Raw genomic sequence first — 1153433 nt, 5'->3', positions numbered from 1 at the left:
ACAGCATGGAACTTCTGAGGTATTGCAGGCTGTGGTGGAGCCAGCTGCTGAAAACTGTAGAAGTTGTGACTAAAATAGGGCAAGAAGAGGTGTTGAACTGAAATTTAGCCTATGAGGCCAGGAGCAAAGCTGTTATCCTGTGTGTCTGGATAATTGTATGAGTTTTGTTCCTCAATACCTGAACAAATAAACAAAAATTGTTTTAATTATCAATAATTTGAATGACATGAAAAATCCCATGGTCAAGATTATTTTGCCTATGAAGGTAGTGGAAATAGAAGTGTAACCTAACTTCAAATATTTTTAAATTAAGTTTAATTTTTTTCTCTTTGTATACTACCTAAAATAAATTCAAATAGCAGCATTTCGTCGGACACAATCATCTATTGTGGCAGTATTGTCTAATCAGTTTGAACTCATTATGGCTTCTGATGGTTTATTTTTAAATTATTTTTTCTCTGTTTTGATGGTGCAAGAATTTTGGGTAGATACCTGTATATTAATAGTTATATATACAAGGAGATTTGAGCATACATTGCTCAACTTGAATGTTTCTTGCAAACCCTTGGGACCTGACTGTCCAAAAATTAATTAAGAATGTGATACTTTGAGAGTACAAGTCAGACAACAGAAGCAGTCTTGATCTATCAATTCAGCCTTTCATTACGTTGCCTCTGTTAGAGGTTGACTAGATAATTAAACTGCATAATATTCCCCACTTTCAGGTTTGCTTTACTTCTATGGCTATTAAAAGGATCTGTAGGACATTTTTATAATACCTTAGCAGAGATGGGGAATACTGGTAATTTAGCTACAGGCTCAGTTTACCAGCAAGTGTGGACATGGCTCATAAATTACTACTGAAATTACAACTGATTCATGGAGAAGGAATGGTGATTTAAAGATTAGATGGGAGTACAGCAGCTTTCCTCATGTCTTAAACTTACCTCTGAGTCATTTAATTTCAGAAAAGGATCTGAACTAACACTACACTTCAGAGGTGTGCCTACAGCTAGCCACTGGGAAATGTAATTATGGATCACTGAAAATTTTCCAGCTGCTCTAGTTATAAAGAATAGTTTCAGATAGCTACAGTAAAAGAACAGGGCTGCTGTCGACTATTGAGATAAATTAAATGACATGAATATCTCTGTTCTGAAGGATTTTAACATGCAGCTTTTATTTTCAAACATCTGTTTTTCAAGGGCTTTTTTCTCAGTTTGTGCTTTATAAAAAAAATCAGAACTCACTAATAGGGACTGGACCATAACTTCATTGAGATACTCAGATGGGAAAGAGGTTTTCACTTTTCTTTTTGTTCCTAGGAATTTATACACTTATGTATAACATTAGGCAAATAAAAGAAAAAATGTTTCTCTCTGAATATCCCTCCAGCCTGCAGAGGTATATTAGAATTTTTAAAAGAACCCTGCAAAGATTGCTTACATTAAAAATACAACCATTCTTTGGACCATCATACACATGATTTTATGCCTAAACATATCTACACACAAGCACACACATCTCCTCTCTAGGGAAGGTTTTCTCTTGTACTGCTGCTGGTGATTTGATTCAGCGGGCTCCTCATGGAGCTGTGCTCTCTGTGGCCTAGGGAATTCTGGCAATCTTTACACTCTCAGTCCAGCTTTTGATCTTCTCTGCTGGGATCCTCTCTGCACCACTGCTTTGCTTCATTCCTAGGCTTTTCCAAAGACAAATACGAACCATTTGGCTTATAGGCATATTTCCAGGTGGACAATTCCATGCAATTTTTGTCTGTTTCTTGGTCATATCTCCCCATCTTAGTTTAAACAGTCCATTCTACATCTTTCAAACTCACTGCTCTGTTTAACACCCTCATTTCCATGGGAGAGCATGAGAACTTTCCCACTTCTATCATCAGGAAAGTTCTGTCTTTAACTTTGCACCAATATGGACATCACAACTGACAGGAAGTATACAATAAAGAACAAGCATCCTCCAAGTGTTTCTAGGTTTATGCACCACTCAGCAAGGGATTTTCGGGAAGCACTTTTGAATCTGAGGACCTCCATTATCTCTAAATTCTTGCATAAATTCAAAATTATGAAGTCTTACACTGGCTGTCTATCTGTAGGTCATCTAGTTTTTAACATTTTTATTTACTGGTGACTTGTGAAATTCTTATCAGATCCCATTTGCTGTACCTGAGAGATACATAATAAAATAGTTCAGAGTATTTTAGACTGAATAAATATGACAGATTAAGTGTAACAACTTGTTAGAAACCTCTAATGAATTGCTAAAGGTATAGAATTATATCTTCTAATGTACTCTCATGCTGCTGGAGGAAATTGCCTCTGTTTATTTCAGTGAATAAAAAAAAATCTTTCAAGTTTATTTTAATATTCATGACATTCTTCTTAATATTCATTGGAGATTTTAGGGAGCTAGCAAAAATGTAATGTAATCCCTTTTTTGCTATACACAATGAGTCTACTTGGATGGATGTGGAGAACAAGTTTTTATACCTGAATTTGACTGGAAATTGTGCTGTCCAACAAAAATCTCACTTGATATAAACATAGCAATTTTGAAAAGGCACAGAAGTAACAGGAGGATTTTTGATTTCATAGGAAAGCAGGTCATCTATACAGGAAAAAGTTGCATAAGAGTTCTGGCAGAATCTCTACATTGTGTGAGGATATTTTAAAAGTTTCAGGAGAAGATAATCAAGCAACACCAAATTAGTTGTCTTGTTTAAAAAGCATTGAATTTAACAAGAGAAAAGTACAATAATAATTAAATGCTTCTCAAACTGTTTCAGTTTTAGGTCATGTGCTACACCAATGCCTCTCCAAGTCTGACATTGTGAAGTTGAAATAAGCATATTTTACTACAAGAAATTTTGAAATGCTTTAGGCAATTCTTCACTAGTCATTAGCTTAAAAAGAAAATGGTATTTACAGTATAATCTTTATTTTTTTCAAATAACAAAACAGGAATAAATCCAGTGGCTATAATTGCCCTTTTCTATTAAAATTTAACTTCATAGTTATATTAGGGATGATAAAAAAAATTCAGTTGCAATGTAATTTTCAGATGTACTTATTTTCTTTTCTTTAGGATTTTTGTCACAAACAAAAAAACATTTGTTGAGTACAAGATTTTACTCTTTTCTCTAACTGACAAAATGGACTGGCATGAATCTTTCAGCTATGCCAAAAAGGTGCTGTTTTTCTACTTAGCTGCCCTAACTGATCTCTTCTGAGAAGTTACTTCCAGTTCACCAGACCTGCATTATAGAGGTCGAAACCTTCACTTCTTAATGCCATTGATGCCCTGAGAGGCTACCTAGAACAGAGGTTAGACAATGTTAAAGGAATAAAGAAGGTATTTATCACAAAGGCCTTCAAAGGATACACCTTGGGCAGTACAAGAGCCTAGCCATGCCTACATCCAAGATGGATGGCATACCACGAGTTTTCACACTTTTATAAGTTTTGTTCCATTTACATATTGGGGTTAGTTGTCCAATTACAGCATCAGGTTATGAAGTCATATCCTCCCAGTTTCCTCTCCTCAATTTATTGTTGTTTATGCTTTTTGAGCCTGAGGCTGTAATGGTTGTCCTTGGTTCTCAGGCTGGAAAAGGATTTGTTTAATGAAACTGTGAAGAGAACTTGCTAACACTTTGTATGAAGTTCAGAGTTATATACTAATGTTCATGCAGTTCAACGACGTGGTCAGGGCCATCATCAGTATGAACAGAGTCTGTGGAAGGAAGGGATTGAGAGCAGCCCTGCAGGGCACTTGGGGGTGAAAAACTGAACAACAATGTGCCCTAGCAGCCTAGAAAGCCAGCTGTATCCTGAGCTGCATGAAATGAAGCATCAACAGCAGTTTTGGAAGGTGGTTCTCCTGCCTCTATTTTGCCCTTGTGACTTCACCTAACGTACTGCATTCAGTTCTGCAGTCCAGTTCTGCATAAAGAAAGACATGGACCTGTTAGAGGGTCATGAAATCGAATCCTGTAGCACCTCTCCTACAAAGACAGGCTGAGATACTCAATGGAAGGCTATTGGGAGAGTTTATTGTGTCCCCTTATATATAAAATGAGGCTTATAAGAAAGAGTGACATTTCACTGAGGCCTGTAGAGACAGGATAAAGGACACATTTTAAACTCAGAGGGATGATTTAGATTTGATATAAGCAACAAATTCTTTACTGGAACAGATGTCCTGAGAAGCTATAGACAATCCATCCCTAGAAATTTTCAAGGCAAGGCTGGATGGGGCTTTGAGCAACCCCAGGTTGGTGAAGTCTAGTGGAAGTTTTTTCTACCCATGGCAGTGAGGTTGGGATTAGATGATCTGTAAATTTCTTTCCAACTCAAAACATTCTATAATTCATTCTAGGATTTTTTTTTCAGCTTTTAAAAAACTAAACAGTTGCACATTTAATTTCTTAATATCTAGTGATCAAGAAAGCAATTGTTATAGTAACTAAACTGAAGTTGCTACTGCAAACTTTATTCTAATTTTGTTTTGTAGTGTATTACAACTTGCAAATGTAGGTGAAGGGAAATAGAGAAATTAAAATAATTTTGTGATGTCAAGCATGTTTTACACATAAAACTTTTATAATGAGATTCAGTCTTATATTTCTGTCATTATTTTTTACATAATATTTCTGGAACTGAGCAATGCTTATACTAATTTCATGTTACTCAGATTTCTAACCTAGAAACATCTTGAAATTTCATGGAAAAAAGAAAGTATATTTGTTCTGATTATTCAGACATATGCTAAAGTATTAAGAGGAAAACTACCTTCTCTTGTCACTGTACTCAATAAAACTTGTGACATTCATCTTTGTTCTCAGATCAGTAATTAGTTCCCACATCCTCTGATTTGACTGAAGTCAGCAGAGAGATGGAGGACCAGAGACTATAATCAATAATGTATCTCTCTACAGGTTCTTTAACAGAATCAATATATTAATATGCTCAATCCCATTGAATGAAACACAAACTATATTTCAGCACTATAAGATGGGAGACCTAAACCAATATAGTTGCTTCGATCCAAAGATTCAAGGGTAGCTCTATAACTGCAGCTGGGATTAAGAAATAAAATAATTTAAAATCATCCTTTACTTTGCCAATATGTTTAGTCTGTGCTTTTCTGAAGTCTTGTATTTAGGCTTTGTATATATTTTATGAAAATTTGCACTAAATAATACTGTACTATAGCAGTAGAATGAAATTTCTTTTCCTAAGATACTAGTAAGAAAAATGCAGTCAGAGCAAATGCTGCTCAATGTGAGTATGTTTTCAAAATACCTGTCACCACTAATTGGCAATTCCACTGCCTGCTCAGGAAAAAGTGTATGAGCATCTCAACTGGTTGATAAAGAAATCTTCTGGGTGTCTTGATTTAGTGGGTAGAGGAATTGATATGGAGGGGGATGGAATCAATGGTCTGCCACATAGCCTGCCAAATTAAACTTAGTTCTGATTATCATCAAGAATAAAAATGCCCTTATTTTATCTAATACTTATTTAAGATATATGCTCTTATTATGTGTAGATCTTTCTGTCTAGCACCTGTTTGTACTTCTAAGTACCAGAGATTGTAAAAATTATCCTAAAATTACCATTAAAAAAACCCAAATATCTGAAAAATATAGAATATGTAACTTAAATTTATCAATCAGAACAGGTTTAAAAGTTGTTCCCACTAGTGTTTCTGGAAATTAAGTGTTTGGGTAATTTTAGTAGGTTCATGGATTTTCCAGTTATCAATATCTTCAGGTTCTACAGAAGTAAAACAGGATGAATGCGAACTGTTATTGCTGTGTGTGATAGAAAAACGCATTTGCTATGCTGCAGCATCTTTAAGCAGTATGTGGAAGAGAAAGTAATGCACTTGTTCACTTCAAAAAAATGCTTCCTTCACAGTTCAGTGAAGGAAGATACATTTCTTCCATTGAGTAGTGGTAGTTCTTTCCATGCTCTAACATGTGAACAAGAACTGGGATGAAGCAATTGCAGACATTTGGGCTGCTGGAAAATTCATTTTTCTTAGAGGTGGTACGTTTTCAGATCAACACTGACACTGGCTTCAAATATTACAATCTATCAGCTTCAGGAAGGTCCAGAGAGGGTGAGGAGGAAAGAAAGATTACATGTATTGTTTTATAGAGTAGCAACCTCTGGCATCAAATCCTTCAAGACTTTCATTCTAGTCTGCCTCATTTCTGAGCCTAATTATAAGACATGGTTCAATTGATTATAAAAAGTATCTTGAAAGAAAACAGTGAAATTCATGTCAGCACTTCTCTAGGAGGCTCCTGCCTGTCTCTCATCACTCTCAAAGCGTAACTGTTGTCTTATGTTTAGATGTAATTTCCAGTATTTCAGTTTGTGCCCATTGACTCTTGTCCTGCACACCACCACACTGTCTGTCTTATCTTCGTCCTCTCAAAAGCAGGTATTTGTATACACTGATAAGACCCCCCCCTTGAGCCTCTTCTTTTCCAGGCTAAAGTGTGGCAGCTCTCTTAGCCCTTTCTCATATGAGAAATGCTCCACTTTCTCATCTTTGTATGTCTTTGCCAGGTTCCCTCCAGAAAGTTCTTATCTTTCTTGTGTGAGAAAACTAGGTATCATCAAAGATAAAACAGTAAATGGCTGAGGGAGAAAGATATTTTAAATTGGTTGCAGATTATATTGATGAAATTTTGTACATAAACACCTTTAGAATATTATATGACATGAATGTAGAATTTTCCAGGATTCAATGTAAATTTTACATAGAATTTATAGATACTTTTGCAAGTGGCAATTTCAAGATCGTAACTTTTGGTTATTTTGTTCTGTAAAATATGAAAAAAAAGGAAAGTTGTCTATTATTAAAGATTTACTTCCTGTTGATTTCAAGAGTTTTTGCATATTATGTTATGTGAAAGTGTATAATACCTTTAGAATTTTTCTCACAAGAGATAATGAATGACGTGTTTCTCTCCTGAACAGATAAACTTAAATGAAAATCCAGAGCAGCCTTAAACCATGCGTATGTTCTGGTATATGTATGGAGATTCTACTAGCAGAAGGGATTTTTACTGGGTTTTTTTGGGGGATTTTTTTTGTGTGTGTTTGTTGTCTAGGGAAAGAAACAACTTTCATCAGCAAAGGTTGGGATCAAAACCATAAAGTGAGAAAGTTTTATAAAATTGTTTCATTAGCTGCACAACATGCTTCAGAAAAGTTGTCTGGTTTTGGAGTAATAACTTTAAGAAATAGTGAGATAGCATAAATGGAGTTTTTCTAAGGTCAGGACATTTCTCTATTTTTATCATCTACATAAGTATGTAAGTGACCTTTTTCTGTGGCCTTTGTTACCTACTGATCACACCACACTCATGGTTTCTGATTGCTAGTGTATTCTGAGGAGGACTTAAATATCAACTGGAATATCCAACATATTAGAAGATCAATCAAATTTATTTAAACTGATTAATTTCATAATGGTAACTAATATAATATCTTGGGTGGATAGATTAATAAGTAACGTGATCTGATTCTATTGAACCTTCAGAATGAACCCCACATGAACAGAAACTAAGATAAAAAGATAAGCTTTTCACTACTGAGTTACCTTTCTGAATATTCGGATTGTAGCTATTCAAACATTAACTATGCAGTGGCAAAACTGTCATATCTGCACTGGACCTGGCTTGGATGGAGTCAGTTCATACATTGATGAGTTTTATATCTTGACTGAAACAATCCTGATAACACACCAATGTTTTCAATATGAGCATACTAGTAGGAGAGAGAATTACTTGACTAGAGTAAGAATCATTAAAACAACAATTATTCATAAGAACACTTATGAGGGAATGAAGCAGTTGTAGTACAGACACCAAGCTCCAGATTTCTTAAAGTCTGATGTGTTTTTTCTCTCAAATGTAGAATTTCAGTAGGACCTAAACTTGTCCTTGTCCATTCTTCAAAGTGGAAGATAGGTGGGGATATTTTTTTCAAATCTCATGGAGAAGTGGCAGAAAGCTTCTAGGTATTTAAAGCGTATGCATTCATATACATACAGAGACTTAGACATAAATTTGCATATGCATTTATATTTAATAAATATATACTATATAATAATAGATATGTGTATAACTATGTATGTCTATGAGATAAAAATATATGATATGCATAATACATATATAACTTCAGACAGTATAAACTGCTAGTTTAAACAACCTTTCTTTTCCCATTTAGCAGACTAAATGAATAGAAGTATGCCATATTTGACCAGTAATATTTTCTAATTCTGTTCAAAAAGTTTCTCAAAGTGACATTTTTAAAGACCTTTTTTTCTCCTGTGTGTAACTCCATTAAAAAAAGGAAAGAAAAATTAAAATCCTATACCTTTTTCCTTTATCTATTCCTAATCAGTGAATAATGTGATGAGAATAAGTCAAAATTTGTAATACACTCTCCTAAGACAGTAATTTTTTTCCTGATTTTTCTATTTTGTCTGCTTCATAACACTGCATCTTTCTGCAAGGAAAAAGCTATGAAAGGTGATATTTTGAGCATTAGAAGCAGAGGAAAAAAGTTGAAGTTAGTTCCAGCATAGCTGCCAGTAAGTGTGGCCCATGGTAATGTCTAAAATCTTAAAATTTAGAGTTATTTGAAATTCAGAGCAAAACTCACCTATCTTATATGCTGAATCCTGTTTTCTAGGTATACTCTTAGATAATTTATTTTAACCAAGTCAGCTTTGGACACTTCTTTGCCTCCAGACATTTTCTTTGCCATTTGAATTACACAAAGATTGGTAGTTTTTCTCCTTCAATAAATAAGTAGCTGTTTCAGACACTAAGTAAGGATTACTACAGACATATAGGTTACAGACAGCCTTAAATTTTTAATAGCAAAATATATTTTTTAATAGTTTGAAGACTAAAATTGTGTTCAGATTGTTTTGTATTGCTTGAAGTCTATTAGAAAATGCTGAGTATTAGTTGTTTTCAGTAACTTTCTTAGAATACTCTTTGTCTCCCTTTGGAAATAAAAACTTGGGTCATTGATTGAAAATCTAAGGGCAGAAATAACTATTTCTTACAGGATTATTTCATGTCAGTGGCTGATAATTGTAATAGCCTAAGGAGTATTTGCCAGCCTGCTCCATTTAATGTGGTTTGAAAATGACAGCCTAGAAATTCTACAACTTTTCAAAATTTAATAATACATTTTCAGAGCATTTTCCCATTCCATATCCCATTTTAATGGCACGTTCAATATAGTGAAATATCATTATATAAAACAAGAAAGAAGTGGATTCCAAACTAAAAGACTCAATAAAATAATGGAATTTTAAAAAGGTACATTTTTTTAAATTAAACAGTGTGTGTTATAGGGTTGCCAGATGTAGACCAAGTTCTGCTTTTCTTTCCTTTTTCTGTTTTATTATAATTAGATTCCAAATACCATTGTATTTGGTATTGAAATACCAAGGTTCATATTGAAAAATCTATGGTTACATTTAGAATATCTTGGGTATTCCGACTATAGGTAAAAATTGTGATCTTAAGATGACTCAGATTTAGTTAAGAATAAGTTAATTTCTACTCTGTAAAATTCAGTGTAACAGAAGTTTGCTCTTCCTTGAACAATCAATGTTTATTTTTCCAGGCTATGAGGTAAAAGTGTATTGGCCTCCTAGTAAAAGGTGAAAAATTGACCACAGTCAATTTCTATGGTGCCTAGGAAAAAGCAGGTGCCTTTCTTATGTCCTTGGTTCTCAGTTTTCAAAGCTGAATGACTGCAGCCAATTTTGTCAGTCTTAAAGCGGAAGACATTTCCTATACTTGATACTTCCCACAGGCTTTTTTCTAATTTCTGCTAGTTCTACTGCACCCTTTCTGCAATGTCAGCCTGAACCAGGAAAAAACACCAGCATTGTATCAGCTGATGCAATGAGAGAATGAAGTTTCCCTTTCATCCTTATGTCTTTCTCCTTAATTACTGTGTTCTTCTGGATGTGTTAGGACCTTTGAACAAAATAAATGAACAACAGACCACATAACTTCAAGTCTGTTTGAGTAGCTATGCTCAGCTCACCATTCCTCTGTGGCACATAAAATAATTTTGCTGCTGTTTTGCTGCCTGGCTACTGAATAAAATTGACATATCCCAACAGTTGAGAAAGTACCCATTTATCTTTATAAGTATTTTCAAAAAGCCTTTAGACTTTAGGTTTCAGTTTTCATTAGCTAAGTGATGGATTCATATTCTTTTAGTAGTACTGACTTAGCTTTTACCTTACTGGAAGAGTAAAATATAACTATAAGTCCTTACAGATTTATAAATCTATTTATTATCTCTTATATATTTAGTGCACCCAATGTAATATCTACTTGTTCCATTTGTTATCATTTATCTTGGTAGAGAGAAATAGCCATACAGAAAATTTTGGTATTTCCTTATTTAAACGTTCATATGAAACATATTTAGAATACCTAAATTACAAATTAAGGCTGCAAAGGAAAATTGAAAGTAGAAAAAGAAAAAAAGATACTAAGTTTTGAACGCCATAAAAACTGCAAAACAAAAGGTTCTTAGGGACAGAAACGTTCTTGGAAGAATGACAATGCTTGTTTTGGTTCAATGAACATTTTTTTCTTCTACTCAAAACGGAACATTTCTTTTTTGGACATCTGTACTGCAGTCCAAGGAAAAGAAAAGCTTAAGGTACAAAATTGTTAATAAAGATGCTGAAATCCCTACTTGGTGAGACAGACTTACAGCAGAATAGGACTCCACAGTTCAAACCCCCCACCTTTTATTTAGAGAGATTGAGCTTCAGTCACATTATAGGTACTGAGCACTTGTTCTCAAAGAAATCTTCATGCTGGCATGAACTTTTTCTAGAATTGATTATTTGTGTTGGAACAAAACCTTACTTTTAGATAATGGCTGTTTGTGACTGGGAACCTTAAGCTATTTGAGAACATATTATAGTTTTTATTTTAAATATTGGTGTCCTAATTCAAAGAACTAAATCTAGATATAGATTATATTCCAGAAAACCGTACTTTCTGCAAAATACTTCATGCTCCTGACGAAACATTGTATTTGTTTAGGTCTGCAATTCTGGCTTTTTTTTGTTGAAATTCCCAGTAGTTTGAAATATTACAGTGTACACACTCATTGTCCTTGAAATTCAGCCTGGAATCCAATTTACTGGAATCATTTTATTTCCCACCCAGGAAAAAAGAAAACAGAGTGTGCTTTCCTATTAAGGAGTAGTATATCCAGTGGTTTTGAAAACATTCTCATTGCTGCCACAATTTTCCTCCACACAGAACATCTAAATAATACAGAAAAGTCTTCTATGGATACCCAAAGCTAGAGAAGTTAGTATCAGCAAGATTATTAAGCATTTGTCGCATTAAGATTTTATCCCTTTGTCATTGTTATAATTTCCAAAATTATACCCCAAGCATCAGAAAGAAGCATTTATCTGCTTTAATCTAGGAAAGGAAAATGAAGTGATTCCATCATCATTGTTGCAGCCACTGCTATGTATACATAACTTTATAACCTAGCAGGTAAGCAGTTTAACACTAAGGAAATAGAAATACTTGCATAATGTACCGAATGAATATTTCTATTCTAAAACTACATTTTCAAAGCAAAGAGAGTTTCTACAGAGAAACAATCTCAATTATTATTCCAAAAGAGACCCAGAAGGTAACAATTTACAGTAAGAATCTCAAACCTTCTTCCTACTTTTAAGCATATAATTTCAATGATGTGAAATATTTCTGAGAATTATTTGTTTTTTGAACATTGTAGGATGACATTATGTACAGAGGGAACAGAAGAATATGCAAAGGAACTGATCAAGGTTCTTTGGACAGTAAAAATATTGGGAAAATAGAGGGATAAGGAGATAAAAAGGGATAGTCATGTAAAAAAATAACACATTTTAGAAAATTAGCCCTACCTCAAATAAGTATTGTTTAGAGACTAAAAGGCTGCATCAGTTACCTGTGTTTGCAGAGCAAAGAAAGAAGGCAAAATAATTTAAAAATCTAGAAAAAATGAATAAAACCACAATTATTTTCCTCATTTGAAAATATGCTGAGAGAGCAATATTTCTTTGTTGAAAAAGCAGTTTTCTCTTTTTCTCATTTAAGCTTTTCTTGCCAAATTTTGGATTTTCAGTCTCATTGTATACATTTTTTGTCTATTATAGAAATGTAATATGAAAAATTATAGATGGCACAGAAGGAATTTTCAGAATTCCATAAATTATGACACCTATTTGAAAACGCTATTTTCCCATTTTTATTTTGCATTTCACTATGTAAAATGAAAGGGTATTCTTAGCACATAATATGTTTTGTTCTTATAGTTGTGCTTCATTTTTTTTTTTAAATTAAGGTGTTATTTCATCCCAATAAGATTTGTTTTACTTCTATGAAAAAAATTCTTTGAAGAGTTATCTTGTAAAAGTCAGATGAGCACTTTAAAAAACAAAACAATATTTTTCTTTCTGGAATAAAAGGCTTGGAGATATACTTTCCTAGTTTCCCAGATAACTTCCATAGACTTTTTTAAATTTAATATATATTATTTAATCATTACTAATGAAAATTATAAATGGCACTCTTACCGGTCACCTTCTATACCCCATTATATGTTTTCCAGACCACAGTTCTCTATTCTCAGCTCTCATCTTTTTCCAATAACTTAAAAATATTAACAAAGTAGCTAATTTGTCAAGAAATGTCTGAAGTCTAATTGAGTATCAAGTTTCTCAGACTATCTCATACAGACAGAGATTTTATTTTTCAAATGCAGCTGTGCCTCTCTTAACTAATGCAAATTGTTAGAGCTAAATGTTCTTGATTCTAATTTCTACAGCATTCTGACAATTTTACCTTGTATATGCTTTTAAGGTATTATAAGATTTGTGTCTTCTACCCCTACTATACATAATTTTCTGTGGTACCATCACTTCAGAACTGCAGATTTTCTCAGAATAAATTGCTAGGTTTTTATTTCAGGGTATATCAAAAGTATTTTAAAATTCAAAACTGAAGCAAAAAGTGTCAGCTCCTGAAGGTAGCTCTCTGAATAGACAAATTAGTTTTAAAGTTTTAAATTCCAAATAGAAATTTCTCCTTAAATAGTCTGTCACAGACTTGACAACTTAATGGAAAACAGACTAACAAATAAGTACATATGTGAGCTACTAGAAAATAAAATGGTTGCATTTCTAAGTGTCTCTCTCAAACAACAAAAATGTCTTTAATGCAATCAAGTACTGCATCTTGCTTTTTATTTCCCAAGTTAATATGTCTATTTGGTCTTTGACTTAAATTGATCACTGTTCAGAAAGACTTGAAGTGCAACTTTTTGTGGGCTTTTCATTTAGCAGAGAATCAGAGAGCCATGGGAGATGACAATAATACGTTTGTTATTTTTTACTTTCAAATTGTGGATTTCTGTCCAATGCGATCACTTGTACATTATTATAATTTAGTAAAGCAGATCTGAATTAATCTAATACTAGTATTATTTTATTCCTGCTCAGGCAACTAAAGAATACCACAGCTAATACTTTGTCTTAAATCAGATGAAGTAGGAATATATTCTATTTAATTCTTCCCTTCTGCCAGAGAAAATTCCAGTTTCTACCCAATGCTTCAAATCTAATTATTTCCTCTACTACTATCTCACAACAAATTTTGAGTCTTTACACTACTAAAATAACTGGGACTACTTAAAACTGTACTGCAGTCAGTAGAGTCTGCTGGTGTAACCATAATACAATGACAAGTCATGGCATCTCCCACCACATCTCAACAAGTAGCCAGTGTTACTGAAAACCTGGATGGGATGCTCAGTGCTCTTGATAATTTTTTTTAGGTGTTTTCACCATCTTTATTCTAAAACATTTGGAAAAATAGTGAGAAGACTTTATTGTCCATCTTTTACCTTTCAGTTCAGGAGTATTGACCAAACCTGTTTTATTTTATGGTGTTCTAAACAGGAGTGGAACTTGATGTAAAGAGACATCACAGTGTATCAAGATGAATGATGCTGTAGGGATGTGGCTGATTTGGGGTTTGTTTTGTTTTTTTTTATTTGCAGAATGTTTATGTAAATATGTTCATAACTATGAGAAGTAATAGGAATGAAAAGAGTGGTATATAACCTTGATGCTAATAGTAGAATCAGAGTTAATATCCTATTCCAAAATCACTGTATATTTAGTTAAAAAGAGGAGACCCCTAGATTTTTCATGTAGCATTATTTTTTGATAACATCATAACTACAGATATATCAGTCTGATACATATTTTCAACTGAAATTCCTTGCAACAAGAAACTGATGCCTCAGAAGACTTGAAATTCATCCAGAGAACTGAAATCCATTTTAAACACTTAAAAAAATGTATTAGCTAATTAAAGTTAAAAAATTCCAAATCACACATTCTTACTGAATTGCTTTTGGTTTAAGAGGCCTAAATTACCTAGAAGGACATATATGTTAATTTGGTTTAGTCTCTTTTTTTCTATTCATGTAATGAATTGACTTGATTCATATAATCAATATGATAAAACTTTGCTGTATATTGATGTACGTTATGTAGTACCACACTGTATTTTGAAGAGGAATTAGAAATATCTAATAGAAATACTTAATCCATAGGTGATAAGCTTATTTTAAGCATTTGTGTATTTAAAATAGTAGAAATATGTTAAGATTACATATTGCCTCTCTCTTTCATAGCATAAAATTTCAAATCTGACATATTAACTTGTGGATAGCCTTAACTTCATATGCAAACTATGGTTTAAAGTGGTAGTCTTGCAGCCAGTCATCACATATTTCCAGGTCTACATTATGAATTAAAAAAAAAAAACCAAAAAACTTGTCTGATAATTATCAGTTAACTGATAATTATCAGTTAAATTACACAGAATTACTGCATAAATAAATACATTACTTTTCTGAACCAACTTTAGTTTCAGGGTCAAGCGAAACAGACTGTTCTTTTGTGTCATTTAAACTTTTGTGTCATTTAAACCAAGTCCTGAATCTGGCGCAGTAAACAAATCTGAAAAGTAATCTACTTCTGCAACATTTTAAAATGCTGTGTTAAACCACTTAGCACAGGCCAAACCAATGTAGATCATAATGAGCTGTACACTGTAATGAATGGCTTTTCTATTCCCGGCTCTTTACTTATTGAGTGGTTTTACTCAGGAGTCAAATCCTTTAGAAACTGAAATAAAAATATTTTCTCCTGATACTGTCATGATGTCTCTATGGAGACACTGAGCAGTAGTTTTGTCTTCCTCATACATTTTGAAAGCCCAAGCGAGTAAAAAAAAAAAGTAATTAGACAACATGCATAAACATGGATTTTTTTATACCTTTTAATCATATTATACTATATCATAAAACAAAACATCTTTTGCTTTCAAATCAAATGCTAAAAAATGTAGCATAGCTAATTAACTGAAGAGAGATGTCAGATCAGAAAAATGTCTCTATTACGTAGTTTTAGACTTTCACCTGGAAAGACTGAACAATAGTAATTAATAGGAAAAATTAGATTTTTCCTTGTATGATAGACATGACTGGAAAATTTTTTAAGCATAGTGTTAATTTAATGACACTCTGAACACTGTTTCTAATAGTAACGTGATTAGCACATTTGTAAAAATTAATTAAATAAATTAAATTAAATTGAAGGACCATAATTTTTTTCTGAAAGGGCAAAGGAAGCTTTGTTCAAATAAATAAATAAATGTGGAAATGTAAATCTCGATAGTTGATGTCAAATATTTTTAAGTTCATTCCTATCACTACCATGTGTTCTGATGTTAAGCACAAATTAATGTAAGTGCTCGTATTTTAAATGCAACAAGCTTTCATTCATAGCTTTTGTTTATAGAAGATAAAAACATGGAAGAAATTCTGTTTAGTTCCAACCTGTCATTTTATTGAGAGATTTTACTGGCAATTGCTACATTTTCAACACTTGAACTTCCCATAGATAGATTAATTTCTATAATTTCTTCTCATAAAGAAGTTTTCTCAGCTTTTTCTCCTTAATATCTTAAGCTTTTACTCCTTAAGCATTAGACTGTTGGATTTTATAAGGTAGAACAATCTTTTTTTATAGTATTAAATGTATTTTTCCCAAAAAAAATTCAAGCAATTTTTAAGTTTCCTCTAAGAGTCATATGGGAAAAATACTGTGAGAGAAAATATTTCTGTACACTGTTGAATACTCAAAGCAAAAAGAAAAAACAGACTGTTCAATAACAGGGTGCAGTACTTGATTGGACACAATAAGTTCAAATTGAACGTGGTAAGTCCAATTTAATACCAGTAAAATTTATTTACTGACTGTCAGAGAGAAAAGATCAACCTAGAAAAACAATCAGCTAAATGAAAAGTAACAAACACAGGTACCAATCACCTGATTGATACCTTGAAACTCATCCTTTAATTCACATTAAATGACTTTTAGGTTGCGCAGCCTTTCAGGTGGATAAACTAAAACTGTCTTTGCACTTTAGAAAAAATAAACCTAAAACCTGGAAATGTTATGAGGAGATAAGTGCTCTTTAACAAAGGTTCATCTTGGAAGTTGATCAAATAACTTTAGGAGCACAGAGGTTACCTTGCCATTCCACTTTCAAATCTATTGAAGTAATTTAAAATTGTCAAGATGTAATACTTGTCTTTTTGCCCTTATTGTCAGGTTAGAGTGGTAACAGACCTTTTGATTAAGTGCTTTTTAGCTTACAAATTCATGGTAGAAAAATGGTTGAAACTAAATCCATTAGTGTAAAACACATGATGTTTAGGAACTTTGTAGAGTGAGTACACAGATAATAGAAAAGGAAATTGCCTAAATTTAGTGAAAAAATAAATCAATTCTATCAGCAAAACAGACTGTTAGCTAAGACTGTGTCATGAAACTGAGACTTCATGTGTGTTCTTGTATAGATTTACGTATGAATATATATTGCATGTTCAGACAAAAAGTCTTACTAAAATTTGGTTCTATGAAGACATATTCTCAGTGTTAAAGATAATTTATAAAAATAAATATGTAACAAAATAGAAGCATGGAGAAACTATGTACTCAGCTGTGCATAGGAAAGGACAGATTGAGTGCATTTTCTGGGATCCTTTAAGATACAACTGCACACCTACCTTTTAAGTTCAGATTTTGTTCCTCCTATATAGTAATGTTCCTTGGAAAAGGTAGACTTGTGGAAGGAAAAAAAGACTTATTGATGCTCCTGATCCTGTAAAGGTCTTTTTGGTTCTCAAGGCCATTTGGGTGCATCAGCCCTGTCACACATTCAGCGAGGCAATTTGTCATTTATAGAACAGATTCTATCTGGCATCTTGCTATGCAAACACTATCTTGTTAAAAAGTTTACTTGAAAGAGAACACAGTTCCAGAATGTATACAGGTAATATGACAATACACTGTTGCTAAATGAGATGTTTCAGTCAGATTTTCTCCATCAATAGCTACCTTTTGGCAGCCCTTTCACATCTTAGACCCTTTCATGGACAGTTTAAATACTATTATGTAGGGGGAAATTTTCTGACTGTTTCCCATCAAGCTAATGTTAAAGAAGCTTATAGAAGGGCCAGAAATGTGCAGAACATGGTTCAAGAGCAGGAAGAAGATGAAGAAATGTGAGGAAGTTTTCCTCACTATGAAAATTCTGAGTTATTAGTCCACTTCTACTCCCTACAAAAAAAGCCAATCCTCATGCTGCAGTATTGGCAATCCTAACTGTGTATATCCCACTCATTCTAGCATGCTTGAAAGATTCTATAGCTGAAGTAACACTTATCCTTGTGATGAAAGTCCCAAAGGTGCTACAGAAAAATAGCTTAGTACGGATGAGAAAGATCATGGATGATCATGGATTTCCCTTCAAACATAAATAATGTTAACTTCATAAAGTACAACAGAAGTCAAAGTATTAAAAAAAAAAAAGGGATGAGGTTAACAAGAGAGAATTGAATCTGTTTATGGGACAAATACTGTAAGCTTAAACACTAGCTATTTCAAGGCATGGATGCAGTTATGACTCTGGAAGAAGGCAGTACTGAACATGGAATTAGACAGAATGATTGAGTAGAAAGAAGGCAAAACAATGTCTGACAAAAACAAATCCAGAATATACTGCCCAGAGTCACAGTTTTAGCTACTATAAACTGAGTTACATTCTATTGAGGAAAAAGCCCTGCATAAATAACAAGTGAAGCAAAAAGAAATAAAACATATAGCAAGCCCATTTTCTGTATTTGTAAAAAGACAAAGAAGGAAAGGCACAATAAAATTGGTTTTTATACTTATGGTGCCTCAGTTGGTCATAGCTAAATGTAGAAAACTATAAAAGGGATCAGTGAGAGCTATAGGGAAAATTGCACAAGTGAGACCAAGTTTGCCCATTGCATTATACAATATCTGGCACCTGAGTAAACATCTAGGCTGGTATGATTGAGAGCAGGGACTAAAGGTATCACTGCATGAGTCAAACATTTCACACATGCACAGAGAAAAGTCTTGTAAGTTTGAACCTGCTACCCAGAGCAGATGGCTGTTCTGTTACCATAACTGTGAAAGTTTCTTTGCTGTAGAAATAGCTGTCATGCCAGAATATTTAGTCCTCTGTTTACATGAGAGCTATAATGGTCTTTCATCCTAAATTATTTTTCTGGATTTTTTAGTATTTGTCTAATGTATTTGTTTTAGGTAAATTTTAAACTCATTAAATATATAAATTTGTAAGAATCATTGAGTCCACCTTTCTGCTCCTTGTAAAATGACTTTAAAAAATAAACAATGGGAATAAAATTATCTAAATAATCTGGAACTCTGGCAGGCTTGGCACAACGACTAACGACTTCTTCTCTGGAGACCCTGTTCCAGTGATTGATCACACTCTCCAAGAAGAACTGTTTTCTAATACCAAGCCTCAACTTCTTGTGATACAGCTTCACTCCACTTTGTGAGCTATTACTAGTGTTCAGAGGATGGAGATCAGAACATTCCCCTCTGCTGCTCCCTTGAGGAAGTTGTAGACTATGACAAGGCTGCCCTCAGCCTTCTCCAAGATGAACTAATGAAGTGATCCCAGCTTCTTCTCAACAGTTTAGTCCTTGAGACCTTTCACCACCTTTGTAGTCCTCTGGATGTTTTCTAAAAGCTTCATATCCTTTACTTATTGTGATGCCTAAAACTGCACCCAAGACTTGAGGTGAGGCTACAGAGTAGCAGAGTGGGACAATCACCTCCTTCAATAAGTCATTTAGCATCTCTGCTTTGTCTTTGTCTCTATTCTAAGGTGGTCTAACCTCATCAAGTTACTTCTTACAAGATCAGTGTTACTTCTAATCTTCCTTTTGCTGTTAAAATATGTCAAAAAGCCTTTTTTTTTTCAGCCTTCACATGTTGAACTCTACTCAAGCTGTGTCCTCACAAACTTTCTTCCTACAGCATCTCTGTAGCCCTCCTGTGTCACCTTTTCTGGCTTTCAATGGCCATGGACTTTCCTTTTTGACCTAAGTTTTTGTCAGGTTTAGGAAAGTTTAGGAAAGCAGCCTGAACCTCTTTAAGCAAGTAGAAGGTAGTGTGCTATTTAAAGATGGGAATGGATATCTAAGTTTGCAAGGGGAAGGAATGCAAGCAGAGGAAAATTTTAAGTACTTGATTAAAGTACATGGACTTCACCATGAAGTCATATTTTGTCACGTTCCCTCATGATGTTTTTTCTTTGTTTCATGAATGGTCTCATTAGCATAATTTAATCTTCATGCATAGCAACTCACTGACTGCTGTGGATAAACATAATGAAATCTAATCCTTGGGGAATGAGTACCACAAACTGGCAGTGTCTACAGAATGTTAAAACCATCTAGGTTAACAGAAAATTAATCATGTCAGTGTAGTATTCACTAAAGATAGACATTTTTTATTTTAATAAGACATATAATTAAACTAGGCTTGTTCCTCAAATTTAACTGTAAATATATTTTCTTATTTTAAAATTTGCCCCTCTCTTTGGACTATGTTTTCTTCCTCCCCCTCCCTTATCCAGGCCACAAATAGGAAACATCTCAAATAGTTTTCCAAGCCAATGTGGGGCTTTCCAACCCATCTAAAAGAAGTCAAACCAGGAGAAAATGCTTATGATATATGCAGTGATACTTTCTCCTGTCTCAATTTTCCTTGTGGTTTAAAATTGTAAGATTGTCTAACCTCATAATATATAAGAAAAAATGGCAGCACCCAAGGAAGTTCCAAATGACAATATTACATTTTCCCAGGCCAGAAAAAATCAGAATGGAATTTTTCAAGTGTCCCTTTAGAACTAAGAGAAGAGAGATGCTTGATCTTATTCCAATGTGATTATATGTTATTTTCAAGGACAATATCATGTTTTTCATGAATTTCAGATAGGTCTGGAAGAAGTTATTCCCAGGAACAGTTCCCATAGAAAAATAAATACATTCATTAAACACAACTTTTTTTCTTTTCTCAGATATGATCGTTCATTTAACACTTTCATTCCCCTTCTCCCCCCAGCTATGGCATACTTTCTGTGACCTTCAGAATTAAAGCATGCAGCCCAGAGCTCATATCAGAATGTGGGGGAAACTCATTCTCTTCTGCTAAATTGTCAGGGCTATAGAGTTCAAACAAGGCCCATTGTGTCTCTCTTTTGATATAGTAGTTAATGTGTTAGGTATCCAAAACACATGGTGTATTTTAGTGTTTCTGCTGTTTGATTGACTGCGTCGTGGACTTTGTTGTAAAGAGTTAGATGCCTCATTTTGCCTTGAGACAGGGTGAAGTAAAATGTAATGAAATATTTGTTTATAACATCCTAAGTAGTCTTTGCTTCTACTGCTGCTTACAGCAGACATTGCTAAAGGCAAAAAGTATTTTTTTACTTTTTGAAATATATTTATGTATCTTTTCTAGAGTAAGGATCATCCCTGAATATGAACAGCTGATAGACATCTGGTCTCACTGAAGTTGAACTCCCTTATTCTTTGTAATTCAATAAGATTTTACAGTTAAAAATATGTTCTTACATTCTACAACCAGTGTATCACAAATACACAGAATACTCTAAAGAAGGCAAATACACATACATATTTTCTGGTATGTGACTGTCACCAGAGACAATACTCATTAGTTGATATCAGATACTCATCCACAACTTCTTTCTTAGTCACACCCTAATATAAATAAACATCCGCTCTACCCCAGATATTTGATTTGATTAATAACATACTGCTAGTTTTATTAGTAACTTACTTCAATATTTTTCTTCTAATGTATAAATAGGAAATGATGTAACAATTTCTAGTGAAAACAAATTTTTAATCATAACTGTAATTTAATGGTAGACTTGATAATCTTAAAGGTCCTTTCTAACTTAAACAATCCCATGATTTTATTATCCCAGTTGAAAACAAAAACCTAGTGGTTAGAGCAAAATTTTGCAATAACTTTTGAATATATGCAACATTTTTGGCTTTGGCTTATATGGACCAGAGTTCCCAGAGAAAAAGTTGTCCATATTTTACAGCACATTTTTAGTGTCGGTTGATGAGCAATTTCCAGTCTTGCTGTTGCTGCTCAACTTCTTTCATTTTTTGTGGTGTCTCCCATCATGACAACTTATTGAAACTCTCAGTTAGATTGATTCTGAGAAAGATAGTTGGCTTCCAGTCGCTGAAGTTATTTTCTTCTTCTACCTTTCCCAGCCAACTGTTCTGTTAGCAGAATTCTCTCTCAGCAGGCAGCTGTCAGTGCTGTTGCCTAAGACTTTTTGCTGGTGTATGCTCTCATTGAACCATTGCCAATAAATTTCATGATGCTTCCTGTTTGGATATTTTGGCCTTTCCAATGCCACTGCATGGCAAAATAGCTAAAAGCCGACCTTCCTTTTTTACAGAGATTGTAGTATTTTTTTACAGAGACACTGCAGTATCCCAGACTTGTGTGTACAGAGTGGCAGAAACTCTACATAAGTTTCCTGTTTTCACTCCTTTTTTATTCTATACAGTTTCTAGTCTCTGTTAATTCTGAATTTAATGTAGCACCTTTTTCTGCCACTTCATCACCGAGCATACAGACTTTGCGTATTTCTCATGTCTCTTTTAAAGAAACAGTCCATCCTTCTGAAGTCTTAAATTTGGAAATTAACATGGAAGATGTAGTAAGGTTTTCAGTAGAAAGAAAATTAGAATAAGTGGTGCAACTGTGGGCTTGTATATATATGGATATGACGTCTCCTATGATGAAGAGCTTTTAAATGGTATTCTAGTGCTGTGCTGAGCTCCCCCTATTTCTCCAATTTACACAAAGTAAAATCTCAGTCCTTTTTCAATTTCCTGGTGTACTGCCTGTTGCGGAAGATAGATAAATATGATTGTTCTTAAATAATACAGCCGGGATGAGAACAGTTCTCCCAGCTGGCCGGATGACACCCCTGCCTTTGGATGGGTTCTGGGGTGAAATGGACTGTTCCATCCCACCCCCAAAAGATGTATGGTTCACCCCGCACCTCTATCCCTCCCCTAAAACATCAAGTGCCTGTAACCCCATTGGCCATGCCTTGTTCCAACCCACCTTGAAGCCCCTTTATAAGGAGGCTTCGAGGGGCCACCCAGTCTCTTGGAACTTCCTCTCCTCTTGGAACCTCCTCCCTCCTCTTGGGGCTTCCCCTCTCCTAGAGCATCCTTTTGTCTCTCCCCTCCCCCACCCTCTCAAGCCCGGCCACGTGCTGCGTCTGGGAGCACGAGGCAGAACCTTCTGCACCCCCAATAAACCTCTTTCCCCAAGAGCAAACTTCAGAGATCTCTGCCTCCATTCATCCACACCGTGCTGGAGCCTGATATTTTCTACACTGCCTTTCTCAGTTGCATTTACTTTTCCCTAATAAAGATTGTTTTGTGTATTTTTTACTGCAATTTGGAAAGAACTTTCAATGCATGTCTGCTGTCATATTTTTTATAAATATGAGTTGCCATTTTCTAGTAGTTATAGTCCAAAAATATGCACTTTAACTGGAAGGGAAAAAACCCCAAAAAACTAACTGAATGAAAAAAAAAAATCCAATAAAAGTTTAGATAACTTTTTTGTTTCTTCATTTGGGAATCTTACACGGTCTAAATTTTGAATACTAGAAATTCACAGCTTTGGTCCTGTTCAAGGATACAATGTCTGTTGAGATCTGAAATGTTAAGACCTTTTGAAAAGTCTAGATTCTTTACCTTATAAAGTTAAAAGTGGGTTTTTTTTTCCTGAAAGTCAGTTGTATTTTATAGAATTTACTATAAGCCAAGTAATGTGGCGATAATAGGAATACAGCTGGTTATTCCCTGTACTTTTTGTGTCTCATATTTAGATATATAAAAGGGTTGCTGTTTTCTCAGATTTGTCGGTTTTTCTTACAATGAGAATTTTGACTCAATGTTTCAAGTTGTCTCATGCAGACATAAAAGTGTTTCATTTACAGCTCTGACTAGAGTCACTCAAATGTTGATGAAATGTTGGTGGAAATAATTCTAGAGTAATTTTTTATGTTTCTATGAAATTTTTTTACAGGACACCTGTATATTTGCATCATTTAAAATAATTCCTGGTCATTCATCTAGATATTTCTTAAATGTCTTAAATCCCTTTCTCCTAATCACTAAGGCATTAGATTCAATGTTACTCATTTCTTAGTCTGGGCTTCAGGATTTATAGTATACTTCATTTTTAGCAAATCAGTGTCCCGCATTTAGGAACTCTGACCAAATAATCTATAGCAACTTCACAGTCTTTCTGGAACAAAATCAAAGTGAATTAAAAGACCTTCATGAATCATTCTAAAATCTTGTGTTTATCTTAGCTAAATTCCCCACTCTAATGTTTGCCTGAACAAACCAAACATTTTCAGATATTCCAGAAAAGCATTTTGGCAATTACTTAATTGAATAATTCTGAAAAATTAGCTTTGCCAGGGTAAGAGTGAGGGTCATCTGATATCCCCTGAGAGTTCTGCATTCCTAAGCATATGGGACCATCAAACTCACTTCTGTTAGCTCCAGAGGATGCCAAAAACAATATTATGGTGTCACTCTCCGTGCCATTTCCTTAAGTACTTGCTATTGTGCACCTCATCACAGGTTTTTCTGCAATCACCTGAGGAAACCCACCAAAGACATTAAAAAAAAAACAAAAAAAGTGTTTAACTAGAGTGGCCATGCATTAATTAGCAGCTTGATATAAAGAGTTGTATAAAATTTGTGTATTCATTTAAATGTATTTTTTTGTGTATCTTGTTTGTATCAATTTTAATAAATGTCCAGCATCATACTGTAGACAGGGTCCTTGACAGCAGCCACTTTTTGTTTTTCAGTGTTAGAACTTCAGCATTTGATATTTGATATGGATATTAAATGTAAATGTAAAGGTCTAATAGGCAATTATGATTGATCAGAGTTGCATAGCAGTGGTACAGAAACAGACGTTTTTACTGCTATTATTCAGTGTCAAGTGTTGCATTTTTTTTTCCCCTGTGCACTATCAATGGAATATGCCAAATCATTTGTGATGGAATACATATGAAATGTTGTAAGATACATGTATAATACACCTTACAGATAGGCAAATGTGAATTTGTTTTAAAAGAGGAGGGGCTGGAAATAGAAAGGATTTTATTCTTAGTTTTACAAATAATACACTAATTGCAACTATTTCTCCTACCTTCTCTTTTCTTTTTCTGATAGAAGAAGAATAGTTTTTGACCAGCAACAGTGTAGATTAGTGCTGTGGTGTCACAAGGAGGATACATCTCAAAAAACAAGCCAAGTAGGGTTAAAATATTTTTCCCCAGTATAGACTAAATAAAGATATTTTTGAAGGGATATCTAGCTTATGACTAACTTTTAGATATTTAAGAATTTACAGGACAATACATACATCATAAATATCTATTTTATTTGATCTTGTGCAGATACATATTTTTTTTAAAAAAAGGTAAGTTTCTCCACTGAAGAATGTTAGAAAAGATGACATTATTTTTCCTAAAAAGAAGACAACATTAGACTTCAAGTAATATCTTGGCAAGAAGCTGTCATGTCAATCTGTTCTGTATGTGAGAGGTGAAGATAGGACTCAATAGGGAAAATTTAGTAATCAATGACAAGTCAAATACAGAACAAAAATAATCTAATTCCTCATGACATAAATTTATTTCCTGCCAGCTCACATCTGGATTCATCCTGGATCAACTTCATTCATCTCTAACAGAGCTATCTGTCATGGTTTGACATTGACACAATGCCAGTGCCCCCATGAAAATGTAATCTCTCAATTGAATGCTGTGAAATGGAATCAAGAACAGAGCAAAGCAGGCTCAAGCTTAATAACAGAAAAAAACTTTATTAAACTACTACTACAAAAGAAAGAAAGAAAGGAAAAAGGAAAAAAAAAAAAGCACACAAAGATCAAAATGAAAACCTTGCAAAGTATTCGTCCTCCCACCACCCAACTCCAACAACTCCAGTTTGTGAGACACAACCTGGACCCCAATCAGGTTTCCACCCTCCAGACAATCGATACTCAGTCCATTGAGGGAAGAGGAGTCCCTCCTGTGCCACAGAACCCCCCAAGAAAACACAGCTCCACATCCTGTGTTTCCATGTCACACATGGGACCGCCCAGAAAAAAAAGTTTGCCATGGTCACCCTTCTCCTTTCCATGCACAGTGCTCTCACCACCAATGCATGGATGGACAGACTGCTTTTTAGGATTTTTCTTTTCAAGGATGTCCTGCCAAGAGGGGAGAAAACAACAGTTCAGTTTCTCATTGTTTGGGACCACAGTCCCCCCCATTGTCCCATTTTCCCCTGGGGCCGAGGGTCCAAGAACAGAGATCTTCTTCTCTTCTCCTTCTTTTGAGAACAGGGGGCACCACCACAAACCCCCTAACTTTTTCTCTGTTCACTCCACTTGTCTTTTCCCAGCTGAAGCAGGTCTCTTGACTCACTGGCATCCTCCCAAAACACAGTCTCTCTTGGAGGAGAAGATTGGTTCAGGTTGTGGCTAACACGGAAAAGTCCAGCCAAAAGCCACTCCTTGTCCCCCTCCTATCTAGAATTTCTCCTTCTAACATACCAGGGTCCAAGGTGTCCCTCTTCCTCTCTTTCAAACCAAGGAGGGGAAAAAGAAATTCACAAAGCTTTCATTTTCTCAAGGAAGGGTTAAAAGTCCGGACTCCCTAGATGGCTCGATGCCCAGACTCCGGCTCTAGCTCCCATGCACTGGGCACCTTGCAGCTCCCCCCCCGCTCCTCCTTCCTTGCGGTGGAATTGCTGACAGAACTGCCGCTGTCTCTTTCTCTCTCCCTCTCAAAAGAGAAACTCTGTGGGGCGGGGGGGAATGGAGACATCCTAGATTTCCTCCACCCTTCCATCTGCAGGGGCCAGCCCGGTTCCAGTCCCCTCCACCCTTGGGCCTACCTCAGTCAGGCCATGGGGCTTCCCCTCCCCCACCCAGCCACGGCTGGGCAGGGGAGGCTGCACTGCGGCTGACCGGAACCAAAGAGAGCGAGTTCTCCTGGGAATTCTGCTTTTAACCCCTCTGTGTTCTCTGAGGCGTGTCCACCTTCAATTGGTCAATATCCAAATTGACCTCTTCCTTCCGGAAAAATTATTTTCTGTGTCAAACCACGACACTATCACAATTCAGAAATAAAATAAAAATTTCATAAATTATGTGTCTAGTAAAATATGGAGGCTACAGGATTAGTCATTTAGTGACAATTTTGAAATATGTATTCTGTTGACTGCCATATATTTTTAATGTTTTTACTTGAACTACATTTATGAAGTTTTCCTGGTAAAATCACTTACGTGTGTGCAAAATAATAGTGGAAATAAAAATGTTGGGATTAATGTTAATATTCAGGTATTCATTGTGAAAGTACTCACTGTAGGAAATTAGCCATTTTCCATACACTCACATAAACAATAATACTATAAATGGAACAGTTACATGACAAGGCTACTTTTGTAGTTACCAGGACAACAAATCTGAAGTTACAGATTCAAACAATGAAGTTAGTTTAATTCAAAATAGTAAAATTTTTATTCTTTATAATTGAGGTCACAAGGGTAGAAGCAACTTTTTATAAATTGTGCCACGCTGTTCTGAAAGGTGTGGGATCCATGATCAGTTCTTGCTCAGCTGCTGTTACAATTTTCTGAAGCTGTTCAAATACCAAAACTTATATTAATTGACAAAAATAAAGATAGTTTTTATTGGTTATAAAAAGTCCATATCATGAAATATGATTTTTAAAAATCCCTCTTTTGAAATGAGATTGAAACTCTTGTGCCTATTCATCCATAAACTACATCCTGAAGATCTACATATTTGTTTGTAACTGTTCAGCTTCCAAACATTCACTTTACAAGCTACCCATATTTAATCCAAAGAAACAGTTATGTAACTATAACAAAAAATAATTCCTAAAAAAAAAAAAAAAAACCTTCTATTTTAAACCAGTTTGATAAGAGACTTTTCAAAGTACTGGGTCTCAGTGATATGTTTGGTATTGACAATATATACATATAATTATCTAAACCCCTATGAGCATAAGATATACCTATTTTTCAGAGAAAATTTTCTGACTTGTCTTTCAATCTTGCTGATGGAAAAATCTGACCAGAAATACTGATATGATGAGTGGCCTTTCATATTTTTTCACTTTGATAATTAAGAGAAGGTATTATTTGGTGCAAAATAGTGTAAATATAGTTTTCATGTGAATAAAAGGATATGACTGTCTATGTGTCCCAAGAAAAAATGTCCATCCTTCTTTCAATTAATTCTTAAACTTTATGTGGATTTAAGATTTTTTAAAATATTATTTCAAAGATTTCTCACAATTTTACTGTGAAAGCATTCAAGTAGAAAACCGGAGTATTTTGGCGGGGGATTTTTTAGTTTTGTACACATCTTCTGTTATTTTTTTTTAGTGAGACTAACATTGAACTATGGTTCACAAAATCTTATATTGGTAATGGTTTTTCTGACAAAAAATTTGCCAAACCCTGACATTTTCTTCCTTCTTCCATTATTTTTCATTTCTTTCCCACTTAGCATGATCCATAAAATATAAGCTAACATGAAAGAAAATCGTGAAAATGAAGAGTTCTTTTGACTGCCAGAGGTAGCTGCTGAGACAAAATATTTTTGTCCACATATTTTCTCATGATGAAGACCATAGGAACTGCAGGAAATATTGTTTATTGACATCCCACTTCCTATTCGTCTCTCTACTTTCTGTCTGCAAGTGGAACTGGTACCATAGCATTGCACAGATGTATATTTTAGGGAATTTTAATGATGGACCATCCCTGCTCTCCATAGTTTTCCTCCTTTCTTTTAACAGTATGAAGCTTCAGATTGCTCAGACAAAAGGGTGCTTTTTACATATAAAGTGCTCATATAGCATCCAAATATGAAAATTAACATGTGTAGTTGTAGCTTTCCACTGTAGCAATGTTAACACACATCCAGTACCAGAAAGTATGTTATCCAATACCAGAAACTATTTTTTTTCCTTATTTTTTTTTTCCTCTTTTCTTTCAAGACAACAGAACATGGTTATGGACTGATTCATAACAATTTCTTATGAAGATGTGCTGTCTGTGGTTCTTGCTCTCTTTAAAGTCAATGCAGACAAAAAAATTTGAAACTATTACACGAAAACAAAAATGTCCCTTCTTTCAGATTCTCCACTACTGTATTTACCTTTCTTCTTAATTTTCCAGTTTCATACTTAGCTTTTTTTTCTTAATGCATTTTGGAATAGAAGGAGATGGAATGAGAATGTGATATTAGGTGGAAAAAACACTTTCTCATTTTTCTTAAGTCAGCAAACCTGAGTGTGACAGTGGTCAAGCTTAACAAGAATAAACTTGGATAAAATTGAGCTCTTTAAAAATAATCCTCTTTTTTTTTTTTTTTTTTTTTTTTTTCCTATGTGATAAGCTCTAACTCAGACCCCTAAGTAGAAGGTAGTGAGCAAATAGGAAGTGGACAGATAAAGATGCCTTTCTATCTCAGCAGAAACTAGCTGATGAGGCATGCTTTTTATCTTCTAGCTACTGAATCTTTATATTTATACTTGTGCATCATCTAATTTCTACAGCATACTGTCAACTTTGTCACATGAAATGAAAAGGAGGTTAGCATACACACTGTTCAGTCCCATACAAAATAGGCTGTCATAGTTACCCTCATTCTGAAGAATTCTGAGAAACTGCAGAAAATACGTTTTGGTTGTTAAATCACTGAAGACAGAAACTATCTTTCAAAGTATGTAGATCCTATATATTGGAAGCCTCAGGGTAGATATACAACAAGTAGGAAAAAAACAACCCACACTAGGAACATGTGGACCTTTATGCTAGATATGTATGTGTGTGTATATATATATATATATATATATAAATTTATTGCTTGTGGCTTTTCAGAGTTGGGATTATATTTCATATGGCTTGTATATTATAACATCTATAATCCTGATAAATAATGACAAATGATGTAACTAGTAAAAATTTTTTTGGCACTCTGGTTAGTCAGTTTTTCAGCAGTTAATTAAGAAATAACATGTACTCCACTCCAGAAAGGTTTACAATCCTGCTGATCTCTTAAAAATAGCTTTAATTTAAAGTGCTTATTTGGTTTTCTATGAAAATAACCAAGTAATAATTTTCATACTGTACCTGTTTTAAATCAAACCCTTAGCACTGAAATTTTATGAAAACATTCTTGAAGACACCACATTTTTGACTCTTCACTGCTTGAAAAACAGAAGTACCATTGTCCTGGGTTTAGCTGGGAAAGTTAATTTTCTTCCTAGCAGCTGGTGCGGCTCTGTGTTTTGGATTTAGGTTGATAATATTATTGATTACATACTGATGTTTTAGTTGTTGCTGAGCAGTACTTGCCCTAAGTCAGGGACTTTTCAGTTTCCCATGCTCTGACAGTGAGCAGGTGCAAAAAAGCTGGAATACAGCATGGCCAGGACAGCTGACCAAAACTGGCCAGTTCCACACCATAAAATATTATGTTCAATATATAAACTGATGGAAGTTGACCAGGAGAGGCTATTCACTTCTCAGGGACAGGCTGGGCATCAGTCAGCAGCCTGAGCAATGGTATTGTGCTCCACTCCTCTCTTTTTTGTTCTCTCCCATTTAAAAATAATCATTACTGCTATTATTGATATGGTTATTTTATTATTATTAATTTATTATTATTATTATTATTATTATTATTACTATTATTATTATTATTATTATTATTATATTTTTTCTGTATTTAAACTGTTAAACTGTTTTTATCTCAACTCACAGGTTTTATCTTTTTCTGATTTTCATACCTAGCCCACTGGGAGAGGGGAGAGGGGAGGGGAAGAGTGAATGAGTGAGCAAACCTCTGTGTGGTGATTAATTGGTAGCTGTGGTTATACCAAAACACCTGGAAGGCCAAGAGTGAAAAGTATATTGCAACTGAGAAATCTTACCCTTTTTGATTAAATAAGAAGTGACACTCTTCAGTCATCCTTGGACCATTGTATTGTAATGAACACTCAGCTCTTTCTGAGTGGTGCAAAAATTAGAGTTGACAAAGACTGTTTTGATAGGAACATCTGTAGATACCTCCCCTGGTAATGACTGTAAATTTGTTGTAAAACATTCCTTTAAACAGTACAATAAGGCCTTTGATAGACATTTTGTCCCTAGAAATTTTCTTTCCAAATTCAATTCAAAATTCGATTCATACAAAGGTTCTAACAAGAGACACATTTATTTCCGAAGCTTAACAAACCTGAGATTCGTTACTTTGTGTTCTCCATTTTAAGATAAAAATATGGATTCAGATTATTTTCTGTTTCTTCACCGTTAGTGTAAAAGGTATTCTTTTACTTAAGCATTTGACAAAAATTTCTGAGTGGGTCATCAGAAGATTTTTAATTAAACCATTGTTTCCTTATCTGCTCTTACTTAATGTGATATCTCCAGTTTAAATTTGCAAATAGATTCTAAATTTAACCTTTGTGTCAAAGAACACTCTGCAAGAGTCTATGTTTTAATTTTTTTTTCTAACTGAATTTTTGATTTGTCTAGATTTTTGGCTGTTTCTGTTGCTTATGATAATTCTGCTGCCTTTTTGGAATAAAGCAAATCTCCTCTGTTTATTTTAAGAATTATTCACTTTAAACATATTGCTGATTTCACAAAAAGGTCTTTAGAGTTTGTTTTATAGCACTTTTCAAGGACATGGTATATCCTAGCTCTTCTCAATTCTGTGGCATTTGATATGTATTGCAGAAAAATGGCACTCATTCTTTTATGACAATAGAGCTGGCCAGCAGTGCTTGCCATCAGTTTTTAGAGGTCTCTAAATATGTTGTGCATGTCTTGTGAACTTTTGTGTCACATTTTTCAAGTTAGCCAAAGGTGTCTTACTCTTCTGACCTTTGGAATGGAAGAAAAATGGAAACTGTGCCATTTGTTTCCTCATGTTGTCAGTGATGGCCTCAAATATGTAACATTTAAACTTCCAAAATATTCTGTGGGTTGTTTGTTGGTTTTTTTTTTCTTTTCATTAGAAGTGCCCCATTGTAATGTGGTGTTTTATGCATAAAAGGAAACTTTTGAGAAACTGAAGTCTATTTGTATCATAATGAAATCTAAGCAGTTTCTTTTTAGCATTCAACTTGAATGTTGAGAAGTGTGTTTTCCTTTGGACCTTGTTTTCCTTACTTGATCCTGGTTTGCATCCAGATGCAAACAGGGGAAATGGATATAAGAAAATTTTGGAAAGTTCCAGGTCATCTGTTTTGAAAACCCCTCTATTTAATTTTTCAATATAAAAAAATGTTATATTACAGTTATTCATTATTTTGGACACATTTCACTCTTTTACCAGAAGATGGATATACTAATTTATTTCCTTTTATAACTGAGTAGGCAATGTCAGTCTGACAATTTTGCTATAAAATTCCAGTGGGAACTGAGGCATATTTTATTCTCCAAGAAATTATGTCAGCTGTTCGCACGCTATTATTTTTATGTGGCTGCTTACTTTACTTTCCTGCGTGTTTCCTATCAAGTGATAATGCCAGGACTGGCAGCTAAATTTCTTCTGGTCTCCTCTAAAATGAATAAAGGCATTGTGTTATTCACTTCCCAATGTTCTGTTATCAAGGTTATCTGTTATCTCCTGCAGCAGATTTTTATGTAGAAACTCTTGGACTGATGATTCTGGAGAAAAGCTCAGTCTTTCTATGCTCTTCCTACTTCTGATGAAACCAGTCTCCAAGAGGTGATGACACTAACTGAAACAGAGCAGGATAATATTTCACCTCAGTGCCAAAGGATAATTGAGAGGAAGATGACTGGAAGGTGCAAAGAAAACCTGAGCACTAGTGGGGTGAGGAAAGGAACTGGTCAGTGATGTCTCCTCAAGGATCCTGACCACTGCTCACAGGTTGTTTGAGATGTAAGAGCTTTTCAGCTAAAAATGGTTTATTTGTTATTCTGCGTCACATTTATGGGATTTCTTAAAATCAGAGGTTTTGGGGCACATTGCAAAAGGCAGGCCTCAGAAACAGCAGGATGGTGATTAGAGCTAAGCAGTAGCTATAAGATTTGTCAGCAGAAAAAGTATACAATAAGTAGAAAGAAAGGACAAATAGAACAATAATATTAATAGTATTAATAGTAATAGTAGTAATAGTAATAGTATTAATGCTTGGGTAGAATAAATTCCTAAGTAGCAGAAAAGTATATCTGGTGAGATATTAGGAAGGTCTAAGCTTAATAATGGAGCTCTGTGCATTGTATCTTGAGGCTTACAAGCAAGTATTGTATTCAAAATAAGCAAGCATTGTTTTAACTAAAGGTACATGTGCTTATAGTGATTGGAGAGAACTACTGTCAATATGCTTTTGCTTTGTGTGACTGGTCAAAAAGTTTATAAAGTAAGTTGTAACATTAAGTTCTTGGTCTGTTGCCTGGATGTGAGCTGCTGGCATCTTCCCATTGTCATAACCATGTAATGAGACTGATGCTAAAAAATAAACAGCTCGAGACGCGTTCCACAGCAGTCCCATCCTGTTTGTGGCTTGTATATAGCCCCCGGCTGGCGATAACATACAGGCAGATTATGGAAATAAACTACAACGCAAGAAAACTGAGGGCTCTTCAGCAGCAATATCACTCCAGGTTTTCTTTACTGCATTTCAATGCTATCTTTTCCACCACAATACTGCTCTTGCTGATCAGGGCTGACATTCAGTACTCTATGTTTCTTAGATATATTTTTACTTTTCTTCATCTTATATTGACTCTTTAGGAAACAATGTTGTTTTCTTACAGATACTTTATCTACTGTGACTTCAATTTAATATTTAACTGTTGTTAAAGGAAATATTTCTTTCATTGCTTGAAGCCTGCCAGGGACATCTTGGAGCTATATATTTTTATAAATATTGCTGTTCTGCAGAAGAAATTCAATGTTTGTATTCCAAAGTCTTAGCACATTTTAGAAAGCTGTTACAAAATATACCTGCTGAGAAAAACTTTACTTAAAGATGTTTTGGATTGTGCTAAATTGAAGAGAACCCAGAGATTCTTTGTGAAAGGTTCTACAGGATTGTACTATAGTTGCTGTAACTCAGTTGGACTTCTAAGTGTCCTTTGCAAGTCCCATTTCAGAATGAAATTTTGATTTTTCTTCTTTTCTTTGCCTAATACTTAGACATTTCAGCTTGTATTTGAATAGGGACTTCAAGCTGCTGTGTACTTATGTAACAAAAGTAGGCAAATTGTGTACACTTAGGAACAAAGAACTATATCTGTAAAAGTGCGAAAACAATTTTATTTTCAAAGAGACAGAAGCCACTTACTACCATGAATCAAGATGTAAGTTTCAATTATCTTTTCATAATTAAAATCTCGCTGAAACTGAGCATTTGTTTATTTTCTTGAAACTGTTATCTGGTAAAAAAATCTTCCATCATCTGTGTCAAATATAATGATTTCTGCTTATTGTATCCATCTCCTGTCTAAAATATCAACTTTTTTATATTTATGTGCAATTTAAATATGTGCTTATCCACTTCTCGAACATAATAAGCTACAGATAAACACACTGGGATGATTTGCCTTTCAACCTTCATTTTAGGAGATAAATTCACTTCTTGCAGCTTCTCAGTGGACATGTGATTTTTTTTTAATCTTGCACAAATAATACTGAAATTAAATCATAAAGGACTGTTATTGTTTAAGTATATATATATACAGATTTTAAAATATATGTATTTATTAATGTATTTTGGAAAATAAGGGAAAACTACAATGCTGTTTTATTTTGAAGGACTTATTAGTGATCTGAGAAGAAACCTGGGACAGTTTAGACATCAATATAAAGGTTTTTGCATACTAATAAAGATTACAGAGAGAAGCTAGATCTAAGAGCACTGCAACAAAGAATTGACATATTAGTTTCAAGGTATTGAGTAAGATCTCTTTCAGCCCAGCTAATAATTTTTTATCATGAGGTCCACTGTAAATATTTGCCTTATTCCTACAACATAATTTTTATCTACACTTTGAAAAAAAATAAATTGTATTGCTTTCTGAGAAATGAGCCTTTGTGACTTTGAAGATATCTAGATGGAACATTCCACTTAGTAGTCAGCTGTATAAGGACTCATCTCACAGTATCACTGACATATTCTGGTGTTTCATATGCAGGTAAAAGCTGAAGCTAATAAAATAAAAAGTATCTATCCATTGCATACAGGTGTTAATGTCAGCAGAACTCTACATATCTGGAGCATTGCTCTATCTTGTGATTTTACTGATCTGCTATTAAGAGTACAGGTTAAATCAGCATATTTGAATAATATAATATAATATAATATAATATAATATAATATAATATAATATAATATAACATAGTATAATATAACATAGTATAATATAACATAGTATAATATAACATAGTATAATATAACATAGTATAATATAACATAGTATAACATAGTATAATATAACATAGTATAACATAACATAACATAACATAATATAATATAATATAAACATAACATATATAATATAATATTATATAACATAATATTATGTCCAAAATAGTATTGAAAGATTAGTCTAAATGCCATCAAGAGAAGAAATAATTTTTTTTCAATGGTATGAAGTCTTGCAAAATTGAACATTGATCTGTGAAATTCAACCATAAGAGAATTGATATGTGAATTTTTACAAATAAGGTGTGTTCAAAATAAATTTCTATTTATTAGTCTCATGGTGCATGGCACCCCCGCCTGAGTAAGTGCACAAAGACTGAGTGGAAGGTTTTGAAGTCTCTTTTGCTAGCCAATATAAAGCAATTCTATTTTGAGCACCTGAATTTCTATTCCAGCACAAAGTGCTCTTGCAAATTCTCATACCAAACATGTAGTTTCAGTATTTATACCACCTGTGTTTAGCCTTTAACTTAAACAATTCTTTTAAAACCTCCTTCACCCAGGGTTGCCTTCCCTTCTGCTTTTCCTGACCTCTTTCAAATGCCCTTTATCCACTAGGTTCAACAGCAAGCTCTTCTGCCCTCACCTGCTGCCTTCACCTGCAGAGACTCAGCTGCAGTGCTTTATGGAAGCTCCTTCTCCCACCTGCAACAGCCAGCAGGAAGTGCTGCTGAAAAGTATTGTGAAGCCTCACTTATTTTGCATGTATAACCTGAAGAGTGATTCCTACAGCAAAGAAAAAGTTTTTGTTGGTTTTATTTCAACAATATTTTCTTGTCTGAGATCTCCTGGATAATCTGAATTATTGCACTATATTCAAGGCTAAAAAGAATGGATGATGGAGTGGTGGCAATGTTTAGCTGTGAGTTTGGGTCTTGTGTGGGGCTGCTTTGGAAAAGAAAGCAATTTTACTTTCCAGTTTCACATTGTGTAAGTATATCCAAATTAAAGGATAACTGAAATCACACAAGAGCTTCTAGATCTCAGTTTTCATATGTGACTACATGTGCTTGAGGTTATCTATTGGGTGTTGCCTTACCTTACAAAATCATATTGGAAAAGACCTTCATGATCATTGAGTCCAACTGTTAACTCAGCACAACCAAGTCCAGCACTAAACCATATTCCAAGTGCCACATCTATGTCTTTTAAATATTTCCAGGGATGGTGACTCCACCACTTTCCTGTACAGCATGTTCCAATGCTTGACAGCCCTTTTAGTGAAGAAATTTTTTGTAATACCCAAACTAAACCTTCCCTTGTGCAGCTTGAGGCTTGCTTGTTAGTGAGAAGAGACACTTCACTACAATCTTGTTTCATATAGCTTTTCAGGAAAATGCTATTGGATATAGTATCAAAGATTTTACTAAAGTCCTGGTAGACAACATCCTTAGCCTCTTCCTCATCCACTACTGAGTTCAACTTACTATGGAAAGTGGATCAGTATGGTCAAACAAGACCTGTCTTTCATAAACTCATATTGAGTTTATGATCCTGATCCCCTGGTTGTCCTGCATGTGCTGTGTGATAACACTCAAAATTATCATCTCTGTGACCTTCCCTAGAACCAAAGGTCAGACTTACAGGGCTGTAGTTCCCTGGATCCTCTGCCCAGCTCTTCTTATTACAGATAGATGACACAAATTTTTGAACTTCCAGTTACCTGGGATCTCCTTAGTTAGACAGGACTGCTGGCAAATGATGAAAAATGTCTTGGTGGGCACTTCTGCCAGATCCCTCAGTACCCCTGGGTAAATCCCATCTGATCCCAAAGACCAAGTGGTGTTAACAGGCCACTGACCATTTGCCCCTGGATAAATGGGGCTTTATTCTGCTCCCTGTCTTCTAGCTTAGGGGGCTGCTACCTAGATTACAACCCATCTTGCTTTTAAAGACTGAAGCAGTAGCTGTCTTTTACAGCAGTAGCCAGATTAATTTCTGGTTGGAGTTTTGGGATTCTAATTTTTTCCCCTGAATAACCTAATGAAACCCTAGTAGTCCTCCTGAGTTGTCATCCAATTCTTGCAAAGGTTAAAATCTCCCCTATTTTTCTGGAATTCCAGCCACAGCTATCTGTTCAGCCAGGATACTTTTCCTCACCATTGGTTCATCCTTCAGTATGTGGGGATGCCCTGCTTCTCTCCTGTCCATATTACTTTCATGAAGAATGCCCAGCATTACTGGACTCCTCTGCCCCTCAGGACTGCCTCCCAAGGGACTCTACCAACCAGTCAGCCAAAGTCTGCCCTTCCAAAGGCCAAGGCTGCAGGTCTGCTGACTCTTCTCCTTGCTTCTCTGAAAATCAAAAGCTATCAACTCATTATCACAATGCCCAAGATGGCCTCCAGCCATCACATCACCCACCAGTCTTTTCTCTGTTCAAAGATAGCCAAGTGGGCACCTACCCTATCTGCCTCACTTACCAGCTGTGTCAGGAAGTTATCTTCCAAGCACTCTAGGAAGCTCTGAAACAGTTTCCTCTCTACTGTACTTTATTTCCAGCAGATATCTCATCCCATAAGTTGTACTCCACTATGGTGAGGCTTCTCCCAGCTGTTTATAGAATATTTAATCTGTTTCTTCATTATGGTTGAGTGGTCTATAAGAGGCTGCCACCAGGATATCCATCTCAGTGTCTTTCCCTGATTCTTACCCAAAATTCTCAACTCTGTGCACAAGTTATCCTACCATATTTCTGTGCTGGCAGCTATGTCACAGTCTTCCTGCTGCACAGTCGTTTTCAGCTCCTTCTGTCTGTTGCCCACACACATGTATCAGTGTAGATGCATTTCAGCTGGGCTACTAATCCTGCCACCTTCTTATTGGGGGTGATGCCTTAAGTTTTAGCTATCATATTTTTCAGATTCTGTACTGCCTTAGTGTGTAATTCTGAACTTCATATAAAGTGTTAACAAGCTCTCTTCACAGTTTAGTTAGAAAAAACAATCCTTTTCCAGCCTGAGAACTAAGGACACCATTGCAGCTTCTGGCACAAAAAGTGTAAACAACAGTGAATTGAAGAGAGCAATCTGGGATGATGGGACTTCATAATCTGAAGCTGTAACTGGACATTTAACCCCAATATGTAAATGGACCAAAACTTATAAAAGTGTGCAAACTTGTGACCAGTCATCCACCTTGCATCTGTCTTGGGTCTATCTTGGGTAGAGCCACTGACAGGCTCTTGTACTGCCCAAAATGTGTCCTTTGAAGGTCTTTTAAAAAATACCTACTTTATTCCTTTAACTATGTCTACCTTCTCTTCCAGGTAGCCTCTCTAGGCATCAGGGGAAACACCTAATTCTTGGATGGAATTTCCTAGTCATGGATAACACTTTTGCTACAGAATAATTGTTTTCTCCTGAGGTTTAATTTCAATAAAACAGTGCACAGATTTTATACTTGTCTCCAGCTATGTGTCTCTACTTCAAAGGAAAATAGTTCACAGGAGTTGAAACCTGACAATCTGAAAACATATTGAGAGAGTTCTGTAGATGAATAATCTAGCAGGCAGCAGCTGGGCTTATTCAATCAGGACTGTCATCTCTGATCTCATACCTCACAAACCACCTTTATCTGACAAATTTCAGTTCTTTTCCTGTTGTGATTTCCTGTGAACACTGTTATTGTGAAATAGTTGTACAGTGCTTAAGTGTCTTGGTCTTAGTGCAAGTAAGCCTTATTCCTTGTACTAGATCACCCGAAGGTTTAAGTTTTACTTCCTTGTGATCAGTTGTAGGCACTTTGAATTTGTGTACTCTGTTCTGACCCTAAATGGCCTCTTTTCTCTTCTAGTGGTGTAAATGATTATGTTCTGCTGAAAATATGGAAGTAATTCTTTGCTGTACTGTTAATCGATGTAGAGTAACATAAATCTTCACAATACATAATTTGGAACATTTATTTGCTTTAGAATATTAATTTTTTTCTTCAAAATACCCCTTTCACTGCTTCCCTTTGAAGTCAGTACCAGCAGGAGTGGTAGAACGAGGGCCATCATTATCTAGATTTCTCTCCATAGCCTGCTGTCTGATTATAGATAAAAGAAGTAAACATCCACTTAATTACCAAGTATATTGCAGTTAAAGCTGTCTGGTAACTGTAGTTATAAATAGATGCTACCATATAATTTCATTCCTATTCATGACCCCTTTTGTTTGCTTATTGATAAACACTTGGTTGTATAAATTTATTTGTGATAAGTACAAATGTTGCACATGGGAACCTAAATAAATGGTTTGCAAGATATGAGACTTTGGAAAAAAGCTTTCATGACCACTTAAGATTCAGTTCTTTCTCCTCAATCAACTTCTATTTATTTTTATGCTGTAAAATACTGGCACTGACTTAATTGTAATTATGCACATGACTTTCAAGTCAAAAATGTAGCTTTAAAGCTGTCACCACTCTCCCACCACTCCTATTCAAATTCTTCTTTCTCTATCTCCCTTACCTACTTCAAACAACCTTAAGAACTTTTACTATAAGTCAGAAAACAAAAAAAAAAAAAGATCTGATTTGAACAAAGCATGTGATTGCCTTTTGTTTTTTAATCCACAATCTAAATATTAGGGTCACGGTGCATAAAATATGTCTTTGAGAAAATCGCGTGTTATAGATCAATGAACTAAACATTACAACCAAACTAAAAAAACCTACAATATGGTTACAATCATCATCACAGATGTGATTTCTCAAGAATTCAAGGTCATAAGAATATTGCATCTCTTACACATTTCTTGTTCAATATGAATTCTTTAGAGTTTGCATGGAAAATTTACTGCCATAGTTTTTACTGCTATAGTTAAATAGATCTAATTCTTCCTGGAAATGCTTATTTTAGAATAGATACCATGAGAGGGAGCTATAAATACAGTGGCATGGTTATAATAGTATTGTTCCTCATAGATCTTTCTGGGTTAATCTTTGATGCAGAACATAACTTCTATAACCATTTCACAAAGACATAGAGGTTGTGGCTTATCAGAATAAAACTATCACAGATGGGAAACAGAATCATAGTGCTAGTTTAATCATCACTGTCTATGCATATACCTAAGGACTACAGCCGACTACAGCCATATTATTAAATAACATTGGCTGAGAAAATTCCCCATAAGTAGACTAAGTTTGTCTATGGAAGTAAGTTGTTAGATATGCTACTTGCATCAGCTTGGCCCATGCTATGTACCAATCTTCCCAAATAATTCCCAGCTATATTTCAGCAGTTAGAATGTCTCTTGGGATCTGTTTTTGCTCTTCAGCAACATACAAGCAGTCATTGTGACTCCACAAAACTATAATTATATGTGCTCCTTCATGCTGTTGTGTTGTTCTACAGTTGCATTGGAGGAGCACTTAAAGGATCATTCCACATATTTCCACCATTTGGAGTAGTGAGCAGGCTTTTGCTCTCACAGCCAGGTGGAGCTGCAGGGGAAGGGATCTTCAGATTCAAAGAAAGCATACTTCAGTCTATGAGACTTGCCATGAGCAGACTGGCTGCAGGTCTGGATGGGCAGTTCATACTTGAGTATTTTCAAGCTTTCATCCTCCCTCCTATCTCTTCCCTAAGTTCATGACTTGGGTGCTGCAATTTGTTGTGATTGGATATGTTGAGTAGCAGTTCAGTGTGATGAACTGGGGAGAGAGAGAATTTTCCTAAAACCATTTATTGTGGTTTAACACTGGCAAAATGCCAGGCACCCATGAAAGTAATTCACTTGCCCTCCCCTGCTACAGCTGTGCAGAGAGAAAAATTTAAGGAAGGCTTCATGAGTTGAGATGATGACCAGGAGAAAACATTCCAAGTGCAAAACAGGCTCAACTTAGAGGTAAAAAAGTGAGTTTATTACTAGCAAAGTCAGATGAAGATAATGAGAAGTAAAATAAGACCTTAAGTCCACCTTTTTACCCCAAACCCATACCTCCTACCCACCAACAGGGCAGGGAGACAGGGGGTGGATGTTTTTGTCATTTCATCACCCAAGGTTTTCTTCTTCTGCTCTAGGAGAGGAATCCTTCCCCTGAAACCACAGGGTCCCTCCCATAGGAGGCAGTTCTGCATGAACTTCTCCAGTGTGGGTCCACTCTCATGAGCAGCAGTCCTCCCAAAACTGCTGCAACATGAATACCTCCCACAGGCAGACAATCCTCCCAAAACTGCTGCAGTGTGCATCACTCTTCCACAGGGAAGGGTGAAGTCCTTCAAGGTTGGGATGCTCTAGCCTGGGAGCAGGAGCTCTCTCTTTCCCTGGGTCTCTCACTGGATTACAGCCTCCTCCAGACATCCACCCACTGCAGCATTGACACCTCCCCCACAGGCTGTGGGTAGATCTCTGCACCCCCATGGATCCCCATGGGCTGTAGGGGGACAACCTGATTCATCACGGTCTCACCACAGCCTGCAGAGGGATCTTGGCTCTGGCATCTGGAGGACCTCCTCCCCTCTTTCTGCACTGACCATGGCATCTCTATGTTCTCACCTCCTCCTCCTTTCTGACTAGAAAATATCTGTGCCCCACATTTTTTTGATGTTGTTGGGTTTTTTTGTTTTTGTTTTTTTTTTCTTCTTAAATACATTATCACAGAGGCATTACCACCATCTCTAATTGGCTCAGCCTTGGCCAGCAGCATATCCATCTTCAGAGCCATGCGGGATTGGTTCTGTCAGACATAGTGGAAGCTTCCAGCAGCTTCTCACTGAAGTCACCTATGTGGCCCCCTGCCACCAAAAACCAGATTTTACAACACCAATACACCATTGTATCACAATGATAAGAAAGCAAACATTGCATAAGAATACCCACCATCTATCTATAGGCATAAGAGAACAGCACTTGAGATTCCTAATATAAAGATGCAAGCAAAGTCTAACTCAACATCTACAAGCTGAAGTGTATAGTACAGACAGGTTGAAACAGTGGAATCTAGAAACTGTTTTGGTGAGTGTGGGTTGTGGGTGCCCAGGGCTCATCCAGAAAGTGTCTGTGAGAATACAGTGAAGGTAGGTGGAGAACATGCTAGAACAGCTGGGAAGGGGCTGTAGTTTAGCAGAGTGAATTTTGCACCTCATCAGATGATCTGTGTTCCAAGCAGATGGTGTGGCAATAGAGAGTGGGGCGGTTGGAATTAAATGGTCAATGTTATATGATTGGATCTAGAGGGAGATTTTTGATTCATAGATTTTTGAGTTGGTTAGTTTGTCTGTTTCTTCTGGCATTTCATTTTGTTGTGGTTTTTTTTGTTTGTTTGTTTTTTTTTAAGTCAAAAGAACTGAGTACAGCAAGAAAATATGTTAGTGCCATATAGAGCGTGGGAGAGAACCCAGATCTATTTTTAAAACCTGCTTTTTGGTATGTGGCTGATGGAATACTTCTGCAATCCTCATGAAGATTTTGATGGAAAAGCTCTTAACTAGATGAGGGCAGTGAAGTCAGGCAAGATTTACATGAGCTGAAGGACCCAATCCTGTAGTGACTCCTCCTTATGAAATAGTTTTTCTGCATTCTCAGTCACTATTAAGATCCTCCAGATAGATGTTTTCTGCAACACTAAACATGTTGAAATACAACCTGTCTGTCCTAGGGTGATGTTATGGTGTTTGTATCTCCAATCGTGTGTTCTGTTTATGTTTGATATTATATTCTGTGCTTTCAGAACTGACTCTGAAAGTGAAGGTTTCTTTTGCCTTGTTTTCCACCAGTTCACCTCCCCCATGGTCTGCTGTCTAGAAAAGGCTGGTGCTTGCTTGCTTGCTTGCTTACTTGCTTTGCTTGCTTTGCTTGCTTCTGCTTTTGCCTTTGCTTCCTAGTTAGTTTAGCTAAGCAGTCCAATTCTTTCCCTGGACTCTTTCCTTTCCTTTCCTTTCCTTTCCTTTCCTTTCCTTTCCTTTCCTTTCCTTTCCTTTCCTTTCCTTTCCTTTCCTTTCCTTTCCTTTCCTTTCCTTTCCTTTCCTTTCCTTTCCTTTCCTTTCCTTTCCTTTCCTTTCCTTTCCTTTCCTTTCCTTCCCTTCCCTTCCCTTCCCTTCCCTTCCCTTCCCTTCCCTTCCCTTCCCTTCCCTTCCCTTCCCTTCCCTTCCCTTCCCTTCCCTTCCCTTCCCTTCCCTTCCCTTCCCTTCCCTTCCCTTCCCTTCCCTTCCCTTCCCTTCCCTTCCCTTCCCTTCCCTTCCCTTCCCTTCCCTTCCCTTCCCTTCCCTTCCCTTCCCTTCCCTTCCCTTCCCTTCCCTTCCCTTCCCTTCCCTTCCCTTCCCTTCCCTTCCCTTCCCTTCCCTTCCCTTCCCTTCCCTTCCCTTCCCTTTCCTTTCCTTCCCTTTCCTTTCCTTCCCTTCCCTTTCTCTTCCCTTTCCCTTCCCTTTCTCTTCCCTTTCCCTTCCCTTTCTCTTCCCTTTCCTTTTCCTCCTTTTCCTTTTCCTTTTCCTTTTCCTTAATACCATCCAACCTGCTCCGGACTGGGATCTGGAAACACCGAGGAACACCCAGAGCCTGCATTTTGTGATCTGCAGCAGCCATCCCCAGTGAAGGAGAGCAATCCCCAGCATCCAGACCCGGGCGACCACCCCCAGGAAAGACTTTCTGGATTTGTTCATCTCTTCAGAGTGGTGAAAGAGTTTTGTTGTCATCTGGTGTTGTTATTTTCTTTGGTGCTGGGGAGTGCTTTGTTTGTTAAATAAACAGGTTCTTTTCCACTTCTCTCAGAGAAATTTGTTTTTCCCGAACCAGGTGGATGGGGAGGGGCCGTGGGGGTCTGTTTTCAGGGGGCTCCTTCCAGGGGTTTTTCCCCAAATTTGCCCTGAACTAGGACACTGTGCCTCTTAGTTTTCTGTTTAAAAATCAGCATGTCAAACACTGCAACAACATTCTACAGGACCACAGGTCCTAATCCAAAAGCAGGTCGTGTAGTTATTGTTGGAACAGCTGCAAGTTTTGGGCAGAACTAAGCAGAATATGCGTGATTTTTCACTGATAGTCTAATGAAAACCTTCAGGATTTGTGACTGGAAGATCTTTCAGTTGCTGTAGGAATTCTGCAGGGGCCTATGGCTGCAAAGGACAGAAAGGGCATGACTTTCTGTGGGTTTAGCCATGTGCTCATTTATTCCTTGTGCAGGTGGGATTGTGCAATGCTTTCACACTTGGTTTGCTTGGCCTTGTTGATACTGTGGACATCTACCAGTCATGGGTAGATGATCGGTATGATGGGCTCTGTGCCATCTGAAATAATCTTGACTGCTATGGACTTTCTGACCCCAAACTGTTTTCATGTTGAGCAGGACAAGTAACAGGAGTTTATTTCATTTTTGTGACAAATGTGCAGGATACTTGAAAAGACAAGTTCACACATACTAGCAAAGCACAGTTTCCAGAGTAGTCCTTTCCCATTTAAGTCTTGGCATTCACAAGGGCAAAGTTCTAATTTTTTAATGAATTCAAATGACAAGATATTGAAGAAGAGAAAAAAGGGGATGACTTTTGTGGTAGTATTCAAATAAGATGAGTTAGTTTAAAGTATTAGGTAATTAACAAGGTCATATGCTATAGAAACACTGCCCTCAAAATTAACGGACAGTCCAAATGCTGATTAAATATTTCCACACAAGGTCAGGATGAAGAAGAAACCACAATGCATGAGCCAATGCTTTGGTCTACATTGTAGACAGGCTTCAGGGGTACCTGGTTTGTCACTAATAGAAGTTGTAACTCCGTGAATATTTCCTTTCAAAGGATATATCCTTTGAAAACACTGTCTGGCCACCTTCTGAGCAAGTACTTAATCTATTTCTATCAAAGTGCAGCCTGATATTAGAGCTGTGGGCCTTGCCTGCTCACTAATGTCTATATAGATTTGGCTAGCATTTTTAATCAGAATGTTCTTCTACCCTACCTGAATACATGTTTTATGTTCAATGTCTGCTTTCATGATCTATCAGGTGACAATTTAAACTATTAAATGAGATTATTAGGGAAACATTGTAAATCAAAACTAGAAATTATTAGGTAAAAAAAAATTATTTTGATATCTGTTCTTGTGAAGGGTTAAAAAATGCTTTTTCCTAATGCAGATTATTCCTGGAAACCAATTGTAGATATCAGATATTTGTTAATGTGACTCCTTTTCTTTGCAGAAAAAGGAATGATTGATGATTGCTTCTGAAAAAGAAATTAGCTTAGGTTGTTGCCTGGTAGCTCCTTCAGTTCCATCTCAGATGTCGTCATTGAAATGTTATTATTCAGAACTGAGAAATATTGTGGAAACCTAGTGCCTAAGGCAGTGAGGAAACAGAATGAAGACTGCATAATTGAACCTGCTAACAATAACACTGACTATTCATGTGAAACAGAGGTGCATAATGAGAGGAACTGGGAGAAAGGGAATATTAATTCTCAATCTTGGTATGAAGAAGAAGCTTCATATACTTTCACTGGGGCTTTTTTCTTGTTGTTTTTTGTTTTGTTTTGTTTTGTTTTTAATGGCACATTATTTTTCACTTTGTGGAGGAATTAGGCTGCTAGACATGCACAGTGGAGCAAATTTCTGCTTGAGATCTCTGCAGAAAAAATAAGTGTTTTTTCTTCGGAAAGTATAAAGTAACAGGTCTTAATGATGTGCAGTGTCTTCCATCCATCCATCCATCCATCCATCCATCCATCCATCCATCCATCCATCCATCCATCCACCCACCCATCCATCCATCCATCCATCCATCCATCCATCCATCCATCCATCCATCCTCTAGCCAGTGTGGCTGCTCAATACATCTGTAGAGATACTGTGCAGGAAATCCTGCAATTATAGACAGGGTCCATCAAGCATACAACCATGTCTGAAGGTTGTCTCTCTAGAGGGTGTGGGAGAGCTCACATCCATGAGTGTGGTGTAATGTCAGTAATCTTAGTCCAACAATGCACACTCTCAGACTTGTATTTGCAAAGCAAGAAAGCTGAAGTAGCATCTCAACTCCTGCAAACTAAAAAGCATTAAGGTAGACTGAGACTGTTCCAGGAGGTATAACAACCCCTGAATTCTGGCTGATACTTTTCTTTGGTGGCATGCAGGAGTTTCACACATAGGTGCCTTGCCTTTCATTCAAAAAGCTAATAACGCATCATGGCTGGTTCTCAGATTTTTCACACCTACTTATTTAATGGGAAGGAAGTAAGTGGTATCTGAGGACTTTGTCCTGGTGTTGTGTGATATACACTGTACAGTACATGACCAATTTCTGTGTTTCTTAAGTTTTACGAGACTAAACATAGCCCCTTATAACGTCCTGGAGACACTATCTTGCAGAGGGAAGGGAAGTCAGTAGTCAGCCATCTTCACGCACATGCTGGATATTAATATTGTGGTTGTCATGGAAAAAACACTGTATTTGATACAAAAATGTGTCTACAGAATATGCAAAGGCGATACATTTCAAAATTAAAGGGAATTAATAGAATTCTCAGTAAGAAAAGTTAGCTTAATTAACTCTGCTTAATTTGGTATTATGCAGAAATTAGGTAAATCTAAAATGGCGTATGACAAACCACACATGAACTAGACCAGTTTTAAACACTACTGAAAATTAAATAATACTGCATTATGACAGCATATAGTGCAAAAGGGGTAGCAGTTTGTAAGTAGTCCATATCTTCCCTCTGAAATATTGCAGTGGTATTAAAAAGTAGACAATTTGTACATGGTTAAATATTTGAAGCTGATATTCACTGACATGTTAAGTGTATAAACACAGTTTACTAAATCCAAATTAATGTCTCAACTGCAGTCAGGAAATTACAGCCTTGTGTATTTTCCAGAAGTTGAAATTTTCAATTAAGGAGACATTGTCTAAGTGATGAATTCTTGCTTCTTTACTAGCAAGCTTGGGAATTTCCAACCAAATCCTTTTGGAAGTGATTACTCTTTCCTAATCCATATTATTAAATATAAGATAATTTTTCTTTTCCTGGTGAAATCTGACCTCCCCAAATTAAAGCAATGAGATGTAGCACATGCCACATAACTATTTAAGTACTTCAGTGTTTAGTTCAATGTGCTACAGCTATCAGGATCCAGCTGGCTGACTCTTGTATTTTTTGTCCATGTAAAATTAGAAATGCCTTTGTTTTCTAATAAAATATTGCACACCAGTAACTCTTCTAGTAATATTAATACATTACTGAAGCTTGACCTGTTTACATTACTAATCTTAAAACAAGTGAGGAGAACACATAGCTGGAAGGCTTTGGGGTTTATGAGAATTACAGAAACCAGAAAAAAATAGAGGAAATATTCACAGCCTAATAGAGCAAACTTCAGGGAACCTCTTACTTGTACTGATAGAAGCATGTTTAAAATTTTTCTGTTGTTTAAATATAAAGCATGAGAATATCACATGGTATAATCAATCATTTATTATTTAAGTGGCAGTCTTTAGTAGTCCCTTTTATGAGTGGGGACAGTGCAGGCTCTGAATAAGATTGATTTACTGGGATTAAAAATGTAATGGAAAAACTGCACCTAACCTCAAAGGCAAACTGAAATAAAACCAGATGGATACTTTTGTGTATTTTACTGCCAAGCATGGTAAAGCAAATACCATATTGTTCTAATATGGAGGAAAGATAAAAGACTATTTTTAAAAAGTTTTTATCTTAAAAGTATTTGTTCAAACTCTGACTGTACATATATTTTGACTCAACTCCATTTAACTGTTGAAACTTTTGATGTTCTGTAAGATAATTTTGTATTTAATCATATAAGCTACACATAGTACATGGTATAAAGACTTTAAAATCTCATTAGGTCAAAAAAATGTATTTGAAAATAGATGAAGTTATTGCAAATAAATATATATATTCTCTTCAGTATGAAAGAAATGTGTGTATAAAAATGTGAAGGACTGACCTAAGACTTAAAATTTTATCACCAAAGTGAACCCTTCCCAAAAGGATATCAGATAAAATGAGACCTTGACTGCACTACCCAGTTCTGTGTCATCTGGTGATGTTCATATGTGCTGGGAAAAGAAGTGAAACCCAGATAATTGTTAGGGACAGATGTGTCACATTCCTCTGGATAGCATCTGCCCTTCTTTCACAGTTTAAGCCCAGCCAGTAACCAAGCCTCACACAGCCATTTGCCCACTCCCTCACCAGTGCTTAGGGGAAAGAATCAAAATGTCAAAAAAAAAAAAAAAAAAAAAAAAAAAAAAGTGGTTGAAATAAAGACAGTTTAAAAGGAAAAGCAAAACGCACCACACAAACAAAGCAAAACAAGGAACTAATTCACTGCTTCCCATGGTTGGACACATGCTCAGCTGTCTCCAGGACAGCAGGGCCCCATCAGACATTACAGTTACTTGGAAAGACAAACATTAGCACTCCAAATGATCTCGACCTTCCTTCTTTTTTCTCCCACTTCATATACTGAGTATGATGCTATATGGTCTGGAATATCCCTTTGGTCAGTTGGGATCAACTGCCCCAGCTGTGTCTCCTCCTTCCCACCTCCCAAGCACCCCAGTTTCCTTGCCAACATTGCAGTGCAAAAAGCAGAAAAGGCCCTGGCTCTGTGTAAACACTGCTCAGCAACAACAAAAACATCTCTACACTATCACCCCTATGTTCAGCACAAATCCAAAACAGATCCCCATAGCCACTGTGAAGAAAATCAACTCTACTGCAGCCAAAAGCACCACACCTGTTCTGATATTTTAATATGAGTGGGAAAGAGACAACACATCACCATTTCTCATCCCTGCAACAGAAGTGACCCCAGAAACTGTGCTAACTGGCTCTAGATAGAGTGAAATTCAGAGATTAGCCTTAAATTACCTTGCTGGTAATATAAATAGCAAGTCCACTACATCTGGGACCATCTAAGTTATAAAAAACCAAATAATAAACCAACTAAACTCAGCGGAGGGTATGTTATCCAAGTATACAGTAAAGCTATAGTACATCAGAGAATGGTGATAATATGCTGTCCTGATTAAGAATACAATTTGAGTTTCCCCATAATCAAGTAAAATAAAAAAGAATTTTATATAGAATTGTGTATAATTTTGGTAGAAATCAATGAGGAAAAGCTGGCATTTTTGCAAGGTTACTAAAAATTTTTAGTCCTTGAGTCTTGGGGTATTATTTTATGCATTTACATTTTCAACAGCCCTTTTTTTTTTTTTTTTTTTTTTTTCAGCTGATGCAAGACAAATTTTTTTCAGAAAAGAAACATGTGAACTGGATTTTGCTGATGTGATCTGAAGACCCACATGCCAGGATGAATATTTTCTCCACAGATATCTGATATATTACATACCAGTATTCTGTCTGTTGACTTAAAACATTTTCAATGCAGACATTGAAAGAAGAGAGAACATTTGCTTTATGGTCTTTTAATTAAGTGTTAGTCTCATGAATTTTACTGGATTGTCTAAAACCATAGACCCTTCATTACTTCTAATATCAATGTTGCTAATAACATTATTAATCTAAACCTTTTTATCCTGCTTTCTGTTTGCTAAAATTCTCCATAATTACTGTTGATTTGGTTAATAATAGCATAGACTAACTATTAAGAGAAAATAAATTGACAATGGCTGTTGAGAAAGATGGATAAATATAATTATTCATAAATAATACAGCCAAGATAAAACAGTCCTCCCTGCTAGCCGGGCAATGCCCTTGCCTACGGATGGGTCCTGGGGTCAAGTGGACTGTTCCATCCCATCCCCCAAAAGATGTATGGTTCACCCCTCACCTCTGTCCCTCCCCTAAGATATCAAGTGTCTGTAACCCCATTGGCCCGAGCCTTGTTCCAACCCACCTTAGAGCCCCCTGAAAAGGGGGCTCCGAGGGGCCAGACGCCCTCATGGAACTTCCCCTTCTCTTAGAACTTCCCCTCTCCTAGAGCATCCTTTTGTCTCTCCCCTCCTCCACCTCCTTAAGCCCTGCCACGTGCTGCGTCTGGCAGCTCAAGGCAGGACCTCTCTACATCCCTAATAAATCTTATTCCCCAAGAGCAGCCTTCAGAGATCTCTTGCCTCAATCCATTTACACCATCCTGGAGCAGGCAGCAATTGCCACAAATGGCAGATATGAAACAAGAGATACAAAAGAAAGAAGACAGCAAAGGAGACAAATTTTATCACCTATGTAATATTTTTACAGAGAAAAAAGAACTCTAAATTAAAACTACATGAGGACAAGTAACAGAACAATAAGCATTAAATATGACCCATAGAGATCTCTCAATATTTGGTAGAATTAATAGCATAATCAGAGCTGCAATTCTGGCCCATCCTACAGCTCACGTGTTTCTAGCTTTCTCCTGACACAATTTTTGAACCAGTAGGAATAAGTAAGGAAGATTTTTCTAGACTATGAAAAATCCCAAACAAACAAAAACCTTAAAAGTGCTCTCTACTGGAACATTCATAGCCTCCTGGGAGGTTTTTATCTATAAACAATACTTCATGCTTGAAGATTTCCCTTTCAAAAACAAATGGATAATTGGTTTTTGCATGTGTTTTTCTCAAGCCATTTATTGTTCCCCATACTTTAATTCCCAGTTTGTATGCCTCATTCTATTTGTGTTATTCTTATAGCATTAGGGATATGTTAAGGATTAAACTATTTGTAAATTTACTGAACTATTTATTTTCTAATAATCTGGGAAATAAACTGAGATGTGTGGGGTGTTAGTTAATTTGTTTTATTTCTCTTTGGAAGTGCTGCACTGCATTAAAAAGGATTTAACCAGATATTCAGAAAGACTTTGAAAATTATCTAGTATCATATTAGTAATGAAAAACTTCATAAAATGTCAGAAACTAAATGCATATCTAGAGAAGTCCTGGGATATCAATAAAATAAAGGAATAGGAATTCAGGTAATGGAATTATTACTTTTGTACATGTACATGGGTTTGTGTGAGTCCAAAGAGGTACATGATGTGTACATGAAAAAAAAGTAAAATGCTGTGAGGCATTTTTTTGCTCTTAAAGGCATTCACAATAGGACTTAGTTCCTATATAATACTATCAGTTACAATTGTGAGTTTCATTGTTATAACAAGGTCACTTAGAACTAAAAATTTTGTCTTTTTATCATCTTGTCACGACTAAAGATATCAACTAGAAGTGATGTAGAAAATCTTTTGCTAGAAGATATTATATTAGTAACCAGTAGCATCCTGGGACTGGGATCTGCAGGGACTACAGTGTTGGAAATAGAATATGGGAATGTCATGGTTTGACATGGAAAAAGAATTTTCTTGGAAGGAAGAGGTCAATCTGGATATTGACCAATTGAAGGTGGACACGCCTCTGAGAACACAGAGGGGTTAAAAGCAGAATTCCCAGGGGAACTCGCTCTCTTTGGTTCTGGTCAGTGAGCAGTGCAGCCTCTCCCCTGCCCAGCAACGAGCTGGGTTGGGGAGGGGAAGCCCTATGCCCTGAATGAGGTGGGCCCAAGGGTGGAGGGGACTGGAACCCCCCTGCAGATGGAAGGGTGGAGAAATCTGGGATGTCTCCGTCCCCACCCCCACCCCCCCAGAGTCTCACTCTCTCTTGAGAGAAAGAGACAGCGGCAGTTTTGTCAGCAACATAATGCAGGGAAGGAGAAGAGCTGGGGGGGCCGCAAGGTGCCCAGCCGCCTGTGGGAGCTGGAGCCTGGGCAGTGAGCCATCCTTGGGAATTGGGACTTTTAACCCTTCCTTGAGAAATGAAAGCTTTGTGAAATTTTTCTCCACCTCAGTTTGAAAGAGAGGAAGAGAGACAGCTTGGACTCTGGGATATTGGAAGGAGAAATTCTAGGTGGGAGGAGATGATGGAGTGGCTTTTGGCTGGACTTTTCCTTGCTGGCCACAGACTGAACCAATTTTTTTCCTCCAAGAGAGACTGTATTTTGGGAGGATGCCAGTGAGCCAAGAGACCTGCTTCAGCTGGGAAAAGACAGAAGTGGAGCGAACAGAGAAAAGTTAGGGAGGTTTGTGGTGGTGCCCCCTGTCTCAAAGAAGAAGAAGAGAAGAAGATCTCTGTTCTTGGACCCTTGGCCCCAGGGGAAAATGGGGGGGGACTGTGGTCCCAAAAAATGAAAAACTGAACTGTTGGGGTTTTTTCCCCTCTTGGCAGGGCATCCTTGAAAGCAAAAATCCTAGAAGCAGTCTGTCCATCCATGCATTGGTGGTGAGAGCACTGTGCATGGAAAGAAGGGTCACCATGGCAAACTTTTTCTCCAGGCGGTGCCATGTATGACATGGAAGCACATGATGTGGCAGCTGTGTTTACTTGGGGAGTCTGTGGTACAGGAGAGACTCTGTTTCCCTTGATGGGCTGAGTATTGATTGTCTGGAGGGTGGAAACCTGATTGGGGTCCAGATTGTGTCTCACTGTGGTTTGTTGTAGTTGGGTGGTGGGAGGAGGAATGCTTTGCAAGGATTTCATTTTGATCCTTGTGTGGTTTTTTTTTCCTTTCTTTTTTTTTCTTTTATAGTAGTAGCTTAATAAAGTTTTTTTCTGTTGTTAAGCTTGGGCCTGCTTTGCTCTCGACTGTATTTCACAGCATTTAATTGAGAGATTGCATTTTCATGGGTGCACTGGCATTGTGCCAGTGTCAAACCATGACAGGGAAGATGATAACTTTAACCAGTTTTCAACATTTTTAACATAGGCTTAACAGTTTTGATTATGGTTGTATCTCAGGATGTCCTGGTTCTTTTTTGATCCTATCAAGAAACTCACATATTGACAGTGCAGAAGAAATGATAGTATATTGGAAGACATTGCATGCCTGATGATGAAAACCTGGAGTGACAACACAGGCTAGTGAATGGTTAGGGACTGGCATTCTGAACAAAATTCCTGGTTTTGGAGAGGTTTGCTGCTACTGTTGCCTTTAGAGGTTCTAATCATTTCCTTCAAGAGGATGTATTTCTGAAAACATGTTGTGAACTCAAGTTATCCTTCATCAAAGTATGTGTGTAGCACAGCACAGTCCTTGAGGCTAAGTAATATGTGTGGTACAACCCAGCACAGCCCAGCACCCACTCAGAATAGCTGTTGGTGGAGCACTAACTCCTCAATATACAATAGTCTTCCAGTCAGGGCTACAATGTTTATTAGGAGTACTTGAGCAATATTTCTTGGCTATTTTACCTTTGTCTTACCTGAGGTGCAAGCAGGAGATGTGCTAGCAAGAAGGAAGCCCCAAAAACACCACTGAAACAGCCCATTCTTGTTCATTCAAGGATCAAACCTTAGCCTGCATCCTGTGAAAAGTATTCTAGAGAAAGGACTTGAGTTCAGCTATTTTGCCTGAGATCCTGCAGTAGGGTATAAAAAGAGCCTAATAGTCACATGTAACTAATGGATAACATGGATATTACTGGTGAGTTTTGAAAGCTGTATTGTATTATTAATTATCAAAAATAATACTCTGCTGCCTGCTATGTGGTGTGATAACATGACATGAACATATCTGAAACTTGGTATAGTGGATTGACCCTGTCTGGAATCCAGCTGTCCACTAAAGCTGCTCTATCACTCCCCTCCTCAGCTGCACAACAGAGAGAAAATGTAGTAAAAAGCTTCTGAGCTGAGATACAGGCAGAAAGAGAACACTCACCAGTTACTATCTCAGGCAAAACCGACTCGACTTGGGGAAATTAATTCCATTTATTACTGAAAAAATCAGAGTAATAAATAATAATTTCTCAGGATAACGACAAATCAAATAAAATCTGAAAACACCTTCCACCCTTCCCTTCTTCCTGGACTCAACTTCTTTCCCCATTTTCTCTGCCTTCTGGCCCCCACAGCAATGCATGGGTACAGGGAATGGGGGCTGTGGTCAGTTTGCCACATGTTGCCTCTGCTGCTCTTGTTTCCTCAGGACTAGGACTCCTCGCACTCTTCCGCTGCTCACACTTTGAGTCCCTCCCACAGGAGACATCTCCAACATGAGTCCTTCACACAGGCTGCAGTTCTTCACAAACTGCTCCAGTGTAGGTTTCTCCCAGGGGGGCAGTCCTTCAGAACCAAGCTGCTCCAGGTAGGGTTCTCTGTAGGCTCACAGGTTCTGTCAGTAGCCTGCTCCAGCATGGACTTCCCATAGAGTCACAGGCTCCTTTGGGCATCCACCTGCTCCAGCCTTAGCTGCAGCTGGATCTGTGCTCCACCTTAGGCTGCAGGAGGACAGCTTGCCTCATCAGGTCCTTCCTCACAGGCTGCAGGGAAATCTCTGTTCTGACATCTGGAGCACCACACCTCTCTCCTTCTTCAGTGTCCTTGGTGTCTGCAGATTTTTTCTCCTACATATTCCCACCCCTCTCTCCAGTTTCAATTGATCCTGAGCAGCTTTTTTCCCCTTCTTAAAGCTGTTGAGCCAGTTTATGCTACCACCACTGCTGATGGGCTCAGCCTTGGCCAGAAGCAGATCCATCTTGGAGCCAGCTGGCATTGGCTTTGTCGGACATGAGGGGACCTTCTGTCAACTTCTCACAGAAGCCACTACTGCACCCCCTTGCTACCAAAAGCCTTGTCATGCAAAGCCAGTACACTTGGCAAAGAACATTTTGAAATATATCTTTCACTATTTTTTTAAAGCTTTTTAGGGAAAATGTGTGTCAAAATTAGAATAATGAAAGAGTTAATTCCAAAGTGTTAAGACATTCACAACTTTTTTGAAGTTAAATTTTTAAGATTGGCAGTCTCCTCAATATTTTTGGTGTTGGTGACAGTGATTTGATGGAAAATGAGTGTCTTTTTTATGATCTCTAAGCCTAACTTTCATCTATACTGCACATAAATTTTCATCTTTGAAAGTTCAACTTGGCCCTTAAAATAATTCTTAAATTTAGTGACCTGTTTTTAAAATATTATTACTTAAAGAAAAGTACAAAAAAGCCTTCTCTGGGTGGTAGTGAATAGGGATATGCTGAACCTAAGAACTCAGTTGTGTAGCTCCCATTGGATGCTGCTGCCCAGGGTTATTCCTGTCCACAGGCAAGACTTGGCATTTCCCTGCACTGAACTTCATGAGACTCCTCCCTGCCTGATTTTGCAATCTGCCAAGGTCCTTCTGAATAACAGCAACTTTCTGCTGCATCTGTCACTCCTTTCCGTTTGATACACCTTACAAACTTGTTGAGTGTACACTCTGACCCATGCTCCAGATCATTAACAAGGATTTTAAAAGGTCAACCCCTGGAACACATCACTAGTGACTGGCCTCCAGCTGGAGTCCAGCAGTTCAGCCAGTTTTCAGCCCATTCTTGTTCATTCATTTGTCTTAGATGATGCAGCAGGACACAATGCTGAAAACCTTTCTATAATTTATAACAACTACTACCATCCCCATAACAACCATGTCAGTCACATTGTGTGGATTAAGAAAAATTTCATTATGGTAAATCCATGTTGCTGATTCCTGCTAACATTCTTGTCCTTAATGTATTTGGAAAGGGTCTCCAGAAAGATTTGATCTATCATATTTCCAAAGATCAACATGAGGACTAACAAGGTTATAGTTCAACACATTCTCCTTCTCCATCTACATCTGGATGACAAGATTGATGTTTCCTTCCTTCCAAATTTTGAAACCACTCCTTGCACGATGGAAACCCTCCACTCCACTGCAAGTTTTAAGTGATATATGCAACCTTAATTGCTTTTCATCTTCAGACTAATTTTGTAGTTCCAGTTTCTGCTCTTCATCTCATTTTTGCTGTTGGGTGCAAAAGTAGTTCAGCAACACTGATTAAATTTCTTTCATATTGGTTACTGCCATTTGCTTCTTTTTAATTCCACCTCTTCCCTCCCTTTTCTGTGGACCAGCATCTCTCATTTGCAAAGCAAGTACCCAGTGATTTCTATTTTCCAGTTACCATTTGCTAGACAGTATTTGTGTACCTAGGTAGCCATCCCATAACCAAGTATATGTAGCATAAAACTTTTCAAAGTGGTAAAAAGGTTCCAGCTCGATACTCCAGGCATCAAAGTGCCCTCCTACAGAGAAAATACTTCCTTGTAGCAGCATGACTTCTCCACTGTGATGCAACTCAGTCTGCTTTTTATTTACCTCACACAAGCCTGAAAGAGTGACTTGATAGACAGCCTCATGCCTCTACTTTCAACAAAACCAGTAACTTCTCACTGAGAAGTCTGTGCCCTGATATTCAGCCTATATCTGTACAAATGCATGTGGCCTTAATATATTTGTTTTAATATTAGTTTATATGGAACTCTGATTTTGATATGCTAGAATGTAAGGAAAAGTACTATGAGTTTTAAATTCAGCGTTAATTTTGTATATGTGGATACACAGACATTGCAAAGATATAAGAATGGATTATATGCCTTTCAGGCCTTTGAATAAAGCCCTTACTACAGAGGTCTCAAGCAGTATCCCAGGCAATATTCCCAGGAACAGAGCCAGTACATCAAGAGAAGAGATTAAGCCCATCTGCCTGGTATTTTGGATACCACATCTAGGACGCTGCCTTGCTTCCCCCACCTCCAGCCATGTATTGCAGGAAGGAGAGATCACGCAGCAGAGATCACTGTTGTTGCAGCACATGGCCTTTGAGGAGAGGCTAAGGAATAAAATCTGAGGAGTTCAGGGAAACTTAATGACAGACTAAAAAACCTACAAATGATAATTTGGTGAGACTATAAGTGGCAAGAAATGTTAGTTGACACAGGAGAAGAGTTTTGCGCTGGATAGAAGGAAAACCTTTCTCATTATGAGTATAGTCAAGCAAAGGAGAAGGATGTAAATTATTTCTAAAGCAGAAATTGCATTACTTTAAGTGATGAAAACAGTCTGCAACCGAAGTTCTGTAGCTTCACCAAAAATCTATCCTATTGTCTGGTTACATTTTTATTTTTTATTTTTAAACTGTTACAGAGTGGTCACTAGTTACTTTTTCCTCAGTAGGTAATTTGTGAATAATCTTAATCTATTTTAAAGAGATCTTTTAAAAGTAAAAGTGTTTTTTCCAAGTGAGATTTCATTAGGTTTAAAGCAGAGGAATGATTTTGTACCTCCTTTAATATTTCAAGATTTTTTTTTTTTTTGTCCTGAGTGATTGTGGAGCTTGTGATATCTGACTAAATGCAGAATCTTACATTTGTCCTTATGTAGTTTCAGCTGCTTTTTTTGGAACAGTTCTCCACCTCTTTTTGTCCTGCCTTTTTGAACTCCACTTCTGTCCTTGGCAAAGGTAATGATATATTGAGCTGTAGATGCATGGCTTCTTTTTTTAGGCAGAAAAACAGTTTCTGAGTAATAGATTTAATGGAAGAGATCTATTATAAATCTAGCCTCTTTCATGATTTGTAGCCTAAAAACTAAACATTCAATAATTTAAGCACCAGTAAACAGAGTCAATAGCTATGAACTCATTCCCAGAGGAGTCTCAGTTTAATTCCAATGTTTATAATTTCTGAATTAATATAATAATAATAATAATAATTTCTAGGTAATGCAAATAAATGTTTTGCACAAAAACTCACCATGTTAGAATTGGTTTTGTATTTTGGAAATTTTCAGATTTTGATAAATCAGATTCAGATTTTTTCCAGAATCAAAAAGAAAACATATGTTTCCTGCCAATCTATATTTAAATTACAAAAAAAATATTGCACAAGAATAGAATGGCATTCCGATCAGTAATGGATCTTGGTCTGGGCCTTAGGCTGATGACTTTTTTTATAGCAAGCAGTGTGTGTGTGAGACAGTGCTCACACAAAAAACTGACTTGTAGGTTTTACTGGCTTTACCTTATGTGGTGGTATATTCCATAAATGCTTAGTATTTTATTGTTTGATGGACTGTTGCCTTTTTTAATATATAACTTTAATATATTAAGTTATTAAAAGCATTCATTCTCTTTAGCATGAAATATTTCTCAGTTATTCTTTAAAGAAGCAGAAAGAAAGTGGAATTTTTGACCTCTTTTGTTTTGCCTAGGGATGTTTTTGAAATTATGATGTCTAAGTACTTCTATTTACGTTTCTTGAAGAGCTAAGGTAAATATTGGGTCTACAAACCCTGAGAACTTCCTTAAGCAGCAGTATTTCTATTATCAGAGAACTTCTGTCACATTGTACTGGGAAGGTTAACTTTGATTACTACTTTTCTGGGAAATTACACAAGTGAGAATTTACTTCATTCATTGTACTGTTTTCTTGCTAATATTTGTGAATTTGAGTGCTGAAGTGAGTACAGCTGCACCAAAGATGGAGTGAAGTAATTGGATTTCTGGAAGATAAAGTTGCACAGAGTTAAGTGGTGAATTTTTACCTAAAAAAAAATGAACCAAATGTAAAATATTTACTTGGTAAAAGTTCCATATGACCAAAGGATATTTGCAATAAACATAAATAATTAAATGTTTGAAACTAAGGCAAGAAAATTACTGGAAGCCTTTTTATTATTTATTATAAGTAAGGTGATTTTTTACATAGCCTTGAAACAGCATCTTCTTTCCTTTATTGTGAGAATAAACATGAGAAATATGCTATAATCATTTGGGGCAATTGTATCTTTAAATATATGATCTGATTAGCTTGATAATGTGGCTCTATACTGCAATAGCATAGTAGGAAACTTAGTGAAGTAAAACTCAGTGATGGGTATCTATTTACAAATTCCTCAAGCAAGGGATTTTACACATTTGCACTCACTCACATACTTGCATGCAATATGAAAAGCATTAGTTCTTGACAGGAGATGACAAAAAGGTTTCTGGACAATTCTTTCTCACCCCTTAGGAGTCACCAGATGTCACATCTCAGAATCTTGCCTATTTATGCTTTCATAAATCTTTGAATATGCTGATGCCTATTTTATGCTTTTACTCACTTGTGGGTATACAGTCTGCTCTTTTGAGCAAGGAGAAAAACAGGATCGTGTGTACTACATGCATGAACCTTGTTTTCTTCTTCCATGTGAGGGTAGTGGTCATCAGCTAGGAAGTCATCTGTGCTGTGACCTTTTCAGAATGCAGTCCTTGCCATCTTGTCAAAAGCAACGTCTTCCTCAGTACCTCCCAAGAGAACAGTGCCTGGGGAAGGGTGCCCTTTCCTTCCCATTGCAGGCTACCTTTTAAAACCTTTTTGTGCTGTTTCTTCTGATGCTTGAACATATCTATTTTATACATTCTGCACCCATACAAACCTTGTTGTATCTGTTATAAATTTGTGGAAATTAAGAGTGAAAATATTTACTTTATCTCAAGACTTTCTGCCATAAACTGTCATAAGAAATTAGAATTCTGACTGTGCTTTCATTTATTGGTTTTTGGTTGTTGCTATTAGTCCATCCTAAGAACTCATAAAATTCTGTGTTTGAATAATTGTATGCAGAAGAACATAATGAAGAGTGGGAATATTTGTGAAGAGCAGATGTCTTCAGCTTGAGACTTCAGTTACAACTTCCTTGATGCTTCTCAGTGCTTAGGAGTGCTTTGTGCCAATGAAGTAGATTACAAGTGCTCAGAAGATTAAAAAATGTTGTAAATGCTCTTGATAGTAAAAGGGTTTTAAAATCATGGGGATTAAGGGTTAAAAGGAAAATTAAGCTTAGTAGGCCCTGGAAAAATAAATACCTTAAGCACATGAAGAACTAGTACTTGCTAGAACTGTACCTGTGTAGCTAGTACATGATAAATGATATAATTGTTAGATGTGATGATTGTTTAGTAATTAAATATAATTACTGTTTAATCATAAGAATAATCATGAGAAACTGTGGTCAGGGACCTAAGAAAGATCACAAGAAACTCATGTCAATGTATACAATAGAACAATATAAGTTTAATTATTAATATGTAAGTTATATAACAATAGAATATAAAATACGTTCATCTCGAAAGCCATGTTGGAGTCAAATTTGGGTTGGTACCCCTGATTCACAGAGCTCTTAATAAAAGCACCTGCATATAATCATCTCCTGTGATTATGTGTGTTTCTGAACGTTAACACTCTGACAGCAATTTATTTGGAGACTTTATTAAGCAAATAAGGTTTAATAAGGTTCAATATGATGTGGCACAAGAAAAGTGTAAAAAAAGAAAAAGAAACCTGGTTATTTAAACAGTTTTTTTGAAGTACTGCAATCAGAATTATTCTCTATATTCTTTGTTTAGCAGAATGCAATAGAATGTCAAAACAACATCCATTGTCAATCAAATTTCCCATGGTGTCTGACCTGACCCATAGACAACCAACAATACAAATTAACTTCAAATTTTACATCAAACGAAACAGAGGAACTCTTTTTTGACTGTAAATTTAGATCAAAATTATACTTTGTTCAACAAGCAATGGTTATGCCAGCATTGAGAATCCTTTCAAAACTGTGTTTGATCAAACACACTGATGTGACTGTTCACAGCTGCATTCAGTTAATGAAAATTTAAAATGTGTTGATTTTGGGCTCCTTTGACTATCGATGGCATTTCTCTGTAGAGCAAGAAAATTATGTGTTCTTAGTTTTCAGAAAGATTCAGTTCTGGCCATATTTCCAATTTCCATGTAAAAGTATTCTATTAATCAAGGCTGTTATAAATGTTTGGTTGAGGTAGTAAGAAATGAGACCTTGGATTGCATCATTGTAATATAGAGGCAGGTACCACTCTTGCAGCAAGGAATTGAGCATGAAGGTTTTAGTTAGACTTAGGGCAGCTGTGAAGACTTTGGGCAGACAGTTAATGGATATTATTCATCAGGAAGTGGTTTGGCAAGGAGTAAGGAATTATAGTGCTGAATGTCAAACCCACTACGGTAGGACAAGTTTTTCAGGGAATGTAGCTTCAAGGGGAGCTTGAGAAGCAGTAGAGTGAGCTTCTGAAAAGCAGATGACATGAGAGTACAATTATTAAGCTACTGATCTGGGGAAGAATCTGTACTAAATTGGGAGTTCAGCAGACTTTGGTGGCATCAGCTATAGATGAGAAATGTGTGGAAGGTTTTTTTTAACCAGGGGGTTACAGCTAGGTGCTCTGAGTGAGAGAGCTGGTTGAGTGAGCAAGAGATTGGTAAACTTTTGGGTATACACAAGATTCCAGTTTAGGTCGGTCCCTATTGGAAGAAACACTTTTTGTATTCACATGCAGTCCTACTCTAATTTTGTCTCTTCCCCTTAGATTATTCAGTCTTGCTCATTTGTAAAAAAAACAGGTATGCTCTTTCAAAGAATGGATGAACAAACTAGTATCATTCTGTCCTTCTGCATCCATAGCTGGAACCTTAGTTCAAATTTGACATTTTTGCAATAATCTACAAATAATTCTAGTAATACTAAATCCAGAAATACTTTTTTTTCACTCACAGTTGGTTTTGGAGTTTTGTTTTGGGGGTTTTTTGTTTGTTTGGGGATTTTTTTGTTTGTTTGATTGTTATTTGGTTAACATTTTTTAATGGTTATGATGTAAGTAGCAGTAAGAGGATTTTAATCTGTCATTTTGATGAGCTAAATAGCAGCATTATCAAATTTGAAAGGTGATTAAATTTTAAAATATCTTTTAGAAGTATCCACCAGATTGTTATGGATGTTTTACAGTATATAAATCTCCCTGAGCTGATTAATATTGTTGTCTATAATACAGCTATTGCAGAACTCTGCTAACATTTATAATCTACAGCTTTTCATTAATTAATTTTCAGAAGCTTCTTTTTTTTCCCATGGGCATAATTCATTAAAATAATCTAAAGAAAATATACATATAAAATTTGTTTACCAAGGTGAATGTGACTTGAAATCTGCCTTATCTAAAATAGTTTTAAGAAGAAAATAGTGCAAATAAAACAAATCTATTAAAACTTTTCAAATAACTTATGCCTAAGAGTTACCAATGAATTTTACCACTAAAGAGCTCCAAAATTAACTACTTTTAAAAACAAATTAAATAAAATTTGTTTATTTGCAAAACCTAAAACAACAAGGCCTTTTATTTCCTACCTTATTGTCATTTAAAATAGTTTCAAAGCTTTCTTGAAATAGGTGAGCAATACTTTAGAAATACAGCTTTTAACATTTTAATAGATTTAATCCCTTATAGCCATTATATAATTTAGGTATCCTCCCAGATTTGATCTTGAACTAACCTTATGATTCTCTTATTTTCTACTTATTGATTGTGATTATGCAGTCATCAGCATGACCTTTCAGAATTGATTTCCTAGCCTGTAATGACTTAAAGATATTATGTTAGATTTTCCTGATAAATAAGTTCCTGATAACTGAGTCTTCTGTGTGTATCTTAAGTCTGCCTTCACTGAAGTAAAATGCAAATTAGTATAGTGGACATGGGTGGACATGACTATAACATCACAGATAACATCCACAATTTTGTGAATCCCCTTTGACTGAGATATGCCTAAGTGAATACCTGAAATGTCTGACTGCTCAAAAAAATATCTGATTAGCTTGGATATTGAAGTGCAATACAGAACTGTAATGCAAATTATTCCCCAATTTAGACAAATTTCAAAATGTACTTACTTCAGTTTGAAATGAGAATTATTAAAAAAATTAATGTACTTTTTAAACATTATTAGATTAGGCATTTGCAAGGATTTTTTTTCAAAATGGTTAGAATATTCTTGATCTGAGAATAGTAATAACAAGTTAACAGATTAAAATTGAAAGCGAGGATTTCAAAAGGGTAAGGTTAGCAATACAGATTTTTTTTAAGCAACATTTTTTCATCCATATAATTTTTTCAGATTTTTAAAATACCTTTTATATTTGCTATTTCTTATACTTTTTTTTTACTATCTTTTATAGCATTGTGGTCTTTATTTTTCACTCCAGACAAATAGACTGGGGCTTAGCAAGTGGAGGCATGAGAGGAGGCAGAGCTGGACAGCTGATCACAACTGAGCAAAGGAATATCCCTATGGCATCATGCTCAGCAACAGAAGTTTGGGAAAGAAACATAAAGCATAAGGACAACTACTGGTGTTTGTCTTCTGGTGTTTTATTCCATCACCATTACAAATGGTGGGGCCCTGTGTTCCTGGGGGTGACTGGACACTGCCTGCCCATGAAAAGTGGGCAATTGATTCCTTGTTCTGCTTTGACTGCATGTGCAGATTTAACTTCACCTACTAAACTTTCTTTATTGCAACCCATGATTTTTCTCACTCTTTGTCTTCCAATGAGCAAGCATGGGGCTTGTTGGCTGCCAGAGCTAAAACACAACCATGGTCCAATTCAGCTACAGAGAAAAAGAAATACTTCAGGTTTTTGTAGATGTTATTGGCAAAGTTATTTACACAACAGTTCTAACTACTCTTGATTCCTGTATAGCTGGCTGTTTCTCATGAGTTATCAGATAATTTTTTTATACATTCTAATATTTAGGTGGTATTTAACGTAGTTTAATATTTATGAGTGATTACTAGGAAATATAAAATTAACAGAATCAAAAATAATATTTAAAGACATTTTAGATAAATGTGAATTATAAGAATAAAATATTGCTGTAAGCATCTACAAATGTGTGTGTGTCTGCAGCTGTGGGCACAAACCTCAGTAGCATGGGATGCGGTTAAAATTACTTGTTATATTTATTCACTATTTCAATCTTTCAGAAGAAAATCTGAATAGCTTTATGGAAATTCTTTAATTCTTCCTGTATCAGCTATTTAAAAGAAAAAAGCAGTAATAATTTCTCAAAGCATTTGAATAACTGCTACAGATATGGATATTTCAAACAAAACAAAAAAAAATAATGTATAGCATGACCCCGTTAACTATACCATGGCTATCTACAAATCTAGAAACTGGGTAAAAAAGTGAAGTAATTGAAAAAGTGTATATAACTGTTCTACCAACTCAATCTTAAACCAACTTCCATATTCTCATGAGTTGGTCTTCTTTGGGATTTATTCTAATTGCTTTTTATCAATACATTTTTCTTTCATTTCATTATTCCTTTTATAATTCACAAAGGATATCCTGCTCATTAATGAGAACTAGTAAGTCATTATTAAGATCAAATGCCCTTTTTCTTTTTTGCCCTTTTGCTCAAGGGCAGCTACTACAGATCGTTCTGATATCCTGGATAGAATGAAAGTAATTTAGTTCACACCAAGTTATTCCTCAGTGCCAGAATTCCAGTGTCATATGGGGCACTCAGTAACAATCCTGTTCAGAATATTACCAGAAGCATTTAACAGCACACTTTTACTGAAGGATTTCTCTCCTGAAAGTTGAAGTATTTCATTACTGGAAACAGAACTACAGCTGGTCTATGAGATGAGAGAGATAACCCTGCTCTTTGTCCTAAGGTCAATTAAATACAGCCCCAAAAAGCAGAGCTAACCCAAAGTGGGTTTTTATTTTGTATATACAATTTCTGTCAAAACCAACAGGTGTTAACTCTATATTACCAAGGGTAGTACTTGGAGTGTAGCTTAGTGTGTTAAATCTACTGCTTTCAAGCAACAATGAATATTTCACAGGTTTATTTATCACCCTAGGTAGACTCTACTTTTATTTGCTCAAATACAAAAGAAGTATTCAGGATTAAAAATAGAAAGAGTTCTTGCTTTAGACACTAATTAAAATTGATATAAATTATTTGGATTTACAAATCCAATCACTGTTTCTACGTATTGATTTGTTTGATACTAAAAAGTGATAAGATACTGCTTAATCCAATCAGTTTTGTCTTAACAGCTTCCCAAGAAATTTAACTGTGGAGCTTCCCTGTTTTGGAGTTTGTTTGTTGGGGAGTCTATGCTTTTAGTCCATCTAGCTATTTTCCCAGCAGTTGTCTGGTGCCAGCCCACAGTACCCTTCTAAAGGGTTGAACTCACCTGGTTTTCTGCTATGTCCATGAACATCTGCAATCTGCATCCAAATCCTGTAGGTTTGTTCCAGTGAAACTTAAATGCCAGTCCCCCATGCAGGTTGGGATACTCACTTTTTCTGCACATTGACCATCTCAACAACACATTCATTAAGAGCACAAAAGATTCTGAAGATGTCTTTTATGGGCTTTAATTTTCCTCTAATCAAATGTAAAGAAAGCATCTCACATTTATTTTTCCATCTGAAAGCACCTCAGTCAGCTATTTTTGAATTTTTATTTTCTGTGGGTCATTGAATTCAGTCTGCCATTAAGTTTTCATCACCTCACATATTGGTATTTCAATTAAAAAGGACTTGCTAATATGACTTAATTTTTAATATTCACAGTGAATTTTCATTAATTACACTGGCCTTACTGGTGAGGATCTAGGTATGCATAGCTAAAGTGACCAAATGAGTCAGTCAAAAACTAGAACATGGAAATTTGTATTCAGACTTTTTACATGCCCACACAACTGGATTCTTAAAAAGACCTTCTTATCTCAAAGATGGAAATATTTTGAAAGAGTGGAATTGTAAGTTTAATGCAAATAGCAGAGAAGTCAAAGGAAATAATGTAGATAAATCATCTGTAGTCTGTAAAAGAGTTTGTTGGTCTCTCTAATTACATCTCCCACTGCATTAAACTTAGTTAAAACAGCAAAAAAAGATACTAGGGAGGTAATACAGATGAGATACTGCTCCCTCGCAGGCTCAGGATTTTTTCTGTCTAGGAGATCTGAAAAATGACAAAGAGGAGCAGTAAACAGTACTGTCACAAGAAAATAAAATTTTGCTTGATAGTGATATAATATTTTGGATTATGCTGAAAAATACAGAAAGAAAGCAGTATCTCAAATATGAGGATATTAGCTTTTTAAACAATACAGTTGTTCTGTCTTCTCTCTTGTTTCCAAGGAGAATCAAAATATGACTAGCAACCAAAAACTGAGTTTTATTAGATGTTTGTTGCCTTCTTTATCACTAATTCCCAAGAGTTTTTTGTTGTTTTACTTAGAAACCTTCAGTTAATTAAATACAATTCTAGAACACTGCTTTCCAACAGATGACTGAAAAGTCTGGGCAATCCTATTTAATTCCTGCTGCTCTTCTTCAAACTCTTATCTAATGTCATGAAATGTGCTCCCTTTTTCAGCAAATGCAGTATTCCCCGAGACTGCCCATTTCTCCATTGCTAAAAATACTTCCTTCTGTCTCGAAATGAGTATCCTATTGGACAGGACAGAGGGGCCTTGTCTCCCACGACTGACTTTTGATGATCAGAGATCATGATATGCAAACTGTTATTTTAGGAGACACTATATGTTTTTGAGGAAACTCAAAATTATGATAATGGTCCATTCAGGTAAAACAGAAATACATCTTACAATATCCAAAAGTTCTTCTGGACATATTTTAGTGTAATAGGCAATAACAATCAGTAAATCATGTGGTGAAGATCCCACATTTTTTCCACTGTTCAATTAGGCTTCCACTTACATCCTTTGTCACCACAAAATGTTGAGCTGTCTAATATATGCCCTACCCATACCTTGGAGTCAATAAATATGTTGTCCTTAAACATGCAGATGCTCTTTAATGTTTATATCAAAATATTTGAACTAAGGTTTGGTTTGGTTTCAAAATTAAGGAAAAATTGGTATCCAAATTATAACTTTTGTCAATGTAACTAAATTTTATTTGATGCTAAACCCTGTCTGTTAGAAATGACCACCATTCAACATTTAAAAAAATATTTATTTCTTATAAATTAGGTGTGTGTTATTTCTTGTTTAAAAATGGACAATACTGAATTCTCTGACTATAAATTAAAAGAGCGAATGCAGAGACTACAACAAGTATTGTATTATGTGGCCAGTGTAAAAGTCAATTTTTTTTTAACTTTTGAAGCTGAATGTTTCTTTGACCTCCTCTGGTGAAAAAAAAAAAAAAAAAAAAAGAGAAAAAATTCTTCCTTATCATTAAGACAAAGTATTTCATTGTACACAGAACTTTAGAAATCATTTTTCTACTGATACAGGAATTTTAAAAGATCTAAAAAAGTAAAGCAATTGCTTAGTAAGATTATCCAGTATGTCTTCTGATCCAATAAATAAAGAGTGCCAAATGAGAATAGTAGACAAGAGGCTTGAAACAAGCTAGAGGTTGCTTTTCCTAAAATGGGACATTAAAACAGCAGAATTGTGCCAACTGGATATTTGAGATACTAAAATCAGCTGGACAGATGATTCAAGGAAGAGGAACATATCAAGCACTAATTATAAAAAATCAGCCTTGACTGATTTGTCATTCCCATTTTTAAATTCTTATTCCCCCTTCAAGTATTTGCCTCCATTAATATATATTTATGGTTGGAGACTACAATTTCTGTCTTGGCTGTTTAATCATCAGAAAGGATGATTTCAAATACATGCCTTCCTGATATCACAAGGTGCTATGGAAACTTTATATTATTTTCCATCACACACTCAGTGTGCCTGTCAACAATATAAAAACATGCACTAGCAGGGACTTTGGAAATGTACTAAAGCCATTTAAGATATTCCTGACCTGATTAAAAATTACTCTGCAGTAGTCTAGTGCCACTTCCCTGCCCCAGAGCACTGTCCTCAGCCTCGGCTAGCTCTCCTGCGGGGCGAGTAGGGCGAGTGGAAGCACCCTTCGCTGTACCGGCTGGGCTTTGGAGAGTGCTTTGTGGGTCCTGAGGTTGCTGCTGATTCCAACAGCGAGGAAATGAGGAGAGGCACTTGTTGGGAGTGAAAATCCGATGTTTATTGAGGTCCTGTGGATCCAACAGCACCGGAGGGGGCCAGCCAACAAATGCAACTCGGGGGTGCTGGCAACAGGTTACATAGGGAGAGGGAGGGGGGCCGATCAGCCAGTGGGGAACAGACAGGAGTGTCTCTTGTGGGGATTGACATCTGGGGGATCCAGTGAGGGGGAGACAGGGTAGGGGTCCCAGGCCCTCATCCAATCACTCGGTGCCCTGGATGGAAGTTTCCAGAGGTAGGGGAAGGGGCACCAAGTGACAGACACTTGGGAGGGGGCAGGGAACTGGCTTGGCATTTTCTAGGGAAACTGACACTTGAGGAAAGGTGGGAAAACTCAGGGAGAAACCAATACAGTAGTGTAGAGTAACATATGCTGATGCTACTTCAATCATATATCAGGCTTATCACCATTACAAGATGCCTGGATTATTAAATTCCTCTATTAAAGCCAATTCAGGCTTCCTTTAGTAGAACCTTTACTAGACAGAAAGGTCTTTTGACTTTGTCAGCAGGGAAGGAATGAGAAATCTGCATAATTTTCACTTTTTCCAATAAGAAAATGTATTTTCAGTTCTCAAGTTATGTTAGTGATCATCTTTCAGGGTTTGAGAATACCAGTTGTCACAGAACAATGAGTCATATGGTTCATAAGACAGTGTGTTGATGTGCTGTGAAGAGCATCCTCTTGGGCACAGGAATTAATGAGTCCCATCCTCACTTAGTGCTGTTAATTGCAGTCATGGATGGGAGGCAAGGGCACTGGCAGACAGCTCTGTTTAGATGTTTACGTGACTCTCACTGTGGTTCCTTGGAACAATACTGAAATTGCCAAAAACTGAATAGTCTTATAATAAAATCATATATAGTACATTTGGATCATATTGGTGTTAAAGTCATAGAAATTTAATTTGATAAACATTTCCTGATAATGTGAAACAAGCTAATGACTTTTAGATATCAGTATGAAAGGCATGAGAAAACAGACTGAAAGAAGACACAAAAAAATTGCATAAAAAAATCAAACTCTGTGTGGTGCAGTTGCTTGGTTTCTGTATCAAAAGTTCACTGGTAATATGGATGTCTAACATCCTTCTGAATGTGTAGGAAGTTTGCATATGCGAAACCTCTGACCAAGCATATCGTTTTTATGGCTATAACCATTCTTTACTCTGGGTGTTAAAATTTGTGTATCAGTACTTTTTGCTGTACTGACATTGAAGCATGAGGCAGAACCCCGCTGTCAGGCCTGCACAACCTGGCATTTTTCCAGCCCAGTCACTAAAGCTATCAAATGAGATAAGGCACTCAGTAGCAGAAAAGTTTTGGTTTTGCACCATAAGTGTATCACACTTATTTATTTATAAAATACGCAAAAGTGAATGAATATAGAAAATGGTAGCTATTTTTTGCTTATCTAATCTATAGCAATTCTTCCACATAAAATATTCATCTGCCTATTTGCATTTGTGCTGCTCTGATCTCCGCATAACACTTTAGTATAGCTGGATTTGAAATATCCAACTAAATTATATTGGTAGAGGAAGGATTTAGCTTACTGTGGACATTCCTTTTCTGATTAAGTTCTGCATGGTGTTTGCAGGAGAAGAAGAGAATGCCTACCAGAAGTCTCTCAAACTCCTTCATCAGATTCTTGCTCTATGGAGTCAATTCTTCATTCTTCCACCTGTGTTATTAACTTCCAATTTCCTGATTGTCAGCTTCAGAGCATAGTTACAAATTGCCTGCTTTCTAGACATGGATTAATTTATTTATTTTTCTTTTCCAGCTTGACAGAAATACATAGGTTTTCCTTACTTTATCTGGTGCTGAAATCTCTTCTGTGTTTCTGGCCACTGTCTAATATCTTATAATGGCTTCTGTCAAAGTTCTCTAGCTGTCTGAGTCATTAATTTAATATAAGTAAGAAATTAACAAAATTATTCTTCTTGCATATGCAAACTTGCACTACTAAACTTGTGCTTTATAATATATATTTCTGTTGATATCTTATAATCTTTAATCTTACTAGACACTATTTCATAATTCTGAAATCTTAAAAGATGTATTAGCATTTTTAGTTTCACATAACTTTCTAAATATTATTATATATTGAAATTCTCTTTCTCAAATAGAGTTTTTGCTTCTATATAGGTGTCAGAACCTTGCTTGAACAATTTCAAGACACTGCAACTAGGTCTGTTGTTCCAGTTACTTGGGAATTCCATTTCCTCCCCATGCCCCTCTGGGGCAGTAAGATAAAAATATATACCTTTCCATAATCATGTTTTCTTGTAATATTAGTGAGTCATATTGAGTTCTTGAAGAAAAATTGCAACTAAATGCAAATGTGGAATTTCCTGCAAAAGCTAAAATTTCATTGCAGACAGCCTTGTAGGTGCTCAATGGATTCATCTTCATAATTTTGTGTGCAGTGTAAGGGAATATACATAATGTCCCCATTATTTTACTGTTATGCAATTTGTGGCCAGCAGCATATTCTTTAGTCTTGACCTCCACAGTCAGTGGGAAGTTGGCTGGAAAGGAGTTGTCCAGTTGCTGGACTTATAAATACCAAACTGAAAAGTGATGTTTGCTGCACTGGAGCAAGGCTTTTATTTCTCATAGGTAAATAAGATTCTACAGGACACCAAAGTCACCCAGTACACTGAATACAGCTGGACTTTTGTAGTTGTACTGACTGACTGTGACAGCACATAGGCTACCTAGTGCAAACTTAAGGTTAAGACCACATTTGATTTTTCCCACAGTAAAGAGATTAAAACACAGTGCATAAACATGGCACTAAAAAAGATATGCCATTTTCATTTCGTATATTTATTCAGCAGCAGCATCATTAAATAGATACATTAAATACTTCTCACAGAGAAGGTTAGCAGTCTTTGGAAACCAGTATGAACCCTTTCAGTATATTATCTGTCCATAATTATATCCATATCTGTCCAAAATTATATCCATAATTTTTGTATCAAGTGAGTATAGACTGTCTTCACACAGAGTCTTAAAGCTCCTGGACAAAATGGATTTACTTTATGAGGACCATTAAAAATATTTAGCGGCCCCTTTCCACTGTTTGGATGTTTTCCAGAGGTACTTATGCAGACTTGCTGTTTCTGTCTATTACCTTGTCTGACAGAAACAGTAAGCATCAAGGATTTCCTAGGAAGAAACATCAATATGCAGCATGTTAAGTTTAATATTTCACAACAGTACTAATTACATTATCACCTCAACATCAGCTTCTAATAATAGCTATGACTAAAACATGTACAGCTGTTTATCTTCTTTAAAGATAATCCATCTGATAGACTGCACAGCTCTTTTATCTGCCCCATTGCGTTAAACTGACTCAGTACATATTCCAGATGAATCAATGGCAATAATCCAGTTTAATTCAACAGTGGGAGGCTAGAACCACAGTGACAGGAAAAATGTCTTCCTGAGACATATAGTATGATGTGAGGAGATATTTGTATTTTAAAGTTGTGCTCTTGGTTAAGTGAGCTTTTTGGCTTTTGGGGTGTTTTGTTTCCTTTTTTGTTTGTTTGTTTTTTGGGCTTTTTTCCTTTCTTGTTTCTTTTTTTCTTTTATTTTCAGTTTTAAATTAAATTTAAATTACATAACATGCAACCTGCTACAAAGATAAGTAAGGCAGCTGACAGGAAAAGTGAAATTTATTGCACTGAAAAGATTTCATGTTAAACATAACCTTACCTATCTATTCAGGTCAATTTATCTTTTAATTGCAGCTGATATATATATTTTTTGATTCTTAGAAGGGAAAGTAATACCCAATCAGAGGGCAGAAATACATGCTAAACAAAAAAGAGAAATAATTTTGGAAATTAATATGAAAGAAAGAAAAATGCTTACAAAGGTATGATGTATATATGTGACTCTTATATTCATACATATACATATATACATATATGTATACATATACATATACATGTTCTTGGAAATATATAAATAATTCAGGAAATCACTAAGGGAAAAAATGCAGCCATGTGCAGCACAGCTTTTCTAGCATACTTGGAAGATAACTAAACATTTATGAAGTTGATATACACAGTGGTTCATGTTAAGTGGCACAAGCATTCAACAAGCAACCTGAATGAAATAATCAGTGCTGAAAAGTCTATATAAATAAAAATATAAATTTATTCCTATAGTAGGAATAAATACGAAATGATGGATGCTGAGCACATTAAGGAAAAGCAACCACTAATGCTAACTTGCCTATAATTTGAAAAATTCCTTTTCACAATTGGAAAAACAGACAGCTAAATGTATATCAAATACAAGGATTTTTTTATTAAAACCTATATTTAAAATATCTAAGAGAAGCCAGAATCCAACTGAAAATTTAGTAGGGGAAAAAGCTGGTTATATTAAGGTTGAGGGCTACACTGGAAACTGACCTCAGTCATTTAAGGCATGGCAGCACAGAAACCTCTGCACAAGTGGGGCAGACAGAAGTAAACATAAATAAAATTTTGGGGTCTTGCTGGAAGGATATGACAAGAGCTACTGAAGTAAGGCTGAGTTAACAGGAAAACCACAGGATCACAAAACCCTGAAAGCCCAAGTAAGTAATAGATAAGCTATAAATAATTTACAGTGTCTGAAAACACTTCAGTGATCAAAGGGGAAGGAGAGCAGAGAGAATATCTTTGAGTATAGCCAGCTGCTGTTTATTAGCAAACTTTAAAAAAAGTAGTTCAGAAGAATTTGAGAGGGTGAAAACAACAGACTGATTATTTTCTCTGCCATTATTAAGAATTGAAATGAAGAACACAAATTTAGAGCTTGGTTGACAACTGTCTAGTACATACAAACCAGAATTGTAATAAAGCTTCTGAATTCAGTTAGCAGTCAATCATGTTTGGAAAGCTCTTAAACCTTGAAATTTGGCATCTGATGCAGAATAAAATAAAGCAATTTCTCATGCAATTGTTCACCTTTGACTCTTTTTCTTAGTACCAACAGAATTGATATCAAACTCTGCCTCTCAATGATCACTTCACAGCTCTTCCTACTTCACCTATAGAAGTCTTGTTAAATAACCACTTGTGACTCAGTAAGTTATTTGTGTTAAACAATCATTATTTATTATGCTCTAGTGTTTTACAGTGTGTTTTCAAATTCCATAAGACTGTCAGCACAAGTTAAAATAAAGACAAAGGTATGCAGCAGTCATGTTTTCCACCTCTTCCTGAATGAGTATTTATCATGTTGAACAGGTCAATGTCTTTCAGCATAAGAATAATTTAAAGCTCTGCTGCCCCTAGTTTCTTCCATATTTGCTGTAATTGCCTAACAACAGGGATTACACATCCTGTAATACATAATATGTATTTTCTTAACAAAATTCATATAGAATGTATTTTAGTAGGCATGCCAGCTATCAGTGTAACACACAAAACCAAGGGAAAGATTAGATATGTAGCAAAATTTCAAGGATTCTCTTCAGAAGGAGAGAAGCTTAAATTACCATACTGTAATGCAGAACTCTACTACCATAGTGATTTTTGCAGCTTCTTCATAAAAAGGGCAGAGTTGGAGTTTACCAAATATGACATAGACTAAAAAGAATTTTGAGCTTGTCCACACGTGTAATACTGCTTTTCATAACAATGATATAGTAAGTATTACAATGCTTAAACTGCACTAGGATTTCAGAGAGGTTATTAAGAATTATTACTACTGTTGGAATATAAACAAACTGAAAAAGTATCTCGAAATTGTGGTTAACTGCCGTTTCATAATAACTAAGGGCACCATTAAATATACTAATAGACTATATGTATATATACACTCTGTTGTTTGCCTATTGTTTAAGAAATTAACTAAGTGTAGTTGGAAGAATTGATGCTAATTCAGTTTCTCTAAACAGTCAAAACCCCCCATGATATTTAAGGTTATTTGGAAAATAATCATGAGCTTCTTTAGTGACGTGTTTTTTTGGTTTTGGAATATGTTCTCTCTTTTGTGTGTGCCTTTTTAGAATCTTTATTTCTTTTCTCCCCTGAAACAAAAATGTATGTTTCTGATCCACAAAGAAATAAAAGAGGTTTGACTGATCAGAAGGCCTAACAGTAATTGCATAGAATTACTATTTTAGATGCATGAGCAGAACAGTGAAGGTAAGCCTCTTGAAATATTCTATAAGAAAAAAATAATCTTGGACCCACTATAATAAAAAATTTCATTGAGGAGAATTGACTTTTGATGACTTGCATTTTCAGGGAAGTGTAAAACAAGATTTCTATCTTTTAGTTTGGTGGAACACCAAGCTGCTTAAAGTATCAAAGGAAATAAACGGAATATATAATTTTTTTTTTATATTACCCTTAAGACTTATTTCTATATTGTCTGTTATATTCCAACAATTTTAATGAAGACTAAGTTAAGGCTTTCAGTTTTGGTCACTAAAAAATTGGTGTTGTGCCATTTGGTAGTATAATGGAAGGTAAAAATAAATTCTGGAGATCATATCTTTGGTCTTATGCTCTATTACCAGCTAACACTTTTTTTTTTTTCCCCTACGTATCATAGACCAGGACTGTCTTTTCTAAGGAGAGAGGAAGTGGGAAATATCAAACTGGGAGGACCACACAAGGAATCCTGTTTTAGGAAAGCCAAGATCTCTTTGATGAAGATTTACTTAAATGCAGACTCACAGACTAACCTTCTGCCTTTTCCTTACTTGACTAGAGATTAGAAAATTTGAGATGTGAGAAGAAGCATTCTCCTACAGGATAAATCAGGGATATGTCTAAAATCCCTCCATTGCTATATATTAGTAGAATTTTGATGAGATTGTGTTCAAAGGTCTGGTCAGCTTCAGCCTTTGTTCTGCCTCAATCTTAAATACTTGAAGTAGCCCTTAGGTTTCCAAAGCCAAATCCACTGAGCCAAATCAACATGGTTGGATGGCATATATTTATAGTCTGTTGCTGAATGATAATAGAAAAATTCCTGTCTAGCTGTGGTTAGTACAACCTTCAATAAAATACCTAATGTTAGCTGCAATCACTGTGTAGAACATATTCTGCTCACAGGTTATACAACGACATTGCAGCCAGCTTCAGTTGGTTAATGGGTCACCTAAATGAAATGACAGGGAAGATTACAGCTGAACTCCCATGTGACAAATGTCTTAATCATAAAATGTAATAAACATTGTCACATCCTCCTTTTCTGCCATTACTTGGAGAATGGTGGCTTTGTCACATCAAGGTTAAATTACGTAGGTAAGCAGAAAAGAAATTAGTGGTGACTTACAGACACCCACCATAATTATCATTGCCACTTGTGGTCTCACAGTTTCTGATTATAGCACTGCAGTATATTTTCATAGCATTAAAATTCAGTCTACACTTTACTGTGAATAAACTTATGTCAAATGCATAAGTAGTGTCTAATATGCAGGAAAAAAATTTAAGGTATTCCTACAGACTTAGTGGAAATATTAATGTTGCATTTCTTAAGTTGCTGTGGAGAAATTAAAAGTTGTAATTCAAAACAAAAAGGGGAAAGAAGAAACTAAAATATTCAGCATCAAATCCAATAAAATACAGCTTTTTGCAAGCTATCTTAAAATTATGGTAAAATTTAACACTTTTAAGGAATCTGGATTTTCAGTTATATAACTGAACGAGATTTGAATTTTCCTCATTCATAAAACTAAATTGCTGGAATTTGCACATATATTTATATAAATATACTGAAAACCACTAAACTCCTGTCAGTTTGCAAAACAATACAGAAAGTAAAAGGTCCTGATGTGAAAATTTTCTAATGTCACTCTTTTCATTTTTCCCATATAATCATCAAGGTTTGCTTATGATAGACCTTTGCTGAAGATAACTTCCTACACCATGGCATGATACAAACTGGGAAAATGGCATGTGAAACTAATTTTTCTCTAGTGGTCATATATTACAGCAATTTACTATAGATGCAAAAACCTCTGGAGACTGGTAGCTTCACCTATTGCCTAACACTATTGTAGTGTCATGACAGAAACAAATACATTGAATGTATGATATCAGTGTAACTTTTTGGTTACAGAGATAAGGGAAATTGTAGCATCTTTAAGAATTAAAAGAAATATACTTTTCAATAGCTGACTATCATGTACTTTGTCTTGTCAATAATATAATTAAGATGAAAGACTAAATGTTATTCTCTTTCTGATAAAAGTATAAATAATACTCCGCAAAACCCAAGAGCCTACACAGTTCCATCTAGCATGACCTACATAGTCAAGGTTCACTGCATTCTGAGGAGTAGTCAGAGATATTATCTCTTCAACAGATAACAACCAGATAACTTCTCATAATTTAGTCTTTTGTAAATAGGCTCACAGTTTGTAAAACGGTGAGTTTTTAAGTATGCAAATACTCCTGCAACCACCTGTCATTTGGAAAAACAAGGCTTTATTTATGGATGGCCTTTATAAGAAATCAAGTTTTCATGTTAACTATGAAGATATGATTTTTTTTCCTCTTTCACATTCTTCATTCCTACAGAACTATATTTTCTCCATGTTACTTGAGAAGGCCTTCTTATTTTTTTTTTTACCATGTTTTTTTGAGCAAAAAGCTAATTGCATTTCTTCACAACTCTAGTAGATTTGCAGTCACTTTTCAGAAATCTGAAGACCAATTGGGAAAACCCAGAAGAAATGAGATGGAAATAAACTCAATTATATGGGGTCTAAGGCTTCACAAAAAGAAGAAAATTGCAGAATATTAGTAGTGACAATAAAAATACTTTTATTTTGATATAAAATACAAACAGAAATTATTTTGAAATTATGACGGTCACACCAGGTTTAACTATTGCCTTTTTCTTTCCTTCTAATTATTGCTGTTCCAGTCACAAATAAATGTTAAAGAGGAGATTGATGATGCAAGTATGAAAGTGCTGCTAAAACTTCAGTCTTAATAGAACTGATATACTCTTTGTGTTAAATTTTTGGTAAGTTTTTCTTGTTGTTTTTACTGTTTGTTTGGTTTGTTTTGTCTGTGTTTTGATTGGGATTTTTTTGTAACATGGTTTGTATTTGCACCATTTGCATTTTCAAATATAGTAAAGTTCTGGGTCTTAACAAAACAATTTTCCCATAAGGAAAATTGCTTATATAAGATGCCAAAATGTTTTATTTTATTTGCAACAATTTTGGGAGTGATGTCAATCAAATAATAACTATTTGCCTCTTCCTTTTTGTTCCTCATTTAAATGTCAATGCAGATGTCCTGTGCGAAGAAGCAAGTCATCTTAGGAAAGAAAGGAAAAACTTCTGAAAATATTTATTTTGCTTCTTTGGAATTTTATTTCCCTGTAGGGGCTTCTTAGTCATTCTGCATGGAACTTATGTATTTCCTAGTTGCATAAGCCTCCATGAAAAAAAGAAGTTAGCCAAACAAAGATGGAGAACTACATGGCTTTGGGCACTATGTAGAGTAATGAAGGCTTACTATTATTATTATTATTATTATATTTAAGAGTTTCAAACAATGCAGTTCAGAAGCTAGAGAGTTATCCTAATTTCTGTGGGGAGAGGGAAGTTGCTAGTAAGTCTATTACTGACATGTACTGCTGCAAGTTTGTTCATCCTGTATAATTCAAAGTGACTTTTGCAGATAACTCCACTATGCAGCTGAAGGCTGCATAATAGAGCAACAGGGGAATATGCAAGCCTGTTTGGTTTTTTTTTAATTCTAAGTAATTAGAAAAGCTATTGTGACCAAAATATTCCATACAGATGACAGAAAATAAAAAATTCTGTGAAAACTGTAATTCTGTGATCATCCTTCCTGAATGGTCTCAGAAACTTCAAAGCACCAGAAAAAAAAATATTTTCTTTATGTTATTTTGTAAGTTTAACTTATCTATATTCAAGAAACAGATAAAATTATTCTTGGGGGCAAATCCTGATTTCAAGTATTGATTTTCTTGCCCTTGAACATTGCTTGTCATTGCTGGGTATTTAAGTAAACATTGCCTTGAAAAGTCTTAAACTGCTTTTTTTTTCCTGCTTGAAGTAAGGGGTGTTTTTACTTTGTTTTTTACATGAATTCTCTTTCAATTTTTAATACTAAGTGTATAATAGTAATACAATAAGGGCAGAGTTTACTAAATCAAAGACATTATACCCTTCAATTTAGTAAAGCCAAGAAAAAACCCCCAGCAAACGCCTTATGAAATTCCATCTCAAAACTTAATGCAAGAATAATTAGAAGTTATTTGGTTCTCTCTTGTTGTCACAGACTTTTAAAAATTATAAAGCAAAGTCTTCCTTTGTACACACAGAACTTGTACTCTGGAAGGACAAGTTAAGGAACCTGACTAACCTTGGCATTTTCTGATCTTCCAGAATGATAGACTAAGAATCCTCCTGTGGTCCATGAAAGATCACAGTAAATCCCTGGAAAGCAAGGCAAAGCCCAAGGATATTTTTGTCTGAAGACTGAACAGTAAATAGAGGGATGAAGAAGGAAATGTTGTAGCCTTCTGTTTTGCAGCCCTGAAGACACTCTCGTCATGAATCTCCAGCCATGCGATTCTGTTCCTCCCAAGTGTGAGCTTGACCTTTGGTTTCACAGAGGCAGTGTATGTGATGGCACCATCGGGAATGTACTGCTTTAACTATAGAAAATTCTGAGTTTATTTATTTTTTTCTCACACTTCTTTTTCAAAACATACAGGGTACAGATTAGGACAAAGCTCAATAAACTTGAAGAAAGATTGGAGATTACTACTGTAGGTCCTGACTGAAATACTTCTTATTATTTTAATTTTACTGTAAAGTTATTTCTTCCAGGGCTTGTGTTTATGTTGAATTTGTGAGTCGGTTAGTCAAAAAGACTAGATCAGGTTTTCTCTGTGTGTTTGATGTCATAGATGAACCATGTATGTGCTGCTGGTTTCTCATGGTGCTTCTGTTACAGATCTGATATGAGGTCTACATATTGTAATATTAAAAATATCAATAGTTCTTTGCCCCAGACTTTTAAAAGGGTCCTCTAGCACTCCTCCCTCATTACATTGGTGAGAGATATCAGAAGGAACTAAATGGAAATGCTGAGAAAGAGATGAAAAACACACAGTTATTGCAATTTTTTTCCTAAGATAATTTCAACTTTTTTGTAGATTTTACTTAAAGATATAAATAGCGTTATGTGGATTTATAGTTTGTGACCATACTTAACTAGAGCAAGATTTGGTCTACTTTTATGCATTATTAAAATCCTGAATTAATATATAATTTTAAAAACCATTTCTTCATGCAGCATGTGCCTGTAAAATATTGTTACATGCCTCACTAAAATATTGGGATCACATGAGGACACAAGGAAGCAATGACTTTTGCTTTATATATATATATATATATATATATATATATATATATATATATATATATATCGCTTGTTAGTCTTTAAAGTTGTAGTGGAATTTAGTGCTATAAAAGACTTTTGCTCTTTTTAATGATTATGTTTGACTTTCTTGCCACTAGAATTTTTCAAATGAAAATGAGCACATTTCTATTTGCCACTATTTCAAGTGATTACTCTGTAAACAAATATTTCACATAATACCTTGAATTTGCTTTGAAGATTCTTATGCCCTCTTTCATACACCAATATAACATTAGCACAAGTATGTTTCTCATATAATTGTCTATAATAATATGACTTTTCATGTTTGTGACATTTGTAATTTCTTTTAATTTATTCTATATCTTCTTACATACTTCCAGGAAACAAAATGCTGGTACATAGTAATTTTATTCTGCTTATAGAATCATGGAAGAGTCCATCTTGAAAGAGCTTTAAAGATCATCTAGGACAGTAAAGAATTAATTTATTTTTTTAATTGTGCTTTGCTCTCAAGCAATTTCAGTGCTAGCGATTGTCTTAAAACAGGATCCTCAAACATCTTCATTTCTTCAGAGGTTCTGTTTTGCTTTTTCAATTACATAATAATGCAGGAAAGTCATCCTTGTAAGGCCTTGATTTTCTTTATTACACATCTTAACAGGACTCAATCCAGTACAATGCCAAAATATTTGAAGTTAATTTTCTGTAGTCAACAGGTGTTATTGTTCTGCAAAGGGTGTGATTCGGTCCAACAGATGGGCATTTATAGTAGCTTACACTCTTCAGGGTTCTGATTTATCAGGGTAAGTCAATGAAACTACTGAAGTTAAACAGGCATAACTTTGTAGTGACATAGTGTTTAATTAGGTTTTCACTGTGGTTGTGCAGAGCAGTTCAGAAAACTTCAGAAATAGTAAACTATATTGTTCCCAGAATTTAGGACTCAATCTAAAGCCTTGTTCTGCAAGCTGCAACATTATTAGTTGGGCAGTTATACTGATGGCTTTTTGATGTCACAAATTAATTCATTCTCAACAGTTTAAGCAAAACCTTTCTACCTTTCCCCCTCTCTCTTTTTTAGTTCTTTTAGTTATTAAGTATAGGTTTCTAGAGGACCCTACATAAATTGCATACTTGCATACAAGCCAGAACATCTGGGAAGCTCACCCAGGAAAAAGAGACTGGAGAGAGAGAATGAGCTACGTTCCAATTTCTTACTTGTGGTTGGTTTCTAACTCTACCAAAAATGAAAGATTACAACCTTCCTAAGAGCACTGAGGGGCAGAGTTGACAATCTTATATAAAATATTTAACATTAGGTTGAATTTATCACAACTGGCATTTTTGACAAAGGATAAACAGCACAAATTGCTTTAGTATGCCAGACTTGACTTGTCATCTGATAAATCTATATAGGTTACAGCAGTGATAAATTGATATTCTTGTCATTAATACTAAGAATAGTAAAAGTTAAAATATTTTTGATGGACCTATGATAGACTTATAAATATGTGCCTCAGTTTGTGAAGAGTAAGTGGATATGGAAACTCACACATTTACAGAGATGAAATGAAAATTTTTGTAACACCAGCTTAAGAATAAGGTAAATATAACTTTGCTGTAAACCTATGTGAAATACTAATGCAAAGAAAATAATGGTGCTATAGTAGAACTTGGCAAATCTTTTCTTGTATAATCAATTTAGCACAGATAAAACAGGAGTGTTGTTTTACTAAGACTGAGACATCTGTTATTATATCCAACAATCTAGGCCTCCTACTTTGCTCCATCATGGGATCTGATGCCACAGCATGAATTTAAACTGTATGCTGACATACCCATCAGATCTATGCTTGTCTTTGAATTATAAGATTACTTTTTTAAGACATTGTATTGATGCCAAGATGATTCTTTGCCTTTTATATACTTTTTATGTATCCTCAGTACTCCTAGCATGCATACTTGTAATTCTTGAAGTCTGTTAACTTTTAGCATAGTCCTAGAATTCTGTTAAGTTAAGAGACCAAACATCCTGGAGACCTTGCAGCTGGAGGCCAAAAAGCCCTATGCTATCTTAAGAAACATCTCTAGAATATATCCTGTAAGGTTTGGCCATCCAGGGGGAAATTCCTCAGGATGGGAAGATATCAAAGCTGTTAATTCAAGACTCTCATTGGGGCATCTTTGCTAGATATGCTGATTTGTAAGGTCTATAAAATTGTCTACATGATCTATCTCATATGTGCAAGTTGGCGCATTCCACCTAGGCAAAGCGGTGCACCATAAGGATTCTTATTAAATACCAAGGTAAAAACCCTTTATCCCTTAACTGTGTCTGGCTCTTAGTTTTTAGGACCAGGGAAAAGGAATCAGTATAAGCTAGTTGTCTTGATACAAGAAAATATCTCGTTGAAACTCCTGGACTAAGATGGAGGGAAGAGTCTGTGGTGGTAGTCAATAGCCAGTTCTCAGTTTGCATAAAGTAGAGTAAAACACTTTGTTATGTCTCTTAGCGCATCCAAAGATGTCCTATCTTGATCTAGCAGTGGCTGTGGCGGTGCTTCATAATTATTTTTAATAATACCACAAATTTGGAGGGCCAAATAAGTACATTTTGCAAGGAAAGGGTCTCCTGTTTTAAAATTTCCCTGCCAACCTGATCCCAAAACGAGACCTGAAACAATTTTGAAGCCAAAATTTCTGGGAAACACTGCAATAGCCACTGAGCAAACCTTTTAACATCCTCCTTTCTAAACCTTTTATCTCCCCAACGAGAATCCCAATAACCTGCTTATAAAGCCTCTTCTGCGGTACTGTTAGCTTTGCACCCATGCTAAAAGATGTTAAAATATACTGCAGATAAAACCCATCCACAGAGAAAACGAAAAAAAAAAATTCAAAGTCTGTTGCTGCTGGTTTTAAATAAGCTGTCCTGAGAACCCCCCTGAAACCCAGGAAGGGGAGCCCACAAAATTTGGGACCCTTTTCCCCCCAAATTGGGAACAAGAAATCCCACCAAAAAGGGAAACTTTCCCTCCCTTTAGGGAAAAGGAGACCTGCCATTAGGAAAACCTTCCCCTACCCTTAGGGAGAAGGAAAACCACCAAAAAGGGACAGAAGAAAAAACGCCCTGAAAACCACTTACCCTTAAGTTGTCCAAGGAAAGGCAGGAGCAGGGGAAAAAAACATCTCGGTGGTATGGAGTTGTGGGAAAATCTGACTCCTAAGGTGCCTTTAGGAGCTACCAGATCTCTCCTCCGCGAGTACAGCTCCTAGAACAGAACATGCTCTCTCTGAAGGCGACTTGACGGCCAGAGATTAAGTCCACGGTCCCTCGGACCTCTGGAATCTTCACTTGCGGGCCAGCAAAAGCCTTTTCAGGCTCCATGATGGGCGCCAAGGCTGCTGCATCTCTCCCTCGAATCCACGGGGATAGAACCCCTGTGGAGCCCGGCCAGCTGGGCAGTGGGGCAAGGTGGGCAGAGGGAAGGAACTTCTCCTTGGATCCCCGGGGGCTTGGAGAAGCTCCCTCGTGAGTCCAAAGAGGAGACAGGAGAATGGGTTGAGGTTTGATGGACATACAGGTACTCATGGGAAAGCTGGGATGAACCAAACAGGTACAGAGAGGGGATATGGACGGACAAACCATTATGAGGGGATATACAGTGCAAACACAACTCTACAGTCCTATATTCACATATGTGAGGAAAGCTTCATTTTTTAAGGCTCATTGTAGTGCAAATGGAGAAAGAACAAGACACCAGCCTTAACATGCCAGAAAACTGAAGGCATAAAATTTTGTCCAATCATAGGGATACTTTAAAGTTTTTTTTTTAAATGAGAGATTTTGGTTGGATGTTAGGAAGAAATTATTTACTCATTGGGTAGTGAGGCATTAGGACAGGTTGCCCAGAGAAGCTGTGAATAGCCCATCCCTGGAAGTGTTTGAGGCCAGGTTGGATGAGGCCCTACGCAATATGATCTAGTGGGTGGCATTCCTGCCCATGGTATGGGGGCTGGAACTATATGATATTTAAGGTCCTTTCTAACACAAGCTTTTATATTTTATATGATTCTATGATAACTCTTATCATACTGCTAACCACAGCATGAAATATATTCTGTCAACAGTCATTTTACTTCTTTGCATCAAAGCATTTTGTACAATTGGAGAAGGAAACTGGAAATATAGGTCTGTGGTTCTGCTGCATCTGTCAGCTTAGATTGCCCTTAAAGTGCTCAATGATACACATAAAAGGCACACGCTATCCTGTATGTTTGCAATAAAATGTAAAATTTGTGAAGAGGTACACATGCTGGTGATTTTTCTACATCTGAAGCAACTATATTTTATGTGAACAAGATGAAAAATGAGCAAGATGCTATACATGACTCACAAACAGAACCAAAACAAAAATAGTAAAATAAACCCCCATACAAGTAGGTTAGTCAGCTATGCATTTTCCATCTGGGCTAAGCTACTCAGAATTATCATGAAGGGAAATAATTCCACTTCCTTAGGATAGCTGAGCTTCAAGTGATTTTTTTTAAGGTTGTGAGAATTCAACACTCAAGAAAATTAGTTAATTGTCATTCTCAAAAAGACATTTGCAGTGAGTGGAAGTTCGAAAGACATTATGTGACTTCTCTTGGGTTCCAGTTTCTCACCTAAAATAAAGTTACAAAAAGTGACTCAGTATGTGAGACGCCCTCCTTAGGTGTTCATTGTAATGCAGAGCTAAGGAATATGTTTCTAGCAGTCCAAAGCTGGAATAAAAGGTTGTTCTCAGCCCTCAACTACTACAATGATCTTTCTACTTTTATGTCCCAGGTTAGTGGCTATTTTTGGACAGCTAGTGTCTGCATGAGCCTGTCTCCTACTGCTTCTTTATTCCCTAAATTTCAGGGGACTTTCCATTTCTGTTATTTTTTGAAGTCTTATCATCTTACCTGTTTTCCTGTCATTCCTGATTTTATTTTGAATTTTGCACAGTTTTGTTTAAAGCAAAGGCTGTCTGTCTGCATGTGCTATAATAGAGAACTGATGAGTCATATTCAGTGATTTTCTCTTTTTAGAGCATAAATAATTAGCCAACAAACCTTCACATCTGTATATGCAATTTCCATGGCACTGCCAGAGTAAAGTAAAATTATACTCTCCTATAAAGTAAAAAAGATTTTTCAGGAAAATGCAACAGTTGGTGCGTGTGCTGCCTCACAGTTGCTAATGTAAATAGGAGTGATTAATATTCTTAAAACCTAAAACAGCAAAGAAAAAACCTTTATTTTCTCCAACAGAGAAACACTTTTACTGTAGCATTCTTTTAACTGTGTTGTTGTCAGCAAGAATTACAGGTCCCATTGCTGAGTAGGGGTGCAAATACAATGTAACAAAGGGGAAAAGTTGAGCTCAGAGTATAACAGCCTTCATGCTCTTTGCATTTTTCTTCCTTTATTTAAAGAAATAATTTTGCACATAAAAATTTGTACTTTGATTCTGAATGATTTTCAAATCTACCTGCTCCCCACTATCTGCTATCAGCTATATCCCAGAAGAGAACTCTATTCTCCCTGTTATCTCATCAATTGTTCTAACATTTACTCATGCTCTGAATTTATTTATACTGAAATACTATATTCCTGAGCAGGAAAGATTTTTGTGATTTTTGGGAAGCATCAATGTTACCTCATTATTGTTGCTCTGAAATCTCTTTTTGGTTTCCCTGCAAATTATATGGTATTACCTTTCTGGGGAGCATTTAGTTTCTATTAAATTTGCAGAAAGGTCTGCTCATACAGAACATTAATTTTAAAAATCCTATTTTTTCCAGTAATTTTTTGTGTTATAATTTTCATGGATTGCAGCTTTGAATTGTGTAACATGACACTTTTTTCCTAATTTTTGGTATTTTTCATTAGCAGTTGGGGCTAAAAAAAAATAATAAGAAAAGGATTAGCTGAAAAGTAATGGTTAGAAAGAACAATTGAACCCATGAATGTGGAAATACACAAGCAAAAGTGTTTTTTTTTCCCCAGCAAGGTGGTATTGCAGGACTGACTTTATTTTTTATTTTCCCAAGTCAAGACTCAGATGTATGAGAACAGCAGTAGCCTTAGCAAAATATTTACTTTATTGACCAAAAATTTCTGTAAAATGAGTTTTGCAATAACGTGTTTCAAAATGGGAGAAAGTAGGTTAAATACCAAAACAAAGCAAAAATGAATACAATACATTAATAAATAGTTCAGTGAAATATAAAAATGTCAATATGTTTTACTAATATCTATTAGGGTTTTAGTATCTCAGTTTATAAAGGGTTGGCTAACTCATGTGTTATTTTCAAGAGCATTAGTGGGGAAAAATGAAATTATTACTTGTGAATTCATGACATTTTTTCTGGTTTTAGACATATTTTTAGGAAGTCTTATTATTGACACAGTACATTAGAAATTATGAGAATGAGAATTCTTTTAAAGAACAATTTTTATTAAATTAATGCAATCAGTCAAATAGCACATCATTAATAGCAATTTAAAATAGAAAATAGCAAATATTCTATAGTGAAAATTTTCATAGTGAAAAATGAACCAGTATTTAAAGCTTGCTGTAAAATTCCATTTAACTTGCAAGTGGAAAGAATGTCTATCTGCAAATAATTTATAAGCAGAGGAAAAGATTTAGTTTTGAAAATGTTCACATCTATGTATATTTGAATATTTATGCTCATGTATAGTTTATGAATACCTCTCCTCTGTAAGAATTCCAAATCTACCATGCCTCATTGAGACTTCCACTGAAACCAACTAGCATCCCCTGGGTTAAGTGCTACTTAGTAATTTTTTTTCTTTAAGTTCAATGAAATGCATTTTTCTGTCTATGGGTAATAAAGCAGGTGAAGGATTTAAAGAACAAGTCCTGTGAGGAGCAGCTGAGGGAGCTGGGGTTCTTCAGCCTCAAGAAAAGGAGGCTCAGGCATGTCCCTATCTCTTTTCACATTGATCTGACAGGAGGCTGTGTCCTGGTGGGGATTGGTCTCTTCTCCTGGGTAACAAAAGATAGGACAAGATGAAATAGCCTCAAGTTGTGCCAGGGGCCTTTTAGATTGGATATTGGAAAAAGAGTTTTCACCAAAAGGGTCTTTAAGCCCTGGAACAGGCTACTCAGGGAAGTGGTGGAGTCACCATCCCCGGAGCTATTTAAAGAGTGTGTGCTTAGAGATGTAGCTTATTGGTGCACATGGCCATGCGAGGATAATGGTTGGACTTGATCTTTAAGGTCTTTTCCAACCTAAATTAATTCTCTCTTTTCCAACCTTAATGATTTATTGATTCTATGATTATCCTAATGATACTTTCCAACATAAACAATTCTACAATTTTATGTATAATGCCAAAAAATAACCTGAGGTTTTTAAGAATGGTGGTATAACACATGTCCCTGTTTTCTTTTGAAGTTGATGGAAAACTTCATTATCAATGAATCTGTGAAGGTAAAGTAGCCTTCAGATGTTTTGTTTAATGTTTTAAAGCAATGCATTGCAAGAAGATGAAAATATGAAATATTTATTTTTGTTGATTTTATGCAAAAGATGTTTCTTTTTCTGTAAGAACTGTCTTACAAAAATGGACCTCTTAATGTGCAGTATCTATATCTACATATAAAATGAAAATGCCATAAACACACTAAAGGCACAAGATAAAAGCTGAAACTTTCAGAAGAAATGGGAATTACACACACTATTGAGCACAGTAAATCAACAGTATGAAAACTGTCCAGTATAAAAATACTTTTTCCAAAAGCCCTTAATGCAAAAAAGAGCCTTCTCACTCTATAACAGTGAGATAATTGGATTTCACTGCAATAAAATTTTTTAAAAATATTTTAAATTCTTAAGAGAGATGTTATCCATTCACCATAAGTCCTGAAAATGAGGACACACCTGGATTTCCAAATATCAGCTGTAAAGAAAGAACAGCAATATGAACAACATAGTGTAAAAGAAAGCTGCCTTCTATTTTCTTTTCTAACTATTCTTTTTCTTAAAGGTAGTCAGGAGACTGTCATAGCTAGTAGAGAAAGGAGGAAGTAAGGGTATAAGGACACCCATACTTCATGAAAGCAAGAAATTTGCCTAACTATTTTGTGGACACATACAGAAGCATGAAGATGACAAGAGTGTATGCATAAAGTAATGCGTCTTCAGGTTTTACCAAGCTGAAGAGAGAAAATATTTGGAGATGCCATGCATAAGAAATTACATCTTTGGTGTTACTTTTATAAAATTATTGGGTTGTACAGTGCACTCTTATTTCATCAATTTATCTAATTGACTGGTAAAATCATAGCATCTTGCAGAAAAGAATTCCTCAGCTTAATTACAATGTACCAGAGGAAGTTCCTCCATCTGACTGCTTCAAATCCCTCACTTCCTAGCTTTAACTGATGTTATCATTACCTGTACTGGAAGGTAGCAAAACATATTCCCTAATTGTTTTTCCTATGCTGCTCACAATTTTACAAGTCTCCATCATCTTCCTCTTTGCATTCTTATTTTTGTCTCCTTTAAGATTTAGAAGCAAACAAGCAAATGAACAGACGACACTTATATAGAGAAGTGGTGTTGATACAGAACACATTCTAGACCTTTCATCATCCTTGACACTCTTCTCTGAACCATTTCCAGTATTATCTGTGTCCTGACAAGGAAAGACAAGAATGGTCTTCAAAACAGAGAAAGACATGGGTATACAAAATGGCAACATGATGAAATTTTCTCTCCTAAAGTTCTTGACTGTGTAACCACAAGGATTCACCATAAACTATTCTGCAGCTCATTATGTCTTCCAAGAAATTTCTAGTGTCTGGTTTTAAATAAGCCTATCACATTGAGATACTAATTATAAATTTTTGATAGGAGTAGAAACTTGTTCAATTTGTCTCTCTATGTACTAACATATCATGTTTCTCTGATTGAAAACTTGAGTCATATACACTTCAAGTGTAAAATGTAAATTTGACTAAATTGTAGCTCTGTATATATTCCCAGTATATATTACCAGTATAGCAGTTTATTCTTAGACCAATTTATAGTCATAATTTCAGGTGATGATGATATTTCATACTCTCAAAGCATAGCTGGTGACATCAGGGCCAGTTGCACTTGGAATTAGCTGGTACAAAATGGTTTCAAAAGAGACATGCTGTACACCAAGTGAATGGTCATGATTTCAGAAATATCTGAATACACTAAGGTGATTTCTTTGATAATTACCCATGATCCCTCATTAAAATGTCAGTGTCCTTCCTATAGGTATTTCCTACATAAATAAGGTTAGTGTTAAGGTCTATTCTTTGTCAAAACCAGCAAGTTTGGGAAATTTGAAACTGGGCTACTTCTGGCACAGTTGCACTAGAACAACAATATGTAGCCTTACACCAAGGGATAGTGCACAGCAATTTCCCAGTTGAATGTGAGCAGCAGGACAATGTGAGCAAAATGCTATCTGTGACTGCAGACATATTTCAGAGCAGTTAGCGCTGTTCTAATGACTCATTATACTGTATGAGAGAAAAATGAGTAGGACATTTCATCTAAGTACGCAAACCAGGCACAAATATGAGAGAACTTAAGGTAAACTTCTCTGCCTGAGAACCTGAATGCTTGAGTTCTTATCTGTGCCAGGTTTGATGTGGCTTAAAATAACTCAGTAATGAGCTTTCTTATGCACACATTCACACAAAAATAAACCAGTACTGACCAGTTACCAGCACTACCAGTTACTAGACACACTAAGGCTTAGAATCATAGAATCCTATAATCATCAAGGTTGAAAGGGACCTTCAAGATCCTTTAGTCCAACCATTCATCCAGCACTACCACTACAACCCCTAAGCCACCAAACCATCAATGCCAGATCCAGAAACCTCTTAAACATCTCTAGGGATGGTGACTCCACCACCTCTCTAGTAGGCAATGGGAAACCTATTCCAGTGCCTGATCACCTTGAAAGTAAAAAAAAAAAATTAGCATCTAATCTGAATCACCCCTGTCTCATTTTATGATCATTTCCTCTGGTCTTCTCTCTGTGGGTACAGAAGAAGAGGTTGGCCCCCACCACACTATAACATTCTTTCAGTTCTAGAGAGCAATGAGGTACCCACTGAGCCTCCTCTTCTAAAGACTGAACAAACAGCTCCCTCAGCCATTTCCATCAGACATGTTTTCTAAACCCGTCATATACCTTGTTGCCCCGTTCTGGACATGCTCCAGCACCACAATGTCCTTTTTGAAGCAAAGAGCCCAAAACTGAATGCAGTACTCAAGGTGCAGCCCCATCTGTGCTGAGTACAGGGAGAAAATCATTCCCCTGGTCCTGCTGGCCACACTATTCTTGATGGACACCAGGATGTCATTGGCCTTCTTGACCACCTGGGCATATGCTGGCTCATTTTCAGCCAGCTGCCAGCCAGCTGCCCCCAGGCTCAATTTGCTGAGCAGTTTTCTAGCCACTGCTCTCCAAGCCTGACTATGCTGGACTGCTGCAACCCACCTGGATGTGTTCCTGTGTCCCCTGCTCTAGGCGACCCTGCCTTGGCAGGGTGTGCACTAAAGGATATCCAGAGGCCACTTCAACTAAGAATTCTGTCACCCAAGCACAGGGGCCTTGCCTTATTGACCTTCATACTGTTGTCCTTACTCATTGGACAAGTTTGTCCAGGTCTCTCTGTAGACCCTTTCTACCCTTGAGCAGATCAACTTGATATCATCTGCACATTTACTGAGGGTGCACTCGATCACCACATCCAGATCATCAATAAAGATACTAAACTGGACCAGCCCCAAAATTGAGCCATGGGGACCCACAGCATACCACTGGTGACTGGGTGCCAAGAGGATTTAACTCCATTCACCACAATTCCCTGGGGCTGCCCATCCAGACAGTTTTCTACCCACTACAGTCACCCATCCAAGCTGCGAGCTGCCATTTTCTCTAGGAGCATGCTGTGGGTGATGGCATCCAATGTTTTACTGAAGTCAGGATAGACAACATCCACATCTTTTCCCTCATCTACTGAGCAGGTCATCTCAATGTTGAAGAAGATCAGGTTGGTTAAGAAGGACTTTCATAAATCCATACGGTAGGGCCTCATTGTCTTGCATGTGCCATGCAATGTCACTCAGGTTGATCTCTTCCATAACCTTGCCCTGGACTGAGGTAAACTTTTTTTTTTCCTAGAAACATGGTATTGCTACTCCTATGCTATATTTTTAAATGTTTGTGGTAGTTGTTTTTCCTAGTGACAGAAAATAAACTGACTTTTCACTTAGCACTTATCAATTTATATATCTTTTATTTTGTACAAGATTTTTTTCTCATTTTTTAGATTGCCGGGTTTATCTCTATTTAATCAATTTGTATTTAAATCCTTTAAGCCTGCTGCATCAATTAGGATAAATCTTCTTTGTCTCATAAAACCACATCCAAAGATGAACTGTTCTTAGGAGAACCTGATGGGGTGGTTCCATGGACAATTATTCACTAGATTCATCATTTATATCTCAGTCATTTTAGGTCTCTCAAGATGCCCTGACTGATGCACTGAGGCCTAAGTCACCAGCTGCACAGTTTTGCAGCCTGTGCATGTTTTGTTTAAATAATAACAAAGTGTTTCAATCTCTTTCTCTTCATGACATTCTGTGGTACAGACTAGTCTTTTTTCTATTCACATCTCAATAGGCTTGGTTTCTTATTGTACTTTAATTTGTTAAAGTAATTACTTTTTTCCTACACAGAGAGTCTTTCTGTAGGTCTCCTAACTTGAGATGAAGGCATCTGAATCTTCTGTACCAATACATCGTTCATAATCTAATTATGTTGTTGTTTGTACATAGTAATACAGGGTGTGGCCTCTCTCATCTAAAATTTAACATTTATTTAGGTTTGTTTTCAACAAATGATTTTTATTACTTTACTGCTGCAAGACAGAGGACATTATTGGATTTTTGTTTTAGAGCCAGAAAAAGAACTTTTTTAACATGAAGCACTTTTCTAGCATCAGCCATCATGCCTCCTCCAGTTCACCCCTGTCCTTCCTTTTATGCCCTTCAGTGCCACAGGAGTCCTTTCCCAAAGTTCAATTTTACAGTCTCAGACATGTCCCATTCCATTCACAAGATCAGGTGTTTCAGAGGAAGGAAGAAAAGCCCAAATCATTGCTAGTGCAGCTGGTGTTGATTCCCCAACACCAAACCAAATTTAAGGAAATCCACATTTCAGATAGATTTTTCATTTTGAAGGCACACCTAAAGTAATCAGCATAGGCCATTAAATGAGCCACCTTGCAAGAGACTCAGAAATTTACTAGAGCAGAAGGAGGGATCACTCTCTAAAGAGTAAGTGCTGGAGATTGTTAGGTGACACTAAATGTAAAAATTCAACATTAATTAAAAAATCGAAAAATTTAGCAATGTTTTATGGGCAAATTAGAAATTGGTTTTGTTGTTAATGTTTTTTTTAAATTATCTAGGAAGCAATCGATTTTCCTTCTTTTTTATTTTTAAATCATGATCCTTTTATTGACTACTACTTCAGGTCATAATAAATAAACATGTTCCCTCAGACAGAGGTAAAGAGAATTTTTTAAGCATAATAATGACAGAGTTAAGAACAAAATCTTGATTGTAACAGTCAATGACAACTCAAAGTGAAACTAGAAAAATATATAAGTTGAATTTATATTTGATATATTAATATATCATATTTGATATATTAATTTGAAAAATTGCTTACAAAGGAATAGTATTAAAATTTGGGAAGTCTTTATTTTTGGAGTTTTCTGTAAGTCAGTGCTGGTTCTGCTTCCAATCCTAACAAGTAACATATATCAAAAATTTTTACCACCACGAGTTTCCAACTTTTAGCAGGTTTGCACTTTACTTAAAATTAGCTGTGGTGTAAAGAGGAAGAACAAAACAAGATGCATGAAAAGTTGCAATTTTCTTCGTCTCACTGTTTAGTTCTTTGCCCTGTGAACTCCTTGCACTTCATACAGTCTAGACTGCATAAGAGCGATATTAGTCTTTCTGAAGAGGCTTATTTGCAGTTATTTGCCTTCGGCTTTCTTTTTCCATATGCTTAAGTGTGAACTGAAGGCATCAATCTACAAGACTACAAATAATATTTTGGTATTTGAATGCAAGTTTAAGTGTATCAGTTTAAATTGAAAGTGTATGTAGAAATCAATTTATTATTCCAAAAGGGTTGCTGATAGCAAGTTGTACCCAAAAGCAGATGACAATAATAAACAGGTGCTCTCTCTCCTAACTTGTTATGACTGTTTTTCATGTATGCCTTTGATTATCAGTGTGCTTCTCCTAAACATGAGTTTTACTCACAAAGAAACCAGCGTTCAAAAAAGTAATAAAGTGAAGAATTGTCCTTCTTGATATTATTGACATTAAGGTTTAATCCTCTTAAATTTTGAAAGGGAGTCGGATTGAAACTTTAAGGATACCAAAAAATATTTTTCTTTTTCTTCTCTTTCAGCTTTCCAATGTATAATTTGCCCACGCTTGCAAGTTGGATAACATTAAAAAATAAATTAAGTCTTTCATTTATGTAAGCATTATGCACCAGAAAATATTGGTTTATAATGTCAGTTTTATACTGCAATGGCTACATTGTGAGTTGACTTTTCTTGCAAATTCAGTGTTTATATTTCAGTGTTTTCAGTGTTCTCCTGTTTCAGAGATTTCCTATTTCAGAGTTTAGATTACACTGAAGATTTAAAAAATCCATAAGTATTGTGGTATCTACAAAACTGTAACTAAGATTCACTAAGTCTTTGATAGTATCTACCTTTAAAAAGTCAATCCATTTTTGCATCTTTTCCTCTTAAAAATATTTTTAAGCGCTACTTCTATATTTATCCTGTCTTTCAAATTAATATATTTTTATCTAGTAAATTAAAGGTGACACAGAATTCATAGTGAATTAGGTAAAAAAAAAATATTAACAGTACTTTTCAGTCAAATAATCCTGATACATAAACTATCAATGGGAAGGATTTAACTAAATAATTGCAAAGAAGTCATAGCAGATTGACTTGAAAACTCTCAAATGGAAAGTTTTCAGCTATAAATATTTTAATATAGAATCTGTCATTACTGACTTCATAATATCCTTTTTGCATCATTTATTTTATTTATAGCCTTATTAAGACATAATTATTTATTACATTCATTACATCATTGTTAAAATCGACATAATCTTTCTGTTTCTTTCTCTTCAGTGTTAAAAAGATGATTCAGTAATATGTTTGTACAGATAATGAATGACAAAGAGTCTTCAGTTTCTCTCTGTTGTCACAGATGAGAAGATCTCCACTCTAAAACGTAAAGAAATATAGTAACTAAGATATAGAAGGTAGAAATTGGAAGCTGATTGGCAATTACCTTTAATTTTCAGCACATTCCTGGTGCAATCTGGACAGTGAATGCCTCAATAAAACTGACATATTTACTGAGCACGTTAGTAAAAACGAAAATAAACCGCGGAGCTAGTGGATAGATGCAGTACACCAGACAAGTTAAAAGACAGGGAACTAGCTGATAATAAATAGTTCAACTTCATGTAGAAACCAGTCACAGTGAAGTCATGCTGGAGGATTGATGCAGATATCCCTAAGATTATGACAGGCTGTGGAATATGAATATAAAAAACTGTTCACTTTCTGTTCCAAGAAAAAAACTGATTTTACTAACACAGAGTTAAACTGTAGAACACTTTGCCACAGCTCAGTAGGGTTACCAGTAGTGCACATGGCAGATAGAAGGCCAGTATGTGTGTCTGTTTGTGTAGAAGTGATTTAATGAAAAGGAATCAAGAGAGAGAAAGAATGTTCCAAGGGTTATGGGATAATACACTTCACAGCCTTTCTTGTACCTACATAGTCTTTTGGGCTAGTAAGAAGAGAAGTAAAATCTTTTAATTATTTAATTATTGATAGTTTTCCCACTGTTTATACTGCTCATGATCAAATTTCTGCAATTTGGGTAAACCAATATGTATAGTGTTAGTACCTAAATGAGTCCCAGTACATACTTTTTCAATTTCTCTAAATTTTAAGTGTTGCATTTATACACTTCTAAGTCTGTAATCTCTTGTGGCATTGCACCTTTGGTGTCTTATTGACACCAATACTATTGGAAATACTAGTAGCAGTACTGCTACTAATGGAAAATGATCTGCTACAGACATGATGGAGGATATTTAATCTCTGCTACACTGCAATACCTTCAATTTCTACAGTGTGTTCGTACATGATGCTTACTATAATAAATTACCTTTAGAGTCTTGGGGAACCTAAACATTTTCTCTGTTTTCCTCTTTCATGTAGAAATAACGCTTAAGAATTTGCTTATTTAAGAAGTTGAAAGAATTTATTTTTGATTGTTATTCTTCTAGATACAGTGTATCAGATCAAATAACTATCAGACAAGTCACTGATACAGCTGCTGAGTCATTTCTCTGCTCCAAATGCAAATCTGTGGAAAGCTATTTTTATGTATAATGATTGATCATTGTATATAAGTACTTAATTTACGTTATGCTTTTATATTTATAACAACTACAACACAAATTCCTGCAGTTGTAGGATAGTAATGTTTCAGAAGATAAAACTTTGAAAAACAGCTGTATCATTATTGACTTTGATGTGAACATTCATTATGTACATTTTTCCCCTTAGTAAATAAAAGATTAGGAAATTATATAATTGTGATATATCTGCAGTTATGGGTCAGTAACTGTACATCGCCTTGTCAGTGTGATGGGATAAATCCAATGTGCTTAAATATAACCTGGGAAAAATTTGTTTCTATTCAACTCATCATTGTTCTTTTCAATATTCGACTCAAAGTTACTGATAAAAATTTTTGAGGATGAGAAGAAGGAATAAATAGACAAGTATTTCCGCTGTTGATCCAGGACATATCTTGGCTGCACTGTTTGATGTAACTAACCTTTTTTATAGGCTTTGGAGACTCACTTGACCTTTTTCTCCTAATACCTCCCAGTATTCATGTACTTCAGAAATAATGGCTTTTTGCTTGCTTTAGCTATACTTTTTCTTATGAACACAGTTTTCATTATCCTTCTCACTATAATTGATTGAAAGGCAAATATTTGCTGGGCTATTGCCTTCTTCTTTCAATATATCAATGGCTTAAGCTATGAACCCTGTATATACTTAATGCTCCTAAGAGCACCAAGGGAAAGTGGATATCACTGTCCTTTGTCAAGCTAATATCAGCCAGAAAGTGGTCAACAAGTTACTTCAGGTAAGATCAGTATAAATTGCTCTCTCTTTATTGCTTTGGGGTTACTCAGTGAGTCCACTAAGGGAAAGAAATGGAGTTGACCAGTGCTGTTATAACTTGTGAAACATGAAGTGTTGTGGAACATGAGTAAAGCAATAACAAACAGTTCTGCCTAGAAATGGAAATTTGATTCTCGACTTACAGTTAATGAGACCATCACCATGTCCTTCATAGTTCTAAACACTTAGAGGCTGTTGTTATGAAATCTAACAGATTTGTATAATTTTGTTCTGTAAATGATGGAAATTAGCATAAATCGCCTGAAATGTGCCATTTGAAATGCAGTACAGAGTGATGCTGAGGATATTGTCTTTCCACTTTGTAAAGCATTAGTTTATAATGACTTTGTATCCCTTGTGCTAATATTCCATGTATGTAAATGTTAAATGCTGCCAACAACCATTTTAAAGTAGAAAGTTTGTTTGCTTTATTCCATATTCATCCTGATAATGAGAGATGAATTATGCTGGGCAGCCAGAAACACTGCTGATGAAACAGGCAAAAACTTAATGAATAAAAAGTATAATTCATATAGTTCCATATCCCTCTGTGTAGGGAATTTAATGGTAATATATTTTCCTAAGAAGTGATGCTTGTGATGATAAGGAATTTATTGTCAACATTTTCCTCTCAGGATTTGGAATTAAGACAAGGAACCATAAGTTTACACACTGTTCATTATGGCTAACTGTTGTAAAAGTTTTCCTTGGAAATAGCTTGAAAAACACTTGCAGAAAGAAAAAGGCATCACATTTGCTACCTGTTCAGCTGTGTTGTGTCCTTTCAATGGAATTGGGGAAGTATTTTGAATATCAAGTATAGGCTTAAGCAATTTCCCTCAAATATTTTTATCTTTTGTTAGGCAGTATTAAGTGTCTGTGTTGCTATTACTTTTAAGGTCTTGTCCAGTTGAAGTGGAAGAGACCTTCAAAAGGGGCAAAACTGTGTACTACTTCTCAACCTAGGTAGTGGATAACACTGCTCAAGAATGACTGAGAATTTACACAGGGTGGGGGAAGTGTTCTGGCAATCATGGTTTTTACAAGGTGAAGGAGGAGACAGATTTTTTTTTTAGCTATGCAACAAAAAATCCACACAGTAAGCAAGCAAAAAGTCAAGAATGCCATTGCAAAAGCAGGGAAATTAGTTAATGGTACCTGTGGCTCCATACCAACTGGAAAAATGTTGCTAATTGTTAACAAACATGGTGTCCTTGCTGACAGCTTCCTACTGTGTTCATAGAAATAGAACTTGTAAACAGAATTGCCTTGAACCCACTTCCCATTTATCGTTTCCTAATGCTTGGCTGCCTCCAAATTTGTAATTGACTCATAGGTTAATAACTTAACTTGTTGATTAAGAAACCAATAAGTGTTCTGTGAAATAAACTTTATAGATTTACAGACTCTTTTTTTTGGCATTCAGGTGGAGGGTTTTTTGGTTCCATTTTTAGCAGTGATTTTGATCATCATTACTAAAATAAGGAACTTATTTTCCTGGTGGTGCTTATTAAGCCATTCCTTTAAACCTTAAGGAATAGTTGTTGAACGGCACGTGGGAGCTGTAAGAAGACAGGTCTACAGTTTCTTATGGTATTTTATAGTATCACATTGCATTTATGGTTATCAAAATGTGTGTTTACATTGAGAGCTCAACATTCTATGAGAAAAGGATACATATCACATACAACAAAGCTCAGTCTTAAGGATGTGTTTTTGCAAGTACTTATCATGCTATTCACTAACATTCATTAGAGAAGAGGACAGTCTTGTTGTCTCTAATGGTACTCAGCTCTTTGCAGATCAGTACTGTATTTTAGTACCAGAGTTTTAAAGCTGATGTGTGTTTGGATACATGGCACACCTTCACAGAGGACATTAATATAAAATTATTCCTTTCTCCTCTGTATTTTCCAAACCATTGACAATTTCCCCATTTTTCAAAGGAAGACTAAAAAGTTAAAGAGTAAGTGCATTTTCCTATTTTAATGGAAATATTTTTACATTTATTTGTTTTTATTTAGTTTGGATTTTTCTTCTTATAGTCACTGATTATCTTAAGAAATATCTGCTCAGCTGGTTGAGCCTTGTTCCCAGTATGCAGCTAAAGCATCAGAATGAACAATTTATTCCAGAGGCCAAAGAGTGACTGAGACAAGTAAGCTCTATTTTCTTAAAAAAATATTCAGAGAGAAATCCTTATTGAAAAATAAAACGCTAAAGAGAGATAGTTTTTCTTGCAATCTTAGAAGAATAAGAGTAAGCTTAAAAAATACCTTGTTAATACTTAAAAAATGATGCATTTGAAATTTCATTTGCCACCTTAAGCACTTGGCTTTATTAATTTTGCTGACATACAACCACTCCTCCCCACAAAAAACCCGATACCGAAACCAAACAAAACAACAAAAAAACAAACCTTAAATCCAATACTTTTGGATACTTAAAGAGAATTGAATGTGAGCGATAACTGTTCCTTGAATTTCTCTTGTCTTAATAAAATATATAGGGCATTATAAAGTACATAGAAAAATGGGGTTGGTTTTCTTGCTGTGTTGGTTTTGTGTTTATTCAAGGGAAAAAGTCTCATCATAACATTTTCTGTTTTCTAAAACATATATATATATATATATCCCAAAAGCATAAATTATTTCAGATGTTCATCTTGAAGGACTACTCCAGGTCATCTGGGATAAAGGCGTCTGAGGATCATGAGATAAAATACCAGCATTTCCATTGCCATGGTACATATCCATGCTTATTTACATATGGCAACATTTACTGAGGTAAAAGTTAACTGTACTTGAAAAGGGAGGATAGATCAAAGAAATATCTTCTCAAAGATCTGAAAGTACTGACAGAAGTCCAAGAATTTTTCCACACAGTCAGAAAGCTACCCTAAAAAACCTGACATGCACTGCTAATAATGAAAGGTGAAACATTGACACTTTGGGAACTAAAACATAAAAAAGACATTAAGCTGTAAGAGAACATCAAAAAGCAGGCCAAGAGGATGGTAAACAGTTTGGAGGGGAAGCCTTATGAAGGCTGGCTGAGGGCACTTGGTCTGTTCAGCCTGGAGAAGACTGAGAGGAGACCTCATAGAGGTCTTCAACAACCATACGAGGGGAAGACGAAGGGCAGGCACTGATCTCTTCACTTTCATGACCATTGAGAGGACTCAAGGAAACAATGTGAAGCTGAGTCAGGGGAAATTTAGGTTGGATATCAGGAACAGATTCTTCCCCTACAGTGTGGCTGGATACCGGAACAGGCTCCCCAGGAAGGTGGTCACAGCAACAAGCCTGACAGAGCTCAAGGAGTGTTTGGGCAATACTCCATGGTCCATGGTGTGACTCTTGGAGTGTCCTACACAAGTTCAGGCATAGGGTTCGATGGTCCTGGTGGATCCTTCCAACTCAGCATATTTTACAATTCTATTATATATTGAGTCTGAAGTTTGCTTTGTGGGGTAAGCGAGGCCTCATCCACTTCAGCAGTATATCAAATCTCAGCCCCAAGAGCTGCAGTCAGGCACATTACAAGATGGCAAATGTCACCTCTCCTAGCTGGTCATCTGTCTCATTTATAGAAAACCTTGACCTCATTTACTTACACTAATAAAAAACCTGAAAGCTGTAAAAGAGAACCACACATCTTTTTAAGAACTGAAATGATGATACAAACAGAGAAAATGCAGGTAGTTGTAGGGCAAACATATTAGGCAGTTCAATTTCAGATTTCAAGCACTAAGTCAGACAGGGTCTAGTGGCACTTCTCCAGCTGAGAAACATCATGAGGATAGGACACTCCTTTTCACAGAGTGACTTTGCTTCCCTTCTCCCCACTCACTGCAAGGGATTTTTCACAAGAAGAAAGTGTTTCAGAGGGAGAATGGTTAACCTTCAGCAATTGCATCAACATATTTGGGAAGCAGCTATTCCTTCATTGTGGCTACACTGATCCACAACACAGTCCCCTAATACACAGTTGCAAACATGATATTTTGTAGCCTTAGTGGTTCAGAAACAGGAAGAATAAAACCCTCTTTTGTTTTGTAGATTCATAAAAGAATTTGGATGACAAGGGACCTTAAAGTTCACCTAGTCCCAACACTCCTGCCATGGACAGGAATACCATCTTCTAGACCAGATTTCTCAAAGCCCCATTCAACCTGGTTTTGATCAACTATTTTATAAGGAGACATGTTCATTAAAAATGTTGTTTTTTAAGAAATAAACATATGTCTTAAAGTGAGATTAAATAAATACATTTGGACAATGAAGTTTATATGCGGATATATTTTTATTCTAAATTAATATTACTTGTTTCTATCAGTCTGTGTTCACACTCAGATATACAATGATTTTATTTTTAGCATATCCCAGAAATTGTGTTCAATATAACAATTTTTCTGCAGCCTTTTACTTCTTAGTTATGTCTTTTTTGCTAATGTTTTGAAAATGAAGTAAAAATAACATTAACAATACATAGAGGAAAATTTCATTGAACCATAGATCAAGTTGTTGTAAAGAATATTTATTAATTTATATTCTGTAAACAAAAGAGATTTTTTATGTTGAGTATGAAATAGATTATATTATTGTACATTTGTTTTCTTTGTTTTATGTTTCTATTGCTTTCATTTCAGAACCAATATCATAAACAAAGACTGTTGCTTAGCAACTTCAAATATTTACTTTTTAAATTCATTGCTTGTATTTTGCATTGTAATTTAAGTTCGGTTTATACTGTGTGATGAGCTATTGGAAAATAATTAACTTCTTTCTTGGACTAATTTCTAAAAATTTACTTCATCTATTATGTGTCTAGGGAGAAGGAATTTTTCTAAATCATATCCATCTGTAGAGATTTTGTTATAAAGGCAATTTATTATCCTCTGTACTGAAGACCTAATTTTTCAGTAATTACCATTTAAGTAGAATTTATTTTCCTTGGTGTCCATAGAACAATCTGAAATCAGTAGACTTCTGCAATTTAAATGTACCCCAAGTAGAAGGACTCTAGCTTTTATTTATCTTATGACTACCCAGTGATGCAACCTCTTCATGCTGTATAGTTACACTTCAAATTTTTTGCATTTTGTGTGTGAAACAACAGGCTAGACTTTTATTTATTTATCAGTTCAGTGATATAGAAGTAAGAAGCCATTCATTTTCTTCTACTACAATGTGTCCCAACAGTATTTGTCTTCTAATAAAATCAGCCTGTTATTAGTGACTGACTAGTGGATTGTGTGGCCATTAATACAAGTAGGGTTATATGGTTATTATTTTGACCATCTATATATTTGTAAGTTTGTGTTTTCCTCTTCAATATATTGGGAAATTGTTTATTGTAAAAGACTATATGTATATTTTTTCCCAGGAATAAGAAGCCATGGATTCATTTAATTTCTATTTTTCATGTTGATTAAAACTGGAAATGACTCTGCCGATTATACATTTTCTAATTGTTCCTGGTAACAGATTTAGGTAGTAAGATTCTAAAGTAAAAAATAGCAGACACAAAATTTCCCTCCTCACTAGTGAGTCACATTTACAGTTTGGGGTATTTTTTGGTTTTGTTGTATTAGGGTTTTTAAAATGATTTTCATTCCATGTTTAGGGACAAAAAGGCTTCTTCATTTTGGTGGATTATTGTGTATAGAACCGAGACTTTGATCAGAAGAAGAAATTTATGGAGGATTGTTGCATTGTGATAAAAAGGGTTTTCAATATTACAAAGTGAGAATGAATGAAAGAAACATGTAAATGTTTATTTAGTTAGGGCTTGTGTTAAAACTGGGTGCTGTCATAACACAGTATCTATATTGAAAAAAGGGAAAGAACAGGCGTTCTTTATTATATAATAGTATGCATCTGCTGTTTAAATGTTATTTACCCTATGTGAGGCATTTAAAACAAATACAGTATTTCCTAATAGCAAGAAGCTGGCAAAAATTTAATAGGCAAAGACTAACATATTTTCTTACAATTTATTAAGTAACTTAGGTAGTGTAGGTAGACTGTGTTGCTGGTTTGGTTTTTTCCCTGAACTTTTCTTTGAAGAAAGGAAGATATTGAATTAACTCTCTGGTAGAAGGGCAGCACTTGTTAGATTATACTTACTCAGCACCAACACTTTAATCCATGTATCATGGCATGGATCAGTCTGGAATATTCACAGTGAGAGAATCAGTGAATATGTTTTCTTAAATAGCTTTTTTTTTTTTTTTTTTTTGAGAAGACAGAGATAACTGTTAATTTTTGGATAAGAATTGGTGATATGTTGTATTAATTACCTTCTGACTTCAAGGGGTAGACAAATTTCTGAATAAATAAATATATAAGCAAAAATGTTCTTAGTACTTTCCTAAATCAGAAATTGCAGCCATTAATTACTTTCTTTTTTAGTCATGTCTGCCACTTGAAATTTGGTGACAAATACTGCCTGTTTTACAAATTTGTGTAGTCATCCGCTTCTTACTGAATGTAGAATCTATTAAGGGGAATAAGCTCATGGAAGCTGGCATTCTTGATTTAGAAAACAGGCTATCTAATTGCAGAAAGATGAGTTGCAATATTCTCCATGCCATGTTAAGCTGTCAAACATAAAAAATGTTAAACAGAAGCCGATTTAGGGAAAAAGAAAACCAGCAACCACCCAAAAAGTTTTTTAATTTTTCTTTCAACTTATACAGTTTGTCACAAGCATGAACAAGAAAACATTTCAAATCACAGGGATTTCTGAGTTGGTTAACAGCTACATTTGACAAAATATGAAAAACACAGCAAAATACTATCAGTGATGGTAGCTGGGATCATAATTTCCAGAGTTTAAAACACACACTAGAAACATTTTGTAGTTCGGGGTATTCTAACTTGGCACGTCCTTTAGGATATTCTTACTTGGCAAGTCCTTTTTTTTTTTTTTTTTTTTTTTTTTTCTTTTTTTTGTGGGGAGGAGGTATGAGGGGGTGGTGTTGATTTGTTTGATTAGTTGGTTTTGGTTTTGTTTGTCTGTTTTTGTTGTTTGGGTTTGTTTTGTTTTCTTTTCTTCTTTGGTTTCTTTTCTATTTCTGAAAAGACAGTATAAAATGAATAGACTATCTGCTGTGTTTGTTTCATGGCAAACTCTACAGTCTAATATCTGATTGCAATATAAATTTTTATGGCCTGTTATTAACTCTGTAGGTATTTTGCATATTTCAGGAAAAGGCACTTATCTAAGAAACAAATGTGGCTTGTGATTCAGGAGGTGATCTCAAAAATAACCAAAAGCTATAACAAGATTTAAGTTTGCAGTTTCTGTTTAGTCATATGTATGATAAACATCATAATTAACCCTTTAGCTCAGATTTTGCAGCAGCAGCCTGACGCGCCTGGGTCCTATGACCTCCAGGCATGCCACAGGGTCAGGTCCTCAGGAGCTGGATAGCACTAAAAGGCTTCCTCTCAATGGCGGGATGACAGCCCTTGAAATTCCTGTGGTTCTGCTTCCCACTTTTCATGAGTTTGAACTGGTTGCTGATTGCACACTTGCTTGCACCTTTCTCCACCTAGATGCATTTTGTTCATGTCAGGTGACATAGAGAAATTTTACAGCACTTCCTAGAGCATATGCATTCTTATTCTTTGGCTTAGCTGCATCAATTTTTTTTTGCCTTCTGCTTGAAAGAAAAAAAAAACAAACCAGAGAATGCTAAAATACTTTTCTGTATAGGTTATTATTCTTACAATGAAAGAACATAAAATATGATGTTAATGTTTCTTGAGAAATGCAGAATGGGATATAAACTTGGTATTATTAATATATGTGGAAAAGAAAGGATAGCTTGTACAGATTTTGCTGAGGGAGAAGACATGAAAGATGACTATACATTTGTACCAACATTTCGATGAGTGAACAGTTTTTAAAACTTAAGTTTGTAATATGATTATCTGAAATGTGGTAATCTTATTAGTGTGTTTAATGTTGTAGAGAAGGTGAATTCTGGTTTTAGAACTTCTCAGTCTATGTCTACCTAAAGTATCTCCACTTTTTCTCCTGCAAGCATCTACTTGCATCTGGTAGAGTCCACGTTTTTGCCATTTTTTTTTTTTTATTCTCTCCCCTCTCTTACTCCCTTAATAATGTTGTTAATATTTCTCCTGTGGAGCATTTTACATTCCTTGCAATTCTGAAAACATAAACATGCAACAATTCTGCTTCCACTTTAGTGACATTCCCCCCCTCACACAGCCCCCTGAATAATCAGGCTAGCCCAGAGTTCCGAGGCTGTGAGGAGAGGAATATCAGGAGATGGCAAAGATTTCCAAAAGAGGCTCTTACCCCGATATATGTTGGTTCAGCTCTCTTTATTCTGTGATGTCCATGTGGAGAGCGGGGCAAAAGAGGATGAACAGGAATTGTCAGGGGTCTATATAGACTTTGGACAGGGTGGGCTTCCCTGGCTCTCTGCCAACCCCATTGGGGCAGGAAGGAGGGGTCCAGGGTTATCTTGATCAGAGTCACAGGGTCCCAGGGAAGGGGAAATAGAGTGCCCATGAGCTCACTGTAACACCTCCCCCTTATTTGTTAAACAGGTTACAGGAATTCACTTGATTCAACCCTGAGTATGGGTTTCCCACCTACAGTTGGTGGCGTAGTCAGGCCTCCTCAGGTTAGCCAACTCTATGTGATTGACTTTTGAGGTAGAAGGTATGAGGCTCTTGATAGCCTTAAAAATCAAGTGACACAGGATCCCGAATGCCAAGGTTACAAGGAACAAAATAACAAGGAATAAATAATTGATCTAACAATAGATGTCCACCACCCCGTTAATCCCCAGCCCTTAAAGAGTTCTTTTCAGCATTCGCAGGATGACAACTTGGATGGGGTTCATCACAAGGTTGAGTGGGAGATAGGTTTTCTCTAAAAGGGAAAAAAAACCATTTTAAGAACATGTTACAGTTTCTGTTTCTGCCGGAAGGAATTCACACTTAGGAACATTCCTCTTCTTCCATCTGGTGGTGTCTTCTCTTTGAAGCATCAGCTACTTGCTTCCTGTCCCCTTTTGTCTGACCTGGATTCTTGGGGACAAAAGGTTTCACCCACTTCTGGGGAATCCACCAAGGGCCTGAGGGAGTAGCTACACACGTAGCCACGACCCCAGGTTACAAGTTCACAGGGACCCTTGGTTTCCCAAGTTTCTGGATCCCTAATCAAGACTGGGGGATGCTGAGACAATTTGAACTGGTTGCCACTGTTAAAGTGATATACAACAGGTGGACTCATGTTTTCAAATGAACAGTTCAGAAAATTGATGGTAAACATGGCTTTACAGAGCTTCTCTTGTGGAGACATCCACGGAGCCGAGCTGTTTTGTTTTTTCAATACCTGTTTGAGCGTCTGGTGTGCATGCTCGACTACGGCTTGACCTGTGGGGGAGCGGGCAATGCCAGTTTTATGTTCAAGTCCCCACTGTTGGAGAAATTCCAGAAACTCCTTGGATATATACGCTAGGCCATTTTCTGTTTTGATTGTTTTTGGAACCCCCAATACTGAAAATGCTTGCACTAGGTGTTGTTTGACATGTACAGCCCTTTGTCCTATATGAGCAGAGGCATACACTGCACCTGAGAATGTGTCCACGCTTACATGAACGCATTCAAGGTGGCCAAAACTCTGAATGTGTGTGATGTCTGTCTGCTATACCTCACAGCTGCCAAGGCCTCTGGGGTTTACCCCCATGCCCAACAATGGCACAGCCTGGAGCTGGCAATTAGGACAGTTGGTCACAATGGCTCGAGCCTGACTCCGTGTTGTCTGGAACTGTCGAATCAAACCTGGCACATTCTGATGGTAGTGCTGGTGACTCAGCTTTGCCTGTTGGAAGACATCAGGGAGACGTATTTTTTTGACTGGAGCAGCAAGTGAGTCTGCTTTGCGATTCCCCTCTGCAATCTCACCTGGCAAATCAGTGTGTGACCTCACATGCATCACAAAGAATGGATGCTCTCGGTGAGAGATTAAATAAATCACCTTTGAGAGCAACCTGAAGAGATGTTCATTTTCTATTTCTTTGAGTACAGCCTGCTCCTCCCTGGACACTACCCCTGCCACATAGGCAGAGTCTGTCAACAAGTTGATTGGCTCAGAAAACTTCTCAAAAGCTCTCACCACTGCAGCCAGTTCAGCCACCTGGGGGATCCCTCCACAAGCTCAACATCAGCTTCCCAGTGCTGAGTCTGTGGATTTCTCTGTGTCATCACCAACTTGTGGGAAGCCCCGGAGGCATCCGTGAACACTGTGAGAGCCTTGAGTGCCCTCTGTCTCCTTTTCTCTTGAGGAATAAGGTGGAATTCCTCATTGAACAACTTGTGAGATGGGGCATAGACTGATATTTGTCCCCCGTAGCTGTCCAGAGATAGCTGGAGACTAGCACTGCTCTGGAGCAAATGCTCAAACATCCCTTTGGTCAGACACTCAGGAGAGTTCCTCCTCCTCCAGCCTGACTGGAAGGTGAATACATGCAAAGTCACACCCTGCTAATTCGCACAACCTCACCCTGGCCTTCTGAATCAGCTTTGCTATCAGCTCTTGTGGCCTAGTCATGGTTTTGGATCTTTGGAGCAATAGGAAAACCCATTCTATGATTAAGAGCGGATCCTTCTGCCCCTCGATCCATTGGAAAATCAACCCATGCAGGTGTGGCTGCTTTCCTAGAACAATGAATTGGAAAGGCACATTTGGGTCACACCAATGTGCCTGACTTTCTGACAGTGCCTTCTCTACCTTTTAGATTGCTGTCTTTGCTTCTGGGATCAGCTCCCTGGGGGAGGCCAGCTCCCTCTCCCTTCAATAAATTGAAGAGAGGTTCTAGGTCCTCATTTGTGAGGCCTAGCCAAGGCCTTACCCAATTTAAAGACCCACACAGTGAGTGGAGGTATGCTAGTGTTCTGGGGCTGCAATTGATCTCTTGTTTCTGAGGGACAATGGTCCTTGCAGAGATTTCCAGGCCCAGGTATCTCCAAGGTGGCATTCTTTGAACTTTGTTTTTCTGCAATTGAAATCCAACAGCGGTTAAAACTTCAACCACTACGTCAAGCATGTATATGAGTATAGAGTCATTGGGAGCACACACAAGAACATAATCCATTTAGTGAAGGATGATGGCATCCTTTCTCTCTGCACGTACCGGAGACAGTAGTGCTGCTACATAGTGTTGGCATATGAAAGGACTGGATTTTAGACCTTGGGGCAAAACTTTCCAGTGATAGCCTTTCATTGGGGCTTCCCGATTGATGATAGGAACCGAGAATGCAAAGCTTGGGGCATCTTCAGGGTGCAATGGAATTTGGAAGAAACAGTCCTTTATATCTAATACAGCTAATTTCCAATTCTCAGGGAGCATACCTGGACTAGGCATGCCTGGTTGGAGAGGTCCCATGTCCTCTACAATTTTGTTTATTTCTCTAAGATCATGGAGCAATCTCCACTTGTCCTTCCAAGGCTTCTTTATTACAAAGACTGGGAAATTCCAAGGGCTGTCTGTTTCTTGCAGGTGTCCTTGAGCTAACTTCTCCTTCACAAGTATCTCAAGCGCCTCGCATTTCTCACTACTCAAAGGCCACTGTGCTACCCACTTTGGGGTGTTATCCAACCACTTTAGCTCGTGGGCAGGGTGCCCCACAGTGGCTACTTCCAAAAATCTTGGGGTGTCTTAGGAATTATTAACTGGACTCCCCACTGGGACATGGTGTCTCTCCCCCACAGAGGAGCCTTATAGTCTGCCACAAATGGGCAAACACTTGCCAATTTCCCATCAGGTCCCTCAGTTTGCACATTTTTTGAAATTTTTGCCAATGTGGTTAATTCTATACCCTGAAGTTAGCCTGCCACAGGTTGCAATTCCCAGTGGGGTGGCCACATGGTTTTAGGTATTACCATGATGTCTGCACCTGTGTCCAGAACCCCTTCCATCTGAAGGTGCTCTGACCCAGGTTGCATGCCATCGAGGGTCTATCCTCTCCTACTACCTCTGCCCAGTAGACTTCTGGTGATTTTCCTTCTACTGTTATTTCTACTGGGATGAAAATGGCTTGTGCCAGAATTGCCCCTTTTCTAGGTGAAATGGAAGGTGTAAACAGTGTGCCAACAGCATAAAACCAGATATTTTTCCCTTAGTAGTCATGGGAACTATTTCAATCTCTGGAGGTGTGGGACTCAGATTCAGTCAAAGGAAGAAACTGACAGTTTCTAGCCACGCAGAGGCCTGGGAAAGTGCTGGGAAAGAATGTAAATAATTCTTTATCTCTCTTGTTTTTCACATTGTTTATAGTTAAGTTCTATCACTGTGTGTCAAGCACTCTGCACCAATGGTGGTGGGTTGTTTTCACTTCAGAACCAATGGATTTGGTCCTTGCGGAGCTCTGTATAAAAGAGCGGTGCATTTTGAATAAACTGGAGTTTTACTCTCACAGCCTTCTGAATCAGAGTCTTCTTCATTCTCATCCTGCCTTGACAACAACATGGAGGTGTGTATACTGTGTCCCCAATAACAAAATACTCACTGTCCAGTTCCATATCGTATGCCTGCAGGTCTTGTGAGCTGTTTGACAGGTCCACTTAAATGACTTCCCAATCAGTGGATCTGAAATGAAATCCTTTGGCAGTCACTAGGCGAGGTCTGCCTAGCGGCTGCCAGACCTTGTTAGTTGTACATTCTACATTTTTATTTTTCTCTCTCCCCCCACCATGATTCCCACCCTCCCCCTTATTTGTTAAGAGAGAGGCATTGTCCCGTGTGGGTCCCGCTATATTTATATCTTTATGCGTAGTTGTTTAAGCAGCGGGCACGTGCTGTGCACTCAGTTCTTTTGTTTGCTGATCTGTCTCTGGTTCTGGTTTTGAGGACAGTTTCTGGCAAAGTGTCCTGCTTTCTTGCAACACAGGCAGATGATGTGCTGCAGCTGTTGTGATGACATGGGTTGCCTCCTTGGACTTGGTGCAGCAGTGGCAACAGGCTGTAGTTGTGCAGATGTTGTATGACTGTCAGGGGTATCGTGCAGCTCTGCTCTCCTGGCGCAGACATCAGTCATTTGAGTGAGACTAGATGCTGGGTCGAGAGGAAGACTGAGAATAATTCTACGACAGGTCTCATTATCATTCCTCTGAGCCATTTCTTTAATCAGCTCTGTTTATAGTGTCTTGCACCTGTCTTTCAACTTGGGTTCTCAAATTATCTACAAACTGTAAAAAACTCTCAGATGGAAGCTGTTTAATGTTAATATTACTGGTAATTGATACAATGTCTTTTCTGCAGCATTACAGATTTTTTCCAAAACTGACCTAGATAACAGTCTGGTTTGTTTTTCTGGACATTGTATGTCTCCTGTACCACATAAATGATGCATTGCAATAGGATTGCCATCACTGTCAATGGCCTCACTGGGTGTCTGTTGTATTTCTTGTAAAACTACTGTCAAAGCTAGCTTCCATTTATTTTCCCATATCTCATATTCAGAAGGTGTTAGTAAACATTTAAATAAATCAGTGATATCTTTAGGTACCATTTCATTGGAATTAAACATTGCCCTTATCATCCCTTTAAAAATCTCACTGGACCTCCCAAATTCTCTCTGTATTTTACAGATCTCTGGTTTGTCTCTATATGGTAGTGGTTCGTATGTTCTGGTACCATTTCTCCTTCCTAAATAAACAACCGGTGCTACAGATGGTATAGATTCATCTCTAATGGCGGTAGAGGCAGGGTTGTGTCCCCCCTGCCATCCCCCGGGTCCGGGTGAAAGGCAGGTCGTCCCCCCTTTTCTCGGGGTGCTGGTGCCACTGTGGAAACTCTGGCCCCGCCCAGGCTGTGAGCTGCTGGGCTGCACTGACCTCTCGCCGCCCTGCTGCCCTCAGCGCCGGGGCTGGGAGCTGTGCAGGGGCCGGCCCTGGCCCCGTTCCCGAGGCAACGTGGAGGCTGGCTCTGATATGGAGGGTGTGGGGGGCTGTGGGAGATTGGAAGGGATTGGAGGAGGGGAGGGTGGGTAGGGGCAGGAAAGGATTGTGACGGGGAGGGGGAGTGGGTCGGAGCACATGGTTGCCGCCGTTACACTGCCGTGTGTGTTTCAGAGATGGTGTGAGGCTCTGTGAAGAGATCTCCGGACTATATTTCTCAGAAGAACCAGGTGTTAGAGGAGGATACAGGGTGGGTGAACGGATATCAGGGCTGGGATATTGAGGAGGTGGGTAGGTGGGTGAAAAGGGATTATTTGGACTGTGATTCTGTGTTTGTATGCTCTTTTCTGCTTCTAAAATCTTTTTTTGCGCTTGTAAAAATATCGGAATAAATCAAGAAGCTTTATGTTCAACATTTTCGACTTTTAAAGTTAATATCTGTCCATTTAGGTTCCAAAAAGAAAGCGAATTCAGTTCTTGCACAGTAAAATTTGGTATTTCTGCTATTAGCCAGCATACAAAATGCAGGAGGAGCTTATTTGAGAACGGTACATTGTTTAAAATATTGCTAAGGTATTTTAGTGTGCTCTTTTGTTCCACCGATACTTTTGCACCCATTATTTTAATCGTATCGCTGGTCTATTCTCCACCAGACTTCGTAACACAGTACGAATTGTTTGAATTCCCGCCATCACAGGATCCAAACGGGGGCAGTGCGGGGGGAATGGGCGCTTGTGCCGCCGCAGCCGGAGCGGCTCCTGCCCTAACTCTGGGACAGGGGGTTTCCCCTGCTGCTGTGCCACAGCTGCTGTCTCCCTCCCGTCACTGCACCCCCTGGGAACGCGGGTCTCAGCCCGCCGGTTCCACGCTGGCGTGCGAAGGGTTCCTGGCTTTACTCCCGCAAGCAGATCCCCACAGTCACTATGGTAGCTCCTCCCAGTCAGGTGCAACCCTGGGGTGTCGCGATCGGAGGACTTACCAAGCCTGTGAACTGTGGGGTTCATCTGTGAACTCGTCTGGGGTCCCTCTCCAGCCAGCCCACCTGAGGGTGCTCAGGCGAGGTCCCCGACCTTTCCGTGTCACTCAAAGCCTTTAAAGGCAGCAAGAGTAATAGGGCAGTTGACTGTCCCAAAAAGCTATCGAGATCCTCTGAAATAGAACCTCCAGCTTCTTCGTGGGCTTATGGCAGCACACGTTGGGGGCCAACTGACGTTCCCCCCCTCACACAGCCCCATGAATATCAGGCTAGCCCAGAGGTCCGAGGCTGTGAGGGGAGGAATATCAGGAGATGGCAAAGATTTCCAAAAGAGGCTCTTACCCCGATATATGTTGGTTCAGCTCTATTCTGTGATGTCCATGTGGAGAGCGGGGCAAAAGAGGACGAACAGGAATAGTCAGGGGTCTATATAGACTTTGGACAGGGTGGGCTTCCCTGGCTCTCTGCCAACCCCATTGGGGCAGGAAGGAGGGGTCCAGGGTTATCTTGATCAGAGTCACAGGGTCCCTAGGAAGAGCACAGAGTGCCCATGAGCTCACTGTAACACTTTAGATTTTATTTTTTTTTCAGTTAGTACTCTAATCTGTGGAATGTTATATGTCAAAATAGATAAGCTGGGTTGAAAATTGATTTTTTTCTTATCCATATATTTATCTTTTAACATTTCCTATTTTCATTTGACCTGCAGAAACATACATTTAATTCTTCTCTTTCATTCATCAGTACTAGTTCATTATTCAGATGAATCAGAAAACTACATCTAGAAATAAAATGTGCATGTCCTATATTTTATGAAAAAGTAAGCTTTTTGAGTTTTGATCCTTTTTATTGTAACTGAAGAGAAAGATGTTTATTCTGAATAAAAAGGGAAAATAATGACTAAGTCTTTAAGAGAAAATGAAACACCTACTGGGAATTAAATGCAAGTCAGTCAAAAGGCTTCTTCTGTGAAACTGTTATACCACCTCCCAAGACACTGAAATAATCTTATTTGGCTTCCAGAAGGTACCACACAGAATTATTTCTGCCCTAAGAGAAAAATTCCCATTAATTCAAAATGATTTAATGTTGAATTTTTCATACCCTCAATGATAAAAGCTGTAACGATTTTCCCTGCAGGCTAGAAAAATATGCAAGTATCATTTCTACATGGTTTCAAAATGCATGCCTGTGTTTCTGTGTGTGTGTGTGTTTCTGTGTGTGTTTGTATTGTATATACACAGGGAAAAAAAGCTACAATAATCTGGAGATTTAGATTTTTAAATGCTGTTATCTGTCATCATCTATAGATATTAATTATTGGAAAACCCAAACTAGTATTTTAAGATTATATCACCCACACTAACTAAAAAAATCAGGAAAAATTCTACTTAGGATAATTATAAAAAATAGTTGCTGCTGAATGGCATGCTTTTAAGGCAATACAGTGAAAAAACAATGGAGAGCCCTGGATGTTCTGCTCCCATGTCATCTAGCAATTACATGACTTTCACCTTCTCTAAGATAGGAAAAGGCCACTTTGATTTCAAACAGAAAGCCATACAGAGGCATTTTATATTCTACAGACCTTCCTCTGAATGTCTTTTTGATGGTACTCTGAACAGTATGGATTATGAATCTAGACATCTGATCCCACATATCCTTCTGTACCAACATTCCAGTTTGGACAGATAATGGCTGAGTAATGTTTATGAGTTAAAAAACAACAACAACAACAAAAAAGATTCATTGTAGGTAATCCATATGCATCACACTAACAGGACAGAAATTAATTTCTCAGATTCAGAGCTACTACAAGAAATGGTGTGATTTGTACATCTCACTAAGCAAGTTTACAAGCTGTTTGGCTAGTTTAGTGTTTACCTTCAGTTTGTCACCAGTGATGCTTGTACTCTTCAACATCAGTGAAACTTGTTGCAATTGTCATTTTTCAGCAGTTGTCAGTTTGGTTTCATTAAACTGACAACTGTACACAATTTCTAACATTCAAATAACAAGTTAATGGTGTTTGCTGCAGACTGCAGCTTGTCCCATCAAGAAAGCTAAATGCACTCCTTTTTCTCTTATCACATGAAGAGGGGAGATTTCCTTGACTCTTAGTATTTGGTTTGTCTGTCAGTGTTCTAGGAAAGCTGACACCTTGTGTTCAACCAGTCTGTCAGCATCCTATTAAGGGGACTCTTCACTGAGCAGCTCACTGGAATGGAGAGTCATTTGGCTGACTTGTTCAGGGACACACACCAACAGCATAAAGGAGACCCCTCAGCAGGTCTTTCCACTTTGTGACTCCTAAGTGGGTCTTCCCCTTTAATTGAGTATGATCTCTGATTTCTCCACATCCCCTCTCAGATTTAGTTACTACCTCAGATAATTTCAGGAATACTCTGTATTGTGATTTGCAGGTCTAAGCAACTTTCCAAAGTAACTAACTGCATTTGTGTGCAGAATTATTTGATTCTTACTGTTGCCTTTTTTCCCAACCTGGAAATGAAACTCAAGATAATTTTAATAAGGAGGTAATATAAAAGGGGGTCTTTATTTGAATGCCTTCAGAAGCAGTTATGGAAAGATGTCCACCCCTAAATGGATTAGTATACATTTATAGATTTCAGAAAATTAGCATAATTGGTAAAAAGCACCAATCAGGAGGACAAGTGCTGATGCAATTCCCCCCCAAGTAAGCCCCTTCTCTGGAGTTCCCACCTGGGCACTAGCAGTATTTGTCCATGAAACGTAGCTTGAAGAGTTATTCTTAGCCTTGGTTCCCAGGAAGAACCAAGATAGCACTGGGCCTTGTACCCCCTGGGGCTTGCAGCTCTGGAGTTTGTCTTTCTGCCTAGAGAAGGGCAATGGAAAAGTACTGGGAAAACTAGGCACTAATACAAGAGGCTACAGAGCTACAAATATATGTGTGAAGAATATAGAGAACTTAGAAAAAAAAGGCAAAATCTAAACAGCATCACTGTGGCAACATAAACCATAAGGATTTTTTTCCTGCTTACTTGTTTGGGTGAAAGCAACTTAGAATCTAATTGTGAAAATGTTGTATTTACATGCAGAATTACTTTTTCTTCTTTCTTTTTAAAATTTGCAATTTAAGAACATTTTTCTTACTAAGCTTATTCGCAAATACAATTCCAGAAAATTAAAAAAAAAAAAACCAGTGGAAACAACAAAGCTATTGGAAATTTATCTTTGAAATAACATGAAAGAAAGAGATTTTATATAAAATTTCTCAAGAGTAAAATGTACACTGTGTATAAAATATTAAGAAAATAATGAAATCAATTTATTCTCCAAAAATCTGCATGTGTATATATGTACAACTTTGTATGCTTGTAGATGCATATATTTACAAAATCTTTAAAAAATATTTGAAGGATAGACAGAGAGTACATAGTAATTATTCTTTGTGTATCACTGTAGACCTGTGTGTGATTAATGTGGTTTTGCTGTTTTTCTTGGAGAAGAGGCAATCTGTCCTTAACATGAGATTTAGGAATTATTTCTTACATGTGAACGCTCAACTGCTAGGCATTTTATTTGGAATTACAGTCAGATTTCTGATCTAATCTACAAAGTCTTTACTTTTTTAACCACTTTGCTTATCACAGTGTAAATTCCCTGTCAATAAGGATTCAAGAGATTTTTACTTCTGAGAAGCACACAATAATTTTTTGTTTCCAATGTAGTCCAGAAGTAACTTCCATGCTACCTGAGAAGACTTTCACTTTGTATCTTTTTCTTCTTCCTTTTTTCCAAGAAATTTGTTCATTTCTATGTTGCTCACCTTTTTAAATTGACTGCAGCTCTAGTGAATGTTTGCTTTTGTTGCTACAGAAAAAGGACTACAGAAATTCTGAAGATCCTAGAGGAAGCCATTTGAAGCTGAGGTCTCTTGGCTTATCCAGCCAGGAGAAGAGGACTCTGAGAAAAGATCTCTTGGTGGCCCACAGTTTATTCACATGGGAAGCAGTGATCCCTTCTCACTGGTGATTGGTGTCAGGACTGAGGGAAGGGTCTCAGTCTGTGTCAGGAGAGGCTTAGTTTAGATATTACGAAATGCTTCTTCACCCAGACAGTGGTTGGGCACCAGAAAAAGCTCCCCAGGGAAGTGGTCATGGCACAAAACTGCCAGAGTTCAAGGAGCACTTGGACAATGCTCTGAGGCACGCAGTGTAACTCTTGGGGATGCCCTCTGCAGGGTGATTTTTGTCTCTTAGATGATTTTTGTCTCTTCCAAATAAGGACACTCTGTAATTCTATAAATACTGAATTACAAAAATCAGTCATTGTAATTGAATTGGCCTCAAGCATCAGGTTTTAGAATCACATTCTTGTGCTGGTGAGGACCAAATAAAACATTACCCTACCTCTTATGAGAACTTCTATGGTCTTTCCCTGGTTTAAATAAGGTAAGTCAAGTCTGCCATAGCTCTTGTATGCCCTAATCTCAAAGAATACCTGATCTCTTTTGCATATTGTTGTCATTGTCCCCTATGTGGCCAAGGAGACAGTAATATCTCAAAATTGTTTTTTTTCTTATCTAGGTCTGGATTTTCCTTTGAAGAAGATAATGTTTTTAAGATTAAAGAGGAATCTTAAAGGGATGCTTGCATAATGATCTCTGCAAACTTTTGAGTCATGAAAATTTCAATTTCCTCAAACTCCTTCAAGCAGTAATCTGGTCTTAAGGTTAGATAACTTAGGTAGTTACCTCAAGGGAGCATAAGCAGCCTGCATAATTTACAAGTCTGTAGCATTTTTTACCCCACCAATACTACATCTGATACTTAATTCAGTTAACTTGGAAATCTATCCTCTTGAAAGATTTCTAAGTGTTCATTTTACCTATTTCAAATGAAGAGGTATTACTGTAAGTAGCCTAAGGTACCTAGCTAAGATGGCTGACTTTCCTTTCTAAATTTCTGTCCCAAGTTACAAAAGGCCTTTTAGACTTCATTCTCCTGTTGTTGCTTCATTTACTCCATGTTAAAAATCCCTTTGCAGTTTATTTAGTTACAGATTTTGTTTATTGTTGATCTTCACATGACAAAGATATTTATGCCAACAAATGTGGCTAATGTGTAGTTGAGTCTACACATCAGACAGATTCTTTCTTGACTGCTTTGTCCACCCGTACAACATTGTGGATTTGTAAGATCTTAGAAATTCTTCAGTGTTCCTTAGCAACAGGGTCAAGTCCTCAGGTACAGTGATGATTATAATTCTCAAGGTTTGCAACTTGCTTCTTCATCTGCTCTGTACAAGGTAGGGACATTCTATGTGCAAACTGTCCTTGGCAAAGTTTATAGTAAAATTTTTAATAGAGCTTTAGTCGAGTATCTTATATCTTTATAGAGTGTTTTTTCTTGAAAGTCAGAGAACTTAATTTGCTAGCTCAACACTCTTCAGATTAGATTAGATTCTTTTTTGATAAAGGAAGCTTTAAAGATGTTAATGAGAATGTGAACTACCTTTTTGTTCCTACCTTCACTTTGTAAGGAAACACACTTTCTAAAGCGAACCAAAAAGTATCTTTAGAAAATATTGGGACATGTCTTTGGGCAGAAACCCTGATATTCCCGCAGTTGCAGTTAGATGATAGAATAAGATGAACTATATTTGTTTAGAACAACCATAGACTATGAAAAATAAAGCAGAATCATTTGTCTGATCTCTGTCTTCTCTCGTCTGCCTCATAAACTATGATTTCTGTCCTGCTGTCATCCCAAAGGTACTTAACTGAAGCACTTTCACAAGGATTCTGTCAAGTCAGTCTAGCCAGCTAGATGAACTAAGTCATTTGTCTTGGGAATACTTCTGCTTTGACACAAGATGAAAACTAATATTCTCATTGGATGACGTGATGCCAGGAGAATTCCTAATCTTTAATATTCTAGATGCCTAATATGTGCTGCAGGTCTGTGTTCTGCCCAGTCAGCCTCAAGCAAAGACCAATTCAACTGAATATTTAAATATACAAGGAAAAGTTATAAAGCCTCTAACCATAGCAAATCTTCAACACCCACGAAATCCTTCTTCTAACTGCATAAACTTGACATACATAGATATCTAATTTAAAGCACACATTACCCCTGCCTCGTGACAGCAAAGTCACATGGTTGTACTGCTGACAATGTATTTTCTTTTTCCTTACTCATGATTTTCTGTGCTTTCTTCCTTACAGTTTTAATAATTTTATTTTTAATACTGTAATAAATCTTTTGGATAACATGGTATTGAAGTATTTTACAACTTTTTATTCAAAGAGAAAATCATGTGCATTCAATATTCTCAAGACCCACAAAAAAGGAGAGAACCAATATTTTTGTGTCACTTGGTGGACAAGAAAATTACTAGGAATTTTAATTCCCTCAAAATCTCATAGAATCATAGAAACATAGAATCACTGAATAGTTTGAGTTGGGAGGTACATTAAACATAATCTAGTTCTAACCACCACTTTTGTTGGCAGGGATATTTTCCTCTAGACTAGGTTGCTTAAAGCCCCATCCATCCTGGCGTTGAACCCTTCCAGGAATGAGATATATGTAGCTTCTCGCAGTAGCTTGAGTTTACTTGAATTTACAGAATCAGGATTGGTGAATTTGGAATAGACCAATGAGCTTGTCAAATCTGCACCTTTCAACTACTATACACTAAATAAATTAAGAGTCTGAAAAAACCTGTTCAGCTGAGGCACAACAGAGACATCTCTAAGGTGGGAAGATGATCTTGTTAAAATTGAAAGAAATTAGAGTCTAAGGAGGAAGTACTAGCAAAAGAAAATACTGAGGAATAATGAAAGTTTAAAGTAAGGAATATGAAAGTTGAAAGAGCTCTTCAGTTTAGCCAGCAGGAAATCTCTTTTCACCAAAAGAGTAATTCAATACCAAAAGAGGCTGCAGATTCTCTGTCCAGGGTGATTTTTAAGACTCAGTTATATAAAGCCATGTCTTACCTGATGCAGTGTTGATGTCATGCTTTTTTAAGTTGGAAAATGGACTTAAAGAACATCAAAATTTGTCTTTAATTTTAAGCTAATACTTCTGTAACTTTAGGGAAAAAAAAGTAGGTGGACTACTTGAAAAGAGAGCAGGTATTAGAAGCTGCAAGATTGTGAATTATAAAATATTATGTTGGGTGTGATGGGTGGAGTTGCAAAGTTAGTAGGGTACATCAGAGATTTAATATTAACCTTCTCATTTCTTAAGTGTTCACTTAAGTGTACATGATGCCATGTATGGCTAAAATCCTTTCATTCTTTCTGAAAGTAGATGAAAGAAGCTTTTAAAATTCATTTAACAAATGGATTAAGAACAATAAAAACATTCATGGAAAAAATTCTAAAGACCATAAGATATTCTTGGATAAGAATAGAAAATGTCAGTAGTAAGCTCCAATTTCTGCATATCCCTGTGTATGCACACACACTAAGACACTACAGAAAGCTTGGGAAAAGGAAAATATCACATTGAGAGCTCTCTGGAGGGATTTTCAGAACAAGTCAGATGAATATCTGTTAAGTGCAACCCAGCTCATAATACAATTTTGTTTTGGATACCTGTTAAGTTTAAAAAAAGTAAGATTTTTTTATGAACAAAACATGAATTATATCTAAGCATTATCACTACTATTCAGATCTTTAGATTTGTAGGAGCACTGTGTGCTTGTACCTTCTAACTCAGAAAATTGCAACTAAGACAATCGGCAAACTTCATTCTTGGCCTTTTTTGTGCTACAGCCTTTTTCTTAAATGCTCTGAAAATGGCACTTGCCAGTATGATTTTTTACATTTTTCTTCTCATTTATGCATCTAAATAATGCTAGTTATTAAGCTCAGTTCTTCAGTGGCATACTTGAAATTGTGACTTACACAAAATAAATGGGGATATTGGATGTGAAATCAATAGAGTGAAAGTATGAGAGCTATTCATTTTAATGAATAATTTTTAAAGTCCCATAGGTGACTTGCCTTACTAACATCCTACCCAGACTTAAACTTTTACTAAAATATGTTTTTTATATTGACGTTAGCAGTAGACAGCATCAAAATGAATAGAAAACACTTTCTCCTTACTGTACCATTCATTTTACAAGTACAATTTATGCTCTGTGAATCACTTCTCCACTTGTTAAATGGCACTGTGACTTCAAATTACAAACAATTTAAAACAATACTATTCACGCTCTGGTATTTCGCTCTTCTGTCATGGAATCCCCATGGGAGAATTATGTTTCTGTATGCATGCAATGAATTATATACTATTATAGCGAATTAAGACTAAGAGCTGAACATAAAAAGGTATTTATACATTCAAACAAGAATGAAGTGTGCACAAATACACTTTTAAATATATATATATTTAGTCTAATTATGGTAAAAACTGGAAATTCCCTTTTCTAAATAGCAGAATTCAGTTTGATATCAGTTAAGTGGCACTGGAATCTGACAAAAAGAATCCAGATTTTCAAATACTTATAAACTATAAACATGTATACATCACACTTACAACTAGCATTTTCCTTTTTCTTCAATGTGTGGAACCTTATTTAGGAAATGAAGAGTAGATTTTTCGGTTGAGACACCAGTTTTGAGCAAGAATAGGGGTGCTTCAAAATACTTACAGTAGAAAGCAAAGAAAACAAATGAATCTTTTTACATCCTTGTGGAGTGATGTTTGAAATTCAAATTAAAAGGATGCATCAGGTTTAACAGCCATGCCAGTAATACCTGGCCTAAACAAAACAAAAAAAACCCCCAAAAATAACAACAACAAAAATGCAGCTGCAGAATTTGCTCTAGTTTATTTGTAGCACATAAAACAAAAGTACCTTTTACACAAAAAATTTCTTAGAATAGACTCCAACATGTACCAACTTTGGTGTTAAGTCTAGAAAACAAAATCTTGCAACTTTTTTGATAGTAAGCCATCAGCTTAATAAAGTGATTTATAATTTTTAATACCAGGTATTTAGTTCAAATTAAATCATACTCATATGAGAATATTTACTAAATCAAATGTATAGGTCTGTAGAATCTGTCTTCCTCTTTAACAAGGACTAGATACCTAGGTAAATGCTATGTAACCCTGAGTAGAAGTGAATAAATTTTAACCTAAATGGGATACTTGGTCTTCTCAAGAATTTTTTTCTCTTAATATGTTGCTTATTTAGAAACAGCTTATCCAGCCCATTTCTGGAAAAATATTTTTGTTAGCAGAAAGCAAATTTTTCTTAAACCTTATGACCAGCATTTGGTCAGATTAGTGCAATTTCGCAAAAAAATTCAGTAATTTTCAACCATGCTTTTCTTCAGCCAAAGCAACAGGGCAATATACAAAGTAGTCTTGACAAGAAAATGGTCTAAGCCATGTTGTTCACGTAGAATTATAAGAACACAAGTAATTAAAACATGCATTTTTTACAACCTTCAAAACTGTAGAATGTAAAAATAGAAACTACTTCTTGTAGCAGGCACATATAAACTTCCTCTAAAAAAAAATGAAAGGATCAAAATGCATCTTATGAAAGCATACTTTTAAGAGATTTCTTTAAACTCAGGTATTAGACCATCATAATCTTAACAGATAAGGCATGGTTTGCTCATTTTCTGAAACAAAGGAAAAAAATGCTTAGATATTTTGGGATATGCATTGTGGGATGTGGAAAGGAGTAAATATTGTGTTAAAAAGTAATTGTAAAAATTTTACAGGAGATTATGATTACTCTTTCAAGTGATTATATCTACACTAAGCATATATTCTCATTGGTTTATCATTGCACTCCCGTATGTCAACACATCTGTAATTTTTCAGTTCATTTCTTTCTGTTGCTGAAGTACATAGATTTTATATGAAATCAGGGGACAATCCAACTTTTGTGGAACAGAATTTTAAATTGTTATAAAGTTAGTGTCACTTTTCAAAAATATTTGAATTAAATTTCTTTCTCAATGGAGAATTTTAAATTATTAAATATATATTTGTCTCCATGTAGCTTAGGCCTCTGTTCTGATCTACTGTGTGAAGTAGTACTTGGTGACTATACAACTAATTAAACTAAGGTGGAAGTTACCTTCCTGATTTTGAACTAATATCCAATATTTATAAAAATATTTGCTAGTATGGATGGATTCCAGGGATCAGAGATGTTCCCATTATTGTAAACTACAGTTTTATTTCCATAAATGTGAGTTTCCAAAAGGAGATTAGTTTACCTAAACAAACAACATGTATAAGATATACTACTATAAAATATGTTTACAATCAGATGAGAAATAGCTTGACTAGTTGACAAGTACTGTCTGTAAATAGAGCAAGACAATAGCAACATATTAAGGAACATAATGACTGTTAGGGGTGTGTGAAGGTTTGAGAGAAACCTTGTAGTGATGCTACATGATCAGCAGCAGAACAGTTCTTGGCCCAGGATTTTGAGGTGGACTGCTATTAGTGGGTCAACCCAGAAACCTGTTGCACCCCTGGAATAACATGCTTTCATCTTCAGTTTCCTTGTGAAGCTTCCAGCCAGGTACTAGTCATTGACAGTGTATAAAACATTGTTGTCTCTGCATTAGAGCCTTATATGATATTTTTCTAGTTTAAATGGAATCAAGATTACCATGTTTGCTGTATTTCCTGCCTCTAATCTCTATAAACAGATTACAGCCATCATGTGGTATCAGAAAACTACATCAAAAAATATACTCTTCCTATCTGAGACTGGAAAGTTCAATCTATTTGGGCTCTGTTAACTTCTGAGGCAAGCAATGTTTCGTATATATTTCAGCATTAGTCTTGTACATTGTGTAACCTAGACACAGTCTCCCACTGATTAAATAAATATTCTGCATTCTATTAGATGTCTTCATTTAGGGCTAGACTAGGAACATCCACACAATTTCTTAAGCTTCCAACTTTGATGCAGAAACATAAATACTGCTGCTTTTGTTCTTGTCTTTGCATCTGCCCTTTTTCTGGCCAGGACAGGGTTAATAGTATCAGTAACCAGGGAGGGGTATGGACCCTGAGGACCCTAAAGTTATTCTATACCACATCTCATCATGTGCAGGGGTTGGGGGAAAAGGGTCCCTGTGGTCGGGTAGGGTGGTGGAGCAGTCATTCATGCTTCCCATGTGGTGAGCACTTGCATGTGAATCATTCACCTCTTGTACACACTTTTGTTAACATTGTACCTGTTGATGTTAATTTTTAATTTCATTTTTCTTTCTAGTAAACTGTTCTTATCTCAACCCATGGTCTTCACTTTTTGTTCCTCCAATTCTTCTCTCCAGCCTGCTGCAAGAAGAGGTCAGGGGAAGTGATTGAGTATCAAGAGGTTTGGAGTGTTTCCCTTAATTGTGGACTACCATTCCTAAACCATGAGAACATCCTGTATGAAGAGCACCCAACCATTCCTAATTCCTCTGCTTGAGTGTGCATGTCTTCTTCCATAACTTAACTATTGCTCTTTATTTCAAGCATGAGAAACCTAGTTCTATCATTGAGTTAAAATCCCTTCCTTCGTAATAGATGTTCTTTACTCAGCTGTTCTTTACTCAGCTGTGGTTGGATGAATAAAACGTGGTTTCTGATGAATACAAGTTCTTACTCCTTGCACTTTCTTAGCCTGACACTCAGATTCCTCAACTTCTTAGGAACTTTTCACTGACACAGCTGTGCTTACTATCATCTTTCTTCTGAATTATCCAAATTTGCTTTCAGATTCTCTCTTGGTCTTATCTGTCAGCAGTATCCATGCAAAATGGGGTTGTTATCTTTTCTCCAGATATTTCTAGGATGGATCCAGACTTCCTAAGAGATTAGGCTCTTCTATAATCAACAGACAAATCACTATGCAGTATTCTTTGGGAGTAGGATAAGAGGTTGTCGATTGGATTGAAACAGCATCTTCTACCACTAAAGTACTGCTTTAAAGCTTGGGTTTCTGATTCCTAAGAGATTTGCTTTGTGCAAGAGATTAAATGGCCATATGGCCATGTTTTTTTTGGTTGTTTTTTTTTTTTTTAATCACTCTGATACCTCCCCTTTCTTTCAGTTTGGTGTCCTCACAGAAAATAAGACTGCTGGTTATACTTTCATTCTGCTGTGTGATATTCTTAAAGATATCTACAAAGCTCTTCTGCCTTTCTCAGCAGAGAGGACTGTTTGCTTTTTAAGAATAATCTGCTCAAGGGTGTTCTTAAATTTAGGGAGTGAACTTCTTCAGTACAGCTACTCTGCTCTCAGGAGATAAAATGTTCTCTGATGCTATAAGTGGTTTGTATTATGCATAGATGTATACTATCTTTTCAGAAAGATGCTAGCTATAAAATTCATACCCACTTTATTTTGCTGGAGTTCTTTCTCCATTTCTTCTTTCAGAGTAGAGAAAACAGATGGGGTTTGAAGCTGATTTTGTGTCTAGATGAGTTTGCATACTGCTGTACACTGAATCAAGGTCTACAAGGTAGATGTCATTTAGCTGTAGTACCAAATGTACAATGATGTACTATATTATATATACACATGGATTATTTTCTAATTCAAACTAGAAATTTGATTACATAGATGTAATTAAATTGTGCACTTTCATTTGTAGAATATTCATTTGTTCTGGTTTATATATATAGGATGCATTGGGCAAATGATCTATTGTTTGTGTACATCAGATATGACTTGTAATAGTCAAAATTAAAGTATGGTTTTTTAGTCTCCAGACATCCAGTTAGTTTAGCGCTATTTACAAATGTTGCTTTTCAATTTTTCATAATTGACACCTCTATTAACTTTTTCAGTATTAATTTGCTTTTATGCCAATAAGTTAGATCTATGGATTGAAAAAATTAATCTCTTAATTTTTAACTATAATATCTGTTACTATTTTAACTCATAGTTTGGTAAATCTGTATGTATGTATTGCTATAAAGGAATTATTAGGTTTTTTTATTAGCCAAATGAAGTCCCCAGAAAGGCAAGAGATTTTTTTCCCTTTCTATCTCATCTCTCCATTCTTTGTTTTTCATTTGTTGAAGGTCCTTAATGTTATCTGTCATTATCCAATGGATATATTTAGTTCTAGCTTGTTCACAGCAGTCAGTAGAGCACTCATAATATTGTAGCATCTCACTCACCCTGGAGAGGAATGATGAGTTGCCTGGCAGCAATTCTCATTCAAGATGATATCAGGCCCATCCAAGCCTTCTTGTCAAGGTCAGTTCTCAATAAAAAACAAAGGGTAGATTCAGTCTGCAGAAAAATACTTTCCTGCACAGGATGAAAATCAAAGCTAAAGTAGGTTTGTTTTAAATAATATAAATGTTAACATAAATATGTAATTAAAATATATTGAGGAGAATTTGCAGAAGGCAAACAACTGAAAAACTATACCTATTACGATGAGTTCACTTCTTAACATGATTTATTAGCTCTGAAGGAAGACTGTCTTGCAACTAGAGAAAACAATTTCTGTCTACAGTAGAAAGCCTCCAATAAATGAACATATTAAAACACCAATCTAGCTATTGCTTCCCAACAAAATTTAGCTGGAGTAAAATAAATGTATTTGTAGATTCTAGACTCTCTTAAAATTATCTAATGAAGCCTTATGGTGTGGAGTAACAAAAAGACAGAAAAATCTGGTATTCTGCTCTACTGTGAATTTTCTGATGAAGGAAGGAATAAAAGAAACTTAGAAAAAGTGTATTGTTCTTTTCACATGAAAAAACTCTTAGGAAATAACTACTGAATATTTCTTTTTACTAACAGAGTAGTCTCCATTAAAATTTGACAGACTATATAAATGCAACCATATGCTTGGCTATGGCTTTATACTCCAACTTTGGAAATAACTTCACTAGATGTTGTTGTTCTTCCTAAATTTCCATCACTGTGTTCACAGAGCTGATTCATTTTGCCATCATAGAACCCTAGTTTAAGAGTCAACCAAACTGCTGGGTTTCCCGCTGGTATCTCTACTGTATATTCTAATTAAGTCTGGAATGTTCCCCAGAAGTCAAACTGAAACTTTTTTGCTAAATGCCATATGGATTTCTGCATTATAACACTCATGAATCAAAACAAAATATCAGCTATCAATCTCAATTTATTGACTGAGAGGTGATGAGGAACAAATGAAATTCCTCTTGACTGTAAGTGATTCTGTCAGGCTACCTCTTCCCTTCCAGTACAAAATCAAACAGAATATTGACAAAACAGTATAGCTGAACTCACTGGAGTTAGTGATGAAAAGAGTAGGAGTACACACACCACTAGCTAGAGATGACAGAGACTGATGCAAAGTGTAACCACTCCATTTCAATGCAAAGTCCAATAGGCAGTAATTTTTCTTTCATTGGTACTATTAATAGAAAAAGCTCTGCTTTCCTGCAGGACATGAATATTTTAGCTGCATAAGAAATTTTTTTTTGTTTTGAGCTACACCTGAACTTGAACAAGATTAACCCAGGAAGGCATAGATAGTTACCCAAAAATAAATACAGATTTAGAGGGGTTTGAGGCCCTAGGTTTAGTTAAACACCAACCCAACAGAAATGAAGGGATTAATGCCAAAAAATAATTTTCATTAGATTTCATTCCTTTTTGCTCAATTTCAGCTTAACAGGTGTGAATACATTGCTGACTTGTAGATAATGTACAAGCTCACTTCTAAATAAAGATGAAACTCATTGATTATTTAATTTTTTGCCCTTTCAGAAGGAGAAAGACAGCTTGTCATGAAAAATAAAAAGAGCTGCTATTCTTCCTTTGACAGTGGAGAAAAGCATGCAATCTTTATTTTATTATAATTTTAATCCAGCTAGCAGCTGCTCACTGTTGCAGTGAAATGAAAGGAAACTTACATAAAAATAAACCATTGGTCAAGCCTGGTTGCATAAGTTCTTAGCTTTTTTACTTTTTGTAGCATAGCTGTGATTGTATAGTTTTTTAATTCCTTGGTATTTTACCCATTAAAGCTCAATTGAGTGCATGTGGAGGTGGTGTTTTGTTCTGGGTTTTTTGTTGTTTTGTTTGTTTGGGGTGTTTCTGGGCTTATTTTGGTTGTTAGTTTTGTATTTCTGTCAATAGCTGTTACTTGGAGCTACTCAGACCTTGCTTCTGAAAGAGGTAAGCAGTGCACAACCACAAAGCCATCAGAACACTGTTTTTACTAATATTACAATAAATTTCCAGGATAATTTTAATTAAAAACACATTGTATTGTGAAGAAAAAGTCAAGGCTCATTCTAGATAGCTTTTTTTTTTTTCAAATAGGAGACAGCAGCTGGTTTTTCGATGGCACTACACATTTCCGGTACATCGTCCTATCAATTTTTTCTAAAGCAACAAAACCATCTTGACTTTGCCTGAATATTACATGTTTATGTAAGCACCTGAAAAGAAATTTGAATTTCTTTATGGTCTTTGAAACCTGAGAATCTCTTGGCTTGATTCGTATCTCAGAGACTCAGGTTTGGCCATTTAGCCTTGAGGGAGTGTATCAGACAGATGATTCCATAGCTTAGTTACTAATGATTATATCCCATGATCTGTCATCTTAGGCTACTTTCTGTTCTTTGACATTGATGGTATCTAGTTTGTGGGAACTCAAAATGTCTCTCAGACATTTTTAGAGGTTCCAGGCCTTGGTCAGAAGCATTTTAGACCCTGGCAGACAGCTGGAAACAGCTGTGATTTTGAGTTTGAGTCATGGAATGAGTTACCAACTTTGGAGGTGGAACAGTCACAAAAGGTTAGATAGTATAGTAAAAGTAATTACAAAGTAGAGGGGAAATTTTTTTAGTATTGTACAGGGGGGTTTTATCACATGTACAGTGTGGGTTTTACTTTGTACATGGGGGTCAGAAGTTCTAAGATGGAGGAAAGTGGGCTGATCCTGTTCTTCCTCCTTCTTTTTCCTTGCCTCCATGTTCTTGGTGATGTTGGCACTCACAGATTGGTTTAGAGTAGAAAAGCACTTTGTAATATAGGTAGTAGGTATTGGGGGAAAACTATAAAATGTAATATGTAATATATCATATAAAAGATAGCAGCAGCCCTGGGCGGGGAGAGAGAAGAAGAAGACAGCAGACAGAGAGGATGTCAGGGTGTGTGTGTGTCTCTGCCTGGGCCGCTGACCAAACAGCTGCAGCCTGAGAAGACAATCTTTTAGATAACTAACAATAAACTGCCTTGAGACCGAACAGCTAAAGCCTGCGGAGTTTTCCTTTGGAAGCACGGGTTGGAGGAGAAATTTCACCACCTTATGAGACCCCAGAGCAAGGCTGGGGTTCTCACACTGGTTATTACTAGACACTTTTATATTAATGCATGAAAATTATACAATATCAGTATTCACCTTCTATCAGTAACATGTCTGCAACTGACAGAAACTGAAGGTCACCTTTGAAAATAAGCTAAGAATTTGATACTATTCAGGAAAGGAATCTAGAATGCCTTGACTGAACATTTTTTAACAAAATATGTGTTCAGAGACATAATCCTGCAGGTTAGAAAACACTTTCTAGAACTAGTAAGGCTTCTAGGTTCTAAGAACCTCCAATACCACATGTAAGTTTTTGCCTAGATGCACATATAAACAATAGATGTCTCATGATCTCTTATGGGCACAATAAAATTAGTGAAATTTAAATTCTCTGAATTTGAAATTATGAGAGCACAGAATTTAATGTCACACATTATGAAATGCAAATAAAGATATTTCCTTGGTTTATGGAAAACAGCCAAGTTCCATTAATTTGAATTAGAATGCCAGATTACAGAAGACGGCTAACTAGAAATGAGGGATTTCTGTCCTCTTTCCCAGAGGACTCTGCATTTTTTTATGCTTTTTTTAAATAAAAGTAAAAGAAGGCTGGAAGCTTACCTTTAGCAGCAGCAGGAGGTTTTTGAATAAGGACGAAAAATGTTGGGAGTTATGAAAATGATAATAACATACATATACTTCTAAAGGAAAATAGTTTCTCATCCTCTTAACAGAGCCAGAATTATCTGTTCATACATACTCCTTCTTTTTATGCCTTGAATCAATCTTTCAGGTAATTGTTCATAAATATGCAATGACTACAGCCTATGTTCAAACATACTATATTTCAAAAACTGAAGATTTAGTGCTTTTGTTCTAAATGCTTTGCAGTTCTTGAACCATTTGGTGTAGGAAATGCAGTGGAGATTTCCTGTCTGAGTTTCCTGCTGCTGTAGCTCAATTGCTTTTTGAAAATTAGCTTTGCTATCCTATATAACAAAAACCTTTTTTTTTTTTTCCCCCCTCTGGAAATACTTTTTCTTAAAGATAAACAGGAACTATTACTCTGTTGAGGAAGAGATCTTAAAGTTATCAAGAGTCTATTAATTATTGTTTCTTTTCAAATTTAATCTTCTCTGAAAGTTTTTTTAAGAGATCGCTCTCTCTTATGTAGAGCCATTAATTTTACATAAAACATCTTGTAATTTTTTCTTTGGAGATGATACTTATTCAGAGAAGGGTATTTTTCCTGGATAATTTTTCAACAACAATTGAAATACTGTGACTATATAAGGCATAATGACTTCATAGATTATATGAGTTTACTATCAACTCTTCTTTCTAATACTGTGCTAATATCATAGGAATGCTTTTTTTCCCCCTGAAACTTCTAAGGATGTAGAGAAAACAATTTTTAATTTTTTTTTAATGAATCCTTCTAACTTTTATATATCTATTTATATCTATGTATTTATATATTCCCATTTATTTATTAATTTGTATTTACATATTTACATAGGAACATATATTTAGTATCTGAAAGTATCTATGCCTCTGTTTCTTCTCAATTTTCTCATTGTGATAGTTGAAATTATATATCTGTAGGTCAAGACTTTAAAGTACAATACTTTATATTATATATATATATATATATATATACACGTAATTATATTTAATATTATGCATTAAATATATATTTTATATATTATACTTTATAATAACATGATGACCACCTAAAACTCTCATCAGTGTTGTGACCTAACCCTGTAGGCAGCTAAGCCCCACGCAGCTGCTCAAAATCAAAAGCACAGCATCATACAAGGTACTATAAGGAAAATTAGCAGCATCATATTCAGACATAGTAAAAGCTGGTTTTTTGTGTTCTTATAACACAGGAGCAAAGTTGTCAGAGAGGTTAGCTAGAGTACCCATTCCAGAAGTACATAGTGTTGTGAAAAGGATGTTGGGACAGGTTTAAATTCACAAAAAATTAACACAACAGTCTGCAGCTGATGGCAAACAGCCATTCTATCTGTGGCAGATGCTGCTTTGAGGCATAAAGAAAAAATATGAAAGAAAAGTGAAAGAGGAGGGAGAGAGAGAAAGACAGAGAGAGATAGAGGAAAGGGAAAACTCTTCCTAGGGTACAGTTCTTAAAGAAAGCACAGGAATTCCTAGACAAACATTCTCCCTGTATGTTTTCTCTGATACAGCTGGCTGTTTTTCCCTGTAATACTTTAGCAGCTACACAGTTTCCAACAGAAATTGCTCAACCTCCCAGCTAGTTGCTCCTGCTGGTGATGCCTCAGTTGCTGAGGGTACCAGGACAGGTGCTGCACGCTGCCTGTCTGCTGACCTTTCTGGGTGCATATTATTGTGTCCACTAGCACAACTTGGGCAGCAGGCAGAACAATGGTAAAGAAGGATCTTTCTTATAATAATGGCAATAGCTTCCCAAAAGTAACGAAAGTAGCAACACCACTGAGCCTGTGGGAGCCAGGCCATGGGAATAATAGAAACAAAACAACAGCATGAGAAAAATTTTGGTAAAACACTGTCACAATTGCATGAAGAGGTACCGAGCTTGAAGGCTGTAGAGTGGGAAAACTCAGTCCTTAGCAATATAATAAAGTTAAGATGTATAAGGAACAGTGAAAAAACCAGGCTGGTACCACCTGAAGAATGAAACCCTCTTTCTTAGGTGGAAGGGAGGATGAGAAAGAGATGAGAGGTGAGATCTCATGCTGAACTGCAGTGTAAATTATGGACCTTGGTTTTGAGATTTTTTTCCTCTACCTTGTAGAAAAATATGGCATTGTTTAGAAGCATTGTATATTTTAAATGCAAAATAATAGAATTAGAAATGCCTTCCTAGTTTGTACAAAGGTTGAGGATCATTTTTTAGAACAAAATATGAAACACTTATTTTGAAATGTGGAGACATTTTTATAGAGATTTTGACATCAAATTGCATCTGCTTAGAATGCTGCAGGCAATTATGATTCATTCAGCTAATATTATCTTTCTTCTTATAGGACACTATCTTCTATAATCTTCCAAGCAGAAAGTAAAACAGTGTATTATAATAATCTATGTAGTTAAAAAGATAAAATAAGGTACAAGTTATATGACCTGATGACAACTGAAATAAATGCAGTTTATATTTAATGTTTATATTTAATTTTATACAATAAACGTATTTTTGATACATGATAAATATTTTTTTCTGATTGTAACACAAGTAATACATATTCTCTTGTAAAATTGTAGCAGAAATGTTTTTATGACCTGTTTATGAATAAGATTAATCTTATAAAATATTATGAATCAAGCATTTTTGCTTAGAAAACATATTCTAGGCTTTACAGAAAGTGCTACTCAGACATCAAGAGATTTTCTGGAATAAGGGTTTCTTAATTAATTTTGGTTTCTTGATTAATTGAAATATTACCTTCTCAAGTTGGTACCAATGAGCTGTATTTACTGAGAAGTCATGTTATTTGCCTATACTTAGATTGTCAGACTGCAAAATCTTCAACTTGATTGTCAGCTCTTCTCAAGATATGTGCACGACATCCTGAGGCCACTTCCTCAGTCATCAAAACTGGAAATTTTATGACTAAGTAAACAAAGATGCTTACATCACAAAACTGCTGCTCTTTGAAATACATTGTCTGTATACATGATGTAGGGAAATCTTTGATTTTACACTGTAAGCCAAAACCAATCGTGTGGTTTTTTGAGTGGCAGCTGGGAGAGCACTCAGAAGGTTGCGCCAATGTGAGTTTAAACAAATATATAAGCAAAGTTCCTTTAAAGCATGAGGAGTCAAAGTTCCAATAAAAGCTTCCACTGCGTAAGGGTTTTTGGGGCATGTACCTTCATATGGGTAGAGGAAGAAGAGTAGAACTCCAGTGAGTTTCAGCGATCAGTGCCTGAGGACACTCTTGCTATAGTCTTACTGGTTTAACTGGGATTTAACTCCTAATTCCAGCTGTCTTCCACATTCTTTATAATGATGAAAAAAGGTTCTTGCTACCTTGTCTTCTGTGATCACACATGAAGAAGAAGCAGCCTGGATATGAGGACAGGGACATTCCTTTTACAACTCCTTTAGGCAGTAAATAAAACAATTGTCATCTGCCACAGATAGCAAAGCACGTCATGGTAAAAATTGCAGACACATTCCAAGACTTATGCAATCACAGAGCAGCTCAAGCTTGGAAGGTATCTCAGGCGGTCATCCTGTCTTAGCTCTTACTCAAAATAGGGTAAGTTATGAGGTCAGGCTTAGTTGCTAAGAGATTTATCCAGTCATGTCTTTATACCTCCTGGAGACTGCACCACTGCTCTGTGCATCCAAGTTTGAGTGTTTACCTGTCATCAAAGCAATGACAAACAAGTCTCTCACCATTTCAGATATAAAAATAAATTGAAAGCACTGCCATGAGTTAATGCTAAAAACACTAACATGGTCTACATTTTCTTCTGAAACATAACAAAATACACTGCTTTTTGATAGACTACTTGTAAGAAGATCTTACTTTCTTAGTGAAAAAAAAAAAATAAAACACCCTCAAGATCCCAAAGAAATAAACAAAATTCCTGTATATATTAATTCACCATATTTACTGAAAGATACATTCACTCTTCTTATTTTTCAGTTTGAAAAGTTAAAAGTTTTTTCTTGTTTTCTAATTTTTCTGGAAATAGACAATTACAGAGAACTACAACCACTCCATTTCCATTTTCTGTCATGTGTTATGCCTTTCAAGCTATATTCTTAGCAGCACTCAGAAATACTCAAGTGATAATCATTTTTGGCTCCTAGAATAATTCAGCTAGGAAAAAAAAATCATTACTCTCTTTTAAGGATGAATATTCTAACCATCATTTGGAACAGGTTATAGGTAATACTGGCTTGTAGCTCTGTCTTGTAGGTATCATAAACTTCTCATAGTTAAGCCACAATACATAGTTCTTTTGACTTCTGTAATTTAAGGAAACCACAAAAGTGAATTTTTAATCTAAAAATTTTTATCTGTCTCTACCTAAGGAACCCTGAAACATTTCTTACCTCAGGTGATGTATTTAATACTAATTCACATTAAAAAATTTGCACTGCAGACTTAGAAAGGTTGTGTAGGCCATGCTACACAATACAATTGGATATCACCTTTAGATGGATACAAGGAGTCAGTGACGTAGCATAGATTTAATATCCTATTAGTATTAATTAGGTTTGCTTCACTAGCTTCATTGTCTTTTGAATCCTTGTCCTATAACTTGTCTTGTCCTTGATAGATGTAGGTGTCTAAAGACAAAATGTGTTCATTGCCAGGTATACTCCGGCCTTTCATCAGGTGAAAGTTATTTACATGTTTTACAGCTCATTCTTCCCCTCCTCTGCTGTACTACAGGCTGCCATATTTCATGATAAAATAAGGGCAATACCTGTTTAGGTATACCATGTAATACATCAGCTTAGTAACTCCTTTGCCAACAAACAGTGCTTATCTAGGACCACAGAAATAGACATTTTATTTTCATTTGCAAGTCTATGACCTCTCCAGCAATTATCCCAGGCTCAAGATCAGCCAGGCAGGAAGAGGAACAGCATGAGACAATGGCTCAGTGCTAAAGAAAAGCCTAAACATTTCCCAAAAACAATGAGCTTTATCTTTACCAGGCAGGGGGTCAATATCATCAGCAAAGGATGAATGGTTGCTTACTGCAGGAAAACCAGAGTTTCAGCAGCATCTAAATATTTTGTTGCTCCAAAATCTTACCACTGTCTAACAGCTGTCACAAGAAGGCTAATGACCACAGGGAATGTGTCACAAATCCCATCTCTGAGACAGTAATGTATCATATCTCACATTCTATATATAGATTGAAAGAGATGCAAATTCACTTGTGGATTTTTGCACTGCTATTATTCACTGATGTCAGTATTAAAAATGAGAAAAAAATGAGACAGTTTAAATCAGTGTGATTTGAGAGACAAGATGCACAAGGTTAATGAATTACAGAGATTCAAAACTGAAATAAAATTTTACATGTAAATTAGATAGATTGAATGTTCCATGAAGAAGACAAAATACAAATAATTGGGTTCACTTAAGTCACTGAAAATCGGAGTATAAATACAATTATATTGTATTTGTGTATATTATAAAACAAATTTGTGTTCTAATTTTTGATACTGATGCTCATAAAGCTTATGCAGGTCTAGTCATGGCAAACACAAATGGTAAATCAAGTGACAATGGGGTTCAAACTGAAAATATTTCAGATCAACTTCCTTACACGTCTACTACATAGATATAGAAACCAGGAAAATTCACTCTTATGAGTTATTTTTCAGTCTGCTCTTGTAGTATGTAAATAAGGTTGTCGATGGTACCATTTATAGAAATAATTTAGAAAAGGCTAGGAGCTTACTGGTGAAGAGGAACCTGTTTCTTAGTATTGCTCTTGGGTTTCTAAAGTGCGTTTGGAACATGGGACACTTCAGCAACATCTTCTATATTTGTATAAATGAGGCTGTGCTTTCTGGGTTGTCTGAAGTAGTTCATACCTTACTGTTGTGGTTTTGACTCCAGCTAAGGTATTTTTCTTTACAGAATGATAGAATGGCTTTGGTTGAAAGGGACCTTGAAGATCACCTAGTTTCAATCCCTCTGTTATGGGGAGGAACACCTTTCACTACACTAGATTGCCCAAAGCCTCAACCAAATTTCCTTGAACATTGCTCGGGATGGGACATCTACAGCTTCTCTGGGAAATCTGATCCAGTACCTCACATTCCTCAAAAATATCTTAAAAATATTTGTCATTAAATTCTTCCCCTGTTTTATGAAAAGCTTCAAAATACTTCAAAATTTTCACATTATGGCCTCTTGTATGTCTATTAATTGTTTTACTGGTTTGACTTTCCCTTTGAATCTATTATTATGCGTATATGGTAGCTGTCTGAATTCAAAGTATTTTAAAGCTTCTCACTTTCTATTGTGTTTTCATGATAAAATGAGTAGTCAGCATATAATAGATGTGGAAAAGAAAGGCAAAGATGAATTTTCTTTAGGAAAATGTCTTGCTACTTTTATGATTACATGAGGGCATATTTAAGTCAAGAAAGGGTATTTTGCTTGCAGTCTGAGAGGATAAGAAAGACATTGCATCTTTAAACAGGGCTTAGTAAAATCTGACCCTGAAATATTATGTTTCACTGATTTGGCTGTTTCTTGACCACCATGGAACAGGCAATGACCATTGCAGGAAGCAATGAGATTTAAAGTAGCTCCTTGCTTTCTCATGGTGAAAATGAAGTTATCTGTGTACTGATGGGGCACGTTAAGGACTCTGATGATCTTTTCCCTTTATCATAACAAAGTACTCACTGGTTGAAGTTTAAAGTTGGGAGATAGTCATAACTGATTTTGTTACTGAGAAAAATAAGAGATTACCAAATAACAATTACTTGATCCAAGGTCTTAATGTACATCTGATATCTTCCAATTTCCTCAAATAAGCTTTTGATTGCACTCAAAGTGCTCTGGTTGGAATTTTTAAAGCCAGTTAAAATAAAATAATAGTTAATCCAGTTAATTCTGCATTTGTAAGGAGATGGGGGAAGAATTTAGTTAGCTTCCCTTCCCACCTTGTGCATAGACTAAATATTGGAATATTGGAATTTCCACAAACTTGGTCAATAAACGATGGAGAGCATGCTGGAATTGAGAATGGAAGGTGGAAGTAAATGCAGGAAAGGGAGGAGGAATCCTGCATGCCAATAGTCATGTTTGTATGATGAATGATGAGTCACATGAAGAGGAATTAATAGAACTACACCAAAATTATCAAGAGTCATGTAAATCTCTCTTTAGGGGAAAGGAGGTGCTGAAATTCAGATCAAAATTTAACTACAGCTTCATTATTTTATAAAAAGGCAAAAAGCTCATTTTGCTTCATGACTGGAGCTACTAAACCACTGTAGATGAGACTATGTATATCAATGAATATAAAATAAACTATGCTCTAGAAAAATCAGAAAGGTCTGATCCTTGGGTGTAGGCCAAGCAGATTTGATATATTAAAGATGTTTAATCTGGTAGTTTTTAGTTTGAACAGAATTTTATTACTTGTTTAATTCACCTTCATGTTTAGAGTGAAAACAACTGCAAGGAATGAAATATTGCTTAAAATATTCAGGACAGCAACATATGCCTCAAGAGGTAAGAGTTCCACTGTTAGTTTAATTAAGAGAAAAAAAAGCTCAAGCTTCAAGTGTTATTTATAGGTTCTTGACATATTCACTAATGAATCATAGGATACTCTAAAGGTTATTCTGCCTATTACAAAAGAAGAACACAATCATTGTTTCTTAACCAACTTATTTTCTTTGCACTTTAGTCTGTTCATAGTAGATCAATGTGCTTAAAATTGGAAACAAAGATTCTTTGTTTTCACTTGTGTCAGCAAGCTGGCAAGACACCTTCATATGTGAGATAGAGTACAGTACATTTTTATGTACATTGTTGTACATTAAGGAGTTGAGCATACTATCAGGAGAGTTTTCACTGCTCTATATTTTCCAGGACACTTAATTTGATTTTAGGAATAGCAGAAATGTTTGGTGACGTTATCAGCATACCAGTCAACAATGGATTTTCAAAATACAATGCATTCTTTTCTTTAGTACAATCAATCTTTATTCTTTCTGCATTCATAAGTATCAACTGGAGTGGTAATATTTGCTCCATTTCTTTTTTAATTCTTTCTAATGCAGACACAGACACTATTTCTTGAGAAATTGCCTGTTACATTAGACAATCTCTCAGCTAAAACAAATCAAGAAACAACCCATTTTTTTTCCAAATGAGTGACTTTATAGTTGATGGAGATGATAGTGCATCCTACCTCAGATATAAGGAGTGCTAGACAATGTGTAGCAGCATTCATATTAGCATTATGCCAGATTTTTAACAGCTCTAAGTACAGCATGTCTTACATACTTATATGTTGCTCATCTTCTTCTGTCTTCTAAAGAATAGGCATCAGTTTACTTCAGCTGTGGCTAACTGCAGAAAGACAGATTATGAAATACAGTATTTATACTTCTTGGGTTTGAGTGCTATCTAGATTAGAGAGCCAAGATTGGAGAGTTACTGATTTGTGCCTGAGAGAAAAGAACCTATGTGCACCAGAAGATCAAAGAAACCATATTTTTATTGTTTGAAACATCTATGTTATTTTTTCCTTATAAAACAGAAAAGCTAATTTTATAATAAAACATTGCTGAAATAATGTTTTTATAATTCGTATAAAATTTTTTAAAGGTGAAATCTTGCCTCTCTTCACATCATGAGAATTTGAAGATTTACATTTTGTCTGAAAAAACCCTGATTACCTATACTTGGCATTGAAGGAAGAAATAGCACTTGATTATAGTTGTAATAGCTAGTCTGAACTATACACAGTCAGAGGAAAGGAAGAAAACATAACATCCCAAACCTTCCTCAAGGGTGACAGTGAGCAGCAAATTAGATACAGCTAATGGTAAAGCATGGCTGCAAGAAGACCATAACTTGCCCTGCTGAAGTGCTAGATACATTTCCCTGTCTGCTTTAGTTTCCCTGCATTTTGTGCACAGATGTAGATATATCAGCCTCCAGCAGTCAGCAAGGGTATAGGAAAAAAACCTAGAGGAAATTACATTTCCCCCAACAGCAGGTGGTTTCCCTCTAATGAGATTTTCTGAGGACCTTAAATGGGCCCATTTAATTTCTGGTTATGTTCTAAGAACTGTTTGGAGGCGGCTGTCTTTATCTCAGACACTGATACCGATGCATTTGTGTCAGGTTATGCCCTGAAAGATTCAAAAAAGTATTGGGTGGGTTTTGTCCTTTTTACCTGTCACACAGCCTCTTCCACCGGCTGTAAACTTGTCCACGTTAGGAACTTTACCACATCTACAAGTCTCTTTCTTCCTTTCAGTGGAGACAGGGCAGTGAAGAATTACTACAAGCCAGAAAGAGAAACAAAAGGAGAAAAAAACCTCATACAAAACCAAAAAAACACTAATTTGATTTCTCTGTTATTCAGATCACTCTGTCAGTTGTCTATCAATAATTGTGATCACATCTGAGATACTTGACACCATCAATAAATTTTGCATCTAACTGAAATAAAGTAAAAAATTCCAAGTTTTTAAGATTTTAAAGCAAAACCTATGACTATCTAAATTGAAAATGGGAGTGGGGGTGGGTTAGATGATTGAAACAAACAAACAAACCCAAGATTTTTCTCATACATCCTACTCTTTCACACAGACATATTTTTCTACATCTTTGCATAGTCCTGTTGATGGCTTTTACAACTTTCTCTCCTTTTGACAAAGAATTAGAAGCAACTGCACTCTTGAATTCCACAGTAAATAGATAAAAAAGGAAAATGAGCCAAATGGAGGACTTAAGATTCCTTTCCCATACACCATATTTTAATACCTATTTATTGGTTTTCTTGACCATGGAAAAAGTAGATGTGAAACAGCAGTTTGAGTACTGCTGCATAGGATTTCCTGCATAGAAAGCTGTAATTCTTATTGTAGATTTGGAGGTTTCTCTATTCATTTGCATAAAGAAACAATCCTCCACCAGGATTTAAAATGAAAACTGAAGTGGAGCAATTACTGTCTTCTGAGCCCCAAAAGAGCAAATAAGCTTGCTTTGTGAACAAATATACAGTCTGAAATTTATATACCTTGTCAGATGGGTGAAAAATGCTTTGAATTGTTCAAAAGGGTTCCTATTACAAGTATTTAAATTGAAGTCTAGGAAAAAAAAAATCAAAATGCCAATAGCAGGGTTCTCAGAATGTTAAGGCAGTATACTAAAAGTTTTCTTATTATGTTGGTAATTAAAACAGGCCTTGAAAATGTAGATATAATCAAGAGAATGTATTTGAAGTGAAGATAATCTTTATTTATCTGCTCTTCTGTGCTTCGAATATTAGCAGATATTTTTCATAACTAAAAACGAAGAAATAATTCCTCTATCAAGATATAACAATAGAAGAATTTTGACAGTATTATCATAGCAATTGACCAGGAAAGCCTTTACTTTTTAAATCAATTTTTCAGCAACTAATTTTAAGAAGCAAGATTGCAGTTTCTTCTGGAAGAAGTCTTCTCCATATTTCAGAGTCCAAATAAAGACAGAGAAACAATATAGGGAAATAGCACTAAAGAAGATGGCTGAAACAATGTGATTATTCAGTACTGTTATAGAGGTTCACATGGAAATGCACATTTACTCCAAATGACAAAAATTCTTTACCACAGTACTTAACAATGTACTGTACAAAACCCAGGAAAATATAACAGCATCTAGCTGTGATTTTTTTTTTTTTTTAATTGAACAGTGAAATCTACATAGCTCAACTTCATGGAAAAGATATCACATGACCCAGGAGAAATGGAAATTAAAAGTCTCATGGTTTCTTGTCAAATGACACTTACTATTCTCTATTGTAGCAGGTAAAAGTTTCTCTCTGCCTCAGGTTAATATAACCTGTTATTTTGTGGAAGTAGTATGTGGAGGGACCCTACATGAAGAAAATATGCACGTGGTGCCAAAGGCTAACAGATCTTTTTTTTATCTTAAGGTGTAAACAGACCCAGATATCCAGTAGGATGAGAGCTATGGAGTTCATATTCATAATTTTTTTTCAATTTTTTGTGGCATGGATACTTTTTTCACAGTAACTGTTCACTGCAACATGCACCATCAAGATAATATCCTTTAAAAATAAATTATACTGCAATATGAGGGACAGCCTTAGACAGCTGGTACTCAATAATTTCAACAGTTTTAGAGAAACAGAGGGGAATGCTTTCAAACTGAAATGCTGCTGCAGAGATAACTGTTGTTTCCAGAAAACTTTTATAATTTATTGGAATTTCCTTCAGTGACAACCACACTGCCATGACCTCATAAGGTTTGATTGTATTGGAATTTGGTGAAAGCATACAATCTTGCTTTTCTTCTGGAGACTTCAAAATTGTATGAAACTTTTGAGATGTTATTGTCTTTTCTGCACTTCTGTTCCCTATCAGAGAAATCCATACCTTTCAACACCAGAAACACCCAAAACATTAGCATGCTGATGGTGGGCAAGAAATTAGGAGGGAATGTAGACAGAACATTTGACCCAAATTTACCAAAGGGTTAGTCCACACCTTATGAGATCATCTTCAGTAATAAAAGCTAAGAGAAAGGAGGAAGAGGTGGGAAATTCCTTATTAAAGTGTTTGTCTTCTAAAACAAATACCAGTCATAGTGATACTCTACTTTCTAGAAAGTGGCAGGGCATCATGTGCTGGTGGGAAGTAGAGAATTAATCATATCTCCTGATCTGTTGTAGGAGGTGGAGTAGGATAACTACATAGCTAAGTTGTGACTGCAGTTTACAGCAGAAGGGCCTTGCACTCTGAAGACTTCCAAGATTGCTTCAAAAAACATCAGCGTGTCATGAGGCAAAGGTATCTGCCAGCTCCATCAATAGAAACCTTTCAGACATACCAGTCTAAGGCTTCACACAGGCCATCTAAGTTCTTAGAATTTTGAAGACAGCACATTAAAAAGCATGGTGGTATTTATTCTTGACTCCCACTAGGCCATGAATAAAAAAAGAATAAGTCTATTAGGTTGTGACTTTAATTTGTCCAAGTGCATGGAGAATTCATAGATGCCATACCTAATGATTCATCTTGGATTGCAGTTTTGCAAAGATCTGAATGACACAAGAGAGATCCATCACTTTGACTTAGAAGATGGAACTTACATTAAGAACTAATATTCCTATTACACTTGACTGAAATTTTGCCACTCAGTGGCGTGGGGATAGAACTAGTACTTGTAGCTTGTATGTTTGCCTAACTTCATTCAGAGGCATGATTCAGTTTCCCTTAGACTGAAAATAAGAATAAATTAAACAAAATTACATCCATTCTGGTCCTAAATTACTGCTTCTATTTAAGAGTTTTTCATTGTTTAAGTCATCTAGAAACTAAACCAGGTAATTTTTTTCAGCGTCTTTACCTAGGTAAAGCTTCAATAAATGTTTTTGGCAAGCATTTCATCACAGGATAAAACTCATGCTGGGATTGGGGTGGATGTAAGCATTTATCTTCTGCTGACATCTTCAGACAAAAGGAAGTTAAGTGACACTATTGTACTGTAAAGTGACCTTTTGCTGTAAGGATATTGACAGCCATCGTCATCTCACTTATGTACAGTATGTGTTCCACCATGAAAACTAGGTTTTTGCTAGTCTATTGTTGGCTTTTATATTTACAGTGCTCTCTCTTAAAATATTTGTAGTTTTTTTTCTGTTTTCTTCAAGATAACATTTACTATTTACCTGACAAAATGTCAGCAAATAGTAGTACATATTTTCTTAAAAGGACTCTTGCTTTTTTCATGTTGATATCAAACCATAATTTTGCTGAACAGAAAAATAAAAAGCTCTCTTTTTTTGGTTTCAAGAATTATTTTTTTCATGTATATCCCTTTGTGGTTGCCCTGGTTAGAATGCAGAAGAGTAGAACAACTGTAAAGATTTGTGTGTCAAATAAGAAGGCATAAAATTAACTATTGCATACAAGAAAATTATTTCAACTGGATTTGCAACTCAGTTTTCACAAAATGCTTAAAAATTCAGACAGATATACAGAAACATTTATTTAGAGATTTTTCAAATAATGCTGTTAGTGCAAATAATATAACAGGGTGCTGTTGTTCATTTTGATAGTGACAAAGTGACCAAAGGGAGTAGACTTAAATTTGATTTGGCAACGAATCAGGGAGCTACAAAAGCCCTATTTTATTTTTTCAAGTACACATGAATAAATTTGGATTTCTGCCTGCTACTCACACTTAAGATTGGATCTCTGGCAAGGCACTGGCACTGGGCATAGTTATGGCTTAACTTTCCATCTTCTTGGTCAATACCACTGATTAAGTGGTATCGATTTATAGAAGCTGTACACTATCTGAAATTTGCCATCCTTCTTGTCTCAGGGAAAGGAGGAATTTTGACTTAACAGTTTAAATCCTAAACTAATTGTTAAGGATAATGCCACCCTGTGGTAGTCAAGTGGATTCACTGCTCCCCAGAAACAGAGCTCAATAAATAATTCACAGGTCTTTTCCCTCAACTTCCACAATAAATGTGACTAGTTTGCTGTTTCCCAGAATTAGTATGTTATTTTAGTGTTTGACAGCTACCTTGCATGTCACTTTTATTTGGATTGTTCATGTAGATTTTTTGTGATCATGACTTGTGAATAGATATTCCATGCATGAGAAGAAATGCTATAGTCAATGTTTTACCCATAAATTTTGTCTTAGTTGTATTATTAGAACACCACAACTTGAATGTTATCATTCTAATTTAATAATGTTCATTTATCATTTCACATTAGACCCCTTCAACCCTTTATATTTATTCCTATTCTCTTGTGAGTAAAGTTAATATAGCAGCAAAGGTTATCAAAAGCACAGGTACTCACTCAAAATCCACTGAACAAGAGAGAAGGAACTTCAAGTCAAGGCAAGCTCTTCTACATTTGTACTTTGACTTTTATCTTTAGATACTGTCCATTTGACAGGATTCATGTTAGAATCTAATTTTAAAAAATACTTTTAAGGAAGCACTCCAAAATGCATCTTCAGAAAAATGTTCCTGAAATTACTCCCACAGTTTCTGGCCTTCCAAGTCAGTTACAGATGTGGAAAAATATTTGACTCTTTAGAACAATATATCATATAAAATGGCTTACATTCTTCAGTTTATGATGAAGAAAACATCCTTTGTGCAAAAATGGCACTGACAGTAAAATTCTATGAAAAACACTTTTTTCCTTATTTCTTCATAAAATATCCTTATTTAGGTCTGATATGCCATAAAAACCCTGTTGTTTACAACAATCTCCCTTTTATAAATCCCAGCAATGTGATATTTATCATCTTAATAATTGGTAATAATTAATCAATCCTTTGCATAAAATGTGTAGTCATTATTTGCCTCAATAATTTTATTTCTCTTTATATACTGTCACTATTTTTGATGTGTTCTGTTCTTTGGCAGTAGGCTATTGAACAGATAAAGAGGGGAAGGTTTCTGTTTTTATTAATATGATAATATTGTGTACCAACTATGATGGGCCTATCAATACACCCTCTACCCAAAATCATCATTCTGTTCTGTAGAAGAACCTCTCAGAACCACTGCAAGACCCCAGATTGTCTGAATCATGCACTGTCAGCTGCCTTTACTTAATTTGCCTTAAGAAGGAGCTGTCTTCTGTCAATGAGAGTGCTTGCCAAGGAAAGAAAGGAGCAGATATATAGAAAAAAATAATTCTTCTACTTTCAGATCCCTAAAGGGATCTCTGCAATCGGAATTCTGACTGAAAATCTCTACCTGGGGAGAGTCATTTAGGTGCTTACAGACCATTTTTATGGTGATGTTCAGGTTTTGATCTGTTCTAATTTTTTATAATTTGATTAATCTACACTGACTTTGCTGTTATTGGAGGCAGGCAGACAAAAAAATATAGGTAGATATAAAATCTTTATGGACAGCACAGATCATATAGAGAAAACTTTATTAAATAATATATTCCTTACCTGGCAATATTGATGATCAGTCCAATTTTTTTTTATGAAATATAGGAAAGGAAAATAAAATTTATTAATTTGACCTTTCACTGTCAATATACACCTCTAAATACTGCCTGTAGTTAAAAGTGAAGCAGTTTATGCAGAATATTAGGAAAGATTATGGCACATGTGGTGATGTTTACGTTAGTTACATGCATTTTTTTCTAAGAGCTTGCCATTACTTAGGGTAATATCTCTATTCTTATGGTCTTAAAAAGTGAGAAAGGAATGAAAAGAGAAGTATATAAGTTGCATTAAAGTCTTATTCAACTTCTTTTTGATCTGTATTTTTGAACTGTCAGTGCCAAAATCTATGATATAACAAGAATGCTAAATTAGCCATGCAGAAAACATTTTAAAAAATAGTCTAAAGGTGAACTTTAGAGTACTTACTTATTCTAGAGAGCAGCCTCTATAAAATGCTTTTTTCCCCTGATGCCAGTAAATTTAACAATAAAAATGAAAGGATAACAAACTTGTCTTTAAAAGTGACAATGCAGTGATTGAAATGAGTGATGTTCCTACACATATAAAGCAGCTAGAGCCTTTTCTCTGTTTTTAGTGGTACATAAATCAATCAGTCTTGTAGAGCCAGATACAGGATTCTTTTTTCATGATTAGGTGTTTTATACATAAACAGAATCCTGTAAAAATAAAAGACTTTCAACTGACTAATATTTTAGCACAGCCACAACTGCTGTCTCTGTTCCATTTAGATGACAAAATCAAAACTGGTCATTCATTGTTATTAAAAAACACTCCTTCAAGAATGCAAAAATGAAAACAATACACTTACTTTTAAATTACTTTCTGGAGACTCCACAATTTTGGGAGGAGTTCAACAAAACACTTCTAAAGATTTTTTTTTTCTTACAGAGCAATCAGATTTGATGATATCCATACATTCTACAAGATGGATTTTCTGATGTAGTGAAATAGCTGCTAATAGCATTCTACATTAATAAATTGAATCCATAAGGAAATAGTCTGGATTGTTCCCTCTCAGCAGTCATCTTTGCAAAATATTTTTTAAATGGAAACTGTGCCTTATCGATGAAATTTCTTCTGATGTATTTAAAAAAAAAAAATACATTAAATGAAAAAATTCAGATATTTTTTTAGTCTCAGAGCAGAATTAGATTTTATAGTCCATTCACCACCAGAACTGTTTCCCTGAAGGTTTTAATTCCAGGAACATTTATTCAGTTTTGATGGACAAGTTGATAAGAAAAAGAGGGAAAGAATTTCACTGATATATCAGTATAGGTAGACATTTAAACAATAAATTTTAGAAATGTAACCAGATAACTGTCTCACCAAGGGCACATAAGCCATACTCACTGAAGCTTACTAGAGAAATATCTGCTGGAACTAAAAGTATCTATATTCAGAATGATAAAGACATTTCAGAAGAAAAATAAGGAAATTTCAGGGATGGAATCTGAAAAGCAAACCCTTTTGGGACAGGAAAAATAATGGTTAGTTCAAACCAATTTTCAGTAAGCAAGAAGTTCTTGAATTTTTCACATATCTTGTTTTGGAGTTTCATTCTCTTTTTCAGATGCAAATGACAAGGTAACCACCATTTGGACTTTTATACTTGTGACCTATGATATAGAAACAGATTCTTCTGCTTATCTTGCATGACCTTTATTACATACTGATTGCACTGATGTTGCAAAGCATTGCTCAGAATCCTGAAGCAAGTATTAAACTACTGTCCAGTGTTTTCTCCATAAATTCTACTTTATTTTGGCTTATCAATTCATCTCATGCTCTTTACTTTCCAGTGATACTGTCCACAGGCTTTCCAGAAGTATCAGTGGCTTAAAGATGTGGGAGTTAATCTATAGTTTGGGTCTCCATATTTACTATATATTCCCATAGTCTCTGGTGCAAGACTGATTTTTTCTTCCAGTGCATACAATTTCTTAACTGCTAGATTTAGTCAGATTATCTCCTCTGCTGTTGTCCTAGCTGATAAAATGTAGCAGTGATACTAAAATAATAGTCATGTTTCTGCTTCAGCCAATCTTCTTTCTCTTTTTCAGGGACTTTTTCATTTAGATACTTTACATCTTTTCAATGGGGATTAGATGTAATTGTGAGAATTTACTTATATGATGCTGTAAGACAAGGAAAGGTCAAAGACAAGAAAGAGAAAAAACTCACAAGAAGGGAAGGTAGAAAAACCAGCTTATAAGGGCTTGTGACCTGTCTGTGTAAAGATGTGTTCCCCTTATACTAAACATAGCAGTTTCTTTCCCTAAATGCTTGTTTCATTTTACGTTTGTCTTTATCCTGACCCAAATTTTTATCTCTATTTTCTAAAAAGTCGATTACTTAATCTTTTCATTTCTCCATGAATCTTTTGGCTCCTGCAACATCCAATACTGCCAGGAATTTAAATCTTTTCTTGTGTCGGCTATGATTCTTAGCTCTGTTGACAAGTCTAAAATATAGTGTCCTGTAGCCTATATAAAGATGCAAAGTGTAATGATGTTTGAAAAGCAATGCGATCTGGAGATTGAGCTTGTTGACTTCAGATTTTATCACAACACTTCTCTTTTTCCCATGTAAAGACAAATAAGCATAGGAGTGGTTATGCAAGACTGAGCCTCTTCAGCTCAAGAATATATCTGATGTGTCTGCTCTTACAACCAAAAGACATGCATATGCTCATGAGAGGGTGCAATAATAATCTCAATTTGACTTTGTACTAAAGCTGGATTGTGTCTTAAAAACATGAAGGAGAAACACAGTAGCATGGCTCCTTAAGGAGTAATGATAGGCTTGTTTCTAAGAATTTTTAAGAAAGGGCCAAGTCCTGTGGGGCTGCAATTCTGCCTTTGTTTCCTTTCACCTGTCCTGTTATTCCAAAACAAATAAAAAATTATAAAATCTAAGTACTGTCTAGGCAAACTGGGTTAAAATACCCAGGAAGATTTAAGAGATCAGATTGTTCCCCATATTTGCATGATGCATGAAGCAAGTAACTACCTGCTTCTGTACTGGTGAATTCAAGGACTCACACAAAAGGTTTTGGACATGAATTTGACCTGTGCTAACTACTGCCTTACCAAAGAAATCCCAAGAACATTTTGACAATTAAAATGTTATCACAGAATAAAATCAGAGAATCATTCATGTTAGAAGGTCTCACAAAGACAGACAATTCATTTTGCATAGTTTAAACCAAGAACAGGTCTGAAATGGTTTATTAGTTTGCTAACAACATGTAATTAACCAGCAATCAATGATCTATACATGCAGGTTGAATATTGCTAATCCTACAGTTAAAACTAAAATATTAATAAAACCATACACAATTCTAAATATAACTCTATAACTAATCCCCAATAGTTCTAATCAAACACACATGGTACAAACACACCCCACCCTCTAACAACTTGTTTATTACAAGTACACCCTGTCCTGTTCGGGGCTATGTGCTCCCCTGCTTGTACCCTCATCCTTCAAGAGTTGTGCGTGCTCTCGCCTTGTGGGCCCCCTTGATGCCCCCTGCATCTCGTGAGGTGATACCCCTGATCTCACATGCATCCTGTGATGTGTGGGGCTCTCTTTGCAGTAATCCCTGCTGGTACTCCTGATCAGAGAGAACCAGCTTATGGTATCTGATCAGGCTGCTTTGTCTGGCCACAGAACAAGTGTGGTACCAGTGCAATCACTTCTAGCAGTGTCAAAACAGGATTTTACTACTGCTGTGCCGCCTCCAATGTCTCTTCTCACATCTTACAGCATGTGATGCTTCTTTGATAACTTTTTCATGATTCCTGTTTCATTTCAAAAAGTCCTTGTATAATTCCTTGCTTATTCATTTTCAGACGATTTATGTATTTCCCTTTTATATTTGGGAACTTATAGTTGCCTTTCAATTTAGTACAATGTTTTCTGGGCAAATTTTTTTCCAGTTTGGCATGCTCAGCCCAACACATGCATTAAATAGTTTCATGTTCTTATCCACAGCAGATGCTGTTATCTGGACCATTTGCCAAGGGCAGACTGAAAATACCTCACAGAAGAGATCTTGAGAAGTCATTCAGTCCAACCTCCTGCTCAAAACCTGTTCAACATACAGCTCTGCTTTGGTTTTTTGTCCAGTTGGGTTTTGGAAGCCTCCAGAGCTGAAGATTGTACAGTCTCTTGGGGCAACTGACTCCAGTTCTTAATTATACTGAATGTACTTTTTTCCTATATCTGATTGGAAGAGGGAGGGTGGGGGAAGGCTGTTTCTTAATAAAGAAGGTGTGATAACAGCAGACAACAGCAGAACATGGCAGGCATGTTGTACTAGAAGATCGTAGCTCCAAACATTCTCTAAAGCCTGTGGAATATGTTTTGTGTCAGGACCTGTGTCAGTTAGTTTTCAGTCTGATCAAGGCTGATTTGTTTTATGATACAAGAAGTTATAATCTCATAGAAAAGATTGTTCCATGCTGGTGGCATCAGTGACAGAGGCTGTTCCTGAATAGCTTAATTTATCATTGCAAATATAAACCACATGCCTTCTTTACTTCTACTTGCTTGCAACCCCATTGTGCTGTAGCTCAAGACATTTCCTCAAACATTCTCCTAAATTGTTTGTCAGTGGAGACAGACTAAATTCTGATCTACATTTATAGCAAATCTTTGGGATTCAGTGGAAAATTACATAGAAATATAAAATTATAACCTTTTTTTTTGAAATAATTACAATATATGTAAATCGTATCTGGGATGCATCATAAGAAGTATGGCCAACAGATTGAGAGATGTGGTTCTCCACTTTTACTTCACTTTCATGAGACCCCACCTGGAGTGCTGCATCAATTTTTGGACCACCTAACATAAGACAGAACCTGCTGGAGCGAGTTCAGAGCAGAGCCACCAAGATGATCAGAGTCCTGAAGCACCTCTCCTGTGAAGATGGGCTAGAGAATTGGTATTGTTTAGCCTGCAGAAGAGAAAACTCCAGGGAAGCCTACAAGAGATCTTGAGAAGGACTCTTTAGAAGGGTATGTAGTGACAGGACAAGGGGGAAAAGTTTCAAACTGAAAGAAAGTAGGCTGCAACCAGGTATTAGGAAGAAATTCTTTACTGTGCAGATGCTTAGGCACTGGGAAAGATTGCCCAGAGAAGCTGTGGATGCCTCATCCCTGGAAGTATTCAAGGCCAGGTTGGATGGGGCTTTAAAAAGCCTGGTCTAGTAGAAGGTCTCCCTGCTCATGGCAGGGGACTATATGATCTTTAAGATCCTTTCCAACCCAAATCACTCTATAATTCTGAAATTATAGAATGTAATTCTTTCTACAGAGTGGATAATATAGCAGTCAGATTGCTTATTTCCTAAAAATACTTTTTTTATGCATTATTAGTAACTGAGTTCAGCAAAATGAAAATAGAGCTTTCTTTCAAAGAATGACAGTTCTATAAAGTTAGGTGACCAAACATTCCTGAGGGGAGAGTTTTTATTCCCTTTGTGTGGAAAAATGAGAAAAAGCATAAGACATACATCACCCACTCACACCTCCTCCAGGGATATTTGGAGAGGCATTCTAGCAATCCGAGCTGACAAGCAATAAATTTTTCACTTCACAGAAGAAGCCAAAGTTTTATATTTTATGTTTTGATAAGAAAACTAGAGGTGCAGCCATATTTTCCATTTGAAAATTTCCAGGCAGCTCTAATATCGGCATATGAACTTAGACACCAGAATGGTAATGGATGCCCAGAAAGGCTCAGTGAAGGAAACATCTCTTAGTCAAGAGCTCATGTTTGGCAGCCAGACTTCTATTTAAAAGGACTAGATGCCTGTTTCTGCTGTCCCATAAGTCATGTGTTGTGACACATTGTACATACAATAGTAAACAGTGCTAAGGCCACTTTTCTAGGAGACATGACACAGAGAACACAACATAAGGTTATGAAAAAAAAAAGCCAACAAAAAAATTACACAACTAATCAATTTACTATGAATTTAACAGACCTGGCCTTACAGCAAAAAAGAGGAATATATAGGGCCAGAACCAGAGGTAGGCAATCTCTGCTTAGCCTTTCTACATCCCTCAGTGCATCTTTAAAGTGTATTTTATGGTCATCCCTTGTGGCAGAACCAGAGAATCAGGAAGGCTGCAGTCTGGTTCAGGCTGCATCTAACTACATGCCTGTAAGACTCTTAATCAACACTGGAGTCTTGCTTGCTCAGTTGTCCTTATTTTGTACAGTATCTCCTCCACTAACTGGAATGACTGATATTGCAAAGAGCTGGGTAAAAGAAGAAACTGTGATTTCTAGTAACCGTGCCTACTACTCAGAAAAGATTTTGCTACTGCACAGAAGGCTTGACTATATTAAGATGAAACATGTTTGTACATGTGCCTTTATGTAGAGGGAATAGTCTAGATGCATGTAATGTCATTATTTTACGCTAATGGAAACTTAGTAAGAATGGGACATTATTAAGGCACAGACATATCTGACACATAAGATAGCACCAAAAAATTTTAGTTATTGTAGTCATTTCCAGAGAAGACTGTTCATGCCTGCAGTCTTCTCTCCAGAACTTTCTACCATGTGTTAAAATCCCTTACCTACTTCAGCCAGAGCCTCTGACCTTTTCTGTCAATGTCATCATTATACAAAATGTAAGGCCACCCTTTTGTAGACAGTTTGGTAAATTAGACAATACAATGTGTTAATTGTTTCAGGGGAATAAATGTACTTTCCTTCCTTTGATGTCTGATAGAAGGAACTAGTGCATGAAACAGGAAAACAAAGAGGTTGCTGAAAAAAGCAATTAATTTGATGCCTTCCTCCATGTTATGTTTATGAGTGTCATTGTGCACATGTTAATACAGGGCAGGTGATGCCTCTCTCAAACCAGTGAGCCTTGTCATCGAAGGTCAAACAGAAACTTGAAGCTGGGAAGGGTCAAGTTAGTGAATGAGAAGGAAAAACTTGCTGAGACCATAATCCCTTCAATCATGTCAAAACAGATTTGAGCTATTGTTCAGCCTGTGGAACCTCTATTACCTTTAGAAGTCATTCCTTTGAAAGCATTCAGGAAGCTGGGGATAGGAAACTTGAAATGAGCACAGTTTAAAAGAATTCACCTTTGTCACTTCAAGGAGACAACAGCTTGTGCCCTACAGATATGAACATAAAATACAGGCATAGTGAAAATCCACTGGTTTAGGAGTTTTAGTTTAGAATGGTAACAGTCATTTGGTTTTGAATAATTTTTATAATTTAAGATATAAACAAAGGTAATTTTATTAATCTTGGTCTGAAGGGTAAAATTCCTTTAGATATTGATGGAAGCAGTGCTTGTAAAAGATATAAGCTATCAAGCATAGCTATAATGCACAGCTGAAAAGCTCTGCTAAGACAAAACACTCAGAAGAAAATCTGAGTCCTTTGCAGGTTGACTAAAAACTATTTAATGTATTTTTTAAAATACAAAAATTTTATAGTCTGGTTTATCTATTTATCATTATAGTCTGAATAGAGCTCAACATTTATGTGGAAATAAGAAGGTACGGAACTGGGGAAATAGATACTAAGGCAGATCATGCATAAGGCAGATACTAAGGCAGATCATTACTTCTGGGAAGCTAAACACTAACTTTGTAAATAGATATAGAGAAGATGAGTATTGGACATGGGAGCTTGGAGATGAATCCATCTTCTTTAAACTAAGGCCAGTAAGACCTAAGTGTGCTTTCCATATTCTTTGAGATCTTTTGATAAAATTATCAGCACGTAGTCAATATAAATTACTAGCAAGAGCACTAAAATTGAGCAACATATTGAAAGTAAAAACTGTTCATGTGATTTGATAGAAATCACTAAACAGCTAAGTGTATTGGTGATGCAATAGATGCAATAAAGGCATGTATGCAATCTTTCGAGGAATGCAAAGTAATGGTTTGTTCCAGTATACAAGACAATTAGGCACATACACTGGGTCTCAGACCAGAGCCATAATTCTCAGCTGCCTGATTTAAACAAGCTTCTCTGCAAAAGAAGAGTGCACAAGCGGTTTTATTCTTTGGTGAGAAGGATCCTAGGAGATTTGATCTGATAGAAGTTGATAGAGAAACAGAAAAAAACAGGACAGATTATTGCTTTTGTTCTTAAGTGTGATGAATTGCCACTATTTTCAGCTTGTTAGTGGAAGAAACAAAAAAGGAGGAAAAAAAGAGAATTTATCAAGAGATTTTGACTGTTAACACTGACTGTTTTGCTAGAAATTCTTTAACACACTCTCTCTTTATCTTCTCCTTCCCAAGAGACCCTATAACACCTTACAGAAAGAACAAAGCTAAGACCTAATTCCAATGCCAAAATGATCTTAAAAAGAAATTTATTAGATCTGGACAACCACAGAAATTCCTAAACTCTGTAAGAGCTTCAAATAGGATTATCAGTTTGCTAAGAAAAGATTGTAGAAAATAGTACAAAAGCAACCAGAACAACCCAAAAAATAGAAGGATTCACTAGGAAAAAAAAGCAAATTTTACATTTTATACTAGCAGTAAACGAAGGTTCATCTTCCTCATCATTTCACTGCCATTACTACATTATTACATGCATGCATTAACATTATTTTGATATTTTTTTAAGATATTAAAAAAATCTATTTTTTTTTCAGAGCACCTGCCAACATGTACTGATCAATTTTGATAGATTTGGACTTAATAGTAGAAGTCTCTTATAAGCCATTGAAGTCTGCAGAGGGTATTGTTCATCATACAAACTACTTATGTGTTAGCTTTTACAAGAGATACTTAAAAACTGTTATTGTCAGAATAATCTTCAATGTAGGGAAAATTGACATGGACCTCAACACAAAAGCCTGCATTCCTTCTTCTACCATGATCCTGCAAGGCTGATGTTGGGGTTGTATTGTGAAAGTCAACACACTGTCACTTGTGTTTCCCACAATGCTATCTTCTGAATCTAATATTGAAAAAAAAAATTACTTCCTTTATGTAGGAATCATTTCTTATGAAAAAAAAGATATGTTTAAATCTGACCTTATTTGAATCAGCACAGATGTAATAAGGGGCTAATATGATTGAATACACATGGCACAAAGCCACTTGTTAGTAACATATTCCTAATGCTGAGTTACATTTTGATAGCTGCTCTAACTTATGCAATTAAAGGATGAAGAAGAATTAGAGAAAAACCCCAAAGGCTGGATGGAAGAAATTAATAAAATGCCTTAGTTTTTATCATGGAAACTTCCACAGAGTACATTGATTACAGAAGTTGTGAAGGAAAGAGAGAGACAGAAGTAGAGAGAAATTGTAACCAGAAATAAAACCATTTCTATTGTTCCACTTGGTGTGGACATACTGGCAATATCTCTCAGTGTGCTGAAAAATCTAAAGACAAGAAGTATCAAAGCTACCTTTTGAAACTTCAAATTTGAAAGGACACCTTAGGTTTATGACTTCAGATTAAACTAGATAGCTGCTTAGCAGATACAAAAGAGGTTAACTTCTACTAAGTAGTCACAAGTTTCATGAAACTGTTTGAGACTCAGCTTGAGAAAACTGATGGTCTTAAATCCTGTCAAATAAATGCCCACAGTATACCGATAAAAACACTTGATACTTGCTGACACATATATTCCGAGAATCAGGTAAAGGATTCATTTTCAAATTAGAAAAATGCAACTGAGCTATACATTGTATGGGATGAAATGATAATTCTGAATATTTAACCAGTCTATCACTTTTAGGGAGGTGGAAGTTCAGGCAGATATAAAAAAAATTAGTCCTTGTTATGACATGGACTGAGAACTACCAAGAATTCTAATAGCTGCCAAAGAAGCTGTAATGGATCAACGAAAGTCAATTTTTTAATCTAATGGAAAAAGTGAAATTGCTGTAATCAGATACCTTAGTTTGCTGAAGAAAGGCAACTAGCAATATCAGCTACTTGATTTTTTCAAAGGATCAGCTTTTTAAAGTAAGCAAAGGGGCAACTCAGTATTTGGTTGTGAGAACAGGTATTATTAAAGAAACAAAACCATAGTAAGGGACTAAATTTGAAGAGAGAACCCAAGTAATGGTAAAAATATTTAGGAAAAAAGATCATGCCTTCTTCCATCATGCAGAAAGGCCTTATACTAAAACAGATATTTGGTGCTCCTCTAAATGGTGCATATGTTCACTTGAGAAATACAATGCAGTTGGAGAAGTAGACCCCTTAGTGTCAAAAGGTCTTCTTTAGAACCACATGAAAATGTGGAGTTTCTACTATTTTTTGTCTGTTTTTTGTTACAGAAACCTTCCTTTCCATCCTGTGTTTCAAGACATAAAATTTGATATGATTTCCTACCCATAATGGTGTTAGCGGGGAGATGGCATTTATTTATTTATAGCTCTACAAGTCCACAACACTGAATTAATAGGCTAAAATTATTTTTTCTATTTATTGGTCAAGCTTTCTTGGAAAAATAAATCTTACTCAATTTCATTTTAACATAGTGATTGAAGACAAAATTTAACATAGTGATTGAAGACAAAATTTTCTCTGGAATACACAAAGGTTTGATTTTCCTGCTGAAACAATCTCAGTCCCGCAATAGATTGTAAAACCTTTATGGGCTTGTTCTGGAAATCACTTGCAGCATAATTTGTAGTAAAATGGTGCCATTACTGGTGAGTATTTAGAACTCATCAAAACTATTTTTCCTTGAAATGGTAAAGATTTGCATAAAGGAGTAGTGATGTTTTGCACCAGACCCAAAAAAATGTAGACCATTTTTCTTGCGACAGCAAGAACAGATTCTGATCTTACATGTCAGATTATCTCTTTCAGTATACATAATGACTTTAGATATATGTTTGGAACAGTTAAAGATACAAGCACTCTGTTAACATCATAAATAATCATATTACAGACTTTAGTGGCTACAATTCTCTGGATGCTGAGCTGAAAAACACTCCTGTATTCCCTTGGTTTTACCCTTTAAAATCTTTTTTTTCTGTCTCCCAGTGCTCATTTAGTATGGAATAGGAGCTAAAGCCACAACAGAATCAGATTTCATTTGTCTTGAAAAAGAAGAGAGTGTGGTACTTTTATACTACATAATGCAATGTATAGTGAGCCACAAATTCAAAAATATCTACAGAGTGATGCTATTTATGACAGAATAAATCTATAATCCTGTTTTCTTACTCCATGGTCAAAAACATTTACTTTGAGTGTGTGTATTTTTATCAAAGGCACTGAGTTAACACATGGTTATATCACCCTAAGACAGCATTTATTGTCATTTTATCTTATTCTCCAAAGTCCATTTGCTTTGATAAGAAAGATCATAAGCAAATATTTGAAAAATCAACACTTTCCAGACACCAGCTATTTTACTACACATAGTTTCCTCTCTACCTCATGATAATAGACTGTCATCCATTAGATTAAGTTTATATAACAATGAGAGAGTTATTTTTTATTTATCTGATAATGATACATTGCTATGATAACATCACTTTTATCCTAGAAGGATATTATCTCAGGCTGCAAGAGTAACAGCATGAGTTTCATTCATGAGGCCAAAGATTTTTCATGACCTTGGCCTCTGTCTTCTTGTGAAAGGCAACTATATATCTAATAGGAAAACAGAAGTGCAACTTAATAGTTTCAATAGACTCCCTCACAAGAGCAAGAAAGATTTAACAGTGTTAAATTAGCACATTCATTTTTAGAGTGGAGGGATGGAAAGGAAGTCTCTGAAGCTTGATTGTAATAAGTGTGTATCTCTTATTAACTCATAGTAAAAAAAATCACATGAGCTTGAGGGGCCTTGAGTATGTGCTGCCCTGAGTCCTTTTACAAGAGTGGAGACCATAAAAATCTGTTTTAAAAAAATAAAAAAGATCCACAGAGAGAGAAGACTCATGTTACCTTCTGTGATGGATAAGATTAGCTGATGGTTGCAACTTTTTTTTTCATCAAGCATACGTGGTTAGGAAAGCAAAGAAAAATGCCTGAAATTCACAACTGCACATTTCTACCCATCTGCCATGTTGGTAGCCATGTTTTTAACCTGTGGGATAGAACAATGTTGACATCAGGATATAGCTTCAGTGAGAAAAACTATTTGCAAACACTGAACTACAACTTGCAGGCTCTTTGGGATATTAAAGCAAACTTAGTCTACTGGAAGGTCACACAGGCTGGCTACAACAGCACCACAATATTACAAAAGAAAGTAAACAAAAGCAGGAATCCAAAAGCATTTCTGCACCTATTTCTTTACAAAAACTGAAAAACATCATTGTGCTCTCAAAGCCTGGAACCAATCATATCAAAATTCAAGTGATGTGTGTTGGAGATTCATTGCTGCCACCATTCAGGGACATTATTAACTTATTGCTGAAGCTGAAAAATTAGCTTTTCAAGCATGCTGAAGTTACAGAAACATGCTAGCTGTTATATACAAGCATAAATCCCCTTTCAATTTTCAGTGGCACCTTCGTCATTAAAAAAATAAAAAGTGCCTCTTTTGCGGTTTGTACAATATCTGTGACATCATACTGGATGATGTTTGGAAATAAGCCTACAAAAGTCTTAATTTTTATCCAGAGTTCATTTTTACAGTCTAGTCAAGTTTGTATTCCTCACTTAATTTTTACCATTCACAAACCACCTAGATCACAAACCAGTGGGGAAATATTTAACCTTAAGGCTATGCCAAGATTATGTGTAAGGCAGGAGGAACCATTTTTTCCCTTTATGGTAAAGGTTGGAAGCAAGTATGGGGATATTCTATTGTATATTTCTCCAGTTGTGTTATATCAGATGATAAGGAGACAGCTTGATAACAGAGAAGATCCTTGGTTTCCACCTGTCCATTCACTTCTGCCTATCTGAAACTTCATGCAATATCAAAAATGTTAGAAATGCCTGCAATAGGTGCAACACAAAGTGCTTTACTGAGCTACTAGAAGTGTGTGGACTCCCAACAGCACTTGCAGCAGATTTTTAATTGTTTCATCAATGTTCTACTTTTTCTGTCTAATTCAGTGAGAAGCCAATAACCATATATTTTGTTCTGTGTTAGAGCTACAGCTGAAATATGTTCTTATTTCAAACAAGATTCATGATGTTGCAAGATTACCTGATCTGGAAGTCAGGAAAATGAGCCAAGAGGAGGCAGGGAAGAGAAACAAGGTAGGAAAGAAAGCATAGTTAATCTGAAAACTTTTAATGTATCTCAAAGTGAAGACAGAGGAAATTTCTGATGTTTCTGAGAAGATAACAGCCAATTCCCAATTTCAACATGACTGCAATTGTTTGAACAAAGAACATTGTGAGTCAGTCTGCTATGCTTAGCTGTTCACTTAGGTAAGCTAAAAAAAATTTCAGACAGAATTCAGTTCTTGACTTATTTTATGTAACTTTTCACTCAATTCTGCTTACACATTGTGCTATTTAAACAGCTGCATGATCCATATACAGACTATTCCCAAGTGTCAGCAAAATATGAGGGTGTCTCTAACAGTTCTTAGCAACAGAAAGGATTGGCATGAAGTAAAGGCTTAGACTAGGATTCTGCTTAACTACTATGCAAATTTTCCTATAGAGGCAGTAAAGAAGGATAAAAACACTCAAAAAAGAAAAAACGAAACCAGAGAACCTAACTTTGTGCCAAACCTGTCTTCACCTAAAGATCTTCCTGTTAGACAGGCAGCAGCATGAATGACATAATACTGCAGTGCTAGCACAAGCATTCAGAAATCATTCTGGTTGCCCCACACATCAAGCCATAGCATCAGCTAAAATATGTAAAAAATATTCAATGTAATAATGTTGGATTCAAAATCTTTTATCATTTTGAACCCTCTGAATTAATATACTTTCATAACTCTTGTGCGACTCTGAAACTTGCCCAGCTTTTAGTTTAGAGCTATTCATCATTAAAAAGTAAAATCATATCATTGGTAGTAATGTGTAAGTTCACAGTGTAAATGTTGTTTTACAGATCACAGGAGAATTTGAGGTTGGTGACCCAAAGAGAGAATATAATGTCAGTTTGTTCTCGATCTCCTTTGTGAATAGTTGCCACTCAGTATTACTCATTTATGCTTTTCCAAGTTTGTTCAGGTTAAAGACCAAAAACAGTATAAAAGGATTCCTCCTATACTTGAATCCAGATTGTGACAAAATGTTCCAAATTTTGACTGCCATACAAAATACATCTTCTTTTGTCAGATTTCCTTTGAGGAGTTGAGGAGAAACAGCTCTTGTTCTGCTTTTTGCACTGATGCCTTCACAGGGCCTAGGGTTACGATTGTAATCATAGGGTAAGAACAAGGTAGAGAGAAACAAACTCCTTCCTGTATATGCACACAGAAAATCCCTGGGAAATGCAAGCCACTGTTGCTATGTCAAGTGTGAACCATTCTGAACTACACAGCATACTCCTTTCCTTGACACTTGACAACATAGTTCTTTACTTCACTGTGTATCTACAAAATTCAATGAATGAGTGTCCTGCTCCCCTGCAGACGATATGAGAGCAGGAGGAATAGTACACAAAATCAGTTGTTATCATGATAATCTGAAACTTCTTTATGTGTAAAAGTTAGTAAGCAAAAGAGATCCTAGTGTTTATTTTTTATTCAGCCAGTGAGGTATAAATCTATCAAATTTCATGGAACTATATAGCATCTCTCTAAACTGAGACTAAGTATTACCAAAAAGTATACAGATTACAACCTATCTTCAAAATAAAATTCATGTGGCTGTTTCTGTTAGGACTTTATACCTGGCTATAAGAACTGTGAGACTAGTGTAATAAAACAATGTTCCTGAGTATAATGCCTTTCTTACAGTAAATATACAGTCCAAAGAGTATTTTCATGAGCTATGTGAGAAAACGTGTTCATACTCTTGACAGCAGTGAGCACTATGGATACTGTTCAAATCCTGTAAAGGGGAGGTATTTTTCATTTTAGTGATATTGTATATGGCAAATGTAAAGGAAAGCTCTATAGCTCTGAACTATGTGGTTTTGGTGGTTTGTTAGTATTTTTTTTTTTTTTCCCTGCATCTCTGTGCTTTCCCATGTTTTGAAACTCCAGGCCTGGCCTTATTCCTTTAGAGGCCATGTTCCCATTTCTTTAGTCTTGGGAAAGTAATTTTTCCTTGTCAATCCTTAAGTAATTTTGCTGCCTTTTTGTTACCTCTGCCTCAGCCTTCTGCTCTTGATTTCTTTTTCTTCAGTATCTCTTGTATAAATATGTATCATTAATTTTATTTATCATTATTTTATTGACATCTATAATCAATTATTTATGTTACTCTAGGTTTAATTTTTATTTTTAATAATTATTTTGTTGTGGGATCATTTTTCTTGTCTCAGATGATCTCTGCCCTGAACAACAACAATGCAAACTCCTTCAACAACTTTCTATTTGTATCCAGATGTTAGAGAACACATTTGAAAATTTTTATTTTTTAAATGAATTTTTCTTTTTTAAACTTTCATTGTTATGTGACAAAATACTCTTTTCCTGGTTTTCTTTTTCTTAAAATGTACCTTCACATTTTAGAACTTTCAAGGGCAAGTAAGGAGCCAGGCAAGAAAGGTCTTGATAGAAAAGTTAAACAGAAGCAAAAATGGGATATGAATTTCATATTTGTTGTGAGAAAAAATTTTAATTTTTAAAACAATTAATGCTTCTGTGATCCTTTATCATTGCCATAGACTAAACAGTATTTTAATTGTTTCATTGTTTAGTTGTTTCTAATCTTGTGGAAGATTAGACTACAGCCTACCATTTCCTGGTAGTTCATCCCACACCTATCCCATTAACCTGACTGCAACTATACATGGAATACCTTTTTTCTAAGGATGTTAACAAAAGCTCTGAACATGTAAAAACTTAGACTGCAAGCTTATAAAATTGTCTAATTGTACTACCTTTTATGAGTCTATTAACACTTGAATGATGCTACTGAATAATTTTTCAAGCATTTCTGTTGGAGCATCATACTGATGACTACTAAGATAACCTCCGAAGTTCGAAATACCAAAGTGCAACTGTTCAAGGGTCAACAGACAAGATACACATTTTTGCAGTGATCCAAGTAATCTTATAGTGACTACATAAAGAAAAACAAGTCTCTCTTAATAAAATAAATATTAATGAATGTTTTCAAGAGGTAGTAATGTCATCATGCGTGTACCATTTTGAGTTTGCATTGCAGTTTCAAGAGTACCTTTGGATAAAAATCCGATGTTAAAATAAATGACAGGCTTTATGGAGAGAAAAGTTTTAAAGGACTTTTCAACATCTCTGTTTGCATCTGACCTATACTTATCCTCTTTTCCACCTCTCTTCTATTGCTTTCACTTTTAACTATTAAGTCTCAACCAAGAAAGTGAATTATATGCCCAGTTGGCTCAAAACACTATAGTCATTACAGAAACATTCAACACCAGGGAACAAATAGTATTTCATAACAATTAGGATTTGTCAATACTGCAAACATGAACTGTATAGAATTTGATTAAAGTGCTGCTGTGTCCTGACCTGGTTGTGAAGTGATTCTAATTTGCAGTGTGGACAGTTGGCCATCTTTTATTATTTTCCCTTTATAACCTTCTCCACTCCCTTAATGATAATAGGATCTGATTCTTTCGATTTTATTTGTTTGAGAAGACTGGAGGTGGGCACCATGGAGAGCTGCTGAATTTCTGTCATGTGACCAAACAGGTCAGCAAGAACATAGTACAGCAAATTTCATTTTCAACATTCAATTTTAATCCACAATGTAACACTACATGGCCAGATAAATAGCTTGTTTAATACTAGTTTTATTCTTTTCTTATAAAGGTTTCTTACTCAGACTGATCTCTATGCTAGGAAATTCAGTTGCTTCAGTTGTTTCTTAGCAATTTCTGTGAGGTCCTTTACTGATTTGCTTATCACTATTCTTCTATTTTCATCATCTTACAGTACTTAATTTCTAAATAATATTTTGCCTTATTTATTATAGAAAAAAATAAACAGGAAAACAGAGCTGAAGAAAACATGGAAGTGTTTTATGTCCCAGAACGCACAAAAAAAATGCCATCTATAAATTTAAAACAAATAAACAAACAAACAAACTAACAAAAAAAAGCAAAACAAAAACCCAATCAACCAACCAACCATAAAATAACAACCCTTAAAAGCAGGGTCAGTTCCTGGCCTGATGGGATTATGGGTCCTCATAAAGGTAGGGAGTAGTTAAGGTAAATCACTGTCTCTAGTTATCTCAGTAATTACGGGTACTGAGTTCACAGATCTTGAGCACACCTGCTGTTACAGCAGTTTACATAACAGCATGTGTCATCAAGACCACCTAGAAAATGTGAGAATCATATGGAACATCTTTTTAACACTTTACTTTGAGCTTTCACCATTCAGAATGAAAGTCCCTTCTGAGCTGTGTCCCTCAAAGGTGGGTAGAGGGACCAGTCATCAGTTACAGAGAATGCAGGATTGAGTACAACCTCAGCAACTTTGCATGTCATGCAAAAGTTGAGTGCTGAACCTGATATGCCTGAAGGAGCGACCCATGAAAACCTCATGAAATTCAACAAGTCCAAATGCAAGACCCTGAACCTGAAACAGAATAATCCCCAGCTTTGATATAGTCTGATGGATGAAGGGTTTCTGAGCAGCCCTTTGGAAAATGGCTTGAGGGTGCTGGTGGATGAAAAGCTGGACGTGAGCCAACAACATGCTCTCACAGCCCATAGAGCCAACTGTATCCTTTGATGCATAGACAGAGACATGTCCTGCAGTTCAAGGGAACTGGTTCTGTGCCTCAACTTCACTGTTGTGAGACCCCACCTGGAGTGGTACATCCAGCTCTGGACAAAGTCCTTGGACCAAGAAAGACATAGACCTCTTGGAACAGATCCAGAGAAGGGCTTCAAAAAATGATCAGAAGGCTGGAATATTTTTAATGCTTGGGAAGACTGAGAGAGTTGGGGTTCTTTGACCTAGAATAAAGAAGGCTTTGGGGAGACCTTATAGAACCTGTCCATATCTAAAAGAAACTTAAAAGAAAATTGGAAAAACACTTTTGGCCTGATAGGACTTTAGGCTGACAGGACAATGGTTTCAAACAAGCAGGAAGAAGGCAGATTTATATCAGATTTTAATCTGAAAAAGGTTACTTTTATATAAGACAGAAGGAAGAAAGGTGAGGATGGTAAGTCGCTGGAAGAGGTTGCCCAGAGAAGTTGAGGACACTAGAAATATTCAAAGTAAATTTGGAGGAGCTTTAAGCAACCTGGTCTAGCGGAAGCTGTCCCTGCCGATACAAACCATTCTACTATTCTGTGAAAGAACTGAAAATGCACAAGAAGGAAAAGTCTAGAGCAATTCTGAGAATAAATGACTAAACACTAAATAAAAACCAAAAGTAAAACTGTTGACAATAAAGATAGAAAAACATTGTCAAAAGCTCTTAAGCTTTTGGAAAAAAATGTGCCGGGTCTCACATGATATAAAACTAGAGACACACTGTGAGTCAGCTTAAGCAGAAGTTCATCTCGATGTAGTCCCATGAAATATTTTAATCCATACTTCAGAAATCACAAAATCTCTGGGTTTATGCTGTTATGTCTTAAGCTCAGTCTGTGACAAAGCCCTGTAGAGCTTCTCGCTCACTGTCCCCTTGTGGGATGGGAGAGAGAATCAGAAAAGTATAAACAAACTCATGGATTGAGATAAAGATGCTTAAATAGGGAAAGTAAAACCTCTGCACACAAAAATTCAGAACAAGGAATTAAATCATTCATTCATTCATTCATTCATTCATTCATTCATTCATTCATTCCCATGTGTAGGCCATTCCCAGGAAAGCAGGGCTCCCTCACTTGTAGAAGTGACTAGGTGACACATGCCATCACCATGAATGCCATGCTCCCCTTCCTTCTTCTCTGCCCAGCTTTACATACTGAGCATAACATGACATGGAATTTCCCTTTGGTCAGTTGAGGGTCAGCTGTCCCAGCTTTGCCCCTTCCAAGTATTTCTGCATCCCCAGTACCATTGCTGGTTTGGTGGGGTGAGGAGCAGAAAAAGGTCTTGTCACTGTGTAAGTGCCACTCATAAGTAACAAATAAATCTCTGAGTTATCAATGCTGTTTTCAGCACAAATACAGAGCATGGCTCATACCATCTATTGTGAAGAAATTTAACTCTACCCCAGCCAAAATTATATGATAAGAATGTACGTGCTACATTCTTTGTCCCATCAAGTTCAAGAAGGTAAAAAATATATTGTATTAGAAAGGATGTACTTTAAAAGCAAGTACCATTTTCAAATCAAATTGGAAACCTCAGGTAAATAGATTGTCATTCTTATACTTGTTTTTGCTACAAGTGTAGACTGAGTTCATAACACAAGTGAAAAATAAAGGCAATGCAAGCCTATTAACTGTCATGAGAACTTCTTCAATAACATACAAGAGGGACTTTAGGAACCATTTGTGATCTTTGGAAACTCATTTGAATTATTTGGAGGAAATTCTGGCCTCATTCATTGAGGTCAAATTACTGTTGAGTTTAGGATTTCTTTTTCAGAGACAAACTACATCTGCATGCTGGAGATAAAAATAATTCTGCATTATTAATTTATTCAATTTATGACAGCTGGTAGTAACTGTTCACACCAGGTATAGCATGCAGTTGCAAAAATTAACATTTCTAATTATTTGTCAGAGTCCTGAGTTTTCTCCTGCTTCCCCTCTGGGGTTTGGCTGTGCTCAAGGCCAGCTCTGATTTGGTGCAGCTGTGGATATGAGAGTTGGAATGCTGGGAAAACAACTTGGATGGAAAGGGCTGTGAGAAGCCTTTTTAGCATCCCATTCCTCTTTGTACAAGAAATGTTTTTAGGCCAAGATGCTTAGACTTGTCTTTGCCAGAGTTATATTACAGCTTTGCCTGTTCCTGTAGTCACCTGTGCATCTCACTGTTCCTGATGTGTGGATTTGACTTTCATGACTTTCCAGCTTGGTCTTGGAGCTGCCTTCTGGCTGTAAGTTGTCCTGGTGATCTGAATGTTCCACTGAACCAAATCACTGGAGCTGCTCTTCTCCCTTGTGTACCATGGGACGATGTCCTTTATCTTTGGGTGTGCTGCCCCTCCCGCTCTGCTCTCTTTCAGCAATTGGCTTTCCCTCTCTCCTGGACTATATGGTTCATTCTGCCCTCCAACTCTATGTGCAAAATAGTCACAGTGCATGCCATGGACTGCCCATCCTCACCTCTGAAAAAAAGCACATATTCAGCATGTGTACTCATAAATGAAGAAAGGAGGAAACAACTTACTAAATAAATGACGAATCCCTAGGTGTTGGGTTTGGTGCTTAATGTCTATTCCTTAACTAAAAACCAAGCTATGTCAAACCATGGCATTCTAGCTTAGTGTGTTTTGCTTTGAATGCTCTGAAGGACAAAGCTTAAACCAACCCTTAAATGCAGAGAGACATGAGCTTAGTGAACACTTGTCACTCAACCTTGCTTGTTTATAGAAAATGGTATTCGTTTCATAGCTACAGTGTGCAAAAGGTGCATTCACCTAACTTCAATAAACTTGTTTTTTAAAGATACTTTGGTTATCCACAATGCACCAAATATTTTTGTGATTGCAAGAAATCCTTATTTTTGTGTAATTTGTTTAGTCAGTACAATGGAGAGAAAGGTAACAAGAGCTAAAGAAAATTTAACACTTTGAAATATATGCCAAATTATCTATCAAGGTGTTTTCTGTACATGGAGATGGAAAAATAAGGAATTGCCCAGATGGATCAGAAGAGAAAGAAAAAGAGAAACAACTTTGCTAGTACTCTCTATGAATTTTCAGAAACTTCTTCATTTGGAATCAATTCACATGGAATTCTACAACTTTGTGATTCAAACAAGAATTGCAGTGTCAGTGTAATATAAGATATATCCATGATATTAAGAGAACCATATCTCACAATATCCATCCAAAGTTTTCTGCTATATTGTTCTCTTTGAGGACCCAACAGCTGTAAGCCTATTTTCCAGAAACACCCAATAGAGATACAATTCTGCAGTGACTAATCTGTGAATAGATGGTCTTTAAAAAGTAATGAAATTCAGGAGTAATATAGCATAAAGGTGGAACTCAAGCTGTTACCAGAAGAGAGTAAGGTAGTTGAAAACAAATTCACCCCCTCATCATGTAGTCCACATGAGTAGATGATACTTTTCTTCCTCATAATAACAGGTTTTTTTGTGCATGAAGTGGAACACAGACATCTTCCTGTTAAATTTGCCAGGACAAAAGAAAACTAAGACATCAAAAATTTTCATTACAGATTGATTACTAATTTTTATTTCTGCTTTGTTTCAGCAGAAACATTCTTTCCCAAAGAAAGAATGTTTTGAAGATCCTTCTACTAACAATACCAGCAAGTAGGTTTTAAAGTGTATTAAGTAGCTTATTCCTTTCTCCAGTGGTAGGAATCTTACCAGATCAAACCAGATTATTAAAATTCTGCAAATCACTTGAAGTAGTGACTACAGCAGGAAATACAGCTAACATTCATGCTTCCTAGCTCTTACGTGAACATGCTAGCTGTGGCATAACTTGATCTCAATTACAATCCATTATTCGTGTTTTGTGTTTCATGTTTCTTAGAAAGTTTACAACAGAATGGAGTCAACCACTAAAACATTATAGATATTAAGATTTTTTTTATTCCAGTCATTACCAGTTAAACTGCATGAAGGATAATGCTGTGCATCTCTTAACGTAGAGTCTTTATATTGTCCTTTGCTCCATCACTGCCCTGAAGATGCAGAAGCAGCTGCCAACCACAAGCTTCCTGAAATATGTCAAAGAATCAATTTAATAAATCCATTATCTCACTGCAAAGGCACAAGATTTTAATGGCATTATTAAAGGGTTCCTTGTGTATTCAAAGTACCTCACTTAATAAATGGTCAAAGCACAAGAAACTAAAGGTGCTTTTATTCAACAGAAAAAATTACAGTGTTATGATAATTTAAACAGAAAGCCTGAGTGAAATTCCTTTTTTTTTTTTTTTTGTTTGCTTGGTTTTGATTATCAAATTATTTTACAGGTTTTGAAAGGAATCATTGCAGGTGAAAATTACCAGAATGTTAACATGCACTAGATTTCAGCTGAATTATTCATGCTCTAATGTCACACATACAAGTGATTTAAGTTATTTTGTGTTTAGCTACCATGGCTTTTTCTTCTAACCACACTAACCATAATCATTCTAGATACTGAGCCCCTTCTGAAGATGTAGGACTTTGTTGGTCATTTTGGCTTTAGATCCCAGATTGTCTGGGAGAACATGGCATTTTACAAGTATCAGGTCTGTGTGATTTTTTTTATAGTTCATGCACTAACCGATCCTCTCTCTTACCTGAAATACAGAACCATGGTACATTTCTTTCTTGTTTTGTAGCCAAACCTCTTAATTCTTAGTTAGGTTTTTACTTTGTAGCCTGGAAATTATTTTTGTCTCTGTATGTCTTAGGTGAACCACTTTCCCAAGTATTACAACATATCATTTAAACTGGAAGTGTTTGTGGAGAGAAACACTTATTAGCAGCCAGAGGAGCTGCAATGACTGAGCTTCTTACAGGAAGCAAGCTTTCAGAGTTTTGGTTTTGTGCTATTTGCAGCAGGTTGGACTGGAAATGATGAACTGATGAACAAAGTGACTTTTTTTGTTATCTTTTGTTCTTCAGTTCCATTTATTCAAGTCATGTTACAATATCAATCCTACAATAACTAGCTGTGCCACCTTCAAGGCTTTATCTCTGCTGAACTGTCAGTCAAACTTATAAACCTTTTTCACTGAAACCGTCATCTTATGGCATAAACACAAGAGATGCCAATACTATTACAAATGAGTGGGAGCTTTTTCTTTTAGTTTCTGTGAAAATAGCAGGATTTTTTAAAATCTTAGTGTTTTCTACACTTTACAGAACTTTAACTTCCATGCTGATGATTCCTCTATTGATAATTTATACAGAAGTGCTGGGTGGATGATGAGGGATTTTTCTGAGCTGAACTAGTAATTAGGAAATATTCTGGCAAAAAGTCAAGTGCTTCATAATCCATTAGAGAAGATAGAAAAATGTTTTTGTCAGTTTCACATGCTGTGCAATAGAGATCATGCAGATTTCAAGATTATTATTTCTCATTCAGAAATTTGAAAATCAAGGTACAGAGCACACCATTCCCATTCCCCAGTTATTCAAAATTTAGTTCTGTAAAATTATTTAAATGGTACATCATGTTGTGAACAAAAAAAAATGCTCCAGTTAAGTAATTCTCAGAGTGTCATGAAGTTATATCTACAGACATTGTTTTTATTACATGAATTTCCAGAATACACAATACTGTAGGTATCATCCAAACTATTTGAATGTTAAAAGAATGTTCTTATTTGAAAACTACTATATGAAAGCTTTAATATAAATAATCAAATTGTAAGCCATGCAGAGGAATGCATGTACCATGAGAAAAGAGAAATTCTTGTTAGGTTTACCATCCATGTAAGAAGAAGGTCAAATTTTGTCATTCACCTCACTCTATATGTATAGCAGTAAACTTCATTCTCATAGGAAATATATAAAGGCTTATCAAACTAGATGTGCCATGATAGTCAAAAGGACCAATAATTTTATTAAAAATCTATGTTGTTATTTATATCTGGTTAAATCAGTGGTCCACTATAAGCAAAATTTCCATACCACAAATGCTCTCACAGGAAAGAGTAACTTCTCAAACTACAAACATTACCAAAGCTGAAGCCAAAGCTGACTCCTGTTGCAATAATTAAATCTTAGCAAGCAGAAGGGGGTTTTGTGCAGTAGTGGACAGATCTTCACCCCCTCTGTCAGGTATTGAGGTTTCTAACTTGAAGACAAGAAAGAGATTTCAACCAGGGATCGCAACTAAATATACTTGTAAAAGATAAGCTTGCATAATAAATTTAATAAAAAACACGTGGAAACCTTATTTTAATCACTGAGCCAAAATTATTTTTCTTGGAAAGTATAACCACTAAAAGCTACCAATAAAGATTAAACCCTACTATGAATCCCATAACTATACATATAAAATTGGTAACCAAGCATAAAAAGAGCCATCTGGCCCATTTAATTTTTCTCTTTAAATTTATGACACAACCTTGTGTCATATATGCTATGCCATTTTAAAATATGTTATTTTTACAAGACTGTATACTCTATTGTTTCCCAAAAAACTTTTGTTGAAATACCCTGTACATTATTGAAGAGATGTATAGAGCATTCTTTGTACTTCAGAAAGAAGTTGTTTTGATGGAAACAAAACAAATTACTTTAAGAGTTCTACAAATACTGTAAAATTTCATACAGTTTAAATCTGTCACAACAAATTTCTATAAAATATTGAAGTTTTTAATGTGCACTGAAATTTTTATTATAAATTGAGTGATGGGTACATGAAAAGGAATATACAGTACTTTCCAATGACTGACAAAAAATTGAAGTAAAATGAAGTGCACAGATAGCATACAAGTTTAATGGAGAAAATAAATCTATGAAGATCTGCAGTGCTCTATTTTTATTTTTAATTTTACTGGGTTTTCTTTGTTTGTTTTTTTTTTTTTAATACATTTGTGCTATGAAGAGATGGTCCATGGAGAATAAGAATACTCTTATTCAAGGTCTCAAAACTGTAGTCCAGAAATAATATTTCAAAAACGGGTTTTCCATTTGTCATGGTTTGACACTGACACAATGCCAGTGCCCCCATGAAAATGCAATCTCTCAATTGAAGGCTGTGAAACGCGATCGAGAACTGAGTAAAGCAGACCCAAGCTTAGTAACAGGGAAAAAAACTTTATTAAGCTACTACTACTATACTACTATAAAAGGAAAAAGAAGGAAAAAAAACACACAAAATTCAAAATGCAAAACTTGCAAAGCATTCCTCCTCCAACCACCCAACTCCAATAAACCACAACGAGACACAATCTTGACCCAAATCAGGTTTCCACCCTCCAGACAATTGATACTCAGTCCATCGAGGGAAGAGGACCCCCTCCTGTGCCACAGACCCCCCAACACAGCTGACATATTCTGTGTTTCCATGTCACACATGGCACTGCCCGGAGAAAAAAGTTTGCCACTGGTGGCCCTCTCCTTTCCATGCTCGGTGCTCTCACCACCAATGCATGGATGGACAGACTGCTTTTAGGATTTTTTCCTTTCAAGGATGCCCTGCCAAGAGGAGAAAAAAAACAACAGTTCAGTTTTTCATTTTTGGGACCACAGTCCCCCCCATTTTCCTCTGGGGCCAAGGGTCCAAGAACAGAGATCTTCTTCTCTTCTTCTTCTCTGAAGACAGGGGCACCACCACAAACCTCCCTAACTTTTCTCTGTTTGCTCCACTTCTGTCTTTTCCCAGCTGAAGCATGGTCTCTTTGGCTCACCGGCATCCTCCTAAAATACAGTCTCTCTTGGAGGAAAAGATTGGTTCAGTCTGTGGCTACCAAGAAAAAATCCAGCCAAAAGCCACTCCATCATCTCCTCCCACCTAGAATTTCTCCTTCTAACATCCCAGGGTCCAAGCTGTCTCTCTTCCTCTCTTTCAAACCGAGGAGGAGAAAAATTTCACAAAGCTTTCATTTCTCAAGGAAGGGTTAAAAGTCCCAATTCCCAAGGATGGCTCACTGCCCAGGCTCCAGCTCCCACAGGCGGCTGGGCACCTTGCGGCCCCCCCAGCTCTTCTCCTTCCCTGCATTATGTTGCTGACAAAACTGCCGCTGTCTCTTTCTCTCAAGAGAGAGAGAGACTCTGGGAGGGGAATGGAGACATCCCAGATTTCTCCACCCTTCCATCTGCCAGGGGCCAGGCCCGGTTCCAGTCCCTCCACCCTTCAGCCTACCTCCGAAGGCCACATGGCTTTTCCCCTCCCCCACACAGCTCGTCGCCAGGCAGGGGAGAGGCTGCACTGCGCGCTGACTGGAACCAAAGAGAGCGAGTTCTCCTGGGAACTCTGCTTTTAACCCCTCTGTGTTCTCAGAGGTGTGTCCACCTTCAATTGGTCAAATCCAAATTGACCTCTTCCTTCCAAGAAAAATTATTTTTCTGTTTCAAACCACAACACCATTAACCTTGACAAAACACATGTACTATGACTTTTAAGATCTGGGACATCGTCAAACTGACTTCGTGTTGCCCATGAACACATGGTTCAGTGGAGATCCATTTCATCTGTGGCTATCAATTTCTGTCTTGGTAGAAATTTGAAATTAGAGTATTTCTCAACAAGAGCAAGTAATTGTCCATTGTGTTAAGAATCTTCTCTAAACCGTCTAAGAACCAAGGTCATATTATTGCCTCTCCTCCTGCCTTCTTCACTACAAGGAAAGTAGGTGTTACATCTGTGTTATTTCCCAAAATACCGATATTTACTAACAGGTGAGTACATTGCTAGCATGGGAAATAGTACTAGATGACCCTAAAGGTGGTATTTTTTTTTTCCTGTGGATTTCTTTGTTTGTATCTTTTTTCTAAGACACCTTGTTAACATCCAGTCAAGGCATTTGTCAGCTAAAGGAACAACAAGAAGACTGTGTGTGATTTTCTTGGTTTAGATACAGAGAAAAGCCTGGATTTAATTAGTTTGGTGTGAGAAAGAGAAGAGGAAGTATTATTCAGATAAGAGCCCAAGCGCCCTGTCAAACTAGTACTTAACCTCTGCTGCTAGTCAGATGAGGTGGAGTATCCAGGCTAACAAGGTGAGTTCATGTGGCCTGCACACCTGCTACAGGGAGAGAATATTATATATATTATAATATATAGTCTGTCTCTATAGAGAGAATAATATCTCAGGGTAGAAAACACCAGCAGGAAAAAGAAAGAGATTGCATGGTGGGAGTGCTAAGGCTAGACTAATCCAGACTGCCTAATCACAGATCTCTTAGCACATAACATGGACCTCATTTATGGTCACTTACTGCTTCTTGCCAATAAAACAAATGGTAGTAGCAAGTCTGTGGCTAGAACCAGCCACAGACGTACTGGAACTAAATAAGCAAAATATATCACAGGGGACAAGGAAAGAAGATAAGTCAACGTCCAAATAACACAAATCACAGCACTTCAGCTACAGTTGGTAAAGCAGAATTTTGAAGCAACCAATTCTCTGGAAAGTGAAAATCTGGATGGCTTTAAAATACATGGTTGTAAATATTTCTTCAGGAAGAATTTAATGGAATAACAAGGTTACTGGAGCTGTTCACAGAACCTTGCTAACTGAATATAGTTAAATTTAGATAAAATGCTTTTGTTTTGGTGTTTAGGATTGATTTGCTTGATAGAACTTCCAATGGTATTGGCCTCTTTCTCTGAGAGTCTCTCAATCTGTAGTTATTTCCTTTGAAAACAGCGACAGTCACATTCTCCTGTCACTTGTAAAATTATCAAGAATTGAGTCATATATGTACATTTTGCCTGTACTTGGCACTGGTGAGGCTGCACCTTGAATGCTGTGTCCAGTTCTAGGACCCTCAGTCTAGGAAGGTGTCTTGGTTTGACAAGACAGGAGTCTGTGAAAGAGGGCAAAAGCCTCCTGTGCAATGGAGAAGGTAAACCCCCTCCCTCCAAATTACCAGGATTTTTAAATTAAAAGGCTCTCAGGCAAATATATGGGAATGGGAGTAACAATTCTTTACTAGGAGAAAACTAGATAACAACTTAAAAAGGCAAATGTAATCGGTACAAACAAAACTAGTGATAAAGTCCACAACCTGAGGATTCGGGGTGTTGGTAGCAGTCCGGTTGAAATGACAGCTGCTCCTCTTGCAGTGGCTGATGAATTGCAGCTGAAGTGGTGATCTTTAGAAGGGCATCGTTTTCTCTGAAGATCTGGTGGCAGTTGGGCCGGTCTTCCTCTGCGCCAGAGCCGCCTCACCGCGCTCCAGCCGCTTCTCTGGGAATCCCGCCAAAGGAGCTGCTTCCCTGGGAATCCCGCAAAGAGAGAGCTGCTCTGTCCCCCAAAATGTACCCCTTTATGCAATAAAAGAGTGCTTGGCTTCCCCCTCTGGGTGGAGCATCTCACAATGGGATGGTGTTACCTTACCAGCCCTGCAGTGAGTCAGTCAATGGCCCATTAACAAACCATTACCTCTTCGGAGCAAACCATTGTTCTTGGAAGAGATAACAAACCTGCCCAACCTCCAACAGATGGCAAATAGAATACAAGCTTATCTTACAAACCAGGATTGAAGGACATGTCCAGAGAAATGTAACAAGGCTGATGAAGAACTTGGAACACAAGCCATAAGAAGAATGGCTGAGGGAGCTGGGGTTGTTTAGTCTGGAAAAAAAGGAGGCTCAGGGGAGACCTTGTAATTCTCTACAACTTCCTAAAAGGTGGTTGCAGCCAGGTAGGGGTCAGTCTCTACTCCCAGGCAAACACTGAAAAAAAGAGACGATAAAGTCTTAAGCTGCAGGAATGATAGTTTAGGCTGGAAATTACAAAAAAAATACTTTATTGAAAGAGTGTTTGGGCACTAGAATGGCCCAGTGAGGTGGTAGAGTCACCACTCCTGGAGGGGTTTAAAAATAAACCTGGATGTGTCACTCAGTGCCATGGTTTATTTGGTAAGGTGGTATTAGGTCATAGATTGACTTGATGATCTCAAAGGTATTTTCCAACATAGTTAATTCTGTGATCCTGATATTATAATTTTATTGTTACAATGTTCTGTCATTTTAAGATCAGTGGAAGACTCTGAAAAGGGAGAAGAAGTGACTGTTGATGTGGGAAGATGAATGGAAGGAGCATTAAGGGATGAGAGAGTCTGATAGAAGAAACTAGTTGAGGTAGAGGAACAGCTCTTCAGTCTTGAAGATAAGGGAAGGGGAAAGATGAGTTGTTAGAATCATTGTTAGGGAAGAGAAGGAATGAGACTGCATGCAAAGACTCAAAGTTAAGAAATACATTTGTGGGAAAGGAAGGCATAAAATTGGTTCTAAGAAGCCAGGTTGAAGAAGGCTATAGTAGAGGAAAAATACAATAAATATTGCCAGAAAAAGAAACGTGTCTTAGAAGAAGATGAAGCAAAGAAACATGGCTAGCATCACTCATGTGGTGTTTCATGCTGTTTTTTTCTCAGCTGGGAGTTTCTGTCTTAGAAAGATACAGAGTCACTGCTTGAAACTGAGTTGGTTCATTTTCAGTTTGTAAAATGTTTAGGGCTTTCAGCAGGGAAAGAAGAGGAGACCCTCCTCAGAGGAACATCACATACCTTCGGAGATGACTGGAGGGCCAATCTGAAACATGCTGAGTTTGTTACAGTTTGGAAAGTTGCCTAAACCACACCTGGAAGCAAAGGCATGGAGGTCAGGATAAGATGCAAGCTCTTCATTATTTCTGTTCAATCTGATCTAATTTGAACTTTTCCTAGTCAAAAAGTTAATTACTTTTCTATAATAAAAGCTGATTTTTCTGAGTTTAACCTTTCTAGTCTTCATTGGGAGCTCACAACAGGGTATCTACATTAAAGTTTTGGTGACTCAGGTTAAACTGTCTTTTAAAAAGACGCTGCATTTACAGGAATGGAAGACAAATGTCTGTGGGAAGAGAGGGGATAGGTAGGAATAGAAAAGAAAAAATAGAGAATTTTTTTTTGCTGAGCTATGATCTCACCTGGATACTCTGTTTTAAATTCTACATAGAATTTAAATAGCATGGATCCTTGTGCACAATGACTTTGATTAAGACCTCAGTTGGATTATTCTGGATTTGAAATATTTTAACTTGTTCTCATCTGTTACTATGCTGAATTGATGGGAACACACTTTTCTTTTAGTGGGATCTATAAAATCTCTTTGTTTAAGAGAAAGATGTTCACTGTACATTAGGGTTTGATCCCCTGGGCCATCAGTCAGCAGTGTGCATTACTGACACAGCAGTAGATAGTTGATATATCACAGTGCCATCTCAGCTTTTTACCTCTCCTTATTCTCAGGGTTATTGTTGTAACACTTCAGATAATTCTTTATATGGTGGTTTGCTTTTAAAAAATGATGGCTATTAGAAGAGAGAAACATTTATCTTAACATGATTCCTCTGCTCACACATTTTTTTTCTATCCAATGTAGCACAGAGTAAAATAATGTTTTTCTAAATGTAGATTTATGAGCAAAATCTTTACAATATTTATTGAAAGCATGAGCCTAAATTTCTTTGTCAACTGATGGCATTATATTTCCTGGAATGTATGTGCATTGCATGTCTTTGATGCTTGGCTTTGCTAGAATCCTCCCAGCCATTTCTTCAAACCTCTTAAATGCAAGCCATTAAGGTACCTTTACATGCACAGACATTTCTGAAAAACTTTCACATAGTTACTGTTGCTAGGTAAATCACTCCCTTGACATCTGTGTATTTAGATATGTTTCTTTGTCTTAGATCTGACACAGTGACATGAATTTGGTCATGGGGGTAAGGAGAGATGTATGTAGCCAAAGCAACTGCTGAACTATGGGAATAAAATAAATGAAGTTTATATCTTTCAGGTATTTAAAATGTGTTTTAATTATATCTGGATTGAACTCGTACATTGGATGGATATTTATCGAGCTGAGGATAAAGAATAGCAGAAAGATATTCAAGCATAGGTCAGCTTTGACTGTACACAACTGTTGGTAAATGAAACTCCCCAGACTGAACCTGTCTTTAGGATTTTCACTGCTATTGTATTTCTATCTGTACTTACATGTGTTTTATTCACCTGTGTTCCTGAACATCTGTATTTAGATCAGTTTTGGATGATGTAAACAATTCACAAATTATTTGTCCATTTTCTGAACAGGAAAGCTTCAGCTTCAAAACTGAGACACAATCATTGATTGCTGACTTTTAGGATTTGTCAGACAATGCATAAGCTAGGCTAAAGAACAAAAAACCCAAAGTTTTTTTAAGAAAATCTGTGGATGGTGAACAAGAGAAAGGAAAACTCTTCTTCCTAAAAGGAATACTAGACTGAGTGGAGCTTTAATATTCTGCAACAGTGTTCTAGACATTATCCTCAGAGCTGGAATTGAATAGTCTTGCAGCAGCACAGCAGTTCTAATACTTCTAATATCCTTCTGAAAAAGGGCAAAATCTACCAGTTCCAAATGTTTAATAGACTGTCAATGGTACTGATGATGTTTTTAATGGATGTTACCATTCACTGGATGCAAGATATGTCTCACAGCTTTTATAGAAATTATTTAACCAACTCTTTTCAAAAAGTACATTACAATCTTAGGATTTGGCTCTTAATAACAACAAAAATGTTATGTAAACAGTAGCAGAAAATTATTTTCTGGAACTAACCAATAAAATAAAGGTAAAGTTCTAGACCAGCTTGTCATTTAAATATAATTTCATGAATGCATAAAAATGCAGTTCATGTGATGTAGATCTTCTTTCATCAAAGCCTTTCTAGTTTTTTTTACCTTTAATTTTATTAACTTCTTTGTATTGTGTAAGCCAAAAATATTTAATTTAGAAGCCAGAATCCATGTTGAGATCATTGGGATGTTTAATTTGCAGAGTTTTAAATGTTACTAGTAAATAATATCTTTTATGCCACTGAGTCACTAACCAATAATACCCTACAATGGAAGAAGGCCCAAGAAGCTCAGGGAGTACTGCAGGGTATGACTGACAATACCTGTTGCACAGTTTTCTGTATCTTGACAAAGTGGGGACCAGTGGAAGTTTTAGATAAACAGCTGCTAACAGCTCAGTGCACCAACCTGCAGTATATTTTTCCCCTTAAATGACCCTGAATTTCTCCTGGTGTTAGCCAGACCAGGGTGAAGAAAGTAAATACTTGGCCCAGTCAAACTCAGAGGTGAAAGCTAAATTATTAACAAAGATATTTCAAAGAGAGCAACGAGCATGAGCTGTTTTTAACCCATCTTCTCCTTTCCAGCAACTGGGGACACCCAGAATCGTGATGGTGAGTGTGTTGCAGAACCTGATAACTGGGACTTCATTGGTGTTGTGATTAAACCCTTTACCCCAATTGGTTTTTTGTTGGTTTTTTTTTTTTTTTTTTTTTGGTAAGTGTAACTTTCATTTGTGTCATTTTTTCCAGTATATTTTGTATGACTTTGCTAAATGAGAAATTCTATTTGATATCAACTATCATGCAGTAAATGTGATGCTAAACTTTGTATCTTCCATTCAGCAAATGTCCAAAAGCACATGGCCAGAAAAGATGAGACTCTGGCACACTGATTTCTTTATAAAGCATTTGATTTCTCTCTGTTAATGTTCCATTTGCAAAAAATTGAAATTAATTATATCAGTAAATCATAATTAGTAATGTCATAACTATTTTTATACACACATACATATATGTGCTAAATAGCTAAAAATATGAATTAAAAATGTTAATTTAAAACATCCTATACCTTAGTATTTTTCTTCCTGATTTCTCAAGATTAATTTCCTAGGGAATGAGAGCACTACTGGCAGAATTAATTTTTTCTGCTTTCTCAATGTCTAAACTTCTCATTTACAACAAAAAAATTGAGTAAGTTTTCAATATTCAATGCTACCCAAATAATTTTTTTTCCTTATTCAGGTTTAATTTCTCTGTTAGAGCAATATCTCAGTTTGGGGGATGCCATTTTTTCTTCATGCCTTACTGATTAAAGACATTATACCCTGTCCAATCTGAATCTTTTAATTCCTTGCCAAAAAAAAAAAAAAAAAGTCAAATTAAACTCAAGTTAAGAAAAAGCAAATGAATAACTTAAATGCAAATTAATTTAAAAGTGGTTTGAAAAATGTTACTGACTAAGTTACATGGGGCATAAAGTATTTTTTTGTATTTAAAAATAATTAGAAGGGAAAAAAATTATTTACATCCACCCTTCAGCATTTTCTAAAACATAGAGTTTATTATAAATAAGAAAATGTTCACCTGGATGAAAATATTCTTCTGGGTAAAAATAGAAAAGCAGAAAAATAAATTATGGTGCCATCTAAGGCTTGTACACAGTCTCTATTAAGTTGTTCTAAATTGATTCTAACCCAATTTTCTTATGTATGTTTCATATATGTAATAAATGGTAGAGTGAACATTGGCATCAAACTCAAAGTCTCACAAGTTCTTATTAAAACCTGCTTTTGCCAATACATTTGAAGGTGATTATTTAAAGTGTACCAAACCACCTCTTCATAATGGTGATTTAAGGCAATTTAAGAACAACGTGATATTCCAGGGTGTGGCAAGCCTGTAAACCAGAGAATGTTACAATTTATTCCAGTGAGGAATAAGAAGTGAGTCTTCACCCTAGGCAAAGAAGGCACTTCAAGAGAGCTCTCCAGCATTTAAAAATCCTGTATTATTATTTATACAAGGATGTTGACAAGTTTTACAACAGAACTTAGTTTAGAAGACAGGACCCCAGAGTATTTAATTCCTCTGTTGAATACTTTCAGGTACGCTTAATGTACAGGCTAGACAAATAAATATAGTCATATTACACAAATTATCCACTTACTATTTGTGACTATTTAACTGACTTCATAAGGAACACAAAGAATTTCTTCATATTGTAGCAAGCACAGTTCAATTTGCACAACAAGAATTAGAAAAGGAAATAGAATGGAATAGAAAATAAAATCATGTTAGCAGAGAGGAATAGAAAATAAAATCATGTTTGCAGAGAGGGAGAATTCTCCATCATTCAAGATCTTTAAGATGAGGTTTCGTAGTGGTATCTGTAGGTACAGCTGACCCTGCTTTAGAGTAAGGAATTGAAATTCAAGACTTCTGTTGCGGAAAATAGATAAATATGACTATCCATAAATAATACAGGCAGGATAAGAACAGTTCTCCCAGCTAGCCTACGGATGGGTCCTGGGGTCAAATGGACTGTTCCATCTCACCCCCAAAAGATGTATGGTTCACCCCGCACCTGTAACCCTCCCTAAAATATCATGTGCCTGTAACCCCATTGGCCCGAGCCTTGCTCCAGCCCACCTTGAACATCCTTGAAAAGGATTCAAGGGATCACATGCTCTCTTGGAACCTCCTCCCTCCTCTTGGAACTTTCTCCCCTCTCTTGGAGTTTCCCCTCTCCTTGAGCATCCTTTTGTCTCTCCCCTCTCCCACCCTCTCAGGCCGGCCACGTGCTACACCTGGGAGCACGAGGCAGAACCTTCTGCACTCTCAATAAACCTCTTTCCCCCAGAGCAAACTTCAGAGATCTCTTGCCTCTATCCACCTACACCATGCCGGAGCCTGAAATTTTCTACAGACGTCATTTACACATTGGGACTTACACAACAAACAACTCTCACGAACTGTAATACAGATTTTCCAATAGACCAGAAGGAAAATGAAAACCTAAAAGCTGGGTTAATTTAAATGACATATGCGAAGTGACAAGAAGTAAGAGCACTCGGCTTTTAAAAAGTAGTGTATTATTAGACATAACACTTCATAATGCTTTTTAATTTATGTAGCACCTTTCATCTCAGAAAAAAAATTCATATTATTCAATTGAGGAAAAAAAGACAATAGCAAAATAAAGTATATTCAAGTGAAACCCTAAACATTTTTTTTTAATTATTATTGATTTAGAACCTTCCAACATGGGCTGTCCTTGGAAACAATATCTGCCTTACAAACATGAAATAAACCAACTCTATTTGCATTTTAATATGTAGAATCAAGGATTCAAGGATCGTATTTAATTTTATTTTTCTGCTCTAGAAGTCCTCATCATAAGTTGTTTACAGCAATGCTAGACATTAAAAATATGGTTTTTTCTTTACTTTAAACAATTTTATAAACAATATGTAATAAAATTAGAAAACATAAAGAAATAAAGATATTCATAGATGCTCCAAGAATGAGCAATCATGAGACATAAGCCGTGTACCTCTGTGGAGAATTTCTACAGCAATATTGAGTTTTCAGAAGGGTTTTCATTGTGGTTTCCAAATTGGTTGCCCATTTATTTGTGATTTTAGAAAGAGCTTGCCACAAAACCAGGAAGAGAATATCAGCAAAAGCAAGGTTACTTCTTAGAAAGAAAATTGTTAAATTGGCAGTAAAGTTTCTGCAGTGCTGAAGTGGAAGGAAAAATCAACACCCCAGTAGTGTGTAAGAAATACTGGGTAGATTATGCTGTGAGAAGAAAAGCTATTAAGTTTGACACATTTGACAATACTAGTCCTTATGATTTCCATTTGAACAGGATAATTTTTATTGCAGTAAAAGGGAATTTCTTGAGAATTGAAAAAGAAGATGGCAGCACATAAACCAAGAAAATGTTCACCACAAAATCATTTTGGGAATAAAGAAACAAGTTTGAATTTTAAATTCATTTTAATGGAAGGAACATATTCCATCAGAAGTCTCATTCTTAGGGTGCACATTTTCATTTTAGCATTGTCGCTGGACTTTAAATCCATATCAGAAAATTTTACTTTGGAATGTTGGTTTTTCCTGTAATACATTGTGCACATGATTTTTTTTTTTTTTTTTTTTTTTTTTTTTTTTTTGTAGTCTGCCCTTGTGACGGATCTATCTTGCATATTTTCTTCTTCTTTCAGTTTATTTCTCCCAGAAAATATCTTTTATTTTTTTCAGCCTATAGGATCTCAGTCTTGATTGTGTTCTGAGCAATGTGAAATGTGACTAGAGAAAGGAATAACAATTCTTACTCTGTAAAACAACTCTGTCATTAACCATGCAGAAAAATAAAAGGATAGTACTTGTGGAATGCTTTATTTTCTTAACATCCCTAAATTCCTCAAACTCTTCCTTTCCCTTCAGCGCCACATTTTCTTAGAAGATGCCGAATGTGTATTTGACTGCCAAGTGTAAACGCTCTATGCTTTTTTGTGGGTTTGGAGTTTTTCAGGGGCAAGGTGTAATTCCATGGGAAATGAACTAAAATTACCTGTTTCTTTCACTGTTTACTTGCCTGTTTTTTTATTTTCAAAGAACTGTAGAGCTCAATTGACAGTTATCTTCACTTTTGATGGAAAAGCTATTATCTGTTATTCCAGCATTATAAGATCAAAAAGAAAAGGTGACTAAATCAGTTAGATTTACTCCACTGAAGGGTTATGTGTCTTTCTGTGCCTAATTACAGAATTGTGAGTTTGATTCTCTTCCAGAGACCCATTATAGTTAAAATAAACCTAACCTAACTCTTGTTTACCTCAGTTGATTTTGTCATCTGACTGAGCTAATTAAATAAAATCTAGCATATTTCCGTATTGGTGCTCTTAACCCTCTGACTAAAATGGTAACACAAGTAGCAGATAATTGACATGTATCTGGAAATAAAGACCATAGTAATTTACACTATCTGGGAAAGTTTGATTTTAGATTAGCAGTATGGTTTTATAATCCTGTTTCATTAAAAGGAATTAAAATAGCTTTTTTTTTTTTTTCAGTAGTTTCTGAGGATATTTCTTCAGTTTTCTCCAGCCTTGTATTTGATATGATTCAGATGATGTTTCAGGCTAATTTGTTTTTCTTAGATGTCTCAGGTTGTGGGTTTGTTTTGGTTTTTCATTTTTTTAAATTTTTCCCACCAAGATTACAGCCATCCCTTAGTCTGCACCTATGCTTATCTTTTAATAAGTCCTCTTTATAGACTGTATAATAAGTAAAAATTTTCCCCATTTGTGTCACAGCTGAATAGCTAAATTTTCACAGAATATGTACAACTTTCTTATAAAGTCAGCTAAGTTCTTTGGAAGATTTTTTTTTTGTGCTCTTTTCATTACTCACTAGGGGTTTTTTTTTACTATTCTTTTGTGGTATTCTCCTGATTAAAACAATTTCAAGATCATTTGAAAGCACTTTAAAAGCTTGGTGGACTTATCCTTAGTGTCTGTGATGCTCTGAGTTAAAAATTATCAGTAGGCAATCATCCTTTGAGTATTTAGTAATACTCAAATTTCATATTTCATGAGAAATATTGCCTTCCCACTAACTGTTTGGATTTGTATCAGGTTGCCTTGCAATGTATAAAATGAATATTCCAAATGCCTCTTGGGAAAGTTGAGGCTAAGACAGACTATTAAATAGTATCGGACATATTCATGACCTTCCCTACCCTGAGAAATAAAAAATAGACCATAGTGAAGCCCTTAAAATTGATCAGATATTGCTTTTTCCCATGCCAAGTTCAAGTGAGCTAGATATTCTTCAAGGATGTTTGAAAATTGAAGAACCATGAACAGATTTCACTACTGTACAACCTCATATTCTAGTCACTACTTTGATTAAAGCTATGGGAGTTTTGATTGAACAAGGGTTGTAGGGTCAAGCCTTCAGTACTAATAAAGCTTTGAAAAGAAAAGAATGAAAGTACTTAATGGCATAAACACTTCTTGAAGCTCTGTCATCATTGGGCTCTTGAGCAAAAAATATTCTCAACCAGCTCTTGAGCTTTTTGTCAGTGTCCATGAACTGGGGAAGGCCAAAGACTACCCTTGATTTGTGTACTTCTAGGTGGAGTCTGGCCAAAGTCAGGCTGGAGTCTCTCCTTTAGCTATGTGCTAGAGTTGGAACAATTTAGGTTGGGAAAGAGCTTTAAGATAATCAAGTCCAACCATTAACTCAGTACTGACAAATCTGCCAGTAAACTGTGTCTCCAGGTGTCAGATCTATACTTTTAAATACCTTCAGGGATAGTGACTTCACCAGTTCCTTGGGTGGTTTATTCCAATGCTTGATGACCTTTAAGTCAAGAAGTTTTTCCTGATATCTAAACTAAACCTCCCCTGTCACAACTGGAAGCCTTTTCCTCTTGTTCTGTCACTTGTTACCTAGGAGAATAAGCTGACTCCCACCTGGCTCTAGCCTCCTTTCAAGTATTTGTAGAGTGATAAGACCCCTCTTCAGACTCCTTTTCTCCAGGTTAAACAACCCCAGTTCCCTCAGCTGCTCCTCATCAGACTTGTGCTTCAGATCCTTTCCCAGTTCCGTTGCTCTTCACTTCGGCATCTCTGCTCTTGTAATGAGGAGCCCAGAACTGAACACAGGATTCCGGATGTGGCCTCACCACTGCCGAGTACAGAGAGACAATCACTGCCCTGGTCCCGCTGGACACACTATTGCTGATGGAAGCCAGAATGTTACCGGCCTTTTTGGATGCCTGGGCACGCTGCTGATTAATCAGCTGTCTGTCTAATCTGGGGACAGAGAAGCTGAACCATTAATAACTGATCTTTAAATTAACCAAAGAGGAAAGCCTATGTATGTTTTCTGAAGTCTACAGTTCAATTAAAATCTGTCTAATGATTAATTATTTCCAGGCAAAATTCCTAAAATGATTTTGCCTTCCTGACTGTTGGTAACTAATTTGAGTATGAAGATTGCAGTCCTAATATGGAGAAGCATAGATGAGCTACTGTATTGTACTTCTTCAAAGACCAGAGCAATTCACAGACATAAGTCTTGGTTTGAGAAGGAAAAACAAATAGTTTAAAGGCTGGGATAAAATAGGTGCTGCTACTGTATACATCCTTGTCACAGCTGGGGAAACTCAGCTTCCAGAAAACAGATAGTTTTGTCAATTTTAATAATGTTCATGCTACTGAAGGGATGCCTTCTTAAATGTTTTATTGTGCTGTGGATCAGTTGTATTGAACACAGTAGTTTCTGTCTATCTAAATTAATCCACCAGCCTTGGCATTTAAAGCAGAATAAACATGCTCATAAAAGTACAGGTTTGCTATTGAGGCAGTTATTATTGTCTCATAAATTTTCTCTTAACTGGCTGTACTTTCTGAAATGTATTCTCTGCAATGATCTTGTTACTGCCACAATATAATTTTGGTTTTAAGTTGATGCATATTTTAAAAATGGCGCTATTATGTCTCATGATATTGACAAAACTTATTCCCCTGCATTCTGCTATGCCTGCCATGCAAAGCCAGGAGTGGGCACAGATCATTCTGTTCAGTTTTGTTCATTCAATGAAAGGCCAGCTTTTCTTTATTTCATGTGGAACTAGCTGCGACAAAGATCTTTCCATAAAGGGTGATGCAATCTGCAGTACTTTTTCTTTCAATCATAACTCTTTGATAATTATTTGTATATTTCCACAATTTTCTTGAAGAGCTGCATTCCATAAGGCAATAGACATTTAGTGCTATAAATTTTAGAAATATTTTCGTACTCTCTCCTCAAAATTTTAATAGTTTGGCAAGCATGGCTTTGATAGTTTGTGACAGTTTTGAGAATGGCATCTGTTGAAGAGGTGTACGACTGATTACAAAACAATTACTCCAACAACACCAACAATGTGTAAAATCCATAGATTTAAGTAAATAACTGTTTATATTGACTTCTTTTGGCCTAACCAGTGCATGTGCTTTGAATATTTGACAGTCTGTCACTCAAACAAATTGTTGAAGACTGTGAGAACCTCTTAGTACATAAAAAAGGTCTATATTTAGGTTAGAAATTGCTAATGTTTCTTGTCATTTTCTTTCATTGTACAGTTAGAGATTTCTTGGTTTCCATACTGTTAGAAGTTCTAAATGTCTCTTGAACTTTCTGTCACAAAGACTATTGCAGCCTAACTGACCCAGCCATATTCCCCAACTACTACTTAAAAAAAGACAAATGTCAGAGAATTTAAAATTTTAAAAAAAACCACACCAAACTGAAACCAAAATTAACAACCATAAAACCCCAAAGTCATTATTTGAAAGGGATTTTTCACTGTTGGGTTCTTTTGATCAGCAAAATATCTGAAGCATTATGAGGGGCTTGGATTATTTTAGTTTTACAAATATTCTCATCTTTTTTAAAAGTTGAACAATAAAACTTTGCTATGCATAGTAATAAATGAAAACTGTACAAAATAAAAATACTCTTATAGATTTTATAAAGCAAAAAAATCCTGACCTGTAATATTATATCTGCTGGTAGGTTAGTTCTGTTTGTTTTAAATAATTTAGAAGTGTTGGGTCTTTGCATAGGAAGCTGACATGGAAAATTATTCTTGTTACACTTGTTGCTAAGTGTAGTAAACCTTCTCTGGATAAGTCTGGTGAGTTAATTAATGAAACAGCTTTTGACTCATTTGATAGATACTTTAAAAATTGTCAGCATTATGTTACATAACCTATGAACTATTGTCTACTTAATCCTAATCTTTTTTACATTTTATATGTTTAAGGAAATATGAAGACATTAAACCAATATGGATTTATTTTGTGCTTACTAAGTGTCCCTATTCTAGACAATAGAGATAAAATACTTCTTTCTTTTAGGACTTCATTATTTTACACCAATATAATATAAAAATATTAGTGTATCTTTACCTTGAATAAAAGACTTTTATAGAAAAATATTTTAATTAATCCCACTGAGATCAAGAATGATAGGGAGTTTAAAAGGTAAGGAACTACTCAGATATACATGATTTTGGTTTACACTTAAAACCTATCACATTAGTTAACTGTGTGTTTGCCCTTTCTTACTGTTCTCAAACATTTAGGCATATTTTTTAGCTCAGCACCTTTTGTGAATCAAAATGTAAATTCATGCATAGCAATTTCTTATCACACACACTGGACATGAACTTCAGAGTTATATGCAGTGTTTTGTGCAGCGATTTTAAGTATATTTATTTCTATGTATTTATCATATACATTTCATATCACAACTGTGAACTCTTGTGACATCAAACTCGCCCCTTCTTGTAAAGAAGCAAATTGATTTTCTGGGAAAGATACTATTGCCCTAATTTTGTCACAATACTGTAAATAGGGATTCACACAAAGGCATCATTCCAAAATTCATCAGGCAGTCATTCAGGTTTATGCAATAATGATTGTTTGAACTTGCCTTATCCTGTAATAGTTGACAATAGTGGAAAATACTCCAGATAGGTGGAGATGAGAAAGGCAGTCTGAGGAGGAATAGTATTCCTGGACCTTATTGTGTTTGTTACTGGCTGCTAAAAGAACGTGTTGCAGTGAGAAAGCATATTTATTTTTTAATGATAGTGAAAGTACAGCCAAAACAAGCATAGCAATCCACATTTACATTTTCTATTCATCAGCAAAAAAAAAAGGGAAGAAATGTAAAGAGTACACAAAATCTTGATTGATTTTAAAATTTATGAACATTTTGGGACAACATACTTTGTGTCAGGCAAAAATCTGTTCATTAGACTAGGTCCGTAAATCAAGATGAGCAGCAAGTTGAAAAGATAACTACTCAAACCATCTTCTTCCCTGCTTCTAAATTCCCTAGAGAATCAGGAGCATGCTTGTATTGTACAGCATGATCTAGATCAAAGATCCTGAGGCAAACACCAAAAGGTTATCTCTGAGGTTGCAAGCAGTACAGAACTGATTTAGCTGTTTTCCTTACGGTTTCTATATGCAACCCTGCACTGTGCAAGTAAATAAGGATCTGTTTTATGATACTGGACTGCACTGCAGAAACATGAAGCATCATCAGAAAAGTTCCTTTAGAGGTGCTTTATATTTGTATGACTGGACACATTCATAACCTACGTTGATAACACCAAAAGCTCTCACTTAACCCATGCCAGATACTTCACCTTCTGAGCCATGCTGCCTCTTACATCCAGCCCCATGGCATTTTACTTAAGCACTCCCTGTGAAGTTATGCAGCAGTAACAAAGTCATCGCTTCTGGTCTAAGCAGCTTAAGCAGCTCTGAATTCTGTCTTGAGAAACATACAGTGTTTTGTACACTAGAAAGAATGATAGAGTATCTACTCAATTTTCTGTTCCTCCACCTAAATCTTAATGTGTTCAGCTCCAACATGGGTAGACACCAAGACAGTTTTATTTATATTTCTATTTCTCTATGACCAACTGTTACACTGAAACTTTCATTGCAACTCAACTCAGACTTTCTCATTGGTGTCACGTAATTTCACATGATTTTCTTGACAGCCGAAGTAAAATTTCCTTTTAGTAAGTCTAAATAACTTTGTGTTATTTGACCTAATTGAGACACAGAAATACATGAAGATGTTTATATTTGAATTATCTACTTTTTTTTTTTAATTATCTTCAATTATCTGTTTGAATCAGTCCCAGTTATCTCAATTTACCACTTCAGCCTGTATCTTTTTTTCTCTCCTTCTTCATCCTTCTCCTACTGCAGGCTTGGAAATGCAGCCCACAACTGTCTACCCACATAAGAAGAAATTTTCAATAGCTTCTTGCTCACCATATATGCAGGCAGAAGTCTGGAGCTTGTGAATTTTTTGTGTCATGGGAAAATACCAAGTGGGGAGAATCTGTGCACCTGTACTATAAAGGAAGTCTAATTTATTATAGTAACAATGTTACTCTTCATTTGTTACCACAAAAAGAGCTGATTCATATTTCTTTAAACATTGTCCTATGTTTGCAAGGCTTTCTACAATGAAGCTGACTAACACCAGTGAGCACTTACTAGTAAGGGCAGTGACCTGGCCAGCAATTGGTATTGCTGTGAGAATGGCCCATAGTCTCATATCAATGCCTGGGAAAGTCATTGAGAAAATTGTTTTGGAGGTATTGAAAATTACCTGAAAGGCAATGCAGTCGTTGGTCACAGCCAGCACAGCTGCATGAGAGGAAAGTCCTGCTTATCAAACCTGATTTCCTTTTGCAACATGGTAATTCACCTAGTTGATCAAGGTTGATGTAATATTTTGATCAGTTGATGTAATATTTTGCGATTTCAGTAAAGCTTTCAATACTGTCTCACCACAGATCCTTCTGGACAAAATGCCCAGCATTCAGCTGCATACAGACATCATGCAATGGATGAGCAATTGGCTCACGGGTCAGGCACAGAGGGTTACAGAGAATGGGGTGAGTGACATCAGACTGGGGATCTGTCACAAGTGGGGTTCCTCAGGGCACCATCCTCGGCCTTCTGCTCTTTAAGCTCTTCATAAATGACTTGGAAGCAGGGCTGGGAGGGATATTAAGCAGGTTCATAGATGATACAAAACTGGGAGGGAGGAGCTGTTGACTCTCTTGAGGACAGAGAGGCCCTGCTGAGAGACCTAGAAAAATTAGAGGGCTGGGCAGTCAGCAGCTACATGAAGCTCACCAACAGAAAGTGTCAGATCCTGCACCTGGGATGGGGTGCCCCTGGATGTATAGACAGACTGGGGAATGAGAAGCTGGAAAGCAGTGCCACAGAAAGGGACCTGGTGGTCCCGGTCAACAGAAAGTTGAACATGAGCCTGCAGTGTCCTGGCAGCCAAGGAGCAGAGAGTGTCCTGTGGGGCATCAGGCACAGCATCACCAGCCAGGCAAGGGAGGGGATTGTCCTGCTCTGCTCTGCTCTTCACTGGGGCAGCCTCACCTCAAATGCTGGGGGCAATTTTGGGTTCCACTGATGCCTTGGACTGGGTGCCTTGGACTGGGTACCTTAAACAGAGGCTAGATGGAGTTAAAGTGGGTATTTATTAAATGCTTTCAATAGATACACCTTGGGCACTGCAAAAGCCTCACATAGGCTACAATCAGCATGGACAATAGTCACGAGTTTTTCATACATATATAAGTTTGGTCTATTTGCATATCAGAGGTTAATTTTCCTACTACAGCTTCAGGTAATGAAGTCATATAACCCCTGTTTGCTTCCTCTCCCTAATTCACTTTTGTTTTGTATACTTTTTGGGGCCTGAAGCGAAGGATATCCTTGGTTGTCAGGCTCAGAAGGGTTATTTTGTCTGACCAAAATATGAAGAGAATTTACTAACACTCTATAGGGAGATCAGAGTTATGCACTAATGCAGTACAGGATCTGAAAAATATAAAAGCTAAAACTTAAGGCATCACCACAATATGAGAAAGATATTAAGTTATTAGAGAGCATCCAAAGGATGGCAGCACCGATGGTGAAGGGCCTTGAGGGGAAGCCGTATGAGGAACAGCTGAGGTTACTTGGTCTGTTCAGCCTGGAGAAGGAGAGACTGAGGGAAGACTTCATTGCAGTTACAGCTTCTTCCTGAGAGGAAGAGAAGGAACTGATCTCTTCTCTGTGGTTATCAGTGACAGGACCTGAGGGAAGAAGGTTTAGGTTGGATATTAGAAAAATCTTCTTCACTCAGAAACCTTTGGACAATACTCTTGGGCACATGGTGTGATTCTTGGAGTGTTCTGTGCAGGCCCAGAACTTGAACTTCATGATCATTGTGGGTCCTTTCCAATGCAGCATGTTCTGTAATTCTGTGATGACCTAGAACCTCCATGATGATTCTGGTCCCCAGATTAAAAATTTTTCTGCTTGGTGAAATTCACTTAATTCTAAATTGCAAAGTATAACTGTGAAAGGAATGAAGTATGGGAAGCAATATAGTAGCTGTTTCACTTCTTTCAGTCACAGTATTTACTAAAATATTTGTTGAAACTAAATTAGGGTGCAGGAGGAGTTTAAATTAATTTGGATCATTCTGAGTATTAGAGGTCAATGAAATTGAAAATTAATAGTACATATTGTCATGCTAGCAATTAGAAAGATTAGAAAGTTTTGTTACATCTCTAGAATGTCTGGCAAATTTCATTTATAGGTCATAGGATATCATTTGTCATGTTTACTGGATGCCAAAAAAGGATTTCAGCAGGAATACTGATTTTGTGTTTTGACATTTGTTTTGAAAGAGGGAAAGGGAAGAGGTCACTTTTTTTATGTTATTTTTTTGCAGCCACCCAAACAGACTGGTCAAACTTGGCTCTTTTACAGAGTAACTTTCACTGCTATGTGTGACAAGACAGAACTGACCTGAGTTTCAGATGGGTATGAGTAGACTTTTATATTTCGATCAAAACCTGTAAAACCAATTTGTATTTCGATGTGAGGCAAACCTCCTAAGTTTTGTAAATAGACTAAACGGAATGAAATGGAACATGAGTAAGGCCAGTTCTTTTCTTTCAAGCTTACTCTTAGTCAAGAACATCTACAATTTTTTTTTTAGCTTTGGGTTTCAGCAAACTCTTTAAAGCCCTCTTTAAGTCTCCATAAAAAGTTTATTTTTTTTTTTTTTCATCACCTCTCTAATTTTGATTTGTTTCTGTTGTTTGCTTCTCTCAGCCATCCCTATTGCCTCCAGATGCAGTGCTTGGTGAACACTCAATCCTGGGCTCCCCTACCCTACACCTAGGGAAGTATATGTTATCTTTTGTGAACATGCTCATTTGTAATAATAGGTACAGTCTCTCAGGATGATCTGCACATTTCCCACACTTTTAGCTATCACTTTGCTCCTGCCTCTGGTTCAATACCTCTTGACTTTGACTGTAATTTAGGAACTAGCATTCTCTCAGTAATTATTTTTGTAGGTAACAGATCCCACTGACCAAAAATTAGATTCCTACAATAAACCTTTGGCTTTCAAAATAAGACATAGCATTGTTTAAGGCTTATTTTCTTGTAAATGTTAGGAAACATTATAAATAATTTTTAATTTCCTATGTAAATTGCATGTGCTGATATTAGTTTTCATATAAAAATTTGATTAAAATTTCAATAAGATAAAAATAAAAACCACTTCCTCTGTATGTGGAAAATGAGGTGAGGTGGTAGGAAATAATCTCTGGGTCCTGGCCATGCCCCTTCTGGCCACTGCAAAAATTAACCCTGTCCTGGAATGGAACAGGACATACACCAGGATAACGTAGCCCATAGCTGTTATCAGGAAAGCCTAAACACTGACCTCTGGAAGGATTTTCCTGTCATTTTGCCTGTGGCAAAAACAACATGATAGATGAGTGGGAATTATAAGGTCTAATCATAGACCCGTATTTCTTGTGGTCCTTAACTTCACTTCCCCGATATGATATCCTGTGGTTTCCAGACAGAAATAGAGGAAACTAAAAGCTTATAATTTCATAAAATAGCATGTAAAACAGTTCTGTCTTTTTGGATGATTTTTTTTTTTTACATTTAAATAGATAATCTGTGTTTGTATGTACTATAACTTTTTGAAGCATATTGCTATCTTTGCCTAGTTGTGCTTAATTAGCACTTCCAAGCACTCCTTCAGAAGTAGGTTATTGTCACCAAACATAAAACAATTCACACTATTGGAGGCAGGAAGGTATTTTTATGGCTGCTTTGTATTGGATTTTATGGAACATATGGCTCTTAAATAAGGCAGGAAAAGTCACAGAAGTTGGGTTAACATCTACTTGTTTTTACAAAAAATCAATGTGCATTTGAAGTAACTGATGTTTAGGCAGACAGATGAGGAAATATTAACGTAAAAATCAGTAGGAAGCCATTAATACACAATGGTAAAAATTGATTCAGTTTTCTCTGTAATAACTCATCAAATAGGTTTTTGAAGCTAACAGCTGAACATTTGGTACTGATTTTGATCAGGCAAGTTTGAGAACAGTTATTCCTTTCTTAGTCTAAATCAGTTTTTGAAAGATTTCAGAGCCTGAGAAGCCATTCTTTGTCTAGTGAAACACATCAATCTTCTACGTACTGTTAGGTTTTCTTATAGCCTTACCCTGCAACAAAAATGAAGGCAGCTTGCACCTGCAGATGTGAATGTGGACACTCCATTAGATAAACTAATGGCCCCATTTACTAAGCACATTTCATTACAATAAAAATCCACTTCCAACAGACTGAGGATTAAATTAGTCATGAGCTGGTATGAGACACAGGGTAGGTTAAAACACAATACATTTTATATAGGAAGCTAATTTCTAGCTCTCAGGTGTCTTTTTGTTCTTTTTGTTTTAAACTTTTTGTTTAAAGTGCAAACCTTCAGCCATGACACATTTCCTAGCTGTTTGCTGTAACACAGTAACTTAGCTCTTTCAGTTTGTTAGATGCACCTAATTCTGTAGACAGGGCTTAACCTTGACCTGTGAGTGAACACCCAGTGGGTGTCAGCATCATGGTGATTCAACCAGGCAGGAGGCATTCTTGCTGATACTATGGTTCTCCTGCTTCCCCCATTTCCTTCTGTGGAAAGGAATGAAGGAGAAAAGTCTGACCAACATATGGAGCTACCCAGAAATCCAAGCCCTCTAGAGTACTTAAAAACAGTGGTACCCTCCTGAAGTTGGGTAATGGAACTGAAATCATCCCTCAGAATGTCCTCTGCAGCTCTGTCCTCACAGGAATATCTCTTTCTGTGGCCTAATATTATATGTACAGAACCTGTAAAACTTTGTTATGCCATGCCAAAAGCTTTGATGTGGCTATTGTACATCTGTTACCTGACACTTCCAATAAGGAAATTAGCATTTAGTGTGTTTTTAGTATGTCAATCAAATAAACCTGTGCTTTCAGATTACTGGCCATTGTTATTTATAACTTGCACAGGGATTGTATCCACAGGTACCTGTCAGAATCTAATTTTCTTGGCCATTGTACAGACCTACCATACAAGAAAACCCCTCCTAGAATGAGTGAGTACAAAATGTGAAAACACAGCATGGGTTGGCAAGAATGAGGCAGCAGCAAAAGGAAGCAAATTGCTGGGCCATTACTGAAGGCTCCACTTACTCTGCTTAGATGTTGTCAGTCTGCGGCACACTGTGTCCTTGCTGTGTGCTACCACTCAGAGATATTTGTAAGTACAAATATCACTCCTGCTCTTAATGGACACAAGATTTTGAAACCCTTTTGAAGATGATTAAACCTTTAGTTTTAACATAACAGGAAAATAAGTTCACTTCTGTCAGGCAGGGAGAGTATTTTTTGTTTGCTTCTATTTGGAGTTTTTCATGATTTGAAATACTAATAATTCTACATTAGATGCAGATATGGTTCTTTAAAGTCTTTAAAGAGGTCTAAATTTTTCTAAGAAATAATTGCATCCACACCACTAAGAAAACTCTATCAGAGACACCAGAGGCACTACACCTACACATATTCTTCAAAAGCAATCAGCCCACTTCTAAAAACCACTTCTAAGATCTCCCTATGACCAGAATACTTTTGGATTTTTTTCCCCTGGGAGCCTCCTATGGGAAGCTTTTCTTCTTTCAAGTGCAGATTCAAATTTATAGATATTAAGTTTTTACTGTATTGATAACAAACAGAGGCATTTTAACCAAGCATGGCTTCACCAAGGTCAGTCCTTGGTCAAAAATTCACATTGGATTGGCTGGTTTGTCTCAGCAATCTCAGTTGTATTTTGGACCACAAAAGACAATTTTATAAACCTTCAGGTCATATGGGAAATTTGAAAAACAATTTTAAAAGCTGGATAGCAGAGAACAAATAGTGGGGATCAAGACATTTTACAACAGTTACCTAGTTGCCTTTTGCATTCTAATTGGTAATTAAATATCTCAGGTGAAGGAATGAAACCAGCCAGCTTAAGAGTGGTTGCAATCTTGTCATATACTTGGGATTTTAGTTACAAATATTTTCATGATAGCCAAATAGAATCAACTGACTTTATGGAGACTATTGTTCTTCCTGAAACTGTTCTTCCTGTTGTGTGAAAAATCTCAAAGGAAAGAATATGGTATTCAGGTTGCATTAATAAAAATCTATACTTTTCTGTTTTCCAGTTTTATAGAAAGGACACAATGTTTAAGGGCTCCAATCAGTAAATCAGGATATTTTTAAATTGATTAAATTAATTTTCAATTTATTAAAAAAATATTTAAAAAATAAGATTGACAAGTAGGCCCCACTGAGCTGCTTGCTCACTCCCCCAACAACATGATGAGAGAGAGAATTGGAAGAGTAAAAGTAGAAAATTTGTGGGATGAGATAAAGACATTTCAATATGGAAAGTAAAAGCCATGCACACAAGCAAAGCAAAACAAGGATTTCATTCACCACTTCGCATGGGTGGGCAGGTGCTCAGAATTGATCCTCTTTACAGGTAATTTCCTTGTAGGGTTATTTTAAAAGATAAGTTGTTTGCTTTAATAATTGCAGCTTTGTTCTTTATGGAAACACACTATTTTGTAAAAGCAAAGTAAATAAAATGAAATTTCTTTAGACTTGAATGGATTTACCTTAATTTATTTTTCTTTTTCTTTAGAAACCAGAGCACATAAATGATAGTGCACTACTGCTGCAACCTGATAAACAACTTTGTTTATATTCATTTCAGTGAAGTTCAGTCCTGTGCAGGCATTGCTGTGAGCACTGTGGAGGTATGGACTGAATGTTCAGGAGTTGCTTTTTTGAGGTTTTCCTAGAGCTGGGTTGCATTCCTTCTGAATAAGTGCTAACCGTGTGAGCTGTGACATTATTCAGTAGGGATATTTGTGACAAGATTAGTATGAGCACAGCACTTTGAGAGAGCTTCTGTGAAGTTCTAGGGTCTTCCAGTACAGCAGTAAAAGAGTAACCTCCCCTCTCCTGTAGCATTAATAATTTCTTCTTGATAAGAAATTTGCTACTGCTGACACATTAATTAAAGCCCATTGTTATGGGTTTTGCTAATGTCTACTTGGTACTTATGTATTTGTACATAACTAATCATTTGAGATTTCCTTTTTAAGATTCCTTAGAAATGTTGCCTATAGCTTACTAACACATGCATAGAGACAAAAACTGCTCTAAAGTAGCAAAAAAATCCTTCCTGCTGGCATACTGTAATGGAATAATCAGAAAAAAACAAGGAAATAAATTATTTTGCTCTGGAGAAAACTTGACATTGTTTTTTTTTCCTCCCTTAAAATAAAGAAAATAAGGCTTCATGAGCATCTGTTGTGATGATAGTATTTGAGATGGTTTTGGAATATTATTTATATCTTATTTTTGTACTTTCATCTTTATTGTTTCTTCAGTCTGTAAAGAACGTATCTCTGAAATTAAAGAGGGGACACATGAATAGTTTGCACATGCCAATTGAATTTAAAAGGCTTTGTCAGCTCCATAAAAAATGTCTGATGCATGAACTACACTGTATTTAATTAATTCATATTGAGAGTGCCCTGAAGTGGAAGCACAATATCAGTCTTAAATTAAAGTACTATTAATAGATATAAAATCTCAATTATATGACTTTTGACTATTTATAATACATAAATATTTTCAAGCTTGATCATAATCAAAAGAAAATTTATATCCTATTTTAAGCATAACTGGAACTTCCGTTTTATTTTGTAAGAGGAGACCAAGTTACTCCATCTCTAATTCCACAGTTTAATTTCTTCTAAAATTATGAAACTTCAGTTTTCTATGTAAAGAAGAATGTCATCATATTAGTATGCCATTACATTATTATATTGTCAGCCTGACACAAATTAATTCCCTCGGTAATGCTAATCCTGTTTCCCTATAGAAGCCTAATTTAAAAGGTGGACCATTAGCTTTGCATTTTTACACCTTGGAAATAATGTATTCTCTGATTTTTCATCATGATTAGTAGTCTTTTTGTACAAATGCTTTAAAATAAAAGTAAACTTAGATTATATATATCTAGGTATGTGTTAAAAAAAAGCTTATGAACCTGAGTAACTGTTGAAAAAGTTTCTTCACTAAGAAGAAACATGTTTCTTCTGTCACAACTGACATATTTTGAAATTTTGTATATCCACAACTAATTATTATATGTTGTTATTCATATAAGTATTCATATAAGTATTCAAGCACTTTTTAAAAACTCTTGTTCACCTGTTTTATATTTCTCTTTATTTGATTAATTCTGCCTTGGCTGAATTGCACTCCTATGTTTTGCTTTATGGAAGATGTAGAAGCAATGAAAAAACTAAATGGCTAAATTCAAGTAAGTTTCTATGAGACAGTATTCATCTTTATGAACTAAAGCTACTTCATTCTCCACCGAATTCTTGCTACTAAAGGTATTTTGTTCTTATTCATCATCCTTTCTTGTTTCATGGACTTATTCTTTTTCTTTTAACTCTTCTTTTTATTGATAACTGGTCAGTTATTTTATTCAATTTGTGCGAGACTATGCAAAAATATAACATCAAACAGCAATGTCAAATTCTATCAGTACATGAAAAAAGTTATCAAGAAGTAATCAGCAAAAAAATATCTGGTTTGGGAAACAAATTTGAAAATAAGAATCTACTTAAATTATTATATAGGCTTACTCATGTAATTTAGTCCTACAGAACAGCAGAAAAGTACTGGTAACCTGGGAAATCTGAGGTTGGATGATTTCATAAGCTGGGTTTTTTTGCATATCTTGAAGGTCAAAGTACTAATTTTTTTAGGAAGGTACAAAATAATTAGAATTCCATGAAAATACTTAGACTTCAATGATGCTAAGTTCTGTAAGAGCATAATTCTTTGGATTGCAGCAAGCTGTCATGCCAGCTGACTCTCACAGTCTCAGCAGTGTTTTGGTTCCAATTCCCCACAACATTAATTTACTTGTTCTTTATTCACTGAAGATATGTCTCCCCCTGTAAGAGTGTTTCTCCTCTTTTTTTCTCATCCCTAATGTAAAACAAATAAAAAGGGTTTGCTCTTTTCTTAACTTCCCTGGAGAACTTGTTTTACAGATTGTCCCATATCACATTACTGAAAAATATCAGAGAAGACTAAAGATGCTCAACACAAATGCCATTTCCATGGTAAAATTGTAAGGTTACAACAAAGCCTGTTTGTTCATTGGAAATTTCTCTGTGTGCATCTTGTGCTCTGTTTTCCTGCTTCCTTTACCCTTTGGTTTTTGTCACATTGCAGGTAGCTCAGTGCATATGCTCAAATTTTTTCCTTCCAGAAATTGTTTAGTATCTGTCTGCCCTTGTTGCTTATCCCCCCTTGATTTCGGTGACGTCATGAAACACCATCTGTTGCCACGGCAACGATCAGCGGAGTATGGCGTGATCTGCGATGATTACAGGTCTGTGCTGCTCCACTGTTTTTTCCAGTCAGTTCACAGAGACAGCTTTTGTTTTGCAGTATATTTCAAGTTGTGTTATTAACATGCTTAACCAATTTTGTGCCAATATAAGTGCCTATCACTGTAGAAAATGCACTTCCTGAAGGGCTTTCCATGCACCCTTTTGTGTACATGCAGCCACACTTCTTCAACTAGCATTTATGCCTTTGAGTGGCATTACCTTACTTGTGTGGAGAAGAGAAAATGGAAGGGCTAATTTCTGGTCTGCAATAGTACTTAATTCTTCTCACTAGACCTAGAGGCAAGCAGGCCTAGAATGGGGCAAGTTGTGAGTAGTTATTAAATGAGGAGATTGCTTTACAGGGTGCTTTCCTTTAACAATACTATCACAGAAATGCTATATTTTTTTATTTCATTTCTTTTTAAGAGCAAAGATTGAGATGTGATTTACAACCCAGATCCATGTTCTGAAAAGGGAGAATTTCCTGATGACATGTCTGCCTGTGGAAGAACTTTGATTTGGATGTTAGAGATAGCCACAGCTCAGCCTTTCTCATATGGCATATAGCAAACACTTCTTTTTAAGTTTATTTAGTTACACTTTGCAACTGGAGGAAAGGTGGGCAGAAAATCCCATTCTGCCTAATTTTGGGGCTGTCAATGTCTCATAATTAGAATGTCCTGGGGTGACTTTATGATGCTTGTATCCCCAGTCATCTGTTCTGTTTATGCTGGATATTAAATTCTGCACCTTTAAGACTGGTTCTGAGAGCAAAGCAGGAGAGAAGAAAGTGGAGCTTGTTATCAGGGACTGCACTTTCTACCCTTCATCCTTCTCCTGGACTGTGTTGTCTGTGGAATGGAGAGCAAGAGAGAGCTCTCCACTTTTAGTTAGTTTTTTGCTAGCTGAGACAGTGAAGTTCCCTAGTCTGTAGTTTTTCATCTTCTTGGAACTGTTTGAACCTGCTCTGGACTGAAAACCCAGAAGAGCACCAGGAGCTCACACCTGTGGCCCACTGGGGCCTGGGACACTTCATTTCAGCATGTAGCTGTGAGTTTCTCAGGCACAATTTATTAACATTAATAAACTCAGCTAGCATCTTGCTGCACTTTTGCATTGGGCTATAAAATTCTTATGTCAAATTATTCTCAAATGTTTTCCAAGCACATTAAAAAATGCAAACATGTTCTACATGAAAAGTATTTACCTAAATCTCTCTCTTCAAACTCTATGAAGATTTTATTGTATGTAATATCTTTAAGGAATTTAGGGGGAAAAATATTACAAATATTCTATCCATTCCTTATCATCCATTAGGTCCATAATTGAATCTTCCTTTCCATTCTCAAACCAGAAAAAATCTTCATGAAAACTGTTGGACAAAACTTGAAGTGGTGAGAAATAAGACAAGTGAGAAGAAGAGTTCTGCTACACAGTGCAGATTTGCCACAGTCCTGTGACTGGGAAACTGTCATGGCAAGGACTGTTCATAACATTTTGACTTTCAGAATCATGGGACTCTCAAATTATGTTTAGTTTAACAAATCATGTGGAAGAACAGGTGCTTACAGAAAAAGAGTTGGTGTGCTCCTGGAGCATGGTCCTATTTTTGTTGCGATCCAAATATTGCAAAAAGTGAGTTTGCTGACTTGAAACTGAAGTAGAACAAACAGGGACAACATGGTTTACTTCAGAAATGCTTTTCACATCTGAATTTAACTTGACCCTGAATTGAAAGCTGCCCAGGGATGTTACAGCACTTGTTGCAGGTGGTACCTGTCTTTAAAAAAAGCCAGTTTGTCTGTTGTTATTAAAAAAAAAAAAAAAAAAAAAACTGTTATGTGCTCGTATTCTTTGGATAACACTTGAACATCCCTGAACCGTGTTCCATCATATGTTTTTCTTCCATATTTAGATTACAGACTACCTAGGAATCTTCAAATATTTCAGAGATTTTCTTTGTTTCCAAAAATAAAGTTAAATATATTTGAAAAAATGTATTTAAATAATATATTTAATATTTTATAAACATTTTTAGCATAGTATCTTGAAATACTAACAAAAGAAAAGGCTTTGCTTTTTTTTTCTTTGCTCTCAAAATGAAAGCCTTAGGGAAAGAAACCTTCCTTTTTTAAAAAGCAACTCAGCTAAACAATTCCTCTATATGTTCTTTCCCCTTCAAAGAAACAAAAGAAGAGGACATAAATATGTAATGAAATCTGTAAATTAATTTGGACAAGTTTACATTCCTGTTTTAAAAATCAGTGGCAAAAGGAAGGAATTTTTCTCTCCTCTTCTGGAATCAAAAATACTCTTTGGTAAGCAGGAACATTTTTTATACCTTTAAATTTTGAGAAAACACTTTGAGATCACTGTACATTTTAGATTCTGTAATGGAGGGGCATTTATATACATATCTATCTATCTATCTATCTATCTATCTATATCTATATATAAATGTAATTCCTAAATTAACCACTGGCTTTCATTTTCTTCTCCATTCTTTTGCTCCTTGACTGTAAAGACATGAATTACTACAACAATTAGAAATTTGCAAATTTCTACAGAAAGTACATTAATTTTTCAAGCACAAGTTTTATTCTTCTTTGATAGAGAAGGTGGACTGGCTTGCTAATTTTCCCTAATTCCTTATACATCAGGGCATGGACAAATGTAATTCGCTCCTGGACTGCAGGCAAAGACTTTCAGTCATTTACTTCTATCTTCTCTGTCTTTTGCTTTTCTAAGGCTAGAAATTAGGAAGGAAGACTGAAGAACATCCTTACATATTCTATGGCAAACTGTCTCCTCTTTCTTCTAAATTTCTATTTTTCCTGAGTCTTGACAGCATACAAATATGCATCATGTGCTTGCATATTGAAAGAACAACAGTTTTTGTGGACAAGTGCTAATAATTAATTCATTTGGGATTTTGACATAAAATTGTAACTAGTCATGTATCTAAGAATTTTGATGCCCTAATATGACAGTTAATTATACAATAGAATGAAATCATAGAACCATCACTGATTATTTTCTTGTCTGGCATTTAATCAAAGAAATGAGACTATACAAAAATTCAGATATGGATGTCAATTAGCCTGGTTCCTTTCACTGAAGACACATTTTTGGGTTGTTCTTGTAATTTCCAGCACATGTCCTGTGGATGCAAAGCAGTTATCAGTTGAATAGCTTTGTTAGTTAGACCTTTGTTAGTCAGACCTTTGTTAGTTAGACCTTTTGCAGGCCTCACTAGCCAAAAAACATTTGCAGATGATGGTCTTCACAATCTATCAAAGGAGTGAATTATTTGTAAAAGAATGCTCTGTATGGACCCTCAGTGTCTGAAAGACTTTGATATCTGCTGTTACTTACCATAGCCTGTGTATCTGACCCAGTTTTGAAGAAGTTTGAAGAAGAATGTGTTGTGTAACCTAAAGGTGTGCAAGTTCTATCACTGTTCCATGCAGGCAGAGCTGGTCCTAGTGGAGCCTGGATCTGCTGTCCCAGGCTCTCTCCCTCAGCTACAGGAATAAATTGCTTTTTTGATCTGACAGTATGACAAATTCCAGTTTTTTCTGCAACAGACCTTACACTTAGGAAGCAAGAGTATCTGTTCAAAATGCTAATTGTCTAAGCATAGGCTGATAGTAAGTCAAGTGTAGCTTCCAAGGAAAGGGTAACATCTCTTTACCCAGACCACTGATGTGAGGAGGGGTACAGACATTTGGAAAATAAACCCTCTTGCTTTCCAGATGGGCCTCAGGGATTAAAGGGGCTGGGTGTGTCTGGATTAATTTCTGATTATAACCAATTCAACACAATAAGTCTGGTCACCCATGTTCAACAATAGTGTTCATGAGCTCAGATTCACAAATAGCACAGTTTAACCAATCCAATACTGTGAGCCTGGCTGAGTTCTGTAAGAATTTTCACAATCCAAATTCACTAAAAGTATACTTTATTGAAACAACAGGGCAACAGGTTCAGAACTGCCTGTGATAAATTCACTCATTAGTGACTGTTAATACGTACCACTACAGAAGGTACAGCAACAGAGATGCATTAGTACTATATACATATATATACACAGTCTGTCTTCTCATCTCAAGCAAACAGAAGTGATTCCCCTTTTGCTCTTCTTTTTTTTTCTGGAATTCGCTTTCTTTTAATACTATAATTTTTGGCTCTTCCCAAAGGAGTGGAACAATTGTGTGTCTTATAGTTGGGGCTTTGGAAACCATGGTCATACATGTAAGGCATATTCTCTTCATTTCCATTCTTATGGGTAAGAAAGTTAATAAGAAATGGTGATCATGAGGTTCTTTGTTTCTTTCGGTCAGACTTTACAGTTGATTCAAAAGATAAAATAAAGGCTTAGTTCTGCCTCCACCTGTTTTGGTGGCAGTAAAGACTGTTGACCCCAGAGGGTCTTTGAGCTTATCTTTTTCTCCTTAATGGACCAGATTTACAGAAAGTCTTGGTATGCACAGTAAAGGGGGACTGAGACTAATGGCTTTTGTCTCTTGCTGAAACAACATCAGGCCATGAGTCCTCTGCTTCATTGCAAACATTTTTCAGTCATTAGGTCCTGCTTGAGGCAGATGCAGGATGAGGGACCTAGTTCATATTTTTCTCAAACAGCCTCATCAATTCTTCTCTGACTTAAACCTCAAATTTAAGTATCTGACTGTGGGAAGTCTGACCATTTGCCACAGATAAACACCTGATGATGGTCATGAACCAGTACTGGTGCAAGTGTGCACAAAAGAGCAGAGAAGGCATTAAACATGTGTTCTTTTTCTTAATTCTGTTTACTACCCTTTCAAGAAATTGATCCTGCACTGGGAAAGGAGCATCTAGGAAATTTTCCATATGTGATGTAGTGGTGATTAGCCAGAGTTCTTAGTGAGGATCAAATTTCTGTAACTTATTACCATAATTAATAAGCAAACAATAATAAATATTTTGCAGTTTAACAGAAATCTTCTCAAATAGGATAAACAAACCAATACATAGCTATTGTTAAAATTGCAGCTATCTCAGTAATAGCTGTGACAAGACAGTTTTGCTCTTTGTACTCTGCCTAAGGGAAAGTACTGCTCTCTCGTGGCGTGGAGCATGCTATTAGGTAAACATTGCAGTGCTTCTAGTCTCTATTAAATTTAACTGCAGACTTGCTGACGGTCTGCTGGCCTATATTATAGCATCTTTAAAGCCTTTAAACATTATCAAGATACCAACTATTTGCTTTTGGGAGGAGAAGATATTATGCTGAAGACTTAAGAGTTTTTTATTTCTATGTCAGAGCTAGCTGAATCCACAGGAGAGAAACATTTTAAATGTATCATCTGTTCCTCTTAAAATAGTGCTTTATGTCTTTCAAATGAAGAAAATGTTTAATGCAAATGGATCTCTTCATGGAACATACTACTATAAGGCACACTTGGGATTTCCTCAGACACCTGTATACTATAACTAGGGGCCTCAAGTGATATTAACTTTTTGACTAAAGTATTACAATTTTCTCCTGAAGGACAAGGAGTACTGTTTCAGCATATTTTTATATTTTACTGGAGAGGGGATGCTATTTAATTTTTCAAGTTCATTCTTGTATCTAAAATTTTTCCATTGATTTTTTGGTTTATATTTTGCATTTTCTTCATTCTAATTTTCTCATTCTGTCTAAAACACCTGTCTGTCTTTCCTATAACTCAAATAAATTATGGCTGTGAATAAACATTCCCCTTACAAAGAAGTAATGAAATAACCTCTAATCTCAGCTAAATTGACACAGGTGAAATAAATAAAATATATTATTTATTTCTACTTTCTGATATTTTACCATTTTTTCCCTAGGACTTCTTCAACATGTTCCAGAGTTATAGACATAGTATATCCTGAAAACACACACCAAATATATCTCCTGCAAATGGCAATTATGATGCATCATAAATAAATTTGATTACAATAGCAGGATTACTTAGCTGTACTTGGACTTCAGGGCCCCTTTAAACTTTCTGTTTCTCATGTTTGTCAAAGTAATTCCAGTGACTCTATGAAAAAATAGACCTATACTGCAAGTTACACTGATATCCAGTTCTAGCTCTCCTTGTTTTTAAATCTGTTCAGTAATTTCATCTCTCTGTAAAAGTGTCAAGAAAAAGAAGAGGCTTTTCTCTTAAGTATTATGTCATTCAGGAAGGAACAGTATGGTTTTTATCGCTAGAATGCATATGCTTGTTTAATACTTTATGTGGTTCCTCCAGCATCAGGTATTAAGCAGCTTTAGATCCCAATGCAAACATACATTTCAGATGCATGTTAAAAAATAGACTCTTTTCCTGTAGCTAAAAAAAATTCAGCCAGCTTTATGAGGGTAAGGCAGAAATGTGAAGCTATTTAAATGTCCTAATGTGACTAGGATATTTTCATTTTAAAAAAATCAAAAAGCAATCAACTAAAATTCATATTGACTGAAAATTTTGTTCTGGAGATTTTACATAGATAATTTAAATTTGCTAATATAAAGCCTTTATTTAAGGAAAATAATTTTTTAAAGTTGAAATGACTATTTAAATAGTATGTTTTAAGTAAAAAATGCATGAAATAAAATATTTCATTGAGTGATCAAGTTAATTCATGAAAACTATGACCACTCATATGACTTCTATGTTTGGGTCTTCATGCCTTGCTAAGAATATATGATTTAGGTATGAGGCGCAGTTAGGAACATTGGGTTCTTGAAATACATACCATGACAAAAAAATGAAGTTAAAACAAGAAAGTTTCATTTCTCTCTCTGTTACAATACTAAAATTTCTCTTTAGTCAATATCACTCTGAAATAAAAAACAAAGCGAAGTAAAATCGCTCCAGCCTCTGTATTTGGCTTAAGCTCTTCCACTAACAAATAGGAGGAAAAAAAAAAACAGCCTAGGAGATAAAGCAAATACGATCAAGAAACGGTCCAATGGGATAGCTCTCTGCTCTTGATATGTGACAATTTTCACTAGCTTATTTTTTCAGATGGACTATAAAATTAAAAGTACTTCTAAACAAATTAAAGAATGAGTTTAAAAGCCTAGCAACAATAATTTAGGATAGGGAGAGAAATAGTAGATAATTCCACAATTAAGCAAAAGTAACCAGATAAAAACCTGGGCTGTAAAGATGTCCAGGTACTTATGTTCTAAGACTCTGTAAACTTGGAATCATAAAATCACATTGTTTTTAAAGTCTTTTAGAAAGTAGTTCAAAATTTAAGGGTCAGGGGAAACCAATCAAAAAAACAACATACCCACACGCAAAATGAACCCTCAAAACCTCCTAAACACAATCTAAACTTTTAATGTGTTTAAGATTTACAATTGTTATCTTTTTTTAATCCACAAGCTAAGCATACTTTGCTGTGTTTCTTTCCCTCACGGCCACAAAAATGATCAAGAGTGCTGGAGAAACTCTCATTTGAAGACAGGCTGAGAGAGTTCTTGATTCTTCAATCTGGAGAAGAGAAGGCTACCATGAGACCTTATTGTGGCCTTTCTATGTATTTTCAAAAAGCAGGTCTATAAGAAAGGTGTAGAGAGACTTCACCACAGCAGGTAGTGACAGGATAAAGGTAATGGTTTTAAAGTGAAAGAGGGTGGATTTACATTAGACTTATGAAAGAATTTTGTTTTGCAATGAGAGGGATGAAACAGTGGAACAGGTTGTAGGCATCACCTCTGGGAGTGTTCAAGGTCAGATTGGACAGGGCTTTGAGCAACCTGATTGTTGGGGTGTGTTTTAAGTTCCCCCATGTTATGGCTGCTCCCTCTCTCCCCCTTTATGTTAAACGGTCTGTTCCCTCCTTATCCTCCTCTCCTTTCAGCTGTCAGTCTTCCCTCTCCCCACCCCAGTTATATAACTTTGTGATGAGTCATTCCCCTGACCCCACCCCGGGGCTTGTCTGTCACCCTGAGGCCTCTCCCTTCTATCCAGAACCTTCCAGCCAGGGCCTCAGGTGATAGGCTGATCCCTGGGGACCCCTCCTTCCCTCTCACCTTATTGGATACCTCCTTTGATTGTCATTCCCTTCACCACTCCCTGGTTATTCCCCATTGGTTCCCTGTTGTTCCCTCCCCGTGTTGCCACCCCCGGTTATAATTCCCTGCAAGCTCTACCCAGTTGCCTTTTGGGGCATACCTCAAATGAATGGTCAAGCTGAGGTTGTTCCCTCAGACTACCAATGAACTTGGAGCAGCCAAGAAGGACGACTCACATGTCTTTGTCACCATTGCATAGGGTCCTTTACTGGTCTGGCAGAGCAGAACTCACAGATCAGACCCCTCACCCGCAGTGATCATAGGGGGTGGCCTTTGTTGTCAAGTGTGCTGAACACTGAGCCAGCCGCAGACCAAAGGAGGCACCGCGACACCTGATCTTAGAGATGACCCTAACCATGGCAGAGAAGTACTATTAGATGATCTTTAAAGATCCTTTCCAACTCAAACCGTTCTATGATTTTATGACATTAAGTTTTTTCCAGTGAAGCTTGAGTACAAAGAGACTGATAAATTCCGATAAATGCAAACTTTCTTACCTTTCTTGTAATCACTCCAGCTGTTACAGATAAAAAATGTACTTCCTAAAATGCACAATGAATGATTACTGGAAGACACAGGATTTCTTGTTTGCAACTTTTGTTTTCTTGGTTGAGGTTTTTTAAAGGAGCCTCCATTTAGCCTCCTGTACCTTGTCAGAAACAGCCAATTACAGCTGGTTCCAAACCAGACCCACCACTGGCCAAAATCTGAGCTCACCATAGCATAGCTTTTGTGATAATGTATTTAGGAAAGGGTGAAAAATGCTACAAAGCTGCTGTGACAGAGAGAGGAATAAAGAAAATAAAGCAGCCCTGCAGACATCAAGGTGAGAGAAGGAAGAAAGAGAGGAAGTGCTCCAGGCACCTGAGCAGAGATTTTCTGACAACTCCTGAAGTTGTGGAGGAAAAGGTGTTTCCCAGAAGTTCACGGAAAGGCCATACTGAAGAAAATACACTGCATCCAATGGAGAGACCATGCTGGAGCAGGTGGTTATGCCCTGAAGGAAGCTGCAGACCATGGAGATCCCATGCAGGAGCAAATTTCTGGCAGGAACTGCATTCAATGGAGCAGAGCCCACACACATCTTTTGTGGCACAATGCTGCAGCCATTCTTGGAGGAATACATGGAGTACCACATGGAAAGGACTCAGTTTTTAATTAGAAATAAATTAATCTTCCCCTCATCCAACCGTTTTGCCCATGAGAATAATTGTTGAACGATTTCTCTGTCCTTATATTAAAATATGATCTTCATTTCTTTTCTTTCTTTTCTGCTGAGGAAGGAGGTGAGGCAACAGTTTGGTGAGCATCTGGCAGACAGCCAAGGTTAACTGATCAAAGGTTTATATGAGAGAAGAAAGGGAACAATTATTTCCTACCTAAAATGTACGTTAGATTTGTATTTTGCATTTGCTCTCTTCATGATAGCACTAATTTCTGAAGACCTTGTTGTGCTGTAAATGGATGATGTTGCATCTTTACAGTCCTTCACATTACTCTTTTCATTTTTATTTTAGTATTGGTTTGTTTCATTCACAAATCCTTACTTTTTCCATTAGAACTTCATAAATTATTTTCATTAATCACACATTTGTAAGCTTCAATAATGCAGTATGTATGACATAAGAAGCCCCTTCTTAGTAGATGAAAAATTAATCTCTTGATCACTAGATTGGAATACTGCACATTCTTCAGCAGATTATATTTTCAGTTTCAGTCTTCCTCATTTTTCTTTCGGTACTCTCCATTCTCACCCAGATTTAATGTGTTTCATAATCATTATTATTTTCATCTTGCCTAAGGAGTTGAAACATCAGTTCTACAACAGCTCACTCCCTCAACAATCTATTCTCTGATGAAGAATCGCTTCTGTTGCCTCATGCCTCATACTGGGTTTCATTCCACATCTGCTTCACAATCCTGTCTTGATACGTTCTGCCTAGCCTGACCATTTTTTCCTTATACTATTCTCCACACACTTATGGAGAAACCAGAAGGACTTCTCTTCCCCCAAGACTGTGCACTGCAGGGAGAGTGGGGGAAGCATCTCCTCAGAGTGAAAGTGAATTGATAGATCAGGAGAGCTGCTGGGCTCATCACAGTCCCCTTTCTTAGGTTTATAAGAGCTGCCCTTGGCTACTAAGCTGAAGTTTATTCTGCTTGCCAAAAAGCCTAAGCAGATGCCCTCACCTCAAGAGGCAGTACATTGGGACAGAAATGTAACCTAAGAAGTAGCCTTTCTCCTTCCCAGCAGCTATTAAAGATTTATTCAAAGTTTCCACAGAAATGCAGATTCTCTTTTCAAAATTTGTATGCAATAACATAAGGTAACTTAGACAAAAGTGAAAACTGCCCTGTTTTTCTAGGTGATAAATCCTTTTGAGGAATGTTTTATCCTAAGAGAGAGTGGTGTTTAAAGTAAATACCAATTGCCTATTAAGATACAGAAATTACAGCAAGTAAATACAACTTTGGCTTTAATATTTTGTGCTGGCTGCACCACTCTTATAAATCTGTTTAAATATTCAGTCACATTACGTGAGAAGTGATTCCTAAGGCAGACAAGGAAATGTCTGTTGAACTACTGGGCTGTCAGCTGTTTTTCTCAAAGTTTTTCCCTCTTGACTAGTGCCCACCACAATTGAAAAGATTGTAGAAGAGTAGAGGTATAGGCCAGTACTGCTACAGCCATTTCTAATCCTGCTTACCTCCTGCCTTTTGCTATCAAAAGCTAGACGTTGCAAATGCTAAGGTCAGATCTTGGGGAAATGTATTTGAAATTGAATAGCATTCATGAGGTTGATATACTGAAAAGGCTCTTTGGGATGCTTGGAAGCAATAATTAAGGCCAAGTAAATTCCGAAAGATAACAATTAAAATGTGTTCATGAGGAAAAGAAATTGAGTTGTTGGAGCCATTTTTAATAAAAATATTGCTTGCAGAAAAAGAGAAATGTATGAACTAATGGAAGCTCAGTATGAACTTAAACTGAAAGGATGAAAAATATAATAACAGATAGCTTTGTCATATTAGAAGAGACTGTTGACATGGCCATTGTGGAGGCATATTCACATCATGCTGATCATTGGCTGTTTGTCAGAATAAAGACTTACACTTGCTTCTTATAAACAGGTGTTATGCCAGTTCTAAGGATTTAAAAGTTATTGTGAGAAAACCCAAACTTCCAGAACTTCAAGTATTAAAACTAGCAAAGCTGTTTGAAGATTCATGGAAAAAAAGCACACAAGTCACAAAAATAATATAAAAATTAATAAATACTCCAACCACAGGCATTGACATGCCTTTTGAGATTAGATGTGGGCTACTTCTCTCTCTTGATGCCTTTCTTGATTTTTGCATTTCTATCTCATGATTTGAAGTGCTAGAATTGTAGTAAAATTGGACAGCTGGATGATGGCCCAGGATCTTAGATGACTGTCTCTCAAGTGTTTTTTAATGTGTGTTGCTAAAACTGTTGGGGTCTCATCAACTCTGCATGTTACCTTCCTACATGGGAGGCTGATGATCACAAGAAGATACATCTGATTTCTACAATATCAAATCATTCTCAACCATAGTTTTTCTTCCTGTTCATGGAAATTCATGCTGGGATTAGAGCATTTCTATAGCTGTTTAAATACTCCATGTTTACTTAACATATCCATTTGTGACAAATGGCTGGATATTGACCAGAAAATCATCCTTAAGTTAAATTAAATAAGGTAAAATATAAGTGTAGGTATTAATCTAAACCCTCCACAATAATAATCAAATTTAGAAATCTACATTAAGAAAAAAATAAGATCATTTAAAAAAAAAACAGAACAAACAAACAAAAAAAGAACCAAACAAAGAACATGAAACACCTTGCTATTCACTTTAAGACAAAACTATGCTTAGGATGTCTGGTTTTTGATTCACAAAGGTTTTCACAAATTCCTGGCACTGTACGGTGTGCACCTCAGATAATAGCATTCATTGTTGAAGCATGCTGATTTTACAAACTGTTTTTGGTTTCTTTTCAGGGTCACCCCAAAAGTCTACTCAAATGTTGTGTTTCACCATCAAAACATATCCCAACCACCAGCAAAACCCTTCATTGGCTTCTTCTGTTGACAGAGCTTAGAGTTTCATATAATATGTTTCATATGTTGTCCAGTTCCTGTAATCCAGCTCCTTGTGGCAGCATCTCTGATTTTTCCTTCATCTTGGTGGTTGAAGCTTTATGTGAATTAAACTTCTACATCATTGTTTCCTGCAAAAATTTAGAGTGGATTAATCCAGGAGTTTTATTCCATCCCTAAAATTAAATTACTGTAGTTGAGGCTTGTAAGTGATAGTCTTCCTAGGACAGATGGACAGCAGCTGTCATTCACACTAGGAGTTTGTTTACGTCTGGAGCATAAAGTATCATTCTTGTTGCTGGGTAATAATTACCTGGGCATTATAGACTGTATGTATATTTTGTGTTCAATTCTAACTTGACAGGACGTATTTGGGAACAGTGTTTGAGAAGGCTAATGAATATGAAGCTAATATAAATAAAAGAGGAGAGGAAAACATTCAGATTGCTTTATTTTGGACCTTGTATTTGGTTTGGAAAAATGTGAAAGAGATGTGCAAAAAAATTGTTTTATCTTGCATATCACATCTTGCAGTTAGTGAGGGTCATACTCATTAATTCAAAGAGCATATATGAAAGTCTCTGAAGAAGAGCATTAAAAATGGAAGAAAACTGCAGTATGACCTATCATTGCAATATTGCAATATAATATTGCAGTGATAAATATCAACCCATTGACACAGAATTATGAAATGTTCTGATTTATTTCAGCTCAAGGGGTTTGCAAATATTTAAACATTTACATCCATGCACATTGGTTTGAACAACAAATTACAACTATGGCATCTGAATACTTCTGTATATTGAATTTATAGTTTCACAACATCTGCAATAAAGCTGGGAAGAAAATGAGACTGAGAAAGAGGAACCATATGTGGGGAAGGGTGTGGTGGAAGAAAAGGAATGGGTGTTGATGTGGAGGATAAGGCTGGATAAGGAGACAGGAAGGGAAAGCTTCCATTTGCCGTATAGGGAAAGAAGATACGAGAATCTGACCTAGGTTCTGTTTAGTAATGAGTCCACACGTGAAAATGTCAGTGTATTTAAGAAACAACATGAAACATATGCAAAAAGTTGCAGCTGAGCTGAACAGATTATTATGTTTCTTGATTTTTGAGTTCTACCCTTAGCTACCTCAGACACACCCAAAAATCTGAGAAAAGGAATATGAGGTGTTTCTTTCTAGCCTGATGGCAGTGCCAATAACATGCTGAAAAAGTCAAAGAGGCAAATGAAAACAGGAAGCACAGTATCAGTTGAGGAGTTAACTTACCTCGCTACAAATTGGAGGAGTGTGAGGCTGAAGCATGATCATAAGGCTGAAGTTGTAGATGCACATCGCAACTTCTTCATTAAGTTAACAAAAAGAGAAATTCAGAAGCTGTACACAGTTTTTCAAAGCGGATCTACAATAAAAACATAAAGCTAGGAGGAGCAGGCAAAAAAGAATATTCAGAGGCAGTATAAGAATTATATTGGAGCCACAGAGAAAAAGCATGACACATACCAGTAAAGACTTAAGAAATTATAAGGAGAAATAGGTAAACGGCAATGAAAGCTAAGACATTAAAAAGGCATTTTAAATTACTGTATTTTTTTTTTTTTTTCACACAACAGGAAGCAGAAGCTTTCCAGGGGAATCTTAAGAGCTAATAGAATAACTAAAATATAGAAAGAATACCCTAAGTTAACAATGGTTATAACATTGATTTTTTTGTCCCCATCTGTGTTATAACACTGATTTTTTTTGTCCCCATCTGTGTTAACTATGGAGGAGTTTAAAGTGTAGAAACAGAGACCCTTCTTTACAGAGTGTCAGAGGTTTTGTTTAAAATTGAAGTATTGGCAGAAAAGGTGAGTGGATCAAGGAGATGATGTGAGCAGTAAGAAATCACCAGGATCAGGTGGCTTCTGCCCCACAGCTGTAAAGGAGTCTGAGTGTGAAATAGCCAAACTATAAGACGTGTTGTGTAAAAAACTGAGTCCTTGATAAAGGACAGGAAAGTGGCTCCAACAATGCCAATTTTTGAAAAAGGACTTCAGAGGAACCACAGATGGATAAAAACTGGAATTAAGGAACATATGGATGCAAATGAGAAGTCACAAAACTACTAGGATTCTTTGAAAATATTAAGAGGCATTTAGATAAAGGAGGTCTGAATACTATTCCTATGAATTTGCAGGGTGCTTTCATTTGTGTACATCACCAAAGGTCTTCCAGAAAACTAAACAGAAGTACTTTTAAGGGTAAAGGCTAATAAAAACTTAGGAAACATAGGACATGAATAAATGAATAACTACACTTGCAGTGAAAGACAATTCAGTGCAGAAAGTCCATAGGTATCTATGCTGTGTTCCTTGGAGCTCATCATATTCACATGGATTCTGGAAAAGGGAAATGACAAAGTTGCTGATTCTGTTAAGATATTCAGGATTGTAAAGACAATTTCCAGCTGTAAAAAAAAACCAGAAAAAGAAATTACTGGGAGCTGAAGTGAAGCTGAAAACCAGTGTAGACAACTTCAAGTCAAAATCCCTGAACTACCTTCCTTCAAATATCCAAATCCTATCCTGCAGCAGGAATAACAAAGCATGGATTAGAAAATCACCTCCCATAATCCACTTTCCAATTTTGCAAATTCTGAACCCCATACCTGTGCTGTAGCTGTCATAAAATGGCTGTAAAATTAATTTACTCAAGGATCTGAGTGCTGGAGCACTTCTACTGTGAAGAAAGTTTAAGCACTGGGGTTGTTCAGCCTGGAGAAGAGAAAACTCTTTGGAGAACTAATAAAACCTTTCAATACCGAAAGAGGACCTAAAGAAATGTAGTGATGGGACAAGTAGGAATGGCTTTAAACTGAAGGACATTAGGTTTAGATTAAATATTAGAAAGAAATTCTTTACTATGAGCTTGGAGAGGCAGTGGAACAGATTTCCCAGAGAAACTTTGGATGCTTTATTCCTAGAAGCATTCAAGGCCAGTCTCAATGGGACTTTTGACACTTTTCAAAAAGTGTCTCTGTTCATGGCACTGGGTGTGAAGCTAGGTGATCTTTAAGGTGTCTTCAAGCCCAAACTATTCTATGAATCTATGATTCTCTGACCTGGTCCCTATTCATGTGGTAGAAAACACATAAACCTTAAAGAAGTAACAAATACTTAAACCAAAGCTTGCCTATGAAGGCATGAGGATGATTTGATCTTTTCCTCCCATCCTTCATTCGTGTCAGTTGCAAATGTGACTCACTTAATTGTGACTGTGCTAGTATCTAACCTTTATCAGATTAATTTTACGATGGCAAAAATGCAACTCTCTGACACATATTCTTTTTTTTTTTTTTTATGTTCTTTAAAGTAGAGAGAATGCACTGGCAAATTACATCAGTTTATGATCAGAACCCAAACTCTGTGAAAAGACTGCAGAATCAAAATGCTATGGGAGATACAGATACAGGAGTGCCCATCACATATAATATTACAGTGGAAGAGTTTTACATTGACTACACTGTTTTTGAGATAAATTACTTTCTGAATAATTTTCTATACCTATTTTTAAAGCACCATGGAAACCGATGGTGTAAGATATTGATACCAAATGGACTGCTCAGGTGGAAAAAAAAACAGCCTGAGAATTTCATTGTAGTTGCCATTCATTTATTAAAAAACATTAGAGGTGAAATATTCACTTGTGTTCTGACATGATCTTTTGCCTGATTAAGTTTAAAATGAGAGTCTCTTAGATACAAGTGTATAGGTAGAGGGAGTTAAAAATAAAGTCCTTGCTCAGAATCTCTTTCATCTATGTTTTCATTCTGTGATATTCTTAAGTTCCATGAGCTCCGCATTTAAGTTCTGTTCTAAAATTGGAAGAGATTTCATTGGCTGTTGGCAGAAGACAATATGAATAAGAATATCAGTCAAAGCAGACTATAATATGTGCGTGCATGAAGATATGTAGGTGTGACTAAAGAAAGTATTTCATACATGCCAAGCACATTTTAATTTCCACTTCTGACTGAATTTTATGTGAATTAATAAATCATTTATTTTCAGAAAGTTCAGTGGCTGATACAAAACTGCTTTCAAGAGAGTGGACTAAGTATGTATAAACCTTATTTCTTAAACACTAATTTCAGCCAAATTTTCTGATGTACTACTTGGTTCAATATGCAGTTAAAGACCTTTTGTTGGGCTATGGTGAGAGTGGTGAGACTGCCAATCATGCTAAGTTGCTCAATTTTCATTACTCGTTAGGAGTAGTTTGATGGAAATTAAAGGTACAAATAAATCTCCTAACACTCTTACTTCCTATGGTATTAGAGCAAGGTTAAATTCAGTTGGATTATGAGGATCTATTTATTGTGGAGAAAATATTCTGACTATTCTGATATTTTCTATTTCTCCATCTTCTTATTTATACTCATTATAGCTCATTAGTTGTAGGACTCAAAAAACCTGCTACCTCAACAGGTCCATCTGCACTGCTGCAGTGTATGAAGGTTCATAATGGTGTATGCAAATTATGACTGCAAATACAGCCAGGAGATCAAGTGCCATATATAGTAAGCACACATGCACAGAGTGATTTAGTCATACATTGTGGTTTAGTCCTGTGCAACAGGAACTTAAGTTGGAAATCAGTTTTAACAATGAAATTAAAATTTTTCCTCTCGGTCTAACTATGTCATAGCTGTGTCAGTGTTGTACTTATCTTCACATATAGTGCACTAAAGCCATTAAGTCCTCAAGTTAGCAACTTCCCAATTATTCATATGCATATATGAGGCAATGGAGTAATTTGCACAATGGACAAAAATCAGACCAAGTAATTGAACCCCTAGCCACCTCCATAATTATGTACTTGAGCAGTTGCTACGATCTCTCTGACTGCCCTAGAGATCCATCTCACGCAGCTCCTGCTGTACCTTAACCAATGGGCACATTTCAGCATGTAAATTAACATCTAGGTGGAGAATCTGGCCATCCTAGAGATACACATCCCACCCAGAGATTCACAGTTTCTGATGTTACTATTGGCCCCATATAGGTTAGAGACTTGTAAAGAGTCAGAATATATTGCTCTAGAAGTGCAAATAAATGGCCCCTGTGCAGCTAAGTAGTTAGGAGATGTTTTGTACATTGTTTAAGGAAATTATTAGCAATAAATAATGCACGTTGAGAAGTCTCACAGAATTGTGGGCCAGAGTGGATAGGAGTTAAGCAGTTCAAGGAATCCCACTGATGCAGCTAAAACACCATGAATTTTCTCACACTGTTGTTCTGACAATATGTTCATTATTTAATTTTTTTCTAGACAGAAAACAATTGCAATAAACCAATGTCAATTGTTGTTCCTTTCTTAAACAAAAATGTTTTTACTTCTTTAATGGTTATTACTTACATTCTGTATTATGAAGTACATTTTAAACAGTAGTACCACAGCTTCCACAATAACCAAATTAGGTAGCACAAATTTAAAAAAAAAAATCAGTAATAAATTAAAATAAAATGTCATTACTATACTTTAATAATTTCCACAATTTAAAGTACCAGTAACACATTTCAATAGAGAAGTAACACATGCTTTCTTTTCAGTTCAAGATAACGAAACCTCTTTCAAAGACATTAACCTGAAAGTGTATAATAGATGAGCATTGTACAAGTAAATGTGCAAGACAAAAAAATCAGTGCACCATCCCATATCACTCCTACTGATAATTGGTCTAGAAATAATCCTAAACAGAATAAATATAGCTTTTCCTTGATTGATTTTTGGTATTTATGATTAACTATAAATTGGCTTTTCTTTTATGCCAGTCTAGCACTATGAAACAGAGGTGTAACCAGGCAATGTGACATATTGCTCAGAATTGAAATGCTGTTCATTGAAAAGGAAGAATCAAGTTCAGGAGATAAGTCAGGACATTGTTATGACTATTAAACTAGTGCAAACTAAAACTTATCTTGCTGGGAAAGAAGCCTGTGATAAACATTTCACTTTTAAAGAAGAGCTGAAGGTAATAGCATAAGAATTCTTCCTGCTGTTACTCATCCTTTCAGATCCAATTAATAAAGCCATTAGGAGTCAAGTCAAAACAAGCAAGGAGGTGAGTCTTCATGCAACATTTAGCAACCGTTCCAAAGGTTGTTGTGAAAATAAGACTATTACATTAGTTCTAAAGAGTCATTCACAGGAAGAAAAATCCTATCAGGGCACTAGGTTCATGACACTTGAAAGGTTGGAAGATATTAAAAGGAAACATCTTGTACTCTTGCCCAATGTTTATTCTTTCTGAATCATTAGCACAGACCTATTCTGCTTACTAGTTTTCTTTTGCACATTGAAAGAACCTAAATCTCTAATAAGTATTTAAAGCCCTCCCTGAGAATGAGGTTACTAAAAGATATTGGAAGGGTGGGGGGAAGAAGGCTTCAAGACCACAAATTTGGTGGGAGTGGGGAACAGAATGAACTGAAAGTCAAAGGCTCAGAAGTGGAGAAATGAGGAACCCAGAAGATAACCTGAAAAACAGGGACAACCCCAGCAGCACCTCTACTCCCTGGAAACAGTCTGGGGAGCTGGCTGATGGACACGGCTGGAAGGAAGATTCTTAGGTGGAGAAATCCTTGATATAAATCATTCCTGTGTGACTTGCTGAAGTGTCTTATGATTTTATATTGTACAGCACTGTCTGTTTTCTGTGTACAACTCAGAACAGCTCCCAGTGGGAGAGCACTTACATTGACAAAAGTGTGTGTGTTGACACATTCAACAGAGAGGCCTGCAGGCTGAATGGGCTGTGCTGAGAAAGGTGATTTTATTTGTCTGCACTAAACAGGATCTTCTGTCTTAGAAAAGAGAATAAGGAGCAGAACTCTGAAGCTAAGTAAGGCAAATGTGTAAATATTTTCCCTGGTTATGCAGGTACCTGTTACAAGTGGTTGATATGCCTAGCCACATATCTTCAGGCCTTTTCTGATTGATTGGGTTTTTTACAGACCAGTAAGTAAAAGTTGTTCAGTAACTCAGAAAGGTCAGTTCATTTTAATGTACATCTATGGAAAATGTGTGAAATAGCCAAGATAGTAAAAATCTGTAGCTGGGTATTCCATTGGTGTTAATAAACCTCACTTTAATTTACAAAATTGATATTCCTGATCCTAGAATATCATTAGGTCACTACAAACTGCCCTTTTTAAAGATGACACTTTTTAAATATACACTCAGGCAGTAAAAGTACTCTTATGGATTTTCTTACTTGCTGAACAGACATGCAATAATGAAGTTTATCATGAATGAGATGTATTCTATTTAACATTAATTTTCTTGTAATGCAACAGGACATGGTGGAGTTCCAAGTGCAAAGTAGTAAACATACATGAAACTGCAAGCCTGCGAAATACTATCCATGTCATATAAATCCTCCACACACCTGCCAAGGAAATAGAACCCAAAACAAACAACCATCAAGCCTCAGTAACAGCCTAAAAGCACGAAGAGCACAGAATGCCAATGAGCTGTCCTGCATCCAAAAGTCTGCCTTAATAATGAAAGAACCTTCTAGTCCGATAAGTCCTACTTCTTCTAATACCCTTCACCAACTCCTGTGGCCCCCCCTGCCCCCCTCCCACTTTCCCCTTTTCTTTTCCATTGTCCTACTACCCCTTTTTTATTTTCCCACAAATTACTACTACTTATGTTCCCACAAATAATTACCAGTTTACCCCCTTCCCATGGCCTCCCTGCACTAATCCCTTCCCCCAGAGCTCCTTTGTAATACCAGAGGGAGGGTGACTGAGAAGGAAAGAAAGGAAAGTTTCCCTAAAGCAACCATCTTTTTCTTAAAAGTTAATGATTTCTATTTAAAGTTTCCAGCAGGCACACCACCACCTACACTACCTCCTACAGAGCTAATCGCAGCCAATAGCACTGCCACAGGTGGCAGAGAACCAATCCCTGCTGAAGGAACCTTCTCCTGACTTGGTTTCCTGATAAACCATACTAAGAAAACCCTGCATCCATCCTGCCAGCTCTAGGAAAATCTGTTTGGACATTAGGAACTCAGAATTGTTAGCATTTTGAAAATTGTCTTATGGGTGCTTTTAATTGTTTTTGTCATTTTATGTTGATTCAGTTGACCCTTCCGAGAAGCTTGCTAATAATATCGAAAGTGGGAGTTAAGCTGTTAAGACCCCACTGTCTCCTTCCCTTGTTCCTATGTCCCTGAGCCACTCCCTCCCTATTCCTTCATTGTCTTTTATCTTTGTGCTGCCCTAAGACCAGGGTCACCTCTGGCTCCTCAGGAAGGAGAAAGACCAGGAACCTCCATGTGTGTATGTCTGGGACTCTGAACATCTCACCACGCAGCTGAATTCAACATCCGTGGATAACATGCAAAGGCCCTTTCTGCTTCCTTACCTTGGACTTTACTAGCAGCAATTCTGGCTGCAACACCCCCTGATCTACAGGATGTCAGGTCATATTCTGACTCTGTCAGTGTTGTTTTGTATTACTGCATTATTTTTATTTTCTTCCTTAATAAAGAACTGTTATTTCTTCTCCCATACCTTTGCCTGAGAGCACCCTTAATTTCAAAATTATAAACCGTTCAGAGGGAGGGGTTTACATTTTCTATTTCAGGGAAGGCTTGTGCCTTCCTTGACAGACACCTGTCTTTTCAAACCAAGACAGTCACTGTGCATTTAATTGTTCGAAAATAAACATACATAAACACAAATTTATATATTACCTGTTGATTTCCATTTTTTCTTTTTTCCCATTTTCTGCATCTGTCCTATTATTCACAGTAAATTGCTGACATAGTTTAAATATATGTTGTACTGCACTCCCTCGGTCATTGCTTCCCTCTTGTTGCTTTTTCCGGTTACAATCTCCTATAAAAATCATGTTTCCTTTTCTTTCTACTTGTTAGTAGTTCTCTTGGTTAATTAATTTTAACCATAATGCAAACCCTTCTGGATCTTATTTTCTTTTATTTATTGTATAAATCAAGAACAAAAAGCTCTGTTAGAAGTTCTTGCATTTCTATCTACTGTTTTATATCATTACACTTCATATTGAACTGTTAACAAGATTTCCATTTTTCATAATGTATAGATACATCGATGCAATGACACAAATGACAATCAAAACAGTGAGGTGATATTCCCTAATATTTCAATAAAATATTGAGTCGTCTGATGGATTTCCTTAATTCAGTACTGTTTTCTGTAGTGTGTTGAAGGAGAAATTATTTGCCGACAAATTAATGTATTAAACTGTACATTTAAATGTATTTACCTACTTTGAGTTGAGTTTTTTCCCTCTGTCCTGATTCTTTCAAATTAGCTATACCTAAATTTACGATGATGATCATTTTAATAAGAAGTTTTTTATCACAATATCATAATAAAATTATCAGAAATTTGAATATTTCAGAAGGAGACATTAACCATTAAAAGTAGTCTTTATTTTGTTAAAGACTCATGTAGTAGTTGCTTTCCTCTCTCAATTTGTCTGCAGTCTAAGTAGTCTTTGTTTTCTCTGACACCAATATTGTTATATAGCCCAACATATTTGGTATTTTAATAAATCTGTAATCCTTGTCCTATTTTAATAGTATTGGTTTCTAGGAATTTCTTCTGCAATTTGCATTTTTGTTTTGTCTGCATATGTTTGTCTATCATCATGTAATTTAAATTTATGTATTTTTTGTCCATTTTATTAAAATAAGTCATTTCAGTACTATTTCTCTTCCACATTAGTGAAATTTCACTGGATTTTAATGGATATGTATGCACTTTAAAATGTTAATATAGTCCAAAAAGTATTTTAATATTTTTAACAGATTTAAAGAAACTATATAGGGTATTTATGTACTTTCAAAGGAGATCTCTTCTTATGGTTTCCTATAATAAAATTGATCAACAGAAACCTCTTTTGGTTTTTCAATATATTCTTATCAGCCTAAAGTAATTTGCAGTGTATTTCTGAAAACTGTACTTTCCAAAGAGGAGACGCATCCAGCATAATGTTTTGGAACAGACTGCATTGGCTCCATAAAAATTTATTTTATGCTTTCTAAACATTTTTGTTCAAACCACGTTTAAATTTCACATATGGAGGATTGTCATGTTAGATCTATTGGGAAAAATAAAACTATTAAACTGGAAAGTCTGATTTTATGATGAAAAGATGGAATCTGATATATAATGAGGGAAAGATGCCTGCAAAAAATGTACTTTGTTTACTGAGTCAATATAACAACAGGGTGAGAATGAGTTTATTTCAATGTCATTTTAATTTAATTTTTCTTTTCAGTGGAATCAAATTCCTGAAATAATGTGATGCATCTGTGAAGAAGGCAAATCCAATTCTAAGATGCTCCAGGGCAAACATTTCCAAAAGAAGTAAGGAAATTTTTGTGCCATTGTTCGAGGTCCCACACCAAACTCATCTGGAAAACTGTTCTAGGAAGCCATATTCAAGAAAAGAAATTGAAAAGAGAAGAGCTATATATAAGAGCACAAGGAACATCAGGAGAATGGGGAATTCATACTTGGAGAGGATTCTGGTAAAACAGCACAACTTGTTTGTATGAGCAGAATGAAGATTGAAAAGACGTATGTGTTGTAAGTGAAGCTCTTAGGAATGAAGCTGTAAAGCTAAATATCAATATTGGCAAAAACACACATGGAAATGAACTGACTATAATTAAACTGTTATTTTGATAGTCAGGCATGTTGCAATATCTGTGCTCAAAGTTCTGAAAAAACTCTCATATCAGAAATCTTGGTCCAAATTTTTGCCAAATATGCTTCCAGATTCACGCCACTATCACACAAAAAACTAAAATGTCAGAATAATGCTCAGTTTTATTGTTATGTTTTGAGTGTTTCTTTTTGAGCTGCTCTGATTTGTAATGGTTCTTTTTTTATTTACAGCACATATATTTTTTGCTGCTTTGATTCTGAAGAAATTTAAGAATATCTTTTAACTTGCTTTCAATGCTCAGCATTTTTTTAACTCTCATTCCACTTATACTTCATAATATATGCTAGTTTGCTGCCACTTTTTCCTGAAGGTTTTTGTTCCCTTCTGCCCACATGCTGATCTAATGGAAAGAACATAAAATTTCAGAAAATGTGTGGAACTTTCTCAAGTGGACACACTATTTATGAAAAACAATGCCATGTTCGACTTTAATCTCAAATCCTTTACATAGGGAAATCCAGAAGATGTATAACCAAATAGCAACCAATGGGTAGGATTATGAAAACTTAATACATTTCTGATAGTGACATGTAAACATCATTTTACACTGAAATCATTAGGTTTTGTAGTGAGTGGCTGATGGTTTAATTCTACATGCTAAAGTACAAACCATGTGCAGATTTGTATGTACTTGCACAGTTTTCTCTACTGCCAATAATTTTCAATTGCATAATCAAAGCGTCAGCAGAATGCCATGTAAATGACCAGAAAGAATCCACATGTTTAGCAAATAACATTAAGATTTTTGGTTTTTATTAATTTACCAGTGCTCTTTGTTTATCAACTAATCACAACCACTTTTGGAAAAGAAACACAGGTAAATTCACTCATGTTTGAAGTGAATATAATAATCCACACTGTGATTATCTTCTGAATTGTTTAGAAACTTGGATTAACAAATACACTGAAATGTATGTTGTTAAAATTGAGTGTGCTAGATCTTTCACATACAGGTCACGAGAACAGGAGGTCAGCCTCCAGGTGTGTCTTTCTTGGTGTTCAGTATGGTGAAAAATACTAAGGAAACAGAGATTCCAGACAACAAACATCCTATTGATGTACATATCAGATATGAAGATGAAATCTTTCAGATATATTTTCAGCTCTTCCATAGAGTTCACTGCCTGAACTGAGTCAAATGTCATAGGAACATTTCATCTCAAGATCTTGCTTCTGTAAAATAGTTGAGGCAAGTTCTGAAACTTCAACAGAGGGAATACAGAAAACTGACTGAAATACAATACCATAAACATCTTCTGAGAAGTGCAGAGGCACAGGATAGGTAAGAAACCTTTGAAAGCTCCCCAAACAAAAGGATACAATATAAATACTTCCAAGAAATGGACTTTTTATGGTACCATTTCTGAGTGGACAGAAGACACAGTGATCATATGCCACACTACAGGAATCTGCTGCTCTGAACTACTCTAGATGTCATTAAACCTTTCAGCACTGCTTAAGTTAAATTTTATTTTAATTAAAAATAATATCTCTAATGTGTTGCTTCTTCTGAGCTACTCTGAATTTCTGAACCACCAGTAGTGCCGTGGCAAGTGTCCCTTGACAGTATTGGCTGACTCATTGCAGCCAAGACCCTTAGGCTTCTGTCGTGGTTTATTTCTCACAACAGAATGATTTCTGCCTGTCCTATTTAAATGTTTCCAATTTATATCTATAAAGCACCATGCCTTGAAACTAGTTCATTAACTTTAAGTGCAGCAGTCACGCAGATGTGATAGCAGCACATGTGATGAATGCCCAAAACATGGGTGAAAAAATTATATTCCTATTAACAAAAAAAAAAAGATTATCAAATAGTTAGTGTCTATCTTTCATATATCGCAGCTGAGATTTAAGTTTGCAATCAAAACTTAAACCTTTGTAACAATTGTCAAGCACACTTACTGAAAACATGCAGACGTATATATGTGTATCTATATATAAGCATATAAAATGTTAGTTTCAAACAGGAGTTCTAAAAATAGTATCATTTAACTTCCTTAGGAGCAATGCCACTGTCTTTCTGATTCTTTATTTTTTACTCCTTTTTTTTGGTGGTTTTTTTTTTTTTTTGGCTTTGCAGGGAGCTACTCTTTGAAAACAACTACAAAGGGTTCAGTATTTCCTTGAAAACTTTCAGGATAAATATTAGCTCAGAATACTCTCTGGAGATACTAATTTCTGAAAATGTTGACATGGTTGATAAAGCAGAGTAGTGCTCAAAACAATAATACATTGTAGAATAATGTAGCCTGTCATAAAAACGTGGGTGGAGATTCATGAACCATTTGAGAAGAAAACAAAAAAGGTTTAACAGTTAAATAAAAATTTTTCTTTGTCAGCTACTGATAAACATACATGTTTGGAATATTTTGTCAAATGTGTTTGAATGTTTGTTGACAAAAATATGAGAATAAAATCAGTTTTCCATGGGAAGAGTAGAGTTTTAGAGTTCAGGAATAAATTACAACATGCCATAGTCACTAGTCTCTTATCCTTCTCTGTTTCAGGTGAAAGTTCTTAGAAGTTCTTTTTCCTACCTTATTTTTAACTTGATATTTCTACTATCCACATCTCGCCATTCAGTGCTGATGCTTTTGCTTCTTTCACCCACATAACCCTACCACAGATCACACATCTATCTCTGACACTTCATTTCTCTTTTACAGTTTCCCATTATATCAAGCCAGTTGCTTTCCCAGCCTCTTAATCCTGCTAATAACCTTTCTTTTCCTTTCAAAGATATTATCTTTTTGATTATTTTCTCTAGAATTCCTTTCTATGTCTCCTGAATTTATGCTTCTGGACAACAAATAAATTGATTAGTTAAGGTCAAAGTTTTTTAAACCAAAGAACTTTATTGTATATCTAAATGCAAATTTTAAAAACTATGCTTTGTGCACTAGCCAGATTTAAGAGAGCTATAAATCTGTGTTCCAGTGAAATCACTCTATTTTTTCAGTTAATTTCTCTTCAATATTCTCAGAAGCAGTAATGCTTCAAAATAAAACTTCACATATATATCATAGCTTGACTGGAGGGAGGAGGGGAGAATTTTACCTGTTAAGTGGGGTGTAATTTTTAGATGAATCAAAATTCTGCATCAGAACAGAAAAGAGAGCACAATTACAGATATGATGTAAAGCCACATCGAAAAATACTGTATAAGATCAGACTTCAGGCTATTTCACAATTTGGGGATAGTCTGAAGACAGTTGAAATTAATTTTTAAATTATATTGCAGTTAAATCACTCGAATTTTAACTTTTTCAAAATCTTCCTTGCATCACCCCCACTCAAAAGATGTTTGCCACAGATCTTAGTGACAACTCACTTCTTTATGCAACATGAAAAATGAATGGGGGGATGATGTAATGTTATGTGTTTGGTCCTGATCTTTTCCCAAGAAAGTTGGCTTTTTTTTACAGATATATGGGGTGATTCTAAATGTTACCAGGCAGCTGTCCAGTCTAGCCCCTTGTCTACATCACTGCTTCAGAGGAGCATGTAGAAACTTCACTGACAATTATTACACAATAAACTGTAATAGGAAAGAAAATTATTAATTTAATTAACTGGTTTTTTATTATTAAATTAATTATTAATTTAATTAACTGCTTTTTAATTCAGTTAAAGACATAAGGAAAATAATGCTAGAAAATTTTGTGTGGCTTCTTCCAGTGAGTTGTATCACACAGATTATTTCTCTACAAAATAGCTGTTCAACAATGCCGACTGATGTTAAGCACCTTTTTTTTAATATCATCCTATGTCTCAGATGACAAATTATTCTTAATGTGTGAACTTTTGGAAAGATTGACTTGTTGAAAGAAGAATATTTTTCCTTTAAGCTACATGAAAATGTCACTTCCCTCCTCTCAGCATGCTGGACACCTGCAATGTAAGGTGAAAATTAGATCTGGGCCTTAAAAACAATTCTGTATCTACAAGATTCTCTAAAACTGAAATACTTGGCAAGTACCTTGATGGCAGGTAGCATGAAAGAGAGGAGGTCTTTAAAAGAAAATATTATCTGAAAAAGGTAAAACTTTTAAAAAGGCAGCCTAAATTTGAAATGCAGATGAGATGCAATAGGTTGTTTTATTAATAAATAAGAGGGGCTTTTCTTAAACAGTCTACTAGAAAATTATAAACTTTTATCTCAATGTTTTTTTAAACAAGATTCCTAAACAATCTTTTTGACTCACTCTTTGGGAAAAAAATAACACATACAAGGGTCAATGGCACAGTTCAACTCACTTTAATAGCTTAAGAATTAAGTTCATTCAGAGCTAACATTTCTCTGACAGTATACTCTGTCTTGAAATATTTCTATGAAGTAAGGTGAAGGTATAATTACAAATTATTAGTATATGAAAAAGCAGAAATCTTAATACTCCTTCAAAATCATAAGCATCCAATAATTCAATAATAGATTTTTTTTTCTAACACAATTTCATTACAATTACTAAACCTTAAAATTATCTTCATTGTCTTTTAGCACCTTAAGAAAGCCATCTCTTTCCACCTAACTTTCCAGCTCTTCAATTTATCTCCAAGAAATTGCATTGTACTAAGAATGAGATTCATCATAATCAATTAAAAATAAGCCCTTTCTGCAAAACTTTATGTGTGGTGTTATAATAATAGAAAAAGTTCTGGTTTAGCTATTATTGAATTCAAACAGTTTTTACAACTTTCCGGTACTCACTTTATAGTAATTGTGCTATGTAAGAATAGCAGTACATCATGCTATTTACCGAAAGTTTTTGGAAGCCCCAACTGGTCGATCAGAGAAAACTGCTATCAATCTTTCAGCATTTTTTTTAATTAAAGCCAGAATCTCTAACTTAGGACATGTTAAGAAGCCGTCCAGAATGTAGAGGAAAATAAAAATAATTTTTTTTTAAAATTCTATTTTCTTTATAATTTTTTTTCCTAGGCATGTTTTCAGAGATTTTTTTCCTCTGGATATTCCCAAAAGAAGCAAACCCCTTTCTATCACTATTCAACATAAATCCAGCTGAGTCAGTCCAACCAGAAAACTGACTCCTTTGATATTTTACCTTTTTTTTCTTAACCTTGTAGAAAATTGAAATCTGCTACCCCATTTGGTACCTGGATATTCTTTTCTACATAGCAATGGTCCATACTTAAAAAATCACAACTGACCTCTCAGCCACGCTATCAAAGACCATGCAAAGATGAAATTTCAATGACATTCATCTGCTCAGCGCAGACACCTCAATCAGTGTAATAACTGAGCTATCTGGTAAAAACCCAAACCAATAAACAAGAAACAAACCCCAAACAACAAAAAATCCAATCAACAAATAAATCTGCTTTACTTCCAACTTTTCTCTCCTAGCTTGGAAAGCATATTACCCTACTATGTCTCCCCTCCAGGCTTCTGACAGACCACATGCCTTTGTTTTCACACCTACTGTTTGCCTTTTAAAAGCACTCCTCTCAGTGTCATGCTGTTTTCTGAATTTTGTCCTTTATCTCAGTGTATGTACTCTGCAGAGGCCAGGAGCTTGGAAAAATCCATTAATTCTTTTCCTAACTAGAAGTGTCAAAGCTGTTGCACATACATCTTTTCACATATAATTTTGTAGTTGGGATTCAGTCCTGACTGCCTTCTCAACTCAAAATATTAGCACTGGGACTGATGAACTGCACAAACATATGCTGAGTTTGATGGAATATTCACACATTATAGATTCTACTTGCTAAAATAAAAGGGAATAAGACAACAGCTTTTTCTTGTAAAATTATTTAAATAATCAAAAAAAAAATCAAAAATATCAACAACAAAGGTACCACCACCAATTTTCCAGACCCTGGCCATATTTCTGATCTTGGTCAGAGTGACTGGTAGCACTGTAGCACTGAGGTAAGATCTAATAGTCAGAACTTGTCAGAACTCCAGGACAGTAGCCTTTTCACTAGTCACACAGGGGGAGGTTTTTGATTATTGTGGGCACATTACCATCACAAGTGTGGCAAATGCAGAAGGTTCTGCAAAAGGATCATGGGATAAACACCTTCCACAGAAGATGTCAGTCCCAAATTCCTTTGTGTTTCAAGAACAGTTACACTAGAAAAATCCTACAAGGGTAGAATTCCACTCAATTCCTGCACAGGCTCTGGGCAATGGACTTTGTTCCAGTAGATGAACTCCACTCTCCTGCAAAGGTTTCTCCTCCTCCTTTCCAGCCCACAGGATATTGCACAAGTTCAGACTTTTTTAGTCTGAAAGGGAATGACGCTACTGGCATTTCTTGGAGTATATTTGGGGTGAGACATAAAAGGGGTTTGTTCTTCCTGAATATCTGGAAACAGAAGAGTGTACACAGAGTGCAGATGTGTACTCCCTTATCTGCCTTTACCTCAGTTCCTTGCATTGCAAAGCCAAAGCTTCATACACAGTCTGTGTATGAAAAGGTTTGCATTGCACTCTTTATCTTGTATTTTTATGTCCCAGTGAATCCTAAAATTGTTTAGGCTGGAAAAAAAATCCAAATCATTAAGTTCAACCATTAACCCAGCACTTCCTAGTCCACCACTAAACAATTGTTTTTAGTATATATACAATGTGTGTGATGGCTTCCTGTTCAGACAAAAATAATTGTGTGAGAGTCTGATGCTATGTCAAATACAAAAGGCAAAAGAGTTGGTTGATGTGTTATCACTACACAGAGTCATTTATTGTGGATACATCTATTTACTGATGAGCAGCTGCTTGTGTTTTGCCAGTGCTGCACTGACAAAGTTGTTTCCTTTCTGAAGACTTGTCTCTCACAATTCTAAGTAGTTTATATCAGTAATTGTAAAGATTTTCTGTATTTGCTAGGTTTTTCCCAGTCTCCAGCTCAGCAGCTAATTCTGGGGCCTCTCCAAAGAGACACTGAATAGAGGCCTTGGTGATTCTACTTGCTAAAATGAAAGGGGACAGGACAACAGGTTGCTTGGGACATCTGGGCATCATCTGAACCCCCTCATCACTCAGAGAACAGCTTAGATCCAGTGCCCAAAGGCATTGGAGGGCTCTGACCTGCCTGGTTTGGCATTCTTCTGAAAAAAGAAACTCCTGAAAGAGTCCAGCATTCACAATCACAAATAGTAGGACAGAAGTTTTCTGTAATATTTTTTTTCAAAGTTTTCACTGAAATGTTCTCTGCAGGAAGCCTGAATGATTAGTGGGGTTGTATCCCATTAGACAGCTACTCACTTATGCCACACATGAGGAGAGGAAATAATTCAAAATATTTTTATACAAGTATTAGATACTGTACTTGTACTTATATATATATATAAAATATTTATTGGTGTGGAAAATTGCTTAGAATTGCCCTTTGATTTACATTTTTTATACATTTTGTATTGCAATTCTTTAAAGTAGCTATCAGAAATGGTCAGTTAGAATAAATAACAAGAAAACAAGATACCAGAGAGCACAGCAATGAGAACATAAATTGCAATATTAGCTTTCAATTAATGTTTAAATTTGTTATAATAGCTATTTCTAAAAGCTCAAGTTCTAGTTATGAATAATTGTACATGAACAAATATAGAGGTCTTTTAGGAGAATAAAAAATAGAGCATGCAATTGTATGAGTAACTAGGAGAAGTTTGCAAACCATAACTAGTAGGAAGTTTGGAAACCATATAAAACATATACATGTTAAATGTGTGTATTTTTCATTGTATAAAGAACTTGAAATTCTGATTTTTTAAATGGATAACCAAAACATTTTTACAAATAGTACTTACTTTATGTATACTGCAAGTATTATGTGTAACATATGTTCAAAATGATATGTGCATGTGATATTTATGTGCAAAGGAACTGTATACATCTCACTTATATCCTATGGATATGATATAACAGGTCTCTTTATACAAACACATATATTTTCTGTGCTTATGTTTAAATATGAGAGTCTCGTAAATGTCGTGGTTTGACGCGGAAAAAGAATTTTCTAGGAAGGAAGAGGTCAATTTGGATATTGACCAATTGAAGGTGGACACGCCTCTGAGAACAAAAAGGGGTTAAAAGCAGAATTCCCAGGGGAACTCGCTCTCTTTGGTTCCGGTCAGCGCGCAGTGCAAACCTCCCCTGCCCGGCCGTGGCTGGGTGGGGAGGGGAAGCCCCATGGCCTGACTGAGGTGGGCCCAAGGGTGGAGGGACTGGAACCCCCCTGCAGATGGAAGGGTGGAGAAATCTGGGATGTCTCCATTCCCCACCCCCCCACCCCCCCCACCAGAGTCGAGAGAGAGAGAGGGAGAGAGAAAGAGACAGCAGCAGTTTTGTCAGCAATTCCACTGTGGGGAAGGAGAAGAGTCGGGGGGGCCGCAAGGTGCCCAGTGCGTGGGAGCTGGAGCCTGGGCATCGAGCCATCCTTGGGAGTCGGGACTTTTAACACTTCCTTGAGAAATGAAAGCTTTGTGAAATTTTTCTCCTACTTGGTTTGAAAGAAAGAGAGACAGCTTGGACCCTGGGATATTGGAAGGAGAAATTCTAGGTGGGAGGAGATGATGGAGTGGCTTTTGGCTGGACTTTTTCTTGGTAGCCACAAACTGAACCAATCTTCTCCTTCAAGAGAGACTGTATTTTAGGAGGATGCCGGTGAGCCAAAGAGACCTGCTTCAGCTGGGAAAAAGACAGAAGTGGAGCAAACAGAAAAAAGTTAGGGAGGTTTGTGGTGGTGCCCCCTGTCTTCAGAGAAGAAGAAGAGAAGAAGATTTCTGTTCTTGGACCCTTGGCCTCAGGAGAAAATGTGGGGGTCTGTGGTCCCAAAAATGAAAAACTGAACTGTTGTTTTTTTCCCCCTCTTGGCAGGGCATCCTTGAAAGGAAAAAATCCTAAAAGCAGTCTGACCATCCATGCATTGGTGGTGAGAGCACTGTGCATGGAAAGGAGAGGGCCACCATTGGCAAACTTTTTTCTCCAGGCAGTGCCATGTGTGACATGGAAACACAGTATATGTCAGGTGTGTTTCTTGGGGGGATCTGTGGCACAGGAGAGACTCCTCTCTCCCTCAATGGACTGAGTATCAATTGTCTGGAGGGTGGAAACCTGGTTGGGGTCCAGGTTGTGTCTCACTGTGGTTTGTTGGAGTTGGGTGGTTGGAGGAGGAATGCTTTGGAAGGTTTTAATTTTGAATTTTGTGTGGCGTTTTTTTTCCTTCTTTTTCCTTTTATAGTAGTATAGTAGTAGTAGCTTAATAAAGTTTTTTTCCCTGTTATTAAGCTTGGGTCTGCTTTACTCAGTTCTTGATCGCGTTTCACAGCCTTCACTTGAGAGATTGCATTTTCATGGGGGCACTGGCATTGTGCCAGTGTCAAACCATGACAGTAAAGTACCAATTTTTACTTTAAAAATTTTTAAATAGTCATATGATGAGCAAAATTCAAGAAGTTATCATGCATTTTTGTTGATAAACCCTTGAGAGAAATTTATTTCTGGTAAATTTGTGTTACCAGCAAAATTGAAATGAAAGTATCTTCCCCGTCTATCAGTTAATAATTATTACAGCAATTTATAAAATAATCCCATATCCACATAGGACTGGAGACACAGACATTGCCTTGAATATCTTTTACATTACATTTTAAAATAATCATCTAGGCTATTATGCAATGTTCTCATTATAGCCTTTATGCCTCAAACTATTTAGGACATATAGTTGAATCCATGAAAATTCTCAGTTCACATTAGTCAATTTAAAAAATTATTAATAAAGGAAATCTGAGGAGATTTTATTTTTTTCCTAGAATATAACCATTAAGAATGTGGCAGCAAAAACAGTCAACAACACAATTTTAAGATCAGGACACCTGCAGCACAAAAAAGAAATTAGTTAAACTTCACATTTTCTTTGTCTTTTTTTCTTACTTGGATTCTGCAATTCAGAAAAACAAACAAACAAAAACAAACAAACAAAAACAAAACAAAAAAACACATAACAAAACCAATAGACATCTGGGTACCATGTGTAGAATAAACCCACTGCTCAAATGCATCCTGCCCAACACTTCCCACTCTCACTTGCCTGCTGTTTGGTTTTGACAGAGATGATAAAACCTACTGCACTCATGACTGTGCCACTTCTGGAGACTTAGTTGGGGGATTTCCCGTCAGCTCCTTGTTTGTCACCATTTCCCACAGTGCATTCTCAGACTTATCCAAAATTTGGGAGTTAGGAAGCTAACTTGTAAGGTTTATTAGACAGCTTTCTCCCTTCCTTCTCTCCTCCTTCTATCTCACCACCCTCTTCCCCATACACACTCCGCCATCTGAGTAGGAATGATCCCTTTATAATGGGAGAACGTCCAGCTCCCATATGTAAAATCGGTGGCTTGGTATTTCCTTTGCTAAATGGTTGTAGATGTGCAACTCTCTTCCATTTTCTTCACTGTCTTCATCCCTTTCCTACCTTTTAACTGAGGCTTCTCCTGTGGTATCCTTCTCCAGACGTTTCTGTTGTTGACAGCAGGACTGGCTCCCTGCTTAGGAGCCAGTTCTTCCCAATGAGCCTGCAAGTGGCTAATGCCCATTGCAGTGCTGTTACCAGTGCATTGTGTAAGTGCCATTCAGCTCTGACCTTTCTGGTCACCTTAAACTTGGAACTGCAAAGTTAGTTCTGCTACGAAACTCTTAAATCCCCGCAAAACTTCCAAGCTTTTACTGGAAATGTTCTGTTTCTTGAGCCTGCCCACACAGCAACAGTGTGTTCAACATAAAGCCATTAACAGAGCTGCAAACAATTTAAAAGTCAAAGAAGTTACATTGAATAAGACTCACTCTTATTTTGTGGTACTTCAGGATTTAATCAACAGTATTTTCTGACTAAGTAAAATCAGAAGAAAATAAACCCATCAGGATTAGATGCTGTGAAAAAAACTATTAACCTATGTTTAAATGCATGGTAATTTAGGTCTCAAAGTGGAACACAGGAGTTACAAGTGATTGTTATGGGTAATAAAGAGTGGAAATTTAGCAGTCATTATATTTAGAACAAATGTTTTCTGTTTTAGGTTAATTCAGCAGTTGTGGAAGCAGATACTGATGCTTTAGTGGCATTGAAATAATTGAAACTATGAAATATACATTTCTTTTATTTTGGAGCCAGAAAGAAAATGTTAAGGAACTGAACTATTGCATTTCAAAAAATATTTTATTTGCTTTGGACATGCCACTTTAGGGTGCTGTAACTTTTTTGACAGTATTTGTGATTAAATTATCCCAAAACTTATAGACATTAACAACTGAAATATATTTCTCTGAACATAATACACATGAGCAATCCATGCAAACCTTGGTGATGTAAACCAACATGTTTAGTGTTTGTTTTTTACTTTTTACTTGGGAATGGTGTTTTTTGTTTGTTTTTTTTTTTTTTTGTTTGTTTGCTTTGTTTATTTGTGGGGTTTTTTGTTTTGGTTTTGGTTTTTTGTGTTTAGGTTTTTTTAATGAATCTGTGTCAGCAGTTCTGGTCTATTAAGTCCTATCACTGCTACTTTCATTTTGTGCTTTCCTAAGTACTAGGAAAGAGAATGTTAAGTCTCTCCTTATTTGTAGGCTTTTACTACCCCAATTATTTTAGTTGCTAAATTAAATGTGAAATAAACTTACATCATTAATTCTTGGGATTTGCAAAGTTGTTAGATGATATTGGTTGTCTTTGGATGGCTACTCTGGAAGGACATAGAACACCTTGGAAAAAGCATGCCTGTTGTCATTCTAGTGGAAAAAAAATGCTAATAGGAAATAGCATGTACAGACAAAGAGACCTGATGAGATTTTAGAAAAGTTTTGCTTTGCTCACCATTGCAAACAGGAGAGCATTTTTTTGACAATGATAGTCCTGGAGTGTCTAAACCAGAGCTATGAATTACTTCACTGGAAATCATAGACACTGAGGAATCCTTACACACTCCGTATACTAATTTATTTAGCATTTACTAATGACCTTGGCTTAAGTAATGTAGACTTCTTAGGATGAAAGTTTAAATTTACTGAAAGCAGATCATCAAAACTAGAGTGATTATCCCAACTGAATGCTGTTATAGATGTCATTTCCCAAATTTACTGTTTATGAGAGTGTCTAATGATGCAGGTTATATCTTATCACCAGCAGTTTTCAATTATTACCTTCAGAACTCTATATACAGATGTCATATAATATCATTGTTACTTTTTTTCCATTGAAATAGCACTGTTCTTTCTTCCATGCAGACGTTGATGAATTGTGAAGAACTTTTATCCAAAAGAGATTAAATTAAAGGTACTTGTATTTCTGAGGTGATTGTGGTGTATCCAGGACTCAGAATCCTGTTTACAGGAAGGAAGAGAAAACTTCATCCTGGAGAAGAGAAGGTTTAAGAAACAAGGAAATCAATTGTTCCACCAGGCATTATTGCATTGAGGAGAAATTCAGATTTCTTATGAAGCAATTAGCTTGTCAAATTATCAAACTTTTCTAAGAAAATTCCAATTTCTTCTAAGTCTAGGGGAGATAAAAATAACAGATCTTCACACAACATTTTCAGTTCATGTTAAAAAAAATTGCTCATTTTTCATGATTAAAAAAAAAAAAACCTCTCCAGTTTAAGAGTCTGAACTTTTTCCCCTTATTCTCTTAGTATACAGATGAATATATCTGTAAATCATTTCTCACAAGTGACTCTTGGTACTGAGAGTCACTTGCATGATGGGTATATTTTCTTGTGGGCAGATCATCATCATGTCATATGACAGCACAACAGTACCTGAGATCATATGACTTACTGTCTGTCCAGAATGCAGAGAATCAAAAAGTATGGTTTAACCCCCCTACGGAATTTTAGGGGGTGATTAGTGCAGGTGATTTACAAGTGGAACAAAATTGCACCATTCCTGGAGATTTCAAATAGAATATATATTTCATTATGTGATTTTTTTTTTAAATTTCTACATCAGTATTTTAAAATGGATGCATTTAGATGAGCAATTCAGAAATTTGTTTTTAACTTTCATGCTAGTATTCTGCCCCAAGGGTAGGATATATACTGCATTTTTTTAACATGATACTAATATGAGGGGGTAATTCAACAGCTTGGACTTTGGACTGTGATTCAATAAAGCTCTAAAAATAACTCTGAACATGTTTCAGTAAATCATATACATACATTCAGTTATGCCTGTTAGTCCCAGTCCTCTGTTAGGTGTGAATGAATATCTTTTGATAGGGAAAATATATCTTTAAAGATAAAAACATATGATAGGATTTCTTTTGGAAAATAAAATTTAGCCGGACAGCTAGATCCTAAATCAGGAATTATAAAAATAATTTAGATTTAGAACACTAAGCTTTTACAGTTGGGGTTGTTTCTCTGACATACAGAAAGTCCCTTGAGATTAATAACCTACTGTAAAATATAAGAGTGGAATTTTTGTTTCATTTGATCTCTAAATTACTGGGTTTAAAGACATTGTAACTGACCAGGTGTGGTTTTTTTATCTACCTAGATAGCTCCACATAATATTCTTGTATTTTTGTATATTATAATGTACATTATTTCTTCTGTTATTTTTCTCCTTTTTTTATTTTGTTATTTATTAAAATTCTAAACCTTGTCTTTATAAATTCTCTTTTAAATACTTGCTCTTTAAAATTACTGAAATCTTGTTTTGATTAACAGCTCAAAGCCATGGATTCTCACCTGGAATCAAATTTTCACAACTGCATTATCCCCTTGTAGCATGAGTTACCAAAGCGTGTGCCATTCATGTGGAGTCCAAATTATTCTGTCAAGCATTTAAATTTGAAATAATTTAAATTCTTCCTAGGTGTTCCCTCAGTCTTTTTAATTGTTTTAGTTATAGAGAAATACTACATAAATTATTAATACAGAAATTCAGAAAAAAGGCATACCAGGGAAGATAAAAAAGCATCTAGGTTTAGGATTGGCAACGACACTGGAAATCTTCTCCTTGTGTAGAACACTGAATGAAATTATGTGCAATATAGTCAGGTAAATGTCATGATCCAGAATCACCCTGGATATGAAAGATTCCTTAATCTTTGGAGAACCTCATTTTCTTCAAAATAATTCTGCCTTACTGTTGGACAAACATTTCATTATCTGGTCAAATTTATCTCTGGGATGAATGAGAGTAGGAAAGAAAGAGTGAAGTATTTTTGTGTCCTTCACTGAATGCTATTCCATTAAATCTAGGGATAGAGCACAACATTATTTGGAATGGCACACTATATTAATAAGTTTATTAAGTAGCTCATATTATGACATTATTAATATTTGGGGTTTTAAAACAATGTGGAGCTTTTCTGCTATATAAAGAGATTCTGCAATATAAACAGATTCTTCTTGCAACTCTTTGGTTCTACCTGGAAAAGAAATGTAGCAATCTCCTGGGGTTTTCTTTGGATTTAAAGAAAGCCCTAAGGTTTCCTTTGAAGGAGGATTCCTGGAGACTGGCTGATATTAAGTGAATTTCAGAGTGCAGGGTTTAAACTGACAGAGGCAATCTTGTAAGAAGGGGAGCTGTTAAGTCTCATCCTTTCCCTGCATAGATCATAGTCCAGTAGAAAAGTAACTGAATGTTTTTACTTTAGATATTTCATATATTGTAACTGTATTTAGTCTGGCAGGTTTTGATTTCCAATGCTGTCTCTCAAGTATTTCCTTCATTACCATATGTGTTTAAGTTCTGTATTTTAATTCTATTAGCTTTCATCCTAGTGGTACTTGACTTAAGGATCCCTCTAAGATATGAATAAAAAATGCTGTTTTATTTCTCTTGATGGTTATCTGTATCACCACTGTATCCAAACAGTGAAATATTATTTATACTTTTCTGAGTGTGAATAAAGAATAGATTCTAACAATGTTTAATTGCTTCATAAAAATGTTATACCTTGCATATTTGGAATCCTGATGTGTGCATAACATCTTACAGTCTTAAGAAGTGCAGGACAACATCCATAGTCTTTTCACTGTCTGAAATATCTGTAGATATTTCATTGTCTTATCAGAGTGCATTGGAGCAATTCACGCTTTTCCAGAAATAATCTAATGTGCCTTCCATAGTAAGGATTTACTCTTGTCTTTAGGCCCTGGTTAAGCTGGAAAGGTTGACTCATAGAGGAGCAAAGATAGTGAGGGAAAAAAAGAAAATTGTCCAGTCAATATACCCACAAGTGCTTGAAAAAGAGGGTAGGTAATAAAGATATGAAGTTTGAAGTAAAGAAAAATCAACCTTGTGTCAGTCCAAACTAAAACTCTCTGGAGAACTGCATCAGGATCTTATAATGCAGAATAAATTTGCAAATAGAATTTCATATCCACATGAGAAAAATGAAACATGGGAACATAGACAACATCATACACAGGTTATTATGGTTCAGAAGTAGTTGCCACTGCTTAAGAAAGAGATTGTAATCATTGTAATCATCTCACTCTTCACAGAATGCTCAAATAATTGCAGTGAAAATAACAGAAAGAATGGTATCCCACTAAGTAAATTCATTGCTGCTACAACTTTTGTACTGCTTGTACTTCTTGATTACCTATTTTCCCCTTTGACCAGGACTACAGAGAAGACAATGGGGGTCAGAAGTGCTTTCTGCAGAAGATGAGTAAGCAACTGCAGTACTTCTCTTTAAAAAGCTGAAAACAGATGGTTGTAATGAAATAATGAATATAGAGAAAGTGTGTAAGGAATGATTTTTCATTTTCTGCTTAAAGCTACTGCAGTCATACCAAAAGTATGACTGAGTTATATTCTTCCTTTCTTAAACACTGGTAACACCATGATGTGCTATTTAGGCCTTTGATGTGAGAATCAAGATACTTTTCATCAGCTGCAAGCTTTAAGGATAGATCCAAAAGTTTAGCAAGTTCTCTACTAAGACCCATGGAAGGTTTAGTAAGTCCTCCAGCATGGACTACATGAGCCATGTTCTTTCAGGGAATGTCCACCCATACACTGGGGTTTTCCAGACACTTCAGTGTGGATACCCTGTCCATCATGGGGCCTCTCCAGGAGCTACAAGACACCATCTCCTCCACCAGAGATTCTGCAGGGATCACAAGGACATGTCTGCTGAGGCACCCAGAGCACCTCCTCTGCTCCTATTGCTTTCACCTCAGGTCTCAAAGGGCCATTTATCACACTTTTTCTCTCACCCCTCATTGTCCCCCACCACTGATACTACCCTTGCAGCCACTCTCTGCCACCAAAACCTTGACACCTGCACTCAATAAAATTATTTGCTTCCAAAGTATCTGAGGTTAAAACTATTTAAAAACATACTTTACCTCCTTTGCATTGGATTATGTGACTGAAAAGTTCATATCTCACAAGTTTCAAATAATGTAAGTCAATATAGAAATCTCCTAGCTTGCTTTTTGCAAGCCATAATTAATTGAAGCTGCCTTAAAAATGCTACATATCATTGTCCTGTTCTCTCCTTGCTTTGGCTGTACCCACCTTCTTCAATTTCTTTTTTGTTTAATTTCTTTGTAATTGTGTTAACACAAAACTTTTAGCTTTTTGGCAACATAGAACATTCTTTTCAAATAGTCCCTCGCATCAGTATGATGAAGTAAAATCTCACTATGTATTGAGGAATTATGTCATATAGTAATAATGACATCAGATTAAGTAGCTAAAAGATATTCAGATATCATTTTTCAACCTTTTTCCTCAGTATTGATGACATTATATTCTTTACCTGACACTGTAAAATGCATTAAATCTTTACAAATTCTTTCAATTTTAAAAATGCCAGAGTGCTGATTTATGCTGAATTCGTGATTCTTTTTCAACAGTCTTCTCTTAAGCCATAATTTTCATCTATGAAAATGGCACTCAATTTTTTCTTAACTTAAAAAAAAATTATAAAAAGTTATATTCACACAGAAGACTTCATTGGCCTTTCTTGTCTTCAGTGTTTCCTTCATTCTTTCAGAGCAGATATGTCTGATGACTAACTAAATACTCAAGAACTAGTCACAAGTCAGAAGAAAATCTAAGCCCTTTCACTAATTATAAATGTCAGTGATATGAAGATCACAGTGGCCTATAATTAAAATAAAGTCTATGGTTACTTCAAAATTATAAGCCAATTAATACACTCAGATTTATTAATGAATAATGTATTAAGGAGAAAGAGAAAACATTTCTGTCTTTGAAGAGCTTGCTTGCTGCAGTCAGAGATATTTTTTAAAGATCACTCATTGTACATCAATAATCTTTTAGTTCAAATACCACCATCAGTTACATGAAGCTCTCCAGTAACAACCATAGCTAGTAAATTACAACAGTGAACAGCCTGATCAAGATCTCTTTGGTGGAAAGTCAGCATCTTCTTGATGTTGTGCAACACTGAATTAAAGAAGAACCCTTGCTGAAAATATAAACTCCAATACCGATGTAAATCAGAGGGGGGTTTTAGCTGTGCACTTTGTGTTTTCCTTCTCAGAGTCTTAAGTGGCTATTGGATGATCAGGAACAGCCCAGTGTGAGCTTTTCTTGTATCTTGCCAGTAGTAAGTGAGCCTTTTATCTATCTTATCCCAAGAAAAAGCAACATGAAAAATACATGCTGTGATTTCTTGTTTTACCATAATGAGCAGGTCCCCTTTGTTTTTTTCATTTCTTTTATTGACAATTTCAATTTCAGCACATTTCTTGCTCAAACTAAAGTAATATTTTATATTCACTATGTGCTAGAACTGAGACCATTTAGAGGTAAAATGAGAGAAGGTACCTTTTATCAGGTAAACAAAGAGAAGATAAACTTCAAAACTTGTATTAACCCTGCATGGTAAGAAAATTATATGCTCAGAAGCTATTTAGTAAAGACACAGATTTTCTATCTCATAAGAACATATCATAAGATAACAGCCTTTATCCATCTCACAGGTACCAATATTTGTTACATAGGAAAGACTGACTTTTTCCTATGCTATCAGGCTTGATTTCTCCAACTTTTCCTTGGAGAGATAACAGTTGTCTCTTTTTCACTATAACTTTTGTGCCTCTTCAAAAATTTTTGGAAGAAAAAGTTTTGAGACTCCAATACCTGCTTCATCCTCAAATTCTCTGAAAGTTCTACTCTTTTATGTTACTTTTACAAAAGTTTAACAAAGATGCAGCTATAAGCTGTGTAACTTCAAGCACCAATCGTCTCTTTTATTTTAACTCTGATAAATTTTCTGTATCAAAAAAAAATTCCCAATGCTTGATTTTTTTCTAAAATTTTTTTTGCTGATTCAGTTAAGTCATAGTTATGTGTTAATTCTTTTAGCTTATGGGGTCTCCAACTGGAGCTGGAAAATCCAAACTTTTCTGATTTGGCATCTTCTCAAAGGTGGAGATTGACAACACAGAATAATGCAATCTGGAAGGGACTTCAGGTCATATATGCCCATTAAATCATAGACTAAGACTGAAAACTAAATATTTGTGGGGAAGCCATACAAAGAATGGCTGAGGTCACCTGACTTATCCAGCCTGGAGAAGAGGAGACTGAAGGAAGATGCCATAGAAGTCTACAGCTTCCTCGCAAGGGGAAGCAAAGGGGCAAGAACTTTTCTTTCTAGTGCCCAGTAACAGAATGAGAGCCTCAGGTTGTGCCAGGGGAGGATTAGGTCAGAAATCAGAGGTTGTTTGGGCACTGAAACAGGTTCCTCAGGGAAGTGGTCACAGCACCAGCCTGACAGAGTTCTAGAAGCATTTGGACAACACTCTCAGGCACATGGTGTCTTGGGTTGTCCTGCATAAAGCAAAGACTTGGAGACTCAGTGATCCTTGGGGGTCCCTTCCTCAGGATATTATATGATTCTTTAGTTAAACTTCTGTATTTTGAGGTCTGTTTGAGCTAAAGCCTGTGTTTTTGTTTTTAGTGCCACTCTTCAAATTTTACAAGTTCTATACCCAGTCCAGGAGAATTCAAAATTTGAAGTTCTTTAATTTTTTTTATTCAATATCATCTAAACTGTTACCGTGTTTAGTAGCAATCTTTTTAAATGTAGAATTGGCTGTTTATTTCTTGTTATAGAAAACCAAAGGATATTCAAAAATTGCTGTCTATTGGGAGTTATCTCAGGTACCTAGGTTTTTGTTTGCTGAAACCTGATGCTTATGTTACTATACACATCTGTTTATATATCCACTGTTCTCCAATTACATTTCTGTTCTGCAATGGAAGTTCTTCTAGCTGGTAAATTTTAAAGTTCCTTTGGATAAAGGAAGAACTTGGTTTGAACTACAAAATTCTTTTTAATTCCTACAAAGAGTGTGAACAATGCACTTAGCAAAAAAGATCCTGAAGTTGAATACATTAAAAATACATGAGATTAGAGTAACACAGAAAATAATTTATATCTCTACTGAGAACATATCCACACAAATACTTTCCTAAAGCAGATTCAAACATTTCAGAGCTTAGTGAAAATCAAAATTAATCTAGATTTGTATAAAATGTTGTGGAAACGAAATAATTTTTTCAATATTCATTTCATAATGTATCATATAAACAGGTTCTAATTTACTAATATATTATATAGTCTTCAAATGTGTGATAGAGAGCTGCTGAGTAATTTCCAGATCTTCCATGACTTTTTTCATGGGCTTGGTCCTTTCAGGTAGACTATAAAATAAACCTGGCCCTATTTAAAACTTTTTTCTCTCCCTTCCCTATTCATTCATCCTAAAGTCCAGCAGGATCACTAGGAGCTTCTGGAAAAAAAAAAAAAAAAGAAAATAAAAAAAGCTAAATTTCATCATAGTGCCTAGAGTACAACAGTTAAAAGACCTCCTCAAACCCTCCAGAGAAAGGACACATTGTCTAGTTAAATTCTGGAAAGCTTCCAGAGGGAGACAGTGGGAACAGTGCAAGAATTTACTTAAGGCAGGGATTGAAAGCATAGAAGAGAAGATAATTAAAAATCTCAGATCTAACCTATTTCAATAACTCTTTTATTATGTTTTCTGTGGAGCATGTCTGTAAAGGCTGAGATAAGTACTTGATGGATCTGTGGATTTGACAGCAGAATGACAGCAAGAAAAAAAAGGACTGATGAACTATGGGACTTTTTTTGTATTAAATTGCAAGATGGGTAAAGAGGGACTGTGGAAATGGAGCCTGGAGCTAAGAGAATATTAGTGACCAAACAGTGGACTTGCACACCCTTAAGCTCCCTGCAAGGTACATTGTTTTGCAGCAAGGATATCTGTCAGCAGAACACTTTTCAGAACTCAGTGATGCACTGACACAGGGTAATGTTGCAAACCAGTAAAACTTTGCACTGCTGCTTTTCTTTTGGGAAGACAAAAACCTTTCCACTTCTAATTCAGTAGATGTTTCCCTATTCCACTAAACTTTAACATTTTTGGGTGTGTTACAGAGAAGCAGTGACTTAGATGTCAACTTACAGATCATGGTTCTTCCATGATGGTTGTTTTTGACTCCACCTATTTTATGACACAACTTATAGTGTCATAAAATAAAGGTTAAATTCTCCTATTAATTACTGTCCAGCGAAATCCAGTAGTGCTCTGGTGGATGGCAGAGTCTAAGCTTTTTAAAGATGTTTTGCTTTCTCAAGGATTTTCAGTGAGCCACAGGGAACAGCTTTGTGTCTCTAACCCCACTCCAGGTCTGCAATGTTCTCACTCCCCAAGGACTCTGCTTCTGTTCCAGTGATATGTCTAGACCCATGGAAAGTCAAAGATGGAGAAAGGTTAACACAAGGACAGCAGGTTCTGGGCAAGGCAAGGCCTAGAGAGATTAAGCATGTGGTGTTGTGGTGATTAGCAGAAAAATATTACTTTCACAATACAATACAATATATTTTGGCTTGAAGTATTTCTCCCCACTCCACCCTAAGCTAAACTGAAGTACCTGCTAGATCTCTAATTGAGTATATAATAGTATATATGCTCTTATAGAACCAAGAAGAAATCCCTTTTTGGAATTCCAAGTGGGAATATATAGGAATAATATTGCCTTTGTGATAAAATTTTCAAAAAGAAAAACAGAAAATATTGTGCAAAGCTAATTTCAGCCAGAGAACAGTGGAGTGAGAATGTGTCAGAAAAATCACTCTGTGGACACCAAGGTCAGTGCAGAAGGAGGAGTGGGAGATGCTCCAGATGCTGGAGCCAAGATTTCCCTGCAGACTCTGGTGCAGACCATATTGAAAAAGCTGTGCCTCTGCAGCCCATGGAAGACCATGAGGATGCAGAGATCTACCTGCAGCCCATAAAGGACCCCAAGCCACAGCAGGTGGATGCCTAAGTGGAGGCTGTGGTGGAACACAGTTCTGGCAGGGACCTGCAAACCCATGGAGAGAGGAGTCCACACCAGAGCAGATTTCCTGGTAGGACTTGTGGGGCCGTGTAGCATCCACTCTTTAGCAGATTGTTCTTGAACTACTGACCCCACAGAGGAGGGATCCATGGTATAACAGTTCATGGAGAACTATTGCCCTTGGGATGGACTCACACTAGAGAAGTTCATGGAGGACGGTCTCTTATCGGGGGGACACCACGTTGAAGCAGGGAAAGGGCTCCTCTCCCTGAGAAGTGTCAGGAAAAATATTTCATGAACTGACCATAACCTCCATTTCCTATCTCCCGGTGCCACTGCAGCAGAGGAGATAGAACTGGGGAAGAGGGAGAGATGGGGGGAAGGTGTTTTTAAGATTTATTTTACTTCTCATTGTCCTGCTCTGATCTTGTTAGGAATAAATTCAGTTAATATCCTCAGGCTGAGTCTGTTATGCCCATGATGATATCTGGTGAGTGGTCTCTCCCAATCCTTATTTCAACCCATGAATATTTTGCTATTTTTTCTCTTTATTGCCTGGCTGAGAAGTGGAGTGATAGAGGAGTTCGGGTGAGTGCCTGGCATCTAGCCAGTGTCAATGCCCTACAACTGATCATTGCTAAATTGCATACATTTCAAAACATGTTAATTAGGTTGGCCCTTGCAATCACATAATGGAAGTCTCTTTACACTGTTCTACAATTGCCAGTTTACATACCCTGTCATGTCATTGCAGAATTATATATAAATAAAATTTGTACTTTGGAAACTTAATCTTAGTCCTGCTGCCATATCTCCTGAGGCAATTTACTCTATTGCATATTACGTCATTACTTCTGTGTCGTCGGGGCTCTGGTATGGTAGCCCATCCGACACGGTGGTAATAAAAGACTTGCACCACGGCAGGTTGTCTCTCAGGCGCTGCTTTATTCGCTGAGGGCTGGGTGTCAGGGAGGATCCGCAACCCGTCCACTTGGCAAGGGAGCAGGCTCCGAGAGCCCCGAATAAGGGGCGGGGTGGGGCTTATAACAGGTGGCAAATAGAAGGGACAGGGTACAAAGGGTCCAATAGGAATGGGGTTCGGAGGAGGAGTTGGGATGGAATAATTGGGGTACAGCAAATGGGGATGAGGGAAGGGGGCGGTAACCGGGGAAGAACCAATTACAGACAAAGAACTTAGGAACATTCTAGAACTAAGGGCAAGTACAAAAGTGATTGACATAAAGATGGGCATAACTGACAGTTACATAACATGAGGGGAGTGGTAGATTTGATGGGCAGCTTGGAGGCAGGAATCTATACAACAGCCTCCTCCCAAGGCATATTCGGGGGGGCTTTTCCCAAGTCCCCTACCACACTGTTCTTGCTGTGTAAATGTAAGGGCCTCCTCTGAGAGAGCACCAGACAAGCCTGGGAATTAACATCCTACTGCTATCATGGCTGTCAGTCAGATGTTTGCTGGCCTATAGGCTGTTATCCAGGTGGGCAGCTGGTATACCCTACACAGTTTTAGATCTATGGTTGGAATTGTGGCTGAGACATATCACTGCATGTTGAAATGGAATTTCTACACCTGAGAGATTAGTTTTGACAATATCATTGCTATCCGTAATGTGTAGGATCTGTTAGTTTGGCATGTCACTGTGGCAGCACCTTGCACAGTACATGGCTTTTTTTGGTTGTAGTACCATAAGGTCTGTAAGATACTGGAAAGGGTAGGAGTGCTGTACGTGTGCTTCCACATACAGACTGGGTACATATTTCTTTTAAGGACCACTTATTATTGATTTTCTCCAGAAGCAGTCATAGACTATTTTTGCCAGGTTTCCTCTGAGCTGCTAAGGACAAGTTGTGATAAGTTGCTTTGACAAACACTGTCAAGAAGCCAGAGAAGGGAGGTGCAAAAAATTAAAACATTGTCACTGGAATGGGGTTCACTGTCCATTTCATTGTGTTCAGATCCAGATTTTGATGCTGACCAAGACTGAAGACTGTCTTCATTTGCCTCACAACACCCAGTGTACCTGTGAACATTGCTGCACATTGGTGTCTTTTCAGATGAAGTTTTAGGCAACACTACAATATGAGTACAAATATTCCCTGGCTAGTGGCTTTTGTCTTGACCTTCATTCCACCAGCTTTCCTTTCCCTGAAACAGCACTAATCTATGTTTCTGTCAAAAGTTATTCAACCATGTTTCTCCAGGTGTTTCTACTGGGAAATTCTCCAGGCAGCAACTCTTCTTCCAGCATAATCAGACTAAAAATTCAATTGATTCCAGTCCCCAGGTTATCATTCTGTGTTTTTAGGGCTGGGATTACAACATCTTCTTTCTCTTCTGTGGGAGGTGTAAGAACTAACAAAGTGCTCTGCAGGAGACTGTTTTCCAGCATGAGAGACACGTGTTTTTACAGCTTTTTTTGAAGTCATGGGATCACTAAATTATAGCAAGTTTTAGAAGAAAATGTTGTGGGGCTCAGGCAGGAAAAGAAGACTGAAGTTTGTGGGTTGTTTGTCCATTATACTCTGGATAAACCAGCTTTTCCTCTCCTACATGATTTTTCAGGTTGTGACTAGAAATGTGATTAGAAACTTTCTTCCCTAGCATGTGACTCATGCAATAGAGATAATAGGTAATAAGATACTCTAAGCAGCCCAAGTATCTTTGTTTAGTTGTTCTGGTTTGAAAGCAAAACCAGTGAGAGACTCCAAGTCAGAAATACAGCTTATTAGGAAAAGGGAAAAGAAACAAAACACATGCAAGAATACCAAAGAAAAACCACTGACAGAGTCAGAATATAACCTGACACCCTTTTGGTCAGGGTGTTGGTAGCAGTCCAAATTGGAATGGCTGCAGTCTTCCTAGAGTGGCAGATGTGGTTCTGTCAGAGCAGTGATCCTGTAGAAGGGTGTAGTTTTCCTTTGAAGATCCAGTGGAAAAACCCAGCTGTACCTTTTTGAAAAGGCTGAGTCTGATATCCCAAAAACTCAGATTATATCCAGTTAGGAATGCTTGGCTCCTCCCTCTGGGCAGAGCATCTCACAATGGAATGCTGTAACTTTTATCAGTCATGCAGTGACATTCAATAGGCCATTAAGAGCAGATGTCTCCCCGTGGGGGAGGATTGGTTTGTGGAAGAGATAAAGAAAACTGACCAATTAACAGAAGATAACTGCCACACCTCCAACAGATGGCAAATAGGATACATCTTGCCTTGCAATCTAGGACATCAGTATACTTCCTAATGTTCCAGCTGAAGTTGCAAAATGTTAATCCATATAATAACTAAGATTGTAAAATCACACAAAGTACAAAGAGAAATCAAATATATGAAATAAATATATAAAAAATGAAACAAACTCTGAAGCAGATAATTTTAATAAATGAAGATACAGTCCTTGGATATGAAGAGATTTCAAAGTAGGAACCATTAGGATTTCTCAAAAATTTTAAAGAATTACTGCAATAAAACGCGAAACTTCACTGGTGGAGAATGAGCCATTTGGTCCTGCAATTTATTGTGAATTAAAGTTTTCTTGTACTATGATATACAGAAATAATATTGGGGTTTTATAAAACAGTAAAATGAGGAACCATAATTGGCTAAAAGGATTGTCTAAACAAAATTGCATATAGAGGAGGAAAGCATTCACTGAGATGACCGTTTAGAAGATTTAGCCACTTACGCTGATATTAAAAGTCTGTTTCGAAGAATGTCTCATGCAGTAGTCTGTGGAGACAGTATAGTGAGGTGTAGCTTTTCTGCAGCTTTTCAATTATACAGGTAATCGGATAACACAGTGGAGACACCAATGTGTGGCTGACAGCGAGTTTAAGTTTGACTGGGTAAAGATGCATGATGTATGATGTCTCCCTGAAATCAAACTCTCAGCAAATATCTTAATAGTATCACACAAAATGATGACCCCTGAAAGAGTTGCAAGAGGTGTTCTTGGGGCATATTCAACGTACAGAAGTGATAGGGCTGAAATGGCTTAAAAATAAAAATAAAATTTTAAAAAATTGCCTCAGTGGTGTTCCTTGTGCTATTTTTATTTAGCTGAACAGAGCCCTTGGTACCCACAGTTGTTACAAGGGGCCAGCTACTATATAAAACTCAAGAAGCTGTTTGAAGCTATCACACCCTCTAAGCTGTGGTATTTCAAAACTGTTCAGAAAAAGGAAATATTGTAGCTGTTTTCAAATCTTGTTCTAAACAGGTCAGAGCAGAGAGATGTACTGCAAGTGCAAGTGCTGGCAGGAGGCTCTGGCAGCAGCATCAAGATTTGGCACTACCTTTTTTGACAATATTCAGGCTTCTGCAGCCTTTCTGTCCACATCAATGTGTGAAGAAGTGCCTCTTCAAGGAGTCACAACTCTCCTGAGTCTCCCACATTCCCAGCTGTCAAGCCAAAATAATGACAAAACAATGCAGAATTTCAGAGTTTTGATACTCATCCAGAAACCGTGGCAGCTGGGTTATCAGTAAAACACAGCGGCAAAATTACCTATTATGGCACTCAGCTGTACTTGATGTAAGGCCCTCAATATTTGTTATGAGACAAACCCAGGACATTGCCGGTATCAAATATCTGCTTTGAAGTTTCTAGAAAAATAGAGACTTAGTCTGACAATTGTTGGCAAGTGGCTGTCTTATCTCACAATACCTGCAGTTAAAGCTAAGAGGATTGTAGTTTTGGTGGCATAGTAGACGTTTTTGTATCAGAAGGATCACAGTAGACTTCAGAAAACTCTTCTAACATAAGTAACAGTGAAAATGCTGTAAAATCAAGAATACCTTAATTAAGAACACTTAAGTGGACATGTTTCGGGCAAATTCATGTAATTTGCAAATTCATATCACAAAGTAGATGTGTGGGACAAAAGCATGGAGATTTAGTACATAAATAAATTAAAAAGAAAAATAAAATGTCTTCTGCTGTTTTATGTTCTTTTTTTCCTAAACTCTAAAGCAAGAAAGTACCATTAAGTGCCAGAAATTCTGAATTTTTCACAGACCTTATTTGCTTTTACCCAAATTCACTATTTCTGAACTAATGAGTCTTTGTCAGAACAGTAATAAGATCTTCTATCAAATGAAGACATTTTCCTAGTAAGTTTTATTGCTTTGAAACCCAATAAAGCCATCCACGACACTACAGGCCATTGTCTGAGCACCCCTCAGGTTTCTCCCTATAGACTACAGCCATTGATGTTGCAATAGATGGCTTTGTGTATTTCCATCATGGACACATTTTATCAATGTGTTTTGTTGCAAGACATAGGAGTCATTGTAAGTGAATAACCAGTTATGCAGAGAAAAACGTGACATAATATAGAAACTCTAATATTCAAAAATCTATTCTTTGAGTATTTACCATTTTGGTGAAATTCTTCTTCCTGTATAACTGAATCTTTGCATTTCAAATTGGTTTCATTGAATGGCTATAAGAAGTTTTTCTAGTGGGCAGAAATATTAATCACTCTTGCAAAATATAAAAAGCAGTTGGAATGAAATTGTGCCATTAATGAAGGCGATTTTAAATTCAGTGTACTTTTAAAAACATAAATTGCATGGATTTCCATAATATTAGAGACCTCAGACTGTGGTTGTTTAGGAGCCTGATCATTTGAATTATGTATTGCTGCATAGAATATTTCAAGTATAGTAACCAGAAGAGTGTTATAAATACATATACATATGTTTTAAAATAAAAAATTAAATGTGTTTCTTCTTCTGTAGTGATGTGTTTTCCTCAGTATAGCTGAATGCAACAAAATTTGTGGAGAAAAGTTATACCTTTTATTAGCTCAGCTGATGTTACTGGGAAAGACAGACGTCTTATTCAGTTATTAGACATGCCAGTCCGAGACACCAGACATGCCAATAGCTTTTAGAGGGGGAAGAAAGACATTAGGCAAATGACAGTAGCAAAAAAATCTAAAGACTGGTTTCCTAAATGCACTTTTTTATCAGAGCCACTATTTAATTAATTTCATTCTCTGAATATGAAATTAGTAAATTAACTATGGAGTAAAAATTAGTACCATCTTTTCTCATAGCTGTGCACAGTCCTGTTTATTCTGATATAAAAGGACTGGAAAAAGTCAGTAAAATCAAAAGCATGGAACACATTCTAAACTTGTTAAGCAGGAAGGAAATAACTTGTTATTTACATGGGGAATTCAGAAGTAATCCAACTGAACTGTGCCAAAATAAGTCCAAAAGATGGGTGAAAGATGATGAAGACCTGCCAGATACTGCTCAATCTATCATACATCTTCCCTTGAGATGAAATTTCTTGTAATTGAATTTCAAAAGAAAAATTAGGAACAAGTTCCAACAGTGATGAAGTATAATTTAGTAGTATTATTATTCAGGGTTTTAACTTTTTTGTACTTCTTAATGACATATATAATAAATTTTTTTTGTTTTCTAATTGATTCATTTTTTTCATAAAAATATTTGAGTGTAAAATCCAACAACAAAATAAAAGAACATTGTCCCTATGCTTATTTTTCCTAGATTATAAGGAAGTTTTTTTCAGATTGTCATAACATGGGATTTTTTTATTGGTGAGTGGATACTTTACAAGAATTATGTGGGTATTCCTAAGAAATTATAAGTATAAAAGCAAAACACAATAAGGAATAGGTAAGAAAAATATTTCTGTATTTTGCTGTGCAAAGTACTTCATAGGAATGAGGTTTATAATTATTTTTGATCTTTCAGGTTTTAAAAGCAACAAATTCATATGCCCTACTCCTTTCATAAAAATGAAAAATAAAAAAAATGCACAAAAAACACTCTTACAAAAAGCAAGATGTCATTTGTGGCTAGCACATAAGAAATTCATTTAAATTTTGCAGACAGTCAAAAAACTGTCACTGAAAAATAAAATTCAGGTCAGCAAAACTTGTCACATGTTCTTTTGGAATGGATTTGGAGGAAAATAAAAGCCTGTTTAGAAATTATTCAAAATTTTTAAATTTCATCCCAAACTGCTTATAATGCCATCCTAATTAGCTAAGGTGTTTAGAACAGTTACTATCCTTTCACTGCATTTTAGCATATTATTATGTATTAATTATGACTTTATTCAAAGTTATCATAGCTCTTCAGAATAATTTAACAAAATTGGTGGAAAACCTCCAATTATTTTCAGAATCCTTTCTTAGCTGAAAAATATTTTTCAATAAATTAGTTTACCCCAATAAAATATTTGTTCTCCTCATTATTTCCTTGATTTTTTAAAATTTGCATAATTGTATTGTGCTCTGTATCAAGTTTACATGCCTCTGGCAGTCAATTACTATCATTTATAAAAAAGCATTCCTACAACAGGCTCTATTTCTTAAAGGGTCTAATTAAAATACTTTGATAGTCACTGAGAAATTAGAATTAATGTCAATACAGTAAGTATTTTATATATAGACAGTGAGAAATTTAATTTTAGAGAAAATATTCTGCAATGGAATTCCAAGATGAAATGCAAACTTCAGTTCTGACTACAGAACCAGCAACAATATCTTTTTAGGACACATTGGTCATATGCGGCCCTTTGTAATACCTATTAGAAAAATTGAATATTTTTAAACCTGCTTTTTACCTTTAGTTGTGTTTTAAGTCACAGCCAGCTGTATATTAAAGCCCTCTGAATTTTGTATATTTTAAGGATGCTTTTCAACCAAAGCATACTGCAATAGCTTTCCTGGAAGCTTAGCTTTGAACACTTACAACAGAGAATTGGAAAGGCCTCTCTGTCAGGCTTTTGTTCAGGAGATTGTGCATACATTTCAGATTATTTTGCAGTCTGACAGAGCATGCTGTAGCAGCCCCTGGTCATATGAAATGCTTTTCTAGTTGTTTAGAAGTAGAAGCAGCTGCCCTGCTTGCCATTATTACTCCCTTCCCAAGGCTTCTGCATAAATCCTTAAACAAGAAATGGACAACTAAAAAACACAAAAAAACCACCCTCCCAAACAAAAACAACCACCCCCAAAAAACAACCAACCAAACAAAAAAAAACTCACAAAAGAAAACTAAGAAAAGCAATTTTTTAGTCTCTATTAAATTAGTTCATAAGAAGACACAAGGCTTCATCAGACTGCTGTAAGAAGAAGCACAGTTGCTGCATCTCTATAGAGAAAGTAACTTCACTGGCTTAACTTAAAAACAATATTTTGATTTGAAAGATCTCATTCTTCTTTGATCCCTGATACACCTGTTTAAAAAAAAAGTAATGTCCTTATTCTAAGCTACAGGTCATGTCAATCTAAAGGTGCTAAGAAATTAGAGCTGTGTGTGAAATATATCACTGATCATCCATTACATCTTGTTTCAATATTCAGTTCAGCAGAATCTTCCACCTTCTCTTTTCTTGCACAGCTTTAGAGGTTGCAGATTTGCACCACATTTTCCATCTGATTAAAAAATATTGTGGCATACTCAGAGATTGTAAAACATTATATAATTGTAAGTATTTTCCAGATTAAAAATGCAGGCTCTAGTAACTAAGAATGAGAAACCTGTTCAAAGAAATTGTTCCCTCACCATATAGCCTATATTCTACAAGTTGTAATATGCATGTAAGCTATAGGCCTGTAAAGATATTTTAATATTTTTGCTGATGAAAATGCCATCTTTGCAGGTTATAGATAGTAGATTAGATTTTAGCATCAGTAAGGGTGTTTATTCAAATATGACAAAATCCATTACTGAAAAGTATATTACAATGCTTATATCACTGTGTTCTTTAAGAAATCCAGTATTAAAATGCTAAAATTGAGATTATCACAGGAATTTTTTTTAAGTTACTGACATATTTCTGTTAATGTTACATGTCATGTATGGAATTTTTTGTGCAAGATTGCAGGTGATAGGGAAATACTTAATAGAAAGATTAAAGATCTTTCTATTAAGATCTGTTAAGATCTATTAAGACTTCATTAATAGATGAATTGTGCTTTACCTTTGGTGGGTCATGAATACCTTTATTTTCCTTACTGTCTGTAAGATTATTATATATGCACAATTAAATTTGCTAATTTCAAATATTTTTACAAAGTCCACAATCAAAAACTCCAGAATCAGGGTCCAGAAATAAAAAGTATTTCATTTTGATCTTGAATGAAAGCTTAAAATACTTCACTGAGAGAAAATTTGTTCATCTGGACATCAGTGGGCATTATGCTTTATACAGATCTAATCTGTAAGAAGGGGAAATACTAGATTGCTGTGTGTCAGCACTGATCTTTTCTTTCACTTGGAGAAATTCTGGGTCAGCTTAAACTGTAATTTTTTTTATACTTACTTTATGCCAGTCCATATTCCAATTTGAAATATGACCTGAATGCAAATTCAACATACAGCATGTGGACATTATGATACAGAGAGACAATGACAGAATTGAAGACACTTGCTAGAAGGAAAAAGAATAACATTTTGAGAAGCTCTCTTGTTTGAGGATACACTATTAGTTTCAAATACATTATGCCACATGATAAACTAATTGATTTCTAGGGGATTAAAGTTACCCTCATTGTTCATTCTTAAATTAGAAAGATACAGCTGTGGGTAAAGGGAGATACATTGACAACTATATCAAATTTGTTATGCATATTGTGTTTTATATGAAATAAGAAATAATCTATTAGTGCTTTGGAAGTTAAAAAGAAACCTTAAAAAGATGTCAAAACTAAAGAGCAAGCAAACAAAACCACATCACTTGGAAAAAAAAAAAAAAAAAAGAAAAAACAGCAAGGAATATGTCTTACTTGGAAAACAATATTTTCACTAGGGTAGGAATGTGAAAACCTTAGCTGACCTGATGACAAAGACTCAAACCCTTAAATCCATGTTGACATACTGCACAACAGTTGTGTGCACTTGAAGTCAGCATATGTCAGTGCTGAGCTAACAGAAGTGAGTTTACTATCATCCCTCCTCACTTCCCTTTTCTTTAATTTCAGTAGCCTTGCCCCTCTCTTTTGCTGGTGGAGGGAGTGTCTGAGGTGCACAATGCATCAGGGAATCCCTCTGCTCCTGCTAAAGCTCTGCTCTTCCACAGCAAAGAATCTCACTCAGCAGCTTAGACAGGGACACAAAGTTTGTGCTCATGAAATCTAAAACCCTACATTGCCATATTTACTTATTAAACTCCTCACTTGGAGAGGAAGCCTAGCCTTGCTCCCTAGTTCCAAGTACATTTGGTAACTGATCGAGTAATTTAAATTAGTGCTTGCCATGGGTCTTCCTGTGATATTACTTGGGCCTCAGTGATTTCTTTTCATAAACTGATTTGCTATACAAGAAGAACAGTAGTGGTCACTTGGTTTTATCATCACCTGAGCCATTGGAATTCCGTTTCCAATATAAATCCAAACTGTGAGGTCTGGGACTTTTACTGTGCAGTGAGCAAGAAAAGAACAATGTGAACTGTGCAGGGATTGAACTTTGATCTGCAACACGATTTTCTAGGAAAAAAACATGAATTACATTTTTTTCTGTTTTTTTCATTAATGCTTTATCCCAAATATATTATTTTTTACTTTAAAATAAATTTCCCTTTTATGTTCTAAAAATATTTTTTTGCCTCTATGTGTTTTAGATCAATGTATTTATTTACCCTTTGTTATTGATTGCAGAAATAGAAAATAAATATAATTTTAAAATATGAAAGAAGTACAAGTTCCCAATTTAGCTAGAGCAGAACCTGAAATAAATACATTTGTGAATTTGTATCTCAAGATCTTTCTTGGTAAACAGAATGAATGTTTCTGAGCTGTCCATCTGCTTCAAGTAAGATTATTTGTACGGCATATGTTTAAATTAATCACAGAAGAAGGTTAATTCTGGTAGTATCCCAGAGTGATGACTTCTTTTTTTTAATTGCAGTTAGAGAATGAGGTACTCAATTTAGTCATTTATTCATTAGTAGAGTATAATAGATAAATGAAAGACACAAATTAATGTCTTCATTGTTATGTAAATAATGAAAAGTCCCTTTCCCTGCTGTAGTTATACTTTTGATGAGTAGACTAAGATAGTTTTCATCACATGAATATTACATTGTGCTGCTTGAGAGAAAGAATTATTCACATTTTTGTGGAAGAAAGCATTGGGTTTATTTCAATGAGACTGCAAAAGGTGATATGAAGATCTAGTTTTGTTTCACTTCAGTAGTCCCTTTGCAGTGACAAATGTAGTGCAAAAGGCGAAGGTGGGTATTGTGCCAGATTTGCAAGCCCTGAACAAAAAATTTGTTGTGCTGTTCCATCAGGGAAAAATTATTCTTGCCAAACACTATATGTTATAGTTGAGTAGGAAAAAAGGTGATATTAAAGAGAAAAGTTTAAAGTGATTTGTTTGCTTTGTTGTATAACTGCAGCAAGCCTGTGAAGCATAGCAGTCTCACTGAAATGCATGAGTACACAATTAAGCAGATTAGCAGAGAACGTGTACTGGGTCTCATTTCCCTTTGGGGTTTTCTGAAAGAGGATCACAACACGAGGAAAGGCTAAGGCACTTTCATTACAGACCTCTTCTCACATCTCCATATTTTATTTTACCTATTACAGTAGGTTATGGCGCAGTCCATCTAAAAAGAAATTTGGATCTTTCGCTGTCTCACAGTTTTTAATTCTGTTTCTTATCCCTGATAAAACAGGGATAGGTCCCCTGAGCACTGTAGAAGGAAGTCTCCACAGTTCACATGACTACAGAAGTGAACCTGGGTCTCTTTCCATTCCTGGTATATTCCAAATTGGTATGAATACCATTTCTGGGCCCTGATATATTGCAAACACCCTTTCATTTTACCTGTTCCATGACTGCCTTCACACTTGAGCTCTATGCTGTGTAACTATGGAGCACCAGGTTATTGAGAATTTTATGGATGTTTCTCCTTGTTGACTCTTTTCCCCTGAAATAATGGGGGAATGTTCTGTTTTTTGGAAAAAAAAGTCACTGTGTGTTGTTCTTGTCCCATCTTTTCTTGCCAACCCAGCATGAGATATGACATTTGTAGTGCAATAAGTTACCTGTTGACTTCAGCTTGACCTCATTTATATGAAGCTTATTTATCTGAAATACTCATTTCAAGAAACTTTTTGCTGGAGACTAATAGAAACTATATTGTTCAAATCTTGTTTTACAGATGAATGTTAGGGATATTTTTGATAAAAAGATTCATTTTTAAAGCATTATCCTACTAATCACTCTGATTTTTCAGTACTTTGGTGTTAACCTGTGCAAGGTGCTGACCCCTGCTAAATGATATATGTTCTACACTAATAAAATTACTAATGTATCCTTTCCATGCCATTTCCATAATTTTTGTTGCACAGAGAGAGCTAAAAGAAGAAAAAGAACCCTGAGGTAACTCTGTTATGCCTAACACCCAGACTTCAAATTATCAATTTGTATTATTTTCTTAGAGTATGGTGAAAGCAGGAATAGCATTAATTTCATTCAGATTAATGCTAATTTAGATTGGATTTGCTATTAATTTCTTCTGTCTGTCTTTGCATAGAGACAGACAAAACAAGAAAAAAAAAAGCAATACCAAAATGAAGACTGAGTTGCTTGTAGAAAGGCACCTGGAAGGCTTTGTAGACAAAAGGTTCCCTATTTTAATCTAAATATTGAAAGTGATGAGGACCAGAGGGAGATGAGAGGAGAGGATGAGTCAATAGTCACCTGCAGTCTCACTCTGCAGGCACCAATGGGCAGATTTCCAAGCCAGTTTTTAACTATTTTGAATTTTAAATGGTGTCTACAACAACCTCAGTGAAGGCTAATTCTCCTTTCTGGGGCAGACACATTCACTTTCCTGCCTTGACACAGAAGGTGAGTCAGGGTTGGTGGGTTGATTCCAGACTGACTACTTTGTTGACATTCCCTCAGTTTGCTTTTTAAAAATGTCACTTAGGACTGGTTTTAAAAAGAGCCTCCTGGGAGATATTAATTTTCTCCCAATGTAAAATTTCTGTTGAGGTGAACTGGGTAAAGTCCAAATAAATGCTTTTGGGTTATCATAAAATACACACACATGATCAATGGCTCCATAACAACTTGTTATTTGAGCAGTCTATGTGTCAGGATCAAGGGGTGGGGGGCTGCAGTGAGAAAGCTGCACTTGAACAAATGAGTAGTATTTACAGAAGGGACTTGTTTCCTTGTTCTTGCTGAGTAACCATTTATTAAACAGAACCAAACTTTAATTTACTTTGCAGTTTTTACTGAGTCCTTGCTTAGGATAGCCTTCATTATTCACTTCAATTTAACAACTCAGATCAGGTCAGGAGAAAATACATCTAGACTGAGAAATTACTAACTGCATTTCTTCTCTGGTCATAAAACATGTACTGTGAGAACTAGCAAAGCACTGCTACTCTGGAGTGACAGTTAAGAGAAATATATGAAGTAGATACAGAGGACATTTGCCAAAAAAAATCACATCCTTCTTGGTTTGTAAATTTTGAGCACCTTAAGTACTTGGCAAAAGGTTTTTAAGCTACAGCAGGCAAAATTAAAGCTGCAAAATCAGAACTTTAAAGAGGTTTTATTAATTTGCAATTCACGCTTGTACTATTATAATTATGTTTTCTCTTGGCTGTTTGATTAAAGACATAAGTAAACCACTTCAGCATTAGAGGCATTAATATTGAACATGCTGATCCTGGTGGGAACTTAATACTTCTGTCTATACAGACAATGATACAATCACTTAGTAGATGGGAAATGGCATCTTTGTATTCAGGTGTCACAGTGACAGGAGAAGCAAAGCTGTTCTGCCATGGCAAGCTCACTGTGTAAAAGAGGCTGAGTCATCTCTGCAGACAGTCAGAAAGTAGATTTTTTTTTTCCATAAGAGCTGTCTTGGTCCAAAAGATTTGTGCCACATACTTTTCACAGTAGAATGAAAAAAAAAAAAAAAAAAACCTGACAATAAATAAATCAAGACAAATAAGATTTTAGCCAATGCAGAGGCCTGTGACACCAATAAACTATAAATGGACTAAAGAAGATATAATCAACATTAGCTACACTATAAAATATGAAACAATTAAATGCTATAATTAACTGTAGTATGTAATTATAATACTGTGACAGCATATCCAGATAGAACTTTGCTAAAATATTTGAGTAATATATTCACCAAATAGTCAAAAAAAGCTAGGTGTGGTTGCATATAAAAATCATCTTGACAACTAAAGCTGCCAGAGCAAGAAAAAGATAAGCATAAGGCACATCCTTCCAAATACTCACAGATGACTGGCAAGATAAAAGTTATGGGATAAAACTGCCTTTCGTCTTGTGATAGGACAGCACTAGCACAAGCACATGGAACACAAGTGATTAGAACTGGAAAACGGGAGAAAGAGAAGGAAGACAAGCTCATTTCATTTCTGACTTCTCTTGTTGAATAACTTCCAAGCCTGATCAGTGGGATGTCTACAATTAAAACCCATCAAGGGCTCCACCCATTGATAGTAACTATATGGCATGTGCTCCATGGTATTATATAGTGACAGCTAATTTAGAGTGGGATTCTCAAAAGAATTTTGTGTATATATTGTTGATGATTAGTACTAAAATCTGACCTTAACAAATCTGCTACTAAAAAACAAACTCTAAAGTTGGCTTGATTTTCCACTCTTCAAAACAGTTGCATCATGATGGTTCTCTAGCTGAGATATATATATATATATATATATATATATATATATATATATATGTATATATATAACTAATACTTACATACACACATGTTCAGTAGGAATAAGGATAAGGTTTTATATAATTTTTCTATTATAAGATAATATACACATAAAATACAGAACTATGTTGTAGCGTTTGGTATGAACATAGCATCACTGACAGAGAAGGGCTTCCACATCCTTGCAAGTTAGGAGTTTTCAATACCTTATTCTAAAATCCTAGGGAAGAATTTAAACTACAATCATGTTCAAATTCTAACCTGGAAAACATATCTGAATGGTGTTAACTTTTTTTCTTCTTAAAAAGAATCAAAAAGACCTGATTACCTCTGCCTATCCTTTGTACCATGTTGGAAACAACCTCTCTTCTCATCAAGAATTTGAAGCAGATGTAACTTAGGAGCATTCTCTATTTTAATTTCATTTTTAGTCAGTAACTACTTAATGCAAATTGCAATAGCAAGTTGCTTCATTATTAGTTTAGAGATGCAGGCTCTCATGGCCATTATTCTGTCTGATGCCATGAATCTTGAAAACTCCCTGTTCCCAGCAGTAGCACAGCTGCTGCTGTGAAGCAGTCTGAACATTCTGAGCTTCCCAGAAACAGTGGAATTTGTCTTTAGAAGTGAGAGCTCAAACTTGTTCCAGCTCAGGTAAGCATAAGCCCTTGGGCAAATGCTAAAGTCACAATGTTTTTGCTCATTTGATGGTTTTTTCCCCAGCAATTTAAAGAGTTGTTATATTCACACTTAGTGGGAAATCTGCTTGTGGGCTGGCAAAATCTGCTTTGGCTCTACTAGTGGCCCAAGGCTTTGGTGGATCTCTGTCTGCTTTCCTGTGTGACTGAGAAAAGAAGAGGATGTGGCAAACAATTTTAAGCAGGCAGCTTGTAGAATGAAACACACCAATAGAGCAAAATGTCAATGCAAAAAGAGGCACACCTGTGAAGTGGTGGTATTGGGTATAATATCCAAACTATGGATTATACCTGGATTTCTTAGCTCAATCTAAGATTTTTTTTTTTTAATTGCTTATGTTGTAGACAAAAAGAAATGCATGTCTGTGCCACAGGTTAGACTAGGATTTACATGTAGTTTTATCAGTTATTGACCTTCCAAACTGCTACACAAAATCTTCACTGCTATTTACACTGAAAGAAAGTGGCACCTGAAAAGAATCAGCTTGAAGTTAATTATATAATTTATAGAGATAGATTCATTTTATAAGGTTTTAGGGGGTTTTTTAAGTATATAAGCTAGAAAACCAGAATGATATGAAAACAACTCATTAGTCAGAGATCTATCAAACTGAACCTCTGCCTTACACAGCTCTTAAATTAAACTGCATTCCCTAACTACTGTTTTCTAACATACACATAGATTTTATATGTATTTTAGTATAAATATTTAAACAACTTGATGGATATCTCCATCTGTTTGAGGCATGCTAGGTTTTCTGTTTCTATTCTGGCACCAAAGATTGCCACTGAAATGTTTTAAGCTGCATTGCATTTAGGTCTAAAATTTCTATCACTTCATTTATATTAAGGGTGTGAAATATGTTACAAAAATTTTAGAGGTCAAAATAGATCTTAAAATTGCTCTGTACAGTACAGAGAATTCCAATTTAGGGTCCAGGTTCACACAATGATGGCACAACTTCCTGATCTAAAATAAACTTGAAACAAGTGTAACACTAGCACCACAGTTGCAGGTTTAAGCACTTAAAAACAAAGCTTCACCTGTGGTAGTTGAAATTCTGGTGCCAAATATTCAGAAGTCAGGGAGTTGTAAATCATATTTTGAGTTTCCATGGAGTTGTGACCACAGACATGTATCTCAAGTCTTCACTTTCAATTCTACATCGAAGTCACAGAATGGTTTGTGTTGGAAGGCATCTTAAAAATCATCTAGTTCTAAACCCCTGCCACGGGCAGGGATACCTTTCACTGGACCAGGTTGCTCAGGGACACGTCCAACCTGGCCTTGATCACTTCAAAGTATGGGGCAACCAGAGCTTCTCTGGGAGCTGTTCCTATGCCTCACCACCCTCAGAGTAAAGAATTTTTTTCCTAATAGCTAACTAAAACCTTTTTTCTTTCTGTTTGAATCCATTCCTCAGTCCCATTACTACCTGCTTTTTGGATAAAGTTCCTCTCCATTTTTCTTGTAGGCTCCCTTCAGCTTCTGGAAGACCACAATTAGGTCACCCAAAGCTGCCTCATTCCCACGTGGGACCAATCCCAGTTGTCTCAGCCTTTTCTCACAGGAGAGGTGTTCCATCCTTCTAATCACCCTGGTGCCTGTTGACTCACTCCAATAGCTCTGTGCTGGGCACCCCAGAGCTGGATGCAGCACTGCAGGTGGGGTCTCACCAGAGCAGAGCAGAGGGGTAGAATTCCCTCCCTGGCCCTGCTGGCCACGCTGCTTTGGATACATTTCGCTCTCTGGGCTATGAGTGCCCATGGCTGAGTCATGTTCAGCCTCTACAGCACCCCGAAGTCCTTGGCAGGGCTGCTCCCTATAATTTCATCTCCCAGCCTGTGTTGGTACTGATCAGCAGCACCTTTCACTTGTTCTTGTTACACCTCATGAGATTCCCATGGGCCACTTCTAGAGCTTGTCCAGGTCCCTCTGGATATCATCCTTTCTTCAGGTGCGCCAACTGAGTTTGTTGTCATCTGCAAATATGCTGAGAGTGCACTTGATCCCTCTATGCCATTAATGAATATATTAAATATCACAGGTCTCAGTATGGACTCCTGAGGAACACACTTTTCTCTGATATCTCTCAGGACTTTTATCCAGTGATCACTATCCTACTAAATAAAACTTTCAAACTCACATTTTATAAAAGCTAGAAGATATAGTAAAACCTCTCACAGAAACCATTGCCTGTGAAATAAACAAAACAAAGGACTAAATATCTGATATAAAAAAATATATTGATATCCTTAGCACTCATTTTAGTGAGACTTAAAGACACTCACTACTTCATGATGTTTCCAGAGACTTGCCATAGATATGGTTTTCATTTGGATCTTTAAGGTGTGTCTTTCACATGCAGGTACACACAACAGACTGGGATGCATGATGATATACAGCTACAGTCAATGAAATCATCAAAACTACTTCCACTATAAAACATTTCACATGCAGCATTTATTTTGAAGCATACTCCTCCCTGATGTGCTGACCTAGGGATTTTCTATGTAACTATAAGCAGAAACTCAAAACAGCAGAGAAACCGTAGAGAAAAGATCTGAAATATTGCTTTGTAACCAAAAAAACTTGGTTAATCAACAACACAGAAAGCTGGTAAAACAAATTAGTAGAATTGGAAGTCTCGTAAAACAGAAACAGTTTATTCAGGAAGCATGAACAGGAGAAAAGGAGACCAATATTATACTGTAGATCAAGAATGCTTTGAAGTCACTCTCTGAAGTTGAGAATAAGGTGAGAGGCAAATTTGTTATATTTCTCTAGGTGAAGATAAAAGGAGAAATAACAAAACAAAAGCTCCTATCAAAAAGAAGCTGCAGATGAAATTTTTGATCAAGCAACAACAGCAACCAAAGGAAGAATACAGTGTGGGATTAAGTACTTAATTATTTATTGGAAAGGAGTATGTAGGGCACAGTCCAACAAAATGTGTGGAAGGGAACTTTGCATAGGGTATGTTAGAGAGGTTCAAATGTTCAGAGAATGATAAAATTCTTTCTGGAGTACCTCAAAAGTAATAGACACCATATCAAAGTTATTCTTGAAGAAATAGTTAGGGTGTCTACATCAGGAAATTTACTCTTCAAAGGGAACTGTATCAATGGAAAAAAGGTATAATTGATAAATTATAGATTTAGTGCTTCAACTTGCCTTCTGAATTCATTGAGTTATCAATTTGTAAGCAACTGAATGAAAACAGTATAAAACATGTACTGTTTCTGATCGCTGCTATTATTTTTTGGTAATATGAGTGGCCTAGAAGATAAGGATGACGTAATACTTGAGATATATTATTACCTCAGTAATCTTTCTGGCACTAGTCACATGGCATTTTGAAAATAATGAAGGCCAGGTTATATACTCTGGGCATAAGCCAAATTCCCATGTCGGTGTGAGCTCTTAAGAGTGGATAGTGATGGTTCACTAATGAGCTGAGGAGATTTTCCAGATGGATAACTGTAGGGTTCTGGCTTCAGCCAAGTTCTAAATGATATTTTCATTAATGGCTTTAAAGAAAGAAATAATCAAGGTTATGTTTGTAAGATTTGCACAAAGTGCCAGCCTAAGAGGAATTTCTAGTTCAAAGAACAAAATTATTCAAAACACATCTGATGTTCACAAGATCAAAATAAATTAAAAGCAACCAGTACTTTGCTAAAAAGAAGACATCAGACAGTCTATCTGAGACAAGAGTCTGATCTCCAGCCGGCACTGAGCTCTGTGCATTTCTGCTGATGGAGACCCCTATGAATGCAAACAGCAGGAACACTTTCCTGTTAATGCGGGGGAGAACCCTTCAATGACTCTGGTGCCAACTCCAAGTGCAGTGAGGGTGACTTGCTTATAAAAGTCAAAGAGAGGAAGTGTAAATGAAAATCTTCTCTGATTCTTGTTAATAAGGTATCAGAGGCTCAGAGGCTCCCATCTCCAGTACAGGACACTAAGTTCATTGTTTCCTACTATGTCTTTCTGAGTTGCAAAATCTCACTCTGCTTTTCCAGGGCTGGATGTAGTAAGAAATCTATCTCCTATTAGAGTTTCTCCTCCTCTGAAAAGGCAAGGTTTATTTGTTCTTATTGTTTGAAACTTTGAAGAAGGCAGATTTTAAGACAAGACACTGTTCAGCTGAGATGTCAAAAAATAATCTTACACTGTCTCAAACAGAATCTTTTTTGGGCATCTAAGTCCAACTGCTGAACGAAAACTAGAAACACATGGACATTATTTGTTAGTTTTTGTAAGCTTTTATATATTTTCCCTAGAAAGGAACTGTTTGTTTTCTTTATACCACACAGGTTGCTCAGGGTTGCAAATTCAGTGCCTCTTGTCTGGAAAAAAATCCTCCCAAGTTTTGCAAAATTACTTGAAGACAGCTCCAACCTTAGAATAGAGGGTTAAGTTACAAAGCCAGTCCATTTACATGGCTAGCCTTCATTTTTTTACTGGAGATAAAATAATCCTTTTTTTTACTTAAAAAAGAGGTTAACAATCCAGCACATCCAAACCCCTGGAACAGCAGGAAGAACAATAAGAAGGTTTTACTCCTTTTACAGGCACAATCTATGTTTCTTTTTTTCTTTCTTAATAGCATGGGTGAATGAAATATCCACAGGGCAGTAAGAGGTTGGAAAAAGGCCCCAGAAGGCAAAGTTTTCTGAGTATGCAACCAATTTCTTCTTAACCACTGAAAAGTTAGGTCCAGAGTAATGGTTATCTATACTGTAATGAGATAATTACATGCATGCTCCTATTTGATTTTAATATCCGCTCTCGTTGAAGAAAGGTAACTGTGAGTTGTCTGTGTCTCTCTGAAAAGATGCTGGGGATTTTTTCATTGTGAGGATCTTGGTTGCTAGAGGAAAGGGTCGATTTGGCTCAGGAGTAGAGCAGTGTAATTGCAGATTTGATTCAGTTCCTCCCTTTGTTATCAATAACAACCCACGACCATTTCCAGAGGTTCTGCCTGTAGTACCATAAAAGGGGTCACAATACCAATTTAGATGTTCTAAATCCTAGTCAAAATAACTATCCACTGGACCAGCCAGGGGGAAGATCAGCACCACTCATTTTTTTAATACCTGGTAGCTGGTATAGCCTTCTAATTGACACAGACATCTGCCTTCAAATGCTAGAATTGAGTTCAGGGTAGAAGTATGAATTCTGTGTCAGCCATTTCCTTTTCCTTTCTTTCCTCATTTTATTCCAATATTATTCTCACTGTATTTTTAGAGATTTGTGAATCTAATCCTACTAACCAGAAAACTTATTTCTGCACAGAATTAAACTTGATATTTTATATAGTCACAAATTCCTCTTTACTCTTTCCATCTGTGAGGACAGTTTTACTTAAGGATATTTTTTCTGCTAGTTAGTAGGAGATCCACTAATCCTTCTTACATTATTTCTTAGATGAATGAGACCTCTGTCATAGCTTATCTAAGGTTCTACCTAAGGTGGAAAAGTGACTTGTTACTAACATGATTGAAAACAGTTTTTTTTTTCCTAGTTTTATATTTATGGGCTCAAGGGTTGCTTTTTGCTGCATAGACTCAGTCTTCTGTGTCAATACAACAAATTTCCACACTTTTTCTTGAGTGGCTGATAGTGAAAAAGGTTGTACCAAAATTGTACTTGTGAGAAGTAGAATTCAACAAGAGACATTTTTTGTTCCAAAATTGAAATAAGACACTGATATTTTTCTCATGCTATTTGGACTGAGTGGATAGAGTACACCCAATGTCCAATAGTATATTTCACTAATTATCAGTAAAGGTCAATAGGGCAGACCATATCTTGCTAAGGAGGATCAATGTAAATGTATTTACCTGCCAGGTAAAAAGTTTTCTAATTAAGAAGCGTGACAAAAAGATTTGCCTGAAATGCAGCAAGAAGAGGCTATAAGAAAATAATTCCATAAAGCCCAACCATCCAAAGATGGTTTAGCTATCTGTTGTAAGCATCAGCTGATTGATGAGCTACAACCTGTTGACTGCACAGAGTTCCTGTATTATTTTTTTAAATAAACCCTTTGTAAGTCTGTTGTTTACTCTTCCATTGCCAACAAAGAAATATCTGCTTGATTACAGGTATTAAAGGTAGGAATTATCTCCTATTGCAAATGTGTTGAATGTTCTGAAAAACCTCAATGGCCATTTGGATTAATAGTTAGAGATCTCTGCAAAAATAGATTCTGGATCAGAGACTTTGTTAAAATATCTAAGACCCAAGTAGATCTGCCTTCATTGATCAAAGTATATTCTGACAAAGCCAATATTATTGCATGTGCCTTGATGAGTGATATCTCTACTAGCATATTTTCCATAGAAAAGAAAAATGAAAGGAAAAGGAAAAGGAAAAGGGAAAAAGAGAAAAAGAAAAGAAAAAAATAAAAAGAAAGGAAAAAAAGAAAAAAGAAAAAGAAAAAGAAAAAGAAAAAGAAAAAGAAAAAGAAAAAGAAAAAGAAAAAGAAAAAGAAAAAAAAGAAAGAAAAAGAAAAAGAAAAAAAAAGAAAAAGAAAAAAGAAAAATAACCACTACAGTAAGAATCCATACACAGACAAGCATTCAAAGTGGAAAAGTAACTGGGAATTTTAAACATTTTATCCCTGCACATATTGTTTATTTTTGTCCACATCTTCTTCACGTTCTTAGGCACTTGGGACTCTGCAAGTTGAAATTGGGAAATATTCATACTGCACTGCCCCATATACTCAAGTGTTTGATTAATGAGAAGATTGGGGAAAAAATACACCTGGACTTTCATAAAGTATTAACAGCATGGAATAATCTGTTTCCTCTACTTTTCAATGCTGACATCTTGCCAAAATACCATGTCTAGATTGGTTAGAATATAGAGCCTGACAGCAAAGAGAATAAAAAAGAGCATAAGCAGCAATGTAAAATATTTGCTACACTGTCTTGTAAAGTCTGTGTCAAAAGATCAAGTTTTATACTTAAAAAAAAAAAAAAAAAAAAAAAAAGAGAGAGAGAAGAAAATATTCCTGAAAGTGATCAGTCAGTTTTTCTCTGTTGTTGGTTGGTTGTTTTGTTTAGAGAGAGGACTGGTAATAGATATTTATCAAAGGTGATTGGTTACTAAGAGAAGTTTTCATAGAATGTTAAGGGCTAGAAGGGACTTTTAGGACCCTCTAGTTCCAACCCCCCTGCCGTGGAGCAGGGACATCTCCCACTAGACCAGCTTGCTCAAGGCCTTATCCCATGGGTCTTTGAACACTTCCAGGGATGGGGCATCCACAAGATCCCCGGGTAACCTGCATATAACCTGCAAGGCTAATTATAAATAGGAAAAAGGGTTTTCTTAGTGAGTTTATAAAATCCTTTCCACTGCAGATTTTTGGGAGAGGGAAGTAGCCAAACACCTTTCAAGACAGGGTTTCAAATATTATTTGCCTTCATATAGGATAGACTGAGTGGACCTTCTAAAGGTGTCTTTGATGTAAATGTATTTGAAATTCCTCTAGATTTTTCTCTTTTTTCCTCAGTCTGTGTGAAAATTCCATGTTGTGCTACACCCAGATCATCATTAAATAACTTGTTTTAAAGTCAGATCTTAAGACTCTTTTGTATTGCAGGAGCATATAGCTTACATTTATAATCCAGAATCAGAGATATTTTAAGATTGTTTTCAAGGCCAAAAAAAATCCTCAAACAAAAGAGTTCTTAATAGTTTTTCAGAGTTGTTTCTGATTTTATTAGACCCAAATCAACAAGAATATAGCTTCTGTCTTTCTTTTAATATGACGAAACTGGAATGTTTTCATTTCCCTTTATTTATGATTGGTTTTGTTAATTTCAAAGATACTCAGCATGTTATTTCCTTTGAGTAGATCACAGTGCATCAGGCATCAATTTCAAACAAGTAATACTTGAGGTCAATTTTTGTTACTGCTGTATCTTTCCAATCTTTCTATTTAAATAGAGTCAATAGCAAAGACTAATTTCTTTCCTTTTTATTATTCTAGGAATCTCCTAAAACACTATATCTATCTAAACAATTCTGTTTCTGAAATTAAAATATTTCTCTATGCAGGATCAGAACTGGTGATAATTTCTAGCAGCCACAAGCCATGTTTAAACCTCAAAAATTCTAAATAATTTGAACCACAAATACATAAGCCATTCCTTGTAATTTTCTGGTGATTTAAACCATTAAGTTTATAATTTCTGCACACAGTCAATTTTTGTACACTTTTGTTGCTGTTGCTTAAGTGAAAACTTTAAATTAGATTTGTGTTTTCCTGAAAGGTCAGCACCTTCACCATGAGGAAGTGAAAGAACTGAGCTAAAGATCTGGATATTTCAGTCTCAGTATTGCTTCTGGTAATGAAAACCATTGCTGTTGAGGACTTCCCCCCCCTGCCACTGTTTCAAACTGCTTTGAAAAAATTAGTTACACAGTTTGCACTATTAATGTATTGCATCACAAACTCCAATGAAAATTTGATGGCATTTTGACAACCATAAGCAATGGAGAAACCTTCTCTTTCTAAATTACAAACTTTCTGTAACCATTACCTCTAAAACATCATGAAGACATCTCAGCACACTCTTACATGATCAATAATTCTCTCTGTTCACCATGACTTGTGATTCGGGATATGGCACGCTGCAAAAGTTATATTTACCCCACCATGGAGTACACCAATATCTATTCCACCCAGCAGGAAATTAGGAATATCTAAATAAAAACACCATTGAATATATACAATCATAATTTTGAAGAACAGACTTGGTCTGGAAACAAATTTTCATTTCAGTGGTGACAGAAGGACTTGCTGAGTTGTACAGAGCATGAAGTATCCAATCATGTCTTTTGAGTGACTATCAGGTATCTTATCTTCAGCGTGCTTATAGACACTTCCAGATACTTAAGAAAGTGAGTATTTTTTCAATAATACACAGAGTAGTGTTGGTTTTGTTGTTTTGTTTTTTTTTTTTCCATTCAAAGAGCTCTTGGGTTTATTAATTATTGGGGTTCATATACATTAAATGAAAGACAAGAAGAAGACTTAACTTTTAGCCAACAATTCCTAAATGTTGAAGTCAGGCTGCAGTTACAGGTCGAGTCTTAGTAATAATGGAATGGCATAGCTTTGAACTCTTCAAGATTTACTGTGACAGGTACGGTTTAATTTGGTAATGAACTTCTACCAAAATGAATTTGATGAAAATGAGAGATGGTGCTTGGCAGCGTAAAGTGTTCTTTGGTCTTTTAAATATAATTACATTTTCATTTTTTTAAAACCTTAATATTTTATATAGATGCATGCGAAGACAATATCAGATTTTTGAGTAGACTTAAAATGAGTTTTTCATTGGAAACTTGTTCTGTTGGCCTAAGACAAAAGCTGAAGTTTAAACTTCCTTCTGAGCATGCACCTTAAAGATCTGGAAATCATAGATGCTGAAAACATATTTATTTCAGTATTGCTTAGCTACTACTTGTTTTACATAATATGTGCAAGTTAGACCTTATTTACAATTTATGCCTCTCTCAATTCATTATTTTTCTGGAAATCTATTTGATTTCATAGTAAAGAACAGTTTTCTCACTATTGCAGATGCAGTACATCAAGATAATGACAGGTACAAGCAGCAGTCATCACATTCTCTTAGCACATAATACATCCATCAGAATGTCATTTTTATCACATGATTTTACAGTTCTTAATTTCTTCTCTAGAAGACACAAGACAAACTACCTTCAGCAAGGGCTAATGAAAAAGTCAAGGTGTGGGAGAAGCAAGTTTTAATATATAATAGTCTTGCTGTTTTCTTTTTGCATTTAAATAATTAAATCTGATTTAATCCTTGCTGTTTTTTTCCTTCAAAATCACTACAACTTAACTTTAGGGATATTTAGTTTTTGCTGATTTTCTATCTGCTTTTATTTACTCGGTGGGTTGATTGCTTCTCCATTTCTTGTAAAACTATTTCTTTTTCTTCCTTGCTTTGTTTTCCATCTCTCTAAAGAATACATTTCATAATCTCCTATTATTTTTTATTTGCTGGAAAATTTAAAAATGTGAAGCTGCAGATAAAAATACTTCTACAAGCAGTCAACCTAATGTTGTAATGAAATAGAGCAACTTCAACTGATTCCATTTGGAGTGAAATTAATCATTCTGATACCTTGAAAATTCTCAGTGTCTCACTTTTTTTCTTTCTTAAAGTAGGGAGGACATTCTTCAGTTTTTCCAGCTGCTGTAAATGCATTATTGCTTTCCATCAAATTTCATTTTTACAAGGGTGCACATTTACATTTTGCTTATATTCAGGCATTATATTTTTATTGCACCATAATAAAATTTACTGCTCATAGATTTGGTATGCATTTCTGCATTATCCTCTTTGAATTAATAGGCGATTATCCTGACTTCCTTCACTGTCTGTGGTCAAAAAGAACCCCAAAATTGTGCATTTGTTATGTTAGTGTATATTATGAATTTTAAGGATAAAAATCGATATTTACTTATGCAATATTCATCTATTTCATTAGGATGTTCATTCACATGTGCCAGAATCCCCTGTGCTTCCATATTTTACATACATTTTTTCACAGCGTAAAGCCATTTGACAACTTTATTATTGTTTGGGACAAACTTTCAAAGGAAGAATGTCCTATGCCTTATTTGGATGCTTCAAGTCAGCCTTTAATTATATTTTATGATGAAAATGGGCTTCAGATCCACATCTGAGAAAAAAAGGGACAAAATAACACCTCCTCTCAGATGTGAAATGCATTTTATACATAAAAATACACTATAAACACAGAATTTAAATTCAATAAGGCCTGTTTGGTCTACCAATAGTTAAAACTCCTCAGATAACAGAGCTTCCTTGGCTGCTCAACCTGTACAGCCAGTAGTTCAAAACTTACACAGTTACAACTGCAGGAGCCAGGAACCAGTCCTGAAGTGTGAACTGTCTCTCTTGATCTTCCAGTACATTCATTTCATAAAGCACCAGCCATAAGAAAGTTGCCACAGAGCAGTGTATTGCTGTTTAAAATAAGGATGTGGCACATTTGGAGAGAAGAACCATTCTGAATGACATTAGCACTGGTCTGTAATTCTGTGTGAGCCTTTGAAAACAGAAGCACTGACAAACTAGTAAGGCAAACTTTGCACTTATATTTCCATGACTCAGGTTGATGTGCAGTGTTGAGGTAAATGTTTGTCCCAGAAAAGGCAAAGTAGGTATATCAGATTTTTTTTTTTTTCCATTTGAAATCTACTGTATAGAGGCAGAAAAGATATAACAGTACAGAATGATGGCCAGTGCACAAGTTGTATCTTCCTGTTATTGCAATGACTGACATTTCCTACACCAATTAAGTGTTTTGCAAAGCAAAGTGAAAAGAAAATCAAGTGTGGAGTATATTTTTCCTTATTTTTCTGCTTCAAAACCCGTGAATTCTTTATAACTGAGAGCTACCAAGGGTTCTTAATAGCTGAATGCCACTGCTTACTAAAGCAAACCTATAAGAGTATTGAAACAAAAAATCCACAGGGCTGGCATTCTGTTATTTAGGCAGGGACCAGGGTAAGGTTCTATAGCAAGTTCTGCCTAGTGCCTTCAATTTTAATTCAGAAAAATCACCAGTAGAGGTGTACTTGTCAAGCACTGTACTTCATGGTGTCCCTTAAAAGAAGATAGATTAGTCTAGATGCAAGAAATAAAACACTTCATCATAATCAGTGTCCCATAATTCAGTGACTGGGATGAGAAGGAGCATATTGTTAAACCTTTAAAAATACCAGATGGAAAGTTTAACTTACTCCTGTCTCAGAGTCTACCTAACACTCTCACTCTTTTGCCAATGCACATATTAATACTTCTCTGTAAACCATCTGAGACTGAGAATATGTTACATTTAAAAAAAATAACAGAATTAAGAAGAATTACTTTGATAGATGATTTGTGTGAAAGCTGAGAGCCATGAAAACTTGATTTTTATCTAGATGAGTGCTCTATATACTAGGAGTTAGCAAAAGCTTTGGAAATTACACCTCTTGCACCTGACAAATTCAAATGTTTTAAAAGATGTTTAACTGTTTCCAGCAATCAGCAACTCTTTCTGACTTCCTGGAAGTTGGTTACAGGAGTATTTATAGTATTTTGTATCTTTGTCTTAATATATTTACTTGCCAATATTTGTTTTTAGCAATGTCTTTTTCAATCCTCTTTTTGTTTTCCTGCATCATTGACCTTTTCTTATCTGGTTCTTTCTCTGCATAGCATGGCATGCAGATCTCTTCACAACATCTGTATTTTTTTCTCAAACCTCTACCACCATAAAATTTCTAATTTCCTCTAAATGTTAAAATCAGTTGCTAAACAGCATGTAGGAGTCACTTTTGAATGTGTGTGTGGCATTTTAAGAGGTCCTTTAGGAGGCAAAATGTCACCAACACAGCCATTTGGTTAAAATGAGGAAAATAGTAATAAATCATTTATGTCTGGTATTTTGTAAGAACAGCTTCATTTGATACTGTTGTATTTCATTTGTACCTAACCTAGATAAACTTACTTGTAGGACCAGTTAGTATGACAAAAATTAATATAGCATATTTTTATAGCAGGAGAGACAATTTTTTTTAAATATATACATACTACAAGTCCCCAGTGCCCACAGGGTCTGCACACTTGAAATATAAGCACATTGAAAAAAAATCTGAAAACTCAAAGACTAAAAAGCATGGTTATTGCAATCCTGCAAAGTATTGCCATTGCTGTGACTAAACCACAAGTAATGCAAGGAAAATTTTGCATGTTGTGGACAATTGGCTGGAGAAAAGTAAAAGGAATTGTTCAGTGAAAGCAATTCACTGATGTTTGGATGAAAAACTAGAATGTGGATTTAGGGCATATTAGATGTTAATGCTCCATTATTCAACCAGTAGAGAGGTAGTGCTGAGTTCTGACTTGTAGCAATTCAAAGCATACAGCACAACATAGTGATTGATGTTCCTTGGATGAGGTCTCTCTTAAGCTTAGACTCTCTGTGACTGCCTAGGCTGGGCCTGCTTGGGCATAGAGACCTTACCCATCTGCAGGATCTTTGTCACAGCAGGAATATCTGAATGCTTTTGTAATCAGATAAATGCTCTCTGAGTTCTAAGCAAAAGCCGAAGTGCATAAATCCAAAGCCTTCTCACAAAACAAAACAAAAAAAAAAGATCAAACAAACAAACAAATGCACTTGTTTCATTTCTTCAGACCAAGCTCCACATATTCACATATTAAAACACAGGCTTTGGAGTGCAGATGCAAAGCAGGGATGCCCTGCATTATTCTATGGAGTCTGACAGCCAGAAAGGCTGAGGACTGCATATGGTACCCTCATCAAAGGGCAGAAAGACCCAAAGCATTTCAATGCAAAATCACAGATATAGGAAAAAATAAGTTTTTAATAAGCTTCATGATTTCAGAATCAGATAGAGCTGTATTTTGTAGTATAGCTGGGGTCAGCCTTCAGCAGAGAAAATGGGGAAATGCATGATTTAATTTTCTCTTGCAATATGCTATAATTGTCTCAACAAATCTAGTTTCAGATTGGTACTTGCACTTTTCCTTTGAGAGAACACTGATAAGTTCAGTTAATGATCAGTGAGATCTCTCCAAGAAAAGCACTGTTTACTCGGGATAGCAACATTACAATAAAAATTAAAATGAGATGTAAGTGCCTGTCTTGCTTAGGAGTAGTCTATTCCCTAAAGAAATATAAATCTAAATCTCTTCCCTCTGACTGATCACTCAGCTCCTGCCTGGGTTTTGGCCTAGTACACAGTTCACACTAAGACCTGCTGTGTGCTGGAAGCAGCACCATTAGGTCAGCAAGAGAGCCACGTGTAGGCAGGACAGGATGGATAGGACAGCACAAAGGTCATCACGCAGCTGTTATCACCTGCTGCTTGCTGTCTCCTCCAGCCATTGTCTCTTCCATCCTTGCATATTAATTGTCTGAAGTTTCTTCTGTGTCCATTAATTTATGGAAATGACATAGACCAAATTTTCAAGCCTGAGGTTATAAATACATCATCTTACCTCAGGGGATTTTGAAGCAGATCCCATAGCAACCAGACTGCTGAGGCTTTCATTCTTTCCTGTGTGACACAGGGGATACGTCTGCTCTTAGGGAGGAGGAAGAATGAGCACTCCCATCCTTTGCAAGGTAAGGGGTTTTGTCATTGGCATGTGAGTTCAAAGCTAAAGAACTTGTGGATCACGAACTACTGAAGTGAATTCACATTAGGCTAGCCTATACAACAAGTAAGGTTGAGTGTTTGTTTTCCTTTTCTCACAAAGTAGAGTTTAATTTACAGAGTATATTGTCCTTTAAATTTAAGAGGTTCAAAAAGACCATGACACCACTCCTAGCGCTTGTTATGCCTGCTACAGTCCCAAGTCATTAACATGCAAACAGTATCTATTTTTTCATCCAGGACTGCCAGTTTTCTAATTTTAAAGTCTGATTTCCTTTTCTGCCTCTCTGATTAGGCCAATTATATAAAGTATTCCTTAGTGGGGAAAGAAAATTTGGCCAGTGACATCTTAAAAGGTTTTTTCACTTGCACGGTTTCACCATAATAATTTGGTCTTTTAGGCTCCTAATATATTGCAGACTATTAGGATCCTCCTTTAGTTCACCATCTTCTTTTTGATCTTACCATTGACTGATTGCCTGGCTTCTTGTATATCATTTATAGTCCTAACACAGTAGCCTTCTGCTGTTCTGTGGCCTTACAGGATTTTTTACATGGGATATTGACCACGGAGAACTAGGAATATTGAAAAACAATAATTAATTGCTTTCTGTAAGCTGCAACTGTTCAATAATGTTGCATTTAAATAATTCACGAGTAGATAGGGCTTGTGTATTACAGAATGCCATCCACACCATCTCAAATTTTCATTTTAATAGCTTTTTCCTACTGTCAACTTTCTAAGTTCCTCTATTTATAAGTGACATCATCCCTTGAAATTCAACAGGAAAAACCAGCACTTCTTGTAATATTAATTTCTGAGCAAGCATTTCCTTTCTGTTCTGTCTATGGAGACTGGAGTTTTATTTAGTCAATGAGTATAAATCTCAGTTAAAACTAGAAAATGTTTCTGTCAAATGCTTATTCAATGCTATTTCCGTACTAGGATAACAAATTAAAAATTATAGTATCACATATTGCATCTTACTGAGGATGCCTAAGAGATCTAAAAATTGCTATGGATTCAGCTGCAAGAATCCTCTATTGCACACTTTAATGGGACAGAAATCCACATTGCCATGTGGCAAACTGAAGTCAGATCCAAATAGAATAATAATTGTTTTGTGGCTAAGGAATACATTTTCTTTTATTGTATAAAGTAGATTTTCACCTAATTTTAAGTCAATTGTGCTTTCATAATTTAAGATTTTTTTTTTTCCGGTACTACTGCTGTGAATAATTTTAAGACAAACCGAATCACATACTTATTTGGACCTGAATAGATGATCAGTCTATTAATTTCTTCTTTAAAACCATACAACTGTATAATTTCATTTCAATTTAACATTTTTTATTTTTCAGGGTATTACCTTTAGAGGAATAATGGAAAGGCTTTTCAGATAGTGAAGTATCAAAATCTTGTCAAATCCCCAGATTTTATTAGTTCAGTTTACAGAAACATTACATGTTGCAGAACCTGAAGGAAGTATACTAGAAAGGTGTCTCAAAATATCTCTCTGTTTCTGTCCAGGAAATACTAGATGCAATTTAATTTTGGGCATTGTTGTTAACAGAAAATAGTCCCAAAATTACATTTTTAAATTATGAATAATTGTTTTTGTTTTGAGGGTTTAGTTTTATCTGGGTTAAGAAAGAAAATATCACACTGTAATGAAGTTTTGACTAGGCCATGTGAGATATGAAAACCAGCAGTAGTAGTTGGCATAGTAAAGAATTTTCCTTTTGAATTTGTTACAAAAACATGTCTGCTTCTTATCTGTAAGCAGCTTTTTATTATCATGATAGAGCGTATGAAATTTTACTTCAAGACTACATTATAGCAGACAGTTTCTGTCCACTCATGTCTCCTATACCTTAGGTGAATGTTATATCTTTCTTTTCAAATGAGGTTCCAATGTTTATCAAGAATGTAATTTTTTCTCAAATGAAAAATAACATAAGTGAACATAAAGAATATTTACTTTATCTGAGAAAAATAATCACCTGATAGAAGTCTGACTGTGCTATAACTCTGCTAAATATGGTAAACATAGTGAATCATGTCATTCAGAAAGAATAGCTACAACTGCTAAGCAAACAGCCTTGGAAAGACTTAAGTCTTGGTAGACCTTGGAAAAAAGGAAATATCCTTTTTTTTTTAACCAATTGAAAAGTTTATCCTTTGTTTACAGAACTCAAACAAAAAGACTTATTCAACCCCTTCTTCCTAAGTGTCTTTTTTAATAAATACTTTTTCAGTGAAGGCCAGGAAGTTTAAATAACCTTTGTCATCAATATTAGGTAGAAAGGCATAGAGCACCTTCCCACTGAAGATGGGTTGCAGAAAATTTTAACTGCTAACATTTAAGTTCATTTAAGTCTGAGGAAACTTAGTCTTGTAAGAGTCCTACAACTTGCCAGGAAAGTCCTAACATTATAGGGAGGATCATAGGACCTAAAAACAACAGTCAGTGTGGTAGCATAACAGCTGAGGATAAGATACTTTTCCTCTCAGGAATGACAGCTGTTGAATGGCATATGCTCCTGTTTTCCTTAGCTGCAGAAATCTCATCAATTAAATTAAAGCAAATACGTGGAAATGAAAGGTAGATGAAAACACAGGAAATAAAAATTAACTCCAAAACCTTGAATTCAATCAAGTTGTAGCCTACTGCAAATGGTTGCTTATCAGGAAAACATGTAAGTGACTTTATCACCTACACTTACAATAGTATTCTCTGATACCAGACATTTATTGAACTCTAGCTAAAAAAATTATATTTGAAATGTCTTTCCAGGTCCCTGAAAATATTTTATAGCCAAACTCCCAAAGTAAATTGAAAAGCTGCTCCTTCCCTCTTTTCATCACAGCTAACTTTTCTCCTGTACTCACAGAAAGTCCAAGAAAAAAAAAAGATCTGAGTTTCAAACTGAGATTCAAGTTGAATACACTTGGCAGTCAAAATTTATTCCCAGTTGGAACCCTAAAACACAGAGTTTTTTCAAGGTTAGGCAATAACTTTATGCAATAAAAAATTATGATATCTACTGGTGCCTGCACCTGTATCAGCAATTCAATTAAATAACTGAACTGTTTTACCTCATTCTCGAAGCAACGTTTTCCCTGGAGTAATTAATGTTCAAATGGAAGCAAAACTAAATGCAAACCAAGTAAATCTATGTGACATTATTAAGACAGTCTTAGACTGATTTCTTGAACAATGTTGGCTGTATAAAGCAAAAGGTCAGGTGAACATCTAGGTATCTTACCAGGCAAGACTCTAAACTGCAGCAGCTTCTGGCATCTTTGCTTTCTGAAAAAAATTGAAACTTTTTGTTAGTTGTCTCTTTGTTTCCTGGGTGTTTGTTTTCCTTCTTGTAAGAATTCTCGCGAGGTAAACCAGATGAATAAACAGAGTTTTCTGAGGAATCCATACGTAACTTACCAAGGGACACAATCTAACAAATTAATTAACCAAACAGGTTGTCTGACAAGGACTTTTTTAAGCTCATTAGAAAATTTTTAATAGGCTTACTTTAGAATTTTAGAATAACGTTCATTTATGTCTAAATTATTTATTAGAAGTGTTTTGCTACAAATGGAATTGAAGGATAAAGTATTTTCCATGCATTGTATTTATTACTATAGCAGCATGCCACAGCCCAGACCAGTGTACAGATTTCTATTTTGTCCACATTCCTGCCAGAAGAAGGAGGAACAGGAATGAACCCTTTTTTTGGATTGTTTTGGTTGGGGTTTACTTGTGACAAATCAAAAAATTCTGTTTTATTTATGAAATAGAAGGTATTAGAGAATGGCAGTTCAACAAGGGCTTGGGTAAGTACACGAAGAGCATCACCAGCTGAAAACATTAGCACAGAATAAAACTCTCTGTGGTTATTGGAATCAAAAAACAATTTAGATATTCAAATTATTAAAATTTAAGTCCAAAATCTGGAGTTTTTCAAGCCCTTCTCAAATTGTTGCAAATACAGGAACACAGAATTCCTTCATGGATGTCCATCTGAATTCACAACTACGAGGTTTGTCTGAAAGTTCTGAAGCCTCTTCTCACAGTTAGGCATCATATTTTATATACTTTACTTCATGTGTATTGAAACACCTCAGGAGGACATGACTGGAAAACTTAACATTCATTAATTTAATATGAATGTTTAATGAAGTGTAAAAAGGTAGAATATGAACTTCCTGAATCAGAAAACAGTACCCTTTTCTAAAACATTTGGTCTGACTTTCCATTTGTGATTGGTCTCTGGCCAAAGAGACCTTGGATTATCTACACAAATGTCAAATCACCCATAATATTGCTGGAAAATATCTCCAGAACACAACAACCATAATATTATTTACTTAGAGCATTCTTGTATAAAATTTGATATGTGGACTTGTATCCTTTTACTTAAGGAAAAGAACCAACTAATTTATCTGCAGTTGCATGAGTGGCATCAGGAGAACTAGAGGGCATTAATAACCAGCAGTGAAACAGAGACCTGCTTTGCTCTTTGAAATATTGGACATGTTGTGAGTCTACTTTGATAAGAAGTCCTTGTCTCTCTTCTTCTAAGATGGGACAACTTCTAGATTTTTCAAAATCCCACTCCTACTCCTCCATCTATACTTACAGCAGAAATTTCCAGGGGAAAAGTGAAAGAATGGCATGAAATAACCTTCATTGTTTAATTTCTAGCACATTCCTTGAGATAGTTTTGGCTTGTGTCAGCTAGCATTGTCTGTGTCAATGCCCAGTTCATGGCATGGTGTGAACCAAGAACTCTTTCCAGTTCACATTTTGTATAAGGCTTCCCAGGAAGGGCACCTGGGAAGTGTGGATTTCCTTATTGACTCCAGAACCCGAGAACTGTCCCTGGCCTATTCAAAAGCCTTTGTCTGGGTTCCAGACCTCAAAGTTTATAACTGACTGTGTTTCTTCCACTCATGAATTCCATATCTCAGTTCTTGGTGGTGTATATACCTAGAGTTACCATCTACTGATGGAAGTGAGAGGAAAAGTTTCAGCTGTGCTATTCCCATGTGGTACAAGGCATAATACCAGCCCATCAGAATATGCTTCCTATTTTAGAGTAAGCAGCAGTTTTGACACCCACTACTGCAGTTTTAGCCATGATTCAAATTTAACCTCACTCTCAGTAAATTTGAATACTGAAATGCTTCAGGCTAGTAAAGTAAAAGCTGAGTTTTCAGGTTTCAAAAATTTGAAATACTTTCTATGACAGTCATAGGAAAGGACCATCTCTGTAAATGTGCATGAAGACAATCAGGACATGACCCAAGACCATTTCTATTTATGAGAAAAACTTATGTTTAGGGAGACTGGCTGCTTCATATCCTGCTGCCAGCTCAGCAGTAAGAATGGATGCAGATGTAGTCTTTCCCTAATATTTTATTGTTTTAAACTTAAGTAATTCCACACCAATTTCTTAGCTAGAGCTAGGACTTTTAAAATGTCTAGATAGGAAGACTGGTACATGATGTCCAGGTTAACTGTGCTGTTAGAGTGATAATTCTTGTTTATCCATAGATTTGCATTGCCTTCCAGAGAAAAAGAGCTGAATTTACTGTTCATTCACTAGTTATTCTATTTCTCTTTTATTCATTTGTGACTGGGGCATAAAAGTACTGAATGGATTCTTCATTTTATTTTTATATGAGAACATAAATACACACTACAATTGTGTCCCATGGATTCACAGTTGACTGAAACACTAAAGTGTTGTCTTTTTTATGTGACACTCAATTTTGAAAGCTAAGCAGCAGTGTAAAGTAATCTGAAGATCCACTTGACTTGAAAGATAATTGCAAATACTTATGAGACTCTTAACAATTGTGATTTATTGCCAAGTAGTTTATATTCAAAAGCATTAATAATATTCTGAAGTAATGCAAACTCTTGACTATGACAAAAGGATTCATAAAGATGGTTAGTGTTTCATGACATGATGCAATGACAGCTTTCACTCCAGTGTATGTAAATTGCTAAAAATGTGGTGTGACACCTTTGCTTTGCTGTCAAAGGTTTTCCATCTGAATATATACCTAATATTTCCTGCTGCTCAATAAAAGAAGTAGAATATTTTGGTTTCTCAGGAAAGTAATAAGGAACTACCATCTCAATTTGCCATTTCAAACACCTTTCTTTTGTTCCACTGACATCAGTACATATAGAAAACAAGTCAGCAGTCAAGGTGGAGAATACAGAATGCCAAGGGGTTTGCAGAGGGCATTCAGAGTAGGCAACATAACAGTGGTTAGACTGCTCTAGAAGCGAGAAGGGTGGAATGTAATTTAGGAATGGCTTGAGATTAATTAGATACAAAATGACTAAGCAGATAACAGGACTAATTGAGCTGAAAAAGACTGGGGAAATGTGGAGTCCATATGGTTCGCATGCACCTTCCTTTCTCTGTACAAGCATTTAGAAAGAGACAGTTAAAAAGAGTGTGGGAGAAGCCAAATGTCTTGGGAACACCACAGCCTCATTCCAAGTTTCAGGGAAGATTTCAGTGCTTTGTCTCTGGTTGTGTTAAGCCTCTCTCCAGGTGCATGGATCTCAATCTAGTTTCCTCCACATTTCTGATCAATCATCCCAGGAAAGTAGAATAGCATCTGCAAGTGAATTTTTTATACAAAGATCTGATTTTTTTCCTGTATAAGCTTCCTGTGTTAAGCAGCTTATTAATTACAAAGATAATGTCTGACCCTCTTATGAATGCATACATTTATTTGAGGGAAGCACATTTGATGTGATGGGTACAAAAGTGGGAAATTCCTTCACACACATCAGTCATTTGTATTAAGACATAATCTTTGTTTACTTTTAGCTTTAACCTCTCTCCCTTTCAAATTGTGCAATATTTTTCTCCAAGCATAGGTCATGAAATGGTTCTACACCAAAACAGAAGCATGTTGGAGAGTTTAATGAGCATGGCAAGGGAAGGGTGGAGGGCACCACAGGCAGCTCTATTTCCAGTTCTAGTTCTAGTACCGGGTCACTCTCTGGGGACAAGTTGGAAGCATGTAGGAAGTTAAATGGGCCTGGAAATGCTCTCATCAGTGACTTGATCAGGGAGGGGGCAAGCCTCAGCTGCATTACCTCTGAGCTGGCCCTGAGCTCCAACAGCCAAGGCTGCAGGAGGGAGGATGAATCCAGGGTTCTTACTTTTACTATCTTCTCTTCATTTGCTAGTGTTTACAATGAATTTTTCACCTTCTGTCTAGAAATTGTACATGCTAATGAATGTCTTTCATTTCCTTGGAATGTTTTCAAATATTTTTTTAATATTTTTCCAGAGAAAGGGAAAAAAACACAGTCCAGGGAACTTTGCCTCAGCTAGCTAAAACTAACTAGAAAAGCAAAGGAGAGCTCTGTCTCACTGTCTGTCCATCCGCAGACAACACAGTCCAGGAGCAGGAATGTGGAGGAGGGAGTGCAGTTCTTGAAAACAAACTCCGCGCTTCTTCCTCCCCAGCCCTTCACTCCTGGAACAAGTCTTAAAGGTGTAAAACTTATCATTCAACATAAACAGGGCAGACGACTGGGGATAAAAGCATCATACAGTCAACCTAGGACACTTATCTATGATCAAGATGTTGGTGCAGCCATCAATGTAAAATAATCTGCTTCATATAAGTAATTAAGTATTAATTGAATAATTAAGTATTTGTACATTACACTTCTATCTAAACATTCTCTTTAATTGTTCTGTAGCTTTGTCAGGAAATTGTTTCCTCTCCTTTTTATGTAAAAAGACAAAAAGTGTTTTTTTCTTTTAATCTATTACTCTCCTTTTCACCTGATAAACTTTCTTTATGGAAAATAAAGGCTTCTTTCCTGAAACTGCAGGCAAGATTTTAAACTTAGTTCATGGCTTCTCTTTTAGCTGCTTCTTCCATTGTTAAAAAAACATCTGAATGGATTTAATCTTAGGTTTGTAGGACTGATTTATTTTCTTTTTCACTTTTTTGGACATGGTGTTGCCACCCCCTTTGCAGAGAAGCTGGCTACCTGCTAAAAGTTCTCTCCATCCCTATGTATATGTTGCAAAGAGACTGATTACTTACAGAGAAAGCTTCTGTCACAAGTGTTCTTGAGGACAGCTCAGCAAGAAGAGGAATAGAAGATGTAAAAGGGGATACAAATGTGTAGCTGTATAATTAAGAAGTTATGTAGGAGATTAGAAACTGATTAGAAAAGGCAAGGGATAACAGAAAAGTACAGCTTGGCTAAAACATATTGTCTAGCTATTCCTCTCCTTATATGTATCCAAGGAACAAAGACCCAGAGAAAATACTATGTCCCCCACAAGCTGTTAATACTAGCCTGTATTGCCAATGAAATAGTAATAACTTTCTTCTAGCACCCGGGGAGAATTAAGCTTCAGTGTGCTATTGCACATATTGCTATGCATGAGTATAGATATACTCACATAGATTCATATATTAGGGTATGTGTTAGTAAAGCATAACATAAGCTATACTACTAGCATAGTATTTCTGTATTAGTGTGTAAATATACACACATGCAAAATATATATACTAACATAATTATAAAATGTTACATGTGACATGTCTTTACATATATGTAAAGAAATAGGCACATTTTTGCCTTTGAAAGTATAGTTAGCAACAGTTAGTTTGAACTTCCAGGTATCAGAATGGCTAAGGACATCACCTGTGCAAAAATCTAATCTAATTAAAGTTTTATGCATGATCTACACCAGCAGCTTGTTGCTGAAACAGAAGTGACTAAATCTTAATGTAGAAGGGGAAGAGAGAAAAGTACATCCTTCAACAATTCCTTTTCCCCAAGTGCTAGACAGGCCTTGCAGTACCAATTTAGAGATTTCCATTTGTTTTAATTGATTTCTCAGTCTGAAGATTAAAATTTCTACTGTTCATTATTTGGAATTTAGGAATTATAAACCTATCCAGGAGACTATATAAACAAGATACCTGCTATTTAAAGTAGAAGTGAAATAATTCTTTCATATAATAAATTTTCAAGATTGGTATTTAGACCTACTCATCCTAAATTTTCTAAAACAGTTTTTAGTCAAATGATTCCTAACAAACATTTAAAAATTAATTTGTCTTGAATTAGAAATGGACTTCAGAAAAAGGAGATTCTTAAGGGAAAATATTCTACAAGCTTCCCAGCCACATTTTGTCCATATGAATGCACATGGAAGGGTAGATGTAGATATAGATATTTCCTCAAAAAAAGCTGAAAAGTAGAACTTTCACATTTCTCAAAGTCTCTTATTTCTTCTAGGAAAGTCCTTAACTTACTAAGCACTTTTTCTCCAGCCTGTTAGGGACCATGCTGTCTCCTTGAGCTCCTTGAATTGCTTCTCTGAAATCAGAAATAAAGGCAAGAAAACCCTGCAGAGGAATACAAAGGGATCTGTGCAGGACAGGCTATAGGACTTGAAAAGAAAGAAAAAATGGAATTTCACGCTGCTGCCTGCAGTCAGGCAGTGATACACCATGGAGCTGGTCACAAAAAATGAACGTGATATTTGGGCGTTTGTCTTGGTTTGAAAAGACAGGAGTCTGTGAAGGAAGGCAAGAGCCTCCCGTGAAATGGAAAAGGTAAACCCCCTCCCTTTGAATTACCACAATTTCAAAATTAAAGGGCTCTCAGGCAAAGATATGGGAATGGGAATAACAGTTCTTTACTAGGAAAAGAAACTAAATTTTAAAAAAAGTAATTAGTACAAACAAAACTACTGATAGAGTCAGAAACCTGACACACTGAGGAGTCAGGGTGTTGGTAATAGTCCAGTTAAATGGTGGCTGCTCCTCCTGGAGTGGCAAATGAAATGCTGCTGAAGCAGTGATCCGTAGAAGGGGGTAGTTTTCTCTGAAGGTCTGGTGATGGAGTAGATGGGCCTGGCCTTCCTCTGGGGATCCAGCAGGGAATAAGCTGCTCTTCTGGGAATCCAGCAAAGAGGCTGCCCTGATGTCTCAAAAAATGCTGATTTTACGCATGTAGGAATGCTTGGCTCCTCCCTCTGGGTGGAGCATCTCACAGTGGGATGATGTAACTTTATCAGTCATGCAGTGAGTCATTCAGTGGTCCATTAACAGAAGATATCTTTCCAGAGGGAGACATTGTTCTTGGAAAAGATAAGAAAACTGCCCAACTTAACAGAATATACCTGCCCCACCTCCAGCAGATGGCAAATAGAATACATGCTTGTCTTACAAGCCAGGACAACATGGAATGGCAGGGTGTTAGTTGAATTTTGAGAGGAATAGGGCTGAGTGATATTCAAAGTGTTTAATAACTTTGCAGTTGTAGAGAAAGGGGTAATGGAAAACCCTTCTTCTGGGGAGAAATTTTTTAGCAAACTATGGTGGTGGTATTGGCTGGAGGGAGAACTTGAGAGCACAAATGAATTGATAAATGTTCCCCACTCCCTGCATGACAAGTTGAAAGATTCAAACACAACCTTGACTGCAAAAATGTTGACAAAATAACATAGGAATCTTTGCCACTTAATGCATAGATAGGTAAACAAACCTGATTTTCACAAAAGTTGTTTCTTTCATTCAGTCTGAAGCTGTCCAGGTTTTCAGTTGGACACTGGGGGATTCTATAAGTGTGTGGGCAATATTATACATGTATGTGGACCTGAAGGACACAGGAAAGTAATTTGGATAATACATTTGAGGCATTCAGAGACATGAACATTCTTCCCTGTTTCTCAGATTCTGTGTAATGTATGGCAGAAGTAGGACAGTCTTCCTTTTGAGTTTATAAATGATGTGAGTTTTATTTGTCTGTAAAACCAGAATTTCTGGTGCAGAAACTGTTACATTTTGGAGGAATAACACCCCTGGGAGCCATTAGAACAAAATCTGGAATGTCATAGAATAACCAAACATCATGATGGAGCATGATGCAGGTGCTCCTTTTCAGAAGAAAATGCTTTCAACTGAATTTCCATCACCACTTCCTTACACATCCTGCATGCTCTCTTTGGTCTCTAGTTCAAGCCACATTCTCCAGTACAGCTCAGGTTGGGAGGGCTTGAAGCTGGTGTGATTACAGCAAGGTGGTTAAGCCAATTGAAGCAAATGAAGATTTTCACAATTTGTCTTGTTTAAATAAGACTTAATTTCATGAAAGAAGCAGATGACCAGGATTTACAGGGAAAGCTGTGGCAGTAAAGAAGGAAGATAAATAAAAATAGATTTAGTTGTAATTGTCAAGCTTTGAAGACCTCATTTGCAAGTCATCTGCTGGTTCTGTACTTCAAATGCAAAGAAAGGATTTACAAATCTACTCATATTAATTTAGGAATTATTGGGATAATTTGTAAATTAATCATAGGAATTACATATAGCAAGTACGATTTCTAAGCCTAGGGGAGGATTACAAAGTGTGATATAGGATTAGTAAATCTATTGTGTATATATAAATATATTTCTAGATATCTGAAGATACTACATACAATAGTTGCATAAGATTTTTAAATTAACGATGTGTAAATCAAAACTGAGTAAAATATTTTTTTTAACCTAGGGGCAACATAAGACAAGTTGGTACAAATCTAAAAAAGGCTCATAAACATACAATTTGTAAACAAAGTCAGTACAGAGTACAGGTTATCAATGTAAATGTATGTTAAGAAGAAGAGGGGGATATACTGAAATAGTGACTTTGCTAACTAGATTTAATTTGTAGAAACCTGTCCAGCTGGAGCAACATAGCAGTCTAAAACAATCCTTTCAGTGATCATATGTATGATGGTGAGAGGAAGTCAAGAGACTGGAACTGAATAGAACCAGGGAAGAGTGCTTGCATCATGTTGATTAAGTTGATTAGAAAAGACAAATTCAGTGACAGTGCAGTGATTAGAAATGACAGGAAAGTTACACTACAGGTCTGAAAAAAATTAACTTGCCCTCCACAATAACTCTGGAATCTCTTCCCTTTTTATTCCTCTCCTTAAGTCCTAGGTCAAGGGAAGAATGGCTTGGTGAGCCACTGGCAGAGGTCATTTAAGTCTAACAGACTGATTCCATCTTTCAGATGGGCAAAATAACCTGTAATGATAGCATGAATAATTTTAGATTTTTAGTAGTACAACTTTCCAGAACAAAAACTTTACATAAAAACAAAAAATTAAAGCCTTCTGGTAACCCGTAATCATGCTGTAGAAGGCACCACAAAGTGGCAGACTTAAAATGCAAGAGAAGAACAACTGGCAGTGTTATCAGAACAATCTGAGGAATTTGAATCACACTGTGAGCATGTTTGAAATTTTTCTTGGCTGGCACTCAGATTACATTTGCCAGCTTGTAGCAAGTTGCTCAGATTTGCTCTGTGTTTGTAAACACCCTGCAGAATTCATTTTTATTCCATCAAAAAAATCTATTTTTATTCTGTTTCTAGAAAACCACAGTATATGAAAAAAGACAAAGATATTCAAAGGAAGAAGGCAGATGAGAAAGAGATCATTATATAGAAAGCTTATTGGTAGGAAAGTTATAATTCTCTATTACTAAAAGACAGAGATTATCTGCTTGGGCTCCAACATGCAAGTAAGTTTCATCAAATTTTTAGCACTAAAATGTCTACTCAGGTGTTCAGCTTCATTTTCCATATTCATATTCCATTAATAACTGATAATAATTATTAATTTCCATTCATATTCCAGTAATAATTCAACAAAAACATCTCAGGAATAAGGAATCATTTTCCTTTTTATTAATGATGACTTTTATACAAATTCTAATTTTTGTTCGTTACTTAATCACTTCTGCAAATACATTCAATGGTCACAGAGTAAACAGAGCAAGAGCTTCTCCTTTAAATCACTGACAAAGTTTAATATTCGAGGAAAGTTAGGGTTTGATTTTGAGGTTCCAAAATGAACATTCAGAGTAGAAGTTAAGCAAAAGATGCAATTCCTTACTAAAGAAAAAAGTTCTGACTCTAGCTAATATGGAAATTGAAACAATGCCACTTTATTCCTTCTTTAAAACACAAATATATGAGAAAAATGTAAGTGAAGCAAAAAGAATGAAGCAGCAAAAATTGCTTGAAGCTGAAAGCTAAGTCAAGATAGCATTTAAGCATAAACACAGATGAAAATTTAGGTTTGTGATAACTGACAGTATTTACCTTCTCTCATTTTACCTCAAAGCTCTTTCTGCATTGAAGTTGTGTTTAAAAAATACCATTTTATCACCTCCCAGTCATCTGCAATTTTAAATTCTGCTTCATACTGCCTTTTGGAAAAAAAAAAAAAAAAACAAAACAAAAACAAAACAGCCTGTGGCCTAAACATTTTCTTGTAGCACCAAGTGTCTCAATGATCGTTTCCATCATGTGTATAAGTAGGAACTGAAAAGTACAGAAGGACCATTAGTTAACAACTCACCACTGGTACTAAGGTACCTTATTTCTCCTCAGTTGTCCCATTCTCATCTTTTTGTGCTTGCTACTTCATCCTCTACACAAGTCAACTGAAGATTGTTTCTTGGTTGCATCTACTTTTAACAGAACTGTAGAATTGTAGAATCATGCCATTGTCTAGATTGGAAGGGAGCCGCAGAGGGCATCTCATTCAACTCACTGCTCAAAGTAAATCTCATTAGATCATGTTGCTCAGGGCTGTGTCTAGTCAAGTCTTGAACAATTCCATGGACAGTTTCTGGACAAGTTGTTCTTTCATCTTACCTCACCTTGTGGAAAGCAAAAAATAATCCTTGTATCTAACCAGAATTTTCCATGCTCCAAGTTGTTCCTCATTCATCCTGACTTGTCACTCTCTGAGAAGAGTCAGGCTTAGTTTCTCTGTATCCTCACAAGTAACTTGGCAATAAGGTCTCCCCTCAGCCTTCTCTTCTCCAGACTGAACTGGACAATAACAATATCAAACTGACAATAACAATATTGTCTCAATCTTTCCTAGTGCATCATGTGCCCCAAGATCCTAACAATCTTAGAGGAACCCACTAGATTTTCTTTATGATGTCAGTATCTTCCTTGCACTGGTGAGCCCAAAACCAGACACAGAACTCCAATTATAATTTGATAAGTACCGAATAAGTTGGAAGAATCACTTTCTTGAAAATTCTGGCTACACTCTTACTAATACTGTCCATGATGCAAGGGTTCACTACTGACTCCTGCTCAGCTTGTTATCCAGCATGGGTCCTTTTCTTCAGAGCTCTTTGCTAGTCAGTTCCCACCTTGTACTATAGCATAGGATGCACTCTAGAGATAAGGCTGCATTTTCTTTCACTGAACTTAATGACATTGCTATCAAATCATTCCTCCAGTCTGCCTAGGGGCCCATGTCCTCTAACATACTGATCACTTCCCTCATTTGGCATCATTCACAAATTCACTGAGAGTGCACTCTGTCCCATGCTTCAGGACTTAATAGAGACATTAAACAATGCTGGTTCCAGTATTGATTCCCTGATGGCCACTAGCTACTGACCTTCAGATGGACTAGGCAATGATCACAACTCTGAGATTTGCAGTCCAGCTGCTTTTCCACTCACCTTAAGAGCCAGTACATGTTTTACCAATGTGGTGACAAGGAAACTATGGGAGACGGTGTCAGAAGCTTTGTTAAATAAAGTCAAAGTATAAAACTTACATTACCATCCTTCTGGGAGTCGCACTAGGCATCTTATCATTAAAAAATCATGAGATTGTTCAAGCATGGCTTACCCTTTGCAAATCTCAGCTTACTGTTGCTAGTTGCTCTCTTGTCCTTCACATATTTGGGAGTGGCTTCTAAGAGGACTTGCTCCAAAATCTTTCATGAGACTGATGTGAGGCTGATCAGCTTGCTAACTGAATCTCCCTTCTGGCCCATCTTTAAGGTGACTATTGCCTTTCTCCAGTCATTAAGAACTTTTCCCTGCTGTCATGACCATTTGGAAATTACACAGAGCACCCCTTAAGTGCCATCAGCCATCTCCATCAGCACTGGAGGAGGCATTCCATCTGGTTCCAAGGCTGTTGAATTTCTAAGTGGCTTAAAGCAATTCCAGACTCTCCCTCTACTGTGAGTAGAGCTTCACTTTTATAGACTCTGCTAGTTGGCTCAGGGACCTGGGATACCTGAGTAACTGTGATAAATATCTCACTAGTAAATATTACCAGTGAAAGCTGAGGCAAAGAAAATGTATTCCACATCCCTTGTCATTAAGTCCCCTGCTCCAGTGAACAGCAGACCCATTTCCTAACATTTCTTTAAACTGTCAATATATTTTAAAAACCCTTTCTTGTTTTCTGCTACTTCCATCACTATATTCAATTCCAGCTGACCTTTGGCTTTCTTAGCTAAATTACTACACACAGAGGCAATAACTTTTTATTCCTTTTGAGAAGACACTTTCCACCTTCTGTGTATTTCTTTTTTCCTCCACACTGGCCTTCTGCTGTGACTGCTCAAATTTCTGTATGTTGGAACGGACCATTTTTTCCCTTTAAGTAAGCTGTCAATGAAGCCTCCCCAGAGAAGTCTGTTGCAGCTTTCCCGGGCTCTTTGAACTCCAGGCAAGATTCCTGGGGAACCTTGCCAAGCAGGTCCACTAAGAACTGAACATCTGCTCTTTCAAGTCCAAGGCTGAAATTCAGATATATGTGTTGCTTACTTCTCTCAGGATTTTAATCTTTATAGTCTCACAGTCACTGCAGCCAAGGTTGTCCTTAACCTTAATATCTTAAACGATTTTTAACTTCCTTGGGAGTAAATAACTGGTCCAAGAAAGCATTTGAATTGGTTCACTAATTACTTACATTCAAAAAGTCTTCTATACATTTTAGAAATCTCCTAGCTCTCTTGTACCTCACTGTATTGCTCTTCCAGAAAATATATTAGCAGTTTAAGTAACACATAAGCATTGTGACCCATGATTCTGAGGCTTTCTACAGCTACTTTTAAAAAATCTTCTGAAGTTGCAGATCTTCAAGTGAAGAAGGAACCAGAACTCATAAACTTCCAGCTTTCTCCATCTTGAGCGTGAACCTCCACTGCTTGTTTGATCATGGCCTCAGACTGTTTCTCCTTTGTTGCTTTTTATGGCTCATGCTGCTGTCTTGTTCAATTTTCAGTGCAGACTCACTCAACCTCCTTTTTATTTTCCCTGTACACAACCTGTACACTTATTCCTTCAGCTCCTCCACTGAGTGGCTTTGTGCCTCAAACTAAGCACATCTCACACTTGAGAGATCTCTGGGACCAGGCATTCCCCAGAACTCTGCAGCTGAACATGGATATAACTCCCAGGGAGCTCTGTCAGGAAAAAGGTCTCCAAAGCATCAATGGCAATTGTATCAGTTGATACCAAAAAATGTACCCTCAGCATGCTGAAACCATTTTGGGATAGTTTCCAAGCAGCCTCACAGAGCCTTGAGTGGTTTTTCTGTGTCCTTCTGTGACTCTGCTGTGCCATGATATTTGCTATACCTCTGGTGTGCTCAAAAATCTGGAAGAAAAGCAATTGTTTCCTCCTTTCTCCTGCTCAGTATTCTGTTTTGCCTTTGCTTGTCAGATAGCTGAACCTGGCAGTAAAAAGAAAACATATGCCAAGAGCATGTGTTAGAAGAGGATCTTAACACTGAAGAGAAATTAGAAGGGTGATAAGTAATAATCCATTACTACTACTCAGTAATTCAAGCTAAGATATTTAACCTTGTACTAAAAAACATACCATATATACTGCACTAGGCATTAGAGATAATGTCACTACTTCAGCAGTTTCTACTTTGATGTAAAATTGCTTGTGAACTTTACCTAGCCATGTCATTGCTATGCTCAACTTTACATCTGTCAGCCCAGGACTCAAAAACAGATTAAGGAAACAAGGTTCCAGACCTTAATTGCTTACAATTGTATTTGTATTGATTTATTGAGCACCTTGTTCATGAGCTCTCAAAGGATTACACTGTTTATGATCTTTTTACCTTTTCCTGGCATTTGCAAATCAAACACGTGTTTGAAAGTCAAGAAAGCATGTTTACATTACTGCTGTAATTGACAAAGTACACCTGTTATCCTCTCAATGGATAAATTAATCCTATGAAAGGGAAATTACAATTATTTGAAGTAACATAGAACATGAAATGTAGGAATGAAAGCCTGAAAGCAAATGGCATGAAATACAGCGAAAGAACATGTGTCAAACTTATGCAGCTTTGTGCTTGCATAGGTTATTTTACTTTATAAGTAGGTACTTCAAAGATAGTGGAAAGCTTTTTGTGTGTGTATGTCTTGGTTTTTAACTCCTGACAATGACAGTTCTTTTATCTGAACTATAGACAAAAACAGTCCTATAGGTCATCAGTAGTAAAATCACGAACCATAACAAAAGAAATGAAATTAAGAGGGTAGAGGAAAGAGTAAATGACCTAAGATGAATACAAGCTTACCCATCTCTTAACACATGCCTATCAAGGTTTCTTAAAAATTCCTGGTGATAGTTACTCCACCATTCCTTGTGTCTAGAGAAATCCCATCTTACCCTGCAATTAATTAAATGTCCATACTGTTTTCTATATTTTCTCTATGGTGAGACTGGGGAATATTTTATTTTAGTTTAAACTAGGAGGAAACATGGCTGGGACATCTGACCCAAACTTACCACAGAGACATACCACATGATATCATGATCAACCATAACATCTGTGAGAAAGAGATTTCCAATGGGAAGTAATGAAAATATTCCTTATTTTGCTTTGTTTCCATGTGAGCTTTGTTTTACCTATTAAAATATTTTTTATCTTGATTTTCTTGGTTTTAATCTTCCGATTCTCTTTCCCATCCCACTGGATAGGAAATAAGCCAACAACTGACTTGCTCAGCTGCTAGCCAGGGTCAACCCAATACACTGGCTGTAAATATGAGAAGAGATACTACCAATCTCCAATCTCAAGAATTTATGCCTATGTTTTTATCCCATAGGAACTTTAGATTCTTAGTAACTTTCAGTGGCATTTTCTTTTTTTTTTTTTTCTTTTTTTTTTTTTGTTCTTTATTCTTTTCTCTCTACTTCTAGTGACATTATTTGGTATTGCAGGAGCAAAATAAGTTACCTAATCTACTTCATCTGGTGGGTTGAGTACTTTCATAGTACCTTGAGAAATTGGGCAAATCATATGTATCTGACTGAAGCCATAGAATTACTCATAAAGATATGCATTGTGGAGATACTTTCCCCAAAGCAATTACCCCACTGACTCCTCAGCATGGTCATTCTGGCAGAGGCTAAGAGCCCATTTCCTTGGAGACAGACTCTCCAAGGTCATTCACCCAGGCTCTCAATGCTAAAACTTCCCTGAGGATATGCCTCTGCCTTGGGAGGGAAGCATATGGCCAATCAGTGAACCATTTCAGCATTTCCCTTTCCCAGTTACACTTTCATACCACCTTCCTCATGTGCTTTCTTTTATATTCATTCACACTGAGATTCAGGTGACATTCTTTGCCTCTCAATTTACTTCCTGCAATTTTACAAGCAACCCTTACTTTTCATGTTCTGAGTAACCTAGTATATTAGGAGATTTTTGTCTTTCACTGCTTAATCTCTTCATGGGCATCTGAGATTAAACTAACTAGCACAGTTCCCTGCAGAACCTCCCTGCTGGCCAGCCTCCATTCTAAGGGCTGAATACTTTATCTCATTTCCTGGGGTTTACTCTACAAATAATTTTTGGACATGCTAATACTTTTGCTAGTACTGGTCCTCTTATTTGTTGGGTTTTTTTTTTAGGTTTATGAAAAATGTTGCCAATGCCTTTTTTTGAAAGTCCTTTGAATTAACAATCAAGAACTATCTCAATTATAAGCACCTAACATGGAATGTCCTATAGTTAGTATTTACACTGCAGAAAGGGAAAGTAGTTCAGGGTTTTAGAGCAGCACCAATATATATATCAATAATTAAGAGCATATGTTTTGTAGCCTCCTGCTGTATGCACTTTTTCCTTAAGTACTAAGAATCACAGTCTAAAACTAGAGATCACTAAGACTACAAACTACTTGTCTCAATCCTTGATTTAGGAGATTGGTACTTTTTCAGCTCTTAGAAACTGAACTTTTTGAGAATTAGGAGTTATTGCCCCCATCCCAAATATTGTTCCATTTTTTAGGTAGCAGCTGCACTATCTTTCAGAAACAGTATAACTGATATGCATCCAGTTAAATTCCCATTGCTTCTCCCAGATTTGTTTTCAGATTTTTCCCTCTATTCATTGATCTAAAGGATTTGTTTCCTTGGAACCTTTTCTGTTTTTTCACAGTGGATGTAACAAATTAAGTGTTAATGCTACTTCTAAACTTTGTATTGACAGTATCCCTAAACTGTCATTGTAACAGAAATACTACCATTAAAAAAAGGTTAGTGGTGTAAATTTGCTCAGTCAGAAGAAAATAGAGCCACCTTGTTTCTCCTTCTTTAACTCAGAGATTACACAAAGGATTATGCATCACGAAATTTTCTTCTTAACCTCATGAATTCTGGAGAACACTTTGTGAAGGAATTTACTGTTTTATCTTTAATTTCCTTTCTTTCTAGACAGATTTTTAGTCATGCAGTCAGGTTTATGCTGCTGTTTTACATAATAAAAGAATAATGAGTTAATAAATATTCTAAAAAGTCATGGTTTGTATTCACCTCTAACTAAAAACTTATTTTCTAACATATGTTAACAGTAAATATCAATATTTTACCATATATTGCCTTTGATATGTCAGCAGAATAAAAATATAATAAGATTAAAATTTGGATAACAACTGATTAGTTTTGGAAACCTAAAATTCTCTGTGAAACCAGGATGAGGTTTGGATAGCCAGGAACTATAGCAATGATCAGAATTCAGTGTAACCAGAGAGTCTATGTTCTCTTAGTGTTTGGTGATACTAATAAGAGGGTCATTGATTTGCCTTGAGTTATGACCATTATTTTCAATATCTGAAGTTTTCATTCATTTAAGGAAAAAAGCAATGTCACTCTAGCTAGCCATACCTTACGCTGTATTTCTCACATCTTCCCCATATTTAAAAATGAATAGAATTCTCTTTAACTCCTGTACATAAGACTAAGGTATGATATGAATGCTGAATTAAGCATAAGTTCTTGTGAAATTTTAAAATGTTTTGATTTTCACATTTATTTTGCATTTATTTGAATTTTACTTTTATTTTTCAGTAACATATTTTCTTTAGAAATTTTTATTTCCCCTATGGAAGTTACTAAACAGAGTTAGATTCCCATTTGTGTTTTAAAACATTCTTTAAAGAGGTGTAAATAACTTATTTTTTGCCAGAAAAAGATAACCAGCTACATACAATCCAATACTTTATCTAGTTTCCCATGAACATGGTGTTCATCAGAAATCTGCAGGACAAATCCATATGCAGAAGCTGCAGCAGAGGTATTGAATCTAAGTACTACATGTAGCACACTGCATGTCAGCTTCTAGACAACACACTCAACTAATTCTCAGAGCGAAAGAGGCATGGCAAAAAAAAAAAGGATAGCTCATATCTTTGGTGCTTAACTCTTTATGTATGCAAGTGTTTTTTTCATACGAGGAAGTAAGTGTGAACAGCATATGCTTTTAAACACACATTTGTTGTATTATTAATTCTATGACGAAGTGCAGTGTGACTCAAACAGTACTTTGTTTCCAGAGTGCTGAAGACTCACAGATGAAGCAGATTTTCAAAAAGCACAGCAAAGCTTTCAGACAATTAAATACTATCATTTTTTCCCCATACTTGGTGCCCACATAGACCATCATGGCATATTTTTTAAAACAACCTAGTGTGTGATGTACTAGTCTATTCTGAAATATAACCATTTGTTTGGATATGTAAATAAGACTATAGCATCAAAAAATTCTTCCTCTTCACGTATGTAAGTTCTTTCTCTTTGGGTTCAGAACTAACCTAGGCCTGATTTTGAATTTTACTCTAGTGAAACAGAATCTAGGTTTGTTCTAAATTAAGGGAATTCAGTTCCAGCACTTGAGAGTTAACATCAGATTTTCCTTCTATTCACAGAGACAGGACTAATCTTTTCCAGTTTCCCTGTCCTCTGAGCCATCAAGAGACACTAATTTTAGCTGACATTGAATTCTTATTCATTTCTCTCATTCTAGGAGAGTGTTAAGACATTAGTGACAATGAAGAATTACTTGTCTGCATAGCATATTGTGTATTGTAGCAATCGCTACATGCAGGAAACTTTGAGGAATGACAGTGATGGTTTGATGTGCACAAGACTTCAAAAGTATTGATGTCACATTAAAAATATTGGGTTTTATATCAAGTTTTAATTATCATTCATCTTGTGTTACCAAATTTTTCATGTTCTTGAACAGAATTAAAAACAGTGTATTTGTCATATTAATCCATACTTTTATTGATACTTCCAAGATTATTTCACAAACATAAAACCATTCAAGCAAGGCTGATAATTTTTAAATGCCACCTATATATTGCTCATGCCTGCACTGAATCTGCAGTAACAGATTTTACTTTTGTATTCCGTACATATATGCTGCACATAGAACTATAAAATCATAACTATGTCTCCATTTAAAATAAGATACAAAAAGGTATGATCAGAAAGCTACAAATGGAATTTAACATTTTCAATCTTCTTTATGGTTACCATGTGTTTTTCTTACATTTTTACTTGTTTGAAGCTTTTGTGAAGTAAGAAGCCTTGAAATATTAATATAGTTATAATTACAAACTTGTAATAATCTAACAGGATGTAAGATAAAAGCCACTTAAAGAGACTATAAAGTCCCTTTATAGCCTGAGGGACTATGTTGGTTCCTTTCTGCACTCCTTTCTTTAAGTATTAAAAATGCATTATTGGAAGTGCTCTGATAACTGCTCAGATGTCGATTTATTCAACTGCAATTGTTTATGTTAGAATTATGGACTTGGTTTTGTATTCAGACAGTTATTTAGTTTGCATGCTTGCTGAGTCTTGAATTGATGCTCTAATATTTTAGTTCAAATTATATTAGAGCATCACATACAAAAGAATTCTTTGTTCATAGCCTATCCAACAAAATAGAGAAGGTTTCAGAGACATCTATAGCTCCAGGGTCCAGTAAATTAGGTCTTGACTAGAAAAATAAAAGGAATAAAAATTGCCATATATAAGAGGGTGAATTGGATATGCTGTGTTCCACTAAGAAAAAGGAAACTGCGTTCTCTTATAAATTGAAAGTGTGTTTATTTTACAAACTTTTTCAAAAAGTCACATATTCTGAGATAACAGGATCTACTCTAAGAAACACTATAGTTTATATTCTTTCTGTGGCCCAGATGTCATTTCTTTATGATGAAAAAGAGAAGGAAATCAGATAAGAAATCTCTATGGAATTTACATTGCCTTGGCAACTACCCATCTTTACACCAGCCAGGAAAGCTGTGTAAGTACATGGATCCAGAGAACCTAATTTTTGCCACACCCTTATTGTTGTACATCAGAGTCTGAAAGTGGGGAGTATTTGTAGAAGCTGTTTCAAAATAGAATGTTTATTCTTTTTTTTTCTCTGCTACTGCCCTCTTTCAAAAGGTTGAAAATCAATTTCCAAAATGTATTCTTCTACTAAAGCAGCCACTGAGAGATATCTTGGGAAGGCTAAGACATGAAAACTCTGGTACCTTTAAAGCATTAGGTTTTTCCCTTATTTTTTTTAATTATCATATTTTTGGAAGCAGATATTCTTTTAAATACCATTCACAGAGAAGAACTCATTTGCTTTATTTCCTGTAAATGTCTTATTAGCTATGTCATTTTCCTTCACATTTTTAATTACATAGCAGAAGCATGGAATTAGGTGGAAAATGATAAAATAAGCTTTATATACAAATTTGATAGCTATTTTTGCATTGAACATTATTCTCCTGTATTAATACAATCTGTAGAAGGAAGATTATTGTTAATCAGATTGATTAATCCTTAATATAGTAGTGAGAAAGAATGAGGTTTTGGTCATGTCTAGGTAAGGCCATTTGCAAAGTCTTCTACATTGTTTCAGAAAAATCTTATTCTGTATTGCATTTTGCATTTCTTCAGTATTAACTCACATGAAGATTGTATATATGCTATCCTTTAGTCCTAGTTAACAATATTTCAATTTCTACTTTCTTTCTTCAAACTTCACAGGAATGAGGAGCCAATTTTAATTTTACTTCAAAGCTCATTAAAAGGACATTCTATTTTGATCTTTTTGAATTTCCTTAAGAGATAAGATCCCAGCATACCATTTGAATATTTTGGGAAAAAAATAGCAAAACAGAACACAACAACAACAATAACAACAACAACAAAAGAGCAGAAAGAATTATGTCTTACTGGAAACACTGGAAAATTAAAAATGTATTTTAAATATGCCAGGTACTATTTTTTATTCATCTGTATGATAACCATGCATCTTTAAACCAATATATGTTGCTCAGTAAAAATTTGATATACCTCTTGAATTCATTGATGTAGTAAGCTAAAAGCTCATTCTTTAGTGCTTCATGTGGTGTTACTTCAAACCAGGATTCTAATTTAAGAACCTTTTTCAGTAGCTATCAATCAGAATTATAGATAGCTTTTCATTATATCAATGAGATACTGATTTTTTTTCTTGTAATGACATGGGCTAATGCCTTTTTTCTTAAGAATTGTAATGTCTTTTTTCTTGTTTCAATGTTCAGCTGAAGAATGATATTCACAACCCAACCTTTTAACATATCAGTAGTGACAATTATATGAAACAGTGAAAAAATCAGGAAATAGGTTGATAATGTGATAAATAAATCACATTTATAGATAGATAAGATAGATATACAGATAGATAGATACGGACAGCTATGGATAGATATGGATAGATATAGATAGATAGTCACATTTCAGGGTTTACGATAAGGTGTTTAAGAGTCGACCAAGGAAATGTTCATGCTGTTTAACTTTGGGAGGTCCAGGATGATGGGCCTGGTCATGGAGGTGTGGGGGCTGTAGCACAACACCTATATTTCAAGCAGAGGAAATAAAAATGAAAATATGAGGCTATTTAACGTTGAAAGATTTTAGCACAATTTAAGTAATTGGGGTGTGCATACATAAATTCAAGTGTAACAAATGTCAGGTATGAATGTACTAAGACTCAAACTTCATCACCAGAACAGAGGCTTACTGAACGGAAGATATGGCAAATATGATACAACTTCATTTCAGCAATATTTTGATTGTACCATATGGCTTGAAATTCATACAACAACTAGAAAAATACATTTTGAAACACCTTTAAAAACTATTAGCAACAAAAATTGCAAATTAATTATCGAATTTTCATATCAGCACTGAAAACATGCCAAAGCTAAATCTAGTAGGAGCTCTGAATATTTAGAAGGTCCAAACTGGATAGGAGAGTGAAATCCAGAAACAATAATTAGGTGAGGGTCTGATCTACTGGATAGGGTCAATAAAAGCGAGTTCTTAATTTGATCCAATGAACAGCGTCCATCTCCTTTCAAATGAAAGAATTAGCTTAATCTCTGGCCCTTTTGGCTTGGCCCAACATTTCTTGCAAACTTCTAAACCTCAGAGGAAGAAAAAGAAAAAATTGAAGTCATTGCAGATCAGCAACTTGAACAGCTTTAGAACATTATCTGTGACTTTTAATCAAATCCTTTACAAATGAAAAATTGAAATTAATACAGATTTAATATACTGCTTACTAAAGTTAGTGAATTTTAGGAAGGAAAATAACTTAGTTTTTTACTTTTCTAGCCATGGGCAACCTGTAATCCCTCTTCTGAGATGAGCAGAAAAAAATATATAAAGACCTTTTAAAAGAATTGCTTTTGCACAGAAGTTTTGTTTGTACCTGTGGATAATGGCTTCTCAGGAATGAGAAGGCAATTTCAAGTTGAGTGTAGACTATGAGGAAACAGAAAATATCTTTCAGTCTTTTAGCCAATATACAGCATGAAAGCATCACAGATCTTTTTCTGGCAACATAACATTTGCTGCTTCTGGGAGTCAGGCACTTTACAGTGGTGTATGATAGGAGAACACAAGACCACAGACAAAGCCAGGAACTAGAGAGGATCCAGATAAATGAAAAGAGCCTGATAAATGAAAAAAAATTGAGGACAGGAACAGGTTGCCCAGAGATTGTATGCAACTTCTGCTGCTGAATACCTTCAAAATCATAGAAAAAATGGTCAGTATTCTAGCTGATGTCACAGCCAACCCTGCTTTAGCAGGGATCTGAACCAGAAACTTTCTGACATTCTTTCCAACCTGAGTTATCCTATAAACATACAACCAGCAGCTTTTCATATTATTGGCTATCAGGGTTTTCCTTATACCTCCCTCTGGTCTGTTTTTCAGTGTACTTGTAATAACCAGGTGTGGATTACAGCTTTACAGTTGCAGTGAACTTCAAATTTCCAACTTTTTGCATAGTGTGAGGAGGAAATTCTAAGCACCCATACTATTTTGGAATTAGACCAGAATCACGAAGTGAAACAGCATTCATCTCACATTGTATTCTAAATGGCACCTTTTTGTTTCAAATTTAGTGCCTGTTGACGCCTGAATTGTATGTGTTGGTCTGCTTCTTTCTAGCACTCAATGCATTGAGTACCTGCATTACAGTCCCCCACTGAGAGAATACCTTTTATTTAAAAAAACAGGGAAGTAAATATTTTCTTTTCTGTTTGACCTTTCTCATTCCTAGCTATGTTTACTTTGCTACCCTCTCATTCTTTCCTTTTACTCACTGCTGCTAAGAAACAACTTTCTACATTATCAAGGAAAATAGATAATCTTTTTATATGTCTTCTTACTTTCCCAAAGCTTCTTTTGATCTCAAAGGAAATTTTTTGTGGGGCATGTGGATATGTGTATATATATGACATGTTTCCTGTCTAGGCAGAGGGAGAAATAGGTTTGATGGGCGAGCAAAACAAGTTTCTTTGTTTGCAGTAAGACAGATCTTGCTAATATGATGTAATAGACAATTATCAGGGTTAAATTAAATAATACCAAACTTAATTGATATTAATACTTTAAAGATTAGGAGATGCTCTGTAGTTTGTTATGAATGGAGTTCCATAGTTTAAGAGGTCTGTAGAGTCATCCTGAAAGCATCAAGAACAAAGAGCATACAGTAATATGGACTATTTACAGTGACTGCAATGAGTTAATTTCTTTTTTTTTTTTTTTTTGAAAGGACAATACTGAGGTCTCTGCTCTGAGATACGTTGCTTTTCCAGGTCTGCTTCTTCAAAATGTCAGTATGTCAGTAATTTGAATGAAGAGGATCTAGAAAGAGCAAGTTGTACGATTTTCACATTCTTTCTATTTGTGTTGAAAGTGTGATCAAACCTGCCAAAAAAATTAATCTTGTCATGGAGATGTCTGGGTTGTTTATGTCCTAGACAAAACCATTCAGAGCTGGCCAATTCTATTACTGAAATGAAACTGCCTAATCTGAGCAAAGAGAACGAATGCTTTAGCAAGTGTAATTGTTCAGTTTTTATTTTTACTGTAATATCTTATGCTTAAATTTTGTTAGTAAACTATTAATTATAAGTAAATATTGATAGTAAAAAAATAAAATGAAATTTCAAACCTGCTTAGTCTTCATCATTCATAATGACTAAGCCTCATTTTTAGAAAAATACAGATATTCACTGACCAAATCTTTTCTTGAATCTTTTTAGGTTTTGAATGTTTAGTTTTCCTTTTTTTCCTGCATAAATCTCATTTCTCAAAAGAAATAAGTAATGTCTTGTTATCTATATTAACTATATTTAAAAAAGCATTCCTCACATATAGCTGTAGGTGTTCCTAAAACATAAGAGACATAATGTTTTTGCAAAGCATATCTCAAAAGATGGACAAAGCTAAATAGTCCTCTGGAATCTAAATGTTTGTACTGCGTGTTCTGGGAGTCACAAGCTGACCTTTGATGCAGTCATAATGTTCAGGAAATATTCACTATCCAATTCCTCGCCCTTGTGAATATTTGTCACTGCTTTGTACAATTCCCAGTCAGCACTACTGATTTCCAGTATGACTATGAATAAACAACCTCCAATCTGAATTCTGGTGTCACTGTTCTCAGAGCATCATGCTTAAAGCATGCCTCTTCATCCACAACAAACTTTGTCATGGCTGCAAGATAAGTATTATGATATAGAGAGCACAGACATTTCTGAATGTAAGGTTTGGTGACTTTTCCATGCTTTCATTATTAAATATTCAGAAGAAATTGATTGTACAAGATAGGTTGCTTTGGCATGTTGCTAAAGCTACAGAAGCAATGTATGTGACCTTCAGATTCATCATTAAGACTTCTTTAGCATATTCTTCAGGTTTTTTCTTTGGAAATTTAACCATTGAGACTGCAGTTATTTTAACCCACCTTTTGAGCAGAGAGGAAACCTGTACAATGGAATTCTTATTTCACTTCCAAAGATATTTTGGATAAAAACCCTGTGATATGAGACCTGGATATATCTTAGGAACTCACAGAATCCAGGCATCTAATTTTTCCCTTCCTAAAGTCAACTGATGCATGAGCATGCAAGTTAAAGTGATGACAAATAAGTAACCCTGAAAGTAATTATGTAAAATTACTTATTTTTCATTATAGATTCTGTCATTCTTAAATGAGCTATTTAAAAACTTTTCAACTTGAATAGGAAATGAAGCATTAAAAGCTTATTATGAAACACAAAAAGCTGCAGTAAAAGCTCAAATAACAAATACTCCTCATCTGGTGCCATGTCTAAGTAAATATTTGCAAAATAAGCCTAAACAATGGTGACAGCAATTGCAGATTATTTTTATGAAAAAAAAAGGGATCTGAATAATTTTCCACACAAAATATATTTAACTAAAAACTCTTCAGAATAATTGAAATGTACAATTAAAGTGAGGTATGGCAAGATAGTATTTGAAATGCCCAAAGATCCACTTGAAAAAGCCTTAAACAATACACAGCAGAGATTACCATTATATATTAATATACCATGATCCCATTCCTTATGGTTAAGATTCATCTTCTATGTAATGCAAAAAGATTAAGAAATTGCATTGCTTTAAAGTATTGAAAATTTCCTGATCTTAACGATCCCTTAGAGGATTCATATTTCTCTTGATAAGAGAAATATCTGCTATATATAAATATTTGTAAAGTCATTCACTATTTCAAAAAACACTATGTAAACCAACAAGTTATATTTAATTACTTATAGCAATTTATATATTAACAATTAATTGAGAAGATTTGCATTTAAATTATACAACCTACAGCAAAGCAACTGCTTTTCTTCAGGTTTATAACGTGAATTGACGTGCATGAAAGCATCATTGAAATCAAATTCAAACAGAAAACGTTGCTTAGACAGTTATATCCTTCTCTTGTTCTCCCCTACATGCTTGACATACTGAAACAAATATAACTGTAAGCAAAATTACAATATAATTGTTACTTACAGAAAAAATTGTCATTAAGAAGAGGTCAGAAACATTTAGGAAAAATTAATATATATTATTTTTATAATTTTGCTAATGTCTATATTGTATATCAGCTGTGAAAGCACTACAAATAACAAAGTGCTGAATTTCTTTTGAAAATACAAATACATTGTCAAAAAATGCTTGCAGTATTTAAAACTTCCCTGCAAAAAGAAGAATTTCTAAAATAATGTTTGCCTTTATAAATATGCCCTTACAGAGGCTTTACCATTCTAATCTCTTTCAACACATCAAATTTCTTAAGTTTTAAGAAAAGCAAAAATCTAAAAGAAGCAGTAAAATGATCATGCAATAAATTTAAAAAGAAAGAAATTGCAAGTTAAAAATCCTTGCATCATTTTATTTCTGCTCTTTCAGGTACATACTATAATTTTCCATGGTATTATTGAACCACCTCTATGTACTCAACTACATGGATACAAAATTGTTGGAAAAACTCATCATTCTGATGAGGTGGTATTTTTTGCTGCTGTGTTGCCCAAGTTATTTTTACCTTCCTCTCTATCACCATGTGTCATTGGTTTTGCAGTCTCATCAGAGCCATTCGCCTAAAAAGTTATCGGCCATTCTATCGACATGGGGATTGCTGATACACTTGATTGTTCCTGCCTTCCTTCTATTTTTGTGAACTTTTACACTAAAGATCTTAATTTCTAAGGCACTGAAGTGCTTTGTGATTCAGGTTGTGTCAGCATGGTCCTTTCTAGATTAGATATTTATTAAATGGATGGCTGTAATTCACAGTTGGGTATATTTGATGGGTCACAAGGTCTTCTCGAGCACTGTTGTACTAAAACTAAATGTGATTACATAAGGTGGGAAGTAGTAGAGATATTTAATTACTAAATCACATAGGCTATTATTTGTGAAGGCAGTGATGCATCATGAATAAGGCAAATGGAGCACATTGCTTTTATACTCTCCTTTCAGTGAACAAGGACACCTGCATCATTCCTCCTGCTGTTTTTTCTGTCAGTGGGAGTTGTTCTCATGAGCATAGTACAAATTAGATTCTTCCTTCTAAACAAGACAGAGGTCTAAAATGCATTGTCATGCTTGATAAAATAGATATTAGCATCCGTAAGCAATTTTTCTGACACTCATTTTGATATTCTGTGTGTTTATTGAAGAGATATCCTCCTCTTCTGATTTTATTTTTTTTTTTTTTTTATCATTCTAGCTATCCCCACTTTCCTGGGACTGCAAGGTGATGGTTGACTGAGTCTTGACCTACCTACTTGAATAGGCATGGTAAACTACTGGTCAAGATGGACAAGAGAAGCTCCTGGACCTGATGGGATGGATTTATGGGAATCGAACAACAGTAACAGAAGTGCCATGAGGGGATGGTGGGATTTCACTGAATGCTCAGGAGCAGGTATGCAAGAAACAGGCAAACTTGACAGGAGGTGAAAAGGACCTTTGGGAAAGGGAATCTTGCAAGGCCCAAGATACTGAGAAAATCATATCAGCAGTAGCACATGGCAGAGAATACCTTCATAACAGCAGCAGAAATACCAGATTAGAGTACAGATAAATGTACCATAACATGATATGAAAAGTAATTAGGGACATACTGTTTATTTTGTAGGACACAGTAGTAAAAAGGGAAAAACCTGAGAGAGAAAAAAAAAGGGAAAGAAAGCAACAGCCAAGGATGAATGGGAGCTATATAGGAGGAGCAGCTAGTGGTCTTGGTGCTTGATTACTCTGGGCAGCACAGTGAAACAGAACTGTTATTCTGCCCATAAATAATGTGGTGAATGTGCTTCTACTCTTAGGTGGACCAAAGGCATCCAGATGCCTTCATATGCTTAGAGGAAAATGTCCAGACGGTCCTGCTACTGTCACCTTTTCAGCACCCCTTCTGGGTCTCATGACACCACAGCCTTCCACACAGCTACCCAGCACACTCCTAGTCTAACTATAGGAAACATGTGACTAAAAACCCAGGATAGATATGGACTTGAGGCTGTTTCTGATGAATGCACTATTGTCGGTAAAAATTGGATTAACACTGCATCAGCCCCTAGAAATCTGAGAACAGGTGAACAGGAAAATTACATAAAATTATACATAAAAAACAGTCTTCTAATTCTGTTCTGGTACTTTACAGTTTGAGAGCAATGAACAAAGAAACCCTTCAGACTTCACAGAGTAACGTTGAAAACTTTCATCTGCTTCACTGAGTTTCAGACTGTTTGGTCTACAATGATACACTGGAGAGCCAGAGAGTCACAGAATAAACTGAGTTGGAAGGCACACATAAGGACCATTGAGTCCAATTCTTGGCCCTGCACAGGACCCTTCCTAGGAGACATACCAACTGTACCGCCCAAATCCTTGTCAAATTCTGTCATTATTTGTGTTTTGACTACTTCTCTGGGAACCCTGTTCCAGTGCCCAGCCACCCTCTGGATGAAGAACTTTTCCTAATATCCAACCTAAACTTCCCCTGACACAACTCCAGGCCATTCCCTTGGGTCCTGCTACTGGTAACCACAGAGAAGAGATCTGTGCCTGTCCCTCTACTTCCCCTCATGAGGAAGTTGTAACTGCAATGAGATCTCCCTTCAGTCTCCTCCAGGCTGAACAGACCAAGTAACCTCAGCTGCTCTTCATACAGCTTCCCCATTGTTGCCCTCCTCCAGAGGCTCTCTAACAACTTTATACCCTTCTTATATTGTGACACCCAAAACTTCCCCCAGGACATGAGGTGAGGCCACCCCGGTGCAGAGTAGAGCAGGACAATCCCCTTCCCTGCCTGGCTGTTGATGCTGTGCCTGATGTCCTCAGAACACCCTTGGCTCTGCTAGGGCACTGCTGATTTGTGTTCAACTTGCCGCCAACCAGGACTCTCAGTCAGTCCATCCATATATCCAGTGTTGCCCTGTCATAAGTGTAGAATCCAACTTTCCCCTAGTGAACTTTGTCTGGTTGGTGATTGCTCAGCCTTCTCATTTGTTGAGGTCTCTCTGCAGTGCCTCCCTTCCTTGGAGGGAGTCAACAGCTCATCCCAGATTTATATAATCTGCCAGTTTACTTAGTTTCCTTTCCAGTCCTGCCTCCAAGGTGTTTATGAAGATGTTGAAGAGCGCAGGGCTGAGGATGGGGCCCTGCAGAACCCCACTGGTGACAGATTCCCAGTCTGATGTCAATCACCTTATTCATTGTAAACCTTTGTGCCGACCTGTGATCCAGTTGATCACCCATCATGTGTTTATCCAGTTTTGTGCTGGACATTTTGTTCAGCATCAGTTTAATATTGTTTTTATATTAGTTTTGCATTCTTTACCAGGCATCCTCTACCAAACTCTGTCCAGAAAACGTCAGGTTGCCTTTTGATCTGGTCTGATCAGCTAGTAGTAGGTGCAAGGGAAGGTCTCTCAGGACATTTGCATTGATGCCTGACTTTCAGGAAGGCTCCTTGGAAGAACTGGTTAATATTAGAGTCATGTATACATACATATCCATGAATTTGAAGATGAACTCTAATATTTCATATTCCATGCAGTGTCCTCCTCTTCTGCTTAAAGGAAGAATTAAGAAGAAGCATTTTGGAGCACTTCTCCCTTGATAGTCTGCTAAATATTCTCCCAAAGGTCCCAAAGGTCTGTGAGACTAGAGAAGACATGATAGAACCAAAAAAGACATTTCAGAGAGGAAAAATGCATTAAAATAGCTTAACTATAAATCTGAAGACGAAGTTAAAACAAACAAGAACTAGTCTTATGGAAGGGTGTTGAAAAAAAAGCTTACAAATTCTAAAATGTGCAACAGTTTCAGTCCTCAAAAGTACAATCTAGGCAAACACTTGTAAAAAAATTTTGTCTTACTTGCCCATTAATAAGAGAAAAATCAAGGTAAATCAGATTTTTGTGTGTGTTTTTCTAGTATAATGGCCAAATGCAACTTGGCTTATTTTAATCTGACTACTTTGAAACCACAGTAAATAGTACATTTAGACATAAGCAGAACTAATGTAGCCAATGTCTAGCCTGAGGTCAGTGAAGCATGGCTGTCCTTCTCCAGGGCCAGATGTCAAAACAACAAAACATTTTGTGAACAGGTGAAGGTAAAATCCAATAATCTGTTTTCAGGGTTGAAACATCAGGGGCAGAGACATGACATGATTTCTGAAATGAGAAATATTTTACTTAAAAATAATACCATAGCTTTCAGTGCTGACACTAAGTACCTTTTTCAGAGTCCTTTATGATTGCCTGCATAGGAAATGAATATATTCAATTTTCAACAACATCATTCAGTCTCATGGTGATCTGGATAACATACTACCAATTAATTAAGTTCAGAAATAAGGTGTAATTAATTCTCTGAACACTTATTTAATTTCTGTCGAAGCAAACTAATTCTACCTTAAAAATGTGCATGTTTTTCCTATGGTTAGCTGTGCTTCAAAGAAAGACTATTCAAATATAACCTGCATGTTTTTTCTTCTCTCATCCCCCATGTACTAAGAGTTTAAATATAATTGGATTTATCGTCACAGAACACATCCAGTAGAATGTGCATGAATAGAAAATATAAACAATGCATATAATATACAGGCAATTCTGTCAAATATTGGTTGATGCCTTTGCTGCATATGCTAGAGAAGGCTATTACAGAGATTTAGCTAATATGTGAAAACATTTATTTGCACCTATACTTTTACATTTACTTTTTCACCTGTATGCATTTACTTAAGATTTACCATGTAAATGGAAGCTTAGAAAATAGTTGATGTTCCTATGCCTCTGGTATATTTTAACAAAGTTTCACTGGAACTGCATCAAATAAAAAAGCAAAACTTCCTGAAACCAATTGTGATACTCCCACCATATGCAAAAGCCATGATGAAGGGATGTGCATATATTTCCAGTGTTGTTGCATGAACCAGAATGCAATCATTCATAGTAGTGATCAATCTGCCTCAACACTCCCTCATGTTTCTAGGCTTTTGTCATAAGAACTGTTTTTATATTGAAACAAAATGTAAATCATATAGGAAAGTAAAATGTGAATTCTGTATCTTTCATTTTTAGACACTTTATTTGCTTGGAATACAGTTGCAAAATGCCCACATAGCAGTCTTTAGAGCTAGTTCAAATGTTCAGCTGCGCTTATCATGTTTTGGATGGTTTCATTTGACTTTTTAGTGGAGGAGGAATGGATTGCCTTTTTAATTTTTTTGCTTAGCTTTTTTTTAGCAACATATTTTGTCATCTTTTCAAAGGAAGAAATTATGTCAGACAGTCTTCCAGGACTGATGTGCCAATTCTTCTTCTGCTGGAAAACTAAATATATATGTGTGTAAATATGTTTTTTCAAGTGTTCTTTGGCTGTCTCGAAGAACAAATTGTAAAATACAGTTTTATCTTCTTCCTCCACATCCATTCCTAAATCTTATCTCATTTACCAGTCTTTAAAAAAAATACAGGGAAAAGACATTCTATCAGCAGAATTAACAAGGACTATAACAGAAACATTCTGCATGGAAGTCTATAAGCTAAACTTGCATTATATAAGTTTAGGGAATGTGTTAGTTTCTTTTCACTAAAGTGAACATAAACCAGCATTCAACTGGCATAATTTTCACTGGGAATTGTTTGCAAGAGAGGTAGAATTACAAGATATTTCATTTTATTGATTATTATTTTTGTGTGTTTGGCATTCTCCTATAAGCAAATAGTGTCCAGATGTTAATATTTCCTAATCAGGATGTTTTACAATTGTCTAAACAAAATATGTGCCTTGTTGTAGTCAAGCCTTGTGTCTTGGTTTGACAAGACAGGAATCTGTGAAGGAGGGCTAAAGCCTCCTGTGCAATGGAGAAGGTAAACCCCCTCCCTCCAAATTACTAGGAGTTTTAAATTAAAAGGCTCTCAGGCAAAGATATGGGAATGGGAGTAACAATTCTTTACTAGGAGAAAACTAGATAACAATTTAAAAAGGCAAATGCAATCGGTACAAACAAAACTAGTGAAAAAGTCCACAACCTGAGGATTCGGGGTGCCAGTAGCAGTCCTGCTGGGATGATTACTCCTCTTGCAGTGAATGATGAACTGCAGCTGCAGTGGTGATCTTTTGAAGGGTATAGTTTTTCTCTGAAGATCTGGTGGCAGTGGGGCTGGTCTTCCTCTGCGCCGGGGCTGCCTCCGAGCTCCGCCGCCGCCGCCTCAGCACGCTTCGGCTGCTTCGCTGCGAGTGCCGTCGAAAGAGCTGCTTCTCTGGCAATCCCCCAAAGTAAAGAGCTGCTCTGTCCCCAAAAAGGTACCCCCTTATCCCATAAAGGAGTGCTTGGCCTCCCCCTCTGGGTGGAACCTCTCACAATGGGATGGTGTTACATTTACCAGCCCTGCAGTGAGTCAGTCAATAGTGTATAAACAAACCATTGCCTCTACGGGGCAAACCATTGTCTTTGGGAGAGATAACAAACCTGCCCAACCTTCGACAGATGGCAAATAAAATACAAGCTTATCTTACAACCCAGGACACCTTGTTGCTGTTGCCAATTAACATTTCCATCCTTTTCCACTATTGTCAATGGGTTTTTCAAACCCATTTTCAAACTAAGTTTTCAAAACTATTAGAAAACTAGAATAGAAATTTCTCCAAAATGTTCATAATTCATCTGTTCTAACCCCTTTAATTATTGTTTCATTTCTACAATTTTCCATTTATTCCTATTCAATTTTCTGATAAACTATGTCAATCTTTTAGTTTCCACGTTTTACTTTCTTCTCTGATAAATCATGTAAATTCTGAGCATATGTCTATGAAACATAATGTCCAAACTGGTGACACTAGCTAACATCTCAAAAGTCCCAGGTTCTGTCTTAAGAATCCTGAAACATTCTTAGTTTTGTCATCAGAAATAATGCTCACATAAAGCAATTCTAGCAAAAAAATAAAATAAACTAAGAAAGGAAATGACAGTCAAGGAAAACAATAGTTTCTTTTAGAAATTAAGTGCTAAACACTTTTAGCAAAGCCTTTCTAATTTTTCAAATTAAAAAAATTCAGACTGACTTTTTACTGGTTATATGTATAACTAAGGTAGAAAATACAGAGAAAGGTGTAAGTTTGTCATTAATTTCCTCTTTATTCACAAGTTTTCAACTTGAACATCCACAGGCATTTTGAAGAAAGACCTAGGTGCTCTTTAAAGATGTTTTTGTTTAAAGGAAATAAAAAGCTTCTAAAGAGTACAGTACAAAGATTGAGAATAGAAAATCTATGAGTAAACATAGAATTTGTTGTTGATAAATGGTCATAAATTCAGAAATATGAATGAAGAGTGCATGAAGAGAGAAGAGCAACATGGGAGTGACACTGTTGAGGCAGGATGGTACGAAAGAACTCCAGTTCAGAAGGCTTGAGAGCACAACTCTTATTTATTTCAAATACATTGCTCTTTTATAGAGAGCATCATCCAGATCAATTCCATTGGTCCCAGAGTAAAAGCATCTCATACCATTAGTGTGCAGTGAATGACGCTCAGTGACAGAACTTATCTATAAACAATGTGAACAACAAGAGAAATAAATAATTATTTACATTCTTTCCCAACTGTTTCCCAGGCTCCTGCCTGGTTAGAAACCCCCTGCTTTCTCTCTGACTGAACTGAGAATATCCACATGGGAGGAATCTCAATTGACACAAAAAGATGAGCAATTGTACATAAAACTATGAATGTAATTTCTTTGGTTGTATTTATGCTAAAGTAAACTACAAATGTAGTTTTGTTTTAACTGAATTGAAAAGGGCAACTAAGAAAAAGGCTTGTAGACTAATATTAGATAAAGACACTGTGGCTTTGACAACTTCCTCCAGTCTAACCCACTAGAATGGAAAACTGAGATGGCAAGAGCTAATGAAGATCTAACATAAATTTTAATATTTATATAAGCTATGTTAATATAATCACTTAACATTTGAGATTATTATTCTCAAATAGGATCCTACTGGGATCTTGTGTTCCTCTTCCCTCAAATATAGCAATTACCCTCCTTTTTCCTTTGTAATCATTTACGATATGGGAAAACTGAATATTTGTTTGCATGTCATTAGCTATGGGTCGTAGAACAGAAGTCCAATTTCAAGGAGGTAGATGTCTGGTAGCATTATTATTTAGAATTCAAAGGATGCAGCAGTGTGAAAAATGAGGATATTTATCAATGAGATGAAAAATTTTTGAGACTGGATGTTGCTTAACTTCATATATCAGATCTAAGCTACTTTAGAGAGAAATGAATCATTCTTTGAAACGTCCTGTCTCTTCCCATGAGATGTAAAGGTAGTCTAAAGATCCATGAATACTTGGTGCTGAAGTAAAGGTCAGGAAGATGTATCCAATTCTAAATTAGTGAATGTAAACCACTGATTCTGTGCTCTTTACTTGGTTTCATCTCATTTTAAGTTTCCAAAACTAACTGTTTTGTATACCACATTACAATGTTCTGATCATTATGGTTGCTATGGAAACTTAGCTAAAGTTTTATCAATATAAACTCAAATAATTGAACTGTGATTAAGCACAGTAGGAGAAAGAAGAGTTCACACCACATCCTTGTACTTCAAAGCAAATTACAAGGTCATGAGTCCAGGCATGCAGGAACAGGATCTCCAGGGTAATTCCATTGCTCCCATCAAGGTGCATCTGAACAGGAGTAAAGGCTACAAAGAGATGACTTTCTGATGGTACATGCCATGAGTAAAGTACTGGGGTAACTTCTTCTGCCTGCTATGCCTCATTGCAGGATAGAAATGAAACTTCTGGAGCTTTGCAATGGCAGTGAGAGCAAGAAACAAAGCCAAGTGCAAGGTCCTACAAGTGGTTTGTGGCAATCCCAGGAATACCTGCAGGCTGGAAGGAGAAATTATTGAGAGCAGCCCTGTGGAGAAGGCCTTAGGGATGATAGCTGATGAAAAATTCAACCTGAGCTGGCAGTGTGCACTCACAACCCAAAAAGCCAATGGAAGCCTGGGCCGCATCCAAAGGGTCTTGGCCTGCAGGTCAAGGAAGGTGATTCTGCCCCTCTACTCCACTCTGTGAGACCCCACCTGTAGTACTTCTTCCAGTTCTGGTGTCTTAAACATAAGAAGGACATGGAACTGTTGGAGGAAGTCCCGAGGAGGGTCATGAAGTCAATAAATGGATTAGAGCATTTTACCCTAAATTGAGAAAGTTGTGGCTGCTCATCCTGGAGGAGATTGTGTGAAAATCTCATAGCAAACTTCCAGTATCAGATGGGAGCCTCCAGGAAAGCTGAACAGGGACTCTTCAGGAACTTTAGGGATAGGACAAGGGAGAATAGGTACAAACCGAAAGGGAAAATTTGGGTTAAATATTAGGAGGAAATTCTTTACTGTGAGTGGTGAGAGATTAGAAGAGGTTGCCCAGGAAGGCTGTGGATGCAACAACCCTAGCAGTGTTCAAAGCCAGTCTGGATAAGGCCTCAAACCACTTAGTCTACTGGGAGGCTTCCCATACATACATACAGCTTCCCATATCAGGGGGCTGGAACTTGATGATCTTTCAGGTCCGTTCTGATGCCTTAACTTTCTCTGTTTCTGTGAAGTCCTGGATACAGCTGCAGAGTAATCCAGTTTCACCTCACACCTATTAGCTTTGCCATTAAAGTTGATTGAATGTCATTTTCTGATAACTAATTTACATAATGACCACTAATTATCAAATAACTATGTACGCAAATTCCAGTCTGGGAAAAATAAGAAATGTTAAATATTTGTAGTATCTTCTGTCTGTGGAAAGGCACAAATTTTCAAGCCAGCTCTAGAAGAACTCAGTGCAGTAATTAATGATGTAGAAATGAGTATAATCAGGAAAAATGTAACTTCTTACATGATTAAAAAGAGTTTGGTCCTGCAGCAGCAGAATACATTCTAAAGGTTTTTAGGGCAACTATGTAAACACAATATATTATGCAGTATTGTTCATGCAAAAATAAAGTTAGCAAGCACAAAGCAATGCAAGAGTTAAGATGAATTGCTGAGCTGCTTGTGAACACTGTGGTGTAGATACAATTACTCAGGCACACCTATGTAGGGAAAGGAACTGGGTACCAGTTACACAGCTCAGCTGCAGTACAGTGTTCAATTTTGGTCATCTTAATCAGAAAGAGAACTAGCACATAATGATCAGATTTAGTAAGAGTCAATGTGAATAAGCAGAAGCAGTGAAAATGCCAAAAATAAGGTTTTTTCTGAAATATCTAAGTTTATCTTAGAGAAGAATAAAAAAGAAAAATAAAAATATGCCTTTTGGTATAAAACACCCCAATAAATTCCAGAGAGAGAAAATGGCAGAAAACAGTAAGTCCCTTTGCCATTTCTTTTAGGAGACAAAAAATGGTAGCTAATCCGGTACTACTGTGTGTCATTCACTGAAAGAACTCATTGCCACAAAATAGCACCAGGAGAAAGTTTTAAGCTGAAAGGAGAAGGGAGTTTGATGCTGACACAGTTGGTGAATACTTCTGTAGTTAAATCCTAGAGAGAATTTTAAAGCAGCAAGGTTTGTAAACTGACACTTCAGAACAAAATGTCAAAGGTGCTTGTATCATGCCAGTTTTTCTAGATTCAGCTTTCTTTCACACTGTTAAATATCAAACACAGAATTATCAGACTATGGTTATCATTATAGTTCATTAATAATTGTCTCCCAAGCATTTTTCAAATTTCTGAACTGTATTTCTATGATGATCTCAGATCACAACAGCCCCTTTTTTACCATAATAAACATGAAATTAATCTGCAGCAAATGAAAAGACAATTCCATGAGTTATAGCTGTAGATCAGGTTTCAGCTTGGGGAAAAATAAAAAAAGGCTAATTTATTTCAAGATAGGGAACAGGCTGATATAAATTACATGCTAGAACTATTGACTGACATAAATTCTTAATTCTTTATTAGAATCAAGACACAAAAGCAGGGAAGCAGGTTATTTCCTTTTTTTTTTTTTTTTTAAGAGACAGGGACATTTCTCTTTTTCTCACTAAAATAACTTGATATGGCCAGCAAGTGCAGTAACAGTCATTACAGAGGATTTGAATGAAGATGCTAATGGGCCAGTTGTCAAACAGGCATCTTGTACTGAGACTGTGATCTTTCACTCAAGGCACCACTAACATGAACCTTCCAGTTCTCTGCAATAGTTTACTACTATGAAGCTCATAGTAACTTGAAAACTTTGAGTTCTCAGCTGTGCCTTCAAATTTGGTTAAAACTGGATACCTTGTTTGAACGTTGTTGGGTAGACGGACAGACTGACAGACAGATAAATGGCCATGGACAACATGATTGCATAAAACTTTTCTTTTTAGGAAACCAGGATAAAAATAAACTCCCTTTATTATAACACTCAGTAGACTTCTGGAATCACTAAGAAAGCTTCCATAATTATAGTACTATACTTCAAAGGCTGTTTGAAGGTATGTAATGGTTATAACTGTTATTCTTGTCTGACTACCTATAAAATTGCTTCATGCCACTCATTCCTAATGGCTGTTTAACAATTTTTATTGTTGAATATGTGCTACCAACTGACTGTAGCTGGAAGAAACAAATAACACAACAAAACAAAAATCTCAATATTCATTTAGAGTTGTCTCCACCTAGGTCTGTAAACAAAAGCTATTAATTCAGCTGGGAGCATGATGAGTGATGCTGGGTAGTTCAATCCAAGAGAACTGAACTATTTAGAATGGTTTAGGTTGGAAAAAATCTTTAAGGTCATTGAGTACAACTGTTAACCCAGCATTGCCACAGCCATGACTAAACTGTTTCCCCAAGCATGACATTGTCATATATTTTAAACACTTCCAGAGATAGTGACTCCACCACTTCTATAGGCAGTCTGTTCAAATGCTTGACAGCTCTTTTGGTGGACAATATTTTCCCTAATATACAGATTAAACCTTCTCTGGCACAATCTAAGGCTGCTTTCTTTTGTATGGTCACTTGTTTATTGGGAAAGAAGACTGACACCTACCTTTCAAGTAGCTGTAAGAGAGCAAAAAGTCCTCTCTGACCCTTCTTTTCTCTAGGCTAAAGAACCCCAGTTCCCTCTGTAACTCTCATAGGACTTGTTATTTAGACACTTCACCAGCCTTGTTGCTCTTCTTTTACAAGTCACTTGCAAATATTCTATGATGCCACTTTTTGAGAATCAAGTGAATACTTGATTCTGAAGTATATCAGAAAAAGCTAGAGGTCATTTTGGTCATTTAATGGAACACAAAAAGCCATTGAAGTAAACTGTGCCCCTCAAATTAACATTTATTCAGATCATGAAGTGGTTTACTTCACCCACTTCAATTTTTAAAATCCACCTTTGCTGCATTCCAATTGTTATTTTCAGTAAACAGATAGGCATTTATCTAGATGCAGAAGAATATTTGCCTGTAAAATTAACCCATTCTGATGAAATTATCAAGATTATGATGTATGAAGTATTCAACAAAGCAAGTTACCTTTCTAGAAACTTACAGATACTTGATCTGATTAGATTATTTACTGTTTTAAAAGAAAGGCTTGTGACAACTTACCCAAATATGGATTTGCTTAGTGTTTGTTTTTTCAGGGAGATGAAGACCCTGCTGGAAGTTTGAAGTTAAGCTATAGTGATTTAGAATCCATTACTGGCATTGAAATTACAATCTGGGCACAATTTGGGCAAACATTGCCACACTTTAACGTTAAATTAATGTTTTTGATCAAATACTAAGTAATGATTTTGAGTTCTGTATCTCATGTTTTTCAGTAATATAGCCATAAACTAGAAAAGGGGTCCAATCTTGTTCTTTACTCTTATGGTAAGATATCTATTCTCATCAATAGAAGTCATACATGCTTGAGGTTTTTGATCTGTTTTCTCTTTTCTTGCAATTGTCAGGCACAGAACAGCTGACCTGGGAGGAGAGTACTGGTGAAAAAAAAGGAAATAGATTTGTTAATCACGCTCTTCATTTAGTTAAAATGGCATTGGCCATTTTTACTTATTATCACTTACTATTCTTACTTTTTTGTGATTGTTTTTTCATCTCTTTATTACTGATGCCTGTCCATTAGCTCAAAAGATTTTTTTTTTTTTAATTTGCTGATGCCCCATATAATGGCTTGGCAACCGTTGCCTAGAATAATACGTGATTCAAACGTTCTGCCCTTGTCACCTGAGCTGGTCTAGTCTCTCTCATAACAAACAGAAAGTTAGAATACTGAACAAAGACATTTTTAAATCATTGGAACACAATGATCCTTTCTGGGCAAAGTCTAAAAATAATGCTCTACCAGTGAGCTGACCTTATGCCTAAAGCCAGCCCTCAGTATTTATCATCACATTGCCTTTCTTGATTACAGAGCTATGATATGCAGCCTGTATCTAACACTGTTCATCTAATGTTTTGGGATGATTTTGCTACTAAGTTCAAATAAGAGGCAAGATGCTGAACTTGAGGTGGAGACAGTTTTCACTACTGGACTGGGTAGAAGAGTTATGTGTCTTTTTTTAAATATCTAATTCATCTCTTACTTGAATGCATCCATTTGCTCCAATGGCACCTCAGTGTTTTGTTTCGCTTAAAAGACCTTGCATGTGAGATTTTCTTTTTGATGAAGGGCTATTCAGGGCTTAGTGTTTTCGTATCTTAAACCTTTCCATGCTGAAAATACATACCCTTTCCATCACATACCAGAAAGAAAACAATAAAACTGCCATAGCAGAATAGACTGCAAGGTAAGTAACTGTTATCTAATTCTTAAAGACAACATTAAAAATAAAATGGGCAGTTTTTTACAACCACACCTGAAAGTATTTATGTGTTTATTTTGAAACCTGGAAGAATTTTTATATCATCAGTAAGTTCTGACCTATTGATCTTCCTTCCATCTGGTGATACCATTTATACTCATGCAGAGCACAGTCAATACTATAGAAAAACCATATTTCTCCTGTATTACAGTGATATTTTAAGTGACAGTGTGGTCAAGGGAGAAGGCTTCAATAATAATTAAAAAAATATTAAAATATGAAATATAGTTTGGGGTTTAATAGCTTTCCCATATTGATTTTTACCAGGGTTATTTGCCATATTTTACCATAAGGAGGAGCTGTCATCTCTGCAAAAGCCATTTATTTTCCAATTAATTATTTCAGCTTGGGAAAGCAAATAAGAATACCTAGAGATTATTATGTTTCCCCAAAAAGCAAGCCAAACCTTCCTGCCCCAGGGTTCTAGTCATTTTCTGCACCATTTCCTCTGGCTCTTTGGAACCCTTTAAGCTTAATATTTTTCAGAAATGTGAAAGGATCCCAGATCTTGCTCTAGTCTCAGCAGTGCAGACTATCATGGCACAAACAAGAGAGTTTTCCAGAGGCCCTGTTAGAAGGAGGGAGGGCAAGAGCACATCCCTGGCTTATGCTCCAGCAGAAATCATTTAGAGAAACAGGCTTTCATTGACAGGCGTTGGCAACAGCCACTGCTCAATACCACAGAGGAACGTAAACAAAAAGCCAAAGTCTCAGGCAGTCTGACTAGGAAGAAAAGTTCTTCCTCACTTCAAAGCCAGCAAGTATTGTTTCACAGAGTCTGTCTTATGGGATGAAACTTACCTGAAAGCATTGCTCAGGGAAACAAGATCCTGTTTGTATCTTCACAGCCCTGACTGACTGTATCAATCCATTATAGACACTAGAAGACAAAAAAGACCAGATAAACTTTAAATTGCTCCTGCCAAATTCACAACTTTTCAACATTCTGGGGGGCAAGAGACCCAGAAATCAAGACAAAAAAACATTAAAAGGCCTTCACTATAAGGAAACTCAAGGAAATTGGTTTGGTCTACATGATTAGCAGCTTATCAAATCTATTTTAGAAAACACTAAATAGTGAAGACAATTCTGGGGAGACAAGGGGAACTCAAACACAGACACTGTGAAGACTAAGTCCAAGGTGAAACCACTGTGTTAGGGATCAGGACACCTGCCACATGTTGAGAAATTAGACCAGTGTCATGCTGCCCCAGACCTGTAGTGTTTGTCAGACCTCCACTGCAGGGCCTCAATTATGTGAAAATTACTTGGATGCTGTGGAACAGAAATCTTAGAATAGAACTTATTACTCACCTTTTTTACCTTATTACATAAATCTAACTGTGTCACTGAGTGGTGTGGTTTTGTTCTCATATCCATCTGATTCAGATTTCTTCCAGGACAGCATAAGAACAATACAGCTGACATTTTGAGTCACTGGTTTTACTGATGCCATCTGAACGCTAATGCTGTCTTCTCTGGGATTTTTCCTGCATTCACAGGTGGCCAGTATCATGTTTTGAAAGAAAAGGGAAGGAAAAATTAAATATAATGAAGGGGGAAAAAAAATATTTTTTTCCTCTTTAGTGAATTTATATTTTTATAATCCCTCCCATCAAAATCTTTGGTGTTGTTCCCCTACAAAAGTAACTGGCCTTGTAAACAAATATCAAGAAATAATGATAAGCATTGTCTACATGAAATTCCTATGGAGATGATATGAATTTATCATTCTTCCAATCATAGCCCAGAGTATACATATGTGGTTTTAACCATTTGTTAAAAGAGTTTGCATCTCTCTGGTGGGGCTTTGTGTCATCATGCAACTCCGGAAAGGCTGTGCCTGTCAATTCAGCACTCTGTCTTAGCCATAATTCTCTTTAAGACAAAAGAAACTGCCAAGGAATTAATCTAGCACAAAGTAGCTTAGCCCTCTCTGGGACCTGAAGCAATCAGCAGCAAGTAGTGAAATCCACATACACCAAAAAAAAAACCCTAAAAAACCCAAACCAACCCCCCCCAAAAAACCCCAAAACTAAACAAACAACAACAACAAAAAAACCCTTACCTTTAAAGTTAGTGAGAAAATAATTGTAATAGCATAGCTGATATTGTTCTTACAGCCATCCTTTGGGAATTGTAAATTCCCTGGAAATTTCACAGAAACTTCAGCTGAAAGGTTATTCATCTGAAACCAGTGAATGAAGAAAGACACAGCTGTAAGGGGAAAAAAGAGAAGTGTTTGCTCTGCAGCAGCAATTAATTTATTAACTCTTCAAAGGTTAATAGGAGATAAGAGATGCTATAAGAGATGCTACGTTATATCTCTGTACTTGTGCACTGTATAGCAAAGGTAAGGGAAGTGTGGCAGCTGCAAGTTTTGCAGGGACTAAATTAGTAAGCACAAATAGTTTTAATATAATGGAAACATAAATTGTAAGACATTGGGAGCATTTCCTTTAAAACTCCCCCTTGATTCCAAGATTACTATTTTATATTTTGTTCTACTAGGCTTTTGTAGACTTTTTGTTATCAAAGAGGAGATGAATCAATATGGGTAACTGAAAAAACAAACAAACAAACAAAACACCCCCAAACCAACAACAACCATAGCCTCCCCCCCCCCCACCCAAAGAAAAGTCAAAGCAGTTTTGTCTCAATAAAAGGAAATCGCAGGTTTAAGGGTAATTTTATGTGAAAGACGGATGAAGGGGAAGCTTTCTAGGGAATCTTCAGCACACAGAAATGAATCAAAGCATGAAAAGAGCATGCAGAGGAAAGGAGGCCACAACAGAGAAGAAAAATTACTTGTTTATACCCCTGCTTAACTTGGGTGAATTCAGGGAGATTTCTGAGCTGAAGCATGTTTTTTAGCTATAGACTCATTAAAGGATACTCTTGACTGTCAACAGAAGTTATTGAAGTAATAGCATTAAGAATACAAAATTTGCAAGTCTGATTAATATTTCTCTTTAGGCTCTAGGGAGACTTCAAGATGAAACACAAAAATCTCAAACCTCTGTCTCACATACAGTGTGGAAGCAGAGGACTGACACATATGACATCAATTATTTCAGAAAGCTGCAGGGGAACCAGAGGACTGACCAGCAGCTCAATGTATCCACCATGTTAATTAGTTGAAACTGCCTGAAAAATGAGATTAATGTGCATCTGAATAAATGCAAACAATTATGGTTCATAAATATGAATAATTAGGGAAGAGCAATATGGCTTTTGCAAATGAATAATGGTTTTTACAAATGTACAGTTCTCTAAAGTAATCAGCACACTTCCAGAATGGCTCAAGAAGGCTGATAAAGTGCACCTTGACCTTGAAAAGGTATTGAACAAGGTCTTCTAACAAGGTCTAAAACAGATGAAGATGACTGTGGAGAAGTGACTAAAATGAATAAATAAATTCCTTATTAAGAGGTAGAAAATAAGTGGCAAAAATAGTTAGATTTCACAGGGGAGGAAGATTATCAGAATTATTCCTTAGTGATTTGCACTTGACTCCATAATTCTTAATTTAGTCTTTAATGATCTTGAAAAGATGCTAAGCAGTGAGGTGGAAAAGTCTGTCAAAGTTAATAAATTATTTGGTACAGTACATATGACCAGTGGCTGTGAAAAACACAAAAAAACTTCCTAGTAGTGACTGACTGGGTGACAATGGTGGATGAATGTAAAGGAGAAAGCAGAAGCCCACTTTATTACCTTCATTGTGCTTTAATTAATCTTTTGATAAATGAAATTTACAGAAGGTAAATATAAAACTAAAGTCATCAACCCATTTCAGAAAGAATATAGTAGCTTTAGAGAACTTTCTAAAATACTGTTTCAGTTCAAAATCAGTATTTATAAATTACATCTTTGAGTTTGTGGATATTGTTCCCTTGATTTTCAGGTTTCAGACTGAATGGAAGAGAATTAGACATCTGATTTATGTTCTATTAAATAAAATCTATCTATGAAAACTTCTGATGTAATATTATGATTTAATTTTATTTTACAAGCAGATAAACCATTTGATATTTGTTTCCAATGTAAAGATCCAGAAATAATGTGTCAATTACTATGAAGCTATTGCAACTTTTAATGATCTTTTAAAATAAATATATTACAACTGCTTTATAAAGCCAGACCAAGAGTTAGAGAACCTAATACATATCATAAAGTAATGAACAAAACCTAAAGTAAAAGTATCCCAAAGATAAACCCGAGAAACTTTTCTACATATTCTTCCCCAGGGCACTTTGTTCCTGACATATGACATCACAGAAATGGTTGTTCATGCATATTTTTCTATTGTTTTGTTTTCCTGGGATTGATAGAAGAAGTAGATTCTCTTCTTATACTGAGAAATTTTTCATTTTCTATTTTTTATATCCTTTCAATTTTGTCTGCATTATGCATGTGATTGGTTGCAGGTGTTTTTCCTGTTTCCAGTAGCAAAGTAGCTGTAGTATAATGATTTTTTGGTCCTCTCTAGTTTCTTTTCTAATCTTACCTCTCTCTCTTCAGAGATGTAGATAAATTTCAGGTAATTCTTAATTAACTCCTCTTTCAGATTTTTAGGTGATACACAAAACATAGGATACACTGGTTCCCCATCTGTAGCAGAGATACACAGTACTTTCTCTTATTTTAAAATTACAAACACTAAAATCATCAAGATTTATAGAATCATAGAATCAATTAGGTTGGAAAAGATCTTTAGGGTCATTGAGTCTGACTATATGTGATAAAATCATTTCTGTAGCTCTTGAGAAAAAAAGTTAAACAGATAAAAAAAATGAATCATCCATTAACATTAATAAGTAATATAAAATAATTTTAAGAAAAGTTAGCAGGGCCACTGAATTCAGTCTTGAGGTTTTGACAATCTCACTATAATTGATTATGGAATTAATTGCATCTCTTGAAGGTTTTTGCAACTTTAAGAGTGTTTGACCATCATGTCAGTACTCCAGGTACCTTTTCAAGCTTCTATCACAGAGTTTTAAGGTATTGCAACCTTAAAAAATGGCTGGCTGTCTTGCATTTAATATGATAAAATGTTAGTACTTCAACTTTTCATTGGTCTTATCAATTTGTATAATTTTATTCGCAGCCTTTATAAAATTTATAATTATTAAAGGGGACACATGAGAAGTTGATTTAAGATGACAAAATAAATATATGTCATAAATAAAATTAAAATAATATTTTTATCAGTTACCGCTTCATCTCTTTTTTTCTTCACTGAAAAATACATCAGTTATAGTTTTGCAAAACTTGAACTAAACTATCAGTATCTAATTTAGATAAATTTCCTGAAATATAATGCAAAAATAGTAGAGGCCATCATCCCAAAATAATCAGCTTACTTTTAAAATATCTTTCAGTTTTATGAATTTGTCAATGTCATGAATGATAGTTCTTCAACTCAGACTGTCTGTCAAATCCAGCAGATACCACAGAGAAACACCTGATCTAGGGGAAATACTGGAAATTTCAAAAGAGGAGTTTAAACTTTAAAACTGCAATATTGTTTATTTTTAGTAATATAATTTCATTTTCTCCAAATAAATTAGTAAATATTGGACAATATTTTGATGGGCCTCGTGTATTAAAGAAAATATTAAGCTGCTCAATAATTTTAAAAATAAAGGGTGCTCTATTACTTTTGCTAATTTTAAATTGGAATGTCAAATATTAATTCTTCTAACATGTATACTGTTAGTTTAGTTGACTACTGTTATTGGTAAAAGCTTCTGAGTGTATGCTATTATTTAAGATGTTCAGAGCTTCTAGAAGCATATTTTCTTGTAATATCTCATGATTGTTTTATGTATTGTGAGTAATCTGAATATAGATTAACTAATTAGAGAGGTCAAGAGTGGTGTCAGCAAACTTTCAGCTGTTGAAGGAGTTAGTGGATGTGACCGCCCAGAAACTGCCCTCAGGGATAAAGGATTGAACAGAGCTTAAAGAATATTTTTCTCACAGCACAACTTTCAATTTCCCTTTTTAGGAAATCAGGTACAGAAAGCAAGGAGATAAGTGTGGCTGAGCAAGAACCTCCTGGTCAAATTAAGTATAAGAAAAGCACAAGCAACAGAACAAGGGGAGGTTTCCTGATTATAATATAGCAAGTTGCCTAGATATATAAGGCTGAGATCAGGAAAGATATGGTTCAGTTAGAGCTTAATTAAACAAGGAATGCAAAAAATAATAAGGATTTCTATATGTTTGTTGATATGAAAAGGAAGATAAAAAGAAAAGTACCTGAACTGATAAATAAGACAGGGCAACAAGCATGAAGAAGACTTGAGGTACTTAAAATATTTTTCTCTTTCAATTTTCAGTTTTAATCTCTCTTCCCACACCTCTCAAATCCCTAAACCTCAAGAGAGGGGATGAGGGAGCAATCTTTCTGGTTCTAGAAGATCTGTTTCAAGACCACCTGAGAAACTTGAATGTACATAAGCCCATGTGACCTGATGAGATGCATCTCAGGGTCTTGAGGCAATTAGCTGACTAAGATAGTGGCCTCTTATGATGGAGTGACTGCATCAGTGGACAAGAGAAGAACTATGGGCATCATCAATCTGGACTTCTGTAAGGCCTTTGACATGTCCTCCCTGCCCAATATTCTTCTTGATAAATTGGAGACATATGGGTTTGATGAATGCACTTTTAGTTGCATAAGGACTTTGCTGGATGACTATGCCTGAAGTTCAGTCACTGTTATCAGCTCAATAGACAAGTGGAAATTAGTAATGAGTGGTGTCGTTCAATGGTCCATACTGGAATTAATACTATTTAATATCTTCACCAGTTGCACAGACAGTGAGTTTGAGTTCACTCTCACCAAGTCTGCAGATAACACCGAGCCCAGTGGTGAGGAGCTTGGTGTTATCTGCTGATGCGCTTCAGGGAAGCGATGCCAACCAGAGGAGCTTGGACAGGCTTGCAAAATGAGTGTACGTGAACCTTGTGAAGTCCTACAAACCCAAGTGCAAGATCCTGTTCCTGTGTCAGGGCAATCCTAAGCACAACTACAGGCTGGGTGGAGAATGGATGGAAAGCAGCCCTTCAGTGAAAGACTTCAGAATACTGATTGCATATGGGCCAGCAATGTGCACTTGCAGCCCAGAAAGCCTGCTGTAACCAGGGCTGCATCCAAAGAAGCCAGGGCATCAGGGTGAGGAATGGGATTCTGCTCCTCTGCTCTTGTGAGACCACATTTGGAGTGCTGAGTCCAGGTCTGGGTTTCCACAAAGACATGGACATGTTAGAGTTGATCCAGAGGAGGGCCACACCAATGACCAGAGGGCTGGAGCACCTCTCCTGTGAAGAAAAGCTGAGAGAGTTGTTGAAGCCAGAGTTGTCCAGCCTGGAAAAGAGAAGACTCATGGAAGATCTTATTGCAGCCTTTCACTATGTAAAATGGGGCTTACAAGAAAGATGGAGGGACACTTTTTATGAAGATCTGTACTAATTGGACAGGGACAATGGTTTTAAATTGAAAGAGGGTATAAGAAAGACGTTTTTTACAATGTGAACAAAGACTGGAAGAGTTGTGTATGTTTCATTTCTGGAAGTGTTCAAGGTCGAGTTGCATGGAGCTTTGAGTAATCTCATCTGACAGAAGTTGTCCTGGCCTATGGCAGGGTGTCTGGACTGGATGATCCATAGAGATCCTTTCCATAAACATTCCATGGTTCTATTATTTCATGATCTATTAAGTGACAATTACAGTGAAGCAAGAACTCTTTGGTTCTTTGGGATGAAACCTCAATAAATTTATAAATGAGATTTCCCAAGATGCTCACTTTTGTACAACCTCTTTCAGATTTACCAATTACAAACCTAGATTGAGCATTTTTAGAAATCTTTTTGTCATATTTTATTGCAGCTAAAAATGAAGAAAAATAAGATAGTTAAACACAGAGTAAACAAGAGGACAACTAGATTAAGTAGAAAAAAAGCACTAGCTATAAAATTATGCCTTGAAATATAAGACTGCTAAAAATACCTTTAAATAGCAAAGATGAATAACAGTATCTAACAAATGTAAATAGTATTGGCACATTCTAATCTTGAGCCTGTGTATTCTTCCATGTAAATACTATACACGTTTCTTCTTCCCTAAGTTGATGTTCTCTCAGCAAAAATAATTTTGCCTATAAGTGCTTGAAAAGTAAACCAATTTAAAGAAATCTACTGCAGAATGTAATTGCAGTAGTACTTCAGGCAGCTTTGCCCATAAATAAAGGAGAAAGTAATACATAAGGGGGAAACATAAAAGACAAACAATGAGGAAGAAGTGGAATTTTAGACTGCTGAGAAGAGGAACTATTGCTATCAGTCCTGCCAGTTCACGAGAAACTGATCTGCAATTCATGAATGTGACAAAACACATTTTCCTTACAAAACAAAAAGAAGGGAGGTAAACAGACAGGGCAAAAGGTGCCCTACCCCGCTGCAGAATGGTGAATGGTATTTCCACTTAGGTAGATCCTTTGTGTATTTAAAAAAACAAGAGCCTGAAGAATGCAGAAATTAGAAAACAAAATTCATATTTTTTACAGTTAGGTAAAAAATTAGATCCACAAAAGTGAAGAGGTCAATGAAAATTTTTGAACATGCATATAATCTTCTGGTAACTCAGGAATCCTCAAAGCCTTGCATCTAAGTAGCTATTAGGAAAATCTGTTTTCTTTTTTCTTCTAATTTAGGTTTCTTTTCTAGCTAATAGAAGCTGAGATCCTTTTATGCATTTTTAACTGTTGTTTTGCTTTTTTTCATAAGAGTAGAGCTCCTTTGTCTATGACTTTTTTTGTCTGTTTACTCCACATGCCTTCTTTTTCTTTCCTGTACTACCATGTCTTTAAAGGCACTGTATGGAAAATTGCTTTTTCTTCTCTCTGTTGGAAAATCAGGACTGTTGTTTTGCTTCTGGAAGTAAAGAAAGGAGACTTTATGGATCATACCCAGTAGATTTTTTTTTAAATCAAGACAAATATAGTACTCTTAAATACTAGTTCTAACTTTATCAGTTTTGGTCTTTAAGCCTTTTTTTTTTTTTGCATTCCTTTATTCCATGAGATTCTTGATTCATTTTAAAATTCACTTGTAGGATTTCTAACCCTTGAAACATTGTGGACATTCAGATTGACATAAGGAAGTAGGAGAATCTCTGATGGAAAAGGTCTTAAATCAGATGGCCACCCCACAAGACCTTGTGCAAAACTTTACTATAACATATGTATCTACACAATAAAATTTTTGTCAAGCATGACAGCACCACTGTTCCAAGGCAAAGTGTCTGTGTGTTCTTGGGCATTAACAGTTCCATTACAAGTGCTTTTCATCTTCATTTTCTCTCAGCGAACAAATTCTTTCTCCTTCTGATATCTGTATGCAGAACAAATAAGGGTGATATCTATAAAGAATTACAGTAACAGATTAAAAGTAATGTGCAGGATCACAATTATGTTATACATGTCCAAAATGAATAAAATAGAATTAATTTCAGATTTATAATCACAAGAAATGAGGTTAATGAACAGCACTAATTATGTCCCTGTAATATGATAAGCATAAAATAATTACGTATGGAAAATGTATTATATGATTTCAACAGAGATCAGTAGCATAGGTTTTCAGGAAAAGTTCTAGGCAATGGAAAATATTCTAACCTTTAAAATTAGCAAAGAGGTCTGGATATTTAAGGCTAGGAAGACATAACTGCCTAATTCCCATTTTTGACTGTTCTTTAGAGCATCTTTATTGTGATAACTTTGATGCCTTTTATATCACACTATGTTAATTCTTTATGAGCATTTATTAAATTATTGTTTTCTTAGGAATACCTCCAAATACTGATTTTATTTGTGTATCTTAATTTCTCTGGGAAAGTAGATTTTCATTTATACAAGTAACATTACAAGAAAATAATAATAATAATAATAATAATAATAATAATAATAATAATAATAATAATAATAATAATAAATGTCCACACTAGAAATAGAAACACAAAATTAGACAACAGTATGGAAAAATAGTTCACTTTAAAATTATAATATTTAGTGTTTAGATAGCAAACAAAAGCATTTAAAGAAATATTAGGAAAATTAAGCAAATCACAATCTAAATTATTAGCAAATGGAAGAGGAAAATTGGTTTGTTCTGTAACCATTATTTCTGAAATGGGATTTCTGAATGGTACCCTGTTAAGGAGTTTTTTTCTTTCAATGTTTGATTCATATGTTAATACTTCTGGGGTTTCTTACAAAAATATTTCTGAAATCAAACATTTTGTTTAACAGCCTCCAGGTTTGAACTAAACGTTCCTATGCTTGCTATCCTTTTATGTGCAGTACTCTTACAAACCAGCAGATGCAAAGATGAGCAGGAGGGTTTCAGTCACATGGTGTGGACTGCTTTTCTTGAAAAATGCTTCATGAAAAGCATATTCTAAATGGCAGGTGTGTCACCTAATGGAAGGAAAATCCTTTTAAAAACTACATATTTTCTGTATTGGCTGTATTGCCAATGTTTTCTTAGTTTTATTTTACAATCAGAGGATAAAGTTCTTCCTCTTTTTTCCGTTTGTTTTGGTTTTTTGGTGTTTTTTTTTTTTTTTTTTTTTTTTTTTTTTTGGCACAGTAAAACCATAGCTGGTAGGACTTGGGGTGGGGTGGGTGGAGTATGTGGAAGGGAAGGGAAGGAACAGCACTTTGGTTTACATTTCATTCTTTGTAAAGCTACAGAGTCACACAACCAACTTGCAGCTGTGCCAGGCTTCAGCCTGTCTGCAAAATTACAATGGGATAGGAAAGGGCTAAGCTGAAAGATGAGCTACTGTCCAGTACATCTCAGGTTGAAATTTCCCAGGGCATAAATAACATCTCAGAGCAGGATTAACATTTTTAAAACTTCTGTCGAGCACTGAGCAGAAACCACGTTTGTGTAGCTCCCAAAGGGAAAACAGCTTTACTAGGTGACCAGAAATGGAGGCCAGCTAAATGTGTGTGGACTCTGATGTAGCAAAGGCCATAGAAGCATGGCCTTATTCTCCACATAGCCCAACTGCATGGACAAAAAACCATGTTCTTTGGGCCTGATCAGAATGAAGCTTGTACTGGAGTGATTTGTTGAACTGATGCTTCTGGGTTCATTGAAAGCTCACTAAGCAAATGGAAAATGTTGCATTAGCATTAATAAGATTCAGAAACTAAAATCCTATGATCTGCAGAGCATGAGGCTGATTTCACAGTAAATCGCCTCATTGCAGCTTTTGAACTGAAGAAATGTAATGAGATTAGAAGGACCTTCTCATGGATTTTTTTTTTCATTTCACAGTATAAATTAGCATGTATTGCCTATAGATATGTTTTTGTCTGTTACTTATCACCAACTAGTAATTCAAATAAATTTTTCTTCTCTGATAATGTCTTGGAACTTGTTGGGCTCAAATAAGCATTATGACCTGGAATAGACAACAACTATAAGTCAGATCTTACAAGAATAAAGTTAAAAGATGGCCATTTTCATCACTTCTGCACAGCAAACAACCAGATTAGAATGTGACTTTCTGAATGAAGAAATTATGAAATCTTTGTTAGGAAGTATTGGCATGACTAAGTTCTGTTGAATTCTTTGATCAATGTCTTGAAAGACAAATTTAGGGGCATTTTTTGAATAAAGAAGCACAGAGATTCAGAAAATACAACACTAGAAGGGGAAAGTTTCCATTTGTGACCAGATAAAGACATTAATGAGAAAGTAAATCACACTCTTCATCAAATAAAAACCTCAGTAAGAACTAAAAACTGTCAGCAAAAGAAAATTGTAAGCCAGGTTGCTCATCTTATCCATGTTGTGTCTTTAGCAGAACAAAGCATGCCCTAAACAGTCAAAAATGTGTGGATACATGCTCTATCACTTTGGACTCACCCAGCAGAGGAAGGAAGCCAAGGTTGAACAGATGTCCACTTCCAGCCTCACATTGCACCATATGGCAAAGACATACAGACAGTGCCCAGAGGAGACAGACAAAAGGTTTGTTTAATTCCAAAAACCCTAAAGTGTTATGGATGGGTGTTATAACAAAAAAGTGGGGAAAGCAGCCTGCAGCTCCTGGTACTGGACAAGCTGTGTATCTCCCATTCCATTTTATCTGCTATAAACCAGTTGGAGTAGATTATTTTGCACCAGCAGAGCATGCAGAGGTCTCCCACTGGAGCAGTAAATCTAACCCAGCCTACTTCATAATAGAGGGAACTGCTGAGCCTGATATTTACATGACCTGTAAATGATATTGGACTCCTTTATTTCACAGTAGACTAACCATGCTGGATGTCACTTCAGGGTGAAATGGGCATGTGCCTGAGTATACTAATATATACAGGTTTGTGAAGGAACTGCAGTACCACATATTTTGGTTTTCTCATAGTAACTCTGATTCTTGAAAAAAGCAAAATTAGCATTTAATAAATACACAATTTGCTTGATAAGGGACTTGACAAATAATCTTGGCCTATCCTGGAGACAGGTAATAAGGAGATATTTTTGTACTGGAGATCTAGCCCCTTTAATATGACATGGTGTATCTGAAAAATATAGATGAGACAGACAGGGGTAAGTACAGGGCCTTTTTTTCTTCTAGAGTGGCAGCTCCAACAGCATACCCTGTACTAAAATGGCACAGAAACCCACCTTCAGGTACCTGAATAACCAACTCCCTAATTTCTTTGTGAGAAAACAAGAACAAAAAAAATCAGTTCAGCAAACCCAAATATGTAAACTACTAGATATAAAATTTTTGGCTGTGAGCACTAGCACTGATCACATGGCAAAGTATTATTCTGAACCTTTAAAAAATAAAGTCATTTAAGTGCCACCAGTGCTGACAATATAAAACATATAGCACTCATTGCTGTCTGAAATGCACAACGTGTGCCTTCCTTTGGTCGGGGGTGTCTGGGTGTGAGGGACTGGGGGAGGGAGTGTGTGTTGCCCAATTGCCCTAGGGAGAATTGCCTGCCAGCAATTTTCCTTCCACTACACCCACATCTCTCTAGTCTGTTCATATGGGTGTCAGTCTTGGCTCTTTCCTGCCCCATTCCCTTCCATTATCCTCACTGTGGAGATATAGCATAGCAAGGATTCTGCTCTCAAGGTCCAACAAAAGTCTTCCATGGAATGGATAGAGACTATCTTGTCATTTGCAATTTTGTCTGAAAGAATGCTCCATATTTCAGCAGGTTACCCTCTCCTGTCACATGAGATGGTTGGACATCACCTGCATAAGATAACAGATTCTGTTATCACATGAGCTAAAATGCTCATTTGTTATTTACAACTGCTGACGCACAAAGATTAACCACACTTTTTCCCGTTTTTCATCATACAGACTGCTTAAACTTAATTTTTCAGCTATGTTTATCTGGCCTCCTCATTCTTCCTTCTGCCTTTATCCTACTTCAGGCTCCCTTTTCCCCCTCTTGGAAAAAGGAAAACAAAAGAATATGTTGTTTCATTCTTTAAATGGGTTCTACTCCCCAGTGATCTAAGGAAGAGTATTGAAAAAAAAGCTAGAGGTTGCAGACACAGCAGGCAGGCAGGAACCACAAGTTTCAGTACAGAGCAGATTTTTCTTTTGTTTGTTTGTTTGTTTGTTTGTTTAAATGTAATTGACAAGGACTAGGCAAATATATAGTGAATTAAAGGCTTCAAATTGCTAGGTTCAATGGCAAGGTTGGTATTCTCCTTCATAAAGCTGACTTATGCAAGCTGGTAATTGAGCATCCATGGTAACATATATGTGATTTATTGCAATCCCAGATGAATGGTGGTGGAATCCATGACAAAAATTATTTTTAAAAAAGAAAAGGAAAAGAGAACTTACTCCATTCCCAAATGTGAATAAAGAATATTTTTAATTCATACTACTATTTTTAATAGTAGTATAAATTAAAAATTCATACTTCTATTTTTAATTTAAACTACTTTTCAAATACTGTAACTATCCAGGAATAACTGAAGCTATTGGCAAATTACTTCAAATATATGTATATATGATACTCTACAGCCATACATACATAGAATAAAACATTTGAAGGAGATAAATATGGTTTATCATGTTAGCTCCATTAAGCTTAAATATATATAAATACCTTTGACAAACTCAACTGATGTGAGCACTGCATTTTGAAAGTTGAAAAGCAACTGAAAACTCAAACACCTGGAAAATAAAAGATACATTTCATTTCCCCTGGTTCATACACCAAGCAGGTAAAAAAAATATTGCCCACCTCATCTCTTGTTTTAACCATATGATCAGTTTCAGTCTCTCTTTCATATTAGCATTATGTAAAATTATTCTATTAGGTCCTTGATTTCACTCTATGCATTATATGTGCTTTGTTTTTCTTGTGCATTTTCCTTAGAATATTAGAATATGCAGTGGATTATAATCTTCTGTATTCTACTGTATCTTTACTTAGTCATACACATATTTAATACTTATAAATTACTATGTGGTGGTAGACTTTTGTTAGTTGAACTTTTACTGACTCTCCATTAGAGGCAAGATCTTGCTTGTTAAAAAAAAAAAAAAGCTGTAATGAATTACATAATATTTCCTTTTATATTCTTAATTTCTGCTAAGAATATTGTTTAGGTTGCTGGATAATTATCTTTTACCCCTCCTTAGGTACAGGCCTGAGTTCTCAAGGTCCCACAAGACAAATGTATCATAGAACATTAATCCTAAAGGAAAATTATATCAGTGCTCAGCCCCTGCTACTTCAGACAAGCCAATTATAAAATTTTAGTGACAGCAACAGTGCCAGAATTTTTTACTTTAAGAGGGGCAAAACAGCAAAACATTCCTTCCTTCTTAATGCTTTCAGATAGGGAAATTTAAAGAAAAAGCTCTTGCAAAGGAAATTAAAATTACAGGGAGAGAGAGACGTGAGTACAGCAACAGGTTTGACTGACTTGGTAGATTAATGAGATCATACTGAGTTTAACTAATGTTATTTTCAGTAGCTAAAATCAGGGATCTCTGAGCATTGCTAAACCAGGATTTTCTGAGTATTTGACACCTAGTTTTAATAGACATAGAAGTAACAGCCTCAACTAAGTAAAAAAAAAAAAAAAAAAAAAAAAAAAAGTTAAATAGGGAAAGAAAAATTTAATTGTAATATTTTGTTTAAATCTCATTTTTAGCCTAAGCTCTTAATATATGTCGGGCAGTCTATTTCATGCTCTTGTACACCACAATACAATGCAAGTCAATGTCCTAAATGCATGCAAAATGTCCTAAATAAATAACACTGGCATATAAAAATAGTTCTTTTCCAGCCAAGACAGAAAGCAGGTCTATGATCTGTATAACACAAACCTATGCCTGTACCATCTTTATGGAAAGACATAGGTTTAAATGAAAATAGAGTCAAAGTGATATTTTGTGTAAATGATAAATGATTTTAAATGCCTTTGAATTTAAGGTGTGTACAAAATTAGTACTTTTTGATGAGAAATGGTAAAAATCTCCCAAAAGTTAGTGTGTGCTGACGTAAATAAACATGCCAGGAGACCTTGTGCTCCTTTCTTGATAAGGCCTTTATTAATAGGATAGCCTATGGGGGTGGGGGCTCGGGGTTCGCGACGACGACGCTGCTCCCAGGTGAGTCAACGTCCCAGAGGAGGGGTAGACAAGCCCGTCAGTCACGGCAGGATCGGAGTCTTCACCCTCATAGGATATGTCAAAAGACTCTGCTGTAGCTCGTTGGTCTAGGGCGTTTACCTCGCTCTGGCTCCTCTGGTTACAACGATTGTCTTCAGAAATGCTGGGGGCCCTCTCCAGCTCCTTGAAACTTCCCCTGCACGTAGGAGTAGATAATTTTGCAGTTTCTGCTCTTGGCTCGTTGTCTGGGTCCATTCTGGTTTATGTTGAGATCCAGTAATTAATATACAGTAGACACTAGGCCCTCTGGGAAACAGGAAGTCTTCCCTGGGAGCAGTTTCCTGGGAGCAGCTTCTGAACTACCTGACACAGTGTAAGGGACAGAAGGGGCTTCAAACTACTAGAAACAGCGAAACAAACAGGTAGGATTTCTTCTACAAAGGATTTTAACAAAGGTGTCAACAGCAGGAAGGGGTACAGAGGCTCGGGGAGTTAACTGGGGGCGTAAACTGGGTATAGGGGCAAATACATAGGGGTGGAACTAACAAATACATGAACAAGAGAACTTCCAAACTGTGAGGAGGTAAACAGACAAAGGGTTAGACATAAAATTTATTCATAACATTTGCTATAGAAAACTGAGTCTTGGGTTAGAAATGTTTATAAAATTAGAAGATAAACAGTTAAATGGTAGCCTATTAAGTAATTTTAATTCTGTAAACCTACTTCTAGAAGATTCATGCAAGGTTATTACCAGATATCACATTTCTTGGTGTCCGAGATTGAGACGCAAGATTGCCATCTGTGTAGCAGTTGCTCTCTGGGTACTTTTCCTTATCTCCTGTTAATGGGCCCATCAATGTCTTGCCACATGGCTCAGAGATAACTCCCTCCAGGAGCCATTTTCTGTTTAACAGATGGTCAAGAACCCACCTCGTGACTCAGAATGACATCAGCCCATTGTGAGATGCTCTGCTGGGGGGGAGGAGCTAAGCATTCCCACCTAGATATATCCTGGGATTTTTAGACAGAGAGGCAGCCTTCCCGTAGGTTTCCAAAAGGACACAGCTGGGGTCTTCCACTAGACCAACTACACCTTTTCCACAGGACCACTGCACAAACAGAAACCACATCTGCCACTCCAAGAGGACTGCAGCCACTCCAATTTGGACTGCTACCAACATGCTGGCCAAAGGGGTGTCAGGTTGTATCTGGCTTTGTCAGTGGTCTTCCTTTTGTATTATTGCATGTCTCTTTACCCTTTTACTAATAAATTGTATTTCTGACTTGGAGTCTCTCACTGGTTTTGCTTTCAAACCAGAGCACTTGGTATGATAAGAAACCACCAAAATATATTTCTTTGTTAAATATTGAAGACAAAGCAATAAAACATGATACTAGTTTTATTTTTAGTGACATACATCTTACCAAAGTAATAGGAAACTTTAGTTTATAATTTGAGTCAATAAATTCAGTTAAAATTTCAGAAGAACAAACTTTGAGAAATAATGGAAATTTTCTATCAAATTTGCCTAGAATGATAAGTTCAAGAACCTGAAACTGAAGAATATACAGAAACCTGTTGAGTCCAATACATTAGCTTGAAGTTCAGGGGGAAAAATTCATTACTAACTAGAACCTTGAAAGGGTTACAGACTTCCTGAGATGAATAAGCAGTTCCTACAGAAATTAGGAGTAAAAACAGAGCATGCAAATATAGACATTGAAATATAGCACTTTTCTACCTCTTGGGAATTTAAAGATTTGGAAAAGGCCAACAGCCTACTGTGGACCTAGATCTTGCAAAGAAAATTAAAATGACACTAGTGTTCTCCTTAGCCAAAAAGCAAGGAGTAAACAGAAACTGTAAAATCAGTGTACTGCAGACTAAAAAGACATTAATAAAGCCAAAAATAACGAAGCACAACCAAAACATGATATTAGAGTCAAGGAAGAAAAGAGAGGGTAGAATAATGGAAAAACAATACATATCACAGAAAAAATATCCAGATTGTTCAAGATAACAAAAAGGGTTGAAGGACTGACATGTGAAACCACAGCTACAAATACCCAAACACTACAGAATAGGGGAAAGAATTTAAAATGCTACGACCATGTTTTTGTGAAAGTATGAGTATATTCTAGATATTGTTGCTCCCATTTTTCACTTTTTTTGACTTGGTTATTTTTCTCTATTTGCACTAGAGAAATTTTTACACATTTTACAATAAAGGCAATTTATGATATTATAAAATTTCAGTACTGGAAACCTGGAACCTACCTTTTCTTACAAGATATTGAGAATCCAATTTAAATAAATGTCTCTATAATTTCTGATGATTCTCCAGTGCTGTCAATGAAATGTTTCTAAGAGCCTCAGTTCTTTTGCTATTATAAAATAACACTGTGCTATTACACGAGTGTTACTTATTAAATACAACAAATTTGTGACATGTCTAAAACTTTGGTGCCTACCTCAACCCTGCAGAATTTCAAGCAGAATTGGAGAAAATCACCTCTGTAGTCAGTTCCACTCTACTACCATAGCAGCTGAGCAATGAAATAATTAATTTCAGCAAGTTTCTCAGAAAACAGTAATTCACAGAAACCTATGAAGAATCTAATAATCTCGATCTCAATAATCAGTAGCCAGAACTGTAATGACTACTACAGAAAAAAAAAAGAAAAAAAAAAAAGGATTTCAAACTAAAGAAAAAAAAAAAAGGAAAACACAGCATTGTACAAAAGAAGGGGGGAAAAGAAGAAGAAAAAAAAGAAAATAAATGCTCTATGTGATCTGCAAGAAAACAGTCTTGCTGATTTCAAGTATGGTATCCAGCCCAACCCTGAGCATGTGATCCGGGCTCAAAAACATAGTACCTGATAAACTGATGATCCTGAGAGTCCTAGTGAACACAAATTTCCAGTCTGCCACTGTGTTCAATCAAGAAAATACTTCCAGGAGGAAAAAAATCCCCAAGAAGCAACAAAACACAAACACAAAAGCACACCACATTATTCATGGAATAAAAAACTAAGCTGGTCTTATTTGGCAACAGACAAAATTTCTGAAGCATATTAATATAACTATCCATTTATGGCACATAAAAAGAACAATCCTCTCCTAAAATATCAATATATCAGACAGGCAGAAATTCTGCTTCACTTTTCAATTATTCTGTCATCTTTTCCATGAACTTGACATGTTCTGATGATTCTTCATTGTTTTGCTGTTTTGGAAGATTTTTTTGAGCATAAACCTATAAAAAAGAAGAAAGGAGGAGGAAGAAAGAAGGAAGAAGAAAGAAGACAGTGACGATGACAATGACAACGATGATGCTGACAATGGAGTTTATTTTTGTATTTCTATGGCTATTTTTCTCACCTGAAATATACTTGTTTATTTTAATAAGTGATCAACAACCCCTTCAGACTCTGTTCCACTAATCAAAACAAGTCAACTACTTTTAATTCCACTTTCTTAGGATAGTCTTCTCCTTTGATTAATCTAGTAAACCACAGGCTGCTTTCAGATAAGAATTTTGTTACATGAAAAAGGCTAATCTAAGCATTATATATTATTTCTGAGGAAGTCCTGACATTGTCTCAAATAAGAATTCCAATAATTCCATATTCCCATCAGATGACAGTTTTCTCTCAAAATTCTCTGCTGCCCTGTTTTGCCAAACTTATCTAAAAACAGCAGCACTTCTCACACATGACTCATGGGGACAGCTCAGATGCCTCTCCCAGATGACTGTGCACAGAGATTCCCCTTGTCATCTGTTGTCTCCTTTTGGACAAGTGATCAAACTACAGCAGCTGTTTATGGCTCCCTCTGTGCCTGAGTTTTCATTGTTTAATACCATTCTATTCCTATGTCTCCACAATAGTGACAATCCTCTCCAGCTTTCTTGTTTCCCTGATGAAATGAATCCATGGCAGCCCATATTTGGTGGTCACTACTGCATCTATTCAACAGGATCCCATTCCCAAGTGTCACCAAAAAATGACCCCTCTCCTTTCTGACAACTGTTAAACTGTCCCTTTTCCTCCAGCTCTTTTTATCCACCTCACAATTCCCTAGCAAACTCTGTCATCCATACCTCCTTTTTTTAATGTACAGAAGTCACATATAGATGCTAAACCTAGACATTCTTTGGATTAGATCCCTTCTCTAAGAAACTGAAAATATTAAAAAAACCTCAAAAGGTGGAATTGCATTTCTCGCTTTTCCCTTTTCACTTTTCTTCAAGATCTTTTCTAAGACAATGTCTGGTACTTAGGTCTACTATCAAGAAGTTTGTTGATGGGTAATTTTCCAAATTTTCTGGAATATATGTTGATAAACTTCAACAAGTTCTGAAATAGATTTTCCTCCATGAGAAAAAAACAAAAACTGCACCAACTAACCAACCAAGACTGGTTTTGTTATTCTTTAATCCACTTGATAAAAAGAGTTCAAGAAAACCTGGTCAAACACTGAACTTACAAAATGGTATTTGTTACAGAACAGCATATATATGTTACAGAACAGAGATATAGTCTGCATGTTCAAGGATTCAAGGTTTTATTACCTCTTGGTTCCTGCATATTTTTGATTATACAATTTTCAGACTAATGTTGATACAAATATTTTTGGGAAATGCATGAGGATTCATCTAACATTGTTTTTGGCTATATGGACTACAATTACACCTGAATATAAAAAATATTGTGCTTCTCAAAAGATATTTTCTTAAAAAGAAACAAAAGTTTGGTAAAAGAGCTGCAGCATTGTCAAGGATATTCAGGGATGTGTAAGGAAGAGGAACCAAGAGCAACTTAAAAACTCAGAGAAAAATAACTTTACTTTTTCAGGAAAATTCAAATTCAAAAAAAGAGATAGTGAAAATAAAAGTTCATTTCACGAGCCATCGTTAGTTGGCTGCAGGTACTTCTATCTGCCAAAAGTAGTAACTCAATGTGTGTTTATTTTAACAGAAATAGTATTTCAAAGACATTTTACAAAAAGTCTTGCTGAATAGTTAAGGCAATTGGATCAATTGGACAACCTGGACAGAAAAAAAGATTAAAAAACACCAACCAAACAAAAAAATACACCAGAGCTTTGACTTGGTCGCATCTATCAAATGTCACATTCTAAGATATAATGAAATACAGACACAGATAGCAAAATTACTGGAGTTAACTGGAATCAATACAGGAAAACCAAAGCAGGCCTTTCCCTCAGTTAATTTGCCCTTCATTGTTCGGTACTGACACTCAGTACCTGAGAGATTTAGATGCCACCACTCTGTTGAAGTGTGCTTTTCCTTTTCTTTCTGAAGTTCTCTACACCATCCTCATGAAACTACATATGAGATCTTAGTCATTACAGGGAATCTTGATTCTCAGCTGCTGTTTGCCTTGAAAGATCTCCCTTTATGAAACATCCGCTAAAACAGATGTCTTCCAGCTTGGACTGAGAGAGCAGGAATGAAGTAACAGCTTGAAAATCACAGTATCCTCATGAAACCTGGCAATACAGACAACAAAGGAGACTGGAAACAAGGTGAGAACTCAGCTAACCATCTGATTTCCAAGCAGATAGTCTGTTATATGCTGCATACAGCAGGTACAAGTCTGAAAATGCATTCATATTATCTGAAAGCACATAGTAGATGTTGCTGAAAGGAACCCAAAGTTTTCTAATCATTACGAGTAACCATGCCATGTGATATCAAGGATCAGCTGCAGATAAACTAGAGTACATTTTTGTAGATATCAGTGTTTTCCTTCCTTTTTTTAGCAATGCACATTGCTATCCAATGAAAAATGAAAACGTACCGAAAAGATCAAAAAGAGTAAGACTGATTCAGCAATACAAATCCTCAGCTTTTAAACCCACAGTTTTTTTCAAAGTAGTACACTTTTCTAGACTGCATTGTATGAAGATGCTATGTATCACATATTAGACATCACATGCAACAGAAACAAAAAAGATTGCCCCAGGTTGCCTGAAACTTAAGACAGTTTCTTTAGTATTTAAGCATATACCAAGTCTACCCTGATTCCATGAATCACCGAACACTTCACTATCTCTGAAAGATTCATGTAGATCTGGCATGAACTAGATTCTCCTCCTGCAACAAACTTAGACAAGCAGACTGCAAATATTAAAGTTAAATAATTGTGATGCAACCTAATGCACAAGCATTTAACTCAGTGATTATACATACACTGAAAATAGAGCCCATGATCTCTAAATTCAGACTTAGACACTTTGAGAGCTAGAAGGGGATCTGTTTGTGTATAAGAGCTTTGTCATGTACCTTAATTATTGCACTGCAGAACACAAGTATAATGACCATCATATTCTTAGAAAGAAATTTCTTGAACATCTCTATTTTATATATTAGGGTTAATGACAGAATTAATGAATTGTCTATCACATGATTGTCTAAAATAAAAGATGAAGTCTCATAAACAGAATACTATTGAGAATCTCTTTAGTTTACTCAGTAATACAATGACTTATAAAATATGGAATGGTCTGTAAAGTAACAATAAATCAAGCATGTAATGTTACAAGTTTGGCTTACTTTTTCTTTAGTTTACATTCATCCTACTCTTTTCAATTCTAAAATATGAGCCAGTTTCAACAAAAATCTGTTCTGAAGGACTGCAAAAATGTTGTATGCTTCATCATTCTGTGCCTATGAATGATTGTCTCCACCTGAAATCCCAAAATTCATGGAAGCAAAGGTCAGTAAAAAAATCCATCTGAATGCACACGTCTTCTTGACTACCTAACCTTGAAATTTATGGAACCAAGGGAGTGTACTAACTTCTTGATGTAAGTGTGATGAGCAGTATGAGCCCCTGTCCTGAATTACAAGAATTTTATTTTGGACAAGGTCCATTTAAACTATTTTTCCTCATGAGTGACCTGTCAGTATAAAACATTCATTCCTTGCATAATTTTACTTCAGTTGGCATTTTCAAATGCTCCTGAGTTTGTAACATCAAAGTTGGAACACTTTCCAGAGTATCATCATTCAGAATGTCATATTGTCTACTCTCAATTTACATCAAAACTGAAATTCCATTTATTCTCACCTTTGATTTCTAGTTCAGGTTTCTACTTTGTTATTTGTTATTTCCCACTGCATGCTGTACCTAATGAATATAAATGGTAAGTTTTGAATTGGACATCTTTTAGTTCTTAATATCATGCTGTTTTCAGATAATAGGCACTCTGTAACTGAACAAAGTAGGGAGGGTTCATAATCTGTATGAGTCTGGACCAGATACAATATGATTGTCCAGGGAAAAGCGGGGACATTAAAGACTGGACAGCTGATCATGACCAGATGGATTATCTAGCTGTGCTTAGCAGCAGGGAAAAATACTTTGAAGGACCCATAAAAATTCCAGCAAAACGGTAATATTTCAGAGTAAATATATATATATATATATATATATATGAGAACCTTTTTAAATTCTTTTTTCTTTCAGTAGATAGTCATTTAAATTTGCTAACAAAAGAAAAAAGTTGAATTTCTAAGTAGATTCTCTAAAAGTAACTTCCACATGAAGTAAAAGACATATTACAATATGAATATTTTAAGGACTATAGAAATTCAGAGTACCACTTGAGGGTGAAAAATAGACAAAACTTAATTTCCTGCTGAACAGAATATGCCTTGCTTTGGTGAAGAGCTGGAATCAGTCATGGTTCTTGACAATTTGCCAGGCTAAAAAATGTGAAGCAGAATTAAAGAAAACCTAGTTATTTATGATTTAATTATTTCAGGTTGATAAAATGTAGTGCTGATTTAGCAAACCGCATTTGAAGTGCTTTGCAAACATTATCTAATTTTTTTTATAAATATGTCTCTCTGTTTTTCATTTTTATTTATGCCACTCTTTGTTTTGGATAAATGTGTTAAATTAAAATTAGCCACCCCAATAAGAGATACCGTAGAAAAAGATATGCAGTAAAATGTAAGAGGATTCAATGTAGCACAGAGCAGATTCTAATATTAACAACTATTATGTCAAAATTCAGGTTTTGAAGGCTGCAGCACTGCAGGGCAGAATATATCATTAAGGCACATCTATGGATGTGGCAGAGAGAGACTACTGGAAGCACTGAAAAATAGCTTCTTCCCTAAAAGAGGTGTGGCCAACATATCTTAGCCAGCCACTGAAGTCAGGTAGGGATACAATCCCAAAAAACACACATGTACAAAATAAAATCTAGGGCTTGAGCAATGCAAAAGCCGCTCTACTTTATAGTTGCTACAAATTCTTCTGCCTAATTAGAGCAGAGCATTTTTTGCCTACATCTCCACACTAAATACCATGAGGTTTCTAATCTGTCATCTTGAAAGACTTGAAAGTTTTAATGAAGTTGGTCTTTCCATGAATTCGTATGTCAGAACAACTACAGATAGAAGAGTCAACATATCCCATGTTAAAAACACAGTATAAGTCCCAGCTGACATAAATTCTTTCAGATCTAAAAATGCATCTGCCCCTGAGACTGGTTTTGTTTCAATAAACAGTTGTGATATTTCTTACGAAGTATATTAAATTAATAATATTCTGTGAAAAAAATATATAAAAATTATTGTACATTTATTTTTCAGATGTCTACTTCCAATTTCTACTAATTTTCAATTATTTTTGCCTTATTTTTCTTTATAGTTTATTTCACTAACCAGGAAGAGAAAAAAAATGCAAGATTTCTGTAATAAATTCCTTGTGATGGATGTAAATTAACAACAAGTTAAAAGGGGGGGGGGGGGGAAGGTATATATTTTCACTCATTTTTAAGTATTCTTTTTCATAATGCAGTTCAGATTTGAATTTACCCTTGTACGTGTCTGCTACCCGTGTGACCAAATAGCTTTTGAGGCAAGCAAAGCTTGCTGGAGCTTTCTTTCTGCTTGTTTTTAACTTGAAAGTTCTCAAAAAACATACCTAATCCTGTCTGGCTAAACATTTAAGTTATGACTCAGGTCTTGATCTGAGCAAACAAGAACTCAGAAAGGAAGAAAATGGTTTATAATCCATTTGCAGGTGTGCTTAAAAAGCAGTCAGTGCTTCACAATGTGTTTAGATGTGTAGGATACTGCTGCAAGTGAAGAGTTGGCTGCTTCAGACCCTGGGTAACACCAATACTATCTGAAAGTACTTTTTCAGTGAGTATTTTGGTGGTTTGGAGCACCTCCAGACAATTCTCCACCTCTGGCTGAATGGTGGTGTCTATATCCACAGGGGTACTGTCTGTACATATGTGGGCATATGTAAATACTGTGTGTACATACATCTGCTCCCCACTGAGACAGGGGTATTGCTCCAGGAGCCTCCTTGCTGAGCACACAGCTACTGACCTGTTAGTGTTGGACTCTTTACATATCTGGCCACCTCCTTCTAATGAGCTGTGAGGGCCAAGGCAGAAGCCCAGCCACCAGATGCAGAGGCCCAAGTGCTTGGTTGTCAAAAGAAAAAATGAAAGACACACTGCATCTAAAATGCTTCTCTCCATCATGTGTACAGGTTACAATAAGAAGTGCATTATGTCAAGTTTGGCTTCTGAACTTATTTTCACTATTTGATAGAAGCAATATCACCAGGATTTGTTGGAACAACTGAAAGTGCCTTCTGGGGAATGGAAGATGTTAAGCACAGCTATAGCATACTTCATTTCATTTTTTTGAGCGAGGAATGCATCTTTCTTATGCTCACCATTGACACAACAGACAGTCTTTATTACTGCTTAGGAAAAAGTCTTAGTAAAAATCTCATTGCCACCTAGACACTTTTTTCTATAACTGTCAGAATGTTCATGATAAATGTGTGACTCCTGATAGCAAGGTACAGCAAAAGAATTTTTCTAGATGCATATATTAATTAGTATACCTCTATCTATGTATGTAACAGACAGTTTAATAAACATATATTGCTGGATATGTTTTTCTATTTCTTTTCATTAATTGATGACCTATGAGAATTCAATTAATTAATAAATATAGCACACAATTTACTTGTTTGTACAATAAAAAGCAGGTCATAAAAACATCACAAGGATAATATCATGAATCTTCAACTATGCCAAGCAGCTTGGGTTTAATTGTATCATAAAACAACCAAGTCTATCTTACAACTGTTTAATTTTCTCACCCTACTTCTTTCTGGAATAATAGTTCAAAGTCTCATTTTGTTAATGAATATATTGTTAATTTTAATCTAAACTTACTTGTGCACAGCATAGAGCTTTTTTATTTTTCCTGTATTAATATTTTCTTCTGGCTTAACAAACTCCTCCATGGTTTTTGGTCCAGAAAGTAGAGAGGTAAGTGAAGGGCACTCACAGAGGGATTAAATGTGTGTCATTCAGTCTTTGTTTAGTGAGATTATTAAACCAAATTCTGTTAGTCACTGTTTGCAGGAAGTTTTGCCCTTTCTCTGAGTAGTCTCCGTACTCCTTTTAATGCAAATTTCTTTTTCCTGAATGTGGATGATCACAATGTATGTAGGACTCTTCACGATAATTTTCTTCTAGGACTTTATTAATATTTCTTAGTCTCCTGCCAATTCTTCTGATATATTTAATTATATTTCCTTTCTCTGGACCACATCACACTGATAACTTATGACTCATCTTGATGAACTCAAACTTTTCTTTTCCACTGTCATTTCCTTTTCATGAACCTTCCATTTATAGAAGAAAATTCTTTTATCCGTCCATAGTAGCAAGACCTTCTTGTTCTTGCATTTTATACCAATTCCTATTTGCCTTTCTAGTCCTAATTGCTTTTTATTTGACAATATATTCCAAGTCTCACATACTGTAGAGGTCAAAGCCATCTATTTGCAGCTGCCTAGATAACATATTCCTTTTGAAAAGTTACTGCTTCAAGAACTGTTTTTGATACCTTAAAAAATTGAGTTTTTAGTAAAAATCATTTCTACTAGACCCACTTGCACACTTTACTATGTTTCTGTACTTGGAAATCTAAAAATTAGGGGCAAAATATCCTACCAGGTAGGCCACTCCTCTTCCTCCACTGAGGAGATGCCCATTGGGAGGATCTGACCTCCTTAATTTCTCCTGGCATTTCATATGTCGCAATTTCCACTTCCATACCATCCTTCTCATAGTCATCTTACTCCTGCTATTTATTCAACAGTGATTTCCCATCTTTTGCAAAGAGAAGCAGAATGCTGCTTTAACTTAGTCACCCCTGTAGTTATTTTGACCCTTCATCACTGACCAGGATGAGCTCAACTTTGTTTAATCATTTTCTTCCTTAAATTTCTGATCTTCCTGATAGGATTCTTTGATGATCAATATTTTCTCAGGATTTTTTCTAATCCAATTTTCCAGGTTTTTATTACCATCTTGTTTCCAATGCCTTGGTATTTGTTAGGAAGGATGGATAAATATAATTATCCATAAATAATACAGCCAGGATGAGAACAGTCCTCTCTGCTAGCCAGACAATGCCCTTGCCTACGGATGGGTCCAGGGGTCAAGTGCACTGTTCCATCTCACCCCCAAAAGATGTATGGTTCACCCCGCACCTGTAACCCTCCCCTAAGACATCAAGTGCCTGTAACCCCATTGGCCCGAGCCTTGTTCCAGCCCACCTTGAAGCCCCTGATAAGGGGTCTCGGAGGGGCCACACACTCTCTTGGAACTTCCCCTCCTCTTAGAACTTCCCCTCTCATAGAGCACCCTTTTGTCTCTCCCCTCCCCCATCCTCTCAAACCTCGCCATGTGCTATGTCTGGCAGCTCGAGGCAGGACCTTTCCCCATCCCTAATAAACCTTATATCCCAAGAGCAGCCATCAGAGATCTCTTGTCTCCATTCACCTAAACCATCCTGGAGCCAGCAGTGTTCCCTACAGGTATTCAACTAAATCTAGAGCCCTACAGAATTTCTTTTGTGTTTGGCAACAAACTCCAAGTACTGTAAATGTTTCCCTCACATCCTTCCAGAGCCTTGGACACATTAATCCTCTCAATTTGACCTCAAAATTCCTTTGTAAAACTCAAATCTGTGATTTTGAACTAGAAAGAATTATGTAGTAGCCTGGATTTTTAAACTTCTTTTTTATTTAAGCCAAACAACTCCAAGATACTGGTTTGTGTACTTAGCACTTATCAGCCCTTCAGAATAACTTTATTTCTTGACATTGTATCACTCTTGAATGACAAAATTGTTTGGATTTTTCAAACAGAAATGGCATTGTTATTCTTCGCAATAATTTTTTGTGTTATCCATATCTAGGAAATTTAAAGTCTGGTAAGCAAGAAATATAAATACTTGTATTATTTACAAGATAAAGACCCACAGATTAAAGTTCTTTGAATCTTTAGAATATATTTATGTTTTTGCAGTGGTACTAATTGGTTACAATCCTTTCCTGAAATTGATTAATATATTGTTTCAGTGCCTCTGCTCTTCTCTTCCTCCACAGGTAGCTCAGTTATGGTTGGGCTATTTCAGTGGGAATATTTTTCCTCAAGAATAACAATTTTTTTTGTTTGTTTTTATAAGCATCTCTTTTTTTTTAACCTTGCATCTACTTTTCTCATTCCATATGGCAGGAAATTAATTTTTCCATTCTCTGGTTCTTCTTTGGATTTAGGACTGGAAGTTCTTTAACAGCAGTCCCCACTAGTAAAAATCCAAACAGATTTGTGATATTTGTAGCAGCCCCTTGTATTTGCCAAATATTACACTTTCAGTTTTCTCTTACAGTCTCTTTGGCACCATTCACCTTTTGGGGACATTACTGCCCCCATCCACTCTCATTTTCCTCTTTGCTCTCATAGAAAGAATCTTCTTTCTCTTTGTCCTTGTCACTCTGCCTCTTACCTTATTCCTCAGCACAGCTATACTTGTTCCTCAGGGAACAAAAATACTTGTTTATCTTGGAATTAGCCAAGCCAGGCAGGATATTGGTTTGAGCCTGTATTCAGTAGAGAAGAGAGGGAAATATGGGGAATTGTTGCTGGAGTGGGATGAAGACTACATGTGGCAGAATTCCAAAAAGCAGCTCCTCTTTACTTCTGCTTAGCTCCTGTCAGTCAGTTCTCATTAGTTGTCTAATTTAATTAACATTTATGCAATTACTGGCCTAAGAGTGCAGGCTTTAGTCAGGTAAGCCTCCTGCTGAGTTTTCAAAGTGACTTTTCTACAACTTTTTCTTTGTAGAGTTCAAGAGAAGTAATAGCTGAGTTTCATCTCTTTTGTATCTGGACTGATTCCCACACCATCTGCAATAAGCATTCTTAAACAACTTGTTAATTCTCTAGGGTTTCATATAGAAGCAACATGACTACATTACTGGATCAGTTCTGTTTCAAAAAGAGATGAGGGCATTACCTTGCTAAGACTCAGCAAAATTCCAGTGCCAGGCACTATTCCAGAGTTTCACCAAAGTCTTATTTCTAACTTAAGAGTTTAGTCATCAGCAAACACAACTTGCATTCATGAGTTATAATGTTGAGTTTTATATTTATGCAATACCACAGAGATAACCTTCAATGTTTACTTTTTATTGGAAGTTTTTTTTTGGTCGAGGTTTTACCCTTATTCACTCTATGTAGTCTCCTGCAAAATGGTGCAATTTCCTGAAAAATTTCCCAGAGCCTGGATCTTTGAGCCATGGTGGAAATGACAAGGGAAACGCTAAGATTATTTAGAAATGTCAAGCCTAGTGATGCAGCAGTGAGTACTTTCATTTTTTTCAATTTTGTTAACTGTAGTTTGAATCAGCTTTACACTGAGAAAATAATGGATCTATTTCTGTCTACTGTAATAACTGTGGTTCATGAGGTCTGTTCTGGCTGTGAGCAGAAGGGTTGCAAAGTCAATGGAAGTTTAAAAAATGTTTTGATAGCTGTTAGTAACATAAACTGAGGGGTAAAAGTTACCAAAGAGAGAGAAAAGAGAAAAAAAAAATAAAAATTACAAATTATATCTGTCTGTGGATATGATAAAAGGACTGCACTGAAACCATCTTTAGCTAGAAAAAAAGCAGCAAAGAAATGAATTAACCCAAACTGTTGTTCTGGAAACACAGTCTGTTCAACATCTGCCCTTAATCACTGCCTTTTTAATGGTCTTTAAAGAGGCACTTTGAAAAGAACAGGTGGACACAAAACCCAACCATCAAGAATGCAAATAACTTTTTTTCACTCCAGAACTTCAGCCTTTGATTTTGATCGCTGAACTCATCTCCCTAAGGGCGTTCCCAGATTAGCTCATTATAAAGTTAACAAAATCCCCTTCCTGATTAGTGTGAAGTCTTCCTTCCCTGTTATCTGCCCAGGACTCAGGGGAATGAATTTAGTGATAGAATTTAAGGTGATTGAGCTCCAGCCTCGGTCAGTAACATGCACTAAAAAAACAGGGGAAAAAAAGAAAATTAGATCAGAGCTCTCCTCTGTTACCAGATATAATTTTCCTTATTTTGTGCTTGTTTCCTTTAAAAAAATAAGAAGAAAACTACCATCTTTCAAAGAACTGAAAGACAGAAATAGCCTTGCTTTCCCTATGAAATATGTCCCAACAGCTACAAATTATTTTTACTGCCAGATCCTGACACTAAAAAAGGCTCTCTGGAGATCTTTGACCATAGTTTTCAGTTTTGTAATCAGGTGTGATATTATTTTCCTTTTTTTTTTCCTTGTAAATAATTATTTCTTATTTTAACATGTATTTTCTAGATTCTTTGAAACAGTAAGTACATCTACTTAAAATTTGTTTACTGTTTGACACACTGTTACAATGGAGTTGTACAACAGAGTTGTTATATCAATATTCATAATTCACTATGCTTATTTATCCTTTTTGAATAAAGGTAGTTGTGCTGAAGCTCAAGTATAACTGAGCAATCCCTAGTGACTCCAGACCTGCTCAGTCATGCCATCAAACAAACTCCCTTTTGTGGGCTGTGGCAGAAGGACCGAAGAGCTGAGACCTGGATAAGAAATAAGAGGACCTTGGACCACAGAAACAAAGAGCACTGTTCACACTGCAGCTGATGTTGTCCAATCCACATTCATCCATTCCTGGATAAGTTTTTGTCCTTGCTTTCCTTGCCAGAATATAGCTGCTGTGGCTGATTAATGAATGCTGCTCAGAATAACCACGTTTTGCTGTAAGTGAACCACGGACACTATGCTCCCCCCATGGCTATTGATAGAGAATGTATTTGAAATACAAGCTCTCTTTAAACAGCCCTATGATAGCTTAAAATATAGTTTAATTTGATAAACAGGTGGGGAGGCTTGTGGACAACTATGTGTTTTATATCTGCTATTGCAAAACACCAAGGGTCTTCCTGATAATGTCTGAACAATAACTTCTATGAGTAAAGGAGATGTCCAATTTTGCAGTGTGAAATGTTATCACAGAATATGAAAAATTCCTCTTTTTTACATATGAAGTGGGACTGCATTCCCAGCACAACCCAAAATGAAATTATTCTGAAATGATATGATCTTTTTAACACTTAGGAAATTTCTCCATTAATTATTTACAACTTGCTGTTACTTAGACATGTTCTCTACTGCCTACATGATTCAGGTTATTTCACCTTTCTTTTGCACTATCATGCACTTCCCATGGTCTTGCCACAGTCTTATTTCTTACCTCATTCAAATATTTATTATGCTTCATTTTAGACAGAATTCATTCTAGGGCATATGACTCAACTCAAGATTGTAATTATATTTCAGAAGGTAAAGTTTGAGAGTTTTGAGTCAGATGCATCACTTGGTAATTTATATATCACCCAGTATAATATCACATACTGGTTTATATTAATGCAGGTTTCTCTTTATTATTTAAATCCTGAGTTAGCAAGTATTTAAATAAAGGTATCTGCTTTGTGATGGCTTACTATATGGTTGAAGGGAGTTCCATTGGCTGGTTGTTCATCACAGTGAAATAGTACAGATGTTTATTGATTATTAAACCTTCCCAAAGCTGGATATAAATTATTTTTTTGCCAACTGGAACTATAATACATTTAATTACTAGTATATTTGTATGCTGAAACTAAGGTGATTTGGTTAGAAGCTATGTAGTACTGTAAAATGCAAGTACTAGCCAACTGTGAATTGTTTCTTTTGTAATGTTTTTGCACTGAAATTATTCCATATTCCCTTTTAGCCTCTAATGCTCAAAATGTATTATATTCTTTAAAGAACTAGACTCCTTATTAAATGCTTTATATTGGTTCTGAATTTTTATTTTAAACCTGTTTTTCTTCAGTACACTATACTTGCAAGATACGGTGGAGTCTAATTAATTAAGTAGAATGAAAATAAAGAAAAATCATTCTTTGCAGAATGACCAGCCACACTCATACCTGGAGTTTATTTACAATATTCTCTTCTATACATAAAAATCTACAGATTTTTGTTCCCAACAATGCTTGCCAGTTCAAATTAATTTTTCATTATATTCTGAAGAAAATAGTTGTACAAAGTAATCTCCAGAAACCGTTGAGGTTTACATAAATGGAAACTAAGGTGGTATCTGAGATCAAATGAAACAACATATTGAGTCCCCTTAGGAATTCTCATTATTGATTCAGCAGTTCACTCAAGTGATGGTGCTGTAGGCAAACATTCATGGATAGGGATCCTCAGACTTGCATCCATCTGACCAAAATGGATATTATAATTGACAAAGCATCATGTGTAAGAAAAAAGGTAAAGCAGCAACCAGCTGCTTAAACATTGAGGAGATTTATGCAGTTTTTTATAATACAATTCAGACTGTGATACAGGCTGTCTGAATCTGAAAAAAGAGTATAGATGGAGCAGAAATATACCATTCACACAGAAAAACTCTTCTGTGATAGTTACTTGTTTTATTCCTAGTCTTCTTTTTGTTTTAAAGACAAGAAAGTGATTAATGATTAGCAATTAGCAGGAGATTATTATCTTTTTGCAGATAGGGATTCTACACAAAACGTAGTATTAATTAAAATAAAAAGGGGGACCTTTTTATTTTTTCTCAGGAAAATTGTCAATAATTCTGTTTTCTCCATTTTTAAGAACTTTGCAGTGCTGTTGGTCCCACGAGAATGGAAACTCCTCTTTCTCTATACCTCTAACACAAAGACATACGTATGTATGCACAAATATTCACACATCTGTTCATGCTGGTCCATTTACAAATAATTCCAGATTGATTTCAGGTAAGTCAGGAGTACTCATATTCTAAGCACTCTTGGGAATGGTAGTACAAAAAGCAACTTCTAACAAATCATGGAATTAGTAATTATAAGAAAACAGGAAGAAAGGACTGGAGAGGCTCTTTGCTTAGTCTGAAGATGTCTAAAAAAAATAAGAAGAGTTATCCTGTGCTATTTGTTAGGAAAGGATTGGGAGGAAGAATGTGGCCATGAGGTCTTTCTAAAAATCATAGAAAATGAGGTACACAGAAGGAAATAAGTAACAGTAAGGAGTGGGTTGTACAGCAAAGTGCACTTGTGAGCCCTGTACCAAAGCATGATCGTAAAAGTGCCAAGGATGATAGAATAGGGACCCTTTTGTGTGTTGTCACATGCATTTACTCTCACTAAGAGCCTGTCCAGACAATGTAAGAAGGTCCTTCTCTACTTTGTTTTTTTTGTTATTATTTGGGAGGACTATTCAGAAAGACAATTAACAAAGTGCATATGAAGTTCCATCGTCTTGTGGGGAAATGATCTTGATACCACGAGAATTCCTTGTGGCTTTATAGAAGTGCTAGCACATATCATTTACTCCACAAGAAAAATAGTTTGATCAATGCCAGTCTATGTATGGAAAAAGGATGGGAGCTCAGAATACTATCTGAGGCTTTAGCACATGACCTCATTAAATACCTCTGAATTTTAAGCTCCCCCTTTCTCAATCCTGCTCCCCAGAGCTTACATTTTTTACATTACAACCAAAATTGTGCATGAAAACAAGAAAAATCTGTTTGAACAATATTTTTGTCTGTATTATAGTAACACATGGTTCCACATATTTTTCAACCATCATTTTACTGTAAAATTTTTGTCCTAGCAGATATAAAAATATGCAGATCTAGAATGTAAAGGAAATGTAATGTAATACAGTGTCCTAGGGTGATGTTATGGTGTTTGTATCTCCAATTGTGTGTTCTGTTTATGTTTGATATTCTGTTCTGTGCTTTCAGACCTGACTCTGAAAGTGAAGGTTTCTTTTGCCTTGTTATCAGCTGGTTCACCTCCCACCATGGTCTGCTGCCTAGAAAAGGCTGATGCTTGCTTCTTTGCTTGCTTGCTTGCTTGCTTGGCTTGCTTGCTTGCTTTGCTTGCTTTACTTGCTTTTGCTCTTGCCTTTTCTTCCTAGTTAGTATAGATAAGCAGTCCAATTCTTTCCCTGGACAGTTTCCTTTCCTTTCCTTTTCCTGAATGCCATCCAACCAGCCCCGGACTGGGATCTGGAAACACCGAGGAACACCCAGAGCCTGCATTTTGTGATCTGCAGCAGCCATCCCCAGTGAAGGAGAGCAATCCCCAGCGTCCAGACCCGGGCAACCACCCCCAGGAAAGACTTTCTGGATTTGTTCATCTCTTCAGAGTGGTGAAAGAGTTTTGTTGTCATCTGGTGTTGTTATTTTCTTTGGTGCTGGGGAGTGCTTTGTTTGTTAAATAAACAGGTTCTTTTCCACTTCTCTCAGAGAAATTTGTTTTTCCCGAACCAGGTGGGTGGGGAGGGGCTGTGGGGGTCTGTTTTCTAGGGGCTCCTTCCAGAGGGTTTTCCCCAAATTTGCCCTAAACTAGGACATACAGTTTCTAAGAGAGAATGACAATATTCCAATTTCTTTACAATCATTAAAAAATGAAAGACTTTCAAAGATCATAATACAGTAGAACTAGAAAATTAAATTTGACCTAGCAGAATATATGGAAACATCACCTCAGAACAAAAGACCTTAGAATACATCATATTTAAAAAAATAAGAGAGAGAGAAGAGACAGTCTGCTATACAGAAGAAAAATAAATCAAATACATATGGAGGTATTTCGGTGTTTTAATGGCACTGATTTCTTTGAGCACTTGTTACTCACACTTCTGTAGGTGTCCAGCAATCAGTCACAACATCACATCTGGTCCAGAAGTCACTTTTTAAACTATGTGATAAAAGTGAATAATGCTGCTAAAACTAATTTTACTTCACAAGTAATGGAATATTTATCACGTATTAGCTTAGTTTATCATAAATAGATATTTCAAAAATCACACTGAAGTCACTAATAAGTTTAGGAAAGGACCCTAGGAGTTAATTTATTCCCAACTCTCCTACTAAAGCACAGTCAGTGTTCAACACAGACCAGACTGCTTTGTCCAGCCAGCTCTTGAAAACCTCTTTAAACTATTTGAGACATTTGGGATATAGTAAAAGTCCTGTGAAAACTCCTTGGCCATTTATTTCTGCATTGATTCAGGAAAAGACTACCTCAGAGATACTTCACCAAGAATATTCCTCAGGAATTTTCCAAAGGATATAATTTTAACAGAACTTCAATGATATTGTTCCAGTCTAGGAAGTGAGAATAATTTAACTGGTTCTTCTGACTATATTTGGTTTTGTATCAGTGTTAAACAATTGGTGTGGTGGGAGAAACATTCTGTTCGACCTGACTTTTTTTTTTTAACTATAGAGTCTTTAGTGGAGCTCCTTTTGAAATTACAGAAATATCCATAGCTTCTATTTTAGCAAAATGTGATTCCTGCACTGACATCAACTCAAAGTCCACTGGTAAGTATTTTCTTACATTTTAATTGGTACAATCATGGGCTAAAATTTTACTGAAGCAGTTCTTCCTTGAGGAAATTAACAAATACAAGATTGCTTGATTTTTATTCTTAAGTACCAGGCAGATGTTTGTTTTGGTCCTACTTGGTTTTGATGCTCTTAAGAAGTGCTGTGCTACATTGTGAAAACTTAGGAAATAATTTGATTATATGAAAAGTAGTTCATAATACATTTATTCTACAGATAGATTTAACTTCTTATATTATCTTCTTAAAACATATTTCTTCTATTATTTCTTCTTAAAACATATTTCCCCTTGCTTGCATATGTTAGAATTAAGATCTACTAAATATTAAAATTGGTACAAATATTTTCTTTACAACATATCACCTATGAAAGCACAGCAAAGAACAATCATTTAAGTGTTTTTTCATCTCCATGGTACTTGAGAATACATCTGCATGAAGAAGAAATTTTGAATTAGGATAAGGCCATTATAATATCACTAAATGGTTTTTCCTAGTATGATATGTACAAATTTTGATAATTTTTTTTTTCATTTTTATATCATCTTTCAAAATAGAATGTTATCACTTTTAGCAAATGAAAGAAAATAATTACATTTAACAAAACAAACAAGGAAAGGGTTAAATTTTTTCAAGGACTTACCTAGTTTATATGAAAATTCTTGAGATGTGTTTAATTGTCAGACTATTTCCTCACACATCAAAATATATAGTTTTAATTTTTTTTCTTGTGTATGAATCTTAGATATATTTCACCTACATTAGATTCATTGAGAGCATGAAACTGCAGCCTAATGTTTGTGCTTACAGGAAAGCACCAAGTCATATGTGGAACACATGCAAGAACCTGCTCATTTTCAGCCTATGGATTCATACTTCCTGATTTTGGGGCTATGTTTAAGATTGGTTTTTTTATTGTTGGTGATGGGATTTTTTTAAGCCTGGTAAATTTTGATTTTAGCTTGATCTCCAGGACAGGATTATAAAATATAGTTGCAGTGTCAGAAGGTCTAAGTATAGTGACAGAACTACCAGTCTGGGTACTTTTAATTTTCTGGATCTAATTTGAGCACAAGAAGACTGAACTAGTGATAAGAGAATTCTTGTGATCAAGATCTGCATTTCCTATGCTTTAGCTACTGACATGGACATTCACCAAAATGCATCAAGCAAACTTATCCTGATAGTTGATGCTTGAAACAAGGAAATCGTCTTTTTTCAACTCAAGTGTATCTTTATAACTGGATAAAACTCTATTCAAGAATTTCTCAATCTTTTTTACTCCTAGATCTCGATACATGTAGTCACACTTTCCATGACCCCACAGTCAGCGCTTTGCAGCAGCTCATCCTCAGATTCAGAAGTGCACCAAGATATTTTCTGTGCGTTTTCCAGAGACACAAAAGTAACACCTATGACCCCAACAAAAACAGTGTTTTCTGATTTGGTCATAGGACTAACCAACTGAGAAGTTGCTGCAAAAAATTGGCAGACTAGATTGCTGTATCACAGTAAGCTCCTCTCGCCGCGATTCCCCGAGCGGAAGCGTGCTGGGCGGCGAGAGGGAAGAGAACGGGCGGCCGCTCCCCCTGCGAAGCTCTGCTGTCCCAGTCGGTGGTGCGGGAACAGACGGAGGCGACACGGGACTTCGGGGTGAACAGGATGGTTTTATTCAGTGAGCCCCAAGACCCCCTTAGGAGAGGGGGCAAAGGTTTTATACAAGAACTCAGGAAGACGGGTGTAGGAACAGTAACCAATAAGGGAATAGCAGGGGAGGAGTTTAGGGCAGAATTAACCCATCAGAAACCTATCAGGGGAAGCAGGGGAGTGGAATAACACAGAATAAGCAATAGGGTGTTGAGCCTCACTAAATAGACAGGGACTGCTCTGGAAGCAGAGGAGGGAGCTAGGATGAATGACAGGGAAGGTTCCAGGGAAAGGGGTAGGGAAAGGGAGGATTGACAAGTTGGAGATGAGGCGGTTAGGGAAGAGCTAGGGAAGATTGACAACTGGGAAGAGGTGGAGATTAGGGATGGGGGGAACAGATATTGAACAAATATCAAATTAAAGAGACACACCACCGCACTAGATGAGTTAGAGGAAATGCTGAAATACTTCAAGACTTTATCTTTTAAAAAAGAAGAGAGAGAAGTGTGAAGATCAAACAGATGGAGGTTGTCAAAAACCTTTATTAATGTTTGATTTTATGTATCACACTACATGAGACACTTATACATTCAATTTTTTACTGCTCCAGATATACGTTAGATAGGATCTGTGTTGTCTGGAATGGCTGATAAAAATAAAACACCTTTTGTAATTGCAAGAAAAGAAGTAGTAAGAGCTATTACACAGGAAGAAGATTTATAATGCTGTCACAGGGCACATTACAAACAACGAGAAAACAAATGAACATTAAAGGCCAGAGGATGATGACTTTATTGTTCTTCTAGATCTGCCCTCACCATATGGTCTACAACCTCTGATTGTTTTTACCTTTCCCAATGTTTTATTTTCCCTTCGTGTTACACACAAAAAAATGTTAGGAAAATTAACCACTGGTACATTCTGATAAGATGGTTTTCAAACATAAAATGAAAAACCTTTCCAGCAATTTTTGCCTTTGAAAATAATGCTTGCTTCATTTTTGTGTCTAGGTTGAAAATGTGTATTTGTTTTCTAGGAGCTGCCAAATGGTGTCCAAAATGATACCTGAGTGTATCCTGCAACACAAAAATGTCTGTTCTAATGCAATCAGAGCCAAGTCTGGCCACTACCTCAAAAATTAGGCAGACAAGAGGGGGAAAGGCCTTAGAACAAGGGTGAGAGCAGCTCTTTTGAATGCCGCATACTCCTCACCATCTGACTGTGTCCAAAGCATGTGCTGCCAATTTTTCCATCCCAGCTCTTCTGGTGGCCAGTCATAGCTCATTTATCTTCCTGCAGTTACAGTCAGAGTGCCCATGTGAGGTCCAGTTCTCACAGAGATGGGGGCTTTTTAAGTGCTGGGCATTCCCCAGTTTTCCTGGGGAAATGTGTTGCCTTTTTGAGCCCTTCTCATGGCTTCCTTCATCACCAGTAGGACAGAAGAGGTCAATGGATGGACATTTCTAGCCTTCCTTGACTCACCCTTTTCCTCTGCCCTGTGATAGCAATAGCTTCTGACAGTAGCCGGCAACGTAGGTGCTACAGGCAGCAACCTGGAGCACCACCTCTGCTCTGACTCCCAAAAGCAAAGCAGGGACTAGCTAGTGACTAGCTTCCCCTGCATTTCCTTTAGGTGTGTAAAAAAGACTAGAAGTTAAACTTGGCTCATTTTTCCTCTCAGTCACTGCCTGTGGGAGTATTACACTCTATAAAGCTAAGCTCTGTGAATTTGAAACACATATTCGACCTTCAGTATTATAACAGTACTTTATGTTCTTCTCAGCATGGGAAAAGCTTCATGAAGTAGGAGCTGGAGTGTGGTAGAGAGCTGTTTAGTGCAATGGCATGTTGTCCTGAATTGGTAAAGAATTTCTCTGCACAAGAGCAACTGCACCCCTTGAATCAAGCACATCAGAGATGAATCCAATAGAAAAAATAAAAGGTATAAAAGGTTTTGAGTCTAAAGATAGAGTAAAAGAAATTGTTGGCTACAAGCAGGTGCTCTGGGTGTTTCACTGTGGATCTCAGGACACAGAGGTTTGATGAGTCCTCTTCTGATGACATCACAAAAAAAGAATGGGAGGTCAAATGAACCCTAAAAGCCCTTCTTCTCAAAAAAAACCAAAAAGTGGCAATATTTTTACAGCCTGAGGTGTGTAATGCGGACATTCCATTGTTCGTTGCTGATTGCATGTATGACAGCACAAATATATTTTCTTTCTTTTCATATTATTTTTATACCATTTATTTTCATAGAGTGAGAGGTCATATTTTCTCCAGAATTAATTGAAAATATTATTAATATTATATAATAGACTATGTATTATATATATAATTAGTATTTTTAAATATAAAGGACCAAGATACTGTGCCTTGTCAGATGTAATTTATTATGTAAACAGTGACACTATTTAATGCTTTCAGTATAAAAGCATTAAATTCAGTATCAGGGCATCCACCCTTGTCCAGAGATACTGAATTCTGCAATGTGAATTATAATAATTCTTACAGGCTGTAGTGACAGCTTTTGACAAAGGAGCAGCTGATCTGCTGTAGATGCATCAGCTGCCAGACTGAGTCAACTGTGAGGCCACAATGAGCTGATGAACTCCACTTATGTGCATGTGTGTGTAAGTAATCAAAACAAAATCAGTCAGAAACACCTATAAATAGAAATAGTAGCATTGTTCATAGCTGTAAATTCCTGCTTGTGTAGTGACTCAGTTGGTAATTTGTTAGGTATTTGTAGGTCTTGTCAAATGCCAGCCAGCATAATTGACTGGTATTAGCATTGTTTGCAAAACAGACTTGTAGGATTATAAAACAAGCTTTGTAAAAACAGGTGAAAACCAAAAAAGGCATTAATGCTCTCCTAGGCAATATGTTTATAATAATCTTAAAATACATGACTGGTAAACTACAACAATTCCAATGCCTCTGCATGCTATGCAAATTAAATGTATGTTTGATTTAGAAAAAGCTGATTCGCACTTTATTAACTGTATATCTCCCTCTGATAAATTTTTATTCAGCACATTCACTTCTGAGTAGGCATCACCTCTTCTGAAGAATGTCATGTCACACATGACTTTTAAACCATAGTCATATTTTCACACAATTTTGTAGTGCAGTGAAGGGGAAGGATAAGAAGCGATCGATGTAACTAATGACTTCTTCACTTACTTCAAACAAAAGATGAATCCAGGAAGTGAAGACAAAATCATGTTGCTAAAGATTAATGCAAAACAGCATACATGAGCATATGGAAACAAAAGACCAAAGTATAAACCCCATGAAACTGACAAGACATATCCCCATAACATATGCACAGCTTGCTAGCAGAAGAGTAGTAAAAAAAAATCCCTGCTCGTTACCCAACAGTGAAGAAAACCCATGAATTTCATGCCCTTTATGAAACTTGCCTTTCCAAATTTCCCCATCAATTATCACTGGCTTTCACAATTGATTACATCAATGGGATAAGATCTTAGCCTAGAACAAAGGGAAAAGAGATGTGAATACATTTAGGTAAGGTAACTGTTTGGAAGTCAGCTGGGCCTGATACATTTAATTCCAAAATATTTCTAGAAAATTGCTGAAATAAACACATTTTTGAACAGTTATTTTTGAAAGTGTATAGGGACGAAAGGTGGCCTCAGTGCAGATTAACCCTAAGAACAGTAAAAAGAAATTAGCTGGACAATTTCATGGGGATTTTGCAGATTTTTCAGCTTTGTTGTGAACCCTGAGTAACCCTGATGCAAGCAACTAAACAATTTCCAGGCAGACAAGAAACTGAAAGATTAAAAGATTAACAGCAGCTAATGTGGATTTGCAAAAAAAAATAAAATGTGTCAAATCCTACAGTGGGATGATGAAACTTGTGGATAGAATGGAAACACAGGAACATGATATATGTTTTATATCACAAGAATAATAAAAACTTTTAATGGTGCCCTGTTACAGTGAGCTCATGGGCACTCTGTGCCCCCTTCCCCGAGACCCTGTGACTCTGATCAAGATAACCCTGGACCCCTCCTTCCTGCCCCAGCGGGGTTGGCAGAGAGCCAGGGAAGCCCACCCTGTCCAAAGTCTATATAGACCCCTGACTATTCCTGTTCGTCCTCTTTTGCCTCGCTCTCCCCTTGGACACCACAGAATAAAGAGAGCTGAACCAACATATATTGGGGTAAGAGCCTCTTTTGGAAATCTTTGCCGTCTCCTGATATTCCTCCCCTCACAGCCTCGGATCTCTGGGCTAGCCTGATATTCAGGGGGCTGTGTGAGGGGGGGAACGTCAGTGCCCTATGTGATACTCTATAAGCAGGTTAGGGAGACGTGATGTAGATAAAATTTATTACAGGATGATCTGGATAAATCTGCTACAGTGTGGGTGTAAATATTTTTGTAAATTTGTAATCAGAAAGGTATCCATCAATGAATTACTGCCCACAGTAGAAGAGGACTGCTCAGAATGTGGTTTTACTTCAATCTTGTAATGGATGAATTTGATATTAAAATAAAAACAAGCTTATTAAATGCACAGATGATGGAAAATCAAGTGAGACTGCAAGCATGTTGAAACATAAACTTAGAATTCAAAATTAGTTTGATAAATTGCAGATGATCCCACAATTTTAAAAATGTAATGGTTAGAAATGCAGTGTGCAGTTGTGCAAGTAAAAGGCAAAAAGCAACCTGTCAGAAGTCAGTCCTATGGGAAGAAATAAACTATGTAAACATGAAAAGGTTACTCTCAGAGGATTATTTTTGAAAGACAGAACAGTTTTATGCCATTCATGTGTTTGCACTGTGCCTGTTACATAGTCCTGTTGTCCATGTACCAATAATAAAGAAGAAAAATTAATATCATCTATGTAAACTGAATATTTTAGGTAAGGTAAGATCTAATTTGGGTAATTTATTGGTTTTAAATACACTTCAGAAAAGGATGATATCCACTCTATAGGTAAAACCATGCCAGAAAACTATAGTTATCTAGATAATAATTCTTTACTATTGCCTCCAGAAGCAACCATTCCTTCCCTGAGTTTTTGAAATGTATCTGCAGTAGACCTGGTGGATATTTGGTCTCTAGGTTAGCTGGCTGGCTCAGCATATGAGGATCAAATTTAGAGGGAAATTACCTCAGTCTGTGAATTCTTAGGAATCTGCAATAAATAATATCATCACCAGCTTCTAGGAAGATATTATTTTTGTATTATACTATGTAATATGCAATATCAATTCTTTTCACAGGAGTTTTAAATGTTTGTAGACTGTAAAAGTCTATGCCATGTTATTCAGAAACTATTTTTATTCATCTATGTATTTTCCTATATCTAGGATGTAGGATGCTTTCCTGACATAATTCTTGGAAAGGCCAAAATGGCTTTAACTCCCACCTCCCAAATCTTTCACTATGTAGAGCTCTAGATCAAAGAAGTCTATCAAATTTGTGGCTCATTCAAAAGTCTGAACACCTTAAGGTGAGTACAACTCTGGTTTGTGTCACTTGGAGACACAAGAAGAAAAGGTAAACTTCCTCTGGGAAGGGGTTGGGGTACATGGAATATCTTGACAAGTTGTCTACAATAGGTCAAAATTTTTCAATCAATCAAAATTTAGATTAATTTGTCCAGTTCTTTTGTTTTTTCCATTTTCCTTCATGTAATGGTTTATGTTCTTCAAGTATTCTCTCTCAATAGGGAAAGATAATTATTGTAAAACTGAACTTTTTCAATAATTTCTGCTTCACAGCTAAAAAACATTAAATGAAATGAAGTCACATGAGCAAGTTCTCACATAACACGCCAGAGCAGGGAAATTACCTAGAAAGAGCCCAGGAAAATACAATGGGAAAAGTAGAAGGTTGCAGCTAAAATATTTTGGCTTATCAGCTTTTGCTGAATACTGGGAGTTCTGTGCAGAATATGCAGACTGTCTCAGCTGCTGTTGTAAAAAAGCTGTCAAAGCAGCACTAAAAGATCTGAAGATTATTGGGTATTTTAAAAGCTTATAGTGCTGGAGTTGTTTTTGAGTCTTCATGTTAAATTATTACATAATCCAAGTGGCTAGTTATTTGTTATTACCAGGGGTGTTTTTCTTTTAATATCAGTGCACTTTTTCTAACAGTAAAATACTTTGTAAAAATCAAAGTAATTTTCTCTAGCTGTTGCTCTCTTCAGAGTCTGCAAAAAGTGTAGTGTGTTGCTTGAAAGAGTACCAGGTGATGTTACTTTCAGAATCCCCTTAACAAATGACTAGAACAAAAACAACTGACTTATTTTTTTTTAATCTAGATCAGTTCTCCTAAGAAGATGGGCTCCAGTTGGTCAAACTTTGTGTTAATATTGATAAGTACTGTAAGGATAGGTGGAAGGTAAAAGCTGTGTGAAGTATAATGGATATGTGACATTTGTAATTTAATGACATTTTTTTATAATATTATTTAAAAAAAGAAACAACAAAACAAAACAAAAAGAAGACCAGAAAAAGTAATAAACCCCACCTCAATACACACACCCACCAAAAAAAGAGATAACAGAGACAAATATCTATGACCAGATCTCTCAGCTCACAGATTGAGGGAACACAACTGAACAAATCACTCAAGGCCTTGAAGAGGTTCAAGGTTTTTGTAAGTGATAAGAAGGGATGTGGAGAGGGTCTCTCAGAAAAGAATAAATGTTTTCAGAATCTTTAAGAGTCTTTAAAGCAATGGATGAAACTGACTATAGAATGCTAGGGGATTCAAAACAAATGTTGACAGAGTTGGCTGACATAGACAACATTGAAGTGAAATCAGGTGATCATAGATCTATAGAGTCAAGAAATTAAGAGCAAACAAGGCACCTTTGGTGTATAAGTGGAATAGCCTTCCCCCTTGCTCTGGAAGCACGATGAACACCCACTGCCTGTCTGAGCAGAAAGAGCAATCAGGACTTTTACTAAAATAGTCAGGAATACCTAGTTCATGTCATTCTTCATAAAAAAATATCTGCAGCATCTGGTGGGCAGCTTCCCCTCTTCCAGTAACATCATATTTATTTACCAGTTACTCATAAGGGGGAAAAATGAACCCCCCTGACAAACCAGTGGGAGAGGCAAAGCCTGTGAAACAGTCACAGTCAGGCAGTCTGCCTTTCACAGACATTTGTGCTGTGGTGGCTCTTTGTACTTGCCCATTGTGGAGTACACTGCCGTTTTTCTATCATGCTTATATGTTGTTCCTCATCCAAAAACCTCAGTCTAGTCTAACAAGTTTGATATCCCCATTCAATAAGTGAAACTATAGAAACCCATTGTGTGGAAACTACAGACCCACCCTGCCTCAGTGAGGATCTGTAACAGACTATCCTGACCCTCAGCCGTCTGTTTTAACGACCATGACATATATATATATATATATATATATATTTAATTTATTTAATTTATATATATATATATATATATATATATAAATTAAATAAATTAAATTCAAAAAATTTAAATTTAATTGTCTGCTATCCCTATGACTGTGGCAATTTTGAGATTATTACATCTGTAAAAATTCCAGATCACAATTTTTATAATAGACTAATGTAATATTATATCTGAAGAACAAGTTGCTAAATAACCACTGATGAAATGTGTTTTACAGATAAAAGTATTTTTCTTCACTGTAATACACTGACTTCTACACATAAAACCTAAGCAAAGGATAAAATTTACAAATTGTTGAAATTAATGCTTGCCATTATAAGCCCACAATGCATTCTATAAAGAAGCAAGGAGTAATGAGAACAAAGTGAAAGGGGAAATTTAGACTAGATATTAGGAAGAAAGTCTTTACTGTGAGGATGGTGAGATATTGGAGCAGGTTGCCCAGAGAAACTTTGGGTGTGTCATCCCTGGAAGTGTTCAAGGCCAGGCTGGATAAGGCCTTGAGCAACCTGATCTCTCACTGGGAGGTGAATGGCAGAGAGGCTGGGACTAGATGATCTTTAATGTACCTTCCACTTCTTAACATTCTGCGATTCTATGGTTCTTCTTTTTTGAGCTCTGTGTACAAAAACGAAAACTGTAGCTTTTGAAAAGTGAGGGAGATTAGCCACTACTACTGAAATAACAGCATATTGACATCTCTTACATTTTATTTTGTGGTTTAATCATTTTTTTACAAGAAACAGCTACTTTGACAGAATGCAAGTACAGTTTAGCCATAAAATTCATGCTAAGTTTATGAAGATCAAAGCCTACAGTGTGCCACACAATTGCTTGAGGCAGTATTAGGTTAAATTGGCAACTACATTGTCAATCACTCATTAGAATAAACAACAGGAAAAAAGAATTCAAATATGGATAATTGCTCACCTGTATTTTCCTACAGAATATGTTCAAACTTCCAAAACCACAGTACCATTCTCAGCTTCTTTATAATCTCACAGGCATCACAAATAACTTAAATATAACTAAAGGTCACTGAATCTAATACAAATTTCTAAATTGATATCCTAGAGTAAAAAAGAAGTAGATTTACCATCTGAACTCTGTATGTGACAAAAGTAACTTTAGGAACAGAGTTGACATGGGAAATGTCAAAGATCTTTTTTAACTCAGTTAAAGGGCTTTACCCCTTAAATGGGTTCTTGCTGTTGAGTCATCAGAGCTGTCACAGCATATTTTCAGTGTCTCCAAAAGGACTATGCTGGGACTGACTATGCTACCTTTGAACAGTTGATTCCATAACATATAGCCACAGTAGAAGTTGTGGAAATTTCAAAATTTAGCAAAAATTACTGACTACATAAATTGATAAAAATACATTTTAATAAGTATTTGATAAATAATAATAGTGATAATAATTTTTTTTTACATTAGAATCATAAAACATCTTATTTCTCTCTTAGAATTTGGTACTACTTTACAGCTTATTACTTTCATTTATTTCTTTTTTCATAAAAGGTAAGAAAATACTAAACACAGTTATCTTTTCCTTTGTAATTTTAGCGGGTGGTGCTGATAAAACATATCTTTCTGTTTTCCACTAAATTAAAAATACCACAGGGGAGGTCAGGTGTGCTGTAATACAGAGATTTACATAACAGGATTACATGAAAATAAGCAGTTAGTTTTTCTGCTGAAAAAGCATAGGGTAAGAAAGTAAAGTTTTCCTTCAAAATCTGTTACCCTGAAATTGAAAGAGCAGGGGTAGAACGGAAAATGAGGAAATACACATCCTGTCCCTTGTGCACCACATATTTTCTTGATGCACTTAAAAGATGTGCTGAGAACTATCTCAAAGAACTGCATGAGACAGAAATAGACTTTAAGAATGGTACCAAGCTGAACAATTTATAATTGTTTAAATGCTGTGTCACAGATTATTCACTATTTCCATTTTTAAAACAACATTGTGAAAATCTAATTTCCTGGATAGAAAGCCATTATGTTGAAAACTTTCATAGGAAAAATTCAGTATTGTACTCATCCATTGCACAGTCAGCCTTTCAACTCTTACATGAATTTAAACTGCATTTAAACTGCAGCAACTGGTTGCTGAAATTTATTCTTTCTAAACTAAGTTTGTAGGGGTAAGCTTGCTACTGAAAATTCTATGGGATGATGACAAACACACCTCTTTACAAACCATGTATAGGACCAGAAATAGGCAATTATGCAAGATAGCCTGTAGCAAAAAGTGGTAAAACTGGGTAGCAGGTATGAATCAAAACACCTGACACAGTCCAAGCTTTTTTGAGGTGAATTGAGGCCTGACAGAGAGAATTATCAGGTCAAAGTGTAAGGTGATCTGCTTCACAGCTATGAAGTACAGAACATTTCAGCTGAGAAACAAAAGGAAATGAAGTATTGTGGGCCTCACAATGTACAGGATATGCTGGAGAGCCTTGTGTCCACACTGCCATCAGTGCTCTCCAGACAGCCCCTGCTGTGACTTCAGCCTTGGTGCCACTGGTGGGGCAAACATTTTGAATGCACCCGTAGCATACTCAAGAAACTTCAGGTATGGGGACTATTACCAGGTGTCTTCCTGTACACTGAAACACTCGTGCATTCCTCATAAGAAGACAATTCTTGTAAGTTATCTTTGCTAAAAATTGTATATCCATGGAGCTTCAGAGGTGTGGGTTTTCATAAGAGTTGTTAGTGAAACTATCAAATTAAATTTAGAGTATGGTTCTGAAAACAAGACAAGAAGCTCTCCTAAGCACTGAAAAAACACACCAAGACTCTCCAGAAAATTAAAATCACACTTGTTGGAAAAGGTAAATGTGTGTCACTTTTGGAGCATGGTGTTCATGGAGTATAACACTGAAGTAAAACTAGCTTCATCTTTGCTGATACTTACTAAATATAATAGAACACAGATTATAAAGTGACCTAGCATTCCATAATTCCATAATGCCAAGTCATCAGTTTTGAGTTCAGGGTAGGTAATAGCTCAGCCTTATGCAATATGAGGTCCAACTAGATAATCAATCTACTGGTTCCTTGAACTTTGACAGTCTTTGACACAGTGGAAAGATACAAAGTAAAACCCTGGCATAAATTGATTAAATAATAGGATAATAATTGTAACAAGGTTTCACTAACTTTTATTCAAACAGCATAATTTTCTGAATCTGTGTCAAAAATTTCTGCATGACTTTTTGCAGGATGGTCTTTTTTGTTGAGATGGACTTATTCAATATACAAATACAGAAAAGAGAAAAAATAATCCAACATACAGTATAGTTTTGTAAGTGTTATACCTTAATCCTAATGCTTTTATAGCTCTAAATATATTAAAGGATGTATCCTGGGAATTGCTTGTCATTTCAGTTGACAATAATAGAGATAAACATCTTGATATACAATCTATAGATTACAATTTGCAGCCAAGTTGACATTGTACTGCTAGTAATAGCAGGCAACATAAAGGCAGAATGAAATTACTTTCTTTCATGGGGTTAATGTTTACAAATTATTTCAGACCCGCTCTTTATATAACCTATTAATACAGGGTATATGAATTTACTACAGTAAACTTTGTTTTACTGGATGCTGAAAAGAACAATTTTTACACTACATTAATTGTCATTTTAACTTCTGGCCTTCAATCTTCCAAATAACAATATAAAAAAAAACCCCAAAACAAAAACAAACCCACCCCCCCAAAAAAAAAAACAAACCCAAAAAACCCCCAAAAACTCCACAAACTGAAAACCTCAAGTCTTCTTTCAATCAGATCTCTTTAATTGATAGGAAAAAGCACTTACATTGTCTGTTACCTTCTTAATATTTTCACTAAGTTTTTCTGTGAAGTTAAGTAAAACTCCAAGTAGCTCCTTAATCTGGAACACTTAAATGAAGTTTTGTTATTAAAAAATGTAGTTCTCTCACTATACCTTGAATAGGAGCTCTGATTGATCGTGACTGACACACACCATTGAATTAAATTGAAATTTTTACCTTTTGTATAATTTCATGTGAAAATCTGACATGCTCAAAATGCTAAATTGTTTAGGAAACCAATGGCAGCTATTCACTAGACAATAATTTTTACAATTATTTTTTTAAGTAAGGTAGGTCCAAAAGTATTTTAATACAGCTGTTTCAGAGAGATTCTGTTCATTACTGCCTATTTGGTCATCAATGGATGAAGCTGGGAATAAGAAAATCTCAGTTGGGTCCTAAGGCTGTGAATTGTCTTCAGTACATAAAAAATCAACTCTCCAATGCAAGTACACATTCATTTACTAAATCTGCAGGTACTACAAATTCAATTGTATCTTCCTATTGCCAGTCAAGCTTAGCACTTCAACAATAATTTACTCATAATCAGACTGAGTCAAAGCCAGCTGTGCCTCAGAATTGAAAATACCTTCTATTTATTTAGGAGACTTCTGTTTAAAAAATATTTTCATGAGATAAGAATGCAAGCTTTGCAAATACAATCATGCAAACCTTCTCTTTTCATGTCATCATTGTGGCATAGAAAATCATCTTCATCCCAGGATTTACAGGTACTTTGTTGTTATACAATATTTTGCAACAATTTAGGAGAAATGGAAAATACACATAGTATTACTATCATTCAAGGACGATTTGACTTTTTAAAGATAACATCAAAGTCAAATAAAGGAGAAGAAATTTGGACCAATTATTTTAATTCATTACCAGCTTAGTTTCATTAAGATACCATACTGTGTGACTCAAGAAACATGTTCTTTCCTATCTGAAATGTATTTCAGTGGATGTTGTCAACATTTTTTTAATAATTTCACCTTGAAATAATTCTTAGAAAGGGATAAGACAGTAATTGCAAGAACTTCTTTGAAATATAGCTGTAAACTAAAAAACTATTTATACTTGACTGATTTTTCAGTTTATTAAAAAGAGCAAAACCAAGTTTTCCCAACTTTATTCTAGATTGCCTAAAGATTGTCTGAAACATGCTACTATTACATATACCTAGTTTCACTTCAGTTACATTTTAGTATGGAAAGTTCCCATTGACTTCAGCATGAAAAAAGAAGTTGTTGGACCTGGTCCATGACAGAGGACCTCAACAATCTTCACATGAATTATACATTTAGATTCAAACATAATCTTAAAGAAAGTCAAAACAGAAAAGAAATGTTTTCCTTTCTGTCCAAAAATTCAAGCTTCCAAACTCCATTCCAAGAAGAATCAAACAAAAATTAAATATGATTTAAGACAGAACATGCAGACACAACTAGTATATAGATATCCCATATTTTAGAGGACTCGTCCTGACTGTTGACGCAACTGTTGACTAATGGACTTCTCCTTGGGTACCTCCACTGCTAGCTTCATCCTTTACCTCATGATTAACTTTTTCACAAAGAAAAATACATATTTTTAGTTAGCAGGATGGGAAAATTATCACTGGTAACCAGGTATTCCAAGATGGAACCCTTGAGCCTAAACTTGAAAAATTGGTTACTGCTATTGTTTTTCATAATACAGTCATTTGGAGGACTAATTATCTGAAAATTCTACTACTCCATTTAATTCTATTCATATTACGACTTCTTTTTTTCTGTTTTCTAAAATTTTTACTTGCCATTTCTTTGATCAAATAGAAATGGGAGGCTCAAGAACCTTTGTAAATCTAACAGGTAAATATAAATGGCAAAGATGCTTTTACAGCTCCCATGCTAGAAAATATCCACCTTGATATGATAATTTCCTTTTATTTTTCCATCTTTCTCAAGGAAAAAAATAAAAAATCTCCAACTTGAACAAACACTTAGGGAAGTTAACCAAAGATAAGGACAGATACCCCACTTCTAGGTACAGACCTGAGAAGCCTGAGAAAACAGACTGTCTATATCCAAGAAGTCTGGGACTGACCAAAAAAGTGAAGAGCTTCCACCTACATAAGCTTTTGGCTTGTCAGAAGAGGTTTAGTCTGAGAATAAAGTTGGCAGACCTCTTCCAGAAGTTGTGTGGAATGCAACCTCTTCCAGAAGTGGATCTCACTGCTTTCCACATTCTTAACCCTCACTGATCTGCCTTACTCTTCCTCCGTGACAGCAGCAACAGCAGTAAAAAAGTAATATTGAACCCTGATTTAATTCCCTTGTTATGTTTCTCCACATCCATAAGCAGGGCTTGGTCCTGACCCCTTCTCTGACCTCACCTGGTATCAGGGAACATTGAAATGTGATGCAGCAGGGAGAATCAGAGAGGAAAGTGACAGGAAAAGGAGAAGCTTTTTGAATCTTGCAACATCTTGAGATGAAATCCCTCTCATGCAAAACTGTGATGTGAAAGGAGGAAACTTTGTGAGAGAAAAACCGATTTCAGACACTTCCCAGATTCTTGCAAAACCCTTCTGTCTCCAGGCCTCACTTTCCCTACAGAGAGTCTACATTTCAGCTTCCATACTAACTAGTCAGGTCAGTATAGCCAGCTGGGTAACCTTTGCAGTGTGGGGAGAATCAGATGTCTTAGGTTCATTCTTCACTAGCCCACACTGCTTATCCTACAATTAGGTCAGATGTGTACAGTCCCCAGGGCCATGAACTGTCCGTATTACATGGGAATATTTGAGGGGGAATGGAAGGAGGACACAGCCTACTTCTAGTCTTTCAATCTCCTTTACCTTTATAGACAGAAAGACATTTCGGCTCTGAAAAAGAGCCTGGGCTGCAGAAGGTGGATCACATGATGCTATAGCATATCTATGATACTGTAGCACCCAGTAATTTAATTATCAAGTACATCTTGAAGATTAACTGTATGACAGTGACTCCAGGCAACTACTGAGTGATCCACTACTTTCAGTTCAGAGTTACATGTCTGTCTCAGGCTGGGAATCACAAACCCAGGGGCTTGCACTTTGCAGAAAAAATGAACTTTTGGTCCAACCAAAAGTTCGGACAATGGGCTAGTTGGTAGCTTCTCTAATCGAGTCACGACTGGATTGGCCACTGTGTTTTGCCACCAGCCAGCTCCCCTCTATAGTTGCAACTCAGTAGGTATCAAGACATGCCAGACTGCAAGCTGACAATGAGGTTTTGGGTTTACTCTAGACTTGAGCCCAGAGGTGCACTTCTTACAAGTCCTATTAGTTGGGCAAAATCTGGATTGGCATTGCGGGGTGCTGCCAGGCTGAATCACCCTCAGCTGTAACTTACTGATTTTGTCACAGGTGGGTGGGCCACCTTCACCCAACTCAGGGAAAGGACACATACTAGTCATCTATATGGTCCAAAACATATGGTAATAAACCCCCCTTGTTCCTCCAAAAAGTGACCTCAGGCCTAAAATAAAGCATTCTGGCTCTGAGAAGACGCAGCCTCCGGCCTTCCCGTGACATTAAGGGAGGGGTAGTCACCGCAACCACCCAACGGTGAGAAGTGGGACCCCCGGTCAGGTGAATCTCCTGCTCGCAGCAGTTTGGGGAAGCCACGAGAACGCCAAGCGAGAGGTGGCAGCAGCGAGTCGCCGTGCAGCCCGGTGGCGGCGGTCGGGCCGTTCCGCTGTCGCCTCGGCTCAGCCCGGCCGCAGGTACCGCTGCGGGGCCCGGCATGACTTACCCGGCGGTGTGGGGCTGGAGGGGCGCGGGGAGGAGGGATGGGAACGCCGTGTCCCGCGGGAGCCGGGCCATGGCCCAGGGACACGCGGATCCCTCTCTGCGGGGCAGGTGCTGGGACCGCGATTTCGGGCAATAAATGACCGGCTGTAGGCCCTGGCCGGGCGCCTCGGCCGCGGTTGTCCCCAGTGCCGTGCTGATGGCTCAGCCTGCTGCAAGAGTGAATTAGCAGAGGTTACCCTGGGAAACAACCCCCAAAAATTGGGTGGTTTTGTTTAGGTACCAAAACTCCGAGCGGCGAGTTGAAAGGAGCTATGGAGTGGTAACTTTCAGGTGAGTGCTGCAATTGCATTCCACACAAGTTTCTCAACGAAGGGTTAAGCGTGCGCAGGAATAAAACATGACTTCCATATTCCTTACCCTATTTGTTCGCAATAAGATTTCTGAAAACACAGTAGGATTTCCACCTAGGTTTCCCAAGCATGGGAAGAGAGACCCGAGGTAGGCGCGAGCCAGGGCACGAGCTCTGGCTTCCCTGTTGTTGTCACCGTTTTGGCAGGTCGACCTCAAGTTCCCAACCCATGACAGCGGGAACCGCGGTTACTGCCAAGGGGCTGCTCCCCATCTACGACCCCCGCCCAGAGTGCGCTCCCACACCTGCGCCCTCCGCCCTGCCTCCCCTTCCACAGTAAATCAGAGCCGCCCCGGCCGCGGGGCTTTGAGGAAACACGGGGACGCGCCCCTCTGGGGCGAGGCTGGGCGACCCGGCCCGGCCCGGCCCTACCTCAGCCCCGCCCGGCACAGGCGGCAGCGCCTCATCGGTAGCGGGGCCGCCCGCCCCCCTCTGTTCTCCCCAGCGCCGGCTGCTCGGCCGCGGCGGGCGCGCTCCTGCTGGGGAGGGGACGGGCCGGGAGGGGCGGAGGCAGGCGGGAGGGAGGGAGGCAGGGCGGGCGGGAGCGCGGCGGCGGCAGATGCTGCGGCGGCGGCTGTGTCTCCTTCGGCCACATCCCGCGGCCGGTGTGCCCGCCCGGCGCGCTGCGCTACGGCGCCGCTGCGCAGCCTGCCCCAGCCGCCACCGCCGCGGCCGCAGCGGCCCCGCGCCTCGCCCCAGCGGCGGGGCGGTGGATGCCGAGCCCTCCTCGCCCCGGCAGCCAGCGGGCAGCTGTCCTGCGGCCGAGTCCCTCGGAGCCGGATCGGCGCGCTCGCACGGACGCGGGGACACACGGGCGCACATGCACGCCCTGGGGGGGGGCAAGCCGAAGATGCTGCAGCTGGGCAAGGTCAGGACCTTGCGGTGAAGCCCGGAGCCGTCGCACGCCCCCCCCCGCCCCCCCCGCCGCTACCCCGCTTCATTCTCGCTTGGCGGACTGAGGATTTGCTGTTGGGTTTTGGTATATGTTTGGGAGCAAGCAGGCTGAATCGGCGCCGATCGGTGAGTACGACAGGCACCGTAATGGTGCCAGGTCCGTCCCCCTCCCCCCACACACCCTTCCCGCCTGCGTGATATTTCTTCTTGGTGCGGGGTCCTGCGCTGCTCCCCTCGGCGAGGCAGCCGGGCTGGGTTGGGCTGCAAGGAGCGGTGTTTATGCCCTCAGCCGAAAGGTAACAAAGTGCGTTATTTTCTCATGGCTCTTTCTCCCGGGCCTCCCCCTCCATCGCTTTCCTCCCTTTCTTGCTACGTTAGTCGCTTCTTATGTAGGGCATCGGCGATACCGTGCCTCCCGACGCCCTGCACTAACGTTCTCGTTACGGCGGTGAAGTCATGGGCCCAGGGAGAAGAAGGAGGAAGAGGAGAAAGATGAAGGGGCTCGGGGACCCGCGGGCGGGGACAGCGCCCGGCCCTGCGCGAAGCCTGCGCCCGCTGCTGCGAGTGTCTGTGTGTCTGTGCGTGTGTCTGTGTGTGTGTGTGCGGAGGGGAGTGTGGGGTGTGTGCTCCTCTTTTGAAGCCACCGTCTGCGAAATCCTGCGCTCGAGGAGCGGGCGGAGGGGGTGGGGAGGGGAGCCGCGATGTGCGCTGTGATGTTTCGTTAATCTGTATTTAATGGCTGAAAGGAGAGATGCTTTTCTTTCCTTTACCCTTACCTTACTCTTATTCTGGTGTGTAATGTGCTTGCATCGATCGGTCAAATCGTAGCTTCAGCTGAATCAAGTCACCACAGAGGAAGGAGGTGCAGTGGCACAGGCAGTACATGTAATACACAAATTCATCTGGCCAGGGATCTTTGAAAAAAACGAAAAAAAAAAAACGTTAGAGGGATAATTTTGGAAACCATGGTAAATTTCCCCTGGAGGGACTGGAAGGATGAATACACAGAAGAGTGTGCTACAGTATCTTGTGCTGTTACATTTTCTTATACTTTGTTAGTGTGTGCTTTGTTTGGATTCAGGGTGTCACAGTTAACCCTATGCTTTACAGAAAAGAAAAACCCAAAACTTGGAAGAAATATTTAGAAATGAAGAGGCTCCTTTATTGAGCACCCAGCTCTTAACTTTAGTGACTGTAGTAACTGATATGGGTCCCTTAAAACATGCCTTTTTATTGGCAATAACAAGGTAAAAACTTCACGTGGTGGGTTTATTTTCAAAGTCTTTATAGGTAGCCTATATGTAAGGTGAAAACAGTGAGTCAACCTGAGCTTTGCTTTGTAGCAAACCTTTCCATAGGGTACGTCAAGACTTAGGTACCTCAAGACAAAGGGAGGACAACCCAGAATTATATGGAGTTTATGTAAGTCTGTTGTGTCTTTTGCAAAATCAAGAGAGGGAAAAAAAATCTTTAATCATTCTGTACTTCAGGATATATTCATCCTGTCTTAAAAAATCAACTGATTATGTAACTTTTGTAGGCTGGGCTTATCTTTTTCAGACAGCCTAGTTAGCAATGTAAAAATGATATGGCATAAAGGGGTTAAGGGCAGGTCTCCAAAGAAAGCTGCTGTATATCCTACTTGTGGGCCTCTGAGACTCAAGTGGCTTTAGGGCTTTTGTTGTTGCCTTTACACAGGTTGTCTGGGGAGGAGCCCCAACACTAAACCCAAACACGTGGAATGACTGTGATATTTAAGCAAAACATTATATCATGATCAAATAGCCTTGTAAGACTAATTTCTGAGCAGGGCTGGTGACGCTGTCTCATTTGGGTCTGTGAATGACATGATCCTTTGGGAGCCTTGACTGACTATCAGCTGCAAAACTGCAGAGAACTTGAGATTGATCATCGTCATTAGTAAGAAGTTGATTAATAGCTTGGGACTGGGTTGAATGTGATTATGTTGAATACTGTAGTTCCAAAAGAGAAGATCACATCTTGATCACGTTGTTCAGAGATGTTTTTTGCAGTCTTATATAAGAGAGGCTTGGAAAAAAAAGGAGTAGCAGGCTGTGCTATGTATACCTACTGAGGGAAATACATCCCAAAGCTGCTAGTAGGAAGCTAAGTATTTATTTCCAAATGCCAGTTGCATGACTTTTCATGGATTGTAAGAAAAATGCTTTTTTTGGGAGAGAGGATTCCAGCTACAATTCTTGCGTTCTGTTTTTCAGGTGCCTTAATAAATGTTAAAAGCAACAAATAGCTCATCAGTGACACAAGCCACTGTCTTTTGCTGTGGGGTTTTTTTGATAACAACACCAAGATAATTTCATCCTCACATAATGAAATCTAATAGAGAGTTGAACAATATAGAAATAATAGCAACTAGAAAAAAGATTTTTGCATAATTCTGATTTGTATAATTTACCTTTGCTGATGGATGGTAGCAATTTAATGACTATGATTTGGTGTTGAGCAATTATTGCTCAATACACATGTAAAATCAACTTGTGCTATAAAAGAAGTGCTGGAGCAGATTATTTTAAGGGTTTTAAGATAAACCTTTTTAGTAGGGGTGTAGATTGGCATGTAAATGGAGCAGATAACAGAATCAGTGGAACTCATAAGTGTTAAATTTTGCACTAAATTTCAGGTACATTTTCTATTTCATGGTTCAGTGTGATATGATTTTTAACGCTGATTACTTGTGGAAATTTCAGCATATTTTTGTTGGATTTCAAGCATATGTTTCTATCCCAAAAGCAGCTGTTTTCAGGAGTATCAGCAAGATAAGGAAAATACATTATTACAGTACCCTTCACTTAAATAAGGACCTGTGGTTTTGATGCCCATTGGCTGTGCTTGTAAATCATTAAGAGTTTGACATTTGAAATTACACCTGAGATTTAACAAAAATGAAAGTGATTGTTTTTTCTCTTTGAAGTTCTCACTAAGATCCTATTAGAGGATGAATTTTGGATGCTTATTTGCCTGCACAATATTAAGTTTAGTAGTAGAATTATTAATAAGATACAAGTAAACAACATACCTTAATGGAGGCAGCAGTTTTAAATTTAGAACATTTATTTATTGACAGAATGACTCTCAAATTGGGCTAAACCACATTTGCTCTTAAAGAAGAGATTGCTTTTGTCATGACAGAAGATATTATACCAGGAAAAACATTGCATTTTTGGCCTTTTTTAATGCAAATATATCAGGAAAAGTATTTTCTCTCATATGAATAGGAAGTCTCCATGCAGGACAAGTAAGTAGTCCTCTGCTCACACTGCAGAAACACATGACCCTTTGGCTAAATGGCTTCTTGGTAGTTAGGTTCACCTGGAAAGAAATCTGAATGGACCATGATACACTGAAACAATTTCTTCTATCCCCTTGGGATGTGCTAACTTCATGTAGTAAATGGGTTGTAAAAGCAGATTGCCCGACCAGATTGTCTGGCGTTATGCTGGACAAATTTAAATTCAATAGTATTGAAAAGGAAATATGTTATTTGTTTCTATGTAAGCCAGTTGCCATGTCAGTACATTTTTTTTTTTCTTATATAAACTGTCAGTTTAGTCTAGAACTAAGAAAGAGAGAAACATTTCATTATCTATGAGAGAAAGCATTTAATATTTATTTAAATTGCTCTCGGCATGGTAACTTCTAGTGCATTCTACTGGCTCTTAATCTGCCTATTCTACTTTACAAAACTCTAGTATAGTAATAAGCAATAACTTCAAGACACATAAAGCATAGAACAGAATAAATTGTCTTGTCCTTTTGGTTGCTGCCTATTTAATTGAAGCTTCTGAAAAAAAACCCAACAAAAACAAACAAAAAAACCACCCAATGTAAACTCCCCCAAGAAACCCTCCAGGTTTCTAATGAAGCTTTTAAACTTTGTACTTCTCAGAGCTGCCAAAATGGTATTAACTCTCTAAAATTAATATGTAAAATAACTCTGTTTGATGTTGCATTTTGTTTTGGTTTATTGTGTTAATTGTATCAATTCTACTATATAATGAACTTTTATTTACTACTTGTTTTAATTAATTTTAAGAAGCCACAAATATGTAGAGCCTAACTTGTAGCATCCAAAATCAAGAATATCTGAGACCCAAAAGGGCTTTACATAAAACATTCTGTAGAAGAGGATTTTGCATTTTCCCCTCCTATGTTTTCAATGTTTTTGACTTCCACTCTTTTTTCCTTGTCAAATTTACAATTGATTTCATCATCTTCCAAAAATCTTCACAGTAGAGCAACTTCCTTTTGGTCAAGATAATTACTTTTACTGATAGTGTAACTTAAATTTCCCTGCTTAATGTAACATAAATATCTTCTTTTTTCAGCTATGGGCACATTCTCCTATTCAAATACTGTCAGTTGATATTCAATTAAGTAGCCAAGATATCCCTTTAAGGCTGAATTTTTGAAGGGAGCCAAAGGAAATAAACAGGTAGTGTAAATATATATTCTGACGGGATTTTTGATTGTTTTAAACCCACTGAATAAGACTTAACCCTTACACGTTCATTTATTTCAGATTTCTATTATGTAGTTTCATTCAAATTACTAATATGCTTGGGAAAATAATTAGGAGTAAGTTTCAGTCTGGTGGTAGAAAATTGTTGTACCTTTTAGCTCTGCTAGGATGGCTATTGGATGTAATCTTCATCCTGTAAAAGCATGTGCTTTCTGTCAGAATCAGTAAGCAGTTTGGAAGGGTGACTGGCAAGGATGGTCTGAGAGGTAACTCAAGGCTCCAATGAGTTTGAAGGTATTTTAGTTCCTACTTCCCAAGAGACTTCTACAATTTTTGAAGCTGGGTGTCTAAAAAGCAAGAAAACATACACTGGATGTTATAAACAGAACATGTGAACTTTTTAGTTCTTCTTAACAGTTTACCACCTAAATGCTATAAGTGGCTCTGTTTTTTTGTTTGTTTGTTTAGGGTGGGGTTTGTTTGGGGTTTTGTTTGTTTCAGTTTGGTTTTTTTGTTGGTGTTTTTTTTTTAATGCATACATTCTTTTAAATTTATGTGAGTGAAGAGTGTAACTTTTCTGAAGATGGCATAAATTAATCAAGTCCTGGCACGTTGGCTGGGTAGTAATCAGGTTTCTTCAAAAGTGGGTTGTTGTTGTCCCAGTCAAATTTTCTTGTTCAAAAAAAATTGTTCTTGACAAGAGGTTGACTGTTGCTTTACTTGTTTGGCATATGAGAAGGCAAAAGCTTTTTCATGCTTCTTTTTGTTTGTGTGAAAAATGTCATGACATTAGATATGGATGTTCATATTCAGTGAAAAGCAGAGTGAGAAGGCAGAAGGCTAGGTCAGAGAATTATTATCAAACGAAACAGCAAGTTAAGGGTTTTCAGCAATGCCTCAGGATTAAACACGGAAATCTTGCATGTAGAAACCTTGTTGTCTTGTATGCCAGAATTTGTAGAGTCATTTCTTTAAATAACCAGGTACTTGGAAACATTAATTACACCATCACTTCCTCACATTTCATATGCCAACCAAGCTTTAGGACAAGTTTTGAACGTGCCTAATGGCTTCATCTAATTTGTGCATGGCATGATACCGTAGTAGGTGAGATTCTGTGTGATCGAGAAATTGAAGTCTCATGGGAAGTTGGAGTTGGGGCTGCTAAAAAGTGTAGGTACAAAATATAGAGTGGTACATCTTGTGAATTCCTACAAATCAAAATCCAGGTTAGTCTGTGAGCATTTTGAAAAATTTTAACTAAATTATTAGTCATATTTGATACTTTCTGAGTACTTCTGATAAAACACCTGTATCCTTGATCACCACATGATGGTAATGTGAACCTTCAGTTCAGTGTCTAACCTTGTCTGACCTAGTGTGCTTAGAAATGCAGTGACTAGAACCAAAAAAGTTCTGGGTATTTTAAAAAGTTTGTGTTTTAATGAAGGAGGTTGACAGTAATTGATAAGTCATAGAATTCTTTCTGCAAATGGTTTTGAAGCCTGAGTTACAAGAATAATGTGATTTTACATGTGGATTTCTGCTGCAGTGCTGATCTATGTCATCTGCTGGTACAAAGGGCAAAACTTGGAAGTGTGATAGTGCATCTCGATTGCTGCAGGGGGCCCCCGGCTGAGTAATAGCTCACATAGACTCCATGTATTACAGAAAGCTGATTAATCTCTTTATTATATTATTGTTAAGAAATCCATTCCTCTTTTATATCTTAGTTCACTACAGGTGTACTTGATTGGTCCTTTAATTAAAACACCATCACCATTGGCTAATTAAGAAACTGCCCATTGGTAAACAAATCTCCATAACACATTCCACATGGTCACAATACCAGGTGCAGCAAGTTGAGATAAGAATTGTTTCGTATTCTTTTCTCTGATCTTCTCACAGCCTTTTCCCAGAACCATGCCTAGGAAAGTTGTCTTTTTCTCTGTGGTCAGAGAGCTGCTGCCAGACATCTTTGTAAGTGTCAAAAATATAGAATGCGTTCTCAAAATTTTCATTACCCTTAAAGCAATAGAGGACTGTTGGCTTCTGTTTTCTTTATTTCTGACATTTAACTGTGCTAACCTTCCCAACTGAAGGATTTTGAGTAAAAGGTTTGGTAGTCCTGTCCTGCTTAGAGCTCACTAGGTTAGTTCCAGATCCTTCTCAGCTATGCTTGTGTGATTTTCAGATGATAAAATTTGGCCCATTCTGGGGGAAAAAAAGGGGGCTGCCACAGACCTTGAGGATTAGCTACTACATATACATTTGTTTTACTGATGACTTACAGCATCCTACAATTGAATATGTAGGAGATAGGCAACACCAATTTCTCTTTTAAAGCTATAATAAACGTGATAGTCCCTTATAGGTTCAGTAGTATGTATTTTTGGTTGAAAGTGTTTCTGACAAGCTTGGCAGCTTATTGCACTTATTTTTCACTTCTGACTTCTATTGCCTTTACCAAGAACAAGTAAATTATTGCACAGAGCCGCAGGAGTCTTGGGGGACTCTGACTTTAATCTCTTCAAAGAAGAATGGACAGGTTGAGCTTAATTAGAAACATGCATGTCTAATCAAAGGGTAAATTTAGAATCACTAGTTTTAAGAACTGGCATTAAAAACAGACTCACACCAAAAAATCTTTGTTATCATGAAGCCATGGTATATTTGTGAAGCATAGTGCAGTATTCTGATAAGCAATTGTTTAATACTCTCAGATGCATAGGCCTTCCTTATATGTGTCATTATAGAGTTTTTTCAATAAAAAAATTCCAAAGCATGCAATTCTGGTCAAACTATGGAAGTTCGTTAGCCCCTGAGTGTTTCCACTGGGATCCTTTGCACTTAATTCTCAATGCAGACTCTCCTAATGAGCACCCAAAGGATAGCTAATACTCCTCATTTCATCAAGGAACAATAATTTCCTTATATTCTATGTATCTTGTGTAGCATAGATCTGTTCAGCAAGTGCTGTATGTGGATGAAGTGGAAAGCTATGGTGTAAACTGTAACTTTTACATTTCTTCTTTCTTTTCTTGAGGTTGAGTTTTGATTAGTTGACTTGTGTGTTCCCTCTCTACAAATACCTTATAATTAAAAGTAGCCAAGAGTAATCTGTTTATTAATTCTTACTTTTATATCCTTAAGTCTTGGAGATAGCATGTATAGGTCTTGCTGTTTTGTTTTGTGGGTTTTTTCCAGTCAGTAAGAATGTGAATTTTTTGTTGTGAGTAATAAATATTTCTTCTATTTCATGTGTCTTAGAAAAACAATATTTGAACTCAGCAGAGGAGACATCTGGTTTTGTGTGGTAAAAACAAAATTCCATGTTCTGATCATGTTTAATGCCTTCAATTTAGCTTAGAGTGGATAAAATTTTACACAGAATAAAATTTATGTACTTAATAATTTTTTTTTTTTTTTTTTTTTTTTTGGTGAGCAAGTGCAACACTGGTACTTGAGAAATACGCCATACCTGACAGTGACAGTTAAGTGCAACATAAACTTGACCTACTCTTAGGATTTTGGGACATCTTGGATTTTTGAGCATATCTGACTCCTGAACATGCTGGTGACATTTCATTAGAAAGCTGGCTAAACAAAGCTATTTCAAAGCACCTGATTTTCCTGTTTGTGTGTGGAGTCCCTCACTCAGAGAGCTGGCCAGTGAGGGGGAGCAGGTTTTTCTTTACAGCTGTGTTCTGCCCACTGGAGTCCTCAGGCTGACATTGCTGATAGATTGCTCTGCCTGAGGCCCTCTTCCCTCTAAAAATATCCAGGGAGGGACTACTTGGCTTTTGATCAGTGGTGATGGAAATATTTCAGGTCCGCAAATGACAGATTGTTGGTGATCTATTGACAGAGTAGACTTGGAGCAACAATGTTTGTCAAGGAGCCAAAGAGTCTGCAATATAATTGCTTTTACATTTTGGAGTTTGTTTTGTTTCGTTTTCATTTGGGGGTTTTTTTGCTTGTTTTTACTGTACATAGTGTCCAAAGCAAAGGAGGAGATCTGAGATACTGATTATAGCAGGCCAAAAAAAGGCTGGATGGGAATGTGGGGACAGAGAGACAGACTGGAAGGCATAACCGCTATGTCGTCATGTTATGTTGTCAATGAATAGGAGATGCTAATTCAATCTCAACACAGGTAGTTGATCCATTCTTATGATTTCTAGCAAATACTTTTAGAAATACATTTTTTAGAGTGTTTTATTTACTAAAGTGCATCAGTTCTAACAGAACACCTTGCACAGATAAGCAAAATTGAGTTTGAACATGTTTAAGAAATGTATGCATGCATATATTTTATTTTTGTGTATTAGACACATATGGAATTAGTTGCACCTCTGTCAAATGTAAAAATTCCTCTTTGGCATGCACATTACATAACTTGCATATTAATCTCAAAAGCAATGTAATGATGTCATCTCCCCCAGGCAAAACTGAGCTGTACTCTTGCTGAATTTGGTAACAGAAATTAACTAATTCCATGGAACCCCTGTGTTTTATTAAATGTCCCTTAGTAAAAATATTATCTATTTATCCACCTTCTTTCACTTGACTCTAGTAATTCCACAAGATAATGTTTTTCATGTAACAGTTGGGGTGACCTTTTTCAGCCGCTTTTTTTTTGTGGTTTTGGTTTGGTTTTTTGGTTGGTTGGTTTGTTGGTTGAGCTTTGTCTTTGTTTGGTGGAGGTTTTTGTTGGTTTTTGGATTTTTTTAAAAGAAAATTACACTTATTACACTGTTATCATAACACAGGCATGACAAGTAAACTCAGTAGCAGTTAATTGTTTATATACTGTTTGTTCAATATATGAATTACAGGAGGGGGCAAAAATGGTGGAGAAGTGCAAAAGAGAAGAAAAAGATCAGAGTATAAGTTGGTTTACCTAACTTATTTTACTGAAAGATTCTTCCTGATCTGTAGAACAATATAATTCTAGAAGTATAAGGTTTGTTTACCTGATAGTGTAGTATGCTAGTCATCAAATGGAATTGCTCTCTAGGAAATTGTACAGATCTCCTAAAACAAGTGACTGAGTTTATGGAACTACACATTCTTGGGAATAAAGCAATTTATTCTTCCCCTTCTGCAGTTTTAAAATTCACTTTTTCATAAGGTATTTAGCATGCCTCCAGTAAAATACTGTAATAAGGAAGCAAGGACTCCTGGTTTTTGAAGGGCTTAATATTCTCATCATAACATTCAAGTATCCATGTTTTTCAAATACTTTTCTAATAAATCTTTACTTAAATATGGTCTTTTGGTTCCACCTTGAATTTAATAAGTAAATAGTATTGGCAGATGGCCAAAAACAAGGGGATTTTTGGTCATATAGTTTTGTTTGGGAGTGTCTAATTTGTATAAACTGTGCAATGCATTCATGTTTTTGCTAAACAAAAGAGAATGAGTGGTGGGTATTAAAAAGATGACCAGGAGGAATGGGACAAATGGAAAAGTGGCACGGTCTTGAAATGTGGATATATAGCTGGGCTTCAGAAATAAATGTTGTGTCTAAAACCTAGTATTGTGAATTGTATTGTGAATTATATTGTGGCTCTCTAACTCGCATCAGCTACAGTGAGTTGCACATTTAAGGGAATAGGATGCAGAAATAAAATTATTTTAGCCATCCTCTAACTTCATGGAAATAGTAGAAGGTTTATTGCAGTGATATTGCTTCCATTAGCTGACCCAAAACACATCTCAAGTCATATCATTCCAACATGGAAGGTTCTCGATGAATTTTACAGGTGAGCTGAGCTGCTGTCACTACTACTTACTGCTGAGGCTGATTTTTTGTTTGAATGGGAACAGCCACTGAAAACTTGTACCACTTCTATGTAGACTTTTATACCTTTAAGTATGTTTCTACACCTTGATACAGACCCTGATGGATGTCTGTCTCTCTTTTACCATCTACTTAAGTGGTTGTACAGTAGTTGTAGTCTTGGTGTTTCACTGTAAGAAAACAAACATTTTTTGCTTAACAACCAGCAAAGAACTTCCTCTAATCTGAGTTTCATGTGGCTACCACACTTCCTAACAACATGATGGGAAATTTATAGAGTCCAAATTCTCTCTCATTTTTATTCTAAAGCTTTTATTTGAATAGCAATATCCCAGAAATAAATACATTCAAGAAGCATGGAGATGAATGGTTATTTCTGATTGTATTATCAGTATCCAAAGCTTGTGCTTCTGTCTATAGTCTGTGAAAGGAAAGGGTTAGAGACTTGTGATTGATTTCACAATGCCAGGTTTTAGATACAAAGTGTATTTCAGAGGCACAGCTATACATCTGCATTTCACAGGAACAGCTGAAGAAAGGAAGGCCAGCACAAAGCTTTTTCTTTTTTGCAGATGAATCCTTCTGAAGCTCCTTCCAAAAGGTGACTTACCTTGCTGAATGAATTTATAGAGCATTGTTCAATATTTATGATGTTTTAATCTTCACATTTTTCATATATGTGTAGAAGAGAAGAATAAAAGGGACTTGCAATTTAAAGTCTGAGCATTTATACATCCAAAGCTTCTGAAGTTTGAAGATGTATGCAGAGCTTTTAGTAGTACCAAAATATGACATTCAAATATTACCCAAAATGTAACAGGCATATAAAGCAATACTTTCTCTTTATTATTTATTTCTGCCAGGCGGGTGTCCTTCTTTTGAGTAGACTTTTTTATTTGGTTTTCTTGAAACAGTCGCTAATGGGTTAAATAGAATATAATGGAAATTGCTGCAGCCTTGTGAATTCTGTTCTTGCCTTTTAAATTTTTTTTTTTTGCTATTTTAATAAGCTCTACAGCCTGTGATACTACTTTACCCCTGAAATAATTTTATGGTGCAAAAAGATATTGTGAAGGGCCTGAAGCTGCTACTTCTAGATGCAGGCTAGATCACAGTGGAAGCCTCAGGAGACTCCGTCAATATTCCTGTTTGCAGCTGTTGTTTCAAACTTTCTTACCATTATGCCTACAGGAAGCCAAACTTCCCAGTGTTTGAGTGGAAAACTATTTGCTTCTTATTGATACTGTTTCAGTAGGCTAATTTTGTTATGGAACTGGACCTTAGCCCTAAATTAGAGCAGGACCTTGAAGCTAGCTGCAAATATCCCAGTGTTTCCCATGATGAAATACAGAGTGAGCTCAACACTCCTCAATCTGTGACTCTACAGTAAAAAACAGAACCACAGGCTGGACTGTGCTCCAGCACTCTCTGCCTCTGCAGAGTGGTGTGAACCAATTCCCTCCCAGGGCACGTTTAGAGAAGTGTGTGCTGCAGCTTCATTAACTGCACCATGTATGAGAGACAATATGCAAGAATGCAGATGGAGGAACAGACTGGACTCATCTAAGCAATCAAACTTATTTTGTATTGCATCAGTGTTTTGACAACCATACTTAGATCACAGCCCTGTTGAACCTGTGCTGTCCAAAACATACTTGCAGATGGTCCTCATGCTGAAAAGTTAAAAAAACTGTCTAATGAGACTGCTGAAGGGAAAACAAGTCAAGAGAGGCTGATAATAGGTCAGGAGCAAGCATGGAAATAGGATCCTGGTTGCTTATGTACTCTGTCTCCTAGAGCATGTAGCCCTTTCCATGTTGCTTAAGCAAAAAGCTCTTGCTACACTGATCCCCATGCAGGGGTGGCATAAAAGTTAACAGCTGTTTGACTTCAGCTGTTTTTCTCCAAAACAACATATTTTATGTGATGTAAGAGGCTTTTTTTCCAAAACAGAAAATGTCATTAGTGAGCTGTTTTTATATCTTTAAGAAAATGAAAATAAGCAAAAAGAGAGTGATTTGGAGGTTGTGGGGAGAAGTAAATTGCGCTAGATCCCTTCTTTGTATTTTAAAGAATTTTAAAGAACAAAACCAGAACTTGCTTTGGCAAGAATAATGAAGCCTAGAAAGCATCAGCAAATACCCTGCTGCTGGTCCCTTACTACACTGTTACTTCTATTGTATTAACAGTGTGTAAGGAATGGCATTATACTCATTTATAGGCAAAGGTTGCTATTGTTTCATTATGTACTAAGAGAGAAGTGGACAGACAACTTCTGCTCAAGCCTTGCTATGGTACCAATTTAGTCTTTTCAGTCCTTCATTGTTTCAAGCAAAAAGGAGCCATTTCAGAGAGGAAGATGGGGAGCAAATGTTTGAATTCCCTGCATCTGTAGTTTTTCTTCTTTTAACAAGGGTCAAGTTGATGTTGGAGTGATTAGAGATTGTTTCAGCAAAATAACTAGCACAGGTAAGAGAATCACACTAACATATTTGAACAATCTTTCAATCTTTTTTTTCATTTTAATGAAACATTAATACTATTCTAATATTTGTCTGAAAAGATCTCAGTGTTTTTAAGATCATTTATCACAAGTGGTCTTTTCTGATGTAATATTTCTTGGTGTTCATTTTGTAAGGAGAAATAAACAAAATACATAAGAAACAAAAAGGAAAGAGAAAGGGAAGGGGCCAAGGTGGCTAAGCACTCTAGGCTTTGGCTCAGTGGATCAGGAGGTAACCATAGATTTTTCTTTGTAGTTGGTTTATTAGATAAAAGTTGCCTTTATGACTTCATTAATTTTAAATAAAGTAAAATATCTCAAAAATATAGGTAATGACTTTGATTGGAAGAATATATAATATTTTGGGACATACTATATATTATATTTATTGTTCTGGAATAATTTACAGGTAGCAATATAATACATTCTCAAAACCATAATTAATGCGGTATTAATTTGAAACAGTTTGTGTTAAACCTAACAAATTCCATGAAACTTTAGCTGTAACTTTTGTAGCTACTGCTCTTTCAGTCAAAGTAATAATTAAAGAAGGTTTGCTGAGCAAAATTAATTTAATTTACTGGAGAAATCTAATTTACTCAACTCTGATCCATTTATATACTTGTAGTCAGCCTTGATAGAATGGTCTATTGAAATTCACAGTGAATTTTAGAACATCTGCCTCCTAATTATTCTAAATATCACTATCCCAAAAGCATGTACATAAGGCAATTACTCCTTATGGTTTTATGCATTTCTGTTCTAGGAGCTGCTCAAAGCATGTCTTTGTTTTTCTTATCCATTGTTCCTCTAGGTTGTCAGATTACATTCAGCAAGGCTTGTGGAGTTAACAAACAACTTATGCTTCAAAAGGGTAACTACAGCACGAATGACAACAGTGTTTCCTACTGATAAAATCTGAAGAGAAAATTCAGTGTAAAACCCATAGTTCTTATGACATTAGTTTGTTTACCCCTGTTTGTGAATATAGTAGAGTACATTACCTCCTTTATCCGTGGTATAGGTATTTTTTATGTACTCAGGGAATGGTTAGACCACAAATCTTTGGTTTTTTTCGACTTCCAATAGACAGTTCCACAGTTCAGCACCTTTTCCTGACATCACTTAGTGTTTCATCTCATTAGCTTTACTCTAGGCTTTATTTCCTATGTTTTCAGCTACTAGCTAACTTGTTCTGGATTCTGCTTTTCCTGACTTAGGGCACAGGCTGCTGTTAGTGACAGAAGACCTGAGCTCACTCATCATGACTGTGGTAACATGAAATTCTTTGGCATCTCATTACTGATCTGTGACTATCAAGCTGTCTCAGGATGTTTCAAGTAGGGCCTTTCCTTTTATTCTGGAGTGGACTCTGTTACAGATGCAAGAACATATCTGATCAAAGGCTAATAAACAGCTGATTTGGGCTTCAGAATTATCTTCTAGACAATAGTTTCTTCCAGCAACGGAAAGTGATATTTCTCTCTTTCTCATGCATTTCTGTCATATTTGCTCACTGAAAAGCGGAGGAGTTTATACCAATCGTTTTTATCATGGCATCTGCCCATCATCTACTTTAAAAATCCTTCTTACCTACTAATTATATGAGATTTAAAATCTCTAATAATTATCTTTGAAAGGTCATGGCTATCATGGGAGTTTCCTGAGGACTGGAGGAAAGCAGACATCATCCCTGCTGTCAAGAAGGATGATCTGGAGAACTACAGGCAAGTCAGCCCCACCTTTGTCCTTGGGAAAGTGATGGAGAAAATCCTCCTGAAAACAATTTCCAAACATATGAAGGACAAGAAGGTGACTGGGATTAGTCATAATTGATTTATGAAGGAGAAGGCAAACTTTGCCAGTCTGATGATCTTTTATGGTGAGATATGATGACCTTGGGGGATGAAGGAAGAACAACAAGTATAATTTATTTTATGGGAGACTTTTGACAGTATTCCATAATCTATTCATACTCAATCTTTAAAAGTATGGAAGAAATAAATGAACAGTAACATGGACTGAAAACTGTCAGATCTGCTGGGCCCAAGGATTGCTGTCAGCAACATGACATCCAGCTGGAGGCACTACCGGTATACAGCAGGGATTTCTCTTGTGTCCTGTATTGTTGAACATCTTTGTTCCCAATGTCAGTGATGAGACACTGAGCTGCATTCAGCAAGTTTGCAGCTGATAGAAATTTCAGAGGAAACACCAGATTGCTAATATGATGTATGTGGCTGATACACCAGAGGATTGTGCTGCTATTCAGAAACATGTTAGCAGGTTGGAGAAAAGAGAAGAAGGAAATCTTGTGAAGTTCAATGAAGCCAAAATGCCAAATTTTGCACCTGGGATGGAATAACCTCTTGTGCCAGTTATATGCTGGGGCCCACTGGCTGGAAAGCAGCTTTGCAGAGAAGGATCTGAAAATTCCTGGTGGATAGCAGCAGTGTGCTCTCATGGCAGAAAAGATACAACAGCTTCCTGGGCTTCAGAGGGAAATGACATTTTCATTCTATCATTACTGATGAAGCCATGTCTGGACAACCGTGCAAAGTTCTGCTGTATTTCATAATTCACATTCTTTGACTTACGCGTCGATATCTCCATTGTCTCAAAAAAATACAGATATTAATGGATGTAGAACAAGGCTTTAAATCAGGAATGGAAGCTGTTTAGAAGAATTTTGGGTGTGGGCCAGATGTGTTTCAATTGATGCTTGCTTTTAACACAGTACACAACTAGTTTCTCTGCAAGTGGGAATCTGTGCAGTCTTCAGATTGTTCATTGAATGTGGTGGTCATCCCAAGGATGTCACTTGCATTACCATGGCTTGATTTTTGACAGACAGATGTAAAGGAAATACTCTAATGCTGCCTGAAGACTTAGACATTTCAGGATGTAAAGGAGCTTTGCATGATTTCCAGCAGAGCCAAAAGACTGCAGGAGGTGTGCCTGTGCAGAATGATTCAGCCTTGTCTGAGACTGCCTTTTCTGCATTCAAGAGCCAGTCTCCTGAAATTCAGAATTCACAGTAGCTAGACCTGTGTCCCTTAGGAGCCATCATCAGGATGTTTCAAGAGTCTCATTACAATTTTGTATGAAGCAGATGCTGTATGATTTTTGTTAACAATTGGTCTTCATTTCATTTCACCAGTCACTGATACGGCAGTCTAATTCAAATAAAGTGATAAGTATGTCTCAAATTAGTCTGATACTGGAACTGAAGAAGTATATGCATAGAATCATAGAAAATGCATATGCTACATTGGAAGGAATCTGTCTGGATCATCGAGTTCAACTGCTGGCCCTGTGCAGAGGGCACCACAAGGATCACACCGTGTTTCTGAGAGCATTTCCCTTGTGCTTCTTGAACTCAGACTGTCTTGATGCTGTGATCACTTCCCTGGGGAGCCTTTTCTAGTGCCCAGTCAACGTGGGTAAAAACCTATCTCCTGATATCTGAGCTAAATATTCTCTGACACAGTTTCATGCTGTTTCCTTGAGTCATATCACTAGTCAAGAGAGTGAAGAGGTTGATACCTGCTCCTATTCTTCCACTCATGAGGAAGTTGTGACTGCAATGAGGTTTCCCCTCAAGTCTCCTCTTCTCCCAGCTAAAAGACCAAGTGACTTCAGCTGCTCCTCCTATGGCTTCCCCTCCAAACCCTTCACCATCCTTGTGGCTGTCTTTTGGATACTTTGTAAGAGCTTAATGCCTTTCTTATATGGTGGCACCCAAACCTGCCCCCAGCACTCAAGGTGAGGCTGCTCCAGTGTGGAGAAGAGTGGGACAATCCCCTCCCTTGCCCGGCTGGCAGTGCTGTCCCTGATGAACTCCAGGATAGAGTTTGCCCTCCTGGCTGTCACAGCACTAGTGGCTCATGTTCAGCTTGCCACTGACCAGGAACCCCAGGTCCCTTTCCACAGCACTGCTTTCCAGCACCTCATTTCCAATCAGTCTGTCCATACATCCATGGTTGTCTCATCCCAGGTGCAGAACCCAGCATGTTTCCTTGTTGAACTTCAATACAGTTGGTGATTGTCAAGGTCTCTCTGCAGAGTTTTTCTGCCATCTCTCAACAAGGGAGTTGAGAGCTCCTCACCATTTAGTGTCATCAGCAAGCTTATTTAGTATTCTTTTGGATCCTGCGTCCAGATGCTTGATGAACATGTTGAAAAGAGCTGGACCAAGGATATAGCATTCCTTTTTTCTTTTACTGCTAAGATACCCTGCACACCCTAATATGTGTGTTCTGGGATTTTTAAAATTTACTTTCTTAAGAAAATCTAGGCGAAATATTTGCAGTGAAAGACCAATGGTTGGAAAGCTCTGGATTAATGACTTGCAATTTCAAATTATTCCAGAAATAGACACTTCACACTCAGAATTTCTGTGATATAATTGATGATGAGAAATGCTTCTTCAATATTCAGATTGCAGAATGATTTTTTTTTAATTTTCCATAAGCATCTAAAATGAGCTAATGCTTTCTGCTTTGTGTATATCTGCTTGAAATACTCTTTATTTTTAGATATAATGTGATGATAGAAGAAAATTAATGCTTCATTCCTAATCATACTTGTGTTGGACCTGAAGAGTGTGATCTACTGAGATCTGAACAGTTATATAGTATAGAACTAGTTATACTATTTATATTGTATAGATAATGGCATCCTAACACTAACTTGGTCAAGAAGTCAGAAGGCAGTTTTGCAATAGAAAGCTCTTTTTCCTTCATATTTTGTATGGACAGGATTTTGTAGGAAGGTGTCTGGAAAAATGTTGGCAAAATGGGCTATTAATTCTGCTTTTATTCAGAGAACATGAACAAAATTTAACTTCCACTTTCTAGAAATATATCCATGTGACATTAGAGGTTTGGAATATTATTTTACAGTGTTGCATATATGGGTGATCAATTGTTTTGCTAGCTGTCTTCCAGGTTGGTTAATTTTCTCATAAACTAAGAGAAACATTATTTTTTATAAAGACACAGTTATGTGGTGATTCCCTATGTTTTAACAGGGGAAAATTAATTGGCATCTGTTTTTCTAGTTATTCTACATGTGGACTGAGATGAGAAATCTGATCACAAAGAATGAAACTAGAATTGATTTTATGATGTATTAGCTTTGCATTCTTGCAAAAACCTTTTCATAAAAAACTTCACTGGTTCAAGGTTTGAGTTCTGTGTTGTAAGCTCTTCTAGATTTTATTATAAGGATCTATCTTCTGAATTGTTTCTTTGTGGGAGCAAAACCTCTAGAGGGTGCCAAAAACTGGTTTTGGTTAAAGAAGCTGTTGGGTCCTTCACTACTAAGGTCAGAAGTAGAGAAGTGCAGGTCACAGATCAGGCCCTGGAAGCTCTTCCTGCTTCCAGTAATTCAGGCACCTTTAAAATCTCTGCTCCTTTAAATTTGATTCTGAAGTCTTTCTTCTCTGTGATAATAATCTTTTTTGTATGCTTTATTTTTACTAGGCACTAACTGTATGATTGACAGGACCGGCATTGGAATTTTTTTTAGAAAAGCTTGGTTGATCTTTGGTTATAATTACTCCAGATGGGAATCATGCATCATGTTTCTAATGTCACACAGAGCATACACTAAGATAAGTAGTTTTTATTTGACCAAGGTTTCTTGTACCAGCAGGCTCTATATGTCTACAAATTGTAAATTTTCCCATTCCTTTGTGACTCTTAATCTTGCCTTTCACCATTGTCAGGCTTTAAAAAGGTCCAGCTAGCATTAAGAACACACTGCATTTTAAAGGGAAGCAAAACAAAAGCAAAACCAACCTAACCTCCCCCTCGGTCCAAAACAGAACAGGGAGGAAGGGGAGGAGCTCAGTAGTGGAGATTGGTGCAGGGTAGAAGCTCCAGGAACAGATTCTCTTAGTAGTTACTTCTAATTGACTTCCTGTCATGTAGCTGCAATTTAAGAATAACTAGATCAGTTTTTTTTCCCTAAGAGACACTGTTTTCTAGCAGTTAAATATGTACATGACAAAGTATTGCCAACTGAACAATGTATCAAGCTGCATCAATGCCAATCATCTGCAGCTAGGGGCAATGAGGACACTATCAGAAGCCATTGGCTTTTATTTGTGCCTGCTGCACCTTGTAAGAGACATGACATATGCTTTGTTTCTTGTCTCTCTCTGTGTAGGTGTGCCAAAAATACCTGAGTGTGCTCATGTATTTTAGGTTGAAATATTGCTAGGAATTCTTCTCGATGGCAGCCTTATACACAACCTCCACAGTAGTAGAAGTTATAGACAGTAATGATGTGCCTTTTCAGCCATCAGCACAAACTAAATATTGGGGAAGGATGTTCTCAAGAGATTTGTAGGGATTTGGAAGGTTCTGCTGTAAGATATGATTGTTTAGGGGATTTGTGTATGACCTAGGACCATTGCCCACACCCTTCAAGGTATGTAAGATGTGTTTTGGTCAACACAAGCAAGACCTGTTCATAATTACTCTCAAAATTCTATTGACATCAGTGGAACTCTTTACATGAGTAAAACCAATGGGATTTGCCCCAGATTATATAATCTCCAAAGGAATTTAATAGTATGCATGTATTAACAACATTTACAGTTCTTGATCAAGAACAATATTTAGTCTACAGAAATTGTGCTGCACGTAAATCAATTATATGACCTGCCTAAAGAAGACTTTAAGAACATTGCAGACTTAGGAGCCTGAAAAGAACTTATCTTTAAAAAAAGGGTAGCGTATATTTGTAACTGGACATGCTCATTTTGAATAGGGTGCTGAAAAAATATGATGAAAAGGCTAGTTAAGATAAAGATTGTCCCAGTAAAATATTGACTTGTTAGAATGGTAAGGCTAATGGGCACAACTGACAAAATCAATTGGTTTTACCAAAAAGGTTGTTTTTATGAAGTTAATAGTGGAGAGAGACATCAGAGAAAGTCTGATATAATTTCTAGGGAAGAGCAAAACTTGGGGATTAAGAAAAAAGGAGCAGTGATAAGTCTGTCCCAGTCAAAATCACATGCTGTTTATTAGTTTAAAAATTAATTGAACAATCTCATAAAAAAAAAAACCCAAACCAAAAAAAACAACAGCAAAAGTTTAAGGACTCTCACCCTTCAGTGCAGTCAGATGAGACACTGCAAGTGTATTGACAGGGTCTTTCTGGAGTGAATCATGATCGAGAAAGCATACCTGGAGAAGATGATAAAGAAGCTCAAGCTGTTTTCCTTTGCCAGATGAATCAAGTTATTGCAGACTCCTAGTACCTCCCAGGAAAGTGGTTTCTGTTGGATGGTTTTTTGATTTTGTAGCAAATAATGAGATTTGGCGTTGGTGGCTAATATGAACAAATCTATTTTAGAAATTAATTTAGACATTTAATACTTGTTGTAGTTAATAATGGAAATAAAACCATCAAATCATAGTTGTCTGGATATATTTCCTGAATGCTATATATATATTTAAAATACATAAATAGTCTGATTGCTAAACTATTCTGTTGTGGATATAAAATGATATATATTGTGGCTTACTACTGAATTCATTAATGAGTTAATGCACTTCAGAAGTTATTCTTTAAATTGTTCTCAGTTTCTCACTAGTCCAGTGTGCTGGTTGCATATTGCATCCTTCCTTTTGAAAGAACACTTGAGGCTCATTTATTTCTACTTAAATCACCAAAGGTAATACTACTGGTTAAAATTTTGATATTATTGCTTCTTTTACCATTGGTTCTGGGATTATTCCAGGAGAACAATATATTTACAGGTAGAATAAACCCTGGTTTAATTTGTTTTCATTTCATGATGGTGGAATGTAAGAACCTTATTAAATTAAAAATCATGAACAAAATCTCTTGTGCCGTTCTAAGGACCTGCTTCCTTCACCATCTGAAATTCATGAACTACCTGGTTTCCATCTTACTGTTGAAATAGTCCACAAAACTAGCACCAGAAGGCAAATAATAGCATTTAATTACCTTTTTTCAGTGTTTTCAGGTTCTTACTTCTATCTACTTCTCAAAAGCACAAGGGAGATTTTAGTTTCAATATGATTCTTGTTAATACACAGTAAAATATACTGGATGTAGGCTATTGATGATTCTCTGTGTTGGTCTTTAGTTTGCCTGTCTCTTTGGTTTGAACTTTGTCTTAGAATAATAAGGGTCATAAATGTCTGTTCCAAATCTTGGCTAATTGACTTTCTGCATAATGAATGTGGGTTTTTTAGAAAGCAAACTAAAAAAGTGTTAACTGGTAACAGAATTTGCAGGAGATGGAGTTGATTTTGTCTCTGCTACAGTTGTTTGCTGATTTTGTTATATGATAATTTTCTAAAGCGAACTGCTTTGGTGAGGTAGCCTTAAAATGATGACATTCTGTTCAGAAAGAAATGCAAATACCTCTGCATTTTTCATAAGGATTTCTCTGTATAGGGCATTTCTGGTACAGAATCATAGAATTATTCAGGTTGGAAAATACCTTTAGGATCATTGAGTCCAACTGTCAGCCCTGCAATGTGAAGCCCTAACCATGTGAAGCACTAACCCATGTCCCCATCAGACATCAGCACATCTAGACATCTTCTAAATACCTCCAGGGATGGTGACTCCACCACTTCCCTGTGCAGTTTGTTCTGATGCTTGATAAGTCTTTCTGTGAAGACTTTTTTCCAGGCTAAACATCCCCTGGTGCAACTTGAGGCCATTTGTTCTTGTTCTGTTGGTTGTTACTTGGGACAAGAGGCCGACCTCCACCTGGCTACAGACTCCTTTCAGGTGACTGTAGAGAATGATAAGGTCTCCCTTGAGTCTCCTTTCTTCCAGGCTAAACAACCTCAGTTTTCTCAGCTGCTTCTCATCAGACTTGTGTTCCAGACCTTTCACCAGCCTAGTTGCCCTTCTCTGGATACGCTCCAGCATCTCAATGTCTTTCTTGCAGAGAGGGACCCAAAACTGAACACGGGATTTGAGATGTGCTCTCACGAGGGCTGAGTACAGAGGGTCAGTCCTGCCCTGGTCGTGCTGGCCTTTTGGGAACCTTCTTAGTCATAACTCCATATCTTGTTCCTAAACCTGACTCTACAATCAAAACAGACTTACTGAGTATTTTGGCACTTGACAATATCTGAATATCCAAATACTTAAAAAGGTATGTGCCAGTTAGTTTCTTACCAATATTTTAAGGAACTAGAGTTATGAGGCTTACACTCTTCTATGTGTGTAGAACACAAGTTACCAGCGCCTTTGAAATGTGTTTGCAATTTGAGAGTAAGCATGTTTCTCCTGCAGCTGATGTCTTACCTGACTGGCACTTCTGAAATTTAATTTAGGCTTCACAGGTGTGCTAATTGAACTTTATCAATTTTAAATGCCTTAACCGTGTTATGAAGAGCAAGAGAGCATTTGTTTATGTTTTAAAGAGGAAAAAAAAGGTATTGATATTTCTAGCTTGTTCTTCTCCAAATTTCTTGCATAAATAAAAAAAGATCTCTTCCTAAGATTGCAGTAAAAACTACAGATAACCTTTATAAAATCCAGCTAACTACTGAGTAGCTTTTTGTTTTAACAGTGCAGACACCTACAAGTTCAGTTTTCAATTTTGAGTTTTAAGGTTCCACTTTTCCGAACCTTGATGCATTATGTAGTATACCACTGGTTTTTTGTTCTTAATGATAGATAATTAAGGGTAATTTGTATCAATTTTTACTCACAGAGCTAGATGTATTAGCAACAGAAAGTGATACTCCTTCTCATGCATTTCTGTCATATCAGTCTACTGTTAAAGCCATATATCCTGGCATGCATCCCAGTGTATCCCAGCTTTCTCTTGGTAGTGCTGATTAATATGTAATGTTTTGTATCTACCCTCTTGTCCATTTCCCAGTATTTATATCAAGAACAGGTTATTTTGTTACCTGCTAAGTGTGAGACTTGTTACTTTTCTGGGCATTTAGTAAAATGTGTTAGGAATGTTTATTGGGAAATTATAGTTGCCATTATGAAAAATGGGGAGTTTGGCAAACAACTTATTTTTTGTAACATGTTGCATTTTACTGCTTCCTAAATAAAGGAAACATATGGGCTCCATGACTGCCTGTGTCCAGCTCATTCCAAGACAACACGCATAAGTCTTTTAAATCCTGGTTTCTCTCAAAATATAATGACAATTTGTGATGATGTTTTCTCTGAAGAGTGATGACCAGTGCAACCTAGACATCTTCAAATGGTTTGGAAATTATTTGTTATATGATGATGCATAGTTCAGAACAAGGTAATTCTTGTAAGAGTTTAATGATGAAAACTGTCACTTTAAAAAAAAAAAATTTCCACTTATAAATTGAAATGGGTCAGATTATAATGGGAATTCTTTCTGTTTTCCCTCAATCATGGTAGTAACAGATCTTTAGTGAACTTAGGCATTCAGAAATAGAGCCTCTCATAACTAATTGACAGAGAAATGCACATGCAAATAGAAAATTATTCTTGTGCTTATTTTTATCCTCAGAGTTTTAACAGCTGCATATTTCAATTATGTGTGGCTAATTAGAAGCCTGGCTAAAAGGCACTACTGCTCTTGGGGTTTTAAAAAATACATTAGGCTATTTATCACAAGAATGAAATTCTGAGTCTGTTTTCACTTTGGTCTATTTCTTCCATGTTTCAGTGCATGACTGCTTCTTTTTTGCCTGGAGAGATGAGGCATTGCCTTCAGTTGTATTAGGTTACTCAAGCAGTCTTTGTTCATAGGATCCTTTTAATGCTGTCCAGTAATCACTTTGTTGGATTGTTGGCCTCTTAAAATCCAGAGATAATAGATGTTTTTTTTTCTAGTATTAGTATTTGTTTCAGAGAGTTTGGAGGAAATTATGAGAATGATCTCCTAGTGCCTCGAGGCAGAGGTGAAGTTTCACAATCTTTCATAAATACCACTTTTACTGGTGGACCTTGAGCAGCAACTGGTTGTGTCAAAGCCAAGCTTTTGTTCTCTCTGTTGCCTCTTACAGTGTTCTCTGAAGGCTTTGGCTAAAGCATCAAAGGTTCTCTCCTAAGCACTGGGTAAATTGTGAAGTCACTCAAACGGTGTGTGAGCCTTTCCTTGAGCCATTCCTTTGGGCTTTGTCAAGAGAAACATGGGTTTTATACTGCTGTTGGGCTGTGTGTTCTAAATGAATTGGGTCTTTGGACAGCTGCAGGGACCAGCTTTGCACCATGATCTGGGCCTAGAACTGTCACTCTGAAGCAGGGGGTGGAACTGCTGTGTTGAAGATAAGGCTTTCAGAAAGGAGAGCTCAAGATGCTTTCTCGATTTATATAAATCATGCTTGAAAGAGCAATTGCGATGTCAGGTGAAATAAAAGAGCATTATGTAATGGGTCTTGAAACATCTCCAAACTGAAGTAATCAGGACAAGATTCAGTCCAGTTTGCTGACAGTTTGCTTTCTAAACCACCCCCACCATGGTAAATCAATTAAATGGTAAATCAATTAAATTTCACTCCGTTTTAACAGAAGGAGGAGTGGACTTAGTCATTAGCAGCTAATGTGATAGTACCAGCTTTACTTCAGAGTGAAACAATGTGTTTCAATGTGAGAGTATGTGAGAATGTGTGTAACAATGTGAGAGTAAGACTTGTTCCTGAAACTGGTGAAATACATTGACTTGCAGAACACATTAAGCAGGGTTTTGTCAGCATTTGGAGATATAGTATAAAATTCAGCAAGGAGAGCATGATACACTATAAAAATAATTTGAATTATTTTCAAGGCTGTCTAAGGAACCCAATTGCTACTTCTAAATAAACACCTATATGTGTAATATTTAGCTATTTGTAGAGTTCAGACTAGTTCAGAAAGGCATTGTAACTTGACTAGGATGGGAGTGTTGGGGTGGGGTTTATGTGGGCTTGTTTTGTTTGGTTTAGGTGGTGTTGATTTTTTTTTTTTTAGCATACTTTAAGAGAAACTGCTTCTGTCCTCAGAACAATTAATATTTATGTTCTTGGTGACCAAACATGCTTAATTCCACATTGGTACTTGCTCTGTGCAGTTGGAAGGTGTCATTGAATCTTGTGACTTTTTTTATTTTTAAAGACATTTTAAGACCATCTCTTTTTTGAATGGACTAAAACCAGGCAACTCACAAAAAGGATACAGAAATGCTCAAGTGAAGAACAAAAGAACAAAGGCAGATTCAAACATGATTTGAAATTAGAATCCTGCTTAAAAACTGTGCTCTCTCCTGTGCACAGATAACCATTGACTTCTAGAGGGAAACTTGATAAACATGGACATAATCAGGTCCACAAGCACTAACACCCTTTTTTACTAAGTATAAAATACTTGTGTAAGCATTTTCCAGATGTTTCAAATGTTTTCATTTCCATCTTTTGAACATGGATTTGATGTGGATAACTAAGAATCATTGCTTACATAGCAAATAGGGAGGAATAAATGCTTTACAGTGTGTTTATTGTGCATGACCAGATGTCATGTTATCACACTGCATTATTTTCTTTGAGATTAATAGTACTTTGTCTCCCAGATGTATGTGACACCTGCTAGTTTAATATCTGTCTAGGTCACTGTTACAGAAAGTCTCTCCACTCTATCCCTGCTGTAAGGATATATCCTGTATAATGACTCTGCTCCAGTTTATGCAGCTTGTTTTTCATCATTTAGAGGATACATGCATTGATCTGTGGAGCTGTAGGAAAAGTCCTCAGCTTCCTTCTTTATCTTCTGGCACTGGGAATATTTTCAAGCCCAGTTTTAGAGTGAATGTGAGAGCCAAGGCTGTTTCCTGGTTTGGCCAAAACCTCTGTGCCAATGTAGACATTAAGATAGAGAGAAACAGATCTGTCTCTTCCACCTACTGGTTCTGCCTGACGAAAAGAGAGCTGCAAATTTCTTTCACTATGCCTTTATCTTCTTTGTGGTGTTTCTGGCATCCATTTAGCTCATGAATAACTGCACCACTTGTTTCAGATGCTCTTCACAGGGTCTTGCCAACAGCAGCACTGTGAAATAAGCATGGTTCATGTGAGGTGTTGTGGCTCCCCACTGGGCTCTCAGTGGCAGCGCTGAGCAATAATAACATGGTCTTTTTGTTTTCATTCTGCTGCGGTTTAACAAGCCCATGTGTAACAGCAGAGATTAATTCAGCTTTTCGTCTGCTGGCTTGGTACAGCATTACAGCACTTTGCATTACAAAGTTTAGGTTTACTATATATTCATTTTATATGTAGTAGGACTTCTTATTTTTACTATTATTATTATTATTATTATTATTGAATAATTTGAAACAGGAAAGCTTCTAGACTGCTTTGCTTGCTTTGTGAGGTTTTATCTCTTGATAATTGCCAACGTAACATATAAATTTAAGAACATTTTTTTGTTGTTTATTCTGATCTATGTAAGTGTTTTGTCTGATTCCTACCAGGATAAGAGGGTTTAGGGTGGTGGTGCTAATGGTAATCCCAAATAGAATAGGGCATGAATCAAGAAAAAGCTCCTTTTGCATCTGAGCAACATTAGTTTAATTTAAACATTCCAAAGGATGTTTCTTTTTTTAAGCAATGAGTGTATACATGCTGTTGCTGGTCCATGGTAAAGGAAAACGTTGTGGTCCTTCTCAAGTCCGCTCCTGAGAATAGGGGTTGCCTTTGCTGTGTCTTTGTAGCAGCACTGGCTTCTCTGCTGTTCTCTGTATGGGATCCTCAGAACTGCTGCTGGTGGTTTAGCAAAGGTCTTTCCTTTCCAGATTATTGCACTCTCAGGTTTCAGGACTTGTTTCATTCATGTCAGGACATCTTGGCTTTTTCTTGCACCATATTTCCCTTCTTTGTGGGAGAAAGGATACAAAAGAAAAAGTCTGAGCAGGATTTTCAAGGATGTCTCACTGCACAGTGGTTGCCTCATTTTTAACATGCTTTTGGAGCATTCCATGCTGACTGACCAAAATTCATTGATTTTGGGTATTTCAAGATGTAATGAGTTTCAGATCCACTAGAAAAGATTTTAATTTTTTATTCCTTGCGAACCAGGATTTGTTCAACCCTGTTCTTCTTAAGTCCCTCCACTATCGAGGCAATAAAGTCACATGCAAAGGATTTGTTTTACCATGGCTTGCTTTGTACTGCTAGTGCTGCTGTTACAGCACTTCACTCTTCTGCTCCTATTGTGGTCTCTCAATCACAGTGTGCTCTCTTGTAATGAACACAGAAAATTCTCCTGTCTAGCATGAAGTTTGGAAGAAAATGCATAAATCTCCCTTGTGCAGCACTGCACAGAGATGTAATCTTATTTTCAGTATTGTGGCATATGCTGAATTGTAATGCTCCTTCTGCAATAATTAATTCTGTTTTACTTTAAGACCATGGTCTAATACACACAGTCCAGATTACCTGCCTTTGCAATGAATTTAAAAATATAGGGTGAGAGATCCATGTGAAGAGCTGAGATAGACAGGCCTCCTAACCTCTGCCATAAAATTCCTGCAAAATTGTTGTGGAAATGCAGTGTAAATGTTAGGTATTTGCTCTTGCTGATGAAGCTGGCATCTGTATTTGCTGTGGTGTAGTTTAGTGGGTTTGTTAATTAGTTTTAATATGTGGTTGCTTCTGCTATCTACAAGTAGATAGGGACTAAAGTTGCCAAAAATGAGTTGTCATTGCAGCTGCTTCCACTCTGCGAAGAGATGGAGTGTATTTTTTCAGGCTCAGATGAGTATATCTATGATGCAGGAACAACACTTGCAGATAAACGCCAACTATTTGTCATTTGCATCCAGTTCAGACACTGTTCAGAAGTCAGTTAAAATTAGCCAAAATTTGTTCCTAAATGTTATATTAAAATGTGTCCTTTCATTTAATGTCATATTTATCTTGAAGCTTGAGGAAGAACATGAAGTTGCACATTTACTACAGGGCTTTAATAAGCTTCTGCAGCTAATTTTGGGAAATTAGAAATTACTCCATCTGCTTGCTGTTATTTAGAAGTGTGTGATTTCTCAGGTGTCTAGGTAAAAGAGCCAAGCTATTTTGGTGTGAACAGAATAAACTCACGTTCAAATGTCAATGTGAATTTTCAAGTATATCTTTAAATAAATTTACTCATTCACAACCTTCAACCTTTTGTAAATTAAAATGATCTTTACCAGATATTAACTTGTTATTTTTTAGTAATCTTAAGTATCACAAATGCTGGAAAGGAATAACATTTATATTAGGGGCAAACTTTTGAGATGTGGAGTTGCTTAGATTTTGATAAAATAGAAAATTTAAGTTAAATGAAACATTCTGTTTCAATTGTAGAGGCATTGCATCTTATATATTGAATGAATTTTAATGTGGTGAAAAAATCCTATTGAAACATTGTTTTATTCTGCACTTCTCCCTTGAATGGGATATTTCACCATTGTCTAGATTTTCCCCCACTCAAAATATTATATTTGGCTTTAGTGTTTTAGAAAGCTTTGGCCAAGGAAAGGCACTGTGCTGCAAACAACTTCCTATGGTAATTTTGGAAACTGTCTGAGAAGGGGAAGAAAAGGTCCGTAAGGGTGAATATTCATCAAAGCCTCAAGCCTATTATATGGTCCATCTATGCAACCAGGCATCTTTGCTTGCTGACTCCAGCTAAGGCCAGCTCTGTGTTTCTGTATTTTGCTGGGCATTTTTTGCTGATGTGAGGAGCTTGGATTTCTGCTGTTAGCTGTGCCCTTTTCATATGTTCAGCAGAAAGTGCATGGATCGTATGGATCCTAACTTTCTAATATTTTAAGGCTTTACAAGGGCTGATGTGAAGTACCAGCTCTCCACTGAGCCTGTTGGCTGAGGTGTATTTCACTTTGAGTGTGAAAGGTGTCATAATAGTAATATGGTTTTTCAGGTTGTGTTGGAGGATGTATATAGTTGGTGTAAACAAGAGTCTTTGAATTTTTAAATATTGCAAACAAAATTCACCTGTGTCAGGGCAATCCCAAGCACAAATATGGGCTGGGTGGAGAATGGTTTGAGAGCAGCCCTGTGGAGAAAGACTTGGGGAGGACAAGAGCCAGCAATTACATGAGTCATTATCTGACATAATCCAGCAAAATGCAGTCACAGCGCAGAAGGCCAAAGGTGTCCTGGGCTGCATCCAAAGCAGCGTGGCCAACAGAGTAGGGCAGGGGGGGATTATGCCACCTCTACTCTGCTGGGACCCCACCTGCAGTGCTGCACCCAGCTCTGGGGCCCCCAATATAAGAAGGACATTGACCCATTGGAACAAGTCCAGAGGAGGACCGCAAAGATGATCAGAGGGATGGAGTACCTCTCCTATGAAGACAGGCTGAGAGAATTGGGATTGTTCTGCCTGGAGAAGGCTCTAGACAGATACTATCACAGCATTCCATAACAATGAGGACCTACAAGAAAGCTGGAGGGGGACTTTTTCTAAGGTACTTTAGTGACAGAACAAGGGATTATGTCTTTAAATTGAAAGAATATAGGATTAAATGCTTTACAATGAGGGTGGTGAGGCACTGGAACAGATTGCTGAAAGAAACTGTGGATGTTCCATCCCTGGAAGCCTTCAAGGCCAGGTTAGATGGAGCTCTGAGCAGCCTAATCTATTCGAAGGTATATCTGCCCATGGTGGGGAGGCTGGCACTAGATAGTTTTTAACATTCCTTCCAACCTAAACCATTCTATGGAAATAATACTATGCTGTAGCTGAAAAGAATGTGCTGGTTGTCATCCTCTTGTGCTAGGTTCCAGTGGTATGGGCTCTCTTTAGGATTTGATGAAATGAGTTTTTCTTTGAGCTGGTGGTCTTATCTATTAATTACCCATGTGTTGTACTAGATTACTGCCAGATTTTGGACATTCTCTGGCTTCTGGCTTCTGTCTCCAGCTTCCCAGTTCCATGTCCTGTTCCACTGCAGGCAGCACTCAGGTATGAGATGGAAGCATTTTGGTTGCTGGAGGCTCCCAGGTTGTTGCTGATGGTGGAAGTGGTTTCTGTATGTATCCTTGCAATTCTGGCACCTCCAAAGTAGGCATGATCTGCTGTGAGCATGCTTTTACCTACAGTGAATCCAGGAGCCTTAGCTCTTTGTTCATGTGGGATGAAACCAGTGAGGAAAACGCATGAAGTTGAGTGAAAGTGCCTGCTCTGACCATTTTGCTCTGAGTGACAAGAAGTTTTGACATACAGCTCTCTGGACTTTCCCCTCTCAGGAGGTCCCCAGAGAAGTCTGAATGATTTTTACATTAAGAAAGCATCAGGTTTTACTGGGGGGAAGATACTTCCATGCTTAAAAAAAGCTAAGTGATGGGTGGGAGACAGGAATATAAGAGGAGGACTGTGAGTAACTTTTGTTCAAGTGTGCCCTGGCAGGGAGAGCCCTTGTGGCTGGGCATAGCTGTCATGGCAGCAAACTGCATAGACCCATTTGATTTGGGGAGGATTTTTCCATTCTACAATCCTGGAAGAAATACCGTTTGTCATAAGGATCTTCAGGATAGGATAGGTAATGCCTGATAGGTCATTACTAAATGTCTGAGCACTGGATTAGCTCAGACAGGATGTTATGAGGCCAAATAAGGAACCAGCTTTTTGATCTGTGGTAAAATTGCATATTTAATTTTTTTTCCTACTAGATGTTTTAGTAGCTTGGTGTGGGGTTTTGCTGTTGTGTTGGGTTTTTTTTTTTTTTTTCTTTACTGCATTCTTTCCAGTTTTTTTGTAATGTTTCTCCTGTTTGCAATTGTACGGTTATTTTTATGGTACCACTTTTTAGTAAGTAAAGAGTGTCTGCTGCTGATTTTTAGCATCTGAAAATAACTTGCATTGTTATTTACTCAAAGAGAGAGCTAATGAAGGAGTGACTGTGTATATCGTGCCTACTGATCTCAGGCAATTCAGTTTAATCATGGGTGTTGCTATTTGCTCTGCAAATGTTTTTTAAAAATCAAAAAAACCTACATAATACATTATGGAGGAAAAAACCTGCATATTGAGATGACTACACAATGTTCAGATATATAAAAGCTAGCATAAAAATACTAAAATATAACTTGAAATAGCTGGTTCAATCACCAGCTTCATCACTTATTATGTGCATTGATTTTATTCTATTCCCATTGTGAACGTCAGAAAAATATAATGCTTATTTGTCAGTGATTTCGGTGTCCAGTGGGGACCTGTGAAACACTGTGGTAAGGAGGTCATCAAGATTCTTAATTTTCTTGCTAAGTACTTAACCCTGCTGTGTACTTCTTAAATTGAATGTTATACAGTGCTGACTAAAGTAACACCATAATATAAATAGTGAAGAATCATGGTGTAATATTTATTTAAAAGTAATTTTACAATGAACGTAAGTCTCAAGGGAAGTAGGAAATTCTGTGAATTATTTGGCATATTACATGATCTGTGTAAAAAATGTTTCTCTTTACTAATTTAAAAATAAAAGGAAAGAACACTGTGTTTCTTTATAACTTTACAGAACCTTTTATATATTGTTTTAGGTTTTAGTAAGGGATTTTGCATATTTAAATTTTATTAAGATATTATTCTTTATATTAAATATATCTTTAATTTTATTGAGGCATTAGTGAGAAGATGAAACAGCCTGGCAGCCTTTTTCCTCTCCCTTAAATGAGAGTTAAATGTTAGCACACTAACATCCACCCCAAAGCACCTGCTACCCCTAACCTCACCAAATCCATACTGCTGCAATGACCATACAACCTGAAGTTTACTGAGACTTCTATATGAGGCAAAGGAGTGGGTAGAGAAGGTCTTACAGGTGAGGATTCTTTTTATTTAGTTTAGAGGATAAGCCCCACTATGCATGAAAGATATTTGGCTGAAAGTTTTAGAGGTGTTTCAGCTTGATAAGAATATGTATATTCTTATCTTGTATTGGAGTCTTGTATTGTATTGGAGGATTAAATTAAATTTTTATATGACTAATGAATTTAGACTATTGCTTCCAATTATATTTTGACAAGGTTTGTGTGACCTCCTTTCCTCTGTATGAGTTATGAGCAAAATTATTGGAGATCACAGAAAATTAATAAACTTTAGAACTAAAATGCAAGTAGTTTATTTCTCTAAATTTAAGTTAATAGAAGTCTATGCAGTTTTATGGGAGTGTTTGAATAGAACATGCCATACGTATTTCAGCTCATTCATATTCCAATGTACACACATCTAGGGAAAAGTAAGGAACTTGCTTATTCTGCCTATTGAGACTGTAGATTGTACATATTTATTAAAAAGAGAAAGGGGGAAGAGACCCAACTTCCCCATCCCCATTTCATTTGCTTTCTGTAATAAACTGTGGTGTTTCTAGAGCATATTGGGCTTTACTTTGTATATTATTCATGCTGTCACTGCGCCTAGGGCTTTACCAAAGCTAATGAATAAATGCATCACTTATTGCTGCACAAGAAACCAGTTCAGCTGGAAGGCTGATTCTGAATTATATCAAGGAATGCTTGGAAAAGAATCAAGTAAGCCAAAATACATACATAGCTAAATTTGCAGATGGTGATAAAACTTTCAATATAAAGCTGCTGCCTCTTCAGTGTAATGCACTGTTCTGCCTCCACTCCCTAATGTGCAGTAAGTAGGCTGCAAGCAGTGAATGCAGCGGGAGTCAGATTTGTGTGCATGGGATTGGGGAAGTCTCTCTGCTCTTATCCCTGGCTGATATCTTTCTGGAAAAAAATAATGGACCTTATAATGTTAAGTCCCATCTCATATAATAAAAGGCTGATTAACATATTTATATGAGGATTAAATAATTGGCTATAAACTTCTGTAAAAAAAAAGGAGAGTAAAAAGATTACCAGGCCTTAAAAAACTGTAAGTACAAAAAAAGTTTCCTTATATGGGATTAAGACAGAAAGTATGACCTTATAATTTAGGGTGTCTGTGAACTACAAAGGGATTAGGAAGAAAAACCTGTGATTGGCTGTTATTTGCATGCTCACCCAGAATGGATTTTATTTTTCTGAAAATATCCTCCCATAGTCTCCTGTACTAGCCATGGTCTGAGATGTAGCTGGAAAAATCTGTGGGGTCTGATCCCTCCTATTGCATGTGCAGAGGATTCCAGTGGCATTGTTGAAGATGATCTGGTTAGGAATGTATGGGTATGAAAGACCAGGAGGAATAAATTGCAGGAAAGGGACTATAGGAAGAGACAAGTCTAAATGCAGCTTTTCCTGAGCCCTGGGTTAAGGGGCAATGATTAGGCCCTGGTGGCTGTCAGGATGGAAAGATAGCTGCCTATGGTTGCCATCCCAACAGGAAGAGGACTTGTCCTGCGAGCACCTTGGCTCCCAGATCATCCTGGGAGGCTGCGGATGGATGCCAGTGGCACTCTGACCCTGCAGCCTCACCACTGGGCAGGCTGTTCAGACCAGTGTGTTTTGTGGTGCTGGTGAATATTTGGGTATGAAAGCAAGAGTGTGAGTGAGTGAAGGCAGCTAAAAGCAAACCCACCTTATTAGCCTGTAAGTTTTGCTGCAGGAACACTGCGATAATGGAGCAATGTTCCCTACATAGCAACTGGCATCTGCTCGCCAGTGAACCTTTGCATGCATTTCTCCTGACGTAACTAAAGATTATGGCAGTCTTATGGGGTCTCAGTGGGGTGTTGCATATGTTTTTTGCAAATATCCCATCTGTGAGCAGTTAAGTACTGGAAAAACACTTAGAAACCCAAATGAAAGCAGAAAAACACACACCGAGAAACTCAATCAGCAAGATGTTGTTATGCATCTTCAGTGCATTGGTCCTGGAGTGCTGCTTGTGTCAGTGGTGCTTTCTGGTGGGTGTGAGTGGGGTGTGAGGAGGGAGGGTGTTTATTGGTTTGTGTCTTCCTGCAGGAGACCTTAAGTAAGTGTCTGACTCTCTGCACTGAGTGATACTGAGTAAAAGCTGCAGATGAGAAAAATATCTTACTCTGTGGTGATGCTTATCAAATGATGTGCAAAATGAGTTCCAAATATGGTGGAAAACATTATGTGCTGCCAGACTTTTGATATGCTTGATTTCATTCGCTTTTGAATTTAATTAATCTAGTTTAATTTAATTAAACTGTTTTTAAATTGTGTTTACTTTTGCTAAAGGTGTAAGATGTAAGCCTAGATACATCACAGTGGGGAGAAAAATAAAATAGTTTTGGATTTTAGAGACTCCACAAATGTAATTCTTGGCCTTGCTTTGTGCAGAAAATAGCATCTTTGGCCTTATTAATTGGGAGTTTTATGTGAAATACTACTTAAAATAAATACTGTCTTTTTGATTCTTAGAACACATAAATCTCTCTATTACAAATATGTGTTTGTGGACAGAAGTATTAACGTCCTTAATTCTTGCTCTTGCTTGTGATTCTTCCATGCTTTATATTCTTTACTTTTCATGTTCTGGGGGGCTGAACAGTGACTGTACATTGCACAGATACTGCCTTGCTATTGCAGTTTTCTGGACCTGGAGATTTTATTTATGTGCTGGACTCTTGGTCCAGCTGGACTCTTGCTGAGCTTGGATGTACTAGGTGGCTGTGTGAGTTGAGCTGTTCTCACAGTTTATGTGAAACTCATTAGCATTTCTTTGTTAGTGTTTCGCCTCTCTTATGGAATACCTTTTTTGCTAAGTAGTGTTATGAAGCTCTGAGTATATGATGTGTTTTCAGAATCAGAAAGCTGTGATAGTGTCTTTGTTACTGTGTGGTATTTTTTTTTCCCATTTGTTATTTAATGCTGTGTTGCAAAACATTGAGCAGTGTTTGGACTCTTTTAATGCTGTGACTGTTACAGGCTTTAATAATAATCTCTCAAACCTTTTTTGCTCATAATTGTTTTTTCTGGCAGTGGAAATCTGGCAAATGTTAGGTCATTTCATTTTAAAACAATCCTAATGTTTGTAAATTGCCTGAAACACAGTTGGTATTTAAAAAAAAAAAAAGGAACCACAAGCAATTATCTTTGCATTTTGCTATCCAAAATAAACAACAAATGCTAAGAATCCTTTTACTCTAATTCCTCCATTTGGCTGTTTTGAAATAATTGATGAAATATAATTTATACCTCTACAAAATCCTTAAATTAAAAAATGGTGTGATACCTTTGAATGGAAAGGCATGGCAGTTTCTATGAATGATGTGTGTTACCTAAAGCAGTGTAGCTTTCATGCTATTCAGCACTGCTGACTTATTTCATACAGACTAATTAGAGCCATTGAGCCTGGCTTCAATGGGGCTTTGAACTTTGGTTCTTACCTGGGTAGAATATCTCAATTACAGAAATGCTGAACATGTGATGCATCAGCATGGTTTATTAAATAATATACTTGCCTAGTGTTGAATAAACTTTAGAGCCCAGTCAAGAATATATCCTATACAGGAGTCAATTACAGCAATATTTCTTGTGAGGTAGTTGATTGAAACTAATTTTGCTCTTGAATTCCCCTCTGATCAATTATGGAGCCCATATCCAAGACAGAAAATCTGGGAGATCAAGGCACAAGAGATTTATGCTGACATGGCCATATGCTAAATAACAGAATCTAAATCCATGGGCCAATCAGTCCTATTCAAGTGAAGTAGTTGAAACAGTTCTGTTAGATCCCTACTTCAACAACTTAGAAGTTCAAAACCAAAATAAAGCAAGCAAACTACTGTCCTCTCCAAAAAAGCTCCCAAAACTACAAAACTCAAAAAAACCCCACCAACACCCCAAAACCACAATGAAAAAACTACAATGAAAACCAATTCTAGGCAAAGCATCTATTTGCCCTTCACAAGGGACATGCTAGGAGCTGTTCTGCCTCAGACATCAAGTATCTCCTTGAGCTTCATGGATACTAACTGGGAGAGAGTCTGCTGTTACCATACCCATACCATACCTAAAAAATTCTTACTCTCTTTTAGGACGAAGTCTGCATGGTAACAATTTCTGACAACATTTTACTGGTGTTCCATTGCTTCAAGTACAGACTTTTAGAAGGGTGGATACACCACTGACATGTAAAGCATGCCTGTCCCCCTGTGGCAGTCAACCCTAATTGTAGAGAATGGCACTGACTAACTGCACATGCAATAAACACTTTCCTTAGTGAAACCCAAGGCTGACAGAAATTGCTTAGCCTTGGCAGACTAGACTAGCTGGCTGAGAAAAAGCATATCTGAACTGAATCTTGGATAGAAGTATTGCTTTCGTGGAAGCCTATAAATACTAAGAGGATTCTTGTGCTGGGGGCAGGGGAGGGTCACAACATTTAAGTATAGTTTTTCTAATTTCTTTGAAAATAAGTGAACACAAAAAATTGACATAAAAAAAAAGAAATAAAAATAAAAAGCCTACATTGAATTGAGAGTGTAAAATCTTTGGATTGTAAAATTGTGTTTGTCAATGGTATGAAGTATTTTGTTTGTATTTCTTCTAGTTTAGGAGATTTCAGGGAGCTTTATTATCATAATCAGATTTCACCTGCTGAAAAATTTGGTTTTACAATATGTTCAATGAATATTTCTTTAAAATGGACATAGCTTTTGTCTCTAGGCTGCTGGTTGTATTAATCATTGTTTTGTCAGGTTTCTTATAGCAGCCTCAAATACGGCGCTGTATTTCTTACAATGGCTTCTTAAAAAGGCCTGAAAGGTATTAGGTCACTTTGCTGAAGGTGTGTGGGGGGTTATTTTCTATTGGTTTGCAGTCTCAGGGTATAGGAAATGAAACAATTGCTGCCCACCTGCCCTTCCAGAGATAGACTAGATTCTTTCAGGCTTCTGCCTCTCTAGTCCAGAGGTTTTTTCCTGTAGGTGAAAGAACACCTGGATTTTCATAATTTTCATGCAAATCAGAGCATTAAGAATGCCATGGTTAATAGGCTGAATTCCCAACCTGATCAGAGACCTGTCTGAAGCAGCTGTCTCTACATAATTCTAGAAGTGCTGCTTTCTGGTTTTCTAGCATGGTTTTGTGAAACATTTGCAAGCTTGGCAACATATGGGCCAGCCCAGTTGTTCAACCTCATGTGTCAGGGCACAAAGTTAAATGTTGTCACAATATAATATGTGTGTATGTCTTCAAGAATATGAGACCTGCTAATTCTTTTACAAGCTTCTGTAGTAGCTGTGTAGCAATTGCATCCAGAAAAGGGAAAATAATGAAAAGGATCCTTGTGTGTTCTAGTCTCTCTTCTGAAAAATCATGAACAGAATAGATCCTCTTTACATCTCCACTAGAAGACATGATTTGTTTGGCTTGATACTGTTATCTGGAAACATTCTTCTAATGAAAATGTAGAGCTAAATAACCATTATATTTAATAATTGTATCTCACAGGTAAGCTTGCTTAACATTTCAGACCAGTTCCTGCAGACCAGCCTGAAATGGGTGGTAGTGGAGATTTTTTATGGAAGAGTATGTTGTCCAAGCTGGTATTTTCTTGATTTGGCCCCAGGCATTTAGTTCCCTGTTAAATGGAAGATGCCTTTTCTGAGGATATGGTCCTGGAAGAAAAGGTCAGGTGTGTCTCTGCTGCAGTGTTGAAGGGCAGGGGGAATTAATAGCATTAATGAATTTGCAGTAGTTCATAATAGCTCATTAGTAGCAGTCTCATGAAGTAAGCTGTATGTAAAACTTTTTTCTATGATAAAGAAGATCTTACAATGCTTAGATGCCATTTCATTATAATGACAAGTAGTAATGCTTAATTGGTACTATATAAAGAATAAATTACAGAAGTATGACCTGTACTAGTCTTTAGAAAATCATCACTGCAATTTCATAAATAAACTTTTTTTAAAAATACAAGGTGGCATGATGTCAGTAGTTCTGTGCAAAATTCTCCACCTGCTATTTTTTTAACTTAAATTTTAATTTAATGGCTTAAAAAATACACTGATTTTAAAGATGGTAATAACTTCAAAGGATAAAAAATTAGCAACTTTTTAATGATAAATTTTAGCTTTCAAATAAATGTAGGAATTGTATACATAGATAATTAATTCAGCAAATGTTTACTACAAGCTACTTTTACTGGAATATCTATTAATTTAAAAAAAATAGATATATGGAAGAATTTCATTGGGTTTTTTCATTGGATCCTTAATTGTTGTTAAGAGAAATAATGCCTTTCACTTTTGTTTATATTCTCTGCTGTTACAAAATTATTTTTCCTTTTCTGTTATCTCTCCGTTTCCTTTATCTGCTCGACATTGGGTTGCCTTTGAACCTTTGTGTTTGGATAAATAGTTGGGGTTTCTTTGTAAATGGTAGAGAGATTGATAGTTGTTGTAGCCTATTTGTTCTTCTGAAAGAGAAGGATGGTATTTTGCAGTTGGTTATGTCTGTGTTTCACTGCTCCTGCACTCAGCACAAATGAGATTTTCTTTCTCTTTTTGGCCAGAGCTCTCTTTATGTTGATTTATTGATTACTCATTGGAGAAATAGAGTTAGTTTAGCTGTTACTCAAAAGTACTACATGAAGACTCTCATTCTCCTCCTCTCCTTCCCCTTTTTTGGCACTTTTGGTACTTTGGTAAATACTGAAGTATTTTACCCATTCATTTTGAAGGAAAAGTGCACTCTTGCTGGTGTTTAGAAGCAGACAGAAGAGCAAGTGGAGACTATGCAGAATTAAAATTCTGTTACACAAAGAACAGGCAGCAGACTGCATGTGTTCATGTTTCCTTAATGGATCTGGGAAGCAGGTCTGCATCCAGATGGACAAATCTGCTTGGCTAACCTCCATGTCTCTGCAGCTTTACTCAAAGATGTTTTTTCAACTTTTCATCAGTTTGTAAGACTGTTAAGTAGACAAGTGCACACTCTGTTAATGAAAATTTACCAGAACTGGGCATCCAGACTACTTTGTGATTCAAAGACCCTCCCCCACTTCAATTCACGTTGTGATGTTAAGTCCTTCTGCAACGTTTAAGACATGGTTGTCTTGTTTGAGAAGGGGTTCTCCTGAAATTTCAAATCTGCTGGTTGAATGTGCCCTGAGAAATCTGAGGTTCCACTTGCTCCACAACCAGCACAAGAAGTATTGCATGCCAATGCAGTTCAAAGGTCCCTTCTTTTGGAAATAGTGGCCCTGTTGCTCTGTTAATTGTTAATTGTACTGAGGTACAATAACATTGCTAGATCCCAAAATAAAAGTGGGTGGTCTGTAGTTCAGTTGTTTTAGCTTAGCATTTGCAGCTGTGGCATGGGAAATGAGCAGGGGGGATGAGTGCCTTGAGCTAGGATGTGGCATGAGACAACCTTTGTTGCCATCTCTTTGAGGGACTTCTTCACAATTCAATTTCCATTACTTTTACCTTTATGAGTATTTTCTTTTTGCTAGCCATAAAAGGTAATTTGTGTACAGAAAAGTTCCTGCTGACTGCAAATGCTTTGTACTTTTGCTGAGACCTTGCTGGAGTTTATAGTCAGCATTTTTACTATAGTGAAATTAATGTTTTATTGCTGCTTAATGTACAGCATGTAAATCTTGTGGCACAGTTGCTTGTTACTTGCCACTTCTTAAAATTAGTTTTTTCTTTGTCTCACTCCATCATTCTCTGTAGAGAATGGTGCTTGTTGTCTGCAGTTGTGAATTGTGAGACTATGCACCCAAGCCATATTTCCTTCACATTTGTTTTGCAGCAAATGTCTTAGATTGCCTGGCATCTTCCCCAAACCAATTAACATTAAAATCTGTCAAGAACAGTTCAAGCAAAAGAACTTAGCCTCTATCGTGTCAGACTATAGTGAGCAATTGCATTTTTGACAAAAATTTCAGACAAGCATCTCTGCTATTTAAATTATTATTTTATTTAGGTATGATTTTCTTCTTCTGTAGTGTTTACTGTCTGGCAAACATATTCCCTAAGCATAGGCAATGCTGAAGCACAATCTCTATTCCAAACATTTTAGAGCCTATAATCACCCCAATCAAATACCTGCCAGAGCCAGAATCAAATTTCTACAATCTAATTTTTCTCAGTCTCATGAACAGTAGAATTACTTCCCCATCATTGTAGGGAAAAAAAGTAGGATTGCTCTTGTGGTGAGGGAGGGAGTTTTTTAAAAAACGGCCATTAAAAAATGGCTGTGAGTTCTCTTTCCTTAATGATCAAGTTGAGCCATTCCCCAATACTTCAGATGTGGTTGTGGAAGTTGAACTGAGATAGGAGAAATTTTAATTCATTTTTTGCAATAGCAATTGATTTTGTGATGGCACCTGGGAGGTCAAGTTCACATAAGAAAGAGATAAGCTTTTCCATGGAACTGCACCACATGCATCATCAGAGGTGTACCAGGGATGAGCAAATTTGTTTAAAGTTCAGTAGACAAATGTAGTGTCTTGCAGTGTCCCCTGGCAGCAGTGAAAGCTGACAGCATCCTGGACTGTGTTAGACAGTACACTGATTCCCCTTTTTGTCAGCGCTTGTCAGAACCCACCTGCGATACTGTGTTAAGATTTCAACACCACCTCCCCTCTTTCTGCCAGCCCAGTTCAAGACAGACATGGAATGTCTGGAATATATTCAATGGAGGGTGACCAAAACAGTTGGAAACTGAAGTGTACATCCTTTGCGAAGATGAGAGAATGGAGCTTGTTCAGCCTGGAGGAAATGTTTCAAAGGGAGGATACCGATGGCAGCCTTCCATGATAGATAAGGAAGCAATCAAATGAGTAGAGCTGGGCTCTTCAGTAAGGTGCTTGGCCAGAAGATGAGACACCGTGTATATAATTGACATGAGAGGCTCAGTCTTAAGGAGAAATGTCCATTCACTGTGATGATAATTAAGCACTGAGAGGCTGCCTAGCAAGACTGTGGAATCTCTGTCCTTGAGATTTTTCAAGTCCTGCCTGACAAAGCCCTGAGCAACCTGATCTGAATTCAGAGTTGACTCTGCTTTCTGTAGATGACCACCTAATTCCTTTCCAACTTATAATTTGATTTTATAAATTAATGAAGATCACCAAGGATGATCCTGGGAAGAATATTTGCTGTCAAAGATAATGATTTTTAGAAGATAGGCCTACTTCCTTGTAGCTGATCAAGAAAAAGATTTCAAATGTTTTTCAAGAGGCCATATTTTAGGTTTTTGAGAGACTCATCCCTCTGACCCCCAGAATTATGCAGTATTCCAAAAGTATAGCAGTGATCAAGAAAGTACAGAAAGTTGAAATAATTATCAGGGTAGGGCACAACTTCCCTGAGAGGAGTGTGGTGTTTTTTTGGATCTACAGTCTAGAGAATGGATAACTGAACAAGTGTAAGGTAAATCACAGGATATATGCAGGATATGAATTTAGAGCTCTTGTCTCTCTTCCACTAGTAGGCAAATGTGGTCATCAAATGCAACAAACAAGAAACAGGTTGAAAGTACAAGCCAGTCGTTCGCACCTAATAAAGGGAGTTGGGTGTGACTGCTTGCTGCAGCCATAAATTTAAAAATAAGTCAATAAATAAATAACCTTAAATATGTTTTTAAAAAATGGAAAAAATAATGGAAGATAAAAAAATCAGTTACAGTAATCTATGGTAGTCTACCATAGACTTGACAAGAGTATGTGAGAGAAAAAACCTAGTTTTGACGAACATGGAGACAGGAGAGGACTCTGTACCTTAATATTAGCGCTGCTTTGCTCTAATCAAAGCAGTCTAAGGAATTATCTATTACCTAAGTGTGAATTGTATCAGCTCAGAATTTCCTATACTTGGAAACCTTAAAATTACATCATGTCACAGTCTGACAACTGATCAATAATTGATTAATACCAGTGGTCTGAGAACCTAGAATGGTTATAAAGGCATGAAATTAAGAAAATGTTTTTTACTGAAAGAGGACACAGAGTTTCCTCCTTGCTGCTGATTTTGTTGATATTCAGAAACTGTTCATCATTAAGTCTGGGAAAAAGTGTTTTATCACTGGATATTTTCCACATAGTTTTCATCCTCTTGTAAGCTGATTTTCCTCTGGTCAAGAAAAAAACCCGTCCTTTGAAGATGTCAATAGACATATCATATATGTAGAGGTATTTAGAGTGGTAACTTTATGATACTTTGATATAATAAGGTCAGAAGGAAACTATTTCAGACAGCAAAAAAATAATACTTGGACTACTTTTTCCTTTGGCAACACATCAAGCAGGAATGGAATGTGTGCATACACATACAAAGTATCCAATGTTTAATCACATTCAATAATACTCAAAATCCAGACTTCGCTGGACAATCCGTGTAGGCAACTGAAGTCCAAATGCCATGAAGGTGAACTTTTCAAGTTAGTAAACTTCTTACCAGTGTACTTTCTGGCAAGATGCAATAGTCCATAGAAAATACCCAGTACAGAGTCAAGAGTGTGTAATGTAACATAGTGTGCTTTGGGTGCTTCAAATGAGCATAGGGTATGAGGCTATTGCAACAAATTTATGCACTGTAAATTTTTCTCAATGCGTGTGGGATTTTTAATCATCACAACATGTTTCAAGAACTGCAGATAGAGAATTGCTGTAACAGCTTCCTCATATTTGAATAAATTTATGTTAATAGCAATTATGTGACAACTGCTTCAGATGTAGGAACAGAACTCCAGAAATACTAATTAACTTCCAGAGCTTTATGCACTCTTTCACTTCAGATTTGATGTACATTGAATCTGTTTTGTGGGAACAGTATCCAGCCTTGGAGAAGTGGGTGGGGGAGATGCAGAGGACAGTGAAAGGGAAGTATGCCCCTGACTACATCTGCCAGGAACATGTTTTATAAAACAAAAACTTGAAACAGGGATTATATTCCATATTAACTTTTCCAAGTGAGCATAAGCTATGTCGTGGCATGCTCTTTGCTGGTGTTTGACACGCAGTTCTCATCTTCCCTTCAGTGCAGAAACAAACGTTAATAGTCACCACAGTGTGCCTGTAGTTGGAAGACTGTTGTTTCCACGTGCTTCATTCTTTGCACTGAGCTCATCTGGAAAAGCCAGAAAGCATATCTGTATCTGCAAGTTTTAAACTATCCTCAAAACTACTCTTAGTATAGTCTTTACATGGCATGGCAGAAAGCAATGATATATTGTATTTTAAACAGAAGAAACAACACTTGGAAGAAACAAGTACCTTGGGGTGTATACTATAAAAGCAAAAATGTGATGCTATTAAGCAAATACACTCTTTTGTTCCGCTGGTTTTAGTCTTACATACTTAATCATTCATTTAAAAACCCAGAGACCTAGTTAAGCAACAATGGATTATGTCTATTACTTTTTATTTTTATATATAATTAAGAACATCTAAATACAGTTATTTAATTTTGTTTACTTTATGCTAGTTGAAAACACAGTGAAACAAAATATTCAATGTACATTGTATCCTCTTTTATTTAAAACAACAAAAAAAAAAAGGTATAAAAATGTTATTTCCTAAATCTGTAAGCTCAGATGCTTGTGTTCAGCTATGAATAATCAACTGGCAAACACTCTACTCATTTCTAATTTTGGCATCCTTTATGCAGCTGAGTGATAAAAGAATGTGTTAAAGTTTTTGGATTACTTTTATCTGTCTCTATATTGGTGGTCCCTAACCTCTGCATGTAATGTCAAGTGTTTCAACTCAGATGGTCCTGTTTTATTTGTTTGCATCAATTAGAATTGTTTTTATTAAAAAGACCAAACAAACAGAAGTCCCCCAGCAAACACAAAACACATATACACACACACAAGCAGCAAAAATAAGAATTTAATAAGTAGCCTGAATGATGTAATGGGAATTTGTGGGAATACTCTGAAACTGTTTAGAGAAGAAAAATTAAGTATTCTGAACAATGTCGTGTTTCACATATGCAGTCTGTTAATGTTGAATGATCAAACGCTTGTTTTGAAACATTTCTGGGGATAATGAAATAGTATCAGAATGGAGTTGATGTTTGTGACAGACAGGTAATGTCAGATGTGCTTAGTGACTACTTCTAAACCAGCTCATATTTTGTACATGTGCTAAATGGCAAAATAGCTACCAAACTCCTGAGTGTTGCTGGTATGTTAACAGGTGACAAAAATATCGTTATTATAATTTATTAGCATGGATCAAAAATGGCATCACTGTGTGCAGGAAGATGACTTCTAACTCAAGCAAATCTAGTTTGTTTTCAGGGCCTATTAATTTATGTTAAAGTAGTCCCAAATAACGTAAGTGCTGCTCTAGAATGCAGGGGAAGGCATGGTGAAGCAATTGCTTAACGATGATGTTGCTGAGTCAGTGCAATGATTCTGTATTTACTGATTGTCAGAAGCATGACCAGTTTCAATAACATAGACAAAGTCATTGTTATACTGGAAGAAAACTGTCATTCTGGATGCCCATAGCAGTTGTTTGGAGTTTTTTAACACCCATTTCTGGAAAAGAGTCAATGAGACAAGATAAACAGTAGGTACTGGGGCACTCATTAAACATATTTTGGTTCACATTTAGAAATTAGTTGCTAGAGGACTCAGAAATTCTATTTGTGTTGCAAGCTTTTTTCCTAATTTGCAAAATGATCATGGTACATGCAGCTGCCTGGCCATATCCATTTTACAGGAGCCTATTATTTTAATTGTGAGAACTGAGAACTGGCTCTCTGAGACCATTCAGGTCAAAGCAAAGCAGACATGGTTTGAAGTCCTTTGGTGGTATGGGTTGAATTTTTGTGTTACAGTGAATACGTCAGTCACAAGGAGAGAAGAACTGTGTGTGGTACTCCTATGCTTACATCAGAACTTCTATCAGCTGCTGGATTTGTTTAGAGGTGTTTTAGAATGGGACCCCTAAAAGGTTTGCATTTGAAAATGGTGGAGGTAGAACGTCCTGCCTAGATCAGATTATGCCAATTTATTTTGTCATTTCAAAAGCTCTTTAGGATATGTACAACCATCAGCTGAACAAAATTATTAAAAATGCATTCACTGTTAAACATGAAAATATGTTGTTTCATAATTTTATGAAACTTCAAAGCTACTTACATGGGAATATTCATATTTGACCTCATAAGCTGCTGTTTTATCAGGGCTTCAGCTTATTTTTCAGCTCCATCCTTGATGTCAAATATGACTGTGAAAACAGTGACTTATTGCAGAAATATGGTTAAAGGAATACTTCAAGATTTCAATGCAAGATCTTCAAAATGTCACAGGCGAACTGGAAATTATTCTCTTTTTTTGTCACTCCTTCAATCTTGACAGCAACTTTTTTGTTTTACTGGTAAGATATGTTCTGATGGCATAAGCAGAGTACTTTAGGTGTACCACACAAGAATCTTTGGTTTCTCATATCAAGGAATAATATAAATGGTTAAATTTCTTAGTTCCATTCACTTACCTGTAATTTGCATACAGTGAGTTTCCATTTTCCAGTCTGTTTCTCTTTGTAGTTTTTTTTCTTTGCTTCCTACTTTGTTAAACCACATTTGAGGAATTGTTTTCATTAACTGAGGCATTAAAAAGAAACAGTGGGATTGCTGACATGAGAACGACCTGCTGGAACAGACCTTTAAATAATACAATAGATAAAAATCTTGGAAATTTATATTCAGAAACTAATTCACTTTTTGCTCTTTTGCCTGCTTTCCCTCACTAAAGATGTGGCAAAATTCTTGTTCTTTTGTCAACAATCACATCTTTAAGTGGTTTTCTGTTCCTCATTATTAGATAATCATGCTTTGCATTTGTATATATTTAGCACATACTGCTGTAGGACTTTTGTCCTAATCAGAAATATCTTGATTTAAGTTGCCAATAACTGCACAGGTATGACAAAAACCATCTTGTTGTTTAGTGGAATTTTTTACTTTGTTTGACAGATGGCATAGTGAGACAAAGAGCAGGTGAAGAGATTGTATAGTTGGCTGAGATTGTATAGTTCCTTTCTGAGGAAACAGAAAGGATTGCTTTGGTAATTAGTGTTTTGTTCTGTCCTTTTTACCTGACTCAGACTTCCCAGTGCCCAATGAAAGATACACAATGACTGTGAAACTTGCTTTTCTTTTATAAAAACCATTACAGAGGCGTTTATTCTAGAACTAACAGCTTGTAAAATACTTTAAAAATGTTTTATCCACCTGGAAAAGGGAGCATTTGACTGTGAAAGAATAGAAGAGCTTAAATTTCATAGTTGCAATGGGAATGTATAATTAATATTTCCTCGTTGCTACTATAATAGAAATTAAATGGTAAAACAAAACATTTTTTCTGTGAAATGTAGTTGTAGAGAGAAAAATCAGTGCTGCACAATTGGCAGGTTGAGCATCTATGAGAAATTTCCATTTAATTTAGTAACTTATTTGGTGAACAAGAAAATATTGCAAATAAGGACACACATAAGAAAAAAAATCCCAAAGTAATAATTATCAAATATTTTAGTCAAATTGAGTTTCTTGAATTGTTTTGCTTTTTCCTCAGCCTAAAGTAGATCACATTTTTCAGAAAATGCAAATATGCATGACTTCTTTGTCTAAGTGGTGGAGAAATTCAGTAGGAATTTCTATTCTGAAAACAGATACACAGTGCTGAAATTGCTCAGCTTCATGTGAAGACTGTGGAATATGAACTCCATAGTTTTAGATAAACTCTCTCTGTAGGAAAATTGAAAGGTTGTCTTCTATATGAACACAACAAATAGCATACCATACTATAAAATTCTTCCAGATGCCAGGGACTTGTAGTGATCACCTGATCACTCTATAGCTGACCAAAGTTCAGTGACTGGACATTGGAACAGGTTTCCTGAGGGGTGATTGATGCCCCATGTCTGTCAGTGCCTTAAAAAAAGAAATACTTGGCATTTGGTTATGCCCTTAATAATGGGTTTCACTTCTTGGTCAGCCCTGACATGGTCAGGCAGTTGGACTGTAGGTCCCTTAAAATGAACTATATCCTCCCCTCCCTTCCTCTCCCTTCCTCTGTCATCTCCTTTCCTCTCTTTTTGGTGGAGAAGGTGCTGAGGTCATTACTCAATATACTTTGTCCTTCTGCTCTTTCTCCTGCCTCTTTCTGTTCTGGGAATTGTCTTGATTTTTTGGACTTAGAGCAAGGGTGTTTGTGGTCTTTATTTTCTAAAGCATTTTCTATATGCTTCAGGATTTTATTTGTTACCCTTTCATAAGCTTGTACTTAAAATATTTTGTAGACATATAAATTATCATCTTGGGAAGGTGAAATTTCATGTAGTGTACTTTCAGACATTGACATGTATGTGTGTGAACAGGTTGAGTAAGCAGAAGGAAATTTAACTTAATTTAGTGGTATTGGATACATAATTCCATTTGGTAATGGACACAATACATTGTGTATAAAATAACACTGCTTTACATTAAGTTGTCAAAAAGAAAAGGAAATTATTAAATTATACAGAGAAGAGTACCTTTGAATTAATACGAATTCAATCTGTGATATAAAGCTCAAAAATGTTAATTATTTCTGCAGGTGGGAGATTTCGTAGAGATTAAAAACTGCTTCTATCTCAGGCTGATAGACTAATGTTACTGATCTCCTATGATACATGAAGAATGGTGTTCCTATGCTAACACATTTTACTTGATCCCTCAGATTTGTAATTCTGAAAAGGAAGCCCTAAAGAATGCAGCATTCTGCATAAAGTTTCCTATATTGATGTAAAAGTGATTCCTGAAAGTTAATTTTCCATGCGCTGTTAGTATTTTTTCTTCATTTTGGTATTCATTCATTCATTTATTCATTCAGAATGATGAGAACTCATGATATGGACTTAGTGTGTTTATCCAGAGCAGGCAAGCACAGATGTTTTCCATGCAGTGAAACATCAATAAAGCATCTCGACCGTTAACACACACTGCACCCCTGTGTTGCATTTGGCTGCCTTAATGCAGTGTGCACCCATCCCTTCTTCCCCGGTAAAGTTTTGTTGGACAGCACCTTGTTGGATCAGTGCTTGTGCTAGCTGTGGATGGAAAAATGCATGGTGGTGGAGGAGGTGTGAGTTTTTTGTTTTAATTGGTTGGTCTTTCTGGCCAACAGATAGAGGGGAGGCACAGAGAAGACACTGTGGCTACTGTGCCAGTTATTCTGATGCCTTGGGCTGGCTACTTAGAGCAGAGACTAGACAGAGTTAAGAGAGTAATGTAGGTTTTTATTAAAGGCCTTCATAGATATACCTTGGGCAGTCAAAAGCCTTGCAGAGGCTACACCCAAGATGGACAATGGTCATGGGTTTTTCAGACATAAGTCAGGTTTTCAGATATAAGACTGGTTTATTTGTGTATCAGGTGTTAATTTTTCAATTACAGCTTCAGGTAATGAAGTCATATATCTCCAGTTTGCTTCCTCCCCTCCCAATTCACTTTTTGGGGCCTGATGCTGTGGTGTGTCCTTGGATCATAGGCCTAGAGGGATTGTTTGGTCTAACCAAAATGTGAAGACAGTTAACTACACATTATATGGAGTTTTAGAGCTGTGCACTTATGCAGTACAGGATTTGAAACATACAAAAGCCAAAACCTTAAGCCATCCATTCTACCACTATGAAGGGAGAGCAGGTAAGAGGAGCACTATTGGGGAGAATAGGGCTTTGTGCTCTTCATGAACACAGAAAGCAGAAGTTAAGCAATCATGCTCAGAAGTGTACAGTGTTGCACTACACCTGATATATTTTGTAGGTCAAAGAAGCACACCTTACACACAAAGACAGGAATTTATTGTTAGTCTAATTGAAATTGTAGCAGTCTAATCAAGAAGTGTCATTTTAATTGGACTAATAATACCAGGTTATCTTGGACTCGGAAAACCTCATTAACATTATATTTAAAGCTGTTCATAAGTGTCCTTGAATCGACTACTTTTGTGTCACGCTCATGTAACATTGCCTGGGTCCTGAGGTCAGTGACATTGAGGACAGGGGTCAGTGCTGCACTGATGTCCTTGGCCCTTCTCTGGGAGTGGTGAGATACTGTCTGCATGACAGGCAAGCTTTCCCCTTGGTCTCAGGTCTGTTTAGGTTTGCCTTTATATATTTGCTGTCTGTTCAGCCACTTTCTATTCTAAATTACTCAAAGGGCGGTTGCACAAGGATTCACTCAAACCCTTATCACAACACAAGGTTAAAGCACATCATGGTAGTTAGCACAAAGCAATTTCCTGTCTCCTAGAAAACAGGTCTTTGTAGAGTCATTGTATCATGGAATGGTTTGGGTTGGAAGATACCTGAAAAATAAGATAGTTCCAACCTCCCGGATGTGGGCAAGGACACCTTCCAATAGACCAGGTTGCACAGAGCACCATCCAGCCTGATCTTGAACACTGCCAGGGATGAGGCATCCACAGCTTTCTCTGGGAAACCAGGTCCAGTGTCTCACCAACCTCATTATAAAATATTTCTTCCTAATGTCTAATTTAAACTTACCCTCCCCCAGCTTAGGGCCATTACCCCATGTCCTATCCCTACATGCCCTTGTGTAAAATGTTCCTGTCCAGCTTTCTCCATTAGGTACTGGAATGCTGCTACACATTCGCCCTGGAACTTTCTCATCTCCAGGCTGAAGAACCCCAAAACCCTCAGCCTGCCTTCATAGGAGAAGTTCTCCATCCCTCTGATCATCTTTGTGGTCCTCCTCTGGTCTTGCTTCAGCAATTCCACATCCTTCTTGTGCTGGGGACTCCAGAGCTGGGTGCAGCTCTGCAGGTGGGGTCTCACCAGAGCAGAGCAGAGCGGCAGAATCCCCTCCCTGGCTCTGCTGGCCACGCTGTTCTGGATGGAGCCTAGGACACTATTGGCCTTCTAGATTCCAAGTACATATTGCTGGCTCATGTCAAGCTTCTTGTCCACCAAGACCTCCAAGACTTTCTCCTCAGGACTGTTCTTAATATCCAGAGTCACTGTCCATTTCTAGGAAACAATATTCCCATCCTTTCCTGACCTTTATCAATATTTGCAGTTACAGCTAAAGCAGACCCATAGCCATTTAAAGCATTCTCTGGTCAAGCCCCAGGGCCAGTAGTGTGAAGCTCCTGATGGGCTCTGATGTCTATTGCTGGTGCTGCAGGTCCAGGGGAGAAGAACATTGTGGGGTGGGCATGAATGTCATGTGAACCAAGGAGAGGATTTTGAGGGTGGGTGCAAACAAAGTACAGCTTCACATCAGCCATGGACTGTCTATCAGAAGATGCTACCCATCACTCCACACATGGGTCTATGGAGACCTTGCTTTACCCTATGTTGGATAGTGGCAGTTCAAAAAGTCTATTTTGCCTTAAGCTTATGAATTAACCAAGCCAATTTCAGCACACAAGAAAAAAAATCAGAGTTTAAGCACATGTTTCCATTTTTGGCATTTGAAATCTTTGATTGCTCTTTAGCTTTAAAATGTCATTGATTTTCATTAGAAGGCTTTGTAATCTATTTCAGAATTGCTCTAAAACAAAATCTATGTTGTTAGGGAGTTACACCGATTTTCTGTGTTGGTCTCCTTCCACTTTTATAAATTGAGACTTAATCAGGTCTACTGAACTGAAATTGATTTTATAGAAAGTAACAACCCATTAATAAGATCTTTTGCTTTAAATAAGTCTTTAATTGGAGCTCTGTACAAATGTGATAGAGGAAAAATGTTTGTCAGTGCCATGACTTAATATTGACTAATATTTGTTCTTTGAGAAATATATTCTTCCTTCTCTATTTTTTAGAGAGTACAACCAAATCTGTATCTAAGCTTTATTTCTCTAACCCAATGCATTTTAGGCATTAACAATTTTTTTTTTTCAAATATCTGTCAACTTAATCTTGTGTAGCAAGCTTGATTCAGCAGTTTAGAGCTCTAAATTGTAACAATAGTCTACTTTAATGAATTTCCAAATCTTGGAAAACCCTGTTAAATCTTTTTGTCCCCTCCTCCTCAGATCCACTACTGAGGGAAAAAAAGTCTATGGAGCTGAAATATGAAAATGAGACAGTATCCCTAATGAAATGTGTCTTAAATAAAGGTTAATGTGAGTAGACTATATTAATCACCCCCTCCCTGGTCTTATTTCTTTCAGTCTCCATATCTCATTGAAGTATCTGATACCACTTTTTTGCCTGTTAATTTTAAAATAAGCTGTCTTTTAAAAGCCTGCATAAGTCTCTGTATCAGCTGTATTCTGTTAATTTTAAGATTTTATTTTAAAAGGGCCCAGTTGAAAACATTTGCCCTCTCCCGTTTAAGAGACCTATGAAAATGAGAGGTTGAGAGGTGTCAGGATGTTGCTGCAGAGCAGCCCAACATATAATTCATATAAGCACTACTCGATGTATAATCTCTAATCCTTGTATAATGAGCTGGTTGGATTGCTATTGCTCTTATTCTCTGTCTTCCCTGCAAAGCTATCCTGTTTCTTAATTTTAAAGTTTTCAAGGAAATTACCTTGTTATCTTACTGGGACAGGAGTTATCTCTCTCAGGTGTAGACCCAGGGCCCATTCTGGGGGTTCTCACAAGTAATCAGACTGTACTGCTGGTTGCAGGTGTGAGACATACAGAGTGGTATTTGTAACCCCTTACAGCTGCCTTTACAAATGCTTTTGAAAGATAAGCTCAGTTCTGTCATGGGCATACAGTTGATGGGATGTTTCTCAGGGAAATGCATAATTTTATTGATAACAAGCTGATTTTTCTATTGATGTGTCACTTGGTCAGCCCTGCAGTGGCAAGGCTTTCAATGGCAGTTTTTGTCTGCGAGGTCAGATACCTCTCAGGACATCTCAGTCAGTGTGTGTTGACACTTGCAGGGAAAAATTAGAGAAAAAGATCATTTAAGCCTCTGTCAATAATAGCTAGACTTCCAGCCAACAGCTGGGTCTCCCAAGGCTTGTGGATCTGACCAAGTGTTGCTTCAGGTACATATTGCAGCAGTTATGGAGTTGTTAGTCATGAGGGATGAGTGCAAACTCTTCTACATCTTGGAAAGCTTTAAATGTTGTTGAAGGTTAAATACAGAAATCCCTGCATGTAGTTTGTACTGCTTCAGCTGTTCATTCCGACTAGGCAGTACGTTTTGGGTATCTTTCCCTATGCAACTGTACAATAATTAAAGTGTAAAAAAAGCTCAAAGATGTTACTGTACACATTTAATACATACAGCCTATAGCTGTCTGCCTGATTTTCTGACCAGGAAAGCAGCTGTACTTTTTCCTTCAGAAGTCACTTAAGCATTATTGAGATGCTGAACCTCATTAGTTCCCATCCCAGATTGCTTTAACACTCTGACTTGGAAGTATTGCTCTTTAAAAAATAGTCAAGGATCTTTATTTAATTGGCTCATCATTTAACCACAAATTAGCCAGTAAATTTGTAAATTAGTAACTTTCAAGTTTATGCTCCAAATTAGACTTATCTAAGGAGTATTTGCATTACTTTATGCACATGGAATAATTACCTTAGCTTACTAACACTCAATAGATTTTCAGCTTAGATCCAGTTTTGATTCTATTTGTTTAAACAAACAGAATAATAACAAACAGGTATTCTTTAAATATCAAAATATCAAGGTCTTCCTAATGTCTAATTTAAAATTACCCTCCCCCAACTGAAGTACCCAAAATTTTATATCTACTCCCCCCAAGGTATGTAAAAATGTCCTTATGTAGTACACAGATAGAATCAAGTCCATTTCCCTCTTCTTTGTCAAGAACCTTGGAAAACTGACATTACCCTAACTCCTCCAAGGGAATCTGTGTCCTTCCAGTCAGTTTGCTCTAATACCATACCTTTGCAAAGCTTTAAACATAATTAAAAAAAAAAAAAAGTTATTTTGCTATGTCTTTAGGATTTTATGGTGATGCATGAGTGTAGGTATGGAATGTATATTTGCAACCAGTCAGTCAAAGGAAAGAAAAATTAAGGAACACTAATAGAAGGCTTAAAATGATAAATATTTTTCAGAGGTTGAAACCCAGAACTGATTAAGATAATGAAAAATACTGGGATTGGGCAGAGTCTCTGAGGCTTAAATTCTTCAATTAAAAGACAAAAACCCCAACCCAACTTCAGAATGAAGTGTTAATTGTGATGGTTAATGAACATCTCTAAATAAGCTGGAAAATCATTTCCCACCCAGAATCTCACACTTGTTACCAGAATGATTATTTTAAATGCCTTTGAAGTATGGTATTAAGAAATTCTGAGTCTTTGCCTATTATGCACATGCCTTTATTAAGCATAAACTTTATTCTTGATAGGTGAAGCTAAACGTGAATATTTTTTTTTAACTTGTTCCAGTATAGTATCACACTTCCCGGAATTCCAAAATCAGAACTGAATATAAGCACTATCATGTTTTGATTAAAAAATGTTTATTCCTAAATTATTGGAGTTACATGTTCAGTCTACTTTTCAGTATACTTCTTTTCCTTCCTCCTTCGAACTTCCCCATCACACCACAAGCAAGCGGCCAGAACATGTTACACCATCAAGTGACACATTTCTGCTAAATTGTTTTTGTTGTTTCCAAAATTAATTTACATGAGACACAAGTAACATCGAAAAAATCCCAAGCAGCCACCTCCCAAAAAAGCCCACCTGCAAAAAAAGCCTTCTGAAAACAACTGAGTTTCAAAGTCACTGCCCTTATTTTGGGATGAAGAAAAGTAAAAATTACTAAGGGGCTTGGGTATGACTACCACCTATATTGTGATTTTTGAGCTAAAATCCTAAGGATATGTCTAAGCTGAGGAAGCTTTGTGATATGACTCTAGCAGTGGAACATAGCTGGCAAGTCTACTATAGGCTGGAGTTTTATTTCATATTCCTTTGTGGAATAAGTAACACTGTCAAACCCACAACTCTGCCTGTGTAACTCCTGCTACACTGTCAGCAGTTTGTTGCTACAGTTTTGTCAGATAGTAGAAATAACCTGTGGTTGTAAAAGATGTTAGTGTGAACATGGCTCTGATTCTGTTTAGGAACTGTCCACATATGTCATGGCAGTGAAAAAGGAATTAATCTAGGGTAAAGGACTTACTGAATATGGTCTGCTGCAGTGACATGTATCTGTCAGCTGAGGTTAGTGTGGTAGCTGGTGGCAGAACATTGGCCTATTCATGCATACCTTCATGGAGCCTTGGGCTATTTGAGTTTTATTTACCCAAAAAGAGTAAATTAAAAATTATTTACCCCATAAATGACTACATTTTTCCTGTTAACAGTTTGGCTACTGGGCTCTATCCCATGGATAACAGCATTGATGTCAAATTTCACATTTTCGTGCCATCAGTACCAACACAGGGACCACCTCTAAAAAATTATGTAAGACAGTCATATAAAATGAGGAAAAAGGACTCTTTTCTGCTACCATCCAGAAGAGAACTCCAGGTTATCTGTAGCAAGTTTATCGGAAGCTTGTAAGTTTGGAATTTAATGGTGACATTTTTTCGAAGTGTTGATAATCTGAAATCATAAATTACTTGGCACTGATACTGCCTTTAAATAGGAAATGTTATGTAACACATGTCAGAAGAGGTATTTAATCCTAAATTAGCTTTTAAGAAGCTGTTAAATTGCTGAATAACCATGATATGGAAAACTACAAATCTATCTATAACAGGAGAATATACAAGAGGAATAAAACAGGGTGGGAACTTGAAAGTGAAAGGTGAAGGTCAAGTCTGACAGTTTGAACTATGTGTAGCAGAATTAAGAATCAGTTGTCTGAGAAGCTGCCCATGCATAGTGTGAAATCCTGATTACTCAAAATGCATCCCATAATTACTTTTTCAGCCCAATGGGAGGAGAGGAAGCCTGTGTCTCACTTATCCTGAACATGAGTGCCTCCAAGGCTGAGAACTCTAGAATGATGATGAAGGACAATAGGGAAAGTACTGCATGGTTTTGTAACACATCTGTATCACAGACATCTTCAGTCCTTGGCTTAATTTAGAGTGGCCTTACAGCTCCTGCTGCTTGGGTCATGGTGATCGTTCCTTGATAGCTGTGCAGTTGCAGAGGTGCTCAAGTATGGCATGTTCCTCTCTTCTGTTGGCAGAAGAACTTAGGATGGATACGATTTTAGGGTTGTTTTTTTTTTTATCCCTGTCAGTATTCTTTGTCCTTTTATATGAATTAATGAATATGACAAGATATGTAACTAGAAAGCAAAAAACTTCCTGAATGCTGTGTAGAAGTCTGTACAATTTTAGTTATGTAGTACAGTAGATGGGAGAAAACATTAGATACATTAAAAGGGTTTATCTTGTCATCATAGGGAGAAAACATTAGATACATTAAAAGGGTTTATCTTGTCATCATATTTTGTATAACCATGATCAGATTTTTCTTTGTCCTTTGCCTGTCTCCAGGTTAAGAAATGCAGTGGCAATTTTTCACAGAATTTCATGTTTCTAAATTTTTCTTGTAATATGTCATGATTAATTACACTTTACTGCAAAATGTGGTGTTGCATTTTTGTGCTATAGCCTTAACATAAATAGCATAGTCCCACTGGAACTAGTTCAGGTTCGTTGTGCAAAAGAGTGGTCAGTCTTGGACCAGTCACCTGGCTGCTGGAATCAAGCCTGTAAACAACACTGCTGACAGTGTTTGATCTCCTCCATCCCCTGCCCCTCTAAAATATTAATTAGCCTCATGCTTTAAGCAACTCTTTAATCTGAAAAGTGAACATATTTTCAAAAGTATTGTACTTTAGTAACTTTCCACTGCAGAGGCATGATAAATGTGGCTTCCCATCTGGTTAGCAGTGCTGATCCTACTTGACATCAAGCTGTGCCACCAAATTCTGATCTCCTCACACTTCTAAACAAGGATTACTTGAAGTCTGATACACTACAGCTTCAGAGGCAAATTTTGAATGTTTACATTCAGGATTCTATTTCCTAGAATATAAATGTAATGCAGTCCTTTTCTTGTAGTATCCCATCTTGTAACATTGTATTTTTCACCATTATTGAATGCACCCATTTCTAGGGCATCTGACAAGATCAGTGCTGACAGCCAAACTGACAACATCAGTTTAAGGAGATGGGTATGGCCGTAAAGGAAAATAGCAGAACAATGATGCTGGGGAATGAAGTTTGCTGGAAATGTTGAAATGTAGTTGTCTTTCTTTCTGCAGGTCAAAAGGACTGTAGGAGAAGGGGAAATTCAGCAGTGTAAAGCTGTAATTTGCCTGAGCCTGTTGAAGACAGACTGAGCCATGTTGAGCACTGTATTGAAACACCACTGGTTTGGAATATTTGATTGTCAGTATAACTACTGTGGTGTGTTATAGACTCCTGGCAGATAAAGTCTATACATTTCTACCCGATGACACAAGATTATGACAAAAACCACATGTCATGTGGGTTTTAGACAGTTGTAAGAATTTGTCTACTCACATCACATTATAATATCTGAGCTCTCTCAGGGGAGGTTCAGATTGGACACTGGGAAAAGGCTCTTTACTGAACGTGTGGTCAGCCCCTGGAGCAGGCTTCCCAGGGAAGAAGTTGGATCACCAAGCCTGACAGAGTTCAGTGAGATTCTCAATTCAAGGATCCTTATGGATTCCTTCCAACTTGAAAAACTCTATGATTCTATGATTTTTGTCAGCCAAAAAAAATGTATTTCCAACCCAAATATATCTCTAGCCATTAGACTATACTACTAAGTTTCTACTCTTGTGCACTTAAACATGTTCTAGTTATGCTGGATGGACATCATCTTAGAAAGGCTAGTTAGTTACCTTGGCTTGTACAGCATTGCTACTCACCAATTTATTAAGGTGAAGAGCACAAACTGTATGATTTCTGCAAACAATCTTGACATCTGTGAAGATGTGAGGATTAACATTTAGCAATTTCATTGTGACTTCTTAGTTTGGTTTGATTTTTACATGTAGCTCTTATTTCACTAAATGAGATGAATATGAAACTTTTGAAATTCTTCACTTTAAAGTTAAAAAAAAACCTAGAGCCAAAGGTGTTTCAGGTTATTCAAAATGTTCTGATTCGTCTAAGTACCATATCCTCCTTTCAAATTCCCTGTATTGGAGGGGATGAGAGAGATTCCTGGAAATTTCTTCAGTTTTCCTCTGTGTATTCAAGTATCTTGTTGTCTCTTAGAGCAACATTTAGTAGATAAAAGCATTTACAATTGAGAGCTTTTGTATATAAAATAAGTAGCTCTTGTTTCTGTAATGGGCTGGATATAAAGTCCTCAGTTGATTGCAAACATCTAAAAGGGTTGGACAATATGTGATTGCTACATGACAAATAAAAGAATAAATGGCTTTTTCAGAAACATGATGGAAAAAAATAAGCAAGTAGTTTGACAACTAAGACAATGTTACCAGTGAGGAGAATAAACCCACCAATGCTAAATAGTAATCCCTTTTTATCTGGACACTTACTATCTGCCACTTCCTTGCTGGGGAAGATCATAGTATGATAACTTTGCCCTAAGCTAGTAGGCATTCTCAGAGTTTTCTATGCCAGTAACCTCTTCTGATGCCAATATCAGAAAACTAAAGACAGTCCATAGTATTTTAAATACTTTGAATTTTGCTTTCCTGAGTCTAAGGATCTCAGCTGAAGTGGTCCACCTGAAGCAGATTTTTTTATAGTAAGGGGCTAATTGTATGAGGAAATATGTAGTGGCATTGACCTGAAAAAATATATTAAATTTTATTTGCTTTCCTTTGGCTTCAAATTTATTTATTGCCCATTTAAAACTTATCAAAGCTTGTCATAGAAAAAGAAACAAAAACAAGCAGCCTTCCAAGACCAAAATCATGTCTGTACAAAAGTGTTTGAAAGACTTGAGAAAAGAAGGCTAAAGTCCATCTTGTTTATCTCAAATGGTGAGAAAACCAATTGCACTGTACCCTACTCTGCCAACAAAAGTAGTCTGACTAAATTGAAGAGGGTCATAAAATGTGAGGAATGTGACAGATTGATGAGTAGGTTGAAAATGTTTATCCTGTAGAATATGGAGGCTTAGGGATGAAGACCATCATCAATCTGTAAAGCAAATGAGATAACTTGAGAAAAATGTGAGTTGAATGTGGCATAATTTAGTCATAAGAAGTAATTTATGAAGGGTTCTCATTTTTTTTCCATGAAACCATTATGTTTGTGTTGGGTTGAATAAATGACTTTCATATTGTGTTGTCAGAGATAGTTGTTGTAACCATTCACTACAAAAATGTGGCTCCTCTGTCCTCATTGTTTCTTATCACTGCCTGAGTATTATTTCAGGATTCACTGAGTTATATTTTCTGTGGAAATTTATCTGTTCAGAGTTTTCTCTGGTAGAGCCAGAAATAGAAGATAAGAAGGAGTGGGGGCAATGTGGGGATGGAGGGGGCAAGAAAGGCAACAATAAACAGGTGAGATAAATTTTGCACCGCCAGATATGATAACCCTTAATGATTTTTTTTGTTATGGTTGTTATTTTCTGCAGTATTATTCATGGATATATTTTTTCGAGTTTTGGAATTAGTCTAACCTCCTTACTGTTAAGGTCAGTAATTTTATACTAGCCCAGATCACAATTTTAGCAGTCCTGGGTGCCTGTGGAATGCACCCTTCCTTTTGTTTGTGGGGAGAAATATGAAACAAATTCCTGAGCATTACCTGTTCATGTAGTGAATAGGAACGTCACATTAGTAAGTTAGCTTTTATGGGAGACAGAGCTATATTATCTGTAGCTACTTGAACATTTATCTAAATTGGCTCTATCAAAGAAATGCAAGAAGCTAATTCTAATTGACTGCATTTAATGCAGTGTCACCTGAAAGTGTCTATATTGCTAAATTTAAATGAGCAGAATGACTTACATAGCCCAAGAGGAAGTTCAGGGCATCTTTTTTTTTTCTGCTTTGCTTAGCAATTAAAGAACTAATCTCTCAAGATTAGCCAGGTGCACTATCCTGCTACTCACCTTTCTGTGTAGCATCAGGTATCAGTCAATGCTGGAGGCAGCACGCTGGATTTTACAGAGCATCAGTGTGATCTGCTATGACAAATCCTGTGAGTTCTTTTGGGGAAGTGGAAAGCTGCTCTGCTTTGAACACTGATGCATTCTCCACAGATTGTGTTTTGGGTTTAGTGGCATGTCTATTTTTCTATGTCCTGTTTCATAGTAATAACATTTCCCTCCAACTGAAAAGTTATTCTAATGGAGGACAAGATGCTTACATTACCTTAAGTGCCAGCATAAATGCAGTGGAAGGGTGGAAGTATTAAGAAGGAAAGCATCAAGGGCAAGTAGAAAGAGGAATTCATTGAGGAATGCATAGCTAGGGCTACCTGTTACTGTAGGCACCCTATTTATTAGATGAAAATGAAATAGGACTTGCTAAGCTATAACAGAAGCTGAGATATTAATCAAGAACAATGCAGTTAATCTCTGGTTCATCACTCCACAGTTACTGCCTGAAGACCATTACAGTTAGCTTGAGTCATGTTTTGAGCAGGCTGTTGTGTGACTTCACAAATGTCTCCTGGCTAAGTAACTCACAGGAAAGGCAGCCATAAGCACCAGTACATGTTGGGGGACACCCAGCTCAAAAAAAGCTTTTCTGGAAAGGACATGGGGTTCTAGTGGACACTGTGTTGACCATGAGCAAATAAATCAAGAGCAAAGGGGACAAGATGCAGGAGTATCAGTCAAAGTGATAATAGATAACAAAAGGGGGAAGAAGAGGATGCCAGACAATGCAGTAGTGAAGGCTTTCTAGCTCTAAAAAAGGAAGTAATAGGGATTCCATTTTTAAAAGGATGCCCTTGCAAATCTTTCTCTATGATGGTTTTCAGGACAACGCTTGCTTCAATGTTTTCAGAACTGTTATTGGAGGAGGGAGCAAGGGATGTCAAAAGAATTGGGTATAGGGGTGATGGAGATAATTTCATTCTTTACTTCTATCTAATGTCAGTTTAAGGATCTTGGATGCATAAAAGCAGCTCAAAGGCTAATTACAAGATGACAGGAATAACTCTGTATTAAAAGTAAAACTTTCCAGACTTTGCTTTTATGTGATGAAGATTCAAATTCAAAGTGAATGTTGCTGATATAGTGAACATCATCTTGTCCAATTTTTTTCTCTTCTTATTTCTTCTCCTATTGCAGCATGGACTTGGTTTCAAAATTTTACTCTCCTTCCCTATTGATGACAAGTTTCAGAAGAATGAGTACCAAATACAGATACCTTTTTAGGAGAAAACACAACACTCATATTGAATCAGTGCTTTCATCAAATTTGTGTGATAGTGGGCTGAATAGTATTCATGCTCAATTTAGTTTAAATTTCAGGATAATATTCTCAAATATTAGTATGGAAAGAGGTTGATTTGTTCCCTCTTCCCCTTGATTCACCCTCGAAAACAATTGTGTTTTCTACTTTAAAAACACAGAAGAATTTCAAGTTAGAAAAATTATTCATTCTTTTTATGAGTGTGTACACAAAAATGTCAGAATGTATTTTAAGGAGTATCTGTGTTTTCACTGTTTCAGCAGCCTTATGGTCTATAAAAAATCATAGCTGTTATTCCAAATTTCCAAACTGTGGTTGTGTGGGGTTTTGTTTTTCTTTTCAAGACTGGATGCACTGAATGTGAAAAATCAAAGGTAGCAGTTAGAGGATGATACAAAATGCATTAAGCACCAGAACAAAGCATCTGGAATTATGCTATCCTTTCCTGAGACTGAACACAATATGAAAACATCACAATTGTATTAGCTGGTGTTTACAGGGAAAGAAAAAAACAAAATAGTACTAAGAGATCCTTGGAAAATGGAGTGATGGGGATTCTGGTTTGTCTTTTTGCATGTTAAGCAGTTTATGTAAGATTTCAGTTGTCTTATATGATGGCTTCAGGCATATACCCTTGCTCTGAGAGAAACATGAAGTTAAATGTTCTTGACCACGACATAGGATTTTTATAATTACTGGTTAAATGAAGGAACAGACTAGACCAGAAACATAGATTACTTGACCAGGATGTGATCTGTTCTAAACTTTCAGAATGGCCTGTGACTTAACAGCTACAAGAAAGATACTATGATTTGTACTTCAGAGGATTTCTTGGAATGTTGCCTGGCACCTTGTAGATGGTTTAACTTAGAATTTATGGTTGAAGGAAACAAAAGTGTTACTAGGTAGCCCTTTTTTCCTTAAATCAACCAACCAACAAACATTTTTTTACTCTAGTGTCTCTAAGATAAACATGTCTTGTTTGTTGTTGCACTAGGTGAACTTGAATCCAGCTAAATAGAGTAAATCACTGTAATTTCTCAGAAAATAAAAATTAAAATGTAAACTATATTATTCAAAGAGTGAATAAATGTATAAATATCTGAAACACCTGCACTGAATCAGTGGCCTCTGAGTAATAAAGACCCAAAAGAATTTGCACAAATTTCTTTCTGTTCAATAGTAGAATATAACGGTTTTCCATAATCTGCTTTCTGTGGTGCAAAAATTATTTTAATGTATGCTTGCATTGATAATAATCCTAAAATACTTGGTTTTGGGAAAATGAATTGTTCATTCAGGTGGTAGGTATAGATGAAACAATATGATGCATGCTTGCTTTAAAAACCAAACAAATAAGCTCAATAGCGGGAATGAAAAAACCCTGGAACCACACCTCAAAAAGGCCTACATTTTATCCTTCTTTTTATCCTTGATCTCATTTAATCAGTACCTCAGATCTCTTCCAAGAATATGCCTTAATGGGATTGCACACCACATTAGAAATGCAGAGAGAGAATGAAATAGACTTCAATGTAATCATTTCACTTTCTTGGCTCTTGCTGATTTTTTTAAGGCTGTGTGGATATCTTAACTTTTATTGGTCAGCCCTAAGATCAACTGAAATATTATAATTACAAAAGAGGGAACTTTTGTTTTTTATTAAAGCAACGACTATTTGATGTACCTTGAGGGGGAAATATTTTCAGCTTGAGTAATAGTGTAATCCTTCATTAAAATGCATTTATTTTGCCCAGGAAGCTGTGTGTCCTGCTCACAAAATTTTGATACTTATGTTCTAATTCCTCCAAGGGCACTGCACAGACCCAAATTTTTGTATCTTTGGGCATAGTCTCACTTGGTCCTCAATTTTGTTTGTTTGGGTTTGGGTTTTTTTGTTGTTGTTGGTTTTGTTTGTTTTGTGTCTTTTTGGTGTTTTTTTTGTTTGTTTGTTTGTTTTGTTTTGGCTTTTTTATTTCTTATTATTTTTTATAAAATTCTTTAAATAAAGTGAAGATCTGGGACATTTGGTAGTCTAGATTTTTTTAAAAAATTCATTAATTTAAACTCCCCTTCTTATTTTGAAGTGCAGCAGTAGACTAAAGAAACTGGAAAAATCTTTTGCAGGAAATATTTTCAGGAAATGAATTCAATCCAGTGAAGGAAAACTAAGTTCACTTGTCTTTCAGTATAACTGTCCTTTTCCCTGAAAAAAAAAATTCTGAAAACTTTCATTTTCAGAAAAATTAGGCAGTATTTTACCTGTAAAGCAAGATGTCCACTGTAAATAAATATCCTTGCTAAACTGCTGCTGTAGATGATTAGCTTTTTCATTAAAGACTTGAAATGCATTCAGAATATCAATCTAGCAGTCCTTGAGATCCACATCTTGGTCTAGCACATAAGGGTAATATTTCTGTCTAGTTTATATCTTCCCATATATTTACAAAAATCAAGTTTTTTCTGTAACCTACCAGGTTATTGATAATTGATCTTAAACATAAGGGTTGTTTTTTTTTCCCAGTATGGAAGTGTTGTCTTGGTTCTCTCTCAGTGTACCTTCTTTGTATTATGGATATCAGAACCTAACATAGTTATCATGTGTTTGGATTTATTAACTGTCTTTCCACTGTCATTTCAGTTCATGGGTGCCATCTGTGTTCTTTCCCACTGAACAGAAAATTTCTCATTTGTACATACCTGTATATATCAATTCAGTGTGTACCATGGGGATCCATTTATGGAATATTTAAATGTACATAAAGACGTGCCCTAAGAGAAGAAGGCCAACATTACTACTGCTTTCATCAGAGGAAAACTGTCCTTCCTTGTTCTGTTTCTTGTTTAATATAAAGTGTTATCTTGATAGACACATAATTGCTTTAATTATTTTATCAATAGAGCATTTACAGGGGGTATTCTTTTTATTCAGCCTACTTAATATTTTAAGAACAGTTCTCTTGCAAAGTAAAATATAATCTGCTATCAGGGAAGAATTCTAAGTGGCATTTTAACTTGTGCATATCAACTTACTCAGCTATTCTTTTTTTTTTATGGATTGATCTATTATATGGAACAGGTATGCTGCACTAAGATCACTCTGCATTACAATTGCAGGTAGAGATTTGGGTCTGTGTTCAGAGTTACCTCAGGGTATGAAGGCAGGCAGCCTCCACTATGAGAGGTGATCTGTCCTGGCTTTGGAGGGGTTAAAATTGTACATAATTCTTCCCATGCTAGTAATTAAGGTATGTAAATGCTTCTGTAAATCTGGCATGCTCCCCCTTGCCTGTGATGTACCTCAGTCCTGCACATATTTAAGTTGGCTGCTTACATCTGCAAGGTTTAAATCAATACAGTTTGTAGTGAAGGTAATAACATGGAAGTTTTGTACAATGTTTCATTTGTAAACTGAGACTGCTAATTATGGTTATTACTACTCATATCGCTAGTTATTACTACTCACATTGCTAGTCACATTTTGTAAGTATGAAAAGTAATCCCCTCTTTGCAAGGTGTTTAGGTCTAAGTATAATTAAATTGTCCACATCAGTATTCTGGAGGACATTCAAATGAAAAGACACTAAAATCACTGAAATCAAATTGTGGGTGTCAACCTTATTCCATAATTTAAACAGAGAGTTCCAAATCCATATCCTAAATGGGACCCTGACTGTGTGCCAATCTATATTCTGAATGGCTATAGGGAAAAACAAAAAAGGCAAAAAATGTGCTAGTTAAGGCCATATTTCTCATTTTATTTGGTTATAAATGAGACAAACAATAGTCATTATATAATTTGGAAGAAAAATCTGTTTCCATAGATCAGGACATATACCTACTCATATCTGCATGCATAATGTGATTTATAATATTTTTTTTCTTCAGAGCATTTGTATATTCTTAGATATGTATGTTCTCATTCCAGGTTATGAATTTTTAATAAATTTTCCTGGATGTATCTTAGCTTTCCTGAACTACCTTTTTAAATCAAAGAAATCCTCATTTTGACAAATATTCATAGCATAAAGGTCTTCAGGTCTCTGAGAATTTTACTGCACATTCTGTTTAAATGGCTAGCCAAAATTACAGCTGAAGCACGTATTTTTAGCATATATTTTTCTACCCACTTTTTGGGAGGGGGGAAATCGTGACACTATGCATTCTTCTAACCTTTGTCCCTTAAACTTTTTTAATGACATCAGACATGATGTTTAATCATTCTGTGGCCGGTTTGTAGTCTACAATGAAATCTATGAATCTTCCAAACACAAAGTGCCCTTTTTCATTTACTTTTTTCTTCCTAATGAATGATTTTTTTTTTTTTTTTTTTTTTTTCAGATTTTGGTCATTCACTGACCTTTTTTTGCTATGGCAGTAGAAATCTTCTCAGCAATTATTTAGTGTGAAGAGATCACTACCACAGCCACAAAGTGGCATTTGACCTTGCCATAAATAAACGAGGGTAGAGAGTAATAAATGCAGCAGCAAACATTTTCACAGTGATGGGACTTATATTTTTTTTTCTAGTCTTTTTTTGCAGGTGCTTTGTCTGTCCTTGTGAATAAATTACTCAAAATAAATGACCTAATATTTTCTGATTTTTATTTTTAACTAGTTACAATAGATAACCCAATGAAAACATTTTAATAAATAGAAGGATTTGCTCTTTAATTTTATTTGCTGCATTTTTTATTCAGGTGCACAAATCTAGTGGCTAACACTGAAGTAATGTATTTTTAGCAAGATAGATGAGATATTGTATTTTGGATTATTCTGATTCTGTTTGATTTTGGTTTTTCATTTGGCTGGCAGCAGTGAAGAATTCAGATAAACTTGTGGAATGACAGACCTGTGTTAGTGAACGGTTGTCCTGTTCTCAAGCTGCATACATAATTTTTTCAGTATTTCCTTTCTCCTGTGGGTGATTTCTGTTATAGGATGTTATGAGTCCAGATGGTTATAAGCATGAGACACAACCTTTAAAACTGATGCTTTCTAAGTGTTTCCCCTGCCTCCATAGCTGTAGAAATTTCATTTTTTACTGATTCCTTTCCAGCCTTTGCTTGGTTTAGGCTGCTCTTGGAGGTTCTTCCTGAGCTGTACATTAAACACTGTTTTCAAGCTCATTTGTATGATGGTACCTTGCACAGAGGAATGCATGTGCTAAAGCATTACTAAGATATCTCTCTGTCTTCCAACTTATCTTACATTTGGCATTTTTAGAACTTTCCTTAAAATTATCCCATGATAGTGACAGATTTGTTTTCTCAACAAGAGCTTCTAAACAAGGTATTATTTTTGGTCACCTAAAGATGAGTAGCTTGAATAATGAAGTTTAATACTCTTTGAAATCAGATAAAAGAAAATTATTTAAATGAACTATTTTATAAAAATCTTACTGAAATCACACAGAAAAATAATTGGCATTATACACTGTGAACACAAATATTAAATCCAGCTTTACACAGTTTAGGGAAATTTTATTTCTGGTGAAAAAGAAATTGACCGTGAGAACAGACAGGGGGTGGATCAGGTTGCCCAGAGAGGTTAGGCAGCCTCCTAACCCTGGGGGTATTCCAGACCCAGATGGATGAAGCCATGAGCAGCTTGGTCAGATTTCGTGGCTGATGTTGTTTGAGGAGGTTTGCTTGGATGATTTTCTGAGACATTCTCCAACATCATTTAGCCTTTGATTCTATGAAAAACAGTTGAAGTCAACTGCTGCTACTGAAAGTGAAATAGCTGTGTTGTAGCACTTAAAGGTCTCCTTTAATCAGTCATACTTTGTATAAAGATAGTGAAAGAAACAAGATTTAATGCTTAGTGCAGGAAAACACGAATCCCTGAATGTTTAGATTTTTTTCATTGCCTTTTGATATCAAGAAAGTTTGATAGCCCCAAAATGTTGCATTATATTAGGCAAATATATGGAGTTTATTGATTCCCAGTTTCTGAAAGGATAGCTGGTCATAGGTGGTCATGGTTTGTCTTTGCAGATCTCTAGTGAAAAAATGTGTTCTGTACTCAAAACAGATAGGAATTGAGATATAGGTGAAGGAAGGTGATGGGTTTTTATATATTAAGAAGAGATGTACTGAACTCAAAGGGCTTGCTGCAGAATGATGTCCAGAAAAGGCCTGGAAAATCACTTGACTATTTGGTATAAATGGAGTTACTTTCTGAGATCTTTAAATACTGTTTTTAGCAATTCTTGTTTAATTTTCCTTATGTGCACTGTTTACAGGTTACTTTTACTGGCCCTGCAGTCTAGCACCAAGCCTTTCTCTTACAAACAGGAGAGCAGTTGGATCTTGGGCTAAAGAATATTTAGAATAGTGTAAAACTTTACTTAATTTTCCTTGGCATGAATGCCAATATGCATAACAGGTCTTTAAAACAAATGACTTCACATTCTTTTATTTAAATGTTTAAGGCCATTTGCATAGGCAATGAAGAGTTTCCAGTGGTTTGAATGTGTGATTTTGCTTTTTGTTGATCATAATTGCCTTTGTTTTTAGTAAAATCATTACTGCTCTTAATATAGTGTTTGTGGTAGCCTTGGTCTGGTAGGGTATAGAATGACAGGAGAAAAACAGGACATACTGGGTTTTTTTATTTCTCCACATTCTTCCCTTCACCCTGCCCCACAACAGCTATTGGGACACTTGAAGAATTTTGTGAGTAGGAAGGGTGCTAAGAAATCCCCATAACCCAAAAGCTGTCCTGTTTTCTTTTCCCCTCACAGTCTGGGGGGTGCCAGCTGCTGCTGTGCACAGAGTGGTACATAGCCCCTTGTCTTGCTCCATCCCATAACTCTGGTGCTTGTGTTCCTTGGGAATGTGAAGGTACTTTTGTGCTTGCCAGCAGAATGCTGTGTATTTCTGAGCAAATTACCATAGAACTTCTAAGTTCTCAGAGGATAAATCCTGATGTCTAGTCTCAGTCTTAACTCAGGCTTCACTTTTGACAGTTCCTATCAGTCTGTGTGTATACTTCTTAAGGGCCTTTATATTTATTGCACAATATAGAACCACCAGAGAATTTTCAGAATATTTTACTACCTGAAGTAGTGAGATCAATCAAATAGGATAAGGTAATCTAGCAACTGTGTACTTCATTTAGCTTCTCAAGGTAATGAGCTGTCTAACCTATTTGCTAGAAACTCCTGGTGTGGTTCCTAATATGCTGTCCTTTATTCAGAGAAGAGAAAATAGTCTCTTCATATTTGCAATTTGGATAAAGTTTTTCATTGCTCAGATGAGAAAATATTTGATCGTTTTTTGTTGCATATTAAAAAGAGTAATATGCAACTGGCTAGGATAAAAAAGATGCATATTTGTATATAGTGTCATGCTTCTCATAAGCCCTAGTTGGATTTCCCTAGCAGTTGTGTGAAAGGACTTTCAAGCTTCTTGTAAAACAGCACAATGATATTTTAAATTTTTGTTTTTAATTTAGAGCACATTAATGAGAGATATTGATGTATTTCAGTTTGTGGAATTCCATGTCAAGTAATAAGAGTTATCTTTGGTGGATTGAGAAGAATTTTAACTTTTTAAACACTTAGGTGTTTAAAACTGAATGGCCAGAATATTTGAGTCTAAGTACTGGAAGAGAGGAAGTCTGTGTATGGAAATGAATTGTTTGCTTATGTAGCTAAGCCTTGGATAGTGACATAAAAATTCTTGGAGTATTCTTCATTCCATTGCAATTCCTTTTGGGAAGTGAATTCAGCCCTGACATGAAAATGTTGGAGGCTACAACTTAGCAGGCATCTTACATTTCTTACTTCCTATTTGTCATTGAAAATATTACAGACCTACGCTTTAGAGCCCCAGAAAAACGGAGCAAATAAAGGTTCTGCTAGAGTAACACATGTCTCTGGGCACTGATCTTTCCTTCCCTTCCCTAAACAAAATAAACAAATGAAACAAAAAAATATATATAAAAACCAAGAACATGAGAGCTGCCAATACTTTAGTCTGGAATGGGGTGGGCTGAGAACTGATGAAGAGGGGGAAGAAATACCTTTGGTTCCTAGCAAATCTGAACTTGAAAACCATGAAAACTGCATTTTCTTCAGTAGACTGACTTGCTAGAAGAAACAATGGATTAAGTATTTAGAAACATTTAAATACAGAATAAAGTGCAACTGTGTTTTTTACCTCATACTTGATTCTAGATATTCAATACTTCATACCAGTAAAGACACACAAGAATTGTTATTCCATGCTTCACTTTTTCATATACATTCTTACAGTTCTTTATCTGATTACTCTATTTCAAAATAGGAACTTATATAAGAAAATACACATCTTCATGTGTGTGAAGTAAGAGTGGGAAACCCTATTATTTCAGCCTAATGGCTTAGGGTTAACACACATTTCTGTGAGCATCCATTGCAGTGTCTATGTGCACTCACTGCCCAAGGATATGGGGAAAAATGGCTACAATGGAAGGGCATTTCAAGATTACTCCAGCTGGTGAGGAGGTTGAGGGCTTTGGGAAGCAGGTGTGCTAGGCATCAGGAGTTGGCTGCTGGTGTGACCAGAGGGTTCCAGACAAACTTCCAGAGAGACAGGGGGCGTGGCAGTGTCTGTGCATGAACCCACTGGAGACAAGAGGATTCAGACGCGAGAGACAGGGCAGACTGGGAATGTCAGGTCAGTTACTGGAGAGTTGCACAGCATGGTTTTCCCACTAGTAGACCTTCATCCTGGCCTGCTAGTGGTGCACAGGGTAACGCTGCTGGCAATATTTATGTTTCCAGCTGACAATTTACTGGTCTGAGAAGCAAGTGAGGTAGCTGTACTGTTGCCTGTACACATCAGCACGATGTTTTCATATGAATGAATTTTATGGAATCATTAGGTTAGAAAAGACTGCTAAGATCATCAAGTCCAAAACATTACCCAGCACTGCCAAGTTCACCACTGAACTGTGTCTCTCGGTGCCACATCGACACATCTGCTAAATGTCTTCAAGGATAGTGACTTCACCACTTCCCTGAGTAGCCTGTGCCAATTCTTGACAACCCTTTCAGTGAAGAAATTTTTCCAAATATGCAAACTAAACTTCCCCTGGTGCAACTTTAGGCCATTTCTTCTTGCCCTGTTCCTTGTGACATGGGAGAAGAGACTGATACCTGAATTGAGCACAGATTCTCCTGGTAGCTACTTGACCTTTCTTGGCAGGGCTGATTTCTCTTCTGCTGTTTCTTTCTCATTTTTGTGAAATTAGTTTTATTATTAGTTTATCAGCTGGAATCTGACAGTTGTCTGCATGGGATCTGGTCACATCCCATTTTTTTCTCCCTATTCCACACTTGATGCTAACTCCATTTTTGTTGTGAGGGGAGAGTAAAATATCTGTTTGGTTTGCCCTGTCTTCTCTGATGTACAATATTGCCACTTGAGGTCTCTAGCTCATTGAGCGTGCTCAAAATACATGTAAGTTTGTCTCTGGTCTTGTCCTTCTGAAGTGCTGAGCAGAATTTATAGCAAAGCTATCAATTAATATGAAAATGAGCTCATCCAAATTGTCTATCAAGTAAACGACCCTTTTTTTTATTCTTTAAATGCAACAGTATGAGAAATATGTTTGTTGCTTGCCTGTTATGTGGAACATTAGAATCAAAGTTCCTGGTTATGACATTGCAGATATCCAAGACAGTAAAGGTGATTGTAATTGAAAGCATATTTATATTAAGCAGCAAATATGCTCTTTTTTAATATAAAGAAAAGCGTTCATTAGAAAAAAGGAGTTAATTTCTTTTGAACGGAATGAAATGTATGTTTAATTTTCAGAACATTGCTTCGGGCAATGGTTTGACATTTTCTTGAAACCAATCTGATTAATTCTCAGAATTATGCTGAGAAATGTCACTGTAGAAAATACCTTTCTAAGAAGTGAACCTCAGAAAAGAAAAGAAAAAATTGTTTTTTCTTTTTCTTTACAAATTGCTGTGTGCATTTTAGTTTCAAGGGCAATTGCTCTACTTGTGTATTGAACTTAGTTTTATATGATTATGGAATCAATTCAGAATCTTAATGGGAAAATGATACGGACTGACCCAAGCCCATTGTGCTATTTTTGTGAAGGTGCCCTTATAGAGAAGGTGTAAAGGTTTTCCAGTTTGAAATTTCAATACTCTTTTGCTGTAATTTTTATTACATGAAGTTAAGAGTTGCTTGTGCAAAATATCCTTTAATGAAACAGACTTTTTCATTTAATTAGTGGCAAAGATACATTGCATTGCTCAGACATGGCTTTTGAACAAATGAATAAATATAACAAGATTGCACACTATCACTTACAGGACATGCTAATTGAAGTATTTAGCTTATATAGTCATCCAGGACTATGAGGATTTCAGTAGATGTACTAGATCCTACTGGACAGTGAAATGATATTTTAAATTAGATATTGAAACTAGTGTGGTTAAACAGCTGGTGAGATTTCCAGGGGCAACAGCCGGACTTCGATGATCAGATTTCATCTAGTGCAAAGTTTAAGGTTTCTGCCAAGGGTACCATTTTCACATCTGAATCATGATTTGTGGTTGTTGTATAGAGCAAGGCCAGCAGAATGCACTGTCTGGGGGAAAGATCTTTTTCAGCACTGCAGAAGGTTTTAATAACTACGTTTCTTCATTAAGAAAATAAATAAATAAATATAAAATTCTTTTAAATTAAAAAACCAGTGGGGGTTTGGACCTCTTCACTAGTTGACTCAGTACTACAGTTTACTGTCTATTTCAATAAAACTTGCTTTCTAATTATAGCACTTTTTACAATGACAATGAAGTTGATCTATCTGTATTTTTGTGCAGTATTTAATGTCACTGTAAAAAAAAATTATTTTCAGGTCATTACATTCCATCCATTATGAAGAGAATACAAAGCCAGTAGTTTTATTTCCAGTTGTGGAAAATGTAAATTTTACCTCCAATTAAAAAAAAGTAATTAATATTGAAGACAGAGAAAAGAAAATGGATTTGTGTGGTATACAACATGCAGATTTCAGCACAGAACAGGAAAATAAGGGGAGCACCTCCAAAATGGTTTGAATGGCTTTAAGCTTACATTGAACGGAACTCAACCTTGCACTATGCTTGTTGATAACATTGATTTAAATGTTCATATGTTAATGCATATGTTAGTAGTTAGATATACAAGTTAATGTAGCTAAAATCCATTCTGACCCATGTTATCTGAAATGTCCATGTCTTTATCATTTAAAAGAAAAAAATATATTTTTATTGTTCATTTTGTTGCAGTGGCCAGTATATGTTTTTCTTTCTTTTCTTTAATTCCCAGGTTTACAAACAGGGAAATGGATAAGAGAAAAGAAAATGTTATTGACTCAAGGTGAATTAAGGTGGTTAGTTAAAGGACCCAAGTGTCTGTAGTCCCACCCATATGACCTTCCTTATTCTTAATCAAATTCTCTTTCAAGCAATGTTAGTTTTAATTAAATAGAACTAGTCCTATCTCAAAGCTTCATTAAGGTATCATTAAGATACTAGGGAGATGAGAAAAGGATGCCAGAGTTCCTTTCAGCAGGGCCTTAAATTCTGTTTCTAAACCATAATGCAATTTCATATTCCAGTTTATTTAATCATTAATGACACTGGTGTCTATTGAACCCTTCTGAAATGCAAAAATGCTGGTTGTATTCTAAAGGAGCTTCCAAATTATAAAAAAAAAATGTCCATACATTCATTTCACCTTAAAAATTTTTGGGGTCTGGAGATAACAAAACAGCCTTAATTGTGGGGGGAAAATGGCTTAATTTAATACTTGTTACCTGGGGAAAACCACACAAGTTGTGACTGAAGTGTCTCTAGTTGGAAGCTGGTATCACGGGAATCTCATGAGGTCCAACAAGACCAAGTGCAAGGTGCTGCTCCTGGGTCAGGGCAACCCCTGGTACCAACCCAGGCTGGAGGATGAACAGATCAGAGCAGCCCTGCCCAGAAGGATTTGGGGGTGCTGGAATGGCTGGACATGACCCAGCCATGTGCACTCACAGCCCAGAGAGCCAAACATGTCCTGGGCTGCACCCAAAGCAACGTGGCAGCAGGGGAGGGAGGGGATTCTGCCACCTCTACTCTGGTCTGGTGGGACCCCATTTGGAGTGCTGCATCCAGCTCTGGGCACCCCAGCACAGGTAGGACAGGGAACTGTAGAAGCAAGTCTAGAGAAGGCTACTGAGATGGTCAGAGAGATGGAACAGCTCTCCTGTGAGGAAAGGCTGAGAATTAGGTTGGTTTGTTCTGGCGGAGAAGGCTCTGGGAAAACCTTATAGAAGACTTCCAGTATCTAAAGGAGGGTTACAAGAAAGACAAAGAAGGACTTTTTACAAGGACATGTAGTGGGGGAATGGCATCAAGCTGGAGAAGGTAGATGTAGATTAGATACTAGGAAGAAATTCTTTGTAAGAAGGGCGGTGAAACACTGGAATGTGATGTTAAGAGAAGCTTTGAATTTCCCATCCCTCACAGTGTTCAAGGCCAAATTAGATGGGACTTTGAATAAACTAGTCTAACAGCAGAAGAGTTGGAATTAAATTACTTTTAACGTGCCTTCCAACTGAAGCCATTCTATGATTCAATAATTTGGGACAACTAGAAAATAGCAATTTTTCAGATGCTCTCTTTTGATGCTAAAATGTTACTATCATCCTGAAATCAGGTCTGTCTTTATGTGATATTCTATTGTGCATGGGTCTGTTTTTTTAAGCATAATAAAGTTCAGAGTTTTAGGTTTTCATCCTGTATTAGGGATTTGTAAACAGGTCAGAGAATTACATGACTGTGGAAACACGTGTCTTCAAGGAGGAAGAGGAGAAAACATAATGTTTAAAACCAAGAGGCTGAAAATTGTTGACTTTTCCTTAGAGGTGAACTGCAGCACCATATGTGAAAAATTTAAAACAGACTCTTTAATTACACATTGTTTTGAAATTTGCAGCATATGCTTGTGTGTTTGGGATGACTAATTGATGTCCACTCAGTTTTCACAACACTCTCAAGAGCAGAGACTGCATTTCAAATAGTAACTTCTTTTTTTTTAAAGTAATGGTTACAGGTAATGGTACAGGTGCTAGTAGGAAATGGCAAGGTGGGCATTGAGCAGGCATTTTGCCCTGAATTCATATATTTAAAATTGCTTGCAGTCACTGTGAAATTTATAAAGTTAAAGCGGTCTCCTTAATTTCTTTTCAAGTTGTTTTTCCAGCTGACTTTAATCATCTGAGAGGTAGAGGACAGAGGATGTGTCTTGAAAGAACATTGGTTTGCTTATTTGGTTTGTATTGTTTTTCTCTGCGGAAAGACCACAGCCAGTGTTATCTTTGTCCAGCAGTCTCACCAATATGCCCTATTCCTGGCTAGTTCCTTCCCTCATCCTAGAGGGGATCAAACAGCTTTCATCCTCTTCAGCTCACTGCTTGTGCTATCTGCAGAGCTCTTGTTTTGAGGCATTTCTTTTATGTCTTTGGTAATCTGGGCCCTAAGGAATTGGCCTTCTTGTTTTCCAGAACCAATGAATTGAGCCAGGGACTAAGGAAGGACTTGCAGTTCAAATCCAAGAATGGTTGTGGTAAACTGTACATTGATTAAAAAAAAAACCCCACATTTTTCTTTAGCATTTTCTCTCAGCACTATGCTTTAAGAAGAAATTACTCAATGAACTGTATCTTCTTTTCTTCTCCTTTGCTTTTCTTTGTTGTCCTTGCATTTTTCCCTTTCTTATTCTGAATCTGCAAGTTGGCTGCATTTAAGCAATACTTTCCCCTCTTTATTTTGTTACTCACTCTAAAGATAGGATATACATTTGTTACATGTACGAGAAAAACCTCCCAAAATGACATGGAATGATTTAACTCTCACTTGCACACAACATGTGCTCTATTTGCCTTGCAAGCACGAGCTGTGTTCTTGTTTGAAGTACACACTGCACTGTGGATGCAGCCACACACTCTTTTTACTAGTCAGGAAATGTGCAAAAATTAGAAATCTGTGTATTTCAGAAAGTGCAAAAATTATTTTGAACTCTCTCCATATGTTTTAGAATTTAGGCTTGTTCGGACTCAGCATTCAAAATGAATCAGATTCATATCAACAGATTCCCTATAGCCTGACTATAGGGACCTATTAATGCAGGCAAAGAGTGAGCTCTTACTTAGGCTTCCAGTTAGTTTCACTTGATCTGATCCCTTCTGGAAGAGATTTCATCAGCTTCATTGCTCTCTAGGCAGAGACATGAAGTCCTTAGTGTTAGGCTGAAAACTGGGCTACAGTATGATTAGAAAATGAAGTGGAAACTAAAAGTGACCCAGTCTACCATAGGATATTCATAATATGAAAGCCCAGGATGTCAGCTCTTCTATGACTGAAAAGTTTTTTCCAAAGAACTTGTAAAAAGTTAATTCATCCAGGTGAGTTTAGCACCTGGCATGACACAGGAGAAAACCTTAATAGGCATGGGTCTTACCTCTTAAATTTAATGATATTTTGCTACTGAAAGTAATTTGCTTTACATTGTTGTACTGAGAGAAACACACTTGCAGTGTTCTCCCCATATTTCTGGTTCTAGTAGAGAACATGTGCCCCAATGCCTTTTGAAAACTTCCACAGCTATTATTTTAAGACCAGTATCCCTATGGTTTTCATAGTATTTTATTCCTGAAAGTAGATACAGGAAGAAAGTAAATCTGCCAGCATGTTGATTAAAGGAGCAATGTAGCCTCTGATAACCATTCCCTCACAGTTATTTTCCCAGTGACCTGCATTTTTAACTGAGGAATTCAAGTGTGGTCCTACAGCTTCTGAAGAGCAAAGTGCTGCCTGTCAACATGCTTGTGAGATTTGGGACACCAGTACTGCAGTTTTCCAAACCACTATTTTCTTAACCCATAGTTACCTAGATGAGATGTCCCACTCATTTGTAAGTGAGAGATACTCCTTTCTCACAGTAGTCCTTTCTCACAGTGTCCTTCTTTCTGTGGAACAGTGAAATTCAAAGATTTTTGTAGTTATTAATATATATCTATTTGAATTTGTCCCACTGTGCAGAAAGAAGCAGCTTGCAATGAAGGGCTCCCATGAATCTATGTCACATAAGGGTCACAGGATATGGATTACTATATCATGAGTGCTTTAAAGTAAATATGCAGGCATGTATGCATATGTATGCACAAATAAATATGGCTGTAAAATGTAGGGTGTATTTACAGATATGTATTTTCATTTAAACTGAAAACCCTCTTGCTTAATGAATACGCAGTCTTGTCCTTCCTGAGACTTTTTTTGTCTCTTAGTTATTGTATTTTTACACCTGCTAGTATTTGTCTCTTAGTTACTATATTTTCATGCTTGCTAGTATTTACAGAAACAAGCTATATATCTGCTCAGCACCCACACTTGTGTACTGTGTTCAGTTTTGATTTCTGCTATACAAAAAAAGTGTGCACAAGCTGGAGAGGATCCACAGAAGGGCCACAAATATGATCAAAGGACTGGGAAGTGTGCCATGTGAGGAAAGGTTGAGAGAACTGGGTTTGTTCAGCCCGGAGAAAAGGATGCTTATCACTATCTTCCAGTATTTAAAGACTGGCTAAAAAGAATATGGAGACTCCATTTTTACCAGGAATCACATGGAAAACATGAGGGGTAATGCATCCAAGTTTCTCCATGGAGATTCTGGTTGAACATAAAAGGAAACTTTTTCACAATGGAAACAATTACTCATTGGAATAATTTCCTAGGGAAGTGGTGGATTCCCAAATGTCAAACATTTAAAAGAGCCAGCTGGACAGGGTGCTGGGCCATCTTGACTAGACTGTGCTTTTGCCAGGAAAGGCTGGGCCAGATTATCCTTGAGGTTTCTTCCAACCTGGTGTTTTAGTATTCTAAGTACAAAGCTGAAGCGATGAAAAAAGAAGGAATATTTCTCATTATGTTGTTCCATCTTTTAACAGATAAAGGGATGCTTTCATAGTTTTCTTCTAAAGCATTAGTTGTACAATTCCCATTGGATTTTCTACCATCAGAAATTCAAAGGTAACACTGACAGCCATGACAGCAAGACTGAGGTGTTGATCTACAGATGTATGGTATCTTCATTATTTTCAATCTAACTCTTAAAAAAAGTTAGACAAAATAGTATTGGACATATACATTTACATAATAGTTATGAAAAATTATTTTTCATCTTCAGTTAAGGTTTTGCTCTCAGTCTTAAAGTATGTCCATTTCTGATAGGAAACTTTGTAAAAGATAAGGAAGTTAGGGGAAGTTTTAAGATTTCTTAATGCTTCAGCAGTGAACAAAGGCTTGCCTTCCACTGCTGCAATAGCTTTGAAAAAAAAAATTGTATTTAATGTATTTCTTAAAATATTAAATAGTAGTAGTTAGTGTTTGACCTTATGAAAAAGTATAAAAAATTATAATAAAGGATCTACTTTAGCTGATTATACTGCTCTCATTCATGCATGGAATTTGATTGACTTTGCCAGTGCTTCTCATCAAAGTCTTCTTCAACTTCAGCTGAACTGTACCAAACAGATGGTATTATTAATTTTAAATAATTTCTCTACATGTGTTACTTAAAAAAAGAAAAAAGGACAATCAAACAACCCAAACTTAACTTATTTTTCCTTTACCTTTATTTAAGCTTCTGTATTTTCACTGAAGTAATCATAGTTCCTGAAAAGAATAAACAGAAAAACAAAGTAATATAGAGGCATTTCATCAATGTGGTGTTAGCTGTTTAGGATGGATTTTAAAGCTTCTTTCTTGGGATCTATGCAAGAAACCACTTCTGTGTTATGTATACCATATTTTATTGTGTATTTCTATAGAATTAAATTTTAAAAAGGGAAGCTAATTTTTCAGATCTAATTTTACATAATAAATTGATCAAACTACTTGGCTAGTTAATAAAAGTATCTCGTCTTATTTAATAATCTAAATGTGTGTATTTATTGTAGATGAAGTACAGTTACTGTAATTCTTTAATTTACATGTACTTAAATTAAAAAGCCACATGTTAAAATTTGCTGGTGGTATGAACTGGAAAAAAAAGAGATCTCCTTAAGGTTTCCAAAACCTGACTTATGAGTGTAGTGATCATCTCAAGGAGTTCTATATACAATTGCTTGGCTTTTTTGTCATGCATTTTCCGTTTAAGTCAGGGGAAGTTGTATAGCTAAAATCACACTGAATTCATTGTAAATCTAGGGCATGCTTAAAGGGCATTTCATCTGAGCAAAGAAATCATTGCTTTGACTGTTCTATGTTAAATGAGAGATGGAAGTGAATAGCTTTTAGTTTATTGCTCATTTGAAAGCTAGAGAGAAAAATGGCCTTTGTGTACCTGCCAAGCTCTTCTCCTCCCCTGCCCAGACTTCCTAAAAATGCTTATTTGAAATCTGGCAGCAGTTACCCTTCCTTTCTTTCAGGAGCTTTTTTTATTTTTTACGGCATTTTTGTTTCTTTGTTTCCTGTAATAAATATTATGTATTTTTTAAATGTAATAGTAAAAAGCTAACGTGGCTTGAAAACAAGCCCCAAAGAAAGAGTCACTTATTGAAAATTTGATACTTAATTCAAAGTCCAATCACTAATATATACTCTTCATTTTCTCAGTTTTCCTCTGTACAATGATAGATGAACCTGTTATGTTTCCTTAGGAAAATTTTAAAAGTACTAACTCTATGTATATACTATAATGACATCTTATTACATATGAAATAAAATTGTCATAATGTTGAAATCCAGTAATTGCAGCTTGTAGCAAATTTGTCATCTGCATATATGTTGGTATGACACCTTATTGTTATGTAATTTAAAATAGGAAATGAAATTATGAAGTTTTTTTTTTACCTCAAACAATAGTGCTTTTAATGCATTAATTAGGCTACGTTTGCTCTGAGACCAGCAAAAGAACAGAGAATATCTGTTGTTTTCATGGCAGATTATAAATAAAACAAGCTTTTCTTAGTAGAAATGATAATGAACTTACTGTGATTTTGCATTTATTTTACTTTTTATCTTCTCATTTATTTGGGATTTTTTCAGCTCCTGGCAACACCATGGATATCAAGTAGGCAGTTCTTGGATATTTTCTTGAGAGGTTTGTTTTTATAGAAGAAACAAAAAATTGATTTTTTTTCCGTTAAAGCTATGCTATAATAAAACACCTTCCACAATGAAGGGTTCCACTTAAGGGTATAGCTAAATAAACCTGAATCTTGCCAAATCCTGCAATTCATTGCAAGAACAAATGAAAACAGTTCCTGAACTGTGTGTCTTTCTAGGTGATGTTGTGAACATGTCCATTTATATTTTGCCCTTGTAAGACAGTGTTACTTCCTTAGAGTTTTAAATAGCTTTTATGTTTGCTCTTGAGTGACTGCTGATATATGACTCTTGAGGGACTGCTGATATACTGCTGATAGAAACAAAGTTAAGAAACAGTTTCCCAAGAAGAGAAAAAGAAATTAGTTTAGAAAAATTCAATCTCTGTTTGAACTGAATTCAGATTTCATTAGTGGGTGTGAAACTGAAAAGGAGGTACTCATGATGATATTACCAAGCATGAGCTGAAGGGAACAAACTCTGCAGAAGCTAAACTTTGGGGTGGGTTTAGCAATGAGTTCCCAAGCAATGCTTCCTCTTTGCTGCACTGTGTTTGCTGGATTTTGAAAAATCAAGTAGTTAAGTAATTAAGTATTTCCACTACTTGAAACCCTTTCCTAAGTTAAATATGTCCTTATTACTGAAGTGGTTTTATAAAAAGAGAAGAGTCTGGGTTTGTCTAACATAGCACCTCTTCTCTCAATATTTTTACTTTGGGGGTTCTCTCACCTAAGCTCTGATGTCATTTTAGCTACTGTGGTTTTTCAGTCTTCTTCATCTAAATTAAAACAACCCCTTAATAAACATTCAAATACCACAAATATAAAATTAGCAGGCTGTACTCTTTGCTATGGCTATCACACAAAATGCTGACCTGCAAAAAAGAATGTTGTAGCAACATAATGATTCCTGCTTGATAAAGATGCTACTATAGATAATGATGCTCCCAGATAAATGTCATTAGAATATGAAACACTTATAAAAAACAAATATTAGGCCTCAGCTGATGTTCATATTGATCAAAAAATTATTTCGTCAGGAGCATGGAAGGTGCTTATTTTTGCTTTGAGGTAAAGCATGTTAGGATGGTGATTTCTTAAGCACCTTAGGGGAGGATATTTTGGAGATACTTTCTCTTTTTGCCTTCATGATTAAAGAAGCTGAAATTCTCTTCTAAAGCTGTGTGGTTGCCAGACCCAGGTGAGACCATTGGTTTCTCTGGGCAGTACAGCCTGGTGTTGCCAGTACAAACGTGATGGGAGAATTTTGATACTTGTGTAGACTCTGAATCATGCTTAAAGTGCATTGTGCACATGGCAAAAGACTTACATATCATAAAAGTACAGGTCTTCCATAAAAATTTACATCCTCTGCTGGCAGCCAAACTGAGAAGAAAATGAGGTGGTAGTGTAGGATTGGCAGTTTTCATGAAAGTAAAAGGTCTGATTAAAAGCTGGAAGCTTTTGGCTTATAAACCACTGTGACAATATTTCACCATTAATAGGCATTACAAAATACAGTTTTGAAGTAATAGTGATATTCTTGGTTGAAAATAAATTCTAGTAATTTCATAATCTGATCAATCAGATTTAAGGGGGAAAGGGCTTTTTTTCATAATGTGACTTAAATATCTTTAACAACATGTCTGTGTTATAAAACATGATTTTTTGGGAAGGCCTGTCCTAGCAAAACAGCTTTGTTTCTTATTAGTTTACTTAAGTGTTCTCAGAGATATCCTTCCTGCAGTTCAAGGTAAACTTAAAAAATAGAATGTTAAGAGTTTTACAGGCCATTGTGTAAGAATACTGTCTGTATGAATTACTTCCCAAGACCCCGTTTGGAGCAACATTTCTATGTTTCAAAAGAATTATAATTGACATTTACAGTATATGTTTGATTTCCATGGGGTTTTGTTGGACAATATTGCCATATAAAATTAAGTTTTGAAGTTCATTTTTTGAATCTTTTAATAGTCAGAAATAACTACCTTAATTGTCTTGGCTTACACCAAACAGGAAAAAGTGAAACGTGTTTAACATGCAGTCTAGCTATTTTAATCTTTAGTGTGGTTTATGGAGGATGGAGGTGTTTGGTTTTGATATTTTTTTTGTGTTTGGTTCAGGATTTTTTTAGTGTGTTTTCTTTTTGGTGTTTGGTTTTCTGCTAGTTTTGTTTGTGGTTTGTTTTTCTTTTCTGAACAGTGAAATTGTTTTGCAAAGCATTAATGTTTTTCCTTGGAGGCAGAATTTAATTTAGATGAAGTACTTTTCTGGAAGTAACCATGCTTCTCTCTTATTTCAATCTGTGATGTATAATGTAAGTAGATAATTGGATCTTTGGGAGACATTTCATAAGAGTTAATATCTCATAAGGTGATGTGTACTGGATATGTTTAGAACATTACAGGCACCACACTAATAGTGTAAACCCCTCAGTGTTACATATTTGAGGTGTTAATAGTTTCTGTAAAAAGAGAAAAATTAAGATACTGCCCACATTGCCTACACTTGAAGTATGGGGACGTGAGTAGCATCTGTTCAGTGAATGTAGCTTGTCATGGCCTCTAGTCAGAAGGAAACCCAGGGAAGAGAAGTCTTGTGATTCATTCCAATTATAGCCAAGTTTGCTCTTAATTTAATTTCTGCCAGTAGCAAACCCCAGAGATAGGTAGCATCTGCCAAGAATTCCTTCCTTCTGGGTGCATAAAACAAGAATGCTTGGAACCCGTCAAACTTTGTGTGGTTGGGTTACAGAAAGGTAGACAGTGAGTCTTCAAAAAAGCATCGCATCCAGGGAATTGCCAGTTGGACTGACTGCCCAGCACTGGGCATTTCACACAGAATATTGCCAGCTGCCACAGAGCAGCAGCACAGCCTAAATCATGTATAGTGCTTTCACCTCCCACCCAATACCATATTATGGAAAGTATGATGCAGGTTTTTATAGTGAAGTCCTAGTCTAGAACATTGGAACATTTCACCGACTTCTGTGTGTACCAAAAATACAAACAAACAAAAATGTCATCCACAACTTACTGATATTATGCAGTTTTTTATATTTTGCTATTTAAAATATATATATATATCTAGGCTGGACAAATTCAGTTTACTGTCGGTATTTTCACACTCTAAACAACAAATTTCTGTCAAACACTCTTCTCAAATGTATAAGAAATTTTTGAAATTCCAGGTACTTGAAGAATAATCACCAAGGATGGAGTGATGCTTGATTTTTCATCCACTGCCTTCCTTCTTAAGGTAGGGGAGACAGATTTGGCTTTAGCGAGAAGAGGAAAAAAATCAGTTATAAAAGCAGTATGTGGAAGCTTTCAAGAGCAGTGAATCAATATCCTGATATTTTCTAAGTTTTTCTTATGTTTGGGCAATGATTTTTGTTGTGAATTTGGCTGTATTCTATTAGTATTCAAAGTGCCTTATAAAACACTTCTAAATATAAAACTTTTCTCCTTAATGTTATATGTAGATATGAGTTTGGACTACTTGTTCTTCCCTCTGTAGTAACAAAACTGGTAGTCTATTTGGCAGTGATAATTGCTTTACTAAATTGACTTTAAATAGTGCTTCTATTTCTTCATTTGCCAAAGAAATGTTATCTTCTCAAACAGTACCTGAAATATTTCTAAAATGGCAGATATTATTTAGTTTAAAAGCCACAGTATCTGTTGCTTCTGTAGTTAAGGAGGCTGTGAGTAGTGCATGATAAGCAGAACTTAAATTCCTTGACATTTAAGATTTAAAAAATGGAAGTATAATTATCAGTGTTGTGCTCTTTCAGTAAACAGGACACACTGAATTTGATGTCTAAACTTTATCTTATGTTCAGCTTGGACAGGCTTGTAAATTTTTTTGGTTGTTGTTACGCTGTGCCCAACCCTTCTTTTGGGAAAACTTTCAAACTTCTCCCTCTGTTGATGATTAGTGCTTTCTGTGGGAAGCTGCATAAGTCCTCAGCTGTTAGTGGAGTTAGAAGAGAAAATAAAGCTTTTCCTTCTGCAGACCCTAGGAGATTTGGTTCCATAGAATAATGGAAGCTGTCTTGCAGCAAGTTGGTGAGCTCATAAGAAGAAAAGAGCCCTCTCTAGGCCTCGTAAGAAAATTCAGGTACAATGTGAATTTTCTTGCTTTGAGATTTGGCTCAGACCAGCGACACTAAGTTGCTTTCTTTTATCTGCTTGCTTTCTTTGCTCCTCAAGATTGCCTGGCAGAACATCCCTCACCAAGGGACTCCTAGCAACTCCTGCTTGTTTTCCAAAACCCCATGTCTTGCCTTTACTCCCCTTTCTTGTGCATTCAAAATCTTCGTTCATTGTGTTTCCATTCCTCTAAGTAATGGTCTAGGGCATCATCTCAGTGTGTGCTCTGGCAGGGCTGCTGTGCTATTGACTGCTGTTCACCTGTAGAGGAAGATACCAAAAATGTGAATTCATTAAGTTATACAAGCAAGCAAGATTTTGAATAAATGAATGTATGCAAAGTGGGTTGAATGACTGTTGATTTAGTGTTACGAAGTGGATTTTTTCTGGTCTTGACTTTCTTTTATTGATCATTCACTTTTGGGACAAGGGTAGTCACCGAATAAAGAATATATTTGAACAGCCTTTGCATGTGATTAATGTGTGCTTGGAATAATTTGTGAAGTGCTTCAATATCTCCCCATACCAAGTATTATTTTTAGAGCCTGTGTTAAAATGGCCTTAAGCTTGCTGATATATAAATTCTAAGGAAATAGTGAAAAAGAAGACAAAATAAAAGAAAATTAGCTTATCTTGAGTAAATACTATATAGTATGCAATTTACTTGTGCTGAAGATTGTTTTCAGAATCATCATGGAAGTCTGAATGATATAGATGTTACAATTCCAATGTCTATAACATTCATGGTCAGCCCAGCTTCCTTCCATACTCTTACCTATTGAAAGAATTAGTGTGATATAAATCAACAATCAGGATGGCTTATGGGAGTTGGATTCAATGATCCCTATGGGCCCCTTCCAACTCAGCTCATTCTCTGATTCTGCAACTCTGGGAAAAGTAGAGGACTTCTGAATATAGGAGTGGCAAGAGTAGAAAGGCATCTGGAATAGTGAGTATTTGCAGTATGCCTCAAACCTAGGCAAAAGCTTTTCTTTAAACAGGGGAAAGCTTTGGTGGAACCAAAAGTTTGAACTTTAGACAGAAACAGAAGTGGGACTTCACATTCTATTTTTGGAGTTAGGTTCAAATTTCTGTAATTCTTATATTACGAGAACGTTTGTTTACACATTTTTCATCAGAAACATGTTTTTAGAGAGACTCCCATCTGCTGTAAGACTTTTTTACAACTGTTATCTTTACATGGAAGTGATCAATAACTTCATTACTGAGTTTACTTTTAAGAGCACCACCAATAAAACTACTTGTAACAACTTTCTTCCTTATAAGATATTAAAATATTATTGAGCATGATCAACTGGCATCCTATATTTTAGCAGTTCATTTAATGTTTATGTGCAAGAATATATATAATGCACATCTAAAGCACTCAGCAGTCTCATTTATTGAGAGCATTTGTTTCCAGACAGGAAAAAGAATGATGCTTTTCCTAATAGGGAAAAATCCTTCTCTCTTAATTAATTGTCTTGGAAAGGTCTGGCAAAATTTTGTGTTCTTCTACATGTGTTTCAGCTATGAGTGTCTTCCCTTTCCTCCCATATAAGCTGACCAGACATACTACAGTACATTTTTAAACAAAATTCTGTTGTGATTTGCTAGCTGGTGAGCTACTTCGAACACTCCTTCCTGTTTCACTTCTGTGTCTGCATTTTATTCACCCTCATATAGAGTAACTCAGAAAGAAAGCTATTCTTGCTGCCAGATATTTCTTGTGGGTGATACTGCATACTCTTCTTTGTGTTCTTATTCTCTGTGTTATTTCTGACTGTCCAGAGAGTTCTTTGAAGCAACTTAACGTACATCTTGCTGTTATGGATTGATTACTTTTTATAAAAATGTTGTTTGTTTATCTTTTTCATCAGCAGTGTCTCCAGAAGTTCTCATGCTAAAACTGGTCGAGTTCTGCTCGTGGCAGAATGTGAAACGTTGTGCTGGGCTGGTGAAGAGTATTTCTTCAGTTCTTTGTCAATGCTTTTTGTCTCCCATCTTTAGTAGTTGTCTCATACTTGAAAGTTACTTCAGCATTCCACTGCATTCCCTGTCATGCAGGGAGAATGAGGTTTGAAGTGCTGCTGATGCCATCATCCATATGTGTTTCACGGGGTGTGGCAAGGTGGGCTGTCCTGGAAGATCCCATGTCACTAGGCTGACTGTGTTTTAGACTATCTAGGGAAGAAACACTAGACCTTGTGGGGAATTTGCTTCTTGAAAAACACTTAAAACTCATAAATCCACAATCTGAAATACTTGAAGCAGGCTTCCCTCATATGCTCCCAGGCTCAGAACCTAAGCAATCCCTGTAGATATACCACCTCCTTTTGTCTCCTTTGTCTTTTAGAAAACAATACATTTTCACCTTCTGTTTCTTTTGTTGCCTACTTTTTTTCTTTTTCCTTGGTAATTCAAGAGCTTGGATATGCATCAAATTAGAAAATGCTTGTTTTCTCTTGTGGCTTTCTTAGTGCTGTTCTGTGACCATGAGGCATTCATTTGGTATTTGGTTTTAAGATGTAGCTAGTCCTAAAAGAGTGCATTCTAGATGAAGCTTATTCAGCATATAAAGTACTTCCACTGGAGTATTGGAATGACCAGGTAATCGAAGGTGGCAGAGAGCCACCAGCAGAAGGATTAGCTTTGAATGGTTATGAAATTCTTGTACACCAAGAGGAGTGGAAACAGCCGCCTTCGTTCCATACGTTGTCTCAACTAAAACACAGAAGCTGGAATGAGAGAGCTAGCTCCTGAAACTAAAGCATGGACTGTTCCATTTTCAATTTTAAGAAAAAAAAATACTAGAGAGGGCAAAGGTTGGAGTGCTTGTCTGCTACCTGAAGGTATGAATATAATTCAAAAATTGTTGTGCACTGAGAGGTATTTGTTCAGGATAAATGCTAGGAAAAATACTTGCTCTTGTGGAAAGCTGTAAGTCCATAATTTGTTTTTTATTTTTGTACAGCAGAGGTTATAGCTCAGAGAAAAAACAGGGTCATGTTGTCATAGAATCATAGGATGATTTGGGTTGAAAGGAACCTTAAAGATCATCCAGTTCCAATCCCCTGCCAGGGGCAGGGATACCTTGCTCAGAGCTTCATCCAGCTTGGCCTTGAACACTTAGAGGGAAGAGGCATTCACAGCTTCTCTGGACAAACTGTTCCAGTGCCTCACCACCCTCACAGTGAGGGATCTAAATCTACATCCTAATATCTAATCTTAATCTTTTTTCAATCCCTTCAGAAATTGCTGAAAGTCCTACCTCCCTTTTTATTAAAAGCTTTTCAATAATGGATGGCTGTAGTAAGGTTTTCTTTGAGCCTTTCCCTGTTTGGGCTGAACCACACCAATTCTCTCAGCACTTCTTCATAGGGAAGTTGTTCATCATCACAGTATTTGACAAATTTTGGATGCTAATGATCTTGGAAAATTCTTTTGTTCCTCAAATAGTGAATGAAGTAAGTTGATCAACTGTACTAAGTTTAATTTCCTTTTTACAGTTATTACAGCAACAAAATCTATAATCACACACAATTTAAATATGCATTTCTTTAAATTAAAGCATTTTAGATTTATTTTAAAAATAAATATACACTTGCCAAGCAATAAATTCAAGTAATATCAATGGGAGATCTTATTTTAGAGAACTAATTATCTAGAGTACATATTTGAAAAGAACTGCAGAGCTAATTTTACTTTTTAATTTATATTGTTAAAAGAAAAAACTGGAAGGAGAAAGCAAAGGCTTGATAGTGTACTGTAAATGTATATCTATTTAAAGTATATAAGCCCATGGCTTTTAATTTATTAATGATATTAAGCATAGTAGCTACGGCCATGATCAGAAGGAAATCTGATTATGTGAAAATATTCTGCTGTACGTCATACTAAAATCTCTTCCACTTAGCAAGCCATCATTGTGCTGTTGCTGAATGTTGCCATGGAGTTTGGTAGTTGAAGAAGCAGAAAGAAAAGAACAGGCAGCCAAATGAAGCCTGAACATTAAGTGAAACCTGTTGCACACTGTGGATGGTGGCCATGCTGGGCTTCCCGATAGAGTCCTGCTGTACCAGCATTTATATGTCTGAGAAATTCTCTCTGGTCAAAACAGGAGAAAAAAAGGAGTGGTTGAGTTTTTCTCCTCCAGCAGTTTTTTACTGTAAGTACCCTGACTTTCAAAATATTTTTTTTCTCAAAGTTCTTCAAACTCTGTGGAAGTAATTGAAAAGAGAGGCATCTGTTTCTTGACAGACTGACATGGCTGGTTGAAATACTGCAAATTTACTGCATAACTGAAGCAGAACTGGGGAGGGAATCCCTGCCAAATTGTAATCAGGCTGGGACTATCCACTGCTTTGAAACAATTTCCCTCGTTTTTCCACTTCTCTTTTTTTTAAGTGATGCCTTTATGAATTAATGGTGCATGTGTGATGCTTTTATCCTATTAGTACTGCATATGCATACTGCAAATGTCAGCTTAGGTGGCAAGGCCAGAGGAACAGTAGGCTTTAGTTCACTGTTTTTTGCTACAATATCCTGTCTAAAAGGGGCAAAAGAATCTGCATACCCCCAATTTGTTTCTGTTTTTATATTCTGTAAATATATGTGCCAGATGAAAAGTTGAAATTGTGGTTCTCATTCAAAATAATTGCCTTGGAGAGGCAGTTTTATTTTGTGCTAAAATGTGCATGCTGCAACAGGTATTCTTTTTGTGGAAGCTTCAAAATAACATTATGACATTTAAACCAATAGAATAAATGAAATTGAAAGAATGTTACTCTTAATATTCCTTTTTTTTCTTCCCCCTCTCGCCCTTTGAAATGAATGACAGTGACTGTGCCCTTCTGTACACACATCTCGTTCAGAATTGAGCTTGTCAATTCAAAATTTGAATTTTAAACGCTATTCTTCTGCCTTCAGATGTGCTGTTATAAACCTGCAGTTTCTTCATTAGGATTGACTCTGACATCTATCAGAGTACTGCTTTTTTTTTTATCATCAGTCAGAAATTGATGCAAAGTAACCATACCAGTTAGGGCCCTTACTGAGTCACCTACACAGAGTTTTAAAAAAAACTGCTTAGCAAAATCTTCCATTTATTGCTTTTATTTAAGTAATAGTTGTGTTTTCCCTTCTCCATCCTCCTAGAACATCCTCTTTCTTCTTTATGTGGTCATAGATAATAGTTTCTTCATCTATTTTGAGCCTCTCAACTGGAAGAAAATTCAAAATTAATTCAAAATTAATTTAAAAATGAACTGGATGTAAACTTCCAATATATCCACTGGAATTTTAATGTTATGGAAATGAGATGCCTTTGTAACGCTGTCCATCTAGTCCAGTTACCATCTGGCACAGTGATACAGAACATAAAAATTGCTTTTGTAAGAAAGGAAACCTGATTGCTGGGGAATTTTTCATTTTGCTTTTGAAATTTCCTTTGATACTGGTTTCTATCCTTGCTCAAGTTCCTGAGAGAGAATTTGACTATGTCTTGCATGTTTGTGTAGTATCCAAGTGAGAGGCAGTTTAAAGATCCCAGTTTGGCTACTCTTGTGATAGGAATGATTTTGTCCAGCATTTGTAGCTACATCTCTTCTCACACTGGTACAGAAATATACACAAAGCAAATTATTCTTAAGATATGTTAAAAATCTGATGATACTTGCTTTTTGTTTGTTAGAATTTTGTGCCAGGCTTTAAGGTATATTTTTGATTTGCAGAAAATAGACTTGTGCTAATTCATGAATAATTGTGGGTTCATAATTTACCTCAGTGGATGCAATATATATGACCAATCTTCTGAAGTTCCAGTATTTTTTTTTGCTTTGTTTGTGGCCTGTCCCTGCGTGTCCATGTGTCATGCCAGTCCCCTACCAGTTTTCACTTAGATGTCCTCTTTCTGGGAACTGGGTTTTCAGTGCCTTATTTTGAACTTAGGGCAGGAGTATTCAAGTATATTTTTCATCACTTGTGTCTCAAAATGTAGATTTAGGCATTCTTCTTTTTACATTATTTTTATACCTACCTGGAGCTATTGCTGAAAAGCCATGGTAAAGTTTATTCTGCATGTGAACAGTAAGTGCTGTTTCCACTGCATCTAAAGAAAATTATTACTTTATCTGCCTGAAGTGTCATAACCTCCCGTTGTTTAGAGGTGATTCTCACCATGGCCTTGTAGATGTAAAAGCTTAACCAGCGCTCAAGTAATTCTCTTGATGTCAAGATACTTCAGCTTGTCAGCTGCCTGCCTCACTGTGCTTTGAGTTACAGCATTGTAATCATTACTGCATTAAATCAAAGCTCTGAGCCACCCTTGCAAATGGAGGTTGATAGGTACCTTCTCTGTTGTGGGTGAGAATGTGTAAATTCAGCATCAGGCAGCAAGAGAGAAGGAAAATTAAAACTGGGAGAAGGAAAGGTGAAGCAAGTGGAAATGCAAAAGAAAAAGAGAAAAGAAGGTTGTTTAGCCTTCTGCAGTAATTAGTGAGTTATTTTTTTAATTTGTAAAAAATTAAATTGCTTGGGTATGTGTACTTAATACCTGCAGTTCAAAATGCTTTGTCAGAGTCTTAAATTCAGTATTATTAAGAAAGCAACTTTGTGTGCAGCATTATCATGTGTCACATTTTTATTTTTACCTGTAATTTCATAAAATTTTTATTCCCTAGCAGAACCAGTGTAGGATGTTATGCACTGAGCAGAGTATTTCTAATCTCATGGAATAAATTCATAGATGGTTTTGGAAAAGGCTGAAATACAAATTTATTCAAATTAGCTTAGTGAAGCAAATTTTAGGGGTTTGCTGGAAAGAGAACATCATGTACATCAGAAAAGCAAATTATGTATCTGATTATTTGAGAATTTGCATAGAAATAGGAAATTATGCAGAAATCAAAACTTAATGTTCATTGGAGTTTGGACAAGGGCAGTAAAGAGACTTGGAGTTACACAAAGTAGAAAATGAAGGCAAAGTCTCTGACATTCTCTACTTCAATTGAGAGTGTGTCTAAAGAAAGATTTTTTTTCTTTTCCTTTCCTCTCCACTTTTGCACATGCCTCTGGAAGGGATCATTGCTATCCATTGTATGTGAGACACTGCCCTTTAATTATGTTTGATAGTACTGGGTATATTAAGATCCATAATACTGATTGATTTTGAAGTTAGTTTTTTTTAATGCAATGTCTTCCTGAAATATTTGTTTGTGCTTGCACCAATAAGCAATATTCAAGTTGATTTTAACGTAAGTAGGACATCATGTCTGTTTTTCTTGAACCACAGCTCATGGATAAAATTTATGCTAAGGATAATAAAGTTGTTAGCCTATAAAAAGTATCTGTAGTTATATAAGACACGGATATCATGTATTCTCTTACCCACTTGTAGTCAGAAAATAAGAGAGTAGTGCCAAAGTAATTTTAAAGCCACCCACCAGCGAAGACCCATCACACTACTGCATGTAATACCAGTGAAATGTTTTGGAAAAAGAATACTGAAGTCAAAGCAGAAATTATTTCAGACCTTGCTTATGCCATTCCAAATGAAATGAACAGCATAGTTCTTGCCTTTGAGGAGAAAAGTTAAACAGGCTCCGAATAAATTTTAATCAAGCTGAAATTTATTTCTTGGGGTAAGTACAAATTGTGTTAATACTTCTCTTTTTCTTGCCTTTGAGTTTCACAAGAGAAAAATTAAACAGGCTCTGAATAAATGTTAATCAGGCTGAAATTTATTTCTTGGGATAAGTACAAATTGTATTAATACTTCTCTTTTTTTAGAAACCACTTCATGTGTTGTCACTGGATGTGCCTTTACTTAAAGATGTAAGGTGTTACAGATGTTAGATAAGCTTATGCATAAAGAGAACTGATGTAGAAGAAGGTGCAGAAGTAAAGGGAGAGGCATTAATTGCTAAAATGTTGAGAATAATTATGTGGAAAGGTTTATAAGAAAGGCAAATGCACATGGGCTTGTAAATAAGGTAAACAAAATCTTTGAATTATAGAAAGGCATAATGAAGTAACAAAGCATTTAGAAAAGCAATGCATGTTCTCAATACTTCAGAACTATTCTGAAAATAATGTAGGAGGATTACAAAGGTAAACATCACATCTGAAAAAAAAAATAGAAATAAGATATGGTAGACAGGTCTATGTTTAAGCAATCTTGTTGAAATGAAAAGGAAATGACATTGTAGTGCTGCTGTGAAGCAGATCTAAAAGGCAGCCCCGAATCTCCACACTGCAGGGATCTGGGACATTGTAGATCAGCTTGTTTTGGTGAAGATATAAATAGGCTTGGTCATCCCCACTGTTGAAAACCCTAGAAGGAAATTTTATCTGAAAGCCTTTGAGGATCTTTCTTGTCTCTGTGAAGCATCTGACAAATGATTCATTAAAACAAATAAATTTGTGTTAAGGATATCCTTTGTGTTAAGGGTAAATTTAAAATGTTTTTGTCATCTTTGGAGACAAGGAAAATGTATCAGATTTGAGGACGAGGCACAATTCACAAACTGAAAACCAGGGCAAGAGAGAGATAGTAAAAGGGCACTGTGCAACTGATTAGGGACTATTAGCCCACAACATGGTAATGGACTTCTTCATGAAGCAAATTGTTGACACTGATGCAGCTAAGTCATGAAAATGTAAAAATACAACTGCAGCTCGAAAACATAGGTTTGCAGCAGACAGAACATGGGATAGCATGGAATAAAATAAATAATTAGTGAATTTCATAGGACATACATAAGACAGAAGTATAATTTGGTGGTAATTCCCAAAAAGCAGAAAATATTTCTTTCCCAGCCAAGCTTCTCTCCTTATAAGGTATGTACTAGGTGCCTTGGAAAATGGATTTTTGTGCAAATGACATGACTCATCTATATCCTCAGGGAGTGAAAGAAGGTGGAGAGAAAATTATTTCTTTTTATCAGTTTTAGTGATAGAGGGAAGAGAAATACTAGCATTGCATTAAACAAGCTAGAAAAGTAATTCCTTGTAGCCATCTGAAATAGAATTACTGTACACTGCATTTCACCAGATCTGCCTTGCAACTTTGTCAAGTGCTAAATGTTTCAAAAAGGTTAAATCAAAGCACTAGACTTTGCAATTGTTAATTATTTCCATTGAGATTACTTTACATTGAGATTACATTACTTAGAGATTAAATATTCCTTGAAGTTGAATACATGAAAACTAGTATGCTTTTAGTAAAAGAAAATGATGTTCTCAGTGCAGAGTGAATGGAAATGGGGCCTGTCTACCCAACATAATTTTCCTTGAGAAAATATTTGGCATATTGACCATTTTGAAATTGCAAAAGGTTTAAATGATTTTGTGAAAGTGTATCTTATTCACTGTTGGAGGCACAGAGACAAATTCCCACTCTTCAGTGATTTTCTCCAACTTCGGTGTCTGTGGATCCTTTGCAGTGAAAGGATATGACTCAATGTGACAAGGTCATCTTCTATGGCTTCTATTCCTTCTCTGATTTGTCTTTCAATCTCTGGCTAACCATCTATGAATTGATTTCAGATGCTGCCTCTGCATTTCTCAACAGCATTCTGGTTCAGCTCTGTCCTCGGTAGGGAGGCACTTTTCTGTATCTCTGTGTGTCAGCTCTGGTGGAAATCTTGCCTTGTTTATTGACTTAATCAGTCCTGCTCTCTGCCTGGTCTTGTTAGCATTGTTCAAAAGGACTGGCTGCTGTCACTAGTAATTTCATTACTTCTCTGTGTCTTGTGACAATCTGTTGACCACACTAAGCATAAGTCACCTCACAGCAGTAATAAGTGCTGCATTACTCCAGTAAATGGTTTATTTGGCATATATTTTCCAACTGGATGTGACAAACCAAGCAGACTCCTTTACAGTTCTACAATCTCTGGACTGCTAGATTTTCACCCAAAATTTACTCAGTAAGCACCTTCTTTAAATTATTGAAGTACAGTTTCAGATACAGAAGGATATGGATTTCTATCCAGTAATGTTTTTATCTTCATATCTTTTGAAGGAATTGTGATTATATGTGTTGACTTCATTAATAATCTCCTGATCTTTGCCAATACATATTAGTTAGTTGTTTTCAAGTGAACTATGTATTGTTTTTCTTGAGCTCTAAGAACACTGATTTCCATGAGTTCCAGTTGCTGTTACTCATGTTAAACATAAGCTTTACTCTTACAGCCATGTACAACAAAGTGTTTGTAATCATTATGTGATATAAATATTATGCACAGTTTAGAATTAGTACAGAAATACGTGGATGAAGTTCAGATAATATTTGTAGGGATTTTAACTCTGCACATAAAAATACCTGTCTCTATTGAAGAAACACTGGAAATGGTCTGAAAAAACTGCTGCTCCCTACAGATGCAAATTTTCAGACAAAGGGCATTTTAGAAATATACATTATATGAAGGATTCAGTGTGGTACTTTGTCAGTTCACAGAATCACAGAATTTTCTATTTAAAATTAAATTTATAGTCAGTTTTACAGTAAAATCTGATATCTGAGGAAAAATTTCTTCAGAAGGCTTTTGCACAATTTGCAGTACATTGTGGTACTTATGTTTTTCTAAAATAGCTACTTTATGTTGCTTTTGATGGTCAGTGTTAAAGAAGATATTTAAAAATCACTCCTTCTTTTTCCAGTATAACAATTTTTGTATGGACTTTGCTGAAATTCTCTTTTCTATTCAAGGTAGTCTGCCTATCCAGCTGACCTCAAGGCTTGCGGTTGTAAAGTATAAGGAAACACTGTTAATGCCAATAAGCAAACAATAAGCATGGTAAAATACCTGTGTTTTATCTTTTTCTTAACCAAGTCACAATAAAAAAAGGAAAGTGTTTTGAAGCAGAACATTGAAGCAAATTGTGTTTGTTTAAGAAAAATAATACTGCAAATGTGTAAATGTTTTGCAAAACATGTACACACGAGTTTATAAAGTCTAGATTTATGATAAAACATGGTAAAAGCATGGTAAAATACCTGTGTTTTATCTTTTTCTTAACCAAGTCACAATAAAACAAGGAAAGTGTTTTGAAGCAGAACACTATAGTGTTGCACTGCAAATTGTGTTTGTTTAAGAAAAATAATACTCCAAATGTGTAAATGTTTTGCAAAACATGTACACACGAGTTTGTAAAGCCTAGATTTATGATAAAACTTCATTGCATCTACTCATCTTTGTTGTACATCATCTTGGGTATGTGTTGTTTGATGTGCCTGATTTCATACTTTAAACTGTAAAAGGGAAAATTTTAGTTCCATAAGAGATAATTTGTTCAGTGCAAATTCCATAGCTGTGAAGATCATTGTAGTATCAGTTCAATAAATGGTTTATTTTTATACTGAGATATCTGCTGTGGGCAAGAGAAGAGTTCCATTGTAAACAAAATAATTCAAAGTGCTGATAATGGTGCTGAAATGGTGTTTTATTTTCAGTCCAGCAGTTTAGATCCAGCTGACCATTGTTTATCAGTTGGCAGATGTTGATGAGTGCTTGAGTAAGACAGTACAGAGCAGGAAGCAGATTGTACACTGCTGTTGATCCTGATGCACCTTTCTTACAATCTTGTTCAAGAGGCCACAGGTTCACTAACGATAGACAGCACAGTTTTCACATCCAGTGAATACTGTGACTTCCTTTGTAGTGGATGTGGGCTATCTCAGATAGCCAGAAGCTTGGAAATATAGCTGGAGTTTTAAAGTAAAACACAAAAGAATCTGTTTATCTACAACCTGCCATGTAATTTATGTGGGCCCCATTGCTTTCCTGCTCAGATAATTATTATTTTTAGTAAAAAAATTCTTCAAGCAAATAGTCAAGGAAAACCTCACTTCTGAGGAAATCTTTGGTATTACAGTTGTAATACCAATTAAATCTGTATTCCCAATAACATAGTGTAATCAGTTTGTTATTTGCACCCTCTGTATATGTAGCTTATCCTAAATGTGCAGAATTTTAAGTATTATGAGTATTAATTACAATTGTTTTCCTAGAGATTTCTTGGTTTGGACCTTAGTCTCTAGGTGTTCACTCCTAAATTCAAATGCTATCCTAATTTTGATTTTTTAAAAATTATATACATCATCCTGCAATATGTGACTCCAAAGCAGTTATACCTGAACACAAAAATAAAACATGTTATGAAAAATTGTGTCAAAGACTTTTTGTACAGAAAGAGTTCAGTTCACATCCACCAGCTCAAATCGAGCTTAATATTGTGTGATTGTTGCAGTCAGAGAGCTCGTCTAATGTGACAGACTGATGGCACTTTGCCTTGTCACTCCTGAACACCAGCCCATCTGAAGGAAGCAACTTTGGTTTACTCAGTGAGTGCTCTGGCCACATTCCACTGCTACCTGCCAGTGATTCTGAGTAATTTGCTGGCACTTCTTAGATTCTTGGGTCATAGCGTGTTTGGGAATATGTTTTGCTTCCTTTCCTATTTTACTATATCCATATTGCTCAATTTGACTTCTGTTTCATGAGCTCATGTGGCTTTTTTATCACAATTGATTAATAAGGTTTTATTTTGAGCCTTTGCAGCTTTTCATAATTCGGTGCTTTAGTTTCTGCAACTTGCAACTGCTGAGAGGTTACAGTGATGCTTTGGTTATGAATTAAACCTGTTCCATAGCTCCACAGCATGGAGTAAAAACAAATGTCTTGTTTCTCTAGCAAACTCTGGTTTCTCTGAATCATCATGTGTGCCCTGCAAAAACAATGGCTTTCCATGAAAAATACATACATTTTCCTTGCATTAAGTTCTTTATGTGGTGTTTTTCTCTTGTTTCGCTGTGATCTAGGAATGGAGGTCTCAGGTCAGTTACCTCAACATAGATGGTTGATGCCATTTGAGCCAGCCCCAGTTTTTGCAGTTCCAGTACCGCAGATACAATACAGAGCTTACAAGAAGCTCCTCCTGAGAGTGACCTGGACTCCAAGCAGGGTTACCCAAAGGCCTCCCAAGCAGCAGTAGACACCTGTTGTTGGTTACCTTTAATATAGTTATTTTTAATTGAATTTTGGGATGAGAACAGCTCTATGAAATCTGACTGTCCTGACCCCAATATTGCCAAATATAAATGATCAGGGGAAAAAAAGATCTGAACATGGCAAGTGTGCGTTCCCTACCTTTTTAGCACAGTGCCAAGCTCAGGCACTTTCCAGCAAAAGTGTGGTTTGGTGTGTTTATTTAGTAATCTTGGTGCATTTTTCTCGCCCGAAACTATGTATGTGTTTAGCAACTGCAGGAGTATTTCACAAGGACTTCTACAGCTCAGCAATGTACAAAAAGCTTTTCTTTTGTCTGTGTGGAATTTACCACTCTCTCACATCATCTGCCATCCCTGTTTGTTCCTAATCCACCCTTCCTTCAGGCTTTCAGAGTTTTCTCATTCATCTTCTCAACTCTGTCTTCACTGAACCAAAGAGTTCTGACATGCATCCTTATTCTTGATGTGGGGGCCATTGCTTGCCTCTGATTGTCTCTGTCACCCTTCTCTGGCTTTCCAGTTCTGCTATATCCTTTTAACAAAGGGGAGCCAGACCTGCTCACACTATTCAAGATGCAAGTTGCTGTTTATTGTCAAGTCATTTGGTCTTGCAAGGGTCCTTGCTGTTCTCCCTAATTCTCCCATTTACTGTAATATTTCAATTTCATATCACTAGCAACTTTCATTATCATTTGTAATCCAAAAAAAGGAGTGAGCAATATGAACATGTATAAAAACCTACCTTGCAACCCAGCTATTTCTTGGAATTTGTCTGTGGTGTCTGCTGAAAGAGCTTGCCCTCCCTACTTTTGTTTATCTTCAGGAAACTAGTCACTCATGAAGGAACTTTCTATCCTGTGTAATATCTCTACAGTTTGCCTAAAACTTTCAGTGAAGAACTTAAGCAAGTCTTTGGCACAGGCTGACATAGCATTGTTTTATCTGGCTTGGGACATTACATCCCACGTGAGTGATCTTACTGACGGATGAAAAACTGTGTGGAACATCAGACCAGAGGTGCATCTTGACTTTTTTAGTTCTTCATCAGTGGCATGAATGTGGAGATGCAAGGCATTGTTGACAAGTTTGTGGATCACAACAAATGGTGAGGTGCACTCAAAGTACTCAGAGGCCTGGCTGCCATTCAGAGGAGCCTGCACAGGCTCAATGAGAGAGCTGGCAGAGACCTTGTGAAATGAGGCAGATAACTTAGTCTTGAGCCTCGGGTGGACCAACTCTGGCCATTGGTACATCCTGGGCAGTCACTGGCAAGCAGCTCTGCTGGACCAGACCTGTAGGGCATTGTAGCCAGCAGCCTGAGCATAAGCTGGCAGGATGCCTTGGCAGCCAACTGCATCCTGGGCTTCACTAATAGCAGCGCAGCCAGGAGACTGAGGGAGAAGTTTGTTCACTTTTACTCAGCACTCATTAGACTCTGCTTAGACTGCCATGCTTAGGTATGGGGGACAGCCCAGCACAGGAACGACACTGGGGCAAGCTCAGCAGAGCCTTCACTATGACCAGGGGCAGGAGTACTTGCTCTATGTGAAGAGGCTCAGAAATGGGACTTGTCAAGACTGGGAAAGCAATAGTATAGGGGAAACATAGCAGCCAGCTTCTTGTATCTGTGAGGAAGTGATGGAGAAGACTGAGGCAGGCTCTTCTGCTGAGATGTATGGCGGGAGGATTGTGAGAACCCTGGCCTTGCTCTGGGGTCTCATGTGGTGGTGAAATTCCTCCTCCAACCCATGCTTCCAAAGAAAAACTCCGCAGGCTTTAGCTGTTCGGTCTCAAGGCAGTTTATTGCTAGTTATCTAACAGATTATGTTCTTGGACTGCGGCTATTTGATCAGCGGCCTGGGCAGAGGCACACACACACCCTGACATCCTCTCTATCTGCTGTCTTCTTCGTCTCTCCCTCCGCCCAGGGCTGCTACTATCTTTTATAAGATATATTACGTATAACATGTTTACAATTATTCCCCAATACCTACTACCTACGTTGCCAAGTGTTTTTCTACTCTAAACCAATCTGTGAGTGCCAACATCACCAAGAACATGGAGGTAAGGAAAAAGAAGGAGGAAGAACAGGATCAGCCCACTTTCCTCCATCTTAGAACTTCTGACCCCCATGTACAAAGTGAAAACCCCCCTGTACATGTGCTAAAACCCCCCTGTACAATACTAAAAAAAATTCCCCTCTACTTTGTAACTACTTATACTATACTATCTAACCTTTTGTGACTGCTTGTTCCACCTCCAAAGTTGGCAATTCATTCCATGGCTCAAACTCAAAATCACAGCTGTTTTTCAGCTGTCTGCCAGGGTCTAGAATGCCTCTGACCAAGGCCTGGAACCTCTAAAAATGTCTGAAAGACATTTTGAGTTCCCACAGAGGATGACTCTTTAATTGAGAGGAGATATTTTGGCTTGACTTACAGGAAAGAAAAGTTCACCTAGGTATAATTAAACAGTTGAAGAGATTTCCCGGAGAAGCTGTAAAATCTTCATTCCTGGATGTTTCAAGAGCCAACTGGACAAAGCCTAAGCAACCTGGTCTTGAATGTTGATCACCTGGCCAAAGCAGATTTTCCTGATCTGCTTGAATTGGGATGTTGGATTGGAAAGCCTGCTGAGGTCCCTTCTAACATGAATAATTAGTTTTGTATGATCATTGCTCATTTTATACTTACTTCTTTCTTAATATTCACCTTTTTACGTGCATGCTTATTAAAATCTAGCTTCTTAGCTTAAAGCAAAGTAATGTTTTTAAAAAATAGTTATACTATGGAAAACAGATTTGTTCATATTGTCATTCATCAGTCACATGATTGAGTTCTTACATTTCAATATACAGACATAACTTAAAACTGGGCAAAATTAATATCAATTTTGGAAGGGATTTTAGTTTGAAATAAAATCTCCTCCTCTGCACTGGAGGAGTATTATCTCATTTTCCAAAGGAAAAAAGGCTATCGTAAATGCTGTGTACTTAGCATAATTATCTTTTACTGAATCTGCATGTGCATATATTTCTGCTGAAAATATTGTACTAAAAATCTCAGATGATGCCTAATTCTATGTGTGAAAAAAAAAAAAAAGATACAGAGAATCTTGGACTGGGATGTTTTTATGTCAGGGACAATTTCTAAGTCCCGGCTAATTATACTTATCTTTCCAGAAGAAGTTTTGAATAACCTTTTGATTATATAACGTTTCCTTGATGAGCTTGTTTATTGGTATATTTATTATGCATCTCAGATGCAATTCATCTACCTAATTTTAGCTACCTGAAAAGGTAGTCACTGAGTTTAAAATAGTTGCTTAGGCACGTGCTACAGGTAATAGAGATGATTCTTGCTATCCCCAAACATGAGTCATGCTGTCTGCCTCAGAGGTTTGACTTGTGATAAAATTAATCAGTCTGCAAAGCACCTGTTTTACCCTATTAACTAGGATGGGACTTAAGGCATCTAGCTCTTCCAGGAGAAATAGTTTAATATGCTTATGTTTTAAATCTCTACATGCAGACATCCTATGTCACTTTTTGTTTCTCAAATATCATAGAAATACTTGGAAGAAACAGAAGTGAGCCCAACTTAAAAAGAAAAGAAGCTTTAAGCTATCCTTACATCTGGTAGCTGATGCAAATGTTTATTTTGGTTTAGAATTTTGTAATATAACTTAGCTGGAGCCCATATCTGGATCAGATACATACCTGGTCTGATGAGGCATTGGAAACATGAAGCCAGCACCATCTGTACCACAGAGTGGGTTGACTGCAGGACATGATGGAGTGGTGATGCTTGGTTTGGGGCTTATTTGTTTGGGGTTTTTGGATTTGGTTTAGGTTGTAGTTTTCTTGTTGTGGGGTTTTGTGCATGTGTGTGTGTGTGTGTATGCATTTTTTTTTCATTTTCCCCCATCTCTGGGTATCTCACTGGAGACTTTGGTGGCTGGAAAGGTGTTGATAACACACCAGTGTTTTGGGTACTGCTGAGCAGCACTGGCACAGCATTAGCTCTGTCTCTCAGTATTCCCCACATCAAGGGGCTAAGTGTGAGCAAGGTCCTGGGAGGGGATGACACCAGGTCAGTTGACCCAAAATATCCAAAGGGATATTCCACACCATGCAACATCTGCTCAGATATAAAAGCTAAGGAAAGGAGGAGGAAGGTGTGGGATTTATTATTTGCAATGTTTGTCTTCTGGAGCAACTACTATGTGTGCTGAAGCCCTGCTTCCTGGGAAGTGGCTGAACAACTGCTAAAGGGAAGTAGAAAACAAATTTTTTTTGTCTTAGCTTGTGCTCATGAAAACTTTTGCTATTGCTTTAGTAAACGGCCTTATCTAAACCTATGAATTTTTTTCCATCTCATTTTTTCCCCCCTGTCCATCTGGGAAAGGGAGTAATAGAGCAGCTTGGTGGTCACCTGGCATCCAGCCAAGGTCAACCCACCACAGTAGCACTGGGAGACTGTGGAAACTCTAGAAGTGGTGTCAGTGAAATAAGACTCCAAACCTATACTGGAATTTCCTATTCTTATTCTTCTTTTTCTTGGTTGCTAGCTGGACTTAAAAGCAGATTGATGTTGGATACATACCTCTTTTCTTCTCCCTTAGCAATACATGAATCCTCTTCAGGACAAGTCAGACACGAGTTTGTATCTACTTCAGATTAAACCAGATGAAATCTGAAGTATTACTTCTTTCTTTTCTCTTGGAAAGTAATTGAAAGCAAGTTCATTCTTCTAGCAGCAGAACTGTGTGTACTTCATAGAAAACTCATGTAATTGATAAGCACTTCTAAAAGCCCATCTTGAACTCCTGGGCTAAAGGTGACAGCAATAATGCTTAGCATTCAGAGGCTGCCTGCAGCTGAACAATGAAAGCAATGCCAAATCAGCTCAAAATATAGAATTTATCTGAGGGTTTAAGGTGCAGGACAGGAAACAGTTGTCTGTGTTGTTAAGATTTCTTTTTGGTGGGAAACATTGTAATAAGTGTTGAGTCTAGTGGATTAATTAGAATGACTGTTCTTTTGGGGTTGTACATAGAAACATCTCTGGTAAATTCTGACACCCCTATTAAAAGAAATGAATAATCATGAATACGGCCAGTGAAGTGCTATTTCTAACCTTGTACTGTCAGTATGTTTAGTACCTTAATTCAGTAAATCTTGTATGTTTGCTGGTCATAAATTAATTATTTTATACTTACTTGAAATGTTTTAGAATGCTTCTTTAATTATATTAGAGAAATCATGAAGTTCTAATTACCTCAGCTTTGAGTCACTTTTAATCTCTCAGTTTCTCATAGCTGGCTTTACTGCAGACAGGTAAACTTCCAGTGGAATTTTTTTTACTATGCATGTCTGGATTAACAAGTCCCAAGTATCTTATCAAATAACAGTATCAAATAACTTAAGAATAATCCTTGTGAATAATTTATTTTTTAGTCAGAAAATACCTGCATATGTTAAATTCCGTGCTTGACTGACAATATTGAATTCAGTAGAGATCTGCATATTATGCTTTTATGATATTTTTTCTAGTATTTTTGTAATTTGTACAGCCCTCAGACCAATGGTTCTCTATTTTCACTTGAAGGCTCTAGATATTCCTATAGTATAAATTATTATTTTTCTGCTGTGACCTGTAGAACAGAGACACTTCGAGAGATTCCACTTTCTTGAGAGATTTTTTTATAATGAAAACAGAAAAAGATACTCTCCAGAAATACAAGTCTTGGAACTGCCTGAACAGTTAAAGACAGGGGGGAGTGTGTGTGTGTGTGATCTTAATTACGAGACAGCTGCTTGGATAGAGTATTTCAGCCCAGTGAGCTTGTGAAAAGTGTAAGTGGCTCAAAATAGGATCTTAAAATGAGAAGCGCTAAACACTGTTAACTCTGTCTGCAGCCAGAAAGAAAATTATGAAACTTCCTCACCAGCTTTACATCATGGAATTCCACCAGAACTGCTTTTAAAAATTGCTCCCAGCAAATGTGACTTCCTGCTGTTGCTGACTGCTTTCCTAGAGGCTGTGATGTCTCAGGTCTGCATTGCTCACCTTCCCCCTCTTCACCAGCTTTATTTTGGGAAGCAGCTCTTCTCTCAGTCAAGGGAAGGGAAAGGAAGAAGAGGTACAGGGAGGAGTGGCAGCTTCTTTCTTGGCTTCCTGCCCACATCCTTGGCCTCCTCCCCAGTATCATATATCTCGGGGATATATCTCTGGCAGTATATTCCTGAATATAATGTTTGTTTAACTTGTGCAAATGTTTTTTATGGTAAAGAAATTTAATTTTCTGTTATGATGTAATTTGACAGGATGAGCGTGTAATTAGAATCACAAAGACAAGTGAGATTCTTTGGATATAAGTAGATTGCAGTATATACATTCAAAGTATGTATGCTGGAAATTAAAAATAGGTAATGTAAACAGCCAAAATCAGCACTGGAAAATGTGTATAACTTAAAACAATTGTATGTCTGTCTCTCATTTTGCACTCAAATGTATCTGCTTTGAGTGGATGTTGCTGCTATTCCAGTCAGTGCAAAGGAATTCAGTGATATCTTAAATCAACCTCGCAATGAAAATGGGAGACAACAATTATTACACAGCTCCAGTTTAACCCAGCAAGGCAATTTTAAGGACTTACATATAGCAGTGATTTAGTTTTAATTCTGTTGAAGACTTGGACAATAGTGTAGGTTTGAAAATAGTATTATAGTATTCTTGAAAGAATGATTAAAAGAAGTTGATCTGCATGAAGACTGGGATACATTCTCAATCCATGAGAGTGTTTAAGGAAAAAAAAGGAGCAGTGTATCTTTGTAGGGCTACATAAATGGAAGAAGTAGATGCTGGAGGATGTGTACTGAATTGAATATATTGATTTCTTTTCTGTTACCATTAATAACTTTGATTTAGGAAAGCAGATTTACATAATGTATAATAAAATTCAAGTACACGTAAGTAAGTCACAGGCAATTTTCAGTTCTGTGCTGCTAGCTGGTTTAAACTCAAGTTATTGAGGCGAGAGCTGGCTTTCTTCCAGTGCTTAATGCCACTGCAACTTAATTATTGTTTCTGATGTTTTAGCAAAGCCTTTAATAATGGTCCCATTATTTAGTAACTAAATTTTATACTGCTACATGTTCTTGACAATTCCTGTGAAAGTAAACAGGCCCCAAATAAAAGACAGTGATATGATAGGGTTGTAAAAGAAGGCCCTAGCTTTAGGCTTGCGAAGAAAATTATTCCAAGTTCTCTTGCCCAGAATACTTGTAGGTGCAATAAAAATGTAATCATAATTAAAGCTCAATTTATGTTACTATGTTAATTTAACTATTTATCCTCACTGAAAAATGGTCCAATATCTCTGTTCTAGGAGAGTTTTTGGTTCTTCAAGCAACACATCCCTTGCACAGAAATAAGGAATTTGATTAAGGTTCTGATGGTACTGTAGGACCATTCCTTCGGGCAAGTTATGGTGACACTTTACTGTTTTATGAATGATTAGTCAAACTGATGCCTTGTGAGGTTGCTTTTCACTTGTGGTCTTGTAGGCAAAATGGCCATGGATAAGGAAGACATGACGTACATGCTTCACAAATACAGCTCAAACCATCAATTTGAGCCTCTTTCCTGATCAAGTTTAGTCAGTCTGTGTTTGGAGAGAATTTCTTTTTAAGCAACAGCAGAATCCTTATCTGCTTCCCATCTTTTATCACTTAGCAACAAAAATATTGAATTAACTAGCTCTGCACTTAGAATCATAGGGTTGGAATGAACCTATTCCCAATGCCCCCGCCATGGGCAGGGTCACCTCCCACTGGACCAAGATGCTGAAGGCCTTATCCAACCTGGCTTTGAACACTGCCAGCGTTGAGGTATCCACAATCTTATTGGGCAACCTGTTCCAGTAAAGGAGCCCTCACAGTTAAGAATTTCTTCCTAATGTCTAACCTAAATTTCCCCTCTTTCAGTTTGAACCCATTACCTCTTTTCTGGCTACAGGCAGGTCTCACAGCATCAGAGTAGGGGGGCAGAATCACCTCCCTTGACCTGCTGGCCAAGCTTCTTTTGATGCAACCCAGGATTCCATTGGCTTTCTGGGCTGTGTCCACACTACTGGATCATGTTGAGTTTTTCATCACCCATCACCCCCTACTCCTTCTCCACAGGGCTGCTTTCAACCACTTCTCTGCCCAGCCTGTTGGTGTACCTGGGATTTTCATGACCCAAGTGTAGAACTTGCACATGGCTTTTTGATCCTTATGAGGTTAGCATTGGCCCATCTTCCTGGCCTGTCAAGGTTCCTCTGGATGGCATCCCTTCCCTCCCTGCATCTAACACACTACCCAGCCTGGTGTTGTACTTGCTAAGGGTACACTCGCTCCTACTGTCCATACCACCAACAAAGGTGCTGAACAGTAATCAGCCCCAGTACCGACCCCTGAGGAACACAACTGTTAACTGGTCTCCACTTGTACAAGAAGACAGAACTCAACCCTTTGCCATCCAGACAGTTCATTGTCCACTGAGTGGTTCATCCATCAAATCCGTGTCTCTCCTATTTTGGCATAAGAATGTCATGCAGGACAGCGTCAAGAACTTTGAATAAGTCCAGGGAGACGATGTTGGTTGCTCTGCCCTGTAAAACAACTGTAAAACAATTAGCTCTGAGAGAGTTTTACAAAGGTTTAGGTTTGCTCATACTTCTCCCCCAGCAATTTTTACTAGTATTTAACAGATTATCTGACTCGATGTATAGAAAACAGGAAGAAAACAGACTTAACATAGCCAGTCTATTATAAGCCTTGCAAATGATGTATTCTTAACTGATATATTTTAAGAATGCTCTCAACATATGTGTATGATGATAACACTGTAAATTGATGCCCCTTTAGTGAGACAGAGTGAAGACTGAAATGGTTACAGTCTTACACAACTTAAACGTACATATTTTTATTCTTTTCTGTCAATAAGCTATCAATATACTATCTATAAAAGATAATATAATTTTTGGCTAGAAAGAAATTCAAACAGAAGTTACATACTGTGAAGGGACACTGGGTTCAATTTAACTGCGAGGGGGATAGTAATTTCCAGGCTTTCAGACAAACTCTGAAGAAAGTTGTCATCATTATTCTTATAAAAATTATCATTGTTGATTTAAGTATATTTCAGTTAAATCCAAACTTTCAAACTTGGTTTGGGTGTGTAAAGTAAACTTAGCAGGAAATTATGCATTAACGCAAGCACTTTTGCCTCTGCTTTCTGGCACGTAGAGTTCCAGAAACAGTTTTCTACTCCATTGAATTTTTTTTTTTTATGACTATGTTTCTAATGGACTTTATTTCAGCAGAAATTTCTGTCAGTATTTATTTCTATGAAAATCCAGATTTCATACTTGAGAGCACATAAAGTATTCCTCTGTACAGAGTTTAGAAAAATGGCTAGGATTGTACTGATAGAATTTTTGGTTTGTTTTCTCCATTAAATTGTACATACTGTCATATAGATTGAAAATGTTTGACTCTGGGAAGAGCGGAATTCAACTCTGATGTCCTTTAGATTTCTGCTGTATCTTAGGTGAGATACCTTGCCTCTTTGTGACTCTATAGTCTTTTATGCAGTTAGAAATGCTACAAGGTTTTGATATCCCATCTGAGAGATTATCTGGTCCAGGAGAAAATCTGGTCAGGTTAGTGCAATGGTGGCTTCATACGTCTCTTTTCTGCAGGAGTGACAGTGAAGTCAAGGAAAGAATGCAGGTGGGTCAGCACAGTGTTCAAGCTGGACTGTGTGCAGACCTGGTGTGGAGTCATGGGGTCCCCCAGAGCACTCGCTGGTGCTCTTAGGTCTTCTGCATGTTGGTGAGGTGGTCCCTAATCTTGCTGTAGAGTCATGAGGTTCTGACCTCTCGCTTTTGTACTCTGGTTTCCCGCCATGTTAAATATCCTTAGTTATAGGACTAGGCAGGGAATATAACATGGGTGATAAATCCTTTAAAATCTTGATTTTTCCTGATTTGCATTTGCTGCTCTTGCTGCTCACAGTCTGTTCCCAATACTGAGTCTTTCCACTTTTTGAAGATCATCAGGCAGTGTGCATAGTTTGGCTACCTGTCTTCTTCAGCACACAAAACCAATTCTCTTTTTCAGGACAGACAGCTGACTATATTTCATCTGCTTTTGCCACAGTACAGAGCTGTTTACCATTTACTGGCTTATGTTAACAGCTATCCACTCTGCACATAAATCATGCTAATTGCTACAGAGAGTGAAGGAAAAAAAAACTAAATTAGGTACTTTTAGGGTTTTTTTTCCAACTTTCTTTGTCATAAAGTCTGTTTAGGGAGCTTCCTATTCTGCAGTGTTATTTGTCGAGATGTTCTAGACTCTCAAAATATTGTAAAGGGTTTATGAATCCAAAAAATCAAAATAATGGATGACAAAAAAATTATGTGGATAAACTTGAAATTATGCATATATGGAGAACAAGAGTAATATGACATCCCAGCTTCACACAGGAATCTAATTTGGGATTTGCTACTTTTTGTGGGGCTTGGGTTGTGTGCATAAGTCCATATCAAAAGGAGTGAGGAGACAAGAACCTACAGTTCCTATTAGGAGTACAGCACTCTTCAGAAAAACATTCAGGAAATGTTTGATTGTCATGCTCATCTTTGCCTTGAGGAGGTGCATCCAGAGGTTTAAAAAAGCATATGTCCATACCTCAGCAGATCCTTCAGCAGATTCAGCATGCTGTGTAGCAAGTGAGGAGATGCTGTGCTCATCTGCCAACCTCTTATTTAAGGGGTACAGCCATGGAAAGAACTGCCCAGTTATTGCTGTCTTGGTTCCCTAGTGTGGCCCCACCTGCCAGATATTGTGTCTCTGAAGGTCAGTCTGGAGGTAGGCTGCAGAGTGTGGTATGGGGCTTGAAAATATGCCTTCTGCTGTCTGGCTCTAATAAAAGGGAGATGTGAGGCAAAGAGGATTGTGCAATTCAGTATGATATATATAAGTAAGCTCCTTAACTGCAGGAATTAGTGAGGAAGTAGATTAGTCCTGAGATTACACCAATACCAGAACTGTCTATGCTCCTTCAGTTTCAGAGCCATGGGAGACATGAAGAGTAGTCAGCATGAATCAGCCTGCAATTTAAATTTAAAGTAGTAGTAATAAAGAGTCTAATTTGGCAAGAACCTTAGTGGATTATTTGCCTCAGACTCATAAGGCTGTGCTTTTGCCTTGCTATTTCTGTTTTTTGTAATGAACATGTTTTCTCAGGTGTTTTTACCATTGACCCTATCCATTTCATTACAAACTTATTTTTCCTCTAATTACTGATGGTGGTGTTTGGAGGAATTAGTCATGATGTGGCTGGGGTTTGACTCTGGCCAGCAGCTAAGCCTTCACCCCTTGCTTGGTGACCCACACAGCAAGATGGGGGAGAGAACTGGACAGTCACAAGTGAGGAAAAAACCTCTAGTGAGTCAAGATAAAGACAATTAAGTAAAAGGGGAAACAAAGTAACAATGCAAAAGCACTCACCACCATCAGACTGATGCCCAGACAGCCCCCAAGTAAAAGCTACTTTGGAGAAACTGCCCCCAGCTTATATGCTAAGTATGACATTATACAGTATGGAGTATGCCTTTGATCTCTTGGGGTCAGCTGTCCTGGCTATGTCCCATCCCTACACTGCTGAGGGGCAGAGTGAGAAACAGGCAAGGCACAATTCTCTGCAAGCACCACTCAGCAGTAGCTGAAACACTGTTTTTTAATCACAGTATTACCACGTGAGCTTCTGTAAAGAAAATTAACTCCATTCCACCACAAACAAAATGTAATGTCACTTTTTTTTTCAGTTCACTCCAAGGCAATAAATGACCAACTGATGAAATAAAACTGATGAAAAAAAACCCGAACAAAATATTATGTTAGTGTCACCGACTCATACAGTATCTACGTAATACAATATTTTAAGGATTCATTGTAAGGACTTTTACAATGTTTCTGGCTTTTGTTTGTAGATATGCATTTTGCTCTCTATGCTTGAGGATATTGGCATTGTCGCTGAAGTAATAATTCCTGTTCCCTCGGTAAGAGCAGCAAACAATATTCTCTCATTGGATTCCATGAATGAAACAAATTTGCTTGATTTGTGAATAGATTTTTCAGCAAAACTGAAATCAATTTTTGTAAATCCTCATGCTGAGGTCTCTAAAATACTGAGAGAAGGATGAATTTTTATACTGGTTTCTCCATGTGATTGCATTACTAACTCCAAATGAAATATTTTCCTAAGAATTTGAGGAGGTTGCTCAGTTTTCAGATGGTCGTGCTAGCTGGTTAGGGTAAATCCTTACCGATTAGGGTGGTGGTTTCAGGACCAATGAAGCAGGAAGAAGCAGCATGTGGTTTATCTGTTCTGATTAATCACTTATTCAATTTCTACAGTAAATTGACATGGAAGGGGGCTGGGGATAGTGAACTGACGCAGCTCTGGCTTTGTGATTTGCGTCTGATCTTTAAATCTTCAGGTACTGGTCAGTAGTGGTTCAGGCTCTGTTTTGAAAGAAAGAAACAACAAAGAATGTACAATTAGACTGTGTTTGCCTTTTTTTCAAGGTCCTTTGGGCCAAATGCCGTACTTTTTTTCTCATAAGTGCTTCTGAGTTATCCTGCTAAAATAATTTGGAATGGTTTAGAATTTTTGCTTAATTTTAAGGAGGCTGGCTGTATAAGTAATTCAAAGTATTTGAAACTGTAAACATTATAGCAAAAAGCAAAACTGCCATGCTTTATGACATATTACTTGAGCAAAAAAATTAGCAGGATCATATAGAACTAAAAAGTTTAGAATCATTGCAGATGGCTTAAGCACCTAAGTCAAGTGCTTAAGTCAAGACTTCAGGTTTTATACAGCTTCCAGTGTTCTTACACTGGTTAATGTACACAGTGGCAGGAAAATATTTGATACAGCCTGTGGAGGCCTCCGGCTGTTGTGTACATAAGACCCTTCATTTTGCTTCTTCTATGCAGAGCAGGAAAATAGAGATATTTTAATCAAGACTCAGGGCAGAAGTAGAGTGTTCCTGATAAGAACATTTTTTGTCTTGAACTATAGTCTTTGGAATGTTTCAGGAAATGCCTTTTTGAGTCAGGCATTTATGGAAGAGAAGGAAATTTTAGGTATTTCATATTTATGTATCAGACTTCAGAACAGTTTAAGTCAAGGAAAATATCGAAGGAAGTTTTCCAGTATAGGTTGTCTTCTGTCAGGTGTTAGAATATAGTTGTCTTTATCCTTAACTTTAGTGGGGATCTTTTATGTCTTCTATGACACTTCTGCAAAGAGCAGGAGGGTAGAAAAAGAAATTTTATGATTTAACGAACCTGAACCTCAACTAAATTTTAAATCAGAGAATTCTTTTTCACACCCTTGGAGGACCTCAATACTTACACAGTATGGTTGAAATAACTGAGTGCAACAAGCTGAAGACACAAAAGAAGACAAAAGCCAAGCTCATCTGTCCGAGTGAGCAGGGAGATGGATGAGTCTGTTAACAAAGAACAATCCCAGAAAGAAAACAGAGCCCTTGCTCTTTGGAAAGTCCTCGTGATGGGTTAGCTAGAATAAGAGGAGTGCTGACTGATCCCACATGTCCCTGATCTTTAATTGAGCCTAATCCTTTTCAAAGGTCTTTAAGATATCGTGTCTCCTTTAATTAATCTGTTTTCCTGCCTTAGTAATTTCAACATAGGAGATATATGCTTTAGGGTGTTGTGATAACTACTTAGGCAATCAGAAGACATTTTTGCCTTCAAGGTATTTGGCAGGTTCTAGCAGTTTTTCTTATCTTACAGTTGACTCAAGAGATTATCAACCTATTTTTAAGAACACTTACCAAGACACAAATTGAACCAGGATTGTCAGCTAAGATAGGACAGTAACAGAAATCTGCGATTTCAAAGGGTTTTTGTGCAGGAGGAGGGAGGGCCTGCGGTTACAGACTCTCTACCCTGTTTCACTGTCACACAACTGCTGATCACACAATGATTCCGATTCATTGCAGAAACATTTAATGCAGCATTAGTAGTAGGTATGTGTCCTGCTGTCTAGAGCCAGTGCTATCTCAGCCTTCAGTCACCTCCGTAGGTTGAGATTGCTGAAGGAATAATGGGTCATCTTTCTACTGGGAGGGATAATTTGCATAACTAAATTCTCAAGTAGCACCAATTTCTACTTCTTCCTGTAGGAATATTATTCCAAAATTCTAATATAAACATATCTGTTAGTCTACCTGTCGTATGTGATAATATTTGAATTGACTTTACAATATGTAATAATGAGAAATATTATTTTGGGTATTTTTCCCCATCCATATCTGTACCTAATATAACTTGTGATATATATAATAATTTGCAAGAATAATCAGTCCTATATAAATCTGTGTCATTCTGATTCATCATTTATACCCACTGAATTCTTAGCTTATCAGAATGACTCAGTGAACAGGTAGAAACAGGATCAACATTAGCCCTTCTGACATCATGATATTAATTTAGATATCATAAACAGTAAATTTAAGTGTAGGAATAGTTTTAGGTAAAAAAAAACCTGAAAAATTAAATTATTTTCGTTTTACAGTAAGTCCTCATATATTTAAAACAATAGTAAAAAGGTAGGAGCAATTCTAATAGGAACAATAGAAATGCCTATTTTTAAATTCTAGTCATACAGTATGTGTAAGGTAGAGGAAAGAAAGAAAAAAGTTTTCTTGATGCATGATTGCATATTGGATTATTTTAAGTGACTGATTCTTATCCAAGGCTACTTTAGTATCATTTGTGGCTTTCCAGATGAGCTCAGTAATATGCCAGATTTGATTACTGTGCAGTAAGACAGCATGATTTACACTTTTATAATAAATGCACTCACTGATTAATGGTTCGTTGTACAGAAAGAGCTCACTGCCATGTACGTGTTTCTTACTGCAATATCTTTTTATTAAAGAAAGATATTTAGATTTTCTGATTTCCATTATTAGATGCAGTTGCTAGTGTAGTGGATGACTTGGCTTTTGCCATGTGTTCTCAGACATTGTGGAGCTGGTTGGTTTGAGCTTTTTTAACCTATATGCACTTTCTACACATGAAAGAGTGATAAAACATTAGACTACATAAACATCATTACCAAAGTTGCTTCTAGAGGAATTTCAATCTAATATTTAAACCTGAAAGTCTGCCTCTTTAAGCAATATTCTGCTTATTTAAGCATTGATGCTATGTCTTCTTCAGTTCTAGATTTTTTTCTGTGAATAAAGCTTGTTTTATTCTGATGTGGAGGAGGAGAATAAGATCAGTGAAAGACAGACATAGCTATCCCATCTGAGAAAGAGCAGAAAGACTAGCAATGTGTAAATAGAGAACTATGCCACCAAACCGCTTTCACCAATGACATTCTCACGGCTATACTTCTTTTAGTTCACTGTTAGTAAATCTCTGCCCATAACCTATGCAGAGTGTGTGTGCAAAATTAAACTTTTAAGTGAAATCTCAACATCTGACATTGCCATTTTCATATGCATTTTTAAATCCTATAAATATTTTGTTTTATCTAAATATTTATTTATGGTGTAGAATGGACCTAGGTGCCTGAGTTCAGCCTGAACAGACTTTTGCAATTTGACCTTGGAATTAGCTACACTGGATGTGTTACCTCAGAGGAGGCATGAAATCTTCCTACAATGAAGGATGTCTGCCATTCAGCATCCACTGCCATCCCAAGGGTCACAGAAGGAATGTTGTCTTGCAATCTTTTATTTTTCCAGTTCTGAATGTCATGCTATTACTGTTGCCAGATATTTGTGTGATCTAGAGATAAAGATTTGAATCACAAAGGTACAAGCTGATGGTCCTCTGAGATCGAGTCCAGCCATTAACCTTAACACTTTGAGTCCACCACAAAACCATGTCTTTAAGCACCACATCTACATAAGTTTTAAACATTTCCAGGGATGATGATTACATCAGTTCCTTGGGCAGCCTGTTCTAATTATTGACAACCCTTTTGGTGGAGAATTGTTTCTAATATCCAGTCTAAACCTCTGCTGGCAGAACCTGGGGCTGTTTCCTCATGTTGTATCATATGGTGCTTGGAAGAAGAGACCAACCATAACCTCTTTTCAGGTGGTTGTAGAGAACGGTAAGGTCTCACCTGAGCCTCCTTTTCTCCAGGCTAAACAACCCCAGCCCCCTCAGCTGCTCTGGACTCACTCCAGCACCTCAATGTCCATCTTGCTGTGAGGGGCCAAGAATTGGACATAGGATTCGTGGTGCCCTCACTGATGCCAAGCACAGTGTGGCAATCACTTCCCAGGTCCTGCTGGCCACACTATTGCTGATACAGGCCAGGATGTCATTGACCTTCTTGGCCACCTGGGATTGTGTTCAGGTGGCAGGTCCATTTATGCCAGGCAGCTTTCTACAGGGCTTCTTCTCACATGAGCCCTGTTCCAACGTGGGGCCGCAGGGCCATCCCTGCCGGATCTCTCCTGCCCATCCCTCCAGGGCCATCCCTGCCGGCTCCCTCCTGTCCCGGCCCCGCTTCCGCTGTCCCCTCGGGGCTCTCAGGGCTGTTTCTCTCTCGCTGTTCCTCGCTCAGCCCTGGCTGCCGGGCAGAGTTTTGCCCTGCCTTGCCCAGGCTTTCCCCGGGGCTGAGGGGCTCAGCCGTGCCCTGCGCTGGGGCCGGCCCGGCAGCCCGGGCAGAGCCGGCACCAGGACAGCTGCATCCAGCCGGGGAGAGGATGGTCTCGTCTGGATTTACAGCGCTGTAGGTTTTTTTTCGTTAAGGTGAGATGAAGTTTTTAGATGCTCTCAGAAGGACAGGAAGAAAAAAAAAAATTAAAGGGTCAAACTCTAGGCAGAATGTTGCCAGCGCTTTGGAATACGGGAAGCCATGAATTATTTATGTCTGACTTCCCAGTATGTTCCCAAAAGGCTGGTAGTATTTTCCCTGTTCATCTGTCTATGATCGCCTAAGATTTTAATTCAGTTCTCTCAGGAGTCTGTTTATGCTCTGACTTACAGAATTTCATCTGTGATTTTGTGGCACAGATAGAAAATAGTGTTGCTATTGTGGAGATTAAATGTAACCAAGTTATTTATAGTAGTAACTCAGTTATGGTGTACTCTCTTAAGCTGCTCAGCTTTTATTTTTCCTCTTCTACTCCCTGTAACGTTCCCTTTGTTTTTGGTGCTAAGTTCCCAGGAGTATGGGTTAAAAGGCTATCAGCCAACTTACTTTATGATGAAAAATAAAAAGAATTGGGGTGGCTTTTTTAGAGAAGGGAAGCCAGAGAGGAAGGAAAGGTACTATGTTCATTATCATTATGTGGGAAAATGCTTTTCTGAAGACAACTGATAGAAAGGAGATTCAACACATTATATTAAACAGCAAAGCAAGTTTTCTACTGATAAGGCCAGTGGAGCCTGGTGCAGAGGGAGGTGGCTAAGAGAGGCTGCAGTGAGAGAGGCTGTGCAGGACTGGTTCTGTGTGTTAAATATGTGAAATGACAGAAAAAAAATCTGCCTTATCTAGAGATTTGGTAGTGGGTTAGGGGTGCAGACACTCATTTCGACCATATTTTTTGTAATTCCACAGTACTAGCAGTTTTAGGTCCCACTGAAACCTGAGAATGTAAAATTTGTTATGCCGAAGACTGAGCTAAATTAAAAGTTCATTTCTGAGCAGGTGTGCAAATGTGAGTGTTGATGTTTGCTGTTGAAACTCTATTTCATGTTGCTGAGTCATGCTTTTTTAAATCTACTGTACCTTCAGTACAGTTGTGTTTCTGTTGCTTGTGAAAATTCATTCTGTGTTTCCTTTCTGTATGGTATTTCTCATACAAATTTATATAATGAAAAAGTGACTGTTAGAGTCTATAATATTAACAGTTCAGCTGGATATCACAAACCTGTAGATCCAGGGACACTGGCCTACTAAATGCTATTGGCTGCAATCTTTCCCCTTGAAGAACTGTAGTAATAAATGAACTCATGTGATAGATGCTTGAAATTATATTCTTTGTCCAGAAGAAATATTTTAATAGGGGCACAAAAGATTTATTTAATGTCAGAGACATTTATTTTGATTACTCTGTTTCTAGATGAAGAGGACATGTGCAGCATGCCTTTTTTTTCTCTTTTTCTTTCCTTCTCCTTTAATATCTATATTAAAAAAAAAAAAAAAAAAAAAAAAAATTATGGAAACATGCAGTGATTGCAGAATGTTAGCTACTGTCCAGATATTGAACCTATTTGAGGCAACTACAATTTAGGACAGTAGTTGATTATGTAATCAGATTTTTTTCCATTTAAACTGATGTTTGCAAATGTAGATTACTAAAGCAGTTATTGAAGCATTTTTTTGGTGAAAACAGAGTTTTCAAAAAACTTACAGTGTAAAAATTAAAATTTACTAAAATTGAATGTAACCCTAAAAGAAGTTAACAATAGCAGCAGACAGTTGCTGCCTGTGTCTCATGGATGTAATTGTTTTGAGCTCACATAAACTGTTGTTGTTGTACCAGTAGGATCTTTTTGCTCACAGAGTGGCTTCCCTGTTGGCCATGCAGCCTTGCAGTCCCTCTCAAATACACTTTAGATATGCTAGGGCAAACATTTTGTGAGGTGGGACTGCTGCGCTGGTCCTTGCTCATGTGCTTACATCCCGTGGGCTCCTTCAGATTTCACAGGTAATGGAGTTGATAGCAAGGAGTGTTGCATTACAGTGATTTCTGCAAATATCACTCTACAAAATTAACTATCAGGCAATAAAATGAATTATTAAGCCATTTGTAATTTTTTTTTGTATGTAAATTACCATACCAAAAAGAAAACTACTTTTGTTTCTACTATGATAATGTAATTATTAATTTACTAAGAAAATAAAAGAACTAGTTTGTTTGAAAACAAGATAACAGGAGAAAGATTTATATGTGTGTGCCTACATGTCTTTTCTCTGGTACTTTACAAGACAGCAGCAAGTTTAATTGTATGTCACAAATTAGTTAAATTCCTATAACAGAAGCCAGTACTTTTGTTAAAAGAAACCAAGAAAATATAATTCAAGAAGTCCTTTTAGATTGAGGTATCGGAATTATTAACAAGGCTTGTTTGGTCTGCTTGCACTTGTGATAGAAGGCAGGTATGTCCCCCAGGGTTTCCTAGTTTAACTTCAAATAATGTTTGTGTCTGAAGCAAGGGCATTACCAGAGCCAAAGATTTGGTATTGTCAACAAGACTTACTTACAAAAAGTAAGCTGTATGAAAATATGTAGCTTCTTTAAGTAAAATTATATATAACCACATTCTTCAATATATAAACTAGCCTAGCCTGAGATTTAGAGAGATTTTTCTTCTAACAAATAGCTGTCTATTTTATGAATAATCTGTTTTCATGTTTTTGTCTTGCATATGTATGCCAGTGTCTTGAGCTTCAGGAAGCTTTGGGAAAATGCTACCCAGCTGGGCCAGCTGTGTCTTTTTGGGCAGCATTGTGGCTTTAGAGACAAAGCTTTATAGAATGTAATTTTCCCTTCTTTTAGAGCTCTAATTTCTATGGCATACTGATGCAGGGATGCCTGGGCTGGGTGTTGAATTTTATATTTGTTTTTACCAGCTACCCTTTTCTACTGTTTTCAGTCTTCTCACTTCTTCTAGAAAAAGCTCTATTATTATATATTTTAGCAGAATACAGCCAAGGCAGGACTTTTGCTTCTTATGCAAGTGATGACTACTCTGAATATCCCCACTGCTCTTTATGAGGCTCACCCAGCTGGCAGCCTGTGGGCCACTTCTCTTGCACAGAATGATTCTGGCCAGCTCCCACAAGAACACAATTTTATCCTATCATGCCTGTGCATCACCATGCAAGCTGCCTCTCTGCTTCGTTACTTCTGGAATGTGGCACAACATGTCTATCTCTGGAGATGTGCCTATAGTGACATTTAAACAGAGATACTGCACTATAGCTTATCCATCAGACAGATAAATCATTCCACAGCCACACTACTGTTTTGCTCTCTGAAAATAAATGCTAGAAATGCCATCAAATGCTAACACTCTTCTTCTTTTTTTTTTTTTTTTTCTTTTTTTATTGGTAAGAGATCTTACCAGTGGCTTAACAACTGATGTGCTGTTTTACATAAAAATACTCAGATAAAATGTTGGCAAAACCACCTTCTAGACTAGAAGAAAGTGTATGAAAGTTATCTAGGCTTAAAATATAATATATATTAAATAAAAATGTGTGTTAGCAAGGAAACACTAGATAGTTTATATTTCTCTCATGTATGATTTTTGGGTTTTCTCTTTGCAAAGCGTTTCATGATTCATTACTTTCATGATACTGTAATTTTATGCTCTAAGCTGCCACTGGAATTCTGAAAAAAATCACAGCTATAAATTATTTGAATCCTCTCAAATGTACTGATGATAACTATTTCATAGTAAGACTAGGAGATAAATGCATATTTTTTTTTTAATTCAGAAACTGTTTATGTTTTAAATGAGTGATATATTCTACAGTACAGAACAGAAGCATATTCTATAAATTTTACTTTAAATGAGTGTTATGATTCTTGTATTTATGTGAATATTTATCAGGTTTATGATAACAAATTCATGGTTTTATTTTTCCATGATCTGCAGAAACTATGCCTGTTCCAGACCAGCCCTCGTCTTCTGACAAGACAAGTTCCCTTAGTCCTGTGTTGAACACATCCAATGGTGATGGCTCTGAAACTGAGACAACCTCTGCCATTCTAGCTTCAGTCAAAGAACAGGTAGGCAAGTGATGCACTTGTAGGCTGGAAAACAATAGTATGATTTACTGCGGTTGTTTTTACAAATTTTTCATAGCTGATATCTGAATAATTTAGTTCTGAATAATGCTTATCACAAAGAATATTAACAATTTCTTCATCTCTTAGCATACTTTCTGTAAGTTTTCCTACAGTTAATTTAATATAGTTTAATTGAATTGCTCATTTTATTCTCCACTTTCACACCTTACTGTGGATGGTGGTTTTCTGACGTCTCTCCTTTTATTATTGGGAGTCTGCATGTGGAGTTACAGTATACTGGCATATAAGACTTATAGACAAATGGATTGTGGAGAAGATGTTTTATTATAAAATTTTGAAAGGATTAGTAAGAGCCCTAGGATTTAAAAATTTATATACATGTTTTTGGGGGTTTTGTGTAAAACCTGCTGTGAGATTATCTCAGGGCAAAACTGGGTATAGAAAGAGGCACTCAGTTTTGGATGATTAAAACAAAAATATTAGACATTTTCAAGGAAGAGGTTCTTCAGTGCGATGGTCTGCTTGATGCTAATAAGACAAGCTTGGACATTTTAATGTAAATTTTTGTGGGCTGAATGTCAGAGGTTTTGCTTTTAGTGCCTTTTTGTACTTTAGGAGATGGTTAATATTTCAGTTAATGCAAACAACTGGTCTTTGTCGCTACCTTCTTTGGTTCGACAGCATCAACAGGAATTCCAATGAGAGACATTAAAATCAGCTGCTTTTAGTCAGCTTTGTCCTTGCTGAAGGTGTTTAAGTTGGTTCTTCCTTTATCAAGTACTGATCTTTCCCTGCCAAAGACATTCACTGGTTCTTGATTTAAATTAATGCATTAATTCAGCTTATGATATGTCTAAGTACTGGAGTAATAGCTCATGAGTCTTAGAGGTTTTATAAAAATTATAACATTGCTCTTCTTTAATTTTTTTGTTATATGCCACTTCTCTCTTTTGGATGGTAGAAGTTAGTAATATTTTCTGTTCTGAAGAGAGGAGTGCAAAAATGAAATATTATAATGTGGAGTTTTGTCCAGAGATTTATGGCACATCATTGGAATTGAAAATTGCAATGGTTGAGATGTTTGTATTCTCTTCCATCTCAATGATATTTCTTGGGCATGTACCTGTGTTTCAGCCTGTGCCACTGGATATTTTGTAGAAAAATACCTGCCTTACTTTTTGACTCTTTGATGGTGAAAAAGTGTACAGGGAGGTTACAGAGAAAGAAGATATATCTGCATGTTGGAATGTGAATTGCAGTATGGAATAGTGAAAAGAGCTTCTCTGTTTGGTGTTGTGATTTTCACTAGTTTATACCTGGTTATGTGTTTTACAAATGAACCTCCTGCCCCTATAAATCAATAGAGTACCAGAGGAAATTGCTGCTGAATCCACTAGATGAAAAGGATTTCAAGTGGTAATATTTTAGCAAAGTTATTTCTGATTCCTGTGAACCACAGCAGAAAGGAGACTGTAATAAAGTAGTTCTGCATTCACTTATCACCAAGAACAGCCTAGCCAGATAACCTAAGGTACTGCTGACTAAAAAGATAATGTCTTGAGCTATTGTTATACGAGGTATCAAAATTTAACAGGTGTTCTCTTAAGGAAATTTGCTTCTTGGCCAGTATCTCTAGCCAGACCTATCTTGAAGCTGGAAGGCTGTACTAAGCTCAAAAACAAGTAGTACTACTACTACTACGACGACTAATAATAATAATAATAAACCCCCACCCCCCCCCCCAACCAAACCTCCTTTCCAGAAATTTCTTTTTCCCCACAAGATTGTGCGTTTTGACACACTTCCATTATTTAATGCTGTGTTGAAAAAATTCTAGGTAATGCCACAATCCTGGTCTTCAGACAGATTAAATACATTGCACTGATTATCCATTATTGGAGTAAATGAAGTTATGTTTCTAACTGGCTGTTCAAATGGGTAGCCACCTGCATTTTAGAAGAAGGAAAGAATTACTTTACTGTCTGGTATGTGATTTTGCTCTACATGCTCTTTTACTGTAGCCAAAATTATAACTAGAGTTACACATATACAATTATTCAAAAGTACTGTCAATATTGAGAAATTAAGGTGTTTTTCAACATATCAGTCATAATTAGGATGGTTTTCAACTAATCAAGTGTATTACATTTTCTTTTTCTGTTCTGATGCTTAGCTTTAAAATGTTTCCTTGCATTTTTCCCATGGAACACCTGGGGTAACTTCATGTGTTACTTCTCATAAAATAAATAGAACATTGTCACTTAGTGATGGTAATAAACTGTGGTATCTGTGATACTGAAAAAAGTCTTTTGCAATCTTTGAAGAGGGCAGGATACATGAATGGCACAGAGAAGTGGTAATAAATGTAATTATTTGCTTTACTTGAATCTCCTATGTGAAACTTATATGATGTATCAGAAAATTTAAAGTTTTGCTGTGCTTTGAAAAACACATATCTCTGTGCTGTCACATTTTGCAGAACTGATTTATTTGGTCAAAAAATTTTATTGGGGCAAAAAATTGTGCTTGCTATGTCAGATGTAATGTGACACACATGATTGTCATGACTCAATAAGAAGATTTAGCCACATGCTTTTCAAGCTGAGGGTATCTGTCAAAAGAGAAATAGAAACCTGTATTTTGCTGTTGAGGAGTTAGGTTGATTTTGGGAAATGCAAATGCAGAACTCCTTGCTTTAAAATATAGTCCATTTCATTTGTGCTTTAACTCTGGACAAGTGTGCTGATTCATGTTTGGATTTCAGACTTCATCAATGCTACTCAGAACTGATAGATATGGAACTTGAATCCATTCTTTATCCCTTGCTGTGAACTTTCTTAAGGTTAGACAGCACTGCTGGAGGCAAGGTCAGAAGTATTTACCATATGGCTAAGAAACCATGAGATGCCAGTCAGTGACCTTTGGCTTAGCTGTTTTTGAGTAGTCCTTATGAAGAGAAATAGTAAATAATTCTGTGAAAATGAAAGCTGTTGTTTTGGGGTTTTTTTTCATGTGGTTTTTGTTTGAGTTTTTAGACAGTATCAAGTTCTTTAAAGAGGAATCAACCAATAAAGGTATAATTTCAGTTTTCCATGAAATGTATGAAGAAGGAGGTTTTTTCTTTCTTTTTTATGATATGCTGGCAAACTCTTTTGGCCTAATGCTTCACAGGTTTTATAAAACATAAGGCCATTTCTCTTTGCATTTTGTCGTTTGGTTTGGTATCAGTAAATATGGGAAAACTTTGACAAAAAAGTGAGATATTAGGACTCTTAATTTATATGGTAGATGCAACTACTTCTGCAAGAAGTATGGTGTGCTTCTGATTGGGAATTTCCACCTGCAAAAGAGACTTCTGAGCCTACCTGTTAAAAAATATCCTGGGAAGAGAGCTATTGTTGATGTTCTTTTGAAAGTGGAAATGGCTGCTGGGGAACCTTTTGAGTAAATATATAATGAAGCTGATGCTTTTCCTGGAAGTCTCCAGGCATATGTGATTCACAGTACTCGGTTCTTAGCATACAGAAAACTGCTTCCTTGGAAGCTGAGGGGAATTGTAGTGACCTAGCAGAGGCTTGTTTTGGCAGATTTTATTTTTATAGGAACACTTGGAAATGATGAGATAAATTAATTTCCTAGGAGTAAGATCCATCTTGAAGTACGAACAGCTATTTTCAAGTTAGAAATATCATCATGCATCTATTTTATTTTCTTTGTGGCTTAGATTCCTTTAGCATCTTAGTAGTAGTCTGTTTCAGAGAACAGCTTTCAATTTCAGAAAACTTATGCAAAGACGAAGTTGTGCCAATGTTTAATATTTATTTTGAATCTTTTTTATATGTACCTATTTCAAATAAAGATACTTGTTTCCAGTTGCCTCTCTTAATTTCACTCTTTCAAGAAAAATGGTTAGACTAATCCTTTTGAAATATTTCTCACACTGTTCAAATAAGTAGTGATTGATATGTTCTTTAAATTATATTGCTGATTCCAGAGAATACAGAAGTCTGGTTTTTATGGTTGCTGGTGGCTTTTGGTTGTGGTTTTTTGGGTTGGGTTGTTTGGGGGTTTTTTGTCTTTGTAAGATGTGGGTTTTTTTTCCTAAAATGGCTTATGTTGCTTTTAATATTTACTATTTTTCCACTAGAAAGCTACTATTTGTCAAAAAATTATGGTTTGAAACTATATTAAAAATCACATACAGGACAATTACTACTAAGTGTTATCATTAATGTCAGTATTAAATAAGTGCAATATATCTGACTTAAGTAAACTTTTACATTAGGTGTTAGTATGCTTTGCAAACAGGGTTATGTATGCCATGCACATCTTATATAGGTATGTGTAAGCAAAACTGCAGATAGAAATGGCTGTAGGAGTTCAAAATTTTTTTTTTCTTTGGTCTGCCAGGTTGTGTTTCTCATGTCTTTATATGATGACTGAAGTTTTAGGGAAAAAAACCCATATCTAGATGAATGTTTCAATTCAGACTATTTTTTTTTATGGCCTTAAGTCCAGAGGAGATGTTAAATCATCTAGTCTGACCAGTAGGTCATGATATTTCATAGAGTCATTCAAGTTTTGGGCCCTCAGTCTGATTACAGAATTACTGTTTTCCCTAATATAATGCATGCTATATTGTAATATAAAATATTCACCAAAATAAAACCCCATTCTTTCTTTTTGGATACCACTAATTACTCTAGTAGTATCAAGTGTTCAGGAGGTTTTCTAAGTAGGTTCAATTATGATATATTCATGTCTTGCCCTCAAACAGCAGGCTCTGTTTCTGCCTTTAAAAGTTCAAACCAATGCTAATTCTAGACAATCAATAGATATTCCTTTCATAGTTTCTCTTAAGCGGCATGTCAATATATTAACTTCCTTAGTTATAGAAGTCCCTTGTTTCCAGTTGGGTTTTAAAGTATTCAAGAGAGATATTCCTCTTCTATTTTTATTAATATATTGATTTAAGACAAGAACTGGACCCAGCTGTATGATATGCTCTAGAATAGCACAGGTCTGTACAGTGGATCCCATGCTTCTAAGTTGCTGAATGGATCAACACATTATTGAAATATGAAGCTTTGGAGTACAGCTGGTGCTTCCCAGATACATCTTCAGGTTGATGGGAATTGCTTTTGAGATGTACAACTCCACTACTGGAAATGGCAACGTGAGTGGAGAAGTTTTGAAGAACACCATCACATTGTCTGTTGAAGAAGGAAATTGTGGAGGGGGCTCACAGCTGGTCTGTGAGTCAGAAAGAGTTAGTTGAAGGAGAGAAGCTGATAAGAGTTGCCTTTTTCCCTGAAAGAAGTTCTATCAAGGTCATTGGCGTGGAAACAGAGGAGAAGAGATAAACAAGGGGCTTGCAGTTAGATTTTAGTGCAAAACAATGGTGGAGACCAATTTACACCATAAGAAACATTATGTTGATTTATTGTAGCTGATAAATAGGCATAAACTTTGTGAGAAGGTATAAAAAGACAGTGTGCTGCAAAAATAAGAGTGAGAAGCCTTCTCAAATACATGGTGTTGTTCTGTTTGTTACAACAGTCTCAAAATGACAGGAAATCATGTAATATAGCCTGCTCCACAAGATACTCAGGCTCTTAATTTAGTCTGGGACTGCTTTCATACAGCTCTTTGGAGAAACCGTGAGTGTATATGTGTTGTGCTTCTCAGGAAACAGAAGTTAACAAGACTGGAGAACTCAACAAGCAAGAGTTATTAATGTTCAGAACTGTAGCTCTTATGTTGTGCCAAAGGCCCTGTAGCCATAGGAGATGCAGTATGAAGAAACTAAAAATTGCTTCACTGATAAAAGATTGCAATGTTAATCCAAAATATTTTTGGGATAGTTTTAAATGAGCTGGAAGTCGAAAGGTTTCTGCAGAGATTTAGTATGATCGAAGAGTATTGAGGCAACATATCCTCCCAGCAAAACCATCTTTGAAGAGAGGGAAGAAAATGCTAATTATCAGAATAAAATTAGAGTTAAATATGACACTATTTTGACTTGAAGTAATGTTGTAAAATTAATATTTCAAAGCCATGAATTTCAGAGAAGCTGGCTAGAAAACCACTTAGCCACATCTCAGTCTAATGCTAATTTAAAGCATTAATAAAGGCCATCACAAAGAAAGGCAAAGTATCCTTTCTTATCAGACAGCCAGTATATGAACATGCTTTTGGTAATCCAAAAGCACTTCTGCCTTAGCTTATTTTTTGCCAGTAGTGGAATAATTTCAAACTTGGAATAAAGACACCCTAAGAAAGTAATAATATTGATCTCAATGCAAAATAATTTAAATTTTAGTATATGACATTTTTAACATTTTAATATATTGCATTTATAACTTTTTGATTACTTTCTCTCTGGTATCATTCATTAGGGCTTCTTTAAACATAAAATATTTTTACTCCTAAACCTGACTTTTTTAACTTTTTTAACTTCTTTAGTGGAAGAGAGTCTTTATTTCACCTCAAAGTCCCTCGACAGGTAGATCTGAGCTTAAAATACTTAAAAGTCAAGTTGCGCCTTTTCCTTTCTAACACATCTTCCTTTGTTGCACTGGCAAACACAAAATTCTGCAGCCATGTGGGGATTGCTGCTGGGGAGGTGAGTGTGTTGGAAATATTAAAAAATGAAATTGCAGCTTTGGGTTTTTGGAGGTCGAGTGTGTTGCTGTCCCTTTTGGTGAAGGGCAGTTGAGTCAATGTGTCAGCTTGTTTGCAAGTGTTGGGCTTTTTTAGCATGGCTGTTGTAAACATACTTCAGGCTATGAATTTAATCAACTTTGCTGTAATATTTGGAATTCTTGAGAAAGCCCAACATAATAGGCCTATATAGTTTTTCAGGGGGACAGAAGTTTTGGCTGTGTCTCCCACAGCTCTGCTCCACTTCCTTCTGTAAAAGCAAATGACAATCTTTATGAGGCTTAGCTATCTAACCTGATTTCAGCATTTTCCTCTTTCTACACTTGAATTAGGCAATATCCATCAACAATAATTTCCATTTGCATAGAGAATATTTTAGACTTGAGTTCTATGGCTTTCAAAACCATCACACCTCTTCTACAGAGAATATTACAGAGAAAATTGCTTGTAAAAGGCAAATCTCTGAAGGTTTCAGTTAGTGATTGCTTTTATTTCTTCTGTCTTCTTGGGAAATGAAAAGAACTACTAAAGAGCACTTTCCAGATTCCACAGTGACCCCGTTTCCTCTAAGTTGTCTTGCCAGTGTTTTTAATGCAGCTTGCTCTTAAAACTTAAATTTTATATGGGATTTTTGAAGGAGATTTGACTTTTGTAATTATTTTAGCAATTTTTGTTCCTCTTTTGTAATTTTGAAAACTTTACTACTTCTATTGTGCTTCCCCATCTGTTTGTATGTGTTCTCTCACATTATTATTTTGTAGTCCAGATGCATTTTCTGCTATATGAAACTGTATCTACATGTGGGTAGTTTAAATCTTTGGTATTTCTAGGTAAAACTGTTTTAGGGGTAGGCTGAATTCTATTCATGTTATGTTTTGATAAAATAAGCTACAATTTTGTTTATCCCCATACATGAAACCTAGAACCCAGGAAATGCTGAACTAAGTTTAAACTTAAGTCTACCCCAGAGTTAAGGTACTTTACTACCAAAATAACTTTAACCTAGGCTGTGAGTTACAGAGTTATTATAAGAATAGACCAGTTTAGAATAACATAATAAATCAAATTCAACATGAGGAGCATGTACTTCTCTTTTTCCTTCTCTGAGGTGAAAATGTGTTTATCTCTGAAATTTCTGGTGAATTCTAGTTGCTTCTGATGAGGATCTTTCCAATGTAAAGGGGTAAAAGTCCAGCAAAGGACATTATTCTTTAAAAAAATTACTTTGAAGATTCATAGTAAAGTTCTAGACAAATTAATTGCTTAATTCATAATTCTTTTCCTCAGCATTAACATTGCATTTTAGGTAAAACTTCTCTCACTTTGTTTTGGAGGAAAGCTTTAGATGTATAACCTCTAACATGCCTAATAGTGGAGCCAGACTTTTGTGGGGATTCCTTGCTACTTTTTATGAATGAGTTTTCTTTTTCTATGCAAAGAGCAAATCCAAGTCCTGAGGCCCAAAGATGTTTTTGTCCTTTTTATTTTCTAAGAGTTTTCATTGTATTTTTTAAGGTGTAGTTATGAGATGATAGCAGCTTAAAACTTTTTTTCTTGTTGAGACCTTGTCATAGTGCAATACTTTTTGACCATGTTCTTTAGATACATGTAGAGGACTCTTTAATATATAGTAAAAAGTTTAATTAATTTCACATTACTTGAAGTTACAGGGGATTTTGACTTGAAAGTGATACAATTCACTCAAATCACAATTGAGTTAGTGAAGTGCAGCAATTGCACCATACAATTGATATGATATAAATGGAATTTAATTATTTAGCTCATCATCATTGTGCTGAGCATCCCCCAGTCCCCCAGTCCCCACATTCCAGAAAGGAATGTGTTTTTTGAAGTCAGCTGAAGGCCTCAACTCTGTTCAGAAAGGAGTTATTTGGTTCATTAAGAGTTCCATATAATTTACATAAAGCTCTCCAGCAAGCTCCCTCGTGGGAACCATATTCCTTCCTCCACCATCCTCTGAGTCCAATACCTGTCCTGCATTTCTGGAGCTCAAGGCTGACAGCCACAGGGGAGTGAATCAGGTCTCCCAGGAGGCATGTCCCAGCTCAGCCCACTTGCCTGGAGTCTGCTGTTCGACTGGGACCTCATCAGTCACTCACTGTAGGTGGAATCACAGCAGACAAAACATGAGGGCATGACTGGGCTCTGCAGAAAAGCATAAAACAATAATCTAAACACCTATTATAGTTTTATGAGTAAAAGATACCCTTGATTAGAGTTATAGGATCATAATTTATAAGCAGATCCAGTACATACAGAAGTTACATTATTTCAACCAGAAGCTAAAACTAGCTAAAACTAACTTAACCCCTGAAATTAGTTTTGTTTTGCTCTGGGTCTACATTCCTTTCATTCAGGGACAGTCACTTAGGCAAACAGTCAAAATTCTTTGCTGATACAGTCAGTTTGTCTAAAACAAAGGCACCCTTGGGTTTCCCTTGGCAGGGAGATGAGTCTGGCTTCCTTTTCAAGGTTTGTGATCAATCATGCCATTATTCTCCCCTGAGCCTTCAGGTCATGTAGCCCCTATTTATCTTCTCAGAGCATTCCTTCATTGTGGGTGTCTAAGCTGTGTGTGTAGCGGGCTGTGTGGGGAGGGGGTGTCTTTGATCTGTCAAAGCTCTTTGGCCCCTTATTTTATAATACATAATTGGAAAATCTTGTTTTCTTCTGTGCAGAAATTTATGCACTTTTTGGATAATAATAATTTGTGACACCAACTTTTGTAAGCAAAAACCTGCCACTGGTTATCTCTCAACAGCATACAGAGTATGCTTTTGTTTCTGTTAGTATTCCCTCAGTTTCTTAAGTCTGTTTCCTTAGTTGCTTCAAAATGTGAGCTGTACTTCTCAAATTTCATCTCTGTTCCTTTAGTTGCCACATTTGTTTTTCTTGGATTTCTCAAAAGGCATTATTCTTTACATTTTTCAGACAGTCCCATGTCTTATGCATTACTAGCTCCTGTCTGTGTTGATCTTTCCCTACTTGGATTTCTAGTGCCCTTCAACATAACGATCTGAGTAATCTGGAATGAAATTTTGCTGATTAGTGTGGTATTCCATCACTCTAACCTTCAATTCATGTTGCACTGTTATCCCGTGGTCATGATTATCCATCTACCCCAAGAGTAACACAGTGCAGTTATATGCCTGACTGTAAATAAATTTAAATTGAGGTATTTGTATACCATTACCAGCCCCTTCATCCAGGAAAAATTGTAGTTCATAGTCACATAGCTAGGCAATTTTCAACAGATTTTTTTCAGTAAAAAATGAAATTACAGAAAAAAACATATGCAGAATGGGAAAATTTCCCAACTTTATCTGTTCACTTCTATCTATTTCATAATCTTCAGAGTCTTGATGTAAATAAGTAGGTTTAAGAATTGTACTGTATATTGCCTTGAATGTGGTAAATATTTTGTTCACTCCCTGTCTGATTCTAGCAGAGTAACACATCTTGGTAAAATCATGTTTATATTTTTAGTGTATTGTTATTTTCTGAAGTAGCTCAGTGCTTGAGGTTTTACAGCTGGTGCCCCTGGAAAATATTTTTTTAATGTTTCAAAGTAGTTACAGAGTTTTTTCCCTCCTTTTTCTTCCTGTACATAGTGAGATCCACCTTTGTTCAACTCACTGTCAATCTAGGTCATTATTTGAATCTTTTGTTGGCAGACCTCTTGAGGGTAAGTACATTTGATGCTATAAATAAGACTGATTCTTCATAATAAGTCAGCAGATTCACTTGGAAATTCTTGGCTTTGTAGTAGGTTTGATGAAATGGAAGATCTACTGCATTCTTCTGTTATCCAGTAACATAATCATGTTTAATTAATTAATATCTTCAAAATTATGACATTCCAAAATTTAGTAATCTTGAATTAATACAGGATTACTAATTTTTTTAGAAGGGTGAAATGGACTCCTTAAATTATCTCTTTTTTAATTCTATTTTTAAAAATTCTATTTTTTTATTTCACAAAGCAGTGCTTGCACAAGAAAACTTGTTCCAACACATTTTATGCTATTCTGTTTGTTTCAGACCTTAGAAAATTGAAGATACTATTTCTCTTACTGTATCTTTCAGTGGCCTGTACTGTAAAAATAGATGATTCTTTCGATTAGTTTTTTGTTTGTTAGTTTAGCACAAATTGTGTCAGTGACCAACCAAACTGTACTCATTCTTGCCAGAAAGTAAGGTAGCGGCATGGTACAGCTCCAAGGTGCTGTTCTATGGCTAAAAATTTTCAGGCATGGAAGAACCTGGGATAGGTTGTGTTGTGTGTACAGCTGCAACCACAGGCATGGAGTTAGGAGCAGCTCTGTCTGCAAAGTGAATGGGCATAATTCTGAAACCTTTGACCACTGTATGTGGAGCTGGAGCTTTAAAAATCCAAAAATTACATCATTTTCGCATTCTGTACTAGTCCTTAAAGGCCTATATAAACAGTAAATAAATTCTTAAGATTAAATTAGTAATGTATTTTCATCCTATGCACACAACAAATGTATTATGGAACCAGGTATAACACTAGGTAAGGCCTCTGTCTCTGGAAGTGGACGGGATGTCCCGCTGTGGTGCACACTGAGTTGAGTGGTGTAGGTAGGGGTGCAGACCACAGGCAGTAGAGATTTGCCAAAATGGCCCCCACAGCCGAAAGGCAGCACCAGCATCTACCCTGGAAGTTTGTCACGCTGAGGCTGCATGAGGCACCGAACAGCTGGAGCATGAGCAGCTGTCCATGGTAAATCCGATGGCCGCTAAAACTGAGGTTTGAAGCAGCCCCTGTTGGCTGATTGTGAATTCGCATTGCTGCCAGTGCTGTGCTTTACCTGCCAGATTCACTGTCAGACACTGAAATATAAATTAATGGGCAGCATATGCCACAGTGATGCCTATCTAAATGCAGAAGAACTAAGTTAATAACTTAAATAAATTACTTATTTAGTAATACATCAATATTTAAAGGCTGATGAGAAGTCCACTAAGTGCTTTCCATTATTTTTAGAAAGTGAACTACAGCTTATTCCACATTTTTTAAAAATAAAAATAAGTAAAAAAGTACTTTCTGCACCAGTGCTGTGTGAGTGATATGCAGCTGTATTTCCATATTTAGCATGAGAAATTGTCTAATACTTAGAGTCTTTGCTAGGTTGCTTTTGTGCAAGAGAGAGAACCTTTACACTGTTACTAGTTTTAGTGCACTTCGGTTTGCAACGGCCATATTTAATTGAGTTTCTTTTATGCGTTGGAAATGAAAGGATTTAAAGAAATCAGGCTGGTTGTCATCAGTTTAGTCAGAAAAGAAACAAGTGCATTTCCTCCTCTTTTCATCTTGTCTATGGTGAGATTCATGTGAAGCTTATTCTTCTCAGTTTTCCACACCACATAAAGTTTTGCTTCTGATTTTCTTGTGTTGACAACTTGTCCACTCCCTCACAATTAATCTGTGGTCATGCAAAGAGCTATCTTATAGCTTCTTACACTAAATTTGAATGGTGCATAGAGTCCTTGATTTTTTGGTGTTGTTTTTGCCTTTTATTTAATAAGGTAGATTGTGAATGTGTAGCCATAATGCAAGATTTATAGGTATAATTAAAAACTTTTATGAGGAAAACTGCACCCTTTACTGTGGTCTAATTTATGCTTCTCAATGTTTACCTTGTTTTTTTTTAATAAAGTCAATGGCTTCTTTAATGTAGCAGTGCACAGCTATGCATACAGAGAAGTAACTTCTTTTAAAAAAGAATATTTTGTGTCTGTTCTGTTCAGTATTTTAGATATTCTTGAAGATTTCCACATTGTGAAATCTGTTTGATTTTTTTAAATTGACTTCTTTGATCGATAATCTGCATTAATAATCTTCCTTACTTGAAAATAGAGAAATAGACAGATTGTTTACAATTTCATCAGTGGTTGTGGTGAGGTGTGAATGGTCAGACGAAAGAAAAGTGAAAATCTTCAGGCTAACATTAAAAAGGTTTTTATTAACATTGACAAAGATGCACAAGTGGCTCAAATTAAAATAATTCTGATTTTAATTTGAATATTTTTGATATGGACCTTCATAGCTGGGTGTGTTTATTTTTAAGATTTGTTTTCTTCATATGTGCTTGAAAAAGTCATCAAATAGTGGCATCAGGGTGTCCTTGCAGTTGTGGTTTAATATTGCCTTTTTTCCCTGGAGTTCAAGATTAATTGGTTTAGATAAAAAATTGCCATGCAATTTTTAAAACGTTTCTATTAATTACTAAAATGTATAATATGGGAAAGATTACTTCAATTCCATTCACTTTAACAGGTAAATTAAACAGTTTTATCATGAGCTGTGCTTTTCTTTCCTCCCTCCCCACATTCTCAGAATAGTTGATTTATAGAGAAAAAACTCATTTCTTTTTCTGCAATGTTCCCTGAGACTTCTAAGAAATTTTTTCACCTGCATTACCTACTGGATAAAGGTTTCTATGTGATACCTTATGTCAGAGAATATAAAGCCTACACCATTCCTTCAAAGAATACATAGTTTGTTCCCAAACTTATTATGATCTTCAAGTTGAATTCAAGTTTGCTGTAGTGCTTCATATAGTGCCTTTAATTTCTCCTTCATTTTTTCTGAAGGAAGGAAATTGAAATCAGGAAGGCTAAAGCCTACTTGGAGCTGAATGTGAATGCATAAAATAATGAGAAAGGATTCAGCAAGTATTTTTCAGAGGGACCTCATGAAATTTGCAGGTCCATGGTTGAATGTTGGAGGCATTCTAATGCTGGACATAGAAACATAGAAAAAGCAGAAATTTTCTTTGTTTCTTCAGTGGTTCCCAGACAAGGGACAGTGCCATGGCAGAGACACAAGTTCAGGACTGTTTAGTAGAAAATGGATATATTCAGCTGCTTGGGGGTCTATGCCAAGACTAACAAGAGCTCATTTAAGTAATAATACTGCAAGGGAGCTGTCATCCAAGAGGAAACATGGTCAGTGAGGAAAGTCCTGAGAATTAGGAGACTAATCTTATAGCAGCCTTCACAAAAGTAAGGAGAATGGTACAGGGATACACAGGCAATGTCAGGTCAGTATCAGTTTCCAGGAGGATCATGGAGATCATTATCCTCTTTTTTCTAGACATGAGAAGGGCCAATGTGCCTAGAAAGAGTCAGAACAGATTTCTGCAGTGCAGTCAGTGTTTTGTTTGACTGTGAATGAGGGGAGCACATGTGGTGTGGTGTAAACTGCAACTTTATTAAGGCTTCTGATTCCTTCTCCCACACTGTTGTCAGTAGTAAGCTGAGGAAGCATGGGCTGGGTGTTGAGTGGGCTGAAAATTGTTTGGATTACTGTACTGAAAGAGTAGTAACCAATATTATCAACTAACTGATTGACCAGCTATCAGACAGTAAGAAGTGAATATACCTCAAGGGGTGATTCTGGCACTCCTGCTACTCAATTCTGCAGTGACTTGGATGACAGAATTGAACAGAATGCACCCTCAGCAAATTTATGAATGATACTAAATTAGGGTGATGCTTGGAAAGCCAGATTGAGCTTCAGTCTTAAATCATTCTGAGACCTTGAATGAACTGAGGGCTTAGCAAATAGGAAACCCATGTATTTTAAAAAAGAACAGATTGAAATTCTGCATCTGAGGCAGAACAACACCATGGCTGGGAAGCACCTGTCTGAGTCACAGCCGTGCTGAAAAGGACCTGTGATCATTAAGAATGTCAAACTGAATAGGAGCCAGCACTGCGGACAAAACTCGCCATGTACTGAGCTGCATTAGAAGGAAGAACATGACTGGCACACTGAAGGAAATTGTTACCATCCAGTCCTGGCTTGTAAGATAAGCATGTATTCTATTTGCCATCTGTTGGAGGTGGGGCAGGTGTATTCTGTTAAACTGGGCAGTTTTCTTATCTCTTCCAAGAACAATGTCTCCCTCGGGGAGATATCTTCTGTTAATGGACCATTGAATGACTCACTGCATGACTGGTGAAATTACATCATCCCATTGTGAGATGGTCCACCCAGAGGGAGGAGCCAAGCATTCCTACATGCATAAAATCAGCATTTTTGGGGACATTAGGGCAGTCTCTTTGCTGGATTCCCAGAGGAACAGCATCTTCCCTGCTGGATCCCCAGAGGAAGACCAGGCCCATCTACTCCATCCAGACCTTCAGAGAAAACTATACCCCCTTCTACAGATCACTACTTCTGCAGCATTTCATCTGCCACTCCAGGAGAAAAAGCCACCATTTAACTGGACTATTACCAACACCCTGATTCCTCAGGGTGTCAGGTTTCTGACTCTATCAGTAGTTTTGTTTGTACTAATTACTTTTTTTTAAATTTAGTTTTTTTCCTAGTAAAGAACTGTTATTCCCATTCCCATATCTTTGCCTGAGAGCCCTTTAATTTTGAAATTGTGGTAATTCAGAGGGAGGAGGTTTACCTTTTCCATTTCATGGGAGGCTCTTGCCTTCCTTCACAGACTCCTGTCTTTTTAAACGAAGACACATCCCTACTTGGAGCTGCAAGAATTGCATAACAGTATCTTGTTTTGGTAATCCCCAATACAGAATGGATGTTGCAAAATCTTGAGTCTAAGATTCTAAACTGGTTGGAGGCATAGACAATATGATGGAATGGCAGTGGTTAAGAAGCTGTGATTTTCAGGTAGCTGGGCCAGGTGAAGCAGAGGCTAAGGGTGTGAGTTTAGGTTAGTTCACAGTATCATCAAAAGGAGGGACAAAGACGATGGCACCAAACTTTTCTCATTAGTGGTATACAGTTTAGCAGAGGGCAATACCATAAATTATATCTTGTGGAGTTCAAATTGGACACAGGAAAATTTTCTTCATGAAGAGGTTACTGTAGTAATGGAAGAGATGACTGGAAAGACTGCAAGTTTGATCTTTTCCAGTCAACTACATAAATCCTGATCTAGTGTTGGAAATGATCATATTTTTAGTGGGACGTGAGACTAAGTGACTTACAGCCAAAATTTCTGTGATTCTCTGATAACATACAATTTTACTGAAAGTATAATTTAATTTTTTTTTATGTAGAGCATGGAAAATAAAATGTGAGGGCACTGTAGCTTAACATTTCTCCATTGTCATTACTCAGCTTTTAATGCTTTAAAAATAGGATAGAAACTGAAGACAGCTGATTATTGAAGTATAATCTCATTACTTTTCACTGTTTATATTAAATGGCAAGCAATGAAATAGATCAACCAACAGAACAGGTTGGTAAAGAGAAAAATTAGCTAACACAGAGTGTAATACTGCAAGATTTTGATAAAATTTAGGGTTTTTTCTACCCTGGAGATGTTATCTATCTTTTTAAATAGGTTTTAGACCCCAAGTTATTAATTCTCAAACTCTACCAGAACTTAGTATTTGCAAGAGATAAACATGTGGAAATAAATAGTGTTTTCTTGATGTTATAATACAAAAATGTAAAGGTAGCCTCCATTCAGATTTGATACTTTGTATGACTGATCCAGTCTTTTCACAATGCCTTAGCTTTTTTATTTCTTTTTTTTCATTTTGAAAGTTAGCATTTACCTTTTTTCAGACTGCTTGTGTGTATGTGTACAAGACGAAAGACAGCATAGGTCCCATAAGGGAGATAGGGCACTTTTCTCTCACTTGCTTATGTCAGGTTGAATATCTGGAGAAGAGCAAAACAGGTATGAAAATGATATTACATACTTTAATATGGCAAAGATTCCTATCTCATGAGGGCTGAACTTTCTCTTCAGAAAATTCAGAGGTAATTCATAGAGACTTTTGATCTCCCCATGTGACTTGGACCTCAGGTCACAGAAAATAAGTCCAGGCAAGTCAGTTAGGCCTTAAGGAGGAAAATTAATCATCTCATAGGCTGTGTGTAGCATATAAATAATTAGGGTAGAAACCAGAACAAGATATTGCTAATAAAGGAAACTGAATGATTTCATGTTGCTGCAATAAACTGTCTGTCTGTGACTGCTTGGTCTCAGTGGCACAGAGCACAGTCAACACTTTCTGAATGCATGATCAGTTCTGCAGGAGACTATTCTTTGTGTTAATCCTCAGATTCAGCAAGATATTTCCTGGTGTTTGTTCAACTCTCCCTGAAGCTGAGGGAGAAATACAATGTAATTGTTGTAATGATGGATTTTAGGATATAGTATGTTGATTGTTATGTTTCTGATACTGAACTGGTTGGCATGAAAATACATTATTGTTTCAAGTCAGACACAGTTCTTGTTGTTTTAGGGGTTGTTTAGAGGAAGTTCCAGTGTCAGCATGTCAGATGAGGATTTCAGGCAACAGAATTGTGATTGTGGCCTATTTCTGCCTAATTTATCAGATATTTATACAGTAGACATATAGCAATACCTGTTCCTACCTTCCTTCCTTAAATCTTAAGAAATGCTTGGTGCTTTAAAGAAAATCTGTACTTTAAGGGCTTTTGTGAGCATCTTGTTGTTTACTGAGATGCTATTCAACAGTGCTGTTTTACCTTTTGTGCTACTCTTTATGAAGTATTGTTGTTCAATTCTGGGCCATACTCTGTAATCCAATGTATTTGAGCAGTGCCCAGAAGGGGGATATAATAATAATAAAATTTTCTGCAGAATCTGCTGCAGCTAATGTACATTGTCTAATGTGCAAGCATTTTCTATAGCAGTCTGTTCACAGTTAAAAGTTTATTTTCTCCAATACCTTGTGTTACATCACTATCAGTAAAAATGTTCTGCATTTTCATGAACTTGTAAAGCATTATTGTCTACAGCAAGTTTCTATGATTTTGGCCGTTTAAAGTAATTTTGCAAAGTGTTCTTGGTTTTACATGAATGAAGATGCTTTCTGACTAAAATACTGCCTAGCTTTGGATTACAGATATCATCTGGGGTTGCATTATTTTTTCAGTAGGATTTACATTTCTGCTGGTTAACTTTAGCCCAAATAAAGTTGTTGTTCTGCAGCACAAGAATTCCTATGCAGTTATCATGTTTGTATCTCAATTTTCTTTACTGTGATGTATTTTATTGAAAGAGGGACTTGCATAGTGCATAAAAAGCTTACTTTTTCCATTAGCATTTTATTCCCAAGAGAGTAAAATTCTTTCCTATTGCTAGGACCTATGGGTGCTGTCATGTAATTTTTGAATTAGAATACCTTAATCTTCAGTATCTTGGACACTTTCATAGTAAATTAGCACAATCTCCAGGAGCATGATTTTTTAAACAATACTTTTTTTATCTGCACACTTGTGTAATGGAGTAACATAAATAATACAGGTGTAGCTCTCTCTCAGTGGCTTGACAGACCATCAGGATCTGGGAGGGCTAGTATTGCATTTGTTAATATGCTGAGAAACACCTGAAGTGGTTCATGGGATCAGAATTCCTCATGGTTTTGAGTACTTGTAGTCTCAAAACTAAATAAATTAATTGCTTCTAGATCCCAGCATGGGCTGAATGGCTTTTAGACTACTACTGCTCTACCTATCTCTTCTTGACCTCTCATCTCACAATTCCCTAGGTACAAGACTTTTGTCTTGTTATGATGCTATCTTCTGGGATTCAATTCCCTGAACTTCACTTTCTCCAGGCTCCAAAGTTGCCTTTGTTAGACCAAGCTGTGTTCAGTCTTCTGAGCTATGAAAGGTACTAAAGGTATCCACCTACAGGGGTACAAGAAAACAAAATAGTACAAAAATAAATTATACCAAAAGAGATCATAAAGCACATGTATTTGTCTGGATATAGTAAATATGAAATTATCTTACTTTTTGGGCAGGAAGGAGTTACTAATTTCTTCATGTGACATCCCTGTCATACTCATGCTGTACTTAGGCATCTGGGAAGTCCTTTCTCGTGTGCTGATGTAGCTGTATTCATATGAATAGCTAGAAGTTAAATTTTCAAGCAATTTCTGGGTAAATATTATAATGAAAGGGGAATAATCCTGCAGATCCTTGAGCATAACTGTGCTCACCTAAACATCATAATAAACTTCATCATAAGCTGGTGAAGTTACTGGTATGAATTGTTTGCCAGTCAGAGGCCTTAGAGATTTGAGTAGAATCCTGGTTTTAATTTTGAAGAGATGTCTTTGAAAACTGTGACTCAAATGATGTTTAATTCTTGAAAATAAATACTTACATGGAAATGCAAAAGCAATTCTAGCATACAAATTTCCAAATGTAAGTGATATAATGTCCAAATCCTATGACTTTTTACAACAGCTTTCTATATTTTTTACTGTCTGAACTTACTTTCCTGTTTTAAAAGGAAGCAGGATATATTTGCATAATATTACACAAGTTTTAAATATAGCAAATAACCTGTATGTGAATATTTTATACTAACAACTTATAGTATTTGTATAAACAAAGACATATTTGTTTGTTATATATTTGTATAAACAAATATATAACAAACAAGTTATTTGTCTTGTTGAAGGGTTTTGTCCAGTTTTTCATGAATTTCAAACTTGAGATAGGTTTCAAAATTTAGGACATCTATATCTGAGCTATGTATTTGTACAAGAATGTTTAAAGTCTAGTCTGGTGCTGAAAAAGTCTAAATTGAGAAATTCAGTTAATGCCTCATTAGAATTTTTGTTATTTCTTTATTGGTAAAAAGCACATTTGCTTTTATGTCTTTCAAGGTATTCTTGTTGGTTGGTTGGTGGTAGTGGTGGTGGTTTTTTTTAGTTGGTGTTTTTTTCAATTACCAGAAATAAATATCTTCAACTGGAGAGAAATATTTGAAAGCAAATGATTAAGTTAATATAAACTTAATATAACCATATTAATAATCTTTAGGAGATTATTAATAAAAATAACTGTATCAGTAGAAAGTTAGATAATGTGCAATTGAGGACTTGGAGACTGTGGTGTGATGTGTAAGTGTAACTAATGTTTTGAGGTGTATTTAACTGGTTTAGCAAAGTTAGTTTTTCTGTCTTGTTATATAGTAATACAGAACTACACTCTGCACATTTTTTCCTCTCTATTGCAAGGTCTCAAAAAAGAATTGTCCAAAATCATATTTGTTTGTTTTCTTCTGAAAAAAAAAGTACTGTTATTTTCCAAACATGCTCAAGATGAAACATTTCAGTTGTTGAAATATTCTGCCTTTCTTCCTTTCCCCAGCTTCCTGTCTCTCAACTTTCAAGGTAACATCTTGTTCCTGACTAATAATCATTTTCCAACAAGGAAATATTTCAGCAGAATGTTTTAAAGGGAATCTAAAGGAAAATAAAGTTAAAACTTTAATATTACTTAATCAGTGTGCAAAGCAATTCTGGACCACTTGCACCACCCATTTCCAGTGTGACAAGCAGTGAAGATTATAAGTATTACCAACCTACTGATACAAATGAATTTACATTTGTTTATTTAACATGAAGACGGAACTATTTTTAAAGATCTTATTAATTAAATGCACAAAATCTGATGCATTTAGTGCAAATTGCAAGGCTATTTTATTTCTGCTGGTATAGTAGAGTTGTGAGAGTGAACCATTTTGTTCTCATGCATTTACTGTCTTTTTTTCTCAGAGCTCTGAATGTTTGCATTTTGTCTTCATTTACTCCTTTGCAAGTTCATTGAATTTTATTAGTTATCACTGCAAGCTAAATAAAATATAAGTAGTTGCACAGCTGCAGTGATATGAGTCTGAACTGCCTCATCATCCTTACTTGCAGATATGAAAACAGGACAAAATGAGCTTGATTATAGATCTGAGGAACTTTGCCAGAACCAATATACAAATGATTCTCTCAAAATGGAATCATTTTGCACTGGGAATCTTGGGGGAAAAAAAAATCAACAGAACCTGGGGGGGAAAAAAGGAAAAGAGATAAAAAAAAAACAATAACAAAACAAACAAAAAAAAGCCAAACAAACAAAAAATTCCCACCCAAAAAAATAAAGAAAGAAATATAATCTCTTTAATTCTCAGATGTTTAGCATTCTTTGTCTTTTCAAGTCAGTGAGAAGTGTGGGCTCCCACTGTCTTCTAAAAGTTGGACCAATATGGAAAAGGTTTGCTCATATTTAAGTTGTCTTATTGGATTAGGATACACTGAAGTGTATCCTAATGCACTCAGTTGAGTGTGTGTAATTGTTGCAGAAACAGCTGTGCCTGAATATTGATCTTGACTATCAAAATAAAACCATTTAATTTTTGTACATAGAAGTATGTATTTTAAGCTTCCAGAATGAGAACTTTCGTACTCTGCAGTTCAGTAATTTCACAATATTACAGCAGGCATAAAGACTGGAGTGAGGGAACATCTCTCTAGTGGGGTTGTACCTGTTGAACTGCTGCTTATAATTCATATTTAGTGCAGCGTGTGTTTGTTTTTTAAAAATTGTTTTCTGCCATTCCTACTCTGTAGGTTCACAAAAACTATGCCTTGAAGGTTTCAAGCTGATTTGCCCTGAGATTTTTCTCAATGGTGCAGGTTGGCCTAAGGAGCTGAGATCAAGGCAGTGTTGTAAACAGGGAGCAGCAATCTGTCTCCTGAGCCTGCAGTTAGGGAGCTCTCATGCCTGGCTCCAGAGGCAGCGTGTGCGTTCACATGGGCCCTGTGTCTGTCCTGACTTTGCCCCAGCCTTGTTCTTCCAAGAGTCACAAAGGCACAGTGCAGGTTAGGCTTTGCAAGGAGCTGCTACCAATATGATATGGCAAGTGTATGAACGGAAGTGGTGGGACGGGCTGTGTGTCAGGAGGACAGTGATTTTTAGCTGATACAGGCAGGGAGGACTGAAAGGTCTGTACAGGCACAAAAGGATATAAGATGATTTTAATGTAAAGCCAGTCTCACTTGAAAGTAATGAAAAGCTGCTAAAGGGCAGTGCTTTTCAGAACTGTAATACCGTGCCTTCATTCCAAAATAGTTTTAATGTTTTATAATCAGCTTTTATCAGTCAGACAGCCAGTGTGAAGTCTGTAAAAGATAGCTTTAAAATTAGTTTTTTAACATATATTTTGGATTTCTGTATTAGACTCCCCAGAATGCTATTAAAGACCAGATCTGACAGATCATTCATAAATTTACTTTTAAAGAATCTATTACAGTTTCTTACTTGCTTTTTGGTTTTAATTTCCAAGATAAATAAATTACTAATAAATGAATATTTCTTTAGTACTTTAAGAAACAAACAACTAGTTCAGTAGCTTTTTATTCTTTCCTCCTTGCACTTCCAGATTTGAAACTGAAAAGGAGGATTGAAGGAACAAATCTGCCATCCAAATATTTTCAATATTTTTAATGGGTTTTTTGGTTTTGTATGTGTTTATACTTCCTCTGCTTAGTGTTAGTTTCAGTGAAACAAATAAATATAATAAAAATAATAGTAATAAAATAATAGTAATAATAATCTAAATACTTTATCTTTGCTCTTAGTAAAACAGGAAAGTTCAAATTATATTTTCTTATCTGATTGCAGTTTATTATGTTCTTGCCTGAGGTGCCTGCGTTCCTTCCACTTAATCTGCCAACAGTTTTTAAAAATTCTTTTCTTTTACCTGTCAGATTTTAAAAAGGTGAAAGCTCTCAGGTGCTGAAATACATTTTTATTTGTTTGTTTTGTTAGAATAAGAAATTATTCCACTGTAGGAAAAAAAAATGTTGTATTCCTTTGCTTGAAGAGTGGGGAAAAAATATTAATGTATGAATATATAAATAAAAATTGAAGTTTACACAGATGATGTGCTTCAGTTTCAAGAGAGGAAAAATATTGGTTTACCTCTTTTTTTTTGATTTGTAATTTTATTCTTTGCTTCAAGTCTTGGAGTAAGGCATGGATAGTGCTTCAAGTCCTATGGGAATATGTGCTAAAATGCTTAACTGCCCACTAAATCCATTACCTCTGGATGTTGCTGACACACTCTCAGTAAACTAAGAAGAAGCAAGACAGTGGCACATGCTGGTGACTTGGTGTTGCACTGAGGGTTGCATTTCCTGTTTTTCCAACATAACCTATAACACTGTCTCTTCTTTGGCCAGCCTGTAAGGAACAACCCTTCTATATCCAGAGAGATCAATAAGCTGCTGGCTGTCTGCAGGATAAGAAGCATTGAAATGTTTTGACTTGAACTTGTTAGTCCTAGTAAGTTTTAAAATATACCTAAGGAATCTGCATGGTTTGGTTCATTGTTCACATGTAGTAGTTTTTTTACATATGTTGAAGCGAGTATTTTCCATCATGGTTCACATGTGGAAACACCTAATTTAATCTTTTGTTGCAATAAATACTTTTATATCTCTCTTCTATTACATCAAGCAGAATGCTGGGGAGACAATGCAAACATTTCAACGTCAAAGTACTTTTTTAAACTTATTTCAAAAAGTGACCATGTTTTCAATGGCACTGATAAGTTACTATTATACCTTGTAATGAGAGAAACTTCTGACTTCTACAAGGCTATTCATTGTAGGAACGGGAAGCAGGATGGGCTCTTGCCTTGTGCCACTGTGGTGGTCCTTGCAGAAACAAGACTGTAAAGATTTCTTTTTCTGCATCATGGTGGAGAATATCAGCTTCCCCAGACACAATTTTTAGTACCAAACATGTGACTATTCCTAGATAGGCCAAGAAAGATCCTTTTATTATATTTTGGTAAAAGGCAGAAATTTCAGGAAATATGACAACAAATGACTGAAGGCTTCATTTATTACCTACCTTTTGTAGTAGGTAGGGACAAAGTATAACAAAAATTTGCTGCATCCCTTCTGGAACAATACTGGTAGGATTTCTTATTATTCTTGAGAGTTTTTCAGAGAGAATTCTAAGTTTCAGGGGAAATAACTCTTTTTACAGCATCTTAAGCTAAGAAACAGCCTGTAAAGTTGTCTGAACTTAGCTACTCTTTCTCAAGTACTGGAACTCCTGAATAACTGTCTCCATTTGCGATGACTGACGTACCAAATAAGCAGGTACTATATAGTCAATCCACTAATGTGTGTGTTTATTAAAATTATTTCTTAGAAGTAGAAGTTAAGCATTGTTGAGCTATAAGTAAACCACTCGGGTTCATTTGAGAGTCACAATACTAATAGATTGTAAAAAAGGAAAAGACACAGAAAAGTTTTGTTTCTCTACATTAAACACAAAGGTTAAAATTAACATTTACTTCAGTTTAAAGTATGAGGAGTAAATGACAAAGCATTTCTAAATCTTTGTCAGAAGTAATACTTATTTTTTCATAGTATTACAATAACATAATTAAGCACCTAATAAGAAGTAATTCCTAGTTTGGTTTCAAACAAGTCTACCCAAACCCTTAGCTCAGTTATGGATATTTTTATGGATACTACATATTATTTGAAGTACAATAGAAAAATAATGTAAGGCAACATTACTACGATTGCTTGTTGAATTTTCTCAGAATGTTGAGGGCAGAAAAGATAAAACAGCCACTGAAGCCACTGGTATTTTAAGCTGTTTTCAAGTCTCTCCATTACTTTTTGGTGCTTTTTATAAACAGTGTAGTAGGTAAAAGAATACTCTTTCCAGCCCCTCTTCACATATTTTTATCACTGATCTAAATATTTGTATCAGCAGAACACTGGCAATTACACCATTGTTTAAAAACACAGTAGGTGTGGAGTTGTGTTAGGGGCGGGAGTGCGGAAAGTAGGTAATTCTCCAGATGCCAGGTGGTCAAAGTGATATCACATTCTTGTAAATCCTTGAAGTGCAGAATCTGTGATGCAGAAACTTGGAGCTAGAAGCAGTGAGCAATGGTGTGTACTTGAAATATGGTTTTGGCTTCTGGGAAGGAAAAGAATGAGGCCTTATTGCTTCCATTACTTTATTATAAAATCTTTTGGATCAAGTTGTATATCTGTATGTTGTTGTTTTGATTTGGCTTTAGTTTTCATTTTAATCTTGATACTGCCCTACCAAATTCATGTTTGTGTGAGTAAATAAATGACCTAATATCCAGTGGTGGGACATATTGAAACCAGCTGTTTTGAGCATCAATCAGTCAGTAGAAGCCAATAATTCATGTGTGAATATTTTGGTGACTACAGTAGTTTTTTTTATATCTGTAGTAACAGTATGTAGCAGCAGAGACTGAAACTGTTGAGGAACTTTTTTTTTTTTTTACAATTTCCAGGGAACCATGTAAATAAAATATAAAGGCAATCCCCAAAATGTTTCTGATCAATCTCTTCCTCTTCCCTAATGGTTTAAATAATTCAAAAGATAATTCTGATATTCAACTTCATGGCCTATGAGTCTCTAAAAGATTTTAACTTGCCATTTTTATAATGCCCAAAATTCCTATACCTACAAAAGACCTTTGGTTTTCATTCACTTTGTTCCACCTTTTTTTTTTTTCTGTAACAATTACAAGAGAAATCGTTTAAGCCTCTGTTAGAAATAAATTAAACCATCACTCAGTAGCAAACATTCACTGCCCATAACAGAAAATTTGATTTAGAGTGTAATTTCAAATTAAACTAATATTTAATTTGCTGTCAAAGTTGCATTTAAAAAACAGCCTTCTTTGAATTGCTGACAGGCCAGCACAGGTACAGGTTTTAATCTACTTTTCTGGCTACCATTGTACTTGTGCAGAAATCTCAAAACCTGAGTAAAATGGCAGAACTTTATATGGGCAGAAAATCAAAATACCTGACACATGTTCAGCATAGACTAGAAAATAATTAAACAAGCTGAAAATGGGTACAGGTAGTTTTGGCCAATGACACTTTGCTATTGGTTTATGGGGAATGATAGACCTCAGCCTGTCCAACCTTCAAAATCACAATTAGGAAGACGGCACTTTTTGAGTGTCACCAAAATGAGAGCATTTAAATTCTTGTTAAAGCCAAAGTCAGTTTGATTCATCTTAAAAGCAATTTGTATTGCATTGGGTGGTATTTTACCCCAGTGACAAGGCATGTGTAAGGGTGGTGCTTGGTAAGAGTAGAAGGAAGGTGTAAGATTCTCTTTGGCTCAGGGAAGTGTTCAAGTAGTACTGGATACTCCAGCTGTTATTGGAATTATCCCAGCTCTAGACCCTAGTTCTGCACTAAGTCACATTGAAAGCTGAGTAGATACCTAGTTCCAGCTGAACTTATACATATGAAAATGTATGTAAACGTCAAGAAGTCTTGATGATGCAGTAGAATATCCCAGGACTTGATTTGTCATGTCATCACAGTCATTAGGATTTACACTGAGGTATAAAAACTTCTGCTGTTTAAAAAAATGATTACAAAAATAACACTGTAAAATTTCTGTGTGACAAAGAAACAAATAGTGAAAATGGGGGTGCAAAATGTAGTGTTTCTAATTGTAAAAAATTACATAATAAATTATTTTGGTGTGGGTTAAATGCACCAATATGCATAGGAGTGTCTCAAATTCCTTTCAGCAAGTGAGTTAACAGTGTAGTATACTATGGTTTTGCCACATAGTATTTCTGATGACAGGATAAGGAGTAAAGTGAAAACTACCTCCAGCTGAAGTCTGTGGCCATGTAATAGTTAGAAGTGATTATTAAAGAGTAATTTTCTTGAAATAGAACACAAATTATACAAGCAAGCTGATATTTTATTTTGATGAATGATTCAGTTTGCAATTTTTGTTTACTCAGTCACAGCCAGCTCTGCAGGTAGCTGAGACTGAAAGGATGTGAAATTCTCACTGTCACCTCATTCTTAATTAGTGCATTGATCCCATGTGATCCCTGTAAACACTGAGATTTCACAACAGTTTTTCACTTAATTCATTCCTGCGTGAAAATCCATATCACCTAATATTTCAAATAAAATATATGTTAGATATTAATTTTATAGTCCACTTAATATATGGGCAGGCTTCACATTTTTTATGTGTTCTTGTATACTAGAACCTTTTTCAAATGACTGTAATACCCCAAGAACATAGTATATATAGAAATCAGATCAGTATCTACTGTCACCTCTGGATGTTCCCTGTTACTGTAACCCATAAAAATACCCCAGCTCTTTGCTCTGTCAGTAAAGAGATATAGTTAAACCTAGTTACATTTTCTATTTTTTCTAGTTTATAGCCTTTTTCAGTATTTTGGAGCATGCAGTTTTCTGTAGCACAGTCAGTGTTCTGTTACCTCTGATGCAATGGGAATACCATGTGTCACAGTACCCTTGGAAAGTCAGCTTGCAGAAATAGATACAAGGAAATCGTAAGCACACACATGTCCTGGTGGCTGCACAGGAGTAGGGTCACCCATATGCAAAATGGTGTGTGTTAAGCAAGGCACAAAAAAGGGTTGGCTAATTCTGAGTTTACTCTTTAGTTTGTGTGTAAAGCTCTACAGATGAATGGTCTGTGACGCAGAAAAGTCTATTTGCTCACATATGGCTTTTCAGCTTAAATGGCTCCCTGTACATGCAACAAGACTTCTGGTAAATCTCTATAGACATGAGCTATGGGTTCATCATTTAAGTACCTAACTTGTTAAATAAGACTCAGCTTGAGTATGTCACTTTGTTGGCTCTGTTTCAATGTTGGCCTCACTGAAGCAGAGCTAACCTTTGTATAGGGGCCCTAAAGAATGTCAACACCTTGTTCTTGTTTCTCGTGGATCTCTACTAAGAGCTGCTTATCTTAGTGCTGTGTGCCGATGGACACAGCTAAACCTGCCATGGATACCTGAGATTACTCAGTAAGGTGCTTCCTATCTTTACAGTTTTAAAAATCTAAACCTGTCCATATCTCCATAAAGAATACAGCTACAAATCTCACCCGTGTTTCTAGTTGTTCATGCATTGCTGGGAATCAGGAGAAGATTTGCATTTCTGTAGCTTACAGCTACAAACCTCAGACACTGTTTAAACAGTTTTTGAAAGTCTGGAAGACAGCGCTAATAAGAAAATGTCATGTTGAAATGCAGTTTTCATTACCTAACCCACAGATTTTTAAATGCTTGTAGCTTCAAGTGTGTTTCAGGGGCTGAAATTATTCCAGGCTCTATTTCAACTTGAGATCATTAAGTTTTAATTTAAAAAAAAATATTTTTGAAAAGGGAAAAAAAAAAAGGAACACTGAACTTCTTTATTTCTAATAAAGAAGATTTTTTTTTTGACTACAGTACTAAAAAGATAAAACTTTTGTTTCAAACTTCCGTGCTTCATAGACTGTGTAAACCTTTAAACACTAATCCTCTCATAAAGAAAATTAGTGCAATAACTCTGAGCCTGTAAAACACTGTAGTTTATGAGATATTAACTCTATACCTATTACATTGATTTGTAAGTAAAGGGAACATTGCTGAAATATTTTTTGTGGAAAGGAGTTGAACCTAAAATACTATTACAAAATTGAATTGTGAGTGGTAGCTCCATAAAATTTGAATTGTTTCATTAAAAAGTAATTTTTTGTAAAAGAAGTTAGACTCAAATAGTTAGACTTGTAATGGATACAGGTTTAATTTACTTATTGAGACTCAGTTTTGTAGGAAGGAGTGGTAGAAAGGCAAAAGCTACAATTATTAGTAAAATTACATTCATTGAATATTTACAAAGTTGTTTCTTCTAGCCTGTTGACAGTTTACTTTGTAAAATTGTCACATCATAATTATATATCATCCTACATATTAGGTCTTCTGAATGAAAAAAACTCATCTCAGCTTTTATCTCTTTCAGGGATTTAAAACACAACCCACAGACTCTCACATTTTGAGTTAAATCTAGAATAGTTGGGCTCTATTGCTTACTGTGGTTTATTTCACTTAAACAATATTTTCATACTTTTTAGCTTTGTTTTGTTTGGTAGGAGAATGCAATATGGCTATACCTCTATTTGTGCTGGTCAGAATAGAGTAAAAACAAAGCAAGCAAATGTGCATGGAAGTTTTCTCTCAAATTATTGTTTTACAATTCTGACATAGGTGTCCTTTTCCTTATAGATCCTTCGCAGTGAAGTGAAAGTTAAATTAGATTTTTAAGTGAAATGCTAACGAAGTACAAATAGTGTAGTGGTTGATGGCATTGTGTGTATGATGGGAGGATTGTGTGGGCTGGAAACAGTGTAAACATAAGCAGATTATTTTCTTTATATAGAGTAAGCTGGGCATTTCAGTCATCATTTCAGTGTAGCTTTCTAGTAAAACTGCAAGTTTGGAAGCAATCTCTGGAGAAGGGGAACAGTGCTGGCTATCAGACGTGTCACGAATTCTAGATTTCTGAGTATTCAAGTAATTGAATTTGGTTTGCAAAGACAACAGATAGCACTGACAAAGTCAAGTGTGCTTGAATTTAACCATGTGTCTTGTAATTAATCAAAGTGTAGTGCAAGTACTTTTTTTCAGGAGGCCATGAGCACACAGGGCAGATGTGAGGATTGCAGCCAGTGGCTGTGACACTGCTCTCACCATGACTTACAAGGATAATACACAATTGCAAAGGGCTTCTCCCCACTTTTCTGCGCTGCTGTGGGAGTGGCTGAAGCTGGGTTTTTTTCAGTTTAACTGCTTAATCAAACGGGTGAATGAAATCACAGTTTTCATTTCAGCCTTAACAGCTTAAGACATCAGTGGGGAAAAGTAATTTTAGGCATCTAACTCTTAAGTTTAAGCTGATTAACTATTCTGGTCCACTCCCTAATTGCTCATCTCTTTCAACATATAGGCCATCACTTTTACCTTTTCCCTTACCCACAACATTTTAAAATAATTTTAGAAGCTGATACTGCTCAAACATTGCCATTTATCTGTTTTGTGCTTCTTTAGTCCTCTGTATCGCAAACAATGTATCAGTTGACAACAAAAAGTTGTTTGTCATTTAGCTCAGCTTGTATATTAAATTGTGCTCTCTTATTTAACTTCTCTTCAGTTGTCCATTCACAACCAAAATTTAGGATTTGTTCCTCTCTCTAACCATTTCCTTCAGTTCAGTAAATCTGCAAAGGATTGTGATTGTCATGGCAACAGAGTTAAGAAAGGCAGAGGTAGATACTAAAGTCTTAGAGAGGAAAACACGGTGTAGAGCTTAAATACAAATCTGCATATAGCTACATCCTGCTGGTTTGTAGGCCATATTTCTTTGTTGAATGCTCATTCCTTATAGTACCTGTATCATATTAGTGTATGTGTCTAGTAATTAGAACATGATGAGAGACTTTGATTAAGCCTTCAAGTAAAATAAAACAACACAGACCTCCAAATTCAATAAACAAGTAAAAAAATTACAAACCCAAAGAAAAATTTTTTTGGTCTCTTTCCCCTCTTGTTGCCTCTTACCTTTCCTTCCTTCACCATACCCCTCCCAAATTTGGATCAGTGGCACAAGCCTTTTGTATTTTAGTAAGCATGCAATTTTTAGAAAATTTATAAATCCTCCTTAAATATAATCTTGATTCTAATAAAGGCAGAGGCAAAAAGGTTCTCAGATGGATGAGAATGTGTTATCAGATACCTAGAAAATAAGTAGGCTTGTTTAGCTCCATGGTTGTACATCACCTGTCCCAGTGGTGGGAACACCCGTCTCAGGCACCAGCCATGTCCATTTTCCATGTTTCATCCCAGTTGCCAATCAGAATGCCCCTCAGTAGGCATCTCATGCTCTGCTCAGAGGAGCAGGGTCAGATCTCAGAAATAATCACATCCACAGTACAACAGGGCTATGCTCCATGAAATATAGAAGGATAAGGCAAGGAGCTCGCCTTTTCAGTACACTTAACAAGGAACCTATGGCTCTGGAAGGCAGGGGTTTCAGATCCAAGTCAGATCCTGAAGGAGAAATGAAAAGTCTTCAAACACAGTTAGGTCTGAGACAGTCCTTTCCCCCACCCTCTGATGAACACAAAGACAAGAATTGTATCCACCCTGTATCCTTCCCAATAATTTATGGTCCACTGTCCAGCTGTCCTTCTGGATCTGAATATCAGAGAGCTCTCAGCATGCTTGGGTGAAGCCAGGCATGTTCAACCTGTGGGTCAAGATCTCTCAGGGAATCATTGGTTGGATCTTCCCTCATGCCTACCAATTCTTTTCCTTTCCTATCTTTTAATATAGAAATAAAGAAGTGGGAGACCTTGTTGTTTTACCTTCAGAAGGAGGCAGAGGAGGTATCAGTTATCACAACATGTATCTATGTCTGCTGTCATTAAATCATCCACCCTATTCAGCTGTAGTCCCATGTTTTCCTTGTTTCACATTTACCAGTAATTTAACAATCTCTTTGTTGTCTTCCATTTCTTTTGCAAATCTTACTACAGTCCAGCTTTGGCCTTTCCTAATGCCATCCCCTGCATGCCTAGGCAGTGTTTTCAAACTCCTTCTTTATAGCTTGTCTCTGCTTCCATCTCCTGACAGAGGAAGAGTTTTATTCCATATATATTTAGTTCATGTGAATGCTCCCTGCATGTGTAAGAAAACTGGGAAACTGCATATAAATAGAAGCAGTTGAAGCTTGCATTTTAAGAGGTACACAGAAGACTTCTACTTGGGCTTTATCTCATCAGTTTGTACATAACAGTCACTTGGTGGAAAAACATTATGAAATGCCTCTGTAGGAATGATGTGATATACACAATGTGAAATCTTTGCTTTCTGTTATCATATATCCTCAGCACCACTGGAGTGACTGTAATTTGGCCCAGTTTATTTATAGATGCAGTACAGAAAAGTTGCATTTGACTAGTGCTTTAAGCAGTAATAAAACTATTCAGAATCATAGTTCTATTCTTTTTGGAACTGTCTACTGATAACTATCTTGGAGAAAAAGATATCTTTTTCTGGATTCTGTTTGCAAAACTTCTATATGTGTGTTTTGTATTAATGGGCAGGGAAGTTGGCTTGAGGTCAATTTTTTTAAAAAAATTAATTTTTTAAAATTATTTATCCAGTTAATGCTTTAGGTATTGATATTTATTTGGAAATTTTACATAAAATAAAGAGATTTCAGAAGGAGAGATAAATTAAAAAACCTGTATGGAAAATATGATTTTTAAAACAATTTTGAACTAAGTCTCAAGTCTTTTATATATTGTATGATTGCTGAATCTTAAATATAGACTATACTAAAAAGGAAAAAGAACCACTGAAAACTATCAGTTCTGCATCTTTTTTGTGTAGTTACTTATCTAGTCTGTCTCTGCCTACCACTGTAGTAACACATCTATCTGAAAATATCACCAGTTATTCTGTTCCAAATGATTATTATAATCTAAGCAATGTTCAATTACTATCTTGTGATACTCAATATGATTACAGTTATAATCCATGTGATGATCAAATGTTTTCTTTTGATAGTGTCTTGTTACTACCCACTCACAACAGAGACAGGATGTTGTTTATCTGTTGTGAAATAGAGAGGACAATAAATGTTACTGAATATTCCGAAATTCATAATTTAAGGGGAGTTATGAAGTAATGTAGTAATTTAGAAGAATTATTCAGTGAATCAGATCACACCCATTACATATGGCAAGGTGCAAACCTTATTTAGATACATGAAGTTTCAGCTATTTATGTTTTTTCTAAAATTAGGTGAGCCATATTGTGATATGGAAATGTATACTTAGGGCACTCATGTAACTTTAACAGCCCTATCACCAATGCCCACACAACCTTAAGTGCTTTATCACAGCTGCTGTCCAAAGGCACACTTCAATTTCACTGAAATCTTCAGGGCAGAATATATTTGAAGAGAGAAATAATTCTATTTTTGCATAGCAAAGCTTATGTCAGGCTTAGAAGTTGCTTGTTACGTAACTGCAAACATTTTGGTAAGTCATTGACATCCATACTACTTAAAAGGTATCCTGCTTTTATGCTTTTAAATACAGGTTTGGAAGTCAGATTGCACTTTTAATCTGCAGCTATCAGAGTTAGGTGTTGCATGGTTTGGGATACGTGACCAGAGTACTGCAGGAATGGAACAGACATTGTAAAAGAAAGGGCAAAGAGCTTGTTGAGGTGTGTCTCTCAAATGTCACACAGGTGTTAATTTGAGGAAATGGATGACCTGAAGAGTGGCAGCATGGCACCAAATGGTTCCAGAATCCTGAGTGTCCCTGCTGATAGCCTTGAGCAGCTCCACTGCTGAGCAGACAAGTGGATGTCACAGCCTATTTTTATAAATATTAATTGCAGGAGTGGGCATGAAAGCAAGGAAGTATGTAGGTAGATTCTTGCTATTCCCTTTGGATTTACTTGTAGTAATTTTAGAGCTGCAGTGCATATGCCAATATTCTTGAAGTGTGAGTATCTGTACATGTCAGCTGTAGAATACCTTTAATCCAGTTGATAATTGATTCACCTGAACTCTGTCATATTGTGGAGAGGCAAGACCATTTCTGTGCTGTGAAGCTCTGTACCATTAAAAAGCCTGAGGAAATAATTCTTATTTGTTGAAATATAAAAGAAGCCAGATTTATTGTCCTGATATTTTCAAAGTTTATTAATGACTATTTATAATTGTAATATTGTGCAAATGTAGAGCACAGGTCTAGCCTCACAAATTCCCTTTTAGATTCCCAATACATGAAGTATAATGTTGGCTTGTAAATTGGTCATTTCTCTCTTAGGCACACACAAAGTCACATTTTATATATGTTTTTTACATATTTCTGCTAAAACTTGTTGTCTAGTCTACACATAGGTGAAGCTTGCGTGAGGGGTGAAGAAACACAGCTGTTATCCATAATAGTCAGAAGTAGCCTGGATATTCAAAGTAATATAATTACATGAATAAAAGCAAAATTAAATGTTCATGTAACTGAGAACATACAGTTTTGCAAAAACTGAAGGAAAACAGGGAATTTCAAAACTTGGTTTCTGAAGCCCTAAACCTCTGTGTAGACATTTAATATTTGCATCAGGTAAGGGGTATATTGTTTTTAGTGAACACTCTAAAGTTATTGATATTAGTGGATACAGCAAGTGCTCTACATTTTAAAAGCAACTATATACTTGGTGAATGAAAAAAATCTACAAGCCTGAATTCAGACATCAAACTCTGAAAATTCTGGATGAAGATAATATTGATTCTTTTCATATCTTGTGGTCTTTGTGTACCTACGGGCACCTTCTGATAAAATGTACTCTTTAAATCCCACACTGATCCCTGCTCCTTTCAGATTCATGAGACAAACAAATACCTCTTGTAGAGGTATTTCCTGGCTTTGCTTCCAGTTTCTGAATCCCTGCTGTGTCACTGAGTGTTCTGATAGGGAAAATCAGCTGAAAAAGGTTACATTTGTGCTTTATATATTGATTTTGTAGTTAACTTACTAAAGGATGGTTAAAACCAAAGAAAAACATTTGTTTTTTTTTTTTAAAAAGGCATACCCATGCAATTTGTTATTTTGACAGTAATTACATACATCTTCCCATTTCCAACAGACATTTTTGAAAGTATTCACAGAGCAATTAGGTTAGTTATTAAGAAGATGTGACATAAAATTTTGTATGGAAGGTTTTAATTTCATGTCTTGATCCATGTCATTTAAATCTGTCAAAGAACACTCACTTTACCCATTGGTGAAAGATGGAATACAGTCATTCTGGAGGATGCTAAGTAAATGCTTCTGCAGCCTTATTGTGGATAGCAGGTTTGGATCTCAGCAGCAACATTTCAACCCTCTGTGAGAGGAAGGAGGATATGAAATAATGTGCCCCAGAGTGGCATTGAGTAATTGTTTGGAGAAAAATGGGATTAAAGAGTAAGTCCTACCTCTATAGCACTGACTGACAGATTTCATAGTGTGAGGAAACAAGATAAGCAGTAATGAAGAGGAAGTGTTAATCTGGTGTATTGTGTTTCTCCTCAGTGGTCATGATTTGTGATTGTATATTTTAATATGGTTTAATTTACCTCATCACTTAACTCCTTCTACTAAGGAATATTTTGTTTTGTGGCCAAAAAGGGAGACAAATGTTCTCAGCTGTAAAGTTTAAGTGGTCTTTGCTTCTGTATTGCACCTAAAACATATTATCTTTAAAGGCTGAGACATCAGTTCCTGATGATGCTGAGAGGCAGAAGGCTTATTCTGTTCCTTTGTTTGAATGTGATAAATTTCCTTCATATATAAAGTTTCAAACTGAGGTTATTTGAGGTAAACAGTGGATATAATATATATGCAGCTATAATAGTATGTCCAGTGATGATGATACTGGATGTTTCTGTAGGGGTTTCTTTTAAGGGAATTGTCTTACCTGTCTTTGTGTTAAAGATTTAAAATAGTTTCATGCTATCTGGTTTCTGGGAGATTTTGTATTCATCTTGGCAATAATGAAAACATGAGGGTTATTTAGGTTTTTTTGTTTATGAAAGACCTGTATTTATCTGAACCAGGAAATGAAATCATATACCTATATTGTCCTCTTTGTATTTCAGTTAGGCATATAATCTTCTTTCTTTGTTAATTAACTTTTTTAGAAGCCTCACTGAATACCCACTCAATATTATTTAGATTTCATGTTACGAACTAACAGCAGTAATGCTGTACTTAAGAACACATTGTATTTTATATTACATCAAGTTTTGTCATCACAGTATCTAGCTATATAAAGTTTAGTGTAGCTGAACTGTGATTTGTTTTGCTACGTAAGAATGATTTTTAAATTATTTATACATCTTATATTAATCAGAAATTGTTTTGGTCAGTTCTCCCTAGATAAATTAATAGCCTTAGTATTTTTCTAAAGATTTCTGCCAGTAAGCTGTAATACAGTTAGTATTGAAAAAGTAATTTCCATTGCTTTGTTCACTTATCTTAGAAATGGTTTCTCAGTGTCGTAGAATTGAAAAGATGCAATTCTTTCAACTTTGAAAATTTGCATAGGAGTGTCATTCTTAATTTTTCTGGTTTTATCTGTTGTGGGTTTTAGTTGCTGACACAGTTTGCCTGTAATGATGTAAGCATGGTAAATACTATTTTCCTGAGAGGCATTCTAATTTAAGCAAGAATGCCAGACACTTCAGCTTTCTGGCTTCTTAAGCAGATTCAGAAAGCACTTCAATAATTTCAGAAAATTCTTCCCTCTTTATTTTGATAGCTTTTAATAAGATTATGACACATTTATACTTAAGTATAAGATTACATATATTTCTAAATAATGACTGGGGGTTTGAAGTCCAAGAGCATCGCACAGCAAGTGTGAGACAGACACAAGCTTACCATATGGGCTACAGTGACTTTGCCTTACAGTGCCTTTGCCTTTTGTTGGCGCTGTTTGGTATGGCAGATGCTCTTGCATCATCTGGTAGAGTCCCATCTCTGTGCAACTATGCCATCCTACAAACAGAGGCTGCATCTTTCCATGTGAGATGCTCATTGGGAATGAAGATATGTTTTTCAGTTCCTTTACTGTATCAGTTTGAATCCCATGCAACAGAGTTTATTAGCTGTCAGTGGCTTATCTTTCATCTCCTTCTACTCAGGATTGTTACGAAGTGCAACTCCACATCTGGAGCAGCAAGACTCCAATCTTCACCTTGTCAACTATGCACTTTACAAAATATTTCAATAATCTGGTAAAGTTTTTCTTTCTGCTTTTGGGAATCCTAAGAGTTTGTGCATGGTCTGAATCTTCTCTTAAATAAAAACAGTAAAAGGCAGCGGAAAGATAGAATGGTTTTGTCCCAAAAGCTTTTTGAATGTTCTTTGTTATAGGTGCCCTTTCTTGTGTAGCTGTAAGAGCTGTGCACACTAGAAGCAAGTGTTTCAGCATATGTAGTAGAGTGACTGAATTGTAACACTAATTTACACTCTGGAATATGAGTTATGTTTATGCAATTCAAATATGTGTTCAGAGTAGTTAATCATAAAACAGCTCAAAGTTAGGAGAGAATGCAACAAGATTAATTTGGTTACTTACCAGCCAAAAAAATCAATAAAAGAGATTCTAATTATCACTTGAACTCTGTCTTTGTCAAATAGCTGTGAATTAAAAAAGCCAGTGTCCTAAGGCACAGCATAATAAATAAAATAAACTTTGAAACTTGTTTTAGGCAGGAAATATGATTTTCTTTCTACTTGAATAACTAAAGAGACATGATGTACATCCCTATATTTTGTGCTTCTATTCCACTACTGAACCAAAGTAAGATGAGTTTAATTCTCATTGACAAAGTTTATGCCTAATATGCAAAATGTTTTTATTCTCACCTGATGATATTAAATTAATGATGAAAAATGGATCAAAAAACCCAAACAATAGGCACAACCTGTTTTGATTGACTTTAAGGGATTCCTTATGTGTGGTACAGGCATCTGGATAGTCTCTCTTTTCAGTTACAGTCACAACAAGAATAAACTCGTCACAAGAAGAATAGGTCAAAGTCATTGGAGTAGACAATTTTTTCAAGTTAAAAGTGCTGTGCATAAGCATCTTGCTCATGACTGATTTCAATGAGATGTCTTCATGATCCCTCTGTTTGTTGTCACTTCTATAGTAATACTCCAAATAGCTTGGATTTTTTTACTGGTACTATCTTTGGTTCCAGAACTAGTTAAAAAGGAAGCTCCCATTCTCACTGCATAGTTGCTTCCCACAGAAAAGCTTCCCTTTTATCTGACCATGCTGTAAGGCAGCTGGCAAGCTTCAAACAGAAGTTCAGAGGGAGCTTCTTGAGACAGGAGCACTTTGTTGGGATGCCATGTTCAGTGCAGCCACATCATATGCCTCTACCCTACAAGACAGGATCGCTCTTGGCCATTCTGTGTCTTAAAAAAAGGCCACCCAGTGAACAAATAAAAATTGCTCTAACAACCTATGGAGAGAACTCTTGATTGTGTAGGGTTCTGTATTTTGTCAGTATTTTGCCCAGTAGCAGTCCAGTGAAACACCTTAGGAATGTAAGAGATATGTTTAACCCCTATAACAAAATAAAAGGTCTGTTAAACAACAGAAATAGATTGCTGCAGACCTATTTTGTAGCCCACATTATACTGGGGAGTTATAGAACATAGATTGATTTTGTTTGTAATGGAAGGTTAAGGAGAATAGACACCTAAGTGCCAGCAATTATCCATAGAATTTGGAGTTAACAAAATAGCAGATGAGAAAGAAAAATACAACATTTGTATCTGCCTTAAGCTTATTTTGTAATAGGTCCAGAATGTATATAACTGTAGTGCTGGTACCTGGAAAAGTATGGAAAAATCCAGCATTGAACAGTCTACTTCACCTGTTCAATTTAAATTAAAATACTTAGTGTGTAGAACAATGAGGGAGGTTTTTAGGGATGATTGGTTTTTTTGCCTCCACTTTTGAAAGATGTGCTTTAATTTTAACACTCCAATAATCTGATACACATCAACATTTTTTTCTCAGAGAGATCATATCATTCTCTTCTCATAAATCCAAGGCACTTTGTTTTTAGGTGGTCTGTGATTTATTTTTTCTCCCGAAGCCTCATGTTGGTAGAATTTGCTGATACTTGTTTAAAAAAAAAAAAAAAAGAAAAAATCTTTTATTTTGCCAAAGGTTTTCCTGATTTTGCATCTTCATTAGGCAGCTTTCTGTTGCATTCTTGGTGTTTTTTTTTTTTGTTGGTTTGTTTTTTTTTTTTTTTTTTTTTGTTCTGCTTTTCATAACATTTGATTCTCTTTTGGCCTTTTTATAAGCATCAACCAGATTTTGTCTTGAGATGTTTGATAGACTATATTGTCCAACCTAGGTTTGTTGGTCATAATTTTCTTCCACTTTTCAACTTCTGATCAGGTGACTTAATATTCTTTGATCTTGGCTTAGATACTTCATATTGTATGTATTTGTCTTACACATTTTACATAGCTCAACTTCAACATATCTTCTAAAATTTCACTCCATCAAACTTCCTTCTTAAATATTACCCTCAAATTTTCTGAGCACCAGTTGACATAGATGTACAAGGCTTTGTGATGCCTGTTCTTGGGTTAGGCTTACATCATTTGCCAGAAACAATTGTCCTAGGTACTAATTATAATCCTAAACACTTCAAGATTATTTAACATATAGCTTCCCCTTGCAAATATAACTGCTTCAGATAAAATACAGATTATAAACACTGAAGTCAACTTTTGACCTATGAACAACAATGGGAATAACAATAATAAATAGGGACTATGTGAGAAGTTACCAATTTTTATGTATGAAAATTATTAGAAAAACCTGACATAGTATTAAGGTGAGAAATGGGGTGTGTTGATTTTAATAAAAATACAAGGAACATGTGTCATCGAAGAATGTTAACACATTCAGGAGAGAGCTGAATACAATTGCAAAAGATAAAGTAGACTGATAGAACAAGGTAATAAAAAGGCTTCACAATAGAGAAAATCATACCTTTTCAGATCATCTCTAAGCAAAATGTCAAACCAAAGTGGGAGGCAAAATATCTCAGAACCACAGATTTATTAAAATCTACTATTATGCAATCTTGAAAATCTTAATTCTCTAAATATGCAAATATAAAGATTTGGTGGGTGACTTTATAGGTGGCTTAAAATTCAGCTTTAGAAGAGAAGGGCTTGATAAAATGACTTTTTAAAAAAAGAAAACCTGGATTTAAGCCTCATATGTGTTTAAGCCTCATAAAGTAGGTTAGATGTGGTAAAATTTATTAAACCTTTCAGAAATTCTGCATTAAATTAACTGTAATTTTTTGGTGTCATCTTAGCAGAGCTTTGAGAAACTGCTACTATTTCAGACCCATAGTTAAGAAAACGGTATAAGCGAGGAGTATCTGGTTTGTACATTGACTCTGCCAGATTAAAAACAAAATATGTCAGTTTGCACCCTGCACATTGTTGAGTGGCAAATCCTGGTGGGGGGCTCTTTTTGTTTAAAAAAAATCCCAACTTTTTAAAACTTTGCAAAATTTATGGGAAGTTACTTTTCCTTTCATAACTCAATCCAATAATTAGTCAGTAGGGATAAGAATGATATTTTAATTCCTCATTTCATAATGAAAAGAAGCAATAAATTCAAGAGCCTGTATCTTAATTCTATGGCCAAATTGCATAAAAAATTGCTTTATTTCTGTGTTGATGCAAAGTTATTTTAATCTTGTGGGTAAAAACCTTTGATTTTTAAGTCTCAAGCAATGTGTATCAATACCAATTTTAAAAAGTTCCATTTAAAAAGTACGAAAATTAGAAGTGATGGGTAAGCTATCTCAAGTATGCCTACAGCTGCTTTTGGTGCCCAGTTTGCTATTCTATTCCTTCAAGTGCCTGATCTGCCTAAGTATGACTCCAGGGAAAGTATGTGCTGCAGAAGCTTCAGACAGAGAGGTACTGGTTTGTCATCTAATTCTGTGGCAGTTTCTAATGGAGGCAGGGAGGTTCAGTCCTGGTACTGAGAGTGACACTGAGCTGCATCACACAAGAGGGAAAATTGGCCTTGGTGGAATACAAGTGACAGCTACTTCAGGGAGATTAACCTTTTCCACTTTTTGATGTGCCTGAGCCCGTCTCTGGCAGTCACTGTCACCAATGTCTTTCTGCTGGCCTCCTCTGCAGGAGGATATGGCATGCAGTGCCTGAGTGGGAAAGCTGCTGGAGCTGAAGGTGAATCTGAAGAGCTTTTGTCTTCATTGGCTTCACCAGCTGAAGACTGTTTTGAATCTAGGCAACTGCTGAAGACACTTTCTACTCATGGAAGATTCAGTGTCCCAGTAAGCAGTCAGTACAGCCTCCACAAGAAGGCTTGAAGCCATGTTATTTCCTGGTATTATCCATGCATTATTCCTGGTATTCATGGACTTCTTCAGATCTTGGTGTCCATTTGGATGCTGCTTCTGTTTCAGGAGTTTCTCTGCAGTGTTATTTCCCCTATATAGCCTTCCTTTCCCCTTTAGTCATTTGCTGTTACCTGTTAGCACCTCTAAAAATTACAAAAAAGCTGGTATTACTGGAGGAGAGAGCACTAATTCTCTGTTGCCTTCTCCACACATGTTCCCTGTGGTTTTACACTTGCATCTGTTCCCTAGCCAGTGAATACTGGAAAATTTTATGTTACTTTTTTGAGGTTTCCAATGAATGTCAGGAGGCCTTTTGTTCTTGGAATTGAAGAAAAACAGCTGAGGCAGACAAAAGTGCTGATCCCTACAGCATATGAAACAGAATAGGAAGCACAAGAGATACATAGAATACAAGACTGAGTTTTCAGGGTAAGTCACAACATCCAGATTTTTTTAGATTTCCTAAATCACACAGGAATTGTTACCCTGGGAAGGGCCAGAATAATGTAACAAAAGTTAAAGAAAGAGGAGGTGTGTGCCCTGTGTGAGTACAAAGTTGCTCCCTGAGTTCAGCAAGGTAGAGAAGGATGCCAATTAAATATTTTCAGCCTCTAGCAAAATTGTCTTTTCTCTCTTCACAGATTATATTCCGCAGATGTTGCTTCTCCAAAGTATTGTGGGTCCACTGGACTTTGGTGTTTCCTTAGTATAACAATATGTGTTATCATTAGGGGAAAAGGATTTATGCTCTTATTATTCTGAAGATTTTAATGTATTTATGAGAACTGCTGAAAAAGAACAACCAACCTCTCTAAATAACCTGAAGCAGAAAAAGAAATTAAAAAAAAATCTCAGAACAGTTTTAAGATATGCATATGCTTGAAAGATAATTCAAAAAATAAATTAAGATGCAAGATTCACTAGCATTGAGCTACAGATGGTCTATTATTGAATTACTAAGTAACAGTGGGAAGGCCAGGACGATAATTATGGCGTTTACCTCCACAGGGGCCAGCAAGCTTTTAGGACCTAGTTGTCTGAGAGGCAGCCTTGCTGTTTTGCACACTAAACATAATTTTTTATTCACTTACTCATTATCAGAAGGCAACTGTGAAAAAGAAACCCTTTGCACACTGTGTTAGAATTCTGTTAAGTCTCCAAATTTCTACTTTAATACCAAGGATTCCAGACAGTATGTAAATACCTAGTCAAAATTAACATTATACATGGGAGATTATAGCCATATATGTAGCATTTCACCACAAGGATGTGAGTAGCTTCTTGCAGAAAAAAAAATTTGAAGAAAATGCTTTGCTAGAATTTAGCTCAAGTGTCTAACAGACTAAATACATTTTTGTCCTTTTTGTCATCTTTATTGCATTCTCATATAGTGTGCTTTTCTATTTATAATCTAACTGCCATATAGATAAGCACTTCACATATAAATTCATGAGAAAAAGGATCAAATGAATATGAAGAAATCTACAATTAGTATAGCAGAGACTTGAATTATCCATACCCAATTTATAATTGAGTAAGAAAGCCATGGATTTTTTTTAATAAAAAATAACACCTAGGCAACTATCTAGGAAGATTACATAATTTAAAATGTATTTTGATGACTGTGTCTTATAGTTTTAATCCATTTTATCTCAACAGTTATGTAGAAATGAATTACACAAACTAATTTTCTTTTTAACAGTTCAACTACCTGCTTGTAAACTCTCTATGAGAGAATAAACTCCCCAAGGTGCATTTCAGGGCATTTTCCATGCTGGAAAACAGCAGAAAGCCTGATCACTCAGTAGTTTTTATTGACTTTCTGTGCAGTTCTGTCTCTCCTGGTGAATGTCTTTTGTGTCAGATTCCCTCAAGTTCATTCAAGTAGCAGAATTAAACAGTCCTGTTCAATGTCAACAGGTGCACCCAAATTTTATCTCTTTAAATAATTCATTGTTGCTTTTTGTAAACAACATCTGACAGTAGAAGACTGCTCATATTCTTCTTATTCTTTACTCAGAAATGTCACTCACACATTTGATTACATAGTTTAAGTATGGCTTTATTATTAAGCACATGTCCCAAATTCCTCATTCTGCATAATACATTGAACCAAACAGATGCATATAGTAATTGTTAATGCATTTTATTTCACTGGAGTAAAAGTAACTAATGTTTTACTGTAGATTAAAGGCTTTTCTTTTACTTTATTCTCTTGAAAATCACAATTTAAGGCATCAAGACTGAGTGAGGATGATCAGTTGGATGCCTTGTTAGCTGTGGCTAATGACTTTAAATGGAAGAAGGTTTTTCAAATAGTGGAAAATGATTGATTTAAAACAAAGCTAATTCTTCTCACTTTTTTCCCCCGTAGTCAAAATGCTTCCCCCAAGCTGCTGCAGTGGGTCACAGTTTTTTTTCCAGCTTTTCTTGTCTTGCATTTCCACAGCATTAGGCTTGATTATTTTTGTTGGATTTCTTTAGAGAACCCAACATCAACACTCATTTGCAATATCCAAGTAATATGATGTAGTATGATAGCTTGTTCTCAAAAGAAGGTAATTATTTTTCCTTTAGCCCATCCTGCAGATATGCTATAGCCAGACATCAGAAATCCCAATAGCTCCTTTTAGTATGGGAGGCTGCTGTTAGCAAAGGTTTAATATTATAAGCTTTCACACTGTATTTAGTTTGTATATATTTTTCTGCAGTAACATAATTCCATACAGTATTGGATAGAGTTTATATTTTTCATTGAGAGATAAATATAATCTGTCATTTCACATTGTTTCATTTGGTTTGTTTCATGGAATCATTAAAAAATTAAGCTAGAGGAGACCTATGAGGTCATCTGGTTCATCCCTAGAGTCCAAAGGTCGAAGTAATTCTACTTTGAGTAGAGTTATTTTAAATTATTGTTGCCATTAAGTAAAATGTCATTTTTCAGTTCAAACTTTCCCTGCTTCAAATGTTTGATTAACTTAATCATAAGCAGTTTGCATGCTCTTTCTCACATGTAAAAGTGTCAGCAGTACTGCAGTTTCAAATTATTCTGCCTCAAGTGTATTTTCATCTAGCACACTGAATGATATAATCTCACTTTATATCTTCCTATAAATTATTAGGGGAACACAGAATTCACCTGAGCATTCATATTTTTGATGCTTGGCCAAACCTAAGTGTTGCTGTGCGAGACCAGCTCCAATCCTGCACCTAAGCTCTTCTGTTCTGCTCTTTTGATAATAATAATACTAATGTTAATACTAATACTACTAATGGCATAATAATTAAGTAGTCAGGGCTTCTTATAATAACCATTGTTTCAGTACCACCTGGTTCCCAACCCTTCATAAAATACTAAGAAAACCACATACCTTGATGTCTGTCCAAATGTTGTAAATTTACTCAAGGCAAACAAAAATTCTGAATTTAGCAAATGAAGAAAAGGAAAAAGGGAAGGTATTCATGCCAAGGAGAAAAAGGTAGTATTTTTAACATAAAGTATTTTAAAAAACCCAATAAGAGTGGTTGCAGAAAGATAGATTGAGAGGCATGATAACATATAGAAGAGAAACCTAAAACAAAATTTAAAAAATCAAACCTCCCAAAACCCAATGAAGGCCCCCAAAAACTCAACAGGGCAAATATGTTAGTTATACATGGAAAAAATATATGACATGAGACTGCCAAATGAGAAATGAAGAAGCAAACTATTTTGACATGTTGAAGTTTTTATATTTTCAAAAGAGTTGTTAGTATAAGAAGCTCTTGAGTAGGGCTGCTAAATGAAGCAAACATTCTGCTGAAGCAGAGAGCTTTATCTGTTGATTCAAGGAGGAATTTCCCTGAAAAGTAGAAGAGTTTTTGTCTTGTCCTAAGTCATGTTATCACAGGGATGCTAAAAGACGAAGTAGGACTGTTGGAGAAAGGACAAGGAAGAAGATGAAAATTTCTTTTTCAGTTTTATCTTCATGTAATTCCACTTCAAGTGTTGTGGGGAAGTGGTAATGAGAAGCCTACTAATATGCATGATGCTATTGTTTTGGATAATCTAAAAAGGGGTTTGACATTTACTGGATTTTGTCCCCCCTGACTATTTCTCCTTCCTTCATTATTTTTGTTCCACATTTTGTTTCAGACATCCAGAGTCCGTGGTGCAAATTGTGGTTCTAGAGACTGGTATCATGGTACTCCAGCTGTCTGTACACTCATTAGGAGTGGCATTCTGTCATATCACAGTCTCCAGGAGCCTCAAAGCATCTTGATATTAGCTTTATACAAGTGCTCAGTGTTCCTTGCTACTATCATCTGGTCTCACCTGTGCAGAATTTCAGTGCTTATCATTTCTATTAATGAAAATTTCAACTCAAAAAGGTTTATTTATGCTTATGAGGAACAATATCTGATACTTGTAAGATAAGAATAAAAAGCTATAACTCTTGGGGGTCTTTTTAAATTCTAAGCTTTAACATTACTTGGCAGTACATACATATTACCTGCCAACATTTTACATGCAGATGTGTTCTTTCTAGTTGTGATTTGGTTTATGCATATTGATAATAAGATTGCATAAAATGAGCTTATACATGGAATATTTTTTATCAATTATAGTCATTGGTGCACTCCATATATCTTGTGTATTTAAATCTTTTCTATAATGTTAGGTCATACTTCCATTCTCTGGACACTTGCTCCAGTGCCTTTTTATTTTCCTATATAGGAAACTCTGTCAGTGGAATAAATCTCTGTAAATTTTCCAGATGATATTCAGGCTGAAAGGACTGATTTTACACTGACCTCCTACTGAAATAGATATTTGTCCTTCATGTCCCAGATACTTGCTCCAAGAGAACTTGCTCCATGATTTTCCCTTGGGTTGAAGTGGAGCTGACTGGCTTTCTTATGTTTTCAGCCAGCTCTGCAGCAGCCTTGGATGATGCAGTGCAACAGATTCTACAGATTTGATGAGCTCACATAAGTAATCGTTTACCTGATGGCAATTCCTTCCCTCCTTGCAGCCTACCTCTTAGTGCAGAGATCGTGAAGCTTCAGCAGTACCCACTGGCACAGTCCCAGTTTCTGTGTTTACACTTTCTGTGTATCAGTAGAGGATCTAGGTAGCTGGTTCCTAGCTCAGATCTCTGCAAGTCACTGCCTAAGGAAAGGAGGTGGGAGTGCAAAGTGAACTAAGGAACTGTGGGAGCAGCAGTCCCTGTTTAGGAGCAAGGAGGAGAGGCCTGACTTTTCAGCAGATGTGCTGCATGTAGGCACTGCGAGACAGAATGGAAGGTGGACTCAAAAAGGGTGTGAATGTGGTGAATGTGGTGTCCATGGCTTGGGAGAGAGGGCAGCTTCTTGGTGAGAGTTAAACCAAGGGCAGAACTAGTTAATTGTGCCTGTGGAAAAGAACTCTCTCAATAAGGAAGTCTTTTTGTCTCTCTTTGCCTAGAGAGTGAAGAGCCACCTTTCTTTCCACACTATATTCAACCCTGAGGAGATATCACCTCTCTCTGCTATGAGCTGATATGGGTGTTCTACATTTGGATAGATAAGCACCATGCAAAGTCATGCTACTGGTCTGAGGAACCTCAGACCTCACACAGAAACCTTTCTATTCTCCAAAGTCTGTTCTATACAAGGAGCAGGTACTGACCAAGTGCCCTGGTGTACCTACCTACCACTAGGTTAAAAGGAGGAATTCATCGAGTGTCCGTGCACTTCCCAACTCATGACGATCCATTGATGCACCTGGGTCTGTGTTTCCTGTGTCATTCACATTGTCCCCACACCCCCAAGGACAAGCATGTAAGGAATGTATGTTGCAGTAATACTTCAGTGATGGATTGTGTTGTCTTTCCAGGTTCTCCCTCATGAAAAGCCTGGAAGTTAGGGTTCAAACAACTTGCAGAGCCCAGCTCATTCTTTATAAACTGGAGGGTTCATTGATGTAGTCCTGTCTGAAAATGTCTCACTTAAAGTAGTTTTACTTGTATTATGATTATTATTCCTTGTTTTCGAGAAAACACCTTTTTTTGTTTAATGGAATATTTATCTCACACTAGACTACAGCTGTAAATTACAAACCTGCTGATGCTGTCATCAAGCTGAACCACTGCCCAAGACACTTGTAGTCCTCTTTTAGAGGTTAAGATACCTAAGGTAATATCATATTCACAAAGCCATTTCTCTTTTTCCAAGAGTGGTAAGAAGTGGCCATTGACTTGTAAGACAGAGAAGATAGTTAAATGTAGAAAGCAATAATTGGTAATAGTAGCAAAAATTAGTTTAACCAGGCATGATTGCAGTAGAAGAAAGTACAGGTAAAGAAAATAAAGGTTTCAGAGCAGAAAATGTGTGTGACTGAAGAAGGAATAGCAGAATTTAAGAATAATTTGAGAACTTTCAGTCACTTGGTATAGTAAAAGAGCCTCCTCATGTTTGCTGGGCTTTACAAACTTTTAGTGGTGCTGAAAGTTACATGTGGCAGTGTCAGCTCTGTAGGAGTTTGGACCCAATTATCCCCATCAGAGTTGTAGAGTACTTCGGTGCAGTACTTCTAGTTGATTTTTCTAAAATCTAATTTGTTCTCAAAACTACTCTGAGAACTGAGCAAACACACAGGAAATGCAGTGAAGCGAACTAGAGAATTTGGGTTGAGAGTGCACTGTTTATCTAAATGGGATTGCTAATGTGCTCACAGCCTCTCTGAAAAAAGGGGGGAAAATAGCAAAAAAAGCATATTCTGCTTGTATGCTTGTATTCTACCAAAATAATGGAGAAATTCCATTTCCTCTAAAAAAAAAAAAAAGAACCCCCCAAAAAAAAAAAAAAATCCAAACGCTCAACAAGCACAAAACATCTCTGTTTAATTAAGTTTTCCAGGTATCATTTTTCTGAAATACATGTTCAAGCATGGGACATCCAACACCCTTGCATTCACTTCCTTTACACTTGCATTCAGTGTATTGTTTCCAGAAATCTAAGCTGTTTAATGGGTTTACACAGCTTCCAATTACATTTGAATCACAGTTTCAGATCATAGTATGCTTGACTAAAAACCTACATTTACATAATTTTTTTCTCTTTTTTATCTAACAGTTTACAGTACAAACATGAAGTATTTCTTTGCAAGCTTAAAAGGTTACTTCATTTATATGTGACATCTTTGTTCTGACACTTGAATGTCTCAATTTTTAAAATAAAAGAGTATCAGCTGGGTGTAAGCTAGTAACTAAGAGACAAAAAGTGTTTTAAAATGAGATAGTAGTTCAAACCTGTTGAGCCATAGTCAATTCCCCTTGTCTTCTTAACTTCCTATTCTAAGGTAACTTGTTTTGTAATACAATGGAAAGAATTCTGCTTAAAGCAAAGACAAAAGAAAAGATGGAACTAAAACAACTTTCTTGCCTTCTTAACCTTTCTCTCCCCCAGTCAATGTAATTTGTTCTTTGTATAGACTTCTTAATTGTTTGCAAATTACTTCTCTGGTAAATGTTAAATAAATGCTTAATATTAATCTTACAAGTATGTTTCTTTGCAACTCATTCATTTAATTGACCTCTATTTTACTACAGCTTGTAATGATAATCAATTAAATCCTTTTTCAGCCTTCATTGATCTTCTTTCATCCCACGTTGTATTTTCTGTTTTTCATCTCAAATCCCTTTAGAAGATAGGAATAAATGTAAAATTGCTTAAACTTATTTTAGCTTTCCCTTCCCCTCCTCTTCTCAAGCTACCCACAGATTTGGAAGATTTTTACAGTATTTTCAGCTACAGGAAATCAAAATAAACATACTTATTAAGTTACATGATTTAAATAATGATGATCAACTGAAGTAAAATCAATAATTGCAATAGTTTATCAGTATATTTAAGAAGAGTGCAAAAACCACCTGAGGTATTTTGTTCTTTTCAGTGGTAAAACAGAAGTGAAAGAGTTCAAATAAAAAGAATCCTTTTTATTTGTCACATGGAGAATAACTGTTCAGTTCTATCTTTTGAATGCAACACTCTACAGAAAAAAATAAATTTTTAAGAAATATTTCCATCTCTTTTCTCATAATCTATTCTTTGTTTTTCTTGTTGCAATACTCCTAAAAATGTTATATCCATCATGGTGTCCTTAGCAAGACACTTCGCTTGTTCATTACTATATTTTTAATAAAATTTTTAACTCAGTTTGATGAGGTTCTTTTTAATAGAGTTATAGAGGTGATATTCCATTGACTGTGGCTCTTATATTAAAATATCTTCTCTCTGATACATCTTCCCTATTTATGCTTTAGACAAACCTGTTTCCAAGACGTGTTCTACATTTGGTGTTTCTAATTCAGCATATTCCATGTTAAAGTAATTCACTAGGAGCTGGGTTTGTTTTAATGGTAGAGTCCCCAGAATGGGGAAGCATTTTGTATCAACTGTGTGTACTAGAATGGAAATTCTTAATTATGCCATTGTGATTCTTATTCTTGTGAATAATTCATAACCTGCTTACACGAAAACCTGCTGGTCTATGGGGTGGGATACACCAGAATCTTTCAGTTGTGATTTTCTGAAAAAACCCATCCTGCCACTGCAAATTGTGCCTGGCAAAGGGAAGAGAGACTATTCTTATAGTTCTTAGATCCTAAGTGTGGAGAGGTTACTTTTTAAGCTTAAGTTAATAATTGAAAGATATTTTTTGCATCTGACCAGTTAAATAAAGTTTAATGAAATGACCTCTATAAAATATCAGATTATTGTTTATTGCATTGAAATAGAATAAAATGTAAGTTGATAGGAATTATAGGTGCTGTTTCTAAATAGCCGATTTTATAATAGTTTTCACCATTATAAGGCATATTATCTAGAAGGAAGTATTTATGAAAGAAGAAGAAATAGTAATTAGAAAGCAATTAATTTTCAAGATAGCTAGAACATAATGCTAGTTAGAAATAAACTGGGATAGAAAAGAGCAGCATGAAGAAAAATGCAATCTAGGTCAGCTTAAAAATATGTATATATGCACAAATTGATTAAAAGTTCAAGCCATTGGATGTAAACACAATGTAATGGAATCTGAAACATTTAGAAAATAGCTGATGAGAACTATAAAAAGAAGTGTAATAAGGAAAGTTGAGGCAACAAAAGAATGGTTTTTGAAGTATAACAGGAGTTGATATTGCACAGCATACCAACAGTCAAAATGTTACTTTAATTAATGAGGGGTTTATTATTGTTATTAGTATTATCACTACAGTGTTCAAAGAGGAAACTGTTTAATTAAGAACTGAAGAAACAAGATGATTATACTTTTTGTTAATTAAATTCAAATTACATTAATAAACCTTATAGAAATATTAGAATGGGTTTTCCTAATATACTTGATTTAATATTGCCTCTGTCCTAAGAAATTAAAATAGCATGCATTAAATGATTATAAAAACCAGGGTTTTGATGAATTTCAGATGTATCAGGAAAAAGTCTTCAAATGCAGCTATGTGTAGTCAGCAGCAAAAAACTCTCTTTTTACTGTAAGTGCTTTTTTGTAGCATCCCAGATAACAAACTAAGATTGTTGCTTACCTGCTAGATATTGCATGTACCTTAAGGATGAATGCTACAATTAGAAAAGTCTTATTGTTGGTAAAGGAGGAAGTCATGGCTAGCAAACTTACAGACAGGTTAATCAGTATTATCGCAGAAGGGTCAAAGATTTCATGCAAGATAGATAGATAGATAGATAGATAGATAGATAGATAGATAGATAGATAGATAGATATCATTATGGAGATATATCTTTGTATCTTGTATGCACAAAGATTTCAGACCATACTTAAAGTAGTCAGCTTTGTTGGACAAATGATTGGAAGCCAGGATGGGACAGTTCCAAGTGTGACTTTAAAGCCAAGCATATTATTTAGTTGGAGTTATTATTTTAAGAGTGTCTTTGTTTTTAATTTAAGTCCTACAGGAGTTTACTAACTAGCTTTTATTTGTCAATAGTTCAAAAAAGATGCTGATAAACTTAAGAGTATTTACAGAATGAGAATGATCAAAGATGAAGAAAACTTCAGTTTTCTTTTGTGCAAGATTTACAGAACTTGATCTGATTAGTTTATCAAGGCGATGATAAAATGTACCTGCCTAGAAAAAAGATATCTGATAACAGGGTTAATCTGTAGTCCACCAGAAGTAAAGCATCCAAACTTTGGAAATTGAAGGTATGAAAATTCAGACTCGGGTAATAAATTGTTAATAATAAGATCAAATAAGATTTGATAAACTGTTGTAAGAATTATCACATATATACCATCAGGATTATTCTATTGTCTGTGAATGCTTAGTTCAGAGAAACTTTATGAATGATTAGTTCAGAAAATCCTTCAAAGTTCTTTTTGTTTTGGAAGTCAAAGTGGATATAGTTACTTACTACAAAATATTTTTCACCAGCCCTTGGGAATTAATATATTAATAACTCAAATTTCACTGTTGAAAACAATTTTATTACTCAGTAATCCTTCATAATACAAAAGGATTAGGTTCATTGATTTATAGCAGTTCAATTTGTACTTGATATAATCAATGTTACACTAAGCCAGTGCAAAGATCCACCCGAGTGTCCTGTCTTGAGTCATAATAATAATAATGTGTGTAGAAAAAGGAATGCAAGAGAGTTCATATATACTGATGCAGAGATCTGTGGCTAATGAGCCATATATTGACTCTAATGGTGAGTTACTTTTGGGTGAGATGAAAAAGAAGAGGAGAGGAATGAGAGAGAGAAAGGATAAAGTCCCCCAGTAGGCAGGAGGAGGAGAAGTCTGGGGGAACCCCATGCTGTTAAGCTCTCTGCATGCATATATTGATTGCCCAAATGTAAACCAACAGCTACAATGAAAAGAGGGAAGGGAAGGAGTGACCACTGATAGATCCTTCCCTTGACAAGCACCACGAGAACACTGCTGGGGTCTGCAGCAGGTAGAAGGCCTTAGGGGTAACACCACAAGGGCAATTACATAGGAACAGCAGAGAAAATGGTGCCACTGAGGCTCTAGAAAGCACTCCCCTCAGCTTGAGCAAAGGGATCAAGACACAGCTGAAGGGCTCTTTAGGCCATTCAAAAAGTAAGACAACAAAAGCACAAAATAGCTCTTGGTCTGTGTCATGAACACAAGTGTTTTATGTATCTCTAGTCATATAGAAGATGTTTTTCCCTTTCTGAAACTCAGTTATGGCGTTTTATGGTCACTCGATGCACTGGCTGCTGTTCATCATTGAGTAATATTATATTAGCTGCATTAAAATTCAATCATTAAATTTTACCATGTCTTGGTTTGAACATGATAAGCTCCATGATTTTTTCTTCAATACTTTTTTTCTGATTTAGATGTTGCTATTTGTTTCCATTCCACTTGTCATTCTCCTTTACTCCTTCTTAAACAGTTTTCCTTTCTAAAAGTGGAGTGAATTGTTCATTTACTTCTTGACCCATATATTGATAGCCTTTAATTTTGTCCCCAACCTCACTAAGAACTTTCATGTTCATTTCTGTAGTTAGCAGAAATGTAGTTAGCAGTAGTATCCAGTATTCAGCCATTTAAAAGTGAAATGAAATATGTCTTAGTGATTACTGACTGAAGGAAGTAAATTTTTTTGAAGAATAGGAAAAAATAGAAAAAGACTTTTAAAACTTAGTGACTTAATTTCATTTTGATTTAAATCCAAGAACCATGAACAAGAACAAAAAGCATCTTTATTTACTGCAATCAATATTTATGCAAGAAGGTGTCTGAAAGATGTGGAATGCCTAAGAGGGAACATTAAAAGGGCAGTTTAAATAATTCTTTAGAACTTCAAATATACATGAGTTTGTTTTTAGATTTTATAAGCTGAATTGGTAATCTTGCCTGAGATAGAAGTGAACATTTTATCTTTTCATTCCACAGTAAATGGTAGAGAAGTGATAAGCCTGGTGTGTAGGGTTTTTTAGTTTGTTGGGGGGTTTTGTGTGTGTGTGTGTGTGTGTGTGAATGTGTGGATGCTCACTGAGTATAGGGATTTTTTTTGTTTTTTACATGTATGATTCAGAAACTGCTGCAGTTATTCACAGAAATCCAAGCAAGCCTGTACAAGAAAAATAAATAAATAACCACTGCTGGGTTTGAGCCAGTGAGTACATTAGGAATTTTACATTTGAATGCAATGAATTACGAGAGAAACAATAAACCTTAGTAAAAATTACATTTTAACTCTTATTTTTACATAGAATTATCTGATTTCCACAGTGTTTCTCTCCATACAAAAAGATTGTAAATCTTTAGAAAGGAAGAAAATCCTTTTTAAAAAGATTTGCTATCTTTTGCAATCTTACTTCTCATATGATTACCAAACAATAAATTTTAATAGACTCTGCAAAAGATTTTTTCAGGGTTAGGGAATTTTTGGTTGTATTTTTCCTGGGTTCTTTTTTTTTTTTTTTTTTAATTAGTTGGTTGGTTGGATGGCTTTTGTTTTCTCTTTAGTGGTTCATTGTTTTTCTTCTAATTTGGGAGTTTAAATATCTCAAATTCCTCAATAAAAGGACAGGAAAGGACAAGGAAAGGAATTTAATCTACATTTATAGTAGGGAGCTTGCTTTTTAATACTTTTGATTTCTATGGAACTGAGGATTGATGCTTGCCATTGAAATCAGAGTATGATTGTTCCTTTAATCAGGCTGACCCCAGTGGAGATCCAATTTTGGATTTTGCTATAGAACATAAATTCAGTTAGTTCAGCAGTTTATTTGCAGCATACCAACCCAGAAATACAAGGAAATAAGAAGTGATTGAAGAAAACACTGTGGTGGTGGTAAGAAGCCTGTGTCATCTTATTAAATGAGTAAAGAAGGTGTGTTTAGGAGACTGGGAGTGTGGGGGATTAGGACAGTGTTATCAGTTATAAATGTATGAGCTTGTGCCTGACAAAGGCAAGAAATGAAGGAATGCATTATTATTATAGTTTTTTGCCAAACAGGGGGGTAGAGAATAATACCAAAAGGCCTATTTTACCTGCAAGTAAAACAGTTCATTATATTCAGGTTAGTTGACCAGACTTACTTGTTTTAGGTAAAGTTGATGGGAAAAATAGTATAATACTTCCATTCTTCAGTATTAGATACTATTATGAGGTTCTTAAGGTTCTTTTTTTTTTTTTAATGTTATGAAACATAACTATAATTATCAACAAATGTAACTACAGGTATTATAAAATGTAGCTTTAATCCATATCTTTGGACTGTGTAATGACTTACTCATTTAACCCAGTCCATTTTACAATGGTAGTAAAAGATTCATTCAAGTAGGTAATTGTAAGGGTAATAGAAAAATCTGGCAGGAAGCAAAAGCAGAAAAAAGAACAATAGTTTCAAACACTGAACAGCTGGCACAAAAAGAGGTTATTGGTGACATCTAAATACAGAATAGGGACAAAGACAAGCAACTCTTGTTCACTGTGTTCCCACAAATGATCTCACAAGCACAGCAGCTTAGCAGGAACTTCTCAGTACACACAGCAGGGTCTAGCTGGCACCAGGAATATGCTGCCCAAGGGTTGTGCGAGGGCATTGTCAGCCTCCTCCACTTCCTGCAAGATATCCTGAGTGAGCCCCAAGGTGGGACACTGAGTAGCTTAGGCAGTACTGGATGCTGGACAGCATCCTCTTCCAACAGACTGAAAGAGCTGGAAAAGTGTTTCCTTGATTTTAAATAGATAAAAGGAAGTAGGAAGTTAAGAGACAAGAGCATGCAAAAGGAACAGTGCAATGAAAAGAAAATGTGAGGATTGAGAGAGAGAGATGAGAGAATAACATGATGGGGGGGATAAACAAGCTTTGCTGTTTGGTCTGGAACTCAACTCCAGTTATGCCAATGAATGTCCTTTCCCGACTCTGTGCTAATCAAAGTAGAATTCTTTGGCAGTCACATCCTGGGGAGCACAAAAGGCCAGAATTACTTCCTCCTGTGTAGGGATATCCCTCTCATAAAATGGGAGCCAGACATCTTGACAGTATAACCCTAAGCTGCAAATGCAATTTCAGTCAAATGCAGAAAGCTGAACAATCAATACAATCAAAAGCTACACTGGACATGGAAAATTACTGGCTATGAGTATGATAAATGCATTTGTGTGTGAGAGCACCTCGAATTTACTATGCCAAAAATGGGTCATGCAAGCAGTAGTAAGAAAATACTTGACTTCTGTAAAATGGACTCTGAGGGAAAGGAGAAAATAGAATGATTTGAGGAAAGCTTCATAACATCTGAAAGGTCTGTACTGGAAAGTAAAGAGATATGTAAGTGTGGAGTAACCCATACCTGAAAGTCATACCAAGAACCTAAAATATGTGAGAAAGGAACATAAGCAATGTTGCTTGTTATAATTAAGAACGCACTGAGAATATTAAAATGCAAAGTAAAGAAAGTGACTGAACACTATTATTTAGTAGTAATGCTGTAGAACAAGCACGAAGAATGATATAGAGGGAACCAGTAAACTGGTGACAGCAACCAGGAAAAGAAGAATTTCTAACTGGTAGAAGAAGCTAAGAAAAACAGAATCACTACAGAATCAGGCCTAATCATCTAATCACCACAGAAAAAGGCCTAAATGTATAGTATTATGGCTGAAAATATGGTGTGAGATGCTTTGTTCCTTATAGAAGATAAATATGGATGTATTGCAAGTGAGAAGGGTTTTGAGAGGCAAGAAACTAAAATTATGTAAGAAAAAGTCACACAATGAAAGAGCAAACTAGAACTATATAATACCAATCACGTAATACCAATCACATCTGTTACTGTGGTTTGGCTTTCCACAGGAACACTCTCCTCTGAAAAGATCAGAGGTCATGTTTCTGTTCACTGTGCTCCTGCTTATGCTACCTTTTCTGCTTGTGTGCAGTTTTGTGCTAATGTACTTCTCCATCTGGTGGGAGATATATCAAGGAAGTTTTCCTGCCCTAAAATTATTGCTAGAAATAGCTAAGAATAGTTATCAGTCAGATATAATTGTAGTGAAATGCAGCTCAGGAGAAGAGTTTCAAAAATTTTGGGTACTGTCTGAGTATGGATCTTTTCCATTTTAACACTAACTCAAATAGCCTTGGCTGCTTAAAAGGTGTATGTAGAGAAATTCTGTCTCAGGGGGCTTAGATATTTATCAAAAACAGGCTACTTTCCTTACTACCTGAAACAAGATGGTGCTGGTAAAACAAGCAAGAAATAGGTACAGAAATTCTGTACACAGACCTGAGATGCAGTGCAGTGAGAATAGATACAGCCTTTATTAAATATATTTATTATCTGCAAAGTAGCTAATGTTAAAATAAACCCCTGAGCTCAACTCTCACTTGCTGGTATGAAGATTAATTAAATATTTGATGCAATGCTTGAGATTTCTTAGATGGCACAATAGTTGTCTGAAGGGAGAGTAAAACACAATATCCCAAAGCCCCTATTTTGAGAAAGATGTGACAGAATAACACTTAGAAAAACAGTTTGATAAAGGACATCCAGCATGAATTCAGGCAGCAGAGGTCATGCTGAGCTAATCTGTTTGAGTTCTTTGAAGATACTAGTGGTAGGAAAGATAAGGAAAATTTAGAGGATCCTTACATTTCAAAAAGAATTTGACAGGCTTTCACATCAGAGATAAATGCCTATGGAAAAAAACTCTGGAGGAGAAAATAAATGCAGGTGCTGGTAAAAATTATTTGAAAGTGAGGAAATGCTTTATGAATTTCAGAGAAGTTCAACTACAATCTCCTGGTTATTCTGTTTTATGAAACTTAGACAATAGGACCAAATACGATATTGCAACAGTTAATTTTTAAAATGGTTGCAGCAGGAGAGCAGAAGTGACTTAAGGTTATTAAATCAGTTGCTCAAAACTAGAGTCATTGGGATTAATAATTGTCAGGCAACTATTTATGTTCACACTCAGAATATCTATTACATGATGACAACACAATTGTCCACAGCATTTGCCTTCTTTACTGTATAAAGGGTTTAGTATTCACTTGGCTATTTAATGATTTGTTTTACCTTCTTTCAGCCTTGTGTCCTATTAATTATTACCACTTGCCTTGTGATATAAGATAGATTTTTTAAAATTCCTCATTGGCTTTTCCATAAAAGTTTCTAATAGCACAGACCTTATTACAGTGGAAGAATATAGATTCCATCTTTCAGTGATGGGGAAATGAGGCACTGAGCAATTACACACAAAGCTGTCTACTTATTTTGCATTGTTGTCTGAGGTTCCTGCAACATGACCTTTTATTGTACTTAATTTTTACAGCATTCTGTTTCAAAGGATAATGTGATACAGTTTTTGAAGTGCATAGTATTAAAATTCTGAAGTTAGAAAGAGCCATAAAATCACTGCTGAGAGCAAGCTTTTTTGCATGTTGAGGAGAGAGGAAATGGTAACGTTGGGTTTTATAAACTCAATGACACATTTTCTGATTGCTGTTTCTCCTGTTATTCCTGCACATTTTGCATAAGTGGTCCCATGGTAATGTGATGTAATCACTTTCAGTTTCTGTAATAAGGGTGTGCTACTGTTTCTTATTTCCAAAGGAAAACTTATTGGATATTACATCATCATCTTCCTCTCTGAAGTTTAGTCCTGTCAGGAAGAGCGCAGTATTTTTAGCATTATTATGTTGGTTAAAATCTTTCTGCTTAACTTGATTGAAATCTTGTAACTTTCTTGTAATTGTCCCTTCCAGTAAGTCTGTAGACTTTGTCTGATTGGAATGCAACATCTGGAAGAAAAATGTCTTTAAAGTGAATCTGGTAAACCCAAAGATTTTAATTGAAACCCCTTGGAACTCATAAATTAAAAGTGTTGTATCACACTGCTGCTGTTATGTCAGCACAGCATGAGCAGGAAATGCAAACATGTTAACCAAAGTGGGGTTTTTACTTCTTTAGAATCCTCATTTCATGTGATTGTAGGTTGTGGTTAACACTGGGTTTGACAGTATAAATAAAGAGATCAGTTCTTCTTCAAGCTTCAGAGATTAAGTCATGAATACTTATTCCTTGACTGTCACTTAGTTTATGCCTTTTGTTGTAAAATCTTTATTTGCCCAATTTAAATTGTGCTTTGTCTCTGTATTGAGCGAGTTCTTTCACGAGAGAGATTGTTTTCTGCCAAATACTATTTTACTGCAATATATAACAGGCTAAACAAGGCATGATTTTTTTCATTTGTGTGTCATATGTATCACCTGACTTACTTAATACAGGAACTGAATTAATAAATAAACTAAGGAATCAAAAGCCATAAAACATTATTTTCTGGAAAAAGAAATCTGTAGGAAACATACAACTACTGAGATATATGTTAGAATTATGACTGCTTATATTTACTGTATTCCCTTGCTTTGAGGCACATTTGCTATGGATTTTTCCCTGAGGCAACCAAACAGTCCTAAAATTACAAATTGACAATAATGAACAAACAGAAAACAATGTGTATTTCTGAAATAGACATAAATCAGAGGTGTCAGTTGTAGGTATTTGAAAAAAAGAAAAACAGATGTAGGGTCATATTGTGAGGAAGAAATAGCAACTTGAAAGCCTTGAACATGCTGTAGTTACTGAATCTACAAAATGCATTGTTTTTACTTCTTTATATGAATCTCAAAACCTTAAGGTGATGATCATGCTTGGGTTCTTGAAGCTGAGTTATCAAGAGATCATCATGGGACTTGGACAGTTTGACTGTTTCTATGTTTCTTTAATGTTGAGTTCTGTGCTATCACATAAGTAATGCTAGTATTTTAGATTGATAAAACTCCATGAATGAAAATTGTCAGTCAGATCATCATTTTGATGATCAGGCTTGACTGAAACTTTTTTCAGTCAAAAGACAGTGCTGTTAAATAAGTATTTGTGCTGTAATCATCCAGCTTGAGTCATTACAAGTCTATTTCTGGAATTAGCTGAGTAACAAGTTTTAGGTATGGATTTTGGGATTTGGTTTGGCTTTGTTGGTTTTATCACAAAATGGACAAGGAAGTAAAAGGGAGGGAAGGAGGCAGGGAGGAAAGAAGGAAAGGAGGGAAGGAGGGAATGGAACAAAGAAAGAGAAAGAGAAAAGAAGAGGAGGGGTAGAGACAGAAAGAGAGAAAGGAAGTGGAATAAAAAGAAGCCTCGGGTCAGTCACTGGTCCTCAGTTTCAATTTTCGAGTGCTTTCATTCAGATGTATTTCATTTACTCTTTTGCACTTTTTTCACATCTTTAAAAATTATTTTGCCTTACTGAAAAAGAAGTATATTAAAAAAACAATAATTTCCTTTCATTTTTATTTTTCCTCTATAAAAACCAGAGGATATTTTTGCAGATTTCAGACTGCACCTCTGTGCACTGTTTCATGTGAAATGACGGTTATATCCTATATTCATTCTGGTTTGTACTTTGCAATTTATTCAGGTTGTTAAAGTTCTGGAATTCATTGCTAGGCTTCTGGGTCTCCATATTATCACAGGACAAAAGGAATGACCTCTATGGGTGAATTCCTTTTATTGTTGTTTTCTACATGGGTTGATGATGGCAGCCGATGGGGATGAGACACTAAAGCTTAAACAGTAAAGCTCTCTTCAAGGATGAAGCAGTAAAAAGTGAGCGTATTTTTCCTTTCTTTATAAATAAGAAAAATGGTTATACCTGATGAGTTTTAGCAATGAAATTGGTAGCTGGAAAACCTCAGTCAGGTGAGAGGGCCTTTTTTCCAGTCAATTTTTGGAGTCTGCTTGATGGAATATGTCTATTTGAATAGAAGCTCAGTGTAGAAGGAAGATTTTTATTGAGTATGTAATCTTTGCATTATAAAAGAAACTCTTGAAATTTAGAAGACAATTTGCCTTTAGGGAGTCTTTGTAAAATAAGAGGATTTTTATTTTTTAATAGAGAAAGTCTTTAGGAATATTAGAAAGGAAGATGACTTTTCCCATCAGGACCAATTTTGATTGTAGAAAATTATTAGCTCATGCCTGAGGCAAGAAGCCAAATTATTTTGCTGTATTTCAGAAAAAATGTAATTACAGTATTTACTTCCAAATATATTTTTTAGGAAATAGTTTCATTGAACTTTATTACTATCAATGCCAAGGGAGAACCAAAACTAAGATTGGTATGAATAGGTGTAGCTGATACTGACCCCTTGCTTAAAAAGCCTCAAGAATAGAAAGGCTGGATGAGTAGACAGCACAGCTGGCTTCAGCATCATTGCAGAGTACACACAGTAATTAATTGAACAAATGTGCATTTTTTTAAAAATTAATTGAAAATAAAACATTTCAAGGTCAACATTTCTATCCTTCCTTAGCTAATAAATGTGTTGTTAAAAACCTTCATCTGCGAAGGACCTACAATCATATATACCTTGGAGACAGAAATGAAATTTTAGAATCATAGTTTCATTTCAGTTGGAAGAGACCTCTAAAGATTGTACAGTCCAACCCCACTGCCATGGACAGGGACATGTTTCAATGAACCAGGTCGCTCAAAGCCCCATCCAGCCTGGCCTTGAACTTCCAGGACAGGATATCTACAGCCTCTCATGACAACCTGTCCCACATAACATATTTTATGTTCTCATCATTAAAGGGAAGAAAAAAAGTTTCTTTTATCTGATCTAAATTTACCCTCTTTCAATTAAAACTTGTGCCCCTCATCCTGTCACTAGGCCAAGTAAAAAGATTCTATCTTGCTTAGAAGCCTCTTTTATATAGTGAAGGGAAGTGTACCTCTGGACCAAGTGGGAGGCAGTAGGGTAAACAATGGCTCAGAAAGATGGAGCCATCTTGGATATGAGTGCTTGCTAAAGTTAGCAGACGTGCAAATGTCACAACTCAAATGTGCAAGAGGTCATTTAGAAGTAACAAGCACAACCAGTGTGACAAGCTTACAATCCCTTGGTGGTCAACTGAATATAAGTTGCCAATGTGCATTGCTTGAGCTGAGCTAAAGACTCTGGCTTGTAATCACACACCAGTGCTCTAGCAGAGGCTCCAGCAGAGGCCCTGCTCAAACCTATTTAGTTATATGTCATTGCAACCCATTGTTACCTGAGCATTGAGGCTGTTCAATAAAATTATATCCATGCAACCTTCTTTTCAAGATTTCTGCTCTTTGTTTCAAATGTGTTGTGCAAGAACATTGCCAGCATTTAAATAAGGAAAGTTTTCTGTTAACTTCAGCCTTATTGTAGATACTTGAATAACTGATTTTTATTTACAAGGAAAATCTTTGGCAGCTGCTGAATATCAAGGTGGCTGAAACCAGTGATTTTTTTTCAGTAGTCAGGAGGAAATAGGTTGTTGCAGTAATTTTCTGTGCACAGAATGGTTCTTGCAACCAAGGCCAGTACTTCAAAAATTTGTCAAAATTTTCCTAACTGCTAGCCTTGTCATAGGGCTTTTATGATGGGAATCAGTTTAGCATGTTTTATTTTAGAAATGTTGATCTATTTTAATGTGTTTTTTCAAATGGGATTTTATTGGCAAAAAGTGAGAAATGTACCAGCAATCCAGGGAACTTGAGAGTTTTCCTGCTGAGCTTAATATAAGAGCAGTTCTCACTCCACAGGGGAACTCTATTTTCTGCTAGCTAATGTCCACATGGTGGGGTTTTTCATTTAGTAAAGAACATGTTTTTGAAATCTGCTCCAGGGCCAATTAAGAATTGCAGGAAAGCTCAAACCAGATGTAAAACATTTACTGAAGTGCTTTCTTGAATCTGAGTCTTACATGCTACCCCTGAAAATCTGGATTCTAAGTTTACAGCTGCAGGTGTTACAAGTGGCAGTTTCAAGAATATCTAAAAATAAGTTAGTGTTGTTATAAACAAGTCACACCTGTTACAGGGGCAAGGAGCAAAGACAGGGCTGCTTTGGACATCCACTGCAATATTGGGTAATCTTACATGAGAAGTCACAACAAGAGTTTTAAAATGTAGCAGTCTCAGACTGTAAAGTAGCATTCCTCTGATAGGTCTCGGGTTAATGAACAGCCTGACTACTTCAGGAAGACATCAGTTACCTGTCAGTCACAAAGACATTTTTTTTCCTGGGCAGAAAGAAATAATTTCAAATGTTATGTAACAGTATTTGTATTCCTGAGGAATTTGTTTAATTGGAGTATCTTGTGAAAATGAAACAGGAAATTTCATCCTTAAATGCCTTTCTTGAACAGCTTTTGTGAAATAGTGATTTTGTTTCATACTGTTAGTTGGACTTGAGGCATAGATTTCACTAGTCCTTACCTGAAACAGTATTCCCTCATAGTTACATTTTAATTTCTTTAAATTAAAAAAGAAAAAAAATGATAATTTCTATTTTTCTTTTTCTGCTTCCATAAAAAGGCTTCAGCATAGGTTGTGAGGGTTCACCTTCCTGGTGGGAAAAAGCTGTAAGATGTAAAGTCACTACATATCTTCATGTAAATTGTCTTCCCCAAATCCCTTTCAGTTGGAATTATCTCAGCTGTTGCTTGTAATTATAAAATACATATTTTTCAAATACAAATCTAGTGATTTCCCTCTTACACATGATCACATAAATTGCAGGAACATGGCTATAATTAACTTGGAGGGGTATAAAATTACTGAATAGTGTTTTCAACAACATAATTTCTAATTTGTTTTAAAAAGTAATTGTATCATAAAAGGTATTTGAAAAGCGTGTGGAACTAGTGCCATGTTTGTTGCTTTCTTGGTAAATATGATCGACTTCTAAAGAGATGGAAATAAAAATGTCATGCTTGAAATGTCTTCCTGTGTGTTGAGAAGCAGTTTCCCACCTCATGACAGGCCACTTTATTGTCTAAAACTCATTTGGCTTCCCAGTAATGGCAACAGACAATATTCTTGATGTGTTAATCATTGAGATACCAAGTTCAGCTCTGAGGTTTAAGTTCAGCTATGAGGCTCAGCAATACAAACCAAAATACAAAAGTAACCAGAATTTATTTACCTTTATTTCCCTAGGAATGGAAGCTCATGGAGAGTGGTTTCCTGCCTAGCAACTTGCATTTTTACTCTAGTAATTATATACTGTACCTCTTGCCTTTTTATAGCAAGAATAATGGATAACTTTACTTGTGTAAGAAGTGGTCAAAGTGTTGCTTGTCTGAGAAAGTAATTTCAAGAGAGATAATGCATCTGTACAGTCTGTTGTATTTCTCAGTTTTTGTGGGGCTGTTCAAATGCACTTGCTAAGTAAACTGACCACAACAAGGGGGAATAAATCTATGTATAGGGATTCTTATTTCAGATTTTCATAAATTGTAGTACTTCAGCTGTGACAACTGATATGTTGAACTCATTTTTGTACATGTGTAAAATAACATACAAGCTAATATGTAATCTGGAAAGCTCATACACCATTCTAGGATTAGGCATTTCCTGAGTTATTTAGGGCTTGTTACCTAGCAAGAGACTGGCAAAAATAATACTCTCTCACCTAATTGGTAAAGTGACTTAAGAGTTTCAATATCTCAAGGCACAACCTAACAGTGAATGGTAAGTCTTTTAAACAGAACTTCTTATATATTGATTGTACATTAGAAGCAGTGAATACCAACCATCTTTTCTAAAGGAGAATGAAGTAGATACTTGAGTGAAAAATACTTTGCAAGGGCTGAAACAGAAATAAGATTCCTACTTTTCCTTCTCAGCTTTGAAGATAATGCTCAAAGAACAGCAATTATTTTTCATTATGCCTTTTTGGTTACTCCCTAAGTTGCAGTCTGTATCTTGGCCTCCAGCTGGAAGTCACCACTCCAGCAGCCTCCCACATCTATAAGCCTAGGGATGCCAGTTCCTGAGTGGCTGACAGGGGTTAATTTGAGCTAATGTATTTTATGCATTTTAAGAATATCAGTTCTGTTTGAAATGTGGCACAAATGAAACTTCTTTGCTTTCTGATCACTTGCTAATTGAGTGTCCTTGCAGTTCTCTACCTGAGTGCTTCAAATGTAATGAATGAATATTAATGAAAACCTCTAATGAATTTAGATTATGGAATGTGTTTGATCATTAGATTAAATCTTTGAAAAACTTTAGTTAGAAGAATGAGAAAGAATTCTGTGCTGAAAATTGATTCCAAATTTATGCATAATAAGTTTGCTTCTTACTATGCTAGAAGGTCGTTAGGTTTCACAGAACATGTATTTTGCAGTAAAACTGTGTTTTTGTGAAGATTTTACTCAAAAGTGTCAATGAAGTTCTTTTCCACTTAAAATTAGTTTTATTGCAGTCGTTATTGTTCAGCTGCAATTGATTTTCAAAGGAAAAAATCAGATGAATTTCTAAGCATATTAAAAAACTGGTTGATAATTTATATGGTAAACCAACTGGCTCCTCACAAAAGGAAATGAAAATGCTGACTTTGTGCCAATTCCTACCATCTTTATTCAGTGTCTTATACTTTATTCCACACAAAAGCCCTAGCTGAGAGAGTTGGACTACTTGCCTAGAAAAGCAATTACCTTGATAAATGAAGATGACAGAGTCTTTTATTAAATAAACATGAATAATCCTTCCACCCATTCAAGAAGCTGAACATACAGGTGCCATCTCATCCTGCTATAACAGTCCGTTAAAAAACCCCAACCTTTTCATTCACTGTTTCAAAGGGATGGATTAAGCTACAGTTATTTCCATATTTCTTGCTCTTTATTCCTGGTTTTGATTCAGAGGTAAGTAATAGTTATTACAACAATTCAGGATGAACTTTATAATTTCTGCATAAATGGATCAGTCAAATAGTCTTTTCAAATATGATAAGCCTTTTCAAATATTGTTCCAATTAAAGTTTCATGAAATCAGCAGGACTTTTTTTGGATAATCTCACTGCGGACATTTTGTTCCAAAAAAATAATACTCATATTTGATACAGGGAAAGAAACTAAGTAAACCCAAAATAGGTTACATTCTAGGTGAAGTGGTACTTTATGTATATCCTGTTTCTGGTTTTTCAAAATCTGTCAGACTTCCATATTCTATTAATCAGGTTATTCCTACTGTCTTTCATTGATTCATCTAGTGATTTAATTATTAATGAAGGTTTTCCTATTACAGAGAAGAGCATCCAAAGCACTTATTCTTCCAAGTCTATGGCATTTTTTGCTTCTGGTTTTCTCCTAGAAGAAAGAGAAACATTAAATGGCAAGATTTAACTTCTCATATATTTGTATATGACAAAAGAAAGGAGCCAAATTTTCCAGAGTTTCCAAATTATTTTTTTTCTCCATATTGTAATATATTGTGTTTGGATAACAGGAATGCCTTGCCAGAATTTACTTGGCCAAATCATACTGGAGCAACTGAGTTAAAAAAAAATAAAATCAAACCAAACCAAAACCAAAAAAACCCTAACAAATTTGTTCTTAACTGAAACTGACTGACCCATACAGATCCCAAATATGCAAAATCAATGTTCAGATTCTGTCATTGTTGGCCAGCCTTTGTGCCATCTGGCATTGTAGAGTATGTTCTTTGTGACTCTTGTCATCTGCCAGGGCCTAGGTGGCCTCTGCATGCTGAAGTCCCCTCTGTAGCAGCTACAGTCTCCATCTAAACATGTGTTGCTCACTCCAGTGAGAAGAAGTATTGACAGAGATGCTATTGAAGAGTTGTCCATGAAGAAATGAGCCTTGTAGTCTTATGCCTCTGGCCAGGAAAAACCCCAACCCAGTGCCTGCCCTATTGTTTGCACTCAGTTCTGGATTGTTCCAAGTCCCATTAGGCAGTTTTCCTAGGAAGTCCTTTAAGTGTCTCCTCCAGAAAAATATTCCCCTTCAGAGGTTGTAGTCAGCTGTTGTAGTCCTTGCCCCTACTAAGCACTTTGTTCAAGAGCCAAGGTGCTGTGGGAGAAGACTTTCTGCCAGGCATTCTCTTCAAATTAAAACCACTAATCAGACTAATGTTTTTTTCTGTTTTGCACAAGATTTCAAGTCTTGTTTTGGCTAAATAGACCAAAATCAGATATTACAGGAGCTGGTGCTGAATTCTCCATCCCTCCCACTCTGAAATCCAGTAAATAAATACAAATTTGGCTTTGACAATAGGAGGTCACAGACTTGGTGCAGACCAGTGTTTCAGGACATGTCTGGCCTTGCCTTGGGGAGAGCTGGCTTTATCAGGGGTAGCTGCTGTCTGGTGGCCACATGCCTGTGGCTCTCCTGCCTTGGCTTCTCTAGACTTTTAAACCACTAAATAGACTTACAACATTTTGAGTGTAACCCCTACGCTGCAGCATGACCAGCTACAGCAGCTAGGGACATGGATGGTGGCATCCAGCTGAGATAAAGAGCAGTTGGCACTAGAGAAGATTCCTAGTGCAATCTGGGTTTTCCTGTCAGAACCCCTCTCAACTGGAAAGTGATAAACTTGCAGCCTGTTCAATATCCCCTAGTCCTCCCAGTTGTATTGAATCAAATACTGCAAACTGCCTTTCAGTTGTGGCATTTTTGCCTTAGCACTTTGGGCTGCCCTTTTTTGGATTTGTTAAGAGATTCAAAACTCTCTGCAATATTCTGAAAGGCAGAATCCAAGCTCTATTCAGATGGTAACATAAAATGCCACTATAGATTTTAAACTATGGCAATCTGTGATCTGTAACAAAATAGATTTTAAATGTAACATAAAATGGATCCAAAAATTCTAGTTTTTCTCAAAGAGCTAATGTGATCTGCCATGTATGTCTTCTCCTAGCTTTAAGCCTACAAAATAGCCCCAAATTCTTGCTGTTTAAAGTTTGTCTGAGCATTTACATAGATGAGCATTTGGAACTAGTTAGTGAAGTAGTTTCCTCATAGCTAGTATTATAGTTATGATACTACCATGACTAAAACATTGTGTCCTCTTCCTTCCTATTACTTCTATGTCTTTCATTGTCTTGAGGCTACATTTCAGTGATGAGTAGCTACAGTTTTTCTAAATTAAAGCAGTTCCAGCAGAAATGTGATGTGTGTACCACCATTCCTGTAGTAGTTTGTTTACTTTCCTCAAAATATGATTTCAAGTGAGCTGCACATAGGTTGGTTAGGGTGATGTTGTGGTTTGATGCTGTCCAAATGCCAGGCACCCAGGAAAGTTGCTCACTCACCCTCCCCTGCCACAGCTGGGCAGTGGAGAGAAAAAATAATTTTAAAAGGGTTCATGAGTTGAGATAAAGATTTGGAGAAAACATTTCAAGGGCTAAAGATGCTCAACTTAAAGGTACAAAGTGAATTTATTACTAACAGAATCAAAGGAGGATAATGAGAAATAAAACAAATCTTTAAAATATTTTTCCCCCCAGCCCCACCCTCCTTCCCACAGACAGGACAGGGAGACAGTGGCGTGGGGGTTTTGGTCAGTTCATCCCCCGAGGTTTGCTTTCATTGCCCAGGGAGAGGAATCTTTCCCTGGTGAGACTGTGGGGCCCCTCCCACGGGAGACAGTTCTCTGTGAACTTCTCCGTGTGGTTCCCATCTCATGCCCAGCAGTCCTCCCAAAACTGAGTCCTCCCAAGCGCACACAGTCCTCCCAAAACTGCTGTGACATGTCTCTCTGTCCACGGGATGCAGTCCTCCAAGGACAGGATGTTCCCTTTCTCCATTGGGTCTCTCACTGGATCACAGCCTCCGCCAGGCATCCACCGCTTTGGCATGGACACCTCCCCATGGGCTGTGGGTGGATCTCTGCATCCCCTGTGGATCCCCATGGGCTGAGGTTGAATCTCTGCATCCTCCACAGATCCCCATGGGCTGCAGGGGCACAGCTGCTTCACCATGGTCTTCACCACAGTCTGCAGGGGACTCTTGGCTCTGGTGCCTGGAGGACCTCCTCCCCCTCCTTCTTCACTGACCTTGGTGTGTCCATGTGGTTTCCCTCATGTGTTCTCACCTCTTCTTCTTCTCTGGCTAGCAAAAAGATGTGTCTGCTTTTGTTTTTATTTTCTTCCTAGATATGTTATCATAGGGGCATTACCATCATCTCTAATTGGCCCAGCTTTGGCCAGCAGCATGTCCATCTTCAGAGCCATCAGGGATTGGCTGTGCTGGACATGTGAGAAGATTCCAGCAGCTTCTCACTGCAGCCACCTCTGTGGCCCCCTGCCACCAAAAACCAGGCTGAGCAAAACCAAACAAACCAGAACAGGTCACGTGACATGCCATATATTCAGGAGGAAACTGTGCTTTATTTTAAGTTTACATCTTCATTGATTATACCATTTACTGAATTAGTAATTATTTTCCAAGAGCTACTTTACCGTTGCTTGTAATTTTTCCTGAATTAATCCTCTGAAAAAAGTTGCTTTAACATTTTCAATGATCTATGCAATAAATCCACTTCAGCAGTTCATTCAAATTTATAATTGCTACAACTCAAACCAATATTATCTATTTTGTGCATTTACAGTGAGGAAATGTCATAGGTACTGCTAATTGAGTTAACCCTTACAGCATGTTTGAACTGTAATAAATTATAGATGAAAAGCTATTTGTTAGAATATTTTAACTAGGGTCTTCCACTGGGATGCAAAATTTTTCCTTGGTACATGTTAAATACAAATAAAATAATCCATAATACTTCCAAAGCTAATTTTCTTGTCAAAAATTTAATTGACTTCAATGAATTTCATTCCTTTTCCAAGTATGATAAGAATTTGGAAAAAAACAGTCTTTCCTACTTGCTGCTGATGCATTTGTCCAAGTCCCATATAATCTGGTGTGGTTTCCACTTTAGCAAAATAGATGAGAGAGCGGTGAGTTTCAGGATTTAGGGTTTTTTTTGTGTTTGTTTGCTTGTTTGTTGCTGGTCTTCTCTCTACACTCACACAAGACTCCTGTCTAAAAATCAGTCTTAGAGTTTAGCTTTATAACCAGATATTCTGCAATATCCCACTGTTGGGAAGTAAGATACACATTATCCTTTATAGTGATGTAAAAAGGGAGTTTCTTGTATGTAAGACTCTCAAAAAACAAAAGTAGGTTAGTGTATGCTTCAACAGCAAGTATTTAATCTCAGGAATTAGAAATAATAATTAAAATTTAAACCTTAGTGTTGGTAGCATGACCACATAATTCAGGGATATGATAATCAGCAGAGGTTTTGAACATAATGTTTTCTGTAAAGTTAGATGATTTATTTTAGTATGAAATAGATTGTTCTGATAATAATTATAATAATAATAATAATAATAATTATAAACAACTATAATAATAATAATTATAAACAAATTCACTCTCAGCTTCTGTCCACAAAGCACTGAATGTCTGAAATTTTGCCTGCTAGAAGACATGCAAATAAAGAATTGTTTCTAACCAGGACAAAAATTAGAGAAAGTACATTATCCTTCCATCCTTCCATTTCCTAGCAACCATGTCTTCAAGATATATTTTGTCCATAAAAAAGCAGGTAAACTAAACTTCACTCTTGTCCTTGCCTAATTCAGTTTCTTCCTTCACAGATACCATTATGGAACTCTGTCCTGGTGAGTTTAACTTTGGCAAAAGATTTGGAGCAAATTTTATCATAGAGAAAAATAATCATGTTCTATTAGATGTGCTGGATCATATATTTCCCCCTAATTTTTACTTTAACAGTGAAATGCTAGGAGTTTTCAACAGTATTTTCAAACCTATCTTCAATGTAAAATGCAGCTTAGCTTTTGTTTCTCACTAAATTTTTTTTATATGTACAGTGAATCATTACTGCAAACACTTCACAGATCAAGTTTTACAAAACCAACACTTTGAAATGTGCTGAATTCCTATCAGGATAAAAGTCTATTCACTTAAGATAATATGAGAAAAAAATACTATTTTTTACTGTTTTGCTCTAAAGAAGTGGAAGGAAACTAAATAGTAGTATGTTTGTAGGAAATCTTTGTAGGAAGACTAAGATATAAAAGTGAGATGCAGAGCAAGGTATAAGAAGTCTAAATGGCAAGCTGGCTTGCTGTACACCATTTCTTTAAAAAGGTCTTGGTTGCAAAAGGGAGCAGCTATACTTAGGAGCATTTCATCTTTTGCATAATTGGTGGGTAGGCAGGTGTGCTTTATAAGGTGTGCCTATAATGAGAATGTGTTGAGTTGTACATGCTGATAGAGTGAGGAGAGAGACCCTGAAAATACAAAGCACTTTGGTCTAAAAGGTGTTTTAAGTTTTTGGTTTGAGTTATTTTAAACACTGGTTTTCACACTCTTTCACTGTTGTAAGGACAAAATATTTCATTTGTAGGATCTGAGACAAAAATTGTCTAAATATTTTAGAAAGGTTTTATTAAAAGCATAAAAAATTTGGTGCAATTGGATCTTCAAAATGGTGCCTCATGGGCATGGCTGCTGGATGCATTGCTTAACACAGGAAGGGCTTAGCTTTGTATTCTTGCTTTTAAATTCAAAATACAACTAGTGAATTAGATAGTGAATTATTGCTTAACAGTCATAAATATAAGGGAAGAAACCAAATTTTTTTTAAAAAGTCAAAATATGGGTGAGGTTTTCTAAGCTTCAAGAAAAAACGTTACTGCTTGATATATATGCATGCATCAACCTCCGTTCATGCTGCATTCACTCTGAATGTATATACTTGAAACCTCTACTTTTGTTTACTGCTGCTTGCTGAAGTATTACATGACGAAGGACAGAGTTCAGAGGGAATCTCGTCCATGTATGTAAATACCTGAATGGAGGATGGAACAAGAAGGGAGCCAGGCTCTTTTCATTGATGGCCAGTGACAGGATCAGAGACCATAGGCACAAACTGAAACATTGAAGGTTTCCTGTTAACATCTGGAAACACTTTTTTACTATGAGGGTGGATAAGCATTAGCACAGAGTGCCCAGAGAGGCTGCAGAGTCTCCCTCTTTGGAGGTATTCAAAAGCTGCCTGGACACAGTCCTGAACAACCTGATTTATTTGTGTGTCCCAGCTTGAGAAGGTGGGTTAGAGCAGATGAGCTCCAGAGGCCCCTGACAGGCTCAAGCATTCTGCCATCCAGGGGAGATCCTGCTGTACATGGTTGGAGCCACTGTTTCCAGGCAGCTTAATTTCTTGTGCTGGAATATTTACTCCTTTTTTTTTAAATCAGCACAGTTTAGGCAGCTGGCATTGTAGGCACATGAGCAAAAGCCTAAAGCATACTTTGAACTAACGAACAGTCATGATCTGTCATGAAATCCCAACAGGAGAAAAGGGCTGACTGATGAAATTATTTGAAGCCAGCCCTTTCATTGGCCCACCTGTTCTGGTAGTATCCCATCACTGGAGGGAGAGAGTAATCTTCTTTTTACAAAGGGAATTACTACAAGACCTCAAAAGGTACGCTGCAAGATAGCATGCTGTCTCAAGACAGCTATTTCAGTCACTTGACAGAGTGGTGTAATCAACAGATTATGCAGTAACAGCAAGACTGTTGATGCATGTGCACTGCCACCACTTACTTTTTGCTCTTGATAAATGATTGAGCCAGACAGCCTATGGGGTCAGTGTGCACAGTACAGCAGGATGCCCAGATCTAGTAATGGGGATTGAGGACAGAACTTTTGAGCTTTCCTACCCACTGTTACACACTTCTTTTGGCAGGTGTGGTTCTTGCTTCTCTTCTCCCAGTTGTAAAATGCAGCATTTGCTTTCCACTGTGTCGCAAGGATTAATTAGTTGGCATTTAGAGAGAGTTTCAAAGAGGAGTTAATAGGACAATGTTAAATCTAAGACACAAGAGAGTACAATCTATTTGTTTTTTTCTGAGCAATCTCATTTATGTCAGAGAGCCAAGATCCTTTTCTAATCTAGGAGGTGAAAAAACCTCTGTAGCTTGCATTTGAAAATTTGATTTAAAAACTTTCTGACCATATTTTCTGAACAGTGGCATGATGAATTAAATCAAAGTAAAGAAGCTGAAAATGTAACTTTATTTTCAGTTCTGAGCACTCAGCATCTCTCAGTAAAACTAAGAGGAAATGTGCAAAGTTTTTGGTTTTTTTATCTTTTTTTTTTTTTTTTAATGAGGTCACTGAAACAGCTGCTTTAAATATGGAATTATGAAGCTAACTTTGGTTATCTTGTCTTCTCAGAATACTAAAAAATTTAAGAAGGACTTTCATTATATAGGGAAATCATAATGTGCCTTCTCTGAAGACTTCATCCATAAATAAATTCTTGTAAGCAGGGCTTAATATCAAATGAATAAAGTCTGCAGCTACAGCAGGTGTTTGAAAGTCAAAGAGTGGCACTAATAGGCATAATTTAAAGTTCATTAACATCAGGAGAAGAAAAAAGAATATATTTTTGTTAAGTTCTTTATTTTAGCTAGAGCTTTGCAAGAGCATACATACTTGGGTAATTTTAAAATTATATCTTTAACAGTAGTGTTAAAGCGCTTTTTAGTCATTACAATATTGTTTTGAAAATTCATGTTTAAAAATAAAGTATAGATGAAAAGAGGACTTCATTAAAACAATTAAATAGACCTTACTCCAGGGCTTGGCTATGGTATCTCTGCAGGGCTTGTGCAAATAACAAGAATCCCAGGGGTGGACTCTTAATACCACAAGAGACATTTTATTTTCAAAGCCCATCAGCAGAGATCCTTGGATGCAGAAGCTGCCTGCTCAGTGCCCAGGTCTCCAGTGACCATGGAAGTAACACATGCTGGGGGTGTGTATCCTGTTGGACACAGAAAGTGCCGCCTGATGTGCCACTCTCCCAGCCCTTGGGGAGGAGGAGGGGAGATAAGATGCCTGTCCTTCTGCCAGTCCCCCCCACCATTAATCTCCAGACTGTTTTGTTGCAGCTGTGCTGAAATGTATTCCATACACCAGCTGTCAGCTTAATGTGACTTGAAATGGGCTGCTGTAATAAACCATTATCAGAGCACTTGAGAAGAATGTGAGCCTTGACCTTATCTGGATAATTATCTAATAGAGTGCACAGAGTGATCCCTTTAATTGCTGTTGTCATCTTTTGCAGCCATGGCAGAGTGTGTTGGCTTGGACAGTTACTGATTCCTAGGGTGTCTTTACACTTTTTATATCAACATCCCTCTTGCAGCTCTGTAGACTTTGCTATGGGTTAGAATCACACTGAACTTATAAATTAATTTTATTGGGATCATTTTAAAGAATCTGCTATTTAAATTGCTTGCTAAATTGACTCCAGCTAGTTCTTGACAATTACTAATATTTTAGACTGTTATGCAAGAAATCCCTGAACAAAAAAACAAGCTTAGGTTATTGTCAGCAGACTGTCAAAATGCAGGTCTGCTTGGTCAAGACAAGTTTTTCACCCCTTCTTAATCTATTGTCAAACAGGCAAGATGCTCAGCTCTTCTAGAATGCAAATTTACACATTTTGCTTACTAGACAAAACCAATTCGTTTTGGCAAAAATAGTTGAGTAGGATTCAGCAGTGCATCCTTAGCAGTTTGTTTCCTCTGGTGGTGAATGGGGGCAAAGCAGAGGACCCAAACAAGTTCTATTTATGCTACTTTATTTAAGAGCTTTCAAAAACTTTGTTTTTCAATGTGCAAAGAAGGCATTTTGTGAGAATCTATATGTGTAGGTGGGAGGGTACTTTTTAAGTCATTCTTGTCTTCTGTCTCTCATCTGCTTTCTGCTGCGAGTTCATCTAGTGGTAAAAATGGTGTCATTCCTTTTTAAGTATCAAAATACACTATCAGTTCCCATTACAGGTCCATTTTTTGGACCCTGAAAAAATTCAGTCAGTGTACATGTGTTAGTCATATAAATACACTTAATTGTGACTTGGGTATGATGTAACTGTCATTTAATCCCTAATCCAGTTTATCATCTTTGAAAGTCTTTAATAATCTGTATCGCTGTCATGTTTCTAGTCCATATTGTATCCTGAAAGGTCAGATTCTGGAAAGCAAGATGCCTTAACTTTTTTAAAAATACATTGGACAATTTTTTACTGAATAGTTATGGTATTGGAATGCTATTTCATTTTTTACCTTACCAAGAAGTCCTGCTCTAGTCTATACTCTTGGACTTTTGGCCTTGTATCTCTCTCAGAATCATATGGCCAGAAGAAAACAGATAAGTGTTCTCATTAATCATGTTTATGTTTTATTTTTTCATGCTTTAGGTATTTTTTCCTTTATGTTATGAAAAAAACTCTAATCACCCCTTTATGTTGGCATGTTTATGTCATTACTTTTGCTTGATTTCTGTGTTTTCCTAATGAATACTATATTAATACACTATAATATTTATTTTTCACTTACAACCAATGAGATATTTCAGATGTGAACGGCAACTCATATTTCAGAGTCTGAGAAGACCGGAAACTGAATGAAGTGAAATTTTTAAAAAATGTTTGTAGATAACAAAGGCCTTTGAATTTTATTTTTTTTTTTTGCATGCATATATAAATGAAAATACAATGCTAAGGTTGCTGTTATTTAACAAAACAAAGATTTAAAATACAGCAAACAAAGCCTTTGTTCCAATGCTATGAAAATAAAATAACTGTGTGAGTGAGTAGTGATGCAGGTCAATTCAGCTGCTCCTCATATTCGTTGTGACATTTATTGGAATAGCTGGAGGCAGAGTGGTTATTGATACACTATCCTGTATTTAGAGTTTTAGATGCTAGGGCATCAACAGCAAGACCAATGGGAGCACTTAAAAGGATATCGGTGATACGGAGGTTTAATTTCATCCTGAGAGGAGGTAACGATTCTCATGGATTTTGGTGGTGTGATACAATTGACAAGGCAATAGGTGCCAGATGCTTACATTTTTTTTTTCTCTTGTTACTGCTTTTATGACACTTAATTTCTTTGTTCCCCAGTTCTCCACATTTTCCTGCCTAGTGATGTACATGAGGAAAAAAAGATTGAAAAGGGTTAGATATCAGATATTACTGTAACAGAAATAATTTAACTCCACATAAATCATAATCCCTGACTTCCTAGTTACATTGACTAAGCAATCAAAGCTGAACATAGTCATTCTAGGTACTGGGTAAACAGAAAATTGTAGAGTTTCCATCTTACCCTGAACAGTTTAGTGGGCACACACTGCATACATAGCATGAGGGGTACACCAAACAAGAATAATAGAAGAAATATTGTGGACATTCTGTGATGATGTTTTATTTGAGTGGGAAAGGCCATGGAATGGAGGCAAACACTGAGAGGGAGAGAGATAATGGTAGACAGGAAAAATATAGGGTGATAAAAGTATGGTGTACAGTGAAGAAACGGGTTCAGGGAAGGTTTGATTTTGCTAGTACTGTGTGTTCCATTTTTTAATACAGCACTAACACAAGAGCAAATTAATTTGAAACCGTGGACTTTTTTTTTTAGCACAGGCCACAGTTTCAGGAGTTATTAAGTAATATATGTCATTACTAGCAGAATTGGTATATTCTGAGAACTATATCTTCAGTGGAAATAAATATTTTAACTTAGAAACATATATTTTATAGGCTCCTAAAATGAGTGCAGATCTTTTCAATTCACATTGACTCTGATGTCTAGGCAGGCAAATGTCTCATCACTGCAGATCTGTATCTCCTTGATGAGTAATCCAGTAGGACTGGAAGGTTGCTTTGGAATATTGTAAATAAAGGGCACATAGCAAGACCTTTCAGCTGATGTTCGCAGCTAAAGGTGAGAAAAGGGTAGATTTCATGATGACTGATGAAGCTGAGTTGCACTATGCCTGCAACTCAATAGCAGTTATCAGTAGTCAAGAGAGATTGTGAATAGTCCATTCTATTAATATTACTTTGTAATGCTTGTAAGCCTTGCTTTACAACTGTTTGTCTGAGATTTGCCTTCATTTTTATGCAAGTGAGGAAAACCATTTCATCTGTACTGTCATGTTACAAATATGGGTTACCACTTAATTGAGATCTGTACTTCATGGTCATGGCCCTTGCCCCAGCACAGATAATATGCTGATAATATGCTGATAAGAACTGGACATTTTAGGACAAGGTGCGAGGCCAATTCCATGCTGCACACAGAGCACTGTACTCTGAAAGTAAAACTGAGTAATCTTGGCTTTCAGTTATTAGTTATGCTGCCTTAATCTTGCAGCTCTTTGGATTTTCATGAGCCTTCTTTTACAGGATGAAAGCAAGATTGAATTTGACATTGACTTGACTTTCAGATAATGCAGTTTTTAGCAGCAAGTAGGTAAGATTTTTAAATGCACTTGAATAAAATTGGTACTATGTGATGATTCTTATTAAAGGATTAAACTATAAGCAATTTATTAAGTTATTCTTTATAAAGCTATTTTTATCAAGTTATTTTTATTTGACAAAAGAAAAAAAATTAGAGGATCTCAAAATTGAGGGAAGTGCCATTATTCAGAAGCTTCCAACCAGGAAATTATTTGTCTACTTTGAATATAGAAAAACTCAAGTACTCTGTATTATACAAAGATCATGCTGGGCAAACTTTATTCAATTTCTTTTTTTTTTCCTGGGCCATCTAATAAAAAATTCACATAGAATATACTTTAATTTCTTGGGTCATTATTCCCTATATGAGGACTTGGAGTGTGAAGAATGACTTATATTTTCTTCCTCCTCTTTTTCTTTGCCACTTCATCTGTGAAAACTGACAGAATTCACAGTGTTGATTTGGGTTTATTCCATAAGCAGGTGAAAATCTACCTATGTGCAACAGGGCAGTGAAGGAGCTGTTGAAGAATAAACCAGCAAAAGCCTTGTGATTTGAAGATAACTTTTCCCCTGAAAAAGACCGTGGTTTTTACACATATGCTTGGCAAAGTTAACCAGATATTTTGTAGTGGTTTTCTCTCTGTTGCATGGAGTTGCGTAAGCTGCTTTTATCTTACCTTTTGCCCTGCTGTGATAAAAATCACCTCCCTTCCAGCTCTCATTTAGTCTAGTCCAAGTGGTCCTTGTACTGTCCTGGGAGGATGAAAAAGAAATAGCTTCCTCTCTGAAAGAGCAGGGTGACCTGACTATCTTCAGATGGCTAAGGATACGGGAAAGGAATAGTTCAGGAAGGAGGATTGCAGGGACAAGGGTGAAGTTAGAAAGCTGAGTCTTGTCAGGAGGTGCAAGGAAGCCATGCTGGAGCTCAAAAAACAAATGTTGATATTGGGAAAAGCCTCAGAAAGACACTGGTTTACCAGGTCAGGGAAATATATTCAAATCCTTAAATGTTGAATTAGAATGATTTTGTGCTTATTTATATTCTGCTAAAGAGAACCTGAATTGTTATATTCTAATAATAGTAGATGGCAGCACCAGCCAAATGCTCTATTTAGAGAGCAGCAATCACCTCATGGAAAATGCATAGTATATGTACAGGTATTAAAAAGTGGCCCCAGTGAGTGAGATAATTGTGAGCTAGTTTAAATGAGATACAAAATAATAGAAGCTATAATAAATAATAACTATTTCTTGCTATAAAGTTATTTCCCATATGAAGCATGTGGTATATGCTTTTTTTCACTTCAGTCATAAGGCTTCTTTTGTATTCAAACTCCATATACTGTTAACAGGTCATAAATCTATTGAATTAAAAGATATTGTGTGCAACAATTTGTTTTAATTACAAAGTATCATGTGTTCTGTTTAACTGTGAGTTTAATGAATGGCTATTTAATTAAGGGTTTTAACTCAGGTAATCAGTTTGCATCACTGGGCAACAAATAATCAGTTTATAACATGCAGTTGAACAGTCAAAAAAAGCATCAGGCAGACCTTTTCCTGATAGCATTTATTAGCTAATTAAATGATCGGGACTCCAAGGTAAGTATAAAACAGGAAATAGATGGCAGGTGGAAAGGATGTCAGAGGAGGGTACTTGACGGAGCTTGTTGAAGCCATGAAAATGTTGGTATTCATTCACTGTGTAAAAATAACAATTCACTGCCGACACTGTCACATGTAGAAAAAGAATGTCTTATACCTTTGCCTATCTTTTGCAAATACATTACAACTCTAATAATGAAACACTGAAGTTATTTATTGTTGGTTATGATATAAAAGAACACATCAGTTCAGATTTTTTTGGGTGGTAATATTAAAATCCTTTCTTTTCGCTTTTTCTTATTAGGTTTGTTTTCTTTTTCCACTTCTATCACATCTTGAATTATTTTTATTTGAATGAAATTAATTACACATTTACATGAAAAAACTACTGTTTCCATCAATACCTTTCAGAGCACATGCAATAATTGACTATATTCACATTCTAAGGCTGATATACCCTTCTAAAGGTGTAACATGAAGTTAAAAATACTTACGTTTATGATTATGAGCGATGGCTTCATTTGATATCTCTGCTGTCATCCATTCAGATTTTTATTTCATACATTTTAAGGATAAAGGGGGACATTCTGATAGTCCATGATATATTTTGTAGGCTATAAGATTTCAGCCAACAATCCTAGTGTTTGTTTCAAAAGCTGTGGCTGATCTATTGAATTGTTTTAGAAAGACAGAGTCTAAAAAGAGAGTAATGCATAATCCAGTACAATGCTAGAAAGTTACTCCACAATTTTATTTCCTTTATGGTTTAAGCTTTCCATCTTATTTCTCAATTTCTTTTACTTTTCTTCACCTAAGTCTACTTAAACTGTCAACTAAAGAGGTTTTGTTTCTCATGTAGACTCTTTTTATATACCATAGCTAAAGCTTTTCAGATTATTTCTTCCTGGTAATAATTTAAATTAGGCAATTCCTAAAGGTTGCAATTCCTAAAGGTTACAATTCAAAAAAATTGTTTGGGTGATGTTCATGGTTTGTATAAAATATTCTAATTCAACTGAGAGACCAAACCCAAGCATGATCCTGAACTGAAAAAGTACCATGGATTTAATTATTAGTTTTACCTTTAAGTGTTTTAGATTTAATAAAACAAATTGAAGTCTGCTACATACCACATGTATATGAACCATTATTTTTTTTGTTTTAGGTTATGGCAAATATAAGTTTTGCATTTAGAATACAAAAATAGATTTCTTCTCTCCTGCATCATAAAAGAGCTAAGCCATAATGATAGTACATGTGTGCAAGACAAGAAAAAGATACTACATCTTAAATTAGTGCATTAAAGTTCTTTATCATTTGAAGTTCTTTTCCTAGGTTCCTTTCTTCATGGTCTACTAATAAAGCATTTTTTCCCCTTTTCATTTTGCTGGGTCAGAGGAGGATGATGTTTTTATCTGTGTAAGAGTTTTGGAAGGGGATATTAGAAGGTTTTCTTTTCCTGTTTTAGGTATAACTCCAAAATAGTTATGTGCTCATATCAGCCTAAAAATGCTTGCACAAAATACTAGATCTGTATGGTATGCTGAATGAAGAAATTGGTTTTCAACTTTTATAGCTATTTTAGACTGAGATTTCTGTCTTGACTTTCTGCTCATATCACATGAAAATTTCAATTTTTAGACATTCAGTGGCTATTTGAGTGAATTCTAAAAATGAAAATAAATGAGAATGGTTTGGAGTTTTGAGTTTAGATTAATCATGCTTAGATGTAATTTTAAAACAAGCAAATTTTTAATTGTTCTTACTAAGAACCTAACAGCTTCTGTGGTAGAAAAAAGTATATCAGTGATCATTATACATTTCACTGCCTTAGTGGACTAATGTTTTACAGTGAGGGCTACCTATAGATGGCACCAAAAGTAAATACTACAGGGGCTATACAGAAAAAGTCTTTTGAATCCAGTGTACTTTTGCTTCTGAAGAAGCAGTACTCAATGACTTTCTGATTATTTTCACAGTGTTACCATAATTTTATTAATTCTTATGGAAAATATTTTAAATCCTTCTTCTGACCTAAATATAGAATATGGGGACTGGATTCAGGAGGTATTAGTTTAAATGGCCTTTGCCTTAAATTCTGTCTATCTAGCCTGTTCTAGGTCTTGTGACAGTTCTGAAGATTGTAACATCTCTCAGCACAGAGCAGTAGCATCACAAGGCTCTCTACTCCTGTGTATGCTGCTGAGGAAGATGGAGGGCTAGAACACTGTCTCAGATGTTTTTTCTTTCCCACAGCTGTATCCTTGTTCTCCTAAAACAGAAGCAAAACCTTTCTGGGGGAAAACAACGGGGTGCTGAATTACATCAGGAATGGTCCCAGTGCTGTACTAATTCTTTATGTGACCCTGTGCAGTGAAATGTTCTGAGACATGCTGGGAAGCAAAATTAGCCTTTGAGGCAGTGTGGCCCTTGGTTTCTGTGATTAATACATGCATCACTGCCTTTCTGCTGTCAATCTCTTTGTCCAAATTGGCTCAGCATCTCCAGTCATAAAGCTTGCAATGCCAGTTGGAAGCATCATCAACATTAATAATGTGTTATTCTCCATCTTCAACTGCAAATATAATAACCAAGCAAAAAAAGTTAGCAGAAGCTGCACGAAGAGTCTGTCCCAGTGTTATTCACCTCTGTAAGTCAAAGCACCAATACATTAAAGTACAGAGAAGTCAGGCTGACACTAGACCAGGACTCGAGATTAGAGATGAAAAGTCCATATTACATGTTTTCCCATTCTGTCTTAGGTAGGGCAGAAAACAACACTATTAAGGAAAAAAAATGTATGAGATACAAATAAATAAAACGTTGCAAGGTAACTAGTAACTATTTTAATTTCTAAATTTATCTGTAAACCTGAAATTAGATTGTTAATAACAGCTTTCTTGTTATGTGAGTTCATAAAAGCAAGAGGCCCTTATTCAGCATAGAACTTATCATTCTCATGATAAAGCTTTTTATTTATGAAATTCACAGAACATAGATTTTTCCAGTTTCCTTAGTCTTCATTATGATCTCAGTCTTTCATTCATAACTTGAACAGCTATCATCTTGAGAGCCATCACATGGCACCTACAGGGTGGTTGCTAGGGTCACACCCAGCCAGCATGGATTTAGGAGAGGCAGGTCCTACCTGACCAACCTGATCTCCTTTTATGACCAGGTGAGACACCTGGTGGGTGAGGGAGAGGCTGTGAATGTTGTATACCTGGATGTTACCAAAACCTTTGGCACTGTCTCCCACAGCATAATTCTGGAAAAGCTGGCAGCCTGCAGCTTGGACAGAAGCACTCCTGGCTGGATGGCCAGACCCTGAGAGCTGTGGTGAATGGTGCCACATCCAGCTGGTGGCCAGTCACTAACGGTGTCCCCCAGAGATCTGGGTTGGGCCCAGTCCTGTTTAATACTTTTATTAATGATCTAGATGAGGGATTGAGTCTACCATTAGCAAAGTTGCAGATGACACCAAGTAGGGGGGAGTGTCTATCTGCTGGATGGTATGAGGGCTCTGCCAAAGGAGCCAGACAGGCTGGATTGATGGGCCAAATCCAACAATATGAGGGTCAACAAGACCAAGTGCCAGGTCCAGCACTTTGGCCACAACAACCTCCTGCAGTACTACAGGTTGGATGGAGACTGGCTGGAAAATTCTCAATGAAAAAGAACCTAGAGCTGCTGGTTGAGACAGCTGAACATGAGCCAATGTGTGCCCATGTGGCCAATGTCATCCTGGACTGTATCAGCAATAGTGTGGCCAGCAGGACCAGGGCACTGATTGCCACCCTTTCCTTGGCACTGGTGAGGCCACATCTTGAGTGCTGTGCCCAGGTCTGGGCCCCCCTGCTTAGGAAGGTGCTTGAACATGTCCAGAGAAGGACAACAAGGCCGGTGAAGGGTCTGGAACACAAACCCTGTATGGAGTGACTGAGGGAGCTGGGGCTGTTTAGCCTGGGGAAAAGGAGGCTCAGGGGAGACCTTACCACTCTCTACAACTCTCAAGGAAATTAGAATGCATCCAGGTGAAGGACAGTCTCTTCTCCCAGGCAACCAGCAGTAAGATAAGTCTTGAGCTGTGCCAGGGGACATTTAGGTAGGAAGAAGTTCTTCACAGATAGGGTGATTTGATACTGGAATGGGCTGCCCAGGGAAGTGGTGGAGTCAATGTCCCTGGAGGTGTTTAAGGAAAGACTGAATGTGGCATTCTGTAGCATGGTCTAGTTGACACAGTGGTGCAAGGTCCATAGGTTGGACTTGATGATCTCAAAGATCTTTTCCAACATAGTTGATTCTGTGGGTCTGTGATTCTTTAAAACATTGTACAAATCAGGTGAATGGCCATGTGCTATCACCCTTGTGGAGTTCACCTCCTCAGACATATTGGTGTATATAGATTGAACAGCAGAGGTTCAAAGACCCTCAAAAAAAAAAAAAAAAAAAGATTGGGTGCAAATATTGTATCTCGTGCAGGACAAATTTTGACATTGCTCATTAACTGTAGTTTTACCAAGTACTTAATCTCTTATAGCAGCACTGATCCTGTAAATATGAATAAACAGTGTTGTAATGTTTGCTTTTGAGAGAGTGAGAGAGTGAGAGAGTTCAAGGATGTTGAAGTCAGTTCGTGAGAGGAAAAAAAGGGAAGAAAGGAAAGACTGAATTTTTAGGAAATGGTTGCCTCAGAGTACACTTTTCTTTTGATGTTGGCTTGAGTACTGTTTTCATCATACAAATAAATTTTCCTTTTTATTTATTTCATATCATTGGACTTCAGGCAACAAATTTTCTATGCAAGAGATACATACACAAGGGGATTTTAATTCTTTGCTCTCCTTCTTTCCAAGAGTAAGTCTCAAATACCCACCATTTGCGGGGGTTTAATACTCTAGTAAAGTTTTATTCCTTTATCAAACAACAGATTTTCTGGTTTTTTGGTTTCATAAACCTTCCACAAAATAGGTTTCAAATATAGTGTGTGGCAGTACCATTTTGTTGAGTGCTGATGCAAAAGGTACAATCTGTAAGGCTATTACACAACTAAAGCCACATAACCTTCTTTTAAAAATTAAATATTTTGTTTCCTAACAGACAAAACCGTACATGGCATGTGTCATATTCTCATAGTACTATGGTGCTGTATCTCATCCATTTTTAAAATAATACATGTACTGTGCTATAATTGTTTTGAAAATGTTTAACAAAGTTAAAGACATTGTGTGCTATTTAAGGGTATTATTGCCTTTATTCTTCTTAACTGGCATTTTGTAATTTCATTCCAAATTCCTTCTCACTGAAAGAATTAAAGTTTTAACTGCTTTAATGTAAAAACAATGAGATGTGTAACTCTTCCTAGCAATGATATCTAACTTTTGAGCTGTACAAATACATTTAAGTAGCACTAGTGATATCAACTGAAACCATGAAATTATGTTAGTACCTCCTCATGCCTATAGTGACACCAAGTCACCATGGGCATTTTGTGCTTGGGGAGTAAATTACTTTGGATAACAGAAAAAAAGTGAATACTCCTTATCTTCTGCACAGCCATTTAGTCCTAACTCCTCTCTCACTGATGAAGTTTTACATAAAGTATTACATACTGTGTGTTTTTCACACATTTGGTTATAAATATATAAAATCATGGTGGAATGGAAAGGAAGAGCTATTCTTTTTACTTTAAAATTTCTTATGTAAATTCTATGTATTCCTTTTATTCATAATGCTCCAAGCTGATATTCAGTTCTTGTTATTGTTGCCTTTATCTTCATATAATTTTATAATTTTATATTCCAATATTCTGTTTAGCCCATAAGGATAACTCTGACTTGTTTCAGTCTTCCATGACAAAGTATTAATTCTTACTGTATAGGGATGCTCTGGACTTATGAACTTATTCCCATTTCTAAAATGTGTTTTTCCAGAAAAGAGTCAGTGTCTACACTGACACTGAGTCTACAAGTCATGCATATTATAAGGCCATATAATAATGTCAACATTTAAACAATTCCTTAGTGACCTTTAATTGCTTGATACAGACAGCATCTATTTTATAAGACTGGTCATGGCAAGTTTATCAAACTAAAAATATCTTCACATTGAGAGAGATATGACACATTTGGCACATGGTACTTCCTATAATTTTTTTTTGTTTGTTTTGGGTATGTCACTTAGCTAGATCAAAACATCTTTGTTATTGGAGAAATTCTGAAGGTACTTGATGCTTACATCTCCAGTGATAGAGCAGCAGATGACAAAATGTCTGGGCCACAGAGAATTTTTCATGTCTTCTAGGCCTTACCAATTTTTCCTTAATTAAACACTCAGTAGGAGGCTTGCAGTTTCTCTGTTGTATGCAAATTCTGAATTAAAAATCACCTGCCATTTTTAGGTGAAATAGAATTTAGTAGGTTTGTGAAGTAGTTATCTTAATTGAAAGGAAAAATACTGAGTGGTAATTGGGTTATTTTCCATGTGAACTTCATACAATTTTAAATTTAAGGAAAGGAAAAGTATAGTTGCCATTACTTTAGCATGGAGGAAAATAATTAGAGAGACACTCCAGTAAAAACAGCAAAAGTGGTGAGGGATGGATAAAAGAAACTGGAAAAGGCAGAATAAGAAAAATTCTAAATGTTAGGTTGCAGAGAGTCAAGAAAAACCAAGCAAGCAGACACTTTCTGCAAGAAGCCTTGTGTTCAGTGTTAAATGCTTCCTACCTCTTCACCACCTCCTGGCTTCATTAACAGTACCAGCTGTTAACAAGAGACAAACACCCCATAAAAGGCCTTGCCCTTCTGAATGACTGAGATTTACATGCTCATACTTTTTCCCAGGATGATTCACTCTTTCTTATCAAGGTCCCAGAATGTTTCAAAGCCCATGATGTACCCCAAAACTAGAATGTTTTGTGTGAATTGGTGGATGGTATAAGGAATACAGCTGACTTCTAACACGGTGTTTCCAAGCCAGTTCAGTGGAAGACTACTCATGAGCACACTGCCACAGGCTCTTGTTCGTGATTTCCTGCTTTATTGCTAAAAGTGAATATCCCTCCAGGCTGTGAGAGCAGGGGAAATCGGCTCACTGGGCTCTGTGCTGTCCTTACTCTACGCTCTCCTTACTCGCAGCTTTCAATTGCCTTCCCACAGTCTAAATAATTTGGTATAGGCTTATGATGTAGTATGAATTAATCTCCAGACTTACTTTATTTCACTACTTAGTGCTAAACAGTTGGCAAATGAATTGTTTTTTTACTGAAGCATTCCTCATTTTTTCATTGGCTTCAGTAAAATGAAAGAGAAGAAAGGTGGACAAGATTATCAATTATGATTATCACTTATTTACATCTACTTGAAATTCTAGATGCTTGAAAAGTCTACTTGTTTTATTGAATATGAGAAAAACCTCTTCATTAAAAACCAAAAGTTTCCGATTATTATTTTGTACATCTTGCTGTATTAATGCAGTCTCTAAGAACATAGTGGTTGCTACATATTACCTGCTAGAAGGCTGTACTACCTACACCTATAAGTAATATAATATTCTGCCAGTTCTAAGCAGACTAATCTCTAGGTATCCTTTGCATAAATATTTCAAGTATGGAAAAGCTTATTTAAATGGGTGCAACACTTTCTGCTTATAGATTTACTCCTGGGATGCATATGGCAGCTATGTTGCAGCTATATGCAACATATTCCAGTGTTGCATAAACATTTACCTGTTTCAGACCTTTCAACATGAGCAAGTGCAACTTCCTTCCATGATTCTGCATTTATTTGCAATTATTTTTATTGTTAGAATAAGTAAAGGCCAAATTGGATGCTGTCTAAGCCGTGCAGGTCTACAAGAATCAGTTCTTTTGTTCTCTAAAACAGCTCCAGCTGACACATATGGGGTATGTCTGCATGTGACTGAGAACTGTTCTCCCTAGGTCACAGGGAGCACAACCCAGTCTTTAAGAGGAAGAAACCCAGCATGTGCCTGTGCAGTTAGATGTTTTTAGTTTAGAAAAGTGTAGTAGGCATTACCTTCCTCATAATGAAGGAAGTTTCAATTGTAATTTACAAAAATGCCTGCAGAATAGGTCTCAAGATTCTTTTAGGCAGATACAAGTGCTTGTATTCATGCAGAAAGCCCCTGTTCTCTGTCACGCCCTTGCTTTTAATCTCCGTAACATCCTAGCTGGGAGAAATTCCAAAACTAGCAAAGCATAAAGACAACTTCATTTACAGTAACTAGGCCCTATCCACCAGTTTTTGAACAAACCCAAAAGACAACCCTTTTACTCTGGAGGCCAAGGGAAGGAAACAGACTTCACTGAGACATGGTGATGTCAGCTATTTATAAGTTGTTTCAGGAGGCATGAGTTAGGGAAGACTTTAGTAATTCTTATAAATATAGACACCATGAAAAAGGTCCTCATTAGGAGGGTTAAATTCCTTACTCAACTATGACATTCTGGGTAATGTATTGCTATGTATTGCTTTCTGTGCCCACTCCTAGCAAATATTTTGAAAGTAGGGAGTTTGAGCTCTAATGTGAGTCAACACAATGTAACTTTTCACTTTCCAGTTTATAGAGACAATGTCATCTCATAAATATAAGTTCTTAGACCAAACATTCACTCGGTAGCTTCCACTAATGTTTTCTACCCAGTTTAGCTTTTATATCACATGAGGGCAGCTACTCAAAAAGCTTAGAAACAGATTTTGAATGTAACACTCGTGGGCAAGGTGTAAAGGCTGACAGACAGCTCGGCATGGGCCAAGACACAAGCAGAAATTCTTGCACAATGTGTTGCCATGAAAAGAAAGGAGACAATAAATTTGCATCACAGCAAGGAAAGAGGCAATGACCAAAATCTCTTGGCATCTCTGATGAGGAAAAAGAAAATATTGTGGTGCAGAACTCTGTGCACAGAAAAATAATGATCCACTAAGTCAAAGTTACATAAAGGTGGGGTGAAGGATATTGTAGGTAGTTATGTGGACTGTCACACTTAAAGAATAAAAGAGGTGCTGTAGGACAGCACCCTGCTTGCGGAGAACACTGTCCTGTCCATGGTGGAGGCATGCCTCTCCCTTTTCCAGTGCAGCTCAGCCCTGCTGCTCCCTGATGGTCACTGGAGCCAGCATCTGGTGCTCAAAGCAGAGCTCGAATTCAGCCCCTTCACCCATGGGCAGGGGTGTGTGCTCTTGGTGGGCAGTGAAGGTCTGGCCCTGCAGCCTGTTGGTGTAGCACAGGAAATGGTGGGTCTGGCTTCCAGGCTGAATTGAAACAGTTGTGTGTTTTTGGGGCACTGGAGTTTTTGGAGTGCTAATAACCACCTTCCATATTGTGAAGTGGAAAGAGGCAATTAGAAAGCAAGTTTGATTTAAAAAAATAGAAAACTCTGGCTCATGCCTACTGCACTATAAGTAACTAGCAACAGTCTCCAATAGTGTGTGCTGAAAGGGCAGTAGGTGTTATTTCTTCACAAAATATTGTTCCATCTGTTTGAGGACACAGGCAGAGAGATAACATGCCAACGGAGGGAAGGAATTGTGTGCTTGAGTGTTGCTGGGAGTTTTTTGTCTTTCCTTAAGGGAATTTGATTTACTGTAAGGGAGAGCAAAGTGGCAGGAAAGAATAAGGGAGTGACTGAGAAGAAAAATACAGAGCTGCAGAGTTAAGACAAAGTATGAAAATGATGCTATTTAAATGTAGCATTGTTAAGTTATTAGAGTGAATGCCTTATTGCCTGGAGAATGTTAGCAGAAGTTCAAGTAACTTAATTGGTCTGTTAATCATTGTCCAAGTTGCTTTCTCTTGGGTGTACATAATGTTGTTTCATGTTTTTTGCCACAAATATTCAACAGGTAGAATGTGAGGCCTTTAGTACTTGCTATGGTAATATATGACTATACTTCATAACTTCGTGCTCTACAAAATCATTGTATCTGTAATAAAACCTATGGAACAGATGCACTGTGTCCTTTTAGGAGGAAAAATCCCAAACACCAAAACCACACCAAACCAAAACCAAAACTACACCTCTATCCTAATTAGATTAAAAACCTAAAGAAGAAAAGAATTCCAAAAGAATTCCCTGAAATAGATTTAATTTTTACCTGATATGACTGCTGTAGCAAGGAAAGGTTAGTATGGCTGTTACCTCAAAAGAAATAGGGGGTGCAGTCATTAACAGGTGCTTCTCTCTCTTTTCTGGTAGTATCAGTGGCTCATACGCCTTTCTGAACATCAGATTCATCCTCAGCTTTTTATCTGTTCTCTTTTTATCCCTCAGCCTCCACAACTCCCTTCTGATCAGGTTAACTTGTTTTCATTTGTGGCAATCATTCATCAGTTTATTCTGAGTACTTCTACATCCAAAACAGAAATCCATTAAATCTCTATTGCAGTTTAATCTCAACCAATAATTGCTCATTAATCTTGCTGGAAATACACATTTTCTTCAGCCCATTGACAAGGCACAAGCTTGAGGAAAAAAAAAAAGCAAAGTATTTAATCAGTATTTTAAAGTTTGTAAATGGCAAATTCTGGCTGACAGATTAAAAAATTAGGTCTGCTGCATTGGGGTGCATTCAGTTTTTAAAAAGTGATTAACTATATGCCAAGCTATCAAAGAAATTTTTCATGAAAAAAGAGGAGTTGTTAACATGATTATGTCTCTCCCCAATGATTTTATAATGTCCATTTGAAATATATGTGAAAAAAAGAGAAGTCAGCACCATGCAGTAATTACCAAAAAGTGGAATTGTGTAACTATGAAAAGAGAATCCTGAAATACCTTTTACGCTCATGGATACACTCCCCCAATTTTTTTCTCCCATAGGTTTGACTTTAAAAACACTTCTGTCTTTCCATCTAAAATTGTAGTTACATCTGCTAGCTAATTGAATTGAACACATATTTTGGCTTTTTCTTTCCTGAAGAACTCCTTATTCTTGCTCTCCCATCAAATAATGTCTGCATCCTGGGAGACTCAGTTTTCCAGAGCAATTGGATTTGCTGACACAGGTAGATCATGGCCTGAGTTGATTTAGAAGTTCCACGCTTGCTAAATAATTCAACCTATTTTATGGCTACTTGCTTAATACCCAGTTTCTGTGGAGTTGGTAAAGTGTCTGAAAAAAGGTCAAATTGATTGCACTACTCTCTGTTGAACTCTTGCTGCTTCCTCATGCTGCTGTCAGTACATCTTCACTTCTGATTGATTTTCTTAATTCAAAAATTGATGTGAAAAAGTATTTTCTAATGAAATGCATGTTTGTCAATATTCTTCACTCCCTTTATGGATTTCTATTGCATTGTTACTTTGATTACCAGCTCCTAACGTGTTTATATTCTGGTTTGCTTGAAATGTGTAGTTTCATTTTAAAGATATTCTTGAGAGCAGAAAGCAGCCTCATGCTACCTGACCCATACTGTATTTTTATATTCAGAAAGAGAAGAAAAACAACCCGTTGTGAGCAGCAAGTCTTTATTTCTGGTCAGAGATGAATTCTCAGATAAAAGGATATATTTCTTCTTTGCCTTGTGACACAAAGTCAGACTTCAAAAGCCTTCTACTTGTTCAAAGTGACTTGGAGGCTGAAGAAGTGAGACTGTGTAAGATTGTATATGACACATGCTGCTGCTGTGCACTTGTTCTGTGCAAAGTATTGAGTCTTGAACTCTTTTTAGTTTGATAGAAAACCCATCATAATGTTTGACTATCACAAAGCTTCAGCATCGCAGATGTTGAACTTTCCTTGACGCTTGTATACATCATACAAGACGAAACAAGTGAAGCTGCGTTACAGACATTGCTTTGTGCTGTGATGATGAATTGTTTCTGCCACTGATCACCATGCCAGCAATGGAGTACATGGCTGTAATAACGCATTTTCACATTCCATTTGTTAGTTCCAATATTGATCAATCTTTTTCCATTGCAGCCTTAAGACTTTCTTTGCGGTTAAATGCAGCAACTTTTTGAGGATTTGTCTATTGTAATAGTAAATACTAATTAAAAAAGACCCTATCATTCAAGTGAAAGTAGTCCACATTACCCAGTTCTCCCAAGATTTTACACAGTTGAGCACATCTTCTCATTAATTTAGTTTGCTAGGATTCTGTATTGTTGAAGTTTAATAAGAATGCACATGTAACAGAAGCACCTTCCCTCCCTACATTTGTTAAAGTTGTCCTAGAAGGATGTGAACATGAACTCTGAACTGGCATCCAAAAAAAATCAAACTTTGATCAGGAAATCTTTACTAACAATTTGATATGAGGGAAGTGAATTGGTAGTCCAAGTGGAGACCGGTGACAAGTAGTGTTCCTTGGTTATTGGTATTGGGACTGGTGATGTTCAGCATCTTTGTTGGCAACATGGACACAGGGACAGAGTTCACTCTTAGCAGATTTGCTGATGACACCAAACTGAGTGATGTGATCAACACAAACTAAGGAAGGGATACCATCCAGCAGCACCTGGACAACTTGAGAGGTGGACCTTTGCAAACCTCATGAAGTTCAGCAAGGCCAAGCGCAAGGTGCTGCATCTGGGTCAGGGCAATCCCAAACACAAATACAGGCTGTGTGGAGAATGGATTGAGACTTGGCTTGTGGAAAAGGACTTGGGGACATTGCTGGACAAGAAGTTTGGTGAGTTAACAATATGCACTTGTAGCCCAGAAGGTCAACTGTATCCTGAGATGCATCAAAGGAAGCAAGAGTAGCAGATCAGTGAAGGTGGTTCTGCCTGTCTGTTCTGCTCTTGTGAGACCCCAGCTGCAGTGCTTCATCCAGCTGTGGAGTCGCAAAGAAAGACAAGCACCTGTTGGATTGAGTCAAGAGGAAGGCCCCGAAGATGCTCAGAGGCCTGGAGAACCTCTGCTATGAAGACAGACTGAGAGATTGGAGCTATTCAGCCTGCAGAAGAGAAGGCTTCAGGGAGACCTTACAGCACCTTCCAGTGCCTAAAGGAGACCTACAGGAAAGCAAGAGAGGGATTTGTTACAAGTGCATGTAGTCATAGAACAAGGGGGAATGGCCCTAGCTGAGGGATGGCAGGTTTAATTTAGATATTAGGAAAAATTTTTTTACAATGTGGGTGGTGAAGCACTGGAACAGGTTGCCCAGAGAGACTGTGGATATCCCATCTCTCAAAGTGTTCAAAGTCCAACATGGATGGGACACTGAGCAACCTAGTCTAGTGGAAGGTGTCCCTGCCCATGGAGGAGAGGGTTGAAACTACATGATCTTTAAAATCCCTTCCAACCAAAACTATTTTACAAATCTGTGATTCTTTCTTCTTATCCTAATGGATTGTATTCTGCATTGCTGGGCATCTAGTAAATTTTTCTCATGTTGTGAACAGGCAATGAAGCTATTCTGGGAACTTACCTAGCAGTAGTGCCTACCAGTGCACCAATTTTCTTCTGTTTTAACTATAGATGTTCAAGATGAAATATTATAAATAAATTGCAGGCTATAAACTAGTCTCATTTGTGCTCATTGCAATATAGCCATAAATGCACATAGATGGTAGAAACAGAATATTCTTTTGAGGGAGAATTTCTTCAGTTTCTCCTATATTCTCTTCCTAAGTCAACAACCAAAAATTGAAAATTAGGGGAAAAAATTCCCCAGCGTCATGGCTTCTGTGCCCCCTTTTTATGCTTGTATTTAATCTTTACTATAGTGAGGAGTACTAAGCAGCACAAAATAGCACAGACCATTGAGCACGACCTATGAGAGGTGAGTGGTATGGGTTTCTTGAGAATAAGGTTATCTATCAGATTCTATGGTTCTGATGGTGATTAAATCATCAACAGAAAAAAACATGCAGATTACACTGTGGAATAACCCACTTCTTTTTTGCCCTTTTTTGTCCCATCCCACTTCTCTAATATAGTGCTCAGAGCAGCTTTCTGTGACAAGGCTCTGCATAGCCCAGGTGATTCATTCATGTTCTCTCCAAAAAACTGGGATTATCTTCAGCATGCCTTCTGAAATTGTTTTGCTTTCTACTCTATGACTTAAAAGTGGCTCACATTCTGCGAAGTTTCTGATGAGTGTTAAAAACATTTACCAATAATGTTTTTCTCAAAGCTACTACAAAGTAGTAGGAAATGACTTAGTAGTTCTTTTAACAAAGCTAGCTAGCAAATAGGCATGTTCTCTTCTTGCTTTCTTTTACTGAACTGGTTATTCCCCTAAACAGGAAAACAGTAAATCTTAAAGACTGTATAGCCTGTAATATTATTTTAAAATAATCTTGCTATTCATTGATGCTACAGAACATAAAGAGCAAAATTGGTGGAAATAAGTGCTATCGATTACTGTCTATTCAGACTATGAAAAAGGGTTTCTTCATTATTATGCAAGAACAAAATTACCTGTTTACTCAATTTGCCTAGGCCTGGTATGTCATGGAAGAAAAATTGTAGGGATCTGCAGGGCCACCACACAAACCCCTTGCTTATTCTTAGAGTGGTCATCCCCATAAGGTTATCAAATCAAGGGAGAAACATGAGTAAAATATAGTAAGATATTCTGAGAGAGGCCTGAGCTTCTGAAAAACATCTGAAGTTTTGCAGTATTTGCAGGACTATTTCACGGTAGCTTACTGTCCCAGACCAGAAAATGTTAGTAGAGAAAGTTGAGAGATTCTGGAGTAATCTCTGTCTGCATATGCATAGATTGTCAAGCAGAAGAAAAGCAAAGAGACCCCTAGAAAGGTTTTAGGAGGAAAAAAACTCTATTACAACTCATCACAGAAACGATCTCAGTAAATATCTTTATTTACTTTATTTCATTTAAATGAAATAGTCTTATTTCTTGCAGGTACTGCAGTTTATTCTGTGCATGAGTGTTGGTTCACTACACACATTAAGGCTAGCACAAGTTAACCCTTAACTCTGGCCTTAGTACAACTGCATTGAAATGTTTACAGATGTATCTTTTCTGAAAACATGGATTTCAGTATTGATGTTTTTCAGTCAAATTACAATGAATCCATGTAGGTCAAATTACCACCCTAGTCAAATTACAATTAATCCACACTCTTGATGTTTGGAGATGTTTCAAATGATTCTTGATGAGCCAACATGAAAAAAAGGAGAATGGGCACTTGTGTAGATTAAAATGAAGTGTGGATGTTAGCATAAAAACACTGAATTGTGGTTCAGAGATAACTACTCATGTGTTCCATCAATGAAAGAAAAATCATACGCCTGATTTCTTTTCTCAGCATTTCAGCTAAAATGCATTTTTCCTTTTATTCCAGTAGTTCAGGAATAAATTATAGGGTTTATCTCTGTTCAAACTCTCAAAGTTTGCACAACTTCAGCATACAATGAGTCAAATATCAACAGAGCACTTAAGGAGTTGATCAATTTTAAGTGTGTAGGAGTTTCTGTGAGTCAGAAAAAGTAGGTATTCTACCCATATACAGTAACAGTATATGGGTTTGAAATGGGAATAGTTTTCCCCCACTTTCATCAATCAGTTTTATGAAATAGAATCCCTCTATATTAAGATAGCAATTTGCACAAATCTCAAATGATTGAACAACTCGTTAATGAATATGTGGCAATCCATTTTAATACCAATCATTGATTTTGGCAATGACAGTGAAATATCTTTGAATTGTATTGATTGGTTAAATTTCTCTATTAAATGTATTGCAAAATGGCCTGAGTGTTGTGCAATGCTGCAATAGATGCAATAACTTTATAGTACCTGTTTTCTTTTTTTTTTTTTAATACAGCTTTTCTGAGGTCATGATGTATATTAGCTCATTGAAATGAAACAGAATGGCAATTCACAATATTTTAATAAAAGAGAACATGCTCAGGCTGTTATGTAATTAACTATGCCTTTGAGATATTCTTACATGTAGAGTAGATCTTTTTCGTATTAAATTCCTATTTATTTGTGACTTTTAATGTATCAAAACCAGTCTTCTTTCTACATCCTAAGCAGTGCTGGAGAACAACAATAAGCTGTTGTATTGCTCTCCTTAAATGACACTTACAGTTTGGCAGAGTTACAAGTGAGCTGGTAAGTTTGCCATTCAGGAGCTAAAATAAAGGACTTACCCGTTGCCCCCAGCAACATTTTACTTCCTTGAAATTTTAGAAATACAACTGTTGGATTTTCACCTTCCAAAAGTTCCTGGGATAAGTAGCTGATTGTGCCCTTTAATATTATTATTATGATTACTATTATTATTACTGTAGTTGTTACTACTATTGTCATTTCTTGAGCCTCAGCAGGTGTTTAAAATAAGTTTCTAATGCTAAACCTCCAAACCTGCTTTGTGCTGTTTCTTCTCTCCCTTCTGGGTGGAAGCTGAGGGCAACCCTTGCACCTGTGTCTGCCCCAGGCAGCACACACAAACCCAAGCCAAGTCAGCTATTTTTGGTCTCTTCCCACCCTGATATGTTGTTTTTCCTTCCTCAACATGTATGCTATGTCCTGTTGAATCAAGAAAAAAGTGACACTTTGAGAGAAGGCTACTGAAGTGTGCAGTGAAATTTTATAATTCCAAATCAAAAGTGGTAAACATTAATGATAGGGGATGTTAAGTACATGGTCATTCTGGTTCAGAGAAAGGGATGGCTCTGTGTAAGTAGAGAGGAGCTGGTTTTTTAAGATCTGTATTGAATATGGAATTTTAAGGAAAGGCTAAAATGCAAGCCTCCAGTCCAGTCCTACAGCCTTGGCAGCAAATAACAAAGGCTGTGTGCAAGGAATTATTTAAGATTAAAATTAAAATAGGTATAAAAATTACATTAAAAACCTTGGGAAAGGCTCAGTTTGGAGTCTAAGCTGACATTTTATTCACATGAAGTATTTGAGTATGAAACTTAATATTTATGTGAAAGGGACAACTATTTTGCCTGACAGGATCTTTCTATACAAAATAATGGAATGGTTGTTTTCCATCAACATTCAGATCACAGAGGTGTTGACCAATGGAAATCTGTGTACTGAATAAGGCAGTTTACCAAGAAACTTTTAGGAGCAAGTTAAATCTTTTTGGCTTCAGCAGAATAATTGAACCACTTTAACATTTGCACCATGCAGAAAAAAACCACCAATCTTTTTTTGGCATAATTACACCTATGGGGGTATTGCCTGGGGTTGTAGAAATTTGTCATGATTATTGAGTTTCATTTCCAACTTTGGCATTTTGATTTTTGACCCAAGAGCTCTCAGAGTTCAGGGTGCACACAAAGTCTTGCTGCATTCAGTGACAAGTAATGCTTTACATGGATTTGTTCCTAGCAATGTGCTTTGGAGCCTCAGAGTTGTCCCCATTGGAGGTGGGCCAGGCACTTAACCCTTAGCTTGTGACCTTGTCACCCATTGCTGTGTATACATCTAAAAATTGTGTGCTGTGCACATATCTAAAAGTAAGCTTTATTTTCTAGATGACTGTGTATTTTAAAGATGACTGTGTATTTTAAAATTTGAGAGCTTCAGGTCATACACTCTGCAAAGCAGAAGTTTAAAAGAAAAGTTAAAAAAAGAATATATGCCCCAAAATGTAATGTTCTGTATTTAACAGACTGGTCAGACCTGTCAGACTCTGATGTGGAGTTAAATCCATTCAGTGTGAAGTTATGCTATGCAGAGAATTATAGAATATCTGAGTTGGATTGGACCTACAACCCCTGATCCTGCACAGGACAGCCCCAAGATACCATACCAGGTGCCTGAGAGCATTGTCTGAACAGTTCTTGAACTCTGTCAAGCTTGCTGCTGTGGACACTTCCCTGAGGAGCCTTCCAGTGCCCAAGAATCCTCTGGGTGAAAAACCTTATTCTAGTATCCAATCTAAACCTCTAACACAGCCTCAAGTCATTCCTTTGGGTCCTGCCACTGGTCACCACAGAGAAGGGATCAGTGTCTGCCTCTCTGCTTCCCCTCACAAGGAAATTGTGACTGCAGTGAGTCTCCTCAGTCTCCTCCAGTCTGAATAGACCAAGTGACCTCATACAGTCCTCTTGCAGCTTCCCCTCAAGGCCTTTCACCATCCCTGTGGCTCTCCTTTGAATGGTCTCTAAAAGCTTAAAGTCTTTTTTATATTTTGTCACCCAAAGCTGCCCCCAGCACTCGAGGCGAGGCTGCCCCAGCTCAGAACAGAGCAGGACAGTCCCCTCCCTTGCCTGGCTGGTGATGCTGTGCCTGATGCCCCCAGGACAGGGCTGGCCCTCCTGGCTGCCGGGGCACTGCTGGCTCAGATGCAAGTTGCCATCGACCAGGATCCCCAGGTTCCTTTCCCTGGAGCTGATTTCTAGCCTCTGGTTCCCCAGTCTGCCCTTAAACACAGGATTGCCCCGTCGCAGCTGCAAAATCCGGCACTTCCCCTTGTTAAACTTCCCAGGGTTGGTGATTGCCCAGCCCTCCAATTTGTTCACTAGTAGCTTATCGACTTCCCTCAATTAGAAAACCTAAATGACTATACCTCCTCGTGAAGATTGATCTGCACTCCGGCGCAAAATCAAAAATTGCTGAAGACGTGTGTCTTGGCCAGTGCCGGGCCAGGGGCTGCAGCCTCCGCCCGGCTCCCTGGCCGGTGCCGCCGAGCGCTGCTTTCCCGAGCCGCCGCGGCGCTCGCTGCGGCGGGGGGCGGCGTGGGCGGGTCCGGCGGTGACGGGGCCGCGGGGGGCTCGTCCCGCCGTTGCCATGGAGCCCTTTGTGCCCGCGGAGCGCCTCCCCCGGCCCGCCCGCGCCGCCCCGGGCCCGGCAGCTGCCGCCGCCGCCGGCGGCCCGGCCGCGCTCCGGCCCGCTCGCCCCCGCGGCTGCCCGGGGGTGTCGGGCCGCTCCCTGCCCGCCCCGGGAGCCGCCGGTCGCTGCTGTCCCCGAGTTTCTCTTCGTGGAGAGGAGGGGCGTTCGAAGTGAAGAGTAAAGGTGCTTGAGCCGCCGATCCAGAAAGGAGGGAAAGTCGGCTCGGCGGCGAGGAGGCTTCCTAGGGCGCAGCGAACTGATTCAGGCGATTAATTTAGAAGTGGGCGACAAAAGGTAAAGCCTGAAAGATGGATCGCTTGTGTGAGATGGAATGGGAGCTTTCGTGGAAAGGTTTATGACTTGTCTTAAAACGTCACTTTTGAATGTCTTTCCGATGGTTTTCGACTTCAAAATGCTCCAAGTCTCTTACCCAAAAGTAAATTGGTAGCAAAATTGGCCACATTTTAGAGTTCACAGGAAAGGCAAGAAAGTAAATATTACTCTTCAGTATCTTATTTTCCCCAAATGTCTCATGTTCTTATTCATCAACACTTGATTTGACCGAGGTTATTTCTTGGTGCGACCCGTCTAAAGCAAAGCTGTAAGTAATTCCACTGAGTTATAATAATTCAACCAGCCGATCTTTGTTGTGCAAAAATGTATTTCTTTTGCATGCTTTTGAATTTGCAGACCTGTTGCTTTGTACTTTCAACTTAGACGACGTTCTCAGTAAAATACCATATACTCAACTGTAGAGATACCTCTTTTCAGATTATAGTCTTATGTAGGTGAGAACGGGATTTGCATATTTTATGATTATATTTAGCCTTTCAGACTTTGCTGAGTTTTTCAGATAGATTTTTTTAGATGCATCAGGTAATTTGAAATTCATTACAGATAGTAAAAATAATGCATGGTTATGACTTGCTAATTTCATCTGGTGCTGCCCAAGTCCCAGGGAAATGTGACTGACGGTTTAAGGGATTAAATAAATGAATTTCATGTGGAAGTCAGTTGTGTGGAAAAAGTCCCGACAGCCTTCTTTGACACAGATCTGTATACTTGTTAAAGTAACAGTTCAATAGTTTGATCTTCAAAAGTTTGATCTTTTGGCTGAATAAATGAAATACAAAAAATGTAAAAACAAACCACCTTTCCTTATGTCTAGTACTCTCTACTAACAATAAAAAAAGAGAGGGTTTAGAGTTTGTTGTTTTTATGTATTTTTCCTGAATCAGAACACTGCAGGAATGCCTTAATGTGGAGTAATACTGTTTACTAGGTTACTGCATTTGTGCAATTAAAGGAGTAAACATTTATCCTCCCAAAGTCCACAAGGACTGAAATACATGACTTTGGGGGATTTTTTTTCTGATATAGTTAGTTTTTATCAGTTAAAGTAGGAAACAAAAGATTTTCTAGATCAAAATGGTATAGCTACTCAATGTTAAGCTAAGTGTTGGGGTGTTTTGTGGTGTGGGTTTGGCATGTTTTTCCTTTTTCGTCTCATAATCTAGAGTATTCATCTTTCTTCAGATGTTCCCATCTCTATTAGACCAATAGAACTTCTGTAATTACTTCAAGACCGAATTTTATTTCAAAAAAGAGTTTTTTAAAACAAATTTAACATTTGACTAGTGCTCAGTAGTTTTAAGTGCAGTTGATCCAAACTTTTTCCCACTTGGTCCAACTAGTCATTTCAACTAGTTTGTACCACTAGACTGATTTTAAGGCAATCTAACTTGCTTTGTGTCTTTTTCAGTTGATTGTGGTGTCTTAAAGTGTGCTCATTTACTGTGGATTCTTTCAGTAGCTTTCTAATTGCAGACAGTTTAATTTCAGTGGTTTATTAAGTCTTGTGCAGGAACTGGGTACCTCCTTCCTCTCCCTCCTAAGATGTGGTGCATAAAGGCCTCAATTGGTCTCAACGGTGGGAAGAACGTTAAAGTGACTTAGAAACACTCACGAAGTGCTCGTGAAGCCTGTGGTGTCAGAGCAGTACCTGAAGTTGTTACAGCAGCTAATTCCAGTCTCCTTTTCCAAAGTCCTCTGAGTCAGGTGTAGAAATAAAAATTCAGTGAAGTTCCTAATACAGTGTGCTCTCAGTGGAACCTCCTGGGGTTGATAAATATTTCAAGAAGCTGAAAGTTAGGGATACATTTTAAATGCACTGCTAAGCTGAGATACTTCATAGTCCTTTGCATACAGATTTGCATTATTCATTTGTGCTGTGTAGGTAGATAATGGGCCAAATCTATCCTTGGTATTACTCCACTGATTTCTGAGTAACTGAGCTAATTCAACCATATGTGTACTTCTTGCTTTTTGGAAGTCCAAGGCAAAGTTGGAATTACTTTGGTGATTTTATTATACAGGTAAGAGTTGTTTGTACACTAATTATTAATGTTTGGTAGCTTAAGCATTTCTTCATTAAGACAATTTTAAGCAGAAGATATAATTTATTTTTTCTTCTTTTTCTGAAAAAAAAAAACACAGTTAGTGTTTTAGTTGCTGAAGTGACTGAGAGATGTGATAAACCAGCTTTCTGTCATTGGTAAAAGTTCATGCTAATAACCTACAAACTTAGAAGTTATTGACGCACCTTGTACCATGATAAACTCTCCCTGCATGTTTTAAGCAGCCTTCCGTGTACACAAGCTGTACATACATCTCTATTTTAAATAACTAGGTGATTGCTTTGACTTGCAATGAATGGCAGAGGTAACAGAAAATGGAAAGCCTTGATCTGTCAGCATGGACTAGATTTAAAATGCTGATTCTGAGCACGTTATTCATATGGCAGAGTATATAATGCATTTGATGGAAGCTACTATCGCTATATCTAAAACTGTATATGAAAGAGGTTATTGTCTATGGGGGAGCTTTCTTTCTTTCTTTCTTTCTTTCTTTCTTTCTTTCTTTCTTTCTTTCTTTCTTTCTTTCTTTTCTTTCTTTTCTTTCTTTTAGTAGATAATGGTTGAAATTAACAGGGCCTATGTCTTTATCAGTGTTCAGATCTTTATTAAAAAGTCAGCTCGGCAGGGGGCTCAACACGGAGCTCGCCCCCGCTGTTGTAGCTTTCCCGGTAGCTGAAGGGTGAGAAGGCTGCAGAGTCTGTCCCTGGAGTCTCCATGGCACACTGGTAGCTGGAGGTGAAGAGGTGTCCAGTCTGTACCTGAAGTCCCGATCAGCAGACCGGCCTCTTTCCTTTCCTCTTGGCACACTGGTAGCCGAAGGGTGGGGGCATATGCAGAGCGTGCTGCCAAGGTCCAGCAGCAGCTATCCCTCTCCTGCCCTCCTGATAACACCAGGAAATGTGTCTTTTCCTTGTGCCTGCTTCCCACAGCCCAGTCCAGTGTGGTCCTCTGCAGGTTATGGTGACAGGTCAAACACAGACTAGGAATGGGGTTCCCTTTTCCCCAACCAGCACACCCATCCAGCCCCTTCCACTGTGCCCAGCCTTCCATTTAGGGGTGTTTTCATCCCCAAAACTACTCCCATGATTCCACTAGTCTCCCTATTTTGCATCCCAGTCCTGGAATGGTAGTGAGGGTGGGGCGGTAGGTGGTAGGTGATTCCCAGGAGCAATTAGCTAATTAACATTTCAATATCAGTACTTAGTTTGAGCCAAGTGTCCCAGCCAGGCTGTTTTTTTCATAACAATGATGATGTAGAAATTTTAATATCAAATTAAACTATTTAATTTTAAGATTCAGAGAGATCTTATCAGAAGACCCCTTAACATGGAGTTCATGCTATTATGAATAATTTCTGAATGCTCATTCCAGTAACTGGCTTTTGAAAAAGCTAACCTGAAAATTAAAGTAGAAACTTTGTCCTCCCAGTTGCGAACACATGAAAAATGTCTCTGTCAGTGTTGAGTGCTAGAAAAATATGCAGTTTTAGGTGTCTGAAAGAAAAAGTAGGCGGAAGCACAACCCTCATTTCAGTCAGTTGAAGTAAGGCTCAACACTAACATTTTCTAATTACAGTGTGCACAGCCATCTTACTCAGCAAAAGTCCTTCCTTTTATCACAGCACAGTGGAGCAAATCAGAACTTGGGAGTCAATAAGAAAACATTTATACATTTAGCATGTTGCCAAGGAATTATCACCATTGTATGTAATTCCTGTTGAGAATACATATAAACTTGAAAAATTTTATTCTCAGTGGAATGCAACATGTTGAACCTACCTAATAATTTTGCAAATTTAGCAGTTGTCAGAGAAGCTAAAACTTGGGGTGTGTCTCTCTTCTGTGCCAAGGAATTCTGTAAAAATCTATTGAGACTGCAATAAACATTGATTGACAATTTCTTCTAAAACTATAGGCAGAGAAATATTATATTTATGAACTGTTGAGCAATTACATTAAATTGGTGATCAGCAATGCTCAGATGTCATCACACTTTTGGGTTTTTTTCCTAGTTCTGGCATCAGTTTTCTTGGTAGTGATGAAAACTGATTTTTTTTTTTTTTTAAAGAAAACTTATTTTAAATAATATTACCACTGAGCGGGTGTACACTCTGTATTTAAGATATTTTGATTGTGTAATAAATAAATAAATTAGTACTGATTATTGTCATTTTCTTAGCTTTGTACAAGTGTTGTATTAGGATATCTACATATGGAGTGGTACCAAGCAGTAAATTTGGAAACTGGGGACAGAAGATGCCTTTGCTTTCTAGCATATATTGGCTCTCATTCTGGCATATGCTCAGGGCTATTTCACCTGGCACAGGTACCCATTCCTTGTGATATTTGCATGGATGGTGGCTTGAAGATGATGTTAGTTCTTGTGCTGGGAGAAGGGCAGACTGCTTGTCCAGCTTACTAAATGGCCCAGCATACTATAAATAAGTAACAGCATTTCTTCTACAGGTTGTGCAGTGCTCATTTCTGTTTTGTGAACCCACTGCACAGTTGGAATTTGTAGTAAATCTGAAGTCTAATAAGTTTGCTTTTCTGTGTTTCCAACTCTTTCAAGTTTTCTTAACTGACAGAGTTCATGAATGTGCAAAAGGCACATGCCCGATACAAATCCTTTGCTCAGAGGATTAAAATGACTGCATCATCAATAATGTCAGAGGGGTGTTGTTTACTAAAATGTAGAAAACAATATAAAAGTGAAGAGGAAATGTTACACACTTGTAGTTTGTTTTCAGTTAATGGCCATGATCAGAAGGATCAGTATTTTATTGCTGAGCCCAGTCTAGCATGAACCATCTAATCATGCTTTTATCTTCTTAAGTCTTGAAGTAGTGTCACAAGATGGCCTTTAAGCAATAAAAAAAGTCAGGCTGTTGCTGGAAACTACCTTAGAAATCCTAAAACATTCTTCTAATGCAAGAGATGGTTGACAATTAAGACAGAATTAAAATAGAAGGACAGCATAAGTTTTAAGCAAACAAACAAAACCCTTCAAATCCCAATAAACAGTTGTTTTTTTTGGGTTTTTTTTTTTTTGTTTTTTTTTTTAAATTTGTGGTGCTACCCGTCTGCCCTGCCCTGGTTTCAGGTTAGATTTCTTTTGGCTCCACAGTTGACCCTCTCAGTTGCCTTTTTATGTGATAAAAATTGAATAGTTGAATTTCAAATTTCGAGTCAAGCCTGCAAATGGCTCTGTGACAGCTTTCTGTGAGGAGCAGGTTCTCCTCTTTGTCTTTGGTCTGTGCTGCTATTCTCCACATCAGTCTTCACAGTGGCTCTGTTGTTTTTCATTGTCTTTCTGTGGCATTCAAAGCCATTATGTATTCACAGCTCTATACTGCTGAGCTATGGCTCTTTTTAAGTAATTCCCACCTAATTGATACTCAGTCACGTGGGTAAAGTCCTTCAAAAAAGCTCCTGTCAGCCCGGTCCCTGCCATTAGCTGGGGAGAGAGATGCTCCTCTGTTCTCATGTGAAATTCGGAGCCATTAGGGAGGGAACTTCGTGGCTGCTGAATCAGAAAATATTTTTAGTGATCTGTCTCTAGTACTATTTTTTTTTTTCCTTATGAGTTTGATGATATTCAGTCAAAGCCAGATGTTCTCAGATGGTTTAAAATCAGGTATCAAGATCTGCTGAAATTAGTGGAAATTGACTTAATTATCAGGGGGTGGATCTGTGTTGGGTTCCCTTATGTTGCTCTTGTAGTTATGGAAAACTTGCCTGAGCTGATAGAATCCATATGTTTTGTGCTCTTACTAAAACTGCTACACAACTGCTTTAAGTAACTTCAGCCATAGTAAAAACTTGGCATATCCCGTGGAGGAGGTGAAATGTCACCAGCTTTATCTGCTTAAACTGTATTTGGAATCATGCATTCATAAGGATGTAATTAAAAGAGGAAAGAAAATAATATATAAACTGCAAAAACCCTTGGGCTTTCTTAAATAATTTTACAGCATCCTCACCCTATTTGTTCCCCTCTAAACAGTCATAAGGGTAGATATTGCACTGGAAGGGTGTGTGCTTGACATTCATAAAGTTTCAAACACTGATGTCATTTGGGTTTAATTTTAACCAAGCACAGATGCCTAAAAAGTCGTTTCCAGTAAATGATTTGCTGGTGCTAGGTTCAGATGAATAACTTGTGTTCCCTAATCTATTAATTGAACAAACATATAGAAAAGAAGTAAGAGCAATTTTATTTTAATATAATTGTTCCTGTATGAGATTAATACTACGTATTAGTATTGAGTAACCCCAGCATTAATCATATTTCTTCTTAATAATTCTTTTTTCTGCCTCAGTTCACTGTAAGACTATACATGCTCTGGTCCAGCAATGATTTGTGATTTTCATCACAAATAACAGAGACTGTGTATTCAGTACCAAAATATTAAAAGTATTGAAATTGTAGTTTTAGAGATGGAGAATTTTCCTTCTGCAGTAGCATAATGGAGTATATAGATTTCTCAGTCATTTTTGTCATATGAGTTACTTGCATCCATTTTTGAGAAGGTCATGTTATATCTCCATTCTCCCATTACTGCTCTTGTAATGTGCTGGCAATCCAAGGTTTTGGTTTGATTTTAGTTTTGTTTGTTTGTTTTGGTTTGTTTGTAGGTGTTTTTTGGGTTTGTTTTGTTTGTTGTTGTTATGATTTTTTGTTTAGTTTTTTTTGTCTGTGTTTTTATGACTATTGCTTAAATTTTGTTTCATAAATGAAATAACTACATTGTTCACTTTTCAACTGTAAAGTAATTATTGCTCTGGGTACCCTATGTACTTTGTTTCTAATAAACATTTGCAACAAAAAAAGTAATTTTTTTAATATACCTATAAGTGGGGTTTTTCAAGTGCCATTGCCCCTCTTAAAGAAGCTTCTGCGGTTGTTTTAAAGCCCATTGTTATAAATGAAAATTTGTCCAGCCAAATTAATATGAAAAAATAAAATATTTATTTTGCAATCAAATTCTATCTAGCCAGCCACAAGGAATGAACAGAGCTGAGCCCGGGGTCGGCCCTGGGTGTGCAACAAAGAGGTCAGCCTCAGCAGAGGTTTTCCTCTATGCCCACACCTCCATCCTGGCACAAGTGGTTTTTATAGGGAAAATTCCACCTGAGGCCAAGATTTCAGCAATCAGTCTTTTCTTCTATTCAGAGTCCATATGTTAATAAGATTCTCTTTTTTTGGTGATGAGGGAGAACAATTCAGTGTCTGGAGTTTGTTGAATCCCTTGATGGAATTTATGGGAATGCTGCATTCACATGCATCTGTCTGAGGATTTCCATGATATCCATCTCGGGTCGTTATGCGATGATCAGCACCTGGGGTTTCAGTATCTCCCCAGACATGGCCCATCTCATCTCCTGGGGAGCCCTACTTTCTTACTTATAAATTAGTTTCTCATATACACCCAGTCTTGCCTGTGAGGGTGGGGGAGAAATCCTAATACAAACGTGTATACTCTTAACAAATATTCAATATCACATATATCATATTAGAAATGGCGCAAATCATATCTACTACACGTAACACCATGTAGATACACACACTGAATTACATGAAGAGTGATATCAAAATTAGCCATGTCCAAATTAGCTCTGTATTTAAATAAGAACTTTACCTGGAATGTGCATCTATATACTCCCTCAGTGCTCTTTGCACAAGTTGTCTGTCTTTGAAGAGTGGCCTTTCACACAATATTAGTTTTTAAAATTGTTATTTTCACAGTATATTTTAGTTTGACAATCTTTTGTTTTCACTGTGTTTAATGGTAAAGTATATTTTAAAATTCATGTTAAATTATCATAATGAACCTGTGCAGCACATCGTAAATAAGTTATTTCTAATATAGTATGAGTTATACTGCAAATTTTGTACAGTGAGAACTTGCTGTAAATCAGTCACATGCTCCTTGATTCAGTTGATGGAATAGGTCAGAACTTCATTTGCTTGGTAGCTGTATTTCTGTGCTGAAGAGCTAACACTAGGTCACAGCTTCAGGGAGGCAGGTAAGGGGAAAGAGGAAGCAAAAGTAAAGTCTTAAAAGGTGATGATATTTTTCATTTAGACATCTAGCTGACCTATTGGTCCTTCCAACTAAAGAAGAAAAGCTGCCATTATTTTAACAGCGCAGTAAAAATGTGTAGACATTTTCAAGGAAAGATTAAAGCAAAAGGATTGCTAGATCCGTCGCATAGAATGAGACCCAAAACATCTTTGCAATGTCCCTGTAGGCATCTCAGGACTGGGTTACGCTCGAATGGGCAAAATTCATCTTTTTCCTGTGGACTGTGATAATACACTATGTGCTGGATTACTGAAACCATTTCTTAAAAGTTACAGGATTTCCTTTAATGGATAAGCTCTTGTGATAACAGCTTCTTGACACTTGTGTCTTTAAGCTCTCTTCTGTAGCCTATCATGACAGAGTTTTTTTAAATGTTGCCAGTTTGTTCATGTGTTGGTGATGACTTGCACACAGACACAATAGCATTGCTTCAGAACACGTGCATTACACATGTGAATTTATCTCTTTGCAGAAAATGTTACCTGAACTAATATTCTGGAAATACCAGGAGTCTACTTCAAGTATATGAAATTATATTTTATAGCCTTGCCATCTGGAAAGACACAAGGCATCTTGTAAATGTGCTTGGTGATGTTTGAGGAAAAATAGTGGGAATAAATTTGGCTGTGACTCCTTTGCCATCCATGTTCCTGCACTGCTAGCATTAAGACAGAAGTGGAGGTGTTTTATAGGATAAGATGCTTACTGTTTTGAATAATAGCAAAATTCTACATACTTTGCTATGATGTGTAGACAAGTACGTTACAAAGCAGCTCCCCATCATTGTCAAGGGCTCACAAGTGGAGGACAGTCCCTTACATTGCAACTTGTTAATACCTGGATGGTCAGGTTCCAGACTAGCTGGCAGCATCTGACCTGAAACATATTGACATCCCTGACTTGAGTTTGCACTTCTGTGCTTTTCTAGGGAGTAAAATCCAGAAGCAACTTGACAAGTTTGGTTAGTGTGCTCAGCAGCCAGTGTTTCTGGGAGCCAGATGATGTTAAAACCAGATTGGGGTTAAGTGTTTATGTGCTTAAAAGTGTTTCCCTGGTTGATCTCAGACTGTTGGGGAAATCTTGAGCAGTTGGGAGGGCATATGTTCTGGCAGGCTCCAGGATGGCCTTACTTCCATTGGGTCTCCTGGCTCTGAGAGTTGTCTCCTGTCACTTATGCAACAGAACGTTTTCTTTGTTATTATTTTCTCTTTCCTTTTTTCCCCAGGAATAATTGGTGCATTGGGAGTAGACAAATACAGCAGTAATTCTAGCAGTGCTGTACCACTTTCTTCTCCCAAACTTTTGGTCTGTGTTCACTCCTGTTATTCTGTACTGATGTGTTATGATGGGGTCATGCTAAGTTCTTGAAGAATTCTCTGAGTTAGGGGTGTAATTTTCTTGTCTGATATTATATATTGAACTATTTGTTGTGTTTCATTAGGAATTCTGTGTGACAACCCCGGGTTTGGTTTGGGGTCTCGAGTGGTGGTAAAGCTTCTCCTCCAACCCGTGTTCCCAAAGAAAAACTCCGCAGCCTCTTCTTGTTCGGTCTCAAGACGATTTATTGCTAGTTATCTAACAGATTATGTTCTCGGGCTGCAGCTGTTTGGTCAGCGGCCCAGGCAGAGAAGCACACACTCCTGACACCCTGACTGTCTGGTGTCTTCTTCTTCTCCCTCCCTGCCCAGGGCTGCTGCTCTCTTTTATAAGATATATTATGTATAACATGTTTACAATTATTCCCCAATACCTATTACCTACGTTGCCAAGTGGTTTTCTACTCTAAACCAATCTGTGAGTGTCAACATCACCAAGAACATGGAGGTAAGAAAGAAGAAAGAAGAAGGAAGGTGTCGTGGTTTGACACGGAAAGAGAATTTTTTCCGTAAGGAAGAGGTCAGTTTGGATATTGACCAATTGAAGGTGGACACGCCTCTGAGAACACAGAGGGGTTAAAAGCAGAATTCCCAGGGGAACTCGCTCTCTTTGGTTCTGGTCAGCGTGCAGTGCAGCCTCTCCCCTGCCCAGCAACGAGCTGGGTGGGGGAGGGGAAGCCCCATGGCCTGATGGAGGTAAGGCCGAAGGGTGGAGGGACTAGAACCAGGCTGGCCCCTGCAGATGGAAGGGTGGAAGAAATCTGGGATGTCTCCGTTCCCCCCCACCCAGAGTTTATCTCCCGAGAGGGAGAGAGAAAGAGACAGCGGCAGTTCTGTCAGCAATTCCATCGCGAGGGAGGAGCTGGGGGGTACACTGCAAGGTGCCCAGTGCGTGGGAGTTGCTGGATGTCCGGGCATCGAGCCATCCTGGGAGTTCGGACTTTTAACCCTTCCTTGAGAAATGAAAGCTTTGTGAATTTTACTTTCCCCTCCTTGGTTTGAAAGAGAGGAAGAGGGACACCTTGGACCCTGGGATGTTAGAAGGAGGAATTCTAGATGGGAGGGGGACAAGGAGTGGCTTTTGGCTGGACTTTTCCGTGTTAGCCACAACCTGAACCAATCTTCTCCTCCAAGAGAGACTGTGTTTTGGGAGGATGCCAGTGAGTCAAGAGACCTGCTTCAGCTGGGAAAAAGACAAAAGTGGAGTGAACAGAGAAAAGGTTAGGGGGTTTGTGGTGGCGCCCCCTTGTCCTGGAAAGGAAAGAGAAGAGAAGAAGATCTCTGTTCTTGAGCCCTCGGCCCCAGGGGAAAATGGGGGGGACTGTGGTCCCAAACAATGAAAAACTGAACTGTTGTTTTCTTCCCTCTTGGCAGGGCATCCTTGAAAGGAAAATCCTAAAAGCAGTCTGTCCATCCATGCATTTGGTGGTGAGAGCACTGTGCATGGAAAGGAGAAGGGTCACCATGGCAAACTTTTTCTCCGGGCGATGCCATGTGTGACATGGAAACACAGGATGTGGAGCTGTGTTTCTTGGGGGGTCTGTGGCACAGGAGAGACTCTGTTCCCTCGATGGACTGAGTATCAATTGTTTGGAGGGTGGAAACCTGATTGGGGTCCAGATTGTGTCTCACTGTGGTTTGTTGGAGTTGGGTGGTGGGGGGGAGGAATGCTTTGCAAGGTTTTAATTTGATCTTTGTGTGGTCTTTTTTTTTTTTTTTTCCTTTTTTTCCTTTCTTTTTCCTTTTGTAGTAGTAGCTTAATAAAGTTTTTTTCCCTGTTATTAAGCTTGGGCCTGTTTTGCTCTGTTCTAGATTCCACTTCACAGCATTCAAGGGAGGGATCACATTTTCATGGGGGCACTGGCATTGTGCCAGTGTCAAACATGACAGATGGGTTCAGCCCACTTTCCTCCATCTTAGAACTTCTCACCCCCATGTACAAAGTAAAAACCCCCCTGTACATGCACTAAAACCCCCCTGTACACTACTGAAAAATGTTTCCCTCTACTTTGTGACTACATTTACTATACTATCTAACACTTTGTGACTGCTTGTTCCACCTTCAAAGTTGGTAATTCATTCCATGGTTCAAACTCGAAATCACAGCTAAATCCAGCTGCCTGCCGGGGTCCAGACTGCCCCTGACCATGGCCTGGAACCTCCAAAAATGTCTGAGAGACATTTTGAGTTCCCACAATTGTGTGTCTGAAATTATTTTATAATGAAATTCTGAGTTCTTTTTGAGTTATTGAAATGGTTAGAAATTGCATATATGGCTGTGGTAAAGGCAGCATTAGGTACGAGTGGACTCATTTAGTCCTAAACAGCAGTACATGTACAAATAGGACCTGCATCCATCTGAATAAGGCTTTGTCTATATATGCATGAAGATTAAAGTGGGTTTTGCATATTTCTGATTTTCTTTTTCCAGACAAAATGTGATTTACTTGCTATTTTGTTTATTTCAAGATCTTGGGTATTATTGAATCCTACTATTAGTTTGTGCCCTGCTATCAGTTTTGCATACTTAAAATCTATGACATTATTTCTCTATTAGTATCTAATTACACTGCTTCCTTCTGTAGTGTGTTCAGGGGCTTCAACCCAGAAAGTCTGGCAGCAATAATCTCAACTATTTTCCTGTTCTTATTTTTAGTTCTTTGGAATATGTGTTATAATACTTTAAAATGAAAATAAGCTTGGATAAATGTAAAGGTAGTGTCCAGACACTTGTTTCTGGAAATGACTGCCTTGGGTTACAAAGTAATACAAATACGGGTGGAGGTGGCATAAGCTGCAGGATGGAGCAGATAAAGAAAGTGCTTGGCTGGCTGTGACCTTCAGATAAACTCTGGATATCTGTTTAAACAATCTCTAAAATGCCTTATGATTAGGCTTTTATTGCACATGGGCCTCCTAATGTAATCCTTTAACATTTTTAAGTCAGGAAAGAGAACCTAAGTTTTAATTAGTACTGGCTCTTGTAAAACAGCTGTCCATAAAATCAATGAAATTCCTATTTACACATAGGTGCATTTTCCACGCTCTTACACAACCTCCTTTTGTGGGTTGCTGTCTTTCCTTCCTTTAAACTTTTATTGTTAATATTCATGGAATGCTTTAAAAGAAAATTAGCCATTTCGTTATTTAGAGGGAGAAGTCAGATGCAGATTTGAGACAGTCAGCATTGGAACTTGGCATTTATGATTGATTTTTCTGAATGGCAGAGTAGGTTTATTAAAAAAATCTCAAAACACTCTTCCATCTAAAAATCAGTATATTTGAAAGGGCATTTGGAAAACATTAAATGCAAGCATTGTGAACAGATTGAAAGTTTTTTTGGGAATGGGAGGCCCAGTCATCACTGTTTGGCAGCACTATCCTTATTGTTTCAGAATATCTTTGTTCATGATGTGATTTTTTTTTTTTTTTTAATGTATAAAGGAATTAATTTTCATTATGATTTTTTTCATTCACCTCATACTGATTTTAGTTGAAGTTTTGAAGCATGCACCTGTAAGGCACAATATAACTTTGAAAAAGAGTATTTAAAAATAAATAATTTGAAAACTAATTTAAAACTGGTTTACAAACAACATCATTTTGGCTCAGGTTACCAAAACATAAGCAGGATTCAGAAACAGCTTGTTGGCTGAGCTCAACAGCAGGAGAAGCTGTAGTCCATCAGTTCTGCCCTCTTCAGGAGGTGTAATGCAATTTGATGGAAATTGGCAATACATGGTTTCAGGGGACATGTGGATAATGTGTCCAGATGATAGCAACATCAACAAAGTATAGGAAAAAACGTGGGCAGATGTTTGGCTTATTCTGTCTACATGGTTACATGTACTTAAATTCACTGTAATGGAGTTCATCTACTGTCATGTTGTGGTTTGCTCTCTTACAAAGAAGGATTTTACGGCACGCCGCTAATCTTGCAAAACAGTTCACCTGTTGCAGCAGCCATATTTTGCAGCCTTAGCTGCAGGATTTTTTACCTTTTTTAACCTTTTTTTTTTTTTTTTTTCCCTACTCTTTCTGTCCAAATATATTGAAGTGCTCGGTTTGACTACAGTGGGATGAATTGCCTTATGGTTTTGATGTACGACAGGGTATTCTTGCAGTGTGACTGGACACTTCAGACCTTCACAGACAGAAGAAGATAAATTACACACTTTTCAAATGTCACCCTTAGGAAAAAAAAAAAAAAAGTCTCTAGGTTTATCTAGCTGAATAACTTTTACTTTTGATTTTTATATTCTGTACTGTGTATGCCAGAAGTATGGCTAGTCCTGAAATTACAGAAATAGAATGTTGAATCAACTTGATCTATGGAATATAAAAGGCATCAATAATTATTGAAAATATTTAGACATATGTTTAACTTAGGAGTAATTGTTCTTCAGATCCATTTATGTATAATTAAAAGTGGTGATGTATCCAGCTGTTCTGTCATCAGGAAGTCCTGTTGGCATGGGTAAGGCAATTTATCTCTATTATCTGCTCCTGTCTCTTTTCATTCCCACTACTAGAACTCCTTAAAATTTTAGATCAACACAGCTTGCAGATTTAAATTTTATGCTTTGTAATATTAATTCAAAAAATGTATTAAACTATAATTTTCAAGCTGATGTGAATATTTAAAGGAAGAATGGTTTATCTGGTATTCATTTAATGCAGCACAAAATTAACATCTGAATCAAACAGCAAAATTTTAGTAAATAAGATGCAGCATTTATTAGGAGGCCTCATTATTTCATGTGCATAGTAATATTTTCAAAATATAATTTTTTCTTCTTCCTAAGCTGCTCAAAATGTTTCTTCCTGTTTTTCAACAAGGCATTGTGTGTTGATGTTTGTAATTAGATCATTTGCATACAGTCATTGTCATTAGAAAGTTAGCATTTTCAGTGGTTGCAGTTGTCTGAGTTATCCAAAGCTTTCTCATTTAGAAATATTTGAAATTGTAATTTAGGTCACTTAGTTTTTATGCTAACCATTATTTGGAGTGTTATTTCTCACATGACTGCTTCTCAAGCTTAAGCTTGTTTCACTGTAAATAATTTTGTAGCTTCCATTTTAGTGGAATTCTAACTGTAGAGTATTTTCTTTTAGGGAACCCATAGTTGCAAGTTATTTATGTGAGGTACTGTATCCAGAGCCATGTATACTCAGTTGCTATGGAGACACCTGTCATCCTGTCTTCCTGGGAAAATGATAGTCCAGCATGGCACCAAACATGCCCAAAGCAGTGGTGTGCAGAAAATTCGCTAGCAGGTACAAAACCTGTGTCACTGGCTTGAGAGATGTGTTCTGTAAAATCAGGAAAAGAAGGTAAAATCCTAAAAAACCCAAAACCTATGCACTTTGGCTTACCTCCAGGTTACGTCCCCCTCTGTCCAGTCCTGACAATAATCCAGTTGCCAAATTTCAATTAGGATTGTCTGTAGAGACTGTACCCTGTGCAAGTACTGGATCCAAAAGGGCTCCTGTATCAAACATGAGCTGGAGGATCAAAAGTTAGAAACTGTCTGCAGTGTTTGTGAAGCTGCTTAAAAGGAAGAAAACTGATTTATAAGGCTTTAATTTTCAAAGTCCTCCTCTCTAAGTGGTATTGCACTGTAGGAGGACTTTGTTCTTCCAAAAAAAGACATAAAAAGTGGTTAGAGGCACTTTATATTCCAATGGTGCTGTCAAAGACATCCCAAACATTGTTGCAAGGTCTCTGCCCACTTTTCATGAATGTATTCAAGGGAGGGTATGCTGTATTTCTCTCTGTCTCTCTCTTTCTGGCTTTTCTTTGCAATGGACATGAGCCAGAGAAATGTCTTTCCTGGTCAATGCAGTCTTTTGTTTGAGTAAATGAAGTAGAGTGCATCCCATTAAATTATTTCTTTCATTCTGATTTCAGTGACTTTGCTTCTGGAAAGGATATACACTTTGCCAGCCATGTAATAAGAAAAAACAGTCTAAATAGAAATCAACCTTTAGGGATGGGAAAGTAACACAATATTAAAAAAGCTTCAATAGAGGCGAGATTTGATTCAAAATCCTGATTTTGGTACACTAAATATATACTTACCCTTTTTAAGCCAAAAAATAAATTTCTGCTATATAAATTTTTTAGCACTTGTTAAATCAGTCTGATGTCACATTTTGCTTGTCACATGATTGGGTAATGTAAAATACACAGGAAGAGACAACAGAACAGGTCCAGAAAATTAAGTAGCTTTTCTTGTATTCTTACAGTTTAGCATTGCAAATGTTTCTGGTACTTGTGTATTCCAGTGCAGTGATACTCTCCTCGAAAGGGTCTGAATCCAAGGAGCCGGACTTACTGAGCAAAGAGGCTTCTCAGGACTGTATCTAGTGCAGCTCTCAGAATAGAGAAAGTTAGTGTTTTGCATGGCACAGGTTATGGTTTAAATTAGAGTGTCTGTGAGATGAGAGGAATAAACTTTGTAAGGTGAGACAAGTTGGACCATCTATGATCAATTCAGAAAATAAAACAATATTCTCACATATTGATATGTATTGGATATCCTACCCATTACTAGCACACTAGGAAGAAGCTACACCTCTCACTCTGATTAGATGGAGAAAAAAAATTCTAGAAAAGCTCTCTTTTACTACAGCAGTATTCTGAGATGGAGAGTAATTTTGATGGCACAAATAAAGTTACCTAGTACACTGTGCCTGAAAACTGTCTGGTCAACTTTTGCTGCTTCTGGGATGATGTGTTTGCCTCAGTAACCTTGGTAAGGTTAGTTTCAGACAGGGCTGTGCCCAGTAACTCCATGCACCAGTATATGCTGGCAGCTACCTGGTTGACAAGTAGCTTTGCCTAAAAAGGCCCTGAGGGGTCCTAGTGGACACCAAGTTGAGCATGAGACAGAAATGCGCCCTTGTGGCACAGAAAGTAACCAGTGTCCTTGACTGGAGGATGAGTGTGGCCAGCAGGTCAAGGTAGGTGATCTTTCTCCTCTTCTCAGCACTGGTAAGGCCACACCTCAAGCACTGGGTCCAGTTCTGGGATTCTTAGTTCAAGACGAACACAGACATATTGGAGGGGGTCCAGCAAAGAGCCACTAAGATGATGAAGGGACAGGAACATCTCTCCGTTGAGGAAAGGCTGAGAGCTGAGACTGTTCAGCCTGGGGTAAAAAAGGCTTGAGGAAGGAAGTCATCAATATGTACAAACACCAGGACAGAGGGTGCAAAGAAGAGGGAGTCAGATTCTTTTCAGTGGTGCCCAGGGACAGGACCAGAACCAGTGGACACAAACTGAAACATGGAAGGTGCTGTATGAACACCAGTAGATGCACCATTACTGGGAGACTGAGCACTGGAACAGATTTCCCAGGCAGGTTGTAGGTTCTTCTTCCTTAGAGATATTCAAAAGCTACCTATGCATGGTTCTGGACAGCTTGCTCAGGATGGCTCTCTGTGAATTGGACAAGGTGGTCTCCAGAGGCCCCTTCCTACATACACACGTCTGTGATCCTTTAAAGGTGCCTGCCATGCATGGTTAGGGCATATGTCTAGTGCTGATGCATTACATCCTAGTTTGTGAGCAGGTTGGAGATTGGAAATAGACAGAGTAACCTTGCTTCTTAGTTATGTTGTGTAAGCAGAGATTGCAATTCCAGATTCTCATTATTTCAGGCTAGTGAAGATCATTCAGAAGTGTCACATCGCATCTCATTTCTGTCTTTGACATGTTTGACTGTGCAAATCGTATGGCTTTGAGAAGTAATCCCAACACATGCACAGTTCTGAGATGCTGAAAAATCTGGCTAAAACTTTGGTACTGTGGGTTTGGTATTACTGATTTGTGAAGTAAAAACACAGTTACCTTTGTGCTGCTTCAGTTCATAGCAACTACATATCTCTACTTCCCCTCAGCCATGGAATGGCCAGAAGTCCATCTGCTTTACAGTCAATGTGCTCCTGGAGGGCAGGAGAGCCAAATGCTTTCTGGCCATCCCAGATCTGCTCCCGCATATCAGCAAAACTGGGCACTTCAATCCACCACATCACATGAACTTGAACCTCAGCAACTCACCAGACACAAATAGATATTTTCAGGCTGCATGGTGCTGCTGGGCCCTCGGTCCCTCCCAGGCTGTGCAATCAGCTTCACTCTTGTGCCTGGTTTCTCAGAATGCCTTGTCCAGGGAGGTGAAAGGGAGCTTTGCTTGGAGGGGTGATTATCATTCCCTCCCTCCAGACCAGTTTGGAATGGCTTTCCTGTTGTCATGGAAATGGTGCCCAGAGTCCTAGAAGAGGGAATGTGTGTGGCATTCCGCTGCTGCCAGGTGTGGGAGGAAAGAGGTCTCCTTTATCCAGTCCAAGTTCTCAGTGGGGGAAGAGATGTCAGATTTAAGAACAGTATGACTCTAAACCATAGCCTAGAAACCATGTCTGGAAATTAATTTGAATTACCTATCTGCCATTAAGTTCACGTAAAACTTTGAGTTTGAAATTTTGCATGCATGACTTGTTTCCATTTACTTTGCCCAACATGAACCTTTTTTTTTTTCCTGAAAGAAAGAGCAAGCTGCAACTCCTCCTTGCTTGTTCTGAATTTGAAATCAGGGGCTTTAGTAATATGCATTGTTTGAGACAGGTCTTGAACCTACCTGTTATCAATGCTGCTAGAAGGTTCCTAGCAGGAACCCAGTTCCACAGGGATAGGTGCAGTTTTGATGACTGTTTTTTACTGTAATGAAAACTTGAATTTCAGGTGACATTCACAATTCTGTCAATGAAATATTCTGATTGAAGTCATAAAACAAATTTATTCATTTATTATTTCTACTCTCTCTTCCCTCTTTTTTCATTCCCCTGAATCAATGAAAGTAACAATGATTCCTGTGTCTTTCTTATTTTGTAATTGTATCATAGCAGTAATTTTGATATTCCTTTCTGTAAGGAGCATCCCTGTAGAGATGCTTCTCTCTGTTTTTGTCTACTGATAGGTTCCTTGACATCATTTTGGTGGCAACTAAGTAGTCTTTGAACTGGAATTTGTGCTTTAATTGTGGAAGCAGCACAATTGTCTTAGTGAGGCATAGTAATTCTGGAGTGCAGCAAGTGTTGCTTTTGTGTTTGATCTCCCAGAGGCATAACTGCAAATCCAGTCCAGTATATTTAACTATTCTGTTCTATTCATTGCATTATTTACAATGAGTAGTACAAATCTGGAATCTTTCTGATTGATTGTTTGAGAACTTGGTAGCAAAATCTGTTTAGTGTTTTATTGAAAGAATTGCCTGGATTTCCAATATGGATATTTTAAGGATGAAAATCTATTTTTCTGTAGAAAACCCTGGTACATTATGTTTTCTGGTATCTGTTTGGTGGCAATAAATGTATGTTTCACTAGCCATTGTTGGTCAGATGACCTGTCTTCACTGATGACCTTAAGTATATGCTGGCTAAAGAGTAAGAACAGGGCCATAATATGTGATACTGTCTTTTAATACTCAAAAGCGACCTGTTTTCAGGTTTCCATGACCCAGTGAAGTTATGTATTAGTAAATATAAAAAGCATGCCTGTTACATAGTCATCTTCTTTCATCTGTTTTTAAGTCAGTAGAGTGTTTCTGAGTAAAAATCAGAGCTATTGAGAGAAATCTCATGGTGTCTTGCTGTGGACCTAGGTGAGGAAGAAGAGGTAGATCAAACCTTCACTTTCAAGAGGACTCAGCCTCTGGTTCTCAAGAGGGAATTCAACCATTCCAGGAAAACAGCACAGTGGTGCATAACAATCTGGAACATTTCCAGGATGTATTGGGAACGGCTTCTTCATGTGGCTGTGGATGGAGCAACTAGGAACTGTGCTTTCCTGGACTGAATGTTTACCAATAAAGACCTGTTGGAAGACAAAAATGTCAACAGCAGCTGCAGAGACTGTAAGATCCTAGAGGCCAAAGACTTGAGGAGGACAAGTGATCAAATAAAGACCTAAACTTCAGAAAAGCAGATTTCAATTCAGTCAGGGAACTTCTAAGAAGGATCCAATGGGAACCTGTCTCGGGTGGCAAAGAAGCTCAGAAATGTTGAGGGACTTCCCAATTTCCCAGTGCAGCTGCTTCTTAAAGTACAAAAGACCAGTCTAGCCCCCTAAGCAGGAAAAGGAGCAGACATAAAAAGAAATCAGCTGGAAAGGCACCAAGCTACCAAAAGAGCTGAAATGAGAAAAGGAACACTGGAGCAGAGCAAAAAGGGACGAGCTTCCAAAGACGAATATAGAGGTACTGCTTCAGTAGACAGAGGTGCAATTAGGAAGGCAAAAGCTCAGCTGGAACTCAAAATAGCAAGAGATAATAACATAAGAGTTTCTGCAAGTATGTTGGCAAGTAGAAGTACAAGAAAGGTAGAGCTCTGCTGCTGATAAGGGCCAGCAAGTTCATCAAAAATGGCACAGAAAAGGCTGAGGCACTTGGCCTCTCTTCTTGGGTAATATCAGGCCCCAAGCCTCTGTGTCAAGAAGAAACAACAAAGAAAATGGCAAACCACTGATAATACAGAATGGTCAAGTGTTGTTGCCCTTCAGCCCTACTGTATTCTGTAACTTTTTATTGTTGCCTAACTTTGACCTGTTGTTCATTTCTTGTTTCAAGTCATTCTATATGTATTAAGCAGTGTGGAACATGGCACCAGAACTTCACTGGTGAATACCTTCAGCTGGGAGAATTTACCAATTCTTTCCTGGTATGACTTCCTATTTAAGAAAGAACTTATCCATGCAGAAACCTTCTAAATGACTTGTTAATGTGTATGTTAGAGGCCACGAATTCTGTTCAATGTTACATATCTGATAATTTGCCCAGTAAGACTATCTGGCTTGCTGGTCTATAGTCTTCTAGATCTCCCTGAAACTGGCATTGCATTCAATGTCTTATACTTTTAAACTGTGTATTTCTTAGTTTCTTAGAACTATTGAGCAAGTACCATCTGATCTTCAATTTGCTACAGGTTGTTTTGTCAGTTCGTTTCATGACTTATTCACTTCAATTTCAGGTAGGTCCTCTGATAAGACTCCCCCAGTGATTTTTTAGCATGAGAATTTCCCATGAAATAATAAACATTTCCATGAGGGATTCCTTTGGTTTCTCTTCAGTGAACCTTTTTATAACCTTACCAGTGGTTTTACAGACTCTCCAGGCAGATTTTTGCTCCTGATGCATTTGGAGAAATATTTGTTGGTTGCTTTTGGTTGTTTGACCTTTAAAATCATATTGTGTTGTCTTGTCTTCTTATGTTAAACCTGTCAACATTTACGCTATTGTATTTTCTTCACTTGAAGATGATTTCAGCTTTTGGAAATAGAGGGTTTTTTTAGTAACAACTTTCTTTGCCCTCACTAACTTTCTGTGTCTTGACCTTTTCTTGATACAGTGCCATTATACACTTCCAATAATTAGTTTCCCTACTGTCTATCAATACTTTCCTTTTAGCTTTAAGCAAATTTTTTTATATTTTTTCTTACAATTTTCTCTTTTTATGTGGCTCCTAACTGGCAGATGCTCTGCTTTCTGTGGGGATGTTGGATTCAAGGACAGAATGATCATTAAGTGTGGATTCTCAACTGCCAGATGTGAAACTACCTTGCTTGACAAAGTCAAGAATTTAATTTTTTCCTGTGGACTCAAGCATCTGTGTATGATACTATCCAAAATTCAGCTTATGTTCCACATCGTCATGTTACTTTATTTCTTCTTTTTGTACCAAGTATTGGGGTAATTAAAGACTTCCAGAACTATTGCATTTTGTACCCATCTTTTAAACTGCATCTCTGCCAGCTCAATACTGCATCAACCCATATGTCAACCCATAAAAGGAATTTTTATTAATTGAGATTGTTTGTTTTACTGATTCTAAGCTCTTTCCTATCGTTGCCCATACTACAAGTGTTACCCTGAAGTACATGTTCCTTACCTATTTGTTTTCAAACAGGTGACTTTTAGACTATAATTTTATTATGAGAACCTTTTTACTTTGTTCAAAAGATGAGCTATTCATACTAGAAATTAGATTAAGATCAGAATGGTACTTCTTAAAACTAACATTTTCATTACTAATTGCTTTTTTCTTTCATAAGGAACAATATGAATCTGTTGGGAATTCCTGAAACTGTGGTATTTCTGTAAGGTAGCCAGAAAAGGAAAGAATTGCCTAATTATTTTACTAGTTCTCTTCTTTGTAATAAAAGATATAATAAAAGAGGAAATATTCAAAAGCTATTAAAGTTAACTGCTACTGCTATAGAATCATCTGTGAGGGAAAATGTGCAGAACTCAAGGGTTTGCAGTCCTTGAGTTCAAATTTTTTATAGCCCATGCTGGGAATTTTTTTCTTTAGCACTTAATAGTACTTAGTAGCAGAAATAAATTAATTATTTGACTAATCAGTGTACTGTCAGCTAGAATACTAGAATTTTTGTTTATGAACATCTCTGTATTTGAGCTGAATTTACAATTTTTATGTGATCATTTGTTTATTGGAAAGTTCATACACATTCAATGTAACAAACTGCATGTCTCAAATGTGCAGAAAATCAAGCTTTTAAGTTGTTAGTCTCAAGACAAGAAAAAAAAATCCTATGGGTATTCATTTGCATGTGCTAGGTTGTCTTAAAAAAAAAAAGCCCATCTTGCTTTGTTATATAACTTTTGAATCTCTTAGTAACTTGCAAATGACCAGCTTTTTAATAGCTACTCATGGCAATAATCAGATCTAGAATCCTAATTCAGAAATTCACGGATTATTGCAAATTCTGGAGTGTGTTCTTGGATATGATGTACTTACAGTCTATGTCTGTGTTGAGAATAAGTCTTTCTTATAAAATGAGGCAAATCAAAAGAAAAAACTATTCACCCGAATAATTTCCTCAATTCAAATAGAAGAAGAAAAAGGGAATAGTTGGCTGCTCATGTAGGCCATTTTGGACAAGTGTAAATCTAATGATTTATCATGCTGGCTCTCCATCTGTTCCCAGTGCCTAGGATGGTGTGTGTTCTCACAGCTTTGGGTGGGAGAACTAGTCCAGAGGCATATAGATGGGGAACTGGAGAACTCCATGAATAAAATGCCGGAGAAGACTTCGGATCCCTAAGCATGTAGACAGACTGGTCAAGAAGTTGTGTGTGTCAGTGGTGTGCACCTATGTTGGTGTGTGCTCTGACAGCTCTGCCGTTATTGCTGGCATCTTGGCACATTGCCCAACAGAGCACAAATCTCACCAGATAAGAAAGGGAAACTAGAACCTGAGGATGTTGTCAGAACTGGAAAAGGCTTTCTTAGTGCTTCCAAGACTAGAATATTTTTAGAAGTTTCACAGTTTGTGACCATGTTGTTCAGCTTCCTTTGCTTTTCACATCTTTAAACTATACAAATATATGTATAATCAAGCATCTTCCATCTTCAATAAAATTTTTCTGCAGATATGTACTGGAAAATCAAGGTAGAAAACCATCAGTCCACAGTTTTGTCTGGTTTATTAAATTTGCTGAGAATGTAAAGTCAGGCTTCAAGAGCTGCTACTGGAAATGGAATTACCCTTTTCCACTTAGATATATGCCTGGACAGCTGAGAAATAAATGAGAATAACAAGCTCGGGCCAATGTAAGACTGAAGAGTCTGGGTGGTCTGTTACTAAACTCCAGCTCTACTTCTTTTGCTCTCCTTGGAGAAGGCCTATCACTTTGATGATTTGTTTTGCTCTCACACTGAACTTTGTGAATAATAACAGCCCTAAAGCAGGTCAAAGTTAGTAAGGGAGAAAGTCAATTTAATCTTACATTCTCCTTAAATTGCTGCTGCAGAGGGTGGAGAAGCACAGCACTTACATTAGAAAGCTCATAGTAGTCCTAATCCTGTCCTAACACACTAAAGTTTTTACTTAACTGTTTATTGCTTTATGGACAGAAGTAGTTTGCATGAGAGGAAGTAGAATAGCACAACAATCATGGTGGATGATGAACCATTGGGAGTGTTGGCAAGGGATGTAAAAACTAGTGAGAAGAAGAAAAGAGTTAGCTTAAAAACTGAAGCTGAACACAGAGAGAAAAAAAAATGGGATAAAAAAGGACCATTTGAAATTGAAAAAACTTTGGTAATTATATTGGAAAAGAAATAATGCAATTTCCCTAGGAACGGAAGTCCAAGCAGTTGGGCAGTGTGCCTTCAGAAAGCAAGGCCTGCCTGCAATTCACAGAGGAACAGGGCAGTATGCCTAGAGAGCTAAAACAATGCCATGAAGTGCAATTGTCACCGTATTTGTATCATGATCCTAAACATAGAAAATAAAACAGGGCCTTATTTCTATAAAAGTTTTTAAAGGCATAAAAGGGACTTCTTTGAAGTAATCTTACATGAAAATGAAGGAATGGTTTATTTTTAAACACTGTAATCAGTGAAACTAGTTAGTTATCACATAAATAATCCATATGCATAATAGCCTAGATGCCATGCTAATCTCTTGTAAAGAAGCATGGGATTACTAAAACAGTCAAATCAGGTGAAAGAATAAGCTAGAGAAATTCAGGCTGATTTACATCAAGTGAAATATGGCTTTATGTATTCATCATGATCAGAGAGCTTGGGAGCCTCTGATCTAATCAATAACCTTGGTATGAAGACTTGAAAAAATATTCAGAGCTCATCAGTTCTAGGATCATGGAGAAAATAGGTTAGAAGAGACTCTGGAGGTCTGCTCCAAGCAAGTCTAACTTCAGTGTTAGATCAGATGTGAAGATGACTTTTGAAATCTCCAATAATGGAGATTCTACGCGTACAACCTGTTCTAGTGTTTCTCTAGCCTTGATGTATCATTTCATTTTGGATTCTTTTTTAAATTACTTTTTTGTTGGTGTTTATTCTTTTACCTTTTGTTCAATTAGAGTTTACTTCATTGCAGCTTGTCACTATTGCTTTTGTCTGCTTGCTGCATATATCTGTCAAGAGCCTGGAAATGTGTTCACTGTAACTGCCTTAAAGTGAAAGTCTGCAACAATCAAGCTACAGGCCAGGGACAGAGCATCTGGAAAGCTGCCCAGCAGAAAAGGGCCTGGGAGTGTTGGTTGACAGCAGCTGAACATGAGCCAGGTGCCCAGGTGGCCAAGAAGGCCAATGGCATCCTGACCTGAATCAGCAATAGTGTGCCCAGCAGGACCTGGGCAGTGATTGTCCCCCTGTATTCACTGCTGGTGAGAGCACACCTCAAATCCTGTGATCAGTTCTGGGCCACTCCCTGCAAGAATGACATTGAGGGGCTGTAGCATATCCAGAGGAGGGCAGCAGAATTGTGGAGACTCTGGAGGATCAGTTATATGAGGAGAGGACAAGGGCAAAGAGACACAAACTGTGCCAGGGCAGGTTTTGGTTGGGCATTAGAAAGAATTTTTTCACTGGCAGGGTTGTTAAGCATTGGAACAGAGTCATCCCTGGAAGTGTTCAAGAAACAACTGGATGTGTCACTTAGTTCTATGGTCTAATTGCAATGGCAGTATTTGGTCAAAGATTGGACTTTTAATCTTGGAGATATTTTCCAGCCTTAGAGATTCTATAAAATATATCCTCCCTAGATGGGCTCTTCTCCATGCTAAAACCAAATTCCTCGACCTTCTGCTTGTGTGCTTTAATCTTCTGACCATTTTTGTGGCACTCTGGTGATCTTGCTTCAGAATCTCGTCATGTCTTGTCCTGGTGGCCTAAAGCCAACACTGTACTCGAGATGCAGCTTAAGGAGTAGCAAATAAAAGGGAATAGTTAGTTCAATTGTTTCCTTGTTCTGCTAGTGGCTCTCTTGTTAGTGCAGTGAAATGAGTGCTTGGCCATTGTCACCACAGGAATGTGCTAAGTCATAACTTTGTGTCTACCACACCCCCAGGTCCTTCCCGGGGAGATGCTATGCTGCTACATGGCATTCCATCCTCTGTGCAGGACTGTTTGTTTTTCTTTTATGAGCTTCATTATACTCTTGCTGGACTATTCTTCCAGCTTGTTGAAGTTCCTCTGAAAGGTAGTCCTGCCCTCCAGTGTATGAATTTCTTCCTTCAGGTTGGTCACCCGGAAACTTGGACGTGCTTATAGGTGTAGTCATCTCTCCATTAAGATGCTGCAAGAACGTATATACCCACCACTGAGTTTTTGAATGTGCCACCTCTCTGCTTATCTAATTACCTTTCTGTGAGCTTTTTCTCTCACCCCCATGTTATTCAGTGTAATGGAAGCATGAAACAATCCAGTGAAAAATTATAAGAACAGAACAAATGAAAAAATGCAGTCCAACAATGGAGAGTGTAGAGAATGTGAAAGGTATTTATTGTACATTCTAAAACCCAGTTTTGAAGCTTTTGAACAATATTTAGTGTCAGATGTTTAAGGGCATTGCTAGTGGTGCTTTTTTCCTCTTTTGAAAGCATGAAGACACTCTGTTTTCCTTCTCTTTACAGGATGGGTTGTCAGGTCTGGTTTATGTCTGATGATATCTGTCCCTGTATTTATGCCAAGTTAGGCTTTCCTAGGTTTTGCAGTTTTCTTTAGGAAGTACATGCTCCAGTTTTTGCTACTCATGTGTTTGGTGCAGTAGATTAAAAATAGTTTGTTGCTGACATTGCTCTGAGTAGTGGCGTTCAGTGGAGTGTACAGTTGTGGAGTATGTGGAATTGTGCATGATATTATAGGATGTGCCAATGAATATACACATACTTGTGATGTTAATTGAGGTGAGTTTTTTTGTTGTTTAACAGGTTACAAAAAGGTAGTGCCGATGCTGTACACTTCTACAACCTGTGTACTTCTTGAAGTTCTGTGGTTTCTAACATATTCCTCTGAAAGACTTCAATCCCAGGGACAATTTATTTGTTTGTGTAGCTGTAATCAGGTTTCCTGTATTCATATCACCAGGTATTCCCAACCTGGATTATCAGTGCCCTTATTTGTCTTTATTTGAAGATCCAAGTGCCTCAATTAGGTTTTGTACAGCATATTTGCAATCAAAACCTAGACACTTCTCCTTTTAAAATGTCATGATGTAAAGATTCTTAGGAGCCTAATAATTTTGCAAGCCTCTTGTGCCTAAATTTAGATTTTTTTAGGGGTTTTTTTTAGCTGCTTTTTACTGTCACTACTGATTTTGCTATGTCTTTTGCTTAGCATCGATAGTCATGTCTTTATGAAAGGATCAAAGGATTACTTTAAGATTGTAAAGGACAAAGTAAAATGAGATCAACTCCAAATACCAGCCAAACTTCTTTTGCCCTATTTTATCCTTCCCAACATTCAAATGGCTCAATACAGTAGATGGCCAATAAGATGTAAAGCATAAAAAAAAAAAAAATACCCTCTGGTTTGGTGTGCCCTGAGCTCAGGAGTTCCTAACTTGTCCAATGGTTGTGAAGATTTCCATCTTTCTTGTTCAGACTACTGTGAAATGTTATGACCTGACTCAAGTCATATATTGTGCTTGAAGCTTTGTGGCTGTGGAGGATAGATAAAATACAAAACTCATGCTGATAATGAAAGTACATTGAATTCCCATCTATGGAATAATGAATTATTTTTACAAAATAAACGCCGCCATGGTTGTGGACAAATACAATTTTTTAAACATAAATTACTTCAATCCCTAGCAGATATTTTGTATCACTTCAAAATAATTTGATAAGGTTGTCATGAAGTTCTTCCCTTTCCAAGTTGCTCTCTTGAGTGATTTCTCTGGATTACTCATATAATTATCTCTGTTCTCTGGTGGCTTCCCATTCCTACATCCCCTCTTGGTGCCAAGTGCTAAGGACTGCCATGCTGGTCACTGCACTTTGTAGTGCCTTTGCTTGGGCACTTGCTTTGGCATTATTGCCCTTTGCAGCACAGTCCTTGAGGCTACTCTTAACATATTATTATGTAAATTAATTTTGATGTTGCATTGTAGTGTCTGCTGTTCTTCATTCTGCAATTGTCTTGACAACAGGTTTGCATAATCAGTGAGTAGGAATTTGTTTTTAATTTTCATGTTCTGATTAGCTTGATTCAGATAAATAATAGAAAGTTGTGAAGATAACACAATGTGGCGTGAACTGGTGAGAATGATTGTAAATGCAACAAATAATACAAATGATGGAGTCAGGTTCAGTGATCATTTTTATAAAATGTAAGCAAATGCTATATCTGGTTTCTGTCTTCCTGCAATATGACAGCTGCTTGAAATCTAAACATATGGATTTATTCAAATATTAGTCATTCTCACTGCTTCCCAAACAAACAGAAGGAAGCTTATTAATTTGTTTTCTGCCAGGATTTCTTGGTATGGAGGGAAAACAGATTTACAAATATTACTTGAATTTTTCTTTTGTTTTTTCAATCCAAAGGCAACCTGGTGGGCCTGCACCTTTTTCATGGGCATGAGGGAATGCCAAACAAAACTGCTTATTAAATTCAATGTAGAGGACAGTTCTTGAAGTTATAATTGTTTGGCTCTGCACATATCCCACCTCCCCACCTTTCTTTCCTTTCTTTCATTTCTGACTTCTGGTGGCGCCTGACAGAAGTTAATTAAGAAATAAATAGTAGCAATTAAAAAGCTAGTGGTGAAGTTCCTGTTCATCTTTTCTAGCCGTTTTCTAGGTGTATTAGAAACCCAAGATGATTTCTTTCTTAAGTTATTAAGTACATCTCTGCTTCCTGCTTGAGAAGTAATGAAGATACAACTGCCCTTTTCTAATTATCTCTGCAGGGCACAACTTAAATTATGTGGGCAGTTAAATCAGAAAACATCAATTTGTACATCTTAAGAACAGAAGAGTTTCCTCAGTAAGAAACCAGGGGGAGAGAGAATGAAAGAAACTCCTTAAACCAATCAGTTTAGGGCATTTGCTGGAGTAGCACTTTGTGTAATAGGACTGAAAGAGATGAGTCATGAAATGCTCTAGGAAATGAAAGAAAGATGGAAGGCAAAAGAAAATAGAAAGCAGTAAGTAGGAAAGAAATATAAATGATGGAGTGAAGAGTAGAAAAGTATATTTTGGAGACTAGAATAATGAGCAAAAAAACCTTCTGGGGACAAAGTAATAGTAAAAGGGTATTAGTTGAGGAAATGCAGAAGTTTCTGGAAAAGCTGTCAACCAGAGTGATTAACCAAAGGAATGTAAAGCATAGAAAAGATATGACAAAATATACAATCCAGACAGCTGAAGAAAAAAAAGGCAAAATAATATTTACTTTTGAAGTAGTTCAGTAAAATAGGTTTGGGGCATTTAATTATTTAGCTTGCTTGGGATAGCATGGACAAAAGGGAGAAACTAGAGAACCATTGTTTGCACTCCTACTTGACTTGAAGAACACAAGGAACGGCACTTTTTTGTCTAGGAAAAGGCAGGTGGACAACATAGAGAGTGAGGAGCATTTGTTTCTGAGCTTTTGGTGCTTAACATTCTCTTAGCAGCATTGTGGGGACAGCTGCACCTTCTCACTAGGCAGGTAAGACAAGTACCTGTGCTGAGACATGGCAAAGGGCACTTCTGACCTGCCTCACCAGGGATGGTGAGAGCTGAACAGACTGCAAATCTATGCTAAGCATGTAAATTTGCATTGTTGCATTAGAATCAAGTGGCTTAAAAAATGCAGTGGGACAGAAGAACTGTTAAAAGTTCTACTTGTATTTTGAAAGTAAACATAATGCTCAATTAGATTTTCTTGGGTATTTTATACTATCAACATTTCTCCAGGCTTACACACTTTGATTTAAGCATGCTGGCATGGCAAATACTGTACCAATTTCATTTTTAATTTTTCAACAATTTAGTAATATTTCCATTACAGTCCTTTCTGCATTAAGGATGCAAACAAGACCCAGATTTGAATAATAACTCTTGGAAAGCCGATAAACTGTCTCTTCAGCTTTTCAGGCAATTGATTCTTCTAGGTGACAGAAATGCTGTCTGTGAAGGAGGCATATATGAAATAGATGATTACTGTCAGGGGATTTTTGTTAATCGTATCTTCAGGCAACGGTGAAAAAGATGTTTCTGCACACTACAAAAATGTGCAGAGAATATTATTAACTATTGATTACTACACAGCGGTGTTGACACTTAATGAGCAGTGACGTTTAGGTCTTACACCAATCTGACTTTCAATGGTATTCTTGTACTCTGTATAGATTTGTTTGGAATAATAAATTACCAGTTAAGCAGGCTTTGTCACATAGTTAGTGTCCATTTACCTATTCACTGGCTATTTCATGCTGAATATAACCTATGTATATGACCCCCTTTACTCCTATTGCAAGGCAGAAGTTACTCCATGACAATAGCAAGAGAAACAAAGAGGAGTGATCCAGCTGGATTAAGCAGAACAGTGACTAACCATTTCCATCTTACATTTCAGTTATCATTGGCCTCATTTCAGAGATCTGAAAAATGTAATGCCTTTATTTACCCTTGATTACTTTGTCAGAAGTTTTAGGTAGGACTTTGAATGAACACTTACAAATCCTACTCCTACCATTTCTTAATTTCTCTCAAATACTAAGTCCTTCAGTGTCACTTACTGGGCATAAGTCATGACTCCAGTGATTTCCAGTGCTGTTCTGCCTAGCAGGACCTTGCTGGGGAGTTATTCAAGGGACTCCCTCCCATACCCCTGCATTACAGGGAGGTCATTTTGGGGGAAAAAAGAGGGAGAAAGAGATAATGGGTTCATTTGTGTGGATAAGGGAATAATTTAAGAAATGTATTCTCAGGATGTTTCTCCTTGAGCCTTCAACAACCTAAATAAAAGGGGCAAGAAAGATGTTTTTGTTTACCTGTGAAAATGATGCAATGATACTGATCAAAATGAAAGGGCAGCAACACTAGACAAATTTACAATAATCATAATTCCCTAAAGGTATTTAATTTATTTATTTGGTAAAACTAGTGCTACAATATGTGAGGAATGTAGCCCTTTGAGAAATGGTGGAGATATTAATTATATTGTTTTTCTGTTTTTTTTTTTTTTTAATTTTTAACTACAAAATAAATATTTTGTGTACTAAAAAAAACCCTCAATTTGTAAGTACCTTTATAAGCTCTGTGGATAAATCTCACCTGGTAGGACTGGTTTGGTTTCCTTGATAGAATAAAAGAAAATAAATTAAATTAGTGGTAGGAATTTAAGCACAGCTTTTGTCCAAAATTACTTGAATTTCCCTTCTGCATGTCATTAACTGCAGAAATTAGGCTGTGCTAAGGCATATCAACACACCTTCCGTTTAGTTTATTTCACTGGTGTATGCTGTGATGGTTATCTTTTTAAGTGGAGAAACTTAGATTATACACAGAACTTAGTATCTTTTTTTTTAAGTAGCACAAATTGTCCTTATTTGTGATCACATTTAGGTCAGTTTGCTAAGATGCCTATGTTACTGAGAGATCTGCATGAACTCTGTAGGCTAAATTATTTAATATATTTAGAATTTCCTTTCCTGATAAACAGTCTTATTCTATAACATACATTATTAGAATAAATGAAGGAACAAGTAGGTGTCACCACAAAAATGTGGACTTTGAATGTGTTAAAAAAGGAAAAAATGAATTATTGCACAAATTTCATTTTTATGTGCTGAAGTTCGTTCTTAATCTCAAGACAAGTCAAAGCAAATGGTTTAACTTACTTTTTTTCAGGAACTGCAATTTGAGAGACTAACTCGAGAACTTGAGGCTGAACGTCAGATTGTGGCAACCCAGCTGGAGCGATGTAAGCTTGGATCAGAAACTGGAAGCATGAGCAGCATTAGGTAATGTACAAATTGCTGATATTTTTAGAGTTAGTAAATTTTGTTGCTGTTATGAATTATCACCAAAACTAAGTTTGATTTATTTTTTTGTAAAAATAATATATACTAGGGAGCATGAGATTTCAGTAGAGTTTGAAAATTTGCAATATGACCTGCTTTTTAAAAAGAAAATTTATTGCAATTTTGTATCTTCTTTGTTCAGTAACAAAATAGTAGTCACATTTAGAATTCATAGATTTGCTGGTGTTTGAATGGATTATCAAATAAATATATTAAATTAATATAATATTATTGTAATGTAATAATATATTATATTATTATAATTATAACATAATTATAATTAAGAATTATAATATAATAATAATATTATTATTATAACTTTTTTCTACCACCAATACAGCTGTAATTTTCAGCTGAAGATTTTTAGGTTTCTAATTGCAGAGATGTGTTGATAAGTTTTGTGAACCTGTTTAACCATAATTTTATCATTCAGGGTATTAAAAGGTTTAGAATGAATTATGTAAAGCTGCTGAGCTGTCTTCAAAATGTCAGGTGTATCTTATACCTTCATGAGGAGATATAAGTCCCTCTCTTTGTGTAAACATTGGTTTACTTTAAGAAATTGTTCTGGTATGTTGTTTGGAGGATGACAAATTTATTTAAGAAATTGTAACAAAAGGAAACTGATCTCTTGGTGAATTTAGTGGCAGTATGACTTTACATTTTTTAGCTTCTTGATAAGTGTGTTTCTTTGTTTTCTCAGTGACCCTAATAAATGTAATATAATGGTTCTTGAGTTTCAAGAATTGAGCAAAATAAGTTGTATAGGCATGTGGGTTTTTTTATCAGTGGAAGTATGAAAAGATAATATTAAGTATAACATGCCAAGCTTAGTGCAAAGTTTTGTGTGATAATACAAAAAGCATTGATCAAAAATACAAAAACCATTGATCACTTCCTCAGTTTAAACAATTCAAACTACCCTTCAATCAAGTGAATGATTTTTCCATAAGTAAGAAATAATTATTCAGTAGAATGCCAAAAATGTAACAAAAATATGGAATGCAAGTTCAATTAAAATGGCAGAAGTCAGAAAAATCTTCCACTCATTCAGCAGAAGCTGTATGTGAAATTGACTTAAATGAAAGCATTCTTAATACATCAGATGAGAAATAACTCCTAGAGATAAACTAATATTTTATATGTTTGTCACTAGATATCTAGACTTGATAAAGAAACTATGTTACTTAAAATTATTTAAGCATGGCCTATATTGGCATTTCATGTGTGCTTCTCTAGCAATTTAAATTTTACATATGTTATGACTGCATTTTAAGAAAGTTATCTGACATACGTTTGAGTAATACTGAGGTATGTTTAAATAATGCTATCATTTTAGGATTATTCCAGTCAGTGATATGAAGGTTGGGAAATTTCTTGTTGGGCAGGAGATGTTTCCTTGGTGAACTTTGTTCTTATTGATAATTTATACTTTTGAGTTATCAGTGATATCAAGGTCAGATGACTCAGAATGGGTTCTGAGACTCCAATTATTCAAGTTGAATAACTGGACTGCTAATCTGTCTGTGAATAACAGAAGAATAATGGCTTAGGATAACAGAATAAATTTTATGCAAATTTTTGACATCTTTAATTTGCCCTTGAAATGTTTTACGTATGCAGTTTCTAGCATTTCAACTAAAAACATAGGAAATACCTGAAATACTGTTTTGCAGATGATAACATTGAAAGCTTACAAGTTAGAGAACTGTCCTTAGACTTGGCAAGTGATGTAAAGAGGAAATAAATAATAATCTAATATTGGGTTTTTTTGGGTTGTTTTTATCCTATATGTATTAAATGAGTAATCTTCTGTCCAAAAAATTCTAAATCCTTATTAGAGGGGCTTAGAACTAACACAAATACAAAATGAAGTCAAGGATCTTTCTGATTGCTGTGCTGACTTTCCAGTGGTTATCCAGATTTGAGAAAGTTTCTTTAGCATTCTATTCTTTGACATATACTTGATCTGTAGTAATATTTTTAGGGGACTGGGTTTGTATTCAATAGCAATTTTGCTGAAAAGGACTTGAGCACATTCTTTTTAGGAACAGGTACTTGGCTGTGAACCAAAGGCAGAATCAGCCTCTTCTGATAAAACCAAATAAAATGCTTAGAGTTAGGACAAAACTTGTAAACTCTTCCCTTCCCCAGTTTCCCTGTTGGCAGACTGAGCAGTTCATTACTTAGCCTGCTTAGTATTAAAATTTCATGATACATTCCATAAGGAGACAAGTCATGTTCTATGCTGCTCCCTTCCTCCAGCTGAAGTGCTTATTCCTTCTGGGCCAGACCTATCAGTCTGTCACTCCCTTTGGTATGGGTGGGGGGACGATTAGATGCCAGCATATCTTTAGAGTTCTTCAGTCTCTGATAATTTTAAGCACATATTAAAGAAATGCACTGTTAGCAAATCCTTAAAACTTTTAAGTTTCTGTTTCATAGTCTTTATCACTGTTTTGAGCAGTTACTTTGGGTTTGGTTTTTTTTTTTTTTTTTTTTGCTTTGGGATTTTTTTTTTTTAAAAAGCCTTAGTGTTCAAATTGAGGAGGATAGCTCAAGCCTAGCATACTTTTCTTCTTTGAACACAGCATTTGCAAATTGGTCAGGCAATAGACTTTTTCTCAACTGAATTTCCACTTGCTACTGCAATTGGTAGAAGTGATGTGCCATTTATTAAAGTCTCTTGAATAGACTGGCATTTGTGCCTGAGTGCCTGAACCAATACTGAAGTTTCTGTATCCTACAAGTAGCAAAAATACAGCCGAAGAAACTGAATAATGTGGAAAACATACCTGCTTTGTATATACTTTTTTTCAATAAAGCTCTCTCCCTTAGAAATTCCTATATTATTCACACTTTATTACCAGGAAACTTATGTTTTCCCTAAGTAGATAGAATTTTTGCAAATTCACTGAAAATGAAAGTACAGGAAATCTAATTGATAAACCTATAAAATCCTTAATTTCAAGAAAATTGAAGAAATAGCTGGGATGCATTGTGACATAGTTAGGCAGCTGCTGCTGCTGTATTGGTCAAGTAAATAAAATTGCAATTACAATTCTCCTGTACAGCTATTGGTGTTGGATGTAATTTAGGTGACTTATTGTGAAAGGATATATAGTAGTCTTTGTAGATATTTAATTTTAAGGATTGACAAATCCAGTAGCCTTATAAGAGGTGAGGCTGCTGGAGCCTAGACCTGCACGGAGTAGAGAAATGGGCTGAATGGAACTACATCAAGTTGAAATTCATAAATGATTTGCAAATGCATCTGGGATGGAGTATCCCCTTCTTACAACACAGACAGGGATAGAAAACAGCTTTGCAGAAAAAGACCTTCAGAACCTTGGAGGTCTTTTCCAACCTAAATGATTCTCTGAATTACTGTGATACTTCTCTGAGTCAGCAGTGTGCCCTTGCAGCAAAGGCCACCTGCAACTTGGGCTGCAGTAGCAAAGGTGTGGCCAACAGATCAGGGCAAGTGATTCATCCCTTCTATTTGAAGCTCTTGGGGATACACCTTGAGTGCCCTATCCAGTTTTGGGCATCCCACTACAAGGAAGACATCAGCATGCTGGAGCTGGTTCTTTGCAGGACTGCCAGGAAGGCAGGTAGCTAGAGAACACCTGGGGTGTGAAAACAGGCTGAGGAAACAAGGGGATTTAGCTACAACAAGAGAAGGGTCAGGTGGGGCCAGCTTCTGATTGCAACCAGGTAAAGGCAGCATGTACAGAAGATGGGACAAGAGTGTTCTCAGAGGTGCATTGGGCTGGAATGATAGATGACAGATGGAAGCTGGAACACAGAACATTCTAATTAGGTATAAGGTGTTTTTCAGAATCAATTTGGTTAAACATTGTCACAGGTTGCACTGATAGATTCTAGAGTTTCCATCTGTAGAAATAATAATGACTTTTTGTTCCCATCTAAATTTTTCTGTGTTTTTTATTAGTATTTCTTCATAAATCCAGGGAATAGAGTTATATTAGTATTCTAGTATTCTTTTTTTCCCCCATCAAATTACAGGCTCCCCATAGTCGTCATAGCATCAAGGCTGCCAGAATGCAAGAAACCTTTAGATAAGTCAGGCACATGGTCAGATTCTTGGGGCTGTCCTGTGCAGGGCCAGGAGTTGATGATCTTTGTGGGTCTCTTTGACTCAGTATATTCTATGATTCTACTCAAGTATTTCAGAAAAAAAACCTCTATTATCTGAACTGGTGAATGTGTTTGCTTTTGCTGTGAATGTGTATATTAAAATAAGAATATAGATATTAAAATGAAGTTGAAAAATACATGGCTAGTATGGATTCTGGAGCAAAATATGAGCCAAAAGGCAAAGGTATGTTTGTCATATTATGAGGACAGGACAGAGGTTTTTTTAATGCAAAGAGTTTGATCAACAGTCCTGTATAAAAAACACTGCAAGTTTCAAGTAAAATTTATACACCATCATACATATAGAACATACATTTTGATACATATTAGAAAATAGTTTAGACTGCATTGTGGTTCGTTGTCAACTCAAGATTTATCAGTTAAATTATATGTGAAATTTTTTCACATTGGTTTGCTTACAGTAATACCTCCAAATGCTACTAGGAAGCTTCTAACTTGAAAACAATAATTAAAAAATCCTTTTAATTAAATGTAAATTAGAAAGCTAACTTTTTTAAAAAAAATTCAGTCAACAATTATTGCAGAGCAGAATTAAAAAGGATCAGTGTTCTATCATTACCTATGAAAATGCCAATTATAATGTTTGTACTTATTTTTTTAAAACAAGACAATAGCATGGCTATTTTTAACAGAATTTTAAAGTGATGTTCCTTAAAGAGATGGGCATTTCACCAGTGGGAATAGAAGATTTTGCTAAACTTCTGTCAGCATATGCTGTAGCTCAAAATTAATCTCATTCTGCAATGTGTTTGCTTAGTAGTTCAGAAGCTAATAAGCTTTTTCACACACTGTTGTTCATCATTGTGGATTGTGTAAAGCTTAACAATTCATACCTGGATGAACTTTTGTCAACTGAATTAAGAAAAAAGTTTAACTGAAATAAAGTTAAAAATTGCAATAAAAGCATGCAGATTTTTGAAAATGTAAGATTCTGAAAATATTTGTCACAAATTCTAAAAGTCAGAATTAATTTGCTGTTATAACATTTTGTAGGCATTTTTTGTTGTGTCTTCCCCCCCACCACCACTTTGTCTCAAAATGATTATATATTGCTATAAGTGACCAGGTCAAGGGGAACCTTTCAAAAATATGCAGATTGCTCTACTCCTGAAGAGAGTTTTGTCAATGTTAAGCATGATACTATCAGATAGATTTCTAGAACTTGTGCAAAGCTTATAATTTGTGGGTTTGTGATAAAGCAAAACATCCTAGTAAAAATATGTTGTGGGTTTCAAGGTGAAGAGATTAAAATGATCCTACCATTCTTTGCTAGGAAACCTAGTTTTGGTTATAATACCAAATAGAATGAAAATAGAATGAAAGACAGAATGAAAATGAAATTAGCTGGAAGGAAGCATTCAATTAGAACAAAACAATGGGAAAATGTGCAAGAGTTTGTTGTACCAGAAGGTTTTCAATGAAGTCTTTGCATTATTTGAGTTCTTTGCTATCTCTGGAAGGCATGAATCCAAAAAAATGCCTTTAAAAAACAACACCACTGCCAAAAAAAAATCCAAAACAAAACTGCAAAACACAGAGATTTTCTTATAAAAAGTTGAAAAGATGGTATTTTTCTTACATTCAGAATCCTGAAGGAGTTCATTTGTATTATCTCAGAAGAATAGAAATTGAAACAGATTTTGTCAGAACATAATTAAGAATTAACAATGTGGGTTTATTGCTTGCCACTTTTTAAAAGGTTGATTTTATTTGTTTTGTTGTTTTGATGTTTGTTTAGTTTGTTTTTCCCATGTCAGCTTTCAGCCTATAGCTTAACTAAGTCATTGAGGGATTCTTCCCTGTACCATTCATTTTTTCCAATAATCGACTGAGCTACCACAAAAAATGTTTGTGACTTTGTTGGGTTGCTAGGATTGCTACCTGATGGTTGCTAGTCACTGTGCTAATGTGTGCCCAGCCCGGTAATAGCTGGAATCATTCTGAAAATAGCTGGGAGCACTTCTGAAAATTGGGGTACTGATTGCCATGCCCAATCACAGCATTTAGGCACTTCTCATGATGGGAAGCTGGAGGGGTGGGTGCTGATCTTTTCACTCTTGTGAGCAGTGATAGGGCTCAAAACAAGAAGCTGAGCCAAGGGAGGTTTAAGTTTAATATCAGGAAAAAGCTTTTCACCCAGTGTGTGGTTGGGTGCTGGAATAGACTCCCCAGGGAAGTGGTCACATCACCAAGAGTTCAAAAAGTGTTTGAACAATGCTCTCAGGCACATATTTTGACTATTGAGGTGTCCTGCTCTGGGCCAGGAATTGGGAGACTTGATCTTTGTGGGTCGCTTCCAACTCAGCATATTCTATGTTTCTCTGATTCTGAAATCTTGGAAATCAGGATTTTTTGGAATATAATAGGTTGTCCAGAAGTAGAATGGGCAGATTCTGCTTATTGTCATAACTGTTACATTGTACCAGGCCTAATTTCCTACAGTTTGGCATCAATAGTTGATGTTCCTGGTGTTGTCCATATGTAAGAGTGTTCGAGTCAGAAAAAAGGTTTAAGAACCCAGGGAAATACTGAGGATAATATTTTCAATACTTTTGTACTTGGTATCTTTTGATCTTTTGATTGTGAGACTTAGAGACCTGAAATGTGATAAACATTAGACTTGGTCAATAAATTTGTTTGGATCCACCAATAGAAGAAGATTTGAAGAAAATGTCACTCTAGAAATAAATTATGGCTGGAACAGTTGGCACAATTAATATTAGTAATGGGCCTACTCAATTATATTCTGAAGAATGACATTTTATTGGATTAAAGTATCAGACTTGTGATCTGATCATTCCAAACAATTTGATCTCAGATTAAATTTGAGCTTGTTTGTACTCAGTCTATTGTATGTCCAGTGTTGAAGGAAATGGTGTAAAAAATACTGAGATAAGAAATAGGTACAAGAGCAAAAAAATGAGATGAAGTCAAAGGTTGTACAATTTTTTTATTTTTTTTTTGTATTTACATTACTAGAATATTTGCAGCTTCTTTGTGCTGGTTCTCCACAATAAGACATATCAAGAAAACATTTATTAGATTAGTCCTGTTATCCTTTGCCGAAAACTACACTCGTTTCATAGTTCTGGAGCAGATAAGCTTCTGTTTCTGTAAGGCAAGTTTCCAGCATATGTCCAAACAATCATGTTTGGTATAATTTTGTTTTTTACAGTACATCCATATCTTTTACATCAGTAGTGTGGATTGTATGATTCCCAGAATATGTCTCTGAAAGCTCAAACTCCAACAGGACTTTTAAAATACCCCTTCTACAAGATATTCTCCCTCTTTTTCTGCTTGCTGAATACCCTCCAGAGAGACCATCTCCATGAGAGGAGTAACACAGTAATATTCAGCATTGCCAAACTCATTACACTGGCATGTTGATGAAATCAATATCAGATTTTAGTTTAATCGCATTAAAGAGAAGCTATGTCAGTAAGGATATGGATGTTTTTCTGCCATAAGAAAGGGTTGTAAAGTCTGAAAGCCTTATATGGGGCTGCCAATTGTCACTTAAATTCTCTCAAGTTTTTCATTATGTCTTCTGTTTTATTAATACAGAACATACAGGAATAACACAAGAAAAAGAACTTGAACAGAAACCACAAAAAAGCGGAATGAGAGCAGAAAAAGCTTATACTTTACATATCAACTTTTACTGATATGTGAGCCAATGAAGACTACTTAATAGTAAATTCTCTACCTTAGTGCACTTTTGGCATACTACTAAGTTATTTGAAAACTGTTTCCAAATTTTGCATTTACAATTTAAATGTGTTTTTGAAAGCCTGACACTTGGGTATGGCTAATTTGAAATAGGCATGGAACTGCTCATCTTAGGAAACATATTGTTAATGTAAAATTTGGTTATGTCTTACAAAATGAAGTTCTGTGTTCAGCCTGCTGTTCACAAGCTGTTTTTTGAAAAGTCAGGGCAATTCAGTTTGTCATAAAAGGTTGATAAGCACTGTAGTAGCTTGCCCAACGACACAATAATAAAAACTATCATTTGAAACTTAAGGATATGTAGAATATCTATCAAAAATGGGGCACGAGTGACAAGTCTATTTCTCTACAGCCCTTCCAGCTCTCCTTGCTGGACACTAATAATTCGACAACATTCTTTTTGTCTCCATCCTTCCTTATTGTATGTCAAAGTGGTTTTGGATAGGTTAGGAGGAAGAAGAAATTGAGGATATACTGAGAGAAAGGGCCTTATTATTAAAAGTTCATTAATTTAGAGTGTTTGCAGGCAAGTTTGATAAAACTTCTCCAGGAATATTAATTTTTAGTGCTTACTGCTTGTGAGTCAAAGGTATTAGTGATTTTGTGATACCTTAGATGTAGAATACAGCTGAGAACAAATCCTGCAATATGGTGCCAATAAAAATGGCCATGGGCAATTGGCATCAAACACTGAAACAGAAGTATCCAAGGTGCTTCAACGAGTGTGTTCTGAGAAACTGTGGACAGAGACCAAAGTGCTCTTGTTAAAGTTGCCTGCTGCTTTGTATAAAACTAGGATTTCAGTTGTTCCTTGTTTTGATAAGCTGCACCTTCTAGTATTTCCTGTTCAAAATGCACATACTGAGGTTTTGAAGGGAATTTCAGCTAAGCAACTATGTTGCTGTTTTTATAAATTTGCACCAAAACACATTGCTCTTATCAGAGGAATTAAACATACCTTGCACGGAGTTATGGAGATAATTCCCTATTTTCCTATAGTGCTTTTTGCCTTCTACCTAATATGGTGATGATGTTGCAGAATACTGGAGCTTGGAGGGAAGTCTCCTCAGTGTTACTCCATCCTTCTTTCCATGTTGTCAGGATAAGGAGGTGTCCTTTGAGTCCAGTGACAAGAGATTAAGAAGCAGATTTCCAGCTGCATTTAACATCCCAGTTAATTGCATGTATGGTAGAAAGTTAGAAGGGAGGAACCATTGTTCAAAATGTGTATGAGGCATCTGGTAGAATGCAGATTCAGTCTATAAAGTGTAGATTGGTCAAAATTGGAGACTTGAGAACTGAAGAGTGGATTGAGGAAGAATGAGGAAAAAACAAGGGCAAAGTCTAGAGATGAGCAGAAGAGACGGATAGGGCAGAGGAGTCAGGGAGCTATGTTCTTTCCTTACAGCTGGAGGATCAAAGACTAAACTTGCAAATAGCCATTTATCCTGGCTGCTCAGTCTGAGAAATCTCAGAGTAATTAATGAAGAGATCTTATTGGCTTCATTTGCTGCTATAAGCAGTCATCACATCCGTGTATCAGTTCCTGATCTGGTTATTAAGATCCCTGTGTGTCTGCAAGGCTGTACAGAGGAATAAGAAGCAATGAATATCTGACAGGGATTCAAATGAATCTTTACAGTAGCAACTTTAGGCAGCAGAACAATTCCACAGATACAACTCCACTGGATTGCCTTCAGCTATTACAAGCAGACAGATAGTTCTTCTCCTAATGCACATTTTGGAAATTGTGAAATCTATTGGTCCTGTAAAAAACAGTGTCCCTCCACTTATCCCTCAAGCAGTTTAGAAATGAAGTGGTCATGAAACAGAAGTTGTGTAGCAATGCATTTGTACAAGGACTAAGTCAAAATGCAGCCAGCTGAAGGCATCCCAGAATTCCAGAGATACCTTTTTTTCCATGTGTGTGTTTCACCAGTGAAAGCAAAGCCTATGTTATTGCTTTCTTCAGGAAGAAAAAAAATAAATCTGATGTTGAGTTTCAAATAAATATTTAATATAACTGGTGCAATTAGGCATGGTAATTTCCCTCCGTTTACTACCCCTACCTTCTGCTTTTCACTATTTGACCTTGTGTAGACAACCTTGAACTATGTATTGAGCATTCAATTTTGTGATATCTTTCTTGTTCTCCACTGACGAAATTTAAGTTCCACCTAAATCACTAGACACTGTTATTTGACAAAATGAAGCTCTTACCTCATGTTCTCAGTGCTTCCTTGCTTGGGCAAGTCCTGCTTACCTTTTAGTGTAGATGTGAGAACAGTTACTTAAGTTTCCAGCCAAACTCTCATCCTGGCTACTTTATCTATCCCTAGCAAATGATGAAGTTATTTTTCTGTTGAGGTGGCTTTGTTTAGATTCTTGATTTTAATAAAAGCATTGTTTTTTTTCCAATGCAATCTTAAGAAACTGATTTTCAATAAAAATGTATTGGTGGAAGTTACAGGCTTCCCAATGTTCATAGCTTTCAAAGATACACTCCTCTTTATAGTACTAATTTCTGCAGTCAGAGCAAAAGTAGATCTTCTATCTTGCCATTATTTGTCTTGATAAAAAAAAAAATTAATTTTGTTCTATTTAGCTGTGGTGTTTGATGCAGAAAATGTAAAACTTACCAATTCACTTAGAAAAAAATTTGGGGGTGAGGGCTATTTTCTGTCCTTTTATCCTAAATTTAGAAATTGACTGTTCTATTGCTCGTAATTATTAGGTATTCTCTCTTTTCTCATATGTGATAATTGATCCCGATTATCCTTTGTGTTGTCTGTATACTTTTCTGTTGGATTGACATGAACTTTTTAATGGTGCTGCTACAACTGTGATTGTTTTGTAGTGGAAACTGAGCTATGCATTCTTTGATACTCAAGTGCTCAAGAAGTATTACTAGTATATTTAGTTGGATTCCATGAAAGGCATGAATGGACACAGTTCTATTCCACTGGCATCTCAGAGCTGGATAGCAGCATAAGTTGAATGGCTAATTTTAGATACTTTCTAGGCACGTTGCCACTTCAGCAGCTAAGGAATATTTTATAGACTTTAATATGTTAAATTTAGAGGGGCTTTTAAATCCCTCATGCTTTCAAGTCATAGATGTACTCTCAACTATTACTAATGGTGAATAAATACTGTTCCTCCTGCTGGCTTTCCTTTACCCTTTCTATTTTTACATTGTTCTCTACCCTAATTGCTTGTACAAACAAGTGATGTAAAAACCCAAAGACCAAAACCAACCAACCGAAAGAACCAAAACCAAACCAAAACAGAACCCAAAAACTTTTGCACACATCAACTCACTGCTTCTTCACTCTCTATAGAGCAATATACCCCAACTCCCCAGGCAAAAAGAAGGAAAACAAATACAAATGTTGCATTTATGTCTGTTCTATTATCTCAACTAGATCAAGATTATATAGTTGTATTTTATTTTCATTTAAATCTACTTTCTGAATGTTTTCTTGAAAGTCTTCAACATACATGTTATCACAAAGATAGCTGTGAGTGCAGCTGTAATAGGATTCATATCAAACTGAGTACAGTGTGAAGTTTGCCTAATTTTTAATATCCTATGAACATTACCTTAAATGTTCCCAATAGAGCTGCTAACTTTTTTGACTGTATTCATGAATGGCTAGCAGGAGCCAGTGGCTAATCTGAAAGGAATATCTTTAGCTTAGATAAGAATGCTTTCTTCAAAGCTTATCAGAAAAAGCATTTAAAAAATTACAGGGCACCAGTAGCTGGTAGAAAAGTTTTAGTTTCAGGGGGACTTCAACAAGCTTCACTGCAATGGTATTTCTCGCCCCTGTGAATCCACAGTTTCAAGAAGATTAACTTGGTTCTATGGATTCTGGCCAGTATTTCCAGGCTCTCTTCTGGGTTTGAGGAATGCTCTCCAAACCTTTTTGTTCATGAGCCCCTATCAGTAAAACATTTTTGAGCATGCACCCACAATATATGGTTATTTATTTACCAATTAAATTTGTGTATTATTCTATTAATATATTATGAACCTTATAAACCCTAAAACCCCCAGAAATTAAAAAAAGTATGAGATAAAAATTAATTAAACACAATTTTAAAAAATAATTATGTTTATTTTATGTATTAATGGTACAAAAATAATTTTTCTTGTACTCCAGTGACTTGTCTCATGGAATGCCTGGAGTATCTGCAACCCACTTTAGAGACTGCTGGGATAGAGGACTAATCTCAGAGTGGTAATAACTTTTCTGATGAGGAGTCTGAAGCCTTTTAGAAGCAGTCAAGTTGGCAAGAGAGCTGTAGATGGGCAGATGGGAGTTTCCCCCTCACCTAAGCCATGTGAGAACTGCAGTCTTCCTTTCACAGTATCAGGCACTGTGTAGGGAATGCAGCAGCAACAGCAACCACATTGAAATTGTAGTTTTCTTCTTCTCCCCCTTCTTCCACTGCCTTTTACCCCATTCTTGGAGTGTTGAAGAGAGATATAATTAATATTTTAATTTTTGGCCTAGATTTATGGATATGCGCAGAGTTATATTTACAGTAGTTTCATTGCACCCTTTGCATGTAGGTCCCAGTATTTAAGGGGTCTTGGCCTTAAAGGCATGTATTGCCTGAATTGGGATTAGTTCCCTTCTGTAAACTGAGGCATGTATAGTTGGGGTGCTATTACGCCATGCCTTTTCATTTTTATATCACTCATGAAGAAATTTGTTTATTCTAAAAACCATTTGTAAGTAGTATTTAAATCTAAATCCATTTCAACCACTTGAAGCTAACATAGTAACAGCATTTCAGCAACATTGATCTGGCAGTGTTAGTCTATATGGAGCCACTTTTAGTCAGAACACCAGACTAGTAGATAGAGAACATTACAAGAATTTTCTTTATTACACTCATAGGACCCATTCAGTTATAATCGGTGCTTTGTAGTTCAGCTATCCAATTTTCCCCTTCTTGTTGATTCGCTGAAAGCTCTGGCACATCTTTGGAAGCTCATGGCCAAATAATTTGTCAATGAAATATATTGTATGTAAATGGATAAATGTAGCTGTTAGGATGAAATAATCATTGCAAATTCCTGATGAGAACCGAAGACCCTATTAATAATTTGAAGTAAGCATCATCTCCACTTTCTTTCTTAGCTTGCTAAATATATTGCATCACAATATATTACGTGTTGCTTCCTAGGGATGTGTAAACATAAGGGCATAAGGAACTCTGTATATTTATGAAAGGCTTTTGCAAAAAGCTTTCTGATTTCCTTCATCTGTGTTAAAGAAATTAGCCAGAGATGCAGCTTATCTATACATAATGGTGTTTTAAAATCTGCTCTTGAAAAAGGAAGTGTACCTCATGCAGTAGATTCCAGAAGTCAATCTGAAACAGCTTCTGTAGCAGCATTTATGTTTCCCAGCTTTTGTTTGCAATTTAAAAAATATGTCAATTTAGATGTTGGAAGGCTCGTACTTTTATTATTGGGTATTGTCTCATCCACCTCTTCTCCATCCCTTTCCTCTCAACTTACATCCTCATAGTGTTATCAATTAGTGCCATAATTAAGAAGGCACTGTATTTATACTTGAAGAGAAAGACTTTGAGACTTTCACCTTCTTTGAGTCTTTATTTTTGGCACTAATCTGAAGAGGTCATTGTGCACTACCCTCCTTACCACTATAAGAATCTAATTGTACTACAAGTCGCTTGTTCTGATTTTGAGCTGTTTTTAAAATCCGTGTAACTCTTGCTATAGCCAACTCTACTAATAAAATCTAAAAATAGATTCATTTTAATGGCTTTGGAATAAACAACTGTTTCAATATTAATTTCTCTTTCTGCAGCAAGACACTGGTACTATGTTGCTTTACTCCTTTGCAGTGAATTTAGATGACAGTTTATATTCAGCTTAGAAAAAAGACCCCAACAACAAAAAAAGGATATTGATGTAATAACAGTAAATGCCCTTTTTCATGCTATCAAAATAATCTGTGACAGGAACCGCCTAACATCAAGGATATTTCAATAAGCATAATTTTTATCCCTTGATGAATAAACGTTAAAGAAGGCCCTGGTAACATGTATAATATAACCCTTGTCAAGGTTTGATTATTTAAAGCATTTACTGAAGATGTAGGTTATGAATTACTTTTATTTTGTTTAAAATAATGTAGGATACACATAGTAAAGAGATGCAATTGTGGCTAGTCATTTAGAAAGATATTATAGTTATTGTAGAGCTTTGTGCAATAATGTTGACTTTAGTGAAAACCAGTACTACATTTACTGAATGTTTTGATAGCAACACATGCTTACTTAAGAGTGCAGCTGGCCTCGGGTACAGTATTTTGGATCTAAATTATTTTTTTACTCTATCATGTTAAGATTTAAAGCTATATTAAGGGATGCTAAGCAGTAATAATGCTAAATATTCTTAATCTAATCCAATTATTAAGATAGGATTTTAAAGGTTTATTTTGCTTTTTTTTTAAATTATACACAGGAATGAGTTGTTTTGATGTTACTATTGCTGTTCAGAGTTCAAATGACTTGAATTAACTTGTGAGATACAGCAGATCTCATTAAAGAAACTACAACAATATTCTTAATGTAATTTTTGTACTTTTTGAAATGTCATATTTTCAATCCCTTCTGTATTTTTCTTAACATTTCAGTTCCGATTTAGCTTTTTTGTCATATTTATAAGTTTCTTCTTGCTCTCCTTTTCTCATTTATTGATGTTATAAAGGTGTAGGTCTTTTGTTGAGCAGTGATCTGTTCTGTATGATTCAATGATTTTGCCTCTCTGAAATGTCTGATGAGATAAACAATTTATTTTACTGGACTGGTGTCATATTCATGAGTTTCAAGACCCAAGGGCCCTGAAGTCTTAATGCCCTCAAATCCTTACCAATTAACCCACTCTGAAAAACAAGGTGTATCTAAAAGGACAGAGATTTTTTTCTCTGTTGATCATCTCTGGCTCTCAACTAATCTAGGAGGAGATACAGGATTTTCCAATCTACTTTCTTTAGAATCTCCATACAACTTCCTCTTTTGGCTTCAGAGGTATCTTGTAATTTGCTTCTGCAAGAACAATCAATTGCTTTGTCCCCTTAAGCTTTTCCATCACTTCATGACAATGATGGGCCCCTCTATGTCTTACTAATGTAGTCAATTCAATAACGGTTCCTGGGTCAGAATCAGGGGACACAAGACAAAGAGGTAGTGTAGTTTGGAAAAAATGGTAATGCTTTCATTGATACTGGCGGTGTGACTGAAAAAACGTACTTTCATGAAGGTCTGTCAGAAGCACTACATGCTACATTTCTTGATAGTCACTATAAATAGAATATTATATGCAAACACATGCACTTATTGCAGCTAAAATTTTATGACGTTTAATGAAATGTGCTTGCCTTCCTGCCTTGGTTCCTTTGAACTGCTCAGTTTGAAAGTCTTCCACTAATGTTGTTAAAGTTTTCAAGTAATCTATTTAAAACTAATCCATTAAATTAATTTGACTGATGTTTAATTTTATTGTAGACAAACCTCAAATCGGGATACCATGCAATGTGACTTGTAAGCAGGCAGCAAGCCTTTTAGTGGAAGATACAAATCTTGCAGACAGTCTTCAAGTCATTGACTGTTCATCAGTTTCAATGGTATTGCTTGGGTAAAGAAGTTAGAAAATTACCTTTGATTTTGCTTGTTTAAATGTTGCATCATTCTTATGGAAAAGAACTGTGGAAGTAGAACAAAAAGTAGTAAATCCATATTGAAAGTACATTCTGTAGATTTGCTTCTGTATTTACTTTAACTTACTGTATCATAGTTAAGGGTTAATCTCAAAGAAAAACAAAACAGAAAAAAAACAAATAAAACCCCCACCTTACAGCACTGCATTGACATTGGTTCTTCTCGCAAGATGGAGTTGCAAGAGAAACCAGAGGCTTCAAAACAACCTATACAGTCACAGTTAAATTTAAACAATATGTATTAAATTACAAGATTGCTTTTGGAACTTGAGACCCCTGAATATCTGTAGGAATAAGATTATAAAGAGCATCAGGACAGAAATTCAAGGTTATTTTCTAATGGACCATTTTTATGGTCCAAGGTGAAATCTTAATTGCTTTTTGTGGGAACCCTGGCCTTATTCTGGGTTCCCATGTGGTGGTGAAATTCCTCCTCCAACCCGTGCTTCCAAAGGAAAACTCCACAGTCTCTTGTTGTTCCATCTCAAGGCAGTTTATTGCTAGTTATCTAACAGATTATGTTCTCGGGCTGCGGCTGTTTGGTCAGCGGCCCAGGCAGAGACACACACACACCCTGACATCCTCTCTATCTGCTGTCTTCTTCTCTCTCTCCCTGCCCAGCGCTGCTGCTATCTTTTATATAGTATATTACCTATTACATGTTTATAGTTTTCCCCCAATACCTACTACCTATATTACAAAGTGCTTTTCTACTCTAAACCAATCTGTGAGTGCCAACATCACCAAGAACATGGAGGCAAGGAAGAAGAAGGAGGAAGAGGATCAGCCCACTTTCCTCCATCTTAGAACTTCTGACCCCCATGTACAAAGTAAAACCCCCCCTTTACAGGTGCTAAAACCCCCCTGTACAATAGTAAAAAAAATTCCCCTCCGTTTTGTAACTACTTTTACTATACTATCTAACCTTTTGTGACTGCTTGTTCCACCTCCAAAGTTGGTAACTCATTCCATGGCTCAAACTCAAAATCACAGCTGTTTTTCAGCTGTCTGCCAGAGTCTAGAATGCCTCTGACCAAGGCCTGGAACCTCTAAAAATTTCTGAGAGACATTTTGAGTTCCCACGGCTTTTTATAACACAATTTGAACAGATAAAAATATCGAAGTTTTACTTCTCTGCTGAATTGTCATGCTTCTTTTTAAAAGGACGGTACCTAGGTGCTGTACCCTGTGGAGACAGGTTGATTTCCTTCTTTCAATTCTTTTGTTCCCATGTGCAGGGACATGGGAAAAAAGAAAAGGAAAAGAAGAAGAAATGAAAAAAAAATAATTAAAAAAAAAAAAAAAAAAAAAAAAAAAAGGAAAAATGAGCTTTATTTGCATGAAGGAAGGGCAGAGATTGAATGAAGCATTCAGTTCTGCCAAGGCAGTCATTCTCTTCTCTGGCATCAGTACTCTGCCAAGATTGTCACACTGTGATACCTCCTTTATTTTAAAGTTGAGGACTTTCTAAAACTAGAATCTTTTTGGTCTGTGGTTTTGCAGTGTGATAGCATGAAGCCTGATGGGAAGGATTCACCACAAACTACTGCCTGGAAAGGCTTGGCCGTTCTCTTTGAGCAGAAAACTTGCAGTGAAAGAAATGGCAACAGAGGGGAGAAGCAGTGAATGTGGTATAAAGTTACTTGACTTTTTTGATAGAACAATAAGCACAGTTAATGTGACTTTTCTTATCTTTTCCACTGTCGTCATGACGGCCTTTAGATAGCATTAGGGGGCAAAGCTATTAACATTAAGAGAAAAAGATTCAAATACATGAGGACACACAGCCTCCTATGGGAAATATAGCATCTAAAATGGCTTATTTTCTGAATGCAGCTCAAAATGCCTTCAAATGCCAGTTTTTAACTGTACCGGGTATTCCATATAGTGTTATTATTTTCCCAAAATATATTTTGTAAAATATGTTTAAACAAGATAGATCACTACGTTATTAGAAGTTATGGCAACCATAGAGATTTCCAACTATTACCATAGAAAAGAAATGCCTTACTGCTCAGATTAATTTTTTCAACGTTGCAGCATATGATTATTTTCATATTTCATCTAAATTAATGAGCTGTAGAATATTTACTACAGGAAATATATTTTATGTAAATATCTGTGGTTTTTTTCTCAGAATCAAAATTATGTTTCCAATTAATGAAAATAATATCAGGCAATTCTTTAAAAGTCTATTGTGAGTCCTTCACTGGTTTCCAGATTTTCTATGAAATTTTAAACATGTTGTAAGTAAAAAACTGAAAAGCTCAAGTGTTCCAAATAGTTTATAACTATTAAAGATAGTGCTCAAATACATTCAGAGAATTGTGATACTTTGGATACTATGAGTTGTTCTACTGGTACTTAGGGAATAAAGGCAACTTTAAGGTTTCTGTAGTGTCTGGCTCTGTGTGCACTTGGCCACCACTTGTCCAGTCATGGAGTTCTGCGTGTCTGGTTCTAGCTCTATCGCTGTCTGTTTAGCCAAGTTCTTTTCAACTGGAAGCCAACTATGCCTTATGGTTCTTAGTTCACTTATGAATTTTTCATTGTTTTAATCTGTTTTGCACTTGAAACTTTAAATTTGTGCTTGCTCTTGTGTCATGGTAATGACATAGCAGGGACAGTTGATGTACTGTAGCAAGGCACCTGTCATTGCTCCCCTGTACACAAGATAACTGTAATAAAATGTAAATGGTGTTAAGGAACCATCCCATTCCAGTGAAAGCTATAAAATAAATATATACATAGGGCTTTTACAGACATTTTTAGAGAGTATCTGTAAAGGAAAAGAGCTGTATCAAATGAAAAGGCCAGGAATTACTTAATGGGAACTATTTATGAATTCTCTGAAATGATTATACCTGAAAATCCTTTCTGAATGTATTCCAGTGCTTCACCTACAGAAAATGTATACTGCTTCTCTGATAGATGAAGTCAGTTTTACCAAGTATTGCAGCCAAGTAGCAATATATTTGCACTCTCTGAGATATGTACAAGATGACTGCACTTGCTGACTGGCTGTGAGAGTGACAGTGTCACAGAACTTGCTTTTCAGTTTGCTTACATTACTCCATAAACATATAGGCAGGTCATGCTTGAAATGAGTGTGTCACCATTACTTTGCTATACACTGGTATCTTTAATGTCATTTCCATTTCATTACCCTACCCAGAGCAGTTTAAGTTATCTGTGATAGCATTCTTTGTCTGCTGTCAACATAGTATTGGTAAGGCATTCAGGGGCCAATGGAAAATAAATGAAGAGTGTGAGAATCCTTGCCTCCCTAGCAAGATGAATTTACAGAGTGGTGCACTAATAATGATCAAGTTTATAGAAAATTTTCCATGTGTGTCCTGTGGACTAGCTTTCAGCCAGGAAATGTATGACATGGAGACCAAATGTCATTTTCCTAAGGGCACAGAGCCAGTTTATAGGTGTGCGTTTTCCAGTCCCATTTCCTTGATGAGCAGTGAATGTCCATTGTAAGTAGCCGTGTCTTCAGCCTTGTGCATTGCTGTGTCACCTGGGTGGACTGTGAATATATGTTATGGGTAACTTCTCTCCTGGATCTCTTGGACATGCACTACAGCTTGTATTCAGGTCTGTTCCCAGCCCTGTCTCTGGATGCTTGTGACTCAAGCCCCTGGATGGCTTCTAGACCCAATCAGTTGCTTCACTGTTTCGGGAGCTGTATGTAGACTGATAACACCACCCTGTCTGCTCAATTCCTTGGCAGGAATGATGAGTTGATCCACACAGCACAGTGTAGGGCACTGAGCAGACCAGTGATGTGTTCCTGGATATTTATTCACAAGGGTCTTCTGTACTTGAGGTCTTGAAGACTTCTGTCCTGAAGGATTCTCCCATGTGATGATCCTGGTTCTGTGCATGGGGTATCCAAATGAACGCAAAGCTCAAGTGCTGTGTTTCCATGTGAAAATGAGCTCAGAATTTCTGTAATAGACACATCTGTTTTGCTACCCTCAAAGTCTGGTTGTGGTTTAGGGTCTTCCAAGACTAAGGTCTTCATCTTCATGAAGACAGTGCAGCACCTGGTCAGCTCACACATTGCAGTGTATTATAGGAAACACTAGAGAGTAGCTCTGAGCCCCTAAGTGTTTCAAGAGCCTTTTGGATGGCATATGAATCATTAGTGAGTATTTGGTGTACCTCTGGAACAATGTTTTCAGCTAAGTTTTCTCCTAAAAGGCTGTAGTTAGCATGCACTGTTACCAATTCTGCAAACTGAACTGTCCTTCCAAAGGGTCTTTACTTCATGAGTTTGCTTCAAAATGATACAACTGCTTAAGACTGAAAAGAGTACCATAGATGCAACCTTAGGATATGGGTTCATCTTATGATGACTGACTGCCGCTGAAAGGAGCAATGGTTGTCTCATGCTCCTTCTGCTTCCTGAGTTCTACTTGTCACACTAAATGTTCCCTGCTCGGAGGGAAAGCTGAGGAGGGCCACTAGAGAGTTGCACAATTACTAAATTTAACTCAAGGGAAGAGTCAGAAAAGCAGGGAGAAAGTGGGTCTACCCCCTCTGGCCTCCGCCTGCTGTTAGATTGAATTAAGTTGAATATGAAAATACACCCTGAAGGAGAAGCATGTGAGTTTGATGCTGCTGGTTGAGAATTCACACAGCTGAAGATTGACTGTTTAAAAAATGTGGTGGAATTTCCCAAATCCCTGAGATTTTTTTCAGCAGATAATAAACATTGTCAGATATCTTGTGGAGGTCTTGATGAATGAAAAAACAGTGGATATGTGTTTGGTTTTCTTCTTTTATTCTGACCTTCTCAGAAAAATGAAAAAATTGCAGAAAGTAATAGCAAAATGTTATAATCAGTATGATATTCACAGGCAGATACAGTACCTAATGCACCACTAATATCATGCTTCTTTTATTCATCTTTCCAAAATCTGTTTACATATGGGGTCAGTATTTTTCCAAATTTTAATATGGTTTTGTGTATCTGTACATGGATGATGATAAAGATAAAAATTTTATATTCTATTTTTCTACCTATAATTTACAAAACTCACATCTGCTTTCTTTCCAATCTATTTATCTTTTTCTAAGAAAAAAACCACCACCAACTACTCTCCTTAAAATGCCATATTAACATACCACTCAGTCTAGGATTTAACTTTGAGCCTCCTGCTGGAACTACTCTCAGCTCACTTTGAACTAAACTGAATGGAAACAGTGGCAGAGTATTCTGTTCCCTAAATATACATTTTGTTAGAAATAAGGTTATCTAATTAGAGCATGTTAGCTGTGGAAATTGGGAAGTCTCAGTGCTGATGTATAGGCAGATTAAGGTGGAAGTTCTAAAATAAAATCTCACTTTTGTAGTCTTGTACTGCAAGTTGTTTATTTCTGTTTTTGTACACTAGCAGCTTTCAGAGACTTTTCCGGATTCAGTAGGTACCACACATCTCCTCCTAGGCTCTTAAGGGTCTGGGCATTTTTTTTCCCCAGAGATCCCTCTGCAGTATGGCTGACGTCTGCTTTCTGCTCTCAGTAGAGCCTCACCCTTCTGGGCATTTCTGCCTTTCAGCCTCATCCTGGAAGCCCTTCCTCTTCCCTCTGGATAATTGTTCTGAGTGCAGCAGCCAGGAAAGATAGCTGACCACACACACTTTTAGCAATAATAGCAGATAATGTTTGTGCATCCCATTCAACAGCACAATTTGCCCAACACTGTTAAATTATGAAGGAAGCAGATACCAAGGAAGATCCTTTGGCCTTAGTTAAATCCTGCAGTTGTTGTAAACCCGTAGCTAGGACAGTCTAGATTTAGCACTACATGTATGTCAAATGACTACAACTGAATGGTTGAACAATTTTAAGGTATCTGAATATTATTATATCCATTACATTAAGTATGCTTTGGGAAAGTGAGGCATGATAAAAAAATCTAGCTTGGGAGAACTTGGCTGAACTGACAATTCCATGGTTACTAGTCATTAAACAAAAATTATTTTTCTGATGAGAAAAATACACATGTGAGTATGTCCAGCAAGGTTGCGACAGGATATATTGAAGTATGTAAGTCTGTATGTTGGAGATTTAGGCAGAAATTACCAAGGTATTGCTTCTGGAGAGTGCTTAAGGATTGTGCTAGAACAAGCTTTAGCGTCATCATTTACAGAGAACTTGCATACATGACATTTTTTCACAAATTTTGCTGACCTCAAGGGGCACACACATCTATTATTCACAGGTACTCTCTGCTCCTGACCCCTGGTACCTTCATAATTCTGCCTATGATCCCCAAGGAACCTGTTTGTCCCCGTAATGTTGGGTAAAATTATTGTGTCTCTTCTGGTTGCACTTCTGAGTTTCATTCAACTGAAAAAGCAACATAAGGAAGTCAAGAATAGTCCACGACAAAAACTAATCTAAGGCACAACCATATGAAGTTTAATAAGGGCAAGTGCTAGCTAGAGTCTGCACCTGGGATAGGACAACCCTGGATGTTCAGTCGGACTGTGGAATGAGAAGCTGGAAAGCAGTGCTGTGGAAAGGGACTTGGGGGTTCTGGTTGATGGCAAGTTGAGTCTCAGTTAATTTTCCCTGGCAGCCAGCAGGCCAACCCTGTGCTGGGGACATCAGGCACAGCGTCGCCAGCCGGGCAAGTGAATGGACTGTCTTGCTTTGCTCTGCTCTGGGGCAGCCTCACCTCGAGTGCTGGTGGCAGGTTTGGGTGCCACAATATAAAACAGACACTGAGCTCTTAGCATCCAAGGGAGAGCCACGGGGATGGTGAAAGGCCTTGAGGGGAAGCTGCAAGAGGACTGTATGAGGTCACATGGTATGTTCAGCCTGGAAGAGACTGAGGGGAGACCCCATTGCAGTTCTAATTTCCTCATGAGATGAAGAGGAGGAGCAAACACTGATCCCTTCTCTGTGGTGACCAGTGGCAGGACCCAAAGGAATGGCCTGAAGTTGTGTCATGGGAGGTTTAGATTTGGTATTAGAATAAGATTCTTCACCCAGAGGGTGGTTGGGCACTGGAACAGGCTCCACAGGGAAGTTGTCACAGCACCAAAACCACAAGAGGTTAAGAGGCATTTTGGATAATGCTCTCAGGCACATAGTGTGATTCTGGGGAGTTATTGTGCAGGGCTAAGAACTGGACTCGGTGATCCTTGTGAGTCCCTTCCACCTCAGAATATTCCATGATTCTTTAAATTTCATCTTTTAAAAACTTATGAGACAGAATTGGTGAATTCCTTGGTCCTATGTCCTTTGTACATCTCACCTAAGCAAACAAGTCAGTTTCTCTTTTCCCTCAGCTGTTTGACCTCCACATGAATAGGTGTGGCATCTTGAAAGAAGCTGGCAAATGTGCCTTCTCTCTGCATGTCCTTGAGAAATCTGAGGATGGTGGATACAGCCCCTAACTCTTCTGGCCTTCAGAAGGGTCCACTCTGTGCAGAGTATAAGCCTACAGACCTCTTCCTTTTGTATTCATAAGGTTCTCCTTGTGCTTTGCTACTATTTTATGAGAAAAGGAGAAGGTAGGAACAGAACAGAGTGAAATCTCTAAAAAATGAGGGGGTGGCAGAGAAATTTAAATGGATGTTTAATGGTGAGAGGCTTAGGAATTTAGTAGCAAGATAAGGAGAGTAAGTTAAGAGCAGGAGAGGGTGAGTGGTTAGCTGGACTGGAGGAGCAAACACAGGAAGGCAATGGTGTACTATAACTTAAAAAAGAGTAACATGAGATTATAAAAGGAACTAGGCTAGGTCGATGGGAGCCAAAGGAAGTGGCTGTTTTAAGATAAGGAAAACCTGTTTCAGCACAAAATTATGATAGACTCAAAATCTTATTATCAACAAAAAGGTACACACCATGTAGATATGTAAAGAAGAACTCTACAATGCAGATAAATACTTAAATTGTCTAAAAGTTTAAATAATTTTAAAGAAAGGAAAATCTTGTTGGGAATAGCTTTTAAATTTTAAATACAAGAGACACTTTCAAGTAGCTGCCCCTTCACCCTGCTGCTGTGCGTTTTCTTTCAGTGTTCCTCTGAATTTTGAAGCTGAAAGTTTCAGTGTTTCTGAAGAGGAAAGGGGGCAATTAGAACAAGTTTTCAGCAGTGTGAGGGCTTTGCTGAGCAAGGTTCATGGTGGCAGCCCCTTTCTCCTCAGTCTTGGCTCTCTTTTGGAGATATTTTTATGTAACATTACCACAGCCTGTCTTCCCCCTGCTTTCCAAGTTGGGGAGCTGCACACTGCCTCCTCAAGTCCCATTATGCCGGAGGGGCTGTTTGTTACACAATGATTATGTAAGAGTGCCAGCCCCGTGCCCTGGGTGCCCCCAGACAGAAGCCATTGTTAGGGAAGCACAGGCATGTGGCCATCAGACAGCTGCTGCCACAGCTAAAAGCAGCTCCCACCAAAGCAGAGCCAGACACATCCAAAGATCCTGTGCTGCTGACTGAACAACTAGCCTCTGACCTTGTGGTAGTGATAGCCAAAACTGTATTTACATAGCTAAGAGGGAAAGGCTGATGGAAAAGACAAAAGATGCTGGAGTTTTAATCAAACTGGAGGAAGTGAACCTACATGTCTTTGTATAGGGAGATGGAGTCTGACTCTCTCCAACCCAAGAAAGGGATTCCAGAGTTATGTTTATGGAGTACTTGTGGATACAGGACTTGGCAAAAAAGCTTGGGGCTATAAAGCAGAGGAGCTCAAGTTTGGAGAAAAGGTAGCCTTATGGAGTAGGAGCTAACGTCCTCCAGAAAAGTGGGTTTGAGTTCAGAATTGATCCTGCATGTTTGCATTCTTTGCTGTCAGCAAGTGTCTATTGGGAAGTATGTCCAGTTTTGTTAAAGGCAAAGTGTACCAGCCTTCCAATCTGCCAACTACTCATTTAATACAGAATGCAAAACCAATTCAGAAATCTCATCAAACTATTGATCTGCATGGAACTCAGCATGATGCCATATTTATAGAGAAAACTGTGCAATAGGTTGTATCTGTGTTGAAGATCCTCTAAGTTAATAGTATTTTATACATTTTAAGTTACTATGCTTAAGAGGGTGATCAGGACTATTTTTCTACAATCATTTGTGTCATTCTGCAAACAGGATGAATCAGCTCTCAGAATGGTTCACCATTATTATGTAGTTTGAGGTATTAAAAAGTAAAGATAAATATATTTAAATGGGTTGTATTATACTCAATATTCTCAAAAATAAGTTCCTAATTATATGTGTATATATATATACATATATCTATTTACACACACACAATATATACCTCTGAAAGCATGCAGACTTCTCCACTTCTGTTCACTTGCAGTAATGGTTTTGTTGTATCATGTCAAGGTGCCAGTTGCAGTCTAATGGAAAAACATACATAATCTGTGCTTTTATTATATTTTGGATACACTTAAGAGAACACAGTTGAATTGGATATTCAGTCTTTGACAATAGCCTGCTTTCTCCTTTCTAGGAACAGAAGAATTTATCAACAAAAACAGTAGATGAGGATGAAGCCAAAATATATATTTATAATGAGACAATCAAGTTGTGTGTTGAGGCTATAGTGCAGGGATTTTTGTCCCACTGTATTAAATGGCAAGCAAAAGCAATAGCAATTTTGTTTGATATCAGTACAGTAAAGTAAGTGCTCAGCTTAGATGTATTTCGATTATCTTTCAGAAAAGATTCATTTTTCAACCCAGTCATCAATCTAATTTATTGGTAAATTGAGCTCAGTAAGTACGACTCAGTACCCACATATATTTTAGGTCTCTTGAACATACCAAGAAATGTGTCACTAATGGGGAGGCTTTGTAATTTTTGATTTTTATTTTTTGGAAAAAGGTCATGGCTGTGCCTTTTGGGAAGAAAGCCAGGTGCATACACAGCTTTCTTTCGATGGTTTGATTAATCTCAAGGATTCTTATTGTGGCAGAGTAAGTGATTCAGGGATCACTGCTCAAACTCAATACTTAATTCCAAAGAGAGCATATACATTGCACATACTGGGTCATTCCCTGTCTAGGTCTTTTTGCTCTGGGCATGGAAAATACAGACAGACTAATTCAGATCTGGAATTGCAGGGAAAAAAAAGTTCCTATTGAGCTGCAATTGCAATGCCAAGACTGGGGGAAGGAGAGAGTTTAAATTACAACTCAAAATCTATTGTGCCAGTGTTTGCAGACATTCCTTTTTGCTGACCTGCTGCCCAAGAACTTGAACTGCTTATATTTTAGGGACTGAGGGGCCACCTTACCCAGGTGACTACTGTGCATTTTATGTGAGCTAGCTGGGCTTTCTCATCTCTTTCCTAACTATAGAGACACTCAGCGAGGTTGGATTTCTCTGTGCTGTGTTTTGCTGTACTTGCGGTTGTGTGCAGCGCTAGAGGAGAAAACACAGACTATTCTGGGAGGGCAGTGATAGAAGCAGGTTACAAAATCAGTTCAGCAACAACTGTCTGCAGGGTTCTGCACCTGTGGCTCTGACTCATTTCATGTAGCTGGAGTGGTTTAACCATTGCATTTAATGAGCTTAAATGCATTGCAGTGGAAAAATATGAAGGACAATTAGTTGGCTTCTATTTTCCTTAATTTTATCCTTCTTTTGTCAGGCCATGGTTCTTAGAACTTGGTGCACCACTTTTGGGAAATGCAAGTTTTGATGGCCGGGTCAAATATCAGGATTTGATGGATGATATTATTTTAACTTGTGAACCAACAGAAGGAAGAAAAGAATGTATTCTATTATTCTTGTATGGGACAACTTTAAAATTGGCAATTCAGGATCAGACAATGCAAATTTATAAAATTCCTCACTTGTCAAATATCAGTGTCAAGATATAGGTTATAATCTACAATAACTGTTAGATACAGCACAGAACTGAGTGTTCTCAGTTGATCCTCAGGATCATGCTGCCTCTAGATGACTCTATCTAAAAAAACTGTTAAGAATTTATAGTGCTCTGAATATGTAGATTGAATGGAACATTTGCGCATTTTGGAGATTGTCTTCATGTCTGTATATGTATTACAGCATACCACTTGTTTCTTTTTCAAAAATAGTGTATTTTCTCATTAATGTTATACTTCAGTTACGGTACCAGAAATCTTGTACAGTTTTCTCGTGTATGTGACTTAGCTTTAAATATCACTAGAGTGTGATACTGTAATTAACTGGTTATGTTCAATTGCTGTTTAACTGGCCCAGCACTAAAATTTCATGGCCAGAAGACTTCCCATGTGATCAGACTAGTCAGCACATTGGCAATCTCTTCCTGTGGTGTGGGATCATCCCACACCACAAACTGTTGTGGGGATCTGAGGTTCTCTTTTGACCAATGTCAGGCTGAAGGAGTATAAATTCTGCTTTTGAAATGACTGTTTGAGAGGTTTTGCTTTGCTTCTGTGCCAGCATCCCTCACAAAGGCTACAGTGTTTAGTACAGAATAGTATTTTTTACTACTTAACAGGATGCTCTTGGATTCTCTTTCCAACTGAGCAGGGCTCTAACACGGTGCCAGACCTTTATTTTGTGGGCATCCGGTCTGTACTCCCAGTTCCAGCGTGACCGCCAGCTCCAGCAAGGGGTGGGTGGCCATCAGCACCAGGGAGTCGGGGCAGAGCCTGCTGACAAACCTGGCAGCATGGGGGCTCACCCCCCTCCCTCAGGATCCAAGCAGGGTGGGTCTGGAGACAGAAGTAAGGTTCAGAGAAGAAAGGAGTTCACCCCAGGTTCAGTGAAGAGGTCAGACAAGCTCCTGGTGATGAGGTAGGGCTGAGGTGAAGCCCGGAACACCAGTCAGTGACTCCTGCTCAAGGCAGGCCCAGACGCCATAGCTGGGTCAGCCGCAGTGCAGGGATCACCAGGTGGGATCCCAGGGATGAGGCAGTTCCTGTGTCAGACTGGGAAGTCAGTCTGGGTCTGGGTCAATGGGGTCGGTGGCCAGGCACAGGCACCTGCAGTATGGTGGCAGCATAGCTCATGTGGTCTGTGGTCAAGTGTGGCAACCTCAGCTCTGCAGCCATTCCTGCACAAAGGGCAGGGAAAAGCTATTTCAGGCTTGCCAGGATGTTTTAGCACTGGCTTTCACTACACAAAGCTGGGCTGGAGCATGTTGGAATCTAGAAAATCACTGGGAAATCTCACCTCTGTCTCCTGTATGACAGTGATATGAAAATACTCTTTTGATCAATGTTTAACAAAGTAAAAACATTTCTGATACACATCCAAGGACAACCTACTGGGATATCTTCCATAGGACATGGAATGGTCAAGAATTATCAAAAAAATTAAACAGTATCGGACTACTTGTTCATACTACAGATCTATGACATTTAATTTTTGCTCTGTATGATGTTGGAGGCAGACCGTACTTGTCAACTAGTGATGAGGCAGACATGAAAGTCTGCTTTCAGAGACTGACACTTTCTTTCAAGTACCTGTAGGCAGAGTAGCTTACCCCTGCCACAGAGCAAATCTAAGGAAAATAATTTTAACATCTTCAGCCCCCTGGATGTGCTTTTATCAGCAAAAGAGTATCTAATTTTCTTACAGAAAGTGAAAGTCACATCCATAGACTATTCCTTCCTCTTCTGCCATGAGGAAGGTAGTGGGTGGGGAATGATAGGAGGCAAGCTAGGTGGTCTCTGTGAGGGCCTCTGTTCATCACTTTCCTGACTCATGGAGGTCATGTCAACCCAGGAAAGCTCAGCTTAGGGAGCTTTCTCCTTATTTGCATTCCACATACTTCCAACAAAAAAGTTCCTGTAAATCATTAACAGGAGCTCAAATACTGAATTTACTTTACCTGGCACAGCTACTAACCTCATGGTCAGCATAAGTGACAGCATCATTCATGTGGTCTTAAAGAGTATAATAAAATGATAAATGAAGGCTCCCTCCATTTTCTTTCTTTTTAGGATTAGCCTCTCACGTCCAACATTGTAATGTCAAATTTTGTGAAGCAGCAAAAGCTGCAGGAAATATTTTTTAGCAACTGTCTCCTGGCTATTTAGAGCAAGGCAAGGTAGCTGTGATGCCTTGCAGTTTTGTGAGCAGGCTGTGCCTTCTGTGCAATTTCTTCTGCTCACTACCATTGGGAAGGGCTTTCCCCTTTCCATAACCATGAAGCATGGGGTATTTTTTCCCTGCTGGAGCGGGCTCACAGTTCCTATGAACTTATGCTCTTAGCTCTCCTGCCTAAAGATTTATGGGATCCTGGGCACAATTTAGTGGGTGGACTTTAGGAAGTGTAAAGTTGTCTCTTCTGGCACTTGCTGACAACTGTGACCTGCCTGCAGAATATACCAGGATAGATATTTAGTGTTACATTTTTGTGGTTTTCATTACTCAAATCAAGACAGTGTTTCATGTAAAGCCTATGCAGAGATTTCTGTGCATAATGGGGAGTCTGCAGGGAACTGCTGAAGGTTTTTTGTGCTTCAAAGTTTCTCTGGCATTCACCCCAGCTAAAGGCACCAGCTGCTATTAAGGCTTGTTTTTTTCTTACCTTCTCTGCTTTTGTTTCTCTGCAATTAAATAATTAACTTAATGAGAGATTTCTGGTTATTCTGGTAATGTTCTGGGACATTGTTGAACTTCTGTGATCAACAGGAACTCTGACAGGTGTCAGGATCTATTTTCTGCCATGTAGAAAGGTAGTGAGAAACAGCCAAAAGGAGCACAGAGCAATGACACAGCACAAAGCGATTCAGGAAAATCACAGAGTCCTTTAAATCAAAACTGTCTGTATGTTTAGGGAAGGCTGCATTTGGTGGCTCGGTAATTTTTGTTTACCCATTTGTATTTGTTTATTTTTCTGACTAGATTAATGATGCACTGGAAAGGAGTAGGCAAGCTGGATATTTTGTAGTAAAATAGTTTCAAGATATTTATAAAGCAAAATTTACTTTGGTACTTAAGTTAATACATGTCAGGAATAAAATTTGGAAAACATTTTTTTCCCAGAGACAAAGAAAAGCATGAGGAAAACTTACTTGTGGCTGTAAAATTGTTTTGTAGGTTGTTGTTCTGAATGGTATATGCAAAATTAAAATATTTTTGCTATGTGTGGTTTTTTAAACTGTTCAACTTAAGTACACTTGGAAAGTTTTATTTTGAAATGGTGAGTGCATTCAAGCAATGCTGCCAAATTCCTGGTTTAGTACAATTAATAAAGAACATTGTCTTGAATTTAATTTGTGAAAAGGGATATGAAGCCTCAATTATCTTTGGAAAAATGCTACAAAATCTGAAAGTGTTAGAAACCGAAATGATTTATAGACATAGTAGTTTTTTGTCAATGATAATTGATCTGAAATACATATACAGAATATAGTCTTTTAAGTCTTTCTAACAATGAGATGATACCATTCCAGTACTCCAACTTCTGTTTCGGAAGAATCCATCACCCTATCTTTGTATCTATGACTTCTTAGAGGAAAAGGCACTAAGGCAAAAATTATGTGGTAGCTGGCTTGAAAACCATTCCTCAGACCAGAACCTTACTGAAGTTACCTTGCTGCTAGATGTGAGAGATTATGATAAGATCTCAAGTGAGATGAGCAAGCCTAGTCTTCCTCCTAAAAATATCAGCAAAATATAAAAATATCAGCCAAATGTCCCCAAAGAAGATGAAAAGGGTTCTTAAGTGCAGAAGGGGCAGAGGGAAAAAAACAGAAGGTAGAAAACTTACTTTTAAATACAGAAAAAATCCAGATTACTAAGAAAACAGCACAGAGAATGTGCCCCTTACTAAATGGTCGCTTAAGTGATTTTTCCAAGTGTCACACCAGAGCAGGCAGAAATATTGAATGGCTGTAGGGACTGCAGAGTAGTAGATTTACTTTTTTCTTACTTGGCAAAATATTTTGGGATTCCCATCACCAAGGTTTAAAGTATGAAATGATAAAAAGAAGCTTCAGCTGAACTCTCCAAGTGCAGAAGAATGGGCAAAGAAAGGGGAACAAAGCTAAGTAGAAAACTATAAGAAAAATATGCCATTTTTTTTGTTTAAATTTCTGTAACTTTTTTTTCTTTCCTCTGCTAAAATATAATATTTATATGCATAAAATCTTGAGCAAAATAGAGGAATACAAAAGCAGATTAAAACTAATGGTCTCTTTTTATATTTAGTTTACAATGTCTTGCTGAAAATAAGGTAATTCCAGCTTATTTAAAAACAAGGTACAAGAGAAAGGGTTTCTTGAGTTCAAGATAAATTATATATAGCTACATAATTGGAACAAGTGATAGATTGAAAGATTTTTCTGTTGGTTTTTTTTAGCAGCTATTTGATAATGTTTTTAACTAGAAATTTAAGAAAGTGTACAGGTATTTTTAAGTGGCCAAATGGAAACTAAGACACCAACTCTTTGAAAGTAACAACTGTACTTTAAAAAATTAGAGCTCAGATTTTCTGAGGTGATTTCTGAAACTAGACCAGGAAAAAATGGAATACAAAATATACAGAAGAAATTAACCTTTTCCCACTGTACAGATTGGCTTTGAGCCCTTGGGCTTTGTACATAATAGCATGGGTTACTAGGCCACTTCTACCCAGCTTTTTTTTCCCTTGTCCTGCTTTATTACCAAAGCAGTCTTTGCTTTTTGAAAATCTTTGTCTTCTGAGATGACAGCATCCTCTGGTATAGATTAAGTCCATTGGCAAATAGTTGTCGACTGGAATGTCTACACTTTAGTCACCAATTTGGAAAGGTGCAACAAGGTTATTTGGTACCACTTTTATTTGAACAAATGGTCATCCATGGTATAATAACATTTAAATAACTAATAACTAAATATTCACTGTAACCCTGTAGTAGGGTCAGGAATCACTTAAGATTCAAAGATATTAAAATCCAATATTTAAATTAAAGCAAAGATTAAGGCATACTACAATTCAAAGGGCAGAAGAGGTTTTATCAAGTGTTTCAGTGATAGGTTTGAAGCATTTAAATTTGCTACTTTTTGCATCTTTTTAATTTTCATTATTTTTGCACACTCTCTTTAACTTCGTGAATAAAAAGAGTTCTACATTAATTTGGAAAAGATAATGCTGTTTCTTACAGAATGCACATTTCATGGTTTTTGTGCTTCAGTGACTGAGCCTATGTTTACTTAGCATTATCGTCTTTTCATCCAGAGGAGGTCAGACATGGTATCTATCCCCAGTACATGAAGTCTAGTCTGCACTCTACGCCTTGTGTAGTGGAGCCTGTCTTTCCAAAAGACCCTGAACAGGTGAAGCCGTTTGGATTTTTAAGCAAACATCTACTGTAAACATCCAGGAAATCAGATTAATCATCTTAAACTGGGGTTCTGAACCTTTTTTCAGAGAAAAACATCAGTGCTTACAGACATGTAGAAAAAAAAAGGGTCCTGTTAGAAGTAACTAATGTGTGTCACCCCATGACAGTAGTTCAGAAGGTTTGACCTACCATTTTAATTCCAGTGCTGATGTTTTCTTCTATGCCTCTAGAGGTTCAGGGAGGCTCTCATGCATATAATCTGCAGCATTTCACCTTTATGAAGAGTGGTAATTTTTTTTTTTTAAACGGTTGGCTTCTGTTTGACAATACCTGCCAAGATGACCACTTCATCTGGTCATGTATGTCAATAAACCTCATTATTTAATTGCATTGGAACTTATATATGCAGGAAAAAAAAAAAAAAACAACATTCAAACCAAAACTGAGGCAGAAAAGGAAAAATATGTAAATAAAGAGGTACACAAGCAAAATTGAAAGGAAAATTTGAAAAAAGATGGCCAGTTTTTAAAGAATTCTTATTTTGGCAATATTACTAATTTTATTTTTTTTTTTTTTAATATTTTCAAATATCCAGGTATATAATTTTGACAGTAGTAGTTGTCATCAGTTTGGACATCTAGTCTATCTCATTGTTGCATAATTGAAATTAGAAGATTTTTAAAAGTGCCTTCCAACCCAAACAATTCTATGACATGAAGATGATATCTTTGACTGAAAACCATCTTGTCAAGTGACAAGGGTTGCAATTATCTACTTTGTAGGTTATGCTTGTTCTTTTTAGTATTTTTTCTGACTTGAGAGAAAAAAAAAGTTCATTAAAATTATCTAGTTCAAAAGAACAAATATTGGGATAGTAGTGCATGTCTGTATTTCATGTTCAAACAGATAGCTCTAATATTTATAGATGACTACTCCAATTATATGTTAGGAGGAGAAAAAACTGAAAACAGCTACAGTATAACATCAGATAAAATCCCTGAGTTATGCTTCCTATATCTGTATGTTTTTTCTATGTGTGACATTGATACTGTAAAACAGCTTGAATAACTTCCTAAGTCACACAACTTGAGGTGCTTCCACAAAGAAGGAAGAGAAGGAGAAATGAGTATTTATGGAGAATGCCTTTAGATCTTGACAAGCTTTGCTTTCTTTAAAGATTAACTGCTGCTTGTTTTTCTTCTGTTACTAGTAACTGACAAGAAACATTTCAGGACTGTAGATACAGGAAAAGGACTTGAATTTAATCCTTTCTGTAACTGAGGAGCAGAACAGTAAGGCCTTGATTCAAGATAAGAGCTAATAACATTTGTTTCAAGTTAAGCATATTTTTCACTGCTGCTTCTGCACTGGACCTTTCCTGGTTTAACCCTGCAATTACAATCAAACAAAAGTTGGAACTCTTTCAATAACAACTTCGGAGGCTACAGGATGACAAGGCAAAGTTGCGGTCTTCAGCTCATGTGCCTTGAGTGGAATGAACAATTATTTGAAAGCAGTGACTTCCAGAACTGCCAAGCATTTAAGAATAAGGACTTTTAGATCTCCTGGTTCTTTTTTTTTCACTTTTTTTTTTTTTTAATCCATAAACTAATTAAAGACATTTTCTGTCTACTTCTGAAGAGAAGGCAAGTGTAAGGTGTGAGCATGGACTGTAATGGAAGCAATGTGTTTGTGCTGAGAAGAAAGATGAAAACTTCAATTCCTGAGAAATCAGCTACAGTAAAATTTCACACGACTGTTTGACTTCAGTTTGTCACTGTTCTCTGTACATAGAGGTTCCACCACCATGAGCAGTATTTAATTTTTGTGATGTTATTTACTGTGTAATCCCACTTTGTGGTTTTGCTGGCACATAAATGTCATAAATTATGGACATTGCAAAACTCAGTCATGTTTCAACAGTCACTTCCTCCTTTTAGGTAACAAATTTATCACAGAAAACTGAATGGAAATCTGAGGATTTCATTTGATGACAGTGAATCTGGGAGTCTGTTCCAAAACATTGAAATATTGACATTAAATGTGTTGACAGTCATTGAATCTATAGCCTTCAGGTAAATTCATCAGACAGGGTGAGTTATTTTGACCTGCTTAGGAGCCCTTTTCTGGATCAGTTAATCAAAACTTCAGCACTGGTGTGTATGTGCTCAGCATGAATTCCCTGACTGCCAGGATTTTTATTTGAAAATCATAGCTTTGCAGGTAACAAACATTCCTTTTGAGAATCTGAAGGATTGACATAGAAAACTGGTCCATTGTGGACTCTTAACCTATCTCAAATTTGTAAAGGCTGTAAAGAGCGTGGAGAAAATAAGACTGTTTATTATCCTGTTACTTCATTATTTTATCCTTTCCCTTGCTTTGTCATATCTGCATCTCTTTTGAAATTTTACTCTTCTTCTAGAGGATGTACATGAGTAAAACTAGTTAACTGTACATATCTATTTTACATCTCAGTTTAAATTCTGAAATACTATATCAGGGAGTAGGGGAAGAACATGACAAGAAAAATGATGAAGTTTTTTTCAAGGACTTTTAAATTCTTGGAAACTTAAGCTGATATTCATGATTTATCTGAGAGAATGTTGTCTTCCATACATCTGCTATTGAGTTTGCTACCTTGAAACCGTGTCAATCAGATTACTGCTAAGAACTATGAGGGATACCTCATTTCTATCACGTTTTTAATGGTTTGAGGTTGTGTATATTCCCTTTCTCTGTGAGCAGTTTTCATATTCCCAACTGTGTTTACTGAAAATTGCTCCTTGTTTCCCAATAAAACTCTAGTTTGTGCGCAGATGCTGTGCTGCACAGCATGCAGAGATCAGAATATGCACTGGTTGATTGATTCCTTCTAATAAAATGAGAATTTTATACCACTCTAAAAATTTGATTTAGTAGCATTCCTCTATTCCAAAATGTCAAATTTTATCCCATCCCATCAATGTATTTAGTTAGTGCTTGTGTACAGTATTTGTATTTGAATGCAAAAAGATGAACTACTGCAGTCTTAAGGTTGCCTATCTAATATTGCTTAAAAAAAAAAAATCAATGAGTAATACTAATATTTTGTCTTACCACCTGCAGAATTACTAATGCTCTGTTATAGAGGTCAAAGGGAGAAAATTGAATTAATTCAGAGTTCCTGGAAGGTAGGAACTAATCCTGTTTAAACCTATGAGTTAATGAAGTGTCAGGTGTGGAGTCTTCAGCAGAAGAAGGCAACCTTTTTCTTATAAAGGGGTGCTGGAACACCAGAGCTATGTGGAATTTTGTTGCCTGTCAGGTCAGATAAGCAGCAGTGGATGACTACATCTGTATTTTGCTAAAAGCCCAGGGTTTTCACCATACATGGAGAGACTTCTTTGATGGAATTTTTGAAATAGTTCAAATGTTGCATGGAAATATTTTCACCAAAATTAGGAGCTAGTATTGCTGCATTGATTCAGATTTATTTTACATGGTCTGTAGTGTATTGTGAATAATTTACCTTACAGATAAAATTTTCTGATGCATACATTAACATGTACTATACTGTAATCTTTGTTTAACATCCGGCTAAAGGGATGCAAAAATTACCAATAGAAAAAATCTCAGACTTCACTAAATTAGTAAAATTAAGTGCATTGGTGATAAAAAGCAACCAAGAATATATGAACTAGCAGGATAGATGTCTAAAGGGTGAGAGGACTGAGTGTGAGACTGAAGAAAATGCCTGAGGTTGCTTCATTGGTTTCACAAGATTTAACTTGTGAAATTAACTTTGAATTTACCTTAACTTTTGAATTTTAACTTTGAAATTAACTTGGAATTAACTTTGCAGTTTGACTTCAGTTTTGCAATGCCAAGTCTGTAACTCACCATGGGCCTGGGGTAGTATTTCCCTTTTTATTGTTCTTTCTTTTCTTTGCAGGGTGCCTGTGGATGAAACATTTTTCATTACAGCAATAAGTTTTATATCCAGTAATTGCTTGCAAGAGGTAGAAGGGTAGAGATTTAGAAGGGTAGAGACTTAGATTGTGATTTCATTTGTTGTGGAGCTGAGAGCACTGAGCCAAAAAATGCTTCTCTCAGTTATCCTAAATGGCATGAGCATATTCTGTGCCTCACACAGGTACACACATGTGGTGCATACACAAGTAGCAGCTACGCTTGCCCTTATGTCTTGGGCCTAAGTGAAATATGAACATAGCAAAGATATGAAAGCACGAAGAGAAAATTATGTAAAATAGAAATAAAGAGTTGTAAAAATATGGGGGAAAATATTATGGCTAATGTGAACAAGAATTTAAAATTGTATATACAAGGTACATTAGGTAAATGAAGAAAGAAATTAAAAACTAGTAAAACTAGTTGATCTTCTGGTTAAGATTTTCAAAGAACTCTTGATAAAGTTAAGAATTCCTGTTGGTTTTAAGGAAGAGTTGCAGGCCTAATTACTTTAAATCTCTTTCAAAGTGGAAGAATTTGCTTTACCAAATGCAAATTATTTCTTCATGTGAAAATAAATCAAAATACTTGTACAAATATTAAGTTTCTAATGTAAAACATGAATGTCTGAGAGTGCAAATAAAATCATAACTGAAATTACATTGTAGGATGAAAGCGTATAAAATAGAAGTCATATATTTAACTTCTGAATAAAAACCTAGTAATTAAGAGATAGAAGTCTGAGAAAACAAGTGTGTTGTTTGCTAACAAAATTGTTAAATATACAGTCCAACAAATACATACTTGTTTTTATCATCTCTTGATGGATACACATTGATTAGCCTGACTGTGTGTTGCCAAGTTTTACATTTGGCTATGTATTTGCTGCTGAAAGTATTGTGTTTAGTAACTGAATAGGTAATACTGAGAAGAAGTTTCATACTGTAATAATATTGTGGTTTCATACTGTAATAAAATTGTAATATGTGCTTGTATTTTCAGACACATCTTGAGAAAATTTCTTAAATTTCAGGAGTTAAATCCAGCTGTTAGTTTTCCATTATTATGGAATCATAGAATAGTTTGTGTTGGAAGGGACCTTTAAAGATCATTAGTCCAAACTCCAAGCAAAGAGCAGGGACATCTTCATCTAGATCAAGTTGCTCAGAAACCCACCTAACCTGACCATTAATATTTCCAGGGATGGGGCATCTACCAGCTCTCTGTGAAATCACTTTAATGTTTCACCAGCCTCATAATTAAAAATGTCATCCTTACGTCTAATCTAAATCTATCCTCTTTCACTTTGAAACCTTTATTCCCTCTCCTATTACAACAGGCTCTACTAAAAAGTCTGTCTTCATTTTTCTTAGAAGCACCCGGTAAGTACTGAAAGGACACAACGAGGTCTTCTTGGACCCTTTCCTCTCCAATCTGGAGAAACCCAAGTTTCTCAGCCTGTCCTGTAATCAGCTTTGTAACTATCTTGTGAACCCATTTTATGTCTTTTCTGTGCTGAAGATAGCAGAGTTGGATGGAGTTCTCCAAGCAGGGTCTCACCAGCAGCAGGAGCAGAGGGGCAGAACCTGCTGCCCAAGTTTCTTTGGATACAGCCCAGAATACAGTTGGCTTTCTGGGCTGCAAATATGCATTGTTGACTCATGTCCAGCTTTTCATTCATCAGCAGCCCCAAGTCTTTCTTGGCAGGGCTGCTTTCAAGTCCCTTCATCTCTCAGCCTCTCTTGATCCCAGGGGTTAGCCTGACTCAGGCACACAACCTTGCACTTGGCATTGTTGAACCTCATGAGATTCCCATGCACCCACTTCTCAGGTTTGTGCAGGTCCCTCTGGATGGCATCTTGTTTCTCATGCATGTCAACTGCACCATGCAGCTTGGTGTCACCTGCAGGCCTGCTGGGCGTGCTCTCAATTCCTCTGTCTGTGTCCTTGATGGAGACGTTAAGCAGTTCTGGATGGAGACGTTAAGCAGTTCTGGTCCCAGTACAAACCCCTGAGGGACGGACACTGCTCATCACTGATCTCTGTTCAGTTATTGAGCCATTGACCATTACTCTCTGGATATGACCATCTGAGCAATTCCTTATCCACTGAACAGTCCATCCATCACTGTTACAGTAAAACATATTTGAGTCTCCTACAGTGTATTCACTGTCACCAGTGATTTACTTCCACTTTTTCTATCTTTTGTATATAACCAAAGCATTAGTTGAGAAATTGCATATAACTGTCACTACAGTGGAACATGCTATATCATGTTCCAGTGTATGATGGAATTGTAAATAACTGAACCCTGTGGAAGAAGCACTCTGCAACCTCCCTCTTCTGTTGCTGTTTCCCGTGAAAGCTCCCCCAGGAAGTTGCTGTTGAATGTTTTAAATAGCTGCTCTAAAATGCATGTGATGATGATACAAGATGCTTCAGCTGATTTAAGTACAAATCCTTCATTGAAGCTGTACATCATGTATGTCAGCATGGAATTTATCTAAATGTCTTTCTCTACCATGCCTACCAAATCCCTCAAAAGATAAGCTGCCATTTTGTTAATCAATTGAGATTTGAGCAGGGATGGTTAACGTGCCATAATCACACAGTATAAGGAGTTAACATCTTGAAAGTGAGTGATTAGTGTTTGATTCAGAGTATACAGAATTATGGATACAGACTTAAGAAATCATATAAACTCAGTGTACATTCCTAGAAATGTATCAGAACTAAACAATTAAATGGTTTGCAACGTGGTTTATGTTATGCTTGCTAATTCTTCTTCATCTCAGCATATCTTCTCAAGAGATCTACATCACTTTTTTAAAACCTTTTTGTAGTAAGAAGGTCATATGCTGATCTTAAAGTCAAATGGATGGTGCATAGCTCATTAACAGTATCTTAGATTGTCTTTTTGTGAATGTTGTACTATCAGGATATCATACATTCATTTATTATACTTTTTTGAGGAAGGACATTGGTGAAACGAAGGATATTTGTTAAAACGAAGCAAAGGAGAAACTCTATCAAAATCTGCCCAATGCCTATCATTAATAACTAGGTAATTTAGCAAATGAATGTGACTGACTGATTTATTTCAATCTTCCATGCATATTCTTCTGATGAGGGCAGAAAAGGGATGGAAAAAATTTCTGTGTTGTGTATTTCAATTGGCAACCCTTTTTTGTGATTTCTCCTACTGAAAGGGTGGACTTGGAATGCAAATAAGGTTTGCAGTCCTCTGATCCAGGAAGTTGTAGGTTATATTAAAATACTCCATCAAATAATTAATATAGCTTTAAACACTGCATAATTACTTACCTGTGTCAGTTGGTACTATACAAGTATTTCATCCTTATTGAAGAAATACATCCCCAAAACACATGTAGTAAGCCTAGAGGAAGTAAATTTTTGCAGTTATAATTTATATTTGTCTGTGTAGCATCTGCAAAGAAGTCAAGACATTGAAACATCATTAAAAACGCAAATGAATTCTTATCTTTTCCAAGCACTTGTTCGTGAATGAGCTGTGATAAGGCTGGCTCTTTGCTACATAGTGTATAAATCTGCAAGCTGTGTCAATGTGAGATGGTTGTTATAGGATCATTTAGGCTGATGCAAGTGGTAATGCAATTCCCAAAGCCTGGACCTCTATTAAACTGTATACTCTCTCATCAGAACTGTCTAGGTCTTTCACATATAGCTAAACATAATTTCATTCACTGAATTTTTTTCTGAGGTGGATGTTATGCCAAGGTCAATTGATGTAGAATGATCTCACATGATCCAGGATGTTGGGTAAGTAGTAAAGCATGAAAGAAATATGGTTTATTAGAAATTGAAATGGAAGTGTTTTTTAAAGAAAGTTGTTTCATTATAGGTTCACTATAGATTATTATAAACACACCCTTTAGAATTTTAGAAATAAAATGAAGACTCCTATGATTACAATACCTATTAAAGACATGCAAGATATAATAGCTTTTGACACAGTGAAGGATGACACAAATGAGGATCTCTTAGGCACTAACCTACACAAAGGTTAGTGTTACACTACACTAACTACACAAACTAACTACACAAAGTTGTAGGTTAATGCCTAATAATGCTACAAACACAACTTAAGCTGCATGTAGGAAAGTTTACCAGTCCAGATGTTCTTTTAACCTCTTCTCATTAATGGCTATGACATGATTTTATCTCTCCACTGATTATTTGGCCATTTTGGTGGCAGATACGACTTGTCAAACAGCCTTAGTTCAATTCCTTCTGGACAAAATGTGTACACATAATATTTGCTGTCTTATAGTTTAGGTTTTATTTTTCACCAGTGTTGCTTTGACTGAACAAACCTATTTAAGGAAATTATAGGCTGAGACTCCTCAAGTAGCTCTTTAACTTCTGTGTGGACAGCTGTTTGCTATAGATTTCTTGTATTGAAGTGTACTTGAATTGACCAGCTTACATTCCAGTTCCTCAGTGAAGAACAACTGTTCCTGATTCTACCTCGACTCCCAATTTACATTTAAGGATGTGAATCTGCATTGGACTTGTGGAGACTTGAATTCTTAGATAAACACATGTTTTAAGAAGTACTGTGATTTTCTAAAAATCAAACCTAATGTGATTGTGCTGTGTTTTATTGATCAATTTCCTTCTGATTAATGAAAAAGTCTCCACCAGGTGATGCTTTGAAGTTCCCCCTGGATAGTCAGAGAGCTCTTTCAGCAATACCCTGGGCAGTCTTTTCATCTGAGAAATATTTTTTTTTTCTGTGCAGGGTGTAAGTAGTAAGGGACAAACCATTGGTTGAACATGGTAATATATCTCTGTTAAGTAATCTTAATCACATTCTGCTCTTTAGGAAAGGTGGTGTAAGGGCAGGGAAAATAACCTTTATCAATTTTCACCCTAACTGAGAAACATTTCTCCTTGATTTCAAAGAGTCTGATCAGCTGGATATATTTGTTGCACAGAGTGTGTGCTCATTGATAGGCTGTTTATTGAAAAACAGCCAGTGTGGAGATCACTTAGTCCAGTGGCTCAGATCAGTCCAGGGTTCCATTTGTGTTCACCCAAGCATGGGCAGGTCTTGGTCCACCCAGGGAACTGAAGGTTGACATCCTGGATGTGCACACATAAATCCCTGATACCCAGCCATGACAGAATTTAAGCTTCATATATCTGGACACATATTCCTTCCTGAAAAATGCACATCCTACATTAGCATTGTAAGAAAGTAGTATAGGACAGATGTAGAAGAAAAACATTGAAAATGCATTGATATGTTGAAATCACTGCCACATCCATGGCAAACACTTCTCTCTGTCCTGGAGGATGAAGGATGCACATGTTGCCATAAAATGAGACTCATTTACCCTCCTGAAAATGTTTTCAGTTCCCTCCTTGTAGGTTTTCTTCTTTGGCTTTCAGCTAACAACCTTGTCTGAGACCGACTCAGATCTTTTTTCAAATGAGGCCCTAGGAGAAAATCTGCCACTAGGCCACTATCAAAGACTGGTACCTGTCTGTTAGAAAGTTTGCTTTTATCCTTATCACAGCTGTGGATAACATGAGCCCTTAAGCTTATGGCTCATCCCTAAAGGTGGTGAGCCTGTGGAAACTTGTCTGTAAAAGGTTTCTAACTGTGGAATGTGCTTCACAGATATTCTAGGAAAGTGAATTGACCTCACATAGTACATTTCAATGGGTTAACATTGGAAACGGAAGGAAATTTAATAACAAACTCCTTGATCTTGGAATTTCTAGGAGCACCTCTTTTATTTTTTTCTTCATTATAGCTAGGGAGCTCTCTTGTGAGAAATTAATAGAAGAAGATAAATAGTGCAGAATGTACTGCTGTCTATTATCTTTTTACTGGCAATATGAAAGGATACAAATTTGAGATTTTTCCTTTCAATAGCTGTTTCCACACCAACTGATTTCTTTTTAAGGCAAGTCTTACAGTTAACAGACAGTTAGGAGGAACTGATAGTACCTGAATTCCTGTGGGACATGACACTGGAGGATGCAGAGGTTTCAGAGGCTGCATGTGGATAGCCAAGAGCTGTGTTGAATGCTGGAAGTCATGCTAGTTTTCTGAAATAGGACATTTTGTGAATTTAAGGTGAGAAAAGGGCTGCACTAAGGATGTTTTTCATGAAGATAACATTCTGTCTCTTCTCTCATATGTGTTAATAAATTCAATAACTAAGCCACTATTATTGGCCACTTTGTGAATGATTAAAGTGCTGCTGTCTTTAAGCCTTTAAACTCACTGCTATTGACATATTTATTTAGGAAGAGCAATATTCTCTCTGAGCATATATGAGACAAAACCATCATTAATTAAACTTTATATGTTGTTCAAGGCAGTTAGAGTTCAAGTAGATAAGAAAACCATGCATGTATATTAGTAAAGAGCACTGAGGTAGTACCTGTTGTGAAATAAACAGCAGTAAAAGAGTTTAATTTCATTCTTAACAGTTCTGCCCCCAGCCTGTATTATTGTTTGCCTTATATAAATAAATCTGCTTGTTTAGTTTCTGAAAATATCCCTCGAGTTAGGGTCGGTCCTAATTTTTCTTATTTTTTCTAATTTAAGTAGGAAATGGTGTCAGTAAGATTCCTAAGAAAATACTTAAAAAGAAACAAGGTTCAGTGAAAATAGTAATTAATACTAACTACCAAGCATTCCTATAGTGCAGCCTGGAAAATCCATAGGAATGGTACTGAAAAAAAGTTACAGGTGATTATGGCATTAGCCTCTGTTCCACTGTCCCACCCATATAATGTCCATCAGTCACAATAAAGACAGTACATTGCTGCACTGATGAGAGTAAAGGTGTCTCATGAAAAAGTAGATAACCTGGTTCCAGATTATTGTTGGATCCATCAGATAAACTACCAGGGTTAGATACTGTAACTAAAGAAGTGACAAAAGTCTTGTCAGAGACTGATGCCGTTATAAAAATTCATAGTTATGTAGATTATATACTTATGGAAGGTCAATAGTGCATAAAACACTGTAATAATTACCATTCCTGTTAATACATTGTCTGCAGAAAAGTGGTTAATTTATTACCTAAATGCTATTGAAAGTAATAAACACAATGCCCTGGAAAACTACTTGAGCAACTGTCATACAGAAATAATGCTTTAGACCTCGAAGAATGTCTTCAAATATTTTGATAGATATAAGTGATCGTTGGCTCCTACAGTTGGTACAGGATGATTGCTTTTGGTACTGTGACAGCAGTGCTGTATTATGTGACAGATATTCTCATGCCTACTTGGTCTCATGGAAGAGTTGGTGTTGGAAGAGACTTCTCAAGCAGAACCACCTAAATCTACTTGTTCATAACTACGTCCAGGCAGCTCTTGAATGTCTTCAGGGATGGAAATGCTGCAAACTCCATGGGCAAGCTGTGTCATTACTTGACCAGTACAAAAGTGTCTCCTGATGTTCATGCTGTACTTTCTGTGTTTCACCTTGTGTCCATTGGCTTTTGTTCTGTCCCTGGTCACCACTTGCAAATAGTCTGGCTCCATCTTTTTTGCACCTCCCTTCAGGCATTTATAGCCATTAATAAGAATCCCCTCTGAGTGTTCTCTTCCCCAGGCTGAGCAGTCCCAGCTCTTACATCTGATGACTTCCATGCTGCAAGATGCACTTTGGATGCCTCTAGTCAATTTGAAACACTGTTTGCAAGGCAAATGATGCTTGAATTATATGGTAAAATACTGCAAGAGGCATATCTCTTTAACATTATTTGTGGTTTCTTTAGAAATTATTTTAAACAATTCTAACCAGCATTATTTGAGTACAAAAGGTGATTCTGTATTCTTAGTATCACTGAGACCTAAAATTTGTTTGTAGCTTAATATAATATTACATCTCCCACCGCTTGTCTGTTTCTCGTCATGTGTGTGACTAGTCAATATAATCTGATGAAAGACCATTTATAATTTTTAGTGTTGAAAATTTGTTTCAGCAATATAAGGAAAGAAGGCTCAGAATGGTATATCCTAGTGGTTCTTGATTTTTATTGCAACTTCTCCAATTTTAAATAATTAAGCACACTTTGGACTTAAGGATTCTCTTTTGTTTTTGACACATCAGGTCAAAACTGCAGCTAAGTAGATGAGGATATACATTTAGTCTTAAGTATAAGTTTCTTCATGTAAAAGTTTTTTTTGCTTATATCCCCTTAGATATAATGCTGGGATATTGAAAGAAAAAAAATATAAATGTCTGAGTGCAGCATTTGAATTGTTTCCCTTTATCAATATTGATATATAATACAGGATTTCCTGATACTGAGATAATTTTAGTCAGTTAAGTTTGTACAGTGTATTGAAGTTTGTACAGTGTACTCTTTGGTTTTGTTTCCATTCAGCTTAGTACCAGAGCATTTCTCTTCTTCTCTTGTGTTACCTGACATATTAATTACTAGCATACTTTTGCAGCTCTAGGCAGAATGTCTTAGTTTGATCTATGGCAGATTTTAAATTCTATTTATCATGGTTAGGTTTTTTTCATTTCTATGTTTTGGCTTCTCATTTTTCTTCTTTTCTTCCCATACTACTTACAGAGGGGCCCCAATGCCACAGAGTGCTTACCTGCATTCAAATCGAAAGGCAGCTGAATTGTCATGTGTTACCCATGCAGGAACAAAGCAGCAGGAAGCTGTGTGTGACAGAGTTCTATTATAAATTGCAATTCCCTACTTGGCTGTCCTGCTACATCAGATAATTGATAATCGGAGGCCTTTCCCGTCCTGCACCTGTACCCTGGTGACAAAGAAATTAGCTGCCAAATAGCTGCTGTAAAACAAAACAAAACCAAACCAAAACAAACAGAAAACAAGCTAAAAATCCCAAAACAAAACTAACCCCAGAGGTGGATACTTATTAAAAAAAATACTTTTCAGTATTATCTTTCAACCCTCTACTTAATTTAATCACTTATGACAATTGTCTCATGTCCTCCAGTTCTCTCCATTTTACACACAATTTAAGTTGTGCATCTGAAATGGAATAATCCCATCCAAAAGCAGGGCTGGGGCTGCCTGGGTGGAAACAGCTCAGGGGTCCTGGTGTACAGCAGATATGAGCCAGCATTGACAGAATGAAAGACAACAGTCACAAACTGCAGCACAGCCAATTCTGATTAAATATTGTGGATTTTTTTATTTTCACCACAAGAGCAGTCAGGTTTGGGAACAGGTGCACACTTTGGTTGTGGAATTTCATCCTCATCTATATTGAATCCTCACACAAATATAGCCCTGAGAACCTGATCTACTTGGAATTGCTCTGGGCAGAGAGTGGGCTAAATGGTCTTCAGAGGTCCTTTGTAACCCTAATTTCTCTATAGTTTCATGATAAGCCAGGGTGAGCCCTGCAAGGGTAACAGAAAGTACCTAATGAAACAACTTCATTGTTGAATTTGGAATAACAAATGATTTTTTTCTTTCATGTATATAATTTTCAATCTAAACAAAGTCAAACGAGACAAATTTTTCAGGAAGTCCTTTTGAATTTTGTTACTTTAACTATGTCTAGTGAATTTACTCTGGACAACATTTTAACCTGGTTTTTAGGATAGCTAGTGATTGACTCAAGTTTTAGATTTTCAGCTGGGGCCTTATGAAAGGCTGGAGTTGTAGGAAGGAAATACTCCACATCAGTATTATATATACACAAGTTCTGTTTCATTGGAGTGTCTTAAAAAGTAGGTTAGACAGGACTATTTTCAGGGTCTCAAAAATTGATATCCAAGCAAAACTTAGGTGAATAGGGTCATGGCAATAAGCATATTAGGAATAATAAGAATATTAGGAGTGTTACTTCATAAGAGAGACAGGATGTAGATTTCTCTTGTGCCATGATTTATTGTATTTTTCCCTATAGAAAGAAATATAATACAATCCTTGTTTGCAAATCAAGGGAGTTGACATGTGGATAGAAAGAGAAAACAGGGCTATGACTCTGATGTTTCATTGGGAATTTTTGCCTTTTGGGTTCTGCCAGAAGGGCAAGACCAAACATCTGTGCAGTATTGATAAATGGATTTTAATTCCTCCAAGGTAACAAGGTCACTGTATTGCGTATATATTCTTGTATATATGCAAAAATCTATATGCATACATATAAAAAAATAGAACACGTGTTCTCTTGACTAAAAAATGAAACCCAGGAGAAAACTTCCCTGTAGGATTCATACACTTATAGGCTTACGATTTAACAGGTAACTTCCCAAATATTCCCTGAGATATGTTGCTTCTGTCTAACCCAAATATGATCTTTTCTCAAGAACTCTAATTACCACAAAGGCAAAAAGAGAAAGAGGAAAAACATCCACCACTGTATATATGTCTCCTGTGTGGCAAATATGGAGGCACAAGCTTAATCTGTAGGGGTAGCCCCATTTACTGAAATATTTGAATGTCATTCTTTCATGTCCTGTCATTTGAACATTGCTTAACAGTGTTGCTTTGTGGCATTCATTTCTGCATTTTCACTGTTTGTTTTGTTCATGTGTGCGGAATACAGTATTTACTACAGCCAAAAGCAACCAAGAGATGGCAGCACTGCTTTTAATATTCTGTGCGCGCCATCTGCACTAAGTGGTACATCTGTCAGTAACACTTTTGAACTTTTCCCTTTGTACCTGGCACATGCTTTCACCACTTAGTGAGTAGTTCTTTCTTTACAGAAGACCTGTTAAAATTAGTGGCCTTACTGCTATTGTCTTTTCCCACTGCAAATTTGCATAATGCTGTCTCACCTCTTTGGCAGGAAAAGCCTAACAGACACAGGAACTCCAGGGAATATTTAAGGGCTTTGGTCAGTGTGGCTGAACAATCTTGCTTCATCATTTTCATTTTGCCTTGCAATGATTTCTGTTTCATTTTTTATTCCAGAAAATAATTATTTTCATCAGGCCAGGTGTTTCGGAATATAGGAAACTGAACTTAACTGCCCATGTTTAGTGGTTTCTTCTTGCCAGTATGCTTAAATACCTTCTACCCTTCTCAAGTGAACATCAGTCGCTTCATTTTAATCCAGAGAAAGCCTCAAGGGGACATAGCCATCAAAGAATTGTTAACATTGTCAGGAGATTATTAGCATTTCAGTAATTGTTCATAGGCTATATAGAGTCACTTTGTTTCTTGCGCTGTGATGGTCACATTATGTCACTACGTGTATACAAAGACTCAAAAAAATGTAATGAACTATTTTTCTTTTCATACTGTATTTTAAAAGATTTTTTGAGGAACTAAACATCTCTACAAGATGACAGAGTATAAATGTGGTGATTGAAACTACAAATTGAGTATTTGAATATTAAATGAAATAGGTTGTGATACAATATGAGGTTTGATACACCGCATATAAATGTGAGCATTTTTCATTTTGTATTTAAAGAAGTCAATAACATGTATATGGCTGCAGTATCAAAATGATTTGGTCATGTTGAAAAGCAAGAAAATTTAGTTTGACCCTCCTAGAATCAACATCTGTTTCTAGCAAACTGACTTTCAGATCACCTCTTATTGTTAGTTGGTAATGTGCTGCTTGATATTTGAGTTTTGTGGGTTGTGATTAGCATTTTAAAGCCTTCGGTTGTGCCAAGAAAGACTCCATAACATGTAGACTACATATATCTTCCAGCCCAAAACCATTAGATGATTCAGAGTGATCTAGAATTTCTTATGCATATGTGCCTAAACATTCAGAAAAAAAGGCAAAAGCTGATGGGCCTGAACTTTGCGGGTTTTGTGCAATATTTGATAAAATAGCTTGCTATGTTTCTGCTAAGAAATCAGTGTTGTCATGAGAAAATGATACTATTTCTGGCATTGCTAATCTTCCAGTATTCACCTGGGTTGCTCTTACAGTAGTGCTGCTGAATGGAATAGACCATCATTATTTTAAAACAAGCACTTTGGTTTTTTCTTTTATGGAAACTATATAACCCAAAATAATTATCCATATTCAGAATTAGAGTTGTGTTATTTCAGCATTTCTCTTTGCAGCTGCTCTGGAAGTGGCCATCACCAGGAGTCTTCAAGCAGCAAATTTTCCAAACTGCATGTGGGTAATTTTAAATGATCCATTGTAAGCTGTTTCTTTGGATTCAGAAATGGTGATGCCAGGAGGTAAGACAGTTAGGAGACATGGTTCAGGGACAGATAGGTGGTGGGAATCCAGCAGAAGAGTCTGGAGATCTTGCCCAGGTTGCATGGCCACTGCGGCAGGGGTGCATGCAGAGGCTGCTGCTGCCACTCAGGCAACAACTGGCCATGCTCTGTGTGAAATCTGTGTGTGTGTGGGAGTGTTACACCAGGCAAAGCACATAAATTATCAAGTTTTGGGTTGTTTTTTGAATAACTGATTGCTAGCGCCTGTGCCTTGCTGCATTGTGGGTGTTTCCATTGACACAAACTGTGAGGAGAGGCACAGTGTGCATGAGCTGCTTGTGGCAGGCTTGGATTTGTGCTGGGAGCAAAAAAGGCAATAGTTTAGGGCTGCTGTTGAACTTAGAAGTTGTCAGATCAAGCAGGGCAGCTGAGGGAGGCACAGGAGGAGCTCCAGCCCTGGCATTGGGCACCTCCCTTGGGATGAGGTAAGGTCAGGTTGGGACTTGGGCCCATGCCTGGGCTGTGCAGGGCTGGGGGAGCTGGAGACAGGCCCTGATGCAGAGACTGGACAGCCCTAGGTGACTGACATGGGGTCCTGAGCTGTGACTAGGTTTGGGGAGCACCAAGGAAGACTGGGCAAGGACTGCAAGGCCTGATGAGTTCCTGACATGTCTGGGCAGCTCATGAATTGACCACTCATGATAATAGGAGTCTTTATTGGCAGCAACTTGTAGGGGAGGGAAAACAAAATGGACATCCCAAACAGCTGCAAGTAGATATTACAGTCTTTGCAATCAAATGTTTGTACACCTTAGACATACCTTCAAAAGCTACAGGAGAAAATGAAGCAAAAACTTTATTATGCAATCAGTATTGGTAAGTGGCAACACTAAAGAAAGATCACTGTGACTTAGCATTTCTATGGATTTGTGTTGAGTCCAGTGGAGTAAATCACAGGGATAGCATTAGCCAGCTGAAGTGAGCAACTTTGGTTTCCTTATTGACCTGTATTTTCTTTTTTCAAAATGGATGTATTTTCAAAAAAATAATTGTTTGAAGTTGGGATGGACGGATGCTGTCTTTTCCATCACTTTGTTCTTGAAGTCCCCCTTTCCTCTTCTGTGACTGGGAGGGTGCTGTCATTAATGAAGTAGAAGCCCTGGCAGAATTCCAACCTTTTGAAGGACTTCACAGTCCAGCAGACTTTGACAAATGAAGACAAGTGGGAGCACACTGGAAAGTGTTTATCTGAATGATGGTGAACAGGTCTGTCTATAGGCTGGGCCAGGGACAGAGACGTGTTCTGTCAGTGGCTCTGTTTGAAATGTATCCAAACCATATAGTAAAAGAGCTTTGTAACAGTAATACTGGATTTTAAATTCCTCATGAAGCCTAAAAACTTTCAGAACTTCATTAACTTGAAAGTGGTATCTCAGTTTCTTCATCACCTTCAGAGTTCAAAGGATACCACTATGAATAATATTAATGTTGATATAATCCCAAACAGAGAAAATTATAATAATAGTTAAAACCTCAGTCATTGTTTTAATTCATTAAGTATTTGTAATAGGTTCATCCACCATTGCTAACTAAGCAGAAGATGCAGCCACTTTTAATAAATAAGGTATTTGAGCAACTTTATTGGCAAATGACTTGAAAAAAACCTTGAAAGCATAAAAGTGATCAAATCAAGATTGGTGAAAGGTGCAACAAAATAGTTTGTGTTCACTGATGGGAAAATAACTAGTGAAACAAAATCCTGAGTAATCTTTAACAGGACTTGAAATATGTCCAGCAAACCAATAAAGTTCTTCATAACAGAGATATGCAGTCATGCAGTAAAAGAATTTAAATAGCATTGCAAAAAGTATTCCAAGTGTAATAGTAAAAGTTAACTCAAGAATGTAACTCAGATTTGGATTAACAAGAAAGCATACTTTTAACAGAAAATCTGAAAACTTAGTTGAGGAAAAAGAAATTCTAATAATGAAATTCACATTGTGTATTCTACTGTGTAAAGTTTTTAGTCTTTTAGGCTTTATAGCTACTAAGATTCAGCTCTAATATTTATACTTCTTCCCAACAGAAAATTGTAAACCCCTACAAAATTATATTTGAGCAAAATATCTGCCTTTTAAATTTTCCTCCATTGAATCCAAAGCGATGAAGGAATGTTAAATACAGTATATGAAAGCAGTTACTGAGAAAAAATTAAATTGAAAACTCTCCAGCCATGAAAACCAAGTGTTTTTTTTTTTCCTAAGTATTCAGAGAATTAGTTTGCAAATAAATTACAAAAGATTAGTACAGTTATGAAAAAAGCTCACTACCTTTCACATGTAAACAACTAGCTGAGCATAGAAGCAACTGGCTATAGTGGCACTCTTGGGGTCTTGAACAGTTGGAAACACACTGTAGAGAACTATGGAGAATGTTTTCAAGGAAAGAAGCAATAAATTCTATATGTTTTGCCTAAAAAAAGTGTTTGAGACAGCAAATCTTTTATGAGCGCACTTAAGGAAATGTCATGTAAGAAAGAATGGGTCTTTATTTGCAGAATTACAACAGGCTGGGTCACCAGCAATTGCTGCAACACTGATTGAAAAAGCCCTGTCTCTGTAATGGTATTAGTGCCTGAAGGTGTTTTATCTGACACCAGAGAATTTCTAGCTAAAGACACCTATGCAGGGGAGACAGAATGAGAGAGGGTTGAGAAATCTCATCAATGTCCCACTGTGTGACCTTCCTAAATAGGATAAAATTGAATTTTGGATGCCAACTGCTCACAGTTCACTGACAGGCTGCACAGTTACATTGAGCAGTTGACTTTAGGCCAGGTAAAATAACTTAAAGGGTTAAGCATTAGAAGCTATGTGTTTGATATGTATTTAATGATCTATATTTGAATTTGATTTTTTAATATAGGTGTGAGTATTATAGGGCAGGAGTTGAAAAAGGAATCTTAGAAGGGATTAAGAGCAACTAATACAGAAGTAGAGCTAAACAGTGCATTGTTTAGTTGCCTTGCATAAAGAGAAAAGTCCAGGTCTTTGACTTGCAGCTAGCCCTTCAATATTTGTCGTGTTTTGGTGACATAAAAATCAAATTAATGCACATTTCACAATCAAATGTAAGACCCAAATGTAGACTTTAACAAGGTCTGCTTTTTTAAATGGAAAATGAAACTCTAAGAAGTAGGCCTTCTTCTGAACAAGCATAATAAAACCCTTCAATAAAAATTGGTAAGGAAAACCTTTCATGTACAAGTAAAATAAATTGAATTCTAAATTAATGACTCTTTCTCAGTGGTTTGAAGCATAGCATGATGTTAATGCACAAGGAAAGCTGCTATATTCAAATACTAGACCACACAAATCCATGTTGTTTGGTTGCCATCGTAGAAAGCATATTTACCCAGATTATGTGGGCTGCATGCAAAAAGTAGTTTTGCTTTGGGTAACAAAGATCTTTTTGTATGTCAGTAACTGTAACCTCAGGGTTATAGTTGTCTAAATAGATATGTTAGTAGTTTTTATTTAGATTCTCTGGTTTTCTGTAGCTGGATTAGCAGATGACCTCAGATTTAAATTCCCTGGAGCAGGGACCATAGATTTATATGGGCATGAACAGTGAGGGTTTGATCTTGGCTGGAGCTGTAGGCTGTGACTGCGATGTAAATGTCAAGTCATAATAGAGTAAGCTCAGGCAATTTCTCTTAGAAATAAAACTTGCTGCTTTCAAATGTCACTAGGCTAAAGAAATTTCAGCATAAACTGATGCTGAAGTCAGTGGGAAATATATTTATCCACAATGTAGCTTCAATATATGTTATTTAATTGTAAGATATATTAAAATTTTATTAATCCAGTTGTGCTGTACTATTCACTTTAGCAGAACTATGCCATTTGAGAGAAAAAAAGCTTATTGGATGCCTTTGGAATTGCCACACTTCCTTCTGTCTCCCAGGCACTCCTTGCAATTTTTGGCCAGACAATCTAAAAATAAATAATTATAATTAAAACAAAGATATAGTAACATATCTAAACATAATCTTATGTGTTAAATCAGCCATAATACAAATGCTTTTTAGAGAAGTCATGTTCTCGAGTGTCTCTTTACCAACTGTGTGATTTCCAATTCATGTTTTCTCACTGCAAGTCCCAAAAATTGTATGTCACCTATATGAGGAACAGTGATAAGTTGGAATGATTGCTCCCCTTTTTTTTTTATGTTTATGGCTACTTACTCAGAATCTCTAATAGTATTTATTTGCAAAGCATAAATCTTAATAGTGCAGTTTCAGTGAATGCAAAGAACTCTGTATTATGTATTTATGATCTTGGATTTTTCTTACAAGCAGCCTTTTATTCCTAGTGTATACATTTTCTTTTCAGGCACTTAATTTGTTGTATTTGGAAGAAGTCACCATACTCTCTCTTGCAGCTCTAGGGCTTCTTTGCAGAACTTAGTTAAGAATTCAGTATGGATTATACCTAAACTGTGAAGAGAAAAAATTCTCTGATGTGAGATACAGAAGTTAGTATTTTAATTGATACATGTGCATGTCTTTTATTTCTGAAATACATAAACAGTCACTCTCCTCAGTGGTGTCACAAATAGTTAATGTTTGAATTTCATGGCAGATAGCTACGTGAAAATTAGATACTGCTGATTTGGAATCACAAAGTCCATTTATCTTAAGTTAAATAGCTGCCATGATTGAAGGGAAATAATTGTGAGAAAAATATGGTAAGTTGCAAAATCTTTCAGAATACAAAGATGTGCTGTGATTTCCTTATCTTTATGCAGACTTGCACATTTTGAAAAGCCTTGTTATTGACTCCAGTAAAAAAAAAAAATTGAGGCATCTTGTATTGAGCTGCTGCATGTCCGATTCAGGGAATGATGTCTGTCATCATGAAAGATGTTTTTAGGGTCTTGGTCTTTTTTTCATGATCATAAAATAGGTAAAGTTGCTGGGGTGCACACTATTTTGGATTGTCTAGTAGCAATACTTCAGTAGGCATTGCTGTTGTTCACTACAGCTGTAAGCTGTGGCCTTTGTAGGGACAAGATAGATGCAAAGGCAGGACTCAGTGGGTGTGTCTACATCTTTGAGAGGAATGGGAAAAGCTAATAGCAGAAAGCATGTCTCCACCAAATTAAGGCTTTTATGTAGCTCTGTCTACTCCTTCCTGGCTTATCAAAGTTTTTGTTTAAGTAGCTTTGAATTAGATCTGTGTGATGTCCTACATCTACTGATCTACTGTAACTCAGCTGTGAAGCCTTAACAAAGAGTGAAATTAATTGAATATAGGTTCTTGGTGTTTTATGGAGCAGTGTTTGCTTGGCATATTTTTCACTGCAGGCCTTGAAAACATGCAGTTACACTCACATGCACATGTATTGTATATATAATTCATCTCCTTATTGCAAAAAAAAAAAAAAAAAGTAGGAAATTAATCTGTAACCAAATAATTCTAAAAAATTATTGCATTAATTTTTAACCTGAAATTCCCAAGCTATTTTTTTTTTTCTCACTTGGCTTTCAAGTTGACATAGCAACTGCCATGGGTTCTCCTGCGTTGCATTCAGTGAGGGATGTAGGAAGTGGTGTCCTGAATAAAGTCATGTTGATACAATAAGTTATCCTTGTGTTTTGGTCTAACAGGAAGCTTCTGAGGGGAGAGCCTGGGATGGGGGTGCAAGCCAAGGTAGAAATTAAGAGTCTTACAGGAGAAAGTGATAAGCTGCAGATTTATTTGTAACACGGTATGTCCACAAAGAGATGTAAGGCATCTCTTGGGGCAGACAGAAGATGAATACTGAAATGCTACTATCCATCCAGGGAAAGAGCTGGTCAAAGATTTGAGGCCTTAGTTTAATGTGAAGACCTGTGCACATTTCCCTAAAGCATTGAAGGTGGCAGTCTGTAAGGCTTTCCCTAGGGTTTCCTGGAAGCCTCTGACCAAGGGAAATGTCTTTCTGGCGCAGGTAGCAATTTGTGTTGCTACACCGTTTCCATTCTGTTGCTGCTCTGAAAACAGGATAGAAAGCAGAAGAACAAACAGCCCACTAAACCTCACGCAGCTTTAGTCTCTCAATAGGAATTTTTTTGAATCCTGTATTACTTTAGGCGACAAATTGTTTGATGGTGTAATTTCCACTTTTAATTTGGCCTAATTGAACTGGAGGAGTGAGGCTAAAGGAAGCATTGCTGATCTGTTCACTATGGAAATAAAATGGGCTAGTCCTGAAGGAGATTAGATAATCCATAATCCAGTTTACCTTTCCTAATGAAAGTTCATCATTGACTGTCTAAAGGACAGTGTCCTTAACTAAGGACACTGGCTTTAAATCCTGTATCTGGCCACAGGTGTGGATGCTTCCTGAAGCAATAATCAATCCCAGGGCTATTAAGTTGTTAAAATAATGAAAATAAAAATCATTTGAGAACAAGGAATTTATGGAAAATGAAGATAGAGGAAACACTAAGTTTGCATAGAAATGCTTTAAAATCAGTGAAAAAACTGTAAGAAGCACGTAATTAAGTAGACTTCACAACATCAGTAACATTGTATCTGCAATACAACTATCAAGATATTCTACAAGTTTTAATAACCAGAAATTGTTACAAAGTGAAAACATCTGTTCTCTTTCCTGTAATTTATATGCAAATACTGAAAGAAACATTTAAAAGGAATTATTTTAGTGGGCTGGGAGATCCTACTGACTGTAATAGTTGCTCGTACAACTAATTAAATAAGTCAATGTGAGTGCAGTATTATTAAGTATTATTAAGAATTATTAATCTTAATCAATTTAGTAGTAGTAAAGTTGCTTGCTACATGATTTGATACTGTTATGACTACTCATCACTTCCTCAGAGTATTGCATTTCAGTGTCTCAGATTTATTAGTAAACTGAGCAACAGATCCTCCTTCACTTTTTATTCAGCCATAGATGAAAATACAAACTTTCTATTCAAATATTTTTTTGTCTTTTAGCAAATATATCACCATTTATAATAGTTGCAGTCATGCTCAATCACAGATGATCACTGGTTATAATCATGGTTAGTGATGTACTCAGTTCCCAAACTGAAGTGTATTGTGTTAAAAATTAAAGAACTATATTCTTTCAATAAACAAGAGTGCATTTCAAGTTTCAATGGAGTGCATTTACCCCTTGCCAGCTTCCCTCAAGATAACTGCATTTCATCCTTACACTATGGAAAAATTGTTCTGAAATTTAAACATTGATTAGCAGTAAGCAAGTTATTGGGTTTTTCATTGGTTTTTATATATTAAAGTGTGATTTAGTCTTAAGTCTTGATTTTCTGATTAACATTAGTACATCTTCAAAGCCAGTTGGCATGGAAATTCAAGCGTTCCTAATCTTTATTTACTTAAAAACAATTTTCTATCTGGTCTAAAAAAGCTGGTGGAACACTTTGGACTTTCCCAAAATTATTTTCCATAGAATTTTACTGTTTAAATCCAATTTTAAGGGCTGAAATGTCAAATAATGTGAATACCATCTAAGATCTCTTGTATATTGTGAGAACCCCAGGCTTAGTCTGGGGTCTCATGTGGTGGTAAAGTCTCTCCTCCAACCCGTGCTTCCAAAGGAAAACTCCGCAGGCTTTAGCTGTTCAGTCTCAAGGCAGTTTATTGTTAGTTATCTAAAAGATTGTCTTCTCAGGCTGCGGCTGTTTGGTCAGCAGCTCAGGCAGAGACACACACACACCCTGACATCCTCTCTGTCTGCTGTCTTCTTCTTCTCTCTCCTCGCCCAGGGCTGCTGCTATCTTTTATATAGTATATTACCTATTACATGTTTATAGATTCCCCCCAATACCTACTACCTATATTACAAAGTGCTTTTCTACTCTAAACCAATCTGTGAGTGCCAACATCACCAAGAACATGGAGGCAAGGAAAAAGAAGGAGGAAGAACAGGATCAGCCCACTTTCCTCCATCTTAGAACTTCTGACCCCCATGTACAAAGTAAAACCCCCCTTTACAGGTGCTAAAACCCCCCTGTACAATACTAAAAAAATTTCCCCTCTACTTTGTAACTACTTTTACTACACTGTCTAACCCTTTGTGAACTGCTTGTTCCACCTCCAAAGTTGGTAACTCATTCCATGGCTCAAACTCAAAATCACAGCTGTTTCCAGCTGCCTGCCAGGGTCTAAAATGCTTCTGACCAAGGCCTGGAACCTCTAAAAATGTCTGAGAGACATTTTGAGTTCCAACAGTATACTTCTGTTCTGATCTGAAAGTTCTGCCAGTGAAATCATCCAGTCCACAACTGAAATTATGTTGGCAATTTTAAAACTTATTAACTAGTAATGCTACCAGGAACATGAAAAGTTATTTGAAGAAAAAGAAATGGTTGTGGTAGTGTAGAATTTGAAAAAGGGGCTTCTGTGCTATCTGCAATGGCTGTCCTGGTAAATTGCCCCTCCTCTCAAAGCATGCCTTGCTGCAATGCATAAAACCAGGCATTGTAGGATCTGAATGGTTTAGAGGATGACATTTAGGTTAAAAATGACACAAAAGCTGATGTTCTTATGCCTTCCATGGGAGTCTTTTCATCTCTTACCCTAAAAGATGATTGCATAGTTACTCACTTAGGATATGATTTCTGAAGCTTCCTGAACTACTACTGCTTTCCATTCATACTTTCCATTCTTAGTAGATTTTACTTAGGTAGGTACATCACTTGGTACATAATATTGAGATATGCCATGAATAATTTCTTTCTTCAAGCTTAGACATACAGTTAGCAGGGCGGCTGAGTCACAGAATACTGTATTTGTCAGAGTAATGACTTTAAAAAGCTGTAGAACCTCAATACTGCGTTTTCTCTCCCTCTGCAATTATGAACATGTATTTCAAATTGATGCCACCTTGTTTGGTACTTAAACATGATCTGAATTTTACTAATTGTCTGATCCTTGTGACCCCATATTTAATACATGTACTTTCAACAGTTAATTATCTAGGCCACACTTCTTGTGGCTTTTTTGCATTGTCAGCTTTTGTTCTTTCTGTTACTTTTTTTCCTTGGGCTGCAGCTTTTGTTAATACTGTGATGGCAGTGCCAGGCTGATTACATGCGACACCAAGAAGCATTTGTTAAAGGGGAGGGGAAAACAGTTGCACCACAACACAAAAGCTTACTGCTGTAAGGTTTGCCAGCTCTATTTTGCTGCAGTGTATGTCACTCCTTCACTTTCTGAGGCAAGCACTGATGTGTGTTAGGAAAATGCATGAAGGAAAGAAGTTATGATTTCTTGTTTTCCCTTCCACAGACAGTAGTTTGTTTACAAATGGGATAGGAATCTCCATTTCTTAAAGTATATAAATGGTTGAGATTGAACACTGCATATTCATGGCTATGCCTGTATATGTCCCTTGCATTAATAGAAGAAACCACCGCCTAGCACTCAGTACAAAATCTGTGCTGCCAAAAGCTTTTTGGTTGGAAATTACTTTGCTTCTCTAATGAAAAATGTTGCACTGGGTTTAAGGTACAGTTGTCACCTATTCTTATTCTTTGAATAAGCCAATAAATGGGAAACTGTGTTCTGCTGTGTCTGAATGCTGTCCTTTTAAAGTCAAAGGAGATGTGCTCTCAGATCTGATTTTCAATTGATGAGAACAGCAGTTGATGAGTGAGTAAATGCTTAAAGTATTTTGGGAATAGTGACTTTCCAGGAGAAGACATAAGAATGCTAGGCCACTGTGCTATTATTAGAAGGGACAAAAACAAAAACCTTGCTGGTACATACCAATCAAGCTTTCTATTTGTGGTCTTGTTTTTCTGTGAGAAATATTAGCTATAAACATTTTTTTAAACCTTTATCTTTTGTAATGTGGCAAGATGGTAACTAATTTAGGGAAGTGGATCAGGTTGGCATTATTTGACTGTTACTACAAGCCAATTTCAACAATCCTGCTCTATGGTCCTATAAATCCAGCTATCTAGGACACAAAAACTACTGCATAAAAAAAAAGCTTAATTCTCTATTCAATATAGTAGCGTTTTTAAATTTTAAATATTTTCTTATTAATTTATTATATAGAAAGGTGCATTTTTCAAATGTTGAAAATTATGGAAGCCCTATCCTTGATATACTTTATCGTATTGAATGATTTTCTTACATTACTCTGTATTGTAAATTGGTGAGAAGCAGAAAGGTGCAATTATATTCTATTACAATTTAGATCTTTACAGATAAGAAAAAATAGTAAAATGTCTATATTGATGCTTTTTGTCTTAATCCTAAAAAGATTTGGTACAACAGTTATACATTAATTATAGATGTAGAGATAAGATCGGGTCTAAATCATGCAAGATGAGGAAGGATGTAAGAAAGTTTGTTGGAAATAAACTTTCAAGTTCAGCTGAAGTATAGAGGGCAATATGCTTATGGGTATTTTTTGCTCTTTTTTATCAAAGGTCCAGTCCAGTGTTTTTCTCTAAAACTTACATGCAAGGAGACAAATAATGGATTCTTTGAGGTGAAGTTGTTGTTTGCATTTAGCTAAAGTACATCTGAGTGACTTTTCTCATGACCAAAGCAAAAAAACAAACAAACAGAAAACCAAACAAAAACAAAAACAAAAAAAAAAACACACACAAAAAAATCCTCTGGCACATCCCTTGGAAGTTATAATTTCAAATCCATTTTTTTATTCTCTCTTTGAAAAAAAATAATCTTTAACTAAAGCAAAGTCTTAGTTATAAGTTCATTTTAATACTAAGTAACCACTAGTTCCTAGTATTAACTTTCCTACATGTTTACTTAAGAGAACAGATAAATAACAACTTTTAATTTTTATAGCAAACACAGAAGTTATAGCAGCTTTAGTAATTGCTTTAAGGTTTCTATTACTTCAGTTTGGGGGTAATATTATGAAGCATAATTTTGGCAGAAATAAAATAACTGAGCATCAGGTGAATGCCTAGTATAAAGCATTAAATAGGAATCAAATATTCATTATCTACATTCAACCATCTGTAATCAACAGGAGATTTGAAATTCACAGCAGTTTTTAACGCCATTTCAAGTGCAGGACCTTTGGATACTTGTGTGCTGAAGACTAAAATCACAGTATGTCATATTCATGCATTTATGTTTCAGAAAGAAAAAAGTTCTTTAGTCTAGACTGCCAAAGCTGCTACAGATTTAAATCTAAATAGCATTGCTACCACACTAGAAAATCAAGTGAAAATGGTAGAGGATCCACCTGTAAAGAAATTTTAGATAAAAAAATAATGTGTTATCCAAAATATATATAATAATAGCAAAATACTGGCTTGGAATAATGAAATCAGATGCACTGACTCTCCCCAGCATTTCCATTAGCATAAATTGAATGACCGATCTTCTGGTATCTAAATACTGCTTTGACACAGAAAGGTAAAAACAGTAAGCAGCAGATGTAAGAACTGTCACACTGATAGAGCACACAAGTTTGAGACAAAATGTATGATTCTTGAATGTGTAGTGCTCATAAAGTTAAGCATAATGTTTAATAACTTGTAGGATAAAGCAAAATAAAAGTTTTTTTCTTTCTTTTTTCATTGTGAAATATTAAGGGACAATCCGCTTTTTTTGGTCTTGCCTAGCCAACATGGACATACCTGTCTTATTTTCCTGTGATGAAAATCTGTGCATATATCTCTTCTGACATCTGTTATCTCACAGTCAAATCCTACAGCTTTGATGAAATCTTTGGGAATGACTGGAATTTTAGCTCTGTAGAAATGGAGTTTTGGCTTTGAGATTTATCAGGAAATGCTTGAAGGATATTAAAACACATTCCTTGTGGATCTCGGTGTCCAGAAAAATAGGGTAATTCAAAATAAGGATGAGTTATTATCATGAGACCTGTAGCCAAATAGTTTTAAGGTCAACATAGTAATAATCGTAACCTATCTTTTGGATAATCCTGGAAAGATACATAGCTTTTAGTATGGTTACATTTGCTTGTAGCTCATGTTTATGTTGTTACCTTCAATTTCATGTGTGTAAGGCTTTGTGAACCAATCTCTGGCATTCATGGTTTGGACAGGCAGATGCATAGAGCAGTGAAGTTACTGCACTCCCAGACATTTGCTGAGTGTCCTTTGGTATGCCTGGAGTTTTTCTCAAGTGCACTGTGCACCAAAGATTTTAAATGCTGGCTACAGTAGACATAACTTGTCTTCAATTTACTGTTTCTGTGAGCTCAACCACATTAAGAGCTTGTCAGTGTAATGTGGAACAGCCATCTGTATGTGGCACCACCTGAATCAACAGCATATTAGAACACAGCTGTACACATCTAGTCACGCTTTCAGTCCATCACTGCAAGCTTCAGGAGGTCAGCTCTGTCCAGCTAAGGCATGCTGGCCTAAATATTTTCTGGTATATATAAAAATGTACCAAGTATCTTCCAGTCATGTCCAAAAGACTCCCAGAAAAAATGTTCAATGCTCTAGGTAGAAAATGTATGAAAACTAAGTTCAATTCATTTCCCCAGCCAAAAGGGAGAATTTTCTAGTGACAAGAAATATAAATTATTTTGGCTGAGATTTATTTTTATACTTCCTATGATGGCTGTTCTACTATGCACAGAACTGAAGATTCATTAGAGTGGAAAGAGGTCAAAGAACATTATTCTGGCAGCTGGGGAAGTACCTGCATTTCCATCTGTGGTTCCAGGACTATTTCTGTGCTGTGGTTTCATGGACTGAAATATCAGCCTTTAAAACATAAAGCTTTTATTTCTAGTTTTTCCCTTTATCACCACCACATGCCACATTTGCTAAGAGTGATTTTTTTTTTGAGGTAAACAAATGCAATAGCATAAATAGAAAGATGTCATTTCTCTGCTTGTTGGTGTTAAAAAAAGCAGTGGATCTTTTGTTATGAGAAGGTGAGAAAACAGTTTGTGTAACTGAAATTGTTGAAGGTTGTTCAGTAAGAATGTCACAGGGAGGTGGAAGTATCCATCAAATTTTTTTTTAATCAGCACTCATGGAGCGGTGGGCATGATCTTTCTTACACATCACTGCTACTGTGCTGTTGGTGACACGCAAAAATGTCATACTTGAGTACTTCTCTTTTGAGAATATCCCAGTGGTATTGTGAACCTTAGGGAGGAAAAAAAAAAGAGAACTGTAACTTAGACAATCACATCTTCTATTGAAATCCAGAAGAGCTGTTCCCATTAGCTGCAAGTATACCTAGCTCTGTGTTGGTTGTAAATATAAGTTAGCTAAGAAATTATTTCAGTTGTTTAAGAGGGCAGAAGGCTGATGAGTAGGAATGGTAATTTCCTTCTCCCACCAGCTTTTTCTACATTGAGAAGAGGTATAACCACAAGTTAGTAGTAGCTCTCACAGAAAGAACATCAAAGTTCAATTAATTGCTAATGTGACAGCACAGAAATCTCTAGCATGAACAGAGAGAAACAAAGCTAGTAAAATATTAAGCTTAGCATTTGAGGTAGATGTCAAAAGATTAATTATCCTTATGAATCCTGTTTCTAAGATTTTACAAGCTAAGTGTACACTTTTTTGTACAGTTAAAAGTTCTAGTTCAGTTCATACAGTCCAGTGGTTACATAGGGTTAGCCTGATCCTGCTGAAGACAAACACACATTCCAAATAAAAGATCAAATGCCTTGAAGTAGATCACTTGGAGATAAACAGTATTAAAATGGAAGCACATCTGCCAAGTATCAGCTGTCAAAGCCCTGCAGCTATCTGAAACCTATCAAATGTTAGAATAATCTGTTGTAGTGCACTTCATCTTTATATCTTTGTAATCATCCAGGCAATTTCATAAGCAACAAGGAAAGCATACATGTGTGTTTGTGATTATAATAATGCTTTAGGTGAAATCAGAAATAAAGAATAAACACTTAATCTGCCGCTATGAATTTCAGGACCTCATTTGTTCATTATTTCCCGATTTCCCATCAATTCATGATTGCCTATGGCAGTTGAAAACATTTATTCATGCTATATCTGGCTGAGAATTAAGAAAACTTGATGTAAATAGTCTGAACCTCTTAAGCAAATGCATACAAGACCTAAATTATTCTGACACATGCATTGTTGCACTTTCATCCTTTAAAAATGTTTGTGTGAGACTTTTACAGAGGAGTAGAATGAGTTGATTGTTAAGGTCCAAAGTCAATTTTCAGCTCATCTAGTTGTCGGATCAGATATCTTACGTGTTTGTGAGGGGGGCTGTAAAAGTTAGGTATATACTCTGTCACAATCACTGAATAAAACTGAAAGCATTCTATGATAGTTACAGAGCAGGTTGATACTGAGAACTGGAAGGCTGTCAGAACTGGAAGATAGCCCATGTGACATAAGAAAGGCCACTTCAGGGCACCCATTTTTCTTCTACCTCTTCACCCATCATCATATTATTTGGATACTTTATAGAGCAGAAATTGGCTTTTCATATAAACTAAGTCTAGCTTGTTTTGGCATTCGTAGAGCACTTGGGAACTATGCTGTACACACTAATTGCCTTTCTTATACAATTGGTTCTAAAGACAGAGTTTCACACTCTTGGTTTTTCAAGTGGAGCAGAATTCTGAGAGGGTAGAGGAGCAGCTGGAGAAAAGTTGAATGTGAAGTCTAGGCCATGGCTATCAGGACATTATAGATGCCACTGGAGTTCAAGAACTATGTCTGACTTTTGCCATTGGTTTTCTGGTTTTTGACATAATCACTATCTTCTGTGTATGGATTTGACTACTTTCCCTGTTACGGAGATAAAAATTGGGTGCAGTCTTTAAAAGTATAATGGACAGAAATGTCCCTGTGTGTGTTCAGATCTGACTTCTCACTTATCTTAAGCCATTTCATTTCAGCCAGTTTATATGTATTTGAATAACATGTGTTTACCTCACATAATTTTCAGATAAATGTAAACTCTTGGTTTATAGGCATTAAGGAATGGAGAGTCTATAAGTGCCCTTGGTAGTTTGCAGCTCTAGTGGTTATGTACCTTCATGAATATTTCTATCAGATTATTCAAAGGAAGAATTTGCTCTTGTAATGTTCTCCAGTTATGCTTTCTGTACCAGGAAAAAAGTCTAATGCTTTGACTGGGAGAAAGTTTCATATATTATAATCAGAAACCCTCTCAATCTTCTTGATTAACTGATCAAAAGAAGCCTATTAATCATATAGGTCATAGAGAGGCATTTTCATCCATTTAATTTGTATTATTCTTTAATTTTTTCTCCAGTTCTTTCAATGACCCCTTTTGAATTTGATCTCTCTAAGCAATATTTGAATATCAAGAATATTTCTGGAATCCTTTAGCCGAAATATAATTTTCTCCACTATATTTATGCTCTTTTTACATCCAAGGTTTTTAAATTTGCTCTTCTTGCCACAGCATATTGCTTAACTAGATAGATATTTAGCCATGACACCAGAAATCCTCATTAACTGTTTTTTCCAAGATACATTCTCCATTTTTCAGGAAAAAACATAATTCCTTATTGTTTAATGAATTACTCTTCTTTTGACTGTAATAAAACACATTTATACCTAAGACAGTAATGACAATTTTTCTTTCCACTTGTTTCCTTCACATCTAATAATATTGCCAATTCCAGTCATCAGCAAGCTTTATAAAGTCATTGTAATACTTTCTTCCTGCTCATCAGGGAAAATAGTGTTAGCTATCCTACATACTGTCCTCATTTGCTACAGAAATTGTCAGCCATTTTTCTATGTGTGTGCTTTGATTCTGCCCAATCCTATTTTCTATCTGAAAATATTATTCAGAATGGCATTGTGAAAACTGTATCTACCATTAGTTTAAAAATGTGAACCTTTAGATCTAGGAAGGCAATCAAATTGGTTTGATAATAACTATTCTTGGTAAACTGTTATTGACTGGTATTTGGGACCAGCTCTTGGTCACTGCAAAGAGAAAATTGGTGGGACTTAATAGTCCCACCAGTTGATTCAACAAGTGGAAGAATAAGGTACACTAAAGCAGAAATCGTAAAAAGACTTTTCATAAAGTTTTTTTCTCCTCACTCTTGCTGTAGAACCCCTCAAAAGAATTTAAGCTTCCATGATTGTTACTCAGGCATGGTTAATTTACTATTTTATGCTTAGAATAATATACCAGAGTTCTCTAAAGCAATTTGCAGTTTGAACCAACATATAGTCTGATAACTTGGCTGTGATATGAAATAGATAGATACATATCATGTGAAGAAAGCAGATACATAATCTAGTAATCAGTGTATTCTTGAAAATAAGTAGTAATAGTACCTGAATGTTCGTGCATAGTCCAGCCAGTCAGTATGTTTACAATTGTCTTACCAGAATACAGGCTTAAATACAAGTTGCTAACTAGAATGTGTGACTTAAATTTCATTGTGAATCTTATCATTTTCTAAGTGTAAATTGTGCAAGAGATTAACTTTGACCTTTTTTAAATTCATTGAGACAGAAGGGTTTTGGAAACAGCATTTGAGATCATGGGCAAATTAACTGGTATTGGAATTGTTGTAACTGCCCTTCATGTGCTTTGTAAGGTGTTGCATTTGCTATCTGTTGTAAATAATTCACCATTCTTTGTATAGGATCCAGGAATAAATTAACTTATTAACTGAATGTAGGGTTTTCTGTATTAATTTTTTTTCCCATTAAAAACCCACAATCCTCTTTTCCATTATTCATATTGTTAAGCAGTTTAGACTGTATAATATATTAGATTCTCACATTTGAATCACAGCAGTGTCAAGATTACTTTTCAGTTGAAACAAATCTGTTTCTGTAGCTTTTAATATGCCTGTAGGTGTGCAGTTTGTCAAAATGTTTGTGACAATACCCAGTTCTGAGGGGAAAGGGGGGCAGCTTGCCTTTTGCCATTTTTCTTTTTTTTTTAAACCATGAGACAAATTATCAGACCTTACTTTCTACACTAGTCTTGGCAGAGGCACAACAGTGTATTGTAAATGCAGGCGAACCCAATGGGAAGAAATTATGATGTCTGACTCAATGCAGAAGGCTGAATGATTTCTTTATTATAACTATGCTAAAATACATTCATATACTATATTAAAAGGAAGATACTAAAACTACATACTACTTTCTCTAACTCTTAACACACCTCGTGACCCTCTCTCGAGAGTGCAGACATGGTGGATTGGATTGGCCATCAGGCTCAAGCAATTCTCACCAGAATCCAATCAAGCACTCACTCCAGGTAAACAATTCTCCAAACACATTCCACATAGGAAAAACAAGGAGCAGAAATAGAAATTGTTTTCTCTTTCATTTCTCTCTGTGCACCTCTATGAAAAATCCTGAGAGTAAGAGAAATGTGCTTGCCACAGCAGTGAGTTCAGCAACTCCTTACTTGACTGTTCTGTTCAGGGGTTCAACTGAGGAGATGTAGGTAGGAGCCATATGGCTTGGATTACCACACAGTGTAAGATACAGAGATGAAAGGGTACCTGGACTGCCCTGGGAGCCTGCTGACAGGGTGGATGATCCCCTCAAATAGTAAATACAAAGATTAACATGTCTTTGCCACTTCTCCTGAGTGACGCTGTATTTGACATTAACAGTTGTTACAGTCATTCATAATAAAGCTAAGACCTTTTTGTTCTCCTTTCTCAATTAAATTCTTTTGTCTAGAATCAAAAAAATTTGCATCATAATTTTGTCAATTTTACAGGATGAGGTAGCATTCTTATTTTTATGTGAAATTGTCCAAAACTCTTAAGGAACCAGGAGCATGTAGATAATGCATGTGTCAATGTTATAGTCCTAGCAAAAATACAATACGAAAATTAAAGTATTTGTGCTTGCATATAGTTCATATTGCTGTGAGCTTTACATGTAATCACTTTCATTTTTCCTGGCAAATGTGCTCACAAGGAAGAACAATAAAGCATCACAGCACTTGGCAACACTCGTTGGTGATCAGCCTGATTAAGTTATATGGTATTCACAATGAGTAATTCAAAAGTATGTAATATTCAGAGTTAGGAGAAAGAGAAAACAGTTCTCTTCCTTCAGTGTCTGCTTACTTTTAACTGTCCAGTGAATGGCCTTTTGCCTTGGTCAAACATGAAGTTTCTCTTTCATGTCAATTTTGTGACTTTTGCCAATGTGCCATACGGTGGGACTATATCTCACTGTTCTGCCACTTCTGAGCACTGGCAGAGTTTGGCTCCTTCTCTTCAAAATTTTGATCTACTTCAGGCATCTTTTAGGAGTTTGTTCTCTCTAGCTGATAGGGAAGTGCAAGATTCATACTCTGTTCACAATTGCCCATTGAAACATTTATTTCCAATACAAATATTTAGCTTAATCTTTTACTCCTGGAAATGACAACCAAGGAGAGACATGAATTCTGTAGAGCAAGTAAAATGCAATAGCTTCTGCTATTAAATAAAAATGTTACAGATTTTTGCAGCTGGAGCTTAAGAAATATTGGGTAGTGAGTAATGTTATTCAAAATATATTCCCATGATGTTTCCGTTTAGAAACATTCCTTCAATCTATGTATATTATTCTCTACTTGATTATGCAGTTTGAATTTTTTTAGCCAAAATTTTCTTTGGCCTTTTCATAATGATAACACTATAAAATGTCTTCAAATATTTTAAAAATAAAACAGCTTTCAGTAACCAGTTATATTATTTACTATCTATAGATCTCTGCAGAAGAAGCTTTTTTTTTCTGTCAAATTGACTCTGGAGCCACTTATTCTCTCCATATTCTTTCATTTCTTGCATGGATACCATCATCATTACTAAACATTTATGTACAGCTGTGCATGCACTGTCATAATGATTTGACAATATTTTGCAAGCAAGAGAAAGTCAGTATTTGCATCTTCAGTAGCTTCATCCAAACTTCTTAGAGATGCCTTTCTAGCAGTAATGCTTACTCTGTACTGCTCAGATTTCACCCTTTGTTATTTATTTGATACAGCTACAACCTCAGAATTTTGCATAGATGGTACCTGCTATAAGGGGGCTCTGATTTCTCTTAATGCATTACCAATATCCAGAAACAAGTAAAATATATTGACTTAATAAAGAGGTTTTTAACTAGAGGAAAGACTAAAATGCTCTCAGGTATTAATTTTTAGGCCTATTTTCAAGAATACTTGTTAGGATATCATATTATAGAGATACTGATTATCTCCAGGCCTGCCTCGTACTGCACTAAGATTGATAACCAAGCTGTCTTTCTTTAGTTATTATTGGTTTGTCTGTGGAAAAATTGAACTGAAACTACCCACTCAGTTTTAATCCACAGACCACCAGCTAGCCAGGGACACCGTCTTTCCAATTGGGAATCCAATTTAGACAATAAAAAAGAGATCTTTATCCTATCATCTGCCTGTCCTCTGCTGAGTGCTTAGAAGAACATAACTATAAAAAATCAGGCAGTTTTAGAGATGTAGTAATGGTATGTATTTATTCAGTTCTGAGATTTAGAACCCAATAATGGAATATTTTGATTCTTTTGAATAAGCTAGTTTGTCTCAGAGTTGTAATTTCTTTTTTTCTATACTGATATAACTCATATATAAAAGATGCTATTTAGTTGCAATCCCTGTTCTAATTAGAAGGAGTACTGGTGTCACACTTTCCATGAAAAAAAGATTTCTAATAGTTCAAGTGTCAGGTAATGATAATTTTAACTGAGATCAACATTGGCAGAAAATTTGAACAAGGCTTTCATTTTCCATGTCTATCTGATTTGAACAGATTATTTATTAATACATCACAAAAACCTGGAATTTAAAAATAGTTAGCTGTGCAGGGATTAGAATAATAATTTTTTTAACTTATCAGAGTAAGTGGAGACCATCTGTCTATTAATTTTTTCCCTAAGTTCTAACTGTAATTATTTTGTAGTATCACATACCTTCATATTTAATCATTCCACTTGTATGAAAAGTTATAAATATAACTCATCTTAAGGGTATACAAAAACATGGCTTAAATGTTTTTCTTGCTTGGTTAAGGTGTATCCTGAGTTCTAAAAACCATATCTGTTTTTTTGTACACATCTCAAGTTAAATATTTGCAGAATGCAGTTAGCACAAAATTGACATTTATCATGAGACTGTTCTTGAAATATAAGATTTACTGAGCAATTTAGATGTGGGAGGAACCCAGCTTTCATCCTGGATGCATGGTTCTGAAAATAGAAGTGGTATTTCCGATGCTTGCCTATGATCCAGCTAAATTGATATGTGCTGGCAAGGGGCTTTGGGAGCTGCAAACATTTCTTATTTTCAGGATGTCTTTTCAGTTTTATATCAAATCTCAGTTCCTTCCAGCTGACCATAAGATGATGGGACAATAATCAATTTGAGTTCTGAAACTTAAAAGAACCTGAGTTCCCGGACAGTGGGGTTCTGCTAAGATTCTTTTTAAAAATTTGTTTGTGGTTGTACTTTCTTTGGCAAATAGGAACATCACTTTCTGTCTTCTGAAAAATGTGTCTATGTTGTCTTCAAAATACTTTTAATTTAATTTCAAAAATAATGGTACAGTCTCCTTAATTAGGTCTCTGATTGTGATAGCAATCTGCAGGGGAGGAGGCATGCAAGATTAACTTACATGACATTTTATCCCATGTATGCATCCTCAAGTCTAGATTAAAATGAAGCCATATTGTTAAGCAGTGAGAGAGTGCTGTACCTGCTGGTGTCATCCTTCTATTCCAAAAGCAGGTGCATTTTATTTTCAGTAATTCCTTCTTATGTAAAGCCAGGTACATATTGGGTGGAACAGACAACACTTCAGCCAGGGGAACCACTGTGGTTAAGGGCTGAGGGCTGCACTTCAAGTTCACGGTTTACTTTCTCAACCAAGAAAGTTCATGCTTTCTCTGAGGCCACAGTGTTGCATGTAAAGGTTGAAGACAATGATCTTTTAGCATTTTTGTTATTTTACTTATTTTGCAGTTTTCATCATGTCTGGATTTAAATTCTGGTTTGTAATTTATCTGATCTTGGAAACATTGTCTTAAGGTAATCTAGAAATTGGTTTCATTTTCTCCCTGTTCCTTTACAAATCATGAGTATTTTTAAAATCACATTGAGATCCCAATATGCTTCGTCTTTTTGACATTCTGGTGTAAAACCAGTGTACAGTCAAGATTGCAGGGCACCTGTGGAAGTATCTGGTGCTAGCAGGGTCAACTAGAGCAGGTTTCTCAAGTTTGCATTCAGTGGGGGTTGGCTTCACAACTTCTTTGACGAACCTGTTCTGGTTATTAAATGTAAAACAATTTTCATCATGTTTTTAATGCATTTTCTTCAGTCTTAATTTGCGCTCATTGCCACTTGTCCTCTCAGTACCACTGAGAGGCCTGGCTCTTCTTTGCTCCCTTCCATCAGGTTCTTACATAAATTGGTAAGATCCCTCAAACCTTTCCTTCTTTAAAGGCTTTGTAGCATGCTCAGCCTTTCCTTGCGTGGCAGATACCGAAGTGCAGTTGTCATCATCGTGGCCTCTCACTGGACTCACTCCATGTTTCTGTACTTATGTCCTGGGGAGCCCAGAACTGTGCACAATGTGTGGCCTCACCCATGTGAGCAGAGGGGAAGGATCACCTCCCTCAGCCCTCAGCTCACTGGCAATGATTGTCTTAATAGAGCTCTGGGTCCTGTTGGCCACGTTTTACTGCAGTCACAGTGTTGGTTTGTGTGCTACTTATTACCCAGAGGACTTCTCTGCAAAGATTCTTTCTAGCTGGTTAGATGCCAGCCTGCACTGGTGGGATTGTTCCTCCTTAACCCCTTTTCAAATCTTGTGATGTTTCTGTCAGCCCATTTCTTCAGTCTGTTGAGATCTCTCTGATTCCCTGGTCTCCCAAACACTTCTCAAAATTTTGCTTCATGTCTAAACTTTCTGAGGCTGCACTCTGTCCTATTATCTACACAGTTAAATTATGATGCTCAAAATGCTCATCCCCACTCTGATAGAATTCAGTGGTACTTTCACCCAGCTGCCTTTCCCTTGTATTGCTGAAGAGGCAATATATGTTAGGGATATATGTATATATGTATACAAACAACAAAAGACCATTTCTTAATTTCTTGTAGCCTCACAAGGGGCTACAAAACGACTGTTCAAATGCAAAGGATATTGGACTTGGCAACTAAGGCAAGTCTAGTTATGAATACTATAGAAATTCAGGATTTTCAGATGCAAGGCCTCATTTTGACTTCATTTTGGGCACCAAATGTATTAATTTTGGGTCTGGCTCACTGAAAGGGAAATAACCTCTAGCACATGTTTCTGATTTTCACTATATACCTCTTCTACCTTACACATGTAACATCTCCTAAATTTACTGTTATCTGTATTCAGTCCTTAAGCACTATCTCATTCTGTTTAAACGTCTCTTTATGTATTGCTTTATCAAATTTTTAGGACATAATAATATGATGAAACTACTGCTGTGGTACCTAATCTGTATTCTATGTATGTCTATACATATTAGTTCACAATTTCAAAGTTCATACTTGATGGACAATAACTGTCTCCCTTGAAATATGTTATTTTTACCAGGAATATTGGTTTATTAGTTATTCATTTAAATAGGTTATATTTAAATGTTTCTGTAGTTTTGTTTAGGCTACAAAGTTCTTGGCCATAATTGTACTGACAGCTGTGGATCAAGTAATCCATTTGTATAAAAATCAAAGTATTACTCACAATATTAAAACTGAAAATTGATAAAATGGTGCAATAGGATTTAAACATGGAAGTCAGAGAAGGATAGAAAAAAATGTTTATGACTGGAATATTTATAAGGTTAAATTAATTTTAAATGTGATTCACACTGTGACGTGAGGAGTGAGCATAGCTTCATTAATTAAATAAATAAATAAGACAAAAATAAACCTCTTAGCTACTGACTGGGCCATATTCTAGTCTTATAGAATTATTCAAATATTTTTGCTGCTGTATGTCTAGAACTTGCTACATAGACATGGCCAGTTTGTAGGGGAAGTAGCTGTCTGACAGGTCTCATAGCCTGCGACTTCCATAGCCAGTGTGGCTGTCAAGTGGATCACCTGCTGGTGGCATGAGTGACACCAACAAGGTATGCTGACCCTGACTAGTCTGTTTGCCTGAGAAGTTGAGAGGAGTTTGTACTCCTAAGCATTTTAACCACGTTTAGTTTATCACTGAGCAGGAAGGTGTCTTGGTTTGACAAGACAGGAGTCTGTGGAGGAGGGCAAAAGCCTCCTGTGCAATGGAGAAGGTAAACCCCCTCCCTCCGAATTACCAGGATTTTTAAATTAAAAGGCTATCAGGCAAAGATATGGGAATGGGAGTAGCAATTCTTTACTAGGAGAAAACTAGATAACAATTTAAAAAGGCAAATGCAATTGGTACAAACAAAACCAGTGATAAAGTCCACAACCTGAGGATTCGGGGTGTTGGTAGCAGTCCGGTTGAAAAGACAGCTGCTCCTCTTGCAGTGGCTGATGAATTGCAGCTGAAATGGTGATCTTTAGAAGGGTATAGTTTTCTCTGAAGATCTGGTGGCAGTGGGGCCGGTCTTCCTCTGCACCGGGGCTGCCTCTGAGCTCCGCCGCCGCCGCCTCACCGCGCTCCAGCCGCTTCTCTGGGAATCTCGCCGAAGGAGCTGCTTCTCTTGGGAGTCCTGCCGAAGGAGCTGCTTCTCTGGGAAATCCCGCAAAGAGAGAGCTGCTTCATCTCCCCAAAAGGTACCCCTTTATACAATAAAAGAGTGCTTGGCTTCCCCCTCTGGGTGGAGCATCTCACAATTGGATGGTGTTACCTTACCAGCCCTGCAGTGAGTCAGTCAATGGCCCATTAACAAACCATTGCCTCTTCGGAGCAAACCATTGTTCTTGGAAGAGATAACAAACCTGCCCAACCTCCAACAGATGGCAAATAGAATACAAGTTTATCTTACAAACCAGGACAGAAGGAAATGGAAATGCACTTGAAATCAGTGTGATAGGCTCAAAAAAGTATAGTGGCAATAGTGGAGTGTCTGAGCTGTGGTCACCCTTGGCTGATGGCTCTGATACAGTAAGTTATACATGGGTGACATACACTGCAGTGGAGCAATATGGAATCTGAATGATGGGCATTCCTGCCGAGGCATTTAAGATATAAAATAAGACTGCGGCACTGGGGGATATAGAGAAAGAAGGCTGAATTCAGGGCAGGTGTAATCCACATCATCGTAGGGCCTGGCTTTTTAAGGACTCATTCAGGTGGTTAAGGCTTTCATAAAATAATGGGGCTGATATTGCAAATTTATTTGGATTAACAGAAAAGCTTGAGCCTCGTGGAAGAAAGTCAAAACTACAGAATAACTGTGTGGTCAGCTGCTCCCATAAAGCTGAATTTGACACACATAGTAATTATGTCAAGCATCCTGAACTAGTTATACACTGACAAGGAATTTTTTTTTTTTTTTTACAGAAGTAAGAGCTTGTTCTTTGCTCAAATGCACGCTTACAAAGGGCTTGAAGGAGAAAGGGGAAGGTGCCCATCTTATGTCAGATAGCACTTCACTTAGTTAATGCCACACTCTTACTTAGCAGGTTGTTCTGCAGCTGTGAGAAAGGTGGCCCTATCTGTCACATGCACATCTTGTATCAGCACTCTAAGGAGTGAATTTCCATTATATCAGGCTTCTGGTCACAAGTTTCGGTTGGTTTTCAGGTGATGCCACATATGTCTCATTGGCCTTGGCTGAAGAAGTTGTTGAAAGAATCCTTTACTTTCAAATACGTTTCTGAAAATGTAGCTCAGCCCTGAGAAAATGGTATCATGGCCTGCTGTTTCTGCTGTCCCAGTGACTCCAGGTTATACTTTCACAGTTTCAAAGCAAACATAGGGATTGCATTCACCTTCTCTTTTCCCTGTCTGCAATGCAATTTGAGATGGGATTTTAAATGCAGCCAGACCTTCTTACATAGGATGTCCTGATTAGGAGGACACTGACAAGAATACCAAGCACACTGTACAAGCCAGAACAAACCACCTGCTTTTTCTAAGCAGCATTGGCTCTGATTTTACAGGAAAATCTATGTGTTGAATCCAAGTACTGACATGTGCAAATATACCTGCTTTATATACTTGGAATCAAGTTACTTAATATACCAACATTTTTAATCTCATGTTTTATGGACAACCTCACTTGCAGAGTAATCTACCTTCTTCAACTCCTACTAATCTGCGTAAAATCTGAATCTGAAATCTGCTTAGGAAGAAATAAAAGGAGCCATTAAGTGTTTTCAATTAATATATTTATTCACTGGATAAATAGTATTTGAGATTCCATTGTGCTTGGTCTTGTCATAGGTTCCATTAATGCTATTGTAATAGGCAGGAGATGGGAGGAGATGAATAATTCTGAAAAAAAGGAAACACCAATATCTAAAAAAACCCACAAGTAATTAATGTTAAAGGTTTTCAGAAATACAGCTCTTTGAGTACAGGTGCTGGGTAGCTGCAACATTGAAGTTTTGTGTTGGAATGGAAAGGAATTAACTAGGCAGTCAGGCCACCCACCATGTGTACAAACACCATGTGCCATAGGAGTGTTTCCTCATGTAGATATACCAGGTAATCCTCAATCCTTTTCTCCTACTACTGGTGATGTGCTCACTCATGCACTTTGGTATTTCTAGATTCTGCCCAGCACCAGGTTAGCTCACCCTGTGAAAAGGCAGGTGAGGGTGCTGGCTGTCACACCAAGGTCACCTCTTGTCAGTGTCCCCAGCTCTGTGCTCTGCAGCTGCTTGGAGCTGACCTGGCACACGGGAGTCACTTGGTGATGGAGTGCAACCTGGATTCTTGTGTAGGTTCTTTGTGTATTACTTGTCAAAAGCACTTCTGCTCTTGTAAAGAGGACTTCATATGAATATGTCAATCTTGAGAAGGCAGCCTTTGCATGTAATATGGAAATCTTAAAGGTGTTATGGGCTCACAGTGCTGCAGAAGAATGTGTTTTTAAATTTTTCTTTTCTTCAGTGGTGAAAACAATGACTAGAAAAATAGGACAGAAAACTTTTGGCCACTATTAGCATGTATCACTGACATTTCACATGCAGTTTTTAGTAGTATTTAATTTTAGACAGAGGTCAAGAAGTCCAGTCTTATCTAATACCAAAGGACTGTTTTAATACATTTCAGGTACTGATCTTGCCTCATTTTCAAACTGCCTGAATTTGTCTTACATACTTCTGTGGAAAACTATATTCCCCCAAGACTGACTTTTGTGGAGTGCTGGGTTGTGTCTCACGTGCTCAGCTTCAGTTTAACACTTCCAATTGTCTCTTGTCTGGCTCTTTTTATGTGCAGTGTTTGAATCTTGTACTGTTTCCCACTTTCTTTTTGAAGCTATTAACTTGGCAATGTCATCTGATAATGGGTTAAATGTCCAGTGGAATTGCAGATGCAGATGTGTAAGATCTATTTTGCTTTTTTTTTTTTTTTTTTTTTTTTTTTTTTTTACTCCATGAAAGAAATTGTGCCCTGTGAAACCTTAATAAAATCAAGTGCATTTATTTCTTTTCCTTTTGTCTTATTAGCAATTTTTAATTTTGGAAACCAGCCTAGGCTTGAGTTGTTACTTTTGATTTTTTCCTCCTTTCTTAAACAGATACGGTCCTTTGTTATGTCTCTTTAGAAATTGCCATCCCCAGCTTGATGGAGTAACAAAATCTGTGATTACAACTGCTTATTTCACTTATGGACTGGACACAATATAGTTCATCATGGGACATAGAGTATACCATATTATTCAATTTCTCCTTACCAGTATCCTTGAGTAGAACACCATTCTTGTTGAAAACAGGCCAGATATAATTTTCTTCTCTGTATAGGTCATTTCTATTCTAGTCCATCCTAACAGCAAAGCTGTTTTATATTGAAGTCAAAACTATCCAGTTGTTGCACACAGGGTTGTATTGAACTATATTTCTCAACACAAGAAATTGTTGAAATTGAGATTCTTAGTATTTTATCAGTGGGTCTTTTCATGTTTTCTTTATAAACTTTTTGCTTACTCACTGTTTTTTTTAAAAAAAAAACAAACAAACAAAAAAACCCCAAACAAACAAACAAAAAAAAAAAGCATTAGGATCTGGATACAATTTTTAACAATGGAAGGCTAGGAATACATCCCAGCCAGCACTCATTGATCTGGCTTTGAGCAGAGCTTTTGCTACATGATGGGCAGTAAAAATTTGTCACTGCTCTTGACACTGACAGCTCTGAAGCTAACTTGCAAATACTGTTCTATCTCAAAATGGCCACAAAACTCGTTGCATTCTAAAGCAAAATTATTGTTTTCAACTCTTAGCTTTAGCATTTCTGCACTGTGAAAAATTAATTTTCTGAAGTCTATAACAGATTTTATGTGATTCATATTCAGAGAGAAAAAAATATTCCTTACTTTTCATATTAGCTCTGTTTTGCAGTGAGAAAAGATTTAGCTTTTTGATTGGACTATTTCCAAGATGCACTGAATAAGTAATAGAAAATCTCAATTTTACAATCAGCTTTTAAGTCTAGATTAAGATATTCAAAGAGAAAGAAGCTAAGAGAGTTAGTGAATGATGGCATAACTCAGTTGAAAATCCCTTGAAATTTAATTTAGGATAATTAAAGAAAACAAAGCTAAAATAAATACAAAGCTGGTAACTTCTATGTATATGTAGTATTTCTGAACATGGAACATGGTGATTTAGCTAAGGACAAAGAAAAAATATTACTTAGTGGCATGAGCTTTAGTGAAAACTAACTGGATTCTGGATCTAAGAGGCATGAGAAAGAAAGAATTGTAATTAATTGTTTTGAATAAGTGATGTTGAGGCATCCTAGAGAGAAATTTGCTTAGGTAGCCAAGAACTCAATTTTCTTATTGTTCAGTAACCTTTTCACCAAAACAAAGGACTTTCAAAGAATTGTATCTGTCAATGTAAAGCTCAGCTAGTTACTTGAGATCTGTGTTTCATTTCCCATGTCTGCTGTTTCAGTGGAGTCAGCAGAAAAAAAATAGTGCTTTTTTTTAACCAAATACAGTTTAACATTTTTCTGTGTAATTGTGCAGACTTTACAGAAAATAAAGTCCTGTGCACAGGATGAGGACCACTGCCTTGTCTTAATACTTTAAAATTTTACAACTTTCAAATTTGGAGTGCTTTGATGACTGCAGTAGGTAGAATTTTGTTTTATCAACCAAGCTATCTCAGCAATTGAATTATTTTATTAGAAGGTTCTTAGATATTAACTCAGTGCTACCATAAGTGACAGACTAATTGGTCTCTTAAATATTTACAAGTGATAAAAGCATATAGATAAGCCTCCTGTATTTTTTTTTCAATGCAACATGAATCTGTAATATTTGGGAATATCATCACTTCTTTAGTATTTGCCACATTTGCGTTGGAAAAAATTGCAATAAATAAGTAATAGGCGGCTTTCACTACTTGTCCAATTTACACTCTGCTTTGGTCTCCCCATTTTGTGGAGAGAAAGATGGTCTTTTTTTGCAGCTTGACGGAACAATATTTTGGAATTCAAGGGTATGTTTTTGTTTTCATGAGTATTGGTAAGATTGCCCAAAACAGGCCAGAAGTGTTAGGAAAAAAATCGTAATTCAGCTGCAGTAATATCAGCTGCATGGTAATAGGTGCAGACAGGGAATTTGGTACTTGCTTCAGTGCAGACAGTGAGTAATAGAGGGGTTGTAAAAAAGCAAAAAAGAACAAAGAAGTTGTGTGCAGAATTTCCAAAGTTGTTTTTGGATCTGGTCAGACTTTTAGTCCAACTCTGGCTACTAGAGTACATCCCTTAATTGTTCACCTGGTTGACAGACCTTTGGGACTGGATCAGGACATAAAGTTCTGTTGCAAAACAATTGCAACAGAAGTAGTTCAGTATTGAAATGTGTAGGTTATATAGAAAATTAAAAGATTCAATATTTAACTATCTTGTGAGACTTCACATTATGGATGTAAAAAATATATGAGTAGAAAAGTGATTTCATCCTTTTGTCAACAAAACAAAATTTCAAAGGATTGGTTTAGTTGTCTAGTAAGTACAGCATACTTCTTACATATGTCTTTGGTAAATGTTTGACCTATGAACCTGGTTTTACTTGTGTCATGTCTCCTGCATTGTATTTATTCTGGTAGGCAATGAATAATGGAAGAAATATTATTTTCATAGGGAACTGATTCTTGGTTTCCCCTCTGCACCTTAGTGGTGGAAAAAGCCAGAATAAAAAGACTCTGTGCTTACAGCAATGCTCCCAATCTGTCCAAAGGTTACATTTGCTTTTTGTCAGTTTACATTAATATAATTTTAGTCATTTTCAGTAACAAATGTGTGATTAAAGGTTATCCATATAGCTAAATAGCTGTTATTACCATGTGCCATTTTAGTTATTTGGGTAATTTGACAACTCTATATACAAACAGACAGTTTACAAATAAGAGCTTTCACTCCTGTTGTTAAAATTATAAACCAATAGCAATTTTTCATGGGTTGATCCAGCTGCTTATCACCCACCTAACAGACCCAATTACCTTTACATTCATCTAACATTTTAGGTTAGAAAGTATTTTTCTGTTGCCTTTATGTTCATCCACTGAAATGTAAATGTACCACTCATCAGTTGTTACATACGTTATTCTTGGTACTGGCCGCTTCTAGAAAACTCCATTGCCTGGTAGTTTTGGTGGTATCAGTTATGTGTGGATACTGCTCTGTAACAATCATCAGTTTGCCAGCATCACAGATTAAGGTTATTTCAAATACAAAACTGGAGGCACCATCCTGGGTTGTCTTTCAGTTCCTTGAAGCTGGAACTAATACCAGCTCTTTCTAATAAACTTACCAACCAACCTTCTAAGAGCAGAGTGAGTATAGATTTGACACCTCAACTCAGTTTGCATGGGATTGGCTGCTTCCATGATATTTTAATACCTTTTTTTAAATTCCATCAAAAATTTTAGTGACCAGCTTGAACTTGTTTGGCCTTGTCCCATATGTGGTTCCTATGACTATTTCTTTTTCTCCTGTTCATCAGACTTGCTAAATTATAAAAGCCAGGTGTTCTCCACTCATCTAAATTCACCAAACTCTTCTAATTTCACCTTTTATCAGTCTTTATTTTCTCTATTAAAAAAAGATAATTAACTGAACAAATGCTGAACAGCAGAATACTGATGGGGTCGCCCACATTCCTTGCTACATTATATCCAGGACAGTACTTTGAAAGTAGCCCAGCTTTAAGTGGGGACTGGACCAAATGTTGCCAAATTCTCCTGTAAAAAAAGATCAACAAAAATCTTTCCTGCTTCCAGCAGAATCTGCTTCTGTTTCATGGGAGTGTTTCATGTTCATACGTCTGGTGGAGAATATGGAAACAAAAGACAACCTATAAGGTATAGGTGACCACTATGCAGTCTCTTCAGTTCCAAATTCAGACACTATATTGACATTGAGACTATTCTTTGTTAGTTACAGGGGCTTTCTGACCACTGTGGAGTCACAGTTGGAGTTTGCTTCTTGGCTCCAACAGGCATAAGCTGCAGGGAAGGAAGTAGCTAAATAAAAAGAAGAAACATCCTAGTTCTGTATTTTCTTCTGTAGAGGAGAAAAGGAATGCAGAAAAAAGGAAAGAATTGTTTACAACAAAAGAGGAGAAGGTGAGGAGCCCTGTGAAGGGAGGTTTCTTGGAAGCACCTGAGTGAAGCTAATGTGAAGAGGCTGTAAGGGAAAAGAACTGGGAAGAGCTGTGATGTGTGATTTCACACAGTGACAAGCTTTGTCTGTGTGTATTGGGAATTTCCTGCATGGAATACACTTTCTTCAAGGTAGAGGCCATCTGGCTTCTGTCTGCTTTATTTCCCTAAGGAAGTGCTGAATTTAAAATGAGTCATCCCCTCAAAACATCGAGAAAATCCCTTTCTATTATTTACCAAGGACAACACAGAACAAATATTGTAGCTGAAATAGTAATATAAAGTGTGATCATACTTTACATAATTTACCTAAAACAATGGTCAGCATGAGACTTTCGACTTGATCTTCATGTTAAGGATTATCTCTTCTGTAGAAGAGATATCTTTGTGCAATTTGTTGGTTTTGAGAAGATGAGGAGCTTCATGTTACTAGTGCTGTGTCTTTTTTACCTGCTCTAGCAGTTAGCTGTCCCTAGGAAAAAAAATATTGCAATATCTTCATTTACAGAAGTAGGTTTCCTTTAAGGAATTTCATTTACATTACACCATATTTATTTGGATATGAATGTTACAGTACCAAGGGCCAGAACCAAAAATACACTGAAAAAATGTGTTGTATTTCTTATTTTTAGGTGATTGTCTCCACGCATCCATGATTTGAGTTAACACTCAAACCACAGTGCTCATACAATGAGAAGGGATCTATGTGCCTCAGAAAAAAATCGATCTCATATTCACTGAATGTTTCTTACCCAGCATCAAAACACAGGTTGTTTCAGGCACCTTACAAGAAATTCACTCTCAATCCTTGTTCTTCAATACCTTTTTCTGCTCTACTGGGAAAATACCTTTTCCTCAGTGCTACTGTCTGCACATTTTCCCTGAAGGCATCTTTCAAAACTTGGTGTCAAGGAAATGTAGCTGTGGTGGTGTCTTTTATAATGGAGTTTCTTAACCAAAATAATGTATTGTTTCCTGTAGAGAACAGAGGTTTCAATAAGAAAGACAGGGAATAGTCCAATAGTTACAATGAACTTAGGCACTGCTTTGATTTCTCACAAAATATTATAATTGAATCCATCACATTGTGCATGAGTGCTTTAATAGCTGAACTTTTGGAATAAGAGGGAGAAGGGAATGAAGAAACTGGACCTCACTTTATCTTTTAGGTCATGGTACTGTTTTCTTTAAAGCATGGCAACCACTATCCTACTTTTTATGCAATGTTGTCAATAAAGCATGCTTGAAGAACACAGTTTTATGGGTACTGTTAGTCTGTGGTGTGATTTAGGCACCAGACTGCTCTGTTGCCTTAGGGCAGAGATGATTCTATCTCTCCACTATTGATTTCTCTAATTTGCCATTTCTAATTCTATTTTAGATGCTTGTTGGGTTTGGATCAGATCCAAATACCATCACTGGGACTGAAGGACTATCACAGTACACTGCTATCTAAACTGCTCTGCTGTGTAGAAGCGGCAAAATTTAAAATTTAAGATTCAGACTGGGCATGAAGAAGCATTTCTTTAACAAGAGGGTGGCCAAATACTGGAGCAAGCTCCTAGAGAGGTGGTTGAGGCCCCAAAACTGTCAGTGTTTAAGAAGCTTTTGGACAACAACCTTAATAACCTGCTGTATAGCCCTCAGTCTGCCCTGAAATGGTCAGGTATTTGCACTCAGTGGTCATTGTAAGTCCCTTGCAATTGAAATATTCTAATTCTATTCTCGTCTAAATGTGTTCCTGTGTAGCTATGTTCAGTTTGGGAAATGAGCTCTTTTCTCAAATAAAAATAGATTTGAAGAAAAACCAGAATAACTAACAGTATTAGCAGAAATCCAGCCTTGAGTTAATTCCTTCTTTTTGTGTACCATCATCCTTTTTCTTAATTAATTAATAATGGGAAATTAAAAAATTAAGTAATTTGGTTTGATTTTGGCTTCTCTAAATAAGAACAGAAGAGTGGCTGTATTGATTCAGAACTGGGGTCTATCTAGCCCAGTATCCTGTCTGGAATGCAGAAGGGCATGAAAGGGATATCAGGGGAAGAGTGAGAACAGGGCAATCACATGGTACTTGTTTCCCTAATGTTGTTATTGTGTCCAAATTTAAAGTTAAATAAATACACGAAGTACCTATTGCACTCTAAATTCTTTTCCTTAGAACAAACAGCAGAGCTTTGAAGGCTTCCACTCTGAAGGAATTCTCTGTGTTCACTGTCATGCCAGGTCTGTCTGCAGAACTGAAGCTAAAGGAAACTGGCTAGTTGCAAGTGTAGTACCAAGTGTTCTCTCCCTAGGTGGCCAAGTTCATTCAAAACTGAAGTAAATAGGTTTTCGGGGTTGGTCTGTGTGAAATTAATTCAGTAACAAAATAAAATTTACCATAATTGATGCTCTTGTAGACCATTTCAGGAGTGATGATCAAAAGCTACAAGAAAACAGTTTGTGTTATTCTTTGTCCATTAAATAACAGCCTCTGGCACTTGCTTTGCAAGCCTTTAAGCAGTGCACTGTATGGAATGCAAGGCTGCTGGTGCCTTTCCATGCATGCTGTGTATTTAAACAGCGTTCTTAGTGCTATAGCACCTGAACTTTAAATCATATTTAAATAAGAAGAAACAGAATGATTTTATGAAGGACAATCAGCATAAGGAAATTGAATATAAATAGGACTGGAGCAGATTAAAACTTGTTTTTAAAGGCAAATCATGTCTGCAAATTTCTGCAAGTACTAAATGTAGAGGAAAACATTGATTTTTGAGACCTGTTTGGAAATTTGGCTGCAAATATTTCCCTGCATCATTGGAAAGAAGGACAAAACTTTACCAGCACAGCCACAAAGTTCTGCTATTGATTTCATAAAACCTAGGAAATAACAATAATTTTTCTGTGAAAAAAAATTAGACCATTTTCTTTCCCTGCAGGAACTTGAAGCAAGGCTGTTCTAATAAAGGTGGGAATTAACTACCTGAATGGCTTCCTGGCATCTACAGCTAAGAACTTTGTCATAATTTTAAAAGTCAGTTTGAAATTTCCAACGTACAAGACAGCAGCCGTCAGTAAAATATGTGTGGATTTTTGGGGGTGTTGTTTATTTATTTTGGTTTGTTGGACTTTTTTTTTTTTTTTTACATTTTCCAGGATCATTGTAGGAAATTGTATGAGGTTTGTTGGAACATCAAAAAAAAGGACTTCTTGATAGGGTAGCCAAGTTGATACCATAGCTGACTAATAGAGTGCTGCTATTCGATATTTGAGAAAGCCTACAGTGTCACATTTATAGAGGTGAAGGGAGTGACTACCAGTATCATAGATTTTAATGTTTTTTTAAATCAGCCTCAAAACCCAAAAGTTGCTCTTGAGGATTGTTTTTTGCTATGGCAATTAATTGAAGGGCTAGTACTTTTTTTCAGCTTCATAAAATTTGTTCTTATGTTGTTTGGTTTTTTTCCCCCACCAGATAGTCGATACTAAAAGTTGTTTACTATTATGCAGATAACCTGAAATGTACTGCTGATTTAAAATCTACTTTTCCTTTGCTTTAGATGGAATATTAATTTTTCAGCCTCTTTGCTTTTTGTGAAATGCTTCTGGATCTTTTTTCTTCCACCTTCCACAACAAAAAACAATTAAAAAATCAGGGAGACAGTATCTGCCTGTAATTATATACTACAATGTTTTTGTAGCTCCATTGTAGATATAATTTAAAAGATCAGGTGCTGGTACAACTCCTTGTAAAATCCTTTCATAGCTTTTCTACAGTAGTGTTATATATAATTTCATTAATTGTTTTAGATATAATTTCATGAATTGTTTTAGAAGACAAGAAAAATATTTTGGTGTAGCAGATAGATACAGCACTTTTTAAAAAAATGAGTGACAACTGTAAGTAAATGACTTCACACAAAGGAGAGGCACACAAACATTTCTTGGATAATTAGAGGAATACAAAAGTGTGAATTTGCCCTGTCAGCCTGTATGCAGGCTCAGTGATAAAGCAAGGCATGTGCCAGAAACAGTGAATGAACGAAAACCTACCTCCCTTCCCAACAAGAAGTGAGACTGCTGTGGTGTTCTTCTGGGTAGCAGCAAGGCAATGAATGCTTTGGCCTGCTGTGCCTGTGCACTGGTGTATTTTGGTGCATGTGATAAGAACAATGAATTTCTGCAGGCTTCATAGTAAATATTATTGCTGGAGAAGTGTGTACAGGGCAGTGGAGCTCCTCCTTGCACTGAATGGTTCTAAACCTATCAACGCATTCCTCTGAAGCAGGCCTGGTCTCACATTAGGCCATGTAATATCTAAAACTAAACCCAAGTGATGCTGCAAGTACTGCTGTGGCAATGAGCAAAATGTGTCTTGGGCTGGAGTTTGGTGTAACTTACCTTTGCCTGTCGTTGTTCCTGATGCCAGTGCCACAGGCCCACATCCACCTTCTAGGAGTTCAGCTGAGACCAAGGTGCCCTTGCTGCTTCCCAGCACCTGCTTTGGAAGTGAATCTTTGGGTGTTTGTATAGGCCCTAATAGCAACACAGTCTGAGGATGTCTCAGGCAGCTTTTCTTCTGCCATAGTATTGAATAGCATTCCCCACCTCTGGGTTACCTCCCTTGAGGATATGACTGCTTTTATAGAAATATGGCTGGTGAATGTTGTCCAGGAAAGTATTATTTTGGTGTCATATGGAGCATTCACTGCTACACCACCAAAACTGGTTTTGACTCCTGTAAATTGCTGGGAGTAATTCTGTAACTCACCTTGCTGTGCAAGTGCTGGCTGATCTTATCATGGTGAATTCTTATCAAGTCCATCATGAAGGGGCACCCACTTCTTGTTGAACTTGACTTGAGACACAGGGAAAAATGAAGGTTCCCTAAAGGCTGGTTTGTTGTGTGTTTATGGACAAAATGTAGGTCAGTCTGGGATTTTTCTTTTTGTGCCTGACAAGGGATAAACTTGATGTAAGAGCTGCTGGTAATAGACATCCTCAGCTGGCTGCAGAAGATTGCATTTTTGCAATGCTCTGTGCTGCTGCTGTTCCCTCACTGTGCAGAGGCAGGTAGAGCTCCCCAGGTGATGCTCCCCAAAGTGAGCTCCCTGCAGCATGCTGTGCTCATTTGCCTTTCACCCTCCCCATATGCAAGGTCACACACAGAGGGTTCTCACTGCTATGGTGCTTTTATGGCATGTGTGCAGAAATGGGAACGTGTGAGTTCAGCTGGAATCAAGATGACTGCTCTGTGGACTTACTTTGTTCATTCTTGCCTAGGGAGGTAAAACATTTTTACTGGAATATTTCCTTTCCTAGGTAGTTATTAAAGGTAAAACATCCATTAAAGCTAGTGCATCCTTACAGAAGATAAATTCATTAGCTTAAACTTTAACATCAAGAGCTAAACATATAACAGTATTCTTCATTTGTTTAGTCAAGTGTTTTTTTGTTCATTTGTTTGGGGTTTAGCATTGTCTTCTCATTCTTAAATTATTCAGCTTCCTTGTGATTTTCCTTCAATACATTGAATTTTCCAAAGACAATATATGCATAGAAGAATCAAGTTTTGCATAGCTGAATAGTAATGGAGGATTCTTTCTGTAAGTCAGGTAGAATTAAGTAGAGCAGTAGTCTTATTTGTACCTAGAACATTTGAAATATACACAGGATGCAATGACTACCAAAAATAAAAGAAGAATAAATAAATCACAATTATTCTTATGAGTTTTGGTGAAGGGGTGTAGTAATTCTATCTGCTTGAGTTCTCAGGTCGTCATTTTTTATGCCAGGATTTTCTAATGCTATACTGATATAGTTCTGGTTAAAATCCCTTCCTCAAACTCTGAAGGTGGGGCTCAAGTTACCATAGCTCAGAACAGCTTCATAAAGAATTTTATTGCTCATCTTCCTCAGTAAAAGACACTAACATTTGCAAACTTACATAATGAGGCACAGGAATATTCAGAAAAGTGGTTTGCTAATGCATTTTTTTCTTTAGAAAGAAAAATGAAGCAAAATACGTTTTGCTGAACATGCTGAAAATTTTATTAAGACAATACTACTGTTAAATATTGGGTTTTTGTCTTTTCATGTATTTGACGTAACTATACAGTCAATTGAACTGATCTCTTGCAGCTGGGAAACACCTGAAAGAAAAGGACAGAAAAGTGTTCCCTTTTATTCACTCAAGCAGATTTGTGTGACAAATCACACGACTCAAGCAGTTGTGTGATAGTCTAAAAGTTTCCTGCACAAACAAGTCAGGTTGCTTTAGTCAGGAATCTTTTTCAGACCAAAAACAGGGGAAGCTCAGTTAAAAAAGGGGGAAAAGGAAAAATAAAGAGTATTTAGATTAAAACTATGGCAAATTCTAATAAAGTTTTCTAGTGAAATCTTTTAAATGTTTGTTTGCAAGGCTCTGGCACTGGATTGCACCCAAGAAATGGCAGCTTCAATGTCCAGCTATACTGGATTGTTAAAAGCTAAAGAACATGAATTTAACTAAAGAAAACAGCACTCTTTCTATACCAGAATATACTGATTTCTTTGTAGGAACAAATAAAACTTTAATAGGGAATCATAATATCTTTTATGTCGGAAAAGACCTTTGTGACCATTGAGGTCAAGCATTAATCCAGCACTGCCAAGTCAACTACTAAACCATGTCCCCTTGTGTCACACCTATGCATGTTTTAAAACACCTTCAGGGATGGGGACTCACCACTGCCCTGCTCCGCCTGGTTCATGTTCCACATGTTGAATAAGACAGTAGCATTAGGATAAAAATTCTGATGATGGATCATGACTCTATGCCATCATGACTCTAAATGTGACATTATTTATTGAAAGACTATTACTGTACTGGTGAGGAGAAAATGACTAAAATTGGAAAAGTCAAAATGTAGTGAAAATTCATTGTGATCCTGAGATTTATATGTATACTGTACAGTGTTTCTGTGGAAGTCAGGTAAGTGATATTGGGGATTACTGCAAATCAGCCACAAGTGATTCATTGAACATAATGACCTTTGTTACATTTTGTACAAGTTTGCTACTTAAAAAGGACTAGGCTTGAATTCCTGTAAGTGGCTATTCACTCTTTATGCATGAGTTTGATTTTCTTTTCTGACTTATTTGGATGAGGTGGCATAGGCTTTCACATCATCATGTCCTTGCCACCAATGTCTAGTAATTCATTCTGCCAGGAAGAATGCCACCTGAGATATTATTTTTTTCTGGCTGGTGAGGTGATATCTATCACTAAGAAATCTGGATACTGGAAGAAGGACTCTAGAGTGGAAAGTAGTATATTACTTATTATGGATTCTGCTAATTACAGAAAGGAAGATTGCTCTCAAGTCCCAGTGTTTCAGATGAAGCTGCAGTTATTTAGTAAATCTGAAAATCAGAAAAAAGGAATGTAAAATTGGAAAAAGTGTTATTTCAAAAAGAGTCACTGTCCCTAGTCACTACTAGGACTTCCTTTCAAAAGGTAATTTAAATAATTTCATCCAGTTCAGCATTTTGCAATGATTATTGTTTGAGGACTCTGGCAACACTTCTCTTCAATATTGTTAATTTCAGTGGACTTGAATGCAAGAGTTTTAGTTCACTATCTCATCAAAGGACTGTCTTCTTAATCTATAACATCTCATTACAGTGAGTCAATATAAACCATAAGTTGTATAAGGAAATTTATGATGATGTATACATTTGAACTTTCCAGGTTAACATTTATTATGCCAGGTAGAAATTAAAAGTCCTTTTAGAACTGTTAGACAATAATTATTTTTTCTTTTTTAAACACTTGAAAAACTGGTAAATAATTTACACAAGTTCTTTACTGTAAAAATAAACATCCACAAGAAAATACTTGATTTCATTTACATTACTGTTGTTCAGAACATAGATAGTAGGAGGTATACTGATATATTCATAAATGATCAAGGATCTGTTGGGAAAAGGGAAAATAATTAGAGATTTAAATCACGTAATGTACAGAACAATCTTTCAGTCATGGGTGTAATAATCAGTTCACTGTTATCAAAAGAATAGGTAGAACCAAGTAACTTCAATCCTTTTTATATTCTTGCCATGTGAGAAAGACGTATATTGAAGCATAAACAGAACATGCCTTGGAGTAAAGTGTAGTCATTGCCTAACTGAATATACAATTTATTTTATCATTCATTTGAATTAATCTTTCATTTTATTGGAAAAAAAAAAAACAACAAACCCTACCTAACCCATCCTCTAGTGTGCATGCTCATTATTTTAAAATTAAGACCTTCTGTTGCTTGAGTGCTTGTACATAGAAGCACAAACACATCTAAATTTTCTCTCCTGTGTAGGCCAATTGAATTAACTTAGCTGCACATTTGAATAATATAAAAATGCACATGATGATCAGTAGAACCAGGACTCATACTCATAATTTCTTGCAGAAATCACATGTAACTATTCACTTGAGAAAGCAATTTACAATTTTATTGATAAACATGGAGAGTCAGACAAATGGAAGGATCCAAAAAGTTGAAGAATGCTAATGTTTTTGCTTTGAAATAGTGTAGTTTGTATATCAAGACCAAGAAGCCAATTTCTATATGTATGATTCAGATTGCTTGAGGAAGAAATAAAGATGCTACCCTCCAGCTGGATGAATGCTGTAATTAATTTAAGTAATTAAGTAATTAATTTAAAATACATATAAAATTATGTACTCAAATAAGGTTTTATTCTTAAGTGTGTTCTTCTCTTAAATCAGTTCATTAAGAATAGATTTATATCTGAATATTCATGGCACAGTACAAACCAGTTTGATTAAAAATAATTACTTTTTTCTTTCTGTTTCCAGTTCAACAGAAGAGCAGTTTCACTGGCAAACACAAGGTAATATACCTATCTATATGTATGTATTACATTCTCTCCCAGAAAGATAATTTTTACCTAAAGAAGATGGAAGGGACAAGCACATTGATATATGTGGAGGTTTTTTTGTTTTTTTTCTCATTGCTAGTGTGTGAAAACTGTACTTAAAAAGTGACAAGATTTGGCAAAAGTTGTTAGGGTTGACAAAAAGTACACTGAAACTAATGCAGAGTTTTGAGAAGGGGCATTGCTAAATATTTCTCTGGCTTTTTTTACTACTAGACCTAAATAGTCTCATTTTGCTTGTATTAATCCATGGCCACGCTTTCAAAGGATGGCACAATTTTTAGTATGGCCATGTCCTGGGAGTGTGTGGCCTCCATTCCTTCATCAGCTGTGAATGCTTAGTTGCATACAACTGGTTTTAGCTTTTGTCTTGTAAATGGCTTTACCTTTTTGCCCTTCTTTTATGTTTTTATGTTGTTAATGTCATTACAGATGGTCAGAAGGATATAGAAGATGAACTCACCACTGGTCTGGAGCTGGTGGACTCCTGTATTAGATCGCTGCAGGAATCAGGGATACTCGACCCACAGGACTATTCAGCCAGTGAAAGTAAGTTGCTAGAAATGTTTTCTAGAATCCAAAACTTTTATGCTTTGAAATTGAATGCATGTCTGTAAGTGCTGCTAGTTTTTTTGGGAAAAAACAAGCACTTGAAATATATTTTAAAGGAAAATATTTTCTAATTGCAATGCTGCTGTACTATACTATAAGGTCATGTTACAAAACTTCAGCATCACCTCCATAAAAACAACATTCAAACAGCCCTTTTTCACTATCAAAAGGTAATAAAATGAAACATACTGGGTGGCTGTGGAGAAGTCTGATGTCTGATTGTAACCACTTTGCCAGGTAGCTGGTAACACCTTACAACTAAAACTTTCTTGTGGATACACAGATAGAAATAAGTGAACTTAAAGATGATGCGCAGAATAGCAGCTGGAGCAAGAAAGATGAAGTCTTTTCTCCAAGGTTGGCTGACTGGTCACTTACCAGCCATTCTGTCTGCAGAGCTGTGCAGTGAGTGGATAGATTGTTGGCTAGAAGCAGCCAGAAATTGGCTTAAGAGATGGAAACTAAGAAAAATGGTAGAGAAAGATAAAGATAGTACATGGAGTGAAGTCTGTGTATATGAAGAAAACTAATACTAAAGACATTTCTAGGGAGAATCACAATAATCTAAAATATAAATAGGAATGCAGGTAGAAAGACGAATGTAGAAGAAAGTAGATAGAAGACTAAAGAACATGGGCAAATGGAAAACAGTGATGGAGAAGAGGAGCAATAGACATAGATTTGTAGAGGATCATCAGGAGAGGATCCAAGGTTCGTTGAAGCAGGAGATCCATACAGAATATTGAAAGCTGAGTTTTCTTGGCTGGATGATCTGTTTGTGGGAGCAAGGGTTAGGTGCAAAGACAGGGAACAACAGGGTGATGAGAATGACAGCCAAGAAAAGGAAAAGTGGTATCATTATGGACAGGATAGAAGCTGTCCCTAAGAAACATAGGTTTGGAGAGAACAGGCAGGTGCATGTGCTTACAAGGAAGCAGGCTTCACCACAGAGCTGCATGCTTGATCATCTGCATTGTCAGGAAATATTTATAAAGCCTTTTGTCACAGTGCCCTTATTCCTCTGCTCTGAGCTTAGTTGTAATAAAACTAGATTGCTGTTTGCCATTTATGGGTTTCATTAAGAATCAGATCTATATGCCAGAGCTAACAGTTGCAGCTCTGCTAATCACTCATAAATACAATTAGGATGTCATATACTGTTTTTTTGTTTTTTTGGTTTTTTTTCTGGTATGGGGGGTCTTTTTTGAATTTCAAGTAAAATGTTGCAAGCACATCAGACAGGTAAAATGTTACTGTGTTTTAAACATCAAAAGTACAAAAATCAAGATTGTCTGTACATCATAATTTAAATTTCTTATGAATGCATTAGAAAACAGTTATTATCATGCCCTATTTTGTACATTTTCTGTCCATGCCTCATTTACCCCAAAGAGAGGCTCAAATTGCAACAGCACACTAGAGGGGAGAATGCTTCTGACATCTGTAAGCAACAAGTAGAACACACATGCACAATGAAAACAAAAGTCTCATATTTACGTAAAATTTTATTCTGTCCCTCCTTTGTATTCTAAAGCTTTCCGATTATAGTTGTGAAATCATTTAAAGTATTTTCTGCTGATACATAGTTTTGAGTGTTCCCAGTTAGGTGTGCTGAGAAGAAACCGCTGTAACAGAACCCTGTGGGAGCACAATCTCAAATATTTGAAGCATGATACAAAAAGGAAGTTTAAAGCCCACTCTGTAATGTCTCAAACATAGTATTTGCATTTCCTAGACACTATAGTTCTTAATACTTTCAATCTTGAAATAGGAAATTAGTTCTATATAAATGTCTCACTTTACAGGTATTCCAAAAATCACCATTTGTGATGTATCTGAAGTAAACGTTGAGTGCTGTAGAATTATCTACCAGGGTGCTACTTTTTTTTTCCTTTGTATTAAACATTCTTCAGTGGAGACCTGACATGATGCAGTAAAAACCATTTTGCATTGTGTGCACTGGCCATAAGGCAAAGAAGGAGGGGAAGAGCAATGACTCAGAAAAGGAGACTTGGTCTGGCATTTTCTAACTTTTGAGCTCCCAGTTTGACAATTTTACTTATGTTTACTTCTCTGCAATTTGACTGCAAAACTGTATTTTAAGTAACAAGACTGACTCTGAGGAAAGCATTTCCTGCCTGCCATGCCTTTGAAACAGATTTTTTTAAATCATCATATGAAAGCCTGCCCAGTGATATGACCACAGCTTCCTTTTCTGAACTGTGTGCATCTAGTCTAATGACTTCATCTATCAGTAGCCCTGCCTTTGTAGAGGATTAGTGTGTCTCTACTCAGAATCTTTACAATTTGGTTTCACACACTCTGATTTTCTCAGACTTAGTTTTAAAAAGTCGTCACATAGTGACACAGTGAGCTGTTATAATACTCTAAATCCCAAACATCACTTCACATGTGCTATTCCTTTAGGAGCAAATAAAAGCCAGGAAAAAAAGGCTAATAGGACAAGTCACATGAAAGGGTTTTACACAGGAGGGGCTCTGTATTGCTAATAGAGATGCTCTAATTATCTCTATTGAGTGTGAATCAGCAACTGTGAAAAACCTTAAGTATATAAAACTTCTTTCTTTGGTTAAATGAAAGCAGTATGATCACTGGTTTTAAAGTAATTATTATCAGACAAGCAGATTCGTAACTGCAGCAAGCTCTCATACAAGCTTCCTGTGGTGGAGCTGACCCTGGGACAAGGTTATATGCAGCCAAGGGGTGCTCCTGCACCATTGCCCACCTCTTTCTTCTGTCCCAACTCAGTTTTTTGTTGTGTTCCTCAAACCATGTGCTTCCAGCTACAATTGACAGACAAAAAGTCAGGAAATTTCCAGAATTATGCAAGAAACTGCATCTGACTGGAACCCTGAGCCTGCATCTCTATGGCCCAGTTCCCCATACTGCAGTGATTTCTCATTATCTCTGTGTAGCTCTAGATCTGTCAAGACTATGTCACTCCAGTTTACATCAAACATGTCATAGTTTTGTGGCCTCACAGGGGCATTCAGCCTGTCCTGAGTGTTCCTGGGGATCATCAGCAGAACAACAGTGTTCCACACATCCTCTCAGTCCCTGAGGGAAGCCACATACAGGCTCCTGCTAGTGTCAGTAGCCATCAACTACAGAGGGTCCAGGGGTCACCCTGAGGGCACTCAATCCATCCTCCTCTCTGCTCTACATTGCTGTAACACCCAGCTTGCCTGGCTGCTCCTTTCTGAAAACATTTCTTCCTTCTGCCATTACCTTTTTCTAATGGGAACTCAAAAGTACTGCTTTTGCATAAATGAAGATAAGTAACTGTCACCTTAAATAGGGTCAGGGGAAAGACCAGATATGTGAAAGTCAGTGTAATCACATATAAGATGCTGGAAACGAGTCATGGAAGAGGGATGGGAATGCACAGTAAGTGCAGGACCTGAAATCACTGGGTGAGGAAACATGCAGAGGAACGAAATTTATTCAGGACAGAGTTATCTCATTAGGGATGTTTCAGGAGACACAGCAGTACTGGTCAGTGAATGTAGCTCAGGAAAAGTATTTTCATGGCAGAATGGTTTAATCTAGTGAGGAAAGGCATGTGAAAATAAATTTTGTGAGGGCTGAATATGCACTGCGGAGACAAAATATTAGTATTTCTGACTAGAAATCTTGGAAAAATGTGGGAAAAAGAAGCAAGACATTATTTCCTCTCCTCATCACTGCACCACTGTCTCAAAATCGCACAACTACTTCAGATCCATTCCTTTTACTGCCTTGTCAATGCACCTTCTTTTTTGGTTTTGTTTTGTTTTTCTCCTTTTTTCCCCATTCACATCATATGTAAGAACAGTTGAAAAGGTGGAAAGCTGCATGGAAGGAAGGAGAGTAAACACAGATATCTAGCTGTCTGATTTAAGAAGATTGGTTGCTAAGGACATTTGTCATTAAGGTTTAATAAGATTGCAGTCTGGCCTGCAGATGAGTGGGAAGGATCCTGATGAACTGCCTGAGGCCCCTAGATATCCATCCTCTGTGACAGAGAAGCTGGAGTCCTCTAAGCAGTTGTTGAGACCTAACTACATCTTCCTGATGATTGTAAATTTGTAGTTTATAGATGGGTAGTGTAAGGTAAAAGTGGAACAAGTGGAAAAGCTGGTTCTATATTTCTTTCCCTTCTATTTGTTTCTCTGTCACCCTATTCCTGTGGGTCATTAGCATGCCACATTAGAGGATTGACATGCAACTGTCATCAAAACAATTTCTGAGACAATTAGCTGAAGCTCACTGAGTCTTTACAAAATACACTGCATCCTTGCAGGCTACAGCAGTGGAGACAGGCAGTGGTTTTTCCTTCTGTCATGGCATTAGCAAAAGGAGGGTTAGAAGACTTCTAAGATTACTGAGCAAATCCATTGGCACTTTCTTCCTAACTTAAACCACAGGCTCTAATATCTGCTAATACAGAAGTCTCTAATTTTAATTTATCTATTCTTAAATCTTCCAAGCTTTTTCCTTTGCTTCATCCTCCACAAAATGACCATAGGACTGGTCTTTAAAGGATTACGGGGCAGATTTATGAAACTTTCAGTGTTTATATTTCTAACTGAAACAGAATAATTTCATTATTTTTTCACGTGCTTCATCACTTCATTTGGCAACCTTCCTCATTTGCTCTCTAAATCAACAGCACAGACTGTAGGAACAGAGCTCTCATTGACATGGAGCAGAAAACTTTCTGAATAGTTCTCCCAATTGTCTTGATAATTTTTAATTTCAGTTTTTAATTTTTAGAAGAAGAGGTTTCTATTAGGATTGCAGTTATTCCCACACCACACTGCAAGTACTCCAGATTTATGGAGATTTTTCTTCCCCCACATTTTCTGGATACATATTTTTATTTATATTTGTGACCCTGTTGTCCTGGTGCTCAGGATTAATTGCAGAATTCAGAGCACTGATAAGGGAATAAATACAATGGAGATTTAATAACGTCATCTTCTCAGCTAAGGTCATTTTGTAATGCACTTCACAGATGTTACATATTGACAGAAATGCAGGCAGTTAAGAGTGTCCAAGTTCTTCTGGGGAAGAAAAATAATGGTTTACCACTCTGCTCTCAATCCCAGAATATATCAACTCCTTTAGTAATTTGAAACTATTTGCCCCAAATGTAGCACAAATAGATAGCAGTATCATTTAGATGCTGGGATTTTTTCCCTCTGAAGAATTATGTTACAAGAATATTTTACCACATGAAATTATATACAGATGTTGCATTAGACAGATGTGGATTTCACTTAAAACCCTGGTCTAATTATGAGGCTGGAAAGGTAGGCGAAACTCTTACTTTATTCTCTTAATTCACTTTTGTTTCAGCAATTTTTTTGTAATAAGAGAGATCTTCATTACCCAGTGGGAAAGCAGATATCTCAGCTTGAAAAAAAGCACTCCTTATTCAACCTGTATGATTTTCAACTTTTATCATAGCTGATTTTTTCATAGATAGTGAAAATATATTGAAACAAATAGGCACTATTTACACAATGAATTTGTAAAAGGATGTCTGTTTATGTCTTTTCCATCCCATAGCTCTTGCTTTGTGAAATTGCCACCTGTCAGATGGCTGGACATGCTCAATGAGATGAAATTTGGCAACAGCGGACATCACAATTTTTTGACAGATGAAGTTATTTCCATTTCATCGTCTGCTCTGAGAGCCAGGGTTATCCACCTTAGTCATTCTCTGTGCACACAACAGAGGTGTTCTTTTGGGATCTCCTGGTAAACATGCACACTAATAAAATCATGTGCTCTTTGAATATGTTTCCAAGCTGAAAAAGCCCTAGGAAGTGTACATGCCCCTCCTCCATTTCAGGATCAGAGTCTTTAGGGTAGAAGTGGCATAAGTGCCTAACACAGGGTATCTTTTGTCTGCTGCATTAATGCAAACCCAGCAGTGTCTGACTCAACAGTTCATAGCTCCAGATAAATCTCTCAGAGTATGAAGTCTGAGGAAATTTTGATTTATTGTGGAAACTTTTGTCAATGTCATAATAAATTTAGGATAAATATTTATGGTTGGATAGTTTGGGCGCCTCTCTTTACACCATTAATCTTTTCTAAAACAAGCCTTTGGCCAATCTTCACTTCAAAACTTTGGAGTTTAGAAGTCATCTTTGCCTAATTTGTAGTGGAGTAAATCTCTGAAAGGGGGACACCATTTTTCAAAGGGTGATTTCACAGTTGTTCATGGTATGTTCTCACATAGAAAGTTAGAAAGGAATTGTCTCAACTGCAAGTCAAATTCAGCCTTTTGAAGTAGTTGTTAAATATGTAGATTTCTTAGAAATGGGGATGTTTCCTTTACCCATCTCCTCTTTCTGTCCTAGTCACCCTAAGTGTGAGCATTAAATAACTGTTAAGGCATTTAACATTGCAGTAACCACTGGCTTATCACAAACAGAGACCTGCTTTCCAGGGGCAATCCTCAGCAGGAGATGAAAGTCTTTACAAAATAGCTGACCATGAAAAGCTTCTGTAGATTCATTGCTACATCCCACTAAGACATTAGAATTTGATGAAATAAAGCTGGCTCTAGTGCTGCTGAGAGCCGGCTCTTACATCTCAGCCTAAGTGTTTACAGCCAGTGCTGCCTCAGGAAATGCTCCATCAGCACAAAGCATCCTGAGCTTGGACTCTTGTTTTCATTCTCTGTCACAGGCAGAGCTCAAAGGCATTGAGAATAGCACCAGAAGAAGAGATATAGCTCAAACGCTGTCATGCAGTACTCCGTCACCTCTGCCCTTCTGGGTATCATGATGGTATAACAGGCACATCTGCTCCTGACATATCACATCTTGGTAAATTCATGTCAGTGCTCTTACTTTAAGAGCATGAGTGAAGTTTTCCTTTTTGGCTGCTTCCCTTATGCAGGCCGGAGGAGACCAAACTTAGGAGTAGAGTCACAGTATGGGCTTTCTCCACCAGGATTCCTGACAGACTTTGGTATCTACTTCGGGATGGACTCAAGTCCAGCTGATCTTGTTTCTCTTTGGTTTGCTGCCTGTCTTCAAGTCCATGTGTAGTTGTTGCAAGCAGGAAGCCTGGTGAAGGCTGAATGAACCATCAGTGTTCAGGGAAGCAGTTTATGCTTTCCCTGGTTTCCTCAGAGGTGGCACAGAAGTTGCTCTGGGCACCCTCCTGTGCAGGGCTCCAATCATCTCAATTCTTCTGCAGCCCTTCTGTAGATTGGTAGATGCCTGCATGTGTTTATAGGCTTCTAGGGGGAAAGCACTAGAAGCCACTGGCAAAAGTGCTGTTCAGAACTGATAGCCCAGTACATGCCCTTATTTTTGTACTTAAACTTCTGTAGGCTGCCTCTTGCAATTTCCTCTCCTCAGGAAGTTCTCCAGCTTGAGACACTCACACCATTTTAACGTCCAGCCTTCTCCCTTTCTATGCTGTCTTGCCTTTCTTTAATGCACTTCCTTTCCCTAAACCACCCATTTCTGTCTTACCACATCCTTTTCTTTTGTGTACTTTCTTGTTTCAATTCCCATATTTTATTTTATTTTCTTCCTTTATATTTTTTTAATTTTTTTTTTCACATGGCATGCAATACAGCCTCAGTGCTTGTCCCCAAAACAGATGATCATTCATCTTCAGAGACAAAAAAAAATAATTCATCAAAACCCACACATATTTTCTGCATATAAGTGACCTTGCTGTCCTGACTTTTCACATGTTTTACTATTAACTAACTAGAAGTGAACCCAGAATGTGCATTGTTGTGTCATGTTGGTAGTCCTGAGGTAACACTATGAGAACATTGCAACTAAAGAATTTCTAATTTCCCTCAATTTCTGCACAGCAGCCTACATGCTGAATTTTTGTTTCAATGTGGTTTGACCTGTAACATGGATTTTCATGGTTTACTTATATCTGTAAGATGAAATATATGTTTATATATAAATTCCATACTGATACCACAATATTACTTCAAATCTCTGAACTTGTCCTGTGATTAATTTGATTTTGGTATCTAGTGTCATTTAATGCTGTGCAGCTGACTTGCAATCCATGCCTAAGGAAAACAACCACTCACAATCCAGCTTTAGTACTGTAGTACAAAATAGTGAAGAAAAAAAAAAAAGAAGTAACAGCAGGTAAAACATACATGGAAGGGGGAAATGGAAAGATGAGAGTCAAGACCAGGAAAGCAGGAACAATTAGTAGCAACATCAAAGATGGATAGGAGGTAATGATCAGTTTGTAATGCTTAGTCTGTGTCAAACACAAATCCTCTACAAGCAACCAGGTGTTTCCTCATCTACTGCAGGAAGCAGCTACTGAAACTCGTTAGGAAATGACAGTGACTTATAGTAGCATCTGTAGGAGCAGAACAAAGGAAGGCTTTTGGCATCTGAACCTACAGTGCAAAAGAACATCATTAAATATTGTGCCTATAGTATGGGCCAGGAAACAAATGCACCCACATCCCCACAAGAGACTGATAAACCACTCACCCTACTCCTGCCTCAGTGGCAATGCCAGTGCCTGCACACTCGGCACAGTCACGAGTGCCAGGAGTGCCATCGAATTCTGGGATCTGCTGATGCCAGCTTGTGGGCATAAGCATTGTGGAGATGCAGCCCTGGAAAAAAGAGGTGGTTGGCTTGTTAGCCTATGTAAAATGATGTATGTGGAAGATAAAACTTTGGCAGGTATGGATTTGGGTTTGATTTCTGTTGTGCTTAATGCAGTTTACACAGCTCTCAATCAAGTAGGATTTTTGTGACTTCTGTGGTAATGTAGATTAGAGAGCTGCTTCCATTTTTTCCATTCTGGCCTTATAGATGGAGAAATGCATTTTCTCAGGACAGTGTGAGAGCAGCGAGTGGTGCACATTTGTGTGGACAAGAGAAAGAAAGCAGAAGGGTATAGTTTTGTGTTTATGGCAGAGGAGGTTTTGACAGATTTGAAAAAGATTGTAATAAAATGTTGACCTTTTTGACTTACTTTTTAATTGACTTCTGAGGCAGAGCTAAACACATTCTGAACTGCCTCACCTCAGAGACCAAATAGTAATTTTCTTTTGTGGACAGAAAAGATCCAGGATTTAAGCCTGTCAGAGGTCTGGAAAAAATGGAGTTTTGCTCTGCACAAGAAGAGGAAACCTGTTTTGTGCTAGTAATTAAGTTCATTGAACAACATAATAGTGTAATAGATCTGCTGATATCTTTTTTATTAGATCCATATATCTGTGAGGCTTTTATAGGCTTTTATAATCAGAAGTTGTTGGGCACTTTTTTTTTTTTTCAGCAGTCTAATTTAGGTCTATCAGAGGAGATTTGTCTGTTCATTTTCTTTTCAGATAATGCATTCAGCTTCCACGTGCATCATGTTTGTGTGATTTCTATAAACATCTGATTTTATTTCCTAGTAATAAAAAGGGAATACATTAGTTTAGTACTATTGATAGCAATTTTAGGCTGTGCTAGGCACAGAGGGTGACTAGAAACACTTGATGTTTGCAGCTGGTTTTCACAGGTAGAAAACACTTCAAAAAATTAAGATTTAATAATGCAAAATATGGTCAGCTCTTTTTTTCCTGTAAACAAAGCCCACACACCATTTTAAATGTAGTTATTCCTTTAAAAATGGGAGACTGATAATGAAAACACAAATTAAAAAATTGCAATTTTTAATACCAAAACCCAGTGTTTCTCAAATGGAAACATGGCAGTTCCTTCCAAGTTGGAGTTTCCTGTCTGTGTTGCAACATGCAGTGCCTCCTCCTGTACACAAATTTCTCATTCTGGTCACATTCCAAATGTATCTAATCCCATTAAGGAGCCCCACTCAAGTATTGTTCTGTGGTTCCACAGTGATATTTTAATAGAGAGCAAGCTTCTGTTGCAGTGAAGTGTTCCACCACTCCTAGTGTTGCAAAGTTTCACAGAAACAGCATCGAAAGGCTTGAGGACACTATGTTTCCTCTTTGGGTTTTTTTTAATGCAGAAATGTAATTTAGTTATCCTTGCTGCCCAACTTGTTCTTGTATTATTTATCTATTGCTCAAATAAAGCTCATTGTCCTAATGGCCAGTGATAAATTATCTTGTTCAGAGACTACCTGTTTTCAATACCTGCAGGGATTAGCAAATAGTTTCATAAAATATGATTAATCTTCTACCAAAAAAAGTTGTTTTAATCTTGGGGTCAATTAAAAACTTGCATAAATAGGGTTATCCTTATTTTAAACTCAGTTGAGGATAGATTTTTATTAAAAAACCAAACCAAACAAACAGAAGAAAAACAAAGACAAGGCCAGCTTCTGTATTCTAAGCTTAAATATGTACAGATCTATTCTTGCTCAGTGCATGTATTTCAGTCCTGATCTGCAGCATCTTCAAGAATTTCTATCATTAGTAATGGAACTCCAGATTTTTCCTGCTGTCAAACATTACCCAGTATTGCTGATGAAAGAAGATCTGTCTGGTTTTACATTTCATACAAACATCTGAAGTAATGCTATGCATTATATAGTATAAAAAGCAAATACACACTATCTGAAGTTACCCTATCATGTCAGGATTACTTAAGCTTTGCTATGTTACCTTATTCTATGAGGTTTAAAAAAAAAAAAAATCTTCCAGGAATCAAAAAAGAAGTATTTACTGTTACGATCTAATGCAACTTTTTTTTTTCTTATGCCCTTCAAGTATTACACTTTTCTACTACTTCTTGTGGACATTTATGGTGCTTTGCTATCCCTTGGAATAGAGATATATTATTTCAAATCCTAGAAGATGCCTCTGTTTTCTTCTTAAAATATTGGCAGAAGTGTTACCTTGTGTATAAAGCATAAGATAATCAGAATCTAATGAAACTAGTTTCTATTTCCAGTTCACTTACTGTTGAAATAAAGTGTTTTTCATATTTCTTTCCAATAGTAATTAGGTCAGGAGGGGAGTTATAAGGGATAAAGTTGTATTGTTCACTTATATAATGGTATCAACCTAGTTCTTTGCATCATTTCTCCACACACACACACACACACACACACACACACACACGTGTGTATATATATATATATAATTTATAGAATTCTTTGATGAAAATGAACATATTCCATACTTGTAAACTCATTCCAGAAAATCCTATTTTCCAGTACCTAAGAATATGTTCTATAGCAGTACTAAAGACCCTTTCTGTATTTATAGGTAGAACATAGCCCTCTTAATGCTGGTAGAGCATTGCATTGCATATAAATTACTTTCCTTTTCTGTGAAACAAGTTTGTTTTCAGTGTACCCATTTAAGATTTGCTGCCTCTCATCTAAAGAGATGTGTTTGGTTCACAACAAGGGAGCTGCTTCTGATTAAGCATTTAAAGTATTACCATTAATTCTTCATTTTAAGCATGTAGATGGTGTCCCTGCTTTTGCCCTCCCCCTGCCTTTTTTGCCCTTCAATTTTCTTCATTTCTGGGGTATTGAATTCCTTTGCTATATTGCAGCCTTGGCATTTTTTCTTGTAATATAAAGCTACTGATATATTTAATGTTTAATATCTCCTAGAAGGTAGATTTTGAAATATTTTCCTAGACCTATTCTAGTTCTAGTCTAAGATTTGGAGGGAGAATGGGTGTCATAGTTATTACTGTTGTTATAGGAGAGCTGCTTGTTATCTTCTCTTTGAGGTCAGACTAGCAGGTGCCTTGGAAACCCTTCTTTTCCTACAGAATTTGTTTGACCAATTGCAGCTGACAAGTTGTGTTTTCAACTGCAGATCTTAAGTTTTGTCTTGGTTTAATCTCTCCCTTTTCTAATTAAGAAAATGTCTTTTTATGATTGCCACAAAGTTCCATCATCTAGTTCCCAAGGACTTTCCTTATTGTCCCATGCCTCTGCATTTCTCACAACTTTCCTGGAGACCGGAAAATGGAGGTGGTCTGTACCTATGTGGCATTGTCGCTGCTTTTTGTTGCTCTCTGTGGTACTTGCAGGGCCTCCCTTCTGCTCACTCAATTCCTCTGCTTTCCAAAACCATCCCAAATCATCTTGGCAAGAGATGAAGAGTTTCTTCAAAGAATGTTTCAGATTACCTCAAAAATAGCATATAGTGCAATGGAGGGGGTTAAAACAGACAGATAAATGTTCCTTACCCTTCTGATTTGGAAGGAAAGTTTACTCCTCATTCCAGATGGAGTAGTTTAATTCTTGGAGCAGGACTTAGAAAACAGGATGAGATGCCAAAAAATTTGGTATTACCAGGAATAAGTCTGTCCACCTTGTCATCAACTATCATCACTTCTTCTCTAATGTCAGATACTGTGGAAGGACACCAGCAGGTTGCCATCAGAAGCTCTCTCTTGTTATGCTGTTCTTTTTAAATTATCCATTCCTTTGCAAAACTGGGCAACAAATAGAACTCAGGTTTAGGAAGGGTTGGCAACTGCTCACTTGGAGTACAGACACTTTAATGAACTAACAAAAAAGTAGGTTGTATGGTAGGAATCAATATTCTGCATTCAAACTAAATGACCTGGGAGGCAGAAGAAACAAGGAAGTGGTGACTTTTTGGTATTTGAGATCTTTAATTAGGCATATACTAACAGTTAGAAGTTGGCTCCTCTTGATGGGATGTGAGGCGCCTCAACCTATTAACTCTGTAAATGAATGTTTAAAGGATATTAAAGGAGTTTTGCCACTGTTTTTCTTTCAACTGTTATCCAAATGAACAAAGCAGGTTGAAGAATGTGTGAAGTGATTAATTACTCTAATTAAAAACACTTTATTTACACTTACTCTATAATTTATCATTACTACTTTTGTCAGTTGATCGAAGGTGAGTGAAGTGTTGTTTATAATTGGTATGGGAGCTAATTAAATGGTCGTTCGAGCATGTTTTGGTCTATTTCCTTTGTCAATTAGAACTGGCATTGTAATAGATGACTGACCAAATGGAGATGTATAGCACAATAGTAGTGCTACACTTTACTACTTACTTGGAGAAGCAAATGGGAAGCTAACTGACTTTAAATCTCAAGAAGAAAAAAACCCTTCTCCTTTCACTTGCCTGCTATTTTTGTTTGTAATTTCATATGAAAAACTCAGGCAACAAACATGCAATTACCTCATGGAGGGTGACTAGGTAGATGTTTCTGTTGTTTGAACTGTAATTATTTTAGCCAATTCAAAGGTAATTATTGCATAGATTTGGAATACTGAATTAATCATATCATTATTTTGCAATAATATAGCACTACACGTAACTTGTTATTATCTGATATTTATTTTCTAATGGAACAACTACCAGATAATGTATAATTGAATACTTGTTCCACACTAAATTCTACTCTGTAGTGTAATACATGAATTCTATTTCGTAAATCAGCCTTTTTATTTGTTTTGTTTGTTTGTTTTGGAGATTGACCATACTATTGCTATAGTATTATCTTGAATTAACAATTCAAAAGATACTGCGAAGCTAAAATGTTTCAAGTATTCCCTAAGATACTGTGGTCTAAGGATTAGGAAACAGGAGCAACTTTTCAGATGTTTGACAGGCAGACACTAGGGATATTGTCAGTGGTAACCCCAAGAGAGCAATTTCTGTTGTTTCTTTTTGGGAGTTCCTCCTTTACAAGAAATCCATTCATCTGACCTATATAGCTTTGTGACACAGGAATGGTGCTACAATGTGAGACAGAAAAACTATAAAGATGTGTGAGTATTTAATAGAGTTAATCCACACTCCTGCAATCTTAACTTACTCTCCTGTAGTTTAAATATGTATCACAAATACTAATTGTACTTAAATCTTACCAGACATTTCCTTGGGAAACTGTCCTTAAGAAAAAAGGGGTCCTGCAAAGCTGGACACTCTTTAAGAAGGAAATCTTAATGGCTCAGGAGTAGGACATCCCTATATGCCAAAAGATGAGCTGATGAAGAAGAAGACCAACCTGGCTGAAGAAGGAGCTTTTGCTGGAACTGAGGGGGAAAAGGAGAGTTTATGACCTTTGGAAGAAGGGGTAGGCAACTCAGGAAGACCACAAAGATGTCATTTGGTCATGCAGAGAGAAAATGAGAAAGGCAAAAGCTCAGCTAGATCTCAATCTGTTAACTGCTGTGAAAGATAATGAAATCTGGTTTTATGAATACGTATTAAAAAAAAAAAAAGGAGGGCCAAGGAAAATCTCCATCCATTATTGGATTTGGGCAGGATGGGGAACTTTGTCACCAAGCATGAGGAAAAGGCTGAGGCATTTAATGTCTTCTTTCCCTGAGTCTTTATCAGAAAGACCAGTTATCCTCAGGAAAACCAGATCCCTGAGCTGGTAGACAGTCATGGGGAGCAGAACAGACCTTCTGCAATGCAGGAGGAAGTTTAGAGTGACCTATTGTGCCACTTAGACATTCAGAAGTCTATGTGGGGCAGGATGGGATTCACCAGAGGGTGCTGAGGGAGCTGGCAGAAGAGCTCGCCAAGTCACTCTCCATCATTTACCATCAGTTATCATGATGGTTGACCAGGGAGGTCCCAGACAAAAGGAGGTTGGCAGATGTGATACCACTCTACAAGAAGTGTTGGAAGGAGGAACTGCAGGACTATCAGCCCAGCCTTGGTGCTGGGGAAGATTATGGATCAGATTATCCTGAGTGTGATCACACGGCACATACTGGACAATCAGGGGATCAAGCCCAGCTGCCACAGGTTTTAGGAAAGACAAGTCCTGTTCATCACCCTGATTTCCTTCTATGGCCATGTGACTTACCTTGATGATGAGGGAAGGACTGAGGATTTAGTCTACCTGGACTTCAGTAAAACTTTTGATACACTCTCCCGCAGCATTCTCCTGGAAGAACTGGCAGCCTATGGCTTGGACTGGTGCACTCTTCCCTGGGTTAAAAACTGGAATAATGGCCAGAACCAGAGTGGTGGTGAATGTTGCAGCATCCAGTTGGTGGCCACTCAGTTGTGGCCAGGATTGGAGCCAGTCCTATTTAATATCTTTATCAACAATCTGGACAAGGGGATGGAGTACACCCTCAGCAAGTTCATGGTTGACAATTTGGGCAGGAGTGTTAATTTGCTAGAGACTATGCAGGCTCTACAGAGGGATCTGGATCAGGCAGGATCAATGGGCCAAGGCCAGCTGGATGAAGTCCAACAAGGTGGAGTGCCAGGCCCTGCACTTTGGCCACAACAGCCTCATGCAGCTCTGCAGGCTGGGGAAAGAGTGGCTGGAAAGTTGCCAATGGAAAAGGACATGGAAGGGCTGTTTGACAGCTGGCGGAACATGATTTAGGAGTGTATCCAGGTGGCCAAGGGCATCCTGGCCTAGACCAGCAATAGTGTGGCCAGCAGGACCAGAGCAGTGATTGCCATCCTGTACTCAACTCTGGTGAGGCTGCATCTCTTATCATGTGTCCAGTTTTGGATCTCTCAATGCAAGAAAGACCTTGAGGTGCAGGAGCAGGTCCAGAGAAGGGCAGCAGAGCTGGTGAAGAGTCTGGAGCACAAGTCCTGTGAGGAGCAGCTGAGGGAGCTGGGGTTGTGTAGCCTGGAGAAAGAGAGGCTCAGGGGAGACCTCATTGCTCTCTACAACTGCCAGAAAGGAGACTGTAGCTGGGTGGAGGTTGGTCTCTTCTCCCAGACAACCACCAACAGGACAAGAGGAAATGGCCTCAAACTGCACCAGGTGAGGTTCAGCTTGGACATTGGGAAATTTTTTTTCACTGAGGGGGTGGTTAAGCTGGAAGAAGCTTCCCAGGGAGATGTTGGAGTCAAGATCCCTGGAACCATTCAAGAAATTACTGGAAATGGCATTTAGTACTGTGGTTTAGTTGACAAAGTGGTGTTCAGTCAAAGGTGGGACTCGATGATCCTGGAGGTCTTTTTCAACCTTAAGAATTCTATTATTTTATCATGTGTTTGTTTTTGGAACCTCACTCATTATCTGGTAGTATTACAAATATTACAGATTTAATAAGATGAGCTTCATTGTCCCCCATCTCTAATCAATGTCAGTGTACTGAAACAGTTTGTCAGCACTTAGAAAATTGCTTCTCTTCTGACATTGAAAAGCTCCTTGGAGCCCAGGTTCCTACTGGCTTTCTGCTTATGAGACACTCTTCTGCTTAAGAACCACCGTGGGCTATGATTCAGGTCAGCTCTGCTACTTGTGTGGTCACTAGACAAGTTCTTACCCTCAGGTGGAAGGGAAGAAAACATTTGATGACTCACCAGCTCTGACTCCCAAACAAAATTCCTGTCTTTTCAACTACTGTTGGTTCTGATGCTAAATTTTTGTAATCTCTCAATGAAGCCTCAGTCAGCATTAATGCCTTTTCATTGAATCAAAATTTAATGTGTTGATGCACTTTGGTCTTTGTTGGTTTTGGTTTGATTTGTATTTTTTAGCTAGAACAGTATATATATATACTATTTTGCTGTTCTGCATTTAAAATATTTTTGCTTGCAAACACTTGCCATTCAAGAATAATATATTAAAAATAGAGATTAAAAATTAGATTTTTAGATTGTGGTGTTGTTTCCTAGGTTTGATTTTTTTTTTTTTTTACTCTGAATGACGTAAGAAGGGAAGAGGATATGGTCTGAAGAGAGCAGAAATGATATGCAAAATATTTTATTTTCAAAGACAATATTGCTCTTGAAAATTAAAAAGACAAATGCTTTCATAATTTCATTTTTTCCTCACTTTTGACCCAGTCATTAATTATAATAGTAGCCTGGATTCTTTGCATCATGTTGCTTCCCGTAATCAACTCTTACTGTGAGGTCCTTGAATTAATAATAGTCTCATAATTTAAGATCACTCACTTCCTTAGTTTGGTTTTTAAATAGCTACACTGCATCTTATTGCAGCATTGTGCATTGTATTTTCAGAAGGAGAAGCAGTGGCCCTGAAGGAATCCTGCCAGGGCAGATCCCTGCCCTCCCAGGCCAGGGGGCACAGCACAGCCCCAGCTGTGCCATGGGGCTCACCCTACAACCCTGGCCTCCTGCTTCCCTCAGTTCCCCCTTGGCAGAAGCAGACAGATGCTGTGGAAGCTCTCCTCTGCTGTGGCTTGTCTGGAGTCTGGAGCTCACCAGCTTACACTGATGCCACATGCAGTGTTCTCAGTGCCAAGAACCAGGCTGGTCAGTGCAATGGCAGACTGTTTGGTCAAATGCAGTGTAGCAGGAAGACGGCAAGTGTGTGCTTCAGTGCTGCTCTCTTCAGTAAGAGAGCACTGCTTCTGCTCCTCTTCCCCATTTGGCTGGAAGTGTGCAAGGTACTCTCAGGCACCATATGTCTTAAACTAGTAAGTCTTGAAATACAAAAAAATAGTAGTCATATAATAACCAGAATAACTGGCAGTAGGAGGGGTGGGTAATATAAACTAAGAGAAAGGCCTTCAGAGAAAGCCCTCTCTCCTCACTGCCTGAATGAGAGAGTAATTTTCCTCTAATCCTGTCAATGCCTGCCAGCACCTGGGCCTCCAAACCACAGAAGAAATTCCTGTTTCCCTTCTCGGATTCCTAGAAAAGTCCTCTGCTTTCCATCACCTCTGAAGTTTCTTTGTGGGTTGGCTCCCTGATTTAAGCATATCCTCCATCTACATCTGTTCTCTTTTTGCCTGGTCTTCTCTGCTCCAGCAGCTTTCCCCCACTTAAGTGCACTTTGTGTCCCAAGCAAGACACCACCCTCTCCCTCTCCTTCCAGCTCCTTTTTGAGCTGGCTTACAGAGGCCAAGGTGAGCAACACAGGGAGGCTTGCTCAGTGCTCTGCTCAAGGTTAAGAGGAAGCGGAAGGTATTGTGTGCAGTATCTGTCCTCCAAACTGGAGACAAGTTAAAGAGTTGATTGCTCTAGCCTGCTCCATCATTTGAAGTCAGTCTACAGAGGTGTCTCTTGCAGTATGATGGCTCTGACTCAGTTTCCTGAATTTTCACTCTTACCTCTACTGAGCACAAACTGAATGAGTAAAAAATTGGTACTATCAACTCTGAATAATCCAAAATCGATATTCTTTCACAAGGATTTATTTTAATGTGGTGGTGAAAGCGTAAGGGAGAACAGGTATTTATATCTTCCACATACCCTCAAATAGAAACCAAACAATACAAAATTTTAAAGCGATACTACAGATCATCGGTATCTGCTACACTAAATCTTATGAAGCCTGAAGTGTTTATTTTAAATGGAACAATTGCAGTAATTATATCTCATTAAGGGAACTGCTAAGACTGAATTGTGCTAGCAGTTAACTAGTGATTTCCAGTGCATAGCTGAAAATAGAGAATTTCCAGTTGCCTTAACTCTTCTGAAAGCAAATGAAAAACAGTTGGATGAACAGAGTTTAAATTCTAGGCTGGAAGAAATAACAGATTATTGTCAAGAGCTGTCAGTGTACAGGACACAAACTCCTCTTCTGAGTGAACTGCAGGCTCTTTAGAAGGTTTGGTTTTACCTTCAGATTGAAATATCAAGAATGTTAATGAGAAAAACAATCCATCTTTTCCCTATCAGACAAGGCGGGACTGCTTGTAGTCCCTGAAAAACGAACTCGTGTTTTTTCATGGTCACTTTGATTGATCTCAAATGTATCTTCTAGTTTGTATGCTTGATTTAGGGCTTTGCTGTTTACTCTATTCTACACTTGCTTGGGCTTATTTAAAATTCTAGGCTTATTTAAAAGATCTGTCTCTCTGAAATTACTTTGTAATTATTGAGATATATATATATATATATATATATATATATATATATTATATAAGGTAAAAAGGTATTGTTAAGGTAAAAAATAAAAATTGCTAATTAAAACCCGTATTTTAGTGAACTTCAAACTATGCATGCCAAACCTTTTACATTCTTTTTTTCAAGAGGTTGGATAAGTTTTTTTAAGTGCATGGAAGTGTTTAAACTAAATGGTGCAGAGAACCCATGTATGTGTTTCTAGCTGGCAATGTAAATCCCCTAGTGAGCCACAGTAATATGAAAGCAGCACTTGAAAGCCAGATGCAATGAAAATTTAAGCATATTGCATTCATAGCATGTGATAGTTTAATCATTATTTAAGCTTTAGAAATGTCACAGCATAATTACTTTCAGAATGAGTACAAACACTTTCATGCACAAAAATTGCTTTCTTCTTGCAACTTTTGCTTCTCATGACAAAGTTATGCCTTTGTGAAATTTCTGAACTTGATCTTGTTCATCACTTGATCACAGAAAAATTCTCAGTGAAAATTCAAAATCCAAAAGATTGAAATAAATCCTACAGATCTCTTTAGAACTAAGCATGTATTTTCTTTATGCTCTTAAAATAAAAAAAAAAAAGTGGAAGTATTTCTTTCATTAAAGAAGAAATTTTGCAGCAAAACCAGTTAAATGGAAAATGCTAAATAAACCTTATTTGCAGAGCTAGGGAATAGAAAGTACCAAAGGCTGGATTTATAAGCACCCATAGAGGATTAAATTCAGCTCTCCTATGGATGTGATACATTTTACTGGCCTCACAGCATACATAGAGCACTACCTCCTCCTGTACTTGTAAGGAAAATATAGGGACCAGAACTTAAGTTCTAAATTTGTCCTGTATCTCAAAAGTTCTGATGAATGCAGTTGATTTTGCACTATAAATTGTGTTGATATGTAAAATAGTGTCAAAATCCCAGTCTATATTTAGATGCAAACACTTCCTTTTTACATAGGCTACTACGATTTGTTTATAATATGAGCAGTTCAGGTTGGATTTGGAAAATAGCAGTCATGGTTCTGCCATTTCTGAGAATTAGGCTAGAGGAAAAAATACTCTCTGTGTAATTCGGGGGTTGGGTTGTTTGCATGTTTTCTAAGTGGAAATCTTTTTGGAACAGCTTTACATCCTCATAGCAAAGACTTAAATGTCATAAAAACTGCCTTTGTACCAGGAATGTACTGGAAGTTATTTCTGGTAAATTCATTGGAATTTTTCCATTGTGAGTCTGTTTAAAACTGAACTTACCACATGTTCTGTAGGAGCAAAATCACTGTAATCATTTCACATCTCTTAAGGCTTGTGTCACCTGTGCTCTCATGAGCTTGTTAGTGCTAACCAGAAGATGAACCTGTCATCCCTGTGGAGCCACTGAGTGTGCTACAGATGACAGCTGTTGGGTTGAAGGTAACCTATGCAATGGCCAAGGTATAACCCTTTTTCCTCCTCTTGTATCTCACTTCCTGGACCCAGACACTGAAAGAGACTAATACCAGTGAAGACGGAGAGAGGATTAAGTGTGTATTCTTTAATGTAGCTCTCTGTGTATCATAGAATCATGGAATGACAGAATGGCTTGGGTCAGAAACAATCTTTAGGATGATCTGGTTCCAAACCCCCAGCTGTGGATTGGGATATCTTCATCTAGACTGGGTTGCTCAGGACTCCATCTCACCTGGCCTTGAGCACCTACAGAGATGGATTATCCACATCTTCTTTGGACAACTTGTGCCATTTTCTCACCGCCACAGGGAAGAATTTTTTTTCCTAACAGCTAATTTAAAGCTACTATGTCAATGTGAAGCCATTGTGCTGTCACTACATGCCTTTATAAAAAGTCTTTCTCCGTCTTTCTTGTAGGTTCCCTTCAGGTGGTGGAAAGCCACTGTTAGGTCACCCTAAAGCTTTTACTTTTCCAGAATGAACAATCCAAATTCTTTCAGCCTTTCATCATAGGAGAGGTGCTCCATCTAACTTAGTGGCCCTCCTCTGAACTTGTCCTAACAGATGTTCTTCCTGTGCTGGGATCTCAGAGCTGGATGCAGCACTGCAGGTGGGGTCTCAGAAGAGCAGAGCAGTGGGGCAGAATCCCCTCCCTCTCCCTGCTGCTTGTGCTGCCTTGGATGCAGCCCAGGACATGTTTGGCTCTCTGGGCTGAGAGTGCACACGGCTGGGTCATGTCCAGCCATTCCAGCACCCCCCAGTCCTTCTGGGCAGGGCTGCTCTGATCTGTTCACCCCCAGCCTGGGTTGATACCACAGTTTATCCTGACCCAGGAGTAGCATCTTGCACTTGGTCTTGTTAAACCTCACGAGATTGCCATTCTTGAATGGCAATCTCATGATTCCTGTTGAATTCCCATGCTCCCTGGACTTCTCAAGCTTGTCCAGGTCCCTCTGGATGCCATCCCATCCTTCAGATGTGACAACTGCACCACTCAGCTTGGTGTCACCTGCAAATTTGCTGCAGGTGTACTTGATTCCTGTGTGGAAAAACTGTGAAATTTGCTATGTGCATGTGGTAAGCTAAATCACTTGTATGTGAACCTAATGAAGATTAGAACGTTTCAGTTTCACAGAACTACTAAACGAGGTGGAAAGTGTTCATGGTCCTGACATGCCTTCAGCCTGGCAGGCCCAGTTTAGGCTTGCTGCCTGCACTTGGCTCTCCTGCTGTGCAGTGCTGTGGTGGAGAAGATAAGATAGCTGAAAAATAGTTGTCAAAGAGTTACTGAGATCAGGGTGTGTCCTGCATGATGAGAAGAGCAATTAATATTTCAAAGGCTGCCATCCATCCCTACAGGCACCAAAGTATTACATCACTCTGTGTACAGGACAGTGGCAGTAATCAATAGATCTAATGTGCTGAGGGCTTAGGGAGGGACAGGTTAGCATTTCCCTGGCAGAACAACTCGATATAATTAAGAGAAATAAACAAGGCTTATCCTTAAGGGGAAGAAACCCTCATCAACTATTCTGAGTTGAAAAGCAGGACTTCTCTACCAAATAGTATGGTTGGATTTGTTCAGGCATAGAATTGCTTCACCAGTGAAAACCATACATTTCTTGCAAAGAAAACAATGAGGTCTGTTGCTTGAACATGATGACTGAGTGGTAAGGAAACCAAGTAATGCATGCATTTTTATTGCTGAAAAGTCAAAATCTGAAAATCTGAAGCCAGATACATCTGATAATTTCAAAACTCACTTGACAGATAATACAGGTATACTCTTTCACTGAGGCTTTCTGACTGCTCTCAAATCCTGTCCCCACAGGGCCCAGCCTCCTCTCCCAGAGTGCACTCCAGCTCAGTCCCAAACCTGAAGGATCCTTCCAGTACTCAGCCAACTACCACAGCAACCAGACCCTCGCCCTGGGTGGAACAGCATCTGCCCAGCTCGCATCCCGCAGCAATCAGGCCAGAGGTGCCATCCAGAGCTACAACCAGGTATGTGTCCTAAGCAATCATGGTCTCTCACACCTGAAATTGTGTGGAGTAGCTCCCAGGAAAGAGCTGTTCAGTGCTTCCCACACCTGAATTTCTGCCTTTACTTTGTGTCTTGTTCAACACAGCTGCAGCAGGGTGGAGTTACCATCTTGATTTTTGTAAATTTCTGATGGGTTGACTTGCATAGTAATAAATAATCCTGATTAACAAGGAGATCTACATGCCAGATTAATATACTTGCTTGCATATATATTTTGGTAGTAGCATGTTCAAGCATTTAATTTTCAAAGCAAATTTCTGTGCCTGTGCTGATTAGGAGTCCATCCTAAAGTCTAGGACCTGCCAGCATTGCCACATTACTGAAAGTGGTAAGTGCCAGGAAAAAGAAACAAAGCCAGGCTGACATCAGATGTGAAACCTGCCTGGGATGCCATGCATCACATGGTGCTATGGCCTCATCTCAAGTGTAGGAAATACGTTTTTAACCACATATTGTAGGAAGTCGCCTCTACATTTGAAAGATTTTGAAAGATTGTCTCAGATATTCATGAGAACTTTGTAAAACCCTCTACCTGGCTAAAGCATCTCTCCTGGCTCTGACATGTAACCCTCTCACCTTCTGTACTTTTCACTGTGGTGTCAGAGCCTCTCAGTAGAAAGTTAAGCTTCAGTTTAGACACAAATTTCAAGACGTGTTCATGCCTCTGTACCTAAACAAAGTCAAACTGGGTTGTGTCGGTCAGCACAGGTTATTTTCTCTGTTTAGATGCTAAACATTCTAGCAAAGCAGATCATCTCAGTGTGATACCAGGACATTTTGAAGTTCAGGATTCTGTGGAAGAGAATTTCAAAGCCTTAAATTGCTAAGAGATTTCAAGTATTAGAGTCATTGCACAGTTTGTGAGATACTGAGAGACATACAATATTCTATTCTCTCAATTTTCTCAGCAAAGCTCCCTATTCTCTGAGACTGAAATAAAGCACAGTTAAATTAATTTTCAAATTTGGTAGGTATTTTTTTTCCTTTTCTTTTTAATAGACTCTTTTACACTGAAAAAGACTTCTAAGAACAGAGTCCAAATATTAACCTTTCACTGGCTATCAGTGAATCATGTCCCCAACTGCCACATCTGCATATCTTCTAAATGCCCTTAGACATGTGACTTGACAACTCTTTCAATTAAAAAAATTCTTCCCAATGTCCAAGCTGAACCTCACCTGGTGCAGTTTGAGGCCATTTCCTCTTGTCCTGTTGGTGGTTGCCTGGGAGAAGAGACCAACCTCCACCCAGCTACAGTCTCCTTTCTGGCAGTTGTAGAGAGCAATGAGGTCTCCCCTGAGCCTCTCTTTCTCCAGGCTACACAACCCCAGCTCCCTCAGCTGCTCCTCACAGGACTTGTGCTCCAGACTCTTCACCAGCTCTGCTGCCCTTCTCTGGACCTGCTCCTGCACCTCAAGGTCTTTCTTGCATTGAGAGATCCAAAACTGGACACATGATAAGAGATGCAGCCTCACCAGAGTTGAGTACAGGATGGCAATCACTGCTCTGGTCCTGCTGGCCACACTATTGCTGGTCTAGGCCAGGATGCCCTTGGCCACCTGGATACACTCCTAAATCATGTTCCGCCAGCTGTCAAACAGCCCCTCCATGTCCTTTTCCATTGGCAACTTTCCAGCCACTCTTTCCCCAGCCTGCAGAGCTGCATGAGGCTGTTGTGGCCAAAGTGCAGGGCCTGGCACTCCACCTTGTTGGACTTCATCCAGCTGGCCTTGGCCCATTGATCCTGCCTGATCCAGATCTCTCTGCAGAACCTGCCTAACCTCAAGCAGATTAACACTACCAGCCAGCTTGTTTTTTTCTGGAAACTCACTGAGGGTGCACTCCATCCCCTTGTCGAGGTCATTGATAAAGATATTAAACAGCACGGATCCCTGGGAAATTTTGCTTGTGGCAGGCCACTCACTTGATGCAACCTTTCACCACCATCCCCTAGGCCTGGTCACCCAGCCAGTATTGTACCTAGAGAAGAGTGCACCTAGCCATGCCGTCAACTACCACTTTCTCCAGGTGAATCTTGTGGAAAATAGCATCATCTGGAATTATGCTTTTTGAAAAGCAACATACCCTGGGAGTTAGCCTGAAAGACTGTGATACAGTCTTTAAAGAGGCTGGAAAAATAAAATCATAGAAATGGAGCAGGTTATAAAAGCAACAGAAACAAAAACAAAGTAGAAATGATAGGTGAAGGAGAAAAAAAACTTTTTTTTTTTTTTTTTTTAAAAGGCAGGAAGGAAAATCATGCAGATTTGTAAGGTTAGAAGTAGATATATTCTTAATATAAATTCTACTATACTCATCGACAGAAAAATATGAATATATGGGGGGGGGAAATTTAGTGATCTAGATTTACTTTTCATTGAAATTACACTGATCAGACATTGCTTAGATCTGAGAAGCTCTCATGAACCATCAACTTCAGCGAGAACTGGTTTCCTTCAGAAAGGTAATTAGTAAGTTAGAAAGGCAACATTTCCTAGCCTTTGTTTTTCTTGGTATGACAGGACAGAATATAGATTTTCTTTTTACTTTCCTCTACATTGTAGGATAGATATTCCCAAAGGAAAATAATTCAGAGAATTTAATCATTTTTTACGCCATGATGCTGCAAAGGATGCCTGACAACTTCAGATGAATTAAAGTATATTTTGAAAGTACTAACAAAATGCCATGTAAACTATTAATTAATACCATTAGAAGTATATAAAAGGGGTTTTAACAGAGGTAAACAGGAAGTGGAAACTCCAAAGTCAAAATTAAAAAATTCTGAATATGACCATTGCTGATCCCACAATTACAGAGAAAAGAAAAAGTCAATCCTAAGAATTGTTTTGGTATACCTATTATAATTAAAACAAGCCTCAGGAGCTGAAGCTTCTCAGATTGTGATAATTTCCTTTGGTATTTGTGTGCAAGAAATATAGCTATCTTTCAACATGAATTATAGTCCAAATGCTTGCAAAAAAAAATGTAAATAGTCCCAAGGCCAGCTGTGACAGCAAGAACAATTTGTGAAAATGCAATTGTATAAAAAAGAGAAACTAATTAGTCTTGGGACTTCCTGTATAGTGTTGCAAAGTGCAATCTAACATTTTTGTCAATTTGGTGGAGTTCATTATAGATCATAGAGTTTTTCCAGTGCTTTGCCTACTTTATAACACAGAACTTTTATCTTCTAAATACTATTGGGATAGGATTTCTTAGCAAAAACTGCTCCTCTGGCAGGGAATTACTCTGCTTCCTCACTAAAAACTGCTTTTCAAACTCAGTGTCCAACTTAGTGCAACCTTGAGAATGATCATCGTATCATGATATCAAAGGAGTATAAAGCATAGCATGTACTAAAAAGAGTGGTTTTTTGCATGCTCTGCCATGTGCTTGCAAGGGGACAGGAAAGGAAATTTACATTCTGGGTGAGGACATGTTTAGCTGTTGGTAATGTTGCAGTCTTTTCAGAGACTGTGGCAGCAACACAGGTAAAACCCTACTGTGTATTATCCTGTGCACCTGATGCTTTTGGACTGAATAGGTTGGCACAGAATTGGAAAACCTTAAAAACAAAAAAGTAAATGGAAATTAAAGGTGGTTAAAAAGTCTTGAAAACCCATTTTACAGTTAGTGTTCTAACTTGTCTCCTTTTTCCTATAAACAAGTTATAAGTTTGTAATTCATAAGACCACCACACCTCATTAGCAAATGAGTGCTAGAATGTGTTAAGTTTTTAAGCAGAAACTGTATACTGGCCACAAGGTAACAGGCTGCTTGATGACCTACCCAGACAAAAGTTAAAATAAAGGTTTCCTTTCTGGTAGGTATGGCCAATGACAACGGCCAGATTCCAAATATAAACATAAGAACTTTTTTTTTTTATAAAGGAAACAAGATGAAATCTTAAGATGGATTGGTCTTACTATGGCACTTGGAGAATACACTAGTAGATATTATGGCAGTGGAAATCTGCAATCCTGCTTTGATTCTACAATAGGTAATGACTGTAGCATTCACTGCTGCATCTCTGGATACAGCAGTATCCATCTTTGGATACTCTGAAAAGATCTCGCATAATTCTGTTTGTGGATGTAGAAGACTACAATTACCTAATTTCATCTATATGTGTGATCTTTGAGGGCAGGATCAGGTAGGCTGACAAATTTTCTTAAAAGTATTGGAATTTTGGAATGGAACAATGGAAAAACGTCAGGAGAAAGAGATGGAATAGGCCATATTTGAGGGATTAAGAGGTATAGTCGGGCATCTTTTATTGTAATAGAGCATATGAACATAGTTAGCATCTTCCTAGTCAGGTCAGGAACTTAGAAATTACATTAAAGCAGTCCTGCAGAAGAAAGGCCATTCTATAGGTCCTGGACAGACTGAAGGGTGCATTCCAAGACTAGAGAATGTTATGCAATTTCCATGCCTTCTTCTACCCTTTGTAAAAGTGTTGATTGAGGTGTTAGACCACAGCAGAGTGATGCCTTGAGTGAAGCCGTATAGAAGGTTCTTTGGGCTTACAGGAAAAAAAGTAGCCCTCAACAGACTGGCAAGTGTAGCAGTCTCTGAAAAAGCTCAGAACATCACTGAGACTGAAATGGAGCTGCACTCGTGGAATGTCTCTAGAAAACCCTAGTCAGGATGAATGAGTTTTCTGCCTAAAGCTACCAGCACACACCAATATTTAAAAGCCAAAGGTGCCTGGAGGGAGGTTTTCTACACAACTTGAAAAATCCTCCCTAAAATCAAGAGAAAGGCTCTCCTAATGGACCACAGTGTACTGTATTTGACTATGTTATTATTCATCAGATGTGACTTGTTTGAGATTCTAAAGGCAGAGAGATCCAGAGAACAAAATGAGCTGAAAACTGGTACTGGCATTTACTGCTAAACTAAAGTTCATCCAGACCTAAGATGAGCATGTAGACTTACTCAAACCTCTGGGAGCAATCTTCAAGAATCAATATACTGATTGATAATTAAAATCCGTCCCCAACGTTTCACTTAAAGTTGTCTAGCCATTTTGTATTTCCTTATCCATGAAAAATTTTCTGCAGAATAAATAAGTCAACACAGTTATTTGCCCCTCTCAATTCTACTGTATGGAACAGAAATTTTATATTGCAGTCTTTTATTTACTCTTTCTTGGTTAAAGTTCCAATTTAAACTATCAATTGGATTGTAAAAAACCAACTAACCAAACAAACAAAAACCCCCCAAAACAACCAAACAACAACATCAAAAAAATCCCCATACAATAACAAGCAAACAAACAAACAAACAAAAAAAATAAAAAAAACCCAACCCCCAAAAAACTAATTTCCTGGAATTTAGGGCATTAAATGCTTGAATGAACAGGCAAACAAGAGTTAGACTGTTCTCTAGTCTCCTATAACCTAACTGTATATCCCCAATAATTTTCTGTATGAAGTGCTAAGGATACTGTTTGGAATCAGTAGAAAGTTATCTTAGCAACATTAAATGGGAAAGAAAATATTTTTATAGCTGTGTTAATGTTCTCATGTTTTTTTCACACATTCCTGTTTCTAAAAAGGATATACCAGAATCCATATATTGAATCCAAATAAGCAAGGCTACTTTTCATTGGGATGCCAGGGAAATTAAATCCCAGTCTCTTGGAATAGACATTCATAGGGCTGTAGTAAGAAAGTCCTTGATTTTTATTCACATCTATGAAATAGGATGATGATAGAGAATATAATTACTGAGATGCAAATTTACTCTTAGTTTATTTGCTTAAACACAGTTTTGTTATCAGGTTGACAAAAAATAATGGATAAATGGAAAAAAATAAGGGGAAAATACCATTATATTTTATTCTTCTGTATGAAATATGTCACATTGCAGGGTGAACAATGACATGTCTTTATGTCTGTCTTAAGCCACAGACAGGGAGAAACACAATGAAAAACCACAATTTGTCTCTGAAGAGATGTCTGGAGAATGTTACTGCACACTTGGCCCTTTGAAAAAACCTAAGAACCTCACGGTACATTTAAGACAGGTCTGAGCTTAGTCACATCCTAGAAAATATTGCATGCTAGTGTTGTCATTGCAATCTGTTCATCCATAAGTTCTCTCCTTCACACAGAGCAAATTCTTAGCTTTTTAGGAAGTGCTATATACTGCATTTTTAATTAAGCATTTAATTATTGTGTCCCACCACTACACCTTGTTCCTGATCACAAGTCATCATGAAATGGGATTTTTGAGGTTTTTTTGAATTAGTGCTTGCAGAATGCCCCCAGCTTTATAGAGATTTATTAGGAATATGGGATAATACTGGTTTACTTTAAATTAATTACTCTAAATCCTTGACACATTAAGCAGTGTAGAAGTAGATTACAAAAAGAAATTTTGTATACATGATGACAGTGCTTGCCTAAAACCCTGAGAATCAGCAGCAAACTCTTAAAGTTACCAGTGCATTACCAGTGCACTGAAGAAGTAACTGGTGCACTGGTAATATTGCAGAAGACTGTATTTTGGAACACTGTTTATTACAATTATTATTATTATTATTATTATTATTATTATTATGCTACTTAACAGTCCAAAAAGTAAAATTTATTAACAAATATCAATTGATAATGTAGCTAGTTTGAATTACATTGTGTTAAGTGCAAAATTTGTTCTGTCCATGCTGTCTTAAATCATGCCAACCTGTTTTTGTTTAATGAAAGTTGTTACCATATAGTCTAAACCTGGAAAATGAAAACTGTACTCCTGTCAAATACATTATTGGACAGTCAGCTGAAGATTAGCCCTTCTTTCCACTTTAAAGCATATACGGTAAGTAGCTCAGCGTGAAAGTAGCTTTTAAAAGTGCACTGATGTTCCCACAGTTATCCTTCCTGGTTTTTCTTAGGAGCCTTTCAAATGAGCAACTTGAGCTTGTTGACCATTTTTGAGACTGTCAGTGCTTGTACTTGAAGCTGTGGTGTTTGTTACTTGCTGCTGCAATTCGAACAGTCCAGCTCAAAAGAGAGCAGCTACTTCCAGCTGTGAGCACACCTGGCAGTCACCATACAGAGCACCTGGAGTGGAACAGTTTACATTTCATTTATGTGTAAAGCCATTGCTCTGTGAGGTGCAAAACCACAAAGCCAGGAATGTTTGGGTCTGGCAGTGCTTTCTTAAGAAGCCTGAACAATGTCAGTGCTGGTAGCTTCTTCCATGCTACTAACAACTGGGAGCAAAGCTCCAGGAAGAGCTTCTCCAAAACTTTGTTTCTTGCCTCTGTCTAGGAAAGTATATAGTCTTCCTGCAGACACAAAGCATTTAAGATGAAGGGCAGGATCCAAAACTAAAAAAAAGACAAACATTTCCAGTGGGCGAACATAGGAAGAAGTACAGGTTTCTGATATTTTGAATCTTGTTTATTTTCTGCTTCAATTAGTTATATCGTCCTCAGCTCCTGACCAAATCCTTTTTTGAATATCCTTGTGCAAATAAATCAAATTTATTACCAGGAACATGGTTCTTTTGCCCACTAGTTTTTTTTGTAGGATACTACTGGAAAACCACATTGCTATTCGATTTGTAACAATGTCTACTGTTGGCATTCACAACACCTCTTTGAATTGAGTCACAAAATTCATTATTCACATTTTAAAGCTTCTTCTGGATAAGAAAATCAGTAGCTGACAGGCGTATGCCTGTGTTTGGGCAAAGCATCAGTCAGACCGATTCAAACTATGCTGTCAACTCCGAGGATCCAGAGTACTTTCTGAGGTTTCAAGTGAATCCCCTGCCTAACCAGAAAGAAAATAGTATCTGAATCCAACAGTGCATCTTCCAACAGAGCGCTGAGCTCTCACTCACTGTGGGGTGCAGTTATGAGAGGCTTTTAACGTTACCAGACTCACAGATGATCTCTTGAGACTAAGATCCCCGATTAAAAAAAAAAAAAAGAGGAGCCGCCTGTGTGTGAGGGCGAGCTCCATCCTCTGCGGCTTCAGAAGCGGCTCAGGCACAGAACCGAAATATCTCATAGGCAGCATCTCCCAAGGATTTTCTCTCGCTCCCTCTTCCCAGTCCCTCTCATTTACTGGTCTTAGAGGGAACTCAGCGCTGCCTTACCCGCGGCTAGCGGGTCGGTGCAGGGAGGTCTGTCCCTCCTTCTCTGTGCAGATTCCCCGCTGGATGCGGCCCAGGGAAGCGCCCGGTCCCGGCAGCTCCTCCCGTACCCCCCGCCCCTTCGTGCCGCGTAACTGAGTCCGAGGCGGCCGCTGGCAGTGCTGCCAGGGGCTCGGCGTGCCGCGGCCCGGGCCGCCCCTCCCTGCGCCCCGTCACTCAGCTCGGGACCGCGATGGGCGGCGGCTCCTGGAGCGGTGCCTCTCGTCGTAGGAACACAGATTGCTGGAAACCCAGGAAAGTTACTCGATTAAAGGCTTTTCCGAGGCTTCGGCCGCTGTTCTCTGATGTGTGCAGAATAAAGGGGCGCGGGTGTATTTATCTGTGTATATGTACATACATATGTACACACAGTATTTGAGCGAGTCTATAGCCTGCCTGGTTTAGGGGTTGGCAGGCGAGCGCGTTGCGGAAGCGGCGCCCCGGAGCGCTGTGCCCCACGGCCGGGCGCCGGCTTCGGCCGTCGGGAGGAGTTTCGACGCCTCTCGGCCCGAACCGGCGGCTGTTTTTCCCCTGAAAGGCCGGGACTGCTTTAGCAGATTGCCAACTCCCGTAATCCCGCGGGCGCCGGATGCCTGGTCCGAGGTCAGTTAGGGGGATGCGTGCGGCCGGAGGGCCCGCACGGCCCCGCGCAGGGCCGGGGGAGCCGGGCGCCCGCCGCCGCTGACGCCTCTGCCTTTCCTTCCCGCAGCAGGGCCCGGGGGGCCGCGGCGCCCACCCGGGCGGCCCGGAGCCGCCGCCGCAGCCGCCCGCCGCCCCGCAGCCGCGGGAGCCCTTCGCGCCCAGCCACGGCAGCGCCTTCCACCTGCCCGAGCCCCAGCACGCCGCCGCGCTCTACTACGCCAGCTCCACGCTGCCGGCGCAGCGGGTGAGCTCGCCGCTGCCCGCCCAGCCCGGCGGCTCCCCCACCAAGCTGCCGCGGGCCGGCTCCGCCGCCGAGGGCGCCGCCTACGCCACCGCGCAGCGCCTCTCCTCCCCGAAGCAGTCCCCCAGCCGCCTGGCCAAGTCCTACAGCACCAGCTCGCCCATCAACATCGTCGTCTCCTCGGCGGGACTGTCGCCGTCCCCCATCCGAGTGACCTCCCCGCCCACCGTCCAGTCTAACATTTCCTCCTCTCCTATCCACCAGTTAAGCTCCACCATCGGCACTTACGCCACCCTGTCGCCTACCAAGCGGCTTGTTCACGCTGCCGATCAGTACAGCAAGCACTCCCAGGAGCTGTACGCCACCGCCACCCTGCAGAGGCCCGGCTCCCTCGCAGGTAAGACCGCGGCCGGCAGCGCCTCGGGTCCGCGGCGGGGGACGGGGCTGCGCGGTGCCGCCGCGCCCGCGGAGGGAGGCGGCGAAGGGCGAGGGACGGCCAGAGGTGGGCGGCAGGGCCGCCGGTCGGGGACAAGAGGGAAGGAGTGGGGGGCGTTTGGCAGAAGACGGCACTTGGGAGAATTGCGGGTGGGGTGCATCCCGAGTCGTGCCCGGAGATGCTGCCTGCCGCTGCTCCAGCAATGTACCTGAGTTCTCCCGACTCGTCCCGCCCTCCCGGCGCCGGGCAGGTGTGCGAGCTGCCGGGGTGCGGGGCTCGCCGCGCTCCCCGCTGTGACCCGCGATGCGGGTGGGGGTTTGTTACTATGGCGAATCTCTTCTCTGCCGCCATCAGAACCTCTGAGCCTTTTGCAGGGAATCGCTCTTCCCCGGATTTACAGGCGGCTCAGGCGTACTTGACAAGTTTGGGGTTACTTAGCAAGAACGCCTAGTGTACCAAGTCGTGCCGAGTAAGAGGCAGCGGTGATTTGGCTCCGAGTGCTCTTTGGGGAACAGGCTGTTACAGCTGATTTAATGTCTCTGTAAGTGCAGACTTTGAGTAGATCCAAGAAGTGAGATACTGGTGCGCTGTTCTCTAAATCATCTCTTTGCTAAACTGAGCATCCTTCAGGGGTGGGTTTTTTGTGTTCTCAAAATTTTCTGTTTCATTGCTATAGTAACAGCTGCTATGCTCATATGTTCTCTTGTGTGACATAAATAGATTTGAAGATAAATACGATCCATAAAGAAGTTAGGCTGATTTTATCAGTCAGGTACACAAGTCTCTTACTGAAGTGAAAACCTCACCCCCCTTTCTCCTCTCACCCACCTCCCCTCCCCCACTCCAGCTGTTGTCAGCATCCTATATAATTCCTGTGTGTCTAAACACACAGATGGAATTAACTAATAATAAAATGCAGTTTTGACCTATCTCCTTGTAATAAGTATTTGCTGGATTTTTTCCCTATTTAAAGGGCAGGGATTTAAAAACTTTATATCTTTGTATATATATATATAACACCACATTTTAATTTCTGGATGAGTAAAGTGACAGTATCATTAAATTAAGGTGAAATTCAAGATCTTGGTATGTTTATATTAAACCTATTGTCAAATACTGAGTCTCGCAATACAAAGCGGTTTATTTACAATTTATATTAATACAACTTCCTGCTGTAGTCCAGCACACTTTTGGCTACAAGTACTAAATACTACCTTTGTACAGTGGAAATTTAGAATTGCCACAGACTTTGTGTTTTAGGAGTTTTCTAACTTCATTATATAGCAAGAGTTTGAGTCTAAGGAGGCATGGGTGGAACTGTCAGCGTCAAGGGAACGGAGAAAAAAATAGATTTTAAACTTACATACCTGTGGCTATGAGCTATTAGTATTTACCTTATTTTTCTTACCTTTATTCTAGGATAAAAGTCTTTGCTTTGGAAGTTTCTAACAGGCACAGTACTTTTTCCAGTTTATGGACTGTTAGCATTGACATTTGTGTTGTATTAGGGGTTTGGTTTTGGTTTGGTGGTTTGTTTTTTTTTAAGACGGCATCTCTATAGCACTGCAGCATCAAATCTATGATGATAGTTTAGCCCAAAACGTTTTTTTTATTTAGGGATTAAGGTGCAGCATAATAATTCTGAAGTCCTACAGAAGCTGTTTGTCCTAAGCTAGACCTTAAGGCTCTTTTGGCCTTCTTGACCAATAATGCTTTTATAGACATTCCTAATAGAATTTTCTACTTTGTTTTGAATAAAAGTTAAGGAACTGACATTAATTTTCTTGGATTACTTTTAAATAAAAGCTTTTGATAAGACTTCTGCATCTTGCATAGCCTGCATATGTTTAAAGCCTGCTGGAGGGCGTTGCCTGATTTACTGATTTATGACTTTGGTGAAAGAAAAAGCCTATAGGTGATACATGCATTTCAGAAATGGCTGTTGTATTTTTGTTTGGATTTTCCTATGGGAGGGAAGTAGTGATTGACCATTTGAGTTTGCTGTTGAGTTTGTAAAAATTGATAAAACAATGCTAACTTTGCCATGTGCTGTGCTGATCAGAACAAACATAACAATCTACCAGGTCACTCATCCCTTAGGGATTTGATTTTAAGATATGTCTTATTTTATAACAAATGGAAAATCGTGTAACTTGAGTAAGTATTAGATGTCAGACTTGGAGAGAGAAAGTGTTGTTACTTCAAAGACTCAGTGTAAGCAACAGTGTGTTAGTAAATACCCTTTTTTTTTCCCCACAGTGCTGACATGCCTTTCAAGTGGTCCTTGAAAGGAGCTCTGTCACATGATCCATTCTTTTGCAAAGGTTTCCTGTTGTGTGCTCCTACCCCTTATTTTCCACTGCCATTCTTATGCATGTTCCCCGTGGCCTCACTGCCATCCCAGAGTTACACATTTGCTAGCAGTGTTAAGTGCCTGACTAATCTTCTAGACTTTCACTGGATTCATTGTAGCTAAGGGACTACTCAGAGGCTTAAAATTAGCATATGCTTTAGAGTTAGCCAGGATCAGATGTTACAGATACTACTAAGGCAATCTTAATTTTTTCCTTTTTTTCTGTATTTTTGCTCAGAATAGGTTTGGAATTTCAGCTCTAAGTATATTGTATTTTTGTAGGAGTTTTTCAGTCATTGTGTTAGAAATCAAACCCACTGAGAAGCAGAGCAAGCAATTGTATTTTGAAAAGCTAATGTTCAATAACATCCAAAACTTCTTGTTCAAAACATCCAAAGATGCGTTGAACTTTTTTGGGGTTTTTGAGAGAGAGAGAGAGAGGAGGAGGAGGAATGGAGAACAGTTGTCACATTGCACTGATTGATGGCTTGCCTGCTGTGATTAATGTGAAGTTGCATTGGTATGTATGTGTCATCACAGGGATGATGTTATACTAAGTAATCTTTTTATATCCGGCAATAAAAAATAACTATTTGTAGTAATTACTAGAAACACAAATAATGCATTTGTTTTAATTATTTTTGCATTATACTAGAAATTTGTCCTGGAGCTATCTAGTTCATGAATACTACTGGGTTTCAGTGTGCTGAACAAGCCAAACTGGATCAGTGCCAGACTTAGATATTTAAAAGTGAACACATTCAGATAAGATCCATTAAAAAAAAAAAAATTCAAGTAAAAAGTTACATGGATGACCCAAAACATAATCTGTGTGAGACTTAACTGAAGATACGGCATTATTTATATTAATTTCCTACAAATTTGATTATGAAACAACTTGAAATTTTAAAAATGGCAATTCTTAGACTTCATCCTGAATTTCAAATGAGACATCCAACAGTGTGCAATGACTCAGTTTTAACCGAGTAACCTTAGAAACATCTTCAGAAATGGCTTTTAGTCTAGTTATATTTGAGCTGCTGCCACTGCCAAGTGTGTGTGTGTATGGGTGTGTGTGTACATGTGTATATAGTGGCTCTGGTGAGTGTACATTTGCTGTGTTTATTCTTAGTCTAGCTGCTTCATTGCTATGATCTGCAATTACTGTTTTAGAAGTAGTTTCTGCTCTGCAGTGCTCCAAAGAATATCCAACCGTCTGTTTAAGCAGCAATCCAAATCCAGAAAGCACAGTTTGTAAATACCTTCTTGCATTTTCCACACCTGGACTGAGCTTTGGAGTGCTGCTGGGAGCCAAACTCACCAAAGCAGCCCATTTTGCCTGCAAGGAGTGTATAGGACAGCAAGCAGCAGAAACATGGGAAAACTCTTTTAGGAGGCAGGTCATGGCACACGTGCCCACTCTGCATGCTCTTCTGAAGCATCTCCTGGTGGGCAGAATCAGACAGTACTAGAGGAGTACTGAGTTTATTTAAGAGCAAAGGGAAAGGAGGCAGTCAAAGTGTGTTGTTCGGTGGTTTGTGCCTGAGGTTATGTGGCTGGGAGCAGCTTCAATGTTACAAAGGCACTCCTGCCTCTACATAGGGTTTAGGAAAGACTAGGGACATGTAAAGCAATAGAAAGTAGTTTTATGCATTACCTTTTATTGCAGAAAACTCAAAGGATAATAATCCTGCTTGAAGACCACACCATGTTTCATAAGCTGTACTAAAAGGTTAAGTTTAATAAATGAATGTTGGTGTGAATCACTTGATGTAATGTTAGATGGAAAGATTACACAGCTCTCTTTCATGTAGTGGTGACACATTCCACTGAAACAAGTGCTGCAGCATTCCTCTAGACAGCCCTGCTCCTACCAGTGTTGAAAACTTCAGTGCTCAGCCTGGTGTTTACAATCAACTTTCAAGTAAAATCAAAATGGAAAAGAATTTTTCCTTTCTGAGTAGGACTGTTTGTATGCAAGTGTAGTACTAACATAAAAATAACATGAGTTTATAAAAATGTGGCATGGGTTAATACAAAAAATATGCTTTCCACTCCTTATTGAGCAAAGAGTTCTAAATTTATCAGAGTCTTAATTGGCTCCTTCTGCTCCTTCGTATGCTTTGCCTCGCTCATCTCTCTCTTTGCTGAGGATTTTCCTTTACCCTTTCTCCTTCTGTAAGCTTTTCGCTGTATATGACATGTTGAACCTTGGTTTCCTGTTGGGGCTTATGGCAGGACTTCTGTTTGATGGTGAGTGTTGACATGTTAAAGCATGTCAGTGTGCAATTATAGGGGAACAGAACAGCTTAAGCAACTTGGTATGGGATAACTGATGTACATTACTACTAGCATGGATTGATGTTTCCTTTCGATTGCATGAAGGTACTGGATCGTCTATATATCAGTAGTTCATTGCCATCTTTAAAAAATTATCTTGTTAAGTGTTAGAGGTCTCCAGTAAATCACACTGTACTTATTTTTGTGCTAGAAGAGCTGCATTACTGTTAATTTACAGCCAAAGTGAATCTAAATCACCCCAGAATTGAAAGTTCCCTGTACATTTAAATCCCCACCTGAGACACAGGGCTGAGCTAATAACATAGTCTAGGTGTGATATGACATTGTATTTTTTTGGGTAGGCAAGGAAGAAAAAAAATTAGATTTTTTTTTTTTTTTTTCTTTAAGATAAGCTCTTGGACCATCTATATGATTTATCTTAACAGAAAGGACACTCAGTCATTTCCCATAACTATTCTGTATTTTTAAAGAATCCTGTGAGTATCTCTTTTATAGGGAGAACCAAATTGCTTCATTAATTTAAACCAAAGTAGTTTTCCATAGAATTTATAAGGTTTTTTTTTTTCCTTTGTTATTATTAGCTAGAAAATTCGTTTATCTACTGCCAGAGCCTTTACACATGAGAACACTGTTAATGCTCTTTTGTTCTGGGACAGGCACTGCAGTCTTAGGGGATTTTTCTTCTCCTTTTACTCTTGTTTGTTTTGAGACTCTTTCTTTCAGATAAGAAAATGAAGTGGATGATTTTGAGTAATATCCAGCAATATTTCAGATATTAATCAGAACATGGAATTTGGTGTCTTTCTGATACAAAATTACTTGTTTCCACATTGCAGCCTGGAGGTTAGATATGCTGGTGTTGCTTTGGAGTTGGTAAAAATATACAATTCAATGTTCACTTTGCTTTTATTTGTCATTTATTCTACCTATTTCTCTAGCAACAGTTATGTTTCTAATTGTTACAACTGAAACCTTTACAATGATGCTTAATTCCAGTTTGGAAAAGGTATATCCACAATAGACAGTATACAGCAAGAAAGCAGAAGGAATAAGGTGGATGACTTTGAAATATGTTCATAATGCCGTGATTTTTGCTCCTGTATCTTTCAGATTTAGATCACATTAAATTAATTTGTTAGTAGGGGAGGAATAATTGACAAGAGCCAAATACAGAAGCCCCATATGCAACTTGGAGCTAATGAACTTGATGTTGGCTCCCAGGGTGAGCAAACACAATAAATATGTCTAAACTTGGGTCCTGTTCTTTCACTGGTCACCACCTTTCCCTTTGCTTCCCATTCTTGATAAGGGACATTATTTGGCTGATCCTTCCAATGATCTTTCAGAGGGATGGTAAATCAAATAATATTGCAGACTAACAAGCTTTCTGGGCAAAGAGCACCAATCTGCAGTACTGCTGAAAATGGGTTCAACTTATATAAAGCTGCAAGTATTTTAACCAAATGATTGGAAAACTGTATGGCAGTGGCTGTTTCTGGGATTTTTGATGAATGTAACATCAGACATGCTTCTAGAGACTACTGAGGCCTGTGCTGTTGCTTGGTTACCACAAATGTGGTTTCTGGCCTCTGGTCCTGAACTTTAGCAGTGTACCCAAGAAGGCCAGGATTCAAATTTAAGCGTGCAAATCACTAAAAGAAATTTCTTAAGCATCAGAGCAGAATTTGAAATGTCTCTGCTTACATACCTGCTGAGCAGGAGGACAAGAAGGAGGTGAAGTTGACAAAAAGCTAACAGAGAAGAGTCTCAGTCCCTAGCAGAAGGATGGTTAAACAAAGAAGCTGGAATTTGCCTATTTTTATTGGCTACTGAAATCCAATGGAATGTATGAAGTCAAAGAGCAGTGTTTTGGGAACCTGACTTTATGGAACTTAGGTTAGAGCAATGGAAATACATTAACCAGTGTTGGCACTACAGTTCATATGCTTGTCTTGCTTATATTGATCTGTGTTCTTTTAGTATGACATTATAGGAAGATAATAGGGCCTCATAAACAATTATACATCCAAACTTTTGGGTCTTAAGGGTGTGCTAGTGAAGCTAAGTCTCATCCTTGCCTATTACAACCCATTTTTGCCTTCAGGTCTCAGTGGTGACCTCAGATACCTCTTGTCCTCTTCAGTTGCCAGGTGCGTGATTTTGTGCTGTAGGTCTTCAGCCTCAAACTCACTCCTTGAGAGCAGAGGAGAATGCTGTTGCATGGGATTGGGAGTATAAGCAAAGGCAAGGTCCCCTTCTATTAAATTTCTGATACTCAGTCTTATGTGGCATCAGTGAAAAGATTTATTTCTGCTGTAGGGTCTAAAATGGGATGAATGTTTGTCTTTCTTGTGCACTGGGCAAAGAAGACACATGTGAAACCTGCAGCTTCCTAAGTCTCAAACCCTGTTGCAAGGCCAAGTAACCTGGAATTGTTTGTTGCAAAAGTATTGATAAAAAATTACAGATATCTGATGTTCATCATGGTTTTTCGGTATTTAAGGGATGTGAGAACAAGCCCTTTGTTTTTACTGTGGTGGAAAACATCATCCTTTCTAGTTGCTGTGGCACAGAAACTGTTAGGAGTAGATGCTGAGATTTAGAAAGTCAGTATGCAGGTCATCAATAAAGTAAGCATTCATTTGTTGGCATATCTAATGGCTTTGTGTTTGCTGTGTGCACACACTCTCTTCAAAGCAGTGGAGGTGCCTCTGATCAAGAGTAATTAATCATGGCAGAAAGAAGGTGGCGAATAGGCAGTTATGGAAGGCCCCTTATTTAAGGCCAAAGCTTGGTTGGAGAGGTTGCCCATGTCTGCCTGTGCCATATGCAGAATGCTCATGGGTGAAACATGTTACTTGTCAGTGGTAACAGCTGCCAGAAGCTACACTGGGCCAAAAATGCTCTATAAGCAATCATGGGAGATAAATGAGGCAATTTTTCAGTAATCACGGGGTCAAATTTGAAGATCACATAGATGTGGACCCAGAACAGAATACCTTTTGGTTTTATAAAAGTGATATTGGAGAGGAAAGAGAGATATTTTCTAATGATAATGAATTCATGGAGCTGTACATTATCTTAAGTGGTTAGAAGCAAAAGTCACAATTCAATATGCTGAAATGAAAAGGACCAAGGGATGACTAGTCTTACAATTATAAGGCATAGCATATGAAACTGCCAGTTGGATCACAGGGATTTTTAATAAGTACATCAAGTTGCAACTTACAGTGTGTTAGTGAAGAAGTGTCCCTGCCTGTCATGGTTTGACACCGGCACAATGCCAGTGCCCCCATGAAAATGTAATCTCTCAATTGAATGCTGTGAAATGGAATCGAGAACAGAGCAAAGCAGGACCAAGCTTAATAACAGGAAAAAACTTTATTAAGCTACTACTATAAAAGAAAGAAAGGAAGGAAAAAAAACCCACACACAGATATCAAAATGAAAACCTTGCAAAGCATTCCTCCTCCCACCACCCAACTCCAACAAACCACAGTGAGACACAACCTGGACCCCAATCAGGTTTCCACCCTCCAAACAATTGATACTCAGTCCATCGAGGGAACAGAGTCTCTCCTGTGCCACAGACCCGCCAAGAAAACACAGCTCCACATCCTGTGTTTCCATGTCACACATGGCACCGCCCGGAGAAAAAGTTTGCCATGGTGACCCTCTCCTTTCCATGCACAGTGCTCTCACCACCAATGCATGGATGGACAGACTGCTTTTAGGATTTTTCATTTCAAGGATGTCCTGCCAAGAGGGGAGAAAACAACAGTTCAGTCTTTCATTTTTTGGGACCACAGTCCCCCCCCCCTGGGGCCAAGGGTCCAAGAACAGAGATCTTCTCCTCCTCTGAGGACAGGGCACACCACCACAAACCCCCTAATTTTCCTCTGTTCACTCCACTTCTGTCTTTTCCCAGCTGAAGCAGGTCTCTTGACTTTGCTCTGGCATCCTCCCAAAACACAGTCTCTCTTGGAGGAGAAGATTGGTTCAGTTTGTGGCCAACAAAAAGCCACTCCTTGTCCCCCTCCCATCTAGAATTCCTCCTTCTAACATCCCAGGGTCCAAGGTGTCCTTCTTCCTCTCTTTCAAACCAAGGAGGGGGAAAAAAAATTCACAAAGCTTTCATTTCTTAAGGAAGGGTTAAAAGTCTGGACTCCTCGGATGGCTCGATGACCAGACTCTAGCTCCAACGCACTGGGCACCTTGCAGCCCCCCACTACTCCTCCTTCCCCGTCGTGAATTGCTGATAAAACTGCCGCTGTCTCTTTCTCTCTCCCTCTCAGGAGAGAAACTCTGGGGGGGGGGGGGGGGGAACGGAGACATCCCAGATTTCTCCACCCTTCCATCTGCAGGGGCCAGCCCGGTTCCAGTCCCCTCCACCCTTGGGCCTACCTCAGTCAGGCCATGGGGCTTCCCCTCCCCACCCAGCCACGGCTGGGCAGGGGAGGCTGCACTGCGCGCTGACCGGAACCAAAGAGAGCGAGTTCTCCTGGGAATTCTGCTTTTAACCCCTCTGTGTTCTCAGAGGCGTGTCCACCTTCAATTGGTCAACATCCAAATTGACCTCTTCCGTCTGGAAAAAATTCTTTTTCCATGTCAAACCATGACACTGCCCATGACAGGGGTTGAAACTAATCTTTAAAGTCCCTTCCAACCCAAACCATTCTACAATGCTCTAATAGGAAAGTGCTATATTAGTTTGAATAGAAGTGGATTGAAATCTCATGCAATCCTCCCTTTACTGAGGAAATTTTTGCATATGGTTTGGCAGTGTATGTCTATGTCTTGCCTTATGGCCCCTTAACCTTTCAGTCCAATCCAGGTGCAAAGCATCCCTTTTGTCAGCTATCCAGCTGTGCTGCTCTCAGGCAGTAAAAGCTTTTGATCATCCAGCTAAAGCTGTCCCTGGGTTTAAAGAGTGTTGCCTGGGAGGAAAGTAAGGGTGGAGAAGGAGCTGTGACCCTCTGATACTAGGGTAGATTTCCTGTCACTGGAGAGCAAAATGACACCTCTCCATGGGGTCTTTCCCTACCCCACTACTTTCCTGAGCATCCTGGTTCAGTGGGAATGCAGTCATGTTTACATTTGATCACCAAAAGGTGTAGTGAGCTCTTCAAAGTCCTGGGAGCATGGTCTGTAAAAGGAGGGTGAGATGGACTCTTTCAGATAGTTGTGGGGGAAAAGATGGTGGAAGGGGACAAAATGACATCCCTCTGTATTGGGGCTAATATACTGTGGAGAAAGGGAGGACTGAGTGAAAGAAAAATTACAGACCTGCTAATCACAGTGCTCTTTGGACATTACAACATCAACCGATAAAAAGGAAAATAGAAGACATTAAGGTAGTAAATGGTTAATGGGATAATTTGTAACAGGAGTTCTCCAAAAACAGATTGTGCTGGAATGACCTGCTTACTGACCTTTTCTTAGATGATACTTGATGTCTTTCTATTTCCTGTCAGGGCTTTGAGTGTGGATTTTCTGTAGTGCCACTTGGGAAATGTTTAGTTAAGCTAGAGAAGATGGATATTCTTCCAAGAGTGTAGCTGGGCAGGGACCTGGGTAAAGGAACATTTTCAGTTTGTTATTTTGAAGATTGAAGTAATGGAAAGGAAGGGTACTCCTAATAAAGTTCCACAGGGAGAACTCTTGTCTACTTGAAAAATACTTTTTCATTTTATTATCTTGGCATAAAATCACAAAATAAAACAAGGAAACTTCTTGATATTGGAATATTAGGAGGCATTTTCTGAAGAGAGGAAGATAAATCCTGTGTAGAAAGATGGAAGTTGGAAATATGGAAGGGAAAGAACTGAATTGGAGCTGAGGTAGTAATACACTTAATAGGTAGTTACATGTTTGGCATCTTTGGCTGAAGAGTAGGAAAATACCTATGTGACCTGGTTGAGTACAACATATCTCAGCCACCTGTATTAGGAACATAATAGAATATTTCACGGCCTCACATAACAAGCAAAATTGGGAGCATTACACAGGGTTAGGACTTCATCCAGTGAACTGCACACAGCTATGACCCTCTGTAGGCAAGAGACACTTTCTAGCCTTCATTTCTTCTGAACTGTCCTGCATGGATTATCAAGAAATAAAGAAGGTTGTTGTACACAGACCTGACTTAACATGTTTCCTCCATTTCTTAACAGAGAAGAGGCTGCTAGATTACATAGCTTCTCACAGTAAATAGAGATTATTTGCTAAGAGTGTTGAATCCTGGTAAGACTAATTAATTTGATGGAGTCACTTTATTTGAAAAAAAGACATGATTAGTTGAGTCCCTGCAGCTTGTAGGATAGTTCATCTCTGCCCATGGTGAGGGGTGTTTGAAACGAGATGATTTTTAAAGTTCCTTCCAACCCAAGTCTTTCTATATTTCTATAATTCATCTGACCAAGGAGGGAGTGAGAGCTAAAGGTATCTTCTGAGTGGCTTTTTACCATCAGCCTTTGATTTTAGGGCTTTAACTAACTATCCATGATGTGTTTGACTGGAGCATCTTTGTCACTAGTGCTTCTCCATTTTCCCTCAAAAGATTTGAACCCAATAGCCCTAGTGAATACAGTGACCCCCCGAGCCATGATTGCACTTTGTCTGGTCTCTGACCAAACTTCAAAGTTTTCAAGGTTTATTCATTGAAATTTTGCATTTCTTTCTGTCTGAAGTTGTAGTTCCTGTGTTGCTCATGTCATCCTTGTCTGTGTTGCATCTTGAGATGCCTTTGGCAAGAATCAGCTAATGCTGAACATAACTGAGCATCTCCTCCAAAGTGATCTAGTTTGTGTTCTACTATACTTAAGATCTTATCTTGTGAATCCAGAATTAACTGTTTTAGCTGAAAAACCTTTTTTATCTGAAGTTTATCAAGGTTGGATTGCATGTCACTGCTTTTTTCAGTCAGCAGTAGATTTTGGACCACTTTTGTAAAATCAGGCAAAACTTGATGCACATGTCTTCAGCCAGCCATATGGCCATGGACGTGTTGGCTTCACAGGCAGGGCAACCATTTGACATGCAAATAGTGTCAATTTGCATTTATGAATAACCAGTAACTAATGGTGTGACATTTCAGAATGCTTCAAGTGCTTGTCACCTTTGGACTACATGAATCGCCTTCTTCTAATTGAAATTACTGTTAAAGCCGTTCTTGAAGCTGAACACTCCCAGTAGTTTATTGTAAACTGCTGTGAACACATTTCTTACATTTTGTATCTTAGATCTGCTTTCCTTTTGCCAGTGACCTTCTTTCACCATTTGTCACCTGCAGCATTTGTCATGGCCGTTTCATTTTATCATGGACTCTCTGCTGGAGTGACAGCACTCTTTCAGCCTAAGGTCCTTTTCTGGCCATGCTTTTCAGCAGTAATCTGAGTTTGTGAGGTTAATTGCAAAGTCTGTTTTGCTGTGGTTTTTTTTCTTTTTTTCTCTGATCTCTTTTTTCCTTTTTTTTTTTTTTCCCTTATAATAAGTTACTGCTAAAATAAATCTGTAGCTGTCCATTTCCTCCTTTGCTTGTTGCTTATTGTGGAAGGTTTTACTTATGGTATTTTTCTCAGTCTTTGGAAGTTGGATACTAAATGCATGCTATTGAGTGATTTTTACATTAGTAAGAATAATGAAATAAAAGAGAACTTTATTTTATGGGATGCAATGATTATGTCAGCATAAATTTTAAGTCCTTGAGCTACTCGTGTTTTGGTGTTAACAGTATTCCTTTTCTTTGTCTTTACATTCAGCATTTCTTTTATTTAGAGCATCCCTATTAGAATTGCTTCAAATTATAATGTCTTTAGTAATAGATTATTTTAAATTTTTTAGCAGAAGTCTCAATAGGTACATAATAGAAACAACCTAAAACCATCTTGAATAATGGTACAATAATCTTTTGAGCATAATTCTAAAAGTGGGTAATTGTTGGTCTAAACTTCTTTACAGGCATAAATAAATTCTTTAGTTAGATTGTATTCAAATTGATTATGTAAACATTTAAATAAAATGTCCATGTTTAACTCTCATATTTTAAATGCAATGAGTCTCAAATGGATAGTGAAAACTTGATGAGTAATAGAGTATTCACAGAATATCCAGTGATAACTTCCCTTACTTGAATTTGGAATTGAGAAAAAGATCAATATAATAAACACCATTTTTTTCTCCTGGAACATCACATACCTCATGTCTTGGTGTGAAGTCTAGAAACCACGGACTTCAAGTAAGTATTCACTGAGGAGAAAGCCTCTGTGAGGAGAAAGTGTTTAACATTCTATCAAAGATGACCGTACATGAAAGGACAAATACTACCAATACTTTTCTCTATTCTCTTACTAAAAGGCAAGTTTGAATATACAAAGAGTTACAGATAAAATTTCCAAAAGTTAGTATTGTTCAGACCTCTAATAATGTGTAATCTTCTTGTAAGAGGAATTAAAAAAGATAAGTTGCCAACACTTTTCTGTGAGCAAACTCCAGATGCAGTGTCTGAAATTTCAGCTGTGTCTGCCAGAAACTGGAGCACAGGTTTTCAAAACGAGAATATTCACAGTAAGTTAACTGTAACTTTTTAAAAGGTGCATGTGTGATCAATGTGTGATCATGTTTGCCTTTTCCCTGTTAGCAGGAAAACGACCCAACCTCTTGGACCGGTGAACTTCTAGGAAGGACATTACAATTAGATAAAGAATTCAGGTTGCCCAGCAAAAGCCAGTTGAGGAATACTGTAGTTGGGTAGACTTGACACTTCATTACCCATTTGAGTTTTGTTTTCTCTTGTTACATTTTCCAGAGTGTTGCACAGTGACTGTTTTTTTTGTTTTTTTTTTTTTTTTGTTTGGGAGCCACTGTTCCAAAAAGCACCTTCCTTAAAAAATTCTCTAAAAATCTTGAGAATTTCACTTCGAGTTGGATTTAAACTCTAGATATTCTTTCTGTTCCCTGTGCAGGGAGGAGTTGATGTGGAAAGGTTTTCCCCTTCCCCCTGCACCAGAGCTGCTGTGAGAACTTGCTCCATTTAAGGTTGACTGAGCTGATGCTTGGTTTGGGGGAAGGTTTCAGAATTGCTGGGGTTTTTAGCTGCTGTGCTTTTCCACAGTGTTAAACATGATCAGAAAGCTAAATTTTCACCAGCAAGCATTAGTGCAATAGTGCCTGATTTGTTTTGCTGGAGGCAGCAGTGCTTCTTAGCAAACCACTCATGATGCTGGAAGTGGTCTCTAGCCCTCCAAAGATTTTTGGGGTTTTGGATGTTTAGCCTATACTGCTGCTTAATCAGCAGAAATTGGATCTCCAAGTATACTTAAGTACAGCTTTGTGAAAGAAGGAAGACACAGCCTTTGGGAATTAAGGATGCACTGTTACTTCCCTTTGGTTTGCAGTTCTTGTCATTGAAGCATTCACTGTGAGGCTTCACAGTCTATCCCATGGAGGGTTTTTTTTTCTGGATATTTGCTTTTGGGGCATGTCTCATCAAAGTACACCAGTATTTAATTCCTTTGCTTGGTGAGTTGAATGCATTGCCACAGCCCCTGCATCAGCCTAGAGCCCATGGTGCAACACAAACTATTAGAGTTAGAATTTGAAATAATATTTTTTTAATCTTTTCTAAGATCAAGATAAGCAAAACTTCAAAGATCTCTGCTGCTACAAAGGCCTAATACTTTTTTCAATTGTCATGTAGCTGTGGTGATCTATCCAAAGAGCTTCTGCAGAGCTGCTTGGCCGTGTTGCTTAGTAACATCATCCTATTGCTCAGCACTCAGCCCTCACTCAAAGTGGGTAGCAAGCAGAAAAGTTAGGAACAGTGATTTGTATAACCATATAGCAGCATCTGTTCCCATTTGTGCATGGGACTTCTTTCCCCTTTTCTTGTAAAATTGGCAGGGCTGAGGGGCATGGAGGAGGCAGAACTTAAGAGAGGAGAGTGAAAAAAAACCAAACACAAAGTAACACCCAGTATGATCATTTGCTGAATGGTTTGAAAAAAAAAAAAATCTTTTACTTCCTTCCCAGCTGAAGGCAAATTGTTGATGTATAGTGGTAGTTGCTTTGGAGCAGTTTCTGTTTTTAGTTTTTTCTTCATTGACAGTACCCTAGATGAGAAATGAAATAGGAATTATCTCCCTAAACTTGTCTGTCACATTTAATCTGCTATTTCTTCCTGGCTACATTTGCCTCTTATATCTTTTCTCCCAGTCAAACCTTTCTTTTCCACTAGCAATTTATTTTTGATAAAATGTTGTAAGCAGGTGAGTGCTTTTCAACAGAATGAGGGCAGTAGCAGAAAGAAGAAAATGCTTGGGATGAGGTACAAATTTATAGTGTTGTCCTTCCGTTTTCTGTATATTCTTAGAATAATTGTAACTGATACAATACTTTACGGTGAAATTAGTTTGCATGGCTAAAATCACAGACTATTTAAAGATATTTCTACCTTTAGTTTTCTTTTAAACATTCTGAGAGGTATAATGGATGCCAATATTTGGTTAAAACCATATTAACTTAATATTTGGTTAGTTTAAATGGGATAAATGTGAGTACTCTTATAAGACACAATAAACTTTTTTGAATGATCTTTAAATTTTATTTGGGGCCTGTTTATTACACTTATAAAAGTGTAATCCCTTTTTTCCTCCTTCCCTTCTCTATTTTTAGCACTAATGTGAAAACTGCTGGCTTTAGTCCAGATGTTGATTTTGTGGTGTCCCTTAAGCAGCCAAAGCCAATCTGTTTTGAGGAGACTTTTCTAAGATACTTAATCTGGTTAATGGACAAATTATGTCTGGGAAGTTCCACAGTGTGAGCTGAACGTGACAGTATCCTGACGGTGACACTGCTAATAGGTTTGACAGTGCAGTTAGAGTTTGCAAGGAACTCTGCAGACCAAGCATCATATTGCACTTCAGCATTTTAAGGAGAAAACCAGAGGAAAAACAATCTAAGATACTGACAGGTGAGGCAAGGCTGTTCTTTTAGTTCTGGGGACTTGAATATCGAGGCAGATTTTTTGTTTGGTGGTGAGCTTCTGTAGTGTGGGCTGAGGATGCCAAAGTAGTATATCTGTGGGGTTTTTTTCAGGCATCCAGAGTTTGATATCAGTTGAAAGATGTCATGTGTAATTAGTCAATTCACTGAGGGCATTATTTCTTCCTGTATCTGTACAAATAGTTCTGAATCAGAGAGAGAATGATGTAGTGAGAATGGAAAAAGTGTAAAAACAAAAATAAGTTTTAATTCAGAGCTTTCATTAGTTAATCTTCCATTCTAGTATTTTGGGACTGAAAAAATTGATACATTTGTGTGTGTAGTAAAATCTAAACAGGTGAGAATCCTGTGTTTTAAAAATCCCTAAACTCAGTTAAAAAGAATTCACTGGGGACCATCCTGGTTCTAGTGACTGCAGATTTTGGTGTGCTAGGGGCCCAAGCTGATGTACAAAGGTATGCATTAGCTGGAACTGCCATATGGCCTGTCATGTCTTACTGGTTAATTTAACCATCTGTCATGTCTTAACAATTTGTATTCACTTTCAGTAGTCAGGTTAAAAGGGTATTCTTCTCTTTGGTACTTCTCTTTTGGTAATTTTCATCATAGATTGCTGTTACATTTCCCTTATCTGAGTTCTATTAGGTTTATTTATAGTCATATTATTTGTAGATCATACTTTCCTTTTCCCATGTTATGATTAGAAGATGCATACACTCAGGCAGGCATTTTGGAGATGTTTCTGCTTAAATTTCTGGCACAAAACAAAGTCAGTATCAAAACTTGAGCTGTGAATGTTTGACTCCACTTCTCCTCCTGTTCACTTCTAATTCTGCACTTATGTTCACATCAATTTCTTTACTATGTAAATTAAAATAGGTTAGTGTCTGTAAAACAGGTTTCATAACATATGAGTTCAGAGTGAAAATCTCACTGTTCATATGCTTTCTCACATGTTGCGTTTTCAGAATTGCAGTGAAGCTATGACCTGATCTACTGTATATATATATATTTATTTACTAAGTAGCATTATTATTATGCTACTATTTATTTCATAGTAGCATTTCAGGACAAGCATCTAAGAGAAACATATATCAAAAAGGGTTTTCAGCCATGATGTGCTGTTTAAATTAAAAAGTTCTTTCAGTCCTCTGAAAATCATGCAACATGTCAAAGCCACAAAATTCCTATGATTCTTTTTCAGATTCTGTGCCTGAAAGCTCTTACCTCAATGATGGGCTTATTGCAATTTTGGGGTTGCTTGTTGTTTGATGTTTTGGGTTTTTTTAAACTTGTAGTGTAAGCCATATTGTCATTATATTTAAAATTAAGATTCATGCAGCCAGCTGTGGATCTTTAATCTTCCTTGTCAAAAAGATGCATCTTCTAAGTACAAAGTGTTGTAGTGTGTTCAGTCTGATTTTGGTACTTAGATGCTCAAGTAGCCAGAGGTCTGCTGTGTGTTGAAAGGTGTGGGGTTGCAACAAAGTTTAATTAATTAAGTTGTTAACATGTAACTGATAAGGGGTAATACAACGGTTGTTGATCTTCAGCTCGTGTGTCACTAATGGTGTTCCTCCATCATATACATAAGGCAATTGTTTAACAGGAGTCTTGATCAATGTATTTAATGATCAAGGTTCTGAATGAGGGCTGAATGGTATATCTGGTCAAATCTTAACGGGTTTTTTTAACACTGAGATTATCACTTGCATATTTTGTGTTTCCAAGGAGCTCTTAAATCCTGGACAGGAGGACAGTACCATATGCTCTTGCTATTAGAGATGTTTAGAGAGTATCATGACTTTGGAGGACTTCTTAAAGCTACAGCAAGGCAGAATGACAAGTTATAAAGCCTTTCAAAGCAGGCACAAATAAAAACTGTCCAAGATTTATTAGAGCATATGCAATTCCCATGCTCCATTAATTTCAGTAATTTTAGTGTCTTTAATTTCTTGCAATGACAAATGCCAATATATTGGTTTCCTTTATTGACCTAAACTATTAGATCAGCAGTGTCACTCAGACATGTCAGTTGTATTTATTTTCTTGACAGCCTGCACCAGTTCTGAAGAGCAATTAGGGATTATTTGGTGTATTTCTCTCATTTTACATTTATCTGATTACTGTATTTATCTTCCTGTGGGAAGTGAGTCTTTGTCAAAAAAGTATTTTCTTAGGAAACAATTATTTCTCTATACTGCTGAGGAATGTATCTAACTAATGTGGAAAAAATTAGCTATTAGGGTGGGCATTTTTCAAGTGTAAAGAGTGGGGATTGACTTTTTGATCCAATTTGATAGGAATGCACTTTTCATGTGTTCTTTCTATTGCCCCTCTTGAATGTGGGAAGAGAGGAAATACCACATGTAGGAATGTGTATTTTCATCTGGACAGTTCTAGGTTATCCTTGTTGTCCTAATCCAGTTCAGCTGGCTGGGTGCTCATGTGATACCCCAGTGGAACCTGGCCACAGATGACTCGTAAAAGCTCCACAGTGATGCAGAAAATAGGACGTTCCACTTGCTTTCAGGTTTCAGTCTTGGAGGTTTCAGAAGACAGAGAAGACTCTCCTTACTATATGCTGTTGTTCATATAGTTAATCAGTTTCTGTTAAAAAAAAAAATTAACTTTTTTTTTCTTAATTTGGTGCCTCTCACAGTTATTTTAGAGCTGTATAGTCTATATACCTTTTGCTGTGATTCATCTCTGGCGTTGCAATCAAATAATTTCTTAGTCTTTTGTCAAACAAGATTGGACTATTGGAAAAATTGTTTAATGGATGGTTTCTTGAGCCTCTAAATAATGGTTTAGTTCTTGGTGGTTTGGTTCGGTTTGTTTGGGCTTTTTAAATTAATCTACTACCCCACTTTTTGACCACCATGATCATGAGAGTTCTAGCTATGCTCTGGTGCTGAATACATCATCTGTAAATAACGACTAGCAGGACTGAGAGTTTAATAATGACTCTTTGAACTTGAGCACAGACCTGCCTGCGAATGGGCTTGATGCGTGATTAGGTCTCTGAAAGGAACACAGTGCTGCTGTCAGGGCGGGCTGGTCAGGGAGTAGGGCTGAGTCCATTTCAGAATATGTAGGAGAAAGGTGCATGTCCTTGAAGCACATCACTGGTTTGATTTCAGGCAACCTGGCTGGCAGCTGGATAAGAACTGGCCTTGGCGAGTACAGTTTGGGGGGAGCCCACATTCAAACCTCTAGGTTTGGGAAAACCACTTCTGAGGGCAGTGAGCCTCCTTAATGTGAGACTGCTTGTGGGCCTTGCCGATCTTATCTTCTATTGCATCCTGGTAGTATATTGGTTGCTGCTTTTCCACTCTGACCTGGTTGCTTTTCCAACCATTCTGAGCTTCAAACTGCTTTAATGCAAGAGTTTTTGAAGGCAGTGATGCAGATTGGCATGCGGCTTTGAGTAGGAAAGGATGTAGCTGTTGGCTGCTAACCCAGGATACACCTCTCCTTCTCAGTAACATCAGTTCTTTGAGTTCATGGTCTTTGTTTTGATCAGTTATCTCAACTGTCTGTCCAGTGCCTTCCTAAGGAGCAGAATAGGGTGGAGGGCTGATTGTGTAGATGAGGTGGGATTCAGTTGTCTGAAAACCCCAAGTTAACTGTGTGACCTTTCCTGGATAGAACTCTTGGTATGACAGCTACTAGTTGATTTTAATATTTAAATAAAATATGCAATAAAAACGTGTTGCTCCTCAGTTGAGACTTGAATAAATTAATACGTGGAAAACTTCTAGGAGCAACTGAAAAGAAATTTTAAATCAACTTGCTGTTCTAGTTTTTTAAATAACAACTTAATAGAAACATTAAAAAGTATGATGGTGTTAAATCTTTTCATAAATCTTCTTATTTATTGTCTTTTTAACTGGATTTAGGAACCTTCAAGGGTGGTAGTTTTTGTGCTTAAATATTGATATGTGATAATTTGGAAATAGTGTAATTTGGAAATAGTGTAATTTGGAAATTGCATACAGAAAAGTATCATTTTTGCTGAAAACTTAAAGTGTTTAAGAGACATGATTTTAAAATGGCCTTAATTTCTGAGATTTGAGAGTGGTTTAATTTCTAAGATGGAAATATTTTAGTTACCTGTAGAAATCTTCATTTTTCTGAAGTGTTAGAGGGATAGTGACAGTTACTCCCTGATAGGGTTTTAATTCTTGAAATTCCTGGGGGGGATGCTCAGTCATAATGTTGTTACTCAGGTACGTTGAAGTTGTTTTTAGATTGCCACTTAACTCTTTTCAGTCAAATCAGGTTAGTTAAATGTTTTGGTCAAGAAGTTTCTCTGATTATGCATGTACTTACTGTTTAGTACAGTAGTGTTAAAGTCTTAATTAGGTGTATAATTTGCAAATAAATCTCTGTTCAATATTATCATAATAAACTAATATTAAGCTTCTGTTTAGACTAGTATCATCACTTGCAAGTGCAGAACTGTTGGTAGAGTATGAATTAAGCCCACCTCACCAGAAGATTATCATAACATGCTGCTATCTGGGTTATACTGCTACTGAGTTCAATGGGAAAAATCTTTTGGCTTACAGGAAGCTGAGTTAGGAAGAAAATTTATTGTTTGAAAACCACCATTAATTTGTATGTGGGCAAAAGAACCATACTGTTTCTAAAATAGGTTGTAATTCTTTATTCTGCAGCAAGTCTGATTTGTTAATGCACTGTTAAATGTCTGAAATGCTCTCCTCTATTTTTTCTGTATGTTTTTCTCTGATACAGATTGAGCCAAATATGCATTGAAATTTGGACATAATCACAACAGGCTGTTTTTCAGGCCACTCTGAAGGATACTAGAACCTGGGGGGAGCAGTTCAGCTGTTCTGAAAATCGGTCTCAAGGGTGCAGGGCTAAAGCGCACTTCAAAAATGTAGACCATGATGAATTCAATTCTGTAATAGTAATATCAACTGTGTGGATAATTGCTGTCGTTAGAGATAAAATATTTGGGATTCTTGGCAGACTTTCCTGTAAGGGGAGCAACAGAATTACTTTCAGCAATGTGCTAATGGCAAGTCAAACTGAAAAATGTTTGAAGGGAAAAACATGTAAATAGGGCATTCCACTAAAAACATGCACAGAGTTGAAAAATTCAGAAGAAAATATGTATATGGCACAAGTTGATTAGAAGAAGGAAAGGGAATAATTTATTCTCTTCTCCAGACAATTTGTATTAAAATTTAAGTAATGTGTCAGCCTTATTTCCATCTGATGTTGCTATCTCACCTTACTTTATATCTGTGCTTTGCATTTTACAAGTAGCGTGTGTTTATGCAACAAAACCACTGCAAACACAATGATTGTGGCAGAGGCTTTCAGCAGCAATGGCTATACCCATAGTCTGAGCAGTACAAGATCAGAAAGTGGAGCATTCCCTCCATCCAGGATTTCAACCTCACAGAACTAGCAGCAAGGACCTGAACAGTTGTATCTTTGTTCCTTTTCTGAACACTTAAGTAGCATGTTACCACTTTGTGATATAGATCTGACATTTGCAAAGTGTCATTTGCATACTTATTGCCTACTTTACTTTATTCTTACCTTCAAAATGTGTAATGTTTGTACAGCATCCCCATGACTCTTCTTGCCAATCTTAAAAACAGACCACAGAGATGAAGTACCTGAGTGGCAAAAGGGTTGAAGTGACAACTTCAGTTACAGATGGAAATATACAAGTCTCCTTTTTAAATATTCTAATATAATCTGTTTTTAATAGTAGAATAAGATGTTTTTATAAAATCGCATTTGATCTTGTTATTTACCAAAAAAATAAACAAGCTATATCCTTAAAATGTTTTTTTAGGGGGCGTGTTTAATTTATTCATTCTCAGAAGTCTTAGCAAATTGATTTTTTTTCAAAGTGTTAAAGAAAAAATGTTGATAAGGCACACCATTCTATTGCAATTTTGAGAAGCATTCAAAAGATCAGCCTTCATGTAAGACTACATCAATTCATCAGCTTCAGCTTATTTAATCTATAGATCTTCAGATATGGGCATAACATGTGAAACTCGTTCTGACTGCTGCTGCTTTTTTCTCCCCAACCCTCCTACCTCCCCGAGTCCTGGACCTGTTGAGTGGAGGACATTCCTGAGTTGTAGAGCTTTTGCCTTTTCTTGTTTGTTCGTTTTTGTTTGTTTTGAGTTGTTTTATTGGGGGGGTATGGGTTTGGGCTTAATTTGATTTTGGGATTTTTTTGTTTTGTTTTTTGACGGGGGGAGAGGTGGGGTTTTTTTTCCTTTTTTTTTTCTTTTTTTTTTTTTTTTTTGGGAGGAAGTGGTGGGTTCTTTGCTCTCTGTTTAAGAAGAGATGATAATTGTTGCCATGTGAGACGGGCACCGGGCGGGCGCCTGCGGGAGCACGGCGGGAGGAGGGGAGAAGCAGCGGCCGCTTTTCCCCTTCGGCTCTGCGAGGCTCAGTTCTAGCGCGGGAACAGACAAAATGGCGACACAGGGCTTGGGTGCAGACACGTGTTTATTGTGGGAGCGTGTCCCCAAGACACCGGGACACCGACCGGGGGCTGGTTATATCCCGTGCCAGGGGCGGGGAACATGAGCCACGGCCAATGGGATGGGAGGCAGTGGACAGGGGCAGGGAAACCCTGGAGGCCCTGGGGAGGCAGGCAGGGCGGGGACCAGACCACGTGGCGAGGGCGAGTGATAAGGGAACAAAGGGTCGGGACAAGGGACCGCGGGGGGAGGATGGAGGGACAGGCTGGGTCGCAGGACAAAGGGGGAACACGCGGGAAGGGGGGAGGGGGAATGAGGAGGGGAAGAAGAGAAAATTACAAATCCCGCAACTCAATCTTTTGAATTTACATAAAGGAAAGGGTAAAAACAAATTAGTAACGTTACAAATTACTGAGAAAACGTAAATCGAGAGACATCAGAAAGTGATAAACCATAGTTACAATGAATGGGGTAAAAATCTTTTCCACATTACAATTTAAGATAAAGAGTACAAAATTATCATAAACACACAAGGATGAAAGCAGGATTCTTGACTCAAAGCTTGTGGTTTTTGAATTCTAGCAGAGCAGAATCAGGCAGCGAACAGCAACGTGGTTTCTCCAATTTGATTATTTGATTGAGAAGTTGGCATAGCATTGTGGGCAGTAATTAGAGAGGATGGTCTTTCCTTCTATAAGATATAACTCAATCCAAGAAGTTATTTCCAAATTGTTACAAGAAATGAGGAAAACTTGTATTAAAATAATAAGGGAACTTTGGGCAAGGTACATTTAGGAGATGGGATAAAGGGGTGAACCTGGGCACCACTGTTTCAGGGGAAAAAAACAGTGGAGCTTTGGTCCAGGCTTCCAGCTCCGCTCCCTTCGAAGGGGGCCCCCCCCACAGCAAAAGGGAAAGCTCTCTTACAAAGGGAGGTCCTCTAATGGAGGGGCCCCACTGGCAATCCCTCCCATCAGAGGGGGGCCAGAAGAAGGACTGAGGGATTAATCCAATCTTGCCTCCCCCCCAGTAGGGGCTGGCCTCGCTGCAGGATGGTGCAGGGCAATTGGGGGAGGGGTGGGGCTGGCAGGAAAACGTGGGCGGAAGAGAAGGATCAAGGCAGGAAAATGGGATCCCTGTAGCATGGCCAGTGCCATCTTGGGAGGGGGTGCCGGGTGCACTGCATCTCGCCCGGGGAGGCACAGCCAATGTCGCCCCTAAGGGAGGATAACAGTGTCTGGCAGGGTGCTTGGGGAGGCTTGGCTGCTGCCATCCCCAAGGGAGAAGGTTTGGGGAAGTCCGTAGGGAAAAGGGATGGGAGGGCTTAGCAGAAGCTGAAGGGGAAAACTATAGGAGAGGAGCCTGACACGGCTGGAAGCCGACAAAATGTGTGGATGTGAAGGGCCTCTCTTAGGATGTTAACAATTCTCCCATAGCTGATGTGTCACCATTTACAATTCTGTCCCATTGGTGTCCTTTCAACCCCCCCTGCCCCCATAGCCCAGAATAGGGAGGAGAGGGTAGAAAAGGCAGCTTTCCGAGAAAGAGAAGGAGCTTTCCAGTATGAGTTACCCCAAAAAAGACTGAGCGAGGCTGCGTCCTCCTCGGAAAAGAAAAAGCCTCCCGGCCGCCAGGGACATGCAAGCCTACAGCCCCCATCTGGACACAGACAGTGGTTAAAACTCAGAAAAGAAAAAAGGTAGCTCAGCCGCCTGCCAGGGTCCCACCCTGCTCCGACCCAACTTACCCTCCGGGCTCGGGCAGTGAAATCTCTATCTCTCCCCTCGGTGGTGGAAAATCGCGCTGAACTGAGGACGTATTCTTTCGTAGTTTGGCTCTCCCAGAGACCTGGGTGTTCCCATTAACCAGAGCTTGTCCCTGTAACTTTGGGTTCGGCCACTGTCAGTCTCTGGTCTCCATTCAAATGCTGTCCTCTGACAGGCCACTCTTCGAGCTCAGTCCATTGAGCCTCTGCCAAACTCTCCTCTTTTTCCTTGGGTAAGTCTACCCGGCTCCCGGCCCCTGCAGTCTGGCTGCCCCCACAGCGCGGCCGCTCCCGGGTGGGATAGACAGCACACCGGCGAGGATGGAAGAGGGTCCCCAGAGCTTCGGGTTTGTTTTCCACCCGGTACGTCAACTCCTCTTAGCGTCTGCAGAGCTCTTACGGTGGCAGAATGCCTTTCTCTCTCCCCCCTTTCACAAATTGATGGAAATAACCATCTTCTGCTACCATTTGTTGCCGTGTGAGACCGGCTCTGGGCAGGCACCTGTGGAGCACGGCAGGAGGAGGGGAGAGGTGGCGGCCGCTTTTCCCCTTCGGCTCTGCGAGGCTCAGTTCTAGCACGGGAACAGACAAAATGGCGACACGGGACTCGGGTGGAGACACGTGTTTATTGTGGGAGCGTGTCCCCGAGACACCGGGACACCGACCGGGGGCTGGTTATATCCCGTGTCAGGGGTGGGGAACATGAGCCACGGCCAATGGGATGGGAGGCAGGGGAGAGGGGCAGAGAAACCCCGGAGGCCCTGGGGAGGCAGGAGCGGCGATGGGAAAGGCGGGTGGGGGGGGGGGTGGGGAAGGAACAAACCGCGTGGTGAGGAGGAGTGATAAGGGAACATAGATCGGGACAAGGGACCATGGAGGAGGGGGAGTGATAAGGGAACGAGGGGTCAGGACAAGGGACTGCGGGTGGAGGGTGAGGGATGGGCTGGGTCACAGGACACAGGGGGAACATGCAGGAAGGGGGGAGGGGGAATGGGGAGGGAAGAAGAGAAAATTACAAATCCCACAGATAATAATGATACCTATCTCACCAAAATACGTAGTTTCCTTGGAAGAAATGGGATATTTTGTGTAGATGCAGGCAGCTGAATGATGCAGCTAAAAGAGATTAAGTGAGGCTGTAGCTGCCCTTGTTTGCTACTTCTATTTGTATGTTGAAAACACTTACTACTAAGCTTTGAGGATTTTTTTTTTTTGTTTAAATGCTACTTTCAAGTAAAATTTTAATAGTCAGATCCTGTATTTGTCTCTTGTTTTCTCCCTCTTAAACGTCTCTTGTAAATCTGTTTGCAGCTGGGTCTCGGGCATCTTACAGCAGCCAGCACAGCCACCTGGGTTCCGAATTAAGGACACTGCAGTCTCCTGAACACCATATAGATCCTATTTACGAAGACAGAGTTTATCAGAAACCCCCTATGAGGAGTCTCAGCCAGAGTCAGGGGGACCCTCTGCAACCAGCACACACAGGCACATATCGCACTAGTACAGGTAGGTGGATGTAACCTGCATTATTGTCTTTCTATGAGATATGTAACTTACTCTCTGCTACTAACTCTTCTTATCTTCCTTATGTGCTTAACCAAATGTATTCTGTGCATGCCAGTCAAATAAAATACCTTTTGCAGATGGCAGCTATCAGTAGAATCCCAGATACATGCATACAAGAGAAATACTTAATGTTGTGCTACATGTACAGTAGATTAAGCTAATTTGGGGAGGGAGCTTACTCATAAAGAGAGAGAAAATACTACTTTAATCAAGTGTATTGTCTTGGAGAAAGATCTGTTGTCTTTGAAGAAATTGCTAGGATTTCTTTTGCTTAGAAAGGTACTTTTTGTGTTGCAAATGGACTGCAAAGTTCCTGCTACATAAAGCTAAGTGATTGTTCACTTGCTTTCAGAGTAAATTATAAGTAAATTTTCTTCCTCTGTTCCACAGAGGTATGCTTTGGTGTAGGTACACAGACATAAAACTGAATGATAACATAGAGAAAAGCTGGTAGCATAATAATGATTGTCCCTTGTACGCAAATGCATTGGTGTACAAGTTCTACTTGAAGAAATGAAATACAGCTGTATGTTGGAACCCACAAATAGATCAAAAATCAACAGGGGTATTTATAGTATTTAATGCACAAAATAATTAGAGTATATAAATGCTAGAGCCAAAATAGCCTAAAGCAGATGTAGATGTACTTGGCTTAGGAATTATAAGTATTTCTGGTGCTTCATCTTTGCTGCGTTGATCAAAGAGGGAAGATTATGTCCATTTTCAGATCATGCCTGTTTTCATTAAGAAAAAGTTAAGTGCACTTTTCAGAGCAAAATACTTCGCTTTCTTTTAAAACTATATTTTTTTAAACTTCTTTAAAAAATCTATTTCCCCAAGGGAAAATCTGGCAGTTTTTGCATGTCCTACCACATTACGCAAGTTTGGGAGTTCAGAGTACAAGAGGAGGTCTTAAAAAGGAAATTTAGCCAGAGAATTATCTCGCAAAATGCCTTTAACAGCTTTATGCTTTTTTGAAGAGCACCATTGCACCATTGCCCTTCTGTTAAAGAAACTATCACAGTCTCATGTTTTGTATAGAGTCGCACATGGATATGAGGAAAAATTACTATTCTTTTTATAAAAGGGAGAAAAACCTCTGCTTAATCAGTGAGTGAAATTACTGTTTCTATTGAACTTTAAGCCTTCTGTTCCACCTGTAGCTGCATCATATTGACTATATGATGCTCTCTTTCCCAGACATGCCCTGAATAGGGTTTCTTGTTTTGCTTGCAAAATATCCCTTTGGTTCTCTGTGCTGAAGTAGCAGGCTATCTTATGACTGTACTGTTCAAAGCACCTCAGTAAGGAAGGAAACCTAATCAACACAGATAACAATTAGGGTGAATTAAACTGGGACACGGGATGTTAGTTGGTTACACATGGAGATGGGTTTTCAAAAGGAAAGAGGAAAAAAAAGAAAAAACAAACCCACAGTCATATGGGTAGTAGAAACATGCCCTGTGAAGGTGAGTTTTATTTTCCCACTTGGGATGTGAATTTGAATGTTGGTGCAGGCTCACTCTGAAGAAAGACCCTGTCAGTCCAGCTTTGTGTTGGGTTGATCCTGCCATGCCTTCCACTCTGCATCCCTATCATCACGGTCAGGGGAAATGAAGGTAGATGGATGTGTGCCAGTCCAATCACTCTGTTGCTCTCTTGGTAGCTATCAGCCACAGATGCTGTCAGCCTTTCACACAGCCAGGCTGAAGAGCTGTCAGTGCTCAGAGGGAATTTTGAGCTGGATTGGATCAGCTCTCAGACTCTTGCCTCTAGCACAGATACCAATAGGAACATATCCATACAATTTTTTTTCAAATTAACAGAAAGGAGGGAAAGGAGTTCAACTTTGTACATAAATCTTCTTTTTCTTTATTGGGCTTTCTTAAGCATTTATTGGTTGTGTTTTTTTTTATTTTAGGACTAGATTTCTATTTAGTGTAAGATAGGACGGATGTAGATTACTGTGTAGTCCATGAAGATACGTGCCTAGGATTCATGGCCTGTATATTCTATGTGCATGAGTCATGGCAGAGTGAGGAGCTTTAAGACTTGAGTGCACTCCTTTGTACACCATAGTTCATACCCTTTATGTACGACAAAAATAGCTTTAATCATGAAGATGATGCATGCATTTCAACATGTGACAAAAAGAAAAAGGAATGCAAACTTAAAGATGTTGTCCAACACCTGAATTTTTTTGTCTGCAGTTAACACTGCCCATTGGAAATAAAATTTAAGTTAGTTCTACTTGAAAACCATTTAAAAAATTTTAGTGGGTTGTTTGTTTTTTGTTTTGTTTGGGTTTTTTGGTTTTTTGGGGTTTTTTTGTTGGGTTTTTTTTTTTTTTTTTTTTTTAGTTTTGTTGTACTTTGTGGGGTTTGAGGGGATTTTTATGGGGTTTTTGTTTGGTTTTAAAGAACATTATTCCCAAATTTGAAAATTTCACCTTCTTTGGAAAAGTAACCAAGAATGGTTACTTACTATAGGCATCACCTCTTTCTCTTTTATGAGCCCTTAAATACATATTACATTCAAGTATGTTTACACAACTGAGGATAAAGCCCTCGCAAGAGTTTTTTATCTTCTAGGTAAATTAATCTTCCCTAAGCAAAATTCAATAACTTCAAATTTCTCAATGGGGTGAACTAAATTAAGTTTGCTCTACTCACTGGTTTTTGGGTGATGTTTTTGTTCTTAACTTTAGTATTTTCTTTGTATTTCACTTGAGAATGAAATGCATGGTGATAGTTCTGCACTACATACTGCTGAAGGTACAAAACATGTCTGAACATTTCCCCTTATAGCTTTAGATAGGATGAATTCTTCATAGAATGACAGAATGGTTTGTGTAGGAAGGGACCTTAAAGATCATCACATTCCTTCTTCCCTGTCACTGCCAGCAAACCTTTCACTAGACCAGGTTGCTCACAGCCCCATCCAACCTGGTCTTGAGCATTTCCATGGATGGGGAGTGCACAGCTTCTCTAGATAACCTGTTCTGCTGCTTCACCACCTTCACAGTAAAGATTTTCTTTCTGATGCTTTTCTAAACCTGTCCTTCTTTAGTTTAAGTCTATTCCCTATCACTTAGTGCTCTTGTGAAAAGTCATTCTCCAGCTCTTGTAGGTCCTCTTCAGGTACTGTAAGGCTGCTCTAAGGTCTCCCTGGAGCCTTCTCCAGGCTGAACAGCTGCAACTCTCAGCCTGGCCTCGCAGGAGAGGTGTTCCAGCCCTCTGGTCATCTTGGTAGCCTCCTCTGGACTTGCTCCCTGTCCTTCCTGTGCAGAGGACACCAAAGCTGGATGCAGCACTGCAAGTGGGGTCTCACCAGAGCAGAGGGACAGAATCCTCTCCCTGGCCTTCCTGGACAAGCTGCTTTGGATGCAGCCCAGGATGTGGTTGTATTTCTGGACTGCACAAATTGCCAGGTCATGCTGAGCTTTTCAACCACAAACACTCCCAAGTTTGTCTCCCCACATCTAGTCTTGTTCCTTTCTCCAGCCAACCTGTACCTGTGATGTAAATTATAACTGGGTGTGTTACCGTCATGCGATCTAAGCTGAAAATATTGTGTCAAATTTGATAGCAGTAGCTGTAAAAGTTCTTTTGGTTGTTACGCTTTTACTTAACAATCCCTTTTGCTCTTCAAAGGGTAATGCTTTCTCTCATATAAAAAGTACCAGCCCAAACTTTTGCACTAAAAGCACTAAGTGTGAAATTTTCCTTTTGAAATGGGAACCCTCAAAGGATGTGCTTGGAGGGAGTACTCAGACACAATACAAAAAGCAGATTAATTTATTTACTGACTAGAAACTTATAGCTTGTATTTGTAACCCAACTAAATAACACTAATAATTTTTGTTCAGGCAGGTTTGTTACTGATTTTTCTCATAAACCTAAAGGTTTTGAATTATTCATATAGTAAAGATAAGCTTATTTGATGGGATGTTTACATGAACACTGATGGAATTTGAAGAGGGCTGTTAATTAAGAGGGAGGAAGGGTTGCCTTTCAGCCAGAGTGGCACATGGAATCAATGATTGTTTGCTTATTTGCAGAATTAGAATTTTGAACTAGAGGTTTAGTCTATAGTTATTGACATTTAATCCACATCAAACATGAAACCAGGCAAAACAGGCAAACTCACACTATTTTTCAAGCCTGGATTTCTGTAGCTGCCTTGAGGACAAAGCATCCTCACTGTTCTAGTTGTGGGCTGTCAGTGCTGAGCTGCAGCTCAGGAGCACAGTTTTGGCAGCTCTGGGGTCTGTATGAACAGTTGTCCATCACCCTCCAGAGGCTGGCATCACTGTCTGGAAGCTCATGCTTCTTTTGTGATCCCTCAGAGAAAAAGATGAGCCCTCTTCTGTAAAAAGTATGTAATTTCCAGATAAAGTTTGTAAAAGTCTTGAAAGAGTACTGTCCACAGTGGTCTGGGCAGGAGGGATGAGAAATGGGAGAGCTGTGCAAAGAGCAATCAGATGAAGTAAGTGTTGCTGTGTAAGAGCTGCTGGTGAACTGTGAGAATTTAGATTCTAAAACCTGCAGAGTACTCGTGCTTTAAGAGCACTCACTGGTTTCAGGGGCTGCGGGCAAATACTTTTGACTCCAACCTTAAAAAAGTGAGAAGGATGCACTAGAGGAGTGAACCTGTCCTCCTCAGCTCTGTGAAGGGTACATGCATCTTGCTGGTGTCAGGGGAACCTTGGCAGCCTGGATAAAAGCTTAGGAATGGTCCTAGAACGCACAGCCCGAGAATCATCTCTGTCTCAGTCTCCAGAAAGTCACCATGGGGAAGGTGTTGTGATGCATTTCAGTCGTAGTTGAATGGACTTCAAAGTCCATCAGCTTTGTGTGGTTACACAACCACTTGGTGCTCGTTGGAGTGCTGGGTGCATGGAGCTGAGCTGCCTCCTTGATGAAGACTGGGCATGAAAGGTACTGCAAAGACCATTCTGAGAGCATTAGGAGAATGGGGAGTCTGTGATTGATCTGCTGAAGTTTAAAGAGAACCCTGAAAGGAAGGATTTATTGAGAGGAGGTTGGATAGTAGAAGGCTAAGCAGTAAAAGTTTGTATTGTCTCCAAAGAGTTGCTTGGGGGGGGATATGCAGGGCTTATCCGGCATGCTCTTGCAATGGGTTACCTATCAGGAAATGTATTTGTGGCAGGTGCACACCTGCAGCACTTCCTTTGCTACCCTCAGAGCTGTCCTATGCCTCTGTGTGTGCAGGCAGTTGCCAGGCTGCCCTCAGGCTTCTCTGATGGCCTCCATTCCTTCAGGCCAGGTCCATCTCCCTGAGATTCCTCCCACTGATGCTTGAGTGCTTCCACCAGTACACCAGCACCTCTGAAGATATCTCTTCCCAAAAGCTGTGCTGCCATAGGCTGCACCACATCCTGGGCACCATGGCACTGAGTACAATCCAAGAGAAGAGGCCTGTGGAATTTGTGATGGCAGATGCAAAGCAGAAATGTGTCTATTTGCAAGCTGGGTTTCTGTGTGGAGGAAGAATGCTGACTGGAGAGCAGTTAACAGCCAAGGCAGCTGCTTTTCAAAGGAAAGAGTTATCTGTTGCTCCTGGCCATTTGCCAGTGGCAGGGAAAAGCACAATATTTCATTGTCCTGTGACGTAGCTCAGGAAAAACTGCCGAAGGTGAGAATTGTCACTGTGTATCTGGACAGATGGTCTTGTCCTCTTCGCCACCTTCCGTCCCACTCCTGCCTCGTATTCAGTTGCATTTCTCCTGTGACGTGTGGTTTGCTTTAGTAGGGTAGAAGCAGTGTTTGTTTCTGGAGTGCAGTCTTTGTTCATGGACTAGACACTGCTGGAGGGATGGGAAGAGGAGCCAGGTGGTAGTGGCAGCATTTGCTGCTTCATGCCTGCTGCACTTGGCCTGGGCTTTTGCTGGCCTGGAGTTTGAGCAGTGTTCAAGGAGAAAGGTGTACAAGAAAACCTAGTCCTTCTTTTGTCCTGGGCTGATGGCTTTCTCACAGTGTGACTGAGCTGTCTTCTTGCTCTGTCTGATGAGGTGTCCGTGGTGAGGATCATATCTTTATCCATGACCTAAAGGAGAAGTAGGAGGGAGAAGCCAAATGCCCATTTTTCTTCCACCCCAGGCAGGAACAGCCCATACAAAATGAATTGTACTCTTCCTTTGGGTTTGGCTTTTTTTTTGTGGAGAAGGGACATTGCTACTTTTGGTTCTTGGGGGTGGGGTGTTCAAATGGTTCCTCCTCTTCTCATTTGCTTTGCACAAGTGAAACGGGGCAGTCCAGGCTCTCAGAGCCAGGCTCATATGTCATTTGCCCCTGCTCCCTGGGGGCTCCCTCCCTGTATGAAAGGCCTGACCTCTTCAAACTTCCATCTCACTGACCTGATAGACAGAAGTCTGGCATTGTGGAATGGCTTCTGGAAAGCTGCACGGGCCACCATCTATCTCCTTGCCTCTGTCCTGCCCTCCCTTTGCAGCTGGCATGGTGGAGCAGAGACCTTGCCTTGTCCTGGGAGGGAGTGCTGCTCTGCTGCCTGATGGCCCTGCCTTGCCAGCAAGGGAGCCAGAGGTCTGTGGGAACAGTAATTGCTGAGTAGGTCCAAGGAATTTTTTAAACAGATTTTTACAGCAAGGATAGAGGAGGGTGTTGCCTGGGCTTTTAATGCTGCTTTAAAATACCAAAGGGCTTGATTTGCTGCATGTTTTTTATGCTGGTCCAGCTTAACCTTTCTTTGGTTCTCAACATTTTGTCATATCTTTTATCTCCTTTGTTGTCCCATGCAAAAGGAGAATGAGGATACAAAGGATGCATGAAATGAGCCAAAGCACATAATCTTCACAAGACTGTAAATATTTGTCTTGGTATGTAATAAAGTAGTGAATATCTTTGAAATTTTTAGAAGTCATTATTTCAATGTGCATTTTTTACTTATTGTGAAGCAATTCTCCAATACTCAAAAATTTGACATACGAAAAATTTAGATGTCCGAATCATTTAAAGTGATTTACTCTTCTTTCAAGAACAATTAAGCTACTTTATTGTAGTTGTGTTTTATCACAAACAGATTGTGTTTTTCTGTCTGCTTTTACAGATAAACTGTTTTTGAATAAAGTTTAAGGTTTTAAACCTTAATCTTTTGACCTTTGAAATTTGTTTGGATTTTTTAATGGTTATGAAATAGTTTAAAACAGAATGATAGTCATAGAATAGATTGAGTTGCAAGGGGCCTACAAAGATTCTGTAGTCCAAACCTTCTGCAGTAGACAGGGACATCTTCAACCAGACCAGATTTCTCAGAGTCCTGTCCAACCTGATCTTGAATGCCTCCAGGGATGGGGCATCTACCACCTCTCTGGGCAGCCTGTTCCAGTTGCTCCTTACCACCTTCATTGTAAAAATAAAACTTCCTTCTTTCTAACCTCTCTGTTTAACACCATTGCCTCTTGTCCTATTGCAACGATCCTGCTAAAAGGTTCCTCTCCAGCTTCATTTCAGTCCCCCTTCAGGTACCCTTTCAAGTCTCCTTGAAGCTTTCTCTTTTCCGGGCTAAACAACCCCAACTCTCTCAGCCTTCCATCATAGGAGAGCTGCTCCAGCCCTCTTACCATTGCTATGGACCAGCTCTAACATGTCTATGTCTTTCTTGTGCTGAGCTGGCTGCAGCACTCTAGGTCGGGGTCTCACCAGAGCAGTGTAGATGGGCAGAATCCCCTCCCTCACCCTGATGCCCACACTGCCTTGGATGCAGCCCAGGATATGTTTGGTTTCTGGGCTGTGAGTGCCCATGGCTGGGTCATGTCCAGCCTCTTACCCATCCCCAAGTCCTTCTTGTCAAGGCTGCTCTTAACTCCTTCATCTCCCAACCTGTATTGGTACCACAGGTTTTCTGCACCTTGCATTTGACACTCAACATTCAGATGATACCTGAAACAATTACAAGTGAGATTTTTTGAACTTTATTTGGAAATACATCTTTTTGATGGTCCCTTAGTAACTTGTTTGTTATTAGCTCTTTCAAATCACTGAAGCCATCTTATAATTTAAACATGCTGAAAAAAATTAACACAGCATGAAATAAAATGAGACTATGTAAAATTACATTGAGGGACTGCAATTTTAATGTCATGATGAATCACATACAGAGAGCTTAGTTCATAGTTTTGTGCACCTGTAAGGTGTGCAAACATAACTTCAGCTTTGGGAATCAGAGGTCTGATCCATGCATATCACCAGTGGCAGTTTCCAAAGAGCACTTTATATCCCACTTAATGGACAGTTACCCTTTCTCAGGTTAAGTATAGCTTTTCAGCAGGGAACTGGAATTTAGTTAACCAGATGTATCACTTCTAATTCCATAGACCTCAGATTAATGAGTAAAAGGAATCTAAAGGGGCTTAGAGGAGAAAAAAAGTCAGTTATACATGGAGTTAGATATTGTCAGGCTCTTACAGGGAGCACCAATGAGTACATTGATATAGTAATTAATTTCAGAATGTCATCTAGCTGTTAATGAAAAGTTATCTGTTACATGCTCTTTCCTGTATTACAAATATTTGATTTAAAATAAAAAGGGAACTTTGTTTTCAAATATATTTTTTTTCTTTATTTGTCTCTAAAATTATCAATTCGGGGGAAAAGGAGGCGCAACAGAAATATCAACTTTCACTTGCCCCATTTAGTAAACACTTCATCCTTTATGCTGCATCTCAAATCTCTATTTATTTTTTCATTCTTTCTGATCTACAAGAGTTAGATTATAAATACCAAATGTTGCTTCTTTCTGCTTTTTTTCTGGCTGGGGGACAGGTTGTTTTGTTGTGTTACAAGCTGCTGTACATGGATCTGCTGTGATGGCACAGCTGCAGATTAATTGAGGATCATGCTGATAAATCACACAGCATGGAGTTCTGGCTATAGGACATAATGTTTTCAGAGAAATTAAAAAGAAAAATTATTCCTACAACTGCATCTCTTTCAGTTTGGCAATGTTGAATAGACCTGTACTTCTAACTGACATCCACTTGATAACATTGTTTTGGGAGAGAGAATTATAGGAAGCAAGCAGGGAACAAATCTTCAGTACAAAGCAAATTGAGCAGAAAATACCTTAGTAATCTGCATAAAGAATAACAAATCACTTCAAAGCAATACAAAGTCATAATCCCATTTAATTTGTCAGATTCAAGTTCACTCATATAGTCTTATTTGTGTTATAGTCTTGTATATATGCTTTTAGGTGAATTTTTTTTTTTCTTCTGTGAGAAAGAATTTTCTGTTTTATTTCCTTTCTATTAAAAAATTGTCAGGGGAATAACAAAATACATTGTTTTCAACTTCAGCAGTATCCTGTGGACAGGAATGGAGAGGGAGGTGGCTGGAGGCTAAAACCCTTCAGAATTCACTTTGTAATCTGAAAGCAATATCCTCCCTTATAGTGCAGAAGCATTTCTCAAAGTAAAATAGTTGTACTTTCAAAATACTGAGCCCATGATTGGGTTCCATTGAGGAATTGCACGCATATGAATACAGTCAAGATTTTACCACTCAGAATAGAAACCTTTTAGAATGGTTAGTGTCCGTGACCTCTTTCCTGTGTCCTATGAGCAGGATACCTCCAGAGGGTTGTGTTTTGTTCTATATATTTTCTAATTCTTCTGTCCTCTTTTTTTAATAGAAAAATGACTTGTAACATGTCTTAGCATTTCTCAGATGCACCTTGACTTTTGCCACCTATTGAGGGAGATCTGTGATTATAAAATCTTGCTCAGGGCAGTACATAACTCTGTAAATCTCACCCACTCTGCCACTTCTGAGGCAATACAGTGTGCCAGAAACTGTAGGTGTATTTATCACTTATTTACTGTACAGGTGTATTTTCTGTTTAAAGATTCATCACATTAGATTTTAGTGATGCAGGACATCCATTTTAATTTATATGCTTCAGTGTTGCAAAGAAATGCAAGGTTGTCATTCACAAAATAAAAATTCAATTCAAACACCTTTCATAAATCTCGTTCTTGTAAATCTTTGCTGAACAAAAACACTGCTGTGCCTCAAGTAACTACCCAGTTCATGTCTTTAAGATGACTAAATCTTTTGTTAGAGGATCATTCCTTCTGTAGTATTGCATTTAAAGGCGCTCTTAAAAATCACTGGGCCATTATTTTTTTTTCTCAAGCTGTACTCTTCCTTTTTTCTTAATAGAAGACTGACTACTTTTAGAACCATCCCTTTGTTGTAATTTCAGCAGTTCACATGTGAATTTTATGAGTATACAAAATAGAGTAGTATACAAGTATACAAATAGAGTAGTTTTTACTTAAATGTGTTCAACAACTTTTAAACTATCATTTGCAGAGGTTAGGTTAATGTTTAAGGTTACTACCCTATCATGTGGTCTGGCACTGGAGCACCAGTGCCGGATGAGGTGATTACCTTAATAACAAAACAACTGTCTATTCAGAGTGGAAACTACTAATTAAAATAGCTGAAGTTTATTAGGGTGTTCTAAGAAATACCATTTAGTAGCCACTTTGCTACTTATGATTATAGTGCCCTAAATAAGGAAAAGTCAAAATCTGAAGGAGAAGAAGTCTCTGTGCTTGATGGCTGTAGCATGATGCAGAACAGTCTGTTAATCTGTTATTGTCTCATACTATTTATATATAATTTTATATATTAACTGTGACTTTTGTCCATGTGTTCAGCTTTATGCTGCCAGATGGACAGGAAACTTCAGAAATTTCAAGAGAAGGTTGTTTTAGGAGCAAAAGCAGAGATTTAGCAGTGTGGTCTGTGTGGATTTGCTGTGATTGGGTCATTTTGTTCCACACACAGAATGTGAAATCATGTATTACTGCAAAGAGGAGCAAAGTGATATATATATCTCCTATATTGTGCCATTGATCAGGGTTTAATTTTATCTCTAGTGAGGAAATTCCCATGATGAATTTTAGTATGTCAAATTCTGGAAGGGCAGTTGTTGATTTCGCTGTTTAAATGCTCATGTAACAAATGAATTAAACTGCATTTTCTTCCTAAACTGAGGGACGCAGCTCAGAGAGAGAAGACACAATCTGAGAAAAGATTTTGGCAATAACATCTTCAGCAGCCAAAGTTGGCATCTGATTATCACATTGTGTGTACACACCATTTTTTACTTGCAGAGCAGCATCACTAAAACATGGTAGAAGCCGAACCTGAGAATGAAAGTTGCATATATTAGTGAGATTAAAATCTGGCAGATTTAAAATGCAGTCAGTTCCTGGACGTAGAAAGGAGTGTTGTATTTCTTAATATTGACAGCTTGAAAAATGAGGCTTCTCCTCTATTTGGTTGTAAACAAGGAAGAATGTCATTCCAGTCTTGAGTTGGAAATCTGCAATCAAGGAAACTATATAGTTGAAATTCTAGTATCTGCATAAAACCGTGGTGTCCACTTGGACTAGGTGGATTTTAAAATTATTCTTTAACTGTATGTGCTTTTGAGATACAGCCTTTGAGATGCAGGCTGTGTTGGACACTAACTCTGGAACCTCATGGTGGTAAATGAGTGGAGGGAAGGATGTAGAATTGGAGAAGGTTATAGGTGTGGTGGGGAGGTGAGATGGGGCACAGCAGTGATGTCTGTGACAAACCTGGTTGTGGAAGAGCCTGCATTCAGGTTTGGACTTTAGGCTTCCCTGAAGACTGATTTAAGCACTGTTAAAAAATTAGCTTGGGCAAGAACTCACTCATCTCAGCCACTATATCTGTTGAACTGAAATACAGTTTTCTAAAATACAAATTCTATCACCATTGGTGCTCACTGAATTACTTCATCTACCTGTTTCTGCATTAACATTTGCTTTGAAGTACAAAAATCTTTATAGATTACTTCATTCATAAAGTCATTTGCTACCATTGCCAACCCTGATGGCGCCAGGTGATTTCAAATTGACACAAGCTAATCACCTAATGAACCCATAAGTAAAATAATTAGTAGTAAAGAAATGTGAAGTATAAATCGGTGATGAAGAAAACCATTCCATGATTTTCCATGCTGAGGGTTAGGCAGTGGCAGTTATACAACTTTCCCTGATAGGAAAAAAAAAGGAACTAAGACACAATGTCAGAGTGGGCAAACTGAAGTGGAACAAGACAGACAAAAGCCTTCAAAGTGACCAGGTAATAGCTGTAATGTAAATAGAGGAATAGCTCAGAAACCAAGGAAGCAGTATTTTTTTTTACTGACTCTGCATTATAGAAAAAGCATCAGTTTTGAAACAAAGGAATGTTCAGCCTTAGTGTTACAATTAGTGTTAGATCTAAAGAGCACTCTTAGAAAATGGAACTGAAAGGACATCTCAGTGCAGTAACAAGTTCAGTTCTTCGGCCTTCAAAGATTGTCAGTTTTTGTATTGAAAGACTCATTGAACACAATATACAGAGCACAAGTGATGTTTTCTTGGTTTCTCTGAAACAAGGAATTCTTCTGCAAAAGAATGGCATGTAGATATTGCAGTGGTAAGGAGATGATTGGTTGGAGTGTACATGCACGTTAAATATGTTTGTGACCTTCATTAGGAGTAGTACTTTACAGCTACCAGCAATGGCAATGAGCCTATTAAATAATTCTGAGAGGCCCTGAGTATTTCCCATAGCCATAGGAGCATAGCAGCTAAACAGCCAGCTGTGGTTTTGAAGACGGGATGGAAAAGTGAGAAAAAGATAAATCTCCTGTGATGGTGTCTGGTAGACAGCGATGTTGCCTTGATAAAAAGGCTTTCTGCTCACCATGTCATGAAAACATCTGATGATTAAAATATTACTGAATACCTACTTGCACCATCTTGTAGACATAGTAATTATAAGTAGGTGTGACAGCTAGGTATAACCAGTACTTGAGGAAATTGTGACTAAGATGTTTGTGGGTGGAAAAGAGGCCTTTTTTGTGATGCACCATCCTGTTCTGTATCAGTTTCTTTAGTTTGCTTGCATTTCCCCTTACATTGTGCTGTGTTCCCTTAAAAGATATGCCTTGTACAGCAGGGAGACCTTTTGCCTTGACCAGCTGCTTAAAGAACAGAGCTGAGCATGGGGAAGCTGACTGGAGGGAAGGAGGTTGTATTTCCCCCGATTTACACAGAATAGGAGCATCTGGAGAAAACTGGAGCCCACAGAATGAATTAGGCAGAACAACCCTGGAAACCCTGAAGGGTTGATGTGTTCGAAATCAAAGGCTAGCTGGCTGGCTGGCTGGTGAAGAGCCCATCTTATGAGGATGCAAAGGAAGATGTGCTGAAAAGTCCTTTTCATTTGTTTCTGGCTAAGAATCGGGAGACTGGATTGCAAGAAAAACTAGATAGAACAAAATAAAGAATGCAGAAAAGTGAGGGAGAGCAAATGGAAAACGAGAGAAACAGAAAGTTGTAGTAGTTTTCATGGTGTTTTTTCTGGTTTGAGTATGAGAAGTCACATAGCAAAGATGTCAATCTCCACAGAATTCTTGTGGTATTGGTATTTGCAGAAGGTCCTAAATATTTGAAATCTAAACTGAAGCTTTGAACCTTGAAATCCTGTAGTGTTTGCTTTTTTTGTTTTTTGTTTTGTTCAATTATCACTTTGCATGTCTGAAGTACAAAATTCCTTGTGAATGTGTATTTTGAGCAGAAGATATGATAGTGCCTTTATCAGATCTTGACAGCATTAGAAGTAGTTGCTAATACAAATTACGGGGAGAGATTTTTCTCCTCTTTCAGGAAATATTTTCAGTTTTCCTCAACCATGTATTTCTTTAAAATTTTATACTTCCCATGTGGAAAAATGCTTCTAATAGTAATATCAAAGCAAATTATTATTAGTAATATTTATTATTTTCATATGTAATACTATGCATATTGAACAGTATCAAAATTGACTGTTTATGCTTGTTCCTTTGGATTGCCAGTTCGCTACTAGCTTGATTGACACCTATTTTCTTAAATTTCTATGGCAAAAAGGCTGGTACATGCCTTAAAACACTCATTTCAGCATTTTGAGTTAAAGTCTTTGTATGTCCCAAGCTTGATGAATTTTTTTTTCATAATTGACAGAGAATGCATTGTTTTATTTTTATAGTATATTAGATTGGAAAAGGATCTTCTTTATAAATCCTCCTATAAATTTGGTGCCAACAGAACGAACTATATTTATATAGTTCATGAACTCATGAAAGGATGGTGGACATACTTTGCACTGAAAAGATATCTCACTGGGATCCAATTTTCAACTTTCATGACAGTATGTAAATCAACTGCAAGTGTAAATTTGTGAAGAAAACAAAGAGAGAAAACAAAGAAAACAATTTTGAAATCTCCATGAAAGAAACTAGGAGAAGGTTAGTACAGGAATTGAATGTCTAATATCAAATAATAAGAGGAAGATTTTACAAGGTAATACCTGCAAATCAAACAGCAGCATCAGTGAGGTAATTTTCAGCAAGAGGTTATAGCAAGATAGTTCTCACTAATGAGTTTATAATTTCTGAAGGTCTGATCTTTCTTATGTTAACTTGGCAAAATGTCCTCTGGCTTATAGAAAGTCTGACATTTTTGGCAGTTCATATACAAACTTGATCTCCCTAAGATCCTTGGGTATAGTGCAATAGTATCCCTGCCTAGATCAAGGCATTCTTGTTTTTTACATTAGTGATTTCTAACATCTGCCCTAGATAAGAGAAGAACATGCAAAAGCTACTCAGCTTCTGAGTATCACATTATGAGCATATTTAGGGATACACCTAAATTATCAACATTAATAGAAAAGTTGTGATATCTTTGTTAATAATATGTAAAAGCCAAAGAAAATTATAAAGACTAGCTTTTCTACATGCTACTTTTGCAATCAAGAGGCATATATCAGGTTTTCAGAGAGTTTTCATTATATTTAACAGGGGCCTTTCTTTCTCTTAGACAAACATTTCTGAGAACATACTAAATGTCTTTGTGGTACTCCATAAACTCTATTTGCTGGGTATGTGATTTTGGTTGGAGTAGTGAGGGGCTGAGATGGTACAGTATCTTTTAGGTATTAATGGCATGACAAATTCAAGCAAGATCTTAAATGTTTAGGGGACAGACTGAGATCCCTGAGACAGTAGTGCTTGATTTGCACAGTGTGAAATGCTCACTTGGAAAATTCTAATTACAGAAATTCTCAGTGAAACCCTTCTCTCAACCCAAAATTAAAATTCTCCTTTTCAAGGACAGTTATTACATTGAAGTTTAAAATATTGATAATATATAGAGATTTACTGGCCTACAACTGAGTGTGTAATTTTTTATACTGGGTCTTTGCTATCTGCAGCACAGAGTGTGTGCTATGGCTCTCCCTCCAGCATGAACCAGCTTCAGCTGCAGGTCATGGACTGTGCAAGCCCCTCCTGTGTTTCTGGAGTGGACACTTTGGAGGGGAGATTGGGTGCCAGTCACCCTCTCCTTTTGTCTCTGCAAAGCCACTGTGCTGAGCAGGAACCATGGGGAGGCCAACCAATATAGAAGAAGCAAGCAGAGCTTCAGAAATTTACGAGGCATTCAGAATCCACTGAATATCCAGGTAAATTCCTAAAAAGTGAGGGGAGCAGTCACTATTGAAAGCAGTGTTGTCATGGGTGGTCACTTATGTAAGACACAATACAGGATAAATGAGGTTTTGAGTCCTTCTGCTTATTTGATTTTAATCTTGATCTCCTTGTGAGTTTTGGGACTTTGAAGACCAGAGGAAGGTCTGGTTTTGTGGACAACTTTACCTTCAAGCTTCACAAAACTAAATAGTGCGGTTATGAGTTTTTCACAGTGTAGTTATGAGTTTTGGTTTTGGTTTTACCTCTATGTAGAGGTAGAATAGGGTCAGCAGTAGACCCAGGGAAACAACGTCACTTGATTATGATTCTGCTTCAACCAGGACAGATCTCAGGCTGGTGGGAGAGGGAAAAGCAGCCCATTTCTCCAGAAACAGCTCTGTTGCAATTACTTTTTGTTCCTCTCTTCCCTTGCTGGGGCGAACACCCTATCCTTGTAATCTTGCCTAAATTGATTTGGTTCTGGTCAAAGTGTAGCTGGCTTGGATTTAACAGGACAGTCAAATGCAAAAGTTAGAGAAAGGGCTAAGTGTCTTCAATTGAAAAACAGGTTAAAAGGTTACATGATCATATGCAAATGTACTTTGTACATGAATGCTTTCTGGCTCAGTCCAGGTATGTGTCTGCTGGATGCCCTGTGCTCAGAGAAGATTTATTATGCTGGATGAGGAATTGACTTTTAAATCTATTTCATTAGACATAATCACTCTGTCGTTGCTGTTTGAATAGCTAAATAGAGGGGAGATCTCAATAGTTTGCCATAGCCTAAAAGAGCCACAGTTCACTCAGTAGGTTTGGCTGCCAGAGGGATTGTTTAAGCAAGGGAAGTGTGTTGGTAGAAGATGACTTTGCTTCAGTTTTACATATACTTGTTTTTGTAAAAATGTCTGCTAAAGTATAACCCTTTCACAGCCAATGACAGTGGATGTAGTCAAGTTAGATGTAGAAGTTTTTCTAACGTGTAGTTGTTTGGGTTTTTGTTTCTCTTTTAATTTATCTGGCTAACACTGTCCAAATAAACACAATGGTGAATGCTTAAGTGATAGATTTGTCTCATTCTCATATTCTGAATATGACATTTCTGTGTTCATTGTGATAAAATTCAAAAGGAAGTGACAGTCTGCTAGGAAGGTAATTTGAGAAATGAATCAGAATGACTTGATAAGCTTGTAGGTGTTAGGATGACAGCCAGTTTCAGTTTATATAAATACCTATTTTGATAATGAGACAAAGGAGAAAATACAAATAAAACTTTCCAAATAATTTATAAAACAAAAACAATTTTCATTGAACTGTTTTGCAAAGAAGATGAAGGAAATACAGTGGAATATTTTGCAAAGCAATAAACATTACAATGAAGTTCTTGTTTTCAGGAGTATTGGTGTTGTAGAGTTTATTGCAATTCCCCATACAAATTGTTAAAAGGTAGTAGCATATTCTAGGGAATGACAGTGCTTAATAGTATGCTATGTCAGTATACATTTTCTCTTTTTCATTTGAAAACATTTCTAGTATTTTCTCTAACTTGTTTTGTTACTCTTTTTCTCACAAGGTACCTGATTTGGTTTTGAACTCTGTATTTTCTATTAAAACGTGATGTTTGTCTTTCTTTCTAACACTGAAATTAGCATGATTTGTGCATGGGATATATAAATATTCTGATACTGTTAATGTATTTGAACTGATGCAGTTTTATGAAAAGGTTTGTGTGTCTTAATTATTTCTTAAAAGCTGTATGTGTATATATATATATAAATATATATATATATATATATATATATATATATATATATATATATATATATATATACAGTAGTAATTAAACTAAAACAATACATGTAAAATGTTGCTATATATGTGAGTAAATGTGATTGCAAAATCATAGAGTGGTTTGGGTTGGAAGGGACCTTTAGGGTCATCCAGTTTCATCCTCCTGCAGTGAGCAGGGACCCTTTCAACAATATCAGGTTGCTCAAGTTCCATTCAACCTGACATTGAGCACTTCCAGCAATGGCATAATACATAAGTGGGTGATCCCACTTTCTTATGTTTGGAATGAAGTAGATATTTGCTATTGTAAAATTAAATACTTTAGAACCATAAGAAAAAAAAATAAAATAAGTAAAAAAATTCAATATAAATTAAAAATTTTCAGGTGTTGTAATTTTGACAAGTACAAGGTCATACAAAGCCATGGTAATTGTATTTAAAGCTTATTGTATTTCATTTGCTGACACTTTGAGATAAAATGCTTAAAATCCCTTTCATGGACATATAATGCATTAAATGTTTATTTTAAATGTGCATGCCAATGAAAAATGATTGAGAAAACTGTTATAAAAACCTGTCTCTTCAGTTTGTGGTTTTGTCTGCAGTTTAGCATATGAATTTCACCCAGCTAAAAATAGCCCTGGATTTGGGCCACTCCTTTTGGCAAAAGCATTCTTGTTGTCTTGGGACAGGAGGAAATGACAACCACCATGAGTTCATGTGCCACTTCAAACAGTCCAAATTTTCTTCTGAGTAGAGCCAGCATTTAATTTGTATCTGTCTCCAGGCCAAAGATCATGTGGGTATTGGTTCTCTTGCCCTTACAGTGATAATCCATTTTCCATTAACTGGACTTTGGTTCAAAAATACTGCATGTTTAATCCAGTGGACTGGATCTCCACTACCCAGTGCTATAACAGAAAGATAATGGGCTACAAGAGAGATTAATAAGATTTTTGAGTCGCAAAAGCATTAAGCCAGTTTAAAGCTATTGGTTAAGCTGCTCAGAACTGGTAATGTATTAATCTTGAGCTGTGGTTTATGAGCACAGCCACTGCTGGCATGCATTAACACATCTACACAGCCACCTTGTGCTTAGCTCTTTTTCAGACTGAGTTAGCAATAACACTCTCCTAAGTCATAAGGTGAATTTCCAGGAGATGGGTTAACAAAGCATATGCAGTGATTCTCAGTAGCAGGTGTCTGGTTTTACCTGCTTAATGGATACCAGGGCTACAAATCTGGGATGGCTGGGTATTTCTTCTGCTGGAGACCCACCTGTCTCAGTCTGGACTCTTGAGCCTGCTTTGATCCTCCTTCTGTTGGTGGATCTGACTGACTTCCAGCGCTGTAAGAACTGCAAAAGCCTAACTTAGTGGTGGCTGTGAACCTTAGCTTGAATATTCCCATGATGCTTCTGCACTTCATTTTGTGTGTTAGTGCAGTTAGAACCCCAGGTGAAAATATTTCTCCGGTCTGTTTAATTGGAATTAAGATCTTCTAGTCCGGAACTGGCATGTCATTTAGAAATTTGTTTGATGGTTATTTCCTTCTAAGGTTTGGAAAATTACAATATTGCTTGTTTCTTTTTGTTTGGTTTTTTTTTGTCTCATTCTTTTTGAACCCTCGTTTTATATGTGTGTGTTTTATTTTTTCCTCTGCCTAGACCTGGTTAACCATTTCTGTGAACAGGTCCTCAATTTTTTACTTTGTCCCTACTTTCCTGTCGTAGCCCCATCTTCCCCTGGTGTCGACTCCGTACCCTTACAGCGCACAGGCAGTCAACACGGCACACAGAACGCAACCGCGACCTTCCAGAGGGCCAGCTATGCGGCCGGCCCTGCCTCCAATTACGCAGACCCCTACCGACAGCTGCAGTATTGTCCTTCTGTTGAATCACCATACAGCAAATCTGGGCCAGCCATCCCACCCGAAGGGACCTTGGCTAGGTCACCTTCCATTGATAGCATTCAGAAAGACCCCAGGTGGGTGAAACCTTCTTCATTGTCTTTTATTTCCTGCTTGCACTGAGGTTTGTAATTGAGGTTTGCTTTGCATGTTTCTGCTGTTGGATATAAAAAAAAAACACCTGTGGTGGTACATGGAAGACTTTATTTGCATGACAGCATTGTCCTAATACTTCACCTTGGAAAGCTCTCATGAGTTGTTATGTGCAATGAAATCATAGGTGTGGCCTTGATTGTGTGTATGTTTAGCCTGCTTTCGGTAGTGCCACCTCTCAAAAGCTTAAGAATGGTAATTTTCTCTGGAAATGGGAGGAGCGGAGTGACTGTTGACTCTCTAGCCATTGTGCATTGAATTTTCAAGTTGCTTTTTGGACAGAAGTTGTTGCAGTTCTTGGCTTGTCTACATGCAATGTTTATAAATGCTGCAGAAAAGGTTATTTCGGTGTTGTGCAGTGAGACTGAGCAATGTGAAAGCAACATGTAACCAGGGTTGTGTTTCATCCCATGTGTTGTATAGGCTTGCAGTGCCCGTATGTGGTAACAGAATGTGTGATTACAGCTTTGCAGAAATGGTTATTTCTGTGTATGCTTTTCATATATTTAGCACAATTTTTAAGATTGCTAGTGACCATCCTAATCTACTTAGGGAAGGTGCAAGGCGGAAACTTTACAGACCAAGCAGGCACATTGATTAGAGAGAGAATTTTCTGGGAAATTATTTGACTTCCATGATAACAGCAACAGAAATGCTACCTGGAATCCTCAACGCGCTTTGTGATTCTGTTCAGTTTTCTGAGGGAAAAGGAATCAATTCTCTTGGGTAACTTGAGTTTAAAGTTGTTGAAAGTGTTAGTTGATACCAATGTTTTTCTTTTGCAGATGGTGTGATTTATTTGTTTGTTGGTTGTAATGTGTAATTTCATGATAGGAGAGTCAAAAACTTTTCCTGCAACAAAAATGCTGGAGGTCTTTAAGTAACACTTTGAAGAAACTTCATTCCTAAAGTTAACAAAAAAATTTAATTCATAAACTGATTCTTGACTTGTTTAGCATTATAGCAGTTCTTTCTCTCTCTCCACCCAGGAATAGAACAGCAGATAATATTTAAACAGCACATCAGAAACATCACTGCTTTCAGGGTTTCACTTGTTGAGAACACTTTGGTCTTCAAGCTTTTTTTTTGTTCCTGTTAGCATTAACTGCAGAAATTTGAAAAAAAATTCTATTTCATTGGTCCCCTTCTTCCCCGTGTGCCAAAGCAACTATTAGTAACGAGAGGGGAAAAATATTTTTCTGAAACGGTGGTATTACATTTCTATTCCAGAATATATGAGCCCATGTAGAAAAAAGTGCTTTGCTCTGTAATTGTGTTACATTGAAAGTTACAGAAAGTTACATTAGGAGTGCACTAGATCAGCTGAGAAATGACTAATCTATATGAAATGTTTGTAGAAGAAGCATGTTGGTTTTGAAAATGCTATTCCCTATTAACAGGAAAGACATATTTACAGTATCTCTACAGGTCTTAGACATAATATCTTTTTAAGAAAATGTTATTCCTGTTCAATTCCTTTGCTATCACTTTGCTACTGTTAATGTATAGGATATATGTTAGTATTTTGCATTTGCATTTGCTTCTTTTTTGTTCTTTCTTTGTAGTGCCATTTGTACATTCATGAGTGTTGATTTCTGTAGGTAAAATAGGATCAAGGAGACATCTAAGTATAAAATGAACTTTGTAAACTCTTTAGAGAGGTTCATTAAATATTACTACTGATTACTGTCCGAAGGATTGGAAATTTGTGCAAAACTTTTGTAAATAGATTTGCATTACTCTTGATTTTATTTATTTGATCCATAGGTTGTGTGTGGTATATATTAGTATTTCCACCCTTGCATTTTGGTTTGAATATTTCTGATAAAGAAATATCAGAAACACACTTGATTATGTTATGCCTTAATTCCCAGAAACCATACTCCACTGAGGCAGACTGACTTGTAAAACCATCTGTGGCCTACAGCAGTTACTGATCATTCAGCTATTGGAAAGACATTGAACATTTGAAAAGAGTTTGGAGAAAAGTAACAAAAGCAATCAGAATGCTTTTAACATGTTGATTTATTTGAATAGATTACAAAAATGCCAATATATTACAAGTGTGCAAGTGATAAAATGAACGACTTTCCAGATACTTAAAAAAATAATATTGAAGGATAGAAATTACTTTGGGTAGAATGTGGGAGATACAACGAGGAAAAGGAAAACTAGCCAAATGCAATGTAGACTTTCAGTGGCTGTATTGAGTTGTGCTGTATGCCTCAGAGGCTTACCAGTTATATGTTAGACAGCAAGAAAAAAGTACACAAGTTCGACAGCAGCTGCATTTTGTCAACTGAGATGTCACAAGTGTCCTTACAGACATATTGCTGCTTTTGTTGGCCGATTGGTTGTTTTATGACTGTCACAAATTGTAGGGGGCAATAGTAGGCATCATTTTCAGACACCAAACCTACCTGCCTAACCGGAGGTCCAAAAAAATACTCAGTGGCAGACGAAAATCCGCAAGACAACAGCACACTATTTGCAGGCTTTTGATTAGTACTTCCTATATACGTCATTCAGCTCAAGATGAAAAAGTAGCTATCTAGAAGAGATTTTACTCACCCTAATAAGCAATTGCCATTCCTAAAATTGAACGTAATATTCTGGAATCTTCAATTCAGACAATTTCTGTCTGGAGGCCCAGAAAAATGGTTGGCAGGCACTGATGTAATTGACTTGTTTTTTCCATTGTTTTCATTGTGTAGTTTGTCTTACTGATACTCAACTTTAAATACGTGTTCTGAGCTGACATTTGGCGAATGAAATTTTAGCTCAACATCTGTTCTGCATCATCCAGCTGTCATAAAATGCAGCTCAATGTTCATTAACTTAAATTTTAGGACAAAAACTTTTAAAAAAATGGGATTAAGATGTTTACAATCAAGTTTGTGGCAGGGGATAATTTTTAATTTATGCAGGTAGACTGTTAGTTCATAGGAGCTTATATACAGGTAGTAAAAACTTTACATATCTATACTGTTGGAGAGTGAGACTTTGTTGTTTAAAAAGGAAATAAGTCCCACATTACTGTCAGAAATAATACTGAAGTTCTGCATATGGGAAATGGAAAAGTTCATATCGTTACAGACCAATTTTTTAGAACATTCTTTTATGTTTACTCCATTAAAAAAAAAAGGAAAATAAATATGCACTAGGGCTGTGATATCAACTGTTTCATGCCATAATCTCATATATGAAGGTGTGGTATAAGGAGGGAAAGAGCATAATATTTATTTTAAAATTATTTGGTTTCTTCTGAACTGTGAATGGGAGAAGTCTTGAGTATTTTAAAGTATCAGAAATACATGTTAATGTGATATTTTCCAGCCTATTTTCATGAAGGAAGATTAATGTGTCTGTTGGCACCAGCAAATTATCTGTGGCTTGTGTATATTTATTATTATTGTTATTATTTTGGGTTTTTTTCTTCAGTTTTGTTTTGTCTGTTTCTAAATTTTAGGAGAACTGGGGAATCCTAGAAATAGAAATGTTGGGCTCCAGTTGTCAGTATGTGTGTCTTCCAGATTTTATTCCAAATTCTGAACTTGCCAAATGTGTATAAATTACTTAATTTTTGAAGTTTTAACCTAGTAAGAAACCCTGTACATGTACTGCTGCAGCTAAGTTACTTTTGTTACACAACAGATGCAAAATAGAACATTTTCATATCCTCCATTTAAATACATACCAATGAGGTTTTGTGGTTGCAGTGTTTTTGCTGGTTTATGAACTCAAACTGTGTGGTTTGATTTGTCCAGTCACCAGTTGTTCTTCATTGTTGTGTGACTTCCCACCTGTTTTTATTTACACACATATAAACACTTCATCTCCTGCAAAGAAGCTGGCAAAAAGATGAAGTAACAATAAGAATTATGTGGAATACACTCCACCATGAGTACCAAAGTGATGTTCAGAGCTCACTGTCCATTTTCATATTGCCTTCAATTATATTGATCTGCGCTTAAAACTTTCCATTATGGCTTTACTTTCCATGTGTTTCAGAACCTTTAGAACTATTTATTCAGAAAAAATGGGATAATTTGGTGAATTAAACTGTAAAAGGGCCATTATTCATTATAGAATAGACTGCAATACTAATTGGGCTCTTGTTTAAAAAGAAAAAAATATTATCATTAGAGAATCATGTTGCAACTTCATAAGAAAAAAAAGAAATAAAACCCAGTTATCTGTACCAGTTCTCACCTTTAGAACTGTCTGGGTGTAAGTCAGCACAGGGACAAAAGTTTTTCAGGAAATGCATGATTTAACTGTAATGTCCTGAAACGTTTCTGGTCAGTTTTGCATTTTCAGAATCAAGTTCTCATTTCATTACCTCTGCTGACCTTAATTTCCTCCTAAGCAGAAAACAGTAGTGCTGTCTTCTAAACTTTTAAACTGGCTTTCTTTTCACTTATGAGAGGATATAAACTAGATAACATTTTGTGTGAACTGTAAGTTTCAAAACTCATCTTTTTTCTCTTTTTTTTTTCCACAGAAATATATTTCATTTGCAAAATACAAGGTAGAAAATATTCTTTTTTCTGTAGGAAAAATGACAGAAGTAAAATAAACTCTAGTTTAATTTATGTGCTCATGTAAAACTGCTTATGAGATTAGCACACAGAGTTTGGAGCATGGCCTATTAAATGTTTCTGCAGGAGTCTTCTCCAAATACTTAATCTCACTTTGTTAAAGGATTGTCTCGGTATTAATAGTGTTAGTCTGCTGTAAGTCTGAATAGCAGCCAGGCACTCTTAGAGTCTAAAGAATTAAGAACATAACAGTGTAATCCTGCATGGGTGGGACGTTGCTGGGAACGTTTCTGGTAGTTCTTTGGGAAGGGTTGTCACCTTCAGAAAGAAACTTCTGGTGAGATGGAAGGCATTGCTGTGACTGTGGTATAGCTAGTGACAGCACTGTGCAATACTGCTGTTTTCAAGCCTGAGACACGGGGTGGGATTTTCAGAATCCCGAGGGACTAGTGGTGGCATCCATGGGTTTCTGGCCTAACTCTCTAATGCAAGGTGTAGAACACTGAAGTTGACATTCCCAGTCTGGATGAAACAGAACAGAGTTTACAGATACTCTTCCTGGTTTTATGTGACACAAGTCATGATAGGCAGCTCTCCTTTTCTCTTAATTGGTCCCTCTTACCCATACCTGAAATTAAGGGTAAAGGGGAAGGTTTCTCCAGAGGTGGTGGTAGTAAGGATAGCCATGGGAAACGCACTTTTAGTGAATTAAAGAATACAAATTTTGGCAGTGTGGGCTTATCTCCAGAAGTAAATGGTTCAACTTTCTAGGTCCTGTGAACACCCTAAGTTTTTGGGGGGTTTTTGCTTTTGTTTGGTTTTTTGTGTTTTTTTTTTTTCATCAGATTTACTCAAGCCATGCCCCTTGTGTTGGCAGAACCAATGGTCTGTGTTTATATATTTCTTTCATACAGAAAGGAAATACCAGGTTTACTTTCCCTAAACAAAAATCATACAGTCTCTCAGGATTTAATCTATACTCCTCCTCAGTGTGAAAAACTGACCCCAGAAGAATAAATTTGAAGAGTCTAAATAGCAAAAAAATATGCTCAATTTAAAAATAGCAAGTCTAAAGCACATTGCAATTCTTCATACAGGTGTCTTCTACACAGAAGGTGGAAATTTTTACTTTGTGCACAAGTTAGTTTTTAAAAAACATAGCAGCTATGATAAAATAAACAGCAATCTGTTTTCCTTTCCTGATGAAGATAATTAAGGTTGAATCTTGGTTCCTTAAAATAGGTGAAGATGGAATCCATAGACATCCTACAGTCTGTTAATTTGGGATTTCGGGACCTAGCTGGAAACCTTGTCTGGAAAAGATTTTCCCAGAGAGTATTACATTCCAGCTTGAGCATGGCAAAATAAACAAGCATCTAACAGGTCCTTGCATGTGTCAACTTATGGTGAGGTAAAGAATTGATACCCAGAACTTGTAAAACTTATTTTTGTGTGTATTTGAGCACATTGCATTATGTGCCAACAGTTCCTGTCTTTCCACTGTTTACATTGAGGTGGTTTATAAATGGCTGGGGAGGCGTTGGGCACAGTTGGAGCCATCTCACAGCACAGCAAATGCAATTCTGTATGTGCAGAATTATCCACCTGTATTTGCTATTTTTTCTCACTGGAATTTGCCCTACATTCTTTAGCAACCTTTTTTCTCTAGGATAAATGCTTGGTAATAAAAAAAAACCCACAACCAAACTGAACCAAAGAAACGGAAAATTTGAAGCAAATCTTTTTAGAACTGTAGTCTGCAGGAATGAAATTACTCTGCTTTTAGCTCATGAAGTTCTTACTACCCTCTTTCTCTCCCTTTTGACTGGTACCATTTTAGTGACAGTGCAGAAGGCCACTCTGTAATGTTGCCATCCTGTCTTTCAAGAAATCCAATCCTATCATTAGAAAATCTTCTCTGTTGTGCTCATGGAACATCACACTTTCAGGATATTACAGTAACATGGATGGTGCTGGTCCATGCAGTTTGATTGATGAGTATGTCCAGGAGAGCTTACAGTTCCTAACCTATGAGCAGAGTAGAAGAGATTATGTGTAGTCATTTTATTTGTCAGGTTATTTAGCAGTATGCAGGGTATAATTTTGAGAGAGATTATACCTTGTCTCTTGTTTTGATCTGCAAGTTTAGCTCTTCCAATCCTCTTCCTCTACCAGAAAGCAATTCCTTTCCATTATGCTGAAGGGAGGGAAGTGAAAGGCTCCTTAGGTACTTCTGACTGAGGCAGGGTGTTCAGGAGGATTCTGGCAGGAGAGCCACATAGTGTGGTAAATGCACTTCTGATAGCTCAAGGGAGATTAGACTGATGTTTCCTTTTTGAAGATTTGTTATTTCTAACCTCCCTTCCTCCCCAGTGCTGGTCTGCCACTTGAAGAACAGCAACAAAGCACTTACCTCTCTTTCTCTCTTCATGTGTTGTGTATTTTAATGGCCTCATTCATCCAAGAAGAAACTGTACTTCATACTGTTCATAGCTCATTTCTGGTTTTTGCATGGCACTACTGAGCTTCTAATAGCAAATATATGTTTCAGTGCAGTTTTTGCCTTTGTTTGCCACACGTTTTGCTCAGCATCGTGTGGCTCATTTGCACACTTTGACAGATGCAAAATCTGTGTGGTGCCTTTCTGTGATGACAGACTATAAGAGCCAGGAAATGTTGTATTTTCCAACCAGACATTAAAAACAAGGAGAAGAATTGTACTTTCAAGCTTTACTGGGCTCATGTAAGCTGTTAAGATCTTCTGGCAAGATAAAAGACATAGGAAGCTTCTCAGTCATAGCTCTTGGACATCTCATCAGTCCAATGGATAATCATGATCTCACTTTTTACAGAGACATTGAGAATAAGTTAAATTTTTAAGGTGCATTGAAGTTCAAAGGATAATCTTGCTTTTACTTTCATGGGAAATATGATAGGAGTGAGAAGAGGGAAATAGATGGAGAAGATGAATGGGGGAAAATTTAAGGAAGTGATATAAGATCAGGACGCATAGTCTCAATTTTTTTCATGAAAACAAGCAACTGAAAGTCATCCTCAATTGTGAAATAAATTGCCATGCAGATATTGTTAATTTCAGAAGCTGGACCTCAGTGTCATATACCATAGGTATTTCATAAGCAGGAAACAAGAGCTAACATTGAGAGTGCATACCACTCTGCAAGATAGTAACATCAAGCATTTGCTAAAAAATATCTCTAGTGTAGAGCAGAACTAAAATGTTTGAAAGGAAAGAATGGTTGACAACTTTTATTAGTTTCTAGCAGAATTTTTTAGCTTTTATAAATTAAAAACTTGAATTTAAGAACTTCAGGTCTATGTAGATTTAAAATGTTAGATGGTAAAAGACGTATCTCTGCCAGCTCACTCAAGATCACAAAAACTCAGAATATTCTGAGCCAGAAGGGGCCCATACGGATCACTGAAGTAGAATGGTCCCTGCACAGGATACACCAGAAGTCACACTCTGCCTATGTGCATTGTTCAAATGCTTCTTGAACTCTCTCAGGCTTGGTGCTGTGTCCTGTGGAGGTCCCTGTGGAGCCTGTTCCAGTGCCCAACCTCTGGATGAAGAACCTTTTCCTGATATCTAAACTAAACCTTCTCTGATGCAACTCAGGCCATTGCCTCAGGTTCTGTCCCTGGTCACCGCAGAGCAGAGTCTGCCCCTCTTCTGCCTGTCATGAAGAATTTGTAACTGCAATGAGGTCTCAGCTCAGTCTCTTCTTCTTTAGGCTGAACAGACCAAGTGACCTCAGCCACTCCTCATATGGATTCCCCTTAAAGCCCTTCACCATCTTCATAGCCCTCTTTCGGGATCAGACCCTGATGAGAAGTCCAGCCTTCAGCTTTTATTTTTTCTGGTGCATCGCTGTTTCCCTGGCAATCTCCACCACCCTTCATTTATATTGTTCTTTCTCAGCCTACTCCACTGCCCCACTCCAGGAGCTCAGTGAACAAGTGAGGTTCACAGATTCACCTGAGTTCTTAGCATTAGGCAAGTGGTTTCCTAGGAAGCAAAAGATACCACTGATCCCATAGAAAACTGCAGCTGTTGTTGCCAGGGAAACTCCTAGTCTCTAAACTTACTGTGAAATAATTGGGGTTTTTACTTGTCTGATTTTGGTCCGTTTCTTTAAGACATTGTAGCAACAGTGGGACCACTTGCTGCTTAGCTTGCCATTTACCATTAATAATTTGGTGGTCATGTTTGTCTTCACTGTTTAATGAAGTGGAAGGATCTGGATAGCTGAAGATCTGGAATGAAATGGACAGGTTTTCTTAGCCCAAAGGAGGGCTAAGAGTGACATGTCTAGGTTTCCTGAGCATACCAAAAGTGAAAGTGTGGAGAAGGAAGGCACATGTGGAGAAAGGAACAGCTGTGTAAATTCTGTTCCAAAATAAAACAAATAATTTTTGTCAGGAAATGACCAAAAGCTACACAGGCATAAGAAAAGTATTTTTATGTAGTTTTTTACTCTTTAGAAATCGTTTGAAGTTAACTTGATTTGTTCCATGTGAGGACATGACGTATTTATTTCATAGATTTCTTTTTGAAGAGAAGGGCTGATTTTTGATTTTATTCTGTTTGATGCTATGTTTTTCTTTCTACCTACCTGAATTTGGGCATCTTGAGTGTAAAAACTTGGTTTGAAAGTTTGGGCCTAATCGCTGCAGCTTAAGAAGAGTGGTCGTGTGTGTGTGTGTGTGTGTGTGTGTGTGTGTGTGTGTGTGTGTGTGTGTGTGTGTTGGTGAGAGGAATGAGTACAGAAAACACAGGTGTAACAGGTTTCTTAGTAAAAGCAACTCCTGTTAGCCAGGGCTGCATAATATTTCATTGTGACTCTCGCTCAGAATCTGTGCTGATCCATCAGCTCACTTACTCCAGCTCTTGTTGCTATTGTGAAAAGTGGTCCTTTTTCTTGACCAGGAGATGGCTGCTAGGAGTAGGCAAAGGGTGAGCCTGGAGCAATCTAGAGGTATTTGTTTTTCAGAGGTATTGGTACTTTCCTGTTAGCTGTGTGATATTACTGCTGTGCCAGTTCTGGTTCAGAACTTGGAGCTGCAGATCTGAAGCAGGAGTTCCCTGCTTGCAGAGAGCCCGCTCACAACAGGGGCTTTGCTGCCAGTGAAGTTTACTGAAGCTGAAGACACAAAATATTTGAACTGTTCTAGTCAGTTGTAATTCATGTCCAACAGTTCACAGCGAGAAGCAGCCTCTCTTTTTTGGTGAAATGATCTGGTAATTACATACATAGTATGTATTATATTACACCATAGCTATTTATGGCCTTAAAAGGAATTTGTTTTCATCCTGCAAGAAATTGGCCTTTAAGGGCTTACCTTTTTTATGGCTTTTTAGGTTTCTGTATAGTTCTGATTCCATCCAATACCTTTTTATAGAGAAAGCTTGACATTTTTCTGCATGAGAATAGCTGTCAAATGTCTTGAAAAGCTCTGGCTGCACACAAATGGGCACACAGGGGAATCTTTTAGATGTTTTGTTGTTAGCTTTTTCAGAAAAAAATGGGAGAAAGGAATTTGATTTCTCCTGTGCCTTTACCTGAGTTTGCCATGGTTGGCCAAATTGCAGAATGTCTGTTTCAGCAAGGCATTTCCTCTCTCATGTATTTTAAATGCGTGAAATCATCTCTGCAGTTTGAAATCTTCTTTGCACAGTCTTCTCCAGTGGATGTTTTTTTCATTTGTCAGCAGCTACATTTTTTAAAATGAAATTTTATCCTAAACTGTCAAGGTTTTATCTGCAGCTGTGAAGGGATAACAGATCCTGTCAGCCACTGCTTTTTCTGTGGCATGACTCCAGCAACCATCTGTTACCTTTCTGCTTATTTACACACCAGAATTTCCCCTCCTAAAAAAGAAAAAAACAAAAAATAAACAAACAAAAACAAAACAAAACAAAACAAAAAAAAAGCCCCCAAAAAACATAGAGAAATTTTGCACAAAAGCTTCGTTTGAAGTATATAAGATTATATAAATTACTTCAGTAAATGTGGGAGACCAGTTCTTGGGTCTGATAAGAGAGGCTTTGAGCAATTTGGTTATGCTTCACAGGAGGAAGGGGCTTTTTCATAGGGGGAAATGGTGTGCATGAAATTTTCTCATTTAAAAGTGTGTGTGCATGACTTCCACAGAAGAATTCAGGAGAAATGCACACTGAACACCTCTCCACCTTTTCCTTTCCAGTTCAGTTTGAGCTGATCAGTTTTCAACTCAGCTAAGTGGAAATACGTTCATTGAGAAGCCTGTTTATCACCTCCTATATGCCTGTAATCATTTCAGTTGTACACATGGGTGCAGTGGAACTGAGCCTAATAGTTCCTAATCCACAGTAGGTTTATTACTAAGCCAGATTTGTCTCATAATAATAATGCAGACAGCTTCTCAGAATAACTTAATAACTGCAGTGTGAATGCAGAAGCCTTGTTCCTGTTTCATTTCATATTCATCAACATAAAGCTGTCTGATACTGACCTTACATCTTCTTTGTTTTTGTTGTTCTAAAATAAAATCAGATTTTGGTTTAGATTTTATTATTTATTAATATTAAACATAACTAAAATTCAGTGTTTGTATTGCGGACTTTTTTTGTTTTTTTTTTTTTTTTCTAGTTAGCACTAAGAATGGAGTAGGAGTCATTAGCTTCTCAGCTGTTTTCCAAGAACATGTAATGAGAAACAGTGCACACTTCAGTGCTAAAAGGAAAAAAAAAAGGTGTTTTGGAAGGGTGAAGGGAAGAACTGATGGAGCTGTTTTCCTTCAAAAGAGAGTTTGTCAGGAAAAAATATATCAATCTTACTAAAATTTATTTCAGAGCACTCTTTCTTTCTTTTGCCTCTCTACCATTAAGAATAGAATTAGTGGCAGAGAAATGATAGAGCTGGTAAGTGACAGCTGATACATTCAGAATAGTGAAGGTAGCCTGTTACACTTGTATTGAGAACTTCAGTATAGCCTGAAGGATAATTAAATACACAAAGTAGTTTTCAGAAACATTTGAAAGAAAAACTATATACGAGCTCATGTCTCGAACATTTTAAACTTCTTTGGAAAATGCAATTCTCTGCATGTGTTGTTGATTTAGTTCCTTTCTGTTGCAGGCTTCTTGGGAAAGCTAAACTTACAGTGCTCCCAGTTGTGCTGAATATAAATAATATAAGCTAAATCCTGCAGTCTTTTTAAAAAGGAAATTTCATTTACTTGTAACATGACTTTGAATGGAGTAAGTGCAACCATTCAAAGAAACTTCTATTCTACTTGAATATTGACCATGAGTTTTGATCATCAGTGGTTAAGAGGCAATTTTTTTGTTTTGGAGGAAAAAAATAAGAGGATAAGAGGATAAAACTATCATGTAACATTCTGTTAGATTACAGTGTAAACTAGTGAGGTTTGAGAATTTGGTGATGATAGTTTGAAGCTCAGTATTTGTTCACAGTACAAGCAGAGTCTGGAGTTTTATCAGTATATTTTTCTCCATGAACCTTGTATGTGGGAGAGAAAATGTTTAAAAGGCGCTGTTGTAAAGTTCACAAAATACGTGCAATGAGAAATGTGTGGAGAAACCATTTTTATCCTCTTTCCTTTAAAATGGTTTTGTAGTTTCCCTGTACCTCTCTTATGTAAGTAGTTACTACATACTCTTACATGTGGTTTCCCTGTAGCTCTCTTATAACAACTGAGCCTCTCAGCAAGTTCACAACAACCAGAAGCAGTTCAGGGATGGAGTTTTTTTTCATACTTTCAGACTAATAAAGCTGCTTTATTTAAACAAGAAAAATAACATTTCTTGGATAATAACTGTCTAATAACTTATCACTCAAATGGTAAGATGTCAGTGTAAGAAGTGAAGTATTTTTTACTGTCAGCATCTCTCTAGAGTAAGAATTTTGTTTCAGTTGGGATGTCAGGCATCCTGCTTAAAAAAATTTAAATTTCTGGAGAGACATGTTTTAGATTTTCTTGTAAGACCTAAAGATTGACCTCTCAGTGGTAAAAAAGTAAAGCAAATAAACTTTTAATAGAGCAAGTAAGATTTTCATGTGTGTTTGGTTTTATTTAGAAAATACAGAAAAATATACGCTCTTTTGAAATAAAAGCCAGGAAAAAAGAATAAAAGCTAAAATTAATAAATGCAGCTTTTATGGTTTCTTGCAAATTAAAGACTGATTGAGTATTTAGAAAGCTCAGAGGGAAGAAAGATGGCTGCTTTTACATGAGTGTTGTAATATTGTAAAAAATATGATCTCTGCCTTTGTTTCTTTTACCTTAGGGAAAGAACATTTTGGCAAAGAACATTTTCTTCCTCATTCTCCCCACACCCGTGTAAAATTTAGGCTTTGTAATACTGAATTCTCTTAGGATCCCATTGAAAAAGAGACTGGTGTGAAGATTTATGTATCTCAAGATGTGCCTGTGATAGCAATGCAACTCTCTTAAGAAGATGCAAGTTGGAATGGAGGCTGTGAAAACTGCCTCGAGAATTACTGGCCAGCATCGCCTTTTAATATGCAAACCAAAAGTAAAAATATGGATTGATGCCACTGTTTCTGCACGTCTTGCTAGCATTTTAATGGTCCAGTGGTTTCATTTTGCTGTACATGTTCAGTTTCAAAAAGCTTATGTTCAATTTGAAATGAGATGTGAAAAGCTGGACTGATGAAGAACAACAGAAAGAAAGGCAGGATTAAAAACAAGAGCAGTTAAATTGTTTAGTTATGCCAAGGATTAAGAATCAGTAGTTTCTTTCTGGACAGGTCTGCTGTGAAAGCCTGTAGGAAGGATGCCATCTGAAAATTGCAAAAATATTTTTGGAAAATGTGGGCAAATACATGTTCAAGGTTGTTGTTAAAGGAACTTTTCAAAGACTGCAGCGAAGGGCAGAACTCTGAAGAACCTTGGACATCTATGAAAACTATGTGGAAAATGTACCCAACTATATTCAACAGTCTCATGATACCATTGTAAATATCAAAATTGCTTTGAAAGCTTGATTACTGGAACGAAAAACCCACATCTTTGAAATAGAGTAGCAATTTAACTGTAGAACTATTAAGTCTTGTTAACTAACTTGGAAAAAAAACATCTGTTTTCTTTACTACTCCGCATTGGTATTTACTAATCTTAGCTTATTATATATACATATATTTTTGTGTATATGTCTATGTATGTAGTATTAAGTAAGGGTTTTAGCTTGAGCACATGCTGGCAATGGAATGGCTTGAAAAGAAAAAGCACAGAGTACAGGAATTTTATCAACAACAGGACAGTGGAAGATCTCCTGTGGAAACTTCAGTTTTTCTGTATATAGAATAAATACAATTTATATATGTAGGTATGCATATGTAGAAACCATAATCCATGTTTGTCTGGCTTGAATCTGTATGCTAACAGCATGTGTGTGTAGGTGGGGATATGGAGCACAGGAGCAGGGTGTGATTTTTATTCAAAGACATGTTAGATTACTTTGGTTTATAAGAAATGGTAGGATCAGAACAGCGCAAGTGGAATCTCCTTAGCTGCTGCTGAAATTCCTTGTGTAATCAAACTTAAAGAGAGTATGTTCAGCTTAGACATTAGGAAGGAAGTTTTTCATTGTGAGGGTGGTGAGGTGCTGGAACAGGTTGCCAGGAGAAGCTGGGGATGCCCAAACCAAGGCTTGATGAGATGGGGCTTTGAGCAGCATGATCTAATGAAAGGTCATAGCCCGTGGTCCTGGGGGAGTGGAACTGGTAGATCTGTTCCAACCCAAACCATTCAGTGATGCTATGATTCTGTGAAATGCTGATAAGCATTTGGCCTGATGTAGACCCCAGCCTCTCCAGCATTCTTCACATATATCCCTTACGTTTAAAGGACATGGTATGTCCTGTGTCACTTTTAGAAAGGATGCATGTTCATTGTGTCCTCTACTTAAGGTGGAGTCAAAACCCATATCCTTTATGGTCTTCATGCTGGTCTGTCCAAAGTATCTTCTCTGTTATCTGAAATTACAAGCTCAAGAAGTACAAATTTACATATGCAAATTCAATTGCAGCAGCTAGTTTTATTTATTCCTTGGGATATCCTTGATTATAAAGTGGAAACTGCAGTATCATTTTATTTCAGATATTTGTGATGGTTTTCACTGACAGTTCAAGGAACATTCACAGTCATTTTCAGTGTTTAGGTTACAGGCAAGTTACAGAGAATCTCTTTTATTTCCATGGTTTGTAATACAGAGTTAATATGGATGCTTTGTCAAAAAGAAATGAAAATAATCTGAGTATTCAAAAAAGAGCAATATATTGCCTGGGTTTCACATTAATGAGTTGCTGTAGCTTAAAACTTTACCTGGGATAATAACACAAATCCAGTTCAGTGGTTAACTAGACTGAAACATGCTGCACCAAATTACATCTACAGGCATATTATATGAAGAACCAAAATATGTGACAAGGTAGTGTAATCCTGAAGTGACAGGAGTTCTGACTTGGTTTGTATCAGCTGGTATGTCTAGGAAAGACTGGTGGCTTACTAGGGGTGTGATATTTGGAGGCTCTCCCTCAGGGGAACCAATCTGTGAGACTGAAGTTCTCTGTCTTTGTTTCATGGCTAAGTTTGTGATGGAAAGAAGCTTTCCAGTTCAAAAGAGGTAAAGGAATAAGTAGGATTTGTTAAAGTCCTAGCTTATTTGCTTGCTAGGAGATGTTACTCTTCCTGGAAGATGCATGACTGAGACCTGTATTTTCCTAAACGTAAAGAGTACTAGTACTATTAAGGGTATTTGTGGGGAAACTGTGCTCCAGGACGGCTTGGATTAATGGAGACGAGAGATCTCTGAAGGCTGCTCTTAGAATATAAGGTTTATTATAGATGGTGAAGGGTCTTGCTTGGAGCTGCCAGATGCACGTGGCAAGGCCTGAGGGAATGGGGGAGGGGAGAGACAAGGGGTAGAGGGAGACAGGAGGATGCTACAGGAGAGGGTGGAAGTTCTAAGAGGGTGGAGGTTCTAAGAGAGGGGAAGTTCCAAGAGAGCGTCTGGCCCCTCGGAGACCCTTTATCAGGTGTCTTCAAGGTGGGCTGGAACAAGACTTGGGCCAATGGGGTCACAGACACCTGATGCTTCAGGGGAGGGTTACAGGTGTGGGATGAGCCATACATTTTGGGGGTTGAGATAGAACAGTCCATTTGACTTTTGGACCTACCTGTAGGTAAGGGCATTATCCAACCAGTAGGGGGGATTGTTTTCATCCTGGCTGTACTATTGTAAATCTTTTGCTAGGCAATCATATTTATTCATCCTCCCCACCAGGTATTAGTTTTTATAGAGTTATAATAATAATATTCATATTAAATAAGTATATATATTTATTACATATTTCACATATATGTGACCAAATTATTTGTTGTAAAAAGATAAGTTTGCCATTTAGGACAACAAAGTTGTTTGTTTTCAAATGAGATTTAATTATTGGCTGATGTGGTATTGTTTATTTGTTTGCATTTTATTAAAAAATTTATTAGAACATTTATCCCTGGATAGTGTTTTAATTTTCAGACTCAAAATTGCATTTGCTGAGGACCTGTAAAATAATTTTAAATTATTGTATGTTACATTAAATAAGATGATGCTTCCTTCTTTTGGGTAGGAAGCAGATTCTCTATGTGCTTAATAGAGCTTTACCTTTTATAGCTTATTACATAAGACTGGTCTCCATGGAACCTCAAGAAATTAGGGAAAGTAATAAATTGTCTGGCTTTTTTTGCGTTTTTTGTTCAGTTATTTTTGTATTGCTAGGGCATCTCAGAAACATTGCAAGAATACAAATCTAGTAAGAGTCAAGTGAAAAATGCCCCTCATGTGTTACCTCACTTCCAAGCCAAGCATTTGAGTCTCTGAAGTCCTTAGAATAGGTACTTTCTTCCTTTCTTGTTCTGTTTGACACTTGAACTAGATAGAGCTGAGGGATTTTTAACAAGTAGCTAAAAATACTTAGGAGAGTGCCAGATATAAAACTAGTATGAATTAAAATGGTCAGAAGATTGGCATGGATGTGTTTCTTCTAAATTTTTCAAAGGGTGAAGCAGAAAAACTTTTTAAGACCTACAGTAAAGTAGACTTGCTTGTGAACTCCAAGAACAATATCCTAATTGCGAATTTGTTTCCTACTTATTTTCATCCCAGGAGGCATTTCTGGCTCCTGGGCTTCTGAATCTTCAAATTTGAAGTATGATGTGTAAGACATCATTCAGGATTTCCTCTCTTAATGTTTTTGGGAAATGTAGTGTGCGTATGTCCTGTCAAATAACACTCCCTTGGAATGGCAGTTGGTCTCTTTCCTTATTTCTCTTTTTTCAAAAAACAATTTTAGAGCCTCTAGTGATGTGCTGTATGCCAGAGTGTGCAGCAGTCTCATCTCATGTGAATTTTGACTCTAAAGTGGTCCCTGATGCAAGTGGGAATTCTGTTTCATGCACACACCTTTCTTTTTTCTCCTCGTAGAGCAGGATGCTGGCCAATTTTTTATTGGGATAACTCCTAAGTTCTCTGCTGAATGAGGAAAAATTCAGAGCAGAATTTTATGATGCTTACAGAAAGTGGTGTGAGTAGCTGAGAGAGTGAAGCTGAGCTCTTATTTGTTTACATGCTAGGAAGGGTAGAAGAGACAGTGTGGCGATGCTTCAGCTGTGAAATGTAAGGCTTTCATGCCTCATCATTCAGAATAACTTATAGGGCAAATTACAACTTAAATTTGGTGGTGGAAGAGACACATACTCTCTGAGGGGCTTATTCTTTGCTGTACTGTACACAGTATGCCTAGGCTATATCAATTTGACTTATCGTTTAGTCAAATAATAAGTTTGTATTTGGATTGTCATTGGCAGTTCTCTAGCTGGCAGTGTCTGATAAAGATAAGATGCCTGATAAGAACAGGTCTAATAAGCACAACTGTGTTGGTTGGAGTTGGTAGAAGATGCTCTGAGAGTTGATAGAAAGCTGCTGCTGAGAAATTATATATTAATGAGTTAATGGTAGGAGCCTTTTGTGTACATCGGACTTCCAGAAACAACACTGGAAAGCAGGTCTGGAATTCATTTTTCAAAGTTACTGGACATGTATTGCATAATTGAAAAAACTTACCCTCTTGCTTTTCAAGCTAGTTGGAGACACATAGAGGAGTGTGCCTTTTTTGCCTTCCTCCATGACCCTGTCTCCTCCACACGTTGTAGTTAGACTGCAGCAGTGCAATTTATGGTGTGCCATATGGAATGCCATATGAGGGGGGAAGTAAGGATCAAGAATTTTCTGGATAGCTGATGAGTATTTTCAGAATTAAGGCTGACCTGAAAGCTATGACTTGGTGCAGTTACTTGCAGGTAATATCAATGGCCTCAGTAACTGCAGCAAGAAAACAAGAACAAGGGATGAAGTCTGTCTTTCCCCACAGAAAAGGCTGAGGTGTCTGAGGGTTCTAGTTCCAACAGATTAGTGAAGTTGACGATAATATGAACCTGTGAAGTACTAAAATATGGTATTACTAAATGTTTGGTGGTTTAGTTATTTTAATGCGTTTTTATGTGAATTGTCTTTGTGCCTTCATTCTGAATTTACAAAACAGTTTAAATATTCTAAATTATTTCAGACAGATTTCAATTTTTTCTGTATTTTTGCTTTTTATTTTTATGTGGTTAAAGAAGCATATAGATGCCTTCAGAAAGTGCCTTTCTTGAGCTTTCTGTCAATAAAGGAGGCATAAAATTGCATTTTAGTCTTTGCATTCTAAGATACAAAGTTATGCTTTCAAATACATGAATTAAGTTTTTGTTTAATAGAATTTGAGTATAGGGAGTATCAGAGGAGTATCTGGAGTATAAAATACTGAGAGGAGGAAATTTTTCAATGCACTCACATGAAGCACTTTCTTAATTTTATTTACCTTAATTAATCTTTTTTGTTTGGACACTTGGTCTTAACTGATCTCTAACAGAAGGTATAGTATATGATTCACAATAAATTTCTAAAATACGCTATTTGCAACCCCTGTAAGTTCTTAGTGTTGAAGGTGATGCCTTGTCTCTAAAGGTGTATGTACAGTACTGTTAGTTTTAAACAGGCAGCATAAATAATATATTGCAAACCTGAGCCAGGCAGCCTGGGTATTGATAACAATGTACAGAACCAAGATTATTCTGCAAAGCAATCCAAGAAATGAGGCTATCCTTTGCTATCTCAGTGGGTGAGTGAGGCAGCTATAACTGAAAGCTAGTTTGAATTGTCAGCATAAACTCTGCCTAGCTTGTACATACAGTGAAATAACTGAATTATCCAACAAAAATTGTCACAGGTTGTCAAGAAAATCTGTTTGTTGATGTGAACAAAAGATACCCATCCCTGGGACTTCCAGAGTATTTTAATGCATTACAGTGTTTACAGAGTACATCATTTCTAGCTTGGGTTGCTTCTGATTCTACAAATTTTACCCACCTTACTGTCCACTGTCATCTTCAAGTTGAACGTGGATTGTCTTAAGGGAGGTGATACATGTGTAGCTGCTTGCATATCACAGAAACAGGCTTAATCTTTTAAAATCCAATAAAAGGTGTGATGGATAGTAGTTACAGAGAAGGAGAAGTGGGAATAAAAAAAGTATGTGACATCCCTTCTCTTATATTTACACTGTCTAGTACAGAACACAGGCTGTGTCATGTCACAGGATGGCTGTCACAGTGGCTGTGCAGCTCCAGCATATATTGGTCCAGTTTGGCTTGTGGAAACAGTCATGATTTAGTATGTAATAGTTTTTGTTCAGGTATTTTCCTGAATTGTTCAGGTATTTTCCTGAATTGAAACTGTATTGTTTCAGCCTTACCCATGAAGCAAAATGTTGCTTTTCTCAGTTATAAGCACTAATTTTGGACACAGATTGTAGTTCTGTTTTCCACTACTTTGAGAGAAATCAGGTTTTCACATGATCCCTTTCATGTGCTCTTGGTATTTGTTCTACAGCCATGCATGCAAAGCTGTGATCGTATTTATTGTATTGCCAGTTGCCTCAGGCCCAGAGGTATTTACTTACTCTCCTTAATCCTTTTATCTGCTAATTGAAAATAATCCTTGGAAACTTCTTGAGGTACTGTTTTCCTAATTAATTCTAACAGGTAGTAATATTATCTCATATTTCTGGTTCATGTATAGAACTTTAACTGGAGAATAAAGGGTGAACTCATACTGTAGTTGTGTAGATAGTGTTTAGAGAAATGGGATAAGGGGGTTGACCTGGAGTATTTTGTTTGGGGTTCATTTACAATGACTGAACATGGCTTCTTAAACATTTTTTCTTAGGGAATTTTTGTGTTTGTTTGGGTTTTTGGAGTTTTCTAGATTACTTGACAGAGTTTAATTATCAGCTGTGTCTGCTTTGCTTTATAGTGACTGAATACCTGCTTTATGTCTCCATAAAGGTTTGGGAGTAAGAATACCACCTTTTTTACAAATGAGTTGTGAGTAGCCTTCCAGAATGTAGTTTCATTGTTCAGCCATGTGTGATCATAGGATCATCTGGTGAAAAAGCAATTGCAATGCATATCTTGTTGCCCAGCTTCCACAAAAACCCTCTTGGGTTCATTATATACCTCTCATTTTGGCCAGAGGTTAAATGTAGAGATGCAAGTACTGTTTTACTATTAGAAGAAAATTCTAAACATAAGAAGGCTAAGCACAGTGATTTGAATTTAAAAAGAAATAAAAACAAACCACAACGTAAACTAGCATTTTTCGTTGTTTTCCTGTTACATGCTTGAGAACATTTTCTGTAGAGCAGGGGAATATAATCTCATTTGAAAAGCAGACATCACGACACTTACAGATTTGGCACATTGGAAATTATCCATGAGAGTTGTACTGTGCTAATTTTTACTGCTGCCCATATCTCTCCATACATTAAAAAAGATGAACTAGACTTGAGAGGAAAAAAGTGTTGCCAAAATTTTTCAGATGCATAATTGACTTTATATTACTAAACTGGAAATCCTCTGGGATGCTAGAGATTAACTGAATAACAGCTCCTTGGTGGCCATCTGGGCTTTTAGATGATAAAACAATGCACTAATTTTTCTTAACACTGTGATATTCTAGAGTACAATGCAAGATCTGTATTAAAATCAACTTCCCTAGGAGGGGCTTCCCCGTCATGTTTTTTACACCCTCCTACTATAATATTTTTTTGTGCTCTGCTTACAGACTTCACTTACATAAAATCCAAAAGGGAGACAGCTTGTGTAGATTCTGAGCATTTCTTACCTTATATAGGTTAAAGTAGTTTATAAACTTCAAAAACACCAGTTATTTTTATCAAGCTGTACAACCTGGAAAGTGGTTTTTAGATTGATATTGCTTATGAAGCTTGTTAGCTATGTGGCCTCCTCTCTTCTTATTACAAGATGATGCTAGAAAATCCTTTTTATAGTTACTTCAGTTTTTCTAATATGTCATTTATTTCTAGACTGCCTATCTTGATTCCATAATTCAATAGCAATGAACCCCATACTCTTTAGGCCAAACATTCTTGAGGGTGTTTTGGTTTTGTTTTTTTTTTTCTAAAATTATTACTTTCCTTTAGTTGATTTAGTCAGGTAAAATATAAGAGTAGAATAATGGCATAACATACTTTATTCAATGTCCAAAACACTCCTTGTCCTAGGGAGTTCAGTTGCAGACAGAAATGCTACTGCCACTAAAGAAAAAAAGTCTGGTCAGGAAATGCTGGATGGTGCAACTTGTTGAAGCCTAGGTTTGTTAAGTGCTATTAAAAATGAAGAAAAATGAAAGAAATTCGTGCTTCAAAGCATTTGTTTTGTGTCTGTTTTTTCATTCAGTTCAGGGAAACAGAGATAGTTGACCTAAATACACAGTTTTTATGCAAAGGCAGATGCTTCTGTACTTTTGTAGCTGATTGAAGGAAGGATATTACTGACTAAAAATAATATTTTGCAGCAATACAGGAGGTGAGCCTATCCTTGCAGGCTGATAGTCTGTCTGAAACAAGGTCGTATCATCATCTACCTTAAGTTGGCTAAATGCCCCCCTTGACTTAAGAGGGGGCATTTCAAAGGCATTCATAACACACCTCAATGGAGATGTCTTAGCTGATTTTCTGCTCTGAAGTCGCCATGCTCTTTTATTTATTAATACCACTATTAAGCATGCAGGGGACATATAAATATTTTTCCCCTTTTCTTAAATTCCTGTTGACTTTGATCTGAGATTTTAAATAAGGTCTGTACACTCCACATTCTGGAAGAGCGAGCAATGAAATTTCGAAATTCTGATTCTTAGTTAGCTCAAAGGGCTTTTGAGTTCTGTATCCCCTCTGACAGAGGCTGTCACTCAGGGAAGACAACAGAACAAGCCTGCTGTTACTATGCAAAATGTTTTTGCATCCATATTGTGTTCAAGGAGTTTTTCAGATTCTATGCACCTTCTTTGAAGATCTTTTGGGAAACTTGCACTTGATATTTTAATTAGATGTCTATCAGTTCTTGTACTGAATACAGCTTTAAAAAAGAGATCCATGTTCCTCTTCTCCATAGTAGTCATAATTGTGTGGATCTCTACCACATCTTTTATAAGTTGAAGCATTCTCTCTATATTTAGAAGTATATAGTATGGAAGCTGCTCATTAATTATTAGTGTAGCCTTACAGTCTTTTCTATTTCTATTACAGTTTACTTAATTATTTTTGCAAGAGGGAGGTTAGAACCAGGCATTCAAGGTGTGTACCACAGATATGGAAGTAAAGATAATGACAATGGTGCCTTTGTCTTACATTGTTTTCGTAATCACATATTGATTTCACAGATGTTTCACAGTATGAAGCTGATACTTTCCTAAAATTGTTATAATCCAAGTTTTTTTTTTTTATTTTTTGAAAAACAATGCACTCCTTGGCTTCTCCACAAGCTTCCAGTGGCTCATGTGGTTGCATGTGCTCATTAATTCAGTTTTTAAAAATAGTTTCTAAAAATTCCCCCCCCCCCCCCCCAATTACTTAATGCACATAAAATTTTAAACAGGAGGTTGCACAATTTAGCTCGAGGTTCTCTTATTTCATTCTTGCATTTCTTTCATTGTGTATGCCATCACAGAATAGTTGGAGTTGGAAGGGACCTTTAAAGGCCATCTACCTCCCCTGCAATGGTCAGGGATCTTCAAATAGACCAGGTTGCTCAGAGTCCCATGCAGCCTGACCTTGAATGTTTCCAGGGATGGGGCATCTACCTGGGCAGCCAGTTCCAGTGTTTCACCACCCTCATCTGGAAGACATCTAAAAATGTCTTCCTTTGATCTTGTCTCAGACTACCCTCCTTCAGTTTAAAACAATTCCCCTTGTTCTGTTGCCACAGATGCTGCTAAAATCTTCGTCCCCAGCTTTCTGAGACACCCACTTGAAGTACTGAAAGACCACAATAAGAGGTCCTAAACTCCAGCTCTCTCAGCATTTCCACATAGAAGTGATCCAGAACTCTAATCATTCCTGTGCCCCTTGTCTCATTCCAGCAGTTCCTTTCTGTCATCTGGGCCCCCAGAGCTGGATGCAGCATTGCAGGTGGGGTCTCACCAGAGCAGAGCAGAGAAGCAGAATCCCCTTCTTCACCCTGCTGACCACTCTGATTTGGATGGAGCCCAGGTTACGGTTGGCTTCTTGGGCTGGGAGTGCACATTGCTGACTCATATCCAGCCTTTTATCCAGCAGGATACCCAAGTCCAGCTTGGCAGGACTGCTCTCAATCCATTCATCCTCTAATCTGTATCAATACTGGGGTTGCCCCAACTCAGGGTCAGCACTTCTTGCTCTTGGCTTTATTAAACCTCATGAGGTTCCCATGGGAGCACTACTCAAGGGTGTCTAGGTCCCTCTGGATGGCACTCCATACTTCAGGCATGCCAGCTGTACCACTGAGCTTGGTGTCATCTGCAAACTTGCCGAAGATGCAGCTGATTCCACTGTCTGTGTCGTTCATGAAGATACTAGTCAGGACTGGTCTCAAGATGGACCCCTGAAGGACACCACTCATCATCAAGCTCTATTTGGACAGCAGGCTCTTGACTGTTGCCACATGGAGGCAACCATCCAGTTGGCAACCAGCCAATTCTTCATCCACTAAACACTCCATTGATCAAATCCATATCACTCTAAGTTATAGAAAAGGGTGTTGTGGTGGACCATGTCAAAGGCCTTAAAGCAGTCCGGATAAATGACATCTGGAGCCCTTTCCTTGTCTATTAATGTATTTTCTCCGTCATAAAAGGCCATTCAATTGGTCAGGTAGGTCTTGCCTTTGGTGAAGTCATGCTGATTTTATCAAATCATGTCTCTGTCTTCAATTTGTCTTAGCATAGTTTCTAGGAGGTTCTGTTCCATGATTTTTCCAGACACAGAAGTGCGACTGACAGTTCAGTAGTTCCCAAGGACCTCCTTTCTACCCTTTTTTTTTTTGAAGGGGTGTCATGTTTCCGTTTTTCCAGTCAGCTGGGACTCCATCTGACTGCTATGACTTTTCAAAAATCATGGAGACTGGCTGGGCAACATCCAATTCCTTCACATACTTCTCAGGGATGTTTTCAGATCTTGATATGTGCTTCTAAAAAACATTTAGCATTGGCTTTTATATGTGTGAAGGTATTTCTTCACCTACTGATTTGGCCATTCCTTTGACCTACCTAATTTTCATTGTTTTACCTTTTATTTAACGTGTCATGTGCAAAGGGGAGATCTTCTCAAGCCCTTTATGTTTCATCAGTGTGTCAGCACCCCAGGAAAGCCAAGACCTTTATGTCTGACCTGTGGCATTATGGGGACATGTCACTGAACAGTCCCTCTGAGTCGGGGGGTGGGTCAAATGTCTTGTTCAGGGACACACACATCAACAGCATAAAATAAGCCCTCTCCCAGATGTCCACAGTTGAGTATCTTACCTTGAAGGACTCACACCAACAGTTTACACAGTACCTCTCTATATAATAGAAAATTGGGACAGCTTAAGGTTTGAAGATTGACAGTGATAATACCTGGCTGCAAAAACTTACACAAAGCAATACACAGATTAATTCTTAACAAAAACTATCTTAAGATAATCAATCAGTGCACATGAATTACTGGCTCTTATCCAGTAGGCATTCCTAAGGAAGAGAGGATAGGTTCAGCCCAGAAGTTAGGATGGAGTTTTCCCCAACTTCTCCCCACTTTCAAATTACTTTTCTACTATTACTTTGTGTTCCAGGTGGAGCTTGAGTGACTCTAGTAATATGTAATTTTATCACTGATTGGTGTAAATTCTAAGGCATAGTCAGTGAAATATAGAGCACATGCTCTGTGAGGGGTGGTGGTATTTTGGAGGCAGATAGCTTGGGGTGGGTTATTACATTTGGGATCAGCCCATGGTTGCTGTTTCAACAGCAATACATATTTTTGCTCTCATGCTTGCCAGCTGCTATGTGAATTACCAGCTACAAGTTACCACCAAGTTGCCTCCATTGCAAGGATTTCCACAGAGCCTGGCCACGGTGTCTCCACTCCACGCCACCCTTCATTTTGTTCCCTGTGGCATGTACTGTGTGCAGGAAGTCAGGCATGCTGACTGCAGCCCATCCAGGGAGTGGAAACTTCATTTCACCCTATAAGGTCTGTATTCTTATAACCTCTGTTAGAGTGTGAATATAACTTCCCATTTTTTTTCTAATTTACCCTGAGTCATTTTCCCATATCATGATACTTTAGTTTCCTCATTTAAGCACAGTCCCAAATTTTCTGAAAACTTCTTTCTTAATCCCAAATTATACCCTTTTTGCTGCTCTTTAGCCATGTTAACTTCTTTTTAGGGTTTATTAATTTTTCTCAGATTTAAGTATAGTGTACTAAATATTGCTAAACCTTGACCGATGATAGAGAGACCATTTAGCTGCCCTACCCAACTTCCTTTTAGCAAGCTGCTTCATTCTAATATGATTTCTCTCCTTGAAATCAAAGACAACTATAGGATTTTCTTTGGGGTTTTGCTCCAACAAAGATGTTTTATCTGTGTATTCTTTATGATCTCTTAGGCTGGTTTATATACTGCAATGCTGGGAACTAGACCTTTGCACAAGTGAGGACCAGCACAGGCATTACTTTCCTTGAATGGATTAGTTAAGATTAGAGCCCTTCCATGCAGTATCTGTACCAATGTCTAAAAAATAATTTTAACAGTAGATTTATTTGGGGTGAGTGTTCACCATACAGAATATCCAATGACATCAGAAATATTAATTTATTTTTATTTTTAAGATTAGACATTTTTAAAATTAATGTACCCATGGAGTTAATTAAATGGAACTGTATAGTGAATGTCCAGTGTAGTAAGTTTTTCTGGTATAAGTTAATGGGCATATGAAAGAAAAGATGATTGGAAACAGTCACTGTAGATTTACTTAGGGTGAATTATGCCTGACCAGCCCAGTTGGCTTCTCTGATAAACTGACTAGATTTCAGGATTTCAGGAAGAATAGCTCATGTAATTGTCTTCAGCAAGGCTTTACTCCCACAGTATTCGTTTTTCCACACTAGAATATTATGGTGTTTATGGGACAAAAGCTCAGGGTATGGAAAGGTGCGTTTATGATCACACTCTGAGGCTAATTGAAGGACATCCTATACCTGAAGGGCAGTAGCAAGTGAAGTATCATGGGATCTGTCCTGCTTAATTTCTTTATCAATACCTGCTAGAAATAATAGAGAACACTGTATTCAAGTTTGTAGATGACACCAGATTAGGGTGACCAGTTGATACTCTTGAGGGCAAGGCCACCATCCAGAGAGACTTAGGGAGGCTGTGGAAATGGGTCTGCAGAGGAACCTTAGGAATTTCAGGTGGACGGATGTCAAGTCCTGCATCTGACAAGGAATAAGGCCATGCAGTGACTCTGGCTGGTGCCTGAGTGGTTGGGAGCAGCGCTGCAGCAAGGGACATGGGACCTTGGCAGGTACAAGCTGGGCAGGAGCCAGCAATGTATCCTGACTTCAGGGACAGCCAGCTGCACCCTGGGCTGTGTCAACAGGGGCACAGCCAGCACAGCAAGAGAAGTAATGATCTGTCCCTGGCCAGTCCTTGTTAAGTCACATGTAAGTTACTGTGCACATCCCCCCACCTGTTACAGGAGAGACATCAGCAAAACAAAGTGGCTTTGGTGAAGGGAACCCCAAAGATGAGCAGGGAGCTGAGGAGAGCCTGAGAGAATGGAGCTCTTGGAGAAGGCTTTGGTGGTGTCTTTTCTGGTGCATAGCAGGATGTTTTTGAGAAGCATTTTCACAGTGTTGTGAAAAAAAAAGGACAGGAGGAATGCAAATGCTAAAAAGGAGAGATGTAGACCTTGTATAGAAATTCTTTATTACCACATGGAGGCTCAAGCTGGGAAGAGGTTGCTCTCAGAGGTGCAGTGGTTTTTATCCTTAAGATTTTCAAAACATGAAACCTGACAAGTTTAAACCCTGGGCCATCTAGTCTGAAGCTTACCCTGTTCTGAACAGGAGATGGGAGGAGGTGATCTTCGGTTGTCACTTCTAACCTAAACTTTCTGAGTTTGTTTACAAACTCATCCAAGGATGACCATTCATTCTTGCCAGCTGTTTGACTAAACCTTCAGAAAAAAATTACAAGTTTGTGTGTGTATGTGTGTTGTGCACATACACATGCATGAAGAATTTGAGATTAATTAATGTTTTTTTAGAGTTAGAAATGAAAGTAGTGTGGGTTATATGAAATAGACCAGTTTCTTCTGGATATTACAATTTGTTGCTAAAGAGTGGTTACTAACTTACTGTTCCATGACCAAAGGTGTCTTTGCTGTATTCTGTATTGTTATATGGAGTACTCAAAGGCAGGGTATGTTTTCTTCAAAAGAAGAACAAATTGGAAAGCTTGGGAGTAGCAAGCGGTGGGCAAGCATACCAAGAGCTCACTTTGAACATCAGTAGCTGTCATTTGGTCCTTACACAGTTCCTGGTGTTGTGATTAATCTTTGTGAAAGCATTCTATTCCCCACTGGATCATTATTTTTCAACACTTTTAAAATACCATCTGAATTCCCGGTTTATATCCATTATTTTAGTTTTTTTCTAATTAGCTGGAGGTTAAAGCAGTTTAAATTTCAGGTGACTTTGAATGCACCTTGCTGCAGTCTGAACCCAAGTCATTAGGAAGGCTGGCACAGGAAGACAAATAGTCCCTGAGGCGGAGTCAGCTCTTTACAATGCTTCCCCTGGAAGAAAATGTTGCCCAAAGCTACTGAGGTTTTGATGAAATTTTTAATGATTTACTAGGTTTAAAACTCAATTCAGGTATATAGAATTCCAAATAGGGCTGCTAAGAAATCAAATAAGCCTAACACAAGTGCTGGTGTATAGGAATGGCACTTTTTTGTTCTGCTTGCCTTAAGATTGTTGAGCACCTTTTCCCTAATGTACCTGTTTAATTTAGGCTGGGCTGCTTGTGTTTCTCCCAAGGAATCTGTGTTGAATATTTCCATCAGTGTAACATATCAGTTTAAAAATACTGCTAGAACACAGGGCTGAAAATTAAATTACAGATATTACAACTATAACTTGAACTTAAAGGAAACAAACTCTTACTTCATGAAACATTTCAGAATTAAAAGTAGGATTTAAATTGTGTACACTTTCACAATGATAAATAAAATAAAACCTTCAATTGTTAAACTAGACTGAACATTATTAACCAAACTGAGCTGCAGTCCTCCTTTAGGTATAAGAGTGAATGAGTTCTGCATAATCTTGTTTCAGGACACCATTTGGACGTAGGGTGTATGTGCTCTTTCTCTTTTTTACATGTAACTGGTGATATGCGTCCATGCTGCAAGGAAGAGGTGACTTTCAGGACAGAAAGGAGCATATTTACACCTTCCATCCACATGTGTGTTTCCTGTTAGCATGCATATTCCTTTTCTCTGGAGAAAAAGAGCATGAATCCTAGGCTTACAACCACAATATATGAGGCAGTAGTTAGACATTCAGTTTTCTAGAAGCTAAGAACAAACTCAAGCTCTCAAAATTGAATGGTGCTTTTCTGCACTTTTCTCATGGTGACCATCTAGAAATACTTCTTTTAGGTAACAAAAGATCCTTTTTTTTCCCTCTACACGATAGTAATTAGCTTTAGATACTCTTTTGTAAAGAGAAGCAATGAAAATAATGAGAGCTTAAATAGTTTATCATAATTAACCAGGAACTGTCCACTAAAATGGGGCATCAGGAGCAGTGATATCCAAATGAGGAGACAAGGAGATTGGTGCCTTTCTGCCACCCTTATCCATGGCAACAGACTTGTCTCAGTGACCTGAGGCTCCAGTTCCTTGGCCCTTTGAGAGGCTGGTCAAGACCCTACCAGATACTATTACACAAGGAGGCAATATTAAGGCAAAACCCCATAGAAACATTGCCTTACCCCTAGTGTGAATTTTGCTTGACCTGCTATTTTGTCCAGGCTTTTCCTAGTTCAGGCAGTAGCTAAGGGAAACACTTTTCCATATCTTTCCATAACTTCCATACCTTTTCCATTCCTTCTGGTGGAATAATAAAGAGAGCAAGGATAAACTCCAGTTGACAAAGTGATGAACTAGAAGCAGGGAGTCTGTAGTTACTTTTATAGAGAGGTTAAGGGGGCTACACACTATGAATTGTGAAGGTGCGACCGGAGATCTCAAAACTGATATATTTAGGAGCAGTTTAGTTGTCTGTAAAATTTGTTTACAGTTGCCATCTGAACCATCTGTTGCCTTTCCTTGCATTGTAATCAGTTGGGGTAGATGATGTTCCATAATAGAATAAGGTTTTTTTAAAAGTATGGTTTATGTCTCTACATACACATTTATAGAGCGCATCTTCTAACGAGGCCTAGATCCCATTGGTGCCATTTGGGGATGCCACTGTAATAACAATGATAGAGTACACGCTGTTAATGCTGTGTTTGTAAAGCATTTCCAATTAAAGTCATTATGCAAATGAAAGTTGCCTCCTTTCTCCATCTGGTTATTTGCATACAGACTATGTCATGCTTTTCAGTGAAATAGTTTTTGGTGTTATATTTCTTAAAGTTTATCTTTAATGTTGGCAGGGGTAGGGAGGACTTTCTTCATATAGAGTCAGTGTCCCATGACAAGAATTGCCACCAGTGCTTTGACTTGTTGGATGTACAGCTCTATGCTTGAGCATTTGAACTGATGGGGAATTGGCCACAGCACTGCTATGTTCCACTCTCTCTTGCTGGTGATGGTATGGGAAGCCTAGCACAATGTCAAGAATCACAGCTTCTTTCCAATGGTTTGAGCTGTATTTGGAGCCTAGAATAGGTGATCAGTTCCAAATAATGGACAGGAAAACATAAAAGAGGTGACTGGATGTGGTTTCTGAACTGCCCACTGAGCTGTAGATTTGGTTCCTCCAGGTCAAGTTTGGAAGACCAGAGACAGCTTTTTCCCCTGCATCTTAGTGAGAATGTCACCATTCAGGATTGCCACTCAGACATTTGTCACAGGAACTACAGGATGACCAAAAGAGGTAGGAATCAGCTGTAATTTTTAAGAATGAAAGGTAATTTCCACTCTGTGCTGACATTAACATCAGTTGAAAAAGCCAAATCTCCATTTGGTCTCCACAGAATTAAGATTAACTGAGATTTAATGCACCATTTACAGATGTCTTTATTCCACTGCAGTTTTTGTCAGGATTTGTTGGTCTCATATGTAGTCATGGCCAGTCTATTTGAGAGCCCATCTCAAGTATTTATCTAACAGTTTGTATGGTAGTTATTTCACAACATAGTATTCACTTCAGAGAAATTGCACCTTCTAGTTTATCAAAGTATTGGAAGTCTAACATCTGTGAAGGAATGTGTGGATATATGGATCAATATGTGAATCACAGTTTTCCTTTAATAGAAAGAACATGACTATGAATCAAAAAATGCTCAATCAGAGTAGGTGGACCCCTCTGAAAAAAAAAAAAAATAGCAAGCAAAACATTTCTGCCGGCATTAATAATTATTTCTTGTAGCATTTAGTCTTGTAGAAGATAACCCAATTTTTGTTGTCCAGCCTAAAGGACTCTTGTGTGTTCAATGCAAGACAAGTCTCAGCAGCTGTGATCAGCACTTCAAACAAAGATACAATAAACCTTTCTGCTGTTTCAGCTAGAGATGTATTACCTTCCTCTAGGATCACAACATTTGGTTTTCCTTAGAAATGGGGCTTTTAATTCAATGCAAACTTAATCTGATTGTGGGGCCAAATCACAGCAATTTTCAAAATCTGGTGTATGCTCTGGACTCAGTATCAAAACACATTTCTTTCCTTATAGAGGTGTTGGTTTTTTTCCCCTTCTACTTGTGGACTGTGGCAAATAATTATCACCTGTTAAAAATCTTGTATTTATAAAAACTATACAAATTTAATTTAGTGCATGAATCCTAATGGCATTTGAAAGGAAAGGGATCAAGTCAAGCAATCCAATTTTTACATAGTAAAAGAGTAAACAGATGCATAAATACCACAGGGTGTGATGACTCTGCTCCTCTTAAAACAAAGTACTGCAAGAAGTTGTGTATATTTATGTATGTGCCTACATATATTCATATATTAACATATAGTTGAATACATATATTTTAATATACATACAGTTATGCATTTATATGCACATATATTATTATATGTAGGATATATGTTTTTCCTAGAGAAACATGCTGTGAAGTTAGTATTCACATTTAGCAAATAACTGCTGTCCTTCCATTCATGTTTGCTTTACTGTTTCTAGTTGTTTATTCTGAAATACTATTTTTAGGGATTTAGGGAATGAAGAGAGGCAAGTTTCTTTAAAGTAAACTTTCAGCAACTAAATGCAGTGCTGCTGAAAGGGACCTGGGCGTCTTGGTCAGTGGCAAGTTGAACGTGAGCAGGCAGTGCCCTGGCAGCCAGGAGGGCCAGTCCTGTCCTGGGGGCATCAGGCACAGCATCACCAGCTGGGCAAGGGAGGGGATTGTCCTGCTCTGCTCTGAGCTGGGGCAGCCTCAATATCAAATCCTGCGTGCAGATTAGGGTCCCACAGTATAAAAGTGACATTAAACTACCAGACAGTATGCAAGGTGTGGAAGGTCACAAAGATGGTTAGGGGCCTTGAGGGGAAGACATATGAGGAGCAGCTGAGGTCACTTGGTCTGTTCAGCCTGGAGAAGACTGAAGGGAGACCTCATTGCAGTGTGGAACTTCCTCATGATGGGAAGTGGAAGGGCAGACACTGATCTTTTTCACTCTCATGACCAGTGGTAGGACTGGAAGAAATTACAAGAAGCTGAGTCAGGGCAGGTTTAGGATGGATATCTTCACCCACAGGGTCCTTGGGCACTGGAACAGGCTCCCCAGGGAAATGGTCACAACACCGAGCCTAACAGAGTTCAAAAGAAATTTGGACAATGCTCTTAGGCACATTGTGTGACTTTTGGGATGTCCTGCATAGCACAAGGAGTTGGCCTCAATAATCCTTGAAGGTCTTTTCCAACTTACCATATTCTTTGATTCTGTAAATCTACAGAACTGCAAATCCTTGATAATCTTTTTCTCTCTAGGGAGCAAAGTAGGGAAAACATGTAAGGCACATAGGAAAAAGTAGTTGTTTCTGTAGCTGACAGTCCCAGACTTGTTTGTCATATGGTGGCATTTCATAATTCACATTCTATTCCTTCATCATTCATAAATTATGAAATTGGTCACAGTTTTGACATAAAAATTCGTAAACTGTTTAGAAAACTGTTTTGGGTTCTTTATTATTGCAGTAATGTGGGACAGATACTAGCGAGAAATCAAAATTAAGTTGAAGAATATTATTATTTCATCATAGTTTACATGTTCAAAGCACTTTGGTGGCTTTAGTATTGTATAAGCATCTAACATAAAGCTGCTAAGTATTTCATAAGGGATTTAGTAGTTAAGGGTAAATATCATAAAAATAATTAATGTTTTACCATTTAAAAAGTAATTTTAAGGACAAGCACTACTAAATACAAATTTTAAAATAGAGTATTGTGTGTATCTCTATCTCTACATGCATGTTTTAGCTTCAGGAGCTAAAAATATGTAGCTATGTTGTATGAAACCTCTGAGTAACGTTCTGGTTGAATTAAAAAAAATAAATAATCAGTTTGCATTGTTTATTTGAGTTAATATTTAATGCACATTATGAGTTTCTAAAATAAATCACTTACAATAATTCATTATGGAAAGATAATTTGTTTCTAATTTTATTGTGTCCTGTATGTTCATGCTGGCACTAATCAAAGAAAATTCATAATAGGAATTTTGCCCTAATTTGAAGCAAAATTTACATGTTGGTATTTTATTCCCCTCAAACATCATAAAGTCAGGCTGTTTTATTAATACTTCAGAACTTAAATATTCCTAATGAAAGACTTAATCATCTTATATATCTTGTTTTCATTCTTATTTATATGAGAATAGGCAAGTATTAATCACTGCAGATTTTTTTTTTAGGAGGTCAGAGAATCCTTCAGAAAGGAGTACTTGTTACGGCAGAAACATTTTTAAACTATTTAATGTTTTCATTTGCCCCTCTAATCCCTTTCAACAGGTCACTTAAGAGTTATGAGTAGTTGTAATTAGAGTTTCTCATTAGCTTTATGGTTGAAGTTGGTTACATTGTTAAAATTATTTTTAGTATGAAAAAGTAGTTTGTGTTGCTTAGCGTGTAGCTTAACTATGAAAGAGGAATTCAAATTAAATCTTTTCCTGTTCAGTCACCATGTAAAGACACAATAAACGTACTTAAGGTATAATATTTGACATGGGAAGTATTTGGTGTTCATTTCTCATGGGAATAGTCCTTTCTTACACAACTAGTCATTATCAGTTCAAGAGATTTGCTTCTGCTAAGGCTCATTAATAATGATTTTGGAATTGGTGGACATGCTTCTCTGAAACTGAGAGTAAACAAAACACATTTAATGAGTTTTATTTCTGTACCAGTGCTGGCCAAGAAACTAGAAGCATATATATGGTTACATTGTGATATGGTTGCACAGACCATCTACAGTAAGAAAATCTTCCGTTATCTTACACAAAAAAACCCCAAAACATTGTTTTGTATCTGTCATTTTGAGCAGAAAAAGTGTCATTATTGCCACTGTATTTACATCTAAAAAGGTTAAGAGCTGAATTTGCTATTTGCATGTTGCTGGAGAAATTATGCACCATCATAGAAAGAAGTAAATGTTTTCTATCTCATGAAGTAAACATTATTAACTTCTTGAATCATTAAAGTGGAAACAACTTAGTACTGTTTTGAAAAATCTGCAATGTATGAACACTAAGACTGTAAATCTGGTGTTAATTCTAACTAGCTAGGAAAACATTATATAAGCCAAATAGAAGGTGGCTATGCTACTGGTGGTGATTTTTTAATTGTTGTGGTTTGTTTTGTTTTGCTTTGCTTTGCTTTGCTTGAGTTTTCTTTGCTTTGGTTTTGTTTGGTTTAGTTTGGTTTGTGGGGTGTGGTGTGTTTTTTCTTTGTTTTTAGTTGCCAGGTTAGTGTTTTCCTGAAAAGAGCTAGTTAGATTGCAGAAACTCTCACCCTGTAACCTCTTGGGAAACTCTGATCCAGTGGTCTTCTCAGGACAAAGTCAACACCAAATTTAGACAGGATGGCTGAAGGCTTTGTCTATGTGTGCCTTGAGAATCTCCAGGAACAAAGATTATACTGCCTTCTTAGGCTATGTTTTATAGTGCTTAATTCTGATTTTGAACATTCCTTTCTTTATGCCAAGTCAGAGCTCCTCTCATTTTAATTTTTGACCATGGCCTTTTATGCTTCTTCCACAGATCTCAGTAAAGAGCTTACGTCAACCTTTGGTGTAACCTCCTCTTACATTAAGAAAGGTTGCTGTTAGGTCCTGCTCCCCAGGCAGTTATTTTTCACCCTGTACCATTGCAAGTGTTTATTCCTAGAAGCAGAACTTTGCATTTGTCTATTTTGTATGTCATGAGGTTCCCGCTGGTCTGTTCCTCCAGTCTGACCTCAGGTTTGTCTGCACAGCTCTCAAAGTTGCTCCCAGATAGGAGAAGAGGCAGCAGACACTAGTTGGGACAGAGGAATTTTGGATTAAGTGCGAAGATTTATTTTTCTGATCCATGTACCTAGAAGTGACTTTCAGGCCAACTTGCTCCATTATTTCTCCAGGTGCCAAAGAAAGACTTGCTATCCTATCACCTTGCCATTTTTAAATACCAGTATAGTTGAGTTTTTCTTCTGTTATTGAGGACCTCAGCCAATACCCATTCCATGCCAAATGACAGACTTTCAGGGTCACTAGCAGGCTCTCAGCACCATCACATGCATCAGATTTGTCATGTATTTCGCTATTTGCAAACAGTGTCTCTTCTCTTGGAACTCTTCAGACATAAAACCCTGTGAGACTTTGTTGGGGAAGACTAACACAGAAGGTATCAAGTATCTTGATCTTCTCCATGCCTCTGATTACTGGTTTAGCAACGAATTTGTGGTTCCATTGTTCATTTTCTTGTGTTAATGTTTCAGTAAGAGCTGTTTACATTGCCTTTGACATTGCTTGCACATCTCAATTTAAGCTAATTTTTAGCTTTCTTAACAGCACCCATGTGTGTTCAGGCAGTATTTCTGCTTTCCTCCTTCCACATCCTGTCCTCACTTGCATCCCATGTACCCGTTCTTGCTATACTGCAGCTTAGTGGTGAGTTCCTCAAACTTTTTATTTGGTACACTAACATAAATAATCTTGGCTTGTGGTCTGTTCAGTACTAAAACTTGGGTTTTTTTCTGATTGATGCAACCTTTGTCCTGTGACAAAAGCTGAGGATAAAATGCTAAAAATGAATCAGTTAATTAGCCTTAATTTTCTTCATTTGAATTAGTTTTACAAATAAATCAGTATTTAGAATACAGGTCTGGAATTTTCTGAGAAGCTTCAGCTATGTTTCCCATGAAACTGAAATTCAACCATACTTAGTGTGAAGTTCATGCAAGTAACATTAATTTACTGTAAAATTGAAGACTATCAATGTAGTCTTTAATCCTGAGAAAAATTAGAAAAATATGTCCTCTCTGGAAGAAATTGGACAGAGGAGATGTAGCCTTTGTGTGTCTGTGTAATAATTGATACTCCCTGTCACAAATTCAAAGCAGCTAAAGTAAAAGCTGGATCTCATAAGGAAAAATAAGCTAAACACAGTTTAGAAGGTAAGATAGTGATGTATGGATAGACAGCAAAGCATATGGTGCCAGGAGCTTGATGCTGGGAACATTCCCACTCTCTATCTTCATTATTAATTTGGAAAGAATGCAAACATATGTTAAGTTTTATTTTATATTTTTCTTTGCATAAATGGAACCTTATGAATTTAATAATCTTGCACCTTACCAGCCAGGACAGAGCACAATGTGATTTGGCACAATGGTTTTTTTATTGGGGGGGGGGAAAAAATCAGAATAGTATTTGACTTGGAAATTACAAACTAATGTAATTAATGGGAAATGAGATCTATTTATTTATTTATTTAAAGAAGGAGACACTCATGTAGGAAATAATGGTGCTACAAGAGACCCTTGGCATGCCTTCTCCCTGGCAGCAGAATGGGAATGCAGAGAGCTGTATTTCAAAGGCTTCCACTCATGGATGAGGGGAGAAGGAGCTGCCCTTTCCTGCAAAGATGTGTTGCTATTTGGCAGAGAGGAGGAAAACAGGTCAAATTGGGATTTAAGGAAAACTACTAGAATCTGTGACAGTGTTGAGCAAGTGTGGACCTTTTGCTTTTAGTCATTTATAATCAGTAAATTGAGTAATCAGTTCTGCACTTAAATAAATCACAAGTTGAGGGCTGAGTTTAAACTTCACAGGGAAAAAAGAAACCTGGCATATGGCTTTATCTGTCACTAGGATGTTCTGGAAAGCTTGGGAGCATGGTTAAAGTATTATGGATTCTTAAGCAGAACAGAGGCTACAGGCAGCCATTAAATTGGCCATTTGCAGTGTGAAAATGCCATCTGAATACATTCAAAAACATAAACAGTTATCAGAAAAACAGAAAAATCTGTCATGCAGAAGTTCATCAGCACAAGCACAGGAGCAGCAAAACTGGAGTTGTTTAACAGCAGCTAAGAATGCCAAGTGTGTTTCTTGCACTGATACTCCTTCAGCAAGTACTGCCAACAGTGAATGAATAGATAGAAAATAAACCAGCATTTCTCTACCATCTGCTATTTGGGAAGGGAAATTTATTTCAGCAACAGGTATCTTCATGACTGACGTTCTTCCTTATTGCTTTCATTTGGTGTGGAACAGCGGTTTGTGTTTTATGCTTTAATAACAATTTAAAAAATAGTAGAATAATTTCAGAGCTGAAATACTGAGATTTATTTTCTTCACCTGTGTTTTCATGTATTTCTTTTAAAATTTCTGTTCAACCCGTCTCCAAAAAAAGAGAATATTTAAGTAATGTCCTCTGCTGCATATGGGATTATGCTTGACATTTGCTTGATATTTGCTAGTGTATCTTGCTGGTTTTAGTCTCTACAGTATCTTAAAATTTTGCTTCTATAATACATACTGAAAAAGTACTTCTAGCATTTAGCAGGTAATGCTAGCTTTATATTTTATAAGGATGAATTCACTAAATGTTAAATTAATGGTAATAAATAGAAAATTCAGAAAATGAAGATATAATGCCATTGTTAATACCAAACTGTTTCTGTTATTTCTAGTGAATTATGCAGGAAAATTCCAGTCATTACAGTGTTCCTGTTACAGTTTCTTCTGAAGATTTTTTTTCAATAAACAGTGACTGCATAATAAGCTGTACAGATGTTTACATAGTATATGTAACATAGCATTTATGTGAGTCACTGCATAGAGGGATTACTCTGGAATAATAACCATTCACTTAAAAATTAATTCACAATACATGTAGTTACATGTTCAGAAGTGTATATCTAGGAAAACACATTTAAATTACAGATTTAATAATAAATTTCTGATGTGATTTCATTTTCACTACATACAATCCTGCATAGCTTGAAATCATGAAACTGCTCTTTAAGGAGCTTTTGCTTGGCATCTTAAAGCATCTTGCTGTGTTTTTATCTAAGTGGGGATAATACATGAGCAAGTTGGAAAATGTACCTAAAAAAACTAGCACTATGGTAAATAAGTGAAAGAAATTTATCAGCTTCAATTACAATAGACAAATAATTATTGGAAAGACAAATTTCACATGCATTGATTAATGAAGATATTAATATTTCTTTTCAAATATTATCCAGATAATCTTGAGATTTCTCTTCATTAGTTTTACAGTTTGTGAGGTCAGCTTTAAAAATTATTTTTCTCCAGTCAAATTAAGAAACTTCCTTGATAAAATGCTTGCTTTCACTCTCTTAGTTTGACTTTTTCTGTAATCTCTTTAGTTGTCTCTCAAAATGCCTCAAGCCAGTACTGCTCTGTCACTATGAAAATGTTAAAGTATCAGTAAGATTTTTACCCTTCAGGATGAGATTGTCCAGACAGTTCAAATAATAGCAGGGACCCAGTGTTCTCTCTAATATTGTAATGAGTGAATTTTTGTATTGCAATATTTTCTCTGGGGTTGTCAAGAGTCTCCTCTCCACATTTTGTATGGTTGGACATCAGATCACACCATCTTGATTCAACAGAAAAGGAGTAATAACAGTCCAAACAATGACCCAGGTTAGAATTACTTCTCTGGTTTCTAGTGATTTACCTGGGGTAAAAATAAAAATATGCTAAGCTGTGGTTTCACCCAGGGTGGCAACCAAGCATCACGCAGCCATGGTGCTTCTGTGCAATAGAAAGTCTTGAAAATTTAGCTTGGATTTACTTGCTTACATATGTGCAGTTAATTTCCACAAACTTCACTAAAGTAGACTAAAATACAGAAGATCAAGTTCTGTATCAAAAAGGTCCAAGTCTTTTGACTTAATAAGGCTTTTCTACTCTGAAACTGTGTGCCAGCTCTGTACTGAGGGTTCCAGGTATTGCCTGAATTAACTCAGCTGCAGTACGAGAGATGGCACTCATGTTTCAAAATCACACATTTTGCTGTTTTTTGTCTCGCTTTGAACTGATGTTAGTGAACATCAACTTGATAGATGTATCATCAGTGCTGGAAATCCACAATGGCTTAGTGATTTGCATGGAAGCAGATATTTGAGTTTCACAAAATATACGGGCATGATTTCAATAAAAACTAGTTACTAGAGGGTTGAAAAAGTAGCTAAAATGCTATTGCTACTGGTCATTGATGATGGTCAGTAGACATTTGTTTAAGCCTTTTTCTAAGTTCTATTCACTAAATTACATATGCCACTGATCTCATTTTACTAAACACAGTCACTAGCTATAATAATCTCAATTAAAGGTTTTAAGTGTTTCAAGCTATTTTTAACATATTTGGGTGAATTTAGGTACTGTTACTTGGCCCTAAGACTCTTGAGGAACAAGTCTAGTTCAGCAGTCTACAGATCATACAAGCCATAAAAAAATCTCCAAAGGAAAAGTATACAGAGGCTAAATTCCCTAAATTACTTACTACTTTAGAGTTTCTTGTTATTCTTTTAATTTCCCATATTTGTCCCTTTCGCCTTGTTTTTTTTCACAGCAGTGAAAAGATTTTTCAAAGGTTTCATAATCTTCAGCTTTTGTAAATCATTTGTTTTAAAGATTTGACAATTGCTGCTTTTGTAACAAATAGCACGTATTCATTAATCACTGTCTGTAGAGTCATTCTCTATATATACTTACACAACAAAGATCAGAAGGTAATTATTAGCTCAGCAAAGACTTCTAAATGTGTCTCTTACCTGAGCTTGTAGTCTTGCTTCCTCCTCCTTCCAGCTTGTGCTTCCGTATCTTCACATTTTATCACTTTTGGAGGTGTGTGCCAGAAGGACATTCAATTACAACCTTTGAATGATGCTGGGAAGGCAGCAGGTCAAGGTAGCTTTGCCTTTTGGGTCAGCTTCAGAGCCCAGAGTGATAGTAGGAGAGTGCCAGCAAAGAGAGAATATCAAAGGGCCTTTCCTCATTGGCAGAGTCTAGTCTTATTTACTCCTCCAGTGGGATAGTTACCTAGCTCCTGTTCTAGCCTTACGCTGAAATAATGATGTGTTCTTTCTGAGCATTTGGAAACTGTGTTAGGTACCTGTTAAGTCTCATTTCAGATGTGACTTCATTCTTAAACCAGATATTTTATCCATCTCAGTAAATTGATTTTTACTTTCACCTCTTGGGATGAAATGAGAACAGCACAAAAATTGTTCAGAATCTCCATTCATAGGTTCTTTTTGACTTGGAACATTGTAAAACAGTTTCACTACTACATTGCTGTTATCCTTGACCTCTATGCAAACGCTTCTTTCATTGCTGACACATCTCATGGATGTGATGCAATCAATGTAGATAGAACAACATCATTTCAAAATGCCTGTAGTGAGCTGAAGAGCTAAGCCTGCTATTGATTCATCTTCATTCTTCAACTTCACTGGCTTGTGTTTTCAAGATCTCAGAAGCACATCTTATAAATGAACTTTCCTCATCTTTTTTGCTCATTTTCCCCCTATTGTCAGGCTCTTTTTTCTGGGTGATTCATGCTACTATTGTATTTTTCTTAGGCTGTTGTAAGGAAACATTGATCTTGCATTAAGTATCTTCACTACTCCTTTTATGAAGGCAAACTTTTCTTTCTTCTGTAGCTCCCTCCTCTGAAGTTCAGTGAGACTAGAGGATATTTTGGCCTTCATGTTTCATTGGGATTGTGAACCAAAGAACATTGTAGTCACTTATGGAATGTGTCTTCAGGTGCTCAAACAAGAGCTTACACGTCATCAGAGGCAAGAATTGCACTTTCTGTTGTGGACTCATTATGCAGGAGTTTTACTGTTTGTCTTCATCAGGAGAAGACCCATCCTTGACCATGTGTTATTCCATACCCTCCATCTTTTACCCCTCCTTCCACCAGCCCCTGCTAGTCAGTTCTTACTTAGCTCATTCATGACCTTCTGGATTTGAAGTGCTAACAGGTTGATTCCCTTAAGATTTAAATGAGCTTCTTGTGTCTAGCTTCAAATGTCTCATACAAAGGAGAATTCACTCCATAATGAATAGGAAACCCTACCTTTTTAGCCAAGCATCCTTGCACATTTGTACATTTGCACTCCTGTATGGTATACAAGTACATAATTACATGGAAGACCTTGATTCCAGCTTCCCTTGTAGATCCCTAGATTTTCTGTCTAAAATTTTTCCTTTGCCTTTTCCCTGTGCTACTGGCAACCATGGAAAGGAGACATGCAGGCTTCACAGACCCAGTGCTCCTTCCCTGGTGATCCACAACCTTTGTACCCCTCATATGACCTTTGCTGCCAGACTATGTGCTGCTGTGTGGTTTTGAAAACCTCTAGTTCCTCAGTCCCACTTTTCCCTTCATCATAGGTCCCTGGTTCCAGAACAGAAGGATACTTGGTCTTTGGATAGAAAGGCCTCAGCACAGCCATCAGTGGTCTATTGCCATGTCCTGCCATGTGATGGTATGGGCTTTAGCCTGCACTTGGGTCTTGTTTCCTAAACTTCCTGAAAATCTTCTGACCAGGCTGATCATCCTCTTTCTCGGAGAACTTGGTTTCTGTGTTTGGAGAGCAGATTGCTCACCAGTGTCTCTGTAAATACTGCCTCTAACACATGGATTGTGTTTCTCTTGAGTTCCTTTGGTCCAGCCCCCTCAGAAAAGGTCCCAGAGATCTGTCTTCATCATGATGCATCAAGGCTGTTTTCCTATGGTTCAGGTATTTGCACATGAGATGTTCAACAGACATCTACCTGCTGGAGTGCTGTCTTTATTTTTCTTTCTGGATGGGTAACAGCAGTTCTTTAAAATGGTTTCTGTATCACAGCAATTCACTTGACTGGCACATTTCCAGATGTTGCTGAATTGCCCCTGGATCCAAGTGTCCATTTATCTTCTCAGCTCACCTCTGTTGTTTCCAGCAGCTCTGCTCACTCTATACTTGTGGATTTTTCTCTCGGGGTTCCTGAGTGTCACGGTGACCCCAAGAGGGATCCAAAAAGAGTCTTTGCTTCCCTAGCCCAAGTGCAGCTTAATGCTTCCGATTGTGCTTTTTCAAGGTTGTTTATTTCTTCTTATCTATAATATTTTCTCTCTGTCCTGCCGAGGTCTGCCTAGTACAGAAACCATAGGAGTCTGGCCTCGAGTCCTGGACAGCTCCCACATTATATACTCAAAATTATGTGTACCATGTTTACAGTTCCCCTACCAATACCTCAGCTCTCAGTGTGTCCCTATCCTAAACTAATAGAAAAGTGTCACTATCACAGCAAGACATGGAGGACAAGAAGAGCAAGAAGAAGGTCAGGACATACCCAAATCCCTCCATCTTGTCCCCTGAACTCCTTATCTTAAAAACCCCAAAATTCTATTTTTTTTACCCTGTGTTAGTTCAAATATCAAATTTCTCTGTATGAGGAATTACAAGTTACAGTGGTCGTCACAAACGGTTGTGACTTGTAATTCGTCATACAAAGCTGGCAGTTTTCCATGGGCTAAAATTGAAGCCACAGATGTTTTTGACTTCTTGCCAGGGTCTCTGAGATCCCTGCTAGTCAGTCTCAAGATCTGCCAGGCCAGCCAGAGGGATACCCTGGACTCCAACATATACTAGGACTCATGTTACCTTCAGTAAGGGCCCCGTTTCTAATTTCAGATTTTTGGCTGCATCTTCCTTCTCTTCCTTCTTCCTGCCACATGCAGTGCATTACTGAGTAAAAATCTCTTCTTGATCTTACTCACAAAAATTTGACTGATTTCTTATTAATGCAAGAGGGGCAAAGCAAAAACATGTAAATACTTTTTGCAGAAAGCAAAATATTTTAAATATAAATATAAATATTTTAAATTGCCAGAGAAAAACCTAGATTCTGTCTTTGAAAAATAGGAAGAGCACTAAACAATATGCCATGATCAAAACAGAATTTCTGACAGTTTTTATTTCAATTTAAAAAATAAGTTTACTGGGGGGAATTGTATTCGGGACCTGACTTTGAGCATCAGTTATAAAATGCACAGAATAGTAAAACATAGAAAGTTTTCCATTCATCTATTTTCTATGACTTTCCTAGTTTAGGGAAATTACACCAAACCTAGCTACATCCTTTGATTAGAAATCAGGCATACTCAAGGGAGAGTCAGGTCACAGCTTGAGGTTACCTTGTGGCCCTTATGCATAACGTGGGTATTGTTCCATGGTCTCCCCATTTTTTGAGGTCTTTCTTGGAGTTGGCAAGGCTTGGGTGTGTTCACCTTCTTTGGGGTATCTCCAGATTTGGTCCCTAGCCGTTTCCCATGATTTTATCTGAACTGACACCAGAATTCTTAAATAAGCTGTTAGCAAGTGCATCATGTTGTTGACTGGACCAATGCCAACAAAAATCCAAACAAAGCATTCCTGTATTAGCTCTCTGTGTGGACAGTAGATTGATCCCAGAAATGGTGAGCTGAGTCTCACTGGGCTGAATAGCTTTAATCACTTAGGACCGCTGGAGCAGAAGTTCATCATCCTCAACAGAAATAAGCAAAGTGAATGCACACTCCATTATTCCAAGAAATTCCTGGTTTATCTAATGGCAGTTCTGTGAGTTTGTTCTGCAATTGACTTGAAGCATCCTAATCTGTGAGTAGCTATTGGGGTCCTTCAGGTATTTCACAGAAACTGTTCCTGATCTTACATAGTCATATTTTATTTCTCATTACTGTGACTGCATATCTGTGTTTGGTTGCAATATAAAAATACATTATTCTGTTTCTGTTTATGCAGGATAGATGACTTGTGTTTTCAGAGATACTTTGTGTCAGAATGAGTTTTGCGTAAGGGAGGATACGTAGCTGCTTAACACTGAGTGATTCAGCAGTGTTCCAAGGGAACAGGCTTTGACATATAGATGTGTAAATGACATGAGCTTTTCCAGTGCACAAGACTTACAGCATTGATTCATTCACTTATTCCTGTTTTCTCTTGCTGTATTTATTCTTTTGTAGCCTGGATGTTTTCCTAAAGGTCTCCTTCAAACTTGAATTATAAATTTCCAGCAGCCATAAATCTTCTATGATCATTGTTTCGTTTTAATTGTCCTGTTGTGGGTTTTTTTTGTACTACATAAAACTGAATAGACATCTGTAGTTTTGGTATTTCTTATAGTAATTTTAATTAGTATTTTGGGGAGTTTATATGAAATTTGTTAGGATTTAGGTTTGCATTTTATACTGTGTCACATTAAATATGTCTCAAATTAATTTGCATATTTTCAGTTTGAATGTTGTCATCTATTCCAAGAGCTTGTTAAAGGCTTTAGATTAGTCATGATTATTAAATCTTTTGGCTTAGCTTGTAGAAAAATGTATATTTTTTGAAATAATATCTGTGCCTGATCATTCTAAGTGAGATGTTTATATTAAAAAAGCCAAAGAGGGAGTGAGGAAGCATAACAATAAAAGCCATAAGCAGTTCTTATTTAGAAGCCTGCCTTACAATACCTCAGAAAAACAGGGAAACATGAAAAACCTAGAAAAGTCAATAAATAAAATCCTTGTGTTTACATTCAAACTGATAATTTGTTTGAAAAAGATTATTAAGAAAAAATTATGAAGGACGAGAGTGAATGGCAAATCAGATATTTTAGAAGTATGATGTTTGAGATACAGTAGTTTACAAGACTCTTCTATGGTTAACTGCAAAGAAATTTATGACTTGAAAGCTAACCAGGATAACATGCAGGAAGGTTTTCTTCAGAATTAGTCAGAAGATGGACAGGCACCTGTGTTAAATTTAATACAGGAAAGAAAAAGCTAATTAAATTTTTCTGTATGGGATGCTGTTTGCAAGAATTTTGCTATTCCTTTAGGCATGCAGAGTGTAATTGTTTTCAATTGTTTTCTAGTTCATCTGAGAAGCATTTGCTGAAAAAATGTAAATAATTGTGTTTATCTAAATCAAATTTTACTCTTCATTGGAGAAGCAAATTGCAAAATCTAAAAATAATGAAGAAGCAGATCACATAAATTTTATTGCTGTGAAAAAGAAATGTATGAAGTTTCTCATTAACCTAAAATTAATATTAAAATATGTAATTGGAATTACTTTTGTAATTTACCTTGTCACAATCCAGTTTATGACATCTTTTCAATGAAACAGCAAAAGCAGGAAAAACAAAGCCAAAGTTCAATGTATTAAAGTCAACTACTACAGAATAGAGATGATCAATACATTTAAAGGGAATTGCATTCCAGAAGTGCCACATGCATGCACAGCTCAGCACTGGGACTGTAGCTCCTCTGAAAATCAGATATTTTTTTTCTTTTAATAGGTTGTTCCAGAAACTACCAAAGTGTTTAGTCTTGTATATGTGTTCTCATAGCTAGTTGTTTTTATTTTTTTTTTCCCATCTTGTGGTTAATTCAAATTATACCTGCTATCAGGAAAGAATCTGCTTCTTATTAATACATCAAAGTTTGCCAAGAATTGCATGCTGAATTTGATCTGTGTCTACATAATTCCTTGAGGAGACAGAAGAACATGGAAAGCTGAGAGTGTGTCAACCCAGCTTGCATATTTTTTCCTCCTTCCCTGTAACTATTACAAATTTTATATGAAGAAGCACAAGAAGGAAAAAGGTTGGTATGGAGTTCTGGCTTAGTGAGAAGTTCTGATTCATTGTGTTTAGAATTTAAAGTTTCACTATCTAACAATTAGCCTTAAATTTTGTTCTAAATTTTTCATTTAAAATGTTGATAAATTTAATTTTTGAGATACTGCATTAAATTTGATCTTTTTTTTCTCTTATATACAGTGCCATGAATGAAATTGCTGTTCTTAAATCAGGGATTGTCCAAAACATAAGGTGCTAAACCTGCTAGATTCAGTGAGTCTGGTGTGGGGTTTTACATGCTATCGTCCCTAATGCAGTATAGAAGTTTCCAAGCCTGCTCACAGCATCTGCCAATCTCATTTTATTCCATTTCTCATGATGAAGATTGACAGGGTAATCTTGGTCATTGTGGTTTGCCAAGGAAATTTCTGGATTTCCTCTGCTGCGTAGGAGATGATGAGACATTTGGTCATGTAGCTTTGAGACACATTTTTACATGCTACCTGTTGAGCAGCTCATCCCCTTAGCCTGCACTGCCTTGGATTCGATTCTCGCAAATCTTAACGGTGCAGATGTATATGCCCATTCCCAATTGATGGCTAGCTTTTAACCAGGAAAGCTACCCCTTGTCATCACGTAGAATGTTGTTCTGTTCTGGAGTCGGACATTCTGAAGTCATGGTAGACAAAGCATAGAAATTACAAGAGCTTGCATGGGAGCAAGAAGAATGTAATAAAACAGTTCAGTGAAAATCCCCTCCGTGTCAGATTGCTTGTGCAGACTTTGCCAATAGTTAGTTCAGCCTGTGAATCACAGTGTTTGTTACACTAGAGGAACATTTATTTCTTCCTGAATTTCCCTGCCAGTTCTTGCTCACTGAAGAGCAAGTGAAAAGCTTTGGCTTTCTCTCCTGAGAAGCATTTCTGAGAGAAGAGAAAAAGAAATTATCATAGGAAGTATCTCAAAATGTATCAATGGCAAAATTGGGGAACAAACACTAAATTAGGAATAACAGATTGCCAGGACTAGATAAAGTTCATCCGAGAGTAGCAAGAACACTCAGAAACAAAAGAGCTAAACTGAAGGCTATAGTGTTTCTCTTTTAGCCCCCACAAAATGTCTAATAGGATGCATGTGTTCCAGATGGGCTTCCAAGTAGGTCTAGGCAGCTCAGATCTGTATCACATTTGCATCAGACTAATAGAAAAGTCAATCAAGAGCAGAACTGATTAGCTCATATACTAATACAATGTGGTGTGAGAGAAAAAAACATAGAGTTTTTAAAAAAGAAATTGTGATACCACACTGAAATCAGTTAAAATTGATTTGGGGTGAGTATGAAGTGATGTATATGGAAAAATCATGACTTCACATAGACATATGATGCATTGTAAGCCAGTATGAGGCATGAAGAGGATCTTGTGGTGAAAACAGGATCATTCCATTCAAATTGGGAAGTACGATGAGATGCTTGAGCGCATCCAGAGGAGGGCAACTAGGTTGGTGGAGGGCTTGGAACACAAGCCCTGTGAGGAAAGGCTGAGGGAGCTGGCATTGTTTGGCTGGAGAAAAGGAGACTCAGAGGTGAGCTTATTGCTCTCTACAACTCCCTGAAAAGTGGTTGTAGTCAGGTGGGGGTTGGTCTCTTTCTCCAGCCAACAACTGACAGAGCCAGAGGACACAGTCTCAAGCTGCATCAAGGGAAATATAGGTTGGATATTAGGAAGAAGTTTTTTACAGAAAGGGTGGTAAAGTTCTGGAATGGTCTTCCCGGGGAGGTGGTGGAATCATCATCCCTGGATGTGTTTAAGAAAAGACTGGATGTGGCACTCGCTACCATGGTTTAGTTGAGGTGTTGGGGCAAGGGTTGGACTTGATGATCTTTAAGTTCTCTTCCAACATAGTCATTCTGTGAATTCTGTGAAATGATTGTTTAGTGGTCAGTAACAAGATGCTGACAAGAAGTGCCTGAGATAACCTGGTAGTTCAAACCAGAACTGGTTTTCCTACTTTGTAGCATATAACTCAGAGTGGCATTTTTGACAACTTTGGTTTAGCTTTGCAAGTTCATTGCCATTTGAGATAGTCAGTCCTGAATTGCTTCCCAAATTTTCCAGTAGCATCTGCCTGTTTCAGATCTGTTTATCTTCATCAGAACTTCCTGCTGAAAACTTTCAAAGAATAAGCAGTCAGAGACCTTGGTTTTGATGAACTAACACAGTTCTTCAGGCCAAAAACCCAGATGATAACCATTGAACCATTCAAAACATAATGTGGGTTGATATTGCCATTTTCAAGTAGCATAAGCAGAGAATTAATTTATGCATTCTGTACTACTTTTTAGATACAAATGAAAAATTACGTTTTCATATCATGCATCAAGAATCAGAGAGAGCCCAGTCTTCTGCTACAGTTATTGTCAGAGCTACTATAAACTTTAATTTCTGGTGGAGTAAAAGGTTTTAGTCCACATGCAATTCTTCACAGTCTTCTTAAAATCTACCCCACCAGTGAAATACTTTTTTTTTACTAAAGGATCTTTCCTCCAACTCATAAAATTAGACCATTTTTATTAAATATAATTATTCAGATTTACCACATGCTGTCCTTTCTTCTAAGGAAGTGCTAGCCCTACATCAGTCATCTTTTGCTTTGTGAGTCATAAATGATGTTGAGAAGTGTGACCCAAACTGACTTTTAAATCATGTCTGTGGGTCTCGACGACCAACTGCCATTTTCTGTTCTGTCCTAACAGTGCCAGTCTAATTTAAAACATACCATTTATTAACAAATACAGTGACTCAGCTACACAATCCAAAGCACTGTTCAAAAATTAAAACTGTGGATAAAACTGAAGATTTTGGAAAAACATAATTTCTTTAAAAAAAAATGTACATTTGTACGCTACCCCATGCCTTCCCAAACAGCAAAACCAAAAAAAACCACCAACAAGCCTACTAGAAAATCTAAATACTCATTCACGCTATTTGTCGTAGAGATATATTTTAATGTCTTCACACTCCAGAGCAGAAAAAAAATCCATTAGCACACAGATTCTCACAGTCATTGACTGTGTGGGAAGATACAGATGGTTTTTTTTCCTTCATTGCAACAATAACACTAACAGCAGGAGCTGAAACATACTATGTCATGTCAACCTGAAAAAAATTAGGATTTAAGAATCTAATAATGTTGGGATTGCTCAGTGGTGCAGTTTGCTGACAGAATGTCATTGTGCAGGAATGGCATGTGCTCAGAGTTGAGTCGCTCTGGCAGTTGAAATACCCATGTTTCCCTATTAAGCCAGAATGCCAGCAGCTACCCCACTGGGGGCTTCTGTGTAATATATACACTCATCCCAATTTTTCTGTGGCACTGGGTGGTCAGAGAGCTGTATGGCCAAACAATTGAACTGAAGAAAATGAAGAAAAATACCTGGTAACCTGTCAGAAGCTTAGAATCTGCCAAGTTCAGTGGCTGTCTCACTGTGGCTAATTGATGCTATCTCACAGATTTAAATAATTATGTTGATATATTCTGTATTATGCTTAATTACAGTGTTTTAAAAACCTTAAAAGTTTGGGTTTTTTTTTTTTTTTTCTGAATAACTAAAGCATTAATTGTGTCAGTTTTCTATATTTTCTGGTACAGTGAGAAGGAAAGCAGAAGTTTCATGGGCAGATTTTTGATTTTATTGTGAAGAACTGCAAGTGTTTGCAGATTTTTGATTCATATATAGCCAGGGCTAAGAAGCATTTTAGAGTTAAATAGCTCCTTGTGCAAGTTTCTTAAACCTGATTTGAATTCATGGTCACAGGAATGTAAGTGAATCTAAATCTAAAACAAAAGTTTACATATAGAGATGTAATTGCATACACTGTCCATCTTGTTTCACTTGTGATAAATGAAAACTCACATAAGCACGTGTGGTATCAACAACAGGCAGTTGATATATTCCAAAATTCAGAAAACTCTCTAATAGATAGTGCAAATACAAGGCTGTGCTGTCCTTCTAAAAATTGGCTGTTCTTAGCTCACTTGTTTTGTGAGCAGGACACAGCTCACTTGTTCCCAAATGTCAACAGCCTATGTTAGAAGGCTTTGTATGGAGACAGCTCTTCAGTGCAGTGGCAGTGTCAGCTTGACCTCCTTCCTTTTGCAAAAATATTTTTTAAATGGCCGTGTTTGAAAATGTAAAGACTGTTGTATGTATTAGCTGTCAGTTTTCCAGCTACTTCAGATAATTCTGTTCTTGATTTAGCTTAAAAATATGCAAAGTATTTGAGCATCAGTATCATTTATAAACAAAATGAAATGTTGTTTTTTTTTTTTCCCTCTAAAATAGAAAAGGCATGTTAAATATATGCTAGAAAAACCTGATTTCAGGGTCCAGTTGAATGGTGCAGAAGGCATCTTCTGGTTTTGTACTTCTTTTGCTTAACCTCCATTGTATATATTTTTGCTTTTTCGAAGTTAATGGATGCTAAAGCTGGTGATTGTTTATTTTTTCCCCTATTTCTGTGTCTGGACAGCTGGACCTCATTATCTTCTAGTGTATTCCACAAGATCTAGCACTATTAATTGTCAGTTTTAATGTGCATGGAGAAATTTTAGAAAGGGAAAAGTGTCTGTAACTTCTAAGGATTTCTGTATCGGTACCTAGGATTCATCACTATTTAAAAGAGAAGAAAACTCATCCCTGCTACTTTCACATCTTTTACTGAAATAGTAGCAGATCTTCTATATGGAAAGTGAATATTTTGTTTAAAGAATAAAAGCTAGAATATAAGGTCATAGGGAAATGCAGAAATCCTAGTGATTAAGTGAACAAAGCTTTGAGCAGCACACATTTTCAAGCCTGACTGCACATTTCAGTGCTCCTTGTGGGTTTTTTATGGCATCACTTTCTTGTGTCTTAGGAGCTGCTGGTACAGCCTTGCCATCCTGTGGATGCATGTGTGCATCCTCAGCTCAGAAAGCTGTACCCTGACTGCAGTGTTCCACATCTAATTGCTGCTTCTCTCACTGGATCTTGCTGAGTTTAAATCTGGTAACTCCCTGCTCTGCACTGATGGATTGTTATATTTTCCATGTCCCTTTATCTACCAGTGCTAGGACAACATTCTTTGAGCAGATAGTTATATAAGGGTTTTGCTTCCTGTTAGGGAAGAGAGAATAGCTGGAAATTCTTTTGTCTACTTACCATGTCTGTGCACACCTTTGAAATGGAAATTAAGATATCAACAGATACTTGAAGGCCAGTTTGCTCTGAATATACCTTAAACCAAGTCTTTGCAGAAAGCAAGTAATTATTTCGTTTTTCTGTATATTCCTTTGGCTGGTCCTTAACTTCCAGCACTGTCAAATGAATCTCACAGAGAACCATAAGGTTTTTTTAACTGTATCACTGTCCTTGTCACTGAGCTGTGTGCTGGATGATCTTACTCACTTCTGAGGCCCCATCTGAATTTCAGCAATAGTGAAGCTTAAAACATCATTATGCATTCTTGTTCAAAATGGATCACATGAAAATATTGATAATTGGTTTTTACGTCCATTACTGCTCTAGGCAGTGCTTGAATTATCACAAACTTTCAGCTTCTGGATTTCATTGCAAATATTAAAAATCTTTTGTTTTTTAAAAATCCATGAGCTGTTACCTCTACAATGTGGGTTTTGCTGAAACAGTACCGGTCATTTCAGCAGCTACTTCAGTCAGTGCATTTCCAAGGGCTGGACAGCCTGATCCAGTCACAGTCCAAGTGGACAGATACAGGTTTCCTTCCAAAGGAATGCTGAGTAGCTTGGTCAGGCTCCTGGCTGAGCCACCCTCTTCTCTGAGGTTCATATGATATGTGGTTGTCACAGAGGATTATTTATCTTACTGTTGCCTGCTCATGAGTTTAAACAGGGCTTTGGAGCCTTTGATTCATGCCAAATCATCACAATGAAGTGTGATACAGTTCTTTGATAGAACACTCGGATGTGTAAGAAAATGCTCATCAGTCAGTCCAGTCGCACCTGGAGCTCGTGGGCAGTTGTCTGCCTACCAAAGGAACAGCCAGGCGGTGTGTTTTACACGGGCAAGGCTCGTGCCTTCACTGCCCAAATGGTGAAGTTACAAGCAGGTTTTCCTTTAAAGTCCTTATTTTGAAATGTGTAGAAGTGAGGAAGAAAGTAGGTCTGCAGTATGTCAATAAACTCTTAAAGAAACATTTGGCTCATGAGTTTTATGGTGCACCCAAGATAGTCTTGGAAAGACATAGAAGGTTTAATGTGGTAATAAATGTGTTCTTAACGATTACTCAACACGACTGCAAATAAAAGGTTGGAAATGGCTTGATTAGTTCAGTTTCTTATTTCCTAGGTGAGTGTTACCTCTCGATTGATACCCCATGGCATTTGTATAAAATTTTGTCCTCCTTCCAAGGTCAGTTAATTACTCATTAAATAGTCACACAGCTTATTTGATCTCCAACTCTCAAAAGTCTTCTCCAGGATAATGGAAAATTGCTTGTCATGTTTCTTGTTCTCTCACATTCACGTTTGACTTTCCTCATAAAGCAGCTCCCTGAGAGTCTGATGCTGTGCTTTGCATGGTTGTAGATACCATTTATGAGAAAAAGAACATTGGATAAAATGCAATGCCAAGCTATTAACACATAAATAGCGATTAATAAAATATATAGCAGTGAATATCAGTTAACAAAGAAACTATTTGATACTTTAATTTTGCTTTCACTTAGAATGAAATAAAAGATGCCATCTAAGTATATGTCTACAATATAAAAATCAAAATGTCTGAAAAGAAAATCTAGTGCTGAGAAATCATATTGATAAGTAAAATTTTGACTCTTCAAAATGTTACCCCTTATTGATACAGAAGGAAATCAGTTCCAAGGCCAGCAGCATTCTCTAGACATGTAAGCTTCTTATCTGGTTGTAGTGGATGATGAAAGTATTTTTAAGGAAGATGGTAGGGTGGGAGTAGTATTTAGATGTTTCCCAGTTGGTAAATGATTGAGACTGCTGAACAGATGGCAATGTATTGGCGAGTCTGGTGATTGGTATCACATAAATACTCAGCTATACTGTGTGTGTCTCCCAGGTCTGTTCAAGATTTGTCATTAAATTGCTCTTTAGTGTATGTAAAGCAAACTCCAAGTTTTCAGCCTCTGTATTGCTGCATAATTCCATTATCACAGGAAAAATCAAGAGTAAGTCTAACTTGCTAAAACAGTCATGAAACCACCCAGTTTCAATTATTCAGCTGTTAGAGTCATTCATGCATTTTGTCAACAATGTGGTAACAGATGAGGTAAAATGCTGACCTGAGGTGTGATTTTATTAATGGCTGTCCTTAGTGAGTATTTATAATTTACCATTTTGCAGCTGCATACACTGGGACTATTTTTAATAAGGTGAAGAATTTTTTCTTAAGCTTCTCTTTAGATATATATTGTGCCTATATTCTCCAATCAGTATCAGTTCTCAGAACTAGGATATGAGGATTCTATTCCAAGTAAGTTTAAGTTTTGGGGCAGAACAATGTAAATGAGAAACAGAACTTCTTTAGGCATGTGAAACAAACTGCATTTTACTAAGTTTCTCTCATTTTCTTTTTGCACAGTGCTTGCTTAACAAATGGTAGTCAATAATCTGCCTCTTGATGGGGTTTTTTTGTCTTATATCTTCACCCTCTTTAAAACCATTTCGGTCTAGTGACTACTCTGCACTTCTGTGGAAGCATTGATAATAACATTTTGCCCTGGAGTCAGTGATTTTTATGGCAAGGTCTCAAAAATATTTCAGAAGAGCCTTTCAGAAGGGCTGTTTTTAATAGGTAGCAAACCAGATGTATAAAGATATGCACTGACAAGGAAAAAATAACAATATATTTATGCCTCCCATTTCCTTGACTCTTGCTGTGCTTACTCTGCATGATCTCTGCCTGACCTACAGGGGTTTTATCCTAGTTTAATTCATGGAGTTTGTGGCTATGAGTATATTGCTTTGCTTTTATCTCATGTCTTCAAGCCATAACTCTTTATCTCCTAACTCAAAGCTGCGGGACTGAAGGCAAAGCTGATTTGCTTTCTTCTTTTCTCAGTGCTCTGATGTTCTGCAAAGAAAATTTGGCAGAGGTAAATAACTGTCAAAGAGAAAGAACAAGACAAACCTAGCAGATCAAGGTTTTCAAAATTGGCTGGTAATTTTAGGTGCATTCATTTTGGATGTGCAGTTGACAAACAAAGACTCACAGCCAGGCCCTTGTAATTTGGCAGCCAAAACCGTTAGCATCTTTTAATAAACTTGGCTACCATGCTATCTTTATAGATAGCCTGATTTTAAACAGCTGGCTAAAGTAAAATTTTATTACCAAAGGTAATTCAGTCTGTTGAAAAATATGACTATTTTTATTGTTCATGTGTTCTAATCTTAATTATAACAAGAAAAGTTTACCTTCAAAAAAAGGGTAATACTTGTCTTCTGACATGCCAGCTTTTAATTTCTGCTGTGTGGAACTCCAGTTCAAAGGGAACAGAACAGAAGGCTCAGCTGTTGTTGGCTTTGCAATGCAGACTGATGGGAGCTGCACAGCTGCAGCTGTAAGCAAACCTGGCTGGTGCTGGATTAGACCCAAGCCTGTCCCAGGAGCATCCTCCTAAGCAGCCCTGGGCCTGAAGGTCAAGCAGATTTTGCAGGCTCAGAACTAGTTAGCCATGGTCTCCCTCCCTCCCTCCCTGCTTCTGCCAAAGAAAGGGCTCCCTCAGTATTGGACTGCATCACTTCTGAGACGGGGCAGCTTCGCAGGGCATCTTCCGTTTTCCTTGCACTTTCGAAACCTGAACAGGCAGTGTTTATATAGTGTCAAGACAGTAGCTGATGCATCATTTATATGTCTGAATAAAAATCCTTTTATTATCCTAATTTAGGATGTATTTCCTTATCTTAAATTTTAATCAGGCAGAACTTGCCTAGTTGTATGTATTCTGAAGAAAGCAGTTAGTTGAAATAGATACTGCTGATTTGTTTTTCTCCGAGACCTGTTTTATCAGTTGCTCTGAATTTTTGTTGAATTTCTAGGACATCTCCTCCTATGTTCCAGCAGCAGCAGTCCATGACTGATTAGTATGCAGAGATCATTTTGGTCCTGGTCTTGCCTAATAGTACTAACCTCAAAATAAAAAGTTAATTAGAGCAAGTGAAGTTATTAAAAGTCCCTGTGTGATTTAAAAGATGAAGTCTATGTTTTTTCAGGAGAGTCTTAGGCATTTGGAAACCTGATTAAATTAAAATCCTTTATCAAGTTACATGAACATAGACCTTTGGCTTTAAATCATCTTGCTGATTTTGAAAATCTTAGACTCTTTCCTCATCTCGCACAATAAATGGCAATCCTTTGCAGGTGAAATTCACCACTTGTAGCTATGGAGGAGTACAAGGACATCCTCACCCAGCAGCATATATTTAGTCAAATTTTTCACAGAACCAAAGAGCACTTCTGATAACAATTCATTTAAAATTACCATTATTTAGAAACAGGTTAAAACACAAGAAAGTTTCTTTGGGTTTTCTTTTTTTTTTTTTTTAATTTTAGTTCTTTACTGTCAGGAGAGACTTCATGACTGTTTGTGTTATGGTTGAGATTACATTTTGCAGCCCAGATATATAACTGACACCCAGCACATCATGGGCTTTGGCAGGAGAAGAACAAGTTGTATCAGAGGGTTGCTGAGGGAGGCAGAGCCTCTCCTCCAAACTCAGTGTTAATATCAAGCACAGCAGTACTCGGGTACCATTGTCCACATATGTATTGTCTGAATTTGCCATAGAAAATGAGTTTGGTGTGGTAGTACCAGGGAAGTAGCTGTCCATAAGAGTCCCAGTTGCTAAATCCTCACTAGGAAACCAAAGATTAAATGAGCCTGGAGACTGATTTGTGTTTCACCTACAGTGACTCTCATCAGTGGATATAGATTGACTGTGCTTAAGTTAGTGTAAGAAATGCCAGACAGTATGCATTTTCTTTCTGAAAGAAACTAATACACAGAATGGGAGAATGAATAATCTGCAAGCTGCCCTTGGTGAGGGAAATGAGATGCAGTGATGGGGGAGGAAGGAGCTGTGAAGGATATGGAACCACTTCTAGTGAAGTGGACAAGAGACATCTCAAATCCTTCAAGTATTTTGCTTATCTTTAGCGAAAGTATCCTGAGATGCTTGTGGTGGTACAGATAGTATTGAATTCATACTCTTGTTTTATATGTACTAGCTTGGTAACATAATAGGTGTTTAATGCGGCTCTGCCCGTCTCCCTTTTTCTACTTGTCTAGAATATCCTTGGTGTTTAAGAACAGCCCTTATGTCATCTTCTTTATTAAAGAATGTGCTGCAGAAATTATGCTAATTAAGCTGGAGTGTAATTATGAGCTAGAAAGATTATTTCACAGTCAGAATTGAATTGTTGTAGATAAATGTGCATTAACTTAATAGTGTGAAGCTAATTAGTTTTGCTATTTACTTGTAAAAATTAAAAAAAAAGATGTAATCAGTTATACAAGAGCTTGAGAAATGAATATATTGCAAAGCCAATGGGGACCATATTCCGAATCTCTCTTTAATTATTGTTTTGCTAGAATTTTTTCTTAGTTTTCCTATTCTTAACTTGCAATGGACACAACTAGCTAATTAACAAACTTTATTTCTATTTAAGATATATATTATGCAACCAAAATGAGTGGTTGCCAGTTTGACAGTTATGTATCTGCAACTCATACTAAAGCAGTATCTTGTACTCTCCACAAAAGTTAAGTTATTTTGGATCTCTTAATTTGTGTAGAAAATCTTAATTTGTGTAGCAAATTAAACTAGAGACTATATTTTCTGTATATATCTAACTTTAATTTTTGTATTTGTCAGCCAGCTCACATTAGTCTTTAGCACGGCTTTAGGAAGGAAAGAACAAAGTTCTTTCATGCTCAGATACATCCACTAAATACCTCTTATATTACTGCAATGTGTATTCATGGTACAGTACTGAGAACAAAGAAGGCAGAATTACTTGACCCCCATCTAAAAGACTGAAGGCCTTGAGGTGTTTGCAAACAAACATGTAATTTTATTTGTTCCAAAAATACTCTTTATATCTGTATGTCTCAGGTGTTCACAAGTGTGAAATGAAGGCTGCAGAACATTCTCCTTAATGTGTATAAGTATCAGCTTCTGGGAAAATCTAATACAGTAATTTGATTTGTGCATATAAATTTATATATATTTTTTTTTCTAATCCACCTCTGAGCATAATATTCCTTCCATTGACTTCAGAGTGAAAGAGACTCCAGTAAATTAAAGTAGTGATTAAAAAATGCACTATCAAACTGAAGTCTGGTGTGCTCTGAACTTCATGTGCTGTCTTGCCTGCAGGGCTTTAATGTATGATCATCTTTCTTTATGCTGAAATGAAAAAACACAGAAGAGGGCCATATTTTTATGAAACAGAGAAAAATAATTTCGATAGCCTATATAGTGATTTCTCCCCTAATAAATAAATAATACCAGATATAATATCCTCTGTTGCAGTACAGTTCCATGGCTTTTCCACAGTGAGTTTTAATGAAACTGGATATCAGTTTCATTTTTATCAAGTTATATCAAGAACACTAGCTCCTATTTGAATTTGTATTTGCCATTAGAACAAAACTTATGAACAGCAAGTATTGACACAAACCTAAATTATCTCAGACTTTTCCAAATTCCAGTCTCCCTCATACAAACAGCACAGATGAAAATCTGTGAACTTTGTCATGTTTGAAATTAACTTTGTAATTTGCAACAAGAATTTGCAATATGAATTTCCAAATCATACATATTTTTCCTAACATGACCAAAAATGTAAAATGAAGGATGAAATATGTGTAAAAAACTTTTTTTTTTTCTGCTTGAAGGATTTTATAGATGCAGTTGATGCTATCAGTTGAGCAGAGAGGGAAGAGTTTCAAAGTTTGAAGGAGTGGTGTTGTCCTTCCAGTTCCAATAAGGAAATGTGGAGGCAAAGATTAGCAAAGTCTGGAAGAAATCAGCATACAATTCATACTCTGTACTTCTTGCTGCTGGCAAAATATATTGCAAGGTGTCACTCACCAACTAAGTTGTTGGATCAGTGAAAGTAATGGGCACTGGAATTTAGTATAGCAGATGAAAAATCCACCTGAAACATGTTACATGGAAATAAGCACCATATAAGTAGCAACTGAGTAAAACATGAGTAACTCATTCTTTTTCTGTCAATAGCTGTACTTCCACTGGCTGAGGAAAGCTTTTTGATAGATTGAGGCACATATTTTCCTTTAATATATTCAGGTTTCAAAGGCCCCTTTAAGATATTGATTCTGATTTCCAAATGACAGATCCTTGGCAGTATATCTGTCATTCGTTAATAAGGGCAATTGCCTTGAGTCAGTACCATTATTATTGTCTCCAGTGGGTTTATTAGATACATGCAGTGTTTAACAGTTCAGCTGGAAACGTTTCTGTAGAAATGCTGTACAGGAAATTCTGCAGCCTCATTCTTTTACTCAAGGATAGAAGAGTTACGTCCCCATTGTATCCTGACAGGATGGCAATTAAGGGAGGAGCTACTTTTCCTCATTCAAAGAGTGTTTTTCTGTGAGCTGGATTTTACTCAGGTAAAACTATCAAATATACATGTGAGATGTTTATTTTAGGTTCTTTTAAAAGATGCAGCCTACTTCTGCGCTAAACTCTGAATATTGTCCCTGTAATTTTTTTTTTCTGATTCAGCTTTTGCATTAATTTTAGTAAGATACTTCCTGGTTTCAGCTGGGATTAATTGTTCTTAGTCTGCTTTTGTTGCTGATACGTATGTTCAGGGTTGTGGGTTTCTCTGGTGTTGACAAGCACTTGGTAGTACTTTAACCACTGACAAACTCATCATTCTTCTGCTGGCTTTTGAGTCATTGTGAAGACTCTGGGTTATACTGTAGCCCAAACAGAGATCAAAGACACTACCACCCTAGATAGGCAGCTAGAAATCATCCTTTCTCCATTTATTTCCCCCTTTAAGTGCTGAAGTACAGCCTTGTTTTCTCAGTATTCAGAAAAGTGGGACATGTATTATGCATATTGATGCTTTGTGTAGAATAGGACGAAATTGAAATACCCAGTTAGCAACAGCAATACCAATAACAAAAAAGCACTTTTTCTGAAAGAATATGTGACAGATCTTCTTTCATTGTTGTTATTATTTGTAAACTGAAACTGTTGTTAGTTTATATCAACAGAATCCAAGACTGATTTAAATTCAAGCCAATTGATGGCTACAAGAAGCCATCCTTAGTTTAAGCAATGGATGTGGCAGCGTCCATGCCAAAGAGCAGGAGGGTCACAGTCAGAGGTCGGCTTTTGTAGCCCAGAAGGTCTCTTCTTGTCCTGCACTCTCCTGAAGTACTGTCCAGATTCTCTGCATTTTTTATATACTTGGAAACCTTTTGCAGTTAGCTAAGTGTATCAGTTTCTCTGGGTCCCAGGAGTTGAAAACCAGGACTGAGGATTTAATAGCAGCCATTTTAGCTTTTGCCTTTTTTTTCCCCCTCTATCAGAAAGTCATGTAAGCACTGTCTCTCTTTACCCATGCTTGGCATGAAGATGATGATGCCTATGTAGTGCATTAGAAGAGTTCCCTCGAATTTCTACAAAGTTTTGAAGATTAAAAGCATGTGATGGGAAGTAGGAATAGTATTTGAATATCACTACTCATTGTTGTTGGATATTTTTTCTTCAATCGAACAGCTTTTATTTGAGCAATTTTTTAACAATTTAACTCCTCTGTTGTAGATTCCATGAACTTTCTGTCTTGTGAATGTCAAGTATGTCTTGCACTATTGCATTGCTTTGGTGGTTGTACATTAAGGTACATTCAGGAGATCAGTTTTTCCATGCGTAATGGAAACTGAAATAAAGGCAGCACAGGAAAACCACTAGTCTGTATTTCCCTTTGACAAGAAAAGCAATGTCAAGTGCATTTACAGTATTCTACAGCTTGCAACTTTAGTGAACAGAATTAATTCCTCAGTTTTTCCAAAAGACTGAATAGGAGTCTAGTTGTAAGAAAAGAAAATTAATACTGTTTGTTGCTTCTCTTTTTTAAAATTCAGTATTAGAAATTTATGTAAGTTTTTTTTTCTTAGCTTTCCAGAGTTGGTGTTTCAGGACAAATTCTGGCCTTACCAAGTCATAGTCTTTTTATCAATATCTTGAGCCACTGTTAAGTTTTACTGTTTAATATTCATTATTAAACATCAGATGAATGCCTATTACAAACAGTTGACTGTGCTGAGGGAAACAGGGAGTGCTGGTAAATGTCGCATAGATAAGAAGATGCCTGGTATGTATGTATGTATGTATGTATGTGTGGGGATGAGAATGGTTTGGATTTCTACTGTGCAACAAGAAAACAAGGCAATAGTGCACTCAGTGGAGTAATCATTTAAGGACTGAGATAACATGATATTTAGGATTAAGACCTTCTGTTAGTTTAGATTAACACCTTTTCCTGGTGCCCCACCCCAGTTTGTGCTAAACTGTATGCTCTGTTGGAATTTCCTGTTTTCTGCTGTTCGCACACACAGAAAACACCCAGTTTCTAGTATTGGTGGTCTCTGCTTTCCCTGTGGCAGACTCCAGGTTACCCAGGCAGTGGTAGGTCCAAGCCTTACATTTGAGAACATAAGAGAAACATAAGAGAAAGTTTAATTGTTTCTTGATTTGCCTAAACTGTAAAAAGTTTGACTTTGTCATCCCTGCTGAAAAAGGGTAGAAGCAGTTTTCCTGTCACTGCCATCGAACTTGAGATCTGGAGCCAGAAGCTTGATCAGGCAAAGAGAGCAGCAGGGAGAGACAAACCATGTGTTGTCACGTCCCTTATTGTGAAACTCATTCTGCTTAATAGCACAACATTGAAAATCTTTGACTGGAGAGAGGTGGAATGCCTCAAAACCTTTCAGGAACCTTTGTGGTTCTGGTTATTTCAAAAAACAATGTAGATGCCTTGAGCCTGTCAGGGAATATTTTGTGTGCCAGCTTCCCCTCCTGCAGATGAGTGTGGTTTAAATCATTAACACTGGTGCTGTTAGGCTAATATTTAAATGCTCCTGTTGGTTTTTGTCACTTTCTCTTTTTGTAGCTGCAATGTTTAGATGTTATCATACATGTAGGGAAATAAAATAAATATCTTCCTCTCTATAATGCTTCTCCCATTTTCCTAGGGAAATCAGGGGTTTGTGGATTACCATTTGTTCCTTAGAAAGGATACAGTTCTTTATGGGTATCTCTCTGTATGAGACTATAGGAGCAGGGTCTCAAAAGCCTTTTTTTCTCCTGTTGTTGAAATACAGAACAGTTTAGGAGCCTCTGAGTGGGAACAGTAGTTCCAGAAAAGGAGACAGCTTTGAGTTATGGGTCTGTGGAGTTGGAAAACCTCTGAAACTTCAGAGAAAGGCATTAAAGTAAATAATTCTGTCTGACAGTGTAAGTCAATGACAGAGTCAAGGCTGGAATCCCCTAGGTCTGTGTACTGTTCTAATCTCCTGCCTATATTTCCACCTTTCTGATCTATGAGGAAAGCATATGTGCATCTGTAGCAGCAGTGCTGCCAGTGAATAACATTTCACAATCTCCTGGAATCTGCCCTGTGATGTGTGAACTCATGTAGATGGAGGGAGTCCAAGTGTAAGCTGGTCTCCCAGGGAAGGGTTAACATGGCATATTTTCACAGCTGCAATATATTAAGCTACTGTAAGGCCCTTTGGTAGTTGGAGGTCAGAAAAATGTTATTCATCACAGGGAAGAAGAAGAAAAATTAGGCAGCTTAAAGGCATCTTGATAGCTTAGCTAATTTGCCCCTTGCTTTCCCAGAGGCAGTCCCTGTATATGCAAATACCTGCAGAGGAACAGAGAAAACAAGTTTTTCAAGACTTTCAGCTCCACAGCCCCAAAAGACAAATACCACTAAAACAAACTAAACAAACCAAGTAATACAAATGGGAAAGTAAGAGATAGTCTAAAGCACTGAAGTCCCTGCTCCAAACATAGTCCAGAGGAGAGATAACATTGTACCAGGTGCTGAGGGTATAGTTACCTCACAGTACAGGCAACTTTTTTCATAAGAATAAGAAATGCAAGCTCCCTCACAAGTGTGATAGAATTTATATATAGATCAGTATCAATATAGAGTGAAAAAATATTTCATAAATGTTCATAAAAACATTTTCATTAAAAAGACATTTGTAAATGAAATTAGAACCTTCAGTAGATAATACTTATTCCTCTGTATATAATCATGTTGTATTGAAGGCAGTAACCTGGAGCTATAAACAGTAACACATGGTTCATTGTCATTAGATAATCTTTACTCAACTGAATCATATTTAAATTTTTTTCCTATAAATTAAATTTTCACAAAATCTAAAGACGGTTCAGCTCCAGGCCATTTGTTACATTGAAGTAGTTCTCATCTTGCCTCTTCACATGTTCACTTAGAGTATTTTTAATTCTAAAATCTAAATAGCAGAAGAGTGATGCCTTATCAGAGGAAATGTAAAGGCTACAAAGGCAGAACTGCAGGAGGGTATATCTGCCATTGTACAAGTCAGGTTTAGCCCTTTGCTGTATTCAAGATGTAATTTTTTGAAGTACTGGATTAACCCTGAGACCCCAGGTTTATGGTTGTGTAAGGACCTGGGACATGCTGAGTATCTCCACTGCTGCTTGGCAGAGCCAGGCAAGAATCCTGTGCATCTGATATATCACATCCTTCTCTGCACCTCAGTAGCAGACACAAATATATTGTAAAATCCACATTGTGCTGAATCTGTGTAAGCACTACTGCATGGCAGTTTTAGTTTAGGCTGCATGAAAGCATAAACCAAGGAAAATGTCATAACCCAAGAACAACATCCAAGTTTTTGGCAGGAGTGCCAGATACTTTTACAGCTGTTTTACATACAATTATGTTAAATTTGAAAAGCTCTAACAAGAGCAGCTTTTCAGAAAATGTAAAGAGCTCTTTTAGAGGAAGAAAAAAATTATAAAGATTTGCATGATTTCAGAATCACAGGTTTGGTTAGATGTTCATTAGTCTGTATGATTGTGGATTACCTGTGATCAGCCTTAGGGAGCACACCACACAGGCTACAGTTTTCAGGCTGGAATAAACAATAACATATTCCTTTGTTTCATAAGAACTTAACATTTTTATTCATAGAAGATACATCTTCAGTGCCTTTTCTCTGTCATCCTTCTGGTGCTTCCAAATTTAGACTAAACTATGTCAGATTATTTTGTTCCTTTTTCAGTAAGGTTTGGTTTATCTAATTTGAAAGGACAAAAAGAGAAACATAGGGAGCTGTCTGCTGATAAGGGTTCATTTCTGTCCTAAAGGGTTTGCATTAGACCCAACAGGCTAGTACTATATCTTGTAGTTGGTTATGTGTTGTTTATGTCACCATGGGTCTGAGGATGATGATCAATTGCTTGTTATAGTACATTCCTTGGATCAAGTTTGATTAGGGAAGTGAGTATGAGGGTTTTCCAAGGTGAGAGGAAGAGAGATTGACATATCTATTTTGTTTTCTAAAATTGAGTGCTGAAGCTAGCCAGTATTCATATGTTCCATTTTCAAAGCAAGTATAGTGGTTCTGCTTCCTCTTAAACTGTAGGAGATCATTCAGAGCGGGCTGGCAGTCTCTGGCTATGTGTGTGCATATATATGGAGAACTGTTTGAAAAAGAGAAAGTACTTCAAGGAATCACTTCAAATTTAACTCACAATAAATTAAGTGAAACAAGTCTTCATTCTTTTGTGTTTGACCAACTGTCAGAGCACCACAGAAAGAAAATGAGGAAATGAGCTGTTAGATGGCTCCTTCCTCTTTATATCATATTCATTTTCTGTGGATTATGTTTAAGTATTCTTGATTTCTTCTGCTAGCTGGGTTTAACGTCTTATCTTTGTTTTTTTTAAATGTACCAAGAAAAATCCTTAGACAGAGATTCTTGTAGTATTGGTATATTGCCTTCTAAATATTTTAATAGAAGTTAATTTCTCCCTTTAAACACAGAAGCTAGTTCTTTGATCTTCTCTTGGGTTTTTTATTAGTTCTCCTTGTGTTTGATCCTGAGCTACATGTAGTTTGTTCTCTTTTAGTACTACTAGAAAACCATTTTCACAGATCTCCTTTCTGAAATGAGGGAAAAGAGACTTTCAGACTTTATTTATTGAATTGAGGGAAGAAACAAAGAGAAGGGTCTATGCCTGTAGGCATAAATTCAACAGGAAGTCTTTTAGACTGGCGTTAGCAATGCACAATGTATGTGAGGTAAAAATTGAGGAAATATTCTTAGCACAGATTGAATTGCCTTTGCCTCTGAGCACCACTTCATGTGTGAAAACCTTTCCTTAAGACTGTTTCACGTGCATATTAAGACAACCAGGAACACACAGATGAGTTTGGTTTAAGCAGTCTTGTAATAAAAAATTGTGCATTCTCTTTCTTTGGTAAATGCTTGGTGGTAGTTCAGTCTCTGTCAAGCATATGGTTCCTTATAGCGGGAGTCTTCACAGCGCTGCCTTTGGGGAATGCTGCCGAGACAGGAATAGCTCTGGGTGTCAGTGCTTGCCTATGCCAACTGGCTGATCAGATGTGAATGTTCTGCTCTAATAATATAAATCAGAAATAAGAACCCAAGCTCTCGTGAGATTCACTATGACCAATGGCTGGAGAGTAGACAGAGCCATCACACTTGTTCTTCCAATGCTTTGCAGAAGCAATCAGTATCCTTAGTTACCAGCTGGAGACCTGTGTTTTAAAAACTCACTTAGGAGCCTTTTTAAAATCAGTGCAGATATACACGTAACAGGATTTTTAGTTTTGCTTTTCTCTGTATCATCAATATTTTCAGTAGCTGAAGAAGAAAATTATGGCATAATTGAAGCAAATATTCAGATGCAGTACATCCTCTGTGTTCAACAGCACCTCTAAGTGAACCCACAGAGCCAATGCACCCATATGTATTACAAACAATCTCTTTTAAGTTTGCATCCCTTTTACTTCCTGGCGCATGTGTGTGATATGGTAGCAGGAGCAGGACTTGTTATCAGTGCCTTACTTGCACTACCCAAGTCAGCCTGGATTTCTAGGTGCTACTGCTTCTATGTCAGAGTTGTTGTGTCTTGTGTAGAACACCTTGTTGATTGTTTTCCATTGTTCATAGTATGATGTAGCCTTTTGTGATAACTCTAGGCATATATATTGCCAGTTTGCATAGAGCTTTGAGTTCCCCTTTGGATCCTCTTCCACTGCAGGAGCAGTAGTCTGGTGTAATCCTTGGAACATCTGTCTTAGTCACCACTTCAAGCTAAAACCTTCTACAGGATTCAAAATTAGATCAATCCTACAATCCTAGAGGGCAGTTTCCATCAAAGAAGGAAGGTTAGAACACATTGGTGTGTTCCAGTCAGTCTCCACAGATGAGGATGCTTCCTAGAAAAAAATGTACTTTCAGAACCTGCCAAAGTATTTTGAGTCCACAGCAAATGCTGCTTTCCAGACAAACTGTGAAGTTCTTGAACAGCTGGGATTCTCTTGTGAACAAACTCACTGCCACCTGAAGCCTTTGGCTGACCTAAGTGGATTAGTGTTCTTATTCCAAGGAAATCAGGCGAGTGTCAGATTAGCAAAAGATCTTGCATGTACAGCTACTACATTACTCTTCATTTTTGGATCAACCACACAGATACTTCGTTAACATTCTCAAAATGCCATGCATCTCCTCAGATTTACTCTAGCCATTCAGCTTGTTTCACCATCTGTGTGGGTTGCCTCACTCAGATTTTGCAAGCATGGTGATGTTTTAATTAGGGACATAGGCTTAGATAGTGTTTGTTTAGGATGTTCACTGATTTCAAATTCCGCTTAATTCCACTTTATAATTTTACTAAATGTGAGTTTTTTCAATTTGCATGTGGCACAGTATCAGATGTTTCACAGAAATCAGGTAGATTGGATTTTCATTTACCTTCTACTTTCTTTTAGTCTTATCTGTGTCAAATACTGACTTTACTGCTTTTTGTTGGTAGGGAGTAAAAGATCACTTAATTCTAGCTCTTTCCTACTACTTGTTACTTTTTGTTTGGCTCTGTATTTTAATACATATTTATTTGTCATTTAGGTATGCATGCTTGGATGCATGGCCTGGATGTTCCCCCACATCTATGCAAATTGTTCTACATACATTTTGTTACTTTGTCTTTGAGGAATACCAGTCCTCCTTCCTTCTCCAGGTGTCCGCCAGATGACTTCATTAAGTAGCCTTTCTGACTTTTCATAATAAGGCTAAATTAAAAAAAAAAAAAAAAAAACAACATATTTAAGTTTTTTAAATAAATGTTAATAGAGCTGCAAACTTGATGTTCTTAAAAGAAAAATCCTCTTTCTCATTCTCACTTTTTTCCACCTATAAAGCACTTATATAAGTAAAATCAAAAATTTAGGCTCCTGGAAACTACTCTTTCTTGCCCTGAAGGCAGCTGAAATCATCACAATTATCCAGACAGCCCTAACTGTTGACAGAAGTTTTTGTTTATTTTATGTAGCTACTGTATTTCATTTAGAAACTACTAAAAATACAATGATCTTAGAGACCATCTGCTTAAAATGACAGTGCATACTAGGGATAAATTTTTAAACTTCTTTTCCTGCTTTGTTCATTATCTCTCCAAAAACTGGTTACTTAACAAACTCAGTATTCAGTGCTAAGGGCTTCTATTCTGAATGGATTTTCTACTTGCATCCAATGTGCACATATCCATTTGCAACAACTATTCATACCTCACTCACATGCTGACTGCTTTGGGAGATCAGAGGGTAAAAGTAGGGAAAGCCTTGTTTTCATACTTAACAAGGTTTTTACTTAAGCAAAGAGACTTCAGATGTAGAGACTTCAGGCAGAGACTTCAGTCCCTCGGAACAATTAACTATTCCTTTGATGAAGGGACCTTTTTCCTTTTGCTCCTTCATTGACTGTTCTGTTCTGGATCACAGAACGTGAGGAAGAAAAACCTGAGCAGATGGTTAGAGCCCATAATGTACTACTGCATATAATGGGCCTTTTGTTTAGTTTGGTTTTGGATGGATTAAGTAGCATGCATGTTGAAAAGGAGGAAATTTCCAAGAGAATTTATCGGTAGAAGTTCCCACATGTCAACATGTAGTGTAGTCTTGTCATTCAAGCTGTTTTCTACCGATATTTTGTGTGATCTCCAAAATACTCACCACCTGCATTTGGCATCTAAGATTGAAAATGAGAATAAATTAGAAATGAAGATAGGATAATTAATTTGTCTTCACTTAGGTTATAATTTGTCTTCACTTAGGTGATTAGATTTTGCTTTCATTTCTTATTTTTGTTTCAACAAAAAATTTGGAAGATGTCTTTGGTTTGTTTAGAGCTGTTTCTATAGAATGCAGGTCTAATAGGTTTGAAGAACCTGTTGAGAAGTGTTAATATTGTTTATCGAAAGAAAGCAAACGTAAGAGGAAGCTATCCTGTCAGATAACATTGCTTCTATGGTCTCTAGCAATTCAAACATAAAAAAAGTGCACCCAGCGAATCCCTTCCTTTTCACCAGTTGACACTCATGGTAAGCTGGAAGTGTGATGTTCACAATCTTTGGCTACTGGTGTTTGTAGCCTTTCCTGATACCTTTTACGATGTTCTCTAACATCTCTAAATATCAATTAAATGTTAAAATCTTCTTGAACCTATGAAGATATCTCTTGCAGAGATTTCCAACAGTCTGTGTTATCTAAAAATTAATTCAAATAGTCCATATGTGATTTATTACTACATCTTTATGGTTTCTTTGTATTAAATGTTTAATGTGAATTCTAATATTTGTGAATTAACTTACATTTTGTCAGAGGACAGATAACCAATGAAATTCTGAGTGTTTTTTTTACATCTCATATTTATATTCTGAATCTCCATAAAGATATAACTGTAGTGACAACTCTCAGTCTGACAAACATCACGTATGAGAAGAGAACAGACAATCCCTCTGCTCTGTAGCAATTCATTATTATTGTAAAATAAGTCTTCCTTCCCTGAACTGTCATGCAGAATTGTTGTATTTAAAGTGTGCTTCGGACAGATTGGAGAGATGCTGTGAATTCCTCTAGTGACATATACTTGTCCTCAGTGCAGAAAAGTCCTTATAATTTAGGAAGGAGACTAGTGATCAGTATTATTTGGTCCAAATATTATAGGTGGAGTGTGAAACAGGTCTACCAGGGTTTTTTTTGACAATTATCATGGTAACAGCAACAGAGAACTCTTTTGTAAGTTACCTCTTTTTTGTAATTTCCCTAATTTCCCTCTTTTAGGTTAAAAATGTACCACTACATGGAAGATGGTCAAAATATTTATATGACACAAAATATAAGCTCTTGGGGAAAAGGCATATGATAACTAAGTATATCATGTAGAGAGGCTGTGTGTATCTCTGGTTTTAGGGACACAAAGTCCAAAGCCATTTCCATTAATGATTTTCTATGTAAACCCAGAGGGGAAAAATTGTGACAGATTGATTTTAAGTTCAGGTCTGGAAGCTGGATAATACATACCAGGACTTGTTCAGCATCCTTGAATTCATTCTTTTATGTGATGCTAATGGCATTTCATATTTTGTAGGATTAAAGTAACAAGTGCAAAGACTTAAGTGCTCAAGTAGGGCCAGAAATATGTAAGAGTTTTACGTTGACTGTATCTGGGAAAAAAAAACCCAAACAAAAGACAGAATTGGTCATTGCTTTCTACATAAGATAGCAATTGGTATTGCATAGAGATAGCAATAAGTATAAACTACTTTTTTACAAATTAACATTTCATAGCTCATATCAAATGATATGAGCATGTATTTTCTTTCTTTTCTTATACTAAGATTTCATATAGCCTTTTTATTTAGAAAACTTAATCAGTTAAGAGAACTAATTCCACAAAGTTACTTCTTCTAGTTATACTTTCTATAATTCTTTTTCCAGAGGAGTACAGTTTAAAATGACAAATAGGTTCATATTTGATTTTAATGTTCGCTTTGATAATAATGGGTCAGAAAAGATTTTATTTAGACATTTTTAAATATGAAGGTCTTCTTTGTTGACCTAAGTGTTGGCACATTTATCTACTAATAGAAGATTTTTTGATGAATCTTTTATATTTGCTTTCGCACAGAGAGTTTGGATGGCGGGATCCAGAGCTTCCAGAAGTTATACAGATGTTACAGCATCAATTTCCCTCAGTACAGTCAAATGCTGCAGCCTACTTACAACACCTCTGTTTCGGAGACAATAAAATAAAAGCAGAGGTAAGATTTATAAACTCTTTTTCTAGCACTGTTGCTGTCTGCTATTTATGTTCAACAATTATTTATGTGTGCTTTAAAAAACTTAAAAGAGTCATCATGGATGGACCTGGACCATTTTACTAAAGCTTTCACTTAAGTAATTTGTTACTGTTACAAAATGAAAGAAAAAAAGCATAAAATACTGTTGTAAGCCATTGTTTATTTTCTTTGGAATAGTTTGATTGATTGCATACCATTTAAACACTGTATTATAGTTGTTCAGTAATCAGCTAGTGATGTAGTCTTGATCTCTGTGAAACACATGAGCATTTCCTTAGGGTTCTCTGAGAGGCATCTAGACACTAAATACAAACACAGAATATGAAAATTAAGAAATTTCTAAATCAAATCATCCTTTAATGCATAATTGTATAAATAGGTTTAATTTGGCTGTGTTTGCAGCTTGAATGGTGCTCATTTGTCTATGATCTTGGAATTCAGTGCAGATTGTATCTAAAATGTAATTTAGACATCAGTATAGAGCTTGTTCTGTACCTGCAGCTGACAGGTACTTCTTTCTTGTTTGTTCCCTGTGGTTAATGGGACCAGCACAGCTTTTGGCACAAGTTAAACAGAAGGGAGGCAGCTCTGAGGGGTCTGACAAACACACAGCAGGCAATTAAAATTGAATGAGTGAAGCTGTTACCAGCCCCAGCTGCTTCCCCTCGCCCTCTCAGAGACACTGCTAATCAGGGACATGTGGTGTGCACATAAATCTGTGCCTGTACTGGCCCATTTTAGCCTGGCATGTAAAGGTAAACTGAGATCAAGATCTGCTACTGCTTATTTGTCAGGAGCTGTGCAGTGATGCTGACTTGCCAGTACTTTATCTTCCTCACCCTCAGCACAACCCACTCCATGGATCTGTCCCACTATAGAACCTTCCCTTGCAGCTTTTTCATGCTCAGGAAATTCCTTAGTGAGTAAGCATATAGTCTGCTGGTACTGGCAGAACTGCACTGGTTGTAAACAACACTTCAAACATCTTAGATATAGTAAAAAAAAAATATTTGCATGAATGTAAAGTGAGGAATGTTTGTGCAGTGGAGACGAGAACTCTGGTACAGGTATCACTGAAAATTTTAACTGTGTGCTCTCTCTGTACTTGAGAGAAATAAGTTCGGAAATAAGTACTCAGAAATAAGTTTTTCAGTAAAAGAACTGATAAATCTCTGAGACAGGCAGTTAAATTACTAGATCCATTTACTCATTACACAATCTCTGTTGTCTCCTGTTAGCCATAGATTGAGACCCCCTCAAGTAGCTGTCCCATTTGAGGGAGATGGTTTCATTTCTGTTGCTAACCATATAGGAGAAAAGGTGTCTGGTTGTCAATGTCACCCATCCCTGCAGGCTTTGGACATCAGCCTTTGTAAGCTTCAGGCTCATGAGCTGGAAGGGTGAAGGGAGCTAAATACAACAGTAGAGCACTAGGCAGTGTAATGAGCTTCTTCTGTGAGAAAGGATAGCAGATAAAACAAGGATTCCCCCATTTCATTTTTTATTATTCAGGACTTCTATATACCCCTCACTATGTAATTACATAAACTGCTATGGAAGCAAACCAAAGTATCTTTCTTAAAACAGCTCATCTAAGAATATACTTTGAAATGTCTGGTACTTTGGATTTTTTTGAGACAACAAAATAATGGGACGTATTGTATACTTTTCTAATGCTTTGTGGAGCTTTTCAGCTTAAAGCACCCAACATTATCAAACTATTTTATCTTTGTCTGTATCTATCTATATACCAACCTCTGTTGTAAGTCCTGCTGTGTTTAGGTCATGTCTCAGCAGAGCACTTGAAACAGTTTCTGTGTTTTCTTGTTGGGATCAGGGTCTACCCAAATGGCTCAGTAGTGTGCCTAGGGCCTGCTCGACCTTCCATTGAATCAGTTTCTCAAGGAGCCTTTTTGTGAGAGTTCATAATCCTGTTGATAAGGAGATAACACAACAGATAGCTCAGGTTCTTCATAAGGTATATATCTAGACAGAGGAACGTGAGCAGTCCTTTTAAACCTGCCCAGGACAACTCCTGTGATAACTGTTAAGGATGTGTCTGAATTATGAGTTGAATTAACAACTAAATAATAGAAACTGATACCAAAATTCTCTTTTCTGCAAAGTGTGTTGTGGCCAGTTCTCCTCTGTCTGAGAATGACCACATTTAATACTGAATTTCTTCTTCATGATAGCAGCATTCCAGTCCTGCTGCACATAATTGCAAGGAATCTTGCCAGCTCTGATAAAAGGAAAAAAGCACCAGGATACAGCATATTTTCCTTACAATCTCTTATTGAGATTACAGAGCAAAAAAAAAAATCAAAAAAATTCTTTTGAAGCAGAGAAAACTGTTCTTTGACAAAATACCTAGCTTTAATATAGCAAAGGACTTGGGCTAAAGATAAGAAACTATCTTGGTGGTCTTTCAAATCCTAGAGAAAGGACAAACATAAATACGTGTAAGTAAAGAATAGCTGAGAAAATTGAGAATCTCAGAATACTTCAGTAAGTTCTTATATAAATTATTCTTTCACTGGTGACAGTGAAGAATGTAACAAAAAAGCAGAAGGGAAGGAGGGAAGAAGTTTTGATCAGATATTTGAAAGCAAATGAAAAGCCTATCAGGCAGAAGAGCACAAGAAGACCCTTTCAGATGGCATTTTTCTCCTCAGGAGAGGCTTTTACACCCACAATGGTGAGATTGTGAGCAGAGCCAGAGTAGCTGCTCCTGGATGCCAAGAAGGAACAGACAGGGGATATAGGAAAGGAGAAGCATTTTAAAATACTCTGCAGAGAACATTTCTTTAAAAGAGCACATTCTATTAAACACAGGATTCATTCTTCCACAGCATTTTTTTTCTTCCTATAATGACATTTTCCTCCTTTGTATGAGGTCACCATATAAAAGGATTGAATTGTGCAGTTTCACAAGCCAACACCATTTTGCTCTTATGGAAAATGGCAGCCTGCCATCAGCTACAGAGGTGTAACAGGTCATTCGGGGGTTTTGGCACCAATGATTCCCTTCCTCAAGCTAGGAAATTAATTTTTGCCAGCAAAGTCACAACAGTTGAGATTCTCGTCTTGAAAATAATTCAAAGATGCCAAATAAAAGAACTGCAACTGCTGCACTGTTCTGCCTGAAGCCTTCCCTTGCATCCTTAATAAATACTGCTGAATTGGACAGTGTCCTCTTTATTTTGGAGAGCATTTCTATAAACTCCCTTCAGAAGAAAAGGATCAGTCCAGACACTATCACATGGAGTTGTAAAAACTGGGTGACTGCACGCTGAAAGCATCTATTTTCCCATCTCGCTGAAGCCCATCATTCACATTCATTTTGTCATTAAACTAAAGGTGTTTCTACATCTTCTTCTGTGGGTTCTTTAGACTGTGCCCAGCACCCTTTCAGCACAGTACCCTACTTGTTCACATATCAGGCAGTGGACATGAACTTCATTAGTCTCTTGTTTATCTTCTTTATAATATGCATAGTTGCATCATTGTAGTAACTTTGATGTCACCCATTGCACTATTAGATTCCTGAAAATCAAGGATACGTACATGCCTGCTTCTAGCATAGTTTTCTCCCAGGGAATACTTGCACTTAGTATGGGGTGATGGAGAAACAGTCCATAAGGTTGCTTTTAGACATGCTGACCGACAGAAATCTTCATAGTATTTGAAGGATCCGGAAGGGTGATTGGAAGTGCTCACATCATCCTCAGAGGGTACCTTGATTTGAATTTTACAGTGTTCTGCAAGATTCCTCTCTGTTTCCATAAGGATAGTCAGATAAAACAGATTATTTTACCATGCTGAAGGCTTGGGGAAGAGAGTTACTGGAAAAGCTGGAATGCTGCCCAGCAGGAAAGCACCCATATGCGTGGTGCTGGTCAATAGCAACTGAACATGACCCAGCATGTGCCCAGCTGGCCAAGAAGGCCAGTGACATCCTGGCCTGTACCAGCAATAGTGTGGCCAGCAGGAGCAGGGCAATGATTGTCCCCCTGTACTCAGCACTGGTGAGGCTGCACCTGAGTCCAGGTGTGGGCCCTTCACTGCCAGGACATCAGACTGCTGGAGCGTGTCTAGAGAAGGGCAGCAGAGCTGCTGAGGGGCTGGTCATGTAGATGTGGCACTTAGGGGACATAGTTTGGTGGTGGATTTGGCAATGCTGGGTTAATGGTTTGACTTGATCTTAAAGCTCTTTTCTAACACAATGACTTTATGTTCTTTTTTTTCCCTATCTGTTTGCATAAGAATTATAGTTCTGGATTCACCTTCCCATACATAGCCTTGCTCTTCTCCTTTTACTTCTAAAATTTCTTCAGTTAAAGACTTGTACACTGGTCAGTTTTCCATTGAACATATTATGAGAACTCCTTTAATCTCTGCATCTCTGCATACAAGAAGATATAGACATAGTATTTCATTTAAATGAAAGAAGTATTTCACAGGTGATACTGAAAAGTAACATAGTAATTGCAGAGAGACTGTGCAGCGTTTGTTGAGAGTGCATTTTAGTGCAGACAACACCTGTATACCTTTTGAGAAATTTTACTTCCCTGTTTGGTCATAAACATTTTCTTAGTACTTTGGTAACCATAATTTTCATATTTTAAAATAACTCCATTGGTAAAATCTCGAAACTTGAAAAATTACTTCTCCCAATGGCTTCACAAGGAATTTCTTATTGTAGTGATGATTTTTTATATTAAAAGATGCTTGCCTGCACCTGATTACTAAAATGAACAGATGTTCATGCTTTTGCTTACCTGTGTTTGGATTACTGCAGTACAGTTTGGGTCTGTGCCCCTATCTCCTGGGCAGCTGTATTCATCTCTGCAGGCAGACGTCAAGCAGTCCATTTTCAATACACTTTCTGTGTAGTTTCTACTGGTAGGAATTACTTAAATGAAGTAAAGCAGCACCCAGTGGCAGACCCAGAAACATCTTTGAATTTTTTTTTTTTTTTTTTTTTTTTTTTTTTTTTTTTTCCTAAAGCCTCATTGACAATTTTACAAGACTTACCTTTCAGGTTCTTACTGATCACTGGTTTGTTTTCTAAGAAGTCAATCAACAGATGGTATACAGTTTTGCAGTAAAAGGTAGGAGATTTTATTGATGGATTATTTACTGTCAAATATTCAAAGACAAAATACTGCTTGTTTGGGGTTTTTTATACTTCACTCTCAAAGCATTTTTGGAAATGATCCTTTGATTTGTCTTTCGTAAATTGTCTTAGTTTGTACTGTGGAAATAGCTTCTGCAACAAGGCTTTCCACTCTTGGCATCTTGTTATCAAGGATATGATTTTACACTGAGAGAAAGTTAGGTGTAACTTCCACTCAGAACCATCAACAACACTAGGGAATCTCACTCTTCACAGTAAGACAAGGAAGACAAGGCATACAAATAGATATATGATTACTTCTTGTCCCATATGATCAAGGGTTTTGTTCTTTAGCATGAGAAATGCCATTTTTCATTCTACCTCAAAATTTATTTATATTTTAATGTTGGCTTTCCAAAGAGCTTTTGAGCTATTTAAAGAATGTATTTCACCCAAGAGAGGCTGCACTGTTACAGTATTTCTGGTGTACTGTATGTGCCTTACATGAGAAGTAACTTTGAGTGTAAAATAACTGACCTGTAATTACTAAAAGACATTTGGTCAACTGGGCAGTTGATAATTGCAAAACCAAACTGTGACATGAACGATTAATTTGAGTATCCATTGTTGTAGCTTTCTCTACCATACCTGTGACTCAAATACAGTCCTATTATGCTGTGACATGAAAAAAAAAAAAAAAAAAACCAAAACACATATTTATGTTTCATTATCTTCAGACAGAGAAGAGAAAGGGGTAAATGTGTGAGACTGTCACAAATAATGAACACGTTAAGTAAAAGCTGTACACATAAATGTGCTTGAAATAAAAAGGGTTTATAGTGAAAGCATTTGACTAAGTTTCAAACCCGTGGTCCATTTTTAGTCCTGCATGATGATGGGCACTCTTGTAAATGGAGATGTTATTTTTTTTTTTTTTTAATTATTATTATTATTTCCTTTTATTCTTCCTAAGGGTTCTAAGTTGGCAACAACATGTCAATATCAACTCCTACGTGGCTTCAGGATGAAAACATTTGTGAGGGCTGTTCCTTCGTCATGGTTTGACCCCAACCAGCAGCTAAACCCCACGCAGCCACTCACTCACTTCCCCACAGTGGGACGGAGGAGTGAAAAAAGTGAAAAGTAAAAGTGAAAAAACTCAAATGATGTGATAAAGGCAGTTTAATGAGGAGAGCAAAAGCTACACACACTAGGAAAGCAAACCAAGGAATTCATTTGTCACAGCAAAACAAGGAATTTCCTATTCCATCACTTTGTATGAGCAGGCAGTTTGCCTGGCATTGTGCATCTTGTGGTATTCTTGCACTCCCACTAATTTGAAGTGGGATATAAGGGCTGAAGTTATCTTTTCCCCTATCCTATTGGAAGATCTCTAAAACACCTGAGACAGCTGAAAAATGAGTCCACTTTTTGTTTGAAATAGAAATTATATCCTTTTATTCTCACATGATCAAAATCCCATCACTTGGATACACTAACTATGGCTTGTCACACTTCTTTCCACAGAATTTTTTTAGAAAATTTAGTAGTAGAGTAGCCCTTGTTTTGTACTACTGCTACTTGGTTTTCACATTCTTCTTCTTTTTTTTTTTTTTGATCCCATCTTCTGCACTAAATGATCACTTGTGATCACTCTGCTCCCTTCTATTTTATTCATTCCAGTAGTCAGTAGCTTGAATTCTTTCTCTGTTAAAACAGGCTGATATAAATTATTTGTTTCTCCTGAGCAAAGCAGTGATACCTGCACTTCAAGCTCTTCTCTATTGACAGGTGTACAAGAGAGTTTATATGAGAGCATTTCAGTAACCACAGTGCCAGTTTGAAGTGTCTCATATGTCTGCTCTGGATGTCCCTTTATGCCATCTCCGTGATACCCTCTCCCCTCTTTCAGTTTTTCATATAGTACAAGCCTGTGGCTGAAAATTTTTCCTCTTTAATATTGACTAGAACAGGTGAGGCAGAAATGGCTACATTGGTCTTGACACAATAGTCTATGCTAGCTCTGTTAAGACCATCTAAATATGAGTGTTCTTAATTACAGTGCTAATAAAAATCCAGTTTCACTCACTTCACTTAAAGTATTGTAATTATGTTTCTTAGTCTAGAGACCAACAGTGAGTTACTAAAGAATATTTATGGAAGTATATCACTCTAATTTTTTCTTGCTAATGTATTGTCTTTATTTTGGTAGTAACTTCCAGAAAAAATGATAAAGTGGTAGGCCTTTTCACTTTTTCCCAGAAAAAAAGCATAAAAGTGTACCTTCTATCTGGTATTTAAATCTTTCACTGACAGTCTTGCTTTCAAAAGCAATTGTGAATGCATTTCTGTGTTTAGTTTTGCCATCTTACTTACACAATACCATTTAGTGATATTTCTCTTTTCTGATGAGAGGGGTGCATCTCTGTTTTGTGTGCAGTCCTTACACTGATTGAGTATTAATGATTGTCACCGAGTGCTGTGCTGCGTCCCCATAATACCTGCTTTCTGTAGCACTAAAGTGTCATTTTATACTCTGGGATCGTTAAACCAGAGTTGTTCTTGATTTCATCATCAAGATTCTGTGCCTGAATTATAATAATGATTTATTGTGTACCTGGCATATATTTCACTTGATTTAAGAGTAGGAAAATGTTCCATTTGTTCAATAAATGGATTAATGACAAGCCCCGCAAGAGTAACATTTGCTTACAAGGGATAAAGGCAGATTTAGGATATTAAGTTCTGAAGTTAACTGAAGATTGCATAACAAAGTAGTGGCAGATTTCTGGGGCCAGTTCTTGTCTTCTAATCCTCTGGAGATGGGAATACTGGCTAAAGGTTTCTATCTTTTTCATCTCTGGCCAGCCAGAATAAGCACCTAGAAGAGAATTTCAGGCAATGAATTTGATAAGCAAAAAAAATCAGATGTGAAAATGCTTTTCATGCAGTTAAAAGAGGAAAAAAAAAGCAGTATTATTTGTGCAAGATTAATGCCTCTGTGTATGCAGCAGACACAGAAAGAGCATTGCACTGTACTGTTCCTCTCTCCACTGGTCTGAAGAAAGCATGTTGTAGCTGTATCAAAATATTTACAAGAGCTTTATCTTTTGTATTCGAAAATATTCAATTGTAGGGAAAGAAGGGTAATTCACTGAAAGACAGTGCCATTTGACATAGGCAGTATGACATTTCGAATGGGTAATAAATACATTTGCAGCTTTTTCAAGCAGTATAGTGCTCTACTCTGTATGCCATGGATTTCTTTCTATTCATAACTGTCCTGCCAATTACTTCTCTGATTTATTAGGCTGATATGTGAATGCAGAGGATAACTTTCCTATTGTAGAGCATATTTTTTATTACTGTTCTCATCATCCAGCAAGCCAAAGTAAGACTTTGCACACTATATATAGAAATAAAATCACCTAGATTGATATCAATATCTGTAATTTGGTGCTTTCTCAACTTTCTCTACTAAAAAGGTTGGCAGAAAAATTATTTCAATAAGGAAAATCCTAGTCCTGCCAAAAAGACCTGCCAAACTTTTAAGGTAAAGACCAGCAGTTAATCTTCAAAATGTGTTTAAAAATACAAAGAGATGGCTATTAGTAAGCTACTGAGAATGGTGACAGCGGAAGGCATGGGTTTGTAAAGTCATAAGAAGACCTAAGGCTCTAAAATAGAAATGCCACCTTGAAACCAGTACATATTTAGATATGTATTTATGTGCACACACACACACACACTAATTTATTATTTAATACATATATATATAAAATTTTGCATGTTGATCTGTGGGTAATACAAAGTGTGTTACCTATGAGGCAAGTGTTTACTTGCGCTGACTTTTACTTCATTTATAAAACTCATGTAAATGGGGAGACTGGGGAAACATTCGGCAGTGCAGCTTTCTGCTTCACTGAAACTCTTAAACTGCAGGTCATAGCCTGCCTTTGTGAACTTAGACAAGAATTTAAATTCTATGGGCATGGAGTCCTTTTAGCAAAACTTCCTACCAAGGAGGGATGTTGTTAGAATGTGTTCATTAGCTCTTGAGGGAACAGCTTGCTCCCAAAAGACTTCAGGACAGAAAATTCTTATGTGACTGAGAGATTCTTTGAAGGATAATGCATAATTTATAAGAAGAGAACACCTCACATTCAAATCACAGTACAGAATATCCTGTGAACAGAGATCATCATGTATGATGCTCAATGTAACAAACTGTAAATGTAGTTTTAATCTGAGAAGAGGCCTTTTGTTAATTCTGTGAGGGAAACTGAGATAACTACAGCCAAGCATCAAAAAAGGAACTTCGTGAATTTCCAATTAGAGCTGAAATGTCAGAGTTGTTTTGTTGTTTGGGCTTAAATGACTGAAAAAAAATATCTTTGGTCTTACTGGTGACCATCAGATAATATTTGTGTTCACATTGACTAAATCCCATTTATGATATCCTTAACTGAATAGAGTGAACAACAGCTTCAGAAATTTTTGTACATCATTGAGGTGATGTCCTCTATTGCTGTTAAAATCTTTGAAGAAATTACATACTGCTATCTCTAAAAAACTTGCTTTTGCTTCACATTTTAAAAAATTGTATTTTCTTTATCTTGTTAAACTTCACTAGGCATCTGGTTATAAGAATACCAGTATGTTTTTAGTTGAAGTATATATGTCAGTTCTTTTCATCAATAATAAATGTAAACTTTCATTCTCTAATAGATACTTAATCATTTTTAAATACCAGGAAATAAATGATCCAAATTGTTGGTGTTAATCATAATTTTTCATTTAATGTCAGACAGTATTAAATCATTAGATTGGTTGAGTAATGCCAATGTCTTTGCATCCTAAATTAATATTGCTATTGCACTGTCTATGAAGTACATACTGCTGAACCTTCTTTAGCATTGTGCATTTTTTGAAAAACAAAGACCCTGAATCAATATCAAGTAGTTACAATACCTATTGAGGGCTTTGACATGTGTGTATTTTATCATATTTATGTGTTCCTCAGTTTATAATGTAGGTCAGTGACAATATGTTAATTTTAGGCGATACTGCTTTCAACAGTGGGATTGAAAATTGCTTTTCTGATGCCTTCTCAGTCAGACAAGCACTAAAGGTCAGCTCTGTGCTTGCAGTTAGAAGAGTTATTTGGAAGATCCCACTAGCCCTTCATTATTAGAGTAGGATACTTGTGTAGTCCTTCAAATGTAATGGATTTTGAAAGTATTAAAGTGCTTTACAATTACAGGTAACTCATGTCTACTCAGGGATTTTTTTTTTTTTTGTGAAATCTCAGATCACATGAAAACTTTGATTTATAATAGGTATAGCCTTCCTACCAAGTATGAAAAACAAAATGTGTCACTGAGCAGAATACATTAAGGCTTACTGGCTGAGAAAGCAACACATTTATTCATTCCTTCTCAGGGCAATTTTAGAACATGGTTTTCAATCTCTTTCTGCTCAGAAAATGGTTTTCACCCTCTGTCAACCCCAGACATAGATCCCAAGATCTAAAGAGGTCACTTAAGAGACACAGGGGAAAAAAATCTGTACTCAGTAACAGAAATAAGATACCTACTCCTGAAAAAAAAGCTCCTGAGTATGATCCCATGCTTTTCATCCTCACGTCACACAACCTGTCCACCGAACACCCACCTGGTTTCTATAGATGCAGAAAAAAAGATCCCCATCCTTCTCCACGCAGTGCAGTTTAACACAGAGGGAACATTTCTTATTTAATTTTAAGCAGAACAATGTATATATGCTGGTAGTTGAATTTATTCACATTATGCCTGTTCACAGCTTTAAGTTACCCTTTGTATTTGCTCTAAACAGTCCTAATGAGAAAGCCATTCTTAAATGGGACCTACATCCACACCCTGATTTAGATACCTTAAACAAATTAGACCTTGGAGTTAATGCAGCAATTTACATAATATTCTGCTCTATTTTCAGCTGAAATTGCTCAGCACTTTTTTAAACTTGTAGCAAATTACTTCACTAATGAGGCTAAATTACCTTCTGATGTTACAGGTAAATTTGTGTGTAATAAATTTCATGTGCATCTGCAATGTACAGATTTTGCATTGTCTACCTGCTGTTCCATAGGCACATCAGAAGAGATAATGGAGAGAACTTAAAGTTTGAACCAGTATATTTGTCTTAAGATATGTGCTGCACTAAATATTATTCCCTTATTCTGTTATGATGAGTTTTTTTCTCCCCTTCATATCCATTTCAAGTTCCAGGAGTCAGGCCTCTGAAACTAGCTAGCAGTGGGGCTGCTTGTCTTGCAAACCCTTCTCCAAAAAAATAGTGTGGTTCTTTCCCTCTTAGACGGAAGTCATTTTAGTAATGTAAACAAGGCAAAGATAAATAACTGAAAGAATTTGTAACTGCAGTAAAAACGTGAAGAAATACAATAATTTCATGGATACTGTGGATAAACAGTCAGTGCAGTCAAGTTGCTGTGTCTTGGCCTTTGCTGCAGTGCCCTGGTCCATGTGGGCAAACCAGCCAGCTCACACCATGAGCCTGAGAAGAGCAGGGTGGCTTTAGTCAGAGTGTCTCACTACATATCCTGCTGCCATTTAAAAATTCTTGGGAATTTGGTTTGGCTCTTGCAGTTTCTCCTTCCAACACTGGTGGAGTGGAGTTGCTCAAAATCCATTGACATGTGAAGTAGTTAGCGCTTGCCCTGCTGGTTGAAAAAAAAAAAAGTATCTAACAACATTAAAACCAATTCTTACTAATTATTTCCAGAAGCAGACTTAAAACTAGTTGTCCTTTTAATTTGGTATTTATTGGATACATAGCATCACCTGTGCTAGCAGCCAGCTGTGTTTTAGTTCTGTTCTATGTGTAACAGACTGGCATTAAAAATAATTCTCTGTGTTTAAATATTTGTATTTTGATATACTAAAACATGCTTTCTTAATAGCAGAAATGTCACAGAATAAGTGGCAGATGATGCAGTGTTCTACATCAATTAAACTGGCAATTAATATCTATCATGTGTAGAAAAAAATGGATTGTTGTTAGATTTCTTTCACCTCCTTTGGATGAAGAGCTACTCAATAGTGATTATTAAGAAAAATGTGGAAAGTAAGCATCTAACCAGGAATTAATCTTTTAATTAGGAATGTGGAGCTGTTAATAGTGGAACATTTAATGTCTTACTGGGAAGAGGAGATTGTGTTATTTTAGCAGCACACTTTATCACTCTGTCAGTCTAACAGGTTTTTCTTACCTATTCCTACTTTTCTTCTGTTTCTAATATATTTTACTTTGTAAGGCAGGGTACTGAGAATTAAATGCAGAAAAGGATGTTTCAGTTATACCTACTGGCAAAATTTGAACAATATCTTAGATACCCACTTGCTTAGTATAAATAGAAGAGGAAGGGTGTTTTGGTTTCTGTCACAGAAGTATTTTTAGGCTGTTTTGGAATACTTCATTATCTAACAGTCTTTGACTAAACTGTTTAAAACTTGAAGCTTCACTTTTGTTTCTTTTTGTATCTCTAGCTCTACTTTCCGTAGCCTTCCAAGGGACGCAAGAGGTGATTTCTATTATGTAGTGATTGAAAGAAAGGGTTTTGCTTCTTCTCTTTGCTGCTGGGAGGAATAGAATAATTTTCACTCCACAGATTTCAAAGAATTTATTTCAAAATAGGGTTCAAAACCTTAGTGGGAGTCAAAACAGATAGTATCTATTTGCTTTAGCTTTGCTTCTGTTGTTGCAAAGCCATAAGCAATAGCCAGGTTCCAGAGCCAGATTTCTCATAGCTTGATATGAAGAGAGGTCGCTCACCTACATTTTGTTCACTCTGGTCTCACCAGTATCTATCCTTAATATCCACCATCAGTGTCTCTGATAGCTCTTTCCCTCATCTCCTGTTCTTAGCTATTCCAGCTAAAGGTTCACTAGTGTTATGCCATTGTTAACACTTAGGATTAATAAAAAGATGAAACAGGGTGCAGTGATCAAATGAGGGGTGTGGCCAGACAAGTATGCTGAAGCACAATTTATTTATAGATGACCAATCCCTTTCATTATGCCCTTTTCTATTTTCTCATGTTTTTCCTCCTGCATGCATTTGGAACATCCCCCTTTTCCTATACTTGCCCTTCTGCTAAGCATCCTGTGAGTCTGGCACACTGCCACAATTCCATCAGCATACTCTTTGCCATAGGACCTTTCAATTCATTCCTCCCTGTGTGCCCACTTTGCCTATTAATGAAGCTCAGGCTGAACCCCTCTGCAAGCCTTGGAGTGGTTCCTTCAGCAGCCCATTGAGCAGTGACCTCCCAGACCTGGTCTTTGGTATTGTCCCTTCCTCTGCAGGGTTTGTGTACATCAGTGTGGTTTATTACTTTTCCTGCCTCATCTCTGTTTATATGCTGGACAGCCATTGAGCAGATATCCTCACAAAACAGGTGCTTGTACATTCCAAGTATCTACATGCACTTCACATCCTACATTTCATTTTCTTCCACACATCCAGACAATCTGTTGTATTGAATTGGGGAAGCAAGCTATTAAGAATTCATATGCTAAAACCTTACAGTAATCAAGATATACAGATATATATAGATGATCTATATATAGATATATAGATATAGTTTCAGACATATTATCGACATCTTATTGACTTGTTTTTACCACTACATATGCTTCAGGCTGGTCATATGTAAGTCCTGGTAGATTAAGTGTCTGACAGTCCACTCTTGGGATAAACACCACTGAGTCAAAGATAAGCATTGAAACAGGTACATTAATTTCTCATAGGCTCTTGGCATGAGGTATAGAAGCTGTCCTTACTAGGAACATAACTGACATCTTTCACTGCCTCCAGTAGCAGCCTGAAGCCCTTCTTGAATCTAAATTTTATTTTCGTAGTGTGGAAACAAATGCATATTCTCAGATGTAATGCAAAAAAACTTCATACTATGCCAGAGGAGAAGACTCTGTCATCAAGCTAACACGAGTGCACTTTTATCCATCTCTGTACTAGAGAGTCTGGCACCTATTCCTGTCCTGTCTGCCTGTGTTTGGCATCAATGGGGATGGTCAAGTGCTTGTGGCCAGCAAGTAGACAGGGACATTAATGGCAGAGAGCCAAATTTAAAGGAGAGTTTGAAAATACCCTGCTAAAAAAACCCCACATGATTCCACAGATGAAAGAAGCTCTGTGCATTCTTCCATAGAAATAATTTTTTTTTCAAAATTTATGTAATCTCTGTTCTTTCGGTTTTCACTTTGATTGGCATAGATTTCTAATCACAGCTCTGTATTTAACAGCTCTCTTAACAGTGTCTTCCAAAGACAAAATATTTCCAGTGAGCAAAAGGAAAGAAAATAACTTACAGAAATTACTGGTATCCATAGATTAAGAGAGTCATGAGAAACAACACAGCAGGGATTCACTCAGCCTTGTTTATATAGTTAATCCTTCTCCTCTGATCCTCCTTTTGAGAAAAGATGGTGTAAAAAGGAGACAATGCATTCAAGACACAGGTATTTGCAACTGTGCATACTCAGTCATGCTGGAGAGTTGAAACTCATTATTTTGAGTTCAGAACTGGCTACTTTGGGGCTGGTCTGTTTGAGAATAGAGTTGGTCCTCTGTATCTCCTGAAAAGTTTGTTTTCCACTGTTTTTTTTACTAGGCAAACAGACTCTGACATACTCTCTTTTCCTCCTAGATGTAACAAAGCAGCAGCCACTGATATGTCAATAAATATTATATTAAGGAATGTTTTCTTCATCTTAAGTTAGGAAAGAGACAGAAGTTTCAAACTGGGATCTGGGATTTGATTCCCCATTGGTGCAAATAGTTGCTTATTCATCCATCCCAGCATTCATGACAAAGACATTTGACAGTAGCAGTACTGAATTCACTGGAGCTGTGCCTAACTTAGCTGAGATCTGCCCCACGAGACTAGGTCTGAATTGTCTTCCAGGCTGTGGCTTTTAGCTCCCTAAATGACTTGAACAAATAATTTCATTTCCTTTGCCTCTATTTCCATACATTTAAATAGATCCTGATAACATCCATCTCAGTCTCACAATTTGTCAGGCATACTTAAACCTGCTGGAGTATAGTGTTAAACATCTGTATAGATGTTTGATAGAAGCACAAAGATGGGGTAAGACTTGTGGTGAATAAAGGCCTGTTGTAAAAAAAAAAAAAGCCACCAACAAAGCAAGAGAGTAGTCCAGATAAAAAACAGCATCAGCAACTGGGCTCCCAGTTGGGAACAATCAGCTCTACCTCTCTCTGCATGACAGTTACTCTGCCAAATATCTGAGCTTGGAAATTCAAAGAAAGTTCATAAAAAAAATCTTTTATTTCCCAGGTAAGAATAGGTTCTTCCTTCAGTAAAATTTAAGAAATGTTGTCAAGTTATGTAAAGTGTTATGTAACAATCGTTTCATTTCTGTTGTATTACCCTTTTTTTTTTTCTGACAGAAATGCATTTTAGATTAATATTTAATGCCTTTGCTTTTAAGAAAGTATCTTTGAATCACTTCAGTCTGCTGCTGGCTTCAGGTTCCTGGAGGAGCTTCATGAGCTGACCACTACTGTGCTGTCAGCTACCATGACTGGAAGGGCAAGGTGCAGCTCAGGAATACTGTCTCTGTGTAGCAGAGCCACACATTTCCCTTTATAAATGAGCAGAAGATAGCAAAACCTATCACCTTAGAGCATCCACAGGATAAATTGCTGAGGAACATTCAGTGCCACTTGTTGGTGTGCAAGGGAAAGAATGGGAAAAGCAGCATAGGCACAGAGTCCCTTTGAATGGAGACAGAGCCCTCCGAGTCTTTAGCTTAATTGTAGCACACAGAATGATCTTTTCTACAAAGTAATACTTTTTCTCATTCTTAGTTTTTTGTGGTTTTTTTAGCAGCAAAGCAATTAAAATATTCATTCAACATATTGTGGTTTAAAAATATAATTCATAAAGATCAGCAGGCATGTTTTCATTCTGTCGTTCCTGATATTACTCATCACACCAGGCAACTCATGTATTTTTTAACTGTATTCTTTCTTCTATCAGATCTTGTTTCTTTTCCGATGTTGAAGAGTGAAGCTCTGTGGTTGATTCACCTTTTGTAGAACTGATGCATAAATTTTTGTTCCTAGTCTCTTTAGTAAATGTCATCTGTTTTGTCATATAGTTGGCTCTTCATGTAGCATGCTTGGTTTTTAAAATCTGGTTAGTAGGGGAAGCAAATATATTTTTATATGAAGGTCAAATGGTAATGGATTGTAAACCCAAGCAAACAAAACAAGCAAGCTTCACCCCCCACCTCTGCCAGATTGACTTGGTAAATTTTTTTATGGCTTAGAAATGAGCTAATTATTCAATTGCAAGTCATCCTGTTCACATGGAAAATATTTGACTAGTGATATATTTTGCAGCACATTTTCTCTTTGGCCTGCTTTTCTCATTTCTAAACTGAAAGATGTCATGGTTTCTCTGAGCAGCAGAAGCATAAACTCAACAAATTGGTGAACTTTTCTGCCTGAAATTCATATATTTTACTAATGTCCATTCATATCTTTTCATGCATAGTGTAGTGCCAGCTGCTGTATTCTTTGAGGTGACCTGCATTATACTCAGAAAGTTGCATGTGAGTACTGATATAATGCCTACTTAAGGAAAAATATCCTAGTTTATCTTTAAACACTATTACTTTGGCATTTACACCAAAGCTGTGTGCTAACTGTATAGATATTAAAACATCTTAATTCAACACTGTAACATCATGGTGTATATGATTTTTGATAACACAGTTGTTCTATTTTTTGGTTTTGCTGTTATTCAAACAATAAGACTATGCCAGATAAACTTGAAGAAGAAAGGGGGAACTTCTGGTTTAGCAGTAAGAAATTTCATATAGCTCAATTTTCGAACTCTAAGGCCTGAATCACTTTTCAGTCTTTATTTGAAGTGAATCATAGATTCACATAATCATTTAGTTTGGAAGCAATCAAGATAATCTAGTCCAACCATTAACTCAGCACTGCAAATTCCACCAATAAGTGCCAAATCTGCAAACTTTTTAAATATCTTCAGGAATGGTGACTCCAGCATTTCCCTGGGGAACATATTCCAGTGCTTGCTAAGCTTTTTGGTGAACAATTTTTTCATAATACTTAACCTAAACCTCCCCTGACATAACATGAGGCCATTGTCCTACCACTTGTTGCTTGAGAGAAGAGACCAACTCCCACCTGGTTACAGACTTGTTTCAGACAGCTGGAGAGAGTGATAAAGTCTCCCCTGAGCCTTCTTTCTTCCAGGGTAAACCCCAGCTCCTTCAGCTGCTTCTCTCAGGACTTGTGCTCCAGACCCTTCCCTAGTCCATTGCCCTTCTCTGAACTTGCTCCAGCACCTCAATGTCCTTCTTGTAGTGAGGGGCCCAGAGCTGAGCACAGGATTTGAGTACTCACCAATGCCAAGCAGAGGGGGAGGATCACTGCCCTATTGCTGCTGGCCACACTACTGCTGATACAGGCCAGGATGCCATTGGCCTTCTTGGCCACCTGGGCACACTGCTGGCTCATGTTCATCTTGCTGTAGACAGTTCTGTTAGTGTTCAGGAACATACATAATCACAGGATATGATTATATGCAGGTGCTTTTACTAAGAGCTCTGGGAGTAGGGGTACAAACGCAAATCTGACCCCAACATGGCTTTTGAGCTGAACGTATTTTATATTCTATCATTATATAACTTACATATTAATTATTAAACTTATATTGTTCTATTGTATACATTGAGTTTCTCGTGATCTTTCTTAGGTCCCTGACCACAGTTTCTCATGATTATTCTTATGATTAAGCAGTAATTATATTTAATTACTAAACAATCATCACATCTAACAATTATATAATTTATCATGTACTAGCTACACAGGTGCAGTTCTAGCAAGTACTAGTTCTCCATGTGCTTAGGGTGTTTATTTTTCCAGGGCCTACTAAGCTTATTTTTCCTTTTAGCCCTTAATCCCCATGATTTTGAAACTCTTACTATCAGTTCTTTTTCCAATAGCCAGCTTTCCAACCACTCTCCCGAAAGCCTGTAGCATTGCATGGGCTTGTTGTGACAGTAACACAAGACCCAGCACTTCACCTTGTTTAAGCTTGTGTTGGATCCATGAAATGCCATAAATTGGTTCTACATAAAGGTTTGAAGTTAGTAAATGAAGCTTGAATTCCTAATTGATTTTACTGTACTTCAGCTGTTGCATTCTTCCAAGACTTCCCCCTGTAGAGCCCCAAGAACACATGGCCGTGCAAAAACTGGTTCACACATATTTCAAAATTTTTGTCGTCCTAAATGTGAAATGGCCAGCTGAAATGCCTGGCTTGTTTTGGGCCTTAGTGAGCTACACATACAGGGAAACTTCTTCACTTTTTCAGAGCTGTCTGTGTAATTTGAAGCTAAAGCATTGTACTGATCAAATGTTAGTTATGAGCCTGTGTGGTTTCTTAAAAATAGATCCAAGACTGATTACTCTATGAGGAACAAATAGTACCACAGAACAATAAAGAAGCATTTGTTTGAAGTGATTTCATAATAAATTGTACTTGGTATTCCTGACCTTCTTGATCATTTGTCTCAAAGATTTTTGTGGTTTTTTACAATGATTTTTACATGAGATACCACATTAGAAATTTATTTTTTATGCTACCTTGGGTATGCATAAAACTTCTATTCCTGCATCACTTAAGGGTCTCCCTCAATATTGTTAGAACAAGCTTACCACGAGTTATTTCTCATCTTATCTTTATGTTTCTGGTGATTCCTCCTTTTCCTTTCATTATTGCTCATCCCAATTTAGTTGATATAATATTTTTACTGTGACTATTGTAGTTGTTCCCATTCCCAGTAATTAAATGTAAAGGCAGGACTCCTAAAAACTTGATGACATTAAGTGCTTTTTTTTTTGTTTGCTGTAGCCTTGTGGTTTTTTTCTCCAGCTTGCAATGTGTTACAGTCTGAAGGAGGCGACGTTTCTCCAGCACAGAAGAAACTCTTGCCAAGGCAAACCTTGACAAACCATGAGAAACCTTAATAAGGCAACACTCTTGACTAATTTTGGCTGCTTTTACAGAAGATCTAGTTTGTCAGTGTACAGTTATGTTGCTACTGAAATAATACTAGTAATCAAGGCAGTGAAATGTAGCAGCTCTGTGGTGCTACCAGCACACCTTTGCTGGCCTACAGCTTGCATAAAACACAGCTTAATTACATTGAACAGCATTTATTCATACTAGTGTTCATTGCCTAACTGTATGATTATAACTTTGGCCTGTTTCAGATAAGAAGACAAGGCGGAATACAATTACTGGTGGACCTATTGGACCATCGGATGACAGAAGTCCACCGTAGTGCCTGTGGAGCTTTGAGAAACTTGGTATATGGGAAGGCAAATGATGACAACAAAATAGCTCTGAAAAACTGTGGTGGTATCCCAGCATTAGTACGGTTACTCCGCAAGACTACAGATTTGGAAATCAGAGAACTGGTCACAGGTTTGAATTTTTCAATATTTTTTGTTCAAACTCTCTGGCAGTCTTGCAAGCACAGTTCTGTGCTGCATGCCACTTGCTTCAGTCAGTAACAATTTAATTGCCATCTTATTTGCCATAACAAAAAGCTTTCAAACCCTTTGGATTTATGTGATGTATGAATGGCTTTTAATATCATGCAGTTTACAGATATAGGTATGGTTTATGCCTGTCGTTGCTGGTTCCCTTTGCTCTTGGTTAGCTGTGAGTGCTCTTGTGGGAGATGTGTTCCACACATGGATATGCTGTGGTAGGAATACTCTGCTCTCCCTCCTGTGTGGTGTAGGGCTGGCCAGGCAGAAGCCATATTTCACTGAATTTACTTACAAACTGTTACTCATTGCTTTTATATCCCATGTAGTGATGTTGTGAGAGGGAGGATTTGTTCAGGGGTTTTCTGCCTTTCTCGGGGTTCTGATAGGAAAGTGGAAAACTGTGTTGGAGAGGTGGACGTTATCTTCTGAAGCCTTTTGTCTGAAATTTGTTAGCATGCTATATGATGTGTTTTACACAGAGCATGCAGGTAGTGATAGTTTATTTCTTTTCTTGATGGAGGAGAATCTGGTCTTCTCAAGATTGTGTGGATTTTTTCCTTTCTGAAATTCAAGAGGGAGGGGAGGGGTGGTAGTGTTCAGGAATACAGGAATGCTGTCAAACAGGACTGATATTAAATATTTGGAGGGTTTTTTCCTACCTTGCCCTTAAGCTAGTGTATTTAATATGTAAAAAAGAAGTGAGGTAGATTTTTTTTTTCACTTTGTGATTTCATTCTATTTGGTGATTATTTAACACTATAAACCAAAAATATTTTCATTATCTTCTTTCCAGTTTTCAGTTGTATTTTCATTATGACTTTCCTACTAAAATATGTAAGAAGATTTGTCATTTCTGTCACAAATCATCAGAGTACATGTTACCATCTATGTATGTGCAGAAATTACTACCCTTGTACAGTCAGGCCTCATTTAGGATACAGTTGATAAGATTATCATCCTTTTGTTGGGTCCAGGTTCCTTCCTTGAGGGTGTATGAATAAATTGCATGGTGTTTATTCAATGTAGATTTTTTTATATTTGATTTTGTTTCTTGGTTACAACAGTTGTCACCTCCTACTTGTTAGTCAGGATTAATGGGGCAGAGATACAGGTTACATGAGCTCGGATCGTGCCTCCTGTGGAGTGACAGAATTACTGACAGATCTAATAAAGTGTAACCACTATTTCATATTCAGCATACTTGTTTGTCTCTTGGTTATGTTGTCAGTATCCTGGCTCCGGGGAACATTCTGCCTATTTATTCTGAGTAGTAAGTGGAAAAATGCTAATACACCTCAGCAGTCACCGTGGCACTTCCCATGCCATCTGTAGATGGAACACACAATGTCATTAGGTCATTTAAAAATATATACTGGTTCCATTTCACAGTATGCAGTTAAATATTCCCAAATTCCCACAGAATTTGCCCTCAAAGTGTTATTACAAGAGGAGTAGGTATTGACCACCAGTGGTGGGCAGTAACCTGCCTTTGTACAGGTAGATGCAGCTCCCAGGGATGGTAAGCATCAGGAGTACTGGACGTGTATGAAAGGGGAGAAGACCAAGATGGTGACCCTGAGGAATGGAATCAAAGTCAATGATATTTACTTTTTTTTTCCTGAACCTTTTTTTGTACTGCAGTTTTTTGTTTGTTTTTAATAGCCACTACATCTCAGAAGACCACTGCTTGCCCTGGCACACAGTGCCATGTTTTCTGAAAGGCAGATGTTTTGTGCCTTTCAGAATGCAGATAGATCACTGGCCCTTGCTTTCTAAATGCAGATTTCTTTGTGGTAGTGTTCTGCAAAGCTTCCTTCCCAAGCAAGGCTTGTAGCTGCAGCTCTAATCTTGCATCTCTTAGGAAACAGGCTAAAGTAATGCATCTGAATCAGTTCTCCTTTCCTTTTTATTTTGGTAAAGTTTTGTAGTATGACAGCTGAATTCCTTCTTTCTGTCCTTTCTGGGGAATGAAAGGTAGCTCCTGCAGCATCTCCCTTGGTAATGAGAAGATTTGACTTGGTGGCAGGTGTTGGGCGAGCTGTACTCCAGGACGGTTTAGGTGAATGGAGACGAGAGATCTCTGAAGGCTGTTCTTGGGATATCAGGTTTATTAGGGATGGAGAAAGGTCCTGCTTCGAGCTGCCAGACACAGCACGTGGTGAGGCTTGAGGGGATGGGGGAAGGGAGAGACAAGAGGATGCTCTAGGAAAGGGTGGAGGTCCTATGAGGGGGAAGATCCAAGAGAGGGTGTGGCCCCTCGGAGCCCCCTTTTCAGGGGCTGGAAGGTGGGCTGGAACAAGGCTCGGGCCAATGGGGTTACAGGCACTTGATGTTTTAGGGGAGGGTTACAGGTGCAGGGTGAACCATACATCTTTTGGGGGGTGAGATGGAACAGTGCACTTGACCCCTGGACCCATCCGTAGGCAAGGGCATTGTCCGGCTAGCAGGGAGGACCGTTCTCATCCTGGCTGTATTATTTATGAATAATTATATTTATCCCTTTTATAATATAACCCTTATCCTTCCCAACAGACAGGATAAGGAAAAATAAAAAGTTCCTCATGGTTTCCATCAGCCTTCCTGAACTGAGGTGGCAGGAAGGTAATTATTTAATTAGGGGCTGACTGGAGGACATGCAGAGAAAAGCATAATAAATGTCTGTTTTGGGAGTAAACATAATACCTTGAGCCTTTCCAGCTCATGTTCATTGTGCATCCTGTCTATATAAAAGCTGCTCTTGTTTGTTACTTATAGAGTGGACACAAAGTTCATGCCCTAGGAATTCATACAGGCTGTGACATGGCTGCCCCTAAGTACTCATCCACATTTGTCTGCAGAGCACTTCTCTTAGGTGGGGAAGTATCACATTATCTCTGTCCTGCAGATGGGAGCTGAGCCTATCAGGTGTAAATGACCTGTCCAGAAATCTGGCAAGATGAATGTGTGAATCACTCTTGAGTAAGCACCCAGCTGCAAGGGGAGAAATATGGCCTGGAGAGGATTTTTAGCAGCTCAGTTTGTCTGCCAGTAGTGAAGCATTCATTGCCTGCCCCTAGTACGGTGAAGCACTTGCCCAGCAGAGTGAAAGTTCTAATATTAGTTTCCTCCTCAAACATGCACATTCTCTTCCTTCTTGTTGCTCTTTTCTAAGTAGATTATAACTTCAATTTCTGGCAATCTCAAGACTGGTTTTGGAAGGGTATTTAAACCTGCAGACCAGCTTTCTAGCCTAGTAACTCCTTGATTGTCAGGATTGCCTTTGGCACCATTTGTGGCTTGTCCTCTTTTCTAGAGATTTCTCTCTGCCATTATCTCTCCAAAACAGATTTTTTTTTCACTTTTTCCCTTATCTTTTCTTTCTCCTCCTCAGCAGTAGAGGTCTTGGGCTAATACTGGAAAACCTTACCATGCTCAAATTTTTGGATTGCACAAACATGACCTTGTAGCAAAGTGTTAGAGCTTCAAGGCTGTCTTATGTCAAGGAAATGGTTTCAGTGCAGGCTCCCATGAAAAAGCTCTGAGGGAAATGTGCTGCCTGGCTGTTATGAAATTAAATGGCATTAATGCCCAGGAAATATTTCCTAAGATATGGAAAGATTATTCATACAGAAACATTTCCACAGTTACAGGTTTTCACTAGAAGAACATGGATAAAATTAGGTATACCCATGAATATATACATTTGTGCAAAAGTTAAATACTCTGATAGAAATAGAGATGTTAGCATGGCCTACAGCCTCTGGTAATTTCCAGAGACTCAAGGAGAACCTGAGTCACAATGTAAATTTGTAAATGAAAGAAATAGGTGTAAGCTGAATGCACACTTAACTTAGCCATCTTTTACCCCAGCACTTCTATTTTAAAATAATTAAATGTTAACACTTTTCTAATAAATATAAATAGAGAGGAACACAGTACAAAATTAGCACAGATCCTGCAGATGGTAGAAAGAAATGTTTTCACTTAATAATAATGACAATGAGTAACTGATTTCTGATTTTCTTACCTGTAACAAGTTAATTATGAACCCTTCCACAAAATTCTATTTTATAATTTTTTCTATTTGTTTTACTGTCAGGGAAAAAAAAAAAAAAAACATGGAAAAATCTGACATTTTAGCAAGGATAACAGAGGAATCCCATGGATACCTTGTGCAAAAGGTGAGGTCAACCAGCTGTTGCTAGATCCTTTCCAACTCAGGCCATTCTATGATTCTGTGATTCAATTTATGCTTGCTCTTTCTTCCATCATCTTGATGGGTTAACTGGGTATCTGTCTCAGATGAAATTATTTAAGCTGCTATTCTTCTCAGTTTCAACAAAAAAGATCCTTCACAGCTAGAAAGACAGTTTCTGCCTATGAAGAACAAGGTAGCTGGATTAAAAAAACTCCTTTTAAAGCAGGTCCTTGTATGACTGCATCACCTGTTTACAATCTGTAAATACAATTTCTGATTGAAAGGTAAAAGTGGATAATCCACTTTTAGAAAGTACATGATGATAAAGAGCTGCAGCTATAAATAGTCAGGAGAAATTGTTTTTTTCTGTGCTAACAGCCAGTCTCCTGCTTATTTTGGTTGACAGTAAAGTGTCAGAGATTTAACTAATGTCTACTGAAAATATATAAGTTTTAAAAATTATCACATAAAAAATTTATAAAGCAGAAGCTATCTAACACTATACATATATACTAAATATTGATAGGTAGATACTGGCTCTGTGTATTTCGTTCACATTTTTATTCATGAATCAAATGGCATATATTCCATTCTTACAAAACATTACAAGATACTGTGTGTAACATGTTTCTTTCAAAGAAGCACTAGGTCTCCCAGTGTCCTTAGCCCACTTAGTCAAGCTGGACAGGGAGAAATTTCATTTACTTCCCAGACTTTGGATTCCAGTATTCATTAGTGTTGTCTTTAATTTCAGCTGTGGCCAGTTTGTGTTTTGGCCTAGTTGGTCCCCTATTTTCACCCCATGTTATGCAATATTATTACATAGTCCTGTTTCAGTTTTAGTAGCTGCCATATGTTTATAAGGAGGAGTTTATAACCTTATGGATAGTCTCTCTGTGTCACTGAAAGCAATTACATACTGTTCACCGTAGATCTATCTGGTCTGAGTTAAGTACTGCAGGTGAAACCTCCTTTGGATTGCATGCTGCTTCTTAGCATGTGCATAAAATATTGGCAGATTGGTCCAGTCCCTCCAGAAGGCCCCTTTGAGCCCTGTATCTGCCTTTACTAATCTGTGCAGCTGTAAGTTAGTGAGCCTGCAATGATATGTAAATCATGGTTAAGGGAGTATTCTATTTAAATGGACTTTTTTAGCTCACATCAGTGGAAGATTTAATTAGATTTCATTTTTTAAAGTAATTCTGGCCAATTATTTAGAATTTTTAACTTCCTAATACAATGGCAATTCTTCTTTTGGGGTTTCCCAAAGTCAAAATCACATCCTACAAATGTTATTTTCTAATTGGACTTTGTAAGGTATTACACTTGTGATTTTTTTGTATACTAAATCTTATTTAATATTATGGCAAAGATTTGACTGTTTAGTACTTAGGATCTTGATGCAGTTTAATTTAATAATTTAATAGTTTTCTGCAAAAGTGCCCTTGACATTACCTTAGTTACTGGAGTGTGTAAACACAGATGTGAAATTTGGAGGTGGCACCTATTTGTAACCTTATTGCTCTCCGGAAATTTGACTTGAAAATGAATAAAGTCTCTTTTATCCCATTCTGAGATGACTTTCCCGCAGCTTTAAGTAAAGAAGAACCAAACTCTTCTATGTGTTCTGTATTCTTACAGTATTTCACCTTGATGTAGTTCCTTAAATCTCTATTATATCCCTTTTCTATTATATCCCTTTTCCTTTGCTGGTTTATATTAGGTGTTGCTCTGGAATTGCTCATATTAAGTATACAATTTCTTAACTGTATTCAAATTCTGTAATGGAGCAATGCAAGTATAAGGAAGCCTGACCAGAGAAAGGCCTAATTAATTAGCAGGTTTTGATATGTAATGTAAAAAGATAGGTAGGAAGAGAAATGTACAAAGTGGCTTGCTCTTGGAACCAAAGAGATTATTTCAGCATTACACAGACTGAAAATCAGATTATAAAAATACATGTTTTAGGTTCAGGTACATATCCTGCCTATCACAGGCTTTTCAAACAGATTACATGAAAAGCCATATATGTGTGATTAAATTGTCATGATGACACAATCATGCACTAAGACTGCTGCTACAAGGTTGACATAGCTCTGGTTCAATATATGCTTAGCTAAGAGAGCAAGACTGCCACATATTCTTTGAGGCCCATAACTCTATGTAGAAAAACAATATGGAGATGGGGGCTAAATGCAGAAAGTACACAAGTGCCTCTTACAATGCAGCTCCTCCGCCTCCATTATCTGTGTCCTGTCAAGTCAAGGAAATTAGAAAGGTTAAGGATGGAGTTATATAACTGCTAGCACAGAACACTGCTTTCAGAAGTGATGATTTTGATTTTGGCAGGAAAATATGTTCATTCATTTATTGCTTAGTGTCTGCTCTGCACATAAGCTAATTCTCTTTAGTAAGTTCAAAGAAGTGTTTTGAGGAACTCTGCCAAGCACAAAGGCAGGTGCCTTACAGACTTGAATTATTTTTCCGATGACAGATTTAGGATAAGATTAACGAATTTCAAATCTACTCGCCTAGGCACTAAAGTTTGATTGTATTTTTAAAATTATTTTTATTCAAAACAGAGATTTAAAGGTTATTAGCTATAACAAACCTTTCCTACACTTGTGTTAAATGGATGTAATTACAAGTACAATATCCTACCACAATCAATTTTAAAAGTTGATTAAAGCTTATGGAGTAATTTACTTCTAATTAGGTGTTTTAAATAAAAGCTGTTTTCAACAAGAAGAAGATTATTTGTGTAATGAACATTCCTGTCTGTTTACTCTGGATCCAAGCCAGTGGTTGAATAAGGAATTACATATTGTAGTTTCTTCAGTATTTCCTTATTCAAGAGTCTTTTAAGTTCCCAGAGGTTACATAGTAATCTGACTCCCTCCTTTGCTTGAGATACTTTTAGCAAACCTCCTCACTTCAACCTCCACCCTGAGTTCTGTGAACCACTGAGAATTTAAAAAAAAAAGTCACACTCATTCAAATCCCCTGCAAGTCTCATCTTGCTTTTGAAACAATGTGTTTCATCTCAAAGCCAAAACTTTGCACAGTCTAGTTTATCATTTTATCTTGTTACATCTAAATCTTGTGGGGGGACAAAAGAAAACCAAGGGTTTGTTAAACTCAAAAATACTACTTGGTCTACTTACTTACTACTTGGTACTTAGTACTATCTTGATAAAATTTGGCTAAATACAGACCATTATGAAAGCTAAGCAAAAGCAAAATAAATGAAGGCATGTGGTCTGCAGAAGCAGCTGCTTAGGGTAATCTCACTGAAGGTCTAAGTGCCCCACACAACTTCAAACAGCTCCACCAAGGTAGTATAAAACCTGTGGCAGGGTTAGTGGACTGCATGGCAACTCTGTTTTTCCACCCCAGTCATCAGTTACTTTAAGGTTTTATAGATAGTCTCCAAAAATCACTATTGTGTCATCATAATTTTCATAAAATACTTAAAACTTGTATTTTGTACTATTTGTACTTCTCCAGACTAATAGGCTGACATTTCATAGTCAGTGGATGTGCTATGGCCAGGCACAGCTGTGTGTTGTACTTTACAGAATGATTCTACAGTGTGGCAGAGTTTAAATTTTAGATTTTAGTATCACCTACAGAAAATACTGTCATCATTTATGGAAATGGGGAAGAGATTTTTGAGCAAATTCAGAGTAGGAATTAATTGGCATTTTATGAAGTTTTCATATGAACCCAGTGTGGAACCACTCACCAAAATACCAGATCTTTGTAGTCATTTTCCTTGCAAAACAGGAAGGTAAAAGGTTTTACAGTTTACACTCATATGATGTTGGGAAACTGATTTCCAGTCTATAGACTATGACATCTTCAAGAAATTCCAGAGTCATTCAAAACACATACTATTTATAGTTCATATGTACTAACAAATCTAAAAGTAATTTAATAAAGTGTGTAATTTTTCTTCAGAAATGATGCTGTCTTAACAAATAACACTTACGCGAACAATGTTGACAGTTCAACTGGATCATTTTATACCGTATCTATTACAATTTTACTGTCTAATTATAAAACAATCTTTGCCCCCTTTCTCAATATGCTGTCACTATTTTGGCTCTGAAAATGGGAAAACCCACTGATAGAATCTGTTGTCTTCATGAAGAGTTATTCTCAACTTTTTCTGAATCATCAGATTAACTTCTTCACCCCCTGCTGCTCTCAGTTAAATAAGGAGATGTGTTTAAATAGATACTTTCTCAAATCTTCCATCCTGCTTTCTTAGCAACAGACTGGGGCACTGTTTTATTGTGTAAGATGTTAAATCCAAAGAATTTTTATAGGTAGAAGGGAATGTACTGTTACACAGCAATACAAAACCTTCCTCAGGCTTGCAATGCCTGTTTCCCTGGAGGTGAATGTGGCAGAGGAGAAGTCACTGGGTGCTGGGGTCTTTGCTGGGAACAGTGCAGTGCTCCTGGTAGGGGAGTCGCTCTCCTCTCTCTTATGGGTCTGCTTGGGGGTGGTTTCATCCATTTTCCCGTCAGAGCCTGCTTCCTTTTCCCTATTTCCCAGGCAAATTCACACTCACATGGCCTGCATTTACTACCCTCAATACCAACACAAAACCCAAGGTGGTCCCTTGTTCTCCTTTCCTTCTAAGTGGAAAGTAGCTGTTTTTCTCTTGTACAGTGAGATGCATCTTCTATGGAAAATACATTCATGTTTTGCCCATGTTTCAATTCATGGAGCAGTGAAACTGATTTCATAATTTGCTTGTTGATATACTACATAAATAATTTTCTCTTTTTTTTTTTGTTTTTTACTTGTCAGATTTTAAGTTTAAGAGGAAATATCAAACAGGGTAATCTGGAATGATAAATAGAGGACATCTGTTGCAGCATAGGGTTTGACATAAGAGCTGCATTGAACTTTTTCAGCAAGTAGTAATTCTTCTGAAAAAGTCAGCTGGACATACAATTTTGATGGGCCTGCCTGAATGATGGAATATTAAAATGCTTGTAGTTTAAAACTAATTTGTAGTTTGAAATGCTTGAGATTTGCCACACCAAGTAGTTAAATTTTAGTTTGAAAATAGTTTTTTGTTTAGAAAAAATCAGAATATTTCACTTACAAAATGAAAGTTTGATGTTATGGTGAAACATGTTCATTCTGTGGTCAAATTAGTATTTTTACTATACCCGGTAATTGCATTATTTTTTACTCTTTTTTTTTAATTTTATTTATTGTTTTTAAGTTCAAAGACCAATTTCCCTTCTTCCCTCCCAAATGCTATTTACATTTAATGTTATTTCCAGTGTTCTCTTGTTCTCAGAGAACAATTTTGGTAGTAAATGTTTGCTTCTTTTTTTCTTTTTTTAGCAACTATACACTGAGCCTTTAATTTTGCACATAGATGCAATTTTATAGGTAGGACTAACTTGCTAACTTGTTCTTTTTAGAAAGTAGTTTGGTGTTTAGAGCTGTAATATAATGTTCAGCTTTAGTTATAACATTTTTATTCTCTGTATTATGTTCTGTTATCAAACACATGTTTTGATTGTGGGTGCCAGTACAGGTGTAAGCACTGAAAAACATCTTGCCATTCAAATATATCCATCCTTGTTATATTCCCATATTTTCTAATAAAATATTTAATTTGAAATTACATTGCCCAATAGTCATGTGTTAGGATAAAACTTTTTTGAAAGCAGTTGATATATTTTTTTTCTGTGTTTCTGTCTCTTAGAATGAATTGGTTTTGGTTTGGCTTCAGTGTTTAACACTCATTGAATTTCATCAGTCAGGAAGGGAAGTTAAGCAGAAACCACTGATCTTTCTGCAGTAGTCTTGGTCAACTCTTCTAGTATTTCATCTACTGTTTAACAGGAAGGTTAAGAACTCTAACATTCTTGGCTGACACTTCTTCCCTTCCACAGTTATGTGTTAATTTGCAGTGTACAGCAGAAAAAGAGGAGCAACCTTATGTCAAAATTCAGTCCCATGAGAGAAATACAGACTCTTTTGTTAATGTGATTGCATTTGGGTGGAATTTGGTCTTAATCAATACTAAAATTGCCCCCTCCATTTTGTGTTAATAAAATATATAATTTTGGAATGGAAAGAGCAAGCAATTGAGAAAGAAAGAAGTAGTTTTTCAAAGGAAATATTCATACTTTTTATACTCTATGTAGTTTTGTACTTTTATGTAGTCAAGATCAGCTGTATTTTTTGTAATAACACCGAAAAAAAAAATCACACCATAATAATTCTTCTCCTCTGATGAAGCTTCTCCCTCATAAGGCTATGAGTGGATGCTAAGGCAAAAAAATTATTGCTGCAACTTTGCTTAGCATTCAATAAGCTCCTGCCTGCTCATGGCTTTTACTGAAACTCAGTATTTCTCAGCGCAGACTTTTCCTACATCAGCTTATACACAGATAGCAAACCACCTCTGTGCACACCAACCAGTGAATTACAACAATGTATGCATAGGTACTCATTTACAAACCAGATCAATATTTCAAGAAAATTGCTGAAAGTTCCTCATCTGTTATGCTAATTTTAAACTGACTTTCACAGTGTGCTTTTAAGGAGATTCCTTCTAAGCTGTGCTTTGTTCAAGTGCCAGAGCTTTTCAAATCAGCCACTTTTTCTTTCCTGCAGAAAGTCTGTTACCAAGCCAGTTTCTCACCTTGATGGTTGAGCTAGTTGTGAAGTCTTACTGCACTTTTTATTAAGAAATGTTGTGGTTGATACTCAGCATCTCTGCAGCAGAACTGCTGTAATCTATCAGGAGCCCACATCTGCTGCCAGGGAGCAGATCCAGCTCTGCAGAGTAGCCTTGCAATTACAGCAGGGGCTCCAAGCAGCAGCCAGCAAATTACTTTTCTAGCACTTGGGAGCTTGGGGTAGAAACTGCTTTTCCTAAGGATTCCAGGAAAAGATCCCTTGTGCTTGGCTTCTGTGCAGGGTATTTAGCACTCAGATTTCAGTCTTAACTGTCATGTTCATGAGAGAAACTGCCAGCAGTATTTCTGAGCCTTCAGCTTATAAAAAAATAATGCCTACCAATACTTTGGTCTCTAGTTGTGGGTTGCAGTCTCTCAGCACTATCATATGGTTTTCTGCATCACTCCATGACCAAACTATTAAATTATCATGGAAAAGGAGAACCTGGATGTATTAGAATCCTTTTGAATCTTTATTTTTACAGAGAATATGAAATAAGCAAAATCTTAATATAATTGCAAGTTGACTTAAACATCCCATATTGAGAAGAATCAAAGTCTCATTTCTCCAAACAGTATTTATTTACTTACAATCTTGTTACCATATAATTTATTTTTAAAAACATAGTTGCAGGGGCAATGCTTTTTGGAAAAGACTCTACCAGTTTCTTGATTTCTATTTTTATTTGTAGTCTCAGTTGTTCTGAGAGGTTTGTTTTTTATATATGTCATAATTTGAGGCCTCATTAAATCATGAGCTAAATAGTTGATTAGATTTCCCTGGTTTTGCATATGTTCTTTTGCTATGATGGTATTTTTTGCATGTGCTGTCCTTTTTCTTAACTTTGAATGGAATAAGGATAGCATGTGGCTTATCAGGTTTTGAGTTATATCTTACTATAGATACACATATACCAGTTCTAACTGAAACACCAGCACAAAAATGCACTGAAGTGTTTAATCAGCATGAGTTTGAGCTGCAGTCTGATTCAGAGATTATGGTGCTTTTACTCAGTCAGAGTGAAATAAATTGAGCAACCCACTGACCATAGCAGTTGCATGGCCTCTGATAAACTGCTCCAGAAGATGCAACTTGATACAGTAAGCTGTCCAGAATAAGCATTCCTGTAGTCTTCTCTAAGAATCCTTCATCTGATGTCTGCTAGACTAATACTCAGACCCAAAATTCATCTTCTAACTGGAATCAACTGAGTATTTTCAATACCAGTTTCTCCTCAGTTTTAAACTTAAAATGTGATTGCAAGATACATTTTCAACATATTTCCATTTTTTATGTGTAAGAGTGAAAAACCTCAACCTGCAAAAAGACTTGTTCAGTCTGGTGTAACTGTTTTTGTCTTTCTACAAGTGTTCCGATATAACCAAAAGTGATCTGAAAATAGGGACACAAAATGATTAAGCTGAATGCCTCCAAACTTTAAAAGCAAGAATGAGATAAAATATGAATGAAAGTGATTAAGAGATGTTCAGCACTGATTAGTTCTTTATTTCATACCTCTCACAAGAGTCAGTCAATGGATGGTAAACAGTTGAGTTGGACTGTTAAGTTGTTGGGTGGATCCCACTTTTTGGCATCGGCCACTGGTGAGTCCAGTCCCTTACCTTCCTGTGGGCAGGTGATGACAATGCAAATTCTCCAGGGGTCAGCCAAGGCGCCCCTGAGGCTATTGCAGGGTTGCTTCTTGGCAGAAACCCAGTTCAAGCAGGGCTTTCAGAGTATTCTGAAAGTTTCTTACAGTAGCCCTAAAGGTCATGTCATGAATACACGCTTGGAAAGTATGTTTGGAATCATGTGATGAAAAGGTGACTCTGTAATGGAAGGTGTATCAGGTAAAGGATTTATTTTATTGTCATTCTCCCTTGTGAAGTCCAGGCAATGGATCTTCTTCTCAGACCCCACATAAATGTAGCTCCAGGTTATCCTTAGCAAAAACAGTGAGAAATGAATTGCCAGTGCCTTTTTATAATTGCAATTCTTAATTAAGAAGGTTACAAGGAGGCATATAAAATGCCAACCTCAGCATGTAGCAGACTGCACTGCTTGTGAGAATAAATTTTAACATGTCAGTAGAAAATTTTTGGTTCATGTGGTTGTTAGTATTCAGTCTCACAATGAGATAAAACACATTGTTCTGGGGTGGAAGAGGATTATTTCATTCTTTAAGACTTTGAGGAGTAAAAATTTGGAAGAAGGCATCAGACTTACTGGGCAATGCTTCTGCCTTGACTTAAATTTTGCTCGCTTCTGCCTTGGTTTAAAATCATTTTAGGAGAAGGTGTAAAAGCCATTTTAGCCTGGTGGTCCCATCATCCTCTTGCTCTGAAGGTTTAATTTTCCAGTTAGAGAAATCAGAGAGAAAGAGGGTTTAAAGACTATTTCTAGGCTCAACTATTGCTGACTACTATTATGGTTATATGAGTTTACTTTAAATTAGCAAGAAACTAGTTGTAGAGAATAGAAAATAGTTTTGACATACATGTTTTTAAGCATTTTGCTAGACAGGGCTTTTACGTTTGCTTGCTTTTCCAGTTCATGACTACTTCTTGAAACCCAAAGTATTGTTTTGTTGCCATCAAAACACTCTCTTCACTTTTAAAATAGGACTTCTTCACAAAGTTACAGTGCACTGTCATGAATAAGAAGAAAAATTGAACCTTAAAGGGGAAAAGATTTGCATTCTGATTCTCTGCTTTTATACCATGCACATCATTTACACCTGTCTAGATAAATGTAAAACAAAAAAAAAAGCAACCATATTGTTGTTTTTACTGACAAAACCCAGCAAAATGCTAGGTATTTCAAGAACAGTAGGTGTGCCATTAAAGCTTGCCAAGAACAAGAACACATAGAAAAGCAAATATAAATATCCTTATGAAGGTCTTTATTGCTTTAAAAATGGAATTCCTTTTCATAAAGACATTCAGAACAGAATTCAAACAAAGACTCTTTTCCCTTTGAAGTAGCAATTCTTAATGAAAAAATGAACATTATTAAAATGAACATTTTTCTTATTTCTGTTTTTTTTTTTGTCTGTAGCTAAAGTTGGTCTGCCTCATGCAGATCATGTTAATGGGGTTTTTTTACTAGCATACTGATCAAAATTTTATGTTAAACTGTGTAACTATCTTTGCAGACAGTTACATATAAAACAATTTAAACATGAAATGGTATAATGGAAACAGTCTCCCCATAGAGGTAATTAATTTTAAAGGGAAGTCCAAAAATGTAAGTTGATTGCTGTTAATTACACTGCTCTGTCAAAGCACAGAATGCTAAGGAAAATCTTGAGCAAGTAGTGTTCTTGTTGCTTGTATTTATAAATATCTGAGTCTGTGTTCCTAAGGCCTTCCTTCAGCGTTTTCTTCCCACAACACTCACTTGGATTTTTTGTGGTGTTTGTATTTGTAACCTATATACAATGATCAGATGGTAGTAGCTCTCTTTTGGTTGAAAACTTCGGTAGATGTAAAACCAAAACTCAATTTTGCCACTCAAGGTCAGATGTGAGGCCTACTGTCCTTTGGGAAGGAGAGTAGGGAGGAGTAGGATTGGATTCTACAGAAGAGGATGCATGTTGGCATGGGCAGGGGCATGATGAGGCAAGCTTCCTCTTCCAGCTACTCCTGGAAGGGTACTGAGCTAAAATAAGGAGCACTGGTTCTTCAGAACAGCAAATTGTCCTCCCACTTCCCCCAGCAATAAGAGCTGCCTGGCAGCAGCAGATGCTTGGCATAGCACAAAAGTTGCATGTGCTTTTCCTGCAAAACCACAAATACATAAATATGGGAATGGAAAGCAGCATGTCTTTTGCTCCTAACAATTTCTTGCCTGCCTTCTGTGTGTCAAAATTGCAGTGACCTTGATCTTTTCAGATGTGCTTAGAAAACTTTGGCTCTTGATTTGTCTTCTTTTTCCTTGGCACATTATGAGTTGAAATGGAAGAGATTTTGGTTTTTTTAAACTCTGGTAAATCTCCTTGTCAGTTGCACCATTAAGCTTGCTGTTTCCATGTAAAAATTACAGTATTTTCTAACTTTGTGTAGCTGAATATTTACAAAATATAATATTACTTGCTGAAAGTACTACTGTATCAGATCGTGGAGGAAGTATTTTTGCTTGTAGTACCAACAAGCCTAGACAGTTACTTCCATTGCAGTGAACATCACAAGGCTGAGGTTTTTTTCTCTCAGTGTGTATCTCTCAACTGTGAAAATTTTAGTGTAAAACAGATCCTGTTTTCTGCTACTGGTTTTTATTAGTTTACTTAGAAGGAAGATCTCTGAAGACCAAGCCCTAAAATATTCCTGCTAATACCCCTTCATTCCATGTGTGCTTTACAGCCTGTGTAGGCCTCTATCATAACCAGCTGCTCGATTTTTAGGCAGAGCTCTGAGAAATTTCCAGTGCTGCTGTGACTACATGTTTCCTATTTAAAGCTGTATTCCCACTGCAAAAGTTTGCAAGTGTCATTCAGCCCCATCTACACTGTAGTCTGTTTTATTTTTGACAGAAACAGATAAATTAAACACATCAGTGCTGTGAAATACATTGGTTTGGATTGGGTTTTTTTAGACAAAACAACATTTAAACTTATTTTGGAGGATTGTTTTGAAGAGTTATTTTAGAGGACTAATAATTATTAGTCATTTTACTTTTTGTAGGAGTTCTCTGGAATCTATCCTCCTGTGATGCACTGAAAATGCCAATCATCCAGGATGCCCTTGCAGTGTTGACCAATGCAGTGATCATCCCTCACTCTGGATGGGAAAACTCTCCACTCCAGGATGATCATAAAATACAGCTCCATTCATCACAGGTGCTGCGCAATGCCACTGGGTGCCTAAGGTGAGTACTTCCAAACCTTTGCTTTACCTTAATCATCTTGCTTTTGTTTGAATTGGTATTCCTCATTCTTAGTCACCTATAAACTAAATAATTGGTTTGTCTGTCAGCAAAGATGATGACTTTCAGTGATGTAAACCTAACGCTGGAAATTAATTAGAATATAAGCTTCAGGTCATTAAAAAACAGTCTTTAGAAGATCTTTTGGGGTTTTTCTATTTTTCTTGTCTTAGCTGTTTTCGTCCAAGCTTGTATATTACAAATATTTTCTCCCTTGTAGATTTGTCCTATTTCCTCAATTGCTTAAATAAAGTCGTTATGTTCTCACTATTATATCCAATTTAATCAGTACATAAAATAACGATGTTCATAAGAAGTAATACGTCTTAAAAGTTCCAGCCATTGCTGGAGTTGTGATAAATATATATATATAAAGTAGATTTTTTAATGCTCTGGGAAAATGAGAATTTCAATAAGAAATGAAGCAATTTAACATTTTTCAACCAAAAGACTTAAATAGATCATTAGCAAATATGATAACTATTTATATAAGTGTTTCTATGCCAAACTTGTATATGCAATGCAAAGACGCATTTATATGAATATGTGCAATTTGTTCTGTCCATTCCTAAAAGTGATTGTAGATGTGAGAATGAAAATAGAACTTGTAAGAAGAGGTTCAGTTCTGACAAAATCTTACTAAAGGATGGAGTCATAGCAATTTCTGAATTCCAATGCATATCATTTTCATGAAATGTTTTGAGATAATAGGCAGGTTCTTTTACGTGTAGGGTTTTTTTTCCTCCAGCTATATTGGAGAAAATAATCAGTAATTTATCCCAGAGACATGAAAATAGATTAGTTAATATTTTTACATGCATTACAGAAAATAACATAGTGAATAGTGTGTGTCAGTAAGGCAGTCTATGTTGTATGCCGCATCCAAAGCAGATATACATTAAAGAGCTAAACAAAAAAGAAAGTGATAGGAGGCAAAGTAAAATAGCAATATTTTTATGTATCTGTAGCAAGCACCTTTTTGTCTTTGTGCTCTTTCAGCAAATGAAATGTCTCCCTTTCCAAAATTATATTTGAAAAGTTTAAGGGAAAAAGTAATACATATTATTGACGGTTTATATGAAATCAGAAGAGAATAAAAGATAGGAGATAATAACTTCTATATTGCAAATATGGAATTAAATGCAGTATTGGAGTACTGGACTTCTACTCAGGTGTGATTTTCTGAATACCAGTTATCTTGGGGTACGTGACTGAAGCCAGGTGTTTGTACCTGAGTTGTTTTGACTTCTTTTGAAAAGAGTTTATGATATAATTGTGTTGCATTGCATTCAAATCACTAGCAGTAAAATGTTTCCATAATCGCTAGGAGGTGACAGAAGGTGTTAAGTGAGACCTTCACTACATTAAAAGTCTCAGTTAAAGTGCTGCCTCTGAAAGAAACTTCTGTTACAAATTTGGGGCTTCACAATGTCCCCTCTCTGAGTGAGAATGTCCGGTGTTGATCTCCCCTCACCATAAGCTCCATCTCCCTGTTAATTTTTCTCATCTGCTTCTCAGGAACCAATGCTCATCCTGATCCTGCAAACTTCAGTTTTTCCTACCTCTTAGTTGATGGATTCATTGCACACTGGTCTTGAAATCTTTCTTCTTTCTTTTTTTTTTTTTTTTTTTTTTTTCTTGTGAGTGTGTATGCACGCCCATTTGCAAACTGATGTGAGCTTACTGTAGCCTGCACTCTGGGTCAGCCTGAGGACTGAGGCCACGTGAGAAGGGTATGTTGCCTGATGGAATACACACTGCTTTGCAGCAAGGCTTACTACCAAGCACTTGATGGGATGCTGTCATAGCAGAATGGCTTCTGGTCAGCTCGTGCAAAATAAGTTCATATCTGCCTGCAAAAGACTGTGCATATTATAACTCCGGAATCCTTCCCAGGTAGCTGTAGCAGCAGCTCAAACTGCTGTCCTGAGCAGCTTGGTCTTCCTTCTAAGCCCTTCAATCATAGTACAGCTTTACAATAGCTTTCTGATATCAAACCCTCACTATTTCCCAAATGCATCTTTCTATCCTATCTAATGGCTTCAGATATTTTTTTGGCCTCCATCCATCTTCTTTAGATAGTTCCATCCCACTGAGACTGTGTGGATGCCCTTTGGCAGAGCAAGAACATTTGGAGAGGGTTGAGACCTACTTCACACCAGTGGTAACTTTTCTTGCTTACTTTTCCCCACTTTTGAAAATATCTCTTTTCTATACAAAATGTCAAATCTGAGATTGTGCAATAGAGAAAAGTGCAAGCTCACCGCTGAGAAGGTAGCTGGTTTCTTCTGTTGAAGTCATGTAATATACTGGGACTGTAGGCTGGAGGAAACAGCAAGTGTCAGAATGAAAAGATTAGAAAATTCTGTGAAGATGATTGGAGTCTTGCTCTGTTCAGGTGAAATACCCACCACCCTGAATAAACTGAACAGCTTTCACACTTTCCACTTGAGTCTAGTTACAAGGCCTGTATTTTCATTTCAAGATCTCAGTGAATAAGGGAGGTAAATCAACAAGATGTAATGTGGTTGCTGCCTGAGGTTGTGCTGTGCTTATCTGCTAAATGGAAAGTCCATTGTCATCTTCCATGGGAGAATTTCTTCTAAGATTCTGGTTTGGTTGTCCTCTGCTCTTTTCTTTTTCTGTTTTTGCTTGAGCTTATTTTGAGAGGACAGTTAAAACTCACTTGCATAAGGATTATCAGTGACTGTGCTCAGTATCAGAGGAAGAGCAGTGATGTTCAGGATACTTGAGAAATTCTGAATATCTAATGTTGGCAGATTTTAGAGACTTCAGGTTGTATTACATAATTTAATACTAACAAATATGACAGGAGGATTTGGGTTTGAGGGTTTTTTCAGTCTTATATGACTTTGGTTGTCTGGTGTATTCACTGCTGAAAACGTTCAATAGTATCTGAAAGGTGATGTAATGTAATCCATCCCATATACAATGCTAATAAGTATCTTGCAATGGCCATTATACAGGAATAGTCAGATCCTTTTTTTGTGTTTTTATCACAGCAGCATATGAATTTTTTTTCCTGCTTATCTTTGCTTTTCTCAGTTTTTTGATGATAATTTCTTATGATTTTTCAATTTAAAAGTTGGTTATTACCTACAGTTTTTAGTACTCATGCTTAATCATATCTTTCTTAACCACATTCTTATGCCTATAACTCCAGTCACCCAGTAATGCAGCTGAAATTGCATAAAGAGCAGCAGCAATATCAGGCCTTCTCCTATTTTCACTTTTCCTTATAGATTAAGTGCAGTTATTTACAAACTGCACTTTGAATACTTTTCTGATTTGAAAAAATAAAGTACTTCTAATGCAATGTTGTACAAATTAATTTTGGAACAAATTAATAACTGGAACACTTTGAAATTGTTTCAATAATTCAAAGATCTAAACATAGCATTATGGCTATCACTTACAAATTTAATCTAAATATTCAGCTTTCATAAATTGCCTCAGTGTGACATGTTGGAGTAATCACCCAATTTAGTTGCCTCCCCATTGAGATACTAGTACCTTAAATCATTAAGCTCTGGTAAAGTTAGATTTCTTTTTTTTCCTTTTGTATTTTAGCTCTTCTACTTGTGTTAGGGAAATACTGTATCATTGATTTATAGTTTCTGATTCACTTAAACTTATTAGGGATAGACAGGTGAAAACTGAATTTGTAATCCTGGTTGTTAATGGGAGGGGGTTTGCAATCCACAATCTGAAATTTAAAAATCAGCTGCAGGGACATTGGATAATGTTGTCTTAACCTGAAATATCAAGGTTACTTATTACAAAACTATAAATCCCTGTCCAGAAATTTATTTGAAAAATAATTGCAGTGAAAAAAAAAATCAAGAATTTTTGCCTCATGTACAATCTAGAACCCTGTTCTTCTATTAATTTGAAATGAGTTTAAGTTAAAATAATAACAGCTGAGGACTTTAAAGATTTTTAATACTTTATTGTTTTAAAATACTAATGTGGGTTTAGACACAAAATTATGAAATTATTTTTATTTCTTCCATGTTGTATTTAATCTTTAATGATACACTGAAAGTAGAGGGGCAATTGTGAAAATCAAAGACCTGTTAAAATATTTATCTTCACTCCATTAGTCCATTAGAAATTTTATGGAAGTATCATTCAAGATGTTATGTATTTAGAAAGCTTCATATCTTTGCAAGTTTCATACTTCATACTTTCTTACTTGTAAAACCTTTAACAAAATACCTTTAATTATTATTCAACTGAATAAACATGTAACAAGCTCTCAAAGTAGAAGAGTAAAGGGGAAAAGTGCTTTTAAAACATGACTTGAATTAACTGACCCAGTAGTATTTTTTGGATAGATCGGCTTTTGGAAGGAACAAATTGCCCTGTTAAAACAATTTTTGTTATGTGTGAAACCTGAATATCAAATGTTTTCAACTGGTTTGCAGATGAGTGATGTATCTCACTAATATTTACATCCAATGTATTTGTCTCACTATCTTATTTCTTCTCCAGTTCTATTCTAAATATCCAAAGTCTGTTCACTCCTGTTCTTAGGAACTGCTGTACTCTTTTCAATAGAACATTGTGCTACATACTGACAAAATAAGACGTGGGAACATCAATAAATTACATCATCATGGGAGCATCAAATAAATTACACAGACTGTATTATTTGTCATCTGTTCAGTTTCTAGAGAAATATATATGTAGATACATGTATGTGAAACATGTTTGAAACTAAATTGATATAAGTATGTATGTGCATAGATGTAGGTGTGTTTGTGTTTTATACATTCAGATATAGAAAGGATGATTATGGAAGCTGTAATACCTTTCTGTCTTTACTGACTGCTGCAAGCTCTGACTATCTGCTGTTGAGTATAAATGCAGCTGGCTTCTTACAGCAGGACGAGGACTGTTGTTGCTGATTTTGTGATTCTTCTCCTGTTAACAGAGCAGTCATGTTTTGTCTGTCTGTGTTGATAACTGTGGTGGATGTAGAGATTTTGGACTCACCAACCCACTTCAGTACTTTCCATGCTTTTCTAGGACCCAGGAGCTCTTCTCAGGCTCTGACCATGCAATTTTGCCCATCAGGAAGCTCATGTTTTCTGTCAGAAAGAAGCCTGTCAGAATGGAAAGTTAGGACAAAACTCAAATGAATTGTGTATTTCCACAGACAACCTACTCAAGGGAGAGACTGTTACTACAAGCAGTTCCCACAAGCCAAAATGGAAAAAAGCACGGGAAGTAAAAAAAGTCAGTCTGCAGGAAAATGTGCATTTCACCTTTTCAAGAATCTAGGTTCCAGCCTAGAAAAGAGTCACAAATCAATTGAGAGGCCACAACAATTGCATCCCAGTTAAGCCTAAAGTTTTGAAGGTGAATTTCTGCAAGATATTAAAGAGATTGTTTCTTCCTGAATGCAGCAATTGTTCAGAAATGCAGCTGAAATAAAAGTATAATTTTAAGACTCAGGGAGAGAGAGAGATTTTAGTAGGAATAGATCAGTGTCCTCTGATTACTACTGTAATATTTTTATTCAGAAGATACTCAAGGGAAAAGTTCCAACAGAATTAAATGTGTAGTTGTGTCAGATATTTAAGGACCCCACTTTTTCTTCACAGTGTAGTTATTCCTAATTTGCATATTCATGTAGTAATTTATAAGGTTTATACAAGGTCATACTGTATTAATTATAGCAGTGGCATTAAAATAATACTGTCAAGCATAGTGCTTTTAATGCTTCTTCAGCATTCTTTGTAAAAGCATCATTTCAACATATCAAATTGATGCTTCAAATTCTATATAGCTCTGGAAGTTTATTCTGGACTCAAGCTAAAAAAAATCCTAGAATATAAATTTTGATTTTTAAACTGGTATTATGGAATGCCCTTTGTATTCTTTTTTGGTCTGAAAGATAATACAACATAATTCCAGCCACTTTTTACTTTTCTGTACTTAAAAACCTAGAAGCTTTGGTGGCATATCTTCTTCCTGCATCATTGTATCTGACAAAAGAAATGCTGGACTGCTCTGCAATTGAGGGCTGTTCTGCCTTCAAACACAGAACAAACTCCCAGTGTGCTGATTTTGCACAGGGTTAGCCTAAGCATGACCTGTCAACACACCTCTTCAAAATACTAAGTTGTTCCTGGGCAAACAAAGAAACTCACTTACAGGTCAGTGGGGCTTCATGTTTGGATACCAAATAGAAATACTCGCACCTGTATGTTGAGAGTTGAGGACCTAGCTGAAATGTAGTTCTTATTCTTCAACTGACATATTTTATTCTCTTTAACATGAATGTATGTGGATTATTTCAAGGAAAAAAGTCCACAGCTTAACTGAGTGTCATACAATTAGAAGTATTTACTTATTGCTATGGCAGGAGTGTGTTCTTCCTGTATTTAAATAATTTACTGTTTCTGGAAATTATAGACCTACATGTGAAAATAATGAATATTCCTTTTGTATTCTATGATATTCTTAGACTTAGAAATAATAACAAAATTATAAATGTTATTTCCAAGGCTGAATGGCCTATGATGTACCCTAGCCTTAAATGTGGGGGCTGTTAAATATCTCAAGTATATTTTCAAGGACTGACTGTTTTTCCAGTTTTTGATGCTTTTAATTCCTTTCCTTTAATTCCTACTGTTAACTAGTGCCTACTGTGAAAATTAAATGTCCACTCTTATTTGCATAGTTAGGTAGTGTTAATTTACATTTCCTTCTGCAAAAAGGTTTAAGCCTTGTGGATGTGAATGCTTTGAAGAAAGTAAATAGTTTATTTTGTGAAATGGCTTCAACTTTGTTGAGTTTTTTGTCATTTCAAAACAGTTTTTATTTATGCAGTAACAAGTGTTAGCTTGCCAGACACTGTAATACAGTATGATTTGAGTCTTAGTGTCCTGCTGACTTGATTCTAGCTGACTCTGTCCCGCTGCAGAGCTGCGTATCACAATGCCACAGATGTTTTCTTTTTGGGAAGAGCCCCCTAAGCCTGTGTGGTACCACATGTATTTTAGAGCTTATCCATAACGTCACTGTTTGAGAAGATAAAGAGATGGAGCCAATCTTTTCTTGGCTGTCTGGGCCCATTGAGAAGAATAACCACAAGTGTCACTGGGAATCAAGGTGTACCTCTGTGGTGGCTTTGCTGACCATCAAAAATCCTAAGTAGTTCTTTTTGAATGGATACTTTGAAAAACTCATCTAGTCTGGCTCCACAGAAAATATTATTTATCTCAGCATGAGAGAAAAGCTGATTGTGACTATTTTGTGGCACCACTCATGGTCACGGTGATTGATGATAGAGGATGATGTTTTATTTACCCAAGAAAGATGAGAAACACAGTCATTCAGAGTTTGTATGTCCACTCAATTTCACCAAAGATAATAAAATAACACTCAATAAGTTTGGGTTCTTTGGTGCTCATCGCATGATTTCTATATTGAATAGATTTTCTCCTCCTAAAACTATTTGCTTTACTAGGCAATGTGAAAAAGGAACATGTGAAAACACATGGCTCTGAATAGTGAAGGAAAGGCAGTGTGTACTTTCCCTTTTTGTCTCTTGATAAATGGCTTCAAATCTGAAGAAACTTTGCCTAGGAATGGAGGATCATTTGGTCTCTTCTCAGTCTGAGGATTTGCAGTAGAGAGATGTATTTGAAGTATGCTGAGCTTGCTTCAGCCTTCTGGATAAGCCAGCTAACATCACAGAGTTAGCATTTTATCACCTCCTTTCAAAATGTTGTGGGCATGTGAACTGGTGGACTTCAGGCACAAGGAGTAATTAATGCCAGCAACCCAAGTTAAAGCAGTGCTCAAATCTTTTTCTGAGAGAAGGCTTTCATGGCATTCCCCATGTCTGCAAGTTGGTGAGCTACTGAGAGCTGGTGAGAAATGCTCTCAGCAGTAAGTGTAGCACTGAAGCCCTAAGAGCTGCTGTCCCTACTAATCACATTCACAAGCTTCGCAACTTTTATCTCTTTGGGAAATATTTTCCCAAGAACTCTCTTGATGAAGTAAGTAAATAAATAAAAATACAGCTCCTGAGGGATGTGATGAAACAGGCTGGAGACTGCCAGGCCTGCTTAGTTTGCAGTCCACTGAGTATGTCTGAGCTGAACCCAGAAAAGCAGATGACATTTCAGAATATCATATTTTGTGAAACATTGCCTAGTGAGTGTTGAGAAAGTATTCTTGTTATAATCACTGCAAATCTCCATAGAGGAGTTTTAGCACTTTGGAAGATTTTTCATTGATCTCTTTTGATGAAGAGAGGGAAATCTAGTAAGAGCACATTGAGAAATGAAGACCACTAGCAATAGAATGGATTCCCCCCTTTCTGAGAGGATTAGTAATGTGGACAGTTAATTTGAGGGTAAATTTATGCTTCTATAAAAATAGAAGTAAAAAGCAAGTGATGCTTTTCACTAATTCAGTTAAATTTCATTGATTTTATCTAATTTGAACATTTCTGTGGTCATTTGTTGCCGTGCGAGACCGGCTCCAGGCAGGGGCTGGCAGGACACAGCGGGAGCAGGGGAGAGGCGGTGCCGCTTTTCCCCTTCGGCTCTGCGAGGCTCAGTTCTAGCGCGGGGACAGATGAAATGGTGACACAGGGCTCGGGTGCAGACACGTGTTTATTGTGGGAGCGTGTTCCTGAGACACCGGGGCACCGACCGAGGGCTGGTTATATCCCGTGCCGGGGGCGGGGGGAACATGAGCTGCGGCCAGTGGGACGGGAGGCAGGGGAGAGGGGCAGGGAAACCCCGGGGACAGCGATGGGAAAGGTGGGGGGGGGGGGGGGGCAGACCGCGTGGCGAAGGGGAACAAAGGACCGCGGGAGGGAGGGGGAACACACGGGAAGGGGGAAGGGGGAATGGGGAGAAGAAGGGAAAATTACAAAACCCCGCAGTCATAATACAAACTAACACACAAGTGAAATGAGATGATGTAAAGCTTGGGCAAGGTGGTGCTGATTTCCAGCTACAGCTTACTGAGACACACACAGCCTTGCAAACACTATCTCAGAAAGGCAACAGCAGCACAAAAGGAGAGGATTTTGTGTGTTCTGCCCACAAAGTCTGTGCAAAGTTTCAGTCTAATACAAAAAACAAGGTGGCACACTGCCCTCTTCAAAAATCAGTTAAAGATACTGGGGGGTTTGTATTTCAGCTGTTTATTTCCTACTGTCTTCCCTATATTAGCTTCACATACAGTATTTTCAACATCTTTATTAGTGGTGGGAAAGTTTTCTTGGGAAAGAATGTACATTCAGTAAAAAAAATTAAAAATCCAGTATTTAAAATGCATAAGCATGTGCTGGGGAAACATTTAACATCTGCCTGATAGATGTCCTTTTACAAGAGCATATAGTGACAAGGAGAAATGGTTTCAAACAGAGTAGATTTAGATTAGATGTTAGAAGGAAATTCTTTACTGTGAGGGGGATAAGGTACTGGAACTGGTTGTCCAGAGAAGTTGTGTATGCCCCATCCCTGAAGTGTTCAAGGCCAGGCTGGATGGAACTTTGAGCACCCTGGGATAGTGGAAAGTGTCCCTGCCCATGGCAGGGAGACTGCAGCCAGATGTTCTGTAAGACCCCTTCCAACCCAGACCATTTTATGATTCTATAATAGTATTTTTAGCTAGACTATTTCTGTGACAAAGTAATTTTGAATTATTTGTCCTAGTGTAGCATTTTTACATTCACAACTAATTTCTTTTTGTCAGGTAGTAATTTATTACAGTTAGTTGGTTCCAGCTTCAGTGTTTCCTCTTGAAGGACAGTAGTATTGTGAAACACCTCCTCTTTTCCCCCTGCTGTCATTAATCCATCTTTGTATTGGATTTACTGTGTACAAACGAACAATATTTGGAAAGTGTTTCAAAAAAGATGGTCATGTAAGGGCACAATATATGTATTGTGCCCACACAAATTTGAGCTTAGGGTTCTTTTAAAACCATAATGAAGTAAAAACACTTATTAGGATGGATGATAAAAATAGTTATTTACAAAAATATTACTTTATTCCATGTATTTGCTTTCTATAATTGATTTGTGCTGAGGAAGTTTTTTACTTGATTAGTCAAATTGATTGACTTCAGTTAATTTTGATACCTGCTGTGTTTGGTTGCCAGACTTCATGTTAAGGAATGTCTCCTAATCAATGCAATATGGGAAAATGCACAATGTTGTTTGCACTCATGGTAGTTACTTAAGCATTAGAGTCAGCTGTCTGTGCTTGCAGTCTGCACTTGCAGTCAGTGAGGAGAGAGATCTACAGCTGCCTGGCCTTGGGCACAGCTTATGACCTCAGAAGTATTTAAGTTTCATAAATCCTCAGAAATAAGGACAATCTTATTTTTAGTTAATAAACACACTGGGAGGTTTTCCTTTTTATAGCCGATGTGATAAAGGGAGCAGAGCAGAGAGTAATGTTTCTGTTTGTATTCACCAAGAGCATGACCAAAAACAAAACATTTGTGAGTTATTATGAATATTTGCTGTGCACAATAGAAGGATTAACTGGGACATTTAAGAGAAGAACCAACTGAGACAAGTTCAAGAAGGAGGGTGCAGCTTTATTAATTTAACATCAAGGATGGTGATGTAACTAGGCTAGTATCTTCTGTAATAGATATCTGGTTTGGAAATAATGTAGTCCTCCTTAGCCCACTCTTAGATAGAACCATGTCACCCTTTCCTGTCACTAGGTTGCAGAGGTTACAGAGGACACCTGGTCCAGACACAAGATACACCTGCAAAATCAGCAGGAATGTTGCTGCCACCGGAATTACCAGCACTGAAACGGGGAAGAGGGAAATTCACATGAATGATACCGTTTTCGGAACTGAAATTTTATACAGAAATGACATGGGAATTTTTAATTGTTTTTACAAGAACCATGTGTTTGCTTTTTTGTATCATTTACCTTTTAGAGAATTGTTAGTTTTGTTTTTGCCTTCAGCTAGGTTATAGAAGAGTCAGATAAAAGAGTCCTTAGGCACTGAATTACTCAAAGATTTCCAAGATTTTTTTAATTATTATTATTCTGTTTGGGCTGTAATCAAAAAACCTGGAGTACATAAATAGGCAGTGTTTCCACCTTGAAAGACTTCAGGAAAACAAATTGTCTTCCTTTGATTATAAAAGTGATTTAGGACTTGTTTTAGGTGTCTTATTTAACTAGAGACCTAAATGAGTTACTGGTTGTTTAGCGACATACTAGTGATATATGTATGTCACATTTGTGTATACAATGATTTGTAAATAATCAGTTTGGTTTACAATTTTTCCCCTGAATATGTAAGTACTTCAAGCACTTTGCCAGTATTATTATCTTTAATGAAAATGCATAATTACTTGCTAATAAAACAGGAAGACGTGCATCTCTAGAGGGGATTTTATGTATTTATATATATATTTTTTTTTTTTTTGGTACTCTTTGGTCTGAATAATGGGGTTGGTAGAATTTGTTTTAAGGCAGTGGGAAGTGATTGCATTAGCACAAATATTTTGTCTGAGAATCAAGGCTCCACGTATCATGAAACACCATGGAAAGCATTAACTGATTAATTATCCCCCATAATTCTCCAACATATCTCTGTCTAGATTGTAATGCTTACAGTGTCGCTTCTGCCAGGGTTACATTTTGCCTGACCTTATGGCAGACATGCAGTATAATTACTAAATAGGGGCAAATTTATGTAAACAAATGTTAGGTTTTCATAGCATGAGCCATATCATTATGTTTTATTGCTAGTGGATGTGTTATGTAGTCAGCCATTCTTCAACAGTTCGGGTAGACCATTATAGTAAATTATCTTTATATTACAAACTAAAAAGATTAGAGTTTACAAAATGAAAGTAGCATAATCCTTAGATACTATTTATAATTCCTCCCCTACAAATATGGAGAGCTTCAACTGATCATACTTTAGCAAAGTAAATATATTTTACTTTGTATGAGGGTACTTCAGGTATTTTCCGTTTAGTACAGTTTGGGGGATTCTAATGCAAACCACAGCTTGTATCAGATGCAATAGATTTTAAAAAATATGCAGGAACTGTAGTTTATTTAATACTGTGGTAACTGTCATGTACTGACCTTAATCTATCAAAGCAGGTAGCTGCCATACAGTAACAGTAATTGATTTCTATTGTTCCTTGTAATCTAAATTAACCTGATAGCCCTCATTCTTAAATCAAGTGCAGGAATGTGTTATGAGGATAACAGTGAAACTACCCACCTGTTTTCTTCTTGGTTTAGAATAGGACTAATAATAACTTTTCATTCTTTCTTTCCTTACTTCTTATTCTTAGATAAGGAAAGAAAAAGATTGATCATGTTTATAGTGACATCTGAATACTTGGAATTTTCAATTCTGCAGACATGCAGCAGTATTGGGAATGAGTCTCTTGGCAGGCATCTAAGCTTATTTATGCCTTTCCTGTTTAATAATTTTACATTTACTCCTCTCTGCTGGAGGTATGTCCTTGTGCTGTTCATTCTTTCAAGTTCATGTATTCACTAAGAAACAAATTATTAATCTATTTTATCAATAATTAATATTTGTTCATGTTTAATATCTGCAATGAGAAATAGAATGGTTTCCAGCAGATGCCATTTGGAAGTTTACTCTGCTTCTTTTCATAGTTAATGTGAAATGAAGTTAGGGGCCTCAGCACAGTTTCTGCTACTTCCTCACCTGAAGCAGTACTCCTGTTGCAGTCCTTGATACCCAGGCAGGAAACAGGAATGATGTTGGCAGTGCAAGTGGAAGGCAACTTGCAGCACTGGGTATGTGTGCCCTGCAGCAGGCTCACATCAGCACGTTCAGCCAGCAGTACAGACTATTTCATTTGATATCAACATCCTGTGGGCCTGTACTATACATTTAGGTTTTTATTCTCAACTCTAGTGGCATACTTCCAAGTTGAAGTTTGGTTGTTAAACGTACCTGCATAGGTATTTGATCATTCCTCCTGACCACAGCATCAAGAATTCCATGGCAGTCACACACTCTGTGGATTTTGAATCCTTTGTGAATCCATTTCAGAGGGAAAAGTTGGGCATGAATTTAAAAAAAAACAAAACCAAACCAAAAACAAACAAACAAAAAACCCCAAAACCAGCCAAACCCCCAGACAAAAAGCAATCAGCTTGCTGGGAACTTAGGAGCAAATAATGCTGCTATACAGGAAAACGGGAAATTATGGCAGAACCATTCACTTGGTGGTAAACAGAAAGTCTCCTGAAGCACAAGAAGAAACCAGAATGGAAACCAGAACAACAAAGGAATGTGAAAAGCTGCATTTGGAGATAAAATGAAGAAGATCAAAGACCAGTGGGGGGTAACTTGGGATATAAAGGGTCACAGCAGGGGATTTTACAGGCATATGTATCCTAAAAGGAGAAAGAAGTTGAGAAAATAGAAGTCCATTAATGCACGGGGAAGACAAATTAGTGGTGGATAAAAGGGAAAAGACTGAAGAACTCAACACCTGTTGTGCCACAGTTTTATCAGGCAAATCCTGGACTCCTGTACATTTCAGTGTATTTTAAGAAGATCAAGATAGCAGCCATGGGCATCAACAGGATAAGGGCTATTTGAAGAATGTACATATATATGTGTGTGTTTGTATGTATTTGGATCCATGACACTGGACGGAATTTACCCAAGGGTATTGCAAAAAAAGCTGATTTGTGCAATTGTGGCGCATTTATCACATGGTGTTTCGGGGAGGTACTGAGAACTAGAGAAAGGCTAAAAATTTGGCTTTTAGGAGAACAGAAATAGTCTGAGAAACCACAGAAAAAAAAACAAACTGTGACTTTTTATTAATCCATTTCAAAGCATATGATGGAGGAACAGTCAGCATGGATTTACCACTGGCAAATCATGTTTAGTGAGCATGATTGCCTTCTGTGATAAAGTGTTTGTCCATGTGGATGAAAGGAGAGCGCTGATGAAATATACTATTCCTACTGTTTGATTAGCACAGGCTGTAAATCCTGGCAAAAGCAGCACAGTTCAGATTGGATGTTGCTCTTTAGCAGGTAGGCAGTGCAACACTGGAACAGAGAGGTGGTGGAATATCCATCCCTTGATCACTTCAAGGCTCTTCAGCAAAACTGCTGACCTTATCTGGTCTTGATAATCCTTCCATTGGCAGCAGGTTGGACTCTGATTACTTCCCAATGGTTCTTCCAACCAGCAATTCTAATATTATGCTAATGACTCCAGAGTTTCAAGTCAAACCCCTGGAAAACTGGGAATACAGGAAGTACAAGCTCTGAGACAAAATCTGGAAAAGAACAAAATTCCCTTGCCTCCTTTCTCATGTCAGGGCCATTATTCATCTTCCCTTGCATTGATCATGGAGCACTTGCTGACAGAGGTGAGCAGGCTAATGGAAAACAATCCCAACAAACCCTTCTAAGCGAAACTGTCATTCACATCAAATAAATCCATTGTGTGTGGTGGATTCCTTCATACACAGTGAGTCCTACAGGGGTGAAAAGTTACTGTAAACAACATATCACAACCATTCTATTAAAGGGGGTTGTATGAAGGATGCAGAAGCAAACTTAATTTAGGTATTATGTGAGCTTTCAGTGCTTGACTTTCTAACTGTAATGGTCTGTAAAGCATGTTACCACGATGAGCTGATTAGCAATTGCAAGTATGATTACTTTCAAATGTCAGCCAAACAGCTTGAGAAGGATTTGTATCTGAAAATCTGTTTTCAATTATGGTCACATAGGCTAGTAAGTGTTAATTTGGGTTCTCATAATAAATAAGCAAATAAGTGGTATTTTGATGGTACTTTAAATTGATATGTGCAGTTACAATATTGGATATTTTTAATTAATGTTAATTTAAATAGACACTTTCAGAATTGCAGGTGCAAGCTGCTTTTTGTATTCTTTACATCAAGATGAAATTGCAGAGAAGTATTGACCATTACATTCACAGTGTTTTGCCATTTGTAAGTCTCTAAATTCAGTTAAATGCCCTTGAAATTGCAACCAAACTTTAAAATTCTATGCAAAATATTAATACTACAATTTTTGAAGAACTGGACATAGACGAAGTACAGTAGATTTTTTTTGTTAATTACTTTACCAAACTAATACAGTTTTGGGACATTTAGGTCTTATTTTTCAATCTCATTGATACTAACATATTTTTTTGGAGTTCTCTGAACTTCTATACTGAAATATTTCTAGAACTTTCTGCTGTTTGTTCAGAGTGACTTCACCATTGGTCTAAATAAATAAAGATGGTTGCACTTAATCTTTAAAGTAAACTTTGAGAGTTTATACTTGTTACTGCTTTCTTTCTGGTGTTATAGTAGTGGTCAACTTCTCTGGCATTGCTTTTTTTTTTTTTTTTTTTTGGCTGTCATGTTTTGTTCAGTTAACAGGGCAGATTTGTAAATCAAATTTACAGCCTAGCAGACTGCCTGAATCTTCTGAGACAGGTTATAGTGCGAGTTTCCAAGTGGACTTTGGGATATAAATGTGTAAATTGAAGACCTAAGTGGTATAACTTTTATCTGGGGAAAGAGGGCAGGAGGCATATTGATAGTCATGACGAGATTCCTGTAGGACCCTATAACGGATAGCAAAGACAGGTGTATGAGGTTTTGCTGCCTGAATTAGGAATGTTTAACAGCTCCGTTTAATTAGGTGTATTTTGAGAAAATATTTCATGGTGTGGATTGAATTTCAGGCATTCACTTACACGCATGTGAGTGGCTTTGGCTGCAGCCATCACAGCAGTACCACTGCCCAGCCCACAAAGGATTTGGAGAAGCCCAGCACATATCCAGAAGTGTGGGAAAACACTGAAGTTTGTGTTTTCCATCTGCCAGGGTGCTGCTTTCCATGGAGATTGTCAAGAGAACAAATTACATGGATGACAGTGATGTTGTGTGGCTTAATACCATGATACTGAAAGCAACATTTTAGGTAAAGTGGTGAGGGAAGAGTGAAGATATGTTTGGTGAGAAGCAGGCAGATTAAGCAGATTAAATTGAAGCCGGGTATGGATTACTACCAAGAGTTTTGTTTTAGGGATTTGACTACACTGTGGAAGAGCAGAAGGCAAAGAACTACAGAATCATTGTTTCTCAGTAATTCTCCCAGTGAATACTCTCAGGATAGATCCTGTGTCTCCAGAGGAAGTTAGTGCAGGATAAATACTGCATATGAAATACAAATAACTTTTCCAAAGCTTCCTCCAGTAGAAGAGTCCATATTAATGTTCCTGAAGTGTTCAGTGGCACCCATTGGTGTCAGGGGTGTTTCTGAAGTATGGGTGTGCAGTTTTTTCCTTCCTAAACCCTGATGGTTTTATACAGCTAAGTTCCCAGAGCTGTGATCAGAGATACCTGCTGCTAGAGCCCAAGGATACAGGGAGTGGCACTTGTGCCCAGCAAAGTGCAATCACTATCTGATTCTGATTGCAGTAAGCAGGAGAGGGTGAGCCCCAGCAGAGGCCCCTCCAGTACCTCTGCCTCACATGGTGGCTGGATGGATGCAGACAGAGAGTTGTGGTCAGTGGCTCTGTCTTTAGAGGGAGACTGGTGATGAGTGGTGCCACTCAAGGCTCTGTCTTGGGGCTCTTCAATATCAGTGATCAAATGCACCATCAGTAAGTTTGCAGATGATGTGAAGCTGAGCAGTGTAGTTGACACAACAGAAGGAATGGGCCTCATTCAGAGGAGACAGGAACAAACTTGAGAAGTGGGCCCATGAGAACCTCATGAAGTTAAGTCAAAACAGCAAGGTGCCACACCTGGGTCAGGGCAAATCACAGAGGTGAGTGCAGACTGGGAGAAGCCACTGAGAACAGCCCTGCCAAGAAACACTTGGGAGTTCTGGTGGGTGAGCAGCTGGACATGAGCCAAGAGTGTGTGCTTACAGCCCAGTGCTATCCTGGGCTGCATCAAAAGCAGCATAGCCAAGAAATGGAGAGACGTGGCTCTCCTGCACTACTCTCCTGAGAGAGCAGCTGGAAGTTGCATCCAGCTCTGGGGCCCCCAAAATGGTCATGGGCCTGTTGGAGCAAGTCCAGAGGAAGGACATGGAGACAATCTGCTCTGGGCAGAAAGATAAATCAAGAACAAGGAACAGGAATATTGCAATACTCGATTCATACGCTTACTATCTTGATGGAGTGTCATTTTACCAGAGCCACCTGCTAAGAAAGGAAGAAAAAATGCTCTCATATTTGGTACTAACATATTTATTTCACCAAGGTTTTGGCAATGGAAATCTTCTCTGAGCTGGGAAATAAGTACTAAGTTTGCTAAAGTTCTATTAAGTAATTTGCAATCTTTATACCTAATACAGGAAATTTCACTGTAATTCAGGGAATTGTGTTTGCACTGTTTCAGAGGAAGCTATATTTTCGAGTAACTGACGATTAACTGAGAATGGTAAAATAATAATTACAAAATTAGAATGAGTGTTTATTCACAAAAGAACAGGCACCTTTATAAGCTGTAATTATCTTTCTGCTAATTTGGTCTGACTGGCAAATGAATCATACAGAAGATGATTCTTTTCCCCTGCATAGCACCGCTGCAGTCAGAGCACTGTTAGAGGAGAGGTTTGTTGTAAAAGCAGGTCACATGGCAGCAAGTAGGGATGGTGCTGAGTATCTCTTGCTCAGGGAATTCTTATTGTCAACTGAAAAGTAAAAACAGAAATTCCTCAGCGTAGGAATAATTAACTACAGACCGAGGCTGAAGTTTGTCACAGCACCAGTAACTTTGTACTTGAAACCAGCTCTCAACTTTTTCTGGTTATTCAGTTTGCATAATTTTTTCCCCACTCTTTTTTTTATTGTTGGTGAATTGTGGGTTTCTAGAACACAATACATTCTGTCTCTTGGCCCAAGAAACATGTATCTATGTACATGTCCTCTTATGTAAGGTTAAACTTGATGGAAATAGGATGGACAAAGGTGCATCATGAGAGAAAGGAGATGGTGATTCTGCAGAAAACTTCATTCAATCAGATACACACAGCTCCTGCAAACTATATTTTTGGGGGAAAGGTTGAGGGTGAGGTGTCCTCTTCTTTCACGACATACAAGTGTTATGGTGCAATTTATAGGAAGAATCAGGATGAGACAAATACAGTAATGTGTTACATGCATGTCTTTGTAGATGGGAGGGGGAAATATCTGAACCAGAATAGTATAATTCAAGGCCAAGCAAATAACAAAGTAAAGAGTCTGTTACACATGCAAGAGTTTCACAAGCATCTAAAGGCACCAATGCAAAGTTTGAATTTGGCATTTAGTTTAACAGGAATGAGCAAATTGATTCAAAGGGTATGTGTTAAAATGAAAAGGGAAAAATTAAATCTCTTACTGTAAGTAATATCTGCCTCCTGAGCAGTTCCCGTGGCATAAAAGAGAGTCAGGCATCAAAACAGGGCAGTTTTTGTAGAGTCTTGTAAGAAGTTTGTTGAGGCAGAAGATCCAGGTTTTCAGATACCATCCCTGGGATATCAGCTGAAGGGGTGCAGAGCATGGACAGTAACTCTCACAGCAGAATTTGTTCATAGTTCTGTATGGCATGGAACTAGGTGGGGGTAAGTAGGGTGTAGTAGAGTGATCCCCTTCTTTTTTCACAGGTTGGCCCTGAGATTAGCACTGTTGGTTAGAGCACGGTGCTAAGCAGCAGTGATGCACAGTGACTCATTAGGCTGAAGGGCACTCAAGAGGGTCAGTTCTTTTACCATCCCTCAGTGTACACATAAAGCCATTTGGAGATGGGATGATGCGACATAATTTGAGGTAGGATGCTCACTGGCAATATCAGGTTAAGTGTCATGAAAATAGGACACGAACATACATATTTATTTCTTATGCTGACAGTGCATTTGGACACAGCATAAGAATTGTAATTTATTATTCATCACATTATATTTTTTTTAGAATTAGGCAATTTATGATAATGAGATTTTTTTACAGGTATTTAGCTCAAAAATTCATAGCACCCTGAGATGCTATTACTGGGAAGCAGCATAGATACCTTGATGTCTTTAATGAAGTTAAAGCATAAAGAAAACAAAATTGAGGGTAGAGATTGTTCTAGAAATAAGAAAATGTCATTTCACAGGAACAGTATAGTTTAATTATGTGACTAGAAAGAAATAATATGAGCAAATGATAAATTAATTTTGAGGTGCCTAACTGAAAATTCGGAAGGAGGAGCTGGTAAACGTGACAGGATTATGACAGTAAAAGAACTTACATACTACAAACTAGTTTAGAACTAGGGGAAAATGGCAAATCAGCAGCATTTCTAAAGATTTTTAGTTTGGTAGGGGAGAAAGACACTTCTCAGATTTGGAGAGAGACTCCAGCCAGAGAAATGTCCATAGAAGTCAATTCACTGAGAACATGGGCAATCACACAAATGAAAAGCATGTCTTCTACTTTGCTGTGCTGTGCTATAACTTAATTTGTTTCATAGCAGCATTTCATACTTCTGATACTCTAATAAGTGTTCTGCTTTGTGACTTCTTATCCTCTGTATTAAAGTTTCTAAGTAGATGATCAAAAAGAGATTATTAATTGATTTGTGTTGTAATAATTGTGCTCATCTGATTAGTCAACAACCAAAGCTGATTTACCCTCCTTTCTTCTCAAGGCACTGCACTGATAATGGCTTTTCAAGACTGCAAAATAGATGCAGGAAGGCACTTGAAACTCAGATGTGCCAGGGAGATTGCTTTGTAGGTTAAGGGAATCATCTTACTTGAGTAATCACGATCCTATTTGTTTTTTCCTCCAGCTTGATAGGATTGCATATTGCTTGTGTTTTTTCTGGAACCTAATCTTTATTCATAGAATTTTTAGAGTGGTAACTTTGTTAAATATACCTATTTACATTGTTTCTGGTCTTATTTTTGGAATTATCCTTTTCACTGAGTTCTAAAACCAAAGCAAGAGAGTAGAATAACTTTCCAGTACTTTGATTTATAAGACCTGAGAAGAACTGCATTCCTGATAATGTTTTTAATGTTTCAAACTTAAGGGCAGAGGCAAACAGACTTACCGAGCTTGTCTACCAAAGTATATAAAAAGAATATGAAATATGTTGTAATACCTCATCCAAAACTTTCAGGTTTGGTTTAGTAACAACAGTTTAAACTTTAAAATCAGCATACCCAATGGAAAAATGAAAATCAGAGCATAAAAAGTAGAGTCTTATGTCAAAATGGAATCCAAAATTCATCTCTAATACCATTATTTATTCTCATATTTATAGAACTAGAAAGTCACATCTAAGCTCTCATCTAGCCCAAGTAGAATAATTATTTTAACAGAGTGAGAAAACAAAATGACAGTGTCATGGTATCCCGTCCCATGTTTTAAAGTAGTTTTTCCTCATACAGATGCTCTCCTGAGTTGCTATGTCTGAAATAAGCTCTATTTTTTTTCTTTTTTTTCAAGATTTAGCTTTTGTGTTTGTCTAGAAACAGATTCACATCCCTTTATCATCAAACTAGGAGGACTCATTTCAGCTTCCCATCCTTTCAAAGTGTCTGTTTATTTGGAAATGTAAAATTACTGGGTTTATACCTGAATCATAGATTTCTCTTCTTGCATTATGTGATAGAAGGAGTTTGACAGTTGTGGCACTTTGTTTTTTACTACATGTGTTCGATTGCTCTTAAACTGAATTTGTATGGCCAGTGGGTCTATGTGGTATATGGACTGTTTTCCATGTAACAGACATTCACTAGATATTTAAATGGGCTGGTTTTTCTGACAAACTGACTTCTTACTGTTCCATTTGTGTGTGTGAGCCACAAAGGAGACAAAGACAGGGACCTACAATTTATGCATTAAAGCACTTCTTTCGTTCATAGTAGTCAGTTAAGAGAATTTAGGGACAGCAGGACTCACTGCAATGCAAGACACTCAAATGACTGAGAAAGTTTTAATGCAGAGATATTTGGCTTCAAATCACTTCTTTTTTTCCTTCTAAGAGCTAGTGCAATGACATTCTTTACACAAAGACTTGAGTGTGCTGGAGACCCAGTTCTAAATGCCTTATTAGAATGGAGCAGAGGATGGCTCCAGAGGATACCAAATCTCTAGCGCTGAGTTCATCATTACTTGAGAGAGGGGAGAAAGGATGCACAAATTAGTCTTTTAAGACTGCAAGATATTTAGCAAATAAGCTTTAAAAAAATGTAACCCAAAGTCTGTTTGTCATAGGTTTTGCTCTTAGATTTGGGTGGGTTTTTTTCTGATTACAGAAACTATACTTGTGAAACTATTTCATAGATTTTGTTTTTGTTGTTGTTTAGAAGTTTCATTAAATAAGCAAACTGGTCTGCTAGAGAAAGATCATAATTATATTTTTAATTAACTATTAATTTTATGTGGTGGTCTGGTCCTTTTCTATTATTATAGTCAAATATGTCTTCTGTAGGTAGAACATGCCCACTAGTACTAACCAATTGCAGGTAAAACCTGAAATTCCAGGTCAGGAATGTATTTTGGCGTATGTTTGTTTCTGAAGTTGCACTTTTGTCATGACCAACTCAGGCACTGAAATATTTCTGAGTGCATAGAAAAGAGGCTTGCATGTATTCCTGAAAAGCACTAGAGCTACACTGGGATTAAGTCAAGGGGAAAGAGCTGTCAAAACTAAGACTTTGTTTGTTTGTTTGTTAGTACTAGTTGTTCTTCAAATAGTCTCCCCCTCAAATCTACGGGAACAGATCCCCTGTGGACCCGGCCAGCTGGGCAGTGGGGCGAGGTGGGCAGAGGGAAGGAACTTCTCCTTGGATCCCGGGGGGCTTGGAGAAGCTCCCTCGTGAGTCCAAAGATGAGCTGGTCCCACAAGCAAAGGAAAGAGGTGCTCTCCCTCAGGATTAGTTCCAAAGTTTAATGAGGGCCTGGAGAGATCCCAGGCCACATCTGACTCTGAAGGACCTCCAGAGCAAGAGAGAGGGTCTCCTGGCCCAGAGCTGCCAGATATAGGGGGGGCGGGGAAAACCGAACGGCCAGTGGGGAAGGACATGGGAGCGGCTCTCGGGGGGCAAGGCCTCAGAGTGACCACTGAGGAGGGGGTCTGGGAGGAGTCCCAGCCAGGGTCCAGTTACCTGGTGATCCTGGGGAAAGGATCTGGACAAAGGGGAAGGGTCACCAGGTGATGGACACATCACCTGGGAGGAGACAGGGGGATGGGTTGGGGTTTGATGGACATACAGGTACTGATGGGAAAGCTGGGATGAACCAAACAGGTACAGAGAGGGGATATGGAGGGACAAACCATTATGAGGGGATATACAGTGCAAACACAACTACATACATCAAAGGATGACAGGAAACTTCACACACTGTGAGAAGTTGGCTAAATTCCTTTTCCAAGTTTCAGGTACAAATGAAAATCCCTTCCCCAGCTGTTGCATGTTACAATTTTGACTGAAGGAGAGTGATTTTTCTTTACAGCTAAAATTATATTAGAGAAATAACATTCAAACAATTTTATAAAGAGATCTCAGCAGTGTAAAGCATGCTGGTACACAGAATAATATTGTAGACACAGTAAATTACTGCCTTTTACAGATAGTATAGTTCTTTGATGCTTACTCCGAACTCTAAAGCATTTCGTCTGCTGCTTTTCAATTGTTCTTAAGAATGCAGTCATAATGCCAAGTTTTTCCTGAGACTGTAGCCTACAAAAAATAAAATAGGGGATATTTTATTCTTTTGGCGGTATTTTTGCTAGGGCAGCTCATGCAAGTCAAAGACTTTCCCACAGTCATAAACAGGACAAATAGAGGCTTCATCTTTTAGTGGCGAAGAAAAGTAGACATAGTAATGATGTACAGATAATCTGAATTATAATACTTCAGAGATTGCTTGAATAGTTAATGCAGAGAAAGGCAATTAAGAACATCAAAATAGACCAATATATAAGCATTTGAAGAAAATAACCTGAAACACAATAGGTAGAATGAGGTTAATTGAAAACCATTTATGTCTGATCAGTTTTGTTCTCAATAAGATAAGCTGAATAGAAAAATGAAAATAGAGTACTTTCCATTGCTGAAGCATCTGACACAGTAATTTTGAGTTTTCACAGTGACTAGAGTAGGTAGCCAGGAAATAAATACTAAATGAGACCAGTAATACTTCCTCAGGGCATGCTCCCACTGGCCACATAAGTGTTGCATTTGTCTATTTGTCTGCCTCAGTGCCATCCTTCTCCACAAACCTGTTCTGTTGCTCCTCAGTCCATGCCAGGAGTAAGAGCTGCAGAGTCCTCTGTAGGACAGAAGTGCCTGATGCTGGTATTTAATGTTGCATCATCAAAAGCTGATGCTGTTGTATTTACATTCTTGCAGTCTTCAACACATCTAGAGCCCCATTTAGCAACAAGATAATTGTAAATGGAGAAAAGTGTCTTGACCCTGACATATTTAAACTATTCCCATTACGACCGTCAGAGTCTGTACCACAGCAGGTTTTCGCAAGGGCAGTAAGAGACACAATATTTCAGCTCATAATGAATGAATGGGTAGTCTATTAAAAGCTGTATAAACAGATCAGCATTAATGAGTGCAGTGATTTTTATGAAGCTAAATATTACGTCAGAGAAATTAAATATCAGAAAATAAAAAATTGATGCAAAACAGAAATTTGATGCAGAGAGGAATTTTTTTATACCATAATTTAAAAGATTCCCTCAATACACTATGTCTAATTCTGTGTATTGTAGTTAAATAGAATTGCACATCACATAAAAACACAACAAAAAAGGAGAGGGGTAGTTAGAATTTTTTTTTCAGATGAAGCTATGGTTGATTATACCATGAAATCTTATCAAAATTATTCATGCCAGAAAATTCAAGGTGGTTTTGGGTTTGTTTTACAGAGACAGTTTCTTTTCAGATGTTTATTGCAGTTCACGTGTTTTCTTATTGTGTATCTTTCAAAACTATAAAAATAGCAAAAAATTATTTTGGGACTCAACTGTTTGATAGATCACATAGAGCAGTCATTAAAAACAATGCATTTAGCCTTAGGATTGGACATTCAGAAGCACAGTAGTAAACAGCAGCACTGTTGAGTGCATGACTTGGTGGCCTGATTGCTCTGATGCTTTGAAAACAACAGGTACAACTGAATAACCAAAGTTAAATAACATTGTCATAGCATTTGAAAGAAAGGTTAATAACCAAGACTGTATCCACATTAGACTGTCAGATGCTTGTCTAATTGCAAAGTATTCTTTTAAAGTGAAAGTGATACCTATGAGAGAGAGATCTCATTTAGGCTAAATTCCTTGTTGATATAGAATAGTTTTATTTAACTGCAGTTGAGCTATTTTAAATTAATACAAGACAGTTTTCTCCAAAACCTATGTTATACTTAGTCCACATGCAGGATTGCTAAATTCTGACAGCCGTTTAGAGATAAAGAAATCTTTAAGTGGGGCTAAGAATACTTAGCAAAAAGAAATCTTACTGATTTTGTTGATACTGCACTGACCTGTCATTCAAATCAGGAAAAATTAAAGGGATATCTGTGGCAGTGACTGAGAAATCTATTTTAGTTTATTTTTTACTTTCAAACTATAAGCTGATTTTATAATCACTGAAAACCTAACACTTAAAAACTCTTAATAATGAAGAATGAATCATCTTGTGTTTTCTTAGGTTTTGTCTCACTGCCTTGTTTAAATTTCTATTTTGTCTGAGAAATAGCTAGTCTTATCAGCAATAAGAGATGATTTTTAAAACTCTTACTGTACAAATGATAAATAATCAGAATTTGTGTAAAAGTTAGAGTAGTAAGCAGAACTACTGCAGCCAACCTATTTATTTTATGTCTAAAGGCTGCACGGAGTACTTACAGATAAGCCAATGTGACTTGAGGTCTACTCCACTATAAAAAGTCCCTCAAATTGTACAGTCCCACAGGTCTGCTGACAACGCTGGGCACACTTGATGGATATATGCATGGTGTTAATTGCTTCATTTTGCTGTCTGTGTCACTGTAATAGACCCTTGCAGCAAAGAGCCTGAATGCTGACAGAAATAGCTGGGAGTGTGCAGAAAAAGCAATAGCTCTTAGGGGATCATGTGTTACATGGCAGGCCAGCTCAGAGGATCATCACCAGGGCACCATCTGATGGGACTGGGGAGCTTGCCCCAGAGACAAGGCTTGGTCCCTGAAACAGAAATGCTCAATCAGACAGAAATAGAAAGAGGCAGCATATAAAAGAGCACATCTAGAGGAGGTCAGTTTCAGGGTGGGGTATTGTTTGTTTGGGTTTTTAATTTAAAGAAAATTATCTAGTGTGCCAGTTGTAATTCAGTATTGTGAGGGCTTTTCCCTTGCTAGGTATCCTCAGGTAAACATAATAACAGTTGCTATAATTTTAATGGTGTTGGTGTAGTTCTTGATTTATGTAAACCTTTCCCCTTTGCTGTGAAAAGTCTTTTTATAGTGACTATTACAACATGTAGAAAGATGAAAAAGATTGAGGCTTTTATGATTAGTCCCTCTTACACAAAACTTCTTGGAATAATTATATACTTGGAAGGCCCCTGAAGTTTCACGCTGAAGGTAACTTGTGCTTTCCAGCTAATTTAGGATATTATCCTTCCTGTGTCTGTTCTTTCTTATATCAGTCCATGGCAAAAATATTACATATACTAGATATTAAACATACTTTCTCTTTTTATCATGGGGCTTTGAGGAATACCTGTCTCAATTTCACCTTTCCTAAGTGCAGATTATTTTTTTCAGCCATTATCTGGCATGACTGCAATGAGATCTGCAATCTGCAGACTGGTAGCTGCTACAGGGAAGGTCATACTACTTGGCGAGACCCGAGCATGCTTAGGGAGGGCAGGTGCAGATGCTTTAATTCTGTCTTTGAGATGGATAAAACTGCCACTGGGAGTAGTGTCAACAACTTGCTAAATATTCTCATATCCAGACAGAGGTGGCTTGCCTTCTGGATGATCTTTCCATAGAAATCCATGTCTGTCCCCTGTATAAGGCAGATGATTTTAGTTATCCTAGAATCATAAGGACATTGCTCTGAACCTGCGACTGTTTGTATGAGTGTATAGAAAATGACCCTAAACCAGAAAGAAATTGCTTGGCAACACCCATCTTCCCCTACCTCAAAGCCTGACAATTGCATTGAATAAATAAATCAAAATCAAAATCAAAAAAATCAAAAAATATTAAATTTAATAACTAATAACAAGTGACAACTGACAGGAGTCAGGTGTGTTCTGCACAGTGCAATCCTTATAACACACCCTTCATATTCCTAGAGCCTTGAATTGACATGCCCTAGGTATGGAGGATCATGCCTGATAATAGTTTTCAGGTGATTATATGATAGTTGGCACATTTTCCCATGAAGCTGAAGCTGGATTATTTTAATTCCACTCCTAGGTAATTAGCAAAGTCAATCTGCCATTTACTCAGAAAAGCAGTTTGATGAGCCATGGGTTTGAGCTCTTGCTCTGACTATCTGTTCCTAGTGTTCCTGTCATGAGAAAAAGATGTTTACATTAACTGGGTTTTAGAGGTCTAACCAGGAACTTCTAACTAAACTGAGAGTTATTCTTCACACCTCTGTATTCTTGGTATTCCTGTGTGACTGGATTCTATTTGAAATTAATTTTACTGGTTTATGGCAGGCTGAAGGACTCCTTGCCCTGTTAGATTCAAAATGACAGTTTATGGCTTACATATACCATGAGTAGAGTTGACACAAAGAATTAAAATATACAGAGTGATCAAGCTGGGCTGCATTTAGAATGGAGAAGTATTTTTTCCCTGAAAACTTGTGCATCGTATCTCCACATCCTGTAACACATCCAGAAAACAAAAATTTCACCTGTTTGAGAAATGACAGTGGAAAAATATGCACTGACTTAGTGGGACATCTTACTATCAGTAGATACTACTAATGTTCCAATTTAACATCTTCCCAGTGACCTGTAAATTAGAAATGACAAATCATGTGTTATTTCTTGTCACATTGACAGCTACAGCATGTCCAAGTTAATGATGAGAAGTAAAATTAAGATGACAACGTGTTTTCTTTGACCACTCATTTAATCTGGAACTTGTTTCTCTTTTGCAGAACTACATAGCCTGACCATGGTGATATTAAAGACCCTCTGTGAATGATCTGTGAATGATTAACAGTGATTACTTCAGTAGAGGTGACATGAGACTAGCTAGATATTGGGATGTACTTAGTGTGAAGTAATCAACTGATTTTTTATGCCAAAACGCTGATGCAAGTTTTAGATTTGTCTTGTTTTTCAGCTATTTCCCGTGTAAATAAATGCACCATATCTTGGTGAGGGCTGTAGTAGCTACGAGTCAGTGCAGAAAGAAAACATTGACTTTTGTAAGAAAAGGAAAGGCAGTCATGGGAATTCAGAATATCCATCTCTTGATTACAGGAGCAATTGGAGCATAATGAGAAAGGATGATAAAAAGAAGAACCCAACTTGACAGCTCCTCCATACAGAGCCAGGAAATGCATTGTCTGTGCAAGATGTGCCCCTGGTGTGTCTGTATTGCTTTGTGCAAAGGCCTCATATTCTTTGTTTGCTGGAAATGAATGAGGCAGATAGTTCACAGCTCAGGGACTATAAGGTTGTCTACATTGCTGTCTTGGTGAGGAGGAGTTTCTGGTGAACTTGGAGAGGAGCTGAGAGGCTGACAGTCTCTGCAGGCTTTGGACAGTCAAGGTGATGTGCAGTTGGCTGTGATAGAGAGAAGGAAAAATCACCTCAGTAAGAAGATCAGGGAGACTGTATGTCTTTCTACTGGTGTCTAAATCAGTCTATTTTGAAAGCTTGCACTCAGTATATAAAAGTGCCTGGACACATTATTCTAGTACAGACTTGAAGAGCTATCTCTGTTTAAAAGGATTCAGGAATATTTCAGGGGTTTTTTTGTCTGTTTGTTTGTTTTTTTTTGTTTGTTTGTTTGTTTGTTTGTTTTTGGTTTTTTTGTAGTGGTGCAAAGAAAGGTGCAAAGCTGTGCTGAGAACTCTTCCTCAGCATCCTTCTATTAAAATTTGTGCAGTTGCTCTTGTAGGGCTTTCTTACTTCATCATAGAGTCATAGGATCCTAAAATGGTTGGGTTGGAAGGCATCTAAAAAACTATTGAGTTTTAACACCTTACTATGGACAGCAACATCTTCCACTAGACCAGATTGCTCAAAGCCCCCATCCAGCCTGGCCTTGAGCACTAGCCAGGAATGGGACATCTGCAACTTCTTTGGGTAACCTGCACCAGTGCCTCAATACCCTCTCTCAATCTATATTTATCTACCTACTGCTGACTTTATCTGCCTAGAGGGTAACAGAATGAAATTTCAGAAAGAAGTCAAATAATCTTCTTGTCCTCACTATATACCCCACAATGAGCTTTTCCATGAGTCCATGATTCTGGTTTTCCTACATGTGCTTCCCTTTTGGAATATCAGTAGAGCTTTTGCCTTTAAAAGGGGGTGGTTTGTTCTACTTTAGGTGGAGTCCCCAGCCCTGCAAATATAGGGCACAGGCACTGTTTGGGGAAAAACATACTCTATATTTTTTACCTTCTTATTTCTGCCACACAAAGGTAAGTCAGAAGTTTCCATCACTTCAAAGGGAGAGAGATTTTCCAATTGATGTTGTCCAGACCCTACTTCCTAGATTACAGAAGAAAGTTTCCCTCTGAAGTGGAGGAAAACCCCTCACCTGCTGATCTTACAGCAGCAGAGAGAGAGGAGGAGGCATTGGAGTTTAAGGACCAGAGGAACCAGACAACACAAAACTTGCAAGCTGTTATGAAGGGCAGGCTTCTGATGTGTAATGTGGCAAAAAAATGAGGGGTTTCAAGGAGAGTGAATTTGTTTGCTAGAGAGATACAATAATTCATTCTAGTGCTCCAGGGCTATATGTTTTCTGTCAAGCTGTCTGCTGGGGTGAAGGGAGCAGTATTGAATTAATTGGGCCAGTTTGTGTGTGGGAGAGCAGCCAAATTAGGACTGTGTGGGGATGCAAGTCTAGATGGTAAATCATATATGATATGTTTAGGGGGCAGAGTCAATTAGGAACCTGCACTGGAAGGGCTGGGGGATTGTCCAGTTATAAGACTCCTTGTTGCTTTGAGGCAATGAAAATGGTGGGTTTTTTTAGATTCTCAGGAGGCAGAACAGGATGAAGTAGATAGAGCAGAAAAAGAATCGACAGGAAATGTAGCCCTAAGTCCTCTCATCTTCCTCCATCTGAAATTCTTTCCCCCTTCCCAAGATTCCTGTGGTTTTTCCACTTCTAATGCAGAGGTCATTGAAAATGGTATAAAAGATAGAAAGTGCCTTACCTTCTTCCCAAATTCAAGGGCCAATGTCCTCCCTTCCATTTCCACACATTAGCATTGAATACGCAGGTCTGGTGTGTGTGCTTGTTATGTTCTTTCCTTGTATAAACTTTAGTACTGGGGAGAGAAGAGCTACAAACAAGCCACATCAGCAAAGGCTTATCTTCCCCTACTGAAGGAGACTCTGAAAAGTTTTACCCCTTCTTGAGATTGCTAATTCACCCATTTCCAAATCAAACTTGCTATGCAAATTTGCATGCAGTTTTTCTCTGGGAGAAAAATATAGATTCTGTTTGTAAATGCTCATTCATATATATTTGTTTCTTTGTGTATCAGTACTTTAAACTTTATGTCACAATATGTTACGCAGTGAATTTTGTTTTAATTGGATTTGTATAAATGTGTTCAGAAGGCCATATGGGCCCATCTAAGGAACACAAGAATTACAATATTATTATAATAATCTGAGGCCTTAAGTTTTGCAATGTAAAATGAACTACGTAAAGAGAAGATTGAGGCATTAATGTTCTCTCAAAATGAAAGAGAAAAGGAAACACTCCTGTAAAATGAGAAGCAAGGAACAGCAGGTGTTTTATATTATGCTCTGATAATATTTTCTCTCAAGTTAAGAACCCTAACTACTGGGATCTTCAATTCCTAGGAGATGTATTTGGCAAAACATCTAGACTCTTTAAATCCTGGTTTATATGTGGATATGCATATTTTAAAAAGGAGGGAAGGAGGGGAGGGAAAGAGGCAGGCAGGCAGGAAAGCAATTATCAGCCCTTCTCCAAATTTTAGTGGGCCATGAGTCTCCCTATGCAGGTGGGCGCATGCTGCTTGGCCACTCAGCCCCATCCTGTGGAGCAGCTGATGTCTTCCATTTGTTCCCCTCTGTGTTACATTTCCTGAGCTCATTCACAGCTGTCTCCATTATTCACAGCTCTGAAGTGATGAGAGGAAGAAAGAAAACATTTTATCTGTCTGTGAGAAGGTTTCAGGTGGGCAGTGGGCAGGGAGCCATGGAGATAGTGACCCTTGCTGTTGCCTTGCAGGAATGTCAGCTCTGCTGGAGAGGAGGCCCGCAGAAGAATGAGGGAGTGTGATGGCCTGACAGATGCATTGCTGTACGTGATCCAGTCTGCTCTGGGGAGCAGTGAAATTGATAGTAAGGTTTGTCGTCTTTGTCTTTTCAGCAGGAAATACAGGTATTCAGGGTACATGGGGACTATAAATAGGCAATTTTTCATTATATTCTTTTTTTAATGCATTGTGAGGAATGTCTTAGCAAAGCATAATATAGCCCGTTTTTTCCCTTTTTTTTTTTTTTTTCTGCTGAGCTTTGCAGAAGTGCTCAGTAGAAAAAAAATATTTTATTATTTTAGTGTGCTAAGCATTGTATTTGTACCTGTGTATTGTGCACAGGTAGGCATGTCATCCTCTCCATTAAATTATTGGAGGAAAAAATGTGATACTGGTTTGAGAAGAGCGAATACATCATATTCCATGTAAAGTTCCTTACATTGCTTTGCCAGTTTTACCTTCAAATTGATTCTTAGTATCCAGTATGAGAGCTAATGAGAGTGAGATAGGCTGAGATGGCAAACAAGCTAAAGAATTATTGGGCAGTTAATAGGCAGTTTTGCAGTAAAACCAACGTTATTTCTTCTTTGAAGAGGATCAATGAATGCTTTCAATAACAACTGTGTTAAGATGCCTCATTATGTCAACTTTGCTTCTTTTAAAATGCTAGGATATGAACAAGCTTCTCCAGAGGTGAAAGGCACTCCCTAATTATAAAGACTCCAAGCATTTACAAATTGAAGATTTGTAATGCATTAAAGTATTCCAGAGAAGAAGAAAAGGGACAGTTTCTTTTGCTTTCAGTATATGGTGCTAAATTAATTACAGTTGCTGCTCTAGGGCAACCTTGGTCCATTTGCAAACCCCTAGGAATTTCAGGAGAGCAGCCTTTTATGCAGCAAGGTTTCAAAGCTCACTGGGCTTGTATTTCCAAATAATTCTTCACAGAGTTGTCTGTGGATCCCCATGGGTTTATAGATTTGAGAGGAATAATCTCCAGGAGTCTTTGGTTACCATCTGACTCAAATGGGTGAAATTTGCCTGTGAATTCTGGGGACAGAGAGGGGAATTAAGAGACGTTCATAGCATGAGGTGCTTGGCTAACAGCATGGCTTTGTTTTTTTTTTAAGTAAAGGAAAAAAAAAATCGTCAAAACACCCAAAAAAATCTCACAGCCCATTACCCTGTAACCAAATTTCCATTAATAGAAGTTTAGTAGAGGGATGCTAAAAGGATACCAACCCACAAGGCAGGCACAATGCCTGACAGCAAGGTTTGGGGGAAACTTGGCTGTTGCCAGCCCCCACTACCCCACTTCCTGCAGAGCAGCCCCCAAACACAGGGGTGTTTTCAACTTCATTAGCTTCAGAATAGCTTAAAAGTAGCTAGAGTAGAAAAACTAGTGAGCTTATACTTAGCCCCCTCATGATGAAACATAGAATAGAATAAGGAATTCAAGGATCCTTGAAAGTCAAGGAGGAGTGAAGTTTGTCCAGCTGTGTGGTTAGAACCAGCTTTCTTGGCTTGTAGGAGTTCACCTTAATAGAGAACATGTTGATTGAATTTGAGCCTTGGAAGTTTGCTTATCAGTTTTTAGTTTAAGGTAGCATTGTCCTCATGACGGCTCAGCTTATGTTTTCCACAAAATGATCATTTTAAATGCAAAAACTATGATTTCTTAAAAGGAAAATTAGCGTTTAGTATTCTAATCAACAAATGCAAAGCTTCAACTTCAGCATACTATACCAAAAGTGAATAAAATTCATGTTAAAAAAAAAAAACAAAGAGGCAGCAAATTTTGAAGAATAATTCTGGTCACTGTAATGTTTGCAAAGCTTTCAGCTATGAAAGGTGCACTGAGAACACTTTCTAGACACAGACACACGCACATACATATTTCTAGATGTGTTTATATATTTGGCAGAAATTTCAAATTAGTACAAGTGTATTGCAAAATTGTGACATTTCATCTATGTTAAAAAACAGATGTATAAATTTTCCTGTATAGATGAATCTGAATGCGATGTCGCCTCTGGAGCTTTGTGTCATCACAAAAAATGTGTGCTGAGTGCATACCTGGCAGAAGCTCATTCCATATGTGAAAGTAAACCAAGCCCCATCTGTTTGCCTCACTGGTGAATATGGCAGAATATGGTAGAGCTGAAAGCCTCACAGTCATTTCATTCTAGGTTAATGGAGCAAAAGAGCTGAGATGTAGTGGCTATTGCTTTTTATCTCCATAGAGCATTAGGAACAGTTGAAATAAATAAAAATAGATAGAGAATGGATTTTTTTAACCATGCTTTCCTTGTGTGCAGAAAATTAAGCTCATATCCTTCTTATTAGGGATAGTCAAACCAAATTGAACCAATTAAATGAGTAAGTTTCACGTCTAAACTGAACTTCTTTTAGACTTGGAGAAATTGGGTTGAATTACAAGTGAATTTTCCTCCCCTGGGTCTCATCCATTTATGGATTCCTGCTTGCATCTTCTACAGAAGGCTCAACCTATTAGGAGGATAAATGGATGAAAGGGAAAGGCTGCACACAAGGTATCTGTCTGCAGCCTGGCTAGAAGCAGTAAAAGCTGCACGACAGATTTCTAGTTCTACTTCTGGGACTGGAGAAACATCATCTATTTATGCCACAAGTACTTGTGAAATGGAGCTCAGATCCCAATTTTATGGCAATTTACATAGATTTTTTGCCAGAAAAAAAGGTTATTTCTGGTTTCAAAAGGACAAAACCCGGGATCTATGGCCATTTTTTGTTTGTAGCATTTTCTGTTCACTGAAGTGGGAGTTTCCTGACATTTGGAGTGTTCAGGTTCTCTTGATCACTTTTTACCTTGACATCTGTTTCACATGGGGCTCAAGTGTGGAATTCAGAACAATAAAAAAACTCACCAAAAAGTATTGTCAAGAAGACTACTGATTTGTTACCATAAACATTTCTGAATCTCTTAACCTGTGATTAACTGGGGAGCACTCAGAAATGTTCACATAAGAAGTGTGCTGAGAAAATGCACATGCAAAGATAGATTATATTCCTTCTGCTTTGTATTCAGAGTGAGCAAGGGGAGAATTTTAATATTTTTCTGGTTTTGTTTTCTGTATTTTTCTTTTTGACATATTTTTCAGACCGTTGAAAACTGTGTGTGCATTTTGAGGAACCTCTCATACAGGCTAGCTGCAGAAACATCTCAGGGACAGCAGATGGGAACAGATGAACTTGATGGATTACTCTGTGGTGATACCAATGGAAAAGATGCAGAGAGTTCAGGGTGCTGGGGAAAGAAAAAGAAGAAAAAGAAATCACAAGATCAGGTAATGAAAGTTATTTGCAGCTGTGTTGTGAGTAGTTGAAGTGGCCATAATTTAAAATATAAATAATTAATGCACTGTATTAGAAATTAAATGCATGACGCATAATATACAAAACTGTTGTCCTTGTTAGTTAGCTGAGAGCTTAAAGTAGAATATGACTCTGGAGTAATAAAATATGTTTGCTTGAGAAATTGTACATTATGTGGTGCACCTGGAAACTGTAGTGATGGGTACACTATGAATGCCATAAATACTGTAAAATGCTCTTTGAAAGGAGACCATTTCTAATGAAAAGTGTAATCTGCATATACTTTAGACTGTACTTCCACAGAACCACGAGTTTGTAAAAAGGCTTTAATGCAAACAAACATCAGGCTTGTATATATACACTCATTTGCTTCAAAGTTAGTCTTGTACTGTTGAGAGAAAGCTGTACAGGACTGAATCAAGTAATACAAGTAAATGTTAAAAAAACATTCGTATTTTGATATATTTAATGTTGTTGCCAAAGAAAAATTGAAAACCAAAGTCTTGATTGCTTCCTCAAGTTGTTTGACAGGTTATAATTTTGGGTGGGTTGATTTTTAGAGTGTATTTTTCTCCTTTTTTATTCCATTAAGAACTTATAATTTGGAGAATACTGAAAATTATATTACAGAGAAAGACACTGTTGTATCTGTACACACAGCAAATAGCAATAAGAATGGCTACTGATTTATGGGCTTTTTCAGACAGCCTGTGCTGGCAGCAGTAGTTTTCCAGCTCTTCCTACACTTACTCACTTTTTTTGCATTGTAGTTTATTTCTGTTTTAGATTGCTCAAAGAAAATATTTTTGAGTAAGCAATTAAGTGCACAGGGGAATAAATTATGTCAACCAGTACTGAAAATATTCCTGAGTTCCTAAAGCCAAATTGTGTTAATGTAGAAAGTTATAGCAACATTACTAAGCTAAAAATTGGATACTGAAAAAATGCAGCACTCATTACTAGTAAGACTTCTATTTCACTTACTGTTGTGGTTAAACACCCTACCATCAGATAACTTGAATTTGTTACAGCCTTTTGTTGGGATTCTTGTGTTAGGCTACAGTGAGATTAGAAGTGTTGAAGCAAACTAATTTTACCCCATGAAGTAGTCATCATCCCTGTTACTGAATTAACAATTCTCACACACTGTGCTTTCAGTTATTCAAAGGGCAGGAGCAAAAAATAGGGTGTCTGGTGTATGCATGCATCACACTGCAACTTGGCTTGCTCTTTGATGCTCTGTTTACTAACACATGCACACACTATCTAAAGGCTTTTTTAAGTCTTCCTCTTCTATTTCTTCTGTGACTTTTGGATCAGAGAGTCATACTTTTAACTCTGTACTGTTGACAGAGAGTCATACTTTTAACTCTGTACTGTTGACTCCTTCAGTATTCCCATAGGGTCTCTCTGTACTGCAAGGGTTCCCTTAAGAACTTTTTTTGCTCCTCCAGACCAAAGAGCTGAGCTCTTTTGGCCGATCACCTTTACAATGTGCATGCTTTTGCCTGCTCTTAGATATTTTTTGTCTGTTTCAATGAGTGTTCATTATTGGTATGTTGCATGGTAAAAGTCTCCTCAGAACTGTTAGTGGTGGCCTCATGGAAGACTTTCATATAATCTTTTAAATCCAAAGAGTAATAAAACTACACACATATTTTCGGGTTTATGATCACTAGGCTTTTCTGTGTCAAGGACATAAATTTACTCTTTCCAGAACTGATTCTGTTGTACACAGGACTGCTTTGTATTACAAGTATTAGAAACATTTTTCTAATTGTGTTTTCTTATTTCATCTAATTTCCTTTAAATCCAGACATGCTACTTCATCTTGCCATATTCAGGGTCTCACATGTGGATATTATTCAGTTCAGGAATTTTAAAGGGGCCTTGCGAGCCTTCTGCAGGTTATTTTCACCCCATAATCCTCAAATGTGGTTGAACATTTCAAATTATTTGAAGTATATTATCAAGTTAATATATTATCAAATTAACTGGAGTGCCACTAAAAACAATAGCAGCAAGATCCACTGTGCCAGAAACAGCTCTCCCAACTTACCCTCAAAAATGGAAAAGAAAAGCAACATTTTTTTATGTAACCACATTTAGATTAGTAGCATAAAATAACTCAAACTGTGATAAGGGTAAATGTTACTTTTCTGTCCATTTGTACAGAAGTGTGTTCAGAGGTGCTTGTCCAGTATGGACATAATTGTCCAATTGTGTAAAAAGACATGTTCCTTCTGCTTCTTTGTCTTTGTGGTTCCTTTAATACTTGAGAGTTTTGTCTTTTCAGGCAAAGCCCAGGGCACAGGCACATCTCTGTCAGTTGTAACACCTCAGTACAGAGGAGTCATATCCAGTCTATGGTTGCTACATTTTACGTCTCCAGAAGATATGTATTCAGGGTATAGGATTTTTTTCCCTTTTTTTGGCAGCCTGTGGGATTTTTGGGTAAACAAAATTGCTGTTTCACTCCTTCTCAGAATATAAAATGTACAAAACAGTGTGAGGGGAAATGGTTCAGATTTTAGTGAATGTAATTTTGAAATTTTCCTATTACCCTATTGCTGTAACTTAGTTTCTTCATTATTGTGTGTATTTTCTTAAACTCCATTTATGCATTTATGAGGTAGTCTTTAATTTTTGGATAAAAGTGTTACTAAAAAAGTAGCAAAACTATCGTAGTTGCAAAAGAAAAACAGATGTATAATTTTAAACAAAGATTGGATGAAGATGCAGTTTTCTGTATTTAAAAAAATCCTTACAGATCAGGGGAGTTTGTTTCTTAAGCCATAAAACAGGAGAAGCTTGATATTAAAGTCACTTTCTCATGGATTTTCCTACAGTGAAAGTACAAGTTAATTTCTTTATTTTATGATTTAGGGAGTATCCCAATTTTTCTAAGTAATGTTTCAGGTATAGTCACATGTAAATTACTTGAAAGAAAAAACAGGGTTGAGTGATAGTATAAAATGTGGCTTCTTTCAAAGGCCTTTCAAGAACCAACTGGAATTTATTTTTTATTAATGACATCAGTTGTCTATAATGGCACCTTCTGTGCATCTTGGAATCAAGTAGGAGATGTGTCTTTGTTCAGATCATAGGTGTAATGGCACCTTTCAAATTGCTTTACTTAAGGAGTTCCCTTAGGATCACAGGAAACAAGTGTTCTTCACATTTTGGAATAAAGGTGGGTGGTATTAAAAGAACACACAATCGTTTTGCCAGAGCTGAGAGAGGTTCTTGAGGCATCTGCTTTGTCGCACAAGTTAAATGTTAGAAGAGGCCCAAACCTTCTGAAGGTTTGTGGTAAAATATAGGTACAGCACTGGTTGGAAACACAGAAAGCAAAACTTCTGTTAAGGCCTCAGAAAAAATAAGTGAAACTCACTTGGCTTCTGTCTCAAACCTCTAGGACCGTAATTCTTTGCTGTTTTGTTAGTTTTTCTCTGCTGCTTACCTGTGATCAGCTGGTACTGAACCCTCACCCCAGTAAGCTCTCCAGCCTCACTCCCCTTCATCTCTGACTAGGACCTTGTAGACATCAACCTTTCTGCCATGTATTGTGCCACTCTTCAAATGGAAACAGATTCTCCCACTGCTGGAAATGCTGTTCATGCAGCTGGCATGCGCACTGCTTACAGGTTTATACTTTGACTTGTATGAGAAATTAGGATGATGACAAAAAGCAGTTAGGGCAAATCAGGTGTGTGGTGCAACTTCAGTAAAAAAAAAAAAAAAAAAACTCCAGGTAGTTGTTATTAATCCTTATGGCCCATTATGTATACATGTGGTGCAATTTCATTTATTTTCCTTTCTTCTCTAAGAGAAACAGGTTGGCTTCATGCTCATCTCAAGTTCCCCTTTTGTGATCATTCTTGTCAAACCAGAATCTAGCCCAAAGTCTGTTTTTTGATTGGAAGTGACACTTCTGAAATGAGCCTGACCTTCTTTTTCGCCTTCTGTCAGAAGCCTTAAGGTGTATAAGAGCAACATTTCAAGTTATATATAATTAAGAATTGACTGGCACACCTCTTTAGCATGCTTGCTAAATGGCCTATAAATTCTTCTATCTATGTGAAATAGAAGGTTTAAGGCAATAATATTTCAAAAAGCATAAAAAATAAATAAACCCACCAGATACGTCTTTTCATGTGGTGAGCCCAGTGTTTTACCAAGTATGTTCATCTTCTACCAAGCCATACCAAGCTAATAAGCACAGAAACAGAGCATTGGTGGCAAGTCCTGGGTTTAACCAATAATGTGAACTGTAATTAGGGATGAAAGGATGTGTTACCAATATATTCTTGCTCAGAAATAATATTATTTCCACTTGTTGCTTCCTTGTCTTGCACCAGGTGATTATGTCAAATACTGAGTAGCAAGAATCAACTGTCTTGAGCAATTCCTTACAGAGCATTTTGAAAACCATTTCTCCTTTCTTGTTTGCCAACACTGCATCTTCCCAGATACTCTGTGAGCCTCTCAGTGTCATGTACAGCCAATTTGTTTTCAAAGTCAAAACTGCAGGATTATTAAATACAATTTGTATTTGTCCATTTGTGGAACATACTGCAAAGCCAATTAGCTTCAGCCTTCTGTGGAGAGGAGAAGGGCATGCAGTTTTAACTCCATCCCCCTTCATTTGGGAAGGGTCTGTTTTTAAGCAAAGAGGAAATGTACAAACTGAATTAATATTTTTTTCTTAGGTAATATTAAGGATAATATTAAAAAGTAGAATAAAGGCATTGACAACAGAAGTTCAATAAAGGACTTATTTTAAGAGTGTAATGTACAATGTAAAGTACAGTTTAGATTTATTAATATCTGAGATTAACTATAATGATTCAATACATTGAAATATTTGGAAAGCATTTCAAACACTTTTCCTGTAATTATAAATGTTGTTGCATCAAACTGGGAGAGGTACCATTATTTATGCAATGAGGTCTGCTCTCTCCCACCATGCTCCTGTAGTCTCTATGTCAGTTAACACCTGCTTTTATATTCACCATCTTTATTTAGGCCTGAATATCTAAACTGCAGTTCGACTTGATGTAAACAGTGGTATTCTTGCCTGCTTAGTGTCGGCTGCATGGATTCTGAAATTAAGCTCTCTGACTTGGGTGATTTTTGTTGCTGAATTTCTGATTTCTACTCTTGACAGTATTGGCCAATTCACCTCTTGGACGAAGGTGTCCAAAAGAGGTTATTGGACTGGCATGTCTAGGGAGAGCTGGCAGAGATTGCCACAGCTACTGAGACATGCAGGATGAGATATCAGGATCTTCTTAGGGGACATGTTAATTTAAAAGTCTTTGGCATTTCAGAAATGGTTTTAGTAAGCACCATGTAATTACTCATATGAATTTTGTCACTGCTGCTTCAAGGAGCATAGCTACAGTATTACCAGGCTTTCCCAAATGTCTAGGATCATTGGAGAGAGGTCTAGATGGTTTTAGACATTGCTGGGGCTTGTTTTAATTTTTTCCTGGATATTTTAGTAGTGATACTTCGTACAGACTGGGGTAAAGGAAGTTTTCATATGTAATAGATTAAAATAAAATGCTGGTTTTTTGTTATCAGAGGAAAACCTGTTGTCATGTGATACCTATTTAAAAGCAAACCCCACCAATTTGAGGTTCTTAGTATAAATACCAAAATCTGCAGAGTATACTTCTCTGAGTCGAAGCCTTCCCACATATTTAGTAGAATTGCACAATAAATATGGATTTACTTTCATTAAAATGAGAAAGGTGGTGGTAGATAATCTATTGTGCAGCACAGGAAAGCATCTTGATGAGTGATATTTTTCTCCTATCAAAGTTTCTTACAATTATGAAAATTTTGAAATTTTATTAGGGTACTCTTACTATTACAAGTCTGTTATTCTTAAAAGATCTTAGTATTTGGCTTTATTTTTCTTGACTTTAATCCTTTTTTTGCACCAGTCTCGGGAAATGAGAGATTTGAATCTCACCCACGTAACAAGCAGTTTGTCAGCTTCAACCACAATATATGTGGGTAATTTCAGCTGAAGGAGGGAAGCCTGGAAGGAATATGTATTTATTACTTTTTTTTCTTTTTTTCGTATAAGCTAGGAAGAGTAATTGCATGTTGTCCTCTTTTTCAGAGGCTACTACTGCAGCCTCACTCTGTTTCAAATAGACCTTCGTGATCATTCCTGATGGGCTGCAACAGTACAGTAACTCTTCCAATCATTTACTGGGTGGAGGTGTTTACTGGGTGAGGATGCTGCCTCAGCTCATTAATATTTAGCAATGCAAACTGCAAAGCAACTTCTGCCATGCTTAAACCACTATTTTAGATATTGACTCTAATACCGCTTGGGGAAATTTTTTTTGGTGGGGTTTTTTTTTTGTTTTTTTGGGGGGGTTTTGGTTTGGTTTGGTTTGGTTTGGTTTGGTTTTTTTGTGGGGTTTTTTGTTGTGGTTTTTTTTTTTTTTTTTTTTTTGCTCAGGCGATTGATGTTTATGAAGTACAAAATAAATGAATGAAGATCAGGCAAATCTCCTTTGTAATAGCTTCTTTGCTTTCCTGTCTCACTTCTGCATGCCCTGCAGCAGTTGGGCTGTACAGGTTCAGGCACTGGTCTCAGCTACACAAAAGATACCAGAAGCCACTAAGCCCTGCAGTGAAGAGGCTGCCACAGACTCAGCAGATGTTGCGGTTTAACCCCAGTCAGCAACCAAACCAAACAGCCTTCACTCAGTGGGGCGGGGGCAAAGAAGAGTGAAAGCGAGGAGATGCATGTGTTGAGGTAAAAGCAGTTTAATGAGGAAAGTAAAAGCCCCACATGCAAGCAAAGCAAAGAAAGGAATTCATTCACGGCTTCCCATGGGCAGGCAAGAACACTACCCATCTCCAGCCATCCCCAGGAAAGCAGAGCTCCATGATATATAACAATTATTTGGGTAAACAAGCCCCATCCCTCCAAATGTCTTCCCTTCCTTCTTCTTCCCCATAGCTTTATATTCTGAGTATGACACCATGTGGTATGGAATGTCCCCTTGGTCAGCTGGAGTCAGCTGTCCTGACTGTATTGCCTCCCAGCTCTGTGCATCCCCATTCTCCTCACTCGTGGGGTGGGATGAGGTGCAGAAAAGGCTTTGTCAGTGTTACTCAGCTGTGACTAAAACATCCCTGGGTTCTCAGTGCTGTTTCCAGCACCAATTCAAAACATGACCCCATACCAACTACTGTGAAGGTAATTACCCCAGCCAAAACCAGCACCGTATGGTGAACAGTGACACCCTCCTTTGCAGCCACTCTGCTGCTCTGGGCACATAGACCACATGTGACAAACACTTCAGGACATTTTCCAGGGTCAATGAATTTCCTGTGCTTTCACTGCACATGTATGTGTGGTACCAAAGATTTTCATCATTATTGCATGGACTCTGAGGCATCACAGCATCTTGGGAAAAAGGTTTTTTACTCACAGTTGATGATAAATTAATGCAATCATGCTGAAAGTGAGTTGCAAGAAGGGCAAGGAAATGCAGTCATTTGTCTCAGTTTTGGTTTTTTTTTGGTTTTTTTTTTTTTTTTTATGTTTTCTCATTACTGGGCAGAATGGCAAAACAACATTAAATATTAATTTATCTGCTAGATAATTTCTAGTGCTTTATATATACCAGCACAGCATGAACATTTATATAGAGCTCTACTTATGTCTACTTGGCTGATTTTCAGTACTCCTTGGGATCATATGAGGGTAAATAGCTGTACATTAAAAAAAATTATACCCCCTCATATGGGTAGATCTGATACATTTGATGTGTTTCATGTGCTTTGTCCTTGAAATAACACACCCTGTGCAAACACTCTTTACTTGCATAATGTATAATTGGTGCAAGTTGGAATGAGACTAGTGAAGACTTGAACTGGTGCCCTTGGACATCACAAGTCATTCGTTAGTGAACTTACTAAGGTGCAAAACCTAAACTTGGTGTGAAGTCAGATTTTATCTGTAAGATATGTCTCTCATTTGTTTTCAAAAAAAGTCTGACAGTGTGAATGATTGAATTCTGAGAGTTAAAATAAGAAGCAGACTTTAATGTAATTTTTATGAGCTGAAAAGAACTCATTTCTAGCAAGGGTGGTGATTTATAAGGCGGAAAAAGAAGAACTGAGTCACATGCACTGAAAACAATCTATTGGTTTAACGGCAGAAATGCATTAAAAATTTCAAAGACACAGCCCCATAATAGTGTCATTTGAAGGCATTGTTTCTCCAAAAGGCATTTTTCCTCTACTTTCTCAACGATCACTGGGCATTGCCATGCCAGCTCTTTTAAACTATGACAACATTTGTCCAGTGTAGTGAGTTTCACATCTGAGCTTCTTTCTGATAACTGCTCATGTGTATGAAATGGTTCCTCTAGCTTTCAACTTTGGTGTTTGTTCTGATTTAATGTAGAAAAGAATTCCTAAAGGTATTAATCACACAAAAACTTGTTGAAATTCAGTTAGTTGTTATTAGGAAAGACTTGATTGATTGTCCCTTAAAATATATATATTTTATTTTTACAGTTAGTGTAAATAAAATTATGGTTGATACTTTCTGAAAACAAGAGGTTCTAGGTCTTTCTCAGTGCAAGTATTATTGTACACACATAACTAGTTAAATTAACTGTTGCAGATTTGAACCAAGAGTTAATTTGACGTACACTATCAGTTTAGTAGACATTTAATGTTATGGTAGAGATTTTTTGTTTATATGGACAAAGTAGCCCCTCACCCAAGGTACTAAAAGGTTTACTTTTTATTCTGTTACACAATATGGACATGTCAGAAGTGTTAGAAAAGATATTTTATTAAAAAGTTAAGGCTTCTTCCTAACAGTTGCACTAGTGCCATGAATTATTAAAATCTCTTTATCTGAACAAAACAAAATATGCAATAAATACACAAGTAGATTTCCATTTAAAATTGTAGTGAAAGTGCATTCCACATTCTACTTTTGTTTAAAAGTAAAAAAGAAAGTCTGTTTCTTTTCCTTTGAGATATTTCATACATAGGTGCAATTGTTGTGTGCTCCACTGGAAAGGAGAATCCCTATCCTCCTGAAATAAAGTATTTATTTCTGGTAAGAGTGGGTTTTGTGCAATAACTTGCCAGTTGTTCAGGTTTAAATATTTCACATCTTCAATATCAGACTTGTGTTGTTTTTCATGGCAAAAACCTGTATGTGATGAGAGGAACAGTGTGTTTTGTGAGGGCTGGTTCTACCAATTGCATTGGAGTCTCAGACGACACAGCTGGCCGGCTGAATACCTCCTGCACTCTCATTGTGAGAAGCCAGAAGTCGTGCCTTTGAGGAAGACTTATCACACTTGTACCTTTCATGGGATGGAGGGCTTATGGCCTTGAATGATTTCATTTTCCATAGTGGCATTCTCTGTTGTTTTTCTTCTCATGGGAAGAGAGAGAATGTGGAGAACTGAGAAAGATGTGAAAAGAAAATCTCTGTTCCCCATGCAAGTTCTAGATTTGCCTCTTAACATTCACTGGGCTTCTGTTCCCACACAAAAAAATAATACATACATGCATACTTTTCACAAATAGTGAAAAGTGTTTTGTTATTTCACCTAGCTAAAACAGTGTTATTTCTGCCAATCTTACAGCTCATTTGTATGGAATGCCGAGTAAGAAATTTGGTTCCTCCATGAACAATCACATGATGTGCAAAAAATTGAGAGCATCTGCTTATGGGCAGATGCCTTCACAGATGTTATAGTTTCAACTGAGGCAATTCTCAAATGTATTTCACTATTCCTTGCTGACAATCTGATTTGTGCTTTCCAACAGTGGGATGGCGTAGGACCTCTCCCAGACTGTGCAGAACCACCCAAAGGAATCCAGATGCTGTGGCACCCTTCAATAGTCAAACCCTACCTCACACTTCTTTCTGAGTGCTCAAATCCAGACACGCTGGAGGGGGCAGCGGGGGCACTGCAGAACTTGGCTGCTGGGAGTTGGAAGGTAGGAATATTAACCCAATATTTCCTCTTCAGTTCTGAAACCACCCTACAGCTGACAGCAGGTTGGTGATATAAATGTATCTAATTGCTTCTGGTAGTTGAATAACTTTCTGTTCTCATAGAACTATCTGAAGTCAAGTCTAAGACAGTATTTCAAATCCTAAGTAGTCATATCATAGCAAATGTCAGCATACAACAGCAAAGATCACATCAGCCAAGTCAAGTATGAAAAATTGCTACTGAAAACCAATATCCAAATATGGAGAATGAGGAGAAGCAGTTTTTTATGAACCTGGGCGACAGTGCCATGAAAAATGAGCCAAAGATGCCACCAGTGGCAATCAAATGAAACCATTTTGTTTTGTCACTGCAGAAACTGGTTGACATTCTGTACATTAGGAGAAGGCAGGGCACGGCAGAGCAAGATATAAATGATGTGACACCAACACAAGTAATCTTTGCATATAGTTTTTTTTTAAAAATTAGGCATTGTTAAAATACATTCATAATATGATTAATTATATACAATGAGTAAGGTAATGTGCAATCAAGACACTCTACAGCTAATCCTATTTTTCAATTATATTCAAAAGCACCATTTTTCTTTTATGTATTACTTGCAGTATGTCAAGTAGAAAATTTAAGAAAATGCTTTCAGATTTAGAACAGATCGGTAAAATTCAACATTGAACTTTGTTTACTTATTAGGGCAACTTTCCTGATGGTAAACTGGTTTAATTGGGTGAAAGTACTAACTATGTAATCCTATGGTGTAACTATAATGCATTGCTTTTAAATTAACTCTCAGCAGGAATTTTTCTCATTTACAGTGAAAGCAGTCATGTACAGGGAAATGCACTGATCAAAGTTATGTCTCAGAAGGTATCCTGTTGGGTTTTAAGTAGTTGGGCATTCATATGTGATATGTAAATACCAATTTAATTAGGCATTCATGTTGAAATATTAGTACTGACACTAAGAAATTGCTTTCTTTTCCACATAAAGTTTTATTGGAAGTTGGTTTGTCACACTCGCTAGCTTTTCCAAGGCATATTTTGTTTTTGGGGTTTTTTTATAATGGTGTTCCACCAGACGTATAATATGTCATTGACTGTTACATTCAGTGGCATGTAAAATGATTTAATAAAGTAGCTGTTCAGTGATTTTTATCCTGTGTAAGCACTGTGCCTGAAAATCATTATGGTTTTATTATTTTCATGTTGTAGAGTGCTTCAGATGGTGTAATCCTGGCAGCAAAATGCAATAAATGTGGTCTATCCATGTGGGAATGGGTGTAGCTCTGGTCCAAATGAGAAAACAATGCATGCACGTTTGCCACTACTAATAGAAGTGCTAAAATCCAAATGGTGTCCCTTCTCCCATTTCTAATAAATCTGTATACCTATCATCCTTTAGTTGGCAGAAGTGTACAGTGAGAGGAAGGGAGGTTCTGCAGAGCTCTTTGATGAATGCTGGCTTAGAAAAACTGGTTTTGGACTTTAATACTATCTGTGCTGATACCACAGGAAAAGCTGTGTTGTTCTCATATTGCTCTATTTTTCTAAAGATTCACCAATTCTATTACAAGGGATGTGCAGACAGAATGAATATCCTTAATTTCACATGTCATACTAGCCATTTTTGTGAGTGGAGTAATCCTCTTTGGGGATTACATAAGCATTGATGTTTCCACCTTTTGACCTCTCCTTTCCGCTGCTGCAGTCCAGATATAAAATGACTGAAATAAAAGAAAAGGTTATTCCTAAGGGAGATTTTAATTTTTTTGTTCCTTCAACAAATGGTAATTGTATACAGAATGGAAATTTTTTTTTACTTGAATTCTTTCAGGAAGAACTTTATGATGGACTGAAAGAAGAGTAAACTGTTTAAAGATAAACAACGATGTTGCTATTAATATTAATAGCAATAGCAGATGTGGACTTTTTCCAATTAGCATTATTTTAATGCCAGAAGAATCACAGACTCTATAAAGCACCCAGCCTACCAGGTGTGCTTACACACTACTGAAGATACAGTCTCTTTGGAAAAAAATTCAATGCAATTGATACACTTGGACAATTCTTTCCTAGCTGTTTCACCCTTTTAGTTCCTCTGGTACAAAGCTGTCTAATCCTCTTGGGTGGCCAATAGGGAATATTTTTAACACAGGCAGTGCTTAGCCAGTGCTATTACAGAGGGAAAGTGAGCAGATAAAAGGAAGCCTGAGTAATTTTTAAAAAATAAAAAGTTATGTAGGGGATTTAGATAAATGTCTACCACTAGAATTAACAGACAATATGTGTCTAAATCCCCTAGACTGCTTTGGAGCATTTCAGGCACAAAAAGAACGCAGTATGTATGTAGCTTTAAGAATTAATAGCTCAGAAAGGCTGAAAGTTTTCATTATTTCAAGGAGTATAGTTTCTCAGGGATACATACACATAAAATCAACACATGCACATGGTGAAACATCATCTGTAGGACAATTTTAGCACTGCTTCAGTTGCAGGGATTCCTTCTAAAGCCTAATAAGTACTAACATAAAAGAAAAAAGTGGGACATACTGATATTTACAGACGATTTTTCTATGTCAAAATGAAATGCTTAGGACTAAAGTCTTGATATATATTACCCATCTGCAGAGTAAAACTTGGGAGTTTTTTTTAATGACTAACAAAATATTTGGTCAGTGCAATTATTATTACACCAAGCACAGTCTGTAAAAAAACAGAAAAGGAGTCTCTTGGTGCCAAACACATTAAAAGATCCAAATGAAGGTTTATCAATAAAACAGGATACTGATTTTGATGTAGGAGGAAGAATATTTTTGATGTGAAAATTTAACCTGGCATAATCTATGACTGTGTATCTTGATTGTGGTGTATATTCTGGTTTTGAAAAAGATTGACAGCTTATATACAAAGCAGAACTCATTTTGGAAGAGACTATTTCAGATAAACATGGACATTTGTTCATCTCACTGTTCTGCATCAGGATGTCATCACTTAAGGAGGACACTGGTATTGGAATCTGAAGGAAAAGAACCATCTCTGTCATGAAAAATTATCTCCACAGATACATCTTTTTTGTTCATGTGCTTACTTGATGCATCTATGAAAAACAGGATTGGCCCTTCTGGAATAATATCTGTGGAGACAGCCAATACATAAGACTTTTGGAAAGACTGGACAAATTAAGATTTTCCACATCACTGCCAGGATGTCACATTGCCTAAGGTCCAGCTGCTGCCCTGCACAATGACCTGTGACCCCTGTGACACCTCCTGACAGAGTTGGTGCCTGCCAGTAATGCACACTCCAAGCACAGCAATGGGGCAGTTTGTCAGCCCTGGATCTGCACCCATCTACCACCTTCTGCTGAGTTCAGCTGCTACATGGGACTGGAAGAGTTGCTGTTTTAGAGATGTCATTGCTTCCCAAAACATTTTAACTCATCAGATTATAACCATGGTAGTCTCATGATATCCTAAACATCCTGCAGGCAGAAGGAGCAACATGTGAAAAGCCTGGCCATTAGGTTAGGCTTTGCTTCCTCTCACTGGCACTCTCTGATTTTGTTTTTCCAAATAGGCTTTTTGTAATTATACTTGATGCAAACTTGAATATTAAAGCTGCTTAGAAATATGAAATAATAAAACTAGGGTAACACTTTCCTCATCAATCTTAGCTGGAGTTTTCCCTGAACAAATAAGGTTTGAGACATGCCTTTGGAAGCAGTGCAAACTCTTTATTTCCCATTAGGTATTAACTTTCACTGGGAGCTCTGTTATTTTGTTTTGCCACTTAATTTGTGTTTAACTAAATTTGTGCAAAAATGTAGAATAAGAAAAAAGGAGACTTTCTGACTCTCTCAGTTCTATTCTGAAGACACTTGCCTGCTTATTAATATTCTCTCCCACTATAACTCTTCAAACCAGAAGTTATTTCTGCAACCTCATATATATATATATGTTTTATTTTAATGCCTTGGATTGAAAAAATTACATAGTTTAAAATTACAAGAGTGATCCTGTAAAAGATGATCTTTTTATATGTAGTCTGGCATTAGTACTTCTCCTTAGATGGTGAAAATAAAAGTGGCAAGTTCTTTTTAGTTTTCACCTTGGTCAATTGGCTATTAACACATTTAATCTCCTGAGCCTGTAAAAAGATATATGCAGAATGTCCTCAAGTGAACAGTGTCAAGCATCCAAGGTTCTGTCCCTTCTGAATAAAATTACCCTCTTGGGAAGAAAGAAAGTATTAGGATATCTGCTTGTTACTGTGTCTGTATGTATGTTTCTGACAGCTGAATTTAGGCTGATGTCAGTTTATCTACCAGACCTTACTGCAATATTGCAAGACCTGTTGCTCTGAGCTCATAGAATCACAGAAGATCTTAGGTTGGCAGGGACCTCTGGAGGTCATGTCGTCCAACCCCCTGCTTAAGCAAGGCCACCTAGAGGCAGTTGTCTGGGACCATGTCCAGATGGTCTTCTGAATGTCTCTAAGGCTGGAGACTCTACAACCTCTCTGGGCAACCTGTGCCAATGCTCAGTCCCCTTCACAAGTGATAAAAAGCAATTCCTGTTGTTCTGCAAAAGTTCTGTGTTTCAGTTATTGGCCATTGCCTCTGGTCCTACATTACCTTTGCTATTACATGCAGCTGGTGACACAGTGTTGTCACCACAAGTGGCATTTCCTTAGTTTTGTCAAACCCTTAAAAATAATTTCTTCATTCATATGAGCCTTGAAAAAAAATACTATCATTACATACATAGGCAATACCTATCTTTTAAAACCAGGAAAGGAGATATTTCTTCTGGCAACACAATGGCTTACATCGGAACAGACAGCACAGCTTCTCTGGGCCTTAGTCCCTTCTGTGCACCCAGTTTTCTGTCACAGTTGCTTTACAGACTTTTATGAACTCCCTCATCTGGTTTAATGACAGCATGGCCAACTTCCTTTTCCTCACTATTGCTGATACAGGCCAGGATGCCCTTGGCCTTCTTGGCCACCTGGACACACGCTGGCTCATGTTCCAGAAGCAACCCCAGGTCCTTGTTCATTGGGCTGCTTTCCAGCCACTCTGCCTCAGCCTGCAGCACTGCCTGGGGTTGTTGTGATCCAAGGGCAAGAAGCATTAGATACCCCAGCCTTTTCCTCATCCCCTGTCACTGTGTTTCCCCCTGCATCCAGTAAAGGATTGAGATTCTCCTTAGCCTTATTTTTGTTGGTGCTGTTTTTATAGAAACACTTTTGTTGTCTTTTACAGCAGTAGCCAGATTAAGTTCTACCTGGACTTTGGCCCTTCTAATTTTCTCCCTGAAACTTCAGAACATATATGTACATCCTGAGCTCCTTTCTTCTGAAGGGGAGGGAAAAACTCAGCTCACTTTTTTCCTGAGCTCCAGCTTTGTTCAGCCAGGCTGCTGCTTTTCCCCGCCAGCTCATCTTCTAACATGCAGGAATGACTTGTTCTTCTCAACAACTGGAACAAGCTTTTAAGATTTCCTACTTAAACAATGTCTAGCCTTCCTGGACTTCTTTGCCCTTCAGTACTGTCTCCCGAGGTACCCTGTGAGCCAGTCTCCTACACAGCCCAAAGTTTGTCCTCTGCAAGCCCAAGGTAGCAGTTCTGCTGATCCTCCTCCTTTCTTATCCTTTGCCTGTAATGTGAGGAGCAAGTGCTGCTCTGTTGAGGTCAGTATCAGTCTCATGAAACTATAGCATTCCTTAGCTGGTTCTTTCTAGCACCTCTCCTTTCTGTTCCATGTTTGATCATACTCCGCAGGGAATGAGAAGGCTCTTTGGTTAGACTGCTGAATGTCCCTGCCTTTGATCCCTAATATACAGGTACAGTACCCATGTGAATGGTGTTTATGGGTTATTGGCATGATCTTTGGAGATAGGATAGATGCTATCTCGATCTTTGTTCCTCAGACAAGCAACCACATTTATTTTGTTAATTCCATGCAAGGGAAATCTGACTCTCATAGGAGCAAGAGCTCCATTAAGTAAATTATTAGATAAGGAAACTGAAAACATAAAAGGGACCATTTTAGACACAAGGTCAGTGCAGCTGCTTCAAAGAGTAGTATAAGAAAGAGTTTCAAGCTCCTTTACCATCCAGACACTTGAAGATAATGAGTAATTATTTTCTAAAGCAGCAGACATCTAGGTTATCAATCTTCTCTTATCAGGCAAGGACATATTGTGGGTTCCTTGCCAGACCGTTTTGATTACTCCAGTTATTTATGTATTAACCCTTTGCAATTTCATCAGACTGTTCCAGGAGAAAGTTTTCTTGGATTACAGTGAAAAGGCTTGCTTTCATTTTCTCCAAAATAGTAGTGTTATGAATCTTTATGTGATGGAATGCAGAAGACCACTTATAACATACTATGTAATCAACAAAGTCAACTTTTTAAGTAAGCAATGCTTTATTCTGTCAGGAATTCCAATGCTTTGTTCTGTCAGGAATTCTTACCTGGGTAGAAACACCTCATAAATGAGGCAGTATCAATTCTTAAAGGGAGATCTAGAGGACAGAAGACAAAATTGAAGGAACAGGATGATATTTAAAAAGCAAGACCTTCTGCGGCAAACACTTGTATCACAGACACCATGAGGAAATTAGCATGGCCATATCTGTGTGCAAAATGGGAGCACAGTAGTTCATAGTGGCTTCGTGTTCAAGGTAATCCCTTATTATAAACAGTTTTCTTCCTGTGAGAACTTCCCACTTTTGTCCCAAATCTTTTCTTTTTAAATTATGTTAGTTACAATGTTTGGAAAACTAATCATAACAGTTCTCAGATAATTTTGGAAACATGATACCTACTTCTACTGCAGAACCAAGAATGATGAGGTGCAAGGGCAGTTCCTTACCAGTTTTGCATTCCTGTTTAAGATAACATCTGTTAACACTGTTTTATTTTATCTTGTTTATTTATTTAACTTTGTATCTTTACCCACTGGATTTTTTTTCCTTTCTCTTTAAGCTTGACTAAGGTTGTGGAGCAAGAGAATAGTAACCAGTTAATACTCTTCTCTTGCCCAAAGATATAGAGAACTTGCTGGTAGTATACCAGATAGGATCATTTCTGAGAACAGAACACTGCAATCAGGGGTCAGAAAATCCATGGGATGTTTCTTTCTGCTCTCTTCAGAAACTGCAGAAAATTAACACAGATTTCAGAGCTTTGCTCTCTGTCACATCATGTGACTTCTTAGGGATCCCAATAGAGTTATTTGACTAAGGTAGATCTGTAATTTTCAAACATAAAAATATTTTCTTGTTTTCTTGATAGGTATATTACATTGAGTCTGATCAGACAGAGGAATGTTAATCTTGAATTGCTCATTGATCTTTGATTATTAAACATGCAGTTCTCTTTCATGGTCTGCAATTTTACTGCTGTTAGCATGGACTCTTTCTAAGCCTTTCCTAGCAGACCTCAAGTCCCTCTAATCTTCCTGGTCCTCTAGTTTGCTGAATAATTTAGTTTGCTTTGTCATGACTGCTCCCCTGATTTAGCTTTCCTGTTGTAATCTGTGTCTCAGTAGTTCCCTTTAGTATTCAGTAATGTAATAGTCTTTTGGGTCCAGTATTGAAATGTACCAGTACAATCCAAATTCTAGTCAAAGCTGAAGTATGGAACAAAATATTCTGCAGATACTTTGGGAACACTGATGTCAATGGCAGGAAAGTGAACCCATTCAAAATGTCAAGTGCATACAGTTGTTGGTATTTCTTGCATTTTAGTGGGGAATTGATTTTGGTAGTTTTTTTCTTTCTCATTTTATGATGGAAATTTCTTCATTGTTCAGTTTGGTCTCCTGTGTTGCTGTTTCACAGGGAAATAAAGAAAATTACATCAAACATCAAAAAAGGAGTTAAGTGAATAAGTGCTTTTCAATTTTTCTGAAAAATATAAATGAGTTTTATCTAGAGTAATTATTCTTTCCTTGAATTTCAGCCTAATATAATCCTAAATCCCTAGAGGCATTCACTTGTGCAGACGGTATCAGACAAACAAAAAAATAATTTGCAGGTTTACTCTATTTTTCTACCTAATTACTGTGATAAAAATTAAAAGGGTGCTACTAATGAAAGTGGACATAGAGCTCTACTGTGTACCTTCAAAGTGATGTGTAGTACTTATAGCCCCCAAATTCCATTATTGGTAAAGTGCATTTATTCATGCACAGACTGTTGCTCCTGTGCTTGTCTCTGGTAACCTGATGCAGCAGCAATGATTTTATTTTATTTTCTAGTTGCTTGTTCCTGCTAAAGTGTTTGCTGTTCCCACAGGAATGCTTTTGCTTTACAAACTGAACAGCTATTTGATCGTTGACACTGCCACTGATTTGTGCAGTAACAGGATGATTAAGCATATTAGCAGAGTGCCTCATTTTCTTACTGATACACAACAAACCCTTTGTCTCTTTTCTTTTTTATGATTTTTCATCTCTTCACTTTTATACTTCTCTGAGCTCATATTAGCAATTGACCCACAATGTGGAAATGCAGCCACTGCACGATGGCTTTAGGCAAATGGAAGGATCATCAGTATACACAAGGCTAAATCAATTTTTCCATCCTCTGCAAGAAAGAAATAGCCTTTTGAGGTACCTCAATTTCAGCTTTCCTGAAATCCACACAGCACAGCGTAATTGCTTGCAGAGACTTATCCTAATTGGCAGCTTAAGGAAAGAAAACCAGGCAGTTCATACCAGTTTCCACGTGGAAAGTTCTCCAGAGACCCTTGAAACAATTAAAAGCATTTCTCTCTTTCTGCCAAAGGTTCATGACTTGAAATAGCAGATGAAATGATAGCAAATCACATGTTGAGGAGTCTGTGAACTTTTTCCAAAGTGGATTTCATCCTCTGGAAAAAGACAAGGAGAGGAGTACACAGGGGAGAGGAGAGGTTTCCTACATAATTTTTCTGTAGTCCTCCTCCCATTATTTTATATGTATGTGTGCATATGTGCATCTGTAAAACATTATATCTGGATATTTGCCCTGTGAAAGCTCTGGAGCTCTATTTTTTACTGTTGTAATTAAATTAATTAGTTAATTAGAGATCCTGAAGGCTTGCATGTCATTTTTTTAGTAAGGAGGTTTATATTTTTTCTTTTTTTTTCATACTGAGTTATTTCAGTGTTTTTCCTACAATGTCTCCTGCTCTCCCTAGGCTTAAAAGCAAAACATTCCCTAATATGTTCCTCTTAAAATTTTGTGTTGGAATGGATTATGAAAATACTATATCCCAAGAAGTCTGTTGTAAACCTGGCATTATGAAACAAGTGGTTATGCTTTTTCTTAGTAGGTGACTAAAAAAAAATCAAAGGAAAACTGTTTACTGAGGTTTTAGTATGGAGGTTTTTAAAATATAGAGAATAATCTAAAGGATTATTTTTTATTTTCCTTGGCATTGAATTGACATAGATATGTTTTTTTTTCTCTCAAAACTCCCACTGGTTGCCTGTGTATCCCATTCTGGAAATGCTACATCTGTGATGTACTTCTGCAATGAACAACAACATCTTTCAAAATACTATCAACTAGCCTGAACTCTCACCTCAAACACACAGGCTCACTTCTTTCTCAGAATATTGTCACTGCTGTCTTGAAACTCTCAAGCTGGCAGTCACCTTGTAATCACAGCAGACACAACAGATGCTTCCCCTGGGAGAGATGTACAAAATACAGCATTTTTGAAGTGCAAGCAGGTATTGCTCATTTCCCAGCTGCAGGTGAGAATGCATCTAACTGGCAGGTAAATAAATATTTATTAAGCCAGGAAGGTTAGAAATATCCATTTATTGTTTCCATAGCATCCTTTATATTTATTATCCCATTAAAATTAATGTATAGGAAAGAAACTTTTTCACAGAATACTTCCTGTTAAACTCATTGATCCTTAAGATCTGTTTTAGTTCTTTATCTGATGATCATCCTGTACACTGGTTCTAGAGAATACACAGGAGGAGAGAGCATAGAGTAAGATCAACTAAGAGTCTTGCTCATCTCTCCTAAGCTGTTTGCTTTGCAGCACAAAATGTCAGCACATTTATGTTTTGACACATTATGATGCCCAGGGAAGCTGAGAACCCCTTGTCCAACTTAACTGACTAGAAAGCTTATCATAACTGTTATCACTTTCATCTTCAGCAAAGTCCAACCAACTGGCTTTTGTTATGCATAGTTACTACAGAGGAAAATTAATTTAAAAATACTCTTTAAATTCTGGTTTGTATTCCTTTTTCCCAATTTCCCCAGAATCATATCACCTGAAAAGAATTTGCTCTACAGACATTGCAGCACTGTAGTTCTTGTATATCTCCACATATACTGTTTTTGTCATAAATATATATTCTGTTTTTTGCTATTCAGGACATGTATCTTATATAAACTTATAAAGGGTGTGTATCTTATATAAAGATGCTTTTAAAGTGAGCTCAGCTGCGGCAAGTAGAGGCCATATGCAGGGGTTAAGCATGGTCTGCTGACAGTGAATGTAATTATTCTTTACAGTGGGATGTATTTGTCAAAAGAGAAGAGCCATCTAGATCTGAAAATCCTAAGACTTATCATCCTAGTTTCTGAAATATTTGAAATACTTCAAAAGCAAAGGCCTTCCAGAACTTGTCTTCACCTTCCAGGTACAATGGCAAGATAAGGTCCATGCCACGGCACTGCTGAAAGGAAGGAGACATTCTGCTTCAATAATTTCCTTTCAACTGTCATTACAAGAAGCATGAATGTGAACTTTATGAATATTGCAGAGAAGAGATCATGAAGTGAAAGGAATGTGTGCCTTTGGATGGCTTGTCTTGAAGTGGGCTGTGCTGAGATCTGTACATCCATAGGTGTCCCAACGACTTAACTTTGGCAGTACCCCTATACTTTAAACCCACAAGGTCACATCTGCTGTCCTGTTTACATGTTTTACAGCTGCTGGACATAGCAGCAGAATAGAAAACAGGGTGGTATAGCTCATCTTTCACCCCTTTATGAGCTGGGAACCCCAAGTTGTGCAGCTCTGGATGGATCTCCTACTCACAGCACACTGCACAGATCCCTTGTTCACTGGTATGATAATCTTTAGAGCTCCTAAAGGGTTTTTTAGAAGTAAACAACTCCATTAATCATTTCTGCTGTCAAATAAAAAGGATGTTTACATGAGAACATACTGCTCGCTTTGATACAAACACAAGGCTGTGCCAGTGGTGTCATGACCAGCTATCAAGTGGGAGATATCTACATGCTTCTCTGCTAGAATCATCCACTGGCTTTATCCTGCAGCCACGTGATACCTGCAGCCAGGCACAGCACAGGCACACACTGCCCTCAGGTCAGCTCTTGAGGAAATGGCTAACACTTCAATGTACAGTAGTATTCCAGTTAGATCACTACAGCTGCCAAAACCAGGCATGTAATTATCCTCAGTTTTCCTTCTGAACAAGTTAACAATCACAAGAGAAATTATAATAGTGTTTTCACGTTTGTAGAATGAATAATTCTTATGCCAACAATAAAGAATACTCAGACCTCTTGAACTTGCTTTGTGATATGTATTTTGTAAAACAAATATTGTTAGTTTAGCAGTAAACAAGTATTATTAGATGTTGCATACAAAACGCTGCTGAAAAGTAAGTTGTCTGCAGACTTGGGCCCTGAAAATGTAACCAGGTGCTGGGAGAAAAGTAAATTCATCATTTAATTTCTCTGTCACAATAAAAAAAACTGAGTGCTGATTGCCAAATCAAGTGGTTGCCGAGCATCATCTATGCAATTATTTTCACTCCTTTGAGTTTTCCATGCAGATGCTTCTGTTAGCCCTTACTCTGTTGTGAGCCCAGGTGCCTCACTGCCTGTGGTGGATTCCTCACTTTGTTCCCACTCTTTCTCCCCTGTGTCTTCGCAGTGGTCAGTGTACATCCGTGCTGCCGTCCGCAAAGAGAAAGGATTGCCCATCCTGGTGGAGCTGCTCCGGATAGACAATGACCGGGTGGTATGTGCAGTTGCTACAGCTTTACGAAACATGGCCTTAGATGTCAGAAATAAAGAGTTAATAGGTATGTTCTTTCCAAACAATCTATATGTACTGTGGATTTGGGGATTTCTTTTTCCAGTTTGCAGCAGAATGAGCACAATGAAAATTATTCTCACGTTTCTAGAACAATTTCTTTAATTCTTTCTCTAGCGTGTCATATTCAGATTTTATGTGACAGCTTGCTGGTATATATCAAGGACTTGCTAAATTAATTAAACATCATGCAATGTTTCTTGATCTTTCAGGCTGTAATCTCTGTATGAAAAGCAATGACTTTGTTCTCCTTTAGCGTTTCATTCTTAGGCTGGCAGTAGCACTTGCATCTTCCAGATCAAGGATCTAAGCAGAGCACACTCCTCCTGATTCTCAGATTACCTATTGCAAGTAACTTTGGAGTCATGAAGTAACAAGTCATAAAAATTTTAAGAAGGTTACAGGAATTTAGTGGGCAGATTAGTATCTCCAGAAAGAGAACTGGGAGATTCTTGCTTCACAAACAAATACGCTGATAAGGAAAAGGACAATAATTTACGTAAATCATTATTACCCCTGAATTCTGATCGTACAGTAAGCACACATATGGGGGTTTTATTTTGTTCAGGTGTTTGGTGGTTTTCTTAGCTGAAATTCATCCAAACACTGTGGGTCATTGAGCTTTTATTTTCATGTTCTGTCTTTGAAAAATAATCACTTTCAACAATCATAACCAAATTATTTTTACTTCTGTACATTAGGAGCATATTTTCTGTAATTTTTTCTAATTTGTTAATTTGTTATCATTACAGCATATTTCTTCCCTACCCTTAATTACAGAATTTTATAAATAGATACTATAATCATAATGTTTATTATTTGCATCCAGTGCTATCTTGGGGTTAATGCTTCTTTATAGCAGTGCTCTGCAACTTGTTAAAACAAAGCAATAAGTCCTCTCATACTGGAAGGAGTGTCTCATTGTACTAATGTTCCTAGATCTGCAAATTTCATTTAGGAATGTAACACTATGCATTTAAAATTAAGCTTACTCTGATGTGTCATTCAAAATACTGGTAAAATTATGGATAGTAAATTTTCACAACCTCAACATTTTAGTATTTTTTTTTTAAATTTTTAAATAACACATCATAAAAGCAAAGATATATTTAAAAACTGAGGGAACTGTATGTTGAAAATAGCAGCCTAATGCATTTATTTATGTAGCCAGCTAATAAAAGTTGTAGAATGCTGCTCTGTTTTATGTTATTTGTAGGGTTATTCTGAGAAACTGTACTTCGAAATTGCAATTGTAATTTGTTGCATCTTTAAAACAGTCCAAACATGCCAATATGACAGGGGAGTTACGATTATAATTCTTGAACCATTTTAGCTGTGATCTTTGTATGTTCATTTATTTGGCTTTCATCATTGAACTTCAAAGAACAGTAATAGCAGTCATTACTGCTCTTGTTCTCTAGTATTTTTTAGCAAATAGAGCCTATCATAGAGCTGAGTTTTAGAAATGCTAAACATCAGCAGTGGTCAAGGATTTCAACTCATGTTGTAGTCCATCCATTTTTGTGAAATTGAACTCCTGTGTATTTTATATGTGTTGCAGGATGCCTTAGCTGTTGTTATGCAAAGGAAGCCTCAAAAGGAGCTTGTGTAGTTTCTCAAACATCCTTCTGCCTAGGCAAAATCAACATGCTATTTATCTTTTCTCTTTCTGAATTTTTTTGCATCAGGTTCTTGTGGTGACACACTCTGCCTCACAAGCTGAAATTTTCCCTGTAAAATAACCTTTTTTTTAAGGAGAATTTTCCATCTGTATCTATATGCAGTTACATAGCTAGAATTGAGTTGGTTGAGGGGGTTTGAAGCCTTTATAAAACTTTCTTTTCAGTGGCACAGTCATTCCATTCCCAGCTGACTTTTTTTACAGAAATGTGCCAGAGAATAATATATTTAATTCTACTGCTGTCAAGCAGCCCATAAATCAGTATTGAGACACCTGGAAAATATATTAGAAAGCTTGCTAAATTCCAGACTTACCTGTTCTGTGCTACAAAACAAACAAAAAGACCGTTTTCTCAGTGGCCAGAAGTTTCATACTAGACTTCATTGAATTGACCAATCTTTTTTGTTTTTCACACAAATCCATCAACTATGATGTTATATTGCTAAAGAATGCTGTGAGGCTTCTCTTATAATTTATCCCCATAACAACATTTTCTTTATTTATAGTGAGGTCTTCTTCCTGGTTTCATTTCAGGCATGCTCCATGTCTTCAAAAGGACTTTCTTTTTTCTCCTTTTTCATTGCTTGTGCAATGTGTCCCTTGGCCGAGACAGCGGACATATTCATCCTTCTCCTTCCTAAAATTAAACTGCACTCAAAAACATGGTAAATCTGGTGTCTTGGTTCAGGGCAAATTTGGGGAAAGAACCCTAAAAGGATTTTTTCAGGAAAACAGTTTTAATTGGCCCCTCCCCTCAACCAGTTTGGGAAAGATACTTCTTTGGAGAAAAAGTCGAAAAAAACCTGTTTATTAAACTAGCAAACTTAAACAATATTAAACAATAAAACTTCTTGCCACTCCAAGAGAGAGACAAACTCAGAGAAATCCCCGGGTTGCAGCTGGGCTCACTCAGTCTCTGATCCATCCCTCCGGCGCTGGAAATGCCGCGGCCCAGGTCCGGCTGCTGGGCCACAGGTGTGAGCTGCTGCTGCTCTCCTGGTGTTCATCCACAGCAGGTCCAGAGAAAGGGAAAAAACCACAGTCCAGGGAACTTCTTTGCCTCAGCTAGCTAAAACTAACTAGGAAAAAAAACAAAGGAGAGCTCTGTCTTGTTGTCTGTCCGTCTGAGACAACTCAGTCCAGGAGCAGTAATGTGGAGGAGGGAGTGCAGTTCTTGAAAACAAACTCCGCGCTTCTTCCCTCCGCCCCCCCCCCCCCCCCCCGCCCCTTCACTCCCGGAACAAGTCTTAAAGGTGTAGAACTTATTATTCAACATAAACAGGGCAGACAATTGGGGATAAAGGCATTATATAGTTAACCTAGGACATCTAGCCTACTTAGTACTGCAGTATATAATACAACACCCAGTTTTCTCTCCTTGAACACACTGCCCAGGTGTATTCCTGGTCACAGGTTAGATCACATTCATTTTCATTTGACTTCCAGGACCCTTAAAATAGTACACAGTCTTTGTTGCTTCCCAAGAGAGCACCCATGGGAAAGGTTTATCAGCCTTTTCTCTTTCCCAGCTGAGGGAAAGATCCACTGCTGATATTGCCTGTTTTGTTCTTCCTTGGTTTCAGTGATCTAGGCTGCAGAGCACCCCTGTGTCCCTGTGGTGCATTTTTCCACTTCTATTCATGTGTTCAGTATTTTGGAAGGCTTCTTTTCCTTCCTTGAAGCAGGTTCTGTCTCTGCTAAACTTCTCCATGGGTCCCTTAGCTTCTCCCCCCAGCCCCAGTAGATGTCACTAAGTTGACAAAAATCACTTTTATTTGCTTTTGACTTTGACGTGGGCAAAAGAAAATCACTTTTATCCCTCAGGTCCCCTGAAAGCTGTGTTGATGACCTCTGTGCAGTTATGTCATCCTCATGTTCTTTCCCTCTTCTTCATCTGCCCATTTCACTCAAGAAAAAGGAGAGTAAGGGGAAGTAGAATAACAAACCCACTGTTCTGTCTGTGTTCCTCAGGACTATACTGGTGTCTTAGTTTGAGGATATGACACTCTTTTTCTCCTGGAAATGCAGTTTTTAACTTGAGGATTACCTGCAGACCTCTTGCTTCTGGCAGTGCCAGTGAGACCAGTGCCTCACGCCAAAGCTGTCCCACTGTCTTCCCTACAGTGAGTGCACCTACAAACTTCCATTCTCTAAAGTCACATTTTGTTCATAAATAGCTAACTCAATGCCATTTATTTTCTTTAATCAGAAGAAACTTGGATCAGCTGGATGGGACAGAAAAGCTTGAATGTAAACCCACGTCCTCTAAACAGCATCTTTGCAGGATGAATTATTTCCTTGCAGTCTGTCTCAGCAACCTTCAATGGCTTTCTGGTTCAAACACCTTCCACGCAGTCCTCTGGACTTTTAGGGAACTTTCTGTGAGCTACCTGAACCTGCACTGTACACTTGTGTCCTTAGGAGTCTCCCAGCCAGCACTGGTGCAGCAGCCTCCCTTACTGCTATTCCCTCTTCCCACTCTGCATGTGAGAAGGTTTCCAATTCAGGATTCCCCATTCAGTCCTGGCAAACAAGCCAAATTCATCTTTCTTTTATCTGAAGGACAGACGGCATTTTCCTCTCTGCTGCTATCCATGACCTCTTTAACAAAAGAGATTATGCATTGTACAGTTAATTGAAAATGATGTGACTTGTTATTCTGCCTTAACAAGCAGGTACAGACCAGCCCTGTCTGAAAATTTTGAAGGATGATGATCCCCAAAATCTGGATTTTCCTTGTTCTTGTGCATGTACAACTTTTGCCTTTTATTTTAAATGGCAATTGCTGTGGTATTTTAAAGTGCAGTAGGCAGTCTTTCAAACAAGCTGATTTTTCTAGCTGCCCCAGATGAGAAATTTGTCACTATTCATGTATGGCAAAATATGGGCAATATAGGATTTTTCCTCTAGAAGGAAAATTTAGAATTTGTATTACTACTGTTCAGTGGTAAGCCCACAGAGTACGCTCTTTGGAGAAAAAGCAGAGCTGGAGGTAAAACGTATAAAACTTAAATGCACAGTTTTGTGCTTTAAGTCTTCCTGTCATTTTCATTTTATCCTGACAGTGGTTTCTAATGCCATTCTGGGTCAGTGTTGATTAAGAGGAATACTGTACTAGTAATTGAAAAGCACCACTATTCTTTTTCTTAGCCTCTTGGTCTTCACTTTTGTAGTTAATTTTTTTTTTCCTTTTTTAGAGACTGGTAGTATTTTAATCACTCAACCTTGGAAAAAAGGAGGACAGTTCCACTTAAAGGTTGTTGATTTCTTCTACTGTAGAAAAGAAGTCCTTGCATATCTATGCCCTTAAAATGTTTAGAGAATCCAGGCATCTGTTCAGGGCTCTAGATTCTATGGAGTTTGATGGGATAAATTGAAGCATTGTAATAATTAAAACATTCTTGTTGTGGCTATCATTGTAGACACTTGATTCAGATTAGTAAAGTTAGTGGTATGATTTCTTCTGCTTTCGCAAGGTTTTGAATTAGGCCTCAAAACAGGGCCTGTAGTGGGGGTCATTTTTAAATAATCATTCCTGAGCTGGGGACTGTGTGTCAGTACTGAATTATCCTCTTTTCACTGTTTGTCTGCCAGTAATGCAGTTATATATGCAAAATTAAACAGTGGCACATCAATTAAATTATTACCTAATGGGTGCTGGAAACTGCTTACTTTTGCTAAGTGTCTAGAAGTTCATTGTCTAAGATAAGGTACCTGTATTGGATGCCTTCATAGGTGACTGAGAGACTCACAGAAAGTGACTTGTTTTGTCTAAAATGTGATAAGATGGAAGTTACCCTGTATTACCATATCACTGTTGTTCAGTGATGAAAACCATCTAAGTGTGTAACTTGTCAGTGTATGTCTTACAATCTGTGACTCTGTTTGAGTGCCTGGTGTTTTGTTTCAAATTTTTACTGCTAAACTTGAGAAAGTTTGACTGAATGATATATCAGGAGTTCACAACTCTAATGAATTGTTAGATTTGCAGAATAATTAATGTTAGAAGGAACATCACAAGGTCACCTTGCCCAGCTTTACACTCAAAGAAAGGTCAGGTATGTTATTTCAAAGTGTGTTATCAATGTTTGGAAAGATTGCTTTTCAGCTGTGAGACTGAAAATGCATCAGAATAAAGTATTTGCATTCTCAGAGCAGAACATGGCTCTTCCGGTGTATTAACAGCTACATGGGATCCTCCTATCTTAGAGCATGGTTGCATTTAGTTTCAGAATTAGTAATAAATCCAAGTGAAAAGAGTTTCCAATTTTGTAGTTGAAAGAACAACAGCTAAGTCCTAGTAATGAACATAGGGAATGTGGCGATGTGTTAGGAGATGATTAAATCAAACATGCAACTTTCATCCCTCTTAAGAGTGCCTACATGAAGCTTTCTATTATTTTTAGATGTGCGCATTTCTGAATTTCTCACACATGCATCTGCTGACAATGAGAGAAACTGAATTTTTTTACTGAATATTTAATTGACGTATAAAGTATCTTAGTCACTTGAATGTTAAATTGACATTAATTCGCAATACAGAAGATTCCAGAAAGCACTAATCAGGCATGCATTCAGAGGAAGGTGAAGACATAATATATCCTGCAATTTTTAAATTTGTATCAGTTTTTATTGCACTTCATTTTTCATGTTTGATAATTGAGCTGTGCAAAACAATAAACAGATACCTGAATGAGAGCAGGCTGTCATCAAGAAGTTGAGGAAGTTGATTTACAAAATTAAATGTATTGTCGTACATTAATAACTGGTGCTCCTTACTCTGCATCAATGAAGAGAAAGAGACTAGTTAACTTAGTAAAGGAGTACTTAAACGATTAATAATAATAATAAAACATAATATGTTTCATATCACCTGTTTAGCAACATCTGGACTCCCTGGTTTCTAGTGTTGTATAAATAAGTTCGCTGAGAATTTAACCTGATAAATATTTAAAGTAGTTTTTCCATTGCAATGTAAAGGCCTTGTGTCAAGGAGATGTTGACTTTTCAAGTGCCTTAGCCACATGCATGTTGCTTTTTGCTCTATGTTTCCTCAAATATATTTCTGACAAGTAGACCTGGTAGTTATGAAGATTAGAAAAGGTTTTCAGAAAAGGTTTTCAACCTCAGTCATTTCTTATTAAATAACACTCTCGCGTGAAGAGATTTAGGAAGAAAACTAGCATTGGTAAAACTGAATTCTTTTTTTTTAGTATCAAATTCAAGATCAAGCCCTTTCAGAATTACATCAATTCTTCTGCATCCGAACTTTCCTATTGCCTAAGTACACCTACTTGAATTTGTAGGGATTTTTCTCTTCTATGAAATATCTGTAAAAAATGGTATTTCAAGTAGTCAACTGGGCTTCTGAACAGTAGAAAGAAAATGGCACCTGTAGGTGTTCATCCCACTTATATCTATCACATAAAATGTTTGCTCTCACAGTCTAATGTGTCCTCTGTGAGAACCTAGAGAAGTGGCCAGTGGCCACTTAGTGTAACTGAAGATAGGGAAGTAGTATCCCATCAGAAGTTGTTTTGGTAATAACAGACTAAGCACTGTCCTGCCGCGCTCTCGTCCCAAGTTTCAGTTCCGAATCTCTTTCTGCCCTGGCTATCTCTCCAATGGAGTGAGAAGGGCAAATGGAAGCACCGTCCACTGAGCCCAGCAGGGCTTTGGAGAGTGCCTTGTAGGTCCGAAAGACGCAGCTGAATCCCACAGCGTAACAAAGAAGAGAGTCTCTTGTTAGGGGCTGAATCCAAAGTTTATTGTAGCCCAGCAGGGCCCAACAACACCTGAATAATGTCAGCTAAGAAGAGCACCAGCAGGGTGCTTGCAACATCTTATATACTGAGAGGGAGGGGAATCGGTCAGCCAATGGGAGTACAAGGAGGAGTGGCTCTTGTATAGATGGACACATATGGGATCCAATGAGGGATGGACATGGGAGGGGCCCCAGGCGCTTGCCCAATCACCCGGCACCCAGGATGGAAGCTTCTAGGTGTATGGGAAGGGATACCAAGTGACTGACAGGGTGCCTGGGAGGGGACAAGGGAATAACTCAGCATTTTAGGGGAGGATTGACACATGGGGTAAGGAGGGAAAACTAGGGACAAACCAAGTTGAATATGGGGGGTACATAAGAACAAACCATTATATTGCGAAAGAATAACAAAGCATGCAATAACGCAGCTCCACACTGTCCTGCTCCCCTTTAATTAGGGCATTAGGCTCAACAAGGGCAATTAGTGAAAAAGCTCTTCAGTTTTTATTGTCACCCAAAACAGCAGAAATAACTGCATGCAGCTTCAAATCTAGAAAAATGGGGGATACTACTTTCACAAATCATTTTTCCTTGTAATTCGAAGTCAAATAATCATTTTATGTCCGTCATAGTAAGGTCAAGATGCTTCACAAATTGTGACCACAGCTCAACCATAGGTCAGCTATTCTTTCTAGTAGAATAAACTGTGGGGAAATGCCTGTAAAATGCCTGTATTTCTATTTTAAGTGCTGGAATCAAGAGTATCATCTTCATTATTGCACCATGACAGCTTCTCTAGATGATGATGGTAATGTTAAATGATGCCATATAGTGCTTTAAGGTTTATAAACCTTGAAGTCTTTATTACAGGTTTTATCATTTTGTATCCGCATTCAGTATTACTTAAGATTGAATTCTGAGTGAAAGTCATAAAAGTTGCAAAATCTGGTAGAGGTGGCACGAGAAAGCCTAGATTAATTCTGACTGCCAAAAACACTACCACCTCCAAAAACAGCCAAGGGATGTGCCTTTTCACTTCACTGATGTGCATTTCACACATAAGAAAGTTCCCTGACCTGCGCCTTACATTTTGTTTGAAATAAACAATTTCTGTTCTCCTGCACATGGTAGCAAGCAATTAAACTGTAACTATATCTGCTTTTCTCACTCAGAAGATTGACATTCCAAACAATTTAATATAAATTTTTGTCTCTATTTTTCAGTATGTTCATGCTGAGAAGTGCCACTTACCTTTTGAAAATTTGGAGTTCTGATCTAAAAAGTGCGTATAATTTAGTCACATGAAATATACAAAGGTAGAAATGCAAATTTCAGAAACTGCCAAAGTAATTTTAAAAGCACTTTTAAATCCATGAGAATGGAAAAGCAATTTTGAAAATCCAAGTTTTGTGACAGCCTTACAGTAACACATAATTGTATCAAAACATGTTTCCAGCCTATTCTGTATCAACTTCAATTGATGAATCAGAGAGCTAGTTTTATTCTCTGTAAGATTCAAAATAGTGTTTTTCCCCGAAATACATACCACCTTAATTGACTTTTAAATTATAAAAGTGGCATATATGGCATTTTTTTACTAAAAGCCCTTTTCTTTTAAGAAATTCAAATTCCCATTCATGACACATGTCAGTGCAAGAGAGTAGAACATGGCAGAAATTAGCATTTGATAAAGGAATGTTGTTTTCTTCTCACGTGTGAAGACCCTGAGAATGGGTCAGGTGCAGTGTAGTTTTAAAAGATGTTGAAGGTAGATCTGAGAAATGGAAAAGGTTTAAACCAGTAAGAAAAGGAAGGATAAATGTGTATTGATTAAATTTAAACTAGCTACAGATGGCTTTCAGTCATATTAACAGTAATTTTCTCTGTGCATCTACATCCTTGCACTCACTGAATTAGTGCAGTTTTTCCTGCAAAATCTGATTCAGTCCTCGTTCCCAAGTTAGATGTTAGCAGGTGAAGTGAACAGTACAGAATGTTCCTCTCATCTCATGTGGCTTTTGAGAGATACTTCCACTTCTATTTTAGTGTCCCCAAAGTTGTTTTCTTCATGTTTTAAGAGTGCTTGAAAAGGAAAAATGTTAAGGACAAAACCCGAACACCGTTCACAAAGGTAACACTGATAGAAAATTCTGATTGCAGGGACCTAAGCTATGTCCTTGCACAGGAGGACTAATTGTAGGCTAACACAGAAATAAAATACCTGCGAATATGCATGTACCTGTATGTTTGTCATCATTTATTAGATCAAAAAATGCACCATAAAAAGTCTCATTTTCAGTGGATAAAAATGTGACTGTCAGGCTTTAGAAATGGTATTCCTTAATTTAGTGCTCCCACTAAAGTGAAAATCCACAAGCTGCTTCCCTGTCTCCATCCCCTCCAGTGAGAGACAAATGGCAGACCTACCAAGCTGAGATAAGAGCAATTTACTGGAAACCACAATGAGATAAGAAGAGGACAGTAACAGGAACAACAAAGTTGATAACAAAAAGATACAGAATTGATATAAGAAGCAGATGTCATACAGGCAAAAATTGCTGTCCAACCAGGACAGTGAACAAAACAGTGGACAGGCTGTGCATGTCCATGCTTGCTTTTTCCCTCAAGCCCAATACAGTGATAGTATCTAATAGTACCATATCTTGGCCACACCCACACAGCTCCAGGCTCTGCCCCATCTAAGCTACTATAAAAAATTAACTCTGTCCTTGACTGAAACTAGGACTGCAAGGGTAGAAGATACCAGAAAGTTAGTGTTCAAAGAATGCAGAATTAGGAATGATTGTGAATGTCTGAGTGCAGTTAATTTTTACTCTTTGGATTCCTGACCATTAGATGCTTACACAATATTCCAGATTCTTAGCACTTGCCCAGTAGGGGCAGAAGGTGATGGTAGTTCTTTGTTGGCTTATATGCACTCTGTGCCTAAATGCCTATGTACATGTGTTGGTTTAATCTTTGACAGATATAAAAAAGGCAGTCAGTCACAATACTTGTTGAGGCTTCTGTTTTCTAACAGTTTGACCTTCATTAAGTACTTCAATGTAGGATTTTTCTGCTTGTAAGAACCAAGTTATACCCTGGTTGTTTCCATAATTTATTACAGGTTTTGGTGTTAAAGGCCATTGTTTCAGATAACATTAGTAAAAACTTCCAATATCCTCTTAATTACAGAAAGTAGAATAATGGTCTTTTGCTGCAGCCTTTGCAAATGAATGCTTGTGTTTCCTATGAATATTGTACCTTTATGCACATGTAGTGCTTCTCAAAAGGTACTGGCTGGGACTGGCTGGAAGCACTGTCACTATGTCTTAGTTTCTGGTCATTAATGAGCTCTTGTTTTTTTTATTGGTTAAATAAGTTTCAGAAAAAATCCACTTCTACCCCAACTTAACGAGCAGTATTTTAAAAAATCAAAATCTGCTGTTTCATACTTGTAACTAATGGGATTGAACAGCAGCAGTTTTTTAATACACACAAAATATTAAAAGGGTAACAAATTCTCATCATCTGAGATAAGTGAGGGAATAATCAATTTGCTGAGGGGCCTTATTATCATAATTCCATAAGGTAAGACTGTGATATTGCTACTTAATATCTCAATGGGCTCAATTAAACAAAAGTCAAGAAATGTAGTTTTCCTCCCAAGGAAAGCCTAGAGAACCTTCAGAATCAGCTTCAAAGTCCCATTGATCTCTCCATTGCATCTCTATAAAATTACTTGAAATCTGGTATTACTGATACAATCTTCAGTGTTACTGTGTTTTCCATTTTCCTTTTGCTTCCTCTTGTGGCTGTGTTATGCAAGAGGTTGTGTGAGAATGAAAAAGATTCAATTACTACCCCCTAGAGTTAGTCATTTTATATATGTAGAATGTATGGTATTTTATAATGATGGATTGGACTTCAGGAATTTACGTAAGAAAGCATTAAGATGCATTAATGCTTAAATCCATGTTTTTTGTAAAGATATGTAATATGAGTAGTGCAGTTTGAAAGACCAGGTTAAGACAAAAGAAAACAGCATGTTGTTAGCACTTAAAATTGAAGGCTTTTATTTTTTAATAAAAGGAACTAGATAATTGATAGAATTGCTCCAATATTCCAGAATGATGATTTTAAACAAACATAATAAGAGCAACACTTTTAAAGAGATCATTTTGAGAATTGTCAGTAGATTGATAAGCCCTACCTTACAAAAAGAAATGGAAATAAAACCTACTTTGTTGCTGGTGGTTTATAAACCTTGATCAATGTGTAGGGAAAAAAACAACAATGAATTTCAAAATTGCTTGTCTTTGTGGGCTCAGCTGTTAATTAATTGCTAACTGTCTGGGATACACATACTATGAAATTCCTTTGGTCACTAGATGATACTGTTCCAGTTTACTTCCTTTAGTCCACATAAGCCTAGAAAATTAAGTAAACTGGGTAATTTTGGAAAATACACTTAAAAATAAAGTAACTTTTTCATGTTGTAGGGAAGGCTTCAGTCTGCAGGTGCAATAAAGACAAAATTTGGTATTACTATATCTGGCTTGGAAGGGGCCTCCAAAGGTCAAGCTGGTCCAGTAACAGAAGGTTGCTTGGGACATTATCCAGCTGATGAGATGGAGATTCATCAACCTCCCTGAGCAACCTGTTCTGTCATTTGACCACCACCATAGCAAAATTAATCTTCTTTTTATCAGTTGGAATTTACTGTGTTCCAGCATGCCTTTTGCTTCTTTTTCTTAGACTCTGGGTCTCTTTAAGACAATCCTGACCCCTTCTTCTCCACACCATTCCATTAAGTAGAAGAAAACAATAGCAAGATCTCTCCATAACCTTCCTTTAAGGCCTAGATGATGCAGTTCTTGTCTGCCATGTGTTCCAGTCCCCCAGCTGTCTTTGTGGTACTCCACTGAACTTGTTCCAGTATTTTACAATGCCTTTTTTGTCAGGAAAAAAGAAAACCTGCATCTGACACTCTACGTGTAGTGTAGATGCAGAATTGTTTGAGTGAGAGGAAGAATCATATTTTTGTTGGGCTGGCTAGACTCCATGTAATAAAACCCAGGATGTCATTGGCCTTCTGTGCTGCAAGGGCACATTCTGGACTTGTGCTCAACTTGTCTACCAGCACTTCTAGGTTTCAGAGTTTTTTTTAAAACTTGCTTTCTAACCAGTTGACACCCATCTGTGTGCTGGTACAGGATCTTATTAAATCTTGAGTGCATTTGCCTGTGTTGAATTTTGAGTTTGCTGCTTAGCTGTCCATCTGAATAGCAGTCCTGTGCTCCAGTGTATTGACTACTCCTCCCAACAACACATTGTCCACAGTCTTTCTTCCTGTCCTGTCCTTCTGCTGTTAATGAAGATGTAAAACAGTCTTGCCCCCAGTGCCACCACCTGTAGGGCACCTCTAAGTAACCATCTGCCAGTTGGATTTCATACTGGCAATGAAGCCGTTTTGTCTGGCCAGTTTTCTGCCCACCATATCATCTACTTTTATGTAGATGATCTCAGTAAGGACACTATATAGAGTAAGGGTAAATTGGCACTTTTGTTATTTCAAGCAGTGTAGAGTAAAATCTGTAATTCCTAAATTAGAAGTGGATAAATGCAGTTTGAATGTCTTTAACCTCAGTGACATCATTGCAGATACTTAAGGTACTTCAGGACAAGGTTCACCAAATTTTAAACCACAGTTTCATTGTGACGGTATATAAACTTCAGGGAATAACCATCTTATTGTGGAATCAGGGCCCTAATAGGATAATTGTAACTAAATTCACTAAACACAGACGTTTGCTTTATTTACTAGAGGGAATTGTAATAGTAGCTCCATTTGTTGCATTTTTAGTAAGGCATTGTACTTGCAGATTTTAAAAAGGAAATACTGTGGAATGTCATAGAATATCCTGAGTTAGAAGAGACCTGCTCAAGGATCCTTGAGTCCAGCTCCTGGCCCTGAACAGGATGATCCCCATGAGACACCATGTGCCTGAGGGCATTATCCAAACACTTCTTGAACTTTGTCAAGTTTGATGCTGTGATCACTTCTCTGGGGAATCTGTTCCAGTGCCCAACCACCCTCTGGGTGAAAAATCTTTTCCTAACATTTAACTTTGTCTTTGGAATTGATTACTTTCAAATCAGTGAAAATAAGGGTAATTTTTCTACTCTTCAACAGTGATGCCTATTATTAAACTAACCACATGTAGACTAATAGATTCTGATCTGATACATAATTCAATCGTGTAGCAATAACAGGAATCTTAAAATATTTCAGACTCATGGAAAAAAATGGTTGTAAGAAATGTAATCAGAACATTTCTATGTACAAAGGCATTTTTATTCTGTCTTTTATAATATCTTACTTCAAATTCACCTCTGAATATCACCTGCAAAAGTATCCGCATAGTAAATCAATGTAGAGTGCCTTTAATGTAATTTTTATTTATATTAATATATACACACTACAACATTTTATATGTCTGTGGTAGTGTATTTCTATATGTATTTAGGTAGGTTTTATTCCAGCCTCTAACCTGCACCAAAGAGGAAGAGAAGCTGTGCTAAGGAGTACACGTGCATATAGAAAATTACTCCCTTCATGTAAAACACACATTGTGTTATGGCATACAATTACAACAACTAGAAAAAAATCTTGTTGCTGTCAACTTACTAATCTCATGGAAGCTAGAAGGAATTTTTCCATCAAGTTCCTGAGAAGCAGGATTCAACTCAGAGTACCAAAGCAGCATCCTTAAGGTAGAGTGAGTAGGCTGCATAGGTACTAATCACCATATAATGCCAAACAATGATAAAATCTACTTTAACTCAATTAATTGAATATGAGAGTAAAGTGAAAGTGCAAGCGGTTCTTGCCATGTTAATAACATCTGGGTAAAATTCTTCGGTGCCTGATGGTAAATTAAGAACTGAATTCCTGTTTTCAGTCATGACATAGGCATTAAATGGACTGTTTTAAAGGACTAATACATTATGATGAAAAACAGAGTTGTATGCCAATTAATTCACTTTGATCCTTTGAAAATGTTGTACTTACCCCATTAAGTATATTTAATAGAAATAAATTAATGCTAAATATATTATATAATACAGTTCAGTTTTTAATAGTGGAATTTCTTTTCACTCTGAAAATTATGGGTTCTCAGCTGATTGACTTAGCATATTTAAGAAACTACAGTTCCCTAACCTAACACATGGTAATTCCTTGTGACGAAGTCAGTGACCACAATATCGTCCTGCTTCTAGGCTCTATTCAGCACCTCATTACATTGAATCAGCACTGCTTGACTAATCTATCAAAATTAGGTGGGGGAGCACAAAGATTACTGTTTCCTTTTACAGGCAAATTTAATTAAACACAACAAACTCAAATGAGTCAGGTGAGCAGCTGACCTGAGATGTGAAAAACTCAGACTTGCCCCAGTAGTCTTTATGCAGCTCAAAATGATAAATTTTCACACTTGCATACTGGAGGTCTCCCACACCCTGAAAGTTGTTTTATTTTGTTAGAATCCAGCTACTACAAAGCCTATCTTAGTATTATTGCACCACTGTAAACTGTTGCTTTACTAAAAACCCATCTTCCTCCTTCTTCCCTCCCTCCTTCCCTCCCTCCCAAAACAAAATGAAACAGAACAAAACAACCAGTTTTTGGAATTCCTTCATGTCTTACTGGAAAATTAGAATAGCAAAACAGATAAGCTGTGTTCCTTGGACAGACAAAAGCAGGGAGGGTCCTTTGGAATATAATGGTTATCAGATAGGTTGACAAGCTGGCATGTATAATTTCTCTACATTGGTATTAAATCTTCAGCAGCTAAAGGTGTTATGCTGTACTGTACAATTCTGTACCACAATGTCTAAATCAAGTTCCAAAGAAAAAGCCATGTCTCCTGCTCTCTTGTGAGCCACTAACAATCTGAAATACCAAGTAAATCATAAGCAAAGCCTTTGAGGCGGGAGGTTCTAAGGATGGATTTCTGTGCATTATCCACTGTAGTTAAATCCATTCTTCTCCTTGGGATTGAATATGTATATGCCTTATACTGAAAGGCTCAGCTTCTTCCTAGGGAGACTGAAATTCGTCTCATTCAGTTGTGGCCCTGTTCAAGCATCTTTCATTCACTAGGACTTTTCTGATAAGCTGTGCTCAGCTTACAGAAACTTCAAAGCTGAGGCAAAGTTATTAAAAGAGAGAGAAAAGAACTGCACCTCTAGTTCAATCTTCAAATGATACAAAAATCGATTGAGTCAGAGATTAGCTTCACTGCAACCCTTCCCACATTCTCATGAAAATTAAATGTTGTCTCTTTCCTTCCCCATTTTATTCTAAAGTCTACTTAAAACTTAAGAGATCATTAACAATTAGTCTGGCAATATTATTAAAAAGCTGCACTTTGGAACCCTGTGGATAAAGATTAGTTGTAGAGTTGCCACCAAAGTAAACAAAGTAAGAGAAGGAAATTATTTACAAAGCTGTGGGAACCCCAGGCTTGCTCTGAGGTCCCATGTGGTAGTGAAATTTCTCCTCCAACCCGTGCTTTCAAAGAAAAACTCCGCAGGCTCTTGCTGTTCAGTCTCAAGGCAGTTTATTGCTAGTTATCTAAAAGATTGTCTTCTCAGGCTGTGGCTGTTTGGTCAGCAGCTCAGGCAGAGGCACACACACACACTGACATCCTCTCTGTCTGCTGTCTTCTTCTCTCTCTCCCCACCCAGGGCTGCTGCTATCTTTTATATGATATATTACGTATTACATGTTTATAGTTTTCCCCCAATACCTACTACCTATAGTACAGAGTGCTTTTCTACTCTAAACCAATCTGTGAGTGCCAACATCACCAAGAACAAAGAAGGAAGAAGGAGGAAGAACAGGATCAGCCCACTTTCCTCCATCTTAGAACTTCTGACCCCCATGTACAAAGTAAAAACCCCCCTGTACAGGTGCTAAAACCCCCCTGTACAATACTAAAAAAATTTCCCCTCTGTTTTGTAACTACTATGCTATCTAATCCTTTGTGACTGCTTGTTCCGCCTCCAAAGTTGGTAACTCATTCCATGGCTCAAACTCAAAATCACAGCTATTTCCAGCTGCCTGTCAGGGTCTAAAATGCTTCTGACCAAGGCCTGGAACCTCTAAAAATGTCTGAGAGACATATTGAGTTCCAACATAAAGCAAATACTAAAAAACCTAATCTTGAAGCTGGAAGAGTTCATTTGCTTCTATCATTCCTGAGGAGAAAAACTCTAAGTCTGAGGTGGCTTCTTGAGTTGTACATTGGCCTATCTTGCCTTGGTTTCTGTAACTGTGAGTGAATAATCACATATGGCATTGTCATAGGGAGAGACAATTAGTGTGCAGAAAATGTCTAGACATCAACCACTAAAAGGAATTCTAAAAAGCAGATCATATTACAAAACTGATGGAAGTATTTCCAGAAGCAGTGGTACTAATTTGAAAGTTAGGATGGCTTTGTAACCAAAGTTACAAAGTCCTGGGGCACAGCCTAGATTAAGTTGCAGTGGGGGAACCCAGGAGAAAGCATCCAAGGTGAGCTATTCACACTAATATTCCTGGAAAGAGTAGTGCTTTTGAGTATTGGCCCGTTAGTGTGTGCATAACTCTTGCAGGATGGGTGACTTAGGCACTTGGCCATCTGGCCATGGCAGCAGCTGACGCAGGAGCCAAGTCACCTGAAGGCTGTGAACAAAGAGAAAGAATATTCCCCGGATTAATAAGAGGAGTGGAGGAAGATAAGATGTCTCAGCTTTCTGTTTTGCCTGATTCTGAAAGAAAGGGAGCAGACAACAACGAGCAAGAAAAGAAGGATGGTGGTCAAATATACTCAAGGAATTGTGCAATTAAAAAATGTAAGGAAAATATTCAGAGACCTGAATATGTTCATCTAGATTTTTGTCTTGGATCTCTTTTTTTTCCCTATCTTCCAGATACCAGGAAGTTAAGCGGTCCATTCCTTTTGCAAGGTCCTATTATTATCCAACAAGTATTGCATTCATTGACAAGCTAAAAGGGTACTTCATCTAAGAAGTATATTTACAGGGCCCTGAATCACAGAGCCTTCAAGCAAAGGTCTCAAGCCATTATGACCCTGAAGAAGATGCAGAGTATTATCAAAAGCAGATATCATATTTTGACTGCAGGAGTTTTGAAAACAAGCTCTATGTGCAGGTTCTTGCCAGCCATCATTCTGAGCCCACTAAACCAATTCATTTGCAGAATCAGTTGAGATTCACCAGTTATTTTATAGGGAAAACAACTGATGCTGTATCAGTTGATAGACCTGTCAGTACAAAGCACTATAAGCCAATCCATCAAGCTACAGCTCCTCTTACTCCTTCAAAATACAGCATACACAACCTCAGTCAATTGATAGTCCTGTCCTGTCTCTCCCAGCACATCACAAGCCTCCACTTTCTAAAGTTAACTCTGTGCCTAACCCTCCTCCACCTCAAATAAGCCAGCAATTTTCACATCCTCTAGAGAGGACATGGTGTGGTTCACTTTTTATCCTCAGAAAAGCTTCCCTGACAAAGGCCCTGTTAAAGGAACTAACAGATTCAGAAAACGCTCACTCCTTCTTAAAACTGCTTTACAATAAAACCTGACCTGGTGCTGCAAGGCCCTGTGAGCACAAGTTTGAAAGTCCTAAACCCAAATTCGATCTCTTGATATATGAAGTTCAACATAAGTCAGTCACCATCAAAATCTCCCAATTCTCCCACAACCAGTTTCAAAAGCACACAGCTTATTGCAGCTTCCCAAGTTTGACAGTGGAATGGATACAATACTTTCAGTGAACAGATTCAGCAATCCTAAGTATCAAGCCAGTAATGTTGATGCTGTTCATAAAGCCATTCCTATAAGCCCTTCAGCAATAAAGGATGAGAAAGAAGACCACAGACACGCTGTTGCAGCCAAAGCAAGAGGAGTATTTAACAGCTATGGTGGTGTGTTCAGCTCAATAGGGGTTGGAGTTAGTATTTTTGTAATGCAGGGTATATTCCAGATGGACTAGTGCAAGAAATCTGTTTCAAAGTCTGCAAAAACAACCCTTCCACTCTTGGTCAAAGAGAAAAGTAAAATGCTTCTTAGCCCCTCAGTAATGTCAGGGCTTCATGAGTTAACATTCCTAAAATCAGTGGAGCTGTGCTTGTTGTCCTGTGACCCCAAAACCTGCCAGAACAAGTCCCTTCCTGGGGATCCAGACTATCTCATTAAAGGAAACTGTTTCTCAGTCCTAACTGACCCTTTATAAATATGAAGTTAGCTCAGTAAAAAAAAATGGGAAACTGAGATTGACCTCACATATAAGGTGAACCACTCTATTTCATGGCCAGTGAGAGCAGCTTGCAAGCATAAATTCAGTAACAATAACATTTATAATATGAACCAGTTCTTTCTTCCCATTTTGGACATTTGACTTACAATTTTCTTTGTTCTAGTACTTTAAGTATATCATATGAATAACTCACCGTAAACATGCAGTAGGGCCATATGTCCACGGAGTGTTCTTTTTCTGCTATCTCTTGGTGACCTGCAGTCTCCAGTAGCAGCCTCCTCTGCCATGTATGTTGTGTATGAAGACACTGAGTAAGAATGGTGCCACTGCAGTACATTACCATAAAGAGCACAGATTTGTTCCTTGTTTGCAGGTTGAAGGGGCAGAGTAGCTGAATACACAGTTAAACCTGAGATGGCAGTCAGTTCAGTCTGTCTTCTTAGCTACTCTTTTGGCTTTCATTTGGAGTCATTCTGGTTGTCCCTGTCTTTCCTGAAGTCTGCCATTCAGACTAGCTGTGGTATTTCTCCATAAGCTCTGCACAGAGGAACATGTCATCTGTATGTCTGCCAGGAATAGTTGTTAATATACTCCTGAATAGCTGCCTTTGTCAACAGCAACCTATCTTGTAGCACCTGTCTTATGATGTAATGCCTGTCTTATGATCTTCTCTGGCTTCCTGATCCTTTCTTCCAGAATTGCGACTCAGTAAATTCTTCCTCAGTCTGTATTTCTGCAGATAATCATCTCCTGCTTCTGTGTAATAATATTATCCATTTGACTTTAATGAATTCCATCATCCAAAATCAATATAACTGAAATCTAAACCAGTCCTCAAATATTTTTCACCCTCTGTCCTTGTCTCTACCCATACAACTGACTGCGACACAGGATAGATACAGACCCAGGACAGAAGTTTGTTTACAGAAATCAATTCATACATTTTCTATGGAATTCTTTTGGTAAATGTTTATATTTCAATGATGAACCATTAGTACCTATTCTGAGTAGCACTATCCAAACATTTTTTTCATCCTATTTGCACCAGTTCCATCTTAGTTTCCATCCCAATTCTGTCAATATCCCCTCTGTATTAGTTAATCTTTCTTCTTGCATACTCTTTCTGCCTTCATATCCCAAAATATATTAATATCAAAAAGAATGCAGTCCATTGTCATCTTTATGTAGTTAAAATTGTGGTTAAAATTTGTACTGAGAGAAGAGACTAAACAATTGTGCACACATGAAGACACACATTTATCATATTTAAACATTTCTTCCATTATGAATAATAATCTTTTTTACAGGAGAGCAGCAGAGGGGCTATGTGTGCCATCTAGTGTATTATGTCAAACATATGAGATAATACATGTTTTTTTAACAATTTTCTGTTGATCTGCAGTGGTCTCATGATAGTTTTGCATTGCATTTTGGTTTTGCATTTCTTTTGGGCAGGGAGGTTAGGTTAGAGAAACTCCCAAAGTCCTTTCCAACCTCAGTTATTCTAGTTCTACATGTAATTTTTAAATTTACTTGATATTAATGAAAATAATTTTTCATGTGTATCTACATAAAGTAAAATACTTCTATGAATTGTAAGGACAGCATTATCAGACTCAGTTTCTGAAAGGAGAAGTAATTCCAGGATAAAGAGAACTTGAACATAAATTACAGATCTATCTACTTTAATTTGCTTTCAGAAGACGTTTTCGTAGGTCAAAAGTGGGCCAGATTCCAAGCTATTCTTCAGTATATTTACCTTTAATGTTTGAAATAAATATGTACTAAGGATATATTTCAGACACTTTCAAACATAAGAATATGTGTGTTGATAAATCCGGAAGCTAAGAGCTACCCAGTAGAATATCTCATAATCGGTAAGAGAGTACTTTATATTAATGATCTTTAAAGAACTTTTCAGTATGCTTTGTCTGTTATAAATTTTATACAAATGTATCAAAAATGTGACTGCAAATGTGCTTTGTATTGCTGTTTATATTAGATAAGGAGCTCGTGTTTAAATGAATGCATGGCTGTACAATATTGCTGTTAACTGTGTCTCACTCAAAAGCTGATATGTCAATGCTAATATCTCCTTCTCTTGTGTTTTTTCACAAAAGTTTCATTTAACTGAGTGGATTTTTTTGGGGAGTAGCACTATGATAATTTAGATCCATTTAGTTTAATGGTGCCATTTAAATGGAGTATTTAGCATAATTGTTAAAGGGAAGACCATTGTCACTTGCTAGCGCATTGCATCATAGGCAGAAATTTTAATTGGGTGTTTCTGTTAAATCAGGCTGGCAACCAGCTTGAGCTGCAGGCAAAGCAGGGCTAACAGGAGTAAAATCATTAATTTTCTCACATAGTGAAGTCTAATGTTTACTTGAGACAGTGATTAATGAAACCTTACCTTATTGCTCCTACCCAACTTTATGAGAGCAAGAACATACCAAAAAAACTGGTTTATTTTTTGACAATTGTAAACATTTGTGTCAGCTTATTTTCTACTTTTACCGGCTTGCTTCGTTTTGGGTTTTGTTATAGATCCAGAAGATATTTGTGCTGTTGGAGTCAAGGATTAGATTTTGGGATTGGGGTAGGAGGTAGGAATCAGGTTTGGGGTTAATGGTCAGAGTTAGTGTAAAGGCTTATCAAGCATGGTCCAACATCCAAAGCCCGCTCACAGCCACAAAATCAACCTTCCTCACTGGCCCAGCTCATACCCTTTGTGTGAGCTTCACATGCCAGCATCTAGGTCCTGCCTATTGAAGTACTGAGGCATGAGGACCTCCAGGGATCCAGCTGAAGCATTCTGTCCTCCTTGGCCTCTGCCCATCTCCCACCTCCTGGACACAGTCACCTGAAAGCCGGGCTCAGAAGAGGGGCTGAATGTGCAGGGTCAAGAAGGAGGGTTTAGACTTTAGCAACCTGTGTGGGTCTAGAGCTGGGGGTTGAGCCTGCTTTTTAGGGAGAGAGATTAGCCTTTAGAGTTACTAAAGGGCTTTGGGTCTGAGTTTGGAATTCCGTGAAGAGTTTTTGATAAGCAGTTGGGGTTAGGTTGGAGGTGAGAGTCACAGTGAGAGCTAGGATTAGGATTAGGATTAGGAACAGCCGGTCTGCTGTCAGAACAAGGATGTGGGGTAGGGATAAGAGAAAGGGTTTCGGGTTTGGTTGTTGGCCTTTGTGATAGAGCTTGGGGTTAGGCTTTAGTGAAGGGTGCTGGGGTAAGGTTTAGGGGTCAGGTTACACGGGTTTTGTGTTAGTGGCCAGAGTTGGGTAAGGGCTTAAAAAGTGTGTTCTTGTATTTGCTGTGCCCACTACATTGCCATCACTTTCATCATCAAGACAAATCTAAAAAAGTCCTGGAGTCAGCAGCATGCCCCAGCAGCAGAGTGGGCCACACATGGAGCACCAGGTCCTGTTCTGGGGCTCACCTGTGCAGGAGGAGAGACAGACATACTGGAGAAAGTTCAGTAAAGGGCCCTAAGAATAATTATGGGCCTGGAGCATTTCCCCTGAGATGCCTCAGGGGTCAGGGACTGTACCTTTCTGTTGCCCAGAGAGGAGGATGCTCTGTGAGATCTTATACATTGTTTAAATGCCTGATGGGCAGGTGTAAAGAGAACAGAGCCAGACTCTTTTTGGTGATGCCCAGTGTCAGGACAAGAGTTCATCAGCACAAATTGAAATACGGGTAATTCCATCTCGTTATAAGAGAACACTGAGCTGAACCTGCATTGAGCAGAGGGGTTAAACTAGATTATCTTTAGAGAGTCCTGGCAACCTTGATTGTTCATAAGGACTCATAAGGAAATTATTAATAATTTCAAAAAATATTCATAAGGAAATTATTTGCATAAATTTTTATTTAATTTTTGCTAGAAGTGTCAAGGTCCACAATCAAATGTGACTGTGCTAGGGGTCTCATTCATTCATGGTTGCATTTCAGTTTTATCCACTTAGTCCTTTGGGGAATATAAACAGAGATGGGCTAGTCTTTCTAACATAGGAAGCTTAGTCAATTAATTAATCAGTGAGTCACCCTGCTATTTTATGGCTGTTCTTGTATTATTCAAGGTAGAGGCTGTAACCTTTTATTTTGAGAAGGTCACTGCAACCTTAAGAAAGATAAAAATGCTTCTAGTCCAAATTTACAGATTTTGCAGCATAAGCTCTGTGTACCAAAAGAATATGCCATGGTGGTGTTCAGAGTTCATAGGCTCTTTGGTGGATCTAATGTGCAATATGAGAAAAATGAATTGTCTCATTACTTACTCCTCTCAGGAGAAAAGTTACAGGATCTGTTAGATTGTATGCTACTCAGGGTGCTCTTAAAGTGATATGTTTTATACATTAGTTGGATTTCATAACTCAGGATTATTTTAGCAAATCATCAGTGCTAATTTTAATTAGAGGAAAATGCTTCTATTAGGGAGAATATGCAAAGTCATATATTTGTGTATAAAGTTTTTCAAGGTGACACTGACAACAGAGGTTGCTCTCAAAAAGGGAATGTGACATTCTGCAGATTTAGTTTTCAGAGGAGCTGTCTATCAAGAAATATTTTACATTTAGTAATATTGTCCTCTGAATCTCCTGTGATTAGGAGGTCAGTATTGTATCTGACCTGTTACCTGTTTTATTTAGCTGAGAGCATTTATTTTTCAGCCTTGTTTTTCTGTTGTTATGTCAAATCTTTTCCAGCCCTCCAAGCCTGATCTCCCATCCCTCCCCTGCAATGCAGAGTGTAGTCTATGTTCTACCACATCTCAGGGAAGTAGCGAGGCTGCTGAGTACATGTAAAATTTTCACTCTGACTCCTCCCTAGTCATTCAGAGCATCTGGTAATTTAAAATAAGGCACTGGAGCCTGGGAGCCAGCTGCTCTCTGCCAGATTTGTCTTTTCCATAAATCTGGAGGGGGAAGAAAACTTTTGCAGTATTTGCCCAATTCTCCCCCTCTCTTTGGAAGTAACTGAGATCAGCCAATGTTGCAGAAGCCAATGAACTTGAAGGATCTAAGAGGTTATGGTCTTTGCCTTAAGCTGGTCTCCTCTGTCCAGCCTATCTCTAAGAAGGAGATGAAGCCCAGCATAACAAGTTTAACACATGGATTCTCTGACTCTTGCCATGCATCTCCATGGAGGTAAGAAAAGGAAACTGAGTAGGTACACAGTCCTGAGATTCCTCCTGCCATGTGTTACTAAGTTACAGGTGAACAACTGGGACTTGGGTTAAAAAAAACAACAATTTAATGACACTGGGCAACCTCAAATGAATGTCTGGAGGCAAGGTTTCTTTGAGGGCCACTGGAGAGGACTTGATCAGCTACTAGCCTGAAGGTGACACCTGGAGCTGCTACTTTGAAAGGATCAGCAGTAGCACAACCCAAAACCAAGTCATGTTATAGACTCTTTGACTCCCACCTCCTGAGGAAACACAAACAGAACTGTGCTCCAGTAGATCTGAACTCTGATGGATCAGCTGGGACTAGGATTCATTTAACACAGTTTCTTTAAAGACATCTAATAATGAGCTATATGCCTTAGAAGAGCTGAGAAAGTTTTTTATGAGAAATATAAGAACTGGTAGTGTTGTAGTCAAAACAATAATATACTACTCATGTGTTAAAGAAGGTTATTGGATGCATTTTTGCTCTTCCTATGAGAAAATAGAATTTACTTTGACTCTGCATCATACATATTCTTTCTCACATACTTACTGTGTTCAGGTCTTATATTGTAGTAGCTTTAGGTGATTTAAAATATAGAACTACAATATAGTTTCCTCTTTTCCAGTGGCTGTGTTGCTAAGAAGACAAAACACTGTAGGGAACAGGAATTTAACTGAGTCAGAACATTAGTAATATTTGCAGAATTAATTGACCTCTAAAAATTACCTGTAGAACCAACTACATGCCCACTTTCTGCATGACTAATGTGAGAGGCCGTGTTTCTAATAAATGTACTTATAGCTTCATTACTGCAGCAGACCAGGATGGTCTGGTTTAGTTATAGTGATACATTAGTAGTTTAACAGATGAACACTGTTTCCATGAGATATTTGCTAACAATTGCAAATAGCAGGGGGAAAAATCAAATACTGTATTATATTCTTACCCATTTGTGGATTAATTGTCTTTAAAGTTTTTAAAAATATTTTTTAACACCCATCACTTTTTCTGACGCTGTTCTTTTACTTGTTCTTTTCCCTTATGTCCTTCTCCCAACCACTGAAGTCTGTAAGGTTAGTGTATGATTTCAGTGAGCCTTAGTAACTAACCAGTGTTTTGTAACTGAAATATAAATTATTTTATGTTGCACAATAAAGCAATGTGAAATGCTGATACATATCCTCAGTATTAAGCTATCATGCACAGATTAATTATCCTAACTATTCCATATAGCTTTTTCATGGTGATGACTTAAGAAATATTTGAACACTGAAGTAATTACAGAATAGATGAACATTTCAGTATGACTTGAAGTGGTTTTGATGTCTGTTGAAAGACATGTTTTCAAAGCACACTACCACATTACCAGGACTTTTTTTTTATTCAGCTAATGCATTTACATCTATGCTTTTTATTTGACCTTTGATAACAGAGTAGATCATGAGGATCTGTTTTATTTCTCTTAATATAAAGAAGAAGAATCTTCATGTTTTCACCATGGTGTTATATATAAAAGCGTGCAAAATCAGTCTTTCAGACCATACTATGGGGACAAATTTCTTCTTGAGTTTCAGGCAATATTCTAGCACAAGTAAAGAAGCAGAAAAGAGTAGCAAATAAATTGCAATTCCTTCATGGACACTTAAAACAGGATAATGTCTAGTTGCAATTTCCTCTGACTACCCCTGTCAGAATCATGCTCTGTTTTGGATACAAAATAAAAACCAAATTCAAAAAGAAAAGCTACTTTTTTCTGCATTCAATTTCATACCTTTTAACATTGGTAGACACGCTCATTAATTTCAGTAGGTGTTGGATCAGGCTATAGATCTGGAATCCTAAACTTGCTTTTCCAAAAATAGATTGCATTTGTATTTCTTCATTATGCCCTAATTCCACTCAACACTCACATAGCACTTTTCCTCTTCAAAGCATTTTAGCATCACTGATTAATCATAGCATTAATTAAACTACTATATTTTTTTAAAAATTCAGCCTTCCAAAATCTGTTCTCTGCAGGGAGCAGAGAAGAGCATAGCGAGGGACTAATACCAGCTCCAGTAATCAGAAAAATTGGCCTGCAGCAATTAAACTGAGGAATCACTTCCCTTGCAGAATCTTTCTTACCTTGGGCTACTGGAAAGATGAAAGGAAAGATGACAGTGCAGTCTAAAAAAGAAACTAATCTGTTGACTTTTAAAGGAGCTGGTTTATTGGATATATTCACACTACCTGGATCAATAGGTAGGCTCACAACTCCTTTCTACATGCTTTCTAGTTTGTATACCTGGCAGGAAATGCACTCAAAATTAATTATAAAGGAAATTATTTGAGTTACTGCACACATGGACTCTATCCATTCTGGATATAAAACCCAGACATGCAAAAATGAATTCCTTGGATCCAGCAGCAATTAAGCCTTAGGGTGTCATTTTTGTTCTCAGACAGCCCTCCAGAGCTAAGTCTGCAAGGGAGACAGCCAAAACCACCACTCAAATCATTTTTTCTGGCCAAGAGAGCAGAAGCAGCACAAGAGTAGCAATACCTCTGAATGTTTGCCTTTAAAAATGCTGATTTCTTCACTGCTGAGGGTGACAAATAGAATCTTATTAGTGTAGATTTTTCTCCTTCTGTGGACCCAGCAGTTGTTTGACATACCAGATCAGCAGATAATTAGGCAGGTCAAGCTGAACTTGAACTGAATCATTTTTATAGTCTCAGCATGGGTGAAACAGTCAACAAATTAATGTTTGCACCTCTTCCCAAATTCATCTTCATAAACCAGATTGAAAGTCAGAGAGTACACCCTTGAGTTGGGTTGTGTTTCATGGTTGCTTCATTTCTCTAGAATGAGAGAGGGAGGATTGCTGATACATGGATGAACATTGAAAGCAGAAACCATCCACTGTGTTGGGTGAGAGGTGTTGTTATGAAATAGATAATCTGTTTGGCCATGGTGCACATAAATTCATTTCAGTATTAGACTTCTTACTGTTTTGCTGCAAACATATACACCCCTGAAGAACATCTGGTTTCTCCAGAAATCCACATGGCAGGCAGCATGCATCCCATGAAAATTGCCAAAAGGACAGCAACAAAGATGCAGAGATGCTCAGCAGGGTCTCCATGCAGTGCTTCTACCCTTGACATTACCTCCAACAGAGGTGCAAAGTACAGACATGCATCTAGCATTTAAAGCTCATGTTAGAACATGAATTAGCAGGAACCCTGAAGTTCTTCATCTGTAGATTTTACAGTAACTGCTGGTATACAGTCTGAATATATGGAGTCTCACTGCATGAAAGACAACCAGAATATGAAGGACTTCATTGAGAGAGGAGTCAAATCAGTATTAGAAGTAACAGCAGTAGCTGTCTGTGGAATTAAGATAGACAGGAGACCAACAAGAGTAGTACAAGAGCAATAGCATCTGGTACTTTTGAGTCTAAAATCTGTGCTTGCAAACTAGCTAAAATATCCTTTAATTCAGAACATTAAAAAAGGTGGGTCTGTGATGGTTAGGGGTGGAACTGGGAATGCAAGGGTGTGACAAAAGCAGTGTCTAGCTGGCCATCAAAGTGTAGGTATTTAAACCAAAATGAGGAGTGATTGGAAAAGCTTGGCAAACAAGGCAGATGCACAGGTTTACAAGATGTGGCAAAGGACAATGAAAACTTCACAAATAATACCCAAAGGTTTGAGGGGATGCAGCTCAAGGAAGAAAAATTATTAGTCATGTAGTAGAGGGGAGAGGGGGTAGCCCTGATGAGTTGAACACAAGGAAAGTAATCAGCCAGAGGGAGGCAGGAAACATGAAATGGAAAAGTTACGTTTCTGGAAGCAGAAAGGGAAGCTTCAGAGAGGCTGAAGGAGAAGGGTAACTGGGTTAAAGTGTTGTTACAGGAAAGAAAATGTGTGAAGGGTCTGAGAAAGCATATTGCTGGTAAGTGGTGATTGCATTGCACCCAGTTGTGATTTCCCATGACATGTTCAGGTTCAAAATACCAAAATGCTTCTCTTTTGTCTTTGTGTAATGCTAATAGTTTCTATACATACTGCTCTTTCATCCTTGTTATGGAAGTGCCCTTTGTCATTCCTTGTTCTCCTTGTACCTTTTGCAAAATATAGAACTAACATCTTTAATCTTTTTCAAAAGATAAAAGCTTCTATATTGGTTACTTTTTTAGATATTTGATTCTTTCACAAGCAAATCTCAGCTGACATTGCAACACAGTTATTGGCATTTTACATGCTTTCATCACTCTATGGTAGTTTAAGGGTTTCTTCCGTAAAACTGTAAAAGATTACTGTTCCTGCTCCCTGTGGGGCTTTATATGCTACACTGCTGATGGCTGAATTTATTCTTGATAAAAAAGATTTTTAAAAAAGAAAATCAATGACTGGCACATCACATATAATGCATCAGGGAAGATACTGTTCCTCTTTGTTGAGGTCCATACCAAATACCAATCTTATGTCTGGAAATCTTGCTGCCTGTCATCAGAGATGATGAAAAACTGAAAGTGTGTATCATTTATCTGAAGTGAAGAGGAATCTGAGACCTCCACCTGATTCTTTGTTCAGTCTCAGCAGCCATAAGCAAAGTGCACCTGGATCCTTGGGGGCACAGGAGGTCATGTGTGTGTAATGGTTTTTATTCTTTCTTTAGTCTCAAAAAATAACTTACTCTACAGAGTCTTAAAATTTAATTTAAAAAAAAACTGCAAGGAAATTATATCTGGTATTGTTCTCTTGCTCAAAGTACTCATTATCCCATCTTGATTGGCAAGTTATTCTTAATGTGAAGTAGCTAACACAGTGACTTCCAGCCCATGAGGCTTGAGCTGCCTACAAAACTAGTTTAAGTTAACTCATTACTCTTTCCTGTATAAATGATTGAGCTGAGGTGAGTTTTTTTGGATAGGGATAATTGCAATACTATAGTCAATTACCATTATGTAGTGCAATACATATTTTATTTTGAAGTGCCAGAGGTTACAAATGTTTGTGCATGTCATAAGAAGTAAAAGGACCTGAGTACCTAATCAACATTTTTGGCCAAACATTGAGAATGATATCTAGGTGCCTAGAGATAAGCATTAAACTTTAAGGACCAAAGGATATCCAATTTTGTTTACATCTGCTTTTCCAGAAGCCTGTGTGTCTTCCATAGATCTAACTGTGAAGGTATCTCAAGTATTCAAGGGAATTTGAAACCATGTTGCCCCCATCTGTTTGGGGTGAATTTCCCCCTATTTACCTGAAAATGGTTTAATCTTTTTTTTTTTTTCTTACACTTCCATCCCAAAGTGACCCAGAATCATCCATTTTTCTGACACTTACTAGATGTGGTGGGGCTCATGCTGTTTGGGGCATGCTCTTCAGTCCTACAGTTCCAGGATTTTTCCACTTTCTTCTTCTAGTAACAATTCATGCACAGTGGTCTTAGGAATAAGAAACAGATGTGTTGTGATGAGCAAAATCAAAGACCATGAGCCAGCACAGGCCAGGCCATGGGGCTTTGACAGCAGACACTAGCTTGGAGTATGATAAACCTGCTCTGTCCACAGCTGAAGTTATGTCAAATGAGGGGCCCCAGCAAGAGGGAAGAGAGCATTGCTGTATGCAAGCTGTGGGACTTGCAGTTCCTCACATGCAAGGTACCCTGCAGTAGGCACTGCTGCAGAATATATCTTTTGGAGTCTGGTGGAGAGCAAAGTCACAGGCTCGGTGTTTGCAGCAGAAAGCCTGTCTAGAGGCACTCATGTCATTTAGTGGTGAGCAAGAGGGCATTAAACTCTGTACTGGCTGATGACATTTATTTCAGGTTGTGCTTCTCTGTCTTTTATAAACCTTCTTTGAAAAGGTTACAAACCAACATATACAAACCTTTATAAACAAACATTACCTCATAAGGTGGATTTTTTCTTACTCTTCATTCACCTTTCCTGCTGCTCCCCAAAGTCTGAGGAGTAATCATTTACTCAGTGGGTCAAGTGTCTCAACCTCAGTACTGCAGTCTTTTTTGCTTTCAAAGATACAGGTTTGTGTCTTCTTCCCTCTGCTGCCTTTACTCCTGGTTCAGCAGCTCTAGAATTACCCTGCTTCATCTTCTTGGGCTTGCTTCCTACTCTGCCCCACAAAAAAACACGTGTTTGGCTCTAAGAACCACTATGACAGCATTTCTTATCTCTTAGCCTATTTTGCCTTTAAAATTCAGGGTGGTTTTTCCTCTTGAGTCTTTCACTGGTGAAAGAAATTGTCCTTATGCAAACTAACACACCTTTACCCTCTGAAATGACATGAGGCTGACTGCTGCTCTGATGCCTACACTATAACTTGTGTTGTCCAAGTCCAGAGTCTGCTACATATTACAATAAGCATAATCATTCTATTTTTATGGGCTCTAACACCCCTCTTGCATCTCAGTACACACTAGAAAATTTCCAGTGTTCAAAGTACACAGGGCGGTCCTCTGGTACATTGACATCTGAATCCTGAGGGCAGTTCCTGGTGCTACACAGGTGCCAGTAGTTGTAATACATTACAGCTTAGAACAGTGGTATCTGACAGGGAAAGCGTGGTGCAGGAATGAACCATCAAATATAGCTGTGTTTCTGCCACTGCTGTCATGTGATGAATACACTCTAATTTATTAGACTACCAGTTGAATAATACACCGACTTAAGACCAAAATCTGTTCCATACAAATTAAGTAGACAGCTTTGGCACTTATTAAGTAATGATTGAAAGTAATAATAAAAGCTCTCCCAGTCCTATTCTTTTCATAAATGTGGGAAACACTGATGTTGAGTAATATTAAAAACACTGGGGTGGTGAAAGTGCCCAAAATATGTCTTAAGTGGAGCACACGTGTTAGCATGAAGAGAAGAAAATTCACACATATTCTTACATACAGGCACCAGTAGTTCTGGAATAGGATATCTGTACCTTTATAACAAAGTATGATGGCATTTTGCCATTTTTATATTAGCTAGCTACATTATATGAATTAATGGATATCTTTGGGGAGGGGAGAAATAGTGGACAATTATAGGAAAATATCTATCTCTCAGACAGGGGTCTTTGTTGGAATTAATATCTGTTTGAGGTTTCTTGTTTCTTTAATAGGTCAGTTTTCCTAATCTTGTACTCTCAAACTAGGAACCATGTCACAGCTATTTAATAAATTTGCCAATGTGTCAAAGGCATTATTCAGAGATGAGTGAAAATGGAAGTGGTTTCAACAATGTTACAACAGCAGCGAATTTGTCTCAAGGCAATAGTAGGGAAGAATTTCCAGAAGTAGAACCTTATCTGTTGATGATTTTGCTCTGGTTTAATCTACAAGAAGAATAGTTGCTCTACTGTTTGGCTCTGAAGGCAGAATCTCTGTTAGGACAATTATTAGTTCCTCTGATGTGAAATGTTTCCTGAATTAAGTAATGAAGGCAGGTATTAAGGTGCTGAGACTTTTATCATGCAAAGAAAAAGACATTAAATCTTCACTGTTGAAATAATAGGCAGATGCTATCATCTTACAGTCAAAGACAGTGCATAGTGTTAGATGAATCATCTTCTTAATATGAAAATTATGGATGTCTTATCTTAGAAAAATTACTTTTAAATGTATAGTATCAGAAAAATGCTCTTCCATGCACCCACAACATAACCCTTTTCCTGTTATGTCTATTTTATGTCTTTCTTCCTTCCTTTAAGAGTAAAATTGGACAAATAAGTAAGTTTTCTTTTTTCCTTGTTGAGCTGTTTGCTATATTTAATCACATTATGTAAATCCTCTTTAAAAGCTTCAAATCTGTTTTGGATCTTACAATGTGTAATGTTCAATTACGGAAATAAATTTTAAAAATCAATTTGTTTGTAGGTTAAAGTAGTTCTTCATGGACCCTAATGAAAATTAACAAGGGTATTTATTTTTAATATAATCCTCACACACATCTGCCTCTCTTCCCAGCATCCTCATCACTTCTCACTTCTTCCATTCAGGGAGGCTTCTGGTATTGCAAGCTGAATTGCCCAGCTCTCCTACTAGTGGTTCTAGATAATAGCAGTGCTAGATAAAATTTTGCTGACATTCCAACACTGGTTTCCATTACACATTTCAATCTGCTTTCAGAAGAGGCTCTTAACATGGAGAAACATAATTCAAAGTGAAAATGCTCTGTGGAATGTAACACACACCAGTGCAGAAGTCAAGGATCACAGCTGTGTTGAGCAACACTACCTGTGGGAGAACTTCACATTCACACCACTGTAGAGCAAAGTTTCTTCTATAGCTTATGCTAGAAAGCATGACTCTTCTTCATGTCTGTAGTAAAGAAGTAGGAGCATAACTGAGATAAGATAAATTAACCAATAACTGATGGAGTTTTTTTCTGTGAATGTCCTACGGTGATTTATTAACTAACTGTATAGTTTTAGAAAAACATCTTGCGGTATAAAGAATAGTCCTTGACTTTCAACTTCCATGGCTTAATTCTATATTAAAGCAAATTCACTTCTTTTTCAATATATTTTCACATAGCTAACACAGTGTTTAAAGTACTTCAACCACAGAAAATGTGCTAACAGTTACACTTGTTAATAGGTTTTAAGACCCACCTAAACAGTGACTTGGATCAACTCTGTAGCTCAGCCATTTCCCTTCTTCTTCCAGCTGGTGCACCACCTGTGTTTGAACCTCTGGAAGGACATTTTTATGTCCTTGACCATGATGCCTGTTGGACTGTGGTCAGTTGCTTTACCCACATGGGTGAGCAGCTTTGTTGGAAGCAGCAGTTCTGTCTTTCACTGCCTCCTGGGGACGGGGAGGGAGGCCTGTACCCCAACAGGCAGCTCCTGCAGGGGGACCTTGAGTCAGAGTCTTCTTCTCATTCCCGTCCTGCCTCAACAGCGACGTCACCTGGCATTGACATTACAGGTTCTGGTAGGGGGGTCTCCAAACTGGACACCAGCTTGCCCTGCTGCCACAGATGAAGTACAGTGACTAGATTTTAGATCTACAAAATGTGAGTTTTCTGATACTTGATAAATTTGATGCAATTCCTGGGGGAGAAAGAAGGGGAAGGCAATTAAAAAACCCTACTAAACCCACTCAGAATATATTTTGCTTTAAATATGCTTCTCATTAAGAATTGATTGGTAATATTGGGCTGGAATTACTACAACTGCTCAGAATAGGGAATGCTGTACTATCCCAGTGTTACACGCTATGTATAAAAAGCCTGTTTTATTGTTTTGAAGTATTTAATATTGACTTGGTTTTCTCATGCCTAACTGAAGGGTGTGAACAGCAGAAATGTTAGAACTGCTGAGCATTGGCATGTCCAGAATGCTTATAACCTGCTTGACTGTATCTTTTTTAGTTTTCCAACTGAGCTTTCCCTGATAACTCCAAAGCCTTTATTTATTGCAAGAAGCATCTTGTGTTTCTAGGCATGTGTACTGGTGTGAATACTACTGCCTGGAATACTAGACCAGTTCCAGGAAAGAAATCTGCTTGGGGCAGCCATCCAGATTTCCTTACACCCTGTGTTCTGGGTTGTAATCTTTGACTGCTAATGAAATGATCATCATGAACTGATTCCACCAGAGGACTGAGGTTCTAAGATGCTCTGTTGCAATTTAAGTGAGGTCCAAAAAGAAAAAGCAATGTTGGTCTATTCTGGATGTGTGCACAGAGTAAAGCAGAAAGTCTCACTGATCTGATTTATCTACTTGTGCTTACTCCTGACCAGTGGCAGACACTGCACTAGAGGAGTAAAAGCTACATCAAATCATAATTTATTTTTTGAAACACCAGCTTAATTTGATATGTGTTGCAGACTGAAGTACTCAATGTAAGTGATATACAGCTATTAGTGTGTTCATGTTGAACAGAACAGACAGATACAGGTGAAAATAGCATTTCAAACTTTCCTGCAACAGTGTTTCATAAATGTGTAGGGAAAAAGATTATTTTCAGTTTGCTCAAACAAATCATATCTGAAAGAGAAAGAGGTGCTAACAACTGTTTTACATCAGATATTAATAATATTGCTTAAAATTGTAACAGTGCAAGTAAATTAAATATTAAGTTCAAAGAAGTAAAAATGTTTGAGGACAGGATTTGTATTTGTATTGCAGCCCACTGGAAAGATTCAAATCCTACTGTACACATTTTGTAGGCAGTCTAATGCTTTTTATAATCAGGAATATTTTTACATAATACAGAGTGAGTATTTTCTAACACTTCACATTACCATAAAATCTATTTGATAATCTTTAACAGTTCACGACAGAGATTTAAGTTTTTATTTGTATTATGAATATTCTGTTCAAATGACTGACTGTTATTCCACCACATCAGGCAAAATTGTGAGAAATAAAAATTGTTCAATGTCTGATAGTTAAAAGATGTGATGTTCCTCTTGCCTCTGCTTTCAAATATGGATACAAACAACTGAATTTATGAATTCAGAAATAAGATTTTTAATAAGTGTGCATAAACACTATGTGTAAACATTTTTAAGTTATAAAAAAATCTGATTAAATTACCATATTATATACAATAATCATACCTGATCATCACAAAACATAATGTAGATTAGATTACTAATTATGTTTATATTTCCCAATTTTCCTGTCCTTTTCATCCTGCATGATACACTCATGGTGATTGCTGTATGCAAATTCCTAGCACATCTGCACTGAAGGTGATTCAGAGTTGTTCCACTGACCTCAGTAATAACTTCATCAGGCCTTCACCTTCTCTGATCTTCTCTTTATCACATTGAAGGAGTGAGCAGTCATTTGCCTTAATAGCAATCCTCTGATGTTAGGCTTCTTGTGCATCTGTGCTGGTGCTAACCCTGCCATATATATATATATATTCTCAGAAGATGCTTTTTTATAATTTTCACAAGCACTGCATGACTTTTAGTTGCAATTTTGAAAAAGAAATCTGTTTATTTAAGCATGAAAAATCATAAAAATCTTAGAATCACTTAGACTGAAAAATATCATCTAGCCCAAACATAATGTACAGAATTTGTTTTTATTTAAATGTTTGATATGACCATTTTAAAAATTCTTTTCATTTTGGAAGATTTTAGGTTCTGGAGATTCGTGGTTTTTTCAGTAAATTCTTGCAAAATGCCTGATTGGAATAGATGTCAGAAAGGCTCCTTTTCTAGTCAGAACTGTGCATACAACTAAGGTTGTGCAAAAAAAATGGTATCCTCTTGAGCAATACTACCTAGCAGTACTAAACCCAATTAAATTGCTGCATGTAGAATAGAATTAACCTTATGCAGGGAAGAAGTCTTCAGAGAAGACCTTTTCACAAGTAACAGCATCATTGGGTTTGCGTTCACTGTTGTGGTTTTAACAATTGATGCACATTCAATTTATGGTAGCAAGCTGTGAATTGTTTGGTGGGAGATGGGGACTTGCCAAGCTCTGTGAACTGTGTTATTCAGGTTATCTTTGTGCATATGCTTGGCCTTTACCATCACAGTTCCATTCTCTTATGGATGTGATGTAGCCAAGTCTCAGACTGATGCGGTGTGGAAGTATTAACAGGGTCGGTAATGTGTGAAATGCTTGAACATGCAATCATGTAAATATGGCTTGCTCCAAATTAATATCAGTATCTAATCAGATTACATGCAATGATGCAAATGGTGCTATTAGTCTTGCGTGTTTTCCCTGTACTTCTCCGTCACCCTTTATTGCTGTATCTTCTGAATTCTCCCTTCGTTTTCTTTCAACAAAGGCAAGTATGCCATGAGGGATCTGGTCCACCGACTGCCAGGCACTAACAACAGCAACAGCTCAGCGAGCAAGGCCATGTCTGATGACACCGTTACTGCCATTTGCTGCACTCTGCATGAAGTCATCACTAAAAACATGGAGAATGCCAAGGCCTTACGAGACGCAGGCGGCATTGAGAAACTGGTTGGCATATCTAAGAGTAAAGGAGACAAGTATGTTTTGCAAATCACCTTGCACCTTTCTAACCTCCCCAGTAGTTGTTTCTAGTCCTGAATGTGTTTGCCTTCTCTGTGCAATCGCGAGTTGAATCCTTTTGTTTCAACAGAAATCATGTGCCCAGTGTGAAGGGTGACATGAAACAGACAATGTCAATACCAAAATTCTGCTTTGGTTTATTTTTGATGTGCCATCCACAGCGAAGGGCATGCACTCCATGTGCACTTTAAGGAAGAGTAATTATCTACAGTAACCCCTACCTCTAAGCAATAGCAGAAGATCCTGATAAACATTAGGGATCAAAGTGGTTGGATTGCCCCCTGCACAAGGTGTGATATGCAGGTGGAGGGGTCCTTTGAAAAAAGGACCTCCTCCCAATTCTGGTACAGCTTCTCTTGATCTAGGAGTGAAGAATGTAAAGTCACTGTCCCTCTTCATAGCTCCCTGCCACCAGCTTGGTTGTAAATCCATGGATTTTCTGACTGGTTGCTCTGAGAGAGCCTTTAGGCTGCTTCATGATGCAAAAAATGTCTTGCACACAACTATGACATTTTCAGAACAGCTATGGTTTCATCTTGTCTGTTTGGCTATGTGCACACTCTTTATGAAGAGTTCACTCTTTATCCTTCTTTTGCCTAAAACAGATAGCCTGGTTCTCATATTTGTCAACCTGATGAAGTATAGTGCAATGGGACTATGGCAGTTTGAAAACAAAAAGCCTTCACTGTAGTGTACAAAACCCATCAGTCCATCTACTCGGAGCTGTCATCACACAGCCTACTGCAGCATCAGAGCTCTTAAAGAGCCCCACAAAGCCAGGCCACAACCTGAAGGAAAGATTTATGCACCCTACATTTGGTATGAGAACTTATGCTCACCTATGTGATCGGAGCATTGCCAATATAATTTAATCACCTTTCTCTTCCTCTACTGTCACCCTTTTCCTTTCATACCAAATTCATTACTGAAACATTCTTGCATTCAAATTGTAAGGGGTAAAAAGTAGTGTGACGAAGTATGTGATTCCAGCTGTGGGAGCTCCCCATGCTCTGCCAATTTATTTATATTTGTATTTTGTTATTATTGAATCTAGCTAAATTTTTTATTTATATTTTCTAGATCTGACATTGCAAGCAGGTTCATATCCATTTCTCTTAAGCTGAATGTGTATTATCTGGTAAAAAAATACTGATACCTGTTGAGTCTGGAATTTTTTAAGTATCATGGGCAGTTTTAGGAGGATCCAAGGGCATAATTCCCTGTCTGAATAAATCTCATAACTGTGAATACATCTATTTCTAATTAACCTAGAGCAGAGTAATTCCATAACATCCTTCCAAGTCATGATTATGCATCCCTCCTCTCAAGTACTTTGACCTGCAGTCCTGTATTATTATTTTTACAGGTTACACAGTTCTAGAACAAGAAAACCTGTCAACACACAGTGCTGCAAATGCCCATCTTAAGTAAAAGTTCAATTTTTCATCTTTCAGAAATGTCAGTACTGTGTGCTATTGGTTTGGTTTGGTTTCTTACACATAATTCATTGTTTGAAAACCAAAATTGCTGGTTGTTGGACTGATAGAACATTTCGACATGCTCACTTTAGTACAGTAAATCACTTCTGTATGAAGTCATTTAGTCCAGTATGAAGCAACTGCTTCTGAATGTGTAGGATACTGAACTGGTCATGCATGCTGGTATGTGTCACTGTCAGTAGTTTGGTGCTGGCCTGATAACCTTTGGAATATGCCCAGGACTTGAACAGTCTCCCTGTATGACTGCATGAGACAACTGGTGTTCATAAGGTTATAAGGTTATCTATATTGGCCAAGCCCATATCATCTTCACATGGCTCCTGCTTCTCCTCAGTACTTATGGAGTGGTTGGCACAGTTGTTTTCCTGGTTACTCCATGCTTACCAGCACCCCACTAGCCAGTACAGCTGGAAGTATAATAAAAACAATTATGCTTGAAAGGGCTTATCAAAACCCTGTTTACTCACCAATCACCCACCTACTGCTCTACTCTGGGTGAAAAATGGAATAGAAGTGGAAAAAAAGCACCAAATAAATTACTAGGGAAATGTTGTATTATTGAATCAGTTGTATCATATCAGCAAAAGCTTACAAGTCAGCCTATCAGTGATTCTTTTCAGAAATCACAGAATGAACCAAAGCCTGGCCCCTGCCCAAAGCAGCAACTTATGATTGCTGCTAGTTTTCTGGTTTCCCTTTGATGTTTCAAACTGTATGCCTCTTCTGAGTAAAACATAAATCACCTCAATGACTGCCCCAAACTCCATCAATCCTCAGTCTGGACTTTGGCCTTTGCAAGGTTTTCTAGCGTTCTACTGCTTTTTATGTATTTTTGATCCTGCACAGTGTATGCTTCCTTAATGGGCTGGGTTATTTTCCTGGTCCTTTTCTATTTGACCCTTCTTCACTGAGATGAATGCCCTCAATTTATTTTTTAATTACCTATTCCAGCAGTAATATATGACACCAGCTGATTGTAACAATAGTTTAGAACTTCTTTCAAAACTTGTCTGAAGATAAATACCATGTGAAGTTACATGGTTTTCAACACAACATTGTATTCCTGTCATTAAAGGATTATGGTGTGAGCAAAATCCTAGTCCACATTTGGATTCCTAATGAAATTTATCATAACTTTTTGTAATCAGTTGTATTTCTGCAACTTAGCTCTGCATTTCAAAACCAGTGCTCATTAGTCATCTAGAGTTTCTTTTGGCCACTGCTGAGAGGTGCTAAATGAGTTGAGTGCACTGTCCTGAGCTAGAGTTCAACAGCTTGCAAAGAAAGAAATTATGCTCTATCTCCTTGTCCTTTATGCCAAAAGTTGTAGCATATCTTAGATATACATAATGTCAATTGGGTTCTCAACAATTTTGCCAATTGCTACCTCCTAATCTTACTATTATTTCTGCTTCCAGCAGAAATCCCTGTGTGTACTGAGATGCACAAGTTTTTTCTCCTCACTGATTGATTAGTACTATAGAAATAGGATCTATTGCCCTTGCTTAAAAACACATTGGTCTCCAAGATGCCAAGAAAAGATCTTACAGTATACTTGAAACACACTTCATTTGTGGGTTTAAATCCATAGCAGTGCATTTGAAAATTGGAATGAGTGGTGTTCTTTATATAAGTCTCTTTCTCACTCTTTTTTTCTCTCTCTCTCTTCTTTTTTAATGTATGTATGTAACAGGCATTCGCCTAAAGTGGTGAAAGCAGCATCTCAGGTCCTCAATAGTATGTGGCAGTACAGAGACCTGAGAAGTCTTTACAAGAAGGTAAGGCTTGAGTTTTTTCTAGATTTATCATATTTCTTAGTGTTATCCAAATTTGGGGGCTGAGAGACTTTAAACCAAAATATTTGTTTATGTAACTGGAAATTCACTTGGAGTTTAAATTTCAGATACTTGGAGTTCTTATTTTTTCCATAATTTCTACTTTTAACATAAAAATTCCCTTTGAAAATATGTGTGATGGTGAAAATGGGATGTGAATTTGATTTTGAAATAAATTCATACAAAGGGTGCTGGATCTGACAGCCTTGGAGAGTGCAATTCTCTGTACACTGAATGTATGTAAGCTCTCCTACTGGAACAGTCCTTATACCTCCTCACCTTTTCATGAGGAGATTATCAGATTTCCAGCCCTTCAGCTCCCAGGTTTCCTCATGAGATTGTAAACAAGAGTATCTGAAGGAGTGGTGCTTAGGGACCAGCTACATATGGAGCTGGGCAGAAACCTGTAGCTTTGTTTCTAATCAGCCAGCATACAGTGGCATCATATACTTGGTTTTCAGTCTGTTGAGTCCATAGTACCATGCCATTCCCAAAGGGTTGCTAACCTCTTGAAAATGAATTGCAGTAGAGTAATATAACACTGTGAAACAACATTCTATACATCTTTTTTAAGTTGTGTCTACTTAGTAAATGAAAACATTTACAGCAATTCTTTTTCAATATTTCCAAAATTAATTACGTTCCACATGAGTGTGAGCCTGCAGATTTAGTTCTTCAATGTCTTCTTGATTGGAATGTCACATCTTATATAAGTGATATTTGTATTTGGAATCTCATCAGAGAGAGCTAAGGCTTCATGTGGCATCTTCAGTTCAGGCCCTAGGTAAGGCTGAGTTTTAAGGATTGTGAAGTAGGGGAGGTTCACAGTGGTATGGTCTGTGTTGTATTTTGCACAAGAAAATAGCTTAGTTACTTGAAATACATGCACCAAATCTCAAGCTGGCAGAAGCTGACCTTCTGTGTGAAATGCTGTTCTTTTGCATGCCTCATCCCTGCTTGTGTCAAGTCTGAGGAGTGAGGAAGATGGTTATTGAGTCTCTCCCATTGTTCACTTCCAGTGTTTTCAGTCATCCTTGGCAGCCTCAGGGATACCATATGTGAACACATTCCAAGTAACAAGCTGGTCCTCAACTGTCCCATTAAGAAGTGGGAACAAACATGAACAGGCTTTTCTTGATCCAAGGCAGTAACACGCTGGAAGTGTGCATAGCCTGACTTCTGTGTATGTGGGTGGCTGCACTGTAGAAGCTGAGCTGTTCTGCACCATAATCTCTTCAAGGTTCTTACAATATCTGGCTCATGTCCAACCTTCTGTCTGTGTATATGTGCCGTGATGGAAAAGCAGTTTCTGGGGTTGCTCCGTGCAGGAGGTAATAATGCTTGTGCTGTGTAGCTGCAGAGTTTACCGCTACCTAAGGGACACTGTTGGCTGCTGGTGTGACTGCTGGTGATGGACTTATTTGCACACTAAGCATGTTCAGGTACTAAGTACCTTACATGCTTACAGAAGCATTTTCCATGGCCACAAATACAGACTTCTGATATGGAATATAGGGCAGGCTAGCTTTAGACGTAGCTTCCAGGACACTCACAGCAGATAGATTATGTATATTAACAGGAAGAGAATTGTATTTATGTCTATATTACTTAATTCCTACACAAAATCTTGAAATTAAGATCAGTCTCTGTTATGTATTTGTATACTTATTACATGCCATTATATGTGCTGTTAATCCTTGTATAAGTAAGGTTTCTTTTAATCAAAATGTTTAGATAGTTAAATTTAAATACTCCTTTTTTGTTAAAATACATACAATTATTTTCTAAAATTATAATATTTATTAAACTTGCCTCTAATAGGCTGATTCTTATGCTGGCTGTCTGAGTTTAACCACTGTTTGGAAGGCAATGTCAATGGTTTTATGATAGGAAAATTAGAGAAGTTTGCAGTATACTAATAGTCAGCTACTTATGTAATATAAAAATACTGGATCAATGCAATCTTTGTTTGTCCCATTAAAATATATATGTGCCAGTAAAAACGAGTGAACGTAGAGTGTAATACAATTAGCACTGCGTAGTATCTTGCATTTGCACAGCCTTTTTTGAAGTGCAGGTAAATCACATTGCATAACCATCAGCAATTTGCTCCCATATACTAAAGTATCTATACAATTGCTTTCAAATAATTGGCCAACAGAGACACAATTTTGTATTGTAATACAAGGAAATTTCAAGCATCCCATTATAGTTAAGTGAAAGCAGCAGCAATTATCTTCTGTTTGAGAAACAATGTAACCAAATAGTTTGAATTGTGATATATTTTAGAGCTACACATTCACAATAAAGTAAGAAGTTGTAAAAATAATAGAAGCATTATTCTTTATTAATAGGAAAAGAAGGCAATACATGTTTACTGCTGATACAGTAGCAGTCAATATATTTAGTCCAAGTATGACTGGACCAGCAAAAACACTAAAACCTCTTTCATTTTTCTAATTTTGCTCAACATTGCAAGGAACATCCTACAGCCAGCAGGAAATAAATTGCACTGACAGAAATCCAGAGTTGGGGATTGGTGTGAATGTTCTTTAAGTCCACAATATCTTATGCAGTGTTTGCAGTGCTGTGCCACAACATGTAGGCTCCACTGGCAGGCTCTATCCAGTGTCTGGGGATTTCCAGGTCATAGCTGTGTTGTGGCTTTAGTGGGACACACAGACTCTTTAGGCTGGGCTGGCATGGAAAAGACACAGAAAGTAAACAGCATTTAGATCTGTGAGTGAGTCAGTAGTGTTAGATAGTCCTCTGTAGGCTTGTGCTTTGAGGGAAAAAATCAGTTTTGCTCCCTAGTGTAGTTAAGTTGGCACTCTTCTAACACAGTCCAACAAGGAAAAGTTATAACATGCATAAATATTTCTGGTCCTAAAACTGTAGGGGAAAAAAATATAAAAAAAACCTCAAATATACAAATCAAAACAAAACAAAACAAAAAAAAACCAAACAAACAAAAAAAAACCTGAGACCTGACAGACAAAGAGGAAGCAATTAATTTAGTATTGAAATGAAGGAGTTGCCAGCCACCCCAACAGTTGCAGGTCCTTTATCATGCAAGAGCTCATCACAAATACTGTTTAATTTACAAGCAATAACTGGTACAGAAATCCAGTCTGAAAAAGTCCACAAAGAGGAAAACAATGTTCAGGTTCAGTCACATATAGACAGTGAGTAGATTATTTTGTGTGATTAATTTCTCGAAAGGAAGTGATCACATTTTACATTGGTGGAGAAAATATGGTCTCCCAAAGACAATATCATAATTTTCAAACTTCTTTGTTTTCTACAAGCAAGATATATATTCATAAATGATCTGTCTCTGTTTTCATTAGTCTGTTCCAATTGACTTAAAATCTGATTTTCAAACATCTTTAATGTTCCCATGGCCCAAGGCCCCATGGGTGGGTCAATGGCTCAACATATCAGAAAAACAAGGTACATGAGCCATACCACAGCCTGTTCCTATGCTTCAAACTCCTGGTACATCCCTCCTCTTCAAGTGTCTTGGCAACCTGTATTATAGAGTTAGCAGGGGAAATGAGTGCTGCTTACAGCATCCAGAAAGAGAGATCCTGCCCTATTAATGTTTAGCTTCTTAAGCAAGGTGCAAGAAGCTACTATGTCACTTCTTTAAAGGCACCTATTTTTAACTCAGTATCACTGTCCCATGCTCCAATCTCTTGGATATTCACTGGTTGAATGTTTGGGGACACCTGTGTGACTATAAGAGAGCCAATTTCCATTAGCTGGTAAACTCTTCTTTATGTCAGTATTCAAGAAAATAGCCAACTACTCTTAAATACAGATAGCTTGTTAAATTACATGAGGAAATTTGAGCAAAAGTGTTGTACTAAATGAGTTTAACATGAAAGAAAATTTATTAGCTAAAAACAAGCTTTAATTAGCATTAAATGTGTGTAGTATTAAAGAGCTGGAGGAACTGTCAGGAAAAGTATGCTTTCTGTTAATTGGTTTGCTTTGCCTAACCACTTAGGCTCCAACAAAATATGTTTAAATTCTATCACTATGTTTACACTTACTTTGTCTCCCAGTATGTAAACAGAGGTCATGATGAATTTGTAGAAAATATTTTTATTTCCCATTTATTGTGGTACATTTCTGTTCTGCACAGAATATTAGAATTGTTTGTCCCATTCACCTGGCATCTGAATAAAAATACCACCCAATATTGGAAACCAGGGAGGCTGTTGAGGGCAGTTGTCCTTCAGCTTGTATTTGTGCCATTTACAGCAGGGATACCTTTGTGATAGGCATTTATTGGAGTCACGCTGAAGATGTCCTCATTTGTCACTGGTTAGAAAAAGACACATAACAGTTAAGGCCATGTGGATATAGAAAAAGACTTGCTTTTCATGTGACTTTCAGAATAATAAGAAGATGGCTTTATGAGAAGTTCTTTATGACTAAATGCACCATGAAAATTGACAGCATTAAAATTCAAAACCTTAATCTCAAGGACTTTTAGAATCTAGTTTTTCTTAAATACCTACTCACCTTTTAAAAATGTTAATTACAATGTCTGATCATGTAAACTTGGGACACATCATTTAGATTTTCTTCTGGTAAGGTTATTATTATCAGTCAGACATCCCACCAAAGGAAGCTGGTTTAGGTTAAATTTATCTAGTGAAAAGGTCTGTGCAGAACTTAAACCCTACATTGAAGATCTAAATTCTAAATCCAGAGCATAATAATTCCTCAAAAATAGTGACTTGTCTTGAAGGAACTATTCATGTGTTCAGATTATTCATGAGCATATGTACTTTGCAGTGCGATCTTTCAGCGGGGCTTAATTTATTTCTATACAATTGGCAAAAGCATTTTTCAGATTAATATGTCACCCTCTTAGAAAAAGGATGAATTAATTTAAGATAAACCCCCTTCTGTAACATGAAGCTAAAGTATCATTATAGAGAAGGCATTGTCTAGAGTCCATTTTTATAGTAACTGTGAAAATGCAAGTACCTGAATAATAAGTGATTGACTGATTGATTGGTTTATGGCAGTGGGCGTCCCCAAGCTTCAGTGTGACTGATGACAGAGGATTTTCACCAACCCACAACGCTGGGTCATGGCACACTCAGCATACTCTCTCCCAGAGCCAAGAAACCAGAATCTATTCCCCAACTCAGGTATTCTGGCTGTCAGCTGGCCAGTCTTGAATTGTTGTTTCATGCATACTGAGATTTGTACCCAAAGAAGTTCTTCAGGAGAGCTTTGAATCAAAATTAACAAAGTCTAAATGGAGAATGTGTTCTTAAGTTGCACAGTTTAATTCACTGAACCCTGCAGGTTCTAGATGGAAAGTGCCTCACTTCACTTAGAGAGAGCAGAACTCTGCACACCTTCCTTGCACATACTCTCCTGAGGACAGCACATAGCAGTGAGAGGGACAAGTGCATTGTATCCAGTTCCCTTACAATCCTTCCATTATTTCTCTGATCTCTTTCCCAATTGTCTCAACCTTTCAAAGGGGAAGAAGTTTGCCAATAAGCACTATGTCGTAACAGCATTTTAAATTTGTCAAGCACATTGCTTTGTTTTCTGGCACAACAGCATCTCTTAAGAAAAAAATGCAATGGCTGGACATTTCAATAAGAGGACCCCAGGTAAACTGGCATATTTATAGAAAAGTCAGTATGTCCAGGAGTCAATTAAATTCTTAAAATGCTAATTTTCAAAATCTCTATTAAGAGTGATAATTTACATTTCCTTCATGCAGAATTTTAGGTGATAAGAATTAGCAAGACTGTCTCTTTTTTTTTTTTTTTTTAATTAGAGGCAGTCTTTATTTTGAGGTACTAAAATTCCATTTACTTAACCAAGTAAATTCCATTTACTTAACCAAGTGTATTCTTTTTTTTCCTTTTAATATTTTTTCCATAATAAAATATTATTTTGTGGCATTATGACAAAACCATAATGTCTTCTACATACACACAACATCCTAGTAAGCCCATGGAGTGACTGTGTTTATGTCTGTGCATTATGCGTGTGTATATATGTCTGTATATTATCTCTGATAAAATATTTAGAGGAAATTGGAATGTACATGTTTTTCCTGGCCCCACAGAACATAGTAACTATGCTATTTCTTTCATCTTTTTGGTTTTTTGCACTATGTTTGCCTGGAAAAGAAAAGACATCAGAGAAGACCTCATTTAAATACTCCAGACATAAATACCTTTCAAGGTTAGGGTAAATCCTTTTCATCTTTAGCTAACAGGAATATAGTTAAAACACCCAGCATTTCATCATCTGAGATATTACATTACTTTCTTTTGTTATTTAGGAACTAGGCAAAGTCGTAATTTGACTTTAAGTAAAGGAAATGTGGAAATTTTTTGCTAAAGTAAAATACTCTCAAGCCTTCTTAATGCATCATCTGATTAATTTTAGTAGAAAGAGATTCTATAACAAATATAGCAAAATAGTTATCATCTACAAATGTATACTTTCATTTTTTCTTTCTTAAGGAACATGTGATTTGCCTTTAGTTGAGCATTTTAAATGCAGTCTTGTGAAATACTGAATCCTGAAATTGTCATTGGATTCATTACTAGAGAAAAAGTTGGCATTACTGATTTGTGTGTGTTGTGTGCATTCTTAATTCTGCATTTTATGCTGAATATTACTTTCCAGTGTTTATGTCAGATAGGTGTGTCTATCCCAATGCACGCAAAAGTACAAAGAATTTCATCATTAAAGCAAAGACATATTTTGTATTCTGCAGCAAATAACAGGTAGTTGCTGCAGAGCAAAGAATGATATTATCATCTTTTCACATTATTTCTTAGAGACACGAGAACCTCTTCAGTGAGCAATGTTATGATAATCTGGAACTTCATTTTTACCTTGATGTTAGTTTTTCAACCTAATTTTCCCTAGGCAGCTTCACCATATAAACTCACCATTTAAATTACTTCCTCTTTTGATTGCATAAACCTTCCCAGGGATTTTTTTTAAAAAAAAAACATTCAAACCTTTGACAAGAAAATTTTAACAATTCTGGCTTTTTGATGGCCAATTGCCTGCTTGAATAGCACCCTATTTGTCTATACAATAGGAATTTACATATCATGAGAAAAATTATGAATCCTAAAGGGGATATTGTGCAAATAAATTGAACTGGCATATAGAAGCAAACTGTTTGGCTTATGCAGAAGTAGTCAGGAGTATTCACAAAGGAAAAAAGATGTAAAAACCACTCCTGAATTTTTAAAAATAGAGAGAGAAAAATCTCATAAGTTGTCAAAACACATATTGTTTTCACCTAGCTGCATTACCATTTGAAATCTTTCAGCTACATTTTTAAGAAGAACAATTTTTAAAAAGACCAAAATATTACAGAATGTTAAGTGAAACTGAATGTTACTTTGATTTCCTTTTAGTGCCCATAATTATCATTTTACTTGTGTCGTCAAGTGAATATGTTCTGATTTCCTTGGCTTTTTCATCATCTCAAGTAATTTTTTTTGTACTCCTTCTAATTTTCAGTTTATTACAAATCTCAAACAATACTAGAAAGATAGCAAGTGATTGCTATTATAAAAATATGCTTTGCATGGCCTAAAGAGGGTAGAAAATACTTTACAGTGCAAAATGTTCATGTTCTTACCTATATCTCAATGGCAACACATGGAGCAGTATCAAATCACATGTTTCAACATCAGTTGTTGGAAGGAGATGTTCTCAAATGTTTTATCCTTATGATTTCCAAAATATACTATATATTATAAGCTATTTTAATAATTTTGCATTTAGCATAGTCAAAATATTTGTGATGCCCTCAACAAAGATTTTTTACTATGCAGTATCACCTACCATTCCATTAGTTATGTTTCAATATTTATATTTCTCTCTAAAACAGTTTCCATGTCTATGATGATATTGAAAATATTAATAGCAATCTAAGATAGTCTGGGCTGAACTGAAAATTAAATACCAATTGTCATTTTTCATTAAGACTGACCTGCCCTTACTTGTACTATTTCAGTAATGAATGACATCTTTAAAACAGTCATGTAAGTCATGTATGATAACTGAGCAGAATTAGAGAAAAACTAAAGGTGGATTTTTTGGGGGTTTTTTGGGGGGCTTTTTGGTGGTTTTTTGGGTGGTTTTTTTTTTTTTTTTTTTTGGTTGGTTGGTTGGTTGGGGTTTTTTGGGGTGTTTTTGTTTTGGTTTTTGTTTTTTTTCAAATACTTGTGTGTCTGTTGGACAATGTATCTGTGTGTTTGGTGTTAAATACCACTATGTATATGTGCACACAAACAGGCTGTGTTGATGTAAAACTTGAACACAACCACAGAGCAGATTTGGAGGGCACTGTCTTTAAGTAGGATGCCCACAATACCCGTAGGTTGGATACTGTGTAAAGATTCTTCACCCAGAGAGTGGTTAGGCACTGGAACAGGCTCACTAAGGAAGTGATCACAGCACCAGCCTGCCAGAGCTCAAGAAGGGTTTGGACAATGCTCTCAGGCACTTGGTGTGACTTTTGGGGTAGTCCTGTGCAAGAGTTGGACTTGATGATTCTGATAGGTCCCTTCTAAATCAAGAGATTCTGTCTGTGATTCTATGTCCAAAGAAAGAGACTTTGGGAATGCGTAAAGAAATAAGCCCTAATGGTTTTAGGTGTGTGCTTAGAAAGTATCTACAGCTATGGTTGACTCTTGCTTTTTCCCTGAGGGTGCTAAGGGCATGATAGTACTTCCTTCTAGCATTGAGCATTATAGCAAGCAAGAATTCAACAACCAAATGAAGTAGTAATTCTTCCACATAATCACTAAGGAGTGCATGGAAGCTGACACCATTCTCATCCAAAATCTACTACATTCAAGAGGTGCTAAACAAATGAGAAAAGAAAGAAAGTTTATCCAAATAATTCTCTAGGATGCACCATATATTTGTGACACTAAAGCATCCTCAGCATTGATGCTGGGTCTCATAGTAAACTCTAGCTGATTCATAAGGTGTTGTTCACTTATAAACTCAAGTCCACTCTAAGGTTGCTAAGTACAGATTTAGAAGAGAGAAATTTAATCTCATACTTGTGTAGAGTCTGTCCCCAAAGTACTCCTCCCTTTGAACTTCTCTGAAGAAAAGAAAATTTAAAATGCAGCCCAGGAGTCAGTATCTTTAACTTAAAGCCCTCTTTCTAAAGGGAATTGTATAACTGAAGTTTCTGAAATATCCTTAGGGTAGAGTTATGAGGAGGCATCCAGAATCCAGAAGGTTATGCATAGGTCACATCTACAGATGTTTTTTCAAAAGTATGGCACCTCAGAATAAAATTGGATTTTAATATTAGAATAGAATATAGAGACCTAAGAAAATTAACTACATATGTTTTGGTACTGTGAACATTTTTAGTCATTTTAAATAATGTATTAAACATTTTAAAATAAATATAAACATTAATTAATGGCAAATAATACTTACCTGGATTCATATGTACAATACTGAAAAAAATCCAGACGTTGTTCTAAAGACTTTCAAAGGTGTTTTAAAGATACATGCAAAGAGAAACTATTTTTAATTGATGTCAATATTTTTCTCCAAAATTCATAAAAGTAATATTATTTCTACCATTCTGAACAAAATGTCATATTTAATTAACTTGTATGCTTAATATTTGCATATCAGGCACAGATCAACGTAGATGTGCAGTTAAGAGTGTGGGTGAGGAACTCAGTTCCTCTCAGCAGACTTGAACAGGATTGCTGGATGGTGTTGGATGGCTGCTTACAGTTTTGCAAATAAGTCAAATCAGCAGAACTCTTACTTGCAGTAATAGCACACTCATGGAGCACAGAGGGGAGGGAAGTCAATTAATTCCTGTGTCTATCACAGCATATTTCTGTCTCAGAGGTAAATAGTTGAGCTGGGATAGTCAATGTATAACAGCTGGTGTCTTTGCTGATGCTGGCTGTGTAGCCATACTTGCACTATCACCATCCTCGTTCTTCTGGGTTGTACAAGGAGGTCAAAAATGTGTGCTCAGTATGGCCAGTACATGTTCATTCAATCAAAGGTCAATGAAATATTAAGTTGCTGCATCAGTATCCTACTTTCAGGTCTTTGATGTTCCACATGATCTAATAACGGGTGGGGAAAATATACTAGGAAGTCCTTCTCATTTCTTCCTTCTTCTCGTCCTAAAACTGCTAACAGAATTCAAAAATGCTAACAGAATTCAAAAATGCCCTAAATATGTCTGCAATTTCAGACTTTAAAAAAGAAAGAAATCTTATATTTTGAAAGGAGTCTCTGTTGTAGTATATGTGCTTTGTTCTGAGTGTTTTACTCCCTTACTTGCTGATACAGTTGTCTTTTGTTGTGATGAAAGAACTGTAGCTACTTCTTCCTGCAAAAAAGTAAAAATGAGAAGTTTCCCTGGAAGTTTCTGATTTGTTTTATTACTTTTAATTGAACAGAGTACTTTTAGATAAAGTTGAGGATCATCTAAATTGAGAGTTGTAATCTTTGGTCAAATCATGTGTTTCTCTTTGAGTTAACAATACTTACTTTGTGAATCAGAAACTGTTAAAGGTGTATCACTAAAAAACAATGTGCATTTCGCATTATTAATGTCCATGTGTGGTGGTGAGCTACATGTTCAAAGCAGGATATCCTTAAACTCTTCCATGTTTTACACTCACAGGTATAATAGAAGAGTTGTATGTGGTTGATTTTGTGGTTTAATGCATGAAAAGTAAGAGGTGTTGATTTGTTTCTAGCCTTTGGAAGGACAGTAGATTTAAGAAACTGACCCTAAACACATAGTAGTACTTGTCTCTCTCCCGAAATTTTGTGGCCAAGAGCCAGAATTTGCATTTCTAGATCATATAAAACTTAAGATAAGTGGAATTGCATTACTGGACTGAAAATTACAATACAAATCAAAAATCATTGTACTCATTTTTTTGTACATACAAGATACAAGCAAGAATAGTTCTTTTATGATTCTAACTGTTTAAATTATCGCTTATAGACATTATTCAGGAGAAAATAGAAGAACAGAAATTGTAGCTGAAGGGCCAAGTACTGCCTTAATTTCCTCTAATGTATATTAAAACAATTTTTTTTCTGCATAAGAGGCAAAATGATGCTTTGAGAAATGAATTTATTTCCTTTTATTGCAGTGCTTTGAAAGGTTTCTTCTTTGGCTGCATATAACCTTAACAAAATGAATAACAAACTCTGCCATATCCGAAGTCTTGTCCTTCATGCTTTGCCTCACATACAATTCTCTTTTCTTGCAGCTATTTTATTCATCAGATTAGGTCTTGTCATCTTTGCAATTCACACAACAGGAAATCAATAATTAATTATGGATAGGTAAAGCAATGCCTCACTGATTGCCCAAAACATCCAAGACTTGCACTTTATCAAACCACCAGGGATAATTCCTTGCTGTTTCTCACTTGAATAGATTTGGCAAGTAATTAGCACTTATCTCTCCCTCATCGTGTATCTCTTCATAGCTAAAATCAAGAGTTGAGGTGTAAAATTAAAGTGCAAGATCTGTGATTAGAAGATGATAAAAATGCACATCAAAAAGTACATTTGAATAAAAAGTCATCAAGGCTATCAGTGTTATTTTGAAAGAAAAAAATGGATGATAATCTCAGAATAATATAGTACCCCTTGTACTGCAATGGAAGAGAAAAACAGGGAGAGAAAATATTTTAGATTATTTTGAGGTGGAATGCTGACAGTGGGAGAATAATACCATTGCTTTCAGAGAAGCCAAGATGGAGGCTAGGAGGTATGTATCTCATTTTGAAAAAAATTAGTTTAACCACCGATTCTGAAAATGTCACTTCAAAGAGCCTACAGAAAACTTAATAATCCTCAGCCAGTGCCAGACAGTTTTGCTGCAGTTAATGATTGTCTGACTAGGAGCCCTTTTTTAAGCCTCCTGCTGCCCTAAATACGTATTTCAATATCTATTTGTCTTTTGGCTTCTTAAGCAATTGAACTTCTGCTGGGTCTGGGATGCAGAAACGGTCACTTGTAAGTAAAAGCCATTTGTACACTGCAATTCAGAGGAAGAAGATGAGAAGCGCTGAGGTTGAGCCCACTGCAGTGGACAGGAGATGGAAGCACTGTGTGTGTTACACAGCTGCACCAGCTGTGGAGCGACACGGCAGCCCCAGCATCTGGCACTGGGATAGGGGACTGAGGGTGCCTGGGAGAGCTGGCTGCTCCTGTGGAGCTCTGCCACCTGCCCAGCCCAGTCCTTCCCTGCCTGGCCTTGCTGCAGCTGTGCTTTGCCTTGGCTCAAGCAATGGCACTGCTTCCATGGGGTGCTCAGCAGTCTCCATCCTCTCCCCCCAGTTAGGTCTGTGCAGAGGGGGATGGAGTGGCCTTCCTCAGGGGCTCACAGCAGGGTGGTACTCTCAGCATGACCTTTAACCAGCAAACAACTGGCTTCATCATCATCATGAAAAGGCATGGGAAGCAAGCTGTGCTTTCCTTTAAGCATTTTGTGTAATTTCTCATCCCGTCACCAACTCCTGCTCTTTTATCCAAATTAATGTAATAATGTAAAGCCCTGAAACTTGATGAATTTCTCTACAAAAAATAATCTTCTGGCTTCTGTAAGTTGTGGAAATAAGACTATAAGCACAAATAATAAAATCCTCAAATTAAGGATTTTAGTGATCTCATCAAATTAAGATGAGATTCAGTGATGCATGTATTCACTTTGAGTCTGTTGACTTTGGGTGCATGGCTCATAACTGTTTGAGAAAGGAGGGGAAACATGACACTTGGAGTCCGTAGCCATTCTGAAGCCATTGACATTACTCCAGAATTAAGGATTTAAACCAAACAGATGTGTAAACTGGAAGAACACCAGGATCTTCCAAGATCAGTCTGTTCTCTTGAACAATATATCTTGATTTACCTCTTTGGAAGGAAAAGATAAAATCCTACTAGTAAAAATACTCATTAGAATTGTTGGGCAACTGATGGCAGTAAAATAATGTGTATAAGTAATACATTGTAAATCACATCAAGGCCTAGGAATTCATTTCTCGTTTTGAGTTTTTCTGGAAACAACACAAACAAATACAGAAAGAACAATACTTTAAGGAGTCATTTACTATTAATAGGATTTGACAGTGTAAATTAAATTTGAATTTGTAAATTCAAAAAAAACATTTAAAAATACCTTTGGATTTAAATTAGATAGTCAATCTAAAACTAGTTAGTTTGTTTTTCAGGAGTTTCTAGAGTTTTTGAAGCTGTAAGAATTTAGTTGAAATCTCTCTGCCGAAGTAAATACTTTTCAAGTTTAAAGGCAGGGGCTTTTTGAGAGAACGGTTGTCTCGCCATCTCTTCCTCAGCAGCTCACATTTCCTTCTCACCCCCTCCACTAACACACAGGTCCTGTTGGTGGGGACTACTTTTGCTTCCTCCCTTACTGCCACGGGGCTGACTTTGTATCTTTTTTGAGAAATATTGGGAAATGTATTTATTATTTCTCTTTTATTAAAACAAAATAATATGATCCCGGGTTGTAAACCATAATAATAAGTAAGGGTGGTTGTTGGTGATCGTAAAAAACACATTATTTTGGAAATCCTATGTGAGAGGTCGATGAGATATTTACATGGATCACCCCAGCCTTGTGACCGTTTCAGATGTCTCACCACAGTCCAGTCGTACATGTTATTTTCATATGGCAATGTATGTAGATTATTTGATCCAGTTGTAATTTCTGCTTTTTTCTTGTCACATTTGAGTTGTGACAGCAAATTCCCACTGAAGAATTGCCCAGACCTATGTAAGTCTGATAAGCCTTGATTTAATTCACATCAGATTTATCTTTTGCTGTAGACGGCATCACACTGGTGCACACCAGTCAGGATGTTTCATTTAACCTGACAGTGGTGCTTTGGCTTGTGAAGGAAGCACCACCAGCAGCTCAGAGCAGTGTCTGGCTGAGTTTCAAAGCGAGTAGACCCTACTTACATACTTACAGGCACTTTGCCTTGCTGCTGTGTCACCTACTTCTAACACCAGAGTGAGTCTAGTTACTGATCCCTGCAAAAGGTTGTCTATCAAAACTTTACATTTCTACAGCTTATAACTACTACAAGAACAGTTACTACTTCAAGTAATATCCTGGAACCAGTAAAAAGTGTCTTATGTATAAGGAAGTAGGATGACAAAGCAAGTCTGGTCCTGTGTGCTTTGAATTGTCTATAAAATGTTTATTAAATTAGGTTCAGAGAGGATCAGACCTGAAGCAAGAAGTAACATGCTGGCAAGGTTTTAAATTTAAGGAAGGCAAGGCACAACATCATCTATAGCTTTTCAGGCTTTAGCTCTTTTTTTATTGGATTTTTTGCATCATTTTCATTTTTTCTCTCTAGTTGGAATTTTCCATTTACAGGAAGTTGCTCTTCTCTGCTCCTGGCAACGTTCAAACACCTGTGGCTAGGAGTCAGAGCAGACTGTGCTCTTCAGCATTGAAAGATATTGAGCCATCACACAGCCATCATATATTGTACAGTTTATCTAGAGCACTCAGTGCTTTTCAAGTCAGTGTCTTCTTATAGAATCAGCATAATCAGTCAGAGAATAGGACTTGTTTTCACTTTTGCTGCATGGCTGTTAGCACATGGACTCTTGTGGGATTTCTTTCTGAGTGGATGCTGTGAGGTATCCAGGTTAGGCACCATACCATTCCTGACTCCTGGACGTTCCTTGGCCACCTCACTCCTCTATTGTCAGTCAAGTCTTCAGGCAGGAGCTCTGGTTCCCTGTTGGGTCAATGTGTTGTCAGTTCCCGTCAGGACATAATTCAGTCTTCACAATGTTGCTGTACTACAAGAGAGAAAATGGTGTGTCTGATATCATCCACCTCCACAAATCTTCTCCTCAAATCAAAGACTCCCCTACCAGTGACTTCTGAAAATTTGAAATTCTTACAAACACAATAGAAATCTGATTCCCATTTCGTCCTTACATTTTAAAAACAAAGAGAATATCAAGGAAATAAAAGGAAATAAATATCAAGGAAACAAATTATATTTTCATGAGATGTATGCAACAGGTGTTTGGTGCAATAAGATTAGTCACCCTGACAAAATAATTATTTTCACATAGGCCTGATGAAAATGATTTATTTTCAAAATTACTAAGAATTGAGCAGGGAGATAATGAATCTGTTCACCCCTTAAGCCCAGTAAAAAGTGTTCAGAGAGACTACAATATCACTTCCATTTTCTATAGCGATCATCCAATTCCCATCCCAATTTTAATCCTGCAGCTTGTCCAAAAGGATGATGTCAGAAACACATTACTTAAATCAAACTTTAACATTTGGAATTTATGAAGTATAATGGATATATTCAGTATAGTCAAAATGTAAACAAATGCCCAGGAGAAGATGTGTTGAAAGGATGTATAATAGTAATTCTGTGCTCTGGTTGTTCTCTGTCCTCCCATAGTGTGCAGTTACCACCTATTAATTTTTAAAATACATTTAACATTACATTTAACAAATAGATCCATTCTGTAACAGAATTGCATTGAATTGCTTTCCAATTTGTCAAATCCTTTTGTCTTGCTCTTCCTTTTGTAGATCACATTTGTGGCTAGTAAATTGGTTTCTTAAATTCAGCCTCACATACTTGGGTCTTAAGTTAGCTTTCTTCTCTGCAGGACACTGATGTATACTGTACCTTTAAGTACCCAAGTCAATTTAATTAAATTTCATTACAGGCAATAGACCTGAAACAAACTAATGAAAGCAGCCATCATGTCAGATGATATTTATCTAGCCATTAAATTGAAAATACCCCCTTTAGGCTCTTAAAAATTAGTTGCAATATTTAATACTAAGAGCTTTTAGAATTGTTAATGGGTATAGTTTTAACAAATTTGTTACAAACTGTCTACCTTTACAAGGAAAGTAGTTTGTTCCTTGCAGCAGAAGGGAGCTAAAGATAAGTAACTTGAAAGTAGTATTAGGATTTTGAAATACTGTGAGGTCTGGGACCTGCCCATAGTCTGTTGAAAAACACTGTGAAAGTTGTCATACAGTGATAGGAGTATGCCTTGTTTAGTTAAAGGCAATGCCAAGTCAGTACTAAACTTGTCTTAGGGTTTGGTCTTTGCCTCACTTGTCTTATTGAACCGTTTTGGCTTGCCAACTTGAGAGTTTTTAGCAGAGTTTTTATTTAAAGACCTCATTATACGCACGATTGTTACCAGAGAGAAAAATGAAAATTTGCAGGGAAGAGGAGAAAACCTCCACTGCAAAAAAGATTGCTAGTGCCCCAGAGAAGCTCTCCTTGCTGCTCAGGCAGCTCGCAGTGCTTGTCTGAGGAAGCAATGTTGACAAATACCTGTCGATGTCCTGCACAGCCGAACTGGTGCCGTGTGCCATTCCTGCAGAGTCTGTGGGATGGTGCAGGTCTCAAGGACTGTTGACTGTTTTCATCTACTTCCCATCAGAACCAGGCTGCAGGTATTAATGTATACAATACCCGTGGAATAGGCAACAGGAAGAAATGGGAAGACTCTTGTCACTTTCTTCTGAACAATATGCCAGCATTTTACTTGAGGGAAACAAGAATGCAAAAGGAGAGTATACAAACATTATACCCTGCTCTATGAAAGCATGGTTAATGTCTCTTCTTTTGCAGGCAGAGAGTAATGAATAGTGCATCCTTTTTCTCTTTGTCAGATCTAAAGTCTGCCCTCTTCATAGCTTCCCCTTCTTCTGTCTGGTTAAAAGAAAATTTATTTTTAAGAGAAATAAATTCTACTGTAGAAAACTACAACAGCAGGAGATATAGCCACCTTTCTTGTAAAAAATCCTTAACTCCAGAGAAGGAGAAAGAAGAACCATTTTTCTTCATCAGAATAAAGGCATGGGCTGCTTATATGTTTGCTCCTTCAGTTTCATAAGAGAGAAATGAATTCACAAGTTACTGCCAACCAGAGACAAAAACTTAAGCCTGTATGTGTTACTTGTAGTCTTGGATAAGATTATTGGACTTAAGCTATTCATAATAGCTCTAACTATAAACTATTGTGTCTTCTTCAAAATACATGTATTTTATATATATGTACATATAATGTATAGTAATTTCCAATTTGATTAAGAAGTTAGGGCTTCACAGATTTTTTTTCTTCCATTATCATGAACCCTCCCTCTAGCTTGGAGGATGTGGTTTGTGTAGAAACTTCTGTTTGGAGACAGGATATAGATTGGAAATGTTGTATCTAGAAAATTTTGGTTTAAGGAAGTGGTCAAAGATCAATTTTTTTTTTTCAAGTTACTCCTACTATTTTTTATTAATTAACAAGATTTCTCCCTTATATTTTCTTATATGACTGTGATTAAATATGAGGTGCAGTTCAGTGAAGTGTCCTAAGCATGAGCGATAGAGGACCAACAGTCACTGCTGACTCCAGGGAAATCCTGACTGTACTGTAAAAGCCATAGCCCAGACCTCATTTTTGCCTTTGAAATTGCAGCTGAGATACACCCCTGTTTGTACAAATGCATTACATGAGGAATACAGTCATTCAGCACCCATAGCTAGGTGTCACCTCTGGCTGTCCTAATTTGTTTATAAAATTTCCCTCTGCAAGAAGTGTATCTTCTGTCTCCTGCTGTGTCACAGTGTTGCTGAGTTCTCTTTTCTAAGAGTCTTGTGGAAAGGGGATTTTCAACCCATCTTCTCTTCTGAGAGCCAGGTGCCCATGGTTTTTATGGATAAAATGAAGTCAGACAGATACCTTGAGCAAAGGCATTTTGCTGGATGTGTGGGATTCATTGCTGGATGTGTGGAATAGCTGAGTTAGGGGATGAGAATAGTCTTTACTACCCCAACCATGAATTATTCTTCTGTGAGCAAAAGGAAAATGCCAACTGGTTTTTGGTAATGTTTTATTGTGTTTAATTTTTTTTCATTGCAAAACTTTTGTTTAGCACCTTGCCTGGTGCTTGACTCGATTTTCACTGAGCCCAAGAGAAAGTGGGTATTTTTAAAACTGTGTAAGACTGGGAAATCTCAGTGTTACTGATTTAGATTTAACATTAAGCACTGATAAAGACAATTGCACTCTTTCAATACTGAAGACATTTTAAATGTTGTCATCTAATAAGAACACTATAAGAAGTCAGTTTATGCTCTCATGACAGTTTCAGATTATATGTAATACATTTCTAAAAATGCAAACTACATTATTTTGGATTATTGCATTACGTTGTGTTCAAGAAATAAACCATGAATTATTTAAACTTTCCTTTTTTATTTTTGAACTAGCTGTTTCTAGTATTTGTATTGTTTTCTTGCATTTTTTTAATACGTCACCATGAACATAGTTTTAAATAGAAGGAATAGAATTTCATTCTATATGCCTTGAAGAAAACTGGAACAAGGAAAATGCATTGATTCTTTTTCTCTCCTGTGTGAGCAAAAGGGCGGTTCGTATAACTAAGCTGAATAGATGTGCAATCTGATCATCCTGGAACTTCCCAATCTACTTACTCCAAAACCTCCCTATAAAATGGAAAATATTTCAAGCCAGAATGCTGTTTGCAATGTGAAAATAGAGGCTTGGAAAAAAAGGCAGAGCTCTTAAACAAACAGCCTAAAACAGTGATAGTCATTTGAGTTTTTCTGAGATGTGTTATTTTATACAACTTGCTACATTTATTTTTAATCTTGCTGTGTCAGTACAGTCAGCACATCCTATCCTGTACCACTAACTGTATTTACCATGCAGTGTCAGGAAGAAGACAGCAGTCTGCTGGTGTATCCGTAGTGAAAACACCAGAGAAAAATACTCTGCTTAAAGCAGGGAACCATGTGGCGTTTTCACTGACCGTTGTCTCGATTCTTGGTGTTGCAGGATGGATGGTCACAGTATCACTTCGTAGCCTCATCTTCAACAATAGAAAGGGATCGGCAAAGACCGTACTCCTCCTCCCGCACACCCTCCATCTCTCCTGTGCGCATGTCTCCGAACAACCGCTCAGGTAAGGCCCGGTCAAAGTAAAGCCAGAAGTAAAAATCCCATCAACGCCATTTCCCCTGACGTCTGGATTTGTTGCTCACTCTGGTGGAAGGGCACGAAGCGTATTCTTTACTGTCACCAAATTACCTGTTCAAAATAGGATTTTATTTTTTTTTCATTAGCACCTGGTAAAGTTTTACAGAAGAAAGATTATTCTGTAACATTTTGTCATAAATTCTCCCAAAATATTTTCTTGATGGGGATTGCCTGTCTAGATCTCAGAGCAATGGCATCCATTGGTAGTATTAGGAAATTCTGTTGCTCACTTTGTTAGTCATGAAAGGCACTATGTGGTTTATAACCATTTTGCACACTTAGCAGAAGTTTAAAAACCCATATTACATTTTTTGTCAGCTTTTATTTTGGGTATGTGTGTATACATATGTATATGTAATTTCACAGATTTGTCTACACATCTCCCTAACATTGATAGCATATTTACACCAGCTATTATCAATTCTATATAATCTGCACAATAAACTAATGTAAGTATCTCAACAAATGCCATAGTGCAAATTAATTTTTCTATCTAGAAATCGGGTAATCATTCCCTCACTTTAAGGTAAAACATACCTTCATTAGATAAAGCCATTCCCAGTGAAAAATTTTCAAGATAAACAGAGTCCACTGTCAGTCTTTCAGTGGCCTTTCTGCTGCTTGTTCAATCAAATGCTGTCATTCCATAGGTACACCAAGAGTTTAGTATTAAAATTGCCAAATTTATTATTACCATTATGCCATAGTTTGTTTTTTAAGAAAATTATTTTGTTAATTATCTAGAAGCTGCATCTTAGTCCTGCAGAACAACAACTGAGGAGATGCGAAAATGTAGCCATAAGTACAGTGAAAGCTGCTATTCTGTTTTTTAAATCTGCCATTACTCAAGTCCATAAAGGGCTCTTGTTCCTTTTTTCTTCTCTAAAATCTCATCTTGACTGTAAATGCAAGGTACTTGAAATGTCTGGCCCTGAGATCCTAGTTCGGTCTCTTGCCAGAACCATCCTCTCACTTCTGTTACTCTGAATTTTGGATGAAATTTTACTGCCATCCTCAGTTATTGTAAGACTGGAAAAGCACAAATAATAGTGGTTGTTTCTGAAGGAAGAAGAGCTCATATCATTACATACCAGTCAGCTCAAAGTCAGTCTAGAAAATTGCTGGAACAAATAATCAGAACCTGAACAGCTCAAAGGTAGTAGGAACATAAGATATTACTTAATTCTAGGACTCTATTTCTATATAATAACATATGTTGCTGTATATCTGGTAGTCTTCATATAAAATGCAAGCATTGATTCAACACCAATTGCTCTTATTAAATCCATCTGAATTCCTGCTACAAGAATTTGCAGAATGAAAAGTCAGTAAGTACAATATACTATGATCAGTAAGAGTCTTTCAGACAACATTTTTATGGAAAAGCCTAAGACTAGCTATCCAGCAGTTCAGAAAACACCCTGTGTGGTAAACAAAAGACTTACTGAAAACCATTCACAAGAAAAGGGTATTGTTTATATCTGTGCTTAGAGCCTTACTTGGGTCCAGTACTCTTCAGTAGTTTTAGTAATGACCCAGATAATATGCAAAAGTTATCTATTACCTTTGTGGGTGACATAAACCTGGAAGAAACTCATGTTCTTTGATGGGCATTATTGAAATTCAAAGTGATCCTGAGAAACTGGAGATAATGTTCAAAGGAAAAAAAATAACCAATCCTTTAAAAATAAGTTATAAGGAGAATGTCTGACTAGGTGATATTTCCTAATTTCTAAAGTTATTTAGAAATTATCTGGGGATTTTTGTCAGTTGCACACATGAATTGGAAGGTGGAAAAATTAGGATATGAAAACATACTGAATGAACTGTAATTGTTTAACTCAAGTAAAAGAGATATGAGATGGAGACACTGGTAAGAGGTATGCACCAAGTCTTCAAGCATATAACAGCCAGCTGTAAAGAGGTATGGTGTGAACTTTTTCTGCTTTCACAGTAGATGAATGGAAATAATGAGCAGCAAGGAGTCAGACATTTCCTAGCAGTGAGGAAAAAAATCACTGGAACACTGTTCAGAGCAGTTACATGAGCTCTGTCATTAGAGATCTTATGTTCCAGATTAAAAGCTGTCAAGAATGATCTTGGTATACTGGATCCTACCTTGGGGTAAAGAGTTGAACTAAATGAACTCACACCATTCCATCCATCCCTAGGACTGGGTGATAACAGGCTTTTCTGTTTCCTTTAAGAATTAGAGCAGAAAAACATTACATCAATTTTCAGTCTAATATCAACCAAAGTCTTCATCTTTGCTTCCAGTAAAAATTCACAAAGGGGCTGCTTCTGCATTTTAATTCTTCCCAGAAAGTAGTTTTCCTCTCATGGGAAGAACAAGGGAATTCCCACAGGGAACACAGAGAGAAAATTTTATCTGTATCAATCAATTTTGTTCAAAGCATCAGAGTGTTTATAACCATTACCAGAGTACATGAAACAAAATGTGTCTTTCTGATACCAGCTTTTTCAAGGTTTGCATTCTGGCCTGCTCCCTGTTAGAATCAAGCTGCCATTAGCTGATTTGGTAGTTTGACATCATGTTTCTTTATATCTACCAGATTATCAGCTTTAGATTTACATCACTATTGGCAAACAGTTTAAAAACAATCTCCAATTCTAATGGCTTCATAAGAAAGAACATCTGTCATGCATTTGCTCTGTAAATTCAGAGGCCAGGGCCAGCAAAACCAATTGAAGCAGAATTCAACATCACTTGTGCTTCCCTATTCCATAGTTGAGTGCTAGTACTTCACTGTTGCTCAACTAAAAGATAACATACATAATTTAGAGATGATGGAAGATATGCCTCAAGGTCAAGCTTCACAGTGTTTTACTTTTTTTTTTTCTTTTCCTTGTTCTTGAACAAAGGCATTGTAACTGGGTTTGAGCTTCTTTTTACATATCAAATACATGGGTGGTGGCAGGGAAGTGAATGGGGGTAAGCACCAGCACTTTAGTAATGTTTGTACCACTGTGCCCTTACGTGGCTCTGGGGAGCTCTGCCACTCACCCCGTGCTCCTCCTGCCCTCCACAAGAGGGAAAGTGCACTTTATTTACCAACACGTAAATATATTGTGGTTAGTTTACTTGAAAGCCATTATTTTTTTCCTTTGCTTTTTTCCTTTTCCGAAGCATTGCAAGATCTGAGGTTTCATGATCAGTGCCAGTTATCACCTCCACATTCTCCAGTGTGTGAGACCCGAGTATAAAGCCCAGTTCTCTTTTTTGTTACCTGTACTTTCTTCCTTTTAGCTGTTCCATGAGTGTAGGGGATGAAGGATTTAGTTTTAATAAAAATAGCTTAAAGTAGCAGTTGTTGCTTTAATGGCAGTTATTCACAGATATAGATATTTAAAGACAGAGGAATTATTTGAGTTACCTTTAATTGTTAGGCATTCTTTGATATATGTTTTCTAGGGGAAAAAAAGGCTTTCTTTTCTCCCCTTTTCCATTCAAATAATTTAATTTGTTTGTTTATTTTCAAGAGAAAAGGGAAGAAAACAATTTTATAAGGGTTTTTCCTATACAGTTGAAAGTTAACAGTCTTTTCAATGGAAATACAGTAACTATTTTGAGGAAAAAATGGAAGTGCCCATACTAGAAAGTTTTGACAAGTTAAAGAAACTGAAAAGCAAAAGGAGAAAAAAAAATATTGTTGTATTTTTTTTTCCTAATAGCGATCATCTTAGATGTTGGATGTAAGTAAAAAAAAAATTAACATTCAGAAGTAAAATTATGTTTGCAGTTGATTGTCCAATGAATACATTTGCCTTGCCCTTCAAATAACCACATCTCTTCTTTTCCTCCATAATATGCTAGGGTTTCTTCAGTCAGCTTCCTGTTAGAAAACTAACAGATACAAACTTTACTGAAATGCTTACTCAAGAGTTAAACACTACATTCAGTCCTATATGTTTAAAAAAAGAAAAAATCCGTTTTTGTTATCTAGCAAGTGCCCCAGCCTCACCCCGGGAAATGATCAGCTTAAAAGAAAGAAAAACAGACTATGAATCAACTGGAACTAATGCCACTTACCATGGAGGTAAGGGAGAACACACTTCTAGGAAAGACACCATGACAGGTGAGATTTTGCTTGCTTAGCTTATATAAAAACCAGCTGTGATAGAACACAGATTTTATAGGATTGTCTGGGCTTGCTGCACTGTGGAAGAGTCAACTGCTTTGGTTAATTCCCAAGTTTTAGCCACCTTGAGGAATACAACTGAAGATATATTTAAATGAATACAAGACTGTGTGAAAATGGTTTGTGAACAGCATGGTTCTTCACAGAAGAAAGGTTCTAAATTAAATTTTGCATGTCTTTTTCAATTTTATGTTTATTTTCATTTCAGAAGGAAGCTGGTTGATCACTTTGAATTAACTGGTCTATTTGAGCATGTGCAATGCTCCCTAAGATCTCTCTTTTGCAGGGAATGTTCTCCAGGATGAGTTGCCTTATTTTGTATGTCAGTATTCACTGGAAATTTGTAGCTCTTTGTAAAGTTTATCTATGTTACTTTTGTAGAGGGACTAATTTAAATGCAGTAATTTTCTGTGTATGTTGTAGCATTTGTTGCAGGTTTCTCTGAAGGCCTCTCTTCCCCAGTGAGCTTATTAATCTCATAGCATTTCAGTAATTAGGAAATTTTGAGTGCTTTTCCCAGTGCTATACCTCTTCCTGAATTCTCTTGCAAAATACATGTTGGTCTCCATCACCATTGTACAGGCAGATATAATCATTATTGAACTTTTTGTCACTTCTATACAGTACCAAGCATCACAGCCTTCTCTTCTCCTAATGCTGCCTCAGGGGAGGCAAAAAATCACAGTGAGGTCTGAATGCCTGTTACCTTCTCCCATGCCTTCTGTAGAAGTCTTGCTCAGAGGCAGAATGAGTTGCTCACCAGGAACACAGTGACTCAGCATCAGTCCATCCATAAGATCCATCTTTCAAGTCTGTATTCAGGATATGAAGATACTCACACTCTATCTACTATATGTGATTGTGTAATCAAAACCTAAAGAGCTGCCTTAGAACTTGTGTGAAAATGCAATATAGAATGTTAATTTGCCTGAAGGTGAAAATCTGAAGAGAAGAATGACAGTCAAGAGCACTTGGAATCCACAGAAATTAGTAGTTTCCTGAATGACTTCTGTGGGGTACTACGGGAAAATGCAGAAGATTCAGTCAAGGTACTGCATTTTATGTGTCTGTAATGTTTTGAGTGTTTCAGTCACTACACAAGCTAATTTTCTGTAAGAGTTCAGTGGCCCTTACTTGGCTGATTGTGAAGGACAGCACCATTTGTTAACCATTTTGTCAGGGATCCATAAAGGGGGGTGAATCTCAGGAATAAGAGCATCAGGCTGAAAAGGAAAAAGCAGAAACAGTAGTATTTTGTTCTAACTGTATATGTAAATTCAGATTAGCAAATTTTATCATAAAGTTCACCAAAATACAGTGTCTCCATGCTGAAAATTTGGGTTTCCTTGCATATAGTCTTGTCTTGTGCTTGTCCGCACATTAAAAAGATGGGCTTTTCTGTTTCCACACCCCTTTTCATTTTATTTTTTTACTGTGGTGTTTTTCTTCTCTGATTCCTACTTCCCTTATTTCCTTTCTCTCACAGTAAAATTTTCAGATTGTGAGGTTTGTACTGCCTCAGCAACCTTTACTCTACTTCGGTTTTTCCATTGTGTTTTCCTCTAATATTGTCTTGTATTTTGACTGTTTCTGTCAATTATTTGGGTGGGCTTTTAGTAAAGAAACTTGAAACTCCTAGCATCATGCTTAGCTATCAATAGTCTGTCAAGCTCCTGAGCTCAGTGAGGGGGAAAAAATTCAAACAAATTAAAATCAAAAAGTGTAATATTTCACAGTCTTACATGACCAGTGTACAAATAAATATGGAATTAACAGGTAACTTTCTGTCTTTCAGATCACCAAATCTCTGAGCTCAAATTAAGCACCATTGTAAGAAAAAAAGAAAATGACAGAAGGAGTCTTGCTCATCAACATTCAATATAGAATTTGTGTAACATAATTGTAGCTTATTAAATAATAAATATTTTATTTTAAAAAACATATAAAGTCAGTATTTGTGATTTTGCGAGACATTTTGACTTTGTTTGAATGGCCTAATATAAGTTCATGTAGCAAGTTTCTTGCGATGCCTGCGTTTCATTTTGTGTATCAGACAGTGCATTGTAGCCGATACATCCACATGGATGGGACTTAGATGAAGGTTTTCTCAGGTCCCACCTGGCACACACATATTTTGATCTGCTCTTCTACTTTTGTGCCGAGCTGATGTATTACACAGAGCTTTCTTTGGCTTACAGATTTTACACAGAGTTTAGAGCCTCAGCTGTAGTCCTCATTTATCCATGACTGTCTCCATGCTCTTCTCCAAAGCTCTTCTCAGTTTGTAGTAAAAAAATTTTATGACCTTTGGGCTGGGACTGAAATGAAGGTTTTTTGATGGATTTTTGAAGTAGGAATGTTGGCTTCATGCTATCCTGAGGATTTGTCAGGAAACCTCTGGGGAAAATGGAGAATCTATGAAGTAAACAGTTTGGCTGAAGATGATAACTTACATTGATTTCATGAGGATAGATAAAAAAGGAGGCACAGTATCAAAGTTTTCATTGCCCTCTTCACAGGTTTATGATGCCTTTAATATGTACTGTCCTTTTTCTCCTCTCTGTAGAAAATAATAACCAATTATAAAATTTTGTCACCTAAAGTATATTTTTAAGACAAAAACTATTATATTCCATTTAGGAAAACGGGAACTGTAAGTGCACAAGATAATGTTATTTATGGCATGGTGTTTTCCTTCAGAACAGGGAAGATAAGATTCCTCTGTACCATCATGGGCCTCTTTCTTTTTTTTCTCTTTCTTTTACTTTTTTTGGTTCCCTCACTGAACTAATATGTACATCATAGTCAACATACTGTGTCTTCTCTTCCAACAGAAGAAAAAATTTCAGATTAATTTATTTTTCATTTGGTTGTGGAGAATAATCAAGCATACTTTTGTTATTTAAAATTACCGGCAAGTCCATGCATATTTGGAACACAAAAAAAACTACCATCAGGTGTTAAAGGTGCTCAGGTTTTTATTATTATTATTATTATTATTATTATTATTATTATTATTATTATTATTATTATTACTATTATTATTACTATTATTATTATTATTATTATTACTTTCAGAAACAATAATGCTCTGTAATCTTTTCTCGTGCCCTCAACCTCATTTTTCACTGTGCAGGAAGGTGGCAGTTGTAGTGACAGGTAATGGTCTCTGTTATCTAAGATTTGTGAGGTATAGAAGCATTTTCCTTTACTGTGTTGAACTAAATTATTTTAAATGGAGACCTGCTGCTAATAGTCTGCTATCTGAAAAGCAGATTGTGTGATACCAGATGAGGATGAATACCTGTCCAGCTGAGCTGTGCTTTCTTACTATCAGTTTGTGTTCCTGTTTGTTATTCCAAAGTGTCTGTAAATGTGTTCAGAATAAGCACTTCCAAAATCTGAAAGCCGAATGTTAAACCATTAATCAAGTGACTGGGATATATGAGGATGAATTTGGTCAATGACATCTTTGTTACGTAAACCACTGAATAACATAATTTTCAGTTTTTGTCATCATTAAAGAAAACTGCTATAGGGAACTATGTGACTTTTTTTTTTTTTTTTTAACCAGTATCACCTAGAAGACTGAACAGAAGGGAGAAAGAAAGGTGCTTTTCTGTAGTGTCCTGTATGGAATTGAACCATAAAGTACTGCAGGTTGATCATAGTATTAATTTTAGAATACTCACAGTTTTTCCTACCAGAAAGTGCCTCTTCAGTATTATCATATAGTGATGTTTAGAGACTGCTTAAAATACACACATAAACACACACACTGATTGCTCCTCTGTAAATTTAATTTTCATCTAGTTGTCACATCTCTGTGAAGAAATGCAGCTGCAGAAATATCTGTTTCTTACTCCTTTCATCCCTTTCCCTTCTCTTGCTATTTTTATTTTTAAAAATATTTCATTTATTTATCTTTCTGATTGTTTTACAGTTTTATTATTATCATTAATATACAATTAGAACAATTAGATATTAACCACACAATATCTGTCCATTCATCTAGCTCATTCTCTCCTTTCTTGTATATTTGTCCTCTACTTTTGGACAGCAAGAGTCAACTGCTCACTGAAACATGGCAGAGTGGGAATGGAGTTCCCAGGGATTCCATCTGCATGTTCAGAAGCAGGTACTGAAGCAGGGCTGCATTCACTGCTAGCAGCTACATTGCTTGACTTACATTTCTTCCAGAATCAGAATTACCTCAACATCCAAGCTAGCCTTAGCCAAGATTTCTTATTCTTGAACTCCTGGCATTTATTTTCAAGCATTTTATGTCTCATTGTTTTTATTGCTTTAAGAAAATATTACTAAGGGTTTGAGGTTTTTTGTTTTTTTTTTCATTTTAAACTTTTGAATTTGTATCCCCATCACTGCAGTGAAATCAGCAACACAGGATTTGCAACTATTTTCATAAGCTGAAACTATCCATTTTCCATTGCGGAATGCATGATGCAAGAGACCGTAAAATTGCAGTCTGGTATGTGACATATGTGAGCACATCAGTGCAAATGTTGCAGTAGTGCACTGGACAGCTACACACCAACCCTGAACTATTTCTAAGTTCATAATAGTCATGGCTAATAGCAGCACATATGTACCATATCTTTTTATATATCAATATGGAAAGGTCATGACCTCCCTCCTAATGTCTAATTGCCTGAAGGAACAACATACAAATTTGTTGTACAAATATACATACAAATGTCTAGTTTGTTATTTTTCATGAGATTCTTCATAACACCCTCAGATTACAGTTGCACCTTGTACCAGTCTTTTGCTCTTGACATCGAACAACAACGAACAGCATTGACCTGTCTGAACTCAGTACTTGTATGCATGAAACTTCAAACCCACTTAGCTTGGCACATATATTCATAAAAGCAAAATGGTTACAAGAAGTTCTTCCTCCATCTATGACAGTCCGATACATTGAATGCCACTTTAATATTTTTTTCAAAAACTAGGACTTTACAAAATGGATATCAAAACACTTGAGTATCTTTAGATCTTGAGAAGAGGAATTTATGTTAACGAAACTTCTTCTGGCATTTTGTGGGACAAGAAAGGAAATCAGAAAAACAGCATTAAAAAGATGATATCTCACCTGTACTGCTGAGAGTCATGTTGTCATGAGATGCACCATAAAGAGCAATGTTGATGCAAACTTCTCTAATACTAGAGACTCTTGAGGAGGGGTATTTTCAAACACTACAACAGAGGCTGCAGCTGGAATATAAAGAAGCCCCTTGAAATAACAGTCAAGTCTCAAAAGTCATTTAAGCGACAAAATGTAACCAGAACAGTGAGAACCTCTGCAGATCAACTCTTTGGCATTAATGTTGACAACCAAAGAAAACTACTCAAGCACTACTTTCCATCATTTCACCTATCTTTTACAGCCTTTAGGCATACAGGTAGAATTCTACCACTGGAGGAGCCCAACCAGCATCACTAGAGTTTATATTCTTGCCACCTTAAAAAAATGGTTCATGCTGCACTTGGAGACTTCCAGGGCTCTTCTCCATTTCGTACACAGGACTCTGCACTTGCTGAGTTATTGCATCCAGCTCTTCAAGGAACAAGAGGCGTTTCACCCCTACCAGTTAATGGTTATGAAATGAAAAATCTCTTTTGTCAGTTGTTAGAGGTCATCAAGCCACCATGTAACCCCTGGCTTTATCCTGCTTTCACAAACATAGTTCAGATATTTAAGAAAAAACATCTGGGATCTGTAAAGTAGCAACATGGAGCAGTGCATCAAACTGACAAAAATAATAGCCTCAGCATGGAACCCATGGCAGATGTGATGACCAGAATTGACGATTCCAATCAGCTTTGGCTGAAGGCCATGCCATTCCTTTCTCCAGAAAGGTTGCAATGGTGAGAAGAAAGGTAGAGGAAATTTCACGTACAGATTCCCGTGCTTGCACATTGCCAAAGGAAGAAAGAGTGCTTACATCTTTGGTAACATGATTCTTCCTAGTGATATGCCTAGCACGGATCCCCTACCCAGCTTTCAGCTCTGATGTTCAGCACTTGCCATCACAAAGTTTTGTGCTGTGAAAGTATTAAAGGCCACTCTTGGTGCCTCCAGGTTTTATGCCATTTCACAGAGACCTGAGAGTAGTCATGAGCCACATGTTTCAGTTCCATTCGTGACTCTGACTCACAGCTACTCAATTTTTATTTTCCAGCCTGTTCTTTTATAGCGAGAGTCATCATAGCAGCATTCAGTCATTGGTTAATGTCTGGAAAGTTAATAATGCATGAAAAGAGTTCAGCAGCCACACAAAATGCTACCTTCATAGTCTTTCAAATATGAGACATAACTACAGTTTTTCAAGTCCTACCAGCAAACTAAGCTTCAGCTACATTGCCAAAACAGACAGATCAGTGGAGTCATTTTTGTAAGGAAAATCCTTTGCTTTTCATTTGGGGTTTTTTGAGATGAGGGTAGAAATACATTTTTGCAAGACTGTATATTATCCTCCTTCTCTTTAGAAATACTTCCAGTTTCAAACTTGTAGTTCAGTTTTGTCTGTGCATTTGAGTAGTAAGACATCTGAGAAGAAAGTGACAGCAGTGACGGCAGTCATGTATTTGACACTATCTTGGCCAGACCTCTCCAGTATAACTACATACTACTTTTTGCATAACTTGTTAGTCACTTACATTTAATCACCTTATGCTTGAATAATTTCATGAGAAAGCAAAATGACTGTAGGATTAATACTCCACATTGTCCAACTAAAGTGAAAGAACTGAAATGTTTTTTAATCTCAATATTTACAGTTACTGTTTGTTGCACATGTTACATAAGCCCATCTATAACCTGAAATTTATTATTAAATGCTAGCTTTATATGAAATTATTTTGTTGATGCATATAAGAAGTGCACAAGATTGTTATGAACATGACATGGAGCCTGTTGCATAAATGAATACCAAAGACATGTATTTGCACCAAAGCAAAGATGATGACCATTCAGTGGAAGGAAAAGTCTGCAGGTGTTTCTAAAGACTTTGGTGTGTGGGAAACAGGTTTTGTATTATGTATTTAATGATGTATTTAATACCACTTTGAGGCCAAAGAGGTATGTTTGGTGAATCTGCTTTTTCTCTCTCTGCAGCTCAGAACACTGGAATCTCAACTTTGTACAGGAATTCATATGGTGCGCCTGCTGAAGATATCAAACATAACCAGGTAAGTACAGAGGCTAAAATGTTACTGTTCCAGATGGCCAAAGACTGGTGCAATATTGTATATGGAAATGGAAAAAAATCACCAGAAATTTAAAAACATGACAAATAAACTGATTGCTTCATGTAGAATTTTACTCTTGTGTCCAAATCAAACATCTGTGTTTGAATACAGGAAATGAAGTGAGGTACTGAAGATCAGTTACTCCTCTATAACAGTTCTAGAAATAGAAACTAGAAACTGGAGTAGTTACACTCCTTTGTGCAGTTGTAATATCAGGCTGAAACTTGTAACATCACCTGTAGGACTACTGAGAGTAGTGAACTTAGGCAGCCTTTTTCAATCCCTTCATGGAGTGCAATACAATTATTTGTTCTGAACAAACACCGAGAATTTGGGTCATAACAATGTGACTGTTCCTGCCAACTTGAGGGAACATTACTGACATGTACAGAGGAGCAGGATCCGCAGTGTGTTCTCACATTGGTGTCTGAGCATCGGTATTCCCAGTGATAACCATCTGAGGAATGACAGGCTACGTCACTTTGCAGTCACAAAATCTGCCCAACTTACAGACATGGCCTGAAGCAGAAGATAGTCTTCTAGGATAGTCAGCATGTGTTTATACATTTCAGATTTCAATAAAGTCCCAACTATAAAGTCAGAGATTCACTAGGGATGTCTGAAAAAAAAGGATGGCAGCCTTAGGTTAGAGAACCATCTGCGATTTACTTTTGTGCTTATCATAAGCATTCCAGCTTCAAGATAACAAGCTGGAATGTACCAACAACACAACATTGTCACTATGAATTGTTGAGGAGGTGTTGAAAAGATGCTTCTGCTTAACAGCAGCAGAAGAACCCATTTCAGGGCACTTTTCTCATGTCAGTGCCCTGAAGACTCTAAATGGTTTTTAAGGATATGGTGTCACCTCTTCCCCTAAATTTCACTTCAGTCAAAGGCAACTGCAAAATGTTTAGCATCTTTGGAGTGTAAATTGATTACATTCAAATTCTTCCAGGCTGAGTTTTGGTCACCAGTATTTGCATTATACAGTTGCAAATTGCACACAGATTGTAGTTACAATAGTGAAGTAAAAGCTGTGCTGGATGAACTACTTTTGACATAAAGCAGCATCTTTTGCAGCAATAATATTAAATAATAAATATATTTGAAAATAACAATGCTATTAACTAAATTTGAAGAAATAAAATTACAAGGCAGAGCTGTGGAACTAATTCACTGTTAAAGCAGCGCTTTGAGCAGAAGTTAAGATGATGCACAAGCTTTTATTTTTAGCATGAGAAACATGAGATTTACTCCTTCCATCCGGTTGCCTACAATAAGTGGTATCTAACAAGCTGTGGATATTACTGTCTTTCAGGTTTCAACACAGCCAGTTCCACAGGAGCCCAGCAGAAAAGATTATGAACCATATCAGTCATTTCAGAATTCAACAAGAAACTATGACGAGTCCTTCTTTGAGGACCAAGTGCATCATCGTCCACCTGCAAGCGAATACAACATGCACCTGGGACTAAAGTCAACTGGCAACTACGTTGACTTCTACTCAGCTGCTCGTCCGTATAGTGAACTTAACTATGAAACAAGCCACTATCCAGCCTCTCCCGACTCCTGGGTTTGAGACTTGGGCAGATACAAAAGCTCCAGGAACTGTGCATGTGCATGCATACCACAAGACATTTTTTTTCCTGCAAATTTAGTTTGTTAAAGCCTGTTCCATAGGAAGGCACAGATAACCAGTATGGAAAAAACTAAGAGATTTTTTTAGAAGGCTAAAAGATACGTAAGCTAAACCTGGGAGTAATTAGAAAGAAATATATATATATATATATACACACACACATATATATATATATTTTACAGTGTGGGGCAACTTTACTGTTGGCCTGTAGAGTCTAAAGTTCAGTGCTGTATATTGAATGTGGCTGAAGGAAGGAGGAGGAATATGACAGTGTATCTGGGTCAAGAGTTAAGCACAAGTTACTAAGCAGCGTACATACTTTATGGGGAACAGCTTCTCACACCTTGTTTAATATCCTCATTCATTGTGAATCTAGGCTTCAAGTTGCATTTGGGGTTTCCTCTGTACAGCAAGATGTTTCTTGCCTTTTGTTAATGCATTGTTGTAAAGTATTTGATGTACATTACAGATAAAAAAAAAGGTGCATTGTGTATATTACACCAATGCCACAGTGTTTCTTCATCTATGGTTCTAAATATTGCTTCAATTTCAAATTTTGAAAGATGTATGAATTTCCAGTTTTTTGTTTTCTTCTCCCCAGTGCGTTTTAACAAAAAAAAAAATCAAAAAAAAATTTCAAAAAACAAAAAGGAATATTTAGCAGTATTGTTTGTTCTGATATGTGACTTTGTTTGTGGCAACTCAAAAAAAAAGGCATTCAGCAGTTTCTGACAACTAACATTCATCATTCCACACTCCTTGTCAACAAAGTGCTTTTTCACTGCCTAAAATTTTAGATGTAGATATTTGAAATAGATTTTTTTCATTTATACCAGTTTTCTTTATGATGATACAGTGTTTAAAGAAAATAAATTACAATTGATCTGTCATCCATATTTGCTAAGAATGTCTATTTCCAAGAACCTACCATACAAATACACATTCTTACTCGTGTGTGTCCACGTATGCATAGTATTCCATGTGCGTGTGTTTGAGTGTGTGTGTTTGTGTGGTGTAAGACTTCTTTTCACCCAATGTTCTCCTTGTTAAGCTTCAACTTTTGTTTGATTTTCAGTTCTTTTAAACAGTGGAAACTCCAGTATGTGCTTTCTCTTACTCACTTCCGTAACCATCGACAGCAATTCAACACTGCTAGGCCACATGTTCACAAAAGAAGGGGTAGCTGATTTTTTATCACCAACGCCATCACCCTTAGGTGCCATTTCCTTTAAAATAACATCTTTTGATCTCCTCTTGAGGAAATTTCATTACTCTCCAGTCACCAACCAGTAAGTGCTCAAGGAAGGCAGAGTTTGATCTTGCCATCTCCCGGAGGGAATGAGAAACTAAGACCCATCAGACTTTAATCTGGACTCTCCAAACTCTTTAGACTACGCAAGGGTCCAATTCTTGAACCATTAGGACAATCATTTATTTTAACCCATACCAAAAATAAAACCCAATACCCAGAACACATTCCTCAAATATGATAATGAAGACCATTTATTTGCATTTAAAGTGAAATTCTAAAAAGTGTAAGGGACAGAGAATTTTTTTTTTTTTTATTCTGAAAGTAAAGAACAGCTACATAGGCTAGGAGGCCAGAAGAGCTGGCATATTCATCGTAGCTCATGTAATGCTGGAAGGAAGAAAAATAAGCATTTCTTCATTTCTGTGATTCAGGCAACAAACAGTTCAGCGTACAGTTTTCAGAGCATAAGACCCAATACTAATGGACTGGTTGTAAATTGCTTAAATTGCCAATAAGGAATTTGTTTTAGGTTGCAGACATTTCTGTGGTTAGTCACTGTAATAGTTTTAACATCACCTGGCACACTTCTAGCTGCGTGCAGGGGGAGAAGTCTCTCACAAGTCATCACCTGCTCTATATGACGCAGCCCAAGTAGTTCATGCAGGCGGGTATTGTGATGTAGAATTGGTTTATTGGTAATCTAGGACTATAGTTTAATCTTTTGGGCAGCTTTTCCCAGTGTACAATATGTAACCTTTGCTCTTTGTAGTAAACAAGGGGAACAATAGCATGCAAAAAAATTTTTAAAACATTTCAGAAAGGGTGGGTGGGAGGGGCACAATGGGCCAGATGTATAGTGAGGTAGATAAAAATATTATTCATAGTTTTGGACACAGGTTGTTTATATTTTATTTATTACATTGATTTTAATAAGTGACATTTGCAGTGCTCTTTTGAACAAAGCACATTTTCAGTATAAAAACTTTTTTTTAATAAAGAGTGTCACTTGCAACTGGAAGTTCTTCTTGACTGCCTGACAAACAGCAGGCTGGTGCAGCTCTCCAGGCACAGGTTTGCCAACAGGCCAAGGGGATGCATCATTCTGCTCAAAGTTTTTAGGACAGGAGATTAGTGTAAATTGGATATATTTCCATTCTTCAAACTACTGAAATGCCCACATTGCCCTCTTTCAGCTCCTCTTAGGAATTACTTGGAGTCAAATGATGACCATTGCTCAAGTGAGAGATTCTGGATTGATGATGTGGCATAAAATACCTTTTGTCTATACTTTGTGTTGGTTTGTTTCCATTTTTCTGTAGTGGCAAGTGCTCCGACTGGTAACGTTCACTCTTGCTGTACTGGGTTTTGAGAAGGTGTTGAATTACCTGGCTTCTTTTCCAGGTTTGGAAATATAACACTGCCGCCAAACTGAGCAAGATATATATGATGCATTCTTTTTAATACTGAGGAAAGTATCATTACCTATTGCTGTTCCCTTCATTCTTGTACTAGATCACACACAGAAATAGAGAAGAAACAAAACTGTTCCAAAAAAATGTATAAAATGCAATTGATGTACTGTAAAATGTCGGATTTTTTTTTTACAAGCTTCGTATTAGAATCTTGTTCAGCTGTGTAGAGCTATATAAATCTCACTGTTTTATTAAATGATGTTTATGGTCTGGAAGGAATGGTTAACCTATATCAAGATTTAACAAATTTGCACTAACATGAGCAATATTGATTTGAAAAAAAAATATTAATTCAATATTTGAAAGATAAACTATGATTTTAAAGGTATATTAACACTGAAGGTTCATTTTGACAAATAACATATTTAAGCCCAAAATATAAATGGTTATGTCAGATAACACAAAAGAACTATAACAATATAGATTGAGAAAAAAAAATGTTTCACTGTACATGTTGCTAACATGTACAAAGACAAACTCATATTGACGTATTTTCTATTAATAAATCCTACTGTATTGTGGAGAATTGCTGGTCATAGTGCAGTATGTTTAAACTGAGAAGTTGACTTCATAGAAGCTATGCAGCTTCACACAGCAAAATGATCCTTGCGATGTGGGTATTTTAAATATTCATTAGATACCTAACTTTCATCTCTGAAGTCAGTCACTGTCCCCTCCCTCTCCACAAGGTTGATGAGCACAACTGCATCAACCAGCCAAGGCAAAAGATATTTTTGAAAGCACCCGGTACACCCCTAGAAAGAACCTGAAAAGCTTAAGGCTGGTGCCACTGTAAAATATATGATCTTGGCCGCAGGTTACATTGACCACAGCCAAAAAACAAAGAGCAAAACATTAATTTACTTGTGCGTTGCTGAAAGACCCAGCACACAGTGCATATAAAGTCTGGAGAATAATTGTTTCCTGGGTTCCATGAGCTTGCAGAAGCATCTCTCCAGGAGACTTGCAACTCAAATCAGAAATGTTGACTTTTTTTTATACATTGGCACAGGAGGCTTTCTCATCTCCTTTGTCACTGTTACTCATCCTCTCTTGCCAGCAGAAAGATCCCTGAGTTTAGAATTACTGCTTGTATCATGAGTGGGAGAGATGGAGATGGCAATCTGAACCAGGGGGAGGAAACATAAAGGCCTAAAAATACACTTTAGAGCGTGTGCATGAAGACAGATCCGCAACATAATTACTAACAGTAGAATTGACCCAACGAGATTTTATGCAGCAAGAGCTTCAAATATTACCATCAAGTTAATGTAATGAACATTTAATAGTAGCAGTGTGATGCAAAGCTTTATGCTAGAAAAGTAGGAGGGAGCAACAGAGAGAAGTCACAGGTCACCACTGGGCACTTCCAGCTTCAGCCAGCAGATGTTGGGCATATGAGAAGAGACTGCTTACTGCTGTGAAGGAGATGGGAGAGGGATGACTCTTGAGGAAGAACTTCAGTTCCAAGCCTTTCAGACTCAGTCAAAACATCAGCTAAAATAGGAGCCACTTTTTGCAAGCTTGCCCCTTGCCCCACCGTCCTCAATGGCAGAGTGAGGATCCCTCTAGCAGGTACATGGTGCACATGGGGGGCAATCCTACCAAGGGCCCAGCTTGCAAAGGCTCTTTTCTCTCTGCTGGAAAATACCTGGTGCAGGTGTGCGTCTAACCGCTGCCAGAGCCAGGGCTGAGCTTGTCAAGCAGCTGCAGCCACTTTCAATTTGATGTCCAGCTTTTTCCCTGGAGGACAGATGGGCACCAACATCTGCCAAAGAGCTGTGCAGTCCTGGCTGTTTCCCAGGGACTATACAGTTTCTAAATAGTGGCCTAAAGCCAGTTTCAGACATTTAGGCTGAAAGGGAGAGATTTGAGTTGTATCCCTAGGCAAGGGATCTGAAGCCTGTGGTTGATACCTGTAAGGAGAGGGGCATCCCCACCTTCCAGGCTGTTCTGAAATGCAAGAAGAGAAGAGAAGAGCTGTGCTGGCTATCACACACCTTCTGACAACCTGTGTTAGGAGCACTTGCTTCCAGCTCGTGCTCTGCTCTTCTGAGGGCCAAACCAAACAGCTCCACATAACACAAACATTTCTACTTCTTCCTTGCAAGTGCTCCCCCTGGGTTTTGCACCATCTCAACTGGGACACATCAGTCAAAAGAGCAGCACACTTCAGCCCTCTGCAAGTCCAGCAAGGCATGTGCATGGGTACTGGTGCTAGTTAGGTGCACTGCTCTAGCAGGACACCATACCAATTCACTAGTCTTAAACCTAATTCTCAAACTTGCTTTAGTATCTTTAATGCAATTTTAGAAGCAGTTTCCTTCCTCTGTAAGCATTGGTATTGTTTTGCCAGAAAAAAGCATGTGCTAACCTCTTGCAACCTGCAAATGTTTAGCTTACATCCAATTTAAAAGCCCATGAAAGTCCCTGGAAAGATTTCCATCAGCTTCACCAGGCCCAAGTGACAACAGGTGAAGAATTGGTACAACCTTCTCAAAGGATATGCACATCAAGGTCACTCTTCCCAGCATATCAAAGGCTGCAACCTTCTAATAGCTAACAGGAGGACAAAGTTATTTGCTAGTACCTGTCTGTCAGAATTTACTCTAGAGCCTTTGCCTTTCTGCACTTTTACTTCCACTGTTTTTTGAGAGTGACATAGATAAAAACTTCTCAAAGTGACTGATAGTTGCAGTTAATTTCAGTATTTGGATGAGTAGTTTCAAATGCTGAAATACCTTTCTTTTCCAAGCAGGAAAAATCTGAAACTTGCCACTAAACCTAGGAAAGCAAAATGGCAGTGGTTTGCTGATTCATTATGTCTCACAAAATCAATTAAAATCGTAACTCTGGCTATGAGGGCTGATTTTTACAAAATTTATTTATTTTCTATTAATGTTACATAGGCAGAAAATGTTGATAACTAAACATCAAGACAGCAACTTATTTAATAACATCAAGTCTGAAGAGAAAGTTTGTGGAATTCAGGCTGTTATGTGCAGACACTATCAATTATTACCTCTGTCATCAAGAGAGAGAGAGAGAAAAAAGGTCCCTACCACCATTTGAAGCTTAACATCTTCTTTAGCACTTCTTTAGTCCATTTTGAAAAAGATTTCTACTCTTTCCCTCAGAAAAACAGCACCAAAAACAAACAAAAAAAACACACCCAAAACCTCTCAACCTTTTCCTTAAGCAACTCTGGGTTTGAGTTTTTTATTGGGGTGACAGGAAGGGAGGAAAATTTGCACTATATGCAATATTTGAACATTATGTCGTGTTGCTTTTGTTTCTGCCTAAGGTCTGTGGATATGGGCAAAAGCACCACCCACTGTAGTCCAGTAGCAGCATTAAGCAAATCAAAATATGCCAAAGAGCAACTGCATTGCCAAATGTGACAGCCACCACTTCCAATACCCTGGCTGTCACTGCAGGCTTGTCATCACGGGAAAGCAAAAAGAGAGTGCCAGCCTGCTGTTACACAGAGCAGCGGCCGAGAGTGAAAGGAGTGAGCTGTGAAAAGCTGCTCAGAGCAGCCTGTGGGCTGCCCTCCACCACAGGGCAGGGTGGGACAAGCTGTGCCAGCCTACGGGGCCCAAGGGCAGGCACAATGGGCAAAATTGGGCAGAAGCGTCTTGGATCTCAGCAGGGCACATGTGCTGGGGCCAAGGAGCTGCTGCTGGCCAGAGAGTGCTGAGGGTTCTGCAGCTTCAAGAGGCTCAGCTGACCAGGCACTGCTGCCTTGATCTGCTCTGCAGCTCAACCAGGGACTTTCCTGTCCAGATTTTTGCTTTACTTTCAGTGAGAATGGTTTAAGAGGTGACCTGTTTGGTTGTTTTGGATTTTTTTTCTTCTGGTTCTTTTTGTAGCAATGCAATACTTCATAAAATCATGACATGGTTGAAGGGACCTTAAAGATAATTTAGTCCAAATTCCCTCTTGTGGGCAGGGATGTCTTCCACTAGGCCAGTTTTCTCAGAGCACCATTGAGCCTGGCCTTAAACACTTCCAGGGATGGGACATCCACAATTTCTCTGGGCAACCTGCACCAGTGTTTCACCAGCCTCATGGTAAAGAATTTCTTCTTAACATCTAATCTAAATCTCCTGTCTTTTAGTTCAATACCAATCCACTTGTCCCATCACTATCTGCCTTTAGTTAGAATTAGTTGAAGAGCTTACCAATTGGGTTTGTTTTGTTCTCTTTGGTGTCTTTGTAATAATGCAGCAGTTGCTATGGTCCGCTCTGATTACCAAAACCCAGGAGCAGAGCCAATGCTTGCCTGTCAGCAGCTCAGTCTGCTCTTGCACTCACAGTTTATCTGTAATATAGTGAAAAAGAAAAAAAAACAAACAATCTTAGTTCCTAGATTATATGTTCTGAACAAAATAAAGGTGTGTGTAAGTATGCATGGCTTGCTGGAGCATTAAAGGCTGGGCAGAGCTCCCAGCCCTGAGCGCGGCGCTGGCCAAGCACACACAGGAGGGTGTTTGGCAGACTGCCCGAGCGGGGACACCCTCGCCACGGGTTACACCACAGTCCCCGCTGAGGAGAAAAGCACATGGACATCTGTAGTGGCTTTTCGGTTACCAAGAGGGGAATGTAAAGTTAGGAACCATAGACTAGGAGATTTAACTCTACAGTTGTTTACATAATGAAGTGTGAGCTATCCTTCCCGCTGCTAAGCTCTGTAGTTTGGGGATCTTGACGACCTTTTTGGGGTTGTTTTTTGGGGTTTTTTTTGGTTTTTTGTTTTTTTGCTTTTATTAATATGGTTTAGGACAATAACATTTTTGATGCAACCATCTCTGGAATATGTTTTGAATAAGCAAAAATGAAAGTGACACAACTAAAGATAATAGAAAAATATACAGCTGTAAACAAGTTGGTTTGATTTCCTAAAATTTGATGTATATGTGTAGTTTAAGATAGTGATTTGGTTCAACAACACTGTGATGTAAATGCAAATTTTGTACTCTAATACACTCTGAAATTCCAGGTCTATCAGCAGTGTATACTATACATAGTTAATTAATGACTGCTCAAATCAGCAAAATTAAGGTTAAAGAGGTTTTAAAACACAGGAGGATTGTGTAGCTGCTTCATAAAGTGACAGATGATGGCTGTCTTTCAACTTGCCTCTGACATGCCATAGTTTAAGTATGATGTTTGTCTGCTGTATTAACTTTGATTTTAAAAATAAAATTAGTTTTATAAACCAGAACAACTTCAGTCACAACTAAGCCTGACCTGCTGGACTGAGGAATGTAAAAAGTGGGAAATGAACTATGTTGTCTTTTATTGTGTTTCCAATACCATGTCCAGAGATCATGAATTATCCCAGAAAAACTGTGACCTCTCTTGCTTTCAGGGATTTACTCCGTTCCTTGTTGATGGCACTTACTGCCTCTCACAAGACCATCTGTCAAGGCACTGTTGGAACCCAACTGAAAGGCCAACAATATTTTCCTGAAATCTCAGCAGAGCAGTAGGTGCTTGGGAAGCAAATCAGCAGCTTTGCATCTTGTCACAATTGAACTCCTGATCCTTGCTCCAAGACCTTTGTCCACCACACACAGGGCTAGAAGAGCAGAAAGGAGATGTGACTGCCCCAGCCTATTTGAAATAAATCACCACATGGGACTAGGAGCATCTAAAACTGTCTTATGGCCCCATAGCTCTTTTTTTTTTTTTTTTTTTTTTTTTTTTTTTTTTTTTTGTGGAGGTACTGCAATGGTAAAGGGTGCATCATGGCAAAGGGAGGAATTAATCTTATTGTATGCAGAAAAGCTTTCAGCCTAATTTTCTTCTGTTCAGCACCTCTAAGGGTGCTGAAGCCAGTATTTTATTAGCAGCCTCCTTAAATGTACCCACTGCTTCCCTTACTGCCACCCACATCCTTGCAAACTTGCCTAGTCCTGTTCCTGGTTCAATAAGCAAGATATGAAACTGGGCCACTGGGAAGTGAAGTGAGCTGAGCCTCAACAAAGTCAAAGCAGTTTGATGTAATGGAGGAGACTTACAAGGCAAAGACCCTGAAATGGTTTAAAGTGCCCCCTGAAAAAAGAGGTCCCTTTGTCACAGAAAAGGATGAAAGACAACGTGCCTGCAGAAGAGGCAGAGGTGCACTGAGTCTGCCAGGTCCTTGCACAGCTGCCTGCTGAGCTGGGCATGCAGTTTGCTGGACATGAATTTCAGTGCTTTTGCTCAGGACAGGAGGCACCAGCCACTCTTCTCCAGAAGAGATGGGACTGCCAAGGGTTTTACAGGTTTTAAGGTTTTACACAGCTTGTCCTCTGGCACAGTTTGAGTGGCCACAGCAGGACAGCAACAGAGCTTGTCCCATGCATGGGTGGCATTGGCAGAGGTACAAGAGCTAAGGAGAGCTATGGTGAACCAAGGCTTCACTGAACTCAGACAATGGGACAGAGACACGCCAAGGTCTGAAAGGCTGTCAAACAAAATTATATTAATGGCAATCATGCATTTGTACAGTTACAGTAAATTCTGATTGTTATAACAGAAACAGAATTGCTTAAGCCCCAGACCTTGTCTAGATTTGTCTGAGGTTTAACCTATTTTTGCAGTATATGGAAAAATTATCCTAGAAACTTTTGCTATCCATCTTTCTTTGGCCATCTCAGTATTTGTATGTCTTAGCTGAGGTTTTGCTTAGCCTTGCACAATTGTGTGGTGTCAGCAGTCAGCGTAAGCAAAAATATTCATCCAAATACTGGATTAATTACCAATTAAACAGTTGCAGATTTAAGGCATGAGCCGCATGTGATGAGTGAGGAAAAGAGGACATGAGCTGCATCCAAGGCCAAGCTAATACCACTTAAAGAGCATGGATGTGCCCACAAACCAAGCAACCTGTAACAGGAACTGGATGTTAACTGGCTAGCAGTAGATATGTAAAGCAGATAGTGCATTTTCCCCTCAGTGCAGAGGTACCAGAAGAGGATGGTCTCGGCAGAAGGAGCTCTAGTCTGAAATTTCTCAAGCCTGGAAAGCTTAGGCAGGGAAAATGAGATTAGGTCTGAATGTATGCCTGTTCTTCACATGTGTGAGATCGTGCTAAAACTGCATCAAAAGCCAGGAAGTGTTGCTAAGTTGTTGTTGTGCAGCATGAAGACCTGTAAATCAGTGTAGCACCCATGTCTGTCCCAGCATGAAAACCAGAAGGGGAGTTACTTTTTCCTAGCGCATTTATGACTGTGAATTTATAGGTGAGGACCTCAAAAATTATTCTAATAAGGTACTGCTTCAGTCAGTACTCAGCTGTCAAAGTAACTGAACTGCTCAATTCTGGTTTTGTTTCATTTTGCTGGAAAAGAAACATTCCCTTGGACAAATCAAAAAATCAAAAGCTTTCAGGAGAGGAAAATGCCACATGGCATTCCTTCCTGCTGGAATATGATGGGAAAGGACTCAGTAGTATGTGGAACAGAAGTCCTGTTGAGGTCTGTTGAAGACTAATTACTGCAGAGGGGACATCCACAAGACAATGAAAATATTGTACTTGATCAGGTGGTGATTTTGCTATATCCAACCTTTCTTCTTGAGCTCAGTTTTCTGAAAGCAGAATGGAATATCCTTTTCCTATGGCCTGATGTAGCTGACTCTGATTATCACAGATGCTTTAAAATATAGACAGAATTCAGTGTAGATAGAAGAAATCAAATACTGTTGTTCTCATCTGTGTTCTTTATGTCGTTATTATTGTCCCCTGAAAGGATGATTGTGAGAACCCCAGGCTTTGTCTGGGGTCTCATCTGGTGGTAAAGTCTCTCCTCTAACCCGTTCTTCCAAAGAAAAACTCTGCAGGCTCTTGTTGTTCAGTCTCAAGGAAGTTTATTGCGAGTTATCTAAAATATTGTCTTCTCGGGCTGTGGCTGTTTGGTCAGCGGCCTGGGCAGAGACACACACTCCTGACATCCTCACTGTCTGGTGTCTTCTTCTTCTCTCCCCGCCCAGGGCTGCTGCTATCTTTTATATGATATATTACCTATTACATGTTTATAGTTTTCCCCCAATACCTACTACCTATGTTACAAGGTGCTTTTCTACTCTAAACCAATCTGTGAGTGCCAACATCACCAAGAACATGGAGGTAAGGAAAAAGAAGGAGGAAGAACAGGATCAGCCCACTTTCCTCCATCTTAGAACTTCTGACCCCCATGTACAAAGTAAAAACGCCCCTGTACAGGTGCTAAAACCCCCCTGTACAATACTAAAAAAAATTTCCCTCTAGTTTGTAACTACTTTTACTATACTATCTAAGCCTTTGTGACTGCTTGTTCCACCTCCAAAGTTGGTAACTCATTCCATTACTCAAACTCAAAATCACAGCTGTTTCCAGCTGCCTGCCAGGGTCTAAAACACTTCTGACCAAGGCCTGGAACCTCTAAAAATGTCTGAGAGGCATTTTGAGTTCCAAAAAATGATGAATGTTCTTTTTATGTGCTTGATAATTGATTTGTATTATTATTGAATTTCCTTAATGTTGATAGAGCTAAGTAGAACAATATGGATTTTATTGATCTTTCTGGAAACAGACTATTTATCTGCAATTTCTATTAATTCACTGAACCCTTACATTGATAATCAGATAAGGCATAACTGGTTTTCTATTGCTTTCAGGAAACATTAAGAATGAAGTGTGATCAAGTCATAAAGTTCAACAGGCATTGGAGTTTTGTGCTTTATAAAACTGTCTGAAGGTTCTTCATAAAAGCATAAATGAGATCCTAAAACTGGATTTACATCAGAGGGTGCCTAGAGCTTTTTGTCCTGGGTCAAGTTTAGTTCCAGGATTCACTTACTAATCCAGTCAAAGTCAATAAACATTTTATCTTGCAGGGAACATCTCTTGGTTTGGATTTCACAGAAGTGGCATAGGCTGGAGGAAAGAGAAATTCTGAATAAAGGCAAACATACATTTTAGCTGAGCTTTTAATCTAGATATGTGTTTTCTGAAAAACACATGCACAGGGACTTCTCGAAGAGGGTTTCATATATTTCAATAAGTCAATATTACTTTTCAATCCAGAAGGGAAACTGCACTCATTAGAAAAATCTTCCTTGCCTAGGTTTGCATAGCAAACTATGGAGAATCTGTATGACCATATTGCATGACAAGCTTCAAATCTTATGGCTCACAATCTTTTTCTAGTGATGTAACCAAAATAAATTGTATTTGCCTAATCTAACACCTGTTAGCATAAGAAGACTTCTTCTGTGAAGATATTTTCCAGATGGATTCCTGAAGTATGTGTATGAGGGCAGGTTGTTTTATGATGTTGACTAGAGCTTAAATGTCCATCACGCCCAGTAAAATAAGAAAGAGAAGCCTCTAGCATTTGTAAAAATGACAGTTCCTTTTCCTTGTATCATCCCTTCCACTAATTAGCTCCCATTTTTGTTTATATTTTACACAAGAATAATTCCTTTTTCATGAGAAAACAATTTCCCCCTTATCTGCTCTAAGGGGTTAAGTAGCTTTATCATCACTCTTAGGAACATAACTTCAGTCTTCCATGAAAGCCTTTCTTTTCTTCAAGGGCATGCTGACTACATTCATCTAATTTTGCTGCTCTGATTTGCATATTAAAGAATTGTTTCTTCTTGCAGAAAAACAGTGTGAGCAAAATCCATGGCTTTTGATGACAACTGTAAGCTAGATTAATGTTAGAGAAAATAATTACAGAATATATAATATATAACGTACTAGAGAACTAACAAGGTGGTAGCTAGTCACAGGGTTAACAGCTTGAAGAGAGAGCTCTGCTTCAAAAGGCTTTTATCTGCCTACAGATGTCTGTAAAAGAAAATCATTACGAGAACAGCACACTGTATCTAGAGCAGAGCTGGGAGGGCGTGGATTACCCATACACAAAACCACATCCCAAAACAAATAAGAGTCCCAAAGCCAATACTTGGTGGCAGTATGCAGAATAAGTAGAGAATTTGTTATGTGCTGTGGACTCTTCATTTGCAAAGTCCAGCTTTTACAACCAGCTTGCAGCCACTTTTGTCCAGTCATAAAAGTGCTAAAGTAGGCAATCAGCCTTATGAAGAATTTAACATGCAGCCTGATTGATGGCCATAATTATATCAATGTGATCATAAGCTTGGGCACTGAAGGTTTTGGAACAAAGCTTTTTGATGGCTTCCAAAGGCTGGTGGGAAAGCCAGACACCAACACCCTACTCTCTGTCAAGAGATATTCTTCACATATGTAGAGACTGGATTTGTCCTGTGAGAAGAATAGGAAACTGAACATGTCTGTAATACAGGTTATTTGCCTGTGTTCGAGATGCCAAATACATTTCCCCTGTGTTTTGTATTCCCAATACAACATTTTAGAATTATGACAGATTTTTAGAAAACAGGCAAAAATCCTAACTGTTCTTCTGTTGTACAATTCTCCTTGGTTGAAGTCAGCAACATTTGAATGATTCTTTACCATGCCTGTAACCATCTCTTAAAAATTTCCTTGTTTCTAAATCCTGTCTGAATGTGAAGTCTGTGGCCTCTCTCTCAGTTGTCTCTTTGCCTGTTTAGGACTGTCCTGCTAATACAACCCTGCGGTGCATACAGTCCAGAGAAAGTTATAACCTTTTTTTCTTTTAATCCCCCTGCTTGTCTGGAGCTGAACTTAAATATTTTATGTCTTTTTTTTTTTTTCTTTTTTTTTTTTTTCCTTTTTTCTTTTTCCATTCACAGAGTGGCTAAGCATTTGATCAACTATATGGCATTATTTCCATAAATTATAGCACACTGATTTTCTATTCAAGCTTTAAAGAATAAAGACAATCTGAGTTGCACTTACACCAGAGAGACAAAGCACACTGAAAAAGTGGTCAGAAAGAGGTATTAGAACTGCATCCTCTAAAGTCTTGTCCTTTGCTGTCATTTGTGGAGGATGCTTTTTACTTCCTGCCAAGACTTCAATTTTGCCAATGATCACCCTAACTCATGCCTAAGTAAGAAAGTGTTGCCATAGTTAACATTTAGCTGAAATGCCATCATAAGCTTTTGCATCTCATTATGTGATATCATGTTCTGTGGTAGTTCCCTTCATATTTTTTTCTCTTTTGAGCACCTTTTCTGGTGAAGGTGACCGATACAATGTTCTCCAAACCAGCTTGCTTGCTCTCATTCTCTTACAGGTACCTTTTCCATTTCTACAAGAACCATTTCAGTAGCTGTCTTTTTTCTCTGCATTTTCAAGAAAATAAATACAGCAAGTTTTCCACTTTCTCCTGTCATGAAATTGTCTAACACATCTAAATTTCAGTCTCTCAACACATGCTTCCAGTAATATATGCCAAGGCTTCATATTCTGCAGCACCATTTCACTTGAATAATTTGTGCTGAGCTTAACACTTTTCCACATTTAAATAGATACTCTGCAAAGCTTTTACAGCACTGGTTTAGTACTTTCTTAAACTTAGGAAAACAATCAAACATATCTTCCATAATAAGTCACCTCAGCAAATGTATTGGTACTTCATCAAGAGACTTTCCTTACTTTGATATTCCTACCTGTTTTTCTGACTTGCTCCTTCTAAATACAGCCTATCTCATCCCAGTTGGATTTATATGATTTATATGATCTCTTGCCTTCTCTTCATGTGGTACTCTTACAAAATAATTCCTCCAAGTATTGCTAATTAATTCAGCATTCATTTCCAATATACCTTATTTACGTCTTACATAAGCAAGTGTGTTTGTATCCTTTATCATTTGTTCTCCTGCCTCAACGAGCTTGCAAAAAATTGTTTTCTGTGTCTTGAGTCTTCCTCCTCCCTGGAGAGCTATGAAATTCACTGATAACTCTACTTTTAGCTGACACTGCTGCTTCAGCTTCCTTTTCTGCTTGTCATATTTTCACTAATGTGATTGGTCCAATCTTTTCAATTCAACAGGCTCTTTTACTTGAGTTTTTCATAAACAATCTACTTTATTATCTAGTTCAGTTTTGATATTTGTACTGAGGGCTTCCAGAAGAAAACTGACCTATAGCTCCAACTCTGCACCATTTATGCTGGTTGAATTTGACAGATCACAAATATCAGAGGTGGAAAATGCAGATCAGGTGTGTGCACTAGGATGCTCTCTTGCCCACACAATGGATTTGTCTCAGTGATTTTTCTCAGGTTGTGATGGTGTTCTAGACAGCAATCAATTCCTTTGCACCAAATGTCTGTAAGAGGCAAAATGCAGTTACATGGATGGAGAATCAAGGTAATGCAAATCATACAGATAAACCTAATAAGCATTAAAAAAAATATAAAATGCTCAGCACTTTAAAGCTTCAGACATAATTTTCATTGACAGATATTTTTTCAGAAGGCCTCATTAGCAAGCATGAGTTTCTTTTGAAAAATTTCTCCCTGACCCTCTTTCATAAAATACATCTTCTACCAAACAGCTGATGGATTGCACAGTATGCTTGTAGTAATGCCAGCAAAACTGGGCACCATATCCTCACTCTTTATATTGTGTTTCTACAGACTAAAATCCTTCCACTGTGCAACTGTTGTTTTGTCTAGCTGCTGTGTGCTAAATTCAATAAGAAAGCAGAGAGAAAAAAAGAAGTTGGCTTTCTGAAGAAGAAAGATTAATCATCTCTGCAATATCTTAGTGGTGCAATGGAAAGTAATATCAGTGGGGTAGAAGAAAGCTGTGTGCAACAGCTACTTGCAGCCAAGAAGAGAGAAATGGGATAACCTCTAACCAGAATATCTAAAGCTCTGTCATGTCTTCAGTGTTAATTTAATTTTTTGACAAGGATACTTTAATTAGTTGGCAAATGATAGAAAGAAACCTGACAGGTAAGCAAAACCTGACAGATCCTGAATCCCTGCTGTCCCTCCACCTTTTAATTTTGAGTTGAAATTTGGGCTTAAATTTGCATTGCCATGAGGCTAAATGTTGGCATGGAAGTTCCTGCACCAGATATTTGTTTCACCTCTAGGAGATTTTGGATGTATACTTACAATATTTTAACAACAATAACAATAGAAATGGACAAGAGCTTAAATTTTAAAGAACCCAAGACAAGACTGACCTTTTCCAGTTTTAGTCAGCAAGAAAGGACTGTCCAAGTCTTCCTAATTTGAAACACGTATTATTCTCTGAAAAAGAGTGATTGTGATAAAAGGCAAAAATTAAACATTTTTCAGTGAGGAAAAACATAAGATGGATTTCAGTGGCAGAGGGGAAGCTGTATAAATCTGGTTTTATTTTTATTATGATTTAAACAATCTTACAAAATTTAATATCACAACTCACTGTACAATTAGGACAGCAGGCCTTCTCATTTTAAGTCTTCTAATGGTTAGAACTGGGCCTGAGAAATGAGAATTACAAGTACCACATCTGGGACTGCCACTTCTCATTTGGGCTTGATGCTGCAGATATTTCTGCATGTGAGTATCACTACCTTTATGAATAGACCCAAGGTTTTACAAGACTGTTTGTAGGTGTTAAGCTGCACAGGAGTGTGCACTATTTTCAGGATCAAAATCCTAACTTCCTGCTTGGGCTTTGAAGTGCAAAATGTGCCTCCATGCCCTGAGGGTGAACAGGAGCCTCAGTTTCCTCTGTCACTTCCAGATAAATCAGTGGAATTTCTGCTTAAAACTATTTTATTTTCCCTTAAGTTGATCTGATTTTGTACACTCCCTGGAGCCCAAATGCCAGATATTATATTTAAGACCTGAAAAATTTTTCCATGACAATCCCATTTTGTAATATTCTGACTAATAGCAAGCATGAGTATGAGCATGAACATGAGCATGAGCATGAGATGAGACAACAAAAATGCAGCCTGGAATAATTCAGGGCACCACATCTCAGCTGAGTGCATATCAATGTATCAGAGGTTTCCTGTGTTGCTTCTATATTACCTTAGTTGTACTACTGGACCTTGTTCCATAAAGCACCTTGTAATTTTTCTGTTGAGACTTTTATAGCTTTCAGGCTCACCAAGCAGGCCCTTCTCTGACATCTGATGTATATTATACTGACAACAGATAACATCCTCTTGGCACAAGTTCTGCTCGTCTGAAAGTTTTGACTTCTCACATATTTGACCACAGGATGGGATTTTATTTTATACAGATCTCAATAAAATATTTTGCTCCAAATTATTCACAGGTTGTGAGACTCATCTGGTTAGGGTCAATTGACATTCCTGTTTTCTATTCATTATAGAAATGACTTTGCTCAGCTCTAGGTATGGCTCTGCTGATTTTTCCACTAGAAGCTGCACTCAGCACCTGAATCAAAGCCATAAGACACTTGCAGGGAAGGAAACTGATTCTGCCCAGTCACCCAAAGATGGTTTCCTGATAAGATTTGGGTAAGTATTGTGTAATTAGCACCACTCAATAAGTTCCATTAAAGGACCTCTGCCTCAGCAGCGAGGTTGCTGTGGTCTGGTCTCTTGTGCAGCTGGAGGGTTTTATGCCACCTTCACTCCTGACTCGGCAACAACCATTAAAGAGCTTCTTAAGAAATAATGATGTCTCAAAGCTAATGTTTTTTGGTTATAAAAAACCCACAAAGATCAGAAATACTGACTTTTCATTATTAGGGGATTACTTAGTCAGGTTCCTCATAAAGTCAGTCCTAAATTGACTACATAACCAACATACAAACATACAACTTTGTTTACTATTACTCAAAAAAAAAAAAAATTAAAATATTTAGTTCATGTTCTCCAGAAACAGTTTATGGTCTCTCAAATTTTATTTCCATTTTCTATTATCATCTTGATGTCTATTTACAGCACCTGGTAGCTTGGAATCTATAAATAATAAACTCACTTTCAATGTAAAAGTTATTTTCTAAAGGAAAAAAAAAAAAGCAGAAAAAAATCTAACCCCCAAACCCAGCTCTGTTAATATTACAACAAAGTTGTACGTTTTTTTGAAACAAGAAAAGGCAAAACATTGAAATCCAAAGTTAAAGCTGGCATGCAGAGATAAAGTGAAAATAAAATTAACAGGATGTTGTAAGAGTGCTATTAGAGCATTGTGCATTGTCATTTGTATATATTATATATATTTGTGGTTTGTGTGTGTGTGTTTGTGTAGGCATATTTGGTACATGAGTGTTTATTTCAGCATCTGGCTTAGCACAATTCTAATATTGGTAATGAACCAATCCAATTTGATCTTAAAGCATGTTATCTACAAATTCATGATAACATCACAGATTGAAATTTGGACCATAAAGATTTCAAGGATCAATTCTAGAACAAGAAAATAATGGACACAGCATTTAATATTACCTACAAACCCTCCGCTATGCCACAGTCCTGCTGGCCCAGGTCACATTCCTGTTTCACAGCAGGAGGATGCTTCAACTCCTGATGTCCCTTCCAAACAAGGACCACACAAAGACAGGGGAAATCCACCATCAGTTTCTGAACAAACTCTGATGGGAGCAATAAGAAGAGATGGGAGGCAGGCACCAGAAAGGGCCTTTGCTTGACAAAGGATACAGCCTCAATTTCTCTTGCTCATTTACTCCCCATAACTTAAAATTGTTAGTTATTGCAAGGTACTGAAGTGATATGCAGAATAAATAAATAGATTCCACAACTCAATGTAGTTTTGAAGTGGGTATGTATGTCAGCGCCCGGCACAAGTGAGATAGCTCTCCAAAAACTTGTGCCCTGAGCTGTCGTCTGTCCCACATCTTTATTCACAAAGGTGTTCCATATGCAATACATTACACAATTTTTCTATGCATATTCAACCCCTGGCCCCACCTGTCTTCACCTCTCATGCTAAATAGATCCCTTCTGGGCATGCGTGGTTTGCTGTGGTGGTCCCGCAGGGGTCTCTGGTGGTCTCTGAGGCTGAAGATCCTGGTCTTCCTCTGGACTGAACTTTTGAACTTTTCCCCTCTGTGCATGCGCTTTTGGTCCTTTGGTGTCTTATCTGAGTATGTCTGTTAGCCTTGACATGATTTGAGACAGAGGGGTCTCCTTATCTGGGTTCTTTTCCTTCCCAGAGACAGATGGGCCTTTGGCTGGGTTCTTTGCATTCCCTGGTTTTCCCGGGTATTTTCTTTTATGCAGGAAGCTCCAAAGATTTACATTTCCCTATGTCCCTTGTACCATGGCAGAGGTTTCTTTCATGATACATTCATTTTGTTAGCTCAAGTGAACTCCGAAAATCTCTATTTCAGTATCACATGCAAAACAGGGCAATCATCATCTCTAGTTTCTACCCTCCGCTCAAAACTGTTGAAACATTTCTTGACAGTAATTAAGTAAATGAAAATCTGGAGGCTCTGATATAATTGTGAAAAAGACAGAGTTCTCAGATTTCTTTTGTAATTAAATATTTTTTCATCACTTTGCAAAAGTCTCACATAATTTACACAGAAATAGATTTTAGTAACTGCTCTGAACACACAATTTTAAGAATGAACTACTGTGTAAAATAGAATAATTTGGATTTTCAGAAAAAGAACCTACATGGTTTTTAACTGAAAGATCCATCTGAGCAGGCTGCCAGTTTGCTGTCTCTTTTGTTACAACCATGTGGGACAACTGGGGGAAGTCACTGACTTCTCACCCTCAGTGAATTGTCTCAGACCACTTCAAATTGATGGGGTTTTTCCTTTTCTTTTTGGTGAAGGGAAGAGTTTGGGTATTGCTAATTGCTCCATGCACTGCTGACTAAATTAAGTCAGAAGTGCAGTTGTATTTTTCCTCATTAATTTGTACCTGTAATGAAATAAGTGGGTGGCCACCGCTTCAGGCAAGTTTTTCCTCAGATTTTACAATCAAATCCTCCAGGACACATTTCCTACACATACATAAAATATTGCCCAAATGTTCACTGGTTCTGTTAGAAAGCAGATGAAAGACTTCCCTCCAAGACATTTTACTTTATTGGAAGGAGGAGCATTGATGGGATTTCTAGCAGAGCTAATTAACTAGAAGATTATCTTGCAAACACCCTTCCAGTTGCACAGGCCAAAAAAATGTTTTTGAGATGCTGTCTCAAGGCCAACTGCCCCAGTGCAAAATATGAAATAGACATGGCTTCACAGGTGGCTTTATAGCAGTGCCATACAGATATGACAGTGATAAGCTGATAGTGGAATAACTGAGAAATCTAAACCATTACAAGCTATTTTTCAAATCTACTATCAGGCTGCATGGGAACTGGTGAGTCCAAGCCTGAGGAAGGCATGATTTGAAGTCTGTGTACACATTGCTAAAAGGCAGGTGCAAATGCACCTCTCCATCACTGCTCTTATTAAATACTTAATTTAGTTTTATGAATTGACTCTGTGAGTGCATCGTTAACCAGCACAGGGTAAATTTATCATGGTGAATAACATAAACACAGGGATCCACCGTGGGGAAGAGAATGTGACTAATGGGTGTGGAGGGTGGGGAAGAATTTAAAACTACAATGCAGCTACAGTACCGGGTGTAGGGCTGCCAGGAATGCTGTATTTCAAAGAAAAAAAAAAAAATCAGTTAAGACTAGACAGCTGTCAGAGCCCTGTGATTTTGGAGAAGGAGTCAGAGGTCCTTCTTTGAGAAGGAACATGAAATGGAAAATAAAGAAGAGAAACTGTTGTCTGGGAAGATAATGTGAGTGGGGGAGGTTCAGACAGAAAAATACTTGTTTATTTTCAAAACATAAAGCCCCACATGGAAATATTAGCAGTGAAATCAGAGAAAACTCTTAAGCAGAATGTGTTAGCTGGTTAATTTGTGGGTTTATTTTGAAAATCTAAAATATGCATGCATACTTGCTTGTGCACACATGCATACACAGATACGTGCATATATGAATGCACATTTTATATGCATGTGTGTATATTTAGCTATTTGTGTATATACAGACACACACCCCCCTTCATTTCCACACACAGCAGATGTCTGATTGCCATTTCCAGACCTACTGCATACTTTGAGTACCAGTTGCCACCTGCTTTAAGGATAAAGTGGGATATTGAGCAGGAATTTAAGCAATGTGTTCCATTAATCCAAGTAAAAGGCAAATCAAGATAAGCAATTAGTAAAACCATGCCCATTGCCCCTTTTTTATCTTCAGAGCATGGCAATGAACATGGACACAAGGCTTAGTGACTTTTCCTTTTACCAAACAGCCAAAGTGGGCCAAAGACAAAAGATAACATAGTAACTGTAATGCTGTAAAAACCAACTGTAAAAGTTGGTTTGCACCCAAAATGTTCTATTTTAGAAATATCTCATACAGAGCAATAATGAAAACAGAAACATGCCATTCCAGTTGCATGATAAATTTCTCAATTTTCCAAACTCCAAGGTGGAAAAGTTTTACTTTTCCTTTATTTTTATTCTGTTCCCAGGATTTGTTCTACTAAATCAGAGAAACTGTAAACTGGAAAATAGCTCTGGAATGAATCACTGCAGAGAAGTTCACAACATGCTTCCTGAGAATTTTATCAAAGAAAGTTCACTAGCCCTTTACAGCACCTATGGATTGCTTGTATTATCTTTTTATCAGCATGTTTTTCAGACAAAAAACATTTTTGAAAAGATTGCCTTAAGACTGAGTCTCTGCATGTCATTATCAATTTATAGTCAGAAGAAAAGTGCCACAATTACCTCATGATTTTTTTGTGGGCTTGGGAATCATTAAAAAAAATGTGATGGCAGCCAAAAAAATAGTCCACCCAAATATTATTTTAATTAGTTTTTTCTCTTGTTTTAAAATATAAAATGAAATATGGAAGTAAAAAAGGAGATATAAGTGAATGGAAAACTAAAAAGTTCTTATTTCCATTAGAAAATCAGTTTCTTTTCTGTGAGGAAATTGGATAGTTAAAATAATCAGCATTAAACATAACCAACAAATAATCCTCATTATGCTATATTATCTTAAAATCCCTTTTGCTAACCTTGCCTTTAAGAGCCTTAGATGAAAACTTGTATACTACATAAGCATAACACTTGACACAGCCATGCCTATAGGCATCATAAAATGGTTTACAAAATCTTAAATTATGCATATTGTAGGTTATTCACTCCATGAATAAACTATTAAATCAGTAGTTCAAACTTCAGCAGTTATGCAAATCTGACTGCAGTCTGTGCCATAGCACTGAGGTGGCAAGTTGAGGATGATGGGTTCACGAAGTTTTGTTAAAAGTCAAACATCAAATGCATTAACACAAATACTTTTGAGAGTGTCTGGATGAAAACTTTCTCAGTGCTGCAATGCTCTTGGTAGACTTCAGACCAAAGATGTATTTAAAAATTACATGTATTCAATGAATTATTTGCTTATGTGATTGTTGCCAAATCAGTGGAGAGAAACATCATTGCAAACTTTAATGAATATTCATATGGCACAAATAAACAATGAATACTCATCATGGCAAGATGACAAAAATTATGCTAAAATTATGTTGAAATTGGTTTGGGAACAAATTCAAATTCATAGCCTGTTGGCAAATGCTTTTCTGAAAGTAAAAGAGCTACAATTGTCATAAAACTATTTGCATACTTCAAATGCTGCACTGAGTTATTTTATTTAGCCATAAGGACTCTAAGACTTTCAAGTCTGAAATCAATTGCCATGGGAAATAAACAGGTTTTAGAAGATGCACTGATTAATTGCCTTTGGTTCCCAACATTAACCCTCTTAGCAAGACAGATGAACAAGCTGGCTCTACAGATTTTCTTATTTAAACACCATTACATATCCTTGGATAGCATTACTGGGAATTACAAGATATTAATTTTCAATTCCTGTTCCAATATGGTGCCTTTGCTGAACTTTCCTTTTCTTTCCACTTCAGCTGATTGTTAAGGTGGAAGTTTAGCAGGCAGCCATACTTATCCTGGCCTGACTTCTCCATACCTTTTGGTTCAAATGTCTCTTCTGTCACACGAGCCATTAACACCTGCTGTGCCTCTCAGCCAGACTCTGACTCACTCAGCACTTGTTTGGCTTTTCCATCAGCTGGTTGTTATTGCAAACATACCCAATTTTTCTTTGGTTTCATTGTGCCCCTTCCTTTATTATCTATTCTATCAAACAATTTCACTTTAAGCAGTCTATGAAGACGGCTGTATTGTTAGATTCCCAGTTTGCCTTGGAGTGATTTTTCTTCCTGAGATAGAATTTTTTGTAGGAGAGAGCTGAAGATGTAATTTCTAGAGGCCTGTAAGCATGTGCTTTTATTAATAACACTGAATTTCTTCACTTTTTCAAATATACCATTTGTCTTACACCACCCAAATCACTACTGAATAAACTAGAGAAGGCAAATAATATTTTGTGTGTTTTTAGACTAAAGGCAATTTTGAGCCCACAAAAAGTGGTAACAAGATACCAAACATGTTGGGTACCAAGCCACTGTTGGGGCCTGATAACTAGCATCAGTGTGTGCTTTATTCCTTAAGCTGAATGGTACCTACTTGTCACCGTATCCCTGGACGTCCCATCCACAATATAACTGTGGCCCTTAAATAAGGGATTGTACTCTACACTTAACTAAGAGACCATTTTGGAGAGAAATTTTCAAGAAACCACAGCCATCATGTACTCAAAATCTGTTTCTTTTATCAAGTCAATAATTTTGCAATTAAAAGCAAAGGTTGAAACACTGAACTCTGTTATAATGACTTCACTTTACAAGATCTCCATAAACTCAGCAAAGCTCCAGCTAATTACCACAGTCTTACAATGTGGAGATAAAAGCTGCTTGGAGGAAAATCTTGTTAGAAAGGCAGTATGGAATGAAGGCAGGAGTTAAAAACCAGTCATGAAGTCATTTCAAGACTAATTAAAGCAAGAAAATTTTTTCTATAAAAAAATAAACTCCACTACTGATACATTGAGAAGTAGCTGGAGGAATATTCCTAACTCAATTATGACAGCTAAAATCTTACAGGTATTTGAAAAAACAGCACAAATTTGATTGAATACTCACTAATCCTGACAAGACTTTACCCTTCTCTATCTTCCTGGCTCTGCCTTGTCTGAGATTGCAGCCCTATCTGTAGCTTTGTGCTGTCTCCATTCACAAATGTGAGCAGTGGAGTATTGTAATGAACCTGAGCTTTTCTGAGGTTAAAAGCTGCTTGGGGAATTCACTACAGGAAAAGGTCCAGGCAAATCCTCTTCACATTTGTACACCATCTGGAGACCTGTCACATGCATTTTTGAGCATAAGGTGGTAAATGCTGAAGGGCCTTTGTCCCATTAGGCTTCAATTTACATGTCCTTGCTCTGTAAGTGTCTCTGGGCAGCATTGCTTCCAAGAAACATATCTGGAGGTCTCCAGCCTTTCTCTCAGGCACATTCATCCCACTGCCTGTCCCCGTCCTTGCACTTGCATTGAAGGTTAATCAAGGAGAGCACTTTCTCTCTTTGACAGCATTGCACCCAGAGTATGAGCGGCCCCACAACTCAGTGACCACTTCAAACTGAGTCATGACAAGACCTTCTCATTTTTTCTCTGAAACAAATCCAAATCCATCAATTTAAGATTAAAAAGCTGTCACACTGTAAAATTTATGTCCTTACATATTTGCATTACCTAGAGTCTAATGGCTAATCTGTGCAGTAGTGTATTGCGAACTTCATGGTCTCTGCTTTGACATCAGTAGGTTCTGGATTTCTAATTTCAAAACAACAGCCTTTACTAAAATCTCATCAGGCAAAACCAGCCACTTTTACTGCCCCCTCTTTCAGGAATTTGGAAGTGACATTGTGGCATTGTGAAATGGCTTTGTCTGATGTGATTATCTCACTGCATGTGGGCTGAACCCTTGCAGTGCTTGTGCTGCTCATATGCTCTGCTGCTTTCCTTGGCTGATGACAGTAACTGGGATGCCAAGGTAAACTTATTTTTTCACTGTTTGGTATTGTTGCCAACATTGCAGAATATTTCCCTTAGCCTTAAGCCAGTCGCAAATTAGTTTTCATCTTCTTTGGTACTTCCTGTAAACACAGACAATACCAGTCCCATGTCAGTAAAACCTACCTAGTTAACTGAAAAGTAGTAAAACCATCAGAATGGAAAACTGAAGGCACCCTCTATGTCATTCATGTTGGCAGGTGCTGCTTGCAGACTCCGAGCAAGGGGCTGCTTTCAGTCTCCAAGATGTCCTCCTGGCTTCTGGAGGGATTCAGTTTTCCTCAGATTTTAAGTGCTTATTCATGCTTTCCAGGTGGGTGTTTTGGGGTTTTTTTTTGTGTTGTTTTGGGCTTTTTCCCCCTAGTTGCACTCTAGGGTCAGCAATCACTGGAGAGATCTGACAGAGGTGAGCTGCCTGAAAGGTTTCAGATGTACCTGAGCATTATACAGAGGAGCCATCCATCATTACCAGGCCAGGCATATTTACCACTTGCTCCCCTGCTGATGAGACTAGAGTTATGAAGGATACTTTTTTTTCTGCTACAAATACACCACAGGATTTGCAGGAAGTTTCCTGTCTCCCTTTTCTTCCAGCAGGACAAAGTTAACAGTATGACACTGATAAAACCCCATTTATTTCCATTTAAAGAATGTGCTACCACTCTTTTTTCCTTACATTTGCAGCTACAGTCCCCTTTCTTGTCAATGCAGACAGATTCTGTGCACAGGAGCTTGAAGTTGATGTCTTTAAAGGTAGAACAACCTTTCCTCTTGTCATCTGATGGAAAGAAGAGATTAATTAAAGAGATTCATGGAGCATGCCTTGTGCAAGCGTATCTGTGGGGATATTTTTCCTTTATGCTCTGCTCTTTTATAAAGCAAGTTCATTCACAAATGAGGAAGATTAGGTCATTGAGAAACTGAAAGTTTAATTTAATTTCCCCCAGTTTTTGGATAGGGATGAAAGCCAGTGTTTTATAAGTAATGCTAAAATTTGAACTTACTGCTGACCCTGTCAGATCAGTAAGTTCTGCTGCCTCAGTCAGATCTTGAGGTATGGGTCAAACACAGACACCAGAAAAAAAGGATGTTATAGATGCAGCTAATCCTGTAATCCAAGGCACCTGCATCTACAAAGGTCTGCAAGGATGTGTGAACTGTCTTGTTGCATGATTTAGGCATGATCTGACACAAAAGCATGTCACATTCCCAAGAATTTTGGATGCTGACTAGGGTAGGAGAGTAGGTTTATAGTACAAAGTTCCATCAAAACATTTCTTATAGTTGTGACTTCACTTGGAAGTAATGTTAAGTTAGTTTTCAGTCACTCCCTTTCAATGTGGAGTTTCAGCACTAGAAATAGCTATCAGCAGCATTACTGTGCAAAACTTCTAAAGCCCACATCAAAAACCTCTCATAGTACAGTACCCTTGTTAATTTAACAGTACTCAGTACACAGAGAGGAGGAAAAGCAGAACAGTAAAACATGTCTAAATCTTCAAGACTTTATTAAATTAGAAATTCAAAAAAAAAAATAAAAAAAAAAGAAAAAAAGAAAAAAAAAAGAAAAAAAGAAAAGAGGGGAAGGGGACAAGGAAGTGGAAGGGGAAGGGAAAAGGGAAAGGGGGAGGGGGAGGGGAAAGGAAAGGAAAGGAAAGGAAAGGAAAGGAAAGGAAAGGAAAGGAAAGGAAAGGAAAGGAAAGGAAAGGAAAGGAAAGGAAAGGAAAGGAAAGGAAAGGAAAGGAAAGGAAAGGAAAGGAAAGGAAAGGAAAGGAAAGGAAAGGAAAGGAAAGGAAAGGAAAGGAAAGGAAAGGAAAGGAAAGGAAAGGAAAGGAAAGGAAAGGAAAGGAAAGGAAAGGAAAGGAAAGGAAAGGAAAGGAAAAAACCAAACTCACCCCAAATACCTCTCTTTCATGCAGTGGCTAGAAGAGCCATTTATAACTTACCTTACCTTGTTAAATGTAACATCTAGAATAATAAAGAAAATAGCAATAAATCCCTATAATTCCCAAAAATTTGGCTGTTGAAAGCCTGGTTTTCTACCAGGGTAAAAAGTTGAAAATTTTAGTGTATTCACACAAAACCATATACACTGTCACACCCTGGGGTTTCACTCCTGTTTTGTAATTATAAAATATTTTCCAATCACTGGATTGCAGATTTCACATGTGCTACTGAAGATTTCACTGGTCATGGTTCATTGTCTCTCAGTAGCATAGAGCCCAGCTCTGGGTCCTCAAGCTGGTCTAATATAAAAGCAAAAGAAAAATTACTCCCTACAATGCCAGGCAATAACAAGAAACAGCAATAGTTTGCAGACATGACCAGTGGAGAGACACACAAGAAAACGTTTACATGCAGGAAGTTCATGAGTATACCTGCTTTCTTTTGTGAGCCAAAATCTGTGTATTGAAGGAGCTGAAGATACCAGCCTTTCCTGTGTTCTTAATTGCCACGGTTATGGAAGCAGAAGTAAAAGCACTTGGATTTATGCAAGTTACCTTCCACTGCATGTTCTTTAAAGTCTTTGCCCTTGTAGAAAGTGATAGAAATACACAGTGAATTAATTCCCTTCTACAAGGTCAAGAGAAACATTGCCAGAAAACAAGCAAACCAACCCAAGTCATACTGTGATTAACAAATTATATACAGAATGAATCTCTTCCTATCTTCAGGGATTAGCTGACAAGTATTCTTCTTGATGTTATCCTAATTGGTGGATAGGCTCATGTCTGAGCTGGATGACCTACTTAAATCTGTGTCACTCACTGTGATTTCCATTAATTTGGAGTATTCAAGACAATTTCTATTTTTTTGTTTACACTTTGTTGAATATGCAATAAATGAAGTGTCTCTTTGCCTACATTTTATTGACTGATGGGTGAGATCTCCTAATTACTTTTACTACATTATGTATTAAGAATATATAAAATACCTGATGGGTGCAGATTAACAATCTCACAGAGGGAGGGATATGGCTGCCACTATTTATCTACAGCCCACCCTCCTCATGCCCTTCCATCAATGACAACAGTGTGAGAAATTCCAGGGGGTGTGCAGCCAGCCCTGCTTGTTCTGTTTGACGTGTGTGTGGACCTGCAAACCCTGAATTTCACTACTGCCCTTCCCCACTGGACCTGCTGACTGTGTCTGCCTCCATGATATCCCACAGCAAAGGATGTATTTCTACTGTGCTTTTTACCTGTAGAAGTGGTTTTATAGATTACAGGGCTTCTCACAAACACTGCACTACTCATCACAGCATGTATCTCTTGAAATAATTATGTGCTGGAACAAGTACATTAAATTTATGAGTAAGTTTCAATAAATATTGCCCCAAGAAGCTCCAGCCTGGCCCAGCTACAACATGTATGTCAAGACAGAGTAGGAATATGAAAAAGTGATTTTTAAAAAGGAAAGTGTGCATAGCAGCAACTTTTTATCTAAGAAAGTAAGGAACATTTTTAAGGGCTAGGGACCCATATAAATTTTTGGAAGATGGAATTACAAAACCACACAGAATAATGTCAGGAGAATGAGAGAGAGGAGAATTTATGTGAGTCTTAGAAATCATGGTCTGTAATGAACTTTAACTATTGTTTTCCAAGGAAGGTTGAAAGCAATAAAAGCACTGATAAATGCTAACCTGGAAAGCAAATAAAGTATGTCAAATGTGTTTGGGGTTTTGCTGGAACTTTTTTGTGAGTTGGTGGGTTGATTGGTTGGTTTTGGGGTTTTTTTTTGTTCTTCTGTTGAGCTCTGTAATTTCTTATCATGCATATTTGGTATATAGCATATTTGTTAACTATATATATTTTTATTAGCATAAATAAAGCTCAGCATCCATATTTTTGAATTATATATTCAAAATGTAAATTTCATAAAATCTAAAAAGTATATGCAAAGTCATTCTTTAGACACCAGTTTTGCAAGAGGTACTGAGCAAGAGAGATTTTCTATCTGCTTCAGGAGTAAACCAATCACATTGCATCACACTGTTTTTCTCCAAATTGACTTCCACTCCTCTGTTGCTCTTTTGTTTGAAGGAGTCTCTGAGTGGAGGTAATACTGATAGCCTTCTTCTAACTAAATAGCAATGGCCAAAATCAGAAGAACTCTCTAAAAGTAGTTGCTAGTCCAGTTAGTTGGACTTTTTTATTTTGCTTTGAGTCTGTTCTTTGATAAGCAGTTGGCTTTCCTTCCCTAGCTTGCCTGTGGCATTGTTAAACATTTGTTGCATTAAAGAAGTCACATCATGGAGCACACTGGGGATTGGCTTTAAGCGTCACAATCTCTTAAAGAATAGCCTGTCCTATTACAACGACAAAGATATTTTTATTAACATTTTAGACTATTTTAGGAAGGTTTGGTGGTTTTTAATCAGTTTTCTGAGGAAGAACCAAAGAATGATGTGTATTCCTGCCATGTATAGGCCTCTTAACCATGAACCAAATAGACACACAAATCAATGCCCTTGGCAGCTCTGTAAATGTTTCGAGCCACATCTATCTACTTCCAAGGAAGAAACTTTTCTAAACTTTCTGGCAGTTCCTTGAAAAAGCAAGGCAAATAGCACTGCTGCATCTCAGTGATCTTCTGCTCATTTATCACGTCTTCATTCTTCAAGAACACACCAAGGCATGACATATGATGTTTGTTGAGATTGTAGCAGCTCCAGTACCATTAAACTCTTTCTAATAGTGTTTCTAGGGTAGCTCCTGGGCTGTGTGCCTTCCATCATCTCTCTAGCAATTGGCTGGCTTTGAAGGAAGGCTTACAAATTTTAAGACTTCCAACTACCACTCCACATTTTCCCTTCAGCTGGAGCAGCAGAACTCTGATAGGTAGGCTCATTTGGTTGCCAATGATGAGGAAGGCAGCTGTGGGCACTGGTGCAAATATTTCAAGAGGCAGAGCTCAGACCCAGATGTGATGGATGCCTCAGAGTACAAATTGTGTTGCTGTCTCCTGAAAACTTCTCTGCTGTAGATTTAGACCTATGCAATAACACATTGGTGGACAGGAAAACTGGTTAGGTCAGTCTGTAAGTTTACTCACAATAAGTCCAATCAATCTTCCTGAATAATGATTAACATACTTACAGTTGAAAGTTCTACTTCCAAGGGAAATGCCACTTTTTTGTGGTCTTTGGACAGATTATTATATGGGAATGTTTCTGCAGGCTGCTAGTAACCTACTGTCGTTACTGCTAAGCATTCTGCCTGGGTGACATGTAGCGTATCTTCTCTTTAAAGTGCTCTGTGGTCGTTGGCCTACTTGTTAAAAGATGACACCTTTCTTGAGAAAAACAAATGAACAAAAAGGTTAAAAATGGCTTTCAGCAGTGCAAAAAGTAATTTAGTTTCATAATGCTATGAAGAAGCCCAAAGCCCCAAACAAAATTTGCTGATGGTCCAAGACACCAAGATGTGACTAATACATCTCTCAAACATGTCCCCTCTTACCTCTTAATGTTGGAACTATGCTGTTGCAGATGATAGATAAATATGATGGTTCATAAATAATACAGCTAGGATGAGAACAGTTCTCCCAGCTAGCCAGATGACACCCCTGCCTTTGGATGGGTCCTGGGGTGAAATGGACTGTTCCATCCCACCCCCCAAAAGATGTATGGCTCATCCCACACCTCTGTACCCTCCCCTAAAACATCAAGTACCTGTAACCCCATTGGCCATGGCTTGTTCCAGCCCACCTAAGAGCCCCTGATAAGGAGGCTTCGAGGGGCCACGCACCCTCTTGGAACCTTTTCCCCCCTCTTGGAACTTCCTCCCCTCCTGGGGCTTCCCCTCTCCTAAACCCTCCTTTTGTCTCTCCCCTCCCCCACCCTCTCAGGCCCGGCCACGTGCTGCGTCTGGGAGCACGAGGCAGAACCTTCTGCACCCCCAATAAACCTCTTTCCCCAAGAGCAAACTTCAGAGATCTCTGCCTCCATCCATCCACACCGTGCTGGAGCGTGCTATTCCCACACTATGCCTACACTGTTCTTCAGAGGAAGTTTTAGAGCCATGTATCAAGCAGTAATCATCCAGCTCTTAATAGTATCAGACGTACATTTAAAGCCAATGAGTAATATCAAACTTTTTTTAAGTTTTAGAGTTAAAAATATCACTCTAGAGCTGCAATGACCAAGCAAGTAACCTGGCTAATGAGAAAGGTAGATTAGACATGGTCTAAAAAGGTGTTGCAAACTGTCTCATGTGAATGTGCATCTGTGCCATGGAGCCATGACAAGTTATGTGCTGCTGTAAATTTAAAGGTAATTTCTCTTATGGTAGCAGAGTCACATTTATTTGCAAAAGAGCACCTATCTCTATCTATGCTATCCACTGCTGCTGTGAACTCACTTTCACATGCAGCAGCAGCAGACACAAAGCCTTATATATTTAATATTTTTATATATTTAATATTTATTTTAATATATTACAATAGCTATCCATTTATGATTCTTACTATCATGATGAGTTGGTGCATGCCAAACATTGCACAGACCTTTTCTGATTAGAGTGAACTACTGGGAGCTGGGTAAAAATAGGACATGTAAAGTGTAGTGTAAGAACCCCAGGCTTGCTCTGGGGTCTCATCTGGTGGTAAAATTTCTCCTGCAACCCATGCTTCCAAAGAAAAACTGCGCAGGCTCTTGTTGTTTAGTCTCAAGGCAGTTTATTGTTAGTTATCTAAAAGATTGTCTTCTCGGGCTGCGGCTGCTTGGTCAGCGGCCTGGGCAGAGACACACACACACCCTGACATCCTCTCTGTCTGCTGTCTTCTTCTTCTCTCCCTCTGCCCAGGGCTGCTGCTATCTTTTATATGATATATTACCTATTACATGTTTATAGTTTTCCCCCAATACCTACTACCTATATTACAAAGTGCTTTTCTACTCTAAACCAATCTTTGAGTGCCAACATTACCAAGAACATGGAGGCAAGGAAGAAGAAGGAGGAAGAACAGGATCAGCCCACTTTCCTCCATCTTAGAACTTCTGACCCCCATGTACAAAGTAAAAACCCCCCTGTACAGGTGCTAAAACTCCCCCCTACAATACTAAAATTTTTTCCCTCTACTTTGTAACTACTTTTACTATACTATCTAAGCCTTTGTGACTGCTTGTTCCACCTCCAAAGTTGGTAACTCATTCCATGGCTCAAACTCAAAATCACAGCTGTTTCCAGCTGCCTGCCAGGGTCTAAAATGCTTCTGACCAAGGCCTGGAACCTCTAAAAATGTCTGAGAGACATTTTGAGTTCCAACAGTGTAGGTTAAAATGAGTGAGGAAAGAAGTGAAGAAATGGTTTTTATGTATTTATGCATTTATGCAATTTGGTGCATGTTTGCTGTCATATGAGATGGACAAGGGTACACTTTTCATATGTACTATAGTAGACAGAATACAAATGGTCTGCTTCATTTATAAATTCAATCTATAATACTGATTTCCTTTCATCTCAAATCATGATTCCTGACTTTTCAAAGATCAAGGATCTGGGCTCTCACTGTCATTGTGAGAAAATTCAAAGCTGTCATTGAATATGGCACATTGGAAAACAGAGAACCATGTAGGGTCACAGCTCCTTCCCAACATGGCTGCATATTTGAAGTTGTTATGAAACATATTTGCAGATGCAGAGGAGCATAACTGCAGGGTGTTTGAAAATAACAGAAGTCTTCAAAATAATGATCAGAGGAATTAGATATAATTATACCTGAAGAGCATCAAGAGATATGGAAACCTTGTTGTCTGTCTAATTCAACTTAGACATATGAAGCAGCCTACCCAGGTCCTGGATTGATCTCCTGAGAGGCAGAAAGCAAGAGGGCTGCCGTCAGAACACACAGCAACTTTAACATCTGAAGATTTGGTTCTCTGTGTGCAGCCTACAAGCTGCTGACAGACACCTTCCTAAACTACACAGGACAGGAAAGAAGTGCCTGTAGTCAGGAATTCCCCACTGATGCACAAAGAAGAGAGAACGTGGATAGCATAATATCCAGCAGCAACTGGAATATCTTTTTTATTAATGATGGAAGCTGCTGTTGGAATAATGTGTTTCAAAATTGAAACTGCCTGATTATATTATGAATAGGCCCCATGCTACCTACCATTTGGTTATCTATACATATGCTTTTTTAAAATGAAATAGTCTGTCTTGGAAAGATTATGCTGCACTTTGAGCAGTTTACCTTTCAGTAGAGATTACAGAAAATAATTTGTGGAGTCCACAGACACTGTGTATTTACACAGTGCATAAGACAAAGAAAAGGATTCCATTTAAATAAACAAAGGAAAATGTAAGGAGTTGATCTGGAGCCAACAAGAGTTTATTTTCTTTTACACTATCTATTTCAAACTGAAGAAGAGGGAAGAAGCAAAGTGATAATTTTGAGGTATTAAATAACAGAGTGATATGTGAAATGAAAAAGACTAAAAACCCTTTTAAATCTAAACTTTTAGTATTACTTGTAAGTGTCTAGTGTGCTAACCTGTGTATCTGTGTGAAGAATAGAGAGCAAGTGTAGATATTAACATCGCTTCCTAGGAATGCTAGTGATCTGGATGGAAGGGGAGCCTCTGCGAGGTTGTCCTTTCAGATATCCTGACATCAGAGCTGCAGGACAGAACAATAAGACCATAGTGGCCTTTCACAGCAAGTGAGTTTTCAGATAACTTCTCTGGAGTATTTGTAAGGATTCAGGTTCACATACCCAAGAGCCAGCTGGGAAGTATATTGTGATTTTTTTTTTTTTTTTTTTTTTTTTTTTTTTTTTTTTTTTTTTTAACATAAGGGTCTTCTGCTGTGCATCCTGGAGAAAGCTTTATGAAAAATAGCCAGATACAGCCTGAGGTTTTCCCTGAAGAAGTTTGTCCTTTGTTCTTAGAAGTGACTGCTCTCCTCAGCAGTGCACAAGCAGGGGGCATTTAAATCAGACAGTAGAATTCGGGGAATAAAGTGATTTTTGTGCCCTGATTGTGAGAATTAGAATCACTTCTGGGAACCAAGGCTTACTCTTTGTATGTAAAGCCTGGCTTTCAGGCCTAGGTTTTAATCATAAGCACTACATAAGCCCGAGAAGAATTAATTGGACATTTTGCAGTTGCATGCTGCAGTTGTGGATAAAAGTGATATATCACTTGGAGGTCAGATATAAATGTGAAATTGGCTTGAATTACTTCATCTTGTGCACTGGTGTGTTGAGACTACAGCCATCAATGACTACAGAATGCCCAGAAATTAAAAATTGCCTCAAAGTAGGGAAACTTCAGGATAAAATAGGTCTAACCTTACGATGCTACTGGTGGTTCACTGGCAGGACTATTTATGTTGGTTTTCTTATTTTTGCATTGGCATTTTAAGAACTATAGGCAGTTGTACACACAATGCCTTCACAAGGAAGGTGTTATTGCAGCTGCGAGTGTTGCTGTTACAAACCCCCACATGCGAGGTCATGGCAGTCTAAGCCAACCACAGCCAGAACAACTAAGCCCTGTTACCTTAGCTTACCACTGTGTCAATGTGTTGGTCTACATGTGCAACTGCCTGGAAACCTGATTTTCCACTAAGTGCGAAATTGCATGATTTTGCAGGAAAAGGAACCCTTCTGGATAGAAAACAACAACAAAAGTTAATCTCTGTGGAACAGAGTGGGAGGTTATGAGTATTTGATCAGAATAAAGGGAGCTCACAGCACTGCCTATAGTTTTATGTTCTCCATACTTATATCTTCATATTCTTATTCTGGGATGTGACACCCTGCCTTGAAAGTTTTGCTCATGGTACCTGGGATGGAAAGATACAAGAAGAACTACAAAGAGGTGGGTAGAGGACAGAAGACACTCCAGACAGCAGTACCTGTGTAAGGTTGAAACTCAGTAACTCCTCCCTTCATGAAGTGGGACTGTCATAACACTTTACTGTGGTCACGGGGCGAGGGTAAAAAGCCAAATGAAGAGGTCAAGCAGTGTGGCTGCCCACATTAACAACCAGAGCATGTAGATGGTGTCCTTTCCTTGTCAGATACTAAGCAATAAATGAAATTTCAATGGTCTGATGTGCAAAAATTCCAAGGTCGCTCAACACGAGGAAGATAAATTATAGTAAGCTTCACTATAAATAGCAACCTCAGTGACCTGTTGTTGCAATTCTGGGTGAGTTATCAGTGATGCATTTTCAAGTATCCACCACTAAGAATAATATGCATCATATTGAACTTCAAACTTTAGAGGTTGTAGCTCTTTTCCTTCTTTACACAAAGGGATGATACACATCCCATCAAGCTGCAGCTACTATGAGTCATCTATTTAAGGTAGTTATTTAAGTTATTTAGTTATTTAAATTTCCCATGTAACAAAGAGGGTTTAATCTTGGTATCAAATGAATTGACTTCTGGAGATGCCTATTTTCTTTCCAGTTAACTATGAAGGGAGCTTAAACACCTGTACTTGAACCAAGGATCTGTATTTTAGAATGGTAAAGTGTGAATTCCATTACTATGTATAGTATTATCCAGTGCCAATGTAGTCACTAGGCATGACCTTACATCTTACCCTACAGGGTTAATAAAATGAAGGGTGATAATTTTCCTAGATAGGGACATATAAAAACCAAATGTTGCTAAATTCACATAGGGAGAAAAGGACAAAATTATGGCAAACACTAAGCAAACACAAAGATGTTCAAGTGAGCATGGAAATCACCATTGAGTGCATTACACTGTCACAGGTATGGGCCCTCTTCTATTGATTAAAAATTTTCCATCTCAGCAATAACAATTATTTCACTGTAAATATCCCTATTTACAGTACAGGCAAGAAGAAGCTAGTAAATGTGATTATTAATTACATGGTAGTCTATTCTTTGTCAGTATAAATAAGTCTATTTAGTCTATTTGTCAGTCTATTTAAGTAAGGCATATTTTCTATTGGTTTTTCAGTGATACTGAAGGAACATGAACCTGCATTGTTTAATATCAATTTACTGCTAAACAAAGCCTCATCTCATTTCAGTGTTGCTCATGAATAGCAATTAATCAAATTTGGAACTGTTTGTTTGGTCTTTAAAATGATTTAATCAGACATACTTCATTTAGAAAGTAATTTAATAACAGAGGAAAAGTAACAGTTAACACTGCTTCCATGTTGAAGCAGATTGTTTAGATGAACTAGTTTATGAATCTAATATGCAGTATATAAAAATGCAGACCTATCACCCTGCTCTTTTTGGATCAATAACCTCAACAAGTTCCTAATAACATGTTTCATATAAAGCTTTCAGACAGAAGTTTTTTATCTTTCTGTTTTGTGAAAATAAATGTTCGCATTCAATACACAATTTTAATATATGATGTATCAAAAAGTCTGTATGGGTCAGATTAATAAAAATTCACAAAATCTGAATAATTGATTTCACAGGAGCTACACCAGCTCATTCTTGTGCTGGATGCATCCCCAGACAATGCATTGTAGAAGAGGAAAAAATGCAACATGAAAATTATTTTCTGTGGATAAATTACTAGATTAGCAAAGGAATAAATAATAACTTGTCAGCACTTACTCCATAAAGGATGTTACTATTGTTTATGGAGCAGGACAAAAATGCCTGGCCACTCTGGTAATGTTGTCACAGGAAAAGGAAGGAGAGAGATGCTAAGAATATTCAGGTTTTGGAACAAGTGTTGTCATCACTTTCTAAAACGTATGCTTTAAAAAGAGCATTACAACTACTACAGCAAAGGTGCAAATAATGAAGGAAAACCATCACCTGTACCATTGAAATTATTCATTGCTCCTAATCAAAATCCTTCATGTTTCAGCAGGCACCAAGAAAGGACTCATTTGGGACATAATGTAGTCTCTTTTTTCAGTTGATAATTTTATTACATAATTTATGCTTGCATTTATCTATCTACAGCTGAGAGATGTAAACCCTTGTTGGGTACCCAAACAGGAACTCTATGATGAGTCAATCAGGCATACACTGAAGACTTTAATAAAATGTGTAATGGATCTCTTCTTGATATCAGATGATGTATGCATGAGGACTCAACACCCTCTCAGCTCTCCCATATTTCCTACCAGCCCTCCTCACTTTCCCTGGTGACGTGCTAGCCTCACATTCCCTGGCCTCTCTTCACACATTCAGCATCATATCATGCTCCTCACCCTGTCAAAAAATGCCCACATCTCTGCAAACTCTCTCTCACATCTCACTGATTCTGCCCTTCTTCCTTCAGATATACCAGTGTCCTGTGTTCTGTCAGACTCTCTTACTCAAGGAAGCACAAACTACAATGCATCCCTGTTAAAGACGTGCTTTTTAGGTGGTGTTTTTAAAATTCAGAAGGCTAAGGGGCACTGTCATTATGTACAGCTAACAGGATACTGGCTCTTGGCTCCACTTCTGTTTACAGACACATAAAGAAGGCTGCAGTGGAGCAAGCCAAGCATCTGTCTGCACTGGGGCCCTCAATTCAGCAGCAGACAACAACAAACATACACAGAAGAGGCTATAAACTAAGATAACATCCAACAATAACAGTATTTTCTTAAGGTGTTCTCATAGTTGTGACTCTGTAAATAAGATTTTTCGCACTAAGAAGTAAAAGGATACAGGTTTTAGTTGTGGCATCAAATTGACTGGTGGCCATGTGCCTGTTGCATCCCTGCATTTTCTTTGTTCTGGGTGTGCACATGGTGGGATGTAGTCACTGTGGGACAAACAGTTTCTCCAAACTTTATCTGGGAAACAGGAAGAAGGCAGGCTGTGATAATATTTCATATAAAAATATCTCCAAAGACACCCAAGGCTGAGAAGAAGGAGATCCCTGGTCATCCTTATACTGATCATAGCAAATACATCAGGACACTGATGTAAATAGATGCTGAGTGCAAGCACATCCAACTAAGTTGCTATCCCTCTAGGGACTTCCTGAACGACAACAGCTGTTTCTGGAGTTAGTAGCCATGAATGGCTACTTGTTTCCTGTCACTTTTTAGACCAATGAAGATCACTTGTCTTGCAAAGCTGGACATACATTATATGTTATCTCATGGGAACTGGCAAGCTGAAGAAGGGCTTTGGGGCACGTGTATTTTGTAAAATGTATTTTGCTCTGATTCATATTATAGACAAGGAGAAATTCCCACATTCTCATTAAGTTTTGTAGAAACTTCTCCATAATTGTGAAGATGTGTGAGAACACCTGACTGTATATGTTATTACAGCATCCATACCATCATCTTCCTAATGTCCAAAACTCTTTGTCTGTGCTGTTCTTCAGCTGTGTGGGATGGATTTGTAATGCACCTATCACTGGTAGCTGAAGTGCTCTTACTTCAGTGCCTTGTAGGCAGCACTTCGCCATAACATATAGACGTGAAGAGGTCAGCTTTGAACACAATCTGGAATTCCTAAAGGAGGAAACAATATTTGAGATATCTGGCCTTGATGTTCACCCTTGGCTGACAGGAACTACAAAACAGCAGATCAGCTGTTAGATCAGCTAAACCCAAGAAACAAACTAGTTCAGGACTCACTAGGGACTCTCTCCTGTATTTGTATGCTGCAAGAGAGCTTTACATCCACAGGTTTGTTTATTTCTGATATTATTTCTCCCTCCACTTTTAAATGAGTCAGGCATGACTCTGCTGTTAGAAAATCCAAACATGAATTGTGACTTCAGTAACCTGCTACTGAGTTGTGTGTCTGCCCTGAGCAATATGTATATACTCTCAAAGGCAATGAATGAAATAAAACTGATGCAAAAACTTGTCTGCAGTTCTTTCTGAAAGAACTGGGAATTTCTCTGCCTGTGCAGCAAGCAGCAAGGACAGAGACCCAGGGCACTTTATCAAAAGCATTATGAAAGTGTCTAGTTTCCCTGGAAGGCTGAAGAACATAATTTTCTGAAAATTTCTCTCTGTTCATTAGTGGAAAAAACAAAACCAACATCAGCTTTAACAATTATTGGAAGATGTTTGCATTCTAGTAGTAGTGACTTAGACCTTAGAGAACATCATTTATCTAATAGCTCATCTTCCCCCATCCTCTGCAATGTTTGGTGAATCATGGCTTATGTCCCTTCCTCTGTTTTCCACTATATATACTCCCTTTCTTCCATTATTTGCCCTAGGCTGCCTATTCATTATGTCAATGATTCACTCTTACTATGGGTAGCAACAAACACAGTGGTAAAAGATGTTTTGGCACTGCATTATGCAAAAAAACAACAGTACTTTAACAGAAGGCCAATATTAACTTTTATGTATTGGGAAGGCAGAAATGTTATTATGTCCTTTTTTCAGGAAAACACCCTTATTCTGGACATCTTGTGCCTAAAGTGTCTAAAGTGGAAGGTAAAATTGAAAAATGAACTGTTGGGACTGTTTCTTAACAGGCAAAATGTTATATAATTCTTCTAGGAAATTAATATTGTGCTTATACCTCCTGTGGATAGGTGATCTAGAATGGCTTTTTCAATTGCTAATAGTACAAAAATTTTCATTTGCACTACAGGTTGGTAAGCAATCAAAGCATCATGGTCATGTTGCCAGGAAGGGACCTATAAAAATTATTTATTCTGCTGTCATTCAAAGCACAAGTATCAGCCACTCGTTTTCTGGCTTTGCTAGGCCAGTTCTTGAAAATCTTCAAGGTTTCCCATGTTCCCAGGTAAGTGGTTCCTGTGTTGCACTGACCACTTAGTGGAAAACTTTTCCTCAAACTCCGTCTGAAGTTACCAAGATACAACTGGTACTCTTTCACCCTGCTGTATCATCTGTAACTGCTATGCAGAATTTGTCTCCTCATCTTTGTGACTTTCCCTGGAGTACTGTTGGCAGCTATTACATTACTCCTTATTTTCTTCTCCTGAAGACTATAAAAGCTCAATTCCTTCTAACTGCAGACCCCCTGACCAGCCCAGATAGTGAAAGGCTGTCAGCACCATTGCTTTGTTTGGTTCTCCTAAATGAATGAAATTACCTTCTAGTGAAACCTAGGGGAGAAAAACAACAAGAAAACGCAACAGAAATTCTCATCCAACCAGAAAACAAAACTATAAATATTTTTAATCTCTCACACAAAATTGGAGGAATTTCTTGTTTTCACGTGAAAACCATGTTATACTAAACTTTTAGCCATCTCTGCACAAACAAGAACCTCCACAGTACCTGCAGTTTGCATTTAATGGTTTTTAGTAGTATTGAAATAGTGCCTCAATTGTTTTTGGCATGTTAAGTGCACCCAGCAACTTTCTGTCCAGCACAGCAGTACAACTGTGTAATATATACAGGATTCAGCATCTACACAATACATAACAAAAGGCAATGAAGGCAACCAACCATGTCATATAGGTTAAAAAGTGACAAAATCTAGAAGAACTGTGGGATAACAGATACAAATATGCACAGAAATTACTGACTCAATTCCAACACTGGCTTAGTGATCTGAAGCCATCCTGATACGCCTTTTTTCTTGCCTAAAGAGAAGCACATAGAGCACCAACTGGTCTACAGCACCAAGACAGTACATTAGCAATCCATACCACCACATGTCAGAAAGCTCTTTTGCAGCAGCTGCAAGTATATAATTCCAAACCCCGATCCAGTCACAGGAATTGCAGGTCCCAGTGTGCACTGCAGGGATAGTGAAGCCATGCTGAGGGCACATCCTTGTCAGCAGTTTTCAGAACACCCAGGAGAAATGGTGGAGCTCTTGGATGCTGTTTACCCAGGGAAACCTCTGGCAAGACCAAGGCAAAGAAGAGGGCACAGAACTTCAGGTCACTTCATCCATCCCCTACTTTTCTCTTCCCACTGGCATGTAGAAGCACTGCACTGTCTTGTCCACTATCACTGTCCAGTCTTGCAACACTGCTCAGCTTCCCATCTTTTAAGTAGCCAGTTATGCAGCACAGCTCCCCTTAGCCATCCTTCCAAGAATTTTGTTGCTGATGTACTGTTATTTCACATTTATTCCCTCAAGAACAATCTTCCCTGTAAAAATCTGTCTGATTACATGAAAAGCAGTGTGTTGAGGGATTTCAAACTCTGCTCTTTCAATCTATGTGCAATGAGCCTTGAGTAATTTGGTTTTGTCCAGTCATGGAACACAGTTCTCTATTCCTGGGAAAGGGTAGAAGACATAGCTTGTTTTTTAAGGATTGATGAATCTGCGTAAAGTAAACACAAATCATCATTTCAACATAAAGAAAAAAAGAAAAGTTAGCATTGGAGAACGTATCAATGATACTGTTGAAATCAAGACACATTTTATTCTCACTGCAGACTGCCCACTTTCTGACATGAAGGAAATACTCTGGGACATCCAACAAACAATTTCTATAACTTTCATCTGTTTTGAAAATTTCTTCTGAGAAAGTGACGGAGGACTGTGAGATGAGATTTCAGAATCCTGGTGTGGGGAAACCTTATCAAAATAGTGTTTGTTCTTTAGGAGAGAAATGAAAGCAGAGAGAACCATCTGAATGAAGTGAAAGCAGGGGCATAGATTCATACTGTAAGACTTTTGAAATATGTTTTCAAATTCTGAATTTTGTCTGTTGTTCAAAACAAGAAAATAATTTCCTCTTGTCTCAGTGGAATCCAGAAATAATGGCCACCTGCTGCCTGCTGCTGCTTTACTTCAATGGCACCTTCTAACAGCAGCTTCACTTCAAGAAAACTATCTTTTATGTCTGAGTGAGGGAGAAAAAAAGTTCATTAGAACATTTTCTTTGTACACTAGGGATGCTATTCTGTGTCAGTCCAGGATGTGGTTCCTGGGACCTAAGGGTTGGCCAGTTTAATTTTCTCTTCCCTTGTGATGAGAAAATAATTTTAAAAGTGAGGATATAGCAGGCCAAAAAGGGCAGAAATGACAGAAGTGGAGCTTTGTGTTCAGTCTTTGAGAACATTATTGCACACAAGATTTGGAAACTACTTGTTTGTTATTAGTTTGACCTTTTTACCTTGTTTGGTGTTTGTTCATTACTTTCTCTTCAGCTTGACAGATCTTAATGTCATCAGGATTTTTTTCCCTATGAATATGGCTACCAATACAAAGCACCTATATTTAAAAAGTATACTAATCCTAATTATAACCCAGCTAGAAAACATTTCTTAAAGGAAAAACAGGCATGATGAAGAAGGCTTGATAAAAACTGGAGCCTTCTGAATTTTTCATGTATAACTTTTTTTCTCAGATGGTGAAAAACACTGGCTTGCAGCAACACTTCCCTACCTCCCAAGAACTGCAGCAGGTCTATGACTTGCTTAAATTGGTGACATAGCCATATTACCCCTTTCCCAGCCAATTAAACACCAGAGTGTTCAGTTCCTTTTCTCACAGAATAATTTGTTGGGGGCTCTTTCTAATTTCATGAAGTTACACTAGTCTGGCTGTAATTCAATGAATTATTGGTTAGGGGGAGTTTGTTGAAGCTCATCATGACAACATTTTTCATCAAATTAAGCAGTGTTGCTGAGAGGAGAAAAAGTTGTACTTCTAAGACAATGCACCTGCAGAGAATTAGCTGATAAATGATTTACAGACTTGTGGTTGAAAACATCAATGGGGAAACACATTTTTTAAATGAACTGAAGCCATCCTGAATGTTTTTTTCCCAACTCTAAATGCCTCCTCTGTGTGATCTTAAATATTTGGCTGTTCAAATATGCAACATTATACTTTGTGCCATGGGAAACAAATTGCTCAGATATTTTTCCCTCTTGCCTGCTGTTTTATGGTTCTTCTCGCTATTATTTTGTCACTGACACTAGCATTCACAAATAAATCATCATGGCTAGTGATTCCCTTCCATTGCCTCAGAAATAGTGGGAGCATGTAACTACCTGCCCAAAAGGAGCAACCATCTCTGTGCTGTTTATACATCCTTACTTCAACTAGTGTTAGCTATACTCTGTAGGTTTATGATGATTATTTTATATTTATACTACAGTAACAGTAGAAGATACCAGGATGCTACTGCCAGACCCTCAGAAGTATTATTTGGATGCCTAACTCCTGGGCTTTTGTTGCCACGCGGTGTCTGAAGGCTGCAGATGGGAGAGGTAGCCAAGCATCAAATTACATTGTTTCCTACAGCTCCCTTGATTCCCATGTCGCAGCCTTTGGGAAGTATGGGGTGAGTAAAGAGGAAGCCTGCAAGAATAAAAAGAAGGTATGAGCCAGCAGAATGGTGCCATGGAACGTTATCCCCCAGACTCCTACTGGAGAATACTGGTTCTACATGATGCTCGTTACTAAACTTTCCAAAGTAATTATTTCCTAGTATCCAAAGTCAAGCGCAAAAAGGGCTGGGTTTGCTGAAGTGTCAGCCTCTGAGAACTGAGAAATCCTGGGGCTGTGCAGTGAACTGCTATGAGAAAACTAGGAAGAAGAAAGTGATGAAACTGCCAGGTGGTGTTACGGTCATTCCTGAGCACAGAAGAATGCAAACAGAGGGCTTTGTGGAAGTGTTTGGAAAGCACTGTTATCTAGAAGAATCTCGGAGAAAATAAATATTTTGGACCACTTTTCTATGTCTTTACCCCAGACCTCTAAATGGATCCATCTAGGACTGGACCTTCTGTGCATGATTCTCTCTTTCTCATCCCCATCCTCAACTTTTTATCTTTTGGGTGCATTCTTACTTTCCCCTCACCACTTAAATTTATTTCCCTTTGCTTCCTTTCACCTGCTTCCTGCTAATGATCCTATTTAATCTTTCTTCTGCAACGTTATTTACACTGTACTCTTCACCTTTCTCGTCTCCACATCACAGCTTGGAGTAGCATCAAATTCAGTAATTGTTGCAGAAATTTTGATCATTCCCTGAGTCCCTAATATGTGCAGTCACCTTGCTGAGATAAATCAAGCTCAATTTTCTTAAATTTTCTTCTTTCAGTGGGAATGTGTAGTATGCCTGATATCCAGATGTGGAACCCAAATCTTTCCTCCTGAGTTTAAACCTAGTACTTTATCCCCATGAGTATTACCGACATAGAGAAGAGCTTATTCACTTGCTTTTAGCGGCAATGTCTTTAAACATCTGAAGACTGTTATTAAGTCTCTCCTTGATGTTTTCCTCTCTAGATTAAATAGCCTCAGCTGACTTAACTTTTCCCTGTAGGTGATATTTTATAGTGCTCTCATTGTTCTCTCTGCAAGGCCTTTTTGCTCAGCCTTTTTGAAGTATGTCATCAAAAGTGGACATAGATGTCCTGCTGAGACCCTGGCAATGCTGACTGCAGTGGAATTCAGTCTTTTAAGATATAATCCCTTCTTTCTCTACCCATATATAGTGATATAAAAATATAAATTATCTTTCAGTATAGAGGGTTTAGGATTGCTTTATTTTTAGCAATAACATGACATTGCTGACTTATAGTCTTCACTATAATTCTTTTCCCCACAGAAGGATTTCTTGCCAATTCTTACTCTTGCTATGTTAACATAAAGGACTTTTCCTGACTAAGTGTCCTGACTTCTTATTCCTAATGGTAAGCAGCCATCTTTGAAGAATATTCATCAAATTCAACAAAATTATCCAGAATCCTAAGCTTGCTCTCTAAGGTTATTTTTAGTCTGAAATCATCTGCAGATTCAGTAGTCATACTTTCCCCTCTGTTGCTTCCACTGGCCCACTTTCTGTCCCCAAACTTCCTGACTCAGGTTAATCATGAAAATTTTATGAAACACTGTACACAGATCAACCCTTACTGGAATGCTGCTTTCCATATCTCCCATTTCTGACAGTGTCTTATTTGCTAGACAGTTTTTTCCCTGCATAAAATTAATTAATGTAGTAGTTCATGTTTCTTTAACTTAATTATAGACTAATGGAAGGCAATGCCTATTGAAACACAAGCTATATTAATTCTGATGCTTCCTTAATATACACAAGATTTGTAATTCTGGATGGATTAAGTAGTACATTTTGGATGTGCCACTTCATTATCTTCTATATGCTTATGTACAGTTTGCTTGAACATTTGCTCCTCTCTTTTTCTGTGAATGAAGTCTCTGTTGCAGATGTGTTAGCATAGATGTCCTTTGTTCATAGTATCAGTATTTCTAACAGACGCTTAGTATTTATTAGTATTGGACCACACTGCCCAAGGAAGTGGTAGGTACCATCCCTGGAGGCATTTAAAAGACGTTTTGATGTGACATTTGGTGGTCTGGTTTAATGGTGGACTTGGCTGTGCCAAAATATTGTTTGGACTTCATAATTTTAGAGGTATTTTCCAACCTAAAAGATTCTATGAATCTATTAATGAATGCCATTTCTTGTGCAAAGACCTACAAAACCAATAGAGAGACAAGCGAAGGAAGTGAGTAGCTTTGGCCGTTGACATCTGCTGTGTTTGTGGTTTACTACGTAACATTCATTTTATTATCCCACAGCTTTGCCCTGACTGCTGCAGGCTGAGTCAGAAGAAACTTCTGGATGGAACAAAATGTTGTTCTTTCCCTGGAAGCCACTGAGCCAGACCAGAGGAAGTGTAATGGGTCAAGATGCGTCCAGCTCAAGAGACACCAGGAGCAGACAGTCAGGGAGCAAGGAGCCTACAGCACCTTCATGGCACATATCACACCCCAAGGGTATGTTAGGAACATGGGTGATATACACTTACGTATCTTCTGCCCTGTTGAATTTGAAAAGTTGGAAGAAGTGTTAGGAAGACAGTAAGCTCTATGTGCAGAGCTCTTCTATGATTGACAGCATCCTGGTTCCCACCAGGGCAGGGTTAATTTCTGCAGTAGCCAGGAGGGGCATGGCCAGGACTTAGAGGTTATTGTGTACTCCCTCACATCATTGCTGGGGGCAGGGTGTGTAAGGGTGGCAAAGGGAGTGGTTGGGTACCACAGTTTCCAAGCAACTGTGTGTGAATCATTTGCCGATCTGCACACTTTGTAATTGATGTTGTAGCTGATATAGTTCGCTTTCTTACCTCATTGCTGTTTCCAATAAATTGTTCTTACCTCAACCCATGATCTTTACCTTTTGTGCCTCTAATTCTCCTCTCCATCCTGCCTCAGTGGGAAAGAGAATGGGGCAGGGCAAGGGGAAATGAGCAGAGCAGTGCATGGTTTGGAGTGTTTTGGTGGGAATATTAAATTGGGAAATAGCATTCCTAAACTACAAAAGAAAGATTGACATACACCAAAAAAGAGTAAGGGGAGGGGGAGTTTTCTAGCTAAAGGGATAAAAATATTTCTTTTCCTTACAATAGATTTGTCTGATTTGGTATGCACATTCTCTTAGGTTTATTCTCCTATGTTTTTATTTCTCTTTAGGTTTCTCTTAGGTTTACTCTTAAGTTACTTTGAGACCTTCATATATGAATGCCTACTAAATAAAACTGTCAGTACATGGATATAAATTCACAGTTAAACTGCAACAAGGATCTGATGGCTTTTTGCTAGGTAGATCTTTTCTCCAAAAGAATTCCCCAGAGTTTGTGAGTGAAGATTTGTGTAGCAAGACAAAATCCAGGCAAATCAAAGAGTGCTAAAAATGTGTCCTCCAAGCAATGAGCACAAAAATAAATCCTCAGTATCCTAGCAAAGAACATGAGACTTTTCTGATATCATTTGCACTACTGCTCAAATCTTTCTATTTAGTGACAGATCAGAAAAACCTCAATCCTACAAACTGATGCTCTTGAAAGACCCTGTGCCATAGCTGAACTTCCTCCAATACTGCAGCTTCTGGAATCACAAGACAATTCTTCAGTTATGATGAAGTAGAATGTACTGTGTAAGAAGGCATTTTTAAACATAATCATAGATTGATTTGGGTTGGAAAAGACCTTAAAAGAACATCTAGTTTGAACTCTACTGCTGTGGTCAGGGAATCTACCACTAGACCAGGTTACTCAGAGTCCCAACCAACCTGTCTTTAAATACCTTCAGGGATGGGACACCCACAGCTTCTCTGGCCGCTTCTTTCAATGCCTCACCACTCTTACAGTAAAAAATTTCTTCCCAATATCTAATCAAATCTAAACCAACACTTTTTCTCTTTAAAGCCATTGCCACTTGTCCTGTCACTACATGCTGTAAGAGACTTAATGATCACAATTGCCTTTAAACACTAACAAGGCTGCAGAAGGAATTTGCTATAGGATAAACCACCACAGCAGGAACTTCAGATAAGCACGGAGGAGAGGAATGTGCAATGAGAAGGCAATGATTCCAGGTCTGGCAGAGGTGAGCTTTGCTTGTCACCTCCTAGTTGATGCATCCAGAAAAAATTCTCACTGTGACAGACTGTGGGAAAGGAAGCAACTGCTTATATACATGCCATGCCAAGTTATGGGCATGGCATCTACATCCTGTGGATACCAAATTTGGACTGTAAGAAGGTGAAGGGCAGAAGAAAGACCAACAGAATATTGCCTGGATCCATGGGGTGGTGATACCTTTCTGCTTATTCTGTATCTCTGACCCTTTTTCTTTCCCAACCACATTTTCTTATATCTTTCTATCTCTCTTCACATTCACTGTTGAATAGAATCCATATTATTGACTTTGACATATGACCTTGTTTGCACCTTGATTTGGGCAGAAGCATCTCTTAACAATCGGATCATAAAAATTGCCCTTGTGAAATGTCCCTCTCCAGTTTCTTGTAGACACTTTTAGCTACTCGAAGGTGCTCAAAGTTCTCTCTGGATCTTTTCTTCTCCAAGTAGAACAACCCCAACTCTCTCAGCCTGTCTTCACAGGACAGGTGCTCCATCCCTCTGATCATCTTTGTGGCCTTCCTTTGGACTTGTTCCAGCAGGTCCATGTCCTTCTTATATTGGGCAACAAGGGCTGGATGTAGCCCTCCAGGTGGGGTCTCAAAAGAGCAGAGTAGAATTTCCATTTTGAAACCTCTGAAAACTACAGCAAATAGATCAACTCAATGAGAAGTTTTCAGTTTCTATGTTTTTCCTTTAATAAGAACCGCTCATTGATATCTTTGAATATATAACTTATAGGGTCAAAGCATCTGTCACTTTGACTTACAGCTCTGATGATTACTTCATTATAGAGGCTTTAGTGTTTCAAAAGGAAGGAATTAATTCTTTCAAGAAAAAATATCCTTCTAAGCAGAAAGTCCAGCAAGTCTCTAAATTCTCATTACAGGGATTTTCTGCAGAAGAGAATTTTGCACATTGGTCTAAAGATGCTTCAGCTGTGCACGTCTGGTCCCTAGCACTCTCTATCAGGAACAGGGCATCTGAGAGTGAAAATGATGATCTCATTCTGGTTGCAGATTAGCTTGAAACAAGATTTCACTAAGTCATGAGTGCTAGAGGGTTTCTCTGGGTTATTGAAGTCACAACTTCTTTGTGTACTGCAGGATGTAGATTGTTCTACACAGGCTCTCAGGCATTAGCTAGACTACAGAAAGTAATCTTTTTGGCAGAAGTAGCCTTTGTTGATTTCAAAAACTGTAAATGCCAGGGGCTACTCCAGCTAAACAGCATATTTCATCCCTTTGAGTCCTGAGAGTGCAGGCAGGCTTGGTCCGACCTCAGTGACTTATTTCATATAAAATAAGGAAGCAGTCAACACAGTGCTGTTGAAGTGGCCAGTATCTCCTATGACAAACTCTTCCCTCAAAAGAATTCTTATCAGAAAAGAAGACTTTGTCACTATAGTATACTATTTTTATCTTTCAAGTATTACTTTATCTATAAAATAAATTATTTTAGCTTCAAGAGTACTTCAACTTTGCGTCTTTATGATTTTGATGCATGTGAGTGATTCTAGAAAGTGTTAATATCTGTTTTGTTCTTCTAGTATATATATGTCTGCCTTCAACCTCATGTATGCCCAACATATTGAATATCCAACTAATGACACATTACAAAATAATTTCATTTCAATACTAATGAATTACCAAATATATACTTGATTTTGCTTAATAACTGATTGAGGCTGAAAACAAAAACCATTTAGATGCTGGGGGTAGAACAAGTTAGTAATTCCTCTGTGTTCCTTCCTTTTCTGACAAGACACTTTTCCTTATTTTTTTTCTTTTTTTACACCTTGAGGATGTTACTAGGATATTATGTATTTAGTGTCAAAATTCAGTTATACAGTGGGCTTTGCAATCCTGGATGAGCCATATCAATCTGTGCTATTATTTTTGTTTTATATGCCTAGCCCAGAAATACTATGCCAAATAAACAAAGAAGTAATTGAAGCTTCAAAGTCTTAGAGTAGTTTAGCCTTGTTTCTTCAACACATCAACACATCGAGGTTTTCCACTACATTTCATGAACTGCAATTAATATTAAGATAATGATTACTGATTAGCTAGAAATATGCCATCATATTTAACCTACTAAATGGTTCAGAAACAGACTGGGTAGTCATTACCCATTATTAAGCCAATGAAGGAAAAGGAGAATTTCTCAACTGTTCAGTTCCATCCATTCATCTTTCATCTGTTCTTTCTTAGCCTGGGCTAATTCAGAAATCTGTTTCATGGATCAGGTTCTCAGCTAAATGGAGCTGTTTGTAAGCTCCTTAAAATCATTCACTGACTGACTGACTCACTCACTCACTCACTCACAAGAAGAGCAGGGCAGAAGGTTAAATAACTGCAAAACCAAAGTAATTATTTCCTAGTCCTTATTAATACAAGTGTCACAGCATTCTCATTTTGGTCTTTGCATGTCAGGGGAAATTAGATGGCACTGAAGTCAGACTTCCGTGTCAATTTTCCATATACAAAAACCAGATCATGCAGCAGTGACCGAGAGCTCAGTATAAACACATGCAGAAGGTGAAGAGGATTCTGAGGGAGCTGTGTCTTCACATGATAACTGTTCATGTCTCTTGAGCGACTATATATACCTTCTACTGCTAAGATGATCAAGAGCCAGGCAGGTCCATCTAAAAAATGTCTGGTTACCAGGGAACGTCTGTCTATATATTCATACCCTATTTACCTTAGTGGCAGAAATTGGTACACTTCAAAAGCCTTTACCTGTAGCATAAATAGACTAAAACTTGCTTCATTTCAGATGCCTAAATTTGTTGTTACATCCTGACATCAATGAATCTAATAATGGAGTTTGGTAATAATATAAACTGGAACAGCTCTCAAATTTCAGCTTGACTTGATCACTAAAAGCAGAATTAATTCTGAAATATACATGTGTAGCTACTGCCTATATCCTTGCAATCCAACATCTAGAAGATTGACTTAACTGTGAGGACACAATTGCAACATCCAAAGGTTTTAAGTACGTGTATAAAAGAGTAAAACGCATGTGAAATTCCATATAGTAAAATCCTTTGTGTTTAATTTGCAATGTTGTCCTGCACATCTCAGTCATAATGAATCAATTCCTGTTTGTCCTTTTAGGAAGCAATGTCTTTTTCACTTTTGGCAGCAGCCTAGCTATTCACTACATCTTTTTTCAGTGAAGTCCTAAAACTGGGGAGAGAAATAATCTATTAATTAACCGCAGTTGTTGCATTGTAGAGGGAGTCTCTGGTCATAGTCTAGATGAGCAGTAGTAGCTGGAGAGAGGTTACATCAGGTCAGTCATTTGGGCTCTTTGCTCAAAGTGTTGGGCTAAACAGCTGTTCATGGGATTACTCACAAACAAGACTGTAAAAAGAAAACACTTAAAAGGTAATCTGCATTCTATTTTAGAAACAAAACTAAATCCCCCAATTCTGAATAATCTGCACAGCTCATTATGAAGACTTTGCTCTGGCAGTAGTCTCAAAGTTAATTATAATTTTTTATTCCAGTTTTTCACACATCATTTCAACTATAGTGTTGGTAATTTTATCTTTGATGCTCATTTTAGCTGCTCACCAGCTCCTGCAGCCATCTTCTGGGAATTGTGAGATCTGGCTAGAAATGATAACTCTACAGGCTGACTGCTCAGAAAAAAAAGCATGGTCAAAGAGTGCAGCATTAGACTGTGTTTTTGGCAGAGATTTTTCAATAGGTTTTGACTCAGGTTGGGCTAAACACTTTATTCCCTTTCCTTGATTGGAGTCAACATTTTAATGATTAGATGCTTTAAAGAACTGTGCTATGCTAAAAAAAAAAAAAAAAAAAAAAAAAAAAAAAAAAAAAAGTGGTTCTTTGATAAACAGAAAAGAAAAAAAACCTTCATGATGGTTGAGACTCATTAATAGTTCTACTTTTAAATTTTTTATAACTTTGCTGTGTGTTTTGGAAAAATGGAGCATGGGGGAGAAAGCATCGAGGCAAAGTTAGTGTTATTTATTCAGTGTCTTCTTTTTAGATTAGCAAGGTTTTTGTGACAAAATAATGAAAAGTTTATACTGAGATCAGAACATCTTAGCCTCTAGTCATCTGAACACTGATGCAATAAAAATCATGCACTGAATTTACAAGATATATATGCTAAAAATATAAGATAGATTGGAAAATAGAATAAAGATTTATTCTGCACAATAAACTCAACTGGACTGCAACATTCCCAGGTACATTTATGTAAGCAAGGAAAACCAAAGTCTTATATAGTTCCTGCCATGAATATCTAGAAATTTTTTATCTAGGCTACATTTTTGTCATCAGAGGACCTTCCAGTAGATCCTGAAGCAATTTCACTAACATCTGCGTGTCACAACTTTTTTCTCATACTCTTAAATCTTGCACACTTGTGTCATGAAACCATGAATGAGGCAGAATAAAGAAGTTTATTTCAGGCTTGGTTTCTCTGTATAAACCATGGAGACAGAGAGATACATGCCTAAAGAATCCACACAAGACAGCTGGCTCTGCCAGGCAGATAGCTTACCTAACCAAAAAGGAATGTGGGGGAAAAAAAAAGGGATCTTCCAGTCGAGCTTTCTCTTGATATACCTCTTATGAAGGAAAATATTTCGACCATCTGGCTCCAGAAATCCCTAAATAAGTACAAGTCTTACCAAAACAAAGTGTGTTGCATTGGAGATGAGGGATGTGTAAAATAATGTATTTTGCTGCAGCAATGTTTTTGCACCTTTTTCTTGGGAAGAAGATGGAGCATTCATATTTTTTGGGCATACCACAATTTGAAAGAGACCAGGCTGCAACATTCTGGTTTACAATATTGTGAAGCAGATTCTGTTTCTTCTGTTACAGTAGCTCTACTTCATGTAAAACTACTAGAGAGACAATAAACATGCCTGTAACTGACTGACTTGAATACCTGCTTGGGTAGAAAAACATGCAGGTCACTCTCCAGATTGTGCTGGGATGCAGTTGAAGCTCTATTTTGAGTCTTGGTAAAACGCTTCAGGGCATATCTCTCCTACATGGCCAATATTTTAAGTAGTTCTTCTTCCCTCCTGATAATGTATGCTGAACCCTGAAGTCTCTAGACAACATTCATACTCCTTTTCCTAAGAAGGGTCTGAATAATCTTCTGTATGTTAGCCTCTCCTTTTCTCATAAGTCTAGTAGACATTCTCTCCAGCATCAGTTCCAGACCAAATTCAATTTTTTCTACCACAGGTAAACCAAAGTGAGACATTATCAGCACAAGTATTTTCTTCTGATGTGAATCTATTCTTTAGATGGAGGATCAGCACCTTGTTTATTTCCAGTTGGACTGCCTCAAATATTGGAATGTGCTGCAGTCATTGAACTGGCTGCCTTTTAGCTGGGGCATCTCCAATGTCATCTGTTTTGCAAGAGGTTTCCTGAATGGATAAATTTTCAGTGTGGTGGTGATTTGCTTTGTGTACCTGCCAGGACTCTGGAAAATAAAAACAAAAGTATTAATTATGTTAGAGGAAGAACTGCTATTTGTAACTAGTTTTGATAAAACTCATAGAAGAAATATGCCTTTCATTAATAATGTTTTATTTTTCCTTGTTGTTGCATTTTCTATAAGTTATATCTGGTATTTTTCAATTATAATGAAAATAAACCCCAGTCATTTTATTTCTCACAGATGTTTTCTTTTACCACATGCTTACAGTTTTGTTCTGTCTTCCCCACCTCTCTGTTGATCATTATGTGGTTTTTTTGGCTTTTATCTTAGCTTTGTCCAATCCTGCAAGAACTCCCCCATCTGCTTGACATTAAGGCCCTCCTAAAGTGCAAACATAAATCTCAATGTGGCTAAAGCATTAGACTAGAAATATTTTTAGAATATAGGATATATTTCTGCTTTATAAGCCTTCCCTTAAAGTGGAGCCTCACTCTAACTTGAGTGCATGCATGTGATTGAAAAATAAATTGTTTTTTAAATAACCTCAAAGAAGAAAGAATTCTTGCCTGCTTCTTGATATAGGAACAGCTCTTCTCAGTTACCAAGCAGAATGCCTGATAAAAGTAGCTGGTTCTCACCATGTTGAATGGGAAAAGCATGAAATTTCACAAATTTTACTTGCTCTAAAAAAGGTTTTATATAGATGCATTGGAAATGAGGAAGAGATTTTAAACATTAATGTTTACACAAACATCAAATAACTACGGGAAAACTTTAAAATGCTTTCAAAAAAATAAAAAGGTATCTGGCTTTTGATGCCTCAGGTTTTAGCTTTTATATTTTTCAGATTCTGTGCTGCTTTAGTGTACACTTCTGAGATTCATATTAGGGGATAGTAAGCTCTCTTCACAGCGTAGGTAGACAAAACAATTCCTTCTCTAGCTGGGGACCAAGGACAGATGATCCAAATCTCAGGCCCAAGAGAATAAACAACAGTGGACTGTAGAGAGAAAAACAAGAAGGATGGGACTTTATAACCTAAAGCTATAACTGGATAATTAGCTCCAATGTGCAAATGGATGAGAACCTATAAAATGGTGAGATCCCATGGCCAGTCATCCATTTTGTGACCATTTTGGGTTCATCTTGGGTGTAGCCTTGGCTGGGCTCTTGTGCTGCCCAAGGTGTATCCATTGAGGTCTTCTAATAAATACCTACTTTATTCTTTAACTCCATCTAGCCTCTGTTCTAGGTCAGCCTTCGCAAGGCATTAATTTCAGCAAATATAAAGATAATTAAAAGAAATGTATCTGTGTTTGCTCTTTCAAAACATTTAGGAAGATGTTGATTCCAGAGATGCATTAACCATCCCTTTAACCTAACCACTACTCTTCATTGCAAAACTATCCCCATGGGGAGTATGGATTATTATTTTCATTTGTCAACTGTTAAAATATTTGAATAGTGGGAGCGATAGTAAGTGTAGCATTCCCATGTCTTGTAGTTAGCAAAATGCAGGACTTGTTGGAATATTATTGTGAAAAATTTACATATTAACTGTAAGAAAAAAATCTAAAGACCACTTCAAATTCTACTTTAATTTCTCCACACTCCTTGTAGACTGAAAAATTGTCTAGACAGAACAAAAGAGTTTTGTCCTTATGGAAGTTCACTGATGAAATTTTCTCAGTACTGTTAAATATATGGTATAGCAAAATTCTGTCCTTTCTGCCAGGTGCACTGTGCCCCAAGCCTTTCTTCTGCCTACATTGTCTGTTGAAAATTATGTATTTGTTGGCTGCTAAAAACAAAACAACAAAAAAAAAAAAAAAAAAGGAAAAAGAGAATTATTATGCTTTGAGAAGTCAAGAAGATCACTTAAATGCATATTAGTGGCCCTCTACCTTTAAAATCAGAGTCTGTTTACACTGGAAGAAAAAGGTGCTGCAGTTAAGATAGACCTTTGGGAAGTATTTCAACTCTCTATAACTAAGCATTTTGTCACGTTGTGGACTTTTTAGTATCTTCAGAGTCTTCTGTGCAGTCTACCTCTGTGATATCTCTATAGGGTAATAGAGAAAAATGGTCAGTCTACAAAATAAACTTCATCTACACCAACTTTTATTTTATTTCTCCTTAATCAAGAATAAACCTTCACTTGAAGTTGTCAGATGTGATTATTGATCTGAGTCAGACAACATAACTCTAGACAACAGTCCAGGAATAACTAGAAAGTTGAGCTATTCTTTTTCCTTACTTTTAATTTAAATTCGATTTTAAACAAGGATAGCAAATATTGGAGAAAAATGTAGCAAACTACTGAAGTCAAAGCATAGTATCAAAGCAGCATTATATTGTTCATGGCTTAGAATCCTGGGAGGCTTGCAGGAACAGTAGTGGACATGTGGCTATAGATCTCTCTGCACCTAGAGGATTCGACACACTGTGCTGATTGAATAAAAACAAAGACAAAAGACACTAAAGAGGAGCAAAGTTGGAGCACTGACAATTTTGACTTGTCATGCACATTGGAGGAGGCAGATGCCCCTTCCCTACCTTCTCTAATTCTTGCACTAGTAAAATTTTATATTCTGAAAGTTTTACTCATGAAGTAGATTGGTAGGTGGTAGTCTTCTTTTGACATATGCCCCTCTGTACCCTAGAATATATTTCTGCAAGTTTAGAATAGTGAGGAAAGACACACCTTTTTTGAAAGCACTGTGGATGGCCTGGAGGTTTATTTAGTAACCAAAATTTTTATTACAACTATTGCAAATTCCAAAGCTTTCAATCCATTGATTTCTGAGGGAATTTGCTTGAGTAGAATAAATGATGATTGTTGACTAAAGATATAATGTGGATCCCACACTTCTAACCTGAGGCACAGCTGGCTTGAGGCTTTGCAGAAGTAGTCACAAAATCATGGAATAGTTTAGGAAAAAGACCTTAAAGATCATTGAATCCAATTGTTAATCCAGCACTACTAAGCCTACCACAAAACCATATCCCTAAAAGACACATAGACATATCTTTTAAATACCTCAATGGATAGTGACTCCACACTTCCCTAGGCAGCCTTTTCCATTACCTGATTGTTGGAGAGGATAGATAAATATAATTATTCATAAATAATACAGCCAGGATGAGAACGGTCCTCCCTGCTAGCCGGACAACACCCTTGCCTATGGATGGGTCCAGGGGTCAAGTGCACTGTTCCATCTCACCCCCCAAAATGTATGGTTCACCCTGCATCTGTAACCCTCCCCTAAAACATCAAGTGCCTGTAACCCCATTGGCCCAAGCCTTGTTCCAGCCCACCTTGAAGCCCCTTTATAAGGGGGCTCTGAGGGGCCAGACGCCCTCTTGGAACTTCCCCTCCTCTTGGATCTTCCCCCTCACAGGACCTCCACCCTCCCCTAGAACATCCTTTTGTCTCTCCCCTCCCCCACCCTCTCAAGCCTCGCCACGTGCTGCATCTGGCAGCTTGAAGCAGGACCATTCTCTATCCCTAATAAACCTTATACCCCAAGAGCAGCCTTCAGAGATCTCTCGTCTCCACTCATCTAAACCATCCCAGCGCCTCCCTACACCTGATCATGTTTTCAGTGAATAAATTTTTCCTAACATGCAATCTAAACCTTCCCTGGTATAACTTGAGGCAGTTTCTTCTCATCCTGTTACTTGTTACTTGTGAGAAGAGGCCAACCCCAACCTCATACACCCTCAGGGAGTTGTAAAGATCAACAAGGTCACCCTTGAGCCTCCTTTTCTCCAGCCTAAACAACCCCAGCTCCTTCACCACCCTTCAGCAGATTGTGCTCCAGACCCTCTACCTGCCTTGTTGCCTTTCTCTGGATACCCTCCAGTAGAACAATGCTCCAGCCCAGCTTGATGTCATCTGAGAACTGATGTAAGGATCACTAAATCCCCTCATCCGGATCATTTGTAAAGATATTAAATAGGTCTGGCCCTAACCACAGCCCTGGGAAACACCACTAGTGACTGACAAACAACCTGATTTAACTCTGTTCACCACCATTCTCTAGTGGCCATCCAGCCAATTTTACACAGTGAAGAGTGCACATCCAAGCCATGAGCAGCCAGTTGCTCCAGGAAAATGCTACAGGAAGCATAAAGTACCAAAGTATGCCAAAGTACCGGTGTTCAGGCAGGAAACACCCACATCTTTTCCCTCATCCATTAAGCAGGCTACCCTGCCATAGAAAGGGATCACATTGGTCAAGCAGGACCTGCCTTTCCTAAACCCATGCTGGCTGGGCCTGATCCCCTGTCTGTCCTGTATGTGCCATGTGATGGCATTCAAGGTGCCCGGCTCCATGACATTTCCCTGCACCAAGGTCAGGCTGACAGGCCCGTAGTTCCTCAGATCCTCCTTTTGGCACTTCTTGTAGATGGCTGCCATATTTTCTAACCTCCAGTCATCTGGAACCTTCCCACTCAGCCAGGACTTTTGGTAAATGATGGAAAGTGCCTTGCTGAGCCCTTCCACTGACTCCCTCAGTACCCTTTGGAGGATCCCATCTGTCCCTATAGACCTGTGTATTTCTAAGCAGTGCAGCAGATCACTGATTATTTCCCCTTGGAGTTTATGTGGCCTTAAACTTAGAAATATAGATATACTTGAACTTTTCTGGGCAAAGAGGAAGTGAAAACTTATTTTGCTGTCATTCTGAGGAAATAAAATCATTTTTCATAGAAAAATTACCTTGTTTGGGGGAGACTACCAGAGACTCAAGAGTGACTGGAAGTGATTTGTCAAATATCTGTTGACTAGAGATGGAGAAACAAAATGATCTGGTGTGAATTTTCTGTATCTGATTGCACCTTCATGACTCCTTCCTTTAGATATTCAGCCCTAAGTTGAAGGAGTCTTGCATTGGCAAGTAAAAGCAGCTGTACTAGGTTTATCCAGAAGTCCAGCAATCTGTGTCTTATCTGTGACCATGACCAAAACTGGGAAAAACTGATCAAAACAGGATGAGCATATCATAACTCACTAAATTTTGGTTTTCCCATCAAACAAATGGCCAGAGGCTTGTGCTTTAGAGCTGGCAGTGCAGGGTCCTAGGATGTGCATGTCCTGCCTTGGCATGAGCTATTCTTAACGGTGACAGCAATCATTCAATGCCACGTGCCTGTGGCCTCCCCTGCTCTGCTTTCACTCTGAGAGCACCCAAGACAGGAGGCTGGCACTCCTATGTCGCCACTGTGGGACAAACAGGACCCCTGGGGCAATGAGGAGGTGGGAAGGCACATTGTGTGGCTGGGAAGCAGAACGAAGGAGGCAGGTTGTGATTATAATAGGAAAACTCCAGGAGTGAAAGAGGGACACCCCCATTATTGTGCACAACTGAGAGCTGAGGATGCTGATGATTTGCTCTGACTCACCATTCATCTTGAGGAATACTTGAATCTCAATTTTGACATCTAGAGTGATACCAGAAAGATGAACACAACACCAGAGAAAATACATAGCTATCAGTAACTTTCTTGAATAACGATTTTAATGGCATAATTAATGAGGATAAACTATATAATTTTTGCAGTAGACTGTTAAAGTAGACTGTTAAAACATTAGCTAGGCTTGCAATAAATTCTTGATTCTACATAAATGCCTATATCAAGATGCTGATAGCAAAAATATGCTGTGTTTCAGCAAATTCTCTCCCAGTGTTCCAGAGCTTGAGACTTGGTGACTACCTGAGCCAGGTCTCATGACTTGGTACTTGTTAACTTCGAGTTAATTTTCTTTCCTACAGAATTGCCAGCTGACCCTTAACTCATTGAAACTTCCAGCTTTCATACCATCTAAGGAAAAGGCATTTAGAAGGTGAGCTACAGGATGCATGGAAAATTGCCTCCATGTGTTTGTATGAACTTGCAATCAGCTTATTTTTCTGATGCCTCCTAAGTTGCCAAGCAGCAACCACTACCCTTCTTTGTTTGCCACCAACTGACCTTTCTTGTACCTCCAGAGGCTTTTGGTTTGTACAACAATTATGGCTTATGGACTTCTTTTAGGACCTTGCTGCTTTCTCATGTCTAACACAGGCCTCCTGTCTTCCCTTCCCATCCTTCCCTAGAGGATGCAGATGGGTTTGCTCTGCAGATATGTGTGCTTCCTGCAGCCAGTCTATTATTAAGAAGTTGCCTTGCAAAAATGACTAGCACTTCTGGGCTCCATAATGATATTTGTAGCTGAGAGCTCAAGGTTTGAGGTGTCATTCCCCAAGGAAAACAGCATTTTTAGGTTAGCATAGTAAAGCGGGAATAGTTCCTGCTCTCGGGGAACCTGTGTGGATGAAAGAAACCTCGGAGTCTCCGGATACATAAGATACCAAACAGGAAATCATAAAACCTGCTAAAAGTTTCCCATTTCCAAGATGACATGCTTAATTTATTCAGTCAATAACAAGGCAGTTTGGAGAAGCTTTAAATATAGAAAAGATGCAAATCATACAATGTATGTCTTGCCAAAGCTGCATTCTTAAAACCAGCATCTGGAAAGTAAAAACAGGGACTTAAATTCAAATTGCTGAGTCAAATGCACTAACCACAGAGCAGAAGAGTAGAAGTGAGTGGCAGTGAAGGAGAATGGTAGCCAGTGCTGACCACAGAGCAAATAATGAGATATTTAAGACATTTTGGCAGTGCCTGTGACAAGGTCCCTCTGGCAAAGTAGGTGGCCAAGTACCTGTCTCATGGCTGCTACCTGAGACCATCCATGAATAGGTTTGGAGAGGCCTTGCCCTGAAATTACTTAGACTCTTCTAAGTTTGTTCATAGGCGCAAATACACCAGTAATATATTTAAAAAAGGAAAAAAAAAAAGGTAACTTTATAATGTTGGTTGCCATGTTGGGCTTAGATATCCAAATCCTTTCCAAACAGTTATGTTGGCCAGTATGTAAACATATTTTTCCAGCTTTCCAGAGAGGTAGAAAAATAACAAATCATAACTTGTGCAATAATGAACACTAACTATATATTTTTTATAGAATTGAAAAAAAAATACTCACTTTTTAAAGACACAAAGATTTCAGGAAAGTGCATTGTGCTTCATACCATTAGGAAATAAAATTGTGTAATTCAATTATCAGTCACATTTGCAGACATTAGTTCCCCTGGATACTTGTCAAAGCTTTAGAGTACAGCTGTCAAGGCAACAAACACAGAAAAAGAATACAAACAATTTGCAATTGACCTTTAAATGTTATTTTCATCAATGAAACTAAATATTTGGAAAATTTCTCAGAATAATCTGTTATGCCTGACTAAAATGATATCATATTCTGCTTGTGTATTACTTGATATATCTACATATATATACATATATTTAACTGATACGTGTACCTATGTATACATGTTATATGTATATACTACATTAGATAATTTTTTTATGTGTAGTAGCTTTCCAAAAATTCCTTTTTGGACAAAAATAGGACACAAATATTAGGAACAGAAGAACTTAATGTTACATGCTTCATGTCTAATAATGATCTTAACAAGAGTGAAGATGAAATTTCTACCCTAGGTGTTTAGTAGTGCACAATCAGATTTCAGGTTGTTTGCTTGCTTCTCCCATCTGATGCACCAAGTGCTGGCCACTGGCAGAGTTTCCAACTTGAATTGAAATGTATTTAATATAAGCTTGCAACTCTATGGTTCCAGTGCAGCAAAAACACAGAGAGACTGAGTAAATAATTTAATCTGAGGTTTACTATGCTCCTTAATGAGAGTTTCATGCATGGAAGAAAGATTGTCTCCCCAGTGTTTTACCTAGGATATACACAAGACATGAAAAGCATGGAAAAATATTTTTTAAAAGAGACATGTAATCTACAACATTTTTTTCTACTTCAGAAAGCAAAACAAATTGTGCAGGTATTGACTGCTAAATAAAACAGTTTTCTACAAGATATTAGAGATTAGTATGACATTACAGGAGAACGAATTGAACAAGAATTGCTATTTTATAATATAAGGAGTTTCATTATTGTAAAGAAATCTGTTATGTCCTTAATTCTGTTCTTTTTTTTTCTACTTTTACTCAGGACTTCTCCTTTTCATACTTGTCTTCTTTCTGTTACTGGGATCAGAAAATATTAACATAACTTTTCTAATGATATCTTTACAGAAACATTAGGAATAAAGGTTTGTTGCTTTGTATTTTAGGGTAATAAATGTTAGGTGCTTACCACTTTAGGGTAATAATCTGAATTACCTGTTAGAGACTTTATTCCTGTTAGGTTTAAAATGCAGCCATGACTTGCTAGTCAAAGAAAAAAATGCTTATAACACTTTCTCAAATACAGAACAATGATTTCATTTTTTATAGTATCATAATTTACTATTGATTTATAATCAAGGAACATCAATATAATAGACAAAATAGCAGTGTTCTAACTTCTGTGTGTGTGAGGCTTAGATATATTCAAAGACATGCTACAAGAGGAACATGCTGTGGGGAACACTGCAATGAGCACTGGTTCTTCAACTCCACTGATCAATGTGACAAAAAATATTTTACAATTTATGTTCCAAAAACATTTAGTAAAATGTAATAAAAGAAAAAAGTAAGGGTGATAAAAGCATAGGTACATAATGTTACCAGTTTAATGACATTTCTTCTTTTTATTAGTAGCAATCCCACAGATGCCTGAGGAAGCACATTTACCTTTGTTAAAACAAATCTGTTCTAGAAACTGTTCTGACATCCATCATTAAAGCATTTTATTTGAGTAGTCTTTCTTACTGTATTATTAAACCATTCATTAACATGATAGATAAAAACTCCATTCCACTGAGAATCTGCCTTGGCATTACAAAAATGTACCAGAATGCTTGGCAACGATTAAATATGCCATGACAGGAAAACAATGGAACAATGTATCTTAATATTAGGTTTTTCCAACTGTGGAATATTTCTGTTGTGTTATTTAACATATACACCAAAGTCAATTTCCTCTTACAATAAATAAAACAATAAATAAATTCCCTTTGTACCAGAATTGAGTCTAGGCAGTGCGGCCTGCAATATGTTTGCTAAAACAAGACAAAAACAAAGATGGAACACCCTTAGTTACTGACTCATTTTAAATTCCTGATACAGCTCTTAAATGTGCCTGGGCAGCCTGAACTGTATCTCTGTAATTGAGCAAATAGCAAATGACTGCACTTAAAACACCTGAACTTACACAGGCTTTAGAGAGCAATGTATTTAGGCATGAAGACATCACCAGCCTTTCTTCAGTATTCTCCAGGGAAAACTATATTTTCAAAACTTGCTTTTATAGGTAATTTTTTCACACTATTACTGAAGTATTTAAGCACTTTGCAGCCTTCATCATCTCTTGTAGTGTCCCTGGTATACCCTGGAAACAGATAAAACAGAATCACAGCATCACTGAAACTGGAAGGACCTCTGAAGACTTTCCAGTCCAAACCCTCTGCTCAAAACAAAGTCACCTACAGCAAGTTGCTCAGGGTCATGTCCAGATATCTCAGTGGATGGACAGCCCAAGATCTTTCTGGACTACTCATTCCAGTGCTCCCTCAGCTTCACAGTAAAGTAAGTGTTCTTCACAGGTTTAAGTAGAATTTCCTGTGTGTCAGTTTCTGCCCATTGCCTCTTGTCCTGTCCCTGGGCACTACTGAGAAAAATCTGGCTCCATTTAATCTACATCCTCTTTGAGCCTTGTCTTCTTCAGGGTGAAAAATACCAATTTTCTCACCCTTTCACCACGTGACCACACACTCCAGTCCCTTCATCATCTTTGTAGCTCTTCACTCTTGCACCAGCATGCCAATGTCTCATACTGGGAAACCCAGCACTCCAGACACAGCCTCATTAGTGCTGAGCTCAAGGAAACCTGCTGGCAATGTTCTTCCTAACAGGTCCAGGGTCCCTAGGGAACAGGACAGAGTACTCTTACAAATGAAGTATAAAGTACAACACCTTGGAAATGAGCTTGTAGCTCTCAAAAACAGAGTTCCCATTTCCCTGCAACCCAGACCACTGACTCCAGTTCAGTCACTGAAGTTATTAACCCTTAATAATTTGAGTTGGAAGGGACCAGTAAAGGTCATCTAGTCCAAGCCCCCAGCAATGGGGAGGGACTTCTTTAAGTAGATCAGGTTGCTGAAAGCCATGTCCAACCTGGCCTTGAATATTTCCAAGGATATTGTACCTACTACTTTTCTGGTCAACCTGCTCCACTGTTTTATCACTCCCATTCTAAAAAAATGCTTTCCTTATATCTAGTTTAGACCAACCCTCTTTTAGCTTAAAATCATGTGTCCAATCACAACAGGCCTTACTAAAAAGTTTTTCCCATCTTTCTTAGAGGTCCTTTAGGAACTGGAAGGTGTCTCCCTGGAAATTTCTCTTCTCCAGGCTGAGCAGACCCAGATCGCTCAGCCTGTTCTCATGGGAAAGGTATTTCCATGGTATGTGCTTGGGCAAAAGACCCAGTTCTTCTACTCTGTGTCCTTCACAGGGAATGGTGGTTGGAACAAGTAACAGATTACATGAACTGCATTAAAGCCTGAAGGAGAAGGGGTCCATAAAACTCAGAAGGTTTCAAGGCACTGCAAAAACAGCACTAAAGGACATCTGAAATATTTTCTCTGATCTACAGAGGGATAAACAACTAATTGAGATTTCTGACAGAACTCAAATGAGAGAGATTTCTATGCATCATATAATAGCATGAACTAAGCCTAGCCTGGGAAGGACACACTACTTTGCAATGAATCTCCAGTCTCTGGAGGGTGAACAGGGTTTTATATGCTAGTGATGTTATGATGCTTATAGCATGAAATAGAGACAGCCCAACCCACCTAGGATTTCTATGCACCTTGGAGGCTGACATGCAGTACTTTGAGGACTTTGGTGAGTGATGTAGGAGAGTCACATGAAAAGAGGGAGTGCAAGAATAACTACATATATCAATTTTTGGTATCCTCATCAGCAGTGCAGATCAGAGAAACCTGGCTTAAGCACGTACTAGTTCTTCAGTGGTTATCCAAATGGCTACAGGGGTATCTGGAATTAGAAAATTTTAACACAATACTATGGCAAATTTACAATTGTACAGTTAATTGCAGTTGACAGAGCTGAGAGTATGTTCAGTACTGAAGGATATTACTGCAGTCAAACTCTGTTTCATGGCCAATCTTCTCAAAGTCCTTTTTTGGCCCTCATTTTTCTTTTATTTGAATCCTGTAAAATCAATATGTTTTTCATCCTCACAACACTGAGCAGACGGGCATGTGCTTACCCTCACTGCTGATATGCTGAGGTACACAAAGGCCAGAAAACAATTCAAGCACCCAAGTCTTAAAAGCTCCTTTTTATTTCATTGAGCATTTTTGTTTCCAGCAGTCAAGCTACTTAGATGTTTGAAGTTTTGCTCTTGTACATGGACTGATCCTTTTTTGACTGTACTTGTGCACCTTACTAGAACAAGATTTGGAGGTTTGTTCAAGAACACTCTGTGCGTGCCTGACTCTGCTGCATTGCTTAGCACAGTCCCTAACACAGGTTTGCCCACACCTTACCCACAGCCTCTGTGACAGTGGAACCAAAGACTAAGAACACCAGGCAGCATGGACAATACCTGTACCACACCTGTTTGACCTGCACTATCCCTTCAGTGCACTTGCAGGAGACCGTGCAATCAAAACCATTTTTATACACTGTCACGCCCCATCATAATGCATGCAGCACGTGGCTTCTGTTTCAGCAATAACCAGTTGCCTTTCAGCACTCTACTTGCCTTGGACAGTGAAATAAAAAATAGGCAGAAATGTGATATTTCCATCCTGGAGTCACAGAAACACCCCAGGGAGGAGGCTTAAGGTTAATTGCTATGTCATGAATACACACAGGTCAAGCCAGCCATGCCAGATGTACAAAAGTTCATGGCCACAGAAAACTCTTTAGCCCTGTTTAATGCATTGATAGAGACATAGCTGCAGGTGAACAACTGTGTCTAAATATAACATGGACTCTTAGGTTAAGTGTGCTCCAGCCAGTATAGCCAAGAGGCATGGTCCAACAGGAGCAGTCTGTCCTATTCCCTTTCACTGGGATAAAGATCTATTCATTGTTGAGAATGTTCTCCTAGAAAACCACTGATGTAGATTTGAATCTTCTACTTGTTTTTTTCAGAGGAAATGGGATCTTTGATTTCTGTTACCTAGCAAAAGCTTCCACACAGGTAAATACATCAAACTGCGTAAGTCAAACTTCAGAACTGTGACATTAGGCATTATAGCATACATCTGATTCTCTCCAAATTATTATTTTTAAGTGACTTGCTTAGGGCCACCTCTGATATCAAGGTACAGGGAACCAGACTTGTAGGCACATATGCCATCCACACAGCTGCTCTAACCTCTAACCTCTCTAACCTGCTCTACCTCTCCTGTGTCTAACCAGCAAGTGTAGCTCTTGTTTGGCCTGGCCAGCCATTATGCTAGAGTCACTGTTAGAAATGTACCTGTTAAAGGCATCTCTGCTTAGTCTTTTATAGGCTCAGATGGAGGAACACACAAAGGCTGCCGAGGCTGCGAGTCCATAGGACACACATCAATGAAGATTAATTAGAGCCTCTCCTTTGCAGCCACAACCCACATATTTGGAAAATGGCTTTGTCATACCAGCTTAAGCACCTGGTTTTCAGACATGACAGATGCTTAGGTATTACATTTCAGGTAATTGCTTTACAGGTCCTTTCCTTGGAAAGCCTGATACCAAAACCCACATGCGTCTTTGATGCACTTGTGGATTTTCTCTGACTTAGAACAGAACAGTTGCATTTAAATTTGTTTAAATATTTAATATCCATCTTTCTTAGAGTGAATAACAATGCTCTCTAAACTTTCTCAGTTATGTACCCACAGGAGTGCTTTTTCAGTCTTCCTTGTTGCTCTCAGCTAAATGTGTAAAAAGTGGATTATTGTTAGCAAGTATGAGAGCTCTTCCTTCTGATTTGTGAAGTTCCAGACACAATTCTTTGGTGTATACTGCTCTGTTTGACCTCCTCTTTCTTCTAAATAACATTGAAATACTATCACAGGCTCAGTCTCCCCTCCCTATTGTTCCTTTCTTCAGAAGCTCTTTTCCCCCTGGAATTCAATTTTCTGAGTTTCTGTGATGCAATTTTAATCTTTTCTATCTTTTCTGGGATTTTTTTCAAAGGCCATAAGGTCTTCTCTGACAGGTCCTTCCTGCTGCTGTTTCCTGTTCTTCAGGCTTAATGTGGCTTGTGTAAGTTCGTAGCAATTTAGTCAAAATTAATGAAAATTTGTGCTAAATTACCAGAGCTCAAGGGCTCACACTTCCTCTTTATTTGGGTAATTGAGAGAGCCTAAAGAAGTACCATAAATACCTCAGAGTTGCTCATCACACAGAAGTATTTTAGTCTTCAGACTTAAATCTATTCAGAAAATGTCTTTTGCATTTTCTTTCTGCTTTTATCCAGCAGCCTCAAAGCAGTTTGCAAAAAAAAAAAAAACAAAAAAAAAAAACAAAAAAAAAAAAAAAAAACCCAAAAAAAAACCCCATGTACAAGTTTTGTGTTAGGATGTTCTAAGAGACAAATAAAGTGAAAAGTGCATGCAGTAAAGCTGATTTACCTGCAATGCAGTGATGAAGAGTGAAGCAGCTCTTCAAGAGACTCATGCTAAATGTCACAGTCACCCTGCTCAGAGAAACACAGTGCCCTGTGCCTCTCATGATTCCTCCAGAGAAGGGTACCACGTGTTCTTCCTCAGCTGCAGAGAATGATGTGCCAGCCATCTGGATCAAAGGCTGTCTGGTATCTCTGAGTGGCAAATCTGTCTGAACTGTGGGAAATGATGGGCACTAACTGGCAAGGCAGATTTCCTCCCTGGTATACATCAGCCGTCTCGTACTATTTTGAGAACTAAGACTCCACTGTGCTGTTTATGCAGCTGGAGACAGAGTTTTTTATACTTTATGCTTTCCCTCTGACCAATACTAAATTTGCTGGGACTCAAAATAACTTTCCAGGAACCATTTAATAAAATCAGAGCAGTCAGGAATAACAGCTGTGAGTTTCAGTTGCCACTAGCTGTATTATCAGTATATATGAAAATCAGATACAAAAGATAGATAGGTCTGGGCTTTTTTTTTTTTTTCTCCTTTTTAATCTGGAATGTATTCAAGCCTCTGAGGATTTTTTAAGTTTGATATCAGCTGTTTCTCCAGATATTTCTACTTGGAAAATCTTGTAAAATCTGGACTGTGCCTCCAAAGGCATCCCACTAAGAACTTGCAATTCCACAGCAGTGAAGAAAATGCAAAACACTCATTGAGCCACTGAATCTCTACAAACAATTCTAACACTTTAAGAAAACCAAGTTCAGTTTCAAGCAAGGAAGCTTTACTCAGCGGCAGACTAAAAAACCTATCTCACTAGTTAAGACTGGCCTCCTTTTTCTCACCCAATCACCATCCTCCATTTCTTTTTGTTGAGAAAAAAGAACTAGTAAATTTAATTAAAAGAGCTGCTAAGCAGAAAAGAATACTTTAGTCATATGATCTTCTGAGTTCTCTCCAACATCATCTTAGGTAATGGCTTATCACGTAACATGTGCTTTATTTTCTCTTTAGCACTAGGATATTTCCAAACTTGTGCATCCCATCTGTATCCATTTTCACAATGACTGAACAAATGCAATTAGTCTGCAGTCAGCCATGTAATGGTCTCCTACTACTACCACTAGGTATTTTTAGTTCATGGATTCTTTTATTTCTTAGCTATGCCTTCTTTCTTTCCCTAGCTTACATTTATTATCACAATTGCTTTTCTCCCTTCACTGCCATTCTGTGTTATTGAAAGAATCTCATCTACTTTATCTTTTCATAATTCTCTCGTGGTCACCTCATTGCTACATACAGATGGTTGTAAAAGGAGGAAATTTTTTGTTAAAAATATTGCAAAATTTGTCATCTATTTCTTCTCAAATTCTTTATTTTGCTTTATTTCCTAGATCTGAGCAATGTATCTTCTAGACAGATTCCCTTCTACTGCTTACTATGCTTTCACAAAGATATATGAACCACTGGAGAAGAGAAAATCTCCATATCAACATTTTGAGAAAGGAATTCAGTTTTCTTCTCTCATAACAGATTTCCTATGGTCCACCCACCTCACAGCAGAATGCAACACTGATCTTTTTGAAGTCCAGATTGCAGCTCTCTTATGTGCTGAACTGAGCAGGGATGAACATGACTTTGCATGTGCCCTTTGCCTATGATGTGCAAACACAGCAGCCTTTCTGACTTAGCTTCAGCCTGTTAAAAACAAAGATGTGCCACTAACTCTTCTTTCACCTTTCAGAGAGATAAACATGACATGCTTTGAATTCTCTGAATTTGTCAGTTGGTTCCTTCACCAAACTAAATGTGATTCTCCTCTGACTCTATGAATGATCCCGCTTTCCTTAAAGCTGTTTGGCAAACAGACCTTTCTGTCTATCAATATATTTAATTTCTAATTTTTTCATCCAATTTTGTGCTGTATATGGACTTTCCTGTTTGTTTGAGATGCTGATATTTGACTTTTTTTTTGTTGCCATTGTTTTTATGAGACAGAAAAATTTTATTATTTCCTGTTTCTTTTTCAAAGTACTTCTCTGAAAAATGGTGTCTCTCAACAGCTGTGAAATACTTGTATCAGGTTGGTCTCTGATGGGGACAATACACATGCAGGAAGCCTTCCTCACAACAGAAAAATACACTAATTCAATGTAAATCAGGTTTTAAACCAACCTTGTTTAACAAATGTAGGTTCTCGTGTAGACCTTCTTACTCTATATAACTTATGCATATTTTTCATTGTCCTGAATTAAAGAGAGAAGAAATCAGTTTCAGCTTAATTAGGAATATCTATAATATTTATTTAAAACTGCACACCCAAACAGACTGGTGCAACTTTCTCATGGAGAAAAGGTTTTAAAATATACATAGCAAGATGAGAAAAAAGTATATACAGTTCCCTAGAGTATTCTTCCCACTATACTCTGAGCTCCCCATCCTTTCCACACTTCTGATTGGAAGCTTAGTTTTTCTGTTGTTTCATAAAACAGAAACTTGCATAAATTTCATTGCAGATTTTGGGGACATCAATGATCTCAAAAAATGTTCTTGTGGTTATACTTCCTGTTCACCAGCTCCTGTTTCCTTTTTTACCCTTTTTTTTCCACACTTTCTCTGTGAATTGTACTGACTAAAACAATTTTGAACATTTGGAATACAGCATCGCCTTTCAAAAATTTAACCAAGCTTCTAGGAATATTTTCGGAATATTCTCCCACCACCCCCCCAACACATTCTTACCTTTTAATAGAGAAAGAAATATCCTGACAGTGAATAGAAAATGAAATGGATTTATACCTCTAGATTTGATTAAGTTACATTCAGAGGCAGGATATACTGAAGAAGTTACAGAAATACAAGCAGGATGAATCTTTCATTACCTTAGAGAATAGCCAAGCTTAGCAGCAGTGATTTCATCTCTAATTCCAAAGTCTTCAGCTGAAAATACTTTCCTTGCTTTCTTCTGAACAGGCTCAGAAACATTTTCTTTCTTCATCTCACTTTTTTTTCCTAGCAAAATAAATTATTCTGGTTTTTCAGTCAGCCTATTTTCACTAAGCATTTCAGTTTGCACCCTCAGCTCAGGTTCATGTGTGTGAATCACTTAAGCAGAGCTGATAGAATGTTGCTATTTCCTTTTTTTTTTCCCCTTACACATAGGCTTATTTGCTATTACATTTCCATCCCTTTGATATCAGATTAGTGAGGCTACATTAATTATTCATTTCCCTAGATGACAAACACTCTGTGTTCAACAGTTGATTGACCTGGTTCTTTAAGCTGAATAGAGATGTTAGTTTTAGCTATACCAGGGAGGACAAAGGAGAAAAGGTACCTCAGCAAGAGTTCAAATATTTATAACAGACCATTTTCCTACTGCTTCTCCCAGTACTGCATGCCTTTCACTTTCTGAAACTCGACATTTAAAAAATTATTTTCATTCCATTTTAGGAAATGCTTTGACACTGAAACTGACAGAATTCTTAGGTCAAATATTCTCCTCCACTATTCTGACTAACTAAAGTCACCAGACAATGTTTCTTCCACTTAAATCCCTGTCTGACAAGCTCTAAAATGGAAAAAAAAAAAAAAAAAAAAAGTACAGGCTGCTGGGTATTGCAAGGATATTACACTAAACTGGTTCTAAAGTTAGCTGCACATATGGGATTAAGTCATTAGGTATTTACCTTGAAATCGCCCTTAATTGAAGCCTAAACTAAAAGGCAAAAAAATACTTGCTTACAGAATTTAAAATAGGTGCTTGCAGAATTTTCTGACATCTGAGTGCTAAAAGGAAACCGAAAATGCATGCAGATCTTTAGTCATTATTTATGTTGGCTCTAAAGTTTCTTCTCACCCATCATGAAGCGGCTGAGACTAGAAATTCACATCCTCTTGACAGAGGATTCAGTCTTGAAAAACCTAAAAACATCCTCAGGCTGAGGTCATGGAAGGGGATCTTGGCTCAGGAAAGAATATTACTGTCCTGGTTCAGGGCAAATTTGGGGAAAGAGCCCCAAAAGGGTTCTTTCAGGAAAGCAGATTCAATTGGCCCCTCCCCCAACCAGTTCAGGAAAGATCCCTCTTTGGAGAAAAAAGTGGAAAAAACCTGTTTATTAAACTAGCAAACTTAAACAATATTAAACAATAAAACTTCTTGCCACTCCAAGAGAGAGACAAACTCAGAGAAATCCCCGGGTTGCAGCTGGGCTCACTCAGTCTCTGATCCGTCCCTCCGGCGCTGGAAATGCCACGGCCCAGGCCCGGCACGCTGGGTCACAGGTGTGAGCTGCTGCTGCTCTCCTGGTGTTCATCCAGAGCAGGTCCAGAGAAAGGGAAAAAACCACAGTCCAGGGAACTTCTTTGCCTCAGCTAGCTAAAACTAACTAGGAAAAAAACAAAGGAGAGCTCTGTCTCGTTGTCTGTCCGTCCACAGACACTCAGTCCGGGGGCAGGAATGTGGAGGAGGGAGTGCAGTTCTTGAAAACAAACTCCGCGCTTCTTCCCCCCTCTTTCACTCCTGGAACAAGTCTTAAAGGTGTGGAACTTATCATTCAACATAAACAGGGCAGACGACTGGGGATAAAGGCATCATACAGTCAACCTAGGACAATTACCTTTCATAACATTAAACACATTTTGAGGACGAAATTTCTTTTCTACCAGATGAAAAAGAGAGATTTACCCAAACTCTTTGTGTTTGACTAGTCAAGGAAAGCCAAGACTCAGGAATGCTCAGACCCTCGTGCCCAACCAGCCTCCCCTTAGGGGCACCCTTCAGTGATCAGTTCACTAGATCAGAGACTGACTTGTTCAGGGTCACGCACCAAACAGCGAAACCCCTCATGGGTCTCCACACCTTTACCCACTGCCAGTGACTGCCACAACCCTTGAAATACTCACATTAACAGTTTACAGAATAACACTCTTCATAAATGAAATTGTGAGAATTTAAGGGTCAAATTGCTGGTGATAATATCTGACTGCAAATGTATACTCAAAGCTATATAGTAATTCAAAGCAACATAGTAAGAATCACTAATCCCCAGTAAAAGCTGGCTCAAGATGATCATTCAGCATGCAAAGAACACAGTTCTTTACCAGAAAGGCATTTCTATCGGGGAGAAGACAGGTTCAGCTTCTCAGCTGATCCCAGCTGGAGTCTTCCGCCACTTCTCTCTCTTATCTTTTACACTATTTCTTTCCATTTAGGTACAGCTTGGGTGACTTTAGTCATACATCTTACTAGTGAGTGGTGGTCATATCTTGGGGCTGGATATCTCAGGATAGTACCTGAGATAACTTTGGATGGGGGACATAGGTCAGTCCAAGATTTTGCCACTCTTGCTGAGGCAACAGCAGGACATCTTCCTTTCTCTCCCTTGGTTTTCAGCTGCTGTGTGGTTTATCAGCTGGAAAGTACCACTGAGTTCTCCCCTCTGCAAGGGTTTTGGCAGAGCCTCTCATGGTGGCTCCACTCTGCTCCATCATCTCCTCAGTCCCCCTTGGATTGTATTGTGTGGGGGAGGTCAGACATGCTGGCCACATTCCATATGGGGAGTAGCAATTGCACGTTTCCCTAAAACTTCCATGCCATTATCTTTTTACCCTCAGTTATTTTCTCATATCTTCCCACAAAATTTTTAACTTTCACTTCATAACTGAAAAGTGCTCCTTTACTTTGGACCTTTTTCTTGAGTGTTAACTTCACATGCCCCTTTGAAAATGCTGTTTTCTTTCTGGCAAACAGATGACATAGTCATCTGATTGGCTTCAGTATTAGCAAACTGTTAATGAGTTTATCACCAGCTAATGCACATCTCTTCCTACCTGATCAAAACTGAAAATACTTCTGGAAGTCAGTGTATATTAACACTTTAATAAGAAAGTTTCATTTCACCTAAGACTTCACCCATGTTTTGTACAAACATAACAATGGACTGTGCCACGTCTGTCTGTCAGATATAATCCCTGATGTAACTGTGCTTAGGGAAGTCACAGAGTAAGTCAGGCATGGGATGTCTGAAGAGTTTCCCCAGCTGACACATACTTGTAGCACAGGGTTTGATTCATTTCAGGTCCATGATGCAGCTAACTGTGATCAGTGCAGCATGTAGGCTCTCACACAGCACTTGAGACATTGCCACAGCACTCAAAGCCACTGCAGGAACAGATGAAACTTCCCCAGGCACAGGTTACCTTTGCTGGATTCTCAGCATTCACAGAGCTGAAGGGACAGCAGAAATGCCCATGTGGAACAAGATGTATGAGTAACAGGCCATAAAAACCACTCCAAGAGACAGAGTGCAAGCATTTGGGGATTGTGTAAGATCTTTTTGTTTGGTATTTTTAATATTGGGTTTTTTATTTTTCCTTACAGAAAATGAGATATTATAAATGTCCATGAGACTAAAAAGCAGCTGTATTGTTATCATATATATTTCATTTGCTGAGGGTGAGTTTGATGCAGCAGAGCTTTATTCCAGGATTGTCTACAAAATCCAAGGTTATGTGAACAGAAGCAGGCAAAACGATGTGCCATATGGGGCTGAGGAGGGCAAAGAAATAGGGCATTTCTTCCTGAACAACCTGTTGGTGAAGAGATTTTCATCAGGTATTTGGAACTAGTAGCAACATGGAGGACTGGCTAATCTTCTATAAAGATATTTGAAAGAGGACCACATGGAGCTATTTTCATTGTTGCACTGGAAACAGATAGCAACAGAGCACAGAAAGGAGAGGCCAGAGGCAGCAACAGGCATTACAGAAGCAGAGGCATGCCTAATAGATGGTTTTGAAGCATGCATTTTTAACCTGCAATTGAATTTAAACTGGAATTAACTGATGTACAGGGGACAGTAACATGAACGTGATTTATGGCTGCTGCTAATGATAGCAGATGTGCAGGTCAGTTTCAGTGCAGAGCACTCTCTTTTAGGGTTATAAACTCTCAAACTTGTGTTAGACACAAGTTTGGAAACCAAGATAAGTTTGTGCCATGAAAGAGGGCAAGCAGGATAAGGAGTAGATGATAAGGGCAAGGAAGGAGCACTAACCTTTGGACAGAAGGATGAGGTAGTTTGGGAAGGCAGAACTTTCCCAGGTAACCTGTGTAAACTTGAGGCTATTTCAGGATGACTCCAAGAGACTATTTCTAGCAGACTTGTCCTTCAGGGAGAACCAGGAATACTGTAACAGCTAAGAATTTAAAATCAGTAGAATTAGAAAGAAATTGCCTATAAAAATAATAATGAGGTCTCTGAAAAGAGGACTATGAGACCCTTTAGTCCTCTATTACCGATATTGACAAAAGAATGTGATGAATTCAGAATGATCCATTCAGCCCACCTCTTACCCTTGCACAGTGTCCATAAATGATGGTAGTGATCCTCAAAGTGCTTGTTGATACACATTTTCCTTGATCTGGCAGTAATAGCCATTTTTCCCCATGGCCTTGTAATATGGCTTGCAAATTGTAACACCAAACTGGTACTTTAGCTATTACCAGACCAACATCATTATTCCAATTTTGCTGGGATTCAAGACTCAGGGAATAGTATTTCTTCAAGAAAGCAATGTCAATGTGTTGCCTGGTGGCTGGTACTGCCTCTGATAATTCATCACAGTACAACACAGGCACTGAAATGGGAAGTGGAAAGTCTCTGGCATCTTACTGTCCTCAGGTTTTAGCTGGAAAGGGAGAGAAGAAAGAACTGTGTTACACAAAAATGTGGTGGAAGGCACTGACAAAGGATATAAAGAAGGTGAGGCACTTAATGCTCTTTTTTCGTCAGTTTTTACTGACATGTGCTTCTCTCAGGTATGCCAAGAACTTAATAATGGTCAGTGCAACTGAAGCATTACTGATGGTAACGGGGGGGGGGGTAACTAGCAGAGCTAGGAATCACTTAAACCAGCATATGAGACTTGATGGGGTGCATTCAATAGTACTGGGACAGCTGTCTGCTGTCATTGCAAGTTCTTTATCACATTTGAAAGGGTGTGGCATTCACAAGTAGGTTTCTGAAGACAGAAGAAAGTAAATTTCACATCCCTCTTCAGGAGGGGCAAGAAGGAAGACTGGAGAAAACAGACCACTCAGCCCCCTATGGAGAAGTTGAGGAACAAATTTTCCTGGAAGCCTTTTATGACTGTAGGGTTGACTGTTACAGGTGCTAAAGAGCTGCCATGAACACAGGCTCATCATAGGCCAGCACCTTTCATTACCTGACAGGGCAATCATTTCTGGCACAAGCAGCCACTCCTAAAACATCGTGAAGCTGTCACTCATCTTCCCACGGGCTGCACTCTGGTGGGATGACCCACACCAACAGCAGAGCACCCACACACCCGCTCACTTCCCTTTCCCCACTTACTGAGGGGCACAGAGCGGGAAATAGAGAAAGCCTTGATGCTGGTGCAAGCACTGCTCAGCAACAGCCAAGACAGAGTTAACACTGCTTTGCTCACAAATCCAAAAATAAATAAGAATTTAAATGATTTAATCTGGACAGCAAGAAAAAATGAAAACTGCTAAACAAACTGAACCTTTGTGCAAAGAGAAAATAAAATATAGATACATACATTAAAAATATCTTATAGCCTTTATATCTCAGCCAGCAAATACTTTGAAAATACACTCATTAAAACTGACATAATTCTGGGACACAACTGAAAAGCAAAACAGCCCTTCCACCATTGTTCAAATGCTGCAGCTTCCTAAGGAGAGGTCATAAAACTTCCCAAACTTAAAGAATGTTGATACTTTGCATTCTTTTCATGTAAGAAGAAAGAGGACTGGAGAGATAACAGGAAAAAAAATGTGTTAGCCTTATACCCTTGAACTGTAATGAAATACCAGTTTACTACATTTAATTATGTTCAGTATATAACAAAGCATTCAGCAGAAAACATCAATAAGAATGTTGACACACTGAGACTCATTCTAATAAGAGTGAAGAATTATAGTTGGAAATCTGGCATCTAGAATTCAACTGAAAAGGGATTTTGCTGTTTAGCAATTAGTTCTCTCTGAAACATAAAGTAATGTTTCTAAAGGAAAATTATTGGGTAAATTTACAATTGAGGTATGTGTTCAGATCAGTTCAAAGATTAAAAAATGACTACATTACTCTAGACAAAGACACATTTCGACTAAATATACACCACAATATATAATTTCTTGTTGTATATTACTTAACGTTCTCTGGAAGGAACATAAATAAATAACAGAGTGTAGACCAGAACTTTGCAATTTATATGTTTGCTGCAAAGTTAACAGAAATCTTAGGTCTGCAACCAAGGCACTAAGGTTCTTTCAGAAGAAAAAGTGTCTTTTAGAATAGATCTGGATGTATCAGAAGGATAAAGCAGAGACAGGCAAAGCCTGTGTCAGGTATCGATGCTGTGGGAAACAGTACCAACTTCACTCCTGCCTTAGGAGTGGCTGTTTGTATCTAAGCTAAAAGACACTATGCTGTCAGGTACTGAAAGATGATGTTCTGTGATGAGCTGTGCTAATGGCAGCTCTTTAGCACCAGCAGCAGTCAAACCCACAATCTTATTTCCTAGAAGCTAGCAGCAACTTACTTGTGTACGTACAAAACTGCCCCTAAGGCCAGCAAAGTTTTGGTGAAAGATTAGTGCCGCGCTCCCGCCCCAGATCCCTGTTCTCAGCCCCGGCTAGCTCTCGTCCTGGGGCGAGGGCGGGCAATTGAGGCACCCTCCGCTGGTCCCAGCTGGGGTTTGGAGAGTGTCTTTGTGGGTTCCGGGTAGCGCTGGCAAGCCTCGCGGTGGTGAATGAAGAGCGGATCCTGTTGGGGGCTAAGTCCAAGTTTATTGTAGCCCAACGGGGCCAAATATTCCAGAACGGTGCCTGCCAACAGGAACGAGCACAAGGTGCTTGCACTGGCTTATAAACTGTAAGGGAGGGGAAGACTGGTAACCAATGGGGATAGAGGTAGGGAGTGGCCCCGGGATGGGGTGATACAACGTGGTCTAATGGGGGAAGGATATGAGAGGGGCCCCAGGCCCTCGCCCAATCACCCGGTGCCCAAGGTGGAAGCTTCTGGATGGATGGGAAGGGACACCGAGTGACAGACAAGGCACCAGGGAGGGGTAAAGTGCCCCTTCCAGGGTGATGGATAGATACTGGAAAGGCGGGAAGGGAGGACAAGGTGGGAAAACTGGGGATAAACCAAGTTGTACATGGGGGTACAAAGGAATAAACCAATACATAATACAGGGATAATAAAACAAATAACGCAACTCCACATCTCCTCCTTTTTTGTTTAAAAAGAAAGAGAGGGGAAGAGGGTAAAATAGGTATTTAAACAGGGGCTTCACAGTCTCTGGGCTCATTTTGAAAGCAGATGTTTCCTTCTTCTGGAAATTCTTCTTCTTGGAACCCTTCCTTGTTCAAGGGTTCCAGTTCATCACTACGCTAAAGCTTATAATAAACACAATGAGTCCCAGCAGCAGCAAAAGTCCTGTTTTTCTAGAAAACAACTGAAATATAAATTAATATTCGAGGTAGGGGAGGTCCAACTCAAAGGGGAACAGAGAATCCCAGGAGCCAGAGAGGGAAGAGGGGGGATCAGGTGAGGGGGACCTTCTCCGCCATCTGAGGGCGGCGTGCCTAACCTGAGGACTGTCCGGTTCTCTCTTCTTGGTCTTAGGGATGTATGGTCTGACGAATTTGGAAGGCACCCATCTCAGGCCTGAGGGCATGGAAACGCAAGCGTACCCCCGTCCCCAGGTGACCAAGTCATAGGGTCCTTCCTGCCGCCAAGTCTCAGGGTCTTTAATGAGAACCGGCGGCTTCTCCCTGACCTTGCTTGGCTCATATGAATTGAAGTGCCTCGCGATGGGGGGGTTGAGGCACTCAAAGGAACAGTTTAAAAAATTTAGTGTAAAAAGGGCCCGCGCCAACTGAACCTGGGGGGACTCATTCTTGGATGACACTTGTTGTTGTTTGAGCATTCTTTTAATGCTCTGATGAGTCCTCTCCACCACGGCTTGACCTGATGGGGAATAGGCGATGCCAGTTTTATGTTCTATTCCCCATTGCTGTAGGAAGCCTGTGAATTCTTTGGACTTGTACCCAGGGGCGTTGTCTGTTTTTATCAGTTTTGGGACGCCCAGCATGGAGAAGGCTTGTATCAGGTGTTTCTCCACGTCCTTGTCCTTCTCCCCCGTGTGGGCAGAGGCGAAAACTGCTCCGGAGAAGGTGTCCACGGAGACATGGACGTACTTCATCCTCCCGAAGGAGGGGACGTGAGTAACATCCATCTGCCACACCTCACAGGACCTCAGACCCCTAGGATTAGCCCCTGCGCTCACCGATGGTAGTGGGAGCGACTTACAGGACGGGCATGTGGCCACAATGGCCCGGGCCTGGTCACGGGTGAGGTGGAATTGTCTCACCAGGCCGGGTGCATTCTGATGGTAGAGCTGGTGGCTGATCTTAGCTTGCTGGAACTTGTCTGGGAGCGGCGCCAGCTGTACGGGGGCGGCAGCGAGGGAATCGGCACGCCGATTGCCCTCGGCCAAGAACCCCGGCAGGTCGGTGTGTGACCTGATGTGCATCACGTAGAATGGGTGCTCTCGGTGGGAGACTAGCCTTATCAGCTTTGAGAGCAACCTGTTGAGGGCATCGTTGGAAACACCTTGCAGGATTGCATCCTGTGCTCTAGACACTACACCTGCTACATAGGCCGAATCGGTAACCAAATTAAAAGGTTCAGAGAACCGCTCAAAAGCTCTAACGACTGCGGCCAACTCAGCTACTTGAGGGGATCCTTCCACCTCAACAACATCTGCCTCCCACCGCTGAGTTTGAGGATCTTTCCAAGTCACTACTGACTTGTGGGACCCTCCGGACGCGTCCGTAAAAACTGTTAGAGCCTTTAAGGGTTTTTTGCTCTGAATCTGTTTCGTTGACAAAGTGAATTGGATTTCCGAATTGAAAATTTTGTGGGCCGGTCTCAAAACGGAAATTTTTCCGGTGTAGCTGTCCAGTGCAAACTGCAATGATTCATTTTCTTGCAGCAGGTGTTCCAACATTGCCTTTGTGAATTGGCCCGATTTCAATTTCAAAGGAATGTGGATGTACTCAAAGTCACACCCCGCCAGCTCCCAAATCCGCGTTCTCGCTTTGCGGATTAGCTCTGCCACCAGCTCTTGTGGCCGTGTCAACCTTTTGGATCGTGAATGACTCAGGAATACCCACTCTATGATGGAGAGTGGGTCCCTTTTGTCCTGATCCTTGCCCTTTCCTAGGGTGTCTGCCCATTGGAAGATGACTCTGTGGAGGTGTGGCAGTCTGCCCAGTATGATAAATCTGAAGGGCAGGCCTGGATCGTACCTGTGGGCCTGCCTGGCAGACATTGCCTCCTGAACCTTCTGCAAAGCGGCTTTGGCGTCTGGAGTGAGTTCCCTGGGAGAACTGGGCTCTTCCCCCCCTTTCAATAAATTGAAAAGAGGGGCTAGGTCTTTCGTTGTTAATACCTAACCAGGGTCTCACCCAGTTTAAAGACCCACACAGCTGCTGCACGTCGGCTAGAGTCCTAATTGAATTTTTTATGGCCAATTTCTGCAGAACAATGGTCCGCTTGTTTATTTCCAAACCCAGGTACTTCCAAGGTGGCATCTTTTGAATCTTATCTTCTCGCAGCTTGAACCCTACAGCAACCAACGCACTGGTTGTCAGTTCAAGCGCGTGTGTAAGTAAATCGCTGTTGGGGGCACAAATAAGAATATCATCCATATAATGCTGGATGATCACGCCCTCGGTGGCTGCACGCACAGGGGACAGCAATGAAGAGATGTACCACTGGCAAATGGTTGGGCTGTTGTTCATGCCTTGGGGGAGACATTTCCAGTGGTATCTCTTCATTGGGGCTTCTCGGTTGATGGAAGGAACCGAGAAGGCGAACCGTGGCGCGTCATCAGGGTGTAGGGGAATTTGAAAGAAACAATTCTTGATGTCAATTATGGCTAATTACCAATTTTCGGGTAACATCGTGGGGGACGGCATCCCTGGCTGGAGAGGACCCATGTCTTCTATTACATTGTTGATGGCACAAAGGTCGTGGAGGAGGCGCCACTCGTCTTTGCCAGGTTTTTTCAGGACAAAGATGGGGGAATTCCAGGGAGATGTTGTTTCCTGGATATTCCCTTCGGCGAGTTGCTCCTTCATGAGCTCTCGGAGCGCTTTTAATTTTTGTTTATTGAGCGGCCACTGCTCTACCCACACTGGTGTGTCTGTGAGCCAATTAAGTTTCCGGGTAGGACACTCCTCAGTGACTGTTGCCCGAAAAACCTGGGGGGTCAGGATGTCAATTGTGACCCCCCACTGGGCCATCAGGTCTCTCCCCCACAAGGGTTCCGTGTAATCTAATACGAATGGGCGTAAATAGGCTGATTGCCCGTTCAGCCCCTCAAATTTTACAATGTTTTTTGATTGTTTAGCCAATTGAGAACCCCCTACGCCTTGAATTTTTCCCGCCACGTTTTGCAATTCCCAGCGTGACGGCCTATCTCGTGAAGGAATGACTGTCACGTCTGCCCCTGTATCCAGGAGACCGCTTAGGTGTTTGTACTCCCCATCCTTCCACACGTAACAGGAAAGTTTTGGTCTTTCCTTCCCTATGACCTGGGCCTGGCACACCTGGTAACTCTTCTTTGCTGATTTCTTCCATAGATCCTCAGGGTGTGCCGGAGGCCCAGGTACTGGAATAGCTTGGGCGATGACTTGGCCCTTGGGAAGGAAGACCGGAGGATGGGGGCAGTGCAGCCACACCACTAATTGCTCGGTGTTCTTGGATGTCAGGGATGGTGCAATGGTGACTTCGAGAGGCATGAACTTTGTGTCCCCAAGAACGATGTACTTACTGTGGAGGTTCCTCCAGGTTCCTGGGTTCTTGGTGTCGACGGCGATGGAATGCCAGTTGCTGTCCCTTAGATGCAGAGCCTCGGTCAGGGCCAACCTATATAGGGAGAAATCAGATACGATGTTAAGTATCGGCTTGGGCTGGTTCGGGTCTCGACCCAGCCAAGCGGTGGATATGAAATCCACGTCCTCCCTCATATAGGCTGGTTCGTCAGCCATAGTCTGATGTGTCCAGTCTGGTGAAATGTCCTCAGGTGGGCATTGCAGGTGTTTGTCCCTCCCCTCCTCTGGTGTTATATAGCCCACCATATTTATGTCCTTGCGCAGGGAGGGACTGCGCTGATGACTCAGTTTTTTTGTTTTCCCCCAGGGTTGGGGGCACTCCTCCCCTGATGTTGCTGCCTAAACTTAAAAAACTCGTCCCTCAGCGGGCATTGGGAAGCCCAATGTCCCTTCTGCCTACACAAATTGCAAGCCTGATGTTGCGGGTTACTCCTCGGGGGTGCTCCTGTGGGGCGGCGGTCCGGAGAAGGGGTGGTTGGCGGCGTCACGGCTGCAGCAAAAGCCACTCTCCTTGTTGGTGGTTTAGGAGTCCTTGGAATGTCCTTAGCAGGAACCGTCACTTTCCTCGCACAGACCTGCAGCATGCTTTGAAGGGTAGGCTCAGGGTCCAGGGGCAGACTGAGGATTGCTTGCCTGCAAGCGTCGTTTGCATTCTGCCTTGCTACCATAGCAAGCATCCCCTCTCTCAGTTTCTCATCCGGGACCTGAGCCTCCATCGCATGGTGCAAGCGATCCACGAACACGACAAAAGGTTCTAGGGGTTCCTGCTTTAGGGACAAGAAGTTAATAGCCGTACCGCTGGGTCTTAACTTAAAAAACGCCTTCTCTGCCGCCCTGGTGCCGACCTGCAGCGCCTCTCGAGGTATTTTTTCTGCCTGCTTGGTCCCCATTTTCCAATCCCCCTCCCCGCACAAGTGGTCTACGGATATTATTGCCCCATCTTCATCCCTAGAGCTATCTGCATTGGCCCAGAGGTCAGGCAACACCTCCTTGATCTCCCGCTTCCATTCGGATTCCCAGATTAAAAATTCTCCGTGGGTGATAAGGCAGGAGAAGAGAGTCCGAATGTCCGCGGGGACATATTCTTTGGAGGAAAGGGTTGCCTTCAATAAGCCTCTAAAATATTCGCTTTCCCTACCGAATTCTTTCTGGGCCTTGCAGAGCTCCTTGATGGTCTGCTGGGGGATGGGGGACCACTGTGCAAGGGGCCTACCCCCCCCGCCGCGGGGTACAGGTGACAGGTGAGGCCGAGAAGGCAGGTAGGGATTGGGGTGGATCGGGGTTCCCACGCTCCCCCCCCCGGAACCGAAAGCGTGGGAACTGGAAGTGGGGTCGTGGGAACCAGGGGACGAGGCGTGGTCTGGAGCAGGGGGAGTGGTATGGTGGGGACTCCCCTCCCCGGGGGTGGAGCTGAGGGGTGGGATGTTGAATAATTCAAGGAGGAGGAGTCTGCAGGGGGTGGAGGAGGGAGATGGGCGGAGAAGTCGTGGGACTGGAAAGGGTTGGTCTGCCGGAAGGGGTTTTGGGAGGGGGGAGGATAGGGATCAGGGGAAGAAGGAGCACAAGTGGCGGGAAAAGCCATGTGGCGTCCACCATCTTGTGTCCTGGGGAAGGGAGAAGAAGGGAAGCCATTTTGTGGGGTTTGGGGATGGAGGATGGGGGATGAGGGATCTTGGGGGGTCTGGAACAATTTAAAACGAACAGAGTTTATACGGGACGGGGCTGTACAGCGCAGGGAAGAAGGGGAACAGGTAGAAGCAGAGACAGTGCCTGCACCGTCCTGCGGGGAGTCAAGGATATTCTCAGAGGGGCCAGAATCTGCCTGCGGGAAACGCCGGGATATGCCTGTCTGATAATACCCGACTTCGGGAGAGAGGGAGAGGGAAGCGGAGTAGGGTTATTCAAACTAACAGCCGAACTGGGGATCGGTTTGTTTGCGGCTGGCTGTGGCAGACTTTCGTAATGATTTTTAATAATATCCTGAATTTGGAGAGCCAAATGGGTGAATTTGGAGAGAGAGAGATCCGACTGTCGCAGGATCTCCCTCCCTACCTGGTCCCAGAAGGGCACTTGGTATAATTTAGCTGCCGAAATGTCCGGGAAGGTTTGCGACAGCCACCGGACAAACTGTTTAACTTGTGATTTTTTAACCTTTATACCCCCCGCTAAAAGGATACCCACAACCTGGGAATAGACGCTCTTCTGCGGCACGGACAGCCTTGCACCCATGCTGTCTGATGTTAAAAGGTGCCGCAAAGTTTACAATTGGGGAAACGAAAACAAAAAACAGAAGACTGTCCCACCTGCTCTTTCCCAAGTCCTTATAGCTTCCCGCCTGGGAAGGGAAGCACCGGAAGCTCGCCAGGGAGCACCAAAAACTGGGATCTTTTCCCCGAATCCCAGGGAGAAAGAAACCCACCGAAAAGGGACAAACCCCCAACCAAAAAGGACAGGGAAAGCGCCAGGGACCCCTATAATTACCAACCGGGGGGTCCGGGAGGGTAGGGAAGAAACGAAAAGCCCAATCGTAAAACCTCACCACGAGAGGACCGACTCCGGAGGTGCCTTCCGGAGCTGCCGGTCCTGTCCCCGGGAGCGCCACCCACTAAAACGTGGGTCTGCTCCCGCCGGGGTAGCTGACGGCCAGGAAGATGAGTCTTCGGGTCTGCGCGACCCTAAAAATCCTCAGACGAGGGGTCCAACGCGCGAAAAGGGCCCCACATTGGGCGCCAGCTGCCGCGCTCCCGCCCCAGATCCCTGTTCTCAGCCCCGGCTAGCTCTCGTCCTGGGGCGAGGGCGGGCAATTGAGGCACCCTCCGCTGGTCCCAGCTGGGGTTTGGAGAGTGTCTTTGTGGGTTCCGGGCAGCGCTGGCAAGCCTCGCGGTGGTAAATGAAGAGCGGATCCTGTTGGGGGCTAAGTCCAAGTTTATTGTAGCCCAACGGGGCCAAATATTCCAGAACGGTGCCTGCCAACAGGAACGAGCACAAGGTGCTTGCACTGGCTTATAAACTGTAAGGGAGGGGAAGACCGGTAACCAATGGGGATAGAGGTAGAGAGTGGCCCCGGGATGGGGTGATACAACGTGGTCTAATGGGGGAAGGATATGAGAGGGGCCCCAGGCCCTCGCCCAATCACCCGGTGCCCAAGGTGGAAGCTTCTGGATGGATGGGAAGGGACACCAAGTGACAGACAAGGCACCAGGGAGGGGTAAAGTGCCCCTTCCAGGGTGATGGATAGATACTGGAAAGGCGGGAAGGGAGGACAAGGTGGGAAAACTGGGGATAAACCAAGTTGTACATGGGGGTACAAAGGAATAAACCAATACATAATACAGGGATAATAAAACATACAAATAACGCAACTCCACAGATTAGAAAGAACACGAAGATACTGAAATCAATGAAGTTTGATGTTATTTACCATGGTATCTGACTTTAAATATGAATTATGGACAGTAAGCAACCATCAGTTCTGTACTAAGTGCTTTCTGCAAGGCTTTATGTTAGCCAGGTTCTTAGTTTGCATCACAACCACAAAACCCCCACATTCTGATGTTAACTGTTTTCAGAAATAAAATGTAGAAAAACCCCCACCAAATCCAAAGTGTTTGTAAACACTAAGAAGTTAAAACAGCTTGATTTTTTTTCATTTTCACTTTTGAACCGACATTAATTCTGTCCTTTTTTGAAAAAGCACAGATTTCAGAGGTCCAAATCAGTAAGACAGAATGGGATGGGAAAGAAAGGAAGAGAGGAGTGGGTAAGACCCACTTAAGAGTGCAACATCTAAATCTCTTGAGCCTCATTTGATATGAACACCCGTAACTCCCAGGAGCAATCACAGTCCCCACACACACTGATCCTGAGGCTGTGATGAAAGTCCAAAACTGCAAGAGGCTCTGCACATTTATCTTAGGTGGAGGGAAGCCTTGTCATCCACAGAGCTAGAAGAACAAGATCCTCTCTAAGTGGGCAGCACTGATGTGTCCATTTTCTATCGTGATAAAATACGCTTTCTTTAGTAAATCCCAGATTAATGAGACAATGGTGATAGAACTATGCGCCAAGGGGCACTGGCAGTGCCTTCTGTTTTCATTTCTGCCACCACGTCAGTCTTGGCAACTTACTTTTCTGTTTTTCTGCTTACGCATTCTGAGGCAGTGGATAATGAAAATTATAGCCTTTATGCAGAACACTGGTCTTTTTGGATAAAAAAAACCCTAAAAGATGAAATTTACTTTTGCTGTTGAAGCAGACATATCCCTCCTTACTTTCCTTCTTTTTTTCTCTTCACCACTGTCTTTCTTCTTTCCTCTTCCTCCTCCCCATTTTCTACCTTTCTTCCATTGAATCTATAAATTTCTTTGGTAATTTTCCATATCAGAATGTGATAGGATTCTGTGGTAGGATCATCATGAGCAGCGTTTTAAAGCAGAACTGCAGTGCATTGCATTGGAGGAAGAATTAATATTTTGCAAGGCAAAGCCTCTGGAAACTCACACACATTTATTATTTTTATTTTCCTTTTAGTATATACTGGTAAAGCCATTTTTACATAATTTTATTTTCATTTAATGAAAAGCAATAAATTTTAGCTTAATATGAGGATGTATTGTGACGGCAGTTTCCATTTGAGTTTTTCTTAAAGGCAGAATTCTCATGTGAACTCAATATAAATGTTTACTTCAGCTGTATGGCAAACAGCAACCTGTTCTTGAAAGAAAAGAAACCTACAACAAATTATGTCACTCAAGCATGCACCATGTCTAAAACTTAACAGCTAAAATAATATTTTAGAATGGGGAGGAGCAAATATAAAAAGTAGTCATAGCTAAGATAGATATTAACAGAGTAACAGACTGCTTTTGTGAAAAAGGCATAGAGAACAATTTCTTTATTTGCTACAAGCCTCCTGAATTTGATTCATATCTCAGTAGTAATCCATCATACTGAGAAATTGCTTTTCATGCTGATTTAATATTTGATAACAGCTTAGAAGTCTGAAATCCATGACAATATAAGAGTGGCAATGTAACATTGCAACATTTCTTTCTGAAAGCATCATCATTCTACCTTTCTTGTGAAGAAAACCTGTAGCATACTTTTTATCAGAAATATTTCCAAGAAAATCTAATAAAACACTAAGAAAAAAAGAGCATTTGAGACTTACAATTACATTGTGATTCAATTCAGAAACTTTTAACACTCAAAAAATTTATGTTTGACCCAATGGAAACTTATTCTAATTCTAAAGAAAAAAATAATTAACTATATAGGTTTTCCTGGAAAACTGAATTAGTAAATCAAGAAAGCAAATTAATTTGAGTTCCTTGTCAAAATAAGAGTACAATTAGAATAACAACATGGAATTAATCAGATCATCAAGATACAGAGAAACCAGCAAACACTGCAACCTAAGTGATTTTAATGAGTCTATGCAATGACAATTGGTAAGAAATGGGTAGAAAATTATTACTAAAGCAAATTACTCCTTGCACCAAATTTATTTGCTTGTTCTGTTACAACAATTATTTTCCCAAGTCTGCACATTAAAATAAAATCACCTTTTTAAGCGTCATTCCACACAATCTCTGAAAATTTCCTAACAAACCATAGTCCTAAACCCAGCACTCTTTCCTCAGTCTTGCATATAAGTGAGATGGAACTAAAATGACATTATTTAACTTTTGCTAAAAGCTTTACACACTTCAACATAAGTAAAAAAGCAAGGAATTTTCCCAACTGCGTCAGACTAAGCCCATTCTTTTAAGTAGTGAGCAGCAACATATACAAATAAAGATCTGCAAACTCAAAAAGTCAAAGAGAAGGATCAAATTCCTAAGTAAACCCTTTGGTTTGTTTTATAATTTCTCAGAAATTAAGGCACCCTAAAAATGTCACAAAGGGCTACAGTTATGTGGATACCTGATATTTTTAATAACTGACAGGGGAGAAAAGAAAGAAAAATAAGAAGATAAAAATGAAACAGAGATTTTTGGAGTTCACTTAACAAAATGAATTAAGCATTTATATTCTAGCTTGTAGAGTTATGTGTTGTATTTTAACCTATTATTTAAGAAACCTCTGCCAAGGTACAAAAGGGCATAAGAAAATGCAAATTTCTGAAGCTTCTTGCATAAAGAACAATACCAGAAAGGACCAAAGATTAAAAGAACCCAGATAAAGAGGCACCTCTATCTCTAAGCCTACTGAGACTGACAGATGGAACTCAGATAAGCACCAAAGGACCAAAAGCACACGCACAAAGGAGAAAAGTTCAGAAGTTCAACCATGAGGAAGACCACAGTCTTCAGCCTCAGAGACCACCAGGGACTCCTGTGTGATCACCACGGCAAACCAGGCATGCCTAAAAGGGCATGGACCTACTTAGCATGAGATGCGAGGACAGGCAGGGCCAGGGGTTGAATATGCATAAAAAAGTTGTGTAATGTATTGCGTATGGAACACCTTTGGGAATAAAGATATGGGTCAGACTAAGCCTCAGGGCACAAGTCTTGGAGAGCGATCTCACTTGTGCCGGGCGCTGACAATACATACCCACTTCATAACTACCCCAACTTGTGGAGTCTATTTATTCTGCATATCGCTCAAAAAAAAAAAAAAAATCATTTCCCCATGGTTTTTAACGTTTAAAATAGCAAAATTTTAAAACATATTGTTGAAATAAACAACTACTTGCTTTCAGGCAAAACTGTCTTGGATGCATTATCAAAATCAGCTGGTAGTTTTCATTGACTTGATGCCTGTCTATAAATTGGGCAAAATCCTGTTCACTGGAAGAGTTTTGCCTACCCTGTAGCTAAACAGAGCAGATTATTGTACTTCCCAGGTGCATGTACATATGTGTGCTGGAAATGATAGCAGAAGTCATGTGGCAAAGCAGGTAGCTGTCTTTTAAATGCTGAGTGACCCTAGGTTGCACTATTATAATTTCCTGTTGACTTGAACCCAAAAATTGCTTTTCTATGTGTGGCACTATTTTCAGAAAGAACACAAAATTTTGCTGCAGGCCCCATGTGAAAGCACCAAAAACTACAGCCATCTGTTTAGTACTGGTGAGCATTTTTAAAACTGACAAAAATTGTGTCCTAATCATAAGTCAACAGACTGTTTATTTTTTAAAAAGAATTACTTACAGAACATACGTTGGGCTGCAAAGGACAATAAATAAGAACCTGGTATTACTGTCAAAAGTGCCATGAATGCCCAACTGCCACTGAAAATAGTTGTTATATGCATACTTTTGCATACTTTCCTAACAATTCTCTTCAGGTTGTTTTTTAACTTAGCGTTTGGGATTTGTAAAGTGCTTTTTCCTATTTTTGACTGGCTTTTTTTTTCCCTGCACCATCACCACAAAAGACATAGCTTTTTTCTGCTTGCTATTTTAGTTAAAATTAGTAGTAGCTGGAGAGTTCTCTTCTTGGTTGTGCTGGATAATGCCACAGAGACTTAAGACATGTATTACCAGGTCTTACCCATGAACTGAAGAGGTATGTGGTGGAATCCTCCACAAAAATACTTATATTCTAAAACATCCAGCAATCTTCAAAACATGTTAAAACACGAAATATCCTAGACAATATGTTTTATTTACTCTTCCCTTAGTGTGCTGCTACTGTGATGCTGTCATTCACTCGTTTTCCAGTAGGGGCTTGCCTTTGCTACGGGCTCTGGGGAAAGTGTGTCAGCACCAGGCGTGGCTGAGCTGGCAAAGGAAGTGACTCCACAGCCAACATTCTGTAAAAAGCTCTGCCTGTTTTCCGATGAAGTTTCCCACTCTTGCTGCCATTTGTGCATGCTGGTACAAACAACCGGCCTGTTGGAAATGACTAAGTGACTGAAAAATCCTGGCATTTTACTGCCAGTCACTAAGAATACCTCTCTGTCTCTTGTACGTTGGCATAATTGAGCAGGACATTATTTAGCCTGGGGAAAAGAAGGCAGATCTTACTGCTCTCTACAAGTACCTGTGAAAGGAGGCTGTAGCCAGTTGAGTGCCAGTCTCTTCTCCTGGGTAACAAGATGAGAGGAAATGGCCTCAAGCTCTCCAGGGGAGGATTTACATTGGATATTAGAAAAAATGTCTTCATGGAAGATGTAAAGTATTGGAACAGATTACCCAGGGCGAACTATTAAACCATGTCCTCAAGTGCTATATCCACACATATTTGAACACTTCCATGGGCAGTGCTAAGTTGATGGTTGGCCTTGATGATCTTAAGGGTCTTTTCAATCCTTAATGACTCTCTGATGCTGTGATTGTTACTAACATTATGGCCACTAGCTGGAGAAATGCATGTTGCCTTACATTTGCCAAAGAAACCATCACACTGTTTCACAAAACAGAAATACCACTTACAAACTTTACGGCATCTCCTCATTTAGGTGTTTGGTTCTATGAATCTCAATTTATTTACTTATGCATTTATTTTAATTTTGGATTTTTTTTTTTTTTTTGCTTTTCTTGCAACAACTTAAGAACAATATCTGAAAATTAAATTCTATCCTATGGTATCAGACTGACACCTCTATAATTCTTCTACAAGCATAGAAACTTAGCATTGGCACTGCCTCTGTCTCTTAAGGAAAGCAGTAATTATGTGCACTGACATCTATAGAGAGGTCAGTCTGAGAAGTTCCAGACCATGGAAAGCAACAAAGATCCTCCCCTCTCCCTCCCACAAGCCTGGTGCTCTGTGTGCTTGCTCCTGCCTGAGGTATGTTCAGTGCTCTCTCCCTTCTCCCTGAGGTCCTCATCCTCATCTCACCCAACCAGTTCTGGTTCCTACTTCATTGTTTGAGGGAAAACATTTATTTCCTTCTGCCATGGTATTTGCTCTGCTTCACAATTCTCATGTTACGCCTCCAGCACCCCCTGTTCAACTTCTTGACCTTGTCTCCTGGTCCACTAAGGCCAAGTCCTCCTGTTCCTCATTTTATTCTGTTCCAATCTGTCTTCCCCTATTTCCAGTTCTTGCTCCTTCTGCACTAGTATGGTTTGCCTTGAGATCCCAGCTTCCAAACCTTATACACAGCTGCACTTTCAGGAAATTTCAGCCCTGTGTCTCTGAGAAATACTCAGGGGGGATGGACAGCAAGCCTTCATACAAATACTTGTGTTAATGATGACATGAATTCTCATAACATAAAGAAATGTTGCTGGCTGTAGCAAGAACAGCCAAAGCACATCTTTGATGTAATACTTCCAGTGCACCTTCATATACTAAAACTTTGTGCTTAAATAGGAAAGTATTAAATTAAACTTTCTTAGAGAAAAACCATTAATTTGCAGGTGTTTTAATATAATACAGCACATTTTTTTGAAATTTCATTTCTATAACAGCTGGTTTTGATTAAACCTGCAACAGCAAAAATTTCTATCAACTTCAGTAATCAGCACAGAGAAATCCAAGGCAAACAAACCTGGGAAAACCAAGAAAAAGTGAAATTAATTCAAATTCAGAGGATGGTAGACAAAAAAGCATTAAATCTCCTAATACTAATCTAGAAAAAAAATTATAATCTGCATAGACTTTGGCAGAAACTAGAAAGGGAACTGGAGTAATTTGTGTTAGGCAACACAGAAGGTGACAGAGCTGAAAATACAATTTGAGACTTTAACATGCTGCATGTATGTTTAAGAAATTGAAATAACCCAGCAGCAAAATGTAAGAACTCAGTTACAGTATTTTTAAAACATTTGTTCACTCCAACTGTTAAGGATGCCATGATGTGAATATATTTTGGACTGTTGCAAAAAAAAAAACCCAAAATGTACATTTACATGTCACATATATTTTTGCAATGATAATATAGATGTTACATAGAATGATAGCAAATAAATAAAATATTATTACATTAATTTCCCTATAACAAATGTGTGATGATTTGGAGGCAGGGAGGGGCAACTTTCAAACATCATACACTCAGCTTTTGAGGTACTTGCTTTCTTATTTCAAACTATGAAAGAAAACCAGAACGGTCAGCACGGTTTATATGGTTTAATATAATTAATTCAGATATTATGCTCTGTGCCTTTCCACATGACTTGGAAAAGCTAACTCAAGTGCTTGAAAATTTTCTTAAAACTATGTGAATCAGCTCTGTAATTTCAAACAGCAAGGAAATGAGGTCTGAAGCAAAGGCAAGGTGCGCACTTATTGCTCCCAGTTATCAACAGGGTCTCCAGAACAATTCCAAAGCACGGCCCATACCAGCTATCACGAAGAAAATTACCGCAGCCAAAAACTGCACTGCTCTTCATGCCGCCTCACACGCGGTTTGGCAGAACAGAACAAAGCGCAAGGCGCAGAGTGCCAATTAGTCACTATTACAAGTATGATTTGACGTGCAGAGGACTCAACACCACGCTGCTAGCTGCCCGCGCCGCTCCCCTCTCCAGCAGGGCGGACGCGGCGGCAGCAGCCGCCCGTGCCGCCTGTGCCGCCCGAGGCGGGGCCGCGTCCCCGCCCGGCCGGGGCAGGCCCGGCCCCGCGCGGCGCCGCCCCCCAGCGGCCACGTTGACGGGGCGGCGGGGGCCGTGTTCGCCGGACCGCGCCGGGGCGCGGCGCCCAGTGCGGGAGCGGGCCGCTGCCGCAGTAAAAATGTCTTCGCCTCCCAAAGAGAAAGCAGAGACGCGGGCCGGACACCCTCCTGCTGGTACGGCCGCCGCTTCCCGTCTCTCCGCTCTTCCTCTTGCCACCCCGCGGGACGGGACGGGGGGGCCGGGGCGGCCGCGGTTCCCCGCCGAGTCCCCTCCTGTGCGCGCCGGGGCTGAGGAGAGAGAGGGCGGCCTCGGGCGGGTCCGGCCGCTGCCGGGGATGCGAGCCCGGGCGTGTCAGCCCCGGTAGGTCGGGCCCCCGGGGATGCGAGCTCTTCACTTCCCGGGCACGATGCGGCGCTCTGGCCGCGGGAGTTGCGTTGGGATCCCCGCCCGAGCGTGGGAGCTTCCCACGGCGCTCTCTGCCCTCCGGCAGCCTCTCCCGGTGGCGGGGCGACGCTCCCTGCCCTGCCTCTCCCCGGGGAGAGATCTGCTTGGGGCCAAACCCTCATCGGTGTGTGCAGCTTGGCATCTCCAGGCTTCCAGCCGGCAGGCAGACAGCCTGGTCTTCTCCGGCATCCCGCCCTCGAAAGGCGGAGGAGGCCCCCGCCTGGGGCTGCTAGTGGTGGGAAGGGGAGCAGTGTCGGCCCCGCGCAGCTTGCGCGGCTGGTCCAGCAGAGTGCACGCCGAATGTGAACAGACACTGAAAACAGGAGTGCTCTGCGCATCCATTTTGCCTGTGGGCATCACGGTGTGAGTGCCAGAGTGCCCTGCGCACTCCTGGCTGCGATTCTGGAGCCTGGCAGGGTAGGAAACAGGTAAGGGTGCTTGAGAAGTGCCCAGCAGAGGAGCTCCATCGCCTTCCGTCCTGCTGCTGTGTGCGAGTGGACGGTCAGGATGGGTGCTCCAGTGTGTCAGCTCCAGTGAGATGCTGCCATCTGCTCATCTTCCAGGGTCCACAGGTGGCAGCTCCTCTCTGTACACAGGTGGAGTTCAGTTCTTTGCAGAATCTAAGTTGTGTTCCTTCACGTACTGTTAGTTTTGCTTTTTACAGTTTTCTTAGAAAGGGGAACTTTGGTCCCTGCATCAGCAGCTTTATAAATGTCAACTAATGTTCCCCTGTGGAGTAGTTGGTAAGCTTATTTTTAAGTGTTTCAGTAAAAAATCTCGAGGTCACTAGTTTTATGTTCAGACCAATTGATAAGATTTAAAGCTAAATTTATAAACAGCTGTTGAACCATAATTGAATTCTGTGCTCTTTATAATGAGGACCTGAAATCCCTCTAAACAGAGGTGAGAAATAATGGCTTTGCTTTGTATAGCAGATACAGTTCAGCAGTGCAGTTGAGTCGGTTTCTTGGCCGAGCAGTCATTCCAGTCCTGCAGCCTCCCTTTTCATGGCATTAGCTCTTACCCAGCCTCTTGCTGAGCTTCTCAGGGAACAAACAAAAGCATCATTTTTCAGTGCTGACAGCTTTTGTTGCTCTAGGTCCTCGAGCTGGCTTGTCTTCAGGTACATGTCAGCTTCAGAGCAGAGGGATCATTAAGATCTTGCGCTGGTTTAGCTCTGTCTTCCAGCTATACCACTGATTAAATGAATGTGCTTTGCAGCTGTATTTTCTGATGTTGTTCCATGTTTGAGAGTTTTGCTTCAAAACCTGTCTTTTAAAACTGGTGAAAATTTTTGAAAGACCTGAAGTGAGCTTCTCTAGGCCACATGAGAAACTAGCAATGTACAGTGTACAAGCTCAACTGGAGTACAGTGCAGGTTTACTTTGCCATCAGAATGTTTCAGTTTGAGTTTTTTTCTTTGTAAAACATGGGCCCAAAAAGCCAGGGAATCTCAGGAAAATGGGAAACTGGACAGGACAAACGCAGGTCTGAACCAATGTAGTTAATCAAACGTTCTCCCTTTATTTGAGATAAGATGGTATTTTATATAAGCTTCTACATAGTTTACAGTGACAAAGACACTCTGATTGGCATACCAACATTATTTACCTTTTCCTTAAGGTGGTCAGACTTTTCACACTGCAGCTCTACTCTAATTCATGCTCGGATAGCTGATTACTTTGTAATTACCGTAACATAATTTCTTTGTGCGCCACAACTGAATTCTCACTGCCTCAAAGGCTTCAAGGCCCCATCAAGGCTGCTTATGAGGCCTAGTCTGACTGGGTAGCTCAAACCTGATTCCAAACATAAATCATGACCTCTGTCTCTCAGAAATTCTGTAACAATTCCCTCTTTTTCTTTTTGAGCTACCCAGGCTGACTTGAAGGCCCAGTGCACTATCTTTTGCATACACTATAATAAAAACAGTATAGAAACAAAACAAATAATAGTAATAAGAAAAAATACAATACCAAAATGAACTAAATCTTTAACTCAACTAGTAAAACCTAAAGAACTGATCCAATTAGCAAACAGAGGCTCTACAGCAATAAATTTCTTCATGTTGTTCTTCAATTGTGATAACTATTTGTGAATTGATTGAAAGCGGTCAGCCAAATTCATGCAGCACATGCCTTCAAATTTTTCGCACCCATGTCCTTGCGCTAGAAGAAGGAAATCAATGGCAGCTCTGTTTTGAAGAACTGCATGACAGGTACTACCTATATCTGTGGCAAGCTCACTTAACATTTTAGATGGAATATTTACTTTCCTGTCCAGCAGGCCAGGATGTTCAATTGTGTGAGAGCTTGCACTGAAGCAACTCGTGGGGTGAAAAATGAGGCTAGTATTACAGAAGTGCACCCCACTACATATTTCTCATGTTCTTGGTTGCCCTGTCTAACATGAAAGGAACAAACTTAATTATAAATACAAACTACATTTATTATAAACTTAATGTTATGCTTATAATTATCTAATTGATTGTCCCTCTTTTTCTTTTGCCATTGAAAAACAATGGCAAAATGAACAGAAAAATCACAGGCATTACTAAAACCCATTAAAACTTAGTAAAAAATTCTATAACATAATTAAAAATACACGTATGAAAAAACCCAAAGTCCACGATCTTCTGTGGGTGAAACACAAATCTTTGCACAATCCACTTTTGCTGTGCATCCTCTGATCCACTTGTGGAGAGATCAGTGCTCTCTTGAAATTGATAAGTCCAACATTCTTCATTGAAATCCATCTAGATTCTGCACCTGCTAAAACACAAACAAACCCAACACCCCCCACAGGGACTGGAGGGTCCTCTCTCAATTCTGTTCCCTAAAATTTGCATGAAGAAATGGAAATATCAACATCTTTGTTATAAACATGAAAAAACATCAAGAACAAAACAATGCATATAGTAAAGAAACTAACAACAAATAAAAATCAATCAGATAATACACTATTAACATTACATATAAAATCACAGTTACCAAGTGCTACACTATCAAATTGTCATCCCAGAGTCTGCAGCAGCTGATAAATCTTAAAACAACAGAGATTTGGATAAAACATGTCCAGATCAAAACTCCAAAACTCTCTTTGAGGCTCAGCTGCCCTACATGGTCAAATTGTCAAGCCAAAAGGACTTGAATACTTTTTGATGCAGAAAACACCTGGGTCAATCACACCATCCACATAGAGCCAGAGTTTGGCCAGAGCTCGAACTCTAATTGGAGGATATGTTTTAACACATTATAAAACAAAAGTCCTAGAAATAACAGTTATAAGTAAAAACCTATGATTAAAATTCTATCAAACCATTGAATAATTGAACCTGTCCAAAATTTCTTTCAAGACAAAAATTCTCTACATACAACAAACCCTTTCTTCAGAGATAGGAAAGTTTTGATGTCTGAAATCTTGAACCAAAATTTGGGCAATGAATTTTTAAAGGAAGATGAATTGCAGCTGCATAAAAGATTAGACCAAAAAAAAATCACGAGTAGTTAAAAAATCAAAACCACAGGATCCTGAAAAGAAACATCTTGCGATCAATCACCTAAAGAGACAATAACACATATGAAAACTGACTGTAAATACTATAACAACACCTTAATACCTTAATAATTCTTATCACAAAAATCAGACAACTCACATTGTATGATCAACCTATCAACAATAAATGTTTAAAATAGTTTAAGACAATCCTTTTAAAGCACTCATATAACATTAGTAACAATCACTACTTATCATTACCTACAAAAACTTAACAATCACTATTTATCGTATTATCTATAAAACTTAAAAATCGTCATTACTTATATTATTATCTATAAAAACCCAAAACCAGAAATTACAAACTCAATACCAACATTCCAGATGACTGACATTTTCTCAACTCTGTTTTCAGAGACATTTTTGGTAATTAAATTATTACTAACATTTCTATCTTTATACAGTGATTTTCATCCATATCATATTTGAAATAACATTGATTCACATAATGTTCATCCTTCTTGGTATCTTGGAAAACACTCGGTACTGCTGTACTTTTTCATTACGTCTTCTGACTCTTGTAAGGAATTGGAAAAGTGCTGTTGAACTTTTTGCTGTAGTGTTGCGATCCCGCCACCGGTGGCGCTGCTGCTCTCGGCGTTGTCGCTGCCATGGCAACCAGGACTGTGCCGCCATCTCCGCCGCCATTGCTGGGCGCTGCGGGGAGATGAGGGGCGGCGCCGCCTCGCTCCCGTCCTTGTTGTGTCACCGTGGGGATGGGAGAGGAAGCACCCCCGCCACGGCCGCGCCCCGCCTGCTCCGACTGCAGCGCGGCTGAGCCCCCAGGAACGCCCCTCTCCCCCCTTGCGCTGTTGCTCGGCAGCAAGGAGCCTTCCGTCTCTCGGCCGATGTCCGCCCCGCCCCGGGCTCGCCTCCGGCTCGGAGCCGCCCGGCCCCGCTCCGCCGGGCCCCTCGCCCCCCGCTCCGCGCTGCCGCTTCTGCGCCCTGCCCGGGCGGCTGGCCGGTGCTCGCCACCGCAGCCCGCTGCTCGCTGCCACAGACCGCTGCCTTAGTTCTGCCAACCCGTTTTGCAAGGGACGAGGAAGGGCTTTCTGTAACTTTTCTTTGTCTTTTGCCCACCGAGTAAATTGCTTGCATAAGATCTGACTCTTTTTATCTTTTTCCCTCTCTCAGAGAGGATATATGAAAGGAACCGCGGTGCTCTTCCTCGGACGCTCTCTATACGTCCCTTTTCTTTCCCTTCGCGGCTTACCTCCAGCCTCCGCGGGTTGCTGCGCTCGCTTTTCTTCGGCAAGGCAGCATCCCGCTCCAGCTCCCGGCCCCGGCCACGTCCACACCCGCCGTTCGGGTTCCTCGTGAACGCCGGGGACTTCACTGCTCCAGCGGACTCTCGCAAACAAACAGCGATGCGAAAAGTCTTTTTCCTCCCGTCGGGAACGGCCCGATTTGGAGTCTGGAGACTTCTGCTCTGTTTCACCTGATCCCCGTTCACACAATGTGAATTTGGGATCCCAGTCCCGTCGCCATAAAGCGATTTGGACCTTAATTTTCGTCGCGCAACTCAAACTCGGCTCCCCATAACCCTAAGAGTAATTTGAGAGCTTTATCGGAGCCTCCTGGTTCCCTGGTCCGGCGCCACTAAAAGCCAGGGAATCTTAGGAAAACGGGAAACTGGACAGTGGTTAATCAAACGTTCTCCCTTTATTCGAGATAAAATGGCAGTTTATATAAGCTTCTACATAGTTTACAGTGACAAAGACACTCTGATTGGCATACCAACATTATTTACCTTTTCCTTAAGGTGGTCAGACTTTTCACACTGCAGCTCTACTCTAATTCATGCTCGGATAGCTGATTACTTTGTAATTACCGTAACATAATTTCTTTGTGCGCCACAACTGAATTCTCACTGCATCAAAGGCTTCGAGGCCCCATCAAGGCTGCTTATGAGGCCTAGTCTGACTGGGTAGCTCAAACCTGATTCCAAACATAAATCATGACCTCTGTCTCTCAGAAATTCTGTAACAGGCCCACGTATGAACTGAGGAACACCTTCAACTATGTGCTGTTTAAGGCATCCGTGTTTGGGTTTTTTTCCTATTTTTTGTGATCACGCAAACAAAATTTATCTTTGGAAGAAAGGTGATCACTGAGCCTGTTATTGAGGCCAGAAAAAAACTAATGCTTTACCATATCTTCAAGTCGCTTTGGGAAGAAGATTTTTTGAAACTGTTTTGCACTTTGGTCTTTTAACATTGGGAAAATCCACAAGTGTTATGACTAGCAAGAGTATATATTTACTCTAGTGGCTGAAGATAGGTTTTAATCTACTATCTCAATTTTGTTTAGATCCTTGAATATTGGAATAATGCAGTAGATCAGTCTGCAAACAAGTTTTAATAAAATGAAAGTAAGAAATTCTTTAAAAGAATTAACACAGGTGGAATTTTATTCATAAATAACAAGGCAAATTTCTATCCAAGAAAACGTGTGAATAGGGAATCTCTTGTGATAAATGGCTTAAAAGCCTAGGTTTTGCTGCATACAGTTCTATAAAGAGACCTGTAATTACAGACATGACTTACCTTACTGACTATGTAAGTTTGGAAAGATTTGGGTCATCAAATTAAAAGCAAAATTGACAAATCTTTTGTTTTTCAAGTGCACCATTGGCCCTTGCTTACTGACAGCACTGCGTTCCTCTCTGCATTGATCTTTCACTTAGAGGGAAAAGAAAAGGCACTTGAAAAGACAAAGGGTAATGAAATGGAAAGAAACCTCAAGACCTCAGTGCCGGAAGTGACTTTGACCTCCCCTCTGAAATTTAAGAGGGCACTAACTTAATCTTTATTAAATATCCGCCTGTCAGTGAGATCAAGTGTGCCCATAATACATTGCTGAGTATGTTTGTACAATTCCTCTGAAGAGATCTGTGTAATTATGCTTTAGTTGTTCATCTAGTGCATACTGTGGAAGGTGATTGTGTTAATAGTGTATTTATGTTTTATGATAGATTTGTGAAAATAGGTGTTTTTTTGTACATTAAAAAATAGCTCTGAGCTGAGATTTCTGTGAAATGAAGGCATATAATACCTCCTCTTCTTACTTTGTTGAACACTAATGCATGCTCCCTTAATCTTGTACAACTGCATATTTTGTGTTTCCTTTTTCATACATCTTGTCGTTGTAACAGAATCTGTTATTACACTACATAAGAAATTAATTATTATTTTAATGTTGAATGCATACTCAAGGAAAATGAAAGCTGCAAAGACTGTTGGTTGTACTCTGGATTTGTAAAAGTTCTGTACAGTTGTGGTGACCAACGGGTGATGTGGGCTGAGCTGGAAGGTTTCTCTGGGAGGGACTGCCTCAGGTCTGCACCCTGAGCGAGCTGGGGCTAGGGCATCCCTGACCTGTGGTGCTTCTCTAGGCACTTAGTACTCGCTCCAACTCAGTGGGGTTTATTTCAGAATTCAGTTTCAGAGAGGAGTCCAGCAGTGGGGGCAGGGAAGAAAAAGTTGAATGCTTCCTGACTCCAGATCAGCTTGAGTGGTAATTGATTAACACAGTTATAATACATTTCCAGGAGGAGTAGTCATACCCTTATGAGGAACACAGGCTGGCATTCACAGGACTGACAAGGTAGTCCTGTTTGCCTTTCGAGGGCAGAAAACATGACATATGATAATTAAAATTCAAAACTTGTATTCAGTAGTGAAGCAGATAACTTGTTACTCTTCTGAGTGTGCTGGCAAATGATCCCTTCTTTATTTCATGCTTTAGTAAAGGCTTAGGGCCACTTGGCTGTCACCAGTCCAGGGAGCCTTAGTACCTGAGTTCTGCACTTGTTCTTCAGCACAGGAGCTGCCTTCTTCGTAATCCCAACACAGAGTCATTGACACCGTCCACTTCTGGACACTGCAGTCTGACAGTGTTCTGGAAGGTGGTTTATCAGTTGTTTAAATCCTTTGCTGGATAAGGAAATCTGAGCTCTTTTAAGGATGATTTTTAAGTAACAAAATCACCATGGTAAGCATCTGTCAAATTATGTAGTAAATGCTAGGCAAGTAGGAAATAGATGATTCCTCATAACTCCTGGGAAAAATCTCACAAGTGTTGAGTGGGTTTTTCATTAGTTTCTTGGATGTAATCAATTCTTCTCTTGTCACACCCTGAGGTAATGTAGCTTAGCTGATACCTTTTGAAAAGGAAGGTGAATTATGCTGCAAGAGTATTTATCATCTTAAACTAAATCTCCTGAAACTGGATTGGGGGATATGAGCATGCTGTGTCATGGGTGGCAGATAAGTACAGAAAGCTATCTAATTTTCACTTCTGGTCTCACAAATACATATGATTATTGTAGCTGCTGGTTCCTTCTGCACAGTAACCTTGGATTGCTAAATATAATTCAATTATGCACCAAAGTACTTCAAGCTGTATATACTATGCCTGACTATATTAGTTAAAAAAATCACATTTAAAATTCTAAGTTGCTGCATTAGTCACTATTATGCCTTTTTATTTGCCTGGTTATTTGCTTTTTAATCCCTGCTTCTTAATTCTGCATACAGGCAAATCTGAATGTGTTAGCTGTGTAATTTTTCCAGCGACAGATTAAGAAAAAAGGAATGGCTGGTGGCATGATGATACACAGTGTGAGAGGAGAGGCATTTTAGATCAAAATTAGCAATAATCTTCAGGTGTCATTGTCTCCAGTTTTCTATTAGATGTTGAAGGACATGGAAATGTGTGTATTGTTCAGAACTGTTTTTTGTAACCCTGACAGATGTTGCTCTGGCGACAGCATCTTCCATGAAAAGTCATTTGAAACAAATGACAAAAGGTCCTGACTGTGCAATGGTGTTAAATTTAGAAATTAATTAAAATAAATTAACAATTTATAAATAAATGTAAATAAAGCATAGCAGTACTTTGATTAATTGAGATGTTAAAAGAAGACTACACTTGGCAAAACTCAGTGTTTACTTTTGCAAACAAATTTCTAAGGAACTTGAATCAAGAAAAATTAATTGGAATTTTAATTTTTGCTTCACTTCAGGCAACAAAGAAATGTAGTTTTCTACAAAGAAATGTAGTCTTTCTTTCCTTGTCCCATGTGAAACATTTCTGAAATTAAAGTTTTAGGCTGGAGAGGGAACACAAAATCATTAGTGATTTGGGTTTGGGGTTTTTTAGTGCATGATAAGAGGACACAGTTTTGATAGTTTTTAAAAGATATTTCCTTGAGTTTGTCTGTTGATTGCCTGTCTTTAGTTAAGGACCTTTATTGAATTAGAAGTTTATCATTCAAATATCACTCAGAACTTAAAATCTGTTTTTAAAAGACAGGGCCAAAGAGCTTTCTCCTGGAGCAGGTCAGTTTCTCTTTCCTGCTTTCCTTCACCCAGGCTCTAAAATTTATGCACAGCAGTGGTCTTTCCATTGCTGTCGTGGTTCAGAACTGGGAATTAAACTTGTGTCTAGGTTTCCAGGATAGCACAGAACAGCTGTGAGGTGCCCTGCTCCCTCTGTGGCAGGACACAGGAGGGCTGTCAGAAGCACAGCCTCCCTGTCCCTGCCAGCTTCAGCTTCTCGGAGTGATGCTCTGGCATCCTGCTCTGTCCAGCTGTGACACCTCTGCCGGGGCTTATCACAGATGCTGTGTGAAGGCACTGTGAAACACAAACCAGCAAGTCTCTAAGTGGTTTTATTGACTTATGACCACTATAGTGGTTTTCTGATGTGGTTGCTGATGGCAGTGTAACCCATCCAACTAAGCTAATGAGATGTGTCATCTTATCCTGTGCTGTCCTGTAAGCATGTGTAGCAATTGTTGAAGAAAAAGTACATTATTGAACCAGAACGCAGATCAAGAGCAACCTGTCTGTTGCTCTGCTTAGGAGCTGCAGTGCTAAGCCTGGCTTGGTTCCTGTCTTAGATTGCACCTTGGAGTGGATAAGTGATGCACATAAGTGGATCTGCTTTCACTTCTTGTTTTGTGTTTCAAAGGGCTTCTTTCATGTTTTCATTTCTAAAAGTTAAATGATGCAAGAATTAAAAATGTTCTAAGTGCTCATATGTTTTGCAAACCAAAAAGCTCTGTTCTAAATATAAGTTAACAGTTCTCCTAAATTTTGCTTTTTATGACACTATTTGTGAAGTACTTCTTTGTATAAATACCATTATTATAGATGTCATTTTTAACATGAAATGACAAGTCAGTTTCTTTGTTTTGTGGCCTCTTGTGTAGTGTTATGTGTTATTGCCTCAGTTTCTTCTGACTGCTGCAAGTTAGTATGGGGTGGAGGGGGAATTACAACAGATTTTGAGTTTTCTAAAATGTCATTGGAAGCAGGTGGTAAAATGAGCTGCAGCTTCTCAGGATAAGCAAATACAGCATCATGTGAAAGAGAATGTGGTCCTGAAGTAGATGTGGTCCTGAAGTAGCTGTTCTTTAGGCTTGCCACTTTTTAACACTTTGTGTCTCTTTTTCAAACTGTGTTTATTATTAAATTACTATGCAAAGTATCAGGAGGGAAGCAGGGTAGGTCATCCTTACATTCTTCACCTAACATGGATTTGACTGAGGTTTGTTGTTATCCATTTAATTTTCATTCTAGTGAAAGCTGGTGGGATGCGGATTGTGCAGAAACACCCACACAATTCAGATGCCAAAGAAGAAAAAGATAAGGATGACCAAGACTGGGAAACCAGCAGGTGAGCACTTTAATCTGGTGCATGTGCTACAGTGAATTTCCATGACCTTGGACCATATCACCAGTTTGTTTTCCTTGTGACTAGCAGACCAAAGGTGCTGTTGTTTTTGTATCATAAAGCAGTAGCAAGTTGGGTGCTTCTTCAAGAGAATTGGGGAATTTGGAAACTTTCATATCTGAGCCTTCTTTAAAGGATCCTGCCATGTAAGAGAGGGCTGGAGAAAAAAGTACAATAGAGGTAAAACCTCAGTTTTCCTAAAATGTTTCAATTCAGACTGTTCAGAAGCATAGAGGCTAGGCATATTTGGACACAACTATTAAGCAGGCAGTCCATATATGAGGTGGTCTTTCTGTGTGCTGGGTGTTTCCTTTTACCCTTTGGCCCCTAATCCTGTGTCTGTTTGGTATTTAACAACGGTGCTTTAGAAAACACAAATAAAAATATATGGTACTAATATTATCTGCTTTTCTTTTAGGTGGGAATCTATCAGTTTTGGTGGTGGAGGATATGACTGCAGTTACTTAGTAGTTTTAACTAGATTTATCGGATTACTGCCATTTAGAAATGCAAACAGGGAGGTTCAATGGACTGTTGCTGGTTTTCTGTTTTTACAAAAGCCACCTGGTTTTATGCTGCTTTCCTCAGCTAGCTGTTTTTTTTCCAGCCAAGACTATTTACCTGAAATATTTAGCTACTAACTTAGGGCATGAGTTTGTCCTTGCTATTTGCTCAAGTTAAAAAAACAAACCAGAGAACCATTCCTGGTGTTTTGGTTAAGTAGACTGACTTAGATTATATTTCTTTTACATGTAAAATAATGGTAATAAATAAGCATTGTGAAAATGTCTAGAAATAAACCTGAATGTGTTTACTTACTTGAATAGGAAACACATTGCTGAGAAGGGAAAAGTAATTTTAATTAATAAATTAAAATGCCAGGCAGGAGAATTAAAATTTTCTTCATCAACCAAGTTGATCATCTTTTAATTCTGCACTGTGACACATAAGTTGAAAGAGTCTGTATTGCAGTCAAGTTCTGTCTAAAGTAAGAAATTTTATCTTGGGGTCAGTTTAAACTTTGTTCAGGGATACATCCTTTTTTTTGAGGTGTGTTGACCTTGACTGGTCAGCTAGTGTCCACCAAGCTGCTCTATTACTCCCCTACTCATCAGGATGAGGAGAGACAAAGTCAGATGAAAAAAACACATGTATCAAGATAAGGACATTTTAATAAAGCAAAAGCAAGGGCCATTCATGGGAGCAAAGGAAAATAAAATATGTATCCACTATGTCCCATCAGTAGATGATGTCCATCACTTCCTGGGAAGCAGGATTTCAGTATATGTCAGTGATTGCTCTGAAAGCCAAACATCATAGTAACGAATTTTCCCTGCCTCCTCCTCCTTTTTCCTAGTTTTTGTTGCTAAGCAGATGGCATGGCATATTCCCTTGGTCAGTTGGGGTCAGCTGTCCTAGTCAGCTGTCCTAGCTTTGTCCCCTCCCAAGATCTTGTCTACCCACTGCCTGCAGGTAAGAGAATAATGCTGGAGAAGCAGCTTAGGTTCTGTGTAAGTGCTGCTTAGCAGTAGCCAAACCTGGTGTGTTTTATGTTATGTGGTGTGTCTAGTGCAAAGCACAGCACTGTGAGGGCTGCTGTGGGGAGAATTTACCACCTCAGCCAGACCCAACACAGTGTTATATACCTGCTTGTCTTTCCCTAGCATGCCAGCCTCATGGCGAGGAGCCTCATTACGATACAAATGACAAGACTTCTTGTGCCTGTTCATAGATCTAAGCCTCTCTTGCAACACAGCACCTGCTTTATTCCCTTCTTCAAACAAGATTATGTTTTCCGTGTTTCACTCAAATAATGTAGGGAAAAGTTAAAATTTAACCTTGATTTTTGTGGCTGTGTGTCTGCTGCAGCAGGTGCTGTGATATAGTAGAAGCACATCTGTAGGGGTAAGCAGCAGGTGCTGAGGACTTCATGTTCACACTGTGTGTGTTTTAGAGGTTAATTAGTTTGGTCATTTGGACTGAAGGACCAATCCTAGCTGACATGTGTTAGATTTTTCCTTGAAATGTGTGTGTCAGTTTAGCATCACCTCAGGGATACCCTGAGACCAATCCCCAGTGAGAAACAAAACCTAGGCAGCTAGGGTGGAATGAGTGGGCACTCTTGATTTGTAGATGCTAACAAAAACAAACTGTATTTTAATACTGTGAGCAAAGGTTATGCTTTTAATACAGAGGAGGAAGTTTAATGACTTCTAGAGCTATCTTATTAACTAGCTGTGGCACCTCAAAATCCATGCCTTTGTTCACCCAATCTGTTGATTGTCAAAATATGCACTTTGAGTGTGCCCTTTGCTTTAGTTTTCATGTAGAGGATACTTTATTGGTTTGTATTAGGCACTTGTACATACAGTTATTCTGAGTCTGTGTATCAGACTGAAAGCATTTAGCTGAACTATTTTATTTCTTTGATCAAATCCTCTTGAGAAAGAAAGCAGCAGGAGGACATAAGAAGCATAGTTAGGTGGGAATTAATATGAATTATAATATAAGTTTGTTTACAAGTAAAGAGAAGTTGTTTTCCTGGTAGAACTGCGAGCCTTTTGTGTATGTAAGGGAAAGGGTTTAATGTTCTTTTGTAGGCTCCTTTGGGAATACTTGCAGAACTCTAGTAGCAGTACAAGCTATGTGAGAAAGAAGGTATTTAGCCATAGACAGAATAAGCTAGTCTAAATGAAATTAGGTTTGCAGTGCATAAGCTGCTTTTGTGCTGGAAGGTGCAGTCCCCCAGGGTTTGTGTCTGCTCCAGATGATTTGTAGTGCTGTTTGAAAACCCTTGGATTTCTGATGTGTGTGAGGGGTGGTTTATCAGGAAATGGGTATGTCAAGAGGGGTGAAGTGAGCATTGCTGCTTTCTCCAGCACCAATATATATGTACTTCTGGAGCTTAGTTAGCTGGTATTTTGTATCCCTTTGTTAAGCAGATATGGAAACATCTGTGTTTTAAACTTTGTACTTGTCATGGTTTTAGTCTTTGCCATTTAAAGGTGGTATCGTTGATATGATGCAATCTCTAGTCCCATTGCATCTGAAGTCAAAAGAAGCAAACAGCCCTTCAGAAAATCTCTGTCAGCTGATATGGGCAGCTGACAAAATAAGAAAACAGAGAAGAGTAATTTGTGTGTGAAGAGAGGGAGGCTAGGATGAGTCATTACTTTAATCTCATTGTAAATTTACCTGAAGACAGATTAGTGGAACTGGTAGTAAATGGAAAAAAGAATTCAGTCTTTCCCAGAGTTCTCTGGGAACTCTGAGAGCACATGGCTTCTCTGTAATGTCACAGATCTAAACAGTTGCTGAGCAAGAAAACTTCAGTTCGTAGAACTATTTGTGGCTTTGGAGACAGCTGGTGTTGTTTTTGCAGCTTTCAGGAAAAGACTTGGATCAGTGTTCCTAGTCTTAATGTAAACGAAGCTGACATAGGTAAACACCCCTGACATAGTGCTGTGATAAGGGTGACTTTAACATTCACCAGGTAGGTCTTTGATGTTTTCTTTTTCTCAGTTGTTTAGCAACTTGCAGTCCAGTTACTGTAACTTACACTGCAAAGTATTTTACTCAGTTCTATTTCCTAAAATAAAATTATGACAACCTCCCATTTCATGAAATTGTAGGGAGACTTGTCAGGGTGGTGATTTGTGATCCCTTAAAACAATATGTGATAGGATCATTTGCATAAATTGAAACTTTTCCCGCAGGGCAGGTCTCAGCCTTGAGTTGTAGCAGAAATAATTTTATATGTTTAGTATATTTATAGTTTTAACTTAAAAAGGAATGCCTGGATATGATTATATGGTCCAGGAGACTCAATGAAAGAAAGTTGCACAGTTTGGTGTAGGTGAACTAAAGATATGTGTGGCATCCAAAGCTAGTGGCTCCCCCATGGTCAGGGTATCAGTGTTAAACTGTACTGCGTGGTAGCATCCTCGGCCCACTTTATTTTCAAAATGAGTCATTTTGATCAACCTGTTTAGGGCTAAGATTCTGCCGGCTGAACTTCTGTACTGATGAATTACTGATTTTTCTTAGGGTTTTGTAATTTCTTAACACTTCTGTTGGTTTGTATTTTTGGATACGGTTGCAGTTTTTATTGATTGACAGTCATACTGATTGCTGCTGGAAGCTTTTTTTGTGATGCTAGAGGTGGCTGAAACATAGAAATAGAAGTTATAAATCAAAAGCCATCATTTTTCAGGACTGTATGTTGTCATAGAAATTATTTAGAATGAATAGGCTACTCAAAGTCCTAGGCTTTATTAAAAGTCCATTAATGCCTGTTTGACTGAGATTTGCAGTATCATCTGCATTCCTGTGCCAGCAGCTGACTCTAGACATAATAAATACTCCTGAAAGACAGATAATATGAATTGAGAGCTGCATGTTCACTTTTGCACAAGAGATTCATTAATTGTCACTCTGGGATCTCAAGAAAAAGAAACTGGAATTATCTATCAGGATCTGGATTAAAAAAAAATATTTGAAGTATCTGGCTTGTTTTTAACAAATAGGGTAAACTGCAAAGGCTTTTATGTCTTAAAGACTCTTGCCTTCTCTTGTTATATTTCTGAAACAAAGTTGGTAATTACCATGATTTAATTACTCAAGATAAACACACTAGTGTAGTTTCTCTATATATATGTAAATTGTATGTGTTTTGTATCTTGAGCCTACCTGGAAATTGTGAACCCAACATTATGCCTGACTTTTGTGAAGTGGATATTTGCCTTTCATCCATTGGGTGAAAGGAAGAAAAACAAGAGAGTAATTTAGAATGTTGACTCAGAAATAAAATTATGCTGATGAAGCATATGGGTGTTTGTATGTCAAAGAGTACTCTCAATACTTAGGTGAGATTGGAGTTCGTCAAAGGCCCCTGTTATCCTTCAGTGTTACTTGTTAAGTCTGAATATGCAAGTTGAGCTAAACCTGTTTTTTTCTTTCGGAAGTGCAATGAAAATCTCAAAAGCTTGGCTGCAGGTATATGCTTTCATTCAAGAGTAAATTTGTTTTTCCTTTCCCTCACTTTGCTCTGCTGCAACTGACAATAAATAAGTCACAGGCATTATTTCCTTTTTTTTTTATTTGCCACTGAAGATTCTCCTGTCATTAAAATATTCTTAGTCTTTGCCTTGTCATGACCCATGTTGACCAAACTTCTGACAGAATTAAAAAATATATAAATTGGTTATATAATTAAGCCATTAGAGAAGGTTTGTATGTGTGTTTATATTCTGAATATGGAAGTGTTTTAAACCATTTCTGTTCTTTGTATTTTATTGTTCTGGGTGTTTTAGCTGGGGTAGAAAGTCTAGAGTCAAAGTTCTGACCCTTTAGCTTGGGAATAACTGCTCTTCAGGACAGCTAAGATCTAGGAAATGATGTGTTCAGTTCACTTATATGCACATCCTTTAGGAGGTAGTCTCTATCACATATGAAGATGTTCCAGTCCAGGTGGTTCTGATGTAGTTTGTTGTAGAGTCAACAGGTGTTTGACAGAGGGAAATCTTGAGAGTTCTATATGTAAACAAACAAAAAAACCCTCCAAACTTTGCAGCATGTTAAACATGGAAACCAAACCCATATAAATGTGAATGGGTAAAAATGAACTTCCATAAATACTTGGAGTGAATAAACCATTAGTGTTCCTCCCATGAAGTTCACCTACATAAAGCTGAAAAAGACCTCGTTACCTATGTTCATGCATCTGTAAAACCAAAGTACTGGAAATGTAAGCAGGCATTGACTCAGTGTGATGAATATTTAAGGTTAAAAGAAAGAGACAGGTCAGGACAGATAGACTGCTACACCTTCTGTTTAAGTTTCTGGAGAGGAAATGTGCAGCTTTGGTGGGTAGAGGACTGATTGAGTCCCCTTTTGCTTCAAAGGTCCCTTGGGCTATTGTGTCAGTGGAGGCAGCCCTGAAGGAATGAACTGGTACTCTGTAAAAGCATCTGTCATTCTCTTCTTGGACAGAATTCAAATTTCTTCCACCATATTTCTAACTGTTTCTTTTTTCCCCTCTTTATGGCCTGATTGTGTTACCTCCATGAGCTGATAAGGTTGCACAAAAGAGGTTATGTTTATAGATTGTATTGTCATTTTACATTTGACCTTGTAAAAAATGAAATTTGGTTAAATGTATAGATATAATGGATATGACTCAGAGGTTTTTATTCCTGTCTTTGGCCTTTAAACTCTTGTTACTCAGATATGGAGCTTTGGAGGCCATTGGCCTTAAAAATGAAATGTCTGGTGGAAATGCAATGGAAAAGGAACCTGACTGTGAATACGGTGCTTGTGGTTTCTGAGAAAGATACAAATTGCAGCAAATGTTGGGTGTTGCCCAATGGTCATATTAGAGCTTTGTGTGACTAACTTTTTCTTTACTTGGCTAAATATTCCAAAGATTAGAAGAAGGTTCTGCTGGAAAAAGGCTGTCAAATAATTGCAACTATAATTTTGTAATATTATTAAGCATAACACTGAACATAGCTCAGTTAGGGAAATAGCTTCCTACCTTCTCTAAAATATCTTTATTTCCAAAAAAGAGTCTGTGCTTAGTGCTTGGTGTTTTTTTAATCCTTTCCCCCTTCTTATCTTTATTATTTTGGACTTAAATTTACTTCACAATTAAGGGAATAGCTTCTTAATAGTGTTACACCATTCTCCTTTATATTAGTGGCATTGTCTTCAATGCATTTATCTACTTTATTATTCATCTTTGTGTCTCTATCTTTTGTCTAGAGTTTTTGCAATTAGCAGATGCTCAAGTCCGCTGAAGTTCATACATACATACTTTTGATTAGTTATAAAACCTGAAAACAATATTAGCTGTGTTCATGTGATTTTTCAGAACAATACCTTCTGCAGATGACCAGTTACTTTGAGAAGTAGCAAAGTAATTGCTGTGACCTCTGTTGAACACTATCAAATGTCTATGCAGTAGTAGAATTAAGTGTATGTACAGAGAATAGAAAGTAATACTGATTTTTAAATGCAGAGGTACTGTAAAGCAAAAAAATGAGCTGTGACTATCTCTATTTAAGAGCTGAAAATATCTATGAATGTACGGAATGGAGAAAAAGCTAGGCAAGATTATGAATGAAGCAGTCTCATACAGAAAGATGAGAGCTTTCTGAAAGACTGTTTTATGCTTCCAGTATTTCTTGATGATTGAAGCAATAAGTTGATAAATCCATCAATGTAAGTGCCAGTTATGACATTATATGGATAGTTCTTTTCACATTCCTGAAGTGCTGTGTGCATGTGTGAAAGAACTAAAAAAGATCTGATATTTCTCCCCCTCAAAGGAATAGAAGATAATGCCATCCAGCTCAGCGAGAGCCAGGTTCTGTCCTGAAAAAACATATGCTCTCTTATGAAATTAGCTGGAAAGCTGAGTTGAATTGTCAGCCAAGTTGGTGTAAGAAAAAAGATTTTAAAAGAATGAAAGTCTTTAATTTGTATTCTGTGTGATGAGGAAGATGAGAACAGCTTTGTCATATATGAGAGGAAAATGGATGGGAAGCAGTATCTTTACTGTGGCACAGCTTAGTTAGCACAGCATTCCATGTCAGTACATAAAAGTCAATGATCTTGAACTAATAGCTTGTGTGGTATTTTTGCTAGTTCTTTCCTGTCATTATCTTTCTGAAGTATTAGAATGCATGGGATGAAGGTGACTATGGCAGTCTGTAAGCACAGGCATTACAAAGCACAAAAATTTTCAAACCCAGTACAGTCAAATCCATTTCACTGTGCTAACTGAGCCCAAATCTCTATTATTTAAGTGTTCAGCAACACTCAGAGTATTTCTAAAGCTAAAGGTATGAATTTCTCCTAGAAAAAGCTTGCAGAGGACCAGATGCTACTCATTTATTTAGCATCAAAACCCTATGTTTGAAGTGATTTCACCAAGAGCTGAAAATGAGTAGGAGGTGCATGCGATTAACACTGTGTGCCAAGGAGGGGGATCTTTTTCCAGTAGCAGCTTTTTCTCCTTTAAGTTTCTTCTGTCTCCCCTGCATCAGGCACCAAACTTTGAAGTAGCTTAATATTAAAACAAGCTTTGAATTATAATTTCTTAACTGTCCCTGTTCCAAGCAGGAGGAAATTTATTTCACTCCCAGCTGCTCCCAGAATGCTGGTACTAGAAGTAAGAGATACATGGGAGATAGATAAGAACAACACTGAAAGCATTTGTTACATTATCATTAGAGCTTTATTTGGTCTGCTGTAGCAGATAATAGTCCTGTTCACTCACTACATTGCTTCTTGAGGGAGTGTTCACTGCAGTTGGCTTGCTGCCTTCTCATATTAGTGTAACATTTTAATGACCACATCTTGGTCACAGACATCATGTTAAATAGATGGCAGTTAATAAAAATATTTTAGCAACATTCACACAAATCTTAATGTAGAAAATTGCTGCCTCTCCAGGACGGTTTGGGAAGAGATCTCTCAAGGCTGCTCTTGGGGGATCAGGTTTATTGGGGATGCAGAAAGGTCCTGCCTTGTGCTCCTAGACGCAGCACGTGGCAGGGCTTGAGAGGGTGTGGGAGGGAAGAGACAAAAGGATGCTCTAGGAGAGGGGAAGTTCCAAGAGAGGGGAGGAAATTCCAAGAGACCGTGTGGCCCATTGAAGCCCCCTTTTCAAGGAGCTTCAAGGTGGGCTGGAACAAGGCTCGGGCCAATGGGGTTACAGGCACTTGATGTTTTAGGGGAGGGTTACAGGTGCAGGGTGAACCATACATCTTTTGGGGTGTGAGATGGAACAGTGCACTTGACCCCAGGACCCATCTGTAGGCAGGGGTGTTGTCCGGCTAGCTGGGAGAACTGTTCTCATCCTGGCTGTATTATTTATGGATAATCATATTTATCCGCAACATCTTAGTTCTGGTGAATTTCAGTTTCTCTGAGACATATTCCTTAGAATATATTTAGTGCCTGGATCTGGTACTGTATTCAAAGGGCAGCTGGCTTTGTTGCTGCTGAGTACAACCAAAGTGGTTAGTTCTTTTCCCTAATAATCTTGAAATTTATCTTTTTTCTTTTTTTTTTCCCCAGCTTGTTAGAGCTGTACTTAAGTACTAGGCTAACTCTCAGTTACGTCCAGCTTCATCTACACCTCACACTGCAGTACTGAATCAAACAGTCCCTGAAATCCAGGTACTTCGAGTGTTGAGTGTTTGCCCATTGCTTTCCAAACCCTATTCTAAAGCCTTGTGGTTTTTTTTACTTTAAATAAATAAATTAATGCAAAACTCTGGGTGTTACAGTGGAAGAGCTAGGCTGGATTTTTTGTGAGAACTGTTCAAGCTGAAGTGTCTCTTTTGAGAGTATTTGGAAATACCAAAAATGTGCAGAATAATTCAGTAAGTAAAATCTCATTACCCACTGTGTGCATCCTTGTACACCTTGAATGTTGCTAATAAGCTTGACTACATTCCAGTGCTGATGGTCAGTTTCCTGAGAAAGCAACCTCATATGAATGTTTAGAACATGCAGTGGTAAAATGTGTTTACTGTTTAGTGATTGTCAAGATGATCAAGAGTACTTTGCATTATGCTACTTACGAAAGGTGCCCTTGCTAGATTTTTATTTTTGTTTTAATATTTTCTTTTCCCATGTAGCTTATTAGCATATGTGCTCATGTGCAACATGTTACTGTTGCTAATAAGCCATTTTTTTTGTGTGTGTAATTTAGTAATATTTTGACTCTGTGGAGCATTAGGGAATTAATCAACCAGTTAAGGGACAACCCAATTTGGCTTGTTTGTTAAAATGTTGCTTTTGTATGGGAGGTGATGGAATGAAATTTGAGTAAGTTGAAACTGTGTATTTTTCACTTCTATGAGTCTTTCTTTATTTCTGGTATCATGATACTCAGTGATTATAGAGGAATAGTGTATTTAGCCATGTATATGCTGTTTTATATCAACATTGACACTAATAGCATTACCACAAATTCTTGCACATAAGGCTATTTAGAAGGCTTTTGACTAAATGAAATTTAGCATTCTTATTTTTGCTTTGAAAACTGCTGTAGAATTAATTTCCTGTTTTCAGCGATTACACGATTCTGTTTCTGCTGGTGTGTTTGAAAGATTTTATTCTTTCAGTTTACAATAGGGGAAAAAAGGCCTAAACAGAAAAAATCTTCTGAGGAGTGGAACTTTTTGTTCTGCTGTTTTCTCCAAGCATAGGCTTTCTGGCTGAAAACACTGCTTGGCTTGGTTCCTTCCTTGTATTGGGATGGTTTGGATTACCTCTATATGGCTTTGAAATTTAATATTACATTTTTCCTTCATATCTTATGCACAATCACTATTAGAGAAAATTTGAATTCCTGCTGATAATGTATTGTTTACTCCTTCTGCTATTCTTTGGAATCTCTCTTTATCTCTTTATGACACCTTGTTTCCTAGTTCGAATTCTTAATTTGTGTTGTGTTCAACCCTTGAAATTATTTCTTTATTAGTTTGTGATCACTAGTCATTTTCATCCTGTTGTATTTTCCTAAATCACCTTTTTACTTTTTTTTTTTAAATATAACTTCTGAGAAGAGTTTTAATGTTGAGAGACCTGTATACCTTTCATTCTCCTATGCAGAGCTAACAGATTAGCTGGTCTGATGATCAGGACTCGGCTCTTCTAAAAAAATTTTCTGTGTCAGACTGAGAAATAAATAAATCTGCTATTTAGGAGCTGTCTAGGTCTAACAGGAATAGATAAGTAATAGTCATATGTTTTAAGGCCATTTATGTGTCATTTTCTTATTTGACTATTGCCATTTCTCTTGCTTTGTCCCATACTAACTCAGTTTAATGAGCAATCTTGCTGGTATTTTTGGAAATCTCTGCATACCAAGTAGGTTAGAAGATTTTTTGTGGTATTGTTTTTTTTTGTTGTTGTTGTTTTTTGTTTTCTTCTTTGGTTTTTTTTTGGGTTTTTTTTTTTTGTTTTGCTTTCATAATTCCCCTTATGTTTTAATACCTTTTACTGGGAAGAGAAAACTGACAAATTAATGCACATTGTCCTCTGCCATGGGAGGAGAAAAGGGAAGATAACTGCTCACAGTTAATGCACCAGATTTTGTCTTCCTTTCTAGCTTTTAAAAAAAATTTGTAGGTTCATTACATAATGGCTTTTTAAGACACTGTATGTTTCATACTTCCCCCTGCCTGTTACCATGTTTTCTAAAACAGTAAATAAGTAGCAATACAATGAAGGAAAGAGGGAGTTATAACCTTGTTATAATCTCTATTTTTCTGTTCTGTTTTTAAGAGCATGGATGGCTCTACTGGGCCAGCACAAAACTCTGCCTGTGCAGCGTCCCTCAGCAGGTGTTCCTTTGGGCCAGTGTATAAGAAGAATTTGTGTACATTGAGCCCAATAAACTCCCCCAGCATCCAGCAATCCCAATTACTCCTTAGGAACCTGCTAATCAAATTACTGCCATTCGACCTAGTTCCTATTTCTCTCTCCCTCTTTCGACCATATGGACATTTCTCACCTTGATGATCTCCTTCCTGAAAATGCAGCATCGCAGTCCAAGTAGTGTGTGCTGCAAAAAGTTTTTCTTTTTGCATACCTGGTAACTTTTTCCTGTGTTCCTCAAGTATTATGTACTGAGAAATACTGAAGAACTGTATTTGTTTTACATTCTCCTCTCTATTGTATATTTTTCTTCTCTTTTATGTTTTTATTTTGTTTTTTGGGGGCATAACTAGAATTGCAGAGTGGAGGGTAAAAGCCTGCTCCAGATGTATGCACTGACATGGTTCTATTTTTCTGCTTCTTTTCCTTCTCGTAATTGTTCTTGTGTTCCAGTTGTCTTTTTAACTGCCTTTTAGGCATTAAGCTGATGATTAAAAAAATCTTTTCCCAGTGATTCCAATATTTGTTATTGAGTATAATAACTGTGGTAGAGGCCATCATCATGTAAGTTCAGTTAGGATTGTTTTTCTCAGTGTGTGTTTTATGCATTTATCATGGTGCCATCTTTCTTCTTTCCCTTTTTTGTTGTGTCATTCCTCTGAGATCGCGTGTAACTGTTTACCTTCAAGCTTTTTTTGTCTTGAATAATTCACTAACATTAGCATATATTGTCATCTCTTTAGACCTGTTTTCAAGTTTCTTGCAGGATCCCACTGTTAACCTCCATCATTATGATACTTGATTTATTCCTCTGCTCTATTTTCAGTTTGTGATTCTCAAGAATGTCTTCTGCCATATCCCATGATAACTCAGTTTATCTACTGAGGAGCCTTGTTTGCATTTTTTGGAATTCTGTGCATACCAAATAGACTGATTTTTTTTTTCACTTGATCATTGATTCATAGTTTAATACCAATCCTATTAAATATTTAGCCAACAAACAAAACCTCCGTTTTGGGGTATTGTACAGTAACTTTAAAAAAAACCACTCATTCCCTCACTAGAAAATCCTCAGCTAAGATTTTCTAATACATTACACTTGTTAGATAACATGCAATAATATGGAAACAAAGCTGTTAAGTAATAGAGTCATCTGCTGAATCTAAAATAGTATTCATATTGCTGAAAAAAAAAGAAATCTATTTACTTGGTTTTAATATTTCCTTTTCTAAGCTATTCTTATGTACATACTTGAGAGAATCCTTGGCAAATAAATAGCTTCTGTGACATTAGTGGCATTAATTTGTTTTTATTTGCATTTAATTTTGTTACTACAAAATGTGGTGAAAAATATTATCATCAAATGGGACAAAGTGTCTGTGCAAAGAACCTCCCAGCAAAATTTCCATCAGACATGCCCCTTGGGTTTTCACAGCCTTTTTAGTGATGTTTGCTAGCCCTGGAGTTACAGAATCCTCACATTTGATGTTTAGCCTGCCATCATTTCAGTGAGTGTTTACAGCCAGGAGATTCCATAGCGTGTTGCACCTTTCAGTAGAGAAGGCAGTGCTGAGCCAAGCTTCTGGGCAAACAGTCATGCATTAGGATTTGAATGAATAAACAAAAGCTGTGTTTATGGGAATGGTGGACATATTACTTGATCTATGCAACAGCCACAGAGTTGATTGTTGTCAGTGACCTTGAAAATAAACAGTGAAATCTTCAAGTGTGCTGATGGTAAATAGCTGGTTTGCTTAGTTAAATGCCACACCAGTGGTGAGGAACTCCAGAAGTGCATCAGTAAAGTCTGCAAAAAGAAGTTTTGGATTACAAAACTCACAGAATGCAGTTGGTACTATAAGACAATACAAGGACACAGCCTCTGGCTTGGGAAGCTCCTGAGTTGCAGATTTCTGAAGAGTGCTCTCAGGAGCACACTTCTGCATGCTCCATCTTTGTCTCCTGCCCTGAGTGTTAACTGCTGCCCTCTGAGAGGCAGGGAGGGGAATATGTGGTCCCACACTGTCCAGCTGATTGTAGGCTGAGTTAATGTTAAGATCAGCTACTATTTCAATAGAGAGATGTCTTGGGAAGAAGTGGTGCTCTCATGAAAGCTTTATGTAGTGAAACTGAGTAAGAGAAGTGTTTGGGAATTTCTTCTCAGTAGCTGTGATGGTATTAGTTGGTTACAGAGGTAACATGGTACTGAAGCAATATGCGGAATAAATAAATAGACTCCACAACTCGATGTAGTTATGAAGTGGGTATGTATGTCAGCGCCCAGCACAAGTGAGATAGCTCTCCAAAAACTTGTGCCCTGAGCTGTCGTCTGTCCCACATCTTTATTCACAAAGGTGTTCCATATGCAATACATTACACAATTTTTCTATGCATATTCAACCCCTGGCCCCACCTGTCTTCACCTCTCATGCTAAATAGGTCCCTTCTGGGCATGCGTGGTTTGCTGTGGTGGTCCCGCAGGGGTCTCTGGTGGTCTCTGAGGCTGAAGATCGTGGTCTTCCTCTGGACTGAACTTTTGAACTTTTCCCCTCTGTGCATGCGCTTTTGGTCCTTTGGTGTCTTACCTGATTATGTCTGTTAGCCTTGACATGATTTGAGACAGAGGGGTCTCCTTATCTGGGTTCTTTTCCTTCCCAGAGACAGATGGGCCTTTGGCTGGGTTCTTTGCATTCCCTGATCTTCCCGGGTATTTTCTTTTATGCAGGAAGCTCCAAAGATTTATATTTCCCTATTTCCCTTGTAGCATAGCAGAGGTTTCTTTCATGATACATTCATTTTGTTAGCTCAAGTGAACTCCGAAAATCTCTATTTCAGTACTACTGCATTAGGCTGCAAAACGTTTGCACTGGATTTTTAGGGACTTGAAAAATCAGAAGCACCTTCTAAGAAGGCATTTTAAAATTGATTCTAAGTTATTCTAACAACCTGCTTTTCTTAGCCCTGCTGGAAGTAGGATAAGTAGGCTAGAGTTTCAAGTGGTGACAGATCTACCTCCATAGCCTTACATGAGGATTGGGTCTCTATATCCTATGCTGTGTGCACTGTCTGTAGGCTCTATAGCAAATTCATGGAACAACGCAAATGCAGTGTTGCTCTCTGGATTCACCACTACTGCACATGTTATTAATACCTTTAGTCTCGCAAGATTCCCTAGGCGAAAAGGGCTAGAAAAAAAATGTAAATCTTAATTGCTCAGATACAACACTGATACTGTTTACTGTACCTCAAAAAATGTCTCCTGGCTAGACTCTGAGAATTAGTTTGGGTGAGGGTGAATTCAAGGCATACATATGTTTGTTTGTTTTGGTTTGTTTTTTAAGATTTCATTGCCAAGAAATTCTTCCAGAAGTTCAGTTTTGTCATAACGATGTATGAATTGGCACCTTGATTTTCCTAGACTTTCCTTAGACTTGTATTCGTTATCTTTAATATGTGGCATAAATTCAATATGAGTAGTTCTTCTCTGGTTTCTTCAGACTATAGTCATGGAGGTAAATATGTACTGAGCTTTTCTAGCAGATAGAAGAATGAAAAGTGAAGAGAGGAAATTTTATACATTTTTCAGTTTGATTTTTTTTTCTTTCATAAGTCGAAGTAAGGTAAGAGTTGCAGTGTTCGTTGGTGATTCATGATCTGCCAAAATAAGCTTAACTAAAAGAGGAGGGAGAAAAAACCCCCACCTAAAAGTCATGTTTTAGCTTTCAAAATATGGAAAAGGAAGGAAATGTAAGTGTTCTCAGAAAAAAGAATTTTCTTGGCAGAGATTTCTGTGGAGAAATGTGTGCATTTTTCCAGATGAAAATTGAGAAAACAACCTGGTAAATATAGATGAAAAATTTAAGTACCACATGTTAATCTAACTAGCACAGTCTCTGCAAATACATCCTAGTAAGATCAGTCACTCTTTGGATGAATATCAAGATATGTATAGTTTTGATGTAAAAATTTAATTTGATTCTGTGCATACATCTTTTACTTTCACTTCCCTAAAGTAAACCATGGAAGATATGAAGTATTCCCTTATGGAAAAAAGCCTGAAAAATCTTTATGCAGAGTCAAGTTGCTTTTATTCAGTGTGTAGTACTTAGTGTTCATTACTTTTCATATTCAGCAATAAACTTCTCTTCACCCACCTGCCCCTGCAGCCCTGGTGATTTTCATTTAGGATGCAAGTCTGTGGTCCATCTGCTGTTAAGCAACTTGAAAGATTTCATTTGTAGGAGATATCCTGGAAGAGTTCACATTTGGTGGGAATGGTATTGGCGGGATAAATATTGACTTCTGTGGTAGCACTCATCAGATGGTAATTACAGGCAAGCCGGAGATGGTCAGAACTGATGTCTGTCACGTGCCCACGCAGTATCTGGGACCAGAGACACTTCTTAAGCAGTATTCAAAAGTAATTCTCTTTAAACTGGAGCAACAGCAGCATTTCCTGGGGCAAGAGAAGTATTCTGAAAGCATGAAGCCTCTTGTATCCCTCTATATAAGGGATACAAGAACCAATAATTTTCTATTAATTTTTCAGTGGCCTTTGTAATCCAAACCTTTTTGCAGAGTTTGATGCCATTCTGGAATTCCTCTCCACTGGTTGGGCAATTAACTGAAGGGCTGTCAGCTAGGCTGGTGAGTGGCATTGGTGCCTGGGCTGTGGGTGGTACTGTGTTTAGGGAGCAACATCACAAGCACCCGGTGTAAACCCAACTTGAAGCTGGAAGGTCGGTCTGAGCTCAAGAAGGACCTGTCCTTCCTGCTCACTTCCTTCCATTCTTGGACCGCCCTGGTTTGGAGCTCTTTTCTATACAGTTCATGATAAGCAAAAACCTTCATTATTTTGGTTTTGCTAATCTCCCCCAGTCTTAATCCAGGAGTTATGGATAGGGAGGGCTTTCTATGATTGAATACCACAACAACATGAAAAAAAGATGAAAACCCATTCAGTTGCACTGTTGTCCCTGCTTTGCCTTGCAGATTGAAACACTTTCAGGCTGCTTGCAGTCTTGTTACTGTCTGAAATATTCATGTGGCACCTTTGCGTCTTGACTAGATTCCTGTCTCTGGCATGGTGGTAGAGAGAGACAGAAGGGTGGAGGTGGGGACAGCATGCTGTCAGTGAGGTCAGACAGTAAAACAGTTAAGCATCTTCTCTGCAGTGGGAGCTCTGCTGCTGTTTAAGCCCTGACCATGGGCTAACACAGTTTTGTGCTGGTTAACAAATAAAATTACTGAAGTCTAGGCTGCAGCCAGAGTGAGAAATAACCTACTTCCACCAGCTAGGAGGAATAATCTGTTGCCTGAGGTTATCTACAGGGCATTGGAGCTCTGTGCTTACTTTTCAGCTTAGCTGGGAGCAAGCTTGTAGTGGTTTTGGGTTGCAGACTACACTGCTAACCCTTTAATTCCAATTTGAAATACCTTCTTGAGGAGAAAAGAAATTTTTGAGGCAAGAAAATTGACTACTTCTCTCATGGTAGAAGTAGAGGTGAATGATTTGCTTTATATGAGCCCAATTGTGAGTTAGAAACTACAAACTTAAATTTATGATCTTGTCATAGTAAAAAAATGAAGCTGCATAAGTGTTCATTTCTGTAAGCAATCTCTGAGAAAAAAAAATTGGTTGTGAAAACTGTTGGATTGTGTTCCCACCTGTCTGTGATCATCCAAGAGAAATTGCAGTCAATTGGGTATTTGCCTTAGAGATCATTTGAACTGTTATCTATAGGTATCTGTTTCCTGCTCTGGGTAACATATGGAAAAATTCTTCAGGGTCTAAGGCACATTTTAAAGACTGCAAGCAGGGTTGTACTCGGGCCAGCTGAGATAAGACAAGATGTTATTGAGGACTCTGCAACGTAGTCAGGTTGGTGTTACATTCCTAGGGTAAGCAAAGGTGTGGAGGCACCAGCTTTAAAAACTTCCTTCTCTTTTTTTACCTGCCTTTAAACATAGGGTCTTTGACTCCTAGTGCAGGTAGTGCTGTGTGCTCTGTCAGGGTCCACTGAGAAGCAGTGTCCAGTGCACAGTTCTTTAAAATATTTATTAAGTAATCTTCTGCATCTGTGCCACTGCTCTGTTGAGATCTCTGCTGGTTCTTGTTGAAGTTCATTACTCGGTTGTGGAGTTTTGGGTTTTAAATGGAAGTCCTTCATAGTTTTGTTCTTCATTACCTGGCATACAATAAACACAGCTGCTGAACTTGAGTTTCCTCAACAAAACATGCTGCAAGAGTGTTGTGAGTAGGTTATGAAAATCTGATATACTCCAAGTCTCTTAAAAAATAATCAGCTTTGCCAGATAATTTGTCACTTGCTGCCTGAGTGAGCAGAAGAACTGCATTGAGGTTGATTGGCAGGCTTGACAGGCTGGAGAGGGGAGCCAGTGTGGACATGGTGAAGAGCAGCATGGCCAAGTGCAAAGTCCTGTACCTAGGTTGGGACAATTGCCATCACATAGGCTGTGTGGTCAATGGACTGAGAGCAGCCCTGCAGAGAAGAACTTGTGGGGATCCTGGTGGATGAGAGGCTGGACATGTGCATGTGCAGCCCAGAAGGCAAGTTGTACCTTGGTCTGCACCCACCTGTAGTATTGTGTCCAGCTCTGGGGACTCCCTAGATAAAAAAGGATGTGGACCTGTTGGAGTTGGTCTAGAGGAAGGCCACAAAAATGGTGACAGGGTTGGAGCACCTCTCTTGTGAGGGAAGGCTGAGAGAATTGTATTTATTAAGCCTGGAGAAGAGCAGGTTCCCAGGATACCTCTTTGTGGCTTTTCATATTTGAAGTGATTTTAAAAAAGAGATGGGGACAGACTTTTTAATTAGGACCAATTATGACAAGAGGCAATGGTTTAAGCTGAAGGAGGGGAGATTTAAATTAGATATTAGGAAGAAGTTCTTTACTGTGAGGGTCATGACGCACTGGAACAGGTTGCCCAGGGAAGCAGTGGATGCTCCATTGTTGGAAGTACTCAAAATCAGGTTGGATGGGACCTTGAACAGACTGCTCAAGGCAACCTTAAAGATGTCCCTGCCTATGGCAGAGAAAGTTTGACTAGATCATGTTTAAACAGCCCTTTCAATCCAAACCATTTTGGTGTTTCTGTGTCTACAGGCTGTGCCTATGTTGTTTTATATTTTGAGAGGAGGGAATTTCAGACCATTAACTAGCTTATGACTGTATTTTTTAAAGTCCAAGTGAAAAAGGAATGTTTAACTGAAGCACATTTGATGTAGAGATTTGGTGTTGTTGCAAACAAGAGCTGTGAAAGATTTGGAAAAAAAAAATACTTAGACTAGCAATGTTTATGGTCTCATTTATGTATAAACCATTTTTGTTAAAAAATACCAGCCTCCATATGATACAGTAGAAAGAAATTTCTTTATAAGCAGATTCTGGTACAATTTGCTTGCTGTTATGTGTCTGACACCTCTTCCTGAGGCAAGATAAAGCTGTGATGGAAAGGGAACACTCACTGATACTGAATTAAAAATACCAAGTCTTCAAGGCTGGTTTTCCTGGCATTTCTTTGAGTATTTATTTTCATTTGATATGGGAAGACAGCTGTCCTTCAGTGTCCTTTGGTTTCTGAACATCAAGTGTTCCCATTGCTTGACTTTGGCTATTGTTCCTCAGTCCTGAAGGCACTTTGTAGACCTCAGCTGCAAAAGGGTAAGGGCACAGATAGATGAAGAATCTGTCCGAGGAAAAGCAATGAAGTGTAGAGGGTATTTTGCTTATTGAATGTGAGTTCCTCAGAGGGGTTGCCATCCATATTTAACAGGGTAATACAGGACAACTTGTCTTGCTTCCTGTACATTATTAGCAGGGTCGCTAGTAAATGATGACGACACCCGAGTCTGGATTTTATATCTGCTTCTTTAAGGAGCAGAGAAAACCTTTTTTTTTGTTTGCCTGAGGGTAACTAAGAGGTTTGCTGTATTCACTGTAAGAATTTGTGGAATGACACAAAAAGCAGTCCCACCTAGCAGGAAGAGTATCAAGAAAGCTGTGTGCTTGATGGAAGCAGTATTTTGGAAGAGAAGACATATGTGTTTTAGTTGAATTAGTGTGTGTTCTGTCACCAAGGGATTGCTTGTCAGGTTTAATTTGAAATGAAACTAATTGTTAGTTTGACAGCTTGATGTGCTGGGAAACATGATAAATACATTGGTACCAAAAATCTTTTTCAGTTCTATTATCTAACTGTTGTTTGACTTAATGAGAAAGAAAGAGCTGAAACTTGCGTTTTTTAAGAACAGCTGCCTATAAGCTTTGCTTATGTAGAAATAATGTAAGATTTTGTGCTCTTCTCATCAAATGCTTTTAAAAACTGTTGTACTCTTGTTTCATAATTTTTGCTAATGAACATAGGCATAAAAATATTGCTAGCTCTGGTAATATTAGTATGCTTATCCTGTTTTTCTTCCCTACTCAAGTATATCTGGGATAGAGAGCAATCCGAATTCCCTAAACTACCGAGATGTAGAACTAAAGAATTAATTTGCATTTTTGGTCATAAGAGGTTTCATTAGAATCACTTGAACTTTAAAGAATTAATTGCAAGTGTATTTTATAGCTGGTATTAAAAGGACAGCAAGGTCACTTTTTCTGATCAAAATGAAGACTGAAAATAACTGCCTGGCAAATCACATAGATAAATTTGGAACCAATTGTATGAATCATCAAAGTTCTATTGTTATGGCTTCAGACTGGTGTAATTAGGCATTACCTTTTGGGCAGACACAGAATGTTGTCTCTCTCTCAAAAATTAAAAGCAGCTTGATGTACACTGCTGTGAGACTGGCTTTGAAATAGAAAAGGTAGTGGTTTGTCAGGAAGGTAGGACTTCAGGCATGAATCTGGGCTAAGTACTGTCTTTGTAGGCAGCTGTCTTTACTGCTGCCACCAGTTTCTTCTCTTTGCTTTGTTCCAGCAGTTGTTTTGATTTTCTGAAGAAGTCACTTAACATTTATTGGCATTGGTTCTTGTCTTGTGACAGCAGCCAAAACTCGTAACAGTACCAGAAAGATTTTTAGCAAAGCTTTCAAGTTGAGTTGACTCCTAAGTATGTGTAAGCATTTGTTTCTTTCTTAAGGAATTGGGGTTTTTTCTCTCTTTTTGCAATCTGCTGTCATCTCTGGAGGGGTACTGGTTAGTGGCAGCTGGGAAATGTTCTGTTTTCTGAAGTTCCTTTTTGATCCCACAACAAGATGTAAATCAGCAGAGGATCCTTGCTGTAGAAATATCCAGGGACTAATGTCTCCAAGCAGTAATTTATCAGAGCTAGATAATAAGGGAAATGAATTAAAGATCCTGAGGGGATGAATCTCTTTCTAGGACAAAGAAGGGAGGGTCAACGAATAGGAGACTCTTGGAAGAAAAGATTACTATTGCCTGAAAAGATAATGGGAAGGTGATTGTCTTGAGTGTGAGAGAGGCACCTGAACTGTTCTAGATAGGGCAGAATACTGCGTGATAGGCCTGCTGAAATTAATAGAAAGAGGGAGAGGAAGGAAGAGATCAAAACCTAAGATTTACTAGAATGGCCCAATGGATTAAACTTGAGAAACAGAAGGAAGTGCAGGAAAATGTATTTGCTCCTAATACTTCTGCTCATTCTCCTTTGTGGCTGGGAACTAGACACAAGATGTCAGCAGTGTCCTTATCTCATGCAGTGCTAGCCAGTGCAAAGGGCTCATTACTATTATCACTTACCCTTCTGGCTTAAGTAGCTAACTTTCATCAGTGTGATGATTAGCATGATGAAAACCTGTTTTCCAACTTAACTTGTTAAAGGCAAACTTGGAGATTTAGTCCCATGCAGGTTTACCATCTAATGAGCTGTGTGCAGCTCTGCACCCCTTGTGAAAGCGATCTTCAGAAGTGCAAAGAAAGCTTTCTCTTTCCCTTACCCTGCTGCAAGAAAGATTTCAACCTAAATAATATTACTAAGGCAGGCTAAGCTAAGCTTAAAAAAAAGAAATCAACTTAACCTTCCCTGACCTTTGTTTTGGTGTTTTCTTTTAAAAGCAGTGGGGGCTGCAGAAAACCTGTCAGCTTTTTCAGACTTGAGAATTCAATAACAACTGTTTCAGATTTAACTTCTTTTACTTATTAGACCATCACACTGAAATGATACCAATCAGAAGCTCCATATGTGCAAAAGTTGTCTTAAAATAACATTATGACTTCATACAGGCAAACAAATCCCCTCAAACCTGAGGACTGGGGTCAAATCTGTTCAATCTATATATTCACTGACAAACTTTAGTTGCATGAACAACTCTCCAGGTTTTCTTCAGAACTTGCTTTATTCCACAGAATTTATGCCATTAAGAAGGTGCTTGCCCAACTTTTTATAATACCCATTGAATTTCCTGTGGCTCTAGTTCCTATTTATTACACTTTAAAAAATCTTTTTTCACAGCAGTCTCTGAATAATTTCCTTATGGGCTTTTTGATGGTGCTTGTAAGTGGTGCTTTCAGAATCAGTTTATTTTTAAAATGTTCTTCAAGTATAAAGAATGCAAGTTTGAAGTTAAAGTGCCGAGAGTATAATTAATGGGCTGGCCAGCTTAACCCTAAGGTGCAGTCATATTATACTAGTTAGTTTGCATGTTATAGCTCCTATTGCCTTTATTTGCATTAGCCTTTCCTTGAATTGAACATCTCAAGTTGGCCATTCATTGAATTGAACATCTCCAGTTGGGCACTATAAAGAAAAAAAAGAAAGTTTAATCTGTGAAAAGTTTGATCATGTGATTTACTGAGTATAATTTTGGGATATTTTCTGGGAAATTACTAGACTCCTTTAGTTCTAGATGTCTTCTTTCTTGAGAATTCCCTAGCTTTCTTGCTAAACCCTTTCCAGCTGTTACAGCAAGGGTGCCTCTTGTGTAATCTTTATTGATAACCAGAGGTCTGTTCTGTTTGCTGAAGAAAGAGAGGGTTTATGTGAGGGTAACATAAGATAAATGAGTTGAGCATTCCGTGCAATTTGTGAGTTCTGTGTATTAGTAGACAAACTGAGTACAATAATCTAAATTCCAGTAAGTAACATGTGGTTCACACGCCCCTTCATGCTACTTTTCTTCCAGTTTCTCAGCCTCTTTCCTTTTAAACAATTTACATACCATTAGCAGAATTTTGTTTTCTACTGGTTACATGCTAGTTGGAAGTGTACATTAATTAAAGATGATTTCAGGTGTGTGCCATGGAAGGCTATGGTGAGACTTTCGGTGGGACTCTCATCCAATTGCCATAATGGATGAGAACAAATTAAGACAAAGAGCTGTTGATGAGATGAAAAGCAGGGAAGTGATCACTTTGAACTTAATTTAGTCATAAGCACTTTTGCTAAACTGTTGCAATTGGTCACTGTTAGAAACCAATTGCTAGGTGAAGATTGCCTGGTTTAAAGTTCTAAGCTTCTTACAAACAATAGCATCTAAGGACATGGTCCAGGCTTTGGATTGTGAGTTAACTCAGGTAGGAGATGGCTTGAGAGATCTCTAGTGTAGGCTTAAAGCATGGATAAGCAGCCAGGTCTTGTAAATCTCCAGAGATGGAGGCTGTGCGATCCCGACAAGCAATCTGTTCTGTTCCGCTGTCCACATGGCAAGTTTTCTGTGCAGGACCTCCCTGTTTTTCAGCTTATCCCGGTTGTCTCATCCTGCAGCCAGGCACTGCTGCTTAAAGCCTGGCGCTGTCTTCTTGGTAACATCCTTGCAGGCATTGGCAAGCTGCTCTTAGGTTTTCCCAAAGCCTTTGTTCCTGCAGGTTGAACAAACCCAGTTCCCTAAGCCTTTCTTCAGAGGATAAGTGGTCCAATATTGGGAGCACCCTGATGGCCCTCCCTGAGCTCACACTACTTTACTGATGTTTTGGGGGCCCAGAGCTGAACACATTATTCCAAATGTGGTGTAGTGTCAGCAGAGTAGGTTAATCTCCAGCACAAAATAAAGCCAGCATTATTGGCTACTAGAAAATGCTTCTGGCTCATGTTCGCCTTGCTGTTCACCAGGAATGCTGGAGAGAAATTAGTTATATTAGTTGTAAAATTTAGTCTGATCTCTTCATCAGACTCATCATCTCCAGCCTGTATTTCATAATTTATTACTCTATGTCAGGTTTCTCTCCCATTTAGCTTTAGGTGTCTTTACCTCTTTTTTCACAAATCCCAATCTTTTGTATTTTGTGCCTGCCTGGTCTGTGAAGCTCATATTCTCTGCCCTTGGTGTTCCTGGGATTTTCCTTTGTAACAGTGTATAGTAGGGACAACAAATAGAAGCAGTGGTGATAAAGAATAGCTGGTGTTCTATGTGTTGTTTTTGGGGATATTGCTGTCTGCCAAAATTGCAAGACAGTCTCATTTTGTTCATGAAGCTTTGAAAAAATTTTCTGCAGTTGAAGCTGTGTTTACTTTACCTTAGCCATGCAGAGCAGATACCTGCAAGCAGAAATGCCTTATCTGCAAGCACAGATGGTGTATCTCATTAGACATCCTAACAGAGCTGAAAATTTAGATGACCTCTTGGTCTTGTGAACCTTTATATATTTTAAATACTCAGACTTCTGTTTCATGCCCTAAGATTCCTTCACATCTTGCTTAACTTGTGTCACATCATTGGAACAGTGTGTTCCCATTATTGGGACTGTTGTCTCAACACCTCATTTTTTTGCCCCATGCAAAAATACCACAGAGAATGTTCTTGACAAACAAGTGGCAGTTGAGAGTCCCTGATAGGCTGTGGCATTTCCACATCTTATTAAAGTTACCTTCACTGTGAGTATGGCAGAGCAGCTGATCTTCCCTTGCAGACAGTTATTCAAAGACTTAAGCTACACCCCTGTTTTCCAGAGGATCTGCATTTTATGGAGTAGATACTTCTACCTGCAGAGGGTAGACAGCCTTATTGCTATGAAGGAAGTACTGGTTGGAACTGTTTCAATTCAGCTATCAATCACACAGTAATATTTCAAGAAATATCAGGATGAATTTTTAATAAGCTAAGAGGTAATATGTTCTGAATTACATATAGATGCTAAGTAAGTAATGTCATGTGAGTCCCACCTTGTAACTTCTGCTGTGCACCTCTTCAAGATGTTTATTTATATTCCCTTAGCTGAATTGCCAGAACCAGTTGATCCCAGAAAACAACCCTTACCTAATCAGTCTGCTGGTCTTAAGGTATCCTGGGAGAAACAGAGGTAATTTTGCTGGGTTTTTTTTAAATACAAAGGATAGTAATATAGAACATGTGAGATTATCATCAGTCTGCTGCAAGCTCAGCATCTTGAAGAGCACTTCTTGTATGGATAAGGGGTTAATTCTTACCGAGACAGACATTATCTTGTATGAAGCTCTTATAGTTGAAATTGTCTGCAATGAATGAAGTAATGCTGTCAAATTACAGCACCAGAATAGCCATCTAGATATGCATTGGATTTTTTTTTTAAATTAGATTACTAAACCTGGGCACATAGACAAATAGAAAGCCTAAGGTCTAGATATCACAACATTGTAAAAATGGGAAAAAAATATTTGTTACAAGCTTTGTGTTTTCAATAGGAAAAAGATTGGCCCTGTGTCTTAGAGTAAGATAAACTTGTTACTGGAAGTTTTGATATCAGCCTTATATATGAAATGTGCATTTCTTCCTGGATGTGGAATTCATTAAGTCAGCCAAAGCAAACGGTGATGTAAAGGGTATTAGATAATCCTTTTAAAGGGAATGTTGCAGGTTCCTGTGTCCAAGGTTGAATAGGATGAAGCATCTTGGGCCCACTAAAATAAAAGGCAGTTCCTAGGATCTAATTTCATTTGTTTGCCTTTGTTTACATATTGCACTTGCAGAATTATTTTTGGGGTATCACTGGATTTTTAAAGTAATTTTACTTATATTTTACTTCGGTAACTCTGACAGAGACTTTGCGTCCTCTATTGTGATTCTAGTCTCCCACAAAAGGGGATTAAACAGCAACCAGCCAACATTTGGACAGCTTTATTTTAGGGTAAAAAGGCTAATGGGGGAAAAAAAAAGCAGTTTACAAGTTAACTTTCATGGGATTTGACTAAGTTGCTGCTGAGTCAGAAGTTCAACTGTCTTCTGTTAAGTTTTTAATGTCTCTTAATCCTCACATTTTTTGTGAAGATGAACAGTGTTGACTGCAGAGGCCCACTGTTTTCCAGTTTGTCTACATTCTAGAAATTTTACATGAATCTTCCAGTTTTAGGAGCTCAAGATTTGTCTAGACTTTGTATCAGTGGTACAATATGTACTTAGTGTTACATGTGCTGCGGAATTCAAATATGTCTCCATGTAATAATTCCTGAAGTTTCCATACCCCAGAAGTCTCTTGGCTGTTAGATGATTATATTAGAATGGTTGAGTTGTTTCATGCAGAAGTTGACTTCATAAATGCAGGAAATGAGGAATTCAAATTCTACTGTGCAATAGCACTACGTACAAAATACTTTGGTGGATAATAACTTTTAAGACTGTATCTATAGCAAAATGTAATACTGCTGAAATTCACTAATTAATGTATTTCCTATAGGAATGTACATGTACATGGTTAATTCTAAACCGTAAAATGTAAATGTGGGTATCTTGATTATTTCATGAGTTCATAGTTCTGAAATTATCTTTGGTATTTATTTCAGAATAATCATTGCATAATCTGATGTCTATGTCTCAAAAAGGTTTGAATGCTTTATATGGAACTATATTTGACAGTTAAAAGATTTTAAAGTTTAAATCTTAAGTTTAAATCTTTTGAATAATAAAATAGCATATTCATAATTTTTACTTTTCCCACCCTTACAATAGCTTTTTTGTTTTCTTGAAGCACCTAACAGAAACTCTTGGAATAATAATAAGAAAATTCCTAGTGTTTATAAGCACTTCAGAAAAGGCAGTCAGGAAGAGCCAGGGAACTACAGGCTGGTCAGCCTTCACTTCACTTCCTGTTAGAGCAGTCACTGGGCGAGACTGTACTGTGTAGTCAGCATAACACCCATCGCTGGCTGCACAGCACAATCTCAAACAGTTACTGCAGCAAAAACCCTAAAGTTCTAAAGACCCGGCGGAGACTCCCGTCACGCCTGCGCGCTGGTGTGTCCCTCCGTGGGAGCACGGGAGCCTACCTCCAGTCTCCTGGCCGGACCCCTCCCCGCCAGTACCGAGACTTACCCACCGCCGTCCTTTAGACAACACTGCAGCAACGGTTCCCGACTCCCGCAGACAGTCTCCCGGGTGTTAGGAAGGTGCCGTCCACATCTGCGAACACCACGCCGGACAAAAGTCAGCGTCTCTGTCTCCAGGGCAACAGTCCTGCCGGGCTGCATGGAAGGGAGAGTGCCCACACCACCAGCGTGATCCCAGAGCTTCTCCCCGCGGAGCTGACAGCCTGCGTGGCGGTTTTTTCGCACCGCTCGCTGTTCTGTTGCTCGCGGTGACACTGCAGAGCGTCTGGAAAAGCTCTTAACCGGTGGGCTGCCCGCGGCGGCCACAGCTCGCTCGCTCAGACCAATGCAAAGCCTCACGTTGGGCGCCACTTGCAGCTTTCGGGGGTCACTTGCAGCTGTCCCCCATCCCTCCCCAGCCCCCCATGACCCCTCCGGCCAGCTGTCCCCTCCGGGGACCGGGGTTTTGCCGTGGTCCCGCTGCCCTGGGCTTACCAGGCAGCAGATGGGTTGGCACGGTCCGAGCACCGGCGAGCCTTGGTCGCCGCAAGGGATCAAGATAAAGAGACAAAGAGAGGCCAGTGGTATGCGGTTCAGAGAGATTGTATTGCCTGAACGGTTGCAGGGACCAAAGACCCTGGGCTACTGCCCAGATACAGTTTTATACAGCAAAATTAAGAGATAAGGTCTAAACAATAGAGACAGTGTCCAGCCTGGGCACATCAGAACCACCCCAAGGGTCAGGTCCAATGGGAACTGCTCAGGGGTGGGGAGAAAAGGGGTTTACAGAGAAATGCTGAAGCGAAACTTTCCCGAAACAATGGGGCATACAGAAATGTATCTTTTCCTCAGTTTCCCATTCCCAAGGCCTTTCTAAAACCCTTCCTCCACACTACCATGTGAGCATGATAGCAACATCCAGGTAATTATGGAAACTACTTTCAGGTACTAGAAGGACACGAAAGTGATGGCAAAGTCAACATGGATTCATCCAAGGGAAGTCATACTTGGTGAACTTAATAAACTTCTGCAATGAAAATAAATATCAGCTTGATAGACAACAGGAGAGCCTTGGATGTTTTCAACCTAGGCTTCAGAAAGGCCTTCTTTCAGCTGTCTGCTGAAAGATCTTCATAGAGAGGATCTAATGAAGCATGGGCTGGATGAAAATTGCTTGAATAGCCGGGCCCAGAGAAGAATGATCACTTGAAGGAAGTCTAGTTAGAGACCAGTTATTAGCACTGTATCCCTGGGGTCAGTACTGGATCTGGTCCAATCTTCTTCAACATCTTCATTAATGATCCAGGTGATGGGACAGACTGTGCCCACAGCAAGTATGCATATGACATAAAAATGGGAGGAAGGGCTTATATGCCAGAGGATTGTGTCCACTTCTGGGCTCCTTAGTACAAGAGGAAATAGGAGCCAATGAAGAGGGTCAACAAAAATGATGAAAGGCCACAAAAATGATGAAGAAATGGGATCACCTTTGCTGTGAAGAAGGGTTGAAAGAGCCAGGGAGAGCTTTTCAATATGTATAAATGCCTACAAGTAGGGCACAAAGAAAATGGAGACAGCAGTTTTCAGTGGTGCCTTGTGACAGGACCAGAGACAATGGGCACAAACTGAAATATAGGAGGTTCTCTCTGAACAGCAGTCAAAAAAAAAAAAAAAAAAAAAGTCCTGTGAGAGTGACTACGCAGTGGCACAGATTTCCTAAAGAGATTTTTGAGTCTTGATCCTTGGAGGTAATAGAAAACTGCCAGAACATTGTTTTGGGCAGCCTATGTTCTAGATTGCCCAGCTTGAGCAGGGATTTGGATCAAATGATCTCCAGAGGTCACTGCCAACCTCAGCCTTTCTGTGGTTCTGTTGTGGAGTGCTCTGTAATTACAGTTCTCTAATTTGTTAGTTTTTTCAGTGTTGTTTGTCTTTTAGGCTGTCTAGACTCTTAGTTCTCCAATCATTGAAGGCAGTTTTGGTTTATGAACTCCGTAAATAGTATATCCAGGGAATAGGTTAGAAATGAGTGTTTCCAAGACTCTCTTAGGTTGAAGAAGTGATACATTCTAAGATTGATTTTCAATTTCTATCTGAAGTGTAGTGGCAGACCTCTACTAAGAGGGATCTTAGAGGAAGCACTTGTCCTTTGTGCTGCTGTCCAGGAGGAGCCACTCAAGCAGCTCATACTGGAGACTGGATGATGCAGGAGAGCCATCTAGCCTTTTCAGAGTGTGGCTTGTACAGTCATCCACATCTTATAAATGATCTGATGCAACAATGTGGAACCTGCTCTCGGTTGCCTGTACAGCTGTGTTGGTATAAAGTGACCAGAGTTCTGATCAGTAGGCTGCCAGTGCCAGCTAAGTGCAAAAAAAAATTATACATTCACAATGAAATGTTCAATGAAGGAAGATAAAGCTGGTGATCTTCAGAGCAAATCAGCTGCCATGGGCATTTGAACCCCCAGAGAGACAGCCTGCTCTGAGCACTGACCCAGCACAGGCTGCAGTGAAGGGACTGTTATCTGTGGCTTGGCATCTGTTTATGGGCACTGCTAACTGAGCCTGAGCTGCAGCCAGATGAATCACTAGGGAAGACAGTGAAGTGCAGGTCCAGGGACAGGGTCACATTAGCAACAATGTTTGAGTTGGCCTCTGCTTGCATTGCCTGTTCTGTGCTTAAAAGGATTATGATTTTCTGGGCTGTCAAGTCCACATTTTGCACAGTACTGTATTTCCTTGTCATTACAACCAAATTGTTAATAGTAAAAAAGCACATGTGAGAAGGTGAACAACCAGCTCTTTTGCACTATCCTGTTCATGCTCAAAGATATTGTGTTGAAATTCTTTTCCTATATTCCCTGAAGATTATATCATATAGTTCCCTTCCATCATGCTTCTGTGATAGTGTTTCTGCAGGCTTATTTTACTGAAAATTCAGAAGTGGTTTTCCAAGTGCAAGTACCCTATTTAATAATCTTCACTCAGTTTCCAGAGGTACAGATGTTCCTGTCTAAATCAGTCACATTTGTGAAGGCCTAAGCCCTTTGAAAAATGCACCAGGGTATATTAAAGAAAGTAGCCAGAGTTCAAGTTTACAAACTGCATTTGAAACTTGTAATATATGCACAATAGTTGCAATGCTGAATAGGTTTCCTTAGATTTTCCAAGGACATAAACATCACCAAATTACTCCTTCCCATTGCTATGATAATATTTTGATTTGTTCTAAAACCTGACCTACCTGAAATAATTACCAGCCTTCCTGAAGTTCTAAATACACATTTCTATTAAAAAACTGCTACTGAAGTTACACCTGTCAGTCTGGTTTAAGCTTTTAATTAATTTGTTCCTCAAGATTACCATACCTAAAAGAAATGGTAACAGATGATGAAATTCCTTCATGTGCCAAGAGTGGCAGTGAGATAACATTTGGTGAAATAAAAAATGAAACCTTCTGAGCATTGAGTGGTTTATGAGAAAGTTATGAGGGGCTGCTTGCCAGTCAGTGAGACCTAGAGAAAGACAGGAATTACTTCAGGCTCGACTTTTGAAATAGTGAATTGGCTTGCTCATGTTTTCTGGAGTATTTCCATTCACTGTTAACACCCTACTGTTACTTGAAGCTCTGCAAAGTGAATACAGGCTAAAATCAGCATGACTTTGCCAGTTCCAAGGGTGATCATAGCTCTCTCTTTGACATAATGCTAGGTAGCTGCTTTCTGTCAAACAGTGTGGTCTGTCATGCCAGCACAGGCAGATATAGAGAGTGGGAAATTCTCCATTCATTTTTTTTCTGTTGTGGAGAGTTGTGGCCTTCCTCTTTCAAATGCAGAAGTAGTAATATTTTGATTCATAAAAGATTGAGGCTCTCCAGTGGCCTGTATGAAAACTGGGCTTCAGAAAATAGCAGAGGTACCGAAATTAACCCATAAATGTCTGGTAGTTCATTACTGCTGAAAGCGTATTGATGATTTTCATATGAGTTGCAAATCTGTCCTTTGATGATCTTTTGGAAAAATTGCAGTGTTCCTCATCTCTTTATTGGCTACACTTGGATCATTTCTCCACGTCACAACTATAAAACTGGGATAGGGGGAAGGGGATTGGGGGTGGGAATTACATACATGTGATTATATTTAGCCCACCCACACAGAAAAGGGGGAGAAGAAAGACTATTTGTGCACCAGTGTTGTGTCCCTTTGTATGCTTAGCAAGGTCATGGCCAAGCCCTTTGTCTGCATGAGGTGGGAAATCCATGGCAACATGCTACTGATACTCTGGGGTACCTTCATCAAAGCACTTCATAGGCAGATCACTGGCATCCTTGCATTATCTTTTCATGGGCTTTCTCTAGCCTTACTATTGTCTACAAATAAGATAGCTTGTGCTTGACATGGAGTGTACCCCTGGATATCTCTCTCTCCTGCCCTGTTATCTGAGCCTGTCATAGGAGCTTACACTTCCATGTGTTTTAAGAAATTTTTCCTGATGAATATTTAGCAGTACAGCCAAAGGAGAGGATGTTTTTTTTTTCCTCTTTTTCCTTCCCCTCCCCCTTTCCCTTTCTTTTTCCTGTCCTTGCAGTTTTCTTTCCTACTGTATCTCTGCCCAGTACTGAATAAACTCCTGAACCTAGGAGGAATGGGCCCTTCTCTTCTTACTTCTGTTCATGGATCAAGTTTCATGATTGCACTGTGTTTTTTCTGAGCTCTGGATTGTGCTACTATCCTCTCTGTGTTGCTTCAGGAAGTGTTGCTGTTCTCTGTAGCAGAGCTTCACAACAAAACTTGCTATTCTCCCTTAAAGCTCCTGAACACTTTACTTTCTACTCCTTTTGATTTGCTACAGTTATGAATGAGGATTGGTGCTGTAAAATTCATGGACGTTTCTTTACAACTGGAAGTAGCTAGAAGAGATCCCTCTGATAGGCAAAAATGAAATTAAACTTCAGTTTGCAGCTGGCCATTATGTAGCAGCAATAGCATTGCTGTCATCTGGGTGCCTAGGGTATGTCTCTGTGGGCTTCTTCTGTATGAAGATTTTAAATAAATATGACAGGAGCCCAATACCCTTCTGTCAATTTTAATGTTGTACTCAGAGCAAGAATACACAAGAGAATCTGTCTCCTCTCTTGACAGTACAGGTTAATAACAGAAATGCCATGTTTGTTAATGGAGACTTTTTCCATAAATATGGAGGATGAAAATTAGAAAATTATTTGTCCTTTTGATAAATTAAGGACATTCACTTTACACATGCTCTTTTTGCTTTTTCTTTTTTGTGGTTACAGAATGAATGGGTAGGCATTTGATGTGAAAGGAGTGTGCAAACTTGTTTATTGGCCAAAAATTTAAATGTATCAGTTTATAAAATGTGATCTCAGAATCTAATGTAAAAGGAGGATTATATGTGAATACAAGCAGAAGCAATAAATACCTCAGACATTAATTTGGTTTCTTGTGTTCTTATTTTGAGGTTTCTTGTGTTCTTATTTTGAGCTTTTTGAGGTCACAGATATCTGATTGTTATTAAACCTCTAGTAATGCAATTGTTTGGGTTTTTTTCAGCTCCTGTTCAGAGAATAGATTTTCACTGAACCACAGCTTTTTGTTTCTGAGCAGCCTCAAATGCAGTCTGGCCTCACGACTTATCTGTACCTGCCATGAGTAGGTGCTCAGAGACTAAAAAGTGACAACAGATAGACACCCAAAATACATTATTGCTACTTCTAGAGTTGTTGAATTCTCTGACCTTTGCTATTCTATGTTTTGCAGCTCTCTTCTGAATAAAATATTCAAATAATACCTCTACTTTTCAGTTAAATAAAAACTTGAATATTTTTTGGGGGCTCAGTTTTTTAAGATTATGTGTATTGTAAGATACCAAACCAGAAGGTAGAGCCTTAATGGAATCTGAGACCTTTCTCAGACACATGCATTTCTGTCAATATGATTTCTACTCTGTCTCTCACGCTTTCATGATATGTTTTTCTGATGAAAGCAAGATAACCATCTGAATCCTTTCCTGTATCCTTTGACTTAGCAATCCCAGGGCGATATATTTTCTATCTTCTCTTTGAGTCTTTGATTTAAAAAAAGGGAAGAACTATGAGATCTAAATTGGTGCTGTTGTTCCTCTAAAGTATTTTTAAGACTTCATGTTGCAAATGTTTTCAGCTGTGTCTAAGATCATGTGAATTCAGAAGAGTTCAGCTGAATCAGGCAGTGCATCATCTTACACTCCAGCCTCCAGCAAAATTTGGTTGCTACAAGTTCCAAATTCCTGATATATTTACATGTGAAGTGATTATGCTGCAAGTTACAGAGATGTTTTCTCAGGAACCACTGACTTTGGAAATATATTATCCAAAGTCATCACATCATAGAAAATAAAGAATTTGCTGATTAACTTGCCACTGTTGCACAGTTAATATGTTGCTATTAAAAACAGCCACAAAAACTACTGATTTGGGATGAAGTCCTTGGGGGCTAAAAGGCTGTTAAGAGAAGAACAAAATCATTACCTCCCCTGTACCTTCTGCCAAAAAAGTACCATTGAAAAATTTCTAGTGGTTCTTGCTCCTGCAGATCTTGAGCTCCCTCTAACCACTTGCTTGTGTAATGAAAACTCAACAGGGATATGTTTTATACTGAACTCTTAAAATAGTCAGCATTCCACACATGTTTAACTCTGTCCCAGATATTGAGGAGTCTTAAAGGTGGGAGGGGAAACAAGAAAATGTAAAGGAATCAAGAGAAAAATAATAGAAAATACATTATTGTAGAAGAAATAGCTCCTATTTACAGAATGTTTCTTCCAAATAGGAAAATCTGAAAAGAATAAGCTGTGAGTCACACCACATTATGAAAAGTTATGAAAAATAGTGTTTACAAATTGGTTGTGTTATGATAGATGGTGTAGTTATTGTGACAATTGCTATTTTGACTTCTAATTGTTTGAAAATTTGATTGTGGTTGTGTATGTTTTCATTAATCGTAACACTGATGTACTGGGACTCCATTGAACTACATAAAAGCAAAAATTACCTGAATCATGAGAGATCTCTGCATTTGCATGTTAATAGGCTTTTATGAAGCATGTCCGACTCCATTAGTAAATAAAAAGCCATTAATGATTCTATGTCCAAACGTATACAGGATGACAGAAACAAGTTTTTGAAGCATACAGGGGAATGGTATTGTTATTTCTGCAAATCCAGCCAAAGCTGATACTTAGATAGGTACACTTTTTGAAGGTGAGTAGGGTAATGATTTCTTAAGTCAGTTCCCATTATTATATTGTCACTTGTTACAACATCCAGACAGTGGCCAAAGGTACTGCCACCAGGCAGTTATTTTGGAATAATTGTGTTCTTGCTGAGGACACCCTGCAGCTAGAAGGATAGAAACGTAGCTTTAGACAGTACTCTAGCCAGAACTGTCCCACCAGCTGGGGAATAAAGTAAAATGAGTAACTTTTAGTGTATCTTTGTTCTTTTCTGTTATGCTGTGCATGGAAATGACCTGTATAAAATACTAGCACAAACTAGCAGCATAAAGTACCACTACTACTGCTGCTGCTTAATAAATTTAGGCTAGGCTGAGATCGTGCATGAATGTTTTATTTTCATTCCTCAGAGAGGCTGATCTGTTTGTCCTGAAGAAGCAAAGATGTGCATCACATACAGAAAAAATAACCCTGCTCTGTATGGTAGAAGGTAGTCAGCTGCCATCCTGCAGGTGCTATGGTGCTTCTTTAAGGAAATGAAGTGCTTTTGCTGTTACTAAAGCCATTCAAACAAATAGAACACCGGAAAGTGGCAGATCTGAGAGATTGAACTAGAAAAGTAGCAGTCATTCTTCTTTGATTAACAGAAAAATCACTAGTGGTATTGACACTCAGGAGTTTGTAGTTGCTTTAAGATTTCTACACCCCATTGAAATGAATGGGTACTACTTTAGTACTGTATTCAGATTTAACAGCACATTGATCTGTTATCCATTTGAATTGTCATGGCTTCTATTATCACTTTACAAAGCTAGACATGTATTTCACACAGAGTGAAAGCTTAGTGTCTAAGAACTCCTCTTGACATCCTTCAGATTACAATGCTTTGAATCCCATTGTTATTGATTTCCTGAAGGTTATTTTCTGTGTATTTTCATAGCACCACGTCCCAGTCCCATTGACAGTGGAAGTTTTGCAGATGATTGTAGTAATATCTGATATTGACCTTCCAGATTAAACCCATAAGATTAATATGGAAGGAAGAAACAGCCTGTTCTGATAGTGTTCAGGTGACTGGATGTTTGTAGATAGAAAATGATGCTGCCTCTCCAACCACCACCTCTCAGCACAGGTATAGTAATGGTAGTAGAGGAATTTAGTGATTGCTCCCTCTCAGGTCAATGGAGGTCAGCTTCTCTGTGGAGAAATTATATTTAAACAAAGATGCACCTGTGTCTCAATCCCTTTGAGAGAACTTTATTCCTTGTCTTGTGTCACAGTAAAAACCTGTCTGGGGCTAAATGTCTGGACTAGGGGGTTTCTTGCTATTAAAAGTAAGCTGTTAAGTTAAAAACATTTCTTAATTCCAACTTCTGTTGCTCCTATGTGAGCTCTGAATATAAAATTGCATACTTAAAGAATGTTTTTTATGTCTGGATTACATGATTTATGGCTCCACTTGCCGCTGGAGAATAGGGAAAATTTTGTTGATAACTTTGGCAGGGTTTTAACTAAAGCAAGTTTTTGGCCAAGAACAGTCAGCTTACACAATCTTCAGATGGGATCTGATACTACCATAGTCTCTTCATGACCTTCCAACAACATCCTTTATCGTGTTCAGAGCTCCCCCAGGAGTGACCTATTGAAATGGACAAGAAATTCCTCATGGTCCCTTGTGCTATGGGCAGAGACATTTGTTTTGGAGAGCTTCACATAACAGTAAGGTGTGACTGTAGAATGGAAACCGTTCAGAATGCACAGTGTAAAATTGGGTTGAGAAGGCTTCTACTACAGTTACCTGCATATTTGACTTCATGTCTGCACTGGTTTTGGGGATAATAAAAAATTATACTGCAAATGCTCAAAGCAGCAGGAGAGTGAGAATTGCACATCTACTTAGTGATTAATACTGTGAAACACTGGAGAGCAAGATTCAGATTATGAACTCTTAACAGGAAAGGTTGGGAAATTTGGGGCCACTGCTGTGTGGCTCTGAGACAAACACAGGTTTACCTGGCCAGAAATGATAAGATTTTCACCTTCTCAGCTTCTGTCTTCTTGTGTTTTTCTCACTGCATTGACATCCTGTATTCCTAGTACAGCATCAAGCTGTTCTTCCAGTTGTATTCCATCTTTCTTCTACTGAGAGATGGAGGAGTACAACAGTACCACAACTGGCTACTACATCTCTGTAGCCAAGACACTGCAGTGCAGGCCCATGGTCATGATATTCTCAGCATGGAAGTGCATTGCTGTCATGGGAACATGCACAGGAATGCACTTCAGCACCTGACAAACACATTGAAGAATTGGTCTTCTCTCCCTTTTGAACCACAGTCTTTGATAATTTTGCAAATCCTTAAAGTCTACCCTATTTCATTCCTTATTTTAGAGTTTCCTTGGAGTGGTCTCACCGTTTAAGCATTACTTATTTTATATAAGCACTTACTTACTTTATGTCTACTTGAAGAAGAAATAGTTCTCTTTTTTTCCACAGTTAAGTAGTTACAGATTATTAGAAGTGGGCTAATGCTACAGTAGCTGTATGTGAAAAGTTGGCCATTGGTGTTCACTAGGAGCTAATGGAGATACTGCAATAACAGGATGGAACCTTTATAAATCAACCAGCAGTTGGAGAATTGCAGACTATTTCTAAATCCTCCGAGTCCATGGAAAAGGTGAAATACTTAAATCTTCATTTTGTGATCAGAAGGCATCATGAAAGAGAAATTTATTCTCTGATAGCAATATCATGTACAACAGTATAGATAAGAGATGGTGGATCTCTTTCTTAAATAATTTCCTATTATAGGTTATACATGAACTCAAACAAAAGATGAATGAGAGGCTGGTGAGATTAATCAGGCCATATGCTGCAATGCCTTAATAGTGAATGTAAGAATAATGAATGTCAATCAGTTGCTATTAAATGTAATGGCCAGTCATTTACCACCTCATTAAAAGATCAGACACACAATTTGCTTGTATGTGAATAGCAAAACAAATAGTAATTAAAATTTTCTGATAGGGCATTGCATTCTCTTGGGGTGTATCGGGGCCCAGCCTAAGACACAAGGATAGGAAAGTTGTATCCCAAAGTAACATCTGTAGGTATTTGTAAAAATTTTGTGTATATTTGTGTACGTACTGTGTTTCATCAAGATTTGTCATCAAGGCGAAGTACTGCTTTTTACTCATTTTAGTATTTGTTGCAGCACCTGGATGTTTTTGAGGTTGTTCCCTACTTCATGTACAGGCGACTCTGAGGTTCAACAGTGCCATCCTGTGGATGATCTTAAAGATCTGAAAGCTCTGGCAGATAAATGACCTCAACACAATAAATTATCGTAGAATATCAGGTACTCTGTGTCTCCATGCAATGAGCTAAAACATTCCCTCTGGTAGTCAGTCAGACTAATTATTACTTTTTTGTCCAGAAAATTAATAACCTAAACGTATTATAACCAAGAGGAAATTATTTCAAGCAAGCTGATGAGCCCGGTGTTTGTTGGTTTTATTCTATTGTTGAGTAGTGTGATTTTAATTATCTCAGTGTGGTTTTAATCATCTTGGTATTTATTTTTGCAGACAATGCCAAAGTCAAATGCATCTCTGTAAATTCAAATAAGCACCCCTGTAATGACATATCTGGACATCTTTAAAGAAGCATTAGATGGAAACTAAGACTAGCTAATGTTTCATAACCAGAAAATACAAATTCCCAAACAACCTTGTATATTAAGGTGAATGATTTGAACAACTGGGCACAATACTTTCAATTGGAGAAATAGAAGGGCAGGATTAAAGTTTTGTTAACTGAAAAGGAAATTCTGCTCAGAATAGTTGGGGAACCTGTTCATGGAGTGAATATCATACCAGTAAAAAGTAAAAACTCACAAAATTTGCTCTCATTAGGGAGCAGTTTGGGGATCAATGAGTAACTGCAGATCATAGTATTTCATACATGGCTTTCATTTTGCCTGCCTAAGTTAATTGTAAGCAATGTGAATGTTTTTTTTTTTGGAAATGAGCAGGGAAATAAAGGGCAAGCTGTTTAGTGGACAGTTCTGCTCATTTTTCATGTCCCTGCTGTTTTGGGGTGCTGGATGGGCAAGGGTATGCTGTCTGTGTCTTCCTTTTCCTGAAGGGTGGGAGTGGGAAGCTGGGTGCAGCTCCAGGTTCTGTGTTGTAATCTCTTTGGCTTGCAGGAAGGCTCTTTGCTTTCTCCGTCCCTATCACAGAAATTGCTCCTTTGCTTTCCACACCTATAGGCCAACTATGAGTCACAGTACATGCCATTGGATGGTTTGATTAAAACAAGGAAACACCAAGTCACAAACTCCAGCATTATTCTTGCATAGTTAAAAAAATGATGTAATTTGTGGTTCCAAAATCTTTTAAAAACATGTATTTATAGATTCTATATATCTGTTTGCCAGGCTTACTCAAAAGAGCAAAAAGTGGTCACCAGTGATAAGACATACCATTAATTCCCGTGAATATGAAAAGATAAATATGAATAATTCCCATTTTTTAATCATGAATGTGAATCATTCCATCTAGAAGATGAGTTTAATGCAGTTTTAATGATTTAACTTTTGTCTAACATATTTTGATAAAAAAAATCATCCAGTCTAACAAAAGTTTTGCATCTATGTACCTTTGTCCTTTTTAAAGTTGGCTAACCTTTCTGGAATGTTGACATAGTGGAAATTTTGAGACTGATGCCATATTTTGAGGAGGTTCTACATTTAATTCTATTTTAAATGTGTCTGCTATTAATAATTGTAAATGTAGTCTTCTGCAAGTCAGTGTCACTTTCTACTTACACTGAAGAAGGTAAATGAGAAAAATATTACCTACTCCTTTGTATGCTCTATGCTAAGAGTTCTTAGCTTGTCTCCTTATGTGAGTTCTTTGTGCTCTCTCAGCTATTTTTCCCATCTATTTTTCTGCTCTTGTTCTTCATTTACGGTGTTCCTGGTCTGAATACCATATTTTAATTGAGGTATACTGTGAGCTACTATTTTAACTACTGCTTTTTCTCGTTCTTTCTTTGTGTTGGTATGTTAGTTTGGTTTTTCTGATCACCAGTGTACATGGGCACTCACCTTCTGCACTATCTGGCTGCAGTGAGACCCATTTCCCATTTTAGGAGCTTTTATGTTTGTGTAGACAGGAACTATGTGTGGGGGTGTTTCCTGGTTTTGTCAGCTCTGAATGGAGCCTTTTGTTTTGGATTGCACTGTGAGCAGTGCTCACAGTCCTTCCTCCAGATTGGATCTGCTGTTCAAATTGTTGCTAGAAGCCAGCATTAAATCCAATCCATCCCATCAGGTGAGGGATGCAGTAGGCAATTTGGATGCACCAAACTCCAGAGTGGCTGCAGGTGTTCATCTCCCCCTCAATTTGCTCTGCTTTGTTCTGCATTTGGGACCACTCTGAAACAGCTGTGAATTTCTGTCATCTCTGTGTGCATGCATGCACAGCCTCTGCACATATGTGCACGTGTTCACTGCATTTATAGACAGAGATAGTTGACTGTAAATTTCCCTTTTGTATTAGAAAACTGATTTAATCTGATTCTCTGTTTTAATGGAGTTGGATAAATACTTATCTGTCCAATGTGTGTTGTGTGGCCTTTAGGAGATTTCACAGTAACTCCTCCTGTGTCACTGTGTTTGTCTTTATAGTATGCCTGTCACACTTCTATTCAACCAATCCCTCTAAGGTGAAGGCATAAGATTTTAGTATTATTAATGCCTCGTTTCATCTAGTTAATGATCTTTTCAAGTTATTTCATCTTCTTTGTGATTTACCTTCCATGTCAGATAAAGGTCTTATTTAAGCTAAGTATTATGGAATAATAGAAATCTATTCTATTTGAACAGTCAGGACAAATGAATCCAATAGAGAATCTGATGTTAAACAGGTGCAGCATTGCACATGTAAAATCGGGGTAAGTTCTCTGAACACTTAGATCTTAACAGATGTGTTCTTTTTTCTCCATATGTTATAACAAAATAAGGATCTGCTCTGAAAGTATTGACACAAACACTAACCAGTCTTGGCAAACACAAAACTGTGCTCCTTACACAGTATCAGCTGCGACTATTCATTAACTTTAAATAAATGTGTGCATTAAATAGCTGTAAAGCACATATATGTATAAATGAAATCAGGTTTCGTCAGAAAATAATTTTTGCTTTCTTGTTTACTGATGCCTAGAAAAAGGAATGCTGCAACTTCAAAACAACATCTGTCAAACCAATTTTCATCAGATTAAGTATATCCTCAGAACAACTATCACAGCTTACAAAATACTGGAAATGTAGGTTGTGCTTTGTATAAAACACCAGTAGAATTTAAAGCACTAAAAAGTGTTTTATAAATGGAGCAATAATAGCCTGTGCCTGTTCTCCATTTTTGTTTCTATTTTCAGGAATTTCTTGGGAAAGATAATGAGTGATGTTACAACACTGCAGTCCCAGTAGATATCTCAGAATGCAATTACAGAGTTATGGTCCTCGCAGCTAATCTGGGTCCACAAAAGCCCATGGTTTGGGAGTCTGGCAGTAGAGATTGAATTTATTATGACAAAGTTCATCTGTGGAAAGATTTCTCTCATTAGGAATGAAATTAAAGCATGAATCAGTGACTGATTATCCAGGCCTTTCTCTGATCTGTTGAATTCTTCATTAGTATAGATATGTGATTATATATGCTGTGGCGTGGTTCTGGTTCTATAGATCATCAAAGATAATGAATAATATTAATTTTTTTTAAGATTTTTTCTGAAACAATGTAATCTGGTAAAAATGCAAGGAATGCCAGTGGCATCACATAGGACATAAATAGCGATGCACTCTATCATGCTCATTTCTGGCCAGCTTTCGGTCTTTTTCCCTGCTACAGGATAATTAATACATGGAAATGAGCTTCCTATTAAGCTGGTATGTCTTCTGTAGGAACAAAGCATTTTTCCTGCATAATGAGTTAAATAGAGAGGTGAAGACTCATTACCATGTGCACCTACAGCTGATCACGGAAACTTGGGGCAGCCAAACAAATGCCAGGGTTTCTGCAAGATCTTTGTGAATGGAGGGTAGAGGCACTTGAGCTGGAAGCTGGGTCAGCATTCCCATTAGTTCTTCCAGTTAAAAGCTGGAAATCTAGTGTGGAGCAAGGGGAGTCCAGTCAAAAATCCATGGGGATGACAAACAAGGGGAAAAGTCAAGGAGAAAACTATTCCAGCTGCATCTGGGAGTAGATACCTTTTGCAACTCTGTTTTCCTGTTAGGTTGTTCTCTGTGTGTCAGCACTATCTTAGAATGTGCCATGTGAACTTTGAGGTGTTTTGGTGCTTACCACACACCTGTGGGAGAGCCCTAATCAGTGTCCTGTTTCCAAGGCAGTGAACTAAAGACGTCACAGAGACCACTACATACAAACAAGGCTGAATATGTTAAGTTGTGATAGTGTTCAAGATAAATGCTTTGTGTCTGAAAAATAGAGTTTTGATTAAGAAAATGGTACTGCTGACTTTTGTCTTTATAAAGATGTTCTAGCTGCTTCTGAAGTACTACCTGAAGCATAAACCGCAGATTAGATTTTAGCTGACCTGAAAATGACAATGATCTTTACAGGATCTTCAGGCTAATTCCTGAGGCAAAACAACATACAATTAAATTAAAATAAGTACAGAAATCTGCCAAATATTCTAACTCTATCCAGCTCTATCATGTACTTGGGAGATTTAACACTTGCAAGTTTGGGTCCTGTGAATATTAATAGCATGACATTTCAACATGAGACCAGGGTTTCTAAGCAGATTTTTGCAATTTGCAGTAGTAAAAGATATGTTCAAAATGACCATTATGGAAGAGATTCCTTATGGTTTTCATTTTTGACCAAAGCCATGGAGCATTGCACTTGTTTTTAAAGCAAGAATTATGAACCACACAGCGGGTAATACAGTGCGGTAGTTGGTGAACAGCTCGTGTCACATTCAGCAAATACAGGCTCTGTTGGGGAAATGTTGATTGGAATTTCATGCATCATCCAAGCATAATGAACATTGAAATGTCATATTAAGAATATTTTTAAAAATCCATCTGATTTGAATTTTTCACTGTCCAGTATTGTTAATAATACAATGTCAAGCAAAAAAACAGTGTTCTCTGAGTGCAACTAAAGCCAGACTCCATGTAAAGTTGAAGAATAAATTGCCATACTTTTTTTTTCATTTACTGTTCATTTACTTTATTATGCCATGGTGTAAGTGTGTGAACTGTACCTTGAGCCACTGCAGTACATCTGTATTTTCTCAGTCAGAGTCTCGTGCAGACTGTAACATCCTAATTGGCTCAGTATAATTAGAATGAAATGGAAGTGTTTTGCTATTGATCTTTGCTTGTTATTAGTTTGTACTGACAGAAAATTGGATTGAAAAAGTCTAATATGTCTACTAAAATGTTATTTCTCATTGCAGGAAATATCACTATTATTCTTCCATAGAAGTATTTTAGAGCAGAACTCTCTTCCTTTGTCCTTTTTTCTAACCTTGTCTTTCTCTTTCTGATTTTTTAAAAATTTCTAGGAGGGATGCTGAGCCTTGTTAAATAACCAGGCTGTTCATAGACTGAGTAGCAACACCATGATTTAAACAGTGCTCAGGCAATATTTATGTGTTCAGTATAACAAGTCTAATACTGTGCTGCTTGTTATCTTAACTTCACATAACATCATGTTAATAAATTTTTACAGGCTGTGTAGTTGTAAATGCATCATAGTAATCACTATCATTCCTCTAATTTATAATTGGATTTGTGTTTTGTGTTGTTCCAGCCTCGTGAGCTGTAACATCTCAGGGTAGAACCTTTCTTGTGGTCCAGGTTAATGGACCTGCTCTGAGTCCTCAGGAACTGATGTTCCCAGGGGGAGGGACATCTTCATCTCCCCACTGTGCTCCCCTCAGTGGCTCAGGCTACATGGTTTTCTTACAGGAGAATTAACCCTATTGTGGAGATTTTCTGGAGCTCCAGGTCCCAGCCCTTCTGCAGATTCCATGCAGATGTGTGGTTTTACTTGCCCGGAGGCACTAAGGTTGCTGATTGTCTGTAATTCAGATGCTGGCAGTGTCAGCAGGGTGGTCAGTTGGAAGTGGCTGTGCTGTGGCCTCCAGGTAGAGGTGGTCAGTTGAGGAGATCAGTGACCCAGGGAAACCAGTGGCTCATGCTGACCAAGCTACAGAGAACTCTGGCTGTGGAGAGTCTATTCCTGTTGGTGTGGATGGAGGGTCTGCAAATGAGAAACCAGAAAGCTTTGCTTTATGTTTTTTAATATTTGTTTGATTACAGACACATTTTCTTGTAATAGAGTAGACTACCTGCTTGAAAATCTGTGATTTAAAGTACAGTGTGTTGCCCTTTCTAAGACTCAGAATCCTCATTCATTTGATTGACAGATGTAAACTTGAAATTTATTTCATTCTCTAACACAGCAGTGACTTTAGTCCAGCTACAGTTTTCATTGTGCAGTAAAAATGCACTAAGCCTAAAGTACTGCTGGCAGTTTATGTATAAAATTTCAGGATTAAGAAACCAATGCAAATAAAGACTCAGCTTTAAGAAGCAGTATTGTTGGACTAGTCTCTTACTGCTGTCACAATCAATGTGAAGCAATAGCAGCCAAAACCTAAAGTAAACCTAAAGGTATGGTTTCGGCTGCAGTAAGTACTACTGAGGCAATAGTCATTGGAAGAGGAAATTTGTCTTGTCTATTTGAAACATTAATCAATTAATCAGTTTCCAAAAATGCCAGCTTTTTTTTTTTTTTTTTCATTGTATGTGTGATTTCCTTTTAATTTTTGCCTTCTAAATAATTGATACAAATAATCTCTCTTATTTTTTTCAGCCCACCTAAGTCAGCGGTGTTCATCTCTGGTGTCATTGCTAGGGTAAGATTATCAGTAAATTTCTCTCAGTCATTGCGAAATTACTGTTAGCTTTTCAGAATTACCTCAAATCAGAGCAAAATTAATTTTTTCATACCCCTTCCTCTTCTGTGAGAGGAGGCTTTGTGTTTTCTATATTCATGTAAGGCCCTTTGAGCATTCTTTCTGTATCTGTGTGAAATTGAAATTATTCATTGAAATAATATCCACCGTTTTTCTTTGTATTTTAGCACTTTAAGTTTATTGGATCATCTTTTTATATCTAAGCTAGATATTACTGTATTCATTTCCTTTGGAGGTGGCTGCATATTAAACTGCTGCTGTAGCTCGTTCTGTGATGAGGAGCAACCCTCCTGCCTGTAAGGTTATATGCTTGAAAATAGTATGTTTCAGCTGCCTTGAGGTATTTGGGATTCAGGGTGTTATTCCCTGGACTTTAAGAGCAGGCAGGACCTGTAAATCCTTAGTATTAACTAGCCATTAATCATGTGATCAGTAATTTGTGCATTGTGGCAGGGTTTTTGTCATGGCTTTATGTGGTGGTTACCTTACATCACTGGGGCTTGTAGTGTGGTTTACTGTAAGATGCTGTGCTTGTGTGATCCCATAGGTGGAACGAGTGAGCTGATGCCATTTTCCTTAGCCCATAAGAAATGGGCAATTGGCAGCATCAGGGGAGAGAAGGCAGAAATTGTCGAGTGTGAGGAGAGCAAGATTTTTGAACACTGGAAGCAAGTTGGAGTAGAGAAAAAAAAATAAAATATAAAATATAACAAGTTAACATCAAGGTGAAATTTCTTACAATTCTTCTTAAGGTGTCCCGAACAAAACAGTGTTATGTTGTTGCCCTGTGAGCCAGTGGAATGCCCAGAGTTTCTGGCATATGTTTGTCCCACTTTCTGAAGGGGGAAGTTGTGGTGCTGTTGTCCCCTTGTCACTGAGCACTAATAGTATTTTGTTTTCTGTCGCTTTTTGAAAACCTCATGGGACTGACCCTAGAAATAGCAATGGTGAATAGGTGACATATGGGTTACACTTGGACTGAGACTGCCCAGCAGCAGCACCTGAGAGCTTACACTGGCAGACCTGGTTAAAAGAGCATGTTAAACTTAAAAGCCAGCCATCCCTAAGATTTGAATCATAGGTAGTTTTAGATCCTGATTTCTTCCTAAAGAACTGGTATTATTCAGCCTGGAAAAGAGAAGGCTTTGGGGTGTCTCAACTATATCGCTCAGGATGGATTCCTGAGCAACCTGGTCTAGTGGAGGGTGTCCCTGCCTATGGCATTGATGTTGGAACTGGATGATCTTTAATGTTCCATCCAACCCAGGCCATTTTACAATTCTGATTCTGACAGTAGTCTTTCTGTGCAGGTATTTTTCATGCTGCCTTAACTTACTTTTAAAATAGTCTGTTCTTTCTAGTGGCTTTTTGGAAACCAAACACATCTAAGGATAGAAATATTTTGATTTTTTTTCCCCTAGGGTCACATTAAGATACCTGAGATTATTGGATAGTGTGTGTAACTTGAAGAAGTAAAGCTTGCATAAGAAAAATTTTGAAGTTGACTAAAAAGAATAAGAAAATAGAATCTGTGCAGGGGGACTCCAAAGTAACATGTAACACTCTTTTCTATCTGATTTTCACATTTTTTAGAATTTACATCAATTTGAACTGGAAAGTGCACTTTTAAGATTCCTTAAACTTTTCCTTCTGTGTTCTTCAAACAGGGTGATAGAGACTTCCCGCCAGCTGCAGCTCAGGTGGCTCATCAGAAACCACATCCTTCTGTGGAAAAGCTTCCTCACCCACAACATGTCAAACAGCACATCCACCAGCCTCGCAAATGAGCTCCCTGTCAGGATCACTGCCAACCTGCTCTCAGTGAATGTTTTCAGGAGAAGACAAAAACCCTTTAGTATTCACACTGCCAAATCTGTAAAATTGACATCTAAAATAATACACTGTTTCTTTTGCTTTAATTCTCAAGGGTTAATAAGAATGAAGACATTGTTCAGTTGTTATCCCAGATGGAAAATTCTGTATTGAGTATTTGCTGATCAGGGGTGCTTTTTCTATGATTTTCTTATTGCCAAGCTAAAAACTTCAGTATGAATAATACGATTAATGAGCTTAAAATTTGTACTTTTAGTTGTGGGCTCACAATAGCAGATAGTTGATGTAGTTTTTATGCTAAGCCAGTAAGGAAGAACAGTCCTTTTGTACTGGTACCTTTACTGTCTGGAGGGAGTTTGTTGGGTGTGTTGGGACAGAAGTCAGTGGATGCCTTGATTATGTAGAACCCTTGCAGCCTTCAGTATCCTACACTGCTACAACCCAGTGCCCTCTGGATTCAACCAGGGAGCTGATGGTAGGGCCCCCATACATTCTCAAGTGGGTAGAGATCCAATTAAATCTTCTTTACACTCCTTTGCACTCACACAGTCTTGCTGAGATTTTTCGCTCTTGTTGTCTGTGGGAATGAAGAGGAGAGAGAAATCAGAATTGTAAGAACACTGCTGTAGACGACTAATTTGTAATCTCATGGGTCTCACTGGGGGCTGTGTTTTTGAGGTGATGGTTTCATATTCCAATAACAAGCTGAAGGAGTTCATGACCCTCTGTACTGAACGTAAAGTAAGTTGGTAAAAAATCCTTTTTAATTTAGAATTTGAGATCACCTTCTGAAATTAAGAGGTACCATTAGTAAATATGTTTATGATCCAATCTCTTTTGTACATCTTTTTTTTCCCTAGTCTTCTTATTCTGAAATACAGTTGTGATGTGAGGGAGTAAAAGGAAAATTTTTCCAAATAAAGCAATAATTTTAATTTTACCAGATAATTAAATAATTTGGTTTGTTAGTTAAAAATCACTTAGCTCTATCATTTTCCTTCCGTAACTCACCTCTGTAAAAACCAGGAAAAACATTTTATACATGCTACCTATTTTAAAGTGTTCTTCTGTTTTTGGCTGACTATAAATACAATACCACCTTTGGTAGCCTCAGGGTTTATAAAGTTTCTAATGAGGTCAAAAAAGTGGGAGCTAATGTTGCAGCCATTCACCTGGCAAATCAGTGACCTTTTAGGCTCACCTGGGGCTTTACCAGTTCATTTATGGTTAAAAAACAGTGAGGAAAGTTTAAAAATTATTATTTTTGAAAATTCTGCAGAGTTAATAATTATTTCCTGAGTAGCTGATTTAAAACAACAGCAAGAAAAT

The 1153433-nt window shown here is 37.4% G+C and overlaps 2 protein-coding genes and 3 long non-coding RNA genes across 11 annotated transcripts; 4 read left to right on the top strand and 1 right to left on the bottom strand.

Annotated features, from left to right (window-relative positions):
* Nucleotides 1–364396: 364396 nt before the first annotated feature.
* CTNND2 (catenin delta 2) lies at nt 364397–1006107 on the top strand. 7 transcript variants are annotated; one of them, XM_077785258.1, is made up of 23 exons: nt 364453–364526; nt 368765–368871; nt 480497–480630; nt 608110–608222; nt 695962–695996; nt 696474–696590; nt 718686–718858; nt 727759–728329; nt 753588–753782; nt 772942–773194; nt 841957–842089; nt 861607–861820; nt 877471–877654; nt 908195–908312; nt 911363–911548; nt 921414–921587; nt 933528–933678; nt 969422–969632; nt 972868–972952; nt 991940–992066; nt 996106–996237; nt 1003442–1003515; nt 1004897–1006107. In XM_077785258.1, exons 3-23 carry the CDS (start codon nt 480502–480504, stop codon nt 1005155–1005157), a joined length of 3636 nt encoding a protein of 1211 aa, XP_077641384.1. In that variant the 5' UTR covers nt 364453–364526; nt 368765–368871; nt 480497–480501; the 3' UTR covers nt 1005158–1006107. The 7 variants fall into 7 exon arrangements, with proteins under 7 accessions (XP_031359830.2, XP_031359827.2, XP_031359825.2 ...); XM_031503970.2 differs by lacking the exon at nt 368765–368871 and having other exon boundaries at nt 364397–364526; nt 728197–728329; XM_031503967.2 differs by lacking the exon at nt 368765–368871 and having other exon boundaries at nt 364397–364526; nt 996106–996198.
* On the top strand, nt 400190–401677 carry LOC144247896 (uncharacterized). Its single transcript, XR_013341371.1, has 2 exons — nt 400190–400857; nt 401004–401677. It is a non-coding gene; the product is annotated as an uncharacterized LOC144247896 (long non-coding RNA).
* On the bottom strand, nt 569294–576415 carry LOC110469821 (uncharacterized). Its single transcript, XR_002465320.2, has 2 exons — nt 576295–576415; nt 569294–570804 (listed from the first exon to the last, which is right to left on the bottom strand). It is a non-coding gene; the product is annotated as an uncharacterized LOC110469821 (long non-coding RNA).
* LOC144246745 (uncharacterized) lies at nt 917692–918678 on the top strand. Its single transcript, XR_013340414.1, has 2 exons — nt 917692–917825; nt 918164–918678. It is a non-coding gene; the product is annotated as an uncharacterized LOC144246745 (long non-coding RNA).
* An 89600-nt stretch (nt 1006108–1095707) lies between the features above and the next one.
* Nucleotides 1095708–1152575, top strand: DAP (death associated protein). Its single transcript, XM_021538416.3, has 4 exons — nt 1095708–1095852; nt 1106266–1106362; nt 1150169–1150211; nt 1151939–1152575. Exons 1-4 carry the CDS (start codon nt 1095798–1095800, stop codon nt 1152056–1152058), a joined length of 315 nt encoding a protein of 104 aa, XP_021394091.1. The 5' UTR covers nt 1095708–1095797; the 3' UTR covers nt 1152059–1152575.
* The last annotated feature ends 858 nt before the right edge of the window (nt 1152576–1153433 follow it).

The sequence above is a fragment of the Lonchura striata genome, chromosome 1 (assembly GCF_046129695.1).
Source record: "Lonchura striata isolate bLonStr1 chromosome 1, bLonStr1.mat, whole genome shotgun sequence".
Classification (NCBI taxonomy): Eukaryota; Metazoa; Chordata; class Aves; order Passeriformes; family Estrildidae; genus Lonchura; species Lonchura striata.
The sequence above is the reverse complement of the archived record's forward strand: the minus strand, read 5'-3'. Positions and strand labels throughout refer to the sequence as shown.

What these genes read in the sequence shown, in the direction of transcription:
- CTNND2 (XM_031503965.2), top strand. Translation starts at nt 364,490, where the DNA reads ATGTTTGGGAGCAAGCAGGCTGAATCGGCGCCGATCG. An exon ending in GGAAGCATGAGCAGCATTAG is followed by an intron (nt 608,223 to 695,961) that starts GTAATGTACAAA and finishes TTCTGTTTCCAG; the next exon opens with TTCAACAGAAGAGCAGTTTC. An exon ending in TCTAAGAGTAAAGGAGACAA is followed by an intron (nt 969,633 to 972,867) that starts GTATGTTTTGCA and finishes TGTATGTAACAG; the next exon opens with GCATTCGCCTAAAGTGGTGA.
- DAP (XM_021538416.3), top strand. Translation starts at nt 1,095,798, where the DNA reads ATGTCTTCGCCTCCCAAAGAGAAAGCAGAGACGCGGGCCGGACACCCT. An exon ending in GGCCGGACACCCTCCTGCTG is followed by an intron (nt 1,095,853 to 1,106,265) that starts GTACGGCCGCCG and finishes TTTTCATTCTAG; the next exon opens with TGAAAGCTGGTGGGATGCGG. An exon ending in CAAGACTGGGAAACCAGCAG is followed by an intron (nt 1,106,363 to 1,150,168) that starts GTGAGCACTTTA and finishes TATTTTTTTCAG; the next exon opens with CCCACCTAAGTCAGCGGTGT.